Here is a 1,153,433-nt window from a genome sequence, read left to right on the forward strand (position 1 = left end):
GAACTGAGGACACTCTCAGAGACCTCTGGGACAACATTAAATGCACCAACATTCGAATTATAGGGGTTCCAGAAGAAGAAGAGAAAAAGAAAGGGACGGAGTAAATATTTGAAGAGATTATAGTTGAAAACTTCCCTAATATGGGAAAGGAAATAGTTAATCAAGTCCAGGAAGCACAGAGAGTCCCATATAGGATAAATCCAAGGAGAAATACAACAAGACACATATTAATCAAACTGTCAAAAATTAAATACAAAGAAAGCATATTAAAAGCAGCAAGGGAAAAACAACAAATAACACACAAGGGAATCCCCATAAGGTTAACAGCTGATCTCTCAGCAGAAACTCTGTAAGCCAGAAGGGAGTGGCAGGACATACTGAAAGTGATGAAGGAGAAAAACCTGCAACCAAGATTACTCTACCCAGCAAGGATCTCATTCAGATTTGATGGAGAAATTAAAACCTTTACAGACAAGCAAAAGCTGAGACAGTTCAGCACCACCAAACCAGCTTTACAAGAAATGCTAAAGAAACTTCTCTAGGCAAGAAACACAAGAGAAGGAAAAGACCTACAATAACGAGCCCAAAACAATTTAGAAAATGGGAATAAGAACATACATATAGATAATTACCTTAAATGTAAATGGACTAAGTGCTCCCACCAAAAGACACAGATTGGCTAAATGGATACAAAAACAAGATCCATATATATGCTGTCTACAAGAGACCCACTTCACACCTAGAGACACATACAGACTGAAAGTAAGGGGATGGAAAAAGATATTCCATGCAAATGGAAACCAAAAGAAAGCTGGAGTAGCAATTCTCATATCAGACAAAATAGACTTTAAAATAAAGACTGTTAGAAGAGACAAAGAAGGACACTACATAATGATCAAGGGATCGATCTAAGAAGAAGATGTAACAATTGTAAATATTTATGCACCCAACATAAGAGCACCTCAATACATAAGGCAAATACTAACAGCCTTAAAGGGGAAATTGACAGTAACACATTCATAGTAGGGGACTTTAACACCCCACTTTCACCCATGGACAGATCATCCAAAATGAAAATAAATAAGGAAACACAAGCTTTAAATGATACATTAAACAAGATGGACTTAATTGATATTAATAGGACACTCCATCCAAAAACAACAGAATACACATTTTTCTCAAGTGCTCATGGAACATTCTCCAGGATAGATCATATCTTGGGTCACAAACCAAGCCTTGGTAAATTTAAGAAAATTGAAATTGTATCAAGTATCTTTTCCGACCACAACGCCATGAGACTAGATATCAATTACAGGAAAAGATCTGTAAAAAATACAAACACATGGAGGCTAAACAATACACTACTTAATAACAAAGTGATCACTGAAGAAATCAAAGAGGAAATAAAAAAATACCTAGAAACAAATGACAATGGAGACACGACAACCCAAAACCTATGGGATGGAGCAAAAGCAGTTCTAAGAGGGAAGTTTATAGCAATACAAGCCCACCTTAAGAAACAGGAAACAACTCAAATAAACAACCTAACCTTGCACCTAAAGCAATTACAGAAAGAAGAAAAAGAAACCACAAAGTTATCAGAAGGAAAGAAATCATAAAAATCAGATCAGAAATAAATGAAAAAGAAATGAAGGAAACAATAGCAAAGATCAATAAAACTAAAAGCTGGTTCTTTGAGAAGATAAACAAAATTGATAAACCATTAGCCGGACTCATCAAGAAAAAAAGGGAGAAGAATCAAATCAACAGAATTAGAAATGAAAAAGGAGAAGTAACAACTGACACTGCAGAAATACAGAAGGTCATCAGAGATTACTACAAGCAACTCTATGCCAATAAAATGGACAACCTGGAAGAAATGGACAAATTCGTAGAAATGCACAACCTGCCAAGACTGAATCAGGAAGAAACAGAAAATATGAACAGACGAATCACAAGCAGTGAAATCGAAACTATGATTAAAAATCTTCCAACAAACAAAAGCCCAGGACCAGATGGCTTCACAGGCGAATTCTATCAAACATTTAGAGAAGAGCTAACACCTATCCTTCTCAAACTCTTTCAAAATATAGCAGAGAGAGGAACACTCCCAAATTCATTTTACGAGGCCACCATCACCTTGATACCAAAACCAGACAAGGATGTCACAAAGAAAGAAAACTACAGGCCAATATCACTGATGAACCTAGATGCAAAAATCCTCAACAAAATACTAGCAAACAGAATCCAACAGCACATTAAAAGGATCACACACCATGATCAAGGGGGGTTTATTCAAGGAATGCAAGGATTCTGCAATATACGCAAATCAATAAATGTGATAAACCATATTAACAAATTGAAGGAGAAAAACCATATGATCATCTCAATAGATGCAGAGAAAGCTTTTGACATAATTCAACACCCATTTATGATAAAAACCCTGCAGAAAGTAGGCATAGAGGGAACTTTCCTCAACATAATAAAGGCCATATATGACAAACCCACAGCCAACATCAACCTCAATGGTGAAAAACTGAAAGCATTTCCACTAATATCAGGAACAAGACAAGGTTGCCCACTCTCACCACTCTTATTTAATATAATTTTGGAAGTTTTAGCCACAGAGAAGAAAAGGAAATAAAAGGAATCCAAATTGGAAAAAAAGAACTAAAGCTGTCACTGTTGGCAGATGACATGATCCTATACATAGAGAATCCTAAAGATGCTACCAGAAAATTACTAGAGCTAATCAATGAATTTGGTAAAGTAGCAGGATACAAAATTAATGCACAGAAATCTCTGGCATTCCTATACACTAATGATGAAAAATCTGAAAGTGAAATCAAGAAAACACTCCCATTTACCATTGCAACAAAAAGAATAAAATATCTAGGAATAAACCTACCTAAGGAGACACAAGACCTTTATTCAGAAAATTATAAGACACTGATGAGAGAAATTAAAGATGATACAAATAGATGGAGAGATATACCATGTTCTTGGATTGGAAGAATCAACATTGTGAAAATGACTCTACTATCCAAAGCAATCTACAGATTCAATGCAATTCCTATCCAACTACCACTGGCATTTTTCACAGAACTAGAACAAAAAATTTCACAATTTGTATGGAAACACAAAAGACCCCAAACAGCCAAAGTAATCTTGAGAACGAAAAACGGAGCTGGAGGAATCAGGCTCCCTGACTTCAGACTATACTACAAAGCTACAGTAATCAAGACAGTATGGTACTGGCACAAAAACAGAAAGATAGATCAATGGAACAGGATGGAAAGCCCAGAGGTAAACCCACGCACATTTGGTCACCTTATCTTTGATAAAGGAGGCAGGGATGTACAGTGGAGAAAGGACAGCCTCTTTAATAAATGGTGCTGGGAAAACTGGACAGGTACACGTAAAAGTATGAGATTAGATCACTCTCTAACACCATACACAAAAATAAGCTCAAAATGGATTAAAGACCTAAATGTAAGGCCAGAAACTATCAAACTCTTACAGGAAAACATAGGCAGAACACTCTATGACATAAATCACAGCAAGATCCTTTTTGACCTGCCTCCTAGAGAAATGGAAATAAAAACAAAAATAAACAAACGGGACCTAATGAAACTTCAAAGCTTTTACGCAGCAAAGGAAACCATAAACAAGACCAAAAGACAACCCTCAGAATGGGAGAAAGTATTTGCAAATGAAGCAACTGACAAAGGATTAATTTCCAAAATTTACAAGCAGCTCATGCAGCTCAATATCAAAAACACGAACAACCCAATCCAAAAATGGGCAGAAGACCTAAATAGACATTTCTCCAAAGAAGATATACAGACTGCCAACAAACACATGAAAGAATGCTCAACATCATTAATCATTAGAGAAATGCAAATCAAAACTACAATGAGATATCATCTCACACCAGTCAGAATGACCATCATCAAAAAATCTAGAAACAATAAATGCTGGAGAGGGTGTGGAGAAACAGGAACACTCCTGCACTGCTGGTGGGAATGTGAATTGGTACAGCCACTATGGAGAACAGTATGGAGGTTCCTTAAAAAACTACAAATAGAACTACCATATGACCCAGCAATCCCACTACTGGGCATATACCCTGAGAAAACCATAATTCAAAAAGAGTCATGTACCAAAATGTTCATTGCAGCTCCATTTACAATAGCCCGGAGATGGCAACAACCTAAGTGCCCATCATCGGATGAATGGATAAAGAAGATGTGGCACATATATACAATGGAATATTACTGAGCCATAAAAAGAAATGCAATTGAGCTATTTGTAATGAGGTGGATAGACCTAGAGTCTGTCATACAGAGTGAAGTAAGTCAGAAAGAGAAAGACAAATATCGTATGCTAACACATATATATGGAATTTAAGAAAAAAAAATGTCATGAAGAACCTAGGGGTAAGACAGGAATAAAGACACAGACCTACTGGAGCACGGACTTGAGGATATGGGGAGGGGGAAGGGTGAGCTGTGACAAAGCGAGAGAGAGGCATGGACATATATACACTACCAAACGTAAGGTAGATAGCTGGTGGGAAGCAGCCACATAGCACAGGGATATCCGCTCAGTGCTTTGTGACCGCCTGGAGGGGTGGGATAGGGAGGTTGGGAGGGAGGGAGACGCAAGAGGGAAGAGATATGGGAACATATGTATATGTATAACTGATTCACTTTGTTATAAAGCAGAAACTAACACACCATTGTAAAGTAATTATACCCCAATAAAGATATTAAAAAAAAAAGAAATAAAGGAGGGCTCACACACACCTGACTTCCATACCTGGGCTACCCATCGCTGCAAGCAAGCAGGGGGGCACTCCCTGTTGTCTCCTCTGTTTGTGGGTGAGTGGTATCATCACTGTTCTTTCAGGGTCCTCACCCTGACTCCTATAAAGCCCTGGGTTTCTTCCCTCTGCAGAATTGAGGCTATTCAATTAGTCCAACACCCTCACATCTCTGAACTCTCCAGACAAATGAGAAGAGTGCTTCAGCTTGACAGATACTCTTGGTTTCTACTCAGAACACGGGCAGAATTTATGAGACCCTACATTTTAGAGTCGGTGTTCACCTTAGTCCTCACTCAGGTCTCTGACCCGAACTCTGTGTAGGACTTAGGACTCCTCCCACCAATAACCTGGGTAGTCCAGCCTCAGAGCAAAGTCCTCAATTCCCTGAGTCCCTACATATATGGGTCCTACATATATGACTACCCCTGGCTGGAGCCTCCCACAAGTGTAGGGGTGCTGCTTTGTGATGCCACCCCTAAATGGGGAGAGGCCACCTCATCAGTATTTAGGGCCCTCACCTTCACCTCAGTTAGGACCTAGGTATCCTCCATCTGCAAGATGGAGCTACTCCCTAGACCTAGGCCCTCCCAGCCCCGAGACATCTCAGGCAGAACTCAGTTTGATGGCTCTGTTGGGGCTTCCCAGGGCCTACAGCAGCAGCGAGACTTAGTGCAGTTTGTTATGGGCCGAGTGGCACCTCTCACTCCCCACTCAAAGTCTTCACCTTGACTCCAGACCAGTACTGGAAATTTTCTCTTGGCTGCCGGAGGCGTGGCCCTCAGATGAAAGTTCTCACTTCCTGGAACCTCTGAAGCCGAAATCAGGATGACTCACATCCGGCCACAACTACTCAGGGTCTCTGACAGCTGACAGCAGGGGCGGGGGTCTGTGGTACTCCAGTGTTCTGGAGCCGGTGCTCCCTAGGTCCTACATACAGGGTGCCCATCTTGTAATCTGTCAGAGCCTGGGACTCCTCCCTTTACTGAACTGTGCCCACAAGTTTCACCTCCTTGAGCTCCTGGGGGTGGGGGGGAAGTCTGGGCCTGCTATATATGACCACCCCGGCCTGGAGGCTCCGGGAACTGAGTGCATGGGTGCAGCTTTGTTGCCATCTCTACTCCCTCATTAGCGCTCAGGCCCCGCCCCTCCCCCCGCCCCTCACCCCACCCGCCACCTTGACTTCAGTTAGGGCCTAGGTTTCCTTGATTTACAGAATCAGGAAATTCTCTCTTAGATTAAGGCTTTCCCCCTTGAGAATTTCCAGGCAGAACTCAGCCTACCAGTTTTTCAGGAACCTTCCACTTTCGATCACAGAGGCGGGATTTGTGGGGGTAACCTTTGTTATGGGAGGGGGGAAGGATCCCTTGGGTCCGCATTCAGGTCCTCACCTTGACTGCAGAGCAGTCCTGGGAATCCGCCCTTGGCCGAACAAACGCCGTGAACAACCGTCCGGCTCCGCCCCCGGAGCGGAAGTGTGAGAGCCACTACCGGCTGCGGCTGCCTCGTGCGGGGTTCCAACGGCTGACGGGACGCGCAGGGCTTTATGGGATCCCGGGGTTCAGAGGTCAGCCGTCCCATGATCCTCCACTCGCGGGTCTCTCCGGGCCATCTATTAGAGCCCGTGACCTCTCCCTCTGTGGTCCCGAGTCCTTCAGCCTCCAAACAAAGCCCTCACCTCCCCAAGTCCCTAGTGGGGAAGGCAGGGCGTTGCTCTGACCATCTCTGCCTGACAAGAAGGGTGCCACCCTGTGTGCCTCCCTCCTTGGGAGAGAGACGCTCTCATTAGCACTGAGGTCCTTACCTTGACCCTGGTTTGCCTGGTTATGGCCAAGACCCCTTCCCTTGCAGAACTGGGACCTGATCCTGATAGACAAAGCCCTTCCCTCGCCGAGACCAGACAGACAGAAATGAGGAGGCTTCTCATCCCTATGGCTCTGCCTGGGGCCTCTCGTGGTTAAGAATGGGGGCAGGGGTCTGTAAAGCCCCCTCATTTGTGGGTCTAGTGATACCTCTTTCCTCACTCAGGGACCCCACCATACTCCTGGCCAGTCCCGGGACCGGATCCTCCCTGACCCTCCAACCTGAGCTTCTCCCTCTACTGAACTGAGGCTGTTCTTCTTAGACCAAGACTTTGACCTCACTGAAAACTATGAGACTTATAAGAGAGGATGCCCTGCCTGGGCATTCTAGGTCTGAGAGCACGTTTGGGCAGGTCTCTGAATGACCTATATTTTGGCGTGGTTGTCTCTCCGGTCCTCACTCATTTCGGGGGGGGGGGGTGTTCCTTTTGTCGATCTCTTGGAGTAAAAGGTTCCTGGGGAATGCCACATCCCTGCAAACTCTTGAGCAGCGTACCTAATGCAAACCTTGTAGTTTCATGTCCCAGACTTGACGTGAGATGGGGAAAATGCAACATAAGGCAGGGGGCCCAGGACAGGGGTGGGCTCCCAGAGAAAAATAATGCTAATCTGTCCTTTTCAATAGCCAGAATTAGCCTCTTCTGTGACTTGTTTTAATTGATTTATAGGCATACCTCTTTTTATCGTATTTCACTTAATCATGCTTCACAGATATTCTGTTTTATTATGAATTGTAAGTTTGTGGTTACCGTGCATTGAACATGTGAATGGGTGCCGTTTTCCCAACACCATGTGTTCACGTGGGGTCCCTGTGCCACATTTTGTTAATTCTTGAAATATTTTAAACTTTTTCATTATTTTCTTATGGTTCTCTGCTCAGTTACCTTTGTTATTCTTGTAACTGTTTTTGTTTTTTGTTTTTTTGTTTGTTTGTTTTTTGCGGTACGCGGGACTCTCACTGTTGTGGCCTCTCCCATTGCAGAGCACAGGCTCCGGACACGCAGGCTCAGCGGCCATGGCTCACGGGCCCAGCCGCTCCGTGGCATGTGGGATCTTCCCGGACCGGGGCACAAACCCGTGTCCCCTGCACTGGCAGGCGGACTCTCAACCACTGTGCCACCAGGGAAGCCCACTGTTTTGTATTTTTAAATTAAGATGTGTACATTTTTTTAGACACTGTCTAGTATGTGTACAATAGGATTAACAACTTTTATAAGCACTGGGAAACCCAAAATTTCGTGCGATTTACTTTATTGCAATATTCGCATTATTGCGGTGACCTAGAACCCAACCCACAGTGTCTGAGATATACGCATACTTCTAAAGGAAAGGAGCTGTCCAGGATGGTTTTGTGCTTCCCCTGATTGAGGTTATGTGACACTGCATATAGAGATGATCCTATTGTCACTGAGCAGCATCTGTTTCTTCTCCTTATTCCTGTTCCTCCTTCTTATTCCTAACTGGCATTTACTGAGGTATTCTTCAATGCTTTGGATAGATTCCAATCCCGTTCTTTAGCCACACAGTCCTTATCTTTATCCCAAGATACATTTGAGTGTCAAGGAATACAAGCTCTGCTTTAGGCCAAGAGGAGTATAACAGTGTGAGATCTAGAGGAATTCAGACCAGGAGTCTAGTCCCAGGCCTGTCATTTACTAGTGTTACCCAGCAAGGGCTCACTGCCTGACATGCATAGAAGCCAATACTATCACACTGCCTTCTGAGATAAACACTTTATTCCAGGACTTCCCTGGTGGTGCAGTGGTTAAGAATCTGCCTGCCAATGTAGGGGACATGCAAGAGGGAAGAGATATGGGGCTATGTGTATATGTATAGCTGGTTCACTTTGTTATAAAGCAGAAACTAATACACCATTGTAAAGCAATTATACTCCAATAAAGATGTTAAAAAAATGTGTTGAAAAACAAAATGACACAAATGAACTTATTTACAAAACAGAAAAAGACTTACAGATATCGAAAACAAACTTATGGTTACCAAAGGGGAAACGTGGGGCGGGGGGGAATGGATAAATCAGGAGCTTGGGATTAACACGCCCACTACTATATATAAGACAGATAACCAACGAGGACCTACTGTATAGCACAGGGGACTCTGCTCAATATTCTGTGATAATCTGTATGAGAAAAGAATCTGAAAATGAACGAATATACGTATATGTGTGACTGAATCACTTTGCTGTACACCTAAAACTAACACATTGTAAATCAACTATACTCCAATAAAATAAAATAAAAAATACCATGTGATCCAGCAATCCCACTCCTGTGCACATATCCAAAGAAAACCATAATTTGCAAAGGTACACGCACCCCAATGTTCACTGCAGCACTATTTGCAATAGCCAAGACATGGAAGCAACCTAAATGTCCATTGACAGAGGAATGGATAAAAACTACGTGGTACATATACGAAACAGAATATTACTCAGTCATAAAAAAAGAAAGAAAGAATGCCATCTGCAGCAACGGGGACGAACCTAGAGATTATCACACTAAGTGAAATAAGTCAGACAGAAAGACAAATATATATCACTCATATGTGGAATCTAATTTTTAAAAATGACACAAATGAACTTACTTACAAAACAGAAACAGACTTACAGATATCGAAAACAAACTTATGGTTACCAAAGGGGAAACGTGGGGCGGGGGGGAATGGATAAATCAGGAGCTTGGGATTAACACGCCCACTACTATATATAAGACAGATAACCAACGAGGACCTACTGTATAGCACAGGGGACTCTGCTCAATATTCTGTGATAATTTGTATGAGAAAAGAATCTGAAAATGAACGAATATATGTATATGTATAACTGACTCACTTTGCTGTACACCTGAAACTAACACAACATTGTAAATCAACTATTCTCCAATAAAACAACAAAAAAACAAAAAAGGAATATACACGTGTAACACCACCTCTGGGCAATCATCTTAGGCATGGGTAAAAAACCCCATCACCCTGTAAAGCAAGGTTTCCAGTCCAGGAGCAAGGTCTTTTATCTCCTGAGTCAGAGGACCCTCATTAATATCAATCAGGTTTAATAAAGTTTTGCCACAGTCATCCAATAGCCAACTCCCATTAGCCAATCCTAACAGATATAACAGTCAGACCTAAACAAACATAGGCAAACAAATCCAAAGGCCTGGGACTTTAACCCAATCCTTTGAGTACCTCAGCAGCTGTAACCTTTTGTACTGTCTCTCTTAGGGTGGAACTCTAGCCCACGATCCTAGCCTTAGGACTCTAACCTGGACTCTATCCCGAGCAAAAAGAAACTCCCCCAGGGGCTTCCCTGGTGGCGCAGTGGTTGAGAGTCCGCCTGCCGATGCAGGGGACACGGGTTCGTGCCCCGGTCCGGGAGGATCCCACATGCCGTGGAGCGGCTGGGCCCGTGAGCCATGGCCGCTGACCCTGCGCGTCCGGAGACTCGGCTCCGCGATGGGAGAGGCCGCAGCGGTGAGACGCCCGCGTACCGCAAAAAAAAAAAAAAAAAACTCCCCCAGGCAGGACTCTAACCCACAATTCCGATGAGATTATTAGACAATTTAGGTACAGGCACATTTTAACAAGGTTACTCACCCAAAAGACGTCTGATCCAGGAGCTGTTTCTTTTCTCAAAAGTGAAAGTAGCCCGAGGAGCCTGGAGTGCCATGGCGGGGAAGCAGGAACCCAAGAGCCGACCTTCTAGACAATTTCAGTCTAGGTGGCTACGCAAGGTTGGTGCTGAGGGCCCACGCTCTGCCAGGGGCTACAGTGCCTCACGCAGGCGGTCACAAGACCTAAATCTCACCTGGGTTGCCAAAACTTACTGAACAAGGGCTCACTGCCCTGTGTGCACAGAAGCCAACACTATGGCAACAGTTTTTGAGAAAAGAGCTTTACTGCAAGGCCGACTAACACAGGAGACAAGGCTCTCAAATCTCACCTCAATCCAGCGGTCTGGGTGAAATTTAAGGGGTCAGGGTAATTTCAAACTTGGAAGCTAATTGGCTAGTCTTGAATTAGTCCATATAAGCTACTCATGCTGCTGGAGGCCAGATTTTCCTTAATTGAAGGATTGTCACGGGCTCTCCAGGCAACATTTCTATTCTCTGAGTTCTGCAGACTGAAGATCTTGGTTCCAGGGTCATCCTGGGGTCATGGGTTGCTTCCTGGAGATGTGCAGTTCTGTCTCCGTAAAATAACACAAGGTTTGATTAATCAGCAACCTATTTAAGGAGGCAAAACCAGTTTAAGCTGATCAATTGTTTTACGTGCTGTTTCACTAGCCCGTGAGCTTGAGCACATTAACCAAACAGCAAGACAAAGAAATCGCAATTAACTAAAATGCTGCCTAGCAAGGACAATCATGTAATATCCACACCAGAGGATATAATACATAATGCGCTTGTGGGAGAATCTTTCCTAGTTGGAAACAACTCAAAGTCCTTAGAATTTTTGTCATTGACCAGTATCTTCCCTACCAGCTACGCTTTCTTCTAAATAACCATTATTTCCACTTATTTAACTACCAACAAAAATCTAGAACTTGCCTAGAATTTGCCAAATTACACACAAGACAGAATAATTGAGTACGCTTTTAATGGCGAGGTCTCTGGCTCCCCCAACCCAGGGTAAAGACTGCCAGCCCAGTGGATTCTGGATTCTCTGAGGCCCTCCATCTGAGGCTCTGGCCGGGCTCACCACTCCCACAGTCTCATCTAGCCCACCAGGCATCCTCACTTGAAATTACTTCTCACTGAAGGCTTTGCATTTTCCTAAGGCTCCAAACTGCCTTGCCTCAGGCCATTTACACTTGAGTGCTTTCAGCTCCAACTGCCTGCCCTCTTTAACCCTACTTTTTACTTCTTCTTTAGGTCATAGAGCGCATCCCACCATCTTTTTATATAATAGCAGCTCCTAGACCCTAAAATTCAATGGGCAGGGGCTAGATCTTGTTTTTGTGGTGGTTGTTGTTTGGGGGCTTTTTCTGGGGGGTGGCGGGGGGAAGCATCCACAGTACTAGTATGATGCCTTCCTAAGAGCTCATTCTCGATTAATGATTGGGAAATTAAAAAGGAGTAACCATGTGGCCTAATGCATTAAAATTTAATTTATCTTACATTCCTGAATAATCTAAGCAAATCCAGGTGTATGACTTCTACTTTTACAAGAAGAAACATGAGAAGGATTTAGGCAAACCACAAATTGACGATCTTTCCCTTATTTATAGTCTTTCTTTCGGCCTTTATTGATTAAATATAAGGTACCTACTGTATACTATGCACTATGCTCTGACTACAACCCCAAATAAAACAAAATATGAGCTTTTTTTTGGGTACGCGGGCCTTTCACTGTTGTGGCCTCTCCCGTCGCGGAGCACAGGCTCCGGACGCGCAGGCTCAGCGGCCATGGCTCACGGGCCCAGCCGCTCCGCGGCATGTGGGATCTTCCCGGACCGGGGCACGACCCCGTGTCCCCTGCATCGGCAGGCAATTCCTACTGCAGAAATATAAAAGAGCCCATTATGGAGGCAGACATGCTGAAGGTTGTCAACAAAATGTACAGGGAACAATTCCCTGAGATCCTAAGGAGAGCCACTGAGCACACTGGTTTTTAATGAGGTTCCTTACCTCCATGAGAGCTCTGGGAGGAAGTGAGTATGACGCATCATGTCACCATGCCTAAGTGACATAGCCTCAGGTCTGACAACAGGGACAGTGCTCTATGTGGTCCCCTTCTTTCTGGGAGAGATCCTTTCATTGTCAGTCACTGTCATCATGTTGACTCCTGTTAGGAACTGGGTACCCTTCCTCTGCTGAATGAGGCCTCCCCCATCAGTCCAAGGACTTTGAGTCCCTGAAACCATCCTCCTTCAGGCAATAAGGGATAAACTTAGTCTGAAAGCCCTGTCTATTGCCTCCCCAGGCCAATTACAGACGCGGGACTTTCTAAGGATGTATCTGTAACGGGGTAGTTGGTTGCCACACTCCTCATACAGGACTTCTACTTTGACACTGTCACGCCTGGGATTCCACTCTCTGCTGAACAGCCAGCCTATAAACCAAGGTCCTCCCCTCCCTGACACCCTCCAGGCAGAAGTCAGGGGGCACTTGACCCTGCCAGCTCTTGCCTATGCCTCCCAGGGCTAACAGCAGAGGAGGGGCTAAGTGTAGCCCTGACAGTGGTGGACTGAGTGGTCCCCATGTCCACAGACAGGGTCTTCACTATGACTCTGCACACTTCCTGGGGCTCCATTCTCTGCTGATCTAAGGCTGAGGGCTCTGCTGATCCCCAGAGTCCCCACCTTCCCGCGACCTGAGTTGAAAGTGTTAGTCACAAGCAGCCAGGACTGTTCTGGACCTCAAGGGGCTGCCAAAGGGGATGGGACTTTATGGGATCCTACTGTTCTGGCTGGGTCTTTATTCAGGTTTATCACTGTCATTTCTGTGAGAGACTCACACTCTCTCCTCTACCAACCTGAGAACTCTGCCCTTAGACAAATTTCTTATGGCCCCAAGAAGCCTGAAGAATAAGTGAGGGTACGGTTAGCCTAACAGGTCTGCCTGAGACCCTCTGTGTCTGATAGCAAGACAGGACTGGTGTCCCAATGACCACCCCCCAATATTCTGGGCTTTGGTCTCCTCAGTCCTCCTACACGGGGCCCTCATCTTGCTTTCTATCTCTTGGATTAAAGCCTGCTTAGGAAATTCCACATCTCTGCAAACTCTTGAGCAGTTTTCGCTCTGCAAACCTTACAGAGAATGGGTCCCTGGCCCAGGAGTAATGTGAGATGGGGAAGCTGTAGCACAAGGCAGGAGTCCCAGAACAGGTGGTGGTAGCCTGTCAGGGAAAAAAAGTACACTGATCTATTCTATCTCATCAGCCAGATGAAGATTCCCACGTCACTTCTGTTCTGATAGATTTACTTTCTACAGGGAAGAGACTGTGAGGATGATTTTGAGAGCCCCTAGTCTTTTGAGGTTATCTAACATCGCAAATGTAGATGCTTACACTGTCACCGAATATTGTCTCTTTCATTTATTTATTTATTTATACCTCTCAAGTATTTTGGTATTCTTACTGCTCTGGCTACGTATTCCAATCCAGTAGTTTGAGCACAAGGCCATTCTTTTTATCACCTAAGACAAAGTTTGAAGTACTGAGAAAATAACTGAAATAAAAGACACAGGATGTGTCTCAGGGTAGGAGGAGTAGACCAGTACGAGCTCTACAGTAATTTAGACCAGGAGTCTAGTCCCACCCCTGTCATTTACTAGCCTTATGAATTTTGGCACATGACCAAACTCTAACTCTATGAGCCTCAGGATCTTCACTGTGAAGTGAGTTTGATAAGACCTGTCTTGTAGGACTGGTGGAATATATGTAATGTATGGAAAGCAGCTGTCACTGTGCCTGTCTTGTATTGAGACGCTAGGGAATGGCGGTTATTACTATGATTATCTTGACCTCAGACGTTACCATCAATCCAGCTGGGATTTTTTTTTTTTTTTTACATCTAAGATATGTCAGAGAATATGCAGCATTCTAGCCGGAAAAAGTCCTCCCAATCAGTCAAAATTCTGCTTTTAACAATGAAAACTAAGGAATATGTTCTCTCCACCCTCTCTTTACCCTGCTTTTTTACTTGCTCTTCTTGAAGTAGAGAGTATCTCACCCTTTTCCATACAATAATAGCTTCTCTGAGAAACTGTAATTGCATGGGCAGAGGCTAGGACTTTTTTGATTAAACATCCCCAGTACGAGCACAGAGACTTCTTAAGAGCAGATGCTCAGTTAATGTTTGTGTAAAATAAGAGTCATGAACAAATCATTTGCTATAATTTGTATTCTCAAACATTCTTGAAAACCATAAGCAAATCCAGTATATATCTTTTAAATTTACAAAAGAAAGACTAAATGGAGTAAGGCAAACCAAGAATTGATCAACTTTGACTTTAGCTCTCTGTCTTAGCTATCTTATCTCTCCATCTAGCTACCTAGCTATCTTCTGATCCTATTTTAGCATGGTGTTCTTTCATGTTTCCAAGGATATTCTTATCCTAAAGTGATATTATTCTTGTTCTGGACCACAAAAGTGATTTAAGGATTTCCAATTTGTATTTCAAACAACAGAATTCTTACTCCTAAATCTGACAAGCAGCAATAAGTGTGTGATCCATGTCATTCATATACTTTATATTCTGAATCTAAATAAACTTTCTGTTGAAAGGAACACCAATTAAAAATGCAGGAAAAAAGTCAACAAGTTATTTAAGCATATCAGGAACACTGGTTAACAGGCTTTTCCAACCACAAAGTGAAGAATGGGTGGGCTTCAGACCTCACTAGGGGTGTGAGGAGAGGCTGGATGTGGCCCTGGAACGCGCACGGCTATGGCAGTAGTGCCAGCCCTGGCTGCAGCCCTGGTTCAGGCTCTCTCTCCCTCATCTCTCAAAGCCTCTTCATTGTGGGGTGGGAAGGCAGTGGGGACCGTATCGTGGATCTCCAGATCCATGGAGATACGGTTCTGGTTCCGCATCCAGAACCTCCAGCACTTTCATCTTGCTGGTTTCAGCGCGGGCTCTCGGGCCCCACAGGAACTCAGAGCATGGCGGATCGCTGCTGGGCACCTGGCGGTACTCCAGGCACCTTTCCTGCACCAAATCTTCTGTGATAGGCTTCCTGGGCTCCACCAAGATGAAGTGCCTCCTTCCATCAAAAACACCCAAAACATTCAGGGATTCCCAGATCTCCTCCTCAGAGGCGCGGTCGCCATGCAAGATCACACCGAGGACAGGCATCAGGGGCCCATTCTTCCGAAACCGCCCGCCACTGCTCCGACGCCCATCATCGGTGAGATCTAGCTTGCCAACAAGGGCATAGGAATGACTGTTGGGCTTGACTTCCTTCAATTCTAGGCCAAAGACCAGCTCCATGCACTCGGAGGCTCTCCTGGGGATCTCGGAGAAGTGCTCCCTATACCTTTTGTTGACAATCTTCAGCTTTTCTCCCTTTTTAATGGGCTCCTTTATCTTATATTTATACAGCATGAACTGCACCAACATCCCTGCCTTCCTGGTTACAAGATCCTTTCCAGGATCACTGGAGGTTGAGGCCTGGGAGGAATTTTTACTTTCCTCAACTTGGCCCTTGGCACGTACATCATATCCTGGGCATGAAACCCCTGCATCACGAGAGCTAGTGGCTGGGGCTCCCTGAGGCTCCTGGCAAGTGCCAGCAGCAGCGGAGCTCGGGGGAGTACCCTGAGAAACAGAAACGGGCGAGGAAGTGGTCTCTTCTACCCCTGCTGTGGTGGCCTGAGCATTAAGACCTTGGGTCTCACCTCTGTTACGGCGGCGTTCCTCACGAGCACGGACCTTACTCTTCTGACCACGAGGCATGGTGGCTGTGGTCAGGGACAGCAGACAGGAGTGTGGGCCAATGACAGGTGATTTGGACACCTGGAGGCTGGAGAATGAGATGACGTGAGCACCTTAAAGTAGGGAGATTCCACCTTGGCTTTATCAAAGGCTGCCTCTGCAAGTTTCCTTGAGGGCACTGCTCTGGGAACCCACAAGGTTCCTGTTTTCCCGGTCAGCCTGTCCTCCCAGAATCCCATAGAGGAAACACAGAGGCCTTAGAGTTTTACTCTACATCCTATCAGCCCTGCCTTGGATTTACTCAGGTGACAACAGGTGCTGGCAGTGGGGTCCTCTCGGTTCATCTTCAATATTATCATGTCAGGTCTCTGCAGAGCCTGGGCACCCTCCCCGCTGCTACTCTTAAGCTGACACCTCAAACCTCCCTGCGATCCAGGAGAAGGAAGTGAAGGGGTGCCTCAGTCCACCTCCCTGCCAGGGGACACCAGAGCTGCGAGCTCAGTAGGGTCCTTTCTATCCTGAGTTCGTTGCGATCATCATTCGAGGTCCTCACCTTGGCTCCTTAAAAGGCTTGGAACCACTACTCTCCATTTGCTGACTGGTGGATGCACCTTCAGACTAAGGACCTCACCTCTCTTAGACGTGATATAAAGAAGTGAAGCAGACGCTCTACCTGACAGTCCTTCCCAGAGATTTCTTGGGCTGAAATCCAAGGGTTGGGCTGGACACTTTGAGTCCTAACTCAGGTTTCTCAATTGGGCTCCTGGTAGAGAAGCTCAACTTTTGCCTGAATTGATGCCTATATGATAGTAAGAGCCAAACCACCCTGTGTCCCAATAGGAGGAAGTGAAGATGACCGTATCTAACTAAACGTGGTCTCCCAAGAATGAAAGCTATTGCAGGCAGGCTGAAGTCCTTGTGGTCCCACACAAGATCCCAATTCAAGGTCTAAATGTGCCTCCTAATAGGGTCTAAGATTTCTCCCTCTGCTGACATGGGACCACTCTCCTCAGACCAAGACCCTTATTTCCCTGTTAGCCTGTAGTGGGAACTGATGGGCATTTCTGCCTGACATCTATGCTTGAGGTCTCCCAGGGATGCTAATAGTGAGGATTCTTTGTGGCCTGAATGCTTTCATGTGGGACATCCCCACAGTCCTCAAGGTTCTCACCATGACACCTGGCATAACCTGAAATCCTCCCTTGCCAACCCGAGGCTGCCCCCTTTGACCTGGTCTCTCACCTCCCTGAGATGTCCTGGGAATAAGTGAATGCAACTCATGTCAAAATACCCAATTCTCCCAAGCCTGAAAACAGGGCTGGTGCTTTATGCTGCCCCGTTTCTTGTGGGAGGGGCCCCCATCCCCACTCGGTGTCACAACCATGAATGCTGTTGAGGACTAGCTCCCTTTGCGGAATTGGGCTTATTCCATTAGACCAAGGCTCTCATCTCCCTGAGACCATCTCCAGAGGAGATGAAGGGGCACCACAGCCTGCCAGCTCCTCCCGGAGGCTCCTCTCCTGAGTTTGGGAGCCATGAGGTAGCCCTCATTTCCCTTCGTCACTAGAGGGGAATTTAGGTCACTCAACATCTGTCTACCTTGCTAGGGCCTCCTAGAGCTGAGAGCAGGGGCGCTGCTCACTGTGGCCCGCTTTGGGGGTCGAGGTCTGCTCACTAGCACTCAGGGCCCTCATCTAGGACTTAGACCTTCTCCATTTGTAGAATCAGCGCTACTCTCACAGACCAAGGCCTTCTGCCTGAGACATCCTAGGCCGAATTCAGCCCGATAGCTCTGCTGGGGCCTCCAAGAACAAGATCGCAGGGGTGGGATGCAGGTGGGTCACCTTTGCTATGGGGGGAGGGGTGAGGGAAGGTCCCTTCAGGCTACATTCAGGTCCTCACCGTGGCTCCGGACGAGTCCCGAAAACCCACGCTCGGACGAACAAACGCCGCGGCTCCCGGTCGGGCTCCTCGCTTCCGAAGCGGAAGTCGGGGGGAGCCGCATCCGGCGCGGCGTGGGGTCTCTGAGGGCTGACGGCAGGGGCGGGACTCTGCGGGCACGCCCACTGGTCAGGGGTCAGCGGTCCCTGCATCCTGCTGGTGCCTTCTATCAGAGCCTGGGACCCCTCCCTCTATGGTGCCGAGTCCTCCAGCCTCCAAACCAAGCCCTCACCTCCCCGAGGCCCTAGCTGGGGGAAGTCAGGGCGCTGAAATTCATAGAGCAAGGTTAGAAACTCAGATGTTACACTCTTGAGTCCAAGGTCTGTATAGCAGGGCAGGCATACTGGAAACTCAGGCAGGGTTTCTGTGTTGCAGTCCTTTTTTTTTTTTTTAATATTTATATATTTATTTTGGCTGCGCCGGGTCCTCGTTGTGGCATGCGGGATCTTTAGTCGCGGCATGGGAACTCTTAGTTGCAGCATGCATGTGGGATCTAGTTCCCTGACCAGGGATCGAACCGGGGCCCCCGGAATTGGGAGCACGGAGTCTTAGCCACTGCCACTGGACCACCAGGGAAGTCCCTGTGTTGCAGTCTTGAGGCTGAATTCCTTCAGGAAACCTCAGTCTTTGTTCTTGGGGCCCTCAACTGATTGCACGAGGCCCAGTCACACTATGGGTGGCAATCTGCTTTACTCAAAGCCTACAGATGTAACTATTAATCGCATCTAAAAAATAACTTCACAGTGGACATCTAGACTGATAACTGACTAAACAGCACAGCCTAGCTAAGATGGCGTACAAAATTAAGAGGTGGGAATGATAGGGAGGAATCTAGACTTGGAAATATGATGCTGCCACTAACTGGGACAAAGAATACAGGAAGAGGACGAATGAGGTTGGGAAAAAAAATCATGTGTTTATCTTTTTTCACATTGAGTTTGAGATATCCTTGAATCAGTCATCGTTGGATTTATGTTTAAAGCTTTCTGGGTAGGTCAGGGCTTGGGATAATAGATCTGGAAGTTAGCAGCAGATAGTTTGCAGTTAGAACTGGAGGAGTGGATGAAGTTACCTGGGGATAGATGTGGGGAGAAAAAAAATAGTGGACCGGATATGGTAACTTGGGGAGCACCAGTTCCCCAAGGGGTGACGGAAAAGAAGTCCATTGAGGAGGCAGAGAAAAAACAGATTGAGAGGCAGAAGAACCAGGACAGGGCAGTGTCTTAAAAACTGTAGCAGACAGTGCTGTGCTCGCCAAACCCAATTCTATATTCCTTCTTCTCAGGCACATGGAAAACTCCATTTTTCAGACCCCTTGAGGCTAACCGAGGATTTATGACTGGTTTCAGCCAATGAAATGGGAGAAGAAGTGATGGGTTTGGCTGAATGAAAGAACAGCCCTTTAGAGACTCTCTGTCCACTCTCCCCTGCCTCAGTGAATAGGTAAGCCCCAGAGAAAACCCCCAAATGCCCCTCCCTCCCCCATAACCATTGAACATGTAGTGTGGTTGAGAAATAAACCTTTGTTGTGGTAAAACACTGAGATTTCAGGATTAATTTGACACTCTAACATAACCTAGCTTATCTTGACTAATACAGAAGCCAAGGCAGCAGAATATTTTGCAAAGGAGAGAACAGTCACAACAGTCTCACATGCATCAGTGTTCCAGAACAGAGACCCTTCCATGGATTCCCAAATGTGGAATAATTAAGCCAATAAGTCCAAACAATTTAGGGGGTCTCTCAATCATAACAGTCTGACAGGGAACCTGCATTGTCTTTTGGCTTTAGCAAACAAATGTGCTCATCAGATCAGTAAAATGTAGAGTTAACTTGAATTGGACATTGACATCACAACACATATACACATTTCAGTGTACTAGTCTTGTGGTTTGGCTTGAAATCTTGAGGTGATGACATAAATTCTGATTGAATTATCTTTGCCTTAGTTCTCCATTTATGTTTTGCAAAAAGGGTGGTTTCAATATTTCCCCTTAGTACAAGAGACCCCAATTTATAAACAACTTTATCCTATATATTCAGTTACGAAGTTGATTGTTTAGCGTTCTGGGTGCCCTTTCCCAAGTGGAAAGAAATGATAAAGGATGATTAGCTTCCCAGGCCATATCCCACCACCTACAGTGCAGCCAGACTAGAAATGCATATTATTCCAGGACATAATTATGACTTATGTTATTGATTCTAATCAATGAGAAGCAAACTAAATGTCATTTTACATAAGGCACAACAATAGAGTCAAGCAGGAAGCTGTGCCAGATATACATGCATTATACTTGAAAAAGGAGAATTCCAAATTCCAAAAGTACATTGATGTAAAATAAAGGAGGTCCAACTGGCCTAAATGCACACATCTAATCATAGATTCCACATATTTGTATAAATAAAAATGAAATCTCTGATGAGACTAGTAATTATGACATAAAATGTTCCAGCTACAAAACATTAAGCTAAAAAAAATCACTTAAAAACTATAAAATATACATGAAAACAATGCTTTGATTAGGCAGCATTTCCAACGTATTCTGGTCCTTCTTCCACATATTACTCTCAAATGAGATCATCACAATCTCTTTTCTTCTCAGATTTATAGAAATTACATTAAGAGGTATCCTTGGATACCAAACAATCCTTAAATCTCACTTAGTCCAAGATGTGGTCAAAGCTGAGTTCCTCAGTTCTTCACTGCTTAGTTATTTACTAATGATAAAACATAAAATCTCTCTCTTTTGAATTACCTCATTTATCCTATACAAATGGGGAGTGAAGTATTAAGGCTAATAAGTTTTTCTGATAACCATGGCTTGTATTTAAACATTAATACTTTTTATTGACCTAATTAATATTAATGTAAATCATCCGATAGTGCTTTAGGGACTACAGAGGTGACAGATTCCCTCTCAGAGGTTAGTATTTCTACATTGTAGTTTTTAAGTGTTAAGGTTATCTATAGGGCCCGTATTCTTCCTGTATTAAATGTCAATTAATCCTTCAATGAAAACTCAGCAAAATGCTTTGATAATAAAATAATAGTTAACACATATATAACGCTTATGAATTCGTGGGCACCGTGCTGAATGCCCTACACTTAATTCACAAAATAATCTTATAGTTAGGTATTATTATCATCACAATTTTACAGATAAGAAAAGAGGCACAAAGAGGTTACGGAATTTACCCAAGATTACACAACTAGTAAATGGTAGCGCTGGGATTGAAAGACCAGGTGTCTGGTTCCAGAATCTCACGCTCTTACGAACTACATATCGCCTTTCTAGATGGTGCGAGATAAACGTGCTCCAGAACTATGTTGAAACTCATGAACTATCAGGAACTTATCCTCTGATATAAAATTTCTCTTTATCAATCCACCAGCTGGAGAGAGAATAGTCTATAGGTAATCTTTTTGTTTTCATTCTGTAGGAGAAATAATCATGCGTCACTTCACTCTTCTTTTGTAAATTATTTGCTTATTTTTCCCATTTTAAAGGCTTCCCTAACGTCTGTAATTAGAATTTCCCATGCCTTTTGAAGTTTATTTTTCTTAACCTTAAAAATATTTTTAGGAATAGTATGTGCTCCCTGTGGAAGACAAAGAACATAAAAAATTAAAATATGAACTGCTAGCCCTTAATGTACTTATTAGTAAACTTCCACTGCCCAATGTAGAGCCACAAAACGTAGCATCCTAACACAACAACTGTTTGTTCTCACAGATCTACAGGTTGGCTGAGGGGCTCTACTTCACGCTGTAGCTTAGGACCAGAGGGCTGGCTGGGACCTTTTCTAATGGTGATGACAGTTTTAAAACGTGAGGTGGGTCTTACAAGCTGTCACAGAAAGATCTTGCATTCACTTCCATTAAGTTACAAGAGCAAGTCACAGTACTATATGTACACTGTGGCCCCTGTGTTTTTAAAAATTCAACATATTTTTGTAGCACATCTATGTACAAAGAAGCCTCAAATCAGCTTTAGAATGACACACACCAGACAGTTAATTGTGGTTACTTTTGAAAAGGGGGCTGAATTTTCGAGCAATGTTGTAAGGGGGGAGATTGTGATTTATGTGTGTAAGAAGTTTTTATAAGAAGAATATATATGCTATGATTAGCTCTGTCATTAAAACATTTAAATGAGCCTAAGAGAAGAAATAGTAGTTGTGTATCACTCGGATTAAGTAACTGCTAACTGATGCAACAGAGAAAACCTGATATCTGAATGACTTAACACAACAAAAGTCTGTTTCTTGTGCACATAAAATCTGATGAAGGTTGGCAGAGGCTCACCGCTCACAGATGACTCCGAGATCCCGGCTATGTACGTCGCGTGGCTCCACACCTCAACACGGGCTCTCTCTGTTTGCTGCTGAATGGAAGAGAAAGCACAGAGGTGCCATACTGACTCCCTCGTGCCTTGGTCTGGAGGTGACCCTTCCTAATTACAAGTGGACTGGGAATATAGTCTCCCCAGGAACCCAAGGAGAGCAAGACAGGATGTGGATGAGGTTTGCAGTCTCCCATAAACTGGTGTATAGTGTGTGCTCAATAAAGAGCAACTACTGCAATTGCTTATGACAACAACCCTCTTAGTTAGTTGGAGGAGTTTCTGAGAAGGCCAAATTTACCTTGAAATTCACCAAGTTTTTCTTGTGCATACTATGTAAGACATGTTTTCAAATACAGGATTCCCTCTAATTTCCAAAAGTACCCTGTACATCTCAGCAGAGAGGGCTTTCACCAATACCTTTCTGCATTGCCAATTGCAATAACCTGTGTAACCTCAGTAGGCTGGGAATTTTCTCCTAACTTTTGGTTGCATGGTCAAAATCATAGCCACCCATCACCTGACTGAACATACCTGAACACCCGAACAGGTGCCATTAAGCATATTGAACAAACAGCATCTCCCCTGGGACCGATACAGACAAGGATTACTGGGAGGATGGTGAATTACTTTTCCTTGTTATTCAAAGCTAGCATGTCTGCCAAAGAACCATTTTCCACCTCCAAGAAGGACTCCAAGATGGGTTTTTAGGAATTCAGCCTCAGCAGATGTTTGTTTACACAGTGATTTCCTTGGTCCCTCCTCCTTTACCACTTAGGAAGAAGGCTTTGGTTTTGGACCCCTTAATTAAGTTCACTCATCAGTGTATGGATTCAGTGGCCAGATTCAAAGAAGACACTTCATTAAAATCCTACTGCAAATATCACGTTGTTTCAAACAAGGCCTCCCTAGCCTTGGGGTTATAAGCCAAGGCCCTGTAGAGTCCATACCAAATCAGAGTCTCGTCACCAGCAGGCTTGCAAACACTGAGAATGTGGTGGAGGCACCCAGTGGGGATGAGGAGGTGTGTAAACGTCACTGTCTGAAGTGAACAGATACACGGAAAGGGCAGCTGCTGTCCCAGGGGTCCACGGTGACGAACGGGATCTGCGGGGAGTCGGGATGCTCCGAGTCAGGGGAGGGCAGGGCATATGGGCTGTCCGTTCCTCCGGGAGCTGAGTGCAGCCTCCAGAGGAAGATGCAGAGAAGAGCTGGCCAGCAGGTCAGCTTCCAGTCTGGACACGAGGGCACACTGGGGAAGACCCAGGGGCAGGGCGCTGTGATGCCGCAAAGTGCTGGGACTGGACCCCCGTGCCGGGACCGGGGCAATCAGCTCTCAGGGAAGCCTGCGGCGAGGGGCAGGAGGATCCTAGGTAAATGAAGCCCACAGACAATCCCCAAATGGTGTCTGATTCTCATGTTCACCTTCCTTCTTTAGGCCTGCTTTTAATATTTTGGCTACAAGTTCCTCTTTCTTACTGCCTGAGAGACGTCACGGAGCAGTGAGAGGAGAAATGGATTAAGAGACAGAAGGGCTGCCTCAGGCTGGGAGGAGTGGAACAGTATGGGCTCTGGAGGAATTCAGACCGGGCTGTACTCCCGGTTCTGTCACTTTACCAGTCCGGAGAATACTGCAAGTTCTTTGTCTGCCAAGTGGGTTTGATAAGCCTCATCTTATAGAACTGTCGGAACATATGTGATATATGTAAAGCACCTGGCACAGTGGCTGGCGATGTCTGGGTCTTTCATGCATGGCAGTTATTATGATGCTTATTTTCATACCAGAAGAGACTGGTCTTCTCTGTCCTAGAGATACCCTCATCTCTAGGAATTTTTCATTTTATCCAGGAGATGTCAGAGACTATGCGGGCCTCTAGGACAAAGAAAGCTGAATTAACCAAAGTGCTCCTTAGCAAGTAACCCTGAGTACATTTTCCCTAGCAGAGAATATGTTGTTTCATTTGTGGAGGCGGGGGTTCCACCAGGATGCAAATCAAACCTTATAGAATTTGTGTCAAGGACCAATAATTCCCCTGCCTCCCAAAACCCCCCCGATTTTCATGTGTTTCATCACCACCAAAGTCTGGGCCCATTTAGGAGTTCTGCCAGATTACACTCAAGACAAACAAATCTCATATATTAACGCATATATGTGGAATCTAGATAACTGGTACAGTTGAACCTCTTTGCAGGGCAGGAACAGAGACGCAGATACAGAGAACGGACATGTGGACACGGGGGAAGGGGGGTGGCATGAATTGGGAGATTAGGATTGACCTATGTGCACTACCATGTGTCAAATAGACAGCTAGTGGGAACCTGCTGTACAGCACAGGGAGCTCAGCTTGGTGCTCTGTGACCACCTAGATGGGTGGGGGGAAGTCCAGCAGGGAGGGGATATATGTATACGTGTAGATGATTCACTTCGTTGCACAGCAGAAACTAACACAACATTGTAAAGCAATTATACTCCAATTAAAAAAACCCGATAACTAATCAATGGAGCGGGCTGGGGCTCCTCCAGCCCAGGGCACAGAGTGCCAGCACAGGGGCTTCTCAGCATCCCACCACAAAGGAGACAATCTGCATAAAACACCTGGTTTGTTTGGGCACCGTGTTCACCTGCACCGGGGCAAAAGCACTGGACCCCTGCTCACCATTATCACAGCCTCATCTAGCCCACCACGCAGCCAACTTAAAATTACCTCCCAAGGAGGGATTTGCAAAATAACCAAACCTCAAAGTGTTCTGGCTAAGAGAATTTATACTTCACTGCTCTCATCTGGACTCTCTCCCCACCATCCTCACTGGGTTTTTCCATCACACCACCTTCCTTATATAATAGCTGCTCTTATACTCTCAACATCTACAGGCAAGTGCAGGGTCTTTTTTATCTTAGCATCATCACTACCAGCACAGAACCTTCCAAAGAGCAGATGCTCAATTACAGATGGGAATCAATGAGGCACTGAGTGAGGAATGTAACTTATTACTATCTAATTTTGTCGGCATTCTTGAATAAGCTAAGGACATCTAGGTGTATATCTTTGAATTTTACAAAGAGAAAGACAAAGGTGAATAAGACAAACCAAAATTTGACTAAACTTTACTTTGCTTTCATCCATTTTAAAACCACAGCATTCTTTCACATTTCCGAGAAAATTCCTATTCCAAAGCCATATTATCTCAGTCCAGAACCCCAGAAAGATGCAAGGAGTTTTCACATCGTACTACACGGTACCTAAACTCTTACGCTTAAACCTGATAAACAACAACAAATATGTGATCCATGTCATTTATAAACTTGGATTCTGAATCTAAAGAAACATTCTACTAAAAGAAACATTTGAAAGATACTAGTGTAAAACAGGAACACAAAGAAGATATATATTATGATCTTTCCAGCCCCAGCTTAGCCTCTCACTACTGAAAAGGTTGGCAGCGTTGGTCAAACACAAAGTGAAGAAGCTGCCTCAGACCTCACTAAGGGTGGGAGGAACTGCTAGACATGACCTTGGAAGGCGCACTGGCCTTGATACGAGTTAGAGCCCTGGCTGCAGCTCTGGCTTGGGATCGGGCTCTGTCTTCCTCATCTCTCAAAGCGTCTTCATAATGGACTGGAAAGGCACTGGGGACGGTACCAGCGACCCTGGCCACAAACTCCAGGACTTTCATCTTGGTGGTTTCAGCGCGGGCTCTCCGGCCCCACAGGAACTCATAGCGCAGGGGATTGCTGTCGCGCACCTGACGATACACCAGATACTTTTCCTGCACCAGATCTTCTGTGATAAGCTTCCTGGGCTCCCCAAAGATTATGTGACACCTTCCAACGTAAACACCCAAACCACTCAGGAATTCCCAGATCTCCTCCGCAGAGGCACGGTCGCCATGCAAGAAGATCACACCGAGTAGAAGCATCAGAAGCCCATTCTTCCGAAACCGCCAGCCACTGCTCCGACACCCATCATCGCTGACATGTAGCTTGCTGCCAAGGGTATAGGAATCACCACCCGGCTTGACTTCCTTCAACTCTAGACCAAAGATCAGCTGAACGCACTCAGCAGCTCTCCTGAGGATATCAGGGAACTTCCCCTTGTACCTTTTGTTCACAAGCTTCAGCAAGTCTGCCTTTATAATGGGCTCTTCCACTGTATACTTCTCCAGCAGGAATTCTGTCAACCTTCCCACCTTCTTGATCAGAGGATCTCTCTGAAAGCTCTCACCAGAGGCTGAGGCGCGGGAGGAACTTTTCCTTGCCTGAACCGGGCCCTTGGCGCGCACATCAGATCCTGGGCCTGAAACCCCTGCAGCACGAGAGCTAGTGGCTGTGGCTCCCTGAGGCTCCTGGCGAGTGCCAGCAGCAGGGGAGCTCGGGGGAGTACCCCGAGAAGGAGAAGAGGGGCACGAGGGCGACTCTTCTCTCTGTGCTGCAGTGGCCTGAGCACCCCCGAGATTCTGGGTCTCCCTCCGGGCCTGGTGGCGCTTCTCGCGGGCACGGAGCTTACTCTTCTGCCCCCGAGGCATGACTATGGGCAGGGACAGCAAGCGGGGGAGTGGGCAGGAGAGCAGGTGATGCTGGAACCTGGAGGAGGGAAGGTGAGAGGGTGTGAGCACCTTCAGCAGGGAGGTCCCACCCTGACTTGAAGAAGGCCACTCTGCACGTTTCCTTGAGGGCACTGCTCTAGGAACCACTAGGCTCTTTCTTGTTCTTGGTCAGCCTGTCCCCTGAGAACCCAGTGTAAGAAGCGAGAGTGAGTGAGCCTCAGGCTACAGCCTGCCAGCCCTGCCTGTGGCTGACGGCGGTGACCACAGATCCTGGTAGGGTAGGCCCTCTCTGGGTTCCAAGGGTCCCTTTCGTTCACAAACAGGATTGTCACATCGACTCTTGGTAGGGCCGGGACCTCTTTCCTGTGCTGCTCTAAAGGTGACACCTCAAAGCTCCCTGGGGCCCACGAGAAGGAACTGAGTCATGGACACTGTCAGGGTGCACAGCGCTGACAGTTGTGTGGGGCCTGCTCTGTCCTGAACTCGCTGGTCCTCAACCATTCAGCGTCCTCATCTTGTCGACACCAAGGGTCTGGGACACCTCCTGCTGCCCCTGGTGTGGCACCTTCAGACGAAGGATCTCGTCTCCCTTAGAAATGATACAAAGAAATGAGGAGCCTCCGCCTGACAACCATGCTCTGGGCCTTCAAGGGCTGAGCAGAGGCCTGGGCAGGACTCTTTATTATGCCTTTGATTCGGTGGAAGGGGGGTGTGCTACCTTCAGTCGTCATTCACAGTCCCCACTGGGTCTCCTGGGAGGATCTGGGGGCTCCTTTCTCTCTTGACTTGAGGACATTTCCTCACAGTACGGCCCACAGCTCCCTGAGACCGAACAGTGGAAGTGACGATGGCCTTATCTGGCCACAGCGCCCCTAGTCTCCAGAGGCTGAAAGTTGCAGCAGGCAGGCTGAGGCCCTATAACGTGTGGTCCTCCCTCACGGTCCCCATTTCTCACTCAGGGGAGGGTCTACGGTTCCTCCCTCTGCTGACCCATCACACCAAGATGCTGACTTCCCTGTGAGTTCCGAGTGGGGAACTGATGGGCACTTGTGCCTCACATCTGTGCCTGGGGGCGCCTCTAGGAACGACAATGGAGAGGGACTCTGCGCGGTCCCCGCTGGCACGGGGTGGACTTCCCCCCCCAGTCCTCAGCATCTTCTCCGTGAGTCCTGGCAAATCCCGGAAATCCTCCCTCCGCTGATCTGAGTTCACTTGCATTACATTAAGATTCTCACCTTCCTGAGATCCCCAAGATGAAAGAAAGGGTGAGCCACTGCCAGTCACCCCCGTCCATGCCCTCCCTGGGTTGGTAGCAGGGGCTGGACTCCACGGGACCCCACTGTTGCGGCATCGTTGGCCTCTTTCGCCCTCACTCAGACGGCATCTACGCTCCTCCCTCAGCCCACCTGAGTCTTCTGGCCTCAGATCAAGGCCCACATCTGCCTGGGTCCCTGGGGCCCGAAGTGAGGGGTGACACATCAGGCTACCTCTACCTGGGGTTTCCCAGGGCTGAGGGGGGTGGGAGTTTGTGGGCCCCCACTGCTTTGGGTGGGTCTGCATCTACATCATCCCTCAGTGTCCTCACCCTGACGCACAGCAGGACTTGGACATCCTCTGTGTCTTGACTTGACGTCTATCCCCTCATACTAAGGCCCCCAACTCCCCGAGACCCGCTAGAAAGAAAATTTTCTTGTCTCTCTAGCTACAACTGTGTGTGGACTTGCAATGCTGACAGGCAGGAAGAGATTCTGTGGCCCTCACTATTGTGGTGTAGGTGGTCCCCTCAATTCTCAGGGTCCTCTCCTTGGTTCCTGGCATTACCTGGAAATCCTCCGGCTGCTCACCTGAGCCCATACTCCCATCAAGGAGGTTCCTCACCTCCCTGCCATGGTCCGGGAAAACATGAGTGATATTCATCAGGTCACCATGCCTGAGTCTCCCTCCCAGGTCTGAGAGTAGGGATGAGATTCTATGGGGTTCACTTCTTTCTGGGTGGGGCTCCCTCATGTTCACTCAGTGTTACCACCTTGACTCTCGTTAGGAACCAGGCTTCTTCCCTATGTTGAATGAGGCCTCTCCCATTAGACCCAAACCCTGATGTCCCTGAGACCACTCTTGGAGGAACTGAGAGGGCAATTCAGCCTGAGAGCTCTAAACCTGGCTCTCCAGGGTGAAGGCCGATGTGGCACTTTGTGGGGTGTTCTCTGTTCTGGGGGAGTCGGTTGTCTCATTCCTCGCATAGAATTTGTGCCTTGACATCGATCATGGCCTGGGACTCCCCTTCTTCTGCTGAACCGGGAAGCCAGCCCTTAAAGTAAGGCCCTCATCTCCCTCAGACCCCACAGGCAGAAGTTAGGGGGCACCTGAGCCTGCCAGCTCTGCCCTGGGCCTCCCGGGGCTAACGGCAGGGGCGGCATGAGATGCAGCTCTCTCCACTGTGTATGGAGCAGTCTCCATTTCCTCACTCAGGATCTTCACCTTGACTCTGCACCCTGCCTGGGACTTTGCCCTCTGCTGACGTGAGCCCATGACCGTCAGAAAAGGTCCTCATCTTCCTGGGACCTGAGCTTACAGTCAGAGTGAGCCTCATTCTGCCAAAGCTGATCTGGGGCTCGGCTACGCCTGGTAACAGCAAGGGTGGGACTCTCCGACCCCACTGTTCTGGAGTTGGTGGCTCCCTCAGTCCTCATTCAGGACTCTGGCGTCCAGTCCGGGTAGGGTTTGGGATTCCTCCCTCCACTGACCCGAATCTACATGCCTCAGACCGCAGCTCTCACCTCCTAGAGTAGCTAGAAGTCGGGGGCTCCACATCCCGGCTACCTTATCTGGGGACTCCCAGGTGTGAGAGCAGGGCTGCTGATTTGTGCAGTTCCCTGTTTTCACGAGAGGTCTGCTTACTAACACTGATGGTCCTACCTCTGCTTCTTTTAGGGCCAAGTCTCCTCCCTAAGCTATCCATCCATCCATCCATCCATCCATCCATCCAACTACCTCTTGTTTTACATTTCACACCCTTTACGCATTTACTTCGTAACTGGTAGTTTGTATCTCTTAATTGTCCTCACCTAATTTCTCTCTTCCCCCCAACCACCTGTTTGTTTCCTGTGTCTATAACTGTTCCTGTTCTGTTGTTTGTTCATTTGTTTTTTCAGCTTCCACGTGTAAGTGAAATCATACAGTATTTGTTTTTCTCTGCCTGACTTATTTCACTTAGCGTACAGAACACCCTCTTGGTCCACGCCCCCGCCCTTTCTTTTTGGCCGCACCATGTGGCATGTGGGATCTTAGTTCCCCCACCAGGGATCGAACGTGCGCCCCCTGCAGTGGAAGCGAGGAGTCTTAACCACTGGACTGCCAGGGAAGTTCTGCCCCCTTTCCATAAAGGCCTTTCTCTACCCGAATGTCCCCTAGCCCCCAACCCCACTTCCCACCCCAGGCAGAAATGAGGGGTTCTCTCAGCCTGAATTACTCTAGGGCATCGCGCGAGTGAAGGCGGGAGGGGGCCCCGTGCAGTCACGCCTTTCGGAAGGAGGGACCCTCGTCAGCTCTGAAGGTCCCACTTTTCACCTGCTGGGGACAAGACTACACCCTTTGCCTAAGGAGCCGGCCCCTCTAGACAAAGGCCCTGCACTCTCTGAGGCCCTCCAGACGGCAACTCCTCTGGCATATACGTCATATCAGGGTCCCACGCTGCTGATGGCAGGCAGGGGCGGGAGGCAGGGGTCACCTTTGTTATGGGGGGAGGGGGGAAGGAAGGTCCCTTCAGCCTACATTCAGGTCCTCACCGTGGCTCCGGACGAGTCCCGAAAATCCACGCTCGGACGAACAAACGCCGCGGCTCCCGGTCGGGCTCCTCGCTTCCGAAGCAGAAGTCGGGGGGAGCCGCATCTGGCGCAGCGTGGGGTCTCCGAGGGCTGACGGCAGGGGCGGGACTCTGCGGGGATGCCCACTGTTTAGGGGTCAACGGTCCCTGCGTCCTCTCGGTGCCGTCTATCAGAGCCCGGGACCCCTCCCTCTACGGTCCCGGGTCCTCCAGCCTCCGAACCAAGCCCTCACCTCCCCGAGGCCCTAGTGGGAGGAAGTCAGGGCGCTGCTCCGACCATCTCTGCCTGACAAGACGGGCGCCACCCTGTGAGCCTCCCTCCTTGGGGGAGAGACCCCCTCATTAGCACTGAGGGTCCTCACCTTGACTCTGGTTATGGCCAAGACGTCCCCCTCTGCAGAACTGGAGTCCGATCCTGCTAGATGAGGCCCTTCCCTCCCTGAGATCACACGGTGTAGTGGAATAAGTGAGGACATGGAAAGGAGACGTGACCCATGAGCCCGCCCCCAGCAAACTGGGGACTGGCGAATAAGCCAGACCTGCAAACAGTCCTGATTGCTTTGAGCCCCCCCGGCCAACCGGGGGCATGCGAATAAGCCAGAGCTGTGAACAGTCCTGAATGCTTTGAGCCCCCCCCCCGCCCCCCCGCGGCAAACCGGGGGCCTGCGAAGAAGCATTGAGTGCTTTGGGCACTGATCCATGAGATGTCCTCAGTATAATCAGAATGGTGGGAACGCAAGGAAATGTCCTTGTGCTACTTCAGTATAATCAAAATAATGGTGGGAACTTTGTGCTGCTTTTGCGCTCAAGGACGAAGCACGGCAGGTTCTCAAGAAAGCCAATTATTGCTTGTATAATTAATAAAAACATAGGTTGCTGCTTTGGCATTTCTGAAACGTTAAGAAAACACGTCTTAAAGTGTAAACCTAGATAATGCTTTAATAAAAGCTACCACAGCAGGACAGACGGCGCTGTTTTGCCTGAGCGAGCGGCAGCCCTCTACTGCTGTGCTTCGGCACAATTCATCTCGTGTGATGAGCTTACTTTCGGCCCTGTCATAAGATAAACTACAACACACGGGTGGAATGAGGGGATGACTCAGTGGTAGCTCTTCTGGGTCTCCCAGGGCTAAGACCTGTACAGAATTCTATTTGGCCCCCTCTGCTTTTGGGGGTCCCCTCATAACAGCCAGGTAATTTTCTTGACTCTTGTTTAGGCCTGAGTTTTCTCTCTGTAGATCAGTGGCTGTCCCACTAGTCCAGGGTCCTCAACTCCATGAGACTCCTCAGGGAGACTGAGGGGGTTCGTCTACCTCAAACATCTGTCCTGGGCATCCCAGGGCTGACAGCATTCGGGGGATTTGTGGGACTTCTCTGTTCTGGGGTGTGTGGTTCCCTCATTCTCATTCAGAGTCTGGTCAGATACCTGACCAGCCTAGGGACTCCACTGTCTGCTAACTTGAGGCTGCTCGCATCAAATCAAGGTACTCCCGTTCTGGAGACCTCCAGCTGGAAGCCAGGATGAGCCGCATCCAGCCAGGACTGTTCTGGACTTCCAAGGGTTGATGGCCTGAGTCAGACTTTACAGAAAACCCCCTGTTCTGGCTGGGTCCTTCCATCATTCCTCAGTCAGGGTCCCTACCTTCATATCTATCGAAGACTGGGACTCTTTCTGCTTATCTCCTTCCATTGTTTTTAGGCCAAGGCTCTTAAGTCCCTGAGAAGTCTGAAGAATACGTGAGGGCATGCTCAGCCTGACAGCTCTACCTGAGGCTCTCTAAATCCAACAGCAGGTAGAAGCCTGTCTAGGTGTGACTCCCTGTATTCTGGGGTGTTGGTCTTCTAAGCCCTCTAGTATTGAGGCAATCCGCTTGGCTCCTGGCTCTTGGATTAAAGGTTTCCTGAGAAATATCTCATCCTTGCAAACACCTGAGCAGTTTCCCCTCTGCAAACCTTGGTCCCTGCCTTAGGAGCGATGTGAGATGGGGAAGCTAAAGCATAAGGCAGGAGTTCCAGACAGGTGGTATTGTATCAGGGGAAAAATACACTGATATTTTCCTTCTCTTCACCAGCCAGACCCAAGAGCCTCATGTAAATTCTGTTCTGACAGATTTATATTTTATGGGGAAGGGGCTGTCCAGGATGATTTTGTGAGCCCCTGATCTTTTGAGGTTATCTGACACTGCATATGAAGATGATCAGTCACTGAGTATTACCTTTCTTTTCTTTATTCATGCCTGTCATTTACATTGGTATTCATATTGCTCTGGGAATGTATTCCAACCCAGTAGCATGAGCACAGTTTTTCTTTTATTTATTGCCTGAGATGCATTTTTAAGAAGAAAGAGGAAAACTGAATATAAGAAACACAAGGTGGGCCTCAGCCTTGGAGAATTGGAATAGTGTGGGCTCTTGATTAATCCAGACCCAGGATCTAGTTTCAAACCTGTCCCTTAACAGCCATATGAATTTGGGTGCATTACTAAACTCTGTGAGCACCGGGCTCTGCATCTATGAAGTGGGTTTGCCAAGCTCTGTCTTGTAGAACTAGTGAAAGGTGGTTAATATGTGTTAAGTGTCTGGCACAGTGACTGGCCTGTGTTGAGACTTCAACGTGGCATTTATTACTATGATTAATTTGGACCCCATGATACCACCCACTCTGCTGGGGTTGGTTTTTTTTTTTAAAACTCCAGGAGAAGCCAGAAAATATGTGGCAACCTAGAACAAAGAAAACCCAATCATCCAAAATGCCAATTAGCAAGAAAAGCTAAGTAATATTTCCCTATTACATGATAAATTATTCAATATGGGTATAAGATATACTTTCCCAGTTAGATACAACACAAACCCCCTAAGTCTGTGTCAAGGATCACCAACTTCCCTCCCTACAAGCAGCCCTTCCATCTAAACTACCCTTCTTTTCATTAATTTAACCATCACCAAAAACCCAGAACTCGTATAGAGTTTATCAGATTAAACACGATAACTTAATTTGAATGCCCTTTTGAAGGAGAGGGCTCTGACCCTCCCAGCCCAGTGCAAAGGTGCCCAGTGGCTTCTTACCATCTTGCCTCAAAGGAGAATTACACTTATTTCTCAGAAACTCCCTGAAGACGATGTGAATGAAACATTTAATTTGCATACTGTGTTCTCCTGCTCTGGCACAAGAGCACAGGACACATCCCATCCCTCGCACAGTGATATACTTGCCCTTCATGAACAGGCTCAGAACAGTCACAAGGGGGCTGATCTTCTGCATGCCCTTTACATAACTCAGCCTCTCATCTTAGGTGAGGTCCAGTTTTCTGAGACGGACATAGGAGTGGTGCACTTCTTTCACATCAACCTCAAAGACCAGCTCCATGTGCTCAGAGGCTCCCCTAAGGATCCCAGGAAGTGAAATGCTCCTCATCATTTTTTAGGGCATTATTCACCATGTCTGCCTTTGTGATGGGCTCTTTAACTCGATAACTGAGAACCAGGGAATTCACCACCAAAACCACTTTCTAGGCAAGAGTGTGTTGGGCAACTTCTTAGTGTCTGGCAAAGTGTATGGTTCTCTGACTTTGTTCCTCTATTTGACCACTGGAGTCCTGCTTGATGAGATGCCTATGAACACTCCTGACTTTGAGTCTTTGGGTCTCCTTGAGGGCCTGAAAGCATTGCTCATGCGTGCAGCACCACTGCTTCTGATACTGAGGCATGACCGCTGTTGTTGGTACCAGTAGGCAGGAGTGTGGGTAGAAGGCATGGCAATGGGCCACCACAGGCTAAAGAAGAGGAGGAAGATATAAGTGCTGTCAGCTGGTAAACTCAATTTTATTTGCTCTGATGAAGGCCAACTCCACCAGACTTTTCCTAAGGGCAGTGTTCTAGGGCCTCACAAGTCTCCTGTCCTGTTTGTTCCACAAGTACTTGAAGAAGGAACTGAGAAGGCATTTCACAGCTCAGCCGGCCAACCCAGTTGGAGACTTCCCAGGGCTCACAGTAGGGCAGGGAGAAGTGGGCTCTATTAGGTGCACTGGTATTAGAGTATTCCCCTCAGTCCTCACTCAGGGTCCTCACTGTGACTCCTAGCAGTTCCTGGGACACTCAGTCTACTGACCTGAGGCCATCTCCCTTCAGATCGAGGCCTTCATCTCTCTGAGACTCCTACAAGGAAGTGATGGAGACATCTCATATGGTCACCTCTGTCTGGGTCCTCCCAAGGTTGACAGCAGGGCCTTGACTCTGGGGGACACTCTCTCTTCTGGGGTAAGTAGTCCCCTCACCGCTCATGCCGGTTCTTCACCTTGACTCCTGACAGAGTATGGAATTCCTCCCTCTGCCTAACTGGGGTCATTTATCCCCTTCAGGCCTCACTTCCTTGAGTCGTCTGAGGAGAAAATAACACTGGACAAAGAAATATAGGACCTGTTTTTTTATTAACAGGATGTCTGGCAAACCTACCTGAGGGCGAAGTGAGGGTCCTTAGCTTGAAACTGTCTGGGCCTCCCAGGTCTCGGGGCAGGGGTGCAGCAGGCCTCTGGGGTTCCTCTCTTCTGGAGTTATATTATTCTCAGTTCATATGGGAGGTATTTGGAGAAATCATGGTACTCAGTGAAAAGCAAGTTTGAGGGCATGCCAGGGACCTATTGGGGAGAGAGTGACAAAAATGACAGGTGGAACGTCAGACTGTGCCTGCATGTCTTGCTGAGACATTGTTACAGGCAATCAAATATACCCCCTAATCAGTGCTGGAGTGGTGTTTACATCAGTATTTTCAAAAACAGGGCCTGTGAAGTAATAATAGGTGCTCTTCCAAAAAAGGCAAATTATTGAAATAAAGTTGAGTAAGTTTTAGTTTCTGGTTTTGTTTTCACTGCAAGACTTCCCAAAGCCCTCAATATGCCAATACGCACTGAGAAACTCCGAGAGGGATAATATAGCATGATGAGTTTTCTTAACATATTTGACCATGAAAAGCATGTCCTCCTGCCATTTTTTTTTTCACATCGAATCTCAGGACTTCAACACAGAACATTTTGGAGATGCTGTCTATGATGTTCCTGGCAGATCCTCAGCTTATGTTTTTCTGAATGTTTTCAGTTACAGTATAGTGGCCCTTGGATGGGGCAGGAAGACCAGCCAGGCACATTTTCAAAACAAAATGGCTGCCTTAGTGCCAATAAAGATGATATCTAAAGCACAAAGACCTTAATAAGGGACATGAAATATCAACTCTTGATACTTTTCCAAAATCTCAATTTAGAGTCAATAGGATGCAACCACATCCAAAACTTGCTTGAGATGCCTGATCATTGAGAGACATACTCTAAGGGTCATGTTAAACATAGGTCATCCTAAATTTCCCAAAGAATACTACTATGTTACAGCTACTTAAAGGAGAGTAGATGCATATTTTGTAAGTATCCAAACCTCCAGGGGGAAAATATGCTAGAGCTAGCCCAGCTGTAGGGGACCTAATCAGAAAAGGTGTGGGGCTTCCCTGGTGGCGCAGTGGTCGAGAGTCCGCCTGCCTATGCAGGGCACACGGGTTCGTGCTCCGGTCCAGGAAGATCCCACATGCCGCAGAGCAGCTAGGCCCGTGAGCCATGGCCGCTGAGCCTGCGCGTCCGGGGGAACACAGTAATAAGGAAGCTACACAAGTGCCTGCAATTCATCCAAGTGGTACAGGGTACTGTGTCTTTCAAAAGACCTGATTCTGGACTTCTCCAGATGTTAGGATTGAGGTTATTGGTATTCTTTCTGCTATTCTTACAGTGTTTAGTTCAGAAACTGGTGCAGGCCATGTTCCTGCAGAAGACACACATAGTTGATCTGGGAAAGACAAAGGCAGGGGATAGAGACAGGGGCTGAGAGCAATGACCCAGAGATGCCTGCAGAAGTCTAGAGGAGTACAGCTAAAAACACACATCCGTTTTCCTCTTTACAGTTCAAATAAATTTAAAAACTAAAGCAATTTCCTAGGCAAAGCTATAATGCAAACCCAGCCTTTATCTTGTGATTTGGACTTAGGGTGTACAGATAATTAGAAGTACGTTGATCTGAGCAAGCTACTTTCTTAAATGCTGTATTTCAAAGGATTTCAAATAAAAAGAGAAACAAGATGGTGGCTCAAGATAGCGGACATTTAAAAAAAACAGCATATAAGTAACATATTTAGAGCTATATTAGTGCATCTCTTGGGTAATTTCAGTATTCATTAGTGTCTTCATCTCTCAGTGGAACAAAACTCATGACTGTCGTTAAAATACTGTTTTAGTCATGTACTAGCTAATTAATAAAGATATTAAATATAACCATTTCTGAAACCAGTGCCTCCGGCATATATTTTAGCAATGCCTCTTCAATGGGATTTTAGTACTTAAATATTTCCCTCTATGATATTTGGATATGTATATGATTTTAAAATATTATAAAATTATTCATCAGGGAACTGTAACAGGGCTTTGTGACTTTACTAAAAATCTTTTCATTTGAAAACACACCTTTAGAGTATCCATTGATATTGGGAGACAACTTCAAGTTTTATAATTATGTGCTACCAAATACCATTCTTTCATTATAGAGCAAGAAACCCAGGTCAAAATAAAAACATCTCCATCAGGGGCTTCCCTGGTGGTGCAGTGGTTGAGAGTCCGCCTGCCGATGCAGCGGACACGGGTTCATGCCCCGGTCTGGGAAGATCCCACATGCCGTGGAGCGGCTGGGCCCGTGAGCCATGGCCGCTGAGCCTGCGCGTCCGGAGCCTGTGCTCTGCAGCGGGAGAGGCCACAGCAGTGACAGGCCTGCGTACCGCAAAAAAAAAAAAAAAAAAAAAAAAAAAAAGATAACTTCTATGCTTTCTTTAGGTGGTAGCTTTTAAAAATCCAAGGAATTAGAAGAACTTTTTGCTTACAGAAAGGTGAAAAACTTACATTCATTTTCAGGAAATCATGAAAGCATAAAACTCTTCTATAGAATATCAATGTCAATTAAGGATAATACATTACATAGAGTCAGAAGTACTGGTGTTTAGCGAGTTCACCTTTGAGAGACATTTGGCATAAACTAAAACTCAGCGGGAGAGGCCACAACAGTGAGAGGCCCGCATACCACAAAAAAAAAAAAAAAAAAACAACTCAATCAATGTTTAAGAGGATTATCAGTTTTTCAAAATTCCAGTTTAATTTTAGAAAATCATTCTTATGATTCTTCTAACTGGTTTTTCCATTTCATTGTAAAAATCTATTCAAAAATATTAATGTTTAAAGTGATCGTTATAGAGAGGGAGGGAAGTAGGAACAGCACAAAGAAAAATAACAATATAATCTCCACTACTCAGAGACATCTGCTGTCATCAAACTATTCTTTCTATTAGTTATTAGGCAATTTTGGAAGACTCTGAAAAAATCTCAGCTTGGCATACACAAACCACCTAGTGAACAATGGCAGACTCCTACCACCTAGTTAGTTCTTTTCAGTTTGCAGATGGGTGAAGAAACTCAGCCCCAAGAAAAGAATGCTGCCCTTTTAATTATTCCTCCCTACTTTTCTTCATCGAATGACTATACACTGCTTTGATTACTGCAGGACTTTGTTTAAGCCATTGACAATGATTTTTCTTTTAAAAGAAGAACCCTACAGAGAAAATAGCTTAAAAATTGCATAGGATATTCAGAGAGCAAGAATAAACGGAAACAAAAATCCACCGTCAGGATTTGAATTTCAGGCTTTGTCAGCGATTGACGTGTAGAATGTAGAACGTAATTTTTCTCCAGACTTTAATATCTACTAAACACCCAATGACCAAGTGACCTACATTTGTTAGATATTTAGTTAATGAGTTGGATTTAATGTGACATTTGCGACTGAAAGCTAGAAGTCTAGATCAACTGTCTGTGATCTAAAGAGGTGGGGCCTTAAGTTCTGGATTTTATCAAATGTGCATCCAGGTCCAAATCGATAGAACCAAGACTTCCCTGGCTTTCAGTACTCCACAGAAGGTGAAGACATAGGTAAGCTATTTAAAGAACAAAATGGACTCCACACTGAGTAATGACAAAAAAACACTATGGATTCAAAATCCAGATCAATATCAAATGATAAATAAAAGGTACAAAGATATTACAATACAAACGAATAGGTGTTGAAATTAAAGGAGCACTGTTTTAAATTAGAGCTCTGTTTAAATTAAAGGAGATCTTTGTTAAATTCAGAGTCCATTCACAGATCTAGAATGCACAGTCATGCTGCTGAGAGTCATACAAGTGATGTAGGGGGAAAGTGGATTTGTGTGTTTTGCAGTGAGTGGGATGGGAAACGGGAACACTGGAAGTAAAACAAAATGACAGGATACTGGGGAAGCGGTGGGTTCTTTCCAGTCTCTCAGCATTAGCTGAGGCAAAGCAATGGGTAACAGAAATTGTGAGCTCTTAAAAAGAATGGGTACCATACCCCCATAATTGAAATCACTTGGGGAGTTACTGAGAATACAGATTTCTAGGCCCACTGTAACCCAAGAGCAGCCTTGGAATCGAGATTTTTTCTTTTTTTTTTTCTTCACAGAGAATTAAAATTTTTGTTATTTTTTATTTTATTTATTTATTTATTTTTTGCGGTATGCGGGCCTCTCACTGTTGTGGCCTCTCCTGTTGTGGAGCACAGGCTCCGGACGCGCAGGCTCAGCGGCCATGGCTCACCGGCCCAGCCGCTCCGCGGCATGTGGGATCCTCCCGGACCGGGGCACGAACTCGCCGCGTCCCCTGCATCGGCAGGCGGACTCTCAACCACTGCGCCACCAGGGAAGCCCTATTTTTTATTTTTTTAACATCTTTATTGGAGTATAATTGCTTTACATTGTTGTGTTAGTTTCTGCTGTATAACAAAGTGAATCAGCTATACCTATACATATATCCCCGTATCTCCTCTCTCTTGCGTCTCCCTCCCACCCTCCCTGTCCCATCCCTCTAGGTGGACACAAAGCACCAAGCTGACCTCCTTGTGCTATGTGGCTGCTTCCCACTAGCTGTCTATTTTACATTTGGTAATGTATATATGTCCACGCCACTCTCTCACTTTGTCTCAGCTTACCCTTCTCCCATCTCGTGTCCTCAAGTCCATTCTCTATGTCTGCGTCTTTATTCCTGTCCTGCCCCTAGGTTCTTCAGAACCATTTTTTTAGCCTCAAGTGATTCTGATGAGAAGCTGACTTTGGAGCCACACTGTTACCCACACTGATGTCTTGTTAGCACTTCATTAAGAAGTGTTAAACTTTTAGAAATTAAGGTTTTCCCAGAAGATAAGGTGTTTTTCATTTAAATTTAAACATATTAATGGGAAGTCTATAGATATTCTGGAACTTCTCTGAAAATTTTTGATGATCATATTCAAGCGCTGAGTTTTCCTCCAGTAATGAATATTTTTAAGCTAGCTATGGACATTTATTAAAATACAGGCCTCAAACTGTCCAAATTGTGACAGGATGAATAAAATAAGAATGTCTCAAAATGTTACTTGAAACCCTCCTAGGGCACTATTAATATCTAGAATTTTTTGGTAGGTGAGAATAAAAACAGGTTTTAAGTCATATATAATATTCTTTTTCCATTCCTTTTAAAGACTTCATTTATTTATTAACCTCTTTTCACTTCTATCTTTATAATTAAGTTTCTTTATATCCTCACACTTACAGTTGAAAGTAGTGTCTGTAGGTTATGTGTAGAGGTTACATTTCATAGGTCACATTTCACTTGTTACTTAATTGTTCATGCATTTCCCCTCAAATAAATTTCCAGGAGGAGGAGCACAGATTTTACTTCTTTTAATATGCAGAATATTTAAAGTTAGTATTTTAAGTGTAGTAGAGTCTCAAAAATGACTTACCCAAAAGATGTTTTTCAACACTGAATTTTCTCAATTGAGAAAAGTATATATACTTGTGCTGTTCAATACAGTAGCCATTAGCCACATGTGACTATTTAAATTTAAATGAATAAAAATTAAATAAAATTTAAAATTCAGTTCTTTAGCTGCACTATCCACATCTCGAATGTTCAGTAGTCACATGTGGCTCTCATACTGGACAGCACAGATATAGAACATGTCCATTAATGTAGGAAATGCTATTAGAAAATGCTGATCTATACAAATTGTTTCTCCTTCTTTCCTCCCTCCCTCCCTCCCCTTCCTCTCTCTCTCTCTGATACAGAAGCTTTTCACTGCTCTAAAAAATTCCCTATGCTCCAACTATTCCTCCTTCCCCCTTTCTTCAACACCTGGCAACCACTGATCTTTTTGTTTCCATAGTTTTGCCTTTTCCAGAATGTCATATACAGTAAGTCCCCTACATACGAACCTTCAAGTTGCGAACTTTCAAAGATGCAAACGTATTATAAACCTATTACAGTACAGCACTATATAGCCAATTGTGTTAGTTGGGTACCTAGGGCAACTTTGTTGGACTTACGAACAAACTGGACTTACAACGTGCTCTCGGAATGGAACTTGTTCATATGTAGGGGACTTAACTGCCGGTGGAATTATACAGTATATATAGCCTTTTCAGACTGGCTTCTTCTGCTTTGTTTTGTTTTGTTTGGCTGCACTGTGTGGCTTGCAGGATTACTTCCCCGACCAGGGATTGAACCTGGACTCCCTGCAGTGGAAGCACGGAGTCTTAACCACTGGACCACCAGGAAATTCCCTCAGATTGGCTTCTTTCAGGTAACACTATGCTTGTTTCCGCCATTTTTTTTTCATGGCTTGATACCTCATTTCTTGTTATCACAGAATAATATTCTATTGCATGCATGACTGCATCACAATTTGTTTATCCATTCACCTACTGAAAGACATCTTGGTTCCTTCCAATTTTGACATTTATGAATAAATCTTCTATAAACATTCCTGTGTAGGTTTTTATGTGGACATAATTTTCAATGCATTTGGATAAATCCCAAAGAGCATGAATGCTAAAATATGGCAAGACTATGTTTAGCTTTGTAAGAAATTTCCAAACTATCTTCCAAAGTGGCTGTACCATTTTATATCTCCACCAGCAATGAATGAGAACTCCTGTTGCTCCATATCCTCACCAGCATTTGATGTTGTCAGAGTTTTGGATTCTGGCCATTCTAATAGGTGTGTAGTAGTATCTTATTGATGTTTTAATTTACAATTCTCTAATGACGTATGATGTGCAGCATCTTTTCATATGTGCCATATTTGCTAACTGTATGTCTACTTTGGTAAGCTGATTAGATCTTTTGCCAGCTTTTAAATTGGGTTGTTCATTTTGTTGTTGTTGTTGTTGAGGTTTAAGTGCTCTTTATATGTTTTGGATACAAGTCCTCTATCTGATATACTTTTGTAAATATTTTCTCCCTGGCTGTGCCTTGTCTTTGCATTTCTTAACAGAGTGTCTTTTGCAGAGCAGAAGTTTTTCACTTCAATGACCTCTAACCTAGCTATTTTTTCTTTCATGGAGCATGCTTTTAGTATTGTATCTAAAAACTCATTGTCAAACACAAGGTCACCTAGATTTTCTCTTCTGTTATCATTTTATATTTTTTATAAGTTTTATATTTTTGCATTTTACATTTTGGTCTATGATTGATTTTGAGTCACTTTTCTTAAAAGATATAAGGTCAGTGTCTAGATTCATTTTCTTGAATATGAATGGCAGTTGTTAAGCCCCATTTGTTGAAAACACTATCCTTTTCCACTGGATTGCCTTTGCTCCTTTGTCAACAATTAGTTGCTCATATTTGTGTGGGTTTATTTCTGGGGTTTTTGGTCCATTAAGTTGATTTGTCTATTCTTTTAACAACACCACACTGTCATGATTACTGTGGCTTTAGAGTAAGTCTTGAACTAGAGTACTGCCAGTCCCCCAACTGTGTTCCTTTACAGTGTTGAATTGGTTATTCTGGAACTTTTGCTTTTCCATATAAACTTTAGAACCAGTTTGTTGGTATCCACAAAGTAAACTTCTGGGATTTTCATTGGGATTGTGTTGAACCTATAGATTATGTTAGGAATAACTAATATCTCAACAATATCGAGTCTTCCTATCCAAGAACATGGAATATCTCTCCATTTATTTAGATCTTTGATTTCTTTCATCAGTTTTGTAGTTCTCCTTATATAGACCTTATAAAATTTTGTTAGATTCATACCTAAGTATTTTAATTTTTTTGCTTCTAATGTAAATGGTATTTTACTTTTTATACTCAAATTCTAAATGTTCGCTGCCGATATATAGGAAACAATAGACTTTCATATATTAACCCTGAATCCTGCATCTGTGCAATAATTGCTTATTAGTTCCAGAAGGGGTTTTTTGGTCAATTTTTTGAGATTTTTCTATATAGACAATAACATCACCTGCAAACAAAGACAGTTTTACTCCCTCTTCTAAATTTTCCTTCCTTTTCTTGTCTTTTTTTATTACATTACATAGGGTTTACAGTACAATTTATAATTGTACTGTACAATTTTGATAAAGAGTAGTGAGAGGGGACGTCCTTGCCTTGTTCCCCATCTTAGGGGGGAAAGTCTAGTTTTTCACCATTATGATATTAATTGTAGTCTTTTTGAAGATGTTCTTTATCAAGTTGAAAAAATTTCCCCTCCATTTCTAGTTTACTGAGAGTTTATCATGAAAGGGTGTTGTATCTTGTTGAATGTTCTTATTGCATCCACTAATATGATCGTATGATTTTTCTGCTTCAGCCTGTTGATGTAATGAATTACATTAATTGACTTTAAAAATTTTGAACTACCCTTGGATACCTGGAATACACATTTGGTTGTGGTGTATAATCCTTTTTATACATCATTGAATTTTATTTCCTAATATTTTGCTGAGGATTTTTGAATCTATATTCATGAGAGATATTGATTGGTAGTTTTCCTTTCTTGTAATGTCTTTGCCTGGGTTTGGTATTAGATAATGCTGACCTCATAAAATGAGTTACGAGGTGTTCACACTGCATCTATTTTTTGGAACAGATTGTAGAGAATTGGTATCATTTGTTTCTTAGATGTTTGGTGAAATTCAATAGTGAAACCATTTGGGCCTGGTCCTTGCTATTCTGGAAGGTTATTAATTTCAATTTCTTTAATAGTTGTAAGTCTACTCAGATTGCCTATTTCCCCTTGTGTGAGTTTTGGTAGATTATGTCTTTCAAAGAATTGGTCCATTTCACCTTTTATCAAATTTGTGGGTGTAGAGTTCAAAATACGGTTGACACTTAAACAATGTGGTGGTTAGGGGCACAGACTCCTTGTGCAGTAAAAAATCCACACATAACTTTATAGTAGGCCCTCCGTATCCATGGTTCTGCATTCAAGGATTCAACCAACTGTGGATCATGTAGTGTTGTAGTATTTATTGAAAAAAAAACCTGTGTATAAATGGACTTCTGTAGTTCAAACCTGTGTTGTTCAAGGGTCTACTGTATTCTTTTATTATCATTTTACTGTCCATGGGATTAGTAGAGCTGGTTCCTCTTTCATTTCTGATACCAGTAATTTGTGTCTCCTCTCTTTTTCTTTTTTTGTTTAAACCCTAACCAGCCTTGATTTCAATGGCAGAGCTCCAGCAACCTGGAAGCACCTCACCGAGCCTCTCAGTGGAGTGGGAAGGGGCAGGGAATTGGAACTCAGAGGCTCAAATCTTAGAGAAGGGTTGATGGCAAGCCTGGGGAGAGGCTGCATGACTGTGGGGAGTCCCCTAGCGCAGGTCGTGGGCCATGAACATGCCCCTGGCCCTGCGCAGGATGGCGTCCTTGGCAGCATCACTGGGGTGCTCCTTGGACGGGATCTCCAGTAGCGCTGCAGTGAAGCACTGGTGGGCATCGAGCACATGCTGCATCTCTCTGCGATGTACTGGTTGATGAGGATGATGCCGATGTCCTCCCGATTTAGAAACCACCGGAAAGTGTCTTCCGTCTCATTGATGGTAGTATCCTTCTCCACCACCAGGAAATTAGGGTGGCAGTTCTTGTTAAGCTCCCCTATGCCACCCAGCAGGAAGCCAGTCACCGTGTCCTCGTCTCCCATCACCACAATTAGCTTCCTCCTCTCCGCCATCCTCACAGTCAGCAATACTTCAAATATTTTACTTTATTCTCTTTTTGCTTGGATGGTTTCTGAAGATAAGTTCGATTTAATTGTTCTTATTCCTCTGTTGGTAAGACATTATTTTCTCTGGCTTCTTTCAAGATTTTCTGTTTGTCTTTGATTTTCTGCAGTTTGAATATGATATGCCTAGATATCAGATTTTGGGCATTTATCCTGTTTGTTGTGCTCTGAGCTTCCTGGATGTGTGGTTTGGTGTCTGTCTTTCATTTTTGGAAAATTCTCAGCCTTTATTTATTTTAACAACTTTATTGGAGTATAAGTGCTTTACAATGGTGTGTTAGTTTCTGCTTTATATTCTTAGCCTTTAAAACTTCAAATATTTCTTCTGTTCCTTTCTTTCTTCTCCTTTTGGTATTGATATTACATGTATATACACTTTTTGTAATTGTCCCACAGTTCTTGAATATTCTGTTTAGTCTTTTTCATTCATTTTTTTTCCTTTTGTATTTCAGTTTTGGAAGTTTCTATTGATCTATCTTCAAGTTCACTGATTCTTTATGAGTGAATCCATCAAATACATTCATCATTTCTTTTATAGTGTTTTTGATTTCTAGCATTTTCTTTTGATTCTTTCTTAAAGTTTTCATCTCTCTGCTAACATTACCTACCTTTTCTTGCATTTGTCTACTTTTTCCCTGAGAATGCTTAGCATATTAATTGTAGCTATTTTAAATTCGCAGTCTGATAATTCCATATCTGAGTCTGGTTCAGCCATATCTGAGTCTGCCATATCTGAGTCTGGTTCTGATGCTTCCTTTGTTCATTCAGAGTGTGCTTTTTGTCTTTTAGTACGACTTGTGATTTTTTTTTATAGCCAAACATGATGTACTGGGTAAAAGGAACTGAGGTAGTATGAGGTTTAAATTTATCTGACTAGGAGGTACACTGTGTATACTTTTTGTTGCAATTGTGGTGTCAGAAGCTAAAATTTCCTCTGGTGTCCTTGCTTTTTCTGTTTGTCTCTCTAGTTCGGAGGGCAGGAGTTTCCCTATGAGCTCCATTCTCTGACGAATACAAGAATTGTTGATTTTTACCTTGAGGAAAGCTCTCTCTTTTTCTAAAAATAAATTTATTTATTTTTGGCTGTGTTGGGTCTTCGTTGCTGTGCACGGGCTTTCTCTAGTTGAGGCAAGCGTCGGCAAGTCTTCCTTGCAGTGCGCAGGCTTCTCATTGTGGTGGCTTCTCTTGTTGCAAAGCATGGGCTCTAGGCGCACAGGCTTCAGTAGTTGTGGCATGTGGGCTCAGTAGTTGTGGCTCGCGGGCTCTAGAGCGCAGGCTCAGTAGTTGTGGCACACGGGCTTAGTTGTTCTGCGGCATGTGGGATCTTCTCGGACTAGGGATTGAACGTGTGTCTCTTGCATTGGCTGGCGTATTCTTAACCACTACGCTGCCAGGGAAGTCCAAAGCTCTTCTTGTGAGTACTTCGAAGCTCTTTATGTGTCAGACCTAAAACTGGAAGTCAGAACCATTTCTTTTTTAAGAGGAGACTTTCTATTCTGACTTAACAAGTAGTTTTCAGATGCAATCTTTTGGGGTTTTTTTGTACTTGGCCTTAAATTTCCAATATAATTCCTACTATCTATATTCTCCAATGTACTGTTGATTAAGTTTAGGCTTGCTACTGTTGAGTTCTAGACTACCAATGGCCCATGTCAATTTTTGAAGAACATATTTGACTTTTATGCCATGCTGAATTATTGTGAAAATCCACCCACCCCAGAAGTCCCCCAGGATTTGGAAGCATCAACTATCTCTGGCACTGGGGACAAAGAGTTGAGCCTCTGAGTTTCCAATCAGCTTTTTGGTTCCTTTGCTCTTAATCATGACCGTATAACCAAGATTTATTTAATGAAGCCTGAAAGCTCTTGCTTCCATTTGTAATTGCAATAGCCAGACACTGGAACGGAATGGAAGGAATCGAGAATCATTTTCTAGCCTGGTTTTCTCTATTTTATTCTGTCTCTAAACAGTCTGTGCCTCATGGCAAGCAGTCTTTGCTATGGAATGAACTGTGTCCCCCTACAGTCATATGTTTAACCCTAGCCGCCGCCCCCGCCCCCCCCGACCATGAGACTCTATTGGAGGTAAGGCCTTTAAGGAGGTGGTAAAGGTCAAATGAGGTCATAAGGGTGGAGCTCTAATCTGATAGAACTGATGTCCTTATAAAAAATGAAGAAGCACCAGAGATCGATCTCATCTCTCTCCATCTCTCTCTGTGCCACGTGAGGACTCAGCAAGAAGGTGGCCATCTGCAAGACAGAAAGAGGGCTCTCACCAGACACTGAACCCTGCCGGAAACTTGATCTTGAATTTTCCAGCCTCCAAAACTTTGAGAAAATAAATTTCTGTTGATTAAGTCACCCGGTCTATGATATTTTGTTATGGCAGCCGTAGAAGACCAAGACAGTCCTTTGTTGACTAATGTAACTGGGTTTACTGAGAAGTTTCAGCTTGGTGCAAAATCAAGATAAAGTGGCTTCAGTGTTTCCAATTACTGTCTTCTCTCGTGTACTGTTGGATCTCCCTTTCCAGTACAGCAATATGATCTTATGAAGATTCCCTAGCTTTGTGGCCACTTTGGGGTATAAAAATTTAGTTCAAATTAAAGCATTAATTTCAAAGTTGTTTTAAATCTCATCTCCTTCCCTTATCCTCAGGTCAGGCTTGAGTGGCAGTCCTAACTATGAGATTTGAGATGGAAGGTGTTGGCAGGGTCTGGCTCTGAGACACCTTTTTCCTCTCTCTTTAATAACCCTCTCTGTGGCTATTCCTGCCTCTCTAATACTGACAGGCTGAAGATGCCCTCTGTGTGGCAATGCTGAAATATCGATCTGATCATTGGACATACATCTAGGTTCTTCGTGGGTCTCCAAGAAGCCTCTCTACTATGCTGTTCCCTGACAGATGAGGTCCCCATTTAGCAGAACATCCTATAGCCGCCTGTTGCTAAGGTGCCTCACCTGGTAGCCAGCCTCCTTCATTGGGCTATTAGCAAACTTGCTCTGGCCAGGTAATCTTGGTAGTGACCACTGGAAATTCATATATTTTCGCATGCCAAAAGGAGGGAATTCAGACTGCTCTATCGCCCTCCCTCTCTCTCCAGTCATCCATATGTGTTTAAGCCTATTCTTCCTTCTCAGATAAGTACACAAATGAAATCCTAAATTATGTTTAAGATTTTGATTTATGTCAAAAGAGATCTTCAGGAATAAAGAAGACCCCTTAAACTAGGGACCAATTAACAGGCTTGTGAACTCATTTTTGTAACTATTACCTTATCCTCTAATTCTTAAATTGTTACTCAACTTCCACAGGATGAATCTTTTACTTTACTCAACAAATATTTATTGAGTACCCAAGGTATGCAAGGCACATAAATAAAAATGTTCAAGATTGTTCCTGCCCTCAATATATCTAAGGAGAGCTAAAATAGATAAATATTGTTAATCTCAAGGTAAAAGATGACAGGTGACATAAGACAGTGTTAAGAGAATTTAAAAAAGGAATAAATAACTATTTTGATTTATCCAGGAAAGACTTAGAGAATGGGACATTTGAGCTGCATAGGAGTTGTATATTCAGAGAAAGAAAAGATATTCTAGATTATAAAACAAAAACATACAAACAAAAGCAATGAAATGGAAAAAACACTTGAAATTGTTGGGGAAAAGATATATATTCTAGTGTATCCCTCTTTGATGTTAAAGTAAATATTGGAAGTGGAAAGATGCAAGAATAAAAAGAAGGCATGAAGAAGTAATAAGAACTAATTAAGCAGTTGGATTTTCCCACCTTTAAGTAGGTTCGTGTAGCACTTTGCACAGAGTGAATACTGAAAAAGATGTTTTAGCAACTTGACTGCTAAATCCCAATTATGCTTAAATATCTCATTCTTTTCTACTAAATTAATAGACATTAGAATAAGGAGTTTTGAAAGCAGCTTTACATCTTTCTATTTTTTTCTCAGTTGAGCAACTATTCACTATGTATGTCTAGCCACCATGAGAAATACAAAATCTATAACATAATCTCACCCTACAAGGAGCTTAACTTTTATTTTTTCCTTTCCCTGATTTGTTTTGTTTTTGCAAAGATAGCAAAATAACTGACACTAATGAGCCTAATTCAATTATAATTTATTATTAACCACAGCCCCTACTGTTACTGTTCTTCTCCCTCCTTTGCTTAAGAAAATGTAGGAATAATTTCTGACATAATGTTAACCTGAGTTGTTACTTCTGGTTATTTACTGGAACAGAATGGTTTTATTTGGTTCTTTTGTCACTGAGAGCCAAAAATGACTTTTTGAATTTCTAATTGGCATATTCTTTCTCTGTGATTTCCATGAATTTTCAGTGACTACTTTTATCAACTATATAGGTATGGCTTATATATAATTTCATTTTCAGAATGAACTGCTAATCAAAATGCTTTTCCCATTTCAAAAACAAAGATAGACTAGGTATAAGAAAGTAGGTAAAATAAGGCCCCTTTATTACAGAAATTTTAATTTTAGCGAGATCCCTTACGTCATCTATTCCAGTTTAATTGTCCTAACCTTTTGTGTTGATTACCTTGGGCAAGGCATGTTTGAACAAACTTAAGGCAGAGAGAGGCTTGTTAACAACAGTTCATTCCTCAGCAGATGGTAACCACATCCTATTTGACAATATACATGCTACCTGTAGATGTCACTATACCCTTATAATTCCTCTCAGTGCAGTGACCTATTCATTCCCCTCCACACCCCCCACTTCAGAGTCACAGGAATGAATATTTGAAGAGATCCTGAATTTCTGTTTTCTAAACAGACAATTGAAAGGTGAGATTTCCCAGAATATAAAATACAAAATTGCAAAGCAGCAATCTCAGAGACAGACAGGTGCGCGCACATGCACACACCTGCCACCTCCAAAAGGAGTGCTTTCAAAGGTAGATAATTACATTTACCACCTATGTTTCATTAGTCAATTGGATAATCTTTCAGGTTAGAAACAAGATCAAGGCAAGGGGCTTCCCTGGTGGCGCAGTGGTTGAGAGTCCGCCTGCCGATGCAGAGGACACGGGTTCGTGCCCCGGTCCAGGAAGATCCCACATGCCCGGAGTGGCTGGGCCCGTGAGCCATGGCCGCTGAGCCTGTGCGTCCGGAACCCGTGCTCCGCAACGGGAGAGGCCACAACAGTGAGAGGCCCGCGTACCGCAAAAGATCAAGGCAAGAATGTGGCTATTACCTCTCTTTTCTTCTTTATTTACAAATAATCTGTAAAATCTTATCCTAAAAATAAACAAAATCATGTTTCAATGACTGTTCACTCATAAGATCTTAGAAGAGTTGAATAAAATGGATTTCCTGTTTTTTGTTTTTTGTTTTCCTGCGGTACGCGGGCCTCTCACTGTCGTGGCCCCTCCCGTTGCGGAGCACAGGCTCTGGACGCGCGGGCTCAACGGCCATGGCTCACGGGTCCAGCCGCTGCTACGCGGCATGTTGGATCCTCCCAGACCGGGGCACGAACCCGTGTCCCCTGCATCAGCAGGTGGACTCTCAACCACTGCGCTACCAGGGAAGCCCGGATTTCCTGTTTTAAAAAAAGGATGTGAAAATGATGCTTTCATGGATTAATTAATGGCAGAAGAAATATAAACAAATATGCCTAGTTTTAAGAATAGGTTTTTGCTTTGGCAGCCTTTTGCCTGGGCAACCAAACACTGGGCCCAGTTTTTTGTTTATTGGGCAGTCAGGTCCCCTTTTGTCAATCTGGGCCTAGTGATCACTTTATCACCACTTGTAGCATACCAAAGTGTTCCAGGTGGGAAGAGAAGGATACTCAGATGTGACTTGGGCCTTGAAAGTCATCCTTAGCATAACTGCAAAAGGCAGATCTCCCCCAGTAAGAAAAACATAGCCCAAGCTGAAGCAGTAAATGATCTCAGCTTTTCAAATCCAAAGAGAGTTGGAGAAAGGGAGCGTGAGTTAATTAAAATCAGCTTTTCAGGTAGGAATGTGAATGTCCAGGCTATCCTCTGGTTCATGCTGATTGCCAAAGGGCACGGCTCAAAAAAAAACCCTCTACTGGATCAACAGGAGGATTACGGAGTCATAACCTTCTACACATAGAGCCAGAAGAGAGGAAAAATCAAAGAGAGAAAAAAATCAAAATCAAAATCATGTAGTTAGAATGACCATGAGTGAAAAAGTAAGAAAATAAAAATAAAGTAAGGTGTGCAGAATGGAAAAGTCTGAAATAAACCCTATATATGGCTATGGATTTGGACAGAAGTCAATAATAGCAAGGCATAATTGGAGTTGGGGTAGCCACTGCCAATGCTATGAAGGCCTTACATTGTAGCTATTTGTAAATATGCTTCATACTCGTCGTTAGTGACTCCTTAGAGGGCTAAAACAAAGCCTATTCATCTTGGTTCCCCCATAGCACCTAGCAAATCACCTGGTACCTACTGGATTCTCAAAAAACATTTATTTATTAAATAAACTGAAAGCAAAAGCTATCCAGTGGGAAAAACAAACAGAATGTAGATAGTTCTTGGATGCTGTCAATAAAAAAGAATAGGATGTCAAAAACTAGTTTGAACATCTCAATTTGGAGATAGTGAAAAAGTTGGTATTGTTGTCAGACACTTGGAATGCAGAAGGGAGATTCAATTTGCATATGAGAGATTCATTTCCTTTGAGAATACATGGGGATGGTCCACATTTGATGGAGGAATATAAAATAGACTGGGCTTAAATCTAACTGGTTGGAAATATAAGATGTTAAGAAAGAAGCTGGAGAGGAAGATTTGGGATTCTTAGGTGGAGAGAACACATTTAAATCTTCAGAATGAATGAGACCCCCGAGGAAATGTGTATAACATATTATGCATATGAAGAAGGTCAAAAACTAAAGATTTTTGGATATCTGGAGTCAGAAGGTGGGAGAAGAAGGTGGAATCAGAGCCAGCTGAAGAGAAAATAGTGCTATACTAGCTGAGAAAAGAAAATTGCCAAAAAGGGAACCATATTACTACAGTAATGAACAATATATAATAAAGAATTTAGATGGATAATTTAAAAAGAGCAAACAAACCCCTTTACTAATTTTTTCCAACAGGTCTTTAGTAGTTGCCTAAGAGAGCTGCCTTACTGTGATATATAAGTTAGATATTTTGACAGTTCCTCCAGGAAGGAGTTGGAGGGGTGGGGGGGGAGGTTAGTGGGCTAAGTGGTGAGGAAATGGAAACCATATATATAGGCAGAGGGTGTAAATGAAAGATCTCTTAACAGATTGATTATGTAAGGTCAAGGTATATGGATTCACTTTTTTTCACTTGGTGGTCCTTTGCCTTCTCCATGGACAACTGAATTAGAACTGAAACTACACTAACTTCATATATGGATAGCTGAGAGAAGGAAGATACAGCACTAAAACATTTATCCATGATTTTTACATTAAGAGAAAACAAATATTTATTTAATTTAAAGGTTCTTATACCTCATTTTTCGGGGCGAGGGGGAGTATGGGATGGGCTATTCTGAGTCTTTTGAAAGCTATGCTCCCCCCAGAAGAAAATGCACATTCACACTGAAAATTACATGAAATTAGAGAAGATCTACAAATCCCTTCCAAAGATTCCAGTGTAAGAAGCCCTAACTTAGCAAACAGTCTGCAAATTCTTTGAACTTGATGCTTAAAGTGAGAAGCGCACAGTAGGATGAGGAGTCCTGAGTTGTAGTTTCACTGTTCCCAGTTCAGCTGTGTTATCAGGAAGAAATACTATGATCTTCTTAGAGGTCATGAGTCTAAATTATATCTTAGGTCCCTTTCAGTAAAACCTGTTACATGTTATGTTTCTACTTAAAAAGCCAATAAAGAATATCATCACTGAATTAATTCTTTTCTATTTGTATTTTTATGCTTATATTTCTTCTCACAAAAAGCAACAGACCATTTTACAGATGAGATACACATTTCAGTTTATGCTTACCAGATATTTAGAAGACAGGTGCTAATTGCATTTTAAACCCCCAATTGAACACCAGCTGCTCGTAAATAACTTTTACTCTGAGTACAACTTTTGGATCTTTCCTTATTTTTCTACTAATTTTGAGCCACTAAAAAAAAAATAAGAGATAGCCTAGCAGCTTGGAATACAATCACAGGCCACTTTCACAAGGGGAATGATCAAATTTAACTTCCTAGGCAAGTTAGACCATTGTTTCTTTTGAACATTTTGAAGTTCTTCTGCCAAACAAGAACTGAAAGGCGTCAAACAGGCTTCTTCACAGACAGCAAGAGCTTAGTAACAGGGGAGTGGCAGGGTCAAACGAAGGTGCTCCAGAGTGCAGAGAAAGAGAGAAGGAGACGAAGCACTCAGAACTGACACGAGAATGAGGCAAGGACAAGCTAGCTGGATTTCTGCTCCATCTGATACTGCACATATGGGTATACCAGGAGCAGCTGCTTCAGAATGAACACAAGGCAGCTTTGTCTCCAGGTGAGAGTACTGAACTTCCAGAATTTTGGAAAACACATCCTGATTATTTTGAAGGAAAAGGAAAGAAGTGTTATCTGGTTATTCTCAACCTAAATTTCCCCTTTAGAGTCATTAAAAAAAAATTTCAGGAAGGCATCTGTCTTCCAAACTAACACTTTTCTAGAACCTTCTAAAGAGGCATTTGGGGCAAATATAGTTGATGGAACTTAGCAGAACAGGATGATTATCTGTAGAGCTAACTTCTGTGATGGGAATCCATAAGTTATTAGAGTCAATTCTAACGAGCAGTCAGAATTTTTAGACTGTATTTCAAAAAGGGGGAAAAATATTCCAATACCTGAAAGTCAACAGCACAACACTCTGATTCCTAAATAGTCTTTCAAAAGCCCATGAAGACATTGGTTCAAGATGGTGGAGTAGAAGGACATGCTCTCACTCCCTCCTGTGAAAACACCAGAATCACAACTAGCTGCTGGATAATCATCGACAGGAAGACACTGGAACTCACCAGAAAAGATGCACCACATCCAAAGACAAAGGAGAAGCCACAATGAGACGGTAGGAGGGGCGCAATCACAATAAAATCAAATCCTATAACTGCTGGGTGGGTGACTCACAAACTGGAGAACACTTATACCACAGAAGCACACCCACTGGAGTGAAGGTTCTGAGCCCCAGGTCAGGCTTCCCAACCTGGGGGTCCGGCAATGGGAGGAGGAATTCCTAGAGAATCATACTTTGAAGCCTAGTGGGATTTGACTGCAGGACTTCAAGAGGACTTGGGGAAACAGACTCCACTCTTGGAGGGCAGACACAAAGTAGTGTGTGAATCGGGACCCAGGGGAAGGAGCAGTGAAGCCAGGGGAGACTGAACCAGACCTACCTGCTAGTGTTGGAAGGGTCTCCTGCAGAGGTGGGGGGTGGCTGTGTCTCACCGTGAGGACAAGGACACTGGCAGCAGAAGTTCTGTGAAGTACTCCTTGGCGTGAGCCCTCCCAGAGTCTGTCATTAGCCCCACCAAAGAGCTGGGTAGGCTCCAGTGTCGGGTGGCCTCAGGCCAAACAACCAACAGGCAGGGAACCCAGCTACACCCAGCAGCAGACAAGCAGACTAAAGTTTTACTGAGCTCTGCCCACCAGAGCAACAGTCAGCTCTACCTACCACCAGTCCCTCCCATCAGGAAACTTGCACAAGGCTCTTAGATAGTCTCATCTGCCAGAGGGCAGACAGCAGAAGCAAGAAGAACTACAATCTTGCAGCCTGTGAAACAAAAACCACATTCACAGAAAGATAGACAAGATGAAAAGGCAAAGGGCTATGTACCAGATGAAGGAACAAGATAAGACCCCAGAAAAACAACTAAATGAAGTGGAGACAGGCAACCTTTCAGAAAAAGAATTCAGAATAATGATAGTGAAGATGATCCAGGACCTCGGAAAAAGAATGGAGGCAAAGATTGAGAAGATGCAAGAAATGTTTAACAAAGACCTAGAAGAATTAAAGAACAAACAAACAGAGATGAACAATACAATAATTGAAATAAAAAATACACTAGAAGGAATCAACACCTGAATAACTGAGGCAGAAGAATGCATAAGTGACCTGGAGGACAGAATGGTGGAATTCACTGCTGTGGAATAGAATAAAGAAAAAAGAATGAAAAGAAATGAAGACAGCATAAGAGACCTCTGGGACAACGTGAAACGCAACAACATTCGCGTTATAGGGGTCCCAGAAGCAGAAGAGAGAGAGAAAGGACCCGAGAAAATATTTGAAGAGATTATAGTCGAAAATTTCCCTAACATGGGAAAGGAAATAGCCACCCAAGTCCAGGAAGCACAGAGAGTCCCATACAGGATAAACCCAAGGAGAAACACGCCGAGACACACAGTAATAAAACTGGCAAAAATTAGACACAAAGAAAACTTATTGAAAGTAGCCAGGGAAAAATGACAAATAACATACAAGGGAACTCCCATAAGGTTAACAGCAGATTTCTCAGCAGAAACTCTACAAGCCAGAAGGGAGTGGCATGACATATTTAAGTGATGAAAGGGAAGAACCTAAAACCAAGATTACTCTACCTGGCAAGGATCTCACTGAGATTCTATGGAGAAGTCAAAAGCTTTACAGACAAGCAAAAGCTAAGAGAATTCAGCACCACCAAACCAGCTCTACAACAAATGCTAAAGGAACTTCTCTAAGTGGGAAACACAAGAGAAGAAAAGGATCTACAGAAACAAACCCAAAACAATTAAGAAAATGGTGAGAGGAACATACATATCGATAATTAAGCGTGAACGGATTAAATGCTTAAGTGTGAATGGATTAAATGCTCCAACCAAAAGACACAGGCTCGCTGAATGGATACAAAAACAAGACCCATATATATGCTGTCTATGAGAGACCCACTTCAGACCTAGGGACACATACAGACTGAGAGTGAGGGGATGGAAAAAGATATTCCATGCAAATGGAAATCAAAAGAAAGCTGGAGTAGCATTCTCATATCAGATAAAAATAGACTTTAAAATAAAGAATGTTACAAGAGACAAGGAAGGACATTACATAATAATCAAGAGATCAATCCAAGAAGAAGATATAACAATTATAAATATATATGCACCCAACATAGGAGCACCTCAATACATAAGGCAACTGCTAACAGCTATAAAAGAGGAAATCGACAGTGACACAATAATAGTGGGGGATTTTAACAACTCACTGACAACAACGGACAGACCATCCAAACAGAAAATTAACAAGGAAACACAAGCTTTAAATGACACAACAGACCAGATAGATTTAATTCATTTTTATAGGACATTCCATCCAAAAACAGCAGACTACACTTTCTTCTCAAGTGCACATGGAACATTCTCCAGGATAGATCATATCTTGGGTCAGAAATCAAGCCTCAGTAAATTCAAGAAAAGTGAAATCATATCAAGCATCTTTTCTGACCACAACACTATGAGATGAGAAATCAATTACAGGGAATAAAATGTAAAAAACACAAACACATGGAGGCTAAATAATACGTTATCAAAAACCAAGAGATCACTGAAGAAATCAAAGAGGAAATGAAAAATACCAAGAGACAAATGACAATGAAAACACGATGATCCAAAACCTATGGGATGCAGCAAAAGCAGTTCTAAGAGGGAAGTTTATAGCAGCACAGGCCTACCTCAAGAAACAAGCAAAATCTCAAATGAACAATCTAAACTTACACCTAAAGGAACTAGAGAAAGAAGAACAAACAAAACCCTAAGGTAGCAGAAGGAAAGAAATCATAAAGATCAGAGCAGAAACAAATGAAGTAGAAACAAAGAAAACAATAGCAAAGATCAATAAAAGCTGGTTCTCTGAGAAGATAAACAAAATTGATAAATCATTAGTCAGACTCATCAAGAAAAAGAGGGACAGGACTCAAATCAATAAAATTAGAAATGAAAAAGGAGAAGTTACAACAGACACTGCAGAAATAAAAAAGATCATGAGAGATTACTACAAGCAACTCTATGCCAATAAAATGGACAACCTGGAAGAAATGGACAAATTCTTAGAAATGCACAACCTGCCAAGACTGAATCAGGAAGAAATAGAAAATATGAACAGACCAATCACAAGTAATGAAATTGAAACTGTGATTAAAAATCTTCCAACAAACAAGAGCCCAGGACCAGATGGCTTCACAGGTGAATTCTATCAAACACTTACAGAAGAGCTAATACCCATCCTGCTCAAACTCTTCCAAAAAATTGCAGAGGAAGGAACACTCCCAAACTCATTCTATGAGGCCACCATCACCCTGATACCAAAACCAGACAAAGATACTACAAAAAAAACAAAATTACAGACCAATATCACTGATGACTATAGATGCAAAAATCCTGAACAAAATACTAGCAAACAGAACCAAACAAGACATTAAAAGGATCATATGCCATGATCAAGTGGGATTTATCCCAGGGATGCAAGAATTCTTCAATATATGCAAATCAATCAATGTGATACACTATATTAACAAATTGAAGAATAAAAACCATATGATCATCTCAATAGATGCAGAAAAAGCTTTTGACAAAATTCAACACCCATGTATGATAAAAGCTGTCCAGAAAGTGGGCATAGAGGGAACCTACCTCAACATAATAAAGGCCATATACGACAAACCCACAGCAAACATCATTCTCAATGGTGAAAAACTGAAAGCATTTCCTCTAAGATCAGGAACAAGACAAGGATGTCCACTCTCACCACTATGATTCAACATAGTTTTGGAAGTCCTAGCCACAGCAATCAGAGAAGAAAAAGAAATAAAGGGAATCCAAATTGGAAAAGAAGACGTAAAACTGCCACTGTTTGCAGAAGACATGATACTATACACAGAGAATCCTAAAGGTGTTACCAGAAAATTATTAGAGCTAATCAATGAATTTGGTAAAGTTGCAGGATACAAAATTAATGCACAGAAATCTCTTGCATTCCTATACACTAATGATGAAAATTCTGAAAGAGAAATTAAGGAAACACTGCCATTTACCACTGCAGCAAAAAGAATAAAATACCTAGGAATAAACCTACCAGGGAGACAAAAGACCTGTATGCAGAAAACTATAAGACACTGATGAAAGAAATTAAAGATGATACCAACAGAGGGAGAGATATACCATATTCTTGGATTGGAAGAATCGATATTGTGAAAATGACTATACTACCCAAAGCAATCTACGGATTCAATGCAATCCCTATCAAGTTACCAATGGCATTATTTACAGAACTAGAACAAAAAAATCCTAAAATTTTATGCAAACACAAAAAAAACCCTGAATAGCCAAAGCAGTCTTGAGGGAAAAAAATGGAGCTGGAGGAATCAGACTCCCTGACTTCAGACTATACTACAAAGCTACCGTAATCAACACAATGTGCTACTGGCACAAAAACAGAAATATAGAGCAATGGAACAGGATGGAAAGCCCAGAGATAAACCCACGCACCTATGGTCAACTAATCTATGACAAAGGAGGCGAGGATATACAATGGAGAAAAGACAGTCTCTTCAATAAGTGGTGCTGGGAAAACTGGACAGCTACATGTAAAAGAATGAAATTAGAACACTCCCTAACACCATATACAACAATAAACTCAAAATGGATTAGAAACCTAAATGTAAGACCAGACACTATAAAACTCTTAGAGGAAAACATAGGAAGACACTGTTTGACATAAATCACAGCAAGATCTTTTTTGATCCACCTCCTAGAGTAATGGAAATAAAAACAAAAATAAACAAATGGGATCTAATGAAACTTCAAAGCTTTTGCAAAGCAAAAGAAACTACAAACAAGACGAAAAGACAACCCTCAGAATGGGAGAAAATATTTGCTAATGAATCAGTGGACAAAGGATTAATTTCCAAAATATATTAACAGCTCATGCAGCTCAATGTTAAAAAAAACAGACAACCCAATCCAAAAATGGGCAGAAGACCTAAAAAGACATTTCTTCAAATAAGATATACAGATGGCCAAGAAGCACATGAAAAGCTGTTCAACATAACTATTAGAGAAATGCAAATCAAAACTACAATGAGGTATCACCTCACACCAGTTAGAATGGGCATCATCAGAAAATCTACGAACAACAATTGCTGGAGAGGGTGTGGAGAAAACGGAACCCTCTTGCACTGTTGGTGGGAATGCAAATTGATACAGCCACTATGGAGAACAGTATGGAGGTTCCTTAAAAAGTTAAAAATAGAATTACCATTTGACCCAGCAATCCCACTACTGGGCATATACCCAGAGAAAACCATAATTCAAAAAGAAACATGCACCCCAATATTCACTGCAGCACTATTTACAATAGCCAGGTCACGGAAGCAACCTGAACGCCCATCGACAGACGAAAGGATAAAGAAGATGTGGTACATATATACTATGGAATATTACTCAGCCATAAAAAGGAACGAAACTGGGTCATTTGTAGAGACGTGGATGGATCTAGAGACTGTCATATAGAGTGAAGTAAGTCAGAATGATAAAAACAGATATCGTATATTAACGCATATATGTGGAACCTAGAAAAATGGTACAGATGAACCGGTTAGCAGGGCAGAATTTGAGACACAGATGTAGAGAACAAATGTATGGACACCAACGGGGGAAAGCGGTGGGGGGTTGGGGGGGATGAATTGGGAGACTGGGATTGACATATATACACTAATATGTATAAAATAGATAACTAATAAGAACCTGCTGTATAAAAAAATAAATATAATAAAATTCAAAAAAAAACAAAGCCCATCAAGAATCACATAATGATGGATTAAAAAATACTAAGGCATGAACTCGAGCTACATTAGAGAACCAGGAGAATTGCACCCCTGCACTGCTACTTGATTTTAAAACTCACCATAACTGCTTGCAAAAGGCTGAGGCAGCAGTCATGTAATGGTACTGCAGAGACAGCAAATAATAACTATGTAGACGATTTTTTTAAAAAGCAAACATTACCAGAATTAGATGCAACAAGTGTTTAAAAGCCCATTTTCTTGATATAGGAAATATTCAGTTCTTTTCTGTACATCTCACAAGCTGCTCTGGAAGGTGCAGCTGTTTTCTGTCCCTACGGAGCTTCAGCATGGTGAATGGAGACAACTCTGTCGAATTTGCGAAGTCTGGAGCTTTGGACAAGAAAACAAAATTGAGACCAGCCCGTGACATTAGGTGATCCTCTCAACCTCACTTGCAGTTTCAGAATTTTAGCTGGACAGTATGAGATGCTTAGTAGTTTAAATATAAATTTATATATAAAGACTTCAAAGAAATTCTTCCCCATCTTTTGTTTAGTTCATTCATTCGGTCATTCATTCAGTTTACAAACATTTATTGAGGAGCAACTACGTACCAAAAATTATGACTGATGCTTTGGATACAAAGATAATTAGACAAAATCCTATGTTCAAGATAATCCAAGTCTAGTCAGGGAGGTGGACAAGCAGAGAAATATAGGATTATGTGATGAATTCTAAGGGCGTCACAAAGAGGGAGAATCTAACTCAGCCTGTGTGGCTTGAGCTGATTCAGGATCAATCATAAGTTCACTAATTGAACAGAGCATGGTGCAAATTCAAGACAAAGGTAGTTTGGAAAATATTTGCCATTCCTACCTCTTGCCCTTGTTTCCCCCCCCCACCCAATGGCACCGTTAGCACTGTATTGTAATTATTTCATGTCTGTTTTTCCCATTAGATTATGATGCCTTAAGGGCAGTTCTGGTTTCTTTATCATCTTTTATTCCCAGGGCCTACCGCTGTACTGTAGTAGCAAATCAATAAATATTAAAGAATAAATGAGCAACGAAGTAGAAGGAAAATATTATAATCTATGCTATAAATCATCTATCTATCATCCATCTATCTAATCTATCCATCTACCTATGGAAATCTATTTCTGACTAGGGAGTCTGAATTTAAGCAAAAGTATCACATAAGATCTCTCTTATATGGCATTTTAAAATTATACAATAAATTTCAATCACTGAGCAGCTCTTTTCTTTCTTACATACTATTAGGGAGACTCTCTAATTTTATAATAAAGAATGGTGATATAGTGGGGAAATGTCGCTGAATCCTGCATAGTATTGACAAAAAATTTTTTAAATATGGATATAATATATATGAAAATAACACTGTTGAATTCTGAACACAAATCTTCAATTCTAAAATGTTGTCTAACAATAAGAATACTCTATTTATAGGACAGATTCCAACTGTGAAACAGAAGACACGGGTGACAGATTTTGGTACTCTGAGAAATTGATGATGCAACCCCATGTGGAATGGCAAGAACATCAGAGAAGGAGACAGAACTTTTCAATTTTTAATTGGAAGGGATAAAGGCAATTTCTCTTTCCCCAGTGGAACTGCTAGAGTGGAATGGATAGAATGATTTAGGAAGAAGTATGGGGCAGCAAGTCTTCAAACAAAGATGAGGCAAGTGGCCATCTAGGTGTATGTGGTTAGTAGGCTTGGAAAGAAACCAGACTTACAGCCTTGTGTAAGCTACTGTAGATTAGAAGAGGCAGCAGCTACCACAGAATCGGATACAGAGGTTGGAAAGGAGTCGGGGTAGGGAAGAAGGAGTGGCAAAGTGCCTGTCTAAGGATTGTGACACTTGGGCAATAATGCCAGGCGATAGCAGCTGCTCAGTAGCAACACAAACAGAAAAGTCAGCCACCAGAGGCTCCTGCATGGTGTGTCAACACTGTTCTAAGGCTAAGGCCAAAGGCACTCTGGTTACTGCCGTCAGGTAGAATGCTATTTACTATACAAAAGGGCTTCTAAGGCCAATCCCTCTTGGCACTGAGACAGGAAGCAGAAGTAATACGGCAGTACAGGGGAGCTGGGAATAAAGTCATTAAGATAGTGGGAGTTCATTAAGAAAGGACTGCGAGTCAGGATACTGCTGGTACTACACCCAGATTCCTTCCCCGCTTGACTTGTGTGCGCCTATGTCCCATCTTCTGTGTGCTTTGTTTTTGATGGCTCCCACCTGAGACCTTTCTCAAAGCATTGCCTGCAGAGAGCTGGAAGTACCTTCGAGTTTATGCCCCATACCACCCCCTTAGCCAGTGACTGACTGATAGGGTAGTATGAAAGCCCAGCTTTCTCACCTTATAGGATGACAAACTCTGAGTTATAATGTAAGCTCCAGAGCTTGCTGTGGGATCAGACTGAGTGGGACTTCACCTGAAGTCATACCTTTCTTTGGCTTTGTCTATTCTGATCTCCCCTATTCCCCTTTCCAGTCTCTCTCAGGACCACTTCCCAAATAAATCAGTTGCACTTAAATCTTTACCTTAGGGTTTGCATTTAGGAAACTTCACTTCAGACAATTGATTTCATAGCCACTGAAAAGAGAGTTGCCTGTATCCCTTTACAATTCTAACATAGAATTAGGAATAAAGTACAATGGGAGCACAAGAAAATGACACCTAAGTCTTCCTCGGGAATCACAGAAGGCTTGATAGGAAAGGGAATGTTAAATCATAGTTTTGAAATATACAAAGGAGTTTCCCAGATGAGATGGGAAAGATATCTTTTGTCCTTAAATCTATCTATTTATCAGTGGTGAAAATAATATTAACTAATATCTATCTGTAGTGTGTTATTAAGTGCCTGGTGCTGCATTAAGAATATTACTTTTTAATCTTACTTACTAAAATGAACATATGGAGCATGTATAATCGCGATGAGAATGTGGAATCCAAAAGGTCTAGTAATTTGTTCAAATCATATAACAAGTCATCACCAGACCTTGGACTTGAACACAGGTAATTTGGCTTTAAGACTCACTTGAGTTTTGATCACTTTGCTATACTGCCTTCCTGGTAAACAACATTAAAATAAGAATTGTCTTCAATCTCATTTCCTCTACAGTGTCAAGGTTATGTTTTTCTTTTTCTTGCTGATCCATTTTAAACCCAGTCATGATGAAAATGTTTAATTCATATGTGGTTCTCTGTGTTAATATTTAGAATGTTATGGAAAGAAAAAAGGAAAATAAAAAATGACTGACTTTTAGGAGTCTGTCATTTGTAACAGAAGTAGAAAGAAGGTGTCCTTAAAGTTTTTAAAGGGAATCATATTTCAGGACAGGATCAATGGGAAAGACAGTCATAAAGTTGGAGAGAGAGGACCTCTAAACTTGGAAAGCCAGAGTTCCTACACTTCAGTATGATCTAAGATGATACTAGAGGCAGAATACTGACAGGTCAATACAAGTCTTGAAAGACTTCTCATTATTATTACTCTGAAATCTCACTCTTTTCTAGTCTTCCTTGATTATTTCATAGTAACAGTAATCAATCCCTATTTTTAAGCCAATTAAGCATAGATGAGAATATTATTTGGAATATCCTTTTCACCTTAGTTCTATATAGTTGGAGAAGCTTAATATTTATAGGCATCCCATTTCCCCTTATTTATAAAGCCCAATTTGTCCCCTAACCTCTATCATCTTTCATCCCTTAACCCTGTGATGTTTTACTTTAGTTACCTGAAACTATATGTATTTTATTTTTTATTTCTGTGGTTATATCTGTCTTCCTCACTAGAATGGAAATTCAATAAGAATAGGGATTTTGTCTTGTTCATCACTATATCTCTAGCATCTTGAGAAGTGACTGGTATATATAAGGTACTCAATAAATATTTGTTGAATCAAAGAATGAATGAATAATGACTGTGTCTAAGGATAATGCAAAGCACCAGGAAAAGAACTGCTATGCTTTCTTAAAACTTATCCTAAATCCTGAAACCATCCCATAGTAATGGTGGGTAGGGAAGCATTATGACATAATGGAGGGAATAAAAGGTTTGCCCTCTTTAACTGGTTAAAGTCTTGGCATTCAAATTTATTAGCTGTTTAGTTTTAAGGAGATTTTTAACATTTCTGATCCTAAATGTTCTCACTTGTAAATGAGAATAAGAGTGACTGCATCATAACCTATGTATAGCACAGAGTTGCCACTCATTAAATTTTAGTTCCCTCTTGTTATTTGAAGATGCAGAGACAAACTTTTAGAAAAGAAGTTTACTTGCTAAGAATTTTGAAAAGTTGTCCAGGGGTTAGAATAACTGATTCATTAAATTAAAAATACAACAGGCTTTTAGAGAAATAAAAAAAAAAATGATTCCACAGTTACCAAGGTTACAGTTAGTCTGTTCTTAGTAAAACAGAACTTTCTCATGTTTTGTCATATCTGTAAAAGTTTTCACATACCTTAAGATATCAACGAAAGTCAAGGATCAAGTGTTTTATTATTGTTTTAAATTTTTGTTTTATAATGAGCCAACAGCAAACAGCAAAAGCTAAAGATTACTTATATTCTGGGGACTATCAGTGAGACATGATGTGCATCTTACCCATAATGACAGCAAGGCAAGGTACTAATTTTGCTTCCATAAGGATCAGAATAAGTTTAATTTGGCTACTTATTCTTAAAGCCTCTCTATGAAGGATGCAGTTCTACATAGAGTTTGGGCTCTGTCCTGCTGTAGCCTATTAATCATGTGATTACAGATGGCTATAGGCTATAGATGATGATGTCTTTGAAGACTGAAAATTAAGGAATGATCATGGTAGTGATGCTTTGGAGCTTAAACCAGGCCAAAACACTCTGAAAAACAGGACTTGGGATTGAATTGATGCCAGGAGAAGCTGTGATAAATAGAAATGCAGACAGAGACAGGTTGGCGATATTTATCTTCAGTGACTTCTGTGCTAGTGGATTCTGAAATATGAGGTATATAAATGAAAAGAAACTAAATTTAAATTGGTATTTAACTAGTAATCAACATTTACTCTTATTTTTATAATATAATTGAGGCTTATTTTAAAGAATATTTTTGTGCCATACATATATCCAGAAAAGTGGTGACTTAATTATATTTAACTAAATAATAAGTTATCAAATGAACCTCAATAAACACAATCTTTAAATTTGGAAGGTCTATATACATGATAAAATTTTGATAGGCTTAAATATATTCACCTCATCCTAAAGGGATTAGGCGATATAAGGTATGTTAAGTTTTTGCTTTTGGAAACAAGTGATTCTTCCTGCTTATTTATTCCCTTTTTATATGACCAAATATTTAATACTTACAGTGTGATGTCTGAGGGTGTTCATCATCTCTTCCTATTCATTCATTTGTTCATTCATTCATTCATCATTCAACAAAAATATGTGAGCACCTATTATGTGTCAGGTTTTGTATGAAGCACTAGAGAGAGATTATAAGTACGATGTGGTCCCTGCCCTCCAGGAGCCCACATTCTAGGGGCAGAAACAGGCACCTAAGCAAGTGCACTTAAAGGCTGTGGTGTATTTGCATTGTGTCAACTTAGCCAAGTTAAAATTATGTTTCTCAGGATTTCCTTCTCTTCCCAGGTCCACATTAGTGTAGACTACAATATACATATCGTAGGAAACCCTAAACAAAATGAAAAGACAATCTACGGAATGGGAGAAAATATTTGCAAATGATGCAACTGACAAGGGATTAATTTCCACAATATGCAAACAGCTCATACAACTCAATATCAAAAAAAAAATAAACAACCCAATCAAAAAATGGGCAGAAGACCTAGACATTTCTCCAAGGAAGACATACAGATGGTCAAAAGGCACATGAAAAGATAGATGCTCAACATGGCTAATTATTAGAGAAATGCAAATCAAAACTACAATGAGGTATCACCTAACACTGGTCACAATGGCCATCATCAGAAACTCTATAAATAACAAATGCTGGAGAGGGTGTAGAGAAAAGAGAACCCTCCTACCATGTTGGTGGGAATATAAATTGGTGCAGCCACTTTGGAGAACAGTAAGAAGGGCCCTTAAAAAACTAAAAAGAGAGTTACCATATGATCCAGCAGTCCAACTCCTGGGCATATATACGGAAAACACGAAAACTCTAATAGGAGAGATACATGCACCCTAATGTTCATAGCAGCACTATTTACAATAGCCAAGACATGGAAGCAACCTGTGTCCATCAACAGATTAAGGGATAAAGGAGATGTGGTGTGTATACACACACACATACACACAGAGTGGAATATTATTCAGCCATAAAAAGAATGAAATATTGTCATTTGCATCAACACAGATGGACCTAGAGATCATCATACTAAGTGAAGTAAGTCAAACAGAGAAAGACAAATATCATATGATATCACTTATATGTGGAATCTTAAAAAATGATACAAATGAACTTACAAAACAGAAATAGACTTGCAGACACAGAAAACAAACTTATGGTTACCAAACGAGAAAGGGGGGGAGGGGGAGGGATAAATAGGAGTTTGGGATTAACAGATACACACTACTATATATAAAATAGATAACCAGCAAGGACCTACTGTATAGCACAGGCAACTACAGTCAGTATCTTGTAATAGCCTCTGATGGAAAAGAATCTGAAAAAGAACTGAATCACTTTGCTGTACACCTGAAATACAACGTTGTAAAACGCTGTAAATCAACTATACTTCAATTACAAAAAATAGTACATGCCATCTAGAACTGTTATGATGCTCAAATAAAATAACATGGGCAAAAGAGGATACATATTGTGTGAGATTCAGAAGACAGAATTAAAGCAGCTGCCATCTTCATTTTTTGCTTTAAAGGTTGGTGTAGGACAGGAGCTCTGCTGCAGCTCCATTAAGCTTCTCTGTGAGCTCCCAGGATGGGTGTGGAGCCAGAGTTCTTAGAGAGCTTCTTCAACTCCTCTGACTCTTAGGCCAGAGGAATGTTTAGCTGCTTGATGATGAGCATCAGCTTCTCCTGCAGGACATCCCCAATGTCAAAGTTGGAATCTTGAGGCAGTGAGAAATCAACCTAGGTTCTAGTAAGTTCTCATTAGTTCAAGCTCAGTTTCACAGCTTCTACTTTATCCTTGCTTCCCCAGTATCTTCTTTTTTGACTGATTTCGCTGCAGACTTCAATCTCCAGACACAAAAATATACAGACTGTTTAATCTGCTCCCCCCAAAATCAGGGAAAGTAAAATCCCTTTATGAAATCCCTTGTCTGTCTGTCTATCTGTCATCGATCTCTGCCCCCACCCCTCTCTCTTTCTCTCCCCCCTCCCCCTCCCTGTGGGTTCTTATCTTATTGAACACTGATAGAAACACAGGCATATATACTGAGTACTATAAGAAGAAAGGTGAGTGAATGAGTAATTTTTCCTGAAAGGGGAAGAACAGTAAGGGTAAGGGTAGGGAAAGATTTCACTAAGAAAAATATTTGAGCTGGGCTAGAAGGATGAATGGGAGTTTGTTAAGTGAAAAATAGGGAGAAATTTATTTCACCAGACAGGAAATGCCATGGATAAAGACATGAAGTTGGGAATCATAGAGCTTATTAGGGTGATGATGAAATGATTATATTTGAGTATGGGGAGCTGGGAAGCAGGGGAAGAGATATAATATCAGAAAGAGACAGGGTATGAGCAGAAAAAAACAAAGGGAACCCAAACTTTGAAGGACTATATAGTAGAGATATAGGAGAGGTATTAACAAAGTTCACTGAGAAAATGAAATAATCAGATCTCATACATATAAACTATTTAGTCAAATACACTAAACTTCTTAAGGAACATAAATTCTGTTTGCCTTCCTCACCACCCTTTACGTTCAATAAAGTCTCAATAAATATTTTATGATGATGTAACTCCTTATATTTACTTATTCAAATACCACCATCCAGCCTCCTTCTCAATAAAAACGCTCTGAAAGGCAGAAAGTGATATTTAGATCCATACAGCAATCTGTCTATAATGGATACCTATTTGAAATAACTTCAAATACATAGGAAATGGCATAGAGCTGTGGTTCCCAAACTGTGTGCCAGCGTGTCACAGGGCAACACAGTAAACTTACAGGAACACCTTAGGATAGTTTAAAATTTCAAGGTAAACTCAGCGACATATGTGGGCTACCAGGTGGATTACATTCATTTTGACGATGTCATATCTTTGCAAAGCTGGCACTCTGGTAGTTGTGATAAAAAGCAAGTGCTGTGAAAAAATCAATGTGGAACAGGAAATGAGGGAGGCAGTGTCCAATTGGATTCCAAGGTTTGAGAAGTTGTACAGTGACCAACAGGCACATATATCCCATTGGTAAATAACTGATTATTTAAAATTATTTTTTTCAACTTTTAAGTATTATAAAGTACAAATAAAAATATTATTCCAAACAACTACTAAGTTGTTAGGAGATGAATACTTATTAAGTTCTTTGGACCTAACTGCTTAGTAAACAGAACTATTAAGTTTTTTTGGGGGGGGGGGTTGGCTAGAGGGTCATGAAAAAATTACTGAGAAACTAAGGGCACCACGAACCAAGAAAATTTAGGAACCTCTGTTAGAAAGACTACAAAACCGCAAAACATGTGTGGTATAAGACAAAGTTGGGGCAAACATTTCAAACTGATCCTTGTAGGATTCAACATTTGGCCTAAAGTTGCTATTGTATTCCATAATTGCAGCATCTTACAGGAGCATGAATATTTCTCTGCTTGCCTAGTTTTTGATAGTAACTCTAGCTGTGAGCCCCTTATGTCACATTTTCCTTGGAGCAGAAGCCATGTGGAGAAAGAATACAGAGGATTTCAACAATTCAATGCACCAAATTTCTACAACGACAAAGTGAAGTGCATTACTGAAAAACTGCAAGTAACTAAAGCAGCTGCTTGATTTTCCATCTGATGCAAGTGGAAATGTTTAAGGTAGTTTCTACTCTTCTGCATGGCCATTTCTTACATCAACAAATAGTTATTACATTTACAGTCTTTTGCCTTCTTATAAGCATGAACCTTTTATCCATCATGATTGGAATTCCAGATATCTGTTACTTTCAATGATGTTTTTGGTTTCTAGATGAGTAATGATTCTCATTTGCATTAGTTTTCTTCTGTCTGCATTTCTTGATTGTGTTCACTCGAAGGGGGTGAACGGATGCTGTTTATTTTTAATGATATCCAGCTGTAATAAAAAGTGAATACCTATTTGCTTACTATGTGCCAGGCACTTTTCTAAGTATTTTATAAACATAGGCATTTAATCTTTATCGCAACACTGTGGTATGGGTATTATTTTTATCCCTGTTTTATGGATGAGGAAACTGAGGCACAGAAAATTTATGGAATTACCAAGGTGACTCATCTAGTAGATGATAGAATCAGTTTCATCTCACAGTTGACTGATGCCTGGACCAGCATCTTAACCATTGTGCTAAACTGATTTCCTGCTGTGCCAGAATGCGGTAATCACTGTTTGGTAATCATTTTAGGAAAGTCATGCTGTTTAAATCTCACAATATTCCAGAGGTTCAGAGATGCAAAGTAATGTCTCAAAAGCTCCAGGGATAGCTAAATCGTGGAATCAAAGTTCTGTCTCTCAATTCTGTGCCCTTCTGGCTATATCAATGGTTTCTGAAATGAGGTGAATTAAGTCTAACCGTAAGAAATTGCCAATATTTGTTCATTTTTACTGCAAAATCACAAACTCATATGGTTCAGCTTTCAACAATATGATCCATGGAGATCAGAAAATATTAGAAATCCTATTAATGTCTATTTTTAATTTAAAATGAAGAGTAAATTCAGTTTTATGAAGCTTTCATTTTTTTACTGATAACGTGCCCTCCTCACACGTCAGAGTATCCTGCCCACAGTCAGCGAGGTCCTTGAGGGATGAGTTGTAGTTCTACATTGCAGAAAAATGGAGAGAGGCAATGATATTACTTTGTTTTCTTTCTACACATTGTGCGTTTTAATGATGTATGCAACTTACCATGTTATTGTATATTACCAATATGATTAATTATCTAAACTATGACCTTTAAATAACAAAAATGTTTATAATACTTTGTAGTGAGGTGGAAAATGACCATGAAAATTACTAATTACTGTTTCAGAAATATGGAGAGGCTAGGTTATTCAGACCATCCTCTTAATGAAAACAAACTAAAGACATCAAAGTGCTGTTAAGAGAACACATTATGGGACAAAAATCTAAGACGACATGGGAATCCAGAGAGACAAGCACAACACTGAATTTTCTTTTATTCTAGGCATTTATCAGTACCAGCTAACTTGAGCTTTTCTTTTAATGACTCAATAGGGAAAAGCAGGTAGAAACTACAAAATTTGGTGCCCATCTTAGGTGGGAATTATAGTAGACATTATTTCTATATTGAACTGGGACCATTTTACTCAGGGTAAGTCTGTTTCCCTCATACCAACACCACAACTGTTGACATATTCTTCCCCCTTCAGTATTTTAAGGACATGCATCCACTATCTTCTGGCTTGTGCTTTTTAATGAGCAGTCAGCTGTCATTTATATCTTTATTCATCTGTACTTTTTCTCTGGCTGCTTTCAAGATCTTACCTTGATTTCTAATTTTGAACAATTTGACTATGAAGTGCATTGGTGTTTAATATTTCTCATCCCTCAGAGGAATGGATAAAGAAGATGTGGTACATATATACAATGGAATATTACTCAGCCATAAAAAGAAATGAAATAGTGCCATTTGCAGAGACGTGGATGGACCTGGAGATTGTCATACAGAGTGAAGTCAGAGAAAAAACAAATATTGTATAATATCACTGATATGTGGGATCTAGAAAAATGGTACAGATGAACTTATTTGCAAAGCAGAAATAGAGACAGATGCGGAAAACAAACTTACGGTTACCAAGGGGGGAAGGGGGAATGGGATGAATTGCGAGGTTGGGATCGACATATACACATTACTATGTATAAAACAGATAACTAATGAAAAACTATTGTATAGCACAGGGAACTCTCCTCAATGCTATGTGGTGACCTAAATGGGAAGGAAATCTAAAAGAGTGGATATATGTATATGTATAACTGTTTCATTTTGCTGTACAGCAGAAACTAACACAACATTGTAAAGCAACTATACTCCAATAAAAATTAATTAAAAAAATAGTTCTCATCCCTCGGGTTCATTGAGATTTTTTCTTTTTTAGCATTTTTTAAAATTTATTTACTTTTGGCTGTGTTGGGTCTTCGTTGCTGCGTGCAGGCTTTCACTAGTTGTGGCGAGCGGGGGCTACTCTTGGTTGCGGTGCACGGGCTTCTCATTGTGGTGGCTTCTCTTGTTGCGGAGCATGGGCTCTAGGCACTCAGGCTTCAGTAGTTGCAGCAATGTGGGATCACTGGTTGTGGCTCACAGGCTCTAGAGCACAGGCTCAGTAGTTGTGGTGCATGGGCTTAGCTGCTCCACGGCATGTGGGATCTTCCCAGACCAGGGCTCAAACCCGTGTCCCCTGCATTGGCAGGCGGATTCTTAACCACTGCACCACCAGGGATGCCCCTATAGCTTTTTTTTAAAATCAAATTTGGAAGAATTTTGTCCATTACGTTTTAAAATGTTTCTTCCATCCATTTCCCTCTCCTTTGTGGACTCCAATTACACATATATTTGGCCTCTTGTAGTTGTCCATAGCTCACAGATGCTCTATTTATTTTTTTCAGTCATTTTCCTGTGTTTGGTTTTGGAGTTTCTACTGCTTAGTCTTCAAGATCACTGATCTTTTCTCCTGCATCGAGTACCTAATCTGCTGTTAATTCCATCTAATGTATTTTTCATCTAAAAATCATTTTTTAAATCTCTAGATGTTCAATTTTAGAGTTTTAAAATATATTCCATTTCTCTCCTTAACATGCTAATGCTCTGCTCTACCTTCTTAAACATATGAAATATAGTTATCATAATCATTTTAAATGTCCTTGTCTACTAATTCTATCATCAGTGTCATTTCTGTTTCTGTTTCCATTGGTTGATTTTTCTCTTTATGAGTCACATTTCTCTGATTCTTAGCATGTCTAATAATTTTTTATTGGATACACACATTGTGATTTTTACCTTCTTGTGAGCTGGAAGAAGGCATATATTCTTGAGGTTTGTTTTGTCTGGAGCATAGTTAAATTATGTCAAAAGGGTTTGATTCTGTTAAGTTTTATTTTAAAGCTTTGTTAGGTAAAACCAGAAAAATGTTTATTCTGGGGTTAATATTTCTCTGCTAATAAGGTACTAAGTTATCTTGAATACTCTACCTGATGCCTTAGGAATAATAAGGTTTTTACACTGTTCTGGTGGGCACATGAACTATTCCAGGCACTGATGGCTCTTTCTCTGGCCTTGGCTATTTCCTCGCACACAGATGCTCACCAGTGTTCAGATAAAGACTGGAGGAGAACCCTCTGTAGGACTCGGGAGCTCTCTCTTTAGTGGTTATCTCCTCTGTTTCTCTACCCAGCAAACTCTAACCACCTTTACCTTCCCGGATTTTAAACTCTGTCTCCTCAACTAAGAGAGAACAGAGGTTCTGTTTGGGTTCTCCCTCTCTGCACTGTGGCCTTGAAACTTTCTCTAGGCAGTGAGTTTGGACTATCTCATTTATTTCTCTTCCCTCAGAGATCACTTTGCTGTGCTGCCTGTCATACAATGTCTGAAAACTGTTGTTTGATATATTTTGTTCAGTAATGTAGTTGTTTAAGTTGGGAGGGTAAACTGGCCAGAAACATAAGCTTGAATATGCTTATTATATTTTCTAAAAACTCATAATTGTGAAAATATCAACAAGGAACAGATATCTATATAAAAAAACCTAGCAGGTTATAGACAATAATCAAGTATGATTCCTAGAAAAGAAAAATAATATAAGCAAGTTTAAGATCTTCATGAACAAGTTTACCAGCAGACATGACTGAAGAGAAAATTAGTAAATTGTTGATAATTTAGAAGAAATTATAGATGCAGTATCCATTTGCAGGACAGAGTTTCTATTTAGGTGTAAAATGTGAAAACAGAAGGGCATGCAAGGTTGTGTGTGAAGGTTTAACATACATTTAATTACAATGTCAAGAAGAGAGAAGGAGAAGAATGTGGCATAGGCAATACATGAAGATTTAAATACTGAAAAAATTCCAGAACAGAATGAAGACATCATTCTACAGACTTAAGACTGATGAACTTCTCAAGGGATAAACACTGGAAGAATCCACAATTAGACACATCAGAGTAGAAATGCATAACTATAAAGACAAAGGGGAAATATTAAGAGCGACATATTAAAAGGAACATCAAGTATATAACAGTTAGAATGACTTTTACAGCGAAAACACAGAAAACAGAGACAGTGGAATAATATTTTCAGTGTGTTAAGAGAAAATAACCACTAACCTAGAATTGTATCCAGGGAAAATAACTTTTAAGAGTGAGGTTTAAATAAAGGCATTTTCAAATTAAAACAAACAAATAAATAAATAAACATGGGACAGTTTACCAACAGCAGATCCTAATTTCCTAGATAAATTCTAAGAAAATTACTTCAGAGCGAAGAAATATAACGTTGAACAGAAGTTCTAAGATACAAAAATAATGAAAACTGCAAAAAGTGGTAAATGTGTGGTTAAATAATGAATGGTGACTAAATAAAGTCATCATAATTATGTCTGTGTCTCATACAATTACAAATTAGAACTAAAAATAGGCAAATAACAACATGTTAGTAAGGGTGTTAGTGGAATTAAGTTGTTTTAGAGCACTCAAATTTTCTAGGAGGAAGGTAAAAGCAATGATATATTTTATAATTTGATGCATTTGGCATATTATTGTCATTTCTAGGGTAACAAATAACAGAACAGAAACACACTGTATAATTTTCAAGTGAGTTAATGAAAAGTAAGGAAAAATAAAGATATTAATGCACACACCCCCAAAAGATAAGAAAAGACAGAAACATAAATGAAAAACAGGTGGGAAAGATATAAGGTACAAAAAATGTAGGTATATCCAATCCCATCTATCAAAAATTACATTGAATTAGATATACTAGCTGCATCACTTAAAAGGCAAAGATTGTCAGACTGGAAAAATAATTAAACCCAACTATATGTTGTTTTTAATAAATTCATCTAAACATAAGTTTCCAAAAGGTTGAAAACAAAATAATAAAAAATAAATTAGCATGCAAATACCAAATTCAAGAAAGCCTAATACCTGTATTAACAGACTTATTTGATAGACTTATGTTTATTATTTTTATTTTTTATTTTTTTGGCCGCAGCACACGGCATGTGGGATCTTAGTTCCCAGACCAGGGATTGAACCTGCGCCCCCTGCAGTGGAAGCACTGGACCACCGTGGAAATCCCTGAAATAGACTTTTAAAGAAAAGTCATATTCCATTATGGGTCACATCATTATAATAAATGATGTATTTATGACAAAATTATAAAAATAATTTTGTAAATACTTAATAATATAGGTTCAAAAAATATAAAGCAAAAATCAACGAGAGAAAATAAGCAAAAATACAATCATAGTGAAAAATTTCAAAATGCATTGGTCAAAAACTGATAAAACAAAGAGAAACACCAAGAATATAGACTTAATTATGATTAACAAATTTTAACTAATGGAAATATATAGCACTTGTACCCAATAGTTGAAGAGCATTCATTCTTTTCAAACACAAATAAAACATTTTTGAAAAATTGACCATTTTGTGCCATAATTTTTTCTATCCATTTCAAAGGTTTGACAAACCACACAGAGCATGCAATTAAACAAGATCTTTAACAGTGATGACAACAAAACTAATATACTTCCATATGTTCTATTTATTTATTTATTTATTATTAAACATCTTTATTGGAGTATAACTGCTTTACAATGGTGTGTTAGTTTCTGCTTTATAACAAAGTGAATCAGCTATACATTTACATATATCCCCATATCCCCTCCCTCTTGCATCTCCCTCCCTCCCACGCTCCCTATCCCACCCCTCCAGGTGGTCACAAAGCACTGAGCTGATCTCCCTGTGCTATGTGGCTGCTTCCCACTAGCTATCTGTTTTACATTTGGTAGTCTCCCATATGTTCTAAATCCACTAATCCAAGAAGAAAATTGTAATAGAATTCAGAAAATATTTTGAGGTAATAATTAACAGTTTAAACCAAAACAGGTGAGATGAAGCTGAAGAATACTTAGATGGGAAGATATAGTTTTAAATGTGTATATTACAAAAGAAGGTAATTAATGAACTAGACATATATCCAAAGAAGTTAGAACAGCAAAATAAACTCAAAGAAAGCACGAAAAAAGGAGAAGAGAAGAAAATGATGGAACAGAAAATACACGTACAACATGGTATCAATGAAATCAAAGGTTGGTTCTTAAATTGACAAACCTCTGGAAAGCCTGACCAAGGAAACAAGAGATCAGGCAAAAATAAACAATATCTATCTAAATCACACATTATCTGTTCAAGATAAAGGCAACATATTAACAATATGTGAGAAAATAACTATTTTTCCAGGAAAAAGCATGCTACGGAGAGCTCATTTAGATAATGAATATTTGGAAAATTTTCCTTTGATATGTGTGTGGGGGGGTTACTCACAATATGTCACCTATAAAAAAATCCTCATACCTTCATGCTTAAAAAATTTTCAACAGAAACTATGACTATTCGGTAGACAGAATTAAAAACAGTATTATGGTCAATAAGTGGAAACTAATATCTTGCTTTCATAAGGACAACCAGTGATCTCATTTAGGTTTCAATAACTTTGTGAAATATATTTTTCTACTCACTAGATGGCAATGCCATCTCCTCCTTTCTCTCCATTATGACAACCAAAAATGTTCCCAGATATTGCTGAACCAGGCTGAGATATTACCCCAGGCTGAGAACCACTGAGCTACAATAATGTTGATTTCAGCACTGTTTCTAAAAACTAAAAAATTAAAAATAATATAAACATTCCCAAGTAGGAGTGGATTAACAAATTATTACAAATTCACAAAGTGGCAGACTATTCGATCTTTAAAAAACTAAGTTATAGAAGAATATGCAGTGATAAGGACCTTTCCCATATATTGTTAAGGGAAGTTGTTACATTACAAAACATTATTTTTTATAATGTGTGTGTGTGTACTGACAAAAAAACCAACACTTAATGGGCAAATGTAAACAGTACCTTAGATGTAACTAAACTCTGTAAACTCCCTGTAAACTCTTTAGGTGATAAAGTCAAAACTGTTTTTTTTTGCTGTTAGTCTACATTTTTAAACATTCTGCAGTGACAGTGCATTACTTTTATAGTAAGAACACAAACAATATGTTTTTGTTATTGCCTTTTAAAGCTATAACTTGAAAAAGAATTTCCCAAAGATATGACAAAAGAAAGAGCTACTTTGAGGTAGGATATCAATTTGTAGTTCCAATCGAATCATATTAACAAGATAGCTGCTCACAATACCTAATCATAAACTGATCTTATTTGGAGATGATATTCTGGAAGGTATGGGCTGAAGTTTTAGTGAAGCACATCAGGTTAAGCAGGTTGCCTGCCTCCCTGCTTTCCTGACTTCCTGCCCGTGTTCCCTTCCTTCCTTCTTTCCTTCCTTTTTCAAAAGAAAAAACTGTCCAATACCTTGTTTCTTTTACATTTTCTTCTTATCGTTTCTGAATCATGTAAAGCACTAAATGTTATCGTTTCTGAATAACGTAAAGCACTAAAGAGTCTCATTAATTGGGGTTTTGTTCTCCCAACAGCCAGAAGTGAAAAGGTTAGCAAATTGAGAACTTAAAAAATTATCAATAGGTCCATTTTACCTTGATCCTGAACACCTGTGAAAAGTACATACGTATACCTAAAACAAGACCACACCTAACATGGGATGTGAATCACATAATATCCAAGCTAATATCATTTATAGCAACCTTGCTTCCTTGGTTGAAATTCTATTTTTTCCTGCCTTTCAGACATTTTGCAAAAATTCATTCATACATTTCCTTTCCTAAATTTTACAGCCAGATGATAAGAGCAGAATCTACTTTTCAACCTTGATTTTATTTAGCAATGACTGGATCCATGTTTCTTTCAAATGCTCACAATCACTGCTAACTGCATTCTGAGAGCCCTGGTGGGTCTGACTATTTAATCATCTTGATTTCTCAGGTGGTCATCTTCTTAGCCTTTACTTGCCATAACTTCCTCAAGGTCTGCTTGAATAGCACCAGTTCTAATAGCCCCTCAAGATGACTATGGGCTATTTAATTACAGATTGAAAAATTGAGCCTGTTAGCATGAAGTAAAAGAGCAACAATGCCCTCACCTGTATCTCCAAGGGACACACAAATCTTTAAATGTTACGTGGGAGGCCTCCACATAAATGCAATATATACCGCTTCTAAAATCACAGCTACCCCCAAAGACATTTAAATCAAACTGCACTAACATCTGGTTTTCTATAGATCAAAATCTTAGATGCTATGTTTAAAGGACCATTTGCCTTTTAAAAGGAGAACCTTAATGAAGGAAATAGAGTAAATTTAAAAATTGCAGGCTTCATCTGGAAACATTCCCCTGATAACCTCCCCATACATTTATTCTCATGACATATCTTTTCAGCCCAGGAGATGCTGACCTGTTTTGGATAACTTGTAAATCGCTTTCCTTTGGAGCACGGACAAGATGACTCTCTTGTATTTAGCAAAAGGATATAGATCTTGGATTGAACTGGGGTAGACTTTACCTTCATCAGCAACATGCAAGCTTACTTCATTGCTGAAATATCATCAGTGTCCACAGTAACAAGCTTCCCCAGTCTTCAAATTTATCATTTAACAAAGTCAAAAAATTTAAAAAGAAACAACAAAACTTCTGCCTATGATAGACTCAGACTATGTGGTACGATTATTATTGAAATTTACTTCAACAGACTCAACTTTATTCTCTGCCTTTTTTTTTTTGCAGTACGTGGGCCTCTCACTGTTGTGGCCTCTCCCGTTGCAGAGCACAGGCTCCGGATGTGCAGGCTCAGCGGCCATGGCTCACAGGCCCAGCCGCTCCGCGGCATGTGGGATCTTCCCAGACCGGGGCACGAACCTGTGTCCCCTACATCAGTAGGTGTACTCTCAACCACTGCGCCACCAGGGAAGCCCTAGATGTTACTTTTAATAGCACTTCTTTCTCATAAAAGTTGTGCACCTGAGAATGTTATTTATTCCAGGCTTGAGTTCCATTACTATTTTTCTCATACTCAACTCTTAGACTGCACAGTGTAGTTACTAAGGGCACAGCCTCCAGGATCAGTCCGCCTCTAAAAGCTGTGTAAATTTAGAGTAAGTTAAAGTCTCTGAGCCTCAGGGCAATATTCTAGAAATGTAGGATAAGGACAGTCTTTATTTCATGTGATTTTCTGCGGCTTAAATAAAATTAGTTCATTTAATGCTTTTAACTGAGCTCCTGGCATCCACTGAACAAGATATAAATATTACTTAGTATTATTGAAAGGTTTTTATACTCAATAAATGAAATTATATGTTTCATTCCCCACTTTTCACTCATTTATCCCAGAATATGTAGAAGAGATATTCCCATTATAGTTTCTCATGTTACTTTCATTTCATTTCAATTCTTTCACTTATTCCAGAACTTGGAAATCTTGTGCTTTTCATTCACCTTTATATCCCCAACGCCTGGTACAAAACCTCATGCATAGTGGGCACCAAACACATATTAAATGTAATTGTTCCATTATCCTATTTGGTACTTTTTGAGTAGCTCTGCTCACATACGTCAGCTGTGATTATTCTAGTATTTCTATCTGTAACTTTCATGAGAGTTGGTATATATTCACAGTTTGTTAATTCTCCACCATCTCTAGAGAACTCGACCAAAATGATGGTAAATAAATATTGATGACTAAAAAACAAGTGAGTAGGAATTCATGAGGCAAGGAGAAAAGGAAAGCATATTCTATGAGTCAGGAATGGATGCAGAAAGGCCTTGTGTCATGAGGGGCAAGGGTCATAGGTTTAGGATGGAAAGGTTGGTAGAGACACGTGAAGGATTTTGCTTTCTCCTATAGGAAGCACTTAAATGTTTTAAGCGGTAGAGGGATGTGATCAGATCTGTATTTCTGATAGACATGGAAGATCACTCTGGCTATAATCTAGTGAAAAACTGGAGGATACAATAGTGGATCACGGCAGATCTCTCAGAGGCAATTGCAGTGGTCTAGTCTATAGATGATGATTGTTTCATGTAGGCCGATAGCAGCAGACTTAGAGAACAAAGTGTTGGATTAGGTAAGAGGAATGAGGAAGAGGAAGATTTCAAAAATGGCCCATGGGATAAATTATCCTTGAATTATTTGTGTGGGAATAGGTTAGGGGGTTCTAGACGCTTTCAGAGACAAATGGTAGTGTAGGAAAATGGACACCATTTCCATTATAAGGGAAAAGGACAAAGAATAGTTGAGGATACTGGTAAATTTGTAAGTTTGGAGGCAGGAAGGTAAATGTGTTCCCATCTGTAATTTCTATATTTAACATGAAGAGAGAGGTAAATTTAACTCCTGGCATTAAAGAAGATCCTGGTGAGGTGGTAAGTTTAGTAAAGTGGAAAAAGTTGGAAATTACATTTGAAAATAAGGATGCACAGGGCTTCCCTGGTGGCACAGTGGTTGAGAGTCTGCCTGCCGATGCAGGGGACACAGGTTCATGTCCCAGTCTGGGAAGATCCCACATGCCGCGGAGCGGCTGGGCCTGTGAGCCATGGCCGCTGAGCCTGCACTCTGCAATGGGAGAGGCCACAACAGTGAGAGGCCCGCGTACCGCAAAAAAAAAAAAAAAAAAAAAAAGAGAGAGAACAAAATAAATGTTTGGAAAATTTCCTAAAATATATGATTTTTCACACCTTGGAAAATAAATAAAAATAAATAAATATTGCATTTCATTTTAGGTATTATGTTTTGATCTAGAATGTATTGTTATGTATGAACTGGAGTAAAAGCAAACTTTAGTTGGTTGGTAACACCTGATGATAAAAATGTTTTCATTTTTAAGTATAAACTTTGATTCCCTGTGTAAACTAAAACAAAAGGGGCAACAACAATTGTGATCCTGCTTATTTCAGCATGATTTATGAATAAATAAGTTAACAAGACAAAAAAAATCCTTCTTTTGATTGTAAAAACCTTTGTACTACTGTAGTTCAGCTCATATATTTTTGGATGCTGCTTTAATCCAGAACTTGAGTCCTAAGTCATTCTTGTTAATCTATGAACTGAGAAATTGGCAGCAGCAAACAAATCATGGTTTGAGATGCATAACTAACATAATACGCATCCCTTGTATACTATATGTATCTAAGGGAAGAACATCAAGACATTAAAAAGATTCTGCTCAGCAACAAGATTAGGGGAAATTAGCCATTTGGGTCACTTTCTTCCTCATCCTCTACTTCTAACAAAGAGGCCTTGGATCATTGTTTAAGTGCCTCTGCTCAATTAGCCTACTCTTTGAAGGGGTCAGAAAATAATATAAAAAAATAATTACTCTGGTTAAATTAGGAGCCACCTGGAAAAACTGGCTAACTACACAGATTTTTTCAAAAGACAGGTTATTAATGTCTTCAGCTTTCATTTGCTTATGCTGTGATAAAAATCAACCTCAGTGCCTTACAACAGCTAATGTTTCCTTTTCACTCATGTTACGTTTTGGCTGTGGTGACTGAGGCTCTGCTCCATGTGTCGTCTTCATTCCAGGATCCCTTCTGAAGGATCAGCCCCTATACACAACATGTATTTCTCATTTCAGAGAGAAAAAGAAAGGACTGAAACACACAAAGGTTTTCTTTCTCCTTCTGCTCAGTTGTAATGCATAACCAGTCCACTGGCATTATACTGGCCAAATCAAGTGCCCAAACCTTACATCAATGGGGAAAGCACATACACCCTTCTCATGGGACATTTCTGAAAACCTCATGGCAATGGGCAGGGATGTATATTCCTCTAACAGAGGGGGAGAGATAATTGGTAAATCCACCACACTTGGTAAAAGTAAATGCAAGAATGATTGAAGGCCCTAATTATGAAACAAGAAGAAAAAGTAAGATCAAACTCTCCTCTATTGAAAAATAATACATTGGATAAAAAATGCAACTATTTATTTTCTATAGAATGACACGGAAAACAAAGTCAGAAAGATTACAGGAATTGGTAAACCTCTGCCATGCCAATGATAGCAAAAATAAACCACAGAGTCAGACAAAATAGAACACACTTTATCATACCAATTAGTCATTAGAGACAAAAGCCAAATGATCAACTCATTAGATGTCCAACAAACATGTACTAAATTCAACATTTGTTTTTAATAATAACTATTTGTAAATTAAGAATAGAAAGATACCACCACAGCATGATAAAGTATATATGTCTCAAACCAAGAGCTAACAACATATTAAATATTGAACACAGAGGCAATCCCACTGAAGTCAGAAACAAGATTAAGGATGCCTTCTATCCCTAGTGCATTGCAATTTTCTTCCAGAATATCTATCCACCGCTGTACGTTAAGGGAAAGAAATGAGGTATAAGTACTAGAAAGGTGGGGGAAAAATCACCATTTGAAGAAAATATCTATGTAGAAATTTAAGAGAAGAAACTTCCAAAACTTTAGAATAACAATAAATCTCAACAAAGCACCTGATTACAAAATTATACAAAATTAATACAACCTCTATAAAACAATAATTAGTTAAAATATAATGAGTTCTTTTATTTACAATATGCTCTGAGTACCCACTGTATCCACACCACATTCTTAAGCAAGCATTCAAAACACAGTTTGCCATGCTTTATTTATACCACATGCCTTCATTTCCCTATCCACAGAAAATCTGATCAAAGCAGTCATGCATAAAGGAGCCTCGGTCTGCCGAAATGAGGTGATCTTTATTTGTTATCTCTGAAGCAACCAGATTCTCTCTATTAATGTGAACACACCTAGGGATACAGTCACTAGAACACCTCAGGAGCTGAGACACACAACAGAGAGAAGGAAATTTGTATATTCCCAAAGGCAGAAAGGGAGAGGAGAAGCAGAGACGTGGAGGAAGATTCAGGCAGAGAAGCTGACCTGGAGGAGCTGAGTCACTTACGTACTGCACTGGTAGAGCTGTTTTGTCATTCTATTTGGTCACTAGTCTATTTCTAGAAGGCCTGATTGGAAAAGCTGTGAAAATGTGGAAATAGAACTAAAAACAGAAGGCATTCTGAATGTAGAACCATGTCTTACAACCTAATATTGCCGAACACAGATGCCATTTGCAACAGCAACACAAAATATTAAAAACCAAGTAAAATGTCTATCAATAAAAGACCTATTTAATGAAAAATGATATTTTAAATTCAAGAATACTTGAACAAATGGAGAATTATGTATCAAAGCAGAGAAAATTCAATATTCAAAAATGTCAACTGGACAGAAAATAATTTATGACTTTAAAATGCAATTTTCATCAAAATATCAATGGGATACTTAGAAATGTGAGAAAACTGTTTTAAATTTCCTCTGAAAAGTTTAAATAGATGAGCTACTTCCAGGAATGTATATTAAAGGAATACTCAGGTGCAAGACATATGTATGAGGATATTAATCATGGCATACTTTATAATAGTAAACTCTGAAAATATCTAACATGCGTAAATAGATTATGGTATATCCATACTAAGGGAAACAACTAAGTCATTATTATGTTGTCAAAAATATTTGGTTACGGTGGAAAATGTTCATGATATACTTAAAATTAAAGAGGTCTAGAGCTTCCCTGGTGGCGCAGTTGTTGAGAGTCCGCCTGCCGATGCAGGGGACGTGGGTTCGTGCCCCAGTCCGGGAGGATCCCACACGCTGCGGAGCGGCTGGGCCAGTGAGCCATGGCCGCTGGGCCTGCGCGTCCGGAGCCTGTGCTCCGCAACGGGAGAGGCCACAGCAGTGAGAGGCCCACGTACCACAAAAAAAAAAAAAAAAAAAAAAATTAAAGAGGTCTGCATATTAAGTATACATTTAAAAAAACACTATCCGTCTGTCAGGAATACTTATCACTCAAGTTTATAGTCCAAAGTATTAACGCTGGTAATTAGATTGCAGGTATTTTTATTTTCTAATTTGTACATTTTTGAATTTTCTAAAATGTCCCTACTGAAAATATATTATTTTATGATGAAATAATACATGCTATTATAATGTTACAAAAACCCAACTCAGCAACAAGAGCTTGAAACAGAGCATAGCAAATAGTAGAGCCGAGTAAGTGTTTTAGAATCAATGAATGAATGAATGAATGGCCAAGGTAATTTTGAAAAAAGACACTTGTGCTGATGGATGGTGAAGTTCATGCTACAAATGTAAAACTGTAGCCACAATTTATCACAGAAATGAACGTAAAAGTAATCAGTTAATTGAAATAAAATAAAAAAAATCAGCAACAAACCCAATATAAAATATTTTAGTACATGATACATGTGAAATTTCCAGTGAAAATATTCATCAAGGAAATGGACAACTATTCCCTAAGCTGTTCTGAGACAACTGGTTAAAATTTGGGGGGAAAAGATAAAAAAGAACTCTATATCCTATGTCATGAAGCACCATAAACAAATTTAACAGGAAAAGACAGATAAAAAAAATATTTGCAACAGTTTTAACTACCTTAATGTATACAGGTTTGATTTTATTTTTCTGGAAAAGAAAAGAAAAACGCACTACTTATAAAAATTGATTATTGGTTTTAGAACATCAATAACGCACAATGGAAAAAATAAAAGTAGATAATGATAATATATTATTAAATCAAGGGAACACAAATTGTAACAATGATACCTAATTTGTGCCTCTGAAAAGACTTTTTTTTAAAAATTGGTAACTCTACTGCCTAGGCTGAATCATTTATGGGATTTAAATGGCTATACTTTTTTGGGAAGTAACTGGTCTGTGTGTATCAAAAGCTTAAAGTGGGACCTAGTGATTCAAGTTCTAGGAATATGAAAGGATCAAAGCTTCAAACCAAGAATTATGTACAAGTGTGTTCATTATGCTGCTACTCATAATAGCAAAAAAACAGGAAACATTATTAACATAGGGAATTAACTTAAAACATTAATAAATTATTTCTATGATATATACTACTATAAAAATCACATTTTAGAAGAGGATTAACTAGAGTGAAACATGCCTACACTATATTATCAAATATAATCTTTGGATTATAAAATAATATCTACAAACCAAATTTCTTTAAGAAAAAATTTGTATTTTGTGTACCTAAGAAAAATCTGTGTAAACAACTAGATATCAAAATTTTAATACTTATCTCTGGATGGTAGGGTTATAGGGTTTTTTAATTTTTCTCTTTTAAATTTAAAATTAAAAATTTTTCTCTTTCATTCAATTATAACTATCCCAAATTTTCCTTAAATAATATATTTACATTCATAAGATAAACTACTTGTTATATCTCTCGTTTCAGGGAATTTCTACTGTGTTAATTTTTTCATGAAACATTCTAATTTATAGCACTTTTCTTTCTTTCTTTCTTTTTTTTTTTTGCGGTACGTGGGCCTCTCCCGTTGCGGAGCACAGGCTCCGGATGTGCAGGCTCAGCGGCCATAGCTCACTGGCCCAGCCGCTCCGCGCATGTGGGATCTTCCCAGACCGGGGCACGAACCCGTGTCCCCTGCATCGACAGGCGGACTCTCAACCACTGCGCCACCAGGGAAGCCCCTATAACACTTTTCTTAATTCCAACCCACCTTCTCTTCCCCTTCACACTCTACTTTATTTGGCTACGTTTGTTACAGACTGTGTTAAGCTTCATTAAAGTCTATCTTCTTTTTAGTTGTAAGCTGCTTAAGTGTAAAGGCTATGCAGTCTGTGGCTGATATTCCATCACTTTGTATATAAACTGTACATATTCAGTAAATATAGGTTGAATGTACAAAGATTACAAAGTATGGGAACTGCATACTGATCATTCAGGCACCAGGTAAACTAAAGAAGTTGATTCCTTATGGCTAAATTGACTCACTTTGAGGAAATGTATCACCCATGAGTCCAGGAAAAATGGGTTATCCCTTTGTTTATGTTCCCACAACATGTAGTACATTCTATTTTATAAAGATTATCATATTAGTTTTGTGACAATCTTTCTTGAGACTGTGACTTCTCATCTATCTTATATGTCCTCATATCTGTAGCATCAAGGGACATCTGCCCCATCACAGATGTTCAATAAATGCTTTTCTTTTGAAACCACTTTATTGAGGTATGATTTACAGACAAAAGTCTGTACCTATTCAACATATATAACTTGATGAGTTTGGAGATAACTATATACACACTTAAAACCATCACCATAATCTATGCCATAAATATATCTATCACTGGCCAAACCTTCCTCCCATCCTCTTAATTTATTATTATTATTATTATTAGTGATAAGAACACTTAACATCTACTCTGTCAGTAAATTTTTAACTAGATGATACAGTATTATTAACTATAGGCTCTATGCTATACAGTAGATGTCTAGGACTTATTCATCTTGCATAACTGAAACTCTGTACCCTTTGACTAATAAATCCTCATTAACCCCTCCCCCCAGCCCCTGGCAACCACCATTCTACTCTCTGAGTCTATGAATTTGACTATTTTAGAGTTCTCGTATCAGTGCAATTATGTAGTATTTGTCCTTCTGTGTCTGCCTTCTTTCATTTAGCATAATGTCCTCCACGATGATCCACGGTGTCACAAATGGCAGGATTTCCTTCTTTTTAAAGGCTGAACAATATTCCACTGCATGTATATACCACACTTTATCCATCTGTCCACTGATAGATACTTAGGTTGCTCCCATGTCTTGGCTATTGTGAATAATGCTGCGATGAACATGGGAGTGCAGATACCTCGTCAAGAGCCTAACTACAATTTCTTTGGATGTATACCTAGAAGTGGGATTGCTGGATCATATGGTAGACCTATTTTTCATGTATTTTAGAACTTTATACTGTTTTTCATAGTGGCTGCACCAATTTCCATTCCAATCAACAGTGTATAAGGTTCTCTTTTCTCCACACCCTCACCAACACTTACCTGTTTTTCTTTTTTTATAATAGTCATCCTAACATATGTGAGGTGACATCGCACCACACTAAATGCTTTTTAAAGGAATGAATAGATTTAACTGTGGAAAGAAGACTATGGAAAATGGAAGCAGAGTTACAGCAAAGTAGAAGGGATCCTGGGGCGGTAAGATTTCTTTGTCTTCTTCTATAAATTAATCATAGGACCTTGTATAAGTCACCTCACTTCTTCTCTGTTAAGAGAAGCATTTGGATTAGATGATTTTTAAAGCTTCTTCCAACTTTGACAATCTGGAATCCTAACAATGGGTTGAACATCACTGAATATTAAAATGGACCCTGGGCTTAGGGTTAGACTTTTCTATTTATTTTGTAAGTTTTTCTTTCCTACAGTGGGATTTTCCCCTAAGTGTTACGACCCAAACATTCCATCTATTCAACCTGTGGCAAATGAAATTGATATTCTGACACTGGGAATAGCGAAATGCTCTGATGTGTAGTTCTTAAATATTGAAGGAGTGTGGCCAAGGGGAAGCAAGTATATAAACACTTAGTGGAGATAGTCTGAAAAATCCTACCAGTTCTTTAGGGAAGCAATGTAAAAACGCAGTGCACTCTTTGCACACTTACAGAAAAGTACTTTTTCCCAGTAATAGGCTTACTTAAAATATAACTCCTATTGTCAAATGTAACTTTCAGGACTATCCACATATCAGAAAGAATCAACACTCTCTCAAGGTAAAATGCAATGTGTAATATGCTCTCACATTAGCAAATATCATTTTTCCCCCACTGAAATGTCAAGGATAAATTTGCTGAAGTTTTCCACAATCCAGATGTCCTTGAACACCTCGTCTGAGGCTGATTGCAGAGAGCCAACCAATGCAAAGCAAACAATGGCTGAAGTTCATAACATTCTTGAAAGCAACCTAAACTCAGGTGATCCCAGTTTCAATAAGATTTTCCTCAATCAAAGTAGGTCTTTTTCCAGTAATTCTTTCCCTGAATCAAGAGAGGAAATATAATCGTCCTTGATCTTTAAGTCACTGGTGAGGATGTTATGTTCCTTAGGCTCAAACTGGCCTTCCATTAAATTAGACAATGTCCCTAAGATTATCTCTATTACAACCACATTTTGAAGTTTAAAAAAGGCATTGCAAAGACGAAAAGACAAACCTCAGAATGGGAGAAAATATTTGCAAATGAAGCAACTGAGAAAGGATTAATCTCCAAAATTTACAAGCAGCTCATGCAGCTCAATAACAAAAAAACAACCCAATCAAAAAATGGGCACAAGACCTAAATAAACATTTCTCCAAAGAAATATACAGATTGCCAACAAAAACATGAAAGAATGCTCAACATCGTTAATCATTAGAGAAATGCAAATCAAACTACAATGAGATATCATCTCACACCAGTCAGAATGGCCATCATCAAAAAATCTAGAAACAATAAATGCTGGAGAGGGTGTGTAGAAAAGGGAACACTCTTGCACTGCTGGTGGGAATGTGAATTGGTACAGCCACTATGGAGAACAGTATGGAAGTTCCTTAAAAAACTACAAATAGGGCTTCCCTGGTGGCGCAGTGGTTGAGGGTCTGCCTGCCGATGCAGGGGACACGGGTTCGTGCCCCGGTCCGGGAAGATCCCACATGCCCCGCAGCTGGGCCCGTGAGCCATGGCTGCTGAGGCTGCGTGTCCGGAGCCTGTGCTCCGCAACGGGAGAGGCCACAGCAGTGAGAGGCCCGCGTACCGCAAAAAAAAAAAAAAAAAAAAAGAAAAAAAAAAAAAAAAAAAACTACAAATAGAACTACCATATGACCCAGCAATCCCACTACTGGGCATATACCCTGAGAAAACCATAATTCAAAAACAGTCATGTACCAAAATGTTCATTGCAGCTCTATTTACAACAGCCAGGACATGGAAGCAACCTAAGTGTTCATCAACAGATGAATGGATAAAGAAGATGTGGCACATATATACAATGGAATATTACTCAGCCATAAAAAGAAACCAAATTGAGTTATTTGTAGTGATGTGGATGGACCTAGAGTCTGTCATACAGAGTGAAGTAAGTCAGAAAGAGAAAAACAAATATATATGCTACCACATATATATGGAATCTAAGAAAGAAAAAAAAAATAAAGGTCATGAAGTACCTAGGGGTAAGACAGGAATAAAGACACAGTCCTACTAGAGTACAGACTTGAGGATATGGGGAGGGGGAAGGGTAAGCTGTGACAAAGTGACACAGTAGCACGGACATATATACACTACCAAACGTAAGGTAGATAGCTAGTGGGAAGCAGCCGCATAGCACAGGGAGATCAGCTCAGTGCTTTGTGACCACCTAGAGGGGTGGGATAGGGAGGGGTGGGAGGGAGGGAGACGCAAGAAGGAAGAGATATGGGAACATATGTATATGTATAACTGATTCACTTTGTTATAAAGCAGAAACTAACACACCGTTGTGAAGCAATTATACTCCAGTAAAGATGTTAAAAAAGGAAAGATGGCGGAAGAGTAAGACGCAGAGATCACCTTCCTCCCCACAGATACACCAGAAATACATCTACACGTGGAACAACTCCTACAGAACAGCTACTGAATGCTGGCAGAAGACCTCAGACCTCCCAAAAGGCAAGAAACTCCCCACGTAGCTGGGTAGGGCAAAAGAAAAAAAGAAAACAGAGACAAAAGAATAGGGACGGCACCTTCACCAGTGGGAGGGAGCTGTGAAGGAGGAAAGGTTTCCACACAGTAGGAAGCCCCTTTGCGGGCGGAGACTGCGGGTGGTGGAGGGGGGAACTTCGGGGCCTCGGAGAGAGAACAGCAACAGGGGTGCAGAGGGCAAAGCGGAGAGATTCCCACACAGAGGATTGGTGCCGACCGGCACTCACCAGCCCGAGAGGCTTCTCTGCTCACCCGCCGGGGCGGGCGGGGTTGCAAGCTGAGGTTCGGGCTTTGGTTGGAGCACAGGGAGAGGACTGGGGTTGGCTGCGTGAACACAGCCTTGAACGGGTTAGTGCACCACGGCTAGCCGGCAGGGAGTCTGTGAAAGGTCTGGAGCTGCCGAAGAGGCAAGAGACTTTTTCTTCCCTCTTTGTTTCCTGGTGCGTGAGGAGAGGGGATTAAGTGTGCTGCTTAAAGGAGCTCCAGAGACGGGCGTGAACCGCGGCTAAAAGCGCGGACCCCAGAGACAGGCGAGAGACGCTAAGGCCGCTGCTGCCACCACCAAGGGGCCTGTGTGCGAGCACAGGTCACTATCCACACCCCTCTTCCGGGGAGCCTGTGCAGCCCACCCCACTGCCAGGTTCCCAGGATCCAGGGACAATTTCCCCGGGAGAATGCACTGCGGGCCTCAGGCTGGTGCAACGTCACGCTGGCCTCTGCCGCCGCACGCTCGCCCTGCACTCCGCGCCCCTCCCTCCCCCCGGCCTGACTGAGCCAGAGCCCCCGAATTAGCGGCTCTGTTAAACCCGTCCTGTCTGAGTGAAGAACAGACGCCCTCTGGCGTCCTACACACAGAGGCGGGGCCAAATGCAAAGCTGAGCCCTGGGAGCTGAGCGAAAGAAGAAGAGAAAGAGAAATCTCTCCCAGCAGCCTCAGGAGCAGCGGATTAAATCTCCACAATCAATTTGATGTACCCTGCATCTGTGGAATACCTTAATAGACAACAAATCATCCCAAATTGAGGAGGTGAACTTTGAGAGCAAGATATATTATTTTTTCCCCTTTTCCTCTTTTTGTGAGTGTGTATGTGTATGCTTCTGTGTGAGATTTTGTCTGTATAGCTTTGCTTCCACCATTTGTCCTAAGGTTCTATCCGTCCGTTTTTAAAAAAATTTTTTCTTAATAATTATTTTTTAATTTAATAACTTTATTATATTTTATTTTATTTTACTTTATCTTCTTTCTTTCTTTTTTCCTTCCTTACCTCCTTCCTTCCTTCCTCCCACCGTCCTGCCCTCCCTCCCTCCCTCACTCCTTTCGTTCTTTCTTTCCTTCTTTCGTTCTTTCTTTTCCTTCCTTCCTTCCTTCCCTTCTTTCTTTCTTTCTTTCTTTCTTTCTTTCTTTTTCTTTCTTTCTTTTTTCCTCCCTCCCTCCCTCCTTCCCTCCCTCCCTCCCTTCCTACTTCTACTAATTATTTCTGTCTACTTTTTTTCACTTTTATTCTGAGAAGGGTGGATGAAAGGCTCTTGGTGCTGCAGCCAGGAGTCAGTGCTGTGCCTCTGAGGTGGGAGAGGCAACTTCAGGACACTGCTCAACAACAGACCTCCCAGCTCCACATAATATCAAACGGCGAAAATCTCCCAGAGATCTCCATCTCAACACCAGCACCCAGCTTCACTCAATGACCAGCAAGCTACAGTGCTGGACACCCTATACCAAACAACTAGCAAAACAGGAACACAACCCCACCCATTAGCAGAGAGGCTGCCTAAAATCATAATAAGCCCACAGACACCCCAAAACACACCACCAGACGTGGACCTGCCCACCAGAAAGACAAGATCCAGCCTCATCCACCAGAACACAGGCACTAGTCCCCTCCACCAGGAAGCCTAGACAACCCCCTGAACCAACCTTAGCCACTGGGGACAGACACCAAAAACAACGGGAACTACGAACCTTCAGCCTGCGAAAAGGAGACCCCAAACACAGTAAGTTAAGCACAAATGGGAACACAGAGAAACACACAGCAGATGAAGGAGCAAGGCAAAACCCCACCAGACCTAACAAATGAAGAGGAAATAGGCAGTCTACCTGAAAAAGAACTCAGAATAATGATAGTAAACATGGTCGATAATCGTGGAAATAGAATGGAGAAAATACAAGAAACGTTTAACAAGGACCTAGAAGAACTAAAGAGCAAACAAACAATGATGAACAACACAATAAATTAAATTAAAAATTGTCTAGAAGAAATCAATAGCAAAATAACTGAGGCAGAAGAATGGATAAGTGACCTGGAAGATAAAATAGTGGAAATAACTACTGCAGAGCAGAATAAAGAAAAAAGAATGAAAAGAATAGAGGACAGTCTCAGAGATCTCTGAGACAACACTGAATGCACCAACATTCGAATTACAGGGGTCCTAGAAGAAGAAGAGAAAAAGAAAGGGACTGAGAAAATATTTGAAGACATTATAGTTGAAAACTTCCCTAATATGGGAAAGGAAATAGTTAATCAGGTACAGGAAGCACAGAGAGTCCCATACAAGATAAATCCAAGGAGAAATACGCCAAGACACATATTAATCAAACTGTCAAAAATTAAATACAAAGAAAACATATTAAAAGCAGCAAGGGAAAAACAACACACAAGGGAATCCTCATAAGGTTAATAGCTGATCTCTTAGCAGAAACTCTGCAAGCCAGAAGGGAGTGGCAGGACATACTGAAAGTGATGAAGGAGAAAAACCTGCAACCAAGATTACTCTACCCAGCAAGGATCTCATTCAGATTTGATGGAGAAATCAAAACCTTTACAGACAAGCAAAAGCTGAGACAGTTCAGCACCACCAAAGCAGCTTTACAACAAATGCTAAAGGAACTTCTCTAGGCAAGAAACACAAGAGAAGGAAAAGACCTACAATAACGAACTCAAAACAGTTTAGAAAATGGGAATAGGAACATACATATCGATCATTACCTTAAATGTAAATGGACTAAATGCTCCCACCAAAAGACACAGATTGGCTGAATGGATACAAAAACAAGACCCATATATATGTTGTCTACAAGAGACCCACTTCAGACTTAGAGACACATACAGACTGAAAGTAAGGGGATGGAAAAAGATATTCCATGCAAATGGAAACCAAAAGAAAGATGGAGTAGCAATTCTCATATCAGACAAAATAGACTTTAAAATAAAGACTATTAGAAGAGACAAAGAAGGACACTACATAATGATCAAGGGATCGATCCAAGAAGAAGATATAACAATTGTAACTATTTATGCACCCAACATTGGAGCACCTCAAGACATAAGGCAAATACTAACAGCCATAAAAGGGGAAACCGATAGTAACACATTCATAGTAGGGGACTTTAACACCCCACTTTCACCAATGGACAGATCATCCAAAGTGAAAATACATAAGGAAACACAAGCTTTAAATGATACATTAAACAAGATGGACTTAATTGATATTTATAGGACATTCCATCCAAAAACAACAAAATACACATTTTTCTCAAGTGCTCACGGAACATTCTCCAGGATAGATCATGTCTTGGGTCACAAATCAAGCCTTGGAAAATTTAAGAAAATTGAAATTGTATCAAGTATCTTTTCTGCCCACAATGCCATAAGATGAGATATCAATTACAGGAAAAGATCTGTAAAATAAATACAAACACATTTAGGCTAAACAATACACTACTTAATAACGAAGTGATCACTGAAGAAATCAAAGAGGAAATAAAAAAATACCTAGAAACAAATGACAATGGAGACACGATGACCCAAAACCTATGGGATGCAGCAAAAGCAGTTCTAAGAGGGAAGTTTATAGCAATACAAGCCCACCTTAAGAAACAGGAAACATCTCGAATAAACAACCTAACCTTGCACCTAAAGCAATTAGGGAAAGAAGAATAAAAAAACCCCAAAGTTAGCAGAAGGAAAGAAATCATAACGATCAGGTCAGAAATAAATAAAAAAGTGTAGTGGAATAACTGAGGACATGGAAATGAGACATGATCCATGAGACCACACCCCCCCCCAGCAAACTGGGGGCTGGCAAATAAGCCAGAACTGCAAACAGTCCTGATTGCTTTGAGCCCCCCCGGCAAACCGGGGGCATGCAAATAAGCCAGAGCTGTGAACAGTCCTGAATGCTTTGAGCCCCCCCCCGCCCCCCCGCGGCAAACCGGGGCCTGCGAAAAAGCATTGAGTGCTTTGGGCACTGATCCATGAGATGTCCTCAGTGTAATCAGAATGGTGGGAACGCAAGGAAATGTCCTTGTTTTACTTCAGTATAATCAAAATAATGGTGGGAACTTTGTGCTGCTTTTGCGCTCAAGGACGAAGTACGGCATGTTTTCAAGAAAGCCAATTATTGCTTGTATAATTAATAAAAACATAGGTTGCTGCTTTGGCATTTCTGAATTGTTAAGAAAACAAGTCTTGAAGTGTAAACCTAGATAATTCTTTAATAAAAGCTACGACAGCAGGACAGACGGCGCTGTTTTGCCTGAGCGAGCGGCAGCCCTCTACTGCTCTGCTTCGGCACAATTCATCTCCTGTGATGAGCTTACTTTCGGCCCTGTCATAAGATAAACTACACACAAAAAGAAATGAAGGAAACAATAGCAAAGATCAATAAAACTAAAAGCTGGTTCTTTGAGAAGATAAACAAAATAGATAAACCGTTAGTCAGACTCATCAGGAAATAAAGGGAGAAGACTCAAATCAATAGAATTAGAAATGAAAAAGGAGAAGTAACAACTGACACTGCAGAAATAAAAAAGATCATGAGAGATTACTACAAGCAACTCTATGCCAATAAAATGGACAACGTGGAAGAAATGGACAAATTCTTAGAAATGCACAACCTGCCAAGACTGAATCAGGAAGAAATAGAAAAAATGAACAGACCACACACAAGCATTGAAATTGAAACTGTGACTAAAAATCTTCCAACAAACAAAAGCCCAGGACCAGATGGCTTCACAGGCGAATTCTATCAAACATTTAGAGAAGAGCTAACACCTATACTTCTCAGACTCTTCCAAAATATAGCAGAGGGAGGAACACTCCCAAATTCATTCTACGAGGCCACCATCATGTTAATACCAAAACCAGACAGGGAAGTCACAAACAAAGAAAACTACAGGCCAATATCACTGATGAACATAGATGCAAAAATCCTCAACAAAACACTAGCAAACAGAATCCAACAGCGCATTAAAAGGATCATACACCATGATCAAGGGGGGTTTATTCCAGGAATGCAAGGATTCTTCAATATACGCAAATCAATCAATGTGATAAACCATATTAACAAACTGAAGGAGAAAAACCATATGATCATCTCAATAGATGCAGAGAAAGCTTTTGACATAATTCAACACCCATTTATGATAAAAACCCTGCAGAAAGTAGGCACAGAGAGAACTTTGCTCAACATAATAAAGGCCATATATGACAAACCCACAGCCAACATCCTCCTCAATGGTGAAAAACTGAAAGCATTTCCACTAAGATCAGGAACACGACAAGGTTGCCCACTCTCACCACTCTTATTCAATACAGTTTTGGAAGTTTTAGCCACAGCAATCAGAGAAGAAAAGGAAATAAAAAGAATCCAAATTGGAAAAGAAGAAGTAAAGCTGTCACTGTTTGCAGATGACATGATACTATACATAGAGAATCCTAAAGATGCTACCAGAAAACTACTAGAGCTAATCAATGAATTTGGCAAAGTAGCAGGATACAAAATTAATGCACAGAAATCTCTGGCATTCCTACACACTAACGATGAAAAATCTGAAAGTGAAATCAAGAAAACACTCCCATTTACCATTGCAACAAAAAGAATAAAATACCTAGGAATAAACCTACCTAAGGAGACAAAAGACCTGTATGCAGAAAATTAGAAGACACTGATGAAAGAAATTAAAGATGATACAAATAGATGGAGAGATATACCATCTTCTTGGATTGGAAGAATTAACACTGTGAAAATGAATCTACTACCCAAAGCAATCTACAGATTCAATTGCAATCCCTATCAAACTACCACTGGCATTTTTCACAGAACTAGAACAAAATTTTTCACAATTTGTATGGAAACACAAAAGACCCCGAATAGCCAAAGCAATCTTGAGAACGAAAAACGGAGCTGGAGGAATCAGGCTCCCTGACTTCAGACTATACTACAAAGCTACAGTAATCAAGACAGTATGGTACTGGCACAAAAACAGAAAGATAGATCAATGGCACAGGATAGAAAACCCAGAGATAAACCCACGCACATATGGTCACCTATCTTTGATAAAGGAGGCAGGAATGTACAGTGGATAAGGACAGCCTCTTTAATAAGTGGTGCTGGGAAAACTGGACAGGTAAATGTTAAAGTATGAGATTAGATCACTCCCTAACACCATACACAAAAATAAGCTCAAAATGGATTAAAGACCTAAATGTAAGGCCCGAAGCTATCAAACTCTTAGAGGAAAACATAGGCAGAACACTCTATGACATAAATCACAGCAAGATCCTTTTTGACCCACCTCCTAGAGAAATGGAAATAAAAACAAAAATAAACAAATGGGACCTAATGAAACTTCAAAGCTTTTGCACAGCAAAGGAAACCATAAACAAGACCGAAAGACAACCCTCAGAATGGGAGAAAATATTTGCAAATGAAGCAACTGAGAAAGGATTAATCTCCAAAATTTACAAGCAGCTCATGCAGCTCAATATCAAAAAACAAACAACCCAATCCAAAAATGGGCAGAAGACCTAAATAGACATTTCTCCAAAGAAGATATACAGACTGCCAACAAACACATGAAAGAATGCTCAACATCATTAATCATTAGAGAAATGCAAATCAAAAGTACAATGAGATATCATCTCACACCAGGCAAAATGGCCCTCATCAAAAAATCTAGAAACAATAAATGTTGGAGAGGGTGTGGAGAAAAGGGAACACTCCTGCACTGCTGGTGGGAATGTGAATTGGTACAGCCACTATGGAGAACAGTATGGAGGTTCCTTAAAAAACTACAAATAGAACTACCATATGACCCAGCAATCCCACTACTGGGCATATACCCTGAGAAAACCATAATTCAAAAAGAGTCATGTACCAAAATGTTCATTGCAGCTGTATTTACAATAGACCGGAGATGGAAACAACCTAAGTGCCCATCATCGGATGAATGGATAAAGAAGATGTGGCACATATATACAATGGAATATTACTCAGTCATAAAAAGAAACAAAATTGAGCTATTTGTAATGAGGTGGATAGACCTAGAGTCTGTCATACAGAGTGAAGTAAGTCAGAAAGAAAAAGACAAATACCGTATGCTAACACATATGTATGGAATTTAAGAAAAAAATGTCATGAGGAACCTAGGGGTAAGACAGGAATAAAGACACAGACCTACTGGAGAATGGACTTGAGGATATGGGGAGGGGGAAGGGTGAGCTGTGACAAAGCGAGGGAGAGGCATGGACATATATACACTACCAAACGTAAGGTAGATAGGTAGTGCGAAGCAGCTGCATAGCACAGGGATATCAGCTTGGTGCTTTGTGACTGCCTGGAGGGGTGGGATAGGGAGGGTGGGAGGGAGGAAGATGCAAGAGGGAAGAGATATGGAAACATATGTATATATATATAACTGATTCACTTTGTTATAAAGCAGAAACTAACACACCATTGTAAAGCAATTATACCCCAATAAAGATGTTAAAAAAAGTAAAATAAAATGAAAAAATAAAGTAGCCATCACTTATCCTCTAAAAAAAAAATGTTAAAAAAAAAAGAATCCAGATACAGTGTATACATGATTGATTCAGTTTATATGAAGTAAAAAACAAAAACAAAAAATAAATAAATAAAAAACAGAAAAATAAAAAAAAAACCTGATCCTTACAGTTAAAAGTAAGGATGGTGCTTCCTACCTACCTTGGTGGGAATGACCCACATGCTGGTTCCATGGCTGTGCTGAGCTTGTGAAAATGCATCAATTTTTCGTATGTGTACTTTCCTACATACAAATTCTTCATAAAACACAGTGGTACCTTAGAACTGTGTGGTCCAGGATATAAAGAGTTACTTCCGCTCAAGCAGAGTGAATTTGTCAAAGCAATCCATAGTTTTCCAAAGTCACAGAACATTGTTATAGAATGTGACAAATATTACTTTCTGTTTGGAGCATCAACTGTAATTCAAGATCCAGTCAGAGGTCAATGAACTGTGAACAAGATTTCACAGGATTGTGGCAAAGTTGCTTGTGGAAACCCATAAGCATAAACCCACAGGTTTATTGTTCAGTAAGTGCCCACTTTATCATGCACTGAAATGATCCCTGTTAGGCTGGTTTTGAAAAGCAAACTTTAAAAAGGAGAGGAGGGTGGCATGGAAACTGAGCTTGCCAAAATTGAGTCATCAATGGCTAAAAGGTCAGAATTTTGGAGCTGACAGGGCTCATAAAGTGAAGAAGCCTATTGAGAAGGAAAACTTAAGCCCCAACCTTGATGAGACCTATACTAGTACCCAGGACCACCTGAAGATGTCTGAATCACTGGCAGAGACACTGCAGCTCATGAACTACACGCCTAAGAGCTTTACCCATGCCTTAGCTTGCTCAGGGAGAAATAATAGCTTGCCTGCTCCATATGTATGATGCTCAGCAACCACACTGAAAGCAAAAGGGAAGCTGTCAGGTTCACTGGAAAGACAGAACATATGTTGTTCTCACTTTCACTGTTTCCAATATTGTGTTTCCCAATGAATAAGCAGTTGGGGCAGAAAGTTTGACAGAAACATGATTAAGTGGTCATGGGTTTGCCAAGATTGGCCAAACAACACCATGCAGTGTCCAGTATGGTAGTCACTAGCCATATGTGCCTATTTAAATGTAAATAAAATAAAATTCATATTCTCAGTAGCACTAGCCACATATTAGTTACCGTACTGGATATCTCAGATTATAGAATATTTTCATTCTGCAGAAGTCCAGTTTGACAACACTGCCTTAGACCAAAGATCAGAAAACTAAGTCCCATGGACTACATCCAGGCTGCCACCTGTTTTTGTAAATAGTCTTCTTGAAACGTTCATTTATGCATTATCGCTGGCTGCTTTTGAGCTAGAATGGCAGAATTGGGTAGTTGTGATGGAGACCAGCCACAAAACCTAAAATGTTTAGGATATGGTCCCTTTCAGAAAACGTTTGTTGACCACTGCTTTAGACTGCTCTTAATCATGTCTGTTTAGACACTTTGCATAGAAATGCTCAAAGACTTCACGGAAATACCAGAGGCATTCAATTCTTTCACTCAAGAGACCACAAGGCCATTCCTTCAGCCTCCAAATACTAAGTAGAAATGTGAATTAAGGGACCTACCTGACTCCTAAAACGTCTCTTTAGTTACAAGTCGGGACCAACTCACTGGGGAAGAAAGTTCCATCATGAGCACCTACTTGGTGCCTAACATCATGCTTAGTGCCGAGGGAAGCAGGAGTAACACAAACCTGCCCCCAGTGCACTTTCTGTTAATTAGGAAGACAGAAAATCATCTGCCTACTGTTTTCAGCCTATGTCAATCGGAGTGCTTAGAGATCTGCTACTCTATAAGCACACATTTATCAACAAGGACCCAGAGATGTAGCTTTCATGCATACCTGAAGGTGGTGGAATCTTACTTTAGGTTCCCCAGGAAAGAGATGACAAGATGACTAAGATGATTTAAGTGCTAGTAGTTTATTTGCTAGGTGATCCTGGAACAGGACTGGGAAAATGAGACAGGGAAGGGAAGGAAGCCAAGACAGATTGTGTTAATGAGTATATTATTGCAGTGGGCAACTGTGTCTAAATCCCACTGGGGATCTCTGGGGGATGGTATAGAGCACAACTCAGGGTTCTCCCACCCAAGGGGCAGGCAAGCAGGGGTGTGTATCCACCAAATCCCATCTGCAATGGTTGAGGGCTGCTCCCAAAGACATCAATTCCACACCCTCCTCTCCCCCTGCCCACATACCTCACGTCTGTCCTGCACATGAGCTGAGTATGTTCATGCAGTTAGAGAAAGCGTTCGAGAGTCACAGGTGTTGGCAGCAAGAGAAGCAAGCCTCTGAGGTGCTCTATCTGCATTGAAGTGAATCAGAATCTCCCAGGAAGTGGCAGGAGGCTGCACTAACCCCTTCAGGATTTGAAGGCCCTGCCAGCTTCCTGTGATTCCAGCTGCCTGGTCCTGATACACTGACCATCTACCTTGTTCATCACTGCACACCCAGCAGAATGCCGGGGATACAGTAGGTGCTTAATACAGACTTATGAAGTCAATTAGTAATGGAACATTTGTTATAGATTTTTCTCAAAAATAATTGAACTTATTTGTTTAGAAAAGGTTTTTTAAAGGGATATAACTGCAGCAGACTGGATTTTATTCAGTAACTAGGCAATGCAAGACGTATCACATTACTTTTCCTTGCAAAGTTTAAAATCAATTTGATTGGTTTCCACAGAGCTGGAACTCCTGGCTCGGGGTCTCTTCCCTCCACCGTCACTGAACTGCCCAGGAGCCCGAAGGGAGGGCAGCCTCACTGAGGCTGCCGGCTCTGGAGGGGCCCCAGCAGCCAAAGCCATGACAGTCCTGGGGACTGCAGCCTGGATCACACATCCTGGGGTAAGCCAGCTGCCATGTCATGAGGACACTCAACCAGCCCTAAGGAGAGATCCATGTGGCAAGGAAGTGAGGCCTCCTACCTACAGCCACGTGACCGTGTGGATGTCAGGCTCTTGGTGCTGCAGCCAGGCGTCAGTGCTGTGCCTCTGAGGTGGGAGAGCCAACTTCAGGACACTGGTCCACAAGAGACCTCCCAGCTCCACATAATATCAAATGGCGAAAATCTCCCAGAGATCTCCATCTCAACACCAGCACCCAGCTTCACTCAATGACCAGCAAGCTACAGTGCTGGACACCCTATACCAAACAACTAGCGAGACAGAAACACAACCCCACCCATTAGCAGAGAGGCTGCCTAAAATCATAATAAGCCCACAGACACCCCAAAACACACCACCAGATGTGGCCCTGCCCACCAGAAAGACAAGATCCAGTCTCATCCACCAGAACACAGGCACTAGTCCCCTCCACCAGGAAGCCTACACAACTCACTGAACCAACCTTAGCCACTGGGGACAGACACCCAAAACAACGGGAACTACGAACCTGCAGCCTGCGAAAAGGAGACCCCAAACACAGTAAGTTAAGCAAAAATGGGAACACAGACAAACACACAGCAGATGAAGGAGCAAGGCAAAAACCCACCAGAACTAACAATTGAAGAGGAAATAGGCAGTCTACCTGAAAAAGAATTCACAATAATGACAGTAAACATGGTCCATAATCTTGGAAATAGAATGGAGAAAATACAAGAAACGTTTAACAAGGACCTAGAAGAACTAAAGAGCAAACAAACAGTGATGAACAACACAATAAATGAAATTAAAAATTCTCTAGAAGGGATCAATAGGAGAATAACTGAGGCAGAAGAACGGATAAGTGACCTGGAAGATAAAATAGTGGAAATAACTACTGCAGAGCAGAATAAAGAAAAAAGAATGAAAAGAATAGAGGACAGTCTCAGAGACCTCTGGGACAACATTAAATGCACCAACGTTCAAATTATAGGGGTCCCAGAAGAAGAAGAGAAAAAGAAAGGGACTGAGAAAATATTTGAAGACATTATAGTTGAAAACTTCCCTAATATGGGAAAGGAAATAGTTAATCAGGTACAGGAAGCACAGAGAGTCCCATACAGGATAAATCCAAGGAGAAACATGCCAAGACACATATTAATCAAACTATCAAAAATTAAATACAAAGAAAGCATATTAAAAGCAGCAAGGGAAAAACAACAAAAAACACACAACGGAATCCCCAAAACGTTAACAGCTGATCTTTCAGCAGAAACTCTGAAAGCCAGAAGGGAGTGGCAGGACATATTTAAAGTGATGAAGGAGATTACGCTAACCAGCAAGGATCTCATTCAGATTTGAGGGAGAAATTAAAACCTTTATAGACAAGCAAAAGCTAAGAGAATTCAGCACCACCAAACCAGCTTTACAACAAATGCTAAAAGAACTTCCCAAGGCAGGAAACACAAGAGAAGGAACAGACCTACAATAACAAACACAAACAAATTAAGAAAATGGTAATAGGAACATACATATCAATAATCACCTTAAATGTAAATGGATTAAATGCTCCAACCAAAAGACACAGACTGGCTGAATGGATACAAAAACAAGACCTGTATATATGCTGCCTGCAAGAGACCCACTCCAGACCTAGGGACACATACAGACTGAAAGTGAGGGGATGGAAAAAGATGTTCCATGCAAATGGAAATCAAAAGAAAGCTGGAGTAGCAATTCTCATATCAGACAAAATAGACTTTAAAACAAACCTATTACAAGACACAAAGAAGGACACTACATAATGAACAAGGGATCAATCCACAAAGAAGATATAACATCTGTAACTATTTATTGCACCCAACATAGGAGAACCTAAATACATCAGGCAAATACTAACAGCCATAAAATGGGAAATCGACAGGAACACAATCATAGTAGGGGACTTTAACACCTCACTTTCACCAATGGACAGATCATCTAAAATGAAAATAAATAAGGAAACACAAGCTTTAAATGATACATTAAACACGATGGACTTAATTGATATTTATAGGACATTCCATCCAAAAACAACAAAATACACATTTTTCTCAAGTGCCCATGGAACATCCTCCAGGATACATCATTTCTTGGGTCACAAATCAATTCTTGGTAAATTTAAGATATTTGAAATCGTATCAACTATCTTTTCCGACCACAACGCTGTGAGACCAGATATCAATTACAGGAAAAAATCTGTAAAAAACACAAACATATGGAAGCTAAACAATACACTACTTAATAACCAAGAGATCACTGAAGAAATCAAAGAGGAAATCAAAAAATACCTAGAAACAAATGTCAACGAAAACATGACTATCCAAAAACTATGGGATGCAGCAAAAGCAGTTCTAAGACGGAAATTTATAGCAATACAATCCTACCTTAAGCAAAAAAGAGACAACTCAAATAAACAACCTAACCTTACACCTGAAGCAATTAGAAAAAGAAGAACAAAAAAACCCCAAAGTTAGCAGAAGGAAAGAAATCATAAAGATCAGATCAGAAGTAAATGAAAAAGAAATGAAGGAAACGATAGCAAAGAGCAATAAAACTAAAAGCTGGTTCTTTGAGAAGATAAACAAAACTAATAAACCATTAGCCAGACTCATCAAGAAAAAAAGGGAGAAGACTCAAATCAACAGAATTAGAAATGAAAAAGGAGCAGTAACAACTGACACTGCAGAAATACAAAGGATCATGAGAGATTACTACAAGCAACGATATGCCAATAAAATGGACAGCCTGGAAGAAATGGACAAATTCTTAGAAAGGCACAACCTTCCGAGACTGAACGAGGACGAAATAGAAAATATGAACAGACCAATCACAAGCATTGAAATTGAAACTGTGATTAAAAATCTTCCAACAAACAAAAGTCCAGGACCAGATGGCTTCAAAGGCGAATTCTATCAAACATTTAGAGAAGAGCTAACACCTATCCTCCTCAAACTCTTCCAAAATATAGCAGAGGGAGGAACACTCCCAAACTCAATCTACGAAGCCACCGTCACCCTGGTAACAAAACCAGACAAAGATGTCACAAAGACAGAAAACTACAGGCCAATATCACTGATGAACACAGATGCAAAAATCCTCAACAAAATACTAGCAAACAGAATCCAACAGCACATTAAAAGGATCATACACCATGATCAAGGGGGGTTTATCCCAGGAATGCAAGGATTCTTCAATATACGCAAATCAATCAATGTGATACACCATAATAACAAATTGAAAGAGAAAAACCATACGATCACCTCAAGAGATGCAGAGAAAGCTTTTGACAAAATTCAACACCCATTTATGATAAAAACTCTCCAGAAAGTAGGCTTAGAGGAAACTTTCCTCAACATAATAAAGGCCATATATGACAAACCCACAGCCAACATCGTCCTCAATGGTGAAAAACTGAAAGCATTTCCACTAAGATCAGGAACAAGACAAGGTTGCCCAGTCTCACCACTATTTCTCAACACAGTTTTGGAAGTTTTAGCCACAGCAATCAGAGAAGAAAATGAAATAAAACGAATCCAAATCGGAAAAGAAGAAGTAAAGCTGTCACTGTCTGCAGATGACATACTATACATAGAGAATCCTAAAGATGGTACCAGAAAACTACTGGAGCTAATCAGTGAATTTGGTAAAGTTGCAGTATACAAAGTTAATGCACAGAAATCTCTTGTATTGCTGTACACTAATGATGAAAAAACTGAAAGTGAAATTAAGAAAACACTCCCTTTTACCACTGCAACAAAAAGAATAAAATATCTAGGAATAAACCTACCTAAGGAGACAAAAGACCTGTATGCAGAAAATTATAAAACACTGATGAAAGAAATTAAAGATGATCCAAATAGATGGAAAGATATACCATGTTCTTGGATTGGAAGAATCAACATTGTGAAAATGACTCTACTAAACAAAGCAACCTACAGATTCAATGCAATCCCTATCAAACAACCAACGGCATTTTTCACAGAACTAGAACAAAAAATTTCACAATTTGTATGGAAACACAAAAGACCCCGAATAGCCAAAGCAATCTTGAGAAAGAAAAATGGAGCAGGAGGAATCAGGCTCCCAGACTTCAGACTATAGTACAAAGCTACAGTAATCAAGACAATATGGTACTGGCACAAAAACAGAAATATTGGTCAACGGAACAGGATGGAAAGCCCAGAGATAAACCCACGCACCTATGATCAACTAATCTATTCCAAAGGAGGCAAGGATATACAATGGAGAAAAGACAGTCTCTTCAATAAGTGGTGCTGGGAAAACTGGACAGCTACATGTAAAAGAATGAAATTAGAACACTCACTAACACCATATACAACAATAAACTCAAAATGGATTAGAAACCTAAATGTAAGACTAGACACTATAAAGCTTAGGGGAAAACATAGGAAGAACACTGCTTGACATAAATCACAGCAAGATCTTTTTTGATCCACCTTGTAGAGTAATGGAAATAAAAACAAACAAATGGGACCTAATGAAACTTAAAAGCTTTTGCAAAGCAAAGGAAACTATAAACAAGACGAAAAGACAACCCTCAGAATGGGACAAAATATTTGCAAATGAATCAATGGACAAAGGATTAATTTCCAAAATATATAAACAGCTCACACAGCTCAATGTTAAAAAAAACAAACAACCCAATCCAAAAATGGGCTGAACACCTAAAAAGACATTTCTCCAAAGAAGACATACAGATGGCCAAGAAGCACATGAAAATCTACTCAACATCACTAATTATTAGAGAAATGCAAATCAAAACTACAGTGAGGTATCACCTCACACCAGTTAGAATGGGCAGCATCAGGAAATCTAGAAACAGTAATTGCTGGAGAGGGTGTGGAGAAAATGGAACCCTCTTGCACTGTTGGTGGGAATGTAAACTGATACAGCCACTATGGAGAACAGTATGGAGATTCCTTAGAAAACTAAAAATATAACTACCATACGACCCATCAATCCCACTAGTGGGCATATACCCTGAGAAAACCGTAATTCAAAAAGAGTCATGTACCAAAATTTTCATTGCAGCTCTACTTACAATAGCCAGGAGATGGAAACAAACTAAGTGTCCACCATCGGATGAATGGATAAAGAAGATGTGGCACTTATATACAATGGAATATTACTCAGCCATAAAAAGAAACGAAATTGAGTTATTTGTAGTGAGGTGGATGGACCTAGAGTCTGTCATACAGAGTGAAGTAAGTCAGAAAGAGAAAAATATCGTATGCTAACACATATATATGGAATCTAAGGATAAAAAACAAAAAAGGTCATGAAGAACCTAGGGGCAAGATGGGAATAAAGACACAGATCTACTAGGGAATGGACTTGAGGATAGGGGGAGGGGGAAGGGTAAGCTGGGAGAAAGTGAGAGTGTGGCATGGACATATATACACTACCAAATGTAAAATAGATAGCTAGTGGGAAGCAGCCGCATAGCACAGGGAGATCAGCTCGGTGCTTTGTGACCACCTAGAATGGTGGGAAAGGGAGGTTGGGAGGGAAACACAAGAGGGAGGGGATATGGGGATATCTGTATATGCATAGCTGATTCACTTTGTTATAAAGCAGAAACTAACACACCATTGTAAAGCAATTATACTCCAATGAAGATGTTAAAAAATAATATAAATAAATAAATAAAATCAATTTGATTGTCAGCTCCCATCTTGCTGCTGATCTATGGTCCAAGCCTGCATGTTTCCTTGAAGGGCCCTCTGGACCCAGGAATTTTGCTGGCATCAGTACCCCAATTTCTCAGTTCCAGGCTCTGAGTTACGTAATTCTGCCGGTCTCCTCCAAGGTCTTGCTGGGGTGTTGTAAATACATGGTGGGCAGGTCTTGATGCTCATAGAACACAGGCACCAAACCATGGATCTCTTCCTTGTCCAGAGTTATCCCATTCCACCAGAGTTGGCTACTTCCCTATCAGCTCATCTCTCCATCTATACCCGTAAAGCTCAAGCATATTTCCATCAGAGATTTTGGCCAAAAAGGGGGATTATCTTCAAAGAACGCAAAGGGTCCCAAGGCAAGGTCTGGGCATGTTTTTGGAACGAAGAAAGGAAACATCCAAAAAGAACATGACATATAGTAGTATCTCAGTAAATTATCCTTGTCACAGGTTGCGCTTTCCAGAAGTATACTCCAAGATGGAGGTCAGGGTACAAGATATTTACTAAGGCTCAACTCATGAAGGAAAGGGGGAGAAAGCATGATTGGGCAGAGGGAAAAGTTAGACTGACATGCAGATCCCACAAAGCCTTGGCCAATCTGGCGAGGAGCTGTGCAATGAGCACTGCCTGTCAGAGCTGAGGTCAAAATGGCTGAGACTTTATACTCCCATCCTGCTCAGTCACAGTGATGTCTGCCTTGGGTGAGGTAGCTCTCGGCTGACCCTGAAGGAGCTGACAGCTGGAGGCTACCTGCTGTGCACACTTCTCACACTGTCTCCTTGAAGGCACAACTTCCATGCCTATCACAATCTTGCTGCAGAAAGATGAACAGTTCTGTTCCCGAAATATACAATAAGCTAATATCTTTTAAGTGTACCATGCTTCATATTTTTAAAAGATTTTTCACATAACAATATCCCATTTGGATCCTCATATGTAAGGCAAGTAGTATTATCACCATTTTACAGATGAGAATGCAAAACCCAGACATGGTCATTGGCTTGTGATCAAATGGCAGAAACGGGCCTCAAAGTTAGCACTAGTCCCCTGGGCTAAATCCTGTCTACCACTTGTTTTCGGAAATAGTTTCCTTGGGTTCATGTCATTTGTTTATGTCTGGTCTCCGGCTGCCTTCTTGCTACAATGCCAGAGTTGAGTAGCTGTGACAGAGACTGCCTGACCCACAAAGCTTAAAATGTTCAGTATCTGGTCCTTTACAGGGCACTGTTCCATCCTTCCTACTGTTCTATACAGTCCCTTATTTAACTCTGAAACATGAATAAGATGAGACTGTAGTCTCAGACATCAAGCCAGTAAGGAATATGAGTCTAGTGTAATGGCTGGGACTGTGGTCAATTGGAGAGAACACGTCTGTCTAAAAGGGATACTTGTGGGAATTCCCTGGCGGTCCAGTGGTTAGGACTCCACTCTTTCACTGCTGAGGGCCTGGGTTCAATCCCTGGTCAGGGAACTAAGATCCCACAAGCTGTGTGGCATGGCCAAAAAAATTAAATGAGTAAGTAAATAAATAAATAAGATAGTTGCTATTCAGCTTCTTCCATGCAGATCTACATACAAGCTGAGTCTTGCCAAAATTTCCTCTTTCACAGAACACGCTACATTTTAAAATCAAGTTGTGTTTTTAATGTGAAATATAACAGATTTAAGTGTCGACTAGAAACAAAAGAAGAACAATCTATGAGGGCTCATGTAGATATATCTGTGGGACATTTCCCTCATCTCTGTACTATGGAGATCCTGAGAAGATGGATCCAACCAGTTGCACAGGAAGACAATGAAAAACTGTCCTGAGAGTTGAGATGTCCCCACTGAACATAACATACAGGGTGGTTTATAAACACAGTGTGCATAAACAATGATCAGACCGAGCCACAGAGGCAAGGACACTCTGCAACACTAAAGTCACCAAATGACCCCCTCTTCTGTCTAATATGTGCTTCTTCACCAACAACTCTAGAATTGCTTTAATTTTCCTGCCTCTTAGATAAAAGTTATCAAGATACCAAGTCACCAAGTATTCCCACTTTCTGACAGCATCCAGTCCAGAAATGGCCCCTGCCTCTTTGAACCCTCCTTAGAATCACCCAGCACAAGCCTGATTCCTCACGGTTCCTCTGATATGTGTTCTTCTGAGCTACAGCAAGTTAAGTATTCTAGGTGGTCCATGGCTGGTGAGTTTCAACAAAAGATAAGGAAGGCTTCATGAAGTTAGCATTTGAGGTTGGTCTTGAAAAATGTGTTATTTAGTCAATGAGGATATATGGGAGAGGTGGGAATGCAGTGGGGCATAGGCACAGACAATGAGGCAGCAGAGGACAGGATTCATTAGGCGATGTAAGCCCCATAACATGTCAAAAATTCTGGCTACAAGTACGTAGAGTAATAGAGAAAGCCAGAAAGGTAAGGGGGCGCAGGGAGTCATATTGCAAAAAGCTTTGTCCTCCAGGTCAAGGATATTGACAAGCCATGGGGAGCCCCTGAAAGTTTTTGAAAAGAGAAGTGGGATGCTCAGAGCTATGCATTAGGCCATTAGGATTTCTTTGACTACCGCTGTGGGCAAATCCACAGTGAAGTACTTTCTGGAGACTGAAAAATCACTCAGCCCTCTTGGATGCAGCAGCAAGAGGGGGAAGTTGGCTTAACTAAAAAAACTTTCACAAAAATCCAGCTGCTAGTAATAATTGAATATTTCCCCTTTTGATTTGTGTTGTTTTGGTGAGCCCCAGAATAGCAGTTTAAAGTGTTTAATTGGTTTTTCTCTGTTCAATTTAATAAAGCTGTCCTGGGCTCTTGAGTCGGCAAACTTAGCATTTTTTTTAAAGCTGAGCTTGCTTTCTCTAGAAGGTTTTCCTCCAGTATATTCAGCTTAACTTCTCATATCTGATGCTGAACACTCACCAGCTGCTAGGCATGCAGGAAAAAAAAGAAAAATGGTCTCAGTAATGGTATGTGAAATTTTCTGTTTTGCCTCAGAATATGTGCAGCTCAAAGAAAAACAGTGTGAACAAGTTTCCCTCTGCTGTTGGACAATATGCCCAATAATTAACTTACTGTGAATGCCTGAGGGTATCACCGTCTTCCACAGCATGCAATGATAGAAAAAACAGCAGGCAGGGGCTCAGGAGAACCAGACAATACCACTGTGCTGCTACTGACCAGCTGTGTGATCATGCGTGTAATGATTTTGATGACTGACACCCCAATATCCATTCCTTCTCAGTGATTACTCCAAATCAAATGATTACTCCCAACCTTGGTTGTGTACCAGAATCACCTCTGCCACTTGCTAATACTTCACATCCAATTAATGAAACATAGGCAAGGAGGAGGGCCTCTGGTCTAAGCTAATCATTGTTATGATTATTTAGATAATCATTCCATTGTTGGTGGTTGATTAATGAGACTTACTAGCAAAGGACAGCCAACTCTTACTGAGTGCTTACTGTATCAGTTAGCCTTTGCGACATAACAAACCACCCTAAAACTTAGTGACTTTAATCTGCAACTTATCTCATGATTCTATGTGTTGGCTGCCAAGTTCCTCAGATCTGAGCTGACACGGCTGATCTGTGCTGGGCTTGCACAGCTGTCTGTGACCAGCTCGAAGGATGACTGGTGACTAGTTGATCTAAGGTGACCTCATTCATGTATCTGCCTCTTGGCCAGGGCTACAGAAGCAATGTGTTTCTCCTCTCCAGCGGGCTACCCTAGGCTTCCTTCATACAACAGCAGTGTTCAAGAGCAACAAGTGTATTTCAAGTTTCTGCTCGTGTCATGCCCAGTATCATTACCACAGTCAGGGTAAGTCACATGGCTGAACCCAGAGTCACTGCGGAAGGAGACTACCCTTAGGATGTGGATACAGGGAGGCTTAAACAAATTGGTAGCTACTATATTCACTATGTGCCAGCTAATGTTCTAAGTCCTGGAACACAATAACTCATTCAACCCTCCCAAAACTCAGTGAGGCAGGCAAAATGTACTCAGTCCATTTTACAGTTGAGGAAAATGAGACACAAAGAGGTTAAATAATTTGCCCAAGGAAGGTTACACAACTAAGTGGCAGCATTGTTATTTGAACCCAATCAGTCTGGATGTAGACTTCACGCTCAGAATCACAGCATATGTAACTGAGGGGTGTAAGGGAAAGTATTCCTCACTGTTAAGAAGGAGAGACAGGATGACACACTCCCATTCTTTTTCTGGACACTGTCATGTGTGGATGTGAGGCCTAGTGCTGGGGCAGTCATCTTGCTAATACCCAGAGCCAAGGGACATCCCAACAGCCAGAGTTCTGATACGCTATGGTGAAGGCTGCCCTGGTTCTTCTTATGTGAGATGATGAAACCCCGTATTGTATAAATCGGGGTGAGTGAAACTTTTCTGATACTTCCCATTTAAACCACTATGATGTTTCAACAACTAAGTCACCTCTCCAGGCCTTAATTTCTTCATGTATAAAATGTAAGTCTTGAATTAGATGATTGCTGAAGTTGTTTCCACTATTAACATTTATGATTTTAATGACAGTGTTCATAAGGGCAGCAATTTGGTTCCTGATTATGGTAGAGGGGCTACACACTAGCAAAAAGCTTAGACATTGGCAAATATTTAGCTTTGTCTTTGTATTAGTTTTATATTGCTGCTGTAACAAATTACCTATAAACTTAGTGGTTGAAAACAGCACAATTGTATTATCTTCCAGTTCTGTAGTTTGGAAATGCAACACAGATTTCAATGGGCTAAGAGCAAGGCGTAGGCAGGGACTGTACTCTGGAGTCTCTAGGGGACAATTTGTTTACTTGTCTTTTGCAGCTTTAGAGACTGTTGGCATTCTTTGTCTTGTGGCCTTCTTCCTCCATCTTCAAAGTCAGCAAAGGCAGACTGAGTTCTGCTCACATCACATCTCTTGGACCCTTCTGTCATTACATTTCTCTCTGACCACAGCCCACGGAAGTTCTCTGCTTTGAAGGACGCATTTGATTAGATCGGGTCCACTGGAGAATCCAGAAAAATCTTTCCAACTCAAGGTCTTCAGCAAACACTTAATCACATCTTCAAAGTCCCTTTCACCATGTAAGGTAACATATTTAGTTTTTGGGCATTAGAGCATGGGCATCTTTGGGGGGGGCCCATTATTTTGCCTATGACAGTTGTCCTGGCAAATGTGTTTACTAAGCACTGCAGTAAATATATATTCACTTTTTTAATCTTAAAAATACCGTATTTTAAAATTCCTAATCATGGAGCTAACAGAAAATCTTGAAAGCACCAGAAAGCACAAAGTAAATGGTAAAATTATCTATAACCTATTATCCAAGGTTAAGCACAGTACCATTTTAGCATATGTCCTTTAGTTTCTATGAATATATTTCTGACAAAAATGGATTCATATTGTACATATATATCTTCACTGTCTTAGCTTTTCACTTACCACTAAATTATGAAAATATGTCTTAAATGTAATGGCTACATAGCATTCCATCATATAGATAGGACTGACATGGTTCACTTAATGAATCCCTTACTTTTGGACATTTACACTGCTGCTAAACTTTCAGCAAAGATTCATTCACAAACATTTGCACATAAATAGTTGGCACAGTCTTTAAGACCAAAATGAAATTGTGATTAAAATCTTGGGTTTTAGTGCTAGATTTTCTAGAAATGGAATTTTACCCTTTTAAAATGTTCTTACTCATATGAATCTCAATGCGGGGTGTCAGAATCCCTGGTGTGCTAGTGAAAATGCTAGTTCCTGCTCATGACCTAGATCTATTTAGTCAAACCCTCTCTCTTGAATATTGAAGTTCTATATTTTTAAAGAAGCTTCCATAGCTGTGATGCACACTTAGTCAACTCTGATACCACCTCCAACATTTCCTTACCCTGAAATTCGTTGACACAAATGCGATGGCGCCTACTTAAATATCATATCCCCTATAATAACGTTCAGGTGAAACGAAAGGAAAATCAAGGTGGAAAAGACGTGTATGAAAGATATGGGAGCCACTTTCTCTGTCCTGCTCCACAAATGTGTCCAGTTTCTTGCATAGAGGCTAATTCTTCATAGCCTGTCATGTAAATCAGAGTGGATATTTCCTCAAAGATTTTCTAACAAATTTAAATGCATGTATTAAAACTGTTTTGTGGGACAGCTTCATCTACAGGAGGGCAGACAGCAGAAGCAAGAACTACAATCCTGCAGCCTGTGGATCAAAACCGACATTCACAGAAAGATAGACAAGATGAAAAGACAGAGGGCTATGTACCAGATGAAGGAACAAGATAAAACCCCAGAAAAACAACTAAATGAAGTGGAGATAGGCAACCTTCCAGAAAAAGAATTCAGAATAATGATAGTGAAGATGATCCAGGACCTCGGAAAAAGAATGGAGGCAAAGATCGAGAAGATGCAAGAAATGTTTAACAAAGACCTAGAAGAATTGAAGAACAAACAAACAGAGATGAACAATATAGTAACTGAAATGAAAACTACACTAGAAGTAGTCAATAGCGGAATAACTGAGGCAGAAGAACGGATAAGTGACCTGGAAGACAGAATGGGGGAATTCACTGCTGCAGAACAGAATAAAGAAAAAAGAATGAAAAGAAATGAAGATAGCCTAAGAGACCTTTGGGACAACATGAAACGCAACAACATTCGCATTATAGGAGTCCCAGAAGGAGAAGGGAGAGAGAAAGGACCCGAGAAAATATTTGAAGAGATTATAGTCGAAAATTTCCCTAACATGGGAAAGGAAATAGCCACCCAAGTCCAGGAAGTGTAGAGAGTCCCATACAGGATAAACCCAAGGAGAAACACGCCGAGACACATAGTAATCAAGTTGGCAAAAATTAAAGACAAAGAAAAATTCTTGAAAGCAGCAAGGGAAAAATGACAAATAATATACCAGGGAACTCCTATAAGGTCAACAGCTGATTTCTCAGCAGAAACTCTACAAGCCAGAAGGGAGTGGCATGACATACTTCAAGTGACGAAAGGGAAGAACCTACAAGCAAGATTACTCTATCCAGCAAGGATCTCCTTGAGATTCGATGGAGAAATCAAAAGCTTTACAGACAAGCAAATGCTAAGAGAATTCAGCACCACCAAACCAGCTCTACAACAAATGCTAAAGGAACCTCTCTAAGTGGGAAACACAAGAGAAAAAAAGGACCTACAAAAAGGACCTAATGAAACTGCAAAGCTTTTGCACAGCAAAGGAAACCTTAAACAAGACCAAAAGAGAACCCTCAGAATGGGAGAAAATATTTGCAAATGAAGCAACTGACAAAGGATTAATCTCCAAAATTTACAAGCAGCTCATGCAGCTCAATAACAAAAAAATAAAGAACCCAATCCAAAAATGGGCAGAAGACCTAAATAGACATTTCTCCAAAGAAGATATACAGACTGCCAACAAACACATGAAAGAATGCTCAACATCATTAATCATTAGAGAAATGCAAATCAAAACTACAATGAGTTATCACCTCACACCAGTTAGAATGGGCATCGTCAGAAAATCTACAAACAACAAAAGCTAGAGAGGGTGTGGAGAAAAGGGAACACTCTTGCACTGTTGGTGGGAATGTAAATTGATACAGCCACTATGGAGAACAGTATGGAGGTTCATTAAAAAACTACAAATAGAATTACCATAGGACCCAGCAATCCTACTACTGGGCATATACCCAGAGAAAACCATAATTTAAAAAGACACATGCACCCCAATGTTTACTGCAGCACTATTTACAATAGCCAGGTCATGGAAGCAACCTAAATGCCCAACGACAGACGAATGGATAAAGAAGATGTCGTACATATATACAATGGAATATTACTCAGCCATAAAAAGGAATGAAATTGGGTCATTTGTTGAGACGTGGCTGGATCTAGAGACTGTCAAACAGAGTGAAGTAAGTCAGAAAGAGAAAAACAAATATCGTATATTAACGCATGTATGTGGAACCTAGAAAAATGGTACAGATGAACCGGTTTGCAGGGCTGAATTGATACACAGATGTGGAGAACCAACATATGGCCACCAAGGGGGAAAAGCAGTGGGGTGGGGGGGGTGTCATGCATTGGGTGATTGGGATTGACATGTATACACTGATGTGTATAAAATGAATGACTAATAAGAACCTGCTGTATAAAAAAAAAGTTAACATGACATGTTCCTCGTCAAAACAAAAAAAAGCTGGTGTGTGTGTGTGTGTGTGTATGTTTGTGTCTGTGTTGCTCATTCTGAGTAGTGATTAGAAATAGAGATCAGCTCGGTGCTTTGTGTCCACCTAGAGGGGTGGGATAGGGAGGGTGGGAGGGAGGGAGACGCAAGAGGGAGGAGATACGGGGATATACATATATGTATAGCTGATTCAGTTTGTTATAAAGCAGAAACTAACACAACACTGTAAAGCAATTATACTCCAATAAAGATGTTGAAAAAATACAATAGGGCTTCCCTGGTGGCGCAGTGGTTGAGAGTCCGCCTGCCGACGCTAGGGGACGCGGGTTCGTGTCCCGGTCCGGGAGGATCCCACGTGCTGTGGAGCGGCTGGGCCCGTGGGCCGTGGCCACTGGGCCTGCGCGTCCAGAGCCTGTGCTCCGCAACAGGAGAGGCCACAGCAGTGAGAGGCCCGCATACCGCAAAGAAAAAAAAAAACAAAGTAAAATGTATGTTCTTAACTTTGTAACTGATACTATCTATTATAGATGGGAGAGCAATCTAATGAAAAGAACATTGGGTTCTAGGGCCAATGCTCGTGACGAACACGAGCTAAACTTTATAGTGCATTTATCATGCACTAGGCCCTTCCTCAGTGATTATATATCTCCACGCCAACTTACAATGTTTCAACTTACAATTTCACTTTACAATGGTGCAAAAGCAATACACATTCAGTAGAAACTGTACTTAGAATTTGGATTTTCGACCTTTTCAAACAGGGCTAGTGATTAATGCAGTCTAATACTCTCTTGTGGTGCTGGCAGCAGCAGTTCCCAGTCAGCCACACAATCACAAGAGTAAACAATGGGTACACTTACAGCGATTCTGAACCCATAAATCCATTGTTTTTCACTTCAGTACAGTATTCAATAAATTACATGAGCTATTCAACACTTCATTATGAAATAGGGTTTGTGTTAGATGATTCTGCCCAAATGTAGGCTAACGTAAGTGTTCTGAGGACGTTTAAGGTAGACTAGGCTCAGCTATGATGTTTGGTAGATTAGGTGTATTCTATGTATTTTTGACTAACAATGTTTTCAACTTACAATGGGTTTATCAGGAAGTAACCCCATTCTAAGTCAAGGAAGACTGATCTATCTATCTGTCTGTCTATCTAACTAACTATCTAATCCTCAATGGCCCTAAGAAGTAGCTATAATCCCCATTCTGCAGATGAGGAGACAAAGCCATAGGAGGTTAAGGGTTAAACAATTTGTCCAAAGTCTCACAATGCATAAACGATGATGACTGGATACAAACTCAAGATGTGAGTCCAGACTCCATGCTTTAACCCATTCCTATCAGGCGCCATTATAATTTCACTTCTGTATAAACAATATTAAAAAAAGTAAGAGCTACCACTTATGACATGCTCTCTCAGTGCTAATCACTATATGCACTGACATTTCATCTCATCCTCACAGCAAGGCTCGGAGGTATTGTTTTTATTGTATTCTGTAGGAAACCAAGCTCAGAGACGTGAACTGATTTTCCCATGGCTGCATAGCTAGTAAGTGGCAAAGCGAAACCTCTGCCTACATCTCTGACTCTAAATCCCAAGGTCTTAACCACTGCTTTATTCTAAGAGTAAAGAGTATCTTATTAGATGGAAACATCTTTGGTGTACTATTTGGGTTGGCCAAAGAGTTCATTCGGGATGTGACAGAAAAACCTGAACGAACTTTTTGGCCAACCCAATAAAATATTATCAGTAAATATCCTGGTTTCACTTGTTAGCATAGAAAGAATTAACAAGAATGGCAGGCAGAAATGGTCCCAGAAGGGGAAAAAAAATGGCTTCAGGGGAGGAGGTGAGCTGAGTTTTGCATAGAGATGTTCCTAACACTGGCCTGCATGCAGAAGGTCCTCTGAAGATACCACTGAACACTGATCATCCAATTCAGAAAAGCCACTGCCCTAAAGCTGGACTCCAAAGTCAGCTCCCATTCTCACACTGTGGTTTCTGACATGTCAGTCTACCCTTGGAGACCCCGCTATCTCAAGAAGGCAAACATGCCCTGTGGTTCAACCCTGCCTGGGACATGGAGAGCCTGGATTGCATAAGCAAAGCCCTTTAAGTGATGGTTCAGCCACAGAAAAGGAGGAGCCAGATTCTTGGAGTCTGCCATTTATCATGGGAAGGAAATGGTTTCCAGGCACACTTAAAGGGCTTTCACTGTCCTCCTCAAAGCAAATGACAATTGTAAAAAATTAGGATATTTTAAAGATGCCTTATACAATATATACAGTATAAGATATTATGAGACTCTACTGATTCACGTTTCTGAGCTAAATCATTGACAATAAAGGCAAAACAAGAGCTGTGGGAAGAACTGAAGAAATGTGTTTTCTAAACAGAGCACTTTAAAGAAGTTACAATTAAGTTAAGTGGAACTGAAAGAGGTAAGAGAATACAGACTGTCATAAAGTTAGTAACTATCAGAGTGTGTTGTTAGTGGAGACCGTTTCGATAAGAACCCAAAGATGTCAGAGCAGAAACAGAGCTCTGGGGCCACCTAGAGGTCGTTCTTCAACAGTCTTATGGCTTTCAGTTGAGTATTCTTTTCATTCTGTTTTCCACCTAGCTTTTAAAGCAATATGTAATTAGTTGGATGAAGCTAATTAAACCAAAATTTCATAGATATTCAGGTTCTCCTATAGGTTAAATTTCCTTCGCTACTAGGTAGTAGAGGTTGGAGTGTTAGAAAGGTTTTCACAAAATAGCTGTTGGCTGCTTCTGGTTTTGTGGTCTTAGGCCATCTCTGGGAGATCAAAAGCCTCCATGGGTAAACAGGTTTGTGTGATTTTGCCCAAAACTGAACAATTTGGAATTTCCTGACAAGGAACAGAACTCTGGAAGCTACCTTCCCTATCTTGTCAAGAAATGACACATTGTGTGGATTGGTGTTAAGCCGAATGTTGCCACCATGGATGCCATACTGAACAAGAAGTTTGGGCCTGAATGACTTCACAGACCATTTGATAATACAAAAGCAAATTTTATGAGAATTACTGGAAAGACCGGCATTGCTTTAGATGAAAATCCAGTGATTTAACGTCTATTTTCAAAAATGCAATACTTAATCCTTCCAAAGTGAAATGTATGACCCAATCCAAAAATGGGCAGAAGACCTAAACAGACATTTCTCCAAGAAGGTATACAGACTGCCAACAAACACATGAAAGGATGCTGAACATCACTAATCATTAGAGAAATGCAAATCAAAACTACAATGAGGTATCACCTCACACCGGTCAGAATGGCCATCATCAAAAAATCTACAGACAATAAATGCTGGAGAGGGTGTGGAGAAAAGGGAATCCTCTTGCACTGTTGGTGGGAATGTAAATTGATACAGCCACTATGGAGAAGAGCATGGAGGTTCCTTAAACTAAAAATAGAACTACCTACGACCCAGCAATCCCACTGCTGGGCATATACCCTGAGAAAACCATAATTCAAAAAGAGACATATACCACAATGTTCGTTGTGGCACTATTTACAATAGCCAGGACATGGAAGCAACCTAAGTGTCCATCGACAGATGAATGGATAAAGAAGATGTGGCACATATATACAATGGAATATTACTCAGCCATAAAAAGAAACAAAACTGAGTTACTTGTAGTGAGGTGGATGGACCTAGAGTCTGTCATACAGAGTGAAGTGAGAAAGAGAAAAACAAATACCGTATATTAACACATATATATGGAATCTTAAAAAAAGAAAGGTTCTGAAGAACCTAGGGGCAGGACAGAAATAAAGACACAGATGTAGAAAATGGACTTGAGGACATGGGGAGGGGGAAGGGTAAGCTAGGATGAAGTGAGAGAGTGGCATGGACATATATACAGTACCAAACGTAAAATAGAGAGCTAGTGGGAAGCAGCCGCATAGCACAGGGAGATCAGCTCGGTGCTTTGTGACCACCTAGAGGGGTGGGATAGGGAGGGTGGGAGGGAGGGAGATGCAAGAGGGAGGAGATATGGGGATATATGTATACGTATAGCTGATTCAGTTTGTTATAAAGCAGAAACTAATGTATGCTCTTAACTTTGTAACTGATACTATCTATTATAGATGGGAGAGCAATCTAATGAAAAGAACATTGGGTTCTAGGGCCAGTACTACAATTGCATATTTCTGAAGTTGTTACTTGATGTGGTGGCTTTCAACTGTGCCAACTTACCTGAGCTGGAAATGCAATTCCAGCCATTTCTTTCTCCTGGTTACAGTTGGCCACAAGAGAAATTTGCATGAGACGTAGAAGGTGAAAATGAACAGCAGGCGCTATGCTCGGAAGGTCAGTGCAGGGCCCCAAGAACTGCTGCGGCTCACACACACTACTGCCTATCTGCCAGCTCACCTTGTTGACACCAGTAGCCACTAGCTCTCAACTCCTTCAGCTCCTGCCACATCTTGCCCTTCAGTTTTTCCAAGTCTTAGGCCAAGCATACGTGCAGCTCAATGATGAAGGGCACTGTCTCCATCATCAAGGCTGGAGGGAGAGAGACGAACATGGGTTCCGGTTTGTCCCAGTGGGTTCCAGTTTGTTTCTGAAGGTTCCAGTTTGTCCTCATGCTCCTCTACCCCAGGTCAAGCTTTGTTCCCTGACTGCTGGTTCTGCTGAGCTCCTGTGACTTCGGACTCACCACGAGACACGAAAGTAACAGCTTTATGTAGACTCCTCTACCAGCTCTCACAATTGCCCATGACCTAATCCATACAAAGAGTCCTCATTCCATGTCACTCAAAAGGGTCCTGCTTCTCTGATCAAACCCTGATAAAGGTGACCTTACAGAGCCTCAGTTACTTCATCTGTAAAATGTAACAGGGATACTAGAAGATATCTTAGTTCTTCTCTGTTAGATACCAAAAATTTTAGCTTTTGTTAAGAGTCCCTTTGATAAGTGTGACAAATGTGGAAGTCCTTCAAAACTCTATTAAAAGGTTACTAAATTCATAATCATTATTATACATTGTGAATGATTATTCATTAAATAAGTGGTTGCTATTCTTCTCATCACAGTAATAGCTAACTTTTACTGATTACTTAACATAGGCAGACACTGTAATTTATTGACATAAATTAATCTGACTTAATCTTAACAATAACCCTACAAGGTAGGTAATGTTCCATTTCATAGATGAGAAAAGTGAGGCTTAGAAGGGACAAGTCAATCAGTAAGTGACAGAGCTTAGATTTTAATTCAATAGGCAAGATACAGAGCCCAGGTTCTCGTGCTGTGTATAGAGAATAACATGCCTGAAACCATAGTCCCTGTGCTCAAGAAGCTTACCATGTAATGGGAAATCCAGTCAAGTAAATTATTGTAATTCAGTAATGTAATTCTATGATATTTTAGTATATAATGGGACATACAAATCAGACAGGGAGGTCTAAATAAGTTAAAATTGGAGCTGAACTATGAAAGACAAAGTTGGATTTACTTAGAAGGAAGGGGAAGAAAGGATATTCTAGGCAAATAAAATTGCATGAACAAAGGCTTGGAGATATGAAGCAGCTTGTCACGTTGAGGGATATTCTGAAATATCCTGAATATTTCAGAATGGTCAGAAAAAAAGATATGAGGGTGAAGAGAGAGAAGGGGAGAGGCAAGGTCAGAAAAGGAAGAAGGGGTCCAATTCCTCTGTGCTAATCTGAGAAGTTGTCATAATGCTATGGGAATTTAAGGATTTTTTTTGGAGGACAGTAACATGGTCAGATTTGCATTTCATAAACCTCAAGATCTCTGGCAGCAGCTTGGAGGATGGTTTGGAGTTGGAGGAGAATGGATACAGGGAAAACAGCAAACTGGGTGCAAGGAATGAGGAAATGAGGATGTAGACTGTGCTAAATCGAGAGGCAGGGTAAGCCTGGAGACAGTGAATTGTAGCAGTCTTGTTCCCTCATGACCGTGGCCCAGTTGAGGCCTTTAGCTGCTGGCTGAGCACTCCTTATTGTCCTGGGACCCATTACTGGAAGGTGGTAGGCATCCCTTGAGATTCCTCAAAAAGCATTGCCAGCATCAAAACTGTACGAGACACAATAATCTTGAACTTGGAGAACTTCTTGGTGCACTGGCAGGTAAACCATGAACATTTTCATTTTGAGCTCTTCCACAGGACTTTAAGGATCTTAACTACTGAGAATCAGTTCTTAAAATGAGAAGGCCAAGTACTGCAGTGGACAAGTAGGTGTGACTAGCTGAGTCTCAACTTTCTAATCTAATTAAGTCACACCTGCAGCATTACTGAAAGGATGAAATCAGCTACCACATATAAAATATTGAGCTTACTGCCTTGCACATAAGAAGCCATCAATAAATATTAGTCTCCTTTCACCTTTCATTCTTTTTCTTCCTATTTCTATGGCCCCATTCATATGTGGTAAATGACAGTTATGTGTCAATATCATGCAAACATATGCTAGAAGGAATCTAACATTATTGAGTGCCAAATGTGTAATGATGGTGTTAAGTAGTGTGCACTTATTGTTTCAATTTTTAGAAGGATTTGTGGTTGTTCTGATTTTCATGGGAAATAAGAATATAAATTCTCTATCACCTGAATAAAATCCTCCATGCTTAGTCACATTAAGACTGAAATAAAAGCCAGAGAAGAATCAGGACTTTGGGTCTAAAGTAGGAATGATTTTGAAATCAAAGGTTAAAATCTTGGGATAATATACTGAAATACACAGTCTATATTTTAATTATAGGACTCATATTTAGTCTTCTCTTGCTTTAAATATCCCTGTAATGTTAAAAGTAGGAACTGGTTTTATAAAGTTATATTAAAAATATTCACCTCACTCTGCCCTTGAGGTAACAAATCCAAAACCTTCTGGCCACGCTGGCGGTCTCTAAGCTCCTCGGGACTAAAATTGACAGCTGAACTCTGCTCAAGGGAGCAATGGGGAGATAAACATTACTTTGCATTTTTCCCAATCACAGCATTTCTATTAGACTCATAATTGACCCTTGTGTGTGGGTGCTCCACTTGGCATCACTGAAGAGTTAGTAGCTCATAAAATGGCACCTGCTCAATCGTCCCTTAACAAGTGCAATAAAAATTGCCCAAATTCATAAATGTGATAGAAAATGCTGCCATAATAATTACAATGGATCTCCTTACGTCTGTGCTATTTTATCTGTTTCGCTAAAAGGTTTTTTTCATTTTCCTTTCATTTCCTTAACTGATAATATTTCAAAAGTTTGATGGAAAGCCATAAAATAAAGCCATCTGGTATTAAGTCAATCTTCCCTCTTAACCCACTCTACGGTGACTAGGCATTTTAATTAGTGCAAATCCCTTTTGTCCATGAGTAATTTTAATGAGTGTTTTAGCTGTGCTGTTCTATATGGCTTTAAGCTTGCATATTTTTATCCTAAACTTTGCTTTCATCCCTAACTGAAATCTGGTTGATTTTCGAATGAGAACAGGAGTATCTTGGGGCCATTTTGCTAAGTTACTCAATGAGTCTGGGTTCCTGAGGGAAAGCACTGTGGCAGAGGGAGTTGTTTGTGTTCAAAATACAATTAGTCACATAGCAAGTCCCAAATAACAGTAGCATCATGGGCTTTTCTTTTTTAGGTGACTACTTCCACTTTACTTCATAATTTTTCTTCTACTTATAACAAGAAGGCGACAGGTCAAAAGACATGTGGACCAAAAGACGTGGACAAGAATGTACATAGCAGCACTACTTGTAATAGCCCTGGAATGGGAACTGCCCAGTTGCCCATCAAGAGTAAAAGGATAAATATATCACTGCATATTCATACAGTGGAATACTCTAGAGCAGTGAGGATGAATAAATTATAACTACTTGCAAGTGCCAGGATAAAAATCACTGACAAAATGCTGAGTAAATGAAGCCTGATATGGAAGAGGACACAGTGAATTTTTTTTACTTCTACAAAGTTTAAATTCAGAGAAACTAATTTACGGTGTTGGAGAAGTCAGAATAGTGGTTATATCAGGAAGGGGGATTGTGCCCACGTGGGTCAGTTGAGGCTTCTAGGTAACATTCTGTATCTTGATATGAGGGCTGGTTACATAGGTATGTTCACTTTATAGAAATTCACTGAGATATACACTTATGATTTGTGTACTTCTCTACATATAAATACATTTTTTCAATAATAATTAAAATTGACAGTGCAGGAGTTGCTTTTCCACTGGTTAAGTTGTTTCTTGTTCGTGTTGCATATGAGAAAGCATAAGAAACTTCCAGCTGATAATAATGACCAATAAATATGGAAGCAAATGGGCTTACATTTAGGCAGCAGAAAACTCGTCAGCAAGAGTATAAAAGTGAGTTTAGTCATAAAAGTGAAAATACCCCTGGCTCAATAAGCCAACAATTATACATGAATTGCCAAATTTATACTGCCCAGATTAGGTACCTCCCATCGCTCTATGGCAGCAAATAAGCATGTCAGGAAGGAATAAACTGTTGTCAGTTGGGCAGGGACCTTTGCAAATATTCCTTCAAAGAGGGGTCTGCCATCTGGATAGAAGGTTTACAGCCTTGTCTCCGCATGAACGTCTATTAAAAGGACACACGAACATGAGATAATGAGGAAGAATAAATACAAGCATTCGCCAGAGTGTGAACCTCTCCACCAAGTCTGGATGCTGCAACCCTCCTCAGCCCATCAGGTAAAACTCCTAATAAAGATGAGTCCTGGGGAGGGTGGGAGGGAGGGAGACGCAAGAGGGAAGAGATATGGGAACATATGTATAACTGATTCAGTTTGTTATAAAGCATAAACTAACACACCATTGTAAAGCAATTATACTCCAATAAGAAAAAAACATAATGGAAGATAATATTTAAAAAAAAAAAAAGATGAGTCCTGGGGGGAGACCTTCAAGATGGCGGAGAAGTGAGATGTGGAGATCACCTTCCTCCCCACAAATACATCAGAAATACATCTACATGTGGAACAACTCCCACAGGACACCTACTGAACGCTGGCAGAAGACCTCAGACCTCCCAAAAGGCAAGAAACTCCCCACGTACCTGGGTAGGGGAAAAGAAAACACAGAGACAAAAGAATAGGGACGGGACCCTCCCTCTGGGAGGGAGCTGTGAAGGAGGAAAGGTTTCCACACACTAGAAGCCCCTTCACTGGCGGGGACGGGGATGGTGGGTGGGGGGGAAGCTTCAGAGCCTCGGAGGAGAGCACAGCAACAGGGGTGCAGGACAAAGCGGAGAGATTCCCGCACAGAGGATCGGTGCCGACCGGCACTCACCAGCCTGAGAGGCTTGTCTGCTCACCCGCGGGGCGGGCAGGGCTGGGAGCTGAGGCTCGGGCTTCCGTTGGAGCGCAGGGAGAGGACTGGGGTTGGCTGCGTGAACACAGCCTGAAGGAGCTAGCGCACCACAGCTAGCTGGGAGGGAGTCCGGGAAAAGTCTGAAACTAACACACCATTGTAAAGCAGAAACTAACACACCAGTAAAGCAATGAGTCCTCAGCATACAGCACACAGCAAGGAGAGGAGTAATGTTTGCTGCTCAAAGGATGTTCAGTTTCAAATAAACTAGAATAATAATCAGCCTGTTCTTAGATACTGTTAGAAGATTTTTCTCTATGTGGATTTAAAATAAAACACTTTAAAAAGTACATTTCAATTTAAGAATTAAACTTGAATTGTGTGATTGCCTTGAAAGGTAGAATTGTACCTGTAGCACTGAGGAGGAAAAACAAAACAAACCAATTCTAAGATCTTGATCTTACAAAAATAAAAGCGCCCTCTAATTAGTTACATGCATTTCCTCCCCACAGAATTCAGTGGTGAAGTGAGGCTGTGCCTAAAATACAGTGCTCTATAAGGCACTTAGTCACCATCCACACCTTTTACCTGCAGTGAGCTGGCTTTCCTATCACTCTTCCTGGTGCGGGAAGGATTTTTGTAATATATGACACTGCCCCAGCTTATCACAGCCCCTTGTTGATGCTGCTGCCACAGATTCCCAAGTGGTCATTCCCTGAGTGATATTTTTCAATAAATTCCTTCTGTTGCTTCTAGAATTCTCAGAGCCTCAAGGAGAATGTGTATGCTCTCATCCCAGGTGTGCTATCATACTTTTTGTTTTAATAGATCTTTATTGGAGTATAATCGTTTCACAATACTGTGTGAGTTTCTGTTGCACAACAAAGACAATGAGCCATACGCATACACATGTCCCCATATCCCCTCGTTCTTGAGCCTCCCTCCCATCCTCCTTATCCCACCCCTCTAGGTGATTGCAAAGCACCTAGCCCATCTCTCTGTGCTATGCTGCTGCCTCCCACTAGCCAACTATTTTACATTTGGTAGTGTACATAGTATATATTTGCCACATCTTCTTTACCCATTCATCTGTTGATGGACACTTAGGTTGCTTCCATGTCCTGGCTATTGTAAATAGTGCTGCAACGAACATTGGGATACATGTGTCTTTTTGAATTATGGTTTTCTCAGGGTATATGCCCAGTAGTGGGATTGCTGCATCATACAGTAGTTCTATTTTTAGTTTTTTAAGGAACCTCCATACTGTTCTTCATAATGGATGTATCAATATACATTCCCACCAACAGTGCAGGAGGGTTCCCTTTTCACCACACCCTTTTCAGCATTTACTGTTTCTAGATTTTTTGATAATGACCATTCTGACTGGAGTGAGGTGATACCTCATTGTAGTTTTGATTTGCATTTCTCTAATAATTAGTGATATTGAGTAGCTTTCCATGTGCCTCTTTGCCATCTCTATGTCTTCCTTGGTGAAATGTCCATTTAGGTCTTCTCCCCATTTTTTAACTGGATTGTTTGTTTTTTGATACTGAGCTCCATGAGCTGTTCGTATATTTTGGAGATTAATCCTTTGTCGTTTCATTTGCAAATATTTTCTTCCATTCTGAGGGCTGTCTTTTTGTCTTATGGTTTCTGTTGCTGTGCAAAAGCTTTTAAGTCCCATTTGTTTATTTTTGTTTTTATTTCCATTACTCTAGGAGGTGGGTCAAAAAAGATCTTGCTGTGGTTTAGGTCAAAGGGTGTTTTTCCTATGTTTTCCTCTAGGAGTTTTATAGTGTCTGGTCTTACATTTAAGTCTTTAATCCATTTTGAGTTTATTTTTGTGTATGGGGTTAGATAGTGTTCTAATTTCATTCTTTTACATGTAGCTGTCCAGTTTTCCCAGCACCACTTATTGAAGAGACTGTCTTTTCTCCATTGTACGTTCTTGCCTCCTCTGTTGTAAATTAGGTGCTCATATGTACGTGGGTTTATCTCTTGGCATTCTATCCTGTACCACTGATCTATATTTCTTTTTGTGCCAGTACCATACTGTCTCGATTACTGTAGCTTTGTGGTATAATTTGAATTCAGGGAGTCTGATTCCTCCAACTCTGTTTTTCTTTCTCAAGATTCCTTTGGCTATTCGGGGTCTTTTGTGTTTCCATATGAATTGTAAAATTTTTTGTTCTAATTCTGTTTAGAATGCCATTGGTAGTTTGATAGGGTTTGTACTGAATCTGTAGATTGGTTTGAGTAGTATAGTCATTTTCACAATATTGATTCTTCCAATCCAAGAACATGGTATATTTCTCCATCTGTCTATGTCATCTTTGATTTCTTTCATCAGTGTTTTATAGATTTCTGCATACAGGTCTTTTGCCTCCTTAGGTAGGTTTATTCCTAGGTATTTTATTCTTTTTGCTGCAATGGTAAGTGGGAGTGTTTCCTTAATTTCTCTTTCTGATTTTTCGTTGTTGGTGTATAGTAACGTCAGAGATTTCTGTGCATTAATTTTGTATCCTGCACCTTATCAAATTCATTGATCAGTTCTAGTAGTTTTCTGGTGGTATCTTTAGGATTTTCTATGTATAGTATCCTGTCATCAGCAAACAGTGACAGTTTTCCTTCTTCTTTTCCAATTTGTATTCCTTTTATTTCTCTCTTCTCTGATTGCTGTGGCTAGGACTTCCAAAACTACGTTGAATAAGAGTGGTGAGAGTGGACATTCCTTGTCTTGTTCCTGATCTTACTGGAAATGCTTTCAGTTTTTCACCATTGAGTATGATGCTTGCTGTGGGTTTGTGTTGAGGTAGGTTCCCTCTATGCCCATTTTCTAGAGAGTTTTTATCATAAATGGGTGTTGAATTTTGTCAAAAGCTTTTTCTGCGTCTATTGAGAGGATCATATGGTTTTTATTCCTTAATTTGTTAATGTGGTGTATCACATTGATTGACTTGCATATATTGAAGAATCCTTGCATCCCTGGGATACATCCCACTTGGTCATGGTGTATGATCCTTTTAATGTGCTGTTGGATTCTGTTTGCTACTATTTTGTTCAGGATTTTAGCGTCTATGTTCATCAGTGGTATCGGTCTCTAATTTTCTTTTTTTATGATATCTTTTTCTGGTTTTGGTATCAGGGTGACAATAGCTTCGTAGAATGAATTTGGGAGTGTTTCACCCTCTGCAATTTTTTGGAAGAGTTTGAGAAGATTGGTGTTAGCTCTTGTCTAAATGTTTGATAAAATTCACCTGTGAAGCCATCTGGTCCTGGGCTTCTGTTTGTTGGAAGATTTTTAATTATGGTGTCAATTTCATTACTTGTGATAGGTCTGTGTATATTTTCTAATTCTTCCTGGTTCAGTCTTGGAAAATTCTACCTTTCCAATAATTTGTCCATTTCCTCGTGGTTTTCCATTTTATTGGCATATAGTTGTTTGCAGTAGTCTCATAATCATTTGTATTTGTGCAGCTTCAGTTGTGATTTCTCCTTTTGCATTCCAATTGTATTGATTTGCATCCTCTCCCTTTTTATCTTGATGAGTCTGGCTAAGGTTTTATCAATTTTGTTTATCTTCTCAAAGAACCAGCTTTTAGTTTTACTGATCTTTACTACTGTTTTCTTCATTTCTGTTTCATTTATTTCTTCTCTGATCTTTATGATTTGTTCCTTCTACTGACTTTCGGTTTTCTTTGTTCTTCTTTCTCTAGTTGTTTTAAGTGTAAGGTTAGATTGCTCATTTAAGATGTTTCTTGTTTCTTGAGGTGAGATTGTATCACTATAAACTCCCCTCTTAGAACTGCTTTTGCTGTGTGCCATTGGTTTTGGGTCATCGTGTTTTTGTTGTCATTTGTTTCTACGTATTTTTTTTATTTCTTCTTTGATTTCTTCAGCGATCTCTTGGTTATTTAGTAGCACACTGTTTAGCCTCCATGTATTTGTGTTTTCTACAGGTTTTTTTCCTGTAATTGATTTCCAATCTCAAAGTGTTGTGGTCAGAAAAGATGCTTGATACAATTTCAATTTTCTTAAATTTACTGAGGCTTGATTTGTGACTCAAGATGTGATCTACCCTGGAGAATGCTTGGTGTGCACTTGAGAAGAAAGTGTATTCTGCCACTTTTGGGTAGAATGTTCTATAAATATCAATTAGACCTATCTGGTCTATTGTGTCATTTAAAGCTTCTACTTCCTTATTTATCTTCTGTTTGGATGATCTGTCCATTGGTGAAAGTGAGGTGTTAAAGTCCCCTACTATTACTGTTTTACTGCCAATTTCTCCTTTCATGGTTGTTAGCTTTTGTCTTATTTATTGAGGTGCTCCTATGTTGGCTGCATGAACATTTATAATTGTTGTATCTTCTTCTTGGACTGATCATTTGATAATTATGTAGTGGCCCTCCTTACCTCTTGTAACAGTCTTTATTTTAAACTCTATTTTATCTGATATGAGTATTGCTACTCCAGCTTTGCTTGATTTCCATTTGCATGGAATATCTTTTTCCATCCCCTCACTTTCAGTCTGTATGTGTTCCTAGGTCTGAAGTGGGTCTCTTGTAGACAGCATATATATGGGTCTTGTTTTTGTATCCATTTAGCCAGTCTGTGTCTTTTGGTTGGAGCACTTAATCCGTTTACATTCAAGGTTATTATCGATATGTATGCCCCTATTACCATTTTCTTAATTGTTTTGGGTTTGTTTATGTGGGTCTTTTTCTTCTCTTGTGTTTCCAGCTTAGAGAAGTTTCTTTCACATTTGTTGTAAAGTTGGTTTGGTGGTGCTGAACTCTCTCAGCTTTTGCTTGTCTGAAAAGCTTTTGATTTCTCCATCAAATCTGAATGAGATCCTTGCTGGGTAGAGTAATATTGATTGTAGGTTTTTCTCTTTCATCACTGTAAGTATATCCTGCCACTCCCTTCAGGCCTGCAATGTCCTTTGAAAAATCAGCAGATAACCTTATGGGGATTCCTCTGTATGTTATTTTTTGTTTTTCCCTTGCAGCTTTTAATATTTTTTCTTTGAATTTAATTTTTTTACTTGTGTCCTAGTGTGTTTTTCCTAGGGTTTATTCTGTATGGGACTCTCTGTGCTTCCTGGACTTGGGTGACTATTTTCTTTCCCATGTTAGGCAAGTTTTCAACTATAATCTCTTCAAATATTTTCTCAGACCCTTTCTTTTGCTCTTCTTCTTCTGGGACCCCTATAATTCGAATGTTGGTGCATTTAGTGTTTTCCCAGAGTTCTCTGAGATTGTCTTCAATTCCTTTCATTCTTTTTTCTTTATTCTGCTCCTCTTCAGTTATTTCCACCATTCTTTCTTCCAGCTCACTTATTTGTTCTTCTGCCTCAGTTATTGTTTTTGATTCCTTCTAGTGTATTTTTCATTTTAGTTATTGTGTTGCTCATTGCTGTTCGCTTGTTCTTTAGTTCTCCTAGGTCTCTGTTAAACATTTCTTGTATTTTCTCAGTCTGTACCTCCATTCTATTTCCAAGATTCTGGATCATGTTTACTATCATTACTCTGAATTCTTTTTCAGGTAGACTGCCTATTTCCTCTTCATTTCTTTGGTCTTGCAGGTTTTTACCTTGCTCCTTCATCTATGACATATTTTTTTGCTGTCTTTTTTTTTTTTTTATGAGTGAGATTGTGTTCCTGTCTTACTGGTTGTTTGGCCTGAGGCTTCCAACACTGCAGTTCGTAGGCTACTGGGTAGAGCTGGGTCTTGGTGCTGAGATGAGGAACTCCATGAGGCCTCACTCCAATGAATATTCCCTGGGGTCTGAGGTTCTCTGTTAGTCCCGTGTTTCGGACTCAGAGCTCCCACTGCAGAAGCTTCAGTCTGACCCTGGGCTCGTGAATCAAGATCCCACAAGCTGCCTGGGGTGCCCAAAAACAAACAAACAAAAAAAGGACAATAACAAAGTAAAAAATAAAATTAGATTAGGAAACTAACAGATATATTAGGAAGAATATAAAAATATAGATGAATCAACAACTGGAAGGTACATCAGTAAAAAAAAAAAAAAAAAAAAGAGGAGGGAAAAGAAGAAAAAAGCGGGGGAAGGCCTTGGCTGTGGAGAGCTGGGCCTAAGCAAGCGCAAGGTTTGGGTGGTGGGCGGGGCCAATGCTTAGGACCCACAGTGCTGGAAAAGGCCCTGGGGGCTGTGGGGGTTGGGGCTTAGGCTGAACTGAAGGGACCCAAGCATGCCCCCCACCCCTGGTCTCAGAGGGCAGGGGACCTCACCTGGGAGCCCAGCAGGCTTCCTAGGCTCGAGTGGGTGGGGCAAACGCCCTCCTCTCCTCTCCTCCTCCTCCAGTCTGGGAGGTCCCCTCCCGCCTGCCCCTCCTGATCTCCCCGGCCTCCCTCCTATGCCCCCAAGGACCCATGTGGCCTGGAGGGGGGTGTGGAGGGCAGGGGATCGGCCTGGGCGCTCAGCAGACTCCCCATGCCCAAGTGGGGAGGGCAATTGCCCTCCACTCTTCTTCCGCTCTTCCGGGAGGGCCCCTCCTGCCTGCCTCTCCTGATCTCCCCAGCCTCAGGGGCACCGCTCCTGTCTGGCCTCCACCTCTCCTCCCCCCTCAGTCCCCCTACGTCCTACCGGTTCACTTTGGGGTTCCTCCCGTCTCCTTGGGTGTCAGAGTCCCCCACCAGTGGCCGGCACACACCCTAGTTGTGGGGAGATGCTAACTCCGCGTCTTCCCACACTGCCATCTTGACTCTGCCCTATCATACTTTAAATTTCTCTTAATCATGTGGTCTACAGAGAGTGAAGGATATTATGCAAAACATCACAGCAAGTTATACTTGTATCCGTTAAATATTTAACTTATGTGACTGTTTAAAGAGAAATGTAAAATGAAATATTCCACTGCCATCTCTTTAAATGAAACTATTCCTGCCATTGGCAATCACTCCCAAATAAGGTGCAAGCAATCTATAATGCACCTACCCAGCAAAGCATGTGGAAGGTAGTTGAAGCCACTTGGCTTGATTAAAAGTTCCAAGCTCTTTATTTTCTTACAGCTTTCAAATGCTTAGGGCTTCTCAACTGTTAGCACATTTTTCTACCCCCAAAGACAACTTTTTTTTAAAGCTACTTAAATGCACAGTGCTTGACATATGATGGAATCTCATTAAGTATTTGGCTGAATGAATGAATGGTTGAATGGATAAACAAAGGATACAAAGATGGATGGATGGATAGATGGATTTTTGAAGGAACTACCTATGCATTAATAATTAAGTTTTCTGCATAATTAAATTCATTTTATACTATCTTCATCACCATGCTTTTGCAATTTATAGTAATAGAAAAATTGTCTGGAAGTTTATACCCTTTGACTAACATCACCCCATTTCCCCCTCCCCCAAGTTCCTAGCAACTACCATCGTATTTTCAGCTTCTATGAATTTGACTACTTTAGATTCCACATATAACTGAGATCATGCAGTATTGTCTTTCTGCATATGACTTATTTCACTTAGCATAATGTCCTCCAGGTTCATACATGTGGTTGCAAATGACAGGCTCTCCTTTTTAAAGGCTGAATAATATTTCATTGTATATGTACTTTTTCTTTATCCTTTCACCCACTGATGTACATTTAAACTGTTTCCCTATCTTGGCTATTGTGAATAGTGCTGCAATGAGCATGAGGGTTCAGGTATCTCTTTGAGATATTGATTTCAATTCCTTTGGATATATACCCAGAAGTGGGATTGCTGGATCATATGACAGTTCTATTTTTAATTTTTTTGAGGAACCTCCATATTGTTTTCCATAACAGCTGCAACATTTTACATTCCCACCAACAATGTACAAGTGTTCTGATTTTTCCATATCTTTGCCAGCACTTTCTGTCTCTTGGGTTTTTTGTTTGTTTGTTTTGTTTTTTTGATGATAGCCATCCTAACAAGTATGGGGATCTCATTATAGTCTTGATTTGCATTTCTCTGGTGATGAGTGATGTTGAGCATATTTTCGTATAACCTGTTGGCCATTTGTATGTCTTTGCGGAGGAATAATTATTTCTGAGGTTCAAAATTTCTTGAAGTTACATGACTTCAGTTATGTTATCTGTAGCCCTTCCCCTTTTAGAAAAAGGGGATCTTGCTATATCTACATGGTATCCATTAAAACAACCTTGAATAAGTAGACCAATTAACATCATCACTAATCTCAAAAACATTAGTTTTCAGAAATGGCACACACCTGCTATTGTGTACTTTCTCTGACTGCTAACATTGTTTACTTAATAAAACCATCCATGGTTGATGGGTACACCACCTAAGTATAGGTTAGCAAAGCTAGTGTGTGAGGATCATGAAAACCTCTACCAATACATTAGAGTCCCACTTACTCCATCAAAATCAGCATTTCTTTCTCTTTTCTGTGTTTAACTCAGTAAGATTGTTTTTTATTTTTACAATCGTGGGGGTTATATCATTGGTTTGGGGAAGTATTGTCATAAAGTTAGTTAAGAAGGATTTTGCAGTTGGTGTTTGTCTCCAGATAAACAAGTCCATCTTCTGAAACGTCATATCTAATTGGCTGAGATTTTTTCCCTTTGTTTCTCTTGCTGCTTCACAAACACTTTTGCAGTTCTAAGAAAAATCAATTACAATAGGACTCTTAGGTTTTCTGTTTTTGCTTCCACTAGGGAAAAGTTGATTATTTAAGATTTCAGAAGGCAGGTTCAACATTGATCTTCAAACCTTAATACAGTTATTTGTATCGATAAAAAAAAGTAAATGCAAAGCAATCCCAGCAACCATAAAATACTTTTGCTGCAGGAACTTTTTTTATAAAGACATGGAAGCCCAAGTGTACAATACATATACATGATAATAATTACTAGGGATGCTTAGTTCCAGTGTATAATGCTTTCATTGTAAAACCTAATCCCTCAATGACCATCCTTTAACTTCAATGTGATAATCAGACTGGGTAATGGATGAGATGTAATAAGATAAGAAAGACGTTGGCTATCATTAGTGAGCAAACCAGACTAAACAACTAACTATAATTAGACAAAACCTGGCAAATAAAAGTAATCACGTTTGATTCTGTTCTTTAAAAGTTATCCAGTCTTTAATTTAAGGCAATCTGCAGGAAATGCACAGAGAACCCAGGGATCATCAGTTCTCAACACACTGCTTTTGGTCCAAGAGGTAGAAAGAAGTGCTCAGAACAATGTTTATATCCATTGGGCCCTGATCAGTAAACTGATGATGTAGGAAGTCATTTCATATTACTTTCTTTGAGATGGACTGTCAAATCAAAATTTCAAGCAATATTTTTCCTGCCAGTTGAAAACATAGAAGGGTGATTTACTCTGCTTGTAGTTTGTTTTTGTTCTATTATGAGCTCCATTCCGCTGCTGTCCACTCATTATCAGTTTATGATGGATACTATCATACCGTTGCTATATGTGCACCTATTTTCAGCAAGGAGTGACTCACAGATAGCAACCTGACAAAGCAGATCTATTAGGGCAGCAGTCCCCAACCTTTTTGGCACCGGGGACTGGTTTCGTGGACGACAATTTTTCCATGGAAGGGGGTTGGGGGGGGGATGGTTCAGGCGGTAATGCGAGCGATGGGGAGCAGCAGATGAAGCATCGCTCACTCGCTCACTCGCCCGCCACTCACCTCCTGCTGTGAGGCCCGGTTCCTAACAGGCCGCGGACCGGTACCGATCCATGGCCCAGGGGTTGGGGACCCCTGCATTTGGGCATCATTTGTTGTTTGTGAACATCTACAGGATAGGAGAAGAAGCTAGAGCGGGTATGTTCTAAAAGATACTAGTGCACTACCTCATCACATCATGTATTAAAACAGATATGACACAAATTATGTGAGGACCCTATTTGTAAGATATTTAGGGTAAAGGTATTAACATATTAGGTAGTAATGTTTATTGACTGTTTATTGAATGCAGTGTCTGCTGAGCACTTTCATAAATGCCATTTGACTCAGTCCTCATGTTAACCCTAGGAGGTAAATATTAAACTAATTTTAAAATGTTTTATAAACATAAAAATACAGGTAAACAAATATATTTTAATTATACACCTCCATGATTTTCCACAAACTGAACACAACTGTGAAAGTAGCAGCCACATTAAGAGACAGAATATGATCAACACTACAGAGGCTACCATCCTACTTCCTTTCCATCACAAATCCTTCCCCTTCAAGGAAACCAATAGCCTTACTTCTAACAGTACATATTTGTTTCGCCAGTTTTAGTATTTTACGATAAAAGACTCATAGAGTATGTACTCTTCTGTCTTCTTTCACTCAACACCAGGTCTGCAAGATTCATTAATAAGATTGAAAGTAGTTGTAGATAGCTCATTTTCATCGCAATCCAGTTTTTCCATTGTATCAATATGGCATGATGTAGAGACAAGGTTTCAATATAAGTCTAATTATGAAATCCATTACTCTACATATTTTAGTCTCTAACAATAAAAGAAATGTTACAGTCATTAAGCATTTGCTGGTTGTTATAGGTTGCTCCCTACACGGCATTTTCCAAAGCCTGGTCCAGTTTTTTCCTTTTGTTTTCAATGTAGCAAGCAATGAATCAATACGACAATTAATCAATAAAAGAGACACAGAAAAATGGTTGGGTAGTGTTTAATTTTTAGGACGAATACTTTATATACTCATATTTACACTAAAAATGAGGAATTGCTATACAAAGATATAGCTCTTGTAACAGACTTCAAACTGTCGCTATGGCAATGTGTGTATGTGTATATATATATATATACACATACATACACCCACACATATTTTTGAGGTAATATATCCCAGTTACCACAATCCACTCCCAAGTTGTACCTACTTAGGGTAACTAAATTAACTGTTTCCTCATTACTTGCAAATGTAAAGCTCTCTATTAGCTAACTGATTAATTTGAAAATAAAGCGATGAATAGTGACCAATAAGACAATTCATTTAACAGTTAGATGGATTTTCATCAAACTATTTATTGTTTACCTACTATATGCCAGGCACTCTACTAGATGCAAACATGCCATAGCCCAGTCATTTTATTCCATCAATCAAAAACTTCACTTGAGTGGGTAATTTGTGGAGGACACTATACTAATGCAATAGAAGATATGATAGGGATAAAACCTGTGTTCCTGCCCTAAACAAATCGAGAAAGAAAACTGAAATTAGTATTATATATGTATGTATGTAATAAATTAGTATTATATATGTATATATATTATATATGTATGCATATATAACTTAAAGGACAATATAAGCTCAGTGTACTGAAAGTTCAGTGTTGTGAAACAGGGAGCCAAAGAGACTCAAATGAGATTGGGCTAATCAAAAGGAGATCAAAAAGAAAGGAGTATTTTGTGATGAATTATAAGAGCAAGCATTCTGAGTAGTCTGGCATGTGCCCAATTTACAGCTGGAAAGAGGGTCACGAGCAGGGACTAGTGCCCTGGCAAAACCCTTCCCTTCTCTGATTTCCCTAGTCAGCAGCAATTTTCCTTGCTCTTATTTCCTGTAGCACTTGAATTCTGTACCACATAATTTACTGCAGTTCTGCTTTGCTTGCTAATTGTGTTGAGAATCTTGATTCCTTAAATATATCATTATCTCCTTGAGGGAAGGAAATTTTCCACAGCATTCTTTGGTATTTGTGACTCATCCATTTGAGTAGCCAGAACTTGTGATTTGGTCGCTAAGACGCAACTTCTTTCCCTTAGAAATGGACCTGCTTGTGTTTCACTCTCCTGAGGGCACCACATTAGGGAAGCTGTGATATGAATGTGAGGATACATAAAAGATCTTAATCGCAACCATCATAAGACAATGTTAGTGACTGAAGTTACAGTGGCTTTGGGGGGCCATTTTACACATAAAAGTGAGTCTCAGACACAATATGTTATCCTGTGTGCTTGAAAAATAATAGACTGGTTTTCCCACTAATGAGAAGATGAGCTATAGTATGTAAGTAGAGGAAAGGTTTTCTGATAGGGTTACAAATTGAACGTGCAGCCCACCTAAAGGGTGATAATGAAGGATAAGGGGGAAAACAAGCCAGAAACCATCGATTGCTAAAAATCTGCAGCATGAGACTAAAGTGGAAGTTTGATTTACATATGTTGGGTGTACTGGGGTGTACTGGTACAACCAAGGGCCATGTGAATATTTATAATGGACTTTTCCCCAACTAATGCAAATTTAAGTCAGTATTATGATGGTTATACAATTTTCTAGGATATAAAACCAGCATTCTCTCTCCTTTTATAAGCCTCAGCACATCAATTTAGTTCATCTCACTCTAATTCAGTGAACATCACATGAATGCCTTCTGTGAGCTAAGAGGTGTGTTAAGCACTGGGGATCTACACAGGAGATCCCTGCTGGACGAATATATCTGCTGCTTTTATTATGTAGGATAATTATGAAAAACCACACAAACTAATTAATTTTTGAAACATTTTTCTAAATCTTAAACTCATCCAAAATGTTAAGTTTTTTAGAGTTTATTTTTGTTCTTATTTCTGCCTTTCGATTTTTTCAGCTAGACATGCGTCTGTTAAAACGCTATTCTATTTTTGGAGAATACATTTTATTTATGGTTTATGGGGAAACAGCTTCTCATAGTGAGAAACATGTATTAACACCAGTAAGTATAGAGTTCATTCTGAATAGTCAAGCCTTTAACAGTAACTAGTCATTCTGTATCCATAATGTGGTTTTAAACTGTTATGCTGAGAAAAGTTCCCTCTTTCTTCATTGCTTTTATTTCAATTGTACACATCACTTCACACTTTTGAAGTGTTCACTAAGACAAAATCTGTCTTCACCATTTTACCGAAGTAGAAAAACTTAAGTGATCTTGATGTTTTAGTTTATGCCAAATGTCTCTCAAAGGTGAACTCGCTAAACACCAGTACTTCTGACTCTATGTATTATCCTTAATTGACATTGATATTCTATAGAAGAGTTTTATGCTTTCATGAATTCCTGAAAATGAAAGTAAGTTTTTCACCTTTCTGTAAGCAAAAAGTTCTTCTAATTCCTTGGATATTTAAAAGCTACCACCTAAAGAAAGCATAGAAGTTATCTTTTTTTTTTTTTTTTTTTTTTGCGGTACGTGGGCCTCTCACTGCTGTGGCCTCTCCCGTTGCAGAGCACAGGCTCCGGACGCACAGGTTCAGCGGCCATGGCTCACGGGCCCAGCCGCTCTGCGGCACATGGGATCCTCCCGGACCAGGGCACGAACCCAGGTCCCCTGCATCGGCAGGCGGACTCCCAACCACTGCGCCACCAGGGAAGCCCAAAAGTTATTTTTTTAACCTAATAATTTTAAGTTTGTCATCTTCATATCTAAAATGAATTTAAAATACGGTCATTTCTCATATAAGTAGAAAAAGTTCATGTATGAGGAACTTAAAATCACTAACTTGAAAAACACTGTTGGGGGGAAAAACATACCTTTTGAGAAAGCAATTTGTCATCATTTTCAGCACCTCTAATTGCCAAATTGGGGCCACTAATGCATTACTGTATCAGTAATTTATTTTTTGCCTTTTTGCCTCTGAAAGATGTAGACAAATTTCTATCACCATAATTACTATTATTTCTTGACAAAGATTACATACAAAACCCTCTGCTAGGTACTACTGCCTTTGACCAGCACTGAGAAAGTTATGTACTTATCATTCAGACACAGTCCATCCTTCAGACACAAAAAGAGAAAACACACAAATAAGCATCAATGAATTAGAAGCAGCAGCTTACTTTATTTGAGATAAGCAAAGGGTTCTGTCTACCAATGAAACTTTTTAAACAGAACAAAACTTCTTAAACAGAAAATATCAGTTCTTTCAGAATCTACTTTGACTTACATAAAACTACTCATCAGACAGCAGATCCAACCCATCCTGGCTTTGATATTTTCCTTGAATAATCCCTCACCCTTCCAAACATTTCAATGCTAGTTTGGTCTGTTTTTGTTAGTATCACTCAAGCTGAGAGGGTTTTGAATGCAGCCAATTTTTCTCAGTAATTGAGAACTAACTCCCGCTACAAAAGCAGAAAATCATCATGTAGGAGAGAAGACTGAGGTCAAAGTTATGGAAAACAAGTGAAAATATGTATTCCATTAATATTTGTGAAGGAAAGATTACGGACTTTTACTTCATGAACATATTTAGGTACATGTAAGTCATGATTTGGAGACAAACAGAAGGTCTTTGTCATCATTTCCCATTATTCAGGCACCACTGCCATCTAGCAATATTTGCACAGCTTCTGCCTCTCCACTGTTACCTCACCCAACAAAGATTTTTTTCCAAGTCTCTAATCTCTTCCCCAGCATCAAACGCACACACATACACCCCAACCAGTCACAGGGTATGCTTCTCTCTTTCTCTCTCTCCCCACTCCCTTCCCACCTCTCTCTCTCTTCTAAAGTGTTTCCACAGAGGAAATCCAGTTAAAATGGCATCAAGGGAAGGTATGAAAGAGGCAAAAATGTTACTGTAGGCAGAATTACAGCTGGGAAGAAGAGGAAAGTTCTGAAAATTTTCCCTTGGGTTGATGGACTAATTATGGGGAAATGAGATTTGAATTTTTAAAAGCATTCCTTGGGAATGCCACTTGTCTTTGTCCATCATTGTCTGCTGATAGGTCTCATTCATTCTAGGCAATTAGTGGCTCTGACAAAACAGTGATTTTTATTTAAAATAATCATGTACTAAGAATTAATAGAAGTACTGTGATTTCAAGGGATTTCTTTTGGCGGGGCGGTGGCGGGGGTGTGGAGGGATTAGACTTCATTCTCCACGTGGGTATACTTGGAAATAAAATAGAGCACCAGTTTTTTTTTTCTTGCCTTCTACAGTTGGGACTTATGTAGACCTTTTACTGGTGGGATGGTAGGGGTTTAATTCACAACAAGTTTCTTCACTCTGTAGCAGAAGACCACTATATACATCCATACATCATGGACTACTGTCACTGCATCAGGAGTACTTGTGGGAGGGGTGAGATTCTCTTTCTGGAAATGGAGAAGTAGCTCCTATTGCACCAACCTTTCCACAGAAAACAACTTGAAACTCTGGACATAATATAAAAGTCGATCTAAAGTCAATGGAGAATAACTAAAATCAGATAAATATTAAAGGAGAGTAAACAGTTGGAAGTAGAAAATGGAATGGGGTAAGTTTCCCCTTTTACAGCTTTTTGCTGAGGGCAGGCTATATAGTCAGTCCCAAGTAAGGTGACTAAATCTTTTCTCTCTGAAAAGAGAGAAACATCAAAAAGGAGAGATTCAATAAAGGGAACTCCAAATTCTTCATATAAACTCTACCCTGAACTATAGTTCAGCTGACCCCTGAACTATGCATGTGTAAGGCAAAAGTCCAAGCAACCCAGATAAGGCAAAAATAACCGAACAAAGACTTCAGCTGCTGCTCACTAAAGGGGAGACCGAGTTTGGATTTCAAGTCCAGCCAAGTCAACTGCCCCTGAATTTTTTTTTAAATCAATATTCTTTGAAGTAACATAACAGAATCCGGAGTCTGAACACCCTATTTTTCATAATGTCCAGGATTCTAGACATGAACAAACAGAAAATGTGACCCAAACTGAAGAGAAAAGGCAATCAACACAGATGGACCGTAAGACCAGATATTATTTAGGAGAGATTTTAACTGATTCTCTTTATTATTTAAAATCTGATTTATTCATGTATTTGGGTTTTCCAGCATTTTTGTTATTCTCTCACTTCCCAGACTCTTTCAGTTCATTCTGCTGCTTCTTGGGAAAGCAGTTTTAGGTTTTCCTGAAGATGCATGATTTTGCCCAAACCATATAGTATTTCCCTCTGAACTTAGTTTACATTCTTCTGAAATGCTCTTAAGATGTTTTTTGTCTCCGCAACTTGGAATTGGAGGGATTTCGATGATTCTTTGAGTAACTGTGTCTGTACGTCAAGGTAAGCCATCATCACTCCGTGAAATAAAAGTTTAGGGAGCTTACTGTTTTGTTCTTTTTTCAGAAAGTCCCCAGGTGAAGAGGTGAACCTGTTCGTATCTTTATGAAGTGTTACCAAACACAGACTTTGTAACTTTAGGGGACTGGCTTCCTCTGCAGGTGACATGAAGGCTTTATGGGCTTGTCTGAACAGTCTAATCTTCTGAGTGAATTCATGATATTCTTCAGCCTGGGCAGAAAATCTTTTGGCTGCCTCTTTTTTCTTCTTTAGAGTATGTCGTCTCTTTATCATAAAAAGAATCAAGGTGACGTATACAAAATCTCCCAGGAAAACATAAAGATACTTGGAGCTTGAATCAAATATCTGGAAAACACCGCCAAAGCACCACAGAGTTGCTCCAGGACCAGCTGGAAAGACATTTTTATGGTAACCAGCACACCATCCATGGCTCCAAAGGCCACTGCAGCTCTGCCTCTGATTTCCAGTATCCTGTGGGCCACAAGTGACCAGAATCTTGTAGAATGTTCTGATTCTAACCCAAACAAGCACCTGGAAACAAGGACAGAGGCAACTGGTGGGGCTGAGAGGAGACAGCAAGGTTCTGTAAAAGAGTACCCTCATTTTGCTCTGCTCCCCGCACAAATAGAGTCACATTACTTGTACAGTGCATTTAGCATTTGGAAATGTGGAAAGGACTGATTGCGGCCAGAGGAGGCCAATGAGTTCTGACCACACTACGCCCCACCTGGCCTTACAACAAACCTGGGTCAAGCCAGTCCCATGCCAAAACACCTTCGAGCATGCCAGGGCATAACAGTGATGCATGCTGTAGGAGAGGACTCATGTGCCCACATCTTTGGGTGAGGCTCATTCTCCTGATTTAAAGTTTCCTTGTGCAACATGGAAGCCTGATCTTGCTTAGTCTCACCAAAGCTGAGAACTAGGAGACCTGTTTTTCAATTGTAAGGACTTGGGAAAAATCAACTGGAACCGGCAATGTCTTAAAATTTCCAGGATTTTCTGTGGAGCCAGTTTTCTCCTGTTCAATCCAAGTGTCCTGGAAGAGGATGACTCCCCGCTGGTGCTGACTCAGTGATCCGGGCTCCTCCCCTCATGTGGCCCTGCTATCTGCAGCACGCACCTCCCCAGGATGACCTGGGGACAGTCTCTACTCCACTGAGTCATCTTCAGAACGTGGTCATTCTTCCAAAAAGGGAGCTGGTCCTACTTCCAGCTGAATTTGTCATCTTTTATTTTTTTTTAAACTACAATTCACTCTCCTAGTATTTCTCTGGCAAACTCTCCTCCTTGTCCAACATTCGGGACTATCACACGTGACTTATCCCCAATACTTTTACCTGTATTATTATTTTTCATCCCCAATAGTTTTACCATGAGGAAACAGTATTTGTCAGTCAGATTCCACCTGGGGGGGTCTTAGAGGGTGCCTGGGTTTGGGCTGCAGGTCCCCCCATGGATGTGGAGAAAAGATGCTCTGTTCAAGGGAGGAGGTGGCCAAATGCCTAATGAAGTGATTTTTTAAAAACTGAGATAACATTGGTTTATAACATTAAATCAGTTCCGTGTGTACATTATACTTCTACTTCTGTATACACTACAGTGTGCCCACCACCAAAAATTTAGTTTCCATCTGTCACTATACAGTTGACCTTCTTTACCCATATCACCTGCCCCCCACTTACCCTCTGGTAACCACTCCTCTGTTCTCTGTATCCACATGTTTCTTTTTGTTTGGTCTGTTCATTTTTTTTGTTTTTGTTTGTTTTTTATATTCAACATATGAGAGAGGTCATATGGCATTTGTCTCCGTCTGATTTATTTCACTTAGCGTAATACCCTCAGGGTCCACCCATGTTGTCACAAATGGCAAGATTTCATCTTTTTTTATGGCTAAGATAGCTTTTCCTTTGAATATTTAATTTTAAAAGGCAACTGTCATTTTAGAGTTTATAACCTGTTTTGGAAAAGAACAAATTCAGTCACTGTTGGGATTTAAAAAGAGAGAGAGAGAGGATTTTAGACAGAACTCTTTCAGTTGCAAGTTACAGATATACAACTGGAAGTAGCTTAAGTCAAAATAGGGGTCTGGGATACAAATATTGGATGCTCACAGAATGGGAGAACTGTAGGAATCAGGGAGCCCCCTGGAGCCTCAAGTCAGAAGCCACTCCTAGGAGTCACTCTGTCTGTCTCTTATTCCTGATTCAGGAAAAAAAAAAAAAAAGCCTCTGAGTGTCTGTGGGTTGGCTGTACCTTCTCAGGTGTCTGTGTGTGGCAGGAACATGGCTGCCAGTAGACAAGGAATTTCAATCAGCTATTACAGCTATGATGAAGGTCACAGGAAGCAGTTGTGCAGATTTTCCTAACAAGGCCCTCATGTGATCATGGATAGACAGTAGTACATATAGAGAGGTAGAGAGGCCGAAGTAGAACAAATGTGGTACACTGATAAGACAGTGGAATGAGCAGCCTGACTAGGCAGAGATGACTAATATGTCAATGTAAACAACTGTGGCCAGCCCATGGGTTTGCTCTTAGAGATAAGCACAACCACAAAGACTTAAATCAGCTCACTGACCTGGGCATATCCTCCAAACCACTGATTTAGGCATGTATCAGGCACCTGACCAGATCTGTGTTCAGCAGAAATCTGTTATATTTTCAGTGAAGACTTAAAGAGTATCTTTGCTAATCCAGTGTTTAAGACAGTGCCTAGCAAATGGCAGGCACCAAATATCACTGAAATGACTAAACAAACACTCTAGGGAATAAAAAGCTCTGTCAGAGAAAAAAGATATTAATGATGACAATAATGGTATTAGCATGTATCAAGTGCTTACTGTATGCCAAGCACCGAGCTAAACAATTACATAAATTATCTCATTTAATTTCCGTAACACACCTATGAGCTAGGTTCTATTACTGTCCCCATTTAACATGTGAGAAAAGTGAGGCACAGGAAGTTTCAAGAGATGTATAATATGCATAATAGTTTATGCATACTTTTGGCTACTTGGTCAACCAAAGCTGAATGATAAAGAGCAGAAATCCCAATCACTGCTCCAAGAGTAATGCAGGTGCACACACTTCCCAGATAATCGTTCCACTAGATAAGATTGGAATCCCCTAAAATTGTGCTCAGAAACTGAGAATGGAATATTCATGAAGAAACTGCATGAAAACACATACACACACACTCAAATGATAAACCAGAGGACAAGTTCTTATTATAAAGCAGAGCTGAGAGCTGCTGAGGGAGGGTGGGATGCTAGTGGGATGCAGGATATTTTTTTAAATGCCAGTAAAACTCCCATAAAGAATGCTTTTGAAGCGGAAACGAAAGGACACTTCCCCGCAAAGGCATTGGAAACAACATAAACCAAATGGCTGAGTCACACACTGCAAATTCCAGCTCTGAATCAAAAGGCAGCTTTCTGGTACACAAAGCAAAGAAACGCTGGGAAAATACAGGTCTTTTCTGTCACATCCAATGGCAACTTCAATCAGCAGTAATGTCACAATTAGTCACAGAATCGAGTATAGAAGGCTGAGTTGTCACTGAGCGAGCACTCCAAGGTCCTTACTGGCACATTTTATAAACAGAATGCTAAAGCGTTGAAAACTAGCTTGGTGGTAGCGAAGAGAGAATGGAGACCTAGATTTACTTGACTTGAATAGTCTGTACTTTCAGAGATGACAGAAATGTATACACTTGCATTGGAATCGACACATGAAACTTCCCGCAGTAATAAGTATGACTTCAGTGTATATTTTTGCCTTTCATACAAGAAAGGCTTTGAAAGCCAACGCAGTACAAGTGAGCAGTATTTTGACTTAAGCTTCGTTCAGTGGGGTTATAGGATTATAGATCATTTGGCACTTGCTCTCACACTAAACTGACACAATTCTGGTCCCTCTAATTTAGCAAAACTTCATAGTTTCACACATGACTCTAAATCAAGGACCAGCAATTTTTCTTTTTCTGCCAAGGGCCAGATAGTAAATAGCTAAGGCTTTTCGGGACATATACTGTCTGTATGGCATATTCTTCATTGTCTCTATTTTGTAAAACCCTTTAAAAATGTACAAAACATTCTTAGCTCAAGGGCCATACAAAAATAGGCCACTGGCTGGATTTGGTCCGCAGGACATAGTTTGCCATCCCTCTACTAAATCACTGAAAAAATGGATGTATGGGTGAGAAATGTACAATGAAGTATGTACATATTTGAATACATACATATGCTTTCACGTACATGTTAAGTACATTAACTTGTTTTCTTCTCTTTCCCTTTAGAAAATAAATTCCTCCTGTGCAGAGACTTCATGACTACTTTTTAGTTCTCCAAAACAGCAAGAAATGAATTCTACATGCAGTAGATCTCAATAAATACAGACTGACAGACTACTGTAAAGAAAGTAGCCTATGTTAAAGACCATGGCCAGGGAAAATCTGTTTTCCTTTTTCAGTAGAACAAAATGACCATTTTTCTTTCTAGGGATATGTGATGTTTAACGTTTCAGTCTATGTGTACCTGGGAACACTATCGTCATTATCAACATCAATGTTACTATTTGAACGTCTTATATCGTATATTATGGTTTTCAAAACACTTTCTATACAGTATCCCATATTAGTCTTGACATCAGAAATACCGTGCATTTTCACATATTTTCACATTAAGAGAAAATAAAATATTAAACAGATTTCAGAAGCTCCAAATTTCCCAATGCCAAAATTTAACTAGACTAAGAGCTCAAAATCTACCATTTAGACACGAAATCTAATATCTAGCACGATAAAGAATTAACAAAGAAATAGGAAAGATTTTTTTTATATAATTATCTAAGTGTCTAATTTGATTAAGGAAAAGGACTGAAGAGCTCAGAAGAAATATCTATAGGAAACAGAGTCTCACTAACTTTTCATTTTATGAATCATTGTTTTGGTCATATCTTGACTCTGCAGAATCTGGCTGGGCTTTTCTGCCTCTAGGCTTTATTTATTTATTATCACTGCACTGAAAGGCCATGCATTCTCATCATGCATTTTTAAAAACTACTGCTTAGACATTTTCACATTCAGTACTATAATAAACATCTTATTATTGAACTCCAGTATGTTCCCCTTCCCTCTAAAGATACCTGAAGTTATATATCACTAAGAATAAAAATATAGTCCTCTTGTAAAGTTTTTACTTACTAGAGTTCAAAATGCCAGCATTATGAAATAAGCTATCATACAAGATGTTGACAAGAAAAGCCAATATGCACTATCCAGTTTGAACTCCACGATTTTTTGTGCTATTATTCACAGATGGGGCATGCAGTTATCATAAACTTCCCTTCAAATCACCACCTCGTTCCACTTATGGCTTCAAAGGCAATTTTCAACATTGAGAAATGAAAGGGATGGGACACAGTGATATAGCAACTCTGTTCCACCATCATTGTCCCTTTGTGCTAGTTCTTGGTCTTGTTCTGGTGCCAACTTCACCACTGCATCTTTTTACCCAGTTCTACACTCCAGAAACTCATCTGTCTCTTTCCTTCCTTCTGTCCCCAAAGGTACATAAGAATTATGTTTGTAATATATACTTATGACTCCTCTAACAGACTAGAAGTTCTCAGTTGCTTCCAAAACTATATCTAAACACCTGTTCCTTGATTTCAAGATTTTTCATGATTTTTGTTTTAAAAATTGAGACATAATTGACATATAACATTATATGAGTTTCAGATATACAACATGATGATTAGATATTTGTACATGTTGAGAAATACTCATCACAATAAGTCTAGTTAATAACACCCATCACTACACTGTTACAGTTTTTTCTTGTGGTAAGAAATTTTAAGATCTACTCTCTTAGCAACTTCCAAATATACAGTACAGTATTATTAACATGTTTGTATACTACATCCACATGACTTATTTACTTTTTATCTTTTAACTACCTTCACCCATTTCACCTAAGCCCCACCCCCTGCCTCTGGCAACGTCTTTCATAATTTGATGCTTCTTACATTTCTATAAAGAAACCTGGTAAATCTTTTAGAGCTTGTAGGTAAAGTTCATTTCCAGAGAGGATTCTCACTATCATCTGCTGGTAACGGACATACGCTGAGTTCAGAATCTATTAGGGGAATGAAAACAAATAAACCAACAGTAGTCTTTTCCCCTGGAGTCACCCATTTAGTACATACCAGGCATATCTAGGATAAACACCTATGAGATCATTCTCTCTTCTGTTTCTTCTTTTCCTTTCTAAAGGTGACCTCGATCAGAGCTCTGGGTCCATTCCAAGAGTTGTGGCTTCAGATTCTTCTGAGTGAAACATCCACAAGTCATATCATATTTTTCTTGCCATGATGACAACTATATAGCTTCATTTTAATGTGCTATTATGCTAACAAAGTCTCTCTTTGTTCTGTCTAACCAGTAAAAGGTGAAGAACATCTTGCCACATTTATCCAAAAATAATTTTTCCACTTTGTTGGTATGATCACCTCACCGACACCTGAAGGCTTCAGGTTTATTCTTTACTTACCAACTTAGCTTATGTGTTCTACTTTCCCAGAACCCCTCTTCTCCTGCACTTATTGCAGTCTTTCGGAGCCTGGCTCCACATCGGCCCTCATTAAACCTTCTGTTACAATATGCATCATTGCATAATGATTCACCCCAAACTTAGTGGCATCAGACAACAACATTTATTATGCTTGAGATTTCATGGGTCAGGAATTTGGGCAGGGACCACCAGGGATAGATAGTTTTCATTCCACATTGACTAGGGTCTTAGTTGGGTGGTATGAATACCTAGAGATGCCTGCGATGGCGCAGTTCGGGTCCTATGTCTGAGGTCTTGGTTCTGGCTGCTGGCTGTCTTCCGTATTCTTCACATCACATTTGCTGCAGCGGGAATGTCTACGATGGCTTCTTCATTTTCATGTCTGGTGTCTGCATGACTGGAACGCTGAGGCTAACCAAATATCTCTTCATGTAGCCTTTCTATGTGGTTAGTTTGGGCTCCCTCACAACATGGAAGTCTCAGGCTACTCAGACTTCTTTCCTCATTCCCCCCAGAGCATTAAGAGTGTAAAAAGGCAATCAAAATAATGGTAGAAAATATTTCCAATACATATAACTGACAAAAGCTCTTATCTTGAATATGTTTTAAAAACCACGATAAATCCTTAAGAAAAAGAGAGACAACTCAATAGAAAAATGAGTAAGATAATTGAATGGGTACTTCACAAAATAGGATTACGTAATGGCTAATAAACAGATAAAAGAATTTAAGCCTCATTAATCATCAGGGGAATGCAATGTGAACACAATATGATATCACCAGTCACCCACCAGGATGGGTAAAATGAAGAAGCCTGAAAACACCAAGAGAAGATGAGGATTTGCAGAAGCTGGAATTCTCGTATACTGTTGGGGATAAACTGACCACCAGCACTGTGGGAAATAGCCTGGCATTCCTTATGACCCAGCAATTCAACTCCTTAAAAATAAACCACAGCTATACACCCCAACATGGATGACTCTCATGGACATATTGCTGAGCACGAAACAACATATGCTGTATAATTCCATTTAAATATAACTGAAAAGTCTTCAAAACTATCTACACTGTTTAAGAATTCATGAATAAGCTGAAAAACTATAATGAAATACAAAGAAGTAGTTACCATATGAGTCAGGATAATGGTTACTTTGGGGGGAAAGAAAGATAATCATAGGGAGGAAAAATGAGGGTGATTTCTAGGGTCCAAGCAAGATTCCATTTCTTGGACTAGCTGGTGGTTACATGGATGTTTGTTTGATGAGAAACTACTTAGCAGTACATTCATGCTTTGTGCATTCTCTAGTAAGTATACTCTATTTTATAACTAAAAAGATTAAAAATAAAATTTTAAAAGCATTTTTGTTTTTCCTGTGTTCTCTCTGGATTTGTGCCACGTTTTATATTATTTTATTTTATTATCTTCTGATTATGGTCTTCCTGGCCAGCTAATTGCAAAGGGTTCCTGCAGGCAGGGATGGAACAGATAGCATCCTGGTGTAGCTGGTTTTCACTGTGCAGTCACCCTTATCACTTGCTGTAAAACCAGGTTGCATTCTAAAAATACGTCTTGTTTCCATGATTCTCCATGTACCCTCAACTGCCTGGTTTCTCTGAACTCACTGAATCTGGCAAGCAGCAGGGTCTGGGAGGGGGCGTGGAGGAGAATCCTGCTACCACCTGGATCTCCCTTATTCTGCATTCTGTCTTATAGAGAAAAGGAGATTTTGCCCTTCAGCATGCGTTCCTAACTGTCGGTAAGTGTATTTTCTGTAAGTGATTTTTGAGAACTGCAGTGTATGCAGCCACACTCGTATCAGAACATATATCTTATACACAGAAAATAGACCTGATAGTAGATTTTCTTCTTGGTTATTCCTAGCTAAAGCATGTGAAGTCCTTTTAACAAAACCTTTCCCAACCATTGCAAATGCATTTTACTTTTGTATTTAGTTAATTCTTCTGTCACAGAGAGAAATTTTTAATTTACTTCGATAAATTTACATTGAAGAAACAATGCAATATATCTAACATCAACTAATTGTGAATATATAACCACCAACCAAGCACATACCTTTTCTCCCTCTTACTTTATATTTTCTTGCAGGTTTCTTGTTGAAAAACAGCTAAACTGAGACACCGAAGAATTACACTTAGAACATTTGTTTTTCTTTTCAAAGGAAAACATGTTCTTTAAATCTTGGTGATAGTAAAATATCAGGTTCAAAAAAGGAGGAAAGCTAAATGTTAAGACCTTGCTCTGCTTGGAGATTCTCTTGTTGCACATTATTCCCTATCTAGTCTAATCTGTTCCTAGGTGTACCCTAAAACAGAAAAACTTTCAATGTAAATGTTAGACTGGTGGGCCATGCCATCCATCCCTTTGATTAAAAGACTCCAGGGCGTAATGAGAAGAAGCTAACAGAGATGGCTCTTTCTACATCAGAATATTTGTCAGAACCAATGTTTATGGGCGGACAAACATCTACACGCTGCTATGAGTCATGGTTTCTTTAACAGTGAAGCTACGATGCTTCCACAAATGGCTTTAACAAATAGTTCCTTTTGAACTTGCCTGTTTGCAGTGATTTTAACTAATTCTATCCATACTAGCGGTTCTTGTCTCTATTGTTATATGAACTTGGTCCATATATGAGACTAAAGACTTAAGAGCATGGGCTCTGGGACTTCCCTGGTGGAGCAGGGGTTAAGAATCCGCCTGCCAATGCAGGGGACATGGGTTCGAGCCCTGGTCTGGGAAGGTCCCACATGCCGTGGAGCAACTAAGCCCGTCCGCCACAACTACTGAGCCTGCGCTCTAGAGCCCACGAGCCGCAACTACTGAGCCCACGTGCTGCAACTACTGAAGCCCGTGCACCTAGAGCCCGTGCTCAACAACGAGAAGCCACCGCGATCAGAAGCGCGTGCACCGTAACAAAGAGCTTGCCACAACTAGAGAAAGCCCACGTGCAGTAACGAAGACCCAACACAGCCAAAAATCAATCAATAAATTAATTAATTAAAAAGAAGAGTATGGGCTCTGAAGTCAGACCAACTGGGTTTAAATCCCAAGTCAGTCAGTAGCTAGCTGTGTAACTGTGGTAACTATGTAACTATAACTATGTAACTATGGTAACTATAGATAGTAGCTATGGTAACTTTGTCTCTGAACCTCAGATTCCTCATCTATGAACTGAAGAAAAAGACAACCTATTTTATGGATCATTGAGAGTATTTAAAGTAACAATACATATATGTATATCTTTTACCATGGTGTCTCACACATATTATGTGCTCAATAAATGTTAATTCTTATTATGTTTTTCCAATATGGTTATTACAATAAATTGATTTACTGTGATTGGCAAGCCCATATAACATAGTAAGACTAAAGAAATGACAGCACCTTAACCCAGCATGGCTTGCTGGACCAGGAAAGTGCCAAGCACTATGAAGGATCTGAGATTTTACCCTACTCGCAAGCTAACTGGGTGGCTTGCTGCAGTTTTGTGAATGTTGGCAGAAGGCACGGGACTCCTGAATCAGACACGTTACTTTATTACTCACAGCACAGCGGGAAGCATGAGCATATTTGTGCCAGCTTCCTTTGCTTCCCCCCACCCCCTGCCACCCCAGTCCCCAAAGGGCAATGTGGAGCATGTCAGGTGGATGCCTGTTTGCAGTGAGTGCAAAACAGGAGGAACCCTGCGCTTAGGTACTCCCAATCTTTTAGCAGGGGTTGATAGCAAACCTGCCTAAACTTTGCCCCAAGGGAGATGTTATTTTTATTATTCTTAACTGCTAACAAATCGTCCCTCTTCCCCAGAGGGAGATACCATCTCTATTTGTCCAAGACCGTTGGCTTACAAACATCCTTGAAAAGAGAGTCCAGAACAAAAGCCGCCAGTGCCTCTACTCAGAAGATGTGCAGATACATGAGAGAAACATGAAAAACTGTCCCCCCAAAAGACAAACACAGAGTGGGTCTGACGAGGAAACAGGTGAAGAGGAGAGGATAAATACAATAATGTATAATGAAGTTTTTTCTTCGATATTCTTTTACTTTTTATTGATATATAATATACACGCAGGAAAATGCATGTACCATAATCACACAATTCAACTTTCAAAACTGATCACAACCATGTAAACAGCACCCAGATTAACAAAGAGCTGATTTCCAGCTTCCAGAAGACTCCCTTGTGCTCTCTTCCAGTCACTAACCACTCCCCAAGGGTAAACACTATTGAAAGGTAACCACTAACCATAGATTAGTTTTGCCTGTTTTTGAACTTAATTTAAATGAAACCATAGAATATATACTTTTTTGTGAGTGTTCCCTTTGGGACTAGTTTTTTAGTTTTTTATTGTTGTTGTTGTTTCACTCAACATAATGGTGGTGAGATTTATCCATACTATTACATGTGTTTTCCATGATTTAATTTAATTACTGTATAATATTCTGTTATATGGCAATACTGCATTTATCCATTCTACTGTTGATAAACATTTGGATAAGTCCTGGCTCTAGATTATTATAAATATTGCTGCTATGAACATTGTAGTATGAGTCTTCTGGTGAATATATGTTTGCATTTCTGTTGGGTATATACCTACGAGGAAAAATTCTGGGTCTGAAAAACAGTTTTGAAAGGGTTAAAATATGCTAATGCCAAGCCCTGCTTTACAATAATAATTCCTCCTGCTTCTTTATTATTTGCCTCCAAAGAGTACATGTGCAGCAGCTTGAAACAACATGCCACTCTACGTCCATGATTAAAATAAGAGTTTTTAGAAGTCAGTTTAAATTAGACATTTTCATCAGCCTACACGTGAAGTTTTAATTAAAATACATTCACATTAAGAGTCCATCACTTTAGCACTGCTATTCACTTTTGCTGCAAAACAAGCCAAGGAGGCAAAGATAGACTTGAGGTATTTGCAGCATGCATACCCAAAAGGAGAACAGACAAAACAGAAGTGGAAGCTAATATGGAAAGAAAATGTCTGTGACACAAAGTCCCAGTCATGCTAGAAGAGAAGCTTAAGAAGAAATTGGTATGAATATATTCCAAAAATTTGGAATACTCAATTGGCTATGTAAGCAAATAAAATGGTGTGAAAAGAATGAGTCTACTGGTTAGATTCACTGAGCCAAAGGAAAAGAGCAGGTAAAAACTTTAATCCACAGAAACAATTCCGTAAACAGCAAGATTCTATCTGTCAGAATACAGAAAAATCGGGAAGTTAAAGAGTTGTAGCCAAATCCAGCACTGCACAGAGACATGAAAGGCAACTGAGAAAGCCATAAAGGGTAGAAATCAGGCCAGGTCTCTAAGGACACCTTTTCAAAAAATAAATAAATTAAAAAAACCACAAACCACACATATTACTTTATAGAACAAATGCAGGAAACTAGAATCTGAGGCAGAAATGTAATGCCACTTGCAAAAGATACTGAAAAGTATACTGATAAGAGTTCATTAAATATCCAGAGCAAACAGATAATACTGATGGAATTCACTGGTGAATCCAAGGATTCTATCTATTCAGCTATTTGTTTTGAATTTTAATTATTTTTTTACACAGCAGGTTCTTATTAGTTATCTATTTTATACATATTACTGTACATATATCAATCCCAATCTCCCAATTCATCCCCCCCCCAGCCCGCTTTCCTGGCTTGGTGTCCATACGTTTGTTCTCTACATCTGTGTCTCTATTTCTGCCTTGCAAACCAGTTCATCTGTACCATTTTTCTAGTTTCCACATATATGCGTTAGTATACGTTATTTGTTTTTCTCTTCCTGACTTACTTCACTCTGTATGACAGTCTCTAGATCCATCCACGTCTCAACAAATGACCCAATTTCATTCCTTTTTTATGGCTGAGTAATATTCCACTGCATATATGTACCACATCTTCTTTATCCATATCTCTGTCAATGGTCATTCAGGTTGCTTCCATGACCTGGCTATTGTAAATAGTGCTGCAATGAACATTGCGGTGCATGTGTCTTTTTGAATTGTGGTTTTCTCTGGGTATATGCCCAGTAGTGGGATTGTTGGATCATATGGTAATTCTATTTCTAGTTTTCTAAGGAACCTGCATACTATTCTCCATAGTGGCTGTATCAATTTACATTCCCACCAACAGTGCAAGAGGGTTCCCTTTTCTCCACACCCTCTCCAGCATTTGTTGTTTGTAGATTTTCTGACGATGCCCATGCTAACTGGTGTGAGGTGGTACCTCATTGTAGTTTTGATTTGCACTTCTCTAATAATTAGTGATGTAGAGCAGCTTTTCATGTGCCTCTTGGCCATCTGTATGTCTTCTTTGGAGAAATGTCTACTTAGGTCTTCTGCCCATTTTTTGATTGGGTTGTTTGTTTTTTTTAATATTGAGCTGCATGAGCTGTTTATGTATTTTGGAGATTAATCCTTTGTCCGTTGATTCATTTGCAAATATTTTTTCCCATCTGAGGATTGTCTTTTCGTCTTGTTTGTAGTTTCCTTTGCTTTGCAAAAGCTTTGACGTTTCATTAGGTCTCATTTGTTTATTTTTGTTTTTATTTCCATTACTCTAGGAGGTGGATCAAAAAAGATCTTGCTGTGATTTATGTCAAAGAGTGTTCTTCCTACGTTTTCCTCTAAGAGTTTTATAGTGTCCAGTCTTACATTTAGGTCTCTATTCCATTTTGAGTTTATTTTTGTGTATGGTGTTAGGGAGTGCTCTAATTTATTCTTTTACATGTAGCTGTCCAGTTTTCCCAGCACCACTTACTGAAGAGACTGTCTTTTCTCCATTGTATATCCTTGCCTCCTTTGGAATAGATTAGTTGACCATAGGTGCGTGGGTTTATCTCTGGGCTTTCTATCCTGTTCCATTGATCCATATTTCTGTTTTTGTGCCAGTACCATATTGTGTTGATTACTGTAGCTTGGTAGTATAGTCTGAAGTCAGGGAGTCTGATTCCTCCAGGTCTATTTTTTTCCCTCAAGATTACTTTGGCTATTCGGGGTCTTTTGTGTCTCCACACAAATTTTAAGACTTTTTGTTCTAGTTCTCTAAAAAATGCCATTGGTAATTTGATAGGGATTGCATTGAATCTGTAGATTGCTTTGGGCGGTATAGTCATTTTCACAATACTGATTCTTCCAATCCAAGAACATGGTATATCTCTCCATCTGTTTGCGTCACCTTTTATTTCTTTCATCAGTGTCTTATAGTTTTCTGAGTACAGGTCTTTTACCTCCTTAGGTAGGTTTATTCCTAGGTATTTTATTTTGTTGCACTGGTAAATGGGATTGTTTCCTTAATTTCTCTTTCTGATTTTTTGTTGTTACTGTATAGGCATGCAAGAGATTTCTGTGTATTAATTTTGTATCCTGCGTCTTTACCAAATTCATTGATTAGCTCTAGTAGTTTTCTGGTGGCATCTTTAGGATTCTCTATGTATAGTATCATGTCATCTGCAAACAGTGACAGTTTTACTTCTTTTCCAGTTTGTATTCCTTTTATTTCTTTTTCTTCTCTGATAGCCGTGGTCAGCTATTTCTTTTTTAAGTTTTACTGTTTCCTCACTGCCTCACTGCATTTTGGTTTCTCTTTTGAGAAGATGTGGGGAGGAAATTTTCAAAGAAAAATGGAAAAGGAATAATATAAGCAGAATGAATTTCAATCACCAAAGCCAGTGATGGGAAGGCCGTTCCCAGATGGAGGCAGCTCATTTCAGCTTACAAATGGGCTGGTGTAAAGGAGGACAGAGGCACCACACATGAGTATTCTCTCTGCAGCATCTGAACACTTACTGCATTAGAAAATGGGACATTCTTGTGTAGATTCAGTGGGAACTCTTAAAAAATCATTAATTTTAATTTGTATATAATTTATATTTACTGAAAGTAATATGGACTTGCTGTAAAGCAGTGGTTTTCCAAGTGTGGTCCCTGGACCAGCAACGTGGGCATCACCTGGATATTTGTTAGAAATGCAAACTACCAGTTGGCGCACAGCCATCAGAGTTTTACCAAGGTCTCCAAGAGATTCTGATCCATGCTAAAATTTGAGAATTGCGGCTCTAAAGCATTCAAAGAATTCAGAAGAATGAGTAAAATTGAAAGTCTCCATTCACCAGTACCCACTTCCCTGGAGGTAACCTTGTTACTTGATTTGGAGTAAGACCTAATAAAGCTTTTTCTAGGCTTTACAAATATCCACATTCAAAAGAGGTGGAAATATAAATATATTATAAACAGATATGTTAGTAGCTCTTTTTTGTTCTTGGTATCTCTGGTTGGTATTCTGCAAGATATATTGTCTCATAAACGGTGAAACCCTTTAAGAAAAGGCTCAGTCTTGTTCACTGAATTTCAGAAGCCTAATTCTAGCATAACCTAAAGATGATGACTCAGAGCAAATTTTCTTTGATTCAAGTGTAGATAAGACTTTCTAGGCTGAGGGCAGAGAAGAGCCAAGAGGGGAAGTGATGAGAGCTTACACACTGGTGAGTCCTGAGAAGGGGTCCTATGCCCTCAACTCCTACCCCAGCCTTCAACCAAGCTCCTGGCTCAGGGGGATTAGGGTGTAGAAGCCCCTGGGGTGTTTTTTTGTGTGGGGGTGGGGAGTGGGGGGAGCTGAGAGCAAGGCGGCTTTGAGATGCAAAAGAGCTATTTTTTGCTCAGTCATTGGGCTTGCTACAGTCTCCAAGGATTCCCCATGCTGTTCTGTAGTGTAGATGTGACAGAAGGGCCCATGTTCTTGAGTGGGGTACAGAAGCTTATTACCCCAGACCCTAGAGTGGTATAGGATCTCAGAATATTCCCCATGTGTATGAGAGTAACACAGACATGGCACAGAGAGTGGGCAGATGCAAAGAAATATTACTGGCAGGAATGAGGCAGGATGCACAGACCTAAGTCGCCTGGACCATATAAATACGCCCAGGGAAAGTCTGTGGTGATTTACTGCAGTAAGAACACTTAACATGAGAGCTATCCTCTTTTTTTTTTTTAATTAATTTATTTTAGGCTGCTTTGGGTCTTCGTTGCTCTGCACAGGCTTTCTCTAGTTGTGGCGAGTGGGGGCTACTCTTTGTTGCGGTGTGCAGGCTTCTCATTGCAGTGGCTTCTCTTGTTGCAGAGCACGGGTTCTAGGCGTGCGGGCTTCAGTAGTTGTGGCGCCCGGGCTTAACTGCTCCATGGCATGTGGGATCTTCCCAGACCAGGGCTTGAACCATGCCCCCTACATTGGCAGGCAGATTCTTAACCACTGCGCCACCAGGGAAGCCTGAGATCTATCCTCTTAACAATATGGTCCAGTAATCCTACTTCTGGGTTTTTATCCAAAAGAATTGAAATCAGGATCTCAAACAGATATTAGCACTCTCATGTTCACTGTAGCACTATTAACAATAGCCAAGATGTAGAAACAACATAAATGCCCATCAACAGATGAATGGATAAAGAAACTGTAATAAGTATAATGAATATACACAATAATATTGTACTGTATGTAACGTGATAAATATCACCACAACATCAATCCTCTTACAATATATAAATGTATCAAACTAACACATTGTACACCTTAAATTTACACAATGTTATATGTCAAATTATATTCAATAAAAAAGAGAAGTCAGGTCATTTAAAAATTAACAGAAATATTTTTGTGAGAAACCAAAATAACAAATCACTACATTATGATCATCATTGTGATTATTAATGAGTAGATAACTTTGGGACATTAAATTAAAGACCTGAGGGTGGGGGGGATGTGAAATATACATGCAATAGAATATTACTCCGCCTTAAAAAAAAATAAGGGAATTCTGCAATGTTTGACAACATGGATGATCCTTGAGGACACTATGCTAAGTGACATAACCTAGTCACAAAAGGATAAATATGATAAATATGACTTGTATGAGGTATCTAAAAGAGTCAAATTCATAGACTCATAGAGCAGAATGGTGGTTGCCAGGGGTTGAGAGAGGGGGAAATTTGAAATAGAAGAACATTTTCAATCTGATAAGATAAATTCTCCCCTCATTTCTTTCTTTTCCAAATATCTTTTGGCTATTACGTTTTTAACCATTCAAAAGAACATAAAATTCAGTTTGTCATAAGTTATTAACTATCTTATTAAGAATTTTGTTTGCTACTTAATCCATTAATTAATTTGATATAATTTTGAGGTATGTCTGAAAATTCATTTTTTAAACTGAGGTATAATTTACATATAACATTATATTAGTTTCACGTGTACAACATAAAGATTTGGTATGTGTAATGTCTATCATCACACAGTTAAAATTTTCTTGTGATGAGAAATCTTAAGATCAACTCTCTTAGCAACTTTAAAATATATAATACAGTATTATTAACTATAGTCACCATGCTGTACATTACAACCTCAGAACTTTTTTAGTTTATAACTGGAAGTTTGTACCTTTTGACCACCTTCAGCCATTTCTTCCACCCTTCACCCCCACCTCCAGCAACCACCAATCGATTCTCTCTATGATTGGAGATATATATATATATATATATATATATATATATATATATATATATATATATTTTTTTTTTTTTTTTTGCGGTATGTGGGCCTCTCACTGTTGTGGCCTCTCCCGTTGTGGAGCACAGGCTCTGGACGCGCCGGCCCAGCGGCCATGGCTCACGGGCCCAGCCGCTCCGCGGCACGTGGGATCCTCCCGGACCGGGGCATGAACCCGCGTCCCCTGCATCGGCAGGCGGACCCTCAACCACTGTGCCACCAGGGAAGCCCTGGATATATTTTTAATATTCACTCTTAGACCCACTGTCATAGTATGACTCTTACTTAGGTTTTCTTTTATGGCCTTCAGTATTTTCTCCTAAAATAGATCTTGCACACTTCTTTTTAGTCTTATTCACAGGAGATTTTTGAAAATAGTTTTTATTGCTATTGTGAGTGGGGCATTTTTTCCATAGCAATTTTTTTGTTGTTCACTCAAGAAATATTTATTGATAGGTGGTATGAGTCCACTGCATTTGAAAGTGGTTATTTCTGATGCATAGCAAAGCTTTAAGGACTTTGGTATTCTTATTGTATACCTGGCCACTTGTACGGGTTTCCTAATCAGTTTTATAGTTCTGTGGTTGGTTCTCTTGGATTCATAGTGTCTGTAAATTCCCATAATTTTTTCTTTTCCTTGTTAGTATTTTTTAGCTCTTCTTACATTTTAATGTCCTATTACATTGGCTAGGCTTTCCAGAACAATGTTGTGGAGATAATGAGCATTCTTATCTTGCTCCTACTGATAATGAGAATGCTGTTCAAGTTTCCCTGTTAACTATGATGTTTACTATAAGTTTCTGGTAGGTACTTGTTCTCAAGTTAAGAAATTCATATTCTTAGAATTATTAAGAGTTTTTATTAGGAAAAGTTTTTGAATTTTGTCAAAATAATTTAGCATCTAATAGAAGTAATATGACTTTCTCTCTATTCTGTTAATGTGATTAATTATATTTTTGGTTCTTAATACAAATTATCCTTGCATTCCTGGAATGAATCCTTGGATCTAACATTCTTTCACTCTAGTATTTTTTGTTGTTGTCGAAGTTTTATTTAAGACGTCTACATTTACTTTTGTAAGTGAAATTGGCTTATAAGGTCTCATAAGAGTTGAGTATCAGGGTTATGCTAGCCTAGAATGTATTGGGAAGCTTTTCATCATTTTCTATGCTCTAAAATTTTGAAGTAGAAAAAATATTTTCTGTTCTTGATGAGACTGGTAGACCTGACTCATGAAACTAATTGGGCCTGTTACCTTTAGAAGGGTGGGTATTTTTATTACTTTCTTAATATTTTATAGCGATTTACCCTTTCAGTCTATCTTTGTCTTCTTCAGTCAGGTGTGGTAATTGACATTTTTCTAGGGAATCATCCGTTCTATCTGAAAGGAGCAGGAAGCTTGCTGAGGATCCTCATGATTTTCAGTGTAATAAAGAACTGTCTTGGGCCTGAAAAAGTTTAGTGTTACTCCTTTCATTTGTTTTTTCTTTCTCCTCCTCACATTGTTCCTTGGTTTGTTTCTGAAGTCCCGAAGTTGCCAGGTTCTGCTGTGCTTCTTTTTCCAGCCACAACTCACTCTGCAGCAATCCTCTGTTCAACTCTTTGGGATTGCAATTTACTCTTCTTGTTCCTCTATCGGTCACCGTCATCTGGTCTCCTTATTCCAGAAATTCCTTCACATTTTGCACTACTTTTGTCATTCCTTTATTTTTTCTTTTCCAGTACTTGATTGCAGTGCTTCTCAAATGTCAAGGCATATACATCACCTGAGGATCTTGTTGAAATGCAGATTCTGGTTCAGAGGATCTGGGGTGGACCTGAGATTCTGCATTTCTATCAACTCCCAGGTGCTGCTGCTGGTCCTTGGGCCACACTTTGAGTAGCTAGGCTGTGGACCATGCTGAGAGAACTGAAAGGAGCCTTGAAGATCAGCTGGTGCAACTTTCTCAAGAGTTAAACAAACAGATTCATAAGGGTTAAGAGCCACGTGTCTTTAGTAGTGGCTAATGCAGGTCCTACTTAGTATATCACATTGCTTTCTCCCAGGTTGCCTTTAGGTCTTTGCAGATAAAGTCAGTGAAATGAGAGCATACCCCATTCAGATGTAATGCCTTTTTAGTTCAACCATACACTATGTATCTCAACAAAAGGAGCTCTGTTACAGCCAAGATCTCCAAAGATCACAGTAGATTTGGTCTTCATGCTCCTATCCTGGCGAAGTCGAGGTCAGCCACTTGCAGAAGAAAGCAATGTAGCTGGTGCTAAAAAGACCAGACTATCATCGCCATCATCCCATCTCCATTACCATTCTCATGTTAAATCATGCTCCCCCTATTCCCGACCAATCTTGCAATCTGTTTCTACACTACATTACAGTAACTTCACTGTCATATACCTATACATGCTGCAGTGCCTAGCAAATAGTAGAGAATAAGTAAATATTTGTTGAAAATATAAAGGTAAATTTAAAAATTGAATTTTCCCTATTGTCAAAGGGAAAGGGACCTCTTCTCCCTCCCACTTAGAGCATTCCCCTGAGAAATCTAATGTTTGTGAATCCTTTCTCTAACTCTCTGATCTGTATGCAAACCTTTGCAAGGGCTAGGTAGACTTTATGTCAGCTTTACAACTACGGAATGTTTCAGTTAAGGGCCTAAGAACCATCTCTTTGAAATGTAGACCTTAAGGAAGGTTTTTCTGTTATGCTATTTTTCTGTTACCTTGGGAATCTAGCTTAGGTGCCTCTCTCTGAGCTGTAAACAATTTGCTTCTCATAGAGATACGAGAAATTACAATATTCCTTTGGATAAAAGAAATTAGCAAAAAAAATGGCTGCCTCAATTACCAGGTGAACGCTGGATGAACTATGAAAGAATGCAAAGCCAAGGGTGCTGTTAAGTTCTCTTATAATAAGACAAATTACCATTAGTGTAGTGAATATGTACCTAATGGATTTTAACTGCTCGGATATATAAAAAGAATGGGATTTCTTTCTTTCTATTCTTATCTGATTTCCTATGAAGAAGCACATTGTAATTTGACTTAATGCTTTTTCAAAAAATAAATCTTTTTTCTTCCTTTTCTACATATTGTGGAGAGGGTTTTTGGGGTTGACAGGGTTTAAAATCTTCCCCAATAAGGGAGAAAAAGGGAGAAAAGCAAAAATAAACCAGAATAGGAAGTCAGCAAAGGAAAAGAGGAAAGAAGGAAGGGAGGGAGGAAGAAAGGGACATTCACGTGCAAAAAAATAAATGTAGACACAGATCTTATACGTTTTACAAAAATTAACTCAAAATTGATCAAAGACCTAAACGTAAAATGCAAAACTATAAAACTCCTAGAAGATAACATAGGAGAAAATCTAGGTGACCTTAGGCATGGTGATGATTTTTTTTTAGATACACCACCAAAGGCATAATCCATGAAAGGAAGAATTGATGAGATGGACTTCATTAAAATTAAAAACCTCTGCTCTGTGAAGAACAATGTCAAGAGAATGAGAAGACACAGAATGTGAAAACAAAATTTATAAAAGACACATCTGAAAGAGGACTGTTATCCAAAATATACAAAGTAGTCTTAAAACTAAACTCAACAATAAAAAAAAGTGAACCACCCAAATATAAAAATGGGCAAAAGACCTGAATAGGTACCTCACCAAAGATACACAGATGGCAATTAAGTGTATCAGAAGATGTTCAACATGATATGTCATTAGGGAATTGCAACTTACAATGAGACATTATTGTACACCTACTAGAATGGCTAAAGTCCGAAACAGTGAGAACACCAAATGCTGTTGAGAATGTGAACTAACAGGAACTCTCATACATTGACTGGGGGAATGCAAAATGGTAGAGCCACTTTGCAAGCAGTTTGGCAGATTCTTACAAACGTAAAAAAACTTTTACCATATGATCCAGCAATTGTGCTCCTTAGTATTTACCCAAAATGAACTGAAAACATGGCCACACAAAAACCTGCACCTGACTGTTTATGGCAGCTTTATTCGCAACTGCTAAAACTTGGAAGCAACCAATATTTCCTTCAGTATATGAATGAATAAATTGTACCAACAATCCAAACAATGGAATATTTATTCAGTGCTAAATAGAAATCAGCTCTCAAGCCATGTAAAGACATGGAAGAAGCTTAAATGTTTATTACCAAGTGAAAGAAGGCATTCTGACAAGGCTACATACTGTATGATTCCAACTATACGACATTCTAGAAAAAACTATAGAGATAACCAAAAGATTAGGGGTTATCGGGGATTAGCAGGGAAAGAGGGATGAATAAGCAGAACAAAGAGGATTTTTAGGACAGTGAAACCAGTCTGTATGATACTATAATGGTGGATACGTGTCACTATACATTTGTCAAAACCCATAGAACGTACAACACCAAGAGTGAACCCTAATGTAAACTATGGACTTTGGGAGATTACAATGTGTCAGTGCAGGTTCATACATTGTAACTACCTTAATGTACAGCAAAATAATAATGATAAAATTTTGTGCTTTTCCTTTTCTCTTATGCCTTCTTTAGGAAGTATTAGGAAGAAAACACCCACTGTTCTCTCTACCTCACACTTGGTCCTCTCCAGTGCATCAGAAATCTGATTAGAGAAATTTGAGATAAAGACCACAGCTCATGCTTGGCCTTTCCTCGTGTTCTCCCTAGGACGAGCCTGCTCACAGCAAAACACTTTTTCCTCAAAGCCAAGGCACATCCACTTCTGTCACTTTTTCTCCCATCCTTCAAGCCAAGTGAGGCTTCAGAATTTTAACTAAACAGATATTTATTCATTGTCTTTCTCTGCCCATCAGGAATGCAAACTCCCGGAAGGCAAAGACAATGTCATTTTATTGACTGTTTACCACAGACACTAGCAGAAATTTTTATTTATACTACATGTACATAGTACAAAATCTATTGGATGCTGAATATAATTCTCTTATCCTATGTTTAGTTAACTTAGACTTCTGGCTAGCCCTTAAATATTCTCTAGGTCTTCCTACTGCCATGCCTTTTCTATTGTTTCTTCATGTAATGCTCTTGCCCTTTAATTCCCACCCTTGGTCTCATTTTTTCCATTCTGAAACCTTATTGATCCCTCAAGACCTATCTTGTTCTCAGACATCCTCAGTGATTTCTCTCCTGATAAACTCAACCAAATATGATCTACTCCTGTAAACACTTGTAATACTTTTATTTCTCTGAAAGAATTTATCATGTTTAAACTGACATTTTATCCAATCACATGCATGCTTTCTCCCTTCCTTTTGATTACAATTTTTTGAAGGATAAGAACTGTGTTTTAGTCATCTTGCTATCTCCAACAGCACCTGGAAGTTAGTGGATGATTTTAAAAAAATTTTTTGTAGCGGTATTACCAGTATAACTCTATTATTTAAATTTTTTAATCCATGGATTCAACAGCAAATATATTAGCTGATTTCCTAAGTCACAGTTTGATTTACTTACATTACTAAACAATAGGTATTGATTTTTACAAACCAATAACATGACATATATTTAATAATTCATAAAATATGATTTCTAGTATGCTAATAAATGTAGGTTTAGTTTTCCAAGTGAGAAAGTTGTGTAACAATTTTGATATGACTGTAGAGTGGTTGCACCATTACCCTAATCATAAGAGTCTTCAGATATGCAGATTTAGTTTCCCAGATTACTGAGAGTTATAGTTAATATGCTCTCTCTCTCTATATATTTTTTAACATCTTTATTGGAGTATAATTGCTTTACAATGGTGTGTTAGTTTCTGCTTTATAACAAAGTGAATCAGTTATACACATACATATGTTCCCATATCTTTTCCCTCTTGCGTCTCCCTCCCTCCCACCCTCCCTATCTCATCCCTCCTAGGTGGTCACAAAGCACCGAGCTGATCTCCCTGTGCTATGCGGCTGCTTCCCACTAGCTACCCGTTTTACATTTGGTAGTGTATATATGTCCACGCCACTCTCTCACTTTGTCCCAGCTTTTTTAATTTTAAAAACTTAAAAAGAGATGTATTATCTAAGATAAAAATGTGAGATAATTATGAAGGAAAAAAGTTTTATTTTCTCACTTATAAGAACTTGGACTCCTTAAGGCATCTGGTAAATATAAAAATGATACTTTCAAAAGTTATAAGTAGATGAAGACTCCTAACTGCTGAAAGTTTTATTTTATTAGAACATGTAGCACCAGATAATGTAAGGAGAATCTTTATTCTGCTTAAAGCCTGGGACATTTGATTTACTGCTCCCTGTCAGGGTAGAAGTTGGCATCCTCTGCTCACACAGGTATATTTCACCAACATTGTAAAACTGTACAGAGAATGGGCTATGCTTGTTAAATCCTTCTTCAGTCTTATTATTTGGTGATTTTTGACAATTATACCCAATCTTTTAATGCTAAGTCAATTTAAAATGCCAAAAATACAATGAATACTTCTACACATGCTTTTCTACTCAGATACAGGGGTACTTATTTCCACTAAGAACTATTCATCCAGAAAATGATGGAAATGATTTAAGTAGGTATATTGTAAAATTTCAATTGCACTTAGGATCTGTACAGTGTTTGAGGCTGCTCTTTCTGAGAACTAATATCCTACAAACTAGTAAAGTAACACTGGTCTAAGCTGCCTGCATGTTCTTTTGCTCACTTTTTTAAACTTATAAATAGGGACCCATTTTCTCTTTTAAGACTGGCACACATTATATGCTTCATCTTTTGACCTTCATTAAAGGGAGTTTTGTTTTCCATATCGCATGACATTTGTATACCCCAGCTTCTACTGGGCTGTTTGAGGATACTTTACTCAACAAAGCTTTGCTGCTGTCAGTTTTACCTTGTCTTGTCAGGAAACGTGGCATACTAAAATTAAAATAATTCATAGAGGGTTGATAAAGTTACTAAGTACAAAGTATTAGTTTGGGGGTAGGCGGAACCACAGGATATACGGCAAGAACCTGAGACTCCTAACAGTGGAGTTGCTACCACTTCTAGGTCCTAAGAAACAAGGGAAAAGTTACTGGAACCCAGAACAAGAGAAAATTATGTAGAGTAGGCTACCTCAAGAAGATAACTTGAACGACGGAGCCAGTCCAAAGCAACATTGCAGGAAAGGATCTGGGGGAATAAATACCCTTTTCTCTCTCTCCTTCTTCCCTTCAGTCTCCCAGAGCTCCCTGTAGGTTAAACCCAACCACAAGACAGAGGGTACAGGAGCCCTGATAATGTGGTCTATAGGGATACCATACAAGGAGCAGGGAGAGAACGCATGAGAGCATACCTACAGAGGAAGACGGCAGATGTCCAATACACCTCCTGTGCTATATGGTATATAGCGAACACCACGGCCCCCGACCTTTAACCTTCCTTATAGGCACAGCCTCAGTGGGATATACCAGTATAATAATGGGTGGGTGAATACCACCTTTTTTAACACCTGACAAACAAGTTGTCTCAATGAATTGGCATAATTTTGTAGCATAATAATTCTCACCTGTCCTCACTTGTTGCTGGGCGCTGCTTAATTACCGGAGAGCTTCTGTTGAGGATTTTTCGCCCTCTTTGAGTCCAGACCTGTTGGAGAATTTTGGTTTTCACATTAGTTTTGGATTATGTTTTTTTTTTTAAGTGAGGCACAACTAAATCTTGAATTCCTAGTCAAAGTCTACAACAGAGCCTGGGAACTAAAATTTTTAGCACCCAACAGTTCAACTCTGTCACCTATGATATTTCCTCTATGCAAATTAATGCCCACAAAACTGAATATAAGATTAGCACTGAACTCTTGCAGATAGCTGGGGAAAAATTATGACATCCAGCAATCTGTGAGATATTCTTGTATTTTTAACGCCACTTTTGGCTGTGCATGGAGCCTTTCATGACTTGCTTTCCTTCACTCCCCGGCAGCAATCTCCTTATAACCTTTTCCCTTTGGTCAGAAGAGGGAGGAAAGTGCCAATGCGATTAGTATGCCGGTGTCACAGCCAATAACTCTGCTGCCAAACAGCTTCTTCATTTGAATTGATGGAAACATGGTCAGCTGTGTCAAGAGTGGGGCCCTCAGCGCTGAGAGGCCAAAGCCCACGGCAGGAAGAAAATTGCCCAATTCCACTTACAAGGATGTGTCACTGAAGAACAACCTTCCTTAAGATACGGACACGGTGGGCTTCCCTGGTGGTGCAGTGGTTGAGAATCTGCCTGCCAGTGCAGGGGACACGGGTTCGAGTCCTGGTCTGGGAGGATCCCACATGCTGCGGAGCAACTAGGCCCATGAGCCACAACTACTGAGCCTGCGCGTCTGGAGCCTGTGCTCCGTAACAAGAGAGGCCGCGACGGTGAGAGTCCTGCGCACCGCAATGAAGAGTGGCCCCCGCTCGCCACAACTAGAGAAAGCCCTTGCACAGAAATGAAGACCCAACACAGCCAAAAATTAATTAATTAATTAAAATTAAAAAAAAGATACGGACAGGGTTTGCTTTCTCACGCCCTTTGTTCCTTGGGCGAGTGAGGTGTGCAGTCTCTTCTGATCACTCTATTATAAAATTACCCTCTCCAGACAGGTGAGATGCCCTTGAGCTATTTCACCCGAGTCAACGCAGCTCACACTAACAGAACATCTACTATGTGCCAGGCTCTGCGCTAGGTGCTAGTGATAACAAGATGAACATCACACTGCTGACAAGGAGACCAATGCATAAATTCTGTTTGTTTGTTACAAACAAACACAAATGGCTGATCCTTGTGGAGCTCAAAAGAGGGAAAATAGAGTCTTCACTGGAGAGATAAAAGCTGTTTGGGGCTGGATATTGAAGAATGAATGAATATGGCATTCACAGATGGAGAAGGAAGAAGAGGAACTTTTAAGCAGAAGTGATAATCAGTGCAAATATTGTGTGATTATTTACAGAGTAAAGACAGTACAAAAATCATAAAGCCAGTAGCTTCAGTAGGTAATAAATTACCATAAATATGTGTTGGTATATTGGGAACAGAAACTATTTCCCATTTACTATAAATTCTCAGTGTATAGCACAGGGCATGACACAGAGTAGGGATTTAATAAATGAAATGAATGAATGGCCATTAGGTGTCTTTAAAAAAATGTTTTTAATTTTTTTTTAAGATGTAAGCACACCACAGATTTTGAAGTGACCTGTAGAACTTACAATCTTTACCAAGATGAGTTGGACTACATAAGAAATGATAATTTAGTTGACAGTATGGGAATATTGAGGAAACATAATAAGTTAGGATTTTTGATGTGGTAGGCTCACATCTTAAGTCTAAACATTTGGGATTAGGAGGCATCAAAAAATCTTCAGATCCCTACACATCTTATATTCAACCATCCCTTTCATATTAATCAATGAGTTCTCTATGGGGCCTGGTAGAGCTTACTCTGGGACTATACTGAGTTCTCCCCACTTTGCCTGAGGCCAGCAAAAGGAGAGATTATGAGAGTCCCTTGGGAACTGTGCCTGAGCTGCAGTGTCCTTGTCAGAGTCTGCTGTATATTTGAATATACTGGATATCCTTTGATATATGCAAGCTTCCACCACAGAAACAGTATGTTCACATACTGTGTTATGTTAGGTGACTTTGCTTTCTTCTTTCTGAGAAAGACACCTTTTGGGACAATAGATGCTTCAGTTTAAGAGAAAGAGGCTAATGCTTTTCCACCTGACACAAACCTACCTGTCCTGATTGACAGTGGCATCAGTGAAACTTAAGACTCTCCTACAAAGGGAAAGAGGAGTGGCATAAACAAAAAGAATAAGCTATCAACAATTCACTCGCTAAGAAAAGCAACAAGCTTGGTATGTTTTAGAGACTGGGTAATAAGAAGGCCTGAGGAGCAAAATGAAAAGAGAACTGTTGGAAGAATGTTCAATAATGCATTTGCTCAGATCCACAGATTGGAAGCTCTCAAACACTATGGTGCGAATTAAAGATATGCCAAGCAAAGGAAATTAATTATTAACAAAGTCAAGGCAGCACAGGAATCATAAGATTAGTGACTTCAATTTTAAAGTGAAAAAATTACAAATAAAGTGTATCCATAATGTAAAGAGAGGAAGCAGTTGTAATTTCATAGCTCCTACAATGCTACCCCACTGAGTGCCAAAATTCCTCCAATTTGTCCTCCCACTTTCCTCCAAAAATCATAAAGACTTTGTTGTTGTTAGATCATAAGTTTTTAATAGTTATTTTTGTATTTGAAAGTTCAAGGAAAACTCTTTATTTGAACATGTAGTAAAGTTCCTTATAATTTGATGGCATATAAAAAGAACACATAAGAACTCAGCTTATCACAGAAACAATTCAGCAACATGATGTGAATGGGACAAGAAGAAATGGGGGAACTAGTGTACAGGTTCTTTAGCGACCAGGGCTTTTTTGTCCCACTTCCAATGGGAACTGGAACAAAAAAGGAGGTACATCAACTGCCAAAGACTTTGAAGCAGAAAGAGTAGAAGTAACTATCTGGGCTTCCTCCCTCATATTATCCTTCAATTTCTTCTCAGTGCCTTCCACTAGCTGCCCCAAACCTGAAGCCATAAAGCAAGAGGTTCTGGGGAATGTAATGTGCAGAAATAAGTGCCCTGAAACACAGATAAGAAGACAAAAACAGCAAGGATTGTATCTGAGCAAACAAGCAAACGACTAGAGATGGGAAACTGCAGTGGTTTTAAAACACGTTCATAAATTCTTTGACATTTCTGCTACCAAAAGTGGAGTCTAATTCCCCTCCACTTGAATATCACTGGCCTTAGCAACTTGCTTCTAAGGAACAGAATGTAGCAAAAAGTGAATGCGTGAATTCTGAATTCGTAAAAGATACAGCTTCCACCTTGTTGGAACCCAGGTTCTTTGAGGTGCAATCCAACAGAGGGAATTTAATATAGGGAAATCGTTGCAAACAGTTTGTAAAAAACCTGAAAAATTAAAAAGACGGCAGAGAGGCAGTCTAGGGATTAGCAATAGCCAAGCAAAGATGAATAAAGGACCCATGTAGGTGGTCTGGTCACAGCCCCAGCTGAAGTTCCAGCTGACAGATGGCACTGAGGGCCAGACAAGTGAGGGAGTGAATCTTCAGATGATTCTAACCCCAGTATTCAAGACACCCCTGCTGACGCCACATGGAACAGAGACAAGCTGTCCCCACTGAGTCCTGCCCAAATTGCAGATCCACGAGCAAAAAATAAATACTGCCGTTGTTAAAGCCGCTAAGTGGTGTGGTGGGCTGTTAAACACCAACGGTTAACCCCAACAGGATCTGAGAGCAAACAAACCAATGACTCACACAACATCATTCTCATTTTCTCATTTCTGCTTCAGCTAACATCTGAAGGTCTCAGTCAGACGCAACCATACTTCAATTTTATGGCCATTTTAGATATTTACTGGCCAGTGTTACTGGCAGTAAAGACAATTTTTCAACTCATTAATTCTGATTATACATCCAAAGGATGAATGACTGTTCATTGAAGGTATGGTTTATTCCTCCATTTAGATATATTTCCATATGACGGTGTTAACAGAGCTTAGTCTCTTCATATGAAATGTAAGACTTTGAAACTTTAGTAACCTATGTGAAATTCAATTTAATTTACTATAATTTACTATTAATTTGAAATAAAGGCCAACTCATTGACTAAAGAAATATTATTTGAAGAGTATTATTGCATAAGAGATTAATTTGATAATTGTTTCTGACATTTATTTTACATGTTACCCTTTTACAGCATGGGAAAAGGTACAGAAAAAGGAAATGGATGAGGGGAGCAAAGTGAAAGAATAAGGGAGGAAACAGTGGAATGTGAGAGCAAAGGAGAGAGAAGCACACTACTGAAGAAGAAGAATGCTGATACTGATCTACTTTTACAAGCATGCTGATTCATTGGCCCTTTCACACAATGGAAATGTTTTCTCAGTGGAAGAGAAGAAAAACATAACTGGTACATTTCCCAGTATGTTTCTGGAGACAACAGATTCAGGAGGGCTTGCTGGAAAACATACCAGATGGACGCAGGAGACCAGACTGTGCCACTAACAAGCCATATGACAGTCAGGTCACTTACTGTCTTTGTAGCTTAATTTCTTCATGAAAAAAAAAAAACAACACAGGGGTTATACCAGATGATTTCTAAGGTTTTTAAGTTCCAGCAATAAAATTCTAAAATTTTATTATTTACGGGGACTTTCCTCTTGCCTGAATGACTCTAGATTCGGATGCTGTGCTTAGTCCTAGGGCAAAAGAAATGTTAGACTGATAAAACTGATACATAACGACTTGTCCCAGCCCGACAATCTCCTGCACACCTCACTGTAAATTCTAGAGTAGCAACTCTGACACCAAATCCCAGTTATTGCATTTGTTTTATTTATTTATTTATTTTTTAACAAGCCAAAGTTGTATTTGTTTTTTTAAACAGGAAAATTATGCTAATATAAAAGATAAAAACGGACAAAAATCAAAACACACAACATGCAAAAGCACAACACACAACACCAGACCAGTGCAAACCCTTCCCCCACCACTCCCCCCAGGTTTCAAAACCTTTATTACAGATCCCCAAAGATTAGACTGTATTGGAGAGGTCACAGTACTGAATCAGAAAAAGAGACATTCACGCCAACATCAAAAAGAGACATTCACGCCAACATCAAATACACAATGCAGAAGGCTTTCAGTGATGAGCACAGATTTCTAGAACACGTATGCTAGTCCCTGGCCCACTTTTTAAAGTTGCTTTTAAAAAGGATTAAAAGTGCACAGACACTTTCATAAGGCACAGACAGATTGTTGTACAGGTGATCTCACTAGGGACTTGAGAAAGACGGTGAGAAAATTAAATACCGAGAGATGCCAGGAGGCCACGTGTTCCTGAGCCGGAGTCCCTCTGCCAGAACCGGGGCAGAGACAGGATTGAGCAGTGGAAGGTGACCGCCTCTCATTCGCCAAGACTTTGCACAACCCAATTCTGGAACTGACTGGGGGTTCTCTGCCGACTTGGGAATTGATTGCCAGCCACCAGTCCCAAGGCCTGAAAGTAGCAGGTAGCTATGTCCCCGTGTCTCCCTGGCAAGACCTGAAGGCGATTATCGGTTGGTGGGGTTCTTGAGGGTTCTGTCCAAGGCCATTTCGGCAGCAGCTCAGTGACTACAAGATGCCCGGCATTCCTAATGCAGAGGAGGCTTTCTGAAGCGTGCAGGGGGCTCTGGGTCTGGAAAGCAGTTGTGTACTCACTAAGATAGACCCCCCGAGGCAACAGGATGGCCAGGAAAGCCCATGGACTCTGCCCCAAATGTCTCACAATGTCACTCCCTCTGACATCAGAGCTGGGGCCCTGTCCTCTCAGCTCTGTCCTCCTGGCAACGCACACCTAGTGGGCACTCAGCAAATGTTTGTTGAATGACTTTGTGTGCATGTATACATGGTGTTTTACCAAACCCTGAAGACTCACAACCTGATTTCTGATTTACTCAGTAAACCTTTAATGAGTACCTACTATGTGCTACCACAGGATCCAGCACTGGGTGGGTCAAATACAAGTTTACAAATCTGCCCACCTCCTGCTCTGGACTGCGAGCTCCCTACGGGCCTTGTCTTTAGACCCGGTTCCCATCCCTGTGTCCAGAACACAGGCCACGCTGACCAGTGGTTGTTGGATGACTGAAAAAGCATTGCTATACTTAGGGGAGCAGCTGCCCTGGGTAGCTAAATCCCAGAAGACCCCCAGTTCTGAGAATGGGCTAGAAAAAGGAGTTTGTCTTGACTTGGAAACAGCTCAATTTCTCTGGCGGTTCAGAATGAACAGGCACCAGACCACAACAAAGGGGGCATCCTCTGATCTTCCAGTCCTCGCCCTGGGGGCCCTACTTAACGGGGTGGTGGTCACAGCCTCTCCCCGAAGTTGCCCCTGATGGGAGCCCCCATGTAACAGGAGAAGGCCCTTGGGTTGGACCCAAGCTCACACGTGGCTCAGCTCCACCGGGAGAAGGTGGGCAGTAGGCAGATGAGCCTGAAAGGAAGGACACTTGTGCTCCCAGGGTCCGGGTGGCAGAGGGGTCACAGTCTGGGGCTGGAACCCTCACACAGGGGCGGTTGCCCAGCTCTCTCCAGGGGCTGCCCAGGTGAGCTTCAAGGAAGAAAACTCAAGCAGTCTCGAGCTTTCTGGGCTCAGGGCCAAGCAGCGGAGAGCGTGGGTTTTGGCATCAGGCACTCCTAGGTTTGAAGCCCAGTCCTGCCACCTCCTGCTTCACTTCCAGCACCTTAGTTCTCTTACCTGACAACTGGGGATAATATCGTATTTCATTGATTCTAGGAGCACAGCTTTTCCACTTCTTTTGAAAATCCGACTACATACATATTAGTACGTTTGATATTGTGCCTACTCATTGATGTTCTATTTTCTCTAGATGGTTCATTTTGGATAATTTCTATTAATATGTCTTAAATTTACTGTTCCTTTCTTCTGTGTCCAATCATTTTTTCATTTCATATATTTTCATTCTAGTTCAAAAATTTTTCATCTTGTCACTAAAAGTTCAGATGTGTTTGATAAACACTGGCTATTCTACCCTAATATACCAAAGGAAAAATAGCAACCTCTTAGAAAGATATCAAGATAGGGAAGGACTACACATCAGATATTGTACTCTGAAGGAAGGATACTGCATAGGCCTCTTGCAAGTTACATATATTTTAGATTCCACATATAAGTGATATCATATGATATTTGTCCTTCTCTTTCTGACTTACTACACTTAGTATGATAATCTGTAGATCCATCCATGTTGCTGCAAATGGCATTATTTCATTTTTTATGGCTGAGAAATATTTCACTGTGTATATATACCATATCTTCTTTATCCATTCCTCTGTCGATGGACATTTAAGTTGCTTCCATGTCTTGGCTATTGTAAATAGTGCTGCTATAAACATTGGGGTGCATGCATCTTTTCAAATTATAGTTTTGTCCAGATATATGCCCAGGAGTGGGATTGCTGGATCATATGGTAACTCTATTTTTAGCTTTTTGAGGAACCACCATAGTGACTTCCATAGTGGCTGTACCAATTTATATTCCCAGCAACCGTGTAGAAGGGTTTCCTTGTCTCCACACCCTCTCCAGCAATTTGTAGACTTTTCAATGACTGCCATTCTGACCAGTGTGAGGTGAGACCTCATTTTAATTTTGATTTGTATTTCTCTAATAATTAGGAACACTGAGCATCTTTCCATGTGCCTATTAGCCATCTGCGTGCCTTCTTGGGAGAAGTGTCTATTTAGGTCTTCTACCCATTTTTTGATTGGGCTTTTTTTTTTTAATTGAGCTGTATGACCTGTTTGTATATTTTGGAAATTAAGCCTTTGTTGCTTGCATCATTTGCAAATATTTTCTCGCATTCTGTAGGCTGTATTTCACTTTTTATGGTTTCCTTTGCTGGGCAAAAGCCTGTGAGTTTGATTAGGTCCCATTTGTTTATTTTTCCTTTTATTTCTATTGCCTTGGGAGACTGACCTAAGAAAACATTGATATGATTTATGTAAGAGAATGTTTTGCCTATGTTCTCTTCTAGGACTCTTCTAGGTGTCATGCCTTCTACTTAAGTCTTTAAGCCATTGTGAGTTTATTTCTGTGTATGGTGTGAGGGAGTGTTCTAACTTTACTGATTTACATGTGGCTGTCCAGCTTTCCCAACACTGCTTGCTGAAGAGACTGTCTTTTCTCCATAGTATACTCTTGCCTCCTTTGTCAAAGATTAATTAACCATGGGTGAATGGGTTTATTTCTGGGTTCTCTATTCTGTTCCATTGATCCATATGTCTGTTTTTGTGCCAATACCATGCTGTTTTGATTACTGTAGCTTTGCAGTATTGTCTGAAGTCTCGGAGGGTTATGCCTCCAGCTTTGTTCTTTTTCCTCAGGATTATTTTGGCAATTCTGGGTCTTTTATGGTTCCATATAAATTTTAGGATTATTTGTTCTAGTTCTGTGAAAAATGTCGTGGGTAATTTGATAGGGATCATATTAAATCTCTACATTGCTTTAGGTAGTAAGGCCATTTTAACAATATTAATTCTTCCAATCAAAGAGCATGGGATATCTTTCCATTTCTTTGAATCATCTTCAATTTCCTTTATCAATGTTTTAAAGTTGTCAGCATATAAGTCTTTCACCTTCTTGCTCAGGTTTATTCCCAAGTATTTTATTTTTTTGATGCAATTTTTAAAAGGATTTGTTTTTTTACTTTCCCTTTCTGATATTTCATTGTTAGTGTAAAGAAATGAAACCAATTTCTGTATGTTAATCTTGTATCCTGCTACCTTGCTGAATTTGTTTATCAGTTATAATAGGTTTTCTGTGGAGTCTTTAGGGTTTTCTATATGGAGCATCATGTCATCTACGTATAATGACAATTTTACCTCTTCCCTTCCAACCTGGATACCTTTTATTTCTTTTTCTTGCCTGATTTTTGTGGCTAGGACTTCCAATACTAGGTTGAACAGAAATCGTGAGAGTAGGAATCCTTGTCTTCTTCCAGAGTTTAGTGGGAAGGCTTTCAGCTTTTCACCACTGAGTATTGTGTTGGCTGTGGGTTTGTTATAAATAGCTTTTAGTATGTTGAGGTATGGTCCCTCTATACCCACTCTGGCAAGAGTTTTTATCATGAATGGATGTTTAGTTTTATCAAATGCTTTTTCTGCATCTATTGAGATGATTGTGTGGCTTTTGTCTTTTGTTGATGTAGTGTATCACATTGATTTATTTGCATATGTTGAATCATCCTTGTGACCCTAGGATGAATTCAACTTGATCATGGTGTATGATCTTTTTTAACTGTTGTTGGGTTCAGTTTGCTAATATTTTGTTGAGAATTTTTACATCTATAGTCATCAAAGATATTGGCCTGAAATTTTCTTTTTTGGTGCTGTATTTGTTTTGTTTTGTTTTTAAACAAGCTCTGGACAGTTTTATTAAAGAAAAATTGTGCATGACTTACTATTCACCAGTCTTTTCTGGCATGCTTCTAATGATATCAGAATCACCTGGATCAATGATAGCCAGTGTGCATACTCTGTAGTATTTTCCACATTCTGTGCCCAATGTTACTGCCACTGTGGTGATGGACACCAGTTTTGGCCAACATAGCATAATACTCTATTTCAGATTCCTCAAGGCTGGGAAGTTGTTGGCGAGGGTGACAAGTTGTGCTTTGCCTTGTCTGATCATTTTCAGAGTCTGCTTCTACCCCAGCAGGTACTTTCCACTTTTCATAATGAGTTGCAGCCTAGAGCTGATTGACTCCAGTGACTTTTTCATCTTCTTCGTGGCCACCATCTTCCTGCCTTAGGTGCAGAACTCCCCCAACCAAGTGGAGCCGCCAAGATGGCTAGGGAGCAAGAAAGGTGTCTGGTTTTGAAAACAGGGTGATGGTGGCTTCACAGAATACTTTGGGAGTGTTCCTGCCTCTTCAATCTTTTGGGAGAGTTTGAGAAGAATTGGTATAAGTTCTTCTTTGTATGTTTGGTAGAACTGCCCAGTGAAGCCTATGGTCCTGGACTCTTGTTTGCAGGGAGGTGTTTTTTGTTTTTGTTTTTTTAAATTATTACAGATTCTATTTCATTTCTAGTGATCAGTCTGTTCCAATTATCTATTTCTTCTTGGTTCAGTTTTGGTGGGCTGTATGTTTCTAGAAACTTGTCCATTTCTTCTAGGTTGTCCAACTTGTTGGCATATAATTGTTCATAGTATTAGCTTATGTTCTTCTGTATTTCTAGAGTGTCAGTAGTTATTTCTCACCTTTCATTTCTTATTTTGTTTATCTGAGTCATCTCTTCTTGGTGAGCCTGGCCAGAGATTTGTTGATTTACCCTTTGGTTCACCCTTTGAAAGAACCAGCTCTTGATTTTATTGATTTTCTATTGTTTTTCAGTCTCTATTTCCTGATCTGTATTGTTTCCTTCCTTCTACTGACTTTAGGTTTCGTTTGTTCTTCTTTTACTAATTCTTTGAGGTGGTAGGTTAGGTTGTCTGAGATTTTTCTTGTTTTTGAGAAAGGCATGTATTGCTATGAACTTCCCTCTAAGGACTACTTTTGGTGCCTCCCATAGATTTTGTGTGGTTGTGTTTTCATTGTCATTTGTCTCAAGGTATTTTTTAATTTCCTCTTTGATTTCATCATTGAGCCATTTGTTTTTTAGTAGCGTGTTGTTTAGTCTCCACATAATCTTTTTTTTTTCTCATTTCTCTTTCTGTGGTTGATTTCTAGTTTCATGCCTTTGTGTTCAGAAAAGATGCTTGAAATAATTTCTATCCTCTTAAATTTGTTGAGGCTTGTTTTGTGCCCTAGAACATGGTCTATCCTAGAGAATGTTCCAATTGCACTTGAAAAGAATGTGTATTTTGGTTTTTTTTGCTTTTTTTTTTTTCCTGGATGTAACATCCTAAAAATATCAATTAAGTCCAACTGTTCTACTGTGTCATTCAGATTGTTGCCTTATTGAGTTTCTGTCTGTAAGATCTGTCCATTGATGTGAATGGGGTGTTAAAGTCCCCTACTTTTATTGTATTCCCATCAATTTCTCCTTTTATGTCTGTTAGTATTCGTTTTATGTATTCAGGTGCTCCTATATTGGGTGCATATATGTTAACAAGTATAATATCCTCCTCTTGTATTGACCCTTTTATCATTATATAGTGTCCTTCTTTATCTTTCTTCATGGCCTTTATTTTAATGTTGATGACTTTTTATGATCAGGCAATTATATCACTGTGAATTCTACAGAGGCTTTGGCTGCCCATCCTTTCTTGTCCTTATGAAAATGCAGTTATAACTCTGTGAAATCTTGAGAAACTTTAAGTTGCCCATTCTCACCTACCCTCAATGATGAGTGTGAGCAATCCATCAAGGAGATTTTCATTGTGTTGAATTGGTGGTGGTCAACTTGGCCTCACTGTTTCCAGTCCCTCCTCAGTCTGGGAACTATGTTTCTCAGGATCAACTTCATGCTATAGACCCAGGCTATGGTTTACCAGTGAGAGGAACTCTTGTGAATGTTGGAAAGTAGAAACGATAAAGAAGCTATTATTGCTCAATACATCATGACAATCAGAGGGGCAGGCATCTAGTTCCAGACCACTCTGCAAACTCCAACTGTGTGGTATTTGAAGTTTCTTGGACTTCCCAGGATTGGCAGCTTTTTCACTCATTCCAAGCTTTCAGACTGATGTCACAGTGGCTGTTTCTCTGATCCTTCAGCCATATACTTCCAGGCCTTCACACTCCTAATTCCCATTTTAACCCCTAATTGCTATATTAAACCTCTTATTTCCTTAATTCTTAGAGTGACTTTTAAAATTCCCAAACCAGCCTGACACAGATATTCTCAAAATTTCCAAGCAATAGCAATTTTGTTATCTCAAAAATGTATGTCAACAGAAATTATGTTGGCAAAAGTTATTACAAAAATGGATTTTGAACAGTGTGTCATTAATTATTAAGATACCACAAATGTTACCAGATTCTAGCCATAATTATTGCAATAGGTTGAAATACAAGCAAGGCACATTGAAGAGGCATCCTGACATCTCTCTCCCAAATGGGACCTTCTTTCAGATCATGATCATCTGACAACAGATGTCATAGTACAGAGTTGAACCCTATGATATTACTGATACTTGATAATTTTGACCTACAGAAACAGAAATGTCTTATGATTTAACCTAAGGCTATGATAATCTCTTCATTCTAATGGATTTTTAGTGGAACCTACATCATTTTTTCCCATATAGGAATGGTGACTTCTCTTCACAGAATCTATATTGTGTAAGAAGAGAATATTTGCTGAGGGTATTCATGAAGTTATAACTCCCTGAATTCAGATGAGAAGTCTGTGTCTTTGAACTCAAAGCAGCAGTGCCCTCAACCATAGATGATTTCATTTTTTAAATGTTAGGAAAATTTCTTCCTCAAAAATCCTAATATCTCATCAGATGTCTGTCCTAGGTCAGGACAGACATCTGGCACCATTGACATTCTGACCCAGATAATTCTTGTTGTGAATGCGGGGTGGGAGGAGGGAGGGGGTGAGAGGGATCCTATGCATTGTAGAATGTTTAGCAGTATCCCGGCATCTACCCACCAGATGCCAGTAGCACCTCCCAGTTGTGACAACTAAAAGAGTAACCAGACATTGCCAAATGTTCCCCTGGGAGGAGGGTGGTAAATCATTCATGGTTGAGAAACACTCTCCTAGATAAAATAGAAATATGATGTTGGCAAGAGCTTCACGTCTCTACCATCAGCTTGTATTTCAATCTTCTATCTTACATTTGGTTTTTTAATTCAAGATGGACTAAAATCCTTTCAACATTTCAGTAAGGATACTGAATGTTATCAAACTGTGGGATGTGCCAAAAAAAATTTTTTTAAGTGCATTGGCTATAAAGAATCGAAGGAGAGACCATGTTTAATTGTTTATGAGTAGCTGAGCAGCAATTTAGAGTGAGTTCACACTATATGCTGCTGCTGTTTATTTTTCTTTTAAATTAGATATAATTTTCATCACCAGGAGATCTTACACTGGGTATCAATAAAATATACTATACAATGGATGAGCATGTAATCAACAAAACATCCCTTTATTTCCAAATTCAGCTGTAAACTACTTCCACCCTGACTCACTGAAGCATAATACACAGGAATTCAAACAAAATGCCTAATATTGAATCACTGTGCTCCTAAAACAACACAAGCTTCAACTTGTTTGTTCTCTCTCCTCTTCTCCTGAACTTTCTCTTATTTTCTGATGAATTTCAGGCTCACCAAGCAAAACATGTAGCACAAACTAACATGGAAAACAATCACTGACCTAGCAAGTGAATAGCAACACACTACTAAATGGAGCCTCTTACACAGGGTAGTCCCCTAGCCTGGAGAAAGCAGGCGTGTGAAAGCCCAGCTGGTCCTCTCATTTCAGCTGTATCAACAACTAGTACTATTACTACAGCAGAACAGGCTGTTGATGATTCATCTGGAATGTACTTCAGTTTTTAAATTTCACAAGGACCATATATATTCTCCTCAAATAGATAAAATCTACATTCTAACATTTTATTTATTGGACACTTGTCTTTCTAAAATACTATGAACATAAACACACAAAAATCTAGCAAATCTAACAGTTCAGACTACTTTACATAGAGAATATAATACCTCTCATCATTTCATTGCTCTTATCACCCCAAGATCTCATCATCATCATGCAATGCCTTTATCACCATGAATTTGGCTCACCAAGTTGGGCTATGAGGTTGAACGTCATTAGACTGATTAAGAAAAACAGTTTCCTTCCCATTCAAGTAAATCTATGGAAGGAGACTTACATAGATTTGGCAATTTTGTCTGCTCAGGAATTCAGCCACAGCCATTTTCCTTGACCTTCTTACCAAACCTCAGTGCCATCATGCTGACTTCCCTCCACACTCACCAAAGAAAACCTTTACTATGGGAATGTCTAGGTTGACTGGAGCTTTATGAAGATTATACTGAACTTGAGAGTCTTTTCCATACTATGTATTATCCTAGTCTAAGGAAAACTCAGAATCAACAATGAGAGAATATTTCTATCTTATAAATGGAAAGATTAAGAACTACTTAAGGCAAAATATTTAGCAATAACAACGAATATGCAAAAGCCTTGTCAGCTGGGGTGGAAAAGTGTTACTTCCATTTTAAAAATGAGAAAAATGAGGTTGTGAATGTGGTAAATATGAACACAATCACATTGCTAATGGGTAGGCAGAACTGGGGATACACACCTAGAAATTCTGGAAACGAGTCTAGCGCTATTCCTCCGTATCATGCTTTAATAAAAGTAAATGGATACGGGACTTCCCTGGTGGCACAGTGGTTAAGAATCCGCCTGCCAACACAGGGGACACAGGTTCGAATCCTGGCCTGGGAAGATCCCACATGCCACGGAGCAACTAAGCTTGTGCACCACAACTACTGAGCCTGCACTCTAGAGCCCAAGAGCCACAACTACTGAGCCCACATGCCACAACTACTGAAGCCTGCGCACGTAGAGCCTGTGCTCTGCAACGAGAAGCCACCGCAATGAGAAGCCTACGCACCGCAATGAAGAGTAGCTGCCCCCGCTCGCCGCAACTAAAGAAAGCCTGCACACAGCAACAAAGACCAAACTAAGCCAAAAGTAAACAAATAAATTTTAAAAAATAAATAAATAAATGGAGAGGTATGGTGCCATTGTAAATAAATATTGTATACATAGCAATAAGATTTCATACAACTCACTCACCACAAAAGGGAAAGAAACATATCCTGTTTGGATTTCCAAGGGGCATTATCTGAAAGAAAATATCAATTTACGCCTCCTTTTGTAGAGAAGAAATAATTGCATTCATGTAAGCTTAATTCCTGAGATTCTGACAGGGTATGAAGCTCATGAACAGACCAAGAAGTCAAAAACCCTAGAGAAATGCAAATCAAAACTACAATGAGATATCATCCTCACACCGGTCAGAATGGCCATCATCAAAAAATCTAGAAACAATAAATGCTGGAGAGGGTGTGGAGAAAAGGGAACACTCTTGCACTGTTGGTGGGAATGTAAATTGATACAGCCACTATGGAGAACAATATGGAGGTTCCTTAAAAAACTAAAATAGAACTACCATATGACCCAGCAATCCCACTCCTGGGCATATACCCTGAGGGGGGAAAAAAAAAAGGTCATGAAGAACCTAGGGGTAAGACGGGAATAAAGACACAGACCTACTAAAGAATGGACTTGAGGATACGGGGAGGGGGAAGGGTAAGCTGTGACAAAGTGAGAGACTGGCATGGACATATATACACTACCAAATGTAAAATAGATAGCTAGTGGGAAGCAGCCGCATAGCACAGGGAGATCAGCTCGGTGCTCTGTGACCACCTAGAGGGGTGGGATAGGGAGGGAGGGAGGGAGGGAGGGAGACGCAAGAGGGAAGAGATATGGGAACATATGTATATGTATAACTGATTCACTTTGTTATAAAGCAGAAACTAAAAAACCATTGTAAAGCAATTATACTCCAATAAAGATGTTAAAAAAAACCCAACAACACTGGAGGGTGATAATTGAATCAGTGGTACACACACACACACACACACACACACAGGTATCAGTTTTCTATTCTGAGAAAGAAAAAATTCAGAGAATATTTTACTTTGGAAAGCATATACTGAGAACAAAAACAATTTCTAAAAAACTTGTTTGTGGCTCACTCACTTCTGGAATATTCTAAAAATCTAAACTCCAATAAACCTTTTAATCCATAGTAATGCCCTCCTCCATCAAAAGAAGATGAAGCCTACAGGAAATATTGACATGGATAAGCATACAATCCTACAGCTCTCTGTGAAAATATGAAGTACCTGTTATCTGAGTGGGATCTCTCTTTCCAGAACACTGAGACTCTTTCAAGACCCATACAAAACCGTTGTTTGTTGCTTTGCTTGAGGCTTGAATCACTCACTAATCTTCAAAAAAAAAAGCACCACAAATATATTAACATAAGGCTTTATGCTATTAATTCAGTGGCATATTCAGTGACCTGTGATCCTTAGCGATCCTTGTCCCATTCAGGAAACTAGAAAACAGAGCAACTATATCTCAAAAAAATGGTGTTGCAAAAGGAGCTGAAAAGAACTTTTAATAAGCGGATTCATGGCAGAAAGATTATATAATGGTTCAGAGCAAAGCTTTCCACCCCAAGACTAGAAAAGATACTCCAGATTAATGGGGTTGCAGTAAACCTCCATGAAAAACATTGACTAAATACATTCAGTGTTGGATCCCTCAGAAAGGTTAGACTTGAGCCTTACATTTCTACCAAGTTCAGCCTCATCTTGAAGGTGGGGTGTGAGGGGAAATCCTGATAAATTTGAGATCCAAGAGCACAGGGAAGCTGCACTCCCTTTTCCAGAACACTGTAGGGAGGCGGCAAGAGATTTAGAAATATCTGCACCTGGTGTCCAGGCCGATGGGACTGAGAGCTCACAGAGTAACTGTGCCCAAATGTGGAAAAGAACAAGATGATTTCCATGCATCCACAGTGGTGTAGAAAGAAGCAAACTGAAGATGGCCTGTAGCTGGGAGTGGGACTTAGCTATGACTCATGGGGACCAATGAACAGATGGGAATAAAGACAACTTAGAAGACGCCAACTTGCATAGACAGTATATAATCTTCCTGTAATTAGACTGAACCCTGAAAGAACAAGGATAAAGGGAAGAAAGTGAATGAATTAAGATAAATTTCCACTAGCCAGTAGAAATAAGTAAAATAAATAAAGTTCTTTTTACCTTTCCAGGACACATGAACACACGGACTCAGTTTTTTACCTGCCACACCAGCTCCATCAAAAAACAGATTAGTTTTGTACAAACTGCAAAATTGCAAAATAATAATCAGCAGCTGCACAAACATCCATATCCTCATTTCTAGCCCAGAAAATAAGGTCTTTTAGACTGATATCAAATTCAGGAAACTAACTTTTTTTTTTTTGAATTTTTGAATTTTATTTTATACAGCAGGTTCTTATTAGTTATCCATTTTATACATATTAGTGTATATATGTCAATCCCAATCTCCCAATTCATCCCACTACCACCACCACCACCACCACCACCCCTGCCGCTTTCCCCCCTTGGTGTCCATACGTTTGTTCTCTACATCTGTGTCTCAACTTCTGCCCTGCTAACCGGTTCATCTGTACCATTTTTCTAGGTTCCACATATATGCGTTAATATACGATATTTGTTTTTCTCTTTCTTACTTCACTCTGTAGGACAGTCTCTAGATTCATCCACGTCTCTAAAAATGACCCAATTTCGTTCCTTTTTATGGCTGAGTAATAGTCCGTTGTATATATGTACCACATCTTCTTTATCCATTCACCTGTTGATGGGCATTTAGGTTGCTTCCATGACCTGGCTATTGTAAATAGTGCTGCAGTGAACACTGGGGTGTATGTGTCTTTTTGAATTATGGTTTTCTCTGGGTATGTGGCCCAGTAGTGGGATTGCTGGGCCATATGGTAATTCTATTTTTACTTTTTTAAGAAACCTCCATAGTGTTCTCCATAGTGACCATTATCAATTTACATTCCCACCAACAGGGCAAGAGGGTTCCCTTTTCTCCACACCCTCTCCAGTATGTGTTGTTTGTACATTTTCTGATGATGCCCATTCTAACTGGTGTGAGGTGATACCTCATTGTAGTTTTGATTTGCATTTCTCTAATAATTAGTGATGTTGCACAGCTTTTCATGTGCTTCTTGGCCAACTGTATGTCTTCTTTAGAGAAATGTCTATTTAGGTCTTCTGCCCATTTTTGGATGGGGTTGTTTGTTTCTTTAATATTGAGCTGCATGAGCTGTTTATATATTTTGGAGATTAATCCTTGGTCCGTTGATTCGTTTGCAAATATTTTCTCCCATTCTGAGGGTTGTCTTTTCGTCTTGTTTGTAGTTTCCTTTGCTGTGCAAAATCTTTGAAGTTTCATTAGATCCCATTTGTTTATTTTTGTTTTTATTTCCATTACTCTAGGATGTGGATCGAAAAAGATCTTGCTGTGATTTACGTCAAAGAGTGTTCTTCCTATGTTTTCCTCTACGAGTTTTATAGTGTCCAGACTTAAGTTTGGGTCTCTGTTCCATTTTGACTTAATTTTTGTGTACGGTGTTTGGGAGTGTTCTAATCTTACTGTTTTACATGTCTCTGTCCAGTTTTCCCAGCACCACTTATTGAAGAGGCTGTCCTTTCTCCACTGTACATTCCTGCCTCCTTTATCAAAGATAAGGTGACCATATGTGTGTGGGTTTATCTCTGGGCTTTCTATCCTGCTCCATTGATCTATATTTCTGTTCCCGTGCCAGCACCACACTGTCCTGATCACTTCAGCCCTGCAGTACAGTCTGAAATCAGGGAGTCCAATTCCCCCAGCTCCACCCCCCTCCCTCAAGACTGTGTTGGCCATTCAGGGTCCCCCATGTCTCCATACAAATTTTAAGATTTGTTTTAGTTCTGTAAAAAATGCCATTGGTATCAAATTAGGGAAACTTTATGGGAAAAAAATCTTTAACAATAATTTTGAAAGTTAAAAATCTTATGGATATTTGCATTAACAGTACCAAAGTATGCATAATTCATTTACAAAGTATTCCTCTCTAAAATTATGTTGTAGCATATCTTAAAGAGATGTACCATACTCGCTGGGTTGACCATTCTAAGATCCAAATTGCTGCCAAGAATGAGAGTTTTGCTGTTAAGTGTAAAAAGAGCTTTGCAGATACCAGAGATGGGGTATTACAAAAGTTCTGGCAGATATGATTATATAAAAGAATGATTTAGGTAGGCGGTCATTCCAATTTAGAGTAGGATTTAACATAGTCATATTCCAAACACTGTATTATTTTGTTCACCCCCATTCTTCATCTGCTTCCTTCCAAATGCATGTCCATAGACCTGGCTTATCATCAGAGTAACTATTCAATGAAGGTCTGCACGCCACACTAGGCTGCAGTTCTATTGAAGCAGGGGCCTTCTCTGAGTTAGCTCATCCTAGTTAACTCCAAGCCTACAATACTTAATATTGCTAAATGATTAATGAAAGAAAATATATTTGCTAAATGAGCTGATGCGTTCATTAACTGTTCATCTTACCAGTTTGCTTTTCAAATACAGTACTTGGTAAGAAATCATTCTCCCTCTGCTTTCTTCCCCATTCTCTGCTCTTCTGTTCCCTTGGGGAATAGATAGGACACCAAACTAATTCCACAAACCTTTTGTTTTTCTGACTCGTTTTCTTTCCTCTGGGCTAAGAAGCCAGAATAATCAGAATAAGATGAAGGTCTTGTGTCCCTGTCAGTGCTAGTTATAAGTCTCTGAAAGCATTCTCATCTCTGCTCTCTCAGGTGTCTTATTAATATGGCCATTTGGTGATGGTACTCATGATGGAGTTCTGAACTTTAATGGTCATCTCAAGGTTGTGCAGCAGAGTACACATTCTACAGCTTGTCTTAGAAAAGGACAAGAGTCCCCCCAGGGTCCAGATCTGATATTCAAAATTACTTCTGTCTGGCTGGCTAATGAGGTAAGAACAGATCCATCCACACTGATATACCGTAACCTCTTTATGGTACTGTGTCTACAGAAATGACTCCTACCGTGAACTCTTTATAATAATGCAGTAGAAGAGGCTGTGACGGTACCTACACAATGCTAAAAACAGCTGTTTGAAAAGTGAGAAACACATAGAAATATCCCTAAGAACCAAAGACACATTTATCTGATTTCCTAAATGTAGTAATAACATGGAACTACCAGAGGACCTGGATTGAGCTGGTTGGTCAGTTCAGGTATAAAACAAAACAAAAAAACTAATTTGGCCATTTTGTTTTTCCTACTAAATTGCTGAAATGCACCAGATGTACAGATGCTATATGATAATGTATATTCTGAAAGTTTTACAATTGTATTTTGTTTTCATAAATTTATTTATTTTTTGGCTGCATTGGGTCTTCGTTGGTACGTGCGGGCTTTCTCTAGTTGCGGCGAGCGGGGGCTACTCTTTGTTGTGGTGTGCAGGCTTCTCATTGTGGTGGCTTCTCTTTGTTTCGGAGCACGGGCTCTAGGCGTGCAGGCTTCAGTAGTTGTGGCACGCGAGCTTCGGTAGTTGTGGTGCACGGGCTTAGGTGCTCCGCGGCATGTGGGATCTTCCCGGACCAGGGCTTGAACCCGTGTCCCCTGCACTGGCAGGTAGATTCTTAAACACTGCACCACCAGGGAAGCCCGTACAACTGTACTCTAAGCCCCATACCTCCAATGTTTTTCTTTTTTCTGATGGAGTTGCTCAGCTGTTTGCTGAAATGACCAAAATGACTAACTAGGTGTTGTATAAGTGAATATATATGTACATACCTGTATATATTGTTTAGCTCATCTATTTATTTATATATGTCTCTCTATATGTGTATCTACATATAATTTCCCCAGAAAAGATTTGTGATTTAATTACTAGCCCCATGCCTTCCTTCCAATTACCTCCATGCTGCTCAAGATTCCATCAGGAATTTTTATGATCCCTGTGTGGACCATTTAGGGAACACAACTGTGGCCTTTTAAACAGCTCACTTCCCTGCTCCCTAGCAACTTTAGTTTGTGCAAGGCAAAGCTTTGAAAGGCAGCTGGGCAACACCATCTTCATTCCAAGTGTTAATTTGATATCTGCACAATTTAATCTCCTCATTCTAAATATCAAACCCTGTTTCCAGAAGTTAATTGGTTTTCTTTCCTTTTTGTTTTTTTTTAATTTAGATATATTAACAGATTTTGTCTGCATTTTAATTTTCTCAGTTTTGGCAAGGTCCACATTTCAATTATAATTATTTGGGCTCACCATGGGATTTATATATTTTAAAGATTACATTAATTAGCTCTCAAGCAAAAAATAAATTCTATTCCTCATCAAGAGTATTATCAGCAAGCATCCAAATGACTTTCAGGCAGTTTCAGGGCATTAGTAATTCAGAGAACAACCGCGACCATTGTGTTTTTTAGTAAAGACCCAATGCATTGGTGTTAATTTGCTCAGTTTGTATGACCGAAGATGATTTAGACCTAAATATACAGATATACAGCCTATCTGCCTTCTCCCCACCCTCTCTCTCTCAAGTACACACACATACACGTACACATACACACATTTACTCTTGAAGATAATATTGGCTTTAGCTCTATAATAGTTGCAAGCCATTATTCTGAAGCTCCACAGTCATAAGGAGAAAAACGGGGTAACTCTAAGCTGCTACCATAAAAAGCACTTGACCTTTAGCTCTGTCCTTCTCCTAACCCAATCATTTGGGGCCTCTGGAGTACATCTCTGGAGTATTCATAGGCATCAATGTGGCCTTCCCCATTGCAACATAGAAATATGTTTTCCCTGCAGTAATGTCTGCTGCTGAGACCTCCCAGAATGCCCTTCCCACCCTCAGCTGCAGCTGCTCTGTGACTGTTGCCACCACTCTCCTGCTGCCATGCCTTATTGCCTGTGCTGTGTTGCCTGGGTGCCACACATGATTATATGCCCCCAGCCCTGGCGAAATACCAGTGACTGTGGATACAAGGCAGTACTGAGGTGTAACCCCACTGCTGGTGCAGTAGGGATCCTTCCCGACCTCTACCTTTGTGTCATGATTTCTTACCAAGTAGTGTTCCTTGTGTTCCTGACGTCTCTGAGAGTTTTGTGAGAAAATTTCCCTTTGAGATTTTATCAACGGAAGCCTCTCTCCACTAGAGTTCAGGTATCCATTCACAGGAAGGGTTCAGATGTCCATTCACAGGAAGCAATACACGTTGTGCTCTGACCAATACCAATACCATCTTTCTCTCTAACAGTAGGAACATTTATAGTGGAACAAGCTTATTTTTCCAACTCTCTCTTTCCTTAGGAATTGCTGTTTCCCATGAGGCACCTCAATGCCTCACAGAGATAGACCTCTAAGGACCTGGGCCCTGAATATCACGAACGACAATAATGCAGAATGACAGAGCCAGCAGACCTAGGGTAAGGGTGTAACCGGCTTTACAATAGAGAAATTGTGAAATATGCAAACTATGTATGTATATATGTGTATTTATGCAACATATCAGCATGAGAGCATTAGCTGTAGTGTATAGTTCAAAGCGTGGATTCTGGTGTCAGACTACATGGACTCAAATCTTAGCTGTCACCTGCTAGCTCTGTGGGCCTAAACAAGTCACTTAGCCTGTCTATGCCTCATTATTCTCGTCTCTTAAACTGTGAATAATAACAGTACCCTCTACCCAGGGTTGTAATGTGATTAGACTAGCTAATCCATGTAAAGTCCTTAGAAGAGTAGCTGGCACACAGTAAGTGCTCTGTTATCTATGATGATAATAATGGTTCTCTATGAGCGGTGTAATTATTCATTCTGGTCCTCTAGGTGATGGGGATACAGCTGTGACTGAAATATACAATGACCATGACCTCACAGGGAGGGCATGACAATAAACAAATATATATATAATCTCAGGAAGTGATTAATGCAGCAAAAAAACTGAAAAAAGAAGAAAAAAGTACTAAGTGTTAAAGGGATAATTTTTAAGCCATTGTCATTGAGAGTGTTATATTTCGTTTTAAAAGAAATAATTAGTTTTGTCTCATGTTACCATTTTTTTTATTTAAATGAGTTTCATAATACAGATAAAACCCAGCTAAAAAGTAATTTTAGTTTCATTAGTTCATCCTGGAAAACTACTGGTTCAGCAAACAGATTGTTGTTTTGGTATAGTTCATGTAGCACAGAAAATCAGCTCCACAGAAATGTTCACGGTGTTCTTTGGGAAGTCTAGGGTTTTCATGTGACATTCCATATTTATTTGCTATTTACCTATGTTTAGTTGAAAATGTTTCTTCTTCTATTGACGATTCAAAGCACACTGCTGAGATCAGAAACCATCTACTCATACACTTAGACACTGAAAACTGAAACCTGCTATCCCCATACAGCTTACTGGCTCCATTAGGGATCAGCAAAGAACAGCCCACCAGGGCAAATCTTGCTCCTTGCTTGTTTTTGTAAATAAAGTTTGGAACACAGTCATGCCCATTTATTTCCGTATTATCTGTGACTCTTTTGCACAGTAACAGAGTTGAGTAGTTGCAACAGAGATCGTATGATCCAAAGTGTAAAATTTTTTACCATCTGGCCCTTTATAGACCTCTTGTCCACACCAGGATTTCTCAACCTGGCCATTATCAACATATTGGGCTGGATAATTCTTTGTCATGGAGGTTGTTCTCTGCATAGGATGTTTAGCAGCATCCCTGGCTGACAGTTATTGATCAGATGCCAGTAGCATCAAGAACCCCAACTCCCCTTGTAACAACTGTAACGTCTCCAGACTTTGCCAAAATTCCCCTGGGAGGCAAAACAGCCACAGGTGAGAACCACTCACATGGTTCACGGAGAATCACTGACATGGCATTCAGTTGTCTACGTTAGTACAGTTTTATTATTCTAGAAGACTCTTGCCCAGGCAAATAATATTGCTCATTACATTACAGGACTTTCCAAAAGGTCCATTGACTCTTTAATGGAAATTAACAATTTGTGCCCTCACCTTGCTGTGCCCCCAATCGTAAACTAATATACCATGATCCTCACTTAATCCTAAGTAAGCCTCCACATTGAAAAACCATCTTAAACCAAACTTCAAATGCTTAACAAAAATCTAACCTAGTCCTTCTCTGAGACAAGATCAAATTCTGTCAAGGTGGTGATCTCCCTTACCATGGTAAGTGATACATTTCGATTTGTCTTATCAACAGGATGCATTGGTGATGTTTGGGGTGCCAGCATTTGATAGTACATAACAAGCTTTAAAATTTCAACGTCATACATAGATAACGAGGAGTTTTCTTAAAATACATGATTTCTATCCATGCAATTATACTTGAAGCAGCCTTTTCACTTACCAAACACTGTGTTGAGTCTAAACTATTTCACATTTTAGATTTGTAATTACCTCTGTCCTCACTGCTTTTAGAAGATTTAGAATAAATCCAGAAAAAATACAGATAACGTATTTCCAAATGGAATATTTTAATGTTATTGGTATTTCCCCAATTAAGTATAATTATATTATATTTCAGAGTTAAGTTATCTGAATATTGAATTGGCATCCACCCTAACAAAGAGGGAATTGATGAGTTCTACTTGGGAAAAGTGTCTTCCCCTTCAGTAAATAAAAAGGCAAGAATTCCTTTCAGTGATTGGGAAAACTAACAATTTGCCTGAATAAACAAAATAATGACTCAAACTGGCCAAACTGGGTAAAATTAGCTGGGCTCTTCATCTACCTGAAGCCAAGTAATCAGCATGCCTGTGTTTATCAGTTTTCTACCAGCTGTTGTAGATGTAGCTTTATGAAATTCATTCTGTGTTTTATTCACTGCTCAATCCTCAGAGTCAAGAAAGAGATGGTCTGCCACTGGGGAAGGGCTAAAACACAGGTAGATCCGCCTTTGAGGCAGAGTTACACAGGGCATGCTTAAGACTTAAGGCAGAGGCTATAGCAGGAGAAAGCAAAATTCCCCTTATATCCACAAGTCTCACACTAAGTAATAGCCTACCACTGTGGAGAGGGGCAACAGTACACAGAAAAACATCCTTCTATGTCATGAGCATGCAGAGCTAGCTGAAAGCTAAGGGTGGAGGAGAAACAATAAGAGAAACTCTATAGCACTACAGGTATCACACCAAACACAAAACAGGAGCAGTGGCCCACTGAAGCAATTAGTGAGTTGCTTCCAAAGAATGTATGAAGGGGAGAAAGCTGGCAGACCCCACCTCAACCAAGTGATCAAGGTCAACATCACCAGTGGTAAGTCATGTGGATAGCATGTACCCCCTGATATGATGTGATGAGAAGAGCACTTCCTCTCTGTGGTATTCATCCCCCAAACCCATAACCCACTCTAATCAGGAGAAAATTTCAGACAAACCCAAATTGAGGGATATTCTACAAAATTCTCAACCAATATTCTTCAAAACTGTACAGATAATGAAAAACAAGGAAAGACCAAGAAACTATTATAGACTTGAGGAGACTAAAAAGACATGATGACTAATGTAACATGGTATCCTAGATTAGATCCTGGAACATGAAAAGGACATTAGTAGAAAAAATGGTGGTGTTTAGCTAATAGTCCCAATGTTAATATTTGAGTTTTGACAAATGTACCACTGGTTAACACTAGGGGAAGCTGGGTGAAGTATATATGGGAACTCTCTGCACTATATTTATAACTTTTCTATAAAGGTGTTCCCAAATAAAAAGTTTAATTTTAAAAATTGAAAGAAATAAAGTAACTAATTGAAGCAGAAGGAGAAAAAACGGAAGGAAACAAGTATAGTACATCCAAAAGCTGTGGGAAACCATCAGTCTAATATACATGTAACTGGAGTCCCCCACCAAAAAAGAGGGAGAATAGAGCATTAGAAACATTTGAACATATAATGACTGATTATTTTCAAAAATTGAATAAAAGACAACAAACCACAAGGACTTCCCTGGAGGTCCAGTGGTTAGGACTCCACATTTCCACTCAGAGGATACAGGTTCAATCCCTGGTTGCGGAACTAAGATCCCACATGCCACGCGGCATGGCCAAAAAAAAAAAAAAACAAAAAAGACAACAAACCACAGATCCAAGAAGCTCAGAAAATCCCAAGCTTAATAAATGCAAAGAAAACAGCCTAAGCATATCACAGTCAAACTAAAAAGAGAAAACAAAAAGTCTTGAAGTCATTCAGAGAAAAGAAAAGCAGTATGCTCAGTGGGTCATAGGTAAGAATGTCAGCAGATTTCTCATCAGAAAATATGCAAATAAGACATAATGGGAGGGAGACGCAAGAGGGAAGAGATATGGGAACATATGTATATGTATAACTGATTCACTTTGTTATAAAGCAGAAACTAACACACCATTGTAAAGTAATTATACCCCAATAAAGATGTTAATAAAAAAAAAAAAAAAAAAAAGACATAATGATATCTTTAAAGTACTTAATGGAAAAATAAACAAAACCCCCCCCCATGGCAACCTAAAATTCTATGCACAGTTGAAACATCTTTCAAAAATGAAAGTGAAATAAAAATTTTTTTGAGACAAAAGAAAAAGCTAAGAGATCATACTGCCAGAAGACATATGCTTCAGGCATTAAACAATAATGGGAATATTTGAGCAACTCTATTTCAATAAATTTGACAACTTAGATGAACTGGACAAAATTCCTCCAATGGCACAAACTACCATCTCTCACTCAAGAAGAAATAGACAATCTGAATAACCCTATATGTATTAAAATTGACTTTTTAGTTAAAAACCTTTCTGCAAGAAAACTCTAGTTTCACATGGCTTCACTAATGAACTCTACAAAACAATGAAAGCGAAGCATGAGGAGGAGAGGCGGGGGCATCTGACTACTTGACACTAGAATTGCCATGATATTAACACCTGACAAAGATGTTACAAGAAAAGGGAGCTATAGGCCAATATTGTTCCTAAACATAAATGCAATATCCCTAATATAAACTGGCAAATCAATTTGTACAACATATAAAGTAGGCAGTATATCATGACCAAGTAGGCTTCCTCCCAAGAATGCAGTTGTTTCAACATTCAAAAACCAATGTATTTTACCATAGTAACAGACTAAAATGTATACCATATGAAAAATCGTTTCACAAAATTCAACACTTATTCATGACAAAGTTTTCATTAATTTAAAAGTACAATGTAAATTCCTCAACCTAATGAAGGGGCTCTACAAACATAGCTAACATTACACTTAATAGTGAACACTGAATTCTTTTCCTCTACAATCAGAAACAAGTCAAGAGTATCTGTTCTCACCTTTTCAATTCAACATTAACTGGAAATTCTAGCTAGCACAATAAGGCAAAGGAAAAAAAAGACAGATTGGAAAGGAAGAAGTATAACTGCTTTTATTATTACATTTCACAATTATCTACAAAGACTACCTCTAGGAATCTACCAAAAAATTGATTAGGTGAGTTTAGCAAAGCCACAAGGACAAAAGGTCAACATAAAAAAATCAAATGTATGTTTATGAATTATTAATGTACAGTTGAAAAGTAACATTTTAAAATACTATTTACAATAGCAAGAAAAACATGAAACACTTAAGGATACATTTTATAAAATATGTGAAAGATATGTACATTGAAAATTGATAAGTATTGCAGATAGAAATTAAAGTAGATCAAATTAGAGGCATATATTATGTTCGTGGATCAGAAAATTCAATATTAGTAAGGTGTCAATTCTCTCCATGTGATCTCTAAATTCAGTGCAATCCTATTAAAATCATGGCAAGATTTTTAGAGAAGTTAACCAACAATTATAAAATTTATACTGAAATGCATAAGACCTAAAACAGCCAAAATGTTTTTGTAAAACACGACAAAATTGGAGTACTCGTGTACATGTATTTGATACAGCTATGTATCAAACGGTGTGGTACTGGGGCTTCCCTGGTGGCGCAGTGGTTGAGAGTCCGCCTGCCGATGCAGGGGACACGGGTTCGTGCCCCGGTCCGGGAAGATCCCACATGCCGCGGAGCGGCTGGGCTCGTGAGCCATGGCCGCTGAGCCTGCGCATCCGGAGCCTGTGCTCCGCAACGGGAGAGGCCACAACAGTGAGAGGTCCACGTAACGCAAAAAAAAAAAACAAAAAAAAACAATGTGGTACTGACATAAGGATAAACACATAGATCAATGCAGCAAGATAGACAGTACAGAAACAGACTCACTCATAAACAGTAAGTTAATTTTTGACAAAGGTGCAAAAGTAATGAATGCAGAAAGCAATTTTTAAAATTATGCTCATTAAACTTAAAATGCATCCTGAGTCCAAGAATAAGAGCTTAAACAATGAATCCTCTATAAGAAAACACAGGAGAGAATCTTCGTAACCTTGGGTTATCAAATATTTCTTGGACAAGACAAAGACATATGTACTATAAAGAAAAAACTAATAACAGGATTCATCAAAAAAAAAAAAAAAACTTCTGTACTTCAAAAGACAAGACACAGACTGGGAGAAAATACGTGCAAAACATGTATCTGATAAAGGTCTTGTATCCAGAATATATAAAAAACACTTGTAGCTCAACAATAAAAAGACAAACTACTCAATAAAGAAATAAGCAAAATATTTTAACAAACACTTCATTAAAGAAGATATGTGAACGGCCAATAAACAAATGCAAAGATGCTCAACACATTTAGTCAACGTGGAAATGCAAATTAAAAACACAGTGAGACACTACTACATATCCACTAGAATGGCTAAAATTCAAAAAGAAAAAAGTAAAAAAAACTAGTGAGCATTGGTAAGAATGTGGGAAAATTTTAACATTGCTGGTTGGAATGCAAAATGATTCGGCCACTTTGATCACTTCCTATAAAATTAAAAATATATTGACACTATGACTCAGCAATTCCACTCCTATGTGGAATACAAGAAAAATGAAAGAAAAATACCTATATGCAAATGTTCATAGAAGCTTTATGCAGAAGTTAAAAAAAAAGAAAACAACACAAATTTCCTTAACTGGTGAATGGATAAACACACAGTTTTAAATTCAAACAAGAGATCACTATTCAACAATGAAAAGGAACATGTAAAAACACAGGCAGATTTCACATCACTATGCTTGGTCGAAAAAGCCAGTCACACTAAGTGTTGCCTGATTCCATTTAAATGACCTTCTAATAAAGGAAAAAATAAAGGGACAGAAAACACATCAGTGGTTTCTAGAGAACCACTTAGGCAGAGGCATGAGGAAACTTGTGGGAATTATGAAAATGGTCTATATTTTGATTGTGGTCATGATTATACAAGTATATACTTTAAAAGGGTAAATTTTATCACTTAAAATTATACTTCAATAAAAGTTAAAAAAAACATGATAGTACCCACTGCAGGGTACAACCAACCACTTTAGTCCTAGTACTTGATTTTGTGTGTGCAGGCAGTGAAATTATGAATTCCAGGACAGAGAGTTACTTGAAGAAATTTTTTCCCTGCCAAGGTACAAAGAACTCTTAGATAATACCACAAAATTCTAACAGTTTTTACTGGAAATGAACTTGGCGATTATCCAGGATGAATACCTCATTTTACAGGTAAGGAAATGAAGACCTAAAGAAGCTGGATGACTCATCCAAGAAACCCCAAGTCTAAAAGCTCGGGTAGAAATGGCCCTCAAAACAATCCTACTAGATTTACCCCAAACTGTAAACAAGTGGTCTAAATAAATCTAAGCAATCCTAGGAGCTGACGTTACAAGTTAAATCTCACCAAGAAACAAAAGCACCACACCAGGCCTTCAAAATAATGCACTAAAATGTAACTGTGATCCTGCAGCTTGGGGAGAGGAACAGTTGTATTTCAAGGATAAGTGCCCTACTGAAAGGTCGGAGAAATAAGGAACTCCAACTTTCTCATTTCTCACTGATATGTGTTCAGATGGCTAACTCAATTTGTCAATGCATTTTGCCTAAGCAGTATTATTACAATATTCATATTGCAACAAAATCGGGAAGCGGGAGGGCAATGACTGCTGCATTGTCTCCCTTGATGGTCAGGAGATTCCAAACTTTTAGATTCAGGCACTTTGAAGTCTAAAAGGTGAACATCAGCAGATGTGAACAGAGGCTACGATCAAGCAGATACAAGACTATTAATTGATATCCTCCCTTTCCTCCGTCCCTATTCCTGCTCATTTCCACTCCTACCACCTAGAACTGCTCATATTTACAGATACAATCTCTTTCCCTTGCCATTAATAATTAAGACATTCTGTACCTGTGTTTGCAATAGAAACCCAATCAACCAGTGGTTCTAACAATTTTAAAAGTGTGATGGTTAATTTTATACATTAACTGGGCTAGGCTATGGAATCCAGGTTTTTGGTCAAACAGCAGTCTAGATGTTGTTGTGAAGGTACTTTTATATGTGACTAGCATTTAGAATGGGCAGACTTTAAATAAAGTAGATTGCCCTCCATAATGTAGGTGTGACCTCATCCAATCAGTTGAAGGCCTTAAAAGCAAAGACATGTTTTTTGAAGAAAGAATTCTGCCTGAAGACTGCAACATAGAAACCCTGCCTGAGTTTCCACCTGTTGGCCTGCCCTGCAAATTTCAAACTTCCAGCTCCCATGATCATCACATGAGAGCCAGTTCCTTAAATCTCACTTTCTGTTTCTGTCTCTTTCTCTTTATATATGCATGTGTGTGTTTGTATATATACGTGTGTGTATACACATATATATATATGTGTATGTTGGGTGTGTTTTGTTTCTCTGAAGATCCCTAATCCAGAGAGTTCTTAATTTTCATTAAAAAAAATTAAGAGGTTATTAGCTCAGGACCAGTTCAATGGCTTCATGATGCCACCAGACACTTGAGCTTCTTCTAGCCTTCTACTCCTCTATCCTTAGGTGACAGCTTTTGTCCTTATGATCATGGTTGCAAGGCACTTATTCCACCATCAACAGGCTGTGTTTCAGAAAAGAGAAAAAGTTAAAGACATGATGTACGTGAGTTGAGTCTACCCTTTCAAAGAAATTTCCCCAGAACCCCATCCAGCAACTTTCACTTATATCTTATTGGCCTTAACTATGTCCCATGGCCATCATTAGCTGCAAGAGAAGCCGGAAATTTTAGTTCTTTTGGCTGGGCACACTGCCCAAACAGAGTTGGGGTTCTATTCTAATAGAAAAGATATTGGATAAGCTACAAGCAGTGTCTGCCATACCCCTTCAGATCTGTGGACTGGTCCTTAAACTTACTCTGGTTCTTAGGTCCACTGATCTTCATTTTAATACTGGAACGCTACTTCATCTTAGATATTGTTTTGGTCTTCCACTGTTCAAGGATTATTCGTCTTTTCCAAAGATTATCATCATCTCATCTTCCTCCCCTTTCCCTATATCCCCTCTACTCCACACATACTCACACCATGGAATTGACACTTTATTCAAAGCAACTGGAAACATGGAAAGTAACTAGTATTTCATGGTTAATGGGTCTACTAGAAAACGTATACTCTTAATATTGAAGATTCAGGGTTGCAGCTAATAATTAACTTGGTTGGAAAACATTTCACAAAGAAGATGCCTAAGTTTAGAGGACATGTGAGTAGCTAGGAAATTCATTTCCCAAAAGATTATTATGATGAGTTAGCTCAACTCTATTAACTGCTTGAGATCACAAGAAATTAATACATAAGGCACAGTTGCTTATCTCTAGGAGATGGTACCACTGGGACTGATTTCTGTCTGTCAGAAATAATCAGTAATTATGAAGACAATACAAAATCAAACAAAGAAACTTTTAAAAATTGCCCTAAAGGGGCATATGTAAGAGAGGTAATTAACTTCCTTTAAAACTATAAATGAAAGCCCATGTGGCAGAAGACTGCTATTAAATCTATCATGTAAATTCTCTACCCTCAACATTTCAGGATTTATCTTCTTTTTCTTGCAATTTCACTGCCATTTCTTTAGATCAGACCTTTCACATAGAGCGTATCTCTACTCCTTACTTTGATCTTATTCCATTCCCATACCACTACTATTTTGATCTTCTTAAGTATGAATCTGATCGTGTCACTCTACTGCCTAAATTCTTCTTCTACAGGTCTCTGTAGCTTTCAAAATAAGGTCAAATGCTTCAGCTTAGTACACAATGATGCTCATGATGTGTCTCCTACCTGCTTTTCTAGGCTCAGCTCCCACTGACCCTGCCTTTCTCACTCTCTAAACATATAAAGGTAATCCATTCATTTATTCATTCACTGAATATATATATTTATAAATATATATATATTCATTGAATATATTGAACACATACTGTATGCCAGGCGTTGCGCTAGGTACAGTAGTTTAAAAACAACAGCAATCATTTAAGACTACTGTCTTAAATGGTTTTGAGTTTGGAATGACTCAGCTCAGTGGCTTTTATTCAGAATTTCTCATGCAGGTTCAGTGATTTCAATGCCTAAGTTTTTGTGTCATCTCAAAGGCCTCCTAACTGATATGTTTGGACTGGGAAGTCTTGAGCAGCTGGGAGCCAGAACAGTTGATGTTCCTCAGACATTTCTCCCATCTCTGTGTGTTTGCTTCAGCATAGCAGCTTTGAGGAGGCTAGACTTCTTACATGGTGGCTCAGGACTTCAAAGGCACATTTTCAAGAAAAAAGTGGAGGAAGTTGCATCACCTTTTATGACCTAGCCTTGGCAGTCACACGGTGTCACAGCTACTATACTTTATTAATGAGGCAGTCCCCAAGGCCTTCCCTAGTTCAAGGGGAAGGGATATAGACTCAACCTCTTGATGGAGGAGAGGTAAGGTTCTGGAAACATGTGGGTCTGGAAACACTGTTGCAGATATTTTGAAAAACACAATCTGCCACAGAAATCTTTCCAGAAGAAGTATCTTGTTTCTTCAAACTCCTATGCTTTCATAAATGCTGTTCACACTTCCTCAAGTGTCTTTGCCTCTTCTTGATTTAACTTAGTAATACTCATTTGGTAAAACTTATCTCCAGTTTCTCTTCCTTTGAGAAGAAAACTTCTTTGACCACTACCCCTCACATCATATCCACTGTCACCCCCATGCTCCTCCCCATATCCTGCTTCCTTTACTTGCCGTGGATAATCCTAACCCTCTTTTCACAATATATTGTGGTAGATAATTTCTTAACTCTATCACTGAACCCAAAATTCCTAAAGGCAGGCTTCCCTGGCGGCGCAGTGGTTGAGAGTCCGCCTGCCGATGCAGGGGACACGGGTTCATGACCCGGTCCGGGAAGATCCCACATGCCGCGGAGCGGCTGGGCCCGTGAGCCATGGCCCCTGAGCCTGCGCGTCCGGAGCCTGTGCTCCGCAGCGGGAGAGGCCACAACAGTGAGAGGCCCGCATACCGCAAAAAAAAAAAAAAAAAAAAATTCTTAAAGGCATAAATCTCTGTTCAATTTTCCATTCTCAGGAGATTATTTAGTAATTGTAATAAAGTACTTAAATGAATTAACGTGAAGGCAAATCAAATTGTCAAGAATAATCTATAGCTATGTATAGAATTGTTCCAAACTTTTTGTTAGGATTTTAGGTATTCTAGATAGGAAGGGAGAATAACAAAGGAAAGAGGCAGGGAGGCAGAAATCTAGTTTCTATAACATAATTACATGTACTAATTCTAAGTTATGAGAGGAGAGGATCACTTTACATCAAATCTATGGCTAGGGCAAATGGGCATGTCAAGTATTACATACTGTCTAGCCAAAAGGAGGAGAAAACAAACGTCAGTGGATTTTTACCTCTCTCAGGCAGTTTATGTACATTCATATCAAAGATATGAGTAAGTATTACCTCTATTTTGCAGATGAGGAAACTAAGACTCAGAGCATACAAGTAATTGTTCTAAGGCAAAGCACTCAATTATTATTGCTATTCTATTTGTAAATGATGGAACCAGGACACAAACTCATATCTGTCTGACTGCAAAATTCATTCTTTCTCCCATATTATTCTCTGAGTAAGTTTCCATAGCTGTTAATTTCTAGTCTCACATGAAGCTAGATTTCCATGATGGCAAATTTCCACCTATTTGTGGATGTCCTTACGAAACTTTTAAATTTTTCAAGAAAGTAGGTGTCGTAGAGGTATGGACCACAAGGGTCTAACTCTTCAGTTTTTGTTCATTTGTCTATTACTTCTTCTTTTAGATTTTTAGGTGCCAGAGTAGAAGAAAAAATGCCTGGGTGGAGATACTGAGAAAGATTCTATGACCTTAATTATAGATGAAGGACTCTGACAGTATAAGTAGATATGCAATTCCACTATTCATCTGAAGTGTTACCAGAGGCATTCTGGTTTAGTCTCATTATCTTCCAACCATTTCTAATATCTCATACTTTTCAACTGGAATTGTAGTAATAACATAGAGATCAGGCACTACCATCTTAGTTCTGACTGATTCCTTTAAGGTAACACTACTAGGATAATTAAAGAACATTTTTACACAGAAAATGTTACAGAATTCATCTATAGGATGCAGCTACCTTCCTATATGTGACACTCAGTCAGTTATCTTCTCCAGCTTTTACTCTTCCTAAATTTAAGAGTGGAATGATTCAAGATATTTTATAATGGTTATAATCAAAACACTACAGGGCTTCCCTGGTGGCGCAGTGGTTGAGAGTCCGCCTTCCAATGCAGGGGACACGGGTTCGTGCCCCGGTCCGGGAAGATCCCACATGCCGCGGAGCAGCTGGGCCCGTGAGCCGTGGCCACTGAGCCTGTGCATCCGGAGCCTGTGCTCTGCAACGGGAGAGGCCCGTGTACCGCAAAAAAAAAAAAAAAAAACCCACTACATAACCAATCCAAGCTGATGTCTTTAAAACATCAACATTGCTTATTAATAATTTCTTCATTTAGAGAAAAATGTAGAAAAGGAAATATCCTTTAAGTTTTTTTCTCTTTATTGGCTAACACATGATTTAAAACATTTTAAATATTTATGCAAGTCAAATCTAACTAGCCACATATAGTTGATGCGAAAGATATTATTCCTAAAAATATATTTTTATTACTAACGATTTAGGGCAATCCTTGTATCTTCTTCTATGCACTAACAAAGCTTTCTGAGATTGAGTCATTAAACCTCTTTCAACTTGCTATACTACCATCTTTTCTGGTGAAGAGATTATACTTGGCACATTCCCATAGGAATAAATTATTTCAAGACCAAGAGATCTCCTAACTCCTCAGCATACCCAGTGTACTAATTTGGGGAAGGGAAGGACAGCAAATCTATTCCAAAATTGTTGACAGAATATGAGATTTGACTTTTAGAAATTAGAATCATACTTAATAGTTAGAAGAATTTGGTTATTATCCCATTGATAACAAAGGATCTTTTAAAGTATGAATAACCACTTCCTATTTTTTGTATTTGAGTACAGATTGTGCTGTTCTGAATTTTCCTGAATCGGGAACTAGCCATTCTTTTTCAAAGAGCACCAGTGTCTTTTGTTTTTAAACAGTATGAAGAATTCAACTTGTCTCATAAATAAAACAATTGCCTAAATTTCTTTCCTATTGTGAGCTTTTCTTTCTTTATTTTTTTCTTGAAGACAACCATGAAATCAATGCACTAATTACCTTGCCAATACCCTTGCCTCTGAATTTTGTTCCACAAATGTAGCTACATGGAAGAACCAGTCAATGAACTGATTACCGCTGAATGCCACACTTCTTAGCTACTTGATCATAATTCAATGTCTATTAAAATAAAAAGAAATGCTTTTGTGGTTGAAAACATGATTGTTCACTCCATAATTTGAATTCTGTTGCCATATTTATATATTAAGCTCCCTTCAGGTGACTTTTCAATTATTTAAAAATACATAAAATTGAGAAACACCAATTAAGCTGAGTGTCTAGTAAAGACTTATTTGGATGTAGTCCCAGATAATGTCTTTGGCTAATGGGAATAAGGAAAATGAAGCAACATGATTTCCAGTAAATATGATTTGGTCTTGTAACGTGCCCTCAGCCAAAAAATACTCTGGAAACATGGCAACCCAAAGCTAACGCCAGTGTTCAAAATGCATATAGAAGTGTACATGTATGTGTGTGTCAGGAAATGCATAGAAAACTAAATTTCAGGTAAGATACAGAAATTTTTTGACCATAAATGTGTATCTATAGAAAATAATGACTCAAAAAAAGAAAAATAGTACAGTTATCTCACCTAAACAGAATTATCTACTTTGTTAATATCAACAATCCATTTGGTGTTCAAGTCAGAAACTCAACAGTAGTTGTCTTTGGGAAAGGGGATATTCTTTTCATTTAAATAATTTTTTTACTATTAGAATTTTTTTTCTTTTTTTTTTTTTTTTTTTGCGGTACGCGGGCCTCTCACTGCCGTGGCCTCTCCCGTTGCGGAGCACAGGCTCCGGACGCGCAGGCTCAGCGGCCATGGCTCACGGGCCCAGCCGCTCCGCGGCATGTGGGATCCTCCCGGACCGGGGCACGAACCCGTGTCCCCTGCATCGGCAGGCGGACTCTCAACCACCGTGCCACCAGGGAAGCCCTACTATTTGAATTTTTATATAATACTTATGTATTACTTTTTAACAAATTTTAAACCTAATTTGAACATAATATCTTTTAAAATTCAAAAAAAAATTTAAAACAATTTTAAGATTAAATTTTTTGTTATAACTATTCTTCTAAAAATGAAGCATCGGAGGGTCCCGAGAAAAAGTGGTTAGATCTAAGGCCATCTCTACAGAATGTCGAATTGAAATGGGTCTGCCAGGTTGCTTCAGCTCAAGGACCAGTGTATTCACTAAGAGGAAATTATGTACATACAAACTTCAGTTTTTTGGGTTTTCTGTAGCCCACAGAGTCAAAGTGAGATGATCTGGAATTTGTGAACAATCAGCAAGAAAGTGTTCTCAAAATACCTCTTTGATTGCCTGTATAATTAATTTTAGAATGCTTTCCAGACTTTGGGTCTTCTAATACGGTGCAAACATGAAGGAGAAGTTTGCAGTTCAGATGGAATAGGGCCTAGGATAGATGCCTTAGGGAGCGCAATGAGAATAGAGAGTAGCTGAAAGGGAAAGAGCAAGATGACTGAGACGTCTGACCAAGACTAAATAAGAGGAGTCTGCTGTGAACTGCCTTACTCCTCTTTACAAAAACATCTTCTATTGTACCCATGATTTCATGTCTCCTTTTAGTTTCAGAGGAAGACTGATCCCCTTCTGGCTCTTAAGAATCCTTGGTCCTATGCATTTGTCTCGTGTTTTTCATCAACAACTTGCCTTCTGCATTGAATATGCTCCATTATAAGATCTACCCTATGCATGTTTTTAACCTGTCAGTAGCCACAAAGATTACCCTTCTTGTTGTCCACGCCTTGCGCTGTTCCTACCCACAATGACTCTTGACCACTGTCCCACTGCTCCGTTCAATGGGACAATAGCAATATTATGCAAACAGAAACTTGAAAAGGGCTTCAATATTAGAGTCTGCCCTCTACTGCTGCCCTTAGGAAGTTCTGCAACCATACTTTATTTCAAAGACAGCTATCAAGAAACAGGGAGATCAGCTCGGTGCTTTGTCACCACCTAAAGGGGTGGGATAGGGAGGGTGGGAGGGAGGGAGACGCAAGAGGGAAGAGATATTGGAACATATGTATATGTGTGGCTGATTTGCTTTGTTGTGGGGCAATTGTCCTCCAATAAAGATGTTTTTTAAAAAAAAAGAAACCTGGGGATTGGAGTATTTTAACTAGAAATATCAATTAATGTAATTCACTATATTGACGTAATAAAAGAGAAAAAAAATCTTCTCAAAAAAAAAAAAGAAAGAATGGGCTTCCCTGGTGGCGCAGTGGTTGGGGGGTCCGCCTGCCGATGCGGGGGACGCGGGCTCGTGCCCCGGTCCGGGAGGATCCCACATGCCACGGAGCGGCTGGGCCCGTGCGCCTTGGCCGCTGAGCCTGCGCGTCCGGAGCCTGTGCTCCGCAGCAGGAGAGGCCACAGCAGTGAGAGGCCCACGTACCGCAAAAAAAAAAAAAAGAAAAAGAAAAAAAGAAACCTAGGGTTTTAGCCTTAATCCTGCCAGTAACTCCTGCATCACTGAGAAGGCAAGTCACCTTTAAAAGCTTCAGTAGTTATTCTTTAGCACGATCCAAAATTGTCTTTAACCTGACTCCAGCCCCTTGTCAACTCCGTTTTTGTTTAATGCCTTGTCCATCAGTATCTGTCCTCTTCTATGTGGAAAGTGAACCCTTGAAGGTCAATGTCTTTGCCAAATCAAATAGTGTATCAAACCCATTCATTTTAAATTCTCTGGTTTATTTGACACAATTAGCCATTTCTTGATATTCAATTATCTCTCCCACTCCCCCCACCTTTAAAAAAAAATTACTACCCTCACTCTTGTACTTCTCTAATTCTTCATTTTTTAATTGGAGCTCTGTGAAAGTCGAATAGGTTATATATTATTGGTTATACCACTGGGAAGCAAAGGTATAAATATGTGATTTAGGGGTGTAAGCTAAAACAGGTTCGCTCCTTCATTCATTTACATGAGAACATTCAATATGCCAGGCCCTGTTCTAGGCAATGGGGAGAGAACAATGATTAAAACAGATACAGTCTTTGACCTCATGGAGCTTAATTCTATCTGGAGAAGCAGAAAATAAAAACTAACAAATTATAGGCCATATTTTCTGATAGAGTGCTATGGAGAAAAAAGTAAAGCAAATTAAGGAGATACAGAATGGAAAAAATTAGTATTTTACATAGGGTGGTCAGGCAGTCTTCCACGGGGAACTGACATTTGAACAGAAGCCTGAGAAAGTAATCCACGTGGACACTGTGGGAATGAGCATTTCTGCGAGGGATGCTGAGGTTCACTGCTTGAGGTAGAAATATGCTTTGTCCCTACAAGCAATACTCATGAGTCATTATGGCTGACCAGAGTGAATGAGAGTATTGGGAAGTGAATTAGAGAAGTAACCAGAGAACAGGTTAGACCCTCAAGAGCACCCATTTCCCTTCCTTCTCTGAAATTCAGTACTGTACAGGAATCCTGTCAGCCTGTCTTAGCTGAATGAGATTGGGCTTTGGACTATCACACATCTGGGTAACTATTTTAAGATCTTCAGTAAGTTATTCATTCCAGTTGTAGAACCCTGAGCAAATTGCTTTACGTTCTGGGTTCCATTTTTCTGATCTTTATGAATGGCATTCAATTACCCAACTGACAGGATTGTTACAACGTTTTAAGTTCAGATACCTTAGACTGCATCCACCTTAGTGCTAGCATGAAGTAGATGCTCAATAATTGCTAATTTTCATACCTCTTTACATACCTTCTCTAAGAAAACGTATCCATTTTCATGACGTCAACTCCTACCTCTACGAAATGAGTCTCAGATCTGTGTCTCAGGTTCTATCATTCAGTTTTCAAAAGTGTGTTTTCTTTCATCATTTTCATGTGTCTAGCCTAGATGTTCCAATACTACACTTCAAACTAAAAATCATCTTTCCCCTAAAACTGTGATCAAAATCTCAAATTGCTCCAGAGAAACACAAATGGATAAAGAGACATGATCTGCTGGGAACTGCTCAGTGTCAGCTCCCTGATCATTCTGTGCTCAGCACTGTAGATCTTCACCCTACACACGTGCACAGTACACAGCCATGGGCTCAAGGGAACCTCTAGGAAGTTCTGTAGAGCTCTTTCTCTGTGTAACTCCTTTCTGATACTCTGCTCTGAAATTCTAGCTACCTCAGCCTCCCTAAACCCCTCCTCAACTCAAAGAAACCACCGTGCTCTGCCCGGGTTTTCCTTCCCAGCATCATACCCCAGAAAGTGCCTCGTGGCAGAAAGGTGAGGCAATCCCAGGGCTCACTTCATTTGTTTCCTTTCTCCTGGGGAATCTCTGCAACCCACTGTCTGTTATCCAACGTCTGAAAGCTGCTGTTTCACGTATTTTGTGCCATATTCTAGTTGTTTACAGCAGGAGGGCGAGTTTGCTCCCAGTAACTTCACAAGGACAGAATCCCGTTGCTACTCATTTAGTAGAAACGCACTGCAATATATAGAGCACTCAAACATTTTACACGTGGATTTCTTAAGGGTTCTTCAAAGAAAAATTTTGTGTTTGGAGACTGCCCCTCCTGAGGTCCTATTTGTTCCAGCCTGAGGCCACGCTTTCAGAGACTATACATTTTATTCTGACAGACCCGCTTGTCTTACCTTTCTGGCCACGTCTTATTCATCCAGCGCTGGGGCCTTCCTGAACCGGGTCAGTTTTGCACGACGGGCAGCAAGCCAAACACTGAGGTGCCGACGTTTGGCAAGGCAGCCAAGCGAGGAGACTGGTGAACACGTCTCACACCCACCTCCCCAAAGCAAGGGCTGGCGGATGGGGGATAAATGAAGAAGCAGGCTGGTCTAAGGCGTGGGGAGCATGCCGAGAGGCGACTGCAAAAACGTGCGTAATTGTCGTTCTGCGCAGGAGTAACTGAACTGCAGGCCTCTGCACGTTCCAAAATGGAAGCGCGTAGCGCATTGCGAGGGTGGAGTTTTCTGAAGGTCACCAAGGGGTCACTTGCGCATGCCCAGTTGGAGGATCGGTGGTCCGCTCCAGTCTTAAGCAGCTCAGCTCAAACGAGACACAGCTGACTCCGAGCTCCTGGAAAAGAACTCGGGCAAACATCTTACTGTTTAGGCTACCTGCTACTTGGAGGATATGCAAGTCCTTTGTAGCAACAGTTAAAAAGAGCTTGATTAGTGACGGCAGCTGAAATCAATTTGACTAATTACCATGGTCTTAGGGGTACTCAGAAGATGCATAGAAGGCATTCTTAAAAATAAGTCTCCACTTCTTTGTTCTGGCTTCTCTTTATTTTCTTCCTTTGGGCCTATGAATAAGCGTCTGCCATTACATAATTTTTTTCCGCTTTTGAAAGACCACATCGTTTATGTTATTTCATTCATTTCATTGTATTTCTCAAGGCGTAACTATTAAAAGATAGCTATTGTGGGCTTCCCTGGTGGCGCAGTGGTTGAGAGTCCGCCTGCCGATGCAGGGGACACTGATTCGTGCCCCGGTCCGGGAAGATCCCACATGCCGCGGAGCGGCTGGGCCCGTGAGCCATGGCCGCTGAGCCTGCGCGTCCGGAGCCTGTGCTCCGCAAGAGAGGCCACGGCAGTGAGAGGGCCGCGTACCGCAAGAAAAAAAAAAAAAAAGATAGCTATTGTTTTCTATTAAGGTGGCTAAAGCTTATTCAAGCCTTACCTCTAATTTTGAAAGGTAAGTTTGGTTTTTAAAAATTCCTATAAAACTTTAGTTACCCAACTCTATTTACCTGTATGACCAAGAATGCAACTCCAGCAAAGGGACATTTTTCAGTCGTGGAAAAGAAAACATGAGTGTTAGCGCCACGTTTTGTATTCACAATGTCAACTTGCCTGCATCTTTAGAATTGGTTTATTCCCTTCACATTGTTGTATATAGTCTAGTGCTTGACAAACATGTTTCAAAAGCTTATTTCTCTTAGTATTTTTCAGGTCTTAAATCAGGGTCTTATGAAAAGGGGAAAATTGCGCCTGCAATAGACTTAGGTGGTGATTTCCACGTTGTTCACAGAATACTGATATTTAGAGTCCTTTAAATTCCAAATTGAGACACAGTCATCACGAACAATAGCTCAGAAGAACCCTCTTTACTGCTAATGCAATTGTTAAGTGTATTGTTTTGAAAATGAAAACTTATGATTTGCACGAAGTTCTCCAATCTGCACTCATGCCACTTTTGAATTGCATAAAATAACAGAAAAATTATAGCATGAATCTTTCATATGTGAAGTCATTATTTTCCTTTCTAGAATGCAATATGTGTATCTTTTTATTCACACTGAAGTGCCTCATTCAAAACACAGAGGCAATTGTACAATAATTATCACCCAGGATAAGGTTTCGTACAATTGAATAATATCTCTACTTCTCAGAGTGAAGTTAATTTACGTAATTTGTTACACTTTAAGATAAAATATGCATGTATCTACCATATCCACACTGTTTTTAAACAACAAAATGTTAATCCTTCTTAAAACAACGTCCAATCACTTTAATTTCACAGGGATACATATGCTTTCACTGCAGTCCCATTAGCACAGACAGTGGCTTCCTGTACAGCAGTACAGAAAAGAGAGAGCAGTTGTGTCCTTTTTATCCTCAAAAATTTCAGAGACTTTAAAATTTCTTCAGACTTTTTTACAGACATATAAGTGAGAGAAAAGAAATAAAGACAAACTCAAAGGCAAATAAGATACTTAATGCTTTCACTTTTTAATCTCTTTCTATAATTTGTAGATGACTGGGATCAAGGGAAATCATTTCTTTTTGGTTTAGCTGGAATCATTCTACATTGTCTCAGAAACTGAGCTATCCCATATTGTGTTTTCTCTTGAAATGTGATATTTCACTAGATTAAATGATAGAACATACTTTGTTTTTAAAGTTAGTCATAAAATCCTAACAAACAACCACCAATGCATACCTCATCCAGACAAGCATGATTTTCCATTTCTTGCAAGACTTTGAAGATTATAGACCCATTGGAAAACTTCTTACAAACATTTGTACAACCAGTCTTTATTTTTTCATAAATTTATTTAGCGTATAAAATTTAACAATTTAATATTTTTAAAAAGGAAAAACCTCATCTATCAGTTCTCTCACATATATGCACATCTTTACTACTTTGCTTTCTGTTCTGTTTTCTGTAATCTTCTGGAAAGGTTAAAAACTAAGACATGAAACTAATCCAGCTTTAACTCAAGAAACTCAAAGAACATGAACTTAATATTAATCATTCCAAAATGACGGCTTTTGAAAATAAACTATCTTTACTGTAAGAGTGATTTTTTTGAAAACTGAATTTATTAGTGGAGTTTTGTCTCATGCCATTTATTCATATTTTTATTCAGACAGTGAAAACTGTTGAATGTGTTTTCCTCACAGATTTCTTACTATGTCCTCCAGATAACTCTATTATAATGCTTATCATATGTATTACAGGTAACTGATTGACTACTGCTTTTCTTCTAAATGACGAACTTCCTGCAGTTAGGGAAAATGTCTTACTAGTCATTGTAAACCGGTCCTGAAACAAAACCTTTCGCAAAGCAAATCCCAAGTATTTGTTAAGTAAATGAATATTGCCTAACAAAATCCACACACAACTATTGCTGCCTTTTTGATGCATTCCATCATCTGCCTTAACACTTGAAAGCAGCTCCGTTCCTTCCTACTGGTCTTAGAAATTCTGTAAGTGCTTCTTTTGAAGTTTCCTTTGAAAAACGTTCTTGCTAGTACTTTTCCTATAAAGAGAGAATTAGATGAGAAAAGATGTCACCTTTCTGGAGCACTGAAAATAGTGAAGGAAAGATTTAATGATAGTTTCCTACTTCTTTAGTCTCATATTGTAGCCTTCTATAAGCTGAGGAGACAAGAAGGTATACAAGGGAGAAACTATGCAACAGACCTGATTTTTAAAAATGCTTTTCTAAAAATAAAGTAAAATAAAATAAAATGCTTTTCTGAGGAAGATGTATCATTACCCATACCACAAGAATATTAATCATATAACTTTGAGGAGTCATGAAGTCCATGTAATTATCTTGAAAGCCACTGCCTGCCATGGGAAAATATATTATCCAAGGAGTTATATTCAATTGGACGCTAGGAGGCTAAGGCGGTAATAGTCACCCACCCCCATCCTCCCACATACCTCCCATACATACCTCCCATTCTCCCATTTTTCCACCTTTTGACTCCACAGTGGGAATCACAAATAGTCCAAGTGAAAAGTAGGCTTTTAATAACAATTCGCAAGAATTCACATGTTCTCAATCCTGTCTACCAGAAATAAGACTCAGGGTTTCCCATGAATTTTTAGCCATGTGTATTAGTCAAGACTCTCCAGAGAAACAGAACCAATAAAATGTAGATAGGTGGGTAGGTAGATAGACAGACAGATAGATAGATACATAGACAGGGATTTTTTTTTTAAGGCATTGGCTCACTCGACTACGGAGGCTGGCAAGTACAAAATCTGCAGGGTGAGCCATTAGGCTGGAGACCCAGGGAAGAGCCCATGTTGCAGTTCAAGTCAGAAGGCCATCTGCTGGCAGAATTACTTCTTGCTCAGGCTAGATGAGCCTTTTGTTCTATTCAGGCCTTCAACTGATTGGATGAGACCCATCCATATTACGGAGAGCAATATGGACTTTTTCTCAAAGTCCACCAATTTAAATGTTAATCTCATCTAAAAAACACCTTCACGGAAACATGCAGAATGTTTGGCCAAATATTTGGGCACCATGGCCCAACCACGTTGACACATAAAATTAACCATCACACCATGTAATATTTAACTGGGCCTTTGCCCTCTAACTCTTCGCCATTGCAAGTATGCGTGAACCTGGGGATGCTGAAATCACGGGCCAACATGCAACTGGTCTAAGCAGGCCCAGAAGATATTTGATTGACAGGACTATGCTAAGCTGGCCTGGTGTCTCCAGCTCTGTAGTTTATAATTCTGTTCGCTTTTTGTACTTACAAACTAAAATGCCATGTTGCTTCAGTCTCATACTTCCTCCCATCTCCAGTCAAAGAAATAGAATAATAAACAATACAAAACATAGTGAAGGACGAATACATTGGATTAAATAATCTCTAAGATTCCTCAAAGCTCTAAAATTCTATGAGAAAGGGGGAAACTATAGAGCCAGGCCTATCTTTCTTCAAAGCCTGTGTTTGGAGATATTAGTTCTTGTGATGGTGCCTGGAGAGTACGTGTGTTTGCAGAGTGGGGAGGGAGGCAGAGCTGGGGAGAAGGTAAAGAGGAAGTAAAAAGATCTGTGGTTGCCAAAAGGCTCAGGAGGAAGGAGCATGAATAGGTCAAACACGGGATTTACGGGCAGTGACAGTGTTCTGTGTGACACTGTCATGGTGGATACATGACATTATGCATTTGTCAAAATGCATAAGACTGTACAACGCAAACAGTGAACCCTAATGTAAACAATGGACTTCAGTTAATAATAATGTATCAATATTGGTTCATTGATTGTAATAAGTATACCACACTAATATAAGATACTAATAATAGGGGAAATTGTGTGTATGGGGGGAGGAGGAGGGAGTATATGTGAACTTCGATCTTTTGCTCAATTTTTCTGTCAACCTAAAACTGCTCTAAAAAAATAAGGTCTATTAATTTTTGAACTATAAGGTTGAATGCTATACAATAAAAAATTACGTTTGTGGGAAAAAAAATCATTCCCAGCCTAAACCTGAAGGAACACATTCAGGAAGGAGAGGGGGACAACACCCAGAACTAACTTTTTTTGTAAGAGGGGTCACTCAGGAGAGAAAAAGAGTCTAAGCAAAGAGCTAATAAATTTCTTCTTACAACAGTCTAATGAGAGATTGCCTTGTACTAGATTAGTGGCAATGGATCAGAAAGAAGTGAACAGATTCCAAATACTGTAAAAGTAGAATGGGCCAGACATGGTGATGGACTGGGTGTAGGTGTGCTGGGAGAGAAGCGTGTCAAGGGTAACTCTGAAGTCCTTCCTCATCTCATTTTTGAAAAGAGAGGTTGGAAACCAAGAGTTCTGTTTTTAACAGCTTAATTGTAAGCTGCTTGGGAGGCACTGATGTAGGGATTTCAAATATATTTACAAAATCTCAAAAAAGTAGCCTAAACATATAAATTCCACAGTCCTATGTATGTAGATGGCATTGGAAAGAAACGATAAGAATGGAGACGGGGGAATGATGACAATAGATACAATAAAGCCATTGTTTTGTTAAGGGAGGAGGAGCTAGTAAAGGAAACTAGGAACGGGTGGCAGAAAAGTAAGGGGAAGACCTTGAAATTGTGGTGTCATAGAAACTAAGAGTATTTCAAAGAGAGAGAGGTCAGCCGTGCCAAGTGTTACATGGAGGTCTGGTAAGAGAGATTGTATAGTGAACTATTTATGAGTCCTGGCTCTAGAATTTTTTTTTAATTCTTTTAATTTTGATTTTACATTGGAGTATAGTTGATTAAAAATGTGTTAGTTTCAGGTGTACAGCAAGGTGATTCAGTTATACATATACATGTATCTATTCCTTTTAAAATTCTTTTCCCATTTAGGATATCACAGAACATTGAGCAGCGTTGCCTGTCTATACCGTAGGTCCTTGTTGGTAATCTGTTTTATTTTTATTTTATTTATTTATTTGCTTGCTTCCTTGCTTGCTGCGTCGGGTCTTCGTTGCTGCACGCGGGCTTTCTCTAGTTGCGGTGAGCGGGGGCTACTCTTTGTTGCGCTGCACGGGCTTCTCATTGCGGTGGCTTCTCTTGTTGCAGAGCACGGGCTCTAGGCACGCAGGCTTCAGTAGTTGTGGCACATGGGCTCAGTAGTTGTGGCTTGCGGGCTCTAGAGCACAGGCTCAGCAGTTGTGGCGCACGGGCTTAGTTGTCCCGCGGCATGTGGGATCTTCCCAGACCAGGGCTCGAACCCGTGTCCCCTGCATTAGCAGGCGGATTCTTAACCACTGTGCCCCCAGGGAAGTCCACTGGCTCTAGAATTTGACTTCTCAGAATCATAGACCAGTTGCATGCCTTGCTAGTCACGTGACCTTGAGAAAATAATTTATCCTCACTGTGCCTCAGATTCTACATCTGTGAAATTAGATAAGAATATTACCTACCTCATAGGGTTTTTGCAAGAATTAAATGCAACACCTAAGTTACATGGAACAGTACCTGGTAAACAGCAAGCATTCAATGAACATTAGCTATTAACAGCACTAAAAAGTATTTTTTTGATTTGGCAATATGGAGGGTGTTAGTGACACAGTAAAGGCAGAGTTAGCAGAGCAGTGGGTCAGAGTGGGTTAAAGTGGGTCAATATTCTATTGATAAAATCGTTCTCATAGACAAGTGACAAAAGGATACTCATTACCACCAGAAGCTACTACTCCACTGGTTATGTCTATACATGTGACAGCAATCTAGTCCCCACATTTATCACCCCATTGATCATGGGTTTTGATCATGGTTTTTCATTAATCTCCTCAACTCCAATTTTGAGAGGGTTCCGCTTTGTGTTGAACCAGAATCTGCCCTCTAAGACCTTCAATTCAGTGACCTTCTGTCATTTGGGACCAAAGTATTATGTAACACTAAAGTGTAAAAATCATGTTTCTTAAACATCTTTCAATCCTTTATTTACATTAAGCTGTAAACCTCCTTCATGTCATCTGTTTTCAAGGTTCTCAAAAATGCCCATCAGAAATCACCTGGGATTTAAAAAAAAAATAGATTCTGAATCTTGGGCCTATCAATCCATGGTCTCTAAGAGGTAGGGTCCAGGAATCTGTAAGTCGAAAGTTCCTTTGGCAAATTTGACATACACATATTGTCGTGTGACAAAAAACACCTTCAATGATCCATTTTTTCTTCTTTTTTCAACTCAGAGATTCCAACATTGCCAAATGTCACTTTTACTGGCACCATTACTTTAAAATTTGGCATTTCCAAATTGCAAACACATTACATTTTGCAGAGATACCAATTACTCCCAATCTATGATCACTGAACAGCTAATTGCAACGCACGAGGCTTTGGCACCCAGATGTCATGTGGCTGGGTGTGCCTACTTGGCTACAAATCCTTTTAGTTACTGCATTTCTCTGCCAGATAGATGCTGTGTCTGGTTGGCGTAGGGTAGTGCACAGGTAGTCCCCACTGTGCTTTGGCAATGTATGCAGTGTTCACAGTGAAATTGATTTTACTTCCCTACCATCACCATCTCATAATTCTTGCACTGTTCTTTGAATCAGATGTCCCCAGCTCTTCTCACCAGTGGCAAGGAGTGGTGGAAGCTGGGCACTTAGCTGAAAGCAAAGTCCAATTTGGTTTCACACTTTGAAATTGGAATCAAGCTTTTCCTTTGATAAGGAGGGAATTGCTACAGGCCACCCAGTCCTGTTGTTGCTGCTCTGGATATTTCCTCCATGGGTATTCTGACATTTGGGGCATGACCCCCCGCATCCAAAAATAAGACTGGAAACATAAGGGAACCAACCCATTTCTCCTCATACTGTGATCGGTTTTTATTTATGATTTATCACTGAACTATACCATGACTGTCACTTGCATCCTCACTTCTCCTTGCCAAGACCAGCTTTAAAGGGCTAAATTTTTCTGTCTTTGCACACTCTTCCATTTCCCAGAAATGTTCTTCCTTTTAGCTACTGTTAGCTCCAAAATTTGCTTGTAAGTAATACCTTCATGTTCTTTTCAACAGGACTCAGCACTTGGAAATCAGTCAGTGTCTCCTCACTGGAACAATATTCACACCTGCAATATCATACACGGCTCTAGAAAACATCTCAAGGTGATCCAGGACCTGTCAAGGGCCATCTACAAGAAGCTACCTTAGGGCTTCCCTGGTGGCGCAGTGGTTGAGAGTCCACCTGCAGATGCAGGGGACACGGGTTTGTGCCCCGGTCCGGGAAGATCCCACATGCCGCGGAGCGGCTGGGCCCGTGAGCCATGGCCGCTGAGCCTGCGCGTCCGGAGCCTGTGCTCCGCAACGGGAGAGGCCACGACAGTGAGAGGCCCGCGTACCGCCAAAAAAAAAAAAAAAAAAAAAAAAAAAGGAAAAAACAAAAAGAAGCTACCTTGTCCACTGGAACAATTAAAACTAGCATACCACACCAGCCCTCAGGTAAAGCACTTCCTAATACTGCCAAAATTAGTGGTCCTCTTAATAAATCTCAGCCTCTGGGAAAAGTGAATCCTGAAACCACTGCTGTTGAAATGAATTGTTTTCCATCTTTCTTCTGAGACAGTTTTAATTTTCTGAGTGCCTATCTTCATTCAAACACTAATTCCAGCTGCCTCAGTTTTAATTTGTGCTTTCTCTGGGATTTGTAGAAACTTCTGATGCCCCCTTGAAGTTGCTCCAGATTGGGTTTGATTTTAAAATGTCTTTTTGCTTGGAAATCTTCATTCTCAGGCTCAAGTTTTGGTACTCTCCTAGCAAACTCTTTCACAGCTGGAACTATTCAGGTCTCTAAAGCAATTAGCACCCCGTCTTTTACCCAAGGTAGGTGCTCAGTAAATGGTCACTTGTGGATTCATTCATTCACTCATCCACTTAACAAATATTTATTGAGTTCCAACTATGGCTAGGCACTGTTTTAGGTTTTGGGGTTTCAGCAGTGAATAAAACTGTGGTGGGAGAGACAGCCAATGAACAAAGCTGTAAACACATGTATCAAATTCTTGTAAGAGTTATTGAGAAAAATAAAGCAGGATGAGAGGGACAGTGAATTCTAGGGCCCAAGATCAGCTGCTGTAAACAGGCTGGTCTAGGGAATCCCTCACTCATGAGGTGGCAGTTGAGTAGAAACCTGAAGAAAGACAGAATGAGGTGTGTAAATTTCTGGGGAATTGTTCCAGAGAGAGGGAAAAGTAAATGCCAAGGTTCTAAGGGAGCATGTTTAGAGAATGAATGAATGGATGGATGGATGAGTAGATGACTGAATACTGAATACTGAATATATTAAGTAAGAGAAACTGCTGGGGATAGATCCTCAACTGATCCCAGTGTTGCTATCCTGAATAATCTCCTCCCCTTGAGTGTAGGCAGAGCCTTTAAGTTGCTTCTAACAAACAGAATATGGCAAAGGTGGGGACTTCCCTGGCGGTCCAGCGGTTAAGACTCCACGCTTCCACTGCAGGGGGCACGGGTTCGATCCCTGGTCGGGGAAGTAACATCCCGCAAGCCGCGTGGCTTGGCCAAAAGAAGGAAAAAAACTATGGCAAAGGTAAGGGGATGTCACTTCCATGGTTATGTTATTTTTATATATAAATATCTTCTATCTATCTATCTATCTATCTATGTTGCTGGCACGCACTAGAGAGACTCTCCCACTGGCCTTGAAGAAGCAAGTTCCTGGGATGTGAACTGCCTGTGGAGAGAGCCATGTGACAGGGAACTGCAGGTGGCCTCTAGGATCTGAGAGCCACAGCCCTACAGTCACACAGAACTGAATTCTGCCAACAACCAGGTGAGCCAGGAAGAGGACCCCAAGCCCCAGGGGAGAACACAGTCTGGCCAAGACCATGCCTGTAGCCGTTGCAAGACTTGAATAAAGGATCCAGCTAAGTTGTGTCCAGATTCCTGACCCAAGGAAACTGTGAGATAATAAATATGTGTTCTAAGTTACTAAGGTAAGTAATTTTTATGTGCATAGAAAACTAACAGGACAACTAATACAGCTAAGTAACAGGTATAAAATTTCACGTTAATCATCTCACTCATCCTCTACCTCAAACTTAAGAGTAACTAATGTGCTGTGTAGTTACTTTTCTGTTTCCCCTCTTTTCCACCCCCCAGCACCTAGACCTTCCCACCCCACGTGTCCAGGCTCAGTCTCAGCTCAATAGCTAGGACCACATTTTACCTTGGCGTTGTAGTCTCATCTTTTAATATATAACAAATTATTGCAAACCTTAGTGGCTAGAAAGAATAATATATTGTTAGTTCTCATGATCCTGGGCTCATCTGGGCAGCTCTCACGTGGCTCAGTCATACAAATGGTGGCTGAGGCTGGAGTCATCTAAAGGCTCAATTAGGCTGGATGCCCAAGACAGTCCACCCTAAATGCTAGCAGTTGATTCTGGATGTCAGCAAGGAGCTAGCTGGAGCTGTCAACTGGGCTACGTGTGACTCTTCCCATGTGCCTTAGGCTTTCTGCAGCACGGTGGTTGCGTTCCGAGGTGGAGCGTTCTCAGGAGTACACGTTGCAAGAGGCTATAAGTATAAATTGCCAGGCCAGTTAAGAACTGAATCCTTAACTGGGACAGCATCACTTCTGCTGTATTCTATGCCCATTTCAAGGGAGTGGAGAAATAGACTCCTTTTAATGAGGGAGGGGTAGGGAATTCCCTGGCAATCCAGTGGTTAGGACACCGTGCGCTTCCACTGCAGGGGGCATGGGTTCAATCCCTGGTCAGGGAACTAAGATCCCGCAAGCAGTGGTGCGACGGAAAAAAAAAAAAAAAAAAAAAGAGGGAGGGGTAAAGTGACATTGCAGAAAACCATGTGGAATAGAAGATAATGTTGCAGCCATCTTTGGAAAATATTCTTGGTCACCTCAATGACTGAGAGAAATCAAGCTCAATTCTATGCTTATCATTGAATCATAATTGAAATTTGAGAGCCTTGAGTACAATTTATGGCTCTGTCCCTTACTAGCTGTATGATTTTGATAATTTAACTCCCTGGGACGCAATCTCTTCATCTGTTAAATCAGATAATAATACCTACGTCACTAGTAGTTGTAATGATTAAATGAAAATAATATGAAAAAGACACAGCAGAGTTCTTGGAACCTGGTAATATGTCTATAAATAATAGTTATATTATTAATGTTATTATTAATTTTGTTACTTCAGTCCTGGCTCTATTCCTGATTCTCACAACTAGAACTTTTTTTTATTTTTAGGACAGCTTGCATTCTTCTAGTAGTGAATAAATTATGTCTTGAGTCTTTGAACCGGTAATCTGCCCTATACCATAATCATCTAGGCATGGCTTTCTGACTTGGTTATCCCTGCCCTATCTTCCTGGAGGTTATGATATCAGTCTGAATCCCAGCCGAGGGGTTGGAGTCCTATTTTCTACTAGTGGATTTTCTGGATGGGCGTCTCCTACCTACTTTTGTAGATTTCTGCATGTGGCCTGTTCTGTGATTTTCCACTATGGTGTTTATCCAGCAGGATACGCCCACAGGTTTGCATTAGACCCTCTGAGTTCTACTCCCTAGCTTTGAGTCTGGGCTTGGTGTCAGAGTCTGTACCTGCCCCACTCCTACAAATCAATCTAGCTTCAGATCCTAACTTCTTCTCCTTTGTCTCACCCTGTTGGAGGCAGTATGATAGTTTTGGTCAGGTATGAATATGTACCTTTCAGGGTTCTAATTCTTCATACATGCATGCTATTCAGCCTCTTAGTTCCCCGAAGTGTATTGTCTTTCATGTCCATCAACTCCCTCCTACTTGGTCACTTGCTCCCTTGCTCTCTCCCTCCCTCTCTTTCTGTTTGGTTCCTACTATATGACCCAATACCACACCTCTTCTGCAGGAGCTCTAAGATTTCCTCTGTTCTCTCCCATCCTTCAAACCGAGAGTGACCAGTTAGTACGGTGGCCCAGAATGTCTAACCACCCCCCATCACTGCATCTAAGAGCATCACTGTATCTCCTCACAAAGTCATATAATGGGGATCACTGAGCTTTGATTTCTTCTTGAAGAGATGAGCATAGAGCAAGAATCCATCCTCATTTAACAGCAGTTAAGTTCTGAGGAGGCAGACACAGCCCCAGATCCACAATGATTTCCTGAGAGGAGTGCTTTTCACTTCAGCATCTACAGACAAAGACAATCCTCTAGCAAGTGTGGCACGTTGATTTATTGCAAATTTGCTGTGATGGGGTGACCTAAAGAGAAAAAGCACCGTGTTCTCACCGCTGGAGATTCACTGGGAAAGAACGAAAAGTGATTTTTACCCCTCTAGGAAGCCATTCAGGTGTTTATCTCCCTAAGGTTTGGGGTTCCCTTTCCTCTGCTGGAAGCTAATCGGCTTTTGGGTTTCAGGGCTCTGAAGGAGATGTTTTCATGTGGTGGCAACAGAAGTCTACCTCATAACAGACTTTTTTGTTGAGAGGACTTAGAGGCCCATGGATGCAATTAGGCATTGCTGTTGAAAAAGCAGTCAGAACAAATCTTTCTGCTTAAAAATTTGTCCAAACTATATGAGATGTAACTCCATGACTGGGACAGAGGGAAAACAATGGAGTGTTTTGGGTAGTGGAGGGTAGGGATGGAGTGCAGCTGGCATGGCAATGGTGAAGAGCGTGTTAGTAGACTGGAGCATAACTCCACAGCCCAGGGAGCCTGCAAGGTGGGCCGAAGCCAAGCTTAGCGGGGGGAGAGAACTCACAGAGAGATATCCTCATTGGGATGATCTTGCTTACTCGCAAAGGGAATTGGACCAGCATCTCCAAGCCTGAAGAAAAACGGGCCTGTAAATGGGATCGCTTTTCTACAGCTACAAGTCATAACAAGACGTAATAGCAGTGACAACAGTCGTGGACTAAGAAACCACAGCCTATCATGATGAGATTAGAAATACGGAAGACTGTCTTCTTGGGGCTATTTGCCAGCTGTTGCCCCTCCTGAATCTGTATCCTTTCTACCCTTCTATGTTGCCCCGGAAACAGAAATCCTAGAAATACATTTTCGGGATCCCCTTGAGCACAGGTCTCTAGCTTAGAAGATGCCATGGAAAGGGACTCATGTGAAATTTGGAAAATGTAATCAAAGAAAAAGCCATTACTTCTCCTCTAGAAGTTGCAGACAAGGTCCCGGCTGAGAGAGGCAGGGCTTTGACAACAACTTCTCGGCCTCTTCCAGGAATCTCCAGGAGCCACGCGGCTCCTATAGCGTCCTGAGGTGATGAGTGGCAGGCCTCTCTGATCCCTGCATTTTCTGCTTCCCTGATGTCAGCAGCACTGCAAAACCTGTGGAAGCCTCTGTTGCCCTGTATTAAAAATCCCTTCCGACTAGAAATATCTATAATGATTTCCACTTTCCTGACTTTAACTATGACTTTATAAAGGAGGTGAAGAGATGTCCCCCAAAATGAGTGATACTGGACTTACAGGTGGGCTTTGGAACTGATTTTAGTCAACTTGGGGAAAATAATTAACTGTAACCTTATTCACACCTCATATGCTGTGGAGCAATTCATACTTTCTGCATAATCAAAGTGAGATTTGTAGGAAATTTAAGGCAACTGTTTGAAAGATATAAGTGATAATCTACCATGGCACCTTCTAATATTAAAAATCTTTTAAAATGTCTTCCTTTACACAATAAACACCTCAGTTTTGTGCCCTAAGTGGAAATTCAGAACTGTCTGAGGCCAATGAATTGAGTATGCAACCATCTTAGTTGCAAACATTTCCTGATTTAAAGAGAGAATTTAAAGGTAGGGAAGAGAGATATAATTAGTCTCTGTAGTGACCAATCTTTAGGTTATTCATCTTTTGACATGCATCATTTTTTTCAACCCTTTCAACTGAAATAGAATCCAGCCTAGCTCTTAGAATGCAAAGTGGATACTGACCTTCGGAAACAATTGTTCCATTGTGTTCAAAATGAGTATCCCCTGCGAAGGGGATTAAGACTACAGACTTCCAGTTATAAAATAAATAAGTCACACATGCAAAATACAGCATAAGGAATGCAGTCAAGAATACAGTAATGGGCTTCCCTGGTGGCGCAGTGGTTGAGAGTCCGCCTGACGATGCAGGGGACGCGGGTTCGTTCCCCGGTCCGGGAAGATCCCAGATGCCGTGGAGCGGCTGGGCCCGTGAGCCATGGCCGCTGAGCCTGCGCATCTGGAGCCTGTGCTCCGCAACGGGAGAGGCCACAGCAGTGAGAGGCCCGCGTACCGGAAAAAAAAAAAAAAAAAAAAGAATACAGTAATAACTTTGTATGGTAACAGGTGGTTACTAGACTTATTGTTGTGATCATTTTGTAATTTATTTAAATGTCGAATCACTATGTTGTACACTGAAACTAACACAATTCTGTACATCAACTATACGTCAATAAAAAAAAATGAGTGTACCCTGTGATAGCCCACTTTAACCCTGCTTATTAGATTTTGCCATGAGAAGGGCAAATGGGGATTTGTGGAGAAGTGGACAGAAGGAGGCTTTTTTCAACCATAAGAAACACGGAAAAATCCCAAAAGTGTCTCGACTTGTTAAAGAAGCGAATATTCTAGTAAAGCTATTTAATGAATTTGCACTAAAATGATGAATAAAGCGAAAAATCTGTAATGCTTTAACACATAGCAGCCCATATCCTGGTAACCTTACTTTTGTCGTAAAGAAATGTACCGTTAAAACATGTATAAGTGAAAAAAAAAAACGGCACAGCCAACTAAAATCCTTCCAACTTTCCTACTAAGAAAGACAAATGTTTTCTGGTATGCTCAGGCACCTGTGAGCTTTCAATCTGTCGAATATGGTCTAGCTGAAGTCAGCAACCTGCGCTGTGGCTGCAGCTGCCCAGAGAAATTTTCCCAAGGGAAACATGTCATCCTCACTGGAGGAAGGATCTGTCATGGTAGACTAGCCATTATGAATGCTCTTTGTGAACTAGAAAATCAAGGAAAAACTGATCTTTCAAATTAGTCTTTTAGCCAATAAAATACAATAACTTGACCTAAAATGTTACTCAAGTATTTACTGTCTTTTATCCAAGTCCTGAGTCTATAATACTGTACTGAATTAAACTCGATAAATATTTCCAGAATTAAATGAATACATGAATGAATAGAACATCATCACATTGATGGATATGTTGAGCTATTTTGGATATATATAGGAGCATTTTAAATTTTAGAAATGAAGGCATTAAACATGTTATTCAGTATCACTAGGGGGACCACAATGCATGGTCTCCAAAACAATTTATATAGTAGCAAATGTTATGTCAGAAGGGACATCTGGACAAAAGGTGTCAATTGGCACTGTTGCAGGCAAACCGAGATGTATGATCTCCTAAGCATCCCACTCACCCTTCCCAAGTCTGTTGCTAAAGTGCCAAACATAAAGGTAAGAGAAAACAGAATCATTTCTAACATGATCTTATTTATTAAAACATTAATAGACCTTATAGCATGTGTTGTTTGGGTCAATCAAGAAGCACACTCTGAAATGGAGTTAATGAGTGTGAGGGGTTTCCTCGAGGAAGAAAGAGGCTAATTCCAGTGAATGATGGAGGAAGAGAGAATGGGCAAGGAAAGCTTTCAAACTGCATTTTAGATCTGACACCTGTGAAAAGAAAAGAGGAACAGCATTGGTCAGGGAGTGACCACGATCCAGCTCCAAGTCTTAGCCAGTCCAGCTGGGAGCTCTGGAGCAAAGGTTGACCCTTAAAGAAAAAATGTCAGGATCTAGTGGCCCTGCCATGCTCAGTCCCTGGCTTGGGCTGCTCAGGAATTGCTGGCCCACAGCATATCAAACCCTACCTTCTTTGACAAAGGAAGACACTGAAGTTCACAGAGATCTTTAAAGCACGTCACAGATACTAGAACCTCAGTTTCTTGACTTTAGGGATACTGAAACACCACACTGATACGTCCTCTTTAAAGAAACTTTGGGATAATAGGACTTTCTGAGGTTCCCCAAAATAATAAAACTATATTTGATCACATAGCAGCAAGAGGCAGAGCTGAGAGGTAGACCTCGGTCTAACTAACTCCAAAAACTAAGCAGGCAAGGGGGGGGGGGAACTGATTTGTGAAAATAAAGGTCTCTTAAAGACAACATCCAGACCTTAAATCCACTAAGATGCTGCTCACCTCTTCTTACTCTTTCAGTTCAGACTAGGTTAGCGAAGGAGGGGCATAAACAATTTTTGGATTGGTGGAAAGTAGAATTGTAAACTGTTTAGATATATAAATGTCATTTCTTATATTAAAACAATACTTTGTACCCAAAAAGAGGGATTAATGTCCCTTCAGTCAGCCTCTGAATATTGTAAACTAATGAAGGTCTCTTCAGGGTCTGGTTTTTGGGGACTCCTCAAACACCCACACATCTACCAGTATTTGTCTGTTCAGAGTTGCTGGAGTGCGGGCTGCCTGGGTGAGGGAGGCTGTTGAGATTCTAAGAGCTGGCTGTAATTCCCTAGTTCAGCCTCTACAGACCTCACAGCTTGTTCACCTGAATGGATAGCCAGGGAACATCAGTATTAAATAGAGGACAAGTAATGTGTGTGTAAAGAAGATATACGTGTGTGTGTGTGTGTGTGTGTGTGTGTGTGTGTGTGTGTAAACAGAAAGTCTCTTAGGGATTGCAAATAGGTTTCATCTTCAGTGCAAACTCAAATTTATACTGATAAATAGTGAAGTTCTGGAGTTCTATACTGACAAGAATTCTGATGCCAATTTCAGGTTTAGTAGGAAAGAGTGCTATACTTGATTAGTCACGTCTGCACAGGGACAGGAAGCAGACTGGCAACATACATGCCATGTATTAGCACCTGTTGGTGCTACAGAAGGAAAAAAGAACTCGATCTTCAAAACTGGAACAGTTTATCTAAGGAAAATTTACTTTCTTTCACAATGTTTCCATTAGTTTCAGCTTAGTCCAAGCTGAGTGGGTGGGGCTCTGCATACGTTACTCTGTATTTAACAAGAAAAATCTGCGTCCATCTATTCTAAGTCATGGGCCTTACCAAAAATTTCATTGGGAAATTTGACACATTAATTTTTTAAATAAACTTTTAAATTTTATTTATTTATTTTTGGTTGTGTTGGGTCTTTGTTGCTGCGCGCGGGCTTTCTCTAGCTGCGGCGAGCAGGGGCTACTCTTCGTTGCGGTGCGTGGGCTTCTCATTGCGGTGGCTTCTCGTTGTGGAAGACAGGCTCTAGGCGTGCGGGCTTCAGTAGTTGTGGCACGTGGGCTCAGTAGTTGTGGCTCGCAGGCTCTAGAGCACAGGCTCAGTAGTTGTGGCACATGGGCTTAGTTGCTCCGTGGCATGTGAGATCTTCCCAGACCAGGGATCGAACCTGTGTCCCCTGCACTAGCAGATGGACTCTTAACCACTGCGCTACCAGGGAAGTCCCTCATTGGGAAATTTGAGGAGGGAATTCCATTGCTTTCTAATTAAAACAAGGATTTTGAAGATGGCTGAACTAAAAGACCCTATGTCACTTCCAGCTCTAAAATGTCAATGCATATGGCATTCTATCTGTGAGCCTGGGGAGAAATGCCCCTGCTTTTTCCACCTGACCCATTCAATATGAGAAACTAATTTTGGAATATGAGGTAGTTGCAGGCGTATTACAGCAGGTAAAGAGCTGCTGACTCTCTTTATGAGTAGGATCAGGTCTGGGAGGAGAGAGAAAAGAATCGAAGGCACATTTGGTGTATAAGACCATGAAAAATGTGGCAGCTGCTACAGGAGCTGTGTGAGATAATTGAGCAAAACCGCTGAACTACACTGTAGCCTGCTTTTCCCTTTAGTTTTCACGTGCTGATATCTGAATATTGAATGTGAGGAGTTTAAATAGAAGAAATTTTATACTAATATGATGTAACACAAAGGTTTGATATATGATTATTTTAAAAGCTGAGGTAACTTTTCTTTTCTTTTTTTTTTTTTTTTTTGCGGTACGCAGGCCTCTCACTGTTGTGGCCTCTCCCGTTGTGGAGCACAGGCTCCGGACGCGCAGGCTCAGCGGCATATGGGATCCTCCCGGACCGGGGCACGAACCCGTGTCCCCTGCATCTGCAGGCGGACTCTCAACCACTGCGCCACCAGGGAAGCCCTCTGGCTAGGCATTTTATCGGACACTCCATCCATTCCCATGCCCCCTCACTCTCCCCTCCATGAGGAAAGTTCCTACAAGTTTTCACCTGTGAGCAAGGACTATCTCCCAAAATCCATTCAAGGCTTCCCAACACTCTGCTTGATTTCCTACAGCTGGAATTCCACGGCTACCTCCAGCTCAGCTGATTTATAACCAACATAGTCACTATGCTCCTTTTCTGACAAGGAAATCTTCACTCCCCAGTGTCTCTGGCTTGAACCCTCTGCATAAGCTTTCAATAGTTGCTCTCTCCCGCCCCATACATCTCATCTGTTGGGAAATTTTTCTCTGACCACACTCTGAACCACATGATTAGCTCCTCAAAATGAACTAGTAAAAAATTCTTACCTAGTTTTTCTATCTCTGGCCTCTTGTACCTCATCTAAAACACTGCTTTCAGATTAACCTTATGAAAACATTGCAGTGTCATTTAGCAAACCCACACCAAGGCTCAAATTGATTCCTTCCTTGTCTGTGTCTGAGTAGGGTTTTTAAGACCATGCATTTCCTAGCCCCAACCTCTTTGCTGTCTTATTGGCCACTGACGTAAAATAGCAAGTCATTGCTTTGCTAGGGTCGGCAGACGACATGCAGAGCAAATCCAACCCACCGGCTGCTTTTGTATGGTCTACAGAGTGGCTTTCACATTACTAAATGATTGAAAAAAATATCCAAAAAGCAGAATATTTTGTGACATGTAAAAGTTATAGGAAATTCAGCGTTCATATAGTAAGTTTTATGGTAACAGTCATACTCATTTGTTTACTTATTATCTATGGCTGCTTTTAGACTTCAATGGCAGACATGAGTAGCTACAGCAGAGATCACATGGCCGTCCCAAAGCCCCAAATATTTACTATCTGCCCATCTATAGAAAAAGTCTGCCAACCCCTCGTGCATGTGCCCTTCTCTAAAAATATACCTCTGTGGCCATGTACATGCTATTTACCCTTGTTAAGGAAAAGTATTCAAAATTTAGAAATAAGACAAAAGAATGACCGCATGTCATTTTGGTGTCATACTGAAGCATCGCCTGACAGGCCGACCCAACGATTATTTAATTTCCTACAGGATTTACCGTTGTTTGATTTACTGTTCACTACTGATCAGGGCCCAGACTCTGAAGTTACATATTAACTTATAAATATCTATTTAGGAGGAAAGACTACTCCAAAAGATAGTGTTTTTACTCTGTAGGATATTAATTTTTCATCTACCAGGAAATTCATTTCATTATGCCTTTGACCTACTGAGTGTCTATATAAATCTGTTTTTTAAACTCTCCTTTGAACCATTTTTACCATCCTGCTGGTTCTCTCATTAATGATTTAAATTTTTGATACATACTCATTCTGTATTTGTATGTGTCATGTTTTTGACATTTTGAAAATTATACTTTGAGCCACTGTTTGTGATTCCCTGTGCACATCTCAGATCTTGGTCCCATGTCAAGTGGCACTTAATGTTGCTTTTTGTTGCTAACACTAGTTTAAATGATCACTTTCACAGTATTTGTCTTGTTAATGGATGTATAATTTCTCTCATAGATCCTAAGATTTTTAAAGTCAGTGAGTACATTTTTTTTTTAAGACTGAATTCGCAAAATGCCTTGGTTATATAAAAACTCACTAAATCTTTGTGGAATGAGTGAGCTTAAAATGCATTTAAAAGAAAGACTGTTGTACAAAAAACAAAAACTAAAAACTAAAACAAACCCAAATTGTCATTCTTTGTATTAGAAGGGAAAGAATAGAGAAAATAGTGCAGGGCAACAATACAGAGCGTTCTAAGTGTTTGGCATAAGTAGAAAATTTGATAAAGAAGAGTCCCTAGGTTGCTGTGAATCAAGACAATGATAAATTGCCTGCATTTAGAGTATTCCGATTTCTTCTCTTAAATGTCAGCAAGAATCTTGTACACGATAAGGCAGGTCTCATCCATGTAAATATAATTATCAGCTTCTTGTATACTGAACATTGATGCAACAGATTGCCAATCTGCATACAACACTGAGATATGAATTTGCTCTCTCCTTATTTCTCCTTTATTTAGAAGTTAATCACTGTATAATGATTATCTTGCAGTGATTAACTTCTAAATAAGGGAGAATTAAGGCCTCATCAAATCCATAGCTCAAAAATCCTTTCTACTTAGTAGTTCAGGTATAGATTTAAGATATCCTCATATTAACTCAAGCATCTAATATACCCTAAATGGTGTTTTTGCATGTTTAAAAAAGTTTAACTGTACACATGATCTTAGAAAAATATTAACGCATTGGCAAACACGCAGAGAAGAAAAATTAGGTATAATTCTACTTCTAAAACTATTCTCAGTTAATCTCCAGCGACAACCCTTTGAAATAGGCATTATCATCCTTATTTTGTTGATTATGAACCTGAGAATCCAAGAAGCTCTGGATTTCATTCAGCCTGTGTTCTAATGAATTCCAGATTATGGTGGAGAATATCTGAAAAATCATTTGAGCTGAATCCCAGAGAAGACATGTGATTTTAGCAAAGTTTGCTATCAGAACCTCCATTCTCTTTATGCTACAGTCAACTGTCTTGTGGCATGCATCTTTCCAAGATGACCCTCAATGATCCCCATTCCCTAATATTTACACCCTTGTGTAATCCCCTCCTCTTGGGTGTGGCCGGGACATAGTGACCTGTTTCTAATGATTAGAATACAGCAAAGGTAGTGGAATGTTCTATCCATGATTAGGTTATGGAGGATTGTGACTTTCTACTTTCTCTTTCTCTTGCCATGGCAGCTACCTTGCTTTGATAAAGCCTGCTGCCATGTGGGAATGGCCCCTATGGCAAGGGACCGAGGTAAACCTCTGTTCAACAGCCAGTGAGGAAATGAGTCACTCAAAACAATCCAGCAACAAACTAAATCCTGCCAGTAACCATGTAATTGAGCTTGGAAGCACACTCTTCCCCAATTGAGCCTTCAAATGAGACCGGAGAACCAGAAAACACCTGCACTGTAGGTCTGTGATGGACCCTGAAATATTAAACCCAGATAAGCTCTTCCCAAATTCTACAGAAACTGGGAGATAATAAATGAATATTGTTTGAAGCCTCTGAGTCTCGGGGTAATTTCACTACAGCAATAGATAGCTAACACATCCTTCCCATGCACAAACTTGGTATTCCTATTTCTCTAATCAATACAGTTGGCATTAAGGTTCATCTTTCTTCTAGTAAGCTATTTTGTAAAACAATCTGAAAGATTTATTTAAGTCAAGGTATTCATAAATGGTAAAGCTACCCTTACTTCACACAAGGTGTTTGTATCTTAACTGAACATGGGCTTTTAGATTAAACAATTGGACCTGCAGGGCTAGAATTTTAGGCATTACTAAGCCAAAGGGACAGTGGATTTTTATATTTTCCCAGCTGAGAGTCAGATTGTACTGGAGCGGTTAGGGCCTCAGGGTGGTTAATTTCTCCTAAGAGACGGAAGCTGGTTGCTCGAATGCCATAGGGAATATCATAGGATTCCCTCTCACTGTCTAAGTTCAGGTTTACTTGGATCGGTTCCCCTCGAAACAGTGAAGACTACAACCCAAATTTAGGCTGAAGGTGGGATTTATGTATCAAAATTGGAAGAAACATTCATTCATTGGAAGTCCCTAGTGATGTCAAAACACATATCTCAATGAAAAATCATCTCTGTTTGGCCAACCCAATTTGGAGCTTTCTAGGCACCTTTGATTTCATGCTATACATGTAGCCATGGACTTGAATTCAAGAAATATATTTTTTCAGGAACTATTGCAATATTATATGATTGATTTCAAAGAACATTGCCACTTAAAGGAAGATTAAAAATTTCACACCCATCTCCAGAGGCAGCCTGTATCCAACAAGTGGTCTATACTGGAGTACAAACAACTGGCACCCTTGTCATAACATGGGACAACTCTAAAGAACCATCTCAACTTCACAGCTCCCCATGGGTGGCAGCTGAGGTCTTCTGTGGAACTGCACCAGAGCCCAATTTCTTCCCCTGATCTATGGATTAAAATATAAATTGTATGCCCTGTCCTTATCTCCAGGATACAGTGGAGCAAGGATAGAAAACCACAATTTTAAAAAATACATTTGGAAAGAGAATAATAAACAGAGATGTTACCGGCTTATGGAAATTCTGAAATCCTGGCAGGCAACACTGTTAAGATTCCAGCGCTCTACCACCACAAATGGGGACTTCTGTAACACTGAGCTATCGCTGAGGACAGTCCAGCCACAGTCTATACTTTTCTGGCCCACTCACTTCAGGCATCAACAAATGCCCAGTTTTGACTTCATGGACTTTGAGTGGAAGTGACGTAACTTTTAGCAGTGAGGTGGGAACGGGCTCCTGCATACTCATAGCTTGTCTGAGACCTAGGGGATGGTAGAGCTACAAAATGGAAAAATGCCAACAGTTAGGATTAGGTCTTAGCTGACCAGGAACTCCTATAGCAATAAAATTTGAGTGAGTTAGGCCCCTGGATATTTTTAAATTGTCGTAGCACCTAGCATTACATAACCCACCTAGATACCTTCTATGTGTCATATCAATACATATAATTTAATATTCACAAAACACTCTGTGGTATTATGTTTTACAGACGAGAAAAACGGAGGCTCAAATAGATTAAAACTAACTTGACAAAGGTCCATAAAAAAGTTGAGAAGCTAGGACTGAAAATTATGTTTCCCCAAATATAAAACTCATGCCATTTCCTTTATATTATGCTAGTTTTCATTAAAAATCTGGGAGGAAAAGGAGAAGAAAGAAGAGGGGGAGAAATATAATTAGGAGGAGCAGAGTGGAATTAGAAGAGGGTGGTTCTGTGCGTCAGGATGCCAACTTAAAATGTGTTCTTCCATTAATGTGGTGTGCTACAAATCCCGGATAAGGCTCTCAGTGGAATGTCCAGTACGCTATAGATTATTAAACAGACTTCAAAATGAAGAGAAAGAAAGGTTCCAAGTAGACGAGAACTGATGCTATCTTTCTACTCTAAAGGAATCATTGTGCCAATTTACCCTTTAACCCATAGTAAATAAGCATACCCATTTCCTCATCTTCTGATGACCTCATCAACACTTGGTGCAGCACTTAATTAGTATCTGCAGATTTATTTGCATTTGTTCATATTTTTGAAAAAAAATTTCAAAATTTTAGTAAATGTCGCTCTTTATTAATTGGACAGTTTCCTCATAGCACGAGTGGATTACTCCGACAGGCCTCTGCCTTCATTCCTTTATATTCCTAATCCATATTTACTTTCAAAATCATCCACAGATATGACTGAGCCCAGTTTCAAGCAAAGATTTGGGCCACTTTCCTTAACGGTGACTCAGTTTAACTGCAACTGTATTCTATTTGGAATCTCTCTGGGGCACACGTGGCATTTCGCTAAGACTTCTGGCAGCACAGCTGCATATAGTTCAGTTGATAATACATACTTCTTGATGGAGGAGTTCAGAGAGACTATTTAATTGTACTTTCCATCGCTTGCTGCTGTGTACAAAAGAACAAAGTAGGGAAGGTTCATCTTTTCCTCTCTAAGGAGCTGGTTTGCATATTTAAATATTCTGTGGAGGCTCTCCCAGTAGCAGCTCAGTGGCTAATGTTTAAGCACATATTTGCATTTGAAAAAAAAGTTGCGAAAAGGAGGAAAATATACATTCGATCAAAGAAATGCTAACGAGAATTTAACATAGCTTCGACTTTTCCATTCTTGTTCAAAGTGTTAGCATGACCTCTTGCGTAGAGAACTATCTGGTTTGTTCCCAGTTCTGGGGACTTCATGTAGGAAATAAATGAACTCTATGTGTTTTAGAATCTTTATCTACGGAGTGAGCCCTGGGGTCTTTGCTGATGGGGGTTTGGCATTAGTTTATTATTAGTAAAAGGAAACCTTAATATAAAGTCTCCCCTAGTGTTGGGCTGCATCCCACAGGCCTACAAGGCCTATGCCTGCCCAACTTCAAGACCAAAGAAAGCCGGGAGTCTGCAACAGAGACATCAATGGTTTAATGGACGGGGGAGCTGACCTGTCTGAAGCAAGGTCCTGGAGCGACACCCCAGCGTGTGCGGCAAACGGCAGGCAGGACATGGCGGCGGTATTCGCGGGGGGGTGGGGGGGGGGTGGGGGGGGCGGCGGCGGCGGAATTACCAGTTATCAGGGAACTAACAGCAGGTGGGCTCATTAGTTACCAGGGAAACCAGCAGAGGGGCACGCCCCTCACCGCCCCTATGATAAGAACAATCACCAGCTGGGGCCTGGGGCAAGTAGTAGGAAGGTCAGTCATGTGCACAGGATGTGCACAGGGTAGAGGTGACGCAGGCACTGGTCGGGCAGGGGAGGTACAGAGAGCAAAAGAACAGCCACCTGGAGTGGCCTGACCATACCCTCCACCCCTACAGACCCTGCACGACCCTTACCATCTTGGTCCACCGCTCTTCCACGGTATCCCTGGGGTCAGATATGCAGAGGGGCACTGCAGCCAGATACCACGAATACAGTACAGACAGCAGCAGCCGAAGAGTAGCAAGAGTAAGAGGCCTAGGGACTTCCCTGGTGGTCCAGGGATTAAGACTATGCGCTCCCAACGCAGGGGGCCCAGGTTCGATCCCTGGTCAGGGAACTAGAGCCTGCCTGCCGCAACTAAAAGATTCCGCACAGGGCACCGAAGATCCCACATGCCCGAAGCAGCCAAGTAAATAAATAAATACTAAAAAAAAAAAAAAAAAAAGAGTAAGAGACCTAGCATGCTCAGAAGAGTCATTTAGCACGATGTGGACAAATTTTGGAGCCAAACGCTTACTGGGTCAATGGAGAGGGAGTCAATAGCAGCACTGCCCTGCCCAGTTGTAAGGAAGGTAAGGCCACCCCTGGTTTTCACAAACCCAGAGCCACCCACATGGGGAGGGGTGGGCCCTGGCTCTACAAGAAACATTCTGGTGGCCTAGCCAGGAGTCAGTGGTCACAGTACAGGTCTGCCACCCCATGCTATGTTGAGTGCCATTAGGGGTGGACCCATCAGTTTTTTCCAAACAAAACAGTTAATCCCACTAGTTGGACTTGGGTGTCCAAAAGCCCAACTATACCATTCCACATAGCATAGCCCAGGGGGGCTCATGGCAGTCAGTTGTAAAGTAACGTTTACCAATGGGGGTCCTTCTGACATATTAGCATATGGGACCGGAAGATGGTGAGTCTTTTCTCCCCATTGTCAGTAGCATCGACATAGTCACATTAGCCCGGTCGATTTTTCATGGAAGTCCAGAGGAGGACGACAACAGCACCTCACTGTACACCCAGCGATTCGACTCATTTCGCAGTGAGGCCAGTGTCGCTGCTCAGCCCTCAAATAGATTTCCTCCCTCAGGCTATGGACAAAATGTAAGACATCTAACAGGCACGACACAGGGGAGTTCGTGACAATTAAGCAAAATACAAGCAGTGACCACACTCAGAGATAATACCACACCTGCCTGTGGTGTTTGTCCTAGTCTGCAATATAGTTCAGAAAACTCAACTTTTCAATAATATAAGAACGTGTCTAAAATCAGGTATTCGATGGCCACCTAGTTTCACCTTGGATGTCTGAACCACAGCTACTCCATTTTGACTTTCAAAGATATTCCCTTCCTCAATGGCCAAAGCAGACACACAGTGCATGTCTGAAAGGCCACAAATCAGGCTGCTCTGCTCAGTAAAATTTAAGTTAAACCATATATAAACCAGAATGACTTCCCCATACCTCAACATGCACAGACTTTTCCAGCATTTCGCCTTTCGATTGAAAATCTTCCAACAGAAAGCACTGCTGATAAAATATTTGTCCTGCAATGCGGGTGTGCTGGCTCCTACCCCAGGTTCAGATCATGTCCCTCGGTGCTAGGCCTCCTTTATATTCGCCTAGTCATTCACGTTGGGGGAAAGCTAGTCAGATCTCGTGAACAGGCTCTGAGGTATGTTAATGGAGAGACACTTCGTAGGCTATATATTTTATCACTTATACCCACTGTCACACAACCACTGTACATGGGCTTTCAGCAGCAGACTAAAGCAAGTAGTGTCACACTTCATGAGTAGTTATACTCTGTGACAATTTCACTAATTTTCTTTCCATCCAGAACACCAGGGCAAAAGTATGGTTAGCACAGTAACTTTCATAAATACAGACCTCAATTAACAACACTAGAATTTAACATCCACTGAAACATAATCTTGTTCTCTCTAAAATTACCCTCATCTCCAAACACAGCCAATCAAAACTAATTTGTTTGCAAAATAAGTCTGGTCAATAGATCACATAGGCTCCTCCAAACTGCCTGAGGGGGAAGTCCTCAGGAGTCTCAGACTGAATTCCCAAAAGGCCTCTCAAGGCCAGCAAAGCCATGCCAAAGGCCTGCTACCAGGCTCTGCCTTGGTGGATTTTTCTCTTCTAGAAGTCCCCAAAATATCAAGATTCCTGCACATGCCAGGAGACAGTCTTTTCCATTCCCCTGATACGGCTGCTCAGAACACAAGAGTCCCCAGTTTCTGGAGGGACCAGGAAGAGAGAAAAAGGAAAATGTTTCAATCCTACCCACAGGTATAGTTTACCAACTTGCTATAATTCATAACCAACTTGAGGGGAAGGGCTTCCCTATATCTGGAAAACACAGATCAAAACCAGTAACACTCGAGGCAAAACCCATAAAAATTAAAACTATTTTCACCAGTTCACTCAGTAACCAATCCTTCTGTTAACTTTTATGAAGCCATCAGGTCTTCCATTAGGATTCTTTAAGTTCTTACCCAGTTCAGCAGTATAATCTGAAACTTATCAGAGACCTGTTATTGTCAAAAGATCCTTCGTATGAATCTTGCTGAAGATGAAACACTTTTGCAAAAGCATCAGGGTACAAAAATAACTACCTATAAATGACGAATGACTTTAAAAGGCACGGTTAAACACCTGATCACAATGTAATTGATAAAGAAACTTGGTTACAAGAATTATGACTGATTATAACCTTAAGCCTTGAAAACCTTAATGTCTGGCAAAAACCAAGAAGCAAGTAATTGTGCATTCCCTGATTGGAAAACTCAACGCTTTAGTCTACCTCTCTTAAGCAGGCAAAGGCAGGTAAACTGAGGCCCGCTCAGCAATTAATGTTCTAATATTTTATCCTATTTGAAATGACCCAGACAGTCAATGAATTCTCTTCATTTAACTTAGTGTAGTTTCAAGTTACCAAAACCTGGAGAGACAGTTTTAGACAGACATTCCCAAAACATAATTATTTCTATAGAGTTTACCTAAAAGCTCTTTTTTTCTCCTTTACTCTTAGAGATCACAGAAGATTAAAGTTCCTGAAAACCCAGGCAGACCATTTACATCTCAAAGGCACAAGAGAAATACCAATTCCTTCTAGAAAGCTGGCTTAACCAATTACAGAAGGCTCACTTTGATACAATAGCAGAGCCACTGGAGGGCACTGTTCTCCAGATCTCTCGGCAGCCGCCACTCAGCAAGGACGGCCACCACAGGACGCCACATACTAGTGGACAGCCACCCTGCGATCTCCCCGTAACTTTCGGGGTCACCCTTGGAACTTTTGGGCCCCACATGTTAGTGGACAGCCACTCCAGGATTACCCGCAAGTTTCCATTCCCCGTCCTGTATTTCCCGACATCTCGGCGCTCACGGGAGTTTCCTCGGTCTCTTGGCTGCTCTGCCCTGTTGGGCTGCATCCCACAAGCCTACAAGGCCTGTGCTTGCCCAGCTTTGAGACCGAAGAAAGAGCCCGGAGTCAGCGACAGAGACATCAATGGTTTAACAGACGGGGGAGCTTACCTGTCTGAAGCAAGGTCCTGGAGCGACACCCCAGCGTGTGTAGCGGACAGCAGGCAGGACATGGCGGCAGTCTTCACTCCCCGGCGGAAGGGGAGATTACCAGTTGTAGGAAAATTGACATCAGGTGGGCTCATTAGTTACCAGGGAAACCAGTAGAGGGGCACGCCCCTCCCCGCCCCTTTGATAAGAACAATCACCAGCTGGGGCCTGGGGCGAGTAGTAGGAAGGTCAGTCATGTGCATAGGGTAGAGGTGAAGCAGGCACTGGCCGGACAGCGGAGGTACAGGGAGCAAGAGAACAGCCATCTTGAGTGGCCTGACCATAGAATCTTTATTTATCTACGGAGTGATCCCTGGGGACTTTGCTGATGGAGGTTTGGCATTAGTTCATTACTAGAAAAAGGAAACCTTAATATAAAGCCTTCCCTAGTTAGCTCCCTGTTCTGTAAGCAGAGTGAGTTTTGACTAAGATAAGAAAGAACCCTTATAGGCTGGGGTGGGGGGGAGAAGGAAGACAAGATTTTCTTCTTGTATGTTTTGTTACATTTAAACTTAATGGCATTAGTGACCACCTGAGCTTACTCAGTTTTGTTTAGATACCGAAGGCAGTTGTGGACTTCATGTCTTTCAGAGGCCAACCATGTAGTACTTGCATGAGGTGGGACCATGTCCTGGACACCAAGGGTTCAGTCCCATGCATCCTGTCTTTCTCATTGATTCTGTGGTAGTCAGTCTGCAAAGATGGCTTCCAAGAGCCATGCCTTCTGAAATTCATGCCTTTGTGTGGTCCCCTCCCACAATCAATCCCAATGAATCTGACTTGACTCAGTTTAACCAACAGAATGTGGTGAAAGTCATGCTGACCCTGAAGAAGATCTAGTTGCCTTCACTTTTGCACTTTTGGGAAACTGGAGCTGCCATGTAAGAAGTCTAGTACCCAGCTGGAGAGACCACATGGAGAGACCTTGGGGGAGGGACCAAGTGGAGAGTAGAGGCGGAGAACTGCATGAGGAAGGAGAGAAAGCAGGCCATTGTAGCATTTCAGTTTACCCTCCATATGTCTCCATTTCCATTGGTAATATGACACAACTGCATGAGAGTTCCTAAAGGAGCCCAGCAGTAGAACAGCACAGCTGATCCTACTCAATTCACATCAGAGATAATAAAAAGTTTATTGTTTCAAATCACTGGCTTTTGGGGTGGTCTGTTACATAGCAATAGGGAACTAAATCAATGCACTTCTCTCAGGCCTCTTTCCCCATGTCTCTCCTTCCCACCTCTTTCCTTGCACATCATGGTGAGGTGAGAGGCGAGAGACTATTGCATTGGTTCTTGCCCCAGTATGTGGGCATTACACATTTAACCTTCTGCTGCCCACACCCACACCCCCAAGAACCACATAGACTCTAATTAGCCAGTTAGATATAGCACATCAAGTCCATAAGCTGAGAGTATGTTTTTGGTTTGGTTTTTCTTATAGCTGATTTGGTGACATACTTAGAGATTTGAGAATAAATGCTCTTAAATACAACCTGTTGAAGTCCTTCATCAGTGATAAACTACAACTCAAAGATATTTTGGACAATAAAAAAGATGGAATGAAAAGTTACTACAATATATTTTCATTTTACATTAAGACAACCCAAATTTTAAAATGTAATTTCCAACCTGATTTCAGTAATACTAGCTACCCTTTATCTATCACCTACTAGGTACTATGCCTTCTGTATATTACTTGTAACCTGCATTCACAAGGACCCAGCCACATGGCCTTCCTTTTCTTCCTCCAACACACCAAGCTCATTCCTGCCTCAATGTCTTTGCATTAGTCTGCCCTTCGGATTAATGCCAAGTCTTTTCCTGGTTGTCCCCTTCTCTTGATTCTAGGTTCAGCCATAATTTTATCTCTTCCAAGTAGCCTTTCATAGCCACTCTGTAAATTAACCTCTTCAGGTAGTCACTTCCTGTCACATCCCCCTAGTTTATATTGTCATTGCATGTATCACTGTCTGAAATTTTCTCATTGATTCGGGAACTTGCCTTGTGTGTCACCTTCAAACAGAGAGTAAGACCTGTGAGTCAACAATACCGTCTCTGATTCTTTATTATGTCCCCAGCAACCAGAACAATGCTTGACACTAATAAGTAAATGAAGCGAGGAAGGAAGGAACTTTTACAACTTACCTTCAGAGAAGGTATTATTGTCCACTTGTATTTCTCATGTGGAATTCAGGGGTAAAAGAGGTCACATACCATGCTCAAGGTCTCTCAACTTAAAGTAAATGACTTGTCTGCTCTTCAGCCTATCCTGCTGTCCCCTCCAGGGTTTCCATGCGGTTAGGTTAGCAGATAAACAATTCTGTCAAGCACGATCTTAAAGGCGGTCTAGAAAAGACCAAAACAGATGACCTGAGCAGAGCAAACAGCTGCTCTCCTCTGCCAGAATCTCAGAACAAGCCCTAGGAACACTTCCTCTGGTGTTTTTTCCCATACAATTTAAGAGGTAAATGAGCGCTTTAAAGTTTAATTAAATTATTAAACATCATCAGCTCAAATCGATAGGTCTTAATGGTGTAATGAGCTTACTTAATCAAAAATAACACGTGACGAAAAGTTGAAAAATAAAGTTGTTCTCTGGGACTGATTGTAGACAAAGTGCTTAAGGTGACCAGCTGCCCAAAGCAGATATTGACAATGGACGGCTGAGGAGTTTTGTTAACACTCATATTCCAGGCAGCGAGAACAAGGCGCGGCTATATCATCATACTTAAAGCCATATGATTTAACAGGAGGGTGAGAGGCATCTGGGAGTCCAGAAGAAGGAAACGTCAGTAGTCAGCATTTGTCTGTCTTTCTAGTTCTGTGTAAGGTAGAAAATGCCCAGAACAGAGACTTTGCATAACAGCTGTATCTCAGTGGTGGAGATAGATTTATCACGACAATTGACATTAATTTCTTTCTACTAAGTTTCCTCTTTATGATTCCACATATTGCAAACAAATTTTAGTTATGATGTGACTTTCCTACAAGATGGCAAGAACATTCTGTCCACTATTAGTAACTGTCATTTGCATTGAAGACAGTGTCTTAAAGGCCTGATTAGCATGAGTCTGAACAAGAGAGAATGATCATTCATAGGTCTGTTAACAGATCTTGGCTTAGACAACTCAAGATCATACTCTCAGACCCTTAACCATGAAGGCTTACTTAAGTGCTATCCCAGTGGTCCTACCCCGAGCTGACTCACTGAATATGTCGACACTATCACAGAAAAATTGAATTCTATAACGACAACACAGAACTGGGGTTGTATCTACATGACAACCCACCAGCAGAGGAGCAGAGATGCTTGGAACATTAGAGGAAGAAAAAAAAAAAAAAAGACACTTATGCCCTCTCTGTGTGTGGGGGGGCTGGGCAGTTAAAGGAAATTTTTGTCTCCCTTTTTTTTTTTTTTTAAAGACAGAGATTATAGAGATGGAACAAAGAGGAGGACTCTCTGTTGCTAATTTTGCCAAATTCTTAGATGAATCATAAGAAAAAAAGGAGGATGTGTTAATACATTTCAGTCAGTAGGACAATTGTTGGGGGGGAGAGTAAGACATTGAGTCAACTTCTATAGGTTAATGTTTCATCGTTAGTTTTATTAATTTAAATACTCTTTTTCTTTTCCAAATAAATGCCCGTAATACTTTTTTGAGCAATTGCATCCACCCACTCTTGATTTTGGCATTTCCCCTGGGTGTGACCTAATACAGTAATAACTGCACAGTTTTACACAGATGCTCAAAATATTGAATACCTGTGCATCATTAAGAAGTAGCAATACTTGCCATGGGTGTAGGAATGTCTGTGATAAACCAGAAATTAGGTTTTCATTTTAATGCCCTTGGCCTCTTGAAAAAAAAAAATTTACAAAATTAAAAAAAAAATTCTGTATTAGTCCAGCACTTTTTCCACACCCCATAGTGCTGTAGGTATGACACCTCATGTCTAAAAAATGTGATTCTTTTTCTGGTTTTCTTGTCACAAGTCTTTTCCCCAGCAAAGAAGGCTTATTTTCAGTTTCCACATTTTTTTCTTGATTGAAAGTTTATAGAACCTTCTTAAAACCACTTACTGGATAATTCTTATAAAAGCATGTATGAAAATCCACACATCTTATCTGGGACTATTGTCTTCTTAAATGATCAAGCCTCTCATTTTAATCTTCAAGAGATATTTTTAGCCTTGTAGATGCTCCTTGGTCTCCAAATCAGCTCACAATCACATTTATAGATTTCGAAGCAGGGTATTTAACTAAATACAGGTACATTATAAGGATATAAATTATTTTTTCGGAGACTGAAAGTTTATATATATATATATCAGCACACCATTTTTGTAAATACGTTCTTTCTAATAAACCTTGTAACATTTTTAGCCCAGGACATACATTCCCTAATAGCCAGGTACACATAGAACCTTTTATTAATTCAAGAACTTTCTTTATATATTAGCTTTCATGTCATAAATATGTAATAAGAAGTATGAGGTGCTATTAAATTGTCTTATTGTTCTTAATTTTAGAAAATAAATATAACTTTAAACTGAAGCATGAAGAATAAAAATTTTCCTAAAATCAAAACATTTTTTATATTTTTCTTATAATGGATATATGTTCATGCATCGAATGGCAAACCACATTTATACAATTATTTTTAGCATTATACTCACAAAAACGGACCTTGCTATTTTTTTCGAAATCTACTGGCATTGAGTAAAAGAAGTTTGCATACGCAACTTATTCACATTGCTTTATTTTTGTTGTTCTTGTTGTTCGTATTGTTCAGTTCACAAAAAAAAAGGTACTTCAAGTCATCATATCCTCCCATTTAACCAGTGAAAGAGTAATCTTGAAAGAAAACATTTTACAAACTAGACACATACCCTGTTTATTTTCTCTGTAAAATGCACTCCATAAAGCAAGTCCATTTTTTAAACCTTTGCCGATATTATACAAAAATATTATTACGCAAGTAATAAATTTATCTTTAAACATCCAACTTTTTTGAAATTTAAAGCACACACCAAAACTTATTATTGTTAATTTTTAGTCTAAACATAGAACACCTTGTGCTTATACAAACTGCTGTTATCATGTGCTCATATACTCTTTACATAGATCTGGCAAATATACTCTGCCATTATGCATTAAATTATGTAAAAAAACTATAATCAGTGCAGAACTTGCCTATTTTTAAACAATGTTCTTTAACCATCCTCATCTATATTTGTTATTTATATAATTTCTTTTTGGAAAAAAATTTAAGGCAAGTGCAATCAAAATTACAAAATCACTATCTCTATTGCTAACATATGCAGCATTCCTAGTTAGTGAGTGATCTCCTTCCCTCTTAAAAATGAGAGTACAAAATGCTAAGTATGTTATGCTTGCTACAGTCGATTACATAGTCTTACCTATTAAGCCGTAGTGAAAATCTTTAGAGATATCAACACAAAAGGATACTTCTTTAAAGATATCAACACAAATGCTACACCAGCAGGAATCTGCTATCCCCTTCCTGTAATTTCTCGTTGCATGTCCAGTTTTCTCATGAAAATACACAGCAAGTTATTCAGATGCCCATTTTGAAGATGACTATGACTACAAGGTCACGGGGTGGCACAGAATACTTAAGGTGCAGTACTCATAAGATTGTCGGTTGTAAATTCACTTAATTCTATTGTGTTTCTATTTCACTTCAGTGATGGCATGGATTCTGTCAAGTAAGAGAAAACTAAAAAAAAAAAAAAAAATCTTATCAGTAACTGTATCTCTAAAGTTAGGCTTTGCTGAGGACATGTTATTTGCTATGGACATAATTTAAATGAAATCTGAAAAAATAAGATATTTCACAACCCTGGAAAAATAAAATCAACTAAAATAGGAAACTCATGGTAATAACCTTGGTGCTGTCATCGGCTTTTCTTATGATAGTTGCTGAGTGCAATGCCTCCCCCTTTTTATATAAATAAATAACTCAGGGCTACCACGTAATGGAAAAAGTAGGAAACGGAAACAATCACAGAATTTTTATGGGGAAACAAGAATAAGCTGGCTCTCTCCTTTAAGATAAAATGCATGTTCTTAAAGTGAGTTGAACAGAAACTTGGGTATTTATTTTTAGCCTGTGCCAAAAGGATTCACTGGTAATTTCCTGATGGAGTGCATTATCTTGGGAATTCATATAACTGTTTATTTAATGTGGTACATATATTGATTAAGCTTATTTAAATGTAATGCTAGTGTGTGTTTTCGATTAGAGTACACACGCCTTACACATGCACGCACGCATGTAGACTAATTTAGCACACTAAATACTTCATGTTGTCAAAGTTGACTGTTTCGAACTGCTGTTGTCCAGAATGTGTTCTGAAAATAAACCCAGCTCAACTGGTATATTGTCTCTTTCAGTTTAGTATAGAAATAAAAAAGGCTTTAATGCACTCAATAAAATTCTACTGTTGAATATTATTTTTTGGATGTTCTAGCGTTATAAAACTCTAGATGGTAAGCGGGCCTACAGTGGCTGTGGAAGTCACTAGCATATGTGTGGGAAAACTTAAACCAATTCTCTAGAAGAAACTCTTTGATGTGGCTAATCCACAAAGCATGTATAAGAATATTTTCTCTTAACTAACAGAAGCCTTGTCCTTGAAATTTGCACTTAGGATGAGTGACGTGATTAGTTTGTGAGAATCAGACATCAAATAGGACATTTCTTCTTAAGAAACAGAAGCTAGCAACCTCATCACTGGTACTCATTCCTGGCATAACAAGGAACATAAAGATCAACATTAGCCTAGTAAGACAAATCTATGTGGCTGGAAATATATTGTCAGAATAAGTGATTGAGGTATGAAATAAAGAACCAACTGATTTGTCACTGTTGTGTAGGTTGTCATTTTTCTGAAATAATGAGAGATGATGCATTTAATGTATCATCTCACATACATAGAATTACCTAAATTTTTGGCGCTGGATGAATATAGTCTTGGACTTTACGTCATTCACTAGATACGGTTCCCCAAATTACATGATCATAAATATTTCCTGGAATTCCATTGCTTTGGAGTGTGAGCCAGTAATCTATGCTTTTAACAAATGCTACAAGCGATTCTTATGCTAAAGGACATTTGGAAAAGTCTTCATCAGAGTTCATCTTTGAATGAATTCATTGTTAATGTGAGGAAAAATAATTGTTAAGTCCAAAAAATTTAGTACATTTTATACTGATGTATTTATTTTCACAACCAATATCTTCGGTATCCCTGTGTAATTTTGTCATTTTTCTTCCTTAACAGAAATGGAAGTAACAATAGATCTGTAGTCTCTTAGAAGGAAGGTGTGTTTTTAATTAACACTTAACTATTAGCTTTATTTGCTTCTTCTACGATGGTACAATTACTTTTTTGAAGTCATATATTTCATGACAAAGTTGGTTTTCTTGACTAGTTCTTTTTTTGTCCTTCTTTTCGAGAAATTCTCAAATAAAATGTTGTTGTCTATATAGTTCAGCTCTTTTCAGGACTTCTTCATTGTGAGTTCTGGTGGACAAACTGGGAGGAATTATTAAAAAAGGAAGACCCAGTTTATGGTGACATTCATCTGCTGCAAACTTTAATTTTGTATTCCAAAGAGTAACAGCAGTAGTAATGACAGAAACAATAAATCCTACACGCCTGTTGCTCAAAGAGGCCAGGGATGGGGGGGATGGGGGTCCTTGGGCCACCACATTAGAGTCACCTGTGGAGCTTATTAAATACATAGATTCTGGACCCCACTCCAGTATTATTGGCGTTCAATCTGAATTTCCATTTTTAACAAACTTTCCAGGCAATTGTTCTGGAGTCTAAAATTTGAGGCCCATCTGTTTTGCTCCTATAGTTTTCAACTCTGGTTGTCTTATAGAATAACCTGGAGGGTTTATTAAATAAACCAACCAACTGACTAACTAACAATAGGGACAAACTTCAGACTAGTATCATCTGAAATCTGTGGGACTTTAGGAGTTTTTAAACCTTTCCAGGCGATTCTAAGTGCACCTAGGTCTTAGAATTATTACTAGTAGGCCCATTAGAAGGATTCTATGAAAGAACTATCTCACTCCTCACCAAACCTTTACAGCACAGTATCAAACATGCCAAAATCATAATTTCTATTCATACATTATAACATTTAGCAATGAATTTCCCATTTTACTGAGGAAAAGCATGCTGAGACCACTGAAAAAAAGGATTTTCATTCAGAGTCCAGTTTTCCTTTCAAGTTCATAGTTGTGTAAACAGTTTTTTATTGCCAAGGACAATAGAAGAACTGAGATATTTCATTGCTTAATTTAAACCCGCTATTCATTTTCATAATTTTATAGTTCTCTTCGTCATATACATAGGCTTTTGGCATGTTCTGCTCTCTGATTTTTTGGATATTCTCCTTTTATTGGTTTTGTTTCCCAGAAGGTGGAAATTGGACTGCCTTAGCAGTTTTTCCATAATCCAGTCATTTGTGAACCATCTTGATGACTTTTGCCATATATCACCTTTCCTAGACTCTTATTTACCTATGTTTTTGTTTAAAGTATTTAGTATATATTATTCTACCAGAAATAGTATCCACAAGGTCAAGTTTGATCTACTACTTAAGTCTTTTTTTTAATTCTAACACATTTTAAATCAAATACATAAATATTCAAATAAAAACTTCCCTCTGTGTACCATCTCAAATCAACATAACACTGGAATAAAAATCCCTAATTTGGGCAAACAATTGGCTAAATTATTCATCAACTTCAGATATTCTCGATCCTTCAGAACTTCACCCACCCTCCACCACCCCCACCCCCACCCCCGCCGCCACATCAGTATCACTGGGCATTAAACATTGATTGAAAATGTAAGCTTAATCAAGCAATTTGTTTGCATTACTCTTACAGGCCATACATACATGTTAAAAATCCCACAGCAGCGATTAGTTTACTACTATTTTAATTCTCTGAATATTCGCCTCCTTCTATGTTTCTGTTTTTCCAGTAAAAGTAGATCTGATATCAATTAGGAATCTTCTAGAAATAAGTAAGATGTTCCTTGACGATCAGTCTTTTAACCAGCTGTTAATGAGTGTAATTGAAAGTTCCTGAGAATTTATGTGTGTGTATGAGGCGCACACATAGTCCCAAATATTCTTCAACTATAGAGTTCTTTCTTGATATTTTTAATAATATGTCAGGTCCTATGAGTCACAGCTTAAAATACAATATAGAAATTATACACTGAGTCATAATCCACATAACATTTTACTTTTTCAGTAGAAGTTATTTTTTCACACTGAAAAATCCTACTGAGGTAGAAATGACTTTGTGAAATTTTAAATATGTTAATTACTTTGAAATCCAATCTGAAATAGCCTTACAGTTTTTTAAAAAAAAATTACTTTCCATTTTTCATAATGATTTATCTCTGCTTTACCTTTCTTTAATAAGTGTTCCTTAAAAGGCTTTCCTAAGACATGAATTTTGCCTAAGCAGCCCATTTGTTCTAAAAGGTTTATGGTTGTTCACTTGTTACACTTGTGATAGAAAGATTTACCACTATTCCCCTCCCCCCAAATAAATAATATTAATAATTTTATTTATCTTTAACATAAAATGAAAAGTAAGGCCAAAACATTTCCCTTTAGGAATAACTGTGCACTACAACTAGGTGGAAACAGGGTTAAAAATCATAAAGTGATTAAAGATTTTGGTCACTTTATAATATTACCTGAGGGGACTTTATTTTAAGGTCCTTATGTGAGTAGTACCTTAAAAAGAAAGGAATAAAATACCTGGGGAGCAAGAAGTAAGGAAAAGAAACAGCAAAGAGGATTCACGTGTTATCATTCCTTTCATTTCTGTTCCTGAAATCATTTTATGAAATAGATGAAGGGAAAATGCAGAATTTAACCTTGAAAAGATCATTAACGTGATAATAACTTTTAAGTGACTGAGTTTGTGATTCAAACTTCTCACAAATCCAGTAGTGAAGAAAAAAAGGGGGATTGTAAGTGGACTTGACTTTTTAACACTGGTTTTCTTTTTGTTCAGCCAATTGGCCATTTCTTAAGTCCCCTTCTCCATAATCATAATAGAAATCAAGTCTAAGAATTATAAGCTTATACAGACATAAACAGAGAGGGAAAGAAAAGTATAACGAGAGTTGTCAAATTAACGAAGGTACTTACAGAGGTTCCAACAACACATTATTAATTTATTTTCATCGATGATCAGGTAGAAACCAGAAGAAACATTTGTAGCTTAATAAATAATTTAATTTCTTGAATTTCTATGTAACATATAAATTTATTTTTACAGGATATATAGAGAGCATACTCATAGAGAGCAACAGACTTATGAAACGACTGTAAAACACAAATTATAATTCAAGTTTAAAATTTCTCATTTTTACACTTGTATTTGTCTATTTTCCTATTGCTAGTGAAAGCAAAACCAAATATATAATTGTAAGTATTCCAAGAAAAAGAGGAGTGCCTCCATCGCCTACACGAGTTACATACATTCCAGGTTGTACAAAATCGAAGAGGGTGGGCAGAACTAAAGGGAAACACTGGGGAAAATGCACTTTTTACTGACTGCTGAACATATCTGAGAGTGTCTGAGTTTAAAATTTGACTTGAACACCAGCAGAGGAAAATGACTAAACTCATTTTCCTATTTGGGTTCTCTCAAACTCTGAAAATGTAAAAGTTTTTACAATTCAATAGCAGATTATATGAACATATCTCCACTACTTTGGTTGAAAGAACACACTAAGGATTCTAGCTACCAGGAGCATATGTTGCAAGGAATATGGACAACTGTCCACATATCCTAACAGAAAGATGTCTTCATCCCAGTTGAGAATTAACCTAAAACACTCACATCTGATCTCCCCAAATTTAGTCTCTCATTGACTAGTAAGGATAGATCCGAATTACTTTGCCACATGTTCATGCACTATGTAATATGTAGTTTTACATTAAATTTTTTTTTTAATGACCAGCATGCCCTTTGAAATTTAAGGTTATCTGGACTATGAAGACTGAAATTTACACAACATTAATATTACATGTAAGAGTCTCAAGTTCATGTGCAGTTCTTCGGTTTCTATTCATTTAGTAGTGGAGGGAATACAGTGTAATGACTTGCCTTTGTTAGAAAGAGAATTCCTTTCGGGCTGTAGACCCTGGGGGATGCATCAATGAAGGTAGTGAATGGTAGAGAAAACAATAGTGTCTTACTTAACTTTAATGAACGATTCAGAAACATGAGTTTGTCAGTGGACTCAGAGACTAATTAGAGGAACATTTACTAAAGGGAAAAAGGAAAGTTTTCTTTTTATGTATCTTATGTGCATATAATGGAGAGATGTTTTGTGTTCTGAGCCTGGAAGGAAGAAATGATACTTGATGGAAAATTAGAGCTGAGTTCCTTCTTTTTAGTCTGGGCATTCTCTATACATGTGACTGAAGTTTGACGATGACAAAACACATAGGATTAGGATTAGGATTAAGTCATCATCATCATCATCATCCTTCTCTTTACTTAAATTTAGTCAGGTCTTATAGCTCCCTGTGACAGTACCTTAATTAACGTAGCACAAACTTTCATCTTGCTGCCCATAATGAGTAAAAAGTAAAACTTTAAATAACCACCACCTAACTTCAGTTCATTCTCAAAATTCTTCATACTACCCTAAAGTTATATCATAAATCCTGAAACTGGCATAAGCACAGTTGCTGAAAACCAAGTATATAACCAATTCTAAATCTTGGCATAAGAAAACTGGGTCCCTTTGGAAAAACACGTCAAATGGCTGTTTCTTCTACTCCTGCACTAAATTAATTCTTCTTAGTTTCGTTGTAGTAGAATGATTAGATCAACCCATAACAAAGTTTAAAGAAATAAGGCGTCATGCCACATTGCATGATTTCACATCCCCCCACCCCCAAGTATCTTTTGAGTAAATTAAGAAATGAATAAACTATCAACTCTTACTTATTTGGGCATGAATTACTTGTCATCAATCAAAGTTTTTCCTCACTGTAAACCAATCCTCCCACAAAGCTGGGTCAGGCTGGAAGAGGAATTGCCTCTGTTAAGAGAACAACAGTCATCCCCTGAATTTTCACGAATAAAGGTAAGGAATAGTAGCCACAACAGTGCTTACAAGACATGTGGTTTATCTGAATGCCAGTTTCCGAGAATACGCTCTAAATTGAAACATCGACAATTTTTTAGGTGATGGATGTCTTTGAGACTAACATCCCAGAAATCACAGTTTTGTACACATTCACAATTCTGTCTGAAATTTCAAGTGCTTCGTTATTTTCTTTAATCCTTTTTACAGACTCAAGGTGTCCTTAAACCCAAGTTTAAGGTCTGTGGTTAAGGATAATGCAAATTTAACTGTTGGTTACTTTCTTTGTTCAGAACAATAAAGTGGGAAGGGTTAGTGATAAGGCAAGGAATAGCTCTGCTTCCATTGACAAGCTGCTCCTTTTAGGGAACTCAGTTGCATTATCATGTCTTTGTAATGACTGTATATGTTGTTAAAAAAATTCTTCAGCAATAGGGAATATGTAGGTAGGATTTCTAATCCATTTAATAATATTTCACCTCTTTTAATCAACTATAACAATAGTGGGAATAATGACCAAGCAAGTTCAGATCAGGAACAATAAGGGATTTTCCACTTCTGTGTCTATGTATTCATTTAGTTCCATTCAGTCATTTTACTTGCACAGTATCAATGGTCTCCTCTGAATTTGAATAAGCTTTCTTCTGGGACTAATGATATAAACTTAAACTAAATTAAAATAAGAAAGAAATTAAGCACAAGATAAAAAAATACTTCTTAGAAAAAGGAGAACTAGGGTATCATTCCAGAATCTGAAGATAATTCACAAATGTATGAATTAATGTTTTCCTAGAAATGGTGATCTAAATTTACATAGATGGTATCTGTCAAAAGTTAATGACTATTCTAGGATAAATAAAACTTACTTGGAGTTTAGGGTCGGCTCTCAGTTATTATTTGTTCTTGTCATACAATGCTAAATAATATTGAAATAAGGAAAAAAGCAGTATTTAGGTATTTAAGTCAATAGGGTTCAAATACATATACTATGAAGAAAGTAATAAATGCAAAATGGTTGACTGAACAATCAGGGGTTCATCTATAGAACTATAGTAGGTTCAGGTGTCTGAACTCATCCTGTGTTAGATTTATTTCATAAAATTGATCTTAACTTAAATCAGCTGGCTGCATGAGATACAAATTTCTTCTCTGCCCATAGAAGACCTATGGAATGGATTACAAATTAAATAATCAAAGATTTGAGCACCAGTATAAAGGGTAGGACGCTCATAGGCAGCAAGTAGAGGTTACATTAAAGAACCAGGTGGACTTACGAATCCATAACATGTCACATTGGAGTCTGAGCAGCGAATGATGAAAAACAGGCAATACCAAACAACACACATGTCCAAGTCCAGACGCTGATTATCTCCCTCTGCTTGGCTAACATATTCACACTTTCAACTGTGTTTTTACAGCTAGAATATTCTTATCCCCCACAGTCCCCACCGAAAAAAGAGAAGGATGAAACCTAAGCACTAGGGAAAATACATTTTTCTCTCTCTTTATTGTGAATTCTAACATAACTTTTGTTAAACATAGAGCACGTAAACACATGACAGTTTCCTTCATTTGTTTTCACATGGAGCTGATAGAGGAATACTTGGGAGGAATGTTTCTAAAGCCATAGATAGCTTCTTCTTCCATTTATTTTCTAAAAATATGACAAAGCATTAGAGGAAAAAAAACGCTTTTTAAGTTGTGAGAATATCAAATATTACCCATCAATCCCTGAATCATGCTATTCAAAGTTCTTAAATCTACACTAAAAATAGAACAAAAAATGTACTCCCAATGCAGCTAAATTAACACCTATGGATGCCTAAAATATGACTGTGGTCTGAATACTTCCTCTACATTTATTCCACACTTTCATCGTGCACTTAAAAAAAAATAAAAAAAAAAACAAAGAAATAAACCAGGCCATTGCCATGTTTACAGTTTTCTGAGCACTGGGGGAATCTGGAATCCAGTCCAATGAGGTTGACTGCCACCAGTCCCTGACAGGTGTCCATAGTACAAAGTAAACAATGGCCTTCTTGGATTCTGAAAATAAACCAATGTGCAAAGCTGACCTTAAAGTTTATGTGTCCTTGCAGCTTCAGTTCTGGTTTGTGAAAATGTGACACAGGTCCAAGGGGAGCACGGGAATAAAGAACAGATTGTAGAGAAGGACCGAGGCGAGTTGTCAGGGAAATAAGCATTTTTTTAGCTAATAAAAATCAATGCACATCCTGAAGGTCCTTTACCTTGTCACACAAATATGAGACGTTTGCATTGTTACAAAATTCTTATACTCATCTCTCATACATCTGCAATTCAGTTTTACCCTCCCCAGTGAACTCTACTGAAGTTTACATTTTTGTGTGTGTGGCCAACTCATACCTTAGTATTGTGACCAAAAGTGTAGAATTGTTTTCTCATTATATGGTGGTAGGAATAAACCAAACATACAATACTCACTACACGAGCCCACAGACGATGGCTGGAATGGAAGTTCCTATAATGAATCACTAAAGTAATGCATGAGTTCTATTATCAGTGTTTTCATCACACTGATTTTTTTTTAAAACTAAAAGTTACTTAGGTAATATTTCCCTTTAGCAATTCTGCCCTCTGCAAGTTCCTTTATGATTGATGTTTCATCATTTTCAACATGACTATGTATTAGCTGCTATGTCATTCAAACGTAAAACTAAATGGTAAGAGATGAATTTCCTGGGAGCATCAGCTTTCTGTTTCTGACAGATAGAATTATACAGTTAAAGTAAAACTAATTATTTATACAGTAAAAATTAATTATTTTAAATACCTTCTCACCTAATTTAAAAACTATTTTGTGTAAATAATGTTTATTTTGAAAATACTGATTTCTGTTGGTATTCATATGTTTGACCTCCTGAGTGCTTATATAAACACTTTGATATTAATAAGTGTTGCTTATGTTCACAAACTGAAACCAAACACTTGATTCTGAATATAGCACTGAAAATTAAATACAGTAAATTAACATTTAAATACAAAGGGACCCCATAATAAGTTTCACAGATTTGCACTGACTCTTTAGAAAATAACATTTTCTATAATACAAGGTGACAAAACATATTTGATGACACATCCTGCCCTTCCCTTTGGTTTGGAAGCCTTCAATGTAAATTTCACTTTGACTTGTGTTGATTCACCCTTTTGAGTTAACTTGCCAGGCATTTGCACATAATCTCATTTGCAGAAAATTATAGAGGGAAAAGAGGAAGTAGAATAGTAAACAAAAACAGCCACAAACACATTCATGCCTTTCCAGGAAGTGATCAAATATAGGGCTTGATTTTTTTGTTTTTTTTTGTCTTTTTGCTTTTTTTTGTTTTTGTTTCTTTTGTTGTGTGTTTTTATATATATATATGTATATATATATATATTTATATAAGGGTACATCAACTCATTTAAAAAACGGAAACAGCACACTCTCCCCCATTTTCTGCCCTTGATCTTCTCTTCTTAGCACTCTGTAGTGGTCACTGTCAAGTGACTAGCACACTTTTGGGTCTGGAGTGTATTCTGACGAGCAGTGAATTAAATGTTAAGACAGTTAGACCCCCCCGAACCCCTTCTCAGAGTTTACACATCATGCCGCCATTAGAAGGGTAGAGGTGGGGAATGAGGTGGGACAAGGAAGATATTCAGGGCTCTGATTGGCGCGGCCCTCCTATGAACAAGTGTTCTTCTCATCTTTTTTTTTTTTTTTTCCCAAATGGCAATGCTGGCATTCGTTGCACTGCTTTCTGAAGGCCCTCATGGCCCTGCTGATCCTAGGCAGAACCCAAGAGAGGATCCGGCGCTCCTTGTCCCATCGGATAGATTTGTCCAAGCACCCCAAGGAAATGTTAAAAGCAAAACAAAAATCAAGGAAAGGAAATAAAAACCCATTCTAAAACTAAACTAATGAAGCAAAAAAGGGTTTTCTATCTATACATAAGTCTCTTCTTTAAAAAAAGGTAAATTTACAAATTCTAACGACATATAAAACAAAGTCAAAAAATGTAATGGTAAGAGACATGGTAAAACAGGAAGACACTGATGCTACAAAGAAATTGCAAAAAACATATGTACAAGACCCTGTTTTTCCTCGTGTTCTAGAGATTGTAATGCATGTTTTTAACAGCAGCAGTCGAGGATTTAGTTCCAGGCACTGGACTGCAGACTCCACTCAGACTCCCAGGGACGGGGTGTCCCTTGCTTTTCTGTCACCATATCACACTGGATATACTGGTCTCCCTTGGCAACAGCGGCAGGATGGCACTGTTTGTGTGGGCCTCGTCTGGATTCTGCTCCCTGCTCGATTTTGTCTGTGGCCGCTGACCGTTGATGAGTGTCATAGGGATGTTACAATAGGTATGCTGATTTCCCATGGAGGTAAGAGGCAGGGTGCCGGTAGGAGGTACGTCGTATTCATAGCTTCGGTAGTAGTGTTTCTGACGCATTTGTGAATGGTAAGTGTTGTGAAAGGTGGATCGGAGATCTGGATGGGCAGTGGCTAGAGCTGTGGAGGTGGCCGCAGCCATGGAAATGGCTGAGACAGTCTGCAGCTCCCCGAAAGGCCCCTGCTCACTAACATCTAAAGCCTGCTCGTGCGTAACGGGTTCTATCCTCTTAAAAGGCATTTCATATTGTAAACGTTTCCAGAACTTAGAGTTCAGCTTGTTGCATTTTGGTCCATGCCATTTAATAACGGTCAGGAGCTTGATGGTGTGCTTGAGGGCCTCGACCTCCTGGTAGTTCATAACTCCTCGTAGCTCACTGCATTCAATTAGTATCACTTTAATTTCTCCAGTCACAAGCATGTTTCGAAGTCTGGTCTCCAGCTCAAAGATGCTCCAGCCCCTTCTGACTACGTAATTTGGGGTCATGACAATAATCAGCCGCTTGCTTTGATCTACACACCTTGCCACATCTTCAATATATGCTACAACAGAGAAGAGGGTTTATCAGAATAAGTAAATTGAACATTGGGTCCAGAAAGCCCCAGTAAATTCTCTTTCACACATTAAATGAGAATTGCTGGTTCTTTTTGCTAGGTAAACCCTTGAGAAGATGAAAATAGCCAATGATCACTTTGAACAGAGTATGGGACTTTTCTTCTCTCAAAGATAGAAATGTTTTCCCAGGTACAAATCTCTCACTTCGTTTCTTTAAATGTCAAGGCTTATAACATGAGACGCTTTATAGAATAATAGAAGTAGCTTCCTCAGGGGTATCAACACTTATTTTTCATTTGAACACATAATGCCATTTCTTTCTTGAGAAACTGAAAGATGTAGAAGAACTAAAAGTTTAAATTCTGTTTAAAAATGATGATTACACAGACGGACACAAGTATATGCACACTCTTAAATGAAAACATTAACTTACTTCCAGTTGGGATTAAATCTCTATCTGGTATAAACAACTTATATCCATAATGCTTTTCAAGCATATCAGGTAGGATTTCAAGAGCAAAGCGTTCTTCTTCCCCAGTCTCTTGATTCCACTGGTCAGGATCCACTTTGGTGTATGATAAGTATGCATCATAATCTTTATTATCTGTCAAGAACATTACAGAGTAAAGCTGAAGTCACTACTCTACAAAGAAAACAGCAGGACATGAGAACATTCACCTCATTTCATAAATATCTCCAAGTGTCCCACTTCTGGGATGCCAAAGAAAGAAGTCTTTATTAATTTTCATTAAGAATACAATAATGCCAAGTATCGTGGAATGAATTTGGGGGTATAAAGGAGTCACTATTTTTGTTGTTATCAAGACAGTAGGAGAAAAATTAATGAAAAGAGCAATGAAATGGTAACGCTCAACATCTTTGATGCACAGATCATAGAGAATTTTGACAGCTTATAAAAGCGACATACTTGGATAGTACGTTCTTATTCTACATAAATGTACATTCACCTAATCAAAGAAAGAACACTGAAACTGGCTTGAGGAATGGTTTTTAGGTTGTGTGTGTTGTGCTGATTTTCTTTTGGGGAAAAAATAAAATGAAATTTGGAATAATTTTTCTTTGGGAGCTGGTTCTTGGATTTTAGAACTGAGTTTGGTATGCTGAATTATTATAGAAAAACATATTGTTTTCCTGATCTTCATTTACCTTACATGTAAATTATTGCCAAATTATTTTTCATCATGTTAATCAGTTTGACTATAAGAATCCAAAATTATAATATAAATGAATGAAACTTAGTTCTAAAATTTGATTTCTTTCCTCATTCTTCCCCATATTTACATGAGAACTCTACAAATATTTGATGATTACTATTGTGCATTATTTTTATCTTAACGTAAACATCCCCAAATTCTCATTTGTTGTTTCTTAGAATAAGAAGTCATTTATCTTCTGCATAGTCTCATTCTCCAATTTCGTTTTCAGAGTGTGATATCAGGATTCATAATTCACCTCAATTCTAAATACTATCAGTATGCTGAGCCTATCAATATCAATATGCTTAGGTCTCTTTTGTGCTTCTTTCCCAATGACTGTCATTGTATTATTTGATTATTAGATCAAGTTGAATTGAAACACTCTTAAATTTCAGAACAAAATGAACTGGGCATTTGGTATAGAAAATTTAAAATCTTTGGGGTATAAAACATCAAAGATACAGGGGCATCCACGACTTGCTCTGGATGGCTTTGGGACACTCCTTTTGACTTCAAAGACACTAAAGCTCACTTCTATAACTTGTCATGGAAAACTCAAAAAACTGTTTACTTCACCTAAAGTTAACACAGGCATATAAGAAGCTAGCAATTCTACTATAGGATCCCTGGGGAAAAGAACCTTTAGCTATGGAAGATTTCTTTAAAGCACATTTCAGGTAAAAAAAAAAAAAAAGTAATCATCCCTATCATATTTTGGTATTTGATATTTTCTTTATTCTTCAACCAGGATATAGTTGTACATAGTAAAAATAAAATTCAATTCTCACAAAAAATAATAATTATGTTTGTTATACCATGTCTACGCACACATGCCAGCAGTCTACAGTGGTACCATTTTGTTGATGTAAATACTTCAGTTGAGTAAGAAATCATAGAAAATAGCACATAATAAAGCTATAATATAATACCAGTTAGTATTTAATTAAAATGTCAATTTATTAGATAATCACATGCCATATCTATGAGATAAAATCTTCCCCTTTGCAATATGGGTCAGTAGCTTCCAGTTTAGTAGAAGATGTAGACAAGTCAACAATCTATTTCCAGAGGATAAATGTGTTGCAAAGAGTAGTACAGGGGTCATGGGCCAAAGGGAGGACTCTTTAAGCCAGACTGCAGATTGTAGAATGATTTCATGCATATACTACTTTCTTTCTGGGAGGTTTTCCTCTTCCAGATTTTTACAAAGTACTGTAAAGTGCTGAAGTTTGCTCAGACCTGAGATGTATAATGACTAGATTCTCATTCTTTGCTTTTTGCCTTCTGTAGGCTTAAAAAATATTTGATAACCAGATCAATATGAACAACAAAAAGAACAGAGCACTTATGACTCAGAGGAGATGTAAACAATGGTCCACCAATACTCGTAAGTTCCAGCTGGATATCACTTCTGCTTACATGACACTGTTTCTGGTTCCCCTGCCTCTTCAATGGACATCTCTCTTCCAATCCATAAATACTGTCATTTCTCAAGATGTTTTCTGTGGCCTGTTTCATTTGTCTTTCAGTCTGTTTTCCCTTAAAAATCTCCTTTCCTCCTATGACATCAACAACCACTTCTGTGTAGACGTCTCTCTAATGTAGATGTCCAATCTCGTCTTCTTTCTCATGACTCTGTAACCTGGACCCCTTAATTTGGATGCTCAGCATGTACCTCACATTTGACATGTTCACAACGAAACAAGCTTCCCATCTCAAGCTTTGTTTTCACATTTTATTTCACTTAAATTTTATTAACATAACAATCTCACATCTTTAGTCTCCAAACTTCAGAGGCATGTTCCACTTATCTCTTTGCATTACCAATAACCTCACAGCCATTCACTGCTGAAAATCCTTTGGATTCTGTTTCCATCCTAGGTGAGGCCCTACTCTCTTCTCAACTGTTATAATTATATTTTAGTGGGTCTTCCCTCTCCATTTCCTTATTCTTCTGGCCCATTCCGCATAGAATCACAAAATTTATTTTTCCAAACCTCACCACTGATTGTGTTTATGGTAGCTTGAAAAATATTTATGGCTATCCATTGTCAAAAAAACAGCAGCTAACTCTGCAGTTGTTTCCTTTGAATCTGAGTCTGATATCATTGAGTTGAAGGTGATCTCTTTTCCCATGTATTATATTATTGTGCTCACATTTTATCTTCTTTCTTTGACCACAAGATCCTTGACTCAGATATGTGACTAGGGCTTAGTAGATGCTCAAACATATCTGTTGATGAAATGAATGAATGGCCTCTCATTTGGGTATCACATGACATACCTTATGGCTAGTGTGGAGATTTTCTCAAGATTTGGGTCATTTCCTAGGAGAGATGGCTTTGGTGATACACACTCCAAGCTGCCTGGACTCCTCAAGTAATTACTAGGAGCTACAGGGTCAAAGTTTAGCAAAGTTCCTTTGGAATAATCTTGAACTGTATTTTCTCACTGTGACTCAGTTGAAGACCTCAGAGTCCTTGTAAACTTTTCTGAAAAAGTGGTTTTCATGCTGAAGCATGAATGGCAACAATTTGGAGGACTTGATAAAATACACACTGTTAGGTCCCACCTCCAGAGTTTTCAATTCAGAGCATCTGGAATAGGTCCTTAGAATTTGAATTTATAGCAAACTATCAAGTGATACTGCTGCCGGTCCAGGGACAATACTTTGAGAAATTCTGCTCTAGGACAGGGTATAGGTACCCAAAGGTCTCAAAGGCATCAAAGAACTGCAGTCAGCTGCCAGGTAATTGATCAAAGTACCACAAAACCTACACACTGCAGCCTCAGCTCCATGATGAGTGGTCTTGATACTTACAGGGCATGTGCTCTAAATAAAATAGCTGAAAATCCCCTTTCATCAAAAAGGGGATAAATTCTTACCTAGACTAATATATTCAGTAACTGTATTAAGCTTAAATGAACCTCGGGAAGAGGTGCTGTGGTCTCAGTCAGTTTTCTATCTCTTTATGTCATCTGAGTGAATTTATAACATTTAAGCTAATATCTCCCAGATAAAAAGGAGTCGCTCACATGTAGGTAATTCTGGTAATAAGTCCCCTTGCAAGCATCTGCAGCAGCTTCCTCCCTCAAATCAATGGGACACTTGATTGATATCTAATTCCTCTCTTTCCCCAGAGTCTATGTCAGTGCAGTATTGGGCTAGGCATTTATTTACCCACAGAAGCAAACTCCTGACTTGAAAATTACCAGACTGCAAACACCAGGCCAGATATCATGCTAATTTCAGCAATGTTTTCTGATTCAAAATCATATGGATTCTAAGGTTTCTTCTTTTTTCCCAGTTACCAGCTGAATCTGAATCTTGGGAAATATCTCTTAGATTTTTTTTTATATCTGTAAGAACATACATTGACTAATCTTAATGTGTATAAGAAACTGAAAAATTGAGATTTTTTATAATCATAGAAAAAAAATTATGCTAAGATTTTTAAAGGTAGGACTGTGATCTTTTAAATTCAACTTAAGTTTATAACCAGCTGAAAACTAGTTAGTCATAACAAGAGAGTACAACAATATATTTCTTATTCTGAACTTTATTCTCTAAATTTTATTTTCTGTAACTTAAACCTTCAACTATAATTCTATTGACTACAGAGATGGAAAACAGTTGATGTACACACCCTCTGTAATAATATTCATAAGCTCTAATATAGTCATTGGTTTACTCTTTCCATGATTTTCAAGAGATTCTGACTGTAATTTCCCACAAAAAAGAAAAATAGGAATGAAGTCAGCAAGATGGTCAAATAAGATATCCCTTGCATGTATCCTCTCAGCTGCAGTACAGAGCCAGTCCTGCCCACCCAAGGACCCATCCAATGACTAGATAGAAGCCCTCCAAGAAACCTGGTGGGAGACATACCCAACCACACACCTGACAATAGGTCCACCGAGTGAAGACCCGATTGTGGATCCTGAAGTGAACACTTGTCCAAGTGCTATACTACTGAACAAGATACTAGAGGCATTCCTCTCCACCCAGAGACCAGACAGGATCCATGTGAACCTGAGCTCCTGCTCACAAGCCTGTCAACCAAGAACTTCACTGCAGACCCGGCAACAGACTCAAAACCAGTTCCAGCCCAGAATGATTAGGATTCTGGAGGTAATCCCATTGGCCTGGGGAACAGACAGGAGAAGAACTTTACCTGCTAAAGTCAGTGTGTAAAGATTAGAAGAGATGTTTGCTCCTTCAAATGCAGAGACACTAATGCAGGGATACATGGATCACAAAGAATCGGGCAAATATGACATCACCAAAGGAAACTAATAAAGCGCCAGTAACCAAGCCCTAAGAAACGGAGATCTACAACTTGTCCAGCAAAGAATTAAAAATAATCATCTTAAAGGAAATCAGTGAAATAAAAAATAACACGGATAGACAATTTAACAAAATCAGAAAACAATGCATGAACAAAATGAGAATTTTATTAAAGAAACAGAAACCATAAAAAAGAATCAGACAGAAATCCTCAAGCCAGCAACTACTTTGACTGGTGAACTCTACCAAATATTTAAAGAAGAATTAATGCAATCCTCAAACTTTTCCAAGGAAAAACTGAAGAGGAGGGAACACTCTCAAACTCATTTTATGAGGCCAGCATTATCCTGATACCAAAGCCAGATAAGGACACTACAAGAAAACTATAAGCCAGTATCCCTAATGAATATAGATACAAAGAAATCACAACAAAATACTAGCAAACCAAATTCAACTGTACATTAAACAGATAATATAACATGATCAAGTGGGATTTATGGGACTTCCCTGGCAGTCCAGCGGTTAAGACTCCATGCGTACATTGTAGGGGGCATGGGTTCAGTCCCTAGCTGGGGAACTGTGATTCCACACGCTGTGTGGCATGGGCAAAAAGGAAAGCAGGATTTATTCCTGGGATGCAAGGATGGATCAACATATGCAAATCAATTCCATTTAGAATATCATCAAAAATTATAAAATACTGAAAAATAAATTTAGCCAAAGAGGTGAAAGATCTGTACATTGAAAACTATAAGACACTGATGAAGAAACTGAAGAAGAAACAAATGGAAAGCTATCCCATGTTCATTAATCAGAATAGTTAATATTGTTAAAATGACCATACTACCCGAAACTATGTATAGATTCAATATAATCCCTATCAAAATTCCAATGGCGGGCTTCCCTGGTGACGCAGTGGTTGGGAGTCTGCCTGCCGATGCAGGGGACGCGGGTTTGTGCCCCAGTCTGGGAGGATCCCAAATGCCACGGAGCGGCTGGGCCCGTGAGCCATGGCCGCTGGGCCTGCATGTCCGGAGCCTGTGCTCCGCAGCGGGAGGGGCCACAGCAGTGAGAAGCCTGCGTACCGCAAAAAAAAAAAATAATAATAAAAAAAATAAAATTCCAATGGCAATTTTAACAGAAATATAAAAAAACTCTAAAATTCATATGGAATCAAAAAAGACCCTGAATAGCCAAAGCAATATTGAGAGAGAAGAGCCCAGCTGGAGGCATCACACTTCCTGATTGCAGACTATACTGCAAAGCTATAGTAATCAAAACAGTATGGTGCTGACATAAAAACAGACACATAGACCAATGGAACAAAATCAAGAGCCCAGAAATAGACCCACATATATGTGGTCAGTTGATATTTGACAAGGGGGCCAAGAATACTCAATGTGGAAAGGATAATCTTTTTAATAAATGGTGTTGGGAAAACTGTCTATCCACATGCAAAAGAATAAAGTTGGGCCCCTATTTCACACCATTCACAAATTTTAATCTGAAATGGATTAAAGACGTAAATGTAATACTTGAAACCATAAAACTCCTAGGAGAAAACATAAGGAAAAACTCCTTAACATTAGTTTTGGCAATAATTCTTTGGCTATGACACAAAAAGCACAAGCAACAAAAGCAAAACTAAACAAGTGTGACTATATCAAAGTAAAAAGCTTCTGCACAGCAAAAGAAACAATTAATAAATAAAAAGGCAAGTTACAGAATGGGAGAAAATATTTGCACACCATATATTAGATAAGGGGAGGGTTAATATCTAAAATATATAAGGAACTCATACAACTCAATAGCAAAAAGACATGTAGGACATACAGTGGCCAAAAGGTGTATAAAAAGATGTTCAACATCACTAATCATCAAGAAGTGCAAATCAAAACCACAATGAGACCTCACCTCATACTTCTTAGGATGGCTATTATCAAAAAGACAAGGTAACAACTGTTGGCAAGGATGTAGAGAAAACAGAACCCTTCTGCCCTGTTGGTGGGGATGTAAGTTGGTGCAGCCACTATGTAAAACAGCATGGAGATTCCTCATAAAATTAAAAATAGAAGTATCATATGATCTAGCAATCCCACTTCTGGGTATATATCCGAAGGAAACGAAACCACTCTCTCAAAGAGATATCTGTACCCCAGTGTTCACTGCAGAATTATTCACAATAGCCAAGACATGGAAACCACCTAAGTGTCCATCAACAGATGAATGGATAAAGAAAATGTGTATATGTGTGTGTGTATACATATATATAAAAATACATACACACACAGTAGAATATTATTTAGTAGAATATTATTCAGCCATAAAAATGAAGGAAACCTTCCATTTTATTTAGATGGACCTTGAGGTCATTACGCTTAAGTGAAACAAGTCAGACAGAGAAAGACAAATACTGCATGATCTCACTTACAATATGGACTGAAAAAGCTGAATTCATAGAAACAGAGAGTAGAATGGTGGTTTGTCAAGGGCTGGGGGCAGGGGAAAGGGGGAGATGTTGGTCAAAGTAAATGAACTTCCTGCTATAAGAAAAATAATTTCTAGGGATACATACACAGCTTGGTGAATATGGTTAACAATACTGTATTATATACTTGAGAGTTGCAGAGAATAGATCTTAGAAATCATTACGTGAGGTGATGGATATGTTAAGTAACATTATTGTGGCAATCATTTCACAATATATATGTGTATCAAATCATCACACTGTATACCTTAAACTTACACAATGTTACATGTCAATTATATCTGAATAAAGCTGGGGGGAGAAAGAAAAACAAACAAACCAAAAACACCAAACCTAACCAATTAATTAGTTGCTTTGTTACTTTAAGTCAAACAATTAGTCCAGTAGAATTTTCTCCTTCAATTTACCGAATGAACTACTATGTTTTATAAAAAGATATATTTGAGGGGGAAAACGTTTAGACTCTGGAGAGTTAAGAAATAAAAATATGAATTAAAAATATTATTAAGAAATCTTGAAGAGAGAAGGAAAATATAGAACTGTGTAACAGGAATAAAAAAAAAGTGGTTGGAAAAATGATAAATATTTTCCTCTTTGACATATGAGAGGATATTAGTCAATTCTCTTTAAAAGGATTGAGAAGCCAAAGGATCCATGGATTTTTTAGAACAATAGAGCTTTTAAGAAAATGTAGACTGAAGACTCCCTTATCAAGATGAAGGTGGTGGCTATATTGGATGTGGGCTAGGAAAGAGATTTACTGACAATATAAATGGCTTGGGATTGACATTCAGGTCTTTGGGAGTTCTTAACCTTTAAACGCCTATTGAATGGTTGTCAGACGTTATTGGCAGGTGGCCACTTCTTTTTTTAAATTTACTTTCAAATATTTATAAGTCACATATGTGAAATTGACTAGTGACAGAGGCCATTATTCAGCAAATGGATTACCAAAAGGAGACCCGGGTAGGGCCCAATGATGAACGGTGTATTTCATTTTAAAAGGCGATTTTCTATGTTTGCATGTAGTATATTAGCACAGAATTATGCGATCATTAAAAACTAGCATTGACATAATCTGAATAAATAAGAGTTTAAAAAAAATTAAGTCATTTCTTTCTTGTATTTCAGATTTGCCTTCATATGCTTTTTTATATTTCCAACTAATAATTTTTCAATTAAAAACTCTGCAGAAATAGATGATAGATCTTTGAATAAAAAACATTAAGCATTGCCTTCCCTGGTGGCGCAGTGGTTGAGAGTCCGCCTGCCAGTGCAGGGGACGCGGGTTCGTGCCCCGGTCCGGGAGGATCCCACGTGCCGCAGAGCGGCTGGGCCCGTGAGCCGTGGCCGCTGGGCCTGCGCGTCCGGAGCCTGTGCTCCGCAGCGAGAGAGGCCGCAGCAGTGAGAGGCCCGCGTACCGCAAACAAAACAAAACAAAACATTAAGCATATATTAATATTTTGATTTTGTGATTATTGAATGTCACTGTATTAATAAATTCCACTTTTCATGTCAATTCAGCCATGGTGGCATCTGACAATTATACTCGAAAATAAAGCTGATTGAGTTTTACACTTTGAAAATTTAACAATATTGTTCTAGTTTACATGTTTTACTACTTGGTACTTTTCTGGACTATTTGAATCCATAGGAACTCAAAAAAGAGGTCCTTCTGCTCTCATAAATAAATAAATGTGATAAGGAATCTTGAATTCATAATGCTCTACAAGTTGTAAGTATTCACTAGTAAGTGCTCGTTACTCAAAGTGAAAAGGGCTGCAAAAATGATGTGCCTGAAGTACCATTTTAGTAAAGATGAAGGAGAAAATAACTAGACCTTGGGATTAAGAGGGGAATCTTTGTAAGTTAGGGGGATATATGAATTGTATATGAGACAGAGAAAGAGAAGGGAGGGAGAAGAGACAGGAAAGAAGGAAGAAAGGAAGGAAGGAAGGAAGAAAGGACTACCTTTATACAAGCATTTAAACAAAAGTGGAAGGGAAACCCCAGTCAGAGGTATGGAGGGGCAAAGAATTCTGGTTGTTGTGATAACTGTATTTTTTTTTGTAATTATTCCAGCAAAGATGGTAGGATATTATGTTAGTGTATGTTCAGCTCTAGAGACAGTAGGTTGCCTTTATGAGGATGGTCAGCTAGCATTTAATTAGAATAAGGCAACACTCTAGAGCCACTACAAACACTTCAACTATCTTTATTTCTGATCAAAAGTAGATGCTTCATTAATTAGCACAATGGATGTTAGAAATAAAGTTTCATTGCTAAAATTAGTGGCTTTTTACCAAGTATAGTAGATCTTGGAAATGGACCCTCCATGTTGAAATCAGTGCTACTCGAGACATATGCAAAGGAAATCATAAATAAAACGAAAAGACAACCTACAGAATGGGAGAAAATATTTGCAAATGATGTAGCCGACAAGGGATTAATTTCCAAAATATACAAACAGCTCATAATCAAAAAAACAACCCAATCAAAAAATGGGCAGAAGATGTAAATAGACATTTCTTCAAAGACAACATGCAGGTGGCCAAAAGGCACATGAAAAAGTGCTCAACATCACTAATTATTAGAGAAATGCAAACCAAAACTACGAGGTACCACCTCCCATCTGTCAGAATGGCCATCATTAAAAATTCTACAAATAATAAATGCTAGAGAGGGTGTGGAGAAAAAGGAACCCTCCTACACTGTTGGTGGGAATGTAGTACAGCTATATAGAGAACACTATGGAGGTTCTTTAAAAAACTAAAAATAGAGTTGCCATATGATCCAGCAACCCCACTCCTGGGCATATATCCAGAGAAAACTCTAACTCAAAAAGATACATGCACCCCAATGTCCATTGCAGCACTATTTACAATAGCCAAGACATGGAAGCAACCTAAATGTCCATTGACAGATGAATGGATAAGGAAGATGTGGCACACGCACGCACACACACACACACACACACACACACACACACACACAGTGGAATATTACTCAGCCATAAAAAGAACGAAATAATGCCATTTGCAGCAACATGGAAGGACCTAGAGATTAGCATACTAAATGAAGTCAGAGAAAGACAAATATCATATGATACTGCTTATATGTGGAATCTAAAAAAAATGATACAAACGAACTTAATTACAAAACAGAAATAGAGCCACAGACATAGAAAACAAACTTATGGTTATCAAAGAGTAAAGGGGGGGGAGGAATAAATTAGGAGTTTGGGATTTACATATACACACTACTATGTATAAAATAAATAAACAACACGGATTTACTATGTAGCACAGGGAACTATACTCAATATTTTGTAATAACCTATAAGGGAAAAGAATCTGAAAAAGAATTTTATTTATTTATAACTGAATCACTTTGCTCTATACCTGAAACGAACACAACATTGTAAATCAACTATTCTTCAATTAAAAAAAGACATATGGATAACATAACATCATTTAGAGACACATCCCACCCCTCAAGTATCTAGTGGGGTCAGTGGCCTGCCTCCTTAGGGAAACTGTTTCAGGCTTGATTCCAAATGGTCCTCTGTCCTGATGAAGAATTTTTTTTTCATAAGTTCAAATTTATTTCAGAAAGAATGTAAAAAGTTACATGTAATAGAAAAGATGGTAAATATTAGAGAAATTTTTGAAAAAATGTAAGTATAAACATCTCGAATCATAACACCCTACAATGCTGTTTTCATGTTTAAATATTATCCTTCAGTTCTTATCTACATGGAGACACAGGGATGTGCAAAGCTGATGATCACAGTATACAAATCTTTTTGTTTTCTACTTTTCATTTAATAGCATGACATTTTTCTGTATCGCTACCCAGTTAATGAAGAATATCCTTAGGTGTCTTTAGATGGTTAGCCTAATCTTGCCACTGGCATTGTCACATTTGCCTCAGGCGCAAGGTTTTTTGCAAGGTTTTTTGGGAACTCACACACAGACACACACACACTCACATGACACAGAGTTGGGACTTCTTCAAGTTTATAGGATAGGTTAAATGATTGTTTATTAATAAATGTATATGCAGCAGAATTTGTCCAAATTTTCTTTCACTATTTTGTGGAATCAAGGTGGTAGAGGAGTAATTTACCTTCTCCTACCCCTAACCATTATGGTTACCTCATTTACTCAAAGGGACCTGAGAATTATGTGTAACTGCATTGTCTTGGTCCATTCTCAATAGCTGTGTTTGTCCAAACACCAGCACCTCCTTTTAACTGGAACTATGCATGATCAGATTCCATGGGGGTGGCCAGGCTATAAATGTAAGTTGGGTCACCCTGTTACAGCAGTTGCTTTCTTAGCTAAGAAAACTTTCTGCTCTGGCAGGCAACATAGAGGCATGCTCTTTTGTTTTTTTTTTCAGAGAATCACAGTACATTTGTACTTAGAAAGAGAAGTCTGGCTGAGTGTGGAGGATCAAATGGAGGGGAACAGAAAAAGGCTAAGAAGGTGGTATAGGAGGTTTGCACAAGGCATTTGCAATGAAGACTGAGGGAATAGTCTATTTTCAGGAGGTACAATTAACTGACCATGATTACTAATTGGAAATGGCAGATGAGGAGGAAGTGAAGCAAATGAGGTAGAGGATGATACAAAGAACTGAGACGTAAAATGGAGGCTGATAAGAAATGAGTGTGGGGGGTGCGTGACTCAAAAGCTGGGGTTGGGACCTATCATAGTGGAGAAAAGCAACAGGTTAGCAGAGAAAAAAATAACAAGAGAACTGGGAGAAGGACATTTAGATTTAGGAATCATTTGTACACAAATGCAAGTGGAGACAGGGTTGTACATGTGATCCAAAAAGGTGGTGCTGCAGAATTAGAAGAGAAGTGCTAAGGCCTGAGTCTAGGGCAAACAATAAAATGCAAGGCTGTGTAGAGGGGAACAAGGAGTGATGTGAACAAACTAAGAGAGCAAAGCATCAATATGTTCCATCTTGGAAAAATAGAATCCTTTTGATATAGAACTGATACAGTCAGGTAATGCCTATTGCAATGACTTGAAAGGAACTGACTAAATGTGTCTAGATGCCAAATAGTCCATCTCCTAGTCTGATACAGTGATGGAAATTTGGGGGATTTGGAGTCATTTAGACCTGGGTTTGAACTCTGTCTTCCTGGTTGTATAGCTCTCTATCAATAAAATAGTCAACACAGCCCTTGTCATTTAATACATAGTCAATAAATAGTCAGTGAATCTGTTATTATCAATCACCATAGTTCTGACATTACTTCAAAATATGAGGTAAACTTTCTTTCCCTCTTTTTCTTCACACTCTTTGCCTTTCCTTCCAAGAACACTTTATGTATTCCCTTTTCAGGGGAGATAACATGGTAGCCAAGAATAAAGAAGACCGATCAACTTTGACTTTCAAATTACAGTTTTTGAAGCCAAGTCAAGAATATGAAAAGTTTGGGATCTCTTAACAATTATCTCTTCTTTGGAAAAAGAAAGGACTTGTGGGAGAGCTAGGAAGAATGGGGATTTGATGATGTCAGAGAAATTTTTCAACAATGGAAGAGTAGATATTTATTCAACCATAATAGCATGTGTAGAAGGATCTAAGGGGATGAGACATAGGTTTAGAGGCAACTAAACTCTTCAGAATATTCTACCATTCAGAATACGACAAAAAATTATACTGGAAATTGATAGTTTCGGTGAAATCATTCATATCATTCAGAACACAAAATATGTTCAAAATAGATAAAGTGAGACTTGTTTAGGTAATCTGCTTTTTCAAATACCTTCTACTATGCTAACTGTGCAAGCAACAGCAGATCTTTAGGTTATATTGAACACACCAAAGTTTTAAAAAGCTAAAAACAATAGGGGCTCAGTGTCCAATAAAATAAAGGCTTTGTAAATAGACCTATATTCAAATCCCATCTTGGCCACTTACAATAATACTAGTGCTATCTTCTTTAGTAAGTTACTTAACCACTTACTTAACCACTTAACTGAGGCTTACTTAAGCCTCAGTTGCTTTATCAGTAAAATGGATATTATAACATTGACCTTAGATTTTTTTTTTGAGGCTTAGCAAAAATGATTTTAAGAATGCCTAGCACTTTGCTTGATTCTCACTCAACAACGACTCTGACATTGGCAATTTTCTCATTTCTCTTTGAAGCAGTACTGAACAATAATTTGTATGAACAGGCAAGAAAGTTAGAAACAAAGAATAAATAGGCTAATCAGTACTTTAAAATAAAAAAAAAACAACAACAAACAAACAGCTTTGCTGCAGCACAGACTTCACCCTGATGGGAAGGGGAGAAGTTTAAAAAGAGAGGAGTGTTAGGGATGCTGAATAAATGGCTCTTCTTCACAAGTCTGACAAAGTGACAAATAAATGTGATTTATTCCAGAGGCCCCTGGAAATGTGGTAGCATGGGCAATTGCTTTATTTTCCTTTGTACCAATTAGTGAAAAATGAATAGTCAATAAAAAGAGATTACAAAAATGATCAAGAAATCTTGACCATCTGTACAATTTATTGTTACTTCACATATGCTTCCTATATTGCAAGTCTATCTTATATTATGACTTACTTTCAAACGACCAAAAAAGGAAAAAAAAAACTTTAGTCCTCTCATGGGCGGTTTATGGAACTCAATTGTAAGGACTCCAAATTCTTCTTAGATTGTACACATATTCATGACTGACCAGAGGCAAATAATACTTATGATTTCTACAAAAACAATATTTACTTATCCAACTTAAGTAAAAGTATTAGATTTATTATTATGAAAACAACTTGCTTGTACACTTTCCTATCTGTCGGTCCCCACTTGGAATAAAAATTAGCCTGTCTAAATATAGCTAAATAAACAGGATTGAAAAGACTGCTGGATGATTTCTAAAATATTTGGTACTGTTTATTATAACTGACCAGTCTAAACAAGGAACAAAGTGAGATTCACTTCAAACTATTGGGCCAGGGAACACAATTAAAAGAGACACTCCTGGGCTTCCCTGGCGCAGTGGTTGAGAGTCCACCTGCCGATGCAGGGGACATGGGTTCGTGCCCTGGTCCGGGAAGATTCCACATGCCGTGGAGCGGCTGGGACCGTGAGCCATGGCCGCTGAGCCTGCACGTCCGGAGCCTGTGCTCCGCAACGGGAGAGGCCACAACAGTGAGAGGCCCGCGTACCGCAAAAAAAACCAAAAAGAGACACTCCTTACTTATATAGAAGTAAAGCTGGACTTTCAGTACTGATTACAAGGTGAGAGAAAATGAACACTCTGATAACACTCTAGTCAGTGTTTGTAATTCGCAAGTGCTGTTTGGAATACCATTCTAAAAAGAGTAGGTATTGCTTTACAATTTTCAGAGGAAAATACCTACTGGCTGCAAAGCATCACACATATAGTTCCATATAAAAGATGAATTTACAAACTGAACATTGAAAGACTGTAAGAGCTGCTGCAAATGGTTATTCAGGTAACTTTTCTTCCCCTCAAAAAAACAAAAGCAGGAAACAGAATATTCAGAAAGAACATTAAAAGAGGGAACTCATCTTACCTCCATCCAGCTCCTCAGCCCCAAAATGATTCCTATAGAAGAGCATGATTTCTATCTTGTAACACTTGTAGATGGTCACCAAACAAACAAGCAGCAGAAGGATAGCACCAAGCCCTCCAGCAAGTTCAACTGTATACATCAGCTCTAAAAAAAAAAATTACAAGAGGGAATTATACTATATTCACATACAAAATCATAAATTCAACTTGATTTCACAGTTTTGTGGATGAGATCAGATGCAGGTAATGGATTAACACAACCCCTTCCTTTTCTGCCTGAGAATTTGATCTTTTGATAACTTTCTAGCTGTTGCCTTGGTAACCAGATAAGGTAGTGTGTGGTAGCTGTGTTTCTAAGCAACATTGCTTCTGGTAAAAATGAACCTATATTGGTAGATTGCATTTGGACTGAGAGAATTATAAATACCTGATTGGAAACTATAATTTTGGGCTTGCTGGGGTGCGAGTAACTCTTACATATAAACCCAACCCTTGTGGGAATCCTGCAAGCTATGCTCATGGAGTTGATAAAAGAAAAATCGGTTTCTGTGGTATGAAGCTTTTAAGCCAGGATGGTTTCTGAACTCACCCAATATGAATCTTGATCCTTCCCACCTGAGCTGTCACCTGGGAGTTGGGGCTGAGAAGAGATGAGGAGTCAAATAGCACAGTTCCTGAAGGGCAGTGCGGACTGTCGCATAGAGTGTTGGGTGGACCACCTAATGAATACTGTCTGCTGGCTCCTGTCAGAAGCAATAACACTTGTCCTGTAGCTTTCTGAATAGAGTGGTGTCAATGTGGCTGACCACGGTCTTGGAGGCTGAGTGCTAACTTGGGCTTAAGAAATAGGCTCTCGAGTGGATGTCACACCAGACTATGTTGGTAGTATTTTCCTTTCACTAAGCTACTTAAATTTTTTTTTTCTTATCCTTTCTTTCCGCTTTTACTTGGTATGTTACTACATTCTATCCAAAAGAGGAATTTTCCTGCCATTCACTGTATACAAGTTCTCTTATTCCTACTGAATGTTTATATTGCATAAAAAATGATCAGAAAATTTAAGGGATAAAATATTCACTTATTTTCTTCTCCTTTAGAGCTCATGAACATTGTAACAAATTCAATGATACTGATATTTAAACATTAAGCCAGAATGCACAGATTTTGAAACTCACTTTAACTGCCTATTTATACATGTTGACATTGATAATAATAGTCCAAATGTTATTTATGGGTATCCATTCTTCCCTGCAGTTGACAACCACCTTGAAAAATACTAGTTGCCTTAATTACCATTAAAGATAAATATTCCTGAAATTATGGCTCTAAAATAATGGCATTTTTGATCCTGTAATTTACAATCCACTAATGGGTTATCTAATTTTGTAACATAGTCAGTGTAGTTTTAGACTGAGAACTTTAAAATAATCTATGGCTTTGCAGTGACAAGTACTCTTGGGTTACAAGATCACTCCTGAGATCTTACAAATAGGGTGAAATCATCATGGGTGCAATGTAGTATCAGTGATTAATAATCTGAAAAGTATGGCCATAATTTGCTCACAAGGACATGTTTGTGTGTGTGTGTGCTTGCATGTGATGTCACTTTTCCTGTGATGATTACAGAAAAAAAAAAACCCTCAGCCATAGTTCTCATTATCTAGTCCTTCATTTCTAATTCAACAGTTTAATAAAAAAAATACATATAAACTACTGTTTCATCAAGTGTATTTTTCTGCTCTTGTTAAAATTAAATAGGACACAGAAGAAAAACTTATAAAAAGTGATCGGACTTTATGAATTTAAGAAAGAAAAAGTAAAGTGAGTTATTAAATCTTTTAGAGTCTAAGTGAATTAATACGAAGTGTGAAATACTAAAAAGTACCTCAAGGAAATTTATATATTTTTTATTTGTAAATATCAGACAGCTTTATCTGCTGAATCTTGTGAGGGACTACAACAAGAGAGTACTACAAAAGTATCAGGAATAAAATACAAAACCCAATTTAGTATAATGTTTCCCACTACTATGTGAACAGAAAAGATTAGTGGGTAGATAAGTCTGTGGGGTACATAGAGTCTTGTTCTCTCAGGATATCAGTTAAACTCCACCACACATAGAAGCCTGTATAAAACTCTAACTTATGCCCATAGGCTAATTTATATACCAGAAAAAATCTGATTTAAATTACACTGGATATAATGGGAAAGAGAAGCATTTGGACTATGGCTACTTTTTTTTTTTTAACATTTTTATTGGAGTATAATTGCTTTACAATGGTATGTTAGTTTCTGCTTTATAACAAAGTGAATCAGTTATACACATACATATGTTCCCATATCTCTTCCCTCTTGTGTCTCCCTCCCTCCCACCCTCCCTATCCCACCCCTCTAGGTGGTCACAAAGCACCGAGCTGATCTCCCCGTGCTATGTGGCTGCTTCCCACTAGCTAGCTATTTTACATTTGATAGTGTATATATTGGACTGTGGCTCCTTTGAATATTCATTCTGTTTTTTAATATAATGCATTACACACTTGGAATTCATCACTCTGAAATTTGTTGTGTGAGAGAAGAAATAAAAAAATAATGGAGAATGCTTAACTTCTACTCTCAAACACTGCTAGCAGAAGTGCCCAATGGTACTACTATATTAGAAAATTTTGAGTAGCCGCTAATAAAGTTAAATATGAATCTACCCTATGAACAGCAGTTACACTCCTACGTATTTACCCAAAGGAAATATAAGCAGATGTCTATAAGCAGACTTGTACAAGAATGTTCAGAGTAGTCTTATTCATAGTAACCACAGCTGGAAACAACTTAAATGTTCATTAACAGGATATGATGAACAAACTGTGTGTGACCGTGTGATATAATATACTCAGCAGTAAAAAGAATGAACTACTGCAACATGCATGAATCTCACAAAATTATGTTAGGTGAAGAAGGCCAGACACAAAGTAATACCTTCCGTATAATTCTATTTAAATGAAGTCCAAGAGCGGGCCAAAATAAACCTCAGGGATAGAAATCACAAAATGGATGCTTTGTGGATGGGTGATGGGAAATTTTATTGGGAAGGGGAAAGAGGGAACATAATGGGGTAAAAAACAACAACAACAACAAAAAAAAAACCTCTGTGTCTTTTTTCAGGTGTAGATACAAGTATTGATATATACTTTTGTCAAAACTCATTGACCTAAACACTTACGATCTACGTGTTTTATCTTACGTTAATTGTACTTCAATTCTTTAAAAATTTGATTTTTTTTAAAAAAAGAGTCATTGTAAGTTCTAACCCAAGGGCTATGTGGGAAGGAGCTGTAAGGAAAGCTGCGAGTCAGGACAGCTGCTTTGCTCTAGATAAGTGCCCAGGCAGAGAATGGTTCTTTCATGGTGCCCCTAAGCACATCCTTTGATTCTGGAACCATGGCACTGGGCCTGGGCATCTAGCATGCCTTACACACCCGTATCTCATTGAATAGCTTTTAGAACAATCAAAAACTATGCCTGAAATATAATTCTATTAATCCAGTAAGCAGCATTCTCATTTTCTTCAAATGCTATTTGTAACACTGGTCTCTACACACATTTTTTTTAACTTCTAAAAACTGAATACGTGTAAGAGAAAAATTTTATGACAGTTAAGTCTTTTTTGTTTTCAGAAAAGTAGTTGCCCAAATGTGAATTATTCCCATTGCTAGATGTCATGAGCCACTCAAAAAACTGTATATACTACCTTGAATACACTATTTATTAGGCTAACCAATAATACTGTCTAAAATGTAATGAGAAAAAGAGAGCAGGGTTGATGAGGCTTAGCAATTACAGAAATGGTCTTGTGTCACATGAATACCTCCTTTAAGGTACAAACATATGAAAACTTACATATACCTAGAGTGTGAGCAATAACGCTAGAAAAATTCTTCTGAGCCATATGATAGTCATTTTCTTAATACTAGGGATACCCAAAACTAGACCAAGAAACAGCATTTACAAAGAGCTAACTTATTCTGAGATCTTGACAGTATCTCGGATTTCCCCCAGAAACCTCCATAGTATTACGTGGAGAAGCACGGTGTGCTTATAACAAACTTGTAAGTCGGAAAAGAAATGTGTCTTTCCCCACAGTCCACACAATAGTGCTTGCTCCTCAGTTAGTACGTTATTTTTATAGCGTAAAGACTAATACACCTGCCTTCATATTATAAATGCGTGCAGGTTAAAAATTTTTCCATTGAAATTTTTTCCATTGGTTTATATAGCATGTGTAAATTCTTCCAAAGAAAATGGTGCATTAGATTCAGTTTCCACATTCTTTTGCTCCAAGCTGGACACATTCATTAATATGAGTGCCAGCCATTACTGCTTATACATTAGGTCAGGACAAAATTACTAGGGGTTAAATTCTGTTACTGTTAAAAGAAATGATTGGGGCTCACTGCTGTATTTTATCTTTACATTACAATGTGAATGGTGTTGCCCCAGTAAATGTCATTTCCTTTTGAAATGGGATCTGCTTTTCAGCTCAAGTTCAAGCTGCCTGGAGTGGCAGCATTTAAAAAATAAAGATTCCATTTCAGCACAATTCAACATCAGAGGATGGAAAGAGAAAGTGCAAACCTTTAAAAATCTGTTTAGCCTTTGTGCTATTTTGTTAAAATGATAGACTCTGCCCCCTTTAAGGGACTGAGACTGAATATTGAAAATTGTAAAGCAAAATCGCTGGGCAAAACCTAAGGGAAACCGGCATTTGGTTAAACACAACAAATGAACAAGTGCCAAAGAGTTACATTTAAGGGCACAAGCAGTCATTTAGTTACAGGCAATTAACAATAGTCTGTGGAAAGCTCCAGTATGGGCTAAGGGAAAACACATTGATTATTGCTGCAGTAGTAGACTGCTTTCGGAATAAATTGCTTCAATTTAAAACTAGATTTGCTACAAGCATTTTGAGCAATGACTACAATTTTTTCTTATCAAGACAGCTGGACCAAGCAACCCTTTAAAAGAAACAGCTAATTAAAATAAAGCGCATGCCATCCCCTAGTATATTGGATTACACTGCAAATAATAAACGCATTTGGTTTACACTAATCTTGCTGCAATTACCTAGTATAGTTTGGAATCCTATTTTTTTAAATTGGCTTGTATTTAGTGTTGTTTGCAAACTTTTTCTGCTAGGTATCTTTAAAGAGGTAAAGATGTTAACAGAGTTAAATCAAAGTTTATATGTAATTGTGTTTTTTTAATTAAAAAAAATATATTTATTTATTTATTTATTTGGCTGCACCAGGTCTTAGTTGCGGCAGGCGGAATCTTTTAGTTGTGGCACGTGGGATCTAGTTCCCTGACCAGGGATCAAACCTGGTCCCCCTGCACTGGGAGCGTGGAGACTTAACCGCTGGACCACCAGGGAAATCCCTATATGTAATTTTGAACTCTTCACTTGGAGTATTCATTTTGTATCTCTGTCTATATTTATATATATAATCTTGTTTAAAGTATAACTGAAGACTTTAGGTGGCTTATTCTTATATAGTTTATCCTAAAATTGCCTCATTCGTTATATAAAGTCCTTTGAAATGCTCTGCCCTGATTTATATGCAGTAAAATGCAAGTTTGTGGGGGAAATGCATGATAGATAATATAATGATCCCAGTTTATTCATTAGCGTCACCAAGTACATTTCTTCTTCTTTCACTGTGTTATAAAGAGCTAAACTTTATAAGGATTTATCCATCCACATAAATTCATATGCATATTTATTTCTCTGGAGCAGTATAACTTATTTGTTCCTGGCAGGAGGATAATTATGCTCAGCCTACAAAGATATTCAACTCAATTCTACAATACATCAATGCAATTTAGAAGCAGTTATAATGTTTTTTTTTTGGTAACACATTAAGAAGCTGAATTGCTATTCACATAATAGCAAGAAAATGTTTTCAGAAAGTATAAACTGGTATGTAAAGATAGTAGTTTTGCTCTTGCAAAAGTGCTTTTTGGAACAAGGAAAGGTATACATAATAATAATAATAATAATAAATGAAAGTGGTCTCTGAATTTAACAATGTGATCTGTGCAACCAAACATTTGGGCAAAAGGTTACCTTCCAAGTAGTATATTTTGCAGTTTTGGAAAGAGGTTTTCAGCCAAAGTATCAAATTAACTTTAACTTACTGTCAATTAAGAATGCAAATATGGTGGATGAAGCTAGAGACTGTCATACAGAGTGAAGTAAGTCAGAAAGAGAAAAACAAATATCATATATTAACGCATATATGTGGAACCTAGAAAAATGGTACAGATGACCCGGTTTGCAGGGCAGAAACTAAGACACAGATGTATAGAACAAATGTATGGACACCAAGGGGCAAAAGTGGCAGAGGGGGGTGGTGGTGGTGTGATGAATTGGGAAATTGGGATTGACATATATACACTAATATGTATAAAATGGATTACTAATAAGAAACTGCTGTATAAAAAATAAATAAAATAAAATTCAAAAAAGAATGCAAATATGGTATTGGCTGGGACCCATGATTAGGGCCTAGTTAGACTAAGCTCCCATAAGCCCTTGGATCTGAAATGTTACACATTAATAAACTATTAAAACAAAAAATTAAATGAAAGACTAGATGGAAAAAATGCATCATTCCTTATACAGTTAGCTAGAGCCTACCCTTGGAATGTCTTTTTTCTCTCCCCAACCAGATAGGAAGGGTGGTAAGTTTTGTTTTATATTTTTTTCTATGAAGTAGGGAATATTCATAAGTGGTATGTTTTTTTTTTTTTATTTGGCTGCACTGGGTCTTAGTTGGGGCAGGTGAGCTCCTTAGTTGCGGCTCGCTGGCTCCTTAGTTGTGGCACAGGGGCTCCCTAGTTGTGGCACGTGGGCTCCTAGTTGTGGCACATGGGATACTTAGTTGTGGCATGCGAACTCTTAGTTGTAGCATGCATGTGGGATCTAGTTCCCTGACCAGGGATCGAAACTGGGCCCCCTGCGTTGGGAGCGTGGAGTCTTAACCACTGTGCCACCAGGGAAGTCCCAAGTGGCATGTATTAAAAGACAATTTAAAATAATGACAGTAATCAAATAAAACATGAATCCATGAATTTATATTAATTATAAACAAATTAATAAAAAGGAAAGCTCTCCTTTAGGGCAGAATGCCAACTGGCAAATACAGAAGGAATAATAGAGTTAGAAATCACCATTTTTCCACCATCCTAATAATAATTGACTCAGGCAAGAATTATCAACAGAGGCTAAAGTTAATGGGTGAAAGATTGATGAGGTAGGGTATTCCTACTGTCTTAAAGTACCTCCCTACTGATTATTTATTAATGATTAAGGGAGAAATCTTAAGGAAGTGACCAAAATTAGCATTACCAGTAATGGGACAAATTGACATCGTGTACCTCCTGATGTAATGCATTAAGAAGGTATAATATCATCTATGCAGTATTCCAGCCACATATAAGTAAATATCCTAAAAAGGAGTAAAAAATAAAATCTGGTTTCTATTCTTTGAAAATGTCAATGCCATGAAAGACAAAGAAAGGTTGAGGAACAATCCCAGATTAAAAGAGACTAAAAAGACTTGAAAACTAAATGGATTGCATAATTCTGGATGGAAAATGTGGTAAAAGGATATTATGGGAATACCCTTTGAAATATGAATATAGACTACATATTAGTGAATAGCATTCTATCATTTTCAATTTTCCTAAATTTGATAAATATACTCTGGTCTTATCAGAAAATATCCTTGTTTTTAGGAAGATTCATGTTGAAGAATCTAGTCATGATGTCTGCAATTTACTCTCATGTGGTTCAGCAATAATATGTGTTTGTATACATAGTGTAGCTCTATCTTTTTATTTACCTAACTAGATGAAGAGAGATAAGGCAAATGTGGCAAATGTTAATAACTGGTGAATCTAGTTGGAGAGGCTATATGGAAATTACGGTAAGATCACAATATTGCAAGTGTTATTGTAATTTGAGAATATTTTGGGTTGATTATTTTGGATTAAAGTTATTCACAACTATTCTATTATAATCTTTGCAAAGCCTTCAGTTTAATCTTCCAAAAACATGTCCTCATCTTGGAATTTTCTTCAGTAATTGTTAGCTGATTTACATTGCTCATGGGAAAAAGTCCAAACCCCTTGTGTTGGCATTCAAGGTCCTTCACTCCTTTAATTGAAGCAGCTGATTAACCTCCAGCAGGAATTATCCCTCCAATGTGAATTGAATTTGACATATGTTTTCCCAATTCTGTACCAACCTAGAATTTCTTTCCATTTATCAAAACCCTACCAATCCTGCAAGGTAAGGCTAAGATCTGTACTTTCAGTGAAGCTTTTCCAACTAAAAGCAATTTGTCTCCTTAGAACCTGTATTTTCTGTAGCTTTTTTGATGACTTATCATACTGTATTATACCACTAAGTGTTGTTCATGATTTTACATGATAAACAATTGCTTTACCTTAGGGCCTCCCACTTTGCTTCTTCAAGTCTTTGTTCATAGAACACTTTTGCAACTCGGTCCACTGACCACTCATTCCAAGTCACTAACCTGTGGCTGTATCCACTTTCCTTTCTCTATTTTTCACTATAGCATTTATCATTATAGAACATAGTATTTAATTTTCTTATTAATATATTTATTATCTATTGTCTATCTCCTCCCACTGGAACTTAAATTCCATCAGGGCAAGTTTTTTTTGTCTATTTTGTTCATATTTTTTAACTGATTCTCTCTCAAGTGCCTTGAAAACTATCCGACACATAGTAGGAGCTCAATGAATATTTGAATAAATGGATGACTGGATAAGAACAAATGTACTTTGCTAATGAAAAGTTAGATTTTTGTGCATTCCCACTCTAAAATGACAAGAATATCTCTGTGAGCCATTTTTCCAGACAATGTGTCATGAGGTTCAAGCAACTGATGGGGTATAATTATTAATACACAGGCTATTAGTCTGATGATAAAACTTCATTCTATAGAAAAGTGGTCAACTTCACAGTACAGATTTAAAAAGGATTCTTTCATCCATAAATCCAATGACAACATACATAATCTTTATAGACTTAAAGAATGAGGAAAGTATTGTTTTACATCTTTGATATTATTACTCATTTTTGTCTTTTCACTCACTCATTCACTTTCTTTTTGTTTTGTAAGTGCGTTAAATGTACCAGGTGTAGTGCTTTGGGTTCTAGTGATAAAATGATGGATGGAATATGCTCCTTGCCTTAAAGGAGCTTATGTGTAGTTGTAGAGTCAGGCATGCAAGGAAATATTTAAAAACAAAATAATAAGAGCTAATATTTATTGTGCACCTAAGTGTCACTCTGCTAGGCTTTTTATATGGGTGTAAAAAATGCTCTACTATAAGAATAATAACCAAGGACCGGGTGAGCAACTCACTCAGGGTGTTTGTGTGTGTATTTGTGTTTCTGTTGGGGGATCTTAGAGATAGGGATCAGACACTATGTGGCACAGTACAGGACAGTGGCTGCAAAGGAGTTTGGCAAGTAGTTTGGTGTGGAGTACGGGGAAAGCAAGTGGATGGTGTGATGGGTGATGGTAGGCAAATTCATGCTCTGATTTCTCAGCTAGAATATATTTATCTTTTTTTTTTCCTTTTCCAAGCAGCTAGCATGCACCTTGAAAATAAATATTTGTTTGAAGGATTCATGGTATCAATTAAGTCAGGTTTCTTAAAATTAGGTCAGAAAAATAGGACAATGATTCTCCCTAGTGGAAAACTGACATATATTTTCAAAATGTACCATATGGTATTACTAACACAGACAGAGCTTTATCTCTGAAAACATTTCCCCTTTGGATTCTGAAAGCAATGTTTGAAATAGGTCTATCCAAAGACCATAATGTGGTCTGTACACAGACTATTAGGTTTTTGCACACACAGACACATACAAAGTATTCAGATGGGGCCTCCGTCATCTTAGATCTTGTACAACTTAGCATGATGGGGAGAAGCCAGACAAAGAAAGATACTGCTATAATAAACAACTAAATGGGCCTCGAGTGACCAGCTTAGAAGACAGGGCCATTGTATATCAAGGTGTCAAACCTCACTGATGACTAAAAGAAAACCTCTTAGAAGAAAAAGTATTTGTTTTACCTCTACTAGGAATTTCCTTTTCAACATGTCATACAAATAGACAGTCACAGATGGAATGTTACAAAACGCCTCTGGAGAGAAAATTGTCAGAGGGAACGTGGCATTGCCATTTTACTCCTTTTTGTTAAGGGCTGCAGTGTTTATCCTAAAAGCAATCCTCCACCAGAGGATATGTAGTCACAGTTAAAAGAATTTGGTCTTCCACTGGGAATGCTTTGGACTGGCCAAAGAACCCAGAACATCTGGACTGCTTAGATAACCAATAGAAGGAACCATGCTCTCGACAGAAACACTGAACACTTCTAAAAAAAATCGTATGATGATCTGTAGTATAGTCAGTATATTCAGTTGTTAAAAATCGATTTATAAAATATTTTACACATGTAAAAACGGAGTTATTGCAATATACAGAATGGGATGCTTTGATAAACTTTAGAATTTTATGTTATTATTATAATTTTCTTCCCTTAAGATTTTAACTTATTTCATAATTATTGAGAGCATTAGGGTAAAACGTGTTCAGCAAAAGCTGTTTCTCTCATGAGACAAGTTTCATTCAAAATCTTGGTGAGGGCTTCCCTGGTGGCGCAGTGGTTGAGAGTCGCCTGCCGATGCAGGGGACGTGGGTTCGTGCCCCGGTCCGGGAAGATCCCACATGCCGCGGAGCGGCTGGGCCCGTGAGCCATGGCTGCTGAGCCTGCGCATCCGGAGCCTGTGCTCCGCAACGGGAGAGGCCACAACAGTGAGAGGCCCGCGTACCGCAAAAAAAAAAAAAAAAAAAAAAAAAAAATCTTGGTGATTCCACAGAGCTAGAGACTATTAAGGCAAAAACAATAATAAAACCGTATGCTGGATCATTTCCCTCAAAGGACATAACAGAAAAATCCATTTCTTATCCCTTTTGAATCTTTTTTGACCACTCTCTGTTTTCTGAAAACATAAAAATGTTGAGGAAAATAGTGGTAAGTTTGCCTTCCTTTCTCATTTTGTAAAGAGATACTCATCAAGAATTTATCAACATTTAAGTTTTTTCTTTTTCTCCCATCAACCCTCTATGAAGGAATAGGCATGCTTTGGGAACTATCAATGGCAGAACCTACCATTCCTTGATTCCTCCTAAGGGAACAGTAAAAAGTTCCTTAAGCCACGACAAAGTTGAGAATAAAGTGGGTGGCTCATATGTTTTAGTGGCCTGTGTTGTCAGGATATATGAAAAGTCTGTCCTCAATAATGAATTCTCTTTTACCAAAACAGCGATAACACTGCCCTGCTTCACAAAGAGTAAGGCACTATCTTATTGTCTCACTCTATGTATTGATTTTTGGTGTGTGAAAATTAGCAGTGGTTTGAGAAAATGCAAAAGTCAAGGTGTCCCCTAACATGCAATGTTTTCTAATACAGACAGATATAAAGTGGAAGCAAGAATACATTCAAGGAAACAGATTTTTTTTTTTTTTTGCAGTATGCAGGCCTCTCACTGTTGTGGCCTCTCCCGTTGCGGAGCACAGGCTCCGGATGCGCAGGCTCAGTGGCCATGGCTCACGGGCCCAGCCGCTCCGCGGCCTGTGGGATCTTCCCGGACCGGGGCACGAACCCGTGTCCCCTGCATCGGCAGGCGGACTCTCAATCACTGCACCACCAGGGAAGCCCAAGGAAACATATTTTAACATATTTTCAAAATGTGGAAATAACTTGATTTTATAGCAAACAGATTAATGGTAGGTTTCCTGTAAGAATTTTAAAATTCTTCAGACTGTATCAAAATACATTTATTTTTTCTCACCTTTTTTCCTGACTCTATAAAATATGTTTACTGTAAAAATTTTGAAAATCATATAACAATAAGAAAAAGAAATTAAAGGTCACATGGAATCAGACTGCCCTGAGATAACCACTATTACTACTTCAGTTAAAATTTTTTTAAATGCATCTCTTTCTAGTGTATTAGGTTTCAATTGAACTTAACAGGGGCAAGTGACCTATAGTTTTACATGCTAACACTTCAAAATAGCTTATATTTTGCCTTTTACTCTGGACAGTTTGGAATAGAGTTATCCAAGGTGGTTTATAATCTGTGTTTTGCTAAGAGCCCTTATGGCAAACTCTTTAGCCTAATTAATTTTTCATTCACCTGTCTGTTTACCCAATCATCATTTATAGATGCCTAGTTCAGCCAGGCAAGTCTAGCAGGAATTATTTAACACCAATAGGGAGTTTTTCTCTATATAAATAATAACCATGTTTTTTTTGCAACAGTTTACAAACATTCCCTGAAAAAGCAGGTTAAAACATAATCCCAGGGGCTTCCCTGGTGGCGCAGTGGTTGAGAATCTGCCTGCCAATGCAGGGGACACGGGTCCAAGCCCTGGTCTGGGAGGATCCCACTTGCCACGGAGCAACTAGGCCCGTGAGCCACAACTACTGAGCCTGTGCGCCTGGAGCCTGTGCTCCGTAACAAGAGAGGCCACGATAGTGAGAGGCCCGCACGCTGCGATGAAGAGTGGCCCCCGCTTGCTGCAACTAGAGAAATCCCTCGCACAGAAACGAAGACCCAACACAGCCAAAAATAAATAAATATTTTTAAAAAATCATAATCCCACTTTAGAGAAAATATGGATTTCAAATTTCAAATTTCATTTAGTCTAATTGCATTGTTTTACAGACAAGGAAGCTAAACTGGTCTGAGAACAGTTAAAAGTTGACAGACTTTCCTGGCAGACCAGTGGTTAAGACTCCGTGCTTTTACTGTAGGGGGTGCGGGTTTGATCCCTGGTCAGGGATCTGAGATCCCACATGCCACGTGGCAAGTTGAAAATATATTTTTTAATATTATCAACTTTTACGGGACTACTGAGTTGCCACTGACATTAATCTGCACAAGATGATGGCCAATACGGAATTCTGTTGTGACATCTTTAATGTATTCCTTTTAGCTACTTTCGATAGTGATATAGTTAAATAATATAGATGCATTTGTTCACTTGGGGAGAATTAGAAATGCACCCAAGCAGTTGTGAGTCATTACCTTGAAATGGTGAAGTAGTATAAATGAGTTTTCAAGTTATATTCACTTTATATTTCATACTAGAATTAGAATTCCAAACTGATCTAAGTCAGGCTGATCTAAGTATCATTCTTTAGCTTTTGATAATGGCCTCTTCCATTTTAGTTTCCATGAATTTGGTAACCATTACCAGTCAGTACTTTGATCTGCCATAGCATACCTTAAGGAATTATAATTTCTATTCTGCAGTTACAGGAACTTATCTAAAGATCTGAGTTAACTTTACAAACACTTAAAACTATAAGAAAATTCCTGGGAAGAACAACTGTTTCATTTCACTTTCAAGATTTGCAAAATGAGGTACAATGACTCAAAACTCTGAGAACCTATAAAATCTGATGAATGGGCTAATAGATACTATTAGTCACCCGGAGTTTAATATGGTCTTACAAGATTACTGCACTGTGGCTTAAGGACAATTAGTTAACAAATGATAAAAATGAAGAACAATGACATAAAGAGACTTGCTTTAGGTCACACACAAGTGAAGAGTCAAATACACTCTCAAGTAACTGTCCATTTCTTCATCCCTGTTCACAATTTTTCAGTCAATCCTCATTCATATCAAATTCTAATTCATGGTAATGATTCCTGGGTGACCTTTAAAATGACCTTTTTGTGCTTTCTTAAATATACCACTGGATTTCTTTTCGTGAAGTACAAACAAAATCTATTTTAATAGCATTTAAATGTCCATCTTTAATTTAGAGAAATCTACCTCCAGATATATCATCCTTCATAGAACACATGCTAAAAATAGTATATGTGCCCTAAAAATAGAGACTAATAGCTAACATATTTCTTACAGATGGCAAATGTAATTCTCAGCACTAAAATCTAATACAAGTTACCATGGAAATTTATTGGAAATCAACACGTTTTTTCCTACTATATGACCTGAGAGAGTAGTTAGCATTTTTTTATGTGTCACGTCTAACTTCTCACTTTACTGACCTGGTTGTCAAAGTTCGATATACAGGGAACTGCTTATTAAAAGTTATACCTTGCATTTTTGACCCAGTTGTGCCATTTCTCAACCGAGTGCAGGAATTCACAGCCATAAAAATGCACAGCCATCTTCCTCTCCCCAACAATGTTGCTTTCATGCCCCAGGACGGTGATAGACATCCTGCTGGCAGCAGTGACTCAACTACTGAGGACAACTAACCCAGTGCCTTGCCCAGAGCTGGAACTTAATTCATCTTTAGTGAATGGGAATGATTTATTGCTTTCTCATACAACAGCATTATATGAATCATCTTTAACCAGCAGTGAAGTGAGACTTTGAGCAGGATATGAAGAATTGTCAGTCAATAGGTTGTCCTGACCCAGAAATAATGAGAATATTAAGGTAGTTCTGAGAAGTAAAAGTGAATGGTGTGTTGGTGGGTAGTGGCCATGGATATGCTATTCTGCTTGTGATCTCTGATCACATATGTGGAATTGTGCTATGTGCGTGCCCAATGATATCTGTAGGCTTCTTGCAAATATCTTAAACTGAATTATTATTTTCTAAAGTGCCTGTGTGTTACTTTCCAAGACAAAGATCTGAGTTCCAGTGAATTCCCTCTGCTCTCACTGTAGGTTTACTTGTGTTTTTATAACCTCTTTAGATGCTAGAAAGACGCCTGTAAAAAATGATTTGAACTTCTGAACACATAGAAACTGTTTATCCAGGTTCTGTTACTGTGTTATTTTTTTCTTTGCCTGTTTTGCGATCATATCATTGACCAATAATATGTGGAGGTTCAATCTTCACACTGTCTGCCCTTCCTTACTACACATAATTGAAATTTAGCTGAATACAAGTGTTTAAAACAGGAAATTAGGGCTTCCCTGGTGGTGCAGTGGTTGAGAGTCCGCCTGCCGATGCAGGGGACACGGGTTCGTGCCCCGGTCCGGGAAGATCCCACATGCCGCGCAGCGGCTGGGCCCGTGAGCCATGGCCGCTGAGCCTGCGCGTCCGGAGCCTGTGCTCCGCAACGGGAGAGGCCACAACTGTGAGAGGCCCGCGTACCGCAAAAAAACCAAAACAAACAAACAAACAAACAAAAAAAACCCAGGAAATTAGCAGTACTTACTGCCCATCATATATCTTGTTCCTCCTTGGGAACTGCTATTTGCACAGGCTGAACACTGTATACAGCCTATTTGCATAGATTGAAATATATGTATATATCCATATATAGGTTGTTGAGACATCCCTAAGTGGATTTCCTTTTTAAAAAGGGATATGGAGGAACTGTGTCCAACAATGAAGGCCCTCTTCATTTAAGAGGTTAATTATTTAATACTTGAAGACAGTGCTCTTTCAGACATCTCTCTGAGTAGCAAATGTGTTCTATAAAGCACAATTTCATTGAATACATGAGGCAAGTAACCTCATTAAGACTAGATGTGAGGGCAATGTACAAACGTTCAAACAGATTCAAAGGTGTTGACCACGTAAAAAGAATGAGGCAATTAGTTAGAATTAGTCCCAGTGACTGGCTATACCCCTATTTCATTCCTCTGTGATGGCAACAGTGAACTCAAGAGAGCTAGTTGCTTTTCACCTGTTAGATTCTACCAAGTTTATTAGAGTACCTATTGCCTAGGCAAAGACCTTGGTATGCCAACTGTGGTCCACAGACCAGCAGCATCAAGAAACTTGTTTGAAATTCAAATCTGGAGTTCACCTCAAACTAATGATTTTTTTGCTGCACCACGCGACATGTGGGATCTTACTTCCCCAACCAGGGATCGAACCCATGCCCGCTGCAGTGGAAGTGCAGAATCTTAACCGCTGGACAACAAGGGAAGTCCCAGATGAGTGACTTTGAATCACTTTTTAACAAACTTCCTAGGTGATTTCTGTGTACTGTAAAGATTGCGATAACAACCACAACAGAAGATGGTAAAGCACTGCTCTAGGGACTTTGGGTTGACTTTCCAAGAGTGGTGTAGGGGAGCAAATTTTGCCACCCCAAAATGTGTCTCTTTGGTATGAGGATCAACTTAGTCTGGTTCTTTTTTATTTTTTCCGGTACGCGGGCCTCTCCCTGCTGTGGTCTCTCCCGTTGCGGAGCACAGGCTCCGGACGTGCAGAGTCAGCGGCCACGGCTCACAGGCCCAGCCGCCCCGCGGCACGCGGGATCCTCCCAGAACGGGGCACGAACCCGTGTCCTCTGCATCGGCAGGCGGACTCCCAACCACTGCGCCACCAGGGAGGCCTTAGTCTGGTTATTTTTAAGAAATAGAAACTCAGGAAGTTTTTCTTTTTACATCTGTCTTAGTTGCCTAAAATAATTTAAATAAAGGACCTGTTCCCAGAATAGAGCTATCACCAGAGATATCTGCAAAGATCGTGGGCAAGGGTGTGGTGAGGTAGACCCAGCTTGCCTTTAGGACCAGTGGGAATATTCTCTCTGGTGTGTACATTACAGATAGGGTTATTTTTAGATCTCTAGATGGTCATGCCATAATTAATTTGTAAAAGAGCTCTATTTACTCAGCTTAAAGTAAATGCTTACATAAATTATTTCTAAATGTCATAGGAACTAACGCAAATGTTTTTTAACTTCATGTGATCTATGATTAATCTTTAGTCAATAAAAGCAAATTTAAACTTACTGGTTTAATTAAAACAGGTGTACCTTTAGAGTTATCAGCATTCAGTACAATACTTTTATTCTACCTAGGTTTACTAAAAGTCAAATAAGTTCATGTTATCTCTGCTACAAAATTTGTCAACAAGAAAAATAACTTAAGATGGTTAACTGCTTTAATGTCTCATAAAATCTTTAGGGGTAATCTAAGTGCAATTATTAAAAACAAATGTATTAAATAGATGTAAATGAGATAAGAGTTTTCAGGTGAACTTTCTAAAACGATGATTGTTTACTTAAATAGGTCCCCAAATCTTTCTGGTAACTTAACACCCTTAGGGTTTTGCTAGATCAAATTAAATGATGGAAATTCATTAAATATCTAGATCATTTCCAAATAAGATAAAATAATAAAACATTAATTATTGGACATAGTCTTATCTACTTTTGACTTCCTATTGCGGAGAAACTAAAGATGAATTTCAGTCTTTTAGTAACCATGTCTTGTGCCACATTGAAAGATTGCACTATTTAAAAGGGCATATATTTCTAGAAATTATAAAAGGTATTTATAGGCACAATATTGTAAATCAACTATACTTCAATAAAAAATTAAAAGAGCTGAAATTTTTAAAAAAGTGTATTTATAAATTTTCCACACCACAAAATGCTAATGTAGGTTCACAATTATTTCTTTGTTTTCGCTAGAAATTAAGGTTTCTAATTATTACATGTGATTAAGGATACTAGAGATAATAAGGGAAACAATTCTGTATGCAAGGGAAGTAAAATGTATTTTTGGGTAAGAAAAGGCATGAGATAATGGAGGTGCATTTTTGTTGAGAGAAATAAAAGTGATTTTTGTCCTAGAGCTGATTATTTCAAACTGGGAAAGAGAAAAAGGGGCAAATTAAAGTGGCCATAGAAAGTTGTAGAAGTTTTGTGAAAAAGGGATCTTGGGAAAGAAATTTTATGTGTGATCAAGCTGGCTAAGATGGGGATAAATTTAATTATGTGAATAAATTTCAGTATCAAAGGTACACTTGTACAAAATTAGAATTTGGTTTTGCTTTCTGTTAAAAGCACAAAGGTTTTTTTTTAGATCATTGGTCTGCTCTTAATAAGCAATTGTAAACAAATATTTTCTTTATCATTAATGGCATCTGTCTAGAAAAACAAAAATTCTATGTTTTATCTTTATCAGGTCTCTGACTATTTAGGAAAGAAACCCGAGTCTCTTCAAATATTATAAGAGCTAAGTTGTTTTACAACTATTTAACTTTCTGTATTTGCCTGTGAAGTCTTTGTCATTCTGATTAAGTGAATAACTAAGTATTGTTTCATAGTGACCTAGGATCCTATTTGACAAGTGTTTTAAAATTTTTTGATATTTTTGACAAACTTCCCACAAGTAAAATTCTGATGAAGTCTTATTGACCTGGAAATAATTTGGGGGTTTTCCAAAAGGCCCCTGGAATACCTCAAAATATTTGCTTTCTCTCCTTATAAAAGAGAGATATTAAACTAATTAGGCTTATTGGGTATGCTAAATGATATGGGAAGCATTGTCAAATAAGTGATGATAAATGTTCTTAGGTTATATTATTTGGGTAAATGTTATTAATATAAATGTTCTAGAAATTATATAAAATTCATAAAATTCAGATATTTCCTGGTACAACGTTATTAGCCATAATTCTAGTTATTATCTTAAAACTTTATGTCACAGAAATAATCAAATTTCCTTTTCAATTGCACTACAGTGAATCAGATCTTTAACCATGCCATTTTAAGACTTTTGTCATTTATTGACAATTATTGTTTTACTCTGATGCTTTTGCAAACAAAACAAAAACTTCATCTTCAAGAAGATCCATAGAAAGGACTTTTTGACAATGTATCCTTCTGATAACTTTCAGATGATACCACTGAATTGGGTAAGAAATTATAGAACTCTAATCAAAAAACTGATGGCTTCACAAAACTGCTAACAAAAGATAAGAGCAACAAGAATTAATCACATGGGACTGAATAAATTGATGAATATGATTATAATTTTGACTTTTTTGTCTGAACTATAACTACATTTTTAATCTTTGTTTTTCAGATATAAGAAAACCTTTAATCTTACACTATGACTTAACAGCAATTTGGTAAGTTATATCTTTATAAGCAGAATTGAAACATTTATATTTTTCTCCCTACCTGATCCCTCCAGAATTCAGAAACTCATGGTGAATACTCTTATTTTCAGGGCATTCTAGTTATATTTACATAAGTTCAATAAGAATCTGTTCTCCTTGGAACAGGACACAATTGGAAATTTGTTATATTACCAAGGTTTTCACTGGAATGTCTTATTTGAGAGAGACATGCATAGACTCAGATATGACCAGACAGCTTTAAGGAACTAAGGTTGACTTTATGGAGCCAATAAGGCCCTTTGGAAAAACAGCCTGGCACCTTGCTTACAGGGTTCCCGGCAGCCTTACCAGGGGAGTAAGGCAGGTCACTTCCTGGCAGGTGCAGGAACCTCAGGATATTTGGGGGACCTCAGAAAGTGAGGAATTCACCCAAAGCTACAGGTATTACAGGCAAGCATGATGGCGAGTGTTTGGCTTGCCTTCCTCGCCTCGGGGGCATTTAAAAGTTCAATCTGGAGATTCCTTACTGAACTTTAACCATCCCGTACATCACATTTATGTGATGATGTACAAGTTAAAGATATAAGAGAGAAGTACAAGTTAAAGATCTTTATTAAGAATTTAACATTTAGTTAGGAAAACAAACAAAATAAAGGACTTCCAATGACTATGCCCATATATAAATTAAATACTAAGAGCTCTGGCCCACATGGTTAACAGGAATGATAAAAACTGAAGGGCTTATCATTCTCGGCTCTCAATATGGGTGTGGTCCTGGATCATTCCCTTGTTACTTATTAATTGAGAAATAAGCTAATCATCAGCTAAGAGTGGTCCTTTTCTTTCCTAACAAAGATGCTGCTTGGATATTCCAATTCACACTTAGGAAAACAATAACCAAAAGGACTGAAAGGCAAAACTATGCTACGTTACAAATATCCATGCTGTAGCTGATCAAGAAAAACTGGGATCAACAGACCTTTGAAAAGATATTCCACTGTTGAGGCAAAAATAACTTGGAGTTAACCTCACTTAAATCATATATTCTATATCTGAGGAAATAGCTCAAAAGTTTAGTTTTCATGCCTGTAATTTTGGTGGCAGTCAAATAATCTTGTTGCAATGTCCATATCAAGAAACTCAAAGGTACAAAATCACTAGTACCAGACAATTTGTGCTCTTGGCATCCATAATAGCCTCCAACGTGGTTTTTATTTGTTTATTTGTTTTGGTGTTAGTTGCCAAGAAAAAAAAAAGAATTGAGGTCAGATTAAATGTCTTACATAACTGAGGAGCAGAGAAGCAAGAAAAATGTTACAGGATAGAATAAAACTTTGACTTCAAAATGTCAGATCTTATCCAAAGAGAGAATTTGTTAAACCTGATGGCTCTGATTTGGAGATGCTGCAGCAACATAACTAAAGTTCTTTAATATTTTGGCATTGCACAAGCAAAGAAGAGGGACAGAATATACCCTCCGAAAATATGCCTCTTTGATATAAACATTATTTAAGGCTGATTATTTTTAAGAGACAGCAGACACAGGAGAAGCTCTAAAAACCGAGTAGAAGTTACTCTTTGTAAGAGATATTTACATTTATAAAAGAAATCCTCATTTGTAAGGGTGTTTCCCTTGCTGTACCAGGGAGAGGATGACTCTGAATCTCCAGAAACTCATCAGTGGAGAAGGCAGAGAATTAAATCTGCAGAACAACCATGCCCATGGTTACTGTGCTTTTCCGGGCCACCTCCCTGCTCCCCAACACCTTGTTTTGTCTTTAGCTGGAGATGGTAATTAAGGTGCTGGCTTGGGCCACTTCAGGGAGTTACTCAGCTTTCCTGGGTTCTCCCACGTATACAGGAGGAATATATGCTATTAAATTTATGTTTGTTTTTCTCCTGTTAATCTAGCTTTTATTACACGGTGTGTCTCAGCCAAGAACCTAGAAAGGTAGAGGGAAAATGATTTTTCCTCCCCCACAGTAACGACTCAGTAAAAGTGACTCTTCTGTGGATGTCTACTCAGTTTTTAATGGGTCATGGTCTTTTTAGGGAGATGCAGCCATAAAGAGATGTAGGAGGTTTTGATGTCTGGGCAAAGTTTGGCTTTTCCATATTCTGAAATCTATGGTCGAAGATGTCAAAGGATGAGCCCCGAGAGAGCTTTAAACAGTTCTACAGTCTTACTGTATCTCTCAGCAAATAAATGCACTAGGTAAATACCAACAAGGATAGGGGCACAGAGTACAAAAATGATTCATTATAAGAAGGGATAAGGACTCCACTGGGTCTAAATTCATCTGGCTTTAAAACAATGCGTCCTAAATGATGTACATGTTAATTACATTACTAAAGATATTCCGAGGACTAGGGAGTTTATAGAGCAAGTCTAATTCCCATTGATTACACTCTTTGGAGGGAGAGAGGGAGGGAGGGGGAGAGAGAGACTGCACATGCAACAATTAAAATGGGTTTGAGGGGGAATAGAGAAAAAACAGATATTTATCATTATTAACTAGTGCTAGTCTCTGAGGTAGATACTTTGCCAGTCCCCAAACTACTTCGTGATGAATGAAGTGCCATAATACTGTAATCGATATATCTAAACATAACCATTCACAACAGGACTGTTAATGAACATTCCCTTAATGTGACAGCTTCAAAGCCAAACATTCCCTAGAAGCACAATTCTATCAATACATTAGAAGTGCTTAATATCAATGTAATTTAAAAAGCAGATGATGGCATTTCAAATTATATTGGTTCTTATTCCCTGTTCATTTAATTTTATGAGTGCCAGACACATAGTAGGTTCTTAACAATTATCATTAAATGCATGAATAAATAAATGAAGATCTCCTTTCGGACAGCACATTCAAACTAAAGTAAATCTGTTATAAAGAAAAATACAGAATCAACGGAACAAAATTGCTGGAGCTGCAGCTGACCATTTTAATGAACGATAAATTAGATTTCAGGGAGTTTTTAATGGAACACATTATTGCTGCATCCTAAATTAGCCAGAACATCATGTAGTTGGAGTAGAAAAATCATGTAATAGCTGCTAACGTTTACCAGGTGATAAATATGTGTCAGACATTGTGATACATATTGATATATATTCATTTATTAAATCCTCATAGCTACTCTATATGGAAGGTACTATTATTATTCCCCTTTTACACAAGAGGAATTTGAGGCTCACAGAGAATAAGGGATTTGTCCAAGATAGCATAGCTAGTAAGCAGAGAGTAGGTTTCATACAGACAGCCTTGCTCCAGAGTCCAAACCCTTAAACATTAAACTACTTTGCTCCAGACAGTAAACATGTCCACGCTGTGAGGTCATCCAGAATTAGAGTATGGACGAAAAACTCAGCGGATGAGTAAGAAATTTAGGACTGCCTGATCGGTGCAAGAGGGGCTAGCCCAGAGGCCAGAGCACAGTGCTGCTGAGTACCCATCTGGAGAATTGTTTGTGTTAGAGAAATGGAAAACGTAAAAATGAAAGGAAAATAAAAGGGCGGGGTTTTGGAGGGAAACTGAAGGTCAGTGTTTGATGTGTGGTCGAATCGGGTAGCAGCAATTAGGAATCTAAGCAAAGACATCTGGGTAAAAGATTCAGAGACATATATGGAATTCAATTCAATAGGCAATGGTGGAGACAAGAAATAGCACAGTAGTGAATGTTGCTCTACTCTTTGCTTTGGTTCTTTTTGGAACAAGGATCTAACCCTCAAGCTTGTCAGGCCAGGGACTAGAGTGAGGAATAAGAGGCAGGGTAGTCATACACTAATATGGCCCCATGGCCCTTTGTCTCTGTTTCACTGTATAACCTAGTTCTCTGTATAGCATGTGACATGATCCTAACTGTCCAAGTACCTTCCCTGGCTGCAGGAATCAACAACTCTGAATATTCCCAAGCAAGGATCTTCCTTTTCTTTTTTTAAAAATTTATTTATTTTATTTTTGGCTGCGTTGGGTCTTCGTTGCTGCATGCGGGCTTTCTCTAGCTGAAGTGAGTGGGGGCTACTCTTCGTTGCGGTGCGCAGGCTTCTCATTGCAGTGGCTTCACTTGTTGCAGAGCACAGGCTCTAGGCGTGCGGGCTTCAGTAGTTGTGGCACGGGGGCTCAGTAGTTGTGGCATGGGGGCTCAGTAGTTGTGGCTTGCGGGCTCCAGAGGGCAGGCTCAGCAGCTCAGTAGTTGTGGTGAATGGGCTTAGTTGCTCCGCGGCATGTGGGATCTTCCTGGACCAGGTCTCAAACCCGTGTCCCCTGCATTAGCAGGTGGATTCTTAACCGCTGCGCCACCAGGGAAGCCCCTCAAGCAATACAGTAACACATCTGGTCATTACATAATTGCTAGCATGACAGCAATTTAACTCTTTCAGGGACCCTATGATCAAAGACTCAAACTATCAGCTCACATGTGCTGTGTCTTGACCTTCTGAACCTTTCAGGGCTGGGGAACTTGCAGTTATGCCATCTGTTAACTAGAGTCCTTTGTTTTTCCCCGTAGATGGTTGGGGTAGACCATTCCACACTGCTGTCACTGTGAATTGATGACTTATTTGCTGCAGCTCCCTTAAAAGGAAGGTGAACACTAACTTTAAGAGGGACTTTTGGAGAACATGACCTTGAAGAACTCTTTTTGGCTTCTTACTGCTTTTATTTTATTAAGAATAAAATGCTGTTGGCATAAATACATCTTTGAAAAACACTGTGGAAGATCTAAGTATTCAAGAGTGCTCTAACATTGTCCACTACTTTCTTCTTCATGTTTGGGGAATTAGACAGTATTGGAAAAGTTTTTTCAAACAATTTCCTTGATTCCTCAGTCATTTATTTTTGTAGTACTAGAAGCTTCTGTAGCTATGGGCAACTTAACCTTAGGCCACACATGCTAAAAATAGCGTGGGGCTGTGTGCCCCTTCCTGGCTGTGTGCCTGGCTGCTAGAAGAGAGCTTTAATAATTGTATCCTTCTTGGAAACAACCCAGCTTCCGTACTTTAACTGTCACTCCTACTTTGTCCTAAAAAGAAATATATGTTGCTCAAGAGAGTAACCAGAATGGTGCAAGTATTTTATCCACATAAAAGAAGAATGAATAAAAGGAACTAAAGAAGTTGAATCTAGGGAAATGAAGGCCCAGAAGGATTATGGTGACGGTCCTCAAACTTTTGAAGGGCTATTTTGGGGAAGAGAGATTGAAAGTGGGGTCAAGGAGTAGACAGACAGTGAAATAGGAATGCTTTGTAATAGTTATGTTTTTCCAAAGATACAATTGGCTTCCTTGAGGAGGAATGTGATCCAGTATAAGCTGACCGATCACTGAGGAAGATGTTATGGAGTAGTTCAATTACACATTTAAATTGCTTCCAACCGTGAGAAGCTATTTCTGTCCTTTTATATGTATAATATTTCTACTCTAAATCCCTTCATTGACTGAATATATGTGTTAAGCTAGAGAAACAAACAATCATGTTGCTTACTAACTGCTGCTTACCTTTTCCCTCTGTTAACATCCCCCCAAAAGTAAAGTATTTTAATATTATAGTCACCTTGACAACAGAAGTGTCTGTTTTAATAGCTTTCAGTAACATTATTCAAAGAGAATCTATTGTCCACTAAAGTGAGGGGAACAGTCTTCGGCATTCTCTTTCTTTTCCAACCTCAAAGAGTTTAGGATTAAACATGTGCTTTGAAATTAAAATCATTGTGAATTTGCTGAGTAAGAGAACATCCAGAAAGTTTTCACTTAGCATAATGTAGAAAAAATATATTTTTCTCTGCGATGTACATGAAAATTTTCACCAACTAAAAGGCATGGCTCAAATTTTACAATCGTCTATAATTTCAAACAATTCAATATCTATTTATATATATTTTATCCCTGTGTGTAAGGTGTTGGGGTTGCCGTGGAATCAGATTTAGTGAATTGCTATTCATGAATAATAATTGACAAATAATTCACTAGCGAATTATTATTAATCATGGGAGGATATTACACATGTGAAACTTATCCAAGGCAGAAAAAAAGTCAAAAACAACTACAATGGGGAATCCATTGGACATAATTCTTACACTCAAGGAACAACCTTCCAATAAGGAGCACAATCTTTGACTTAAAACTGTCCTGGTTATTTTTAATTGGTTTGCCTATATCTAATAATAAAGAGTAGCATCTAACTAAATACTTCCTGTGTACAGGCTCCATGCCAAGCTCTTCACATTTACTGTCTTCTTTCATCCTTAAAACACACTGAAGAGTTGATATTATTATTTCCCCATTCCATATTATCAGAAAACTGAAGCTTAAGGAAGTTAGATATCATTCCTAAGGTTATACAGTTGGTATTGAAACAGAGCAAGGGGGACTTCCCTGGTGGTCCAGTGGTGAAGACTCCCCGCTTCCACTGCAGGGGGAATGGGTTCAATCCCTGGTGGGTTTGATCCCTGGTTCAAGAACTAAGATCCCGCATACCATGAGGCCCGGCCAAAACAAACAAACCAACAAAAAAACAAAGCAAGGAATCTGAGTTTGACTCTAGTGTATGAGCTAGTCACCTATCTGCTGTGTTACATGTTTTGATGGCCCTAATGCTAATGTAATTATTTTATTTAGAATAAATTTACGTAAAAACAATTAAAGAACTTTTTGCTTCCCAATTACTTCCCTTCCATTAAAGGTTAAGTCAACCACTCAAGCTTAGAAGGTTACACTCACCCCGTTTGTGAAGGAGAACACTGGCATGCCGACGTCCATTTCCATTTTCAACATAACAGGAGTAATTTCCCAAGTCACCTTCTTCTACAGAGTCCACAATTAATGAGATGGAAACTTCCTGTTCCCCAAGATGCTCCTTGAGGATTCTAAAATATAAAGCAAAACGAAACAAAAAACCCCACACAAACATACACATACATGAAAAAGAAAAACATTTAGATGAATCTGAATCTGATGTGAAAAAACCTACAGCATCTGTGCTTCAAATTTGGTCATGGATTAATGCTATCTTAATTAAATTATATCATGCCCTTTTCTTCTTCACTTCTAATAAGGAAGCTTGTCTTTATAGATGCTAATTAAGTTGCAGTTAATTATCTCTCTTAGCAGGACAATCACACTATCATAATAAAGAGGTGAGAGAGACCTTGAAGAAAAGTTTACAAATTGCTTTCCCTTTAAGAAGAAATACGATGTAAGGGTGAGATAAGAAATTCTAATGTCTTCGCTGGAGGACTAATTATCTACCAGGTTAATTTAAAAAAAATAAAAGGAAGAATAGAAAATGTCTGAGCTATTTTGACATTTCAATTGAAACCTCTAGCCTATTTTTTTTTAATGGTGCAAATCAATTCCTATTTTAAAAGAAACATGAAATTACAAAACTGTAGACTAAATGTTTGATGAAGTGTTTAATTCTGACATTTAAAATTAATGGTAAACGCTCATTAATCTCAGTGTCAAGGATTTTAGCAATCTTTTTAGAACAAATGGAAAACTTCAAAGTAAGCCTCCCTTTCCTTGCTCACAAAGTTTCCACCTCTACCCTCCCACCTGCTTGGTAACTCATCTCTGCACAATACTTCCTAATGCAGAATTAAAGAAAAATACCTTTCTAGAACATTCCCGGAGCACCCACAACAGGAGAGAGGGGAAAAGTTAGGAGGTTTATTATCCTTCTTTAACCTTAGCATTTCAGAGTGTATGGGTATGAGATAATAGTGAAGTTCTGAACATGAGAAATGGCAGAGGAACATTTTAGTACATACTGGAGAATTACTCATCTGGGCATTTCAGAACCCAACTGCAGTGCAATATTCTTGTGTATTTGTTGCCAGGAAGAAAATTCCAGTAGAAATAATCTTATATGACAGTTCTATAGGTTTTTATTTTCTATCGAAAACCTTTTTCTCTTATATCTTTCATCAAGTTTTAAAACTCCTCACATTTAAGAAGAAGAATTTAGTTAAAATGCTCATATATACCCAGAAGAGGCGATCTTTAGATGGGAGAATGTTTACAATTGATCAGTATTTTGATTCACTTATAGCTTATTTATTAATATATTTGCCAATTTACATTATGATTAAAAATGAGTATCTGTGTATAAGCCTACTTTGGGTCATAATTGAATACCTCAATATTTAGAAGTAAATGAACAAATACATTAATTATTTTTTTTTAAAAAGAAGGAAGAGGCTTAAGCATGATGCCCTCAAAATCGATTGTATTTTAATTATTCACTATTATTCCCACTATATTAATGTTTAGACCTTAAAGTCAGACTAAAAAAGGTGATAAAAACATTTTTTGTATCCTTTATCATTCCTATCAAGTGCTTTATAGTCAACATGATGCCTAAAATATGTAAAAACATATAAAAGGAAGTTAGAAAGATTGTGTTTGGTTGAATCCTAGAAACCTGTTAATATCTTCTCTCAACAATTAAGAAAAAGAGCTCTTATAAACCGAAGGCATAATATCACATTTTCCATGTTTTTTTTAAACATCTTTATTGGAGTATAATTGCTTTACAGTGAATGGTGTGTTAGTTTCTGCTTTATAATAAAGTGAATCAGCTATACATATACATATATCCCCATATCCCCTTCCTCTTGCGTCTCCCTCCCACCCTCCCTATCCCACCCGTCTAGGTGGTCACAAAACACCAAGCTGATCTCCCTGTGCTATATGGCTGCTTCCCACTAGCTAGCTATTTTACATTTGGTAGTGTATATATGTCCATGCCACTCTCTCACTTCGTCCCAGCTGACCCTCCCCACTCCCCGTGTCCTCAAGTCCATTCTCTATGTCTGCGTCTTTATTCCTGTCCTGCCCCTAGGTTCTTCAGAACCTTTGTTTTTTTTTTTTTTTTTAGATTCCATATATATGTGTTAGCATACAGTATTTGTTTTTCTCTTTCTGACTTACTTCGCTCTGTAGGACAGACTCTAGGTCCATCCACCTCACTACAAATAACTCAATTTCGTTTCTTTTTATGGCTGAGTAATATTCCATTGTATATATGTGCCATGTCTTCTTTATCCACTCATCTGTCGATGGACACTTAGGTTACTTCCATGTCCTGGCTATTGTAAATAGAGCTGCAGTGAACATTGTGGTACATGACTCTTTTTGAATTATGGTTTTCTCAGGGTATATGCCCAGTAGTGGGATTGCTGGGTCATATGGTAGTTCTATTTGCAGTTTTTTTAAGGAACCTCCATACTGTTCTACATAGTGGCTGTATCATCTGATCTCAGACATTTTCCATATTTGATGCTATTTTGGTCTCTCTCACACTCAGTTTATTCCTTAGTGAAAAACTCCTTTTTAATTCTCTTAAATTCTTTGCAAATGGCACTCCTGTTTGACAATTTCATAGTCACACTCTCAAGACTATTTTGCCTCTTTGCCACTAAATGTTGCAATATTTTTATTATAATAGTAAAACACTCCCCCAAACCCCTTCTTTTCTTTTAGTTCACTTTCTATTCACTAAGAGAACAAAAGTTAATCTTGATTGTACAAGTTAAAAGACAAAAATTACTTTACCTAATGTCACTTTCCCAAACTCGATTTTCATCCAGATCTTCAATAAACTTCTCTCCTTTCATCCAGTATATTAAAGGACTGACATCTCCACTGTACCCAAAGAAAGCTCTGCAGGTTAGATTAGCTGAATCGCCTGTTGAGAGAAGTGATGAAAATGTGTTATAAAACTGTTTGTACACTCTTATTTTAGGCAAAGTGGCAGGTAACATTTTAATCACTTCATTGTTTTAATGAAACATTTTTCTAAAGTCACATTTTTCAGATGTTTTCTATCTTTGTCAAATTCATGTGGGCTTTTGACAGCTTATTTAGTGGAAAGTGAATTACTTATAAGATTTTGAAGAACACTGGTCGGTTATTTCATAGAAGGTTCTTCCATTTAAGTTTGCCTGATTTTTCCACATGATTAAATTGAGGTTATGAATTATTGGGAATGGTACCATGGAGGTGACGTGCCCTTCTCAAAGCATGATATCAGACAGTACATAATGTTGATAATATAAGATTTTGTAAAGCAGGTAGAAGATGTTTCTCAGTCCTGAATGTGGAAAACAGAAAGAGAACAAAATCTTTTCATGGGAAAGAAATGAAATTGTAAAATGCAGGATCCCCTAAAAATGTTATTAAAATATTTGTACTATATGAGGAATAGTATTTTAATTAGGAAACCAACACACGCTCAGGTAAAAAAGAGCATTAAAATACAAATGAACAACTCCTGAGAATAAATATTTGGGATGTTTATAAGATGTAAAATCAATAATACTACTGTGGAGATGAGTTTCTTCCAATATGCTACTCAAGCGAGACCACTATAATGGTGAATACAGATTGGTTGATTACTTAATAAGGTAAGTGGAGGTCCCTGACTGAAAAGTGGAAGCGAATTTAATGCCTGCAGAAAATAAGGCATATTTCTGGACAGGTAATGTGATTTTGCAAACACCTGGTTTCCCCAAGCCTCAGGCGGCATTAGAGAACTGAAATACACCAGCACCATTATAGTTTTAAGGTCTTGCTGTCTCCAAGTAGAGCTAGAAAATGCAGGGTGGGATAGAGACCTGTGGAGACCTACTCCAGCTTAGACTGGAGCAGGGGAACTCACAAGGATGAGGACTACATGAAGGGCTGAAAACTAGGCTCCAGGGATACCTTTATAGGCATCTGAAGTAAGGAAACTTCCTTCATTTCATAAATTCCTGAGAATATTCTAGAGGACTCTGACAACTCTGACTTTAAGGTGAAGAGAACGAGGTTCCTAAAGACTGCAAGCCTCACAGCTAAACTATGAGTTAATAGTGCACACCTCGTGAAACGGGGCTTACAAGTGATTCTACAACATGAACCCAGAGCAAAGCACAATGCAGTTACAGATGCATTCTTTCTAAGTCCTGGTATGGGTCAACCTATATGTAAAATTTATTCTCCAAGTTCCACAATAAGAAAATTTTTATTGGATAAAATTCGTATTATTATTTTACTTATGTCCACTGTGTAAGAATAGTTCATAACTAAGTTCTTGCTGTTCTAATATTTCTAAGGTGCATGACATAGCCTCTCCTTTTATGTTATGCTTGTTTATGTCTGAATGTTCTCCAACTAAGTGATTCCTTATGGACTTTGATTCTATATACAATAACCGTTATTAGTGACCAGATAAGTCAAGTCCAGAAAATGTCTACAAACTTTTAAGAGGCAAAATGCAGCTTTTTTTTTTTTTCTTGCGGTACGCGGGCCTCTCACTGCCGTGGCCTCTCTTGCGGAGCACAGGCTCCGGACGCGCAGGCTCAGCGGCCATGGCTCACGGGCCCAGCCGCTCCGCTGCATGTGGGATCTTCCCAGACCGGGGCACGAATCAGTGTCCCCTGCATCGGCAGGCGGACTCTCAACAACTGCGCCACCAGGGAAGCCCAAATGCAGCTTTAAATAGGTTCCTTTACTATTAATTTTGTTTGTTTGTTTCTTTAAAATTTATCCTTCTTTCATCTTTTTTTTTTAATACAGCAGGTTCTTATTAGTCATCAATTTTATACACATCAGTGTATACATGTCAATCCCAATCGCCCAATTCAGCACACCACCATCCCCACACCCCCGCGTCTTTCCCCCCCGGTGTCCATACGTTTGTTCTCTACATCTGTGTCTCAACTTCTGCCCTTTAAACCGGTTCATCTGTACCATTTTTTTAGGTTCCACATACATGCATTAATATACGATATTTGTTTTTCTCTTTCTGACATACTTCACTCTGTATGACAGTCTCTAGATCCTAGGGACAGATGATGCACTTCCACTCAATAAGGATAGATAGAGATTCATAAGCACAACCAGGAAAATTAGGAAAATATAATTAGCAAATTTTGGTTAGAAAGTTAATTAGGCAATTAGGAAACAGGAATTAGGAAAATAAAAATAATATGACTGTGTTTGTAACTCAGGCTGATGAAGCAGGACATGCCAGTTACATAACAGGATTTTAGCATCTGAGTTTTATGAGTAGTCCATCCATGATCTATTTCACATTCTCACGCTTTTTAATGTTATATTCTTCGCTTTAAATTCTCCTCATTTCCACCTAGTAAATTACTCCTCATCCATTAAGTCCCAACTCAAATAGCACCTCTTCACTCCGTCTTTTCTCCTCTCTAGTCCTTGGAACATATCTGTACTTTATCATAATATATTCCTCACAATAGTTGGTTTGTTTGCATGTCTAGTGCAGCAACTAGGATATTCACTCCCCAAAGGCAGAAATTACATCTGTAACTACCTTTGTATATTACTAGACCCATTACAGCGTGTTGAATATATTAGCAACTCAATAAATAATTTCAAATTAATACCCTGCTTAATATCTCTTGTACTTGCATTTTTCCTTGATTTCTTTTTTCAAAGCTTCATTAATTAAAGGTTACATGTCTCCAGCCTATCTCAACAGGCCAAGTCTATCTTGTAAACTAGTCTTCAACATTCAGTGCCTCCTCATTCAGGTGTTAATTGTCTTGTGGGTCGGAGCTGGCTCACACCAGCCTGTTAAGAATCAGCTATTACATTTTTCAGAAATTCTTTAAGCAGGTTGTTAAACATAGTCATTATTAAAAATTAAATTATAGAAACTTATAATTAAATATACTATATTAAAAACTAAGGTAAAAAATACCCCAAACTCTAACTCTCCTATTTATTTTTCCATATTCTTCTTCTGTGGTATTGGTATGGCAGAAATACCATATAATAGTGTATTACTGCACATCTCTTCCCAAATGCACAGTAAGTGAGATTATGTTAGTAGCCAGCAATCAGCCATGGTGAGAGTATTTACCCCACGAATTGCCAAATGCTACAAATCAGGCTATGATTTACTGTTTTGCTGATTGTCTGTACTTAAGACAATATGGAGAAAATGTTAATAATGCAGATTAAACTTCAAAGTGTCATGTCTATAGCTGTTACACTGGTAATACTGCAAACATAAAAAAATTCCTCTGGCATCCAAAAATTATCATCTAATTCAGCAAAGGATTTGCTTACATCACTGATGAACAAATGAAGTTCTGACATACGTCTCCAATGTTTCACTCTTATTTCCAATATAAATGAAAATATCAACCACCTATATAGTGGTGTAATTCTCAGAATGACACTGGGAGAGCCAATTGTTAAACATTTACCAGCACACCACTTTCTATAAAGTTGTTTTTCAAAGATATTGCATGCATATTTTTCATACCTCTTTTGAGGTATATTTCACATATCCTCAATTGATCCACTTAAAATGTACAATTCAATGGTTTTCAGTATATTCGCAGAACTGTGAAACCAGCAGCACAATCAATGTATACGAGACTTTCATCACCCCAGTAAGAAATCCTGAACCAATTAGCAGTCACTAGTCAGTTCCTCCCAAACCCCTGGGCCTTGGCAATCACTCACCTATTTCTACTTTCTGTCTCTATGGACTTGCCTATTCTGGATATCTCATATAAATGAAATCATACAGTATGTGGCTTTTTGTTTCTGCCTTCTTTTGATTAGCTTAATGTTTTCAAGGTTCACCCATGTCACAGTATATATCAATACTTCATTCCTCTTTATGGCTAAATAATATTTCATTGTATGGATATACCACATCTTGTGTATCCATTTATCAATTGACGCACATTTGGGTTGTTTCCACTCTTTGACTATCATGAATAAAGCTGCTTTGAACACTTGTACAAATTTTTGTGTGGACATATGCTTTCATTTCTCTTGGTTATATGTCTAGGAATGGAACTGCTACATTATAATTCTATGCTTAAATGTTTGAGGAATTGCCAAACTGTTCCAAAGTGGCTGCACCGTTTTACATTCTCACCAGGAATGTATGAGAGTTTTAATTTCTCCACATGCTTGCCAACACTTGTTACCTGTCTTTTTGATTATAGCCATTCTAGTGAATGTGAAGCAGTATTTTTGTGGTTCTTACTATTAAACCAAAAATTTATTATTACATATAATTATTTTATTAATAACCAGTGTTGTTCAAAATTATAAAAACACTATCAAGATAAAAGGGCTTTTATTAGACCACAGAATGTAATTATCAACATCATACCTAAAATGCTTATTTCCCCACTGTTGTGCTATAGGCCCTGTGATGTATTTATAATTTTAGTTGAGAATTTATAGGAAATGAATAAACTATTGAAGGCTTATGCTTTTAAAGAAAAATGATATAAATGCTCAGAAATTGTACCAGACTTAACTCCAGGCAATGTGTTATCAGAACTGAATTATGACCTGGAAACAAAAATTAATTTCACATAATACAACAAAAAAAATTGGGATTTATTAAAGAGTTAAATATTATTATAAAATGTATATACTATCTAGGAGAAAATATATTATTTTATAAATCGGTAGAGGAAAAAAACTCTTTTCTTAGAATTAGAGCCTAGAAGTAACAAGAAAGTTCACGACTGACAGATTTAAATATATAATTAGAAAAGCTTCAGTAGAACGGAAAATAATACAAAGAAAATTAAGACAATAGTGAATGATCACAAATTTTTCTTTATTGTGTTTGTTGTCTAATGTGTATCTGAGTATGCTTTCAATTAAAAAGGAAAAACAATAAAAGGACGCAGCATAGTGCCTAGAAAAATCATTAATAGATTATTCCAGATACTCAACTTTAAAATAATCATAGCCAGATTTTTGTTTTTGGCTGCACCATGTGGCATACAGGATCTTAGTTCCCTGACCAGGGATGGAACCCGTGTCCCCTGCAGTGGAAGCACGGAGTCCTAACCAACAGACTGCCAGGGAAGTCCCCATAGCCAGATTTTGATAGCAACTAGAGGAAAGGTTATTAGTATTGCAACTCCTCATGCTACCATTAACCTTGTTTCTTCTAGCAAATTTCCACTAACTTTCAGGCCAGAGTTTATTTTATACACTCATATGTTCTACAATATCATTTAGTTTAGATGAATATGGCTCCAGATGTTATATTTTTTTCTTTACTGAAGCCAGTGAGTCTTGAACTTACTGTCAAAAAAACTTACTCCCACTCTCCCAAAACCAGATGTTGACTCAGCAAGTGTATAGGGTTCCAGGGATTTTCATTTTTAACAAGCACTCCCAGGTGATTTTCATGCAAGTGGTTACAGTTAACTGTCTGGAACAATTTCTTTTTACCTTGAACTCTGTTTAAATTGGAGTTGGGGCTGAGAAAAGCAACAAGATTGAAAAACATTCCGTCAGGGCTTTTAAGCAGGAAGCAAGGACAGGGAGTCTAGGAAAGAGGGTTCCTAATAATGACAGTGGTGGTTAGAGAAGTTGCTGGCATAGACAAGAAGTAGACTGTACAACTGGGTCACTGATGAGCCAATCCAAGCTATAGAAATATACTAGGTTTCCAAAGGAATGTAGGAAAAACATTTGTGTTTCTGTGGAAAACTACTCATTTTTCTATTGCACACCATTCTGAGTTATCAGATTTTAGCCCTTTCCTGTCTTTGAGTGATTTTTCAACTCTTTGTAACTCTTTGTAGGTAACTGATATGTAAATTCTCTCATGTCTAGTAGCCATTCGACTTAATTCCCTATCCGCTCCCCTAGCCTTGCTTGCTCCTCACCCCAGGGAAAAATCAATTTTGTCTCTACTTGGAATTTATCTCAGCATTCCTTTCTTCTGTTTAATATACTATTTTGACTTTACCTTTGAATTGGTCATAACACCTGCCTGTTCCCTTCATATCATATGAGCAAAAAATCTTTAACATGTGTTCATTTTAATATCTGTATGAAAGTCGTGATGATACATTTTTCTGAACATTATCTGTTAACAGAAATACAATGCTAGCCTTACTGCTTATTATTACCATTCAAATAAGCCACACACATGATATTCATACATACACGTTATGTCTCTGACATGTGTTCGACTACTCAAGGATTTAAGAACACTCTCCTTATTCCTCTTTCTTTTTTTCCAATAGAAGAATCAGCAATATAATTTTATCTTTACTCTATTTAAGTCCAAATTATTTAACTTGTTATCAAGAGAAACTATCCATCTTTTCTATCTTTTGCTCTCTAATTTGCTGTAACATGCAATTTCTGATAAGGCAATCCTAGCATGTGATTTAGAGAGTCAAGCACCAAAGGTCTCCCTTATCCCCTTCCATTTATATATTGAAAAAAGTCTCCTCTAGTGTGACCTCTGATACCCAAGTGATAACGTTAATACTATTTACTATACATAACCAGAAATACAGGAAATTAGCATTAGAATTCCACAGGTTATAGAAAAGAGTCACTTTAATTTCCCCCTCAATTTTGTTTCTTTGTCTTCCTTCAAATAATAACAGAAAAATTTAAGCTATGGCCTGGGGAGCCACACACATCAAATATATCAGTCAGCCAGGGCTGGAGTCCCGAAGATAATGGTATTCTTGCTGTATCAAGTTGATATCTGTAAAAGCTTCAGTAAATTGCACTAAATGCTTCTGCTGCCTTTTTGGCCGAAAGGTGCACTGTCAGCTCAATCTTACCAAGTTCCGAAGGAAGCACTCTAAAATTGATCATAAAAAATCATTTGTTATCTAAAATGAGAACAATGCTTGTCATACGGCAGGCTTTCAAGTAGGCCACAATGTGAGGGGGCCTTAGAGGAAAAATAATGCATTTTCTCTTAAACCAGCAGATTCCAATCAGCAGTAGGGACACTTGCTATTTAGTGTAACCTTCTTCTAACTAGGTATCATTTGGCCATTTCTAAATCTGCTGAGAGCGGAGATTCTCTCTCCACTAGAGGACACTCTCTAACTTATTTTAAAAAAAAAAGTTTTCTTTTCAATTAAAAGGAAATTTCTTCCCTAATTAAAAAGCATCAGCATCCAGAGATCTTACTAGTTGGAATGAGGAAATAGTGAGCATTTCGTTCTTAAACAAGATGTTGAATAGTAGGGGGTTTTAATTTCATTTGCACCATTAATCATGGGTATTGAAATTACTCTACGATCACGGTAAAAATAAATGTTTTGCCAAAGACTCTCCATTTAAGATAAAAGCAAAGTGGTTTACAAAACATATTTCTCTTTTGTCATTAGTTAAACTAAATGGCTCCTCTTCCAGAAGACTTTATTCTGAAATGAAGAATCTCTCTCTGTGTCTCTCAGTCTCTCTGTGTGTCTCTCTGTGTCTCTGTGTCTCTCTCTCTCTCTCTCTCTCTCTCTCTCTCTCTCTCACACACACACACACACACACACACACACACACACACACACACACACACACACACAGAGAGAGAGAGAGAGAGAAAGTTCCCTTGCAACTTGCTCAAGACATTTTACCCAAATAAGTATTAGGACCTATGGCACGTAATAGTTGCCAGTAACTAACCACACAGAGTTCTTTGAAAATCAGAGATTTATCTAAGGATCCCAAAAGAAAGGAAAGAAATAGAATGGATAGGTTATATTAAGCTCATAGTTGAGGTTGTTATTCCTGCAGGATGTAACAACGTCTGCTCAAATTTCAAGGGAACAAAATCACAGAAAAACAAGACATGCACTTTAAAATTTGCTAACCATAATTCAGCTGTAGTGTCAGATTTCCTTATGAAAATGTATTTCGTACTATCTTACAGCATATTTCTGTAGATCTTAAGAACATTACAACTTATTTGCCTGGCCAGCAGATTGCAAGGGGATTTAAGTAACCACAAATAACCTGGAGTTAAATGAGTTAATGTACATCCACAGTACCCATGGTGAATGAGTGCTCACAAATTGTTACCAATTATTACTATTACTAGTGTTACTATTATGATGGGACTTAAGTTTTTCTGTAAGTGATGACTTGTAGTTCATGTATCAAGTTAGGCCAAATTATGCCCTTCAGGAACCTGAGGGCCGCATACTGGAACCTGAATGAATTATTGGGTATATTTCCTACACCTATCAGAGGAAGGAAGGCAGTGGCACAGCCCCTCCAGAATGGAGAGGAAATCTCATGCGTTTGAAAGGAAAGGGTGTACAAAATAGGAATATCATTACTGCATTGTTTTTAGATAGTTCAGAGATTCTTGTAAGGACTGAAATGGTAGCTCTTGATGGCCGCCTTCTAGATGCATGGTCCATAAGTTTCTGGCAGTATAGAGGAGCAAAACTTGCCATCCCAAAATGTCTTTTTGGCATATGGATTATTCCGAGCTGAAAACAATCAAGGCCCAAAAGACTCAACAAGAAACTCTGACTATCCCCCAACTGCCTAAAAGAATTTAGATAGAGATCCTGTTCCTGGAATAGAGCTATCACCAGAGCTATCTGCAAAGAATATGGGCTACGTGTGGTGGGGGAGATTTTAGGCAGAACCTAAAGATCAGAGTCCACTCTGTGTCCCACTGTCTCTGCCTGGCCCAGAAAGCATTTGTTTACAAAACCTTTGCTTTTCTATCTCCATATGAATTGCCTTCCCTTTCAAGTCCCAAACCAGTATCCCCAACATCCTCTTTTGTCTTTAGCTGAAGATGGTATTTAAGGTGAGGGTTTTGTCCATTTTGGCAAGTTACTCATTTGCTTGGGTCTCTCTCGTGTATATGTGTCATTATACTTTTGTTTGATTTTCTCCTGTTAATCCGTCTCACGTCAATTTAACTCTTAGACCAGCCAGAAGAACCTAGAAGGGTAGAAGATAATTTCTTCCTCCCTGAAAGCATCTAGAACAATTAATGGACACCAAGCTGAAGAGGGGGACTCATCAGGAATCACTAAACATCTGGTGCCACCTGATGACCTCACCCCTGGGAGGTGTGATGTTGCACCTGAGTGTTGAGAAAATGGGTATTAGCAAAAAGAAGTAGGAAACTGATAACTGCTCAGTAGAAAACGTTTAACTGCCAGGGAATGGATTTGCTTACAAATGTTATTCAGAAACTTTTGGTGATGATGGAGAGGAAGTAGGACGATTTGGGGGGATTTTTTTTTTTTTTTAAGTGGTACGCGGGCCTCTCACTGTTGTGGCCTCTCCCGTTGCGGAGCACAGGCTCCGGACACGCAGGCTCAGCGGCCATGGCTCACGGGTCCAGCCACTCTGCGGCATGTGGGATCTTCCTGGATCGGGGCACGAACCCATGTCCCCTGCATCTGCAGGCGAACTGTCAACCACTGCACCACCAGGGCAGCCCTCGGGGGGATATTTTTTATTGAGTTAAAATACACATAAAATTCACCATCCTAGCCATTTTTAAATGTACAGGGAAGTAGGGTCACTTTTGCCCATCATTTGAAAAAGAGGATGCAAAAAGAGATTTGTGGTTTGCTTTCTGCCAAAGACATCAGAACTGCTTATAATTTTATTCATTTCTAAAACTGTTTTGAGTCATCCACAAGTAGATTTTTTTTTTGGGTAATGCACACATTTTTAGGTTTTTGTTGCAGAGGACTTACTAATCTCAAATTTCTGTGATTGCATCTTTCTTTTTTTAAATAAATTTATTTATTTATTTTTGGCTGCATTGGGTCTTCATTGCTACACGTGGGCTTTCTCTAGTTGCGGCGAGTGGGGGCTACTCTTCGTTGCGGTGCACGGGCTTCTTATTGTGGTGGCTTCTCTTGTTGCAGAGCATGGGCTCTAGGTGCATGGGCTTCAGTAGGTGTGGCATGCGGGCTCAACAGTTGTGGCTTGCAGGCTCTAGAGCGCAGGCTCAGTAGTTGTGGCGCATGGGCTTAGTTGCTCTGAGTCATGTGGGATCTTCCCGGACCAGGGCTCAAACCCGTGTCCACTGCATTGGCAGGCGGATTCTTAACCCCTGCTCCACCAGGGAAGCCCTCTGTGACTGCATCTTGATAAGACATCTCCTTTATTTTTGCTCCATTAATTACACAGCCACTGTACTAAATCCCTCATTGATTCTTTTAACTCTCATGGTGCTTTCTCATCCTTCTGGAGTCTCACATTTTTAAAGCAAATTTTCAGCCTCCAAGTATATTTAAATCATCCATTAACATACATAGAGAAAGCATTTATCTGTGGCCAGTGATCAGCAAATTCTTTAGAACACAGTATCAAAAGCAATTGAAGCAAGAAAGAGACAGAGGGAGATGAAAAATAGGCATATGAAAAGGAGGAATGAGAGGGAAAGAAAAACGAAAGGAGGAGGAAAGGAAGGGATATTAGTGGAGGTGGTGAAGGGTACTGAAATGTTCACAACAGCTTATCAAGTGTAAGTGTTACATTTAGGTTGCCATGCTCCTGAGTTGACTGTCCTGATAACGGCTTCATCTTTTTTGTGCTTAATCTGTCATCTCCAAACCCTGGCTGATACCTATTGAGGTAAAGACCAATAAATGCCTCCCAGTGTCTATTATCCTTTCTTTTAGTTGGGCACATGGCTACCTAGCTACAGACTATATTTCCTAGCTTCCTAGCTTCCTTTGCAGGTAGATACGGCCAAATGACAGAGATCAGGCCAATGGGATGCATGAAGAAGTGATGTCTACAATTTCCCATTCATCTCCTTTATGATGATGCCTCATCCCTGGACTTCCTTTTTCCCTTTCCTGTAGGCTGGAAAGCAGATGGGTCAGTGAACTTGTCTCTGTCATATATGTGAAGACAAAATAGTAGAGCAATAAGATGTAAGGGACCTGGGTCCCTGAATGACATAATGAAACAGAATCGTCCACCAGTCTGGACTTCCCTGTACTTGTCTATTTGATGAGAGAAATACACATCTAATTTACTGAAGACATTGTATTTTGGGGTACCTTTGTTATCCAACCAGTACCTCTGTCATCCAACCAGTACCTCTAGAAAGTATTTTTTTCACCTTGTCGCCCAGGTTGCAGTGTGGCAGGATAAAATTCATGACACTATACCAACTAATTTGATCTACTTATCGATGTAGACAAGAACCACATTTATCTCTTGCTAATCCTCTAATAATTTCCCATAATACCTATATACAAAATGCAGAAACAGAAAACTACAAATGTTCTCTCTGAGAAGGAAAATATGACATTAAGAATGAGTCTCCTTTTAAGAAAGGATTTAGCTTTAACTGGAGGAAAACTATAAGGAATTTACTTAGGGGTAATACAGTCAATAGCACCTGTTCTATTTTTGTTTGTTTGTTCTGGCCGCACTGCACGGCAGTAGAAGCATGGAGTCTTAACCACCGGACCACCAGGAAAGTCCCAATAGCACCTGTTCTAAAGCACACATAGTACCTTGTGACTTAAAAAGGGTGTTTTGTTTTGTTGCTTTTTAAATGAACTGGCTGCACTAAAATAAAAGGTCCAATTCCAATTACATTTGGCTATATCTGCATTTTAATGAACCCCCCAAGTTTCCTAACACTCAGGGTCTTAAGAGATAATCTGGATATTCATAAAGCTTGCTTTTCTTATCTTTTAAAAAATATAAACCGTAATCCTTAGGTTTATGTGGCTTTCAAAGTTAATGAAATATTCTTCAGGAGGTTTTATAAGCTTATAAAACATGGCTAATGTAGGACATAATGATAGCTCATGAATGATGTTTATTATTTAAAATGTAAATGAACATTCAGTGAACTCACTATTTTGTGTTTTCTTCATTCCTGCCTACAAGGGCTTTTGTTGGTCAGCATTATATTAAAAGTACTCAGTGTGGGACTTCCCTGGTGGTCCAGGGGCTAAGACTCCGCGCTCCCAATGCAGGGGGCCTGGGTTCGATCCCTGGTCAGGGAACTAGATCCCACATGCTGCAACTAAGAGTTTGCATGCCGCAACTAAGACCCTGCACAGTCAAATAAATACATAAATTAAAAAAAGTACTCAGTGTAACTGCTGATGTTTCAAATAGTGCTTTCCTCTGCTTGTCTCTCCTCCACAGTGGCTTAGTAAAACGCTTCTGACAGATTCTGAGCCTAAAATATACCACGAAGTTTGGTTTTTTGGTCCACATTTGATAGAAGGAAAAATGATAGCAGTTTGAACAATTGAAGTTCAAAATGGGAGGGAATTTTCTGTGCTGAGTTAATCAGGAAAAGTTTCAGAAGTTGATAGCACTCATAGATATTTTCAATACTTAAAAAAAAATTCACTGTTATTTTCATTTCCAGTCTACGAAAGAGCTATTTCTTCCAGTTCTTTTCATTCTTGAAAAAGACATGTTATTTCTCTTTGGAACCTGTATCTCCCTTCTCAGTCTATTCTACTATTGGTGTCTTTAATATCAATTGAAAGTAACCCTGCTATTCTAACTTTCATGCCTCTTTCCTGATCATAGAACCTTAGGTTCAAGGAGACATCTTTTCCCCCATGCTTAAAAGTACTTTTATTGTCTCTAAACCTGCAATGTCTTGAGAAGCTACGACATTACTCTTAATTTTTTCCTTCCTTTTGGGGTTCCCAATCTCACTTTCTAGAACTCAATTCTCTCTCATGGTGTTATCTTTACTCCTGGCCCTTAAACTAAAACACCACCTTATTAAAACTCACACACATATCCCAATACCAGACAGACTGGTTGCTTTTCTGTGAGCTACTGGGAGGTTTTCCACATGATTTTTAATCACAACTGCCTTATGCAAGGCTTGTGAGACACCAATCTAGAAGGTTTATAACCGTCAAGATGTCTTCAATAAAAAAGACTGTAAAGTACCATCTGAGATGTGTCAGCATCTAACAAAGGTTATCGCTTGAGGATATTTTTACAGCTTTCTTACCTAAAGAAGGTATACGATTTTCTGAATTCTATCTTTGTGCCTATCACTATTATTCTGTGATTTTTAATTTATGTTCTAATATTAGCAACTCTCTAGGTGGAAACTTATAGAAGTATTTAAAATAACTGAATCTTCTTGTCTTTAGGAAAATGACCACTTGTGTCATTCCATAAAGATGATCCACATATTTCTGGACTCATTCACATGACTGGTGTCCTATCTGTAGCTATATTAATGAGTTTGATTTTTTTCCCCTAACACTTGAATCTCAGAGAGAATGCCCTTTAGTACACCTAATCGATATAGGTAAAATGTGGCAATTACTTCTAAATCTTTTCCAGGAAACCCTGGCTACTTTTACACAGCCTAAGATAGAGGAAGAATAAAGCCATCTGTTCATATCTGGATGATGTTTTATAACAGATTAATTCCTTGGTGTTAGCTGTTGGGATACCCTGTGTTGAAAAGTTAATGGCAAGTTTTGCTGATAGGATGTGCCTTCTGAATCAAACACCATCTTGACTTAGTGAAAATACTCATTGATCTGACTAACTTGATCAATCTGATATTTTAATTTACCATGACCATGCCCATCACATAGTAAAAAATATAATTATAGCAAAAATTAAGAAAAAATTAATATAGCTATTAAACCTAACCAGATTCTTGTGAGCAGAACTGCAATGCTAAAACATTATTTAATTAGCACTTTTTTCTACCACTATTTAGTCAAAAGATATGCTCCTTAACTTTCTCATCTGAAGTAAGAGAGAGACTCTTAAGGTTCTGCAGATGAAGATTTAAAGCACTTTTGACACATCTTGGTTACTTCTTTCTTGTCTTCTTTGTCTTTATTTTCCCAAATTTATACAATGTAAAAATAATGCTTTTATAATTGAGGAAAAAATAAATAACAGCATTAAAATGTCATCATATATTCTACTTCAAGGTGTCACAGCAGATCAGGCACCATCTTCCTCCCCTACCTCTTTTCTCCAATAGCCTCCAGTCATAGAAGGCTCTGTGAGAAAACAACTCTCCCTCAGTCAAGATCAGCTCTGTGACTCTAAATATGCTAAGAAAAGTGCAGTTGTAAAGACTACATATTAGTGATACTCCTTGGAATCACAGCATTAACATAAGTATTAGAGGAGACATCTTTCTCATCCATAGTTAGGGACTGTGGGTTTTTCCCACACAAATAAAATTTTAAAATCAGCATTGTTGAAAGTGTGTTTATTTTTAGACTTGCCCTCCCCTTTTCATCAACATCTTACTCCAAAAACAGGGGTCTGGTACAGTATGAATGAAACCTTTCCACTTACAGTTTTTTCCCAACAATAAATAAGGTTATACCTTGTAGCAATACTTGCTCTTTTTGGAGAGACAAAGAAGAGGTGTGAACAGTATTTATGCCTTCTCCTTTATTTAAGCCAACACTGTCACTTCCATTTGTTCAACTACTCTCTTAAAATTTTCAGAGAACTTTCTATTTTCACTATAATGATCGAGACTATTCATCTTAGAAAAATAGTGCCTGAAAAAAGGTGGAAAGTTGTCCATCAACAGAGGAATGGATAAAGAAGATGTTGTATATATATACAATGGAATATTACTCAGCCACAAAAAGAGTGAAATAATGCCATTTGCAGCAACATGGATGGACCCAGACATTGTGATACTGAGTGAAGTCAGTCAGACAGAGAAAGACAAATATCATATGATATCACTTACATGTGGAATCTAAAAAAAGGCTACAAATGAACTTATCTACAAAACAGAATTCAAGTTACAGATGTAGAAAATAAACTTATGGTTACCAGGGGGTAAGGGGGGGGGAAGGGATAAATTGGAAGATTGGGATTGACACATACACACTGCTATATATAAAATCAATAACTAAAAAGGACCTACTGTATAACACAGGGAACTCTACTCAATACTCTGTAATCACCTATATGGGAAAATAATCTAAAAAAGAGTGAATATATGTATATGTATAACTGATATACTTTGCCATACACCTGAAACTAACACCACATTGTAAGTCAACTATACCCCGATAAAAGTTTAAAAAAAAGTGGAAAGTGGACACACTTCCTTTCAATATTAGGAATGGCTGTTTGGGATGGGAGAAAGTAGAGAGGTAAATTGAGTATTTGTATACATACATGTGAGCAGTGCCCTTGGAACAGTTGTGAAGATAAACAAGCTGATTTTTTAATCCCACCCTCTGATGTCTACATTACTTCCTTCACTTATCCTCTCAGTGCAGGTACGTTCACGAAGCACAATGATTACCAGACACCTTAACCCTAGCGCCTACCATGGCTTGCCATCTTTGAGACTGCACATTGTGATAGCTTTGTAATATACTGACTTGACTAGGCTGAACTTCATTTCCCAGAATTCCATTTTCTTGTATGTGTCCAGTTAGGGTAGGCTACAAGAGAGATTCTCTCACACTAGTGGAAGGATGGAAAAGAGGTAGCAGCCATTTGGGGGTATGAGTGTGTGTGTCTGTGTGTGTGTGTACTTTTTTACTGATATGCTCACTTCACTGACATGGAGTAGCAGTTGTGCCTGAAATTTCTCTTTTCTCCTGGATCTTCTGCCAGTGTCTCCGACTCCTGGACCAGTGATGTGTGTTTAGCTCTATGATAAAGGGCCCTGGATCATTCTTTTTGGTCAGGTCAAAGGCAACAAGAACTTGACATGGGTTTCAGTCCATCTTAGTGGAGTTCAAGCCTGCTCATGCTCTCCCCACCTGACTGCTTGCCCCGTGGACTGCAAGTCCAGCTCGTGCTCATTGGGTTCTATCTCACTCATTATCTTCCCTTACTGACTTCCTGCCTGTGAACTTCAGACTTCAGCATTAGATGCAGAGATAGCCATGGGAAGGCTGCTTAGCTAACATTCATAATTGTGTAAACCAATTCCCTGCAAATAAATAAATTTATATGTATAAATACATGTGTGTATACGTATTTTATGTTGGCTGTTTCTCCTTTTAACCCTCTTCTCACACTATTTTGCATACATGGATGGGTTCATATATATCAATGACCTTAATGTCTTTACCACCCATATTTTACTGATTTCCAAATCTAAGTCTTTGGCTTGAACTTTTCTCTTGCATGAACATCTCCCACATGCATCTCACACTCAACATGTCAGCAATTAAACTTCCCATCTTTCTCCCCCAATTGCTCATTCTTCTGACTTCCCTATTTTGGTGAACATTACCTAACACGCATTAGGCATTCAATAAATCCTTATTGGAAAGTTAAAGAATAAATAAACATGCTCAGAAAAGAGATTTCTCCACTATTAAATGCTGAGGGTGAATAATAGCAGCCTAACGCACACAACTAGCTCTTATTCAAATTAGGTGAAAGGGACATTTCAATGAACAAAACTCAGCCTAATAACCTCCAAGTTTTTTCCTCCAAGTTAGCTGTATTTTTTTCTTTTTGGTTTACAGTTAATTTAAAGAACTGATGAAAGATAGAGTCCCTGCCCCCACCATGAAAATATTTACTGTGTTTACAGTTTTAAGGCCCACTGAAATTCATTCACAGACCCAAGAATCCTGGGTTAAGAATCTGTGATCTGGTTAAAATACGATGCTAGAAAATGTTAATTTATATGTGAGCTATAATCTCACAGGAAGGTGTTACGGGATTCGTGCTGCTTTCAGTTATCTTTTTTTGCCATTTGAGTTAATAGAAATGAAAACCTACAGTTGTTTGTCAAAACAAACATGATTGTCCTACTGGGAATTTGAAAAGCAATAACTAAAATACTGATGATTTATCTGATGACAGTAAAGTAGCAAAAGGTATAAACAAAGTAAGCTATTCTGTTTAAGATATTAAGATATCATTTGTGAGGTTTTATTGTCATAATATTTAGATGGAATTTAATAAATCCATTTAAAAATTGCTTTTATGTGCTAAAAAAGTGAAAACCTGTTATTCTATATTAAAAACAGTGATCATATCAAATGAATTTTCAACCATTCTTTCTCCAGTTTACCATCTTTTGGGAAAGACAAAATGCATTTTTAAAAAAACAGCTACTTCCCTCAGAGTGTGCTTATTCTGAAAACAAAATGCAGTTCCATAATGGAGAATAATGTAAAATAAAAGACAAATATAGTCACAGTAGAATATCAATGAAATATTATCATCACAGTAGTTGGAAATACATATCTGAGACAAGAAATTTGATTATAGTTTCCCCTATGTTCCAGAGTAGGTAGGGCGATTGGGACAGTATTCACAATCTCTTTTTAAATATTTATTTATTTGGCTTCCCTGGGTCTTATTTGCAGCATGTGGGATCTTCATTGCCGCGTGTGGGATCTTTAGTTGCAGCATGCAGGATCTTTAGTTGTGGCATGCGATCTCTTAGTGGTGGCATGTGGGATCTAGTTCCTTGACCAGGGATTGAACCCGGGCCCCCTGCATTCGGAGAGCAGAGTCTTAGCCACTGGACCACCAGGGAAGTCCCCACAACCTCTTTTTTTAAATGTCTGTCCATCAACAAATTAACACCTAGGTTGATGCATTAATGAGCAATTAATTGGCTGGCAGAGGCATATGGATGGGGATTACAGAAGGGAATCCCTCTGGCTGTGTCTATTCATGGGGAGCAAGAAGTGAAATCAGAAAAAAGGAATCTTTGGAAATTTGTTACCTCAAGATTGCAAAATCAGTGTCCCTGGATTAATTAAAAATGTTTTTAATACCTTCCCCAAATATTTTCTCTTTGCATTCTTCAGCATAAAAAATGGAACTTTCTTTAAGTATGTATTGTGTCAGTATATATGTATGTGTGTATATATGTATATATACACATACATATATATCAATGGATATTAGGTAAAGTAGGGGGTATCTGACCTGTAACTTCAAACGAGAAACTGAAATCTTAAATGTCAAGATGATTTAAGGCAATGATGCATGGTGACCCCAGTTAATAGTTCATCCACTATAAAAAAGGCACATACAGATTCTCTGAAAATACACCATGTAGGCTGAACAAAGCAGGTCCCCAGGCCGATTTTGGTGCTCTGGTCACCAATTTACAATCCGTGTTCTAAAGCATAAATGTAGTAGGTGGAAGTCAGGTCCCTGAGTCAGCTAAATCTATATCCAAATAGGACTCTACCATTTATTATCTCCTTGACCTTAAGGATGTTATGTCATTTAACCTCTCAAATATTTTAACTTTCTCTTTTGCAAGACTGAGTGCAAAAATATTTAACTCCTGGGTTTATGATGAGGATTAAACATATGAACAAGTTATGTAAAGCACTTAGCACACTGTAAATTAGCACAGAGAATGGTGGGTGTTAGTACTAGTAAAAATAATGGTACACAGTCGGAACAAATATGGTGCCTACTAGGTACCAGGCTGAAAAGTATCTCTTGATAAAACAGAACTACTCTTCTGCTAATAAGAGTCCACATAATTTTCACACCATCATGCTATTTTTCCACCACCCAATTTTTCTAGGCTTTTTGATTTAATAGATTGTCTTGTTTCCCTTCATTCTGTATTAGTCTCCAAAAACACCACTGGAACTCAAGGTTACTTATCCAAAGGATGAAAGAGCAAGTGCTGTCCACTGAAGTGAAGGCTCTCTACTGTTTTGCATTGTTCTGATGAATTTCATCTTGAGATACACCCACTCTTGCCATCTCCTCTTTGCTCAAGTTTTTTCCCATCTCTAATCTCACTTCAACTTGCTATCTTATCTATCATTCTATGGCTGTCTTTTATTTTTTATTTATTTATTTAAATAGACAACTTTGGGGCTTCCCTGGTGGCGCAGTGGTTGAGAGTCCGCCTGCAGATGCAGGGGACACGGGTTCGTGCCCCAGTCTGGGAAGATCCCACATGCTGTGGAGCGGCTAGGCCTGTGAGCCATGGCCGCTGAGCCTGCGCGTCCGGAGCCTGTGCTCCGCAACGGGAGAGGCCACAACAGTGAGAGGCCCACGTACAGCAAAAAAAAAAACCCCAAAAAACCATAAACAGACAACTTTGATGTCTTTTTTTTTTTTTTTTTAGTTTGTTCATTTTATTTATTTTTGGCCGCGTTGGGTCTTCTTTGCTGCGTGTGGGCTTTCCCTAATTGCAGTGAGTGGGGTCTACTCTCTTCGTTGTGGTGTGCGGGCTTCTCACTGTGGTGGCTTCTCTTGTTGCAGAGCACGGGCTCTAGGCAGGCGGGCTTCAGTAGTTGTAGCACGTGGGCTCAGTAGTTGTGGCTTGCAGGCTCTAGAGCGCAGGCTCAGTAGTTGTGGTGCACAGGCTTAGTTGCTCCGCGGCATGTGGGATCTTTCTGGACCAGGGCTCAAACCCATGTCCCCTGCATTGGCAGGCGGATTCTTAACCACTGCGTCACCAGGGAAGCCCTATGGCTGTCTTTTAGAACTTAGACTTGATCCAGCCCATCCAGAAAAACTTTCTCACATATTTCTACCATTTTACCCCATCATCTTCCCAAGTGGCCATAGAAGCCCTTGCTATATCCTCCAGATACGGTCTAAATTCAATCCATTTCTTCAACTTCATTACATCTTTTTTATACCCTTGTCTCTTTACCAGATTGTAAACTTATATGCAAGCAAGGGTTGCATCTAAATAAAATTTTATGAACTGTACACCCTCTTATTTTAGCTCCAAGGACTCCTGGGATATCATTAGTGATAGTGTAAAAGTTTCAGAGGTTAAATCCATAAGGAAACACAAGATACTTTTCCTTGTCCTATGAGGATTCACTTTATGTTCATTCACAAACAAATAATCAAACAAGATAACAAATAAACAAACAAAAAACCTTCAAGTCCAGAGAACTATAAAATGCTCTCCTATTTTCAGGAACTACTTACAGTAACATATTCTTCTCAATACTGAAAAACTAACTGTATACTTAAGTGAGAGTCTAAGGCAGGTAAATTAAAAGCCAAATCTACGCAACCATGTTAAACCACATTTGAGTGAGAAAAGAAAATGTGATATGTAATCAAAGCCACAATATTATATTTAACACTTTCAGAACTTATGAGCAACTATACCTAGATGAGTGCCAAAACTTGTAACTCTGCCTGATGAACTCTCTCCCTACATTATGTTTCAAATCTCTAAGTGTATGAGACATGTGTAAAATTACTTAATAAAGGCATTCTTGGGCTTCCCTGGTGGCACAGTGGTTAGGAATCCGCCTGCCAGGGCAGGGGACATGGGTTCGAGCCCCGGTCCGGGAAGATCCCACATGCCATGGAGCAACTAAGCCCGTGCGCCACAACTACTGAGCCTGTGCTCTAGAGCCCGTGAGCCACAACTACTGAGCCCGTGTGCCACAACTACTGAAGCCCGCATACCTAGAGCCCGTGCTCTGCAACAAGAGAAGCCACTGCAATGAGAAGCCCAGGCACCGCAACGAAGAGTAGCCCCCACTCACCACAACTAGAGAAAGCCCGTGTGCAGCAACAGAGACCCAATGCAGCCAAGAATAAAAATAAATAATAAATACATAAATTTATTTTTAAAAAAAGGCTTTCTATGTCCAGCAAACTCCTTGAAATGGTATTAACAGTCACCCACAATTAATGAAAAACTTTCCAAATCTTCACTGGCTACAGGGTAAAATCTCTTAAGATACGTTATACTGGTATTGGACTCACCAGATTTTTCTCTACTTAAAAAAAATCATATTCTCCTATGTAAACTGTAAGATAACAGGAAGATTTTCATAGGTGTTGCAACTCACATTATAAATCAAACCATCAAACTGAAAGCTCTTAGGTGAATATTTTTATTTTAACCTGGGCCTCCTATTCATTCCTAACAGTGTGTATAATAATCTTTTGGGTAGGTCTTAGGGAACAGAAGCCCCCTTCTTCAAATCTACATGAATATAACAATGTCCATCAATGACATCACCAATACATCCAGCTAAATGAGACTTCTTAGAGGAGATTCATAGAATCCTGAACCTCAGAGCTTGTGAGGACTAACGTTTAGTTGGGAATAAAAAGCCTTTCAGTGGATACTAATGGTGACAACCCCTCAGTCCCTGCTCATTTGGGAACGTAGGACTCTTACCCTGAATCAAGAAAGAGTCTGGAAACTTAGACCTTCCTCAGTGAGCAGAGGAACAGAGGGAAATCTGGCCCAAAGCAAAGGCTTGACTGTTATTCTATTGGTGTTGGCATCTTTTATAATATTTTTAATGAGTTGATTTGAATAGTTCATAAAAAAGAAACTGAGAGTTAAAGAAACAGAAGGCAGCTTATGCATAAAAAGGGTGGTTACACACGATGGAATGTAGGAATCCCTTTGTCAAGAGGAGGAGGCTAGCACTAAGGCAGCTCTGGTGGTGCTCCAGTACACAGGACTCAGGAACAATGACCTGAGAGAAGGGATTTCAAACCTGGCTGTGTATCACTGTAGCCCAGAAATCAATGAACTATTTATTTAATAAGCTTTCCTGATGACTCAGGTGCATAGCACGTTTTGGAACCTCTGGGTTTTATCTGCTGTGACAGAAATAAACAAATCTGGGATACTAGAGGCAGTGGATGGAGCCTTCTGAGTGAGTGCAATGACGAGCCCCAGCTGGAACCTGAGCTATCTCGAGTGGATCAGAGTAATCATGAAGGTTTGAACACCCGTATGCCTAGAAACTGTGTCCCAGGAGACCCTCCAAGACTAGCAGGTAGGTCTGGCTCTAAAAGGTGGGCAGAATTTATGAGAAAAATATGAACTGGAGTCGTGGGATGGCTAAACCAGGTGAAGTTGGGATAAATAAATAAGCCTTGATTTCTCAGTGGTAGGAGTTGCTAAATAGTACAATATAATTTAATGATCTGTATTTTGGAAAACAGGCATTTTCTCTGGAGGCTATTGAAATGTTGTTAGCATAATTAGGATAAAATCATCATCTTTTTCCTGGGGCAGAATGAATTTGATGGAAGTAGTAGGTCAGGTTTTTGGTTAGCATCGTCTTATTCCAGAGTAAGCATTGCCTTATTCAAAAAGTTCTTCACTTTTTTTTTTTTTAATTTATTTTTGGCTGTGTTTGTTCTTCGTTGCTGTGCATGGGCTTTCTCTAGTTGCAGCAAGCGGGGTCTACTCTTCATTGCGGCGCATGGGCTTCTTATTGCGGTGGCTTCTCTTGTTGCAGAGCTCAGGCTCTAGGCGCACGGGCTTCAGTAGTTGTGTCATGCAGGCTCAGTAATTCGTGGCGCATGGGCTTAGTTGCTCCATGGCATGTGGGATCTTCCCGGACCAGGGCTTGAACCCGTGTCCCCTGCACTGGCAGACAGATTCTTAACCACTGCGTCACCAGGGAAGTCCCAAAAAGTTCTTCACTCTTTGCACCCCAATCACTGTAGCCCGGCTGCATGAGGGGGAGTGGGCTTGGGCTCTTTTGCAACCATTGCTATTTCTGGTATTTAGTTTCAATGGATGCCAGCTGATTTAAAGTTATGGTCTTGCTCCCCAGTTACAAGTTTCCCATTGATTAGAGAAGCTGCTTCCCTTAATTCTCAGGTGGGAATGAATTTAGCTGAAAAATGGAAGAGACAGTGGTAGAATAGGAAAAAAAAAAGCAGAATTTAAACACTACAAAGGAATTTGGACTTTGAAGTTTTCCTCCATCTTTAATATTCTTATTCCTTAGTTATATTAAAACTTCTTTAGTGATAGGTGCTACAATGTTGTATATATATATGAGATATATATATATGCATGTATTCCATATGTATGTATATATGTATATACACACATACATGGAATAAATGACATGCCAAAGCAGATGGCCATGGTAAAAAATTCAAACAGCTAAGAAAGGTATAAGATTACCATCTAGTTTCCAGAGGGATGTACTATTTTACACCATTAGCGCATGAGAGATCCAATTTCTCCCCATTCTCACCAGCATTTTGCATTGCCAGTATTTTACATTTTAGCTTTTTACATAGGTATTAAATTTAATAGGTAGTGATACATCATCATGTTCTTAATTTGCATTTCCTTAATGACTAGTGTTGTCGAACATTATTCACTGTGCTTATTTTTCTAGTGTGGAGTTTTGAGAGTCCTTTATATGTTGTAGATACAGTTCTTTGTGATATTTGGGGTGCCCAATATTTTCTCTGTCAGTAGCTTGCCTTTTCAATTCTCTTAACAGTATTATTGCAGAACAAAACTTTTAAAATTTGATAAATCCCAATTTGCTGATGTTTTTCTTTTATGGATCATGCATTTGATGTCATGCCCAAGAACTTGTCACAGGGCCATAATTTCCAAAAATTTCCTTCTGTTTTTTTATTTTTATTTATTTTTATTTTTTTGGGGGTACACGGGCCTCTCACTGCTGTGGCCTCTGCCGTTGCGGAGCACAGGCTCCAGACGCGCAGGCTCAGCGGCCATGGCTCACGGGCCCAGCCGCTCCGCGCCATGTGGGATCCTCCCGGACCGGGGCACGAACCCATGTCTCCTGCATCTGCAGGCGGACTCTCAACCACTGCGCCACCAGGGCAGCCCTCCTGTTTTTTTCTCTAAAATGTTCATATTTTACATTTGGACTTATGATCTAGTTTGAGTGAATTTTTCTATAAAACGTGAAAATCTGTGTAGTTTACTTTTTCTTGTTTGAAAAGACTATTCATCTTTAAATAGACTACTTTGCACCTTCGTAAAAAAAAAAAAAAAAAAGAAAGGCATAAGATAATAAAGAGTAAAGAGCTCCTACCCACATTTCATCCTTTGGCTTCACTCTTCCAGAGGTCACCACTAAAACAGTTTCTTCTGTATGTTTCTCAACTAATATTATGCATATACAAACATATGCATAGGTACATGTACATTTATATAAATATGAACATGCATGTGTAGTATACGTACATGTACGTATATGAACACATACACATATATCCTTTACAAAGTACAAGTTACATTATACCAGTACAAGTAGTCCTATTTTGTCATTCCAACAGCTACAGGGTATTCTAATATGTGGATCATAGCTTATTTCACCAATCCATATTCACGAACATTTTTATGTTAGTTTTGGTACTTATTATTATAAAAAGGGCTGCGCTCAACCTCTTTGAATAAATAGCTTTACAGTAAAGTGTAACATATATTTTGAAATGGGTCATGGATAAAAATACCAAATTTGAAGTGTAAATTTGAAACTGGTGAACACACACACGATAAATGAGAAAGAAAAATCTGAAATGATGAAAGGTTGTGACAGACACGAAATTTCATACCAAAACTATTCCAATCAGTAATAAACAGCGGTGAATCTAAACTGTATATGCTGTACTTAGTTTCTTATTTCAAATATGATTTTTAATTTGGTGATGTAAATGAGCCTACATTTTAGCATCTAGCACATAAAAAAAACATGAAGCTATGTTCCACGAAACCACGACTCTTCACTGGCATTTAAAAATTAATCATGCACATTTAAAAAAAACAATGAGCTATTTTTTTTTGTTGTTTACAATTTACAAAGAGAATTTTGGCTATTTTAAAAAAAAAAAATCTTGGAAGTATCATTTTGGAAGGTGAATTTCTTATAAGAGAAAATTTAGTTGAAAACTTGGATCGTAAAGATGCTGGAGTCTGTTTTGAGCCAAAAGGAGGTAGCCAAGCTGAAAAAAAATGTGCCTTTATTTACCAATACTAACAAGGGACATCTTTTAAAGTACTCAAAAACATTGTAGAACAGTTGGTTACTAGATTCAGATTGCTTCTATTATTTATCTTATAGATTTATTACAGCCTACAAAAAGGGCTGTACTAAATCTCTAGATGATTTAGTGTTTAATAAAGTCTTTGATTTTCAATATTTAGAATGATGATTCCTATGAAGACCTGTGAAGAATTTTTGTTTTTGTTTTTGCTTTTGCGGTATGTGGGCCCCTCACTGCTGTGGCCTCCCCCGCCGCGGAGCACAGGCTCTTGATGCGCAGCCCCAGCAGCCACGGCCCACAGGCCCAGCCACTCTGCGGTACGCGGGATCCTCCCGGACTGGGGCCCGAACCCACACCCCCCGCATCGGCAGGCGGACTCCCAACCACTGAGCCACCAGGGAAGCCCTGTGAAGAATTTTTTGATGGAAAATAGTTGCTGAGAAATTTTTCAACAAGGTACACATTTTTTAGTGAGCATGAAATCGACTGGAAAAGTAACCAGAAGGGTATGTACACTGAAAGGGGCACATCATAAAAGATAGAGGTGAAGTATGGTAGCCTTCATTGGAGCTATTTTTTACCCAAATTCCTCAGCTGCTGTGTCTTTCACAACAGAAACCATCTCAAATAATTCACCCTTTGATTTTTTCAAGGAGCTCAACACAGTGGTAAAACTCATAAATTTCGTAAACTGTGGCTGAAGTTTCCATCCTTTAGACATACTACTACCAAAATGAGAAGTGACCTTAAAAGCCCATTTATTGCACATATGTATGACATATGGTGCAGGGAAGAATCTTCAAACTTTATGCAGAATTGTTAATTATCTTTATGGAGACAAACAAACAACAAACAAATAAAACATGACTGTGGCAGAGACTGGTTAGCCATTCACCAACTTTGTATACATTTCCTTCTAGGCAGACAGCCAAATAACATTACCAGCCTCCCTTGGAGTTAAGTGGAGCCATATGACTGAGTTCTGGCCAATGGAAAAAGGGCAGAAGTGCTCAATGAAACGTTCAGGCCTGACCTATTCATTCTATTCCTCCTCCCTAAAAAACTCACTTGTTTCTCTAATATCCATCCAGGATTTCAACACCCAAGGTGAATTTGGAAGCCATGTGTTGAATGTGACGGAGTCTCTACGTTCCTGGGTCCCTAAATGACTGTCTGGAACAGAGCACTCTACCAACAATCCCTGCCCCTAATGGGCTTTGTTTCATGTGATCCAAAAATAAACTTCTATTATATTAAGCTCCAAGGAATTGTTTTTTCCCCCTGCATTAGAACAGTTATCATTATCTTAAGTAATACAGTAAGAAAGAGTAGAAACTCAGGTAAGATTTTCCCTCAAAGCTGAGCCCCCTTATCAACAACTGTAAAGCAAAGCTTTGAATACTTTTATTACTCATGATAAGTTCACTACAGTGAAAATGAATATTGAGTGTTGGGTGAAGAGTTCATGAGGATTATGAGTTGTTTGGGATTCTTAGTTGATTGACAAATTCAAAATTACACCATAAGTTCTAAATATAGAACTCTATCAGTCATTTTTTTTTCTTAATGATAAAGGCTTTTTATTTTTCTCTGAGGCAATAAGGAAGACTAACCAGTGTATCATAGACCCTTTACATCCATCACTGGACCCTGGGTGACTTGACCTATTAAAAGAAGATAAACTTATTAAAATATCCACCAGCAGCCTAAAAAAGTTGCTATTTTCCACCTCTTGGCATGATTTTGGGTATCCATGTTTAGAAATCTTTCTGACCAAGATCAAGAGAATTGAAAAACAAAAACAATCTCTTGCTATTTGCATCCTCATAATTTTATGTCTGTTGAATCAAAATATTTTGACACCTCATCAGAGAAGTCCTGAAATGTGTGTCAGCCCATTTTTTTTTTTAATTGAGAGAGTCAGTGTAATTGGATCTCACTCATTATCCAGTGCAGCTATAAGCTTCCAATGGTAGATTATCTTCAAAAGTTTTAATGTTGAAATAAGCATAAAAAGCTCAAATTGGCTCCACTGTCAGGTCTGCTGGTGTGGAAAGTTGAAGAAACACCGCTATAGCATATCTTCAACATGGTACGTTGTTATGCAAATTATTCAGATCACAATATTTTCATAACGTTAAGTGCTTTATGAAAAACAGTTGAATGATACTAAAAACATATTTGGCTGAAATTTTACAATTTTCGTGTTCTTATAATTTGAGGACATAATCTGTAGTGATTTTACTCTGATAATTTTTCTGTTTTTATGAGCGGGAGTTGTGAGACTTGATTAGGCTATTTTAATAACTGAAGAATTAATAATTCCTTCCCTATTTGTACTGAAGCATTTTTAATATTCGAGTACAATATAGGTTATGGGATAGCAGCAATACTCAATGCAGAAAGGAAATTCCTATTCATTGGTTAGGGTAAGTTATATGCAGGGGATTTCAAGTACTCTAATGAGAAACATGTTTTTCATAATTTTGCTTAGTGCACACTCACTAAAGATGTAAAATTAGATGTGTAAATCATCAAAGTAGTGAGTATATAAAAATGAGGTCTCAGTAAGGACTCCATACAAATTTTATTTCATGGTTTATCTTTTTCATGAAAGGCTTCTGCAAAACAAGTACATTAGGAACTATAATTTTCAACTTAACTCCAGTTTCTAGGTCCTATTAGGTCTACTCCATATTGCATCTAACTCTTGCTTTTATTTCTACCTAGATTGTATTCTGAGAATGGTGATTATTAAAAAACTATTATAGTTATTTGAGTCAGCAGTTGCAATCTAGGTCTATCTCATTATTTTTTAGCACTTAACATATTCTATTGTCATTATGTTATTAGCAGTGACTCCACAATCATCATTCTTAAAGATTTTCAATGCTTTAATATGGAATTCTGAATAAGTATCAATAATAGCTTTAATTAACTTGGTTAGAATTTTATGCCTCAGAGAACCTTGTACTGCCCCCCCAAAGTTATTACTAGTTTTCACCCTCTAATCTTCTTCATTAAGAGAAATTTGTTAAGATCAAAACCTCTGGAGTGGAGAAAACAGAACATACCCATAGAGCAGGAAGTAAACTATAAACTAAAGAAGATTGCTTGCTTCCAGTAAGCATACATAGCTAAATAAATTACGGTACTTTAGGAAGAAATAACAACATCCAAAAATTTGGAGAAAAGTCTTCTAAAGTTCTTACTTTTGCTGCCAATGTAAAAAACGGCTTTTGTTGTGAGGCACTTAGATCTACAACTAAGTTTATCTCTTTTGGACATTTTATTAACTAAATTGTGAAGACGCAATTGCTTTTCATGCTTAATTTTCCATGTGAAAATTTTCTTTAGAACTCTATGACTATTAACTATTATTTCTTTGAAAATTGCTTAATATAGAATATCATCATCCATCTTTTTTTTTTTTTTTTGGCTGCGCTGCGTGGCATGTGGGATCTTAGTTCCCATGTGGGATCTTAATTCCCTGATCAGGGATCAAACCCGTGTCCCCTGCAGTGGAAGCATGGAGTCTTAACCACTGGACCACCAAGGAAGTCATCCATCTTTAATTATATAAAAATCAATCTTTTAAAATGTTAATAAGGATAATTTAAAACAAATATTATTTGTAAAAAAATCACTCCCCTAAATTAAAAATGTTTAACAAATCATTTGGCATTGTTACTCTCTTGTGAATGCTTGAATTTTTATTGTTAAATATTATGATTTTTTTCAATGATTATGTATGCATTTAGCAGTTTATATATTTATTGAGTTATTTCTATGTGCTAGGCACTACTCTTGGTGCTTGCGATATGTAAAAGAACAAAGAAACACTTTTAGCTCCCGTGGGACTTGTGTCCTAGTGCAGGATGACAGGGAATGGACAAAAATTATACAGTATGTTCAAAGGTGATTAGATATACAGGAAAGGAGAAAAAGTAGAACCCAGGAATGCTGGCAGTAGGGTGAGTCTACAATTTTAAGTAAGTGATCAAAATAGGATGTACTGAAACGTTGACATTTGAGAAAAGACTTGAAGGAGGTGAAGGAGTTAGCCAGCTGGATATGTTACGGAGGGGCATTGCAGGCAGAGGAGCAGTGAGTACAAAGCCTTAAGAAGGACGAGTGCCTAGGTTGTTAGAGAAACAGGAAGGAGGCCAAGGGGCTGGTGTGGAATAAGGAAGACAGAGACAGGTAGAGATGTGGTCATACAGGGGGTGGAGAGTTCACCTGGGTAGGGCCTTGTAAGCCACTGTAAGGGCTGTGGCTCACAATGCGAAATGGGGAGCTTTTGAGTCGATGAGTAACGAGAAGGGCCTCAGACCAGGACAGTAACAGCTGAGGAAGTGAGAAGTCATCAGATTATGGATAATTTTAAAGTTAGAGTCATCAGAATTCCCTGACAGGTTGGATGTGAAGAGTGAGAGAAAGAAAGGTCAAGGATGATTCCAAAGATTTCAGGCCTGAGCAATTGAGGACTGGGGTTTCTGTCCTTGAGACAGAGGAGGCTATGTGTGATGCAGGTCTGTAGGGAAAGACCAGGAGCTGATTTTTGTAGATATGGTGTTTGGGGTATCTATTCCAGTGGAGATGGGTAGATGGTTAGACATGCAACTTTAAAGAAATGTCAGGGCTGAGTATATACTCTTAGGAGTCACTGGCATACAGATGGAACGAGATAATGCATAGAATGAGAGTGGAGGAGAAGACCTGGGCTTTGCAATATTAGGAAGCCAGGGGAACAAGAGTAACCATCAAAGGAAAGTAAGAGAGAGAGTGACCAGAAAGGCAGGAGAAAAATCCAGAGGTTGTGGTGTCCTGGAAGCCAGAGGAAACGGTGTTTCATGGAGGAGGGGGATGAGTGCTATTCTCAGACCACGTGACATGAGGATGGTACATTGGCCATTAAACTGAACAACATGAGGGTCACTGGAAATCACATATTATGTATTACATGACACATATTATATATCACATATTCCATATAGAAAATAAGTTAGAACGGAAGAAAAAATAGGCTTTATCGCCAATGAATAGAATAACTTTGAATCAGGTATTAAATGGGTAAAATACTACTCCTCTCAATCACGAGATTAGGTATCATTTTTAACATCCTTAAGCATTTCTGAGAAATGCGTTTCTACCAAATTCCTGCAATTAGATGAGTGGCTAAAAATGTTTCTGAAAAACAGGGGTGACGGCTGAGGAAGGGAAGGAATGGTTACCGTCCAAGCTCTCAATCCTATATCCCATCTTGTTTATTTAAATAAGGAGAGCGTAATCTCATCAAAGTTGCAGAATACAATGTGATTGAGTTCACCATGCAGTATTTAATTAGAAAATATTAATTAAGCTTCCTTAATTCAATCTTGCATCAAAGAAATGTCTTTGCACACACAAGCCAGTCCTAAAGCTCAAGTATGAAACATGAAGTTTGATGCAGGTCATACTCTGGGTAGTTATATTATGGCAGAAGAATGATTCAAATTTTGAATTCATAGAAGGCTATAGTAAGAGGTTGAAATTTCCTTTTCCTATTGACAAATGGTACTCAAAAAGCTGCTTTGGTTCAATCTTAAATAGGACAATAGCCTTAAGGGCACTTATTGCAAAGTTGTGTAACACTGGAAGTCCATAGGTTCCTCCATGGATATATGGAAAACAGAGGAAGCAGTAAAAATGCAATCTTAAATTATGCCAGGACAGCAAAGGATCCAGAGCAAGTCCCCTACAATGAATTTTATGCTTTTTATAACAGCCAAATGTACTTTCCTCTTCCTGTTAAAAATGTAATAACATTTTTCTCTTGGGTCTGGACTTTATATGTCAAGTTTCTGCCTGCAGCTAATTTTTATGACTGAATTGCAAAGCCCTGAAAGCAGCATTTAGGCTGAAAATGCTGATAGGTCCATAGCTGGAGCAGGGCTAATGATAAGAACATGAACATAAGGCTGTGCTTGGAAGCCAATGAATTTCTCTATCCTAATAGGATGAACATTATAAAACAAGGAATATAATCAGCTTCATTATATTAGGAAGACAAGGAACAGGACTGTAATGGTACAAGTTCAGCACATTAGGCTTCCACTAGGTGCATATGTTTAGCAACATTTAGGAAGGAAATGACAGTCAAAGGACTGAAGAATGAATAAATATGTGGTCCTATCTTACTGAAAATTTCATCTAACGGACTTTTGTTTCAATATTCTAGCATCCACTGCCTATTTAGTTGATTTGAAAGCACTGAAAAATGTTCAATGGTTATTATTTCCCTTTCATCAGATCAGAAGATTCTACTGCAGAATCCTCCACAAATGTAAATCTTCAAACCATGGTATTTTCCTTCAGGATCTAGTGATTTTAGTTTCTAATGTAAAATAGTCTGTGATTAATATAGTATTCATAGCCCCATATAATTGTGACATATTCTTGAATAATGGTAAAAGTTTACATTTATGTCACGGAATTAATATAATCTAATTTACATTCATTAAAATTAATGTTTAGAACTGTGCCAAGCATTAATGCAGGTCAGTGGTTAGCAATCTAGGTTCAGTGGGCTAAATCTGGCTTGCTGCCTGTTTTTTGTAAATAGAGTTTTACTGGAGCCATGCCCACTCATTTACATACTGTCTAGGTCTACTTTTGCACCACAAAGACAGAGTTGAGTAGTTGTGAAAGACACTATATATGATATGGTCTGTAAAGCCTAAAATATTTACTATCTGGTCTGTTAAAGAAAACATCTGTTGACCCTCGATGTAAATACTAGTATTATCCGAGTTTACGGAAGAAGAGTAATTGAACCTCAGCGGAGTTAAATAAATTGCCCAATATTACAAGCTAGAAAGTAGTAGACCCCAAATTTGAATCTAGGACTAGCTCCCAAACTTATGATCTTAATTACCACATGCAATACCTCCGCAAAATGTCTGAAGGTCACCATGTATGCAGAAGTAATATAAGTGTCACAGTGCAGAGAAAACTTGTGTTGAGAACAACAGGATGACCCTAGATATACTTAGCAACATTTTATTATTCAGCTTCAAAGAAATGTAGTGAATACAGACAGATTGTTTGGTAAGCAACTTCAAATGCTTAAAGAAAAAACTAAGTCCAACTGTAATCAATGCTATATAAATGAAACAATCTATCACCAGTTCTACTACCTATAGATATTATATATTAGTAGAGCACATATAACTTTTGCAAGGGTTCTCCTCTATGGAATCACTTATCTCTCACAGTATAGTATGTAGATATTTCAGGGCTGGGATATCTGAGATTTGGATTACTTGACCAAGTCACCGAGGAGCTGGTGCCAGGGTAGATATTTGAACCTAGACCTCTTCCTAGCCAATCATTGCTTTGCATATATAAAAAAGAATAAATTATTCAAATGTTATATTCTGATCAATAAATATTACTAAGTCTCTAATAATACAGACCAGAGATTTCTGAAGGTCAAGAATAAGAATGGGGGGCTTCCCTGGTGGTGCAGTGGTTGAGAATCCGCCTGCTGGTGCAGGGGACACGGGTTCGAGCCCTGGTCTGGGAAGATCCCACATGCCGTGGAGCAACTAGGCCCGTGAGCCACAACTACTGAGCATGCGCGTCTGAAGCCTGTGCTCCGCAACGAGAGGCCGCGATAGTGGGAGGCCACGCACCGCGATGAAGAGTGGTCCCCGCTTACCGCAACTAGAGAAAGCCCTCGCACAGAAACGAAGACCCAACACAGCCAAAAATAAAAATAAATTAAAAAGAAAAGAATGAGAATGGAACAGAATCAAAGAAAAGGAAGAATAGCAAGAATTTTAGCCAAAAGCAACTGCTGAAAGTCTTGTTATGGTAAATTCAGTGTCCTTATTTTCTTCTAAAAGCCCAACCAGTGTCTTGACAGAGTAGAATTCCCAGAATATTCTTTCCTTAGCCCTCAGCTGATGACTCCAAAATAAGGCAGCCTCCTCCCTCTGGCTACACACATCCTCTAGACTTTGGAAATTCAATCAACTCAGTCACCTGGCCCTTGACAGCTTCTCTGGGTGGTCTCAGCCCTGTTTATGATCAATTAACCCTCACTTTTGTTTTGCCTTAGGCTGTGAGCGGTCATAAAAACTCAACGAAGGAATTGAATTTTGGAAGTGCCTCAAGAAACCCTCCAGATTCACAGGCCATTGACTGTGGAGGGTATCACAGTCTGTGAGAAGAGGCGAGCTCAGATGTATGGAGGACCAAGGGTAGGTGCAAGGGAATGCCTTGAGAAGAAAGAAATGAAGGTGATCCTGCATGTGAAAATAGGGGAAATAAAACCAAAACTCATGAAAATATCTATTTTTTTTGGCCGCACAGCATGTGGGATCTTAGTTCCTCCACCAGGGATTGAACCCATGCCCCCTGCACTGGGAGCGTGGAGTCTTAACCCCTGGACCACCAGGGAAGTCCCACAAATATCTATTTTTGAATGGTTGTTGACAAGCATCCCTCAGCTCTGCCATATACAATGATCCTGTTTGTTACCCTGATTCACAGTGAGACATTAGTCACACAATTACCCTTTTTATAAAGGTAACTTCCAAACAAGAACGTAAAGTGTTATTGTGGTGTCTCCTTAAAAACTCTTTCAACCAAAAGAGACATTTGGTGCTCTTTTATTATTCTTTTCAATGATGTTTAAAGAAAAAAGAATCAGGCACAGAATTTCCCATAAAAAGGGAAATTTGACAGAAAAACATGTTGATTGAAAGCTTCAGTTCATGCATAAAACTGCTAAATCAACTGAGTTTACCAAGAAAGGAAATTTTTTATTCCAGTTAAAGCTTAACTTTTGACATATAATGGAAACATGAAAAATTTAGATGTTGTCATAAAATGAACAAAACAATTCATTCACCTCTCAGTAGCCACTTGAATACCTCATTTCATTATTCTTCTTTAGTATGAGTTGCATATTGCACATAGTTTTTCTAGAGACCATGCTTCATGATCATTTTAAAGATTTCTTTTAATTTATCTCAATGGAAAAAACCCCAGCAACCTTGTATCACATTATATGCAAAACACAGGAAGAAACCTAATCTGGGATAAAGGGAAGTATTAATTATATAGGATATTTAATTTTATTTTGCTGAGATTCTAACATAAGAAAAGGTAACTATATTTTGAAATTAAAGTATAGAGCAAAAAGATATGGCTACAAAGGTATGTAATTGTTCATCTTTTATATGTGCACACATGTGTTCATATGTGGTATCATCTCATGCTCTCATTTTTTTTTTGTTTTTTTTTTGCGGTACGCAGGCCTCTCACCGTTGTGGCCTCTCTCGTTGTGGAGCACAGGCTCCGGACGCGCAGGCTCAGCGGCCATGGCTCACGGGCCCAGCCGCTCCGCGGCATGTGGGATCTTCCCGGACCGGGGCACGAACCCGTGTCCCCTGAATTGGCAGGCAGACTCTCAACCACTGCGCCACCAGGGAAGCCCTCATGCTCTCATTTTTAAGGCATTAGAGGATGAATTCAGGGAAGAAAAAGAAATATTAATAGTACCTGTCTTCCTATTCACTCTGTTATGAAAAGTATGGCTAAAATACTTTTGAGTGGATGGCGTTTTGAAAATTTCACTGTAGTAATAACTTAATTTTCTAAATTTATTACAGGCATAGCAATCATTCCAGCTTTACAACTGAATGGAATAAAGTGAGCTCTTTGAAGAGGCAAATTACACTACAAAATGAAACTAAGAATGGTGTACTAATCTCATGTGCAAAGAGAGGCTCTTAGGCATGAAACTATTAATTTTATATATTTCTAACACTTATGGCACTCGTCATCTTTGTTTCCAAGCTTGGCAGGAAGTAATATAACACTCACTATATGAAAATAGTATTAATGTTACCAGAAAAATACTGTATAAAAATAATTATTAGTGATTTGGGTCTTTGTATTAACCAGAAGCTATAAGAGAATGACTTAAACAAAAAAGCACCTTGACCATTTCTAAATAAAAATAAACCTACTTTATAATATTTTAAAAAGAGAAACAGCTATTTTCAAATAACAAACGAAATATATTCTTATTCTGAAGTCCCTTCATACAGATGATATCATTTTGGTGAATACCGTTCTAGGCATCTCTCTGTGGGTATAGATTCATAAGGAACATTATGATGTTTTTACTTTTTAAACTTTTACTTTTAAAATTCTCATAGAGTGAAATTGACTTGTTTTCTTTTGGTGTACAGTTCTATATGTGTTAGCATAGACGCAGATACATGTAACCACCACCACAACTGGGTTACAGAACAGTTCCATCACCCCCAAAATCTCCCTTGTACTATCCTTGTAGAATGCCACTCTTCCTCTACTCCTAATGCCAGGCAACCACTCTGTTCTGTTCTAGAATGTCATATAAATGGAAGCATACAGTATGTGATCTCTTGATTTTTTTTTTTTTTTGGCTGCACCTTGCGGCATGAGGAACTTCCCCAACCAGGGATTGAACCTGTGCCCCCTGCAGTGGAAGTGCAGATTCTTAACCACTGTGCCACCAGGGAAGTCCCAGTTTGTTCGTTTTTACAGTTGTATACTATTCTATTATATGGATATACCACTGTTATTTATCCAATCACCCAAAGCAGGCAATTTAGGCTCTTTCCAGCTTGGGGTTATTATGAATAACACTTCTATAAATGTTTGTGCACAGCTTTTTGTGTGAACCTAAGTTTTCATTTTTCTATGATAAGTATTCTGGAGTGAGAATGCTGGGTCAAATGGTAAGTGTATGTTTAACTGTATATGAGATACAATATGATACTTTAAACATTAAATCAAAGCACTGATATAATACCACAAAGGCAAAAGTCCTCCTCTGTAATGGATACATTTTAATGCCATTTCTGAGATGTGAAATTCTAGAAAGTTTCAGAAAAACAACACAGTTGCCTTTCATTCTGAAAGAAAAGAAAAGTATTTTCCCTCATTATTTAGCTAATAAAAAGGATTATGATTGGAGATAACACAAAACCATGGATGGTTATTTCAAAGTTCTTTTCATGGTCACAAAGTCATCTGAAATTTCCTACATCCTCATTAAGAACCTGAAAAGCTTAAGAATGGACTGGGAAAGAAAGGGTGGATTCAGACAATTTGCCCCATTTTTGTTCATCTCAATGCTTCCAATTCTGTTCTTGTATCAGTTGCAAAAATGAAGTTAGAAGAACAACAAACATAATCCTCTTAAATGCAAATAAACATAGTAGAGGAGAATTGAAGGGTAAATAGTTCCTAATGAAGAAAGCAAAGGGCAGGAAAAATGGAAAGGAGAGCTCCCCGAGTTGTGTCTAGAAGGCAACAGAGTGTGAAAGCTGCTAGAAACAGCAGCAAATGACAGAGAAATGGCTGTCCTAATTTTCTAGTTAGTTTGGGCTTAGGGTTGTATAGAGCCCGTTATGAGATAGGGCAGCCATGAGACACCTTGATCCATGCCTTCCTTGAGGTAGCTTTCAGTACCATATCTTCCTATGGTTATTACTTCCCCAGAAAAATGTCCATGCCTATTACCTGGTTTTGACTGATGACTGTAATTCTGACAGAGAAAGTGTAATGAAACATCTAAGTTTTGTCCACTTGTTTATTTCATGAAAATTCACTAATAGCTCACAATGTGCCAGGTACTCTTCTAGGCACTGTGGATACACTGGTGGTCAAAAATAGACAAAAATGCCTGTCCTCTTGGATCTGACATTCCAATATAAGTCAAAATGATTTAGCACTAGACATTTGTGTTTTTCCATGATGGTTCTGGTCTAAGCCTTAAACCAAACTCTAAGGTGCAGAAATTTATTTATAAATTGTTAAAACAGTTTTGACTTCTGTTTAAAAAAATTTGAAAATCAGAGCTAACTTGGCCTCACATTAGACATTTATCACTGCAAGTACTTGCCTATTAGCTTATATCTTACTCATTTTATGGGTTAATGAATCTTATTTCTGAGATAATATGAGAATATGTATGTGTGAATATGTAAACACCTGTTTATCAGTATCTAATATCTTAGTGATTACATAGTGATTATGTCCTGTTTCTAGGTTACCATAATAATTTGTTAATTACTCTTTTCAGTAGAATGTTGTTGAAACTGCAGTGATTAAAAGGATTCACTTCTGTGGTTTTTGTATTTGTATTTTGACCCTTCTACAGAATAGTTCATATTGATGCTAATTTGTCCATAATTTGTCATCTTTCCTAGGGATGCTGCTCACCAAGTGGTTCCATGATGTTAGCAGTATAGCCAGGGCTAATTGCAGATCCTCAGTTTAAAAAAAAAGCACGTATAAGAATCAATCTCCACTCATTTTGCCCAAATTAAGGATGAAAGGCAGATGCAGACAACACCTCCAGCCACTGTGTAGTCCCAATCAAGCAAGTAGAAATTCGAAGAGGAGAATATATGCATAGTTGTGCCTGTTGCACTGATTTGCAGGCCAAACAACAAACAAACAAAACGAAACCCTGACTGTGTAAAGCCAAAAGAGTATAGCACTATAGATAGCACAGATGTTAGAAACCTTCCAGCATTATGTGAGAACAAAGCTCGTGCTCTGGTTGTTGAAATGATTAAAAGTCTCCCCCTGTGGTGATTTGGAAAGGCATCTGAGGTGCAGGGAGCAGGCTGCTCTGTGATTTGCAAAAGAGATGGGTGTGCATTTAGTTACTGTGATAATCTGTGGACTGGGATCTCTTTGAGCAGTTAAACTACGTTTATTTTTAATAAGAAGTATGGGGCTTTTCTTCTTAGCTTAAGTACATTGATACAAGCTTAACTTTTTCTGATTAGCTACCTATTTCCTGTGCCAAATTTGTTGAGGTTTCCTGCTACTTGGCAAAATACTAGAAGGCAAAGATGAGCCTTGTTTATTTCTGGGTCACTCTGTCTAGTACGTTGTACTGTGCAGAGGGTGCTAAGGCATACTTGGGCTGATCTATTTAGTAGTTTGCTAGTGGGGGATTCTGATTTAGGAATCAGGAGTCAAAATATGAAGACCATTTATCATGAGCTGTCAGCCTATTTAGGTTCTCTGCACTCTATTCATTTTATTAGTCTGTTGTATCCTATTTACTCTCCTTTGCTGCCATTTTCCAGGGCTGTTCACTCTTCTCTCCTACTATTTTCTCTTTTCTGAAAGTAAAAGTAAGGACTATAGGATCCTACAACCCTATTTCTCCTCCTCGGAGACTCTCCTCTGTGCAGCTTACTCTGTAGGTACAGTCCTTTTCATTTATGAGACCGGATCCTTGGGAAGGTTTAAGAGGAGCCCCACCAGAGGTCACCAAATACTAGAGTATTGTTGCTGCTAATGGATAAAGCATAGTGGTGTCCATTTCCTGAACTGTACAGAAGACTACGTTTTTTGGCAAACAAACTATATCTCTATGTGGCTTAAAGACACGGCCTAAAGGAACTTTAGATTCTGCCATCAGATCTCCCTCAAGCTTTAAAGTCTCCCTTTTGAGTAGAAGTGACAGCAAACAAGAAGAAAGGTAACTAATACGTGGGGACGTACTACATGTCTACTATTCTCATTTAACGTTCACAGCAATACGATGATATATATTATCATTCACATTTTGACCATCCAAGTCATTTAACTTGTCTAAGTCACACAGTCACACACAGCCAAAGAGGGCAGAACCAGCTCTAAACTGGAGGTGCGCAGGGTCTGCTTTCTCTACCATTCCCCTCTCCCCTGAGCTAATGTCAGCTCATACTCATGCTATCTGGTCGCCACACATTTGCTTCAATGCTTTTTCCACTATCCCTTCTTGCCCCTTTTCTAGGGATAAGAGATTTAGGGGGAACTAAACAACTGAAATTTACAGATTTTGGTTCAGGATTGTAAATATGGGGTTATTTTAGACAGCATGTTGTGTATGCCTCTTATAGAATTCTAGGCTGTCCCAAGTTGAATTTCTAATGTCTCTGAGGGACAATGCTTCTCCAACTTCAGTGTGCATGAAAATCATCAGAGCAGATTCCCTTTCCTGGCCTCCTTCTCAAAGATGTTTTTTCGGTACGTCTGTAGCAGGCTTGGAAGTGAACTTTGGTAACAAGAATGTCAGGGGAAGCTGATGAAGGAGGTTCCTCAGATCATTTGTTGACTAAGGTTGTAGTGCCTTAAAATCTGTACAGTTCCCTTCAACATATGCTTTTCCAAGGCAATTTGCCTACAATTCTGAAATCATCAGTTTTCTGAATATTTAACCATTATGAAATAATGGTTCTATCATAGATGGATTTCTAAAATTCACTTTGAGGGGACAATAAAAGTGATTCACGCCACCGGGAGGCAGTATATACAAAGCAGTAATACCATGTAAACAAGCACTTGACCAGGGAACATTTTTAAGAACTGGGAATTTAAAATCTGTGTGTGTATGTGTATGTTAGGGAAATAGGTAAGTGTTGTAGCCATTACACCGATTTTACAAAAACAAACAAAGTCCTTAAAATGGTATTCTCCTTAAGAGAAAGGAAAAACTGAAAGGAATCTATTTTGTCAAAAGAGCCAGTCATATTTAAAATTGACCACCCAAAGTCAAAGATAAATGCTAAAGTGAGATTTTTGGAGGGTAGATATTTGTATCCATAAGATACTCCTAGCAGCTATTTCAGGATCTCTTTCACTGTTCATGTTGCTGGAAGAGTCTTTGCAAAATGGTTTTCCCAAAGTGTACCAATAGCCTATTGTGAATGAAACAATGGAACCCACTGTTTAGTGACAGTGAGAGGTAAAATTTTCGATCTGAATCCATAAATGCTTGGCAAGCGATCATTCCTCTTATGCAAGTACCTTTATTTTATAATTTCTGTTGGCACTGTAATTTCTCTAAGACATCACTTCAAGGATCCCAGGAATGGTAATATAACTTGATATCATCCTGATAGTGGAAATAATAAAGCATGAACTTGTGGAAGAAAATTTAGAAGTTCCATATTATCATGTCGCGTAGCTGAAGAGAAGAGGGTGGGAAGGTCAATGTCTTGGAAATGAAATGACACACTTCTTATTGTGAAGAAGAGATTTAAACCATCTTAGAACATATCTTTTTCCACAAAGCAATAAACATTAATAAAACACCTAAATGTCTTATTGAAAATGGCAGGGAGAGGGTGGATATATGGCTGGCCTGGGTAGGAGTGGAATTCCACTTGGGTAGGGGTTTAGAATAGGAAATTGTCACCTTAGGTAATAAGACACTCAGTCAGAGATAACCAAGGGTTTACCAGCTAAAGGGTTAATTCCAAAGAATCTATTCAACTGAGGAAATCCAAAGGGGAATATGAGTGCCAGGAACCTGGGATATGGAGACGATTCAAAACACATTCAACTGGAAGCAAATTGATGGGTGGAGGAAAACTGTGGTTCAGAGCAATAACCTTTAAGGGCTAGAATTTGTACATTGCTTTTATGAGGTATTTGGTTCATAGTATATAGGAAGATGACTCTAACATAAAAGACTACCATAACATAAAGGGCAGACTAGAAAGGCACTGATTAGTACCTCTCAACATCTACCTCTACCTTGATCCATACTGATTTGTGAAAAAGAGACATTGTATCACAGGAGAGACAGGGAATGGATCTATTTTGGGCACTGCTACCCTGATTAATATTAAACTGACAGGAAAACAACCCAGGCTCTAGAAACATCACCACTGGAGCTCACCAATAGCAGACATTAGGGCACACCACCTGAGGACCAAGTTGAACCACACCAATGAAAATGCAGTACATACTTGCTGGGGACCACAGATGCTGAAGCAGAATCACCTGGTATTTATTTACATACTGTATAAATAGAGACAGCCTATCTAAAGGGTCCTCTTTGGTATATGATGTCAGTTACTGGGTTGCTGCTAAGGTTCATTCACATGGTTTGAGATCCTTTTGCCTTCCTAAGTCCTCCAGCTCATCACTGCTCACATCCCCACCAGTGACACTGCATCATCAAAGACAATTTCCTGCAAAGATGGGTGTTATGACCAAAGGGCTCTGTTATCTGTCTTAATTAGTGAGAAAAGAGAAAGGAAGCAGAAATAAGTACACATGCTGCTTATGTTCCATATTGTTACTCTTCCATTCTTTCTTCCACCTTTTAGTTTAAATTAGAAACTGTTCTCTTGGCCAATATGGGGTAGAGCTAGAAGTGTGCTTTTGATAGTGATATCCAGCTGAGATGAGTGTTTTGTGATGAAGGCCCTGAATCCATTCTGACCTAGTTTGAATGTCTGAAATAATGCTGGGCTATTCGCTGTGTAGGCACATGGGAGTCAATCTTGGAAAAGCAGTTCACTGAGGCAAGAGAGCTTGTTAGCTGAATGACAATTAGTTAGAAAAAGAAATGGTGAAGGATAATTTGCAGACAAGACATGCTGGGTGCTTGCTGATGATTGACAACCCAGCATTTGGTACAAATTTCCTTCTTATATAAGGCAGGGTATTTATAGGCTTTATATTTATGGGTAGCTGAAAAGCTACCTGACATAACATTCCTTATGTTCTGCTCTGATGATGTTTAGGATATGCCAAATTAATATCATGAATGACCAGGTCAAACAGATAACCCGTGAATCTGAGAACGCGTTAGAAGACACTACCAACACTCATTCTCTTATAGATCCAACTAGTAGAAGATTCAACGCATGGCATGCGTTCTTCTTCTAGCCTATGGTTGCCCAAACAGGGAAAAATTGGCAAGGAAGAAAAAATGTCAACTTCAGTAACTTAGAAAAAGGTCTAGATTTCAAATTATCACAAAATCAGATGCCTATGGAAAGAACAACAGAAAATGACAGAAATCCCTTTGCTTCATTTAATTAAGCAAGGTCTGCTTCTAATGGCTAGATGAGCTGAACTGGAGTGTGCAGCATTATCTAGCAAGGTGTGTGAGTCACTGTCACTTTGAGGGAAGACACCATTGCCCTCATAGGGTAAAATCTATAGTTCTGCAGAATTTAACATGGAGTATCACTGTCTACACTGCCTCAGAGGACTTCTTTGTCATTTGGGTGGCTGTGTTGTGTATCAAAATGGCTCTTGTGGATACTGCATATGAGACTCTCATATGCTCTCACTGGTTCAGAAAACATCTTTGTGGAAAGCAGATGGTGGCCTCCCAAATATGTACACATCTTAACCCACAGAACCTGTGACTATGTTACCTCACATGGGAAAAGGGTCTTTGCAGATGTGATGAAGGTTATGGACTTTAAGTTGGGAGATTATCCTGGTGGGCTCATTCTAATCACATCAGTCCTTAAAAGCAAAGACTCAATTCGAGCTGTGGTCAGCAATTGATACCATGAAGGGAGAAGGGAGATGAGATGTTGCTGGCTTTGAAGATAGAGAAGGGGGGCCATAAGCCAAGGAATGTGGGCAGCCTCTAAAGCTGGAAAAGGCAAGGGAACTGAGTCTCCCCTAGAGTTTCCAGAGAGGAATTCAGCCCTGTGGACACTGTGATTTTATCCCAATGAGACCCATGTCACATTTCTGATATTCTGAACTGTAAGATGACAAATTTGTGTTGCTTTAAGCCACTAAGCTTGTGGTCATTTGTTACAGCAGCAATAGGAATCTAATACAATCTGCATACAGACAAATCTCCAATCCATGTTTCTAGCATTCTAGTTGTACCTACTCTTGTCGCACTTTCTTCTTAATTAAAGAATATCAAGCTTTAGATATTGCTTAGTAACTTTTAACTTAAGCTGGATGATATAACCATACTGAGCCTGAGATATGAGGTCTCATGGTTCAGCCTGGCAAACAGGACAGGTAGCAACAGGCAGGAAGCTATCTCCTAACACCTCTCCCCATCCATATTTTGCTGTAGCACACTGGAAAAAGGCAAGTCTCAAATTCAAACAGACACCACTCTAAGTCCTGGCTCTGTTATTTATTTCCTGCCTTATATGAGTTATTTTATTTAATATTTGGGAGACTCAGTTTTGTCATCTACAAAAGTAAGTAATAATATCTACTTTTCAGGATACCCATGAAGATTAATTGAGATAACACAGGCAGAGTACATATCAGGGAGTCCTATACATACTGTTATACATAGTAGGTTGTAACTATTACAAACAACAGAAGCTCTCTAGGATGAGGCAGAAGCTGGAGAAAATGACCTGGTGATGGAATAGAGAATTAGAGACATATAGCCAGAAGGCAAGATGCAGTTTCTAAAAAGAACACTCTTTTCAAGTCACAATTGTTCCTATGCTTGGCATTGATCAATGGGCAGAATCGAAAGTGAGGGTCATTAGGTGAGCAATCCATAAAGTAGCACTAACACCAGAACACAAGGACAAGGAGGGGTGCTTTCTTTAGGTAATTATGATGAAGGCAAGCCAGGAAAACTAGAAAGGAGGTGGAAGAGGTTTCCTGTGATGTGGAACGCACAGTCTATTAGAGCTGTGATTTGGGAGGCCTGGGGAGGGAGAGTAGATTTAGCAGTTCAGCACCTGCATCTCATATCCCATACCCGTAACTAATGTTAAGCCTTCCACTGAATGGGGTGGGCAGAGCAGCCTCAATACCCTCTGCCTCAGTCAGGATCCTCAACGTGGGACCATCTCTTCCCCAAGACTCCAAAGCAGAAGAAATAACAAAGAAACTGAAAATAATCATTTAAAATATCTTCTTCTTTTCCTCCTTCTCATACTTTCCCTTTATTTGTCTCTCTCTCTCTGTAACTGACAAGAGTCAGATTCCTTGACTTTGAATGATGTTTTACACCATTCTATCTTTTGCTCTCATTATCCAATCTACCACCAAGCCATGTCCATTCAGCAGGCTGAATACCTTCCATCAGTCCTTTTCCAGAATTGATCCTGACTGGCCACCTTCTAAGGCAGCTTCCCTGAGCAGCTGTCATCTTGTCAGTAACTCCTTTAGGTCACTACTGTCTTTCATTCGCACAGTTTTCTATCACACTTCCATAATGAAGCCAAAGGTGGCACACTAATCTACTGTGCCCATATTTACAAAAATGCTCCAGTTCTTTTGTGAGCGCTCTATTGTACTTACAGAAGCCCTCACTCCATCCCAATTTTCCATTTCTGCTCCATGCAGCGTCCTCCAGATTATCCCAAGGAAGGCCTTTTGTTCTATTTTTTTTTCAAGTTCAAGTAACTCAACAATTCTCAAATAGTTCATAGTAATTGACAGATAATGTACAGTGCTCACCCTGGTTACCCATAGAACAGCAGTAGCTGTTGTATCCCTCCATGAAATGAAACAAATTTTACAACAGGGAGGGGACTAAAACAAGAAGCTCATGTTACTACCCTAATTCTTGCTCAAAACAGTCTGATTCTATGTGAGAGTTCTACAATGAGACTCTTAGCTTCTGCTGAAGCCCATGGCTCACAAGCCTTGGCCCAGCACTCTGTGTTCCACCACAGCTTATGAAGTTGTCTCTGGTGACCTCCATTTTGCTGCTCATCGAAAGCACTAACCATCACCAGTCCTTCTACTGAGAAGCTTAGGGACAGTGGCTCCCCTTCTTGAAGTCTCCCATGGGGATGTGGGCCTTCTGATGTCTTAACCTGAAAAAAGTATTTGACACTCCACAACGCTCAAATGCCAACGATATTTTTGGCTGCACATTAATCTCACAATGATCAAATAATGGGCATGGATGTATTCTAAGTGTGCTGTAAAACTCTGGAATGCACATGAATGTTGTTTTGTCCCACTATAATTACTACTTTGAAATTCTAGGATAGATAAACTCCTGGGTACTGGTGCATAGACTAAGAAATCATTACATCAAAAGAAGGCTCTCAGTAGCTTCCCTTGTCCTGTCCATCCTCTACCTAAGGTGGTGCTCATTTTATGCTCTCTAATGAACTCTGTATCTGCACATGAAAGTATAAAGAGGAAATAGAGAGGGTATAGTTTGAGAAATCTGAAATTCCCATTGGTTGAGTGGAAATCTAACCCATATTTTACACTTTAGGATGTTGAAAAGGAGGTAAAAAGACGTATGCAGTCACCTCTCCACACTGCGTCCCTCTTGATTTTGCCAATGAGAACCTGAACTTTCTAGTTAAGCATTCTTTTAATTTGATGTTTACAAAAAGTTAGAGTAAGATATGTTTCCAGAAAATGTAAATCATTAATCATTTGCTACTATATCTCTATACAATACTTTTTCCAACTGGTCCTCTGGCCCTGAACTGAACTCCAAACAAATGAAAATCAAAGGCCAACTCTGTTGTCCGTGTATTGGATAGTTGTTCGCTTCGTTAATTCACTGAGTTAGTAGTTCAAACAACTAACACCACATGACTGCTAACTATGTGCCAGGCATTGTGTTAAGCATTAGAGCAGGGGATCCAGCCAAAGAGGATGATGTTTGGGATTTATTATTGCAAGTTTCTCCCCCATGCATAGGGTTGTCCATTGGGTGCACTCAAGTCTGAGAGGCACTGACTGATAGGAAGAAAGAGATTCCAAAATATCTGGGGGAATAAAGTTAGAGGTGGAAAATCTGACCAATTTCTTTTTTTTAATTTTGTGAGGTCTCTTGGGAATCATTCTGGGTGGAGTAGTTACAAGATGTGTAAAGTTTAGAACTGGAGATCATATTGCCTTTTTATGATACAGATTGCTAAAGGTCAAATTAAACAAAAAGAAAATTAAACTTCTATGTGATGTCATAGTTCAGCTCGGGAGACAGTGACTAGTTCATTCGAGTCAAAAGTGATAGGATTATGCTTTGAAGAACTTCACTAGAAAAGAAAAACAGTAGTAGGTCATGAGGGATTTACTTTGTAATAAATTCGCCACCTGTCTGTCTATTCAAGCTACCCTGAATAATAATTCAAAACCAATTTATATTATTAATGCCACCAGAGGTCATTCCACCAAATAAAGTTCAAAAATCTAATAAGCTGTCTTAGTTAGGTATTCGGTTTCTTAAGTAACATGTAAATTATAAAATCTCCGCATCTTAAATAGGTCTTAGTGATGATTGAGAATTGTATGAATGATTCTATTCAAGAGTTTGTGACCTACAACACTGGAGAGAGATAATGGATAAATATGGATTTGAGGGGAGGCTTCACTATTTAAAAAATCCAAAGTACATTGTTTATTCTCTCAGTGCTTAGAATTCCAAGAACTGTCATCTCTAGGAAGTTCTGCGTGAACAAGTATGTTCTCCAGAAGTTAATTTTTATTTTTGTTATATAGTATCAAAAATATGTTTTTCATTTAACAACAAGCAAAAAACATGCATAAGTCTGGGTTCCAAAGTCAGGAGCAAAAGCTTATTTATTCCATAACATTAACTGGAATATATACAATTTCAATATATACAATTTTATAATTTTCTTTTTTTTTTTTTGCCGATATATTCTACATTGTGAATGTGGTGAATAAGGGCATGGACATTGTTTTCACACCACTCCAGGCTCCAATCTCACGTGTGATCCTAAGTGTCACAGCGATCCAGAGCAAGTTGCATCCCAACAATATCTACCTTACAGGATTGCTGGGAGAATTCAAAGCAATAGTGAACATAAAGCATTTAGCACATTGCATGATGCATAAAAAGTAATCCGTAATTGATGGTGGTAGCTGATATTATTGTAATATCCACTATCACACACAGTTTCCCTAGCAATAATCCAGGGAGCGCAAACTATTTTGATGATCATAAGAAGGCTCTCACCTCAAGCAGTGGTCAGAGCTCAGACTCCTGTTGCAGTGATGTCAAGAAGTCTGGTGCCTTCCTTAAGTGACAGTTCATTCATGAGGGCCTTTTGTTAGTTACGGATTCTTCCCTCAGGTTTTTCTACTGAACAGTGGCATGATTTTATGAAAATATATCAACATCAGTGATAACGTTGGTAATGAAAATCATAATAAAAATAAAATATACCATTTGCTGCATACCTATCCTGTGTCAGATATTTTACAATGTACTTTACACACGCTCTACCTCATTTTATCCTTGCAGCACAGAAGACTTCACTTCCTTCAAGTCTGTTCAAATGTCCATTTATCATAAAGGCTGTGTTTGATTCCTAATAAAATAGCAGCCTTATAATTCTCTCTTGCCCCCTTATCCTGACTTATTTTTGTCATGGTGCTCATCATCTCCAGATACTATACAACGTATTTGCTGGTGGTCTTTAGTGTCTTCTTCAACTAGATGGGGGCTCCATGACAGTAGCTAATGTGCTTGTTCAGTGCTGTGCTCCCAGTCCTGGAACAGTGCCCATCACGTGTAGACAGTCAATAAATGTTGAATGAATGAATGAGTCATCTTATGAGGTAAGGTTTTATTAGTCATATTTGGGGAGTGTCAAACTGAAACTCAAATAAATCAAGCAAATTCTAGGGTGTCCCTCCTCCCGACTGAGCTGGTTAGGTGATATGGCCAACAATTTAACTCAAGTCTAACTCCAAAGCAGAGTGCACTCCATTAATTCTGGCCTAAAATGGCACTCATTCAAAGTCCTACTGTAGATCAGGATTACTGTACTATCAAAATTCCCATCTTTTAAAATATATTCTAAGCTCACATCATAAGTTGAAATTGAAATGACAACAGTGCATGAACAGAAATGACTCCCAAAGCAAATACAGATGTTTCCTGAGCTTCTATTATGTAACATCATATAAGAAATGAGATTTCTTAATTTCACTCAATATTGAGATTATGTACATGTGAGCATCTTGCTTTCAACAAAGTAAAATAAGAACAGACCAAAAGGGTACCTTTGAATTTCCCACTGTCATGTATGTGCACGATTTTTTTTAGCCAAAACACTCGTGCTCTAGAGCACTATTTTTCTAGACAAAATGCAATTTATACCACCAAGTAAGGCAAACTGATTATTTCTCCCAAGTAATTATCTCCCTAGGAAACTGCTACCAAGAAGGTAAACATGAAATCACTGCCTCTTCTCCAGTTGTTTGCTTCTATGTGATCCTTGGGCTTCTATTTGGCTCTGCATGGAATTTTCACGTAGAACACAACAGAGATGCTACAGAACAGTTTCCTAATGCTGTTTTGTTTCCTGTGACATAGGAGGCCTCCTTTGTTAAGAGGTTGAAAATAATAACACAGCATTTCCCCAAGTATTTTTGAAGGGCACTGGTTGTATGAAATGCTTCACAAAGACTCAAACAAGAATAGGAGTGGGGAGCAGGGACAGTGCTTTGATCTGACCTAAGGCAATCTCATCTTGCGCAACTAGTATGTTCTTTTCTTGTAGATATCCATAACTGCTATTGGCTGGAGGTGGAGAGGGGTTAGCCTCCTCCTCTAGGAGTTTTACTGCTAAATTGTAATGTGAGCAAATCTCAAAGCAAATTCTCCTTTAGACATTTATTAACAAGCAATCACAAAACATCCAGTCAACTCTATGAAGTCAAAAATCTCTTTTAAAGTGATCCAACATCATTTTGCATAAAAATTTCACCCAAGGCAAATATCATAATATTAGAGAAAGAATTCAGCTAATTAGGCTAGTAGGAGCCAGGCAATCAAGAAGTTTCCAGAATTAGGAATCAAATTTAGAACACTATTTCTCACATTAAAGGATGAAGATTTACTAGATTTGTATACCCTGTTCATGCAAGGGTAGGGAGTGTCTCTACGATATTTTAACCAGTACACACATGAGGAAATCACTAATTACACCAATGAAAACTGTAACATTCTGCTGTTAATGCTAATTAACAAATCCTTCTAACAGCCCATTCTAACAACAGTATGTGAAATAGCAAATCCTCCAGTATAGCTCTGAGGAAAGAGAGCCAAAGTGCTTGCAGGGACCTCCTTTGGAAATTATTACCATAAGGGCAACTCACCACCGTTAGAGTTTAGCGTAAACTAGGTAATACTGAAGGCCTGTCATGTTGTCAAAGCTGACAAATTACATTTTAAAATAAATTATAGACATTCTAACAGGTGGAGAGGTCAAATACATTTGAGGAGCAATGCATACTTTACCCTTCTTCTTGAAGATTCCTAAAGCACAGTAATCTATGAAAGACTCTGTGAGGGGCTTCCCTGGTGGCACAGTGGTTGGGAGTCCGCCTGCCGATGCAGGGGACACGGGTTCGTGCCCCAGTCCGGGAAGATCCCACGTGCCGCGCGGCGGCTGGGCCCGTGAGCCATGGCCACTGAGCCTGCGCATCCAGAGCCTATGCTCCCCAACGGGAGAGGCCACAACGGTGAGAGGCCCGCGTACCGCAAAAAAAAAAAAAAAAAGACTCTCGATATCACACAGTAAAGAGACTTGCTTAACTTTGTTCAACTCTAAGAACTCTCAAACTTATGTGATAAGAAAACAATAGTTCAGCTTAACACTCTTAATATTTTAAGGAATAGCTCCTGTAGTATGGTCCTTAGACCAGCAGCATCAGCATTACCTGAAAACTTGTTAGTAATGTAAACTCTTCAGTCCCGCCCCAGATTCACTGAATTAGAAGCTCTATGTGTGGAGCCCACAAATCTGTGTTTTAACAAGTCCTTCAGGTGATTCTCATGCATGCATACTAAAGTATGAGAACCAGTATCCCGAAGAACACAATTTAGGGATCTTACTATACAGGCTTGACCTAGAAGAGTAACTTCTTCATTTATCCCGATCAATTTTTCTCTAATGGGAGATCTATTCCATAGCCTATCTGACTTGTAACTGCTAATTTATTCCTTGTAATCATATTTATGTTTAACAGTCTTATTTTTTGGCGGGTGGGTATAGACATGTCGGTAGTGGAGTTTGTAATTTACTTCTGGCCTGTAGTCCAAGACAATAAGACAGGAAAAGAGGTCACAATCTAATTAACTTTCTAATTAAGGGAACATGGCCGCTTTCTAATCACAGTTACAAAGAATAAAATGTAGCCCATAATTAGAAAGTTACTCTGCTCTATTTAAAATTTGCATTGTGTCAGCTATTCCATCATCATATTGTTGTTTAACATTTATTCTGAAATGCAGAATCTATTTTCAAAGTGCCTTGGAAGAGGTTTTATTTACCTCTCACATTGAAATTGCAAAATAGATCAGCATTTCACAGGCTGATACAATGAGATGCAGAAAGTTTATGGCATTCACACTATATATATCTTTAACAGAGTTGGGATTTGAGTTCATGGTCCTTGGTAACTACATTTTTTTTTTACCCTCAGTTCAGTGGGTAACATTACTTCTCTTACTATTTTTTTCCCCTCTGGCTTTTTCCTTCTTGTTTTGGAGAATGCCAAAACTGTTTTCAGTATCCATATGTAACCATGGCAATCACCTGGATACACATCTGCCTTAAACAGCACTAAGCTATTAGAATCAGTTCTCCAGAGAGTCTAGCTGAATACAACGGATCCATCACAGCACTCTGAGTTTCTCATTTTGATCTTACCAACCATGTGCAAACATGCAGCCAATAATGTCTACCAGTAGATAGTGTTTCTAACATGCTCTACTGTTTCTGCGTCTTAAGAAACCATTTGTGCTTCCAATAAGATGCAAAGATGCTTTATGAAAGAAAAAAATAATAAAATGAAAATTAGACTGCCTTTTTGTTTTACAACACAAAGTTGAAATTAAATGTGTCACTTTTCACCAAAATATTGTTTCCCATTACTGAAGAGAAGCGATGGGCCTGAGGGTCTCATGCATTACAGATCTCATGTGCTTTAGATAGCTAGTAAATCACTAGCGCTTTGCCTATAGTACTTTCTGCCAAGCTCAGCGCTTATTGCTTACAGCTGAATACAGCCACCTAAATCATCCATCACATTTTTTATAACCAACTGTAGCTTTCCTTCTTATACACCAAGGAGCTGGCGCATTTTAAGAATGAGAATGAGTGAGAGGTGTCTTTACATGCTCAAAGGGACTATGGAAGCAATAAGCAGTACATGAATTTTATAAGGGAGGAAAAATATAATACATTTACTGATATCAGGAGCTAAGAGCTTTTGAAATCATCCATCCGAGTACCAACCTCACAGCTGACTTTTCATATTACCATCTTCCCAAATGGCTAGATCATTTAATGTGTGTTACAGTGAGTGTATGTTTATTAGTGAACCAAGACTGACCATTTTAGATGCAGGCTAGAAGAAGAAATATCACATCAGGGATTTAACAGCTAGGAAAACTTTTTCCTCCTCACTATAACTCTTCAGTTTTAGCTCAAAATGCTATTATTGCAAATGGTAATTTTTGAGATCACTGAATCCAAACCTCTCATTTTTACTGGTGAATATGTGAGGGCCTCTTTGCTTATTCTGGCTGCTATATTCCTACCAATCTTAGCAGGATTGGCTGGTGAGGTAACACTAGCTGAAGGTGATATATCTACTTCCTCTCAACTTCTTTGTTTAAGTATTCCCTGCCATCTCTCTTCCAGATCTCTTGGGGCATGGGTATCCACTGTGACTTTATGTTAGAATTGCCTTGGGAGTTTATTAAAATACAGATGCCTGGGTTCTAGCCCCAGATATTTGGATCTAATTTCTCCAAATCTGGGGTCGAGGTCAAGAACAGGGATTTTTTAAAAGCTCTCATGGATGATTCAAATACTGAGAACCTCTTGCTAAAATGAAGAAAAAGCAGAGGAACAAAGGGAACAAAATCCCTTCATTCTACAGTATTTCTTGTCCTTGTTTGCTTCTCAAGTCCTCAATATTTGGGCATAACATTCCTTTTTATTCACTTGGAGGAATATTTTTTTTTCCACTCTTAAAGAAAAACGTACTTTCCAGAGGTCATTTCCATCCATTGCCACTTAACAAGTGCGCATTAGATCCACATTAACGCTTAAGCTCTCTAGGAACTTTTAATCAAGTGCTTCTCTGGAAAAGCTTTAACGTTTCTTCTTAAAGACTCAATTTTTTTTAGAGAAGTTTTAGAGTCAAAGCAAAATTGAGAGGAAGGTACAGAGTTTTCCCATATGCCCCTAGCCCCCATACAAAAGCTTTCATCTTCAACCACAGTTCATTACTTTCTCCTCTTCCTACTCTTCTTCTTTATTATCTTTTCTTCTACAATATTTTTTTTTTGTACAGGAATTTAGAAAAGGTTTTCAAAAGAGATTTCCAAAGGCAAGTTAAAGAAAGAGGGGCTAAAATGAGACTTGGTGACTTTGTGCACGCCATGTCACTTAACTCTCTGTGACCAATTTGTACAACCTACATCATATGCAGCTAAAGTATTATAGTTAGTTATATGTTTTATTTACACTATTAAATTATAAACTCTTTTGGAGTAAGAACAATGCATTGTGACTTGTGTTGCTTTACACATCACTCTTCTGGGTAGGTTCTTAAGTGATACCTACTGTAAGGTTGATTTGATATAGAATGATATGTTTACTAGCTTTTGTGAGGTATCTTCAGTCATAATTGATAAATAGTTCTCAATATATTATAATAATTATATATTTCATACAAGCAAAGTTTTCCAGTTTTCTTTCTTAGAACTCTAGTTCAGAAAATAGCATCAGTATTGAGATTTCCACCTCTCAGGCCATTTATCAGTCCTCCCCCCTCACATACTGATACTCCCATTTATGCTCATTTTTAGAAAAGGTATTTTATTAAACTACCAAAGCTATTTAAAAGGTAAATCAAATGATAAAAAGAATTATACAACATGATGAAGTGAGATTTCTAAAAGGTATGCAAAGCTGGTTCAACATTCAAGAATCAATTAATGTAATCCATCATATCAACAAAGAAAAATCATGTGATCATGTAATAGATGCAGAAAAAGCATTTGACAAAATTCGATAACCGTTTAGGTTAAAAACACCCAGTAAACTAGGAATTAAGGGGAACTTCCTCAATTTGATAGAGAATATCCACAAAAACCTACAGATATCATCATACTTGATGGTGTGAAACTCAAAGCTTTCCCACTAAGGTCAGAAACAAGACAAGGATATCTCCTCTCGCCACTGCTTTTCAACATGGTAGTGCAAGTGCTAGCTATTGCAATAGCTAGGAAAGAAATCAAAGGTATACGTATTTGGAAGAAAGAAACAAAACAGTCTTTGTTCACAGATGACATGATTGTCTATGTAGAAAATCTGAAAGAACTGACAAAAAACTCCTGGAACTAATAAGAGATTATAGCAAGGCTACAAGATACAAAGCTAATGCAAAAAAGCCCACGGATTTTGTATATGCTACTAGTAGTGAACAAGTGGAATCTAAAATAAAAAACACATTACCATTTACATCAGCACCCCCCAAAATCAAATACTTAGGTATAAATGTAACCAAAATAGGTAGGAGACCCACAAGACGAAAACTACAACTCTAATGAAAGAAATCAAATAATTAAATAAATGGAGAGATATTCCATGCTTATGGATACGAAGACTCAATACTGTCAAGATGTCAGTTCTTCACAACTTCATCTATAGATTCAGTGCAATCCCTTTAAGCAAGTTATTTTGTGGATATCAACAAAGTGATTCTAATGTTTGTATATGTAGAGGCAAAAGACACAGATTAGCCAACACAATATTGAAGGAGAAGAACAAAGTTGGAGGACTGATATTACCCAAGATCAAGATGTACTGTAAAGCTAGAGTAATCAAGACAGTGTGATACTAGGGAAAGAACAGGCAACTAGATCAATGGAACATAATAGAGAGCCTGGAAATAGAGCCACATAAATATAGTCAACTGAGCTTTGACAAAGGAGCAGAGGCAATATAATGGAGCAAAGATAGTCTTTTCAACAAATGGTGCTGTAACAATTGGACATCTACATGCAAAAAAATGAATCTAGACACAGACTTTACACCCTTCACAATAATTAACTCAAAGTGGATCGTAGACCTAAATGTAAGACACAAAACTATAAAACTCCTAGAAGATAACATATGTAAAAATGTAGATGATTTGGGTTTGGCAATTGACATTTTAGATATAACATCAGAGGTACAATCCATGAAAGAAGAAATTAATGAGATGAACTTCATTAAAATCAATAATTTCTGTTCTGACACTGTCAATATAATGAAAAGACAAGCCACAGACTGGGAGAAAATATACATTTTATAAAGGGCTGTTTTCCAAAATATTCAAAGAACTCTTAAACCTCAATGATAAGAAAACGAACAATTCTGTTAAAAAATAGGTCAAAGACCTTCACAGACACCTCACCAAAGAAAATATCAATATATAGATGGCATATAAGCATATGAAAAGATGTTCCACAACATATGTCATAAGGGAAATGCAAACTAAACAACACTTTGATGCTACCACACACTAATGAAATGGCCAAATTCCAGAACACTGACAACATCAAGTGCTGGTGAGGATGTAGAGGTAACAAGAACACTCATTCATTGCTGGTGGGAATGCAAAATGGTAACGACTTTGAAAGACACTTTGGAAGTTTCCTACAAAACTAAATATACTCTTACATGTGATTCAGCAGTCACTCTCTTTAGTATTTATCCAAAGGAGTTATAAATTTATGCCCAAACAAAATCCTATACATGAATGTTTATAGCAGCTTTATTCATAATTCCCTGAACTTGGAAGCAACCAAGATGCTCTTCAGTAGGTAAATAGATAAATGGTGGTACACCCAGACAATGGAATATTATTCAGCACTAAAAAGAAATGAGCTATCAAAAGATAAAAAAATTTGGAGGGAACTTAAATGCATATTACTAAGTGAAAGAAGCTAATCTGAAAAGGCTATATACTGTATGATTCCAACTATATGACATTCTGGAAAAGAAAGAACTGTGGAGATAATAAAAAGATCAGTGGTTGCCAGGGGTTAGGTGGAAGAAGGGATGAATTGGCGGAGCACAGAGGACTTTTAGCACAGTGAAATTACTCTGTATGATACTATTATTGGTGACACATGTCATTATACTTTTGTCAAAATCCACTGAATGTACAACACCATGAGTGAAACTAATGTAACCTATGTACTTTGGGTTATTATTATGTGTTAGTATAGGTTCATTGATTGTAACAAGTATATCACTTTGTTAGGGGATGCTGATAATGGGGGAGGCTACCATGTGATGGGGCAGGGGCTATAATGGGAACTCTGTACTTTCTGTCCACTTTTGCTGTGAACCTAAAACTTCTCTAAAAAATTAAAGGTTTTTTTTGTTGTTTTGTTTTGTTTGTTTTTTTGCGGTATGCGGGCCTCTCACTGTTGTGGCCTCTCCCGTTGCGGAGCACAGGCTCCGGACGTGCAGGCTCAGCGGCCATGGCTCACGGGCCCAGCCGCTCTGCGGCATGTGGGATCTTCCTGGACCAGGGCACGAACCTGTGTCCCCTGCATCGGCAGGCAGACTCAACCACGGCGCCACCAGCGAAGCCCCAAAGTATTTTTTAAAGTGCATCAAATGTATTTTATTTTTAAATATAAATTTTAGAAGATATTAAATGGCACTTTGATTTCTTTTTGAAGATCTTTCCTATGTAAACATTTATTTAATCCAGCAATTAGCAATTTACCAATAGAGTTTTATAGTAAAAACCAATGGCAATTGGACTCACTGTGTATGGTGTATCTTTACCTCTTTTAGAATAACTGTTCAAAATTGTTTTAAAAGGACAAGCGTTTTATCTCAATTTTTAACATGTGTAATAAAAGTCAATATAGGAAATCATTTCTTATGTGGAAATTATTTTTATACAAGCCTGTATGAAAATCATTCATGTTATCATGGCATCAGTGTCTAAATGTTTCTCATGCTGTTCTCAGGTGAAAGGGGAAAGATCACATTCAGAGGTCTTATAGGAGAAGGACTTTGGGTAAACTATGGTGAACTCCATTGCAAGTGCAGAAAAGATGGGTAGGAAGAAAAAGTTTTAAGAAATCCTTAGCTAAAAGAGAAAGAAAAGACTTGGCGGTGAACTGGCCATGGGGAAGCAAGAGAAAGGGAGGGATCAGAGATGAATTCCAAAGTTCTAACTTAGGCGACTGTATGGTGTCACCAACTGAGAAAGAAAGCACTGGAAGAAGAGGGACAGTTGAGTCTGTGACCCTTGTGGCACCTTCAGGTTGAGATGGCAGTGGAGAGTAGACGTGTGGGCTAGAGGTGGAGTTTAGAGAGCCATCGGTACATAGTTGATAGTCAAAACCATTCTGGGATGACATTGTCCAGAGAGAATGTAAAAAGGGGAGAGGACAGGAGACCAAGCCTTGGGTAGCTCCAAGAGGTGAGTGGCGATTGTCTGGTCAGAGTAACACAGATGTACAAGGAACAAAGGCAGCTACTTCATGATAACTTATAAAAGGAAAGAACTTTGGGAAGGATAGAGTGACTCATAGTGTCAAATGCAGCAGAGGAGGTAATGTGATTAGGGTGAAAAATATCTCCCCAGGAGTGAGACCTTTTCAATTGAATTTTGATGGGTGAATTCAGACAGCTCTGGATTGATGATCAAGTGTGATGTCATGCAGGTCTGGGACTAGGATGAGTCAAACAAGGCACCTAGGGAACAAGATTTAAGAAAACACTCACTCTCAGGGTCCTGCAAGTCTGGAGAGAAGAGTAGGCAGATAAAAGCCCATTGGCCAGATGCCCAGGCAATGGTCAAACTCCAGGTTAAGTAGTTAGCACTGGGGAGATCTGGAGGCACACAGATTTTAGGGACTAATTCATGGTGGGGAGTGGCTGCTGCTCCAGGACAAGATGTCAAGATCAAGGTTACAAGTGGAACAAAAGACTAACTGACTTAGGGCAACAGATTCCAGATCGCCATCTTACGTTATAGTGAACCATATGAAATTGCCAGCATTTCAGACCTACAGAGTGGCAATTTCATATGTTTCAGTGTAATAAATCTTGTTTCTCAGCCAAGGTACATATGGTCCCTGGATCTGAATAGAGTCCAAATTGAAAAATAAGGGTTCTGAGGTACTAGCTGTGAATGTGAATGCTTGATAATCAAGCAACTCTTATCATGTGCAAAACACTTTGTGGCGTATTGTGTGCCCTTTTCATCCACATGACCCTAGCAGCATCTTTTCTAACTAGATTGAAGTTCTTCTAGTAGGAGGGTGTTTCTGGTACTCCTCCTAGATTCAAAGCTTTACAAAGCCACATTTGGAGCACCAGTAGGTATACAATCAATTCTTTTTTTTTAAACCACACATTTGTTTATTTATTTATTTTTGGCTGTGTTGGGTGTTCGTTTCTGTGTGAGGGCTCTCTCTAGCTGTGGCAAGCGGGGGCCACTCTTCATCGCAGTGTGCAGGCCTCTCACTATCGCGGCCTCTCTTGTTGCGGAGCACAGGCTCCAGACGCGCAGGCTCAGTAGTTGTGGCTCAGGGGCTTAGTTGCTCCGTGGCATGTGGGATCCTCCCAGACCAGGGCTCGAACCCGTGTCCCCTGCATTAGCAGGCATATTCTCAACCACTGCACCACCAGGGAAGCCCCAATCGATTCTTGATAGATGGAAGATGAAGGAGGCATAAGAAGGTATTCTCCATACCTAAAAGTTAGATATTCCTTGAAAGGGAGCAACCGTCTTTAGTTTTACATTGATGACACTTTATTTTAGCAGTGGCTTGAATATAATATGATAGCTAGCTAGCTAGCTAAAGACAGGTGAATGGATAAATATAAATAAGGATATAGACATAAAGATTTGGCTCACTTTGTTACTTTTCCGCATTTCTTTTCCTGTTTTCAGTAGGTTTTAAACCTTTGAGGAAATTTTTCCCTTGCACCAGTTGAAATCTGAAAGGTAGTTTAAATTTAGACATACTTATTTTATTAAAACTCATTGCTTTTCTTATCAGTGAACACATGTTATGCAATTTTTCAGGCAAAACTATTTCAAGTGAAGCTGAGAGGGGCTCCAGATTTAAGTACTCAATTCATTTCCTCTTTGCATAAAAATATCTTATTGCAGAGATAGGTTTCTAATTTCCAGCTGTGGTTTTCAAGTCTTTTCTCAATGATTTATGTTTGCATTGGGCCAGGCAAGCAATTTATATTAGTTCAAGTGGCGCTACTGGGATGCATTGGTAAATGCTGTTAAAAGAAGAATTATATAGAATAATAAATATAATGCAACATATATGAATTTTTAGATGCTTAGTCTGTGATTACATAATTCACACATTCACAAATTATGCATCTTGATAAACTACAAGACACCTAGGGCTGTTCTAGTAGCAATTTACAATCTTTTAGGTACAGTGTAGAAATAGAGAGGAATGTGAGTCTTCTACTGATTCCCTGGATACCGGACTTCAGCTAAGGTCTGCAATTCCTTATTTGTAATTCAGAATTCCTAGAAGCTCTAAAAACTGAAAGCTGCTTTTCAGTAACATAACTCATTTGGTGGCAGAAATTTCCTTGAAACTGCTTAAGGCTATTTATGATATTTATTTATCACACTTAGTGTGAATATTCATGTTTTGCTTCAGAAATAGTACTGATTATGGGGTACTGCCCGTGAACTCTCTTGGGATGGAATGTCGTATCTGATCCAGATACACCACATTATCTTACTACATTCTAAATAATTTTGACTTCTGAGCCACATCTTGTCCCAGACCCTCCTGAGAAGCTGATGGTCTTCAACACTGCCCCTTTCCCTCAGTGAAGTACTTTTAGGAGGTCTGAAGAGTTACCAGAACATCAGGGACTCTGGGCTCTATCTCAAGATTCAAGAGAAAGGATTCAAGGGAGTACTTGAGTGTGTTGACCAGTATTTTCTAAAATCAAATCTAGGGCACTTGAATATATATACTTCTGTTGTTTCTGTTTTTCCAGCTTTACTGATATATTACTGTCATATAACGTTGTGTAAGTTTATTTATTTTTTATGAATTTATTTCTTTATTTATTTGGCTGTGTTGGGTCTTTGTTGCTGCACGTGGGCTTTCTCTAGTAGCTCTCTATTTGCGGCGAGCGGGCTTCTCACTGCAGTGGCTTCTCTTGTTGCGGAGCACAGGCTCTAGGCGCGTGGGCTTCAGTGGTTGTGACTCGCGGGCTGTGGAGAGCAGGCTCAGTAGTTGTGGCGCACGGGCTTAGTTGCTCCGCAGCATGTGGGACCTTCCTGGCAGGGCTTGAACCCGTGCCTCCTGCTTTGGCAAGTGGATTCTTAACCACTGCGCCACCAGGGAAGTCCCAACATTGTGAAAGTTTAAGTGTACAACATGATGATTTGACATATGAATATATTGTAAAATGATCACCAATATAATGTTAGTTAACACATCTACCCCATCACATAATTATCATTTTTTGTGGTGATAACTTTTAAGATAACTAAATAAAAGATAACTCTCTCAAGAACTTTCAAGTGTATTTAAAGACATATTTAAAGATATAAGAAATCCAAAAATGGGCAGAAGACGTAAACAGACATTTCTCCAAAGAAGATATAGATTGCCAACAAACACATGAAAGAACGCTCAACATCATTAATCATTAAAGATGTGCAAATCACTGAAATTGAAACTGTGATTAAAAATCTTCCAACAAACAAAAGCCCAGGACCAGATGGCTTCACAGGCGAATTCTATCAAACATTTAGAGAAGAGCTAACACCTATCCTTCTCAAACTCTTCCAAAATATAGCAAAGGGAGGAACACTCCCAAATTCATTCTATGAGGCCACCATCACCCTGATAGCAAAACCAGACAAGGATGTCACAAAGAAGGAAAACTACAGGCCAGTATCACTGATGAACATAGATGCAAAAATCCTCAACAAAATACTAGCAAACAGAATCTAACAGCCCACTGAAAGGATCATACACCGTGATCAAGTGGGGTTTATCCCAGGAATGCAAGGATTCTTCAATATATGCAAATCAATCAACGTGATACACCATATTAACAAATTGAAGGAGAAAAACCATATGATCATCTCAAGAGATGCAGAGAAAGCTTTTGACAAAATTCAACACCCATTTATGATAAAAACCCTCCAGAAAGTAGGCATAGAGGGAAGTTTCCTCAACATAATAAAGGCCATATATGACAAACCTACAGCCAACATCGTCCTCAATGGTGAAAAAATTGAAAGCATTTCCACTAAGATCAGGAAAAAGACAAGGTTGCCCACTCTCACCACTCTTATGCAACATAGTTTTGGAAGTTTTAGCCACAGCAATCAGAGAAGAAAAGGAAATAAAAGGAATCCAAATCGGAAAAGAAGAAGTAAAGCTGTCACTGTTTGCAGATGACATGATACTATACATAGAGGATCCTAAAGATGCTACCAGAAAACTACTAGAGCTAATCAATGAATTTGGTAAAGTTGCAGGATACAAAATTAACGCACAGAAATCTCTGGCATTCCTATACACTAGTGATGAAAAATCTGAAAGTGAAATCAAGAAAACACTCTCATTTACCACTGCAACAAAAAGAATAAACTATCTAGGAATAAACCTACCTAAGGAGACAAAAAACCTGTATGGAGAAAATTATAAGACACTGATGAAAGAAATTAAAGATGATACAAATAGATGGAGAGATATACCATGTTCTTGGATTGGAAGAATCAACATTGTGAAAATGACTCCACTACCCAAAGCAATCTACAGATTCAATGTAATCGCTATCAAACTACCACTGGCATTTTTCACAGAACTAGAACAAAAACTTTCACAATATGTATGGAAACACAAAAGACCCCGAATAGCCAAAGCAATCTTGAGAACGGAAAACGGAGCTGGAGGAATCAGGCTCCTTGACTTCAGACTATACTACAAAGCTATAGTAATCAAGACAGTATGGTACTGGCACAAAAACAGAAACACAGATCAATGGAACAGGATAGAAAGCCCAGAGATAAACCCACGCACATATGGTCACCTCATCTTTGATAAAGGAGGCAGGAATGTACAGTGGAGAAAGGACAGCCTCTTCAATAAGTGGTGTTGGGAAAACTGGACAGGTAAAGTATGAGATTAGATCACTCCCTAACACCATACACAAAAATAAGCTCAAAATGGATTAAAGACCTAAATGTAAGGCCAGAAACTATCAAACTCTTAGAGGAAAACAGAGGCAGAACACTCTATGACATAAATCACAGCAAGATCCTTTTGGACCCACCTCCTAGAGAAATGGAAATAAAAACAAAAATAAACAAATGGGACCTAATGAAACTTCAAAGCTTTTGCACAGCAAAGGAAACCATAAACAGGACCAAACGACAATCCTCAGAATGGGAGAAAATATTTGCAAATGAAGCAACTGACAAAGGATTAATCTCCAAAATTTATAAGCAGCTCATGCAGCTCAATAAAAAAAAAAAAAAAAAAAAAAACCCAATCCAAAAATGGGCAGAAGACCTAAATAGACATTTCTCCAAAGAAGATATACAGACTGCCAACAAACTCATGAAAGAATGCTCAACATCATTAATCATTAGAGAAATGCAAATGAAAACTATAATGAGATATCATTTCACACCAGTCAGAATGGCCATCATAAAAAAATCTAGAAACAATAAATGCTGGAGAGGGTGTGGAGAAAAGGGAATCCTCTTGCACTGTTGGTGGGAATGTAAATTGATACAGCCACCGTGGAGAACAGTATGGAGGTTGCTTAAAAAACTACAAATAGAACTACCATATGACCCAGCAATCCCACTACTGGGCATATACCCTGAGAAAACCATAATTCAAAAAGAGTCATGTACCAAAATGTTCATTGCAGCTCTATTTACAATAGCCCAGAGATGGAAACAACCTAAGTGTCCATCATCGGATGAATGGATAAAGAAGATGTGGCACATATATACAATGGAATATTACTCAGCCATAAAAAGAAATGAAATTGAGCTATTTGTAATGAGGTGGATAAAGCTAGAGTCTGTCATACAGAGTGAAGTGAGTCAGAAAGAGAAAGACAAATACCGTATGTTAACACATATATATGTAATTGAAGAAAAAAAATGTCACGAAGAACCTAGGGGTAAGACAGGAATAAAGACACAGACCTACTAGAGAATGGACTTGAGGATATGGGGAGGGGGAAGGGTAAGCTCTGACAAAGCGAGAGAGAGGCATGGACATATATACACTATCAAATGTAAGGTAGATAGCTAGTGGGAAGCAGCCGCATAGCACAGGGAGATCAGCTCGGTGCTTTGTGACCGCCTGGAGGGGTGGGATGGGGAGGGTGGGAGGGAGGGAGGTGCAAGAGCGAAGAGATATGGGGACATATGTATATGTATAACTGATTCACTTTGTTATAAAGCAGATAATAACACACCATTGTAAAGCAATTATACTCCAAAAAAAAAGATATAAGAATTAATCAACCAATCCCTCTCTCATCCCATGTATACATGAGCATACATGTTAGGTGCTGTAGTTGTGTGTGTACACATACACGAACATACTATCTATACTTAGGTAGGTGAATTCCAGTAGATGCTTACTGTTTGTCTCATTAAAAAATTAATGGGTATTGAATCTCCTCCTACATTGACATGAAAGGACACCTTTCTCACAGAGAGAAATTTGCTAGGTGGCAATCCCTGTACTAATACTGTCTTCCTGATTCAATGGTTTGAATACCAGTCCCCAAATTCCTCTTTCTACTTCTACACTGTGCGTGGTGAAGAGTCTATTTAAATTGTGTTTCAGAAATAGCCAATCGGTGTCCTATAGTCTACAAAGACAAATTTTCTTAAAAAAGAGGTATACAACCACCCACACAAAATAAATAGGTGCTATAAAGAAATAATACCTCTTATTTTTAATAAAAGTTACCACCATTTATTGCTTGATTACTCTGTGCCAGGCATTGTGCTAATGTTTTATACATACCATTACTTTAATCATTACTATAATACCAAGAAAGTATATTTCCATCAGATAAGTCAGAAAATTAATCTAATGGTAGGGAAGTAAGTCACTGGCTCAAAGTCACAGTGAGTAAGAATGGAAAGTTGGGATTCAAGTGAGCCACCTTATTTCAGAACCTGATCAGCCCACAGTCCTGCCTTTGGGTGGCTTGCCAATTCTAATGACCAGGTGGAATAATATTCTTCCAATATTTCTGCACTTTGAGCTGGACCAAGAATGAAGTAAAATAAACATATATGTCATATGAAACATTTATTCTTTTTTATGCTTTAAATATATACTATTTTGTCAATTATACCTCAATAAAAAAAGTTAACATGAAAAGAAAATAACACCATATACCAATAAAATAAGAAGTCATTAAAGTGAAACATCTATTCTTAAAGTGGCTCTTACCTCGTCAACACCTTCCCTACTTCATCTTAGAAAGCCCCTGTCTCCAAGAGGTAAATGCATTCTGGTCTGTTCACCCCACCTCCATGCCCCTCAGTATGTGTTACTCGACGACAGCATACAGTAAAAGCCAGAAGGAAGTCTTTGATCATGTCACATTCTTTTCCCTGTTGTAAACTGCTCAAGCCAGTGAAAGGGCCTGAACAGTATGTGAATAGTCTTTTTCCTGGAAGTGTAAGACGGCTGTCACTAACTACAGAAACGTTTCAGGGGCAATTTACGTGAAGGCAGAGAGTCATTTTTTATACCTCAAAAATTTGGAAGGAGGATGAGAGAAGACTCAGATAAAAAGTCATTCTAGTTCTGTGAAAAATGCCATTGGTAGTTTGATAGGGATTGCATTGAATCTGTAGATTGCTTTAGGTAGTATAGTCATTTTCACAACGTTGATTCTTCCAATCCAAGAACATGGTATATCTTTCCGTCTGTTTGTATCCTCTTCGATTTCTTTCATCAGTGTCTTAGAGTTTTCTGCATACAGGTCTTCTGCCTCCTTAGGTAGGTTTATTCCTAGGTACTTTACTCTTTTTGTTGCAATGGTAAATGGGAGTGTTTTCTTAATTTCTCTGTCAGATTTTTCATCGTTAGTGTATAGGAATGCAAGAGATTTCTGTGTATTAATTTTGTATCCTGCTACTTTACCAAATTCATTGATTAGCTCTAGTAGTTTTCTGGTGGCATCTTTAGGATTTTCTATGGCTCGAGGACACGGGGGTGGGGAGGTAGGGGAAGCTGGGACGAAGTGAGAGAGTAGCGTTGACATATATACACTACCAAATGTGAAATGGATGGCTAGTGGGAAGCTGCTGCATAGCACAGGGAGATCAGCTTGATGCTTTGTGACGATCTAGAGGGGTGGGATAGGGAGGCTCAAGAGGGAGGGGATATGGGGATATATGTATACGTACAGCTGATTCACTTTGTTGTACAGCAGAAACTAACACAACATTGTAAAGCAACTATACTCCAATAAAGATATTAAAAAAAAGTCATAAGTTAGATATAGTGAGATTCCTTTCCATCATTTACATGACACAGGTAAAAAGAAAATAAGTTATTCATTTGTAATTAGTTAAAAATAATGAATTAAAAACAATCTTGTCATTTAATAGTTCAAACTATCTTCTGATTAACTATTGATTTCTCAGCAATTAAAATACCATAAAAAGACAGCACTTCTGAGTGAAATTACATAATAGAAAATGGCATATAACCAGGCACTCCAGAGCTGAACAGAGTTCAGCTGCCAAAAGTTCAGAAATTAAAGGCTTTATATTAATTTTGCATGTTTCTTTTTACTAGGAATAGACTTTGAGGAATGAATGGTTAAATATGAATCAGCAGTTGATGACTGGTTATAGTCAAGTCGCTCCTAACATGACTAATCATTAAATGTTATGCTATTGCCTTAATCATTATCTTTTAATTGTCCTGGCTTTTCAAATTCAGGTGTCACCCAGAAAAGTAAAGAAAAATACACCAGGTAACTTAATCACTTCTGGTTACAATTTGGAATAGTGTTTCTGTTTGTTTGTTTGGATTTTTAAAAGCCATAAGAGAATTGGCAGGTCAGGTCTTTCACATGTACTCCTTGCAGTCTTTAAATAGGGTCCATGCCGTCGTTTTTCTCTTAATGTGCCTGGGGCTGCTCTCACTCTAGAATGTAGCTCTTCAGCTGTGCAGAGCAGCCTCTTCCCTATTCCTCTTGGCAAAACCCCATGTGCCCTAGAAGGTCCAGCTCAAAAGCCACCCCGTCCTCACATTCAGATGTATGATGGCTTCATTTTCTGGAAAGGTCTGTCTTATATGATTTCTTAATTCTGTACCATAATAATTTCTGCCTTTTGCTGTTGTTGTTGTTATTGCTTGAACCTTTCTCTAAGCTTCTGTAGAGGACTGTCCTGCTCATTTCTGTTTCCTCCTGAGAGTTTTCTTGCTCTTGAGGAGCTTAGTAAGTCATTGCTAAATTGAATGGGAAAAACTGTCACCTTTTTGAAAATTAAAGCTAATAAGCATTAAGCTGAAACAGACATGGTTATTCACTATAAAAATGGTTTATGTAAAAGGTGGCTGATGAATAGGCACTTGAAAAGATGCTCAACATTGCTAATTATTAGAGAAATGCAAATCAAAACTACAATGAGGTATCACTTCACGCTGGTTAGAATGGGCATCATCAGAAAATCTAGAAACAACAAATGCTGGAGAGGGTGTGGAGAAAAGGGAACACTCTTGCACTGCTGGTGGGAATGTAAATTGATACAGCCACTATGGAGAACAGTATGGAGGTTCCTTAAAAAAACTAAAAATAGAACTACCGTATGACCCAGCAATCCCACTACTGGGCATATACCTTGAGAATACCGTAATTCGAAAAGAGTCATGTACCAAAATGTTCAATGTGGCTCTATTTGCAATAGCCAGGTCATGGAAGCAACCTAAAAATCCATTGACAGATGAATGAATAAAGAAGATGTGGTACACACACACACACACACACACACACACACACACACACACACACACTGGAATACTACTCAGCCATAAAAAAGAGTGAAATAAAGCCATTTGCAGCAACATGGACGGACCTAGAGATTATCATACTAAGTGAAGTAAGTCAGACAGAGAAAGACAAACACCATATAATATCACTTCTATGTGGAATCTAAAATATGACACAGATGAACCTATCTATGAAGCATAAACAGAATCACAGACCTAGAGAACAGACTTCTGGTTGCCAAAGGTGGGGGGTATGGGGGAAGGATGGAGTGGGAGTTTGGGATTAGCAGATGCAAACTATTATATATATGTATAACTGAATCACTTTGCTGTATACCAGAAACTGACACAACATTGTAAATCAACTTTACTTCAATAAAATAAAAACAAAGGTGGCTGATGAGTTTAAGGTGTTCCCCAAATATCTTTACCGAATTCTCTAGTTTATCTCCTACAAGCAGAGGAGACTAAATATCATGAATGCAAAGTAAACTCTGACCTAAATCTTTCTAACAGTGTTGGGACTTTGTTGTCCTAAGACAAGGGTGGTGGTCTGAATGGAGAAGGGACAAAAGCCAGCTGAAGGTAAGAACTGGCAGTGTCAGCTGCCAGACTCGCAGACTATAAGCCCCTCAGAGTGGGGAGGAACAAAGTGTCTGAGCGACCTGAGTTCAAAGGAAGGTCCCTTATCATTCCTTTCTCCTCTAATTCTGTCTCAAGAAGCCTCCTGATCTGCAATTTAGTCTCTTCAATGACTTATTCATTAAGAGGGAGTGTGTCTTGTTCAAATGATCGATGCCAGTTATCTTACCAGATTCATCTCCCATTTCATTTGATGAATCAGCATTCTGGTTTATAAATCAGTTTCTGGCAGCTTGGTTTGGCATTCATCACTTCTCCACAGCTTGGTCACCCCTAAGTGAGCAGCTTCATTTATGTTTTCAGTGCTGTAAATCTGAGGAGTGGCCCCTGGGCCTGTGGGAAATTTTTCTGTGTGAGTTGGAACTGAAGCAGATAGCTCATGCTAAAATATTTTAAGAGCTTAACCATGTTTTAAGAATAACTTGTAATTCTGATTATTGCAGTCCACAATATTCAATAGGCAGTCTATACATATTTGTTGAATTAAATGGAGTCTTTTGCTAGCAATAAGCAAAAGCCAAGAAAGGCTTCTTATTTTTATTTTAAGTTTTTCTTTACCAGAATTGTGGAGGTGAGGGTGGGAAGATGGAAAAGGAAACAGCTCACAAGAAAAGCAATCAGAACAGAAAAGGGGGGCTTCCCCGGTGGCTCAGTGGTTAAGAATCCACCTGCCAAAGCAGGGGACACAGGTTCAAGCCCTGTGCAAGATCCCACATGCCGCGGAGCAACTAAGCCTGTGCACCACAACTACTGAGCCTGCGCTCTAGAGCCCCCGTGCCAAACTACTGAGCCCGTGAGCCACAACTACTGAGCCTGCGCTCTAGAGCCCGTGCTCCGTAACAAGAGAAGCCACCTCAACGAGAAGCCTGTGCACCGCAAGGAAGAGTAGCCCCCGCTCGCCGCAACTAGAGAAAGACCACACACAGCAAGGAAGACCCAATGCAGCCAAAAATAAATAAAATAAAATAAATTTATATATATAAAGAAAAGAACAGAAAAGGACCCACAGCTCCCATGGGTAGATGCATGTCAGAGGTTGACCTGTGTGCAGATCAAGGCTTAACTGAGCGGAACTCTGCAGAGACAATGGAGGTAAGCTTGGAGGGGTACAGATGACAGAGAAGGTGAGAAATTTGAGGGACTGCTCTGAATAAGGAAATTTGGGGGGTGTCACAAATATCTAAAGAAGGATTCTTAGGATAATTTCAGTATGATGCATTGATTAAAACCCTCCTTAGTTGTGTGTTCATGAAATTTAATACATAGCAGAATACTACAGAAGTAAAAAAAAAAACCCTCCATATAATCTCTTTTTAGGAATCGACACGATTTCTGTGGTTTTCTGGAATTGAAATTATGGCTTCCTGTTTTTGTGGGTGCTTCCACAGGACTTTTAGGGGCAGTACTATATAATCAGGTGATATTTAGGGCTACTTGTTCAGGACTGACCAAAGGTACCCAGCCACAATTTAGATTAAAAGCTAAGCTAATTGTGCATTTTCATGATGACTGACTTATGTCATAGCCTTAGGATCTAAAGGGGCATGATATATCAGGCAGGAGCCCTGATGGTTTTAATAACACGACCAGAGATATACAGAAATATGGGTCAAGAGGATTTTAACTTTAGAATTACTGAGAAATGCCTATGTGAGAGATGATTCAGAATTTTTCTTTAGGCAATCTCCCCAGTTCCCCACAAGGAACTAATAAAAATACAACTTTGGTGGCACATTTTCTTACTAACTTAAAGCAGCATAGCACAGTGATGTGGACAGACTTTAGGACTCAGATGTCAAATTCCTAAACTCATCTCAGAGAGAAGAAAAAGAAGGGGAAAGTTCTGTTCTACATGTAAAGAATTGGAAGAATGCTCATGAAGGGTGATGCAGGATGCCACAGGACACCAAGTTTGGAAGGCCAGATTAAGTTATTATGGGAACAACAAATAGTCAAGTATTACTGAATAATCTTAGACTTCATTGAATGGAAGAACATGGGCTGTATTCTCACTGTCTGCAGAGCTGTTTAAGTCTGAAAAAGAGAAAGTGCTGCAGAGCCAACCGAGAACTCTGTAGGGATGCAGCTGGGCCCCAACTGCTTGAAGCCAGAGGACCCCAAATCAGCATGGCCCCCATGAGCGGTGATAATGTGAATTCCCTCTGGAAGGTAACTGTATTATTACCCTGCCCTCCACAGTTGCCACCTACCCCAGACTGCCTTGTGAACTCCAGCAACGGAGAGTGAGTACCAGCTCACTTGTGGTGGTCTTGCACCTTGAGTCCTTTCAGCCACTAATCACATCTTCTTGTTTCTTGGAGAGGCCTTGGAGGAGTCCTGATTAAACGCGAAGGTGATTTGGTAAGGACAGTTCTTTATGTGCTAGTTGCTAGAACTGATGGACCACATTTTGAAATACATGGCCATGCCAAACCTGGAAGCATCTCCAAAGGCCCTTGAGAAAAATCCAAAGGAGGAGGGCCACGAGGCTAGGAATAGGAAGTACTCCTGGATGTACAAATGCCCTTTGGCAGACGACCTTTGGCAGACGACCCTTTGGCAGACGACCACAAAGGCTTAAGTAGGTAGACGGTATGCAGAATGGAAGAATTTTACTCAGCAGAATTTTTCTTATTTTGAAGAGTGTGAGGATTCTCAATGGAAGAAGATGAGTAGAGAAGAGAAACTATATTCCCAAGGAACTATACTCAGCCAGGGGGGCTGAGAGCAGGTGCGCCAATGTCAAAGAAAAAGGTGTTTAAAGGGGAAGGCAATGGAACAGTTTCACTCTTGTTGGGACAGAGAGAAATCTGTAGAGGAACTGGGGTGAAGTTTTCTGGGTAATATGCTGAGTAAACACTCGCCACCCCAATTCTGTCATGTTGAGGAAATTTGTTTTAACAATATGCAGATTTTCCCAATGGTTTTCCTTTGTACTAAGAATAAAATGCAAACTCCTTGTCCTGGCTTGCAAGGCCTTGTCTGATCTAGCCCCTGGCTGCCTCTTCAAGCTGATCTGAGGCTCTCTCCCCGCTTCACTTCTGTCCAGTCCAGTAAGCCTCAAGTTCCTCCATCTTGCCAAGCTCCTTGAGGCCTCAGGAATCTTAGATCCTTTTGTTCCTCTGCCTGGAATGTTTGTCTCTAAGACCTTTGGATGGCTCGGCTGTTCTCAACTTTCAGGTCTCAACCCATACGTCACCATCTCAAAAAGGTCTTCTCTTACCACTCTATACAGAAGTATCCCCTTCCTCGGACACTTCCTATTCAATATCCAGTATTCTTCTCTTCAGAGTACTTACCAACAACTGAGAAAACGTTTGTTTAATTGTATAGAGTCTGTCTACTCCACGGAATACATAGTGCTAGGGGGACTGATCTGTCTTGGTCATCAGACATTCCAGCACCTAGAAGACTTCCGGTCTCATACTACATCTCAGAAAATATAGATTGTATAATTGGGACTATCCTTCAAGTTTCTGGTATCAGAGACAGGCCTCAAGGCAGACGAGCAATTTTCATTTACAGTTTTAAAAGTTAAATATAAATTGAAACATGAGTGAGAATTTCATAATACAGCAAAAAAGATCAAATTGTACTTTTTAAATATAAAAGATTTGCTAGCAGCTTACTTTAGTTCTTTCTTGCAGTTATCCTCAGGAGGATGATAAAAGCAAGTTTTGCTGTTAGTATTTCAGACAGGTAAACTAGAGGTATGTGATAAGTTAACGGTATAGTCCAGACCAGAGCACAGCTCTCTTGAGATTGGTCCAGTCTACATTCCGTCCAAAATTCTATCCAACTTTATTGCTTCCTTTTGAAAAAAATATGGCTAAAGTACCAAAACCAAAATAATATTAAGTACAACCAAAAACATAACAACCTAGTTGCTTCGGCCTTTTATATAAAGTCTGTATCACCTACATGCTATGTGCCACTACTTGAAACCCCTGAGATGAGCAGGTGTACACATGTATCAAAAAGGCTATTCTTTTTGGAATGGAATAATAAAATACGTTCTTGCTCTATGAGGGAAAGGGAAGAAAAAGCTTGAACGCATATATGTGGTGACTTCTGATTTTAGTTTTCCACATAGCATACGGCAAGCTTTAGCCACAGACGATTAGGAAGGAATCAGTAGTATATACTAGCTCCAATGAAAAGTTATGACCAAAAAATAATTAAACTGGAGATAACCCAAAGCGGAGAAAAATAGTTTACACAGATCTTATAAATTATGAGGCTGAATCAACAATTTTCATTTACATGTGTGATAATAGGTATTCCTTCTCCTACAACCTGCCTGGTACATTCCTGCAAGAATCTCGGTTGCTGTTAGTTGTCATCATCTGAAAATCTGTGACTTTTTAAGTTTCACATTTTTTCAATGAAACATACTTCTGATCATTCATGAAGGGCTGAATTCTTCTATTGAAGAATTGTGTCTACTGAGCAGGAACATGCACCTGCTTTCCTTTTCATTATATCGGATTATTTTTAGTAAAAATATCTAGTGTTGGAAAAGAAATGAGCAGAATGGATCGTATTTACAGAATAAAACGTCAAAATATAAAAATTTGGGGGCTTCCCTGGTGGCGCAGTGGTTGAGAGTTTGCCTGCCGATGCAGGGGACACAGGTTCGTGCCCCGGTCCGGGAAGATCCCACATGCCGCAGAGCGGCTGGGCCTGTGAGCCATGGCCGCTGAGCCTGCGCGTCCGGAGCCTGTGCTCCGCAACGGGAGAGGCCAGAACAGTGAGAGGCCCGCATACCACAAAAAAAAAAAAAAAAAAAAATTGGCAATAACTTTTCTAAAACATTTTATTTGTATATTAAACTACAAACAGAATGAAAAAGCATGGGAGAAGTAACTAAAAAATATCTTTAGGTCGTAAGGTTTTTACTTCTGTGCACAGGATAAAAATCTTAACTATGTCAAACCAAAGATAAGGTAGATTTAGATATAAAATTATAATTGGAAAGACTGATTTGTATTTTCCTTCAAGGTATTTAACTTCCCTCAGTGACAGAATTTACAGCTCTGGCTAACCCTTCCACACTCAAAATGGCACATAAGTAGTATATGTAGTCTAGATATGCTATCTATATGAATATGTTGTACTTAGATCACTTGTTGGTATCTAGATATATGGTTTTAATAACATCGGTGATGTTTTAAAATGAAACATTTTCCATATTTTATACAGCCCAAAATGACAATGTGTATTTTTCTTATTTTCATACAGCTCAGTTTAAATTTAAGGAACATGAATTACAGCGAGGTTGAATAACCTGCATGAGGTCAGTCATTCCACTAATAATAAAGGCAGATCTAGAATCCTGGCTTTGTAATGCTAACCGTGGCACTCTGTACCACTGCATCACTCTATGGTGATCATCTTTCTGAGGATAATTTAGTGGGCTATATGGACAGATTCCTTCCGGATTGCAATAGCCCTTTTTAAAGCAATGTTTACTGTAAGCATATTTCAAACTTGTTGATTCCATGGAACTTTTATCATTCTTCTGCTCAAGTTCACATTTCTAGATTATTCTTATCTACCCAAAGTATTATAGAGATTTCCACATTGGAATCAAATGAACTTAGCAGGTGCTCCCTTAAAAAGGGTGTGAAAGGTTCTAAGTAACAGTTAAGATTCTAAAATCAAGATTCAGTTCCTTTTTGATCTTTAATTTCCCACAACTGAAATTTTCTTTTGTCATAAAAAACATTTTAATATGAGATAAAAAATAAAATGAAGGAGCATGGGAAAGTGAGCAGAGATACAATCTTATATGCATCTTTTTCCTGCCCACAGGATTCGCTGTATGTATGTATACAAGGTATATATACACATATAGGAACAGAAGTTGGAGGATGGTTAATTTTACTTTCATTGATGGACATACACTGCAAATATCTAAACTGTACATAGTAGAGTGAGGGGCAAATGTTAAAGAAGTAAAGCATCTCCTACCAAGCTCGCATTGATTATGTTTCTGTGCACTACTCATTTCCTTGAGATGATCCTACCAATTACACAGTTTAAAAGCCATTAGAACATTATCTTTCATTTTCTAAGACTTGACCTTTATTTCTTAACATAGAGACATCTGGTTAGAAATACAACTTCCTACTCCATTATAATTTTCTTATTTCTACCACAGTTCTAGCAACTATTATAACACATGTTGCAATTTTTAATAAGCCATTCATTATTTTTTGAGTCTATTTCTTCTGCCACCTCTTGATAACGTTTTATGGCTTTCTAGAGTCAGAGTTAGCAGGGGCCAGCAGGGGAGGTGAAACATTCATTCATTTTACTAGTAGTTTGCAGCTTTGATGAGCAAGTAAAGCTTTTAGATTGTGCGAGATTCTCATTCTACAATGTGTCCTCTGTTCTCACTGATGGGCAGGATTATCTTGTGTGAGTATCAGAGTGTATCAGTGATACTACTAGTATACAGAACAGTGCTGCTTAAGGAGCCGAACACAACAGATTTTGCTACAGGCAGACACAAAAGGAAATAAATTATTGGGTGGTGGAGGTGGAGGGACTGATAAATCTTAGTTCAGGCCAAAGCCAATATTACTTAGAAATTTGATAGTTAAGTTACTGGAATATGCTGGAGCCCACCAGAATACAATCTGGTTTTGTGATTATCATGAATTGTGTCACAATTACTTCCTCTGGCAGTTAATAACTGTCATGCACAAGAAAAAAGATAAAGTATTTAATATAGAATACTACCTATTACTAGGTCACAATTATACTAAGGTATGGACAGAGTAAAATCCAAAATCCTTACTATAGCTCACAAGGTACTGCCTGTGAGATCTGGTCTGTACAACAGTCCCAAAATCATCTTCAAACACTCTTTCCCCCCTTGCTTTCTGGGTTCTAGTCACACTGTCCCCCCTTGTTGTTACTTGGATGATACAAAGTACCTCCCACTTCTGTGTACTCTGTCTATATTGCTTTTCCTTCAAACATCTATATGACTTGTTTTCTCATTCCAAACAGGTCTCTGCTCAAACACTGCCAGTATTAAGTTTCCTAAGGCTACTGTAAGAAATTATCACAAACTGGGTGGCTTAAAACAACAGAAATGTGTTCTCTCACAGATCTGGAGGGCAGAAGTCCAGAATCAAGTTGTCAGCAGGGTAAGTTTCTTCTAGAGGCTGAGAGGAAGAATCCCTTCCATGCCTCTCTCTTAGCTTCTGCTGGGTGCCGGTAATCCTTGGTGATGCTTGGCTTGCAGAGAGGTCACTCCAGTCTCTGCCTTTGTCTTCATATGGCCCTCCTCATTGTGTCTTCTCCTGTTCTGTCTCTTGTAAGGACACTCATCACTGGACTTCAATCCCACTCTAAAACCAGGATGACCTCAAGATCCTTAGTTGTATCTGCTGAGATGTTATTTCCATATAAGGTCACATTCACAGATACCAGGGGTTTGGGCTTGGACATATCTTTTGGGGGCCACTATTCAACCTGTTATATTGCATCTTGAGAGAGTTCATCACCGACCACATTCGGTGATAAAATAGCAGTATTTATGATACATATAGGATCACACTCTCCCATCTAATTCTGAATTACTTTTCTTCATAGTACCAAATATTCAGAATATTTCAAATATTAATCTATTCATCTCTCCTTCTAGAACGTAATCTCCATAAGAATACATTTTGTTTGGTTAACTGCTGTTCCTCAGCATCTAGAACATTACAAGGCATATAGTAGGTGATCAATAAATACTTACCGAAGGGCCCAAGTTTGGTTGACTAGCATTAATTGGCTTTCAATAATTTATAGTATTTACAATTACACAAAATAAAGATATGGGGGTTGTTATGGACAGAATAATGGCCTCCCAAAGATGTCCACATCTTAATCTCCAGAACCTGTGATTATGACACCATACATGGCAAAATGGAATTTGCAGATGTGATTAAGTTAGGGATCTTGAGATGGGGAGATAATCCTGGTTTATCTAGGTGGGCCCAAAGTTGATCACAAGGATCTTTCTTAGAGGGTTAGAGTCAGAAAAGAAGATGTGACAATGGAAACAGAGGTGAGACAGAGAGAGAGAAATTTGAAGGTGCAGTGCTGCTGCCTTTGAAGATGGAGAAAGACGTCACGAGCCAAGGAATGCAGGCAGCCTCTAGAAGCTGAAAAAGGCAGAGAAACAGATTTTCCCCTAGAGCCTCCAGAAAGGAACACAGCCACGCCCACACCTTGGTTTTAGTCATGTAGAGCCCATTTTGGACTTCTGACCGCCACATCTGTAAGATAATGTATTTGTGTTGCTTTAAGCTACTACGTTTTTGGTAATTTGTTACACCAGCAATAGGACACAAATACATTTCTTTCAGAGTCCTAATTTACCTTCAATAAAGAAGATAATAAAAGAAAAGAATCCTTTGTTTTTATGCTTTTTTTTAGTTTTGGAATTCGTTTATAATTTCCTAAGAGTTTAACAAAATAAAAGATAAGCAATATGTATATTTTTTCTAATATATTTCCAAACTATACAGAGATATCATTTGTGCAATGTTTTATAAGATATATATTTCTACACCACCAAGGCCCATGCATGTTATAGTGGTAGCATACCCAAGCAGCTAAATCTCTGAAATTGAGACTTAGTTCTTTGAGTACATTACACCAATTGCATTAATAAGGCTAACATATTCCATCTTGTCTGTCAGGGAATGCATGGAACTCATAAATCAGTACAAGCCATACCATTTATTGAAATAGAGGTTGTCCTCAAGTCCTCAGTACAGAATTATCAGCATTTCACAGCAGCTGAATTCAACAGTGAGCAGCTAATACATAGCGATCTGTGGTGAAATATTTATGAGCTTAACAGTTTTCATTTCTCTCTTAGTGAAATAGAGGGATGGTTCTGCTTTACATTGTACAATCTGATAGACATTGAAGCATGTCTTAATCTGGCTGGGGAAAAGAAAGAACACAATTCCACAGTTTATAGTTAATGCAGTAAGTACTAGTGATACAAATGACATTTTGCGTCTATCACTTCTATAAATGTACCCTATTCTGAAATGTCATCTCTGATGGTACATACTCCACACCCAGGACATTACACTCTCCATTGTACTGTGACAGAGATCTTGAACTATACACTACAAACGTGTGATGGTCAGAAACTGTACACACTGTGGAAAAAAAAAAACAACCACTGAACCAAGACAAATATCCAGATATTCCAAACTAGAAATACATCATCATACGAATGAAGTAGACAATGGAGGCAAAGTGTTTTGAATTAACACAATCACTGCTTTAATCCCCTTTACAAGATGATGCCTGCTTAGGGATGCTGGAATCCACTCAGGGCCTGAGGAATGTGGATTTTACATTCTGAGTCATTCCAGTAGCATTTAGGCTTTAATATCTCACTGAATGAAATGCTTTGAATCATTTTTCATACCTCTGAGCCCTTTCTTGATGTTTTCTCAGTCTGAATTCATTTCTCCACCAACTCTGTCTGGACGGATCCTGTTTACCTTGTGCAGAAGAGAGTTAACCTACCAGGACTGAGACTGCTATCCCTAGAAAGGCCGGATTACAAGGTTAACTCTCGACTGGCCTCTGGAACTTGGATTTTGGGAGAGCTCCCATCATTCCCTTATAAGTATGCCTCACTGTGCCTAAATGGTTTCTGCAAACAACATGCTTTATGCTGAACATCTGCTTTCCTTCTGGGAGTCTGGCATTTTGATGTGCTAGGCACAGGGTGCTTATGTGACCAGCCCCCAGTAAAATCCCTGGGTGCTGAATCTAATGAACTTCCCTGACAGACAGCATTTCACATGTGTTGTCACAATTCCTTGCTGGAAGAATTAAGTGCAACCTGTGTGACTTGCCTGGGAGAAGAGTCTTGGAACCTTGTGCCTGGTTTCCTCTGGGATTCACCCCATGCCCCTTTTTTCTTTGCTGTTTTTGTTTTGTATCCTCTTGCTGTAATAAATCACAGCCATGAAAACAACTATATGCTGAGTCCTGTGAGGTTGCCTAGTACATCACCGAAACTGGGGGTGGCCTGGGGACCCTTGATACATCTTCCTGTATTCTCAGCTCCAATGTCACCTTCTCCCATTCCTCCCACCCCAGAAGAATCACTCCCTTGACTGTTTTGAGTAACCCAATTCATACCACTTGTATAGCTCTTACATGATATATTACGGTTGCTGTGTATATGTCTATCTCCTCTGAGGACAGGCATCATGCTTTATTCATCTCTGTATCACTGTGTTCTAGCACAGTGACCATAAACTAAATAATTGCTCAATAAATACTAGTTCAGTTGAACTGTCATCAGAGGTGCAACTTGTAAAAAGAGAATCAAATACAATTACTGGCATACAATCAAAAGCATGAATTTTGGCATCCTTACGTTCTTAGCTTTTCTAATAACTAAAGGTATTTTTGCTTAAGCAAACAATTTAGCACATAAACAGACTTTAGATTATAAAGCAAAACAAGACAATATAATAAAGATCATATTCTGTCCACACAGATTTAAATTTTGAATTTTACTTTCAGAATGGCCTTTGTAATGATCTGTAATTAGCAAATAAAAGTAATTGCCATTTTATTTCCTATATGCTTGATCTTCTATGATCAGAATGTGAACACTTTTTAAAGCATTGTCATTCTACATTTTCCCTTAAATTGATTGCTTTTAAATAACTGTGTATCTGGAGAAAGACTGTTCTGCCATAGAGACAGGGACTGAAGTGATCAATAATAAAATTAATATAGAACACACCTCAGAAAATCTTGGGCTGTTCATGTAGTATTTTAAGATATGATCTCAGCAAATTCATGACTAGTTTTATGTTTTAAAACTCCACTTCTTAATAAATGCTCACAAAGCAGTAATGACCCTGCTAATGTTTCTGTTAGGCCCCTTGAAAAGATTTTACAACTGGTGTTCATTTTTCAGAGTAGGTTTTTCATCCATTTGAGTTAATCGGGTTATAATAAGTATAAGTAGTTACTGCCTGGAATCCTGTATCTGGTTCAAAGTGATTACTTCAACTACAAAAATAAAATTATAATCTTTTCATCTCAGAAAGCCAATCAATCACTTTGGTTTCCAGCAGCCTGACTCACTGAAACAGATTAATCAAAAATTAAAAACTATATGTTAAATTATTATTGGACTAATAGAAAATGGTATTTTGACACATGCAATATTACATTTTAAAAAGTAGTTTTTGCCTAGTCCCCTATAAACATATGAGCCCAATGAAGTCTTCAAATTCTTTCACTCTCCTACCCTCAAAACACTCAATATCAAAGTACTGCCAAGTATAAACATAGCTCTTTGCCTCAGCCCATGCTGACCAAATGCTCTTTTCCTTTTTAAGTCAGCAAAGATCAGAGAGGTTCCATCAGTCCTGAAAGGCCCAAGAGATACATACAAGATGTCTTTGCACACTGAAATAAATCTGATATGCTCTGCACTATTTTAATGACCTATAAAATAATAGATGTACGAGAAATATATTTTGGTGAAATAAATTGGGTATTTCACAGAGTAAAATATGACAACTACAGTGATCTCTTTGGATTTTTTTAATGGCTTTTCATCTATATGATCTTCAGGTCAAGGTACTTCAGTGGTACATTCACTGACCAGTTTTGAATTATGCAGACTGTATTTGAATGCTGCAGAGATGCCAATAGAATGGTCTATTACCCACAGATCAATGGGAAAAAGCATGGGTACACTTGAAAATCACAGAAGTTCATCTACTCTATTGTGTTGGTGGCCTAGTTCCAAATTAAAGATGTGAACATCCATGCATTAATATCGGAGCCAGATTTTAAAGACAATCAGGCCAAAGTTGAGTTCACTTTAAGGGCTCTTGATTATTTGCTTACATTGTCAAGCTAACTTTAAAACACCTTAGATGCTTCAATGGCCATGGTCAATAGTTGGAAAACTTTGAACCTTTATGGCCTCTTCTAGCCTATGATCCCCAATGCAATGCATGGACCGTGTTGGCCTAGTTTGGCCTCTGATTGGTAGGTTGCAAAGAAATAAAAGAGGAGCTTAAATAAATGGCTCAATAAACGTTTAGTTTTTATGGGAAATACATTTTACATACATGCATGCATTCACATATTATTTTAGAAATATACTTCTTTGCAGAAGTTTATCCTCCAAGTTAATGCATAGCTTCAGTAAAGACTGACATGAAATTGTTAAGGAAGGAGGAGATAAATACTAGCCTCTCCAGCTAAATACTAAACAATTCTAGAGGTCAGTGGTGTGACATGTCACTAACAGTTTGCTCTCATATTTAAAATACCTGCTTTGTGTAACTAATAAATGGGACTACATATATATCTCAAAGAGAAAAGCATCCTTCCTTTATTAAGTAGGCCAGGCAGTCTACCCATTAAATTTACTTAATATTAGTTAATTTTAATCCCCCAAACAACCCTATGAGATGATGCTGAAACTGGGAATGAAGGACTGAGAAACTAGCCCATAGTTTCTTCTATGTGTATGTTGTCAATTCTTGTAGCAATAGCCCCCAATTTGTTCATGCCTCTCAGTATACTTAGTTTTTGGTAGTAACCTTCACCCTGTCTCTGGGCTTGGCCATTAGGCCAATGGGACAATAGGAGGCTTGAAAAGTGCATGTGTTTTTGGACTCGCCCTCCTTTACTGATCTAGGGATCCCTGCCACACCACCGTTTGAGAAAGCTCAGGTTAGCCTGCTAGAAAGTGGAAGACCACATGGAGCAGAGATAAGCTATGTCAGCTGAAGCCTCCCTAGACCACCCTACCCCACCCAACCTGGCACTCCCTTGCAAACGCCTATGTGAGCCCCACCTCAGATCAGGTGAGCCTGGCCTAGAACAGAAGCACCACCTAGTAGAACCCAGCCCAAATTGCCTTCCTGAATAATCATAAGCTAAATAAATAGTTATTGCTTTAAGCGACTAAGTTTTAGGGTTCTTTGTTACATGGTAAAAGCTTACTGATTTAGTGAGCTGGGCTCTGTATCCATGCCTCTCTGTGTCCAAAGGCCATGTTCACATCAGAAGTAAAAGGAAAGAAGAGAAGAGAAATGAGTACTAGAGTTCTCGATTAAATTATGTGAAATTATACAGAAGAAAGCCTACTTCAGGTCAGGTCTCAGAGCAAGCAGCACGAATCAGAAAAGTCACAGCAATTTGTTCCATGTGATCTGAATAGCCAAAAAGATATGCACAAATCCCAAATGCCACTTTCTGTGTGAATGAATAGTGGCAAACCAGACTGTCTGAATTTTATGCTTCTAATCCCATAGGATTATGAGATATGGATCCACATTTATATGCATAAATATTTTCATTCAGCTCCCAAGCATCTCTAAGAAAATACTCTTCATACTTGAGGAGATTCCAAGTTGGAAGAAATGAATAGCAGCCCCACTTTATGTGTTTCCACCACGGTAAAGTCTTTCTATGCTGATCATCTCATTGTGCAATGTGAATTATTCAGAATATAAATCTGCTTTCTTTTTTCACCTAGGGGACAATAAATTTGAGAATGGAGATGGATTTGAAGTATAAATCATGCTGGAGACTTCATGAATATTCAAATTAAATCAGGTCTGGTTCTGAACCCTACCCTCCTGCTCACAGCATAAATCACTGTGTATGTTACTCAAGAGGTCATCCCAAACAGGCTTTAGGAATGCTTTCTCCCTTGGAAAATGCAATTAATTACAATTGTTTGCCCCTAAGGATTTCACTTTCAAATTATTTATTTTCTGGTGTCACTGATGAGCTGACTGGGAAAATGAAACACTTCAGTTTAATTACCAGCTGCAATTACAGCTCATGTAAAGGTACTTCATCTTATACTCTTTTTATAATTGTCTATTCTTATGATATAATATGCAGTTATATTTGCTGCCTTTCAAAATACTAACAATGCCACTCAATTTCCAAGAAAAATTTCACACAAGATGACTCTAAAATGACTTCAATGTGGCTTGGAGATGTTTAAACACAGTGGTACGTTCTGTTTCATCCGAAGCCCTTCAGTTTCTTGGACTTTCAAGATAGAAAGATCATGGAGATGAGAAAAGACGTAAGAAAATTTAGTCAACCACTTTATTAAGGTTAGATTTTTTAGAATATGAAAGCTGAAAGAACTGTCTGGTTCAGATGCAAGCAAATGGAGTCTACATCCAGCTTTTCTCCCTTACCAGCTGTGTAACTAAGGTCGTCTTCACTCTTCTAATTTTATTGCCTATTTGTTTTATCTTTCAAGTTGTACTTAACAAAAGGGAGTAATGCTGGTTCCTAACAAACAGGGCTGTTGTGGGGAATAAGGAAGATTGTTGATGTTGATAGTCTGTCGTAATTCCTGATATAAAATAGAGACTCAACAAACTTTAGTACTTTACTCAACCCTTCATTATAATTTACACACCAGACAGCATGATATGTTGATCTCTGTGGGCTCTGGAGCCATACTTTCCGGGTTCAAATCCTGACCACACTATTACTATTTTGGAATCTTGAGTGTGTCACTTAACCCCTCTGAGCCTTTTTTTTTTCATCTGTGACATGGAGCAATAGTATAATCTACCTAATAGGGTCATTTTTAAGACTGAAACAACCTAATTCTTGTAACAATGCGGGAAAAGGTGCTTGGCATAGTAAGCTGAAAAGAAATCAAGATGATTGATGGCAAAACAATGATATGTTTGTTTTAAATGTAAGAGAAACCTCTAAGGAAACCTCTTATTTCACCTTTAGCCACATTTTGAATTTGGGGAGTGAAGTACTTTAATCCTAAAAACACAGGATGCAGAATAAAATGCAAAATGTAGAAAAGGAGTATGCATTCTTGTATCTCACAATTTTGATCTGAAACAATAGATACAGTCTCTGGATTTTGCTTCTGGACTGTTATTTACTGGGTACTACAATGTTTTTGAATGTTTGGGGCAAGGGGCTGTGAAACAAGCATGAAATGCATCTTAGTGTCCAAACAGATCTGTGTTTTGTTATTGTTTTCCACTTTGATATACAGCTCTGAGACATGGACTTTGTACAGCTGTCATAACAGCAAACATGACCGGTTTTATATACATTGTTGATGCAAGATAACCCAGCATATAAAATGGAAAGATAAAATCCTAAATATACCAGTATATCAAAAATAAAATATGTATGGAAGTCCATCATAACATTAAATGGTTGTGTTTAACCGGTAATGCAGCATGAATGGAGGATATTCACAACTGAATCATTTTGCATTGATAGATTTGTAAGTCAAAGTATATTATCTGATGTTCTATTGATTGATGTAGGGCTATTCTGGAAGTCCATTATATGAGGGCACGTGGAATCTGGACTTGAGTAGAACTAAAAGTGACAACATTCCACCTTGTCTTACTAGCTTTTAAAAGAATATCATCCCAATAGAGATACAAATAAAAAATTCATGCTTGTTTCACAGCCTCCTGGCAGGGAGTAGGGGTGAGGGGCTGTGCTGTGATGGTTCCGGAACTGGATTTCCATTTAACATATGTAAGCAGTTTTTGTGTCAATTGTGCTTTTACACTCAATACTAGAATCATCAATATACCCTTAGCTATGTCCATACAGACATATAAGGATACAAAATCTTCAAGGTAGAAACAGAATATGTAGCTGATCAGCAATACCCTTTAAAAGCAGAGTAGGAAATAAAAATGCAATTTGAAGCAAAGTTTTGATGGTTTTGGCAAGCTATCTCAGTAGTCAAATGACAAGATGATGGTTTGCTTTTGGCACACTGAATTGCATATAGATATGAACTCAGAGGAACTTTTAAGAGGTGTTCAAGCTTCACTTGTGACCCTGAAAAGAAGCTTTTCCTAGGGAAGTTCTGCAAGCACAGAATAGCTCTGTGCTTTATGAGTGAGGGGATGGCTAGAAGGACAGTCGTAGAAAAAGCTACACCATGCTGGGAGGCTAGAGAGGATGCTGTACCATGTGTTGTGAGGCAGCTAGATTTCAGATGTAGGTAAAAGATATTCCTTAAAAAGAACATGACTGCTATGTCCACATATTTGAGGGAATTTCATAGGGAAGAAGAATTAGACTCAATCTAAACCTGGCCAGTCCTATACCCTGCCCATGGCAGGCATCACTAATAGATCACTATAGTCCTTCCTGATGACACTGAAAACACCTTAGAATTGTTCCTAACACTCCAGCCAGCCACTACTAATTGGAATTTTCTCAAGAGATGAAACCTATTTGTCATCTCAGAAATATGTACTATTTCTGAGGTGAGCTCCAAGTAGAATAAACCCAACTGCCCTAGAGGCAGATTTTAAACCCATATAAATAAATTTCTAAGTTTTAAATGTGTTGAGAGTAGAATGCTGTTCCTAAAAGTCTCTGGGAACTGTTCGGGGACACCCTGGGAAAGGGCTCTATCGGGGATTCATGTAAGAAGGTGTGCTACTGTAAGGCCACTTAGACAACCTTCAGCTCCACGGTTGAGAACATAAGTGTGGGTCACAATAACCGGGACCTAAAAATAAAAATAGACCAAACCCATACTAAATATGATGAAAATCTGACAACCACTTAAATACAATTAGTTTTTCACTTTCTGCCTCTTTAATGCAGCAAGGAAGAAAGAAGACTACTTATCTATCTCTAATCCATTTATATCTATCTATTACATATATGTGCATGTATATATATATGCACCTATATAATCTGAATATTATATTTCTAGCTTATTATATACGATAATTCTGGAAAAATTCATGGGGTTGAAATTTTTTAGTATATACCAATATAATGGTTACTTTATATCTGAACAGAATTTTAATAGACCAAATACCTTAAATATACATATTATTTTTTTCTTGATATTTGTACTTTAAACTCGCAAGAGGGCAATAGTGGGTATTTTTCTTCTTGTATGCTATTCCATCAGCAACCATGACAACATTTATTAATCTTTGAGCTTCTCCCCCACCTTTTATTAATGAGTAACATCTTGTTCAATGTCACAGGTTTGAGCAGCATGCATCAAACATTTGTAAAATTTCTTTATCCCTGACAGTGAACATCAAAGCCAACAGACACGCATTACAGGAGAAGTCAGGGAGGACTTTAAACAACGAACAGATCTAGAAGGAAATTCGCTGTATAACAATGTGCGTGTGTGCGCACTTGCATGCCAATAAAATGACAGTGGGTATTTACTGAAGAAATAAGGGTGGGGCGGGGGAGCTTGTGAGGCATTGAGAAGTGAATCTTGACCTACTTGAGCACATTTTCTTTTTACCAGTCAGTCAGTGGCACGTGCTATTTGCTACTCCTTTGATATGATCATATGCTGCCTAACAAGAGATACTTAGTTTTATGCATGAAATGTTCAATTTCCTTTGTAGTAGAAAGACAGGGATGTTCATAAAGCTTTATCTTTCCATCTCTTCTTTTTTTGCCCCTAATTCCCTACTCACGCCCTCAAATTTAGCTGGTGACTATTCCTTCTTTCTTCAAACTGAAAACAGAGCTTGTATTTGATGGTTTGGATATGGTGGGTAGGAAAGAAATAATTATTTGGTAACTGTTTTTCTTTATATAAGGATGCTAGATATTTTGGAGTGGGCATTTTATCCATAAGGCAGATAGAGTATGGCTTTAATTTCATCCTCTATAATCCTATCCTTCTCAACGGCACACATAAAATCATTCCCACCAAGTATACCTAGAATATGACGTTTTCTCAGTCCTTGAAAAGAATCTACGAGAAATAAAATGGCATTTCTTTTTGTCTCATGACCATGTCTCATTTAAGTTCACATACCCTCTTAGTTGTGATGTTGGTTCCTGATAGAGAATGTCATCAGTGGTCCAACAGGTTGACAACATGATGAAAAACTATATGAACAATAACTAAAACTCTGAACTACCATAAATTTAATCCACTTTGTACGTTAATCATAACCAGAAATACACATGAGGTTATTAATACTCATAAAATAAAACTAGAGCGTACTCATATTGGAAGCTAATATCCCTTCAGGCTGATATAAAAGATTTTTAAGTAGATAATGTTGGAAAGGGAGGGGAGAGGTGACTGTTTTATCATTGCTTCTGACAATATATATTTTTTCTCTCCTCAAAACTAAAGGCTCTCCACTTTCATGACTTAAGTATGTTCTTTTAGGTCAGTTTAATACTTTTACTAACAAGCTAAATTCTCCTATAAAAAGATTAAAATATTTGGGTCATACCTTTATGTCAACATGCTGGAACTAAGTATTTGAGGTTTAACTTAGTCTTAACAAACTTCAAATTCCTTAGCACGACGTTGAAGATGGCTCATAATCTGACTCATGTCTATTTTCCCAGTATCATTTGTCATCACATTCATATTAAACTGTAAGACATCTTCCAAACAACCTGTCCTTTTGTACAGCCCAAAGACTTTGCACATCTTTTTGCTTCTTCTTGGGATTCCAGTCCTTTTTTGTCTGCTGGTCGGTTTCTATTCATCCTTTGAGACTCTTCTCTCCCAGGAAATGTACTGCTTCCTCTAAGCTAACTTCCATGGGAGACTTAATTGCCTGGTGCTGGAGGGCAAGAATCCCACCTTGTTCACCTTTTTGTTTTCAGCACATTGTTCTTTCTCTCTTTAGTCCAGTCATTGTGTCTGGTTTGCTCACATGGCACCTTAGCAGGAGTACGTACAAACATAATTGAACAACAGCATTTTGCTAGCTAATAAATATTTATGTTCCATGTACTATGCATGGAGAACACAGCAGTGAAAAAGACAAATGGGGTCCTCGGTTTCCAGGGACATTGTCTCTAATTTTCCTTGTGAATTCTAATTTAGAACATTATATCTTATTCCATTCTTCCTTGGCTCTCAGGCCCATTACCAAAGCCCATCTCCTAAATCCTGCTTCATATTGTCCTTGCTTTGAGAATCCGATTGGATAAAGGCAGTTTTTCTAGCCTTGGGGCCTGAAGTCCTTTTGAACATGATTTTGCCTCTCTGCCACTATAGAACTAGAGATATGGACATAAGGAGCTCCCAACTTCTGCCCTTTGGAACCTGTATTGACTGGGTCAACTCCATTCAGCCATCTCTTCAAAGAGTCTGAGAGTTGGTTAATGGTGAATCAATACGAGTTGAATGATGGGAAAATAAGGAAATACATTCAAAGAAAAAATACTGTTTCAAATGTTAGTATAATTAGGATAAAGTGTTGAATTATATGGAAATTTGCATATGATCACCCAATGGAGCTATGATGGGCTTCATAATGACTCAGTGAAACTTTTATCAATGTCATTTATTTTCATCATTTATTGTTTAAATGTGCCAACTATTCATTTTAGTTTAAGGCAGGGAAGATGATCATTTCTTTTTCTAATTCTGGCTAATGTGTAAGAGGTTATGAAAGATATGCAAAGGTACAGGGATATTTTATCCTCCAAATTTATTCATTGATTTAACAAACCTTAAGTTCAGAATAATTAAATTGAAATGTCAAATTCAAAATCAAATGTCACAGGACTTTTTCAGTAAGAGTTCAGTAAGATTATTTTCCACATGTGAATCTCAAAAGAGAGCTAATTTAGCCTAAAAAGATTCTCACATGGTAATGGGAGTTGAAGTTAAATGACTGAACCTTTGTAAATTATATTAAGGGAAATGAAGTTTTTGAAAGTCCATTTCACTACCTCTATGCAAAGTGTTTGGAAACTATAGCGAAGTACCTTATTCTCAGAATAAGGATTAGACACTGTCAATAAAAACTCTTCCAGATTAGGTAGAACCAAATACAATTTTTGGTACTTTCTAGATCATGTTTTTCTATATATTATTTTACTCAGTTCTGACTACAACGCTATGAAACAGGACAAATACTACTAATTCCATTTTACAAATCATGCTCAGATAAATTAGTGACTTGCCAAATTAATAAAGCCAAAAATGGATAGACTTGGAATTTGAAGTCATGTGCGTTTAACACACGATCCATTCTTAAGTTGTTATTGATAGTCACTGCCTTATGGATATAAGGTCTTTTTTAGAAAAAAATAAAATGCTCCAAAGAGCTCATCCTCAATATACATTATTTTAACTTTTATTCATGTAACATCTTTAGCACCTACTGTGGTCAAGCACAGAGGCAGGCAGTAGATTAGGAAGATGAGTAAACATGGCGCTTCTCCTCAGGGCCTTCGGGTCTAACAGAATAAAATATATTTAATAATATGGATAGTATTATCTAGTTAGATAAGATATTTTATTTATTTTTAAAATAAATTTATTTATTTTCTGTTTTGTTTGGCTCCGTTGGGTCTTCGTTGAGGTGTGCGGGCTTTCTTTCGTTGCAGCAAGCAGGGGCTACTCTTTGTTGCGGTGTGCGAGCTTCTCATTGCGGTGGCTTCTCCCGGGACACGGGCTGTAGATGCGCGGGCTTCGGTAGTTGTGCTGCGTGGGCTTCAGTAGTTGTGGCTCGCAGGCTCTAGAGTGCAGGCTCAGTAGTTGTGGCTCACAGGCTTAGTTGCTCCGCGGCATGCGGGATCTTTCCAGACCAGGGCTTGAACCCATGTTCCCTGCATTGGCAGGTGGATTCCTAACCACTGCGCCACCAGGGACGTCCCAGATAGTATATTTTAAATGGAAACCTTCCATATCATGTGACATAAAAGGGAAAGACTCATGATAGTTCCATGGAGGATAAGTTGGTAAAGGCCAAGAGATATGAGAAAATATAAGCATATTCTTTAAATCATTCTTTTTACCTTTTACAAGTTTGACATATTTAGTATTTTTAATTAAAGAAAAAAGAAAAGAAACTCAATGGGTATTTTCTCTGAGTAGAGAACAGCTAATGCTTGGAACTCTGGGATCAATGATGATATCATTTCATAAATATTTTCTTAAATAAACTTAGCTCTTTCAGACGTAGTAAATCCTCAAGTATTGCAACATTCTTAAAAATTCCATACCCATGGCAAACCTTAAAGCCCGTGTAAGGTGGAAGAACTAAATTCAAAAGAAACAGAATATCTTGAAGCTCCTAAGATAGTGGACGTAAAATGCTGTGTTAGATGGAAAAGTAATAATGTTTTAGATGCTCCTAAAAAGTCAAGGGATAATGATAAATGTTGTAAAGCCTTTATCAGGAGAAAGCTACTTCCACCCTATTTCGAAAATTAATTTGCCATAAACGTCATCTGTGTTATAACTCCAAAGAGCCTATATGGTACATTCTGTACAGAATTTTATAATAGGCATATAACTATAAAATAATTTAATTGTAGCAATTCAGAAAAATGTCCATCGAGGCTATATAACCTGGAAAGAATAATCCAGAATCTTACATATAAAATGGCCATCTCAAAACTAGTATGTCCAGGGCTCCCCTGGTGGCGCAGTGGTTGAGAGTCCACCTGCCTATGCAGGGGACGCGGGTTCGTGCCCCAGTCCGGGAAGATCCCACATGCCGCGGAGCGGCTGCGCCCGTGAGCCATGGCCGCTGAGCCTGCGCGTCCGGAGCCTGTGCTCCGCAACGGGAGAGGCCACAACAGTGAGAGGCCCGGCACCGCAAAAAAAAAAACCAAAACCAAAAACAAAAACTAGTATGTCCAAAACCAAACTCCTGATTTCCACTTCACTCGCGTATCCAATCCTGATCCTCATTAGTCAGTTACTTTCCAATCATCGGTAACAGCTCTCTCGCTCACACACAAAATCTGTCAGCAAATCCTGTTTGTTCCATCAACAAAATATATTCAGAAACTATCAACAGCTACCACTTTCACCTTAGTCTTGGGCACCATTATCTCCTCCCTAGCTTGTTGCCTCTTCATAGCACTTCCAGCTTCTAATCCTAAACAATCCTCCCCCCCACCCACCCAATTGTCTATTCTCTAAACGTTTAGTCAGAGTAGTCCATTAAAATGTGAATCAGTTCATGTCTCTCCTGGAGTGTTTCCCCATATCACTCAGAATAACAAAATACTTTGCCAAGGCCTGCTCCAAGCCTATGATCTCCTCCCCTGGTCACCTCTGACTCACCTCTGCCACTCACTCTTTTTGTCTCTCACTGACTTTCCTCTGGTCACAATGTTTTCTCCCAGCCTCTGGGCCTTTACACATCTTGTTGCCTTTGTCTGGAATCATTTATCCCAGAGATAAAGAAATGGTAGCTAAGATCAGGGGCAGGTCCAGGTTATGTAAGGCCTGGGGCTCATACAATTTGGGGGATCTTTTTAAGAGAAAGAATATGACATTTTGTATATAAAATTCAATAGAGGGCCTCAGAAGAGGCACATATGAAGACTGGACTTTTAGCTTCATTATTCTCACAGTAAATCCACCTCTCTTATAATACTATACACTAGGCACTACTCTAAATGCTTTAATATACTACCTAATTTAATTTTCATAATGATACTATGGGGAGAGATATTATTCCCATTTTACAGATGGGGATGTGAAGCACAGAGTGGTTAGGTAATTTGTCCCAGGTCAAATTGCTAGGAGAGGGCCAGTGGTAAGTTTTGGACTCTGCCTGGCTTGACTCCATGCCGTTTACCACAATGTGCATTGAATTTGCATTTCCTGCTCTCTCACTGCTTCCAAATCCTTGATCAAACATCACCTCTTCAGAGAGACCTTCTCTGGACAGTTTACTCTTCCCTACTGTCCCCTCTCTAGCCTCACACCCTCTCTCATTTTTATTAACAGCATATATCACCACCTGATATGTTACATGCTTACTTATTGTCTATCTTCTCTCACTTGAACATAAGCTCCACTTTTGTCTCTGTTATTAAGAGATGTATTTTGTCTAGAATAGCACCTGGCATGTAGCAGGTTCTCAGTTAAAATCTTGTGGGATAAATTCTTCCTCCATATTCAATATCTGAAGTGCAGCTCAATGACTATGCATATAAAGGAAAATTAATTATGCACAGCATACTAAATTTACTAGGAGTAAGCAGTACATGTTAGATCTGTGGTTTGCAAAGTGTGACCCACAGACAGGCAGCATCAGCATCTCCTGGGAGCTTGTTAGAAGGACAAAGGTGGCCATGGTCTCCACACTGAAGGGGAAACGGTCTCAAGTTATCTGTCTTACTAATGTTAATATTCCTCAGAGATACTTCTTTATCAGACTGAGTAACTTGGATATATTTTCTGACAACAAAATGACAGCTGAAATTTCAGCTGTGAAAGTTCATTCCAAAGCGAACTGTGTAAAGGGAGACCTAAAGGTGGAACGTGATTATCTTTAGTGGATGGGAAAACACTCAATTATTTTTTCCATTATGTGTTTTTATTTATCCCTTTATTGTGCAGATCTTTAAATGCTTCCTGCTAGCTTTAAAAAAACTTAATTTGTGATTGTGTTTGGCTAATGTTTTGTACCCTTTTATTCTCCCTCCAGTACCCAACTTCCTCCTATTAAGAGGAACATAGCTGGTAATGTGGTCCCACCTCAAAGGAAAGATGAATTCTGAAACAGGATGGAAAATCACAGGTGACTCAAATATCCTTTCCAGGTCATGCACTTAACCCTCTCATTTAATTTCCCTTCAGTGAGACACTTCCTTTTTCAAGATTGTAAACATAACCTGCACCTGCAATTACTTGAACAGAAATTAGTCTTGTGCTTTCCTCCTTAGGAACAAAGAAGCATTCAAATCTTTAGCTGACTAAATGCCACCCTTTGTAGACATGGTTTTGAACTGGATTGGAACCCCAATGTAATTAAATGCATAAAAGGTACTACCCTTGGAAGTGCTCTGTCTTTGGAAGTATCTCAGCACCTAGTATACGTTAGATCATTTAACTTACTATAAAACATCTCAGGACCGACAGTGTAAAACTGCAGTTCTCAATGTGGGGTGATGCTACTAACGACCAGACTCTATATGGGCACACCATTTTTCTGACTCAGTACAGAAGATTTCCTGGCTATCTACACTGCTTGACTTTACTCATTAATTGAATTAAATAACTGATAGCACCTATTTAAAGTCAGGACCATGCCACCCCACAAAAGTAAAGAGAGGGCTAAAGTTATAGCCACTTACAGTAAGCTTAAGTTACACCGGCCTCAGGATCACCTAGTCGGGCTTATCAAAATGTAGAATCCCAGGCTCCCCACACTTTGGAATCTGAATCTCCAGGGAGTGTAGGACCAGGAATACACATTTTTAAGAATTGTTTCAGGTGATATTTAAGTACTTTAAAGTTTGAGAACCGATGGAAGGCATAAGGATGCTGGTTATCGGAGAAAGTGAGAAAAAGAAGGAAGGATGAGTACACACACACACATCCTTCCACAATAAATTTTGCTGATATCAAAATTTTGAGTAGAACTAGCTATCACAATGGGAGAAATATTGACTGTACTTTAGAGCAGCTGTTCTTCAGAGAAAAATTCAAACAAATATACGGAGCTTAAATGATAGTGAATGAAATCAAGTTCCTTAATTTTTAAATTTCTAATTATATGTTAAGGCATTTGCATGGAGAGACAATGCTTCCATAAATATGCAGTCACAGCACCTCAACATTCATCATTATTTGATATTAAGTTCTACATTGGAAATATGTTTTCCAGGAGGTTGAAATGTACTTTGAAGACTTGCACCTTTAAAACAGTGATGATTTTATAGAAAGTCTTATTTGCCTCTCCAACTTCAATTTTCACTCTTCAAGGCATTGGTGCTGGTTATGAAGCAAAAACAAGATATATGGCCTCAGTTTCCTCAAAGTGAATATTCTATCCTTCTCAAAAAGAACTTGTGAAAAACAGTTTAAGCTTTTTGTGATAACTACTATCATTTTGAATATTATTTACCAAAGTACACTAATAGCATCAGAATTTATTCAGGTGTTACTCTGCCTACACAGAATGGTCTATGCTTTTTGATAGCTTACTGTCACCTTCTGATTAGGTTTTTCTAATCTCATATATTATAGAAATCAATGTAGTATGGTTCTTTAGATTGTATTTAAAAGTTTAAATAGACCCTAAGTGAAGGTCTAAGATGGTCTCTAATGGAGACTAGCAAAAAGTACAGATTTACAACTGTGTTCCAGTGTTTTGCACATTTTAGGATGCCTGATATCCTAAAGAAGTGAGTAAATGAGGTAGCTTCACACAATGTTTCTATTTTAGAGTAACAGTGACTGCTTCGAACTTGAGACTCCTTGAAATCTCTTCTAAACAGTTTGAAGCATTTTGGAGAAACAAAGTCAGTCTCAAATACAGGAACACTATTTGGTCACTCAGGCTATTTTTACCTTCCACATGAACAATTACATTAGTCTCACAGTGGATTTCCCCATTTTCATCTCCCATTGCGACAACCCATCCTGTACAATGCAGCTGGATTGACCTTCATGAAGGACGCTTCAATCTTACCATGCTTACGCTTAAAGCCTCCAGTGACTCCCAAATAGAGCTCAACCTTCTCAGCCTGCATTTGAAAACAATCAACAACCTTTCCAAGTTTGTTTCCTTTTACATGGGACTATGTCCAGCCGAATTGGTCTGGACTTCTTTCTTCAGAAATGCATACTTAATTCTTTTCTGAAGCTGTGCCTTTGGCCACACTATCCCCTATTACCATATCCACATATCAAATTCCTCCCCATCTTTTAAATGTCATTCATAATATCTCCCCTCCGTGGAAACTTCCCGTTCCTTCCACCGGAAGTTCTGAGCTCTATAAATGTCAGAACTATCCTTCTACCGTAGTACAACATTGTCATTATCTGCATGTGTAATTCCCCAAAGTCGAGGACCTTGACTTCATTCTTTCAACAAATATTTACAGAACACCAACAGCTTTTAAAGCAATGTTTTAGACATTACGGAGGCTGCCAAGTTGAATAAAATCTAATCCTTGCCTTCCCACTGTCTGGTACAATGTCAGGCACGTTGTTGGTGCTGAAAAAATATATGTGGAATAAATAAATGAGTAGTCCATCTCACTTTCAACAGCATAAGTTCTGGTTTATAACACAATAAATTAAATTAATAGGAAATTCTATTGCAGAAGAAGACTTTACCAGATTAACTTTTAGAATATCTAAATGTTACATATGCAGACATAAAAAGAAAAAAATATATACACATTTTAAAACACAAAGACAAAAGAAGTTTGAAAAATGTTGTCTGTTTTATATAAATTATAGATATATACATTGTTCTACTGTTAATTTCTTGATCTCCTATGATTCACAGATGATAAACCTCCACTGTTAATTAGTTCTATTAGTTCTTTAACATTACAATATATTACAAGCTTGCTACATGCAATACTTTTCTGCAAATACTGACCACATGTTTTAATCTGAATTTCTTTAGAAATTCTTTAGAGGCAATAATAATTAAATATATTTTCTTGATAATCATGTTCACATGATTTCAAATAAATTGAGAAGTAAAACACTAGATTAAGTATCCAGATTGTTATTCTAAATGATGCTAAATATGAGAAAATTGAAATCTTAGACTTTATTTTCTGGCTTCTATATGAATGCTTATAAGCCAGGAGTTAGAAGATAACTAAGGTAACTTTGCCTCACTCTGATACTTATATGTTGCACACACACATTGCTGGAAGATTGGATGGCATATTCAACAAGCATACAAAATAATTCAGATCAATGTCAACTTGCTCTCACCAGAAAATGAAGTCCTGTCGAGAGCCATCCTACCTTTCATTATAATTCAATAGAAATCTAGAGCACTAAGAATAAAATGTTTAAGGTATAGGATTATGTCTATTCTAGTTTGAAAAAATGAGTGTTTTTAGATAAAACTTTCTCTTTTGAAATGGAAAGTCATTATTGCTGCAGAATATGGTTTCACATATTAAAAAGTTAAATTAATTTTCTATATAGCTCTAGCCCTGGCCATCTGAATAGAAATAGCTTGAATCTATACTCTTGAATGCCATGCTAATGACATGGGTCATGTCATGATAGGAATTTGTCATAAACAAATGGTGTCTTGTAAGTGACCTGGGGAAAATAAACTAACGTTCTAAGTAAGGATGTACCTTCAAAATTCATTCTCTATGGTACCCAAGTCAGAGAGAAATAATTGATTACTAATGGGGCAATATCAGGTTGGTCACATTATTGTTCGCCTGCATGAATAAGAGGTAAGGATTTTTTCAGTTTCTGGAAGGTCACCCATTCATCATTTTTAACTGCTAAATGCTTAGATCTGCAGGTATTACTAGATCTCTTTAGTCCCCTCCCCAAACTTCTATATGTTATATCATCCTCCCACAAAAGACAAAAGCTTTGTGGTTTTCTCATCAATGTTGTCACAATTAATTGACAATATGGAGCGCTACAGTTTCAACCTTATATGTTAAAGGAAGGGATTGTCCACCAACTATACTTCAATAAAAAAATAAAATTAAAAAAATAAAGGAAGGGATTGTCCAATGCAGTCTAAGAATTCAAGAATTTCAGCAGAGAAAAACCAAATGAGCTGGCTGAGGATGCTACTAGGGTATCAATGGGAGACTACATAAAAATTGATGAAAAGCATGAGTTTTAGAGTCACACTTAGGTTCAAGACCTGATTCTCATATCTACTTGCATTTAAGTCCTTGGAAAATAACTCAAACTCTCTACTTCCCACTCTCTTTGTAGGTAAAATGGGAAGAAAAATTGTACTTATCGATTTTAAATAATGTCTACAGAACGCTTACTACAGAAACTGGAATATGGCAAATTTTAGATAAATAATAGCTTTTGTTATTGATATTAGGCATTTCCAGATACAAAGGTTTAGATAGGAAAGGCATTTCCAAGAATGCTAGTTTTTTTTTTTTTTTCTTTTTCCTGTTTACTACTCTACTTTCCAATCTTTCTTTACCTGCCCCAGAAGACGACTTTGGCTTTAGTTTGGGTATGGCCAATGGGAAGTACTAGCAGAAGAGTGCGAAAGAATGGGGTCAAGACATTTATTCTCTCAGCTCTCGGCTGAGCACCCTCTGTTTGGCTGTGTCCCTTTAGAAAGGTCACAGGTCAAGTTGGGCAGACCCCCCCCTTGCAGCTACATCATGTTCTCTCTCCCCACGACCCCATTGAGTCTACCACCTAATTCCAGCTGAATACACCCCAATACACGAGAATCTAAGTGTATACTGTTGGTACAAAAAGCCTAGTGTATCCTAGAGAAGCCCAGGTGTTAACCAGGAAAAATGAAGATGTGTATACAATCTGAAGTAAAGGCATAAAAGGGGACTCCAGGCGGCTTGAAATATATGAAATGGGTTTCAGGCAGTTTGTAGCAAAACAGCAATTTGTGGCTGTGTCACATCTTGGGTGGTTCCTTATGGATGCCATAGAGGCTAGTTTCTCTGCTTAAAGGAACTTAGCACAATAGAACAAAATAGCACAGTCACTCCATTTCTGAAGTCCACTCTGTTTTTATAGGTGTCAACAGCTATGTTTTAGACCAGTATTAATATAAGCTCTGTGGCCTTCTCAGGATTGGCCCAAAGCTAACTGGAGGGTTTTAAACTTCAGATCAGGAAATACACATGCATGTGCACATGCACACACTGACTACGAGAATATCCAATGCTATGTGATACACGAGAAAAAGGAAACCGAGCGGAAAAAAAAAAGGAAAAGACCTCTATTGTCTAGTAATCTGATAGCGCTATCAACTTTATACAGCTATGAAAGCAGTAAAGCGTGAGTTGGAAGTTCCAATTAGGAAATTCCAAGGACCCCTAAGACATCCCCTTTGTACAACTAATCAGATGTCCTAAGAGGACTAGAGAGACAATACGAAGTGTAGTTTGGAACTCAGGACTCTTCCCATGTCTCAGGAGAGGGGTCCTTCTCAGTTTTTGACCACCTAAATCATCCCCGCGGGGAAGCTAAAATAGCTACAATTATTAAAATAGAGGAGAAAACATTAGTGCCTCAAGTTTCTTTGGGTCCTTATGATGGCTTGTAATACTTCTGCAGAGGTGCCTCAGGAGCCTCTCAGGGGGGTGGGAGAGCTAAGAAGACCAGATTTTAAATGCCAGCTCTGCTTCACCATGAGATTTGCTTTTTTTTTTTAACATTTTTATTGGAGTATAATTGCTTTACAATGGTGTGTTAGTTTCTGCTTTATAACAAAGTAAATCAGCTATACATAAACATATATCCCCATATCTCCTCCCTCTTGCATCTCCCTCCCTCCCACTCTCTCTATCCCCCCCCTCTAGGTGGTCACAGAGCACCGAGCTGATCTCCCAGTACTATGCGGCTGCTTCCCACTAGCTAGCTATTTTACGTTTGGTAGTGTATATATGTCCATGCCACTCTCTCACTTTGTCACAGCTTACCCTTCCCCCCCCACACACATATCCTCAAGTCCATGCCCTAGTAGGTCTGTGTCTTTACTCCCATCTTACCCCTAGGTACTTCATGACCTTATCTGTATTCTGCATTGGCATCTTTGTAAGCTCTGGCTTAAAGAAACGGTTACACTGCTAAAAACAGTAATATAAAAAATTTCAAAGTCACTGTCTTTGAATTTTACATACGTCTATTAGTGACAAATGCCCCAGTATATTATTGAATCCTCCTAAGCATTTTGTCTCTGTCTTATGATATATGACGTTAATGGTTGGTGTTACCGAGGAGAATAAACTATCCTATACCATGCAGCAGCTTAGATGAACACTTTTAACTGTATGACAGGGCACGAATAAAAGCCCTTTCATATTTATCTAGGCTAGTCCTTCTACTCCTGCTTTACCGAAATTAGGTAATTATGAGGTATTTTGATGGAAACCAGATCCCAAATACAGTAGAACCTTATCTTTAACATAAATATTTTGGTAAAATATCTCACAGGGACCTGTTTGTCCCACCTTTACTTAAGATCATATTTATACTGGAGAACTTTTCTTAAGTCTTACTTTTAATAGTGTTTAGGGTTTTTTTTTCCATTGTGGGAATGCAAGTTTATCCCAATGAGGAGGTAGTTTGTGTGTGCATTGCATTCAGTAACATAATGAATGCTTAATATCAGCAATAATTACATACTGACAGCATGAACGTCTTTTGAAAAATGATTGCTGGTTTTGTTTTTCAAAGGTAATGGAAACCCTTATCTATGTCAATAGACTGCAGCAGAAGCCCCAGTAGGAAGAGTTGAGAGGCAAATGGAATGAAACTGTGGTATTAAAGCAGTTGAGGAGTTTGTAATTCTAAACTAAACATAGTTTTTCCACACCATAATGGTGTATTTTAAAGGTACTTTTTACTTATTGGTAGAGAACAAATTTCCCTCCAGCTAACATCTTTTGTCATCTGGTTGCATGTAGTCAAAAGTTCTACTTTCTAGACAATCTGTTTTTTAATCAAGTAAAAGAAGAAAGGACTGTTTGCTTACTATTTGACTGTTATGGAGTTCAAATATTGTTAAACAAAGTATCCTTAATATACATTTTCACTTCCTTGCCGTTATACAACCCCATTCATTCATGTTAATGTTTTCAGACGTATTTCAGGATCAGTTTATATGATAAAATATAATTCACTGTTCTTTGTTCACTTAAGTTGCGTTCAATGCTTTAATAAGACTGACATGTGGGCTCAAACTGGACTGATTTGTGAAACTTGTGGTGGTTCAGGTGGCAGTGGCACATGCAAAGTTGTATTCATATAAATGGGCATCATCTCTGCTTAGGCACCAAGAGCATGATTAGTTGGTTTCCTGGGTTCACACTAGTTAAGATATTTGTGATACATGCTATTTAAGGAGTTTCTCTAATTTGGCCTTAGGGAAACAATGAAAGGCTAAAGTAAGTGAGATAAAATATGAATAAGTTTATAGAATTGACTTGGATACTCTATATTTTCTACTGTCACTTTCAGTTACTACCGCGACTGATATCTCCTCACATAACCAAGAGTTTGGGGGTGCATAGTTCAGAGCTCAAACAGCAGCTCAACGATGCCATTGAGACCCTAGCCTCCTTGTAATTCCACCCTCTTTAATAGGTGACTTTTATTTTCCTGGTTTCAAGGCAGACACTGAACTTCTGAATGTCATACCCAAATCTGACATTTATTTCCTGGAAGGTAGCCTGCTCCAGTGACTTCTTCCTAAATCTCATTAGCCACAACTCTGCTCATGGCCAACCCAAGCTGTTACAGTCTGTGAAATCAAGGACATTACTTTCTAATCTCTATAGAACAAGAAAAGGGGGATGGAAAGGATGCTGAGTGAGCCAAACTATAGTATCTGCTCACTAAAGAATTTTATTAATTATTTTAGCCTCAGGCCAAAAGATGGGCAATCTCATTGTCCTTTTCTTTTATCTTCAACCTATGCTTTAGAAACACATGCTGGTCATAGCAAGTTGGCCACAGGGGCTCTCATTTCCCTCTGTATTTTTTTCAGGTTTCAATTATGATGATACAACCAGGTAGTAGATACTATTTGTTGCTTACTTAGTATTCATTTCTCCACTTTTTTGTATATTAGAACTCCAATTTCAATCAGATATCTCCTTAATTCCATGTAGCTGTATGTCTCAAGAGAAAATGAACTCACCCCGATTTTAGGAAGGGATTCTTTCAAGAGTAATCTTGCCTATGATTGGTTCTGGAACCAGCATATGACCCCATTTTGACCTGAAGTGTAATGGGAATTCTTCCAGGGAGTAAGGGAGAATTCCTTGCTACTGTGAGATAGCCATAGGAATGTCCCCTGGATATTAATGGAGGTAGATATGATGCCTAGGACTGCTGCAGTCATTTTGCTACTACACTGAGGATAAAGCCACACTTAGAATTACAGAGCAGAGAAATAGAAAGTACCTGGGCCCTTGATGACATTGCTGAATCACCCGGCCCTGAAGCCCACTCCACCGTTGAACTTCCAGTCAAGTGATATCTTTTGTTCTTTATTGTTTTAGTCAGTTGGAGTCTGGATTTCTGTTACTTGTAGCCAAAAGCATCTTAATTCTTATGAATTGTCTGAGATCTTTGTCCTTAAAAGTTCTGAGAAGTTTGTGTTTATGCCATTACTGTTACCTTTGCTGCCTGTAACTCAAATTAAATGGGATTTCCCAGAGAGACATATCATTGTAGAGATACACTATACGCATCGGTACATTTAGAGCTAACTTGCTACGAAGAACATGCAAAAAAATGCATTATACCTCACACCCCTCCCAGTTCAGGGTTTTGGCAATACAGGGAAATGAGCCACAGGTACAATGCAGATCAACTGGAAAACATTTCTACAAAATTGGTAAACAAGTGGAATTTCACCAGCCACATTATACTGGGACAACCAAGATATAACTAATGTGAAATGCATTAGAATCTACAAGGCCAAAAGGCTGTCAAACATACCACCAAAGCAGCCAAAGGGACCCCTGAAACTAAACTGAATGTTAGGCTAACTGTGCAGCAAATAGAAGACTCCATCCAAATCAAAAGGTACTGTGCAAAAAGCAAAGAGGAAGAAATAGACAATGCGTTATATGCTCCCACAGTTCCCAAACTATACTTAAGGTGGCATGTAGGAATTGAAATGCCTGATTAGGGCTTTAATGTTCTCAAATGTGCCACACAGAGAGAGAGAGAGAGAGAGAGAGAGAGAGAGAGAGAGAGAGAGAATATAATAAAATGCCTCACATTATCTTGGTAACAAGACAGAGGATAAATGATATTAACATACAGGCCACTGTAGAACCTCTTTTACAAGATACTGGATTATTTCCTAAGACACCTGCTTAGGGTTAGATACAACAGAAATCATGGGGTAGTAGCAAATGTCAGAAAAAAGAGGAAAAAGGAGACACATTAAAAGCCCTTTTTAAAAAGTAGTCACTGTAAGAGAATGCAACACATAATTTGAATATAAATGAACTGGTGAAATGCTAGAAAATAATGGCTCACATAAATAAAGCCCCAAACAAATGAATTTTTAAAAGATTCTCTTCTTCTGATTTTATAAGTTATTTACTGTTTTATGTCAGAATCATGGATTTGGTTAGTAGATGGCATGGTATAATTAAAAAGGTGTTAGAAGGTATTCATTTAAAATATAAGATATGGGCCCAGACTTCCTGGGTCTGTTGAAATAAAGATTTTCCCTAAAAAAAAAAAAAAATATATATATATATATATATATATATATATATGTATATATAAGATATGGTGCCCACTGTGATTAATTTTAGGGACCTTTCCTAAGGGATTGAGAGTAAGAGACACTGTTCTAAGCCTCAGTCTGAATGTTCACACTATTTTGATTACCTACAAAGAGAAAGGAGTGAAACATATATACAAATAAATAACCAGGAAATGCTAACGTGAATTTTCTTTATTACTGAAACTTTCTCAGATTATGCAATTCTTTAGTAAAACAGTATTGAGTCACTAACAATAGGAAACATATGTTCTTCACACATTTAGTAGAAAACAAATGTTAAGAAGGACTAATCCTAACACTGACACGCAGAGTGAGGAGTCTGGACAAATTTACACACATGAAAAGGCTCATCTCTTTCTTATCCAAACGCCTGTCAGGTTTCAAGGTTAAAGCCATATTTATGTTTTCATTTTTTCTCCACATAATTGGTAAGGTTATATCTACGAATATTATACCACCTAATTTCAAAAATTTCAAACAGGTTAAAAGGCAATTTATCATCAGCTTTAAAATGGGATGTTAACAGTTTTATAGTTAAATTAGGCTATGAAAAATGGGTAAAGGTTATCTATGGAAAAAAAAAAAACTTTTTATGACAAAGATAACTGAACTCACAGAGAGGAAGGTATAACCCGAAATGATTTAGCAAATTCATCATGGAAGTGTGTCATTATATTAATTTAGAGAGAAAATCACTTTTTTATTTACCCATCTCTAATGAATTCATCTCTCCATTCAGACAGGCCAGGGACCAGCGAAACGTTAATGATGAACATGTCAAAAGCTGGAATATAACCTTGTTACATTCACCACAATACTCTCAGCTGTTTGGAACAAGTTTCTTGACGTGCTTGAAATCCTCTATGAGAGCATTCTTTAAAATGCCATCTTATTGAAAGATAAAAGAGAAATTCTTTGGGAAAGTTCCTTTTAGTCATTTTCTAAACTATTTTTTATGAGAGGAGTGATGCATATTCATGGTAGAGAATCTGGAATATGAAGAAAAGCATAAAACAGAAAATAAAAATTACCCGCAGTTCCACTTTTCCAAGGTAACTAACAATTGTGAATATTTTGGTCTATCTTCTCTCACTGTCTTTGAATCTTTATAAAATCATTATCATAGTGTAAACGATTTGCTTATGTGTTATTCTGCTTACTCAACATTACATCATGAAGCCCTCTCCAGGCACCATGTTGAGAACCAGCAGAAAATACAGATGGCAGCTTCTAACAAATTGCTGGGATATCTGAATCATTAAAGGTTGAATATAAAATAAAGTATGTTTAATATATTATGAAGAAAAAAAGAAGGGGGTGAATATATGAATAAGAAGCAAGAGACTATGGAAAATGACAAAGCAGATTTAGAAATGAAAATACTATAACTTTTAGAAATAAAAAGTAGAATGTGGAGATGGTTAAAATGATTGAATAATTGAATGTTTAGGTTAATGGCTGAGTACAAACACCTAAAGAAATAATTAGTGATTTGAAAGTTAGATCTGAAGATACAATCTACAATGCACAAGGAAACCAAAGAGATGGAAACTATAAAAGAGGGCTTGAGATATGGAGAATAGAGTAAGGAGGTATATCTTATTCTAAGTGGAGTTCCATAAGAAGTGGAGAAAAAGAATGAAAGAATGGGACTGACATATATTTGTACAAAGAGAAAACTTTTAAAATAGAGAAGAGACTGTGCTGAAAAGAATACACTGATATGTATAAAATAGATAACTAATAAGAACCTGCTGTAGAGCACAGGGAAGTCTACTCCACTTTGCAGTACAGTACAACTAACACAACACTGTAAAACAACTATACCCCAATAAAAAAAAAAAGAATTTAGAACTAAACGTACCATTCATGAATGAAAAATACAAACATTTCAGACAGCAAACAGACTGTATTTGGTAGCAGCCTGCCCTCACTGAAGGAAACCATACAGAATTACTCTGCAGGCATTAAGAAAATGATCGCAGAGGGATGCAGGAAGGTATGATGTGAAAAAAAGTGTTAAATACCTGGGTATATTCAGTCAACTGATTCAATAATTATTTATTTATGAGCAATGACTATGTGGTAGGCCCTCTTTTAAGTGCTGCCTGAGGTATAGCGAGGAATAACCACCACAACAAAAATTTCTCCCTTCATGGAGCTTGCAGTCTAGTGACTATCTAAACAAATACTGACTGTATAAAGCAATAACAGTGCACCTTTTGTGAATTAAAAAAAAAGTCTAAGATACCGAGCAGCAATAAGAAAAGTTGAGAGAAGCAGCAGAAATAAAGGTATTTACTTTGCCTGAAAAAGAATAAAAATATAGCTAAAAGTGAACTTTGATAAGTATATATACGAATTTTCTAGGATATAATGAAAAGAACAGAGATAAAGTATAAAACTTCCAAACTCAACCAATGTGAAAGAAGGGAAAAAAATCAGTGAAAATGACACATAAAAATGTCAGGTAAATAGAAAGCACAGAACGGGGGAGCTTCAAGATGGCGGAAAAGTAAGACGCGGAGATCACCTTCCTCCCCACAAACACATCAGAAATACATGTACATGTGGAACAACTCTTACAGAACACCAACTACTGAACGCTGGCAGAAGACCTCAGACCTCCCCAAAGGCAAGAAACCCCCCACGTACCTGGGTAGAGCAAAAGAAAAAAGAAAGAACAGAGACAAAAGAATAGGGACGGGACCTGCACCAGTGGGAGGGAGCCGTGAAGGAGGAAAGCTTTCCACACACTAGGAAGCCCCTTCGCGAGCGGAGACGGGGTTGGCGGAGCGGGGGAGCTTCGGAGCCGCGGAGGAGAGCACAGCAACAGGGGTGCGGAGGACAAAACGTAGAGATTCCCGCACAGACGCTCGGTGCCGGCCGGCACTCACCAGCCGGAGAGGCTTGTCTGCTCACCCGCCGGGGCGGGCGGGGCTGGGAGCTGAGGCTCGGGCTTGGGTCGGAGCGCAGGGAGAGGACTGGGGTTGGCTGCGCGAACACAGCCTGAAGGGGGGTAGTGCGCCACAGCAAGCCGGGAGGGAGTCCTGGAAAAAGTCTGGAGCTGCCGACGAGACAAGAGACTTTTTCTTCCCTCTTTGTTTCCTGGTGCGCGAGGAGAGGGGATTAAGAGCGCTGCTTAAAGGAGCTCCAGAGACGGCGCGAGACACAGCTATCAGCTCGGACACCAGAGACGGGCATGAGACGCTAAGGCTGCTGCTGCAGCCACCAAGAAGAAGCCTGTGTGCGAGCACAGGTCACTCTCCACACCCCTCTTCCGCGGAGCCTGTGCAGGCCGCCACTGCCAGGGTCCCGGGATCCAGGGACAACTTACCCGGGAGAACGCACGGCGCGCCTCAGTCTGGTTCAATGTCAGGCCGGCCTCTACCGCCGCAGGCTCGTCCGGTTCCGTACCCCTCCCTGCCCCCGGCCTGAGTGAGCCAGAGCTCCCGAATCAGCTGCTCCTTTAACCCCGCCCTGTCTGAGAGAAAAACACACGCCCTCAGGCGACCTACACGCAGAGGCGGGGCCAAATCCAAAGCAGAACCCCAGCAGCTGTGCAAACAAAGAAGAGAAAGGGAACTCTCTCCCAGCAGCCTCAGGTGCAGCGGATTAAATCTCCACAATCAACTTGATGTACCCTGCATCTGTGGAATACCTGAATAGGCAACGAATCATCCCAAATTGAGGAGGAGGACTTTGGGAGCAACGATGCATATATATTTTTCCCTTTTCCTCTTTTTGTGAGTGTGTATGTGTATGCTTCTGTGTGTGAATTTGTCTGTATAGCTTTGCTTTTACCATTTGTCCTACGGTTCTGTCTTTTTTTTTTTTTAGTATAGTTTTCAGCGCTTGTTATCATTGGTGAATTTGGGTTTTGGTTTGGTTGTTCTTTCTTTTCTTTTTAATTACTTAAAAACATTTTTAATATAATTATTTTTTGTTTTTATTTTAATAACTTTTTTGTAAATTTAATTTAATCTTTTTCTTTCTTTCTTTTTTTTCTCCCTTTTATTCTGAGTCGTGTGGATGACAGCCTCTTGATGCTCCAGCCAGGGGTCGGGCTGTGCCTCGGAGGTGGGAGAGCTGAGTTCAGGACATTGGTCCACCAGAGACCTCCCAGCTCCACGTAATATCAAACGGCGAAAATCTCCCAGAGATCTCCATCTCAACACCAAGACCCAGCTCCACTCAACAACCAGCAAGCTACAGCGCTGGACACCCTATGCCAAACAACTAGCAAGACAGGAACACAACCCCACCCATTAGCAGAGAGGCTGCCTAAAATCATAATAAGCCCACAGACACCCCAAAACACACCACCAGACGTGGACCTGCCCAGCAGAAAGACAAGATCCAGCCTCATCCACCAGAACACAGGCACTAGTCCCCTCTACCAGGAAGCCGACACAACCCCCTGAACCAACCTTAGCCACTGGGGGCAGACACCAAAAACAACGGGAACTACGAACCTGCAGCCTGTGAAAAGGAGACCCCAAACACAGTAAGTTAAGCAAAATGAGAAGACAGAGAAACCCACAGCAGATGAAGGAGCAAGGTAAAAACCCACCAGAACTAACAAATGCAGAGGAAATAGGCACTGTACCTGAAAAAGAGTTCAGAATAATGATAGTAAAGATGATCCGAAATCTTGGAAAAAGAATGGAGAAAATACAAGAAACGTTTAACAAGGAATGAGAAGAACTAAAGAGCAAACAAACACTGATGAACAACACAATACATGAAATTAAAAATTCTCTAGAAGGGATCAATAGGAGAATAACTGAGGCAGAAGAACGGATAAGTGGCCTGGAAGATAAAATAGTGGAAATAACTACTGCAGAGCAGAATAAAGAAAAAAGAATAAAAAGAATTGAGGACAGTCTCAGAGACCTCTGGGACAACAGTAAATGCACCAACATTCGAATTATAGGGGTCCCAGAAGAAGAAGAGAAGAAGAGAGGGACTGAGAAAATATTTGAAGAGACTATAGTTGAAAACTTCCCTAATATGGGAAAGGAAATAGTTAATCAAGTCCAGGAAGCACAGAGAGTCCCAGGTAGGATGAAGCCAAGGAGAAACACGCCTAGGCAAACAGTAATCAAATTGAAAAAATTAAAGACAAAGAAAAATTATTAAAAGCAACAAGGGAAAAATGACAAATAATATACAAGGGAACTCCCATAAGGTTAACAGCTGATTTCTCAGCAGAAACTCTACAAGCCAGAAGGGAGTGGCAGGACATATTTAAAATGATGAAAGGGAAAAACCTACAACCAAGATTACTCTTTCCAGCAAGGATCTGATTCAGATTTGACAGAGAAATTAAAACCTTTACAGACAAGCACAAGCTAAGAGAATTCAGCACAACCAAACCAGCTTTACAACAAGTGCTAAAGGAACCTCTCTAGGCAGGAAACACAAGAGAAGGAAAAGACCTACAATAAGAAACCCAAAACAATTAAGAAAACGGTAATAGGAACATACATATCGATAATTACCTTAAATGTAAATGGATCAAATGCTCCAACCAAAGACATAGACTGGCTGAATGGATATAAAAAGAAGACCCATATATATGCTGTCTACAAGAGACTGACTTCAGACCTAGGGACACATACAGACAGAAAGTGAGGGGATGGAAAAAGATATTCCATGCAAATGGAAATCAAAAGAAAGCTGGAGTAGCAATTCTCATATCAGACAAAATAGACTTTAAAACAAAGACTATCAGAAGAGACAAAGAAGGACACTACATAATGATCAAGGGATCGATCCAAGAAGAAGATATAACAATTGTAAATATTTATGCACCCAACATAGCAGCACCTCAATACATAAGGCAAATACTAACAGCCATAAAAGGGGAAATCGACAGTAACACAATCATAGTAGGGGACTTTAACACTCTACTTTCACCAATGGACAGAGCATCCAAAATGAAAATAAATAAGGAAACACAAACCTTAAATGATACATTAAACAAGATGGACTTAATTGATATTTATAGGACATTCCATCCAAAAACAACAGAATACACTTTCTTCTCAAGTGCTCATGGAACATTCTCCAGGATAGATCATATCTTGGGTCACAAATCAAGCCTTGGTAAATTTAAGAAAATTGAAATCTTATGAAGTATCTTTTCTGACCACAATGCTATGAGATTAGGTATCAATTACAGAAAAAATCTGTAAAATATACAAACACATGGAGGCTAAACAATACACTATTTAATAACCAAGTGATCACTGAAGAAATCAAAGCGGAAATGAAAAAAATACTAGAAATAAATGATAATGAAAACATGACGAAGGTGGGGGAGGGATAAATTGGGAATTTAGGAATGACACATACACACTACTATGTATAAAATAGGTATCTAATAAGAACCTACTGTATAGCACAGGGAACTCTACTCAATACTCTGTAATGACCTATATGGGGAAAGAATCTAATAAAGAGTTGATATATGTAAATGTATAACTGTCTCATTTTGCCTTAAACCTCAGTAGAACACAACACTGTAAATCAACTATACTCCAGTAAATTCTTTTTTAAAACTTACCTAAAAATATTCATAATTGAAATCTATGTTGGCATAAAATATATTTTAGTTTTATATATTTTGACTTCGAAGTGATTTTTAAAATTTTCTTGAGTAAGCATATGTGTATCAAAAGAATAAAGATGATCGTTTTCTTATTTGTCACACTTCAGTTCTCCAAAAAAAAAAAAAAAGAAAAAAAAAAGAAAGCACAAAATATGGTAGCCATGGTTCGAAACACCACTTATTACAATTAAAAATGAACTAAAAGTCCTAGTTAACAAAGATTTTCAGACCAGAACAAAAAAACCAAATCCAACTAAATGTGTTCATAAGTGCCACATGTAAATTAAAAGTACACAAAATGGGGCTTCCCTGGTGGCGCAGTGGTTGAGAGTCTGCCTGCCGATGCAGGGGACACGGGTTCGTGCCCCGGTCCGGGAAGATCCCACATGCCGCGGAGCAGCTGGGCCCGTGAGCCATGATCCCTGAGCCTGTGCGTCCGGAGCCTGTGCTCCACAACGGGAGAGGCCACAACAGTGAGAGGCCCGTGTACCGCAAAAAAAAAAAAAAAAGTACACAAAATGGTATATAAAATATTCATATACAGCAAATATAAACAAAATAAAGCTGGCTTGCCAATATCAATAATACATGAAATAGACTTTAAAGAAAAGGTATTATTAGATATAGAGAGGGCCACTGTATAAGAGTAAGAATTTCACCTTATCAGAAAGACATATCTAGAATACATACTAAGACTATATAATTATGTATCTAAAAATGCAGTGTCAAAATATATAAAGTAAAATTTGTCAGCTTGTGAAGAGAAATACACAAATAGACCACCTGAGTAAAATGTTTTCAAAATTCCTCCTACCAACTGATAGGTTGGTAGAAAAAACAAACAGCACAATACATAAAATTTTAAAATTTGAGATATACAACCAACTCACTCAAACTAATGCACCCAACAATTTCAGGACACAAAAGCTTTTCAAACACACAGGGAGCATTAACGACAGTGATACACTGAGCCTTATTGCAACTCTATAAATTTAAAAGGATTAGTATCATTAAATAAATTTATCCTAATACAATGTTGTTTTTATCTGTTATATTAAGATTATATGTGAGATCTTATTTAAAAAAATGCTAATCCAAAAAAAGGGATAGTTAAAGTAAATTACCATGTTGCATACTATTAAGGCATCTTAATTTTTCATTGAATAATCATGGCATAATTACTCTATTGTTTCTGATTTGGGTAATTTAAATTTTTTGCTACTATACATACCACTGTGACAAAGCTTCTATTATGTAGAAGTCATTGTAAGAGTCTAATTACTTTCTTAAGGGTATATTCCCAGTATTTGAATTGTTAGAACAAGTCTATGAATTATTAGACCTAAAATTCCCTGTAGGTGTTGCACAAAAGTTTTACTAATGTTATTCTGAGCAGCAGGATATGAGGGTGTCTATTTTACAATACTTTTGACAAAACTGTCAGGAAAAATTGTAATCTTATCATTTTGATTAGCATATCTTTGATAACCAAGTTATTCATGATGTTGAATACAGTCCGTAAATTTCTTGGCCATTTTATTTATTCTTATTATTTGTTTAATCATTCAATTATGTGCTTTGCTGCTTTTAAAAAATAAATTTAAAGAACAATTCAATCCCTTCATGCCTGTTGAATATACTTAACCTTGTTAGTCATTTTTATCTTTTGATATTTGCTGTTAAAAATGTTCTTTTTGGGGTTTCCCTGGTGGCGCAGTTGTTGAGAGTCCGCCTGCCGATGCAGGGGACGCGGGTTCGTGCCCCGGTCCGGGAAGATCCCACATGCCGTGGGGCGGCTGGGCCCATGAGCCATGGCCGCTGAGCCTGCGCGTCCGGAGCCTGTGCTCCGCAATGGCAGAGGCCACAACAGTGACAGGCCCTCATACCGCAAAAAAAAAAAGATGTTCTTTTTAATGTAGTCAAAATCTTTTCTCTTGTGAGGACCATCTCTTTTTTAATAAAAAAATTCTTGGAAAACTGTCCTCTATCTAGAGATTAACCAGGAACTTTTCCACGTATCTTATGGTTTCATTTTTAATATAAACTCCCTAAATCATTATATAAAAATACACATATATGTGTATGTCTATATATATGTGTGTGTCTGTGTATATACATATATTTTTAATTTATTTAATTCAGGGCCATTTGTCCTATCCATTGACTTGTCTGCTCATCTTAAGTTAGACCCATATTGTTTTTTACCCCCAGCTTTATTGTGATATAATTGTCAAACAAAACTTGTATATATTTCATGAGTACAACATGATGTTTTGATATACATACACACCGTGAAATGATTATCACAATCCAGCTAAGTAACATATACATTGCCTTGCATAGTTACTTTTTTTTGTGTGGTAACACTTAAGACACACTATCATAGCAAATTTCAAGTATACAGTAGAGTATTATTAACTACAGTCACCATGATGTATACTACTTCTCCAGAATTTATTCATCCCACATAACTGAAACTTTGTAGTGTTTGACCAATACCTCCTCATTTCCCCCACTCCCCAGCCCTGGCAACCACCGTTCTACAATTTGCTTCTATGAATTAGACTTTTTTAGATGCCATACAGATCATGCAGTAAGATCATGCAGTGTTTGTCTTTCTTTGGATTATTTCACTTAGTATAATGTCCTCCAGGTTCATCCATTTGTTGCAGATAGCAGGATTTCTTTCTTTATTACACCTGAATAATAATCCACTCTGTGTGTGTGTGTGTAATTTTCTTTATCCATTCATCCCATTGATGGACACTTAAGTTGTTGCCGTATCTTGCTTATGATGAATAATGCTGCAATGAACATCAGAGTACAGATATCTCTTCAGGCTATGATTGATTATCTCAAGATATTTTCTAATTTCACTTTTCTTTTTTGACCCATTGGTTGTTCAGGAGTATGTTGTTTAATTTCCACATAACTGTGAATTTTCCATTTTTCTTCCTGTTATTGATTTCTAGTTTTATACCATTGTGGTCAAAAAAGATACTTTTTTGTTAGTTATAGTTCAAGTTTTCCTACGCAGCACTGGTTTCTGCAGTAGTTACTGTTCATGAGTCTCTGCTCTGGTGAGCCATGACTCCTTTGTATTTGACTGTCTGTGTTTTCACTCTTTCTTCATCTCTCTTATGGATCCTTGAAGTGTTGTTGGTTTTTCAGTCTGTTCAGCTTTTTAGTTGTTATTAGGATGGAGTGGCAGCCTCCAAGCTCCTTACATGTGGAACTGGAAACTGGAAGTCTGTCTGTGATTTTTGACAATATAATGTGTCTCAGTGTCTCACTGAAGTTCAGCCTACTAGAGGTTCTTTGGGCATCATTGATATGAATGTTCATTTCCTTCCCCAGATTTGGGAAGCTTTTCCTCATTATTTCTTTAAATAAGGTTTCTGACCCTTTCTCATTCTCTATTCCTTCTGGTACTCCCTTAATGCATCTATTGGTTCTCCTGATGGTGCATCATAAGTTACCCAGGCTCTTTTTCACTCCTTTTCACTCTATTTTTCCCTCTAACTGGATAATTTCAAATGACTTGTCTTCAAGGTCATTGATTTTCTTCTGCATGTTCAAGTCTGCTTCAGGGACCACAGTCGTGTCCAATGTCTTAGGGCCTATTACCAGGGGTGACCATAGGCCTGGCTTCTGCCTAGTCCCTTGGATGGGTCTCTGGATGGGCAGGAATGCCTCAGATTACAGTAGAGCAGCATTGAAGTTAGGTTATAAGGCTGCTTCAAGGATTGCAGTCAGATCCCAGGACTGCATTACTCCCATTATCTCATCTTTGTAATTGTTTATTGCAAATATATTGACCACTTTTCCATTTTATGGTTTCTTCATCTAAATTAGATGTACTTATGAGATTAGATATCTACTTTCTGCCCCCTATAACTCACTCATTCTTCTATCTATCTATCTATCTATCTATCTATCTATATATATATGTTTTTATTTTACTTTGCCTTCTGGAGACACTTCTTCATTTACTCATATAATTTGTTCAGCTTTCCTTTCAATGCAGCTTTTAGAGTCCTAGTTGCATTTGCTTTTCTTCTCATTCCTTTCTCATTTTAACAAGTTCTTTTGCATCTCTGCCCTTCATCATTAAATTTTCTCCCCAGGGCTCCCAGCTTTTCTGATGTATCTGTGGGGAGGAAGGTGATCTCTGCGTCTTACTCTTCCACCATCTTCCCCCAACCGCCCCCCAGCTTTTTAATTAATAGTGATCATGTATTCTTATTTATTTTTGAGGACACCAAGATACCCTCTAAACGTTTCACTTCTTTTAATGGAAACGTACTGTCAGAAATATGTTGCTACTTTGAACCTTCAGGAAAATCTTTCCTTTCTCTTATAATGCAGAATAATTTTAATAGATACCATTTAGAAAAGTTAGGTATAGACCCTTTTTCCAATGAGAAACGACTTATTCAGGCCTGGCATATGCCCAAAGTCAGTGGAGTGTTTTAGCACTCATGCTGGACAGTTCCCCAAATGGAAACATACTCACACAAGCACATCACACTGCATACCAGGGCATGTTTGTGTGTAACTATTTTAATGGGAAGTTATATCAGTCCCAACCCATCTGCTACAATGTGACCCTGGAAATTCTCTATTGATAAAACTTTTACTCTTGTTCCCTTTGTGCTGTTCCCTTTGTCAAGGTGGAATGGTGACTGACATATTGCACGAATACAAGTGCATGTTTCACCATGTACTATTTCAATGAACGCTAAGTAACTTTAATATGTTCCCAAATCCTTCACTAATATTTTGTCATTGCGAGAATGACATTTTACTACAATCATTAAGGAAAATAATTAATTGCCAGGGTCTTTCTTACTAAGTTGGTGGGGCCTACAAAAGTTTTTATTTTTTGCATCACAATTAATGTTTAGATGTTCAGCATCAGACAGTCATTCCAACAACAATAATCCGTGAACAACGAGGGGGTTAGGGGCATTGACCCTTCACAGAGTCAATAATTTGCATATAACTTTACAGTGGATTCTGCGTATCCATGGTTCTGCATCCACGGATTCAACCAACCACAGATTGTGTAGTACTGTCATACATACTTATTGAAAAAAATCTGTGTATAAGTGGATCTGCGTAGTTTAAACGTGTGTCGTTCAAGGCTCAACTGTACATTTATTTTTTTAAGAAAGGAGGGAAACACAATTCATACTGAAGTTTGGTCAGGCTCCTTGGTGAGGCTACCACTGATGAAGCTAGTTCATGTTGAGCTTGAGCTTCCTCTTCTCTGAATTCCTCGTATATTTAATTACGAAATACACAAGTTGGCCTATTGATGCATAAGGTCTTATTCTGCATTTTACGTGTTTGCAACTCTTCTTTCCCTACACACTCCCTAAAAGAGAATGAACATTTAAAACCTTGAGAATATGGATCATGCATCTAATACATTTAATGTGCTTCCCTTGACCTCTCCCTGCAGGGTCCTAAAAAACAGTGAGTCCAAGGTGGATTTCACAAACATTCTATTCTTGGTTTCTAATTCTGCATTAAAATTTGCAAATATACAAATAAAAGTAGTATAGGGGAAAATGTTATATAAGTTGTGATTGAAAAACAGTGCCAATAAAGGGCCTGGTTTTATTACTTTCTCATATGGTGTGAAGTGATAAAATCTGCTTCAAAATGAAAGATTCACATAAATCAGTTCACTTATAGCATACATTTGCCTTAAAACTAAAGTGAAGCACATTAAAGTAGGAATTAAAAGCCTTGGATTCAAGGCCCAGCTTTCCCATTTAATAGAGGTGACTCTTCAAAATATCAGATTCTTTAGCTTCCTCTTGTCTTCATTCATCAGACCTTGACATTTAGAATAACATTACTTTTGCTGACTTGATTGAAAACACAAACACAGATGTGGACACATAACATGCATCAGTACTTTCTGGTCAGCCAGATACTACAGAACACGTTTATACTATTTTTAAAATGATCATCAAAATAAAATATGTTATATCTAATATATAGATAATATTTTTCTGTAGGTATCTCATAACTCCCTGAGAATACACCCATGTACCCAGTGTAATACATAGTGATGTAAAGCAATTCTATTTAAAACCTGGCTCACAGACCAGAGACAGTCTACAAATTGTTTTTATTGTTCTTTCATAAAAGAAGTATATAAAGTGAGGGTAAGCATTTAGTAACTTTTATAGCAACTGGATAATGTCGTCTGAATGAAACAATAAAAAATACTTGGCTACTTTTTATGTCTGTTTTTTTTTATATTACTCTTTCTAGTTATTGATTTTTATGATATTTTACTGAAGTATTGGTCCTTAAGGAACTGAAAATTAAAGCAGAACAAAACACCTGGTACTTAACCTCAGGTAGTTTCAGAATCACTGGTATGTTTTATTGCTGCTAAAGTTATTATAATTTTAAAAGCTAAATTAATTTTTTTCTTTCTCATCTAAGAACCAAGCTTAGACATCACCAAGCTTGCTTTCTTAAGTCTCAGTTTCTCTATCACAATTTTTCTCTGATGAGTCTATTAGAAGCTATTTACTAGACATTTCCATGCCTATTTTCTTTCAATGATGCTTATACTGAGGCAAGCTGTTCAAATGAATGGGACAGTAATCTGTTCATGGCCTCCATTAAATCAAACACAGACAAACATATCTGTACACACAAGAACATGTGCATTCTTGGGATTTTCATTCATAAAATTCCCAATTACTATTCATGATCACATAACTGTTTACCATTAAGATGTATTGGAAGTCATTAAATTCCTTTTTTGATAGCAGAATTATATTCCCTTAACTACGAATACTTTTTTTTTTTTTTTTGCAGTACGCGGGCCTCTCACTGTTGTGGCCTCTCCCGTTGCAGAGCAAAGGCTCCGGACGCGCAGGCTCAGCGACCATGGCTCACGGGCCCAGCCGCTCCACGGGATGTGGGATCTTCCCGGACCGGGGCACGAACCCGTGTCCCCTGCATCGGCAGGCGGACTCTCAACCACTGCACCACCAGGGAAGCCCTATGAATACTTTTTAAAGACACTTCCTTGATTCACTGTAATTCCAAACAACAATTTTAAAATGTTATGACAAAAAAAAACTTTTAAAAGACATAAAATTGAGCATATATCTTATAACCACAACAGGGAATCCTTCTCTCTCTCTCCAAAACCATCAAACAACACCACCGCCATTCCCCTTATAAAACAGTTACTCACCGAACTATCTTTGATCAATCTTAGCTAAAGACTCTACCCTTTCTGGTCACCATCACAGTCTCAACAGTTAAAACATTTCATAAACTGAATACTGACACTTAGTAACATTTTGCAAAGCTGATAAAACGTAGAAGGATTGTTTGAAAGAACCTCACACTGACACACTGTCATTTCTAAATGTCAGGGACTTTGAGCTCAGCTCATAAAAATGAGCTCATGCTCAGAGACAACACTTCCTTTTGAGATAAATCTCTTTTTAAGTCTTACGGTTGTTGGAGGTGTAGTCTCAACCCTAGTAAATGACCTCCAAAAGCAGCACCCATTTTTTAAGGTCATATGTACATTCCTGTAAGTAGAAGGCACGGAAGGGCTTAACAGGTGTCCAGACATAGCTTTACACTTGTGCTGGTTCTGCCCTAAAAAACATGCCCTCCAAACATCTGTCTCAAAAACACATGTGATGTATTAAGGAAAGATTTTCAGACCAAAGTCGTGTCAATATTTCCTATTCTACCTTCTTTTTCAATAGCCTCTGTACCTTTGAGATACATGCAGTCTAGTTGGAAAAGAGATACACTATTCTGGGTTAACTAATCATGAAAAGATTAGAAAATACTTAGAAATATTTGCCTTTCTTGAATCTAGGAATGAAGCTGTTTGTGTGTGCTTCTCGAAGTTTTAAACTAATATTCCAAAATACTTTTTTCTGAATAAAGTAATCTTTTTTAAACTAAATTTTAAACTACCTTGTGAAATTTATGCATTGCAATTATTTTGAAACAAAACTATATTGCTGATTTAGAGAGGGATTTCAACTGCTTTTATGTATAAGTGTGAGTGAGTGAGTGAGTGTGTGTGTGTGTGTGTGTGTGTGTGTGTGTGTATTTGGAGTATCAATCTCCTATAATGGGGAAAGAAACAGAGAGAATTAAAGATGGGTAAACTTTGTTGGAGGAAGTCATATGGTAATTCAAGGTGAATAATTAAATCATGAGAAACTAGTTGAGCCAGTGTCTGTTCACATTGGCTGGTCTTAGACCAGGTACAAAGAGGGTATGACAGGGAATAGGAGTTCTGCGTTAGTTTAGGTAACTTCTAGTTCAGGGACTGGCTGAGAGAATACTTGCTTTTGTGACTCTACCTGGAAGCATCTGATCCAGAGGGAGGTCATGGCTTAGTAATGTTCAGAATGACTGTACAGTGGAGTGCTAGATTGGGTCAGGGGTCACAAACTACTGTTCAACTTCAAAGTCAATATTTATGGAGTCTCTCCTTGCTTCAAGTTGCTTTAGTAAAAATTCATTGAGTGCCCTCTACGCACAACACTCTTTCTTGGTGCTGTGAGGACACTGGCTAGAAGAGAAGATATGGCCTTCAAAACCCTTATGACCTAGTTATAGAGCCGAGATGTACAACAGCTCTAGGCAACCACCTCTGATAGGAAATGGTGTGTGTAGTGCACTCAGGGCTCTTCTTCTAGAGGGTTAATTGTTTTAAGAAATATTCCATGTGTCATAATATTTCCTTATTTATTTAATATTTCATTTGATTCTATTTAAGAATTCTTAAAATTATCCTATAATATTCCATAAAGCAATGCTTTTAAAAAATATTTTAAAAAATATTCCTCAAAAACAAGCCTATACAACACTTTTCAGTAGAACTTTGTGATGGACGTGTTCCATATTTTGTCCAATATACTAGTAGCCACTAGCCACACATGGCTATTGAGCATTGGAAATGTACCTAGTGTGACTGAGGAACTAAATTTGTATACTATTTCATTTAAATTATTTTAAATTTAAATTTAACTACTCTCACTTTGTAAATGTATTATGCTCCAAAACTAACTTTGAAATTAGAAAAGTGAACCACTTGTAACACAATGCTTTTTGTATATAGCATGTTTCTAATATTCTGTTTAGTAAACGGTCTAATTGGTTTTACAAACCATAATATGGCATTCTAATGAATTAAGGAGACCTCACAAAAGTTCTTAACCCACAACAGTAGTAGCCAATTTTTATATGTAAGGAAAATACTACTAAGAAGTAAATTTTATAGGGGAAGTTTTAAAAGAGCTATTGATCAAATATAATTTCAGCAAAGCCCTTAAGGAGATTCAGTTCAGGAAAATTATAATGAAACAGCTGGTTTTATATTTCATAAAATATCCATAAAATGAGAGAGACAAGCAGCTCTGCTTCAATAGTATTGACTTTTAATTTTTCAACTAAATAATTCAATTTGAAATTAAGCAGCTAAAATCTAGTTATCTACATCAAAAGGGATAGTTTCAATATTACACAAAGGGTTTTTTTATTGTGACAATAAACACTCTTTCTCCCATCATTCAAACTTTATCTTACCTCTAACAACAACTAAAAAAGCAAATATATAAACAGAACTTGAAGAATCTCTTTTTAAATATTTCTGAAACAAATATAAGGAATCAATACTAAAATGAAAATGAGAGTCTAGAGGCTGATAACAATTTTATCAAACAAGCAGTTCTGTGGCCTTCTAAAGTGAAATCTCTTTTTAATCATTCTGTGTTTAATTAAGAAGTAAATAACCATATTCTAAATAAGCCTGGCTCTCCCAGCCAACTTAGCTTATTCAAAAGAAATGCCACAGAGCATCCCAGGAATTCTCCGTTTGATCAGTCAGATTGTGAGACTTTCTCTGTGCGGAGCATTGTCATTCTTAGTGCAGTTAAATTAGGTTTTATGGTCTAAAATTGCCTTATTAACTTGGTGCTTCCTGCGTTTTCATTAACTCAAAACATATCTGATATCATGATAAGCTCCCCAAAATGAAACTTCACTTCTGGAATAAGTCATTCTATTATAGCGGATGCTTACCACACAACTTGGTTTTGAACATTACATTGCTTTAATGTGCTTCCCTATGAATTGATGCTTTGGATGAGGCTATATAACACTAGCAATTATAACCATATGCTGTGTTTTAGGCCAAGTTATTTCCCCTCTCCTCTACTGTAAAATTGTGAAGCAAACGATTTTTGAATTCCAAATTGCATTCTTTTCCAGGAGGAACTTCTGCCAAGTACCTAGATGTACCTGAAATTACCCTGCTCCCATACTAGAGCAGTGGTTCTGAACTTGGGAGATCTATCATCATCACCCAGGAGAACTTAAATAAAAGAGAGCCCTCGCCCATGACAGACCAACTAAATCAGAATTTCTGGCAAAGAGGCTCAGGCATGAGAAATTTTAAAAGCTTGGTAGATGATTAGAAAGTGCAACCGAGGTTGGGCAGTACAATCGATCTAGCACAATAGATCTCACAGTTTAGCAGAGGGTTTGCTCAAACAGATTTAAAGGTTCAGATTCTGCAAGTCCTGAGAATATGCATCTCTAACAAGTTCCCAGGTGGTGCTGATGTATGTATGGTCCAGGGACCATACTTTGAGAACCACTGCCCTAGGGCTGTAAGATTGAGTCACTGGCTTTGAATTCTCTTTGGAAATGATGCAAATTATCACAGGTCATCCTTGTCACTGCATTTGATACCACTCCTCTTCCTCTTGTAGGGATCTATCAAACAGAAGGACGAGGGAGCCTGAGGGAACAAGAAACACTCACATTGATCCTATTGGTACTCTGGTGGCTCCTTGGCAGTTAATATATTCGGAGTTGGATTTCACTAGGGTGGACCATTTTCTGGGTCTCTTAGACAGAACAGCTCTCCCAAGTCAGCATATTACCAAGGACCTCAACCACATTAGAAAAGGTCACTTTGATTCTCCCTTTTTTAAAAGAAGAACTTTGACAGGTGGGAGTCCTCAATCCTTTATTAAACAAATTGGACTCCTACTATGTGCAAAGGCAAATAAAGTAGAGCAGAAGAGAGGCAAGATCCTTGATTTTACAGAATTTATATTATAGTCACAGTAGAAGGACAAAAACCAACCAATAAAATAAATAAGAAACTTCTAGTTGGTGAAAAACACCCTGGAGAATAGAAGGCAGGTATGGATGTAGAGAGTGCCTGACATGAGGTCTGGATATCAAAGAACCATACATGAATATCAGGGGCCAGAGCTTTCCAGGCAGAGGAAGGGTGAGTGCAAAGGTCCTGAGGATGGGTTATGTTGGTTTTCTGTTTGGAACAGGAGAAAACCCTATTTGGCCAGAGTCAGCAGGAAACTGGTGAAGATTTGAGAGGCCAGTGATTTTCTGGGAGATTTGTAGGCCACTGTTAGGGGTTTTGATTCATTCCATGAGTAAAAAGACAAGGCATAAGAGGGTTTTAACCAAAGGAGTGATATGATCTTTTTTTTTTTTCCTTGTCATTCAGTTACTGTGTTGACCAGAGAAGCAGAGCTAGAGTAGAAGAAAGGAGAGGTAGTAGGTAGAAAATGCAGCATTCTGGGTGAGAGTGGATGGAGGCTTGGACTGGAAGAATAGCAGCAGAGATGGTGAGTCAGAGCTCGTAGAAAGTGTTGATAGATTGGCTGTGGGGTATAAAGGATAAAGAGAATGGATAATGACTCTTAGGTATTTGGCTTGAATAATGGTGGGTGTGTTGTAAACATTAATTGTAATGGGGGAAAATGGTTGGGAAGCCATTTGGGGGACTGAGTAACTGGTATTTTTGCTGTGAATGTTATGGTTGAGTTGCCCACCAGAGTTTCAAAAGGACTTTTCTAGTAGTCATTTGGATATATGAGTCTTTGTTCAGCAGAATATGTAGGTAGTATGAGACTCAGTGATTCCACATGGGAGCGCTCAATCTCAGGTGGATTTATTCTCAACATTCTACCTGTAAAGAGATATAATGGAAAGTTCTATTGATTTCTAAAGCCTGCATATATAACTGATCCTAGGGAAACAACAGATCCAAGTATGTGAGTAGAGATGATCTTCCCAAGGGTAAAGGAAATCAATATACTGACTAAAAGCAAACCACTTGATTCATTCACAGAGGGTTAACTGAAAGGTGGAAAGCAGACTAATATCATAAGGTATTCCTCCAATTGTATAGAGAAGGTTCCCTGAAATTTTACTTCTTAGTCTACTTCTTGACCTAGCTTTCAGGCAAGCACCCAGAGCTTTTTCCCTAGGGCCCTGTTTTATGTTTTTAAACTTTTCTTTGGGAAAGAAATTTTAGAGCTCGCCTTCATCCAGGGAGTTCCTCTCTGGGCAGAGGCAGACATTTAACTTGTCCCTGTTTTCCTTCCAAACCTTTTTAAGAACTCAGTTGAGTTCCAGACTTGGTCTCCTTCACTAGCCAATCCTTTTCTTAAATATGAGAAACTTATGTGTCGCCAAAAAGAGTTAAAATTTGGAAGTGATTCCTTAGACACCTGTAGAATTTGCATTATTTGAGTATTTAATAATTTATATGGTTAAAATTTAAGACCATTTAAGTGACACAAACAAGGGACATTAGCTCAAATGACCTTGTTTTCTGTGATTCCTACTTCTACGATAATCAATAGATCACAGATATATCATCCATGATGACAGATACATCTGATCATCACCCTATCATCGTAGGAGTAGAAATATATATTAAAATACATGTGTAGAATATCTATGAAATGTTACATATTTCAATCAATATCTTCTTGGTGGAGATGTAACATTATAGCACAAATCTAATGAAAAAGTTATTATGTTACAATACTTAATAAATCAATATATAAAGCCATTATGTTACAGGAATGGTGGTAGACTTTAAAATTCACTTCCCTGTGAATTATGTATCTGTAAGTTAACTTTGAGTCATATCTAAGGTGGAGAGCATTTTTAGTTCCCTAGTCAAAAATTCACACTTATAAAAGGGTTATGTAAGAATTTCAAGTATCCTTATGAAAATCTACACTAGAGGTTTCATTAATTCAAGAAGAGGGATGCTCAGAATAATTATTCATTGATGAAATAAGTGGCGGTCAAGATGTTCAGATGGCTAGATAGATTTTATGGACCTTAACATGAATAAGGCACAAGCCCTCAGCAAGGCCAGGAGCCTAATACCTTCAGATAAGTGCATTCAGTCTAGGTCTAAACTCCCTGCGGTCTGCCCTCTACTCTATTTCTTGGAAGATTCTGTCCTCTGATCTGAACAGAAGGTTGGCCGATCTTCCTCATAATGAACCTTTCTTGCAAGGTGACTAGTAGAAGTTCCTGCAGCTTGAGAGTGAGAACTTAAAGGCCTAAGCTCAAGAACAGTTTTTGTGCTTGTTTGCTACAAATGTTGGTACATTTGACAGAATTTGGTCAATTTGGTATCAGGCTTGTGTTAATTTTAGCATACCACCTGGTAGGTTGCCATGGATTTCCCACCTGTCTCTAAATGAAGGACTCTAACAAAGTTTACTCCAAGAGCCTGAAAATTGCTGAGTGAACAAATTGGTCTAGGTTAGTTTTTCTAACTGAAGTTTAAAACATTTAAAGCATCTACTTGGAGAAATAACAGATTGAGGTAAGTATGTTTTTAAACTATTTTTTGAACAGTATTAAAGTTTTGATAATTTATTTATACTTACTCTTTCAAAAATAATGCCGCCTTCTTTCATTTTCAAGTACAGTTTTGAATTTCATTGATAAATTGGATGAGTTTGCTACAATTCCACAAAAATAGAAAATGAATGCAAAAGAAGCATGACCTGAACATACCATTCATAATGCACAGATGAAGTACACTAAAAATAAAGTTGTCTCTTTGTCAAATGTGTATTTATACTTGTAAAAGCAGAATGTTAATCACTATTACTTCTGTTCTTCAGTCATTTAAATACACAGGCACAGAGAAGCATCAGCCCTATCCTCCCCTACTGCTAGTTAATCCACGGACTGGCAAGGGTAATTTCAACAGGACACAGCAGGTCCTCTAGGAGCAATAGCTCCATATTATATGTATTTTAATGAGGACAGGATCTCATGCTATGGAAAAAGATATAACTGTTCCAGTGCACAGCCTCCAATGCCGTATTCCCCCCCCCACGCTTTTTAATGAAGTGTTTTGTTGAAATGTTTAGACAGTGTATTAATTCCAACATTGCATTTATTCATTCACTCACCAACTCTGTATTGAGCGCCTCCTGAGAGAATCAGTGGATCACTTTTGATCATGACGACTATTGTAAATGTAATAATAAGTGTATTAAGTGTAATAATGTAATAAGAATAATTGTGACCCTGATTGAGAATGAAAATATTCACAAAACATTAAGTCTTTTGTTACTGCCACAGTAATTGCTCATTGTTATCACATTGCCAGGATCCCTACAATTGACCCTATACTAATAGATTAATCAGGGGAGTAGGTGAAAGGAAGGAAAGTATTTAAAAAGAAAATCACCAAGAATGAGTTGTCTGAAAGGAAGTTGAGTTGAAGGAAGAAACAGATGATCTCTTGCTAACCTGCTCAATCTGTTATGGTTTTGTGCATTCTGGCTCAAAGTAATACTGATAAATAAAACGCAATATAATGAGGAATATCAGAAAATGAAGCAGCTTATTGGACATTGCGTAAGAGAGAAGTATCTTCTGTTTCGCTTCTCAGAGTCAGTGTCTCTGGATGGATAATGGTGTTGTAATTTCTCAGTGAAGGAGACAGTGTGCATTGTGAACGTGCACATGCACACACATTCATGTCTCAATACATGCATAATGAAACACGATGAATATATGTGGAATAAAATACATATGCTAAAAATTAAATTCAAGGTCTGTTCCTGTTTTTTCCTGTGTTACTGAATTAATAGAAACCATATTGGCTTTTAATTACATCGACTCTCTTATATTTTCCATTATCCACGAGAAGTGGAGAGTGTTCATCACAGGTAAAATGAATGAGTATAGAATCACCAACCTGGAATTATTTAGAGAACACCCAGCTGAATCTCTTAATTTCTCCCATAAAGACGGAATAACATGTCCAAATTTACACAGTTAGCAGCAGAGCCAGGAAAAGGACCAGAATGCCATGGATATCCCCCCACCTGCCCTACAAGCAGATAATTTCTGAGCGGCTCCCAAATGGAAGCACTCCCTCTGGGTGCTTCCTTCCACCTATATCTCAGCTTCCTGGTATTCTAATGTTTGCCCTTTTCCCTTCTCAAAACATCCTTTTAGATCCTCAGAGCTTATACTCAAGTGGCTGGACGAGTTTAAAGTGTTAACCCTTCTAGAAGTATTTTTATCTTAACATGCATCAAAACATAAACTAAAAAACTAAAACTCTAAACATGGACTTTCAGGTATAAGTGAGGATGGGCAGGTGGAGGTAGAAGGAAGTGATCAGATGCTTTCCAAAACCCTAGAAATCACAACATGTGGTCAGTCATTTCCCTGGTCTCCTTATTTGGAAGACAATTCAAACATGATTTATATAACTCAAGACCTGTGAAACACTTCACCAAAATTAAATTCCACTGGTAGGAAATGTGTTACTAATGAACAGAAAAGCCTGATAACACTGAGTCAGTTTTACGGGAGGGAGTCCTTGTAGAGTGAGACAACTTGACAGTTTCATGAGATAAAAATATGACCCAGCAATCCCACTACTGGGCATATACCCTGAGAAAACCATAATTCAAAAAGAGTCATGTACCAAAATGTTCATTGCAGCTCTATTTACAATAGCCAGGAGACGGAAACAACCTAAGTGTCCATCATCGGATGAATGGATAAAGAAGATGTGGCACAAATATACAATGGAATATTACTCAGCCATAAAAAGAAACGAAATTGAGCTATTTGTAATGAGGTGGATGGACCTAGAGTCTGTCATACAGAGTGAAGTAAGTCAGAAAGAGAAAGACAAATACCGTGTGCTAACACATATATATGGAATCTAAGGAAGAAAAAATGGTCATGAAGAACCTAGGGGTAAGACAGGAATAAAGACACAGACCTACTAGAGAATGGACTTGAGTATATGGGGAGCCGGAAGGGTAAGCTGTGACAAAGTGAGAGAGTGGCATGGACATATATACACTACCAAACATAAAATAGATAGCTAGTGGGAAACAGCCGCGTAGCACAGGGAGATCAGCTCGGTGCTTTGTGACCACCTAGAGGGCTGGGATAGGGAGGGTGGGAGGGAGGGAGACGCAAGAGGGAAGAGATATGGGAACATATGTATATGTATAACTGATTCACTTTGTTATAAAGCAGAAACTAACACACCACTGTAAAGCAATTATACTCCAATAAAGATGTAAAAAAAAATAATAAGGTTACAGTGGGAAAAAAATGTTTGAGAATCAATGCTTCAAAAAAATTGTTCAATACATGCCCTGAATTTTGACACATTAATATACGATCCATTCAGCAAATCTATATAGAGCATAAACTATGTTCCAGATTCTGATCTAGGATCTCAAGTATTGCACTAAGATAAGGACACTACTCTCCTGGAAATTATAAGGGGGTTCGGGGGAGGGGAAGGAATAATAACAAGGAAACAAACAAATAAGTAATTTCAGATGGAGCTAACTGAAATGAAATAAATAGCACTGGGAGATATGATAGGGCTTGACTTGGGGCTACTTTGGGCTGGGTGGTCAGAGCTTTCTTCTGAGAGATGATATCTGGGCTGATACCTGAGGGATGAGAAGGCAGAAATCATGAAGCAGAGAAAGAGGTTTGCGGCAACTGAAGGAACAACAAGAACCAAGGCTCTGATGTGGGAACCAGCTTGGTATGTGACCAGAAAGGGACGTGACAGGAGATGAGATCAGAGAAGGAAGGCGGAGTCAGTTGATATAGGGACTAGCTAATTTGGACTTGATTCCAGGAAGTAATTGAGCAGCTTTAAGTAAGAAAGTGGTTCACTCCAATTTACTTTTGAGAAGCGGCTTTCACTGCTGTGTGGAGAATGGATTGTAGGGAACGGTGAGGAGGCTTGGAATAACATGGTGACAGAAGACTTATGAACAGGTACAGGGCCAAATTTGAGACATAACCAATAGGACTCGACGGATTAGATGTCAGAGGTAAGAAAAAAGGAAAAACCAAGAATGGCACCAAGGTTCTTGGCTTTAAAAATATTCAGCGTCTAAGTTCTGTTTTGATTTTACTAGATACAGATAATGGGCAAATATCACTTTAACAGCTAAATAAAATAATTTTATAAAACAAGTGATGTAACCACTGCTAAAAAGCCACAGCACTATCTAATGTTTTTAGTCATTTTGTTTTACCAGAGGTCTGACAATTTACATATATTGTTAAATTTAGTTACAAGCAAGATGTGTGATTAAACTGTAAGGATTCAAGACAATTTTTAGAAAGGATAATGGCATTAAGCACATATTTTATAGGCTGTAATAAGAGCCATGAATGTTTGAGACTTAGGCTTTAAATAAGAGGAATTAAAGAGACATTAAAAGGAAATAAACCTTCACAAAAACAGGGAAAGGGATGAAATGTTTTCTGAATAGCACCAAGTATATTGTTGTGATTCATGGTGAATCCTAGTGGTAACTTTTCCAAAGAAATCATATAAATTCACCAAATCATTAAAGAGCAACTTTATTTCCCTTAAAGAAACAAAAAGTCACCAAATATACGGCAGTGATAACATGTTTATGCTGACTGGATACTGCTTTAGCCTCATGAGCTATATACCTAAGAAAAATATGAGACAGAAGGAAATTCATCAGGAGTATTAGACTTAGAAATGTTAATTCAGTGGCTACCATATACAATCATTCTGCCCAAAGTCACTATCTATCTGTCTCTTTATGATCAGAAAACCTTGCATAATATTATTTTGCTGTTAAATACTGAGTTTGATTTGAGAAGCTCAAATACTTAATGGTATGTTTTTTTCTTAGATTCTTATTCTGAGCTGATAGCCAACCCCCAATCTCCAAGAACACCTTGAAAGATATATATATATAAAACTCAAAAGAAAGATGGAAAATAAATGAAAGGATTGTTTTCAATAGTTTGCTGAAAGCCTAGACAAATTAGAAGAATCACTTATCTGATGTCAAATGCAAACTATTACTCTGGAGGAAATAAGTTGCTTCAATCTGTTGAAAAAAAAAGTTGTTTCATTTCAAACTATTGCCAGAAAGATACCAAAGAAATTTAATTTTTCCAAAGTTACCAATCACCCAGAACAAGATTATCCTTCTCTTCTATTTCCCGTGTACCTTAGAATAAAAAGTGGGAATTGAAACCTAGACTAAAGCTGGTTAAAAGGAAGTCAAGTTTAATAGATACCAGTATCATATATAGATTTCTTAGTTGAATGAGTTCAGGGTTCATAACTGGGCAGTTTGCCCACTGCCTATGATTGCCCTCAGTTCGCTCTTTTAACAGTTGTTATTTTGGGGAATGTTGCTCAGTGACTTGGCATCATGAAATTTTACTCCAGCAATTTTGCACAAGCTTTAATAAAAAGAAAACTTTAAGGTGGACTAAACCTCATGTGAATATAATTTCTTCAAAAGCAACACCCAGACATACACAAAAGATAATTGCTCCTTTGTATTCAACACTAGAAAGCAACATCAATGTGGATTAAAACTCATGTGAATAGAATTCTTCAAAAAACAAACAAAGCATAACATTTGATGTTCCAGATTCACTGCTTTAAGCATATGCATAAATAACGAGACAAATGATACACCAATAAAAAGCTACAATAAATACACCCTGAATTGATTGATTATAAACTGAAGTTACCTAAATTATTTTTGTTTTTCTTCCTTCATCATAAATGTAGTTAATTATGGCAAGTTTATTAATGAAAATTGAAAGACTGGTCTTTTGTTTTAAATTTATTTAGTGATTCAAAGCGTCAACATACCAAGCATGAATGTATCACGGATTTCTGATAAAGATTTTGGGTTGATCATTTAAGAACTGATGTCTAAAAAAACTGCAAAAGACTCAATTTCAAATTCAAGGAGATGAAGCAAAGGCAGTCTGACTGGCACAACCTAGAAATATCCTCATATTGAATTATTTTCATTCTTTTAATTTAAAATTATAATCAAGATTAGAACATATTATTCTCCCTAAGATACATGTAATCTGAAATTGGCACAGCAAGAGTTTGCCACAAATGCGAGAGGAGATAGAGAGGGCTCATTTGCTTTTAAAATGGATGAATATAGCACATGTAGGGAAAAATTAACTAACTGGAACAAAATGTTTTTTGCAACCATTCCTCTCAGCTGGAAATCCTACTATCACTTTCTTTTTTAAAGATAAGTCCATAAACTGAAAATGCCTCTATTTTTAATCACTTAAATCCTATTTTAATTCTGAATTTGACAAAGCAGAACAGCTACTCATGATCCTTCATATTCACATATATTCTTCAAAAGTACAACCTTATTTTTTGCTAATCCTACAATGGAAAGACCTCTGATTCAATATGTTTTTAACAACAACAACAAAAAACCACTATTGCATTTTGAATATAAGATATATGTCTGTGTGTGACTACACAATGCAAGTGGGAATGTATCATACTTCACTCAATATATTGCATTAGAGAGTTACACAATGGGAAGTGTAGCGAGGGATGGTTCCCTTCCTAGATACAATGATTTTGGTTTTGGTATGATTTCTTCACTCTTTCTCAGGCTACACACCTCAAACTCATCTCATCCTCTCAGCACCCACATCCAATCAGGAAAATGTCTTCAAGGATAGCTTTCAGTTACTTCTCTTCTGATTCCTCCTTCCTGCCAATTACTTCCTTTCTTACTCACAGCTTCTCTCCCTGCCAATACCCAAAGCTTCCTAACGAACCTCTTGACTTTATTTGTTCCCACTGCTCATCAGAACTCTGCATTGCCGCTAGAGTTGCCTTTCCAATCACTCATATCCACCCCTGAAGCATTTACTACTCCTTACTGCCTATCATAAAAAGCTCCAGCTCTTTGAGAAGGAATAAAAAGCCTTTTCAAATCTCACTATCCACCTATTCTATCTTCCACATCTTCCTTGACTATACCTCATTTCCAACATATGCTTCAGTCAGAAATTTTAATAGATATAAAATCAACTTTCACATGTCTAGGTCTTTGCTTAGTCCATTTCCTCATCTTAGAATGTCCTTCCCTATTTCCTTTGTCAGATAAAACTCTACTTATTTTCCAAGAATAAGGTCAATGAACATTTCTGTGGGACCTTCACAGACTATCTCAGTCAGAATTAGTTCTGGCCAGTTTTTCCATATAGTGTGTACCTGCCTGTACTACAGCCCTAATCACACTGTATTTTAATTATTGCTATATTTTTATTTTGTATCCACCAGACTCTGCAGTTGGTACAGGACTAGGGAACATGTCCTATTCATACCTCTAGCATGAATTAGAGGAGAAGCATGTATTTCTGGCACAGAGTAGAATCTTGGTGAATGACTCCTCACTTAAACATGTGATATTCACACATGTAGGACCAGTAGGATATACAAAAGCTGTGTCGATTTCTTCTTTCCTTTCTATGTTCACACCTATAAAGACATGTATCTTTAAATGGAAGAACATGTTCAAAATTATCTTTTGTTTCAATGTAGCCTTTAAAATTGTACAGTGGTAAACTGGCCCATTTAAAAGTGTAACTTCCACCACAGTTTACATATTCAATGTACACAATTGAGCAATAATAAAACTGAAAATGGTTCACTCAACTCTTTATAAAATAATCAATCAATCAGTCACCACATTGGTCAAATTTTAGGAATGCCATTTCTACATTGAAAGCCAAGAGGTGCCAAAACAATTGTCTCTACAGAGAGAAGCAGGTTTGCCAGGACCTGGAAAACTGGATAGGGAAGGTCCCTTCCAAAGGAGACAAGGATACTCAGCTTCAGCAGAGCACAAGTCCAATACTGCTAGATCTTCAGTTGTTCAAGAGGAAAAAATGGATGTGTACAGGAGACCTCTCAGTTTTAAATGTGGGCAGCCAGTTGACACAGAATGAGAAACAGTGTATGGCCTAAACAAAATAATCTTCAAGTCACATAGGCCAGCAGCAGTCAGTTTTCAACTTCTTTTAAGGATGCTGAAGAAGTTCAAAATTAGTGACCTTTCAAGAGTTATGGGTCACTCTGCAAGACAGACTCGGATTCACTGGCACATTATATTACAACAACTATTTTGTTTTAAAGTACACTTAACAAGGGGTATAAGAATAAGTTTAGAAGTTCAGAATTCCACACACATACAAGTTTCTACCGTTCAACTGTAATAATATACTTTATCTAGGTTTTATGGGTTTTATTCAGGCATGAGGGAAGGAGAGGCCCCACACAAATCTGGTTTGGCGGCTGCCCTTCTATTTCTGGGCAGATCCTGATACTCTCCTTGTAGCATCTGAGGACTCACCACTTTTTTGCAGCTCCATCCTCTTTCCCTATGAACAAGATGCCTATTCTCTGTGGACTAACTTTGGCTTATACTTTGGGCCAAAGCAAACAAATTAAACCAACTCACAACAAAATGAGAACTGTAGATAAAATGGCCTTAATGTATTATCATTTTCATGCATGTTGGAATATTTAAAAGAGGGCTATTAGCTGACAGACATAAATATACGATAGTCAGAAATTATTGGTGTGATTGCCAGATAAAGGACTAGAAATGAGGCCTGCGTAGGCCTCTTAAAAACTTATACATAGCAGAAAATTCTAGGCATCACCCAAGCATCATTATGCTTTTTAAAAATTCCTAGTAACCATTACAATTCTCTGAGCATGCAATGGATTATTTAATTTACTCTTTGTAAAAATGCCAGCATTTGTTGTCAACTCTCAAAACAAAACACTGATTGAGAATCTATAGCAGTTAGTTACTCATAGTCACTATGCAAACAGGATGGCTTCGCTGAGAATCAAGGATTCATGCACTATTAAAATAATATTAATATTATTATGATTTATTGTGCTAGCATTTCATAATCTATCACATGAAAATAACATACGAGGAAGTGGTTTGTAATCTGCGAGACAATATCCAGGTGATATTAACAACAACAACAACAATACAAATGTTATAAGATCTTTAATGGTCTGAGCCTAATTAGCACAGCAATTATGTTGCCTGATTTTCTCTTTATACTCTACACATCATGGCAATGTGCTCTTACAACCTGTGTCAGGAGAAGCTTCCATTTGTTACTTTCATAATGTTAACATGGATCAAGGAAGTAGAGGGTTGACGGTAGAATAGAGGAGAAGGGTTGGTGATGGATCCTTCTACTCTACACAAAAATATCTTCTTTGTCCCATAAAAACCCAAGAAGCTCCATTAAGTCCCCATGGATATATGTAACCTCTGATTAAATCTTGACTCCAACTAATTGTTTCAAGTTTGACAAGACTGCAAATGAAATGTTAAGTGTCTAATTTATGCACACTAGATCACTTCACTTTTCATTCTATTTTGTACCATACTGGGGTAAAAATAATTCTTTTTTACCTACTTTTAAGAAATTGTAACGCTTGCACTTATACACACATACACATATACAGTAAAAGGAAGATGGCTTTGATTAGATGTGAAAGACTATAGGATAAAATAGACAGAAACCTTTTTGACATTGGAGTTGAGGGGAATCTGTGCAGATTTTCAAAAATTAAAATAAAAAAACCATTCAATTTAGTAAAAAACATATCTTTTATTAGTAAAAGCAGTAAAAATTTTTTTTGGTATTTTGTTGCTTTTTTTTTCTAAATTTTTATATTTTTTAGTCATAAAATTAAGCTTTTTCTTAGGGCAAAAACAAACCAGTCCACTGAAGTCATTCATCATCTTATATTCAGTAATACTTGATAAAAGGCATCCCAAATTTTTCAGTATTATTTTCAATATTTGATGGAGATAAATAATTGTAGGGCTTCCCTGGTGGCACAGTGCTTCAGAATCTGCCTGCCAATGCAGGGGACATGGGTTTGAGCCCTAGTCCAGGAAGACCCCACATGCCGTGGAGCAACTAAGCCTGTGCGCCACAACTACTGAGCCAGTGTGCCACAACTACTGAAGCCCGTGTGCCTAGAGCCCGTGCTCCACAACAAGAGAAGCCACCGCAATGAGAAGCCTGTGCACTGCAACGAAGAGTAGACCCCGGTTGCTGCAACTAGAGGAAACCCGCACGCAGCAATGAAGACCCAATGCAGCCAAAAATAAATAAATAAATCTATTTTTAAAAATTGTAAATTTAATAAATGTTACACACAAGAAATGAAAACCGCTATGAAACAAATGCACTATTTCCCTTCATTGTGACTGACTTCAGCGAAGCACTCAATAGTAAGTGAAATTAAGTATATTTTAAAGTTCAACAACCTTTTAGTGCTTTATTTAAGGAATGCTACTATAATTCCAATAGCTAAGAGGGAGCATGATGTAAAAAAGAGGGTGGACCTGGTAATAAGAAAACCTGGGTTCTAACTGGGTGCAACATCAAAGTGGTTGCGTGCTCTGTGTAAGTCACTGAATACTTTTGAGCTTCAGAGTCCTATTGTGTAAAATGAGGCAACAGATTATATCTCAGGTGCTTTGCAGTCTACTCCTATATAGTTCTTACTCCAAGTACGTGTCCCATTTGTATATTTTCAGCAATCTAAGTTTTTTCAGCAGTTTGATAAATGCCCATCAATTTTATCACATACAGCTTCAAACCATGACTGTTCTCAAATGAATAATTTAAGCAGTTGCTTACTATCTTCTTACTCAATGTGTGGCCCATGGACCAGTAGCATCAGCATCACCTGAGAGCTTATTAGAAAGGCAGATTCTCAGGATCCACTCCAGATCTACCCAATAAGAATTTGTATTTTAACAAGATCTCCACGTGATTCACAGGAACAATCAAGTTTGGGAAGCAAGGCTTAGTACTAGATTCCTTCCCCCAAATTATTTCTCATATGCTATTTGAAATTTTTAATATCATCCTATACTCTACATTTTATTATAAGATATAGATTTGGCTTAATACACTCACTTTTAAATTTTAAATATTTCTGGTTGAACCACATCTCAGTGTGTGGATTTTTGGCTCCTTTGCTGTTAGTATTACAGGTATAAAAGTGAAGAGGCTAAAAAAGGTGTTAAAGACAAGCACATAGAGTACTCCCATTGGAGGATTTTCTGGCATCAAATAATAGAATAGTAACCCTGGGTGACAGAGGATTATTGTAGGAGACACAAGTATTGGATGAAGGTGAAAGAAAGAAAGTGTATTCATTCATTTGTTCATTCAACAAAATGTTTTTTGAGCACTGTGGTAGATTAGAGGATACAGCAGGGCTTAATCTCTGCCCTCATGGAGTCTGTATTCTAGTGAAGGAGACTCCAAATTTGAAATGTTACCTCATAAGTCATCTCACCCAGGTAGAAATGCTTTACATTTTCAATCATGGCCTCAGAGAGCACAGTCATCTTAAGAGGACAATACATTTTTCCCCCCTGGCATTTCCTATTTTAGGTATTTTGAGATTGTTCCCTACATCCTGGTTTGGATGTGCAATGTTTGCTTCTCATACTTTATAAAGGAAGACAAAAATCTGGATTTTACTGTTGGCAAAATATTGGCAACAATGCACATGCTTTCAAATTACAATGCAGATTAAACAAAAAACATATGTGAGCAGTATGTGCTTGCTAGACATAGCTTATTAGTCTCTGTAAAAAAATCTGCTGTAGGGACTTCCCCGGTGGCACAGTGGTTCAGAATCACCTGCCAATGCAGGGGACATGGGTTCTTCAAGCCCTGGTCCGGGAAGATCCCACAGGCTGTGGAGCAAATAAGCCAGTGCAACACAACTACTGAGCCTGCATGCCACAACTACTGAAGCCCGTGTGCCCTAGGGCCTGTGCGCCGCAACTACTGAGCCTGCACACAACAACTACTGAGCCCATGAGCTGCGACTACTGAAGCCTCTGTGCCTAGAGACCATGCTCTGCAATAAGAGAAGCCACTGCAATAAGAAGCCCATGCACTGCAACAAAGGGTAGCCCCCGCTTGCTGCAACTAGAGAAAGCCCATATGCAGCAACAAAGACCCAATGCAGCCAAAAATACATAAATAAAATAAAAAAATTTTTTAATCTGCTGTATTAGTGATATTAACATCTTTTTCAAAGAATGTATATCTCATATATTTCATTTATATAAAGCATAATGGTACAAATGAAAACCTTTTACAAGATTAACTTACGCAATTCCTCTATTAAACATTGAAAATATACCAAGAATTAGAATAATGTAGATTTTCACAGCAGTCATTTTTAATAAGTAAAAAAAAATCAACAATATAATTTAACAGTATCAATTTTATTGAATAGCTGGAAGAATATTTTTTAGTAAGGCCCTAACTCCCATTAGTATGTACTTCATTGAAAACTTTTTACAATTATTCTAGTTGTTATTTCTATCATGATTTATATGTTTCAAATTTTCAGGGGAAGAAAATGAGAAGAAGTTCAGGCTCTGTTAGTGATTTCCATTGTCACTGATTTCTTATAGATTTGCTAAGCCAATACATCTGGATTTCAAGCCACTCAAAATAAAGAGGAAAAAAATCAGAACCATCCAGTTCGACATGTCCATGTGATTCATGAATAATAAAATAAAAGGGCAATTTTTTCAACCATTCTTGCCTATAATTAAATATGAGTAACTATATTGTCAGTAATAGTTACCCAATCTGATACCAGCATAGATGAACAAAGTAGAACACAAAAGCTTCTCCTGTTTAGAAGAATGTAAACAATTTTGCCCTTGCTTTCAAGGCACATACCTTACACAGTAATTAGGTTTCAATATAGTTCTGCTGTTTTTAAACAACAGATGGCTGCTATCTTGTACACTTCCATGTTTATAGAAATATTTTATTATTGGCTGAAAAGGATTTTCATTTGTTATTCTGTCTGCATGTCTTTTGGTTTGTACAAGAGACTAGTTAAGGAAAAAATAAGATCTCAAACATGAGGGGTGAAAATTTGGTAGCTCTCCATTTCAGGATTTTTGTGTGATTAGTGTCAGGGTTAGGGAAGGAGCCAACAGTAGAGGTCAGGTAATTTTTAGACCAGGTGTGAGTCTTAAGACTCAATTAGCAATAAAGTAAAGCAAGCATGACCAAAGCCAAGAAAGAGTTTGGGGTTTTATTGTACCTGATCCCCAGTGAGTAAACAATCAGTATTTGTTGAATGAATAAATAAATTATAATCAATAACATCTTGTCTAAGATCATAAATCTTCAGTTTTCCTAATGTAAGTCTTTGAAAGCAAGCATTTAAAGCTGTCTGCTCTAGCACCAGACATCCAGCTATTAAGGGGCTTAAATGTGGTTGCTAAAAATGTTCATTTTTCAAAATCTGAGTGCCTGGCCTCATAGAGACAAAGCCTGAGTCTCTTTTATTTGATGACTTGGGTCATTATCAACAACCAATATTCTGAGGGTACCCCCAGCTGATCAAGTCTGGAATATAAACTTTTATTTCTAACTGTGGAAAATTATAAAAACAAGGCATAAAGGGAATGCAAAGGTGAATAAGACAAATTACTTGATTCATGGAATTTACAATCTAGTTTGGAGAGATGATAAATGACACAGTACAATGTAAGGCAGAGTGAAGTAAATGCTGAAGAGTGGGAGAGACAGGTAAAAGTGGTTTCCAGGAAATCAATAGGCTGGATAGAAGAAGAACTGTGACTGGTAATTAAGGGAGGAAGGGCATGCTGGCAGCGTTAAAGGCCCTGAGTGCCTGCTATTGTCAGGAAATAGCAAGGAGGTGCATGTGGCCAGAATGTGAAGAAAGGGGCAGGAGATGAGGAGATCTAGATCATATCAAGAGACCATATAGAGAGACTGGTTCAAGATGGCAGAGTAGAAGGATGTGCGCTCACTCGCTCTTGCGAGAGCACCAGAATCACAACTAACTGCTGAACAATCACTGACAGGAAGACACTGGAACTCACCAAAAAGGATACCCCACATTCAAAGACAAAGGAGAAGCTGCAATGAGAGGGTAGGAGGGGTGCAATCACAATAAAATCAAATCCCGTAACCACTGTGTGGGTGACTCACAAACTGGAGAACAATTATACCCCAGAAGTCCACCCACTGGAGTGAAGGTTCTGAGCCCCAGGTCAGGCTTCCCAACCTGGGGGTCTGGCAACAGGAGGAGGAATTTCCAGAGAATCAGACTTTGAAGTCTAGCAGGATTTGATTGCAGGACTTCAACAGGACTGGGGGAAACAAGGACTCCACTCTTTGAGAGCACACACAAAGTAGTGTGTGCATTAGGAGCCAGGGAGAAGGACCCCATAGGAGACTAAACCAGACCTACCTGCTAGTGTTGGAGGGTCTCCCGCAGAGGTGGGGGGGGGGCTGTGGCTCACTGCGGGGACACGGACACTGGCAGCAGAAGTTCTGGGAAGCACTCCTTGGCATGAGCCCTCCTGGCATCCACCATTAGTCCCATCAAAGAGCCTGCAGTCTCCAGTGATGGGTCGCCTCAGGCCAAACAACCAACAGGGAGGGAACTCAGCCCCACCCATCAGCAGACAAGCAGATTAAAGTTTTACTGAGCTCTGCCCACCAGAGCAACACCCAGCTCTATCCACCACCAGTTCCCCCATCAGGAAGCCTGCACAAGCCTCTTAGATAGCTTCATCCACCAGAGGACAGACAGCAGAAGCAAGAAGAACTACCATCCTGCAGCCTGTGGAATGAAAACCACATTCACAGAAAGATAGAAAAAATGAAAAGGCAGAGGGCTATGTACCAGATGAAGGAACAAGATAAAATTCCAGAAAATCAACTAAATGAAGTGGAGATAGGCAACCTTCCAGAAAAAGAATTCAGAATAATGATAGTGAAGATGATCTAGGACCTCGGAAAAAGAATGGAGGCAAATATGGAGAAGATGCAAGAAATGTTTAACAAAGACCTAGAAGAATTAAAAAACAAACACCTAGAAGAATTAAAGAACAAACCATCAGAGATGAACAATACAACAACTGAAATGAAAAATACACTAGAAGGAATCAGTAGCAGAATAACTGAAGCAGAAGAACGCATAAGTGACCTGGAAGAAAGAATGGTGAAATTCCTTGCCGCAGAACAGGATAAAGAAAAAAGAATGAAAAGAAATGAAGACAGCATAAGAGACATCTGGGACAAGGTTAAATGCACCAACATTTGCATTACAGGGGTCCCAGAAGGAGAAGAGAAAAAGAAAGGACCCGAGAAAATATTTGAAGAGATTCTAGTGGAAAAATTAGCTAACATGGGAAAGGAAATAGCCACCCAAGTCCAGGAAGCACAGAGAGTCCCAGGTAGGATGAACCCAAGGAGAAACACACCTAGACAAACAGTAATCAAATTGAAAAAATTAAAGACAAAGAAAAATTCTTGAAAGCAACAAGGGAAAAAAGACAAATAATATACAAGGGAACTCCCATAAGGTTAACAGCTGATTTCTCAGCAGAAACTCTACAAGCCAGAAGGGAGTGGCACGATATATTTAAAGTGATGAAAGGGAAGAACCTACAATCAACATTACTCTACCCAGCAAGGATCTCAATCAGATTTGACACAGAAATCAAAAGCTTTACAGACAAGCAAAAGCTAAGAGAATTCAGCACCACCAAACCAGCTCTACAGCAAATGCTAAAGGAACTTCTCTAAGTGCGAAACAAAAGAGAAGAAAAGGACCTACAAAAACAAATGTTAATAGGAACATAAATATCGATATGTAAGAAAAGAAAGAAAATGGTAATAGGAACATAAATATCGATAATTACCTTAAATGTGAATGGGTTAAATGCTCCAACAACAGACACAGTCTCGCTGAATGGATACAAAAACAAGACCCATATATATGCTGTCTACAAGAGACCCACTTCAGACGTAGGGACACATACAGACTGAAAGGGAGGGGATGGAAAACGATATTCCATGTAAATGGAAATCAAAAGAGAGCTGGAGTAGCAATACTCATATCAGATAAAATAGACGTTAAAATGAAGAATGTTACAAGAGACAAGGAAGGACACTATATAATGATCAACGGATAAATCCAAGAGGAAGATATAACAATTATAAATATGCATGCACCCAACATAGGAGCACCTCAATACATAAGGCAAATGCTAACAGCTACAAAAGAGGAAATAGACAGTAAAAATAATAGTGGGGGACTTTAACACCTCACTTACACCAATGGACAGATTATCCAGACAGAAAATTAATAAGGAAACACAAGCTTTAAATGACACAATAGACCAGACAGATTTAATTGATATTTATAGGACATTCCATCCAAAAACAGCAGATTACACTTGGTTCTCAAGTGCACATGGAAAATTCTCCAGGACAGATGACATCTTGGTTCACAAATCAAGACTCGGTAAATTTAAGATAATTGAAATCATATCAAGCATCTTTTCTGACCACAATGCTATGAGATTAGAAATGAATTACAGGGAAAAAAAATAGAAAACACAAATACATGAAGACTAAACAATACGTTACTAAATAACCAAGAGATCACTGAAGTAGTCAAAGAAGAAATAAAAAAATACCTAGAGACAAATGACAACAAAAACACGATGATCCAAAACCTATGGGATGCAGCAAAAGCAGTCATAAGAGGGAGTTTACAGCAATACAATCCTACCTCAAGAAACATGAAAAATCTCAAATAAACAATCTAACCTTACAACTAAAGGAACTAGAGAAAGAAGAACAAACAAAACCCAAAGTTAGTAGAAGGAAAGGAATCATAAACATCAGAGCAGAAATAAATGAAACAGAAACAAATAAAACAATAGCAAAGGGCTTCCCTGGTGGCGCAGTGGTTGAGAGTCCGCCTGCCAATGCAGGGGACGCGGGTTCGTGCCCCGGTCCGGGAAGATCCCACATGCCACGGAGCGGCTGGGCCCGTGAGCCATGGCCGCTGAGCCTGCGCGTCCGGAGCCTGTGCTCCACAACGGGAGAGGCCACAACAGTGAGAGGCCCGTGTACCGCAGAAAAACAAACAAACAAACAAAACAATAGCAAAGATCAATAAAACTAAAAGCTTATTCTTTGAGAAGATAAACAAAATTGATAAACCTTTGGCCAGACTCATCAAGAAAAATAGGGAGAGGACTCAGACCAATAAAATTAGAGATGAAAAAGGAGAAGTGACAATGGACATCACAGAAATACAAAGCATCCTAAGAGAATACTACAAGCAACTCTATGCTAATAAAATGGACAACCTGGAAGAAATGGACAAATTCTTAGAAAGGTATAACCTTCCAAGACTGAACCAGGAAGAAACAGACAATATGAACAGACAAGTCACAAGCACTGACGTTGAAACTGTGATTAAAAATATTCCAACAAACAAAATCCAGGACCAGACGGCTTCACAGGTGAATTCTATCAAACATTTAGAGAAGAGCTAACACCCATCTTTCTCAAACTCTTCCAAACAATTGCAGAGGAAGGAACACTCCTAAACTCATTCTGTGAGGCCACCATTATTACCCTGATACCAAAACCAAAGACACTACAATAAAAGAAAATTACAGACCAATATCACTGATAAATACAGATGCAAAAATCCTGAACAAAATAGTAGCAAACAGAATCCAACAGCACATTAAAAGGATCATACACCATTACCAAGTGGGATTTATCCCAGCAATGCAAGGATGCTTAAATATATGCAAATCAATCAATATGACACACCACAATAACAAATTAAGGGAAAAAAAGACATATGATCATCTCAATAGATGCAGAAAAAGCTTTTGACAGCATTCAACACCCATCTATGATAAAAACTCTCCAGAAAATGGGCACAGAGGGAATCTACCTCACCATAATAAAGGCCATATATGACAAACCCAAAGCAAGCATCATACTCAATGGTAAGAAACTGAAAGCATTTCCACTAAGATCAGGAACAAGAAAAGGATGTCTACTCTGGCCACTCTTATTCAACATAGTTTTGGAAGTCCTAGCCCCAGCAGTCAGAGAAGAAAAAGAAATACAAATTGGAAAAGAAGAAACAACTGTCTCTGTTTGCCAATGACATGTTACTATACATAGAAAATCCTAAAGATACCACCAGAAAACTACTAGAGCTAATGAGTGAATCTGGTAAGGTGCGGGATACAAAATTAATGCACACAAATCTCTTGCATTCCTATACACTAACAACAAAAGATCAGAAATAGAAATTAAGGAAACACTCCCATTCACCATTGCAACAAAAAGAATAAAATACCTAGGAGTAAAGCTGCCTAAGGAGGTAAAACACCTATAGTCAGAAAACTATAAGACACTGATGAAAGAACTCAAAGATGACACAAACAGATGGAGAGATATACCATGTTCTTGGAGTGGAAGAGTCAAAATTGTGAAAATGACTATACTACCTAAAGCAATCTACAGATGCAATGCAATCCCTATCAAATTACTAATGGCGTTTTTTACAGAACTACAACAAAAAATCTTAGAATTTGTATGGAGACACAAGACTCCGAATAACCAATGCAATCTTGAGGGAAAAAAACGGAGCTGGAGGAATCAGACTCCCTGACTTCAGACTATACTACAAAGCTACAGTACTCAAGACAATATGGTACTGGCACAAAAAACAGAAATATACATCAATGGAACAGGATAGACAGCCCAGAGATAAACCCACACACCTATGGTCAACTAATCTATGATAAAGGAGGCAAGGATATACAATGGAGAAAAGACAATCTCTTCAATAAATGGTGCTAGGAAAACTGCACAGCTACATGTAAAAGAATGAAATTAGAACAATCCCTAATACCATACACAAAAATAAACTCCAAATGGATTAAAGACCTAAATGTAAGACCAGACACTATAAACCTCTTCGAGGAAAACATTGGAAGAACACTCATTGACACAAATCACAGCAAGACCCTTTTTGACCCGCCTCCTAGAGTAATGGAAATAAAAACAAAAATAAAAAAATGGGACCTAATGAAACTTCAAAGCTTTTGCACAGCAAAGGAAACCATAAACCAGACGAAAAGACAACCCTCAGAATGGGAGAAAATATTTGCAAACGAATCAACGGACAAAGGATTAATCTCCAAAATATATAAACAGCTCATGTAGGTCAATATTAAAAAAAACAAACAACCCAGTCAAAAATTGGGCAGAAGACCTAAACAGACATTTCTCCAAAGAAGATATACACATGCCAAGAGGCACATGAAAAGCTGCTCAACATCACTAATTATTAGAGAAATGCAAATCAAAACTACAGTGACGTATCACCTCACACCAGTTAGAATGGGCATCATCAGAAAATCTACAAACAACAAATGCTGGAGAGGGTGTGGAGAAAAGGGAACCCTCTTGCACTGTTGGTGGGAATGTAAATTGATACAGCCACTATGGAGAACAGTATGGATGTTCCTTAAAAAACTAAAAATAGAATTACCATATGACCCAGCAATCCCACTACTGGGCATATACCCTGAGAAAACCATAATCCAAAAAGACACATACACCCCAATATTTATTGCAGCACTATTTACAATAGCCAGGTCATGGAAGCAACCTAAATGCCCATCGACAGACAAATGGATAAAGAAGATGTCATACATATATACAGTGGAATATTACTCAGCCATAAAAGGAACAATATTGGGTCATTTGTAGAGATGTGGGTGGACCTAGAGATTGTCATACAGAGCGAAGTAAGTCAGGAAGAGGAAAACAAATATCGTATATTAACGCATATATGTGGAACCTAGAAAAATGGTACAGATGAACTGGTTTGCAAGGCAGAAACAGAGACACAGACGTAGAGAACAAACGTATGGACACCAAGGGGGGAAAGTGGCGGGGGTGCTGGTGGTGGTGGTGGGATGAATTGGGAGAGTGGGATTGACATGTATACACTAATATGTATATAATGGATAACTAATAAGAACCTGGTGTATAAAACAATAAATAAAAGTAAAAAAAAAGAGAGCATATAGAGATGATGCTCTTACTATGTAGGCAGGGCTATGTCATTCAACAGGTTTGTGGTGAGGATTTCATGATCAAATATTTATGACAGTCAATTTTGGGGGAAGTGAGAAAGCAACAAGTTCATCAATAAGTGATTGAGATGTGAATTAATTTGAGCATGAAGTGCAGGAGAAGGGATCAAGGGGGATTTGGAGATAGGAAAGGAAAGAATTGTTGATCAAATGGATATGGTGAGTAGTAAGGGTAAAGAAGATGCAGGGGTGGCAAAGAAGGTAGGCTCCAAAATCACTCTTAGTCTTTGGCTTTGTAACTGGAAGGATGCTGATTTCACCACATTATTCATGGAAGACCAAAGAAGGAGCATGTCTTATACACATAAAATACCACATCCACTCCTCAGCTTAATACTTGCTATTCCCTTGATCAGGAACACTGTTCCCATCCCTCAACACACAAGTTAACTCCCACTCATCATTCAGTTCTCAGTTAAAACATTATTTTCTCAGAGAAGTCTTCCCTCAGCACTGAGATCATAATAGGTGCCCTTATCACAGGTTCTCATTTTACACTCTACTTCTTTTTAGCACTTAAGATGTTTGCTTCTTTATTCTACGCCTGTTATTCCAGTAGACTGAAAGCTCCCGGCAGGTCTTGTTCATCAGTGAATACCCTTTACCTAGGACACTGTATTCATACAATCTTGTTCAGGAAATACTCAGTAAGTGAATGAATACCTGGTGAGTTTCTTTGTGAGCAATGGCATATGACCTGTCTGTGTTTCCCTTTTGCTTCTCACAGGTAAGTATTTCCACCCCAAGCACATCACATGAAAGCACACCATTTCTCCCAACTTCTTCTTTTCCCTCTTTGCTTGTCTAATCATCACAGGAGATTTCTCTCTCTCAGCTCTAACTCACTTGTAACCTCCCAAACGACCCCAATGATGAGTAAGTGTAGGAGTAATGAAAGTAACAACAAGGAAATGGAAAGTGAATTAGGATATAATGACCCTCAAGCTCAAGGCCTTTGAAAATGCCCTAATCGTCTGTGTATAATTCCCACCAAAATCTTCACTGGCCTCCTGTCTCTCTAATTAGATGTGCTCTCCTTAAGCATCATGCTCAAGGCATAAAATAAAAATCCTACTCAGTGATGTTTAGGTTTCAATTACCCTTATTTTATCCCACTGTTTCTGTTATTTTCTTTTTTTCTAGTTCATTCATTTCATTTCTTAAATTTTTATTTTATAGTGGTAAGAATATTTAATATGAGACCTACTCTGTTAAATTTTTAAGTGTACAATATTGTTGACTATAGGTACAATGTTGTACAGCAAACCTAGAGAACTCATTCATCTTAATTAACTGAAACTTTATGTCCTTTGATTAGTGACTCCTCATTTTCTCCTTCCTCCAGTCCCCGGCAACTAGCATTCCACTTTTATTTTTTCAAACAAAAGGAATTTATCTTCTCACAGTTCTAGAGGCTGGAAGCCTGACATGAAGGTTCCTTCAGGGTTAGTTTCTGGTGAGATGTCAGAAGATACAATTTAAAACCACACCAGGGCTTCCCTGGTGGCGCAGTGGTTGAGAGTCCGCCTGCCGATGCAGGGGACACGGGTTCATGCCCCAGTCCGGGAAGATCCCACATGCCACGGAGTGGATAGGCCCGTGAGCCATGGCCGCTAGGCCTGTGCTCCGCAACGGGAGAGGCTAGGTCAGTGAGAGGCCCGCGTACCGCAAAAAAACAAACAAACAAACAAAACACACCGAAGTGGAGCTACTTGGTGTGAAGTTAAGCCATTGAAAGACACCCACCATAGCCTCCATGTCTTCCCAGCACAAGCACCTCACTAGTACTTGGTGGAGAAGTTTGAACTACATTATCTCTATAGGAACACATATCTAGTTCAAAACTTCTGACACGAAAATTTATAACAAGCAATTCTTTGTTTAGTGGGGGATTTATATGTATAAAGAATTATATCCACTAAAACCTTATAAATTAGAATTTTAACTAGATGGAGAGAAAAATAAACAGTTGCCACCTTAGCATGATACTCATGTATATTTTTAAATTCCTATTATTGTTGCTTTAACGTTGTTTATGAAAGGGACTTACTCAAGTCTTTCACTATTATTCACTTTTTCCCCCAGCTTTATGAGAAATAACTGACATATTATTATGTGAGTTTAAGGTGTATAATCTGTTGATTTGACACATATATTGCAATATGTATTAATCACTTCTTTGCCTAATTATATACGAAGATCACAAAGCTGCCTAGACTTTTCTTTGAGATGCTGTATATGTTCCTGCTTCTGATGTTGTTGTGAACATAATGACAAATGGAAGATTTCCATTGATAATAAAACGCCTTATATGCACAGATCGGTCCCCCATAGCCCTGCAAGCACAGTTATTACTTAGAACAAAATACCTTTACAAAGTCCATTTTTCCTCTAAAAAGGAACAGTTTAGAAGTTATTTATCTGACTAAGCCATTATTTTTTTGTAACAAAGATAGAAACGGAGGGTGGGAAGTAGCAAGCAAAACAGGAAGGAAGGAGAGAAGGAAGAGAAGGTGGGGAGAGATAGGGAAGGAGATACTACCGAACGCTATCTATAAATTCTGGGTTCTCATATTTGGAAACCTATAATTACTACAATGTTACAAGTACCGTATACATATATGTGTGTGTGTTGTGTGTATAATGTTCCACGTATATGCATATGTTGTGCGTTCATGAGGCACAAAATTAGGAGACCACAAATGTACCATCTTATTTTTTTTAACATCTTTATTGGAGTATAATTGCTTTACAATGGTGTGTTAGTTTCTGCTGCATAACAGAGTGAATCTGCTATACATAAACATATGTCCCCATATCTCCTCCCCCTTGTGTCTCCCTCCCACCCTCCCTATCCCACCCCTCCAGGCGGACACATAGCAACGAGCTGATCTCCCTGTGCTATGTGGCTGCTTCCCACTAGCTATCTATTTTACATTTGGTAGTGTATATATGTCCAGGCCACTCTCTCACTTCGTCCCAGCTTCCCCTTTCCCTTCCCCTTCCCCATGTCTTCAGGTCCATTCTCTACATCTGCGTCTTCATTCCTGTCCTGCCCCTAGGTTCTTCAGAACATTTTTTTTTTTAGATTCCATATATATGTATTAGCATGCAGTATTTCTCTATTTCTGACTTACTTCACTCTGTATAACAGTATCTAGGTCCCTCCACCTCACTACAAATAACTCAATTTTGTTTCTTTTTATGGCTCAATAATATTCCATTGTATATATGTGCCACATCTTCTTTATCCATTTATTTGTCGATGGACACCTAGCTTGCTTCCATGTCCTGGCTATTGTAAATAGAGCTGCAATGAACATTGTGGTACATGACTCTTATTGAATTATGGTTTTCTCAGGGAATATGCCCAGTGGTGGGACTTCTGGGTCATATGGTAGCTCTATTTTTAGTTTTTTAAGGAACCTCCATAGTGGCTGTATCAATTTACATTTCCACCAGCAGTGCAAGAAGGTTCCCTTTTCTCCACACCCTCTACAGCATTTACTGTTCGTAGATTTTTTTGACGATGGCCATTCTGACTGGTGTGAGGTGATAACTCATTGTAGTTTTGATTTGCATTTCTCTAATGATTAGTGATGTTGAGAATTCTTTCATGTGTTTGTTGGCAATCTGTATATCTTCTTTGGAGAAATGTCTATTTAGGTCTTCTGCCCATTTTTGGATTGGGTTGTTTGTTTTTTTGATATTGAGCTGCATGAGCTGCTTTTATATTTTGGAGATTAACCCTTTGTCAGTTGCTTTGTTTGCAAATATTTTCTCCCATTCTGAGGGTTGTCTTTTCGTCTGGTTTATGGTTTCCTTTGCTGTGCAAAAGCTTTGAAGTTTCATTAGGTCCCATTTGTTTATTTTTGTTTTTATTTCCATTTGTCTAGGAGGTGGGTCAAAAAGGATCTTTCTGTGATGTATGTCATAAGAGTGTTCAGCCTATGTTTTCCTCTAAGACTTTTATAGTGTCTGGCCTTGCATTTAGGTCTTTAGTCCATTTTGAGTTCATTTTTGTGTATGGTGTTAGGGAGTGTTCTAATTTCATTCTTTTACATGTAGCTGTTCAGTTTTCCCAGCACCACTTATTGAAGAGGCTGTCTTTTCTCCACTGTATATTCTTCCCTTCTTTATCAAAGATAATGTGACATCCTGTTCCACTGATCTATATTTCTGTTTTTGTACCAGTACCATACTGTCTTGATTACTGTAGCTTTGTAATATAGTCTGAAGTCATGGAGCCTGATTCCTCCAGTCCATTTTTCTTTCTCAACATTGCATTGGCTATTCGGGGTCTTTTGTGTTTTCATACAAATTGTGAATTTTTTTGTTCTAGTTCTGTGAAAAATGCCATTGGTTGTTTGATAGGGATTGCATTGAATCTGTAGATTGCTTAGAGTAGTATAGTCATTTTCACAATGTTAATTCTTCCAGTCCAAGAAAATGGTATATTTCTCCCTCTGTTTGTATCATATTAAATTTCTTTCATCAGTGTCTTATAGTTTTCTGCATATAGGTCTTTCATCTCCTTAGGTAGGTTTATTCCTAGGTATTTTATTCTTTTTGTGGCAATGGTAAATGGCAGTGTTTCCTTAATTTCTCTTTCAGATTGTTCATCATCAGTGTATAGGAATGAAAGAGATTTCTGTGCCTTAATTTTGTATCCTGCTACTTTACCAAATTCATTGATTAGCTCTAGTAGTTTTCTGGTAGCATCTTTGGGATTGTCTATGTATAGTATCATGTCATCTGCAAACAGTGACAGCTTTACTACTTCTTTTCCAATTTGTATTCCTTTTATTTCTTCTTCTTCTCTGATTGCTGTGGCTAAAACTTCCAAAACTATGTTGAATAACAGTGGTGAGAGTGGGCAACCTTGTCTTGTTCCTGATCTTAGTGGAAATGGTTTCAGTTTTTCACCATGAGAACGATGTTGGCTGTGGGTTTGTCATATATGGCCTTTATTATGTTGAGGTAAGTTCTCTCTATGCCTACTTTCTGGAGGGTTTTTTAAATCATAAATGGGTGTTGAATATTTTTGAATGCTTTTTTTGCATCTATTGAGATGATCATATCATTTCTCTCCTTCAGTTTGTTAATATGGTGTATCACATTGATTGATTTGCATATATTGAAGAATACTTGCATTCCTGGAATAACCCCACTTGACCATAGTGTATAATCCTTTTAATGTGCTGTTGGATTCTGTTTGCTAGTATTTTGTTGAGGATTTTTGCATCTATGTTCATCAGTGATACTGGTCTGTAGTGTTATTTTTTTGTAACATCTTTGTCTGGTTTTGGTAACAGGGAGATCATGGCCTTGTAGAATGAGTTTGGGAGTGTTCCTCCCTCTGCTATATTTTGGAAGAGTTTGAGAAGGATAGGTGTTAGCTCTTCTCTAAACGTTTGATAGAATTCGCCTGTGAAGCCATCTGGTCCTGGGCTCTTGTTTGTTGGAAGATTTTTTAATCACAGTTTCAATTTCAGTGCTTGTGATTGGTCTGTTCATATTTTCCATGTCTTCCTGATTCAGTCTTGGCAGGTTGTGCATTTCTAAGAATTTGTCCATTTCTTCCAGGTTGTCCATTTTATTGGCATAGAGTTGCTTGTAGTAATCTCTCATGATCCTTTGTATTTATGCAGTGCCAGTTGTTACTTCTCTTCTTTCATTTCTAATTCTATTGGTCTGAGTCTTCTCCCTGTTTGTCTTGATGTGTCTGGCTAGTGGTTTATCAATTTTGTTTATCTTCTCAAAGAACCAGCTTTTAGTTTTATTGATCTTTGCTACTGTTTCCTTCATTTCTTTTTCATTTATTTCTGATCTGATCTTTATGATTTCTTTCCTTCTGCTAACTTCGGGGTTTTTTTGTTATTATTTCTCTAACTGCTTTAGGTATAAGGTTAGGTTGTTTGAGATTTTTCATGTTTCTTGAAGTAGGATTGTATTGCTATAAACTTCCCTCTTAGAACTGCTTTTGCTGCATCCCATAGGTTTTGGGTCGTCGTGTTTTCATTGTCATTTGTTTCTAGGTATTTGTTGATTTCCTCTATGATATCTTCAGTGATCCCTTGGTTATTTAGTAGGGTATTGTTTAGTTTTGATGTGTTTGTATTTTTTTTTACAGATTTTTTCCTGTAATTGATATCTAGTCTCGTAGAATTGTGGTCAGAAAAGATACTTGATACGATTTCAATTTTCTTAAATTTACCGAGGCTTGATTTGTGACCGAAGATATGATGTATCCTGGAGAATGTTCCATGAGCACTTGAGAAGAAAGTATATGCTGTTGTTTTTGGATGGAATATCCTGTAAAAACCAATTAAGTCCATCCTGTTTAATGTATCATTTAAAGCTTGTGTTTCCTTATTTATTTTCATTTTGGATGATCTGTCTGTTGGTGATAGTGGGGTGTTAAAGTCCCCTATTATGATTGTGTTACTGTCGCTTTCCCCTTTTATGGCTGTTAGCATTTGCCTTATATATTGATGTGCTCCTATGTTGGGTGCATAAATATTTACAATTCTTCTTCTTGGATTGATCCCTTGATCATTATGTAGTGTCCTTCTTTGTCTCTTATAATAATCTTTATTTTAAAGTCTATTTTGTCTGACATGAGAATTCCTACTCCAGCTTTGTTTTGGTTTCCATTTGCATGGAATATCTTTTTCCATCCCCTCACTTTCAGTCTGTATGTGTCCCTAGGTCTGAAGTGGGTCTCTCGTTGACAACATATATACGTGTCTCTTTTTTTGTATCCATTCAGCCATTCTATGTCCTTTGATTGGAGCATTTAATCCATTTACATTTAAGGTAGTTGGCGATATGTGTTTTCCTGTTACCATTTTCTTAATTGTTTGGGGTTTGTTATTGTAATTGTTTTCCTTCTCTTGTGTTTTTTTGCCTAGAGAAGTTCCTTTAGCATTTGTTGTAAAGCTGGTTTGGTTTTGCTGAATTCTCTTAGCTTTTGCTTGTCTGTAAAGGTGTTAATTTTTCCATCTGATCTGAATGAGATCCTAGCTGGGTAGAGTAATCTTGGTTGTAGGTTTTCCCCTTTCATCACTTTAAATATGTCCTGCCACTCCCTTCTGGCTTGCAGAGTTTCGGCTGAAAGATCAACTGTTAACCTTATGGGGATTCCCTTGTATGTTATTTTTTGCTTTTCCCTTGCTGCTTTTAATATTTTTTCTTTGTATTTAATTTTTGATAGTTTGATTAATATGTGTCTTGGTGTGTTTCTCTTTGGATTTATCCTGTATGGGACTCTGTGCTTCTTGGACTTGATTAACTATTTCCTTTCCCATATTAGGGAAGTTTTCAACTATAAACTCCTCAAATATTTTCTCAGTCCTTTTTTTTCTCTTCTCCTTCTGGGACTCTTATAATTCAAATGTTGGTACGTTTAATGTTGTCCCAGCAGTCTCTGAGACTGTCCTGAATTCTTTTCATTCTTTTTTCTTTATTCTGCTCTGCAGTAGTTATTTCCACTATTTTATCTTCCAGGCCACTTATCTGTTCTTCTGCCTCAGTTATTCTGCTATTGACCCCTTCTAGAGAATTTTTAATTTCATTTAATGTGTTGTTCATCATTGTTTGTTTCCTGTTTAGTTCTTGTAGGTCCTTGTTAAATGTCTATTGTATTTTCTCCATTTGATTTCCAAGATTTTGGATCACCTTTACTATCATCACTGAATTCTTTTTCAGGTAGACTGCCTATTTCCTCTGCATTTGTTTGGTCTGGTGGGTTTTTTTTTTTACCTTGCTCCTTCATCTGCTGTGTATTTCTCTGTCTTCTTATTTTGCTTAACTTACTGTGTTTGGGGTCTTCTTTTCACAGGCTGCAGGTTCGTAGTTTCCATTGTGTTTGGTGTCTGTCCCCAGTGGCTAAGGTTGGTTCAGTGGGTTGTGTCGGCTTCCTGGTGGAGGGGACTGGTGCCTGTGTTCTGGTGGATGAGGCTGGATCTTGTCTTTCTGGTGGGCAGGTCCACGTCCGGTGGTGTGTTTTGGGCTGTCTGTGACCTTCTTATGATTTTAGGCAGCCTCTCTGCTAATGGGTGGGCTTGTGTTCCTGTCTTGCTAGTTGTTTGGCACAGGGTGTGCAGCACTGTAGCTTGCTGGTCGTTGAGTGGAGCTGGGTCTTGGCGTTGAGATGGATATCTCTGAGAGATCTTTTGCCGTTTGATATTTCATGGAGCTGGGAGGTCTCTGGTGGACCAATGTCCTGAACTCGGCTCTTCCACCTCAGAGGCTCAGGCTTGACACCTGTCCAGAGCACCAAGAGCCTGTCAGCCACACAGCCATTTAAAATATAAATTAGTCCACCTGCCCCAAGTCTTAGATGTGGGTAAAATAACGAGTGATGCACCTCTAGTAGTGATCTAAATGCTTCATCCAGAATATGTATCACAAGAGAGCAATATCCAGAGGTTATTTTTATCTCCTTTCTCTAATTTAGATGATTGCTGCATTCAAGTCTTGCTGCGGTCGCCAGGCGAGGAGTCTGAGCAGGGAGCGTTGCTGGAGTTGGCTGGGCGAGAGTCCAGCCCTGGCTGCAGTTTCCTTTTGGTGTGAGCCGAGCCGCCGCTGCCGCCACCACCCCCATCCCCGAGCGCAGCGCCAAGGGGCCACCGCTGCGCCAAGGGCCCTGAGTACCAGGGCACTTGGCCAGAGAAGCTGGGCAGCCTCCGCCTCGGTCTCAGTGAGCGGTGCGAGCAACAATTTAGTTTGAACTTTCCAGCTCCAGTCCCAGCAAATACACACTCACACCCACACACGAGCATGCCAGTACAACCTCTCAGAGGCGCGTGAACAGGCACCGGGGGCTCTCTGGCCAGGTCTTTCTCTCTCCCTCACTCTTATTCCAAATGTACCCTCTAACATCATCTACTTTATCATTTTAGGTCAGGCCTTGTAGGTATATTTTTAATTAGGTTATTTGTCCAGGCCCTTGCATAGCAAGATATACACGTGAGCACATGTGCATGTGTGCATGCAAACACACACACACACACACACACACACACACACACAAGGCATTTACTAACCCAGATGAAGTATAAAGATGTTTATGTCATCATTAGCCTATACCCTTTCTGAAGATTAGCTCAGACAAAAGTCAGGTCTGCATTGTTATTTTGCTACAGCCTGCAACTCTGAAAAAGCACTGATGTCCAAGGTAATGACAAAGGTGAATTCAATGAGACACAATTTAATAACGACACATATGAATTGAGCTGTGCTGTATCAAAATATTAAATTTAAATTAAACTCTTTCTTAAGTAGTTGGATTCATAATTAAGTTATAAGCTTTAATCTCTAACTCTAAATGCAATTATGCTAAATGTAGTACACAGTGACAGATAAAAGATCCTCATACATAAACTCAAAGGCAAATTTCTGAGCTACAGAAACACGTGGGTGCAGACAGAGAAGCAATGGTAGTTCAGCACACCCAGTTCTTGAATAAGTAATGAAAACTCGTGCCACCGCTAGAAACTAGCAGAAAAAAGTAGTGGGAGCACAGTTAAAGAGTCTTTATCCTCAGTGCCATCTCTAGGTGCATGTAGACAACCAACTCAGAAAGGAAACTATTACTTAGGGACAAACATTAGGAATGAAACTCTTTGCCTTACTAGCCTTGGAATATTTCCTCACAATTTCAGTGAAGTTGTATGGTAAGAGTTAATTGTGTATTTACTTGTAGTTGCCTCCACTAGCATTACTTCAAATTCTCACATTTTGAGCAGAAAAAGAAATTTTTCCCCTTGTAATATTATCAACTCTCTCTTCCATGTGATTTAAAACAAAAACAAAAACAAAAAAACCCTAGAAACAGTACTGAATAGGTAGCAAGGCGTAAAGCTACTCTAAGACTATAGCATCCTTGCAGGATCCTTTAAAGGAGTTCATGAGGAAATGATAATAACAGTGACCCACAGGGATTTCCCACAAATGGAGAAGAGTACTGCTTTCTCTCTGTAACTGTGTTGGGAATAAAAGTGGAAGGTACCTAGTTATCAAGGGCTAAAGCAAGAGGAGGAGAAACTAATCAGCATTTGATTTCACTGTTAACCCCCTTTTTCCCTCCTCCCCTCCAATGGACAATAGTAATTAACTTCTACCCATTATATTGAACAAAAAACATTTAAAATGTAAACTTGAAATGAAATAAACAAACCAGTACTGTTTGAATTTAGTATAAAGCACAGTAATGAAGTTAAGGGCTTTCCTTGACATTGACTCTGATCACAGACCTCAGAACTTCAAATAAAAAGATCAGAAGGACACTTAGAGAACTTCAGCATCCTTCACAAAGCTTGGCACATACACAAACACATACACATACGTCCAGATGTACATACAAAGAACACTCATAAATGGTTCGTAAGGGTGATGCAGTCATTAATATATGATATTAATATGTATCTCCTTTATGGATGAACAGATACTGTCTGAGAAGATTCTGTCACATCATAGTTATCTCATCATAATAATTATATAATAAAATTGACAAAGAATTAATTTTATATTTTAAAAGGCAAGGGTGAAATTACTTTTCAAGGATGGAAAAAACCAGTACTTCGATGTGGTCTAAGTCAGAAATACCGTGTTGCATTTTTCTCTTAAAAATGGAGCTGGAATTGATGGTAGAAGCAAACAGATAAATAGCACAGGTTAAAGTGGTTTGCTCTGTACTATTTATTCAAGCCGTTATGGTTTCTTATGATTTTCCAAACAGTGACCCCAAACGAAGAGCAGGTGAGAAAAGAGACATTTATTTTTTCTTACATTTTCCTTCCTGTAATGGGAATTCAAACAACAGAGAAGCCCTACCAAATATCTTATCTACTACAAAGCCTTGACTGATCTCATGTGAAGATATATTGTCAATGACAGGGTTTAAATCTACAAAACTTGGAAGAATTACCTTTTCCTCCCTTTTATTTAGAGAAAACTCATTCAGTACAACCTTCTTTATTTGAAATGATATAGCAATATTTTCTTTTGAAAAACATGGTACATTGTTGGAAGGAAATGTAGTGAACCAAAAACTATGACCTATGATACACAGTCATGCTCACCCATGTCCATCAAAGGTGGACATATATTTTTTGGACACAATTTTATTTCTGAAAACTCACATACTCTCCTGCTTCAAATATTTTAAACTTGGAGGTGATACTCATGGTAGCATAAAACCTTAGAACCCGTAAGGTCATCATTCTTTTTCAGGGAAAAGATATGGCAGGCACATACAATTACAGTCTGAAGAACATTCTCAGGAAACAATAATTTGCTTGAGCTATGAATGTTTAAGCGGAATTACCACGCCATACAGCCCTCCATCCTGATTCCATTCTGTGGAAATCCTCAATAAATTCTACTCTCCCACAAAACAAGATGTAAGTCAATAGTTTGCGAGTGGATGGAAATGCCCTTCAGATATCCATAGTATGGACCTGCAAATTTGAATCAGGAAGTTAGATATTGGAGATATGTACTTAATTTTGCATACAAAATGCTACAGTGTGTGAAGTTGCCAAGTGTTACACAAACACATTTAAAGTTCCTAATAAGATAATGGTGGTCAAAGAAACCATTTTAGCAGGATAGAGTAGTTAAAAAGTACACACTCTCGAGCCAGCCTGCCTAGATCTGAATTCCAGCTCTGTCACTTATTAGCTCTGACACTTACTCTTGGTGAGCCTTCATTTCCTCATCTGCGCGATATGGAGAACAACAGCACCTACCTCATAGGCTTATAATAATCATGTAAAGGACTTAAAATAGTGTCTGGCATATAGTGAGCATTAAATAAATGTAATGTCCTATACAGTTTTATACTTGACAAAATGTGTCTCATATCAGGTTTCCTAACTGGTATGCACTTTAGCTTTCTCATTATACCATTTGTTCCTTACACTGAAAAATAAGTTGGAAGGAAGAATTTTGTTTATTTTCTTTTATTTTGATATGGGAATGGAGGAAGTCAGGAAGAAAGAGAGACGCACCAAATTTCAGTTTCAACCTTGGTACTAGACCAAAACCTGTTATTTGGTTTCACATTGGGCTCTGGAAGGCTAAATGGCCACATGCCTCCAATTTTATTTCTGGAATCCCTCAGACTGTGCTTCACCAATGATTGTGTAGTTGCTATCCAGCATAATAATGTCAGTCACATAAAGAGGCATGTTATTAGGTTTTATTGTTAAATACTGAATATCTGCTTTCAAATATGGCCAAATATTTCAGATGTAACTTGAAGTGAAAATCTCTTTATATGCTTTGTGTGCTTCAATTTTATCAGTCAGTTGAAATATAAAGGTATACTTACTGGGAAGGTAAAATGTGTAACCACTTTGAAAAAGTTTGCAGTTCCTCAAAAATATGACCCAGCAATTCTACCCATAATATAAGACCAAGAAAATGGAAAACATGTGTCCACACAAAAATGTGTGCATGAATGTTCATGGCAGCATTATTCAAAATAGTCAAAAAGAAGAGAAAACCTAAATATCTATCAGTTAGGTAAGGAAAATGTGGAATAGCCATACAATGGAATATCACTCAGCAATAAAAGGAAGTAAATTACTGACATATGCTACCACATGGATGATAGAACCCTGAAAACATTATCTTAAATGAAAGAATCAAAACACAAAAGGTCACACACTGTAGGATTCTATTTCTATGAAATGTCCAGAGTGGCAAAGTCACAGAGACAGAAAGCAGATTAGTGGTTGCAAGGGGCAGGGGGATGAGGGAATGGGGAGTGACTGGTAAGGTACATGCATTCTTTCCAGTGTGTTGGCAGACAGACCGGAAGGAGGCTGTATTGGACACCATACTAAACAGATGAAGGGGGCCTGAGCAGCAGTGGTTCTGTGACCTGTCTATAAACAGAAACATCCGCTACTAAAATTCAGACTAGCTACTGAATTCACAAGAGACGGGTACGAGAGCTTGTTCGTGCTGTCTTTCAGATTAACTAACATTTATAAAGCCCTTAAAGCAGTGCCTCGAGTATGCCGAGTGCTCTGTATGAGTGCCTGTTAAATAACAAAAATAAAAAAGACTCTTTAAAGATAAAAGTTTAGAAAAAAGAGAGAGAATGAAATACAATATAACTTTTCTGTCTAATATAAAATTAACATTTGTTACTCGGAAAATACAATCACTAAGCAAAAGTAAGCATACATAGGAAGACAGAGACCACATTCTGTACTCTATATACAGCTGATTGAAATTGATCTCCAGTTTTGTTATTGAACTCCAGTAAAATACTAGGCACACACAACGGCCTGGCAGGCTTTGCACACAGGTTTATGCATCTTAGTGATCATGGATGTCAAGTGTGCAATCTATTAGTCAATCAATACTAACTGGTAGCAAGAAAGAGGAGGGCACTGGACTAACACTATAGCCCTGAGCTGTGCACTGAGTGGTGAAAAGAGAACCGAGCTCATTGTACATTCATTTTTTGTTTGAAAAGGCAAAATGAAAAGCTTATATTCAGCAATTTTCTTTCAGCTTAAAATGCAATTGAGAAAGCTTATTAATCAGAAGATTCATGAAGTTAGAATCACTGAATCTAAAATAGTTTTTCATTCCTAGGTTACTGAATTCTAAAAGAAGATCCATCGTAACACTTGTCATAATAATAGAAAAAATAAGTATAATTTTTAAAGAGTTATAGTTAAACCTTGTATACTATTTGCCTGAGGTCATGAAGTAGAAAAATCAAATTTTTTAGAATGGTGAATAAAGGCTTGGAAGTCTTGATAAATATAATGGAGGTTTTCTTTTTTTAATTTAGAACTATTAAACAATAAACTTAGCAGAGAGATTTATCACATTTGTAATGATCTAATTCAAGATGAAGAATCACGCAAAGATGTGTTTTAAAAGCAGTCTTATTTGCCTCAGTTCTCTTCTTAATTACTTTAATGTTGTACAATGTTTAAAAGATCAGACACCAGAAGTTTATGGGCACAGTTTTGATCAATGAAAAATTTTCCTATTTATGAGCCACCATTATCTTGTTGTCCTTGAAATCACACGTACACTTATGTAAATGATTATTACTAAAGTCAACATTAACTCTTGCCCATTTTGGACAACTGGTACTGCATTAGCCTTAAAAAATCAATCATTATATAAATTTCAGACAATATAGACTTATTTCCTATACCATTTAGTTAGCAAGTAATGCTAAACTGCCTTGTAACATATGTTGCATCTTTATTTTAAACTTTATTCAATTGTTATACTGATTTCCCCCATGTTTCCTTTTCCTTTCAGCATTTATATTATAATTTCCTTTGCAATAGTAACACTTCATACTTTTCTTCATATTAGGATATTTTAATCAATAGCATTATTAAGAGCTAAGAGAATACCTTGCCACAAGTAAATTGAAACACCCTCCAAATGAGTGAGGGGGAAACATCTTGTGGTGTTACAGCTAAAAGAACAAAGGACTTGACAAGGGAGGAAACAAGGTTGTGGAGGAACCAAAGTTGACGAGGGCCAACTATAAGTTATAAGTAGATTTTGGACTTCACAGAGGGTCAGCGCCCCTAAGTCCGCTGTTGTTCAAGGGTCAACAGTATTTACAAGTGAAGTATCATGACATCTTCAAGTAACTCTAAAATGGTTCTGGGAAAATTATATATGTATAAAGAATGAAAGAAAAAAAAGAGAAAAGAAAGAAAGGGAATGAGAAAGAAAGAAAGAAAGAAAGAAAGGGAGAAAGACAGTATAAATGTTAGCAATTGATTCTGGGTGAAGGGCATATGGTTGCTCATTGTACTAGTCTTGCAATTTTTGCAGGCTGAAATTTTTCAAAAAAATCTGTGGAAAAATGGGAATCTTTCAATATGCCTGCGATAAGCAAAATAAACTCGTATTGATCATAGCTGAGCTTATGCAAAGTATCACAAAAAAACAATGTGTGTCCTCGTTTTAAACAGCTATATCTCAATGACAGTGCATTTGCTAAGCCCATTCACAAGGGTGCCTTTGAATACTACTAAGTGCAAAAACATTATGCTGAGCCTAAGCAATATTCAGAATACTTCTATATTAGCCCAATGGGTATTAAACATGTAATTAAAAACGTATGATTATTATTACTTTGCATTCAAGTTTACTGTTGCTGTACTGAATATTTTAATAACTTCTTTCCCACAAATAGCACACGGAGTGTTACTGCAAGCAAATTCATTTTAATTAGTAATGTTATAAATTATACCAATGGCAATGCCCTGGCAGTCTAAGAGCTGGGAGAATACAGCCTCTACATTCACACGTAAATAACCAGGCATGACGACTGCAGAGCCATTGATTAAAAAAAAAAAAAAAAAAAAAGGGGGCAGAGAACCACTGCTGTTAACTTCACGCCTAAAAGTAATTGAGTGCTGAGTTGTACCTGTTAAAAAAAGGAAAACTGCTTTGAAGCCAAGGAAGAAAACTCTTCCTTTACTTGCCTGTTTTATTCCTCTTGAGAACAAAGGCTATAATGAATGTATCATATAACCCACTGCATGAAACAAAGGAAGCACAAAGGATGATTTTCTTTCGCTTTGCTGTCACTTGAGTGAGTGGAGGGCTCATTTATAGTAATAGAAATTTTAATTAGTTTCCAGTTGATACTCTTGTTCTCCTTGAGTATCTCATTCTCCAGCAGGCTGTTGAGCTCTGTTCAGAGGTATGAGCTGACTTGGCCAGGGAGAGTAAATCTACTTCTTGATGGCAGAAAGACCATAAAATGGACTCTCTCACTGTGACAGGCCTCTGAGTGAAAAAAAAAAAAAAAAAAAGTGTGCTCCTACCATTGGGTGCAGCCCAGAACAGGGGCCTGCCTGCCAACACACGTTTGTTTGTTTGTTTGTTTGTTTGTTTGTTTTCGTTTGTTTGTTTTTTTCTATTTTAATACTACAGCTAAATGTGGAATACACCATATGAGTTGGACAAAGAAAATGTCTTTTTTAAACCAGGCAAATATATTAAAGAAAAAAGGTACCAATGTGTGTCCGGTGCTTCCAACTTCCCTTTTTTGTGTCCTCCAGCTCTAACTCATGCTGAAGGCTGGGAAACCCTCTGCCTTATTGCTCTGCGTATAGACTGATCCTTAAAAATGACTCGATATCAACAATTCAGATTAAGAAAGGTGACCATCTCATCAGAGTCATGTGAATTTTACTACTTGCACCTTTTTGCAAGCTGGAAAGTCTGTCTCCTAGGAAAAGCCAGTAAGGGTGCTTCTTCCTTAAAACCACTTGGGTGCTCATTATTACTCAGAGGCAAAGAGAAAGCAGTCCTCTGCATATACAATTCTTTCTCACAGGTACACCCATATCTTATTTTCTCCGCATATAAAAATGCAAACAACACTTGAGGACATTAAGCCCTTTTAAAAGTAGCCGTGGTGTTTTGTATGTGTGTTGCCTTACACACTGGAACAGGTTTTTCTCCAAAGTTTGTGTCAGTGAAAAATCCCTACACCTTCAACACGGAAAAGAATTATGCAAATAATTTTTTAATACTAGCAAAGTTTAAATTTGATTTTGTTTTCTACCTCATTTATAACATGCTTTGAGGGCCTTTATATATTAAAACTATCATTTACATAATTCGATCATGTTAATTGTAGAGACATTTACAGTTCTGTATTTCCTTTTTTCATGTATTCACTAAAGACACGTTAAATGTGTGTATTTCCTTTGAGAAATAATGCTATTATGTATATATAGTGGTAAACTTATCATTTGTAATATTCCTCCTTTTTCATTCCAATATTTGTGTAAAGTTTACAGTGTATATAGTATTATGTACAGTTATTCTGAAGAAATAAAACTTGGTGGCTTCTTTGTTACTACTTTCATTTTACGAAATTAGAAATTATCTTGATACCATGTCCTGAGACAGAGAGAAATGTAGCACAAATTACTTTTTTGTTTGGTTCATTGTCTAGGTTGAACGGACTAGAAATATTATACTTATTACTGTCTTTTTAGTCCTCACATCAATAGACAGAAGTCAGAAGTGAATTAAAATTTAAGAATGTCAATTCAAACAACATTTAATGTTATAGTTATTAAAAATCACAATAATTTCTTTTATATATATTATGTTATACTCTTATTATGAGTGTTTTTATTTTGATGATATTAGACAATTCCTGAGCTCATGGTCATCTTTTATAATAAAAAGCATAAATACTGCCACAATGAATTTGTTTCTGCTCTACTTCAAGAATCAGAAAAGATAGATTATTTGCAATAAAAATAAAACCCACAACACTAGTCCTTAAAACAATATTTACATATTTTATTTGCATAACTCCTAATATTGTACAAAAGATATTCAAGACTGATGTAATATTCTTCAAAGCCAAGAGAGGGTAAGAGGGACATTTGAAACCATCACATTAAAGCTAGAAGAACAAAGATCACTGACCTCCCCTAAGTAATTTATATTATTAAAATGCTCTCTCATATTACCAGGATGGGTTGATTTAATCAGTTTAGAGAAAAGGGAGTTTTGCTTTAAAAAAATCTTTTTCTCATCACTTTAGGGTTTGGTCTTGAAGCTCTGAGCAATGACATATGGGTTATTTTTCTCAGTGAGACACACTCCCTTGTGACAGTTTCTGACAAACAACGTCAGGATAACTAGGTGTGCAGGAGTGACACTGAGGGATGATAACGCGTTCAGTGTAGCCTTCTGAGAGATTACCTGATTCCAATTAAATTGTGCTGGTACTGAATATCCAGAAAGGCAGGTCAGAAATTGACCTTCATTGTCCATCTTTATCTGGAAGTGAAACCCCTGCTAACTGTTTCATAATTACCATGAAAGCAAAATTCATATCAGTTGCTAAGCTTCATACATGCTTCAATTTCCTGGACAGTAGAGTAACCAAAACTCTTGCTTTGTTTTGTTTACCACTATATTGCAACATAATAAAGTAATAAATGGACACTAATTACCAAACTTAAATCACCAATAACATTAAACATAGATTGCTCTCCCTTTTTTTTTTTTTCCTATTTGAGGCTCATTTTTAAAATCACCTTTGGGGACTTCCCTGGTGACGCAGTGGTAAAGAATCCACCTGCCAATTCAGGGGACATGGGTTCGAGCCCTGGTCCGGGAAGATCCCACATGCCGCAGAGCAACTAAGCCCGTGTGTCACAACTACTGAACCTGTGCTCTTCAACTTGCGAGCCACAACTACTGCGCCCATGTGCCACAACTACTGAAGCCCATGCACCTAGAGCCTGTGCTCCGCAACAAGAGAAGCCACAGCAATGAGAAGCCTGCGCGCCACAACGAGTAACCCTCGCTTGCCGCAACTAGAGAAAGCCCGCATGCAGCAACAAAGACCCAACGCAGCCAAAAAAAATCATAAAAATCATCTTTGATTTTCAATGACATGCCTTCAAATATGCTTCTTAATTAGCATTTTTCTTTTGTGCAGATGAATCATCTCAATAGTTTATCTTCTAAAGAATCCTTTTACTCAAATTCAAGGAGTAATTTTTCAAAAGAGATACATTTCATAGAAATGTTTTTGATAAGTTTTTTTCCTTTATAAAATACCAAACTATTTGTCCTAGAAGACAGCTACTGACAATAGAAAGAGACTTTAGTTTTCTTTAAGAAGCAGGGTTAGCACTTATAATATCATGGGGAGCCTGGTTTTTCTTTTGTATCTCCACTGCACACTGACTTGCATTTGAATGCATGCCTAAATTCTAAGTAATTGTTTTGACCATTTGAAAAGTCGTTTTTTTCCAAAGCTCTGAGAAATTTGAGCAGATTTGGTCAATTTCAATTTGTTCCTATAATTAATTACATATTTAGATTGGCCATCAACAGCATATTTTCTAATCAAGTGGAAGAAAAACAGAAACAAGTGTTCATGAAAGCAATTTCTCTTGCGCTCAAATACAGACAGGGGGATGTTACTGTTTTCTCAAGATTGGGTTCAGTGCCTGAGAAACTTTCCAAGTCAAATTGCTTGAAACCTACATTTGAGGATGTATTACTGTAATTTTTTGAAAAATAATTGTAATAAAAATAAATTTAGGCTGTTAGATGTGTTTACTACTAAACTATAAGATTAACAAACAGTGAAACAGATGTGAGAAAATTATGTACATGAAATTAAATACATAAAATTGACAACTAGGGAAATAGTAATAACTAACTTTTGGCAGGGGGACTTAGGTGGTGCCAGGCAAGGTTCTAAGGGTTTCTCATGCGTTAATCATTTAATCCTCACAGTAAAACTTTGCTTTGGCACCATTCATATGTCTGTTTCACAAATGAGAAGTAAGTGGAGCACAAATAGGTTAAATTATTTACCCAGAGTTACTCAGCTAACAAGTGGCCACTTTGGCTTTCAAACTGGGCAGCCTGGTTCTACAGCTGGGTTTTTGATCAATATTCAATAGTGCTGATAATTACTTCTTTTAGAGTCAATAAAAATGCAGCCAAATCAAGGCTGGCCTTACACACAGATGCGTGTCTACGTGGCGTGATTTGGGGAACGCTGGCAAGGGGCTCGTCTCCCAAATTGTTTTCTTTTACCTTTTGCCTGAAATTCTACCTTTAGAGATTGTTTTTAGGGAGGAAGGACTGGGATTAGGGAATACTGCCTAAGAAAAAGATCCTCTGATATTGTTTAATGGGCAAGAGTTTCAGTTGGGGTGTTGAAAAGTTCTGAAGATGGATGGTGGTGATGGGTGCACAACAATGTGAATGTACTTAATGCTAATGAACTGTACACTTTAAAATGGTAAACATTTATGTTATGTATATTTTACAACAAAAAACAGCCTCTGATTTCAGAGTCTGAATTCTAACTCTAGATCCAAAACTCATTAGAAATGTATATATAAGCAACATAGTTTCTCTACGTTTCAGTGTTTTCTTCTACAAAGTGGGAAGAATAAAGGAACTTATATCCCAGGGTGGTTTTGAGTATTAAATAAGAAATCTGTGTATAGTTTATCACAATGCCTGAGATGATTGGTTTACAAAGGTTATTTTTACTGCTTCTGTGGGATGAATGACTGATGATCATAACACCTTGGTGTACAACTCCCACCCCTTTTTTTTGGACAAGTAAAGTGGGAATAGCAGGAGAATACTGAATGGGGGAGCGATGTTAGAATGCCAATTCGTCTAACTCTCCCTTACCTAGGACGGGCCAGGTGCCCAGTATTCCTCAAAATCTAAACATGTAAGGACCTAAATCAATCTCTGCAGTTTCAGTGAAATCACCTGGAGAGTTTGTTAAAAATGTAGATTCCAGGACCCACCCACAAATACTCTGATCAGCTGGGGCCCCATTTCTGCATTAAGAGTTACAGGTGAGTTCAATGGAATTCAGGGGTAGACAATTTAAAAAATTAAGTTAAACTTTTTACTTTGAAATAACTGTAGATTCACGCAGTTGTAAGAGATAGTACAGAGAAATTCCATTCCATGCACCTAGTTTTCCTCAGTAGTAACCTGTTACAAAACCACAGTGCAATAACATAACCAGGAATATTAGCACGACACAATTCACCAATGCTAAGCAAACTGTATTTTGACAACTGATCTAATAATCACTAATGCCCTGGCTGCACATTAGAGAGCTTTATAAAAAATATCCAGGACCCAGATCCAGAGCATTTAATTCAGAATCACTGAGAGTGACTGGACACCCCCCGCCCCAGTGATTCTAATATGTAGCCTAGGTAAGAGCCGCTGCTGTACCGTGACACTCAGTGTCTTCCTGGCTAGTTTCAGAGCAGAAGCCAGGCTTGCAAGCTGCAAGTCACCCCAAGTACTAAGGGTGAAGACAGCCCTTTAAGTCTTTGTCTTAGAAATGCGTGCTTTGCCCATTTTCAAGATTTAGCAAGTGCAGCTAACTGAAAATCTAGAAACAGAGGCATGTAAGCTGCTACAGTGGTAAAAGAACTGGCCATTACCCCAGTGGAAATGATGGATTTCCCAATAAACACTATGTACAGACCACTGTGCTCAATATAAAGGGTTTAGCAAGAACCTTGGCATAGCCTCTTTTTAATTATATATCAATTATTCTACCACTGGGTGGAAAATAACCCTTTTTGAAAATATTTAAATGTGATCATTGAAAACCTATCCTTCATTCCTTTTATATTTCAGGGAAGTAAGCTTTTCTATTCATTGTGCTACATGTATTTCAAGCTGTGTGCCTAATATGGTACCTAGCATTTACAATCAAGAAAATCAGGAACTATGGTTAATAAAATATGATTCCTGCCATCATTTGTAGCAACTATAATGTTTTTCCAGTACAAACTACTGCAAGTGTTTTTTTCCTTCATTTTAGTATTTTGCAATATACTGACATACAGTACATACTGAGTAAATATGGTGGCAGTGTTGGTCTAATTAGATAATCCTAGTGACCTCCGAGGAAAAGAAATGTGGTGCAGTGCAAGGCAGCCCTGTAAGCCATTTAAGCATGTGTTCTATCAATAATAACCATTTCAAAAAGGCAATATTATCATCAACCACAAAGGGCAATATTAAATCTATGAAAGAATTATTTTTTCAGGTTATATGTCAAATATTGAAATCCCCAATAGCTTAAAAGACATTACGACAATCACATATATAGCCATTAAATTGCAGCACTGATTAAAACAATAATGACAACAATTATACTTTTAGTGTCTGAAGGTAATATGAAGAGAGCTAGGTGGTTTTCTGAAATGCCACATCCTCAAAATAAGTTACGACCCACTGAAGCCTAATTAACTCTTCATGACACTCGTGTCCAATGTAATTATATTTCTTTACTGTCCTTTAGTTTATCTTTGGTCTCTAGGGTAGTTGTTAAGATAGCTCAAAGATGGACACTTTGTGCCTATTAACCCCAGAGTAATTTCCATGGCGCAGGTAATTCTCAGGCCGTTTAACCTTTGCATTAGTCCCAGAGGAAAACATTGTTGGTTTGCTCTCTTAATAAGTAACAGTAATTACTTTCAGGACAACTGTGACATACTTTTCTTGTTTTGTTTAGTTTTCTGTACTGATAATGGCAAATATTTCACACTTGTGTAAATGGATGATAGAAGATTTGCATTTCCATTTTCAGTTTCCTTCCTCCCTTCCTTCCACCCCTCCCTCTCTCTCATTCCCATCCCTTTTTCTATTTTTCTTGCCATATTCTGTAATGTAATTTTCATGTATTCTTTACAATCTCTTAAATTGGAGGACAGGAAAGTTTTTGGACAGTATCAACCTTAAACAATTTTCATTAATTTGGAAGAATCTTAAGAACAACAAGTAATCCCATCAGACAAAAAAATGAAAGTGATAGATTAAGTTAAATTTAAATCTTTGGCAGTTCCTTGATCTTTGGAGGGAAAGCTTACTTGATGAATAGCTAGATATTTGAGAAAGAGATAGGCAAAGAAAATAAATAATAATATATGTCCCACTATTTGGGGTTACCACTTCCTCTGCTTCCTGCATTCATTTTTCTTTTTTTGCGGTACGAGGGCCTCTCACTGTTGTGGCTTCTTCCGCTGAGGAGCACCGGACGCGCAGGTTCAGCGGCCATGGCTCACGGGCCCAGCCGCTCCGCGGCATGTGGGATCTTCCCGGACCGGGGCACGAACCCGTGTCCCCTGCATCGGCAGGCAGACTCTCAACCACTGCGCCACCAGGGAAGCCCCCCTCCATTCATTTTATTAATCAAAATGATTGCATTTTTTCTCACTCCCTTCTGCTATCTTCCATGGTTACAAACACGTTGAGAAAAGAAAAAGCTCTTTATTTCTCACCCTATTCTGCTTCCTAATATTGAAACCAAGCAGGACCTTGTGGGGCTCCTCGGCACAAAATTCTTTCTGTGTCCCTCGTTTCTTGTTTGCAGGAAATAGGCTTCATTCAGCCTTCCTGATCTTCCCTGAGTTTCAAAGGGCAGGTTCAAACAGTTGCTACTCAGGGTAGGGAGGGGATGTGGAGACAAGGGAGGAGGAGTTGAGAAACGAGTGTAGCCTTGGGGCAGGGTCCTGGTTCCTTCTCAAGGGATACCCATAACAATGTCTTTGAGCTGTTTTGCAGATACTGAAACCTCCACCAAATAGGAGATGTAAACTACTTAATGAAGCATTCTTCCCAGAGAGAAGGTCACAGTTTGACAACCTTGAGAACAACAGAAGCCCGTCACTGCTATTAATTGGAGGAATGCAGGCCCTGAAGGCACCCTGATCCTTATCAACAACCCTGACTATAAAACTCCTCACTGTCCCTCCACATCCGGGCTGGGACACACAGTTTCCAGGGCATGAGCCTGCTGTGGCCCCCTTTGCCTGGCAAAGCAATAAAGCCATTCTTTTCTACTTCATCCAAAACTCTGTTGTCCAAAATGAAGCACTGTAAGTGCTTCTGTAAGTCCAAAGTGCTTCTGTAAGTCCACTGTAAGTGCTTCTGTAAGTCCAAAGTGAAAGCACTGTCAGGGACATGCTTCCTCTGAAACCCATAGGGGAATCCTTCCTTGCCTCTTCTTAGCTTCTGGTGTTTTGCCAGCAATCCTTGGCATTCCTCGGCTTGCACCTGTGTAAATCCAATCTCTGCCTCCATCATCACATGGCTTTCTCTCTGTGTGTCTGTGTGTCTTTTCTCTTCTTATAAGGACAGTAGTCTTAGTGGATTAAGGGCCCATTGTACTCCATTGTAACCTCATGTTAACTGATTACATCTGCAATGACCCTATTTCCAAATAAGGTCACATTCTGAGGTACTGAGGGTTAGGATTTCAACATATTATTTCAAATGAAATAATTCAGCCCTTAACAAGTTATAAAAGTAGTAAGTGCTTATTTAACATACCTCAAGCAGCGCAAAAGTCTGCGAAGTAACAAATGAAGGTAAAACTCTCACCCTTCCCCCAATCTCTGGAAATAATCATAGTTAAAAGTCTAATGTGTAGTGGTTGAGAGTCCGCCTGCCGATGCAGGGGACACGGGTGCGTGCCCCGGTCCGGGAAGATCCCACATGCCGCGGAGCAGCTGAGCCCGTGAACCATGGCCGCTGAGCCTGCGTGTCCGGAGCCTGTGCTCCACAACGGGAGAGGCCACAGCAGTGAGAGGCCCGCATCCCGCAAAAAAAAAAAAAAAAAGTCTAATGTGTATACTCCCAAATATTCCCTATATATAGACATAGAGATAAACTATGTACTTTTTTTTTTTTTTTTTTCGCAAAAGGTAACTGAGGGCTTCCCTGGTGGCGCAGTGGTTGAGAGTCCGCCTGCTGATGCAGGGGACGTGGGTTCGTGCCCCGGTCCGGGAAGATCCCACATGCCGCGGAGCGGCTGGGCCCATGAGCCATGGCCGCTGAGCCTGCGCGTCCGGAGCCTGTGCTCCGCAACGGGAGACGCCACAACAGTGAGAGGCCCACATACCGCAAAAACAAAAAAAGGTAATTGAGGTTCTACGTACTGTTCTCCAAGTTGCTTTTTTCACTTAATTACATGCCACGGACATCTTACCACGTTAGTACAGTAGGAAATAATAATGACTGATATTCACTGAGGGTCCGATATATGACAGGTTTCTTTTAACTGCTTACCATGAATGATTTTATTTAATATTTGAAGCAGCCCTATGATGTAGGTCTGATTACTATTCCCATTTTATAGACCAGTAAACCAAAGCACAGAGAGGTTAAATAATTTGTCCGAGGCTACACGGATAGTAAGTGGAAGACTTGGGTTTTCATCCTGTAGTCTGATGTTAAAGCCTATGATCTTAACCCCTTCCCCATATTAGCCACATGGCATTTCATTTTATAGTTGTCTTTTTTTTTTTTTTTTTTTTTTTTTTTTTGCGGTACGCGGCCCTCTCATTGTTGTGGCCTCTGCGGTTGCGGAGCACAGGCTCCGGACGCGCAGACTCAGAGGCCATGGCTCACGGGCCCAGCTGCTCCGCGGCATGTGGGATCTTCCCGGACCGGGGCACGAACCTGTATCGTCTGCATCGGCAGGCGGACTCTCAACCACTGCACCACCAGGGAAGCCCTATAGTTGTCTTTTATTTGAAGGAACTTAAAAATAACAGACAAATTTGTCACTTTGCGATGTCACTCAAAGAAGATTGCCTTTCGTACCCTAACTAAAGTAAATGCAATGCTCAGATGTTAGATTATTTGATGTTAATATCCCCAGGGGATACTATGTTTCCAGATTAATTTCATGTACTTAATATCTGTCATTTCATTTATTTTTAAACACTTGTTATTTTACATTTAATGAGCACTTTCTTTGGAATGACAACCTACCAGAGAGTGAAAATACAAACTGCAATTCTGCTTTCAATGTCCTGGTGGAGGAGAAAGCTAGATGAACAAATAATTTAAAAATAATGTTAGATGTACAGTGTGAGTAATAAAAAGCCAGAGTAATCAACTTTGGGGTGGCTTGGTCAGGGAAATCGTCTCTGAGGAACTGAAGTCTTTTTTTTTTTTTAAACATCTTTATTGGAGTAATAATTGTTTTACAATGGAACTGAAGTCTTGATGATTGAGATGAGTCTTCAAAAATTTGCACAAGTGTTGTGAGGTGGATGCAGGTGGAGGAAGTTAGGGTTGGAGGACGTGGAAGGCAGCTTCTGAAATGGCTCCCAACAATCCCAATTCCTGGTGTTCATATCTTTGTGTAATCTCCTCACCTCCAGTGTAGGCTGAACCTACTGACTTGCTTCTACCCAATATAATAAGGTGATGGATGTCACTTATATGATAAGGTTGCATAAGATTGTGACTCTTTTCCTGTTGGCTTTGATGAATTTCTATTTGTAAAGGAGTGGCCTATGAGCAAGCCTATGAGGCAAGGAACCCGAGGGAAGTCTTCAGACAACAGCCAGTTAGAATTTAAGCCTCAATGAATTGAACTGTCAGAACTACTGAATGAGCTTGGAAGTAGATCCTTCCCCAGCAGAGCCTTCAGCTGAGACCCTAGTCCTGACTGACACCTTAATTACAGCTTTCAAGACATCCTGAAGCAGAGGACCCAGCAGGGCCTCACCTGGATTCCTAATCTACAGAAATTGTGAGATAATAAATGTGTGTTGTTTTAAGTCTAAGTTTGTGGTAATTTTTGGTATAGCAATGGATAACTAATACAGTAGACTTTATAAGCTGAGAGAACTGTGTAAAACACACAACACAGAGAGAGAGACACAGTGTGATACATCTTGCTATGCCTTGGTACTCTGTTATACTTGTTGAAACTTAGAACATAAAGGTGTTCAGGCTAAAGATTGAGTCTGGAAAGGCAGACCGAGATGTAACCACAAAGGCTACTCATGCCATGCTAATGAGCTTGGCCCTCAGGTGGTGTGGTATTATTGAAGGCTGGAAATCACATAATCAGTTCAGTTTTGCAGCGGCGGGGGGGGGGGGGGAACACACCCTCTGGAAGCCAGGATTAGAGATGTGCAAGCATGCAGGCAGGGAGCCTTTGGGGATAGTGATGGTGCATAGCTGAGGGGAACACAGACCTGAGCAGTGGGGAGAGAAGACCCAGAATAGAGTTGAGCAGTGTTTAAGAGCTTGACTTAACAGGTTTCAATGAATGGGAATGTGAGTGAAGACAAGATACTCTAGGATGATTCCTGGGAATTTTGCCACATGACTGCATGGATTTTGGAGCCACAGATTAGGAAAAGCCAGTTTGGGGTGTAAGAGAGTGAGATTACACAGGTTGAATTTCAGTTATCAGTGGGAGATGTCTCATGGTCTGTTGATATATGGGCCTGGAGGTAAAGAAAGAGATCATGCCTGGAGACTATCTGGGGGAGCAGTAAACACACACAAAGACATACAATTTTCAAGGGAAGCAACTAAAATGAAAAAAAGAAGAGAACACGAGAGAAATCATGGAATCAACAACATTTAATGGAGGAATAGAATACAAAGGACCAGCCAAGGAAACTGAGAAATAATACAGAAAAAGTTGGAGAACCAAGAGAGTGTGGGAGAACATGTCAAGAGGACAGTGGCGAACAGTGTTAAATGCTTTCATGAAGCCATTGTCTCTGCTGACTTCAGTGAGTTCAGTGACAGTCTACTTACCTTCTTATACATTTCCTTAAAGTTGCACAATTATTTGAGCATTGTCAGAATTTCAAATGCCTTAGGATTGTGATAAGAGTGATCATTTTTAAATGACTCTCTCCCCTTGGTCACAGATATTATTATTAGGCATTGGTCCTGGTACCAATCATTGGGCCTAGAATAAATAACATCATTCCATGCTGGGAAATGGCCTTATTCTTCTGATAGCTTGACAAGTTTTTAATCAGTATTGCACCATGCAGAGCCGGAAATAATAATTTGATTTACAGGCAGCCTATAAGTGACATTAGATAACAAATAGTTCTCAGTGGGAGAGAAATATGGTAGGCCTTTCAGTAGCTAAATATTACAGCTTGTCACACAAAAGGCTGTCCTTTGTTGAAGTAATACTACAAAAGTTGATTTTAGTAAATTACATCCCAAACTGGTTATTTGAATAGAAAGGCAAGTCACTGAGATAGATTAAGGTCATTAAATGTTGGGCGGGCATATGCCTACATCAGTTTTCCATGTCTCTGTAGGGCATGCCAATTATTTTAAGATGACATAAACTCAAGTACATGTTTATTAGGAGCGATGACAAATAAACAATGAAGTGCATGCCTCTGAGAAACACCTGCTTGAATGAGGTATTAATGGTATCAAATTATTCTACGTGTTCTTGACTGATAAATAACTTTTGTGATTTCCATGTTTTTACTTACCACTTATTTTTAAATGACTAGAATGTTTTAGGCAGATTAAGTCATTTTACCCAGAATTACCTGATTTTCAGTTAACTGTCCCTCTATTCAACTATGACACAAAGCACACATTTTAATTTACCTTCTCTTTGTATGGTATTCCTCTCTTTACAGGGTCTCATTTTATGAAGCCCCAACCTTACAGGCACTAGATCAATGATGCTAATGGAAAATATATATTGGACTATTATAGATTTCATTGTATACCTTAACTGATCTGTTTGAGGTCACTCCGTAAAGCTAACTGTTTGATTTTCAGTTCTTTTTCCCTTAGAAACACATAAAAGATGCTATCAAGGACATATTTAAACTGGTTAATTTTATTATCTGTCCTCTGTATTATTTCTAAACCAACTGGCGGAGAGATTACAACTACTGTAAAATACCTGAGGACGTAAAACAAACTCTAAAGTGTGAAAGGACCATGGAAGCAAAATTACTCAGGGAAGGGTTGATTCAACATTCAAAGAAAACATGAACATCCACTCCCTTGCCTTCAAGTATTCCCAAAGGAATGAGCCCCAGTGAATGAGAATCTTACCTAATTAGAGGAGCGGATTTGATGATTTCCCTCAGTAAACCTTCTAACAATTAGCAAGTCTTAATATCACAATATTTTTGATATCTGATTCCAGTAATGCTTATTTACAATAAAAGCATACAAAAATATTTTTGACCTATGGAACAAGTTTACATATATACATTCAGATTCATATTTTTTCCATATTTTTGAAATTGCATGATCAAAAATAAAATCACTTGTTAGAAAGTTTAATCTTTACTTCAAAGCATGTATTACTTTATGTTATTTTAAAATATATTTTCAACCGTAAGTTATTATGGTAGATTTCATTTTAGAGGGTGAATACCCTACCATATTCTGAAGCATATTTATCCTTAGAGTTTTTTTCCAAATTGTTTTTGCAAGAACATCAGAGATCCAGTAATGATAATCATCTATTTATTTTGGCAAGTGCATGATGATTTATTTAAAGCCAATCTCCATTGTACACTGAATACTTTAGAAGGGATCATGTCTAATTTGATTATATCTCTATCAACAGTTTGTGACCACATAGGTTTTTAGTTAATACTTCCCGAAATATTAACTAGAATCTAGTTTTAAATTCTCACTTGCTCTGACAGAACCACATACTCATGTTATATTGCTTAAAAAAATATACACACATATATATAAAACTATGATTTTTAGAATGAAGTAAGGGCTTGACTTTATATATAGCAATAAGCAGAGACTAGAGTTGAGGAGTTCGATTACTTTACCTCTCCATGTATAGCTTTCAATAAACAGTGGACTTCTAATGATCTAAAGTCATAGCTCGAGAACTGAATCTAAGCATACCTATGATGCTCAGTGATCTATTCTGGACAGCCTTTGTCACCCTTTTTTCCACCGAGTCACATGAGATGAATGGCATGCACATATGCTTCAATTTCATGGCCTACTAGATAAGCTAGCCTGTGGCTCTAATTCCATCTCTCAAACACATGAAAAATGACACATAACAGACTGAAAATGTAATTATAGGAATAATTTTTAAAAGATTCTATTTGGTTAAAAAATAAATGGTTTACAAAAACAAACTTCAATTATTTGTGGCAAATTCTAAGTGTCACATTTCATTACAGATATAGATATGTTAATATCTAATGAGAGAAAGATGGGTGACCTAGTAAAATATGGAACCACCCTTCAATAGTTCAAAACAGTGGATCCTTTATGAGGCTCATATTCTTTTCTCTCTTAGTGAGACCATTGATAATTGTTTGTAATGAGTAAAAGATGATTTTTCTCAAAACTGTACTATAGCCATCTGTATTTTAACACATAAAATTGAAATATCTTTTGAAATACAACCTATTATTATTACTAATTATTCTCAATAATTTGTTTCCTAAACATCTGAGTTCAAAGCCATGGACTTGCTTTCTGAAAAAAAAAGTGGGGAACAGGACAGAGGATGCAAATACAAAACACCTTGTCTCTAACAGATTGCCCATCTGCTTCTTGATGTGTCATGTTAAGTTACCCAGCTTCTCTTAAAATAGAAACATGGATAAGAGGTTTTTCACCTTGGATGGAAAGTAGCTACAAGTTTTCTGAGAATCAAAAGATAATTTTGAAAGGAAAATGACACATAAAGGAGGCTTTTTGTTGCTTCTTACACTTCCCTAGATAAAGGATGCTTCAATTAGAATGAGGGGATGGAATACTGAGGTGCCGCAAGGAAAGAATGCACCAGTTGCTTCTCTGAGAAGATTCTGGATGTGCTCAAGAAAAGATGCAGTTAACCCCAAAACTAAACAAAACCAAACAAAGTGAAAGACAGAAGCTAGAAAGCCCAACTCCAAAGTCAGGAAAAGGGGCCCTACTACAGGATATCTGGGGATAAGAATGAGGACAGAAGTCCAGTGGCTTTGGAGACAGGAAGATTCCACGTATTACCATATGGATTACAAGGGAGTTAGATGGAGCACTACTCATGATAAATAAGCTTCCAAGAGACTGGAACATTACAGTGTCTCGGTCACCACATGCAACTTTCAAACTTAATATTAGCTGATGGTGTCTTCTGTTCACCACAATGATTTCTAAACATTGTACTGAATACTTTTAATGAAGATCTGGCTATTTGAAAGCTACATGAAGTCTTAAGCGAAGTGAGATTTTATTGTTGGTGGGGGTGGTAGTTGTGGTTGCGGTGTCTTGTTTGCTTTCTTTTCCTTTATCATGGGTATTTCTGACACAAAAGATTACATATGGTGCATATGACTTGGGGGCTTCAATAAGAACATTTTAATTTTTTAAAGTATTGAAACTTTTAACATAAAATTACTTAATACCTTATTTCAAAGAGAGTTTATATAAATTACGTGAAAGGAATACACTTAGACCATTCAGTATTCAAACAGCTTATTTAGAGTAAAATGTTTTCCTTGGTCTATAGCATGTGGCTGATTGATTCAACACTGTACTGCACTTTAAAAACGGTGACAAAATTTAAAGCCTATAATTTTCATTGACAGCTTAAATTGTACTTTGACCTGGCTCGGAAGTCAGTATAATCTTCAGAGTGACTGTAACAATACTCCTAAGGGATCCCATGGAATAAGGCCCAAATTCTATTTCATGGCCTACTAGACCACTCTGAATCAGGGCTCCTACCTTTACAATCTCATTCCCTCACTGCCTCTGCCGTGCCCCCTATCTAGCAATTCAGACTTTGGGAAATTTCCCACCTGTGTCTCATCTCTTTCATTTCTTCCTGATTTTGCTCATAATATTTCCTTTGCTAGAAGTTCTCTATCTTCTCTCTATAATTGATAAAGTCATCATTCTATTTTGGCTTTTAACTCAGATATGAACTTGTCTCTGACCCTTTCCCTTATGACGCCAAAAGAAAACAGACAGGCAGTGTGGTCTGGGGATCAAGAGTATTGGCTTTGGACCCACGCTTCCTGAGTTCAAATCCTAGCCACACTGTCTATTAGCTTTATGGCCTTGGGCAAGATGCATCATCATTTAGGGTCTAAAAACATGGAGATAACATCCACTCACTCTTACTTCTGGTAGTGTATGTAAAGCACTTAAAAGAGAATGTGGGGCTTCCCTGGTGGCGCAGTGGTTGGGAGTCCGCCTGCCGATTCATGGGACACGGGTTCGTGCCCCGGTCGGGGAAGATCCCACATGCCGCGGAGCGGCTGGGCCCGCAAGCCATGGCCGCTGAGCCTGCGCGTTCGGAGCCTGTGCTCCGCAGCGGGAGGGGCCGCAACAGTGAGAGGCCCGAGTACCGCAAAAAAAAAAAAAGAGAATGTGACCCATGGTAATTACTCAGTTAATATTAGCTGTTATATTTATTACTTCCCCCCAAAATTAATGGCATTGTGAACTGTTCCAATGCACTAATTGCATAGTTCTATTATTGTACATTTTATTGGAACATAGTTGGATATGTTCATGTCTAGTCCTCTTGTGACTTTTAAACTCTGCTGTGTGTGCCCAGAAAGATTTTGGAGTCTGGAATACATTTGGTGATCAAATGTGTTTACTGAGTGATCTGTTCATTATGCTAGCTGCCACGGACAATATCTTTTTAAGAAAAATAAAGGAAAAAGGATACCTTCATGAAGGTTAGAGGCATGCTGCTATTCAACAAACACTCTGGAACATGACTGATATTGTGAGCAGTGAAACTAAAGGCATCTAGTGCTCCACACTGTATTACAGTTGTTGATTCTGGCTTTAGAAGTGTCCCAAGAGTGCATGACAGTAATGAACTGGGGAAGTAGCAGAGACAAGGATTATCAGTCATTAGTAATCAAGTCTTGATATGTTAAATTGTAAAATCTGACATTAAAATATTCATGAAGTCTCTTCAGATTGGGGAAAAAAAACAAGCTCTGTAGCACTAAATTTTGAAATGGCCTAATTTCTTTTGTAAGGTGTCACATTTGCCAGTGAAGTCAAATATGGAGATAAATGCTCACAATAAGACACCTAGATACATTTATTCTTTAAATGTCTTCTATATCACACAAAATGGCTTGATAATTAATTTATTATTTTCTTTCTTAAAGCCATTATTTCCCCTTTTTAAAATTAGAAGTGATTGAGAAATTATTTGGAAAATCAACGTGTTCCTGTATTTTTTATCTATTAGTTTCCAATTCCTAAAAGGTAACTGAAACCCCATGAAGAAAGATTGTTTACCAAAAATCTTTTTACACAGAATTTGTGTTGAAATGAAGTCATTTCAGAGTGACTCCATTGTTACTTCATGAAATCTTCCTAATGAGTTGGTACACTGCACATGGCATAGACAGCTCAGTGTGTTCAATAAGGACCCTCTTGGTGAAGAAATAAATATGCATTATTGCCTTCATGGACAAGCCAATGGAATAATGGTACTTGAAATTTCATTGGCATAGTATTTGGAATTTACTGTTAATCGGTATGAAACATTATCACTATATGAAACACTGGCATTCACTACATATTTATAATACCTGCTCCATGCCTAATTAGACTGCCTCTGCTCCAAAAATCCACAGTGGAGTAACAGCAAAAAGCCCATGGCCATCCAAGTAGCCCAGTGGCCAAAGCTTCAGGATGTCTTTCAACTCTGGAATAGACACATAATTAAGGCCAGCATTATGTGCTTGATTAGCCAGTAGCTTCCATCCAACAATTCACTTCAGCCTTTGTGTATGGAGACTAATCAGATGGCTATTTCAACAATTATTTATTGAGGTCCTACTATGTTCCATGCCCTGTTATGGTGCTTTGGCTATATCAGTGAACAAAACCAACCTAATGACTTATTGTTGTTTACTTTAAAAAGTAATGTCATGATTAATAAATAATAGCCTTTCTCCTGCACTCTCTTATTAAATGTTTCACAAAGAGCCATTCAATGTATTATCAAATATAATATAAAACTTAAAAGATTCTAAGAATAGTTTTTGGTAATCCCTTGGCTTCTTCTCCTCCCAAGTTTTGGATTCTTTTAGCAGAAACTTGCTCCATGCGTACACAGAAAAATTTTTTTTATTACAAAGAAATGATGACTCACCACAGAAAATTATTCATTAGATTATGCTTATTATCAACTTTTAAACTTTTCTTATAATAAAATTATTTCTCTAAATGATATGTTTTTCTAAAGTATTAATATTTCAAAGTTCTCTGTGCACTGAGCAAAAATTCCTTAAAGATGTAGTACTATAATTTCTTAGAAAATTATTAGGATTTGAAGAATAGAAGCATTTTAACAATACGCTATTTGGAAATTTACATACTGCCAGTTGGTTCCACAAGTGCCAAAACATGCTACCATCATTTTTTATGTAGGGAATTCACGTTATAAAAAGAAAAGTAGGTCAAGAAACATACATTTGTCCTTTGTGCTAATTTGACATAAAATAATAGACTAGGGGGCTTCCCTGGTGGCACAGCGGTTACGAGTCCGCCTGCCGATGCGGGGGACACGGGTTCGTGCCCCAGTCCGGGAAGATCCCACATGCCGCGGAGCGGCTGGGCCCGTGAGCCATGGCCGCTGAGCCTCCGTGTCCGGAGCCTGTGCTCCGCAACGGGAGAGGCCACAGCAGTGAGAGGCCTGCATACCCCCCCAAAAAATAATAATAATAATAATAATAGACTAGGAATTTTGGTGCCCTCAAATAATGTGTTTCTTAATAATGATAGGGTGTCAATAGGAAGAAATCATGACGAATACGGTAGTTACTCCCTGAGAACTAAAGTAACCCAATGGTGACCAAAACCCACATTGGCATGGCAAAGAGCAGAGACCTTCGCTTTGTGCATACATTTAAAATAGGATTTATACTCCTCATTGGCAGTCAACTTAAGTATGTCCCTGTAGTAACACTAGTGAAGACCAAAGCTATCGGAAACTCAGAGAAGACAGAGAAGGTCATTTTCCCCCTGCTACTCATTCTCACAGAGCCACTGGTTGTCCAACTAATAACATGCTTGCTTTCAGATGTCACACATGGAATCCCCTTTATGAGAATGATCTTCAGAGAATGAGGGAATGGAATTTGGAGGCACTAATTTATTCTTGGGATTCAGCACTTTTGTTGTTTAATGATAGTGCCCTGTTGACCATGAGAACTTCTGTTCAGGCAAGAATACATCCACCAAATACCCATCTTATGCAGTTAAGGTTTTCAAAAGGTGATGGACTCAAGACCATTACCTGTTTAGTCTCCATATAAATGGAGAAGTTATGATGATCTTATCTTTACATTAAAGAAATAGGATGACATCTCATGGTAATGCAAATGCGATGATCTGTGGCTTCCTTTTCATACTAGAGATTTCCCTAACAACTTCTAATTCATATTTGTATAGGCACCTTGATTTCTGGTCAATAATTCCAAGTTGCATTTTACCTTTAGTCTACTGCATCTGATTGTACCTCAGTGACCCTTGTCCTCATTTTCAATTTATTTCTACCATAAATTATTTCATTCAAGTAATACTTTCAGATTTCAAAGTTTAAGAAAAATGAGTCATTTTTAATCACTGTGCAGCAAAAATAGATCACTGTGAATATGCTGAGGTAAAGTGGCTTTTATTTATTATATAATTAAATTACTTACATAATTAAGCTTTGCTGAGTTGAAGAAATCTGCATTGGCTAATTCAATCAGCCTGACCAGAAACGGTGAAAAACTAAATAGCAAATCACATATAAACCTAGCTTCTTAGTCCAACATGATTTCATAGTGATAATTACCAAGGGAATATAAATATGAATCAAGGAATACTTTCGAAATTCTGTAGTTAAAACAAAGAAGACAATTAAGATGTTTGCTTTCAATGTAGACTAGAGTGTAAAAACAATTGTAAGTGATGAAAAAGGCTTAGAAGTATAGACAGGGTAATGGCACAGATTTGTATTCTAAGATGCTAGTTTCACATCCATTCAGAGCTGAACTTGGTAGGTCTTTTTCTCTCTGGAATGAGCACAAACTATTTAAAAGTTTTCAGACTTTTCTGCATCAGACTTAACACTGTCACAAGGGGAAAAAGAAATAATAGCAATCAAACAAAATATCACTGTGAGTTTGCACTAGAAAACACACAAGGACTGCTATTGTTTCCTCAAGCTAATACCCATATATTTTTTTCTAATTAATGGAAGGTTATGCTCCGATTCAGCTTATTGCAAACAAGCTCAATTGTTGGAAAAAATCAGTTAATGCTGAAGAGAAAAAACAGGACTGAGGAAGTGATGGGGCTGTTTGATGAGATAATGTATGGAACGTCTGTGCCTGTAATTTTGTTCATTCATTCATGCACTTGCAGTAATAAGAAAAGCTGTACTATTACCTTCCAGAAAAAGAACTTCACCACTGGCTCCATTCTCCTCACTGCACTATGTCTATGTGTGTGCTTGGTGGCAATTTGTTCCAGGGGAAAATTAATGCTTACCTAATATAATAGCATAGAAGTCAAGCCAGGTATTGAAAACAAAGTTGAAAACAGAGAGATCATCTCATCAATGGCTTCTTCTAAAGTAAATTATTTTAGAAGCCAGCTGCATTCAATGTGCCTATAGTCTAATAATATTGATTAAGAAGCTTTTGATTGTAATGTTCCCAGTGAACATAATAATTAATACAGTACTCTTCTATGACCCCCCACACATTACATAGGTATGTATAGACATACTACTTACATATATGCTTTGTCATGTGTATTTGGTCACAGAAGAATACTGCAATTGTATATATATATAAAATATTATATAACTATTATTATATATTTAAACTAATATACATGTATTTGTGTTAATATACATTGTATTACATTAATATAGAATATATAAGGAGTTTATCTTAAGTATTGTTATATTACATATGTATTATGTCATATATACGTCCTATATATATAAAATGATCATTTATAAATTGTTACTTTTCCACTTTCAGGTAAAGGGATAGGAGTCAGAGAAGTTAGTTGATGTGATCAAGGTCACACAGCTAGGAAAGGGCAGAACTGGAACTGGAACCTAAATCTGAGATTCTTTAAGACCTCTGGTCTTCCTCCATGCCACAACCTCTTTTCTTGTCAAATCCAGAAAAAAAATGGGAAAGATACAGAGTGGTTTTATATATTAGTAACCCAGACTGAATATTTATATTTTAATTGTGATGACAATGTTTATGATTACTGACCATCAAAAGTTGGGTATTCAGTTGGTTGCAATACTGACCCAATCTGTATGTTTCATTAGTTCAATGCATAACTTTGATGTTTTTTCCATTCTGCTCTGTTTTATAGAAAGCCATTGCAACAAACCTAACCACTGTAAGACATGTGTTTTGCTATTTAAGGTTTTTTTAAAAAAATAATCAGTCTTTTTTTTTTTTTAATCATACACCTTGTAACACAAAAGAGTTGGTGAATTAGTTTAGGAGTACCAACTATGGCCATAGCCAGGTTTTTCTTCTGGTCCAAACAGAATTTAACTCTGATCGTAGCTCCATTTACACCATAGTTTGGCCACCAATTCCAGTAGCTAGTATGTTTTTTAAGGGTCTAAAGGTAAATGACCTGAATAGAAATTCAGTACTTATTCACCTATGGTCCTCTTTCTTTTTCTCTAGTCATTACAAATTCATTTACCTGAGTTTTCATTATAATTTAGGTGTTTTTTTTTACATCTTTATTGAGTATAATTGCTTTACAATGGTGTGTTAGTTTCTGCTTTATAACAAAGTGAATCAGTTATACATATACATACGTTCCCATATCTCTTCCCTCTTGCGTCTCCCTCCCTCCCACCCTCCCTATCCCAGCCCTCTAGATGGTCACAGAGCACCGAGCTGATCTCCCTGTGCTATGCGGCTGCTTCCTACTAGCTATCTATTTTACATTTGGTAGTGTATATATGTCCATGCCACTCTCTCGCTCTGTCACAGCTTACCCTTTCCCCTCCCCATATCCTCAAGTCCATTCTCTAGTAGGTCTGTGTCTTTATTCCTGTCTTACACCTAGGTTCTTCATGACATTTTTTTTCTTAAATTCCATATATGTGTGTTAGCATACGGTATTTGTCTTTCTCTTTCTGACTTACTTCACTCTGTATGACAGACTCTAGGTCCATCCACCTCATTACAAATAGCTCAATTTCGTTTCTTTTTATGGCTGAGTAATATTCCATTGTATATATGTGCCACATCTTCTTTATCCATTCATCCGATGATGGACACTTAGGTTGTTTCCATCTCTGGGCTATTGTAAATAGAGCTGCAATGAACATTTTGGTACATGACTCTTTGAATTATGGTTTTCTCAGGGTATATGCCCAGTAGTGGGATTGCTGGGTCATATGGTAGTTCTATTTGTAGTTTTTTAAGGAACCTCCATACTGTTCTCCATAGTGTCTGTACCAATTCACATTCCCACCAGCAGTGCAAGAGTGTTCCCTTTTCTACACACCCTCTCCAGCATTTATCGTTTCTAGATTTTTTGATGATGGCCATTCTGACCGGTGTGAGATGATATCTCATTGTAGTTTTGATCTGCATTTCTCTAATGATTAATGATGTTGAGCATTCTTTCATGTGTTTGTTGGCAGTCTGTATATCTTCTTTGGAGAAATGTCTATCTAGGTCTTCTGCCCATTTTTGGATTGGGTTGTTTGTTTTTTTGTTATTGAGCTGCATGAGCTGCTTGTAAATTTTGGAGATTAATCCTTTGTCAGTTGCTTCATTTGCAAATATTTTCTCCCATTCTGAGGGTTGTCTTTTGGTCTTGTTTATGGCTTCCTTTGCTGTGCAAAAGCTTTTACGTTTCATTAGGTCCCATTTGTTTATTTTTGTTTTTATTTTCATTTCTCTAGAAGGTGGGTCAAAAAGGATCTTGCTGTGATTTATGTCATAGAGTGTTCTGCCTCTGTTTTCCTCTAAGAGTTTGATAGTTTCTGGCCTTACATTTAGGTCTTTAATCCATTCTGAGCTTATTTTTGTGTATGGTGTTAGGGAGTGATCTAATCTCATACTTTTCAGACAGAAGCGTCAAAGGCACCATTTCATTTTAGCACACACATGATTTTCCTCATTCCCAAATAATGTTTATAGCTCTTGCATGAGGATATTTTTCCTACTAGCTTCCTAATAATATGCAAGCACCCGGGTATGAACTCAGGAATCTGTTTGGTCCATCAATCTCTCTGGGAAAAGTAAAATGATTTCAGAATAGAAATGCAGTTTTGTGAGATGGCTGAAATGCAACAACATTGTGCTAATTAAAAGCTTGTAGGTGGCCAGAAAAGAGACATGAGTTTTTCCTCCTTGGACCTGTGACTGCAGAAAAGTCCCAAAGAGGTGAGAAGCTTCCAGAGTCACTCTCAGTTAAGAATCCCTCACTTTCAAGATTACTATGCCAGACCCTAGATCTCTGCTTCATTTTTATAACAGCTGGAGGACAAAAATATTGAAGTCAACCTACCTATCATTGCTTAAAATGATGGCCATAAGGCCAGTTGTGTGCTCAAGGGAATGTTGGCTGGATTGACAATATTATTTATTTATTTATTTATTTTTGCAGTACGCGGGCCTCTCACTGTTGTGGCCTCTCCCATTGTGGAGCACAGGCTCCAGATGCGCAGGCTCAGTGGCCATGGCTCACAGGCCCAGCCGCTCCGCGGCATGTGGGATCTTCCCGGACCGGGGCACGAACCCGCGTCCCCTGCATCGGCAGGCGGACTCTCAACCACTGCGCCACCAGGGAAGAGCTGGATTGACAATATTAGATCTCTCTTTAATTCCCAAATTAAAACTTTTCTAATGATTGTTGACCTGAACATAACTGAAAAGTTTCCTTTATGGCAAAACATGGAATGTTAATTTTACTTTTGGAAAACTACCCAGGTTCCAGAAGAATAATCAAAGTGATATAAATGAATTGTTTGAAATTATCAAATTTCATAAATTAAACTAATATATGAACCTATACCTTCTTATTTCAAACAAAAGCTGATTTAGTAGCGACATAACACAGATATAAGAAGGCTAATGTTTAGAATATGTCTCTTTTTCTTTCTTTAGACTATCTTTGTATAGTATCTCTTTTCCCCCAAAGATCCATGTAACTACCAACAACGGAAAATTGAGTGCTGTCAACGCACAAATCATAAGTAGAGAACCAGAAGGGACATGAGGATAGCGTGTGGGCAAGGAGCTTCGTTCAGCTCTCATCATGTCGGGGAGCAATGTAGGTGTTGGAGTGGTGGTTTTGGGGAAATTAGGGGTATAGGCAAACTGTTGACTTAGAGATAACCATGGAGTAGTTTGGAAGGCAGACAAAAGGAGGAGAGCGAGGGAAAGGGAGGCTGGTAAAGTCACTATAGTGTAGGCCCAGCAAGGTAATGAGGGTGGCAATGGAAATGGAAAGGCCGTTAGAAGCTCAGAATAATTTATAGGACATAGGACATGAGAGAAAATGAGAAAAAAAAAAGACTATAGCCTCACAAAAGTTCAAGCCTGAGTAACTAAGAGAACGATCAGATTGAATACTGAAATAACGAAGTTCTAAAAGAGCTTAATTCTGGGGGAAAGATAACGAGTTTGATTTTAGACAAGTTGAATTGGAGGGGACAGTGGGACATCCAGTTGGTTATTTCTCCTAGGAAACTAGAGATGAGGAACTAAAGCTCTGGATACTTGTCTAGGCCATAGAATCTGACTTAAGAGTAAATTTTAGGTGAAAGATTAAATTCTGAGATTATATCAGATCTCCAACAGAGAAAGCACTTACTATATCACATTGGACTTTTAATGTGTTATGTGAACTGGGACAAGAGGCATAATTTGATGCACGGTGCGTGCAAGTTGGCTGAAGATATTTTCCTATGGAATTAATATTTACAGCTGGCTCAGAGCAAGGTGCTCTACATTTGTAACATGTCACTTCCTAATACCAGGAAAGGTTGGCACTTTATGTAGCTATGACCACAGAGGTGTGAGAAGATGGCTTAAAAGCAAACACAGCTGTGTGACTTTAACAAGTAAATATTCAAATAAATACACTTCATATATTTATTGCATCTTGTGAGTAATCGTATTTAAGGAAGTGTGACATATAGCACAAGCATTTCCAAGGCAACTGCTGGTTAAAATAAAGAGAGTTACAACTTCAGCAGAGAGAATCAATCTTAAGGATTGTGATAGCCAAAGGGGGAAAATATTTAATGGAAAAAACTAATGAAGAAACAATATCTAAGGAAAAGTTATGTTTTTCCAAAAATTATTAGTATCAAAAAGTTTTGAATATTTTTAGTCATAGATGGCAATAAAATTGAGATAAATGCCAACATCTTAAATGTATGATCTGTCTGTTATCCACCATTTGGGCAGAATTAATAACAGTAGCATTATCAACCTAATAATCCAGTTAGAATGGGCAGCATAATGTAGAAGAACTAAAAAGGAATTTGGACTATGGGACTGTTAATTTGGACTATGGGACATGTATTTTACCATGTGCCCTTCAGCACATCAATTAACCTCTCAGAAATTTCCTTCCTGGTCTATGAAGTGGGGAAATACTACCTAACTGGGTTTCTCTGATCTGTGAGGATGAAATGTGATAACATGGAAGAACCGCATCAATGTTCAGGTCAGCTGTTATTCTTTTTAGATTATCTGACCAAATACTTTGTTCTTTGGTGCAATCCAAAACATTATCTCTAAAGCAACTACTGATGTGATACCGCCTGGAGGAAACACCTGCAGGAACTTCTGCCAGAGCATTTTACCAGGGAAGAAGAGTTTATCTTTCTGTCCCAGAACATAGAATGTACTACTCTTCATGTGAACCCTGTTCAAATTCCCATGATTCTCCGCATTAGGACCAAGAGCTGGAGGAAAGTATTAATGGTAATAAAATGACAAGGACTTACAAGAATGGCTTGTAGGGCCATTCTGCCCCAGAATCCTTTAAAATGATCTCAGGCTTCACTGATGGCTTTAATCAGGCATTATGAGCCTTTCCCATGCTCCACTGAGCACCACAGAAGCTGCTGCTATGGGTAGGTTGCTAGTCCCGGGTCAGTGCATCTATTTAATGCAGACAAAAATCTTGTCTGGGAAGGTGAGCTTGGGGCAGAAGGAAGGAAAAAGGTTTTTTCTCCTTTGTGATCTGAAATTGATTCCCAAAGCAGCTGGAAGAATGAAAAACATTAAACAAACGATGAGTGCATCAGAGAGCTTGCCTGGGAGTGCTAAAAGGGAACAGGAAATGGATAATATTCACTTTGAAATTTAAATCTCTTAGCTTCTGTGATCTTAAAGACAGCATTCTGAAGGATGCCTCTGTGTTGTGTTGGAACAGAAGTTATGAAAATCTCATAACCCATAAAATAATCAACCTTCACAGGATGGAGCACTTTGTAGCTGAAATTCTCTAGTTGTTTGCTGCAAAATGCATAGTTACATACTTTGTAAAGTTAATAAAAAATAGCTGAATGCAAGATCACTGTGTCCAGAAGGGAGAACTACTGATTATTAGAAGGACTCATTGTATGCTAGCTGTAGCTAAGTTGCCAATTAAATCCACTTCATAGAAAATTTTGATTGATATTTTAATGTTGGAATGAATATATTTCTGAGATGCTTCATGGCTCAGAGTAATAGGAAAGGACTTATTTTGCTATAACCTTTGCAGCAGTTCATTTTCTAAGCAATGAAAACAAAGAGGATATTTAAAATTTAAAGGATCTCACTGAGACCTTTATGACTTATTTTCTTTATCAAATAAGTCATGGACCCTATTAAAGGATAGAAGTACCACCCAAAGGTCAGTATAAGACTTAAGTTCCTGGCAGTGCCAGATCTGGACAAACTCACAGCTTAGTGTAAGCATGTCCTGTGACCTATACTGGAGCTCCCTCATACATCCTCTTTTGATGACCTTTTAAACTTTCCTCCATGTCGAACCTTTTCTTTGCTATTCACTGCCTCCCTCCGAAAGCTCTGTCCTGTAGAAAAGCAGTCTACAAACAATTTGATAATGCAGCCTTATCCATAAAACAAACGTTAATACATATACTCAGTATATGTGTACATATTTATAAAGTACAAACATAGCCTATTGTACTCATATATTACAAATGTAAGATATGCACTGAATAGAAATTTAAACAGAGCTGAAGAAGAAATAAGTTATTAATGCAAAATGATTTAATTTCTGTAATTTTATTTATTGCATTAATTTTTATTTACTGTATTCATTCAAAATGCAAAAAAAAAAATTTCTGCTCAAAATTGAATGTGTCAGATCTGACCAGATGGGAATTTTTTGTGATTGATGAACAGAGTACTAGAGGTTAGAGAAACACCATTTTTTTCTATTTGCTTGCTATTCACCCATGTTCATCTTATTAGTATTATCTTCATACATAGCTTCTTACAGGAATCTTTAAACACTTACCTATTTTTAAGCTACTTGTCCATTTTGTGAGGGTTAACTTACTTAAAACAAGACAGTATAACCATCACTCCACTTAGTGGTTTCATGAGTATTGCAATTAGTCACACTAAGGTAACAGCATATGAGTGACCATACCTTGGTCAACCTCTCTGCAGGGTGGGACTCCCACTCTTTCTCAAACAAATGTTTTAATTTATGTGATATGTAAGTGGCTAAAGTGCAAACCAAATGATCATGAGAGTGTCAATTTGTATTTTAAGTATTAGTAAAGCTTAAGTTCTTTTTTTAAAGTAGAGATATGGGTATAGAAATGCTTACATTGTCTTCCCATTCTCCAATGGGTTAGATTGAGTAATTTTGAGGGTGAATACCCTCCACTTTAGAATCAACTCTTCGTGGACACAGAGTTAAGTGTCTATGTTCTTATAGGCTTCCTTTCTCCTTATGATCTAGCTGACCACAATAGTTTCACTGGTTTTGCAGCACAGTTGCCAAATACCTACCAATTTAGCCCTATGTCCAGAACCAGCCCTACACTGTCTGCTATACCTTTGTACTTTTACATTGCTTTTTTTACCCTTTATTTTAAAGCAACATATTCTGCCTGATGGCTATCTGTTTGCAGTCTCTGTTTCTATAACTAATTTTCTAGTGGGCGCAAATATGTAACTGACAATGACTCCAACAGTTATCAAAAAATTCTAAGAAAATGAAGACATCCTGGTGGAACTTTTATAAATGAGATCCCTGATTAAATTCTTAGGCTTGAAGAGACAAAGATCACAAGCCTAGAGCGCCTTGCAAACGCTACCTCTGTAGAGCTTGGAATGGCAGCAACCTTTAGCCTCCTGAACTGCCACTGCCTACTCCCACTCCATACTGAATGAGTGAAGGACTCCAGTTGAAAAAATTCACAAATGAGGAGGAGTGGCCCCTAGATTGAGGTCTGTCCATTTGAGTAGAAGGTAATTCTTCCAGAAGATGCTGCTTTAGGTAGAATATGCCCCCCCCCAAAGATGTCCATGTCCTAATCTGTTGAACCTGTGAATATATTATGTTACACGGCAAGGATGGATTAAGGTAGCAGATGGGTTTGAGGGTGCAAATCAGCTAACTTTAAGAGAGAGAAATTATCCTAGATTATCTGAGTGAGCTCAATGTAATTATAAGGATCCTTACAAGAGGAAGGAGGAAGCAGGAGAGTCAGTGTGCGGGGGATGCAGCATGAGACAGACTAACCTGGCCATTGCTGGCTTTAAACATAGGAGTCATAAGCCAAGGAATGTGGGCTGCCTCTAGAAGCTGAAAAAGGCAAGTAAACCAACCCTCGCTAGACCCTACAGAAAGGAATGCAGCCATGTCAATACTCTGATTTGAGTCTAGTGAGATCTATTCCAGACTTGACCTTCAGAACTGTAAAATAATAAGTTGGTATTGTTTTAAATCACTGAGTTTGGGGTAACTGTTATAGCAGCAATAGAAAACTAATATTCACTTTAGAAGAATGATTTAATTGTAAGGAATGTGAAACAAGAGGAGAAAATAAGGATGCAATCTAAAGGAGGCCCCTTGAGAAAGGTGTAAGATAGGTGCTTTCCCCAAGGAATCTGGGGGCCAAAATGGTCATATTTATCACACAACCTTGGGTTTTACCTCCTTCAGTTATAATCTCTACCCTGCCCTCCAGTTTTTGATGGTGCTGAGACCAAGGAAGAAGAAAAATACAAAGGAGGTGTGACTTGCCCTTATCTGGCTGAAACAGCTGATATTTTGAGAACACTGGACACTAAACTGAAAGGAGGTGTTTCCGAGTTAAGTCATTGATGAGATATCTTGTCAAGAAAATTATGCATCTTTGAAAGGACTACAATTATTGACTAGATTAGGAAGTAAATTTCCAGATACCATCAGCTGCAGATATTGATGACTTTTCCTGTTCTTTGAGTGAATCTCGGCAAGGCAGCATGTCAGCAAGGTGGGGAGCTGGAACTAGCTGAAGAGTTCGTACTGTCTAACACTCTGTTCTGGTGTCTGGTCACTTTTGGTGACTACTGTGAGATCATTACAATTTACCTGGATGCAGCTCTGACCCACAAGTGCATGTGCTTATGCGTGTGAATGTATGGGTATGTAACGCACATCTGTGTGAATACTTAATTCACTTTCTTTCACTTGTCTCTTTATTTAAATGACAATGTGTCCATGACTGTTTGAAGAAACTGTCAAATCCTTCTATTCTCCCAACTTCATAAACAATGTGTAAGGTTCTCCATTCTCCAGTTAAAAACACTCTCTTCTTTCTTCCTGTGCCTATGACTTCTCCAAATAACAGAGAGAAAATCAGAATCAATAATAATTTCTTCAGACTATTTTGTTTCTATTTTAACATTTCAAAGGACATTTCAGGCAATTGCCCTAGCAATGACCTGGCAGATTTAAATGAATAAATGTTCTCGTGGTCAAACTTGTTTCAACTTGCAAATAAAGGAAGTTTGTACCAGCCCTGTGCTCACTGGGATATACATATTGTAGAATTTCATCATCTATTAAAGAGAATGAATATAATTAGCTGTTATACCGATGTAGCTGATTTACCATTAAATTCAAATAAAGCCCTGGTATGTATCAATGTTGATGATTCTGCTTAGAGAAATAATCCAGGATAGAGATAATACAATGGCTTCCTAATTCTCCTTTGATGTATGGTGTTATTTATAGGATGATACAAACTTTGAGAAAAGATTTTCAGACTTTAATATTCATGAATAGATTTACTTAAAAAGAGCATATGCTATGAAGGTATAATTGTGTTTTGTGCTGCCCCAATGGGATCTTATCCTATTTCATGGAGAGATTTTTAATTATATTTAATATGATCTTATTTGTATTAAACCTGCTGGTTATTTGCTAAAAGTCAGTTGGAGACAAGTACAATGAAAAATATGACTGTGACTAGTCACATATAAAGTTCTGAAGGTCAGAAGTCTGATTCAGAGAATGAATCTCAATCTTGAACAGAACTCCAATTAGTTAAATCAATTTATGTGATTGGATTAAATCTCTGGAGCTACTTTTCAGCTACTGTTCACTCAATAAACATATATCGAGCCGTTACTTGAGCCAGGAGCAGAGCCAGAAGCTGGGAATACCAAGAAAAGTAAGAAGTAATCATTGTTTTTAACAAATTTGCAGTCAGGTAGGAGGAAAGAAATCCAAGAAAATGAACAATTGACACATCGTGATATAAATGCTACAATATAGGCTTCTTTCAAGTGCTAGGAGAATTCAGAGGGAAAATTATTAACTTTTCCAGGTGAAAGAATCATAAGTAAACTACCTTTTGAGTTTGGATTCTTTCCCCTATCCCCTTCCTTCCCTTCCTAGCCACCTTGTTCCAGAAAGTAGTTCCATAAAATGATACATTAAAGGCAAAATACCAAATTTGAAAGTAAAAGAAAAGCAAAGTTCAGCTCATAAAATGTAGTAAGGAATGTAGTTGGAAAAATTCATATTGTTGAATGTAGATGGGCTACAATTTTGGCTTGGAAAGTTCTGGTGACCACTGTTAAAAGGGAAAACGGGTGGGTGTCACTATTGAGTATTGAGCCCACAAATACAAACCAATTGTTTCGGTGAGGTAAAACTGCTCTGAGCCTGAGATCAGCTAAGGAGACATTTTCCAAGGTCGATTCATAAAGATGTGGCAGAAAGACATGATACGGTCCATAACAAGAGTCCGGCAGAAGGAGAAGTAAGTCAGATGGAACTTCCAGGACACGTAATGGTTTATTAGTAAAAGCAAAGGAAATGTACATTCCCCTAAAGGAAGGAGCATGTGCCATTTGTTGAAAGTCCACAGCATTTTTCAGTTAGTCTGGGAGAGTTAGGGCAGAGATGGGGTAGATCAAAGGGAAGTACCCATGAGTTTATGCTTGAGAGGAAGACTAAGGTGATATTGTGATATGTATACATTTCTCTGAATGTACAAATGGAACTTGACCTTATACTGTAGCAAATTTTGAGATAAGGACTGAAAACCAGTAAAGTTATGGTCAGAAAAATGATTTTATCCCATATTGCCTGGTTCTAGCTACCATAACAGTTACAATTGTTTGGGGGGAGGGCAAGTGGAGGAAAAACTATGACAACTAACAAAATCCTCCTCGTCTGTCTTTCCACCACACAGTAGCACTCCATTAGTGGAATATGTTATTTTAAGCCTTTTCGGGCCATTTCTTGCTCCTTGTCCTTCTAAGTTTGCCAGTCATTTTGAGGATAGTATATATCCTTTTTTAAAAAAGAATATGCCACTCAAATTTAGTAGAGTAAGGAAAATAAAATCCCCTGACCTCTTGAGGTCATTAGCTGGCTGAAGGAAGTTAAGGACCCTCTACTGACTAAAAGCATGAGCTTTCTTTGCTGAGAAAGAAAGAATTCATGTCTGCAGTTCTAGTGTTTCCAGGTTCCGCTTTGAGGTTCTGCTTGAGACCTTTGGAAGAAATTCCTTTCTAGACAATGTTCCTTCCTCAGCCCTTGCTCTCTACATGAGTTGCAGGAAAAAGTTGCTGAAAAGTGTTCAGCTTAATGTTTCTCAAGCATGCTAAGAACGTGTAGAAGACGGGCTTCCCCTTCAGCTCCCAGCTGGGGGGTGAAACACTAGTTTTGTTGTCAGAGGACATACTAGCTGACCCCAGTTGCCAAAAACAAAAGGTCAGTTCCAACCTCTTTTCCTGAGAAAGGTAAGTTTATTAGATTTACGTGAAAGGTCAAAGGCAGGAGCATCCCACTTTCACCCCGCACTGTGTTTGCTTCCTGGGAGCTCCCTCACTGAGACTGCCATGGAGACACCTGGACCAGAGTCACTGTCTTTCCGATCCTGAGTGAGGAGTAGATCTCCACATCAGATGTCTTTGATATGTGCCCTAATCTATGGGATTCTGTCACAGATTCTGAAGATGGCTACACTGTACTTAGGGACTTTTCCACATTGGGTGGGTCTCCTCATGAGCTACTGTAGAATTGGGAACACAATCCACTATTGCTGGAGTTATAATCTTTGCTGAGGGGGCAAAGCTCCTCCATCACCCAGGCATGGTGAGACTAAAAGGAAGGTTATATGATGACCAGCAGACCTGACCTCATTCTCTTCCCTTTTGTCTTTTGGCCAAAAGACATACCAGTTTCCCTGTCAACATGGGCTCACCTGCTCAATAAGTACAGAGGGCAGGAAAGTACGTGTTGGTAGCAAATGAATGAGAACATGGAAAGCTCTCTTGACCAATGTACCCACTCATTATAGGAGATCTAGAAATTTAAAGATAGCTTTGAGGTGACAGAAGTATAAATCACAGGGGTGTGGAAGTGTAGGACAGAATAAAACACTCAGGATATGGTGATGGACAAAGGCAGAAATTCTGATATGAACGCAGCATTGTGGAATGGTCACTAAACTAGGAGCCAGGAGGGTTGGGTTATAGCCTCACTGTGTCATTGCAGATCTTTGGGAATATGGCTTTGCCTACCTGGGTCCCAATTTCCTAACAGGAAAAATGAGGCAATTGCACGAGGAGACCCTAAAGGCCCTCCCATGTTGAGGTGGCAGCAAGTTCGCTCCTGGTATTTGTAGCATAGCAACCATGACCACTGGGCTTAAATACTTGGCCCTGAGGACCATTATTCTCTCTCAGAAAATTTGGCCACTGTACCATCTTCACTCAAACAACAGGAGTAAGCCCTATAAAACTATACTTGATATATGCCCCTGTGCTAATGACCTGGAATTCAGGAATGTTCCAGGCAGTTACATTTGTATTTGTAGGAAGGAGCCATCAATAGTTTTCATTTCACAAGAAAACCTGGAAGGAATCAGAAAACCATAGAGTTTGTTTAAGAAACAGGAAGTAAGTCGTGTACTTACTGGGAGAGTAGGGGAAGACGGCAAAGAAGGCTGCTTGTATGTTTAGCATTAGGGAGGCAAGGCTGTGGAGGGAAAGGAGATGGAAAGCAAATGCCAGATGTCTCTAAGGAAGGCTGACTAATGTAGTGCTTCTGTTCAGCTGTACTGTTCAGCACAGCTGCGTGCTGTGGGTCTCACTCCCAAAAGCCCCCTGAAAGAACCGTGTCATTTTGACACATGTGATAAGTTTGGCCAAATGGGGATAGAGTTCAAAATCATGACTGCCAGTTAGCTAAATCCCAGTGAAGCTTTGACTTTCCCTGAAGAAACCTCAAGTGCATCAACTCTCCTTCTAAATAACACTGTGATTATTCCTCCATAAATCAGTATGGAACCTCAATTCTCAAGGCCCCCTTTATTTGTCTCCAGATTGGTTGGACTCCAAAGCTTAACCCACAAAGGCAAAAACAGCTCAAGGTTTCATTATAGTGCAAACTAAAACCTTGTCAGCTAAGAAGCACACCTTGGCTATTTTTTCCCCCTACTTTCCGGTTGGATAGAAGGCAGACCTAGAGACAGGTCATAAGTGAGATGTCTGGGAAGCATATCCACAGGTCTACAGAGCTTTATGCATGCAATTCTGCCACAGAAAGAAGAACTAATATATGCCAGTCACTGTGCTAGAGCTGGAGCAAATATTGACAAGAATCTACAAGAAATGTGTTATATTTTAGTAGGAGGAATACATTAGAGTTTGGGGGGACAGGGGTAGTAGAGGGAGGAGTAAAGGTGCTCACTGTAGTTGGAATGTTCCAGAATGTATGCCTTTCCCCTTTCCTCCTGTCCCTTCCTCACATTAATTCTTCTTTGTTATTTCCAAATTCTCTCCTATTGAGGTGGGGATTTTAAAAATGGGATGGGGCTTCCCTGATGGCACAGTGGTTGAGAGTCTGCCTGCCGATGCACGGGACACGGGTTCGTGCCCCGGTCCGGGAGGATCCCACATGCCGCGGAGCGGCTGGGCCCGTGAGCCATGGCCGCTGAGCCTGCACGTCCAGAGCCTGTTGCTCCGCTACAGGAGAGGCCACAACAGTGAGAGGCCCGCGTACCACAAAAAAAATAAATAAATAAAAAATGGGATGAAGTCAGGATCAATGAGGTAAGAGCAGTATGTGGAGAAAAGAGGATTCTCCCTACCCACCCCCTTAAATATGCCACAGTTCTCTACATTGACATATCCTTCTTACAGGATAGCCTGGCAGAAGTAGGAGAACATAGGAAAATGATGGGGAAAAATGGAGTATTAAGCAGCAAAAGACCTCAAGGTGGGGATGGCATTCAGAAGGAAGAAGGGGTGAGAGGCAGACTTTACTCCTTTGTGAATGGACTTTGGTACTAGGTAGACCTACATTCAAGCCCCAGATGTTCACCTATGAGCTAAGCAGCCTCCATCCCTACTTAGAGAGTTGGAGTCTATTTCCCCTCCGGGTGATATTTGACTGTTTCCACCCATAGAAAAAAAAGTAGAAATGACACTGTGCCAGTTTCCGAGCTCAGCATTTAATAGACTTGCAAGTTACACTTCTTGTCTTTGGGAACACTTGCTCTAGTCTAGGGAATGCCAGTCACCATGTACTAAGCCTGATTATGCTGAGGCCACCATGCTGGTGGGAGTAACTCAGGTGCATGGGCTTCTCATTGTGGTGGCTTCTCTTGCTGCGGAGCATGGGCTCTAGGTGCACGGGCTTCAGTAGTTGTGGCTCACGGGCTCTACAGTGCAGGCTCAGTAGTTGTGGCGCACGGGCTTAGTTGCTCTGCGGCATGTGGGATCTTCCCAGACCAGGGCTCAAACCCGTGTCCCCTGCATTGGCAGGCAGATTCTGAACCACTGCGCCACCAGGGAAGTCACACAAAGAGGCCACATGGAGAGTGAGATGCCTGATCAGCCCTGAGGTGTTTCAGCTGAGGGACAGATAGTGTGAGCAAAGATGCCTCTAGATGATTCCATTCCCAGCTTCTGACAGTAGCCACATGTCGAGAACCATTCTGCTGAACCCGGACAAACCACAGAAATGTGCGTGATAACAACAAAATGTTGTTTTCAGCTGCCCAATTTCAGGGATGTTGGTTACGTAACAGTAGATAACTGGAAGAGTGACCTTGAGCAACTTGTTTCACCTCTCTAATCCTTAGTTTCCTCATCTAAAAACTGCAAGGTCTATCTCCGATAGAGGCTGTGAGCCTTCATTGAGATAAAGTTTGTAAAGCAGTTAGCACAATGCCTCACACAGTAGTAAGAAAAGCATATAGGATAGATATTGTCTGTTCCAATATTCAAAATTTTCTGTTCCAAAATTCAGAATTTTTCATATCTATGGAAAGCTACATTATACATATTCTGTAAGACCCTGCTGAGGGGTCCCTCCACAGGGTCCTCAACAGTCCCGTGGATCAAATGTGCTAAAATTTCTGCAGTGAAGCATGTGAATAATTACATCAAGGGAAGTAAAGAGAAGTAAAGATAAATAATTCACAGTAGATCAGGTAAGGCTTAGCCACCAAATCCATCCAAGTCAGGTTGAATGAGTTACCACAAAGACACTAAATCTTCCATAGCTATTTTTGATCATATATAAGGAATTGTGTGTAAGGGATAGTAGACTCATATTCATATACGTTTCTATCACATGCTTCTGCATTCATTTCCCTTTTCCCTATTCTTATGACATAATAGAGGCTAGCTTTTCATACCAATTTACAAATAAAAAATCACCTATATATTGATTTTTTGATTGCACACTTGCTAATTGCTTGTAAAAAGTCTTCCCAACAGTCTTTTGGTTTTGGCAGCTGAAATTCACAATCACCTGTTTGTTTTTTCAGATGAGCATATGAAAGAGAAATTCAGCACCAAGGGAAAGGTAGGGCTGATCAAAGGAAATGCTATTTAGCAAGACGTACTGTCTGCAAGTCAAGATTCATCTGTTCTTTCTCTGACAGAGACTCTGTCTCACATTTTAATGACCCCATGGCATCCCAAAGCATGGTAGTATCCCAGGTAACTGGGAATAAGACTCACAAAATCATCAAATAGATGGGATAGAGGACTCTGTCATAGTTAATTCACTTTTGCTAAATCCTCCAAGTGTTAATTTACCCAAAGGGCTTTTCCCCTCCACAGTGAAATGAAACACAGTAGGAAGATGCCTCCTTTTCCATATCCTTCACAATTATGACCATCTGAAGCATCTGGCACTGTCTATATCATACGCAGAATATGCTGAAGGTAACACTTCTCCCTGATGGAAAGCCAGACGAAAACTGCTACAGGGAGGGAGAAGTAAAACTTTTTAAAGCTTCTTCCTCAATGTGAACAGAGATAAATCCTCAAATACACTTTTTTTTTCTGAAATTAAGAGCAGACTCATACAAAACCCCATTATTATGAGACATTTTCTTTTGCCTGAAAGTAACCAGATAGCTCATGGCCAAATTATAGAGCAGGGACAATAGTTATTTAGTTCTGAATAATATAGCACTGCAAAGCACTGTGAACCCAAAGCCAGAGAGAATGTAGTAATCATCAATGACTGTGTACCACCTTCGACATGTCAAAGGTGCTCACTGCAATGAACGCATCATTTCAGTCTAAACGCAAAACGTCAACCCGCCTCTGAATTCCTTCTCGTTGTTTTCTTTTTTTCCTCACACACTCCTTTTCAGTGGAGGTCTTCTTTCCTTCCTTCCTTCCTTCCTTCCTTCCTTCCTTCCTCCCTCCCTCCCTCCCTTCCTCCCTCCGTCCCTCCTTTCCTTCCTCCCTCCCTCGCTTCCTCCCTCCCTCCCTTCCCTCCTTCCTTTTTTAGGAAATGTAAAACAAATATCTTTAAAGCCTCTCTATGTAAGTATTTGAGATCAACTTCTTGATCCCTTTCTGTACTTTGTAAAGCACCATTTATATGTTCAACGCTACGTAAAAATCACTAGAGCCAAAAGAGGAGACTAGGCCGGTCTCACCATGTTCTTTGAGTTTGGGTCCAGAATCACCCCAATAATTCTTCAGACTAGTGCAGCTGATTGAGCACAGATGCCAGTTTTACATTATAAATTCAGAAATTGGATCAAACGGTATCTAGAGAACCCTTCCAAAATCTATTATTATCCCAACATGTCCCTCAATGTTTTTTATTTTCCATTTGTGCTACTGTATCAATATTTTGTGCATTCACACCAATACTAGTAGTCACAAACCCACCATCAATAAGTATGGAGAAATTTTGCCAGTCATGAAGAGAAAACACACTGATTATTTACATTTGTTCCAAATATCAGGTGAGGTGCTGGTGAGTCACAAATGAATGAGAAATAATCTCTACTTTGGAACATTTCACAATCTACCCTAGCTGGGGTGGAACAAAATTTGCCATATAAATTTTGTGAGACAGTCTAGTGTATAGATACATACATGGGTAAAGATGGAAATATACACTCACGCATACATATACACACACATACACACATGCATATCTACAGACAGTGAATTCTATCTAGCTGGATGCTGCCAAGGGGCTTGTTGTGGGCTTACAGTGGCAGAACAAGTTGGCCCAATGGAGGATGCTGGGGCTGGATCACTGGCCAGAAGGCTGCACAGAAAACATAGCAGAGACTTGGGGGTCTGGAGTCACTCCAATATAAAAGGAGTCCAGGTAAAACAGAGAATGATGTTGGATACTAATTAATCCAGTTAGGAGACTGATTATGCATTCAACCAGCTGACAAGTTCATCAATGGCTAGAGAATAAGGGATATTATCTCAGAAATCAAGGAACATTATGCCCACGGGCACTGATTCTTCCTCGTAAACGTTTGGGCCTAGGAAGCCTCCCCTTTACCCCATATATCTGAGCAACATCTTATTTGCAATAAGCAGAAGTAGAGAAAAGCTGAATGAGAGACTGGGCCTTCCTACCTCTGAGAGATTGTACCCTAAATAAAAAGCTTAAATAAGAGTGAGAATTTATTTATCTTCTATTACATAATGGATGAGGACTCATGAAGGAGACCAAATCAGTTTAAGATGAAATAAAGGAGCAACATTTTTCTCAACACTTCTTTTTTTAAATTAGTTATCTATTTTATACATATTAGTGTATATATGTCAATCCCAGTCTCCCAATTCAACACTTCTTATACCATAGGATTGACTTGTGTCTCTAGTACATACTATAGATAGAGATAGATAAATAGATAGGTAGATATAGATACCTTCACATATGTAAAGGTATATAAATATATAGATATCTTTACAATTGACTGTTTTCCTCACTCTAAATATAAGATTTTCATAAAAATTCTTTTCAAAATTAATTTCCAGGAAAACAGTTATTTAGAATTTCACTCCTATCTGAATAATCATCTATATTCCTTAAAAATATTCTTCAAAATATTCTTTTATACTTTAATTAAAACAACCTGGAAATTAGCAAAGGTAAACATAACAATATGTAATATTATGGAATGCTTTCTATGTATCAGGTGTTAGGCTAAAACTTGTATATAGATATAATCTCATTTATCATCAAAACAACCATATTTAGTAGGTTCTATAATTATCCTAATTTTTCTGACAGGAAGTGGAGGCTTAAGGAGTTAGAGACATCTGCTCCTTGGTGAGCTGTTTAGAAGTGGTGGAGTCAGGATTTGAATCAAGGTCAAACTCTAGAGTCAAAATAATTAAATATTACATGGACGGCATTGCAGCAAGTTTATTTGCATTTTCTTTCCAAAAACAGGTGGACAAGCATGTGAATCAGGTAGACAAGATATTCTTATCCCCATCTGATACTCTGATGAGGCAGAGAAAGGTTCAGTTTTATTCCCAGGAGCATGCTGGCTTTGTACTTGTCAATGTATTTCTTTGTAACAATTCTAAAGTCTGTCATCTAGGTAAATTTGATCTCCCTGGATTTCATTTCCTGCAATTAGACTGGAAAGTCTAATTAGAGAGCTGGAAGTATAGCTTACAATTTATTTCTACTGACGTCTGGTGCGTATGTAGCTCTAGAGATTTCCTGAGGGGGTGTTCAATGGTCTTCAGATATCTGTCAGGGGGAAAATTTGAGCAAGGGTACAGCGAAGAGAATAGGGGAATAAACGGATCCATGTTTGATTTGTAACTTTTATGTCAACCCCAGGGAGGGTGTCATTCACGCATATCAATATCTTCATATTAATTAATAGTAAATACATATTACACTGCTTGCTTGACTCAGAAAACTTGAAATACCAACATAATGAAAACGAAGTTTATTTACTTCATTATTTCCTACTTGCTGGTTGCTAAATTATCTAGAACACATGAATTATCTCATTTGGAAGGTATAGCTTTCTAAAAACTGATGGTCAATTCTAGCATTAATCATATTACTTTTCATTTTTCCTTTGATCTATCAGCCACAGATAGGAGGCAAAATATTCACAAAAAGGAATGCAGAGATATATGGAAAGCTCTCAGGAATAACTCATTATCAAAGGAAATACTGTTTTAAAATCCTTGGGAATGTAAAAGAACATGCAAGCGTGCTAATGTTCTATTTACAGTCACATTGAAATCAGCAGGATCCTCATTCCTTCCAATCTGATGAAATATTTTAAAATAAATAAAGATATATAAAGCTATAGTTTCCTTGTACACCCAGCAATAAAAGTTAGAAATATGGTTCCAAAAATTCCATTTATGATAGTAACAAAGTTATAAAATAAATAAGAATAAATTTAATAAGAAATGTGCAAGATCTACATTAAGAAAACTATAACAATTCACAGTGAGAAATTTTTAAAGGACTTGGAGAAACAGAGAAAGCATATGCTCTGTATGGAAAGTTAATATGGGAAAACTGCCAATTATTCCTAAATTAATAAAAATATTTGCATGCATTCTCAACAAAAATCCCCAAGGCATTTTGAAATTCTTGCCAAAAGTATGGACGAATTAAATGCAAGAATAACCAAGAAAGTTTTGTTAGGCTTGAAGTGGCAAACTTCAAAATGTAAATCAAAGGTATAATAATTAAAAGAACATTCCTGATGTGCTACTGGTGCAAGAACAGAGATGTCAAGCATAAGAGAAAGTAGAGAAACAGGCCAAACATACGTAAGAACTTATTAAACACTACATATAGCACCTCGCATCGATGGGGATTTACCACTCAAATAAGGTGAAACTCATGTGGGAAAATAATAAAGAAGAAAAACAATCCAGACACAAAAAAATTCAGATATATGACAAGTAATTTTAAAAGCACTGGAAGAAAACATAGGTGTTTATTTGTCTCATCTAGAGGTAAAAACAAGCTTTCTAAACAGATATTCAAAGGCCAAATTTATCTAAAAAATATAGATTTAATTTTTAAAGTAAACTTTAAAAGCAAAAGACAAATAAAAAATCTTTGTAATGGACTGCTGATACCATTGAAATATAAAATATTTATATAAATCAATAAGAATGAGCATGCCAACAGAAAAGTGGGCAAAAAGATAGTAACAGGCAATTTACAAATTAAATACAAATAAACATTCATATTAATCAATCAATATAACCTATGAAAAACTAAAATTTTTATCCAAAGGAAACAAAATCACTATCTCAAAAGGATATCTGCACTGCCATATTCACAGCAGCATAATTCACAACAGTCAGGATATGGAAACAACCCAAATGTCCAATGACAGATGAATGGACACAGTGGAATATTATTCAGCCATAAAAAGAAGGAAATTCTGCCATTTGCGATGAGGTAGATGGACCTTGAGGGCATTAAGCTAAGTAAACTAAGTCAGACACAGAAAGACAAATACAGTATGATCTCACTTACATGTAGAATCTGAAAAACAGCAACAACCAGAACAACAAAAATGAGCTCATAGATACTAAGAACAGATTTGTGGTTGCTAGAGATGGTGGGTTGGGGGGTGGGCAAAATGGTTGAAAGTGATTAAAGTAAAAGATACATACAAAATGGGAAATAACACAGACTTTAAAAATGACAAATAACATAAAAGGGAACTCCCATAAGGTTAACAGCTGATTTCTCAGCAGAAACTCTACAAGCCAGAAGGAAGTGGCATGATATACTTAAAGTGATGAAAGGGAGGAACCCAAAACCAAGATTACTCTACCCGGCAAGGATTTCATTCAGATTCGATGGAGAAATCAACAGCTTTACAGACAAGCAAAAGCTAGGAGAATTCAGCACAACCAAACCAGCTCTACAACAAATGCTAAAGGAACTTCTCTAAGTGGGAAACACAGAGAAGAAAAGGACCTACAAAAACAAACCCAGGGCTTCCCTGGTGGCACAGTGGTTGAGAGTCCACCTGCAGATGCAGGGGACACAGGTTTGTGCCCCGGTCCGGGAAGATCCCACATGCCACGGAGCGGCTGGGCCTGTGAGCCATGGCCGCTGAGCCTGCGCATCCGGAGCCTGTGCTCCGCAGCGGGAGAGGCCACAGCAGTGAGAGGCCCGCGTACTGCAAAAAAAAAAAAAAAAACAAAAAAAACAAAACAATTAAGAAAATGGTAATAGGAATATACATATCAATAATTACCGTAAACGTGAATGGATTAAATGCTCCCAGCAAAAGACACAGATTGGCTGAATGGATACAAAAACAAGACCCATATATATGCTGCCCACAAGAGACCCACTTCAGACCTAGAGACACATACAGACTGAAAGGGGATGGAAAAAGATATTCCATGCAAATGGAAATCAAAAGAAAGCTGGAGTAGCAATACTCATAGCAGATAATATAGACTTTAAAATAAAAAACGTTAAAAGAGACAAAGAAGGACACTACATAATGATCAAGGGATCAATCCAAGAAGAAGATATAACAAATATAAATATATATGCACACAACACAGGAGCACCTCAACATAAGGCAACTTCTAACAGCTATAAAAGAGGAAATCGACAGTAACACAATAATAGTGGGGGACTTTAACACCTCACTGACACCAATGGACAGATCATCCAAAAAGAAGATAAATAAGGAAACACAAGCTTTAAATGACACAACAGACCAGATAGATTTAATTGATATCTATAGGACATTCCATCCAAAAACAGCAGATTACAGTTTCTTCTCAAGTGCACACGGAACATTCTCCAGGATAGATCACATCTTGGGTCATGAATCAAGGCTCAGTAAACTTAAGAAAATTGAAATCATATCATCTTTTCTGACCACAGCGCTATGAGATGAGAAATCAATTACAGGGAAAAAAACGTAAAAACCACAAACACATGGAGGCTAAACAATACGTTAAATAACCAAGAGATCACTGAAGAAATCAAAGAGGAAATCGGAAAATACCTAGCGACAAATGATAATGAAAACACGACGATCCAAAACCTATGGGAGGCAGCAAAAGCAGTTCTAAGAGGGCAGTTTATAGCTATACAAGCCTAACTCAAGAAACAAGAAAAATATCAAATAAACAATCTAACCTTACACCTAAAGGAACTAAAGAAAGCAGAACAAACAAAACCCAAAGTTAGCAGAAGGAAAGAAATCATAAAGATCAGAGAAGAAATAAATGAAATAGAAACAAAGAAAACAATAGCAAAGATCATTAAAACTAAAAGCTAGTTCTTAGAGAAGATAAACAAAATTGATAAACCATTAGCCAGACTCATCAAGAAAAAGAGGGAGAGGACTCAGACCAATAAAATTAGAGATGAAAAAGGAGAAGTGAAAATGGACATCACCGAAATACAAAACATCCTAAGAGACTACTACAAGCAACTCTATGCCAATAAAATGGACAACCTGGAAGCAATGGACAAATTCTTAGAAAGGAATAACCTTACAAGACTGAACCAGGAAGAAAGAGAAAATACGAACAGACCAATCACAAGTAATGAAATTGAAACCGTGATTAAAAATCTTCCAACAAACAAAAGCCCAGGACCAGATGGCTTCACAGGTGAATTTTATCAAACATTTAGAGAAGCGCTAACACCCATCCTTCTCAAACTCTTCCAAAACACTGCAGAGGAAGGAACACTCCCAAACTCATTCTATGAGGCCACCATCACCCTGATACCAAAACCAGACAAAGATACTACAAAAAAAGAAAATTACAGACTAATATCACTGATGAATATAGATGCAAAAATCCTCAACCAAATACTAGCAAACACAATCCAACAACACATTAAAAGGATCATACGTCATGATCAAGTGGGATTTATCCCAGGGATGGAAGAATTCTTCAATATATGCAAATCAATCAATGTGATACACCATATTAACAAACTGAAGAATAAAAACTATATGATCATCTCAATAGATGCAGAAAAAGCTTTTGACAAAATTAAACACCCATTTATGAGAAAAACTCTCCAGAAAGTGGGCATAGAGGGAACCTATCTCAACATAATAAAGGCCTTATATGACAAACCCACATCAAACATCATTCTCAATGGAGAAAAACTGAAAGCATTTCCTTTAAGATCAGAAACAAGACAAGGATGTCCACTCTCACCACTATTATTCAACATAGTTTTGGAAGTCCTAGCCACGGCAATCAGAAGAAAAAGAAATAAAAGGAATACAAATTGGAAAAGAAGAAGTAAAACTGTCACTGTTTGCAGATGACATGATACTATACATAGAAAATCCTAAAGATGCCACTAGAAAACTACTAGAGCTAATCAATGAATTTGGTAAAGTTGCAGGATACAAAATTAATGCACAGAAATCTCTTGCATTCCTATACACTAATGATGAACTATCTGAAAGAGAAATTAAGGAAACACTCCCATTTATCATTGCAGCAAAAAGAATAAAATACCTAGGAATAAACCTACCTATGGAGACAAAAGACCTGTATGCAGTAAACTATAAGACACTGTTGAAAGAAATTAACGATGATACCAACAGATGGAATGATATACCATGTCCTTGGATTGGAATAATCAATATTGTGAAAATGACTCTACTACCCAAAGCAATCTATAGATTCAGTGCAACCCCTATGAAATAACCAATGGCATTTTTTACGGAACTAGAACAAAAAATCTTAAAATTTGTATGGAGACACAAAAGACCCGAATAGCCAAAGCAGTCTTGAGGGAAAAAGTAATCAAGACAATATGGGACCGGCCCAAAAACAGAAATATAGATCAATGGAACAGGATAGAAAGCCCAGAGATAAACCCATGCACCTACGGTCAACTAATCTATGACAAAGGAGGCGAGGATATACAATGGAGAAAAGACAGTCTCTTCAATAAGTGGTGCTGGGAAAACTGGACAGCTACATGTAAAAGAATAAAATTAGAACACTCCCTAACACCATACACAAAAATAAACTCAAAATGGAATGAAGACCTAAATATAAGACCGGACACTATAATACTCTTAGAGGAAAACGTAGGAAGAACACTCTTTGACATAAATCACAGCAAGATCTTTTTTGATCCACCTCCTAGAGTAATGGAAATTAAAACAAAAATAAACAAATAGGACCTAATGAAACTTAAAACCTTTTGCAAAGCAAAGGAGACTACAAACAAGATCAAAAGACAACCCTCAGAACAGGAAAAAAATATTTGCAAATGAATCAATGGACAAAGGATTAGTCTCCAAAATATATAAACAGCTCATGCAGCTCAATATTAAAAAAACAAACAACCCAATCAAAAAATGGGCAGAAGACCTAAATAGACATTTCTCCAAAGAGGACATACAGATGGACAAGAAGCACGTGAAAAGATGCTCAACATCACTAATTATTAGAGAAATGCAAATCAAAACTACTATGAGGTATCACCTCACACCAGTTAGAATGGGCCTCATCAGAATATCTATAAACAACAAATGCTGGAGAGGGTGTGGAGAAAAGGGAACCCTCTTGCACTGTTGGTGGGAATGTAAATGGATACAAGCACTATGGAGAACATTATGGAGGTTCCTTAAAAAACTAAAAATAGAATTACCATATGACCCGGCAATCCCACTCCTGGGCATATATCCAGAGAAAACCATAACTCAAAAAGACACAAAAGACACAAAAAGACACATGCACCCCAATGTTCACTGCAGCCTGGTCATGGAAGCAACCTAAATGCCCATCGACAGCCGAATGAATAAAGAAGATGTGGTACACATATACAATGGAATATTACTCAGCCATAAAAAGGAACGAAATTGGGTCATTTGTAGAGATGTGGATGGACGTAGAGACTGTCATTATAAGTGAAGTAAGTCAGAAAAACAAATATCGCATATTAATGCATATATGTGGAACCTAGAAAATGGTACAGATGAACCGGTTTGCAGGGCAGAAATTGAGACACAGATGTAGAGAAGAAACGTATGGACACCAAGGGGGGAAAGCAGCAGTGGGTGGGGTGGTGGTGGTGTGATGAATTGGGAGATTGGGATTGATATATATAGACTGATGTGTATAAAATGGATGACTAATAAGAACCTGCTGTATAAAATAATAAATAAAATAAGATTCAAAAAAAAAGAAAAGAAAATTAAAAACCTAAGATGCTCAGTCTAAGTAATGGAAAGTTGTGTTTAAAACAAAGACTGATTTAAAAAAATCTTGGATAAACATTCCAAGAATTCCAATTATGGAATTTAAGTTTTACTATTACAAAGGTTTTTTAAATTCCATACTTTGACCTTTTTTAAAGTAAAACTTTGTCTTGACATTCTTCAAACCTCATATGTTCTCAAAGTAAAAGTGTTCCTGATTATCTTTAATCATACTGTAAATGTATACATATAAGACACTGTACTTTCTGGTTTAATCAATATTTTCTATGAAAGATATTAGCCTTGTGACTTAAGAGTGAAATCAGACATAAAGTAGGGGTCATAACTGGCTTCATCTTCTAATTCACTGAGATTCCTTTAACTTGATCATCTCCCATGGTTGTGGTGCTGGGAGTCTGTGTCCATTGTTGCCATTCAGTTTCTTTTCATCCTTTAATTCTTTCTGACCTGTGAATATTTCTGGGAGCTTACAATGTTTTTTTAGTGTGTACTAAAGGGTTTTATACTGTGAGCTGGCCAGGTTACTATTCAACAATGATTTAAAGAAAAGAGGACTCAGCATATCATTAAGTATGTTTACCCAAATGGTATAGAGCTTCTCTATATAAGCCAGGATATAGGGGCCAGTCTTGGGTACTGAGAGACAGGTATCACAACTTTCCTCACCTAGCTTATTGCTATGTAGGAATTGCTCACACTCCCTAACGTAAGTTAACGTTGCCCCAAGAAAATTATTCCATATGTTGATAGAAGTAGGAGTTATGCAAGACTTTCAGGGCAAATGGGTCTTATCTCACGTTCACTGTTTGTGGCTGCCTTCTCCTTGTCTACTTGATGAGATTCATGGCTCCATCTTGAACCCTCAGCTTCTAGGAATGTGCACTTAGGCTTGATCTGATCCATTGTGCCAATTCAACCCAATCTCTAGCGTTTCTGTGCACTTCTTGAATACATGTTAATTAGGTAATTCATTAATTATTTCAACATTAGTGAGATCCTGTTAAAACTGAAAGTTCAGGGCTTCCCTGGTGGCGCAGTGGTTGAGAGTCCGCCTGCCGATGCAGGGGACGCGGGTTCGTGCCCCGGTCCGGGAAGATCCCACATTCCGCGCAGCGGCTGGGCCCGTGAGCCATGGCCGCTGAGCCTGCGCGTCCGGAGCCTGTGCTCCGCAACGGGAGAGGCCACAACAGTGAGAGGCCCACATACCGCAAAAAAAAAATACAAAAAACTGAAAGTTCAGATAGCTCTCCTTCAATGTCTTCTAATACCATTCAAAGCAAAAGCCAAAGTTATCACTGTACCTTCCAAGGTCATACGTGATCTCTGCCCCCACCTTCTTTCCTTTCTGATCTCATCTCTTATCACTTTTCCCCTTTGTGGCTACTACTCCAGACTTAAAAAGCCTCCTTGTTTTTCCCTGAACACACTGGACATGCTCCTAACTCCAGGTCTTTACCTTTATCCTCCTTGGACTTCTCTTCCTCCAGATATCTGTAGACTACTTCCCTCATTTCCTTAAGCGTTTAATCAAATGTCACCTTCTCTGTGAGGCTTCCCCTTATCCTGTCTAAAATGTCAATCCTCCCCCAAACACTCAAGTCTCCATTTAGCCTCCATTTTAGACCTCAGCACTCAGCTATATAGAATATACAATATATTATCTCCATCACTAAATTGAAAGTTCCTTAAAGGCAAGAATTTTGGTCTGTTTTTTTCACTGTTGTATCTTCAGCACTTAAAACAATACCTGTAGGCACTCAATAAATGGGTTTTGAATGAATGCCTGAATTCATGGAGCACAGCATACAAAATTGAACAGAACAGAAAACCTGCTTTTGGTGGGCTCTTAATCTAGCACATTTGAAAAAGAGGTTAAAAAAAGGTATAACCATGTGCCAAGTTCTAAAATAGAGGAATGCAGTACAAGTACTACAGATATACAGAAAGAAAAGATCCACCAAAATCTATCTGAAGAGAGAAGGAAAGGCTTCATGGGTGAGATGACCCAGCAGCTGACCCTGATCCTTGTGTTTTGGTTTTGTTCCCTGAGGTGGTTCACTGGTGCCCATATTCAGCCATCCCTTGATGAGGGTCAATTTCAGGGATGCCACTCTTTGGCCCTAGTCTAAGGAGAGTTGTAAGAGACTGGCATGGCAAATTGGAAAGAAAACTGGCTTTGAAATGAGCTGGATTTGGTTTGGAATCCCAAGTTCACAGCAGAATCATGGGAAAATCCTGGACCCTGCCAATTCTCTCTTTCTTTTTTTCACTCACCATTACATGCTGCCTTTTGCTCTTTCCCCAAAATACATGAGATAAAATCAAAGTTCTATTTTTGTCACCAACTTACAAAAACACAGTTACTCTGAGTAACCATATCTTGCTAGCTGTTTTTCTGTTTAAAAATTGTTGAAAATGTCCTTAAGTTGTTTGGGGGAAAAATTCTTATTTCACACAGTGTTTATTTCAAGAAAAGGTTAAGCAACTCTGCCTCAAGGACACGGAAAGCAGAATACCATGAGATAAGATTCTAGGTGCTTTTTGTAACTTGATTCTGCCAAGTTTATAAAACAGTATAATACTCTCCACCTTCTTTGCCTGAGCTGCCCCCACTGTATTCACAGAGGGAGGGCTGTAGAGAGGACCCTGGGAGGTGCTCAGGTCATACAACCTCTCATGGGGTCACAGGTCTTTTCTCTGCCCATCTTTCAGAAAGAGCAGTATGAAAGTGAGAACTGGTCAGAATAGTAAGAGCACAACTCTCATCATATTACATTTTCCTTTCCTCCCCCGACCAACTTCTCCTGAGAGCTTTAAGGGTATTTACTGCAAAATCCAAGAATTAATAATTTGGAAATGTCTGAAAGAGTCTTTGTCCTAGGCTTGTGAGTTCTAATTTTATTCAAACAACTTGGGAGAAATAAGCAAGATAACTTTTTAATAGGGTCGGTGTCAGCCTTTCTTCAGAACATTCAACTCTACCATTGACTAGCTATGTGATTTAACATGAGGATGGGGAAAATAATGCCTACCTTGCTAGTTGGGAGGATTTGCTAATAGTTACTAATAGTTAATTTGCTACTTGCTAGTAGTGGTAGCTATTGCCATTCTTTGGAAAGTAAATCATAATTATGGAGAGATGAACTTCATTTTACATTCCCATAATGTACCTTTCATTGATAGATTCTTCTAGGATGCTAGTGGATCTACTATGAGATGTTGAGGACTAGGAAAAAAGATGTTCTAGGACAGGAGTACTATTCCAAGAGGCCTCTGCAATGTTTGCATGCATTCAAATTCATAAGAACCCCATGTCATCCTAACAGAGATGATCATAATCAAAAGATCTTACCAAGTATCTGGTCAAAGATACTGGTCAACAAAACAATGATTATTTATTGGAAAAGTCACTTCTCTCTGACACATAATTTCCTCTTACTTTTCAGAGATGGTAGAAGGCTGAAGACCTCAACTCTAGCAAATACATTTATTACTTCTAAAGATTTATTAATTTAAAAACATATTTCAAATTACCTTTTAAAGACTATCGTAGATATGACTTTCTGGAGGGCACATTCCAAGCTTATCTAAATTTCATTCATTTGGGGGTTTACCTTTGCACTGGATACTGTACATCACCCCCCCATCCTCCTTTACTGAAGGTGCACGTGTGCCTCAGTTATTGCTGTTAATGGCTCTCAGCTATCCCCTGTTCAAGAGCACCCTACATCCAAACGTTGGCATGAGGGAGAGTATACAAAAGGCCAGACCTCTTGCCTCAAGGTGGGAACAAGCCTGTAGTGCAATTCATGCTGCAGAGGTCCTCGTGGGATCAGGCTGAAGTACATCTCCAGTTGAGACCACAACCTTGCTTAGCTTGTTTCTCCTATATCATATGTTGCTTCCATAACTTCCTTGCTCCTAGGCATGATCTGTCCATAAACAATACACACCCAAATCCCTGTCATAAGCTCTGCTTTTAGCAAACCCCACCCACGACAATGTCACACAGCACACTGGTCTGTGCGAGCACTTATGTGGGGAGAGGAAGAAGAGCTTGAAGAAAAGAATGTGGACTTGATGAGCATAAAAAGGTATGCAGAAGAACTGGGGAGTAAAAGAACTAGACCGATGTTTCTTAAAAATTCTAGTACTTGTTAAAAATATACATTTCTGTGTCTCACGCAGACTCACTGAATCAGGATCTCCAAAGGAGGGGCTTGAGAAGCTGTAGGTTTAACAAGTACTCCAGGCGATTCTTATCATCAGTAAATCTGGAATACACTGAACTAGAAGAGACTAAAGCAGGGGTCAGCAAACATTTTCTGTAAAGGGCTAGATAGTAAATATTTTAAGCTTTGTGGGCCATATGGTCTATTTCACACTACTCAACTCTGCCACTGTGGCGCAAAAACAGCCACAGACAGTACATAAACAAATGAGCATAGCTGTGTTCCAACAACGCTGTATTTACAAAAATGAGTGGCAGGTTGGATGTGGCCCAAGGGCCAGCTTGCCAACCCTTGGACTAGAGCATAGGGGGCATAAAAGCGGTTTGCTGTTCTATAATAATTTGGCTGCAAAACTTTGGTACTACTCTTTCTTTGGCAAAATGTTTACATAATGTCGATCAGGCAAAAGGCCTTCCCTGAAGTAGAGAAACATTTCCATTTTTCTAGCCTCATTCTCAATCCTTGAATGTCACTGGCCTTGCCATGAGGTAATTTAAATGCACATTTCAGCGAGGGGATAGTTTCTAGAGACCAGGTCTGCTATTCTTTCATGCTGATTCATAATACTGCCAGAGGCCATTCCATCAGGACAGATTTCAGCTACTGCAGGGATAGATGCAGACCTATTTCATTCTTTTGTGTGTGTCTGCATGGGCTGGATTTCTGGCACTAAATACAGAAAATAAAATGTGTGAATTTTTACGACATTTACTCTGGATAGGTAGGGGGTTACTCAAGTCTTCCTTCTGTTGTCTTAACATTGTGTAATTAACTTTATGAAGACATTAATAGCCTACCCTTTATTCACTAAGACTTTATATTCCACTTTACAAATTATGTGCTGTTATTATCTCAATGGAAAATTTTCAATGTTTGGCATAGATAAATTGCAAAATAAACAATTTTACATTCAAATCAGTTCTCTTTAATTAGGTTCTCGAATTTTATCACCACACATTTACAATACACCGGATAGAATTCTGTTCAATCCAGGTAACTCACATGCATCTTTAGGTGACCCTGAGAAGAGCATAAAACAAACGCTCAGTTCTGCAGCCAGACCATTACCGTTAGGCTGTGACTTTGGCTACCTGGAATACATTTAATTTACATAAAAAAGAATAGCAACAGCTTTCTCATTAAATCGACTTTAGCCTCTGAACTCTGGGCCCACATATGTTTATTCTCAAGATTGCTGCTTGTCGGCAGATTTGTTACCTGCTGCAACTGTTCCTCAGAGTCATTTCAACAAGGTTTAGAACTCTTTCAGGTCTGTCTACAGGATATATTTTCAGGAAATCTCAGGTTTATCTTGCATTTAGCATCTGTGATATTTGAGAAATTCAGTGCTTAAGAACAGACTCAATTAAACTTCACACTGGGTGGGGCGTCCCTCGTGGCGCAGTGGTTGAGAGTCCGCCTGCCGATGCAGGGGACACGGGTTCGTGCCCTGGTCCGGGAAGATACCGCGTGCCGCGGAGCGGCTGGCCCCGTGAGCCATGGCCGCTGAGCGTGCGCGCCCGGAGCCTGTGCTCCGCAACGGGAGGGGCCACAACAGTGAGAGGCCCACGTACCGCAAAAAAAAAAAAAAAATTCACACTGGGTGTACTAGGATTGCTGGTTGTTTGGCTTGAATGAAGCCAGTATATATTAACTGAGATGATCACAAGGACAGTTCTCCAGGAACCAACGTGTGTGTGCGTGCGTGTGTGTGTGTGTGTGTGTGTGTGTATGTGTGTGTGTGTGTTTGCAATACTCTTCATGCTGGATCCCCAAACTTTTTCTCATGAGGTCCAACCTACTTTCTATGGTCCTGGGATAAAGTGGCTGAGGACTGATCTTTCCTTGCATCCATCTGCCCTCTGTACTGGCTGCTGTGGTTCTCCACCCAGATGCCTACTACAGGACTGACATGTGTATTTCTCCAGCAGCTGGGAGAACTGGCTAATGGTACCTTACAGTTGAGTCACCCTTTGAGCATCCTTTAGCCAAAAAACTGCTTCTTCCAGTAGGCAGTCTGCATCTAGTGATTGATTCCTTTCCTCCTTAATTCTGGACCTCTCCAGAGTTCCCCATGGGTTTGCCTGAGGTCTCATCCAACCTCTCCATCTGTACAATTATGCTTCCCTTACTTCCTCACTGGTGTTGCCCAAAATATGCCCCAATAAACCTCCTACTCACAAATCTCCATCTCAGAGTCTCTTTCCCCAAAGAACCCGGCTTATGATACCCTCCAAGGCTCAGATAAAAGTTTTCATAGCTTCAAATTCTCAGCACTAGTGTAGCATAGCATCAGCCATACTGTATTTCAATTGTACATTTATTTATCCAGTCTTCAACTTAATAGTGGGCTGTTTGAGACAGAGACTGGGAGAGAGAGACTGGGTCTTAATTACTTCCCATATACCATATATTGCCTGGGGCATTCAAAGTCATTCAATACAAATTTGTTGAATAAATTGAACTAAAGAGACTAGAAACCAGAAATCCACAGATACAAGTCTCTGGTTGTGCTCCCTAGAAGCACTGTCTGAGATGGAGATTTTGTTCAGGTAATTTACTCACAGAGTGCCTTCAAGAGGAGAGTAAAAGAAGTAGGGTATGGTAGGGGTAAAAAGCTAAGCCAAAATGTGGTTTCTGATGGTGACTATTTAATTCTGATCCCACCAGGCAGCAATGGAGCATGAATGACACACAGAAATAGTCCCACCTTGAGGCAGGAGAATCTGCCCTTTAAAAACTGATGGCAATCTGTCACTGATCATCATCTGCCCTGAGGAGAGGAGATGGAACACATAGCCTCCAGGGACAAAGAAATTCCTATTTAAACTAGACCAGTTACCCTCAAAGTTTGTTATTCAGACCAACAGCATCAGCATCATTGGGAAATTGTTAGAAATACAAATTCTCAGGCTCTGCCCTAGACATACTGAATCAGAACCTGGGAGCTGAGCCCATCTATCTGTTTTAACAAGCCTTCTATGTGATTCAGAAGCAAGCTAAAGCTTGAGAACCACTGGTCTAAGGCAATTCTCCACAGAAGGATGGTGGTGGGTTTTCCTTGTTTGTTTTGTTTTTTGAAAATTTTTATTGAAATATAGCTGAATTACAATGTTGTGTTCGTTTCAGGTATACAGCAAAGTGATTCAGTTATATATATATCTTTTTTTACATTCTCTTCCATTATAGGTTATTATAATATATTGAGTATAGTTCCCTGTGCTATACAGCAGGTCCTTGTTACACACTACTATATATAAAATAGGATAGTGATGCTTTTGCTAGCTGTGAGTTATAACTCAGTACTGTCAGTAGATGGAGAATGGGTGTACTTGCAGGTTAAGAGCATCTAGGTAGGGTACCAACAGCATCCACATAGGTGACGATCAAGGAATTTTCTAAGAGCCAACAAAAGATCATACTCACATAAATCCTTAAGACCACAAAGCAGGATGGCTCAATGTGCATGCATATCAAATTGGGGTACTCAGAATGCTCTAATACCTGTTTGGGTGGACAGGTACTCAGAGACTGGGAGGAAGTGAGACTGGGGATTATGGCAAGAATTCCCTAGTATGTTTTAAATAAACAGAGGAAAAGCCTTAGAATCAAGGTAGAGCTCTAGAGCAATTACTGAGTATGAGAAAAAGGTCTGATCACAAGTAATATGGCAAGAATCTAATTATCAGACAAGGGTACAACATAAGAGGAGGACAAAGAGCAAGGCTGACTCAATGGCCACTTTCATTTCCAGACATAGCACTTCTTGTATTTCCTTTGACCTAAAACAGGAATAATCCTAGAAGATGAAGCAGCAGAACCTAAAACGGGTCTCTAACTAGCTTCAGCAATTAATGTTAGAGAGAAGCAAAATCAGAAAGCCCCACAGATCATGACTATATCTTTCCAACCAATATATTAAAATGTTATATAAAATGAGCTAAAGCTGAAAGTTACAGCAAACTGTACGAAACATGCCTACATAAATGGACTATTCTATCTCTGTTACGGGATTTACAAACTACTTTGCTGTAATTTATGTCCAAAGTGATAAGCTGTTACAATATAATAACTTACTGTTCAGTTTATATGAAAATGAGATTGAACTGGCTGTGATTTCTAACTCCCCAAACTTTCATAATCCCTTACAGCTTGACAAGCTGATTGAATAAAAGAGGAAGACAGGAGGGGAAGGAACAATTTGTAAAAAGTGTGCAGCCCTGATTGTCATTCTACTAGACAACAAAAGAAAATATACACCTTTGAAGATGAAAACAGTGGGGGAATATGTTTAGTAACTGAGATGCAGATTCTGTCCTTAATGAAGTCCCTATTCCGTATTAAGTCAAAAAATAGGTCTGTTCTCTAGGTGATTAATCAGCAGCGGCAGACATAGCTGTTGCTATCAGGCACTCTACTGTCCCAGCATATATTTACTAACTGGCCTGTGATTACTTTTTTGGAACATTACCCAACACTGTTTTAGAGGAAGAAAGAATTCATTATCTGTGAAACAAAATATACAGGCCTTGTTTCTGGCAGACGACGATACCCAGCTCTATCGTGTAAAATGGTAGATGTAAAATTAAAATAAAGAAAAACCTCCATGAATTTTTTTTTCAAAGCAAGAGTTTCAACATTTGCTATTGTAAGTGCTCTCTGGGTTATGCCTACATAAGTTAGCCAATCAATCACATGGCTACTATAATCTATGGGATCTCTGCATCCTTTATTTCCACTGATGTGCAGTGATGATGAATTGGCTTCCAAAGCGTATCTAAACCCGACTTCACACCAGCAGTCTACACCAGTGGTTCGCAAACTGAGCATGAATTACAATCACCTGAAGGCTTGTTCAACTGCAGCCTGCTGGGCCCCACCCCCAGAGTTTCTGATATAGTAGGTCTAGAGGGGGATCCAGGAATTTACATTTTTAACAAGTTCCCAGGTAATGCTTATGCTGCCAGTCCAGAGGCTACACTTCGGGACCCTTGTTCTATCCCATTCTTTGCTTCTCTTTAACTGCCACTTCATCAGGTCACTTTTCTTATTTCTTCTAAGAAAATCCTCTGCTCTAGACAAATTAATACAACTGCTGAATCCATTCTTAAAATTTAATCCAGTACTGTCTTCTCATGTCAGTATTTTCAGATTACTCCCTCTACTTGGTGCAGAACTGTAGCCTTAGTATACACTCAACACTATCTAATATATGTAATATTCTAATAAGTATCACAAGTTCTTTATCAAATTTATGTGTTAAATGTCTATCAGAAACATAGATTAAAATCTAGAATCACATATTATTACTGATCAGTGATTTCCTAAAAAAATTTCAACACCTAGCACATTGTAGGTACTTAATACATATTTTTATTTTATTTTTTATTTTTTAAAATATTTTGATTGCAGTGCGTCTTACTTGCGGCATGCGGACTCTCAGTTGTGGCATGTGGACTCCAAGTCACGGCATGTATGCAGGATCCAGTTCCCCGACCAGGGATCGAACCCGGGCCCTCTGCATTGAGAGCGCAGAGTCTTACCCACTGGACCACCAGGGAAGTCCCAATACATACTTTAAAATGAATGGCTGATGGAGTGATGTAGTTCAGTCTTGTACTCAAATCAGGAAGTTCCTCCACTAATTATAATCGAGGCTTTATCATGTTTAGATAATTTAATTGGCTAAAAATAACTTTTGGTTGAGCTGAAACTGAACTTTAAATAAAAGTCTGATGGTTCTGACTTACAGAATAAATTAAACTTAATCTAGTTCCATGAAACAGCTATTAAAATATTTGATCTCCTGTGTCCATGCACGAGTCTTCCCTTCTCAGCATAAAATCCTCTAGACCTCCAACCCATTCCTAAGGAAGAGTTTTCAGATCTTTTTCATCAACTTAGTTACTTACATCAGAACACAGTTTAATTTTTCAATACCCCTCTTAAAAATGTTCTTATATTTTAACATAGCATGCCAATGCACGATCCACAAGGAATACCTTCACCTTTTTTTGTTGTTATTGTTGTTTGTTTACTTTTATCAAAGTAAAATCAACATAGAACGTTATATTAGTTTCAGGTGTACAACATAGTGATTTGACACTTAAATACATTACGAGATGATCACCAGGATAAGTCTAGTTACCGTCTGTCACCATTTAAAGTTATTACAATATTATTGACTATATTCCCTATTCTGTATATTACATCTCCATGTCTTATCTATCTTATAACTGTACACTTCTCCCTCTTAATTCATTCATCTATTTCACCACTATTTTACATCATATACAAAAATAAGCTGAAAATGGATTAAAGATTGAATGTAAGGCCTGAAACCATAAAACTCCTAGAAGAAAGCAGAGGCAGTATGCTCTTTGATTTTGGTCTTAGCAATATTTTTTTGGATATGTCTCTTCAGGCAAGGGAAACAAAAGCAAAAATAAACAAATGGGATTATATCAAACTAAAAAACTTTTGCACACTAAGGAAAACATCAACAAGATGATGATATTTTCTCCCATTTCTCTGAATGGGAGAAAATATCTGCAAATCATATATCTATAAGGGGTTAGTATGCAGAATATATAAAGAACACATTCAACTTAATATTTAAAAATCCATTTTAAAGATGTTAAAAAAATGGGCAGAACACCTGAACAGACATTTTTCCTAAGAAGACATACAAATGACTAACAAGCACATAAAAAATGCTCAACATCACTAATCATCAAGAAAATGCAAATCTAAACCACAATGAGGTACCACTTCACCCCTGCCAGAAAGGCTAATATCAAAAAACCCTCTCCTTTGATTGAAAACGTCTTCTATTCATATGACCTAAGTATCCATGAAATGTTTAAGTCCACACAGCACATGTACATATGGTCATCATCAACTAACTCCTAACAATATTAATACACTTAAGTGTGCATTTATATAACAGAGTTGTTGAACCTGAGTGTAGAACTTCATAATTAGACTTGACAGATCACTCATTTACTAGATGTAACTCCTTATTTTAATCTATTAGAATATTTTTGTATCTTGATACCATGTTCCAATGTATGAGGTATCTTGTCCTATTTTAAAAGTATTTATTATTTAGTATTTTATCTGTGTATGGTTTCATTCCTTGGAATCTTGTATTTTCTCTATGAATTCTCTGGATTTGAATATATATATTCATTTTCACTCATTCAACAAGTGGATATTTTCTGATATTACCTTATTTTCAGATAATACACTGATAAAATTAGAAGGAAGAAGTGATTATATAGTTGATTTGGCAAGGTTAGATAGTACATGTTATTGAAATGATTAATTAAAAGAAGACAATAGAAAAATAAGCTTTATATTTCAATTCACTTATTACAAAGGAAAAACTTAAAATTTGGGATCAATTTCTCCTAAAAATAACAATAATAAAAATAATACTTAAAACTTCCATGTTTACTAGAGACTCTAGGCTGATAACCGTAAAAAATATTGATGGGTAACAGGTCACCAAAACTCCTTATTGCATTGTGTCCCCTAAAATGAAAATAATTATCTCAAAACTGATTCAGTGCTAGCAACACAGTATGTGATACAATAAATACTTGATGAAATGAACTTTTATACTCCTCATTAATCAAAGACTTCACAGAATGAATAAAAAGTCATGGTTCACAGAGCATTGCAGAAATCATTAAACAGAACAATGATTTTATTTAAATAATTATAAGATCCAAACTTTTACACAAGGAGGAAAACAGATTAATTAAACAGAATCTCAGAAAATCATGGAGTATCATTAAGCATATAATATACCAACACTTCTGGCTAAAAATAATAAAAAACAAAATCTTATCATTTATGTATTTATTTCATAAGCATAATTTCATTTTTGCTTCAAAGTAGCCCTGAAATGTAGGCAGGAAAAAAATTATCTTCAATTTACAAATGAGAAACCTTGGATCTGATTAAGTGAACGAAGGACATCTAAATTTTTTCCAAACAATTTTACCAAAGATATACCAAAAGCTTAAATTACTGAATCCATCTATATCTATCTATATACACATAACATGGGAAGGGTATGGTAAGACACCAAGTTGTAAAGATGGAGATTCTCCAAATCAATATATAAATTGGATTCAATAATAATTTCAATAGGAATTTTCACAGAATTTGATAAACTGGTCTTAAAATTCATATTTAATTGATAGCTAATTGATAGCATGTAAAATAATGAAATTAGAACGTTTTCTCACACCACATACAAAAATAAACTCAAAATGGATTAAAGACCTAAATGTTAGACTGGAAACCATAAACTCCTAGAAGAAAACACAGGTAGAACACTCTTTGATATAAATTGCTGCAATATTTTTTTTCGGATCTGTCTCCTAAGGCAAAGGAAACAAAGACAAAAATAAACAAATGGAACCTAATTATACTTAAAAGCTTTCTCACAGCAATGGAAACCATCAACAAAATGAAAATACAACCTATTAAATGGGAAAAAAATATTTGTAAATGATATGACCAATAAGGGGTTAATATCCAAAATATATAAAGAGCTCATACAACTCAATATCAAAAAAAACCAAACAACTTTATTAAAAAATGGGCAGAAGACCCGAACAAACATTTTTCCACAGAAGACACATAGATGGCCAACAGGCATGTGAAAAGATGCTCAACATCATTAATCATCAGAGAAATGCAAATCAAAACCATAATGAGATGTCACCTCATACCTGTTAGAATGGCTAGCACCAAAAAGACCACAAATAACAAGTGATGGTCAAGGATGTAGAGAAAAGGGAACCCTTGTGCACTGTTGGTGTAAATGTAAACTGGTGTAGCCACTATGGAAAGCAGTATGGACAGTCCACAGAAAACTAAAAATAGAGCTACCATATGATCCAGCAATACCACTCCTGGGTACATATCTGAAAAAAACAAAAACACTAACTTGAAAAGATACATGAACCCCAATGTTCATAGCAGCATTATATGCAATTGCCAAGATATGGAAGCAACCTTATATATATCACATATATACATACATACAACGGAATACAGCTTAGTCATAATAAAGAATGAAATTTTTCCATTTGCAACAACATGGATGGACCTGAAAGGTATTATGCATAGTGAAATAAGTCAGACAGAGAAAGATAAATACTGTATGCTACTACTTGTATGTAGAATCTAAAAAATAAATCAAATAAATGAATATAACAAAACAGAAATAGACTCACAGATATAGAGAACAAACTAGTGGCTACCAATGGGGAGAGGGGGGCAAGATAGGGGTAGGGGATTAAGAGTTATAAACTATCAGGTGTAAAATTTAAAAACTACAAGGATATACTGTACAGCACAGGAAATATAACCAATATTTTAAAACGGAATATAATCTATAAATATTTTGAATTTCTATGTTGTATACCTGAAACTAATATAATATTGGAAATCAACTATACTTCAGTAAAATGAAAGGACAATAAATCATATTTGATAGTAAAGTTAAAGAAATTAAGAAGACTAGCAAAGAGTAACTCTTTCAATATCTATCAGATATCAAGATTTACTTAAACTTTTAACATGAAACTGTATGAATTAAGGTAGTGAGGTATGCACACAGAAACGGACAAATAGACAAAAAAATAGATAACCCAAGATCAGATCCACACTTATATGGAAACCTATTAAGCAATAAAGGTGTCACAAAAAAATAAGAAAAGAAAAACTATTCAGTAAAAGATTCTGAGACATTTAACTATCTACATGAAAAATGCAAAAGTGTATTCCTAAGTTCACACTAGATACTAAAATAAATCTCACATTAAAAAGGCTCAGAGTGAAGGAAAAAATATTATGTTTTAAAATGAATATATGTGAGTATATTTTTAATCCTGAGGAATGAAAGCATTTCTTAAAGAAAAAAAAAAGCAGCAGAAACTAAAAAGATAGATGAATTTGATTACATTAATATTAATGATAGAAAAAGCAACCAGAATCTAACTAAGATAAAAGCAAAGAGTAGAATATGACATTAGCAACTCATATATCCCACAAGGGACAGTCCAGGATATTAAAGCACAGGTGCTTATTTTTATTACTCTACTATTTTATCATTCCTTACTATTGGATCTTCTAAGATTGATGCTTCTAATATTGATTTACAGACTCATAGTAAATTTATTGAAATTGAACTATTACTTTAATACTTGAAGGGTAGAATATTTTGCTCACTGAGTTGCAATAAGGTTAAATTGAAATTACAGTTATGAGTTGGATCAAAGCAGATATTATTTTTAGACAATACAACATATAATAAAACAGATTTTAATATTTTTGAAGAAAATTTCTGATGTCCAATCTCTCTTATAGTACACAGAGGAAAAGTAAACCTAATTTAGTTCAATCTGGTTGAAATTTCTATAGTTCTAAGGCAGGTTTTTTGTTTGGATCTTTTAACATGTTAGTAGATTTTCCAATAAACAATATCAATATCATGTGCTTCAAGCACTAATAAATAATACATTTTATTAAAATGTAAGAGGAAACTTTTAAGATATCAACAAGTAAAATTAAAACGATAAAACTCAATATCATAAAAACTAGTATAGTGAGTTTTTTAAAAAATCTGATATTTAGAATTATTCCTGCAGATAATATTTTATGACAAAAATATTTATGACTTTCAAGATTTAGGCTTCTAGGTTCAACACTTCTAATATCCCAAAGGAAACTACAGTACACATTGTTTCATGTTTTTGGAGTGAAAAATCCTTTTTACATAAGCAAATATATGAATTCTGTATTTCTGCTGAACTTAAAATCAAGCTAAAATAAATAAAAACTTAGTATTAAAAAGCATCTTCCATGTGCAAGGCCCTGTGCTAAACGTCATCTATCAATACATATTTTTCACTAGATCTTGTTTAGATCAATACCCCATTTTGGGATCTAGCTTTCAAAAAGTGGAGGGAAAATACTAATTAAAATGTTTAATGCTGTGCATGTACATAAAATCCAGTAGAAAGTTTGCAAATTATGACCACTTATAATTGATACACTATATTTTCAACACATTCTAATCATCCGGAAACAATGTCGTATCTTACTGACCTCTTCTGTATTCACATAAGGTAAAAAGATGTTAAGGTTTATTTTCTCTCTTTGTTCTATTTATGTTGGAAATTAATTTATTACACATGGTCATTTTTAATTCATGTGGTAGCCTAGGTACTGAATCATGTAAGTATTTACTTTATCAATGCTGTATTAAGCCATGACCCTTCCTATTTATTTATGTCCTCTGTATGTATAGTTTAGGGTTCCTTTCTCTTTTGTTGTAACAAACCAGCAGAACAGCATAAGCAATTCAAAATTTGGGGAACTTTTGACTTCTTTCCTTTTAAGGACTATTTTTTTCTAGGATAATTTCTCCTACTACTGAATGAAAACTCAGAAATTCCCATGATTCCATGCTCTTAGGAAAAGTTTGGTCATACAGTCACTTTAAGTTATAAGTACTACCTTAGTGTACGGTCTAAGATCATCATAGTAATCAACCTTAGAATCTTCAATCAAAGCTAAAGAGCTCTCCCATCCTCCTGGACACGTCTTATATAAGGTGACTTATGTGACCAGCTTACCTGTCTTTCTTGTCATATCCACACCCAGGTACAAAGGGGCAGGGAGGAGTAAAGAGACATAAGGACAGAACTGTTCTTATTTGGTTGGTGACTGGCAAATGTGTAAAGCTGAATCTTTCATTTAAGGTTACTGATGTGGATTTGGCATTGCTCTCCAGCTTGAACTAAGCTCAGATGGTGAGAGCCTCCCCTTTGGTTGGTCACCGTCTCCTCAGATCAAGCATCTCTGAGGACTCATCTCTTCCTGGGCAGGGTTTAAAATTTCTCCAGGGGGCTTCCCTGGTGGCGCAGTGGTTGAGAATCTGCCTGCTAACGCAGGGGACGCGGGTTCGAGCCCTGGTCTGGGAGGATCCCACATGCCGTGGAGCAACTAGGCTCATGAGCCACAACTACTGAGCCTGCATGTCTGGAGCCTGTGCTCCGCAACAAGAGAGGCCGCGATAGTGAGAGGCCCCCGCACCGCGATGAAGAGCGGCCCCCGCTTGCCACAGCTAGAGAAAGCCCTCGCACAGAAATGAAGACCCAACACAGCAAAAATAAATAAATAAATTACTAAACTCCTACCCCCAACATCTTCTTAAAAAAAAAAAAAACAACTTCTCCAGGTAGGCTTTCTCTTTCATGTGGACCAAATTTGCTCCATGGGAAACATTCATGCCTGTTACCCCTTCTCCTCCCCCCAACTCCCTGCAGGAGTATCACTTTCCGGTCCTTTATCCTCTCTCCTTCCTTCTCTCTCCCCCTCTCTCTCCCTCTCCTCTTCTCTCTCCCTCTCAGCACCCCCTCCCACGCCCCCGCATACATGCTTCACCTTTCACAGGTGTGAATGAGACATAAGTATACTGCATCTCTGTACTCCAGGAAATACCCGTTAACTTCTCTTAGCAGTCCCCCTAAAACTTCCACCCTTCAGAATTTCAGGGAAGAAGGTAGACCACTCACCCCATCAGAGGGAGAGGAGACACCTTAGCAGCTCTCTAAAGAAATCTTTCCAGTTCCTCTCTGCCTATCCATTCTACATTCTTTTATATTCTCAAAGTGGGTGAAAGGTTAAACAGCCATGGAATCTCTTCTGATTTATCCACTTTGAAGATTCCTCCAGGATATTCTGTCTCACACTCAGCTGGGTATCAGATAATTATCATATATTGACACTTCAGGCAAAACTTCAATTTTCACATCCTATTAAATAATACTAGTAAGAACGACAAACAGCAACAACAACAACTAAAATTTCTTGATATGGTTGCTTTGCTCTCATCATGATTCTTCTGTCCTTATTCATATTAGCCTATTTAATCCTCTCAACAATCCTATGAACTAAACATGAATGTTACCAGCATTTTCAAGATGGATGAATTGAATCTCAGCAAGGTGCTAAGTAATCACTTAACATGATGAAATTTGAAACCAGGTGGTCTGGCTCCAGATCCCGTCTTTTTAACCACTTTGATAATCTGCCTCTACATGCCTCAATAAATGGTTATTTTCTTTTAAATATAAGATATAAAAATGACCCTATGTTTGCTTAACTCTAACAATGGATTAAATATGTTGGTATAAAAATTTTATAACATGAAATTTCACTTCTCCTTTCTTGGATGTTCTTTATAATCAATATTCCTAAAGGTTTTTTTTTTTAAACATCTTTATTAGAGTAAAATTGCTTTACAATGTTGTGTTAGTTGCTGCTGTATAACAAAGTGAATCAGCACATATATACAATGGAATATTGCTCAGCCATAAAAAGAAATGAAATTTAGTTATCTGTAATGAGGTGCATAGACCTAGAGTCTGTCATACAGAGTGAAGTAAAAAGGGGAAATACAATTTATCCTTAATTTTTGATTTTTATTTTTAATTAATTTAAGGTCTTAACTATATTTTACCTATAGTAATTTCCTTTTTCTAGTTCCTTGTGTTTCTTTTCTGTTTTTTTTTTTTAACTTAACATTTTTATTGGAGCAAAATTGCTTTACATTGTTGTGTTAGTTTTTGCTGTATAACAAAGTGAATCAGCTATGCGTATACATATATCCCCATATTCCCTCCTTATTGAGCCTCCCTCCCACGCTCCCTATCCCACCCCTCTAGGTGGTCACAAAGCACCGACCTGATCTCCCTGTGCTATGTGGCTGCTTCCCACTAGCTATTTTATATTTGGTAGTGTATATATGTCCAGGCCACTCTCTACTTCATCCCAGCTTACCCTTCCCCCTCCCCGTGTCCTCAAGTCCATCCTCTACATCTGCAACTTTATTCCTGTTCTGTCAATAGGTTCTTCATAACCATTTCCTTTTTTTTTTTTAGATTCCATATATATGTGTTAGCATACGGTATTTGTTTTTCTCTTTCTGACTTACTTCACTCTGTAGGACAGACTCTAGGTCCCTCCACCTCACTACAAATAACTCAATTTCATTTCTTTTTATGGCTGAGTCATATCTTTAAACATTCATCTGTTGATGGACACTTAGGTTGCTTCCATGTCCTGGCTATTGTAAATAGAGCTGCAATGGAAACTGTGGTACATGACTCTTCTTGAATTATGGTTTTCTTTGGGTATACGCCCAGTAGTGGGATGGCCAGGTCATATGGTAGTTCTATTTTTAGTTTTTTAAGGAACCTCCATACTGTTCTCCATAGTGGCTGTATCAATTTACATTCCCACCAACAGTGCAAGAAGGTTCCCTTTTATACACACCCTCTCCAGCATTTATTGTTTCTAGATTTTTTGATAATGGCCGTTCTGACTGGTGTGAGGTGATACCTCATTGTAGTTTTGATTTGCATTTCTCTAATGATTAGTGATGTTGAGCATCCTTTCATGTGTTTGTTGGCAATCTGTATACCTTCTTTGGAGAAATGCCTATTTAGGTCTTCTGCCCATTTTTGGATTGGGTTGTTTGTTTTTTTGATATTGAGCTGCATGAGCTGCTTGTATATTTTGGAGATTAATCCTTTGTCAGTTGCTTCATTTGCAAATATTTTCTCCCAAACTGAGGGTTGTCTTTTCGTCTTGTTTATGGTTTCCTTTGCTGTGCAAAAGCTTTTAAGTTTCATTAGGTCCCATTTGTTTGTTTTTATTTCCATTTCTCTAGGAGGTGGGTCAAAAAGGATCTGGCTGTGATTTATGTCATAGAGTGTTCTGCCTATAGTTTCCTCTAAGAGTTCGATGGTGTCTGGCCTTATATTGAGGTCTTTAATTCATTTTGAATTTATTTTTCTGTATGGTGTTACGAAGTGTTCTAATTTCATTCTTTTACATGTACATGTCCAGTTTTCCCAGCACCACTTATTGAAAAGGTTGTCTTTTCTCCATTGTATATTCTTGCCTCCTTTGTCAAAGATAAGGTGACCATATGTGTGGGGGTTGACCTCTGGGCTTTCTATCCTGTTCCATTGATCTATATTTCCGTTTTTGTGCCAGTACCATACTGTTTTGATTACTGTAGCTTGGTAGTATAGTCTGAAGTCAGGGAGCCTGATTCCTCCAGCTCTGTTTTTCTTTCTAAAGATTGCTTTGGCTATTCGGGGTCTTTTGTGTTTCCATACAAATTGTGAAATTTTTTGTTATAGTTCTGTGAAAAAGGCCATTGGTAGTTTGATAGGGATTGCACTGAATCTGTAGATTGCTTTGGCTAGTACAGTCATTTTCACAATGCTGATTCTTCCAGTCCAAGAACATGGTATATCTTTCCATCAGTTTGTATCATCTTTAATTTCTTTCATCAGTGTCTTATAGTTTTCTGCATACAGGTCTTTCACCTCCTTAGGTAGGTTTATTCCTAGGGATTTTATTCTTTTTGTTGCAATGGTAAATCGGAGTGTTTCCTTAATTTTGCTTTCAGATTTTTCATCATTAGTGTACAGGAATGCAAGAGATTTCTGTGCATTAATTTTGTATCCTGCAACTTTACCAAATTCATTGATTAGCTCTAGTAGTTTTCTGGTAGCATCTTTAGGATTCTCTATGTATAGTATCATGTCATCTGCAAACAGTGACAGTGTTATTTCTTCTTTTCCTACTTGGATTCCTTTTATTTTTTTTCCTTCTCTGATGCTGTCGCTAAAACTTCCAAAGCTATGTTGAACAATAGTGGTGAGAGTGGGCAACCATGTCTTGTTCCTGATCTTAGTGGAAATGCTTTCAGCTTTTCACCACTGAGAATGATGTTGGCTGTGGGTTTCTCATATATGGCCTTGATTATGTTGAGGTAAGTTCCCTCTATGCCTACTTTCTGGAGGGCTTTTATCATAAATGTTGTTGAATTTTGTCAAAAGATTTTTCTGCATCTATTGAGATGATCATATGGTTTTTCTCCTTCAATTTATTAATATGGTTTATCACACTGATTAATTTGCATACACTGGATTCTTTGCATTTCTGGGATAAACCCCACTTGATCATGGTGTATGATTCTTTTAATGTGCTGTTGCTAGTATTTTGTTGAGGATTTTTGCATCTATGTTCATCAGTGATATTGGCTTGTAGATTTCTTTTTTGTGACATCTTTGTCTGGTTTTGATAACAGGGTGATGGTGGCCTTGTAGAATGAGTTTGGGAGTTTTCCTCTCTCTGCTATATTTTGGAAGAGTTTAAGGATGGGTGTTAGCTCCTCTCTAAATGTCTGATAGAATTCGCCTGTGAAGCCATCTGGTCCTGGGCTTTTGTTTGTTGGAAGATTTTTAATCACAGTTTCAATTTCGGTGCTTGTGATTGGTCTGTTCATATTTTCTATTTCTTCCTGGTTCAGTGTCAGAAGGTTGTGCATTTCTAAGAATTTGTCCATTTCTTCCAGGTTGTCCATTTTATTGACATACAGTTGCTTGTAGTAATCTCTCATGATCCTTTGTATTTCTACAGTGTCAGTTGTTACTTCTCCTTTTTCATTTCTAATTCTATTGATTTGAGTCTTCTCCCTTTTTTTCTTGATGAGTCTGGCTAATGGTTTATCAGTTTTGTTTATCTTCTCAAAGAACCAGCTTTTAGTTTTATTGATCTTTGCTATTGTTTCCTTCATTTCCTTTTCATTTTTTGTGATCTGATCTTTATGATTTCTTTCCTTCTGCTAACTTTGGGTTTTTTTTGTTCTTCTTTCTCTAATTGCTTTAGGTGTACGGTTAGGTTGTTTATTTGAGATGTTTCTTGTTTCTTGAGGTAGGATTGAATTGCTATAAAATTCCCTGTTATAACTGCTTTTGCTGCATCACATAGGTTTTGGGTTGTTATGTTTTCCTTGTCGTTTGTTTCTAGGTATTTTTTGATTTCCTCTTTGATATCTTCAGTGATCTCTTGATTATTTAGTAGTGTATTGTTTAGCCTCCATGTGTTTGTACTTTTTACAGTTTTTTTCCTGTAATTGTAACGCTATATTTAACGCTATATTTTACAAGAAAGAAATATAATAGTAATTATCATTAAGGTAACTATTTCAATGCTGACAGAAGTCAAGACTGAGAATAAGAAAGGAAACCAAACTGTAAACTAATTCAGAAATCATTAAATCAAAATCAAATTTTGGCATGCAATTGGAAACTCTGGTTGCCTTTAGGGTGAAGAACTGTGTAGCTGGAGTTGGGACATAAATTTTCACTGGATATCTTTCCAGAACTTTTGAATTATGTTCTAGCAAAAGAATTATGTATTTAAAATATGAATTAAATTTTAAAAAATAAAATAAAACCAGAAATTCTATACTTAATAATAAATATGACTATTTTTATAGGTTCTATATGTACAGATAGTATTTGTTCTAACTTTATATTCAAACCTTTAAACTGTTGGCCTATTTCGGAAAGTTGTGTCAGTTATCAAGTTAGGGATGTTCATTGTACTATATAGGATTGCTGTCTGCATGGAGAAAGTAATAAAAATTGAAGAAAGAAGTTTACAGTTAGACTACTAAAGGTAGGACCTTCCCACTCCTAACTTCCTCCCTCCCACCCTCCTGATCCATCCAACACGCTTTTATGTCATGCCTATTATATGCTAGGCACTGTGCTAGCCACTAGTGATGCACTATGAGCAAAACAGGATTTATAACTTTGCCATCCTGGAGCTTAGGGTCTACTGGGGAAGACAGACATTTAACAAACAATTCCAGAGTTCCATGAGATTACCATTACAATGAAAGGGTACAAGGTGCTAAGAGTGAATATCCGGCATACTCTGGGAAAATCACAGAAAGATTCCTAGATGATATGATATTTAAGCTTGGAAATGAATAATGAGTAAAAATTGGCCAAATGAAAGCATGGGGAAATAACATTCCAAAGAGAAGGACCATGTGTAAAGGCTCTAATTGGGAAGAGCCTGAGGCATGGTGGGTGTCCTTGGAGCTAGTGAGGAAGGGGTAAAATGGCCAAAGAAGAGATCGGGGAGAGCTAGGTTATACCAGCTCTTATGTTCTGTGTGAAGAATTTGGAATTTTATTCCAAGTGCAATGGAAAGCCATGGAAGGGATTTAAGAAAGATGATGCGATGGTCCATATTACACTTTATAAAGGTCACTCTGGTTGCTTTGGGACAAATTAATTAGAAGTGGGCAAGAGTTGATGTGGAGGAACAATTAAAAAGCAACTGCAGTACTCCTAATGAGATGCTGACACTGGCTAATGTGCTCATGTCGGCTGTGAAGGAGAGAAGTGAGGAGGTTTGTGATATATTTAGGAAATGTTGTCAACAGAACTTGGTGATTCATTAGATGTAAGGGGTCAGATGTGCATACTGTTCCATTAGCTCCACAACTGATAATTGCAGAGAGGAATTTTTAAATCCCTTTATTTTGAAATTTCTGAAGTATATACAGAACATTTCTGAATTTATTCCAGATATTTACAGATGCTAATTTCATTTTATTAGACCAATTTTAGTTTTACACCCAATATTCACAGACAATACACACACACACACACACACACACATTTTGCCCACAGATAGCAATAATAAGTTAAAAACATAAGCGACAGGTCTTGTGTTAGCTTAGGGCCATTTTAAAAATTAAAACATTATTATGCAGATGTGCAAACATTGCTCTTAATTCTTTCTTTTAATCATGTTCATAGTTTCACGTAAGCCACTACACAAACTAAACAGAATTTAAACTTTCAGACTAACTTTATTTTTCATAGAGAAACAATCACACATGCAGAGTGACAGCAGAGAGGCCTATTCAGAACTGCTTACTCTTCACTTCTCAAAGACGGCTGAGACTTTACCATGGTGACCTGCTAGGTTTTTGACGAAGGAGAGATCATTTATCTCCATAAAGGCCTCTCTTCTGGCAGTGCAGTGATGAATGGAAAGAGGCGGGTAGCTAAATATTTAGATTTCATATCACTACATGATAGAGACCTATAACAAAATCCAAGACAGGAGAAGTTTTGAAATATGACTTCATCCGTATCTCTTTATAAGTCTTTGGAAATCATCAGTAGTTAGGTTTCTATGGTTGAGGCATCCATAATATAAAATAACTTAATTTTATTTTTTATGTTTTTGAGGTCATTTGTTCTCTAATCATTGAGATATAAGAAAAAGTATAGCTAGATACAAGCTAGTAAGTAGTAAACATCTTTGAAGATACTGTGACTCCCTTCTCCCTACCAATTTTGAAAAGACTATTTGCTATTTTTCTGCCTGCAAAAGATACAGGATCAGAGTGCTGGAAACGAAAACATGATGTAGAAATGTTCCCCAATAGTTTTTCTGTTGCTCCTTTCTCAAATCAAGCCCATGCCCACCCACTGGGGCAAGTGTCGATTTTGGAAATAGCAACAAGGTTGACGTCTGAAATCTTGTGTCCAGGCTCTTTTCCCTACTAAATGTGTGATCTTGGAAAATCATAACATGTTTTGTTATGCACTTTCACTGGTAAAATTGGGTTTATACCACCTGTCTGACCTATTTACTGAGCTGTTACGGACGATGTGTGTGCACTTTTAAAACCATATATCCTGACGGTATCGCTTTAAATGGCAGATATCGCCTTAGGCAGTTTGTTGTATGTGAATTATGGATTTGGGATTAGGAGACCTGAGATCTATCAAAATTCTGCCACTACTTAGCTGTGTGACATTTGTTACAGCACTTCAATACACTTCTTGTGTAAAGTTGAGGAATTGCACTAGATTTTTCTAAGGCAGTGGTTTCTCAACCTGAGTGACGGGAGCTTTTTTACCCTACAGGGGATATTTGGCAGTGTCTGGAGGCAACTGGGTGAATGCTACTGGGATCTAGTGGGTAGGGGCCAAGAATGCTGTTAAATATCCTACAGTTCACACCCTTCTTCCCGCAACAAAGAATTATTTATCCCAAAACAACGAGAGTGCCAAGGTTGAGAAACCTATTTTAAGGTCTGAACTTGCTTGAAATTTTTATCCATAAGGCATTCCATAAATTACCCACTTGACTAATAGGTATTTAAACTTACCAAATGAGATTTAAAAAATTTATTTTTATTATGAAAATAAACATTGCCATCTATAGTGAAGTATTCCACTAAAATGTAAAGAGTGGTTATTTTTTAGCACTAAGAGAATCGAGAGTTTAAGCATCTTTACCACCATAGTCAACCACAGTCCCAAATGCGATGGTTCTCTGGGTACCCCATATCCCCCAGTTACATAATTGGAGGCCAAGAACGATTATACTTCACAGAAGGAAGTGTCTCTGTCAGTTGTTAGCACAGCGATGAATACCATGAGTCTTAGCATCAGACTGCTTGGGTTCAAGTCTCATATTCATCAGTAACTGTGTGAAACTGGGAAGCCTCTCTGTGCCTCAAGCTCCTCAATATTCATAATGTGATTGATAAAATAGTTTGTGTTTTAAATGAGATCATTCAGGAGAAGCTCTTAACACGGTATCTGACACAGAAGAAATATTCAGTCAATGCTAGCTACTTTACAGTTAGATCTGATGGTGAATTTTCATTATGTTCCAGGGCATTTCTTTATTGTAGTCACTCAGATTTATTGCTACTCATAAGTATTTTTTTTTACCTTCTTTAAGTATAATTTATACCTTCTTGGAGTATAATTGCTTTACAATGGTGTGTTAGTTTCTGCTTTATAACAAAGTGAATCAGTTATACATATACATATGTCCCCATATCTCTTCCCTCTTGTGTCTCCCTCCCTCCCACCCTCCCTATCCCATCCCTCTGGGTGGTCACAAATCACCGATGATCTCCCTGTGCTATGCAGTTGTTTCCCACTAGCTATCTATTTTACGTTTGGTAGTGTATATATGTCCATGCCACTGTGTCACTTTGTCACAGCTTACCCTTCCCCCTCTCCATATCCTCAAGTCCATTCTATAGTAGGTCTGTGTCTTTATTCCTGTCTTGCCACTAGGTTCTTCATGACCTTTTTTTTTTTTTATTATTTCAGATTCCATGTATATGTGTTAGCATACGGTATTTGTTTTTCTCTTTCTGACTTACTTCACTCTGTATGACAGACTCTAGGTCCATCCACCTCATTACAAATAACTCAATTTCATTTCTTTTTATGGCTGAGTAATATTCCATTGTATATATGTGCCACATCTTTATCCATTCATCTGTTGATGGACACTTAGGTTGCTTCCGTGTCCTGGCTATTGCAAATAGAGCTGCAATGAACATTGTGGTACATGACTCTTTTTGAATTATGGTTTTCTCAGGATATATGGCCAGCAGTGGGATTGCTAGGTCATATGGTACTTCTATTTTTAGTTTTTTAAGGAGCCTCCATACTGTTCTCCATAGTGGCTGTATCAATTTACATTCCCACCAACAGTACAAGAGGGTTCCCTTTTCTACACACCCTCTCCAGCATTTATTGTGTGTAGATTTTTTGATGATGGCCATTCTGACCGGACTGAGATGATATCTCATTGTAGTTTTGATTTGCATTACTCTAATGATTAGTGATGTTGAGCATTCTTTCATGTGTTTGTTGGCAATCTGCATATCTTCTTTGGAGAAATGTCTATTTAGGTCTTCTGCCCATTTTTGGATTGGGTTGTTTGTTTTTTTGATATTGAGCTGCATGAGCTGCTTGTAAATTTTGGAGATTAATCCTTTGTCAGTTGCTTCATTTGCAAATATTTTCTCCTATTCTGAGGGTTGTGTTTTCATCTTGTTTATGGTTTCCTTTGCTGTGCAAAAGCTTTTAAGTTTCAACAGGTCCCATATGTTTATTTTTGTTTTTATTTCCATTTCTCTAGGAGGTGGGTCAAAAAGGTTCTTGCTGTGATTTATGTCATAGAGCAAAACATAGGCAGAACACTTCCCTCTTAGGACTGCTTTTGCTGCATCCCATAGGATTTGGGTCATCATGTTTTCATAGTCATTTGTTTCTAGGTATTTTTTGATTTCCTCTTTGATTTCTTCAGTGATCTCTTGATTATTTAGTAGTGTACTGTTTAGCCTCCATGTGTTTGTACTTTTTACAGCTTTTTTCCTGTAACTGATATCTAGTCTCATGGCGTTGTGGTTGGAAATGATACTTGCTACGATTTCAATTTTCTTAAATTTACCAAGGCTTGATTTGTGTCCCAAGATATGATCTATCCTGGAGAATGTTCCATGAGCACTTGAGAAGAAAGTGTATTCGGTTGTTTTTGGATGGAATGTCCTATAAATATTAAGTCCATCTTGTTTAATGTATCATTTAAAGCTTGTGTTTCCTTATTTATTTTCATTTTGGATGCTCTGTCCATTGGTGAAAGTGGGGTGTTAAAGTCCCCTACTATGATTGTGTTACTGTCAATTTCCCCTTTTATGGCTGTTAGCATGTGCTTTATGTATTGAGGTGTTCCTATGTTGGATGCGTAAATATTTACAATTGTTATATCTTCTTTTTGGATTGATCCCTTGATCATTATGCAGTGTCCTTCTTTGTCTCTTGTAATAGTCTTTGTTTTAAGGTCTATTTTGTCTAATATGAGACTTGTTACTCCAGCTTTGTTTTGATTTCCAATTTCTTGGAATATCTTTTTCCATCCCCTCACTTTCAGTCTGTATGTGTCCCTAGGTCTGAAGTGGGTCTCTTGTAGACAGCATATATATGGGTCTTGTTTTTCTATCCATTCAGCCAGTCTATGTATTTTGGTTGGAGCATTCAATCCATTTACATTTAAGGTAGTTATCGATATGTATGTTCCTATTACCATTTTCTTAATTGTTTTGGGTTTGTTATTGTAGGTCTTTTCCTTCTCTTGTGTTTCCTGCCTAGGCAAGTTCCTTTAGGATTTGTTGTAAAGCTTCTTTGGTTGTGCTGAATTCTCTTAGCTTTTGCTTTGTCTGTAAAGGTTTTAATTTTTCCATCGAATCTGAATGAGATCTTTGCTGGGTAGAGTAATCTTGGTTGTAGGTTTTTCTCCGTCATCACTTTAAATATGTCCTGCCATTCCCTTCTGGCTTGCAGAGTTTCTGCTGAAAGATCAGCTGTTAACCTTATGGGGATTCCCTTGTATGTTATTTGTTGCTTTTCCCTTGCTGCTTTTAATATTTTTTCTTTGTATTTAACTTCTGATAGTTTGATTAATATGTGTCTTGAGTGTTTCTCCTTGGATTTATCCTGTATGGGACTCTCTGTGCTTCCTGGACTTGATTATTTCCTTTCCCATATTAGGGAAGTTTTCAACTATAAAGTCCTCAAACGTTTTCTCAGTCCTTTTCTTTTTCTCTTCTTCTTCTGGGACCCCTATAATTCGAATGTTGGTGCGTTTAATGTTGTTCCAGAGGTCTGTGAGACTGTCCTCAATTCTTTTCATTCTTTTTTCTGCTCTGCAATAATTATTTCCACTATTTTATCTTCCAGGTCACTTATCTGCTCTTGTGCCTCCGTTATTCTGCTATTGATCCCCTCTAGAGAAGTTTTAATTTCATTTATTGTGTTGTTCATTACTGTTTGTTTGCTCTTTAGTTCTTCTATGGCCTTGTTAAATGTTTCTTGTATTTTCTCCATTCTGTTTCCCATATTTTGTATCATCTTTACTATCATTATTCTGAAATCCTTTTCAGGTAGACTGCCTATTTCCTCTTCATTTGTTAGATCTGGTGGGTTTTTGCCTTGCTCTTTCATCTGCTGTGTGTTTTTCTGTCTTCTCATTTTGCTTATCTTACTGTGTTTGGGGTCTCCTTTTCGCAGGCTGCAGGTTCATACTTCCCATTGTTTTTGGTGTCTGTCCTCAGTGGCTAAAGTTGGTTCAGTGGGTTGTGTAGGCTTCGTGGTGGAGGGGACTAGTGCCTGTGTTCTGGTGGATGAGGCTGGATCTTGTCTTTCTGGTGGGCAGGTTCACGTTTGGTGGTGTGTTTTGGGGTGTCTGTGGACTTATGATTTTAGGCAGCCTCTCTGCTAATTGGTGGGGTTGTGTTCCTGTCTTGCTAGTTGTTTGGCACAGGGTGTCCAGCACTGTAGCTTACTGGTCGTTGAGTGGAGCTGGGTGTTGGCATTGAGTTGGAGATCTCTGGGAGATTTTCGCCATTTGATATTACATGGAGCTGGGAGGTCTCTTGTGGACCAGTGTCCTGAAGTTGGCTCTCCCACCTCAGAGGCACAGCACTGACTCCTGGCTGGAGCACCAAGAGCCTGTCATCCACATGACTCAGAATAAAAGAGAGAAAAAGAAGAAAGAAAGAAAGAAGAAGATAACATAAAATAAATTAAAATAAAGTTATTAAAATAAAAAAACTAGTTATTTAAAAAAAGAAAGAAGAAATAAAGAAAGGAGAGACCAACCACACCAAAAAACAAATCCACCAATGATAACAAGTGCTAAAAAGTGTACTAAAAAAACCCCAAAAAGCAAAAAAATGGACATATAGAACCCTAGGACAAATGGTAAAAGCAAAGCTATACAGACAAAATCACACAGACAAGCAGACACATACACAGTCACAAAAAGAGAAAAAGGGAAAAAAAAAAAATATATATCTTTGCTCCCAAAGTCCACCTCCTCAATTTGGGATGATTCGTTGTCTATTCATGTATTCCACTGATGCAGGGTACATCACGCTGATTGTGGAGATTTAATCCGCTGCTCCTGAGGCTGCTGGGAGAGATTTCCCTTTCTCTACTTTGTTTGCACAGCTGCTGGGGTTCAGCTTTGGATTTGGCCCCGCCTCTGCGTGTAGGTCGCCTGAGGGCGTCTGTTCTTCACTCAGATAGGACGGGGTTGAAGGAGCAGCTGATTCGGGGGCTCTGGCTCACTCAGGCCGGGGGGAGGGAGGGGTACGGATGCGGGGCGAGCCTGTGGCGGAAGAGGCCAACGTGATGTTGCACCAGCCTGAGGCTCGCCGTGCGTTCCTCCTGGGTAAGTTGTCCCTGGATCACGGGATGCTGGCAGTGGCGGGCTGCATAGGCTCCTGGGAAGGGAGGTGTGGAGAGTGACCTGTGCTCGCACACAGGCTCCTTGGTGGCGGCAGCAGCAGCCTTAGCATCTCATGCCCGTCTCTGGAGTCCGCGCTGTTAGCCGCGGCTTGCGCCCGTCTCCGGAGCTCCTTTAAGCGGCGCTCTTGATCCCCTCTCCTCGCGCACCAGGAAACAAAGAGGCAAGAAAAAGTCTCTTACCTCTTAGGCAGGTCCAGACTTTTTCCCGGCCTCCCTGCCGGCTAGCTGTGGTGCACTAGCCCTCTTCAGGCTGTGTTCATGCCGCCAACCCCAGTCCTCTCCCTGTGCTCCGACCGAAGCCCGAGCCTCAACTCCCAGCCCCCGCCGTCCCCGGCGGGTGAGCAGACAAGCCCCTTGGGCTGGTGAGTGCCGGTCGGCCCTGATTCTCTGTGCGGGAATCTCTCCACTTTGCCCTCCGCACCCCTGTGGCTGCGCTGTCCTCCGTGGCTCCGAAGCTTCCCCCCTCCGCCACCCGCAGTCTCCGCCCGCGAAGGGGCTTCCTAGTGTGTGGACACCTTTCCTCCTTCACGGCTCCCTCCCAGAGGTGCAAGTCCCGGCCCTATTCTTTTGTCTCTGTTTTTTCTTTTGCTCTACCCGGGTACGTGAGGAGTTCCTTGCCTTTTGGGAGGTCTGAGGTCTTCTGCCAGCGTTCAGTAGTTGGTGTTCTGTAGGAGTTGTTCCACATGCAGATGTATTTCTGATGTATTTGTGGGGAGGAAGGTGATCTCTGCGTCTTACTCTTCCGCAATCTTAAAGGTCCTCCTACTCATAAGTATTTGCTGATACTATTTTTTTTTTTTGGTCTAGTGTGCATTTCTCCACCTAGAGAAATTAAACTCATCCTTTGAGTCTCAAAGTCAACACTGCCTGCCTGAGAGGGGCTTGTCTAGGCCCTGTGAGCAGACACAGCCTTCCCATCTACAATGTCCTTAAAGATCTCTACGCATAACATACCCTAAAGAGCTCAATTCTAGCCCCTGTGAGCATACACAGCCTTCCCATCTACGGTGTCCTTAAAGATCTCTACCCATAACATACCCTAAAGAGCTCAATCCATATCCTTCACACTATATTATCATTCATATATACATACACATGCAAGCATCAGCGTCCCTGCCTGGAATGACGTGCTTCCTGATTGATATCTGTATGTATATGACAGGCACACAGGGCCCTACATAAATGTGAAAACAGGATCAGTACTAGGAGATATCTTGCTCTAGTTACAAAGGATAAAACTGAATTTACAAGCTGAAATTAAACCTTTATCATTGAGAAACTGAAGAGGAGAAAAGTCCCATGTTTAACAGGATAAGATGATGGAGAAAAAGCAGAACTCAGAAGGATCCTTTTATAGGTGATTCCAGGGTACACTTTCTCCAAGTGTACAGAAGTGCCTGGGTTCTAAAGAGATGACAGATTCTGTTTTGATTCCACTGTCTATAATATGTATCAAAAGGTTAAAAAGAAGAATAGCTCCCTATTATATCTGGTATATTGGTTTTCTGAAATGAGGATAAATCACTCCACATGGTGGATTTTAGGTATGACTAGTGTTGCTTAACAAATCTTACATGACAGTAATAAGCTTAGTCTCACAGTGGACAGTTAAGCTAAAAAGATATGAAAATGCTAAGCCAAAGAAAAGTATCCTATCAATAATTCCAACCCATAAAACATGGTTGACCTTCTCCACCACATTAAAAAAAGAAGAAGAAAAGAAAAGAGTGGTTTCAGTACTTCTATTTTACGAATGTTAAAAAGTGACCACTAATGGGACTTAGGTACATGGCTGCAATTATCCATGGACTAATTAAAAATGAGTGTCACTCACATTGTTCACAGCATATCAACAATAGCAAACATGACTGGGTTCACTTTAATTCAGAGTTGTGCCAGGTTAGCTAATAGAGAGTATTACAATTATTGCTCAAGCTCATAAATCTTCTATGAAGACTTCTTGACAGTTTATTTTTATTCCATCATCTTACAAAATGTCAAAAACAATTTCCTAAAGTTACATGCAGACTATCAGGTAATGATGGTAGAATGAACACAGAAATACAGGGTTTTTTTTCCCTCCGGAGTACACATGAAAATATAAATGAAGGGCTTTTTAATTAGCCACAAACCCACAAAGGAGACAGGGGAGAGAACCACAGCAACAGAATTTTAGAAGCTAGACAGTTAGTGAACAAGTAATAACTCACTTAGAAGACTTGCAAAAGCTGAAACCTAATCTAACAGATGTTGATGCCAAGGAACAACATGATTACCAACGCAGAACCCCCCGAAGGCTAGGGAATTGATGATACTAGATATTTATGGAAGGGAGGATGAGAATGGGGCGAAAACAAGAGGATTGTTCAAAAATATTTTAAAGAAAATTAGATAACAATTCTTCCCTCCACCATGGCAGAGACTAGAAGTTTATTCCGTGGAGAGGGTCAAAGACAGTCTCTGCACAACTGAAGGTGTGCTTTTATGCTGAATGTAAAATCTTTTCCCACTCATCTATCAGATGCAGACAGACAGGCAGAATACTGGAGGATTCTTCTCTATGAATCTGACCAGTGCAAGACAAAAGACCCAAAGACACTGAGAGCAGGGGTTTCCCAATAAGCCAGACAAACAAACCATGAAGTCCCAAGTCAACTAGCTGTGAAGAGTTCCCAAGCATCTCTTTACTGCCTTACACTTAATAATAAGCGGACAACCAAGGACCACCAAAACACTGAGGGAAGCCTTTAACAGGAGGGAGACTTAAACATGCAAACAAACAGACAATAGGAACTTGGGGAGAATAAAGATAATATATATAGAGAAAACAAAGCCCCTAAAACAAAACAAAACAAAACCCCCAAAAGATCTAACTTAAATACTCTCAGAGAGAGAAGAGATGCCATTGCCTCCACACAACAAGAACAGGCTGCTATAGAAAAAGATATATGTAGAAAACAAAGAAAAAACACTTAATAATTAAAAGTATGTATCAGAAAAGAAAAAAAAAAATCAGTAAGAGAGTGGGAAGATAAAGTTTAGGAAATCTTCCAGAAAGTAAGGCAAAAAGAGAAAAAGATGGAAAGTACTATGCTGAGTGGCTCAACTTTCACTAGTGTTTCCATAGTCACAAGCGACCAGCAGATGGTGATGAAGCCAAAATTACCATCTAGAAGGATGGGCAAGCAGGTGATGCACAGTTGTGTAGTAGGGGTGCTTGTATTTTACATAAGATGGCTTTCATAACATGACTCCAAAGTGTAAGTACATGTAACTGAGATGAAAATAGTTTCACTTGCATTGCAAATAAAATATGTAAAGACACATATCAATGAAGATATTCCACTTCCAAATATACAGAAGAAATGCAATTGTGCATTTTAATTAGTTTTCACTGTCAAATGTTTTATGTTAGTGTGGAAAAATTAAGAGGTATTATGATTATAGTCATTCCTGGAGGCAGGACATGATCAGTAACAGTCTTGAGATACTCTTAGATGCAAAATTTGGGGGGAGAGAGAGGATAATATAGTAAGTTTAAAAAATAAATATAAATTTTAATTCAAATGACCAGTTCAATTCAAATGACTGGTGTTTTCTCTGAAGAACTTCCACAGTTTTGGATTTTAAATTGCCCTTTTAAGAAATTATAAATTACACTAATAGCAGATGTTAGCTTCTTTATTTTCTTAATAATATAATTTGGCAAACTAAATACATTGACAACTTTGTGATGGTCCCCTCCCTCCCTCCCTTCCTTCCTTCCTTCCCTCCCTCCCTCCCTCCCTTCCTTCCTGTAGTTCACCTGGTTCCTGAAATCTATATGTTTTGGAACCACTGCTCTAAATGGCATTCAAACTTCTCATTCTTTTTATGAAGACAAAAAACCCCAATAACTCTTTACTTTCTAACTACACTGAACAACTCAGGATAAAAATCCCATGCCCGTAGACAAGTGCAATTCCCCTTTGTTTCAAATCACATTGCATTATATGGCCATTTGTGTACCATTTTTGTGACTTGCTGGTGACCAACACAGTAGGATGAAATGCACTTAAATGAGGTGGAAAATGGAAGTTCCCTGAACACTCAGAAATCAATATAGCATGGAAAGATAGACTAAGGAAGAATAAAACAATATGAAACCTAAAATTGGTAAGCAGGTCACAGGAATTCAAATGTAAATAGACACAGTTCCAAATCAATAACATTCAAATATGTGTCTGTCTGTATATTTTAAAGAAATTGTTGAAAAAAATTGAGTCAATTATCTTTTAAAAACCTCCTACCATATCCCCAGTTATTTAAAATGTTGCCTAAATTATTCAGTTACTAAATATTGTAATAATATGTATATATAGTACCTTTCTTTCCTGGACAGAAGAAGAAAATTAAGCAGTAGCAAAAAGAAAAGGCATAATTTATGGTATCTCTATTGGGATAATAATCTGATAATTAGTATTCGGGGATGAGTGATTTTGAATGGATACAATTCAATTGCGAAAATAATCAGTTATATCTTATAATTAGGCTGTGAAATAATTAAAGTAAGTTAAAATACTTGGAAACATGAAAGATTAGACAATGATATGATAATACGATTGTAGCAAAACTCCTAAAAATGCTTTTTAAAGGACACAATAGTAAATATGAAACAATTTCCATTTTACTTGGAAAAACAAAGATACTCTCAAAAACACTGCAACTAACCTTCAGTCATTCAACAAGAACTTATTGAACAAAATTCCCCCATTGGTTACTCAGAGATAAATAAAATATCCCATGCTCAAGAGGAAAATAAGACATTCAGAAATTAGTATACTTACATATTACAATAATAATTTGAGACAGGGTGAGAAAAATAAGTAATCTCTCAGGCCGATAATTGTCTGACTCTCTCTCTAGGAGGATCTCCCAAATGCTTGTCCAGCTCAGACTCCTTACTCAAGCTATGTCCACATTTCCAGTTTTGGGAAAGCCTTGCCAAAAACGTACCACTCCTATAACCACAGTTTGAGTCAACATATTCCCCTCAAATACTCCTCCTATTTTTGACATTCTTGTTGTTATTGGCATTACCTTCCTCCCAGCCAGCCATAATTAATACCTTTTCAGTCAGCCATAATTAATATCTTTTCTTTTTAATTCCTCGGTCTGTCAACTTTACTTCCTATTAGTTGATACATTAACAAGATTTATACCTCCGATTCTCTCTGATCCCCCTGAAATCTGACCTTTTTCAGAGGCTAATATTACTTTTCACCTAGGCAATTAGTTTCCCAATTGGTTCTCTGGCTACTGGCTTCTTTTTTCTCTTACTCATTCTATGGTCTGAGACTAACTTACCAACTGGGCTCTCCTCCTTTCCTCTTTTTAAAAAATTTTAAGGCTTCAGTGACGTGAAGGTTTCACTTTAGTGAAAATGTATCTAAATTCATAATTTTTCTGGCACTACTCTTTTTCATCAGGTCAGCTGGCTCAACTGCTTCAGTTGGCTGTAATATTGCCCAGCTTGTAAAGTCAACATATGTTTCCTCATTTCTCTGCCTCTCCTAACACTGGTTGTTCAGCAGTGCCTTTCTACTTCATATCTGTCTGCTGAAATCTTACTTCTAAACTAAGGTATAGCTCATCTAATGTTTTCACAATGAGGCCTTACTTGATCCTGCTTTTGAAAACAGCTCTTCTTTAAATTCACACAGTACGTTCTTAGTTTTACTTACTGCATTGCCTAATACTATGCTGGTCATATGACAAGTATTCAACAAGTGCTTGATTAAACGAATGATTTCTTATTAGTACCTTGAAAACTTTTAATATTACAACTCTGCTCATGAATCATAAGTCTTAGAATGCTGTACAAGGTAAATGACTATCTCCGTAGTTTTAAGAAGTTATGCCTATAATTGTTACGGCTAGATACCAGGATGTCTACTAATGGAGAGGGACATATTACTCCTAACATTTTATTTGTGAACACTTTGTTTGGAAACAATATCCGACTCTCCATGAGTAGACATAATCACCAATCCACTTATCGGCAGTCATCCGTTTCTAATTAATACAGGTGAATCAACTCTTGCCAAATGTAAAAGGACAACTGAATATCGCCTAATTCACAGTCAAACTTTCTTTGCTCTCTCAGAACTACGGGACGATCATGTTTTTTCTTCTTGGGAAAGGGTTCCCTTTGCTTTGTGTATTGGGCACTTTAAAACTCTTGTGCTTTGGACATCTCGTAATGGTGTCTTTCCCAATTTAACCTCAAGGGCTACCTCTACAAAGAATTCTTCAGGTGAAAAAGAAACACCACAAGACATAACACACATGTACGTGCACTCACACACATGCACCCTGTGGGCACACACAGAGGAGCAGGCCCTGATAATCACTGAATGAGGGCTCTTGTCGACACTTCACTGTTAATTCATCTTGTGAACTTTTACTCAATATCACACTTTTTGTGAATGTAGTAGAACATGTGATATATACCATACTGGTGTGAATGCTGGCCCCCAAAAGATATGTCTGTGTCCTAATCTCTGGTAGCTGTGAATATCACCTTACCGGTATATCTTATTTTATTGTACTTCACTTTATTGTGCTTCAAAGTTATGGTGGGTTGTTTTTGTTTGTTTTACAAATTGAAGATTTGTGGCAACCCTGCATCGGTACTCTATTTGCATCATTTTTTGCCATAGCATTTGCTCACTTCGTGTCTCTGTGTCACATGGTAATTCTCACAATATTTCAAACTTTTTTATTACATTTCTTATGGCTATCTTTGATGCCACTTCCTGAAGGTTAGCATTTTTTAGCAATAAAGTATTTTTAATTAAGGTATGTACATTGTTTTTTTATTGCACACTTACAGTATAGTGTAAATATAACTTTTATATACACTGGGAAACCAAAAAATTCATGTGACTCACTTTATGACAGAATTTACTTTATTGCAGTGGTCTGGAACTGAACCTGCAATATTTCCAAGGTGTGCCTGTATTTGGAAAAAGAGATTTTTCACAGATGTAATTAAAGTAAGGCTCTTGAGATGAGATCTCTCTTGATTTTCCATGTGCGCCCTAACTCTTATGCCAAGTGTCTAATAAAAGAAAGGCAGAGTGAGATTTCAGACAGTCAGAAGACAAAACACACATACACACAAACACACACAGAAGAGGATGAGGGCAATGGTGACCACAAAGGCAGAGATTGGAGTGATGGGACCACAAGTCAAGGAGGCTGACAGCCTCCCGACATTCATTACGTGAGGCAAAGATTCTCCCCTAGAGCCTCCAGAGGCAGTGCAGTCCTTGATTTCAAGCTTCTGGCCTCCACAACTGTTGACAGAAGAAATTTCTCTTGTTTTAAGCCACCAAGTTTGCGGTACTTAGTTACAGCAGCCACAGGAAACTAATAAAGATACTAAGATAAGTTTTCAGAAAGGTTAAGTGACGCAAATTGTTGCTGAATTTCTACTAGGCTTTGAGAAGTTCCCTTTCTCTACTTCATCCCCACCTTCAGTCCTCAGTATCATACATAGCTTCCACTTGGAAGGACATCCAGATCTCATTTGTACCTTCTGTGCCTGAGTTAGAGAGTCTCTCTTTCTTGACAATAACAACCTGACTGATGAGATAACCCAGATGTGTTTGTGTCTGTTAGCTTCCTCATACGCATTGCAAAGAGCTCCAGAAAGTACAGAAATCCTGATTATGACTACGAAAACATCAGATCCACCAGGTCAGAAGAGATATAGATATAGATAGGTATAGACATAGACATATATAGATATAGAGACATAATTATAAGAATTTTCTGTTTGCAGAACTTAAAAGTCCCAACAGGACAGAGAACAGTGATTCTCAGCCTCCATTTCAGATCTAATAAGTTAAATTTTCAAGTACAGGGGAGGCAGGAGAGCTAGAAAACCAGGCGCATGTGTTTTGTAAAAGCTCTACAGGTATTTATGTCATTCATTCCGCATTAAAAATCATTGCTATAGACAGTTCATCTGGAGATGAAGATCTTCAGGTCACTGAGATTCTCACTTAATTAGTCAGGGGCAAGACAGGCCCATTGGTTTGTGTCAGTGTACCATGATGCCAAGGACCTCTTTATTTAGAGGAAGAAATGTAAATTAAAAGTGAAAATGTTAACCTATAATATTAAAATAATTAAAATACGTGTGTTCCAAATTACTAAACTGAACATAAAATGCTCATCTGCATTTAAGAGAATTTATCATTATTTCAACAACCTTTGAGAATCTTAGTCTTATTTCCCCATTGAGAAACTGTTCTCATACGCTAGAATAAAGACAACTTCCATCTTGTTTTCAATATTCTGCTGTTGTGAAAATAAAATAAATTAATGCTTAGGTCCTTTTAGTCACTGAAGTTTAAAACAGAGTGTTAACTTAGTTACTATGCTACTTTCATTCATAAAAGCATTTTTACAATTGGTGGAGGTTTTTTGATACCATTGTTTGTGGGGCCTTGACCTAGTAAATGTCAGCCCATAGGAGAAATTGCAAATGACTTTGTTATGTTAATGCAGCATGCATTTACATTATAAAAGAATCTCCATTTCTATAAAAATCTTACCAAGTTCTTTAAAGTTAACGTATATTTACAAGCCATGTGCAAGATGCACTGTAAATGTCATAAAAATATCATAAGTCCAATTTAACTTCTGGGTTAACATTAATTTTAATCCAATTGTTACAGGTTTTCTAAACGGATAATTTACCAATGTCTACATAGTTTTTAACTTTAAATGCTCAAACAATCAGTAGTCTTTAAATTACTTATCTATGTAGAGTCAGATAATTATATTCGGAAAGAAAATGTGAATCCTAAATTTACAAAAACCAACTCTGGGCACAGGGAATTAATAGTCACAGTAAACTGACAAGTCAATTATTAGTTTTACTTTGTCTATTTTAAGAAGTGAAATGAGAACACTTGCTTTCTGCTTGCTGTTTAAGAAAGGACTATAACTTGCTGTTTTTAAAGAGTAAAAACTGATGAACTAACTGACTCTTCTGCTTTTTTCACATTAACTTTTACAGCTCACGGGACATTCTGTTCATGAATGTTCTAAGTACTCCCATTTTCTTAAGTGCCTTGAAAAGAAATTTCATGCTTGAAGATCAGTAGAGGAAGAAAAGTGTCTGTTAAAATGTACTTGAGAGAGCAGAAGTACCAAAAAATGGGAATGAGAAAAGAGGAGGCAAAGATGAACTGAAGCAGATCGAGGAGACATGCAAATGAATAGGGAAAAAAAAACCCTGAGAAACATTTCAAGGACAAGTTCATATTCAATTGCATTATTACTAGATGTGCTATTTGATGAGACACAGAATCTGTTAACAGTGGGATAAAATAAAATGAAGCAGTCTATAGGATGAGACCATTCTAAATATTGTAGTCCATAAGGATAAGATGAGATCATTCTAAATATTGCAGAAGGGTCATGGATTTAAGAGAGCATTTATTTACAATTAGAATTTAACAAAGGAGTGAAGAAAGAAACAATAATCAATACGCTAGTGTATAGAAATGTTTCAAGAAGTATATAGCACGTAAACTTCGGTCACAATCTGTAAAATGGAAGCACAATACAAACATCACAGACTGTTGAAAAGACGAAATGAGACAACATATGAAAATGCCTTGCAAATGTTTCCTAGAACAAGTCATGTTGTAAGTATCCTATCTCTAAGGATAGCTTGATGTGACAGGATGAATTTATTTAATTTTTCCAGAAAAGCAATGCACTTTCCTTTGCTCTCTTCCTACTCAAAGAGGTGCCAAGTTTCTATAAACACAATTCTTTGTCAGGCAAGTCTGAGGTAAGTATCCTGCTTTTATTAAACTGGAAACAAAAATTCTCCAAGAGTGAGAAAGCCTGTAGCCTGCCTGTAAGTTTGCAGGGTAGTGGGAGGGGAGAGGGAAGTACTGACTTTCCTGGATGCCTCAGCAACTTGAAATCTTTCTCTCATGCTCACTGTGGACCAGAAGTGGAAGTGGGAGATATCTTCAGACCACTGGAAAATTAAAAACTCTTTATCAAGCTTTTTACTTTTATTTTTCTTAATTATTCAATTGGATAATATACGCTATAATTAAAATTTACATATCTTAACTACAAAATTTTAAAAAATCCTTAGTGTCTCTGAGAAAGTAACATTGGGCTTGTGTGTGGTGAATTGCAAAGGAGGCCTCTTCTTGAGAGTTTGCTGTGAGGCGCAGGTTTTAAAACCTTCTGGATACTGTATGCATTGGGCTTATCTGGCATGTTTTAAAAAAATAATAATAATAATCAATTAATTAATTTTTAGCTGCTTTGGGTCTTTGTTGCTGCGCGTGGGTTTTCCCTAGTTGCGGTGAGTGGGGGCTACTCTTTGTCGCGGTGCATGGGCTTCTCATTGCCGTGGCTTTTCTTGTTGCAGAGCACAGGCTCTAGGCGCCGTGGGCTTCAGTAGTTGCTGCACGTGGGCTCAGTAGTTGCAGCATGCAGGCTCAGTAGTTATGGCACACGGGCTTAGTTGCTCCGAGGCATGTGGGATCTTCCCGGACCAGGGCTCGAACCCGTGTCCCCTGCATTGGCAGGCTGATTCTTAACCACTGCACCAGCAGAGAAGTCCCTTATCTGGCATGTTTTGGAGCATACATTTAGGCATATCTTAAAATGTGAACGTTTAAGCATTCATGAAGTAACAGATCAAATTTCATTGTATATGCTTTCATATTAAAAAGTTAAACATTATTAAATGCATAGGAATACATTAAGAAAAAAGGAAGTAATCAACAAAATGATGTAATGAAAAGGTCCATATAAATTCCAGAAGAATCAAAATACAAAATGCTCTCTTTAAAATTGGAATTAACAACAGTTATAGCTATGGAAAAACAAATGACACCACGGACAGTCATTCTATTGGACACATTTCAATAAAATCAAGGCAGATAAGATTGTACAATGGCCTTCAAAATGTACCTCTTATGAAAATAAACTGTTTAGTCATAAATGAACATGAGATAGTCTGGTTACTCAAAGAATCTACCCTACCACATCAATTTTTGAGAATTAAATTAAAATGAATTTCTGTTGATCTGAGGCTGGTGAATTAAATTTAATATTTCCTCAGAGGAGGCAAAAAGTCACAATGGGGACACCAGTTTCCACTGATAAAGAGGAAGCCATATTGCAGTGATAGGTGGATGATCCTTTATCTGGGTTAGTTAGAAATACCACTTGCCACTTTTATATCAATGAACCACATCTTATGAAAATGTAAAAATCTTCACTAACACAGAGAAGAGTTATAGGGGTGATTATTCAATTACAAAAAAGATTCTTATATAAAATTACTCACCACAGAGTTTCTTTAAATAGAGTACTTCCCTTGTGCATATAAATCTTTCACTGATCATTAGCTGCTTAAAAGAACTGGGGGTCAGAGCCTCTTAAAACTGACATGTTAAGCCACTACCAATTAAAGATCAATCAAAAATGAAGGGAACACTTCTCTGAAATTATGATGATTCAATTTACCCACAAATCTGTAGGAACATACTAAGTTGGTAAAGTATGACTGGAATGCTAAGTGTGTTAACGTTAGACCATAAAATACTGGTATCCTATTTTTATAATCATATTCAAGCATGAGTTATTTTTCATGAAGAGTCTGCATATAATTTAGGAATGCTCAGTTATTTAGCCAAAATTCAAGAGGAAATTTATGGATGAACATCTCTCTTTATATTCAAATTTTAAATGATGTGGGTCTTTTTATAGTTTCTATTTTAATGAACATCAGTCATGTGGTACATATTCTTATTCTGAAACCTCTTTTAATATTCTACACCATTATGTCCTTTGATAGGTTTATTTCTGATAAATTGGCATTTACTTTGCAAATTCAGAAGTTCTTGTTAACATAGGATACTCACTGCATTTTTCTATGCAGTAAACTTCAATCATTAAGAACAACTCAGAAAGCTTTGTATTTTCAAGCTCTGTACTTTCAAGATAATAGTACTTGTCAGAGGAAAAGCAGTATTTTTCTATAAAATGAATAAGGCTATTGCCAAAACCTTCTGGAGGAACTTGACAGGCATAATGGTTTGATGCTTTGCTTTGTAAAATTATTCTCATGTACCTTGTCTTAAGAAATACTATATCTGAAGTTCTTTAGTTGAAAAAGTAATTTTTTCAGTCTTTCTTCTTGATGGTTATTAACAAATTCGTGCGGCATAGTGTCCATTACATGGTCATTTTTTAAAGGATGGGTATCATTTTCTTCTGCTATGACTAAGTACTTACTGTATGCATTTGGATAGATTTGTTGAACAATTAAGTAATCTAAAATCAATAATTTCTTTAAGATAAAGTCTCATTTAAGTAGAAAAATTTAGTATTCATATTTTGTTCTTAGATGGAAGATGGAAATTGTCTAAAATATTATCCATCCTGTACAATAGCAGACTTACATTCTAATAAGAACATAAACATGATCAAACAATCATTGACATTCAAAATGTAGCTCAGAAATCTTGTATATACAGCATTATCTCTCTCCTCTTTCTCTCCCTCTCTATATATCTCTATATATTTATACCTACACCATATATACATATATGTGTAGCATTGAAATATCTCAACTAACAGCAGCAAGCACATATTGACTACCTAATATATACAGGCAATGTACTAATCTTTACATGCATTATCTCATTAAATACCCATACTAACTCTACAGAGCTACGTATTATCATGGTGTCTTTTTTATTGACTAGGAAAATGAGGGCTGTTTGTTTAAGGTTACAGCAGAGCTAAGTGGTAGAGCTGGATTGTCACCTAGGTCTGTCTGACAGAATGACCTGAATTTGGAACCTCTGCTATATGCTGCCTCTTTATTGTAAGTAACCAAAATAGTAAAATAATAATAATCATAATAATAATGAAGAAGAAAAATGATGATGTTGATGTTGATGATGTTTGTTTTTGAAAATTTTGTGATATAAAAACATGTAGCCATTTTTGATCTGTGTTTTCTCATCAGTTTAAAGAGAAGAATTTGACTTGATAACTATCAAAGTCCCTCCACTTCGTAAGGTTTCTAAATCTAGAATTGTGAAGAGTTACATATCTAGTTTCTTAGTTGGCCACAGACAAACAAAACTGTACTCTCAGTGCTGTAGCAAAAGAGCAATCTGCATGATTCATGTTAGTGTCCAACAAACTAGACCAGAACTACACCAGGAGTTGGGAATTTCAAAAGACTCTGGTTTTGTGACAACACTCTTTCTTGCACTTTTTCTTTCTTCCTTTCTTTTCTCTCTTTTGGCCCTTTTCCAAAGTAAGAACCAGCAGACTCACATTTTCTCTATTCTAGTTTTTAAATACAAGTGCTTCAGCTGGCTTCCAAACGTTCAGAAATCAATGGCCCATAGGAGCCGCTGTAACCTTCATCTCCTTCTTTCTTTGGGTTTCAAGCCTGTCCTAGCACTAGGCCTCGAGCATGTAACACTTAAAAAGGAAGTCTGACTTCTGCTTAGCTAGCAATTTTTTTAATATTTGTTTTGATTTTTTTTCTGGATTGAGGGGTAATTGCAATAAGCTACTTAACATTAAAAATAGTAAAAGTTATTTAAAAAAATAGTGTATGTTTGTTCTCATCATTGCTACTTAGCCATTCTTTACCTTTTTTAAGAAAATTTTTATACAATTTTTAAACGGTACTTTCCACTTACAGTTATTCCAAAACGTTGGCTATATATTCCCCGTGTTGTACAATACACCCTTGAGCCTGTCTTACACCCAACAGTTTGCAGCACCTCCCACTCTCCCTTCCCTATATTGCCCCTCCCCCCACTCCCCACACTGGTAACCACTAGTTTGTTCTCTATATCTGTGAGTTTTTACCTAGTAATTTTTAAAGCAAACATGCAAAGCTGCATTTTCCCCCAACCTAATCTTCCTCTCTAGCATAAGGAAAGACTGATTTTGAGAATCTGTGAGATTCATGTCATATAAGCTAGGCCATATAATGATCTAAGAATATGAATACTAGCTTTCATTACTTGATTCATCTTTTGTTTATGGATATGAAATGTTAAATAAATACTAATATCAAAATATTCCTCTTCAGGTTAGAATCACAATTCTTAAGGTGTTTTTGGTTTCAAAAGTAAAATACAACAGCTGTCAAGAGTTATTACTTTCATTCATCCTGGCACAATAAATTTGGACTGAGTACACCTGAATGTCATCAGTTTAAATAATTATAACACCAGTCTGTATTTGCCTTTACATGCTTTAATTATGATGTCTATTTGCCCAGAAGCTCTAATTTATGTCTAGCAAGCTTTATTTTGGGCAGTAGAACTATGCTGATCTGCATGTCTTTCTTAAGTGGGCAACGAGTACATCATTTGTCATCTAAAATCAAGACTTGGATACAAATGTTTTTATCCAGAGTGAAAGAGAAGTTTTATGGTTTTTCATATGAGTTTGTCAGTGAAAATATGTTTTGTATCTTCTACATGGAGCAGTAAAACCAAAGTCAGCAGCATTACATTTGCTGATGACAACCAGAAGAGCAATTGTGGCTGGAAAAAGCCAAACAGTCAATCCTGACTTCCTTACCTCTGGGAAGGAAGGTCATATTTGCATCACTTGCATAACTCAGCAACAAAGTATTCTTTAGCATCATCAATATTGTATGTCATTTTCAGAATTAGGTATCAAATTCAACACCTGAGTTGTTTTGTTTCTAGGATACTGACATAAAGTACTTCCCTACTGCAGAAAGGAAACAAGCAGGCCTCCTAATTAAGTAACTATTCAGAAAGGATGTGTTCTGTTTCAAGAAAATAACAGCTATGAAAATATAGAACTAGATAGTAAATGTTAGAGGGCTATTTTTCACTCCATAAAATAATTCCCTATATACTTTCCTTGGATTAAAAACTCAACTAGTATATTTGTAATACAACACATTCCATGCACTATATGTATATATGTATGCATATATACAGTTCCAGAACATATAAAGGATTGAAGTAGAATATATTTCCATAACTAATTACTCTAGCAACACAGTAAATTAAACATAAAATTTTCATGGCAAAAAGTTTTCCTATTAAATTATCAATCAGGATCTATTATATAGACATTTTTCCCTCAGTCTGCTTGAAACTTAAAATTCTGCAAACTATAATATGGTGTAACAGGGCAAGATGTGTTAGTTAAGTTCTAGTGTGACATTTTAATTAGCCTGTAATTAAGTTGAATAAAGTTACATGTGTAGTGTGTCCTTTACGAGGACAGATGTTTAAAAATTTGAGGTTTCAATACTGTCATCAACCACTTTCCCTGAGATGTTAACATCTGGTGAATCCTTGTAACTCAGATACATGTGTTTTCTTTTTAACAAACTTAACAAAAGAAAGTGGATATTAAAGAAAAACAAAAGCACTGTTGAGCAGCTTATTCAGTTCAGTCTCATTACTTTTTTCTTACAGAAAATTTGGAGATGTGTGTCCTTTGTGGCATGTATACCTTATTGTCAATTAGTATTTATTGACATTCCCTATGCCCAGAGCACATCACAAAATTCCTGTGTACTTATATTAAGAAACACAGGCCCTAGAGGAAGTTTTCAGTTGAGCATTAGGATAAGCAAGAGAAAAAAAATGGATAGAGACTGCAGACATTTGATTAGGTTTCTATATTTCTTCAACAATATGGATTAGATTTATTCGAAACCCTCCAAATGAGGATAATCCTGAAAAAGAGAGGCCACACTCATATTCAATGAATGAAGAGAAGGAGCTAAGGGGGGAAGGAAGAAGTGATTCTGATACCCGAGGAAAGTGAGTTTTCCTTCAAGAGCTCTATGTTACAAAGATGTATCATTTTATGCATTGTATCAAAAAAATTAAAAGTTATTAAACTCACTACATACTTCTAGTGAGAGTCTGTATTACTCTGATAAGAATTCTGAAACTATGTAGCAAGAAACTTTGATGAAATTATTTCCTTTTACCCATTTCCTTTTAGCAATCTGTCCTGTTGAAATAGGTCAAGAGAAAATGTATGATTAAAGACAACTGCATCATTATTTATGATAATGAAATTTGGAAAAATCCAAATTTCCAGCAATATACGTGAAATTATAGGACATTCACATGGATGTCATGCAGCCATTAAAGGAGTATTTTCTCAGAATATTTAATAGGAGCAGAATGTTTCTACAACATAAAGTATAAGAAACAAGATTCTTTTCTGTATTTCCCCCAAAGGTCTACCTGTAATTAACCTGTAAAACTAACCTATAAAATTATTTTTAAAGCAAAAAGCAAAATTTAAATAAAGAAATACCCATATCTAAATGAGTAATTAATGATAATTTTCAGTAAATTCTACGTTGTAAAGTATAATGTGTCTTACTAGGACAAGGGTGGAATGAATTTCTACTCTTCGAAAGTCTGGTAATGATGAATATAACATCCTCTGTACTAGAAGTTTCTGAAAATGGGCTCCTAGCCATAAGAAGGCCATATATCTGATTGACATCCTCAGGGCTCAAGTTCAGCAAGACACTGGTGTCTGTCTTTTGATTCCCTTGACTACAACCACCTGAAAAGACTAAGTCAGGCTCACCCCCTGGATTGACCTTCAGAATTGCACAGTGTGATTTCTGGGCCTTTTGCCCAAGAAAGTTCTGTCCACATATTCGCTGATGCCTGAAAGTTATTTAAAAGGGGCAGAGTTGTTTTTGGTTTTTTTTCACATTTAGAAATAACATATAGATGCCACTTAAAATGAAAATACTAGGCTATAACCCCATATTGACTGAAATTCAAAACCACCAATTTACATGGTTAATATGAATTTAGTTACTATTATACTATTTTTTTCCTAAGTGCTTTGATTTTTGGTGCCTTTTGCTTTCTATACTGAAACAGTTTAAATTATCACTATCAGAATCTTTCCAGTTTTGAGAAGATGAAAGAATTGTAAGAAAAGGAAGACACAAAGGGATGTGGAAAGGGAAAGGTAGGCATGGCTAGCAAATGGCAGAGAAAGGAGAATTTGGAGATGAAAACAAATCTATGCATTTCATGATTTTATCTAATTCATTATTAATATGTTTTATATATTCATACACAAACTGGAGATTTGATGGATTTAGTTACCAAGGACAGGTGAATGGATATGTGTTTAACTTAGCCAAGATGTTCATGTTAGGTCACCAGCCATGTATTAACTCAGCTTTGTGTAATTTCTAATGATTGTTCTTATAATTAACTCACATAGTAGTTTTATTAACCTCTGAGGTTAACCCTCAATTTAGGACAAGGTTGAGTCAGACCCCCAAGCTCTTGATCAATGAAACTCTGTTGGAGATTTTCACCATCTCATGAGAGTAGGCACCACTTACAGGTTCCCTATCACTGGTCCTGGCCACCCTCCTTACTCCCCCGCCCATGACTCTTCACTCAGTTCCCTTCCTTAGGATTTGACAACACATTTTGAGCCTGTTGAAATTAATAGCTTTTTCAAATCTGGAAAGGGTAAAAATTAAATCCCAAAGGAGGTGAAAAATCAAAGTACATATTGTAGAAAACAAACATATTTTAGGCATCTCGAGTCTTTCCTTTTTTTTGGTCCTTAACATTATTTCCTATTTTCACTTATCCTTTGTGATCAGCTGTTCACCTACCCCAATACTATTAAAGTAGCAACACTAAAAGGTAGTTATTTCAAATCAACTGTTGCTCAAAAATTCATGGATTAAGGTTAAATTTCTCAAACTAGTAAATGATGTATCACACTGAGAAGTGGAGTTAGAAAATAAAACGAAAGTTGTTTAAAACAATACAAGTCCCAGGTTGATGTCTATGGTTTACTTGGTGTTTAAAAGGTGTTCCTTTCGGCAGTGACAATAAAGGAGTTAATTAGAGTATTTTCTGGAGCATTTTGATTGTTATCAAGACATGCCCATCTTTCTTCAAACAAATATACAGCCAAACCTTCCAATTTGCATAAGAAATGTTCATATTTTCAATTTGATTTGTTTTTATAATTTTTGTTCAAGAAAAAGTAATTTTTGAAAAAAGGAAAGCTTTACAAATTATTTATTCCATTTTGTAAAACATTTTAGAAGACAGAACAATTTGATTTATTCCAAATTCAGGGACAATATAAGGAAACCCAATGGGCAACCATCTATTGTAAAATTCTTTGAATCATTTTTTCAAGTAAAGAGATACAATTAATATCATTTTGGCTATGCTCATTACAGATAACTGGGACAATAAACCACTCCCTCTTGGTCCAAGATATTTATAGTTTTGCATAACTTCTTAGAAATATATCTTCCTAGGAGTTATTGAAAGGTCTGTATGAGAATGGCCGCTTAGGAAAATTTATATTTCAAAATTTCTTTTCAAAGTAGCAATAACATCTAATATATCTCAATATACCACAGCATGAGTAAAGAGCGCGATACAATTTTAATACGTTTGTTTCATATACAGCATGGCTTTAGTGTTGCTTCTGGTCTCCCATCTCAAAATAATGACAATTATAAAACTACTTGCATGTATATGGAATTAATCCAAAGCCTTAGGTTTATCATCAAAGAAACATTAAAACCCTGACTTGTATAAAAATTACATATGTTCATGCCTCAAAGTGAGTGAATATTTCCAATGCTGGAAACCTGTTGACTACAATAATTTTATAGTCTCTAAAACCATCATCTTATCTTTTTGCACTATAACTGTGGATGTGCTATTAGTAAAGATTATCAGATCTGTAATCTTCATTTTGAAGACAGATTTACAATTTTGATTTAAACTCTCCCCAGTGACAATAACATTGATAACATAAGGGATGGACTATGAATTTTTTTTAGTTGTATTCATTAAATGCATTTCTACTTTCAAATGGTTAATGTAAGAAAAAATTCCTTAACAAACACGAATATATGGTTTAAATTATACTTTTGATAACCTTTTATATCAAACCACTAAAAACAACTAATTTTCTGCTAAAGTTTATGATATATACATACATGCATATCATATTTCAAATAAAAAATATAATTGAATGTGCTGTATATATTTATAAACAAGAGGGGAAATTTCCCATAATTTGGTATAACTAAATATAGATAGATAAATCAGACTAAGAAATTCTAGACTTAACTCTAAGATAAATATGTTAAAATTCTTATTTGTGGACTAGATATTTTTACCAAGGCAGAATATTCTGTACATATTCTTATGTTTCAGTCCTTTAACCAAAAGCCACTCACTCACATTTTATGAATATGTTATCCATAACTTAACTATCACAGGGTCCATTATATTTGGCTGGATAAAAATGATTTTTAACTGTAACAGTGTCATTTACTTTAATGAATCTCTACCCTTTCCCCCAATTTTAAAAAATTGTATTTTAACATATTATTGGGTATTATAATAAGTATTATAAGTCAAACAGTTCCACACTGCCTGTTTTAAAACCAATTCAAGTGCTTCCCCGGTGGCACAGTGGTTAAGAATCCACCTGCCAATGCAGGGGACATGGGTTCGAGCCCCGGTTGGGGAAGATCTCACATGCCACGGAGCAACTAAGCCCGTGCGCCACAACTACTGAGTCTGCGCTCTACAGCCCGCGAGCCACAACTACTGAGCCCACATGCCACAACTACTGAAGCCCACGCACCTAGAGCCCGTGCTCTGCAACAACAGAAGCCACCGCAATGAGAGGCCTGCACACTGCAACGAAGAGTAGCCCCCGCTAGCCGCAATGAGAGATAGTCCGCGCACAGCAACGAAGATCCAACACAGCCAAAAATAAATAAATAAGTAAAATAAATTTAAATAACCCAACAATTCAAGCCTTATAAAATGACAAAATAATACCATCAGCAAACCCTTCAGTCCATCTAATTTTTCAACAACCATCTAACTAACACATAAGTTTTTACATCCATATGTCCAGCTTGGTCCTAATGCACGCACCAGGGGGATGGAATACGCCATATTTGCTGGTATTTTCTAATTTTGCTCCCTTTAAATAAACATGGGCTTAGCTCAGAGTATTACCCCAGGTTACAATCTAGGCTTATTAATAGTCAGAATGTAACGAGAAAAGTGTATTAACTAGAATTAAGGAATTACTCACCCAGCTGGGTCTCCTGAATTGTCAGTTTACTTTCCATAGGATACAGAAGCTTGGGTGGTTTATCAGTCAGAGGGGCTGAAAAACAATAATAATACAGACTTATAGTTATGCTGAATAAACTGAAGGATAGAACACAGTTTATTTTCCCAAGTAGTTTTCATTCTCTGAGTAGTGTGTCAAAGCATTCTACCAAGTAATGACTTACATATTGCAGGTAGTACCTTCAGGCGAGTTGAAAAGCTATTAGATTATACATGAGTGAAATATAACACTACCAAATTGGCAGTCACATGAGACTGTTGCAGTACAGAATCAGGATTGGTCAGTCCTTAAGAACGTATGATTGTACTTCACCAAATATTTTCAATTTTCACCTTGCTTTCCTTTTTAAAGGGTACCCTACCTTTTCTCTATGTTAATTAAAGATACACATGATATCTGTATCGTGCATTTCAATGATTTTTTGGGGGGGCATAATATTGCCTCTTTCTTCTTAATCCCATTCCTAGTTTCCCTACCCTGGATCACATTGCCTCAAAACCCATAATTTAGTAATTAGATTAAGTATTTCTCACATACATCTCCTATAAATGAGGCAGCAATGTGGCATTACATTACTACAAATACAAGCAGCATATTCAAACATGCATAAAAGTAGTCACCAAGGTATATTTTAAGTAATACTTTTCATTTAGTCAGAACCCCTTATTACTATTATCCATGACATTTTATAGTACTTATTGCTAATTTGCATGATATACTGTCTTTGATTTTTAGCTTCTACACATTACTGCTCTGTGCACTTATCAATTTATCAATGATCAGTGTACAGATCTAAGAGTTGGCTATTAAGCATCTTGAAGATAGGTTTCCCATTGCATACTTCATTCCTAGCTAACTAGACTATCTGGACTTTAGACAAATAGTCAGTGATCCTTCATTAAAGACTCCCTCCTCACCCTCTCTGACTGAAATGCCCAGGTCCCTGTGAAATCTGTCACTGCAACTTCCACTCTGTGAGAAGTACAGAAATGATGAATTAAGGGTTGCTGAAATTGATTGAAAAATTAAATGATTTTGCTTTGCGGGCTTCCTTCCTTGCCAGGAGGACACGCCAGTTTGGTTGACAACCAGAAGGCTGATCTAGACAGCTATGCCGGGAGTTGTGGCCACAAATCCTCATCACCAGAGGATTCAAGAATGCAATCTGCTTCGGAAGCTCACCTCTATCTCTCCTTAACAGAAAACACAGTCAGTGCAAACGGATGATGCATCCCAGCTCCGAAAAACAGGAATGAGCTTTAAGAGTCCTTGTTTGGAAGACCAACCTCACATAGGATCAGTAGGTTTTGTTCATAACTAATTGAATGCATTATTCATTCATCTTCATTAATATTTAACACAGGGATGGGAAGGAAGGGGAAAGGAAAGTTGGGGTAATAAGATGAGATAAATCACTTTGAAATTCTTCTCAAAGATTTGACATCACTCTGATTAACCTCAAATACTTGTATGTCTTGCCTAAAATGATCTTAACAGATTTTTATTCTCCTAATAGCTAAATAAGTAGGTTAGTCACTAAATGTTGGCAAAGCAGTTCACCATTAATAGGTCAAAGAGCCACATTTCCTAGGCTCTGGTTATCAAATGATTTCAGGTAACTTCAAAAGCAATATGGCATCAAAATAACCTGTTTCTTCAGTAAATTAACTCCATTTATAAAAGCTTGTGATTATAGAGTCACAAGCAGACAATTCAACAGTTATAGAAAGCAGCTGAGAAAAATGTTCCCTGTTCAAACACATCTCACACTAATTTATAATAAAAGAAAATATCTGTAGAGAAAGATAATAAAATCCATAGATAGGACATTTGTTCAGAAATATAAAATGGTTGTGTGGTTCTCCACCCCAACACACCACCCACCCCATGGCATAATGTTACATCCTTAAGATCTTTCTATATTATCCTCATGGGACAAGTTCAAGTTAACAGAGGAATCAGTGTTCAAGCCAGAAAAAAATTATAAGCTTATTAAATTCTTTGATTTTTAAATTGTGTTCCCTAAAGCCCTATGGTTTCTACAGCGCCCCTCTGGGTAGGTGACATGCAGATACAGATAAGCGGTGGACTGAGGGCCTTGACTCCATACCTTGTTGTACTGCCTACCCCTCTCTTGATATAAGTAGCTCTGCTTTTACTTATACATCAGTATTCCGTCCAAGATTTTAACCCCCCAAATCCAATTCAACTCAACTGATGTATACTGGACACTATAATGTGCTAGGTATCGTGATAGTGGCTTTGGAATATCTTTGGTTTCTGCCTTTACATCTTACAGTAATCAGAAGTTAAAAAATAATGGCAATAGTGAACAATTCTGGGCTGATTCAACTCTCTTGTTTTATTTACTTAATTTTTTACTTTTTTTTTTACATTTTTTTTCTTTGTTTAATTGAAGTATAGTTCATTTACAATGTTGTGCCAGTCTCTGATGTACAAAGTGACTCAGTTATAAACATATATACACTCTTTTTTTATATTCTATTCCATTATGGTTTATTATAGGATATTGAGCATAGTTCCTGTGCTTTACAGTAGGACCTTGTTGTTTACCCATTCTAAATGTAATAGTTTGCATCTACCAGCCCCAAACTCCCAGTCCACCCCTCTCCGTCCCCACTCCCCCTTGGCAACCACAGGTCTGTTCTCTGTCTATGAGTCTGTTTCTGTTTTGTACATGTAAGTTGGTATAGCCACTGTGGAACACAGTATGGAGGTTCCTAAGAAAACTAAAAATAGAGTTACCATATGACCCAGCAACCCCACTCCTGGGAATATACCCAGACAAATCTATAATTCAACTCCCTTGTGTTAGAGGTCAAAGATCCGAGGTGTAAAAAGCACAACTGGTTTGCCAAAGGTAAAAGAGCAAATTCAAGCTAGAGTCCTTGCTAGATCTTTGCCTCCCAGTTCTGTCAAGCAACTACTAGTCCTGTGCAATGATTCCCCTCAAGGTGTGAGCAATCTGTTAGGAGAGCAAAAACATACAAATAAGTGACTATAACCTACAGCAGAGCGCTTGTACTGTGCAATCTGTCATCTCTAAGTTCTGATATTATGCTCTAGAGGGATATTGTTGAGGCATGTTTCTTGTATGATTCACTTGTCTTTGATAAAAGTGAACTGAAACTGTCAGAGAATACAAGAGCTGACTACAGATTTGACACATGACTGTGAAATGGGGTGACCATTAAAGCTAAGACATAGGTCCAGTCATTTGAGGGCAAACAATTGTGTTGCCACAAAGAAAAGACATTTGCTGAATTATCCATTATTTGAATGTTTCTGACACTTTATGGTGTTTAACAAATATCAGTTGAATCGAACTGACAGAAGACAGAACTGGCAAACAAATGCAGGAATGGTAATGACCAAACAAAATGAACACACAAACACAAAGCCCTCTTCATTTTCTGCATGGGCAAAAGTACGACTGGAAGGAACTCAAACAAATTAGTTACAATAAAAAGCAAAGTAATAAGCATTAGACCATGACTAGACCAACTAACATTTTATTGTCAAGAAAACATCTTTCCTTTTGGGACCCTTTCTTTCCTTCTCTCTCTCTCTCTCTCATTCACACACACACACACACACACACACACACACACACACACACACTCACTAAGCTGAAATCGTTGAAAAAATAAAGCAAGTCTGACAGTAGTGACATGAAGCACAGGCTGATTTTAAATCCTAATCACATTTTGTCTACAAAAAAAAATACACAACAATTATAGTAGAGATGTTTCTCTGGCTACCTATGCATTGAAATATTTCTATGAATCCACCAACAAAAATATTTTCAAGCTCTCATTTTATTCTTCAGAATATCCCATTGACAACATTAAAGATAACATAGTTATTTTAAAAGTGTTTTTATTTTGAAATTAAAAATCTTTATTTCTATTTTAAAATAAAAATCTTTTACAGAGTTATTAATATGTCCCGATCGACAAAACCGTTCTTCAGAGTAGAAGGAACAATTTAAAGGACGTTTGTTTTGCTTACCAGCTGCTAGTTAGAGAAACATCTGGAAGGCGGTATACACAAAGTTGTGTATAGGAATAATTCCTATGTTAACGTTCCCTAAATAATTATGAAGAGATGAAGTCTCTCTCTTTTTTCCCCATGCCATGTACACTTGGGTTATGGCATAGTGAAAAAGAGGATCCAATTTTCCAAAGCAAAAGTGACAAGAGACCAGGGCAATGAGGCCAGTATTCTCGAATTTTTCTAATGTTCTTAAAGAGAAGAGAAATATGAGATATTTAGGATGAGTGTATCTTTGTTTTGACATCCCTCTAAAATTTAAGTTTAGTCCCTCAAATACTCTTGAGAATAATTAATATTTCTTGGATACTTAAAGTTGTCCTACCACAAAATCTGTTCTTTCAAAATCATAGATACTTTTCAAAATGTATTTTAAGTAGTGCCTTCTCTGCTTTGTTTCTTAGAAGCATTATGGTAAGGTAAGAAAGATAATACACATATTTTTCAGGGAGACACGGGTCTAATAAATTCTGACAGAAGTTAGACCTGGTTGGTTTGGCAAGTTGGAGAAGTTATTTAAACTCTATGAGTCTCAGTCTCCTTATATAAAAAATGTGACATTTTCCCCTATGGCTTGGTGTGAGGATTAAATAGGATAACAGATTAAATGCCTGGATATATTAGATGGAAAATACATCTGTACTAATGATATCCATCGAAGTTTGGGACAATAGCATTTAGCATTCTTTGTAGCCTGAGAAGAAAAAAAAATATTGTTTGTAAAATAATGAACTGGATATTTAGATAAGGGTTCAAAAGGCATTTAAGTTCCGAATTTAAGAATCATTAATATTTCCTACATTAGTTTCCATAGCAGGAGAACTGGTCCATCCTTCAAAAACACAATTCAACAAAAGCATTTTGAAGATTTTTAGATATGCAAGCAAGGTACTGGGATTGTAAAGGACTCAAAGAAAGGTAAACAAAACACAGCTTTTAACCCTCACAGAGCTTACAACCTAGATACATAATTAAAATATAACTCCACGAGTCAGTTTCAAGAGCCTTTATGAAGTACCTGCAAATAATAAGTACTATATTACAAATAAAATGACCAATAAGGCATGGAGTTATACATAAGAATGTATGAGATGAGAACGCATATATGATGCATTGTAATGAGTGCTATACTCAGAGGTAATTTCTTTATGACCCTATTTAAATCTACCAGCTAAATCTGGTCACAAAACAATACTCACAGATTTATTCAGCTGACAATAAAACACGCTCTGTGGCAATCCCACCAACACGCGCCATTTTACAATGGAGATTTTTGGTTTGTTTTGCTGTCTGCATGTACTTTTTTTTAACTTATAAGACTTGACAACCAACTGCCTATTGTCCTAGCAAGTCAACGGAATGTGAATTACTCATAGAGCTTCAATGATTCAAAATGGGATTTCAGTTCTGCTTTCTTTGGTCTGGAATGTTTTTTTTGTTCTGTTTTGTTTTGTTTTGTTTTGCGGTATGCGGGCCTCTCACTGTTGTGGCCTCTCCCATTGCGGAGCACAGGCTCCGGACGGGCAGGCTCAGGGTCATGGCTCACGGGCCCAGCCACTCCGTGGCATGTGGGATCCTCCCGGACCGGTGCATGAACCCGCATCCCCTGCATCGGCAGGCGGACTCTCAACCACTGTGCCACCAGGGAAGCCCCGGTCTGGAGTGTTTTAACATTAGTTCTTAATAGTGGAGCATAGCACTCATGAGATATATAGCAAGTAGACAAAACCTCATGTTCCTTGGGAGAAAAAAAATGAACGGATGGGAGAAAATATGAGTGTATACTAGGTGGAGCCATTTGGGGGAAGAAAGGTGCTTAACTTTTCACTTATCTCTAATGCACTGGGATTGGCAAAATTTCTCCTTTCTGTTACAAACAATTATGGTAACTCCCAATGGAGCCATGGAGCCTCAGAAGCCTCAAAGAGGAAGGAGTGGCAAATCAACTGAGCAGAGAGTGCAGGGAAAGCGGTTTATGAACAAACTAACACCATATAAATGATAACCTTGATCTAGAAGTCATGTCAAAGTGATAAAGCAAATACTCCCAGGGATGTAACTCTTAATATAATCCATCAAAATGTATGTATTCAGGAAAATCAAAAATTAATTTGACTAGCTTTGATACTTAATATTTTATTCATATAGTTTGATAAGTGTAGCTTACAATGCAAATTAAAAAATATGTTCATTCATTCATTTCAACAAATATTTTTAAAACATCTTCTCTTTGCCAGGAAGTTTTCTAGCTACTAGAGGGTATAACAGTGAACCAGACAGACACAACTCCTGCTCTCATGGAGCTTGCGTTCCAGAGAGGCAGATGGAAACTATACATGTAAATGAATATATGCATAACATAATATCAGGTAGTTCTAAGTACTGTAGAACATATAGCAGCCTGGACTTCCCTGGTGGCGCAGTGGTTAAGAATCCGCCTGCCAATGCAGGGGACATGGGTTCGAGCCCTGGTCCGAGAAGATCCCACATGCCGCGGAGCAACTAAGCTTGTGCGCTACAATTACTGAGCCTGCGCTCTAGAGCCCGCGAGCTGCAACTACTGAGCCCATGTGCCACAACTACTGAAGCCCATGCCCCTAAATCCCGTGCTCCGCAACAAGAGAAGCCACTGCAGCGAGAAGCCCGCGCACCGCAACGAAGAGTAGCCCCTGCTCGCAGCACTAGAGAAAGCCTGCGTGCAGCAACGAAGACCCAATGCAGCCAAAAGTAAATAAATAAATAAATTTATAAAAAAAGAAAAAGAAAACAAAGCAGCTAGCGCAGGTGCTATTTTAGAGGAATGCCAGGAAAGTTTGCTTTAAAGATCTTTGAAACAGATCTCTGTGAAAGGAGGGAACCAGTCATGGAAATACCTAGAGGAAGATGATGGCAGGCAGAGGAAGGTGCAAAGGCCATGAAATGGGAGTGCACTTGGCATGTTTGAGGGAAGGCACAGATCATTATAGCTATCTTGACAAAAGGAAAGAGCGGCAATGAGTTCAGAGATAGTCATGGGCCAATTCAGGCATGGCCTTGTAGAACATGGAAAAGACTTGGGTTTTATTCTAAACCTAATGAGAATGCACTGGAGACTTGCGGAGAGAGCTTCTGGTAGCATTTATATGCCAAAAGTATCACTCTGGCACCTTGGTGTTCATGTCTAGGAGGACAGAGTAATGTGGAGGCAGAAGGCCAGTAAGGAGGGTATTGAAGCAGTACACCAAATGGTGATGATACATTAGTGCTGCTGCTGGAAATGGTAGGATTTTTTCCTTTAAATACCTACTTGGTAGGTAGAACTGACAAAATTTACTGATGGATTTGATATGGAATGTAAATGAAAATCTAGGAATTAAGGGAGATCCCCAGTTATGAACTTGAGCAAACACCTGAAGGGCAGTGCTACTTAATGATACGGGGGACAGTACAAGAGGGGTAGTTATTTATAAGATAGTACAAATCAAGAGACACGTTTTTATAAATCAATTCAGCCACCTCCAATTATGCATAGAGGCTAGAGAATTTTACTACTGATCAATGATTTATATTTTGAAAAACCAAGCCACTGGCTGACGACTCATCTTCTCCTCTGGTCTCCCAGAGGACTGAGAAAATGGTCTAAACAAAAAGTTTCATGTTTCAGGCTAATGCCATATTCACTTATCATGAGATAAACCTTGGCTAACCTCTACTATTCTTTGCTTTAACAACATTCATAAAAAAATATGTATACCACCAAACTTATTTTTGACTAATAGAATCAGGAGCACGCTTAGTCAAGATAATAAGAACGACTGTCTAGTATTCCCTTGGTTCAATGATATGTGGCACATATTCAATCAGCAAATTTAATATCATATATAATTTAGTTTTTTCTTATTTAAAAATATTAATTGTGAAGTACTAACAAAGACATTATGGAATTTATATTTCATCACTTCCCATTATCTTGATAAACCTCCCAGGTAACATAAGCAATGAAAAGATTACATTCATTCAATACTTGTTTTTAAAATTGAATCACTTAAGAATATCATAGGAAAAGTTAACTAACATGGAGCTAATGTTAGGGCTCAGGTTTTCTATTCACTTGCCACCTTCTATGGTTGTCTCTTAAGCCCCGCTTCCCAGCTTCCATTGTCTGCAGTCCTGCTTGCTGCACCAAGACTCATGGTCGATTCTAGAACTCATTCAGTCACCCACTACACCCTGTTTCTGACCTAATGAGCTGAGAAGAATATGAAGGGCAAACAAAAGAGAGCACAGGTAGACAGAATAAATAAAGGTGGTTTAATATTTTTAATTCTTATTTTTAAAACAACTGCTGCAGTGAATTTTGCACAACTGCTGTGGGGATAAATTCTGACTGCATGACTGATTTCAACCATCTTAAATAAATCTGTGTGTAGTCAAAGCTAAAGCAAAAAAGTGGTGAGAAGAAGGAAACAATACATAATTATCTGCAGAAATTATGATGAACCCTAGGAAAAGAATGCTGATTGATATAATACCTGTAATCAAGTAGGTGAGCATGTCCACTACTGTTTTCACTTCTGCTGACAGGCAAAGAAGGAACTAACGGTCACCAGTTAGCTTCTAGGGACAATAGTCAATTCCAAAAAAGTATATGTCCTATGAGGGAAACTATCTCTTCCCTAGTAATGAGAAAGTAAGCAAAATTATCATATCATTTTTTTCTTTTTATATTACTAGATAAAAGGCCCTCAAGAAACAAAAATAATAAATCCCAGGCTGTCTGGAAATGCTTATTAAGGGAAATTGTGGAGTACACAAAAGGCACCATGTTACTACTGAAAGTCAGAAAACATTTTATTCTCTGCTTGGCTTGGAATATCACAGTAAGACATCACATTTCCATAGTATAGTGTAATGTACTTTAAAGTCTTCCCAAATTATATTGGGTTGGTTTATTTATACTTCAAAGTAGAAGATATTCACACCTCTTGGCTTTTTCTTCATGTTATAGTATCTTGCACGATTACTCACTGGTATGGCTCTCTGACAGTGGTTTTCAACTGCGGTTGTCACAACTGGCGAGGGGCGTACTATTTGACAAGGGATGCTTTTAAACATCCTACAGTGCACATAAAAGCCCCTCACAATAATTATCCTGTGCCAGATATCAATAATGCTGAGCTTGAGAAGCCCTGCCTTATGATAACCATATATTTAAAGAGGGGTAGTTTTATAAGATAGTAGGAATCAAGAGACACAATTTTATAAATCAATTCAGTCACCTCCAATTATGCATAGAGGCTAGAGAATTTTACTACTGATCAATGATTTATATTTTGAAAAACCAAGCCACTGGCTGACGACTCATCTTCTCCTCTGGTCTCCCAGAGGACTGAGAAAATGGTCTAAAAAAAAAAGTTTCATGTTTCAGGCTAATGCCATATTCAAGCCTGAATGCTGTATTTCAAGCCTGAATTGGACAAGAGACTTTAATTTTCTAGTAGACAGAAAGCTATTGAAAACATGAGGATTGATGAAATAGGATGCAGGAAGCTGTAGTCTGGGTCACCGTAGAGTGGACCACAGCAATCGAGAGAGCCATGAAGGGTGTATGAAAGTCTGCATAGGCTTAGCACACAGAAAGGTCAGGTATGTCTGACAGGGTACAAGGGAGAGACGGGAGGCCAAAATGAGAAGAATTAATGTGAGAGTCCATATAAAGAATTAGTAACCTCTTCCTCCTTCCAAACCCTTATAGCGAGGATGACCACCACCAAGGCCTCTTGTCCCTACCCAAACAACTAAAAAATAAGAGGTTCTTCTCTAAAGACATAGAATAAACCATCTAACGCAGAGTAGTGGAGGCAACCCAGAACTGCAGAAATAATTCGAACCTATTATAAAACATTTAGGTGATGAAATATTACATAATTATTTCACAGCAAAATCTTCCTAATATTGTACTATTATACTTCACTTAATTTGAAAGTTGTTTGCAATCACTGAACACATATTTACCAAGAGAAGATAGTCTAAAAAGTATATATATGTATACATACATATTATATATACATTTTTTTTTTGATAAGTGGCAGTAAGTATTCAAGGGATCTAGCCAGGGAGTAAAAACAAAGTAGCCCATGTAATATCTCAATTTATCATTAAAAGCTAACATAGCATACTTTGCTTAATTTCATTCACAAACTATTAAATTGACAGGTGAGCTGGAACTCTCAGCATAAATTGAAGGCTTTTAAGACACAAGAACATAAATGTAAGATTGCAAATAAGCATATGTGTAAGAAAAATTAACACACTATTTTGGGGTGTGCAGTTACATTATTTCATTTGATCATCCATTTGCTACAATGAAAAAATCTAGAAGCTTCTCCCCAAACCAACAGCCAGTGAGGACAGACGCCAAGATCTGAACCAATGTCATTTGATTTTAATGGTCACATGCTTTCCATTTCTGTAGTCTACTTTCCAACATTTGTGATTTCTAATGTAGTTTCTATTAGACACCTTATTTTTTTCCTGGGGTTTCTGATGATATGGGGAAGACTTGGGGAAAAACATTTTGATGGGTTTTGGAAACAGAGAGACGGAAAGGTCTGTGTTAGGACTCAACTGTATTTCACAATCATGAAGCTTTTACTGTAGAATTTGAATAAGCCTAACACTGATTTCTTAAGATTAGAAGAGAGGATTACATCTGTCATTGGCTCTCATAAGCAGAACCCTTTACTGAATACAGAACTTGATGATGACATAAAATTTGAGGCTCTCATTATGACGGTGGACCAAAATAAGGGGAAGCGTTCTAGAAATCCCATTAAAATTGTTACCAAAGAGAAAATGAACCTTCAAAAGCATATTCTCCATTGAAATCCAAGGTTTATATATATGAACTAAAATTTTTAAATTTTTGTAGTAATTATATAAAATATTAGAGAATTCCTTTAGAGTGACTTTATAACCACCCATATCCTGTAAAAAATAACATCACTTTTGCATAAAATGTGGAAACATAAATTAAACAAACAATTCTACTATTGCTGAATTGCATTCTTCTCGATGAATTAAATTTCACTGGTGGTCAGCTTCTTACGGGACAGTAACAGTAGATTTGTCAAACACTGATATATTCAACTTCTGAACTTGCTTTAACTTTCTTGACCTCTGTCAATGATAAGGTTGCACTGGGAGATAACAGTTTCCTCTGATAGTCTTTGAATCCAATCTAACTTCTGTACAGTTTATATTATATAGTAATATAAATACTGTATACTAAGTTACAGGCTGCTTGTGATATTTAATGACATGACTGCTTAAAGAAATACGCCTACAGATAATTAGCCTCTCTCCTTCCACCCCTTTCTTCCTTTTTCTTCCCTGCTTTCTGTTTACCCTCCCTCCTATCTTCCTTTCCTTCTTTTCTTCCTTTTCTTCTCCCTGCCTCCCTCCTTTCATATCATACTTCCTTCCTTCCCAAGAACTCCATCTGGAAGGCAGACTGAAGGAAAAGCATTTTGTTTTCTCTATTCTGGTTACAGTGAAAAAACAGAAACCTAAATTTCCATTTATTCATTTATTCAGCTATAACTTACTCGGCTACATAATCATCACTTTTTCCTGTTTAGACTGGTATCATTCATTCAAATAACACTGGTGGGAATTCATCTTTTTTGCAGAAATCATTTTATAAAAACGGTTATTTGCCAAATAATAACCTCCTACCTAAAAGGATTTTAAGCAGCTTCAACAACGTCTAAACGCTTACTAAAAAGCTCCTATGGCAGTTTCCTGTTGTTTCATAAAAGGAAAGTCTATCACAAGTCATTAAAAATGTGATTACCACCAAAAAGAAAAGAAATCCAAGAAAGAAAAGCATGCCTATGAGCAATAAGATCAGGCACTCTTTAAATAAAACTTGCTATTAAAATCTAATTATGCTGCAAATGCTGTTATATTACTTTTGCTATCAGTGCATAGCTAAGGGTTACTTGGCAACAAACTGGGGTTAGTCATTTTAAGAATTTTCTTTTCAGCAGTGCAGGAACAAACTGCAAATTTGTTCTTAGTTGCATTGAACACCACTCATATCCTCGAAAAGAAAATGAGTACCAAAACAAAAGCCTGTTACAAACAACAACATCCACAGGATGTTGATAATTACTGTAACTGAGCGACGGGTACATGGAATTTCATTATGCTACTCTATTTTTGTGTCCATTATGCTTGAAATTATCCAAAATAAAAACAGTTTTTCAAAAATATCACGGATATGAAAACTTTAGGGTTTGGTTTGGTAAATTTTTTGAATGTTATATATAGCATGAATATGTGCATGTATCTACATATATCCATATAGTGAAGTATAAATGAGCAATTTTGAGCCAAGTTTATAACAAGAAATGAAATGAAATTGAACTGTATCTATGCCAGCTCAAAGCAATACCACAGCGCTATTTGCTCAGCAAAATTTGTTTCTATACGTCTTCCCATTTCTTTGTTTATAATAAATAGAGCAAAGGCATTTTACTTTAGGAAAAAAGCACTAATACAGTTTATCAGCTAAACGTTACTGAGTTACAAATTACCCTAAATCTTAGTAGCTTAAAACAGTGATTTTTCGTGAGTCTATGAGACACATGGGGGGTTCAGTGGATCTCGCCCAAGCTGGAATGATCTTTGCTCAGCTCACTCACGCATCTGTGGTCAATTCCCGGTCAAACATGTGGCTTTGCTCATCTGGGCTGGGCTTGCTTACATTTCTTTGATACTTTAGCAAGTTAAGACTTTTATTCAGTAATTGATTTGGGATCAATGGAGGTAAGGAGGCAAGGAACATGATCCCATGTGGATTTTTTATGCTCCTTTAGTCTAGAACTAGCCTCAGGCTGCTCTGCATCAAGCACACTGAACAGTCTACCATTCTTCCAGTTCACCATTCTCTTAGATTCTTTTGGAACGTGCCTCCTATGCTCATTCTGGAACGTCAGATTGCTCCTTCTTAAATCCTAACTCACTTTCCATAACTACCACAGGTATCAATTCTCAGGCTAGTTTCCTCACGTCTATCCAACCTTTAAGAGGCTGGGTTGTAACTTTTCCTTCTACACATCTGACTTCCTCTTGAAAGTGTAAACTCCCTGAGAACAGGGATTATGGTGGTTAAAAAAAAAAATTTTTAACCTTCATGTCCCTAATGTTTTTAGTGTCTTCTATAACAGGTAGAATATAGTGGATGCTCAAGAAACTTCTGTAGAATGACTTAAGGAAAAACGTAACTGTATTTCATGCATTCTATTTTAAAAGGCAGTAATTGTATGCTCCTTTTTTTCTGAAGATTTACATTAAAAACTGTTCATTAAAAATACATTTTCGATGGCTGAGACAAGCTTCAGTTAGTTTAGAAAACTTACTCATCTAGAAAATACACTACATGAATCCAGAAAATAACTATTAGTACCCTTTAAAAATAATAAGTACCAACTATTTGTATAGTTATATGAGAAATATGTCATCCTTGTTTGAGTGATTTATGACCAGGAGTTAGTATATTCAGCTATGTTTCTCATCTCTGGGGAATGAATTTTAATTTTACGATGTCTCTTTTTGTCCACTTATAATGTAAAGATGAAGATAATCACTCAGTCAACAGTGTGTAATCACTGTATGCCAGTGATTAGCCTAGCATTTGGGTTGGTGCCATAGGGCAAGGCCAAGTAAGTACAGAACAAGATACACGCAAGTAATTTACACTCTGGTTGAAGATACATGACCAGTAACACAACAACAAATGAAAGACCCTATTTAATAAAAAGATGAACTCTGTATTCCTGGCTATGGGTGATATCACAATTCTAAGTTAAGGGGTGGAAGAAATAGGATATTAATCAGAGAGAGATCCATGGATGAGCAACATGTAATAGGTAGAGTAGATAATTGTACCTGAACTAGACTACCCAGAAAGACCAAGACTTTCCCTGTCCACCATGCTCTCTCTCACACACTTGGCAAATAATTGGTTTTCTGTTGGTATTAGAAGGCACCGTGACGTAGGAAGTAAGATGACAGCACAATGCAAACAAGGAATGGAAATCAAGAAGTGAAACAAGGAAGCCATAAAATGTGTTCCAAGGAGTACAAGGTTAATAGACTCCTTTATTAGATTCCTTTACTAGACCTCTTTGTCTTCTGTATCTGCAATGGAAAAGTCAAAGGCTTTATTTAGAGTCAGGAAGTCCTAGGTTCCACCCCTGGCTTTGCTCCATTATAAAATTTTTATGAAAATTGCTTCACATGTTTGAAACTCAGTTTCCTCATCTCTAAGGTAGATATAAAGTATATTTCTTGAAGAAATTGATCTTTTAAAGGTGTGTCGTGAAGATTAAATGAGCTACCCCGTAAGGGTAGCTGATATTAGGCCTAGCACAGAAAATGTGCTTCATAACTGCTAGTGTGCATTAACACTAATATTAGGGATTTGAAGACCTCCAGAAGTAAGGATAAAATGTACCTGAGAAGAGAGGAGGAACAGGTCATTCCAAAAAGAGGGAGCAGCATGAATAAAGAAACAGAGCTGGACTTGATATATCATGTAAGCAGAGAGGTTAATGAGTCATTTCGAGAAATATGGGCAAATAGGCACTTCCAAAAACAGTTTTTTGAAAGAATGAACAAATATAGGAATCATGAGGTAAAGGCCAGTTATTAATCATCTGCTATAGGATTAATTTGTAAATAAACAATAGATTATCTAATCTGTTTTTCCTCACTGTAAATTGGAATTAGGTTGTGAATTTTGATTCATACATCTACATACTCCAGAATGCTCTTGCTTAGATTAAACAATGCTTCAAAGACAATGGCTGCAAGCAATAGTTAATTCCATACTGATTAACCTAGCATAAAAGCATTGCTAAACACAGAGCACTGGCCTCATCAATGACTGTCAGCTCATTTAAGATGGAGAGGTGGATGGTAAACACCACATGGTCTGTAGGATCTAAAGGCAAATTATTAGATTGCTCCAGGCCCCATTAGAAGAACAATGTAAATGCCACAACTGACCTGAACTCGATAAGGTAAGGCCTGCAGGTATGACTTTGAAGCCACTTTCGGGCAACGACACTGTCATTTGCCACATCACCACATTATCAAACAAAAAGAAGACAACAAGGGAGCACAGCTAGAGTCAGCCAGCAAATATCCAACTATGTTAGCCACATTAAAAGATCAGGTCTGCTTTGATGCCTGTATTCTCAAGCTAGTGCTCCATTAATTTAATTTGTGCCTGCTGGTCCCACAATGGGTTGTTAACACTTCAAATTAATATTTGTTGAGCCTGATAAATTGCTAAATTGTGCTTATTTTTCATCTTTGGTTCCTAATAGATTATATAGTTTAGAGTTTATATTCGAGCTGCAGTATCCAATATAGTAACCAGTAGCTTGAGTCACACTAGCCACATTTCAAGAGCTCAATAACCACGTCTTGTGGTTACCTTATTGGACAGGCAGATCTGGAACATTTCTGTTACTGCAGAAAGTTCTTTTATGCAGTGATGGACTAGAATTACTCTCAACCTTTCTCATGCCATGACACATTTGGAAATTATTTTTGTAGGGCACCCTGGGGTAAAAAATCTTGTGGTCAGAAGTGATCGGTCTAGGGGCTCCAGCTGCCCTGAAGAGCTTAGAGGAGTTGGTATCTTAGCACACCTGAAATGCATTTGGGGCACAGCCATGTGTCACTGCACATCAGTTGGAAAGCTGTGCCTTAGCTGATGTCCAGTCCCACACCATCAGAGAAGTATAGTGTCTGGTCCTCTTGAAAAACAATTACTAATCAGGTTTGTATTTCTAATTAAAAAGACAGGTAATCATAATGTCAAAGGTATTTGAAAAAGGCTAAAACCCAAGCTGACAGATATCACTGACTATGAAGGCTTTTGCGAAGTGTTATGACAAACACTGATGTTGAATTTCATGGTTCCTGCACCCCCAAAGAACTAGGAAACTTGCTGGCAATATAAATCACAAAGCAGAATGTTGAAATCTTAGGACAAGTTTTTAAGACAAAAGAAGAGTAGGAAGTCTTCTTTCTCGTTAAAGCAAAAAGACAAGGAGGAAGAGGAAAGGCGAGTTGCTTGTTGTGGACACAGAAGATGAATTGCAGACACCATGGTTATTTGAGAAGTGGATGGAAGCAAACGGCAAGTCTAGGAAATTGGTAGCACTGAAGTGTTTGTGAACTTTCAAGTTGTTCCCCAAGATACAGAAAGTGTCTTTTCTTTATAATGATTTTAAGTCACTGGAAAAACCTTTGTTATGCAGGCATTATCACTCTGGTACTAAGTGCTAGGCAATCCAAGGAACGCAAGACGCAGCAGTACCTGCTTTTCACAGCCCAGTTTCCAGAGCACAGACTAGTCAAGTCAGAGATGGAGAGATGAGCTCCGTGAGCGCTTGGATTTGAATGGGCTTTTCTACTGAAGAGCTAAGATACCGCAGAGCTATTCTCATGAAAATAACAAAAGAACCAGGTACTTTAAGTACTATTTTACAGCTGGTGGAGACTGAGGTAGAACGAATAGTCTGATGGGTGTGCTTTGTGCACATACTCACTGAAGACCTCTGTGCACCAGGCACTGTTCTTAGTGCTGGAGAATTGGCAGTGAACGAAACAAAGCCTGCATGCAGAGGGGAAAGACACAGGGAGATTACAGAGGCAAATAAGAAAATATAGCAAGGTAAGAGTAGCAGTGCTGTCTTTTATAAAGGCTGGTGAGGGAAGATCCTTACTGATAAAGAGACATTTGAGTGGAAACCTAAAGGAAGTGATGATAGAGGCCATGTAAATATCCAGGAGAACAGCATTCCAAGTGAAGAGAAGAGCAATTTCAAAAACACTTAGGCGGGACCATGCCTGGAATATGTGAGGAGTAGTGAAGACTCCATTGTATACACAGGCGAATGAGTTGAGGAAATGAGCTAAGGAAACAGCAGAACGGTGTGAAGTTAGAGAAATACCAGAGAGCCAGATCACTTACGGCTCTGCACATGTGGTTTGGACCTAGGGATTGAAAGTCATTGGTGATTTCTGAGAAGAGAATAACATGATCGAACTCGTGTTTTAGGGTTCACTTTTGCGGCTGTGGGAAAATCCACTGCTGGGATGGGAAAGCAGGTTGACATGTTAGGAGGCAATCACAATAGTCCAGATGAGATTTGTTGGTTTGGATTACAGCAGCAGTGGCAGAGGCAGAGAAGTGTTCACGTACTGACTCTACTTTCAAGGTAGATCCTTGGAATGCGGGACACGAGGTAAAGGGTTGGGGAGATTCAAGGCTGATTGCAAGGCGTTGGCTGGAGTAACTCCAAGAAAGGAGTTTCCACTTACTGCTGTGGGAAGATGCTGGGAGGAGCAACTGGGGCTGCATGTGGATGGACAGATCGGGAGCTTGGTTTTGTTCATTTTCACTTTGAGATACCTCTTAAACATCAAATCTGAGCTACTTAGCAGGCAGCTGGATGTATGAGTCTGAGATTCACGGATGACATCAGGGCCAAAGAAATGAATTTGGGAGTCATTAGCAACTCAGAGAATATTTAAAGCCATGGCCTGGATGAGATCACTGCGGGAGGAGGGCCCCACTCTGGGTTTGAACCTCCTTCCTCTCAGATGCTGACCAAGACAAACAAATCAGAGAAATAGCACCGATTACTGCTCAGCTGCCATGCAGCAATGTCAGGCAGCTGCAATGCCCCTGGGTAAATACCCAAAGTAGCTAGTACTTAGCATTTTTTCAAACTATTTCAAGAATCAATCTTTCTGACAGCCTGAGAAGTACACAGCAAAGCAGCCTTCCACATCAGTAAAAAGAATGCGTGCATTATCTGGTAGCATAACGCCAACCTCCATAGCACCAGCTGGAGCCACGCTGATGCCTCTTCAGCTTCATTTCTTTTAATTGAACAGCTGGACTAGCGATCGAGAGAGGGTTGATAAGATGCCAGGGGCTGAGCAGGATTTCCAAAACCCTTCTAATACCTGAATGCCTAACAGTGTGCTCATAAGAGCCTGCAAAATGCCAGGCACCCATAATATAGCTCCTGCCTTAAAACCCTAGCAACTTCAGAAGCATATCTAATACTATGGGTATAAAGTACTTGAATTTTAGCCAGATTAATTGTCTTTAAGGGTCAGTTTTGACAACATAAGTAAATGACCAGCCAGTCCATGTAATATGGGGGGTAAAATGAACGAAATCAGCTTGTTTTTCTGCTCATCTGGAGGTACATGTGACTTGCTTTATGCTGCCAAGTCAGCAAGTATTCCCCAAGGCTGTTCCTGCCTTTCTTAACTACAGAAGCATCAAAGCCACGCGGGATTGTATATTTCAACTCAGGGAATTTTTTTAATGTTAATTATGATGAAAAGATCACTCTGAAAAGTCAGTGCTATCATCAGCACATCTTTTGTGTGTATGGGTGAAAAGGTACCTGAAAAGAACACTTTCAAAGTGCCAGGATCACTAGTCAGATCCAATTGTGAGACACATCACACAGCACATATAGTCCAGCAATCACAGGAGTCAACCAGCTAAGAAAACACGCTCTGTGCAAAGTACTGCCTCAAAGGAAAGCCAGATAATGGTTGAGGGGGCCATTGCAGTTGGGCATATCTGGTCCTAAGTCTGAAACAGCAGAGAAAGCTGAAAACAACAACAAAAGGAATCTAAAAAAATTAAGAAAAGTATTCTTTAAAAACACATTTCACTTTCAAGAATAAAGGCAGTCTTTTAGTATAAGTAGCAGGCAAAAAAGTCACTTTAAAAGCCAGCATTAAAACCTAAATTTAGCATTTTATGTATGTATGAGGAAGCGCACTTGATATCTTCACTTACTAACAGTTCTTTTGATAAAAGATAACTCGGCATAGCACATTTAATAAATTCACATCGGAGCCAAATGAATTCACATATGTACTTATATATCCACCATATGTATTTTCAAAAGTACTCATGTGCAAGTTGGGCATTGTTCAACTGCACAAACTCTGATAACTTTGAAAAAAACAAAAGCGTTATGTTTTATTTATGAGAGTGGAAAAACTGAAGCCTTGAAACTTGAAATTATAAAAAAAAAAACACTGCAAAGCAAATGCCATATTGTATTCAAGCTTTGCTTAACAAGTAGACTCTAAATGAACAGCAGGAAACTGAAATTCTGTTGTGGACCCAGTATATGTTAAAAAAAATTGTTAATTAGTGTTGACAGGCAGAAGTTAACATTACTAAAGTGGTCAACAGAGCCAAAGTGACACAAAAGAGTAACCAAGAAAAATGCCACATCCCATTCAACAGTCTAGAACTCAGCATTAGGAAAAAGAATATGTATTTCTGAGAAAGGAGAAACTGAAGCAGATGCTTTTAATCACCATGCTAGCCTAGGTTTGTTTTGGTAATTACTGTCTGGAGCATCTTCAACATGCTAAGGAACATATGAACATAAAACACTGTAATTTCACTTTTATTAGAGATCTATTCTGAAAGAATGTCAATTGAAGTTGGCAGAAAACATAGGTCCATTATGCAAAGAGAAGTACAGAAAAGTTGAAAATTTGAAATTTTTCTAGCGTCACCTAAAGTGAGGCAAGTATTTCTATGTAAACCAACCTATTTTTTCTCTGTTCTGTTTAATAGTCTTATTGGGTGTTAACTATGTATCAGCTATCTGTCCAGGTGTTGTGGACGGATTCAAAAAGGAACAAGACACCATTTTTTCAATAAGGAATTTTTCAATTTAATGTAAGAGACAAACCCAATAAGCAGAATAGCATAACTCATAAGAGAGCTATAGAGACAGCAGTGACAGAGGTGATGTTTGGCTTAGAGATCAAGGAAGGCTTCACAGAAAAGGCATCATTTTGTCTTTGAGAAAAAAATCTCATTAAAATACAAAGAATAATATTTCTTAAAATATACATGTACCTCACCCCAATCCAGATCTATCAACTTTAACATCTGTCATACTTGCTTCAAATTATTTTTAAAGAAATAAGGCATGACTAAAACAGCTTAATTCCCCTTAAACCATGACCAGGACTCCCTTTCCCAATTACCAGAAGCAACCACTATTATAATTTCGGGCTGTATTTAATTGAACTTATCAATTACTATTATATAAATATCAATCAGTCACTCTATCCATCTATCTTTGTGTATAACATTCTGGGGTCTTCTATTCACACTTGAAGTTTATGTTCTGGGTATCTACTGATGTTGATATATAGAGAAATCTAGTTTCTCTCTTTCCTTTGCTGTTTAGTATTCTGTAATATATGTTTTAGTTATGGTGTTCACTTTTGACATATTGCTTCTAGTTTTTTGCTGTTATATGCTATGCAATAAAATATATATATATGCATCCTAGCATACAGTTTTACAATTTTATGGGCTACTGCCAAATAGTTCCCCAAAATGGTTGCACCAATTTATACTTCCACTAGCAGGATCTGAGAGTATATTTTTTTTCCCACATTTTTCCTAACAATTTTCCCCAGCACCAATTTATACTTCCACTAGCAGCATCTGAGAGTATAATTTTTTTCCCACATTTTTCCTAACAATTTTCCCCACATTTTCCCCAACAACTGATAACCAGATTTTCTAATTACATTTTAAAATTAATCTGATGGGTTAAACGGATAACTCATTATTGTTTTAATTTCTTTTGCACTAATAAAAGTGAAGTTGCCCATCCTCTCATATTTGGATTTTTTCACCTGTGAATTATATGCTACAACTTTGACCATTTTTGCATGAATTTATTTTATTGTGTATCTTTCTTATTGACTTGGAATTCTTGATATATTTTATGTACCAAGTTTTTATCATGATAACCAATGGAAATACAATTTTCCATTTTGTCACCTTCTTAAACTTGTTTATGAAATTTTTTTGCTTCACAAGAGTTTAAAATTATAATGTGGTCAGATTTTACTTTCTATTTTTATGGCTGTATTTTGTATCTATGTTAAGAAAGCTTTCCTTAACCAAAGACATAGAGATGCTCCCCTACATTTTGGCAAAGATTACATCTTGAGTTGGGTCTCTTAAGGACTAGTGTAGCAACAATGAAGATGGAGAAAGGGCATGTCAAGAAGAAACAGAAAAGGCAGAAACATACAGCAAGTGTTCAGAGATCTTGAGTGGTTTGCTTTTCTGGGAGCGTTCCACTTATATGTACATCATCTAAATTCCTATTGGCTTCTTTCACTGAAAATCATTTTCTTTCATGTTTCTGTTTTCTCTATTACTTGTCAGCAATATATTTCTCTCCAGAGGTTTCCTCTCCTCTCCTTTCCCGTGTACCCTGTTTTCTGATTCTTAACCGTTCTTTGTTGGTTTATTCACTCATTTTGGCAAAATATGTCCCCTAGGACCTTCTTGTGAAACAGTATACTAAAGATATATTTTTAAGATCTCGTACTTCTGAAAACCTCTATACATCTGTTCTTGTAGGTTAACTGATTAATTGGCTATATAAAGAATTGTAGGTAGAAAGTAGTAATTTTTCCTCAAAATTTGGAAGACATTACTTAGTTGAGTTTTGGCTTCAAATGTTGCTCTTGAGAAGTCCAGTGTATGCTGATTCCCGTGACATTGTATATGACCTTTCTCCACTCCCTTTTGGAAAGTTTTTGGAATCTTTACCCTTGGTGTCCTAAAACTTTTGGCAGACATGCCTTGATATGAATAATCCTGAATGCCTTCTGCTGATCACCCACTGAACCCTTTAAATATGGAAAATTAAGTTTATCAATTAAGAAAAACTTTCTTACGTTACTTATTTTATAAGTTCCTCTTCTCTATTTTTTCTCCATTTTCCCCAGGTCTTTAAAATTCCAATTAGACCTCCTGTACTGATCTCCTTTTGAAAAAAAAATCTTCTCCTCTCTTTGATAATTTGTTTTACACTCTGGAAGATTTGTGCTATAATAATCTTTCAAAAGTTCTTATGAGTTCCCTGAATGTCCATTTTTATAGTATCCTGGATGTTATAAATTGCTTCTTTAATGTATTGGGGAATATTCATTATAATTTTTTTAAGCTTTCATCTTCCTGAACAGTCTTTGTTTCCTCACAGTTCTTTTTATCTGTATGTTTTTTAAAAAAAATCTCTTTTACATTGTGAGCTTTCCTCAAATACACTGTAACTCTTGGCTGACAGAATGAAAGCTCTGTGTGTATGGTGGCTGAAAAGTGGACTTTAGTCCTTTCGTTTGCAGCTCTTTTCTCTTTGGCTGCAGTTTTCCCCAGATAAGAAACCTCTAAGCTCCTGACTAGAACATAGAAGGGTGGGGGGAGGGTGTCAGCACCATTCAAAATATGGACTGTTTCTTAATCCCTTTGTTTCAGTACAGCGCCTCCCTCCCTACCTGGGCAATTCCTCAGTTCCACAAGCCTAGGGCCACTTTGATTCTTCTCTTTCATATGGATTGTTCATTTTCTGTCCGCCTAGGTATGGGATAATTACTCACTTGGATGCCTAGGCCAGGGGAGGATATCTTTAACTTCCTTCTATAGACTTTCAACCAAACTTACTATTTTCTGCCTCACTTGTTACCCCTGCATCCAGAAGTACTTGGTATCTCCAAACCCTGCATCTGCTTGTAATTGCTTTCTACTGACACCCAATTTTAACTTCTTGCATTCTGCTAAATCAACCAATACTTACTTTCCATCTTCCAAAATCTTGAAACTATCTCTTGTGTTTTCCTCTCTTCTCATATTTTTTGTCTGTGTAATATTTTTCTATTTCTGTTTCTATGATTTGCATGCAGTTTGAGGAAGGAATACGGCAGCAGATTGAATGGTGGCCCCCCTAAAAGATTATTAGAACCTGTGAATGCCACCTTATTTGGAAAAAGGTAGATGTAATTAAGATAATAATCTCAATTACCCAGGCGGGCCCTAAATCCAAAGGCCTGTGTTCATATCAGAGAAGAAATACGGGGCGGGGTGGGGGGTGGTATTCATGTGAAGAAGGAAGTAGAGATTGGAGTGATGTGTCTACAAGCCGAGGAATGGCAAGGATTGCCAGCAGCCACCAGAAGGCAGGAGAGCCACATGGAACATGGAACAGATTCTCCCGCAGATCCTCCAAAAAAACCCCAACTCTACGAATACCTTGATTTGGGACTTCTGGCTTTCTGCACTGTGAGAGGCTAAATTTCTGTTGTTTCAAGCCACCCAGTTTGTGGTAATTTGTTATAGTAGCCCTAGGACACTAATACAAGCACAGATGAACACTTGGGCTCAATTTAACATATTTAACCTCAGAACTTTTCAATAATTTAATTTTCTTATTGAAGTATTTTATATATCTATGTATGAGTGTATCTGTGTGTGTGTGTGTGTATGCGCAAATCGTAAGTATATATCTTGATGAATCATTACAAACTGAACATACCTATTTAACCAGCAACCAGATCAAGAAACAGAACAGTATATCAACATCCCAGAGGTTTTCTTCATGGTCCCTTGCCATCACTTCTCCCCTAAGCAAAGGTAATCACTATCCTGATGTCCAACAATATTTGCTTGTTATTTTAAAAATTTAGATAAATGAAATCATATATTATATACACTTTCAGCCTGGTGTCTTTCATATAATATTATGTTTATGAGATTCATTCACATTATTGTGTATAACAGAGTTCACTCATTTTTATCAATGTAAATTATTCTATTAGGTGACCACACCACAATTTATTTATTCCTGCTACTGGTGATGGACCTTTAGGTAGTTTTCAATTTGAGGCCACTACAGATAGTGCTGCTATGAACGTTCATGTACTTGTTTTGTATGTATGCTGGATATAGACCTAGGAGGGGATGGATAGGTTGTAGATGTTCAGATTTAGTAGACACTAATAAACAGTTTTACAAAATGATTGTGTTAATATACATTCCATTATCAGTATCTGGGGTTTTTCAGGAATGTTTAGGTATCTTGCTGGTGTCATTATGAATGGATATCATGTGCAGCCAAATATATGTGGCATGGTGTTGACTAACATGAAATCATTAGTGTCTTGTACATCCATTCAATACTGCATCACTATAAAGGTTTGGAAAAGGCTGAAAAATGACATGATTCCTGTCTACTCCTGAAACTCTTACTCAGGTAAAGCTCACATGTGTTGAAGTGACCATGGGGCACCTCCTTGTCTACACAGATGACAATGCTAACACACAACACATCATCAGCATAACATGAAGAATGCTATTTCAATCCATTCGAACTCATTATCACCAGAGTATTAGCAGTCTTATGATCCTATGAAAATGAACAACTTTAAGATACATGTTTTTTTTTCAAGTACCCACAAAACCAAGAATACTTACTTTTAGCAGCACTGAATTCAATGAAATAACTTAAATAGTTTATTTAAAATTACAACCCAAACTACATCTGCCTTATCCTTAAGCTTCTGAGGGGCTTTATAAGCTTAAGGCACCATTTTGAAATTGAATGGAAGGAACTTAAAACTCAAATAAATGTATAATTAGTCAAAGTAAGGGGAGACAGGGCTTGATTTCTGTGTCACATTAATTAACATCTAGAAATTCAGTCGACAATGATTAGAATCTCTTGGGAAGATCAAGGGCAGCGCTATCTGACCCTTCACACTAAATTTTACTCCTTTTAGTATGCTTTAGATTTGTACCAAGTATTTCTTGAATGGAGTTTTGTGATTGTGTGTATGATTTAATTAGCTATAATTACACTGAAATATTTTAACTGAATACCTGTGACATATAGCATGTCTTTTCAAATAGGTATCAAATCATGGTGGAAACAAATGTCATAGTCACATACATTAGCCCCAAGACAATCACAATTACAAGAAGTGCTTGTTTAGTTAAAGGTTGTAATCTAATTTGGCCATTCACTGATATTATTCCTGTCACGATACAAGTTCTCATAATAGGGCATATTTTTAATAGCTGCCCACCTATGATTCAGCTATTTAAACCTAAAATGTACAATTTCAATGCACCCTTAACATTTTAAAAAGTCAAAGTGTAAACTGAATAATAAGACAAAGGACATATAAAAGTTAAATATTTAAACCTGGTATCCATTTAAATAATATCTGGAGAAACTACTTTCTATGGACGGTTAAATGGTTCATTTCAAATGAGACACCAGCAGTTACACAGGTGTACTGGTGATTCTTAAGATTTCTGGGTAAAATAGCATAAGTTTACATAAGTTTCCCACATAATATTATCCTGTTTGAACTTTTTTTTCTTACAAGATCAAGTTAGAAAATTAATGCATTGTTTGAGTCATAAAAATAGGAACGTTATTTATGGTATGCTTTTTCCTATTAATAAATTTAATATGCTGTTAGACAATGTAAACAAGATTTCAGAGATCACTCAGCTTACTAAGGGCAACAAACTTTTTCAACCTATGAGAGGTCCCTCTTTACATTCAAATACCATGTTACCTAGTAAACAGGAAGGCTCTCTAATAGAAAGCCACTCCACAGCTCTTGACTTCAGATATCACTCCAAGTAAAAACACTGAAGTTAAATTATACAATAGCGAGACAACTACAACAACAAACTCTTTCCCTATAAATTCAAGTCACCTTCTCCCCAATTAGCTTGAATTAATGGAGTCTTACCATACCATAATTTAGGTATATTAAGATATTTTTTAAAAAAGAAGATGGAAAATTTCCCCAATATACTGAGTATTGTTGAATGGAAACAGGATTGAATGGATTCCAGACGAACATTGCAGGCCACTTGGGAATGGAAGATACAGAAATGACTTTGGGATGGCCACCAAGCTAGGAAGAGGTCCACAGTCACAGGGAGGGATCTGATTTTTTAATTAAATCAAAATTAGATGTGGTTAGAGAAACTAAAACAGAGAACAAAGATCACAAAGAATTATACAAGGTAACATAGAGGTTATCATGGGAGAATAGGAACTAAATGCATTTGTTTAGAAAGCCAACCATTAAACTATGCAAAATACTACTACTTACTTTTCTAAGTAGTAAATTGAGTCAAGTTTTCTAAATATAATACATTATTGTATTTACAGTATTACTATGTGGAATAACTTTGAGATTTCAGTACTTGTTTCTATATCATGGAAGAAAAATAAATTGTAAAATCTCACAGAATATAAAATTTTAATCCCTTTTACATTATCACATCCATATTTCTCAAAACCTTTGTATAACCTACAATAACTTTAGTACAGTTTGGGTGGTGAGTTTTTAATATAAAAATTACTACTAAGATAAAAGATGCATACTTCTCAATTTTACTACCTTCAGTACCATTTGTATCTGCAGTGTTGATGCTGCAGAATTTTTTGTTTCACCATTGCCAAATTAACTTCTTTCTTAGGAATTTTATTGCAAAGGCAAAATTAGTGATGAAAACTTTGCCTCGTTTCTGTCAGGGAGTTATCTGATTCAAGACAATTTGTTAGGGTACCTTTTAAAATTGCACCCCCCAAAATAAAATACTTAGGAATAAACCTGACTAAAGAGGTGAAAGATTTATATGCTGAGAACTATAAAATGTTAATAAAGGAAACTGAAGGTGATTCAAAGAAATGGAAATATACCCCATGCTCTTGGATTGGAAGAATATTGTTAAAATGGCCATATTACCCAAAGCATTCTACAGATTTAATGTGATCCCTATCAAATTACCCATGACATTTTTCACAGAACTAGAACAAAGAATCCTAAAATTTATATGGAACCATAAAAGACCCAGGATTGCCAGAGCAATCCTGAAGAAAAAGAACAAAGCACGAGGCATAACTCTCCCAGACTTCAGACAATACTACAAAGCTATAGTAATCAAAACGGTGTGGTAATGGCACAAAAACAGACATATGGATCAATGGAACAGAAAAGAGAGCCCAGAAATAAACCCACACACCTACGGTCAATTAATCTTCAACTAAGGAGGCAAGGATATAAAATGGGAAAAAGATAGCCTCTTCAGCAAATGGTGTTGGGAAAGTTGGACAGCTGCATGTAAATTGATGAAGTTAGAATGCACCCTCACACCATACACAAAAATAAACTCAAAATGCCTTGAAGACTTAAACATAAGACGTGACACCATAAAACTCCAGGAAGAGATCATAGGCAAAACATTCTCTGACATAAAACGAATCAGTGTTTTCTTAGGTCAGTCTCTCAAGGCAAAAGAAATAAAAACAAAAATAAACGAATGGGACCTAACCAAACTTACAAGCTTTTGCACAGCAAAGGAAACCATAAACAAAATGAAAAGACAACCTACAGAATGGGAGAAAATATTTGCAAATGATGTGACCAACAAGGGCTTAATTTCCAAAGTATACAAACAGCTCATACAACTCAAGAACCAAAAACAAACAACCCAGTTGAAAATTAGGCAGAAGGGGGCTTCCCTGGTGGCTCAGTGATTAGGAATCCACCTGCCAATGCAGGGGACACGGGTTTCAGCCCTGGTCTGGGAAGATCCCACATGCCGTGGAGCAACTAAGCCTGCGAGCCACAACTACTGAGCCTGCAAGCCACATCTACTGAAGCCCACGCACCTAGAGCCCATGCTCTGCAACGAGAGGCCACGCAATGAGAAGCCTGCGCACCGCAACAAAGAGTGGCCCCCACTCACTGCAACTAGAGCGGGCCTGCACACAGCAATGAAGACCCAACACAGCCAAAAATAAATAAATGAAATAAATAAATTTTTAAAAATTAAAAAAAAGAAAAATAGGCAGGAGACCTAAATAGACATTTTTCCACAGAAGAAATACAAACGGCCAATGGGCACATGAAAAGATGCTCAACGTCTCTAATTATTAGAGAAATGCAAATCAAAACTACAATGAGGTTCCACTTCACACTGGTCAGAATGGCCATCATTAAATACTCAACAAATAACAAATGCTGGAGAGGATGTAGGAGTCCCTCCTACACTGTTGGTTGGAATGTAAGTTGGTACAGCCACTATGAAAAACAGTATGGAGGTTCCTCAGAAAACTAAACATAGAACTACCATATGACCCAGCCATCCCACTCCTGGGCCTATATCCAGACAAAACTATAATTCAAAAAGATACATGCATCCCTATGTTCATAGCAGCAGTATTCACAATAGCCAAGACATGGAAACAACCTAAATGCCCATTGACAGATGAATGGATAAAGAAGATGTGATACATATATACAATGGAATACTACTCAGCCATACAAAGGAGTGAAATAATGCCATTTGTAGCAACATGGATGCAACTAGAGATTATCATCCTAAGTGAAGTAAGTCATAAAGAGAAAGACAAATACCACATGATATCACTTATAGGTGAAATCTAAAATATGACACAAATGAATCTATCTGCAAAACAGGAACAGACTCATAGACATAGAGAACAGACCTGTGGTTTCCAAGGGGGAGGGGGTTGGGGGAGGGATGGAGTGGGAGGTTGGGGTGAGCAGATGTAAGTTATTATATATAGAATGGATAAACAACAAGGTCCTACTATATAGCTCAGGGAGCTATATTCAGTATCCTTTAATAAACCATAATAGAATACAAAAAAGTATATATATGTATAACTGAATCACTTTGCTGTAAAGCAGAAATTAATACAATATTGTAAATCAACTATACTTTAATTTAAAAAAAAAGGAAAAAAAAGACAATTTGTTAGGATGTTTCATTTGTTTCATTCTGAAATATATGCCAGGTCCAAGAAATAACTTGTCTTTGCTCCTAAGGACTTCCAAAAGTGTAGCTTCTAGAGTCTTCTCAAAGGTATCAATAATTTAATAAAAAATTAAAAAGAGCATTCTAAATCCTGGGGTGTTTTCTCCTAAGCTTCTCTGGATAAGGTGAAATCAGAGTTATTATTATTATTATTTATTAATTTATTTATTTTTGCTGTGTTGGGTCTTCGTTTCTGTGTGAGGGCTTTCTCTAGTTGTGGCAAGCGGGGGCCACTCTTCATCGCGGTACGCGGGCCTCTCACTATCACGGCCTCTCTTGTGGCGGAGCACAGGCTCTAGACGCGCAGGCTCAGTAGTTGTGGATCACGGGCCTAGTTGCTCCGTGGCATGTGGGATCCTCCCAGACCAGGGCTCGAACCCATGTCCCCTGCATTAGCAGGCAGATTCTCAACCACTGCACCACCAGGGAAGCCCCAGAGTTATTATTATTAGGCCAACCTCAACCCAGGGCATTTCCCTAGAAGAGAGTTGATCTTGGACATCCAGTAATCCATGGTTCTCAGACTTAATTGCTTCATCTGTTTGTAACTCTTGCAGAATGTTAAGACATAATGAACACAGCTTTCTCAAAGTAGATTCTTTGAGAATAATACCGCAAGCATGTATTGAGCCTTTCCTTCTTAGGCACTTGGTAATCAAGAATAATAATAACAACAGCAATAATAATAATGGCCTATTGTACTTCTAAAAGCTGGTAACTCAATGGTGTAGAAAGAAAATTATGAAGCAAAGCGAAAAGTGTCATGATGGAAGCATGGGCACAGTATTATGAGAGTACAGAGGACAGTCTTAATAATTATGCGAGGGTGTCACACCTATCAGTATACACATGGAGTCTCACGTTTGTCCTAGAATCACTCATACTTTCCATCACTAAGATGCATAGTGAGGAATTTTTAAATTCACATACCATACTCACTGGACTCTCCCCTGACCATATGCTAAGGAACACTAAGTATTTCTTATCAAGGGCAGGTTATGTAACAGATCTTTGATTAGAGCCTCATTATTAGTGCCAGGGGTCATTAGTAGCAAACATTCGTCAGTGCTTAGACATAGTAACTCAAGAGGACACATGTTGGGAAAATGCTATTTCCCTGACAGCCATTTGATTTGTTGTCCATCTATTATATGTGAATTATTAGTTAGATTCAGTAAACTGTGATCTTTGCTTAAAGCTATCATTTGTCGAGAATGGGTTTAAGCCTAGGTTTGTGAACAAGTATCTTTTCTTTAACAACAACAAAAGCAACAAAAAGTCTTTGCCCGTTGAAGGATTCTGGTTCAAAGTTAGGAAAGGTAGCTTTATCAATTATACCTAGGGGGATGAGTCACAGTAGTTAAAGTACCATTTTATTCCTCCTAAAGACAACAGATAAGCAGTGCCACGGCAACTAAATGTACAGTTCTTTGTGTACACAGTTAAAAGAGTTCATGCATTGCTCAGAAACCTAGAGAAATCACAAAGTATAATTTTTCTCTCTTATATCTTTGACACCATTTGTTAGATTACTACCGAAATGTTACAGTAGCATTGGTTGTGGTTTAAGAACAGAGGGATGCTAGCCCAAGAAAGCACTGCATGCTGCTTTCCTAAGTAAATCTTGCTAAAGAGAGTGTCTTTTCCTATTAATTTTTGATGGAGATGAACATTCCCATGGCTCTGGGCTCACATACTTTTGTTGGACCCTACCTGAGTGAGATGGAGCTGGTGGCCTGGAATAATGTGCTGGAACACTACCACAATTGCAGCTCTCTAACGAGGATTTCATTAATCCACTCACGGATCCATGGTAAAACCATGAATATACCTGAGATGATTTTTTTTTTTTTTTGATCTGACTACAAAGAAAGTTTGCTGAACAAATTGATGGTGCAAATAACATTGTATACTACATGTCTTTCTTGAATAATGGTAAGGAAATAGGGGTCTTAAACTATTTGAGAAGTAAATTTGGAACACAAACGAAAAATGCTCTTCCTACATGAGAGCTAAATATGGTAATCAGAAAACAGAAGTGATGCTTTCAGGACCTAATTAATAAATGGCTTTGTGAAAAAAATCCTTTGGATTAGCAACACTGGAGTTCTTTGCTTGAATTAGCTACAGGGCCTTCACATATGTTGCTTCCTCTACCTGGCTCCCTGTTCCTTACCTCTCCGCCATAGAATTTTCCATAGTCTTTAATCATTTACTAATTTTTGTGAGTATTTTGTTAATATATGTCTCCCCCAATAGACTACTTTTGTATTTGTTCATTGTTGCCTACCTACCACTGTGGCCTGGTTCACAAAAGGCACTCAAAACTTATTTTTTGAAAAAATATATTATACACACACACATTTTGTGATCTCTTTCTCTGGGGAGTATCTTGTGGGTAATTAATTCTGTTCAGTAATTTAGCACCTTTAAAAGAATATTTTTGTATATTTATAGTCTATATTTCATAGAATGTTTACAGTAAAAAATAAACTTCACAATTAGTTCTTTTGGTTTTAAGTTATGGAAACCTGTTTGAACTAGTTTTAGCAAAAGGTAGTTTCTTAAACGCATATATGGCTATCTCAAACAACCCAAGGGCAGGGTGATGGTGTGAAATGGAGCTTTATCCAAAAACTGTGGAGAAACCAGAATTTGCTCTTCATATCTCAATTCTGCCTCTCATTATATATTTGTTTCGTTCCTTTCCTCCCTCTCTCTCTCCACACCCCCACCCCCACCGGTAGAATCACTTTTTGGTTCTATTTCTAAAGCACACGTCAGAAAATATCTACTGCCAACAGCCTGTGAGTTTGCAACATTTCCATCTAAGAGCTCAAAGTTTCACTGGATGATCATTTCCCAGTTCTAACTCTAAAATCCTGAGAATGGACTCAGATTAGCTCAGCCTGGGTCAGGAGCCAACCTCTGGCTATATCTCTACAGATGAGGTGGGGTCACTTTATAAAAATGTGTTTGCTTCCACTGTAACCATTCAAAAGGAGGAGGGAGGAGGAAAAGCCAGTTCCCACAGACATGGGATTGCTGGGAAGGCAAAACCCTGCAGAGGGTTGTATGAAGAAGAAACCTGGTGATCTTTGCCCGCCACTTGCATCAACATCCTTACAGTTACCTTTTATTATGTGTTAATAAAGAAGCAGGCACTGAAGACTTGGTTTGGGGGGGGGGAGAACTGTTGTATCTCAATATGAATAATTTCTGCATTTCAGGGAGAAAAAATAATGGAGGCAATGGAGACAAAAATTGAACAGTCGGGAAGCAGCCGCATGACCCGATTCATTCTTCTCTATACCTTAAAACTATTTTTCCTTATGCACAATAATATAATGAGATGAGATGTGACAAGACTTTCTGATTATTCCCTTTATGACTATGTTGAATGTGTGATAAATTTAAGATGGAAGTAGGGCTGGGGATATCCTGGGCACTTGGGCATAATATTGGTTAATCTCTTTAGAATATGGTAATAAAGGCAGGCAGCCTTCTTACAAAGGGATTATAGTGGGGACATTTCACAAAGTAAGAGTGGGATGGCCAGAAAAGCTGCCCCTCTGTCCTTTCAAATCAGATGTGAGGATAATCACAGAGATCACTATCTTGGCTTTCCAATGATAAGCAAGGCATCCTGTAATCATTCTATCCCTGATTAACTTTCACTGGTATTGATTTTAAAAGACATTTTTTTCATACAGAAACTAGAAGTGACTTTCAAAGAGAATAAGATCTCTTGGAGAAATGACATTCTCAATAAAAGAATTTTAAAAGAAGTCTCTAAACAAGGACATTGTTCCTACTGGCAAATGATATGACACCCATAGAAACATGGAATTGTATAGTTTGACGATTCCTTAGAGAAATCATGACTAACCCTTTATTTTACAGACATGAAACCTAAAGTTCAATGACAAGGAGACATTTGTCCAAGATTCGAGTATATTCTAGGGAAAATAATCTAAAAAATTGCTATCTAAGTATATTTAATAACAGCTGGTCTAGTGGTAAAAGCAAGTAAGTCTAGCTCAATACATGTATAATCAAATATAAGAAAAAAATCATGTTTCCATTCAAATAATTAAAATGAAACTTAGGTTCCTTTTTTGAGATTCATTCATTTATTTTTTTAAAAAGTACTGTTCTTACAAGTTATATGAAGAACTGTAACATTTTTGCTAAAAGTTTCAAATTCTTAAAATTGAATGAGGTCAATGGCTATTTAGGACAGGGGTCAGCAATCTATGGCCCATGTCTGTGTTTGTAAAAAAAAAAAAAAAGTTTTATTGGAACACAGCCATGCCTATTCTTTTTTTGCATTGTCTGTGGCTGCTTTTGTGCTGCAAAAGCAGAGCTGAGTAGTTGGGACTAAAACTGTATATCTCACAAGACTAAAATATGTACTATCTGGTCCCTTTAGAAAAAGTCTGCAGATCCCTGTCTTAGGGCACGTTTCCAAATGGCCATCTTGTAGCAGTCATGGTTATTTCATGAATATCAATTAATGCACCTTAACTATTCTAAAACTGTTTCATAGTCAAATGTCATATTGCATGTGCCATGCATATAGGTATCTAGGAATAAAAATAGTCAAGCTTTTCTAGTCATAAACAGTATTCCAATCTCCTACACACTTGTTTCTTGGTATCTGCATAGGTATATGTTTTCGTTTTAGCCTCATGTGGCTTTTATTTTACTTCATTTTTTTAATTGAAGTATACTTGATGTACAATATTATGTAAGTTACAGGTGTATAATATAGTGATTCACAATTTTAAAGGGTATGCTCCATTTATAGTTATTATAAAATATTGGCTATATTCCCTGTGCTGTACAATATATCCTTGTACCTTATTTTATACCTAATAGCTTGTATCTCTCAATCCCATACCGCTATATTGCCCCTGCCTCCTTCCCTCTCCCCACTGGCAACCACTAGTTTGTTCTCTATATCTGTGAGTCTGCTTCTTTTTTATTACATTCACTAGTTTGTTGTATTTTTTAGATCCTATAGACTTTATAATGTTGATTTACTTATATTTCTCATATAAGAAAAAATTCTGCAGGCAGCACTTGAAACACATAAACAACGGTTGCCACTATAAAAAATGGATGCCACAGGCACTTATCTATGCCCTGATGATCTTCAGACTATAATTGCACATTTGAAACATTAACAAAAATATTTTAGAAGTCACTTTTCCTAAAAAATGCTTTAGTTTATCATAGCTCTAAAGGAATGTAAAGCAAAGGTAAGAAACCTATGGGCCACATACCCACCTTTTTGAGAAATAATAGAAGACAATCCTTTGTTATTTAAAGGATATAGGTTTGAAAATTAATGACTTAACACTCCAATCCATGAATGTTCTTATCGGTCTCCTACTACGTGGCAAGTTCTAGTTAATAACTGAGGTTATAAAAAGGATAAGATATTATCTCTGCTTTTGAAGCACTGACAGTTTCTTGTACTTTATATTTACTAAGAACTTCTGGGACATTAACTAGCATAGCTATTTTAGTTTATGAAAGCTGCAGCTCAGAATTCCTCTCTAATGAATTCATGTTTGTAGGATGCCAGTATTTTCTAGTTGGTTAAACCAAGTGTTTGTTTTATCACAAAATTATTTCCTGGCACCACATCACAAAAAAACCTTAACTTCATGAAGAATTAAACATACTCATAGCCTTATACTGAAGAGTTTGGGATAATATGGGAATTTGTTTTCTCTGAAACAACATAGCAGAAGAGTTGCTCTATTTCCAAAAATGCCAAGTGGTACATCAAGGTCAAATAAGACTGCTTTCACCAAAGAAATTTATCCTATGTTTGTAACATCACAAATAACTACGAAGAGAACGTCTTTAAAACCATGAGATGTTAGATATGGATGGGATCTTACAAATCATTTTACAGCTTAAGAGTAATAAGTCAACTGAGGTGAGGTCAGAGGCAATTCCATGGTATTTGGAGAAGGATGAGGGGCAAGATACCCCTTGGCCCATGGCTTAGATTGAAGAATTCAAATTTAGATTTGGTATCATTTACAAATGAATTTATATACTCACTCAAAGAGCTACTGATAGAACTGAAAAAAAGCTATTCATATTCTTTATATTTGTGTTAAATTACAAGTACATACCAACCACATGGTACAATGAACTGATATTTTAAAAAATTAATCTCACCATTATTCTTTTGAATAGCACAATAGATGTCATTTTTATGGTACGGACTTAGTAAGTTACATATGTACATTATGAATATCAATTTGTGGTGGCGGGTCCTGCTGGCCGGTGCCTCCCTCCCGCCTCCTCCTGGCTCGGCTGGCTCCGGATGCCGCCGCCAACGCCGCCTCGCCACTTCTTGGAGCCGCAGCCGCCCTCGGCCTAAGAGGTTTTAAAATGGAACACTCTGATGCAGCACCTAGTACCTATTACCAGGCACTGCTCGGCCCCCGAGATCCCAGACTAAAAGGATGGTTTCTTCTGGACAATTATATCCCTACTTTGCTCTGCTCCATCCTATAGTTGCTAATTGTATGGCTGGGACCAAAATATATGAAGAATAGGCAGCCGTTCTCTTGCCGGGGGATTTTAGTGGTGTATAACCTTGAATGCACACTGCTCTCTCTATGTTCTGTGAGTTAGTGACGGGAGTATGGGAGGGCCAGTACAACTTCTTCTGTCAGGGCACACGCAGTGGAGGAAAAGCAGACATGAAGATCACCCGCGTGCTCTAGTGGTACTACTTCTCCAAGCTCATCGAGTTCATGGACACCTTCTTCATCTTGCGCAAGAACCACCACCAGATCACAGTCCTGCACGTGTACCACCGCGCCTCCATGCTCAACATCTGGTGGTTCGTGATGAACTGGGTCCCCTGTGGCACTCTTATTTTGGTGCCACACTTAATAGCTTCATCCACGTCCACGTGTACTCGTACTACAGTCTGTCGTCCGTCCCTTCCATGAGGCCGTACCTCTGGCGGAAGAAGTACATCACGCAGGGGCAGCTGCTTCAGTTTGTGCTGACCATCATCCAGACCGGCTGCAGGGTCATCTAGCCGCGCGCCTTCCCTCTTGGTTGGTTGTATTTACAGATTGGATACGTGATTTCTCTGGTTGCCCTCTTCACAAACTTCTATATTCAGACCTACAACAAGAAGGGGGCCTCCCGGAGGAGAGAACACCAGAAGGACCACCAGAACGGCTATGTGACGGCCATAAACGGCCACACCAGCAGCTTTTCTTCCCTGGAAAACAATGTGAAGCCGAGGAAGCAGCATAAGGACTGAGGCCCAAGGGTTGACAGCTTATGAACCACGTCGTCTGATTGTAAGCACGTATGAATTGTGCCCAATGCTAGTTAACAGGTGCTGTAACTAGTCGGCCTACAATAGTGTGACTCATGCAGGACCTCTTCCATCAGTTCCAAACCCCTAGAAAATGTAGACAGATTTTCCAAGTAGTCATAAGAGTTTTAACATTTCTGGGCTCTCACTGACCCTTGCGCTAGACTGTGGAGGGCAAGGTGTTGTAGTACACAACACTGCTGTTGCCTCATTAGTTATAGCATGATAGGTGCTGAATTGTGATTCACAATTTAATAACACTGTAATCCACACTTTTTTTTTTTTACTGTAGATCATGCATGTGATTGTAAATTTGTATAATGTTGTTACAGTAGAGAAACACACATGCCTTAAAATTTAAAAAGCAGGGCCCAAAGCTTATTAGTTTAAATTAGGGTATGTTTCAAGTTTTTATTCATTTCTAATAGCTCCGTTCAGAAAACTCAAAGACCATGATTTATGAAACTATCGTGTGACACATAATTTCAAGTGACTTGTACAAGTGAAATCGGCACCTTCAGTTTTGTAATATTGGCTTTAAATCAGGCAGGTTCAAGTCTAGTGGAACAGTCAGTTTAACTTTTTAATAGATCTTTTTTTTTTTATTGAGTGCCACTATTAATAATGTAAAATGGGAGGGGGGTTCTAAAGCAGTCTTGATGAAACTTCCAATATATATTCTTTGTCTTCAAGATTTTAGGAAGTGTGTAGGATGAGTAGCCCGTTTTAAATTTCAGAAGTGCTAAGTGTTTTTATACAGGAGACAAAGCCCATTTTGCTTTCCACTTGTGAGAGCAGATATATATTTTCCAAGAGAGATGATTAAATGTTTACCATTTGACAGAGTCCCATAGATGAGCAGTGGGGAACTGGTTGCCAGGGTCCAAATTTGGATTGATTTCTGTACTGCTATCTGTTTTGACACAAACTTCTTTTGAAAATGTGCCTAGCTTACCAAAATGAATAAAGGTGGGGAAAGGACCTTACATTTAAGGTAAAATTAAACAGATAGCTGCAGCATGAGAGAACTGGGAAACTGGATAGAGATGGTTTGTTTAATGTAAATCTAATAGCACCTGTAATTTTTTTTCCTGCTTCGAATCTAAAGATTTGTCTAGAAATACTTGTTTAAAAATAAGACCGCTTATCATAAAATCATGTCTCACACCCTAGAGGCGTGATCGAACAGATAAGGACTGTTGTGTGTGTCATTTTAAAGTAGTGGAATTTAGCCTCTGAATACCTCCTCCACTGGAGGAAAAAACATTCATTGAACCACTCATGACACATCTGAGAAGGTCGTTGACAATGTATAAATGAATTGGTGGTTTGATATTTATGTAAATATCAGTTTATCATGCTTTAATTTTGCACATTCATATTATAGGGAGCCAGTTGGTTCTCTTAATTAGTCTTGTGGGTTTTCTGTTTGGAAGGAGTCACAGCATCTGTTTACATTTACCTTATCAAATCTAGAATGTATATATTTGTAAGTGTATGTCTTCCTAGGTACTAGCTTGCGAATGTCTTTACATATTTCATTACAGAAACTATAACATTCAATAGTGTGCTGTCAGAGTGTGCTTTAGCTCATCTGCATATACCCACAATGTTAAATAATGTCTATACATTAATCATTAAAATGTTTTTGATTAAAAAACAATTTGTAACCTTGACTTGGCATGTCATTTTTTTACATTCTAAAAAAAAAAAAAGTAGACATGGTCTTGAGTTACCTAAGTGTTTAGAAGCCACAGAGGAAGTGGCATGCTAAGGTGGCATGGCCATGAAGGATGAGACTGGAACTAAAGCCTGAGATCCAGATCCAATCTAGCATACAGACCCTGCATTTACGTATATTGGTATTAGGACCCCAATGAAGCCATGTTCTGGTTGAAGTAAGATATTATATCGTAATATCCATATCTACCCATCCCTCAACTACAACATACTGCACATAGTAAGTATATGTTAAATGTATGCTTTCTTCATTCACATTGTAACTGACTTCCTCAATAATTTGTAATGAGAAGATATTAAGAATAAATCACTAAGGAAACAATGGATTGTCCGAGGTAAATTATCCAAACCAGATATTTGATCCACTGTTGGATCAAGTATTTGGATCAAATATCAAACCAGATATTTGATCCACTGTTGAAGTTTTGAAAAATGAGAAATACAGGAACACATGTAGGTCTGTGCTATACATTACCCCAAGTGGAGAGCTATTATTATGAGCTTAACTCAGGTCAACTTAGGCCTCAAACCCTACTTTAAATGCCCTTCTTGCAGAGGAACCAAGTATCAAAACTAAAACAAACCAGAAAAACTACTACACTTTGACTGTAAGCATGAATAGCAAGTCTGACACCTTTCTTTTGTTGATTTGAATAATTAATTTTTACTATAATATTGATAGTGTAGACCTGGCCTCACTGTAAAAGATAGAAAAAGGAGGAAAAATACTCATAGCATACATACATAAAAAATATATCCCATTAGGAAAATGGGGAAAATGTATAGAAGAGGGAACTCGACGAAAGATCATGAAAATTTTCAACTTCACTACTGATCAATAAAATATAAATTAAGATTACACAAGATTTTCAATCACATTATTTTTTATCATACTTATAAACGGCAAGGATATGGAGAAATAGAAACTCTTAGACAGTACTACTGCATACACAAATCAGAACAACTATTTTGAAGAACAATTTGGAAATATATGTCAAACACGTGCAAGTCTTATTGCTTCATGCCTCCACTTCTAGTTATAGACCCTAGGGAAACACTTATTCTTGAGCATAAAGATGCAGGTACGTGAATGTTCATTACAGTATTGTTCATTATTGCCACAATAACAAGAAACTCTAAATTACCAATCACAATAGATTAATAAAAAATGAGTAATATTTATTCAATGGGCTATTATAGAGCACTTAAAATGGATGAACTTGAGCTACAGGTATCAAACTTGATACGTATCTAGACATAATGATAAACAAGGGAATGGAATTACTCAGAACAGAATTACAATGGAATACTACACAGCCAGAAAAAGAATGAAATGCTGCCATTTGCAGCAATGTGGTTGGACCTAGACAATATTATGCTTAGTGAAATAAGTTAGAGACAGAAAGGCAAGTACTGTATGATATCACTTATATGTGGAACCTAAAAAATAATATAACTGAAGGTAGATGCAAAATAGAAAGACTCAGATATAGAAAACAAACATGTGGTTACCAAAAGGGAGAGGGAAGGAAGGAGGGACAAAGTAGGGACATGGGATTAATAGATGCAAACTACTATGTATAAAATAGATAAGAAATAGGGATATTATTTATAGCACAGGGAATTATAGCCATTATCTTATAATAAACTATAATGCAGTATAATCTTCAAAAACACTCAATCACTATGCTGTTCACATGAAATAAAATATTGTAAATTAACGATACTTCAATTTTAAAAAAGACATAATGATAAACCAAAAAAGACAAATTTCAGAAGAATAGGTGAGCATAATAGCTTTATATAAACTTTAAAATATGCAAAATTATGCTCTATATTCTTCACATCTATAGGAAGTGAAAACTGTTAAACATGCATGAAAACAAACATCGAATTTAAAATAACAGTTACTTCTGTGGTGAAAGTAGGAAAAGGGAAAAGAAAGAGTACATGGGGAACTTGGAATTTATCTAATGTTTTATTTTCTTTTTATTTAAAGTAAATATGGCAAAATGTTAAGATCTTATAAAGCTGAATGAATGGTGGATACATAAATGTAAATAGTATATCAGTGTTTTCAAACTGTAGGATGATACCCGTACTGTGGGTCTGAAATCACTTTGAAAGATTGAGGCTTATATTTTTAAAAAGAATAAAGTAAAAAAAAATAAGAAATATCAGTGTAAACTGCAGTACATCTAAACAGTGTTTTGTGGATAGTTTGCTTCAGTTATTTGTATACTTATGTATGTATGTAAATGTGATATAAAATAGGTTTTCTTACTCTGAACTTTGGGTAGAAATGTTTTAAAGGTACTGTACTATATTATTCTGTACCATTTCTATCTTTTCAAAATATTTCATATTTAAATTAAAAAAATATATTATTAATCGAAAATATTGGGAATCAGTAGAGTTTTAAAAGACAGCTATAACTTTTAAATCACAGAAAGAATTAGGTCTGTTTAACCACTTATAATGTTAAATATATTTTTAAAAATATTGATATCTCAAAAGGATAGATGAGTCAGTGAACATGAAATTTGAACTAAGAGTCTCTGAGTTACAATTTAATGTTTAGTTCTCTGAGTTAAATTGCTTTTTATAAATCAAAGTTTTTCTAAATCTTAAATCCCATTCAGACATGTTTATTTTGCTGTATTTGAATTAAAGCTTAATATATTGGCATTTTTAAGTTAGTTATCATTTAGGTTTCTTGGAGATGTAACTCTGGAAATGTAATGAGAAATCCTTACATGATGAGTAACCATCAGAAACTAGATTAAGAGAATAAATGAGAAAGCAGGCCAATGACTTTTGACCCTTATATTTATTTTTTTTTTTTCTTATTTTTCTCTACTAGGACAGGGTTTCAAAGCCTCCACAATAGCCAATACGCTTGGCCTCTGATACACACAAATTATTTACTCCATTTATGTATCACTTATGTCAGATAGTATGTTAAGTTCTAATAAACTGAGTGGGAGGTGGCAAGGGGAGAAACCTGTATAAAATAGTTCCAAAATGAAGCCCTTATCCTGTGGAAACCTTTCAGAAAATATACCTATGATTTCAAAACTGTGTTTATGTGTCTTTATTGCAGAAGATATTAACAAAAGCCAGCTCATATACATTTCCATTTAAAGTTTTCTTAGTGTCATTGATACCAGTTGTAAATTATTAAAATTGGAAGATATTGAATGAAATCAAGACAACTACAGACTATATTGGCATTAGTTAGCATATCCTTGACATCTAAATTTATCTATTCTAATAAGCTATATAACGCACAGAAACACAATTGTAAAATGCTTTTGTAGTAACAAAATGTATTTATCGCTGAATTTATACCTTTGGCACTCAAAAAAGTTGCAGATGGGCCATAATTCATAGGGTCTATATATCTTCCAAATTTGTTTGTTTGCTTTATTCATGTCTGCTGCTTTCAAAAAGGATTTTGAGATAGACTGTAATAAAAGGCCCATGCAATAGGCTTGTTGACCGGAAGATAAATTATCTAAAGCATTACAGTAAGGAAGAGAAGAAATGGTTATTGAGGGGGTGGGTGAAGAACATATAATTATACAATAGTATTAACTAGAATAGTTACTTTAATTATCTACTAAATTTAGCCTGTACTTCCTGGAAGTCAAGACAAATTTTTAAAAATCAGTATGAATCCTATATGTCTAGTTGTAGTTAATCAGGATAGATAAATTCGAGTTTTAAATCTAAGGGACACAACTTTTTAAAAAAAAAATCATGAATTTTTCCATAAGGAACACTCAACAACATAATGGATGACATTTTGAGTATTCAATGGGGTTTTAGAGAAGTCATTGAAACAGTCTTCCCTTGACCATGTTGTATGTCAAACCGGGATAAAAAGCTAAAGGGGGGCTTCCCTGGTGGCGCAGTGGTTGGGAGTCCACCTGCCGATGCAGGGGACACGGGTTCGTGCCCCGGTCCGGGAAGATCCCACATGCCGCGGAGCGGCTGGGCCCGTGAGCCATGGCCACTGAGCCTGCGCGTCCGGAGCCTGTGCTCCGCAACGGGAGAGGCCACAACAGTGAGAGGCCCGCGTACCGGAAAGAAAAAAAAAAAAAAAAAAAAAAAAAAAGAAAGCTAAAGGGGATCTTGTTTGTGTAGCTCAGCAGGCTGTATATTACAGATCTACAATGATTCCATCTGTAATAATTTATAAGTTTGGCAGCTAACATACTTGAGGAAAAAATATTGTTTGAAACAACCTTGGTAGACCAAAGGGGGTGGATTATTTGAGAAAATGGATACTTCAGATGAGAAGAATGTTTTTGTTACCTAGTATGGTAAACTGAATATTGGCCCCCAAGAGCCAGGTCCTAATCCCTGGAATTTGTGAATGTCACTTTATATGGCAAAAGGAACTTTGCGGATACAAGGAAGTTAAGGATTGTGAGATGGGGAGATTATCCTGGATTATTCAGGTGGTCCCTAAATTTAATCATAAACCTCCTTTTGAGAAGGAGGCAGAGAGATCTGACTACAGAGATAGAAATCAGTGGGTTACTGATGCAAGATGCTATGCTGCTGGTTTTGAAGATGGAAGAAGGGACAAAGGAATGTAAGAAATGTAGCTCTAGAAGCTCGAAAAGGCAAGGAAATTGATTGTCTCCTAGAGCTTCCAGAGGAATGATAGCCCTACTGACACCTTGATTTTGGTCCAGTAAAACTGATTTTGGATTTCTGACTTCCAGAACTTAAAGAGAATAAATGTATATTGTTTTATGCCACCAAGTTTGTGTTAAGTTGTCACAGCAGCCACAGAAACTAGTCTACCTAGGATAACATGAAAAATATCTTTACCAAAATAAAACATTTTAAAGTATCATATGCCATAGGATACTGGCCCAGTGTTACAGTCTGAATGTTTGTGTCCCCCCCCCAAATTCATATGTTGAAATCCTAGTGCCCAATGTGATGGTATTAGGAGATAGGACATTTGGGACGTAATTAGGTCATGAGGGTGGAACCCTGATGAATGAGATTAATGCCCTTAAAAAGAAGACCTAGAGAACTACCATGTCCCTGCCACCATGTGAGGACACAGGAAGAGGTCTGCAGCGTGGAAGAGGGCCCTCACACAACAATTCTGGCACCCTGAACTAGGACTTCTAGCCCCCAAAACTGTGAGAAATAAACTTCTGTTATTTATAATCTACCCAGTCTATCATATTTTTACACACAGAATGCAAGGAAATCAATTGCTGATTGCTTGGGGGTGGGGTTGAAAACTTACAGGCTAATCAGCGTTTTTAAATCTAATATTAAAATCCTAAGAGGATAATTTCAGGGCTAGTTATGAATTTTCTGGTTTTTCTTATGTATTTTAGATAATATTTGCAGTGTTCTCTTATTGCATTTTTGGTAACATTTTCAGTATTCTCTGGGAAATTAAGTAAAAGGCTCACTCTAGAATATAAGGCCCAGTGGGAAAATAGGGCCTCTTCCTCCTCTCTGGGTTGAAAGATTGGATCTTATTTGTAATTTACAAAATCTGTGGTTTGCAGAGCAGCTGAACCAACAGGAGGCAACACCATTCTTATTTGAAAGCTGATTTCCTTTAGTAAAGCGTCAATACTGGGTGTGACAAAATAGACAAGAAACAACAGTTCTTCAACTGACAATACTATATTAGTGGGGATCCAGGCTGTGAAGCAGACTACCTGGAGTATTTTTCCTTAAATTACTGATACAAACCACTTTAGGAGCTCTAAAGAAACAAATCGACCAGGGCATAAGCCTAGAGCGTCCTGCCCTGTTTTTCAAGAGGCTGAAGCAGGGCTGCCCAGTGCAGACATGAGAGCTTTAGAGTTTAAAAAAAATGAGGGAGCCAGCAGGATGAACCCAGAAAGTCTGATGTATCAAGCCTCTAGTGAAAGCTTCTCTGGTGGCTGGCTGTGAAATGCAGAAATTCAAGCTGTATAGCTGAGTTTCCCCCGGATGTTGGCTGTTTGCTAATGCATGATAACCAGCAGCTCCTGACTTAGATGAACTCCCCACTGACTGCTAGAGATTGCCATCATTAGGGACCTTGCTTCCTCTGTGTTCCCAGAGGACTCTGCATCTACTCCTGCACATTTTCACACTGCACTGAAGTTATTCATTTATCTGTCTCTTCCACATGCATCTTGGCTTATTTCTTTTTGTGTCTCTAGCACCGGCATAGTGCCTAGTATTTAGAAAAAGCTGAATAAATGTTTGCTCTATGAATGAATGGAAGGAAACTCCGGATAAGTCTTCTGACAAAATCATTAGCCAGGATCTTTAAATTCTAGGAATCTTGAGGCTGATGGGGAATTTGACAATGCAGGGATCAGGTTACCACTTGAACCCACATCAATCTTGGCATCACTAAAAGTGATAATCAGACACTAGGGAGTCACTGCTACATGCTCCTGTAAACCCTATTGAAGTTCTTCCACTTCACTGGGATTGCTTGGACTGGAAGATCTATGCGGACAGGCAGTTATTTTTACTCATTTTGATATTAGAAGAATATAGAATAGTGCCTAACATATAGGTGATCCTTAAACTGTTATCCAATGAGTGAGTAAGCTTAGAGGACAGAGTTGAGAAGGTAGAGACGGATGATAGGGAAATCAGAAAATAAGTGCTTATAACAGTCCGAGTATAAGGGACAATACCTGGTTTGGACTTTGCCACCCTCAACAGAGTTCCCCAGTATTGCTTCCAGTGGCAAACACGCCTTTCAGGGGCTCTGGAGTGGATTTTCCTGCTGTATATCCACTCCCCTGGCCTGGCTTCCCTCAAGAATCCCTCCTGGATCTTCCAGTTGTGCCCATTCATTTTGTTCCCTCCAAATCAGGGCTCTGATGGGCCTCTAGTGACCCTGAATTAGCATAACATAACATGACGCATTGTACCACTAACATTGATAGCTATAAGAGTACAAGAATAAACCAGGAATTCTGAAGACTCCCCTTCTTGCCCATCTCCTGGACTCCCAAAAGAACTATCTCAGAAAATTTACTTCCAACCTGTCTCCATCTCAGAGCAATGGTGACACTCTGATCACTGTGGCCTCACCCACAAAGATGAGTTCTCTCACCTGCTCCAGCATCCACAGTGATACTTTTGTAGGGACCCTGTCTCCTGTTCCTACTGAAACTATTTGAATATGTGGTCTCCAGCATTTAATGATCTCTGCAAACTCCAATGAGCCTCACTCATTGGAGGGCCCCCTTAATACCCATCTATTCAAAGTACATCACTCATTGCCCACAATCTAGCAGTAAGACCAAGTGCACAGATAGGATGCTGGAATACATTTTCCACAGATACAATTCCTAGGTTCCCTCCCCACACCTCTACTTCAAGAACTCTCCCAGAACCTCCCTCTCCACACTTCCATCCTTGAGTAGTGCTTGACTATGAGAGAGAAACAAAAGTATTTAAATTCATGTTATTTTTATATTATTAAAATGCTATGGTACATAACATTTTGTGTATATACTATTTATGCTTACTCATTTGTTTTTCTTCAAGTTGGATCGAAAGACTTTCCAATTCCTAAGATTTGTAAGCAGCACATATTTTTGGTGGAAGTGGTGTTCTGTTAAACCATACAGAGTAACTCTTTGGAAAAGTCATAATATCAAGCAAGGCCACACTACACTTTTTTTCTCTGGCAGGAGAATTAGATTTACAACCACACTGCTTTTCCTATTTTTGCCCTTGTGCAGATACATTTAGAAGAGCTGTATAATATGTGCTTTTTTAAAACACATATATTTTTAGCATTCACTAAAAAAATGAACGATACCATAAAATCTTAGTCTTTAGATATCTGGAGGTAGGGATTAACTCCGTAGAGCACTCTTCTGTCCATCTGTGTGTGCATACTCCAACAAGTATTTTGGAATTCTGAGAACTCTGCAAATGATGTTATCATGCAGAATATTCTTGAGAAAAGATTTCCTTTGTTTCATTAAAAAAAACTTCTATCGACTTAAATAACAGACATAGTCTATTCTGATCTATTCTTTTTTTTTTTTTTTTCCTTACAGTAACCATTTTTTGCTGTGCAGACACTACTGTTTGCTCAGAGGAAAACCAGGTATTTGTTCAGGCAGCTTTCAAAGGAAAGAACGTACTTTTTTTTGCTCCTTTCCTAGTTGTCTGGACTAATATTAACTTCATGTGTAAATAAAAGGAGAAGGTGAGTCTATTTTGTGTTTTACTTTTTTTTACTAATGAAAGAAAATGTGATGCAACGTCCCTAACTCAGCCGATTAATAAGTATTTCCTATTCAGAATCTGCAGAAGAATTGTTTTTTTTTTTGCAGAAGAATTTTAAGGGAATCAAATAGTTTCCAGAGTTTTATTCAGTTCTTTAAGCTCTAAATACTATAAAATAGAAATTATTTTAGAATAGCCACTTTTTAAATAGTCAAAACTGCTTTTCAAAATCTTGAACTCTTTCATCATTATTTCCACTTCATTGGGCCACAGAAGCACCAAAGGGAGCTGTCGCAATAGAGGTTTGTGCACACCAGAGTCTCAACTGGGACACAGATATTACCTTGAGAATCTGGCAGTTTGCCTAAAAATTGGAAGTTTTAGCAAATAAGGCAAGTAGACCATGGGCAGTGTGTGTGCGTTTGTTAGCTGCTGTAATTATTCCAGGTGAGTTCAGTCTCTAAGAAGATCCTTGACCCTAATTTTGAGCCTAAAAGATGACAAATAAGTGCTTGATAACACAGTTAACATAGTATTTTAAAAATCGATCTCTTCTGTCGTGTCCTACCATGTCCAAAGTTTCCCTGATCAAATAAGCCTATTGCCCCTTTTAGCTCTATCATTTATAGCAAACTTTGTTGTTGTTGTTAAATTTATGATTTTTCATTGCCCTCCTAGGCAGATAGTTGATGGTAAGAGTCTTTTTTTCTTTTTCTTTTGTTTTCTGCTGCAAATAAGAACACTATTAAGCAATTTGGGGAGGGAGCAAATAGGTACTGAATTATTAAGACAGAACGTGAGAAGGAGCCAAATAGCCTTGCATAAGAAATGCTGAGGGAAGAGGGGACAAACTAAGGGTATGGGATTAACAGTCAGACTACTGTGTATAAAAGAGATAAGCGACAAGGATATATTGTATATAGCACAGGGAATTATAGCCATTATCTTGTAATAACTTATAATGGAGTATAATCTGCAAAAATACCGAATCACTATGCTGTACACCTGAAACTAATATAATACTGTATATCAACTATACTTCAATAAAATAGATAGGTAGGCAGACAAAAATGTTGAGAGACTGAAGTCCTCAGAGGAAGAGCAAGTACGTGGATTTGAATATTTTGGCCTGTTCTATCCAAAAGGGTAGTCACCAGCTACTTGTAGCTATTAAGCACTTGAAATGTGGATGGATTTCGAAGACAGTACAACAAAAGATTGTAAAATAGCTCATCAATAAATTTTTATGATATCACATGTTGCAATGGCAATATTTTGGAAATACTTGGTTAGAAAAATATATTATTAAAATTAATTTCACCTGTTTTTTTACTTTTACTATAACTAATTATGATATTTAAAATCACATACTGTGATTGGCATTACAATTCTATTCGATAGTGCTGATTTAAAAATAATCACTTCAGAAAGAATGAGTAAAAGAAATTTTAAGCCAATTAACTAGAGGTTTAAAATAGTCAAATTAACAGAGGTATATGTTGAATTTAAAAGCCAATAAATAATGAATACACATTCCCTGAGGGCAGGAACCTAGTGTGTCATATTCATCTGCACATTCTCAGCACCTAGCACAGTTTCTGTCACGTACTAAGTACACAGCAAATAAATGCATGAATAATGAATCACTCAAATTAGAATTATGAAATAAGTAGAGAGAAAGTGTTAGTTTGAGTGTCACCAAATATTTTTTAAAGAACTGTATTAAGGTCCTTACATACTTCCTAACCAAAAAGAAATTCTTCAGTAATAATTAAGGCTCTCTATTGGTAAAGTGCACAATCAACTTAGGAACAAGTTTCAGAAACTTACTAGTGACTTTCTTTTTTAACACATACTACAGAAGGGAGGTGAATGGAGGAGTGTCAGTCTGGGATCTGCTGGTTCCTTTTTAGTGAAATTTGCTACCATACAACATAGGAATGGAACTAAATATCGTGCCCTTTCACTACAGGTTTAACACACTTTTTTTCCCCCAAAAGTTTCTAAATCTAGCATTGATAGATGGGCTTCAGGGACACATATATCCTCCAAAAATGTGTGCAAAATTGTACTTGTGCAAATGTATGTTTTGGGGAGAGAATACTATGGCTGTCATCAAAGGGGTCCAATGACAATAAACATATTACCCAGCCACTGCTCTACTGCAACATTAAATAGGATCAGGGTGAAAGTAAGATAATGACATCTTGTTTTGGTTTCAACATTAGGGAAAGTTATCCTTTGGCTGGAAAGCACTGGATCCTTTTCTGTTTTTCACACATTACCCGAGAGGTTTGACTTTCTAGAACTTTTCTTAGAGATTTCAGGTAGCCCGATCAACATTTTAAAACACTGTAAAATATTCTAAAAAGACAAAAATAATTTAACAGCTATAAAAATGTTTGAAAATGCAAATCAATGTATTGTTTACTGGAAACATAGTATTTTTGGAATCAATTTTGGCCACGATGAAAAATTTTAAAGTAGATCCCAAACATCTTTAAAAGTGTTCCTCTGCCCATACCACCAATCATCCTAATGAAATCAGTATCTGTTTTCTTACTGGCATTTAGCTTCCTTACTTTCTAAGTTAGGCTCTATCAGGGTCGGCTCTGAATATATTAAATACAGGTAAATCTTATGATTTGATACAAAGGAGGAATGAGATGCCTGCCCAGCCTTTGCTCCCCTCTTTTCTGATAATAGGTCACCAAGTCTCTTTTGGAAAATTACCTCTTACTCACTGGAGAGAGTCTTAATGAGAAGCCAAGAAGTTCACTTTAGACCCACCCTCGACACATACTTCAAGAAGAATGTGTGGCTCAAGCTCTGGCAATCAGGCTTTTTCTTCAGACTGAACTCTTACAAACAGAATGCAACAGAAAAATGAAAAATGGTGGGATTTCATTCATCCCGGTGGTCAGACCCTGAGGATCCTAGGAGGTTCTCGTACTTAGATCCCCAGAGCTGCTCTGTCTCTGAATCTTTCTTAAATCAGATTCTTATGCTTTTCCTTTAATTTCCAGTAAATTCAGTGGTAGACAGTGGCTCTTTATAAAGTGGATACATAATCTGAGACTAGTAATTTACTTATTCCTCAAAGGTAAAAAAGAAAAGAAGCTGAACATCTGTTCTCCATGAACTACTGAGGGCTCAAAATATTGATCTATCCAGGAAGACTTTATTGTGTCATTTGAGACATGTGAAACATTAAAAAACAGTAAGTTGATTTACACTGAAGGCCAACTGACTCTGAGTTAAAGAGGTACACTGATGAGAGGATCATGAGGTCTGGGGTAGCCCAGAAAGATATAAGATGGGATGTGACCCAAAACTCACAAAAAGGGATAGATTTTGAGAAAACTGATATGAGAGAAGGACAATTCAGGTGGGGAACAGCTTGACCAATTACACAGAGGAAACCTATCCAATTGGCCACTAGAGAGAGTTTGTATATGAGAGAGCTAGGAATAAAGTTGGAACAGTTTGAAGACACTCAAAAGCCATGCTAAAATGTTTGGGCTGTATTGTGCAGGCAATAGAGAATCTGTGTAATCACTTTAATGTGTAAAATAGCTTGACCCAGGGCAAAATTGGATGCAGGGTGGGCAGGTATGGGATTTCCATAATACCTCACATTTTAGGTGGAAAGGAAATGGAGCAGGATGGTGGTGATGAAAATGAATTACCTGATGCGAGAAATCACGCAAAGGGAGAGTCCATAAGATTTGATAAATGGCTGAACTGATATGGAAGGGAGAGGGTTCGACCAATCAAACCATGATTCCAAGGTTATCAGCATAAATTATGGAAAAGCAATAATACTTTGAACTTGGTAGTCCAAGGAAGAAACTATTTTGATAATTATGTGTATGTAATTTCCTTTTTCTATATGCCCTTTTTGATATGTATAAGGGGAATTGCTGAAAGGCGGCTCACACTTCAAATACCAAGGAAGCTAATACACCACTCCTACTGCTGAATATATTTGTCCCTTTTATTTTGAGAAGTTGATTGAAGATAATTTCCCATCCTTCCTACCTTTCTTCCTTCCTTTCTGTTTTTAGAAACTTCCTTTGATGGTGTTAGTAGCTACTCTATCCCTAAAACTTAATAAGAATATTTTTTACAGGTACCTACTTTTGGCTAAAGCAACAGGCTTCCCTGATCTGGGCTACTTCTGGGACTAACCTTTAAGTGGTCTGGCAGCTCCCACCTTTGCTTTTGTGGAACCCAGCTGCCATGCTATTAGGAAGTTTAGGCTATCCTGCTGAAGAGAGAGGCCACATGGAGGGGACTTAGAGGGAAAGACATGATGTGGAAAGTGGGGCCATCTTAGACCTTTCAGCCCAGTCTAGCCTCCAGCTGAAAACAGCTGCACGACTCTAGAGCCCACACCAAGTGGAGCAGAAAACCTACCCAGTCTATGCACAGAATTCTCAAATATTATAGACCTTCATTGTTTTAGCTACTATATTTGTGAAGTAATAGAAAACTGAAACAGAAAGGTTGAGTTTGAGGTGTCTCTGAGATAGTTAGGCAGCGATCTCCAGCTGTAAGAAGCGCATAGAGAAACTGGAAATACAGATTTTGAAGCTATTCACTTAAAGATGATGAATAAAGTCAGGAACATGCAAGAGATTATCTATCACAAGAGTATAAAATGAGATGAGGAAGGAGTCTAGGACAAACTCTCATAAGGAAAGAAGAATATGGCTCATATGGAATGAGACAACAAATGAGAAAGAAGAAGAGCCAGAAAAACAGAAAAAATGTGCAATCACTAACGCCCAGAGAAGGGTCCCATGACGGAGAAACACGAACTCCTGTGATGAATGTTGCCAAGAAGTATGATGACAGGATCCAGTTTATATACAGAATGAAAAGTGCCTCCAAGAGGTTTAATATCATTAACATCATCTAGAGAGTTAATTTCCTCAAGGAAATTATTTGATGCCATGTCATTAACCTATCCATGATATACCCATTTCACCTTTCACCAAGTAAATGCTTATTCATATTTGATTTTAAACACAATCATTTCAAGACAGAAAATGAACAAGCACAGAGACTTACAGTTTTAAATTAATTGCAAGGGCATGAATAATTGGAAGGTTGTCTATATATTGTAAGGCTCATTGTGATCCCTTTGTTGGCTCCCAAACTGATCGATAGAGACTGGAAAATTGTAGCACTGGCTTATTGGGTATTTAATTATCATTACTTCCATGATAATTATGTATAATTCATGCCATAACACTGTGCACGTTACATGGAAGGTATGATCCAGTGGAGTAATGAGGGTATTGGACTGCTGAAGTGGATCATATTTTACAATCTCCTTCTTCTATCTGATAAAGTTAGTCTCAGTAAAACCCATGTAATAATCAGTAGTAGTCATTTTCTCAATTTGTTCTTTAGTTTCAAAACAATAAAAAGGAAAAAATTTCAATTATAAAGATATTTTTCAAATTCAGTAACATATTTCATGTATCAAAGAAATACCCTTTCCAAACAAAAACATTACTCCGTGTAGTTCACACTCTGCTTCAATGTTTTAAATTTTAAACACAAACAAAAACTCTAAGGGGTCATATATAATGTCAAAATTGAAGGAATTCAAGTTCTATTTGTTCATCTTTACAATCACTGTCCCATCACTGTTTAAATCAAATCTCCTATTTAAATAAAGAAATATCAAGTACCACTGGACTGGACAAAGCAACTTTTTCCAAAGTCAGCTCAGACGGTTCTAAACTATTACAAACTTATTCTAGAAATAAATGCATTGTAGCTGAGACTGTATGTTGGGGATTTAATATGTAACTTGGAGGTCTTTGAGTTAACTGCTAAGTAGAATTAAACATTTATTGAAGGATAAGTAATAAAAATGTGTTAATCTGAAGCATACATAAATATTAAACACAGCACAGCAGTAGCCACATCAATTGTTTAGAAATTAGATCAAAAAAATATTTTGGGTGGAAGAAATATTTTATCACAGACACTGTTTAGAATTGCTGGTACATGAAGATAATAAAAAATCAGAACAAATTCTAGTCAATGTTTGTTTCTAAATTATTCTATAGACACTTTACTTCCTCATTGCCAACCCATTAGGACTGCTGTCCATCACATCCCACCCCATGATTCACAGATATGAATTGATTTAACATTTGGATTTCATTGTTAGCCTTTCATTTTGTCCCTGAAATTCCATTGTGCTACATGAATGAAATTTGACAAGAAATTCAAAATTTTGTTGATGCATTTCTGGTCATAACTTATAGTGGAAAACCATAAAAACTCTTTTGCAATGTTTTTTCTTAAATACTCAGGAAAAGACAAATTGGGGGGATAGACTTCATGGAAAATTAAGAGGAAAAAGATATTTAGAGGTGATCATTTCCATGTCAGATGAGTTATGAAACTGTGCAAAATAGAATTAGATTATAATTTTATATTGTCCATCCTCCAAATCCATCTATTCATTCATTTAACAAACTTTTAACTGTCTCTTCCATGCCTTTCTCCGTGCTAGGTGTTGGGAAATAAAAAATATCTTGTCAATTAACATTCTACATAACTTTTCCCTTGAAACAACATTAAATATTTAATACATTTTAAGATTTTTTGATGGAAGTCTTTGCAAAATATATACTTCTCAGTCTTTAATAAAAGGATAGTTTAACTTTTCTCTTTATGTGTCAAAGTCATCATTATGAGCATCTATTTTGTGTATTTTGGTACAATTCTATGTCTCCCAGCTCTCTGCCTTTTTAGCCTCTCCTTCCTTCAAAGATAGCCTTTCAGCTTCCACATCTCCCGCTGTCATGTGCTTGCCTTTAACAGCCTGATGTTAATCTTAAGGTTTCCTGGTTTGAAAGTCCTATGTGTAGGGAAGCTAGGCAAGCAAACTTCTTAAAAAGTTTACTGGTGAATAATAGTCAATAACAATGAGTGAAGCTGTAACATATAAAAGTCTATGATCCAAGTATAGGTAGATATCTGTCAGAAGGTTATAAATTACAAGAAAAAGAAAACTCCAATTCAACTACTTTTAAAAAATAAGAGAAAGTTATTAACACACAGAAATGTAAGTCCAGTCTGCTATCTTCAGCCTTATTCACTTGTTGCCTGCCTCCCAGATGCAGGATGGCTATGCAGGATATTCATTTGGGATTCCTGACTCGCAAACTTCTGGGCAAAATAAAATCTCTATAAATACCAATTTCTTAAAACTCATACTAATAATATAGAGTAGATTTCATAAACATTCTTAAATAACTAACCATCATATCTGAATTTGATTATAACCATTGTACTAAATTATCAAAACCCATAATAATCTTTAGCATTCATTCACAAATGATGATTATATGACGTGAACTCAGAGTAGTCTTTAAAAGTACAAAGTAGCAACTCTTTTGATGTGACAGTTCTGAGGCTCATCAACCATAACATAACCAATAAACATAGTTATTTCCATAACATCTTTTTCCATAATGCAAAAGAACAAATCTCTGTGATTTCTCCAGGGGTCCTGTGGGAAATCTTAAAGAAAGATTTAGATGTGAAAGTTTCTGTGAAACTTTCATACTTTTTATTCCATTTTTCAGCAAGGATTTGATTCGGGGAAGGCAAAATTCAAAATTTGACAGATCTGAGCACTTCAGATGAGATCAGGTATGCCTGAGAACATGAATGGTTGTGACTTGGCTATCTATTAATCGAAGTGACACTCAACACTTTCAGAAATGAAGAACATTTGTTGTTTCTTTTATGTTGAGGAGAATACTCAAGGACATGACAAAGTCAGAAACACAGTGCAGAACGTCATTCTGGTGAGATACGGAACCTTTGCTATTTGGGAAAATTAGCCTCTGAGGTAAAGAGCAAACTTTTACAACCTCTTATTAAGAGCGCCCAAAGACAGGAGGAGCTTCAAGATGGCAGAAGAGTAAAAAGTAGAGATCACCTTCCTCCCCACAAATACATCAGAAATCCATGTACATGTGGAACAACTCCTACAGAACACCTACTGAACGCTGGCAGAAGACCTCAGACCTCCCAAAAGGCAAGAAACCCCCCACGTACCTGGGTAGAGCAAAAGAAAAAAGAAAAAACAGAGACAAAAGAATAGGGACGGGACCTGCACCAGTGGGAGGGAGCCGTGAAGGAGGAAAGCTTTCCACACACTAGAAGCCCCTTCGCGGGCAGAGACTGCGGGTGGCGGAGCGGGGGAGCTTCGGAGCCGCGGAGGAGAGCGCAGCAACAGGGGTGCGGAGGGAAAAGCTCAGAGATTCCCACACAGAGGATGGGTGCCGACCGGCACTCACCAGCCTGAGAGGCTCGGGTGCTCACCTGCCGGGGCGGGCGGGGCTGCGAGCTGAGGCTCTGGCTTCGGTCAGGGAGAGGTTGGCGGCGTGAACACAGCCTGAAGGGGTCAGTGCGCCACAGCTAGCCCGGAGGGAGGCCGGGAAAAAGTCTGGAGCTGCTGAAGAGACAAGAGACTTTTTCTTGCCTCTTTGTTTCCTGGTGCGCGAGGAGAGGGGATCAAGAGCGCCGCTTAAAGGAGCTCCGGAGACGGGCGCAAGCCGCGGCTAACAGCGCGGACCCCAGAGACAGGCATGAGACGCTAAGGCTGCTGCTGCTGCCACCACCAAGAAGCCTGTGTTCACGCACAGCTCACTATCCATACCTCCCCTCCCGGAGCCTGTGCAGCCCGCCACTGCCAGGGTCCCGTGACCCAGGGACAACTTACCCGGGAGAACACACGGTGCGCCTCAGGCTGGTGCAATGTCATGTCGGCCTCTGCCGCCGCAGGCTCGTCCCGCACTCCGTGCCCCTCCCTTCCCCCCGGCCTGAGTGAGCCAGAGCCCCCGAATCAGCGGCTCCTTTAACCCCGCCCTGTCTGAGCTAAGAACACACGCCCTCAGGTGGCCTACACGCAGGGGCGGGGCCAAATCCAAAGCTGAACCGCAGCAGCTGTGCGAACAAAGAAGAGAAAGGGAAATCTCTCCCAGCAGCCTCAGGAGCTGCGGATTAAATGTCCACAATCAACTTGATATACGCTGCATCTGTGGAATACCTGAATAGACAAGGAATCATCCCAAATTGAGGCAGTGGACTTCGGGAGCAACGATGTATATATATTTTTTCCTTTTTCTCTTTTTGTGAGTGTGTATGTGTACGCTTCTCTGTGTGATTTTCTCTGTATAGCCTTGCTTTTACCATCTGTCCTAGGGTTCTGTCTGTCCGTTTTTTCTATTTTGGGGTTAAGTATAGATTTTAGCACTTGTTATAATTGGTGGATTTGTTTGTTGTTTTTGTTGCTCTCTTCTTTCTTTCTTTTTTCTTTATTACCTAAAAAATTTTTATTTTTAATAATTATTGTCTCTTTAATAACTTTATTCTATTTTATTGTTTTCTTTCATTCTTTCTTTTTTTCTCCCTTGTATTCTGAGCCATGTGGATGACAGGGTCTTGGTGCTCCAGCCAGGCGTCAGTGCTGTGCCTCTGAGGTGGGAGAGCAGAGTTCAGGACACTGGCCCACAAGAGACCTCCCAGCTGCACGTAATATCAAACAGCGAAAATCTCCCAGAGATCTCCATCTCAATGCCAAGACCTAGCTCCACTCAACGACCAGCAAGCTACAGTGCTGGACACCCTATGCCAAACAACTAGTAAGACAGGAAAATGATCCCACCCATTAGCAGGGAGGCTGCCTATAATCATAAATAAGGCCACAGACACCCCAAAAAACACACCACCAGACGTGGACCAGCCCACCAGAAAGAGAAGATCCAGCCTCATCCAGCAGAACTCAGGCATAGTCCCCTCCACCAGGAAGCCTACATAACCCACTGAACTAACCTTAGCCACTGGGGGCAGACACCAAAGACACTGGGAATTAGGAACCTGCAGCCTGCAAAACGGAGACCCCTAACACAGTAAGTTAAGCAAAATGAGAAGACAAGAAACACAGCAGATGAAGGAGCAAGGCAAAAACACACAAGACCTAACAAATGAAGAGGAAAAAGGCAGTCTACCTGAAGAAGAATTGAGAATAATGATAGTAAAGATGATCCAAAATCTTAGAAATAGAATGGAGAAAATACAAGAAACATTAAACAAAGACCTAGAAGAACAAAAGAGCAAACAAACAATGATGAACAACACAATAAATGAAAGTAAAAATTCTCTAGAAGGCATCAATAGCAGAATAACTGAGGCAGAAGAATGGATAAGTGACCTGGAAGATAAAATAGTGGAAATAACTACTGCAGAGCAGAATAAAGAAAAAGAATGAAAAGAATTGAGGACAGTCTCAGAGACCTCAGGGAAAACATTAAACGCACCAACATTCGAATTATAGGGGTCCCAGAAGAAGAAGAGAAAACCAAAGGGACTGAGAAAATATTTGAAGAGATTATAGTTGAAAACTTCCCTAATATGGGAGAGGAAATAGTTAATCAAGTCCAAGAAGCGCAGAGAGTCCCATACAGGATAAATCCAAGGAGAATCATGACAAGACACATATTAATCAAAGTATCAGAAATTAAATACTAAGAAAAATTATTAAAAGCAGCAAGGGGAAAACAACAAATAACATACAAGGGAATCCCCATAAGGTTAACAGCAGTTATTCAGCAGAAACTCTGCAAGCCAGAAGGGAGTGGCAGGACATATTTAAAGTGATGAAACGAAAAAACCTACAACCAAGATTACTCTACCCTACAAGGCTCTCATTCAGATTCGACAGAGAAATTAAAACCTTTACAGACAAGCAAAGCTAAGAGAATTCAGCACCACCAAACCAGCTTTACAACAAATGCTAAAGGAACTTCTCTAGGCAAGAAACACAACAGAAGGAAAACACCTAGAATAATAAACCCAAAACAATGAAGAAAATGGTAATAGGAACATACATATCGATAACTACCTTAAATGTAAACGGATTAAATGCTCCAACCAAAGACAGAGACTGGCTGAATGGATACAAAAAGAAGACCCATATACATGCTGTCTACAAGAGACACACTTCAGACCTAGGGACACATACAGACTGAAAGTGAGGGGATGGAAAAAGATATTCCATGCAAATGGAAATCAAAAGAAAGCTGGAGTAGCAATTCTCATATCAGACAAAATAGACTTTAAAACAAAACACTATTACAAGAGATAAAGAAGGACACTACATAATGATCAAGGGATCAATCCAAAAAGAAGATATAACAATTGTAAATATTTACACACCCAACATAGGAGCACCTCAATACATAATGCAAATACTAATAGCCAAAAACAGGGAAATTGAGAGTAACACAATCATAGTAGGGAACTTTAACACCCCATGTTCACCAATGGACAGATCATCCAAAATGAAAATCAATAAGGAAACAAGCTTTAAATGATACATTAAACAAGTAGGACTTAATTGATATTTATAGGACATTCCATCCAAAAACAACAGAATACACTTTCTTCTCAAGTGCTCATGGAACATTCTCCAGGATACATCATATCTTCGGTCACAAATCAAGCCTTTGTAAATTTAAGAAAGATGAAATTGTATCAAGTGTCTTTTCCGACAACAACGCTATGAGACTAGATATCAATTACAGGAAAAAAAGTGTAAAAAATGCAAACACATGGAGGCTAAACAATACTTAGAAACCAAGAGATCACTGAAGAAATCAAAGAGGAAATCAAAACATACCTAGAAACAAATGACAGGGAAAACACGATGACCCAAAACCTATGGGATGTAGCAAAAGCAGTTCTAAGTGGGAAGTTTATAGCAATACAATTCTACCTAACGAAACAAGAAACATCTCAAATAAACAACCTAATCTTACACCTAAAGCAATTAGAGAAAGAAAAACAAAAAAAAAACCCAAAGTTAGCAGAAGGAAAGAAATCATAAAGATCAGATCAGAAATAAATGAAAAAGAAATGAGGGAAACAATAGCAAAGATCATAAAACTAAAACCTGTTTTTCTGAGAAGATAAACAAAATTGATTAACAATTAGCCAGACTTATCAAGAAAAAAAGGGAGAAGACTCAAATCAATAGAATTAGAAATGAAAAAGGAGAAGTAACAACTGTCACTGCATAAATACAAAGGATCATGAGAGATTACTACAAGCAACGATATGCCAGTAAAATGGACAACCTGGAAAACATGGACAAATTCTTAGAAAAGCACAACCTTCCGAGACTGAACCAGGAAGAAATAGAAAATATGAACAGACCGATCACAAGCACTGAAATTGAAACTGTGATTAAAAATCTTCCAACAAACAAAAGCCCAGGACCAGAGGGCTTCACAGGTGAATTCTATCAAACATTTACAGAAGAACTAACACCTATCCTTCTGAAACTCTTCCAAAATATAGCAGAGGGAGGAACACTCCGAAACTCGTTCTACAAGGCCACCATCACCCTGATACCAAAACCAGACAAAGATGTCACAAAGAAAGAAAACTACAGGCCAATATCACTGATGAACATAGATGCAAAAATCCTAAACAAAATACTAGCAAACAGAATCCAACAGCACATTTAAAGGATCATATACTATGATCAAGTGGGGTTTATCCCAGGAATGAAAAGATTCTTCAATATATGCAAATCAATCAACGTGATACACCATATTAACAAACTAGAGAATAAACACCATATTATCATCTCAATTGATGCAGAAAAAGCTTTAGACAAAATTCAACACCCATTTATGATAAAAACCCTCCAGAAAGTAGGCATAGAGGGAACTTACCTCAACATAATACAGGCCATATATGACAAACCCACAGCCAACACTGTTCTCAATGGTGAAAAACTGAAACCATTTCCACTAAGATCAGGAACAAGACAAGGTTGCCCGCTCTCACCACTATTATTCAACATAGTTTTGGAAGTTTTAGCCACAGAAATCAGAAGAAAAAGAAATAAAAGGAATACAAATTGGAAAAGAAGTAAAGCTGTCACTGTTTGAAGATGACATGATACTATACATAGAGAATCTGAATGATGCTACCAGAAAACTACTAGAGCTAATCAATGAATTTGGTAAAGTAGCAGGATACAAAATTAATGCACAGAAATCTCTTGCATTCCTATACACTAATGATGAACAATCTGAAGGAGAAATTAAGGAAATACTCCCATTTACCAATGCAACATAAAGAATAAAATACCTAGGGATAAGCCTACCTGAGGAGACAAAAGACCCGTATGCAGAAAATTATAAGACACTGATGAAAGAAATTAAAGATGATACAAATAGATGGAGAGATATACCACGTTCTTGGATTGGAAGAATCAACATTGTGAAAATGACTCTACTACCGAAAGCAATCTACAGATTCAGTGCAATCCCTATCAATCTACCAGTGGTATTTTTCACAGAACTAGAACAAAAAATGTCACAGTTTGTATGGAAACACAAAAGACCCCGAATAGCCAAAGCAATCTTGAGAACGAAAAACGGAGCTGGAGGAATCAGGCTCCCTGACTTCAGACTATACTACAAACCTACAGTAAGCAAGACAGTATGGAATAGAAAGATAGATCAATGGAACAGGATAGAAAGCCCAGAGATAAACCCACGCACATATGGTCACCTTATCTTTGATAAAGGAGGCAGGAATGTACAGTGGAGAAAGGACAGCCTCTTCAATAAGTGTTGCTAGGAAAACTGGACAGGTACATGTAAAAGTATGAGATTAGATCACTCCCTAACACCACACACAAAAATAAGCTCAAAATGGATTAAAGACCTAAATGTAAGGCCAGAAACTATCAAACTCTTAGAGGACAACATAGGCAGAACACTCTATGACATAAATCACAGCAAGATCCTTTTTGACCCACTTCCTAGAGAAATGGAAATAAAAACAAAAATAAACAAACGGGACCTAATGAAACTTCAAAGCTTTTGCACAGCAAAGGAAACCATAAACAAGACCAAAAGACAACCCTCAGAATGGGAGAGGATATTTGCAAATGAAGCAACTGACAAAGGATTAATCTCCAAAATTTATAAGCAGCTCATGCAGCTCAATAACAATAAAACAAACAACCCAATCCAAAAATGGGCCTAAGTCCTAAATAGACATTTCTCCAAAGAAGATATACAGACCACCAACAAATACATGACACAGCTCTTTTTGAAAATCTCATGAATAAACCTATCAAAACTGAGTCCTATTTGGCAAAATACTAACAAAAATTTGTTCTCATTTTCAGGTTATCTTTCTGTGAATCTTCTTCAGATCTATCTGTATGCTAAGTGTTGCCCTTCACCATGTTGTTTCTTAATCTGGAACAAAAGTCATTTCACTTCAAGACAGAAGCATTCTCTTTTTTCCCCTTAATCAACTAAAACATGCCTTATTATCTTGAAACTCCTAATAGAGTCTCATTTATATATATTAATTATAGCTTTTATGCAATGTTACATCTATTCCACAGAGAAAACTAAAGGGTGGATAATTGTGAACAGTCTGTCATATTGGTGGACTAGCAGAGCTCAGTATATATATACAGTTCAGTTTCTTACAGCAGCACATTCCCTTATTTCTCAACATGGCAGAAAAGAACATGTTCAGTGACAAAGCCAAAGATATACCTTCTCTGTAGCACATACAAGTAAGGAGCAGAAGTATATACCCTAAAAGTTATGCTTAACAATCAGTACTTCAGTATTATATCTTACATAGAAATGATCTAGGCATTCAATGGATGTCCATCAATTAATTCAATATCTGTCCAAGGGTTAGCTGAACATCTTGGAAATTCCATTCAAGCTGACATATTCTTAAACTTAATTACTGTGGAAATTAAAAAAAAAGCCTGTCAGAATAATGGTTTACTTTGGTTAAATATAAGTGTATGTTTTTCATAATGTTAAATGATAACTAGAAGTATGCTGGTTTATATGATCAGTTGACCTGTATACATTAGGAAAAACATATTCATATAGAAAAAAAGTATGCTGTATTATACTTGATACTTAACACTGACAAATCAGAGAAGATATAGCTGCTTTTATTAAACACTAAAGATTAAACTTTTTTCTTGCCAACTATTTACCTAAATTATATAAATTTGAATTCTTATAATGCTTCTGTGTTTGTTTTTTGGAGAATATATATTTTTTAATCCAACACATTTAAAGGATCAGTAGTTCCATTTCCTTATTTTCAGGGAATTTTAGGAAAAGTCAGCTTATATAAGTAGGTATGTTGATATGCTCATAAGAATAGAGCTCCTCTAATTTAAGAGCTTTATAAGGTAATATATTAATACCACCTGGATGTAGGAAAATAGTATATACTGACTCAATCAGCAGTGAAGGTATTTCTGAATTATAAATATATAGACATACAGGGGCAGAAAAATAGACCTTACAGCTTCAATTCTATAATTTCAGCCATAGGGCAAGAGTCAAGAAAGAAACAGAAATACTGCCCAGTCCAGATGAAAGAGCTGTTCTCTTCCTAGACAGCAAGACACTCTTCATTGATTTGAGCTGAAAAATAGACAAACAAAAAGACTAACAAACTAGGTTCTGTTGTCTCTCACTCACAGGGATTAGATTTCTATAAACCATTAATCCATTTAGAGGGATGTCCAAATTGTCAGACCTTAAAATCAAGTTCCCAACCATTGCTGCCAACAATAGGTAATAACTTATTGGCTGTAAATGAACCAAGATGGAACAGAAACACAAAATTAGTAGAGAGGAAAATTAAAACCAGAAAAACAAAGAGTCAGCAATGTTCTCTTGGTGCTTTGGATTCACCGAAGGAGAGCTAAGAAAAGCACATCTGAGCTTCAACTGCTATGACGTACACATATCTGTCATGGAAATTTGCCTGGCTCTGTCATGTGAATCTACTGAACATCTTGTTGCAATTTCCACAACACTTAAAAAATATTTTTCAAACGGGATAAAGTCATGGCGCTCATACAGATATAAAATGAGCACATGATAAAAGATTCTAATTTAACTCATGAGTGAATGGGAAGGTGCTATAACTGATTCAAAAAAGGATCCAAAGAATAGACACTAGAATATTGATTAGGAATACTGAAATGATTATGTAAATAGAGGTAAAACTGGTTTTATTACAATGTAAGAGGGAAGACGTTTGTTGTTAGTTATTAAAGAATATGCTTATATATAAATATATATCATTGCAAACAGTTATCAACCTCATTCCCAGATGAAACACCTAATCTATCCAAAAATCACATATCTGAGAGAGCACCATAGAATTATCAATGGCTGAATATTTATTTTGAGAGGCATAGTACGTTCTACATAAATTCTGTCCCAAGAGATGGACTCAAAAGAACATGCAATTCTTATAAACACTCTCATGTGCCGTGTTAAAACAAAAGAAAACAAATGTGTCACCTGAAGCACTGCAGAAGACTGACTCCTCCCCCGTGAGTGTCAACATTTGAGGTTTTTTTTTTTTTACATCTTTATTGGAGTATAATTGCTTTACAATGGGGTGTTAGTTTCTGCTTTATAACAAAGTGAATCAGTTATACATATACATATGTTCCCATATCTCTTCCCTCTTGCGTCATGTTTATCAGATGCTTCAGGGTTACTCTGTGTTGCCTCCTGGCCTGTCATAGAGGACTGATCAGAGGCTGCCCAGTAAGCTTCAACAATGGGATCAGAGACCCTGGGTTTGCCATCTCTGTTCACCACTTTCTGGCCAAGGGATCTTAAGAGATTCACCTATTCCCTCGGGTCAGCAGTTTCTTTATGTGTAAAATGCGGATAATAAGAGTTCCTCCATCTTCCAGTTTTCCCTAAAATTAATTACTCTTGTAACTATACTGCTGCATAACACAGTGCCTGCTACGGTGCCCTTACTAAATAGCTGTATATCTCTCATTCCCTATAGACTGGATGTTTACACATGCTTCCTTGAGGTATCGATGGGCCTGGTTCTCATGTGATTGCTGGGTCCTTGGGCCACTGGCTGTGAAAACCATGGCCTGCTGAACCTAGAGGAGAGATGGAAAGTGCCACACAGAAGCAGCAGCCAGGTCTACATCCGTGAACCAGACAGTTCTCACCCTAGTTTCCTCTCTGCTCCCCTCTGCCTGGTGACTCCCCCTCTCTCTGCCTCTTTCCACCATCTTTCTAAAGCAGAAGGACCCAGCTTGGCCTTTGGCTAATTCACAGGAGTGTCCCAAGAATAAAGCAAATAGTGTTGGAGATGTATTTAGAGCTCTTTGGAATATGTGCTTGTATAAATCCAAGAAACCTTTCTTGCCATGTAATGCCTATTAAACTTCATATACACAGAAACCTCATTGTCAAGACGCTCACCCCACAAATATGTGATTTGCTGCAGAGAGCCATGAAGCCCTCCTAACTTTTGCCAAGCTCTACTCTTCTTCTGTTATTTGAGTAGCAAGTAGACTTCTCCCCAGCAACTGTGGGTAGAGAATCACCTTTAGCTAATCAGAGAACACCAACAACATTACCACCTCTGCTCCTCTCTACTGCCCCAAAGTAAAAGTAACTGTTTGTCCAGGCCATTGGTTTCTCATAGTCCTTCAGCCTACAGGAAAGCTTCTAGGGTTTGTAATGCCAGAGAACTAATCATATTCCAAGATCTCAACATGTTAAAGAGCTGTCTGGTTTTTAAAAACTATTGTTGGATTGTTGTAGCACAAAATATAGGCTCCTGGATATTTCACAGGAAAGCACATCAGAGGAATACATTAAAGGCAGGAGAAGCCATAGTAGGTGGGTAAACCATGCTGGGTTAGTGATTTTGTGTGGTCAGGTCATCAGACCCTACAGTCCATACAGGAGCCAATGGGTAATAGTCACAGTGACACCTGTAGGGAGCCAAGCTTCCTGGGCTCTTTCAGACTCTCTGATGTCCAAGGTAGAGTTTGGAGGTTGAGCTTTAATGAACCTTGTTGACAAGCCCTCTACGGAGTCAATGGACATGGGAAAATCAGGTAGAGCAATACTGCCATCCCTTTAAGAACAGCACTTCAGCTGTGCTTGTGGATTCCACAGGAAACATGGGAGACATGGCCAGCATAGCAATAGTCTACATGTAGCATCCTACTAAATCCCCCTCCAACACATGCACAGGAATCCTCCACCTAGGAGAGGAAGTTAGACAGAGGGTGAGAATCACTGCCCTTGGGAAAGTATCAGCCCACTCAAGTTTAGACCTCTTTGTGTATTTCTAAAAGGTGTGTAATTTCATTATATGTAATAGAGGCTTCAACAGATTTAATGACTAGTCTCAAAGAACTTCATGCTGTTTCTCATATAAGCTTTAAGAATAACAGCCAGAGTTACTCTTCCTCCAATTTACTGAGAGACGCTTAAACCAGGTACTCTACTACCCATTCAATAAATATAATTTTCTTTCGTCCTATGAACTAACCCGTAATACTACAGCTCAGGAAACTGAATCAAAGAGATTAAGTAACTTTCCCAAGACCACGTAGCTAGTAAGCCATAGTACATCCAGGACTGTAACAGAGGCCTCTCTGACTCAAAACATTCTGCTCTTTCAACCTCATCGTAACGAACTTTGTATTGTCATGCTGCTTAACTTTTTACACCAAAAATCAGGACGAATGGTCTGAAAGCAAAGACAGTATCTGAAAATAGGACCACCAAGGAAAACACACTCAACTAAAGGCTTCATGAAATCAGGGGCACGGCTTGTTGGGGTCCTCTATCCCCAGCACCTAGAGCAGTGACTAACAAAGAAGCTAAGTCAGTTTATTAGACCAGTACTTCTCAAACTTGAATGTTCTTCCAAATCACCTGCAGATCTTGTTATTATGCAGATTCTGATTCAGTATGGGTGGGGCCTAAGATTCTGCATTCTTACCGTGCCTGCAGATGTCCATGCTGCTGATTCAAGGACCATACTTTGGGTTCTCCTGAGTGGTATACATGATTCTCAGGGGCTCTCTCCCTTAGGATCTGGAGCACAGGCACCATGGCTTGCTCTGAACAATGCTGAATGCAAGTAGCATAAATGATCAGACCTGATGTCATTGATTAACATATATAAGCATTCTACTGAATTATTTATTCTTTAACTCAGCTGGTGCCTGGTTTTACTTTAACATAACTCACCAGCAATCAGCAACATCTGACCATCTGCCAGAGCTTCATCTAGATGATCACCAGGCACTTACCACTAGGAAAAAATGACAGAGGCCAAGCCTATCTTTATTGCCTTCCCAATTCTCTCCTTATTCTTTCCCACTCTTTGATTCTCTCTCTTCCATCCTAGTGTGACCACCCTTCAAAACATGTTCTCTAAATGTATGGATACCAAGGGGGAAAAGGGGTGGGGTGGGATGAACTGGGAGACTGGGATTGACATATACACACTACTATATATAAAATAGATAACTAATGAGAACCTACTGTATAGCACAGGGAACTCTACTCAATGCTCTGTGGTGACCTAAATGGGAAGGAAATCCAAAAAAGAGGGGTATATGTATACGTATAGCTGATTCATTTTGTTGTACAGCAGAAACACAACAATGTAAAGCAACTATACTCCAATAAAAATTAATTTTAAAACGTGTTCTCTACCAAGGAATCACGTTACTAAACAATATTCCCTCTTTTAACCACACCTTCCATGTACATGGTGGATGATGACGAGGTGATGATACTGTTAAACAAGCTCTCATGTGCGGATTTCCTACTGTTTCAGTAGTTAGAGATACTTCACTCTAAGTTGCATATGATTTCACTCATAGCTTCCATCCATTCTCAGTACTACAGCTCTCCATATTACACACAAATAAGACCATGTTCCTCGCTACTTTGTTCATTATCATTTTGGTTCATTCAAAGAAAGCCTTAGCTATTATACAGTAAATTCATAGGGGCAAAGGTCTTACCTATTGTTGCTTACCACTGAATTTCTAATGCCAAGAATAGTGGCTGACATAAAATAGGTGCTCAGTAAATATTTACTGAGTGAATGAATGTGCGCATATTAAAACAAAGCATGCTGATGCTAGTAGACCTCTAGGGCAGCATTTCTTAAACTGAGTTTTAAGAGTTCATGAGAGAAAATTTAAAATATTGTATTTCTATTTTGGAGATAATCCAAAAATATTAACTACTATGTAATTAAGCATTGCCACAATATTTCAGTGCTGGAGATGTATCCGTGCTTATGACTGAATCAGAGTCAACTAGTTCCATTGGGTGGATAAAACAAAACAAAAGGTACAAATGAAGTGTCTGCAGTAGTTTGAATAGACAAAAGCAGAGGGAAAATGGAGCTATAATTTGGCATTCAACAGTGTACACGTGCAGGACTCAAGAGCGTTGTTGCAATTGGCAGAATGGGGACAGTAGATATTCTTAAGCAGAGGCCCATTGGTATCATTTACCCATTTGGAACATTGGGCATCTTATCTTGCCCCTGACATCAGTTTCCCCAGGGAAGAGCAATGTGTGTGTGTAGGGGGAGTAAGCCCAGTGGCTTCTTTCTTTTGAACCATGTTTATAAAAATCAAAGTTTTGCGAAATACCATTTTTCCGGAAGGAGGGAAAGGTGGGACTGGGTCTAGAAAGAATTCTCTCACATTCCTTTTGCTCCATTAGTTTTGACACTGGGACTCAAGATACAAATTTCAGTAACACATGAAGGAATAACTGAGTAAACGCCTCTTTTGCCCCTTAAAATTCGAATGGTACCTCTCGCTAGTGCCAGCTTCACATAAGAACTTGTGAAGTCCATGGCTAATTATATCTGCAGTCTAAATTACATGGTTTCAAATTTCAGGGTGTTATTGAGAAATGCCCCTTGCATGTAACTTCGGATTGGCCTAGTTTCATTTTTAGGATGATATAATGATGACTAGTTAACAAGTAAATATTGAAAACTGGTATCAACATATTTTCCTTGCTAAGCAATTATGGGAGGATGTATACTTTCCTGGTTTTGTTCTAAAAATGCTGGAATCATACAAATATAATTTAACTATGTGTTCCAAGAAATACCTGCTCTTGAACAAACAGAGTGTGAACCAACCAAATGCTTTATTGAAAAAGATTAACGCTCATTAATAATCATATAAAGATCCACACACCGTGTGTCTACTCATCCAAAACCATTTGACATAAACTCAGTCCAATCGCAACCATATCCCCACTTTGCAAAACCCACCATGAAATTATCCAGCCTGGGTTAGAAACCCCCCAAATATCCCTTTTTGTCACACTACCAAGACTCCATCTAGTTGGTGTTCTCCCTTTACTGCAGTAGGGCTAATTAGCTTTGCTCAATCAACAGGTTATTCTGTTGTCGTTTGGGGGAGTTTACAGTCAACAGCATTAAATAGCCAGAACTGCTCTTATCCTTGTGAGGGGGTACAAAGGAGTAAGGGATATATTTTCTATCCTGAAGAACTTTATCCTCATGACAAAATGTTTATGTGCCACAAAAATTTAAAGATGAGAAACAGTGGTGTCAACGTTTCCAACAGGATTCCAGGGAAGGTTTCAGAAGGACCTGCTCTTAGCTTTGAGGTGCCTGCAAGACTAGTTTAGGAACTAAAACACATTTTTAAAAGTTTCCACAATAATAGAGATCAGGACACAACTACGTCTAATTTGTCCCTCTGCAAACTCTGTTGGCATTTTGTTCAGCAGGGGCCTGGGAGGTATGGCAGTAAGATAGAAAAAGCCTACTGGTTATTCAGGAGAGCTGGAATTCCTTTCCAGCTCTTCCACTAACTTACAATCCAATCTCTGAGAAGCCACTTGATGTATCTGAGTTGTGCTCCTTAATCTGACAAATGTGGGTGCTGTATATAATGCATGATCTCTAAAATCACTTCCAGTGTTAATAGTTTAGAATTCTAGCTCATATCCGTTACTTATATGAAAAATATTTGTAGATTTCCTTTTAAATCAGCACAAGCAAAATCTAAAAATAAAGCAGTTTTAAAGTGTGTACTGTGCCAGCATCTTTGTTTGCATTTACATATGCTTATCTGTGTGATGTACACAACTCACATAAATGCTAAAAGAATACGTGACATAATATATGTGAGAAAGCTATATTGTAGACCTGCTCCACTTACTCAGGGGAATCCATCTCATTTAACCTATTTTGGACTGTACTGAGATGGAAGATGTTTTATTTCCATAATATAAAGTTATTTTAGACTTAGATTAAGACAGAATGAGTCATATGTGAATCCCATAAATTGATGAAGGCTCAAATTCACAAATAGAACAGAGAATTCAATAGTAAAGGAAAATGGAATTGCTTGTTGTCTTGTGTAAGTTAATAAGGCATCCTTGCATGTTGTTTCCTGTCTTCACATCTTATATACTGAGACATCTAGTAGTCTGCACTCAAATTGCCAAATAGAAAAATTGCTGTCAGAGTCATCTATCTAAAACACACCATGCTCTAAAACCTATAATGGGTCCAAGGAGGATAAGAGACACATGACAATGACCTAGATCCAACTTACATCTTGGAGTCTAATGCAGCTGAGCCCAGTCTAGATGAGCCACCCCCCCTCACCCTGCTCCCGCCCAGCAGATCCACAGATGCATGAGTGAGAATTAGGGATTGCTGTCTGAAGTCACCAAGTTTTCGGATAGTTTATTATGCAGCAGTAATGGGGAAGTAGCTAAGTAACAGATCAAGGAAAAACTATAGGTGAATAAAAATAAATAGTTCTTCTGCCTGAGCCAGTAACACAGGCTCTCTCATCCTGTAGAGAGAGCTCTCCATGTGGAGACACGCACACATACAATCAGGGCTGGTAACACGTGCCCAAGTGTGAGGGAGGAGAAAGTAAGAGGAAAAAGTAATTTATCTAATTACTTAAAAACACATTTTAAGCAATGATGATAAATAGTAATAATAATAAAAAATCAATAATAAGCACTAGTATAAGTGGTACTGGATATTTCTAAACTAATGTTAAAGAATTTTAATTCAGGAAAATATGCTACTTTAAAAGTACTTGAAATAATGTACATCAAAGGGAAAAGAAAGATTTTCTGGGGCAAAATACCACAACAGGAAAAGGAGAGACCATCTTGCTATAGGAAAATCATGGAGAATACTAAATCAAGAAAGGAAAAAAAAAAAACAATGTCTACCTTTATCTGATTTTATTTCACAGTCTAGTGGCCTATATAAAATGGTTATATAAGAGCAAAGCAATTTAAAATTATATTCATGAGAGCAAATCTATAACAAAAAGTCTATAAACTTCAGAGAAGAATTCTATATAGATTCAATAAACAAATACAGAAAATGGCTAAGTGCCACTGTATCTTTTTTATTCCCATAAATTTCTCTCAGATTCTCTTAAGATGTTACATAGACTTTGGTCTTGGCTCAGAGTCTGAAACCGAATAACTTGCTTTGGAGTTGAGATTAGAGGAACATCCTTTTGAACTAGAAACTACATATATTATTTATACATTTTATTAGCATTCTAAAAGTTCATGAAGGAGTCAACTAAGAAACAGAATATCTAATTGGTCATTTGAGACCTTAATTAATGAGTTTTAAAATATGCCCTGCCCTGGGGGAAAAAATGGTTATAGAAAAAAGCAATTTCAGAAAGGAAATACAGTCCAGGGTCTGTTGTAAGAGAATACATAGATAAGACCCTGTGCTCATCTGCTGCCTTTGCTTTCCTATTTCAGTTAATAAAAGTTCAGTTCTCATAATAACTGAGGCCTCAGCTTCCACGTAAATACGTCTGTCCCTCACCATCCACACTGGATCATCTGCCAAATCCTATCTCTAATATGCCTTTTATACGTCCCGTGCCATCACCCTCACTCTGACCTCAATTCCTCCCATCAGCCCTGTTTCAACAGGCGACTGTGAAAGGTGACAAAAAATGGCCACAATACTTTGCAGCAACTTCCATCAAAGGTGGAGACCATTTCCTTATCCCTTGGATATGGGCTGGCCACGTGATCTCCTTTGACCAAAAGAATGTGGCAGAAATGATGTAGTGTCAGTCTGACCCTTGACCACAAGAGCTTCCACTTCTTCACTCCTGGAAACTGTTACCATCATGTAAAAATGCCCAGGCTAACTGGCTAGGTAATGAGAGACACACAACTCAGTCAAGTCTATCACGCCAGTCGCAGTAAGCCAACCCCAAAATAAAGAGCTGGCTTGATGACAAACAGCTGACACAGATGCATGTGTGAGCCCAGAGAAACAACCACTCAGGAGAGCACAGGCCAAATTGTCAACTCAAAGTATAGTGAGGCAAAACCAAAAATAGTTCTTGTTTTAAGCCCCCAAATAGTCTTTGTTCTGACATAGTCTGCTACACAGTAGACTCTAAACTGATAACCTACTAATTCATCCACTCATGTAGAAATGTCACTTCCAACCTGGTGGGAGTATCATGAAACTGGAGGTTTAAGAACCTAAAAGAGCAAGAAATTCTTGGAGGCTGAGCATGGGGACAAGGTGATAGAAAAATAAGAAAAATAATTGAAAAATAGTAAGATCTTCTTCAGAAACTTTTGATGTCCATCTCCCTAGCTCTTGTGTACTCTTCCTTTCCTCTCCCTAGATTGGAAACCAACTGCCTATTGAAAAGAAGACAAGTGAAGAACTCTGGTATTTCTGGGCTCATTATCATAATAATCAGCACAAATGTGGGGTATCTGTATCGTGTCCAACATAAGGCTAAGTGCTTTATGCTTATGACTTCATTTAATCCTCACAACAGCCTTAAGAGATAGGTATAATTATCATCTTCATTTTACTAATAAGAAAACTGAAGTATAAAGAAATCTCTTGCTCAAGCTTACACAGTAAAGGGCAGAGAAGTGCTTTAACCCCAGGAGATTTGCTTGGTCCTCTTAATCAACCTGTTCCCCTCCCTTCAACACTGGCTTGGAGCTTAGTAGCCACAATCATCTCTCCAGTCGCCACGGACACCACTATTCCCAATTCGTCTCACATGGCTTCTTAATGTGTAACTATTTGTCCTCTGTAGGCATCTGACATCTACTGCATTCCTCATCCTTATTTAGAGCAGTGGCTCTGAGAGCTTTAAATATACTGATTCCACTGCCAGAGAATCAGATTTAATTGATTTGGAGTATGGCCTGAACATCAGGAGTTTTAAAAGCTCCCCCAGGTGATTCTACGGTACAGCCAAGGTTGAGAATAACTGGTACAAAGTGATGAGAGAGTATTCGTTTCCCTACTCCCCTCTTCTGAAGAAAGGTACTTATAAAAAGTACCTTATAAATCAAAAATCAAGTCAGGTTATAGCAGAACCAGAATAATTGGAGGTAGAAAAGTAGACTACCTTCCTGACATCATTTTAGGATCCTGTCCCCCAAAATCCCTTTCTCATATGCCACACTGCCTTACCTTTCCCTCATCTTACCAAATAAAAGTCTCATTTCATAAGGAAAAACAAATTTTCAAGAAACAGACCAGTGTAACAGGCCTAGGAAAAAACAATTCTTTATCTATAAATATATTGGAGTTGGGGAAAAATAGGAACAAAGGCATTGTTCATTCTTTGTCACTAACTGTGAACTTGGGCAAGTCAATTGTATTTCCCAGTTTCCTTTTCAAATTCTCCCCAAATTGATATGTGAAATTCAAGCAACTAAAGATAATGCATGTATATATGCATGTAACTTGACTGTATCATCATTTGGTAAAAATTTAAAGATCAATAAAAAATACTTTAGTAGTAGTAGTATTCTCTAAATACTCATGAAAGATGTTTCAAATAGTTTTCATTTTCTAAAAGGAGTCAAATGAAGATAAGCAAGATCTTTTATGATTCTTCTGATGTAGAAATGTGCATTATAAATTTCTAAGGGGGGCTTAAGCATCCAGCATTCCCTAAACTTCTTTGACCATGGAACACTTTTTTGAACACAACATTTACTTGGCATACAATGTGGAAAAATACTAGAAGAGGTATTTTCATGCAGTGCCTCTAAACATTGAGTACTTTTGGAAAAAGGTTTGTTTCAATTTTATTGTGTAACTGTGTCAAGAATTTCTGCATTAAAAAAAAATGCGAGTTCTTGTACAACACCATCCTCCTACTGTGAACTTAAAGATAAAGAAATTGTAATGACCAGGGTATTCATTCTACATCAGTTTTATATATATATATATGTGTATATATATATATATATATATACACATATATATAAATAAAATGACTTTGGAGAGTATCTAATACAAATGACTTGAAATACTGCTGACTTCAACTTTCTATAAACAATGCTTTACTTCCTAGAATAGGTTTTAAGGTGACACATTAGAGTTGAATGATTATATACATTAATTGCCATTCATGAGTATAGGGACTGTAAGAAATTACAATTGTCTTGAAGTGAAAACTACATATTGGACAAAAAATAAAATCCTTTTGTCTCGTATCAGTTTAAAAATAAAAATAAAACAAAATCAGAGACAAAAAAAACAAAACCAGAAAACTTTGTCAAGATAAAATCCTTAATCCTGTAATATCCTGATGTGAACTGAAAATATTTATGATCGAAGGAAATAATTATCGTCAAGAATTTTTTAACTACTTATAAGATAAAAGACACTGTGAGGGACTTTAAGGGTCTTGCCAGATTTTATAGTCAAGAACAGTACTTGGCAGCATATAGTTGCTCAATAATTATTCATTGAATAAACTGATGAACAAAAAGCAGCATCATGAAACTCTTAAGACCTCCAGGGGCTCTTAATTCTGAGACAAACATTACAGAGTATAGTGGCATCATAGGAAGAAGGGACATAAATGCTATGATAATTTGGCACTGAAAAACCCATTCTTTCATCCCTTCTGTTTCTGTCACCCTCTCCCAGAAAATCAGCATGACACAAAACAGCTACTGAAATGCAACTGGGAGAGTTCTACATTGCAGTTATATCCATGTCTCTCTGTACATTATATACTTTACATATGGGAGGGGAAATATACAATAGAATAAAATAGAGGAGACAACTACAGATTACAGAAACAAGATTAGAAAGGCATCTATTAGAAGAACAAGGAAAACTTCAACCTAACTGGAAATAAACAACTATATTTTCCTTGACATCAAATGTTCTCAGGTCTCTTGATGGACCTAATGGATAAATAGTAACTACTAGGAACTAATCTTATTTTGATGCATTCTAGGCTTCGTAAAAGGGCATTAGGGCTAAGCTTCAATATAGTTTGAGGATACCTGTGTCTTAACAGTCTTTAAATTCTAATTTTGGAATAGTTAGGGACTTCGAATCAGCATTACAATATGAAAAGTACGCTCAAGAATAACTGCTTAGACAAATGATTTTACATGTATCTTTTGGATGAAAGACAAGTAACATACACAATCTTTTTCATATGTTTTCTCCTGCTTTCATTTATACAAGGACAATAAAGAAATTCAAGTATAAGATTAGAAGCTCTTATCACAACCGTTTGCGGGCAGGTGATTCAGTGAAATGTAGTACTCAATATCATTTGTCAGGGGAGGCTTAAGTGGCTCAAGAATGGAATCCCCTCCTGGTATTCTGTGATACTCGTCTATCTATCTCTTTTGTTCAAGGCTGTGATCTTAGGCAGACTTAGTATTAAATCAGCCTAGTATTTAGTAAATAAAGCAGAAATTGTAGATGTTTTCATACTTATTAATATCCTCTTTATAACTGAGACCTAGAAGTAAGGAAACCACCTAAAGCTACAATAAAAATCTTCACAACCTTAAGCACTGTGTCCAAATTCTCAACACCCCCTTACTTTTAGTAGTAACTGTGGGCAGAATAAATATCACTGTAAACTCACCAGTGGAATATAATAGCAGAGCAAAGGTGATACTGTTGGGCTTTTTCACCTTCAGATCTTTTTCTAAGAAAATCTATTATCCACTGTATTAAAAAATTATTTTCATATGCATTGGAAAATTTTTTTTCATTTAATTTGTCACTTAGATTAGTTACTGCTGTTTCAGAAGTAAACTTGGAAATAAGGAGCATGAACATAAATTTATAGATGCACACAAAATACTTAGCTACTTTTTGATTAAAAAATACATTTGATAATGAATTTTACAATTAGGTGTCTATGGAATCTTTCTAAAACATAAATCTCACAGTTCTGGATATCAGCTATAATTTTTAGGGTACAATATATTTTATCTTTTATTAGTAATACATCTGTCTGATGGAGCAAAAAAATAGTCATTACATTGTTTTATATGACAGTGACACTGCTGTGTCCTTACTAAAGACTGGACCTGCCTTCACACATTTTCATATGATGGATCCTATTGAAACATTAGTTAAATCTCCTCCTATATCCATGGTAATACATGGGTTTATCAGACTAATAGGTTCTAAATTATAAACCTGTGTTTGGTAATGTTCTTTCTAGCCCAAATCAATAGTTTGATACTATCCTGGGAATATGTGAATTAGGCAAATGTTAATATTCAAATCATAATATATTTTCATTTATCTTACATTGATAGGCATTTTAACATGACTATAAGTTGTTGAAAAGTAATTGTGAATTTTTTCTTTAGACAATCTGCTTTCTAATTATTAAAAATAAAATGGAAAAAGATGGCATCTGTCATTATTTTTGCATTGTATTTATGGTCATGACAAAATAACAAGAAAATTAATCATCATCATCATATATCCTTCACACTGAACTAAGAGTATAGTGTTGGGGCAATATGATAAAATGAGGAGTGTTAGGCTTTGAAGTTATATGGTATTTTTTCCATTTGAACTTTATATGAACATGCTCAAAATGCAAAGCATTTCCTGTTTTCAGCCTGAAAATGAGCCTTGATGTTAACATACCCCAGGTGAGTCATGTTCTAGCCATGTGGCCTTGGAAAAGTTCCTCAGATTCTCTGAGATTGGAGTCATGATCTTATTAAGAGATGCATGAAGACAGTAGGCTACAGAGAAGAAAATACCATCTGTTATATTCTTTTCAATCAAACTCTAGTGAGAACCTTTATATTGTTATAAGATATCATATATCATATTCATTGCTCCATCCCCAAAGTCTGTAATGATAAAGCTTCAATGGTTGGCATCACCTAACTAGAAAATATAAGGCATTTAACTGCTAGAATGTGGAGGAATAAGGCATATTTCTATATTATCTATTAAACAATTCTTTCCAGTTTTGATGAAGAAGGTAGAACAGAAATTGCATCAGACGAGATCTAAAGTGGCTGTCAAAGCTCAGTGACAAAAAAATCTATGGTGGATATTTTCTCAAAGTCATCTGCAGTTGTCTCCATGGACATTCTCAAGGACTACCACATCTCTTTTATAACCAAGTGATATAGGGTTGAATAAATATTCTGTTTAAGACCTTCCTGACTCTCTTTTTTCTTTTTCTATAAAATTGAAATCTTGTTTCTGAAGGGCCAGAAAACTGCTGGTCTCTATTACACTGTATTTAGTTATGACAAATGCTATTCCTCTCCTTACAAACTTAAGAAATCATCCCAGTTGAAAATATGAACGAGGCCTAGTCCTAAATACTATTTGACTTAATAACCACTTCTGTATTATATATGATCCATGGATCAAAATAAATATGGCCAATTGAGAGTTCACTTGATAACTGTGAATAATTTAGTTTGAAACAATATGGAATATTTACCCAGAAATCACCATTTTAATGCTGGTGAAATAACAATACATTATCTTATATTTATATAGAACTCTAAAGTTTTCAAAAGAACATAAAGTTCATTATTTGTTCCTGAAAAAGCTCCTGTGTACACAGTTAGTATACTCTCTATTATTATTTTTTTTTTTTGGCGGTATGCGGGCCTCTCACTGTTGTGGTCTCTCCCGTTGCGGAGCACAGGCTCCAGACACGCAGGCTCAGTGGCCATGGCTCACGGGCCCAGCCGCTCCGCGGCATGTGGGATCTTCCTGGACCGGGGCACGAACCCGTGTCCCCTGCATCGGCAGGCGGACTCTCAACCACTGCGCCACCAGGGGAGCCCACAATTGGTATACTCTTAATCCTAGGTTTATGACGTATTAACATCAGTGATCCATGCATGGCTTTTTTATTCGATTTAATTATACTTATATGAATTCATTGTATATCAGATGAATAATCTAATAAATAATTGATTACTTTTGACCTTAAAAATAAGTTTAATAGGTCAGAAGGGAAAGATATTATTGGTTCAACATATAATCGAGTGCTTATTATGTACCATGCACTATAATACATTTCCTTTAGTAATCTGAAACATTACTCTGGAATTTGGGTTATTCCATTCCCCTTCCATATGCATTTGTATGAAAGTAATGACAACTCTCATGTAGCCAGTTGCTGGTTCTGTGCACTACTACTTCCTTGCAAGTCCCTTTGAAACTGCCACAACTCTCTTATCTTCCAAACAGGGAAGATGCTTGCCAAAAAGAACTTCAAATGAAAGAAAATCTTGGTACCCTGTACACAGAGTATCTGTATACTTACCTAAATGTCTAGCTCTTCTTTTTTGTTAATGGAAGTAATGTTACATGTCATTTTTACATTGTTTTCTATGTCAGCCTGCATTAGGATCAGACTGCCAATTACTGTATACTGCCATGAACTGCATCAATTTCATCAGTCAAATACTTGACTTTTCTGAACTTTTCACAAACTTTTATCAGGAATAAACTTCTAGGAGCAGAATATGAGGTTTTTCTTACTTCACTTATTTTCTATAGGAAAAATACTGGAAATCTGATTGACCCATAAGCAGAAGCTTTATCTTTTTTGAGAGAAGAGGAAAGAAAAAATGTATTGTTACTTAAATCCATTCAGGCCCTTTGGCTTCACTTCTTGCTTTCAAAGCCTCCCCACCCTTCGGTGAATTTATGGGCAAAATATTGTCTCAGTCCTTCAATGTCAGAAAATATCTTTATTTTATTTTCCTAGTAATAGTTCAGTTAGGCATAGAATTCGAGGTTGATAGATCTTAACCGTGGTGCTTTCATGAAATCTATTGTTTTCTGGCATCAATCCTTGCTGGTGACAAGTCTGCTATTGCTCTAATTGTCTTTCCTTTAGTTTCTGGTAGGTAGTCTGTCTTTGGTTTCTGGTAGCTAATAAGATGCTCTTATTAACCTTGATGTGTCTACATGTGGATTTATTTGTATTGGTCCTACTGGACATTCAGTGTGCACATTTAATCAATGGAAAATGATTAAAATTTTCAGTCCTAGAAAATTCTCTGACATTACTACTTCAACTATTGCTTCCTTGCCATTTTTAAAATCACTTCCTATAAAACGAATAATGTTGGAACTTCACAAGCTATGTTCCTTGTCTCCTAATTACTCCTTTATGTGTCTATTTTGAATCTATTTGTCTCCTTATTCTGCTTTTGGTCTAAATTTCTCTGCTCACTAATTTTCATATTGGCTCTGTGCTTTCTAAAGTTAATCAGCTGAGCTTTTTTTTTTTAAAAAAGTGATTTACTTCTGGTAAAATTATCCTGAAAAAATGTTTATATATTTGAAAAGTACATAAAAAGAAATAAAAATAACAGACACCTATATTACCAGCTGCCAGATTTAACCACTTTTGTGATTTAATTTACTAATGAACACCTTTTACCCCCGTGTGTGCTCTACAAACTACTGAAAATATGAATCTAGGTATATTTTTAACAAAAACAGAGAGTTCACTCATAAAGCTCAAGTTATCTTCAATCACCACTTCCATTGCTGATCCACTCCTCCACTATACTGAGGTAAATACTATTAAAAATTTGGTTTTTATCTTTGAAGTAATTTTTAAAAGCTTTCGTATATATGAATATGTACCAATGTAAATTCTCTAGTGTGATTTTATGTTTTAATATAAACATTTCTTCCTATTACAATCAAATAATATACTAAGTAATATTTTTGACATTCTACCATATGATGAAACACATAAATTTAGTGCATTTAATTTCATTATGTTTTATATTTCATTATATGTTTTGCCACATTTTACTTATTTAGTCCTCTTTTGTTAGCTTTTGTCTATTTTTGGCATCAATTTTTCTCTATTATAAACAGCAATGAAAATAAACAATACCTTGTACATGTCTTTTTATACATGTATATGAGTATTTCTCTCAGGGAAATATGAAAAGGTCAAATTTGGGGTAAGGTTTTAGATTTAATCAATATGTAAGTGTAGCTATGTAATCAGCCTTACAAATGTCTATTTAAAATTTTACCAATCTGATCAGTAGAACATAGTATAGTACATGTGTTATTTAATTGGCATTTTCCTGATTACTAATGAAGCTGAGAAAATCTCCATGTTTATTGGCTTCTTTGATTATCTGTTTAAATTTTTTTACTATTTTGAATTAGGTTATTTCTTGTTAAGTGGGAAATATTTGCATATTCAGAATAGTGATCCTTTTCTATATATTGTACAAAAATTTCTCCAATAATGAAATTTATTGTATATATCCACTACCTTCATTCTTTTAGGTTTTAGGGCCTCTCATTCTTTCCCTAAAAATTGCTCTTTTTGCATAACTGCTATCTCTTGAACAATCATGAATATAATTATTTTAGTATTTTCCCATTATTTTCATTTCATCTGAAGTAATTTTATAACTTGAGTGTTGATTCATTGTCTGTTTTCTTTTAAATTTTTAAATTTGTTGTCATTTTTGATAAAGTTATTACTTTATGAAATATGATCAGGTACCTTTATTCAGTCATATTATAGCCATTGCTCTTTTAATAAATAAAAAGAGGAATGCAGAAAGGTGAGAGATAGAGGAGAGAAAGTGGTGTGACAAAGGTAGCAGAGTCAGTGAAGGACATATGATGATGCTATGCTGCTACTTTAAAGATGGAAGCAGGGGCCATGAGCCAAGAAATGCAGGTGGTTTCGCTGGAAAAGGCAAGGAAACAGACTGTCCCCTGAAGCCTCCAGAAGGGATGCAGCCTTCCTTACACCTTGATCTAGCCCAGTGAGACCCATGTTAGATTTCTGACCTATTAAACTATGAGATATGTATCTGTGTTGTTTTAAGCCACTGAATTTCTAATAATTTATTATAGCAACAATAGGAAACCAACATACTAGCTTACTCCACTATAGCCTCCTAAGAATTAGAGTCTGCCAACAGAAGATCTCTTCAATCAGTTTCCAGCTTACTTACCAGTTTGCACACTGAGCCTAGTTCCAGTTACATGCTTCATAAAGGGCAGTGTTAGTTCTATAGACCCAGAGGATATAAATTCCAGGATACCTCTTCCTACTTCCAGACTCTGATCCCAGCACACTTATGCCCTTAGATCTGCCTGTCATACTGTGCACATTTTGTTTCTGTTTTTTTTTTTTGATTTGGTCTGGAGATATTTACTTTGTTGGGATATGTCTTTTATCTGTTTTCATATTTTATCCATCATTACTATTAGAACAATAGTGATGACATTTTATTGACTTGGTGAATACGGTTTTGTAAAGTAATGCTTGAGGCTGCCCTACTATTCTAATAGCAATCAATGCATACATTTATGATATCAAGCCCTTTCCTCTCTTGCTTTTTTTGCTCCCTCCCATTCCTGTTTCTCCCCTTCATACACTTCAAAAGGGAAGACTTTGATTTTTCCCTTCACTTAGACTTCGGGATAAAAAAAACACTGAGAACATGCACAAGTGGCAACATCTTGAACCAAGAGCTCTCCAGAGTCTCCTCCCAATTCTGTTTACTGTGGTCATTATTCCAGAGGGTGTCAAGATGCAGAAGTGACCATAAAAGACAAAATTTGAAAGGAGGAATTTAACCTGAAAGGCTCCCATCTCAAAACTTTGTATAAATGTAATACATCTTTAAAACTACATCCAAGTGGAAAAATTTGTTTAGCAGAAAATATGTTCTCATTTTTTTTCGGGCCAAGTATTATAGAGAAATAGAACATGTAGAACAGAATTATAAATCAGGTAGTTGGAATATTAAAATAACAGTAATCTGGTACACTGAAAATCTCGGTTAGTATAAGAATCCATGGGTACAATTTTTCAATGTGCATTAAATCTGGGAGCAGGGCTGATAGGCCCTCATGTACCCCTCAAATCCAGTATCATCTCTTGATGTCTTTGAGGAAATATATGATAACCATAAGCAATAAAATAAACCAATCAAAAGTATCTGAAATGAGCTATCTGCATTCTCAAACATGTATTGCAGTTACATATTTTCTTCAACTTGGTAAAAAAATAAAGCACTGAAAAAATTTAAAAACAAAAGAGATTAGGAGCAAGAAAAAAGTTAAAAACAAAAGACATTAGGAGCATCATCTTGTGGAAAGACTTTCCAATATGATAGCCAAGATATACTTCTCAAGGTCCTATCCAAACTATATAATCAACTTACAAAGCAACATGTCATCTGAAGCTACCTCTGTGGTATATCTGATTCTTAAAGGCATTTAACTACTACTTATTTGATTGAAGCTATCAACAGGAAAATAATATGGACTACATATGTTTTTCACTTTCTGCTTTCAATTCTTCTTTCTCATATAATCCTTTGTATTTCTGCAGTGTCAGTTGTGATTTCTCCTTTTGCATTTCTAATTTTATTGATTTGCATCCTCTCCCTTTTTTTCTTGATGAGTCTGGCTAAGGGTTATCAATTCTCAAAAAAACAGCTTTCAGTTTTATTGATCTTTGCTATTGTTTTCTTTGTTTCTATTTCATTTATTTATGCTTTGATCTCTATGATTTCTTTCCTTCTACTGACTTTGGGTTTTCTTTGTTCTTCTTTCTCTAGTTGTTTTACGTGTAGAGTTAGATTGTTTATATCATTTACTCTTAAAATCACAAAGTGGAAATCAACACTTTCTGGTCAGCTGAGTCACCTCTGAAGGTGCCACCAGTAAGTTCTAGGACACTGATTTTCCCGCTGTGCCCAAAAGATATAACATCTTTTCCTCACAGTTTAAATAAATTAGCTCACGTCAGTTTAAAATAGACTCCTAATAAGATTAATTTTTAAAGGAAAGCCAAATATTTAAGGGAAGTCACGACCTTTCTACATATTGAATAAGTATAATTGTCCATGGCAGTAAAGAAACTCTTCTCCAAGGTAAAAGGCAAGACAAAACAAAAAAATATATAATGATTTCCAACAATTGAGGTATATGAGTGTTCAATTTCAGCCTCCCTTTGAAACTCCCTTTATTGCTCCTAGGACTTTAACATTAGATACAGAATTGCCAGTTTCACTGCTTTGAATCCATCAACAATGTCAGCACTATAGGCAAGTAAGTTGATAATGACTGTAAATAAGGTAGCCAGCTCGGATCTGAGACTTTTGTGCAAAGTGATGAAAATAAACAAATAGTCAAGAGCTTGGAGCTGAGTTCTACCTCTTCCTGCTCAGAGATTTCAAAAAAAAAAAAATTTCATTTAAGAGGAACTCTCGGAAGTCAGCATTTAATGATAATCTCTATTTAAGTTATATTAGAAAAAATAATGTTGTGTGATGAATATCCTAATTGCATTGACCAGCACTAGAACTTTACAATCTGAAAAAATGGAAATGAGTGCCCTAAACTTCTTAACAGCTGCTGCCTAAAATCTGACTTGTAGATTACTAAGAAGATAGGTATTATTTTTGGAAAACTAGGTATAACATCTCTGAGGAACCCTTTATTAACATAGAATTTAAAAAAACATCTCTGAATAACAGCTTTAATTTATCTCTGTTATTGAAATTCCAGTGGGACCAAAATTAACATCTTTAGAATTGAAAGAATTGGAATGACCCAAATATAAAGGTCTATGTAGGTTCTTATTTAGAAAGCACATTTGTAAAATATAAAACTATACATGAGAATATCAAAGAATCACACAATAATTTATTATCTATCCATATCTGTTGTACTTCATCTTTATATCTCTTTTATGGATTCATATAAATAGTTCTACATTTCAAAAAATGTTTATCATGAGGTCATGTTTCTCAAGTTTTACGAAAACTCAAATAACAGTAATTTAAAAAAAAAATAAGGTTACTAACTTCTGCATGATAATCTAGCACATCCTGACTGGTACACCATTTCACCCACCATATGGTGCACTGTAATTGATGGGATGGTCATGTTCTGTCTGTCATGTTCTATCTTTCCAACAGTATCAATTACTTTGTCTATGCCACTCCCAATAAGGAATGCCTTTCCATCTGCTTTTCTGATTGCCATAACTAAAAATGTAAGATTCATAGAGCATAACAAACTTTGGGAGGTTTGGTGATAGAAAGAATCTTGGGAGGGAAATAATATCCATAAGGAGTAAGCACTTTAACCCTCTAATACTCAAATTAGCAATATGAACAAGTATGAACAGTCTCTGACAACATGTAAACATAAATATTCATGTATGAGTAACTCTACTTCCTTAAAACTTAATAACTTAATAACTCTACTTCCTTAAAACTTACCTTTTGGTCTTTTATGATCCAAATTTGCATCCTATTAAATGTTTATGTATTAATAATGACCTAATTCTTGGCAATATGTCATCAGTTCACCGTGATCATGGTTTTATTTTGCCCTTCTTTCCAAGTTTAACACTTTCTGCTTCAAATGAGAGACTCTCTAATCATCCCCAAATGCCCATCCTTTTTGCATCTCTCTTCCCTGTCAGAATGGCCTCCATTATTTTCTCAGGAGCCTGGCATCCACAAATAATCTATGACTTTCTTTAATCAAACCCTTCTTTCAGAAAAAAGAACTCACAGCAACCTTTCACCTTGGGATTTAAGGAAATGTAACTCTCTTCCCCAGAAGCAGCTGCATTGTAAACCATGCTATTAAAGGTGAAAGCTCCCTTGCTTTCTTCACACCACTCATTGGTTGTCATTTGGTTAGCTTCCTTACAAAAGAAACACATTGGTTGTCATTTGGTTAGCTTCCTTACAAAAGAAACATCTTTCCAAATATCTAAAAAATCAAAGAGCCAGCAACCTATTTGCCACCAATTTAGTTTGTATGCCAAAGTTCCACCGAATACAAAACACATCTCCTTTGGATTTTTCATTGAGTATTTGCCACCTGGGGGAAAGTTACTGTCTATGTATTTAAAATAAAGAGGTGAAAAGATTACAAATTGTTTCCCTTGGAATAATTATGAATTTCTTGGTAACCTTGGGTCAGTGGTATTCAACCCTATATCACTGTTACAGGAAAACCGCTTTCCCATCGTTAAAACTTTTCTAATCAAAAAGGATATTCCCATTTTTCTATACAATATGTGCATAGAAAAACCTACAAATAAATAACTTACTGGTTTCACTTTGTTGCCAAGAATTCCAATAGATGACTTCCATGGCTATAATAGTCTATTCATTTTAAAGACGTTTTCCCTATGATGTGACTTATTGAAAATAAGAACTTTGTAATAACATTTTGGAAACCCCTTGAAGAATGAGGGCAACCAGTTTACTGCAATCAATGTCTACAGGCTTTATTTCTCATTGGACTTCCATTGCCACCATATCTGCATAGTAATAATCTTTTCTATCCCAATTGAAATAAATTATCACAAAAGTTCAGTTACACAATTTATCCCAAGGAATTTTCTTTTCTTTTCTTTAAAATAACATGAGTAGATTTATTTTATATCCAGATTATTATTGAGAACTTTAATGGAGAAAATGCAATCATTAAATTTAATACATTTACAATAGCCAGGTACTAAAAGAGTAAACACTTCATGCTGATAACTATATTTCATATAAGAGCTTTTGTTTTGCATTTTCTATTTTTAAATAATTTATATTAGTTATGAAAATATTCACATTGGCATAGCATATTGGAACAGTCATAATGCATAAACCAAATGTTAAGATATGGGTAAATTTAATAGGTGTATTTCTAATCTATTTCTTTAAGTCATCCAGACATCTAAACTTAAATCTAACCTGTTTCTTTTTTTTTTTAACAACTTTATTGGAGTATAATTGCTTTACAGTGTTGTGCTAGTTTCTGCTGTATAACAAAGTGAATCAGCTATATGCATAGGTATATCCCCGTTTCCCCTCCCTCTTGAGTCTCACTCCCACCCTCATCCCACCCCTCTAAGTGATTGCAAAGCACCAAGCTGATCTCCCTGTGCTATGTGGCTGCTTCCCACTAGCTAACTATTTCACATTTGGTAGTTGTATATATGTTGATGCTACTCTCCCTTCGCCCCAGCTTACCCTTCCCTCACCCCGTGTCCTCAAGTCCATTCTCTACGTCTGTGTCTTTATTCCTGTCCTGCCCCTAGATTCATCAGAACCATTTTTTTTTTTAGATTCCATACATGTGATAGCATATGGTATTTGTTTTTCTCTTTCTGACTTACTTCACTCTGTATGACAGACTCTAGGTCCATCCATCTCACTACAAATAACTCACTTTTGTTTCTTTCTATGGCTGAGTAATATTCCATTGTATATATGTGCCACATCTTTATCCATTCATCTGTCGCTGGACACTTAGGTTGCTTCCGTGTCCTGGCTATTGTAAATAGAGCTTCAGTGAACATTGTGGTACATGATTCTTTTTGAATTATGGTTTTCTCAGGGTATATGCCCAGGAGTGGGATTGCTGGGTCGTATGGTAGTTCTATGTTTAGTTTTTTAAGAAACCTCCATACTATTCTCCATAGTGGCTGTACCAATTCACATTCCCACCAACAGTGCAAGAGGGTTCCCTTTTCTCCATACCCTCTCCAGCATTTATTGTTTGTAGATTTTTTGATTATGGCCATTCTGACCGGTGTGAAATGTTACCTCATTGTAGGTTTGATTTGCATTTCTCTAATGATTAACGATGTTGAGCATTCTTTCATGTGTTTGTTGGCAATCTGTATATCTTCTTTGGAGAAATGCCTATTTAGAGCTTCTGCCCATTTTTGGATTGGGTTGTTTCTTTTTTTCATATTGAGCTGCATGAGCTGCTTGTATATTTTGGAGATTAATCCTTTGTCAGTTGCTTCGTTTGCAAATATTTTATCCCATTCTGAGGGTTGTCTTTTCATCTTGTTTATGGTTTCCTTTGCTATGCAAAAGCTTTGAAGTTTCCTTAAGTCCCATTTGTTTATTTTTATTTCCATTTCTCTAGGAGGTGGGTCAGAAAGTATCTTGCTGTGATCTATGACACAGAGTGTTCTGCCTTTGTTTTCCTCTAAGTGTTTTATAGTGTCTGGCCTTACATTTAGGTCTTTAATCCATTTGGAGTTTATTTTTGTGTATGGGGCCTAACCTGGATTTTATGTGCAAGTTTAAACCTGGGTAACTTCCATCTGCTCTCCAGATAAAAAGACAGCAGTGACAATCTGTCCAATATGAAAAAAGCTAAAACCAAACCAGATTATGAAAACTAGTTTCACACACATTAAAATGTCCCTTGTCAGCATAAAACCCACAGCATCATATGAGACGTAAAACATGTAAAACGCCTACCTGCTCTCTTCATTTGCATAAGCCAAGAACAAGTTAGGGTTGAAGGACAGGTGTTTCGCTTCAGATCTCATTTGCCAGAGCTGCAACAGTAATGAACTAACCCTGTCACTTGACTTGAAATGGAACAAGTGTATCACTTGTATAGCCAACGATTGTAAAAGGTGAAAGTGGAAAAAAAATCTTTGTTGGAAAATAGACAAGGAAATGAGCATGAATACGATTAATGATAATTTTCTGTTTTTTAGAACATTTTGCAGCATTTATTTTGAAATCTTATTCAGAAGAATGTCACACATGACTGTGACTATGGAATTGATCTTGATTCTCCTGTGTTTAAGGATAACTTTTCTGTCACACCTTCTTTCTAGAGTTGAAAAAAAAATGTTCTCTACCCAAATTACTGACCACAATTCAAAACAATGATTATTATAGTTTCACATTATGCTTGCTTTGTCTTATATTCAGACTCTTATTTAAGGAACTGATTCATTTTTATGTTCATTACTGAAATGCAAATTGTCTTTAAGGTAGCAACATAAGGGGTGGTCTTAACACAGAGAAGATAATGTTGGAGAATCTGTTTGGATTCATCAGTTAGATAATTAAAAACCATAGATTCAAAAGGAAGGTTTACTAGGGGATCTTTTCTGGTACTATGAAACTCTAAAGTCTTTTACTCTATGCAATAGAAGGACTGGCTTTTGAATATTACTTTTAGATTTAGACTAGAATGAGAAATATTACTGGATACTCTGACTTCACATAGTCATTTTTCAAAGTGTTTTCCACAGAACATTTAGTTCATATCACTAGATGTTAGATGAAAAAAGTATCCTATAGTCCTATACATTTAAGAAATAATGCATATTTAATTTTTTTAAGGGCCCTCCATACTATTTTCCATAGTGGCTGAACCATTTTACCTGCCAACAGTGTACATATGTTCCAATTTCTCCACATCCTCCCCAAAACTTATCTTTTGTTTTTCTAATAACAGCCATCCTAAAAGGTGTGAAGTGAGATCTCATTGTGGTTTTGATTTGCATTTCCCTAATGATTAGTGATATTTTCAGATACCTGTTGGCCATTTGTATGTCTTCTTTGGAGAAATGTATATTCAGGTCCTTTGCTTATTTTTAATCAGGTTATTATTATTATTATTGCTACTGAGCTGTATGAGTTCCTAATACATTGGATATTAAACCCTTGTCAGATATATGTTTTGCAAATATTTATTGCTTTTTCATTCTGTTGATTGCTTCCTTTGCCATGCAGAAGCTTTTTAGTTTGATATAGTCCCACTTGTCTATTTTTGCTTTTGTTGCTTGTCCTTTTGGTGTCATATCCAAGAAAACACTGCCAAGACCAATGTCATGAAGGTTTTTCCTTATGTTTTTTTCTAGGAGTTTTACAGTTTCAGGTCTTACATTAAGTCTTTAATCTTTTTTGAGTTGATTTTTGTGTATAGTAAAAGGGTCCGATTTTATTCTTTGCATGTGGATATCCAAGTTTCCCAGCACTTCTGTTGTAAAAACTATCCTGTTCCCATCTTGGAACTCCTGTCAAAGATCAGGTGACTAAATGTGCATGGGTTTATCTCTGGACCCTCTATTCTGTTCCTTGGGTTTATACATCTGTGTGACAAATGGATGAACCTGGAGGACATCATGTAAGTAAACTAAGCCAGTCACAGGACAAATACTGCATGATTCCACTTATATGAGGTACCTAAAATAGTCAAACTCATAGAAACAGAGGGTAAAATGGTGGTTGCCAGGAACTGGGGGGAGGGGGAAATGAGGAGTTGCTGTTCATTGGTAATAAAGTTTCAGTTATACAAGATGAATAAGTTCTAGAGATCTGTTATACAACAGTGCTTTTATAGTTAACAATACTATACTGTGCACTTAAAATTTTGTTAGGAGAGTAAATCTTATGTTAAATGTTCTTATCATGATAAGAAAGAAGGAAGGAAGGAAGGAAGGATGGGGAAAGAAAAACAGATTAAAATGACTCTTAAAGCTTTTCATATTCAAATCCACATGGTTAAACTAGGGCATAGTCAGGGTGGAGGAAAATGGTATGCAGTATTTAATTAATTTGTCGCAACACTGTAGTAGTCAGGGATCTCCAGAGACAGAATCGAAAGGATATATACAGATACATAAAAGAGAAGAGTTTTGGAGGCCTAGAAGTCCTAAAATCTGTTGTCCACAAGCTGGACAACCAGGAAATCTGGTGGTGGTAATTCAGTATAAGTCCAAAGGTCTGAAAACTGGGAAGCCAAAGGTGTAGATCTGAACTTGAAGAGCTGAGAATCGGGGTTAGATGGTATAAGTCCTGGTCTGAGTCTAAAAGCCTGAGAACCAGAAGCACTGATGTTCAAGGGCAAGAGATGATGGTCTCAGCTCACGCACTGCCTTTGTTCTATTCAGAGCCTCAGTGGATTGGATGATGCTCAGCTACAACAGTGAGGGCAGATCTTCATTCCTCAGTCCACAGACTCAAATGCTAATCTGTTCCAGAAACACCCTCACAGACACACTCAGAATTAATGTTTCACCAGCTATCTGTGCATCCCTTAGCCCAGTCAAGATGACACATGAAACTTACCATAACAACCACAGAACCCTTTTCTTTTCTTTCCAAGGACATATCATAGTTAATACTTAGTTAATTTTGCTGAAGATGAAAGGAAAAAACAAATATTTTAAAAATAAGCCAAAGTAGTAATTTCTCTACAATAATGGTTAATAGCTTAAAGAAAATATTTCCCAAGAGTTCAAGTGCAGATATAATTTTCCCCCATAGTTTTTCCATGATTCTAGAATCATGAAAAGCACCTTTCATTGAGGATCATTTGAAAAATTAATTATTCTCTTCTTTTATGTCACTGATTGCCAATGAGGTCATTAGTACATCTTAAAAATAGATGGTCTTTCTTTTTATGAGACACTTTGAAACATAGTATGACTGTGGGCATCACAGAGCCAAGGCACCAAATATCAATAACTATGAGTTTTAAAATTAAGGAACCATAGAGCTAAAGTTTAAGTTACAAAAGCCCTCACCCACAAACATTTCTTGACGTGTTAGAGTTGCACAGACAGAATTATTTGTAATAATTTTTAAATTTAAGAGGCAGTTATGTATTATTAAAATGGGTTATATTCACATTTAATACTCTTAGTTATCAGTGGTTTTTCAATTTTTGGAAGTGAAGAGGGAAACTGATGACTTTTCAGTTTTTTAGTGTCAGGCACTCCTGAGATGTCAGCCAAAAATATTGCATATCGTGTGTTTAAAGCCGAAAGCCAAAGAACACCATTCCTCCATTTCAATGTCACTGAAATAAATGAAGGCAATCATATGAGGTGGAGACTCCATGCCTGTTTGGGGAGGCAAGTAATCACCTCTGTTGGCCCTGTAGCTAGATGGATGATATAAAATCAGCAAAAAGTGTTAGTTAAGGTATTGCCCTTAAGCTCAGTTTCCAGAAGCAAAGACTGACAGGAATATGGGAGAAGAGAAAGCTCAGATACATGGAAATGGAAATAACATGCTCATTTTCTTCTTTTAAGTATTTGTGATAACTAAAGTGAATATAATATACCTTCAGTTACTCTGAAGGTTAGAAGAGGTTGCCTGAGAAAACAATGAGTGACATGCGGTTGTCTGAATGGACTGATCACAGTTTCAGAGAATGGGAAAAATGACAGGAGGAATTTCAAGAATATTCTGTACAAATTTTGAAACAGAATAAGCATCAATGGCATGGATGTCTTAGTTGGTCCTAAATAGAGGCAATGGGTGGCATTTGCATAGATAGACATATGACATTTTTTTCTTGCACAGAATGCAGTACTATAAGCTTAAAGGGGAGACCTGCTATTTCCCTTTTCTAGAAATGTTTATTGACAAAGTCAAGCTCTTTTGATGCCTGAGCTCATTTGAGTCAGGTCATATAGGTGTTGAGAGTTAACACACCAAATATAACGGGGAAGAAGATACTCTTGCCCGTTACAACTTCCCTTTAGGAGTCCTAACAAAATACAGTGGAAGGAATATGCTGGTTGGTCAAGCAATAAAAGCTGGTGTTGATACCTACCAGGTAAAAATAAAAATGAAATCCTATTGATCTAGATATAGGGTTTCTCAACAGCAGCACTACTGACATTTGGGCCAGGATAATTCGTTGTCGGGGCTTATATTGTGTGTTATAGGCTGTTATAGCAATCCTGGCCCCTACCCACTAGATACCAGGAGCATCCCCTCAGTTGTGATAACCAAAAATATCTCCAGACATCGCCAAATATTCCCTAGGGGGCAAAGTCATCCCTGGTTCAGAAAACATTAGAAATTTCTAGAGGGGAGAATAAAGGCAATAAAAGGTAGAAAAAATACTGACTTTATAGTGTGACTAACATTAAAATGGAGACATTTTATAGAATTGTTATGTACTTCTTATCCAAGAGAAATGAGTGCTTATGTCCACCAAAAACAGCTACAAGAATGTTCATAGCAAATTTATTTATAATTATGAAAAACTAGAAACTCCCCAAATGCTCAACACTAAAATAGATAAGCTGGAGTATATTCATACAATGGAATATTACTAAGAAACAGAAAAAAATGAACTATTTAACATAGAAACATGGATGGATTTCACACATATGATGTTATGTGAAAGAAACCAGACTCAAAAGAGTAACGTGTGATTCCATTTATGTGAAGTTCAAAATACATGCAACACTAGAAGTCACATGTGTTTACTTTGACAGGGAGGAGTGGATGGGGATTTGGAGGAATGTGACTGAGATCTCTAGGGAACTGGAAATGTTCTAAGTCTTGACCTAGGTGATAAATATATGGATGTGTACATGCGTACAAATTCATTGGTATATGCATTTAAGATCTGTGCTCTTTATTCCAGATAAGTTATTAGTCAATAAAAAGTAAATAATAACTAAAAATCTATATACTTTAGGCAGTGAATGAAGAGGAAAAGACTCAGGAAAACCCAGCATGTTCTATCATTTTTATATTATTATGACCATTTGTGTACCTGTTTTAGATAGATAGACAGATAGATAGATAGTATTAATTTGCTAGGGCTGCCAAATAAAGTACAGGTTTTCCTCTGATTTACCATGGGCTTAGGTCCTGAAAAACCCTTCATAAACTGAAAATACGATAAGTCACAAATGCATCTAATACACCAAGTCTACTGAACTTATAGCTGAGCCTAGCCTGCCTTCAAGGTGCTCAGAACACTTACATTAGCCTACACTTGGGCAAAACCATCTAACACAAAGCCTATTTTATAACAAAGTGTTGAATATCTCATGGAATTTATTGTGTACCGTACTAAAAGTGAAAACCAGAATGGTTGTTATCGGTAGAGAATGTTTGTAAGTTTATCAGGTTGTTTACCCTGGTGATTGCATAGCTGACTGAGAGCCGTGCTCGCTGCTGCTGCCCGACTTCACGAGAGGGGATCATACTGCATATCGTTAGCCCGGGAAAAGATCACAATTCCAAATTCAAAGTACAGTATCTACTGAATGTGTATCGCTTTTGCACCATCTTGAAGTTGAAAAATTCCAAGTCAAACCATTGGAAGTCAGAGACCATCTGTACCACAGACAGTTCTGGAGGCGAGAAGCATTAGACCAAGGTGTCAGCAAGTTTGGTTTCTTCTGAGGCCTCTCTCCTTGGCCTGCAGTGGGTTGCCTTCTCCTTGTGTTTTTGCATGGACTTCCCTCTATATGAGAGCCCCTGATAACTCTTTACGTGTTTTAATCTCCTCTTCTTGTAAGGATAGCAGTCAGATTGGCTTAGAGCCCACACTAATGGTCTCATTTTAACTTAATTATCTCTTTAAAGGCCCTATCTCCAAATACAGTCACATTCTGAGGTACTGGTGTTTAGGGCTTCAACATGTAGTTTTGGAAGAGAGGGAAAACAATTTAGTCCAATATATATAACGGACTAAATATATATACTTTACCTCCACATTTGAAAAAACTAGTAGGCCTATGCAAACCTGCTCAGTGCCAGTCACTGTTTCACATTAAGGCACTGTTTTTTAATTTTATTAAAATTAAAAATTAGTAATATTATTATTAATACCCACTTCAGATGGGAAAACAGATCCAGAGCAATAAGTAACTTATTCAAGGTTAACTTGCTCTTAGCTGGCTAAACTGGGATTCAATCTCAGGTGTCTTTACCTCCAAACACTATTATATCATGCCGCCTCTTCTACTATACACACACACATATTTGAAAGATATAAATACTAGTATGTATTATTATGTGAATTCTAAATAGGTTAGGAACTTTTTTTTTTTACTGTACTGGGCAACTTCTGACCTTTTGCATATTCAATTGATGTGAGTAAACTAATATGCAACTGGGTATGTGTGTATATATATATATAATATATATATATATACACATACACACACACTACAAATCCAGTATTATTTCTATTCTGTGTTTTTCCGTTAACTGAAAACTAGGTACCATAGCAACAGAGCTGGTTTAAACCAAATTCCCATGAAAGAGAAATGTTTGGCATAAATATATTTTAGAATCCTTCTGCATGTCTGGAGAGAGGAAACAAAGGGCTGGGTGACAAGTTAAAAAATATAAAATTAGCCAAGTCCCTGAACACTTACTATAGGAGATATTTAGGTAAAAATGTGACCTATCTATGTGACCATAAGACTCAAAATTCTTTCAAATGTTACTACTGTATGACCATATATGTGACATGTAAGCAAAGAATCAATTTTTAAAATTCGTTTTTAGTGTGGATTTTGAATCCTAATATTAATCATTTTGACACTTTCCTCCCCTTTGAGATTTGCTCTAAGTTTTATAGAATCTTGCCCCTATTCCCTGGCATGAATTTTTCACATAATCTTCCCCTTATTGTCCCATTACTGTCACTCCACTATGTCAGTATAAATTTCCTTTCCCTGACCTCTCTACCTTGTCAGTATCCACAGAAAGGTGCGCAAGGGCTGTGGTCTAAATGGTCATATGGCAAGGTATAAATTTTAATCCAACTATGAAATAGGTAAAAAAAAAAAAACAATTACTATGTCCATTTTAGAGATGAGAACATTGAGAAACAGAAGGCTAAATGACTACTGAATCTTATTCACAAAGACACCTTTTGCTTAAAGGAGATATTAAATGCCACCCTGAAATGATTAAGGCAGCTACTCACATTCCATGTTATAAGGTCATGTGTTCTAATTTGTGTGTTTGTATGGGAAGAGAGCCTTGATTAGGTTTAGTCTCTAATATGTCCTTTTTGCTTTCTTAACATCTTAGAGCATCAAACAATGCAACAAAAAAGGCCACTTATTTTCATAAGAAGGGATATCTTCTTTTATGACCCAGTAAATAATTTCATCTCTCATCTATCCATCCATCCATACATTCATTCTTCCAACACATATTTTAAACACCTACTAAGTGTTAGGCCTTTTGTTCAGCCTTGATAATACTATGGTGAAGAGAAGAGAAGACAGTTGCTGGGCTACATAATGGGCCCACAGGCCCAGAAAAGAGGAATATATGCAAAGGTACTTACAATAATGGGAGAAGTGTTAAAAAACAGAAATGCACGTTACTATAGGCAAACAAATAGGATCCACTGACCAACTGGCTGACTTATCTGGATCAAAGGAGATACATTGACCTATACTTGGAAACATGAACTCTGAATCTTGGCTTCCAGTTTTTCCTCTGAGTTATTATTTCTTTATTTATCTACCCTGAGTCATCCTAATAGATATTCACAACAACTGGGTTTCCTTCTAAGTATGTTCTAGTTTGAGTCATTCAAATCAAAAGCATTAAAGTAATTTAGAGGAGCCAGGAGAGGAGACTAGAAATGTTGCATAACAGATGTGAAGTTTTGTTTTATTTGTCTTTGTGTTTATTTTTACCTGAAAGCAGGTCTGCACCACTAGCCTAAATCATAATATCAAATAATCATAAACAACTATTTGTTAAAACAGGTAACAAATATGCTGAGCACTGTTTATGGTAGTGCTAGATAAAGAAGATCTGGGGATGTTACTGCACTCAGGGAATTTACAACTCAGTTGTGGAGATAAAACTAGCTTGTAGGAAACAATTCGAGGCTGATTAAGTACTGAACTGCATGTTACTCTCCATAGGGATTTCGAGAACAAGAAAGTTCTTCATGCACTATATACATTCTGAAGTACGGCTGGATAGAAAAGGGTGAGAAGAAATGGCATTCCTGGGACAGGAACCAATGGAGAAATAATATGAACTTATCTGAATGTAAAAGAGTGCACAAGAGTGATAATCTAACTGGAGTGGAGGTGTCCCTGTGATGCTAGTAGGACACAGTGGGTGTATGGGACATCTAATATTATAGGAAATATGGAAATCTGGCTAAAGGATATCAAGCCTCTAACTCAGATAACTAATATGAATCAGAGAAGAAGCTGGATTAACAAAATTTTATAAACATTTCAAGAGCACATTAGTTTTGTCCAAATACAATTTATTCCACAAACCCATTGGTCCAAGTATAAGGATTTTTTATTATATATTTTTGGATAATAAACTCAGAAGTGCTTGCTGCAAAGTGGATGCTTACTGAAAATGAAAAACTCATATTCAGCACCCCAGGTCATAATTATGGGCTGCATGGTCTGCTAACCAGTGACCTGGCGGGAAAACAATAAGTGGAAGGAAATGAAGCAGAGCAAGCTTGGCCCAGATGATGAAAGCTGATACCCCTGGTTTCAGTCTCACACCATTTGGATTAGTTTCACTGGTAAATGAAAAGCACATAAAATACTTGACTTAGGTTAGGCTTTCTCTCTATAATAAATTCAGATTATGAAGGCATCTAGACGGTTGTAAATTAGTGTTTTGGACCTGGCTATCTTAGATACTAGTGTTTTCTAATGCATGCTCTTATCCAAACAAGTAAGTATACTATGCCTCTAAACTTTACCAGGTATTATTGTTTACTTTTGTCCCTATGTAAGTAAAAGCAAATATATTCCATTTCCAGACATTTTTTGAAGGGCAAAAGGAGTTCACAAAATCTGAAGCACATTGCAAAAGAAAGGCAGTAATTTGGGTTGAACTTCACCCCATTGTGACATATACCTTGTCAATAATGTATTTTGTGGTTTTAATCTAAACTATCTTATGTTACAGTTCTATGGGCTTACTAAGATTTGGTCAGCAGTTACACCCTTAATGTAAAATTATTTTCCAGTTGAAAACAGAGGTGAAGACTACATGTTTTTATAATAAGAATGGTGATAATAATTTGGAAGGTTATTAAATTATTTTGAAAAAAAACTTTTAGGGTTATACTCTGGATATTTTGCTATATTATAAATCAAATTTACTTCAGTCATGAACTTAATGAGACTTGTTTTGTGTCACAACATATGATCTATCCTTTAGAATGTTCCACATGCACTTCAGAAGAATGAGTATTCTGCTGCTTTTGGATGGAATGTTCATATATCTATCAGGTAAATCTGATCTAATGTTTAATTTAGGGCCACTGTTTCCTTGTTGACTTGCTATCTGCATGATCTATCCATTGATGTAAATGGGGTGGTGCTGTCATTTTTCACTTTAGGTCTGTTAATAACAGCATTATATATTTTGGTTCTCCTGCTATAGGTGCCTATATATTAATAAATGTTATGACTTCTTGATGGATTGTCCCCTTTACCATTATATAATGTCCTTCCTTGTCTCTTGTTACTTTTTTTTGGCTTGAAGTCTATTTTATCTGACATGGGTATGGCTACACTATCTTTCTTTTGGCTGCCATTTGCTGTACCATCTTCCATCCCTTCACTTTGAGCAGATGTTGGTCTTTAGAACTGAGATCAGTCTACTGGAGGCAGCATATAGTTGGGTCTTGGTTTTTAATTCATCCGGCCACATGTGTCTTTTGATTGGTGAATTCAGTCTATTTACAATTAGGGTAATTATTGATATACAAGGATGTAGCACTGCCATTTTACCTTTCGTATTCTGGTTGTTCTACATCTCCCCTGTTTCTTTTTACTTGTGTTTCTGTCTGCCATTTTAGTTTGCCAGTTTTGTATGGTTTTTTTCTCAGTTTCCTCTTTTTCACCTTTCAAATTTCTTCTCTAGTTTTTTCTTTTTTCTTTTGTGGTTACCATGAGGTCTGTATAAAACATCTCACCGATAAAATGGTCCTTTTTTCTGATGATAGCATTTCATCTTCATTTGCCTATACATGTTCCATCCTTTTCCATTTCCCCTTTTGTGTTTTTGTTTTCACAAATTATCCCTTTTTATGTTTTGAGTTCATTACCAAATTGAAGTAGCTACAGTTATTCTACTGCGGTTTTTTCCTTTGACCTTTATGCCATAATTAACTGTCTAACAACCTATTCTGATATACAACTGCAATTTTCTGATTCTCTCTGGCTATTTATCACATTATTGACAATTTTGTATACGTTTGCCTTTTTGTTTCAGGTAGAAGAGCTCCTTTCAATATTTCTTCTAAGGCAGGTGCAGTGGTTACGAATTCCCACACCTTTTGTTTGTCTGATAAAACCTTTATTTCTCCTTCATATATGAAGCGATAACTTTATTGGATAGAATATCTTTGGGTGACAGTTTTTATATTTCAAAATTTTGACTATGTTATTCCACTCTCGACCGGTCGGTAGAGGTTTTTTTTTAAATTAGCTAATTAATTTTTTTAACATCTTTATTGGAGTATAATTGCTTTACAATGGTGTGTTAGTTTCTGCTTTATAACAAAGTGAATCAGCTGTACATATACATATATCCCCATATCTCTTCCCTCTTGCATCTCCCTCCCTCCCACCCTCCCTATACCACCCCTCTAGGTGGCCACAAAGCACAGAGCTGATCTCCCTGGGTTATGCGGCTTCTTACCACTTGTTCATATATCTATATCTATCTCCTGTTTTGATCTTTGCTCAACTAGCTATCGGTTTTATGTTTGGTAGTGTATATATGTACATGCCACCCTCTCATTTTGTCCAAGCTTACCTTTCCCCCTCCCCATATGCTCAAGTCCATTCTCTAGGAGGTCTGCATCTTTATTCCCATCTTGCCCCTAGGTTCTTCATGACTTTTTTTTTTTTTTTAGATTACACGTATATGTGTTAGCATACGGTAATTGTTCTTCTCTCTGACTTACTTCACTCTGTATGACAGACTCTAGGTCCATCCACCTCACTACAGATAATTCAATTTTGTTTCATTTTATGGCTGAGTAATATTCCATTGTATATATGTGCCACATCTTCTTTATCCATTCATCTGTTGATGGACACTTAGGATGCTTCTGTGTCCTGGCTATTGTAAATAGAGCTGCAATGAACATTTTGGTACATGACTCTTTTTGAATTATGGTTTTCTCAGGGTATATGCCCAGTAGTGGGATTGCTGGGTCATATGGTAGTTCTATTTGTAGTTGTTTTTTTTTTTTTTTTTTTTTTGTGGTACGCGGGCCTCTCACTGTTGTGGCCTCTCTCGTTGTGGAGCACAGGCTCCGGACGCGCAGGCTCAGCAGCCACAGCTCACGGGCCCAGCTGCTCTGCGGTATGTGGGATCTTCCCGGGCCAGGGCACGAACTCGTGTCCCCTGCATTGGCAGGCGGACTCTCAACCACTGCGCCACCAGGGAAGCCCTATTTTTAGTTTTTGAAGGAACCTCCATATTGTTCTCCATAGTGGCTGTATCAGTTTACATTCCCACCAACAGTGCAAGAGGGTTCCCTTAACTCCACACCCTCTCCAGCATTTATTGTTTGTAGATTTTTTGATGAAGGCCATTCTGACCGGTGTGAGAGGATATCTCATTGTAGTTTCGATTTGCATTTCTCTAATGATTCATGATGTTGAGCATTCTTTCATGTGTTTGTTGGCAATCCGTATATCTTCTTTGGAGAAGTGTCTATTTAGGTCTTCTGCCCATTTTTGGATTGGGTTGTTTGTTTTTTTGATATTGAGCTGCATGAGCTGCTTGTAAATTTTGGAGATTAATCCTTTGTCAGTTGCTTCATTTGCAAATATATTCTCCCATTCTGAGGGTTGTCTTTTCGTCTTCTTTATGGTTTCCTTTGCTGTGCAAAAGCTTTGACATTTCATTAGGTCCCATTTGTTTATTTTTGTTTTTATTCTATTTCTCTAGGAGGTGGGTCAAAAAGGATCTTGCTGTGATTTATGTCATGGAGTGTTCTGCCTATGTTTTCCTCTAAGAGTTTGATAGTTTCTGGCCTTACATTTAGGTCTTTAATCCATTTTGAGCTTATTTTTGTGTATGGTGTTAGGGAGTGATCTAATCTCATACTTTTACATGTACCTGTCCAGTTTTCCTAGCAACATTTATTGAAGAGGCTGTCCTTTCTCCACTGTACATTCCTGCCTCCTTTATCAAAGATAAGGTGACCACATGTGCATGGGTTTATCTCTGGGCTTTCTATCCTGTTCCATTGATGTATCTTTCTGTTTTTGTGCCAGTACCATACTGTCTTGATTACTGTAGCTTTGTAGTATAGTCTGAAGTCAGGGAGCCTGATGCCGCCAGCTCCGTTTTTCTCTCTCAACGTTGCTTTGGATATTTGTCATCTTTTGTGTTTCCATACAAATTGTGAAATTTTTCGCTCTAGTTCTGTGAAAAATGCCAGTGGTAGTTTGATAGGGATTGCATTGAATCTGTAGATTGCTTTGGGTAGTAGAGTCATTTTCACAATGTTGATTCTTCCAATCCAAGAACATGGTATATCTCTCCATCTATTTGTATCATCTTTAATTTCTTTCATCAGTGTCTTATAATTATCTCCATACAGGTCTTTTGTCTCCTTAGGTAGGTTTATTCCTAGATATTTTATTCTTTTTGTTGCATGGTAAATGGGAGTGATTTCACTTTCAGATTTTCATCATTAGTGTATAGGAATGCCAGAGATTTCTGTGCATTTTGTATCCTGCTACTTTACTAAATTCATTGATTAGCTCTAGCAGTTTTCTGGTAGCATCTTTAGGATTCCTTATTTATAGTATCATATCATCTGCAAACAGTGACAGCTTTACTTCTTCTTTTCCGATTTGATTCCTTTTATTTCCTTTTCTTCTCTGATTGCTGGGGATAAAACTTCCAAAACTATGTTGAATCCTAGTGGTGAGAGTGGGCAACCTTGTCTTGTTCCTGATCTTAGTGGAAATGTTTTCAGTTTTTCACCATTGAGGACTATGTTGGCTGTGGGTTTGTCATATATGGCCTTTATTATGTTGAGGTAAGTTCCCTCTATGCCTACTTTCTGGAGGGTTTTTATCATAAATGGGTGTTGAATTTTGTCAAAAGCATTCTCTGCATCTATTGAGATGATCGTATGGTTTTTCTCCTTCAATTTGTTAATATGGTTTATCACATTGATTGATTTGTATATATTGAACAATCCTAGCATTCCTGGGATAAACCCCACTTGATCATGGTGTATGATCCTTTTAATGTGCTGTTGGATTCTGTTTGCTAGTATTTTGTTGAGGATTTTTGCATCTATGTTCATCAGTGATATTGGCCTGTAGCTTTCTTTCTTTGTGACATCTTTGTCTGGTTTTGGTATCAGGGTGATGGTGGCCTCATAAAATGAGTTTCGGAGTGTTCCTCCCTCTGCTATATTTTGGAAGAGTTTGAGAAGGATAGCTGTTAGCTCTTCTCTAAATTTTTGATAGAATTTGCCTGTGACACCATCTGGTCCTGGGCTTTTGTTTGTTGAAAGATTATAAATCACAGTTTCAATTTCGGTGCTTGTGATTGGTCTGTTTATATTTTCTATTTCTTCCTGGTTCAGTCTCGGAAGGTTGTGCATTTCTAAGAATTTGTCCATTTCTTCCAGGTTGTCCATTTTATTGGCATATATTGCTTGTAGTAATCTCTCATGATCCTTTGTACTTCTGCAGTATCAGCTGTTACTTCTCCTTTTCCATTTCTAATTCTATTGATATGAGTCTTCTCCCATTTTTTCTTCATTAGTCTGGTTAATGGTTTATCAATTTTGTTTATCTTCTCAAAGAACCAGCTTTTAGTTTTATTGATCTTTGCTACTGTTTCCTTCATTTCTTTTTCATTTCTTTCTGTTCTGATCTTTATGATTTCTTTCCTTGTGCTAACTTTGGGTTTTTTTGGTTCTTCTTTCTCTAAATGCTTTAGGTGTAAGGTTAGGTTGTTTATTTGAGATGTTTTTTGTTTCTTGAGGTAGGATTGTATTGCTATAAACTTCCCTCTTAATACTGCTTTTGCTGCATCCCATAGGTTTTGGGTCATTGTGTTTTCATTGTCATTTGTTTCTAGGTATTTTTTGATTTCCTGTTTGATTTCTTCAGTCATCTCTTAGTGATTAAGTAGTGCATTGTTTAGGCTCCATGTGTTTGTATTTTTTACAGATCTTTTCCTGTAATTGATATCTAGTCTCATAGCATTGTCGTTGGAAAAGATACTTGATACAATTTCAATTTTCTTAAATTTACCAAGGCTTGATTTGTGACCCAAGATATGATCTATCCTGGAGAATGTTCCATGAGCACTTGAGAAGAAGTGTATTCTGTTGTTTTTGGATGGAATGTCTTATAAATATCAATGAAGTCCATCTTGTTTAATGTATCATTTAGAGCTTGTCTTTCCTTATTTTTTTTCATTTTGGATGATATGTCCAGTGGTGAAGGTGGGGTGTTAAAGTCTCCTACTATGATTGTGTTACTGCCTATTTCCCATTTTATGGCTGTTAGCATTTGTCTTATGTATTGAGGTTGTCCTATGTTGGGTGCATAAATAGTTACTATTGTTATATCTTCTTCTTGGATTGATCCTTTGATCATTATGTAGTGTCCTTCTTTGTCTGTTGTAATAGTCTTTGTTTTTTGTTTTTTGTTTTTCAGTACGGGGGCCTCTCACTGCCATGGCCTCTCCTGTTGCGGAGCACAGGCTCTGGACGCACAGGCTCAGTGGCCATGGCTCACAGGCCCAGCCGTTCCATGGCACGTGGATTCCTCCTGGACCGGGGCACGAACCCATGTCCCCTGCATTGGCAGGCGGACTCTCAACCACTGCGCCACCAGGGAAGCCCATAGTCTTTGTTTTAAAGTCTATATTGTGTGATATGAGAATTGCTACTCCAGCTTTCTTTGGATTTCCATTTGCATGGAATATTGTTTTCCATTCCCTCACTTTCTGGTCTGTAGAGTTTCTGCTGGGAAATCTGCTGATAGCCTAGTGAGGTACTTTTGTAAGATACTGTCTTTTTTCCCCTGGCTGACATTACCATTGATGTTTGAGAATTTTAATATAATGTGTCTTGGAGAAAGTCTTTTTGCATTGAGATAATTAGGTGTTCTATTAGCTCTGTGGACTTGTAGTATATCCAGTTCATTTCCCAGGTTTGGGAAGTTCTCAGCTATTATTTCTTTATGTTAATATTTCTTTCTGTTCCCTTCTCCCTCTTTTCTCCTCCTAGTATACCCATTATCCTTATGTTCCCTTTTGTAATGGAGTTTAATAGTTCTTGTGAAGTTTATTCATTTTTTAAAAAAACTTAGTTCACTCTCCTCTTCAACCTGAAAATTTCTAGAATTCTAACTTTAAGCTAAATCTCTTTTCCATATGGTCTGCTCTACTTCCAATGCTTTCTAATGCGTTCTTCATCTCATTTATTGAATTCTACTGCTCCGGAATTTCTGTTTGGTTATTTTTGAGAGTTTCAATCTCTTTGGTAAAGTATTCCATCTGTTCATTAATTCTGTCGCTGAGCTCACTGAACTGCCTTTCTGAGTTTTCTTGTAGTTTGCTGAGTTTCCTCGTGACAGCTATCTTGAATTCTCTATCAGTTAGGTCACAGTCTTCCATGATTTTAAGACATTTGTAAGTTTGGTTTCTGAAGAACTGTCATTTTATTTTTGTGATACTGCATTAACATAGTTTTTCATGGTGCTTGATGAGTTGTTCCCCTGCTGGCACATTTGAAGTAGAAAACACCTTTCTTATTTAGGTAAAGCTCTGTTTACTTTGATTCTAACTGTTCAAGAGATTGGTAACTAGAGGCCTTTATTTTGTTTTTCAATTGGCACTATAGCACACGATTTTGGTTTCTTTTACTTGATGCCTTGGACTATATTTGAGAACAGGCCATTTCTACCCTCTACCACCTCTGCCAGAGGTGCTGATGTACCCTCGTCATTGATGCTTGTGCCTCCTGGGTATCCAGTGCCTTGCTGCTGCTGCTGGTATTGCTGCTGTTGCTGGTGTCACCACCAGGGGCACTGAGATGGCAGGTGCCTCTGCCATGTCTGAGTTCATCTGAGTTGCGGGCACTGCTGCTGCAACAGGAAGAAGCAGGAGGAGCTGGGGTAGCAGGTGTCTTCACTACCTTTGGGGTCGTCGGGTTCATGGGTGCTCTGCCACTGCAGGTTGGGGGACCAGAGATGCAGATGCTACTGAAGCTGGAGGGACAGGGGTTGTGGGGCCCTCACTGTCACTGCTGCCCAGTTCCCTATGGCCGTGGGTGCCACTCCAACCAAGAAGTCAGAGTTGTGTGTGCTGCCTCCACTTCTGCTACTGAGTTCTCTGGGCCTGCAGTCTCAGCTGCTGCAGCTGGGGAGCCAGGATCGCAGGCATTGCTGCCACTGTTCCCCAGTTCTGCTTCCTCTATGTGTTCCAATCTACCCATCTTCAGGCACACAAATGTGTGGGTCTCTCTGCATCCTGGTGTGCTGGGCAAAGGAATCTTTGTTCAGTTATGGATGTCTTAGTACTTGCAGATTGAAGGGGCGAGACAAAGGGAGTTCTCACACCACCAGGGTGCTGATGTCACTCCTACAGCTGTATTGATTTTTACAATATTTTACTAATTGACTTTTTCTTGGAATGATTTGTTAATTTACAAAATAATATATTTTCAATATTAAAAAAATCAAACAATATTAAAAACTATAGATAAGAAATAGTAATAATAAACATCAGGTAATGATTATCCCAGCTATCTCTCTAATACATGTATAGAGATAAATATAGATAGATATAATTTTATTAAATGGGATTATGTTAAACACGGTCATGTTTTGAATGACATAATTAATGCAATTTTATTTGCACATAAATGAAGAAATAATCAGAAGTAAAATAATTATTAGTTTGTTAATGATCCCTCTAGGTGCTTTAGAATTTTCTTAAAAAGTAAACATGAATCTATATTAAGAGGTCAGCTTCAGTACAATTATAATATTTTAAAATAAGTATTTCAATTTTAAGCCAGACTGACTTCTTTCCTGTAGGAAAAACAAGAAAATAAGCTTCTTGTCCCTCTTCTTGTTTCAATTTTATATTAATTCACTTTTCCATGTTTATAATATTTACATTCTATTCTACAAATGATTCTATTTTTATTTACAATTCTACACTTATTTGTATTGAAAGCTCTTCTGTTCTTTTACCACATATTTAATATTCCTGAGTTTTTTTGTTTTGGTTTGATCTTGATTGCTTGGACTTTATCATCTAATAGTCCTCCTATTCCCATAAAAGGGGCTGCTAAGATCTTTTATGATTGATTACCTTTCTATTATCCTTTTATCTTTGGCATCTATTGCTTCCTTACATTGTTCCAAATTATAAAGTATAAAATAAAATCACTCCCCAGAAACTTCTATTCTGAAGTCCTCCCTCCTTTTTAACTTGGGACAGAGAGCTCCTTGGTAGAGACTTCCAAATAGCTATAATCAAGGAACTTCTCTTCAGTGCTTTCCTCTTTTTTGGTTTACTCTCTAGTTCTGATGGATAACATCCCTGAATAATATTTTAAGAAAGGGTGAAACAAATTCTCTGTTTTTGCACATCTGAAAATGTGTCTTTATTCAATATTCACACAGGTGAAGTTTGAAGGCAATAGATTTGGATTTGTTTTTTCATCTCTGCCCACATTTCTAGTTTATTTAAAAGAACTAAAAACAACTTCATTATCTATCTGATTGAGGGAAAGTAGTAAAAGTTTTAGGAAATATATATATGTACTACAAATGCCGATTTTACAATGTGCATGAAATTACTTATATAATAAAATTATGTAAAGGGTTGGTATTATTTATCTCCTCTGCTTTCCCCTAACTACTACTTATCCACTCAAATCTTTTCCCAACCTCTTAAATCAAATATATACACACAAATATTTAAAGTTCAGTCATTTTCATACGTGAGAACTATTTTATCATTCTAAGAAACTCAGAAGAAAATTGTTTCAAAATTGCTCAGGTCCACATACGTTTTGAGATTTGAGAAGAAAAAGTATTCATTTCTTTAATAAATAATTTTTGATATTAGATCCTGACTTGCCGCCCTCTACAAGGAAGTATTATTTGCTTCCCCAATGACACAATGGGAATTTATCCTGCAAATTTTTTTTTAATATCCTATCCTGACCACTAAAATTTTTCTTTCTTCATCGGTTTATTAAAAATTTCTTCACATATATCCATCATACCTTCACATTTTTCTGACGCATTTCTTTCTTTTCCCTTAATATTACATAATGATAAACTTTTTTTTCCATTATGTTCTTTAGTTTTCTACTTTCTCTGAAAAATGGATCAATTTGGAGTACACATGCCATAAATATATTTTTTCTCTATATCTCATTTGTAAAATCAATGTGGATATCACTTCTAAATATTCCTTTTCTGAAATACTGATGTTTGTAATCCATTAATGTTTCCTTGAAGTGACCTTCATTCTCATTTATTTTAATGCTTCTTTGTAGTATACTATAAATAGTAGATTTCTTTTATTTCTTTTTCAAAGTTTGCTCTCTTAAGTTCCTAAAAGGTGGGGACTGAATCTATTTAACCATCATTGTAAAGCCCTTAGCACAATGCATAATCAAAAAGGCTTTGCTGCTTAGGTTAATGATAATGTTGTGCTCTTATACAATTTTCAGAGCGAAAGAGGCTCTGGGAAGACACTGAGTTAGTCATGTTGCTCCAGAAGGACTGCAGTATATCTAAACCAACCCAGAAAAAAATGGTTATATACATTTTAAAGTCTTCACAGAAAGCAAGTACACAGATTTTTCTGGGTAAATAGCCCATTTTAACATTTTCAAATCATGACAATCCATTTATTTCTAATATAAATTCCTGCTGGCTTAAGAGAATTTTCTTTTGTTCTCATTTTTTTTTAGCTTGAGATGATAACTTTAACTTCTCTTCCTCACATAACAAGTCCTATATAAATGTCATTAAAATTCTCCTTCCCCAGCATGTCTCCATGAAAAGAAGCCAACCCTGAGATGAGGATTTGTGTATAAGTGATTTGTTAAAAAAAAAAAAAAAAAAACACTTTCAGGGAAAACCAGTGAGGGATTGGGGAAAGCAAACGGATTTTATCAGTAGGGAAACTTCTAAAACTTCATGGGAAATTTCCAGACTTTAAGCTCTTCCACCTGGGAGTGGGGAGGGAGATGGGCTCCAGTAGCCTGAGGACAATCCTCCAAAAAGAACTGGTTGATGAGCATGAAAGCACAGAAATTGGGGAAAGGGTAGACAACAAAAATATCCAAAAGGGACCTGAGAAGATCTGGACAGAGCTAAGTAAAATTACTGCCCTTTACCTTTGCAGATTTTTATGCATTAGCTATTTTTAACATATTCTCCATCTTCTCTTTCCCCTACTTGTGAAAAGTTACAGATTAACCTTGTCATCTAAGGATGTTTGCTCATCTTGGAACTAAGATTAATAATAGTATCTATTTAGTGGGGTTTTCACAGGAACCAAGGAAGTTAATGTATGTAAAATATATGTAGAACAATGCGTGGTACAAACATAGGAAGAGCTCAGTACAGGTTATCTATTATTATCATTATTATTATTACTGTTGTGATTATTGTTATAAAGCAAGTAACCGGTCTGAAGGCCTTCATAAGTGTTTAGCACTCAGGATGTAGTAAGATTATTTCACATGTACTCTACTCTCTATCTCATGACATATGCATGATTTTTTTTGCATATATGATATTATGCTAACTCTAGAGTAGAGCTGTACCAACGCCTTTTGTTGAAATTTTTGTCTTTTTTTAATTGAAGTATAGTTGATTTGGAATACTATATTAGTTTCAGGTGTACTGCATAGTAATTCAGTATTTTTGCAGATTATAATCCATCAGAAGTTATTATAAAATAATGGCTATAATTCCCTGTGCTACACAATATATCTATGTTGCTTATCTATTTTATGTGTAGTAGTCTGTAATCTGTTAATCCCATACCCTTAATTTGCCCCCCTCTTCCCTCTCCCCTTTGGAAATCGCAAGTTTGTTTTCTGTATCTGTGAGTCTGTTTCTGTTTTGTATATACATTCATCGGTATTATTTTTTAGATTGCACAAATAAGTGATATCATAAAGTATTTGTCTTTGTCTGATGTATTTCACTTAGCATAATATTCTCTAGGCCCATCCACGTTGCTGGAAATGGCAGTATTTCATTATTTTTTATTCCACTGTATAAATATACCACATCTTCTTAATCTAGTCAACAGTTGAAGGGCATTTGGATTGTGTCCATGTCTCGGCTATTGTAAATAATACTGCTGTGAATTTTGGGGAGCATGTACCTTTTCGAATTTGTGTTTTTTGTTGTTTCAGGGTATATATAGAACCAAGCAGGCAGTGGAATTGCTGGATCATATGGTGGTTCTATTTTTAGTTTTTTGAGGGACCTCCATGCTGTTTTCCACAGTGGCTGTACCAACTTACATTCCCACCAACATTGTAAGAGTGTTCCCTTTTCTCCACATCCTCACTGATATTTGTTACTTGTGGTCTTTTTCATGATAGCCATTCTGACAGGTATGAGGTGATATCTCAATGCTGTTTTAATTTGTATTTCTCTGATGATTAGTGATGTTGAACATCTTTTCATGTGCCTGTTAGCCATCTGTATGGTTTTTCGGAGAAATGTCTGTTCAGGTCTTTTGCCCATTTTATGATTGGATTTTTTTTTTTTTGACATTGAGTTGTAAGAGCTGTTTATATATTTTGGCTATTAATCCCTTGTTGGTCACTTTGTTTGCAAATATTTTCTCCCTTTCTTTAGGCTTTCTTTTCATTTTTCCAATGGTCTTCTTTGCTGTGCAAAAGCTTTTAAGTTTAATTAGGTCCCATTTATTTATTTTTGGTTTTGTTTCCTTTTCCTTAGGAGTCAAATCCAAAGAAATATTGCTACGATTTATGTCAATGAGTGTTCTGCCTATGTTTTCTTCTAGGAATTTTATGGTTTCCAGTCTTACATTTAAGTCATTAACCCATTTTGAGTTTATCTTTGCATATGGTGTGAGAAAACGTTCTAATTTCATTCTTTTACATGGAGCTGTCCAGTTTTCCCAGCATCACTTATTGAAGACACTGTTTTTTTCTTCATTGTATATTCTTGTCTCTTTGTTTTATATTAATTGACCATAAGTGAGTAGGTTTATTTCTGGGCTCTCTATTTTGTTGCATTGATCTATGTGTCTGTTTTCATGCTAGTATCATGCTGTTTTGATGACTATAGTTTTGTAGCATAATATGAAATCTGGGAGGGTTATACCTCCAGCTTTTTTTTTTTTTTCCTGAAGATTGCTTTGGTAATTTGGGGTCTTTTGTGGTTCCACACAAATTTTAGGATTATTTGTTCTAGTTTTGTGAAAAAATGTCATGGGTATTTTGATAGGGATTGCATTAAATCTGTAGACTGCCTTGGGTAGTATGGTCATTTTAACAATATTATTTCTTCCAATCCAAGAACACAGGATAGCTTTCCATTTCTCTGTATCATCTTCAATTTCTTTCATCAATGTTTTACAGTTTTCAGAGTATAGGCTGTTTACCTGTTTGGTTAAATTTATTACCAGGTATTTTATTCCTTTTGGTGTGATTTTATACAAGATAGGTTTTTTACTTTCTCTTTCTGATATTTGATTATTAGTGTATAGTAACAACAAATTTCTGTATATTAATCTTATATCCTGCAACCTTGCTGAATTCATTTAAGTTCTAATAGTTTTCTGGGGGAGACTTTAGAGTTTTCTATGTAAAGTATGTCATCTGCAAATAGTGACAGTTTTACCTCTTCCCTTCTAATTCGGATGCATTTTATTTCTTTTTCTTGTCTGACTGCTGTGGAGATTGTTGTCATTTATCACTGTTCTTGTCATTTTAGAGATTTAGCTTAGGACTAATAAGTCTGAGAAAAAATATAGAAAGTATAAACTCTTCAGACATCGCAAAGAAAAAGCAATAGAACACCTACAAAAATATAGTGAAATAATATGAAACAATTACTTCTTACCCACTAGAATGGCTATAATAAAAAAGACAGACAAAAACTAGTGCTGGTGGGAATATGGAGAAGCAGTAGAAATGTAACGTGATGCAGTCACATTGAAAAACAGTCTGGCAGTTCCTCAAAAGTTAAAACATAAAGTTACCATAGGACCCAGCAATTCCACTGCTAGGTATATACCAAAGATGAAATGATAATATATATCCACAAAAGAACTGTACACAAAACTTCACAGCAACATTAGTTATAACAGTAATAAAGTAGAAACAACTCAAATGCCTATCAACTGATAAACAGATAAATGCAATATGATATATGCATGAATGGCATATTATCTGGAGAAAAAAAAATGAAATACTCATACATGCTACAAGTCAATATATGACCATTGAAAACATTGCGCTAAGAAGCCAGTCAGAAAAGACCACATATTGTATGATTCTATTTATGTGAAATGTCCAAAATAGGCAAATCTACAGAGACAGAAAGTATATTAGTGTTTGCCTTCGGCTGGAAGGAGGGAAAAAATGGGTAATGACAGCTAATGGGTATGGGGTTTTTATTCTAAAATTAGGTTGTGTGATGCTTGTGAAACCCTGTGAGTATACTAAAAAACATTGAATTGTGTACTTTAAGTAGGTAAAAGGTGTGCTGTGTGAATTATATTTCAGTCAACCACTTTACAAAAATACATATTAGAAAATATTAAGAGACATGTTCTGGGGCTTCCCTGGTGGCGCAGTGGTTGAGAGTCCGGCTGCCGATGCAGGGGACATGGGTTCGTGCCCCGGTCCGGGAGGATCCCACATGCCGCAGAGTGGCTGGGCCCGTGAGCCATGGCCGCTGAGCCTGTGCGTCTGGAGCCTGTGCTCCGCAACGGGAGAGGCTGCAACAGTGAGAGGCTCACGTACCATTAAAAAAAAAAAAAAAAAAAAAAGACAGGTTCTGACAAGTTCTACCAGGTTTTGATTAGGCTGCTATTTACCTCTAGGCTGTTTATATAAGGTTAAGAAATCTTTGGACAAATCAGGGTGTCCAGTAGTGTGGCTTTCTTTGGAGAGAATTGTTAGCATGCTGTGTTTCTGCAAGACTGACAATCCCTTCACTTTCTCTGCCTACCCCTTCTTGGGAGTCAAAGGGGTAGGAAAGAGGAGCGCTTCACTTCACCACAAGCTTAGCGAGAGAGCCCCCCATAAGAGAAAACCTCGACTTGGAGAACTTAAAATGTATCCAATGGAGACTGACGACTGTAGGGACTGGTATCTAACTCTTAGAACTTCAAAGCAAGTGTCTGAGGCTGGAGTTTTACTAATTAATGCCTGAGGAAATAGTTCCAGCTTCATGGGACAAGGATTTACATTTATTGTGAGGCCTCTGTCAACCTTGGGGAAGGATGCTGAATCCATTTCAAGAGAAGTTCCACTCAAGATGACTGCCTGGAGGGTACAGAGATCCCAACTGAGAAACAGTATGACACATCAAGGGTCTGAAGATTTGATTGATAGTGATGGAGACACTGTCCACATAAATTTGGTTTTAAGTGAAAGATACCTAGAATTCAGGGTAAGTGAGTTTCTGAAGAAGCATAAAACCCACCTAATAGTCAGAATAAGAATAAGAATTTGGAATCTGCTGCCTCAGGGGACACAAAAGCCAAAATAATTCTATCAGTCAAAAGAAGTTTCTTCATACTTTCCTTTCTCCTCTTTTCCTTCCAGTGTCAGTACCTTTACCCTCTCCACCTGCTCAAGCCTTGAAAGAGCCAGCCCCACCCTTGTCAGCCAGTGGGAGAGGAGGAGCAGCAGAACAAGGTGAGGAGGCAGGGAAGATGGCATTCACGTTACTCTCACCCCAATGTAGGCTTTCAGGCATAGAGCAGTCCTGAACTGAGGAAGGGAAGTTGTTTACAGTGGAGGAGATTTGGGGATTTGATTATTGATGGGCCTAGATTATAATTATCTACATGTTATGGGTTGAATTATGTGCCCTCAAAAAAGATATGTGGAAGTCCTCCACAACTTCAGAATGTGATCTTATTTGGAAATAGGTTTTTTAGAGATGATATTAAGTTAAGATGAGGTCACACTGGAGTGGGTGGGCCCCTAACCCAATATGACTGGTATCCTTATAAAACAATGGCCTTATGAAGCTACAGAGGCACAGGGAGAACACCATATGAAGATGGAAGTAGACATCATAGTGATGTAGGTACAAGAAGTTAGGAAGAGGCAAGGAAGGATCATCTTCTAGACCCTTCAGAGAAAGCATAGCCTTGCCAACACCTTGATCTTGAACTTCTAGCTTCCAGAACTGTGAGAGAATAAAATTCTATTCTTTCAAGCCACGTATGTTGTGGTATTTCATCATGGCAGCCTTAGGAAACTAATACACTATGAGACTGGTAAACTATGGGATTGGCCTGAGGTTTCATTCATGGGTTGGGAAAGGACTAGCCACAACAACAGGTTTGAAGGGGCAGTGTAGGAAAGAATAGGTGATTTTCTACACCCAACCAAATCTACCTCATGCAATTAACCAGTTAACCTGTGACTATTCCATAAATATATCCAAAGCATAGTGCACATGGCTTAGTCCAGTCCTCATATGTTTATTTTTGTTCCCTTTATGTGCCACTCACAACTTATGCTTTTGATGGTGTTTGAGCTTCATGATTTGGTTCCAATCTCTCTGACTTTCCTTTGTAGTTTTCAGTGTCACTTTCCTAAGTAACTGATTGTCATTTTCAAGAAGAGATGGCAAATAGGAGTCCCTATAGTCCTGAGTCTTCAATGGCTATAAAAATTTCACATTTGTTGGAGCTAAGGTACACATTAATCTAGCAGACTGGGGTGCATTTTATAGTTCAACGTAAGAACAATGATCTCTAACAGACTGATTAAAAATGAAAAGTAATAACAACTGTAAGGGATACAAATATAATAATTAAAACTAACACTTAGTAATCATTTTCTAGTGCCAAGCTTTCAAAAGCAAGATCTCTTTACATCTAAAAAATTCGATGAGGATTCACTATTACTGTCCCTATTTTACAGATGAAGAAACTAAAGTTTTGAACAAAAAACTCATCCAAGGTTGTTGAGCTAGTAAATGGAAGAAATAATAATGTATTTCAAATCTGTTGGACCCTAGAAACAGAGTTAAGGTAAAGACCTCATCATAATTATGGCTGCAATCCCTCTGAGTGCTGGCTGAAATGCCAGGGGGACTGATTCAGCAGCTTTCCACCTCAGCAAGGCAGCAGATGCTGTGAGGCACTCACCAGTAACCCCTTAGCATTCATCATTTTTCACATGTGAGGTCCTGTCTCTCAAATATCAGCTCTTGCAACTGGTTGCTTACGGGAATTTGGTGGAGAACTGGGGCAGTCTGGAAGTGCTGAGAATTAATTCGCATGCCCCAAAAGCCCTCAATCTATGTCTGAGAATCAGTGTACAAATACCTCATCCCCCTCCCTCCTTGGGCAGGATAACTCTCAGGTGTGTATTACACTGTCGCCCAGTCCCCCACAGGGATTAAGCTCGTCCTCCTAGTGGTAACTGGGTCAATGATGCATCCTCTGTTAGAGACCTTCCCCTCCCTTTCTCATTTGCCCATACCTATTATTTCCTGGTATCCCCTCCCAAATGAACTATTTGTTCTTGAATCCCTGTCCCAGGATCTAGGGTCTGCTTGTGAGGGAACCAAAATCAAAATAATCAATTAATACAGTGACACTAAGTTAGTAGAAATTCTGGTCACCACTTAGTCTACACAATCTACAGATTCAATGTAATCCCTATCAAAATATCAATGGCATTTTTCACAGAACAAGAACAAATAATTTTAAAATTTATATGGAAACACAAAAGACCCTCGACAGCCAAAACAATCTTGAAAACAAAGAACAAAGCTGGAGTTATCACACTCCCTGACTTCAGACAACACTACAAAGCTATAGTCAACAAAACAGCAAGATACTGGGACAAAAACAGACACATAGAACAATGGAACAGGATAGAAGGTCCAGAAATAAAACCATACACGCTGGTCAGTTCATTTACGACAAAGGAGGCAAGAGTGTGTAATGGAGAAAAGATAGTCTCTTCAATAAGTGGTGCTGGGAAAACTGGACAGCTACATGTAAGAGAATGGAATTAGAACATTTTCTCATACCACATGCAAAAATAAACTCAAAATGGATTAAAGACCTAAATGTAATACCGGAAACCACAAAACTCCTAGAAGAGAACATAGGCAGAATACTCTTTGACATAAATCATAGCAATATTTTTTTGGATCTGTCTCCTAAGGCAAAGGAAACAAAAGCAAAAATAAACAAATGGGACCCAATTAAACTTAAAAGCTTTTGCAAAGCTAAGGAAACCATCGACAAAATGAAAGGACAATCCAATGAAATGGAGAAAATATTTGCAAATAATATGAGTGATAAGGGGTTAATATCCAAAATATAAAAATAGCTCATAAAACAATATCAAAAAGAAACTGACCCAATGAAAAAATGGGCAGAAGACCATGTTTTGAATAGACATTTTCCCAAAGAAGACATACAGATGGGCAACAGGCGCATGAAAAGACGCTTGACATCACTAATCATCAGAGAAATGCAAATCAAAACCATAATGAGATACCACCTCACACCTGTCAGAAAGACCATGATCAAAAAGGCCACAGATAACAAATGCTGGCAAGGATGTGGAGAAAAGGGAACCCTCGTACACTGTTGATGGGAATGTAGGATGTAGCACCCAGTGTAAAAAACAGTATGCAGGCCCCTCACAAAAACTAAAAATAGAACCACCATATGATCAGCAATTTCAATCCTAGGTATATATTCAGAAAAAATTAAAATAGTAATTTGAAAAGACACATGCACCCCAATGTTCATAGCAGTATTATTTATAATAGTTAAGATATGATAGCAATCCAAGTGTCTATCAACAAAATATATATATAGTAGTTATATATATATATATACATATATGTATATATATGTGTGTGTGTATATATATATATATATATATATATATATGTATATATATATATATATATATATATATAAAACTACTAAGCCATAAAAAAGAATGAAATGTTGCCATTTGCAACAACATGGATGGACCTGGAAGTTATTCGGCTTAGTGAAATAAGTCAGAGAAAGACAAATACTGTATGTTATCACTTATATGTGGAGTCTCAAAAATAAAACAAACAAATGAATATAACAAAACCAACAGACTCACAGATATAGAAAACAAACTAGTGATTAGTAATGGGTAGAGGGAAGGGAGAGGGGCAAAACAGGAGTAGGGGATTAAGAGGTACAAACTACTACATATAAAATAAATAAGCTACAAGGATATATTGTACTGTACAGGGAATACTTGCATAAGGTGATGTCCAGTTTCTTCTTATTTCTTTTACTGTTTTTACACAAAGGTAGCATACAAGAGAAACTTTCTTTCCCTTAGAAATTACATATCAGTCAATCAATATATCCTAATTATTTTATTTACATTTGCCTACTACTTTACTGTGTGCATACACTATAGTTTATTGAACTAACATCCTGTTTGGCTATTTAGGTAGATTCCAATATTTTGCAGTTTAAAGTAATGCTGCAATGAAGAACTTTGTGCATATGTGTATTTGCATTATCGAAGGTATATCTTCAGGTTAATTCCTAGAAATGAGATTGCTAGGTCAAAGTTTAACTGCACATGTTCTTTTATGAGATACTGCCAACTTCCCTTCCATTTGTTGTGGACCATTTTGCAATTCTAACAACAATGTAGGAAAGTGCTTCCTTAACAGAGTACATTGTGAAACTTTTAAATTTTCGCCGATCTGATGGTTGAGAAGAGTATCTCATTACAATTTTTATTTGCATTTCTCTTACTGTTACTGAAAGCAGTCATCTTCATATGATTAAGGATCATTTTTATACTTTTGGTAAATTGTTTATGTTTTAAGCATTTTTAATAGGACTTTTGTTTCCCACTTAAGATTTAAAAGTTCTTTATATATTAGGAATATTAAACCTATGTGATATATGTTACATAATTTTCCCCCAATTTTCATTTGTCTTTTGATTTTTCCTTGTGAAAATTTTCTTTTGTGTGTAGTAAAATTTATTAATTTTTAAATTTGTGGTATCTGAATTTTGAGTCATGACTACAATGTCTTTCCCTATCTTAAGGAATTCACCAATATTTTATTTCAGTACTTGTATAGATTTATTTTATACATTTAGCCTTCTGATTTATTTAAGGTTTATTCTTATGCATGGATTGAGAAAGAAATCTAATTACTTCTTTTTACGAATACTATTTACTATTAAATTCACCTCTGTCTCAGCAATTTGAGATGCTACCTTTATTATATATTACAGTTCCGTATGTACTTGGGTCTATTTCTGGACTTTTGAATTTGTTCCATTGGTCTGTCTACTCATATGCCATTAAAATTAATTACTAGGGCATTGTAGCATGTTCTAATATCTTGTAGGGCTAGCCACTCTCATAGCTTTTCCTTTTCAGTGTTCTCCCAGATATTTCTTGCACTTATTTTTCCATATAAACCGTAATTTCAATTTGTCTAGCTCCATATAACAAAGAGTATTGTTATTTTTATTGAGAACACATTAAATTTATAAATTAATTTAGGGAGAACAGATGTTAATGATGTCTTATCAAAGAACAAGGGATTTTCTTTGTTTGTTTAAGTCTACTTTTCAGTCTTTCAGAAGGGCTTTATAGTTTCTTATAGGTTTTACACATTTCTGTTAAGTTTATTCCTATTTTATCTTTTTTGTTGCTTTTGTAACACGATTTTATAACTCATCTAAAAAATTTCCAACTCTTCTTATTGGCTATTATTTCTTGCATATGATGGGTATCAATTTTTACTTCTCAATTTTACATATTGCCAACTTGTCGAATTATTTTATTGAGTTAGGAATACCATTTATTCACTAGGGTTTTCCAGGTATACTATTACTCCATCTGTAAATAAAGGGAGTTTTACTTCTTTTCTAAATCTTATGCCTCTAACTGATTTATCTCTTTGGCATCTATGGAGTAAGTATAAATTTTTTTCTTAGACCTATTATTATGGTGAATTATATTAATAGGTTTTCCAGTTAAACCATTCTTGCAATTCTATTTGGTCACATTGGATTATTTTCATAATGTGATATTGGAGTCTATTCAATTATATTTTATTTTGGATTATTTATATATATATATATTTATATATATGTATATATATATATATATATATATTTTTTTTTTTTTTTTTTTTTTGCGGTACGCGGGCCTCTCACTGCTGTGGCCTCTCCCGTTGCGGAGCACAGGCTCCGGACGCGCAGGCTCAGCGGCCATGGCTCATGGGCCTAGCTGCTCTGCAGCATGTGGGATCTTCCTGGAGCAGGGCACGAACCCATGTCCCCTGCATCGGCAGGCAGACTTTCAACCACTGCGCCACCAGGGAAGCCCTAGGTATATTTTAAATCTTCAATGATATGAAGAAGACATGCTGATGGACAGTTCACTGAACTCTTAATTTTAAACGAGACATATATATATGTATGTATTTATGTGTGTGTGTGTATACACACACACTAATTCAATTTTATTAATCTCTTGTCACCAGTCACACTTTTATCATTTTTCTTTCACCTCACTCTGTGAAGATTCATTTAGTATTTCTCTTATTCATTAGATTCCTGTATATCCAATACTTCCACTCATTATACAGTGACACTCTAAACTCCCTTCCCTGCTCAGATTGCAGACTTCCACACGTCTGGTAAAGATGTTAAGCTACCACATCTGGCACGTGAAAGTGTGGTTCCTTCATCCCCGCTGATCCCTGCCAGTGAAAAATGGCCAGCCTTGGCTGAGGTGTCAGCACTTTCTGTCTGGACTAAGTAAAACAAGCCATGTGCCAACTGTCTAAACAGACCCTTGTTTCAACCATTCCACTCCATCTCCTTTACCTACATCTCTCCTCTAGCCCCAAGCCTCCCTATGGAGTTTCCTGTTTTACCTTAATGCCCCGAGTCACTCATAAATTCATAGCAGCAGGTGATTTCTAAAGCATCAATGTTTAGTTGAGAAGCCTCCTGGGGCTTGGACCTTGGGATTGCAGTGCTTCCTCGGTCCTGAAAGGCAAAAAGCTTATCAATCTGCTCAAATGAGCTACCATGTCCTTGCAATAAGTTTTAAAGTTTAGGGACTTGACTGCCTATGACATGGCAATCTGCCTCTAGTTCCCAGGACTTTCTGAACAGGATCCGCCTTCCCTAGAACCTCTGAGGATGTCTGATGAAAGCCCCCTATCACCTTCTTTGGAAGTAAAAAGTAGTTACGCCATTTGTAATTATTGAATTATTAAATCTTATATCTCAGCCTTCTCAATAGTCTCAATGGTTGAAAAGTCTTCAGTCTTTTAAGAACTGCTATGAACTTCAGAAACAAAATTCACTGAGAATCAGATTCAATAAGAGATTAAGTGGTATACTGGGCAATATAACTTTTGGCCAAAAATTAGGTTTTAACTATAAAGAAATGAGTCTTTATTTTCTGGTTCATAAACTGGCCTGTGAAAGCAATTCTAAAAGAGGAAATTATAGTGTATTTGGGCTAATGAATCACTTAAATAAAGAAGTGTGGCTCCTTTGAGATGATCCTAATGATTTAGATGCATATGTTCTACTTGTTTTGTTTCTTTAAAAAAAATCTAAAGGCACTTATGTCACTTGTCAATTTACAACAGTGGCCAAAAGTTAAACACTGCTGATATTATTTCTCTCAGAGCTGTATGTTTCTAGGTTTAAAACAGAAGCTTTATAAATGCACACAAAGCTAGCTACAATGGCAATGACAGTAATCACAGAAAATGTACAAATTGAGAAGCAGAAATCTGCTTTTAATGGCCACTTTAAAGTCTGTATTAATATATTCTCAGTCAATATTAAACTGTATCTATACAGTGCTCTAGTGTAATGAATCAGAGGTTAAAGTCATGCTTCTGATGAAATTAAATACGATAAGAATTTCAATACATATATTTGAAATTTGAAGACACTATAACAGTCAATAGTGTGTGAAATTCCGTTTGCTTATGTACTCTTCTTTTCATTTTTCTTCTACACCCTGTACAAAAATGACAGTTAATTAACAACCTAGTTCAAGAAAAGTGTTTCTAGTGATAATAAACAAAAGCTATTGTCAAAGAATAGAGAATTTACCATGGCCAGAAAAAAGTGAACTTTAGAGACAAATTACATACAAATCTTGTGATTAAAATACTTAAGCTGACATGTAGATGTATGTGTAATTGCAAATTATATATAATTTAAATCAAAGATTAAAATCCATAGTACGTCTCTAGAAATTTAATAAATGTGTCTAATAAATATACAGATACATATATACATATACTTACACATATATACACACACACAAATATATCTCTTGTTATATAATAAAGAGTTATTATAAAATAATGAGTTTTTATCTATTGCATGGTTTGCTTAGCTTACATAAATGTGACTTGGGGAATATTTTAAGAATATTCCTAAGAGTAAATACTTCAAGTATGCAAAACTGAAGCTTAATTAATTAAGCTTAATTAAATGAGAAAAAATATGTTTACAGCATTGTCCTGCAATATACATTTGGAAACAGTCAGAAAACTACAACTTTTTTAGTTTTAAAAAATGGCAACTTCATCATCATAATAAATTGTAAGGTATTATTGTTAAGGTGTCTATGTTCTTTTGGATTTCTAGACTCATCTTTATTTTCAACTAGGTAAGAGGCAGAAATGAAAGATAATATTCCTGGATGAAATGGCATATGAACAAATACTGAAAGAAATGGAGAAGTGTTAGGGAGTATCTTCCTCCCATGGTTGAATCTGAAGTAAATTTACCAAAGAAATAAAGAATAACTATTCTTTATAACATGTACAGTTGGAAGAACCAGAGAAGCTAGTAAATTAAACTGTCATAAGAAACCAAGTAGAATGTTGGTTCTTCTAATGGCTAATGGCTGAGAAAAATATACTGGCTGAGAAAAATATATTCAGGGCCAATCTAAAGATAAAAGTATTGGTCACACAATTTAAAACTTAGATTCAAACATGATGCACTCTGTTGCACTTTAATCTTTCTCAAGATTATCTTTCATTTTCTATCTAGCACATAGGAGATAGTGTCACCTTAAAAGTGGTATAATCTGTGAAAGCTACATTTAATGTTTTTTAAAAGATATAATTACAGATGGTCTAATATTCTCAGTGATAATAAATTTAGTTTTATTTATCCTTTTACTATTTAGAAATTAATTTTATTTTCAAATTTAGCCTGAAATTACTTGTCAAATTTTGAAAATAATCAAATTCAAATGCTTTTGCCTCAAGGTTGTTTACATCTTCTCATATTTTTTCAGATAAAATGCAGTACTTGGGAAAGTGGATGGTGTTCTTGGAACCAGAAGAAATATGGGAAGATACTTTCGGCATCAGATTTAACATTGAGAACGCAAATTCAATAGTAAAACATAGGTTGAAAAAATTCAAAAAACATATGTTGAATTACTGGAAACCTGTCTCATGAAAAAAAAGAAAAACTAAGTGAACTTGTGTTTTCAGAAGACTATACTGTATTATCTCTTTACTGTTATTCAAAATGCACTTTTTAGTGGACTTAAAGTTTAAACTATGATGCCAGAACAAAATATTATGAAGTCATAAATTCCCTTAAGATAAAAGTAGAATAAGAATATAACATAAGAAACAGTAATTAGAATGTGTACTATAGAAGTGGCTTAGAAACCCCAATGTTATAATAGTATAAACATGAGAAGAGGCTGTTTTTAACAAGCTTTAGTATGAATTAAGTATTTTAATGACTAGCTAAAGATAACTTCCAATATTAAAAAATACATCTTTTTCTGAACTAAAATTGACAGATCCTAAAACTTTGTCAATACAGGGACCTGCAGCATAAATTTAAATTTTGACAACAACCACTAAATACGTGTGCATGAAAAGTTAACACTTCATTGTTCATTTCGGTGATGGGAGTCTTTAGGGCACTTAAAATGGAATTTATATTTCTAGAACACTAAATGCCAGAAATCCAATACAATAAGTACATGCTCTCACGAAATGGACAGTACATGCTCTCACGAAATGGCTCTGATTCCTTTTTGGTATGATTGGTTCCTTTGAAGGAATTATAAATAGTGAACAGAGAACTTTAATTTAAAATTGACTCTTCATGGATATGTGTGATTAACCCCACCGGGCAATAAAAATTAACGTTTAACATTGCCATGTTTTAACAATGCTCTGAGGGTCTCAGGATATAGAGAGACAACTGCTATGCCTCTGACAAAGCATTGATTTGTCATGGTGGTGGTTTTGGATTGCCCACGGCATGGATTGCAAGTCTAAATGAATGGTCAAATTAGTCTAAAACCCACAAAGGCTGATAAATGCTGTAGTGGCCTCTTAAAGGATATGCAGTTCTGCTGCACGTGCGTAACAGAGCTGTAATCAGACAGTGGTGATATTAGCAAACTGTCAGCCTAGTCAGTGCCTTCTTCCAAGAGGGAATAACACACAGACAACACAGGAAACCACTGAAAAAAGTAAACTTGCAGGTAATTGGAAAGAGAGACATCGAGAGAAACCAGAAAGGATGAAAGAAGATGTCGTGAGAAGAGAAAAAAAAGTCCATTTTCCCCTTTCCCATTACTAGGCTTTGAGGAGTATATAGGAGAATTTAAAGTGTTATCATGGCCTATGATTTGATTAATTGGGTCGAACTCTTGGGGTCCTGGAAGTACTGGAGGTGACATCTACCATACAAATCTCAAAAAGCTAAGAGCCAGGACCACATCATGCCCAATGGCAAGATCAGAGCTGAGGGCAAAGGCGATCTGAAAGGTGTGAGAGTGGGATTCTAACAGTGGGAGGAATTCCAGCTTTAACTACCTTTCACAGGCTTCGTGCTTTATATGTGTTTTTAGTCACTTAAATTTTCTGATAACCCTTTGGTAAGAATGTTAACAGTAGGACTGAGGATTAATAAAAAAAAGTACCAGTGATGGTGAAATTGCATAAAATGAATAACTAGAGAACTAATTTAGGTATACAATAGCATGAGTGTCAAAGAGAGGGGAAAAAATGGTTTGTCCTAGCACTTAAAAATGACTCTATGAGTAAGAAGGAAGATCTACAGTCTACAAATATTGGAAATTATAGTCATAATGCCTACTCAGTGAGGCTAAACACACTGCAGAAATTATGTTTTAAAATTTAATTCATTTCATTGATTTCACTATATTTGATTATGCTGGCATTTGATGAGGCTCTAAGAAATATGGGAAATAGTTCTAAACAAATCTTTATGTATTTTTTTAACATCTTTATTGGGGTATAATTGCTTCACAATGGTGTGTTAGTTTCTGCTTTATAACAAAGTGAATCAGTTATACATATACATATGTTCCCATATCTCCTCCCTCTTGCGTCTCCCTCCCACCCTCCCTATCCCACCCCTCCAGGGGGTCACAAAGCACCGAGCTGATCTCCCTGTGCTATGCAGCTGCTTCCCACTAGCTATCTATTTTACATTTGGTAGTGTATATATGTCCATGCCACTCTCTCACTTTGTCACAGTTTACCCTTCCCCCTCCCCATATCCTCAAGTCCGTTCTCCAGTAGGTCTGTGTCTTTATTCCTGTCTTACCCCTAGGTGCTTCATGACATTTTTTTTTCTTAAATTCCATATATATATGTTAGCTACGGTATTTGTCTTTCTCTTTCTGACTTACTTCACTCTGTATGACAGACTCTAGGTCTATCCACCTCATTACAAATAGCTCAATTCCGTTTCTTTTTATGGCTGAGTAATATTCCATTGTATATATGTGCCACATCTTCTTTATCCATTCATCCGATGATGGGCACTTAGGTTAACATACCAAATATACTGTCTTAGATAATACTTTCTTTTGGGTCACCTCTTAATGTGTGGTTTGTTCATTTTCTCATCAGTTTCTTTTTAACATACATATATACTATACCATGGATTGTATTGCAAACATTACAGCAACATAAAGCCACTTTCAGAGGGTAATGCATAGACCTTCCAGCATATGCAAAGGAAATCCAGACACTATCACCTTGCATAGATTCTCCTTTTTTCCCTCTTCATGGCAAAACCCTAATGTCAAGACCTAGATTAATTACCACAGTCAGTGACTCAAGCAGACACTTCACCAACAAGAAAAAATTCATGTGAAGAAAGAAATACGTTCAAGAAGCAAATGAAAGAAAGAAATAAAAATTCATTAATCTAAATAAGAACCAAAGAAGATAATAATAATAAAGCCTTTTGTTGCTTAAGAACAATCTCAAACAAAAAATTATATGAAACATGAATATGGAAGCAGACAGAAGTAGCAAGGAGGAAAAGTAAGCTACAGCTTATGTTTTTGGGAGAGAATAGAGAAGCTCATTAATTTTAACAACATTAAAATATTAGCTTATTACTCGTAGTTGTACTTAAAAATATAAATTCATATGTTCCTTAAAGATTTACAGAAAATCACTAAAAAAAGAAATAGAATTTAATAGTTTTAAATCCTGTAGAGGGGGGAAATAGGAAAAATTTAATCAACTAGAAAGCAGGAAATATATAGTATGCATAGAGCTCAAAATAATAAATTTGATAAAAAGCAAATTACATAATCATATGTATAAAATGATGTGACTTAAGTAAATGTCAAAAACCCACCCCACACACACACCCACTGACTGGAACCACACACACCAAATTCTTAAGAATTCTTGCTTCTGGGAAGGTATGAAAAGGAATGAGATTGGTAGCAGCAGTGACAAAGGGGAATTTATCTTTATCCTATTAAAAATAGATTTGCGTAACATAATAGTAACACCAACTACTATTATTACTTAATGATCATTAAGGAAAGTTGTAGCCATTTGGTGGTCTGGCAAATATTTATTGAGACTATTCGCCAGGTGCTGTGGTAGAAATTAGAAATAACTATTCTGGATACACCAATTAAGCACATTTTACATTGTCACCTGCCTTAGATTAGCCAGAGACATGCACTTGGGTGCAGACGGTCTATTTCGGAGGTCATCCCAAGAAGTGAAGAATGGGAACGGTGAGGTAGGGATACAAGGAAAGCCAGTAAATGGTTATTAATCAGTGGGTTATTGCTGTGGGCAACTGGGGCTCAATCCTGCTGCGAACCTCTGAGAAACCATGAAGAACATTCTTCATAATCATCTGCATGGAGGATAGGGAGGCTACAATGTTATCGACCCACTTCTCTGCCCTTCTAACACGGAGAAAGCACAGATTTATTCACTATGAACCCCAGATCACTGACCATATATTATTCTCTCCCCTAGTAAACTGTAGAAAAAAGAGAGTGATTCAGGAAAACCTTAGTCACACTCAGATGAGCATGGCACTCTAGAACATGTGGAAACCTGCCAAGTATCGACTTAAAGAAATCTGTCTATAGTAAGCAAACAAGTCAGCTAAAAAGATGAACAGCCAACTCCATTTTCCTGCCTAAAACTACTTTTGATTTGCTCTGAATAAAGGCATAACCAGTTACAATGACCAGTGTTGATTCCTTTACTACTGGAGCAGGAGAGCAGTATGACATTTGGAGCCAGACAGATACTGTCTTGAGTTTCTGCTTCACCATTTGCCAGCCGAGTCAGTTAGTTAAATTCTCTGATCATATTTCCCCAACTACAAAACAAGGACAAAAGATGAACAGCAGAGGATTATGAGAATGCTATGGGAGAACAAATTTCGACTTCCAGGCTCTCCTATGCAATTGTCTACTCCACCTCTCCACTTGGAGGACTAACTGACACAACGAGACACAGATTGAAATTCTAATGCGCTCCTGCAAACACAGTCTTTTCCCATTGCAGTTGTTGGCAACTCCATCCTTCAAAAAACTCAGGCCAAAACCTTGCAGTCATCCTTGACTTTTCTTTTTTTCACAGCTTACAACTAGCATGTCAAAAAGTTCGCTTGGCTCTACTTTCAAAGTGGATTCCAAATACGACCACTTCCATCATCTCGTCTGCTACAACCTTAGTCTGAGCCAGCATATATTTTGCAGAAGCCTAACTGGTTTCACTGCTTCTACCCCAGCCCTTCAACAGTCTATCGTCTCTATAACAGCTAGAGTGATCTTTTAAAGACAAAAGTTACAGCATGTCTCTCCCCTGCTCAGAACTCTGGAGTGAGTCCCAAACACAAAGTGAAAGCCAAAGAACTTATAATGGTCTACAAGACCCTGCAAGGTTGTCCCCCACCCACTGCCTCTCAAATCCGATCTACAATTGCTATCCTTGTTCATTCCATTCCATCCATACTGGCCTCCTTGCCAGGCATGCTCCCATCTAAGGCCTCTGCACTGTCCGGTTATACTTCCTTAGATAAGTGTATGGCTAAAATCTCTCACCTTCTTCATACCCTTACTCAATCATCACCTTTTCAGTAAGCCTCCTCCTAATCATCATATTTAAAATTGCAGCCAGTCTCTCTCTCATTCTCTACTCTTGATCCCCACTCCTCACCATTTACTGTACAATCTCTGCTACTCAAAGTGTGCTCCTACGCTAGCAGCACTGATATCACTCAAGAACTTGCTAGTAATGCCATATCTCGGGCTCCCACCCAAGAACTACTGTAATAATATGCATGGTAACAAAATCCCCAGGTGATTCACATGCATAGTACAATATGAGAAGCAGAGCCATATGCTATTTTCTATAGTACTTGTCAACTTTTCCATACCTTTAAGGCAATAAGCTATTATATTTTTTGCCTAAGTTCCATGAGGATGAGATTTTTTTTCTTTTTAATTCACTGCTTTATTCCAATTCCTACAACAGAACTTGACACATGGAATAGTACTCAAAAATACTTGTTGAATGAATGAATGCATGCATGAATAAAGAATATCTGTGATAATATGGCCAGAACACTGCCTAACCTATATTGAGTGTTTAACCAATGACAGTTCCTTTTCCTTTTCTCCCTGGACTAATTACACTCAGTGCTTCAGCATTTTAACACTAAAAATACACTTTGCCAGAAACCAAGCAGCAAAAGTTCATAAAAGAATTTCTATTTCATCACTTTGAAAATACAGATAAACAATCTTCTAATCTGTTTCTCCTCACCAACTGCCCGATGATTACTAGATTTATTAAAAAAGAGTCAAACACATTAGCACTAATGGAAAGAGCTTTAAGAAAGTAAAACTTGATTGGCACAGTCAAATGATTGCTACATATAATAATTACTAAAACAAATTTCACTGAATATGTTATTTTATTTCATGGGACATTTGAGCTGGAATCAATTGTCCAAAGAACAATAAATCATGAGCATGATGATGCCTCATAAAGTTAAAAATCCCATAGTTTCTCTCATGTTGCTGAACAAAATCATAGTATCTACCAAAGAGAAAACTCAAAGACAAACACCTGAAAATACGCAACTACCACCCCTTCTGCAAAGTAGAAGTGTTTTCAGGAGCTGCCTAAAATAATAAAGTAAGCAAAAGGTAGTTCATGCATGATAAGGCAGATAAATGAAATTTAAAATTAAGTTGAAAACCTTGAAAGACACTTTGTTATGTGTGTGTGTGTATGTACACTTGACCCTTGAACAACACAGGTTTGAACTATGTGGGTCCACTTATATGCAAATTTTTTCGAAAGTAAAAAACATAGTACTATAATACATGAACCACAGCTGGATGAATCTGCTGACGTAGAACCACGGTAGGGAGGAATCATGTACATGAAGGGTCAACTATAAGTTATACTCAAATTTTAAACTTTGGGGATGGTCAGTGCCTCTAACTACACCCCACCCCCACGTTGTTCAAGGTCAACTGTGTGTTTGTGTGTGTGTGTGTGTATATATATATATATATATATATATATATATATGTACATACATATATACACACACATATACATGTATATATATAGTGCATATATATATACAGTTTATATACATATCACATTTTATAATTATTATATTTTATAATAATTTTTAGATAAGTGCATACTATCATTCTAGACAAATAGCCTTATTCTGGTAAATGTTTTACTGATATGAAACTTTATTTTCAAAGTTCAAACCAGAAAGAAAAAGGATAAAAAATTTTAGTAGATTAAAATTAAGAACTGATTTTGATTATAGGTACCACAAAGGGAGTAAAAAGATAAGCCACAAAGAGATGATATTTGCACTACGTATTACCAGAAAAGGCATCATATGCAGGATATGTAATATACTCCTTTGAATCAAGAGGCTTAAGACAAATAACATAAAAGTAAAATGGTCAAACAAAGGCAATGGGCTTGATTACAGATGTGGCTGAACATGCTTGTTGGTATGTAAAGTGTTATAACACATATGGAGAAGAATTTATTGTTGCCTAATATAACTCAAAATATGCATACAAACCCAGGAGTTCATATCCTGGGGACATTTTTCCACATGTACACCAAGAGACAAATATAGGCATAGTCCTAGCAGCATTGTTAACAGCAAAAAAACTTAAAACAGCCCAAATGTCCTTCAACAGTAAAATGGTAAATTAAATTGTGGTATATTTATGCAATTAAATATTATACAGCAATAGAAACAAATAAATACTGATATTGCCACCATTACAATATTATCCAAAAAAACAATAAGTAAAATATAAGTCACAGAAGATGAATATATTCAAATGAATACATTTGTATAACAAAATTAGCAAAACTAAACTATGTATTTTTTTAGTTAATGTATAATATATTTTAAAACTACAGAGGAAAGGAAGGAAATAAGTAACACAAGATTTAGGACAGTAGTTACACATCAGGCTAGCTGTGTATGAAGGGAAAATGGGAGTTGAGACCCAGGCAGCCATGCCCCAAGGGGTTTACAAAGTGTGGTATTATACTGCTTTATTCTCAAAACTGGTGGCTGACACAAAGGAGTTCATTTTTGTTATTTTTAAAACTTTCTATATGTGGTACATACATTATTTTGTATCTATAACATATTTTACATTTCTTTAAAAGTATAAATAGGTACAATGAAAGGCATTACAGTAAATCAACATAAAAAATTTCCATAATTCATTAAATAATATCCCTATATTTCCTAGCAACCATTATTTACACAAAGTAAATAGCTATGTAGGTATTTCCTACAGCCCAATTTAGATATGGCCATGTTGGAGATCTGTATTACAGTTTCTGCTGTACAACTAAGTGACAGAAGCTACTAGAATCACTAATAAATCACTGGAATCAGAAGGGCTGCAAAGGAATCACATCACCCCTGAATTTAAAATTAACTTATTTAATCATTTCTAAAACCCATGTTTGAGATAGATATCTAGTAGAGACTTTAAAATTTCTTGAGTTGGCAATTAGATGACTTCCCTTGAACTGAGAAATTTTTCTCAGTTCTTAACATGAAATACCCTTGACATCACTTAAGATATCTCTCTCTGTAGGCCATCACTGTGTTTAAGCATATGTTTATTTTGCTATTTTTTTTCATATCTTTATAGTAGAGCTTCATTCCTTCCACTTCCTCCAAACTTTTACTTAAATTCTATTCAGTAAACATCTGTAGAGTTTGCTGTAGAAGTTAAAGTTGAGTAACAGATCACTGAGTGAGACACTTCAAATAGGTTCATTCAGATTTGCCCTCTTGATTTTTACAAGGCCAGGGAAAGAGACTGCAACTCATTTAACTAACTTTGCCAAAGATCTTGTTTCAAATAACCAAAGCAGATCCACTCAAAGTGTACTTCAGTACCACAAGACAGAGAGATTCCTACAGGTAGACAGTAAGGCTGTTTGACTTGTGTTCATGTATGTATTTATTTTGTATAGTAACAAATGCCAAAGCTATGTTTTTCACCAGAACAACAACAAAAATTCTCCAGCTTTCCTGGGAATTCTATAATTCATTAAAAATATTTACATAGAAATTCTGACTACATTTAAGTTCTCAATGTTTTGATATTTTTTTCATGAATCCAAAGAAAATACATGTGTACGTTCTTTGCTCAATATATTTTGCAGAAAAGTTTTTTTGAGAATGTTAAAAAATAACTGCAAGAGTTTTAATCCCCAATTCCCCTATGTAGCAATCAATTTGGAAATCCACAAAACACATATACACTTAGTTTGCATCAAAAATCTTAATGAAAATAAATGGGGAATAGAATTTTTAAAGTGATTTAAGTTAAAGAAGGACACACACCTCTGAGCAAAGGGAACTGCATATCTTCCCTTGTCAAAATGAGTGCCCTAATTCTTTTCACCAAAAACAATCATTATGATATCCAACTTCATTGAATATTCTGCTTTTATTTGTGAGGGGCACAATGTAAAACGTTTAAGAAAAAGCTTTTAGAATATTAATTATTCAACCTGCAAATATCTATCATGATCAGAATACACATTTAGCCCAAAATGTTATCTAAATTAATTAAATTCTATATTAAACATTCCTTTAGTCAAATTAGTATTATTTTTACAACAGTATTATTAAATTTGCAATGGAAAGGTCTGCAAGTATAGGAAAATATTTCTCAAAAATAATTGACATTCAAAAACTAAAAGCATTTCCTCTAAGATCAGGAACAAGACAAGAATGTCCACTCTTGCCACTTATATTCCACATACTTTTGGAAGTCCTAGTCACAGCAGTCAGAGAAGAAACAGAAATAAAAGGAATCCAAATTGGAAAAGAAGAAGTAAAACTATCACTGTTTGGAGATGACATGACACTATACATAGAGAATCCTAAAGACACTACCAGAAAACTACCAGATCTCATCAATGAATTTGGTAAAGCTGCAGGATACGAAATTAATACACAGAAATCTCCTGCATTCTTATACCCTAACAATGAAAGATCAAAAATAGAAATTAAGGAAACAATCCCATTTACCAGCACATCAAAAAGAATAAAATACCTAGGAATAAACCTACCTAAGGAGACAAAAGACCTGTACTCTGAAATCTATAAGATGCTAATGAAAGAAATCAAAGATGACACAAACAGATGGAGAGATATACCATGTTCTTGGATTGGAAGAATCAATATTGTGAAAATGACTATACCACCCAATGCAATCTACAGATTCAATGCAATCCCTATCAAAGTACCAATGGCATTTTTCACAGAATTAGAACAAAAAATTTTACAATTTGTATAGAAACACAAAAGATGACAAATATCCAAAGCAATGTTGAGAGAGAAAAACGGAGCTGGAGGAATCAGGCTCCCTGACTTCAGACTATACTACAAAGCTACAGTAGTCAAAACAGTTTGGTACTGGCACAAAAACAGAAATATAGATCAATGGAACAGGACATAAAGTTCAGAGATAAACCCACACACCTACAGTCAACTAATCTATGACAAAGGAAGCAAGGATATACAATGGAGAAAAGACAGCCTCTTCAATAAGTGGTGCTGGGAAAACTGGACAGCTACATGCAAAAGAGTGAAATGAGAACAATCCCTAACACTATTAAAAAAGAAAAAAAAACCTCAAAATGGATTAAAGATCTAAATGTAAAGCAGGGTACTATAAAACTCTTAGAGGAAAACATACACAGAACACTCTCTGACATAAATTGCAGAAATATCTTTTTTGAGCCACCCCCTAGAGTAATGAAAATAAAAACAAAAATAAACAAATGGGACCTAATTAAACTTCAAAGCTTTCACACAGCAAAGGAAACCATAAACAAAATGAAAAGACAGCCCACAGTATGGAAGAAAATATTTGCAAACAAAGTGACTGAGAAGGGATTAATCTCCAAAACATACAAAGAGCTCATGCAGCTCAATATCAAAAAAACAAACAACCCAATCCAAAAATGTGGAGAAGATATAAATAGACATTTCTCCAAAGAAGACATACAGATGGCCAAAAAGCACATGAAAAGATGCTCACCATCACTAATATCAGAGAAATGAAAATCAAAACTACAATGAGGTATTACCTCATACCAGTCAGAATGGCCATCATCAAAAAATCTGCAAACAGGAAATGCTGGAGAGGGTGTGGAAAAAAGGGAACCCCCGTACCCTGTTGGTGGGAATGTGAATTGGTACAACCATTATGGAGTACAGTATGGAGGTTCTTTAAAAAACTAAATATAGAGCTACCATAAGATCCAACAATCCCACTCCTGGGCACATATCAGGAGAAAAACCGTAATCCGAAAAGATACATGCACCCCAGTGTTCATTGCAGCACTATTAACAATAGCCAAGGCATGGAAGCAACCTAAATGTCCATCAAGAGAGGAGTGGATAAAGAAGATGTGGTACATATATACAATGGAATATTACTCAGGCATAAAAAAGAACGAAATAATGACATTTGTAGCAACATGGATGGACTTAGAGACTGTCATACTGAGTGAAGGAAGTCAGACAGAGAAAGACAAATATCATATGATATCACTTTTATGTGGAATCTAAAAAATGGTACAAATGAATTTATTTACAAAACAGAAATACAGTCACAGATATAGAAAACAAACTTATGGTTACCAGGGGGTAAAAGAAGGAGGAGGGATAAATTGGGAGACTGGGATTGATATATATACACTACTATACATAAAATAGATAATTAATAAGGGCCTACTGTATAGCACAGAGAACTCTACTGAATACTGTGTAACGACCTGTATGGGAAAAGAATCTAAAAAAGCGTGGATTTATGTATATGTATAACTGATTCACCTTTCTGTCCACCTGAAACTAACATAACACTATAAATCAACTATACTCCAGTAAAAATTATACAAAAAGAGACATTCATAAAAAAGTAGTGAGCATATCCAAACAACAATTTCACTGCTACTGTTTCATTGGATACATGTCTTCACCCAGGAAAAATTGACTGAGAGTTACTGTGGATCAATATGTGTCAATAAAAAATTTAATCATTAGAAAAGGAACTGACACTGCCTATAGCTGCACTGAGGTGACAGCTTCTGCTACAATGGCATGGCGTTTGCATAAAGAAAGCAAAAGAGAGCATTATGTTTCAAGAGAAATAGTGAACAAGTTCATGGCACTAAGGAAGTCCACTTAAGTACAACCAACTTGACTGATTTCACTACAATTCTTTAGGTTTTACAAATCGATTTTGATTTTTAAAAAATCAGTTATGGTGTACTTTTATTAAATCTGTGCATTTGCATAAATATAGCTGCATTTAACAGTGAACTTGAGCATCTTTATATTTATTTTTTAAGTAAAAACATTTAAAAAATGAAAACTCAGCACATAATTATGTGGTCAGTTAAACATGTGTTATACGGTGTCTCATTTAACACAAAATCTGAAAAACGTGTGAAAAAAATTCAAAGTTATTTACTTTAGTATACTTAACTTCTGGTACTTAGGAAAATCTAGTACAGATATTGTACATTCCAGCAGACAGTTTATATCTCTAGTTTATAATTTTCTGACAAAATTCAATCTAGCAAATATTGTATAGACATATACTTCTTACTACATAATGAAAACATGATCAATCATTAACATTTTCTCACTTATAATTGTTTGCTTAAAATTCTGCTAGTATTATGGACCAATACAACCTTGAAAATCACCTATGCCCATAGAAATAGAAAAATAAATACAGGTATATTAAATGTTAGGTCAGGGACTTCCCTGGCGGTGCAGTGGTTAAGAATCCACCTGCCAGTGCAGGGAACACGGGTTCGAGCCCTGGTCTGGGATGATCCCACATGCCGTAGAGCAACTAAGCCCATGTGCCACAACTACTGAGCCTGTGCTCTAGAGCCCATGAGCCACAACTAGTGAGCCCACGTGCCACAACTACTGAAGCCCACACACCTAGAGCCCATGCTCCACAACAAGAGTAGCCACCGCAATGAGAAACCCACGCACTTCAACGAAGAGTAGCCCCCGCTCACAACTAGAGAAAGCCCATGAGCAGCAATGAGGACCCAACACAGCCAAAAATAAATAAATAAGTTTATATAAAAAAATGTTAGTCAAACCAGGTAAGATAAGTAGCATTTTAAAGAAGTTTCCAGAAATTATGGAAGATTATATTAAACCTAAAGAAGCATGGTCGGGCTTCCCTGGTGGCGCAGTGGTTGAGAGTATGCCTGCCGAGGCAGGGGACACGGGTTCGTGCCCCGGTCCGGGAAGATCCCACATGCCGCGGAGCAGCTGGGCCTGTGAGCCGTGGCCGCTGACCCTGAGCGTCCGGAGCCTGTGCTCCACCACAGGAGAAGCCACAACAGTGAGAGGCCTGCGTAGCACACACACACACACACACACACACACACACAAATAAATAAATAAAGAAGCATGGTCAACTTTAGCCACTGTTTTTATAAATACTGCTGCCTATTTCTGAATAAAATTCAGTAAAAAATATATTCTAACATTAGCTGAGGATATGAATAAATATTTGATTATTTTGGTAAGGTACCCTGTGCTTTTACAAATGAATCAATGAATTAGATCCAGCTATTTTTAAAAAGTTACTTGAGTGTTAAGGAATATTAGACATACTCAATACTACTGCAGTAATTTCAAAGTCCAAATCTAGGTTTTAATAGAGGCATCTCCAAGTTTCCATCAGAATACATTAAAATTATTCTGGCTAACCATTTGTTTCATTACAACACTGACATAAGTCTACAATTTTAAGTAGAGAATAAATGATGGGCTCTTTCAAATGCATATAAGACAAATACATTTTTCTTGTACAAAATCAGACTCAGAGTTTTATGCATTCATTTTAAAAAGCAGTTTTAGAAACATCAAGCTCTTTGCTTTCATCAATAGATTAAAATCTACTTAAACACCCATCAATAGGAGATTGGTAACTAAATTCTGCTGTAGCCAAAGATGTGTTAGAAGAATATTTAATGGCATGGAAAATGTTTAGAATTCATTGTTAAGAGAAAGAAAAGAATGCTACCCAAAAGGATGAAGATTATAATCTACATTTTATAAAAAGAAACTACAAATATACTGATATAGAGCAATTTTAAAATTATAGGTGGTGGTCCTAGGTGATAGAATGGCAACAGATTTTCCCTCTTACTTTTTATGCTTCTCTATGTTTTCCAAATTTACCTCAGCAAAAACAATTACTTTGTGATAAGAAAACATATACTTTTAAGCTGACATTTTCTACTAAAATTAGATAGTGAGATTTGTAACTGAAACACAATTACAAGAGGGCACAATTACTTGTCTAGAAATACAGACCATTAACACAAATGGACCATATCACTAGTGATTTAATGGCATTATTTATTTTATTATGTTAATGTTTTCACTTTTAGGTTACATTTTCATGAGTCATTAAGTCAGACAAACAATAGGAATTTCTAATACACGAAAATCATTTGAAGAGTAAAGGAGTGTTTTTAAAAGATATCATATATGTTTGGTTTTACTATAGTTTATAAGACAGTGATTATCTATATCCTGACAAAGTGTGGTTATTTTCCTGATCCATGAAGTGTGGAATCAGTTATTCTTTCTAATATACAAACTAAACACCTAATCACAGGGAGAAGATCAGTAACAAATGGCAAGCTCTAAGCATTATGTGATTATTTAACAACATGAATAGCACAAGCTTCTATAACTGTCTGTAAATTTACTGGTTTAACCATCTAAAGTCTTTAAGCTTTTCCAAAACAAATAATAAAACAACTTCAGCAATAGCACACATCACCTAAGGAGTTTTAGGGAATTTTAGCATACAAACTTTAGAGAGTATTGATCATTTTATTTCTTCAGAGTATTGTTCATCACTAAATTAATTGTTTTACTTTACTCCTAATATGTTTCAGAATATGTTTTATTCCAGGATGAAATTATAATACTTTTGCAAATTTTCCTTGAAATCTTTTGCTTGGTTTCAGAAGTATAGTCAAATAATTAACAAGTTAATTAGAGAGAGAGAATATACATAATAAAGACAACTAATAACTTCAATAAGCATGTGCTGTGCACCCCCTACAGTTTTATATGATTACATTAAGCATGCTACATTTCTATTATCAATCCATTTCTTTTGAATAAGGCCTGTTATTTCATTATATTCCTACCATGAATCTCCCCCACCAAAGTTTATTTACATGAAAGGAACCAGTTAAGTATATATTCCTATATACAACAGTATATAGTAATAGAAGATATATGTATGCAATATATAGAAATATAGCATAAGTATATAATATTATAGTAAAATAGTATAAGTTAATGGATCTATTTGAGAGAGAGAGAGAAAGTTCTAACGGCAGGCCTCAAGCCTTTCTCATATTCTCTTCAATATCTTAACCCAATGACATGGATAAAGTCATATAAGGAATAATTATGCAATTTACCAGTAATGTGAATCTGGATGGGTTACCGAATAGAGGATAACAGAATAAAAATCCAAAACGATCTTGATGAGGGGAACTGAGGCCTAATATAATAGCATAAATCTTACAGGAATAAAACATATTGTACATTTGGATGCCAAAACACAAAAGGTACAAAACAGGGTAAAGAAGATATGATTCAGGGTAAAAATAAAAATAAGTAGCAGCAGCAGCAGTCGTAGCAGTAGAGTTTGGTTTTAATTGAATACAAGCACAATTATTGTCAATAGGACGACAAAGCTATGAAATAGTGGCAAATGTGAACACAGACTGCCTTTCTAGAAAATACAAGAACTCTGCTGTAGTGACTGTAGTCCACTGTGGATTGTAAAGTTAAGTCTATACCTATGTATTCCCTGTGAGGCACATAAACAAACCATAGTTCACACGGGGAAGAACAGTTAGGAAAGTGAAAGAGCTCAAACACAGGTTGCATTTAAAAAATATTTTTCGAGAGCTTCAAGATGGCGTTAAAGTAAGATGTGGAGATGACCTTCCTCTCCACAAATACATCAGAAATACATCTACATGTGGAACAACTCCTACAGAACACCTACTGAACGCTGGCAGAAGACCTCAGACATCACAAAAGGCAAGAAACTCCCCACATACCTGGGTAGGGCAAAAGAAAAAAGAAAGAACAGAGACAAAAGAATAGGGACGGGACCTGCACCAGTGGGAGGGAGCTGTGAAGGAGAAAAGGTTTCCACACACTAGGAAGCCCCTTCACGGGCGGAGACAGGGGTGGCGGAGGAGGGAAGCTTCGGAGCCGCGGAGGAGAGAAGCTTCGGAGCCGCGGAGGAGAGCACAGCAACAGCGGTGCGGAGGGCAAAGCGGAGAGATTCCCGCACAGAGGATCGGGGCCGACCGGCACTCACCAGCCCGGAGAGGCTTGTCTGCTCACCCGCCAGGGCGGGCAGGGCTGGGAGCTGAGGCTCGGGCTTCGGAGGTCGGATCCCAGGGAGAGGACTGGGGTTGGCTGCGTGAACACAGCCTGAAGGGGTTAGTGTGCCACAGCTACCTGTAAGGGAGTCCGGGAAAAAGTCTGGAGCTGCCGAAGAGGCAAGAGACTTTTGTTTGCCTCTTTGTTTCCTGGTGCATGAGGAGAGGGGATTTAAGAGCACCCCTTAAAGGAACTCCAGAGACGGCCGCGAGCCACGGCTATCAGCGTGGACCCCAGAGACGGGCATGAGACACTAAGGCTGCTGCTGTCGCCACCAAGAAGCCTGTGTGCAAGCACAGGTCACTATCCACACCTCCCCTCCCGGAGCCTGTGCAGCCCGCCACTGCCAGGGTCCTGTGATCCAGGGACAACTTCCCCGGGAAAAAACATGGCACCCCTCAGGCCGGTGCAATGTCACGCTGGCCTCTGCCGCTGCAGGCTGGCCCCGCATCCGTACCTCTCCCTCCCCCCGGCCTGAGTGAGCCAGAGCCCCCACATCAGCTGCTCCTTTAACCCTGTCCTGTGTGAGCGAAGAACAGACGTGCTCAGGCGACCTACATGAAGAGGCGGGTCCAAAACCAAAGCTGAACCCCGGGAGCTGTGCGAACAAAGAAGAGAGAGGGAAATTTCTCCCAGGAGCCTCAGGAGCAGCGGATTAAATCTCCACAATCAACGTGATGTACCCTGCATCTGTGGAATACATGAATAGACAGTGAATCATCCCAAATTGAGGAGGTGGACTTTGGGAGCAATGATATATATATTTCTTTCCCTTTTTCTCTTTTTGTGAGGGTGTATGTGTATGCTTCTGTGTGTGATTCTGCCTGTATAGCTTTGCTTTTACCATTTTACTAGGGTTCTGTCTGTCCATTTTTGATTGTTTGCTTTTATTATTTAAAAATTTTTCTTCTTAACAATCATTTTTTTATTTTAATAACTTTATTTTACTTTATTTTATTTTATCTTCTTCTATCTTTTTTTCTCCCTTTTATGCTGAGCCGGGTGGAGAACAGGGTCTAGGTGCTTCAGCAAGGTGTGAGGGCTGTGCCACTGAGGTGGGAAAGCCAAGTTCAGCATACTGGTCCAGAAGAGACGTCCAGGCTCCACATAATATTAAACGGCGAAAATCTCCCAGAGATCTCCATCTGAACCCCAAGACCCAGGTCCACTCAATGGCCAGCAAGCTACAGTGCTGGACACCCTATGCCAAGTAACTAGAAAGACAGGAACAAAACCCCATCCGTTAGCACAGAGGCTGACTAAAAACATAATAAGGCCACAGACACCCCAAAAAAAACAACCAGATGTGGACCTGCCAACCAGAAAGAAAAGATCCAGACTCATCCACCAGAACACAGTCATTAGTCCCCTCCACCAGGAAGCCTACACAACCCCTTGAACCAATCTTAGCCACTGGGGAGAGACACCAAAAACAACGGAAACTACGAACCTGGAGCCTGCGAAAAGGACACCCCAAACACAGTAAGATAAGCAAAATGAGAAGACACAGAAACACAGCAGATGAAGGAGCAAGGCAAAAACCCACCAGACCTAACAAATGGAGAGGAAATAGTCTACCTGAAAAACAATTCAGAATAATGATAGTAAAGATGATCCAAAGTCTTGGAAATAGAATGGAGAAAATAAAAGAAAAGTTTAACAAGGACCTAGAAGAACTAAAGAGCAAACAAACCGTGATGGACAACACAATAAATGAAATAAAAAATTCTCTAGGAGGGATCAACAGCAGAATAACTGAGGCAGAAGAATGGATAAGTGACCTGGAAGATAAAATAGTAGAAATAACGACTGCAGAGCAGAATAAAGAAAAAAGAATAAAAAGAATTGAGGACAGTCTCAGAGACCTCTGGGAGAACATTAAACACAAGAACATTCGAATTATAGGGGTCCCAGAAGAAGAAGAGAAAAAGAAAGGAACTGAGAAAATACTTGAAGATATTACAGTTGAAAACTTCCCTAATATGGGAAAGGAAACAGTTAATAAAGTGCAGGAAGCAGAGAGTTCCATACAGGATAAATCCAAAGAGAAACATGCCAAGACACATATTAATCACACTATCAAAAATTAAATACAAAGAAAACATATAAAAAGCAGCAAGGGAAAAACAACAAATAACACATAAGGGAATCCCCATAAGGTTAATGCTGATCTTTCAGCAGAAACTCTGCAAGCCAGAAGGGAGTGGCAGGACATATTTAAAGTGATGAAGGAGAAAAACCTACAACCAAGATTACTCTACCAGGCAAGTATCTCATTCAGATTTGATGGAGAAATTAAAAGCTTTACAGACAAGCAAAAGCTAAGAGAATTCAGCACCACCAAACCAGCTTTACAAAAAATGCTAAAGGAACTTCTCTAGGCAGGAAACACAAGAGAAGGAAAAGACCTACAACAAGAAACCCAAAACAATTAAGAAAACGGTAATAGGAACATACATATCGATAATTACCTTAAATGTAAATGGATCAAATGCTCCAACCAAAGACATAGACTGGAGGAATGGATACAAAAAGAAGACCCATATATATGCTGTCTACAAGAGACTGACTTCAGACCTAGGGACACATACAGACTGAAAGTGAGGGGATGGAAAAAGATATTCCATGCAAATGGAAATCAAAAGAAAGCTGGAGTAGCAATTCTCATATCAGACAAAATAGACTTTAAAACAAAGACTATTACAAGAGACAAAGAAGGACACTACGTAATGATCAAGTGATGGATCCAAGAAGATATAACAACAGTAAATATTTACACATCCAACATAGGAGCACATCAATACATAAGGCAAATAATAACAGCCATAAAATGGGAAATCGACAGTAACACAAACATACTAGGGGACATTAACACCCCACTTTCACCAATGGACAGATCATCCAAAATGAAAATAAATAAGGAAACATAAGCTTTAAATGATATATTAAACAAGAAGGACTTAATTGATATTTATAGGACATTCCATCCAAAAACAACAGAATACACATTCTTCTCAAGTGCTCATGGAACGTTCTCCAGGACAGATCATATCTTGGGTCACAAATCAAGCCTTGGTAAATTTAAGAAAATGGAAATCACATCAAGTACCTTTTCCGACAACAACGCTATGAGACTAGATATAAATTACAGGGAAAAAATCTGTAAGAAATACAAGCACATGGAGGCTAAACAACACACTACTTCATAACCAAGAGATCACTGAAGAAATCAAAGAGGAAATCAAAAAATACTTAGAAACAAATGACAATGAAAACACAATGACCCAAAACCTATGGGATGCAGCAAAAGCAGTTCTAAGAGGGAAGTCTATAGCAAAACAAACCTACCTTAAGAAACAAGCAACATCTCAAATAAACAATCTAACCTTACACCTAAAGCAATTAGAGAAAGAGGAACAAAGACTCCCAAAGTTAGTAGAAAGAAAGAAATCATAAAGATCAGATCAGAAATAAATGAAAAAGAAATGAAGGAAACAATAGCAAAGATCAATAAAACTAAAAGCTGGTTCTTTGAGAACATAAACAAAATTGATAAACCATTAGCCAGACTCATCAATAAGAATAGGAAGAAGACTCAAATCAATAGAATTAGAAATGAAAAAGAAGAAGTAACAACTGACACTACAGAAATACAGAGGATCATGAGAGATTACTACAAGCAACTATATGCCAATGAAATGGACAACCTGAAAAAACTGGACAAATTCTTAGAAATGCACAACCTTCAGAGACTGAACCAGGAAGAAATAGAAAATATGAAGAGACCAATCACAAGCACTGAAATTGAAACTGTGATTAAAAATCTTCCAACAAACAAAAGCCCAGGACCAGAGGGCTTCACAGGCGAATTCTATCAAACATTTAGAGAAGAGCTAACATCTATCCTTCTCAAACTCTTCCAAAATATAGCAGAGGGAACAACACTCCCAAACTCCTTCTATGAGGCCACCATCACCCTGATACCAAAACGAGACAAAGATGTCACAAAGAAAAAAAACTACAGGCCAATATCACTGATGAACATAGATGCAAAAATTCTCAACAAAATACTAGCAAACAGAATCCAACAGCACATTAAAAGGATCATACACTGTGATCAAGTGGGGTTTATCCCAGGAATGCAAGGATTCTTCAATATATGCAAATCAATCAACGTGATACACCATATTAACAAATTGAAGAACAAAAACCATATGATCATCTCAATAGATGCAGAGAATGCTTTTGACAAACTTCAACACCCATTTATGAAAAAAAACCCTCCAAAAGCAGACACAGAGGGAACTCACCTCAACATAATAAAGGACATATATGACAAATCCACGGCCAACATAGTTCTCAATGGTGAAAAACTGAAACCATTTCCATTAAGATCAGGAACAAGACAAGGTTGCCCACTCTCACCACCATTATTCAACATAGTTTTGGGAGTTTTAGCCACAGCAATCAGAGGAGAAAAAGAAATAAAAGGAATCCAAATTGGAAAAGAAGAAGTAAACCTGTCACTCTTTGCAGATGACATGATACTGTACATAGAGAATCCTAAAGATGGTACCAGAAAACTACCAGAGCTAATCAATGAATTTGGTAAGGTAGCAGGATACATAATTAATGCACAGAAATTTCTAGCATTCCTACAGACTAATGACGAAAAATCTGAAAGTGAAATTAAGAAAACACTCCCATTTACCACTGCAACAAAAAGAATAAAATATCTAGGAATAAACCTACCTAAGGAAAAAAAAGACCTGTATGCAGAAAATTATAAGACACTGATGAAAGAAATTAAAGATGATACAAATAGATGGAGAGATATACCATGTTCTTGGATTGGAAGAATCAACATTGTGAAAATGACTCTACTACCCCAAGCAATCTACAGATTCAATGCAATCCCTATGAAACCACCACTGGCATTTTTCACAGAACTAGAACAAAAAATTTCACAATTTATATGGAAACACAAAAGACCCTGAATAGCCAAAGCAAACTTGTGAAAGAAAAACAGAGCTGGAGGTATCAGGCTCCCTGACTTCAGACTATACTACAAAGCTACAGTAATCAAGACAGTATGGTACTGGCACAAAAACAGAAAGATACATCAATGGAACAGGATAGAAAGCCCAGAGATAAACCCATGCACATATGGTCACCTTATCTTTGATAATGGCGGGAAGAATATACAGTGGAGAAAAGACAGCCTCTTCAATAAGTGGTGCTGGGAAAACTGCACAGCTACATGTAAAAGAGTGAGATTAGAACACTCCTTAACACCATACACAAAAATAAACTGAAAATGGATTAAAGACCTAAATGTAAGGCCAGACACTATCAAACTCTTAGAGGAAAACAGAGGCAGAACACTCTATGACATAAATCACAGCAAGATCCTTTTTGACCCACCTTTTAGAGAAATGGAAATAAAAACAAAAATAAACAAATGGGACCTAATGAAACTTTAAAGCTTTTGCACAGCAAAGGAAAGCATAAACAAGACGAAAAGACAACTCTCAGAATGGGAGAAAATATTTGCAAATGAAGCAACTGACAAAGGATTAATCTCCAAAACATACAAGCAACACATGCAGCTCAGTATCAGAAAAGCAAACAACCCAATCCAAAAATGGGCAGAAGACCTATATAGACATTTCTCCAAAGAAGATATACAGACTGCCAACAAACACATGAAAGAATGCTCAACATCATTAATCATTAGAGAATTGGAAATCAAAACTACAATGAGATATCATCTCACACCAGTCAGCATGGCCATCATCAAAAAAATCTACAAACAAAAAATGCTGGAGAGGGTGTGGAGAAAAGGGAACACTCTTGCACTGTTGGTAGGAATGTAAATTGATACAGTCACTATGGAGAACAGTATGGAGGTTCCTTAAAAAAGTATAAATAGAAATACCATATGACCCAGCAATCCCACTCCTGGGCATATACTCTGAGAAAACCATAATTCAAAAAGATTCATGTACCAAAATGTTCACTGCAGCTCTATTTATAATAGCCAGGACATGGAAGCAACCTAAGTGTCCATCAACAGATGAATGGATAATGAAGATGTGGCACATAATTACAAGGGAATATTACTCAGCCATCAAAAGGAACGAAACTGAGTTATTTGTAGTTAGGTGGATGGACCTCGAGAGTGTCATACAGAGTGAAGTAAGTCAGAAATAGAAAAACAAATACCATATGCTAACACATATATATGGAATCTAAGAAAAAAAATGGTCAGAAAAACCTAGGGGCAAGACGGGAATAAAGATGCAGACCTACCAGAGAATCGACTTGAGGATACGGGGAGGGGGAAGGGTAAGCTGCAACAAAGTGAGAGAGTGGCATGTACATATGTACACTACCAAAGGTAAAGTAGATAGCTAGTGGGAAGTAGCCGCATAGCACAGGGAGATCAGCTTGGTGCTTTGTGACCACCTAGAGGGGTCGGATAGGGAGTGTGGGAGGGAGGGAGATGCAAGAGGGAAGAGATATGGGAACATATGTATATGTATAACTGATTCACTTTGTTATAAAGCAGAAACTAACCATTGTAAAGCAATTATACTCCAATAAAGATGTTAAAAAATAAAATAAAATAAAACACTGCAGAGCGTAATGATCAGTGGGGGCAAGGATTCTGAATAAAATAGGGAAGGGACTGAGTCACCATGGTAGCTCCGTTGTCTCTCATTCCATCAAATTAGGAAGATTTTGTAAAAGACGTTTTCAGCAACATATTAAACGACACGGAGAAGTGGCATAAGAAACAGAAAAAAATAGATGGAAAAAATTTTGCACCAAGATAGGATCAAAACGCTTCTAAGTGAACATGTCTGCTACTACTTAATAGTTGGGCTTGGTATTAGGGATCAGTTAGGATGCATCCTAAATGAACTATTTAGTTTCAAAGATAATGCCTAAATTTACTTTAGTTGCTATTACCAAATATCAGTGGTTCCTCTGTTTAGAGAAGCAAAGCAGACTTAGAGGTTCAAATTAAAAGACTTGTAGATTATGAATGAAGAAAACCAATTACATTACTAAAACCAACCAACCAACAACAAAAGAAAAACAATTAATATACTCGTGTAATATTCAAGAGAGCAAAGAACAAAGAGGAAAACTTTTTCAAAGAAAAATGGAGTGTTGATTCTTAACTTCATAAATTTCTTCTCAGTTTTATATTGATTTAGCTCTCCCAAAATTAGTTTATCCTCACTAGATAAATCAAAACCCAGTGTTTAAAAACCCAACTTACAAACCTTTTGACCAGTAGAAGTCTCTATACTCCAACTAACTTTACTGAATTGTCCTTAACTAACTCTTGCTATGGTCTTGGCACAAATAGCGCAAGCTTCTCCTAGGGCAAACCTCCCCAATGGGACTCTTTCTCCTATAGTAGAGGCTTCTGATGGCACCATATGCACCTCAGCTGTTTCTAATTTACCCAGTCAGCCTAGCTTTGAGTGGATGACTCAGAAGGCTGATTTTTTTCCTTGAAGAACCAAATGATTTTACACCAAATTCAGATTTAATAAACTTAAACGATTTCATAAAATGCTTATAATTTAAACATGAAAGGATTTCTTCACGGTCACCCTGAAAATTGCTTTCACCATTCAAAAATGAACAGCACTTATGGTGTATATTAAAATGCAAGTGAGTGGAGGAAGTCAGATGACAATGAACAATGTACTGAAATGATAAAAAAATGTGCAGGAGTAATCTTGTATTCATAAAGAATATATGATATATATTTTCTATACAAATTACCATTCTTATAATTCTCGTTTCATATATTAAATGTATATGTAAAATTTCTATGAGATTCAGAATACAAATAGAGCAAAATGAAATTGTCTGGGGAACCAAACTCAACTTTTCAACTGATGTTGAGCCCATGTATATAAAGAGATGCACCTTTAAAGCAATGAAATCCAAGGCAGAGCTGGATTAGCAGAAACAGAAATCAGACTGAGGTGAAAATGAATTACTTCTATGTGTTTGAAGGAAAGGGGGAAAAAGTACTTTTTTAGTGAACCTCAAGAAATTCTTCCATAAGCATTCATTTCAAACTGAAATGTTCCAGTTTAAGGTTTCACTGTAGTCAGAATACCTAAAGAACAGGAGCTCTAACCTATCCTATGAAAGAAGCAATTTACTTCATGAAAATATCCATAAAGTATGGGAAAGAAAGCTACCCATCCTATACATCAAGTTCTCAAAAGAAACTGTGCCACCTCCTCAGAAAATGCTTCCTTTTTGTTTTCAATCTTCCTGCTCAGAAAGACATACCAAGAAGAACAGAGACTCGAGTTTAAGAGAAAAACCAATGTGAAAGTAGACAAAATCAAATATTCCAGAATGAACAACTGGGGTTTGAAATATCAGATATTAGCTACCTTTAAATAATATTTTTGAAAAGATCATAATGATTAATAAAAGGCAACTGGAGTTGAATAGACATGTTTAATGTTTTAGTGTCTGGAAACCAAAGGAATCACTCAAATGTTATGATGAAAATACTTTACATTTATCCTCAAAATATCTTTTGTCTGGGAGGAATACATATCTGTTGGTTTTTAAATTCATATGACAAGTGCGTTTCTAAAGCAGTATGTAGCCAAGGCTATAAAAGGCTAACGCATTGTATAGAAATGTCAAATAACACTGAACACAGCAGACAGATTCCTATACAGGCAGACAGGCAAAGAGATACTCTTGAAGAAAAAAATTTAAAATTGCTCTCTTTTGACTGCATATCTAACTGCATGTCAATGTCAAGTCTCCATGAGACAGACATCTGTGAGCTTCAATTTCACATAGGCAGAATAGCAAGAAAATATCAGAAAATGTGGATGGATAAATATGTAAGTATATTTATAAACATATCTTTAAAATATAGGAACTGTCAAAGTGGAATATTTTAATTAGGCAGCACATGAAGAAAGGTAACTGTAATAGATTTTTTTATTGAGGTATAATTAGCATAACATTATATTAGTTTCAGGTGTACAAGATAATAACTCGATATTTGTATATACTGCAAAGTGATCACCGTAGTTAAGCCCAGTTAACATCTGTACCACACATATTTACAGTTTTTTCTTGTGATGAGAACATTCCACATCCCTGCAATGGATTTTGATGCAAAGTTGGTAAAAACAATACAAAAGTTTTGGATTCCCAGCTAAGAGAAACAAAGCAAATTATAAAGGAAAAATCCTAATTAAGGTCTATGACTGAGACCAAGAACTGGAATAAATGCATAATGTTTCAGCATCAATGATAATGATAGCCAGAGTTCATTTCATTTAAAAACCTAGTACCAAGGTATAGTAAGAGGCAGCATAATTTTGAAACTAGGAGCAGATTCTGGAATTGGATCACCTATGTGTGAATCTCTGCCCATGTTAGCTGTGTGAGCTTGGGCAAGTTACTTACCCTCTCTGTGCCTTAGTTTCTTTATCTGTAAAATGTGGATCACAGCAATATTCTACCTCACAGAGTTATTATGAAGATTAAATAATTTAATGTGTACAGAGGACTTAGTATAGAATCTGACACATAATACTACTTGATAATTGTTAGTTAGCTAGTTTTAAAATACCGTGTTTACTACGAATCTTTAATTTTAGCTATTTAAATAGGAATTTCCAACTTTGGAAAAAAAAATGTCTTCAATAAACTACTCTTGCAGTAAAAGGCTATTAGTCAAACCACATGACATAATGAAAGTCACTCCCACCTATAGCTTTCATTAATTGCAGACAAAATACCTAGTAAAAATAGTTTAAAATTTTAATAATTATCTTCAAAATAATATACCTTCAAAATATAACTATATAACTTTTCTAGGATAGTCACTGCAAAGAGCTATGGAAATAAATAAATAAATAAATGAATGAATGAATGAGCAGGCCTAAAGAAGCTCCATCTCTGCATCAGCTTTGGTGGTTTATGGAATGGAATGTGGACAACAAAGAAAGGCGATCTGAATACTGCTGTTGTAGGCACACACTTTGTAATCATTATGAGCAACCGCCATGTATTAAATACTTATGAAAGGCCCTAGAGATACAAAAATGTTACTAGACACTTGCCCTGTCCTCAAGAGCAAAGCAGTCTAGACGTGGAAACAAAACACACACATACACACATAATAGCTTCCATGAGCAGTGCAGAGCTAGTGGAACTTAAGCTACTACAAGAGTGTTGTCATGAACAGCAATGGAACTGGCTTTCATTCATCTCCATGTAACATTTGAACAGAATATAAGGGAATATGTCCATCTATTTTTCCTCATTTCCTCTTTATTATACATCTATAAGGTAGTCTTAGCCCTATTTGATAGAAGGAATTGAGATTCAGAGACATTAAGTAATTGATCATGGACACTTAAACAAAAATGGAAGAGCTGAAATACGAAATCTGATCTACACTATAACATTATGGATGTCGTAATGTTAACAACAAGAATGAAACTGATGGCTGAATTGTCCTGGGCAAAATTATCTGTAGGATGCGTGATAGATGCATTAAAAACCTATACAATTCTCTTAGGGTCATAAGACTATAGCACCGCTGATTTATTTCCCAGTGAAAACAACTGCACACATGCACACATTGAGTAAAAAACACTGCTGCCATCCCCTAGTAAGACAGTAACGGGAATGACGTGACACCAAAATGATTTACAGATTCATTCCACATACGATATACTTCCTCTACACTGACCTTCCCTTTTTTGAAGATGGGAGGTTGTAATCATTGAGTTTTATATACCTGCAGGTCCAATGTGCAGTGTTTATGAATTAGCTGAATACAACATGCCTCTGAATGTGAGCTATTCAGCCTTTGCCTGTTCTCTGTTCCCTTACTAACCTATCCTTTCACACTCAGTTGTATGTGTTCACTGCCAGGAATTGGATTAACCGTTGAACAGCTCCAAGTACAGAGAGTCTTCCCTACCATTCTGGTATCAGGAGACAGTAGCAGTTTACCTCAAGTAGTGAAAAGGACACATGGAACTGGAATAAAGAAGACATGAGTTCGAATCTCAGCTACACTCTGAACTAGCTGTATAACCATAGACAGGTTACTCAACTTCTCTGAGCTTCAGTTTTCACATCCGTAAATCAGGAATAATGATATTTGCCTCCCTGAACATTGAACAGAATGCTGTATATTAAATACCTCTCTATGCACCAAGTACTCTAAAAGAGCTGATTTACTTTCCCATCTTCTTTATGGTTAGATAATGTGACAGCAATCATTTTAATCACATGAAGTTGTATTTCAATAGCATGACTTCACCAAAAATATATAGATTAAAATGCCATGTTATGTTGCTGTTTTAATGAATGGCACATTGAACATAAGAAGCAAATCACATCTTATAAATGGACAAAAGTTCAAATTATTTCTTGGATAACAAAAAGCTTCACCACCAAATACACAAATATTTGTTCTTATGATCATTGTCATGTTTTTGTTCAGTTCTGAATATTCCGTTTCTCTGCAAGAAATCTACAAGTTGTCATATTAATTGTTTTCAGAAGGGACATAATGCAATTGGTGGTCAGAATACATAAGAATTGAAGATAAATTAATTGGGAAACTTGGGATCATTGTTAAAATGAACTTGTGTGGTAATGTCTTTCTGACTTTTAAGCAGGAAACTTTTGTCACTGATACTTGTTACTTATGGGCTAGTATTTGCTCTGAAAACAAAGTACTTGCCTATAAAAAGAAACTAATTAATGAAACAGAATTGTGTATGAAAATATCAGATTTAACAGACATGTGCTAGTTATCATGTTAGGGTTTTTTTTCAACATATGATATCTTATTTCTCATTTATCCTCACAAAAGTGAATGAAGCAAAAATTATCCCTATTTTACAAAAGAAGAGACTGAATTCAGAGAAGCTAAGCTATTTGCTCATAGACATTTAGTGAGTTTCTGGTAGTCCCAGAATTTAACCCCAGAGATTCAAACGTCAAGCACAGCATCCTTTACATTCTGCGACTACTGCTATGAAAATCAGAAATGCTGTACTGGGTCAGATCAGTGATTTATTCAGCTCTCAATGCCGGTGCTGGGAGTTACAGTATAACATGGAGGCCAGGGTAAAAAGCTGGTACCCCAGGACAGAGATCAGTCCCGGGATCAAAAGTCAGAAGGCATACCTGATTGAGCATTTGAAAAAAGTTAGTGAATTAAACCAGGCAAGCACACACATGTCTGAAAACACACAGGACAAAGCATGACAGGCCAGACCAAGCAAAGATATGGGAACTAGAAAGGCCTAAATCCTAGAGGCTAAGGCAAATATGCAGGAATCTGGAAATTCACAGAAACCAAAGGGCCAGGCTCAGTATTTAGGAGAACAGACAGATGGTACCAATAACAAGGCAGGTTCAAAACCAATGCAGCCCATTTCCTGGCCAGGTAGCTTCTTACACACTTTAACCAGGACGACAGATAGTTGTTGAAAGAGCCTCTCTCTCTAATACTGATCTCAAATAACAGTTTGAAAGCTTTAAAGCGTATTCTATCTTTCCTATCTAATGCCAATCAAACTCTTTTTTTAATCTAAAAAACATAGGTGAAAAAAAACAATCACACATTTAGACTTCTATTGGTTGCACAAAGACCACTAGAGGAAAGAATTAAAAAGCACACATTTATAGGAAATTCTGAAGCATTTTTGAAAAATCACAAAGCTTGCATTTATGCTCAGAGATGATTAGGCAAAAGGCATTTCAGGATGCTGAAAAAAATCGGCCCTTAACAAAAGGTACTTGTCTCTAAAGGAATAATAGCTAAAACACCTTCAGCTTATTATATTGAGAGCACAGACAATGACATCATAGAAACAGCATAAATCACAAAGCACTTACTGCTTAATGTCATCATATGGAAGCACATTTTGCTGAGGTACATATAATGGATGGGAACACTTTCTCCTTAATTACATGTGTCACAGGGACAACACGCACTATGAGAGATGCTGATCAGTGAAACTCAATGGAGCTCAATCTGCCCATTTCTCAGAGCCACGTCTTTGAAGTACACTTGATAAAATAAAAGTACCTTGTCTTTCGTCCATGTCATAATCAGAGATGCCTCGTACCCTCCCCTGACATAAAAAATACGGCTACGTTAGGTGGGGCAGCCTAGCCAAATGCATTTATATCTCAAAATTCACATTTCTTGGGTCTTTCTTTAGAATAGCACACCCTAAATGCCAACTCCTTACCCAGGCTTTCCTTCCACTAAGGCTTGGGCTCTGAGCATACTCAAACTGCCTTTGCCATGTCCAAGTCAGCATGGCTCTTGAGCTTACAACAAAAACAACAAGCATAACAGCTACTAATTACTGAGCAGTTACTATATGTCAAGCATTGTGCTATGCGCTTTATCTCATAGAAATAAAGGCAGTGTTCTTGCCGCTGTCAAAGGCCAACCCCTCCATTTATGCTCTGGATTCTATCTCCTCCTGTTTTCTCTTCCTTGATCGCTCCTTCTCTAACAGATCACCTCTGCTGACATATGAACATGTGCTACAATTTTCGATATTTTAAAAAAGAGATCCTTCCTTGATGACACATCCAGCTATCATCCTCATTAATCTATGCTTCTTCATAACCAAACTTCTCAAAAGGGTCAAATTCAATGGATATTTCTGCCCTCATTTTATACAGTTGACAATGCCCTCCTTCTTGAAACCTACTTAAAAGGTAGGTTTCCTTCTTTTATTTTTGCCATACCTCTTCATCTCCTTCACTGGTTCTTCATTAGCCATACCCCCAGAGACTGATCCTGGACACCCTCATTCCTTCTCTTTCTAAATTCTCTCTCTTGGTTATGTCATCCAGTATCATAATCTTAAAAATATAGTATATTGACTACTCTCAAAAGTATATCCCTGGTCCATAATTCTGTGAACCCCAGACTTGTAGAAAAACTGCCTAATTTGAAACTTTTATATTCATATTCCACAGGCACCTCACATTCACATCAAAAACTAAACTTTGCCATTCCCAAAACTTATGCCCAAATCTACTCCTCTCCCAGTTTTCTCCATCTCAATAAATGGTACCATTACAGAACCAGTTGCTTAAGCTAGAGACCAAGGTATCATCCTTTATCCCAATCTCTACATCCGTCATCTTTACTTATTTATTTATTAGTAGTAGTGTTAACAACACTTGTATAAGTATACACTTGTATAAGTACACTTGTATAATAAGAGGAGATAGCCCTTCTTGAACACCTAGTATGTGCCAGGCACTGTGCTAAGTGTTATACCTGTATTAATTCATTTAATCCTCATACCAAGCTTTTGAGGTATGTACTATCATTATTCCCACTTTATAAATGAGAAGACTGGAGCCACAAGATGAAATAAGTTGCCTGAAGCCACACATCTATTAAATGATAAAGGTTGGATTTGAATCCGAGGCATCAGGCTCCAGAATCCATCCTTTTAGCCACTACACTAGGCTGCCCTATTTCAGTTTGATGTACAATGTGCCTCTGTATTTATTAAATTTTTTGGATGGGCAGCTGCCCACTTGCTTAGGGAAAACAGCCTTCAACAACAATCTCCCTGTGATTCAGTTAACCTTCGAAGATACACATTACTACATATGTAGAAAGTTAAGCTCAAAAAGGTAAAGTAACTTGTTTAACAACATAAAGCTAGTAAGTGTTGGACTTAGAACTTAATCCAACTCTTCATGGGTCCAGAGACCAAAAATTTAACCACCAGGCTATACTCAACCTTGTTGAGTTTGCCACACAGACAGATTTAAACAGCCATCATTAATTTCCTCATCACCACACCTCAGACTATCAAATCACAGCCAAGCTCTTATGGTACAAAGACAACTTTGCCTTAGGATCATAAAGTCATTAGCAGCTATGCTCAGTTTTAAAGCCATATTTCTTTGTTAGCCATTCTGAGAGACATGAGGCCATCCTAGGAAAGAAGGACTAGTAGAGAATAAGATGAAAAATGAAAACACTCTTTGTCTACAGGGCTGGCTGTGAGGCTTCCTGCATGTACAAAGATGAGAGTATTGACCCACCATCAGTAGGGTGGAAACTCAGGAATTCTTTCTCTAATAGCAGACATGGAAAGCTAGTACACATCTAGTCACTTTTTTGGGGGTTCCTCTGAACAACTTCTGTAAAATAACCTCCAGGGTAAAGAGCACTGACTGGAGTAATGAACTAGAGTTACACTACAGTCCATGGGAAAATCAAATCCATAGCTCTGGCCAAAGTATGTTAGAGAAAAGTCATACAAGTTATATAATATCCTCAAAAAAACCTATTTTTTTCCAAGCAGGTCACATGTCAAAGCGCAGAAAGAGTAAAAACATAGAGGGGCTCTAGGAGATTGGCTACAGGGAATCATTAAAATTTTATCTATAAACATGAAATCTAACTAGCATGGGATTAAATTTGAAGGGGTTTCCCAAAACAGAAATTCTACCTCCAAAATGTATATATGCTGGACTTGACTCTATTTATTCTATTAATTGCTCAGTTAAAAACTTATGTGATATCGGTAGAAGGACAAAATGAAAAGCATAGGAACCAAAAACAATAGGAAAAAATAGGAAAGGGGGAGGGAGGGATGGAGGGAGGGAGGGAAGTGGCCCAGAATGAAACAGAAGGACATGAAGCAGAGGACAGAGGAGATATTAAACAATTAGCTTTGGCATTAGAAAGCTAAATGTAAAAACATTTACAGAATTGCTTACACGGACTTTATCTTATACTACATCTTAAGTCACAGAACTCTAATGCAAACACACTACATGTGCAAAGCAAGATGTATTCATATGCACTATAAATCATAATGAAATTATTTTAAATAGCATGACTCGGCTCTTAAGCTGTTTCTGATAATATTTATGTAACAGTTTTTACATCTTTAGAAGGGCATTGGCTCTCATTCAGTGTTTCCTGGCCCATGTCTCCTATGTCATCTACCGACTTAGCACCCAAGTTTGTCCACATATGGTTACTCGGTGCTTTGTAGATGGAAGGGCACCACAAGCCGAGGAATGCAGACAGCCTCAAGAAGCTGGAAAAAGCAAAGATATAGATTTTCTCCTAGTGCCTCCAGAAAGGAATGCAGACCTATATACACCTTGCTTTATCCCAGTGAGACTCATTTTGGACTTCTGGCTTCAAGAACTGTAAGATAATAAATGGGTGTTTTTTTAAGCCACCACGTTTGTTGTAATTTGTTACAACAGCCATAGGAAACAAATACATTTCCTTTCCCATTTCTTTGATTTCTAAGCCCTTTCTCTTTCTCCATTACTAATCTCATGCAATTTTTTCAATGGGAATATCAGCACCTCAATCTCTTAGCTTGGTTTACCAAGCACAGGCTGCCAAAACCAAGGGATGTCTTCATCTTCACACACACCTCCTCTCTCAGCTCTTGCCATTTAGTTACAACAATCCAAAGACCTGATGGATTAATTTGTAGCCTCAAATGACATCTGTCCCCTTCATTTATACCATATTCCAACTTTCTCATGTTATTGTCCTCCTACATTATTGTCCTCTCTTCTTCCTGGGCTGCTTCAGAGGGTAAAAGAACAAAAAAGGGATACAACCACTCATGTTGGTTACTTGGCTTTCACTTGCCCTGATGTAGAGACAAGGCAAAGGCATACTTGTATAATGGAAACTGCCACACAAAGGGACAGAATTGGACATGAAGAAATGGATGTTTCATCTAAATCTATGCCTCCTTACTGGTGCACAAAGAGAAAGACAAATGAGGGAGGGTGACGATGGAAGAATTATTATCAAAAATTCTATTACCCTCTAACAAATCAAAGAAAGGCAGGTAGGAATCCAAAGGTGTTCCTCTATGTACAATAATATGACAGGTCTCATTAATTCAATCAAGTGCCACTGAGTGGCTAAACTGTATGCCTGCCATTTTGCTCAGTTCTAAGGGTGACAGAAATTAAGTAGGGTCATAGTCCCTTCCCTGTGGGAGTTTACAGACCTATCCTGTTAGGGTAACAAAATCATCATCTATTAAAGAATTAGAAACTATCCCAATACAATATAAGCAGCGCCGCTGGTGTAGTGGTAACATGCAAGATTCCCCAATACAATATATTATCAAGAACTAAATCTTATGATTCTTATTCAATGAAGTATAAACTACAGAAAAAGGTGAGATCAATGAAGGCCAGAGTATGTGGAGAAAGCTTCTTAAATTGGTGTCCAGACGAGAAAGCCACTTTTTTGCCACTGACTTAATTTCTTTAGCATAAGTGCTCTTTGTGAATAAGGATGAAGATGAAGATATCTGTAAAGGTTCATTCCTAGGTCAGGGCTAGCCCATATGAGTCACTCTGCTTTCCCTGCTACTGAGAGCAGAGTCTTTACTCCTGGTACTCATTCTCAGAGAGACAGCTAGGATAATGGAATAAAAGAGATGGAAAAAAATGGAAAGAGGCACTAGGTGAAAAAAAAACAGAGTCTAAATAAAGCAAAGCTAGAAAGAGAGAGAAAGAAAAAAGTGGCATCCATCAGTCTTCAAAATGACAATTATAGGCTCCTCGTCAAAGCTCATAGCACTGAGGATAAGAGAGTCGTGAGAACTAAGCCTAACATCTCCCCAAATGCTGCTTCAGTGGCACAAAGACACAGCTCTAGTTTTTTTCCCTCTCTTGCTCTTGCCCACCAGGAACTTAAGGACACCCTTGGAAGATGTATTCCAGATTGCTGACAGCAGAACTCACTGACATTGGGCCCTGTTCTCCAAACCGTCAATACTATACCCAACATAATAATAATGAAAAGAAGCTAAATCTGACTCTATCATGACGGGACTGACAAAGTGACCACATTGTAAGTGGCAGCCTGTAATTTACAAAAGTCTGGGAGGTATACAACTCTGGCCCAAAGAACATGGCATACAGCAGACACTCAATATATGCTTGTCGAATGAATGCTCAAACGAGTGACTGTACAGTACAACATAAGCTCGAGAATATGGAGACTTTCTAGTATAATACCGCTAGTAATATGAACTTGCTTTCAGTGAACGTTCATGGGACTCAGGACACTGTGTCCCACAAAGGATATTCTTAGGCTTCCAGTTCTTGCCTATCTCTTCAGTCTCCACTGATACCATCCTCCCACTTGCTCACCAGGCTCCACTGACCTTCTTTCAAATCCCCAGATGTCTGCTGCTTTCTGCCATCTCAGGGCAGTTGCATATGCTTTTTTCTCTGTGCAGAATACAACCTCTTCTCCTCACCCCACCATCACTGACTAGCTCCTACTCATCCTTGAGGTCCCTGGATTTTTCAATCTCCTATTTGAACCAGTATATAGTTTATAATATTCATGTAATTAAGAAAAACAGTTGATGTCAGGAAAGGTCTGTAATAGCATGTCCTTAGTGTCATTGTCATAGTTGGAAGAATAAGCTGATCAGACTATGAGTCTTGCCCATTGTAATTAATTCTTAAATTTTGTGCCTAGTGTAGCCTAGTGACAAAGAAAGATACAACAAAGGTAAATTAAACAGAGTTGAGAACGACTCATTCTCTTTGATTTTTATTCTACAGTCCAAGAATCGGTCCCATTCCTCCCTGCACATTCCCTCCTGCAGCACGTTTCCCACCACCACACTATCAATCCCCACTCTATATTCTGACCCCATTCAAAACTCAGAAAATGAACCTGCTGAAGTAATGGAAAAGTAACTGAAACCCCAGAAGAATGGGGCAATGAGTGTCATTTTGTTTCTATGCTCCAGTCTCTTCCAAGGCAAATGAACCTATGGGCCACCTACTATCAGAATCTATCCCAAGTACCCTCCCCATCAACGTGCCTTCACAAAACAGAGTTTACCAGCTATAGCAGCATAAATGCTGACGCTTTTGTTAAGGCAGGAAAAAAACCCACTATCTTATTTGCTTTCATTCTCCACTAAGACTCCACTAGAAATGCATTCCTTGGCAATACTCTCATTGTGGTTGTAGTGGGAATGACAGCATGGCCTCCACGAACATCATGATGCACAGTGGTTACTCTCTCTCTGCTGTGTGACAGGAAAGATCTATAGGTCACTTGTTGTGTTTTGGTCCAAACCCAAGCATGATAATGAGATGCTAATGTAGCATAAGTAAATCCCTATTTTATGTCATTAATAGAAATATAGACACTGACATATTGTAAACACTAATAGTATAAGGGCCCGGTATGCAGACCACCAAGAGGGTCTCCTGGGGGTCTAGAAGCACAGGCTGAAAATTACTGAATTTAGCATATTTTGTCATTCTATGTTCCTTCTTCAGATGGTGCGATTTGAGGAGTGGTACGACTGCCTCTAAAAATGAAGTTCAAAGCCCTTAACTGCATTTCAAGTTTCTCAGTTGCCATTTGCATTGCCCTTCCTGCCATCATAATAAACTGTATTTTTTTCCTTCTCAAACTCATTAACCTATGTGAGATAAGAGACATTTCTTATTAGTGCAATTGCAGAACTGACAGAAAAGGGGGCCAGAAAGGCACCAAGATTCCATCTGGGCACATGGCTCGGGTTCCTGCCTCAAATGGCTTTCAGTCTCTCAGTTATCAGATCCTTCACTGCCTGTCTGCTCCTCCTTCAAGACTGTAACCAGAGAGAAGAGACCTTCTCTGAACTACTAGACAAGGTCATCATTCTTCCATTACCCCACCCCCACCATGGGACCCAGATACTGCTTTCTCCTGAGTTACTACTGATGATTCATTAGGACCCCATATTGCACACTAACAGACTTAGATGAAGGTCTATTATCCTTTATTTCCAAAACTAGCTGCTTCACCCATGCTCTCTATCCATTACTCTTAGCCACCTCCCAAACTGTGTTCCCTCAAAAACCTGGTTCCTTTTTACTGGCTCTTTTGCCAATGCTTTTCAAACATGTGTCGCCCCTTGCCCTTGTCCCCCAAAACAAGAAGTGGGAAAAAAACACTTTTGTTTGTTTGATTCTGCTGCCATTTTAGAAATCAATTATTTTTCTCCTTCCATTCAATACCAAACTTGTGAAAATTTTTATCTCAACACCTCCATTTTCTCAGCAGCCCTTTGCTCCTTAATCTCCTATCTTCTGTCTTCCATGATCATCAAAACATGGCAATTATTCTCTCAAAGGTCACATATGACCTGCTCTCATCACTGTCTTTATTGTTGAACTCTGTAGTTTTCCCTGAGGTTGACCATCCCCACTTCTTGACTCGTCTCTTCCTTGTGTTTTGTTTGTTTTGGTAACTGTCCAATTCTGGTTTTCTTCTTCCTTTTCTAACCAGTTATTAAACGTCTCCCCACTGATTCTTTATCTCATCCCTGCAGGTGGGTATTAACTAAAGTTCTGTCTTCAGTCCTCTGTTCTTTCTGCCTCTAGCGTTTTCTTGCTGAGGGGTGGGAAAGTTTGAAATAAAGCCAGAGTGGCAAATTCAAGTGCTTACAAGGGCCAGACAGGTAATGTAGATAACTGAAGAAAAAGATGGATGGGTGTAAGATACAAACAGGGAGTATAGGATGCTGGGGGTAAACTATAGCATTAGCTTCTATTTCTAAGGGGTAGATGCTATACAGCCCCAGCCAATGTGTGCCGGGTTGGCCAAATGTGTCACCCCTGCCGATTTTTCATCAGAAATCTGAAGTCTGGATCTTTCTGCTAATTCTCAAAATTTCCAAATGTTAGTCACTGATTCATTTTTTTAATGATGTAGATTGTATCAGTTAGGATTGACTAGGTTATACTGTATTTACACATGACCCCAGATTCTTAGCTTACAGCAAAAGGTTGTTCCTTACCCACATTATAATCCCATCACAGGTTAGTTGTATATCTGCTGCACATCATGTTTAGTCCAGGACTCAGGCTGACACAGCTACTTCTATATTCTACTTCTATCTAGAATGTTGATAAACAAACTCGTAGCAGAAGAAAAAGAAAACCTGGTGAATCATGCACTGAAACTATGTACTTAACTCATGCTTTATAGTTCCTCTCCGGAATACTGCACATCACCTCTGCACACATTTCCTTTGCCAAAACAAGTCACGTGGCCAAGGCTGACTTCAATGGGAAGAAGGAGTTTCATCCTCTCCTAGAGAGAGGCGGCAAGTATTTGTGATCAATAATACAATCTACTCTACTGGCCAAACACAACTATCAGTGGTCCATTACCAGTTTGCAACCTCTAAAGTTCAGTAAAGAGCAAGGAGCAGAGACTCAAGAAATATGATTTGTCATTGCCACTCAGGACACTGGGCAAGTTACTTCACCAATGGGTCTCATCTGTAAAAGGAGGGACTCCGAATAGATGATATTTAAAGTCTCCTTATAGACCTACTATACTGAGTGTGTGAACAGCTCTGTACAGATAGAAAACTATTGAGCCTGAACCTGCAAAACTGCTTTCATCCAAGTCCCAGTACCACATTTTCTAAAAATAGCTGCACATTTTTACTTACATATCCAACCACCAGCATCCAGCAAGTCTTTTTCTTTTTTTAATGAGAAAGCACCAATGCTGTTTATTTTAATTCTTCTAATTTATGAGAATAACTTCTTAATGCTACATCAGAAGTCAATTCATCAATACTGAATTTGGAAAGCACAATCAAGAAAGACCCAAATTTTTATTGGGACTACACAACTTAGCAGATACTAGATACCATGATTCTAGAACAAAATCAAAAGCAAACATCTGAAATATGCATGACAAAAGTTCTTAAACTCCAGGGGATCCATGAACCACCCCAAACTGTACACAAAAGATTGTGTAGTGCATGCATAGATTTTTCTGGGTAAAGGTCCTGTAACTTTAATCAGCTTCTAGAGGGGCCCAAACAGTACACGGGAGAATTCTGATTTCCTCTGTATTTTCAATAATGGAAGCCGTGGACCTTGGGAAGTTTACTTTTGCACGTTTAAGACTCAATTTTCATGGCAAGAGGGTAGAAAAGAAAAATAAAAGCAACTTGCGAGGACCGGGCAGGGAAAAACTCCAAAGTGTTCTTTACTTCATAAGTTTTAGTAACATGTTCTGGTTTAGAGAGGGGAAATGGGGACATCAGTGGTAACATCATAAGCTGAAGCAAGGAGACTCCTACAGGGATTTTTCAGGTCCTTAGAAAAAACAAACTTTAGTATGAATAAAGCAATAGCAAGAATGAAAAATGCAATTTAACTCAGGTCTAATTTTCTGTTTCTGCATATTAACAACTTATTTTTGATTTCTGAATATCAAAAACTTCAATCAGAATACTTTAAAAAATATTATTCTGCATGCACTTAACAAATATGACAAAAGACAAGAATCCAGTTGTCTTGTTCACATATATTTAAAATCGGCCAGGACAGATAATCACGAACACTTCACTGCAGTGATCTGAGGGCATCCTACCTCTATGCACACGTTCATGTAACACTACTAGTAATTACCCTGGAGCAAAAATTAAAGGCACAGCGGAATCACCCTACAAAGCAAGTTTAAGGGATTAAACGTCATCATCACTACGGAGGACAAAGTTGCTGCCTGTGGACAGGGGCCCTTCCTCCTTAACATTCCCTGAATCACCCACAGTCCCTCACTCATCGGAATCTTCTTCCTTCTCATCTGACTCTTCGTTAAACCCCTTCTCAGAGCCTTCTTCATCAAACATTTTCCCAGAGCTGTCACCTTCAAAATCTGATTTTTCAGAGTTATTTTCTTCTACCTCTTTTTCAAGAATGTTTGCATTAAGTTCCTTCGCCGAACTCTCTTCCTCAAAATATTTCTCAAGGCCGTTCTCATCAGGATCTGTTTTGAGTCTCTTCTTTTTGGGCTCCCCTTCTGCACCATTCTCTTTCGACTCTTTTTTAGGACTACTCTCTTCATGCTCTTTCTCCGGGCTGCGTTCTCCACACTCTCTGTCGGGGAAGTCGTCTTCACGCGCCCTTTTGCAACAGCCTTCCTCAAACACTCTTTCGAGGCAGCTCTCTTCAGATTCCTTTTGGGGACAGCCTTCTTCAGCCTCTTTTTCAGGGCCACTTTCTTTAGCATCTTTTTCAGAAGCATCGTCTCCAAGTTCTCCCCCATCTTCTGTTTTTTCAAACTTCTTTTCATCTGTAGGTTCTTCAAATTCCATTTCAGTTGCGGCTTCTTGAACATTCATTTGAAATGTGCAAGGGTGAAACATATTTCTGGTGACGACAAACTCGTCGTCGTTCTCATCCGAGTTGTTGCCGCTCATGTTGCCGACTTAGCCCAGGTGCAGCGTCCGGGAGAGTGAAGAGACCGAAGTGACGCTGGCTCGCCCCGCTGGGTCTCGACACCGCCGCTCGATCCACAACGCGGCGGGAGCGGGCACAGGAGTTCTGTCCTCCCCGCCGGCGGATTCTAAGATGACTGCGAGTCCCGCTGCAATGTCTGGAAACCGCTTGACAACGGAGGCCCGCTCACGCTGACGCAGTCGCCATTGTCGACGCAGCCGCCACTGTGGACGCGTCGTGACATCGCCATCCAGCGAGTCTTAATCCAAGCTGCTCTTCACTCCAACATTGATTTTCTTATTTGTAAACGGTTCCACTAACAATCCAACTAATATGTTTGGAATCATCCTTATCTCTTTTATTTCTCTAGTCCCCCATCTCCAGCTAGTCATGAAGCTCTAGAAATATTGTCCTCCTGATATTTCTTCCATCCATCCCTTCCTTTTCAGTCTGATTGCTATCAATAGTATCCATGCTTCTTATCTATTCATATCTGAATAACTGACCTGGCTTACCTGGCTTACTATCTTGGCTCTTGCCACTCCTATTGCTGAAGTGTCAGTGCTGTCGTACAATCATCTCCTTACCCCATCCACGTAACTCCCACAACCTCAACCCTATTCAAAACCTTCAGTAACTCCTTGCTGCCTTCAGGTCAAAACTCCTTCACCTGACATTCAGGTTGCCTTCAGTAACTGACTATATAACTTTAAGCCATTTAATAATCAGATGCTCAACATCACTAATTATTAGAGAAATGCAAATCAAAACTACAGTGAGGTATCACCTCACACCAGTCAGAATGACCACCATCAAAACGTCTACAAATAACAAACGTTGGGGAGGATGTGGAGAAAAAGAAACCCTTTTCACTGGTTTCATCCCCACTATTGGTGGGAATGAAAATTGGTGCAGCCACTGTGGAAAACAGTATGGATGTTCCTCAAGAAACTAAAAATAGAACTACCATATGATCCAGCAATTCCACTCCTGGATATATATCCAGAAAAAAAATGAAAACACTAATTTGAAAAGATACATGCACCACAATGTTCATAGCAGCACTATTTATAATAAAAGAAGCAACCCAAGTGCCCATCAACAGACTACTGGAGTAAGATGTAGTATATATACAATGGAATATTAGTCATAAAAAGAATGAAATACTGTCATTTGCAGCAACACAGATGGACCTAGAGAATATTATGCTTAGTGAAATAAGTCACAGAAAGACAAATACTGTATAACACCACTTAAATATGGAATCTAAAAAGTAATGCAAATGGAAATATATGCAAGACAGAAACAGACTCACAGATACAGAAAACAACTAGTGGTTGGTTACCAAAGGCGAGAGGGAATGGGGGAGGGGCAAGATAGGGGTATAGAATTAACAGATACAAACTACTATATATAAAATAGAAAAGCAACAAGGATATACTGCATAGCACAAGGAATTATATCCATTATCTTGTAATGACCTATCATGGAGTATAATCTACAAAATCACTATGCTATACAACTGAACCTAAGATAATGTAAATCACCTATACGTCAATAAAAAATTTAAGCTGTTTAATTTCCCTGCGCCTAAATGTCCCCACTTGTGAAATGGACTTAATAATACTAGACAAGGTCATCATTCTTCCATTACCCCACCCCCACCATGGGACCCAGATACTGCTTTCTCCTGAGTTACTACTGATGATTCATTAGGACCCCATATTGCACACTAACAGACTTAGATGAAGGTCTATTATCCTTTATTTCCAAAACTAGCTGCTTCACCCATGCTCTCTATCCATTACTCTTAGCCACCTCCCAAACTTTGTTCCCTCAATAACCTGGTTCCTTTTTACTGGCTCTTTTGCCAATGCTTTTCAAACATGTGTCGCCCCTTGCCCTTGTCCCCCAAAACAAGAAGTGGGAAAAAAACACTTTTGTTTGTTTTGATTCTGCTGCCATTTTAGAAATCAATTATTTTTCTCCTTCCATTCAATACCAAACTTGTGAAAATTTTTATCTCAACACCTCCATTTTCTCAGCAGTCCTTTGCTCCTTAATCTCCTATCTTCTGTCTTCCATGATCATCAAAACACGGCAATTATTCTCTCAAAGGTCACATATGACCTGCTCTCATCACTGTCTTTATTGTTGAACTCTGTAGTTTTCCCTGAGGTTGACCATCCCCACTTCTTGACTCGTCTCTTCCTTGTGTTTTGTTTGTTTTGGTAACTGTCCAATTCTGGTTTTCTTCTTCCTTTTCTAACCAGTTATTAAACGTCTCCCCACTGATTCTTTATCTCATCCCTGCAGGTGGGTATTAACTAAAGTTCTGTCTTCAGTCCTCTGTTCTTTCTGCCTCTAGCATTTTCTTGCTGAGGGGTGGGAAAGTTTGATATAAAGCCAGAGTGGCAAATTCAAGTGCTTACAAGGGCCAGACAGGTAATGTAGATAACTGAAGAAAAAGATGGATGGGTGTAAGATACAAACAGGGAGTATAGGATGCTGGGGGTAAACTATAGCATTAGCTTCTATTTCTAAGGGGTAGATGCTATACAGCCCCAGCCAATGTGTGCCGGGTTGGCCAAATGTGTCACCCCTGCCGATTTTTCATCAGAAATCTGAAGTCTGGATCTTTCTGCTAATTCTCAAAATTTCCAAATGTTAGTCACTGATTCATTTTTTTAATGATGTAGATTGTATCAGTTAGGATTGACTAGGTTATACTGTATTTACACATGACCCCAGATTCTTAGCTTACAGCAAAAGGTTGTTCCTTACCCACATTATAATCCCATCACAGGTTAGTTGTATATCTGCTGCACATCATGTTTAGTCCAGGACTCAGGCTGACACAGCTACTTCTATATTCTACTTCTATCTAGAATGTTGATAAACAAACTCGTAGCAGAAGAAAAAGAAAACCTGGTGAATCATGCACTGAAACTATGTACTTAAATCATGCTTTATCGTTCCTCTCCGGAATACTGCACATCACCTCTGCACACATTTCCTTTGCCAAAACAAGTCATGTGGCCAAGGCTGACTTCAATGGGAAGGAGGAGTTTAATCCTCTCCTAGAGAGAGGCGGCAAGTATTTGTGATCAATAATACAATCTACTCTACTGGCCAAACACAACTATCAGTGGTCCATTACCAGTTTGCAACCTCTAAAGTTCAGTAAAGAGCAAGGAGCAGAGACTCAAGAAATATGATTTGTCATTGCCACTCAGGACACTGGGCAAGTTACTTCACCAATGGGTCTCATCTGTAAAAGGAGGGACTCCGAATAGATGATATTTAAAGTCTCCTTACAGACCTACTATACTGAGTGTGTGAACAGCTCTGTACAGATAGAAAACTATTGAGCCTGAACCTGCAAAACTGCTTTCATCCAAGTCCCAGTACCACATTTTCTAAAAATAGCTGCACATTTTTACTTACATATCCAACCACCAGCATCCAGCAAGTCTTTTTCTTTTTTTAATGAGAAAGCACCAATGCTGTTTATTTTAATTCTTCTAATTTATGAGAATAACTTCTTAATGCTACATCAGAAGTCAATTCATCAATACTGAATTTGGAAAGCACAATCAAGAAAGACCCAAATTTTTATTGGGACTACACAACTTAGCAGATACTAGATACCATGATTCTAGAACAAAATCAAAGGCAAAAATCTGAAATATGCATGACAAAAGTTCTTAAACTCCAGGGTATCCATGAACCACCCCAAACTGTACACAAAAGATTGTGTAGTGCATGCATAGATTGTTCTGGGTGAAGGTCCTGTAACTTTAATCACCTTCTAGAGGGGCCCAAACAGTACACGGGAGAATTCTGATTTCCTCTGTATTTTCAATAATGGAAGCTGTGGACCTTGGGAAGTTTATTTTTGCACGTTTAAGACTCAATTTTCATGGCAAGAGGGTAGAAAAGAAAAATAAAAGTAACTTGCGAGGACTGGGCAGGGGGAAACTCTAAAGTGTTTACTTCATAAGTTTTAGTAACATGTTCTGGTTTAGAGAGGGGAAATGGGGACATCAGTGGTAACATCATAAGCTGAAGCAAGGAGACTCCTACAGGGATTTTTCAGGTCCTTAGAAAAACCAAACTTTAGTATGAATAAAGCAATAGCAAGAATGAAAAATGCAATTTAACTCAGGTCTAATTTTCTGTTTCTGCATATTAACAACTTATTTTTGATTTCTGAATATCAAAAACTTCAATCAGAATACTTTAAAAAATATTATTCTGCATGCACTTAACAAATATGACAAAAGACAAGAATCCAGTTGTCTTGTTCACATGTATTTAAAATCGGCCAGGACAGATAATCACGAACACTTCACTGCAGTGATCTGAGGGCATCCTACCTCTATGCACACGTTCATGTAACACTACTAGTAATTACCCTGGAGCAAAAATTAAAGGCAAAGCGGAATCACCCTACAAAGCAAGTTTAAGGGATTAAACGTCATCATCACTACGGAGGACAAAGTTGCTGCCTGTGGACAGGGGCCCTTCCTCCTTAACATTCCCTGAATCACCCACAGTCCCTCACTCATCAGAATCTTCTTCCTTCTCATCTGACTCTTCGTTAAACCCCTTCTCAGAGCCTTCTTCATCAAACATTTTCCCAGAGCTGTCACCTTCAAAATCTGATTTTTCAGAGTTATTTTCTTCTACCTCTTTTTCAAGAATGTTTGCATTAAGTTCCTTCGCCGAACTCTCTTCCTCAAAATATTTCTCAAGGCCGTTCTCATCAGGATCTGTTTTGAGTCTCTTCTTTTTGGGCTCCCCTTCTGCACCATTCTCTTTCGACTCTTTTTTAGGACTACCCTCTTCATGCTCTTTCTCCGGGCTGCGTTCTCCACACTCTCTGTCGGGGAAGTCTTCTTCACGCGTCCTTTTGCAACAGCCTTCCTCAAACACTCTTTCGAGGCAGCTCTCTTCAGATTCCTTTTGGGGACAGCCTTCTTCAGCCTCTTTTTCAGGGCCACTTTCTTTAGCATCTTTTTCAGAAGCATCGTCTCCAAGTTCTCCCCCATCTTCTGTTTTTTCAAACTTCTTTTCATCTGTAGGTTCTTCAAATTCCATTTCAGTTGCGGCTTCTTGAACATTCATTTGAAATGTGCAAGGGTGAAACATATTTCTGGTGACGACAAACTCGTCGTCGTTCTCATCCGAGTTGTTGCCGCTCATGTTGCCGACTTAGCCCAGGTGCAGCGTCCGGGAGAGTGAAGAGACCGAAGTGACGCTGGCTCGCCCCGCTGGGTCTCGACACCGCCGCTCGATCCACAACGCGGCGGGAGCGGGCACAGGAGTTCTGTCCTCCCCGCCGGCGGATTCTAAGATGACTGCGGGTCCCGCTGCAACGTCTGGAAACCGCTTGACAACGGAGGCCCGCTCACGCTGACGCAGTCGCCATTGTTGACGGCAGCCGCCATTGTCGACGCAGCCGCCACTGTGGACGCGTCGTGACATCGCCATCCAGCGAGTCTTAATCCAAGCTGCTCTTCACTCCAACATTGATTTTCTTATTTGTAAACGGTTCCACTAACAATCCAACTAATATGTTTGGAATCATCCTTATCTCTTTTATTTCTCTAGTCCCCCATCTCCAGCTAGTCATGAAGCTCTAGAAATATTGTCCTCCTGATATTTCTTCCATCCATCCCTTCCTTTTCAGTCTGATTGCTATCAATAGTATCCATGCTTCTTATCTATTCATATCTGAATAACTGACCTGGCTTACTATCTTGGCTCTTGCCACTCCTATTGCTGAAGTGTCAGTGCTGTCGTACAATCATCTCCTTACCCCATCCACGTAACTCCCACAACCTCAACCCTATTCAAAACCTTCAGTAACTCCTTGCTGCCTTCAGGTCAAAACTCCTTCACCTGACATTCAGGTTGCCTTCAGTAACTGACTATATAACTTTAAGCCATTTAATAATCAGATGCTCAACATCACTAATTATTAGAGAAATGCAAATCAAAACTACAGTGAGGTATCACCTCACACCAGTCAGAATGACCACCATCAAAACGTCTACAAATAACAAACGTTGGGGAGGATGTGGAGAAAAAGAAACCCTTTTCACTGGTTTCATCCCCACTATTGGTGGGAATGAAAATTGGTGCAGCCACTGTGGAAAACAGTATGGATGTTCCTCAAGAAACTAAAAATAGAACTACCATATGATCCAGCAATTCCACTCCTGGATATATATCCAGAAAAAAAATGAAAACACTAATTTGAAAAGATACATGCACCACAATGTTCATAGCAGCACTATTTATAATAAAAGAAGCAACCCAAGTGCCCATCAACAGACTACTGGAGTAAGATGTAGTATATATACAATGGAATATTAGTCATAAAAAGAATGAAATACTGTCATTTGCAGCAACATAGATGGACCTAGAGAATATTATGCTTAGTGAAATAAGTCACAGAAAGACAAATACTGTATAACACCACTTAAATATGGAATCTAAAAAGTAATGCAAATGGAAATATATGCAAGACAGAAACAGACTCACAGATACAGAAAACAACTAGTGGTTGGTTACCAAAGGCGAGAGGGAATGGGGGAGGGGCAAGATAGGGGTATAGAATTAACAGATACAAACTACTATATATAAAATAGAAAAGCAACAAGGATATACTGCATAGCACAAGGAATTATATCCATTATCTTGTAATGACTTATCATGGAGTATAATCTACAAAATCACTATGCTATACAACTGAACCTAAGATAATGTAAATCACCTATACGTCAATAAAAAATTTAAGCTGTTTAATTTCCCTGCGCCTAAATGTCCCCACTTGTGAAATGGACTTAATAATACTAGACAAGGTCATCATTCTTCCATTACCCCACCCCCACCATGGGACCCAGATACTGCTTTCTCCTGAGTTACTACTGATGATTCATTAGGACCCCATATTGCACACTAACAGACTTAGATGAAGGTCTATTATCCTTTATTTCCAAAACTAGCTGCTTCACCCATGCTCTCTATCCATTACTCTTAGCCACCTCCCAAACTTTGTTCCCTCAATAACCTGGTTCCTTTTTACTGGCTCTTTTGCCAATGCTTTTCAAACATGTGTCGCCCCTTGCCCTTGTCCCCCAAAACAAGAAGTGGGAAAAAAACACTTTTGTTTGTTTGATTCTGCTGCCATTTTAGAAATCAATTATTTTTCTCCTTCCATTCAATACCAAACTTGTGAAAATTTTTATCTCAACACCTCCATTTTCTCAGCAGCCCTTTGCTCCTTAATCTCCTATCTTCTGTCTTCCATGATCATCAAAACACGGCAATTATTCTCTCAAAGGTCACATATGACCTGCTCTCATCACTGTCTTTATTGTTGAACTCTGTAGTTTTCCCTGAGGTTGACCATCCCCACTTCTTGACTCGTCTCTTCCTTGTGTTTTGTTTGTTTTGGTAACTGTCCAATTCTGGTTTTCTTCTTCCTTTTCTAACCAGTTATTAAACGTCTCCCCACTGATTCTTTATCTCATCCCTGCAGGTGGGTATTAACTAAAGTTCTGTCTTCAGTCCTCTGTTCTTTCTGCCTCTAGCATTTTCTTGCTGAGGGGTGGGAAAGTTTGATATAAAGCCAGAGTGGCAAATTCAAGTGCTTACAAGGGCCAGACAGGTAATGTAGATAACTGAAGAAAAAGATGGATGGGTGTAAGATACAAACAGGGAGTATAGGATGCTGGGGGTAAACTATAGCATTAGCTTCTATTTCTAAGGGGTAGATGCTATACAGCCCCAGCCAATGTGTGCCGGGTTGGCCAAATGTGTCACCCCTGCCGATTTTTCATCAGAAATCTGAAGTCTGGATCTTTCTGCTAATTCTCAAAATTTCCAAATGTTAGTCACTGATTCATTTTTTTAATGATGTAGATTGTATCAGTTAGGATTGACTAGGTTATACTGTATTTACACATGACCCCAGATTCTTAGCTTACAGCAAAAGGTTGTTCCTTACCCACATTATAATCCCATCACAGGTTAGTTGTATATCTGCTGCACATCATGTTTAGTCCAGGACTCAGGCTGACACAGCTACTTCTATATTCTACTTCTATCTAGAATGTTGATAAACAAACTCGTAGCAGAAGAAAAAGAAAACCTGGTGAATCATGCACTGAAACTATGTACTTAAATCATGCTTTATCGTTCCTCTCTGGAATACTGCACATCACCTCTGCATACATTTCATTTGCCAAGACAAGTCACGTGGCCAAGGCTGACTTCAATGGGAAGGAGGAGTTTCATCCTCTCCCAGAGAGAGGCGGCAAGTATTTGTGATCAATAATACAATCTACTCTACTGGCCAAACACAACTATCAGTGGTCCATTACCAGTTTGCAACCTCTAAAGTTCAGTAAAGAGCAAGGAGCAGAGACTCAAGAAATATGATTTGTCATTGCCACTCAGGACACTGGGCAAGTTACTTCACCAATGGGTCTCATCTGTAAAAGGAGGGACTCCGAATAGATGATATTTAAAGTCTCCTTACAGACCTACTATACTGAGTGTGTGAACAGCTCTGTACAGATAGAAAACTATTGAGCCTGAACCTGCAAAACTGCTTTCATCCAAGTCCCAGTACCACATTTTCTAAAAATAGCTGCACATTTTTACTTACATATCCAACCACCAGCATCCAGCAAGTCTTTTTCTTTTTTTAATGAGAAAGCACCAATGCTGTTTATTTTAATTCTTCTAATTTATGAGAATAACTTCTTAATGCTACATCAGAAGTCAATTCATCAATACTGAATTTGGAAAGCACAATCAAGAAAGACCCAAATTTTTATTGGGACTACACAACTTAGCAGATACTAGATACCATGATTCTAGAACAAAATACCTAGAGACAAATGACACCAAAACACGATGACCCAAAAACTATGGGATGCAGCAAAAGCAGTTCTAAGAGGGAAGTTTATAGCAGTACAAACCTAACTTAAGAAACAAGAAACATCTCAAATAAAGAACCTAACCTTACACCTAAGGCAGTTAGAGAAAGAAGGACAAAACAACCCCACAGTTAGCACAAGGAAAGAAATCATAAAGATCAGATCAGAAATAAATGAAAAAGAAATGAAGGAAATGATAGCAAAGATAAATAAACCTAAAAGCTGGTTTTTTGAGAAGATAAACAAAATTGATAAACCACTAGCCAGACTTATGGAAAAAAAAGGGAGAAGTCTCAAATCAATAGAATTAGAAATGAAAAAGGAGAAGTTACAACAGACACCACAGAATTACAAAGCATCCTAAGAGACTACTACAAGCAACTCTATCAATAAAATGGACAACCTGGAAGAAATGGACAAATTCTTAGAAAAGCACAACCTTCCGAGACTGAACCAGGAAGAAATAGAAAATATGAACAGACCAATCACAAGTACTGAAATTGAAACTGTGATTAAAAATCTTCCAAGAAACAAAAGCCCAGGACCAGAGGGCCTCACAGGCGAATTCTATCAAACATTTAGAGAAGAACTAACACCGATTCTTCTGAAACTCTTCCAAAATATGGCAGGGGAAGGAACACTCCCAAAGTCATTCTACGAGGCCATCATGACCCTTATACCAAAACCAGAAAAACATGTCACAAAGAAAGAAAACTACAGGCCAATATCACTGATGAACATAGATGCAAAAATCCTCAACAAGATACTAGCAAACAGAATTCAACAGCAGAGTAAAAGGATCATACACTATGGTGAAGTGGGATTTAACCCAGGAATGCAAGGATTCTTCAATATATGCAAATCAATCGATGGGATACATCATAATAACAAATTGAAGGAGAAAAACCAGATGATCATCTCAATAGATGCAGAGAAAGCTTTTGACAAAATTCAACACCCATTTATGATAAAAACCCTTCAGAAAGTAGGCATAGAGGGAATTTTCCTCAACATAATAAAGGCCATATATTACAAACCCACAGTCAACATCATACTCAATGGTGAAAAACTGAAACCATTTCCACTAAGACCAGGTACAAGAGAAGGTTGCCCACTCTCACCACTATGATTCAACATAGTTTTGGAAGGTTTAGCCACAGCATTCAGAGAAGAAAAAGAAATAAAGGGAATCGAAATTGGAAAAATAGTAAAGCTGTCACTGTTTGCAGATGACATGATACTATACATAGAGGATCCTAAAGATGCTACCAGAAAACTACTAGACTAATCAATGAATTAGGTAAAGTAGAAGGACACAAAATTAATGCACAGAAATCTCTTGCACTCCTGTACACTAATGATGAAAAAACTGAAAGTGAAATTAAGAAAACATTCACATTTACCATTGCAACAAAAAGAATAAAATATCTAGGAATAAACCTATCTAAGGAGACAAAATACCTGCATGCAGAAAATTATAAGACACTGATGAAAGAAATTAAAGATGATACAAATAGATGGAGAGATATACCATGTTCTTGGATTGTAAGAATCAACTTTGTGAAAATGACTCTACTACCCAAAGCAATCTACAGATTCAATGCAACCTCTACCAAAATACCACTGGCATTTTTCACAGAAGTTGAACAAAGAATTTCACAATTTGTATGGAAACACCAAAGACCTCGAATAGCCAAAGCAATCTTGAGAAAGAAAAAGAGCTGAAGGAATCAGGCTCCCTGACTTCAGACTATACTACAAAGCTACAGTAATCAAGACAGTATGGTACTGGCACAGAAACAGAAATATAGATCAGTGCAACATGATAGAAAGCCCAGAGATAAACCCACGCACATATGGTCACCTTATCTTTGATAAAGGAGGCAAGACTATATAGTGGAGAAAAGACAGCCTCTTGAATAAGTGGTGATGGGAAAACTGTACAGCTACATGTAAAAGAATGAAATTAGAACACTCCCTAACAACATACACAAAAATAAACTCAAAATGGATTAAAGACCTAAATGTAAGGCCAGACACCATCAAACTCTTAGAGGAAAACATAGGCAGAACACTCTATGACATACATCACAGCCAGATCCTTTTTGACCCACATCCTAGAGAAATGGATATAAAAACAAAAATAAACATATGGGACCTAATGAAACTTCAAAGCTTTTGCACAGCAAAGGAAACCATAAACAAGACCAAAAGACAACCCTGAGAATGGGAGAAAATACTTGCAAATGAAGCAACTGACAAAGGATTAATCTCCAAAATTCACAAGCAGCTCATGCAGCTCAACATCAAAAAAAACAAACAACCCAATCCAAAAATGGGCAGAAGATCTAAACAGACATTTCTCCAAAGAAGATATACAGATTGCCAACAAACACATGAAAGGATGCTCAACATCATTAATCATTAGAGAAATGAAAATCAAAACTACAATGAGATATCATCTCACACCAGTCAGAATGGCCATCATCAAAAAATCTACAAACAATTAATGCTGGAGAGGATGTAGAGAAAAGGGAACACTCTTGCACTGTTGGTGGGAATGTAAATTGATACAGCTACTATGGAGAGCCACTATACAGCATGGAGGTTCCTTAAAAAACTAAAAATAGAACTACCATCCGACACAGCAATCCCACTCCTGGGCATATACCCTGAGAAAACCATAATTCAAATAGAGTCATGCACCAAAATGTTCATTGCAGCTCTATTTAGAATAGCCCAGACATGGAAGCAACCAAAGTGTCCATCGACAGATGAATGGATAAAGAAGATGTGGCACATATATACAGTGGAATATTACTCAGCCATAAAAAGGAACGGAACAGGTATTTGTAGTGAGGTGGATGGACCTAGAGACTGTCATACAGAGTGAAGTAAGTCAGAAAGAGAAAAACAAATCCCAAATGCTAACACATATATATGGAATCTAGAAAAAAAAATGGTCACGAAGAACCTAGGGGCAAGATGGGAATAAAGAGGCAGACCTACTAGAGAATGGACTTGAGGATATGGGGAGGGGGAAGGGTAAGCTGTGACAAAGTGAGAGAGAGGCATGGACATACATACACTACCAAACATAAGGTAGATAGCTAGTGGGAAGCAGCTGCATAGCACAGGGAGATCAGCTCGGTGCTTTGTGACCACCTAGAGGGGTGGAATAGGGAGGGTTGGAGGGAGGGAGATGCAAGAGGGAAGAGATATGGGGACATATGTATATGTATAACTGATTCACTTTGTTATAAAGCAGAAACTAACACACCATTGTAAAGCAATCATACTCCAATAAAGATGTTAAAAAATATTTTTAACATATATAACATGCCCAGTATTGTGCTAGGTATTGGAGAATAAAAACCTATTCTTGCTATGAAGAAGTTTAGAGTCTAGTATCAAGGAAAAGGAGAGTAAGGAAAAAATGATAATGGTTACATCGAGGCAAGTCTTAATATAAGAACTTTCTACCTTTCAAAACTGTCCAAAGGTTGTACCTCATTGGAACGTAATAAGTTCCCCTTTGCCAGAAGTTTGCAAGCATAATCTCCATGGACATAGATCATTTGACTTGACTATGAGAGAAGGGATTCAAGAATCAGTACCTGGTATCTTCAAGTTCCTTTCAGATTTTTTCTGATCCATGGAATCCTTTATTCAAATAAAATATTACATAGTGTCTCAGCAGATAAAACAAACAAATTGCAATACTGGAAATCCTCTTCTATCACTGGATCCGAAGAGTTCCCAGGAGTTAGGAAGAAGAAATTACAGATAACTACCAAGACTTCTAACTGAGTGGATGTTGGTGCCATTCACAGAGTCAAGGAATACAAAAAATATTGGCCTTATAGACTTCTCTTTTCTAGCTCTAGAGTTATTGTTAAGCCCCTTTCAGATTTAATCTCCTATCTGAATTTAGTGATAGGAGAGATCAGACTAGAAGAAATTTCATAAGGTTTGGAATTGGAGGTGGACAGGATTCCGATATTTGATGAAGAAAAGGGAGACTATTAAGGCAACAGTGTGAACAGTGGTATTGGCTCTAGGAATGTGTAGGACAATTATGATGAGAATTGAATAGCCCAGTATGACTAGAAGATGTCTGTGTTGGAAAGTAATAGGATATAAGCACTGTATGGTAATTTGGGAACTAGAAAGAAAAGAAGTTTCTTGCAGTCTATGGGCAATATCTCATGCTGAGCAAAGAGTTAGTGTAAAGAAAGGGAACGTTTGTAGGGAAGGACGTTGTCTTGCTTTTTTATATAAGGTTGACTTCTCAAAGAAGGTAACCAAAGCAGGGGTGCTATTCCAAGACATGTTTGGTCTAATTGGGAGTTTTTCTGATATTTGAGTAAAAGTAAAGTGGTAAAATTATGAAACAAAGCATGCACAAATGATTTAAACTTTAGAGCAAGTTACAATAATGTGACATTGGAAAATGTGAAACTTTAAGAAAAAAGCCACATTTCACCGGGTTTTTTGTTGATTGTACCTCTGATTTTGTTCTCTTTTTCTCTGTCCTTATCCCAGCACACTGTGGGAAACCAGTGTTCTCCATTTAGCCTCTCCTATTTTTCAAAGTAGGTACATATTTCAGAGTTAGAGTAAATTAGAGTACTATGTCTGAATATACACAGAAGAATAAAATGTATCACAAATTCAATCAGTAATAATAAACACTTCCTTACCTGCTATTGCCTAATCTATGTGCTAAAGGTGTCAGAATGACTATTTTACAAATTTCTGCCACTCATCTATTAATCCAATATGCAGAAATCCAATAAATTAAATGGAATACTTTACAGACTCACATTTGTAGTTCACTTGCTACCTAATTCTAATAATGACAGAAATCATATTCTGTTTTCTTCAGTTTAAACTGACAGTAATTACTATGAATGATCCCATTGTCTTTTATAGTTTACTCTTGACATTTTATTTCAGTTTTACGAAATGATGATTGACTGTCAAATCATTTCCAAGATTACTTTAATTCATAATGAACAGATCATTTTTCCCTGACTTCCAAAAAGAAAATTAACCTGATTTAATGAAAATGCTGGCCGATCTCCATGATATTAAAAAATTCATTCGAATGTCCTAAATATTCTTTTTATCATTTTTACATTAATAGCTGTATAGTGGTGGTGGTAGTGGGCGTGGGTGGGTTTGGGCGTGTGTGCCCACGTACGTGTGCGGTAATCATTTCTTTACCAGGTAAATGGTCAATTGCCAATTTTTCTGTTTGGCATCTGGATTTTACAGTATGGGCTCTGGGGTTAGATAAGCTTGGGTTCAAATCATGTTCCATCACTTACTACTTGTAGCAATTTAACTTTCTCAAAGTCAGTTTTCTGAATCTGGGACATTACAACAATAAAAGTACTCGCCTGTGAAGGTTAGTTTTATGTGACAGTGTATCGATAGCTACACTATAGACCTCAGTTAGTCAACAAAGCACTAATTGAGGTGTTCCTGGGGAGGAATTTTGTAGATGTGATTGAAGTCTATATTTAACTTTAAATAAGGGAGATTATTCTGGACAATCTGAGTGGGCATGATTCAATCAGGTACAAGGCCTTAAAGAGCAGAGCTAAGGCTTGTCTGAAGAAGAAAGTGCCTCTGTGCACTACAGCTTCAGCTCATGTCTAAGAGTTCCAGCCCGCCCTTCTTGACTGCCTACCCTACAGCTTTTAGACTTGTCGAGCCAGGCTCCAAAATTGCACATGCCAATTCCTTGTAATGAATCTCTTAATATATGTTTCCCAGTGATTCTGTTTCACTGGTTAAGCTCTTACCATAGTATTTTTAGGATGATGATAAACCTAGTGACTGGCATAAAGTAGTACAGCAGGTACTTAATGTTAACAAAAATGTTATAGAATTTAAAGAAGTGCAGGTTACTCTCTCAATTCATAGATACCAATTGTTAGCTTTCCTATATTAAAAAAGAGAATGGGATTAATGTAACAAATATAATTTACCAAAAGATATGCGTGTACCTAGAAACACTAACATAAAAATCTCCAGTCCTCCACCAATTCTATTCCTGTTTTTGTTTTTCCTTTTGGAAAGACTTATTCCATGCCATATTGGCTGATTTTAAGGGATTTATGAGAGTGGACTCACTTCTGATGTCTTGACCCTTCAAGTTTATGAGGCATCAGTATCCTTGGAGGACTATTAAATCATACTGGAATTTGAAAAAATTCAACATAGATGATACGATGCATTTAGAATTAATTTTGTTTCCTTTTTTCTTTTCACTATCAGGAGGGTCAGAGCCAAATATGGAAATCAATTTAGCTTTAGCAAGCTCACTATATATAGCTGATAGATATAAAACAATCACCTTTTAGAAACTATCTTACAAAAATATTTTCATTTCATAACCATTGAAATTAAGCTAGCCTTTTCGATAGACACCCTTCTTTTGAGAGACAGCAAGCCCATACCATGGCGTAGGTTACAATGATTCTAACCTTGTAGTTCACATAAGATTCAAATCCCCAAATTGTAAAAAGCATTCACAATCCTGGGGCCTAGTGTTGGATACTTGGATTCCGTGCATTTGAGTTGGGATCAGGAATCCACTTATTTACATGTGTCTTATGTGCATTCTTAGTTAACAACTAAAAGTACTTAATTTCTACAGGACAGAGCAATAAACCCAGATAACTAATTTTTAAAAGCTAAAAAAATAGTTAAAAAATAAACAGTGGAGGAAGGGGATTGATTGCAGAATAAAGATTTATGTCATCAAATTGTTATCTGTGGGAAAACGATACTTATACAGTTCCTGAATCTTATAGCATTTCTAAGGAAGCAAGTTGGAGACTCTCCAGGTATAATTTGTAGGGTTTACACTGATCTTGTACAGATTAATATCCAAATGGCTCCTGGCCAGAGAAGCTAAGCCTTAAAACAAATCAATGAAATTCCCAAATAATATAATTCTCAACATACTTTTCTATAAAAATTTAAAGAGTGTAAGTGTTATCAGTATTGGAACAGCCATGGCTAAAGCCTACTTTTATGTCAAATATCATATCTAAAAAATCAGGTTCCATATGTGAGTGATATCATACTATAAATGAACTTATTTACAAAATAGAAACAGACTCACAGATTTCAAAAACAAACTTATAATTACCAAAGGGGAAACGTGGGAGGGAGGGATAAATGAGGAGGTTGAGACTAACATAAACACACTACTATATATAAAATAGATAACCAACAAGGATGGAACTCTGCTCAATACTCTGTAGTAAAATAAATGGGAAAAGATTTTGAAAAAGAATAGATACGTGTATATGTATAACTGAATCACTTTGTTGTGCATCTGAAATTAACACAACATTGTAAATTAACTATACGCTAATAAAATTTTAAAAATTAAAGGCAGAATTATTTTTTAAAACAAAAAAGTGTAGAAATTACATTAGCAATTCATTGGAACCTGTGTCTTGATAAAGACCGGGTCTCAAAAGGAAGACAGATGAAGAAAGACTAAGTAGAAAAGTAAAAGATTCTATATTTGAGGAAAGGTATTATTCAACATACAGAAAACTCTCAAAAATGGGGCACAGAGAATTATGTTAATGGGGCAGGTAAGGTAGAGGCATTAGGGATTCCAAGAGTGAGAATCACATAATTATGAAAGAGTATGACAAAATACCTATTGTTAATAAGAAATGTTAAGAAAGCATCCAGTCTAAATGGTCTTTTAATGAATACATAAAATCCTACATTAAACAGTGATCAAAGTACAGGAAATTCTACATTTAACCGACAAATCAATTGTAAACACTCAGAAGCCTGCAAGGTTTTTCCAAAACATATGAAGAAACTTGATAATGAAACTATGGAACTTACTATCAAGGTACAGAGTTTAGCTTTAAATATGGGGAGCTCATCAAAATGACTCACATTATCAGAATTATGTTGTCTCTCATGCCCTATGAGTCTAGCACTGCATACCTAGAATACTGAAGGGTCTGCTCTTTAAAAGTATAAATATTTCTCAAACCTTATTACAACCAAATTTCATTTTTAAATGGAGCATTATTTGTATTTCCAATCACCAGGGATTACGAGCATTTTTTATGGCCAGTCTGTTTCACCCATCAAACTGTAAGCTTTTGTAGGACGAGGAATTTGTACTAGAGCTTCCTCCTTTCAATGGTCAATGCAGAAAATTTCATTTGGCATTTTTCTCAAAATTTTCATGAATGAATGATTAAAAGTGGAGATATTTCTACTAAAATGAATGGGAGGGAGTTCATCACATTAAACTATGTGATTTATTTTATCAAATTATGGAGATTTTAATGAGAAAAATATACTTTTTAGTTCAGCAAATTTTAATATTCTACATGTAGGAAGCTACCTTATATACAGGTAAAAGGTAAATTTAGAAACTTTCAGTTGACTTTTATTTACATTAACAATAAATATATCAAACTTGTCATCCATGATGTATATAGTATATTAAAAAAGCTTCTATATAAGTTAAGTATAATAAAAGTTAGGCATGGTCATGGCTAGAGTAGGGTCAACTGCAAAGCTTGCCAGATGTTCAACAACTGGAGATCTTCAGATCTACCTAGTTAGGGACAGCAGGAAAAAATCTGAATTTATCATGTGGAAGAGACCTGGAATCTAGGGCTCTAAACCAGAACTAAGAACTCAAGCCTGTAAACAAGGCATAAGTAGGAGAAATAGGGAATAGTGACCCCTTTGCTATACCTCACCTCTAAGGCACTACAATCCCTATTCAGAGGTTAAGTAAAAGAGATCTGGGCATGAATGGTGGAGAAAGTAACTTTGGCTGGGACTGGAGCCCTGGTCTGGAAAGGTGATTCAATGTAAAGTCCCATTAGCCTAGATATGGGATTAGGAGATAGAGGCACAAGACTGACAAATCCTACTGTCTTCTGTGTCCTTATTTCTACTGTCTTTGCCCCAAACTATTCCATGACCTGAACCTATATACCTTCTGAAATAACAACAACAACAGCAATAAATGTTTTAAGTATACCTGAGCATTCTCTTCTTATTTTACCTAAATATATATGTAACACCACTTAATATTCATTTTCTATAAATGATGGTACATCTTACTTATATTTTCAAATTGAATTCAGAGATGTCAAGATCAAGACACAAAGAATAATCACTGAAACAGAACAGAAAGAGAAATAACAAGGCACTTCCAATTGATGTCATTGTCAGATAGGTAGATTTAACATATGGGAACTGGAAATTGAAAGACTTAAATGACTATAGTTTGCAGTAAGAATAGTGTTTATATGTGGCAGTGTACCATAGCCCCAGAAGACCTGAATTTTTCTTTTAGAAACCTGAAATGTACTTTTATATTGGTCTTTGAGCTCTTTTGAATTTTCACAGGTTAGAAAACATTTCATTAGTGAACTGAGATACAGGAACGCGAGCAATAAGACACAAGCAAAATTAAGTGGGAATTGAGGCTGAATGAAGCATAGTCCAAATACAGTATAAAATAAGCATTTAAACGAAAGTTAATCAACAAAATGAAGATTGTTTTCCTAAGAATGAAAGTAGTAAAGCTAAGTTAAAATTTCTGCATTTAGTAGCTTTACAGTCATATGTCTATCTTAAGCCCATCTAAAGGGATTTCAGTAAAAAGACACAATACAAGCAGTTACTCTCCTTAAGGCACTAGTTAGACTAGATACTGAGAGGAACAAATTTAGGAACCTCACTAAGTTTACCTTATACAGAAAAAGTTACACATAACAGCATTAGAAAAAAACAGGTAAATATACATGCTTAATTTTAACAGTACATCAACCAACCTGGCACTGTCTTTTTTCACAAAAGGCAACTATATGAGAAGGAATGAGTAAACCTAATAACACACATTTCAAAATGGATTGTCTAAAATACAAGGGAATGTCCAGCATTTCACTGTATTTTTGGAAATTGATTTCTTTAACCTATAAGTTCACATACATACTCTAAGTTTATTCACCAAGCACTGACAGATATTTTTCCTCTGGGTGAATTATCAAAATATTTAAAAAATAAGCCACATACTTTGCATCCTGATTTATTTAACCAAACGCACACAGCAATTAAGGGAGGGTAATAAAATATTGCAAAATAAGTTAGAGATATTCCTTAAAGGTATAGCTATAAGGGTGTTATTTATTAAAGAATGCCAGAATAAATCAATCATACTTACATTTAAATTATCTATCCAAGCAACATATGAATATTAAACATGCATTAATTAATATTCATAACCACCGACTATTAAATAAATCAAATGATATAAATTTGTAAAGGCTCCCTTATTCATACCAGTGGTATCTACAACATTAGTTAACAGGAGTTGCCTAGAGATTTGGGCTCCTTTCTCACCAGATAAAACCAATCCTCCCATAATTCTTGGGCTGAAAAAGCTGAGCTCTTGCCCCTGAACTGATACAAATTGAACTGGACTCTCAGTCTTTCTCTACTAATCAACAAAATTAGCAATTTCCTCAATGTTGCACTGCAATACTGCAAAAAGAAAAAAAAACTATCATCCATTCTTATTTTAAAACAATGAGAAAAGAACAAGAGGAAGGTGGGGCTGAAAATGAAGTCTGACCGTGTTCAAACTTTTTACAGCATTAATAAGTAATGATCGTGTATGGTGACAGAATACCAATAAAGAGACATCAATTTTAAAAGAAGAAAAAAATGAGAAAAAGTAAGCAATGATCGCAATGCTTGATTTCATTAAGCCTAATGTCATATTTTATGAAGTACAGCATGTCATCCATAGGAAGCAGTCAGCTGCATTAGATACAGTGAATAGTAAGGGACTGTGTATAGAAGGCAGAACAATGACTCCTCCAAAGATATCCAAAGACATCCACGCACTCATCCCAGAAAGCTGTGAATATGTTACCTCACATGGCAAAAGGGACTTTGTAGATGTGATTAAGGTTTATTGACTTTAAGAAGGGGAGGTTAGCCTGGGTAATCCAGGTGGGCCCAATCTAATCACATGAGCCCCTAAATGTGGAGAATCTTTCCTGGCAGGAGTCAGAGAGAAACGTGATGATAGAAGGGTCAAGTGATGTGATGTGAGAAGAATGCGATTGACCGTTGCTGGCTTTGAAGATGGAGGAAAAAGCCACAAGCCAAGGAAATCTGGGCAGCCTCTTGAAGTTGGAAAAGGTAAGGAAACATTCTCCCCTAGAGTGACCAGAAAGAAATGAAACCCTACCCACATCTTGATCTGAGCACATTGAGACCTATGTCAGAATTCTGATCCACAGAACTGTAAGATAATAAATTTGTCGTCTTTAAGCCACTAAGTTTGTGGTGATTTGTTATGGCAGTAATAAAGACAATTACACCTCACAAAAGACTAGGAGGTGGTGAATCATTTAGAAAATAAATTGGAAAAGACACATGTAAATATTAATTGTGAATAAGACTTCATCTACTGTTAAATGATAACCAAGAAGCTATGTGATCATCTTATCTAACATTCTTGTCTCCTCGTAGAATTTATATTAAGGTCAGAATGAGAACTAGGATAAGAAACTATGAACCAGACTCAGTGTAACTGCACATTTGTCACTCCTAACATTTGCCAAAGCAGACATGTCAGGTTGGATAAAAGAAACAAACCAGAAAGACTATTATAGGGGTTTGGGATGTGACATTAAATACTGTAAGGTTTTAGAGTGACACTTTTAGCAAACAGTAAAGTTATTAGCCAACTAAACTTGTTAAGATAATGGTTATGACTACAACTGAAGGAGATATGAGACAGGATACAGACTTTTCTAGAGTGCTCCCATTTGGCCATCATTAGTAGGAAATAAGATTTTTTCATTGCAACTGAAACTCTTGAGTGCTTTTGTTTAGAGAAGGAATAATAAGTGATTGCAATCTAAATTTATTTGTCATTCAACATCTTAAAAAAGGGAATGTGCTATTATTCTAGCAATAGAAACAATGCAATTAAATACTGCTAGATGACATGCAATTATCTTATAATGAGAAATTAAGAAACTAAATACAGACATTACCTGTGTAATTGTAGGCAAATGAGCACTGTATGTATAATATTTACTTGTTGTACACAATTAGCCTCTTTTGTTGAATTATTTGCATTCATCAATGAAGCATCATTTGAAGCTAATCAAATGCAAGGGCTTTCCTATTTTTCTAAAAAAATTATGGTGACATATACTGAAGGAGAGGTTTGTTATTGAATAGTGAGCTTTTAACATAGCTGCTGTAGAAATAAATCAGCTACTCCATGTTTCACTTAAGTGAGGAATAACTTTTATCAAAATAGCTTTATCACAATTAATTCACCTTTGGCAGCGAGCAGTGTTCTATTTATAGCTTCTGATAGCACATTTGAATAGCAGACAATTTTGATATGCTTCCATTCAATATGGGATGAGTTAGAATACTCGGTCATTTCAAATCGCTAAGGGCACCCAGATAAGCAGATATGGATACCGAAATTAGAATCTAATTAGAACACTGAGGTGAACATTCAAAAGTGTATTTGAAAGCATCATGTTTTTAATGTAATGGTTCTGAGTTCTTTAATTTCTTCATTAGAAGATGCTTGCTGCCCAAAAGGAATTTACAACCTAATGATGGAGACATAATTACCACATATTTATTTATAAACAATGACAATAATGATAAGGACATAAAGATGACTGTAAGTGGTGAGAAACACATTTATAAACAACTATAGCTGTGAAATATGCATAAATACACATAAACATGTGTAGATATGTGTTACACATACCTCTGCATGTGTGTATGTAAATATTTATTATTTTTAGGAAGGATGCAAGGTTAAAAAAATTCCCTTAACTAAGGAAATTTTGGTATGCTGTAGAGTAATAAAAGAAAAATGTTTGAAAAGAAAAGGTAAAGGACAAATGTAAAACCGATAGCTAGTGGGAAGCAGCTACATAGCACAGGGAGATCAGCTTGGTGCTTTGTGACCACCTAGAGGGGTGGGAGGGAGGGAGACGCAAGAGGGAAGAGATATGGGGACATATGTATATGCATAACTGATTCACTTCGTTATAAAGCAGAAGCTAACACACCATTGTAACGCAATTATACTCCAATAAAGATGTTTTTTTAAAAAAAAAGGTAAAGGAGAACAGTGTCTTACCTACATTGGATTTTGAAATACAAAATCAAACTAGTTACATTATTCATAGTATATGTTGAGCTACTTCCATTTTTTTCAAAGTATTCTTTTTCAGACTTGTTTTTAAAATATTTAACTTTTATTATAATATATCCACCATGTATTCATTCACTTTTTCAACAATTTTAAATTGAGTTTTAATTAACATAAAATATTATATTAGTTTCAAGTATATAAGAAAGTGCTTCAATATTTTTATACAATATGAAATGATCACCACAATAAGAACAGTTACCATTCATCACCATACAAAGTTGTTACAATATTATGGTCTATATGCCATAAGTGTACATCATATCCCCAGGACTTATTTATCTGATAGCTGGAAGTCTGTACCTCTTAATCCCCTTTACTTACTTCATCTGTCTCCCCACCCCCTTCCCCTATGGCAACCACCAGTTTGTTTTCTGTATCTATGGGTCTGTTCCTATTTTGTTTGGTTTGTTCATTTCTTTTGCTTTCTAGATTCCTAATATAAGTGAAATCATATAGTATTTGTTTTTCTCTGTCTGGCTAACTTCACTTAGCATAGTACCCTCCAGGTCCATGTTGCTGCAAGTGGAAAGATTTCATTCTTTTTATGGCCACGTAACATTCCACTGTATATGTATGTATGTGTATATGTGTATGTGTAAGTACATATATATATATGTGTGTGTGAGTGTGTGTGAGTGAGTGTGTGTGTGTGTATCACATTGTCTTTATCTATCCCTATATGAGTAGACACTTAGGTTGCTTCCATATCTTGGCTATTGTAAGTAATGCTGCAATGGAATAGTGCTACGTATATCTTTTCGAATTAGTGTTTTTGTTTTCTTTGGATAAATACCCACTAATGGAATTGCTGGATCACATGGTAATTCTATTTTAATTTTTTTGAGGAGCCTCCACACTGTTCTCCATAGCGGCTGCACCAATTTGCATTCCAACCGACAGTGCACGAGGGTTCCCTTGCCGCCACATCCTTGCCAGCATTTGTTTCCTGTCCACAATTTTTACTGAGGCCCTACACAACATGCCTGGAACTTTTTAAAATATTTGGAATATGTCAATTAACAAATAATAGAAGTCTCCTACCCTCTTGAAGTTGGGATAGCCAAAGAAAGCGTTAAGAGTGAATCCACCACACAATATCAGAGATAAATAAGTGCTATGCTGAGAATTAAATGAGGTGATCTTTGAAATTCTTTAACTTTAGGGGTCACAGAAGATCTTGAATGACAGTGACATTGAAGAGGATAGCATTATCTAGCCAAATGCTCTACTCTTTTCTGTATACACCTTTAAAGAAGTAAACTTTCATATGAGAAAACCAAAGGCTTAGTGAAATAATCTCTTCTGTTGCATACTCTTAAGCCTGTTCTAATAAGTATCTGTATAACCACTATCTCATGTGCTATTTTAACTATGAAATTATAGTAGCAGACATCAGAAGCACAAATTTATCAGAGTATTTTTAAATAATAGATGATAAAGCCCCTTATAAATACAACTATAATGACATGATTAGGTGAATTATAAATTAAAATAAAACTGTACATTTTTGTAAGTTACTCTTTAAAGAAAATAAAATGAATGTACTATTTGTACACTGGGTTAATATAAAATAAACACCAAATTTGTAATTTTGTAAAATCACTAAAAGATGGGTTAATGGAAAAATAATAAATTTTTAAAATTTTTGTTAAGTTTAGACCTATCAGAATCCTTTTTACGTTGGTTAACATGTTAGTTATCCAAGCAAACACTACAGGTAGTCAGAACTTCATTTCTCCTTGGATTCCATTGTTTCTATGTGTACCTATATCAGTAAGGCCTATGCTCTGATGTATGGAGTTGGGCTGTGTGACTCAGTAATGTCTTTCTCTGTTGAACTGTGCAATACAGATGCAGGCCTAGGTAAGGACTTGGATTCTATCTATACATCCTTGTGAATAAACCAGGAAGCTCTTGGGAATACTACAGGTGAAAGAAAAACTATACAGTTTCCAAAAGAGAAGCTAGAGAACAATGGTAATGTGGTATAAGAGAAAGAAGATACTACTAGATGAAAGGGCTTAGACAACATTCCGTATCAAGTGTGTAAGCCATGCTCTGTACAAGGTGTCTAGCCAAAGGGTTACGGGGGTGGAAATCCAGCTATATCCCACACAGTGAAATTCATCTACCCAGAAGAAGGAGTTCTTTTCTCTAATTTGTACTAGGATATCCTTTGCTCTTCTTTTTTTCCCCAGTTTTACTGAGATATAATTGACATATAACATTGTGTAAGCTTAAGGCGTACAACGTGATTTTATGCACTTATATATTGCAAAATGATGACCACAATAAGGTTATTTAACACCTCCATCACCTCACATAATTGATATTGTATGTGTGGTGAGAACATTTAAGACCTACTCGTTTAGCAACTTTCAAGTATATAATATAGTATTGTTAACTACAATCACCATACTGTACATTAGATTCCCAGAATATATTCATTTTATAACTAGACATTTGTACCCCTTGACCAACATCTCCCAATTTCCTCCACTCTCCAACCCCTGGAAAGCACCATTCTACTCTCTGTTTCTACAAATTATGCTTTTTCAGATTCCACATAAAAGTGATATCAGATAGTATTTGTCTTTCTCTGACTTGTTTTACTTTGCATAATGCCCTCAAGATCCATCCATGTTGTTGCAAATGGCAGAATTTCCTTCTTTCTCATGGGTGAATAATAATTCTACACACACACACACACACACACACACACACACAATCTTATTTATCCACGAATCCGTAGATGAAATTTTAGGTTGCTTCCATATCTTGGCTACTATGAATAGTGCTGCAATGAACATGGGAGTGCAGTTATCTCTTTGATTTATGACTAATTGTTTCAAGATATTTTCAAATGTCACTTTTGATTTCTTCTTTGACCCAATGGTTGTTCAGGAGTGTGCTGTTTAATATCTGCATATCTGTGCATTTTCCAGCTTCCCTTCTGTTAATTATTTCCAGTTTCACAACAACATGGTTGGAAAAGATACCTGGTATGATTTTAGTCTTCTTAAATTTGCTAAGACTTGTCTTATGACCTATGATGGGATCTATCCTGGAGAATGTTCCCTGTGTACTTGAGAAAAAAGTGTATTCTGCTGCTGTTTGATGGATGTTCTATATTTGTTGGTTAGGTCCATTTCATCTAAAGTATAGTTCTAAGCCCAATATTTCCTATTGATTTTCTGTCTGGATGATCTATCCATTGTTGAAAGTGGGGTACTGAAGTTCCCCCAATATTATTGCATGGTAGTCTATTTCTCCCTTCAGATTTGTAAATATTTGCTTGATATATTTAAGTACTCTAATTTTTGGTGCATATATATTTCTGATAGCTGTATCTTCTGGATGAATTGAGCCCTTTATCATTATTATCTTTTTCCATCTTTTCACCTTGAGCCTATGTATGCCCTTAAAGCAGAAGTTAATCTCTTGAAGGCAGCATATATTTGGGCTTTGTTTTGTCCGTCTAGACACTCTATGCCTTTTTATTAGATAATTTAATTCAATTACATTTAGAGTAATCATTGATAGGCAAGGACTTACTAATACCATCTTTTTAGATGTTTTCTGTCTGTTTTGTAGTTCCTTTGTTCCTTTCTTGCTCCCTTACTGCACTCCTTTGTGAATTGGTGATTTTCTGTAGAAGTATGCTTTGATTCCCTTCTCTTAATCTTTTGTGAATCTATGGCAGTTTTGTGGTTACAATGAGGCTTACATAAAATACCTTATGGATATAGCAGTATATTTTATGTTGCCAAGAACTTACCTTCAATTGCATATAAAAATGACCTTTTTACTCTCCTCCCCCTTTCATGATTTTGATGTCTCAATTTACCTCTTTTTATATTGTGTATTCATTAACATACTATTGTAGCTATAGTTATTTTTAATACTGTTGTCCTTTAACCTTTCTACTAGAGTGAAGTAGTTAATACACAACCATATCACAGTGTTAGAGTATTCTAAATTTCATTATATCCTTATGTTTATCAGTGTTACATATTTTCACGTTTTCATTTTACTAATTAGCATCATTTCATTTCAGCATTTCTTGTAAGGCAAGTGTGGTGGTGATGAACTCTCTTAGCTTTCTTCTTCTCTGGGAAAGTCTTTATCTCTCCTTAACTTGTGAAGGATAACTTTGCTGCATAGAGTATTCTTGGTTGGCAGTTTTCTTTTTTTCTTTGGCACTTTGAATATATCATCCCAACCTTTCCTGGCCTGTAATGTTTCTAATAAGAAATCCACTGATTGCCTCATGGAGGTTCCCATGTAAGTTACAAGCTCTTTTCTCTTGCTACTTTTAAGATTCTCTCTTTGTCTTTGATTTTTGACATTTTTATTATAGTGTGTGTTGGAGAGGACATCTTTAACTTGAAACTGTTTGGTGACCTATGAGCTTCATGAACTTAGATATACAAATCTCTCCAGATTTGGGAAGTTCTCAGCCATTACTCCTTTATGAAAGCTTTGTGGCCCCCTTCTCCCTCTCTTCTCCTCCTGGAACTCCAATAATTTATAAATTGTTGCTTTTGATCATATTCTATAGATCGTGTAGGCTTCTGTCATTCATTTTCATTCTTTTTCCTAGTTCTCCTCTGACTGGATAATTTCAAAGTTCCTGTCTTTAACTCATAGATTCTTTCTTCTGCTTGATCCATTCTGCTGTTGATGCTCATTATTGCATTTTAAATTTCATTCACTGTATCCATCAGCATTTCTGTTTGGTTCTTTTAAAATTATTTTTATGTCTTTGTTAAACTTCTCAGTTTGTTCATGTATTGTTTTACTAATTTTGTTAAATTTTCTTTCTGTGTTTTATTGTAGCTCACTGCGTTTCCTTAAAATCCTACCTTGAATTCTTTATCAGGTAAATCCCAGATCTCCAAATCTTTGGGATCAGGTACTAGAAGATTATTGTGATCCTTTGGTAGTGTCATGTTTCTTTGATTTTTCATGTTTTTTGAAGTTTTGCATTGCTATCTTCCCATCATCCCTGCTAGTGATTCTGAGGCTTTCTCAGACCTTCTATGGATACATATGCTCCATGCTTCTTGCTCCCTCTTGTGACAGAATTCTTCATCTTATACGCCTTCTCTTGATCCTGTAACACACCAGGCCAAGTCTTCTTTTTGTTTTCCCAAAGATGGTGCTAAAGCTCAAATCTGTGGTCTCTCGCTGGCTCACAGGTTTGGGCCAGCTTTCTACTCATGTTCGTTAACTGTCTGTTACAGCTTGTTCTTGCTGCTTTTCATCTTGCTGCACACACAGAACAGACCACAGGGTGGGGTGTGGGTGAGGCATACAGAGTTACCGGGGTGCCCATGATCCAGCCGGGGGGATTTGTGGGCAAGGTATCTCTGGTGGTTCATAAGCAATCTTCCTGATGTAGTCTGCAACACAGTTAGTAGGATCCTCATCCCTTTAACACCCTCCAAGAATCTTATCTGTTGCTTTCCCAGCCTCTTCCTGCCCCCTCCCCCCAGTCAAGCAGCTCTTGATTCAGTACTCTAGATGGCACAGGAGAGAAATGGGCCTCTTTGACAGAGAGGTTATTGTTTTCCCTTTTTTTATTTTTAGATGAAGAAACAGAATCAGAGAGACACTGTATCATGCTGGAACGTTACAGTGGCAGTTGGCAAGAGTATTCACTGACCCAAGAACCATAGGGAATAAATTGCAAGGGCTAATTTTAAAATGGTTTTAGGGTAAGAAAGCAGATTTACTGATATGGTTATTTGTTCACCTTTTTGTTGTGTATCTGTCTTTCTTTATAGAAAGCAAGATCCAGGAGGAAGGAGATGTGTCTTTTTATCCTCAGTTAGAACAGTGCCTATTACAATATAGGTGCTCAATAGATATTTTTAATGAATGTTTCATGCAATACTCACTGTTAAAACCCACTACAATATTAAATGCTTATATTATGTGTCATAAGAACAAATACCAGTTATTTCTATTTTAATATCCATTTGTTATAGCTTCACAGTAGTAGTATGACTAGGGAAGCTTATTTCCCTCCGATAATTTTAACTTCTTTCTGTGTGCTATTGAACATACCACTATAACTCCAAAGAAACAAATTTGCCTGGAAAATAGCATCTCAGAATTTATGGCTTCAACCATAATGTGGTAGCACATGGAAGTCAATGACATGATATTTTTCACACCGGCTACCTACACACCATTCTGTCTAGGATAGATTGTGAAATTAATCCATGTGGAAGAGCATACATACTTCCCTAAGCTGACTGAAGCCTTTGCCCATCATAATTCAGCTCAGTAACTCTCCACTGAATTCAAGAGGCTCTCTATCATTTTTGGAATGAAATTTCAGACTCTAAACATATGAGCTTCTAAAATATGTCAGTGGAGAACAAGAGGATTTCAATTACACTGGTTAAAATAGCTCTGAAAATGTCACTATATTTAGGAATACAGTGTTTTATCCCACTGGCATCTTTTAAATTATTCCATTTTCTTCTCCGATATATCAAAGGAAACAAGATATAATGAAGGATGTTCACTGGAGATGAATAAGGGGAACTGACCATTTTAAGTTTGGCATCAGATAAAAGTTAGTATCCTGAGGATACTAAGCATGTCTTTCTAATGTAAACACAAATACCTAATAGTATTTGCTTAAGACATGGAGGCTCCTACACTTTAAGACACAGCCATCATTTTAGTTTTATCAGAATTGATGATTTTAAATGAGTATTTAAAGTGGAATACAAGAATGGCCATGTGTCAGTAATTATTGTATCTGGGTGACGGGTACATGAGGGTTCATTATACAAGTTGACCTACCTTTGTTTAAAGACTCGCATAATGAGGTAAAATGTATTATAAGCAAAAGTGGAATGATATAAATGTCTGAAAAGAGGGAACTAAATTATACCCATATGATACAATTCTATGCAGCTTTTAAAAATTGATGCCACAAATATGTATTTATTAATGAGTAATGCTTATTCTATATTCTTGAGTAAAGGAAGCATGTTTCAAAATGCTATATACTCTATGATTTGGTTTTTCTTTTCAAATATAATTATTGTACTTTCAAACAGTAATTTTGTACATACTACATACCAGGCACATTCTAAGTTCTTTAGAAAGTTTAAGTCTAAGTGATGAAATATCCTCATAACAACCTTGTGACTGGTAAATACCAGTATCATACCTATATGTATAATAGGGCACAGAAAGGTTAAGAAATCTGGCCAAGGTCACAAAGCCAGTAAGGGGTGGTAGAGGAGAGGATGCTGGGGCTTGAACAGTTTGGTTTCAGAGCCTTGGTCTTCAATTATTATGTGATATTGCCTCTGCTAATCACATAAGTATAATCAGACATAGTTACCTATATTGAAAAAAATGCTTTAAAGTTTATAATCTTCATTTACAGTGGTAAGTAATGAGTGCAAGGAACATGGGTGGTAATTTAAAACTAATTTTTGTTTATCTTTATTTCTAGTTTTTCCATATTGATCACATATTATTTTCATAATGGGGAAAAACTTTTTTAAAGTTTTAAAAATATAAATGTTAGACAAGTTCCTGTTTAAATTTTTCAGAAGAAGTCTATACATGTAAACATATCTACCCCTTCCTCCTCCTCCTCTTAGTAATCCCTGTGTTCCAGAAGCTCAAGGCTTTCTTGAGTCAATCTGCCTGACAATATTAGAGGACATGATACAATAATCCACAAGTATGTTTTGATTCAATTATCTATTCTCATGTGAAAACTCAATCCAAGGTTTACTGACTTAAAACATCTCATTTTATTTTGCCCACCATTTTGTGGGTTTGGAATTCAGGAAGCGCTCAGTTGGGTGGTTCATTTCTGATATGCGGTATCAGCTGGAGCAGCTGGCGGGAAGGATTCTCTCTAAGGTGGCCTCTTCACATACATGTCTGTTGCCTAGGTGCTCCTTGGTCCCTCTCTCTCCCCCCACGGTGTCTCTTCTTCCAGGAACTCACCATGTAGGTGGGGCTTCTCACATTAGGGCAGTTGCTCTTCTTAAATGATGGTTGACTTCCAGGAAGCAGGAAGCAGGAGCTAGCCAGTCAATTAACTGCTTTGCCCAGAAAGCACTGCTTACTTTCCCACAAGAATAGTGGGATGGGGATGGAACGGCCCCTCTGTGTAACCATTACATCTCCCCAAAGGCCCCCAAATCTCTCGCAATCTTCCTCCTGGAAGCTGGCTGCACAGAGTTTATAGGGCCTAGGGCAGACTCTCCAGAATGACACCTCTATTTCAGCTAAGGAGGCAACTGCTATTGGCTCTCTGAGCTTAGAATGTCTTTAGTGCTTTGGTTTTCAAATGTGTGTCTCTGCCAAAATCCTTGGAACACCCTCTCAGTTACCAGGGATGCATGGCTTGCTAGTGCCTTGGACTATTACAGTAAATCCCCTACATACAAATGAGTTCTGTTCCATGAGCACATTCGTAAGTCCAATTTGTTCGTAAGTCCACCAAAGTTAGCCTAGGTACCCAACTAACACAATCAGCTATATAGTACTGTACTGTAATAGGTTTATAATACTTTTCACACAAATTATACATAAAAAACAAACAAACAAAAAATAAAGAAAACCTTTTAAATCTTACAGCATAGTACCTTGAAAAGTACAGTAGTACAGTACGACAGCTGGCATACAGGGGCTGGCATCAAGTGAACAGGCAAGAAGAGTTACTGACTGGAGGAGGGAGAGGAGGTGGGAGATGGTAGAGCTGAAGGATCGTCAGCAATAAGAGACAGAGGGCAAGCTGCAATTTCACTCACCCCTGACATGATGGAACGCATGTTCGCATCTTTGAAAGTTCACAACTTGAAGGTTCGTATGTAGGGGACTTAGTGTATTATGTTACTGCTTTTTTTTTTTAATGACTGAAGGTTTGTTGGCCTACATGAATGATTTTTGAAAGAAGTGTAGTGACTAAATTTATCATGCTGATGCAATTAATGCAAAAGCTTTGGCGAATGCATCCCATTTGTCAAAAGATCTTATATACTAAACTTCAAAGGTTGTCGTTAATTAACAAATGACTATCATTTTAACTAGTTGCTAAAGATGTATTTACTTTAGCCAAATGAAGCAGAGAATGTAAAAAAAAAAAGTTACATTATTGGCTGATTCCTGAATATTTTGTTATGTTCACCAAATATCTAAAAATTCAACATCAGCAAAATTTGAAAGTACATCATGTATAAAATAGAGTCACTAAGTATAATTTGTTTTGAGGACAGATGCTATTAACATTTGCTTTTGCAATAAAGAAAATATAACTAAGAAAGCTACTGGAACAAGTAAAAAAATTTAAGATAAAAATGGTATTTTCGTTCAGTCATAAAATGATAGTATGGAAGTATATTTAATAGCAAACTCTTATGTTAATAACATTAGCTATTATGTACTGTTAAAAAAATCAACTAGTAAAATACTAAAATTCCATTACAGGAAAGAAGGAAAGACGGAAGACAATATACATCAAACTGTTAACCAGTATGGCAGCAAAATGATGAGACTGCAACTTATTTTTTAAAATTTACTTCTTTGTGTTTACTATTATACACATAAAATATGGGTTACCTTTATTAAAACATTCCACCTTCCTCCCCCAAAATAAGTAGTTTTTCAAAGGCTGAAATTTTAATTATGCATATTATTATGATAGAAATTATGTCCATCAAAGGCAAAAGTGCCAACACAAATATTAAGTTCAGTGCTGTAATAAGCTGAATTTTTTCCTTCTTTTCAAACAATTTTATTCCTTTTCGTGAGAACAGGCAAAGAAAAATATTAAAAGAAGAGGAGTAGGGCTTCCCTGGTGGCGCAGTGGTTGGGAGTCCACCTGCCGATGCAGGGGACGCGGGTTTGTGCCCCGGTCCGGGAGGATCCCACGTGCCACGGAGCAGCTGGGCCCGTGAGCCATGGCCGCTGAGCCTGCGCGTCCACAACGGGAGAGGCCACAGCGGTGAGAGGCCCACGTACCGCAAAAAAAAAAAAAAAAAAAAAAAAGAGGAGTACACCAGGCTAGACTGACACATTCTTTTGGTCACAAATGATATTATAGATCCACATATTTTATTTGTAATAAACATTATATATTGTAATATACAATATTTATGTATATATATATATGTATCCATACATAGGCATGCATGTATACATATAATCAGTAAACTGTCAGTTCAGCAAACTAATTTATTACTCCCCAAAAAGTAAAGATTGGGACCCACAGTACTCAATGGAGTTTCAAGGTCAGAAAGAAATGGGACAGAATGAAGCAACTGAATTTGTACAAGGAGAGTAACTGAACATTTGTTAGTGAGTAAGGAAGAGTGGGAGGGCAAAGAGAGATTGATTTCTGTGAAGTGGTTGGCTTGAAGCTAAACTAAATGGAGGTAAGACGTGAGTCAGATAGAACCTATAGAACAGATAATAAAACTAGTTTAAGAACTGAAAGAGAAATGCGGCTGTCATTAGTGTAGAGAGTAGAGATGAACGGACAATGGTGGGCACCTACGAGTGCCTGAAACTAGACGTGAGGAAAATAACATGGTAAAAGTGAAAATAGGGGAAGAGGGTAAAATATGAGCCTGGGGGGGGGAAATTATTCTATACACATTATTTTTTCAGCTTACTTTTTTAACCAAAAAAAAAAAACCCATCATAGGAATCTTTTTGCTAACAGTACAGAGACCTGCCCCATTCTTTTAAACACTGATGTATAATATTCTGTAGAATAAATGACCATTTATTTTTTTTAACATTTTATTGGAGTATAATTGTTTTACAATGGTGTGTTAGTTTCTGCTTTATAACAAAGTGAATCAGCTATACATATACATATATCCCCATATCTCTTCCCTCTTGCGTCTCCCTCCCACCCTCCCTACCCCACCCCTCTAGGTGGTCACAAAGCACCGAGCTGATCTCCCTGTGCTATGTGGCTGCTTCCCACTAGCTATCTATTTTACGTTTGGTAGTGTATATATGTCCATGCCACTCTCTCACTTCGTCCCAGCTTACCCTTCCCCCTCCCCATGTCCTCAAGTCCATTCTCTACGTCTGCGTCTTTATTCCTGTCCTGCCCCTAGGTTCTTCAGAACCATTTTTTTTTTTAGACTCCATATATATGGGTTAGCATACGGTATTTGTTTTTCTCTTTCTGACTTACTTCACTCTGTAGGACAGTCTCTAGGTCCATCCACCTCACTACAAATAACTCAGTTTCGTTACTTCTTATGGCTGAGTAATATTCCATTGTATATATGTGCCACATCTTCTGTATCCATTCATCTGTGTTTATTCTTTAAATGTAATCTAGATTGTTGACAATTTTACCCACTGAATACAATGCTGAAATGGCTAACATTCATCTTCCGCCCTCTGTGTATTTCATTTTCTTTGGAATTCAGAAGTGGAAAAATTGGATCAAAGGTTATATGCATTTTAAATTGTCATAGGCCATATAATCCTTTGAGAAGGTTGTGAAATTTTACTCTCTTAAACATTTTTCAACATTTGTGATGAATGAATGAACTCATCATCTGTGATAAATATGAAGAATACTCATACCCTTTTGTTCATTTAAAAGATACTCTACATTAAGGGCTGATGCTGAGAATACATTAAGTGAGGGAAAAAAATATCTCCTGTCCTTAGATCTTATAGTCCTTGAGGGGTGGGGAGGAAGCAGAGAATAAGCAAATTCACAATTTAAATATATAAAATGACTGGGAGAATGAAGCAAATAATGCAGGGAAGGGCAGATAGAGAGTGAAGGGTACAGGCAGAAGATACTGTCTTAGGCCTAGAGAATCACTAAAGAAGTGTTAGCTATTACCATTTTTGCTGTTTTCAGTCTAGTCAGATCTGCAGTGTCTACATATACCAAGGGCTAGTTAAGTACCATCTGACATAGGAAATCTTGGAAGATGGTGCTTGTTTATGAGGGTGTAGAAATGAGGGGCAGAGGGCTTCTCTGGTGGCGCAGTGGTTGAGAGTCCGCCTGCCGATGCAGGGGACACAGGTTCGTGCCCCGGTCCGGGAAGATCCCACATGCCGCCAAGCAGCTGGGCCCGTGAGCCATGGCCGCTGGGCCTGCGCGTCCGGAGCCTGTGCTCCACAATGAGAGAGGCCACAGCAGTGAGAGGCCCGCATACCGCAAAAAAAAAAAAAGAAATGAGGGGCATAAATGTACACATAACATGCAGTGATTTACACAGACTGCATTAGCTTTCTCTATTCTGGCCCTCTGAATTATACAACCTGATTTATGCCCACTGTTGGAAGAGATGATAATCATAGCAATAACAGTTATACTAGCAAAAATATCTTAAGCACTTCTATGCCAGACACTAGGCCAAGTATGCTTCAAGAATTGCTTCACCTAATCTTCACAAAACATCTTAGGAGATCAGTCCTTTTTCTCCATTTTATAAATGAATCATATATTCAGTGAAAGTACAGCAGATCTATATCATGTAGAGTCCATACTGTGTATTAGTTCAAAGCATAGGTAAAAAATTAAATGAGTCAGTATATTTAAAGTGCCTAGAACATTGTGTGGCACATAGGTGCTATATAAATGAAAGCTATTACTGTAATAATTAGTTTGTTTTTTCAACAAGTGTTTCTGAGTGCCTGCTACGTTCAGGTACAGTGTTAATTTCAGAGATGTGGTTTAATATAGTCCTTGACCTCTTGGAACTTACAATGGACTGTAAAAATCAGTTAATATTAAGACATCAAATGCTTTGAATAAAATGATCATTCTGGGCTTGTTGTTTGTTACTGATGTGGTAAGACACTTTTAATTTATTAGTTCATTAATCTAATGAGTATTGATATGTATGGTACCAGATACTCTGCTAGGTCCTGCAGAGAACAGATGAACAAGACTTACCTACAATAAACTCATGTAAACACATGACAATAATGTAACATGGTAAGTATGTTAATAGCAGCACTCATTTATGATAGAAATACAGAGAGAAAAATGCATAGGATTACCTTAGCGAAGATGGGGTGATGCTATTCACAAGATATCCTTAGCTATTACCACTTACTATTGAAACTTTGGATCCATATGTTGCTTTTGCCTTTGGTGTGAGCTAACTTTTCATTCTATGTGATTTCCCACAACATGGTCCTCTTGTATGCTGTTATGCTCAACAGCCAAAAAATCATAGAATCACAGAACTTGTGGGTGCCTTGAGAAATCTTGTTTAGTCTCTGACCTTCAGTCAGATAGATAGCTAATCCATCCAGATCAGGTGATGACCTTAGTGTCTGGTTTTATGTTCTACTCTATCTTGGCTGCTACTTTATGTAAGACAAAGATGCCCTTATGAGTCCTAAAGGGCTTCAATTTTTGAGTAGAGAAACTCTAAAAAAATCATTCTTTAAATCCGTCTCTTAATGCTCTTTCATTCTAATGAAACTAAAATATAGTCATACTAAGTTTCCAAAAGAAAAATCTATGATCTGTAGGTGGCCATCATCAGATGTATACTGAAGGAAAAACTTAAAAGAAACTATTTATGTAAAACAAAACTTCAGAATGTATGATAAATTATTACAGGCCACATGCAACTAGTGGCAGGAAAATGACACATCCGTAGCAGAAATAAACATTCTGTCTTTATCATCATGTTAATTGAAAGACCAAATGAAGAATATATCTGTATGTTGTAAGAACTTGTATAAAACTTGCTCTAAAACACACATTTTGAAATAATGTCAACATTTTAATAAAAAAATACATTAGATGATATTTTATGATTTAAAGAGTTCCAGTTCAGAAAGAACATTAATGATATTAAATTAATCGGTGCTTCCTATCATATTTCAGCAGGAGGATTATAGTAAAAGAAACAATTTTTTTCCACGCCTTATCTACAGGCTCACAGGGAGAAGGCTACGGCAAACCTGATTGCATTCACACTGAAGTGCAGAGGTGAAATTTTCATTAAAACCATTACTTATATCTTTATATGTTAATTTACACATAGATGCTAAAGAGTAGGAGTACCTCAAGTTATAAAATATATATCAACTGTATTGGAGTACTAATTAACATCCTGCATACTTACCTCAGGTAGGCATATATTCAAAAGATTTGTCTTGATGACAAATCAACACCCAAATTAAATGTAAAGGGTAATGTTTATTCCAGACCTGCAGTACAGTATAGACAGCCACTGGTACAATAAACATAAACAGCTAAATATTTAGCTCAGCACCTACCCTGTGCCAAGTCCTGAGGATGCAAAGGTGACCAAAAGAGACCTCTTTCTCGTGAGGCATAGAGAAGGGTAAAACATGTCATTGTAGCTGGAGAGACACTTCTTTACAAATATCACTACTCCTACGCCTACTAATCCTCTCCTCTTTCTACCACTAGGTAACAATTATCTGGTGCTTACCACATGATAGTTACAAGTATTAACTCGTTTAATCCTCACAATAACGCTACAAGGTAAATACTATTAGTTCATCCACAGCTGGAGTAGTATACGAGATGGAATTGCAACTTTGGTATTCTGGCTTCAGTTGTTACAAATTTCACATTCAATTGCATTTTGGGAGGCTGAATTGTATACATCTCGGAGAAAGTCAAAATGTATACACAAATATACACATATTAGCAATTAACCATGTGTTTAAGATTCTGGGGGATAGAAACAATGGGCTTAATTCTGTTATCACCTTTAACATAATAATCAGATATTATGAATATCTAACAAAGAAGAACCTTTCAATCAACTTCTCTGTGTTGGGAATAGATCATTTGATGAAAAATGTGTCCTTTCTCAAATCTTCCCTCAAGCAAAAGATGTAGTCAAGTGAAAGGATTTCAAGGTGTATGCAATGTTATTAGAGGGAATGAGCTGTTAAAGAAGCAGGAAAAAAGTAACTGTGTGTAATAAATAGTAAGGACCTTGATTTGTCAAAGTAACAATACTTTAGTAATATTTGGATTTAAGAAATACTGATTCAGTTCCCACTGTATGCTTAAAAGGACATACAGTACAAAGGGTAAGACAAACTATTCAGGGTGAAATAGGTATTACTAGAAAAAATGACACGAAACTAATGTACAATTAAAAATCAACATAGATGCTTTAGGGATTGCATTCTTTGATAGATTCATAATCCAAGTGACCCAGCCTAGGCTATGAGAGAATTCTTCATTGAGTAAGTGATCTTGACTTGAAATCTGAATGATGAACAGGAATAAGGCAGGCAAAATGGCTTGGGGATGGGGAAGATGGAATGAGGAATGTTTCAGATCAAGGAAACATCTTCCAGAAAGTGTTCTAGAAAGGTGGGAATATTGTGGCCCATTTAAATGAGGCTATTATATGGGTGACAAGGAGAGAGGCTGAGAAAGCATGAAGTATTTTTGTGGCTAGTGAGGTAGATGGAGGACTGACCAGATGTTATGGGTTGATTTGCGCCCCTCCAGTCTCAAATTCATACATTGAAGTCCTAACCTCCAGTACCTCTGAATGTGTCCTTATTTGTAAATAAGGTCATTGCAGATGTGATTAGTTAAGATGAGATTATACTGGAGTAGGATGAGCCCCTAATCCAATGTGACTAGTGTCCTTATCCAAAGGGAAAATTTCGACACAGAGATATGCATAGAAGGAAAATGATGTGAAGAAATATAGCAAGAAATTAGCCCTCTGTGAGCTAAGGAGAGAGGCCTGTTAACAGATCCTTCCCTTGCAGCCCTCAGAAGGAACAAATCTACTAACACCTTGATCTCAGACCTGTGGCTTCCAGAAATGTGAGCAAATAAGTTTCTGTCGCTTAAGTCAGCTAGTTTGTGGTATTTTGCATCCCTAGGAAATTAATACACCAGGCCGGGCTGTGGATGGTCTTTATATTTAAACAGTGGGAAGTCGTGTGTGTGTGTGTGTGTGTGTGTGTGTGTGTGTGTGTGTGTTCATGCACATGCGTGAATTCATCTCTTAGAGAGTTTTTAATATGGTCATACCTGTTTGTTTGTTTTTTTTTGCGGTACGCGGGCCTCTCACTGTTGTGGCCTCTCCCGTTGCGGAGCACAGGCTCCGGACGCGCAGGCTCAGCGGCCATGGCTCACGGGCCCAGCCGCCCCGTGGCACGTGGGATCCTCCCGGACTGGGGCACAAACCCGTGTCCCCTGCATCGGCAGGAGGACTCTCAACCACTGCGCCACCAGAGAAGCCCTCATATCTGTATTTTATTTTATTGTTTTTAGGTCTTTACTGAATTTGTTACAATATTGCTTCTGTTTTAAGTTTTGTTTTTTTGGCCAAGAGGCATGTGGGATCTTAGCTCCCCGACCAGAGATCAAACCCGCATCCCCTGCGCTGCAAGGCAAAGTCTTAACCACTGGACTGCCAGGGAAGTCCCTGGTCATATCTGTATTTTAAAAAGATGATTTTAGCCAAAGTGTGGTAAGCAGTGTGGAGGACACCAATGAATCTAAGTGAGTCATGACAGGAGTTTGTTTCAAGGTGGTAGGATTGGAGGCAAGTTGAGGAATTTGAGAACAACTTAGGAAAGCAAGTATTAGAAATGAGAGATGAGGCAGAGGGAAAACAGTGAACATTTAAAGTTCTTGTTTTGTGTCAGGCATGATTCTAAAATCTTTACTGTATTTAAACTCATAATCATCTCGACAACTCTGAAGATTACTCATCTTATTAATGAGACAATAGGCACAGGAAGGTTGTGACTTCTCCAAGTTCACAGAAGGAATATGTGTAGACCTTGAATCTAAGCCCAGACAGCCAGTCTCCAGAGCTGTCAACTACTTCACCATGATCCTTCAGGAAGATTCTTTATTTTATGCCTTGCTAAGCTGGGTGAGTAACGAAAGTCATTCCATTCAGAAAATTAAAACAAAAAAAACAAAAAAGATGATTCCTGCGCAGGGAAGATAATGAGTCTAGCCTTGACTAGATAAAGGTACCTTTAAAATAGTCAAGTACACCAGTGAACATATAGAAATGTATGCAGAAATCTAACTTATAAGCATAAATTTGTACTCAAAAGTTCATAGATGATTGTTGAAGGCATAGGTGGGGATCACATTGCCTAGGAAGAGACCTTTGAATGAGAAGAGAAGGTGGCCATGGACTGAGTCTTGAGCAAATCCTGTTTTAATGGCCAAGGAGAGAAGGTGAGTTTGCAAAGAAGACAGAGAAGAAACAACCATGCTGATAGTAGGAAAACCGTAAGAGTGTGATGTCACACGTCTCAAAGGAGGAAGGGACATGGTCTACAGTGTCGACTGCAGCTGTAAGACGGGACAAGCTATACTAAAAAATGGTTTAGATTAGCTGGCATATCCATCACTAGTGACACCAGAGAGAGCGTTTTCAGGTGAGGGCTTGAAGCAAAAATCAAATGAAGCATGGTGAGGAATGAACATGAAATTAAGAGATGAAGACAGTGCATATAGACAACTCTATCAAGATGGTTGGTTATGCAGCATTATTCATAATAGCCCCCAAATGGAAACAATGTAAATTTCCATCAATTGATAAATGTATAAATGAAATGATATCTATCTATGCAATGTAATAGTATTCAGCCATAAAAAGGAATGAAGTATTGATATGTGCTACAACAGGGATGAACCATGAAAGCTTTATGCTAAGTGAAAGAAGTCAGACATTAAGAGCCACATATTATATAATCTCACTTTTATGAAATGTTCAGAATAGGCAAATCCACAGAAACAGAAAGATTAGTGGTTGCCAGGGGCTGGGTGGGAATGACTGCTATTGGGTACGAGATTTCTTTTGGGGGTGACAAAATATTCTGGAATTAGGGGTGATATTTGTACAACTTTGTAAATATACTAAAAATCACTGAATTGTATACTTTAAAATGATAGCTCTAATGGTATGTGAATTATATCTCAATTTTTAAATTTTTATAAGAATAATGATGTTTGGCCATAAAGGAGAGGAGGGACATTAGGTGGTGGTTGGACAGGTATATGGTAATGAGGTATCACCTGTCAGTTAAATAATTGTTGGAAAAATAGGTTATATGAATCAGAACTATTTTTCCCATTCTTCTTTTTTTATTACATCACTATATGATTTACCACCAAGAAGGGCTCTGGTAATGCATGAATAAATAGCCTTTACTGGGTCACTGATGTAGAACTCAAAGCAGCATATGGACTCTGACTAAGACCTTGGAGACTTAACGTGCAACAACAAGAGGTGTTCTGTTTCAGATGACTAAGCTATCAATGGGAAAGAGTCCTATATGGGCATGTCTTCCCAAATAGTGGGACCACAGGACAAACGTGTAATTGGGAAGATTGCACCTCATCAAACTAGTATGTTCTTAGGCGCTTCAGTGAAACTCGGATGGTACCACAGATGGAGAGGTAAATTAATTCCAATCCAGCAACAAGGGCAACAAATTTGCCCCCAAAGAGCTCAAGAGCAACCATTTTCTTGCAGTGAAAATTAACTTTATATTCTTCATTCTGTGGTCTCCATATCATTAACTATATTAACATTATAGAATAAATTTACCCACGTTTTCACTAGAGTTTTAAAAATCACAAAATTGAAGAGAGCTGTGAGATGGCATACACCTTCCTATTAATATCAAATAAACTAGCCCTCTTCAATAAGGCAAGGATACCAGGATGGGGTTCTCGTAAGGTCTCAAGAGAATAGAGACCAGAAGATATTTGGCCCCATAACGACTCCTTGTACTTCAATTATATTACGTCAGGATTAGCACTGTGTTTTCCAAGTGGGATTTGGAAATTGTCATTCACTCAGACATATATCGGTACTTCAGAGGCAGTTCTGTTTAGGGTGGAGATGCTAGGAAAGGGTCTACCTGGGGAATAGAAAGGGAGCAATAAAATTTAAAAACATTTCTATAGGAGCTGTATGAGGCTTCATATTTTTTCCTTATAACAGCAAATGAAATGTTGTACAAAATGTATTCAGCCCCTAGCTACAATATACAGGCACAGAGGGTGTCCTGGATTTCCTTAATGTGGATGGTGCACTGACCTGTAAAATTCAACTTCATCAGTGCTGACTGGTTCTCTTAGTTTACCCGGCAAAATCAAATTGATGATGCAGCACATTATACGGCTTATTAAAAAAACAGATTTGCCATTTTGCTAAACTGCTAAGGTGTAGCATCACATTGTTTAGCAGAATATGAATATGAAATGCTTTAGATCTACTAATAAACCAAGATCCTCCCACCAATGACATTATTGGATTCAGGCAGAGAGGGAGAAAAAATCTGACACAAAACAAGAGAGAAAAAGAGAAGCCCTTTTCTCCCACCACAAGGGCATGGCTGAGATGTGCACAATGTTGATGACAGATGCTGCTATCTTTTCAGCCAGACTTTCTCTTATTTTTTCACTTCCTCTGCCCACGTTTCTTGGGGAGATGCCAGTGCTGCATGGCTTATAAAGACACTGCTATCTAGAGGTAGCCAGTAGCCAAGAGAAGTGATTTTGTAAAACATGTTTCGGAACACCTGATGAGAGCTTAAGAAAGTCCATTTAAGCTGAGCAGTTCATGTTAGGAAAAAATTTTTTTAACATCTTTATTGCAGTGTAATTGCTTTACAATGTTGTGTTAGTCTCTGGTGTATAACAAATTGAATCAGCTATACCTACACATATATCCCCATATCCCCTCCCTCTTCCACCTCCCTCCCACCCTCCCTAAACCACCACTCTAGGTGGTCGAAAAGAACCAAGCTGATCTCCCTGTGCTAAGCAGCTGCTTCCCACTAGCTATCTATTTTACATTTGGTAGTGTATATATGTCCATGCCACTCTCTCACTTCGTCCCAGGTTACCCTTCCCCATCCCTGTGTCCTCAAGTCCATTCTCTATGTCTGCGTCTTTATTCCTGTCCTGCCCCTAGGTTCTTCAGAAACATTTTTTTTTTTAGATTCCATATACATGTGTTAGCATACAGTATTTCTTTTTCTCTTTCTGATTTACTTCACTCTGTAGGACAGACTCTAGGTCCATCCACCTCACTACAAATAACTCAATTTTGTTTCTTTTTATGGCCGAGTAATATTCCATTGTACATATGTGCCACATCTTCTTTATCCATTCATCTGTCGATGGACACTTAGATTGCTTCCACGTTCTGGCTATTGTAAATAGAGCTGTAATGAACATTTTGGTACATGACTCTTTTTGAATTATGGTTTTCTCAGGGTATATGCCCAGGAGTGGGATTGCTGGGTCATATGGTAGTTCTATTTTTAGTTTTTTAAGGAACCTCCATACTGTTCTCCATAGTGGCTGTATCAATTTATATTCCCACCAACCGTGCAAGAGGGTTCCCTTTTCTACACACCCTCTCCAGCATTTATTGTTTGTAGATTTCTTGATGATGGCCATTCTCACCGGTGTGAGATATCTCACTGTAGTGGTTTTTTTTTTTTTTTTTTTTTTTGCGGTACGCGGGCCTCTCACCGCTGTGGCCTCTCCCGCCACGGAGCACAGGCTCCGGACGTGCAGGCCCAGCGGCCATGGCTCACAGGCCCAGCCGCTCCGCGGCATGTGGGATCCTCCCGTACCGGGGCACGAACCCGCGTCCCCTGCATCGGCAGGTGGACTCCCAACCACTGCGCCACCAGGGAAGCCCTCATTGTAGTTTTGATTTGCATTTCTCTAATGATTAATGATGCTGAGCATTCTTTCATGTGTCTGTTGGCCATCTGTATGTCTTCTTTGGAGAAATGTCTATTTAGGTCTTCTGTCCATTTTTGGATTGGGTTGTTTTTTTGATATTGAGCTGCATGAGCTGCTTGTATATTTTGGAGATTAATCCTTTGTCAGTTGCTTCATTTGCAAATACTTTCTCCCATTCTGAGGGTTGTCTTTTCGTCTTCTTGATGTTTCCTTTGCTGTGCAAAAGCTTTCAAGTTTCATTAGGTCCCACTTGTTTATTTTTGTTTTTATTTCCCTTTCTCTAGGAGGTGGGTCAAAAAGGATCTGGCTGTGATTTATGTCATAGAGTGTTCTGCCTATGGTTTCCTCTAAGGGTTTCATAGTGTCTGGCCTTACATTTAGGTCTGTAATCCATTTTGAGTTTATTTTTGTGTATGGTGTTACGGAGTGTTCTAATTTTATTCTTTTACATGTAGCTGTCCAATTTTCCCAGCACCACTTATTGAAGAGGCTGTCTTTTCTCTATTGAATATTCTTGCCTCCTTTATCAAAGATAAGGTGACCATAGGTGCGTGGGTTTATCTCTGGGCTTTCTGTCCTGTTTCATTGATCTATATTTCTGTTTTTGTGCCAGTACCATACTGTCTTGATTACTGTAGCTTTGTAGTATAGTCTGAAGTCAGGGAGCCTGATTCCTCCAGCTCCGTTTTTCGTTCTCAAGATTGCTTTGGCTATTCGGGGTCTTTTTTGTTTCCATATAAATTGTGAAATTTTTTGTTCTAATTCTGTGAAAAATGCCATTGGTAGTTTGATAGGGATTGCACTGAATCTGTAGATTGCTTTGGGTAGTATAGTCATTTTCACAATGTTGATTCTTCCAATCTGAGAACATGGTATATCTCTCCATGTGTTTGTATCATCTTTAATTTCTTTCATCAGTGTCTTATAGTTTTCTGCATACAGGTCTTTTGTCTCCCTAGGTAGGTTTATTCCTAGGTATTTTATTCATTTTGTTGCAGGGGTAAATGGGAGTATTTCCTTAATTTCTCTTTCAGATTGTTCATCATTAGTGTATAAGAATGCAAGAGATTTCTGTGCATTAATTTTGTATCCTGCTACTTTACCAAATTCATTGATTAGCTCTAGTAGTTTTCTGGTAGCATCTTTAGTATCCTCTATTATAATATCATGTCATCTGCAAACAGTGCATGTTAGGAAAATTATATAAGAGAAAAAGTTATCTGAGATATTGGAACTTGACTAAATTATTTCTGAACTTGAGGGGAGCCACAAATGTGCCCATCTTAATCAGGTATTTTGGCTATGAAATAGCCTATTATTAATCTTGATTTTAAAAGTCACCCTGTGATTAATTGACTTTAGCTCAATAGACACCATATAGTGGTTTCATAATGTCTGCAAAGCAGACAAGAGAAAATGAATGAAAGGTCACTGTGATGAGCCAAGACAGCAGAGTAAAGAGATGGCCCTCATGCTTACGAGAAATGTTTTCCCTAAAACATACTGTAATCAGTGTTATACCTTTGTTGGTGGAATAAAGAATGAGTTAATATTGGAGAATTACAGAGGTATCTCACCCACCCAAAAACATTAATGTAGATACTCAGCTAAGTGATCAGCTTGCATTTTTCCTTAAACTTTTGTATATTCCTTTTTCCTGCTTTGAAGGAAAGGTCATCAACATTTTCCCTTAGTTGCAAAACAGCTTCCTGAAAAATTACTTCTCTCATAAACACAAAATTCCATCTTTATAATAGTTATTCAGTATAAGAATTTGAAAATTTTGTAAAATAAGAATAACATTAAAATTAATGGATAAGTCAAACTAGAGACAGCAGGACGGACAGTCTCATTGATGAAATTTCAAACATTCTTCATAAAGCACTGTGCTCAAAATTATTCTTTGCATATGAAAAGCTAAGGAGTTAAGACATTAGAGTGCCAGTCCAAGCACTTCAAGTATTTTATTGCACAGACAGATCTCACCTCTTGCAAATTTAGCATTTAGCTTCTTCATGTGAACAATGAGAGGAATGAACTAGTTAAACTCTAAGGTACCTTCCAGGTAATATATAGCTGCTTGGGACATTTTCTTCCTAGAGCATCCTTATGAAAACAAAAATCCTTGAGAGAGCTGATAACTAACTTCATCCTCAGGAAAGGATTTAGTAAGAACTAGTTCACAGCCAGCTGAGTAGGCACATCGGGAATGAGGTAAACAAGGGCAACCCTGGGAATTTTGAAAAGTGAGGAAGTAGAAGACAAGTCAAAATGGACTACTTAAAAATTTTCCTAGGGTTAGGCCTTTCTTTGACTGAAGTAGTTTTCCTTTACAAAATATCTGTATCTGACAACAAACTCAACACATATTTTTGGTTAAAGTGCCATAATTTAGGGAAAAACCAGTCAGTCTAAGAAGACTGCCTGTAATTTCTCCATCCAAATACGACAATGACGTTAACAACAACATTAATAATCATAAGTATTTCTGACTGTGCCACGGGTTGGGCTTTTAAAAAGAAAGCTCACTTAATTGTCATGACAACCCTATGAGATATGTTGACTTATTATTGCTCCCATTTTATAAGTGAGGAGACTACTTTTTAAACACCTTTATGCAGAATGTATTTTCACTTAATATATCATAAAAAATTTGTTACAAAAGTGTTCAATGCTTATTTCCAGTTTCTCCCTCTTATAAACAGTGTAAGAATTCCCTCTTATATACCTGTAGAGAAATAATGCACTAACGTATATCCCTTTGGGTAAATTCATGCAGTCAACCATTTTTCTTCCCATTGGCTGAGATCCTGCCAAACAGAGAATGATCATTTGCATGGTGGCAAAGCAATGGACTTTTCTAGGCATAGGTCACTTCCAGTAAGGCAAGTCTTGCCAATGGAAGACCCCCACATGTGGGATTCATTCCTTCATTCTAGTGTTTATTAATTCATTTGAAATATTTCCTGCACACTTTGATGTGGCCAGGTAGTGTGAAACCATAGCTGACCTCACAGAGTTTAAAAACCAGTGGGGAAAAAGAAACTAGAAATTCAACAAGTAAATATTTTAACAGCAATATTTAAGTTAGGATCTTGGCCAATGCAGGAAGGGAAGGCAGATATCAAATCTTGAAGGATATTTTATTCAGGTGAAATTTGAACTTTCCCCTGAAGTAAATGAAAAGCTCTCAGGAACCTTCATATAAATTAATTAATGAATTTGGACATAACTAAATAAATGTGCTTTTAAATGTTTAGCTTTAGATCCAGTCCTCCTTAAATTCATGTATTTCTTTTTCTTCTTCATTTTTAATTTAGTTTTGTATTTGGAGACCATGTAAAGTGATGCAAATCCCACTACCAATGTCCTCAAAAGATCTGGATTGAAATTCTTCTCTGTTTCTTACTAGCTCACTTATTAACCGTATCCTCGAGGGCAGAGGTTCTCAAGCTGGAATGTGCAACAAAATCACCTGGAGGGCTTGTTAAACACAAATTGCTGGGCGTACCCCAGAGCTTCTGAGTCAGTAAGTCTGAAGTGAGACCTGAGAATCTGCATCTCTAACAAGTTCTCAGGTGATGCTGAGGCAGCTAGTCTGGGGACCACACTCTGAGTAATACTGCTCTAGGACAAGGCAATCTGAGTTTATTCTCCTTATTTATAGAGTGGATGTCATAATAACTTCCCTGCCTACTTTGAAGCCTTGTTGAGAAGAACAAATGATAAAGTGAGCATGGGAAATGCAAGCCCTTGCCAAATGTGAGATGATATTGGCCAGCAACTACTGTGTAACTCTGAGGGAAATGCTGTCATTATAAATGGGACAGAGAATCTCTGAGTTTCACAATGGCTTCTAAGGCTATGAAGTTCTGCCAGGTACCTTAACTTCAGCACTAGTCCTTTTCTCTCTTCTATAATTAAATAAAAATAATTGAGAAGTTGTCTAAGTACTAGCAACTGAAACTCACAAGGTTTTTTTGGTTCATTTGTTTGTTTTTAGGTTCAGACATAAGGTTCATTCTCACCATTTCACCTTATCCATTTTCTGCTGCCAACAGACTTAACACTTATGGCAGAGGAGGTTTTAGTTCTTTCCTCTTTTTCTCCTACATCTGTCCATTGCTTTTGTTCAATAAATAATAGGCTACAGATTAAGACAACTAGAAATAGTATTAGGGGAGAAAATGGATACTCAGTGGCAGTTAGGGGACAATGAGAGTATTTTAACTCTGTCCTTGAGAATGAATTGAACTCCAATGGGATCAGACTTCACCTAATGAACTGTTTGGGTCTGGTTCTGTTTCTTGCCTAAAACCTGTGTCTAGGGTTGTCAGATAAAATACAGGTGCCCAGCTAAATTTGGATTCTAGATTTTTTAAAAAGGATATTATTTTGTTATAAGTATGTCCCAAATATTGCATTAGATATACTAAAAAAAGTATTCATCATTTATCTTTAAATCTAAATTTATCCAGGCATAATGTCTAGGTATTTTTCTTTGAAAAATCTGGCAATCTAAGCTGTGCTCTATTACTAATGATATGGTAACTGTGGCTGAGAAACACATGTATAGAAACATGTATACAGATGAAAAACATTCATCTACAAGCCCAGGATGAGCATATTGGTACAAGTTAAATCATAATCATGTAGGGAGCATTTTTTTAAAAACATCTTTATTGGAGTAAAATTGCTTTACAATGGTGTGTTAGTTTCTGCTTTATAACAAAGTGAATCAGCTATACATATACATATATCCCCATATCTCCCCCCTCTTGCAAAATACTAGCAAAGAGAATCCAACAGCACATTAAAAGGATCATACACCATGATCAAGTGGGGTTTATCCCAGGAATGCAAAGATTCTTCAATATATGCAAATCAATCAACGTGATACACCACATTAACAAACTGAAGGAGAAAAACCATATGATCATCTCAATAGATGCAGAGAAAGCTTTTGACAAAAGTCAACACCCAGTTATGATAAAAATCCTCCAGAATGTAGGCATAGAGGGACCTTTCCTCAACATAATAAAGTCCTTATATGACAAACCCACAGCCAACATCGTCCTCAATGGTGAAAAACTGAAACCATTTCTTCTAAGATCAGGAACAAGACAAGGATGTCCACTCTCGCCACTATTATTCAACACAGTTTTGGAAGTTTTAGCCACAGCAATCAGAGAAGAAAAAGAAATAAAAGGAATCCAAATCGGAAAAATAGTAAAGCTGTCACTGTTTGCAGATGACATGATACTATACATCTATAGAGGATCCTAAAGATGCTACCAGAAAACTACTAGGACTCATCAATGAATTTGGTAAAGTAGCAGGATACAAAATTAATGCACAGAAATCTCTTGCATTCTTATACACTAATGATGAACAATCTGAAAGAGAAATTATGGAAACACTCCCATTTACCCCTGCAACAAAATGAGTAAAATATCTAGGAATAAACCTACCTAGGGAGACAAAAGACCTGTATGCAGAAAACTATAAGACACTGATGAAAGAAATTAAAGATGATACAAACACATGGAGAGATATACCATGTTCTTGGATTGGAAGAATCAACATTGTGAAAATGACTATACTACCCAAAGCATTCTACAGATTCAGTGCAATCCCTATCAAACTACCAATGGCATTTTTCACAGAATTAGAACAAAAAATTTCACAATTTGTATGGAAACCCAAAAGACCCCGAATAGCCAAAACAATCTTGAGAAAGAAAAACGGAGCGGAGGAATCAGGCTCCCGGACTTTAGATTATACTACAAAGGGAGCATTTTTAAAAGTACCAAAAAGCAGGCCCAACCCCAGATTAATTAAACCAGAATTAAATTAATTAATTAATTAATTAATTAATTAATTAATTAATAAACCAGAATATTTGGAAATGCAACCAAGTCACTGATAGTTTTAGAAGCTCCACAGATGATTCTCGCAAGCAGTCAAGAATGAGAGCTATCGGGCTTCCCTGGTGGCGCAGCGGTTGGGAGTCCGCCTGCCGATGCAGGGGACACGGGTTCGTGCCCCGCTCCGGGAGGATCCCACGTGCCGCGGAGCGGCTGGGCCCGTGGGCCATGGCCACTGGGCCTGCGCGTCCGGAGCCTGTGCTCCGCAGTGGGAGAGGCCACAGCAGTGAGAGGCCCATGTACCACAAAAAAAAAAAAAAAAAAAAAAAAGAATGAGTGCTATTAAATTAAAAGAAGAAACTTGTATCAGTGGTTCTTAGTTGTGGCTGCCCACAATAGGCTGGCAACTACTAAAAATCCCAAACTCCAGGCTGTACCCAGGCCCATTAAATCAGATTCCCTGGAGACAGAACCAAGACATCAACTGGTTGTTAAAATTCCCAGGTGATTCCAATGTACAGTCAAGGATGGAACATTTACATTTAGTCAGTCAACCTGGCATATTCTCATGAGACACAGTGAAGTGTCTAAAAGTGTTAGAAGACCATAATAAGCAGTTACAAATTATTGCATACAGTGCAATATAAACTTTTGATTTCCTAAATTTCAAAAATATATTTAAAAATATATTCCTGGTTACTTTTACATTCTAACTAGATTTTTCTTCGCTTTTGTCAACAACGGAATAATGTAAAGAAAGTTGAAAATATATAAATTTAGTAGTATTTCTCACCACTCTTATGCAGCAATCCCTGAGACATTACCAGTAAAATAACGCTTAGTGCTAAAACATTTCTTTGTCTTATCTTCCCAGTAACACCCCGGTGCACAACTCAAGGGGGCACCATTTACATAGAATATCATGTGAATGGTATATGACAGAATTGTGATACTTGGTGACCCTGTGTGATTTTGGCATTTTAAGATTCATGGTAGATGGTTGAACATGTGTCTGTAATAGAAATTCAATCATTATTTGAATATGAGGCATGAAGAATTGAATATCCAAAACAAGTATATAAAAAATATGGCGGACTTCCCTGGTGGTGCAGTGGTTAAGTCTCTGCGCTCCCAATGCAGGGGGCCTGGGTTCGATCCCTGGTCAGGGAATTAGATCCCACGTGCATGCCATGCCTAGGAGTTCGCATGCCACAACTAAGAAGCCCGCATGATGCAACTAAGGAGCCCACCTGCCACAACAAAGACCCGGTGCAACCAAATACATAAATAAATAAATATTTTAAAAAATGTATCAAAATTAGAGAGTAAAAGCAGTTTACCATTACATATATATTAAATTATCAAAATTTTGTGGGACAAGGATTTGGGAAGAAATTGGCTGGGCAGTTCTCACTCAGCACCTCTCATGGGACTGCAGTCAAATACCAGGTGGGGCTACAGTTATTCGAAGGCTAGACTGGGCTGGGTATCCAATATGACTCACTCACAGGACTGGCAGTTGATGCTGGCTGCTGGCGGCTGGGGCTGTCAAATCGAATGCCTACCTGTGGCCTCCCCGGCATGGTGGGCTCAGGGTAGTTTTATACATGGTAGCTGGTTTCCCCCAGAGTACACATCCCAAGAGAACCAATGGCCTTTTCTAAACTAGCCTTAGAAGTTATATAGCACTCTGGCCTTATTATATTGATTAGAGCAACCACAAGCCTGCTCAGACTTCACATGAGTCAAACACTTTTGGAGCCATGACTATATTAATTTAAGCCTCTCATTAAATTCAGTTAAAATTTCATCCAGAATGGGTAGTTAAGTTATTCTCAAGTAAATTCATTTTTAAAGCTCCAAGTAAGCTGAGAAACAGAGGACAAAAAGGAAAAAAAGAAAATAAACCAAAATTCCTGACCTATTTGAAACCTAAAGATACTGAAGGATCTCTAGGCATCTAGGTAGCCATAGGCTGTCCCTAATTGGGTTTGCTTCTGCAAGCACTTTCATGTGTACTCAAATGCGTAAAGCACAAAGTGAGAAGTTAGAAAGTTAAAATATATCACTTTTAAAGGCATTTCTTTTTTTTAATTTAATTTAATTTATTTTTTATACAGCAGGTTCTTATTAGTTATCTATTTTATACATATTAGTGTATATATGTCAATCCCAATCTCCCAATTCATCACACCACTACACCCTACCACCAGCCCCCCTCCCCGCCACTTTTCTTTTTTGGAATTCACCAATATTTCACAAGAAAGTTCACTTCTTTTCCCTAAATCTACATCAACCAATATTGTATGCATTATGAAGGCTAGTTGCTTATCACTCTTTGTACTGATAATGTCTTTCTTTTCATAAAGCCTGTGGCATTCGTTTAGTATTTCTTGTGTGAATCTCTCTATGCATTTGTTAAAAATAAAGTAGAAAATAAATTTTAATTATTTGAATTGCCTCTAAAACGTCTATTTTTCTAATCACAGGCCAATGTGGTAGTTAAAATTTTTAACATTACCAAGATGAAGCATATCTATTTCCAAAACACCATCTTAATCCACATGGCTGAATATTTTATTTTATGCAGGTCGTCTACAGCGAAGTGAAATGCCAAACTTAATATTAAATGTCAAGCGCCAACACAACCTTCTCTTTATACTCAAGGGGAAGACCTCTGATTTACCCCAGGACTGTTAGATCAATTGTGTCCCAAATACCAACAGACACATATACACGTGGCTGTAGAGAAACTATTCATTTTCTCTGTTCTGGGGAATCTCCTGTGAGATGATTCAAGCCCATCTATCACATCGCTAAGGAAGAGTTTTGAGGCTGAACTAACTAGGAGGATAGAAACTGAAGGGAAGTCAGTCAATACCCATTGTGGCTGGTCTTCACCACCTGGGTGTGCTTCAGCTGGCCTGGAACTGTCAACCCAAACTGCAATTACTGACCTTGCTAGAGGCTGTGGCTCCCTGGAGGCAGCGGGGAGAGAGGGAATGATGGATGCTCATGGTGTTTTCTACAAACAGGAGGAATAATTATGAAGTATTCATGCTGTCACAACTACAGTGCTGGGTCTCAGGAGGATCATAAGATTAAAATCGTTAGATTTTGGAATGAAAATAGGTTCAGTGAGAGTTCACTTCAAGTTCTCATTAAAATTTTTATAAGAGAGAAGGAAAAGCACATGCCTTTATCACAGAGCAATTATAACTTATAAGCTTGGTGACAAGCAGTATGAAAGAACTCCCCAAGCAATATTTTATTTCACGGAGCTGTTTTTCCCTTCAAAACTATGAATATAGTTTCACTATAAAAAGTTCCATTTTGTTGGTCGTAAACAGTATCATACAATTTTGCAATATGCATGCCTACAAAAAAGATGCTTTACTTATATGCACTAATTCTCTTATAATACACCTATGTGCACTATTTTATATCTGAGACATTCTAAAAATCTTTGTGATGAAATTTTATCAATGATTTTATTTTTATACAAAAATTACCTTTTTAAACTAAAATATATCCTCCTATAACAATATTCTATGGTTTTTGGACAGCATTTCTGAGGTGTGATTTACATACAATAAAATTCACCATTTTAAGTGTTCAGTTCAATGAGTTTTAGTAAATTTATACATTTGCACAGCTATCACCACAACCCAATTTTAGAACCCTTCCGTCACTCCAGAAAGTTTCCTCATACCCACTTGTAGCCAATCTTTGCTCCTTACCCCTGGGCCCAAGGCACCCATTGATCTGGTCTCTGTCATTCTAGTTTTGTCTTTTCTGAAAATTTCATATAAACAGAATTATATAATATACAGTCTTTTGTGACTGGATTCTTTCACTCAGCATAATCTCCTCGGAGATTCATTTATGTTATGATATGTATCAGCAGTTTATTTGTTTTTATAGAGCATCATTCTATTGTATACCTATACTGTATTTTATTTATCCACTCACTAGTTAATGAAAGTACAAAGAGTCTCCAGTTTGTGGCTGGCTGCTCTGAATAATTATAGTCTGAAAAATTAAGTGCAAGTGTTTGTATGGACATGTTTCCATTTATCTTGAGTGGATATCTAAGTGTGGAGCTGCTGCGTTTTATAATAAATGTACATTTCAAAGTGGCTATACTGATTTACATTTGCACCGGCAACGTGTGAGGGCATTAGCTCCTCTACTTATATGCTAATATTTAGTACTGTCATTCTTTTGGATTTCAGCCGTTCTAGTGGGTGTGATGCGATATTTCAATATGATTTTAATTTGCATTTCCCTAATGACTAATGATGTTGAATATCTTTTCATGTGCTTATTGGTCATTTGTAAATCTTCACTGGCGAAGTGTCTATTTGAATATTCTACCTGTTTTCATATTGGGTTTTCTTATTATTGAGCTGCATACATTTTCTAGGTTCTAGATAAAAGTCTTTTATCTGATATATAATTTGCACATACTTTTTCCAAGTCTGTGGCTTAGTTTTTCATTGCCTTAATGATATCTTCTGAAGAACAAAAGAGTTTATGTGGATGAAATTTAATTTATTAATATTTTATTATACTGTTCACCCTTTTGGTATCAAAAGAAGCCTTGGCCTGCCCCAAGGTCACAGAGATTATCTCCTATGTTTTCTTCTAGACATTTCATAGTTTCATCTCTTATCTCTAGTATTTTTTATAAAGATTTATTTATTTGTCACAGACAAGGCTGATATTTCTAGCTGGTAGGTAAGCAGTTATTTATGTCTGGCAACTGGTTTGATGGGTCAGTGACTAGGCAGTATCACCTGTAAACTACTTTAAATATAATTTCTAATTGTATGTAATAGTATTTAACAGACAAGTCACACACTTGATTTAGTATACATATATGCAGGAATACATCAAATATCTATAATTCTTACTCCACACTTTTATAAAAAGAGCTAAAGGATGGCATATCTCAGGATTCAGGTCTGTGGTATGGGTGGTTGTTTAGAGGAGAAAAGAGTAAGAAGAAATGGGACATGGCATTTACTTGATACAGTGGGACACAATAGCTGCAGGGAGAATTTGCCCAACCACAGGCTTGATGGTTATGAATCAATATGATGGGTCATTACAATGCTGCCCCCAAAATATGAATTGCTCTAGTGAGAGTTGGGGCAAAAAGCTACAAGGCCTGAGATGCAGTAGGATCCAGGTAGGGAGTTACAAACTAATGTCAGGGGAGCTGACTCTACTACTTGCAAGTTCAAAGAGGCAACTATTACAAGATAGCAAGGTCTGGAAGCATTGGGCCTCAGGAATCTAGGCAAGGTTTTTGTCTCCAGGAGATGACTTAGCCAGAAGACAGGGTTCAAGGAAGACAGATGTTTTATTGAACAATTTTCTAGAAACAGGAACCAAGCAGACAGTTAAAGGGACTGCTGCATATGGTGGAACTAAAGCTTGGGAATAACTTAAGTTCCCGGTTGTTAATCATAAAAATGTTACAATTCACTTTAACAGCCCTTATTTCCAAATGGTCTTGCCCCAATAAGCAGGGCCCTCATTATCTCCCTTGTAAGCTATTATGATAGTCTTCTAATCTGTCCCATTGTTCACAGTCCTTCACTTCTCTAAGGTATTCCGCACACCATTCCTAGATTGACTATCTTCAGGTGTGGTTTCTATAAAATCTCCCTGCAATATAAAATATTTAACAGTTTGCCATTGCTCATCAAATTAGGCTCAAATTCCTCATCCTAGCACTGAACACTGTCAAAAATGAGCAAATCTATATTTGTACATCTAGAGTTACCATGATAGAACGCTTGGTGTTCATAACAATTCTACTTCTTAAACTCTGCATATTCCTTCCAGCAGAAATCACAATCTCAGCTCACCAAAATCCTCCCAGCCTTCAAGCTTGTCCCAAATGCTACCTCTTCAACGAAACACTTCCCCATCTCCTAAAGTTGAAACTATATTTTTCCTCCTTTCAACTTTTATGTTGTCTAGATCAGTGGTGGACAAACTATGGCCCACAGGCCAAATCAGTCTCATCGTGTCTTACTGGAACACGGCTATGCTCATTCATTTACCTGTTATCTGCAGCTACATTCATGCTGCAATGGCTTGAAGTTGAGCAGCTGCAACAGAGACCGCAAGGCTCAGAAAGCCAAAAACATTTACTATCTGGCCTTTTAAATTAAAAGTTTTCTGACCCCAGATCTAGATGATGCTGATCAGGGAAATACAAATTTTTATAACTAATTGTCCTAGTTAAAGAAAATATTTAAAATACAGGTTTTTGTAATATAATATCACCATGATGTAATCACCAACTATTGTTCACTTCAATGTTATCTGAGGTGGTCCAAGGATCCATGAGAACACTGTGTGTGTGTGTGTGTGTGTGTGTGTGTGTGTGTGTGATTTGACTACGCAAGTAGTACAATCCTTTTCGCACACATTCTTGTATCAATCTGGCAGTGATCCATACTTCAGGATGTTGAATTAATTATTCAAATGTGTTACCTAACTTACTGCCATAAAATATTTATGGTGTATGACTGAACTTTTCAGAACAGAGGCAGATAAAAGCTGGTATAAATTGCATAATAAAATTTTATTTTAATGGAATAGTTTGGGCTCAAGATTCTTCTGTAAAATAGTTTTTTTAATGCAATTTCAAGTGTTATTAGAAAATATTTTACTATATATAAATAATGATCAAAATATACATGTATGTAAATGTTCTTCCATTCCCCTTAGTTAATCAAAACGAGTCAATAAAAGGTCAATAAAAAAAGTGGGTGGTATTAAAGCTTTGGAAAGCTTGGAGACTTCTGTAAGAGATAGGCCCCTTTCTAATCTCTGCTGGCCATGACTTTGGTTGTTGTTGCTATTGTATCCTCTGCATCTCATATAGTTCACAGCATTTAGTTGTGGTTCAATACATAATCTTTTAAATAAATGAATGATTCATTTCTCCATTTTTCTATTCTATGACTTGGGAAAATCCTGGTGTAACACTTCCAAGTAAACAACTTTCCTTTAACCGAAGTCTTAGCTCATATTCAATCGCATGCTACCCAACTGAGTGGCACCAATACAAGTTTTCTAGCAGTTAGCCATGACTACTAGCACATCAGTCTCCCTGCACCCCTGCCCCCCAGCAAACTTGCCCTGACTTCGGCAATGATTATTAGCCAATACCATTTACTTCTTTCATTTCTTAAGCTGAGATCTCTGAAAAGCAAGATGTTGTGCCACTTCCAAAAAGTGCAACAAAATATCTGAACGAATGATGTTGTAAGGTGTTTTAACTCCAGGGATACAAGAAAACATTTTCTTTTTTCCTTTGGCGGGTAAATGTGGGATTTTATACATGAAATTTTGTTTCCACAATTTAAAAAAACTGGTCAGGCAGGAAAGAAATACTTTGGTTGTTTGTTTTCTATTAATTTCATCAAATCAGGGAAATTTTCAGTGATACACTGCCTTTAAAGGGATAAATACATTTCATTGCATGTCTGATCTAAAATTCTGCAAAGGCTCATTATCACCCAGTGAGTGGTATCAGTGTTTTGTTCTAGACACACATTCATCAGTGATGTGAATAATTAGAGAAGGAAAGAGTGAAGTGATGACTCAGGATTTTCTTTAACATTTTTTTCTCTCATAATTTTCACTTTTTTAATTAAATTAAAAGGAGAAATGAAGTTACTTTTAAATAGGAAATTAAATGAAGAACCCCATGGTAATGCAATAGAAATGTGTTTTTTTCTTAATTAAAAAGACAAAGGCCATGCAATATGAAAATGTAAGGGCCTCAATTATGAACTCACATTATATATTTGTGATAAAACTTTGGATAACTACTTAATTAAATTTATATTTTGTTATAATTTATATTAACCCTTATCCAGATTTCTGGGGTAGGGGCAATTTTAAATATGTTCCCCTAAATACCACAGGACTTTTACATTTATTTTGATGCTCAAGAGTAAAGCCTTTCTAGGTAAAAGTTCCTCTGCTTCAACACTTTCATATAATTAAAAATTAACACTGCTTCTTTTCCCTTTGAAAAAGTCATTGAAGTGTATATTATAATTTGAGTTTAAAAAAAAGTTCTCTTTCAATACTTCAGGTAGCACTCAAAGCTTAAGAAACACTTTTAGTCATTCTAGAGATAACTGTTGGGATTCTGTTTGGGTTAAAACAAGAACCAAGAAAATTTATTGAAAAGGAAAAGTCTATAAAAGATTTTATTAAAAAATATGTCACAGAAAAAGGATGTAAAAAATGTCATTAGTTGTGGTCATACATCTCTGGCCAATGTCATCTATAGTTGGATTCTATGGCTTTTCATTGAACAGAAGTAAATTTTCTGAGCCTTCACCGTGCTTCAGATGTCAGGATCTCCCTCTCTCCTGCCTTCCACCTCCACACCAAAAAGATGGAACTACCAATTTGCTGCTTTTGCCTGCAGATATTCATCTACTATGCATGTCAAGTTATTCTTGCTTTAAAGTGGAAACATGAAAGATATTTGAGTGGGAGAGAAGGGAGCCTTATATATACTCACTTACTTGGTGATGGCATCTTTCAATGATTTTCTAGCCATGTTTATCATAATCTTTCATTCCTGATGGTTTTGTTGATTACTGAACAATTTTACTACCTGATTTTTCTATTTTCTCCTACACTTCAGATTTTTTTCTATTGATTCCTAGTTACTTTCCTGGTTTCTTGCCCATTTTTGCCCTTCTGCTAGTATGAATGTATACTTAGAATGATGCTTGTCTGTTTAGTTTAAACTTCTCCTATCTTGCTCTGACATGTGGTACACACATTGCCCTAATTCAAAAATGCTCACCCATCCCCAACTACTAATCCACTTGTTGGCCAATTTTGATATTCAGTAAGGGACAGGCTAAGCCTCATGCCTGTCCAATAGTCTGTTCATCACACCACCAGCTCCAACTCTAATCCTGCTACTTTCCAACTTGGGTAGACATACTACAACGTGAAGGCTTTTCAGGGAGTATACAAACATAGATATATTTAAGGGAATCCATTTCCAGATCTTCAGCTTTTGGATATATCTAAAATTGATCTGATAGTATGCCTGTGATCAGCCTTGCCTCTTTCCTAATCATTTTTCTCTGAATTTAAAAAAGAAAGTTTCCAGAAATAAACCCATGTATATATGGTCAACTAATATTTGACAAGGGAGCCAAGAACACTCAGTAGACAAAAGATAATCTTTTCAATAAATTGTGTTGGGAAAACTGGATATTCTCATGCCAAAGAATGAAACTGGACCCCTATCTTACACACCATTTACAAAAATTAACTCAAAACAGGTATTGCTCCAAGGAGTAAAACCCTCCAGGACACCAAACAAAGGAATTATTAGAGAATGCATTGGTCCTTTGAAAGAGTCCACTGAGAGCATTTCTTAAAGAAATATTAAAAGGGATAGACCCGTATTTTATCTGAGAAACAAACTATGGGAAAATCTCTGTCTCTGTCTCAGACTATCTTACTTTAGGACATTTTCCATAAATCAAATGAGTATTTCAACAAGAATGTATTTATAGCACATATATCATACAAAAGAGCATTATGTTCTTTGGAACTCTTTCAATATACGATGAAATGTTTTATATTTAAAATGTGAGAGAGATTACATAGTTTTTCCAAATTCCTTTAGAGTTCTTTGAGGAAAACAACTTGAAGACCACTAGAACTTCTCAACCATAATTGCACAAAAGAATCACTTGAAGTTGCTTTAAAAAAAAAATACAGATATTCAGGTACCACTGGGGAATCTCTGAAGCTAGGATCTGGGCCTGATGATAACATTTTCTAAAAGCTCCCCCGGGTGATTATCCCTTGCAGACAAGGTTGAGAACCGCTGCATTGTGATCTACTACTAAGGATGATCTTATAATCATTTTTTTGAATGTTATTTAATTTATTTTTTTACACAGCAGGTCCTTATCAGTCATCAATTTTATACACATCAATGTATACATGTCAATCCCCATCGTCCAATTCATCACACCACCACCACCCCCGCGGCTTTCCGCCCTTGGTGTCCATACGTTTGTTCTCTACTTCTGTGTCTCAATTTTTGTCCTGCAAACCGGTTCATCTGGACCATTTTTCTACGTTCCACATATATGCGTTAATATACGATAGTTGTTTTTCTCTTTCTGACTTACTTCACTCTGTAGGACAGTCTCTAGATGCATCCACGCCTCTACAAATGACGCAATTTCGTTCTTTTTTATGGCTGAGGAATATTCCATTGTATATATGTACCACTTCTTCTTTATCCATTCGTCTGTCGATGGGCATTTAGGTTGCTTCCATGACCTGGCTATTGTAAATAGTGCTGCAATGAACATTGGGGTGCATGGGTCTTTTTTAATTATGGTTTGCTCTGGGTATATGCCCAGTAGTGGGATTGCTGGGTCATATGGTGATTCTATTTTTAGTTTTTAAGGAACCTCCATACTGTTCTCCATAGTGGCTGTATCAATTTACATTCCCACCAACACTGCAAGAGGGTTCCCTTTTCTCCACACCCTCTCCAGCATTTGCTGTTTGTACATTTTCTGATGATGCCCATTCTAACTGGTGTGAGGTGATACCTCATTGTAGTTTTGATTTGCATTTCTCTAATAATTAGTGATGTTGAGCAGCTTTTCATGTGCTTCTTGGCCATCTGTATGTCTTCTTTGGAGAAATGTCTATTTAGGTCTTCTGCCCATTTTTGGATTGTTTTTTTTTTTTTCATATTGAGCTGCATGAGCTGTTTATATATTTTGGAGATTAATCCTTTGTCCGTCGATTCGCTTGCAAATATTTTCTCCCATTCTGACGGTTGTCTTTTCGTCTTGTTTATGGTTTCCTTTGCTGTGCAAAGGTTGTGAAGTTTCATTACGTCCCATTTGTTTATTTTTGTTTTTATTTCCATTACTCTATGAGGTGGATCAAAAAAGTTCTTGCTGTGATTTATGTCAAAGAGTGTTCTTCCTATGTTTTCCTCTAAGAGTTTTATAGTGTCTGGTCTTACATTTAGGTCTCTAATGCATTTTGAGTTTATTTTTGTATATGGTGTTAGGGAGTGTTCTAATTTCATTCTTTTACATGTTGCTGTCCAGTTTTCCCAGCATCACTTATTTAAGAGACTGTCTTTTCTCCATTGTATATCCTTGCCTCCTTTGTCATAGATTAGTTGACCATAGGTGCGTGGCTTTATCTCTGGGCTTTCTATCTTGTTCCATTGATCTATGTTTCTGTTTTTGTGCCAGTACCATATTGTGCTGATTACTGTAGCTTTGTAGTATAGCCTGAAGTCAGGGAGTCTGGGTCCTCCAGCTCCGTTTTTTTCCCTCAACACTGCTTTGGCTATTCGGGGTCTTTTGTGTCTCCATACAAATTTTAAGATTTTTGTTCTACTTCTGTAAAAAATGCCATTGGTAATTGGATAGGTATTGCATTCAATCTGTAGATTGCTCTGGGTAGTATAGTCACTTTCACAATGTTGATTCCTCCAATCCAAGAACATGGTATATCTCTCCCTCTGTTGGTATCCTCTTTAATTTCTTTCATCTGTGTCTTATAGCTTTCTGCATACAGGTGTTTTGTCTCCCTAGGTAGGTTTATTCCTAGGTATTTTATTCTTTTTGTTGCAATGGTAAATGCAGTGTTTCCTTAATTTCTCTTTCAGATTTTTCATCTTTAGTGTATAGGAATACAAGAGATTTCTGTGCATTAATTTTGTATCCTGCAACTTTACCAAATTCTTTGATTAGCTCTAGCAGTTTTCTGGTGGCATCTTTAGGATTCTCTATGTATAGTATCATGTCATCTGCAAACAATGACAGTTTTACTTCTTCTATTCCAATTTGGGTTCCTTTTATTTCTTTTTCTTCTCTGATTGCCATGGCTAGGACTTCCAAAACTATGTTGGATAACAGTGGTGAGAGTCGACATCCTTGTCTTGTTCCTGATCTTAGAGGAAATGCTTTCAGTTTTTCTCCATTGAGAATGATGTTTGCTGTGGGTTTGTCGTATATGGCCTTTATTATGTTGAGGTAGGTTCCCTCTATGCCCACTTTCTGGAGAGTTTTTATCATAAATGGGTGTTGAATTTTGTCAAAAGCTTTTTCTGCATTTATTGAGATGATCATATGGTTTTTATTCTTCAGTCTGTTAATATGCTGTATCATATTGATTTATTTGCGTATATTGAAGAATCCTTGCATCCCTGGGATAAATCCCACTTGATCATGGTGTATGATCCTTTTAATGTGTTGTTGGAATCTCTTTGCTAGTATTTTGTTGAGGATTTTTGCATCTATATTCATTAGTGATAATAGTCTGTAATTTTCTTTTTTTGTGGTATCTTTGTCTGGTTTTGGTATCAGGGTGATGGTGCCCTCACAGAATGAGTTTGGGAGTGTTCCTTCCTCTGGAATTTTTTGGAAGAGTTTGAGAAGGATGGGTGTTAGCCCTTCTCTAAATGTTTGACAGAATTCACCTGTGAAGCCATCTAGTCCTGGACTTTTGTTTGTTGGAAGATTTTTAAGCACAGTTTCAATTTCATTACTTGTGATTGGTCTGTTCATATTTTCTATTTCTTCCTGGTTCAGTCTTGGAAGGTTATACCTTTCTAAGACTTTGTCCATTTCTTCCAGGTTGTCCATTTTATTGGCATAGAGTTGCCTGTAGTAGTCTCTTAGGATGCTTTGTATTTCTGCGGTGTCTGCTGTAACTTCTTTTTCAGCTCTAATTTTATTGATTTGAGTCCTCTCCCTCTTTTTCTTGATGAACCTGGCTAATGGTGTATCAATTTTGTTTATCTTCTCAAAGAACCAGCTTTTAGTTTTATTGATCTTTGCTACTGTTGTCTTTGTTTCTATTTCATTTACTTCTGCTCTGATCTTTATGATTTCTTTCCTTCTGCTAACTTTGGGTTTTGTTTGTTCTTCTTTCTCTAGTTCCTTTAGGTGTAAGGTTAGATTGTTTACTTGAGATTTTTCTCGTTTCTTGAGGTAGGCTTGTATAGCTATAAACTTCCCTCTTAGAACTGCTTTTGCTGCATCCCACAGGTTTTGATCATCGTGTTTTCACTGTCATTTGTCTCTAGGTATTCTTTGATTTCCTCTTTGATTTCTTCAGTGATCTCTTGGTTATTTAGTACCGTATTGTTTAGCCTCCATGTGTTTGTGTTTTTTACGTTTTTTCCCCTGTAAATGATGTCTAATCTCATAGCGTTGTGAACAGAAAAGATACTTGATATGATTTCAATTTGCTTAAATTTACTGTGGCTTGATTTGTGACCTAAGATGTGATCTATCCTGGAGAACGTTCTGTGCGCACTTGTGAAGAAAGTGTAATGTGCTGGTTTTGGATGGAATGTCCTATAAATATCAATTAAATTTCTCTGGTCTATTATGTCATTTAAAGCTTCTCTTTATTTGTTTTCATTTTGGATGATCTTCCCATTGGTGTCAGTGAGGTGTTAAAGTTCACCACTATTATTGTGTTACTGTCGATTTCCTCTTTTATACCTGTTAGCAGTTGCCTTATGTATTGGAGGTGCTCCTATGTTGGGTGCATATATAATTGTTATACCTTCTTCTTGGACTGAGCCCTTGATCATTATGTAGTGTCCTTCCTTGTCTCTTGTAACATTCTTTATTTTAAAGTCTATTTTATCTGATATGAGTATTGCTACTCCAGCTTTCTTTTGACTTTTATTTGCATGGAATATCTTTTTCCATCCCCTCACTTTCAGTGTGTATGTGTCCCTACATCTGAAGTGGGTCCCTCATAGATGGCATATAGTTGGGTCTTGTTTTTGTATCCATTCAGCAAGCCTGTGTCTTTTGGTTGGAGCATTTAATCCATTCACGTTTAAGGTAATTATCCATATGTATGTTCCTATGACCATTTTCTTAATTGTTTTGGGTTTGTTTTTGTAGGTCCTTTTCTTCTCTTGTGTTTCCCACTTAGATAAGTTCCTTTAGCATTTGTTGTAGAGCTGGTTTGGTGGTGCTGAATTCTCTTAGCTTTTGCTTGTCTGTAAAGCTTTTGATTTCTCCATCGAATCTGAATGAGATCCTTGCCAGGTAGAGTGATCTTGGTTGTAGGTTCTTTCCTTTCATCACTTTAAGTATATCATGCCACTCCCTTCTGGCTTGTAGAGTTTCTGCTGAGAAATCAGCTGTTAACCTTATGGGAGTTCCCTGGTGTGTTATTTGTTGTTTTTCCCTTGCTGCTTTGAATAATTTTTTTCTTTAATTTTTGCTTGTTTGATTACTATGTGTCTCAGCGTGCTTCTCCTTTGCTTTATCCTGTATGGGACTCTCTGCGCGTCCTGGACTTGGGTGGCTATTTCCTTTCCCATGTTAGGAAAGTTTTCCACTATAATCTCTTCAAATATTTTCTCTGGTCTTTTCTCTCTCTCTTCTCCTTCTGGGACCCCTATAATGCGAACGTTTTTGCGTCTAATGTTGTCCCAGAGGTCTCTTAGGCTGTCTTCATTTCTTTTCATTCTTTTTTCTTTATTCTGTTCCACAGCAGTGAATTCCACCATTCTGTCTTTCAGGTCACTTATCCGTTCTTCTGACTCAGTTATTCTGCTCTTGATTCCTTCTAGTGTAGTTTTCATTTCAGTTATTGTATTGGTCCTCTCTGTTTGTTTGTTCTTTAATTCTTCTAGGTCTTTGTTAAACATTTCTTGCATTTTCTCAATCTTTGCCTCCATTCTTTTTCCGAGGTCCTGGATCATCTTCACTATCATTATTCTGAATTCTTTTTCTGGAAGGCTGCCTATCTCCACTTCATTTAGTTGTTTTTCTGGGGTTTTATCTTTTTCCTTCATCTGGTACATAGCCCTCTGCCTTTCCATCTTGTCTTTGTTTCTGTGAATGTGGTTTTTTTTCCACAGGCTGCAGGATTGTAGTTCTTCTTGCTTCAGCTGTCTGCCCTCTGGTGGATGAGGCTATCTAAGAGGCTTGTGCAAGTTCCCTAATGGGAGGGAATGGTGGTGCATAGAGCTCGATTTTATAATCATTTTGAAGTCATCAATCCTAATATATCTCCCTATGTAATTCTGTGGCTGTAGTAATTGATAAGTATTGTTCTCTTGGTAACTACTAATGTTGAAACTAGACTATAATGCATGATAACCTAAAAATCCAATTATTTATGTGTCTTGGATTTTTTTTTCCTAGTTAATACCTGCTTGGCATATAATCATAAGGTCATATATACCTGCAAACAAAAGTACATTTTACTTGACATATAGGCATTGTGAACTAAAAGTATCTTTTATTTCCTGCCTTTAAAGTAATAGTCATAAAGACAATATTAAGCCAGGGTAAATCATTCTTCCAGCATTTATATCGCGTCCAGCTTCTCATTATGTGGGGAAAATAATCTGTATAAACTCTCAAAGGGACACACTCCACTGCTTGACAAGGGTAAAATTCACAGACCCATTGTGGAAAGTGGCACAGTAGTTCTTTATTCGTAATTGCTCCTTCCACTTAATAGGCACTCGTTCGAGTACCTAAAACACATTTGTCCTACGTTTCTGCTGGCAATGTAAAGCTTAATTGTTACTTCCAAAAATATTTATGGAGCGTACACCCTGGGCCTGACATTGCTGTAGGTGCTTAAGATACAGTTGAGAATGAAACAGACAAAAATCCCTTACTGAGCTTGGAGAAGGTGGTCCCTACCCTAAAGTTAAAACCAAATGTTAAGAAAGCTAGACTATCCATGAGGGAAGAGTATGTCATGTTTTTTATTGCTAACTAAAATTTGTGGAATTGATTGATAAGTCAGAAAAATCTTCCCTAGCCCCACCTAATTGTCTTCTAAATAATTCAATAAAAGATAGGTACACTCCCTGGCATTAGCTTCAAGGGGACTGCCATCCCAGAGAGACATTTTCTCACTGTCCTGTTGCAATATATTTCCCACAAATGTAATGAGTGACTTCACTGGAGTGGGCACATTTTCTATCCCAACATTTTACTGCCTAAACCTGAGTGAGAATCAGCTCTGGAAAATTAATCTAAAACCCAAAGAGAAGTAATTGGAGAAGAGAGACAACTTCTTAAGTGAAGCAAATTACACACATATCCTACAGTTTAATATTAAAAATAGTAAATTTAATGCTGCTTTATTTATAATGATAGCTTTACTCTTTTAGAGATGGAGATTTTTGACACTTGATGAGATCTATTTGTTATCTTGGTTTCAAAACTCCCAGGTTATTTTTAATTACTTGATATTTCTTACTTTGTCATCTTGACTTTGATTAACTGCATAACTTTTTCCATGACAAGTGTTTCTCTTCTTCTTTTATGAAGTATTAATCCATATCCTGGTATGCATAATAAGCCTTAGAACAATTCTGCATTGAAACTTGTATTCCTTCCTTATTAATATAAATTACAGAACTAATGGAAAATATCATATTTATTAAGTTTATTTTCTGCTCTAATTTTAAATTAATTTTCTTTTCTGTTTAATCAACAAATACCCTTTTGTTCTGAGTAATGAGCAGCAAAATTAGTACTGATATTAATGTGGGACCACTATTTTCACAAATACATTTTTAACAGCAATGTTACTGCCTCGGTCTGTCTGTCTGTCTCTCTCTCTAGACGGAGAGAGAGACAGACAGACAGGGGAAGGCAGAGAGAGAGAGAGAACCAGTTCAAATTCCTAAGTAAGAACAAATGATCCCTTAGAGATTAACTCATAAAAGAATTCAATTCTACATCCCAGATCACAATAAAATTATGATTAAAATATTTTAAAAAATCTACTATAGTTCTTTTTTCCTATCAGGCATAAGGTACACATAAACATTTTCCATCTTATATATAAACTGATTTTCCCTATCTTTTTGCACTTGCCTCCTTTGAACTTGATTGTTTCTCACCAATTATTAATGTCATTGTGATCCCTTAAGATAAATACCAACCCACCACCATGTAATTTGCTATCATACACAAATACTGGCACCCTATGGAAAGTGGTAAATAAATATTTTGGAATTATTTTCCAAGTTGATTTGACATAGTTCAGGAGCTATTTTCTGAGAATTGCTCCCAGATTTCTATTTAAGGTACCGACAAGCATGAATATATTTAAGGTGGTTTTGAACATGAAGATGCTACTTCATTTTAATGACTTTCACTTGAATTAAACATTAATATAAATTAAATGCTTCAGAAGAAATATAAAATATAGAAATGTACAATTAAAAAAATTTTTTGAATGATTTGATATGCATTAACTATTTGAGGCATAAAGTTACATACATATCCATTTCTACTGCTTGCTAGTTGAAGCTATATCTCTTTATAATATATAGTATATGAAAAATATTAGATCATGGGTCAGCAAACTGGCCTGTGGGAAAAATCTAGCTCTTTCCTTATTTTTATAAATAAAGTTTTATTGGAACACAGTCATGCTCTTTTTATTACGTATTGTCTGTGGCTGCTTTCATGCCTCAACAGCAGAGATGAGTAGTTGTGACAGAGACCACCTGGCTTGCAAAGCCTACAATATTTACTCTCTAGCCTTTTGCAGAAAAAGTTTGCCCACCCCTCTATTAGATAGTTGAAAATGTATGTGTATGCATATGTATGTGTTTCTCTTCCTGGTGTCTTTAAAACCCATCACATCCTCTCAACACACTGAAGCCATCTCAGCACTTATTAGATGGTAAAGTATTGAATTTTTTTCCTCTAACACTAGCTAAATATTCGTAATTGATAACATATTTTCCCATTATGCTAAAATGGACTTAGATTTGTCAGCTTAAGCCCTCATTAGAAAGCCAAAGATTTGGAAATTTTCCTTTCTACCTTGACACTTTCTAACCAGTTTGCATTTCCCAAGTCATTAAGCTCATGATAGTAAAATTGCTGATACTGTCAAGGAAGTAGAAATTGAAAGCTAAAAAGCACACCAGCTGTCAAGAGAATTCCCTTAATACAGATTTCTTCCCCTGACTCTTTTCTCCTTTCATTTCTTTATCATTTCTTTCCTCTTTTTTCCTTTGAGTCAATTAAATATGTTCTTATTTTCAATAGGAAGAACACCGGTACATAATTAAAGTGTCTTATAAAATAAGATTACTTTATTCCACCTTATATTCTGTATGTGTGTGTACGTGTAGGTGTGTGCATATGTACACATAAGTTAGTCTTGTTTAAAACAAGCTTTGTTTATTGGTCAACATTGCAAAATGTTTCTTCACTATTAAGGGGAGATTCCCGGAAAAAAAGGGATACATTACTACTAGCACTTCACCCACAAAGCCCAATTTAGATTTAGCAAGATGTTTTTCACTGTCCAGATATACTGTTAGAAAAGCTGGGGGAATTTACAAAATGACTACATGGTGGGCATGTTTAAAAGAATCTGATTAAAATTACTATTTTAGCTACACCTTTAGAACAATACATCCATATCTCATAGTGAAAATGGTAAATCACTGCAGTATCTCTTATACTTTATGTTCTCTCCCTCTCTCTTACTCACTCTCTCACACATACAGACAACACTCAAACACTCATACTTGCACATTACTGCTACCCCAATCATTAAACTGCCAATACTCTACTTTGACCCAGAGGATGGGTTAAGAGCATCATTCTTAGGAATACATCTGGGTTCAAATCCTGGCTATTTCACAACCCCACCCCACCCCCAACCACATAGCCATTGATCTTGGGCAAGTTATTTACCAATCTCTGTCTTAGTTTCCTCATCTACAAAATGGGAGGAAGAGTACTTCTCGTTGGATTGTTATAACTGTTAAATAAGATAATACCTGTTGTTATGGACTGAACGTTTCTGTCCCCCCTCCCAAAATTCATATGATGAAGTCTTAACCCCTAATGTGATGGTATTTGGAGGTGGGGCCTTTGGGAGATCACTAGCTTTAGATGAAGTTATGAGGACATGGCCTTCATGATGAGATTAGGGCCCTTATTAAAAGAGAAAGAGATACCAGAGCTCTCCCTCTCTGACATGTGAGGACACACTGAGAAGGTGGCTACATGTAAGCCAGGAAGTGCCCCCGCCAGAAATCAAATCTGCCAGCACCTTGATCTTAGACTTCTCAGCCTCTAGAATGATGATAAATAAATGTCTGTTGTTTAAGGCACCTATACTATGGACCTAAAGACAGTCATACAGAGTGAATTAAGTCAGAAAGAGAAAAACAAATATTGTACAGTATCGCTTATATGTGGAATCTAGAAAAATGATACAGATGAACTTATTTGCAAAGCAGAAACAGAGACACAGATGTAGAGAACAAACATACAGATACCAAGTGGGGAACGGGGGATGGGATGAATTGGGAGATTGGAACTGACATATATACACTATGATGTATAAAATAGATAACTAATGAGAACCTACTGTATAGCACAGGGAACTCTACTCAATGCTCTGTGGTGACCTAGATGGGAAGGAAATCCAAAAAAGAGGGGATATATGTATACGTATAGCTGATTCACTTTGTTGTACAGCAGAAACTAACAAAACATTGTAAAGCAACTAAACTCCAATAAAAATTAATTTTAAAAAAAGGCACCCATCCTATGGAATTTTTTATTCGTAGTTTTTCTTAGATAAAATATACATATCACATTGTGTGAGCTTGAAGTGTACAATATGTTGATATGATACGTTTATATATTGCAATATGATTACCACCGTAGCTTTAGCTAACACCTCTAACACTCACTTAATTATCATTTCTTTTTTGTAGTTAGAACATTTGAGATCTAGTCTCTTAGCAGCTGTGAAGTATATAATACAGTATTGTTGATTATAATCACTAAGCTCTACGTGAGATCCCCAGAAATTATTCACCCTGTAGTTGCAAAGTTGTATCTTTTAATATCTCCCCAATTCCCCCAGCCCCCAGCCCCTGGTGACCACCATTCTACTCATTTCCATAAATTTGGCTTGTTTAATTTCCACATATAAGTGATATTATGCAATATTTGTCCTTCTTTGGCTTACCTCACTAAGCATAATGCCCTCATGGTCTATCCATGTTGTCACAAATAGCAGGATTTCCTTCTATCTCGTGGCTGAATAATAGTCCATTATGTATGTGTGTGTGTATCTCTCCTGTTAGAATGGCTATCATCAAGAAGACAAGAGATAGCAAGTGTTGGTGAGAATGTGGAGGCATCAGGTAATCCAAAATATATCTGCATTCTCATATTTATTGCAGCGTTGCTCACAAGAGCCAAGATATGGAAACACCCTGGGTCCATCAACAGATAAATGGATAAAGAAGATGTGGTATATACATACTATAGTATTTAGTTATAGCAGCCCGAGCTGAGACAACTGCAAATGACAAGTTCTATACCTTGTATATAGTAATGCTTGGCAAATGTTAGCTATTTCTAATTCCCTCTGAGAAGTGAAATACCTAAAAACAATTTTTAAATGCCTTTTATTTCTCAACTATCCACTGCATATTTTTCTTCCTTTTTTGTGTGTTCAGTTTCATGACTGTTTCTGTATTTTGTTTGTCAATGAGTCTCAGTAAATATTAGTATATGTTTAAAATTATTGTTACTCTAATTCTTCACATTTTGGACTAGGCCAGTCAATAGATTTGTATTGGCTGGTGATAAAATTTTCTACACTCAATCTCCATAATATGGACATAGAATTTCAAAGTATTATTTTTCTTAGAAAAGGGCCTAAAACAATTCAATATTTGAGAATAATTTTGCCTTAAGATTATTTATAGATTTTAGCAGGGAGAATGAGACACATTTAAATAACATTGAATTTCATGGCATTAACAGTTTAATAGTCCAGACTTTCTCACTTTTCTCCAACTCTAATTTCAACCCTCTCACAATCTATTTCAGAGGAATCTTTCTAAATTAAGTGTTTAGGCAAAATCTCAGTGGCTCCCCATAACCAACAGGATAAACTTTCAACCTTCCCCATGACCTGGTTTTACTCCAACTCTCTCCACTCAACCTCCAGAATTAACTTCTATTAACCTTGGCTTCAACCAAGCTGGCCCACTACTGAACTTCAAATGCATTACTTATACCTCAGCAACCTTGCTCGTGAAGGTTTCTCTGTCCAGACCACTTTGATGTCCTTTCCATATATAAACTCAATGTTCATGGAAGTCCTGCCAATACAATGAAGTCTTCCATGACTATTCAAATATGTGCTAGGTATTCCCTTTCATTAATAAGTGGATTTCTTATTTATACCACCAACCTTTGCTCTTAGTCATCATTCATTAATTCTGCAGTGGGTATTGAGTGACTCCTGTATGCAACCTTGCTTGTGAAGGTTTCTCTGTCCAGACCACTTTGATGTCCTTTCCATATATAAACTCAATGTTCATGGAAGTCCTGCCAATACAGTGAAGTCTTCCATGACTATTCAAATATGTGCTAGGTATTCCCTTTCATTAATGAGTGGATTTCTTATTTATACCACCAACCTTTGCTCTTAGTCATCATTCATTAATTCTGCAATGGGTATTGAGTGACTCCTGTATGCCAGAATCCCAATTTCTTTCAATGATATATAATATATACTATGTTTTCTATCATTGAGGAGTTTAGATATGAGAAAGTCAACAATTGTACTGCAGGGTAATACCTCCTAAAACAGAGTTGTGTCGTTGGAGCTCAAAGGAAGAGCTTTGTTGAATGAAACTATTCTAAGTATGGACATTTGTGACATAATGTTATAAGAGCTCTTGCTCATAATTGCTATAATAAAGTCCATGAGATGAGATACCTGGCTTTCATTGAATTCTGTAGTAAAACAAGTAATGCTAAAGCAAAGTTCTGGGACCCACAGCTACTGTCCAGTCTTTAATATCAATGCTTCAAGTACCAAATTATTCTAGATGGATAATTACAAAAATATCTTATTGTGAAAAGTACTAGGACAATTATAATAAATATAAAAATGTGAAATTCATGGATAAACACTAAAAGTCATATACTTTTGAAGAAATAAATTATTTTGATTACTTTTGGAAGGCAGTTAATGAAACATTTTTTTACATGAGTTTCACTTAATTGTCTCAATATGAAACTGTGAAAGGCAGCTTCACAATGAAAACTAATCAAGTGGAAATTCTGTTTTTATAGGCAAGAAGAAGCATCTCTTTGGGGGAGTGGGAGTGTTTCCACAGGCACTACATAATCAAACCATATGAACATAAATGAGGACTAGGCCATGCAAGTTTGACGTAATAGCAAATATGGACGAGTATAGATGGATCATGGTTTTCAAGATTAAAGACTTTTTAAATGCTTAGCTCATTTTGCTAACTTAAACTGAGAGTCCACAATAAGAACAATAAAAGATGAAGATTCATTCCAAATCACATCATGTAGAACCTAGTTGTTTTAAAATTATATATAGGACTACAGCTAACACCACTGCCATGATATATAGAAAAGTTAAGAGTAAATTCTGAGTTCTCATCACCAGGAGAATTTTTTTGTCCTTTTTTGTTTCTTTTTTTTTTCTTTTTATTGTATCTATATGAGAAGATAGATGTTAGCTGAACCTATTGTGGCAATCATTTCACAATATATGTGATTCAAATAATCATGCTATATATGCCTTAAGCTTATACACTGATGTATACATATTACCTTTCAATAAAACGGAAAAACCCTCAAAAATTTTGTCACGTGCTGGTGCATGTTTAGCAACAGTTTCACATTGTGTGGGGGTGATTTGTACCATCTGTCAGGTCCTGTGAGTTGGTACAAGTTGGCTCCAGCCTAACACTGGTTTTAATGTTGTGAGACCATTCCAAATGAAACTTAGTATTCTGTCTTGTGAAAATGGCTATACTCTGAAAATATAACTAGGTTATATTTAACTAGGTTTCTCCTAGGGTGTACTACGTGTATGACTACTTGTATGTTGCTAAATGATGATTAATATGTTTACTGCTATGAATTGTCAGGTATATTAACCCTAAAGAAGCATTCCTTCCAAGTATCACCTTACAGAAAGAAAACAGCTACCTGAAATTAAGGTATGTGTTGTCGCTTAGTCATCAGACTATACTGGCTATATATGGATTAATCAAGACTTAGGAAATATAAGAAATAAAACTGGCTCTTATTTTTAGATGATTAATTAATATAGCATATATTAGTCCTTTTTTCCCCTAAAAATGGTTTCATTAGCTTTTAAGCAGAATAATCTAAGCACTGGCTCATACACCTCAATTTAGGAGTCAGAATACATAACATGACTTATTAAAAACAGATTACTAAAAATGCCCATCAAAGTTTTGTATTTGTTTGCTTTTTTTTTTTTTTTTTTTTTTTGCGGTACGCGGGCCTCTCACTGTTGTGGCCTCTCCCGTTGCGGAGCACAGGCTCCGGACGCGCAGGCTCAGCGGCCATGGCTCACGGGGCCCAGCTGCTCCGCGGCATGTGGGACCTTCCCGGACCGGGGCACGAACCCGTGTTCCCTGCATCGGCAGTCGGACTCTCAACCACTGCGCCACCAGGGAAGCCCTGTTTGCTTATTTTTTTAAAATCACAGATGTAATAAAATGAAGTTCACACTCATCAGGGAGGATTTTAACATTTCTCAATTCTTCAATGTTTAGCCACATTGCTTTTTTGTTTTTCAAGATATGCCATTGTTTTGAGGGATCATAAATTTCAAAGAGAGTTTTATAATTTAAAAGATATACAAGGCAAAAGATCTTGAGACTCATTTGGTACTGTATAATAAATTTTAGATAACTGTACTGCTTTCAACTATTGTTTCAAAATAAAAGCAGTATTCACTCAAGTGATAGTTATTTCTAGTTCAATTTTCTCTCAGTCAAAACAATTTTCTATTAGTGTATTGAAATTATTAAAAATATATTTAAGTGGTTTTTAAATTGATTTTGGAATTAATAAATGATACTTGAAAAACAGCAACTTCATTACAAGAATTATATCTTGGTAAAGGATCATTTTCCCTTTTTAAATCAAAGGCTCATTGTTTTTAACTTTTAAACAAGTTAAAACTTGTTTTTAAATTCAGAAATCTAAACTTTTAGGCCACATGTTTCAGGACCCATATGTATGAACTAGGACAGAGAATAACTAAATAACTAAAATATCTGACTCACATGAACTTAAATAGCTATTTTTTAACACTTGAAACTATTGCAATAATTTTATACAGACCAGAATCTAAATATAGCCAGATAATGGGTCAGGTAGAGGTCAATAATAATCTACTTAATTGGAGATTTTCTTGGATAACAGCTACCTCTAAGGAATACCAACACATTTCTCGATGCAATTCCATTTTTAAAAACAAAGGCATTTCTGTATAATATATAAAACTTCTAACTCAGAAGCAGCAAAGGCCTGACTCTTTTGGTGAAAAGGGAGCTAATGGCTAGGCCAGCGGGGTTCCAAAAGAGATAATGGTGTCCTACTGGTAAGTAAAACTTAATGCTGTTCCAGAAAGTCAGCAATTGATTTTCTGCTCTTTAGTGGGATTCCCTTCTCTTCCCAAGAGTGAACCTAAGCAGTGTGGAGAATGGAGTGTTCACTTTTTTAAAGTCTATTAAATCTTTCAGAACCATTGTGCACCTTTCAGTGCACAGAAAGAAGTATGGCATTCTGTTGACCTCATAGTAAACTGTTTCATGAACATGTCCAATTCTAATACTGGGATGGCCAAAAAGTTTGTTCAGGTTTTTCCATAAGATGTTACGGAAAAACCCAAATGAGTTTTTGGCCAACCCAATATTTATATCTGAGGAATATTCCAGAAAAGAGAGGTTCACATGACTAGGTACAAATGAATTGTCTATTTTTACACAGCATAACTTTATTGGGAATTTACTGCTTCTATTTACCCACAAAGAAGCACAATATGGGCAGTACCAGTGCAATCTTCTAGCAAAACCAATAAATGTACTTCATCTTTGACCCTTGAGGGCCACTATGAAGAAAGGAAAGCTGGAATACATTCCCTTTTTTCCAGTACTGATCCCACTTAGTGTTCATTGTGATAGTGTTTTCATCTTTTGTTTTTTTTTCTCCCAGTGTGGGTTCTTTCACATCAGGAAGTGCATCACATCTTTAATTTACCTATGCTACAGAACAGCCATCAGGGAAAATGATTTTCAGTCATTGCTATCTGGTCTCAACTAGATTACAATCAAAGGATTGACTGTACATACACTATGTACTTTTCATTTATATATTTTCTTCAAACTATTTCATGACTCTCTTTTTGAGATCATCATAATTATTAATAAAATGAACTACATCTATATAAATGAAGTACAGCACCCTGCTGAACTCATTGTATGAACCTGGAACTGCTCATTCACAAACCTGACTGGGGAAATATTTGTTCACATCCTCTTTTGTCCTTAATAGTTATGTTCTATAGCAAAACACATCAATTTCCTAGATTAGTGTGATAGATAAAAAAGTCATAAATTCTTCTATTTCTGCATGATATCCTTTTTCAGTGTGATGCTGCAACTTCCAAAATGAGGTAAAACCTACTTTTCCATCCCTTGAATCTGGGTTTGGCAATGGAACTTGCTTTGGTCAATGAGATATCAGCAAAAGTGACACAAGGATAGACATGAAAAGTACTTTTGTATTAGGGCTTTCACTCTCTTGCTGCTTCTGGGACAAGTTGGATTCAACAAATTCCTCTTTTGGATTTGAACAAAGAGTCATAAAGGGGAGTTTCCAGTCTATGATGAATAACAGAGCTGAAAAATGACCCACTTTGACTAGAGTGGCCATTATGGTGCCTTTTGTAAGAAGAGAAAAAGGTCTGAACGAGAGAGAAGAACACAACAGATATATTAAAACATGGAAAAATACTCCTGAGTACTGAATAAGACAACTTGTGAACACTGAGTGAGAGAGAGAGCACTTCAGTTCCTAGTAAGTTTCTAGGCCCCAGTTCCACTTTGAATGAGACACATTACATTCTGGTTCCTGCACAGAGACTTCTAAAAGATTCTTAGTCTTTAGGTTGCAAAGAACAAAAACCCATGAACGTTAGACCATATAAGGGTAAAGGTTGCTCTTTGCAATCCAAATAGTTAACTATTGGTGACTATAACTATAAGGCGAATATTAATTATATAAGTAAAAGATAACATGCAAAAAAATTTTGAAAATGGTTATCAAATGAAAATATTATTTTAGATCTTTTACTATTTTACTTATCAATATTAAGATCAATCACTAGTGCAATATTTCTTTGTTTTAAATTAAGTAGAAACAAAACTTTGGATAAACACAGTCAATATACTAATATTTGAACATTACACTTTACAAAGCAAGACTAATCTGTTGAATCAATGTCAATTTCATGATTTCAATAACTGGGCTATAATTACATAAGTTGTTAAAATTTGAGGAAGGTGGGGCTTCCCTGGTGGCGCAGTGGTTGAGAGTCCACCTGCTGGTGCAGGGGACACAGGTTCATGCCCCGGTCCGGGAAGATCCCACATGCCGCAGAGCAGCTGGGCCCGTGAGCCATGGCCACTGAGCCTGCGCGTCGGAGCCTGTGCTCCGCAACGGGAGAGGCCACAACAGTGAGAGGCCCACGTATCGCAAAAAAAAAAAAAAAAAAAAAAAAAAAAAAAAAAATTTGACGAAGGTGGGCAAAGGATACACAGGAACTCTAAGTGCTGTTTTGAGAAAATGTTTCTAAGTTAAAATTATTTCAAAATAAACATGTTGAAAATATATAAAATACTGGACTAAGGACATTTATTTATCTTACTTTTTTTTCCCCAATGAAATACCACTAACATGACAAAAAATGGATGAAGGAAAGCTCACGCTAAAATGATGGGTGCCATCAGCTAACCAGAAGATGTGAGAATTTTGTGGATAAAATTTAGCAGATGGGAAACAAGACGAAAAGACAACCCTCAGAATGGGAGAAAATATTTGCAAACCAATCAACGGACAAAGGATTAATCTCCAAAATATATAAATAGCTCATGCAGCTCAATATGAAAAAAACAAACAACCCAATCCAAAAATGTGCAGAAGACCTAAACAGACATTTCTCCAAAGAAGACATATAGATGGCCAAGAAGCTCATGAAAAGCTGCTCAACATCACTAATTATTAGAGAAATGCAAATCAAAACTACAGTGAGGTATCACCTCACACCAGTTAGAACAGGCATCATCAGAAAATCTACAAACAACAAATGCTGGAGAGGGTGTGGAGAAAAGGGAACCCTCTTGCAGTGTTGGTGGGAATGTAAATTGATACAGCCACTATGGAGAACAGTATGGAGGTTCCTTAAAAACTAAAAATAGAATCACCATATGACCCAGCAATCCCACTACCGGGCATATACCCAGAGAAAACCATAATTCAAAAAGACGCATGTACCCCAATGTTCACTGCAGCACTATTTACAATAGCCAGGTCATGGAAGCAACCTAAATGTCCATCGACAGACCAATGGATAAAGAAGAAGTGGTACATATATACAATGGAATATTACTCAGCCATAAAAAGGAATGAAATTGGGTCATTTGTAGAGATGAGGATGGATCTAGAGACTGTCATACAGGGTGAAGTAAGTCATAAAGAGAAAAACAAATATATTAATGCATACATGTGGAACCTAGAAAAATGGTACAGATGAACTGGTTTGCAGGGCAGAAATAGAGACACAGATGTACAGCACAAATGTATGGACACCAAGGGGGGAAACTGGCAGTGGGGGGTGGTGGTGATGGGATGAATTGGGAGATTGGGATTGATATATATATATATATATATATATATATATACATACACACACTAATATGTATAAAATGGATAACTAATAAGAACCTGCTGTATAAAAAATAAATAAAATAAAATTCAAAAAAAAATTAGCAGGTGGGATCATTTGTCTGAGGAACCGGAGTTGAGAAAATTTCTACCCCAAATAGGAGAAGGTGGATTCTGCTATACAGGGAAGAGCTATTCCTCCCAACAGATCTCTGGAGACCCTCCAAAACTAGCACCAATGAGTTCAGACACAAGTCATGAAGCAGTAATCATGTCAACTTATTAATCAGGATTTCCCAAACATTTCCACATACCAGCATACACAGACAACGATTACATTCATGTGGAATGGTAAAATGATACAATGAGAAGTGTGCTTTAGGCAGATTTATCTGAAGGAAGTTTCTACAACATACTTAGAGTAGAAATAGCTGCAGACAAGAAGAGTGTTTTACACAGTAATACAATAATTTAGGCCAAGATTGCAGGCAGATTTCATACTGTACCAATGATACTGTCCTGATTTTGACTTTCTGATACATGAATTTTGAAGCCATGTCTGGGAACATCAGGAGAGAATGTCAAGGTCAAATGAAATGTCTGCCAAGGAGCATGTGTCATGTGCTTACCATTTTTGACCTAGCCATTGGGCAGTAAAAATTTGAAGCAGGTGAGATCAGTGAAACTATGAAGCAGATATGAATTAAGGCTACTCACATAATTAACAATAGAAATTTAACAGTGAAAACCAGAGTCACATCTGGAAAAACATGTCAATTTGTCTTTCCCAGTAACAAAGGAGATTTGGAGTTAAAGGATAGGCAAGAATCTAAGATAGTGGAGATTTTGACATAGGTGGCAGAATTAACTAACTGGTAAATCAAGAGATAGCGCATTGATTTTTGTTGTTTAATTTGAAGGGAGGGGAAAGCAGAAAAAGGATGGGAAATAAGGGAGAGGATATGCCGAGGCAACATGGAGATATGTCCCAGTGAACACTTCCAGTAGGTAGCTGGAGGTATGGAATGGGTTCTTTGGAAGAGAGGCTAGTGAAGTATATTCAGCGTCATTGTTAAAGTTGTAAAAGTAGATAATGAAAGAAAAAAGGAAAAGTACGGAAAAAAAGGAAAAGTAAGAAAAAAGAAAGAAAAAAGTAGATAATGAAAGAAAAAAGGAAAGAAAAAATGAGAAAAGAGGAGCCACGACAGAGACATCACTAGAGAAGAATATATCAACCATAGCAACTGGAGACACTCACATCCAGTCCTGACCTATTTTTTATTGCTATATTACAAGAACTAGAAAGTCATTATGGAAAGGAAAATTAGAAGAAAAATAATAACTTTAAAGTTTATTTACCGCCAATATTTCAACTATGTCCCTTTCCCTCCAACTGACACAATTCAAATAGCAATAACCATGTTCTAAATTGTTTCCTTCATTCTTTTTAGCGAAATTTGTTACTTTCTATTTGACAAATATTAGAAAGGTTCTAATTGAATTCTAATTCAGCTGCTTTTATTTTGTTCTAGTGATTGTGTTTCAAATGTCATTCACATGAATACCAATGAACACAAATACTTTTTTTAATATGGCTCTTTATTTTGTTTGATATTGTTCTAAGAAAGCTGATAATGAGGTGGCACCTGTCTTCTGGGTTATTGGTTTTAATTCAAATCAATCTGATAAGAAGAGACTGAAAGTCACCACTGGTTCCTTCTGTGCTCAGTAGTCTGTGTTAATGTGTTGGTGGTCCCAGATCAATTCTTGGGGAACAAGTGTCCATATTGTTAAAACTACTACCTCAACTGTAACCAATTACTATCCTGAATAGACTCTGAGGAACCGTTTCCTTTATTCTCTGCAGGTAAGGAAAGTTCTCTGTCACCCGGTGAGTATATGAAATACCAAGTGCTATATGCCTGTTCTGGATTTAAATTAAGAATTCTCTCCCCAGGGTTTTCTTTGTTGTATTTTTAATGACTACTGTGTCTCTTCAAATAAAATTCAAATAGTGGCCTGAAAAATCCTGGGCAATTATCATCCTATAGGATTCGGTGACGACTATCTGAGAGGTACCAAACAGTCTATACATTTCAGATTCATAGAAAAATTTTGAAGATTTGCAAAAATAAATGGTAAGTGCAAATGTTTACACACACACACACACACACACACACACACACTCACAGACATGTCAACTGAACTCTATTTTAAGTCTTTGTATTTAGCTTAGCTGTGCAAGCTTACAACGGATTCCCTCCAGATTCTCCCAACCAAATGCTTACCTATAGTTTAAGACCAAAAGAATCAGAGAAAATAGGCTGGATTGGGAGGGGATACGGGGATATATGTATACATAGAGCTGATTCACTTTGTTATACAGCAGAAACTAACACAACATTGTAAAGCAATTATACTCCAATAAAGACGTTTAAAAAAATACATTGTCATTGATGTAGTATGAAGTATATTCTAAGGCACTTTCTCATTAGATTACTAAAGCTATTTCTTCATATTCTCCAAAACATAATGTATAGAATTTAATTGTATGTTAAAGGAAATATCCCTTACGGTTTTTAAGTCAAATAAAGATTCCCCACTTTTTCATGTGGAGCGTTAACTTTCATTTTCCTGATCCCTGTAGAAAGTAGAACAGATTCAGAAAGCAAGTCAGAGGTGAACTGGATCACTTCTCCCAATTCTTCACATCCTCAATGTAACAGAATTACATTCATGCCTCAAAATCCATGTGATTTTGAGGTGCCTCTGACTGAAAGAGGAAGAGTATATATTTTCAACACATTAGCTTTTGACATTGCTATGACTTCCTTTGGACAATGGAACGATGGATAGTGGAACTGACACTGTGAATATTACAAGCTGAGCATTAAAGAGGTATTCCATGTTTCTGCCAGCTCCCCTGGAGCTTCCACCCTTTGCCATGAGAAGAACATGTTCCAGATAACTACTGCTCCTTCAGCATGGATCCAAAAATTAACATGTATGGAAGAGACTTGAATCTAACCCAAAACCTGGATTTCAGCATAGCTCAGTGGAGCTCTGGCATGAACAGACAAGATCAGTCAAAATACAGCCAAACTATACACCCTTGACAAGGAAATAAATAATTAGTATTGCAAACTCTGAGCTTTTGGGTTGTTTGTTATGCAGCATTATCATTGTAGCCTGCCTAGTCAAATCCTGTGGCAGAGTAACTTTGTCAGCTGCTTGCCTTTCCCCTAGAAATTTTAGCAGATGACAGGAAAGGTTGATGAGGTAATAGAAATGAGGATAATGATACAGAAGGTTTATGCAATTCAACAAACTCTTACTGAGCACCAATTATATGCCGGGTTAGATTCTTCAGGAACTAGAGATCCAAATCTTCTGACTGGATAGAACACAATCAATCAACAGTATCTAATAATAATTTATAAGACAATCCACCCAAAGGGATCAGAAAAGCCATTTTTTAAGTTCCCATGGAACACATAACAAGACTAACCATATCTTAGACCATAAAAACTAATTTGAACAAATTTTATATAATGGAAATCATACAAAGTGTGTTCTCTGACCACAGTGGAATTAAAGTAGAAATTAATAACAGAAATATAGGAGGAAAATACCTAAACATGTGGAAACTATACAACACACTACTAAACAATCCATGGGTCTAAGAAGTCTTGATAAATATAAAAATTGCATGGACCTAAAAAAAAAAAATGAAAACACAACACGACAAAATTCATGGAATTTGGCCCAACTAGTGCTAAGATGAAATTTGATAGCACTAAATGCACGTGTTAGAAAAGAGGATAAATTGCAAACCAATAATCAAAGCTTCCACCTCAAGAATATAGAAAAGAGGATCAAAGTGAACCCAAAGCAAGCTGAATGAAGGAAAAAATAAAAGCCAAGGGCAGAAATCAATAAAAATGAAACAATGAGCTTGTTCTGTGAAAAGCTCCTGAAAATTGTCAAACCGCTAGCAAGACTGACAATGAAAAAAAGAGAACACACAAATTATTAATATCAAAAGTGAAATAATCACTATCACTACAGACCTTGTGAACATCAAAAGGATAATAAGGGAATACTATGAAGAATTTTATACATATTAACTTGGCAACTTAGATGAAATGGACCAATTTCTCAAAAAACACAAACTTATACAATAACTCAAATTGAAATTGATAATTTGAATAGCCCTATAACTATTAAGGAAAAGAAATTTATAATTAAAACACTCTCAAAAAAGAAATCTCCATGTCTGGATGATTTCACTGGAGAATTCTACCAAATATTTAAAGAACCATTAGCACCAATTCAACACAACCTCTTCCAAGAAACAGAAGACAGAATGCTTTCCATTCCTTTTATGAAGCTACTATTAACATGATACCAACTATTCCTTATGAACAAATACACAAAAATCTTTAACAAATTATAAGTTAATATATTCAGCAATATATAAAAATAATTATTTACTATAACAAAATGGAGCTCATTCTCATGACTGGTTCAATATTACAAATAACTATAATGCAAGATTATCAAGAACTGATAGCAAGAATCTCCAACAAATTATAAAACAAACACATTTCATTAAAATAGTCAAACATAAAGACAATTTTAAATACATTATGATAAAATATTATAATATCGAGGGTCTCATTTGGGACCTGTACAGAGTAATCCATAGATTTCCCTTTGTTAACACTCTTTAATTCTTGATTTTGCCCTCAGTCACTCCAGGAAATTTTAATTTCACTTTCAAGCAGCATGCCTTCATCTATCAGAACTCAGGTAATGCAGCCATCCCTAGAAGATGGCTTCCTGCTCAACTAACTAAGGAGAAGGGGAGCTTCCTGCTCCCTCAATCACCTCCTGGGTCTTGTCTCACACACAAGTGAAGAAGAAAACAAGGAATGGGAATTATTGTAAGATACCTGTATTCATTTACTTTTTTTTTTGTTCAGAATCCTCAAAACTTTGTCAATTACTAGTTTAGCAATAACGGCTTCCTAGGTACTTGAAAATGCATGCAAAAATCAATGTACCTAGTAAAATAAAAGCTTTTGCAAATGTCCCAAGTAGGAGAATTCCTAAGAAGAGGCTCATTTTGCCATTAAAAGTAAATGTTTTTCAATAAGATTTTTGGAAAGAGATTAAAATCATTAAAATAAAATCTAAATCAAGGAGATGGCTTTGGTTTATCAATAAGGAAAATCTAAAACCTACAAACTGTTAGTGTGATTTTTCTTCTCCCTCCCTACCGATATTGGTTTTTTTTAACATCTTTATTGGAGTATAATTGCTTTACGTTGTTGTTAGTTTCTGCTGTATAATAAAGTGAACCACTACAGGTATACATATATCCCCATATCCCCTCCCTCTTGCGTCACCCTCCCACCCTCCCGATCCCACCCCTCAAGGTGGTCACAAAGCACCCAGCTGATCTCCCTGTGCTATGAGGCTGCTTCCCACTAGCTATCTATTTTACATATGGTAGTGTATATATGTCAATGCTACTCTCTGACTTCGTTGCAGCTTACCCTTCCCCCTCCCCGTGTCCTCAAGTCCATCCTGTACGTCTGCTTCTTTATGCCTGTCCTGCCCCTAGGTTCAGAAGAAACTTTTTTTTTTTTAGATTCCATATATATCTGTTAGCATACGGTATTTGTTTTTCTCTTTCTGACTTACTTCACTCTGTATGACAGACTCTAGGTCCATCCACCTCAATACAAATAACTCAATTTCATTCCTTTTTATGGCTGAGTAATATTCCATTCTGTATGTGTGCCACATCTTTATCCATTCATCTGTCGATGGACACTGAGGTTGCTACCATGTCCTGGCTATGGTAAATAGAGCTGCAATGAACACTGTGGTACATGACTCTTTTTAAATTATGGTTTTCTCAGGGTATATGCCCAGGAGTGGGATTGCTGGGTCGTATGGTAGTTCTGTTTACTTTTTTTAAGAAAGCTCCATACTGTTCTCCATAGTGGCTGTACCAATTCACATTCCCACCAGCAGTGCAAGAGGGTTCCCTTTTCTCCACACCCTCTCCAGCATTTATTGTTTGTAGAATTTTTGATGATGGCCACTCTCTATACCCCAAATGGAAAACATCAACAAAACTATTTCATTATATTGGTACTCAGCTTTTTTGCTTTAATCTAATTTTAGCAATGTCATAACCGATCAGTGAATAGTAAATAGCTTAGGACATTTTTGCTGCCCCCATAACATATTGTTTTAATATTATGTGATATTTTTCACATCCCTGCTACTTCACTCCCTTCCTTCATGTTTGGTGTTGACAACTTTAACAACTTCATTATTTTCAAAGGGTTATATCATTAACTAGCTCAATAATACCATAGCAACAATATCTAATTAGATACATTCTGCCTTCCAGTTTTATTTTTAATCAAGTATTCATAAAAGTTGATGCATAGAAGAAACATGACATGTTCATGACATCTAGAAGCCATAATTTCCCTTAAAAGTTTAAAATGTATTTTTACTTTTAAAAAAGACGACATATGTTTCAGTGTCTTTCTTTCATCCTTTGATAGAGCAAACCTCAATTTTAAAAAATGCTCAGCATGTGCTTTGTGATCATAACTGAAGTACTGAAAACCAAAAATTCTAAACAAAGATTAGAAATTACAAGACTTAGAGAAAAGACTTAGAGAATTAGGCATGGGAGAGAAATAGCATTTATATTTGTGTTTAGAGTATGTTTCAAGGTTTAGTGAATAGGGCAAATGTGTTCTTCAAAAGACAGTAGTATGTAAACAGAGGATAGTTATCTAATGGAACATTAGCAATAAGTGCTCATTAAAAGTTCCAAAGTTTCTTTTGTTGACACCAGAACAAAGCAGTGACTACAGACAATACTTTTATATTTAAAATACCTTTTAAATGTTAATTTGCACTTGTAAAAATTTCCCTGGTAAACACACTGCACTGCATCATTTGAAACAAAGTCTATAATATTCATAATAAATCTTGGATGCTGATTCCAGGAGGTCCTGGTTGATATATTGGAGTGAAACTCAATGCTAAACCCAACAGATGATTAAGAAATATATTGGAAGATCTTCTAGTTAAGGCATAGAGTAAGCTACTACTCTACATCTTACGCAGAATTCATAACATGGCTATAATTTGCATATTCATGTTGAACTGTCCATTTACAATTCATTTTAAGCATTTTTTAAGTCCTCCAGACGGAACAACAGATGCTAACATAATGACTAAAAGCTTTGGTCAAGCATTTTAAGAAGTGAAAGCATTAAATCCTCTTATGATGTAAAAGTCATATGTTTTTGTTTGTTTGTTTGTTTTGTTTTTGCGGTATGCGGGCCTCTCACTGTTGTGTGGCCTCTCCTGTTGCGGAGCACAGGCTCCTGACGCGCAGGCTCAGCGGCCATGGCTCACGGGCCCAGCCGCTCCGCGGCATGTGGCATCTTCCGGGACTGGGGCACGAACCCGTGTCCCTTGCATCGGCAGGCGGACTCTCAACCACTGCGCCACCAGGGAAGCCCCAAAAGTCGTATGTTTTGACATGAATTAAACCAACTCCATTTCCATGCAGTTTTCTCAAAGGTAGTTTTAAAAATTCTTCTAAATATGTATTACACAATATACACATTGATTGCAAATTAAGAGTTACCTTTTGATCTCATCATCAAGAAAGAGCCTTCAACACTACAGGAAAGACCAGTGAAAACCCTAGAACATACTTAGTGGACCTTTTCACAGTACAAAAATAAGAAAAGCGCTTTCAAATAGTCAAAACCTTTTGAAAATAACATCCGTCATTTAAAAATCTTATTATGAAATTATTAACTGTCATATCAAAACCTAATGTTTTGATTTTAATTGCTTCCTGATTTTTAAACTATAAAATATCTTTGAAAAATATGACTAATAAAAATGAACATAATGCAAAATCACTAGACTCTCAGTGACCTTCTGCCAGCTTGTCTATGCCTAAACCTATCTGAGGTGGGGATCTATCGTATTTTAGAAACCTGCAAGGAGGACAGCACCAGCAATCTCTCCCAGTATTGAGCAATGAGTTTTTCAGGAACCAATGTCAAATGTTAACCTCATAGAGCTATAAATTTAATCTCCTTACTTGAGATGAAGATGAAGATGAAATCTAGAGAAAGTAAACATACTGCCATGTACACAGTAGACAATTGTTTAAAAAATATCTAAATCGTGATGAAACCTATTACTTATATTTTTAATGCTGTAAATGCAAGTTGCTCTATTATTCTGAATTCTCCCAATTCTTGACATCTTATTATATCACATCATAGGTTTTTAAAAATCCAAATAATAGTAGTAAGTAATAGTCTCAGTCTATTTAACCTTTTCTTTTTTCTCCATCTGTAATCATTAGCTTTTTCCCCACAGTTCTTCACTAGTTCTTACTGTCCTTCTTAATTTAATGTCTAGGAAAGAAGAAATATAAACCTGGGACTCCATTAAGAATAATACACAAAGTTAGGGGCTTCCCTGGTGGCACATTGGTTAAGAATCTGCCTGCCAATGCACGGGACACGGGTTCGAGCCCTGGTCTGGGAGGATCCCGCGTGCCGAAGAGCAACTAAGCCCATGCGCCACAACTACTGAGCCTGTGCTCTAGAGCCCACGAGCCACAACTACTGAAGCCCACGTGCCTAGAGCCCGTGCTCCACAACGAGAGAAGCCACTGCAATGAGAAGCCTGCGCACCATAACGAAGAGTAGTCCCCGCTCGCCGCAACTAGAGAAAGCCCACGTGCAGCAACGAAGACCCAAAGCAGCCAAAAATAAAATAAATTTATTTTTAAAAAAAAAGAATACACAAAGTGAGTATGATAGGAAATTGGCTTGTGGTTTTCATTTTTTCCTTAGTCCTGAATACATTAAGCTGACAGAGATCAGTTTGTTAACAAAAAATCCCGTAGTGAAGTAGCAGCATGATCATACTGCTTTTGCAATGATTCAACTGCAGACTCTATGAGTTATTATTCATTTTGAAAAATAAGATAATAGGAATTTTTTCAAACTAATAGTGGAATGATGTAATATCACTAAGTCCAGTAGTAACCTACTGCTTAAACAAATCAACTTGGCTTTATTTATACCAAGTAATAAATTTCTTGCCACTAAGTAGCAACAATAAAATTAAGAATATAGGAGCCATGTATAAAATAGGTTTGAAAATTCTCTAAGACAAAAAAACATATATATACACATATGTGTGTATGAAGATATAGGTTATCACACTAAAATGTCTAATTAATTTACTGAACCACTTATCTTGCCCAGTATCATATAAGTTTTAAAAGTTTTAGTGTTGACATTATATATCAAGTTTAGTCTTCATATTTTAAAGAGTTTGCATGAAGTGAGGTACTAAATGCAATTTAGCATTGAGGTTATAGTCATCTTTACTCATGGTGCTCAAAGACTTAATTACCATAAAATATGTTGGAATATTTCATCAAGATTCTAGATCCTATTATGTTACATTTTACGCCTAACAGTTTTACTTTTAGGTATGCAGTCATCTATCCTCACCAAGGATGCATGATCCTAGAGTTCATTTTCAATCTCAGATTTAATGAGATGGAGATGATGGAGAATGTTGGGGAACAGAGGTTTCCTTAAGCTTGTCCTACTAATGTTTCCATACCAGAGCTTCCATATTGAAATAGGTCCAATGTTGAGTTCTCAGTTAATTTTGCTGACATCAAAACTAGAAGTAGTTAATATTAAATGCCAACATAATGACTAGAGTTTCATAAGTTTTATGGAAATATCAGTGCCTGTCAAACAGGAGAGCCAACATGAAGTAGGGAAAGGATGCTCTTTTTACAAAAATCTTTGATTTGCTAAGTTTAAAATATACTCCAAAGCAACCAAGATGTCCTTCAGTAGGTGAACGGATAAATAAACTGTGTTACACCCAGACAATGGAATATTATTCAGCACTAAAAAGAAATGAGCTTATCAACCATGAAAAGACATGGAGGAAACTTAAATGCATTTTACTAAGTGAAAGAAGCCAGTCTGAAAAGGCTACATACTGTACGGTTCCAACTATATGACATTCCAGAACAGACAAAACTATAAAGACAATAAAAAGACCAGGGGTTGCCAAGGGTTGGGTGGAAGGAGGAACAAATGAAGCACAGAGTATTTTTAGGGCAGTGAAAATACTCTCTATGATATAATGATAGATAACTGTCATTATACCTTTGTCCAAACCCACAGAATGTGCAACACGAAGAGTGAACCCTAAAGTCAGCTATAAAAAATAATAATAAAATAAAATATAATATGCTCCAAACTGTTAAGGATAGTCATTTATGTTAAAACGGACTTCTTTCGTGGTAAACTATACATGACATAAAATTTATTATTTTAATCATTTTAAGTATACAATTTAGTGACATTTGGTACATTCATAATGTTGTGCAACCACCACTGCTATCTATTTCCATAACTTTTTCATCATCCCAAGCTGAACCTCCATACCCTTAAACAATAACTCCCCGTTCCTCCCTCTCCCAGACATTGTAACCACTATTCTACTTTCTGTCTCTATAAATTTACTTATTTTAGGTACCTCATATAAGTGGAAACATACTCAAATGGGTTTTTGAAAGATGACCTATGAAGGAACCAGTTTTGTAAAAAAGAAGTGATGCTAAAAAGTTATATATATATATATATATATATATATATATGTATATACACACACACACACACACATATAATATTTGCATATAAATATATATACATGTATATATAATCAGATCAAATGCAGAAATGCATACATTCATTATTTATACCACTTCTAGACATTGGACTTCACTTGTTAATAGACTGCATAGAAATAAGATATTTTGAGATGTCTTCACACATATAAAAAATTACTTAGTGAACAATGAATATTAATCAATGATTTGTATTGATCATAATCAGTGTCCTTTGAAAGACCTGGTTAAGATTATAAATATTAACACTCCATTAATTAATAACAAAGAAAGGTAAAGATTCACATATCAGACCAAATCATGACAGAGGACACTTCCATTTGTACATTTCTCTATAGCATGCTTTAACATGCACAAGCTAATTTACTCCTCACCATAGTACTGCGAGTGGGTATTTACAGTCTCAACATTAAGACAACACCTAATGAAGTCAGGGGATGTGGGCAAGGTCTTCTAGCCCAGGCATGAAAGAACCACCAATCGAACTATACCCAAGGTTCTGGGTCCTGTGTCTTTCCCTTACACTCTTCAAGACTGAGATCATAGTCACTTTCTAGAGCAGCACTGTCTGAATAGAAATATAATGCAAGTCACATATAAAATTTAAAAATTTTCTAGTAGCTACATTTAAAAAATTGAAAAGAAACAGGTAAAATTAATGTAGCAATATATTTTATTTTACCAAATATCACTTCAATATAAAATATTACAAATGAGATATTTTGCATTATTTTGCTATATAAAGTCTTTGAAACCTGGTCTATATTTTACACTTGAAGCACATTTCAATCCAGTCTAGTCACATTTCAAGTGCTCACTAGGCACAGGTTGCTAATGTCTCTTGTACTGGACAGCACAGTTGCAGATGTTTGCCCGCTTCTCTAATTAGCTTAACTAATCATTCTATCAAAGAGTATTTATTGGACAGCTCTTCCATTCTCACAATTGAGTTTGTTGGAATGAGTGTAAGACAATCGGAAACAGTAGAGTGCAAATGAAAGAATGGAACTTCATTAGAAATGATGATGATGATTCATACTGAAAATTATAAATTCATGTCCACAATGTACTTTGAGTTTCCTCCTTTGTAAAATGTAGATAATAATGCCCATAAATCATTTTGCACAGTGCCTCCATATAGCTAGCAGTCAAAGGAAAAGTAACTGTTCTCTAACAAGGAGGTAGGTATGAGTTCAGTTAGTGGTCTGCAAGCCTAGAAGCAATACAGTTCTAACACCTGGGCAAGGTTGACTGGTGACAGGAATAATGAACCATTCTAAGAGGCAAGCAGTCCATGGGATTGCACTGGTAGGACTATCATAATGAACACATTCTAAGCACTGAAAAATCCAAAGCTATCAAAAGCAACAAGAAATTCAAGGCTAGGTCTTGCTGATGAACTGTATCAGGCAACACAGTAACACCAAAATCAAGGCCAGAAAATTCAATCGAATCAAAAGGCACATAGGTCTGGGGTAAGGAGTACTGCTGACCAAGCACTCTTCTTAAGATGTACGCTCTCACACAGCACCAAAAATGGCAACATTCATTTAGGTTTTTAAAATATCACTCATCATCTTAAGCAGAGCTAATTTATAGCCTGTATCTATGGACTCTAGTACCTGACATTCTTAGGGGTGTAATATAGGGATTTTTTTTAACGCTGTCTTGTCCCAGGCCCACTTGAGGTCCTGGATGGAGGTCAGTCAATTCCCCTTCTCAGTCGATTAATGTACCTCAACCACTTCCCTTATTTGGCTCTCACCCTGGAAGGCAGGCACCGAGCACTAGGGACAGCTCCTATGTCCCTGAGTCCGTGAAAGTATTCAAATTAGCCAATCGGCAGGGATCCCTCAAAATCCAGCTAATCCCACTCCACTTGTCATACATCAGCTACTCCCTACAGCTGGAGCTTGCTGTTACCCCATCCCTGGGTACAACCCCCTGTGTGCCCCTGCCTGGCAGCCTTCTTTCAGTTGGATCTGTAAGTAACAGAGTTCTGCCTTTCTTTTTATCTCAACTCAGTGTGTTGTGTCTCGCCACCAAAAGAATGTTTAAATCTTATAAAACAAGGGTCCTAGTCTACTTTGTCCTCAGACACTTTTTTGTGGCCAGTCATGTTCTTTTTCTTCCTGAAACCCTCAGTGGGGTTTCATCCATGGGAATATTATGCAGTATGTGTTGAGGTTCTATTCCTCTAGACATTTTGCTTTACACTGCTCTTGGATACTACCAGCCTGGTACCATTTTTATGTAAATTTTTGACTTAAGGGCTTTCAGGCCAGACAAGTGGTGTAAATTCAAATGCCCAAACACACAGGCTATGGATTAATAGCCTTGTTTTAAATAAATGAAGAGCTAATGCCAGGACAGGCAAACTGCCTTGTCTTCTTGTGTCAGCGGTCATATTTGTTTTCCTTTTCCTTTTCATGGCAGCCCATTCAGAATCCTTGGTTTATATGGGAACTTCAGTTCCAACTGCCTACCCTTTGAGGGTCCAAGTCCTAGTCTCATCTCGCCATGTAACTAATAAAACCAAAGCACTTGGTTGCTGATAATTACAATCGCAACACTCATCTGCTCCCGACCACCCCCCCACCCCCGACCCCATGGTGGCCTCGGAGTCAGGTTCTTCCCGTTGCGGAGCACAGGCTCCAGACACGCAGGCTCAGCGGCCATGGCTCACGGGCCTAGCCGCTCCGCAGCATGTGGGATCTTCCCGGACTGGGGCACAAACCCGTGTCCCCTGCATGGGCAGGCGGACCCTCAACCACTGCGCCACCAGGGAAGCCCTCAGGTTCTTTTAACTGCTCTAGTTAAAAGTTCCTTCTTTCCTTTTGACCCCTGAGATGCTGTGTGTGTGTGTGTGTGTGTGTGTGTGTGTGTGTGTGTGTGGATGTGTGTGATATTTTTTAAAAAAATTTTATTGGGGTATAGTTGATTTAAAATGTTGTGTTAGTTTCAGGTGTACAGCAAAATGAATCTGTTATACATATACATATATCCACTCTTTTTTCTTTTTAGATTCTTTTCCCATATAGGCCCCTGAGATTTTTAAAAAACTCTCTTGCAAGCTCATCTAATCATTTAAAAGGCCTATCTATTCTATTTTATCCAGCATTTCCAGGTGTTTCAAAGCAGCGAAGGGGGGTACCTATTCAACCACATTTTCAGAAATGGGTATCTGTTACTTTTTAAGTTCAAAGCATCATATGAAGTGGATAATGAAAAAATGAATATTTTTAAGTTCAATTTACAAAATCTAGAAGGAAATCAGGTACCTTTTAGCAAGTACTTGAAAAGTTTTGTAAAGGGTGAGTAAATTGAGGTTATGTGGATTGGATGAGTCATTATAAATAAGAACTTAGAACAGATCCTGGGCACAGAACAAATAGTACTAACAACTTTCATTACTAATACTTATTATTATTGCTTATATTGATGGAAATCATCTAAATGAATAATGCCTTGTTGCCACTATGGCTAGAAATGGCACATCCCAACCTTGCTATTGATATAGTCTAAAATGTATACATTTTTGCTTAAGATAAAAACATCATACTTTTAATTCAAAGTTATCACATCTTGACATTAATGACATTAATCAAACACTGCTTGATTAATACATTTTGGATAACTCACTCAATATACTGAAAGATTAAACAATAATTTAAGGTAATTTGTGTCAGGAGAGTTATCATTAGAAATTACTCAAAAGAGAGATCTTTTGCTCTAGGTACCGAACTCCAAATAAAGATTAGACAGCCAAAATGATTAAACTCAGTTTCACTATATTGATCAGCTTTAATCTCTTTGATTTCAAGAGTTTCAATTAATATAAATGATCTTTCAGTTACAAAATATGACAGACCTTTATTTATAAAATAGCTAAGACTGTAATATGCTCCATTTTATCAAAAATAATATACGTGATGGTTGTTCTTGGCATTAATTCTTGCACACTACTAAACACACAAGGTAAAGTCTAAAAAGATATGCGCCTATTATCAATTTCATCAAATCTTTTTAAGTTACAGTCAGCAAAGCACACTAGAGTCTATGAAATATTTTAACAAAAACAGTTTTTTAAAGGGGGAGATAAAAGATACCAGTTTTTAAAGAAATGGAAAAAACATTAAAAGTAATCACGTCACCCCCATGCTAGACCACAGAGACACCATCTAATTATATCAGCGGCAGAAGAATTAAAGGTCTCATAGTAAAATGTGTTTCAGTTGAACTTAAAATATGAATCTTTCATAGTGATCAGCAGAGCTAATATGAAAAGTATGATGCCCTGCTATTAATTATCTAGTGTAGTAAATCATAAACTGAAGTTCAGGAAATTAAGTTTTATTCCTAAATTTGTCACAATGATGTTTTGTAACCTTGATAAAGCCACTTAACCTTTCTTTGCCTCAGCTTCCTCATCCATAAAAACAGGAGGAAGATGTACCTTTTGAGAACATAAATTCAGCCTATTGCTGATTGGAAAGTAGTTTAAGTATATTGCTACATTAACTCTGTTAAAAATGTTATACCAAGTATAAAAAATGCTACACTCTTGTAGCAATAACCTCACTCTTTTTGTTTTTTTCAAGTCAGTTTTCCTTTCCTCACTTCATCCCTATTCTTGCTGACTCTTACATTGTGTTGGAAAAATTTTTTCCTGATATAACATTTTCACAATCCATTTTCTTACCATTACTTTACTCATGATCTAGCCCTAGAAATTAAATGGCTTTCAACTTGTCTGACTCATTCAAAATTTTATGATGGAAATATGGTTGTTATTTTGTTTTGAATCTTTCTTTTAAAATTAAAGAAAAATGTTTTCATCAGAAGGAAAAATAAGTATTAACAGATAAAAGTGAATAATATATAATTTAATACCTCTGGAAAAATTTATATAGTGTGCATTTTTTTCTTAGACCTAAACAAATCTGGAAAAATTTATATAGTGTGCATTTTTTTCTTAGACCTAAACAAATCCAAAAGCATGTACCATAAACCAATAATGTCTGTATTTTTTGTCTAAATAGGTCACATTGTATGAAGAGCCAAGGTCATCTAATTCATTTTGGAATTACTTGGTCTCTTATGGACCACCTCTTGACATGCTTTCCCTATAGCTGCACTCCCACAAATAATCTGGCAGAGGGTTAGGGCTAAAGATACAGCTTGGGTGTGAGTTAGAGTTTAGTATAAGGAACCCTAGGATATGGCAATGTATAGCAATACAAACTTGATATATATATCAATAGATAAAGTACAGAAAATTGTCATATGACCCACAACATAATTTTATGAATATCAAACCACATTTTATAATCTCCAAGAAATCACAATGTTTAGAAGCAGTGAACATCTGTTGTTTATATTCCCTAGAATATTTTTCACTTTCTCTTGGCACCTCAAACTTCCTTTGGATTACTACTCCCCTCCTTCTCTCAGTCCATGTGGTTCGGGTAGGCCCATGACCCAAAGCAGCCTAAACAATATCTACTAAATTTGAAAATACACATACTGTGAATAAACAAATCCACTCCTAGGTAAAATCCTCCATAAATTCCTACTTATATGTACAATGAAAAACGTGTGCTTGTGTGTGTGTGCTTGCAAGGTGGTTAATGGCAATATTATGTACATTAGCAAAAAAATCAAAACAATCCCAATTGTCTGTAAACAAACTGTGAGATATTCACAGAATAGAATACTATAGTATAAAAGTAATAAATAAACTGCAGCTAAATGGAATAACATAATGAATTTTTAAAACAAACTGGAGTTGAAAAAACCAGACACAATAGAATACAGTGTGTGGGTCCAAATTTATACATTTCAAAAACAGGCAAAATGTTAGCTATATTGCTTAGGTATGCACTATCCACTAGTGTAACTTTTAAAAAAAGACAAGAAAACAACATAAAAGTCATGAGGGCATTAACATAATCAATAGCAGGGAAGAAGGAGTTTATATTCAGAAGGGTATGTGGAGAACTTCTGTGATGCCTGTAATGTTCTTATTTACTTATTTACTTATTTGCTTCTCATTGCGGTGGCTTCTCTTGTTGCGGAGCATGGGCTCTAGGCATGCGAGCTTCAGTAGTTGTGGTGCGTGGGCTCAGTAGTTGTGGCACACGGGCTTAACTGCTCTGCGGCATATGGGAACTTCCTGGACCAGGGATCGAACCCGTATCCCCTGCACTGGCAGGCGGATTCTTAACCACTGTGCCATGAGGGAAGTCCTGCCTGTAATGTTCCATTTCTTCACCTAGGTGGGTTCATTTGATAATACACTAAGTAGCTGCATATTTATATTTTATGTACTTTATTATATTTGACTATTAAATGAAAAGAAGCAAGTGAAGAAATATGGGCTGGGTTATGGATTTCTTAGTAGCATAAAAATACTGTACCTAAAGAGAGGTACATTAATGGGAAAAAAAAGAAAAGAGGAGTATAATAGAATGCTACACAGCTTTATTTAGGACTTTTTTGCATAGAACACTTTAAACAATGATTTCAATCAAAACAGCAATATCTTCTGGGTCAAAATTTATTGACACTTGTCCAGAAAGAGAAGCTAATATAGTAGAATACACAATCAAGAATTAAAAAGAATTTGATAAACTGGAAGACGTTAAAAATGAGCATGAAGCAATCTTAATAGGAAAACTCAGTCCTATGTTTATACCTAAAAGTTCAACCGTAGGTAGGCACTTGAGTTAACAATTGATATATGGGAGATGAAGTTATTTGACTTAAAGTTCACTACAAAGCAACAATACAATGTAGGAAATAAAAGGGTTGATGTAATACTCAGTAGTGTTAGCAAAAGTGGAGTATGGGATATGGGATCTGGATCAAGGGAGTTATTCCTCCACTATTTTTTATACTTTTGGGGTGACAAGGTATCATTCTGCTCAATTGTAAACACAATTTAAGAGCAATTGATTTAAAGAGGAATATGTCCATGATACCGAATTAATTCATTCAAGAATATACATCTGTTTAGTGACTACTATGGGTCAGACATGCTAGATTCTCACTGGGTTTGAGAACCCCAAGACAGAAATGACACTGCTGCTTTTGGTTTCAGCTTCCCCAAGTAAGTAGCTTAGAAGTCATCACTCCCATTTCTACAACAAGAAGCGGAAAAAACTGAAAACCAAAAGCTTTTCTTAGACCTCTAAGAGAACTGATGCTTCAAGGCAAACCACCACTCCAAAATTTGGAAACACAGGTGAATCCAGAGTCAGAGCTGAGATTTGCTTATCTGAACAAGACATTGGAGCCAGAAACTCTGTCAGCAACCATCATAACCAAACCCAGATATGACACAGATATTGACATTATTGGACAGGGAATTTAAAATAATTATATTTAATATCTTAAGTGCTCTAATGGAAAGAAAGATAACATGCAAAAACAGATGGATAATTTAAGCACAGAAATGGAAATTCTTAGCAGGAATCAAAAGGAAAAGCTAGGAATTAAAACACTGTAGCAGAAATGAAGGCTGTCTATGATGGGCTCATCAGCGTACTGGACACAGCCAAGGAAAGACTTAGTTAAAAAAGGTCAATAGAAACTAGGTCAATAGGTCAATAGATATTTCATAAACCAAAATGCAGAAGAAAAAAAGAATGAAAAAAAATGTAACAGAACATCCAAGCACTATGGGATAACGTCCACAGGCAGGAGAAGGAAGAAAAGGAATAAGAAAGAAAAACTGGACCAAACAAGAAATATTTGAAATAATAATGGCCATGGAATTTCTAAAATTAATGACAGACACCAAATATGAAACCCATGAAGCCCAGAAAACACCAAGCAGGATAAATAACAAAAATCACTACATCTAGATATATTCAAACTTCAGGAAAGAAATCACAGACAAATAGAAAATCTTGAAAAATCACAGGAAAAATGCCATAGCTATAGAGGAACAAGGCTAAGAATCACAGTGAACCTCTTTTCAAAAAACATTCAAGAATGAAGAGAGAGGAGTGGAACATTTAAAGTGGTGAAAAATAAAGGCATTGTAGAACAAACAAAAACAGGGAATTTATCACCACCAGACTTTTACTGCAAGAATTGTTAACATAAGTGATTCAGGCAGAAGGAAAATATATATGTCAGAAATGTGAATCAACATAAAGAAGATAAGTGTCAGAGAAGGAGTAAATGAGGGTAAAGTAAAATATTTTATTTACCTTATTAAAAATTGATCTAAAAGATAACTATTTATCTAAAGTAATAATAAGAATTTATTGGATGACTCTGTGCTCCCACTGCAGGGGGCACAGGTTCCATCCCTGGTCGGGGAACTAAGATCCCGCAAACCACTGTGGCACGGCCAAAAATAAATAAATAAATTTTTTAAAGTAAAAAAAGAAATAAAAAGAATTTATTGGACGTTATAACATACAGATAAGTGAAATGAATGACAGCAATGTTATAAGGGATGAGAGGGAAGAACTGAGAATACTTTGTAATAAGGTACCTGCGCTACACACAAAGTAGCATAGTGTTTTACGAAGGTGGGCTGAGATTGGTGTTTAAAAGAAGTATTGAAATATCCACAGCAACCACTAAATTTTTTTTTAAAAGAAGTAAAACTGATAATAAGAAAGGAGAGACAAAGTAGAACCATATAAATTGTTCAATTAAAACCAGAGAAAGCAGAAGAGAGAGGGAAAACAAAGAATAAGTTCAATGAACTGAAAACACTGACAAACTTATTAATCCAACAATTTCAATAATCATTTTATTTTTTTTAACTTTTTGTTTTTGGCCACTGACAAATACATTAGTCCAACAATTTCAAAAATCACTTTATTTTTTTTAACTTTTTTTTTTTTTTGGCCACGTCATGTGGCTTGTGGGATTCCCTGACCAGGGATTGAACCTAGGCCCCCAGCAGCGGAAGCGTGGAGTCCTAACCACTGGACTGCCAGGGAATTCCCTCAATAATCACTTTAAATGTAAGTGGTCTAACTACATCAGTTAAAACATAGAGAAAGTCAAAGTGGATGAAAAAAATTAAGATCGAACCATGTTGTCTGCAAGGAACCCATTTTAAAAATAAAGAACCAGATAGGTTAAAAGTGAAGGGATGAAGAAAGATATACCACGCTAACACTAATCAAAAGAAAGTTAGGTATATTAATTTCAGACAATGCTGACTTCAGAACAAGGAAAATATGAATAAAGAGGGATATTACCTAATGACAAAGAGATCAATTCTCCAAGAAGACATAATAACCCTAAACACATGCACACCTAACAACAGAGCATCAAAATTGTGAGGCAAAAACTTAGAGAATTGAAAGGATAAACAGAAACATCCACTACTATTTTTGGAAATTTTAACACTCTACTTTCAGTAATTGAAATATCAAGCAAGCAGAAAATCAGTTAAGGATACAGTTGATTTGAAAAACACTGTAAGTAAACTTGATTTAATTGACATTTATAGAATTCACCATCTGACAACAGCAAAATATACATTCCTCTCAAGCTCTCATGGGACATTCACCATGAAAGATCACATTCTGGGTCATAAAACACACTTTAACAATATTTTAAAAATAGAAATCACACAAAGTGTGTGCTCAGATCACTGAAAATAAACTAGAAGTCAATAGGAGAAAAATAGCTGGGAAAATCACCACATGTCTAGAATTAACACATTTCTAAATAACACATGGGTCAAAGAATACTTCACAAGAGAAATTTAAAAATATTTTGAACTATATGAAAATGTAACATAAAACTTGTGGGATGCAGCAAAAGTAGTGTTTAGAAGAAATTTATAGAATTAAGTCTACGTTTCAGGGAAAAAGAAAACTCTAAAATAAAACTCTAAACCTCTGCTCTGTGAAAATCATTGCTAAGGAAAATCAAAAGAAAAGTTATAGTCACATGATGAGCTTCAGATTAGACACGGCCCTAAAGTTGTCTTGTGCTGACCTTAAATTCTTATTTCAGAAGAGAATCTTGGTTTAGGTAATTCATTTTTTAAAAGATCATGTGCAAAAACACTACGTTTTAAAAATAACTCACAGAATGGCCTTAGTTTTTTATGTCCGCTGGTATGTTTGTGAGTTGTGTTCTCTGTACTAGACATCCCAGAATAAAGTGGAGTGAATTCAATAGTTAAAAAAAAAAGAAAGAAAAAAAGAAAAGTTACAGGATGGGAGAAAATATTCGCAAAACATACATCTGATGAGAGGGTTGTATGAAAAGTATACAAAGAATTCTTAAAACTGAGCAATGGAAAAACAAACATCCCATTTAAAAAGGAGGCTATATATTTGAACAGACACAGATCAAAGAAGATATACAAAATGCAAATAGCATATAAAAAGATGTTCAAAATAATTTATAATTAGGGAATTGGCAATTGAAAAACTGAGATACCACTACAAAACTATTGGAATGTTAAAATTCAAACAACAGAATTGGTGGAAGGATACAGATCACTAAAATTCTTCATTCATTGTTGATGGAAATGCAAAATGGTACAGCTACTTTAGAAGACAGTTTGGCAGCTTCTCACAAAGCTAAATATGATCTTATCATATACTCTAAAAGTTATATTCCTAGGTATTTTTTCAACTAATTTGAAAACTTATATCAACAGAAAGACCTGCACAATAATGTATATAATAGCTTTATGCATAATCTCCAAAAACTGGAAGCACCCAAGATGCACCATTCAAAAGATGAATGGACAAACTATGGTACAGCCACACAGCAGAATATCATTCAGTAATAAAAGGAAATGAGGAGCTATCATGAATGAACCTTAAAGACACTATGCTAAATGAAATAAACCATACACAAAAAGATAAATATTGTATAATTCCACTTATTTGAGGTACCTAGAATGGTCTAATTTATAGATACAGAAATAGAGGGGTGGTTGCCAGGGATTGCTGGGAGAAGGGAATGGGGAGTTACGGTTTAATGGGTACAGAGTTTCGGTTTGGAAAGATGAAAAAGTTCTAGAGGTAGATGGTGGTGAGGTAGATGGTGGTTATCATTGCACACAATGTGAATGCAGTTAATGCCAGTGAAATGTATACCTAAAAATGGCAAAAATGGTAAATTTTTTTAGTTATATTTTACAACAAAAACACAAAAAGCTTCTTTGAGCCCAACATCTAGAAATCTTTTTAACCAGCTGACTTCAGGACTCAGAAACTGGGCTTATATTCTGCTCCAATCGTTAACCTTTGTTCTTCTTGTGTTTCTATAGAAACGTCTCTTAATAAATCCCTGATGGCTTGCACCGTATAGGTTTAACTTTGGGAGCTCATCTGAAAAACTGCCTCCAGATATAAAACAACTCCTTAACTGAACTAACCTATTCTCAGGACTAAGAATGGTTCATTGTGATATGAAGCCATCTACCAACTCAGATTCTAGACTATAAAACTTATTGGGGAAGTTTCAAAGGTGGGAATAAAGGGTAGCAGAATGTGCCACCCAAAAATATGCCTCTTTGATATAAAGATAATTTTGAGCTGGTTATTTTGAGAAACTGCAGACACAGGAGAAGCTCTAAAAATAAACTAAGAGTTACCCTTTTGTAAGGGGAATTTACATTTATAAAAAAATCTTCATTTATGTAAGGGTGTCTCCCTCTCTGTACCAGGAAGAGAAAAATGACTAAATCTCCAGAAACTCTTACCAATGGAGAAGGCATTTAGATTTAGATTTAGACTTACCCTTGCTTACTGTGCTTTTCCTGGTAACCCCCGATAACTGGCCTTTCTCCCCCTCCCCCAACCAAAAAACCTTTCTTTTGTCTTTAGCTGAAGATGATATTTAAGGGAGTGGCTTTGGCCATCTTGGTGAGGTACTAAGTTTCCCTGGGTATCTTCAAGGTACACGTGACATATACATGTTAATAAACTTGTTTGTTTTTCTCTTGTTAATTTGTCTTTTATTACAGGGGGTCTTAGCCAAGAACTCTGAAGGGTAGACAGAAAATTATTTTTCCTCCCCTACAAACCTTAATATATGCAAAATTTTGAAGACATTATTTAGGAGGATGGAAGATCTCCGGAGGGAATGCAGAATGTGATAAAACAACCTAACTATCAATATATTACAGCCTCACTGAAGGGGATGGGAGGAAAAGGTGCTGACCTAAGTAACTTTGGAAATGGGTGGAGTCTGTAAGACTAAAGTCAAAAGAAACTGTATATAAGCAATATACTCTAGTCTATAAAGTTGTTTCTCATAGGGGTACAGGTCAACAACTTTGATCCCATTGCACACCTATTTGGAAATAAACAATTAAGGGGGCTTCCCTGGTGGTGCAGTGGTTGAGAATCTGCCTGCTAATGCAGGGGACACGGGTTCGAGCCCTGGTCTAGGAGGATCCCACATGCCGTGGAGCAACTAGGCCCGTGAGCCACAACTACTGAACCTGCACGTCTGGAGCGTGTGCTCCGCAACAAGAGAGGCCGCGATAGTGAGAGGCCCGCGCACCGCGATGAAGAGTGGCCCCCGCTTGCCACAACTAGAGAAAGCCCTCACACAGAAACAAAGACCCAACACAGCAAAAATAAATACATAAATTAACAAAAAAAAAAAACAATTAAGGAAATAGATGGCAGATGGTGGTAACCAGGTTTCTCACTATTGGACAGAAGGTTACACATAAGCCAAAGGAAGAGGCCAGAATGATCCCTATGGTAATGGATTAGAGTTAGAGACATAAGTATGAACTCATGTTTAGTTCAATATAGATATGAATGGTTACATACAGAAATATTTCTAGATATGTGTATATACCTGGGTTAGTATACTCATATTTCCTTGCTCTGTCAACTGACAGGTCTTAGAAGCAACTATACTTGATTAGCAAGGAGTACTCCCAATGCCCAGATCTTAGTTTCTAGCACCATTCTCCAACAAAAGGAAAAGGGACTCTTCGGAAGAAATAGCTGACTGCAGGGCTAGGGCAGGAAATACATAAGATGATCCTGGAGCACCTTGTAGGGTCTGAAAATAAATAAATACTCAAACACACACACACACACACACACAAACTAAAAACACTCCAAAGGGCCAAAGTTGGAACAATCTGAACAACAAAATAAATAAGGTGATGGTGGATACAAACCAAAGTATAAAAGAAATATTCATGAGTCCATACCATACTGATATAGACAATGATTGAATAAGTAGATAAATGTAGGAAAATAGATATATGTCCCATGTAGAAGAATTCCAAATAATTTAAGCATATACTCTGACTTCAAAGAGGTAGGGGCATGACTCCTCACTCCTTAAGTGTGGACTACAGATAATGACTTCCTTCCAAAGAGCAGAGTAGGGAAAGCTGTAAAAAAGAGTAAGTTTACAGTGGCAAAATCTGACCAAGAAGTGACTAATACTACCAAGTGATGAATGTCAACATCAACAGTGACGCCATGTTGATAGTACGATATGTTGTGATTTTTACCTCTATGGTCTTCCAGGAATATATAACTCAAGTCTAATCATAAGAAAAACATCAAACAAATCACAGTTGAAGGACATTCTACAAAATAAGCACTTGTTAAAATTGTCAAGATTATCAAAAACAAAGGAAGTCAGTAACAGTAACAGCTAAAAGGAGCCTAAGGAAACAAAACAATTCAGTGTTATGTGCTATCCTAAATGGGATCCTGGAACAGAAAAAGGACATTAGGTAAAAATTAAGGAAATCTGAATAAAATATGGACTTTAGTTAATAATAATATAGCAACATTAGTTAATTGTAACAAGTGTACCATACTAATGTTAGATGTTAATAATAGGGGAAACTGGGTGTGGGGAATACGGGATCTCTCCCTATTATCCTTTTTATTTTTTCTGTAAATGTAAAACTATTCTAAACTAAAATGTTTATAAAAAAAGAGACATTGCCCTTAACTCTGAAAAATTCATGTTCTTGTGAAAAACCAGGAGTGGCAACAAATAGTTATAATGCAGTGTGGTAGAGGTAAACATTTTAGCTGTGCCTCGAAGAAAGAGTAAGAGTCAGCTCTGTGACAACGTGGAAGAAGAAACATTCCAGAGGCAGCACACAAGGAGTAAGGATTAAGAGGGAGGATATTTGGAGAAAAACAGTAAAACAGTGTGGCTGAGGCGTACAGAAGAGGGTAGAGGCTACAAACGATGCTGAAACATCTTATGTTTATTTTTTTTAAATGTTTAAAGTATACCAAAAGTGTCAAGCACATTTATTGTTTCTTTCACTGTGGCTTCCCTGGTGGTGCAGTTATTAAGAATCTGCCTGTCAATGCAGGGGACATGGGTTTGAGCCCTGGTCCAGGAAGATCCCACATGCCGCAGAGCAACTAAGCCCGTGTGCTACAACTACTGAGCCTGTGCTCTAGAGCCTGCGAGCCACAACTACTGAACATATGTGCCACAACTACGGAAGCCCACGTGCCTCGAGCCCGTGCTCCGCAACAAGAGAAGCCACCACAATGAGAAGCCCACGCACGACAAAGAAGAGTAGCCCCCGCTTGCCACAACTAGAGAAAGCCCGCGCACAGCAATGAAGACCCAATGCAGACAAAGAGGTATCACCTCATGCTGGTCAGAATGGCCATTTTCAAAAAATCTAGAAACAATAAATACTGGAAAGGGTGTGGTGAAAACAGAACCCTCCTGCACTGTTGCTGGGAATGTAAATTGACACAACCACTATGGAAAACAGTATGGGGATTCCTTAAAAAACTAAAAATAGAACTACCATATGACCCAGCAATCCCACTACTGGGCATATACTCTGAGAAAACCATAATTCAAAAAGAGACATGTACCCCAATGTTCACTGCAGCACTATTTACAATAGCCAGGACATGGAAACAACCTAAGTGTCCATCAACAGATGAATGGATAAAGAAGATGTGGCACATATATACAATGGAATATTACTCAGCCATAAAAAGAAATGAAATTGAGTTATTTGTAGTGAGGTGGATGGACATAGAGTCTGACATACAGAGTGAAGTAAGTCAGAAAGAGAAAAACAAATACCGTATGCTAACACATATATATGGAATCTAAAAAAAAAATGGTACTGATGAACCTAGTTGCAGGGCAGGAATAAAGATGTAGACATAGAGAATGGACCTGAGGACACGAGGTGGGAAGGGGAAGCTGGGGCAAAGTGAGAGTAGCATCGACATATATACACTACCGAATATAAAACAGTTGGCTGGTGGGAAGCAGCAGCATAGCACAGGGTAATCAGCTCAGTGCTTTGTGATGACCTAGAGAGGTAGGATAGGGAGAATGGGAGGGAGGCTCAAGAGGGAGGGAATATGGGGACATATGTATGCATATGGCTGATTCACTTTGTTGTACAACAGAAACTAACACACTATTGTGAAGCAATTATACTCCAATAAAGATCTATTAAAAAAATGTTTAAAGTATACCAAAAGTGTCAAGCAGGTTTATTGTTTCTTTCACTGTGATCTGTCTTCCTGAACCACTACTTCAGTTAGTAGACACATACACTTTTTTTTTTTGCGGTATGTGGGCCTCTCACTGTTGTGGCCTCTCCCGTTGCGGAGCACAGGCTCCGGACGTGCAGGCTCAGCGGCCATGGCTCACGGACCCAGCCACTCCGCGGCATGTGGGATCTTCCCGGACTGGGGCACGAACCCACGTCCCCTGCATCGGCAGGCGGACTCTCAACCACTGTGCCACCAGGGAAGCCCGACACATATACTTTTAATAAACCAAAGATCTCCCATAAAAGCTTACAATATGGCCTGTAAGATGCCACTTTATTTATCCAGAAATTTTCTTTTCTCTTCATGTATTGGACTCTCTTTTGTTTTATTTTAAAGAAACATTGTAACACACTTCAAAATATATATTATCAGCTAAGGCAGATCCACTAAAACTAAATGATATCATGCTTTGCATAAGATTTACATTAAGTATAACATGACCATGATATGCAGAAAAACAAGATACAAAGCAGGGATCAATTATTGCTCAGAGAAAATGCCCACCTTCGTTGCTTTACTGAGAGTTTAACTTGGGTTCTAAGAATTGCTCTTTGGCCATAGCCAAAGTAAATGAGCTATAGTGTAACACTATTTAAAGCAATGTTATGCATAAATATATCTTGTCAACAGACTTCTTGTTAAAACCTAAAATGCATTTTAATACATATTATTTTTAACTATGGGATATGCAGCTCTATGATTCAACCAAAATTTCATATATAATGAAATTTTGCTTTATACTTTATTTCCCCAAATCAATGTCACAGGTAGAACTATTTAAATTACAGGTATTCATAATATTCAACTGAATGTAAACTTTTATTAACTTCCTTTTGGATATCAAGAAATAATTATTTCTCCTTTTTGCATAAAGAAAAGGAGATATTTTTTGGAGAAAATGAATGTACAAAAATATAATAGCCCTGGGTAGCATTTACGAGAAAACAATTCTATTACTGATTGTACAAAATAGCCTCACTTACATGATTTTACCATTTGGGACCCAGTTTCCAGTCTCTAGGAGACTGTTTTCCAATCACCTCTTCTAGACAGTGTTTTAGTAACCTAGCGTTTCTAGAAAGGGGAAAGATGTGCTTACCAAGAATTAGCTCTACACTCCAAAGAATAAAGACTAGAAGTTCATTCTATTTTCTTTACAGAATAGATATTTTTTCATTATTTTCAGTATGTTTTAATTCCTTTGTCTCAGTACCTACTCCTTGAAAAGCTACTTCAGTATAGATTAAGAGCAAAAAAGAAATAATAAAATATTCAACATTTATTGTAAAGAAAACCCAAGTACAGATAGTTATGTTTTTCACTGTTCCATTAAACAGGGAGGTAAAGTGATAAAAGTGTTAATTTTCTATACGAAGACCTATTATACACAACAAAGCTGAAAACAAAACTAGTGCAAATCATACATGTGTACATCATAGGTACGTAATACATGATTAAATGTGTGTTTACTATTCAAGTGTACCATGTATTGCTATTGTCAGTTATTTACTGGGTCTAATATCTATCAAAGGCATTACCAAAGAGCATCTTACTTATTTAACTAAATTTCCTTTCAAGCTGAATAATTACTATCCATCAAATGAATTTCATGAAATCAGATTTTGTTTTTAAGTCAAACTATATCATATCATAATTTCAAGATTTCAAGGTGATTATTGTAAGATGAAGGTGACTACCACAAAACAATTTTCATATACGGGAAAACTATTTTAAGTGAATCAATGAACAAATGGAAATCTCTTTAAAGTATCTGATATCCTTTTCTTACTTTTATATATATGTTTCATAAAAATGATTGTACAGGGACTTCCCTGGTGGTCCAGAGGTTAAGACTGCACACTTCCACTGCAGGGGATGCGGGTTCGATCCCTGGTCAGGGAATTAAGATCCCGCTTGCCATGCAGTAGGACAAAAATTTAAAAAAAAAAAAGAAAAAAAGATTGTACAAAGAATGTCACCAAGAAGAATCTCTCTTAATAAGATGAGAATAATGCCTTCAACTGCCTAAAGTATTGGTCTTGATTCCCCCCCTTTTCTGTGTTGGAACCACTTTGAGAGAAGTATTCAATAACATAAAACAGGGAACGAATACAATATTTAACATGACATCATTTAACATGACAAAACGATGCATATTTGGATATAATTCTATGTTTTGCAAGTTGATTTCATATGTATTAGCTTGCCTCATTCAATTCTTGCAAAAATGCTATGAAATAAACAAGGCAAACTTTACCATCACCATTTTATACACGAGGAAAGTGATATTTTGAAGGTTGTGGTGATTAAAATATAGTCATGTGACTAGTGAGCTGTAGATTCGTGATTTCAGACAGTGTTCTGAACCTTGTTCTCATGCCCTTCTACCTTAGCAACCAGGTATGGGAATGAGTCCATGCAATGCATCTCACATAATTATTCAATTATTGTATCTGAAATTTTGTTATATTCAAGTTCATGAGAACACGTATATCAGGTTCATAGAGTGATAAATGAAAAGAAAAGTAATTCTTCTAATTTGGAGCAAGACAGGAAGACAGAGGTAGATTTCATATATTCCATTTCAACATTCTAGGAAGTGTTTCCAAAAATTATACCGCTACAAAATATAAGCATAATTTTCTGAAACTGTAAACTCATTATTTCAAGAACTTTCAAAAGCTAACATTTCTATAATCCCCTAAGCCTATTTTCTTTAACCTTTCATACGCATTTCAGGGCAACATGATTTGAAAGCAAGGAGGAATAAATTTCACTTATAGGAATCCACTTAGCATTTGGTTAAGCACTTCCTTCATTGCAAAGATTTGAAAAAAAATCAATATGCAGCACAAAAAATGAAACTTAAAATGTTAGTTTCATTACTTGCAAATGAAATATTGAAGACTGTGCTTACCTGTAACAGTTAGTTCAGTAGTTCTTCTCACAACAAAGCCTCCATATTTTAATTCACACGTATAATTTCCAATGTCGTCTTCTCTGACTTCTCTTATAAGCAGGGTATCTCTTTTGAATACAATACTTGGCCTCCATGTTTTTGTCCTACATTCCTACGTGAAGAAGACAAAATTTTTATAGTACATATAGTAACTTAAAGTATTTAAAATAACTAAACTAAAAGCTTCTAAAGTTAGATTTTAAAAGAGCTAGAGTTGTGAATTAATGCTACAGATTTTCAAAACTTCTCCACATCTCTGGGAAATCAGGTACCTCAATTTGAAAAAAGCACTTTTAGCAAGAGTCACTTTATTAACGTCTAACTTTAGTGTCTCTAAATCATATATGTATTGATTATTAGATATAAGAAAATGACATTTATTAAGATTACTCCAGACATCATTTTTAGAAGCAAATAGTCTGCATTTGATGATTATGAAATTAACTACTTTGATACTGATAATATAAAATATAAAATGAATTTTTTAGTGGAAAGCAGAAAAACTAATTCTATAGAGAAAAATGCTTTAGTTCAGTATTTTAAATCTTTTAAGGCTGCATTTAGAAATAATTCAATCTTTTCATAGCATATATATTCTACAGTCCCTGGAAGAAAGGGCCATTATTTATATGCAAGGTCTTTATAGTCTCACAGTCTACCAAATTATGGTCTCTGCTTTAAGCTTTGGATTATAATGATGTTGGCTCAGGAGATTTCTGTTTTTGCCAAACAGAAGTCCATTTTCTCTAGCCATATTCGAAATCAGTGGAATGAGGATAAAATAACTTTAAACCTTTTAACACTAGTCAGAGGTAATATTATTTTGTTAAAAATTTATTGCCAGATCAAATTTATGCAGACCATTATTTTGATTATGTGTCTCAATGCCTGTGTATAATTGGAGGACAATTATCTGGTTATTTCAGTCCAAAATATACACTTAATATCCTCATATTAGTTGCATAAACTGTCATAGTTGCATAAATTATACACTAAATGTATGCAATACATATTACCTTGACTATGGAAAAATAATCTGAATTGTTACAAAACTTCTAAATTCCACATATACTGCATCTCCACCCATCACTTCACTAATGATGGTCTTTATAGCGTAAGGTCACAATGACTGGGGAGATGGTGGAAGCATGACTAAAGGACCAATATGAGGCCAGCCATTTAAAAAACTGAGTGTGTGACTCTGTGTGTGTGTGTGTGTGTGTGTGTGTGGCCTCTAATGTTTCAGCAAATTTTGAGATACTATTTGCAAAAAGTGAGAAAAAGTGCATGACTCTTAAGATCAACTTATTGGCAAACAACAAGGAAATTGCATATTTAGAAGCTGAATGTACACATATGAGTATTAGAAAAATATCTGTACTTGAAGATCTTGTGTCAAACGCCCCTAATACCTCTCCCCTTTGAGGAAATCATCAGGGCTTGCTTAGAATCCTCCTGTGGAGGCAAACCACAGAAAATCAGGGTGAGAAATATATAATTAAAAAACTTTAAAAGTAAATAAAGCTCACATGTACAGGAACAGAAATAGTGGGGCTAATATTTAAGGGCTATTTAATACTGTCTAATACAGAAATCCAAGGGAAAAGTAGAAAACTATTTCAACAGTTCCCTTGATGTTCTGAATACTCCATTGCTTACTGTCAAGAATCAAAAGAAAGTGATTCAAAGAAGGGCATTACTAATTTTGGAAAAATCCTTTAAAAATTGTTAAAGATGTACTTCCTGTTTCATTTCTAACAAGTTTTGAATTCGTTATCAGTCCTGAGGGCTCATATTCTGTATACTGACATTTGTGAATCTAGTTACTAAAAGATCCAGCTTCCTAAATTCCTATTTCCAGTTAGTTGGACAAAGCAAAAGTTTACACTAGGTATCTTTAAATCATGGAAAACATATTCCAGACAAATGTTCATAACATCTATATTGTATTTTCTTGGGTATGTTCAATAACAAAAGCATCTTTTAGATATAAATAAGTTGAAGAACATGTTCAAATCTTGAAATTCAGTCAAAGTCAATGATGTGACAGGAAGAACAGCGTCTGATTATTCTGCTTAAGCCTAAAGTTGCTTCTGGTTTTTGAAAAGAGGTTAATCTAACACTATTTTTATAATCGTATACATTTTCATCGGATTTTTAAAAACATGTATGCTTTTATACAAAAGGGATTAGGATATGCACAAAGATACTTCTATTAAACAGAATATTTCAATAAAACTAGTACACCATTTTATCACAGAAGCAAGTCAATCCTTTTTCTCCTTGTTTGGGGACATTTTGGACTGCTTATATGAAGAGTTTGAAATGAATGCTTAATGCATTTTAGTTCCTGAAATTATCAACACAGATTATAATAGACTTGATAGGATTATCAGCATAAACTAGATATAAACATTAACATAGTAGCTTATTACAATGTACTAAAAATACAAATATTGACTTGGATTATCAAAGCCCCTGGTTTAAAAACTTATAATGACCAGCACAACTTGCTGTAGTGTCTTAGGAAGGCAGAACTGAACTATATAACACCCATTTAAATGTTTTTATCCAACTTGCCCTAGAATAAGGTACACATTAATCTATTTATAAGTGATAAAATCATTCATAGTCCATACCTTATACCATAGGATTTCAGGTTCTCTGGATGGTAGTAAAAAATCTTCTATGTCACGGCACGAAATTTCCTTGCTTTTGCTAAGTTCAGCTTTATCAAAGTACTTCATCTTGGAATTGTAGCACAGTCCAGTGTCATTTTCACCCACTGTCAGTGAGATGGATACTTTCATACAGTAAGTGGAGTTTCTGTAATGAAGCAGAATAAATATGGTGGCCTGGTGTGAACAAAAAGCAACTGTTGTCAAGGCAGTGTATTTACTTCACTCAAAAAGGGAGAGAGGAAGAGAGGGATAAAAACTCTACTGATAATTAATGTATGGTATCATGGCTTATTCCACAGGGCTCTATCTTGTCAGCCAGCTAAACAATGCTTGGTTCTGTTAAACCATTTGTATATTTTTCATATGCTAGAAAAAAATTTTATATTATATAAAAGTTTGGTTTGAAAAACTGTTTAATAGACATTTTTATTTAGATTTTATCTAGGAAAATAAAATAAAGGAAGATTTAGGTCAAGAAACAAGTCAAGCCTGGTCATAATATGCTAAAATTGGTAAATTCATACTCAGCCGTAAAAAAGAATGAAATAATGCCATTTGCAGCGACACGGATGGACCTAGAGATTGTCATACTGAGTGAAGTGAGTCACACAGAGAAAGACAAATATCATATGATATCACATATGCAGAATCTAAAAAAAAAATGGCACAAATGAACTTATTTACAAAACAGAAATAGAGAAAGTCTGGTCGCAGTCAGCTGTGTCTGCGCCGGACCTGAGCTGGGATCTAATACAAAAGAAGCCATCTATGGACTATTGGAGAGGGCTGTGCCTCACCAAAAGATAAAGAAACAGAAGGCTGGAGAGTCTCCACTGCTAGTTTAATGACCCAAGAAAGCAGAATTTTGAGCTGGAAGTTTTCCTAATAGGAACCACCCTTGGGGAGACCCTTAAGATGGCGAAGGAGTAAGAGGCAGAGATCACCTTCCTCCCCACAAATACATCAGAATTACATCTACATGTAGAACAACTCCTAAAGAACAACTACTGAACGCTGGAAGCAAACCTCAGACCTCCCAAAAGGCAAGAAACTCCCCACGTACCTGGGTAGGGCAAAAGAAAAAAGAGACAAAAGAATAGGGATGGGACCTGCACCAGTGGGAGGGAGCCGTGAAGGAGGAAACGTTTCCACACACTAAAAGCCCCTTCGCAGGCAGACACTGTGGGTGGTGGAGGGGGGAAGCTTCGGAGCCACGGAGGAGAGCGCAGCCACAGGGGTGCGGAGGGCAAAGCAGAGAGATTCCCGCACAGAGGATCAGTGCCGACCAGCACTCACCAGCCCGAGGGGTTTGTCTGCTCACCCGCGGGAGCGGGCGGGGGCTGGGAGCTGAGGCTCGGGCTTCGGAGGGTCGGATCCCAGGAAGAGGACTGGGGTAGGCTGCGTGCACACAGCCTGAAGGGGTTAGTGTGCCACAGCTAGCCGGGACAGAGTCCGGCAAAAAGTCTGGAGCTGCTGAAGACACAAGAGACTTTTTCTTCCCTCTTTGTTTCCTGGTGCGCGAGGAGAGGGGATTCAGATTCAGAGCGCCACTTAAAGGAGCTCCAGAGACAGGCGCGAGCCGTGGCTATCAGCGAGGATCCCAGAGACGGGCATGAGACGCTAAGGCTGCTGCTGCTGCCACCAAGAAGCCTGTGTGCAACCACAGCTCACTCTCCACACCTCCCATCCCGGGAGCCTGTGCAGCCCGCTGCTGCCAGAGTCCCACCTAAGGCTGTTGCAAAGTCACTCATGCTGGCCTCTGCCGCCACAGGCTCGCCCTGCATTCTGTACCTGCACCTCGTGCTCCGCCCCCAGCCTGAGTGAGCCAGAGCTCCCTAATCAGCTGCTCCTTTAACCCCGTCCTGTCTGGACGGGAACACACGCCCTCAGGCGACCTACACGCAGAGGCGGGGCTAAATCCAAAACTGAACCACAGAAACTGTGCGAACAAAGAAGAGAAAGGGAAATCTCTCCCAGCAGCCTCAGGAGCAGTGGATTAAATCTCCACAATCAACTTGATGTACCCTGCATCTGTGGAATACCTGAATAGACAACGAATCATCCCAAATTGAGGCAGTGGACTTTGGGAGCAACTGTAGACTTGGGGTTTGCTTTCTGCATCTAATTTGTTTCTGGGTTTATGTTTATCTTCGTTTAGTATTTAGAGTTTATTATCATTGGTAGATTTGTTTATTGATTTGGCTGCTCTCTTCCTTTATTTTTATATATAGATATATATACTTACTTCCTTTTTCTCTTTTTGTGAGTGCATATGTTATGCTTCTTTGTGTGATTTTGTCTGTATAGCTTTGCTTTTACCATTTGTCCTAGGGTTCTGTCTGTCCATACTTTTTTTCTTTTTTTAATTACTTTTTAATTTTTTTATTTTAAATATATATTTTTTAATTTTTTATTTTAATAACTTTATTTTATTTTACTTTTTTCTTTCGTTCCTTTTTTTCTCCCTTTTCTTCTGAGCCATGTGCCTGACAGGGTCTTGGTGCTCCAGCTGGGTGTCAGGCCTGTGCCTCTGAGGTGGGAGAGTTGAGTTCAGGACACTGGTCCACCAGAGACGTCCTGGCTCCACATAATATCAAACAGCAAAAGCTCTCCCAGGGATCTCCATCTCAACACTAAGAACCAGCTCCACTGAACGAAGAGCAAGCTACAGTGTTGGACATCCTATGCCAAACAACTAGCAAGACAGGAACACAACCCCACCCATTAGCACAGATGCTGCCTAAAATCATAATAAGGTCACAGACACCCCAAAAAACACCACCAGACGCAATCCTACCCACCAGAAAGACAAGATCCAGCCTCATCCTCCAAAACACAGTCACTACTCCTCTTTACCAGGAAGCCTACACAACCCACTGAACCAACCTTAGGCACTGGGGGCAGACATCAAAAAAAACCGTGAACTACGAACCTGCAGCCTGTGAAAAGGAGACCCCAAACACAGTAAGTAAAACAAAATGAGAAGACAGAGAAACCCACAGCAGACGAAGGAGCAAGGTAAAAACCGACCAGACTAAACAAATGAAGAGGAAATAGGCAGTCTACCCAAAAAAGAATTCAGAGTAATGATAGTAAATATTACCAAACTCTCGGAAATAGAATGGAGAAAATACAAGAAATGTTTAACAAGGACCTACAAGAACTAAAGACCAAACAATGATGAACAAGACAATAAATGAAATTTAAAATTCTGTAAAAGGACTGAATAGGACAGTAACTGAGGCAAAAGAATGGGTAAGTGACCTGGAAGATAAAATAGTGGAAATAACTACTGCAGAGCAGAATGTAGAAATAAGAATGAAAAGAATCGAGGACAGTCTCAGAGACTTCTGGGACAAAATTAAATATACCAACATTTCAATTATAGGGGTCCCAGAAGAAGAAGAGAAAAAGAAAGGGACTGAGAAAATATTTGAAGAGATTATAATTGAAAACTTCCCTAATATGGTAAAGGAAATAGTCAATCAAGCCCACTGGGAAGCACAGAGAGTCCCGTACAGGATAAATCCAAGGAGAAACATGCCAAGACACATATTAATCACACTATCAAAAATTAAATACAAAGAAAAAGTATTAAAAGCAGCAAGGGAAAAGCAACAAATAACATATAAGGGAATCCCCATAAAGTTAACAGCTGATCTTTCAGCAGAAACTCTGCAAGCCAGAAAAGAGTGTCAGGACATGTTTAGGTGATGAAAGGGAAAAACCTACAAACAAGATTACTCTACCCAGCAAAGATCTCATTCAGATTCAATGAAAAAATTAAAACCTTTACAGACAAGCAAAAGCTAAGAGAATTCAGCACCACCAAACCAGCTTTACAACAAATGCTAAAGGAACTTCTCTAGGCAGGAAACACAAGAGAAGGAAAAGACCTACAATAACAAACCCAAAACAATTAAGAAAATGGTAATAGGAACATACATATCAATAATAACTTAAATGTAAATGGATTAAATGCTTCAACCAAAAGACAGAGACTGGCTGAATGGATACAAAAACAAGACCCATATATATGCTGTCTACAAGAGACCCACTTCAGACCTAGGGACACATACAGACTGAAAGTGAGGGGATCGAAAAAGATATTCCATGCAAATGGAAATTAAAAGAAAGCTGGGGTAGCAATTCTCATATCAGACAAAATAGACTTTAAAACAAAGACTATTAGAAGAGACAAAGAAGGACACTACATAATGATGGGTGGATCAATCCAAGAAGAAGATATAACAATTGTAAATATTTATGCACCCAACATAGGAGCACTTCAATACATAAGGCAAATACTAACACCCATAAAAGGGGAAATTGACACTAACACAATCACAGTAGGGGACTTGAACAGCCCACTTTCACCAACGGACTGATCATCCAAAATGAAAATAAATAAGGAAACACAAGCTTTAAATAATACATTAAACAAGATGGACTTAATTGATATGTATAGAATATTCCATCCAAAACAACAGAATACACTTTCTTCTCAAGTGCTCATGGAAAATTCTCCAGGATCGATCATATCTTGGGTCACAAATCAAGCCTTGGTAAATTTAAGAAAACTGATATGGTATCAAGTGTCTTTTCCGACCACAACGCTATGAGACTAGGTATCAAGTACAGGAAAAAACCTGTAAGAAATACAAACACATGGAGGCTAAACAACACACTACTAAATAACCAAGAGATCACTGAAGAAATCAAAAATACCTAGAAACAAATGACAATGAAAATACAATGACCCAAAACTTGTGGGATACAGCAAAAGCAGTTCTAAGAGGGAAGTTTATAGCAATACAATCCTACCTCAAGGAACAAGAAACATCTCAAATAAACAACCTAATCTTACACCTAAAGCAATTAGAGAAAGAAGAACAAAAAACCCCAAAGCTAGCAGGAGGAAAGAAATCATAAAGATCAGATCAGAAATAAATGAAAAAGAAATGAAGGAAACAGTAGCAAAGATCAATAAAACTAAAAGCTGGTTCTTTGAGAAGATAAACAAAATTGATAAACCATTAGCCAGGCTCATCAACAAAAAAAGAGAGAAGACTCAAATCAATAGAAGTAGAAAAGAAAAAGGAGAAGAAACAACTGACACTGTAGAAATATAAAGGATCATGAGAGATTACTACAAGCAACTAAATGCCAGTTAAATGGACAGCCTGGAAGAAACAGACAAATTCTTAGAAAAGCACAACCTTCTGAGACTGAACCAGGAAGAAATAGAAAATATAAACAGACCAATCACAAGCACTGAAATTGAGACTGTGATTAAAAATCTTCCAACAAAAGCCCAGGACCAGATGGCTTCACAGGCGAATTCTATCAAACATTTAGAGAAGAGCTAACACCTATCCTTCTCAAACTCTTCCAAAATATGACAGCGGGAGGATCACTCCCAAACTCATTCTACAAGGCCACCATCACCCTGATACCAAAACCAGACAAAGATGTCACAAAGAAAGATAACTACAGGCCAATATCACTGGCGAACATAGATTCAAAAATCCTCAACAAAACACTAGCAGACGGAATCCAACAGCACATTAAAAGGATCATACACCATGATCAAGAGAGGTTTATCCCAGGAATGCAAGGATTCTTCAATATATGCAAATCAATCAATGTGACATATGTACCATATTAACAAATTAAAGGATAAAAACCACATGATCTCAATATGTGCAGAAAAAACTTTTGACAAAATTCAACACCCATTTATGATAAAAACCCTCCAGAAAGTAGGCATAGAGGGAACTTTCGTCAACATAATAAAGGCCATATATGACAAACCCACAGCCAACATTGTTCTCAATGGTAAAAAACTGAAACCATTTCCTCTAAGGTGAGGGACAAGACAAGGTTGCCCACACTCACCACTATTATTCAACATAGTTTTGGAAGTTTTAGCCACAGCAATCAGAGAAGAAAAAGAAATAAAAGGAATCCAAATCGAAAAAGAAGAAGTAAAGCTGTCACTGTTTGCAGATGACATGATACTATACATAGAGAATCCCAAAGATGCTACCAGAAAACTACTAGAGCTAATCAATGAATTTGGTAAAGTAGCAGGATACAAAATTAACGCACAGAAATCTCTTGCATTCCTATACACTAATCATGAACAATCTGAAAGAGAAATTAAGGAAACACTCCCATTTACCATTGCAACAAAAAGAATAAAATACATAGGAATAAACCTACCTAAGGAGACAGAAGACACTGATGAAAGAAATTAAAAATAATACAAACAGATGGAGAGATACACCATATTCCTGGATTGAAAGAATCAATAATGTGAAAATGACTCCACTACCCAAAGCAATCTACAGATTCAATGCAATCCCTATCAAACTACCACTGGCATTTTCACAGAACTAGAACAAAAAATTTCACAATTTGTATGGAAACACAAAAGACCCCAAATAGCCAAAGCAATCTTGAGCAAGAAAAACGGAGCTGGAGGAATCAGGCTCCCGGACTTCAGACTACACTATAAAGCTAAAGTAATCAAGATAGTATGGTACTGGCACAAAAACAGAAATATAGATCAATGGAACAGGACAGAAAGCCCAGAGATACACCGATTCACATAAGGTCACCTTATTTTTGATAAAGGAGTCAAGACTACACAATGGAGAAAAGACAGCCTCTTCAATAAGTCGTTCTGGGAAAACGGACAGCTACATGTAAAAGATTGAAATTAGAACACTCCCTAACACCGTACACATAAATAAACTCAAAATGGATTAAAGAGCTAAATGTAAGGCCAGACACTATAAAAGTCTTACAGGAAAACACAGGCAGAACACTCTATAACATACATCACAGCAAGATCCTTTTTGACCCACCTCCTAGAGAAACGGAAATAAAAACAAAATAAGCAAGTGGGACCTAATGAAAATTAAAGTCTTTTGCACATCAAAGGAAACCATGCACCAGACAAAAAGACAACTCTCAGATTGGGAGAATATATTTGCAAATGAAGCAACTGACAAAGGATTAATCTCCAAAATATACAAGCAGCTCATGCAGCTCAATATGAAGAAAACAAACAACCCAATCAAAAAATCGGCAGAAGATCTAAATAGACATTTCTCCAAAAAGGACATATAAATGGCTAAGAAGCACGTGAAAAGCTGCTGAACATCACTTATTATTAGGGAAATGCAAATCAAAACTACTATGAGGTATCCCCTCACACCGGTCAGAATGGCCATCATCAGAAAATCTACAAACAACAAATGCTGGAGAGGGTGTGGAGAAAAGGGAACCCTCTTGCACTGTTGGTGGGAATGTAAATTGATACAGCCACTATGGAGAACAGTATGGAGGTTCCTTAAAAACTAAGAATAGAACTACCGTATGATCCAGCAATCCCACTACTGGGCATATACCCTGAGAAAACCATAATTCAAAAAGAGTCATGTACCAAAATGTTCATTGCAGCTCTATTTACAATAGCCAGGATATGGAAGCAACCTAAGTGTCCAGCGACAGATGAATGGGTAAAGAAGATGTGGCACATATGTACATTGGAATATTACTCAGCCATAAAAAGAGACAAAACTGAGTTATTTGTAGTGAAGTGGATGGACCTAGAGTCTGACATACAGAGTGAAGTCAGAAAGAGAAAAACAAATACCGTATGCTAACACATATATATGGAATCTAGAACAACAAAAAAAAAGGTTCTCAAGAACCTAGGGGCAGGACAAGAATAAAGATGCAGACGTAGAGAATGGACTTGATGACACGGGGAGGGGGAAGGGTAAGCTGGGATGAAGTGAGAGAGTGGCATGGACATATATTGAGTACCAAATGTAAAATAGATGGCTAGTGGGAAGCAGCCGCATAGCACAGGGAGATCAGCTCCGTGTCTAGTGACCACCTAGAGGGGTGGGATAGGTAGTGTGAGAGGGAGACGCAAGAGGGAGGGGATATGGGGATATATGTATACTTATAGCTGATTCACTTTGTTATAAGGCAGAAACTAACACACCATTGTAAAGCAATTATACTCCAATAAAGATGTTATGAAAAAGTAAAAAACCAAAAAACAGAAATAGAGTCGTAGGTCTAGAAAACAAACTTATGGTTACCAAGGGGGAAACGGGGGTAAAGGATAAATTTGGAGATTGGGACTGGCATATACATACTACTATATATAAAATAGATAACTAATAAGAATCTACTGTATAGAACAGGGAACTCTACACAATACTCTGTAATGACATATATGGGAAAAGAATCTAAAAAAGAGTGGATAGGGACTTCGTTGGTGGTGCAGTGGTTAAGACTCTGTGCTTCCAATGCAGGGTGCACAGGTTCAATTCCTGGTCAGGGAACTAAGATCCTGCGTGCCACGCGGTGTGCCAAAAAGTAAAAATTAAAAAAAACAAAAATAAAGAGTGGATATACGTATAACTGATGCACTTTGCTGTACAGCAGGAACTACCACAACATTGTAAATCAACTATACTCCAATACAAATTAGTTTAAAATAAAATTGGTAAACTGAACAAAGAAGGAGAAAAATGTAACTGACCTATTAAGCATAATGGAAGAATATGAGAAGCGCATTCTGCGGACCTCTGATTTACAACCAGTCAGTCAGAAGTGGAGGTAAATTTGTGGACTAGCAATTGGCATCTGAATTGTGTGTGTCGCGGGTGGGGGCAGTCATGCAGAACTGAGCCCTTAACCTGTAGGATCTGATGCTAAGTCCAGGTAAACAGTGTCCGAAATGAACTTAATTGTAGGATATCCAGCAGGTTGAAGAATTGCTTGGTGTGGGAAAAACCCCACATAACTGGCATGAGAAGTGTTGAGAGTAAAGGAGAAAAACAGAGTTTTCCATTACTGTTAGTTATTCAACTTTATATTGGGTAACAAAGAAAATGTCCACAAAATTAGAATTTAGGGCTACTGATTGTAGATTTCTCTAGCTTCATATAATATGTACATTACAAGTATATCTAAAATAGTTAATAGGTGACACCATCAACCATTAAACAGTCAATTAGTAGCCTGAAAAATATCCTGAGAGAATGTGCTTAGGGATTTTGCTAGAATGATGAGACCTATTTCCTGCCCCCAGTCCCTCACACTCCAGAAGTGATACACAAGTAAATAGTTAAAATTCAAGGTGAGGGGCTTCCCTGGTGGCGCAGTGGTTGAGAGTCCACCTGCCGATGCAGGGGACACTGGTTCATGCCCCGGTCCAGGAGGATCCCATATGCCGCGGAGCGGCTGGGCCCGTGAGCCATGGCCGCTGAACCTGCGCTCCGCAACGGGAGAGGCCACAACAGTGAGAGGCCCGCGTTCCGCAAAAAAAAAAAAAAAAAAAAAAAAAATTCAAGGTGGTAAGTACTACAAAGGGGTATGTACCACACAGTAGTGTCAAAGAAAGAAACAAGAAGTCCTCATAAATTGTGATATCTGAGTATCTTAAAGTGTGAGTAAGAATTTAACAATTTTAAGAAAGGTTATTTCAGAGAATAGTATGCACAAAGGCTTGAAGGCATGACACAGCTTGGCATGTTTGAGTAATTGCAAATAATTTGGTGTGGCTGGGTTATAAAATAGTGATAAAGGAACAGCAGGAACTGAGACTGGAGATGCGGGCAGGAGCCAGACTGAAAGTCCTGTAAAGCCACCGTAAGGACTTTGGACTTTATGCTGGGAAATGATGACAATTGGATTTTGGAAAGATTTTTCTGACTGTAGTGAGAAAAATGGATTGGATTGGATTGCAAGGAGGACTAAGTACAGTGAGACAAATTAGAAAGCAACTGCATTCATTCAGGGAAAAAAAAAAGGCAACTCCAACAAAGGCAATGCCCAGCGAGATAGGAAGGAGGGATCATGTTCAAAATATATTAAAGATATAGAATAATGTGACAGTGAAGGAGTGAAGGAAAGAGAGAGGCATACAAGATGATAAAGAATTTTTTCAGATGAGTATATGAAAGGTAGAGTCAATCTTTTAGCACGTAAGATACTGAAAAAGAAACAGCTTTGAGAGAAAGCAAAGTGTGTTAAATTTTAGCTTGAGCTTCACACTCAAGAGGGAAAAAAAAATCCTCTTTGGGGCTGCCAGCAATATTGCTCATGCATTATTTATTAATTTAACTCCAGTACAGACTGGAGCATGCTCTTCTCCGGCTCATTTTAAGATAATTTTTTTCAGAAAAAAATAACTAAGTTATTAGCTATCTTAGGATGCATTCAAATGTGTCTTAAGAAAATATTCAAAGTCTTAGAAAAATACTGATATTTGTAGAACACGTTAGAATTCTTAAAGAACAGACTTTTCTAGGAAGTAAATCAGTGAATTCTAATCTTGAACCTTCCACATTAATCTTCTAAATTCAAAAATCTTAGGTTTTCTTTCTATTCAAACTTACACTGTTGTCGATTTCCCCACACCTCCTTGTATCAAATACCAGGCCTTTTTTTCTACAGGCAGTTGGGTTAAGTGTAAGATCTCTAAAGCCCAACTGCAGAGTTTCAGATTCCAGCCCAATCACTCATTACTTTTGAAATTAGGAAAAGTTACTTGACTCCTTAGGCTTCCATTTACTCATTTGTACAAGGAGAAAATAATACTACAGACCTCATAGGTCACTGTGGGAATCAAGCATGTTAAAACACAGTGTCAGTCTTTTAGTGAGCACTCAGTAAGTATTAGAGCTTATCAGCAGTACTTCGTCCCTTTTTCCTACTTCCTTTATATTTCTCTTTTGCAGTAGGGCTAAACAGTGTTTGTTTACAAGGCAGGTTAGATAGGCAATATCACCATGACGATGCCTTCAGTTCTGTGGTGTTTAATGACTGTGAAGCATAAGAATCCAGATAAGTCCTGGGATACCTGACTGCGTTGGACAAGAATGAGAAGTTTATGAAAAATACGACTCTACCTCAGCCACCCCCTCTTGCTCTACTATAAATGCAACTGACCCCTAATTTTCAGAAAGTGGCTCCAGATGAGCACCCTTAGATGTTATTCTCCTGTCTTTTATTCCCTAGCTTTGTGAGGTGACTGCTGATTTACTACTGTCTGGTAATGTCTGGAATTCCAGACTCCCCAGGATAGCACTACTTTCAAATTACTTTCCATGTTTTAATACTTGTTTACTGTTTCTGTTCATCAGGAGGTGATTTAAAAAGCTAAAAATAAGGCAGCATCCAATGAATGCTACAGTCCTATTTACTGAGAAGAGTTAACAGGAAGCAAGCAACCTGTGACACATTAATAAACATATGATCGCCCTGGGGGAAATTAGACACTCTCAAAGTGAAGAGTCCCATCCACCATCATTAAATTTGCAGCATGACTGCTATGGCACTGTGGCTCTCTGCAGTCGGGGAAATACAGTGGAATGGGGTAAACGGGGAAAGAATGCTCCTCCAGGATTTACGGTAAAAATCATCAGCACATATCTACTCAGCTTCTATTGTTTTAAAAGATGAGCTGCAATCTAGGCAAAAGTTAAATCATGACTGCTGGTTCCAATGTTTATAAAATGGGTAGAGAGAGACAGGATATTACAGGTATGTGGACAAAACAGTTGTTCATAATTGAGAGTCAATACTGATCTTTTCCAGTGAAGAAATGATACTAATGTGAAATTTTTTCAAAACCTAGTTTTCTCTGGCAAGGGTAACCCTGCAGGACACACCAAGTACACAAAATGTATTGTACAAACAGTTTAGAGAGAGTTACTTCTTTCAGCCTCCTGAGGTTACAGCAAAGGGACCCAAAGCCTAAAGAAGTCAATTATTTATTTTTTTTGAAGTCAATGATTTGTCTAAGTTCTACTAATTGGTGGCAGAAATGGGATTAGAACATATATCTCCTAACTTCTAATTCATTGGTCTCTTCTGTATACTACTGAAAATAAGTAGTGCTGGGTTAGCACACATAAACTATATATACATTGTTTAAAACAAAAGAAAGTTACCTACTCTTAGCCCTGATTTTATATTATTTTATATTCTAGAATAGATGCCTACTGGAGAAAGGCAGAACACGCCCTAACTTAGATTTCTTTGAAAAGTTAGGTCCTTAAGCTCCCAAACATCTAATAAAGAATAAGATGGAGCAAGCAGCAGGTATTAAAGAAATATCATGGCTTCTTCAGCTCTTTCTACTACACGCTTTCTACATATATATATACATACTTGTAAAAGAAATGGCTTCTGAAAGGACTGGCTTAGGGCCCTGTCTTATAAGGAAGAAGGAAATCTAGCCTTAAGTCCAGTGCAAATACTGGGGATTAACAAATATTTTGGAACATAATCAAGAAGTAAATCTATGACACAAAAAATAAAGTTAGAATATTTTCTGTAAGTAGTCTCTGGAAGTCAGTACAGTGTATCGAAGTTCTCCATAGGTTCCTTAGTGGTGTGTTACTTTGAAAAAGTGAAAGATTCTGAACTGGCATGCATGGGAGCTACCAGAGATTTTATAATTTATCTTTTGAAGGATGACAACATCACGCAGCTACAGATCGAGGTGTGGAAATTTGGGTAGTGCAGGCAGGGGGTAAGAAAGAAAAATATATGGGGGAAGAGAAATTTTGTATATTGCCTGATTAGCTATAGAGTAAAATAAAAGCCATGTTATGCCATACCTAAGGGTAGCACAGTTTCAATCATTCTGTAATCACATCCCCTATGAATGATAATCCATAGTATTCAGTGTTTCTCTCCACTCTAACAGAATTACCAGTAACATGACTGTTAAATATGTCCTCTAACGGCGGCGCCACGAAACACTTGACCTGTATATTATGTTAATTTCCTGGTCCCTAGGGGAAATAATAACATTTCCATAATGTTTGGAAATCTCTTCCCACTTAGGAAGTGCTGAGAAAGACAGGGATTTGATCAATGTTTTTTAAGGATTAAGTTGTTTTAGGCTTCTATGTTTTACATGGTTTACTCTAACATTCACTGGTCTTTTTTCAAGTCATAATCTTTTGTACATAATTTTTTTGTGTGAAAACAAAAGCACAGAGTATTCTTGAAGTGTTACAAACGCTTGGGCACTGAAAAGCAGCACAGAGGGATGGAAGACCTGAAAGTTCAGTTACTCCACTGTTTGGAAGGTGACTACTTAACCATAAATTTGACTGTACTGTTTAATCATTCGTTGTGAAAATAAAATGTTGGGAATCACAAATGTCAGGGTTAGGGCTTCCCTGGTGGCGCAGTGGTTGAGAGTCCGCCTGCCGTTGCAGGGGACACGGGTTCGTGCCCCGGTCCGGGAAGATCCCACATGCCACGGAGCAGCTGGGCCCGTGAGCTGTGGCCGCTGAGCCTGCGCGTCCGGAGCCTGTGCTCCACAACGGGAGAGGCCACAACGGTGAGAGGCCCGCGTATGGCAAAAAAAAAAAAAAAAAAACAAGTCAGGGTTAGATTGTGGAGGGAACCTCTTACAGTTTGTTAAGCCTTAAACATACTTTGATAGTTTATTTCTAATCTTAAAGCCTTTCAATTTTTCTATCTGTAATTTTTTTCTATCAGTCCTTATGGTGATGCCTGAAGCTATGTGTGTGGCCCCTCTATCTTATCTTCCTTACACACACTATGCTTCCAGCTACTGACACTAAATGTGAAATTTGTTTGGATTAGGTTTTCTTTTCAGAAGAGCTCTGGAGGACCTATTGATTTAACTGTGGTTGAAATCAGTGCTTCTGAAAAGATTAGAGTAAGAACACTGAGCAATTGATAAGACCTAAAAATGCCAATTTATTGTCTTCTTGTTTGAAATTCTTTCTTAATAATTTAACCTGTAAGTTGAACTTCATCCTCAATCTTCTGCTAACTATAAATTCAAAATAATTATCTCCCACTTTTTGACAGAAAATGAATAATATAATTTTATTATTTTAATTTTTCTAGCCTAGTATTCCTGGAATATTAGACTTGAGGAGGCCTCAGTGTATGAAATTCTAGTCTAGTATTTCTCCACCTGAGTTATTCTTGGGCACGAGAACTTTCAAACTTCACCACTATAGACCCCAAGGTCTCCTTCTAGACCTCTTCTGGAGGGAAAGAAAGAGAGAGAGATTAAACAAACAAACAAACAAACAAACAAACATGGCACTGAAGGAAACTGAGGCTCAGGAAGTGGTCTCAAGGTCATATAAATGACAAATTTCTTCAGAGAAGCTATGGCTGACCTCCTCTATCACCATCCATCTTATTTCTGTTTATTTTCTTCATAACAATCTCAATTTGTAATTACCTGTTTTCCCTTATTTTGCTGCCTCCGCTGTTAATATGTATTCTTCTCATAAGAGGTAAAATGAGAGAGTTAGCTGTATGCTGTTTGAATTCTTAAAGGCACATATTTTTAACAAGGTAAAATTCACGCAACGTAAAATTAACTGTTTGAAAGTGCACAGTGAAGTGTCATTTACTACATTCATAATGTTGTGCAGCCATCACCTCTATCTTATTCTAAGACATTTTCATCATTCCAAAAGGAAATCCATACCCATTAGCAATTACTAGCCATTTCTCCATCCCCATAGCCCCTGACAACCACCAATCTGCTTTCTGTCTTTACGGATTTGCTTACTTGGAATATTTCATATAAAAGAAATCGTACAATATGTGGACTTTTGTGTCTGGTTTCTTTCACTTAGCATAATATGTTCAAGGTTCATTCCTGCTACCGTATGCATCTGTACTTCATTCCTTTTTTTGGCTTAATAATAGCCTATTGTATGGATATATCATATTTAGTTTCTTGGTATATAAGCTGATGAACATTTGGGTTTGTTTCCACATTTTGGCTATTAAGAATAATGCTGCTATGAACATTCACCTACAAGTATTTGTTTGCGTGTCTTCCTTCAGTACTTTTGGGTGCATACTTAGAAGTGGAAATGTTGAGTCATATGGTTATTCTATGCTTAACTTTTAAATGATTCAGGCACTTTTCAAAAAATAATCTCTTATACTCTTTCTCCCTTTCTGAACACTCCAGTTTCTTCTGACACATGGAGAATAATCCATTATAAGAATTTATTCAGTGATGGCCAATGGAGCATAAGGACTTAAGAAGCCTAACGATTTCCCTAAGTGTCTTGTACAGTGCCAGGCATATAACAGGCACTCTCAATAAACATTTGTTAAATGAATGCATGAATGAATGAACTATTAGTTAATGGCTACGAAGTTCTGATTTACATTTATTTTTTTGCTTAATCCCTCTAAACAACCCTCACCTACATCCTACTGCACTACTTTTCCCTCCTCTCCCTGTATGCTTCTTCGACATAGCACACACTTCTTGACAGTGGATGTAGTAAGCAAATGTCTCTTCCAGGCCAGGCAAAAACTATAACACAGCTATAAAGACTTCCTGGCAATGAATAGCTACTTGCAACCACCTGATTATCTCTTCCCACCCTGCATACAACAGACCTTCTTTTCAGCGTAGTTGACCTTCTTGATTTGAAAGATATCCCACTACTGGGCATATACCCTGAGAAAACCATAATTCTAAAAGAGTCATGTACCACAATGTTCACTGAAGCTCTATTTACAATAGCCAGGACATGGAAGCAACCTAAATGTCCATCAACAGAGGAATGGATAAAGAAGATGTGGTACATATATACAATGGAATACTACTCAGCCATAAAAAGGAACAAATTGGGTCATTTGTAGAGACGTGGATGGACCTAGAGACTGTCATATGGAGTGAAGTAAGTCAGAAAGAGAAAAATAGATATCGTATATTAACACATATATGTGGAATCTGAAAAAATTGGTATAGACGATCTTAGTTACAAAGCAGAAATAGAGACACAGATGTAGAGAACAAACGTATGGATACCAAGGGGGAAAGAGGGGGTGGGATGAATTGGGAGATGGGGATTGACATATACACACTATTGATACTACGTATAAAATAGATAACTAATGAGAACTACTTTATAGCACAGGGAACTGTACTCAATGCTCTGTGGTGACCTAACTAGGAAGGAAATCCAAGGAAGATTTACGTATACATATATCTCCTCTTTGCTGTACAGTAGAAACTAACACAACATTGTAAAGCAACTATACTCCAAAAAAATTAAAAACAAAAAACCCAATACTGTATTGTATACTTGAAAGTTGCTAAGAGAGTAGATCCTAGATGTTCTCACAAGAGAAAAAAAAGAAAAGAAGTTAAATATGTGAAGTGATGGATGTGTTAACTAATCATACTGTGGTAATTATTTCACAGTCTGTCTGTATATCAAACTCTCATGTTGTACACCTTAAACTAACACAATGCTATGTGTCAACTGTATCTCAATAAACCTGGAAGAAAATAAAAAAGATAAATAAATTTTTAAAAAAAGAAACATAAAGGAAAGATAAGGGAACAGAAGAATAAATGTGTGAGCCACATTTGTGTCAGTTGCAAATCACTTTTTTCTCTCCAAGCATCACACAGGCAGTTTTTTCTAACGTGATTATAATAGTTCTTGTACTATTAAATCTTGCTCCTAGAATGCTGTGGAAAAGTGGTGAACCAGGATCCAGACACATGGTTAATCCTGCACCCCACCTCTCATTTTACAATGAAAATTCCAGGGAAACTTCCAATAGAGTAAAAGAAAGTCTACACTGATCTTTAAAGAAGACAGAGAACTACCAGAGTTTGCTGAAATTTACCCATGTACAAATAGATTTTTCAGTTATACCAATTTTCTGAAATTTAAAAACATATCAATACTTTTTCCGCTACTGTGTGTAAACCAAATCTTGACAATGTCAACAAATAGCTGCTATAAATCAGTGATTTTTTTTCTACGAATACTTCTCTAAATATTTTTGGAATATAATAATGGCATATGTTTTATTCATTTTTACTTTGCAGGTCAGTATTTCCTGATTATAGCTTTGCTCTCCTTGACTTCAAAATAAAAATACAAGTGATAAGTAAAATTAACTGTGAAGATGGTAAATAAACTTAGTGATAATGGGCATTTATATTGTATACTTAACTACATATAGGAGACAAAAACTGAATCTATTCCATAAAATCGACCAAGGTGCATATTTCCAGACTCTGGAGACTGGTGTAATTTTGAAGACACAGTGTTTACTGAAATTCGCAGTCAGAGTTCTCATGTAGAGTGACTTCTTTGAACTTAGCATATTTAGAAAGTGGCCCAACTTCTACAGACACAAGGAAGATAGAACAGTGTATCTTTATCCGGGAAAACTATTCCTCACTCAAGAAAGGTTTGCGGGAAATGGAAACGGAAGCTAGATAGTCTCCTTGAAGAAGAGATTGCAGCCACCTTCCTGAATTTACATGTTCATAGCACCGAGTGCTCCAATTTGAAGATAACATGTGAGATCTTGCCTGCTTTTCCATCGCTTTCTAATGTCATATTTTTCAAGTCTTTCCCCTCCTTTTCCGTTGTTATGGTTTGAGGCAGTTTCATTCTATGTAAATTCAGCATATTGCCTCTTAAACTTCTCATAGCAAAGGCAAGTCATTTCACAGAAACAAAACAAAACCATTAAGCCCAACAGGGGACACTCAACATAATACAGGAATTAATATATTAACTATCATTTATTAGAAGAGTGAATTAAATATCATTTATTGAGCATTTAAAATGCATTCATTCAGTCAATACATATTTATTGAGCAAAGACTATATGCTTGGCCCAGCTGGGGATAAAGGAGTGAATATACAAAATATTTGGTTTTATGACACTTATATTCTACTGAGAGGAAATGGTGGGGGAAAGAATACTGCACAAAAAGCTTTATACAATACTACTTCACACCCATTATGATAACTATTAAAAAAAAAGGAAAACACGTTTTGGCGAATATATGAAGTTGGAACCCTTGTGCATTACTGGTGGGAATGTAAAATAGTGCAGCTGCTATGGAAAAACAGTTTGGAGGTTCTTCAAAAAGTTAAACAAAGAATTACCATATGATCCAGCAATGCCACTCCTAGTTATATACTTAAAAGAATTGGAAGCAGAGATGTATACAGATACTTGTACAACAATGTTCATAACAGCATTACTCACAATAGCCAAAAGGTGCAAACAACTCAAATGTCCACCAAAAGATGAAGAAATAAACAAAACATGGTATATACATACAATATCATTTGGACTTTAAAAGAATGAAATTCTGATACTTGTTACAACATGGAAGAAGCCTGAAAACATTATGCTAAGTGAAATAAGTCAAGACACAAAAGGACAAATATTGTATGACTCCATTTATATAATATACCTAGAATAGGAAAATTCCTAGAGATAAAATTAGAATAGCAGTTACCCTGTGCTGCGGTGGGGAGGAAGGAATGGGCAATTACTGCTTAATGGGTACAGAGTTTCTGTCTGGGATGATGAAAAATATCTAGAAATGGATAGTGGTGATGATTGAGCAACACTGTGAATGTAATTAATGCCACTAAATTGTACAATTAAAAATAGTTAAAATGGTAAATTTTGTTATGTATATTTTACCACAATAAAGAATTAAATTTTACATTTTATATGGGAGAATATTATGATATGTGAATTATATCTCAATAAAGCTATCGTTTTTAAAAATCTTTATATGCATTATCTCATTTAATCTCCCTCTATATAATCTCATTTAACCCTCACTTTAAATACCAACTCTCCGTTGTGTCCTGTATTTCTATCTCCAGCTCTCACCTCTATCTGAACTCTAGATTTATATATCCAGTTGCCTATTTATCATACTCAATTGAAATCTAAAAAATTTATTTAGATCTAACATGACCCACAAATAAATCTTTACTTCTACCCTCAAATCTACTCTCACCCTAGTCTCCCCTGTCTCACTGATAAACACACCATTCACCTAGTTGCTCAAGCAAAATAGCTAGAAGCCCTTTGAAACATTAGTCTTATCCCAATGGAACTACTGTGATGCCAGTGAGGGGGTGCTCAAAAATTAAGGTAAATATTATCTCAATGCAATTTTGAATAAAATCAATGAATACAAAAAATCCATGAAAATAAAGGCTTATAATTCTTTAGTATACCACTCTATTTTATATCTATCCTATCAATTATCACTAATTGATATTTTCCTGATTTTTTCTTTATATAGGTATATATTTTCCCTTCCATACAGTGTAAGTACCATGGGAAAGGAAGTCTTATCTGCTTGTTTACCACTTTATCCCATAAATATGCCCTCCATTTCCCAGGCTCTCCTGCCAACTGACTTCCAGGTTGGATTTTTCTGAGAGGATCTGTTGTTTCAGCTTCTGAGTTTGCTAACACCACTTCCTTCCTTTCTTCTTCCCTTCAGACACAGGGGTGGTTGCTAACCCCTGGACTGCCTATGTCCCACCATTTCAGTTCTTCTAACATATTTATAACCCATTTACCACATTAAATTCTCCCTACTGAACTGCTTATAAAGAATTTGCTTTAGCTGACTAGATCCTGGCCTATACAGTGGTTTAGGAAACAAATATCCGAGTGCTTAATCTACATTACACGTAAATTCCTACAAGTCTCCCAGGAGGTTAAAAAAAAAAAAGAGGTAAACAAATTATATTTCTACATTTGCAAATATTACATATAACACTCTTTAAACATGGTACATTTAATAAATTAAGCTGCTTTTGCATTTTCCTATCTATGATGAAAGTCTTTTATTTCTATATCGAAAACAAAAATGGGGGGGAGAACAGAATTAAACTGTGAGTTAATTTAATTTAAAGGCAGAATTAGATGTTTTTGGGAAGAGACTTTTTTATTCTATATAACTTATGCACATTTCACAGTTGGTTTCTTTTCAATACTTTTTAGGCAATTTTAGTATCAATTCTAGTCAACTGCAATTTTTAGATTTTTCTGACTAGAAAGAAGAGCCATCAATCTGAATCACCTACAATTCACTTAAAGAACAAATGGTTTAAATAGGCCATTTTCAGAGAAAAGAAAATGGGCTAATGATTTGTATATCTTCATAAATATAAACATGGTAGAACGTGACAATTATACTACGGATTCTTGTCAACAAAGAATACAGGAATAAAATACTTTACACTCGGGTGGGCAGAATGTAATGCCATGGAGTGATATTAGAGATATAATTAAAAGTTAAAAGTAAAATATGAATGGGTCGCATCTTTATCAAAATGTGATAAAGAATATAAAAAGAAAAGGACATTTGCAAGGGCAGAAGAATCTACTAACAAGCTGTGTGATCATGGACAAATAACTTATCTTCCCTGAACTTCAGTTACCTGATCATAAAATTATAAGGATACTTAACCTCATAGAGTTGTTGTGAGAAGTAAATAACATCCTGATATAAAAACACTTCCTAATGGACAAACTGTTACATAGTATGTTTTATTGATGTTACCATTTTCTGCTCTGATGGTTTAACGGCTTAGATTGTCAACCTCACTGCATCTCTTGAATCTTCACACTTATGCCTGATGTTCTTCCACATCCTCTTCATTCTTCATAATATTTTCACTACTGGTTAAATATGGAATTTATATCAAGGTCACCACTTTTTAAAAGCTTAAGCTCCTTTCCAGCAACTCATAAAAGAGATAAATCCTATAGCTCTTTATATTTAATCTCCTTATCCTACTGCAAATATAGCCCTCCTCCAATTCTGTTCTGCAGATCCAACTTTTCATTTTTATAGAAAGGCTCAATATGAATAGAACACTCTTTCTGGGAGTGAAGTCTCATACATTTTGATATTAAGTTACACTTGCCTCATATTATCGCCAGAAAGAGCTGCCATTGATGTGAAGGCCTCCCTAGATGCAGCAGTAGGGAGATAAATGAATGAATGAATGAATGAATAAATAAATAAATAAATAAATCACCACATCACCATGAATGAGGGCTTGTTATTAGGTCTGCTCTCTTAGTTTTAGAGGAATGAATCACCAAGGGGATTCTAGAACTGGATAGTTAAATATTTGCAGATGTCAACGTAGAACAGACATTTTGAAATTCAGTATTTTCATTAGTATGGGTCATATGTAAAACACTTATCCCTAGTCAGAGGGGAGGTGGAATAATTACACAGGATACTTTGTAACAGTCAGCTGTCAAAATACTTTTCTGCCAATACTATAAGATTATCTCTCACGTTCTTCTCACATGAAACAACTGTTACAAAGTACTGAAAATGGCTCTGCTGTATACATGATTTCCAGCCACAAAATCTGCTTTTTCCTTAAAAGTCCGTTATGATAATAGCAAGCAAGAAAACAAAAGGGAGAGAGAACTCTTATGGAATGGAGGAATTCAACCATGTTATATTCAGTCTTATCAGGATGCAGGGTTTTCCCAAATTATTCTTCATACATACATGAAGAATATCATAATGATTAACTAGACATCTTTTCCTTGAGTGCTTTCTCAAAGCTACAATTTATGTAACAGCACTGTAATCATTCCCACTCTCAAAACCTTTCTGTTCACTAGCCTATTGAATACAACAGTAATTGACCACCTTGGTGACTAATTTGCAAAAGCTATTACATTGCTTCTGGCTTCTAGTTTTCTTTATTAATATGGACTTATTTGGTATCCAAATTGTACAAAGCATCGCTACATAATTTGACTTTGCATTTACTGATGTTTTTATTTACCATTTATTAAGTCTATAATGTATAAAGCACATAACATGAATAAGTTATTAATCTGAATTGTGGCTTTGGGTATGTTAGTTTCTCATTTGTCGAATAAAAGTCTACATGAGGGCTTACATCCTTTCCCAAAATTCCAAAATAATATTATTGATAATATCATTATGCACGTTATATTTCCCTGATCTATGGGTGCATTATTGACAGATTTTACACAGAGATATTCTATGTTCATGTGCATGTGTGTGTGTCCTCTATATCTACCTATGATTTACCTCTTTCCCTTCACTAATAAAAATGTTTCAGTGGTAGTGTGAACTATTCTCCTCACTTTCTCAACACAAGCCCATCCCTTTCTCTACTATGGTCTGAGTTTCTTCACTAGTATTTCTCAGAAAATGTTGTTACTAGAGTTGTCAATTACCTGGCTTTCCTCCGTTATCTGGGTTGAGCACAATATGAAATTTTAATTTTATTTATGTCCATTCATCTTGAGTTTTTATCAGAGCATATTTTCCTTTTGTGCCTCGATTCATTTTCTCATTTCCCCTTAAATACCGGGATTTCCTTAGGTTTTTGTCCATTTTATTTGTTTCCTCTTGAGCACTTTTATGTTAGCTATTCAGAATGAAAAATTGCTGCACCCCACTGATGGGTCCAGTTGTGTGCTAATGGTGTACAAAATAACAGGGTAAATGTGGCACTTTTTAAAAAAAATTGAAAAGTATGTAAATTGTTAATGAGTACAAGCCAGTGGTGAAAAATCCCCACCTATGAGCCCCAGCCACCCTGAAGCCAATCCTGGGGGGCAAATCCTATCACTAGGTTCTCTGTTATCCACAGGAATTGGACTAATTAACACCCTCAACAACAGCATCTGAGAGGGCCTGTTTCCTCATACCATTAGCTAACATGGTAAGCTATGAAGTGTTTTCATCTCTGGCAATCTAATAGGTAAAGATATGGTCTTTTATTTTTGTCTTAACTTGCAATTCTATTAATTGTGAGGTTGAAGATTTTTTCATATACTTAAATAGCTTTTGTATTCCTTATTTTGTGACCTGTCGTCTTGACTTTTTACTTCTCCTGGGTTAATGATCTTATTTTTATTAATTTGCAAGAGATTCTGAGGTCAAACTCTAAGATGGGAAATACTGAGAAATGATTTGAGACCAGGTATATTAGAGCACTGGTTACTGGGAAATCAAAAGAAAGGGGTATAGAAAAAGCACAGGACCAGAGGTGTTCATCCCTTCTTAGGAAGAGTGAGGTACCTTCGAGAGGAAACATGAGCTTCTAAGACTTAGTGGTGAAGGGAAAAAAGGAACTGACTGAAGGTAAAGGGCTCTAATGAACGAAGACTGTGACAAAGAATCAGAAGAAATTAAGACTTGTGAAAAAATGTAAAATTTGTTAAAAATACCACCACAACCACCAACATTAACAATAATAAAATCTATGTATCGTAATGGCAGCAAAAGGAGGTGACCTTAAAATATGAAATCAAGTAAGCCATGCAATCTCCCTACCCTACCCACTTCAAAGTGTCTTCTTTTGCTGGTTCGGGGGAAAAAAGGCCAAAAAATGAGAATCGATTCAGCAGCTGAAACCATTGCAGAACACATCTGCACACGTCCAAATCCACACTTGCACAAAGCAGAGGAAAAATTTAACTTGACACTCCAACAGGAATTTTATACTTAAATAAGCATTGCAGAATTGGAATCATAAACTTCTTTTTTTAACTTCAAAGACAAAAGAACAAACAACATGAAGTATGAAACACGAGCTGGTCAAGCTCAGGAGAAACGGAATAAATGAGGATTAAATTACAAAGTACCTATGATAGGCAGAATTGCTAAAATGGCCAGTGAAATATGGCCCACTCTAAATCTCAGAACATATGAAAACAATGAGTTACCACTCCTGTCATTATAGTACGTTATGTGGCACCATAACTTAAAATAGGGACTATTATCCTGGATTATCCACATGGGCCCTTAGAAGCATAGAATCTTCTCCAGCTGGTGACAGAAGAGGAAGTCAGAGGTGCGAAAAGCATAAACAGGATTCAATATGCAATCACTGGCTTGAGTATGTAGGAAGACACTTGCCAAAGAATGGGAGCAACTTTTTTTTTTTTTTTTTTTTTTTTGCAGTATGCTGGCCTCTCACTGTTGTGGTCTCTCCCGTTGCGGAGCACAGGCTCCTGACGCGCAAGCTCAGCGGCCATGGCTCACCGGCCGAGCCGCTCCGCGGCATGTGGTATCTTCCCGGACCGGGGCACAAACCCGCGTCCCCTGCATTTGCAGGCGGACTCTCAACCACTGCGCCACCAGGGAAGCCCAGGAGCAACTTTTAACAGCTGAGAGTGGCCCCTGACAGACAACTGGCAAAAAAAAAAAAAAAAAAGGAAATTTAATCCTATAACCACATCTGACTTTGACCAACTACTTGAACGAGCTTACAAGTGGATTGTTCTCCAGATCCTCCAGTTAAGAAGCCTAGCCCAGGCAAATTTGATTTTGGACTTCTGAGACCCTAAACTGACACTGCTCTGTGTTCTGACTTGCAGAACTATGAGGGGGAAAACAAACAACAAAAAAAAACAGGTGTTGTTTTAAGCCACCAAGTTCGTGGTAACTTGTTATAGCAGCAATACAAAACGAATACAGTTCCGGAGGGAGAAGAGGTATATCCACAATTAACATAAGATCATAAAGGATAGAATAGAAAAGAGACACGAAAACAAAGTAATACAAAAAGCTTTAGAAATAATATGATAGAAAAGGCAGCAAGAGGGCTTCCCTGGTGGCGCAGTGGTTGAGAGTCCGCCTGCCGATGCAGGGGACACGGGTTTGTGCCCCGGTCCGGGAAGATCCCACATGCCGCACGGAGCGGCTGTGCCCGTGAGCCATGGCCGCTGAGCCTGCGCGTCCGGAGCCTGGGCTCCGCAACGGAAGAGGCCACAACAGTCAGAGGCCCACGTACCGCAAAAAAAAAAAAAAAAAAAAGGCAGGAAGAGATTATCCGACATACTTATAAGTGAAATCCTTGAAGGGAAAAAAGCAAATCAAAGAAACAGAAGAAACATTTTCAGACAATGATTCAAGAAAACTTTGCTGAAATAAAAGTTCTGAATTTACATATTAAAAAAGTAATAACACTGCCTCGATTCCTAAAAAACATTTTTTGCGTTTACCTTGCACAACTGCACAGACTGGATATGGACGCCTGGCCCGACTCATCAGTAGGAAGTACAGGTAGGAGAACACGAAATGCAGGCCAAAGGACAGCCCACTGCACAGGCACGCACAGCACGCAGGCGCACGCACAGCACGCAGGCGCACGCACAGCACGCAGGCGCACGCACAGCACGCAGGCGCACGCACAGCACGCAGGCGCACGCACAGTACGCAGGCGCACGGAAGCCCGTCAAACCCCCACGTCGACTTCCGGCTTAGTCAGGATCAAGGACGCAAGGCGAGGCGAGACCTATCTCAGAGGCTGCCGCCCCTATAGATACAGGTATTTTCAGAAACTCACAAGAATTTTGTGTAGCACTTCCTTGGAGGCAGGTTTCTTGGTGTCCGTACTGAAGTTAGGCTGGTAGTTCCACTGTGGAGTTGGGGCAGCTTGCAGAACTACACATCCATATGAAAGACGCGATTTTCACCCGCTTCGTCAATAACAACGTTTTCTCTTCTTTTAGGGCCCCTATTTTGTACCAAAATGCAACAATCTCTAGAAAGAGCTTTGGATCGTGCAGAGTATGTCATTGCAAATGCCCAACAGAGACCTCCAAAAAGGCAATACTCATCTAATGGGGAAAAGTCTCTGTATGAAAAACTTTATGACATTTATGTTGAAGAATGTGAAAAGGAGCCTGGGGTTACGGAGGAATTAAGAAGCAATGTGAACCTGTTAGAGAAGCTTCTTAGGAGAAAGTCATTGCCGTGTTTGGTGGTCAACCTGTACCCAGGAAACGAGGGCTATTCGCTGATGCTCAAGGGGGAAAATGGATCATCTGCAGAGACCATTCGACTGCCCTATGAAGAAGGGGAATTGCTCGAATACTTGGATGCAGAAGAATTACCTCCTGTTTTGGTGGATTTCCTGGAAAAGTCTCAGGTTAACGTTTTTTATTGTGGGTGTGTCATAGCAGAAATACGGGACTACAGGCAGTCCAGTGACAGGGAACCTCCCCATTACCAAAGCAGGCATATTCTCTTACGTCCCACGATGCAGACTTTAGCCTGTGATGTAGAGGCCATAGCCAGCGATAATCAGAATTGGACCCAGGAGGACAAACTTTTGCTTGAGAGCCAACTGATCTTAGCTACGGCTGAACCACTGTGTCTAGACCCTTCTATATCAGTAGTCTGCACTGAAAACAGACTGCTCTATAACAAACAAAAGATGAACACTCTTCCCATGAAAAGGAACTTCAAGAGGTACTCTATGGCCTCTCTGAATCGGCAGCAGGAGCTGTCTCGTCCCCCTCCTCCTGAGCTAAGAGCCCTGACTTCCTGCAAAAGAATAAGAGAAAGTAAAACAGGTGGGAATTATGGCCTCAAAACTTTTAAAACAGGAAGTTGTGTAGATGTGTGGAAACAGACACCCTGTGACTTGGCTGTACCTTCTGAAGTGGACATGGAGAAATATGCTAAAAGGAAGAAATCTGTCAAATATGATGACTCACAATCAACAGTCTGGCCAACCCATGAGGTACAAGATAGTTCTGTATTTGGGTGTGAAGAGGGCAGTCAGTCCCAGACAACTAAGCTGACCTTGCAGTCGCTTAATGATCCACTTATCTCTGGAAAAAGGAGCTCCCATAAAAAAGTCAGACGTGAGAGACAGCTGTCTCCCCCGCAATCCTCCACAGATGAACATTTCTATAGTTTCGTGCCAGGGCCAAAGACTGATGTGGGGAGGGTGGTCAGTCAGTCCAAGGAATTGGTCCAAAAGAGTGCCCAGTGTCCAGTGCAGGTATCACACAGCTCCAGTGACTCAGCTGGTCTCAGGCAACCTTCTCCAGGGAAAGCACCAGAACAGCCTAAGACTGGGTCAGTTCAGTCTTCAGTGCCAGACAAGGGAGCCAAACATCCACCTCCACCCATCACACTTCCCTTGAAATCAGGAAGGAGCTCCAGTGGTGACAGTTTCACTTCACAGCAGGCAAGCAGCTCTCATAAATCTCCATCTCCTGCTTCTGCTCCTAAGCCACCAAGTCCTTCCCAGAAATTCTCTGCGGAGGTGAATCGAGTTAGCTTGCTTCCTGCCACGGCCCTGTCCACTGTGGGCTCATCACAAAGGACCCAAGTTTTGGCCATATCATCTGGCCTGAATATCATCGGAGTGGTGTACGCTGGTCAAGGATGCCAGGCCTCGGGGAGAGGCTCCAAGCCCATGCAGGACTCTACCACCAGGGCCACAGCTCCTGCAGGAATCATGTTCCATCAACTGCCCACGTGGATCAAGCCTGGCCCCCTGCCCACAGGGATCAGACCTGGTCACCTGTCTACAGGGAGCAAGCCCAGCCCCTTGCCTGGAGGAATCGAGCTTGGCCACCAACCAACAGGGATCAAGCCTGGCCCCCTACCCACAGGGATCAGACCTGGCCACCTGTCTACAGGGAGCAAGCCCGGCCTCCCGCCTGGAGAAATCACTCTTGGCCACCAACCAACAGGGATCAGACCTGGCCACCTGTCTACAGGGAGCAAGCCCGGCCTCCTGCCTGGAGGAATCACTCTTGGCCACCAACCAACAGGGATCAAGCCTGGCCCCCTACCCACAGGGATCAGACCTGGCCACCTGTCTACAGGGAGCAAGCCCAGCCCCTTGCCTGGAGGAATCGAGCTTGACCACCAACCAACAGGAATCAAGCCTGGCCCCCTACCCACAGGGATCAGACCTGGCCACCTGTCTACAGGGATCAAGCCTAGCCCCCTGCCTGGAGGAATCACTCTTGGCCACCAACCAACAGGAATCAAGCCTGGCCTCCTACCCACAGGGATCAGATCTGGCCACCTGTCTACAGGGAGCAAGCCCGGCCTCCCGCCTGGAGGAATCACTCTTGGCCACCAACCAACAGGGATCAAGCCTGACCCCCTGCCCACAGGGATCAGACCTGGCCACCTGTCTACAGGGAGCAAGCCCAGCCTCCTGCCTGGAGGAATCACTCTTGGCCACCAACCAACAGGGATCAAGCCTGACCCCCTGCCCACAGGGATCAGACCTGGCCACCTGTCTACAGGGAGCAAGCCCGGCCTCCTGCCTGGAGGAATCACTCTTGGCCACCAACCAACAGGGATCAAGCCTGGCCCCCTACCCACAGGGATCAGACCTGGCCACCTGTCTACAGGGAGCAAGCCCAGCCCCTTGCCTGGAGGAATCGAGCTTGACCACCAACCAACAAGAATCAAGCCTGGCCCCCTACCCACAGGGATCAGACCTTGCCCCCTGTCGACAGGGATCAAGCCTAGCCCCCTGCCTGGAGAAATCACTCTTGGCCACCAACCAACAGGAATCAAGCCTGACGCCCTGCCCACAGGGATCAGACCTGGCCACCTGTCTACAGAAAGCAAGCCCAGCCCCTTGCCCAGAGGAATCAGGCTTGACCAGCAACCAACAGGGATCAAGCCCAGCCCCCTGTCTACAGGGATCAAGCCTAGCCCCCTGCCTGGAGGAATCACTCTTGGCCACCAACCAACAAGGATCAAGACTGGCCAGCAGCCTGCAGGCGCTCAGCCACCAAATGTGCTGCTTGCTGCACCACCAGCTCCTTCTCAAGGATGTGTTCAATTTATTGTTAAAAATGCTCCCAGTCTCAGGCCCTTAGCTCTACTCCAGCTTCCACCAAGCTTACTCATTTTGAACACCCAGCAGCAGTGCTTCTGCCACCCGATTCCACAGCAACAACTTCAACAACCCGCAACTTCACATCCTCAGCAGCCAGTGTCACAGGCTCCTGCACAAAGTTCGGTCAGTCAGAGAACGGACTTACCTGCTCAGCAAGCGACGGCCATTAACCTCAATAAAGTGGAGGGTTTTCTGCAGCCCCAGGTAGATGTGTTGTCTCAGCTGGGCTCTGCCCAGAGCCACCCAGGGCCAAACCTCCCTCAGCAGGGATCTCAGCTCTCCTCTGCCTTGCAGCTGCAGCCACAGCCTCAGCCAATACAGTTCAGAACCTTGCAGCCCTTAGTGGCTGTGACAAGAGTAACAGCCCAGACAGCTCAGCCCCTTCCACCTAGTGAGCATACAGCAAGCCAGTCAGAAGGTAAAATGAAGAGAAGCAGACCAACCCCTCCAAAGCCCTGAGTCTTGCATTACTTTTTAATCTTTTTTAAAACAACACAAGAGTATTGGATCAAAGGGTTTCTAAGTTTTCACTCCATTTTGGTGTTTAATGTCTCAGTATTTTACATTGGCAGGTGTACAAATTACACAAAAGCACAACTCTATGCGTTTTTTTTTTTTTTTAAATGGAAATGATTTACTGAAAAACAAAAAATGGGCTATGGTGCTAACCACCATGTCAGAATCCCACCTCTGCAATTTACTGACCTCAAGCCTATTGCCTGACTTCTCTGAATCTCCATTTCCTTGTTTATAAACCTGTAAATAGTTATATCTACTTCTTAAGTTTATTGTCAGGGTTAATGTAAGATATATTAAATATTGAAATTCAAGTTAACTTTAAATTAATAAAATATTAAATATTTGAAAGAAATAAGCATAAGTACTTAAGCTGAAAATAAACTATCGTAATAATATTAGTGCAAATGATAGTTTTGTTACGTTATATAAAAGTCAACTTTATGATCAATGGCAAATATGCCATAGATGTTTAATTCCTCAAAAAAAACCCCACACACCAGACTTAAAAATAAGCAAAAATAGGGGCTTCCCTGGTGGCGCAGTGGTTGAGAATCTGCCTGCCAATGAAGGGGACACGGGTTCGAGCCCTGGTCTGGGAAGATCCCACATGCCACGGGGCAACTGGGCCCATGACCCACAACTACTGAGCCTGCGCGTCTGGAGTCTGTGCTCCGCAACGAGAGGCCGCGACAGTGAGAGGCCCGCGCACTGCGATGAAGAGTGGCCCCCGTTCGCTGCAACTAGAGAAAGCCCTCGCACAGAAATGAAGACTCAACACAACCAAAAATAAATAAATAAAAATAAATAAATAAGCAAAAAAATATATATTTATATATGCATTTCTTAGGTTTTCAAATTAAATATATGTAATTATATATTTATTATATATTCCTTAGGTTTTCAAATTATATCTTTATTATTATCGTATGTTTATTCTTTAGGTTCCTTATATTTATATATTCCTTATTTCTTTTTTTTTTTAATTTATTTGTTTAGTTATTTATCTATTTATTTATTTTTGGCTGCTTTGGGTCTTCGTTGCTGAGTGCGGGCTCTCTCTAGTTCCAGTGAATGGGGGCCACTCCTCGCTGTGGTGCATGGGCTTCTCATTGTGGTGGCTTCTCTTGCTGCAGAGCATGGGCTCTAGGCACACGGGCTTCAGTAGTTGTGGCACGAGGGCCCGGTTGCTCCGCGGCATGTGGGATCCTCCCGGACCAGGGCTACCCATGTCCCCTGCATTGGCAGGCAGATTCTTAACTGCTGCGCCATCAGGGAAGCCCTCCTTATTTCTTATAGTTGTATATTTCTTAGGTTTTCAAATTACACATATAGGTAAAGATTTTAATCCTTTCTTAATAAACAGTAGCTTTTTACTCTAACTAGATGCACTACATGGTGAGTTCTCTCTCTGTCTGATAAATCTAAATGAATTAGGCATTTGTAATTCGTTCTTCAGTAATTGAGGGACGATTTGGATATATAACTCAATATCATTTGCCAGACAATATTCTTCAAATGTATTATTCATGTGGTGCTTATTATTTTGCAAACACTTCATAGTATACAAATGCACCTGCTGTCTGCCATTCATCTTGCTCCTCTATTCTGTCTCAATTATTTTGTCTCCATCAGACAGGATAATAATCACAAGAGAGACAGGGTAAAAGTTTCTTGACTTGTAACAGATGAGTGAATAAAAAATAAGTTTAGATAAACTGAAAAAAATGACAACGGAATTATAGGGGAAAGAATGAATAATTGTGATATGAAGATATCTTTAAATATATATGCTAATTGAAAAAATTATTTCTGTAGCTCCTAAACAATATATTTTAGGATAACAATGTAAGGTAAGAAACTAAATGACTAGTTCAAACACCCTCCCCCAAAAAACCCTGAGTAAATTCATACATGTGGAAAATACTTTTAAAATATTTTATATGTAAGTGTAAAGATTTATATCACTCAAAAATATCATCTTCCTGATTTTCTGGAAGGTTGCTTGAAAAGAATGGAATATTTGAAAATATCAGAAAAATATATTTGTTAACAGTTATTTTTGTTGAAAGACTTAATTTTATTGTAATGATATTTGCTATTTGAGACATCCCCTTGGATGACCGGTAAACATCTTTCATTTAACATGTCCAAATATGATGACATTCATCTTTTTCCTGATCCTATTAGAACCTTTACTGTTTGGTGTTAGAATAATTCACAAAGTAACTGAATTAATTACCAAGTAATTTTAAATAACTTAAAAAATAGAAAATCTATCTGCATACCCTTCTTATCCCTAACTGTTTCTACTCTAACTTTGAGGGATGCCTAGAGAAATTCTCAGGCTTCCTTCTTAATAGCTGAACAATCACCCACCTTGAATGAGTCCTGACACTAGCAAATGGATTAATGATAAAATATTTTCATCTGTGACATTTCTGACCAAGTCACACTCCTTTGCTTAATATCCTTCCCTGAATCTGCACACTCTGTGGAATCAAATTCAAACTATTTTTGTTTAGCTATACAAGGTCTTTTTAGACCAGGATTTGTCTTGTATCTCTTTCCCAATCTCCTACCACTTCCCCATTCACATCTGTGGCTTTGGCAGTACTTAACACTTGGTGCTCCCAATGTGCCGTGTTCATCCTCACCTCCATGTGTTGGTGGAGACCCTCAAGCAGGAACTCCTTCCCATTCTCTGCTCATAGCTTAGTACTCAGCCTAAGTACCACCAATCTGGATCTGGGTCTACTTCCATATCATCCTTTATTACAGCACAGTTCAAACGATTTCACAGGATTATTTGTGAATCAAATATGGTAGTAAATATTAAAAAAGAATTGAAAAGGTAAATTAATATAAACATCCTTTTCAAATTTTTGTTTATTTTTTCAAACATAGATTGTATGACTTTGCATTTACTTATATAGCATTAGTACTTTTACTTGAATGGTTAAAATTTTACTATAATTATAATCATATGTAATGTACATTTATATTCTCTAACTCTGTGTTGAATGTCACAATTGTCTTTTTAAAACATCAGAAGAATACTAAATGAGAATTATTACTTATTTAAATATAATTTAACTTTAAACAGAGATTATGATGATAAGAAATAAGAAAATTAAATAAAGCTTTTTTTTGTTTTCTTGGATTTGAACCAAGAAAATACTCCTGAATTCACAATTCAGTCATAGGTCATTCTGACGAACTATAACATATGTTTCCTTCTACAAAATTCCAAGGCTAAACTAAGGAACAAGAAGAAGACAAACCAGTAAGATACTCCTTTTTATTTCAAATCACCTCATTTTTGGTGCATTTATGTTTCTTAGAAGTTTTGAATTCTGGGCATATACCAATGTATGCAAATAAGACAATGTCCTCCTGTCTTTGCTTCCCTGTTATTGTCACGTGATAACAGCCTGATAGTCTTATTAGATGTTTGGGATGACAGGACTTAAAAACGATGTGGTGGGAAAATGGGGAGTTGTTCAGTAAGTAGTTTCAGTTTTGTAAGATGAAAAAGTTATAGAAATTTGTTGTACAGCAATGTGAATATACCTAACACTACAGAACTTATACATAAAAATGGTTAAGGTGATAAATTTTATGTTTCATGTTTTTTACCACAATTAAAAATTTAAAACAACAATAAAACTGTGGCATACAAAATACTTCATTTTCAGGGTCCTTAGGGGAACCTCAGTCACCTATGGGTTCACAGCCCTGTTGTTAAAAGCACAAACCTCTGAAGCCAGCCAGTTTTAATTTCAAAACATGGCTTTGCCACTTACGAGTTGTGGGGCCATAGGTAAGTCACCTAACTTCTCTGTGCTTCAATTTTTCCATCTGCAAAATGGAGATATTTCATAGGACCCTTTTCACACAGTTGTTATAAGTATTAAAGAAGATAATATTTGTAAGCTGCTGAGACATTCCACAAAGTAAATTATCCAGAATGACTGAAATGGAGGAGTTATTCTCACCAAATTTAGAGGATATGTTTCAGATGATCTAACAATATAGGCTATCTGGCAAATGTGAAATCCCTCTGATGAGCAATGGGGGCCACCTGGAAGTGGTGCTAATTCTCCAATGCAAATGAGTGAGATCAGCATTATCGCTGATTTATCAAATGATGTGGTTATCAGTTTTCTGACGCTGTGGACACAGCCAACAAATGGTAGTTGCTAATGCAAGCCCCAAATCAAACATCCCAACAGGAGACCTTCTGAATTGCAAATTAAGTTGCCTCACCCATTCCCCACTCCACATAGCCTGCTTCAGTGTAGGTGGCTGAGGACTTTATGTATTTAATGACTGATGATTCACCTATAAAGAGAGGTAGGAGGCCAGTGACCACCCAGTGTTTCAGAGTGGAAAGAAGCCTGTGGGTACAATTGTAGGCACCAATCAAAACCAGTAGTGCCCAATTCCTCACCTAAAATGCTTAACAGTAACTACGATGGGGTTGCCATACTTCGCATTCATTCATTCACAAATATTTATTGAGCACCTATAACAGGACAGACGATGTCAAAGCCCTAAAGACACAGCAATAAATGAGACAATGCCTTTCAAAAGCTTACAGCCTAGTACATTAAGAACAAGTAAATATTAATAGAGAAAACTCTAGCTTGGCTTTCAAATCGGATTGATCAAGCACAATTCCTGCATTAACCTTCTAATTTTTAAAATTATATTTCAAGACTCTATGGCATTCAATGGTAATTTTAAGAAACTTTGCCAATTAGGATTTAAAATGGAAATAGCAAAAGACTTCCAGATGTAGTGTTGACATAATATCACTTTTTTATCACTTGCCCTCATTTCAGCTTAATAAGCTCTCTTGGCTCTCATCTTTCAGTGTTTAATCCAAAGCAATTAAACTGATGTGCAAATGCCATCTCCATTGCTTTAAGACTGACACGTAACACAATTTCATTATGATAGGCAACTGGAATGTTTGTAGAATGATCAGCTCATTTTTATTTTTAAAAATGTGCTTTTCTTGCAAGGTATGCTTGTAAATAAAGTGTCCACACACACATATTTTACTTGATAAATAACATGTAGATAATATTTGTCTTGTATACTGAACACAAAGTCCATACCATGTGGTATTTCTATTTAAAAGCCTGCTATTCTTTTGCTTAGTCTCTACAGAAATGAATATTTTAGGTAATGAATTATATTTGCAAAAAGTACAGGATAAGCAGAAAATGAACAAAGTGTGTGTGTGTGTGTGTGTGTGTGTGTGTGTGTGTGTGTGTGTATTGTTTAAGGTAGTCTTTTACGATTCAGTTCTAATTAGGGAATGAGAAGGTTATAGTGCAAATTCCAAATACACTTTATTAGATTCAATTAGTTAAGTATGCGTGGTATTAATAGTCCCAGTTCTTCACTCCTGCCTGTACCCATACCCTTGAACCTGTAACCTCCACTCTGAGTCTGAGTCCACCATGTAACTTGCTTGGGCCAATGGGATCTTAGAAGTAATGAAGCAGGGGCTTAAATCAGTACTTACACATCTCTTCTTCCTTTGTTGCACTTCTCCTGTTGACATGAGAACACACCTGAGCTAGCCTCTGGAGGATGAAAGTCTCACAGAGTTAGATTCTAGCCACCCCAGTTATTCCATCTGAGGCCATCCTAAATCAGACAACACTCCTTTTGACTTTGATCATCACACCTAAATTTACAAACAAAAATTTTTCTGACACCCAAAAAGAAATAAATAATTATCTTGGGGTGATAGCTTTATGCTACAAATGTTTCCCAGTTGTAATCACTGGAGTACATGAAAAAGAAAAGTATCTTTAAAAAATGTATCTGACAAAGCTAACTAAATTGTTGGAATACAGATTGCTATTTATGATTATATTGTCTACTTCTTACATTCTTCCTAGAATTCTTCACACATTGTATGCATCCCTTGGGTTCTTCTCATAGCATTAGATATAAGATACACAAATTATTAAATACAGTTACTGGGTTAATAATGATTTTCTAAATCCCAAACTCTGCACAATCATTAAAGTTATAATCATCATCATGACTTATCTTTTAAAGAAGTGTGGCACTGTGGAAAAAATAATTCATTGTTTATTAGAAGCACTGAGATTGAGCACCATCTATATCAGTGTGCTGATTGATTTGGCAAGTCTCACTCCTCTGAGCCTCTTTGCTCTCATGTATAAAAAGTGAATAACAATATCTGACCTAACTCATAGGCTTGACATGAGGATCACAGTTAAAATGCACATGAAAGTAAATAAAAGTGGAAGACATTCATAAACAATAAAGTTACGCATTACTAATTTTCTATGAGTCTGAGTTTCACTTATAAAATAGCAATAATAATTTCTAGCTCACAGGATTTTCTGAGGATTCAATAGAAAAATACTTAACATGCAAAACACCATAATGCCAGAGACAGAGGAGTAGCTCAATAAATAATGGTGGTTGTACAACTTTAAACATTTAAAACAACTTAGAAATTTGGAGATAAAGTATTATTTACATATATTATACTCCATAATATAATCACATATTATACCCTTTTTCATTTGTAGTAAACTGTTCCGAATGAGAAAGAATAGCTGGAGAAAAAAAAAATCTGACATGAGAATAATACGGTGAGACTTTCTCAGATTCTTAGACGTTCTCTGATTCTTTCTATTATCTCCAGATGAAAAAAAATTATAAAGTATCAGACGTCATATTATTAACTTTCCATTTCTCTGTTGTTTCTAGGTATTGGTTTGATGAGTAAATGTACCAAAAATATTCTTTTGAGGCCAAAAGATCCTTTGTTATAGATAATATCTGATAAGTAGTTCTAAGAAAAGAGAAGACTACACAACAGCCCTGATTCATGTGGTCAATACTCAAATATTCATTAATTGATTTCTTCAAAATCTGAATACAGGTTAGAATTCTCCAAGATTAACATGGGCTCCTGTGCGTCTAATTCCTCCATCATTCCTTCCTGTCTAACCTCTTTTAATCAGTTTAAATCCCATAACTCCTTCCTGGCTTCATTTAATTCCCTGACAATCTAAATCTAAATCTAAATCTAAATCAATCATCTCAATACCCATGAGTTTCTCACTACATCTTTTTATTTCACCCAATTTTCCAAGTCCTGACTCCTTCTTCAAAGTCATGAATTCATTCTTAAATCACACAACCAAACCATCCAGACGTTTTATTTAAAGATTATTTTTTGTAAAATCCCTATCATATTAATGAGAGTACTATTTCAAGGTGCTTAAGATTGATAGAAATTGTCCAAAGGAGAAAATTAAGTTAAAATGTAGATTAGAAATAAAGCTGACAGCAGCAAGAAAGCAAGGTCAGAGAATGAGAATTATGTCCTAGAAATCTGAAATGTTAAATAGAAAATCTGGTTGAGAAAAGTCCTATATAAGAAAGAGTGGGGAAGTTCTATTTCTAGTAATATGGCAAACTAGGTTATTTGGACCAAGAAATGAAAATAAATAAAAATACTAGATTATTTCCCTCAAAATGAAATAGTTCATAAGGATGCTAGGCCAAAATCTAAGTAAAACCAGAGCTCAAAGAATTAAGTGGCCCACTGAAGACATTTTCCTGGGGGCATTACTGAACTCAGTAATCTCAGTAACCACAATCTTGGTTTAATGGTGGCACAGGTCTGATAGCCTAGGGATTGGGGGTTTAATCAAATCTCAAATTGGAGAGAACCCTCATCCAGTAAAGCTAAGGCCTACAATCATTAAGAAAATGATGAAACATAACTAAACTTGACCCTCTCCAACGTCTTACACATCCTTAAGGTAGATCTATAGCACAAATTCATATTACTTACATAGTTCCCCCAAAAACCTCAAGCTATGAATTTCATTTAATTTATAGTGATCCCAGAGTGATCACACCTTAGGCACTTGCCAAGGCAAATGGAAATCCTTTCCAGAAGAGTTCCCCTTCATCCTAGGCCTCAGAGAATCCCCCAAAATAATATTCTAAGGAAAATGATCAGCTCGTTGAAAAAACAGACAAACAAAAACCAACTAAGCACAAAGGGGAAATAAAGTGCCTTGAGCAAGAATCATGAGAAAGAATAAAGAGAAGCTATCTCTCCACTCTCTGTAGTGAAACTACAGATTTAAAGTTACCAACCAGCCATTTTAAAACAAAGAAATAAAAGACAAACATAAGCATATATAGATATTTCTGTATCTGTCTATAAAAATTACCTAACCAATTTAAAATAAGACAACTCTTAGAACTTCTAGAAAAGAAAATATAATAAATAAAATTAAAATCTCAAGGGATAGGTTTAATACCACATTAATTACAGCTGATGAGAAAATAGAAGTGAAACATACATGCAGTGATGGAGAGGGGGGCAGTCACTGAAACAGGGGAGTACCCACCATCTCCCAAATATCCTTCTTTACTCAGGGTTAGCCATGACAAATTGGTAGTGGAATACTCTTTATAAATGGGAAGGTTCTTGAGGGTCACAGATGATGCTAGGTCAGCTTTGGTAGTAGTACAGATGTAAGGACACCAAGGCCACATATTTCTAGATTGCATCCTTGGCCTTGATCATCCTTAAAATGAATGTTTTGCTGCTTATATAAAGGATAGGAAGAAGGTAGAGCAAATCAAAATCTACTTTTAGAAAAATCAAAAACAAAACAGATGCTCGCCATATATATGTTAGAAGTTTCTTCCCAAGTATTTAATTATACAGTTTTCTTTTCAATATGAAAATGAATTTAAATAGCATAAAAAGTGATTTTTCTAAACTGTAATCAGACTTTCAGAGAAAAATAACAGCCAAGCACTTATTGTGTACCCAACAAGGCACCAAGTGTTTTATGCATATCATCTTCTCAACCTTCACAATATCCTAGAAAGAAGAAATTCATATCCTCCTTTGACACTTAAGGAAACAGATTCTGAGGAGAAATAAATTGAAAATGATGGAACAGGATTTGAACTCAGATCTGCTGATTTAATAGCTCAGGCTCTTAACTAAAAATAGTGTTATTTTATATAAAAATAAATTCAGGTTAAAAGAGCAGTGTCATTTTATTTTAAAAAGCACTTTTTACATCTATACCACTTCAATGACATTTCCCCCAAATTCCTTCTCTAACTCTGACAACTTACTATCAAACTAGAAGAACCCTGCTAGGTAAAAGGATATCCTGAATATAAGTTGTTTACCATTCCACAGTGTGAACAATGTCATAAGTGGAGATCTATGAGGCAACTTGATAAATATGATTGATTTGAGATCTAAAGAATCACATGGGTTAGAGTAACATCAGCTACAACAAGGCAAAATGTAACATCACTTAAGGGAAGAGGCTCCACTTGGTTTCACAGCCAGCTGTAGAGGATTAACAGACACCAGTGGCAGCATGCTGACTATGAGCCAGTTGGGGGATGCAGCCAAACTGATTTCAGCTAAAATTTGTTTTTAAATCACAATATTTAGACCAAGGGAGGGGTTCGTCTTGCTCTTCTCTGTGGTAGTTAGATCAAAGAAGAATGATGTGATTGGAAACTGTGTCATATAAATCACTGTGAGAACTAGAGATGTTTAGCTTATAAAAGAATATAGGAGTGTAAGAAGTAGGAGATGTGACAGAGGCACACATGTGTCCCCAGGCATCTGTCCATAGGGAGATCCTAATGATTCCCATCAGGGATTTTAGAAATTCAGTTTTGCACATTAGATTTATTGAGCTTAGAACCCACTCAAATTTTGTTTTGTGTTTTCTCTAAGTTTATTTATATCTGGGAAAACTCTAGCAAGGATCACAGCCAAGGAAGGCATTAAGATATTAAATTGCCTCTGAGCACCATTTATACTCCCTGCTTTACTGGAAGAGTAGCCTAAACAGGGATGTTACAGCTTTCTTAAAATATCAGAAGAGCTTATGTAAGACTGAAGAACTGCAATTGCTCTAGGGTAGGGTCCGAAGACAGAGAACTTGGCTCAAAAGGAAAGAACTTTGATGAGCTCAAAATAAAGAAGGAATTTCAAACTGAATGGTGCAAACAAAAATGCCTGTCTCAGGATGTCATGGACCCAAAGTTCAAATATAGGATAGACGCCCATTTGGCAGATATGGGGAAAAGGCACGTGAGAAGAGTTCTTAGGATTAAATGAGCTACAAAGTCCCCCCTCCCCCATCCTGAGATTATTTTAGACTAAAACTCCCAAATCTCTTCCCTTTCTTTAACTTTCTCCTGAACATCTAACCTCATTTTCAAATACTTGTTTGAAATAGTCATTCTCAAAATTCTTCTAGTATCTTACATCCATTCAATTAAAGACCAGAATATATCATCTGCCCAATTTCCTGTTTTTATTCTGCTACCACATTATCCTAGTCATCCAAGCAGGCAACCAGTCATTATGGGCCCCTCCCTTTTCCTCCTCAATCAGTTGCTAAATCATGTAAATTCTGCTTTACACAGTCTCTCACATCCACCCCCTCCTTTCCAGTTCTTTCCCACTACCCTAGTCAAAGCCTTCACTATTTCTCACTTAGGCCATTTGGTAATGAGCTGTTAACTATTATCCTTCCCTCTGACCTCACCTCCATTCTATTTATCTAATATATGACAGCCAAATCAATTTTTCTTAAAAGTAGGCTGGATGACACATCTCCCTCTTCGAAATTCATTACCTCCTACGGAATTAATACAACGCCCTCACAATGGGATATGATCTAAAAGCTACATGGAACCTTTCCGTTCTTGTTCTCACTGTGATCATAGGTGCAACACGCTCCATTTCTGCCAAAGCTTTTGATTTTACATCCTTGGATGTTCTATCTAACTTAGGTAACATTAATTCCTTGCCTGGACTGTGCCTGTCTAATTTTCACCTTTGTAGTCAAAACTCATTTCAGGGGCTTCCCTGGTGGCGCAGTGGTTGAGAGTCCGCCTGCCGATGCAGGGGACACAGGTTCGTGCCCCGGTTCGGGAGAATCCCACATGCCACGGAGCGGCTGGGCCCATGAGCCATGGCCACTGAGCCTGCGCGTCCGGAGCCTGTGCTCCGCAACGGGAGAGGCCACAACAGTGAGAGGCCCGCGTACCGCAAAAAAAAAACACCAAAACTCATTTCAAACACTACTTACTCAAAGACATCTTTACATGTGTGATTACTCTCATTTATAATCTTTTATACCCCTTTGTTTACATGTTCTTTAGGCTATAATGTAATCCGCTTTGTATTGTAAGTATCTGCACACCCAGAAGAATTCACCCCGTTATACTTCAAAAGCCTCAAGCAAAAGGACTGTTACTCGTCATTGATGCTCTGTAGCATCTGGCACAGTGTAACTGTTCAATAAATAAATATGAGATAGACCAATTAATACTGCCATTTTCCAGTATATGCATTTCACTTTTGATTTTAACTTGGTATTCTCATAAAAATTTGACAATAAGTGTATAATGCATACACAATCATCACCGCCAGTGGACACACCTGGCAAGGTGTACTCCCTCCTGACAGTCAACAGTGGAAGTTTAATATGCCCTAAGGAAAGTAATTCACTAAATCCATCAGCTCTTTTGGTCAAAAGGATATATCACATTTGCAAATCAATTGTCTGCTTAAAACTCCTTTCCTTGTGAACATCTTTTGGGTGTGTTTACTTTATATATATATATATATATATACACTATATCTATATATAATGTTTCTATATCTATTTATAATGCTTACTTTGCTCAGACATTGTTCTAAGTGCTTTACAAAATATAACTCATTTAATTTTAACTTGCAATTTCCTATGTTAACTCCTTCAATCCTTCAATTCAGGGATGATGCTAAAGGTATCTTTTATGATGCCTGCTTAGCCACATACCGTTTTAAATGAAACTGCCCCACTGAGAGCACAGATTCAAGCTCAGCTGGAGGCAACTAAACATCCTTCCTATTCCTACCACTCTATTCCCGCCTCCCTTCCCCACCCACAAATCCCTACAAATGAGGACAAGTTGAACAGTGATGAGCACTGTAGAGGGTAGAATAATGGCTCTCCAAAGATGTCCACATCTTAATCTTCAGAACCTGTAAATATATTACCTTATATGGCAAAAAGGACTTTGCTGATGTGATTAAATTAAGAATCATGAGATGATTAGCCAGGATTATCTAGGTGGACCTAATCTAATCACGAGGGTCCTTACAAGGGAAAGAGGTAGGTGTTACTTTAATACTGACTATACTGGGTAAGGACCTTGACACCAGTACAAAAGAGAGAAGAAATGGAAATGGGTCTGTTCTTCACTGGAGCCTTTTGGGATTTAAATCAAAGTACTGAACTGGCCTCAGTAAACAAAAAGGAATATATTTTGGTGATAACCCAAATAGCCAGAAAGTAACATTCCTATTTTAGAGGAAATATTAAAAGCACAGAGAAAACAAATATAAAACTCTTGCTAATTATCCATGTAATTGAGTTAATATTCCATAGTTGTTGGACTACTATTTGTAATGTGACTTAATGATTCAAAGAAATTGTCATATATTATGACACACACATATTCATATATACACCAATTTCTACTGTACACCATTCACAAAATAAATTCTAGACGGATTATACATCAAAATGCTTTTTTAAAAAAGCTATAAATGTACCAGAGTTTAGATTCTGATACTTGGGATAGGGAAGGCTGGAAGGCTTTCTTAAATAACATATAACAAGGCAGGGGGGTGGGGGAACCATGAAAGATAAGATTGATATATTTAATTTATAAAATTTAAAAATTGTCAACTTAAACAAAGTAAAAAAGATAAACAACACACTCTAAGAAAATATCTGCAATGTATAAAATCTACAAAGGATTTAAAAGAACAGGCTATGAAGAGGCATTTCAAAAAGGAGAAAGACAAAAGAGCCAGTAAATATATGAAAACCTGAACTCACTAGGAATCAGAGAAAAACATATTAAAATAACATGGTAGTAGCATTTTCTCTTTTCAATGCTTCTAAAAGATAGGGGGCCTATGAACTCTTACAATCTGCTGGTGTGAAAGTAAATTAGTACCGACATTTGGAGGGCAATTTTGCAGTATCTATTAAAGTCAACAATGCTTGTACCCTATGACTATCAGTTCCATCTCCTAGTATCTACCCAGAGAAATACTTGCTTATCTGTACACAATGAAGCATAATCATGGATTATAACTGAAATATTGTTTGTAATGGTAGAACATTTGGACAATCCTAAATATCTACCAGTAGGGCAATGATTTAATACAATTTTTGTGCGCTCTGTGAAATATTCTTCATGAGTTAATAAGCCTATATATACTGACATGGGGAAACGTTGCAGATGTATAAAAATGATCTACAAAATGATTCATACAATTTCAGTAGAAAAACAAACAAACAAAATCTGATTGCTTGTGCTCTGGAGAAGTTAGAGAATAGAGATGAGTATTGGCCAAGGCAGACTAATACATTCTGTGTGTGTTTTATTTTTTAATTTTTTTTTACAGTAGGAATGGATTCATGCTTTACTTGTCTACATAAACTATGTGGAAATTATAAATACTTTTTAAAAAGGAAAGTGAATCAAGGCAAATGTCTATGTAAAATGAATACCTAGATGAGTGAATAGATGAATGGGGTTTTTAAAATTTTCCTTTCCTGTGCACAAAAAATATATTTCATGTTTATGGCGATAGAATTTAATTCCAGAGATGAAAATATGGACTTAAGTGTGGCCAAAAATAAGTCACTAAGAATGAACAATTAATTTTATTATTTTTTAATTTCAAAGACATATGGCCTTCTATTCTTACTCATTTCCATTGAATTACTTTTCTGGTCATAATGAAATGACCAGGTCAACCGCAAAAGACTAAGTGAAATCCCAGATCAGTGAAACTTTTTGAGCAGATTTACAACTTGCACTTGGGAACAACAGAAAGTAATACATTACTGAATAATGAAAACATGGGCATAAAAATGGAACAGTTTCATATGCATGGCAAAGCTTTGAAAATTTTGCACTTCATGCAAAGTGTGCTAATAAATGTCAATTTTCGTACTGTACTTGGCATCCTGTTCATTTGCATTAACCTACCTTTGAAGTGGCCCTAATGCAGAATTTCCTCCCTTGTTCTCCTACCTACACTTGTGTGTGTGTGTGTGTGTGTGTGTGTGTGTGTGTGTGTGTGTGTGTGTGAGAGAGAGAGAGAGAGAGAGAGAGAGAGAGAGAGAGAGAGAGAGAGAGAGAGAGAGGGAGGGAGAGTCACTAATGTAGGACAAGAATGGAAGCCCAATTAAAAAGAGTTTCCCACTGATGTTTGTTGGGAAAATTTAGCCCTTAACTAAATGAATATTATACACACACAGACGCACATACATATATGGATATTCTGATGTAAAACCATACAAATCAATCTTTTCTCATAGAATATCATGAGGTTGGTTAATACTTTATGCAGTGTTTCCTTCTCCTGGAATTCGTCACAGAATGCTTTTTCACTGTATCTCTATCAGATAATGCTATTTTATACTTTCAGACAATTAGGCATTTAATAAAATGAATGAGGTATTTGATTCTTGAGTTTCTACCATGTGCTTGGTTCTATGGAACCTGTACCACTTCTCTGTCCCTGCCCCATTTACTCATGAGCCATTTGGTCTCCACTCATGACATCTCAGCTTCTCCCTGTTAGGCTCATGGGTACAAAACATGGAAAATAAATAGACAAAACCAAAAATTACCTGAAATCCCACCATAGGAGAAAACCATTATTAATAATTTGGCTATTTACTTTCTGTATTTTCGCAATGAGCTTGCATTTTCTTTTAACAGCCAGCAAAAGTTAAAGCTATTCTCATTTTAAATGACGAATACAGAGGGGAAATCAACAAGTATATTGTTTTGATTACCCAAGTAATTAACACTTGTTGGCAGACAGTTTAGGAACTGTCATCTTCATCAGGCACTTAAGAGAGAGACCTCCAGAAGTAATGACACTGAGCTGTCTAAGGGAGCTTTTTGAAGATTAATCTTTGAAATTTGATTCCAGGAAAAAAAAAAAAAAGGCTTCATTCTGTTAACATTGGGACCTGTGACCCAGCTACCGTGCCCTGTTATCCTGCTTCTTTGACACTTTCTAGTCCACTTGCTTTGTGCTTCTTTTAATGATATTTACTTGAATTTAAAGAGAAATGTATTGTTACCATCATTATTTTAAGCTGCATGTTAGCGTAATTAGACAATTCAGGTGATACTAGCCTACATCCTAAGTCATGTTTACAATTTAAACACTGACATTTAATTAGAAAAATAGACTAAATTAGTCTTCATATTTTGATGTGTTTCTGCCTTTCTCTACACCTTCCTCTACTGAGGTCCATGCTTTGTTGTGACTGAGGAAGGTGAAGGCAAAGCTGCCCAAATGCATCACCAATGGGCAGATGCAAATGTACTTGTTGAATGATTTGTCCTCGAGAAATGTTACATTCTTGACCTCTTTCTTCTAATCACACCTATCTTCATTTTATTCTGTGTTCTTACTGCTATGTAATTAAAATTGGGGAAAATGTGACACTATTACTTTCTGTTCAAATATGCACTTGTTTATCTGCTTACTGCATTTCCCCACTATAACCTAAGATTAATGGGGGCAAAAGCCATATTTTTTAAATTCACAATTTAATCTCTGATAAATAGCAGAGTCCAGAAACATAGTAGGTTCTCAATAAATGCATTTGAATGAAGGACTTATTCTGGTCCTGAGGTTTAAGCCCATACCACTTACTTGTATCAGAAAGTTTTTCCTGAAGCCACCATAAAAAAAAAAAAATAAGAACCTATAATGGAAAAAAATCTGAAAAAGAACATATATATATATTCTATATATGTATGCATATATAAATGAGTCACTTTGCTGTACACGAGAAATTAACACATCGTAAACAACTATACTTCAATAAAAATTTAAAAAAATCGCAGCAATCATAGTGCATCTGCACAAATTGTTCCATTTCCTTTAAAGTTTTTGAGCTTATTTTCACCCCTAAAACTGCTCTCAATGCATACGCTATTTTCACTGGAATACTAGCATACTCCATGTTCCAGTCCCCTTGTTAGTTTATCTTACTCATGTCATTGAAAATTTTCCTCCTACCAAAATAACGTTATTCCCCTAAAATTGTTTCAACTCAACCTTTCTTCTCAAAACCACTAACTGGCTTTTCATTGTCCTTCAACTTCCATTTTTTTCATCTTCAACTTTAGTCATCATTATTCCAATCTCTCTTTGCAGCTCCAACATTCAACCCTTACCTCTATTTTACTCAAGCACTTATCCTATCTTGCCTCCTATGCAGTTTATCTTTTTTATACACTAAGGAAGTATGCTAGGCCTCTATCTCTGTACTCATTTACCATATATTTTAATAAAAGAATCAAAATATTATATACTCCAAAATTATCACACTTCATTCTCTCCTAAGTGGATGTCAGCAGGCAATACAAAGAGCCTCACCTTTTAGTCAGGGCTGCAGAGGCGCCCTTGACATTTTGGGTTTATTCCCTGGAAGCGCAATATATATATGTTTAGAAGGAGTCTATGTCAGTGCATTGTCATCTTCCTCTATAAAGCAGCAACCTCCATTTTCAGGCATAATTTGCTCACCTTTTTCTCTCTGCCGTATTAGGTGCACAGGAATAGTCCTAAGCTAAGGATGACAATGGTGAAATGATTAAAACATTTACGTAAGTGGACATTTGAATAGTCTCTTACTTAGGTTTAATGTAGAATTATGATAAACTCATTGACTGAGAAATGTCTCTAACTTTAACTGGATCTCTAATGCATAGTAAAATAGGTTTTGTCATATCAATATTTTTAAATACATAAAATGCTCATTTCTTTTTCACATGAAAGGAGTCCAGAGTCCAGATTACAGATTGGATATAGCAGCCGCATGGTTTCTTTAGAGATGTCAGTTCCTTCTGGTTTTCTATTCTATTATCGTTCTGTTCTGTTCCTTAGATCTAGAGTGCTCGCCATAATGGTTATGTTTCATGATGGAAGAAGGGAAAGGGCAAAGGGCCAAAAGGGGAATTGCTGACTGAATCAGCTTCCTGTAAGAAAAGTGCCTGGAAGCCCCATTCAGGAATTCCTACACCTCATTGGCTAGACCAGTGCCACATAACCACACCTTTTAAGCTGGGAACACTGTTATCCCAAATAAAAGTAGCCCTATGCCATAAAAAGGAATGAAGTATTTATAAATGCTAAAATGTGGATAAACCTCAAAAACAGTATGGCAAGTGAAAGAAGACAGACACAAAGTCACATATTGTACGAATCTGTTTATATTAAATATCATGAATTGACAAATCTATAGAGACAGAATGCCGATTAGTAGTTGTCAGAAGCTATGGAGTAGGGGGAAATGGGGAGCAACTGCCTAATGGGTACAGGGTTTCCTTCTGGAAACGTTTGAAAATGTTTTGGAACTAGATATAGTTGGTGATTGTACAACATTGTAAATGTACTGAATGCCACTGAATTGTTCACTTTAAAATAGTTAGTTTTATATTATATGAATTTTACCTCAATCAAATAGATAGATAGATATATAAATAAATAAGGATTTTTAAATTAAATTTTTGTTGGTAAGGAAGAGGGAAAAGTAGAATATTGCTTAGGCAACCAGTAGTCTCTGCCATTGGTTCCATTTTTTTTTCAATTGGCAGACAATTATTTATTTACCTACTGTGTGACAGATAATGGTCAAAGCTACAGTGTTGAAAGTGGTGGACAAGTTCCTGATCTTCTAATGGACCCAGAAACATATGATGAGAACAACATCAAGAAACCCCAGTTGAGGGACATCCTTCAAAACATCTGACTGGTACTCCTCAAAACTGTCAAGGTCATCAAAAACAAGGAATAACAGAAACAGGCTCAACCAAGAAGAGCCTGGGACATGATGATTAAATGTAATGTTGTATCCTGGATGGGATCTAGGAATAGAAAAAGGACATTAGGGAGAAGATGAGAAAATCTGAATACAGTACTAACTTTAGTTAATAATAATATGTACATATTGGCCTATTCATTGTGCAAATGTACCATATCAATATAAGTAGTTAATAACAGGGGAAACTGGACACAAGGTATATAGGAACTCTCTGAACTAACTTTGTAATAATTCTGCATATCTAAAACAGCTATACAATTAAAAGTTTACTTTTATGAAAAGGGTATAGATGGTATTTCTCCAGATTTTATACCTCTTCCCCACTCCTGAATCCCCTTTTCTGAATCAAAGTGGTTTTGTCAAAGGGCAAGTAACAAGATATATCTAATATATACTGAATGTTTACTATGTGCTAAGTACTAGATTAGGTTCATCGTGATGTAATATATCATTTAGTCTTCATCACAATCTTGTATATTATCTTTAGTTGACAGCGAGGGAATGGATGCTCAGAATGTTTTCTAACGTGGCTAATAGTACACAGCTAAAATGGAAAGGGGTCAAACTGCTCTGCTTCCTATATCCTTCCAGTATGACAAGCTGACTAGGAGACTGGTCCAATGTTTCTCACAGGATCATTACCATGGTGAGGTACAATATTTGAGAGAGAGAGAAAGAATATGAATGTGCATGTCTATGTTTGCATTTGACCAGTATATGCTTGGGGAAAAGGATCACATTTCTCAGTCCACGTGGCTCAGAGTACTACACCCCCTTGGCCCCTTGGGTAGGTTCAGGCATGGGCATATGATCAAAGCACACAATCAAAACCAGACCAAACAAAAATCTAGAGCTTTCTCAAATGGGGGGCACAAGAGATTACACAAGCCTGAGGCTATCAGGGGCCATTTTAGTCATCAGAAGGATAGAGACTGATTTAGAATGAACCCAACATAAGGATACAGAAGAAACAATATTTAAGAGATGGAGAAACAGAGACAGGAACAGGGAGAGGAGGAGGAGGCGGAGGAGGAAGAGGAGGAAGAAGAGAGGCCAGGTACTGATAGTATCAATTGAGTTTCAGGATTCAGCTATATCTGCAGTCGTAACAGTGACAGTCCTACCATTGGAGTATTCAGTCACTGAGTCAAGATTTTTCTTTTGAACTCTTTTGAGTTATATTTCTGTCACTAGTCCCTCAGAGAGTTATAATACAGAAAATGTGTATGAAAAAGCAGTATTTCTAATACACAAGCTTCTCTTTTAAGCCAATTGTTGCCTAAAATTAAAAGCAAATATCTAACAACCTAGCAAAGCAAATTTTTAATAATATCTACAGAGCCTTCCTGAAAATGTAAAGAATCAAAACCCATAATTTAACATTTTTATTTTTATTTTATTTTGCGGTACGTGGGCCTCTCACTGTTGTGGCCTCTCCCGTTGCAGAGCACAGGCTCCAGACGTGCAGGCCCAGCAGCCATGGCTCACGGGCCCAGCCGCTCCATGGCATGTGGGATCCTCCCGGACTGGGGCACGAACCCGTGTCCCCTGCATCGGCAGGAGGACTCTCAACCACTGCGCCACCAGGGAAACCCCATAATTTAACATTTTTAAACCCATTATAAATATAGCATTCTATGTTCAAATGTATTTGGCTCAGATAGAGATAGATATATATATATATATATATATATATACACACACACATATATATATATACACACACATATATATGCTATTTATCATATAATACTAAAAGTAAACATCTCCTGAAGAAATTAAATTCATATGCCACTCATGCACTTTACAGTTAACTCAGCCAACTTATTCATTCACTCAAGGAGTCATTTATTCAAGCCTTTAAGGATAAAAATCGTGCTAATTGTTGAAGCCAAAAAAACAAAAATAAGATACGGTCTCTCTGTTCTCAAGAAGCTCAATCCAGAGAAAGAGGTATCTCAAGAAAAAAATTTAAAAACTAATTTTAATGTAATGTATAATAATCATAATAATTAATATCTGTTAATTATTTTCTATTTTAAGTCCTTTGGTGTAGTATCTTATTTAATACAGAAAACAATCCTATGATACATATTGCATGTGTCATTATTATAACTCCCATTTTTCAGATTAGGAAATGACAGTTAATTGAGGTCAAGTTACTTTTCCAAGGTCACACACATCATGAGCATGAACTCAAGGATCATGAACTGCAAGGCATCTCTTTTAGCCAGTATGGTACTATATTCCCTTACTGCTATTGCTTTCCATTTAAAGTTGAGAATACTAATCTTTTTTCCTCTATAAATAAGAAAGTCATTTTATACAGATATGCTCTTTTATCTCTTTGACAATGCTTTAAGATAAAATAATCCATAGTCAGCTTAAAATTTAAGACTGACAAGGTTCAATTGAATTTTAAACTTCAAAAATTATGCTAGTCAGTATTCTGATAAACATGAAAAATGTATATAAGAAAAAAATGTATATAAGTATTTAGACATATATCTTTTAAACCTAGGCAAATCTTCTGTTATCTTTTAAGGTAATGCAGTAAAACTTCCAAAGCCATTTTATAACGTAAGTGTACGTTTGAAATTAGCATTTTACTTTTTAGACTATTTATATTCGTGTGCATATCTTTAAAAACAAAAGAAAACAAAGGTATTTACAGATAAAGCTAGAAATCAGAATCATATAGGTATACATATGTTTAATACAGGTAATTGAATATGAAGGTCAGGTTTATAAACAAAGAATAACCAATATAATGCAGATATCTTTTCATAAACAGGCAAAAAGTCTGTAGCTATCATATACTTTTGGAAGTATTTACATACACATGTGTGTCTTTCAAAACAACAGAATCAAGGATACTTTAAAAATTAAATACCCTTTTTATTAACTGGTATTTTTTTTCAAAACTTAAATCACCACTGATACTTTTCTAATGAATGCAACATCTGTAATTTAAACACATTTTCAAATACAGGGAAAAAATAAAAGACAAAAGTACCCGTCACAAAGTCCTTGCCCTTTGTTCTCTAAAAGGTGCAAGGAACCAACTAGACCTCAAGCCAAGTCTATCACTTTAGAATAATACACAGAATCAAGCATTCTCATTGGCAGACTTCCTCTGATAAGTTGTGGTTCTGCCAGATTTCACACTTGGAATGTCCAGATCTGTGATAGAATAAATTTTCACGTTTTAAGCCACTAAGTTTGTAGTAACCTGTTACAGTAGCCTCGGGAAACTAATGGAGTAACATTATGGTCCCATATACTTTTAAAAGTTGCTTAGTAGCTAAAGTATAGAATTATATAGTGTCATTCATTCAGTATTAATTGAGCACCTCTGTAAGACAAGTTTATGCATCAAATCTATGTAGATATTTTTGTGATTCTGTGCTCTGAGGAATTCTCAACTGCATCTCCTGCTTCTAAAGACATTAGAATGGTATCCTGAAAATTAGCCTGTGACGTTTCACACCGTTTTTTTTTTTTTCATTTTTTGTTCTACTAATGGTTTAATATAGATCTTAACAACAATCATAGTAGTAATTTCTTTACATATGTGATGATCATGATAATAGCCCTAGAGGTAGGTAGTATTATTACCCTCCTTTGAGGATTAAGTTATGACTTCAGGAAGCCAAGTCACTTTCCTAAAGTCATAAATCTAATAACCTTAGTTTTCTGTTTTCAAAGCCTGTGCCACACTTAACCAGTAAAGCAAAGAACTCCTTTTAACATTCTACTCAAAAATAACTCTCACATTTGTGATGACAAAGAATATATATATATGAAACAAGATGTTGACACTGAAGTTGGAACTAGGCACCAACTTGCAACAGATGTGAAATAGTAATGTGAGTTACAAATCACTAAATAGAGATTTTTAAAGGAAATGGGTAAGCATCTGTTCCTCACTCTTGAACACTTTGATGACTTTCAGATTATAAATGGTTTACAAAGATGCAGAGGTAGGATTTGGTGCAGATACTTTTGGGAAAGAGCTGTCATCTATCTCCTTGGGGAAGAATTGGGGATTATGACCCATCATCTCCAGCCAACTAAAGGGTTCTTTAAGGGGACCCCTTTAAAATCTATGGAATATATTCTTTGCAGTTGAGAGACATGGAGGAATGAACTTTACCTCATACCCGAGTGAGGCAAAGCAGCTGCTACAGCAGGAAAGATGAGACTATGTTCAAAACTTTGGAGGCCAAGATGTGTGAGTGTTTTTCTATACTTTGGGTGTCTATAAGACTCATCTTCACAGAACAGCCCCATTCTATGTCTGTTATTCCACTGTAATTATTAGTAGTGTCCTCTTTCATTCAGAAAAGTATCTCAGTTTGTATGATGGATTATAATCACCCTAATGTTGGAACACACAGAAAATAGAGTCAACATGGAAATGACTGGGGTTCTGTACAGTGGACATCTACAAGAGTAGAGGAACCTCAGTAGCAACAACCTGGAGGTGAAGCCTAGATTTTTAGGAAAGAAGGATATAATCACCAGTCTTGTTCACACAGAATAAAGATGGCTCTATCTGGGTCAAGGAACCTGCAGGGCATGAGGGTGGGGGGAGGGATAGAGAGGGGAGAGAGGAAAGGAGAGAGAAATAGAAGTTTGTACCTGTTGAGCCTCTTCACCAATATGTACCAAAATATACATTTTTAAAGCAGCAGCATTGAGATATAATTCATATAACATATCATTCATCCATTTCAAACGCACAAGTCAATGGTTTTTAGTATGTATTCATAGGGTTGTGCAACCATCACCACAACGTAATTTTAAAACATTATATCCCTGTAAAAGAAACCCCAACCCATTAGCAGTTATTCTCCTACTCACCTTTCCACATTTCCGTAAAGAGTCATTTTATACAAAACAGTAACTAATAAATAGTATTACGTGGTTAAAAGTTTAATTTAAGAATTAGAAAGAATAGAAAATAGCCTCTAAGAGAAAATTGCCCAAGGTCAAAGCATTAAATTAAACAAACTGAAAAGAATCAGGAGAAAAACCACTGTAATCATGATATTAAGAATTGAGAAATGATTTGATCTCTGTCATTGATAGTAAACAATATAAATTTACTTTAATTTTTTTAATATGCCTTTTTCACTTCATATAATACAATAGAAGAGAAACCTTGAGAAGACGGCATATATAGCATTCATTCTCAACCCTAGCTATACATTAAAATCACCAAGGAAACTTGTAAAAATACCAATATCCTAGTACCCAGGAAAATTAAACCTGAGCATTAGAGATTCATATTTGGAGCCAGCCTTCAACCACTACTATATATTGTCATAATTCTCATGAGGATCATGGGTATTTAAACAGCTAAAGTTTGGGAGGGAAATGTAAAAGACGACAGGTTTAGGTTATACATATTACCTTACTTTTTTCTGCAGATATTTTATGTAAAATAATGGGAGTGTGTTGCCATGTAGAAATATGCAAGCAAAAAAATACTGAAAACTATTGCTACAAAAGAAAGAGCATAAATTCTCAAGTTCTACAAAGTTGGTACAGATTCCAGTCCCAGTATGACAGTGGGAAGTCACATAAATTCTGTGAGCCTTGAATTTTCAGCTGGGTATTGGAAATAATCATAGTCTATTTATTTACAGGGTCATTGTGAGAATAAGGAAAAGTGTAATATCACTATCATTAAAGTATAACAAGTGGTGGCTACGTTATTATTCAAATAAGTCACTATTACAGTTGAAACATAAATTAAATAATTATCTTTTTAGGCTGTTCACTTAATGAGATGATAGTGAAGTCTATGACCCTTTCGAACAATGCATTCTCAATAGTACTAATCTTTTCAAGTATTATTAAAAATAGATTTATAAAAAAATACATTTAAAAGTAGATGTAGGGCTTCCCTGGTGGCACAGTGGTTGAGAGTCTGCCTGCCGATACAGGGGATGCGGGTTCATGCCCCGGTCCGGGAAGATCCCACATGCCGCGGAGTGACTGGGCCCGTGAGCCATGGCCACTGAGCCTGCGAGTCTGGAGCCCGCGTACCGCAAAAAAAAAAAAAAAAAAAAAAAAAAGTAGATGTAGAAGTAGAAAAATGCATCAATGTACAAAACACCTTATACAATTTTCTACAGTGAAAGTACAGTGGCTGCTAATAATTTGCTTCTATTTGGTAGGAGTTAAAACTCAACAAGAAACTTTGGATAAAAATTGAGAGTCCTTGGAAAGGCATACAACTGAACTAGAGAGATATTATACTTGACTAGATCTAAGGTCATAAATATGTCTTTATATATATACAAACCAATTCATCATAAATAAGACAAGGAGATACAGGATCCTTTTTTCAAAGGCAAGTGTCAATGAATTAACAAAATACCTTGAATGAAACCAGGTGTCACTTTCTCTTACCCTAACCTTCACAACATAAAAGAGAAAAAACAGCTTTGGTGTTTCTACATAGCTACATATGTAAGGTTTTCAAAGAGATACCAATTTTTTACATGAAAATAAGTAGACAAATGGGTATTTAAATGACCAAGAAGATAATGATTGGAATGGTCCCTTGTGAAATGTATCAACCAACTGAAACTGTGTCTGATTTTATACGGTGCCTGATTTTTCAAGGAAGTGTAAAGAATACAGATGGCAAAATAAAATAAAATCTAGAATTCAAAACAAGTACAAAAAAAGGACAGTGGCAATTCTTGCCAATTAATTTTGAATAACTGCATAAGGAAGAATGTGGAGTATGAACATGAAGATGTGAAAAACTTCATCTGTCCTCTGGAATTACATTCCTGGGTGACCTTTGACAGCTTCATTAATTTAAAAAATGTTTAGTGCTCACTCTGTGACAGATCCCACGCTAAGTACTGTGAGTAGAAACACGATTAATAAATGCACATTCTACTCCTGGAAAGGATCATCTGTGTGACTGAGACATATACTCGTACTTTATGCTTTCTAACTGTCTATATCAAAACACTTGACGAATATGAATAGTGACCATAATATCAAGAAATTAACCTAAATATCTGTCAAAATGGAGGAATTTCTGATGCTATGTGAAAAAGAGAGAGGAGAACTGAGAAATATTCATGAGCTATTCCACACAAAGCTAAATATGAAAATGTTAAAACCAATAGCAGCCATTTTTTTAAATAACAAGTAGTTTAATCTTTCTGCGGGTTAAAAAAATGTAGAATAGCTTGGTCTTTACTAGCACATTTCACAAATTTAAAATACCACTGAATAATAACAACACTATAAAACTAATTGCATATTATATAAGCCACATGTGTATAAAGCAGTGATGTTGAATTGTTCATATGACTGTATAAGAATTTATGAGGAAATAAACTAATCTTATAGACACTTTAAAATGTATGATATTATTCCAAATCCAAAAATGATATCCTTTTGTAAATGAGAGTATTATGTCATGTTGTTATGTGAAAATCCGTGTACTGTTGTCGGAGACCAAGAAAGAAATAAAGAAAAAATATCTGAACCAGAGCTTGGTGCTAGGGATAAAAGAGAAGATATGGAAAGAAAGAAAATACTTAGTTGACAAAATGTGCAAATCTTGGTGACTGATTGAATGGGAAAGTGAGGATGTTGGTGAACAAGAATGACTCCACTGTTCCTCACCTAGGTCACCCTAAAGATGCTGTGCTAAGAGAAGAGGGGGAGAGACTTACTCAGCATGAGTTCAGACATGGTGAGTTTCGTATACCTGTGGAACCACTACATGAAAGTGTCAGATGGTGAAGCAAAGGGTGGAAGAAGGCATGGGGGCACCAAGATGGTGTGCAGAGTGAGAAGAGTAAAGGAACTGGGATGGAAGCATGGCAGCACCTATAACTAAAAGGTAACTTGGAGGAAGAGGAGCTCATGGCCAATACTGACGAAGTGTCCACAGAAGAATGAGAACAGAGGATGGTGTCATAGGAGTCAAGTGTGTTGAGAATTTCTAAGACAGAGTAATCAACAGTGTCAAGTGCAGAAGAGAGACCTGGTAAAGAATAACTAGTACATACTCACTAAATTTACCAATACAAATGTCATCACTCATCATAAAAACAACACTTTTTGCCCAGTGATGAGTAGAGACTGAACTGCACTGGCTTAGGAGGAAATGGGAGATTAGGTCACAGAGATAAAGAACTGAGATTACTCCCTTGAGAAGTTTGGCTCAGAAAAGAAGAGAGTGAAACGGCAGTTCCATGAGCAAGGAGAAGATGAAGCTAACCATAGAGTTGAAAGAGAAAAGGAATCAAAAGAATCAAGGACACAGGTGAAATAATTATCTCTTAAGTGGAAGATGAGACCCTCATCCCTGGAGACAGGAAAAAAGGCATGAGGTTAGTTGTGGTCATGAATACATTAATAATTAGGATAAAGGGAAGGCAAGAGCATTCATAGCTGATGGTCTCAAATGTTTAAAAACTTACCAGATGGAAGAATATAGGTTAAAGGGAGAGGAGGGAAAAGAAGGGTCAAATAGGGAACCTGAGAAGAATAGGTTAGTTTTGGAATTGTCCTTCAGGGGAGTTTTAAACAGAGCTGAGCTCAGACAAGTAAAATACTGATGAAGAGCTCTTACTGCTGTGTAAGACTACAATTAATAAACACACCAAGAGAAAGCAACTCCATGAACTTGGCTTCTGTTATTTTTTTTTCTATCACGAAGACTCATTATTTATTTTATTTCATAATGTAATTGGAAAATTAAAGGGTTTTTCCCAAGTATGGATTTCATTATAAGATTTAAGCTTCATAACAGGGAATATCATTCTGAAAACGTTTAAAGGTTAGACCATTAATAAGAAAGCCTTATTTAACAATAAATTATTAACATTGATTTGTATTATTTATATTTTGATTTATGTCTCTTACACTTCTTCCTTCTATTTGTAGGCAAAGATCTGTCCTACACTTCACATAAATACCTTTTCCATGACCCTCCACGAAATGTACACATAGAGTAGTCGCCTAATACAACGTAGAGTGACATCCTATAGGATTCTGGGTTATTAAGCCCAAATTTAGAGAATTATTATCTGAATTTATTACTCCTTTCGAGAGTAGAAAAGTGATATAACCTGACCTCCCTTTAAGAAACAAATATTTTTTTGATAATTCTAAATACGTGTGCTAAAAGAAAATATCTCAGCACGACTCAACACACACAGACACACACACAAACACACAGAGATACACACATTCTATATACTCATACACATGCTGCTATTTTTCAAAATATAAAAAGCAGTAATTACAATGAATTACAGCTTAAGATCACCATAATGGAAAAGAATATTTTTAAAAAGAATGTGTGTGTGCATATATATATATATATATATATATATATATATATATATATATCTGAATCGCTTTGCTCTACGGCAGAAATGAACACATCATTGTAAATCAACTATACTTCAATAATAAGAGAGATCACCTGTTTTGTAAATAAGTTCATTTGTATCATTTTTTTTGACTCCACATATAAATGACATCATATGATACTCATTTACAAAACAGAAACAGACTCACAGACTTCGAAAACAAACTTATGGTTACCAAAGGGGAAACTTGGCGGGGGGGATAAATTAGGAGCTTGGGATTAACATATACACACTACTATATATAAAATAGATAATCAGCAAGGACCTCCTGTATAGCACAGGGAACTCTACTCAGTACTCTGTAATAACCTATATGGGAAAAAAATCTGAAAAACAATGGTTATATGTATAACTGAATCACTTTGCTGTACACCTGAAACTAACACAACATTGTTAACCAACTATACTCCAATATAAAATAAAAAATTTTAAATATTAAAAAATAAAAATGTAAACCAGAAAAAAAGATCACCTGATTTAAGGCATTCAAAATAAATGCATTTATTTGTGAGACCCATTAAAATCAGTAATGAAATTAATAATGTTTCCATTAACGTGTTTGTTCATCAGGAGCCAGAAAATGAGAGAGCATCAAAATGGCATTCATACCAACTTCATAATGCAACCAACAGGAATACCCATTGAGCTTCGTGCTGAGGTGCTTAGTTTGTTGTTTATATGTACTTTACTCATTATCAATAAGAAGCATACTTGCTAAAAAAATGAAATAGGCAACACTTTCAAACTAATATTTAAATTTATGTGTACTAAAAAAATACAGTAACTTAAAAGCTGATACTTGTTCTTTTTAATCTGCCTTAAAAGATGGCAAAAATTCTAAGACGAGATTAGTCTAAGAACAATTGAGTTATCAAAATAATTGTTGCTCTATAATGATGAATACTTCCCTGAAAATATTTTTTAAAGTGGGAAAAATCTTGAACATGTTTTACAGGCTCTTTGAAAATTTTCCTTTGCATACTTTGCCACCAGAATTAGAAAAAGTGAGCAGCATAACATTATCACTTATGGTTATCACAGTTATTCCTGACATATTATGATTAGCCCTGATTGAAATGACATTCCCAACATGTACCAAATTTGTGAAAATGGTAATTGCATTCTGCATTTACATGAGGTTATTCTTTTAGCCTGCCGATTGGTTATACAAGTTTTATAGGCATCTTTCTGTGAAATAAACTCTATGCATACTTAGATCTTTGGTGTTATTTCTCAATAATTCTCTTTTAATTTATGCTCACCAATAATTATTAAAGATAGGCAGATTTATACTAATAAAAACAAAGGGAAAATACCCCATCAAATTCATGTGGAGTAGTTTTGTATTAAAATGTTTTGCTTCTTTTCAAATAATACACAACATGCAGGTCTCATGGCTCCTTAAGCCTATATTATGGTGTGCTTTCCCACATTAGTGAAATGTCTATATGGCTCAAATTAGTTAAGTAAACTCTTCCAGATGATACTTGGCTACAGACAAAACCTCTCCCTGGGATACAATAATCAAAAGAAAGCCAAAATTCGTTGTGGTAGTGATATGCTATTTCTATACAAATTATGAATTCAGGTATTTACTGAATCTTTCTATGAATCAAGCACGGTGTTAGGTTAACAAGCCTCAGGTTTGAGTATCAGTTCATTCTCAAATAGCTTGTTGCGGGTTGCTAAGTGTCTTATCCTGTTTGGGCCTCACTGTCTCATTATTTAAATTGAGATAATATTACTTACTTCTCGAGCTTGTTGTCTCAAATAAGATACTGCATGTCAAAGGATTTTGTTAAGAGTATTGCAAAACTTAAGGTAGATAGCTAGTGGGAAGCAGCTGCATAGCACAGGGAGATCAGCTCGGTGCTTTGTGACGCCTGGAGGGGTGGGATAGGGAGGGTGGGAGGGAGGGAGACGCAAGAGGGAAGAGATATAGGAACATATGTATATGTATAACTGATTCACTTTGTTATAAAGCAGAAACTAACACACTCTTGTAAAGCAATTATACTCCAATAAAGATGAAAAAAAAAAAGAGTATTGCGTATATTGTTGTTACCTTACAGGATTACTGAGGGACTGAAAAGGAGAATATATCAGAAATGCACTGAAAAAAAACTTTTAAATATCATGCAAATGGAAGGTGGTATTTTTATTATTGAATAAATTCACACACACACACACACACATACACAGGCACACAAACATGAATGCTGCTAAAACTGAAAGATTTCTCTATCTTCCCAGAAGACACATTGTATTTAATGTGCAATCATGTCCTCTTTTACTTAAATATTCACTACTGATCCCTCAGGGAATGAAACAAATCAACAAATATATAGCATGGACTCAGAAGCATAAATTGTGGTAAATTTTATGAAGCTCCTTAAGGTTTTTCTTTCTGATTGAAATTGCTGTCCCAGCTACAACAATTTTTATCTGTGGTGCATCAGCAGATGCTATCCTAAACACGCTGTTATGTATAAAAATATTTTCCAACAAATAATTACCTATGAACCATATTCTTCAAAATAAAAGAAAATGACAGTATTTATGAACTACATACCTCTGATTTTAAAAACCAGAGGTGGTTAATTTCCTAGATGAATTACTAGAAGATATCACTCCCTTGACCTCTGAGGGATTAAAAAAAATATACAAATTTGCTTTTGTTGTCATGTTAACACCATTGTTTTTGACAGTCATTTTGCAAATTTTCTAGTGTTTTTCTTGACACCAGTAAAAAGCTGGCAGCCATGTTATCCTTCTCCTAAGCTTGGAGTTAGGGTTTCAGCAATTGTGACACAAGATCCTAAAATATTTGGGGAAGATTAGAGAATTTTTCCTAGAATCCCATAGACAACACCATCATTGATCCTACGTAGTTATTATTCTCACTTAATAATTCAATCACAAATCAAAATACATATGCTTAGGCTTTCTGTTTGCCTTTAATTTTCATTTTTCATAATGTGCCCCAGGACCTTTGGCAATGGGGCAGGTGGACTGTTTTGCTTGACCTTGAGGTTACCTAGGAAATTGACCACATTTGACTTTTTTCATGTTCATCAGAAATAGTTCATGAATACTGTCATTTTCTGTGGCTCTGGGATGCTAACTACAGCTCATTTCTCAATTCAAAAATAATATAAGATCTACTGTAGCAAAAAAACAACCCTTAGAAGAGTAAAGGAAATATTTTGGAACTGAGAAAGCAGTCAGAGAATGGCCTAAGGGCATTGGGGTTTTCGACAAAGAAGGAGAGACAGCAGGCTGTTAAAGATTTTCTGAAAGAGGAGGGACTACCCAGTTGCGCCTGGGTCTGGAGTAAAGTAATGCTTGGGGAAGTAGTCATGATTTATTTGGAAGCTCCTTACACTCAACCTTTTTAAATGTGCTATCTTCATCTCCATGCCCGTACCTGCTACTCCTGCCCCATAACTACAACCCTTGGATTTTTCCTTGACTGAGCTCCCTCTCTCTTCTTTATCCCAACATCTTAGTTTAATCCATCATTTACTTCTTTCTTTTGAGTGCATCTCATCTCATGTATACTACCTCAGCTTTAGCCTATGACTGATATCACTGGGAAGATCTGAAGAACCTCTTTCCATTTCTTCTTTGAAACCAAGCTCCAGGTAAGCAGGAATGACTGAACACTCACTCTGCTCGAATTCAGTCTCTCTCTACTGCTAGCATTACCTCCTAACATGGGTTATCATGGGATGGCTCCACTAGCAAACCTCTCTTGACTCCTTGCTTACAGAATTGTGCATGTGGACCTTAAGGCTACTGCTTCAATGACTCATACTGGGCTTCTGACTATTGGTCTTGGACTGTGACTCTTTACTGCAGGCAGTTTTTCTGTCTTGCCTATACATTAGAATCACTAGGGGAGCATTAAACAAACAAGCAAAACACAAAAACATTTAAAAATACAGATTCCCAGGCTTCATCCCAGATCAATGAAATCAGAATCTCTAGGAGGTTTTAGGCATAACCTGGACAATTATAAAAGTCTTTCCATGTGACTCTAGTGTACAAACAAAACATATTTGCCAACCACTAGAGCATACAGGACAGAAGCCCAATTTCTTACCCTGATTCAAACAAACAAACAAACAAAAAACCTTGACCCTTTGGTTGGAATCAACTCATGTTTACTGAAAACACAGATTACTGTAATTATATATTGAATTTATTATTATTTATCACACTGTTCTTATCCAGACTCATCTGCTGCTGCTCCATCTGGAATCTCACCTCCTCATATCTGGAACCCAGCATGGAAATTAATAGCTCCTACTCTTTGTACTCTTCCCTTAGCCTGGAATGATCTTTTGACCCTTGGCTGTCTCACAGATTACTCTTCATCCTTCAAGGCCCAGGTCAAAGATCAACTTCACTAGGACAGTTTTTCTGACTTTTCTAAATTTCCTGGGCTGCCTCAGCATGTCAATTCATATTTTTCCCAGAGCACACTCCATGTCACAGGGTAACATGTCTATTAGTGCAAAGGTTATTTGAGCACAGGGTCCTTTCATCTCTGTGCCTTTACACATAGCAAAGGACATATATGGATTACGGTGGATGCTCTAGAATGAGTGAATAAAAGAATGGGTTGCTACATTAAGAATACTTCATTTAAAACAGAAGATACTTTACAGTCTTTGTAGATCTGCTAAGTGACAGGTATCCTACTAAGGACTTTATTCACAGTATTTCATTGAGTTCTCAAAATAACCACAAGAAAAAGTTCCCACTGATATCCCCTTTTTACAACTCAGGACACTCAAAAAGGTTGTTACCCAGATAGTTTAATCTTCAAGGTCCCTATATCAGTATGACTTTACTCTTTGTTCCAAGAAGTCTTTTCCCAGGAAATAATGCTATAAACTAATATATAGCTTCATTGGTGACTTCAGGACATTCCTGAAAATACATTTATCTGAACTATAGAGTGATCAACCAGCTCTGCCTCAAGACACTAAGTTATCTTGAGGGAAAAAACCCTTTATTGGACAATGCATTGTTCAGCTGGATGAACCCTCTCACTTATCAACAGCTCTTTACTCATTAAGACTTACTCAAAAACCCTTGATTCACTGCATCCACCAATCCTTGTCTGTATCTTGGATTTTGCCCAATTTCATTCTGATCAAAGCATTCAAAGACCTGCTTTCATCTACTTGAATCCAACTCCCCCCCAAACCTATACATATCTACCCTCAAGCTCCATCTTCTGAGAACCTACTAAGAACCTCTCAAGATGTTGGTCTCTTTTACTGCACCAAGTAATCAGCTCAGGTTTGCTTAATCTATGTGTTATACTGGTGGGTATTTTGGGAATCTGACACTAATTAACGGCACTCACTTCCAGAGTCAGGAACAAATCCTTTACTAAATCTGTGTTTGAGATAACCACCCTACATTGTCTCTGTTAATAAAATAAAAGTAGTTTTTAAAATTCCAATCAGTCTTACATGACCTGTTTTTTTAAGTATCTATAAAAAATGCTTCCTAACACTTACACTTTTTTAGGATAAGAGAGGGTCTACAATATTGTTGTAAGCATACATTGTTATGTGAAAAAGGTAGTTTTGATGTGAATGGAGACACTTCTTCCTTTGAAACTATCAAGTATGTAGGCTGACGGCAGGGTTAGAGGAGTAGATTAGTGTTGTCGGGAACAGTGAGTTCTTAGTGACATTTCTAGGATTTGCTTTTTTTTGTACATTTGCTGCACTTCGAGTTGCTTCCCTAATCTTACAGTGTGCCACCTTTTTAGGCTTCCTGGACAGAGAACCATTTCCTAAAATAATTGCTAACATTGATTGAGTGTTTACTATGTGCTAGACACCTTTCTATGACCTTTAGTTCTTAGGGTCCAGGAATAAACTTGGACTACATCTTACAGGAATTTTAAACTACTCTAAGGCTACGGAATTTATCTTGAAAGAAACTGAGATAACTCTTGAAGAGTATAATCTGGGGAGAGGCTTAATGAGATTTACATTTTAGAATGTTTCTTACTTTGCTGAGAATAGATTAGGAAAGAAAGGAGGATACAGAGAAATCAGTTGGAAGGTTGCTGGAAGTGGGAAAAGACAGAGGACATGAGCATGTGAGTGTATGAGTGTGTGTGTATGTGTAGCTATGTGTGTGTACCTGCATGTGTGTCTGTTCTATTGGAGACTAAAAGATGGGAGACCTGTCCCTGCACTCAGGTTAAAATTTTGAGAGTTATTTTGAGAACACTGAAGATTATACACAAAAATTTAAACCTCTCTGTGGTTATCATTTGCATTATAGCTTTTAATTTTTGTGATTAGCAGTAAAACTTTTAAAGTTAGAACGATCTCTTTCTTTGGTGTGTGTTGGAATGTGTAGGGGTTGGACAGGGAGAGTGGATGGAGTGGCAGAAAGGAAGCAGAAAATGTTTAGTGCATGTTACTCTCAAACCAACCTGCAAAAACTGGTTTAATCCCTCCGACTTAAGGGTATAAGGAAGCAAGCTTGAATAAAACAGGTTAAGTAGCAAACTGTGGGGAGGGGAGTCAGTGAAATAAGAAATGAAAAAAGGCCCTCTTTTTAAATCAATGCCCTACTTGTCCTCCAGTCTCCCTCTGGAAAGTTCCCCATGACAAATCTCGATGATGTGTCCACCTCTGTATTCCCAAAGCCCTCTGTGCTTTTGGAATTTACCAGACTGCATGTACTATAGTTATTTCTTTACCAATCAGTCTCTCCCATTAGAAAGAGCTTAATAAACGAACAAGACTGTATCACAACCGTGCCCATTACATAGCTCAAGAGATGTTAGTTGAGTGAATACACAAATGAACAAGCAAATAAAACAAGGAATAATGTGTAAATGGCCCTAAACACCTTATCACTTTTTACTGTTGCTTTAAAAAGAAGTGTACCCCAATGTTCTACTCAGATGTAAACGAGGGATTCCTTGCTCAACTAAATTTGGGAACTACTAGGTTAAGCTGGGTTTTGTTTTCTAAATAAAAAAATTTAAACGTTTTTCTTTATTCTTGAAGAACACATCAAAGAAGATTGTGTTCTGCAGTATGGTAGCCATCAGCAAAATATGACTACTTAATTTATATGATATAAAATAAAAAATTCAGTTATTTAGTTTTAATAACCATACCCCAAGTGCTTAACAGTCACATGTGGTTATTGGCTAATGTACTGGACAGCAAAGATAATAGAATGTTTTCCTCTTTACACAAAGTTACATTCGATAATGCTAATTGCACTGACCCAGAGATAATATTACTCCTGAAAACAATCTTTGGGAAGCCCTGTTCCTGACATGTCACTATTATAGGAATCTTTAGACTACAAAATGTAACGCAACTCTGCCATATTCTTTACTGCTTATGCATATCGATTACATGTAGAATGAAAAGAAAGCAGGTAGTTGTTTTTCAAATTTAATCTTCATTTATTGAGTACATTTTATGTACAAAATGTCTTTTATACTTGGGACTTGGTAAAAATAATTACGAAATATAAGTAGTCAAAGCAAAAAGATTTATATGTCATCATCCATGAGCTAGTTTTAAAGCCATTATACACTGCTTTGATCTCTACTTTTGGCAACTTCTAATTGTGAAGAGTCCCTCTAGAAGGCAATTTGCCACACTCCATTTTACTCCAATCATTTGGAGAGTCCTAGAAATTTCATGGGGAAAAATAGTAATTTAGGAAACGGAAATTAGGTTTTTCAGTTCATTTTCTCAGACAATGAAAAAATAAACTTAGAGTAACATCAAAGAAAAGGACTTTTATAAATTTAAATAAATAGGAATGCCTGGAAGGATTTAAATAGATCAAGATAAATCTTTCTCCTGGCAATAAAGAAATAAATGCTGCAAACTTCATTTATGTCTGAGTCAGAATTTAAGTTAACTTTTGAATTTACAAAGAAAATTTAGGAAGAGGATTCGAAGCTACTTAAGAGTTGGTAATAAATTGTTTATTCTCTGATTCTTCTGAGCTCTCTCATTATTTTGTTATCACATACATTTCTTATGATTTAAAATGGTGTGTTTTCTTTGTTTGTTTTTGTGGTGTGATCTCTCAACTGAGCGTCTCTTGGGACAATGACACAATATACTTAACACTCTCATGCTTCTTATTCATTGCTCTCCATTATGTTAATGTTCACATTCCAAAGACAATTATTTCCATTTATTCTTCTCCTTACTCCATTAGCCTCTCCATGCTGTCTCATCAGTCAGATTCCAGAAATGATTTTTTTGCCCTTTCTAAATCTGCGTTTTAATGTGTCTTTTTGTTGTTATTTTGTTTTGTTTTCTGGTTTCACTGTCTGATTTCCGCTAGTTCTATCAACAATTATAGGAGAAAAAGAAGTCACAATATAATTTTCAAAGATGTAAAAAACCTTAACCTCATACAAATATACCGTGAATATATGTGAAAGGTTTAGAGAGAACCAGAGGATGACAAAGTTCGTTCTAAAGGAATGCCATAGACTGGTATATGCAATCAGGGATCAGAACTGCCTTCACATCTCCCTCAGCTTGACTAAAACTTCAGATAGGTTTCTTCCTGATGACAGCCTCCCACCCGCCACCTTCCTTTTCTTAGAGCACTTACTTTGAGAAGCCCTATAATTGTAGAGTCTTGCTCTGTCTCTTTGAGATGTAAATCTTCTACAACCCAGGAATGTCTTTCTCAAGCACCTGGGAGCCATCCTTTTGAAATGTAATCATCAGGGAGAGCATCCCTGCCTCTCAGTCTCTGTGGGAGGGTAGGAGTCTAACTTTGATAAGTATCAATTAGCATAGGTGGTCTAACACACTGCCCAACCTTCCCTTAACGCCTTCCAGTACTTTTCCACTAGCTCACACACTGCTTAAAAACCTCCTATGGGACTTCCCTGGTGGTCCAGTGGTTAAGAATCTGCGCTTCCACGGCAGGGGGCACGGGTTCGATCCCTGATTGGGGAACTAAGATCCTGCATGCCTCGCGGCCGAAACAAACAAAAGAGAAAAAAAAAAGCACACACACACACACACACACACACACACACACACAAAACGCCCTATGTTCAATCTCTAGTCCCTACTGCATTAGTCTTGAATGAAGTCTTCTTGCCATTTGTAACAAGTGGCCGGTGCAATATCTCTCTGACAAAGGAAAAAGTTTTGGAATAAGATTGTAAAGTTAGATACAAAACTGGCTAATGTCCTACAGGGCAATAAACTGTGACCCTGGGGTTTGGTTTTCTTCTGAAGAGAATTAATTTGCACCCCTCTCAGACGAAAATAATTTACAACTTACCAGTTTGCTACAAGTTAACATCTCACTTCACAGAGTCCGGGATAATAACCCTCATCATGTGTTTGGAAATAATTAACACGCTTAAGGTTTCAGAAGCACCTTGTCAAATACTGGTCAAGTGGTTTTAGTGAATTTTTTAAGTTATTTTTTTCTAAAGATTGTAAGGCCATGGCTTGATTTCCTCTGGAAGTTTTCTAATGCCACATATTTAATCGTTTAGTTACTTGTCTGTTTTCATCAATTTCTAGATTTCATCAATTCTAAGATGCACATTTTGCTCACATTTTATCATCTCTGAAACTGGAATGTCTTTTACAGTTGCTGTGATAAGAAAGCATTGTGTCATAGTTTATTGGCACAGATATTGTGCCTCTTACAATATTTGGCGTCTTACATTCACTGAAAAAAGATAAGTGTCTGCAGAGAATTTATGAAGGTTGCTATCAAGGAAAAAATGTACAAATGATGACAAAGCTTTCCACTTATCAAAATAAGCGTCTGCAATTGTGTGTCCAGTTAATTCAAGTCCACATAAAGACTCAAATTTTACTCTCTTACATTTCCCTTTTAGACTATGTATAGCCCTTAGTTCCAAATCACACTCCCTGTAGTTTTCTATATATTTTTCTCTGCTGCAATGGCTTTTCATATCTCCTATTTTATTTCCTTGATCTCCTTATTTCATCAAAATGTATTTAAATTCATCGAGCTGTTTGTATGTACCATTGTTATTTTAGTGATCGTAAATAAAATATTGAAAACTTCCAAAAGAAATAAAATCATGCCTTCCCAAATTTCAGAAAACAATTAAAGAAAAAAATACTGAAATAAGTTGATTGACCAGTATTTGACAAGGTGTTTCTGAAACTTTCAGATAGTTAATTGAGTAACTTCCAAAGAGCATTAGAAAACACATGCAACGGGTCATTATGTCAGACTATAGTCAGGAGAAGTGTTAACTAAATGAAAAGGGCAGGATAGAGACTGCAGATACTTTAAACAGCAATAGATACCAGCACAACAACATGAAACAAGGAAGCTCTAAGAAACTTAAAGTAGTTGTAAGTGGCTGATGTAGGGGAAAGTGGCTTGAGGGTACCCTAGGGTAGTAGCTATAGGAGAGATGGTAAAGAACCTTTGTGCTTTAACAGAGTTTAAATTTTATTCTGAAAAGTTGAGGCATCACTGAAGGAATTTTAAACAGGGAGTAACAAGTTCAGGTTTATATTTTATAAACATCACCTTATAAACAGTGAGGAATAAAAACTTCTAATAGCTGGATTGCAAGTAATTAAACATGTGAGAGTTAACGAGAGATGAGATTAAGGAGTAGTAATGGACCCTGGGGACCTGAAATTCTGGTTCACCATCAACCTGGCATTTAAAGCAAACGGATTCAATGGCTTCCAGGTCTGCCCTCACCTCAACCAAGTGAATCATCCTCCTAAAGAGACAGTAAGATTGAGGTCACCATGTCTGTCATCTCGTTTCATAAATTGATGTTAAAACTGTAAGCATCCCCCCACCAAGACACACATACCTTTACTGCACACGCGGCTCCATAATGGTCTGTATTTCATTCATTCATTCACTCATTCATTCATATCCAGTGCCCACACATATCCCATATCTCAAACTCTTTCTCTATACACTCTGGTATAATATTTCCGTAATCACATAACTACCTTAAATCCATAGCATGCCCTTCTCTTTCAGGCATGAACCCAATAAAACGTAGCTCTCCTCTGTGATTATCACTTCCCCTGCAGCCATCTCAAGTGGTGCCTATTTATTTCCTCACAGTCTGCACTTCAGAGAAAGGAGCTGGGGTTGATGCTCTTGCTTCTTGCTATGGCTCCTAAGTAAAACTTATCCACTCTCTTCTCTAAAATCCTGCTCCTTTGAAATGTATACCAGTTGGCTCTATAATCTTTTGCCGTCTCTACTCTCATTTTCCAGCCTCACTCAAGGAAGGCTTAGGTACCTGGTTTTAAGATTTCCTGCTTACATCAAGTTCTGCCACCAGTTAACCTTGGTGTCTTCAAGACATTGGAGGATGACCCATCATAACACCATGTACGTTCATCAAGATAGGCTAGGCTATCAATGAGCCCCAAATCTTACAGTGACATAATAATAAAGGTTTATGACTCACTCAAGCTACATGTCTGCCATGGGTTGGTTGAGGGTTATGCTACATCATCTCATTCTGCAGGTCTGATCAGTTAAATCTTTACAAACTCAGATCTGATTATAATCTCCCATAACACCATCTTTCCTCTTTAACAGCTGTTATATTTTCCATGTATTTTGTGATTTCTGATTGTATTTCTTGGCCTGTGCTCTGTAAGGCCTATAAGGACAAAGGCTGTGTCTGTTTTTGCTGGTCTTACTTAGATTCTTCAATAATTAGCCCAGTGCTAGCCACATAATAGGCATTCAATAAATGTTTATTGAATTCAATAATGGATAGAGGGGTGAACAGATGAATGAGTGGATGGTAATGACATTGAGTGGAGGGAGGGAGGGAGGGAGGGAGGAAGGGGGCGGGGAGTAGAAGAAAGTTTTAGGGAAGCAGTAAAAAACCCTCTAGTCACTGAATGGGAAGTGTTTATGGGCGATCAAAGAGTAGGTGACCAGCAGTCAGGTTAAAGCTGGAGGAAGAGTCAGGGGTAGATATACAAATTTGTAAATTATCAGAATATAAGTAATGGTTGATTTAAAAGCAAGAAATGCTTACATGTTAGATTGATTGCATTGATGGATACAATTTACCTGTATCCATGTCTCCAATGCAATGTCACTTTGTAGCTCCTTCCAACAAGAACTAATTTTCTTTTCTACTCCTTGAATCTGGGCTGCCTTTGTCACTTGCTTTGGCCAACAGAATGCAGCAAATTTTACGACAGTGTGCCAATTCTGAGCTTAGGCATCAAGAGGCCTCAGTGCCGTCATTCTCCTTCTTGGAACCCAGCCCCTTCTGGATGGAAAAACATGAGTTAGTCTGTGGAGGATTAGAGACCATGGGGAGAGGTCAATTTTACCAACTGAGGCCATATTAGACTGGCCTCTACGTAAATAATCCCGAAACATGTAGGCCAGGCAAAATGAGTAGAACTTCCTATTGACCTGCAGTTGACAGCAGATACATGAGAGAGCCCAGCTGGTCTGTAGAGTCATGCTCAATATCAAATGATTATTGTTTTAACTCACTGGTTTTTGAGGTGATATGTTATATAGCCATAGCTTACTGATACACAAAAGAGATAAATGCTACAAAAATAAGATTCTGAGAGCCATTTAAATTTTTTGTATTGTTGATTTTTTAATTATGGAAAATTTTAAATATATGCAAAAATAAAAAACACTAAATAACTCCCATATACCATCACCCAGTTTCAACAATTATCAACATGTTCCTGATTTAATTTCATCTATATCCTTACCCATTGCCCCAAATTCCTGACACCAATTATCTCCTTTTTCAAAGTAATTTTAAGTACACATTTTGGAAAAGACAATTTGAACTCTTTGAAAAAGAAAGTAACCCAATGCTCTGGTAGAAGTTTGCTAAAGTGATTAAAAGATATTTTCAAACAAATTCATTTAAATTAATTCTTATATAAGCTTGAACTTCAAAAGCTAGAAAGGAAAGAGAAAGCTGGAAAAGAAATCTCTTCTCGACTGATAATGGGGCAGTGCTTGCCCTGTGTTGATTCCTATAGGGATTGCAACTTTTTCCTTTAGAACCAGAAAAATGAGTCCCCTCTCAAGCAGAGAGAAGGAAGAAGAGATCTAATGCTAACCTGACTCCCAGAAGAGATGCAAGGATTTCCTGGAAAAAAGTAAAGAATAAAGGTTATTCCCTCTAAGATAATTAATACACATACTGGAGGGGGTGGGGATGTAACTCACAATTGAGTTCCAATGACCTGAGGATTTTGTTACAATCAAGTGTCCTATAAGTACGTCCTGTGGAAATTTCTCTTTAGCACAGATAAAGAGGAGGTTTACTAAGGCAGAAATGAAAATACACTTTTAACTCTTCTAAGTATATTTTTCTCAACATATGCATGTAGAGTTATTAAATGATTTAGTTGATTGAAATGTTAAAACAAAGACACTTTTTTTTGGCAGAGAAAGAAATAGTATATGAAGTATGTACTAAGCAAAGATATTTTAACAAAGCACTATCACTTAATGGCAGTGGCAGTTGTCCAAATACAGGTGTGGAAGAAATAAAAGTTCTTTAACTAGATCCACTCATTCATTAAAAATAAACAACTTGATTTGCAGCAACATAGATGGACCTAGAGGTTATCATACTAAGTGAAGTAAGTCAGAGAAAGATAAATATCATATGATATCACTTATTTGTGGAATCTAAAAAAAAATGATACAAATGAACTTATTTACAAAACACTAACAGACTCACAGATTTTGAAAACAAACTTATGGTTACCAAAGGGGAAAGGGAAAAATTAGGAGGTTGAGACTAATCTATACACACTACTATATATAAAATAGATAAACAACAAGGACCTACTGTATAGCACAGGGAACTATATTCAATATCTTGTAATAACCTGTAATGGAAAAGAATCTGAAAAAGAATACATACACACACACATACACAAACTGAATCACTTTCCTGTACACCTGAAACTAACACAGCATTGTATCAATAAATCAACTACACTTCAATAAAATTTTTTTAAAAAATAAACAACTTGCTAGGTCCGAGGGCTAAAATACTTGAAGTGAATTCTATTTTAAAGTGAAAATTTTGTACAAGGCTTCCTTACACTTTGGTTCACGTAACCTATAAAAAGATGCTTTGATGTTTACCTCCATTTATTTTTTCATGAGAGGCTCTGAGAGATTAAGAGTATCATTCAACTTCCACATCTAGAAATTTGAAGATCCAAGAACTACTCCATGCCTTCTGGTTCCTAGCCAGTGTTTATAGTGCTATAACATAATACTTCTTTAAAATAGATACAATTATAAAGAGGCTTCAATATTGGTTTCACACATACACTAAAACCTTTTGGTTGTTAAAAAGAAATACGTTTTACAACATCTTCAATATCTATCTACTTTCTGGGAAGTCATCATTGATGATTCATCCCTAACATTAAATCCATAGTCAAATGCTATGAAAGTGATGGCCAAGTAGCTCTCCTGGCCTTCTCTGGATTCCCACTATCATGGCCTAAGTCCAGACCCTCAACACTTCCCATCTGGTTAGCCCTTGTAGCCCATGGTGCCAGATCCCCAAATAAATGGCTACCAAATAAAGGCTGCTTCCTACAAACACCTGAAACCCTCAGTCTGAGGGCTTTTGTTGGGCCTTGTGACCAAGCTAACTTTCCATGACTGGCAAGTCAGCAATGCTGGAGAGCTAAAGCTTCTAGAAGAAGCCCTCAATAAGGAATAGATGGAGAGGTGGTGGAAAAATAACCTGTCTTCCTCTTCCCTTGGGTGTGATAACTCTGAGGGCATACCTACATTTTCTCTGAGTCTTCCAGTGGACCTAATGTCCAGTTGCTCATAGAGTAACTGGCTTTATAATACAAATTTTATTGGCTTCCTTCTCTTTCCCATATTACTTCCCCATTTCTCTAGTGATGCTTCCTTGGGGTCCACTTCTTGGGGTGCCCAATCTAAGACATCCCTGTAGTTAGCTGTTACTCTAAACCCTCCATTCAACTTTCTCACACACTGCTGCTACATGAACTCCCTAAAACTCAAATTTGATTTTGTCATCCATCTGCTTAAAATCCTTCAGCAGCTCCCTGCATCTTTTAGTGAAAAGTTTTCACCTCTTTAGTTTTGCACCCAAGTCCATGAACTGATACCTTCCTACTTCCATAGCTACATCTCAGAACAACCCAAATTATAGGCACTTTGCTACAGTCATAGACAATCAGAAGGCATGTATAATGATTCTATCCTTGTATTATTGTCCCACCTCCTCCAAACCTCCTTTTCATCTAAGTTTTATGCCTGCATCAGAACTCAACACATATCTTCATGAAGGCTTTTCTGATTTTTATTCAAAATCACATGCCTCATCTATATACACATTACACTCTGTTCTTTCCACTCTCATAACTTTTGTCATATTAGACATTAATTGTTGACTAAATTAATTTTATTCTTCAAAAGACTGTAAGATTCTTGAGGACAAAGACTTGGCTTTGATTCTTAGCCATCACCTGGCCAAGAGGAGCTCTCAAAGAATGGTTAAATAATTATCTAGATGACTCAGTAACCAGAATAATTTTCTCTATGGCATATGGGCCATCCTGGATCACTGTCTCCATCTCTTAAGAAAAAAGTGAAACTCCTGGGGCTTCCCTGGTGGTGCAGCGGTTGAGAGTCCGCCTGCCAATGCGGGCGCCGCGGGTTCGCGCCCCGGTCCGGGAGGATCCCACATGCCGTGGAGCGGCGGGGTCCGTGAGTCATGGCCGCTGAGCCTGCGCGTCCGGAGCCTGTGCTCCGCGACGGGAGAGGCCACAGCAGTGAGAGGCTCGCGTACCGCAAAAAAAAAAAAAAAAAGTGAAACTCCTGAGCCTGGTATTCTATCCACAGACACGTCTCATATCTGCCCACAGCTTCCTTTCTAGCTTCCTCTGTATGCACTATTGTGCACTCTTCACTCCAGGCACATACATCTGTTGGTCTTCCCCTCTCAGAGCACCTCTTCCCAAATCACCATGGCTGGCATTGTGCTACTTCCACTGTGTGATATAAAATGTCCTTTCCATTTCTTTATCAGTAAAAATCCATCGCATGTAGCCTCAGTGTACTGTTTTGTGTATCCATCCCTGAATCTTCCTGATTGCAGTAACACCCTGTCACCAGATCTCTAACAGCATTTGCCATTCAGTGATACAGATAATTCTTTATAAGTCCATCTACCCTGGTTGACTGTGGTATCTTCAGACAATGTGTGTCTTGTCCATTTTTCTTCCTATCCTCAGAGGACTGCAGGTCTGATGCTTAGTAGGTGTTCAATAAATCTTGTTAAAGGTACAAATAAACAAAAGAGAACAATATTCCAGTTGAGGTGCATTTATTAAAAAAAAGTATGTGCATGTTTATGTATACATGTATGTCTGTGTGTATACTGTCTAAAGAATTTAAAAGTTAAATAGTGATAAACAATCTGAACATATAGCCTGATATTTGGAGATCTGATACTAGCAATGAATCGATTTTAAAGAAAAGGATAGGGCTTCCCTGGTGGCGCAGTGGTTGAGAGTCCGCCTGCCGACGCAGGGGACATGGGTTCGTGCCCCGGTCCGGGAAGATCCCACATGCCGCGAGGCGGCTGGGCCCGTGAGCCATGGCCGTTGAGCCTGCGCGTCGGGAGCCTGTGCTCCGCAGCGGGAGAGGCCACAGCAGTGAGAGGCCCGCGTACCACAAAAAAAAAGAAAAAAAAAAGGATAGCTATCCTGTGGAAAACAATATTTTTATGTGAGCAACAGAGAAAGGGTCTAGAGCAGTGGACATAAATGTCACCTAATAAGAAAATAATTCCAAAGGTAATGATTAAATCCTGTAATAACAAAAATACCTTAAGTCCTTTATCATGTAAGGGCACCAATAAAAACTGTAATTCTTTCAAGATCAGAGGTCTAGTTAACTGCTCAGAGCAAACAAGTCTATAGGCCTCACACTGAAACAAAAGAAGGAATTCAGAGCTGCCAATTTTATAGCCTCGTTAAACCAGGGAAGCCACACACAACTCTTGCTGATGAGGAAATTATGGCAATTACCAAAATTGTCAAGGGAAAGGTATGACAATATGTAAAAATTTCATGGCTTGAGTTTAAGATCAGAAATTAATATTCATGATAAACATCAGAGTCAAGGACATAGAGCTTTGCACTCCAGAATTAAAGGTCTTAAACTCTAATTTTAGAGTAGTCTTTAAGTACTGTTTAGACAAACAAAAATGTTATTTCCTCCAGGGGGGCTATTAGGGTAAAGAGAGAGCTGTCATATTCACTTAATTAATGAAAACAACATTCAGAGATCAAGAAAGTTTGATATTTTCAAATCTTTACTTTGTAAACCAAAGCCTTTGAACAGACATTCATAGTGGCAATTTTCATTAGAAGTACAATTACTTGGAAATTGCGATTTAGGAATTAAAATATTTTCATTCTTTTGTACAAGATATCTACATGGGATTTCCACACCATGTCAACAAAGTTAAAACACAGGCTGTTACTCTGCACACTACTGGCTTCCCTAATTAAGAACTTTTCAGAAGGCTGAATAATCTGCAGTGCTCATTCATTTGAAGATCACAGCAGTGCAATCTGGAAGGCACCCTGCTATGTCTTTACTACCTATGATTCCATTTGTAAATTAAATTTAGATGGAGAGGTAAATAGTCTTTGTAAGAAATTAACTACGTAGTACATCGTTAACATTCTAGAAGGAAGATGTATAATTTATATTTAATTAGCTAATATTTTATAAGGAGGTATATACCTTGTATTCACTCACTTTCAATCTACTACATGCTGGGTGCCATGTCAAGCACTGGGTCTCCTCCATCGAGAGACTCTTTATATTCCTATGATTTTATAAAGCACCCTGCTGTCCCTGAACTTGTATGGGATATGATTCCCTTAAAAGGATCACTATTACCTGAATATCAATTCTCAAACTTACTGTGGATAAGAAAAATCTGGATGCACATTGAACCGTCAGGTTCCCAGTCCTTGTTTCCCCAGAAATTCTGATTCAATAGGTATGTGTTAGGATCCAGGAATTTTTTTTAAACTAGTGATTTTTTAAACTGGTGATTATTAAAATCTAATTATACATCAGATCGTAATTTGAGAAACAGTGGGTAGTAGTTTTCAACTTTTTTTTTGTTACAATTCCCTTGAAAGATCTTAGAAAAATCCTGGGTGATTTAAGTTGACATCTATTTTTTGTAAGTTTAAAGAAGTTTATTTATTTGTTTAGTAGGAGGGAAGAATATTAAATATTATAAATATCAAATAGGATAACTGGAAAAAATACATCATGGCATGATTTGATGAAACAGAATTTTCATTTTTTAAGAAAACTATTTGGGGGGGGGTGATCATGTATACCAAATATATGAAAAACAACAAATAAAATTTACCCCTGGGTTTTATCAAATGTATCTTGAAAATATGATAGTTCTATAAAACATTCCAATTACATTTAATTTAGTATCACTACTATATGTTGTTTTGGCTGTTCTGAATTGAGAGTATACCAACTTGGATTAAGCTTCAAACTTATCAGAAATGCTGTAACACAGAGAAGATCTCTGAGTTTAAGCAGCCTTGATTTTTCAAACTAATATTTCAGACTATTCTTTTGTTTGACACCTAAGTCCGTTTTGCATACAATACATCATAATGCAATTTCACTTCTGTAAAGTAAAAGAAGTGCTACTGTGAGCTATCAGGCAATTTTACACAAGAGTACATATGGAAGTTGAGGTTCGGGAGATGAATTTCCTTCAAACTACCTTTGTGGCACACCCCTTGGGAATTCTTTGTGCAACCCAGAAATATTTGGATTTCAGTTAGAAGAGTGCAGACTTTGATTGAGAGTGAGCCTATACACCAAGTGGGCTAGGTTGGCCTGTTAGCTGACCTTAAGGCACCCTAATCTTTTCCTTCTTAAAAGCCAGGGCACAAGTAATTACTGTGTGAAAGACTCTTCCAAAACAGACTGCCAGCCTAGTCTAGGAAGAATCTCATCTGGCTTAAGTCACTGCTCTGCTCCCAATGGCTAGTCCAGTAGCTGGTGTAGAGTAGATACTTAATAATCTACTAGAAAATTTGTTCAATTGAGAATGAATACAGTATCAAAAATTCCTAGACATTTCAATCATGTCAACTACGTGCAACCAATTCCAAAGCTTCTTCAGTAACAGAAATAATATTCCTGTTTTAATGTAAAATAATGGTTGGTTTGCCATTAGTGGATTGGTTTACAGTGTCAAGACCAGAAAGACAGCCTAACCTTCAATATTAGATAGATCAAGTGAAAATTTGTTGCCAGATTATTGTAATCATTCTTCAAATACAACTCCATCAAAGTTAATTGAAATGATAACTGTGTATAAACTTACTTACTTGAAGCAAATAAAGGAAAGTCTCCCTGGAATATCAGGAAAATAAGTAACTTATAAAATTTTTTTTAAAAAAACCTTTATTGAGGAGTAAGTGACAAATGTACACATTTAAAGTGTACAATGTGGTGATTTGATATACATATGTACTGTGGAATGATTACCAACATCAAGATAATTAATACATCCATCACCTAATTATAATTTTTTTTAAAAAATGAATTTTTATAATCATCAGTGACTATGAAGTCGGAGGATCCAGCTTGATTTTCAATATTTCTAAATATTAGCTTTGTTCTAATGTTCTAATATCCTTTCCACATCTACATTACAGGACTCTAGGCAAAATGTAAATGTATAATATAAACATATTATAGGAAAGAGCCAATAATCGTTTGATGTTACCATTTCAAAACAAAGGCTAAGAGCCACACGTGGCTATTTCAAATTAAATAACATTTAAAATTCAGTTCTTCTGCTGCACTAGGACCATGGAGTAACCTTGTGAATGGAAGTCACATGCTAAGCACTGCAGTCTGGGCCTTGACAAACCCTGAAACTATCATACAAGTTCAGGAATGCCTATCTTTTACTTTACATGGGAGAATAAACTATCTTACTTAAGCTACTTTTCTATAATATGAAGTATAACTAATGATGTGATATTGCTTTAAAGTAGTGTTTTCATTTCTTTTTCTTTTTCTCTTTTTTGCTTTTTGGGCAATGTAAGACATTTTCCAGAAACCACTGGAACATACTTCAGATGTTACTCATTCACTCCACAACCCTGACCCTTTTATAGGACTCTCTTTTATGACATTCATGGGAGAAAATGGGGATCTGTAACTGAGAGATATAATGAAATCATTTAAGCGCTTGTTCAATTACCTTTTAAGTTTTTGTTTTATAACCTCAGATTCTATATCATGAAGCTGTTACTAAATGGAAACCCTCCTGAAATCCAGAAATGCCACTGTAAAACCTGCATAAATCCAGGCCACAGAGACTGATGAGAAAAGTCTTACTGATTCTTCACCTAAGCTTTAGAGAAGATGAATATATGGAGTTTCTATGTAACCTAATCAGAGTAATAAGCTGGTTGTCCATTTATTTCCTGGACAATGAGAAATTTTCTGGGAACCAGAACTAGAGATACTTGAAAGAGCAGGGATTTGTCCAATCAATACTTCTTCAGCAATGTTGATGAGGTAATTCTATAATTGGTTGTGAGTGAATCTGGGCAGAGAGAGAGGCTATTGCGGGCAGGATGCATATGCATTGCATATGTTGGGGACAGGTATGGTAGTATTGAGAATATTAATATTTTTTAATCCTTTCAGGAATTTTAAAGAAGGAAGGCTGTGGAAATAAAAAAAATAGAAGTTCGTTCAAGAATATGCATTATTCATTCAACAAGTACTGACAGAGTGTTTACCGCATGCATAGCAAAAATGATCTACTGAGTCATTTCAGTATATGTGGAGGGATGCTTCTTGGCTGTGCCAAAATTGGCTACTAATTTCCCCTCAATATCTGCTTCCTCTTCTTGCTCAGTGTAGCAGATACTTTTGGTGTCCCACTCAGAATTTCTTAACCCGCTGTTGTACCCATACCTCAACTGCTGTGGGTGTTGACTGGACAAAGCTCACACCTGTACCCTTTTCCAGAGACTCATCTTAGCATGACAAGAGCCACCTGGATAGAGATGACTGTGAAGTCCAGGCCCTGCCCCCTTGCTTCAAGGGAGGATAAATTCTGCGGTGCAATTTATGTTCCACAGCTCCCTGGGGGTCAGGATGAGTCTAGACTTTTGAAAACTCACCTTTTCCTAGCTTTTTCTCTTGAGTGCACTCCTCAGTAGATCACTTGCACAAGAATCCCTGTCTTGGGCTTTTCTTCTAGAGAAACGAATTTAAGATCCTCAGTAATAGACCTCTATGTTGTTATCAGGCACATGGGTACTACTAATAAAAACCACATATCCCAGCCACCACTACATTTTCATGTAATTATGTGAACAAGTTCTAGCCAATGAGATGTAAGGAGAAGTGACATAAATAACCTCTGGGTCTTGTCCTTTTTTTTTTTTTTGTGGTACGCGGGCCTCTCACTGCTGTGGCCTCTCCCGCTGCGGAGCACAGGCTCCGGACGCGCAGGCTCAGCGGCCATGGCTCACGGGCCCAGCCGCTCCACGGCATGTGGGATCTTCCCGGACCGGGGCACGAACCCGCGTCCCCTGCGTCGGCAGGCGGACTCTCAACCACTGCGCCACCAGGGAAGCCCCGGGTCTTGTTCTTAAAAGTGGAAAGGACCATGTTCTTTGTTCCTTTCATTACATATTGCTGTTTATACTAACATGGATATGGTGGACAGAACTTCATCTTGGAAAATAAGGATGAGGACCATACCCCCAGGGAGAACAGAGTGGAGACAGAAAAGAAACCTGAGGCCTAGACAATTCACAATTAGGCAGACATCATATAAGCTCTGAAATACCTACATCTGGAATTTTCTTTGAGCAGAAAGCTTCTCTTGTTTAAGCTACTGCTACTTCTAAGATTTTTGTTATATACAAATAACCTGTCCCCAAACCTGACAACTGATCAAAACATTTTTCTTTGCTCAGATCTCAGTGGTCATATATGCATAATCGGAGATGCAAAGATGAACAAGATGTTAAATCTCTGCCATTAAGGAGCATTAGCTCCTTAAAGGAAAAGAAATTTGAGCAAAGTATGGACTTTAGTTAATTTAAAAAAAAGAAAAAAGACTAACAAGTAGACTAACATAGAACCTAGAAAGGACCCCAGACATCTTTTATTTATTCAAGTGCTGTGTCAGGGAGCAATGGTGGGAACTCTATTTAAGGCTTTCCTAGAGTGACGGCTTAAAGTCAAGGCAACTTTATTTCTCAAGACCCTCAGATTTTGTGGTGAAAAAGTTTAGGTTTATACTGGAAAAGTATAAGATGTGCCTCTTGCTATTTTTTCCTTTTATTTGTTTCCCATAGCAACATCCAATCAGGCTCTCAACATCCAATCAAGCACCATCTCTGATGTATTTTTAACTTCCCAAAGTGATCTTGAATCTTTTTTCCTTGCTATACCTACCATTAAACCTCTAACCGTAGCCCCCATCACTTCACACCCTAATTATTGTAAAAACCCCTTGTCTGCTTTCCACGTTCCAATTTCTGTAAACATTCATATACTTGCTGGAAGATAATTCCAGAAAAACTGCTTTCAGCTTTCCATTCTTTGCTTTATACTTAGCTGCCATTTAAGTCTTGTTTTACCCTTCTTTACAGCCATCCCTCTCACCATCACCTACAAAACCCCATTTTCCATCAAAACTGATCTAGTCACTCTTTTATGAATAGACTGTGGTTTTTTTCTTTGTTAATAACAAGAGCAGTTTCTACTTTTGGCTTACCTATTTGCAGTTTGCAAGGCATTTTCTAGATCAGAGGTCAGCAAACTTTAGCCTGCAGGCCAAATCCATCCACCACCTATTTTTGCAAATAAAGTTTTACTGGAGCACAGCCGCACTCATTCCTTTATGTATCATCTGTGCCTCTGTCCTGCTACAACAGCAGAGTTGAGTATTTACAATAGAGACTATATTGTCTGCAAACTCTAAAACTTTCACCATCTGGCCCTTTACAGAAAAAGTTTGCCAACCCTTGTTCTAGATCATTTTAAAATTTTTCTTATACTAGTCTTCATGAAACCCTTCTGACAGGGAAAATTTTCTCCATCACACTTTCCCTAGCCATGTGTTTATTTTTCAAAGTCTTGCTCAAATCACAGGCTCTTCGTGAGCCCTTCTAAGAAAAGTCTCTTTATTGTCTTCCCTACAGGCATTAGGTTATTCTTCTTATTTTTTTCTTGGGAACCACATACAAAATTAGACTTAGAAAGAACCCTGGATAACTGGAGCTTCATACTCAACTTTTTCACTTATCCTAAACTTTGTTGATCAGCTGCTATTACTTTATTAGGCCTATTCACTTTATCTTTGCTTACTGCACCAACATTAGCAGTTAGGGGAAGGGGAAGCTGGGAAAAAGTGAGAGAGTAGCACTGACATATATACACTACCAAACATAAAACAGATAGCTAGTGGGAAGCAGCCACATAGCACAGGGAGATCAGCTCGGTGCTTTGTGACCACCTAGAGGGGGGAGATAGGGAGGGTGGGAGGGAGGGAGATGCAAGAGGGAAGAGATATGGGGATATATGTGTAACTGATTCACTTTGTTGTACAGCAGAAACTAACACAACATTGTAAAGCAAGTATACTCCAATAAAGATATTAAAAAGAATTAAAAAAATAATAGAGTACAAAAGTATGACCACCAATAGTCTTGCTGGATTGTCAATGGCCTCTATGCCTGGCACATATATTGTTTGCAATTTTAAAATTTCCTCGAGGTAATTACCATTTATATCATATCATAGATATTCAGTAATGTTTGTGAAATATGATAAATGTACATGTTATAGCCATGACTGAAAAGGGCTCATAGTAATTCATTTTACCTAAAATAGAAAGAAAAAAAGGATACGTAAGAACTCAGCATTTACCTTTACATGCCTAATTATTTTACAAATGTATATTTCAGCAGCCAACCTATTCCATATTAGTTTGATACTTTTTGGAGAAAATTTATTAGCCTCTGTCTTCCTTGAACCTGCCACCATTGATTTCAAAGAATTTTCAAAGCTTTCTTTCTTATAAGACTTGGAAAGATAAGACAAAGCTTTTCTCAATCCAGTGATCTAAGAAACTATCCCATCATCACTTGAGCAGAATTTATTTCATCTTCTTAGTATTTAGGAAAAAAATGGCTGTTATGTTGCAGACATGTATTTTCAGGATGATTTTAAAAATCAGTAAATTGAATAGCCAATTCACACAGCTCTAGGCTTTTACTTCCAACAATTGGGTTTGTTGTTTCTGAAAAGAAAGCACTCAGAAAGACAACAATCTGGCTAATTATTGCCCTGTTCAAAAATAGTTCAATCCTTTAGAAAACACCTTCAAGTCTCAGATACGGAAAGAAGGGTAAACTTCAGTATCTGTCCTAGGTTGATTTACCACCTCAGCATGATCTCCAAGAATTATCAGAATTATGAAACTGGAAATTCTCTTTGAGGACTATTATGGCAAGAGACACATGTTACCACCAAAAGATTATAGAAAGAGTAACTGATATGCAGTTCTATATTTTCAATTTATCATCCGTATAAGACACTGCATCCAGACTTGAAACCTTAAAGACCTTCAATTGTATTTCAATGGATTTTTTTAAAGGACTACCTTATGTAGGCTTAATTGCATTTTTTATAGCCTATAAATTACAGCTGATATTCTCAAGGGTATACTGTGGTTTCAATTAAGAGAGGTAGTTTAACAATTAAGAGACCAAGACTGTGAAACTACATTAGGTCCTTGAAACACATATGCATATGATCATTAAGATTTCTGGGTAAGATATAAAACATTTATATGGCTTTGATTGTCCTGAACAAAGGGAGACTCCTTGGGGCATAAATGTTTAAGACTTTCTAAAATGATGCTGAGATTATTTATCCTTTGATCTAAGAATGACTTGATTTTTAAGCAATAACCACATAAAACAATAATAAATATTAAAATTATCGTCTATCATACAAATTAAAATGAATGAAAACTTACCTCTACTACACCTACAGCTGTTACCTGTTGGTCTTTTAGGCCTAACATATTATTACTGTTTACTTCCACCTGGTGACAGTGAGGGTATATTACAGGCAGAGAATAGAACAGTGTTTTGGAGTACCAAAGGTCATGATGGAGGATAAGCAGTTCATAACTGGTGTTAGTTTCAGATAAGAGCTGTCATAAGAAATGGAATTATTTTTTTTCATGGAAAATGATAGGAATCAGAAAATGGTATATATATATATATATATATATATTTTTTTTTTTTTTTTGCGGTACGCGGGCCTCTTACTGTTGTGGCCTCTCCTGTTGCGGAGCACAGGCTCCAGAAGCGCAGGCTCAGCGGCCATGGCTCACGGGCCCAGCTGCTCTGCGGCATGTGGGATCTTCCCGGACTGGGGCACGAACCCATGTCCCCTGCCTCAGCAGGCGGACTCTCAACCACTGCGCCACCAGGGAAGCCCCAGAAAATGGTATAATTTTGGCTATGCCAATGTTTTCCACAAGGCATTCTAAGAACATTAACCCCAATCACTATTTTATTCAGTAACTATTTTGTGGGTGCATGATCACTAACAACACTATCTCACACTAACTCTGAGGGGAAATCACATCAGTGATAACACGTTTGGGATGCAACGCATACTCTATCATCCAGAGAAGGTTGCTTAAACGGTCTTGGAGGAAAACCCTGAGATACTTAGCTATGAAGGTGTATGAGGCATACACTAAGACTAGCTAAGCAAAGGGGTGTCTAAGAATCTGGGGCACTGTCTTCCAGAACCCTGACTCGCAAGTAGAGAGACAGCAGTCTTAAATATACTTGTGTGTGGCGCCTCTGCTTAATGGAATAGATTACAATTTAATACATAAAAGGCTCACAAGCATTTTAAGAAATCGTCCGAGTTTGTTGATAAAGTTCCAATTAAAAAGAGGCCCCTGGGCCCTTAACTTGCCATGGAAAAGAAGAGGATGGACCCAAAAGCCACAGAGAACGACTCCCAGTAAGCAGAACTGGGCCCTAATCAAAAATCTGCTGACGTGTGCCCAGCTGGGTTTTAGAATTGCTATGGTTCAGTGACTGCTCTGTATCTCTCACACATTTTGGATAGGATTATTTAGCTTAGTTATTTTATTCCTGTCTGACCAGAGAATGTTGGGTGTGTAAGGGTTAGATAACAAGTCTTTCTAGCTCACAGACCTTTGGATCAAGAGGAGCCACTCCTGAGCGGTTGTACTCAAGGGACTAAGCATGAAGAACCTCATTCACACATAGGTAATGAGGTCCTGGACTTGTAGCCCTATCTTGATGTCACAATAAGACTTTGGGGGTCTTAGGAATGGGGTGAGTGTACTTTGCATGTGTAAGGGCAGGGATTACTAAGGGCCAAAGGGCAGACTCTGTTGTACTGTTATTTTGGTGATCCCACCAAAAAAACACAACTTGTGGAATTCAAGCTTTTGTGAAATCTCCTCCCATATTAGCTCTAGACTCAGCTAATGGGCTATTAGTAAGCATGATGCAAATAGATGCTTGATAAGTCTTCATACATTCTGAGTTGCCATATAAAATGTCTGGCCATCCTGCTGGAGAGACAGTTGGAAAGACCACGTGGAGAAAAGGAGACCCTGAGAATTCATGGAGAGAAAGAGGCTCAGCCAATCCTGTATCCTAGTTGATTCCAGCCTCAAGTGACTATGGGCAAAATCAGCAGAAGAACAACCAAGCTGAGTCCAGGCCACATTGCAGAATCATGTGTAAATAAAATGGTTGTTGTTTTAAGCCACTTAGTTTGGAGGTGTTTCCCCCCCATAACAGATAACTGAAACAACTGTCTTTGGAGCAGTTTGATAAAAGTAGAAAGATGATAAACATATACTGGATCTTCTTCAAGAAATAGCTCTATATTCTTCAGATAGGCAGTGAAAAATGGAATTTCGGATGAAGGAACAAAGAGTAAAAGAGTAAGGAAAATTCATACTGTAATCTGCAAACAGCAGACAGGATGGTGAGAACACAGCACAAAGTGCCTACGGAGACAAACACCCGAGATGAGTCTAGAATGAAAGGTTGAAGCTGGGTTGTAAAGGCATGTGTACACCAAGCAAAGTCTTCAGACTTCATACTGGGTGACAGGGCCCATTAAAGACTTTTAGGTAGAGAAATGAAATAACATCTCTGTTGTGGACATATAATTGCACAACAGTGTGGAACAGTAACTAAAATAGGAAAAATCTGGAGGCAGAGAAACCACTTGAGAGGACATTGCAGTCACTTGGAGAGTAGAAATTAGTATGAACAACAAAGAATGAATTCAAAAGACATTTCTAAGGGTACATTGGAAAGGTCTTAGTAGCAATTAAGGCAAGCTAAAGAACGTTAAGGAAACAATGATAAGTGATAATTTTCTAGCTAGTGTTACTGGAGTGATAGTGATTCTATTTATGAGAAAAAGAAAGGAAACATCTGAGGAGGATATAGCTTTGTTGAGGTAAGTATCAAAATAGATTTTAGTACATGTTGAAGTCAATGTGTCTTTTAGACAAATAGGAAGAGGGGACTATTAGGAAAGTGAAAATATATTTCCGGTGCTTGTGAAAATGTTTGGATTTCGTTTCTGAGTCATTAATAAGTATTTATTAAGTGAAGCTACTGGAATAAATAAGGATAGGGGAGCAGTGGCTCACAAGCTGACTGCACAACAGAATCATCTGATATCTGGATTTAACAGATCTGAGGTGGTACACGGGCATCAATAGTTTTTAAAACCTCCCCAGTTAATTCAAATATGCAGCCAAAGTTGAGAGCAACCGATGTAGAAGAATAAAGGGAGAGAGTTGAAAACAAAATTCTGGTAAACACCAGCATTTAAGGAAAATTCAAAGAAAAGGTGTCCCAAGGAAACTTACTAAGTTATATATCAGAGAGCTAATAGTAGACATGATAAAGGTCAGTGTTAAAACCAAGAGAGACCCAAGGGATCTGGCAATTCGAATTTCTTTGGCCCTTTCATGTAAAATTTTAATAGAGTAGCAATGAAGTCAAACAGTCTTTCATCATCTCCACTCTACTCTTAAACGCTTCCAATCAGCTTTTATTTTGGTTATTGTATTTTTCAGTTGCTTAATTTCCATCTGTTTCTTTTTATAACCTATTTTTATTTGCTGAGATTTTCCATTTTTTTCATCGGTTTCCAGAGATTTTGTAGTTACTTGCTGAAGTATTTTTATGATCAGTGTTTTAAAATCCTTGTCAGATTCATCTCATTGTTGGTATCTTTTCTCATTAATGTTGTAATTTTCCTGACTCACGGTCAGGTCAGTGAGTATTTTTTTTTTTTAACTCTATCCTGAACATTTTAGTTATTATGGGGATGTGGATCCTATTTCATCATGTTTTTCTTTTTTTAAATAAAGGCAACCTTCCTGTTGAAATGTAAAATGTGGGCCAAGTGGATATGTATGTTCAGCTTCCTCCTCAGCCATGCTGACATCCTTCCTGCCTTGTTGCCTCCAGCTCACTTCCTACTGGGCTCCACTGACACCAGAGGAGGGAAGGTCGAAAATTGGATGCCAACTAGCCCTACCTCGCACCACCTCGTCCTGCCTTTTTGATGGTAGAAGCTTTGCTCCTCACTGATACCAGAGAAGTGAGGTGAAGACTAGCAGTGACTAGCCCTGCCTCACAGTGCCTCGCAGATTCCCATTGCTGCCAGCTGGGGGTGGAGACTCAGGTCATCACTAGATTCCACTGACACTTCTCTTGCAAAAGAATATAATTCCTGCCTACTTCCTCTGGGTGAAAGATGGAAGATCAGGACCCCACTCATGTGTGCTGACTCTACCATAGCGTGGGGATCATATTATTGCTGCCTGCTTCCACCAGGCAGGGGATGGAAGATTAGCTCCCTGCCAACATCATCTGGTGGGACAAGTGGAGAAGTGTGGTCATCTCATTCCTCAAGTCCGGAGGTTCTTAGACAATCCTTCTTTCCACCTTTCACAACACTTGCTTTGCTTGTTGGCTGTGTTCTATCCAGCCTTTTCAGTTGTTAGGGGAGGACTGGGAGGAAGGCAGCTACTCCATCTTGGCAGTACCCCATTCTGTTTTAAACTGTGGCCACAGTATCTATAACAATTTATTGCACACTTATTTTCTCTGATGCAAATGATCTGAAGGTAAAAAAAAAATGTTTTTTAAAAGTCTTTGTAATTCTAGCATTAGCATATTACCTAGCGATCAGTAGTTATTTCTGAAATGGATGACTCAGTAAATGGATTTAACTGAGTACCTTTTGATAGATGCTTAATATGTACTTTCAATGAGAAAGAAGAACTTTTTAGTCTCTAAAGAGAAAATCAAGACTTGAACAAAGGAACTAGATACTAGATAAAATACATTCTATATATGTAATTTGAAAAAGTATGCTTTTAGAAAGAACTTAACACACAAAAATCAAGCATACTTCTAACAATGCTAACAATGTACATGTTGAAAATGAAATTCAAAAGGCACTATGATTTATAAACACACCAAAGAAAATGAAATAATTCTGTATAAATTCCATAAAATGTGTACAGGATTGTATGCTGAAAAATACAAAATGCTGAAGAAATCAAAAAAAGAAATCCTAAGTAAATGGAGAGGCCTACTGCATTCATAGATTAGGAGTTTCAACATAGTAGAGACAGTAATTTTCCTCAACTTGAGCTATACAGATTTAATGCAATGCTTACCAATATTCCAGTATAGTTCCTTGTAGACATAGATAAGCTTATGCTAAAATTTATATGGAGAGGAACAGGCCCTACAACAGCTAAAAGGATCTTGAAAAAGAAGGATAAAGTGGGAGGACTCACTGTACTTGATATTTAGTCCTACTATACAGCTATAGCTACACTAACCATGACAGAGTGGCACTGGCCAAGGGATAGACACATAGATCAAAGGTATAGAATACTGAATCCAGAAGTAAACCCAAGCAAACATGTCCAACAGATCTTGAATAAACATGCAAAAGCAATTCTATGGAGGAAGCTAAACTTTTTAAACAAGTGGTGCTGGAGCAACTGAACATCTATCGAAGAAGCTAAACCTTGACCAAAATAAACCTTATACCTTATATAAATATTAATTCAAAGTGGATCAGAGACAAATATAAAATGTAAAGCAATAAAACTTTTGGCAAAAAACCAATAATTTTAAAAACAATAGAAAATTTTCAGGATCTAGGACTAGGCAAAGAGTTCTTATATTTTTGTACCAAAAACACAATCTGTAAATTGAAAAAAAATAATGAATCGAACCTCATCAAAATTAAAAACTTTTGCTCTTCAAAAAAGCCTGTTAAGAGGATGAAAAGACAAACTACAGATAGGCAGAAAATATTTGCAAACCACATATCCAAGAAAGGATTAGTGCCTAGAATGTACAAAGAATCCTCAAAACTCAACAGTAAGAACACAAATAATCCAGTTACAAAATGGGCAAAAGACATAAACAGACATTTCACTGACAAGTATAAAGATGGCCAATCAGCACACGAAAATCCATCATTAGCCATTAGGGAAATGCAAATTAAAACCATGAGATATCATGATACACTGATGGGTACAATGGAAAATAGTGACAATACTAAATGCTGCAAGCATGTGGAGAAACTGGGTCATCACATATTGCTGGTGGGAATGTAAAATGGTACAGATACTTTGGAAGATAGGAGGGCAGTTTCTTATATGATTAAACATGCAACTGTCATACAAGTCAAATTCACTCTAGGGCATTTATCCCAGAGAAATGAAAACTTATGTTCACTAAAAATGTACATGAATGTTCACAGAATATCTATTTTCAATAGCACAAAATGGAAGCAATCCAGATGTCCTTCAATGAGGGAATGAACACTGTGCCAACGTCCATACCATGTAACACTACTTAACAATAAACAAGGATGAAAAACCCAATTCCAGTATTTTTTTTTCTTTTTTTTCTTTTTTTTGGCCGTACCGCACAGCATGTGAAACTTCCCTAACCAGGGATCAAACCCATACCCCCTGCAGTGGAAGCGCAGTCTTAACTGCTGGACCACCAGGGTAGTCCCTCCAACATTCCTGAATTGCAAAAAATAGACATGGAGAACAGATTAGTGGTTGCTGGGGGTTTGGGATTGGGGTGGGGAGGTGGATATGGACAACAGAAGGGATCCTTGAGGTGATGGCATTGTTCTGTATCTTGAATGTATCATTGTCAATATGCTGATTATGATTTTGTACTATAGTTTTATAAAATGTTACCAGTGAGAGAAACTGTCTAAAGGATTCATGGGATCTCCCTATATTATTTCTTGCACATGAATATGAATCTACAAAATAAACTTTTAGCCAAAAAGTAGTGTGCCAAACAACTTGGTATGTTACAATTTAGAGGACATTAAATTACTTACACAAGCACCAGCTCGCTATGCATATGAAACTGCTAATAGGGCATAACTCGGAAGAGGAGGATTAAAAAATCGGGAGTCAAGAGGAAAGGAAAATTTCATTTTTTTAAAAGTAAACTTATTCTTTTAACTGGCAATAAAGGAAAAGAAAGTAGTTACACAGCTCTCCTTCATTCACTTTTTCATGTAAAAATAAAACATTCAAGAAGGAGAAAACTGAGTAAAAAGCCAGGTACCATGGAACCAAGAATTACGTGGTATTATTCTATCCAAAATAGCTACTTATAGATGGGAGTAGGAAAGCTCTTGTTCATTACACTGAGAGTAATCTTAGGCGTTTCCGTTATTTACACCATTGACTTGTACATATTTAGGTGTAAACACTGTACATGAAAACGCTTGTTAAAACTTTTCATTGATAAGTTAATAACCCAAAACACTTATCAGAAAGACTAGAACCTTTGAGCAGCAGCTAACATTTTCAAACTTCTAAAACTCTTCATAAGTGGATTATTTAAAAACGAATGGTGACAGTTTTGTGGTCTGATAGCTAACAACATGCCAAAATGTCAGTGACTCAACTAACAGCCCTGGGCTCCCTTCACGTCATCAGCACCAAGGCATGCTATTTAAACTGCTGTTTATAATGATTTTGAGTACCACTTTCCAAGTTGGAACAGGAAGCCGGATCAACACTAGCTTCAAATCAATTGGAACACTCGAATTCCAGTGACAAAAGCATCTTTTCCTGCAGTTTATCGCTTTCTCTAGAATACCACTTGACACATATAAAACTTTAAGGTGTTTGTCTTTTAGTTTCACCTTCCATTAAAATATAGACACACGAACATGTGGCAAATGTCACTGTTCTTGGAATTCTGTTACCTTCATTCATCACTGCAACTATAAATTCAGACATTTTAACGCAATTTCTGAGCATTGGATCACTGTGTATATTTAAACACATCAAAGGATTGCAACTTCAGTGCTTCAGAAGTTCACATTACTAACATAAACACAACCTTATTTTCCCATCAAAAATAAATAATGAAATTAAGTGTTAGACTATGGACATTCAGCTCAATTCGAATCTCAGATAAATGAGGACATTTGCCTATCTTGAAGAATCACCTCCTACACATGCATCAACAATCAGAAATAATGTTTTTTAAGAAAATGCAGCAGATATGAAATTAAATCTGATAACTATTTGTCAAGTAAGAACAGCCAGTGCAAACAGTACTCTATATTAGTATGGCGATTATTTATCAATGCACCTACAAAAACTTTACTTCTATTAAGAGTTATGTTTAAACATAAAAGGGTTGGATTCCCTTTTTTAAGGGAAAGAACAAGAGTTGGCAAAGGAATAGTGCATTTGTTCTTTTATAATTCATTCCACATTTTTCCCAAGCAGAACTTTATTTGCATTCATTTATATTTTCCAAAATGAACTCTGATTTATATGTTGTCAGCGTTAAAAAGATAAAGTTATGTTTAACTTTCATCTGGCTTTGACCTATTTTAACATCCTAACACACCTGTAGCCATAACCCTCCATAAAGGTTATTCTTATAGGCTGATGATGAGCGGGAGACACAAACCTTATGATAGAGGAGTAATAGCTGCTAATGAGAATTTCAGAAGTGGAAGTCGAATTTTGATTTGAAAAAGACACTAGGTGATTTTGAGACTTTCTCCAAATTGAGAATCAACTGCTTTAGATTTGGCTTTATATATAAGTCGAAATAGGGACACAAAGAAATAGATTTAAACACACCCTCTATATGCCTATGCCCTGCTTTGCCAATGTTCTTATAGTCTAATGACATCCACAGTCATTCACAGTCCATGAAGGGCTAAATGCTTAAACTGAGACTTTTAACTGCTAATGTGAGACATGGATATTGTCTTAACGCGTTATCACTAAGCAAAGTACATATATCTCTTCCAAAAGCAGACGAAGATATGTAGATGTGTAATGGGTTTCTTTGTGGATTAAGGGCACAGGCTTTGTTATTAACTTTTGCATTGGCCCTGAGGGACCCAAAATATTTTTGTATTGACTCAGCATTTTTAGTCAATAAAATGATCTGGAACATAGCCTTCGCATTCCCTAACATGGCAAGGCTGCTTTCCTCTTCCTGTGCACATAACACGTTACCTAAATCATCTTTGCAGATGTGTTCGAACCAGAGGTATCTGTGCTCTATCTGTCTGTGAAGGGCAATAACAAAATGTTACAACCCATTTAGCAATAAACTATGCATCCTTTCTGCAAGTCTTTGCTTACATTTTATTTGCAACATTTCACCTCCTCTATAAATTTTATTTCATAGTCTTTAGTAATTTCTGGCAACATAAGTAGATACCCAGATGGTATCTCTTTTCTCCATAAGCCAGAGATAATGTCTCAATATAAATTCCAATGCCATCGTTTTATGATTTAGATTCTAAATTTTAGAAAGCAGCAACGCACACAAATATTGAGACCATAGCCTGAGGTGAAAGGGATAGCAGCAAAATTTAGGTATAAGAAAGCAACATGTGATATAATTGATTCAACAGTAACAAAATCAAGAGCATACCTGATGACACAGGCGTAAAGACCACTATCCTGCAGTAATGTTGGCCGGAACCAAATGGAGTCCTCTTCCTTGCTCATTCTACTTCCATCAAAGGCTATTGGCTCTTCAAAGTCTCCAGGGCCAGAGCTTTTGTACCACATCAAACTGAGTCCAGCACTCTGGGCTAGGGAGTAATTGGCTCTGATATAACCATAAAAGAGTGCACATTTGATTCGAACAGGCTCTCCCACCAAAACTTGGTATTTCTTGATATCGACAGACCAATCTGTGCATCCATCAGCTGTAGTTTAAAAAGACAGAGAAAGAGAGAAAGAAAACACATTAGAGGAAAATGGAATCAATTAGTTCATTCATTCATTTATTCATTCAACAATATTTATTGAGCATCTATATTGGACAAGATTCTTCTCTAAGCACAGACTATGCAGCAATGGATAAAACTCAGAAGGGCACTGAAAAGTAATTTATCCTACTAACAAACAATATATTCAACACTTAGTTTGCTTCTGCTGATATTTAATCTTAGTTTAAATCAGTGTGATGGTTATTAGCTTATGGCCTTCTCATTCTAAATCCACATGTTTGCCTGTTCTTTGAAAATGGATCTGGACCTGTGAAACAGTTTTCCTTTGCTAGCTGGCACTGACACTTTGTTAGTAAAGTGTTCTGAAGAGAGATTTCAAAGGAAAGGGTTTGCTCCCTGGTTCCAGCATGCTTGCTTGGAAGGCTCTTGCAGTATGCAAAGGTCCTGCAGTACACGGTAGCAGCTTGGTAATTTTTTAGCAGATCCTCAGGTGAGACACCTTCTCATAAACAGCTTTCCCAGATACCTTAGAAGGCAAGTCCCTGTCCAATTGCAGAGGGCAGACTTCCAACCAGTTCTACCGGTGTGCCACCTCAGTGACTTCTGCCATTCAGTAAGCCATGAATTTTCCCAGTAAGGTCTGGCTCTCACTCTGGGAATGGGAAGATGGGAGCTTTTCTTTGGGTGCTCTCAGCTAGGGGTAATGGCGGCCATTCCTCTATTCTTTACAGTTCTTTTGTTACAGACTGAACGTTTGTGTCCTCCTAAAATTCACATGCTGAAGGCTTAATCCTGAATGTAATGCTATTTGGAGGAGGGGCCTTTGGGAGATAGTTAGGTTTATATGAGGTCATGAGGGCAGAACACTTATGAAGAGAGTAGTGCTCTTATAAGAAGAGACACCAGAGCTTGCAACCTTTCTCTTTCTCCTTCTGATTACTTATAAAGAAGATGCCACGTGAGCACACAGCTAGAAGGTGGCCATCTATAAGCAGGAAAGAGGGCCCTCACCAGAAACCAAATCAGCCAGCACCTTGATCTTGAATTTCTCAGCCTCCAGAACTGTAAATTTCTGTTGTATAAGCCACCCAGTCTCTGGTATTTTGTTATGGCAGCCTGAGCAGACTAGTACATCATTCCTTCTTACTAGCCAATCCTTCATTACTCCAATAACCTATTACATTGAAAAACTCTTTATATAAGCTTTCCTTGTTCAACTTAGTGTATTTTTTTTCTCTCTGATTGGATCCACACAGATAAAATGAGGAATAAGTGTTGTACAGCCAAACAAGACAAAAAGAAATACAACAAAAGTGGGTCGTGCTCTAGTAGTGATTCACAGCCAGAGACACAGGTAGATGGTTACTTTGCTGATTTCTGGGAGCATTAGGGGAAGTGTAAAGTAGAAACCATGGTGGGAAATGGAGCTGATGGGATGGGAACTAATTGTATTTTCTGAGTTTCTTGGAAGTACCATCTTCCAAATGGCATCTTGGCACCATTTTTATCACCTCTCTCCCACACACACACACACACACACACACACACACACACACACGCACACACACACGCACACACACACACACACACAACAACAGGTCACCACAGGGCAGGTACATCACCATGTTTACTATCATGGAGAAGTTGTGGATCTCCTGCCTAGAGAGGGCACTTGCTCAACCCCTAGCAACAAAATCAATCTGACATAGCTCACAGTATACAAATACTGAGCAAAAGGGCAAAAACCAAGAAAAGAGGACCTCTAACAGCAGTAGCATCTGAGTACTGCAAGCAGGGTTTAACTCACTAGAGATTAAAAAGAGGGCAACTTGAAGGATCTGAGAACAGGAAAATTCATGTAGAATTCAAAAGAAGGAAAATGATCAAAATGAAAAGGAAGATGTATATTAGAGCAAACAACACACATAATTATGGAATTATCCAAATTTCTTATCTTAAAATATTATCTAACATCTGATGAGCACTTAATTATGTGCTGAGTTTACAAATTTTCATTCCCCTTTCACAAAAACACCCATTCAGGCTTTGGACTCATTGTTCCCTCTACATGGAACTTGTGTCACCAATCAACTGCATGGCTTCCTCCCTCCCTTCCTCCATACGTCACTTCCTCCAAGAATGCTTTTCTAACTGCCCTGCCTGCAATACCACCTTCCTATCCTAGTCACTTGACCCAGATTGTTCTTTAATATTTTTTCACAAGACTCACTGCTATCTGACGTTACATCATGTACCCAATTTTTGCTTGCTTTCTGTCTACCCAACATAACATAAGCCCCTTGAGGTCAGGAACTTGGTCCTTCTAATTCACTTCTTTAACCTCAGGGCCTAGAACTGTGCCCGCTAACCAGCTCAACACACACTGACTGACTGACTGACTGAATGAATGAATTCTTGAATAAATAAACAAAATAATGCCAAGATTTACAATTGAAGAAACTCAACACCAGCTCATATGTGGAAGTTCTGGTATTCTCATCCAGCTACATATGACCCTAGAATTCATTCTCTCTACCACCATGGTATTCTGCTTCCTAATAAATGTAATTTAAATTTCACACCATTCTTTAATTTAGTTTACTTTTACTACCAAATGTTGGTCTAAGATTCCTAATGAAGAGCCGTATCGAGGTACTGTCTAGAGTAACTGTGCTGGAAGCTTGGTGGACATCAACAACATCCAAGTCATTACCATCACTCCTGCCAATGACTGCCACAGAGCTGGCTCACCACACTAAACAGGATGACAGAACTGTATACAAACAGAGATGTCAAGGTTACATAATTACATGCAGTATTTATCAACACAATTTTGTACATTTGTCTCATTGCATGAAATGAATCCTAGGTGGGATTTTATTTTAAACAGTTATAGTTCTGGCAATAAGCATGAAATTATCTTGTTTTACCACGATATGAATTATAATACAATTCTAGAATTACATTATTGTAACTGAGGCCATCTGTCTCAGAGGATATCACTGCCAGTGCAAAAGGCTGGTACACCTTCAAGGTAGCAGTATAAACAGTAAGATGAAATTATTCAAATTCTCAAAAGATTTGTAAGGTAAAGCAAAATGCTTGAAGCTAAAAGCAAAAATACTTAGCCTAGAAATTTCTAAAAAGTTAGTAACAAATTAGATCAAGAGAACAGAAGGAGAGTTGTGTTTTGGGGGATAGATAGAGATATTAATACATACTTTCAAAATACGCTTACTGAGAATAGTGTTGAAAGAAAACCATAAATATTACTGAAAATCAGAGTTATTTAGTATCTATTGGGAAAAAAGTTTCAAACAGCTCTGATTCACACGTCAAGGAAAAGGCAGAGGTGAAATTAAGAAATACCAGCACCTTGGATATCAGAGACACTTTATGTTAATTTTAATGTGGAAATAAAATGTAGGATCTGTGGCTTAGGAAGTATTACTACCATTAGACTAAATGTATGATGTTCAAAAGTAAACTATAAATTTATTAACATGTTAATACTTTTTTGGGGAAAGATGGCAAATAATATAAAGAACAATTCAAGATATCTTCAAATTATTTTGATAAACACATTTAAATAAATGAACATATATTTTTTCAATAATTAAAGCATTTTATTAAATAAGTGAGGAGTGCTATTTTTTTTCCTTTGTTAACATTTCACCGCATTTGCATACATTCTCACTCTGCATGTATCACAATTTTTTCCTAAATGATCTGAAAATAAATTAGAGACATAATGATATTTCACTCACTCCTAAAATACTTCAGTATGGATCTCCTTTGAATAAAGACATTTTTCTTATATAGCTGCAAACCATGTTTTTCTTAATCTTGTCCAGCGGGACATCTCAAATCTTAAAAGAAAATGTGATAACTTAAAACCTAACTCTTGATGACAAGAATTGCCAATTATATGTTCAGTTTTTCCTTACTTCAGTACATAAGGTCTGTTGGCTTGGAAACAGTCATTCCAAGCCAAGATATTTCCATATTTCTATACACTGTTAATTCCATTATGTAAGTTACCAGGTAACCTTTATTATTTTTAAATTATCATTGGGTAATTCTGCCGGACAGTAGTATTTAATCGGTTTTTCTGTCTTTCAGAATAAAATATCCTTCTGTAAGCCTCTCTCAGAAAGTTAGCTATTGGTATTCTCTTTCCCTGATGAGAAGATTCCATGGAAATACTCTAGTTCGATGTCTCCTATACAGCACATACTCCTTCAGAGTCAATGGGACTTTATAAAGCCATGAAGTTACACTGGGGGGTGAGAGTAGGAAGCACCATATTCATTTATTTTTGTTACCGCCCATAATATTGTAGATTATATGAAGATGGTGATGAAATTAAGATTCAGAACTAATTCCTTTACAAGTAGTTCATATTGATGTACTATTTCATGGACAAAGGCTACATAGATTGGATAACGTAAATATATTCAAATGAGGGACTTCCCTGGCGGTCCAGTGGTTAAGACTTCCGCTTCCAATGCAGGGGCCTCGGGTTCAATTCCTGGTCGGGGAACTAAGATCTCACATGCAGCGTGGTGTGGCCAAATTAAAATTAATTAATTAATTAAAATGAGATTAGGGAAAGCATTGTTAATTTGGTCACTATTACTACATATATAAGAGTGCAAAATATGTCATGGTAACAAGCTTGAAAGTTTCATTCTTTAAAAAAAAAGTGTTATCATAGAGCTCATATATAATGCACCCTAATATGAAAATGTAAGACTTTACTTATAAAAAGGCAAATTATACTACTCTTCAAGTATCTACTTGAGTAGGTACATTGGAATAATGATAAAATAATTAAGGCATCTGTGATAGTTTAACAGAGGTCCCCCCATCCTCTTTACTAAACAGATCTATCCATTCTTCAGCAACTTAGAGTATTGCCTGCTAACAGTTCACAACTGTCTCCTTCTGTTGAAAATAACCCTTGATTGACAAGAACCATCTTGGTGGGAAGTTTACATCCCCTTGGGTCTGCCTACTGCCAGTAAGTGACTGATGTGAGTGTAAAAAAAAAAAAAAAAGCCTGTTCCTTTGTCTCAAGTAGAGACAATTGTACAGTGCAGTGCCTGTTCCAGAGCTCCTATGTGTGTGGACCAGGCCGAGCTTAGAGGTTAACTGTGACCTATTCACTCAGCTCTCTCCCCTTTCCTGCCCTGCCTTCCTCCCTCCCTCCCTCACTCCCTTCCTCTTAAGTTTTCCCTGAAGAGCACTCCCTCTATCAATGGTGTGCATCAAAAATCCTGTCTTAGGCTCTGTTGTAGGAAATCTGATCTAACACAGATTTATATATTCATGTAGCAAGAACTACCTTCATTCCAGTTTCTGTCCTAGGGGCTGGAGACATGAAAACATAAGACACAGCTCTTGTTTTCAAGGAGCTCACACTGTAATCCAAGAGACAGACAGAAACTGAAAGCACAATGGAAATGCAATGACAAAGAAATGCATAGTGCTAGTCAAGAATATGTTCCATGAAGAGAAAACATTTGAGAAGTCTGTCAGAAGTTAGCCATTCAAAGAATTGGCAGACAGATATTTAATTTGGAGGTGAACACAAAAGCAAAGGCACAGAAATAAGAGATAGCAGAGTTTTGCAGGAACTACAAATGACTTTGTGGTGTAGAAACAACAAGTTTAGAGCAGGAAATAGCAAGAGATGGAGGGAAAGAAGTGGGCAAAGACAGACTGTGGAGGTATTTTTATAAGATGTAAAAACTGTTTGATTTCATTGTGAAAGTGATGGGGAAATATCACAGACTTTCAGTCAGGGAGATGATGGACACAGTCTAATATTTTCAAATATGCTATGCTGACTGAAATTTTAGGTAGACATATAAGGTAGAAGGCTTTATCCAGGAAAGTGATGTTACTGAAGGTCTGAAGTTGGGCAGTGGTAGTAGAGAAGGAGAAACGGGAAAGATTTAGGAGGTGAAATTGGCAGGAGTAGGTGAACAACTGAATATAAGCATCAAGGAAGAGGAATGATATTAGTTTACTCTGCAAGTCATATCTTTTGTCACAGACTGAAATATCTTTTGCATTCAACAAGAAAATCAACCATTCATGTCAAGGGGTGGGCTCTGTGAAAAGTTTTTCTAATTTCTTCATTTAAAATCTTTTATGCAATGAAAATGTAACGAATTTTTTAACTTTTTATTTTATATTGGAGTACAGTTGATTAACAATGTTGTGATAGTTTCAGGTACACAGCAAAGGGACTCAGCCATAAATATACATGTATCCATTCTCCCCCAAACTCCCCTCACATCCAGGCTGCCACATAACATTGAGCAGAGTTCCCTGTGTTATACAGTAGGTCCCTGTTGGTTATCCATTTTAAATACAGCAGTGTGTACATGCAATGAATTTTTAAAATGTCTCACAGATAGACCTGAATGTGTGCATATATATATATATTCATATTCATATTTTTTGAAAACCTGCAATGATTAAAAATAAATATCTGGCATATTGGCATCATTTGTCTCTACCCCTAGTGTGCTTGGAAAAGCCAAACTTGAGACATGACCATGGCTAGGGAGTGTAGGCCATGCACATCAGCTATCATAGACATGGAACAAAAAGGCTGAGGCTAGATTTCAATGAGGTGAATTCTGCTCTTTGTCTGCACTAGCTGCTACTCTTTCCACATATGAACTTCATAAATGAAAAGTGGCAATGCTGGAATCCTTCCAAGGAGGAAGCAGAGGTGCCCCCAAATTATCAGCAGCAATGATTACAGCAAAATATGACATAAGTTAATGGTTATAGTATATGCTGGTTCACACAACACTTCGTCTTCATCTCTACTTTCTGGATTATGTTTATCTGATGTGAAATATTGCCAGATTCTTGCTTTAAAGATATATACAATGTGACAATTTTGGAAGAGCTCTTTCAAATATTTTGGAGAGATCTGTGTGGGTGGTAAGAACTGAGGTTAACTCAAGAGACTCTGCCAATTATCAGGAATCCAGTTTCTAGAATACCCTTTATCTGACAAAGCCTGGAAGTTATCATCTGCCATGCTCTCAATGTAGGTCATCTCCAGGTGGGTGCAGGCCTTGCTCAGGTGTTATCAAATTTCTTCTAAGATATGGTTCCCTCTTTATCAGGAGACAGGTGATGCCAAGGCAAATAGGATCCTGGTAGTATAGTTACCCCTCCATCATACCTTAGCCTCCACATTCTAGCAGGTATCCTAGATACTAATACACAAAACCCCATGCATTACATAACACACACTTGGTAAGGATTTATTCTTAAAAGTGTTTGTATTCTTCTGATTAAAAAAAAAGGGGGGGACTTCCCTGGTGGCGCAGTGGTTAAGAATCCGCCCACCAATGCAGGGGACATGGGTTCGATCCCTGGTCTGGGAAAATCCCACATGCTGTGGAGCAACTAAGCCTGTCCGCCACAACTACTGAGCCTGCGCTCTAGAGCCCAAGAGCCACAACTACTGAGCCTGAGTGCGGCAACTACTGAAGTCCACGCGCCTAGAGCCCATGCTCCGTGACAAGAGAAGCCACCACAATAAGAAGCCCACGCACTGCAAGGAAGAGTAGCCCCTGCTCGCCGCACTAGAGAAAGCCCACGTGCAGCAACAAAGAGCCAATGCTGCCAAAAATAAAAAAATAAAATAAAATAAAAGGAAACAACAGGAGTAGTAGTTTCATAACCTATCCTTTAGTTTCTTTTCTCAGTTGAGATCCTAATTCTATTAAAAGTTACATCATGACATTTTACTGAACATTTTATAATAACTACATAACAGTCCATAATAGTGTTACATATAATTTGCTTAGCCCTTCTGCTGTTAGCCTACCTTAAGTTTTTCCCCTAGATTTGAATGTTCTAAATAATTCTGTGATAAAATAACTTTATATACAACGTGCCACAACCATCCCCTCAAAAAAAAAGTGTACTTTCCTCAGGAAATAATTCCAGAAGAAAAATTCCTGGATCAAATAATACATTTTCAAAGGCTTTATACAAAATTTTAAAGAGATTTTCAAAAACTGTCTCATAACCTCCTTTCACAATAGCCACCTAAATAAGTGCACTTTTTACTTCATGTGCTAAGACTGTATTAACTCTTATGCACTATTTCTTAAACTGAGCACCAAGTATAGTTTGCAAACTTTGGTGTCTTAAATTACAAAAATATAGCATCATCAGAAACATCACTCATGGAAGTCCTAACCATGGCAATCAGAGAAGACAAAAGAAATAAAAGGAATACAAATTGGAAAAGAAGAAGTAAAACTGTCACTGTTTGCAGTTGACATGATACTATACATGGAGAATCCTAAAGATGCTACCAGAAAACTACTAGAGCTTATCAATAAATCTGGTAACGTTGCAGGATACAAAATTAATGCACAGAAATCGCTTGCATTCCTATACACTAACAATGAAAAATCAGAAAGAGAAATTAAGGAAACAAACCCATTCACCATTACAACAAAAAGAATAAAATACCTAGGAATAAACCTACCTAAGGAGGTGAAAGATCTGTACTCAGAAAACTATAAGACACTGATGAAAGATGGAGAGATATACCATGTTCTTGGATTGGAAGAATCAATATTGTGAAAATGTCTATACTACCCAAAGCAATCTACAGATTCAATGCAATCCCTATCAAATTACCAATGGCATTATTTTACAGAACTAGAACAAAAAAATCTTAAAATTTTTATGGAGACACAAAAGACCCTGAATAGCCAAAGCAGTCTTGAGGGAAATAAAAAGAGCTGGAGGAATCAGACTCCCTAACTTCAGACTATACTACAAAGCTACAGTAATCAAGACAATATGGTACTGGCACAAAAACAGAAATATAGATCAATGGAACAGGATAGAAAACCCAGAGATAAACCCACGCACCTATGGTCAACTAATCTATGACAAAGGAGACAAGGATATACGATGGAGCAAAGACAGTCTCTTCAATAAGTGGTGCTGGGAAAACTGGACAGCTACATGTAAAAGAATGAAATTAGAACACTCCTTAACACCATACACAAAAATAAACTCAAAATGAATTAAAGACCTAAATGTAAGGCCAGACACTATAAAACTCTTAGAGGAAAACATAAGAAGAACACTCTTTGACATAAATCACAGCAAGATCTTTTTTCACCCAACTCCTAGAATAATGGAAATAAAAACAAAAATAAACAAATGGGACCTAATGAAACTTAAAAGCTTCTGCACAGCAAAGGAAACCATAAACAAGATGAAAAGACAACCCTCAGAAGGGGAGAAAATATGTGCAAATGAAGAAATGGGCAAAGGATTAATCTCCAAAATATATAAACAGCTCATGCAGCTCAATATCAAAAAAACAAACAGCCCAATCAAAAAATGGGCAGAAGACTTAAATAGACATTTCTCCAAAGAACACATACAGATGGCCAAGAGGCACATGAAAAGCTGCTCAACATCACTGATTATTAGAGAAATGCAAATTGAAACTACAATGAGGTATCACCTCACACCAGTTAGAATGGGCATCATCAGAAAATCTACCATCAACAAATGCTGGAGAGGGTGTGGAGAAAAGGGAACCCTCTTGCCCTGTTGGTGGGAATGTAAATTGATACAGTCACTATGGAAAACAGTATGGAAGTTCCTTAAAAAACTAAAAACAGAATTACCATATGACCCAGCAATCCCACTACTGGGTATATACCCTGAGAAAACCATAATTCAAAAAAATACACACACCCCAATGTTCATTGCAGCACTATTTACAATAGCCAGGTCACGGAAGCAACCTAAATGCCCATCAACAGGCGAATGGATGAAGAAGATGTGGTGTGTATATATATATATACACACACATACATACATACATACAATGGAATATTACTCAGCCATAAAAAGGAATGAAATAGGGTCATTTGTAGAGATATGGATGGACCTAGAGACTGTCATACAGGGTGGAGTTAAGTCAGAAAGAGAAAAACAAATATCATATATTAACGCATATATGTGGAACCTAGAAAAATGGTACAGATGAACTGGTCTGCAGGGCAGAAATAGAGACACAGATGTAGAGAACAAACATATGGACACCATGGGGGGAAAGTGGGGGGCTGGTGGGATGAATTGGGAGATTGGAAATGACATATATACATTAATATGTATAAAATAGATAACTAATAAGAACCTGCTGTATAAAAAAATAAATAAAATAAAAATTTAAAAAGTACAATCCACAAAAGTACCCAAATGCCATATTTATTTTAATACAAAAAGAAATCACTTATCTGATAACTGAATGGCAATGCTGTCACAGCCATTATGTATCAACTCTGAACCTCTGACTGAATTCATCACACACAGTTTACTCTATTTCAAGCTATTTTATTCACTATTATAATTGGATCCATTCATTTCTGTATACATTTTCAATGAAAGATTTGGTTAATTTCACTTTTTGTATCTCTACAAAACCCTCTAGTTGGGCCATGAAACGGATAAGAGTATGTGCATACAGATAGGTCAAAAAGTGTTGCCAGTTTCAGGCATTTTATATCTTTGGGACACTTGTTGGACACTGGATTAAATATCAACATGATGAGCAACAAACCAAACAGAGATCAAATCTAATCTGTTTCCCATTTTAGAGGCACCTCACAGGAAAGACCTGTTGGATGGCAGGACGCCCACCCTGCAAACTCATCCTTAAGAGAGTAACAAAGTTTAAAGTGCATACTTACTTTCATTTTGTTTTAGAGCATATAGCAGAATAAAATTCTATTTTTTAAGCTTACAAGTAATAAAAGTCTTTAAATTTTAGAGCAATTCCAAGTGGGCTATTGTTTGCAGCAATGAAGACACAAAACTACATATAACACAAGGCAGAATGGAGAGGTTCCATGAGTAAAGACAGCATTGCTGAGGAAACACAGAGCAAGAAGTTTGGCTCTATCTCAACCCAGAACTATTTTCTATTTTTCAAGTAAACTAATGGAGGAGAAATATATAACTGGGAAGAGCAAAAAGAATATAAGAAAGAGATGGTATTTTAACCATATCTCAATTCAAAACTTGATAATTGTGAAGAGAAAATTCCAAGTCCATGGGATATCCCAGTTAGTACAGTAAAGGGTAATGTTGTAAAACAGTGGGATGGGGTGAGGAGAAAAGCATAACCAGGTAAAAATGAGATCAGAAAAGTGGGATGGACAAGACACCAGGCCAAGAAAGTTGAACTTACCCCAGTAGTTTACCAATTTTAGTGTGCATCAGCATCAACTGGAGGAGTTGTCAAAAGACAGATTATTTGGCTTCACCATCAGAGCTCCCGATTCAGAAGGTGTTGGTTGGCACCTAAGAATTTGCATTTCTAAAAAGCCCCGGGTTGATACTTTTGAGAACTACTGCTCTAGTCAATGGAGCAAGTGGAAAAAGTTCGTGAAATAAGTGGTATTTGATCTACATTTTACGAAGATCACTCTAGTGGCAATATCAAGGCTGGATTGGAAGGAGACAGCCAGAAACAGGGAGATCACTTAGAAATCTCTTACAATAGTAGAGATGAAGTAAGAAGTGGGGGAGATTGTAGAGGTAGAATCTACAGGATGGGGAGCCTGATCAGACAGGAGAGATGGAGGAAAGGAGTAGTCAAGGATGACGCTGAGGTTTCAACCCAGGATTCCTGAGAGGATTGTGACATCACTAAAGGAAATAAGGAGCAGAAGCAGGTCGAGGTGGCAGATGACAAGTGTGGCTGGGTAGAAGACCCATTTGTTATCTTACAGCACGTTTTCTGCATTTATCACAGGTGTTTATACAGCAGAACGAATTGCTTCCATTGCCTAGTCTGTGCAACGAAAGCACTGCTGTGTATCTTTTTTCATATTGTGAGTTCTGCTGGGCATTAGAGTCCCCTTGAGTTAGAGAAAGATTCAAGGGAAATGGGAATGAAGTCTGCTGTGTATTTTAATATGCATTTGTTTTCATATGAATAATATCACAGAGATTGTCTATTTGATTAATTTCTTGCAGAGATTGTGGGTGAAAATTAAACACACACAGTTTGTGTATTGCTCCTTCAAGTGAATTTCTAAGTGAGAATTTTAAAAAAGGTTAGAGCCATTTTTTTTTTTTACTGATGCTGAGTCTATTTTTATCACTGTAGAAGTCTCATGAAAATACATAATATGCTATATACATATTAGCTTTACACACAACTATTTGGGCATTCATCTGCATTTACACGTGCAATCATATATCTATTATGACGGGAATCTATTGACATACTGTATTTCGTTCAGGGTATTATGAGCAAGTATCTGTACCTCCTGTGTGATCTTTGTTTCCCATCTTTGTCATGTGTGTAAAAACAACTGTTCCATTTTATTTGGGTAGAACTCCTTCATTTACATAGTATTTTCATAAACACTATCAGACTGCAGCAAGAAAAAAAGTGGTAATAAATTCAGAAAAAAATCATGGGGAATTTTTTGCATTTTTTCATGTGTACTTAAAGAGCCAGGAACAGAAAAAAAATCAAGTATAGAAGATTTCCTTGAACCTTAAACTCTGCTTTTCAGAGGTTTTGTTGACATGCTCTCAGGTATTCTTTAAATAATCAAAGCAAGTAGAAATCCATGTTTAGACAGTAGAAAATTACATTGATTCAGATTTTATCATTTTTGGCTTTGTTTTCCCCTGTCTTTGAGAGTGCAGCCTCTGGGTATGGGCTGATAAATTTGAGACGATGCACTTATGTGAAAAACTGTACTGGACAGTTGTTGATATGGACATCCACTAAATTCAAAGCAAATTTAAATACTTTCAGTGTTGCTTAGCAATTAAAAGATCCAAGTGCTGGCTTAAGTGAGATTATCTTCACAGTCTCTTTATTAATACTGATTAAACTCAAAACTAGAGGAATCTTCTGGCCTAGCAGGTGCTACTTCATGATAATGTTTATCACAGTTAGTTATTATTATTTACATAAAAGTTTAAATTCTCAAGGAATGGCAGTTTGCTTTTTATTTGGTTAACTAGTAAATACTTTTAAAGAGGAACATGTAGCATATAACTTCTCATGGTTCATCCAGCTCAATATCCCTTCTTCGGCTGCGGTACCAAAAAGCCATAGCTAGGTTCCTTCATGTACCTCTCAAAGGTTAAAAACCTAGACCCTTAGCAGTCACACCATTGAGCCTTTCCTTTAATATGTTTCAAAGAGAAAATATCTGAATTTTGGGGAGAAGGAATGGTTCAACCATATTTAGTGTGAGCCACCTGTGGAGGGAGGTGCTCATTGATTCATTCTTTACTGCAACAAATATTTATGTACAAACTGTTATCTCAGGCACTGCTGGGGCTGGAATAAAGCATTTGGTATCTTACTGCATATCACATTAAGCAGGGTTCCCTTCCTTTGTTCTAAACTTGTAGTTTATATTGTTCCCACTGTATTGTCATGGGCAAGATGGGACATTTGTCTCAAACGTTACTTTATTTTTTCAATCTAGTATTCATGGATGTTTTCAAAGCTAAACAAGGCACTGTTGTGGGTCCCTTGTAGTGATCAATCATTAATGTGTTTTTAAAAATATTTTATTGTTCCCTAGTTTTCAAAGGCAAGTTCTTGTCTTTGTATTTGACAGCAAGGGTCACACTGGCCTATACAAAGACCCACTTGGGTGCCATGCAATTATGAGAAATAAATATGTACTGTGAAATCTATCAAGCCTGTGCATTCTCTTTATTTCCATTACTGTACCATGAAATAGTCAATCACGTTATTCTTTTATTCTATAAATTGGAAAATACTGAATAATTCAACAGCTCAAATTTCAGAACTTCATTCAATGAGGAGCCATAGTCCCTGATCTCTATTTTAATATGCTGCCAGTTATTGCAAGTCATAATAGTACAATACAGGGCCCGGGATGAATATCACTCACTGAGTTGTTTCCTTGAATGGCTTCAGGGTATGAAGTAAACTATATTACATCACTGTCCTCATAATGAGATCGTTCTGCTGGATAAACAAGCTCCCTGCAGGCCCTACCTGCTGATAGGACCCGGTGAACCAAATATTTAACACTTCACAGAGGCTCCTCCCTGCCTTTCTTCAATATTGCATGCATCATTTTCAAGAGTAAATTTGATGCAAAGAAGTAGAAAATTGAGCTACTGACTCCTGGGTCCATTGCTACAACCTGGCTTAGTAACAAAGCTTCAATTCAATTTCTGGGTCCTGTGAGATAATAAAAGTTTCAAAGTTCCCAATAAGATTGTTGAAATCTAAATTCTTATTCTATCTGACCAATTTATACATGACATTCAGTGAAACCAGTCCGCCCAAGGAAACCACTGAAACAAAGCATGGAGTTAATGCAGTGTTAGTTCATTTGCTTGAAACAGTCACTGAAAAAACTGACTCATGCAGAAAATGGAAACTTTTTATTCCAGTGTTTAAAAGATGACACCGTTGCCTCAAAAACACATCTTCTACCATTAAAACGACGGCTCATGCACGAGAAAAACAACACAGCTTAGAAATAATACTTTGAGAGTTTTCACATGTGAGGATGTTAGAACACCAAGTTTGGCTGAGTTGTGTGTGTGTGCAGTGTGTGTATATTGCTTTCCCCCCTAAGTTCAGTGTTACAATTTTAATAAACTTACTGTCTCATAGTTTCCTTTCATAAACTGTACAACAGAATGATGCAAAAGCATGTCCTTTTAGTCAATAAGTCATGTACATCACTCTCATCATGGAAGTACAATGCTGTAAGTTCTTTACCACAATCATGCAAAGAGCACTATGAGAGTGTTAGCTTTTTCTAGGGGAGTCAGAAAAGGACTTCAGGGGGGCATGTAATAGACGGGGCTTTGAGATTCATCATAAATTCAATGATGGCAACTCTAAGAAGTGAAAACAGGCAGGCTAACGATGTGAGTAGTGAAATAGTGGGGTTATTTGAAAAGAAGTTTGGTTTGGCTACACTACAGAGTTTGTAGTCCCAGGACAGGCAGTGATGGAGGAAGTGGTTGAAGAAGAAGGGCAATTTGTTTATTTATCTACCCTCATGCCCAGACCAGCCATGACCAATTAGTGCGAAGATGACCTTTTAATCAAGGGCTGTCAATTCCTAGGCAGGCAAATACCCATGTCTTGGTTTCTTCAGAAAAGAATGAACCGGTCCAATCAAACTCCTCCTCTCTGAAGATAAACAAAGTGCTTAAGACAGATTCAGGCCAGAGAAGCTGTGATGATCACACGTAATTCAAAGTTAAAACAGAAAAGCAACTATGAATAAATAGAGAAAGCTAGTCCTAGAAGGTAAGAGTGGCGAGAATGCACAAAATGAAGCTTAGAAAAAGCAGAGAGACAAAGAGACCCATTAAGGAAAGGACCAGAGACCAAAACGAAGTCCCCAGAACTTAATTCTTGACTTCTTTTTAGTTCCAAACCTAAATCCCACACATCTTTATAATAAAATGCTTTTTGAAATAATTTGAAAGGGTTTTGAACTTTGCACCTAGAGTCTCATTAAAATATTTTCATAATTGGAACAGTACTACAAGAAGCAGGATTTCATTTTCTGCCTTATCCATTAATATAATATAGTATGAATTGTTCTTTAAATATTATTTGTAAAGGTTATTGTTAGTGGCTGCATATTCATTCCATAAATGTATATTATTAGATATTTAATTTGTTTTTTCATTTTAATATACAGCACTGTGATCAATATCATTTTATATACATTTTGTTTGAATTTCTGATTTTGCCTTCAGAATGAATATCTAAATCAAGATTACTGGGTCAAAAAATATCATATGTTTTGCCAAATTGCTTCTGTAGAGTTTGTGTCTATTTATATTCCTGTATGCAGTGCATGAGAGTATCCATTTCACACCTTCCTAGCTATATGTACTTATTTCTATATCACTGCATACTCCCACATTCAGTGCCCATTCTATTCTTTCCATACCTGCTTATAAATCCACAATCAGTGGTGGTCCTGATGAAGTTTTCTCCACTATATGTATCTTTGCACATTTTCCTTTCAACTTCCAGGTATACAGTGATGACTCTGAATTTACATATCTATCTGTGCTCCTCTTTGATGACTTTCAAAACTGTCATCCATTTATTAAATTTGGTAAGCCCTAAATGCAATGAGTTTTTATTACGGCAGTTGCTGACGGGAGGGAAGCTTGATTATTTGTGTATTATCTTACCTTATGTGCGCCACCTCAACCTGACAGGTCATAAGTGGCGAACTCTTCTAATACAATTAACCTTTATTGCTAATGAAAACATTTTGATATCTATCATGTTTCATCAGTACACACTGATAAACAATTTTAAATCTTTAAAGTTACCCATTGACACAAGAATAAAAAATTTTTAAAAGGATCCCACATTTCCCTTTTCCTGAGAATTTTCATATAATGGATAAAACTAAAATCTAACAAAAAGTCGAATGTTAAAAAAGAAATCAATTCTAGGACTTCCCTGGTGGCGCAGTGGTTAAGAATCCACATGCCAATGCAGGGGACATGGGTTCGATCCCTGGTTTGGAAAGATGCTGCAGAGCCACTAAGCCCGTGTGCCACAACTACTGAGCCTGAGCTCTAGAGCCCGCAAGCCACAACTACTGAGCCCTCACACCGTAACTACTGAAGCGTGTGCACCTAGAGCCCATGCTCCGCAACGAGAAGCCACCACAATGAGAAGCCCACGCACTGCAACAAAGAGTAGCCCCTGCTCGCCACAACTAGAGAAAGCCTGCATGCAGCAACGAAGACCCAATGCAGCCAAAAATAAATAAATATTTAAAAAAATGAATTCTATTTCAAGAAAGGTAAATTAAAATTGTAATCAAAAAAAATTTTTAGACATTCATTCACAGAAAGAGAGACAAGATGAAAAGGCAGAGGGCTATGTACCAGATGAAGGAACAAGATAAAACCCCAGAAAAACAACTAAATGAAGTGGAGATAGGCAACCTTCCAGAAAAAGAATTCAGAATAATGATAGTGAAGATAATCCAGGACCTCGGAAAAAGAATGGAGGCAAAAATCGAGACGATGAAAGAAAGTTTAACAAAGACCTAGAAGAATTAAAGAACAAACAAACAGAGATGACCAATACAATAACTGAAATGAAAACTACACTAGAAGGAATCAATAGCAGAATAACTGAGGCAGAAGAACGGATAAGTGACCTGGAAGACAGAAAGGTGAAATTCACTGCCACAGAACAGAATAAAGAAAAAAGAATGAAAAGAAATGAAGACAGCCTAAGAGACCTCTGGGACATTAAACGCAACATTATAGGGGTCCCAGAAGAAGAGAGAGAGAAAGGACCCAAGAAAATATTTGAAGAGATTATAGTTGAAAACTTCCCTAACATGGGAAAGGAAACAACCACCCAAGTCCACGAAGCACAGAGAGTCCCATACAGGAGAAACACTCCGAGACACATAGTAATCAAATTGGCAAAACTTAAAGACAAAGAAAAATTATTAAAAACAGCAAGGGAAAAACGACAAATAACATACAAGGGAACTCCCATAAGGTTAACAGCTGATTTCTCAGCAGAAACTCTACAACCCAGAAGGGAGTGGCATGATATACTTAAAGTGATGAAAGGGAAGAACATACAACCAAGATTACTCTACCCAGCAAAGATCTCATTCAGATTTGATGGAGAAATCAAAATCTTTACAGACAAGCAAAAGCTAAGAGAATTCAGCACCACCAAACCAGCTCTAGAACAAATGCTAAAGGAACTTCTCTAAGTGGGAAACACAAGAGAAGGAGAGGACCTACAAAAACAAACCCAAAACGATTAAGAAAATGGTCATAGGAACACACATATCGATAATTACCTTAAACATGAATGGATTAAACGCTCCAACCAAAAGACACAGGCTTGCTGAATGGATACAAAAACAAGACCCAACTATATGCCGTCTATGAGAGACCCACTTCAGACCTAGGGACACATACAAACTGAAAGTGAGGGGATGGAAAAAGATATTCCATGCAAATGAAAGTCAAAAGAAAGCTGGAGTAGCAATACTCATATCAGATAAAATAGACTTTAAAAGAAAGAATGTTAAAAGAGACAAGGAAGGACACTACATAATGATCAAGGGATCAATCCAAGAAGAATATATAACAATTATAAATATATATGCACCCAATATAGGAGCACCTCAATACATAAAGCAACTGCTAACAGCTATAAAAGAGGAAATCGACAGTAACACAATAATAGTGGGGGACTTTAACACCTCACTGACATCAATGGATAGATCATCCAAAATGAAAATAAATAAGGAAACAGAAGCTTTAAATGATACAATAAACCAGAGAGATTTAATTGATATTTATAGGACATTCCATCTAAAAACAGCAGATTACACTTTCTTCTCAAGTGCGCACAGAACATTCTTCAGGATAGATCACATTTTCGGTCACAAATCAAGCCACAGTAAACTTAAAAAATTGCCAACTCCGTTTTTTTCCCTCAAGAGACAAACTATACAACTATAAGAGACAAACTATACTTTCAAAACCTGGTTCTGTGATACAGATTCTCTAAGCATATAATGAATGCAGTAAAATTCCCATTTTAGCGTGCCTGCCTAGATATTCAATAAGATTATGATGTATATCCAAATTATTTTCTCTGATATATAAGCATGATTGTATGCTCTATTCTCCTTCTATATTGTGGAAAGTCCTTAATGCACTTGTATTCTACCTCCACGGTTCTAATTTGCTCATTGCCTATTATAAAACATAAATGAACAAGTGCCAAATTAAGTAACAGAAAATAAAAATATCAACAACCCCAAATAAATGCAACACATTGGGGTCAAGCCAACTAAGACTGACTGATTTTAAGGGAAGATATTATTTGCATATTAGCATTAACGATATGTCACATGTCCAAAAAACTGCACGGTATTTCACTTCTAATTAAAGAGCTTTGACTTACAGACACATATTAATTCATGGTTATTTAAATGTCTCTAAATAAGTGAAAAGTATGCAGCTTAGACTCCATTAAATACACTTTTAAACAATCGGTAGGAACAGAGTTCTACAATAGAGAAAATAAAGCCAAAATCTGGTTCTTCGAAAAAAATTGGTAACACTCTAGCAAGACTAACCAAGAAACAGAGTTTAATAAAAATTGCAGTGTAGTAATTATCAGGACTGGTGTGTATTTTATAAACAGGTACATGTACCTGTAGAGTAACTGAGACTCTAGTCCCTGAGAACAAAGTATACTTTTTCAGTGCTTAAGTCAATGTTACATAATACATTTATAATTAAAAATTATAAATGTATATATTCATATAAAATAAATATTATATTCACACTCATTTTTCGGTTCTGTTACAAAGGATCTATGGGAGTCGAAACAAAACAAGGCACTGTAATTCTTTCCTTGTCTCTTACCCCCTTCTGCTTCTGAGAATGCTCACTTAAGGATGGAACTGTAACCAATCCAGTCTTCAGTCTGCAACCACAGATGGCTTCACAACTCTTATAAAAGAATAGCTTCATCAACTCTTATAAAAGAATAGTAAAAGGTGTATTACTTACAAAAATTTCAAGTACACAAAAATGCTAACATATATATTCCAGAGACTATGGGGAGAATATGCCCCCACCCCAGAAGGTCTTAAAAGAAGAAAATTCTGATTCTTGTCTCTATTAAAATCACAGTAAGCTTAGGAAAATTAGGCATGCTTTTGATATAGTATATTTTGGGGCCAATTTGTCTTGAGAGCGACAACACAAAGTAATATACTATAAGCACTACAATAGCATGAGCAAAGGATAAAAAGGAAATTTTATCATTTTCATTATAGAATGTGTATATGTGCATCTAAAGTAAACTTAACCCATATGCTATTAATTACTTTAAAAGATATTAGAAAATCTAAACAGCATATTTTCTGACTCTTCCATAATTGGGAGGCTAGAACATATGAGAACATATTTAATTTGGAAATCTATAACTTTTAAAAAGAAGAGCACACTGTTTTAACTTTGCTTTATTGGGAGGGTGGGGGGAGAGAGAGTGAGAGACAGGGAGAGGGAGAGAGAAAATGGATAATGAGTAAGATTATAAATAAAAAGGAATTAACTGGTGAGCCAATTCCAGGGTAGTTTTAACAAAGGCCAAATACTTACAGCCTGGACTACCTCTTATTCCCTCCTCCTCTCGTGTCTTTTCTATCCCTTGCCTAATAGTGATGGGAGGATGTGATAAGGAGACTTAATGCCTTCTTACTTCAGGTGAAGCCACAAACATGACTTATCCCTGTAAAATAAGCCTATGATTTGACTAGGGATTATGTTATTTCAATTCTGTGCTTTGCACAGCATGACTGAATATACTGAAGGACAGTCAGAGTCAAAGCAGCAAAATATTTTAGGAATAATCAAGCTGTGTGATCTGGATTCTTCCCTCCCGAGAGAGTATTTTCGCCATCCTTACTGACAATTACGTTAAAGACAACTGAGACACAAACACTTCTGCTTCATCCTCTTCATGGTAACTGAGTATTGACTGGTTTGCTACGGATGCTTTCCCAGTCTATGTTTACTAAAATTACTTTATTTGGGGGAAAATAAGACAGCTAATAACATTCATAACAACTGTATGATATTCAATGCCTCCTTCCAGATGCATAAAGAATAAAATATAATTTCTGTCCTCAATGAGCTGCTCATTCTTTAATGGGAGGGACCAACACATAAATGAATAACTGTAATATAATATGAATAACTACTAATGGTGATATGATATGAACAGAATATTTTGGGACCACTGATAACAGAGGAAAGGTCACTGACCTCTAATCTTACCTAAGCACCTGGTAGAGATATTAAAATTTCCAAACTGATAATAAATTATTCATCAGCAAAAGATTCTCTTAATAGCCATTCAATCTTTTGGTAACTGATATTTGATTTACATTAACATAAGACTTGGACTCTATGTAATGTAGTTATTTTTGGAGAAAAGTGAATCTGGGTTATATTTCTGACTGCTTTAACTATTGAACCTGTTGGACATTGCATTGAACAGATTTGGAAACAGGTAACTCCACAATTTAAATGTTAATGAAGGGAAACGGAACATGGATTGTTTTCTAGAAACTCATGCAGATGGGAAAAGGTTCTACCTCTAATAATCAATAATAAGTTAAAACCAAGATGATGATAATAATGATGATGGTGGTGGTGATGTTTTTGCCTATTAGTAACTTAAAAAAGGACACTGAGTGAAACAGAGATAAAAAATGGCACATTCATATACTGAGGAGATAATTACCTACTTATTTATATCATAAAACAAATTCATTCTTTCACTCAACAAATATTTAATAAATACCCATTAGAACAACAACAATAGTAACTAATATGTACTGAAAACCTATACTGTGACAAACAGTAGGATAATAACTATATATGAATAATTTAATGTAATCCTTAGAAAATCCTGTATGTTAGGTATTATTATTGTTATGCCCATTTTACACTTGTATCCAAGGACAGCAGTTAATACATGTCAGAGCCAGGACACAAACCCAGACAGTCTGAATTTCTATAATTCAACGTGCCGGGCAGTATGTTTAGAAGGGCATATATACAGTGATAAGCAAAACAGACAAAATAGCGACCTTCCTGGAGTTATATTTAGTTGTGAAGAGAGAGATTTATCAAGTTAACCAACAAATGCATATTTAGTCATATTATACACTGCAAAAAGGGCACCAAAGAAAGGAACAGTACTATGTGGGGAAAGAACAGGTACTTTAGATTGGGGAGCTGGGGAAGACCTCTCTAAAACTGGAACGTTAAAATTTACCCCCAAAGGATAAGAAGAAACCAGACATGGAAAGTGCAGGGAGAAGAGCCTTCCAAACAGATGAAACATCATATATTAGGGAGTTTGCTTGCTCAGCAGGGCTGAGAGTTAGAGAGTTACAGAGAAGTGGGCAGTATTTAGATCATATTTTAAAATGTGGGTTTTATTCTAAGTGCAGTGGAAGTCACTGCCAATGAAGCAGAAGAGACAAAACTTAATTATGCTAAAAGGGAAGAAAATGGGGGTGTGGAAGAGGGAGAAAGTTGTAAACCAGGTTTTTAATCTGAACAACAGGGTGGGTAATGGCACCATTTACTGAGTTGAGGAGGTCTGAAGGAAGGACATGTCTTCAAGGAAGATCAAGAATTTAGCCTAGGACATGCAATTGGTTGCACCTCTTCTGGAAAGTTAGAAAAAAGCATTTTTAAACAGGCTGGAAGGTTATCTTTTGGCCTACAATTTGTCCCCAATAAATAATTCAAACACTGAAAATGCTATCTGCACACAGAGGGTTGTAGTTAAAATGTCAAAGCAATCTGAAAGGCAATCGTGGGGAATCATGGAGTGACATGCATCTACAGCCTTTAAAACCATACTTAGGAAGGCCCATTTCGAGTTGGAAAAAAATTGGGGGTACTTTAATGAAATAAAGATTCATTTACATATTATATTTATTAAGTATATATTTTACCTATTTATACTACTGTATTCCAACTACAAAAATTAGCTGTGTACATGGAGTAAGAATGGTAGTTGTAGTACCATACACACACAGATATGAAGACATACATACATAAACTAGGATGATGGGACATTAAGGGTGATGTTTTTCATCTTTGCTAAAATCTTTTAATTCTGTGATTGTGCTTATATGTATGTGTGTGTACACATGCACACACACACACACACACACACATACATATCCTCTTGCAGGGCATTCTCTTTGGAGTGCACACTATCCATTTCAGTACATTTTTTGGTCTTCCTCCAGGCTATCATCTTCTAGTGGCAATCCTGTTAAGTCAAAGGGTAATTGTACTTTCAACGGACAGGCAGTTTGAAAAATCAAGAAGTCTTCATTCTTAATTTAATGTCTATTTCTTGGCATGTAGCAAAAGGATGAAGGACTAAACACTACACAACTGGACTGGAAACCTCGTCATCCTCCCACTCTGTTTTCTTACCTACACTCTAGTAAATTAGGTTAGGATGTTGTTCACTCACTCTTATCTACGCCACTGAAGTCTGCCAAATTCGAGTTTTATCCTCAGTTAACTCTTGAAACCTTATGCCAGTTTTGACCATGTGTTCTTCATTTCTGTTTCCTCTAACATATGGTAAAATAAATTACCCCCGAATTTAAATCCCAAGTAGAATGAATTGGGACAAAGAGTAAAAAATAAGGAAAGTTGTTGTAATAATTACAAATCTCCCCCTAAGCAATAAAGTCTAAGTCTCAGGAATTATGTCTTAAGAACTTCAAACTCTCTGTTAAAATCTGTGCCAATAAGAATATATACGAAATACCTAAGAGAAGAATTAAACCTAAGTTATAAATAACTGTGGCCTAAAGAAACATTTATTCTATAGTATATCAAATGTTTTATACTGTTTCTGCCCAAAATTTGATGATAAAGTCGGGGTATGAAAAATGTTAATGAACACTTTTTATTCAAATCAATTCATTTTCACTAAAAATTTACTGATTATTCAGTACAGAAACAGTAGAAATCATTTTTTAAATGAGCTCAGAAAGTATGGTATCATTTGGGAAAACGAAACTTCAAATAGAATTCACTACTAGAAGGTGGATATGAGCTCTGCTTTTTGTTAGAAATAGAAAAGGCTTACACCACAAGCCCTTTGAAGAGCTGCCAAATTAGGGTCATAGAAGTCTGAGCCTAGAGCTGACAGCAAAGGAAATCCAATTTGAGTCTGACAAAGAGAAGCTGAGGTCTGATATGTGTAAACTTATGGGATGGAGGATGGAGAAGGGGAGAAGCAAATTATTTTATATTTACCATCAGTATATTGCAAATGGTGTTATGACATCAAGTAACTCCTGTGTTTGCATTCCTGCATTTATTAAGCCTCATGGAAGAACTTTAAGATGGCATCGGTATCATGACCAGCATAGTTTACTAAAAATAGACCATTTGCAAACCTGACATCTACTTATGCTATATCTTATAATAGGAAGGAAACCCAAAGAGCACCTCTGGAATTATGCCCACATGTGTTTATTATCTCTTCTTAAAATAGCCCATAAATGCTAATAGCTTCTCTGTGGGGGAATGTTATTACAATTAGTGTACTTGATTGGAAACAGGGTACATAGATGTAGGAACAACTTAATTTTTAAAAAGAAATAACTTTGGCTTTGTTTTATTTGATTACTTAAGTCAAGTAAAGCTTATAGTGATGCCTAATTAGTAAAAAATCAAATATCAGGGGGTCAGAGTGGACCCCAGCCTATGTGAGTTTACTGAACAATGTTCTGTAAAATGAATTAAAACTTCAAGGGCATTATTGGGATTTAAAACTAAAGCACCACACAGGGGAACATGAAGGTAATGCGATCTCAATTCTTGGGGTAAAGTTTTAACCTTCTTTTCTTTTTGACTTCAAAATTAGTTCAAGCTGTCTTTCTTTACCTAACAGCATTCATTTTTGAAAAAAAATGTTTTTTTAAAATAAAAATGTCACACAAGAAAAATTCTTAAGGAAGTTACATGCAGTTTTTCTGTCACTTGCCGTAAGTCACGTGTACTTAATATTACTAAAAGAGAAATTTTCCCCTAAATTTGCTCTTCTGCATAAAGTGCTCTCATTGACAAGTGACATAGGACACAAGTACTATTCCAAAATTGACCCTCAAATGATCTGGGAAGACCCCAGTTCAAGGACTGAATTTAAATGCTGAGTATAATAAAGGCTTTCACAAGTGCTGTCAAAGGAATTTCTGTTCTATTAAAACAACTGAAGAATACATTGCTTTCTGGAAATATTTCTATCTTTTTCCGTCACCATTAAGCATACTGCCCTCAAAATAAATTCCCCCAGGACTAATTTTCCTTATAAAAATTACAGCTGGAGAAGTTATAACAACATGTTATAAAATAAACCATGAAGCTCTCTGCAAAGGAATAGTAAGTCAGCGTTCTAGCAGTGAAAACTTGGCAGCAAAAAACGCATCCCCTGAGGAATCATGTGAGAAATTTTGATGGGATTAAAACATGCTGCATGACATATGGTATGTATTTTTAACACATATAATAGGAGAAATAAATTGGAAGAAGCATCTAAGCATTAATCCCCTAACTCCCATATCTCGTCCCATCCATTAGGGATTTATCTCTTTCAGTTTGTCATGGTAATGTAAGCATGGAAGGATCCCTACCTTCTGGAATTCAACTTTAGAAAGGGAGATAAAATGTCACTATTACTTATCTGCATCATTTAAGATGCTGTTTTTGTACAGAACAGAGAGATGTAAATAGATGCAGCAACCTCAATGTACAGGCTAATAAATTCAGTTTTACTAATATTTCTTATCAGTGCTAATATCTTTCTGTGCACTCAATTGATGTAGTGCACTGGGGCAGACTTTGCTAAAAAAAAGTAACTTCTGAATACACTGATACTAACAATATAACTAGATAAATGGCCAAAACTTTCCAAAACATACTATGCTTGTTGTCCTAAAAGGAGGGAAATTTTTTAAAAAGGTGTTTTGCTTTCTATTTTGTTCAAAGTATTTCTGTAAGCAGTTCAGATTTCATATGTTGCAAACGTGTAACTTTGTATCTTCTGAATTTACTATTCTCACATTTCATTCAATTAATAACTTATACTAGTGGGAGGAGGTAAGGAAACAGGGCAATTCCCCCATACCTATCATTATGAGGACAACATACCCCATATATAAACATAGAGCAGATTCATTTTACATGTGTGGACATGAAGTCATTCAACCTCTCTAAGGTCTCAAAAAGGGAATTGAAAAAGTACCCATCTCACAGGGTTGTTTTCAGGATTAAAGGCATTAAACTAGGCGGATACTTAGCATAATATCTAGCATATTATAAAAGTTGCCAATAAATGTTAACTATTATCACCATTAACACATCACCACCACCACCACCATCATCATCATCTATACAAACAAGGCCTTATGGAACTAAGTGCCATCGAAGAGAGGTTACCGCTGGATAAATGGCTGAGTGTTCAGCATGCAGAAGTGTTGGAGACCAAACTATCAGATTACTTATCATAGTGCTACAATGTCAGCATTATCTCCATTGTACAGATGGAAAAACTGAGGCTTTAAAATGAAAGGGTTGGGTGGAATTTAGTGAAATCAGCAACTGACATACCTTCCTCTCTGATGCTGAGTCTTACATAGGAGGCTGTGTATTGCCCTTTATATTCACTATTAGAAACCTTAAAATAATATTTAGAAAAGCACTCACAACAAAATGGTTGTCCCTTTTAGTTGATTTATTTGCATCATTTTGCCCTTGATATTATTGTTGTTTACTATTTAATCACATGCGGTTTTAATTTAAGCAGCCAGAAATCATTTGTGAAAAGGGGGAAAGAATAAATTAATTCATTAGTTAATCAAATAATATATATATTTTAATAAATTTATTTATTTTTGGGTGCATTGGGTCTTCATTGCTGCGCACGGGCTTTCTCTGGTTACGGTGAGCGGGGGGGGGGGGGGGGGCTACTCTTTGTTACAGTGCGCGGGCTTCTCATTGCGGTGGCTTCTCTTGTTGTCGAGCACGGGCTCTAGGTGCACGGGCTCAGTAATTGTGGCTCTCGGGCTCTAGAGCGCAGGCTCAGTAGTTGTGGCGCATGGGCTTAGTTGTTCTGCGGCATGTGGGATCTTCCCGGACCGGGGATCGAACCTGTGTCCCCTGCAATGGCAGGCAGATTCTTAACCACTGCACCACCAGGGAAGCCCCAATCAAATAATACATTTTTAAAGGAAGATTATGCTGGCCTATAAAGTAAAATGTAGGAAGCATTTAAAGGAGAAGAGACCATGAAAATAATTAAAAGATTATTTGAGAAATTTTAGCAGGTTGATATGAAAGTAGGTAGGCTGGGAGTCGTGTGAGACCCTTCAAAGGTGATGAATTTGTTTTTTGAACATTGTGGGAGCTTAATAAAAGTTTGGTGAAGAAAGGAGGGGAAGGAGGGATGATTCAGTTAGGTGATCAAATGGGTCAGGAAGAAGAAGGAGAAAAAATATTCAAAATAATTGTATTTCTCCTCCTAAACAACAAGGGAAATATAGAATTCTGCTCCCAACTAAGAAAACTGGAACTGAAGAAAACAGCCTTAGAAGAGCAAACATTATGAGTGTTCCTTAATACACAAACACACACACAAATATCTTAGTTATTGAAAACTCAAAAGGTTATTAACTTCACTTCTTAAGAAAAGCAGTGTTCTAACAATAAAAGCACCTCCGATAATTTTTTATCTAATGACATAATCTCAGAGGGCATTAGGGTCTTGCTTTTAAAAAGCTGACATCCATTTTAAGAAATAAAATTAAAGATAGATTGAACTAGGAAATTATAATACCTTTATTATTATTCTCAGTATGAGGGTAAAAACTGAAAAGCAGCCAAGTCAGACATATATCAACAGATACACTTTAATTTTTAAGAACAACTCCTAGTTTCAGGCTTTTCCCTCAGACATGATATTTTCAATTAAAACATCAGTTGCATCTTTTGTGGTTTCACAGCAGCATAAGCTCTTGACTCCTGTCACTGTCGAACTACCAACATCAATCTTACATTTATTTCAAGGTGACTCTGGAATATTTCATCTGTCTTATATATGATTTTCTGTCTTCCATTCAAGTATTTTGACTTGTCCCCAGCCTCATCATACTAATGCGTATAAATGCATACACCTAGAACTGAAACATTTCCTTTTTCCATTAATATCTCATAACTCTCCTATAGTTCTAAAACACTTAAAACGTGTGCTCTCACTCTTTCTTTCTCTCTCCCTCTCTCTCTCCCTCTCTCTCCCTATCTCTCTCTCTCTCTCTCTCTCTCTCTCTCTCTCACACACACACACACACACACGCACACACATATACACAGGCACCAAAACACCTGTACATGTATATTCCATTTTGCAATGTACGTGATAATTGTTTCATATAAGATGTCTCTTAGTAGAATATCACATCCACAAACATAAATTGTAAACTTGAAATTGTTGCTTGAAAAGATTAAATTTTGAAAGATGGTGGTGGCATTTGTTCTATTTACTGGTTTAAGAGAGGCTTAAGAGAGGACTCCTGTATCTTTTCCCAGGAAATATATCCAACGTAAGCAGCTATTCTTTATTCAGATTCATTTAAGTTTTTGGTTCTTTAGTTATTGAATTTCCTTTCCTACAGTGTCTCTGGGCTCATGGTAAACTCTAGAGAAATACTCATAGGTCTGTCTCCCTGTTTCTAGCCTTTTATATCCAGCCTAAGCACAATGATACAGTTGACCCTTGAATAACATAGGTCTGAACTGTGCAGGTACATTTACATGCAGAATTTTTTAAATAGTAAATACTACAGTACTATGCAATCCATGTTGGTTGAATCCCGGGATGTGGAACCTCGGATATGGAAGGCCAACTATAACTTATATGCAATTTTTGACTGTGCTCAGAGGGCTGGTGCCCCTAACCCCCTACCTCCCACTGTTCAAGGGTCAACTGCATTTTCCCATTAGGTGAGATTTTTATCATCCTACCTTTTAAACTGTTCACTAAATACAAGCCCAACTGCCTTATATCAAAACATTACTATGATTTTCATTGATATCATAGAATCAATAGGTTCTTTTCACCCATTTACCTTCCATTTTTCAGGTTTCCTAAATAATTTACCTCCCACCCCAAATCCATAGTTTCACTTCTAATCCCTGATAAAGGTCCTAGTTGTACTCATCTGGATTTTTAAATCATCCCTTTCCTGATCTCCTGACTGAATCCAACTACTGTAAGTGATATGAAATGATGTGCCCAAATGATGTGTGATGATCTCCAATTTTACCAAACACTTCAATTATGTAACACCATAGATTCTGTTGTCTTTGAGTATTAAGATCCAGTCAATCCTCTTGTTGCTCTCAGTTTCCTCATGTGTAAAATGAAAATAATAATACCAGTCTCATGGGGTTGTGGTCCTGATTGAGGAGTTTGCATAAAATGCCTGTACTGGTTCCTGCCACACAGTAAACACCATATGTATTAGCTGCTATTATTATTATCTTCTTACCATTAGTTATTCTGGGCTTCCTTAACAAGTTTCCATAGACAACTAGCTTTCACTGTCATGCTTGTACCTTCTTTTGCTTTAATCTGTCTCCTGTCTTTTGTCACCCATATCTTAACTCTTTCCACGCAGTATGTTTCTGTTACTACTGCATTACCTTAGACTATTTACAATCTGCTTGCTTAGATCACTATCTATTTTAGAATACCCAGAAAATTTTTGAAATCTCACTACCTCATTAGCTAACATGACTGTTTTTAATCATAAGGGCAATATTTTCCTCTTATCTATCTCTTCATATAATTCACACTTTTCTATATTTCTATAATTGGGTTTATCCACTTTTATAAACATTAGATAATTCATAACCGTCTTAGACATGTTAGTTCACTTTCTTGTTGCTTTTCAGAGAAGTAAGCTCTCTTGGATGATGGATAATGATGGTCATTGTTTTTTAATTACTTAAATTATGATTTTGGACTATAAAATATAGTACATTTCTGTTGATTACAGGGCATTTTAACCTGAAATGTTACAGGACATAAGAAAGTATTTACTAGATCCGTAAAAAATTGCATTCATCTCAAAGTAAGGGTCTCCAAAATGACTTACAAAAGAGGTAGTGAATATAAGGAGATAATCAATACACACAATGAAATAAGTTTCTTCTTGGCACATGAATAATTTAATATTATTTCTATTTTAAAAACTCACTGGTTTATAACAAAGTGAATCAGCTATACCTATACATAAATCCCCCAAATCCACTTTGTTATAAAGCAGAAACTAGCACACAATTGTAAAGCGATTATACTCCAATAAAGATGTGTCATGAATTGGGAGACTGGGATTGACATGTATACACTGATGTGTATAAAATGGATGACTAATAAGAACCTGCTGTATAAAAAATACATAAAATTAAATTTAAAAAAAAGACCCAACACAGCCATAAATAAATAAGTAAATGAAAATTAAAAGAAAAAATAAACTCACTGGATTTTCCAACTTGAATATTGGGATTGAAATAAAAACATATCAAAATCATGAAAGCTTCAGTATGGCACTGGATAATTTTTAAATGATGTAAGATTTTATCATCTAAAACCCTGTCTAATATTGGATAGAAATACACATCAAGTGCATCAAGTATGGAAATTCATTTAAAAAAAAGTTTTATTTCCCTTTATGACCTGGCTACTAAGAAACTCAAAGAGAAATCTGGTGCTCAACTACAGAAAACACATTAATATTCTTGTACACTATTTATGCTTCTTTATGTATACCTGTTTAAAAGAATCCACTCTCAAATCATTCCAGAGTCACCAAAGACCTACTTGACCTGTTCCACCCCCACCCCATCTCTTTCATCTTCTAGCATTTCCGCTCAACCCATATCACTCTCTGCTGTTCCTTAGACACAAAACATGCTTTCACCACAGGACTTTGCATTTGCTGTGTCCTGCCTATAATTCTCTTCTCTCCATAAGGCTACATGACTCACCTCTTCACTTTTTAAAATTTTCTTAGAAGTCATCCTATCTCATACAGATGGCTAACAGGCACGTGAAAATATGCTTAAAGTCGCTAATTATTAGAGAAATGAAAATCAAAACTACAATGAGGTACCACCTCAAACAAGTCAGAATGGCCATCATTAAAAAGTCTACAAAATAACAAATAATAAATGCTGGAGAGGGTGTGGGAATGTAAGTTGGTACAGCCACTATGGAAAACAGTATGGAGGTTCCTCAAAAAAACTAAAAACAGAGCTACCATATGATCCAGCAATCCCACCCCTGGGCATATATCCAGATAAAAACTATAATTGAAAAAGATACACGCACCGCTATGTTCATAGCAGTACTATTCACTATAGCCAAGACATGGAAACAACCTAAATGTCCATCAACAGATGAATGGGTAAAGGAGATGTGGTACATATACACAATGGAATATTCCTCAGCCATAAAAAAGAATGAAATAATGCCATTTGCAGCAACATGGATGGAACCAGAGATTATCATACTAAGTAAGTCAGACAGAGAAAGACAAATACCATATGAAACCACATATATGTGGAATCTAAAATATGACACAAATGAACCTATCTACAAAACAGAAACAGACTCACAGACATAGAGAACAGACTTGTGGTTGCCAAGGGGGAGGGTAGGTGGGGGAGGGATGGATTGGGAGTTTGGTATTAGCAGATGCAAACTATTATATATAGAATGGATAAATAACAAGTTCCTACAGGAAACTATGTTCAATATCCTGTGATGGACCATGGTGGAGAGGAATATGAAAAAGAATGTATGTATACATATAGGTGGGTCACTTTGCTGTGCAGCAGAAATTAACACAACACTGTAAATAAACTATACTTCAATTAAAAAAAAGTGGGCATGTTAAAAAAAAAGTCATCCTATCACAGGTGTCATCTGTGACTTCCTCTAATACAACATACAATCTATATCCATGTAGATATATATGGATATGGATATAGGTACGTTATATGGAATATAAATTTATCTGCCCCATCTCCATATGTACACTGTACTGTTATCTTATATACATTATTTTTCTTCATACAATTATCACTACCTAAACGATAAGCTCCATTAGAGTTAGGATTTTCTTTTGTATTTGTTGGTTTCTTTGCTCTACTCTATTAGCAGTGCCTTAAACTTAGAAGACACTCACTAAATATTTGTGGAATGTAAGAATAACTAAATGGATGAATAAAAGGTACAGAATCTAGACACATGAATTATATACACTGATTTATTAGTGTAGAAGAAAACACTGTAAATTAAAAAATAGCAAATGTTCAAGCGCTTTGTCTTTCAAGATACAAATTAACATCAACCTAGTTGCAAAACAGAGGTTATAAAATCCAATTTAATTTTGTCTCCTTGCTATTTCAGCCTAATTTAACTTCCTTTCCAATTTTACTTTCCTGAACTTTGAATCATTCCAGAAAAGAAATGATCCAAAATAAATGTCTCCTGGTTTAGAATTAGCATGGTTGTTAGAAAAAGTAATGCATTTCTCACAAGTGAGAAGGGATTTAGGTGGCGCAAACCAAGCCAAAAGCTAGGTAAAATGAGGGATTTTCATTAAAAGGCTTGTTCTGTCTGATGGGGGATTTTGGAGTCCTGAGATTCCGTAATAAGTTTATCTGGTAGAGGAGATTGAGCAAATGAGGGCCAATTAAACTCCTGGACAGCAGCCAAGGTACCACTGCCGACACAAACAGGAGTTTACTTAAAAGAATCAAAAGAAGCCCCTGGTCTCAGCTGAACACCTTTTTTTTTCCTTGTGGAAAGATTCTTATTTTTAATGATACAATGCAGAGAAATAAATCTTAATATTTTAGATATCATGCAGCAGAAGAAATGAGAGAACAATACTTCAGAAGAGACTGAAATGATGATGAAATGGCCTCTGGTGTTGAGGAGAAATCATTCTCTACTTTGGATCCCAAATGTTAAAAGGTAATGAGAGGCCTCAAAAGAATAGCATCCTCAGCACTCAGTAAACTGGCTCTCTGAAATCTTATCCACAAGCCACAGCCTAATAGTTTAATGGTTTAATGCTTTCTTCGTATTTCCAAAAGGTGAGAAACCCTGAATGATGCCCATCCTACTCTTAAACAAGTTTGTTAACCTGGACATCACCAAGATGCTTGCCAAATATCTTTCATTATTTAGCTAAATTTTTGTTGTTGTTTTGATTTCTCAGTTGCGGTTTTCTTTTTCCTCCCTTTAGGACATCTGTCCCTTAAGCAGCATGGTGAATGAAAGTGGCAAGTGTGGTAACGAAACGAAGTCCAATGGAAGAGGAAAATGTCATATTCTCACTAATAAATTATAGGTTGAGGTACATTGAGGAGAAAATTGAATCAGCAATTCTTATGGACAACTTGAGTCTACATATCTAAGTTATGTCACTTGTGCAAGATTTTTTAAATTATTACAAGAAAATAATCACTTCAACACCTTAAGAAAAGAGATGTCATATAAAACGATGTGTAAAATTTCCGATACAGCATTTAACGCTACCAATTAAAGTAACATTTTCATGTAAATTGGGTAATAAATGGGGATTCCTTTATTTCTTATGTCTTTTCCTTATTTCACTGTTTTGCATTTGGTACCTTAACTTATACATACTTTTCAAAAATATCATTCAGCAGTAACGAGGAAAATTAGGCCATCAGGGCATTCTAATTATAACAAAAAAGTTCTCTCCCATTCATATTAGATTTTGACTTGTTCTCCACCCTTCATACTCTGAAATCCATTTTTCACTGTTGTAATCTATAACTGCTATAAGAAATACATATTTTGATTCTTGTTATGAATACAGAATGTGAGTCTGATTCATATATTGCTTAATAAATGGAGAACAGTTAAATAACTGAGACTCTGATGCAAAAAAAAATTTAAAGGTAACAGAGTGCTGTCAGTGGTAATGGGATGTAAGCGAGATACTATAATGAATGATTGCATTTCTGGGTCACAGCATCCTCTCCACAATCACTTAAGATATATTAACCAGGCAGAAACTATCAAATGATCTCAGTATGATGTCAAAATATCTGTGAAAATTTTTCTTTCTCCTGATTTGTGTTCACTATTACCAGATTCCTAATATAGCAAAAGTAGTTCAAGCTAAATGCGCACTTTTTTTCTCAGATAGAATGTGTCTTAGAACCCATACTTTCCTCTAATCCCTTTGGTTTTTAATTATTTTTAGTACAAAGCCAAACAATAAGATATAAAATGTGAAAGGCATGAAAGTGTCTAAGTTGGAAAGTTAGTCTTCCTCCCACTCCAGTCTCCCCAACCAACCAGTCTTGCTCTCCGGAGGCAACTTCCTTAACCAATTTCAAGTACAAACAGGCCAGAGATATCCTATGGTCATTATAGTGCATGCGTGTGTGCGTGTGCGTGTGTGTGTGTGTGTGTGCCTGAGCATATTCTTTCCCCCAACTGGTAGTATATTATATCCATTTTTTTTGCACCCTCTATTTTTTCATTTAACATTTTCGAGATCTTTCCATATGAGCACATATAAAATTGTCTCTTTCTTCTTCATACCTGAATGGTGTCCACTGTGTGGATGAACTACAATTTTCTTGACCAGTCCTCTGTTTATGCACATTTAAGTAATTTCAAATCTTATGCAATGCAAAAGATAATGAATGTACACACACACATACACACGCACACACGTATGGCATGGATGAGTGTAACTGCAAGATAAATTTGAGAACTGCTGAGTCAAAGAGTATGTGCCATGTTCGTCTTGATAGGTATTGCTAAATTGCTGTGCATATAGGCTGCATCGATTAAACTCCCATCAGCAATGTATGAGCATCTGATTCTCTACACTCTTGCCATTTTTTAACTCTGTTAACCTGATGGGTGAAATTGTTGTTTCTTTAGATTTCTTTTATTATGAAGGAGGTCGAATATTTTCACGTATTTCAAAATCAGTTGACTTCCTTTCCTATGAGCTGCTTATTCATATAATATGTCCATTTTTGTGTTGAGTTGTTGATCTTACTGATTTGTAAGAGCCTTTTATATGACTTATATTGTGAGATATGAGTTGTATGCAACTTTCTTTGTTTGCTTTTTGCTTTTGTTAATTTATAGCAAATTTGAAGCATCCAGAAAGAACTATGTCACCTCTTCAGACCCCACCCTTATTCCTCTACCTCTCCACAAAATTACCTACAATATGAAAGTACCTTCCCCAACTAGAGATAGTGTCACGAATCCTAGTGGTTCCACTAACTGCTCAAAATGCCACACCAAAACACACATGGCCTTACATGTCCTGTTTTTAATCTCTTCATGTCATTACTGCCACCAAATAACCCCTCCTTACCCTGATGTCTAAATTAGACTCCAAAGAGGACATTCTAAATTGTACACCTTTACTATACAAAGGACATTCACTTTATGTTTTCCCAAAGCTTCTGATTTTTTTTAATGTGTTTACGTTTCACCACTGTTGGCGCAGTTTTGTATTTCTCTCTTCATTCTTTATTTCTGTGTATTATTAGAATATGATACTGTAGTGTCTTTAATAACTGTGTGACGTGTCCCTGGGGCCAGGTGAGTGCAGTTTCATTTGTGTAATAGTCTTTGAAATTCACGGGATCCTACTCATTTTTTTCTTTTTTCAGCATCTAATCAGACTAAAATAAGTAAATTAATGAATATGTGTGTTTTGTTTTATAAGCCCCTTTCCCCAATATCTAATACATTTTGTGGTATAGAGTTTTGATGAATTTAAAAGTCATATATGATTTTAGAAAATTATAGGTTATAGTAAATATCTAGGCATAGCTGACAAACTTACAAAGCTAATTTGTGTGCTCCAGGTAAAACAAAATATATGAACCTAATTTAGGTATGATTACATCATTGGTTGTTGATTTGCTCTTTCACGTTTGATCTGAACATTTTTTTTTAACATCTTTGAGGCAGTGGTTCATTTTTGTGCTTCACCTTATGTTAAAAATAAACAGCATGTCAAATTAATTTAAGCATATGCCTACTACTGGCCAAGACTGTAAGTGCATATGTACACACATATGCATACACATTACTCTCTTCCCTGCCTAAGGCCAAACTTTCAGAACTCTCTAACTTGGAGAACAGCTCTAGACTTCAGAACAATTGTGGTTAGAGAAGGAGGAGGTGCAAACCTTTCCTCCTTGGGAAGAATGAAGCATTCTCTGTGGATCCAAGCAACAGACCAATAACATAGAAAACTATAAAAAGAGCGCCCACCATGCTGTGATTATTTGATTTTCCACTTGAAAGGATATACATTCTGAGGGCTTGGTACTCTATATGTAAGTTAGCTTTTTACAGAAAATTTGGAGTAGCAACAAAAGGCACAAGAAAGAAAAAGGGGATGGTGGGAACTTAGGGAAAAGGAAAGAGTTCCATGGCAATCATTCAGAGCAGCCCCACTGGCTGTTATGAGAATCCTCTCAGAGGCTAGGCAGCATGGTGGTGATGAGAGGTAGGTCAGCTATCGGGAGTAGGGTGGGGAAAGAGTCACCTGTACCTCATCAATGTGGCACCTGGAGGCATAAGACATTTCTGCTGTATATGGGAATAGAGTTTTGGTGTTGCTAAGTGCGGGGTCTAAGGTGGGGCTTAATTAACCACTTGCATTTAGCTCAGTTGTTCTTCAGGCATTGATTGCTAAAGGCATCTTGCGAGTCACATTCGTAAAAAAGGGAAGAGGTTTTAACAATTCTTATTCTGTACTTGTACCTACACTAAAGCACCAGCAGATCACAATAACTAAGACACACAGATATCATAAAGAATCACCAAGAGAGTAAAGGAAATTTATATTTGAGATATTCTGTATATTAAGACAGGAAGTACACCTTTGAAGAATTCTATGGGGGCTAAAATGTATGTGAAGGTGTTCTTTTATAGTATCTGAAGAATGCCAAGTTTGGTTCATGTATTAAAGACAGAAGTTAGAATGGTTAGAGGAACCTCAGTAATTGGAATATGCAGGTAACTCACCACTTTTATTGCTTGCATACATGTAGTGAATGAAAGAACATATTCCTTGATACAGCAAATGTGAATGCAATTTTATAGTAAATGCAAAAAAATCATCATTTAACAGTTTTGCAAATGTTTATTTGCTGACTATTAAACCTTGACCTCTGAAATTTTATGCCACTTTTGATTTAGGGATGGAAGATGAGAAGCTTAATTTTTAAAAGGCACAAAATGAAATCCTTAAATCACTTCTCAGGTGAGCTGCATGCTCTGGATAGAGTAATTCTCCCATCAAATGCTATTAACAACTAAAGAAAGTCTTTTTAATGAATTTAAGAATGCCAATGACCAATGTCTTTTCTTTTTCTAAATAGTTACTTTGTTCAAGTGCTTTGAGACTCAGGTTTTGAGGATCTAAAAGGGTCTATATAAAATAGCTTTCTGGGCTTCCCTGGTGGTGCAGTGGTTGAGAGTCCACCTGCCGATGCAGGGGACACGGGTTCGTGCCCCAGTCTGAGAAGATCCCACATGCCGCGGAGCAGTTGGGCCCGTGAGCCATGGCCACTGAGCCTGTGCGTCCGGAGCCTGTGCTCCGCAACGGGAGAGGCCACAACAGTGAGAGGCCCGCGTACCGCAAAAAAAAAAAGGCTTTCTAATTTATTTCACTTCGTGCATCAAAGATTCACCAGACACATCCCTGAGATGTCATATTTCAGTACAAAGTCACTCTTGCATTGGTTTCTATGGCAGCCAATTACAAAAATTTTAATGCAGCTCTAAACTTCCTATTCCAGTGTTGACTACAAGCATCAGTGTCAGGGAGACTGTATTTGTCTTAACAAGTCTCCATCTGAATATAATATATATGCAGTTACACCCCTAAGCTGTGAGTCACCATAATACCGAAAAACAAATAAATAACAGGGATACACACGGAATTACACAATGTTGACGTGCATGTGTGAAGAAGAAAGAGGAGAAAGGGAGGAAGAGACAGAAAAACTGTTTCATAATTCAAGACTCTCTAAATGGTAGAGATGCAATCCTCTTTTCAACAGTGTCACTCAATAGGCATAAAAGGCTGCAACCACATCATTATTTGGAGAAAGGAGAGAGACTCATTGCATTTCCTATGTGAGAGCCTGAATCAGAGGAGGCTCCAGATCTTAGGAAGAGTAGATCTTTAGAGGTAGACAAGACAAGCAACACGGAAGTAATGTGAAAAAAGTAATAGAGCAGCAGGAAAGGGGCAAAAGTCATCATTATTTTTTAAGTTAAGATCCCCATTTAGAAAGTTAGTTGCATATCTCTGTTTCTATTCATTCCATCACTCAGACTCCTAAATACTTTGCAACACTCTGATCTTAAATTTAATTGGTGAGCAGAGCCTAAATAGAAAGCCTGGAGATGAACGCTATGATTTCTCCTCACTACCATGTGTGAGGAGATGCTGAAAGCCCCCAGGAGCCTCTAATATCTGGGCAAAAATGACCCGAAGGATTCTAGCCAAGCATTCAGAAATAACATCTTCCCAGCTGGGCCTGGACAGCAGTACTGCACACTCCTTCCTTAGATTCGGAGCAGAGTAGTAGAAATAAAATGGGATCATCACTCACACAGATCTAGATTTGGATGCTAATTCTGCTGCTTTGTGATCATGGCTAAGTTGCTTACCTATTCAGGTCTCAGTTTCGTCGTTGATAAAAACTGAGAAAATGACTTGTTTTAAGGGGCTGATGGGAAAATTACACTAGAAAATATATACAAGGCACTCGGGACAAAGCATGGCCTATATTTAATATGTAATATGTGAGAACTGTTGTAATGCTATTTATTAGACTTTGAGTGATACTATTTTACCACGCATGCTATCATTTTGGACTACATTATCCTTGTAGCCCCTAGAACACTTGGTAAAGTCCTGTACATACGGCAGATGCTTAATCATTACATGTGAATGAATGACAGCCTCAATTAGACAGAAAAATCATATACATAAAGATCCAAGTGATAGGGGCTTCCCTGGTGGCGCACTGGTTGAGAATCTGCCTGCCAATGCAGGGGACACGGGTTCGAGCCCTGGTCTGGGAAGATCCCACATGCCGCGGAGCGACTGGGCCCGTGAGCCACAACTACTGAGCCTGCGCATCTGGAGCCTGTGCTCCGCAACAAGAGGCCGCGACAGTGAGAGGCCCGCGCACCACGATGAAGAGTGGCCCCCGCTCACCGCAACTAGAGAAAGCCCTCGCACAGAAACGAAGACCCAACACAGCCAAAAAATAAATTAATTAATTAATTTAAAAAAAAAGATCCAAGTAATAAATTGTTTTGCCTTATTTGATTGCAGTCATAAAAGAATCCATGTCCAACCAAGTAGTTTAATTTTTCTTAAAGCAATTTATTTTTTTAAATTAATTAATTCATTTTTGGCTGCGTTGGGTCTTCATTGCTGCATGCAGGCTTTCTCTAGTTGCTGCGAGCGGGGGCTACTCTTCCTTGCTGTGCACGGGCTTCTCATTGTGGTGGCTTCTCTTGTTGTGGAGCACGGGCTGTAGGCACGCGGGCTTCAGTAGTTGTGGCACGTGGGCTCTAGAGCACAGGCTCAGTAGTTGTAGCGCACGGGCTTAGTTGCTCCAAGGCATGTGGGATCTTCCCGGACCAGGGCTTGAACCCGTGTCCCCTGCATTGGCAGGTGGATTCTTAACCAGTGCGCCACCAGGGAAGCCCTTAAAGCATTTAAGTTCTGAGGTATTAAAGAATAATTGAGAACACAGCGTTTTGAGCCAAACTGACTGGGTTCAAATCCCATCTTTACCATGTATTCAAAGTGTGAACTGGGGCATAGCTCCCCCTCCTGTAAAACATGAGTAGAACGAGAACTGTCTCATAGGGTTGTTGGGATGATGAAATGAGTTAATAAAACCAAAAGAGTCAAGCATCTAGAACAGTGCTTGGCAGTTACAAAGCACCACTGAAGTATTAACTCATTCAAATTAGTGACTGATGTTGAGTATTATCAACGTTTAACCCCCCAAACCCCATTTAATAGTATATATTATCATATGCAATTTAAGTATGAAAGGTTGAACATAGCTAATGTGGGAAAGAGTAGATCCAGCCTCAATCCTGACTCTGTAACTAACTCGCTTCATGACCTTGAGTGAATCATGGAGCCTCTCTGCATGTCTGATCAGTTAAATGTGGGCATCGAATAGAGTGTGTTTGTGGCCCATTCCTATCTCTACTACGGTAACATTCTCTATTTTCACTGCATCTTGTAGGGTCATTTGTCTTCCCCTAGGAGGGCAACTTCAATTCTTTAAAAGAAGTCAGGTGGGATAAAAATCTTCTACAGAGAATTTCACTTTGCTATCAACCTTCTAGCATCAAGTCTATTCCATACACAATAAGGCAAAGCTATAGTAAAAAATCCTTATGCTATTTCTTTTTAAGACCCCTTCACATTTACCAATGCCATTGGAACTGAACTCAGGAAACAGTAAAGTATCAGAGACGTGCGAAAAGAGCCCTTTTTAGCTCTCAGCATTTCAGTGAGCTCTTTGTTTCCAATACTCGTAGTTGCAATATCTCTGTGATATCACATCTAAGTGCTGTATTACTTTTTTTGAGCCCAACCCCCTTTATTCCATGAGCCACCACAGATAATATGAAGCATATGGTGGCCATGTAAAACCGGGATTATAACACAACATCACAGAAGCTTTGAATGATAGAGGACTTCAGTGATAATTCCACCTCAACTCATTTTTAAAATGAGAGAAATGACGCCAAAAGATATCTTTTAACTTGTTCAAAAGGATATGGATAATTAGAGGTAGAGCCAGGACCAGAAACTAAGTCTCCTGTATCCTAATCCACCATTTTTACCATGGTATCATGGTGCCTTTGTGTTAAGAACTACTTAGCTCAGCCCAAAAGGGAGTTCCCTAAATCAATTTCTTACCTCAATTGATGTCACCGGACAGTATGCTTACCTTAAGAATATGGCCATGTACCTTATGACTCTACTAGTTCCTATTTCCATAGGAATCATCCAAATTATCACAACTCCCAAACCCCAAACACAAAACATTCCTGCACTGCACACAAAGTTTCATGGGTACTCACTCTAAGCAGCAATGCCAAATGAATTCTGGATGACAGTGACTGAGAGCTTGCTCTTAATCCCTCAATTTAGGAATTTAGAATTGGGTCTGAAAATGGTGCCACTTGACAGAGTAACAAAGAAAATGTTTTCTTCATTTGTTGAATACAGTATCACAGAGGCATCAGCAATTGTTAATGGCTTATAGGGAAAAGTCTGGAAATGTTGGCAATTTTCTGACTTCAGTCTCTTGAGTCAAAGCACACACTGTATCATTGGGTTTATTTTGTTTCATCCTATAGGTACAAATCTAGTGCCAAAATAACAAACTAAAAAATATTTAATCTATTCTACTGATGTTTGTTTTAACAAGCAGACTTTGGAAAAAAATATAGTTACATAACATACATATATGTTTACATAACATACACAGGTATATTTACATACGTACCACTATGTGGTAGGCAGAATAAAGCCCCTCCCTCGCCCCCCAAGCCGTCCAACATCCTAATCCCAGGAACCTGTGAATTGGTAGGATAACATGGCAAAGGGGCATTAAGGTATCAGATGGAATTAATATTGCTAATCAGCTGACCTTAAAATAGGAAGAGTACCCTGTATTATCCAGGTAGTCCAATGTAATCATAAGGGCCCTTAAAGTGGAGGAGGGAGGAAGAAGAACAGAATCAGAGAGGGAGATACGCCCACTGAGGAATGGTCAGAAAAATGAGACATTGCTGGCCTTTAAGATGGTGAAAGAGAAGCATGGGCCATGGAATGTGTACCACCTCTAGAAGTTGGAAAAGGCAAGCAAATGGATTCTTTCCTATAGCTCTGCTGACAACTTGACCAGTAAGACCTGTGTCAAATTTCTAACTCCAGAAGTGGAAGGCAATAAAATTGTGTTGTTGTAAGCCATTAAGCTTTTGAAAATTTGTTTCAGCTGCAAAGGAGATCTAATGCACACTACTCATTTTTTTAAAAATTACCATCTAAAACTGGAAATTGAATGTGGTGTGATATTCAAGGTCTTTATGTAAAAAAAAACTGATTTTTAAAAAGTAATGTAATTTAGTTATAATAATTCTCTACCACATAAAAAAGCAGTACTAATGAGAAGGAAAATAACTATCCCACCTTCTGCAACAGAGATTAGACTATAAAAGAAAAATTCTAAATAGATTACTATAAATGAGTAAGACTATACAATTTTAACACAGACCACGAAAAGAGTTTTCCTATCAATACTTCCATTTTCCTAGATTACTAGGCATATATGGTATATAAATTTTAATTTTAAAGGCTGTTATCTTTTTGAATGATAAAATTCAAAATTTTATCTCTGTAAAATATAGAGAAATATGAAAGTGTTTAAATTCAGATTTTTAAAAATCCTCTTTAAATCATAACTTGCAGTACTAATTCAGTAGATATTAAGAGGTCATTGATAAGGAAAAAGGGGATTACACACATTTTTGTTTCAAAAATGAAGTTCTAGGCCATGTTCTAATAAAACTCTACTACTGAAGACAGCCACATCTGCCTCTGACCTCAGTGACATTCTGGTCTTCAAATTCCACATACCCACATCCATCCTCTACAGCTGATGACTGTACGTGACTGTAGGTTCTTGGTGAACAAATGTGAGTCACTGAAGATATCTATAAAATGATGCTTCTACCCTCCCAAACCCAATGGATGACCAAACTGAGTCTTGGTGATCTCTAACGGCTAGAAAGAAATGGAGACAATTAGGAGATAAGGAGAGGCTGTTGTCATGTAGGCCAAGAAGGTTAACTCCCAAATTCACAAGTGATTGAGTAAACAGTAAAGCAAAGACGGCCTTAAGAAATGGTATATGAACAGAAATTACACAAATTGTGTAGTTTGTGAAATTGCAAGGAGGACGGCAAACAATGGCAAGCAATGACAACAATGTGTCAAAATGACTCCAGGTAATAGGCCTCTAAGGCCACAGTGATCGTTTTTAATAGATGGTGAGGGAAGAACAGATAGAAACTGTGAAGAATATGATTAAAGATGTTGAAAATATCCTATTATCTAAAACTTTGAACCAAAATCATCTGCTCCAGTTTCTTTTGGTTTTTATAAGTATTTTAAAATTTTTATATGTATGTATGCATGTATCTATGTATGTATCTATGTATGGCTGCATTGGATCTTTGTTCCTGCGCACGGGCTTTCTCTAGTTGCGGTGAGCGGCGGCTACTCTTCGTTGTGGTGCGCGGGCTTCTCATCGCAGTGGCTTCTCTTGTTGCGGAGCACAGGCTCTAGGTGCTCGGGCTTCAGTAGTTGTGGCATGTGGGCTCAGTAGTTGTGGCCCACTGGCTCAAGAGTGCAGCCTCAGTAGTTATGGCACACGGGCTTAGCTGCTCCGCAGCATGTGGGATCTTCCCAGACTAGGGACTGAACCCGTGTCCCCTGCATTGGCAGGTGGATTCTTAACCACTGCACCACCAGGATAGTCCTGCTCCATTTTCTTGAACACATGCTGCATGGTATAACAATTCCAGGTGATATTTAGATAGCTAGATAATCTACCTTCTCCGACATATAAAGAAACATTAGCAGAGAGGAAGGAAAGGCTATTTATAAACTGTGTAATCATCATTCGGCTTGAGAATAACAGAAGCAGGTGTGTAGATCTTTCTCTAATACTCATGAGCAATAGGGATCTACTGTACTGAGAAAACACAGCTTGCTGCCAAATCTGTTGCACTGTGCTTCTGCATTCTTTTCCATTCTCAACAATAAGGAAGGCTCCACATCATAGCTATTGAGTTCATTCAGCTGTTCTCCTATCATTTCCTCCAGTCTCCCCATAAATTTCTATTGTGCCAACATGCAGAGAATTGATTACATTCTTTTTCAGTCTGTCTTTGAAACTTGCAATCAAATTATTTTATGCAATCACAAAGTGCATGAATATTTTCTTCTTTACTAATACCTCACCACACACCCCTCCTACCTCCGCACTCTTGTCATCTCCTGCTCCACCCTCTTCAGAGTTTCTCTACTACTGGTTTAGAATCCACTGAATGTGTATACGCTACTGCAGCAGTGTTACCCACTGCCAGTCTAACATTTGTTTCACGATAACTAACAGCCACAAATCATGAAGTCAGAGATGATGTTGGTAAAGGCGTGGTGATTATGCAAAGTAGTAGTATTCGAGTCCCTTAGATGCAAACATGAAGATATCCAAATAATTACCTGTCAGTGCTTCTACAAGTTACATACTGAAAATGTTTGCAACTCAAACTCACACAGTAAACATTACATTAATAAAATTACTTATCAATTTGTATTTTTTTCAGGATGTGCCATATGCAAATCATGGAACACGGCACACTTTTGTAACTGCATACAAATCTGGCTCCCACTCTGACATACCCAAGCATACCCAGATCAAGGATTCTGGCATTTCATAGCTAAGAACACTATACCTATGCTTGCTGCTGTTTAATGATTGGGTGCCGTATCTAATTAGTTCATGCTCTTTTCCCATTAGCAGAGCCTAGGGTGTCTATAAACCTAACTTAGGTGCAAGAGAAATGAGTACTTTTTCTGCAAGACTGACAGAACTCTATCTGGTAGGGTTACTGGTAGTTTATTAGATAAGCAGCAATTCTAAATTAGGTTATGCTGGTTTTGACAGTTTCTGCAAACTGACATTTTCATTTGCTCAGTTTCTTGGAACAACCCATCATGCAGATATATTACTTGTTGAAATCGCATAAAATCTCTGTTTTTCTCTGGGCTGTGAGCATGAATTTCTAATGAACTTGGCTCTGGGTGAAAGGCAAGTTCTCACCCATTACTGCAAGGGATGGTTTTCTTTTACTGAATACCAATTTAACAATATCAATGCAATACAGATGTCCTTATTTCTAATGTTGGGTATATGAGGTGTTACCGTTGTGACCTCAAAATGGGAAAAAAATTTTAAGAAACAGGAGGACTAGGATAAGAATCATAAGAGGCCTTGAGATTTGCTGCTTGTACCTATAGTTTATCTTTTTGGTGCAAGTCAGTGATGGCTAGCACAAATTACAGCCATTCTAAGCTAACCAGAATAGAGCTCAATCCTCTTGTTAATGATCTCAGAGCATGGTCAATCTCCCCAATCCAACGTACAGCGTGACTACCGTATCTCTGCTCAATAAAGTCACAGGAAAGTTATTTCCTTTTAAGCCTGCAAACTGAAGTAGTATTTAAATATCTTGAAAGAGAGACTGCATCCACAAACGTAGTTTTATTTCAGTCAAACCTTCCAATTATTTTTCCATGATGAAGCATTAGTCTATCTCCACAGAGAAGCATGTTTATTAGAATATAGTGACGCAAACAACTGAAAAACCAGGAAGTTCTCAGTCAACTGTTTTTGCTGGAGAATGATAGAGAGATGATCTGACCAGCATTTCCATTGATGTGTGTGGTTGTTTAGTGCTGCTTAAACACATCAATAGAGCACAGAAATCTTGCTGCTCAACATTACGTTCAACGAGGCAACCGGGATGATTCACAAATTGACTTTCAAACAGAATCTGGTGGAAAAGTGGCTGGCTAACCCATAGATTCAGCCATACCTCTGTGAGGGGAGAGAGTACCAGTTTCAATAATAACATCAGTTCATTAAATCATAGGCTGCCTAGCACATGTACTTCCTTATGCTACAGCTCAAGATCTTTTAACCAAAGGAGTGATATAATAATTACTGTATTTGCATTTTTATGAATTGCATCCATGATCTATTCAATGGCAAGAAATGGGACTCATTTGACAGGATTTCTGAAGTTGCTTTCTTATCTGTTTCCCTGTATCAGGTTTTCTGATATTATCTATTAATTCTCACCAGTAAAACACTTATGCCTACACTTCTAAAAATGGCACTTGAATAGTGCTTGTTACATATATAACAACCCTGGAAGATATTTATATATTTATTTTTACTTTTTCAAGAATTTAAGGTAAATTACCTAAATATAGCAAGAAAACATAAATTAGAGATTGGTAAGGGGAAGAAAAAGGGAAATAGAAGGATACAGAGCAAGGTTTCCACTAAAGCGAGTACAGATTTTTTTCAGTTAGCAGTCAACTGAAAGATGAAAGCCTGGTCAGATGAAAACAACAACAATACGTGGACTCAAAGGAACACAACTACTTCCAATAAAATGAGAAAATGTTTTCTGTGGTTCTTCAACATGTTGAGAAAAAACATCCATCGTATCATCCTTATAGTAGACGGTCTCATTGGCCAGTTTTAGCTGTTGTTCAATGTGACTGCTTTGTGTAGAGACAGAGTTAAGACAAATTCTTGAGCTATATGTTGCAATTAGCTCCATTCCACAGAGAGACAAACTAAGGGCTGTGAAGAATCTTGCTCAAGGTCATACAGCCAGTTCAGAGCCTGAAACTGAACCAGTATCGATGCATTTTACTCTCCATCATGCTGCAAAGGCAGGAGACACATGGGTGCCTACTCCATATGGCTGGACGACAGGAGAAATACAGATAGTAGAGGGACTTAGCTGTTATAACCAACATTTATTGATCTATTGCGTAGGCCAGGCACTGTGAAAATATATTAAATGCACTGTCTTATTTAATCTTCAAAACCATCATGAGTGGTAATAATTATTATTTATCATGTTTTACAAATGAGATAACTGAGGTTTAGTGTGGTCATGCAATTTCCAAAAAGTCACAAAGCTAGGAAGTATTAGAGCTGGAGAGTATTAGAGTATTAATCTGAACGCAAGGTCTTTAACTCTAGAATCCATATACTTAAGCACTTTATTATGCAGCCTTCTTGTATCAGAAGGATGTCTCTCTGTACATAATGGGGGACCAGCGATGGTTTCGGTGTGTGTAAAGGTGGATAGATGATATTTATTCATTCACTCCATCACTCAATATTTGTAACCTGCATACAATGTCTTAGCATTATTCTAAGATAAAGTATTCTTCTAAGATACATACAATATTCTAGTTTTCTTCTAGAGATACAGCTATGAACAAGACAAACCCCCGTACCTCACTGAGCTTACATTTTTAAGGAAGATGACTCTGGCTGTAGTATGTAGGATTTCATGGAGATAGATAAGAGAGATTAGTTCGAAGGTTACCGCAAAGATCCAAAGCACAAGATAATATATTAGTCACTGCAGAGTGAAGAACCAAACATTTCCTGGCCTAAAACAACATATAATTTATTATCTCACAGTTTCTGCAGTTCAGAAGTCCAGGCATGGTTTAACTGGGCCCCTTGCTCTGGGTCCAACAAGGCCACATCAAGGTATTGGCTGGACTGCATTCTTTTATGGAGCTTGGGTCCTCACCCAAACTTATGTGGTGATGGGCAACAATAAAGCTATAGTAATATTTAGAAGGTTTTAATGACATAGGAGTAGACAAATGGGTTAAAGGAACACATATGGTTCCCTGCGATTGTAGGTCTCTACTCTTCTTGAGAGCACTCTCAGCTCCTAGAGGCCACTTGAAGTTCCTTACCACTGGCCTGGCTGCTTAGTTCATCAAGAAGTACTTCATTTCCAGCAGAGAATCTTTCTCTTGGGGAAGGGCTCAATACCCATTTTAAGGCTATTCTACTGATTAAGTCAGGCCCACTCAGCATAATCTCCATTTTGATTAGCTCAAAATTAACTGACTCGCCACCTTAACTACATATGCAAAATCCCCTTCACTTTTGCCTGTAGAATGTAACTGAGTCAGGGTAGTGGCATCCATCATATTCACAGTCTCTCTGATGCTACAGAGGAGGGGATTATACAGGGCAGGTACACCAGGGGGGAGTGGGAACCTGGGGGGTCCTCTCAGAGGCTACATGCCTTCCACAGGATCAGACTTCATAATCCCCATTTTGCAGTGTATCCCAAATGAATGATGCGAGATATATTTTCGAATATAACAGGAGAAAAGTGGGAAGAGCATGAGAAAGAAAGAAAGAAAGACTAAAGAGGACTGGAATCTTTTCTTCTTGTGGACTCTAGAAACTTTTAATTGAAATGCACAATTAAAGAGCTGTAGTCCCAAGTTTACTAATTTGATGTGGGGATGTTGAGGTGCTGGAAGAATATCAGGAAGTGATGTCCAGGAGGCATTTGGAAGCCTGCATCCTGAAGAGGGGAGGGGAAAAAAGCAGCACAGGGGGAGGAAACCTGGACATTACCTGAAGAGCAGAGTCAGCTATAAATGCATGAGCTCCCAGGAGTCTGAATACCAGAGAGGGAGATATGACCCAGCATAAGAACTTGATACAATGTAAGCTGTGATAGAATATTTTCAATTTAATTTAAAATGGTAAACTTTTAAAAATGCTTCCTGTGAAAATACCCTGAAATTAAAATGTGGGCTTAGAAAAATGAATGCCTTGGGCATCTTGTTCTTCTATAAACTTGTTTTTCTCTTTATGTGTAAAAGACAAACACTGTCACTCAAATGTCAAACTCATCATGACTGCATTATAAAAGCAACATGCACAAAACCAGGAGGATATTTGTTTGATGAATGAATACCTGGTGGCTGTAAATGATTTAGTAAGTAGCATGATGTCTATTTTTTTGGCAAGGCCCTAATCAGCCCAATGCGTGTGTTACGGACTGTTAAAAACTTCAGAGTATAAAAAAATGGTAATGTATCTTAGACTGTGAATCCTTCACACTATGTCTGCATTCCCTAATTGCATAAACTATTTTTAAGTCCTAAAATCCCTCTTACATTCAAATCCAAGGAACATTTAGTGGGAATTATAAAACTACGCTTTAGTTACTTGCATATTTTTATGTCCTTACAAATAGAATGTGTTTTATTTCATGAAAAAATCACTTCTTATTCATCTCTATATCCATGTTTCATAAAAGGAGAACTACATAAAATATAGAATGTTATTTATAAAATGATGAGAAATTATTTTTTGAAACAAAAAAGTAAAAATATAAAATTAAAAATCCATTACAATTTATACTTAATTGCACACATATTTAAATCTATATTCTGATAAAACCCATAAGGCAAAGATCTTAGGACAAGATGCCACAGGTCTATACGCTTAACCACTAGATGGCTCCCTTACAATTCTAACTTTTAATCTTGTTCAAAGGAAAACTCAAAATTCACTCAAAATATACTATGCCAAAAAAAAAAAATATATACTATGCCGAATCTTAACAACTGCTTCCAGCGCCATCCATACCAGCACTATTGCACCAAATAGAAACTTGAACCAGCTGACGGTAAACCAGAGAGGGAATGTCTTGTACACCTTCATTATTTAGCAGAGTTAGAAAATGACTATAGTGTGTAAGACAGTATTTCTAAACATGAGATCAATAGATTCACGTGGGGGAGACACTCGGGGTGCTTACTGACAATGTGAAGTTTGGGTATCTGTATCATATCTACTGGATCAGAATCCCCTGGGGTGAGGAAGAACCAGTATTCTGTACTGTTAGCAAATTTATGTACAAAGTTCCAGAATGACAGTGTAAAAAATATACTTTTTAAGACACGTTTGGTTTTGCTTATTCCTGTGTGGACTACATGTACTGATTTAATATGCTTGTCTAATTCAATTAATACTTTTATTTTAACTCTCAAGATATAAAAAACAATAACCAAGAGATTTGTGAAGAGATTAGAATCATACAATCTTAGAACTGTAAAGGACTTTAGAAATCACGTAATACATTGGTTCGTAACCCTGGCTGCACATTATAATAACTTGGGGAGCTTTAAAAATCTGCCAGCGCCCAAGTCTCACCTCCAGAGTTTCCTTTTTTAATTGATCTATGATGGGGGCTGGTTATTGGTATATTTCAAAAAGCTCCCCCAGAGATTTTAATGTACAACCAGGGTTGAGAACCACTGAGCCAGGAAAAGCACCTCATTTTATATATAAAGAACTGTGGTCACAAATAAGTTAAGCATATTGCTGTAAAATATACAAGTTATTGGCAAAGTTGGGACTAGACTCCAAATTCTCTGACATGCAGGCCATTCCTCCTCCCATAATTCCTGTTTATTCGGAAGTGAGGGTACTCTTTTGTGTCCCTAAAAGGTGCTCCAAGTATGATAATAGTACTTTCAGAAAGAAAATGTATTCAAATATTTTAAAGGTATCACATATATTGGCTATCACATTATAAAAACCGTGTTGCTATATCATCCTTTCTTTGCAATGTTAGAGGATGAAATTTAAACGGAAGACTTAACAGTTCAGAGCAGATAACAGACATGTAATCTGTTCATCACAAAGAAGTTGTCAGTGGCTCTTGATATTGAATGAGAAAGATGGAAGGAAGGCATCCACTGGATCTACATGAAACAAAGACTAGAAAGGAGGCAGACCATGCGCAATATCGATTAAAAGGACACCCAGGGGAAATATTATCCTTTAACTGAAACAGATGCAGATTCATTATAAAGTTAGATAAACCACCTACAGAAACCACCTCAAACACTGAAGGAAAGAGATATGAAAGCAACTGACAGACACCACAAGGCTTTGTTGTAAATAAAATCAATTTTATGGTTTCACTCAGTCCTTAATTTGCCAAAATGTTCAAACTAAAACCAATATACAAGCTTCAGCAAACTCAGCGGGGTGGGTACTTTTTGTCGGAACTGGTTGCAAACTGCCGAGCAACAGGGGATAAAAGCATTTGCACGGCTATAGTCTCACCCACAGAGATCTTGTTCCTCATTTTGAAGGTCAGGCCATACATCACTGGCCCAATGTCAGGAAACATGCATCGCCTCCGCCTACACTGTGCCAGGTCAGTTAGAAAATAAACAAAAGCAACTGCACAGAGCAGCTACGCCTTCAACTGCTCCATCCTCCTTCTCAACCATTCCATCTGCAAAGTAGAAGCCAAAGGGAAGAAGCCAGGCAGCAAAATTCAAGTCTTTTGCTTAAGATGCCAGTATTTCTAATACCTTTCAGCAGCAGATTCTATTTTTTTCTGATAAACACAGGACAGAGTGAACTGGTAATACTAGATTATTTACAGCAGATCTCTTAAAAATGTCACTGGGACTTTACAAGGCTTTGCCTATGTCTATTTCAGACTGCCGTGAGTTAGAGGCTTTCAAATTCCTTCTGCTACCAAAGGTCTCATGTATCAGTCATCAGCCTCCTCGGGGCCCATCAGCCGCCAGGCTGTCATCCCAGAAAATTCTAAACTCTAAATTCCAGTCACCAGCATTGCCTATGGAGGATGACTGCTAAATTACAATTAGAGCCTGAGTGGTTGAAGAATGGCCTTGCCTACTGGTCAGTCACTTCTCATTAACAGTTTAGTAAGAATCTATTCATCAGATTAGCTCGTGATCGTCTGACAGACTAGGAAAGAAATTTTGGCAGGCCTGGAGATCCAGAAGAGAATGGGATGTAGTTTTTCAAGTTTCCAGTGGTGGAAAGGATTGTAGGAAGGTGTAGAGGTGAAGTAGGCTGACAAAAATCCCTGCCTGTCTAAAAGATAACTAGACATAGATATACATATACATATACATATATTTTAAAAGGAACATAATGATAGAGTACCTAAAGGGACCACAGTAAAGGGAATGGGCTTGAAAGAAGGTTTGATATTATGGGGAGCAGACGGCCTGGGAATGCTGAAGTCATATTATCTAATTAAGAGTGTTAATTTTTCCACAAGATTCAAAGGAAACTTTCAAATAATATTAACCTTCCATATGCTCTGAAGCTCCTAATTTAGTACCTCTATAGAACACAGTTCTAAACCCTTTCACACATATTTTCTCATTTTTAACAGCTGGCTTCATCCCATTTCCTTAAAACAGACTTACTGTATACAGACATGCTTTGAAATCCCTGGATGAGGCTGTCTCGCTTTGAAATGAAGGCCTACCCTCTCAAAGACATTACAGCAAGTAACTTCATAACAAATCAATCTCATAAGGACTAAATAGGTGAACTGTACGGCCATTATAAATTTCTTCTGATGGGTTGAGTCATTTAGCACGAGGGCAAAAAGACCTGGAGCAACAATGCCATATTATATTCAATGCCATGTCAGCCAGTGGCCATGGACACTCAATAAATAGCAGTATACTGTGACTGATTGTGTACCACACAGTTTGCAAGTACTGAAGATGTATTAAGCTAAGTCAGGAAAAAAAGGGAGTTTGGATTGCCTTTCTTCCACAAATATAAAATAGCCCAGATCACTCTAATATGTTTGCTGAGAGCACAGGCAGAAGTGGCTAATTTTTAAAATAATTTCTGTAATTCAGAACATCTTCCTCAACAAGCAAAGCTATTTCTGTGCTAAGAATTGATGCTGGCATTGCAGGCAAGGCATGGACTTTCAAGACAGCAGGCAGTGTGAATGGAAGCAATTTGACTGAGGAACAGATCCAGAAATGTCCATAGGAGAATTACCTAGCCACCTTTCCCTCCATGAGATAAACTTCTAAGTTTCCTGTATAAAAAAAGGAATGGTGCTTTTTTCTTTTCCATAAAGGGTACAGCAGTTTAAGTGGTGAACTACATTTGAGATTGAATTTGAGTTTTATTCAAAAGCTTAGACAAATCACAGGTACCTTTTTTCAAGACTGACTTTAGAGAGAATTTTTTTCAACTTTTTATCAAACAGCATTGGTTCAGAGCAATCATTTCTTTTATGAAAATTAAAACCGTAATTTTCGGCAGGACAGTTAGGCTAAAGTAGTATTTCCAAAATTTTCGAATTTTGTAAACAGCATAATGAAAAAGAACGAAGACTGACATGTGTTTTTATTTCATCAAAATAAAAATATAAAGAAACAACAACAAAGGGAAAAGGATAACAATAAAACAGGACAATTGAAATTTCACAATAAAGGGTACTTTTTTTTTAAAGAATAAATTTAACTTGAAGAAAAAAGTGCTTCTTATTTTTCTCATTCTACCCTGAACTCATATATCTGTCATCCCTGGAACTTGACCTTGGATGGCCATTTAGGAATCAATGCCCAGAGCCAAATACATGTGGGCTCATAGCTCCTACTGGAGAGCGAGTGATTGCAGCTGAACCCTGTTAGCTGTCACCAACCTCTAGAGTGAACCAGAGTGCCACGGGAGCCGGGCAGGTAAGAAGAGCTTGAAATTGAGTGTAGACAGGAAATACAGAGGACAGTGGAACAAATTAAACTATATCACAAAAGCACAGGTAGCAAAAGCCAGACCATGGAAAACTTTATAGAACAAACAATACAGCATCTTCAACAAATCAACCCCTTAAAAATGATAGAGAGGTATGATGATTAATTTTGTGTGTCAACTTGACTAGACTGAGGGATGCCCAGATAGCTAGTAAAACATTATTTCTGGGTATGTTTGGGAGGGTGTTTCTGGAAGAGATTAACATTTCAATCAGCAGACTGACTAAAGAATATCTACCTTCACTAATGGGGGTGAGAAGGGCATCATCCAATCCACTGAGGACCCAAATTTCACGAAAAGGCAGAAGAAGGGCCAATTCCCAGTCTCTTCTTGAACTGGGTGATCCATCTTTTCCTGCCCTTGGACACTGGAGCTCCTGGCTCTCAGGCCTTCAGACTCCAAGTGAATATACCACCGGCTTTCCTGGTTCTCCAGCTTGAGGAGAGCAGATTGTCAGACTTCTTGGCCTCCATTACCTCGTGAGCCTATTGCTATAGTAAATCTCCTATTATATATCTATATCTGTCTCTCTCTATATACAGCCTATTGGTTCTCTTTCTCTGGAGAACTCTAATACAAGGGGGAAACCTATAGATTGAAAGAGACTTAAAATATTTTAAATATTAGACAAGACAACTACAGTGTTCAGGGATGTATATTTGGGTGATAAAACTAAGAAGAAAAGCAAGGATGCAATTCTGGAAAAGTCATTATTGTGTTTACACTTGTACATTTGTGTGTGGGGGCACTGGTTAGGAGGAGGCACATGGAAGGCTTCAAGAGTGGTTGGCAAGAGTCTACCTCCTGACCTTGAGGATAGTAATAAGGGTGTTTGCTTTCATTAGTAACTAATTAGGCATTCATTAACTATAAATTTGTTTTACAAATATTTTCAGTATTTGTGTTACCTATAAAAACACAAGACATATACATTTTTTAAAATGAAGGTTCTGGAGTCAGACTACCTGGTTTAAGCCTAAATTCTGATACTACTTATGTGTCCTTGGCCATAGTTTGGCCTCAGTTTTCTAATGTGGATGTTGATGATCCCAATGGTACCCATTTAACAGGGTAATTCTGAAGATGAATAGATGTAAAGGTTCTAGAACACTATGGGGCAGACAGAAAACACTTTGTGGGTGTTAGCTATTATTATAGGAAATGGTTCTGTCCAGGAAGCAAGCAGAGGTAGAAAACTAAGAGATTAGGGGGCAGTGATGCAAATTGCCGCAAATGTATGACAGTCTTAGAGATGTTCTGCATCATAATTCTTTTTCAATTTTCAACTTAGTTTATTCCAGAGAGTGATGTTTGCTGTATGGAAAAGAAAATCTACAATTTTACAATGAAAATCAATGGAAAATAGAATTCACTTGATCGATTATTACCTTGCATCCCAAATCATTGGAATTCATCCATTTCATTAACCGAGGCAAACTAAAGAGGTACCTCTATCTGTTAAAAAGGAGGCTGCCAAATTAAATGTCTTAGTCTGACTGAACCTCTCATGAGTGCAAATTAAAATGTTAGGGACTTTTTGTTTGAATCCTAATACTTGGATTAGGCTTTCAGTGAATTAAAAACTCCATTCATGTAAAGCTAGTCTTTTAAAAATCACATTTTTGGCTTTTTAGCTTTTTATGAAAAGAAGGCAAAGCGTTCTTAATCCTATTAATTCACTGATTTATTTTCTTCAATTTTAATTGTTTTTTTTTCTGACCTTTGGATTGGGTTATCACTATACACTTTTAGTATTAGCAATTTAAATCTTGTTTTTTGAGTACATTTCGGACTTCACTATTTTCTATATAAAACATGTTAATGAACTGCATTTTAGAATATTGATAATTCTAAGAGGAACACTTTAAATTACCACATCAAATTTAGTAGAATTAAAGCCAGTGTCCAAACAGGTTACTCAAATGTCTTAAAAGTCTTTTGACTCACATTTTTCAAAAAACCCTCCATTCTTACGCAATTAGGAAAATTCGTTTATAATAATGTCCTTGGGAGAATTCAATGTTTTAAAAAGTCCCCACGGTATTTTATTATTCTGTCTTTAATGATTTTCTACAGTTTTGGCGTATCTACTCTAGTTTAGCTGATTACTTAAGAGGTTGACTTTATCAGGTAATAACTATTTGCAGAATTGAATTGTACTTTTTGCACTTTCACTGACCAAAAATGACTACAGTTTTTTTTTTTTCATCTGTTAAAAATGGATGATGTGACCTATTTTCTAGGGGTTTAGAGAAAGTAATTAAAATATACCACTGGAACTTCACTGTAACACTCTTTTACTCTTACTGAAATGAGGTCAATGTCAAATGTGTTCTGGACCCTGGAACCTGCCTTATTCCAACTTTCATCTTGTGAGGAGAGACTCTCAGGCATTTTTAATAGGCCACCTAGAAGGACAATGGTATTGACCATTTCAAATTCACACTTCTATACATACTCTTGAAGCTAAAAAAAAATATGTTAACATGGTTCAGCAGAATTGAATATCTCCTACGTATCAATGCAAGAGTGCACTCATGTGCTACTCAGTGCAGTTTGCAGACCAGCAGCATTGACACGACCTGGGAGCTTATTAGAAAGGCAGACTGAACAAGACTGCCTTAGTGGTCCCCTCAACTTGACTAAACTCGAGACAGGTTCCTTCCTGACTGTAGGATACTAACCTCTCTTTTCTTAGGGTATTTACTTTAGAAAACTTGCAACTGTAAATCGTTTCTCTGTCTCTTTGAGATGTAAATCTTCTACAACCCAGAAATGACTTTCTCAAGGACCTGGGAGCCATCCCTTGGAAATGTAATTATCAAACAGATAGGGCTCCTGTCTCCAGCTTCCCTCCCTCAGTGTCCTCCAGTACGTTTCCATTAGTTTACCCCAGCCGATAAGAATTCTCTCACCTTTTGTTTCAGTGGAGTTGAGTTCAACTTCTCTCCCCTATTGGAATAGTCTTGAATAAAGTCTTCCTTGACTATTAAACTGGTCAGGTGCATTTAAAAAATAAGATTCTTGGCCTTGTCCCCTAACCAGACAACCCATTTTAACAAGATCCCCAAGTATTCCCAGTGTCCAATAATGGTTGAGAAGTGCTGCTCTAGACTGTAACATTGATCACTCCTTACTGGTACTTACTGGAGCACAGGCACAAATAAAAAACAACATGCAAATGTTAGATAAGCACCAGCTAGTTCAACAACATTATAGTAAAAACCATTTCTATTTCAATTACCTGATCATCTTGTTCTGTCTTTACCTGAGTGTTCTTTTTGAGTATATTCTGAAATAGTCTGGGTTTTATTTACATTGCTTATTTTCAGTTAAAAAAAAAAGTGAATGTTTTCAAGAAGACACGTGTGAACCAATCCTTCACACCATTATGGAAGACCACAACACTAGCGGTGCACAACCCTGTATCTGCTAGATGCCAGGCAGCCAACTGTGTGTACTCATATTTCCTTCATTCATGGAACACTGTTAGGCACCAAGCATTGTTCTAGAGGCTTGGGATCAGGGAACAAAACAGTCATAACTACTACCTTCATTGTTCTTACCATCTTGAATCCTCCCAAGAATTCATTGAGGCATTTAACAGTATCACAATTGTATTAATGAAATTGTTAAGGCTTACAAAATGTAGGCAGACATACGATTTGAATTAAGTCTTGTGACCTCAAAATGAGTACTATTTTTGTGGGTGTGTGTTTGGGTGACACATTCTTTCATGCATCCTTAATAGTGGCAAAAATGAACCCTTGCAGGTGAATTCTCTATTGGAAATAGGTCTAGTTTTCTTGTACCAAGTGAAAATGATAAGTAATAGAGCTATATGAAAATGGTAGGAGACTATTTAAGACAAGTGTTGTTTTGCTTATACATATATTTGGTGAATATATATATATACATGTGCAGCTTTTGTTAATATTTTATAGTTCAGATAGCTTAAGAAGCATGGCATATGTGTATGTGTGTATTGTATCTATTACTCTTTTGGCATAATGGCTATAATATATGTAATATATAATCCCTTGATTTAGGGATTTTAGAGTTTTCAAGATAAATGTTCCTCTGATATAATTTCAGCCATGTCTTATTTATGAGACCTTCACAGGTGTATAAAAATGCACTGTCAGGATGATTTGTTCTACTGAGCATTACTAGTCCTAGTTAAGCAAATGTGAAATCACAAAAGACAGAGTGATATACATTTCTGTCTGTCTTGGGCGTCATTTCATTTATCTTTGGAAGATTTGTTTGGCCAGTTTAATCATGAAACTGCAGTAGCCAACTAAATTTTTGTTAACTATTAACACATCACTGCATGACGGTTGTAGAAAAAAAATTCTGATGAGACAGGATAAATTTGCTACCTTAATTTTTATAACTGAAATATATGAAACTTCATGTTCATCTATGTCAACCAGTGATTCTCAATCCGAGTAGAATTAGATGCAGCAGAATTTGATGCAGACCTTATTCTAAAACCAGTACTAATGCCGAAGCATCATCCCAGACCAACTGATGCAGAATACCTGCCAGTGGGGCCCAATGTGTGTTGATTATAAAAGCTCCCTAAGTGATTCTAATGTGCAGCAGGGTTGAGAAACCCTGATATATACACTGCATTTTAACCTTTATTTTTCCTACAGAGGATTTTAATTCATGCTATTTTTAAAAGACAAGAATCTCAGAATATCTAAGTATTACTTCTATTATGTTAGATTTTCTGCTCTGCCAATATTTGCACAGCTGTTTAATACTCAGAATGAGCTACCACATATTTCCACCACAATTAAACTGAGATCTGACATTTACAATTTCCACATAGCCACAATCAGTTCCCAGATTCCCTGGTGCAACCAAGAGTAGCACACTCATTACCATAATGAAGACATGTTTGAAAAGTTCTGTATCAGAAATGATTCAGCATTATTCAAAATTATAATCTGATTATTCAATTTCTATCCTGTATTCAATTTGAACTGCACCTGTCACCTTTTAGAAGATAAGGTAAAGAGTCTCCAAAAATTTACTAACATTTTACGCAATTTTTAGGCTATGTGGATATGTCGGACGTGTAAATATCTTGTACTTCATGCAGATTTTTAATTGTAGAGAATTACTGTATCAAATTCCAGTGGAATAACGTGAATAGTAAGATACATCAAATGACAAAAATAACTGTCTTTAAGATCTAATAGTGCTTACTTTTCAACCATGTGAGCAGTTTGTGAGGTGAGTTTCAAACATACTTTTCAATTAACTTAGTTGTCAACTTATAAAAGATTAAAGCCATCATCAAATAAACTATAGTGTCTTTTAAAAGTATGTTGTTTCAAACTCCCTTCACACATAACTAAAGAAGAAAAAGAAACTACCAGGAATCAAAATAGTCCTTTCTTTTCAATTTTCCATTGAACTACCTCAGTTTTCCTTTTATGCTGTTAATACTGAACTGGTCAAAATGAGTTTTTAATAATATGAAGATCCTTTTTTTACACCCAATTTAATCATTTAATCTCTAGAAACCTAGTAGCAGATAGTAGTAAGCAATTTATTATATTAAAACACCTTCAAGTTTTCAAGCAAAAACAGATTTGCCCCTAAAGGATAAGAGAAATGAAAGAATCCTTAACCCTAACTATATCTTATTCCTGATTGACCAGCAGTCCAGAAGGTCCCATCTCCCTATCATCTCAGTCACTATTGTCAACTTTCACTTTTCTCATAGGCCTCCTACACTGCCACATTCCCTCTTATTTTCTAAAGATTACTTTGCTTCAACTATCAAAGGTTCTTATGTAGGCAAGTGTTCTGATCAGATTTCAGAAATTCCACCCAAGCAGCAATGTGGAGGACAGATCTGGAGGAAGGTCAAACTGAAAGTGTAAAGATCATTTAAGAGACAACAGTCAAGAAAGGTTGCAATTCAAGTGATACCTGCACCCTGTCCACCAGTCAAAGGTACTAGGCAAAATCCCAGTACCCTTTGATGACTTGTAGCACAACCATTATTACCACATTCTACCATAGTAATGCTGTCTTCTTCTTTCTCCTATTATTAGCTCTCTCCCTTGCTAAACCACAATCTAAGAAGCAGACCACTGTCTTTTCTATTTTTATCCTAGCACAGGGCGTGGCACAATGTAGGTATTTGAAAATATTTGTAGAATATTCATATGAATGAATAAACATAACAATGATTTAAAGGATGTTTCTTTGTATAGTGGAATACATGCTTTATCTACATTTAAGTCTTTGCTTTCTCAACAGCTCGTTGGAAGACTTCAGCCATTTCACTTATTTCCCACTTTTTAAAAAAAATTTTAATTTTGGCTGTGCTGTACAGCAGGCGGGATCTCAGCATGTGGGATCTTATTAATAGTTCCCCGACCAGGGATTGAACCCATGCCCCCTGCATTGGGAGCACAGCGTCTAAATCACCGGACTACCAGGGAAGTCCCTATTTCCCAGTTTTTTAAATCTGTTAATCAAGGGGTATGGATTAAATTATTTCTAATATAGGTTTTGACCGTAATATGCTATAGGACTTAGTTTCTATTAAAAATGTGTCACACACAGGCAATTATAAATTGTCACAGGTTGACTCAAAGACTGCATTTCATATAATCAGCTGTTTGTCACCCGTGTCCATTTTAATAGGTTCAAAATGATTTCATGTCTACTCAGAAATATTAGAAGTATGTGAGGTGACATACAGATGGAGTATCAAATCAATATTTCTTCCATATGAAATCCCAGATTGCTAAAATATGTACTTTTGTCATTAAATGATTTTATTTTTAAGTGACTAAAGTGCAGGAATATTAAAATTTTATAGTTTGATGCCATTGACATGACTACTAATGCTGAATCATATTTTTCCTTAATATTCTTCAATATTCTTTGCCTTGTTTGACATCAGCACTGCTTCCTGAATAAAGATGAATAACCCAAGTGAATATACAGTTGTACAATATTTTTTACTTGTTTATTTTTTGGCTGCTTTGGGTCTTCATTGCTGCGCACAGGCTTTCTCTAGTTGCGGCGAGGGGGGTCTACTCTTTGTTGTGGTGCACGGGCTTCTCATGGTGGTGGCTTCTCGTTGCCGAGCATGGGCTCTAGGCACGCAGGCTTCAGTAGTTGTGGCACGTGGGCTCAGTAGTTCTGGCTCGCGGGCTTTAGAGTGCAGGCTCAGTAGTTGTGGCGCAAGTGCTTAGTTGCTCTGTGGCATGTGGGATCTTCCTGGACCAGGGCTCGAACCCGTGTCCCCTGCATTGGCAGGCGGATTCTTAACCACTGCACCACCAGTGCAGTGGTTAAGTGGTTAATGCTTTCTTTTAATAATGAAAACTTTTTGCCTCCACTATTTTCATAATGATCTTCATTTTATCTTTAGGAAGGGGTCAATATATTAGGTTTATGTTTCTGGGTTTTTAAAAGTTAAGACCACAGACATACTGAATAGAGCAACAGGACTTAATTGCTCATCTCCAGTTGCACAGTAACCCCCAAATAGTGTAAACACAGGATGCTTTAAGTACTTCTCAACAGGATTTAATATAAAGAAGGGTTTTACTTTATAATGCTTTGGATATGCCTTACCTAGGACATACGAGAAAATAGCTATTTTTTTATATATTAGCCTTCCATATTTTTCCAAAGGCTACAAAAACAAGCTAGCATAAACATTTAAAAGAGATAACAAATATAGTGTATTAGTTAAGCCAAACATTACAAAATAAAAAAATTTAGCCAGATGTGTTATAGCCAGATTGATATTCACATGAAAATGTGCCACACCAAAGAATTTTTACTGGACAGTAGTTTCATGTACCATCCAGCATGACCCTACACTATAAACTATATTTATTTCAAATTGTCATGGTGCTTAAATGGTAGAGGAGACAAATGAGATTCATTTCTGTACAAAGAAAAGCAAGTATGCTATTTGATTGTCTTTAAAGATTTTAAGTGGAAAATTAGTGAAAAGTACGTACTATTAATAACACAAATTTACTTATTTTTAAATCTCTGAGTTTTGGTTTCCTTTGGTTTTTTGCTTCACTGTGCTTCAAGTCTATTTTACATTCCATTAACTGGCTGGTGCATAGTACAAGTGTGTGTGTGTGTGTGAAAAAATAAGTAAATTCTGGGTACACTTGATTTGTGTTTTCCAAGTTCAAGAGTTCAGTCAATAATTTCAATTTTCATGCAGTTTCTTAGAGTAGCTTTTCAATATTTCCTTCTTTAACTCACATATAATTTTTCACTGCAAACAAATCCACGGAAGTCAGATCATTTAAGACTAATGCCTGGCACCTACCAGGCATTTTACAAGGCGCTTACCTAGAATATCATGTTTTAGCTTCACAAAAATAAGGCAATAAAAAAAAATGGAGTACTAAACAATGGCTAAATATGTAGCAAAATGGGAACTTACACTATTAAACTATTGATCGAAAGCCTATAATCCCACTGCTATAACACATCGTATATTGAGCATGGAACACACCATCCGGCAAATATTTGGCATTTAATAATGGTTTGTTTAATCAGAATTGCAAGGCATTTACTAGGTACATAAGGCAGTGATTTTCAAACTGTGAGTAGGTCATGAAATCAGTTTATTTGGCCTTAACCAGAACTTTATCAAAATGGGATGAATTAATCAATACCATTCCACATTTCAAGTTTTCTGGGAAGAGCAGACTGTCATGGGCAACACCCATGCACGCACATCCTTTTTCTTGAGTGTGCCAAAATGCAAGCCATAACATCCCCTGTGTGGCAATTAATCAGGTGAAAGTTACCAAAGCATGACTACCATGAGACTGCTTGATCCTCAGGGCTTGGGGTGGGGTGAAGGCTGGGGGTACTATCTTGTTAGTTGTTTGCAACAAAGGTGCTGAGCCCTTGGCCCTGGTTTCTTCAGCAATGGTGCAATCCGCTGTGTGCGTAGTCGTCATCTCAGCATACTGTGTCACTTCACGGTACTTGGGGTAGAGAAACTCGTACTACCATGCTGATGCTCCTGCTGTTTGCTATACTGTGAATATGAAACAGTCATGCTCTAACACATGGAATCTTACTGTCTACTTTCAGCACCTATGGGATTGTGACAAGGCAGCCTTGTACTTGCTTAGTCATCTCCTATGGAGCCTTGTTACTCCTTGCCATCCTCTAGGAGGTTAGGGTTCTTCCCTGAGAAGGGAGTAAAACTAAGTGCAGGCTCCGGGAACTTGTGTTTGAGTTGTGTACGGATGTGCAGGTTAAGCACTGCACAAGTCCAGGGGGCAGCATGTACATAGGCAGCAGGCCAGTTAAGGTGTCAAGGTATCAAAAAAAAGTTTGAAAACCACGGATTTAGAAAATGCAAAGAAACAAGCACAAAGTATTGGTTGAGAGAATTTGTGTTTAAGGGAGAAGTGATCATTTCTAGTTGAGCTCAGGTGAGAATGTGGGGTTTAATCCATCTTTGAGATGAAAAGAGGGACCAGAAGATTGCATTTAGTGTGGCCCAGGGCGTAGGGGTGGGGGTGATGAACAAGACCAAGCTTCAAAAACTTCAGGAGATTATTTAGAAAAATCAAAGTTTATAAAATATAAGTAAAAACACAGCAACCACAAAAAAGCTTGAGACTATGAAACAAAAGTGACAATATAAAACTCAAGAAGGTGTTCACCATCTCTGATTTTTTCTGAACTAATTTTGCTGCTCCATATCAGGATATTTTCGCATATCAAAAGGAAGCAGCTTCATGGAATCATGGTTAAATTAGTCAATTAACTGTGTCTTTTCCTTATCATTTTCCCTAGATTTTCAAAGATTAAAAATCCAAATATTTGTGCCAAATCCCAAATATTTTTTCTTCACCTGACTTATTTACAACGTTCTGCTTCTCAATATTGTATGGCATGAGACCATTGTCAAAAAAGTTATATCCATGATCTCATCTCTTTCTCCTCTATGTTTTATCAACACAATGACTCATGATTCAGAACTTATTCATCTAATGGTGCCTCATTGCTTGAATACACGATTATGTATCTATACATTATTTATTACACAGTTTATATCTAGGACCTATACATGCATACAGAAGATAAACAATAATCCTCCTTTTAAAAAATCTTGACAGTCTTCAGTATTTATATTTGCAATGATACACATAATACACAGTTTAAAAGTTAGTTTATTGCTCAACTTATATAATTATTGCTATAAATAGATTAAGTATTTAGAAAAAAATGTATGCTCCATTCTGCTAATGGAATTGCAGGATACTCATTTGTACAATTACTAAATGTGCAGACATAATTTACCCATTTACTTGCATTAATTATTCACAATAAATGGAAATTGGGTTAAAATTCTGTAGATAGAATCACATTTTGAATATTTTTTATAGTTGAAAGTTTGGTTCATAAATGAGGTTATATTGTATTTTCTGTCTTTATGGCTTTATGTCTATTTTTATAAATTTATTTATTTACTTATTTATTTTTTGGCTGAGTTGGGTCTTTGTTGCTGCACATGGGCTTTCTCTAGTTGCGGCGAGTGGGGGCTACTCTTCGTCGAGCTGCGCAGGCTTCTCACTGCGGTGGCCCCTCCTGTTGCGGAGCACAGGCTCCAGGCACGCGGGCTTCAGTAGCTGTGGCTCGCGGGCTCCAGAGCGCAGGCTTAGTAGCTGTGGCACAGGGCCTCAGGTGTTCCGCGGCATGTGGGATCTTCCCGGATCGGGGCTCAAACCCGTGTCCCCCGCATTGGCAGGTGGATTCCTAACCACTAGGCCACCAGGGAAGCCCTCCTTTATATTTTAGTTATATTGAGGAATGATCTTTATTTGTCTTGGGGACACCAGTGAGCCTCTTAATATTGGTGAATCAAATGATCTACTTATAATATTCTGGCTCCAATGAAAGATATTTTGAGTAGGGAAGGATTTCAGAAACCACACACTTAAAATTTTTATAAGAGAGAGTAGTATAATAAGCCCCATGTGCCTATCATTTCACATCAATAATTTTCAGTAATTTCCCAATTTTTCTGATGTATTCCTTTTACTTATTTTTTTTTGCTGGAGTATTTTAAAGAAAATCTTGTATCTCCTATCAGGTCATTTATAAATACTTCATTTTGCATCCCAGACAGGTAAGCCCTTAAAATTTTACCAAAATAAAATTATTACACATATTGATATTAATAATTTTTTTTTTTTGGGCCATGCCCACAACTTGTGGGATCTTAGTTCCCTGACCAGGGATTGAACCCCAGGCCCCTGCAGTGGAAGCGACAAGTCCTAACCACTGGACCACCAGGAAATTCCCTAGTGATAATTTTTTAAGACAATGAATATCAAACTATGGTCAAATGTATTCTGTCTCATGGTTTTTTTTTCTTATTTTTTCATTTCTTCATCTTGATCCACACAAGATGCATACACTTGCACTGGGTTGACTTGTAGAGACCATTTTATTTAATCTGTTCAGTGTGTGCAACTTGAGGTGTGGAGAAGCCAATTCATTTACTCAAACGTCACTAGGCTTTTCACTTTATCTGTTCATTCCACAAATATTCATTCGGCATCTAGTAGATACTGTTTCAGGTACTTTGGAATTATCTATAAGCAAAAATGACAAAGATCTCTGTCCTTATGGAGTTTCTATTCCTGTTGGAGGAATGTAATATAAATATTAAAAGAAATCGGGCTTCCCTGGTGGCGCAGTGGTTGAGAGTCCGCCTGCCAATGCAGAGGACACGGGTTTGTGCCCCGGTCCGGGAAGATCCCACATGCCGTGGAGCGGCTGGGCCCGTGAGCCATGGCCGCTGAGCCTGCGCGTCCGGAGCCTGTGCTCCGCAACGGGAGAGGCCACAACAGTGAGAGGCCCGCGTAACGCAAGAATAAAAATAAAAAAAATAAAAGAAATCATGTGCAGAGTATATTTGAGGACGACAAATGACAGGGACCAAAGAAAATTATAGCAGGTCTGGGTACGTGCTTTGGTGACAGTAAGGAGAAGGCCTGCTTGAGTTTTAAATGGACCCCCACTGAGAAGGAGACATTCAAGCAAAGACTTAAGGTGAAGTAGTTAACTTTGGGCTATTTGGGAGAAGAGTTTCCAGAGAAGAGAGAATAAGCAATGTCGATGTCTCAATAAATTTTCCTCTGAGTGAAATAGGAGCCAACAATGACACATTTTGGGTTCTGCTTTAAGAGCATTCTAGCTAATATATGGAGACTAGACAGTGTAAGGCATGGATAGGGAGCACAAATTTTCAGACATCTTGGGAGGCCAGTACATCAGTTGAAACAGAGATAATGGTAACAATGAAGATTAGTAATGGAGATTAGAAGTGGTCTAATTCTGGGTATATTTTAATGTTGGGGCTGACTGACTAGAGCTGGGGTATAAAAAGAGGCGAAAAGTCAAGATCACACCAATTGGCCTGAGCAAGCTTAGGATGAAGTTGCTATCTATTACGAATTACAAGTCACTGATTTGGGGCTGGAGGAGAGCAGGAGTTCAGGCTTGGACATGTGGAGATGTCCACTGACTTCCACTTAGAGATGCTGAGTAGGAAGTTAGATATCCAAGTCTGGAATTGAGAAGAAGGGTTTGGGCTATAGATATAAATTTTGGGGTCATCGGCATATAGCTATTTTATTTAAAGTCATGGAAATTTTCTAAGAATACAAGGATGTCAGCATAAAGAAGAGCAGAGAGACCAAAGGCATGAAGGATTAAGCCCAAAGCTGCCAATATATATAGAGGTCAGAGAAACCAGGAAGGTAACAATGCCCATCACTACTGTAATGATTTATTCCTTCTCAAATTTCATATCAAAATTCTCAATTTTTGCATGTTGAGATCAAGTCTCAGCTAGATTAGGAATTCCATCTCTACTTCGCCTTCTCCCTACCTTTGAATCATTTTACTACCAGGTTCAGCATCATATAGGCTTTACTCCTTCTGGTTAACTGGTTTTCCTCACCACCTTGGCCACTTTTCAGATGCTTTCCAATGTTTCTGCATCAAGTATAGAGGCTTTCTGATCCCTTAAGTCATCATGGTGGTAGGGAATTTAAAAGCCATTCTTTTTTTTTTTTACACTGGAACTTTATATTTTATTTTTTAACATCTTTTATTACAGTGTAATTGCTTTACAATGGTGTATTCGTTTCTGCTTTATAACAAAGTGAATCAGCTATATATATATATATCCCCATATCTCCTCCCTCTTGCGTCTCCCTCCGACTCTCCCTATCCCACCCCTCTAGGTGGTCACAAAGCACCGAGCTGATCTCCCTGTGCTATGCGGCTGCTTCTCACTAGCTATCTATTGTACATTTGGTAGTGTATATAAGTCCATGCCACTCTCACTTCGTCCCAGCTCACCCTTCCCACTCCCTGTGTCCTCAAGCCCATTCTCTATGTCTGCATCTTTATTCCTGTCCTGCCCCTAGGTTCTTCAGACCTTTTTTTCTTTTTTTTTAGATTCCATATATGTGTGTTAGCATACGGTATTTATTTTTCTCTTCCTGACTTACTTCACTCTGTAGGACAGTCTCTAGGTCCATCCACCTCACTACAAATAACTCAATTTCATTTCTTTTTATGGCTGAGCAATATTCCATTGTATATATGTGCCACATCTTCTTTATCCATTCATCTGTCGATGGACACTTAGGTTGCTTCCATGTCCTGAAAAGCCATTCTTATTGATGCTTCCTGAGGACAGGGCCAGCATGTCTTGCTTTACCCTGTTGTCAACAAAATCATTGATAGGGCAAAAAAACGCCCCAGAATGCCTAATAAATTTCATGGTCATCTCTTTAAGAACACTCATGGCCAAGTATAAGCAACAGCATAGAAAACAGGATGCCAGTGATTCTTTAGAACACAGGAAGGTTTACATCAATAGCACTGAATGAATAATTTGGGAAAAGATGCTCACTCTGAACAAATGATTTATCGCTGTTTTGCTCAATTTTTATCTTTACCTCAGTCCTGTCCCCATATGTATTCCCAAAACAGCTGAAATCAGTTTTTTATATATATATATATATATATATATATATATATATATATATATATTTAAAAGAGAAGAATGTGACAGAATATTTCACTTAGGACTGGTGTGTCTGTGTGAGCATATCTGGCAAAGCATCAAAAATAAATCATTATGAGATGGAACACAACTAATCTACCACTCTTAGATTATATTCTTTGTCAATATAAACAGCTAGACAAGGAAAATGAGACAAGACATGACATAAAGTAGTGTGCATACATACGAGTACAAGGCTGAGATGTAGCAAAACATTCAACGAATATCTGGCTTCCATCAAGAGTTGAAGAAAAACAGTTCAAACAGATTATAAAAGCAGAAACTACCACACCATTATAAAGAAATTACACTCCAATAAAGATGTTTAAAAAAAGTCTAAAAACACATTTAAATGACACACATTTGAATCTCTCTTCATTAGGAAATATCTAAAATATTATCAGATCATTGACAGTATCTCTTTACCATAAAAATCAGACCTCTGAGCTCAGAGTGACAACAAATATTTTAAGAAGAGCCTCACTATTTCTATTACAGTAACTTCCCAAATTGCAACAGTAAATCCTCATGCTCCATGGCATTCATACTGGACAGATTTAGAAACATCATATTTATTTTTACCATTTTCACTGTCTTAGTAACAAAAGCAAATAATGGGTAAAATTAAATCATATTTAGTTGGATGGAATAAAGAAATAAACCAGAGATAAAATCAAACCAAACTATAACAAGCTTAATTTGGGTCTGATGCAGAACATTGCTTAACTCTAAAGACATGAACTAAACACCAAGTGTATCTAACAAGACATCCAATTAATTGGAACCAGTCTGAACGTTGATTGATTTTTACCTGTAGGATTAAAGTATAATCACTGCTAGTTAAAATAATTCCTAGGATTTCTAATTTGGGCCATTTTAAAAGTATGACACTTGGTCCTTTACTTCAGTATAGCTGGGGAGACAAGGCAAGAATACATGAAATATAAGAGAAATCACATGGATATGGTGATAAAGGAGCCTTGGTGCTCTGCTGGTGGTAGTGTAAATGGTAGCAGCAATCCGCCTAGCCATCTGTTATTACTTAGTCAAATTAAGTATATACGTACCCTTTGACAGCAATTCTACAATTGGCATTTATCCCAGGGAAATTTTCACACAGGTCCATCAGAGATATATATCAGGTTATTCAGTACAATGTTATTTGTAATGGTGGGAGTTGGAAGTAAACAGGATATCCATCAATGAGAAAGAGAAAGGTAAAATGTTCTGGATACAAAATTATGGCCCTTGTTGCACATGTGCACAGATGTATAACTTGTACCTGTACAAGAGCACCTAGCCAAAGGGTTGCCTGGCAAGGACATGGAGAGCTGGGAAATTAGCTGTTCCTAATTATCATAAGGGTTCATTATGTATACACCCTAACGCTAGAAGTTGTAGAATAGAAGTATACCCAGTAACATGAAAGATTCTAACAAATAATAGTGCTTAGTGAAAAAAGGATAAACAATGAAATAATAACAGCATGTATTTTATGGAAATGATAATTCACAAACAGAAAACAATTCACATTTTGAAAGGACACCATTCAGATAAAAGGATACACCTTAAACACAAAAATTGTACTCAGTAGAAAGGGAAAATGGAATGTGGGTATGGAGATAAAGGGGAATATATATGTGCAGTCACACATAGAGACATTAAAGAGACTAACACAGATCACGTGTCATGGATAGTATGGTTACCTCAACCCACTGTACCTTGCATCGAACCAATGAAAAAGCACAAAAATAAATAGATTTTAGGCAGTGCTATAACATGGTGTCTGGGAAAGACTCCTGATTAGAAGGTAGGAGAATCAGGCTCTACTTGCAGTTGCATTTATTTCTTACTATATAACCTTCTTAAATTATTTAACACTTCTGGGCCTCAACGTTCTTCATTGTAAAATGAAGGAATGATGACGACTTCTTTGTCCTAAAGCAGAAAGTAAGCCAGAAAATATCTGGATATCTAATGTGATATGACTACTCTGAACACTTCACTCCACCTCTTACACCCCACTTGCTTGGAGCTTGTAATGTGTTCCTCCTGTACTTGGGAAGTACTAATGGAGAAAGATTAGCCAAGATTTAAAAATCTCCAACTAGCTGAAAATGATCACAAGTCAATAGGTTCTTGCTCTTTATGCTCAGTACTCTTTCCTATGGCTTTGTTCCTTGTTGCCAAATTCATTTTGGGTTTTGAGGTTAAAGGTATTATACTGACCGAGATTGCTGGAAGACTCATCACCAGTTCAGAGAGATGTTATTTCATGAGAGATTTGGGAACCTCTCCATTACCCTGTTTACTGTGTTTATGCCACTGGCAAACCAGAATCGAGGCAAAAGATTTCTAGCATGAATCTTATTTTCATGATTCTGTTCATACCCTGTGTAACCTTGCATAACATATCCCTATTGCTTATGTTATATATATATTTATTTTGTACCAGATGTAAACCAATACAAACCTTAATAGTCCACTGAAAGGCCAGCAAATGTCTCTTACATTTCCAAAGGGAACAAATGTGATTTAAAAATCAGTTGAAAATAGCCAGCTAGATAAATATTTATGAATGTGTATGTATTTACTACACCCAAGTTTCACATTCTTAAGTTGTTTTAATTGTTTTAAAAAAATTAGATTGCTCATGTATTAACTGGAAGTTTCGCTTTAATATTAACATGTCCCCTCATTTGTAACATAATATGCTACATTTCACTATTCTTTTTGACAACGAATTGTTTCCTTCATATATCCATGGTTTTTCAGTCTACATAAGGTATCTAGATTGAAACCAAAGTGGTAAAATAGAGACAAATATGATTAAAGCATACTTCCTTAGACAACTACACATATTCTTCCAAGATATCCCAGGTTAGATCAGTATGGGTAGAAAGGTTCTCTTGAGAAACCAGACTAGAAATCACAAGAAAGATATTAGGGTAACAAAATTATCCACTGAAACATTAAGGGGCATTTCTCAACAAAGCATTAGCCAAATGTAGTGGAACACTATACAGTGCAAGAAAATAAAAAATGAGCATTGCTCTTTCTACTTTAATTGAATTAGAAAGCAGACAAACAGGTCAAAATTTAGATTTCTGACTAACAGCAGAGTTTACAAAGAGTTGAGATCCTGAAGGGCACATTTATTCTGCCTTCATGACCCAGGATATGGCAAAATGAAAAGCAAGTTTGTTCTTTTTGCAGATACTTTAAACTCAATCATTTAAATTTAATTTTATCTTATTTTTGGTGACTTGAGAACAATCTCTGTAATTTTAAATTTATTCCAGAAAATGGTTTATGCCATCTCTTATTTCTTGGATTTTAGAAAATGCAGAATACATTAAAATTTCTACTATCAGAACAAAATTTTGAAATTTAGCCATGTAGTACCATTCCCTCTTTCAAACCTGAAACCAAGCAAAACTCCATAAAAATACATTTCCAGCCCACTGATGAGAGGTGGGAAACACAAGGAATTTTCTCAGTTTAGATGACATCTGAATTTGGAAAAATGTTTTAGATAAGAAAGTTTCTGATCCATAGATAAAATTTATGTGTCTATTAGTTTAAACGCATATTGGCCAACTGTAATAAAGTTGACAGGGCTTATGGCTTCTACTTTGTGTATAATTCACCACTACTTTATCTTATTTTTCTAATAATTATTCCTTTCCATTTTCACATATATTTTTTAAAGTTTTTACCACATATATGTATCCTTGAAGGAACAGACCCATTTGTTTGGTAATAAAACAGGGTACAACTACATACATATATATGTACATAGTATTGTTTCCTTCAGGGAGAAAATACGTTCTATTTATATAACAAGACTTTTGTCACAATACAAGAAGATAATCCATGCAAAATTATGTCCAAGTATATTTTACTCAGAGGAAATATAATTACTACCATCATTATTCCTCTAAAAAGGGAATAAAATCATTATAGTTGGGTATTAAATGCAAATCTAACAGCACTTGACAAAGCGTTTGGAACTGTATGCAACCCAGCTGCTTTGAGCCCAAGATTAACACTGCCAAATGTATTTGCTTTCTTAAACTCTGTTCAATCATCATTTAAAATAAACGTGAGTCCATGTGCAGATTATATATTTTCAAAGGTCTACTCTCTCAGGTGATTTAACTATATTTCTTGGCATTGTCCTTGTTAGCAAAAAACTAAATGTAACCCTGGAAGTCGAGCAAGGGCTTGGGAGGATATTAGGTAGAATTTTCACTCACAGCAAATGCCCCTAAACATATGTTTTTTCAAGCCTCTCATGATAGAAATCAGAATGAAGAAGATTTTCACCTGTTGTTGAAAACAACAGAATTCATATTTAACTGACGAATGCTTGCTTGGCTTTTAAATAGGACACATTTTCAAATAATTCTCCTTTACACAGAGGAAATAACAAAGAAAGGAAAATGAGCTAAGAATAGCAAGTATACAGAGCAAATGATAGTGAAAAATGAAAAATAAAAATTTGAAATCTCTTATTGCCACCAATTTTCAAATAAGCTAATGATATGGATCAGGTAATTTCTATCTCCACTTGTACGTATTCAATACTAATGATATCTAATAAAATTCATAGAAATTCATGTTTATTGAGTCCTTACTTCTTGCCAGGTATAGTGCCAAGCACCTGTATCATTTAATCTTCACAGTAACCTCATGCAATAGCTATTATTTATTATAGTGCCCATCGGACAGATGAGGAAACTAAAGTTTAAACAATTTACTGAACTTGACAAGACATATAGCTGGTAAGAGAGAGAGTCAGTTGTTGAGACCACGTAGTATGGATCTAGAATCCATTGCATCTATCATGCAGAATGAAGTTGAAAATGCTATAAGTAACATCAGTATTTATGACCAGACTTGCATTGCAACTGCATACATTTGGGGAAAATCTCACAGAATAAAACCAAATATTTTGGTCTAAATTCTTATCTCTCTAATTCAGATGTTTGAATTGCAACTGTAAGTTTGGGAAAGTAAAGCATTTACAAAATTTATGCTCACAAGTATAACCCAATACTTGTAGACAATTTTCCCAAGATCAGGGGAAGGGTGACAAAGACTCTCCACTTGACCAAACTTCACTCAAGTTCCTCTGAGTAATCCTTTCAATTACACCTTAACTTTAGCCTATAAAAACTGCAAATTTCAGCACAAATGATTTTATCCACCCTCCACTCTAAGAGAATCAAGCGAGCATTAGTATAATTTCTAACAGGTCAAGGCCACATCCCTCAGATGTTGACCACACTCCCTTAAGTTCCTCCCTGAGGAAGCTCAACACTGCCAAAAGAATGTACTGTTTGTTCCAACCAAAACCTGACTGTAGGCCACCAACCTCCCTTTTCTTAGAGCATTTACTTTAGAAAACTTGCAGTTGTAAATCCTTTTTCTGTCTCTGAGATGTATCTTCTACAACCCAAGAATGTCTTTCTCAAGGGCCTGTGAGCCATATCCTTGAAATGCAATCATCAAGAACGATAGGGTCCCTGTCTGCCCGTCTCTGTGGGAGGGTAGGAGCCTAAGGGGCCAACTAGCAAAAAGAGGTGGCCTAATCACATGGACTAAGCACTTTGCTCTCCAAAAAGGCTCCATACTTTTGTTTCAGTGGAGGTGAACTCCACTTTAAACTGAAGTGTCTCTCTCCTACTTCAGTAGAAGAAATCTACTGTTTTGCTGTGTTTTTTTTTTTTTTTGCAGTACGCGGGCCTCTCACTGTTGTGGCCTCTGCCGTTGCGGAGCACAGGCTCCGGACGCGGAGGCTCAGTGGCCATGGCTCACGGGCCCAGGGGCTCCGCGGCAAGTGGGATCTTCCCGGACCGGGGCACGAACCCGTGTCCCCTGCATTGGCAGGCGGACTCTCAACCACTGCGCCACCAGGGAAGCCCTGTTTTGCTGTTTTTAACAAGTGTTCCGTGAAAAATGTTTCTTTTACAGGAGTAGGGGAATTTAAATAATCACATTAAATCCTAGAAACTTAATGAAAAAGAAATCGTAATGACTATAACTAAAGTCAAAATAGTTTGATGCAAATTTAACTGCCTATAACTATGCCCAATAAAGAAAGAAAAATAAAAGTGCTAGCTTGACAATGGTTCTGTGTCATCTGCATATGCACAATTTTTTTCTTAAGTATGTTACTGAAATGGAGGTCTCTCTGGAAGGGATTCTTTATATTATGACTTTTAAGAATACAAATTCTTATAGATGGATAACAAATTGTCTTAAGATAAATTACAGATGTTATATTTTTACAAAAGTGTTACAACAATGACTATAAAAATTGTTATAATTCTCCAAAATGTACAGAACTGGCTACAGTGAAAAATATAGTTATCAAAATAAATTTTATTTTAGAAATTAAAAAAATTCAATTCCAAAAGAGGCAAATGGAAAATAAAAGACAAAAAAAATTATTGAAAAGCATACTAAGTCAAAAATATGGTGAACTATATTTGTAAAGTAGTAGATAAGATATAAAGTTTGTAAATAACATAATATTCCATATTGTGAAATGAAACAGGATTCAAGACACAATTATAGACTCTAGCAAATGAAAACTATCAGATAGAAATGGATATTACCTTTATTTTTCCTTGTTTTTATTGCTCTTAATCAAATACCATACATCATAAACTAGGTAAGAGAATGAATGAAAAATCCACATGTAGTATATGATAAAACCAGCATAACTCTCATATTGTATATTAAAATTAATATGAGCTTAATAGTATGAATATGTAAGTATTAATATGAGCTTAATGGCTTTTACAGTAGAGAAAATCATTATTACAGCTCTAGATATTATATCCTGCTCATATACACTATAAAACTGTCACTCTCAACACATATTGAATTTATGGTAAAACATTATTTTATTGGGAAAAAAGTGGTGCTTCACCAGAGTACCCATAAATGTTCAACTGTGGCAGCCTTCTCTCCACTTTTCAATATGATTTTTTTTCAGTATGATTTTGAATTGAGAAAAATAACCTGTTAAAACTTCAGATGAACCATTTGCAATAGTAATATATTCAAAGATGCCAAATAATGTATTATTAGGAAGAGTGATCATTCCATAGAGTCGAAATTTATTGCTGCATCATTTTTCTGAGTGGAAAGTGCTAAGCCCCTAGTCAGAGGATGAGATACTAAATGCAATCAAGTGGGGGACCCGCCAGAGTAAGAGAACCACCGCACCCTCAAGTTGATAGTTTTAGCCAAATACTGCCTCTGAATGGCTCTGCCAAGGAACACAATGGCAATAACATCCAGGCAATGTAAAGCAGTACAATTTTCAGGGAATGCTTTCTTTATTATAAAACAGAGTTGCTCTTCAATTGTTACAGTCTGGTTTCTTTTAAACAAGCATTTTAATCTCAGTTCTATAGTCTAAACATACAACTTAAAACTTAGAACATTATTTCTTTAATGCAGAGGCTTTTAAACTTACATTATTACAGCAAGAAGCTGTACGCACATCCTGAGCAAACAGTAGGTGCTTAATGAAAGGAAATGGAATGAAAAAGTGTAAACTGCACTTGCTTCAGCAATGTTTTAAAAGCAGAACTTGGAACATACGATTTAACAATTGAATTTTATGACAGTCTGTTGAGATCCAGAAATAATTTCCCCTAAATCTAGTCTGAACTCACTTCCACTTCCTTTCATATATTCATTCCTTGTATCTGCCTATTTTAGGGAAGATCATAATATTGTTTATCATTTGGAGTATACTTTATTCTTTGAGGTAATGGGTAATTTCCCATTTTTTAATTAATGTTGAAAAGTAATTTAACTGAGAGAATATTCAGAAAAAGAGGATAATTTGCAAAAAGAAAAAGTGATTATAATAATATTATCCAAACAAAACCACTCAACACTGCGGTGCATTTTCTTCTGGTACTTTTTAAGGTGCATCCTGGCTTTCGACATTGATAATAAAAGTATTTGTACACTTTTATACCGTAATCTTCATATTATATTTTACAAACATTTTCCCATGTTGCTATTTGATCTTCACAACAATTTGTTAACTGCTAATCAATATTTATTGCATATTCATGAATAACAGCCAAATAAATAACTGTAATTTACTTAATTGTTCAATTACATAACAAATCTATGAAGGCCCTCTGAGTCTTCTCTAGTCTAAGTAAAAATGTTCTCTCCATACATTCCTCATGGACATGATTTAGTTCCCCATTTTCCTAATAGTTGCTTTTTTCCTGAATGCAGCCTACATTCCACATCTCTCTTAAAGTATAAGAACAAGAATAGAACACAATTATCCTGGAGTGATAAAACAGTATAAAACAGAATAGTATTATAATTGCCCTTAGTCTATTTCAATGGTTAAAGTTTAATTTACATAAGAACTGCATAGGGATTTTTTTTTTTAATGCAGATTTTTGGGCCCCAACCTTAGAGGTTCCGTTTCAGTGAATAACTTGTTGGGTCCTGGCATGTACACTTTAAAAACCTTACAGGTGGCGCTTCCCTGGTGGCGCAGTGGTTAAGAATCCGCCTGCCAATGCAGGGGACGTGGGTTCTATCCCTGGTCTGGGAAGATCCCACATGCCGCGGAGCAACTAGGCCCGCGAGCCACAACTACTGAGCCTGCGCGTCTGGAGCCTGTGCTCCGCAACAAGAGAGGCCGCGATAGTGAGAGGCCCACACACCGCGACGAAGAGTGGCCCCCGCTTGCCACAACTAGAGAAAGCCCTCGCACAGAAATGAATACCCAACACAGCCAATAAATAAATTAATTAATTAATTAAAAAAACACAAAAAGACAAACTGAGTTGCCCAAATTAAAAAAAAAAAACCTTACAGGTGATTCTGATGCCATCGGCCACACTCTGAAAATACTGACCCAGGTAATATATTTAGATTAAAGTGGCCCAAAACTGTCATTGCCTTTTTAACAGTCACATCAAATGGTCGACTTACACTGAGCTTACTGGTGCATAAACCCCGTAACATCTTGTTTGCTGAACCCAGCTGTATCTTCCTTATTCTTTACTTGTGCAGCTCATTACTGTGGCCCAAGTAGAGAACTCTTTGTGTACCCTTATTAATTTTCATCTTCTTACACTGGCACTTCCTTTTAGTCTGAGGGTATTTTATAAATCTTTATTCTGTTACTTAACTTTGCACAATCCATAAATTTGATAAACAAGCCTTCTATCTTTATCCAAATCACAGACCAAAACATTGTACCACAAGAGCCAAAAGGGTAGAAGCATAATCATTACTGTGTTTTACAAATGGAACGTTTTACATTCCAGCTAGATTATTTTTATCTCAGAGAAATATACTGTCATCTTTTGGACATCATTATTTACTTCTAGAGAGACTAAAATAAAAACGGTATTCCTACAATGTATTTTGGTTTAATGTACATAGCAAAATTTTCTTGATATATTAAAATAATTTGACCTGTAATGAATATTTATCAAAAAATCTCTTTTTTAACCTTTAAAATTTCTGCTTTATACCCTTTGATACAATAAACCAAACAAATGCACTGTGATGTCTCAGTTCTAAAATCCTTAAATCCTTTACCATTAAAAAATTAAAATATTAACACTCAAAATATTATTTGATTACAAATTTCATTCATCTAATCTGCTTTATACAGAAGAAATATGTTAAATACCCACTTCTGTTAGGTTACTCTTACGGTTCAATAGATTTGCATTATTAACATTTCATGAGGAAAAAGCAATAGAACCTCAAGGGCTATCAAATCATCTCCTACCACTGTCCATTCAATAAGTTGTGAAATTCTCTTCCCATGGATTTCATTATGGCACTTTTTTCACTTTCTTCAATCCTACTTTTTTCATTACTCCTTCTCTATCTCTGACTTCACTTACTTGGAACTCTGTTACATTTTACAGACCCCCAGGATTTACTGGCCCTGGGCTTCTGCCCTCAACCCTTTTTATCATATTATGTGTTCTGTATGTTTAAGTTTCAACCAAGTAATACATCTTGATCATTCCCAAATCTATAACTACAACTGACATTTAACTCCTAAACTCCAAATTCCTACATTCAACTTCCTACTGAACTTCTCTACCTGGAGGTACTGCAGGCACCTTAAACTCAGTATGTCCCAAAGTGAATATGTTATCTGTTCCTTCTCTTTTATTCCCCATTATTATCCTAATTCTCCTACTTCCATTAACCAATGGCACCATAACCCAACTAGTAAACTATTCTAATAGCCTATACATTATTCTAAACTCCTCTCTTTCTCTCTCATTTGTTACATCCAACTCGTTACTGAGTACGTTGAATCTGCCTCCAACTTCTTTGTTGAATTTAATTCATCTTCTCCATTCTTGACCCGCAATATTTAAGGACTTCTTTATCAATCTCTGTTTCCAATTTCATCTTCTCCTAGCCTTCCTTCATGCCAGAGTAACTACAGTGGGTATAGTCTCAAGTCAGGGAGTCTGATTCCTCCAGTTCCGTTTTTCTCCCTCAAGACTGCTTTGACTATTCGGGGTCTTTTGTGTCTCCCTACAAATTTTAAGATGATTTGTTCTAGTTCCATAAAAAATGCCATTGATAATTTGATAGGGATTACATTGAATCTGTAGACTGTTTGGGGTAGTTAGTATAGTCATTTTCACAATATTGATTCTTCCAATCCAAGAACATGGTATATCTCTCCATCTGTTGGTATCATCTTTAATTTCTTTCATCAGTGTCTTATAGTTTTCTGCATACAGGTCTTTTGTCTCCTTAGGTAGGTTTATTCCTAGGTATTTTATTCTTTTTGTTGTAATAGTGAACGGGATTGTTTCCTTAATTTCTCTTTCTGATCTTTCACTGTTTGATATTACGTGGGGCTGGGAGGTCTCTGGTGGACCAATGTCCTGAACTCGGCTTTCCCACCTCAGCGGCTCAGGCTTGACACCCGGCCAGAGCACCAAGACCCTGTCAGCCACACGGCTTAAACCGCTCATCAAGAGAGTAAACAGGCAAGCCACAGACTAAGCTGTAACAGGCACAGAAACTGAGTGGACACTGAGTAATATCCTCCTTCTTGGGCCTGACTGCTGTCTGAGCCCATCACTTCCTCCAACCTGTACAAAACTGCCAGTGGAGGAGTTCTAGGGATAAAGCATGACTCTCTCGGTACAAACAAAGGACCATGAGGCTGGCAATGGGCACGGATAAGAACATAGGCTCTGAAGTAAGACTACCTGGGTTCAAATCTTCGTGTGAACTTGGTCAAATACTTAACTTCTTTGTGCTGCCCGACCCCCTGTGCTGAGCCCAGCCCAGCGTCGCCGGTCACCAGATTGAGTGGAGCCGAGTCCAAGATGGCAACTCCGGCCCCGCCCACTCTGCACTCCCTACTCACGTGGCAAGCTGGCACCCTACGGCCGGCTAAAAATCGATAATAAGATTTAAATTTTAAGTTTCAGTTGAAGAACAAAACATATTCCAACTGCTATGTCTCTTAACTACTCACACATGTGAGGGAGTGAACACATAAAAAGTTGAAGAAAGCTTTTGGAACCAACTGTCTGTATGCCTTGGAGTCATGCCACTGTTGAGGGGCTGAAAATGTTTTCCTCTTCACCCTGAATCAACAGAAAACCTTCACCCTACAGTTTGTGGACCAAAAAAAAAAAAAGAATACTGCTGTCTGATTGACAACTGAGTAGACTGGCCAGTTGGGGACATACATAGCCAAGTTAAAGATAGTTGACTGCTGCACTGCACCGATCCCAAATTTTATTGGAACACGAATGGAAAAGAGGTGGGCTGTGTGTGATAAAGATGTGGTGTAGGTTCATCTTTGGTGCTGACCAAGAGGAATATCTGGGAAGGCTACAGACCTCAGCAGGAAGACTTGAGATGACCCACTGAATGCCTTGAGGCTGGGGGAGGAGACTGGAATAAGCTAAAATGGAGCTATTTTGCCCAGTGATGTAAACCACAGGTGAAAGGTTTCACTAAGGGGCAGGTAAGTGCTATCTCTGAAGGAGTCTGTGGACCATCACCACAATACCAGTGAAGTAAACATCTACTGCTCCCCTTTCCTCTTTTCCCTCCCTGAACTCTCTATAATCATGTGGATCCAAAACCAAGTTAGCAAGATGTTGAAAATATATATAAAAGTGCATGGCAGAGAAAGAAAGAAGAAAACAAACCACAACTTCCAGCTTGCCACTGGGATACACTAGGAGATAGAGGAAATATGGAGAAGAAAGCCACTACTTTAAAATAAATTTAGAGTTTTAGATTATTATTGGACACATTAATTACTGAGAGGAAGGCCTTTTACCTTCTGAAGGTGATCCAAAGGGTCACAAGATATATATTACATTTCATGGAGACCCTGAGGAACAAGAGCTCCATACTCTTAAAACAAAACTAGGAAGTAAGGTTGATTTATGATCTCATTATATAAATAGTGCTTGTTTATTTAATCCTTACAACTATTAAATCATTACCTTAACAGTTAATGTACAGAATTAGCTATATAAATAAACAAGGAAGCCAAATACGTTTAACCTTCTTCAATAAAGGCAAACACAAATATATATCATATAGTTAATATAGGCAGAGCTTATCAAATTTAAGTGTGGTTGAGTCCAAAACCCACGCCCTTTACATGACTGCACTGGAAAATGCATATACACATGGCCTATTTTGCTTTGTCATCATGTCAAAGAAGAAGTTTTGTAAAGAAATTCAAAAGAGGGTGGACTGGTTTCACAAGTTAAAAACACAGGCTATCTAAACTCAATTAATCCTGAAAGGAACGGAAGTGGAAAAAAGCCCCACAGTTTCTCAATTGTTCCCTTCTGGTGGTTCACAGTTGTATATTAAACCCATCATGAGTAATAATACTTCACAAGCAATATTCTTAAGTTTCAGGACAAAAAAAAGTGCTTTAGGAAACATGATGTGAAATACTGATTCAACTAGTGTATTTTTCAACTCAATTATAGTACTAAACAGCTCTTTCAACTTTTAAGGAAATTTACATTTTGCTGCACCCCTCTTTCTCACACAATCCTATTCATTTCAGTTTTATTCTCCACTAGATTTCTGTTTCAATTCAATAATTTCAGCATTTCTATTTTGAGAAATTATAGATAATTAATTACTCTGTCCTAACAGACTGATTTAAATTATTACAGAAAATGGGATTCAAAGTTTTTAATGTGCACTAGGGGAAAAAAATCACATTGGCAGTAATTATTAGTAATTAAATGCTTTTAAAATTAGGAAGATAAATACAGTGCTATCCTGCCAGTCACATTCCTCAGAGTCACAAAGGAGGACACTTTAAGAGACTGCTTAAGGGAATGGAAGTTTACTGTAAAGAAACAGAGGTAATTCTACTGAAGGAGAATGATTCCAATCACATGCATGGAGGCTGTAAGCACTGCAGGCTCCTGGGAAAGCTGCTCTAATTTCCACAGGAGCTGAACGACCCATCCGTTATTTTGCACTTACTTCCCATTTACAAAGAGAGGAATGTGTATGGGAACTCACATAATTGGTTTGATTTAGCACTACACTCTAGAGGGCAGGTTAGACCGCCTTTTCAGAAATGGCCACATTCCCTTTGCACAGTACATACAGGGTTTCCTTTCGGTTTCAGGCTGGTGAATGTCAGTATGCCTGTATTGCAGCTAGAGTTTCCCACAAGGAAGCAAACTGGAATCTAAGCCAAAAAGTATGAGGATGGGGAATTAGGGGAGAAGATGGAATGGGTTGAGGCCCTGTTCCTAAGAATGCATTTATGCAAATGAAAGGTGCTGGGAGACATTCTCCACAGGTCTCTCACATTTCTGTAAATCTTGTGAGCAGAGGTACTTTTTCTCAGACTATCTTTTTAAAGATGTCTGTACAGGCAATATCCTTAGAAGATAAAAAAGGGTCTCCCTCCAGAACAATGGGCAGGCATGCTTATTGTTCAGCATAAAATATTTGGTTTCCATTAATACAGGGTTCCCCTCAATACAGGGTTCCCCTCCTGTAATGGAACTCACTGTGCAAACAGGTATCATCTGGCCTTCTTCATACCACACTGAGGGAACTGCGGTTTGGAGAACTGCTATTGCCATGAGTAAAAAGGCCCTTAGTCTCTGACCCCGGAGCCTGTGTCTTCTGTCAGTAACCAGAAACAAATGGCAAGCCTATTTGCCATTTGTTAGCTTGCAAATAGGATCAAATCTCAGCCTGGTCAGACTCTGTCAGAATTCTTAGCAGAAGGTTGCAAAGATCAGTAAATGTTTTCATAGAGTATTCATTCACTCTTCAATATATAAGCCAAGCACCATGTTAGACCCCACAGTGTAGAATAGTGAAATGGCTGAATGTTTTCTTGCCATACAGAGTAAGACTCAAATTCTGATTCTGTCATTTATTTGTTGTCTCAACTTCCTTACCTACGGAATGGATATTTTTAAAAAATCTACACAGCAGTGTACACCATGTATACAAATATCTAATACAGTATCTGTCATACACTCATCAATCGATAACTATTATTACTGTTATTAGTCATAATACAAACATATATTAAATATATGATATTATACCTTATTAGTATATGTCAGTTTGGAGATGAATTTTCTTTTTCAGGTTACCATGGTAACATAATGCAACAAAAATGGGAACAGGGAAGGGGATGACAAATACCACTGTCTTTCCTCCTCCTTCTCTTCCTTATATTCTTTCTTTTTTCCTTTTTTGTTGGGCCACTTCTACAAGAAGGTGTCTTTTTTTTTGGTCCATAGTTTCCCAACCTAAGATGACTCCTTAATATTTTCACCATGGTAGAGTTCCTAGCCTTTGTCACAGACTGGACTAAAGGATTGTCCTCATGGTGTCAACCCATTTTCTGACATGCTAATATTTCATTTCTGCAAAACCAATCATATTGGACAGGCATTCTGTCCAACTTGGTCATAAAGAAGCTATATAAGGCCAATTACTTCATTTTTCATTCCAGTATCTTTGTTACGTGCTTTCAACTCTGCTGCATGTACCTAGCTTTTTAAACAACAGATATGCTAATCATTCATTTTTATAGCATTATATTTTGTATGTGTCATAATATTTTGTGAATGAAAACAAACATTTCCACATGGAAACCTGAAAATACATTTTAAAAGTTTACTGCAGTCTGCTAAGAAAAAGTCTATTAACAGTGAGTTTTTTAAGAGATGAGGGTGGCAAAAATGCTAAAACTAACAGTAGGGTGACACTTTGGACTAAAACTATAGCTATTTATTTCATTTAAGTACTCCCACTCTCCATTTTCTTAGTCATTTCCTGCTCCTCGCCTGGAATACCTCTTTAACACCTTAGTAAAATTAGACCCATTCTTAAATACTTAAATAGAGCCTTTTCTTGCCACCACCATCACCTTGATAACTGAGCCCAGCTGGTGAATATCATTTCCCCTTTCTTTATACACCCATTTTACATTCTCAAGCAATTAATAATATTCTTCCTTGTAATTAGCTGTAGATGTGTAATATCTCCCTCTGTTACACTGTAAATCACACTGAGAAGAAGGTTTACAGTTTAATTATGTTTTATGACTTACAGTAGCAAGGAGTCGGCAGTATTCATAGACTGTGTCCTAAGTGAAGAGCATTACCTTATAAATAATAAAGCAATAGGGAGCCAGAACTAATAATGATACTTACACTAATCTTTATAGAGAATTTACTTTGAGCCAGGCATTATGCTATGCGCTTTACCTGCATTTTCATTTGATATTCACAACAACCCTTTGAGATTACCAATATTATTATTCCCATTTTAGAGTTAAAGAAAGGGAGGCTTAGCATAGGTAAATAATTTCCCCTCAGGTCATACAGCAAGTTGGAGATAAAGTGAGGTTAAGAGCCCAGGACATTAAGTTCTTTTCTCAAAATATAAGAATACAGACACAAGAAGGACCTTTAAGATGGCGGAAGAGTAAGACGCGGAGATCACCTTCCTCCCCACAAATACATCAGAAATACACCTACATGTGGAACAACTCCTACAGAACACCAACTACTGAACGCTGGCAGAAGACCTCAGACCTCCCAAAAGGCAAGAAACTCCCCACGTACCTGGGTAGAGCAAAAGAAAAAAGAATAAACAGAGACAAAAAATAGGGACGGTACCTGCACCAGTGGGAGGGAGCCGTGAAGGAGGAAAGGGTTTCACACACTAGAAGCCCCTTCGCGGGCGGAGACTGCGGGTGGCAGAGCGGGGGAGCTTCGGCGCCGCGGAGGAGAGCGCAGCAACAGGGGTGCGGACGGCAAAGCTCAGAGATTCCCACACAGAGGATGGGTGCCGACCGGCACTCACCAGCCCGAGAGGCTCGAGTGCTCACCCGCCAGGGCGGGCGGGGCTAGGAGTTGAGGCCCCGGCTTCGGTTGGAGGGCAGGGAGAGGACTGGGGTTGGCAGCGTGAACACAGCCTGAAGGGGTCAGTGCGCCACAGCTAGCCGGGAGGGAGCCCGGGAAAAAATCTGGAGCTGCTGAAGAGGCAAGAGACTTTTTCTTGTCTCTTTGTTTTCTGGTGCGTGAGGAGAGGGGATTCAGAGCGCCGCTTAAAGTAGTTCCAGAAATGGGCGCAAGCCGCGGCTATCAGCGCGGACCCCAGAGACGGTCATGAGACGCTAAGGCGGCTGTTGCCGCCGCCACCAAGAAGCCTGTGTGCGAGCACAGGTCACTCCCCACACCTCCCCTCCTGGGAGCAACCCGCCACTGCCAGGGTCCCGTGATCCAGGGACAACTTACCCGGAAATCACACGGCGCCCCTCAGGCTGGTACAACGTCACACTGGCCTCTTCCGCCGCAGGCTCGCCCCGCCCTCCGAGCCCCTCCCTCCCCCCACCCCACCCCACCCCACCCCCGGCCTGAGTGAGCCAGAGCCCCCGAATCAGCTGCTCCTTTAACCCCGCCCTCTCTGAGCGAAAAACACACACCCTCTGGCTACCTACACGCAGAGGCGGGGCTAAATCCAAAGCTGAACCCCGGGAGCTGTGCTGAACAAAGAAGAGAAAGGGAAATCTCTCCCAGCAGCTTCAGAAGCAACAGATTAAATCTCCACAATCAACTTGATATACGCTGCATCTGTGGAATACCTGAATAGACAAGGAAATCATCCCAAACTGAGGCGGTGGACTTTGGGAGCAACGATATATATATATTTTTTCTCCATTTTCTCTTTTTGTGAATGTGTATGCTTCTCTGTTGTGATTTTGTCTGTATAGCTTTGCTTTTACCATCTGTCCTAGGGTTCTGTGTCCATTTTTTGTATTTTTGGGTTTTTTTAAGTATAGATATTAGCACTTGTTATCATTGGTGGATTTGTTTGTTGTTTTGGTTGCTCTCTTCTTTCTAACTTTTTTTATTACTTAAATTTTTTTTAATTTTTAATAATTTTTATAATTAATAATTATTATCTTTTCAATAACTTTATTCTATCTTATTTTTTTTATCTTATTCTACCTTATTTTTTTCCTTCATCCTTTCTTTTTTTCTCCCTTGTATTCTGAGCCGTGTGGATGACAGGGTCTTGGTGCTCCACCCAGGTGTCAGGGTTGTGCCTCTGAGGTGGGAGAGCCAACTTCAGGACACTGGTCCACAAGACGCCTCCCAGCTCCACGTAATATCAAATGATGAAAATCTCCCAGAGATCTCCATCTCAATGCCAAGACCCAGCTCTACTCAACGACCAGCAAGCTACAGTGCTGGACACCCTATGCCAGACACTAGCAAGACAGGAACACAACCCCACCCATTAGCAGAGAGGCTGCCGAAAATCATAATAAGTCCACAGACACCCCCAAAAACACACCACCAGACGTGGACCAGCCCACCAGAAAGACAAGATCCAGCCTCATCCACCAGAACACAGGCACAACCAACCTTAGCCACTGGGGGCAGACACCAAAAATAACAGGAATTAGGAACCTGCAGCCTGCCAAAAGGAGACCCCAAACACAGTAAGTTAAGCAAAATGAGAAGACAGAAAAACACACAGCAGACAAAGGAGCAAGGTAAAACCCACCAGACCATACAAGTGAAGAGGAAATAGGCAGTCTACCTGAAAAAGAATTCAGGATAATGATAGTAAAGATGATCCAAAATCTTGGAAATAGAATGGAGAAAATACAAGAAACATTTAACAAGGACTTAGAAGAACAAAAGAGCAAACAAACAATGATGAACAACACAATAAATGAAATTAAAAATTCCCTAGAAGGAATCAATAGCAGAATAACAGGCAGAAGAACGGATAAGTGACCTGGAAGATAAAACAGTGGAAATAACTACTGCAGAGAAGAATAAAGAAAAAAGAATGAAAAGAATTGAGGACAGTCTCAGAGCCCTCTGGGACAACATTCAAGGCACCAACATTCAAATTTTAAGGGTCCCAGAAGAAGAAGAGAAACAGGGTCTGAGAAAATATTTGAAGAGATTATAGTTGAAAACTTCCCTAACATGAGAAAGGAAATAGTCAATCAAGTCCAGGAAGCACAGAGAGTCCCATACAGGATAAATCCAAGGAGAATCATGCCAAGACACATATTAATCAAACTGTCAAAAATTAAATACAAAAAAATATTAAAAGCAGCAAGGGAAAAGCAACGAATAACATACAAGGGAATCCCCATAAGGTTAACAGCTGATCTTTCAGCAGAAACTCTGCAAACCAGAAGGGAGTGATAGGACATATTTAAAGGCATGAAAGGGAAAAACCAACAACCAACATTATTCTACCCAGCAAGGATCTCATTCAGATTCTATGGAGAAATTAAAACCTTTAGAGACAAGCAAAAGTTAAGAGAATTCAGCACCACCAAACCAGCTTTACAACAAATGCTAAAGGAATTTCTCTAGGCAGGGGACACAAGAGAAGGAAAACACCTACAGTAACAAACCCAAAACAATTAAGAAAATGGTAATAGGAACATACATATCAATAATTACCTTAAATGTAAATGGATTAAATGCTTCAACCAAAAGACACAGATACAAAACAAGATACAAAAACAAGACCCGTATGTATGCTGTCTACAAGAGCATATGTACTTCAGACCTAGGGACACATACAGATTGAAAGTGAGGGGATGGAAAAAGATATTCCATGCAAATGGAAATCAAAAGAAAGCTGGAGTAGCAATTCTCATATCAGACAAAATAGACTTTAAAATAAAGACTATTACAAGAGACAAAGAAGGACACTACATAATGATCAAGGGATCAATCCAAGAAGAAGATATAACAATTGTAAATATTTACGCACCCAACATAGGAACACCTCAATACATAAGGCAAATGCTAACAGCCATAAAAGGGGAAATCGACAGTAACACAATCATACTAGGGGACTTTAACACCCCACTTTCACCAAAGGACAGATCATCCAAAATGAAAATAAATAAGGAAACACAAGCTTTAAATGATACATTAAACAAGATGGACTTAACTGATATTTATAGGGCATTCCATGCAAAAACAACAGAATACACTTTCTTCTCAAGTGCTCATGGAACATTCTCCAGGATAGCTCATATCTTGGGTCACAAATCGAGTCTTGGTAAATTTAAGAATACTGAAATCATATAAAGTATCTTTTCAGACCACAACGCTATGAGACTAGAAATAAATTACAGGGGAAAAAAGGTAAAAAAAAAAAAAAAAAACACATGGAGGCTAAACAATACAATACTAAATAACCAAGAGGTCACTGAAGAAATCAAAGAGGAAATCAAAAAACACCTAGAAACAAATGACAATGAAAACACGATGAACCAAAACCTATGGGATGCAGCAAAAGCAGTTCTAAGAGGGAATTTTATAGCAATACAATCCTATCTCAAGAAGCAAGAAGAATCTCAAAGGAACAACCTAAACTTACACCCAAAACAATTAGAGAAAGAAGAACAAAAAATCCCCAGAGTTAGCAGAAGGAAAGAAATCATAAAGATCAGATCAGAAATAAATGAAAAAGAAAGGAAGGAAACCATAGCAGAGATCAATAAAACTAAAAGCTGGTTCTTTGAGAAGATAAACAAAATTGATAAAGCATTAGACAGACTCAACAAGAAAAACAGGGGGAAGACTCAAAGCAATAGAATTAGAAATGAAAAGGGAGAAGTAACAACTGACACTGCAGAAATACAAAGGAACATGAGAGATTACTACAAGCAACTCTATGCCAATAAAATGGACAACCTGGAAGAAATGGACAAATCTTAGAAAAGCTCAACCTTCCAAGACTGAACCAGGACGAAATAGAAAATATGAACAGACCAATCACAAGCACTGAAATTGAGACTGTGATTAAAATCTTCCAACAAACAAAAGCCCAGGACCAGATGACTTCACAGGCGAATTCTATCGAACATTTAGAGAAGAGGTAACACATATCCTTCTCAAACTCTTCGAAAATATAGCAGAGGGAGGAACAATTCCAAACTCATTCTAGAGGTCACCATCACCCTGATACCAAAACCAAAGATGTCATAAAAAAAGAAAACTACAGGCCAGTATAACTGATGAATATAGATGCAAAAACCCTCAACAAAATACTAGCAAACCGAATCTAACAGCACATTAAAGGGATCATACACCATGATCAAGTGGCGTTTATCCCAGGAATGTAATGACTCTTCAATATACACAAATTAATCAATGTGATAAACCATATTAACAAACTGAAGGATAAAAACCATATGATCATCTCAATAGATGCAGAAAAAGCTATCGACAAAATTCAACACCCATTTGTGATAAAAACCCTCCAGTAAGTAGGCATAAAGGGAAATTACCGCAACATAATAACGTACATATATGACAAACCCACAGCCAACATCATTTCAACGGTGAAAATCTGAAACCATTTCCACTAAGATCCGGAACAAGACAAGCTTGCCGACTCTCATCACTGTTATTCAACAAAGCTTTGGAAGTTTTAGCCACAGCAATCATAGAAGAAAAAGAAATAAAAGGAATCCAAATTGGAAAAGAAGAAGTAAAACTGTCACTGTTTGCAGATGGCATGATACTATTATACATACAAATCCCAAAGATGCTACCAGAAAACTACTAGAGATAATCAATGAATTTGGTAAAGTAGCAAGAAACAAAATTAATGCACAGAAATCTGTTGCATTCCTATACACTAATGATGAAAAATCTGAAAGAGACATTAAGGAAACAATCCCATTTACCACTGCAACAAAAAGAATAAAATACCTAGGAATAAAGCTACCTAAGGAGACGAAAGACCTGTATGCAGAAAACTATAAGACACTGATGAAAGAAATTAAAGATGATACAAACAGATGGAGAGATATACCATGTATTTGGATTGGAAGAATCAACACTGAAAATGACTACACTACCCCAAGCAATCTACATATTCAATGTAATCCCTATCAAACTACCAATGGCATTTTTCACAGAACTAGAACAAAAAATTTCACAATTTGCATGGAAACACAAAGACCCCAAATAGCCAAAGCAATCTTGAGAAAGAAAACCAGAGCTGGAGGAATCAGGCTCCCTGACTTCGGACTATACTACAAAGGTACAGTAATCAAGACAGTGTGGTGCTGGCTCAAAAACAAATATAGATGAGTGAAACTGGATAGAAAGCACAGAGATGAACCCACACATGTATGGTCACCTTATCTTTGATAAGGAGGCAAGAATATAAAATGGAGAAAAGACAGTCTCTTCAATAAGTGGTGCTGGGAAAACTGGACAGCTACATGTAAAAGAATGAAATTAGAACACTTCATAACACCATACCCAAAAATAAACTCAAAATGGATTAAAGACCTAAATGTAAAGCCAGACACTATAAAACTCTTAGAGGAAAATTTAGGAAGAACACCCTTTGACATAAATCACAGCAATATCCTTTTTGACCCACCTCCTAGAGAAATGGAAATAAAAACAAAAATAAACAAATGGGACATAATGTAACTTAAAAGCTTTTGCACAGCAAAGGGGACTATAAAGAGGACGAAAAGACAACCCTCAGAATGGAGAAAATATTTACAAATGAAGCAAGTGACAAAGGATTAATCTCAAAAATATACAAGCAGCTCATGCAGCTCAATATCAAAAAAAATCAAGCAACCCAATCCAAAAATGGGCAGAAGACCTAAAAAGACATTTCTCCAAAGAAGATATACAGATTGCCAACAAACACATGAAAGGATACTCAACATCACTAATCATTAGAGAAATGAAAATCAAAACTACAATGAGGTATTACCTCATACCGGTGAGAATGGCCATAATCAAAAAATGTACAAACAGTAAATGCTGGAGAGGGTGTGGAGAAAAGGGAACCCTCTTGCACTGTTGGTGGGAATGTAAATTGATACAGCCACTATGGAGAACAGTATGGAGGTTCCTTAAAAAATTAAAATTAGAACTACCTTATGACCCAGCAAGCCCAAGACTGGGCATATACCCTGAGAAAACCATAATTCAAAAAGAGTCATGTACCACAGTGTTTATTGCCGCACTATTTTCAATAGCCAGGACATGTAAGCAACCTAAGTGTCCATCGACAGATGAATGGATAAAGAAGATGTGTCACATATACACAATGGAATATTACTCAGCCATAAAAAGAAACAAAATTGCGTTATTTGTAGTGAGGTGGATGGACCTAGAGTCTGTCATACAGAGTGAAGTAAGTCAGAAAGAGAAAGACAAATACCGTATGCTAACACATATATATGGAATTTAAGAAAAAAAATGTCATGAAGAACCTAGGGGTAAGACAGGAATAAAGACACAGACCTACTAGAGAATGGACTTGAGGATATGGGGAGGGGTAAGGGTAAGCTGTGACAAAGTGAGAGAGTGGCATGGACATATATACACTACCAAATGTAAAATAGCTAGCTAGTGGGAAGCAGCTGCATAGCACAGGGAGATCAGCTCGGTGCTTTGTGACCACCTAGGGGGGTGGGATAGGGAGGGTGGGAGGGAGACGCAAGAGGGAGGGGATATGGGGATATATGTATACATATAGCTGATTCACTTTGTTGTACAGCAGAAACTAACACACCATTGTAAAGCAATTATACTCCAATAAAGATGTTAAAAAAATAAAAATATAAAATAAAATAACATATAATAAAATAAATAACAGATCTTAAAAAAAAAGATACAGACACCATTAGAAATTTACCACCACGCCTATTTATGAAGAGAGCTCTAAAGAATGTTTCCAGTCCATTAAATATTCTGTAATTGTATGAATGACAAATGTAAAGGTTTACATAGTTACTCACTTGACATAACGTTTTCATATTGCTTTGACACCTAAAAATATATTTTTTAATTCACAAATTATGCATGATGATTTAAAAAGTATCATTAAACGTGGTAAAGATGACAGGTTTCCAGCAGTGTACAATTAACCCCATGAATACTTTATTAGACCTTTATGGGATAATAAAAATTATCATGGTTTTGGGAACACCATAATACATCTTATATAGACTAACGAAATTTTCTTCTGTGTTAAGTCCAGTGGAGTAATAGAAGGTGATCTATATAATTCATTTTGACACGAGAATATTATTTTTTTTGCATTTTCACAAAGTACTCATCAAGAAACTTGCTAAAGAATAGGTTCACTGTCCCTATGAAGACGACATAACTGAAATGGCTCAATTTGATTCTACAAGGGTATGTTAGGTGGTGCTTTGAAGAAAAGAAACCTTAACTTGATAATAATTTAAATATCAGTTCTCAATCAAATGTCATCATATGGGCTCAGATGAGCAGTGATTAATTTAATTCATTCATCAAATCTTTATTAGGCACTACTACCCTCTGAGATAATTTATTAGTTGCTTGGAACACAAAGACTAGTAAAATACCATTCCTGCTGCTTAGGCACTCATGGTCTAGAAATAGGAACAAGAAGTGCAAACAAGTCAGGGTGATGGTGTATATTTTATAACAGAAGTATATACAGGCTGAAATGGGCTCCTAAAAAACATGATCAGTTCTAACTGGAGGAATAACAAAGTTTCATTGATCTAAAATCTTGAAAACTATCTGAGTCTTGAAAACAGGGGGAGAAAATATTTTTTTTAAGGGAATGGGGTTGAGGAGAAGGGAGGAAGGCATTTCAGACAGTAGGAAAAGCTTAATAAGCAAAGAGACAGAGACTAGAAAATACTCTCCCATGTTCTGGGGATGACAGATTGGGCTACAGGATGTGAGAAGGGTTAAAAGTGTGATAAGGGGGATATCTGGAAAGATAATCAAGAACCAGATCATGGAGAGTTTGTCAAAGAAATTATCATGCTTGAACTTTATCCCATAGATATTTTGGAGGCCATGAGAATGCTTAGGCAAAGGAGTAACAGAATCAGATTTAGATTTGAGAGAAAATATACTGTTAATCCAGAGTAGCGAGGCTGGATTACAAGTATGAAGATGTGAAGAAGGGGGAAATGCTAGAAATCTACATTAGCCCAGATGGGAGCTGATCAGGGTGACCTGAGGCAGCAGCAGTAGGGATTTACAAGAGGGCAAAGACCAGAGCAGTGTATCTCCACAGTGCACACTTTAGAAATATGTGATTTCTTTTGTGTTGTCATGTTGACTGGAAGGCTATACTGACATTTAGTGGTTGAAACATGTATTAGTCTCCTACTGCTGTTGTAAAAAATAACCATAAACCTAGTGGCTTAAAAGAGCACAAATGTATTATCTCACTGTCCTGGAGATCAGAAGTCTTGAATAGGTAGGAAGGCCTGCATTCCTTCTGGAGGCTCTACAGAAGAATCCATTTCTATGTCTTTGCCATGTTCTACAGGCTGCCCACATTCCCTGCCTCATGGCCCTGCATCATTCTGACCTCTCCCTCCATCACATCTCCTCTGACTCTAACCCTTCTGCCTCCCTCTTATAAGGACCCTTGTGATTGCACTGGGCTCACTCTGATAATCCAGGATAATTTCACCAGCTCAAGATCCCTAATTCAATCATATCTGCAAAGTCTCTTCTGTCACATATGGTAACATATTCAGAGGTTCTGAGCATCAGGATATGGATATCTCTGGAGGACCATTATTGTGCCAAGCACAGGGCATATATGTTAAAATTTTGTAATATGTAGGCCATTCCCAAATGACAAAGCGTTGTCCCACAACTTGCACGATTTTGGAATGCTCCCTTGGGCACTTACAAAAGTGAAAAAAAAAACTGTTTATAATTACATGAACCTAGAGCCTAATGTCATTTAATACGATCATGCAAAATATTTTTTCAAAGTTTAATATATATTTATTTTTCTTGTCATTCAACTATGCACAATTCAAAGAAAGATACTGCTTCATTTTCTTTGCAATTTCACAAAGGCTTTTCCACCATTTTTGAAAAATCACATCACCTTAGCTCTGCCACTTCTGGAATGCAATCACCAGTGCTATACACCTGTCTGCAAATCAACCAACACAAAATTTCCTGCTTTGGGTGTTACATAATGGAGAAGTACAGGGGTGGGTCTAGCTTAAATCAGAGGCATAAAGCAAGGTGCCAGATTCAGTTTCTCTGTCTCTGGGCTTGGCTGAGCTCTGCTTTCCTTCGTGAGTGACTTCATTCTCACATTATATAAACAGCAGCAGCTCTAGTTTCACAGCCCCTCAGTTTCAAATCCAGCTGGAACTCCTATCACTCAAACAAAAGCAGGGAGGTAAACAGCGATCCTCACTGGCCAATCTAAGGCACATGGTCCTCTCCAAACTAATCAATGAGGCTTGGGGAATGACTGTATTGAGTAGCTTAGGCCAAAGTCAGGTGGCCCAAGCCCAGTCCCAGGATCTAGCCAGACTTGATGCAAATAAATCAGAAGTGGGGGCCCTGGTGGATTCCAGGAGGAAGATCTGGGCTCTATTAAAGGAAGGCGATGGATACGGAAACAAAAGTGGCTGATGTCCGTTGCACCAACTAAAAACTCAAAATCTGTCATTTAATGTGTTTGGGATTTTAGATTTCAAAAATCACTTATAGCTAGCTTATTAAAAATGGTAAAGAGCCTAGATAAATTGTAAAAATGAATGTAATTTTTCTTCAGTTTCACCTGCTTTATGTTATGAGAATTAAAAAAGGAGCATTTTGTCAAAAATCTGAAAAAAGGGATAAAGTTGACTTAGTTATATAAATATAATTGCAATTATTTATTTTATACACTTTTGAAAGCAATCAATCCACTAGAATATTAATGTTGCAGGGGCAGAATTTTCTTCTCTGCTTGGTTCACTGCTGAATCCCCCCCAAAAGAGGATGTGGTACACAGTAGGCACTGTATAATAATTTCTTGATTGAATGAGTCAATAAACTATTCTACCTAATTCTTTCTGAAGTCTGCCACATCAATGAACTTTAGCTGAAATGATCAAGATGTTCAAAGTACAGGTAGAGAAAGTACGTTTCAAAATGAAAAGTTACGGGCTTAACATCCACATCTATGTTCAACAGTAATAGTATTACCTAAACATATTACCTAACATATAAACATCAAGACGTTAAGATTCTGAAGCAAAATATTCTCAGACTCAAAAGATTCATTTGGAGCTCTATAAAAACACAACGGTGTTATTTTACAAATACAAGTAGTGAGAACATAGCATTAAATAGCTGAGATAGTAATGAGTAATTGTTACAAAAACAAAATGTGCTAAGAGCCTTACAAGTATTATGTCATTTAATCTTCATCAGAACCCTAGGATGGGACTAGTATTGTTTTCACTACAGGTGAGGAAATTGAGACTAAAATATCTTAATTAACCTCCTTCAGTTCACATGTTAGCAAGTGACAAAGCCAGGCTCTGAAAGCAGATGTTTCCAGAGCTCATGTACTTAATCACCATGTAAACTGTTCTACAGAATTTAAATAGCTTGCACAGTGAAATTATAATATGGAAGGTTTGGGTGGTTTTTGTTTTTTAGTAATAATATTTGTCCAAAGAAGGAAACACAATGAAAACATGGATACATTTACCATGAATTAAGCCTCCCTTATTTTGCTTCAGACAATTTGATACATACACAGATACACTTGAGTATGTGTGTTGCACACCTACATACACACATATAAAGATACAGGAATCCAAGACTCCACTGTAACATTTAAATTCTAAGCAATATAGCAAAGTACAAGAAAGGAAATATGCTTGTTTTGGGTAAAGTGGATCAACTGGTAGAGCACAAGATTTAGAAACAAGGAAAAACAGCCTAATTGATCTCCCACTGCTCCCTTAAAAAAATAACTTAATCTCTTCTTCTTGAAAAAGAGGGATAAATAATATTTAAATCTTACCTATCTCAAAGAGATGCAAAAAGATTAAAATATTTAAAAATAAACCTTAGATATATCTGCAGATTATCAGAGGTTCTGCAAATAAAACGTTACCCTTTCTTGCTCATTTTATTTCCTTTCTTGAAGACAGTAGTTTTTATGGCACTGACAACAATCGTCCTATGTGAAGTCCCCCATTATAACATGTGTTACTGAATGGGACTTTTAAGAAAGGGCTTTTGAGAGAGAGAGAGAGAGAGAGAATATGAATTGTTTTATTGTTGTTAACTTGATCAAAGCCCAAAAGAGACATTTCTTTTATATCAGCTTCAAAGATGAAACGCTGTTCTAGACCACTAGTACTCATGAGTTGATTACACAGACCACTAATTCTCAAACTATAGTCCCCAGATCAAAAGCAGCCTCAATCTGGGAATGTGTTAGAAATGCAAATTTGTGGACCCCACCTGGACCTAATTGCAACAGAAACTCTCTAGTTTTAGCAAGCGTTCCATGTGATTCTGGGGCAAAGTAAAATTTGAGAACCACTCTTCTACTCAGCAGTGAGGTAGAAACATCATTCTCCTTTTACTCAGTCTAATAGACCCGGTATTGAAAGCTATTAAGAGAATTCCATTCATGGTTTGAAGTTGTTAAAGAGGGGGAAAGTCACAACAGATCCTATTCAAATTCTGCACGCATTCAATAGTAACACTGATTACCAAAGCCTTACTTACATAGGGTTCCTTCTCTGCCTCTGTCTCAGACTCTCCTGCATCCCTCTTACAAGGACCCTTGGGATTATATTAGGCCCTCCCAGATAATCCAGGGTAACCTCTCCAACTCAAATCCTTAACTTAATCACATCTGCAAACTCCCTTTGGCCATGTAGGGTAACACAGTTCAGGTTCTGGGGACTTGGACATCTTGGAGGGGTCATTATTGTGACTACTACACTATCCTAGAACATGCAAAAATATAAAACAGACTTCTTAGGGAGAGGGTGTTTTTTCTTAAACTATATTAATTCAGTTAAACAATGCAATACTTTTATTTCAACTGTTGCATTTTGTGCAAATGTGTTTTTATGTGTAAACAGTTGGCTACTGTATTATAAGAAAAGTACATATATTACAAATTAAAACTTAAGCACTTCTGCTCCATAAAAGAACAGAATCATTTGGTGAAAATTTTGCAGTTAAAAAAAAAGGTCTATTCAACTGGAGACAGCACTAGAGTGTGTGGGAAAAGTACAGTGTAGCAAGGAAACATCATTTGTTAAGAATATCTGTTTTAATTCTGAAGGTACTGAAATGACCATATCATTCAATAAATCTTCATAACGAGTCAGTAAAACAAGTAATTTAAGGCAAAACAACTTTGTTCTTTCCGAAGAAAAAGAGAAAGGCTCTCCTAGCCCCATAGCCAGCAATGGGCCATGTATCATGGAACGTTCTCCAATCAGCAGAACTGGCTTCTCCTCTTTTTTTTTTTCCTTCTCCACTGAAGCAGAATTCAGCTCGGTTGACTGTACAGTCATCTCTCTTTTCAAGCAAGGGGAGATGCATATTACTTGACAGAGCCCCAGTTTCTCTGGTGCCAGCCTTCAATTTAATTGTAAAGAGAGTAAAGATGCTGAAAAGACTGATGAGTCAGGAACTATCGAGACCATTATACCCAAACCCAAAGAAGAAAATGGTGAATCATTTTGGAGTCCTGAAATGGAATGCTTTCTGGACTTCATCAACATCATTTGAATCACTGTCCAGCCTCCTTCTGCTTGTCAATGACAGAAATCTGAAGGCATACACGGACCAAAAGATTGATGACTTTGATAGAGGGGGAAAATCACAATGCAGCAGAAAGTGTGCACATTTTCCAACTAATGCCCATTCATCATATAGAAAAGACAGAACTGTAGTGCCTGTGCAAGCCCAGATACGATCGTCAGGTTTAAGCATGGATCCTTTACCTAGTTAAATTGCCAGAGACGAAAAAATAATCAAAGGAAACAAATGTTACTCTTTCGATAGCTCCCATAAAAGTTCAAGATTTTCCATTAAAAATTAAAGGTAATAATTCATAATAAATACATTTATAACAGTCGAGGAATCCATCCCATTGAAGCTGCCTTTCTTTTTTTTTGGTTTCACATTTGCTTATTAAAAGACTAGGACAGTGGTTTTCAAAGTGTGGTCCCTGAACCAGCAGCAGCAGCAGCAGCATCACCTGGGGACTGGTTAGAAAAGCAAATTATCTACTCCAGACCTAACAAAATCAGAAATTCCAGGTCTGGGGCCCAGCAAATTGGGTTTATCTAGCCTTCCAGGGAATTCTGATGCAGTCTAAAGTTTTAGAACTGTGAAGATAAAGAAAAGCATTATATGAGGTGATATACTATTTCAAGAAAAAAAATTAGTGTTCCCATTTCTACATGGAACATACACTGGAATATTATTAAAAGAAGCTGCTCACATGTAGCTTCCAAATTCTAGCAACTATCATTTTTCTATTTCTCCCTCTGCATGGGAAACTCCAGGGGACAATATGTGGCATTTTCAATTACTGAATTGCATTTTGCTTTTACTTGTAGCTACTAAGCTCAAGAAATAATAAACTGATTAAGCTCAGCCCACTTATAACTCATTGTAGGCTTTCCAAAGCACTTGGATATATATTTTACATGACATATTGTGCTTAGCAATAAGGCAGTGAAAAAACAAACAAACCTGAATTCAAAACATAAATAAGCAGTGACTTGTCACTATGACAAAAAGATCACCGTCATTTTTCTTTAAAAATTAATTATCCTAGAACATTTTAAATACAATATGACAACCTGTACTAATTTTGAATATGAGGTCTTTACTTGGTACATAAACTGAGATTCCTGGATTTTTTCATGCCTCCTTACACTCAGTACAGAGCTTCATCTACTGAATTTAGTAAATTCACCACAATTTAAATAAATCAACTCTCATATGCATTTTCAACAGAGAGGTTTTTTCCTGTACTTTACCCGAATAAAACATCTAATATTCTATACCATTAAGCCACATTTACTATAAATCTATTTCTGAAGTTTCGTGACTTTTAAATGATAGTAAAATACGAAACAAAATCGTCCTCTGTCAACTTCCCATGTAAAAATGATTGTTTCTTACCATAGTTCAGAAGCTTTCATTTGCTATGTACTATAACTTAGCTATGTCTTCATAAATAAGGCAATTTAATCTAAAAGTCACATGCATTTTAAAATAAAATTTTTTATATATTGCACTTTTCCTCTTGATATATATTTCCCCCTTGGCTCTGAGTCATATCACGAGTTACTGGTTACTGTCAGCCACGTCAAAACCATTTTGTAAACAGAGTATATGTCATTATAGTTCCAAATTTGCAGTATACCTCTCCACCACCCATTTATTCTCATAGCTTAAAAATGATAATTGAAGTAGCCTCAGCTTCCAGGCTGCTTGAGCAAATTTACAAGACGAGAGTGGCCTTGTAATCACCATTAGCAATAATAAGGAAAGTGTAATCAGATCAATCAAAAATCAAACAAATAAGTCTAGAAAGACTTCACTTAGGATAGCTAGTGGACCTAAATGTAGGAATTTTGTTTCTTTCATAAAGCAGAACACTGGAAAACCGAGGAGGGAGAGCTATTCGTTCACTGTTGTTAACAATTTAAAAAGTCCTTAGGTACTGATTCTGTTTCATTCACTAAGTGGGTGAAACTAGAAAGTGACAAAAGGAATTCCCCATATGTGTCGACTCCTAGAATAAAGAGCTTTCTTGAGAATATTTTTATTTGTTTATATTTCTTATTTATTTTTTAAGTAAAATTATGCATTTTGCATTTCACCACAATGCATAATACTGACTTGCATAGGAAATCTGAATAAAGCCCTCTGCCTACCCAAAATCCTTTAGCACAGCTTTTGTTTTTCTTCTCTAAGTGTGGTCCTTGGACTTCTTAAGTCACAGTCGCTGAGGAAGTGGCTCAGGCATATGCATTTGAAATAATTACTAAGGGGATTATTAAGTACACTGGAATTTGAGAACCACCACCCTTTTCAGATAAAAGCAACCTCAAGCCAGTTGCCATGGTTGGGTTTACCAGCCAACCCAAGAACTCCTTTCTTTGCAAGGAATATGACATTGAAGGACACACAACAATTTCCCTTTTCAGTCTGTGGCCAAATAAATGATCTCATGTCAAATCCACCAGTTCCTCTTTCAGTGCCTCCCTACTTGGTCCTGATTCTCCATCCTTTAAATGAGTTCTTAGAGAAAGTTACCCAATAATTTTTGAATGACACCAATCATTCTTTTTTTTTTTGAATTTTTGACTTTTTTTTTTATACAGCAGGTCGTTATTAGTCATCAATTTTATACACATCAGTGTATACATGTCAATCCCAATCTCCGAATTCATCAAACAACCACCACACCCCCAGCACTTTCCCCCCTTGGTGGCCATACGTTGGTTCTCCACATCTGCGTATCAATTCTATCCTGCACACCGGTTCATCTGTACCATTTTTCTAGGTTGCATATATATGCGTTTATATACGATATCCGTATTTCTCTTTCTGACTGACTTCACTCTGTATGACAGTCTCTAGATCTATCCATGTCTGTACAAATGAACCAACTTAGTTCCTTTTTATGGCTGAGTAATATTCCATGGTATATATGTGCCACATCTTCTTTATCCATTCATCTGTGGATGGGCATTTAGGCTCACACCAAGGAGTACTTCCCAGAACTTCTGCTGCCACTGTCCTTGTCCCTGCAGTGAGCCACAGCCACCCCCCAACTCTGCAGGAGACCCTCCAACACTAGCAGGTAGGTCTGGTTCAGTCTCCCCTGGCTTCACTGCTCCTTCCCCTGGGTCCCGATGTGCACACTACTTTGTGTGTGCTCTCCAAGTGTGGAGTCTCTGTTTCCCCCAGTCCTGTCGAAGTCCTGCAATCAAATCCCACTAGGCTTCAAAGTCTGATTCTCTAGGAATCCCTCCTCCCGTTGCCAGAACCCCAGGTTGGGAAGCCTCACGTGGGGCTCAGAACCTTCACAACAGTGGGTGGACTTCTGAGGTATAAGTGTTCTCCAGTCTGTGAGTCACCCACCCACCAGTTATGGGATTTGATTTTATTGTGATTGCGCCCCTCCTACCATCTCATTGTGGCTTCTCCTTTATCTTTGGATGTGGGGTATCTTTTTTGGTGAGTTCCAGTGTCTTCCTGTCGATGACTGTCCAGCAGCTGGTTATGATTCTGGTGTTCTCGCAAGAGGGAGTGAGAGCACATCCTTCTACTCGGCGATCTTGGTTCCTAATTCGAAGCCAGTCATTTTTAACATGATTCCTCAACTCTTTTGACTTGTTGCCGTTCAATCACACAAGACTCATTGCTCTTCTCAAATAACCTCACAAGTTATACTTCACTGCTGTCAACATTACTTTATGACATTAAAGTGCCAGATATGAACTGGATATATTTTTAGCAAGTATTTTAACCACCTACAGGAGAGAAAGAATTTACATCTCCAACAAGTTCAGAGATAATTCTATTGTTTCTGGTCCAGGAACCACACTTTGAGAACCACTGGTTTAAGTATTGAGCTGAAAACCATGGATATAGTTTAAGATCACACAATTCCCTTTATGAACAAATTGTGTAACTAGACTTTAGCTATACCTATATAGTATTAAAGAGACTTTAAAGTTGAAAAACTTCAGTCATACAGATAACAACCTTTTGAAAAGAAAAACGTACTAGTTTTCTTGATGCTAAAAGGAACCACATGTGTGCTATTAAACTGAATTTAGTCAAATTACTTGAATGGTTAAAAAAACGTGAGTTATTAAACACATCTTGAGGTTATTATTGGCAAAATGAATCATTATTTAGAATTTGGTAAGGAACTTAAAACAACTTGCACTATTTGAAAATCACTGTTTGAACACAAATTCATATTCTCTTAGTTAGGAAGACCCTATTTTACCCAGAAAAAAACACACACAATCAACATTCAAAAGCATGTGGTGCTATGCTGAAAGCAAAATAAAGGTTTTCTTCCTCTCCCTCTATGTGCCATTTGTACTGACATTTAGAAACATAGACATGATATTTAGTTTGCTCTCAGGTAATTATTTTTCTATGTCTACAGTCTTAATTTTGCATGCCTAATAAATTACTGATTGAACACTTTATTTCCCAAATTTTCACTAACTTCACCTCTATGCATTTCATAATTATTGATAGTGCTCACTTAAAGCTTTAGGCTTCATCTTTACCCTGTTTTCAAAAATGTCATTTGCCTTATGAAATGTTTCTTTTTTTACTTTTAATCATACTCACATAAAGGCAACTGAATTAATTTTAACTTAGAATTTTGAATTCTCTAGATATTGTGGGTACATGATTTATATTTTTTGACTTTATGACAATCATGACACAATTCCTACCACTTGCTGGGAGAGGAGGAAGTCTAACACCAACATGTGAAAAAAATTAAGAGCCAGAGTAGCTCAGGTCATCCACAAAGACCTTCATTTTAATTCTAGGGCCCATGCTCTTTCAGTTTTACACTATGACTTCAATATAATGGATACAACATTAAGGAACAGTAAATAAACCCTGATCCACAGAAAATTCAAATCATAGTCATACTTTATTAAATATAATTTCTCACCAATGACTTAATAATCACCCATATTTTTGTGTCCTTAAAGTATCTAGTACAATGGATGGAAGAAAGGATTCTTTTTAATAATAGCATTTTCCTGAAGTTATCTGAGTTCAAATAAAATTAAAATATATATTTCTAATACCAAAAGTAATTATATGGTCATATTGACTTTAAAGAAATTTTATCAAGGTGTTGGAATGTTATGCATTTCTTCTTCATAACTTATAGTGACTTTTCAATTTGTTTTCTTAAATTGCTATAAACATTGTGTACCAATCACTTCTACATATACATTTCATATTCACTAATTATATTTCCCATGTTTTCTACTAAAGAACACATCCAAATAATTCATCAAGCAACACTGGGAATATTTGAATAATCCAAAATCATATAGTTATATTGAACTTCTAAACTGAAATAGAAAAAGTACAGTTGCAAGTCAGCTCAATACCAGCCTTCAACTTCATATCTCGTCTTTGTCAAATTCCCATATCAAGCCTAGAAAACATATTTACTCCATGTCTTTCTGATGAATAATCAGATGCATAGGTGATGTCTAGATTTTTCTTGTCAGATAAGGAAGGTCCTGTACAGCACTGCATGAGAAAACACCAAGAAATATTGGCTATTTTCAGATAGGCATATATCACTAGGAGAGGTGATTTCTATATGAATTGGACTTTAGAAATATTTTTAGAAAAGAGAGATTCTGCAGCAAGTTGACTTGAAAAAGGAAAAAGGTCACTGTTGATAACATAAAAATATGAATATCCACAGTGTATTGATAAAATGCTTTATTTCCATGTAGGAATCAGTATTATCCAGTACTTTATTGAATTGTACGTAATCTGTGCAGAAATTTGTTCTAACTAATATTAGGGTATAAATTTAGCACATTCCTTATAGAATTTCTATTTTATAGTAAGATAGTTGCTTCCGGTTACATGGTTTAAATTGCAACCTATAGAGCATAAGAAGGACTCCAAGAGTAACTTACATTGTTTCTTTTATAGCTTAACCAGTATAATTATAGGAACAAAGTTTCAAAGTGACATTCGATTTTGCCATGGACCACATGTAGATATTAAATAGAACTATTTTATAACATATTTTCTTCCCGTTTATTGCTTCATTTAAATATGTAAAATTCCATTAGTGAAACTTTGGGACCCCGATAATGTTTTCAAGTTAATGATCCAGTTTATTTACTCAGTTTCTAGATAACAAAAATTTGGTAATTATTTTCATTGAACTTAAGGGAGGCAACAATGAATACTCTTTTAGAAACCATGGTATGAATAATTAATCCTATCAGGTAGTTTGAAATTGCTTTTTTAACTAAATGACCATCTATTCTTTCAAGAGAGAGTCATTCAAGATTTATTATTATTATTATTATTTATTATTTTTTTTTTTGCGGTACGCGGGCCTCTCACTGTTGCGGCCTCTCCCGTTGCGGAGCACAGGCTCCGGACGCGTAGGTTCAGCAGCCATGGCTCACGGGCCCAGCCGCTCCGCGGCATGTGGGATCTTCCTGGACCGGGGCACGAACCTGTGTCCCCTGCATCGGCAGGCGGACTCTCAACCACTGCGCCACCAGGGAAGCCCAAGATTTATTATTTTTTTCTGATGAATTTTTCTGTCTCCATTTTCACATGTGGTTTTGGCTTTAATTGTATTTAAGGAAGTCCTGAAACTCTAATTTACAGAAGTCAGGCAAATAAATAAAGCTGCTATAATATTATCATTACAAATGACTTGTTGTTGTTGTTGATTAAAACACGTCATCACAAAATGAGAGTAAAATAACCTCTATAGTGAGGCAATGACTGTAGCTTAAGGCAATGCCTACAGAATCCATTTAAAAAAAATTAAAAAGAAATAAAACAGCCACAGGAATATAAAAGTAGCCAAAAAACCAGGCTTTGTTGAAGATTCAATTTAAAAGATCAGAGACAAATGTGATATTTAGGTAAATTTGTACCATTACATCTAATAATCCATTTGGGCATTTGCCAATAAGCTAATTTCTTGGTCTATTTCATTTTACTGTACTCTTACTAACGTAGGTGAGGCGGGGAGGTTGACGTTTAATTTTAAATGTATTTTATTCACCCTCTATTAAACACGTACACCTGCTGGCATACACAGCACAGATTAGGTAAGACAACAGAGCAAAATTAAGAGTAATATGGTATCGCAACACCATCCATCCACTTATTGTCTTTAGTATGAAACTATCACTGTTTTGTCTACTAGCCTTCATTGGGGAAGTAAAATAAATGTTTTTTAACAAATTACAATGGGGCAATTTTAAATAATAGGGTAGAAATTTAGGCCAAGGAAAATGCAATTTAAAAGACATGCTCATCTCTTCTTATTAAATAGAGGGTAAATATATATTAAGTAAAAACAAATCAAGCTCTTCTACATCAGTAGTGTCCAGAATTTTTGATCACATAATAGTTAAAAAAAGAAAACAGGAAAAAAAAGATGGTGGAAGGACAGAAAGAAAAAGAGAACAGTGAATACATATTCCCTCTCTCCATTTATCTCTATATAAATTGTATACTTGTAACACTCTATCAATACTTTATGTGAAATATAAAATAGGTGCCAAAAATTTTTAATGATAAAATAAAATGAAGAGATGGTCCAATATTTTCTTAGTAATAAATTCTTTTTGGGGTCCCTTGAAATTCAAAACACCATGTTGAAGACCACTCTCCCACAATGTATTATTTATCAACCTCAGGTTCATCAAGCCTAGTAGGAAATTGAGGTCTGATAAGCAATAGCTCAAGAAATATTACTGAGAAGCCACCATGTTCAAAATAGTATAGCAGGTTCTTGTGATGCAATGGTGAACAAAAGATATCCGGCCACATTTAGCATGGAACTAAAAAATGATTACAACACAAATTTATAGTAGATTATAGACAATTAATTAAATATATCCGTGACCATTGCTACAAAGCAGAACTGCACAGCGTTAGAAATTATATATATAATAAGAAGCTCTAACCTAGTTTCTGAAGTGAGAAAAAGCTTCCCTAAGAAAGTGACATTGAATCTGAAAATTCATGCATGAAAAGGAGAGAACTCGCTGAAGCACTGCCAATAAATCGGCAAAGAATATTTTGCAGATAGGATAAAGAGCATATACAAAGGCCAAAGCATGTCAGAGGTGACAAAGCCAAAGCATGTGCTTTCATAGAGGGTAGAAGCTGAGAAAGTGAGAGGGAGAGGAGAGATGGATGGGGTGAAGATGGGAGAAGGAAGACAAATCAGGAAGCCATCTGCTGGACATAGTAAGGATTGGGGAGCAACAGGAAGTTACTGACTGGTTTTATGCCAGAGAATAAATGGATCGGATTTGTATTTTTATAAATAGCCTTGAATGTTGAGTAGACAATGGACTAAACAGGGCAAGAGTGGATGCAGCTGCGATTGTTCAGGTTATTATGGCTTGAAGTAGCTTGTTGGTAGTGGAAATGGAAAGAAGCATAGATTCGAAGGAGATTTGAGAGGCTCTGGATTTTTCAAGCCATTAATATTACTTTATGACAGTAAGTAGGTAGAATTAAAGTCAATGACATATTGCATGATAGCCTCCTTTGAAAATGGAATGAAAAAGGCTGTGTAAAAAGTTGCCTCATTCAATCTGTTACTGCCAAGAATGAAAGTATTAAAAGAACCATGTGCACTAGCCTTGCATTATCCATCATTATCCTGTGAAATACCATAGACTGTGGGCATCAACAGAAGTTGTATTCTACATGCCAGTGACTGCCCTCCAGTGCAAAAGCGCATGATAACACAAATCATAAACCAATTTTCAGAATCTGTATTTAGATCAACAAACTCTCATGCTGAACTGAACAGTAAAATCCCCAAGAAGATTCAATGTTATTGTTATATATAGAAAATGTGCAGTGAAAAAATTTAGAACTGAAGTATCACAGGAGTAAATATTGCTCTTATTGACAAAGCTTAGAACAATGAATCTAGAAATTTGGTAAGTCTTTTGGGACACCAATAAACTGGGAGGGTTTCAAAAGATTGCAATCCAAATTTAAGATATATGCTGTCTTATAGGAAGTGTTTCTTCAAGGTGTCTTTTGCTTTTATCATATCTAGGTTTCCAACAGATCCAACGAATGTTAACTATGAATCATACTTGAACATTAAACATAGCTTCTATGTTGCCACAGGGAAACTATAAAATCCTTTAATGATGTAACACAGCATAAGAGAAAATCACTGTGCTGGGGACTTGGGGGATTTTCATTTTTACTCCATTTTTGTCAATAACCAGCTACGTGTCCTTCGCAAAGTGACTTAATTTTTTATTATGCCATCCCTACCATGAAAGGATTCAACTGGATGGTCTCCAAGGCTCTGCTCCTATTTGTGATTCCTGAAAATGTAACTATTTAAAGAAATAGTGAAAACTAATTTAAAACAATGTGCTAGAATCCTAGAAAGTTTGGAAACAATACAGCAGCCTGAGTAACCTTGTCAGGTTTCATATACAAAAACTAATCTGAATGTAACATGCCTTTCAACAAAAACTATGGGTCAGCTGTTAGTTTAAGAATTTATATCCTGTAGACCTAACCACAGTTACAAGCACAAGTCAGAGGCTGTGCATGCACAGTACAGAAAGAACTGAGAGCTAAAATCCTTTGTCCAACCATGTTTATGCTTACTGATACGGATCCCCAAATTACACTACTGAGGATAGTAACAAAATGGCTACCAAAGAGGTCAGTGTTTTTCCTAACACACATACACAACAATAACGGAGTATAAAGAAACTATTTTTAAAAAAGAAAAATGGGAGGCTTGAAAGGATGATGAAAAAGTCGATGTGAGTGAAAAATGGTAAATTGATCTGATGTAAAGAAATGTAACATATTTAAACTAGACTATAATGCAAAGCACATTAAAGTTGACCTATACTAAATAATAAATTTAGAGTTAGCCTTCTGATTTCAAGGTCACCATATAAATGAAATCTACTTATAGAATGTGGGCATGGATGAGGGAAATATTGATCGCATACTTTGGGCTGAGTAAGATTGGTACTTACCTAGCAATAAAGAAAACTCAATCTGGAAAATGGCCATTCTAAGGACTAAGTCAACAGTCGTTCTTTCACTCACCCACTTATTCATTCATTCCAAAGGGAATTTTCTCTGTGCTCACATCTGTTTCAAGTTCTGGGATAACTCATTCACTCAAAACAGTTTATGCAGCATCTGTGCTGGGATCTGGGGATACAAAATGAGTAAGCCACAGTCTTGGCTGTCAAGGAACTTATCATCCAGTAGGAGAAGCCAGACACGTGCAAGGAAAATGAATGTAGTGGTCTCTATGACTGATAGTATGTGCAGTATAAAGTCAGGTGACAAAGGAAAAAGTGGCCAACCAGCAGAAAACAGCTATGGAAATTCGGAGCCTACAATGAAAATACATTTCTCCCTGTCACGCTGTTAACACTTCAAAAATTTCAGGGATTTTTATGTGGACATTAATGTTTTTCACCTGGAGGCCGATAAACAGGAAATGTTTGCTCAGTACGAATAAAGCACTATTTACAATCATTGCGATTTACTGAACCTGTTTGGACACGTATTGCCAGGATAAGCATTTCCTTCTGGAAATAAAGATCAGAGACGATAAACACATTCAAAGCCAGTCATCCATTTCCGGCGCTTTGGTTTTATTTTGTGATCTCTTCTACTAGACATTTTCCTGTGGTTAGCTCAACACATAATTTATGCATATGTATTCAAATTTATGAAAATTCATATTTCCAAATCACCAGATGAACAGAAGAGGTCAGGTTTCTCATTAGTTTCTCTAGCCCTTGATTTAATTTGTTTTATATATTATACCTGTGTTAGTTTGTTATCTCTCTTCTCAGGTTGATTCTACCTCTATAATGTCCTTCAATGTTATCTTCTTCCTGTTTCCACTGCCAGTGTCCTAGTTCAGAGGCGTTATTACCTCACCTGTACTATTGTAATTGCCTCCAGACTTATCTCTCTTCTTCTAGTCTCAGCCTGCTCCCTTCCAATCTATAAATTATTGCTAAATGAATTTGCCTGGAGTTGGACTGGATCATGTTGTCCCCAGCTGGAACACCTTTAGAAATTGCCAACTGCCTACCATATTAACTACAAACTTCTCACCTGATATGTGAAAGTCCTTTAAAGCCTCACTCTTCAAAGTCTGGTCTGCATACCAGCAATACCAACATCATCTTGGAGCTTGCTAGAAATGCAAACTCCCAGGCCTCAGCGTGGATCTCTGATTGATTCCGGCACACTAAATTTTGAGAAGCACTCCGCAAAAGCACCGCCGAGCTTCCTTCCTGTCTTCGTTGCCCATTACCCCCTTTCCTTAGCCCCAGTGCACGACTAAATTAGTCCTGAAAACACCTTTCTGACTTTGAACTATGATGGCTCCAACTTCAAATACCACAGAGCACAGCATTCTGTTGTGGTGAACCTGTCTTACTATCATTTTGCTACCTCCTTGAAGGTAGGAGTTAACAGATTATTCATCTCTGTCTCAACGTGACGGTAAGCAAAACAAGTTCCCACTCCCTGGGTGATACTCAACACTTGCTCAACTGGGCCATGAGAAGAAAATCTGCAACTTCTTTTTCTATTTATTTTTATCCCATTCTTTAATTCTCTATGTTATTTAGGTTTTTAGTGTGTACTATCTATTAATATAGTAATGTATAGCAATTCCTTGTTAATAGACAAATACTGCTTGTTCAAAAATATTTTGACTGATATGATCGCATGACCAAAAACGTTTGCAGATCACTGCCTGACACACCAAGTATATGGTGTTCTGCAGGAATTAAAGAGCTATTTGTGAACTGAACTGAAACTCTACAACTGACTCCACTACAGCATGAATAAGACTATTTGATGCAGGTGAGATTTTTTAATTTCTTCAGTCAGATAAAAGTTTCCAAGTTTAGAAGAAAGCTGCTGCAGAGTGTTAAAAATTAGCATTTTCATTGACTTACTGAATAAAAGTTAAGCCTAAAGATGTTTGTGAAACTTCAATTGAGGAAATCATTTTATCCCAGCAATAAGAAACATCTATTCAAAATATATTTGCTTTAATAATCATCAAGCAATGGGAAATGACAATTTAAGATTGTTTCCTGGATTATGATTCTTCTTTTGAACACAGCCTTTCCATAATTAAGTATGCTCTTAGAATACAGGTTAATTTTCTTATGATGGATTAGAGTTCTCTATACAGGACCTTCTCTCCTGCATCACTACTAGCTTATTGCACACTCCATAGCTGCCTTAAGCACTTCCACTGACCTGATAAAAGTCTTTCATGAAGAGGCTACCCTTGTCCTCTCTCCTCCCAGGCTAGGGCTCCCTGATGCTCATATAAAAACTTCCACCGGTTATATCAAAATACTTATCACATTTTTTTGTAATGTTTTGGCTAACCGTTAAATTTTCTCAAGGACGAGAAGCGCTCTGAGGGCAGGGGTTATGTCTATCTTGTTAAATGCTCTATTCAAGGTCCTTTGGCACATAGTAGGCAGTCCATAAAATTTGTTGAATAGATAAATGAACCAAGGAATACATTCATTAAAAAATTTATACTGGAAATTTGGTCTCCTAGCTTAGCCTTAAGATTGGTTATCTGTAAAATGAGAAAATACCGACTTTGCAGGATTTTTTATGGTTATGTGAAATTAGGTATGCAAATCATACTTCAGTGCTTAGAAATGGTACACATTAAGAAAATGGTAGCTACTATTATTAGTATTATCATCAGTATATTCTTACTATCAGTTTAGTAAAATTAAGAAATCTATTCACAATGCTTTAAAGAAAATACATAAATGGAACACAAAATTATAAAATAAAATATAAAAACCATCCATCAACATTAAATCAGAATAAAATTGCCATAGCTAATGAATAAATTTACAACAATAATATATTATTCATTAAGAAAAATGAGATGCAGTGTCCATATCATAGTAATTTTCACCTCTACCTCACTATAAAGATGACAGTAATTTTGCTATGAACATATCTAAGAAAACTAAAATAGAAAAACGACTCCATCACACTTACCAAATTAATAAGCAATCTTTCAGAAAATGGAATATTCTACCACATAAGGACATTCAGTCCCAAGAGCAATGCTGTGATAATTTTCTTGAGAAAGACTTATTTAATGAGAAAAGAATGTTGAGGTACTTAAAACTGAAATCTGGAAATTTGTCCCAGAGTAGATTTATGGAGGGCCTCATTGATGAGCTATGCCATGTAAATCATGTAAGTATGCTTGGCTACCCAGTTGAAGTGCTATCCATTATAAAATGGCAGTTTCATTTCAGAAATGTACGTCACTTCAGAAATTCTGAGACATTTCTGGACTGTCTGACCCTTGGATATTAAATTATGAACACATTGACCTTTGATCTGGTAAATAATGCATCTTTTATATAAAGCACTTAGCCACCATCTACCCAAAATCATGTACACTGTGTCACAAGCTGTAGACTGAATACTTGTAGAGGAGGGCTAGAAAAGAATTTCCATGTAAACTGAATTATAAAATGAAGACATGCCCCATAACTCATCCAGTGAAAACTGGGAATGTTTACATCATTAAAACAATTTTACCAACTCCTAATTATAATTTTAGTGGTTAACTAATACAGTTAAACTTTTGGAAGGGACTATATTGCCACTTTCTTTGTAGAAGGCCCTCTAGAAGCATTTCAAAATGTATTATCTAGGGACTTACCTGGTGGCACAGTAGTAAAGAATCCGCCTGCCAATGCAGGGGACACAGGTTCAATCCCTGGTTTGGGAAGATCCCACATGCTGTGGAGCGACTAAGCGCGTGCACCATAACTACTGAGCCTGCGCTCTAGAGCCCGAGAGACACAACTACGGAAGCCCACATGCCTAGAACTCGTGCTCCGCAACGAGAGAAGCCACCACAATTAGAAGCCCACGCACCGCAAGGAAGAGTAGCCCCCGCTCACTGCAACTAGAGAAAGCCCACGTGCAGCAACAAAGCCCCAAACCAGCAAAAAAAAGAAAGAAACAAAGAAAGAAAAGTATTATCTAGTTAAAATCCTGAGGATAAATCTGTGAAGTACACATTTTTATTCTCTTGTTACAGATGAGAAAATGAAGTGAGAGATTAAGTGACTTATCCAAGACCCCAAAGATAGTAGAAGATGGTGCTCATTCTCTGTAATACATAATTTTGAGATGAAAGAGCAATGGAAAAACACAGATTTCTAAAAGATGTGTGCCGAGTGTGATGAGGCTCCCTTAAGCATCATTCAGAAGATTTTTTTCCATAAACACTGACACTGCAGATTGCAATATTGGTAAATATCATTACCAAATTAAAAGTGCATATTTTCTAAATACGGATCAATGCTAGCTAACTGATAAACGAGATATCTCTAATGTAGTCGGCAATCAGCATAGCTTTCCAGTGATTCAGCATTGAGTTTGGGACACAAAGTATCTTCTCCTGTGTTTTCCTATAATTAGACAAAGTGCAAGTGCTTGCAAGAGATATACCCAAGAGTCCTTTAAGGTGGGAGTAAGGGGGGCATAAATGCTTTTAAAAAGTGTAGCATTGTTAATGAAATATGGAAAAAATTCCTTGGGGTCCTGCTAAATAAAGGCTTCAGGGACAAAGTAAGAAATTAAAGTCAAGGGCACAAATGTTCTGCTTTTAATCCTTTATAGGGACTTGGGTCATTATAATATTACATATCTTTTATTTCAGAAAATAACTGAACGCATTACCCTTTGACTTTCTTTTAACTCTTCATATTAACCTACTAGGGAAACTAATTTTTTCTTAAAAATGCAATTTAATATAAGTACAATAATAACAATGATCGCTAACCTTTATTAAGTATTTACCACACCAGGCACTCGACTAAACTCTTCATGTGCATTATATCATTTAATTCTGACTACAATCCTGTGAGGTAGGTAATATTGGTGTGTTAATCTCTTAGAAGATAAATCTGAGGTTTAGTGAAGTAAACTATTATATATGCCCAAGATCACACAGCTAATAAATGGAAGACTTAGAATTCAGATCCATTTCTGCTATGTTATCAAAAAGGATTTCCCCAATAATAATCCACTGAAAAAAACGACACCACGTTATTCCCTATACTAAGACTTACTAACATCCCCTATAACAATATATTATTCCCTATGTAACGCAAGTATTGTGCTTGCTCTTGTTTTATTACAAATCCTAGTTACACTCACCACTGATCTACAGAAGTGATATTGGGCCACCTATACAAACATGACAACATTTAGGAATTCATGTGTTGACTGTATTTTTTGTTTGTTTTCTTACCACTGAATAGATTTGTTCAAATATTTCAGAACACTTCAATGAATTATGAGAATAAATACTAGAAGGTGGAGATAGAGAATGTGTTTTCCTTCCTCCCAACTGTTTCTTCGAAATGAATTGTCCTCTTCTTCCTCCAATAAACTCAGGTGGTTTGAAGTTCATGCCATCAGACTGCATCGCCCACCTTCCATCAAAGCTAGAGTCATGTGTGGACCTCCTTGTCATTTCCCCTTCTTCAGTAAGAGCTGTAGAGCATGAGTCACTGTCCCATTCTCCCATCCACATTTTGGTTATTTCAACATACACAAAAATACTCCATCTCACACCCTGGCTTCTCAGTTCTTTTATCCCCTCAAACGCAAGGATCTTTACCTTCGCCCAAAGGTCATACCCAAGATTTGGTCATACCCGAATCTTGTCATCTTAATAACGGAACTAATCCCCAAATCTACTTTTCAAGACCCCACTCCTTAATGATTTTAGGTAAAGGGTTACTAGAACATTTTGACCTTCTGCATTAGAATTTGATATTTGATAAACTTTCCAGTTCTTATCCTCCAGAAACAAATAAAGGCAGTATATCAAATACGTTATAATGCCACTTGATTGTGGTAGAAATGAGTCCTGATTGGTAAATCTCACGTGGACTGGAAGAAACTGTAAATGAACAATAAATGCAAAATGTACATTTCATATCTTTGGACTTCCTTAAGTGTGATGACTTGTAACTGAGCATGTCCCAGCGGCTATGACTACAGATTTGATACAAGAGATACTGAGTACTAAGGAATGAAGCTTTTAAGCCTGGGTGCTTCCCACACATGCCCAGTGTGATTCTAGTTCCATGGTATGGGGAGTGGGGGGATGAGATGGTTAAAATGTAGCACTCTCAGATGCCTGTGGGGACTGCTACACAGACTGCTTTAAGTCCAACTCTCAAGGGAGAAGGACACTTGGTGCTACTTCCTGTTTTATATCCTTCTAAGTGAATACAATGCCAACTGTGGCCTACGGTAGGCTTCTGAGTCTAAGTCTTTGGTTCTAAGAAGATACCTCAATAGGTGTTACAATCACCATCTTCTCTTGTTATCTCATTTATTGTCATATCTCTACTCCAAAATACGCTTCAACTCAAAAAGGTGTACTGTGCTAGGCTTATGGAAAATTACAAGTGGTGTAGCACACTGAAAAGGAATTATATCTACCTTTGGAGTCAGATCATGGTTTGAATTCTGCCTAGCTGACAGCCCTTTGGCTTATTTGCTTACCTTCCCTTAGCTCTGATTCCTCATTGCAGAAATGCTTTAGTAACACATAACTTGCAATATTGTTGAGGGGACTACATTAGATGCATTAAATAAATTAAATAATAACAAATTATAAATATATAATGTTTATAATAGTAAGATATTAGATCTATATTTTAATGTACATATTATAAAGTATTGATTTATAATTAAATTAATACTTTGGGTGTGTTCATCACATTATGCTAATAAATGTTAGAAAAATAAAAGCAAAAATAAAATAACGACTTAAGAAGAAGCTACAAATATAATACATGCTCTGAAATAGTAACTACTAATTTCATGTTAGAGTGAAGGTAGAATATAACAAAATCCTTGCTTGCAAGAAACAATCCACTCATGCACGCATAGTTGAAATTACTATATTCAATGTGCTATTTCATATTTAAAGGAAAGACTCATGAGAAGGATCACTATGCCCAATTTAATAAGAAATCACAATTTTTTTATAATTCAAAAATCAGCATAAGTCAAGTCATCTACTTCTTTTTGGTGGACATACTGTTGTATGAATAGTGTTTCAAACAAAGGCAGTTAATGAAGACAATGTATGTACCTGAGGGCTCCTGTTAGACTGGGCTTTTAGCCAGTCATGGAAGAATGGACTTATATAAAGACAACAGTGGAACTTTCGCTATAGAGGGTCCAAGTCTAAAAACAAACAATGCCTCATTCAGTTAACTTGAACTTAACAAAAATTTTGAACTCTTTGTCAATTAAGAATGAATTTTATTTTACATGTATGCTTTTATAGCACACCTCATCTCAGAAAACATTTAAGATTGCTACAAAAGTGGATAGAATTTATGAAATGAAGGACAACCCTTTCGGCACCAAGTGGGTGAACGATAGGTAGATTTGGCGAAAGCTATAACATTAACGTCAGGGCCACTGGAATAAGAACTTGTCTTCTCAAAATGACTGCTTTGAAAACAAAAACACACTAATATTACTGTTTAAGTTCTAACCTTTTTGGTGTAAAAACTTAGCTTAATCCCTTTACAACCACGCTTCTCTGGAAGGCAGCTGTAATATGCATTCTTCATATTGTCATAGAGAGGGAGAATAGGACAAACTATTACTTTTTGCGGATGAATTTTCCAGATTAACTAGTAACAATTTTGATGAAGAGAACTAGAAATATCCAAATCATGAGCAATGACCGGAAGATGAAGACCCAGGTGGGCACCATAGAAACCGCATATGTGTAAGGCTTCGTTGGGAGGGGGAGTGCAAGGAAATTATAGAAAGTAAATCTCCTGGAATAGATGTGGATCATGAGCACGCAAGGCCTAACAAGTGCTGTTTCTGATGAAAAAAGCAGAGAGTTATGGGAGATGGTTTTCAAGCTTTCTCTCTAATTGTTCTGTAGTGTATATTTCCTCAGGTTCAGTTTACATGCTTATCCTATGATTCAATTTCTGCATTATTGTGTAAGGTCTCAGTCTGATGATGAGCAGCATATCCTTCTAATTTCCCTTAACCATTACTGAAATCAAGTACAAATGTAATAGCCACACTCTATGATAGATCTCCATAAACTAAATGATTGAATTTGTTCAATGTGCTCAGTGTAATTTATTTTATAATCAGTTATGATAATGACAAAAATGGCAAGTTTATTTTGGAAATGCTAAAAGTAGGCCAATAGCTGAACCTCAGGTAGCAAAACTATTATGCAAATGCTCACAGACGTTCTAATTTTCTAAATTAACTTTTCTCTTTCAAAATAAAATATCCATATTGTTTTATGATACATGAGATTCCATCTGTTAAAACCGTAACTCAATCTCTAGCACCAAACCCCTCTGGATTACATCTTAAATATTTTACCAGATAAATTCAAATGAATAGGATTATTTTATTGAGTTACCAGGAAAAAGTGAGACATACCAAATGTGGCAAGCTGAATAATGGCCTCCCAAAGACATCCACATTCTAATCTCCTGAACTTGTGACTGTTACCTTACATGGCAAAGGGGAATTAAGGTAGCAGATGGAATTAAGGTCGCTAATCAGTCAACTTTATGATGTGAAGATATGCCTAGATGACCCTGGTGGTCCCAATGTAATTCTCCTGGCTGGTATCTTTTCTGTGCACTCTGGCCTGACTTCCAACTGTCAGACCTGAGGGCTTTCCCTGGCTGCCTGAGTGGCTCTTTCCACTTGCACTATAAGCAAGAAGAACTGAAAACTTAAGTCCCCTAGGGAATAGCCCTAAGCCGATGACTGATGGGAGCTGGTGTATGAATGAAGCTCCTGTGACACCCAGATAAAACAACTCTGAGGCAGATGCTCTACACTGGTTCCTAGGGTCCTCCCCCCATTAGGATCTGCAGCTGTCCCCAGTGGTGACTTTCTTGGTAACACATCCTTTACTGGTTGACTTCGTTTCTTTCAATCATTCCAAACCACTGGTTCTCATGCTTCAAGATGGAGACCTTTGAGAGGGCATCCTAATTATTGAAAGGATTCCAAAAGTCTAAACAGGCTAGATGAATAACATGTATTAGTATTTTTTGAACATATGTACGTGATGTAGTAATAAAGCATACTAGATCTTTCATTATGCATTTCTTACCAATGGCTGCCACAAGTATCATAATTATCCTGTGAGGAGTCTACAAAATATTTTGATCACATAAAATTGCCATCATAGTTTGGTATCTTTTAGTCTAAATGGATTCTTTGTTCTGTTCCTAAGTAAAGCAATGATAAAGAAATCACAGAGACAAAAGATTATCAAGCAGGGCAAAATTTTGAGTGCCGGACTGATAGGAACGAGACAGCTGTAGGCATCTGAAATTAAAGTATTACATCAAAACGAATTTGGAATTATCCAGCTACCTGGAACTATACAGCCTGTTCTTTTCATGAGAAAGTTAGGTCTGGACTTAGAATAAATATAACCACTAAAAAGGCTTCAGAAAGGCACTTGCTTGGAATAACCAACATCATAGTTATCCAATGTACAACTGCTATCTCAGGTTGTTGGAAGAGGGTTGATAACTCCAAAGATTTCATCTGACTCAGACTGACAAAAGGGAATATGATTGTTTAAAATGTCTGTTTTTTGTTGCTAAGTGGAGAAGGTATCCTGTTAAGAGAGTAACAGTGTTTTCATTGATTCTATAAAGAATATTCTTCGAAAACAAAGAACCACTCTTTGAGTCTTTGGATGGACAATTATATGAGAGATCCAATTTTTAAACCATTTAGATATCTAGTAAAACATTTTTGCTTAATGACTGATGTCTGTTTTAACCCCAAATAAGTGATTTGATTGACTGTGTCTTTGCCAAGGCGATTATGTCTTTACCTTGACAACAGATGTGGCAATAGTGAGCTCATCTGAGAATATGCCATGCTTTGCTGACTGTGTATCACTGAAATACTCTCTTATTTGCACGAGAAGAGGAATGATCAGTGATTCAGAAACTCATAATTCTTCTACCAATAAACCTAAACAGTCACCAAAACAAAATAATGTGAAAATCTGGAGAGCCCTATACCTTCCAGAGATTATATAGAATATATAAATACTATATATAGAATATATGTGTATGTGCGTTTATATGTGAGTATATGCATGTTATACATACATTATATATACTTTTAAAACATTTGATATATGCATATATCACAGATTTACATACATGTACGTAACTGTGTACGTACATGTATCACACCGATTTACATACGTGTATGTAATGTGTGTACATGTACGTAAATGTGGGCATGTGTGTATACGTGTATATACATATTATGTTGGGGGGGATATACACTCTATGACACAAACTCTAAAATGAAGGAAGGAGTAATTGAATAACTGAATAGCATTATAAAAATCTCTTACAAAATTCTAGCATCCGGTAATTCATTAATAGGTAGCTTCCATTTGTTGTCTGACTTACCATCCCTGAATATAAAAATAGTACTGCATTGCCCCTGCAAAGTTCTGCTCCACTGGCAGTGATCATATACTTCAAGAGACGTCTGTCATGGCTGTAGTATAGATCAATAATACTTAATATCTATTTTTCTATGTTGGTAGGATTAATAAAAATACTAATTGGCCTCTTTGGAAAAAATTCTCTATATGTGGTAGAGCAACGTGAAAGCCTTTTGAGTATGCCTACTATCTACAGTCTTATGATTCTGAAATAATAAAACAGCTTACGATTGATGAAGTGACAGGGCCTAAAGAACTTGTGCAGAATGTAGAAGAGAATAAATTATGGCAAGAAAGCATAGCACTGATGAATCTATCCAGGCATTTTTCCCCTCTGAGGTAGGGAGGGTACAACCATTATTCTTATAAATGGGAATTTCATCCTAGTTTTGGTCACTGTGGTAATATCACCCCACCCTTAGCAACAAAACATACTTACACCCACACATTGCAATCTCAATCCTCTAGGAAAAAGTGACCAAGAATCCTAAATCAAAGATTTCTTTATCAATATAGACATAAATTCTAACTGGGTATACAACTTTTGTGTGTGAGCATTTTTGCCCTCCCTTTTATATCTATAGATATTTAAATAAGAATAATCCTGACCTGCAAATAAAACATAAATCTCTACCTTAAAATGCTCAAGAAATTTCAACTGCTTGTGTTGAGGTGGGCATGTGACCACAACCATAACACCCAATTTTGTTACTTCACAGAATCCTTGGGCTGTGGACTGATTCGGAAGAAAATGAAAGAGACAGAACAATTGCTGCCAACGTATTCTCCTTCTGTGTCTCCCACACTCTAGGACAGTCTGCTTATGGGAATGAACAGCTGAAACTTCAGCCTGACAAACCATAATTAAGAATTGTGCCAAACTTCCTTGGAATGGCTGCCTGTCAAGGATTGTGACCCGCCTTACAGAAGACCATCTAAACTGGAAAAAGAAAGGTGAGTTTATTTTACAACTAAGATCTCAAGCAGAACTGAAGATTGTAGCCTTGATAGTTTTTTCTTCTTAGTTATGGGTTACTTCTGCAAAACCAGATGACAAGTTTGCTCTGCTGCTTCTACAGGGTAGTGTTGGCAGAATAAAAGTAAGATTAGAGGCTGAGAGATATTTTCCTGCTAAAACTAGAGAGCAAACCCCCAGATTTTACCTTTCCTCTTATAACACTTTTTTCATGACTGTTCCTGGGAACCTAGGAGAACTTCAAAAGCATTGTATTCTTAGGCCCAAGTCCAAGCACATAAAAGGTGTTCAAAATATTTTCTTCAATGAATAAACAAATAAGAAAAGCAGGGATGGCTCTAGGTAATACTTCCTATTAAATTCAGTCAACAAATACTGATTTACAATATGGTGTTTAGTTGATTAAAAAACAAAAATTGTTGCCTTAATGGAGTTCACGTTCTAAATGGGTAAGTGTGTGAGAAAGAAAAAACAAAATACATAAGCAAAAACTATATAAAGTGTGATGGTGAAAACTGCTCAAGAGAAAATGAGAGAAGGAGAAGGAGACTTGGAGTTGCTTTCAAATTTTACAGTGGTCTGGAAATTCCTTAACTATAGAGTGATTTGAGTCAAGACCCAAAGGAGGCGAAGGAGTGAAATATAAAATATATATATATATATATATATATATTTGGAAGAGGAGTTCAGCTAGAGAAAACAGCGAGGGCCAAGTCCCAGACGCAGGAATGTTCTTGAAGTGTTTGTGGAAGAGCAAGGAGGCCAGTGTTGCTGAAAGAGAGCAAACAAGAGGGAGAATGGGAGTGGAGGAGATCAAGCCAGATCAAGACTTTGTAGCACCTTATAGACCCTTGTAATTTGGTATTTTGGCTTTTTCTAATTGTAAGATCAGAGGTCTTTGGAGGTTTTTGAGCAAAGAAATAGCAAGCGCTAATCTCTATTTTAAAAGACTCACTCTTCACCAGCTTAGTTGAGAATAAAATGATGGGGAGCCAGGCAGAAGTTGGGAGTCAGAGGGCTCTTGCATTCATCCAGGTGAAATATGATGGACCAGGATGCTAGCAGCAGAGCTGGTGAGAAGTGGTCACATTTTGCATATGTTTTGAGGGTAGAGACAATAGGATTTCTTATGGATCAAATGGTGGGTGAGAGAAAGAGGGAAAGAAAGGCATCAAGAATTACTTTCAAGTTTTTCTCTTGAGTAACTAGAAGAATGATGATGCAATTAACTGAGACGGGGGAAAGAATGGTGTGATGGGTGCTTTGGGGGGATGATCAAGAGCTTGATTTTCAACACGTGAGGATGAGGTTGAGCTACCTACTGAGAGTCCAGCAGGCAGTCAGGTATATGAATCTGGTGCTTCTGAATTACCACCATTGTCTCCTCTCTGGTTTCCTAGCTACCCATCCTGCCTCCCTCTAATTTTCACTTCATACTGCCATTAACTTTCTGAGGCACAGAACTAATCATGTGGCTTACTCGATCAAAATCCCTTGATCAGTTAAGACTGACTATACAATGAAGGGTAAATGCCTTCATAAGGCATTAAAAATTTGCCATAATTGGATTAATTCCAGACTTATTTCCCTATATCCATACCCAAGAACTCTAAGTATGACTTATTAGTCTCCATGATCATATCAATATACCATTGTTCCCCCCAAGCCCCCAAACTAGAATAAGATTCTCCTCAACATGTTGTTTCTGTGGATCTTCTAAATTCTGCAACCATGAGTCTAAGATTCAAAACCTCTCTTTGATCATCATATCAGATAGTGTGACTGCGTCTTTCAACATTTGTGTTCAGATATTGCATAAGTTTAGAGTTTTACAAATGTCATCGATGGTACTTGTTAAAATGTCTTGATAAAAGCTTTAAAAATTAAGTTTTCTCTCTCATATAGCACCTTGTAGGATGCCTTATATAGTAGACACTAAGTTTGTGGACATAAATATGCTTCACAGAGGTATAAACATCTTCAAATAAAAATGTTTCATTTTTTTCTGATTACACAGGTTGCAGTTTTATGTTGTTTCCCAAGTTAAATATATATCATCAGCCATTTTTAAATTATTTTAGATTTACAGAAAACTTGCAAAAATAGGGAATTCCCGTATACCCTGCACCCAGCTTCCCCTAACGTTCATATATTATATAACCACAAAAGAATGATTAAAACCAGAAAATCACAGTTCATACAGTTTGATGAATTGATATGCAGATCTTATTCAAATTTCACCAGATTTGCCACTAAGGTTCTTTTCTGATCCAGGGTCCAACTGATCCCACACTGCATTAGTTGCCATATCTAGTCTCCTCTAGTCTGTGACAGTTCCCAGAGTCTTTCTTTGCCTTTCCTGACCTTGAAACTTTTAAAAGTCCTGGCCAGTTATTTTGTAGTATATCCCTCAATTTGGATTTGTGTGATGTATTCTCATAACTAGGCTGAAGTTACAGATGGTAGCAAAATTATCACAGAAGTGATGTTGTGTCCTTCTAAGGACATCGTATGAGAGAATCCAATCTATTCTTCAGTTAATTCTTATCTCAATAAAAATTGCTTTTTAAAGGAGGAGATTAGACAAGATTACTACATAAATTATCCTAAATCATTTAATGATTTTCAAATGGTATAAATCAAAATTGACAAATTAAATACTGTTCATCCATACTCTGTCAGAGGCAATTGAAATAAATAAATAAATCAAAACTTTATTTATTTTAAGGTTTCCTGTTCTGGCTGAAACAGGAGTCATAAAAGAGTTCTAAAAAACTTACTAAAATTAATATTTTTGATACAAAACTGAAAAAAATCTGTAAAAACTACTAGAAATAATCTCCCTTCACCATACAGTTTCAGTTTGTGAAATACTAGCATATCCTCTAATGGTTTCGTTAATTTATTCGGTTATGACTGTCTGCTGTCTTTCAATACGCACATTTGGTCCTTTTTAAACAATAGAGATGTAACACTTGCAAATTATAAAAGAGTTTACTGCTTTACAACAATGGAATATTTACAAAAATACCCCTAGGGTAATAAATACATAAATGAATAATGATTACTTGTACCACAGATTTTTCTGAATATTACATTTTTCACATAGAAGATACAATGCCCCAATTTTGCTCATTAACAAAGCATTATGTAGAAATCTTTGTTTCTTATATTTTTTTCCCTTCAAAATTCTACCCCTCACTCATGTAAAGGATATACACAAAGACTGAAGGCAGATTCAACAGGAAATAATGATAGAGCTTTGCTTTAATGGTAAGAATAAAAGTAATAGGGTACCAAAATATTTGTTCACACCGTCAATAGTCATAATGTTTTATTTTCCCCAATATTTCTTATAAAGAAATGTCACATCTTATCAATTGATTCTACCCTTTCTAAGTTTTATTGAGATTGCTTTGCAAATAGCCTTTGATCGCATCTGCTGGAAAATGTCTTGAGCCTAGGCTATGGGAACATTCACAACATTGCAAGAAAGCAAGCATAGAAACTTTTCTAAGTTTTATACACAAACACGCTAATATTAATCATAAAAGTTTTACATTAATTGAATATAAACACCTTTTCACTCTTGTGCTTCACTTGATCCACCCATACTCAGCAGACCTTATAAATATTGGGTTGGCCAAAAACTTTGTTCGGATTTTTCCCATAAGATTGTGCTGAAAAACCCAAACGAACTTTTTGGCCAATACAATAATAGTCTCAATATGTGTCTGTCTTTATATTCTTATCTGTAAAATGAGAATAATAATTGTACATGTCAAATATTTATTGTGAAACTAATTTAAGCTTTTTAAAGTGCTTGGTTATATAGTAAATGCTCAATAAAAGCCATGTGTTACTATATCGTCTTTACTAGTATCATCATCTAACAGATTCTCACACAGAAACTATCCTAAAATTTCCAGAATTCAGTGCTTGAAAATTTATCTAACTCACACTTTGGTAAAGTAGCACCTCTTTTATTCCTGAAGAAAGCACTTATTAGTGGATACATGTATATCAGTTTTATGTATTTTACTGTATTCCTCATTGAAATGAGAGCATGTTAAATGTAGCCTACAGGTATTTATTAATCTTTGCTTCTTTCTAGTGTCTTCTGTATCAGATGCTCGATAAGAATTTAATGAATTAAAACCATCCTTACCACTGTTTATTGTTTCCACCTTAATGGTACCCCTTTATACACATCAGTTTAAAGTTACTGTTACTACGAAATTGAGTTATTTGTAGTGAGGTGGATGGACCTAGAGTCTGTCATACAGAGTGAAGTAAGTCAGAAAGAAAAACAAATACCGTATGCTAACACATATATATAGAATCTAAAAAAAAAAAATGGTCATGAAGAACCTAGGGGCAAGACGGGAATAAAGACGCAGACCTACTAGAGAATGGACTTGAGGACACGGGGAGGGGGAAGGTGTAAGCTGGGACAAAGTAAGAGAGTGGCATGGACATATATACACTACCAAATGTAAAATAGATAGCTAGTGGGAAGCAGCCGCATAGCACAGGGACATCACCTCGGTGCTTTGTGACCACCTAGAGAGGTGGGACAGGGAGGGTGGGAGGGAGGGAGATGCGAGAGGGAAGAGATATGGAGATATATGTATATGTATAACTGATTCACTTTGTTATAAAGCAGAAACTAACACACCACTGTAAAGCAATTATACTCCAATAAAGATGTTAAAAAATAAATAAATACATAAAGTTAATGTTACTATACTACACCTTATTCCAGAAACGATTTTAGTGGTAAAGTAGATTATATTGATATTATTTTTTCAAGTCATGCCCAAGCACAGATTTCTGAATCCATTTCTTGTTTCCACCATTGTTCTTTTCCCTATGCCATGAAAATGCCATGTTCTGGATAGTGGTTATTCCTTTATCCTGGATTCAAGAATGAAGAGGACACATAGAACATCGCCACAGCTGCTACATGGCAAGTAACACGAGAGAGATGTACACCAATGCCATTAAAAGGCACTGGGGTTTGGGAGTTGTATATTATCATTGTTTAACTATGCAGAAGCTGACTAACACAACTGGCTTACAAGAATCTATTCAACAACATAAGAATAAGAAGAGGAGAATCAAGGTAAGTGGATAGCAAAGATGAAAGCATAGGCTAAAGCCAGGAGAAAAAGAGTATGCAGAGCTGCATATTACTGAGTTCTATTAGAAAATTACAATATTATGTTTCTGTTTAACATGTCTGCTTTTCTGTTTTACCATTTTGTAATTATTTTTCTCATTAGTAACTCTTGAAACTATTCCTCTTTCCTTTCCACCGGTCATTCTTCCCTCCTGGCTATTATCATGCTCCATAAAATATTCTCTGAAGGCTAAAAGATAGTTTTAAAAGGACTTCCCCTGTGACACCAGGATTTTTAGATGCCTTTGCTTTCCTCTCCTTCATACTGCAAATGGACTCTGGGGAAATGGGTTACCACAGAAATCCACCACTGTTGCCTGCCCTTCTGTAGCTGGCTGCAAGAGATAGGCAACCAGGTTCACTCGGAAAATACTTAACACCCTTTCCAGAGTTCCTCTACACCGTCTTGAGACTGGAGCCAGTGCCAGGCTGGGAAATGATTCTCCTCAATTTTACACTGTGTTTAAAAGGCTCCTACATTGCCAACAAACACATGAAAGAATGCTCAACATCATTAATCATTAGAGAAATGCAAATCAAAACTACAATGAGATATCATCTCACACCAGTCAGAATGGCCATCATCAAAAAATCTAGAAACAATAAATGCTGGAGAGGGTGTGGAGAAAAGGGAACACTCTTGCACTGCTGGTGGGAATGTGAATTGGTTTAGCCACTATGGAGAACAGTATGGAGGTTCCTTAAAAAACTACAAATAGAACTACCATATGACCCAGCAATCCCACTACTGGGCATATACCCTGAGAAAACCAAAATTCAAAAAGAGTCATGTACCAAAATGTTCATTGCAGCTCTATTTACAATAGCCCGGAGATGGAAACAACCTAAGTGCCCATCATCGGATGAATGGATAAAGAAGATGTGGTACATATATACAATGGAATATTACTCAGCCATAAAAAGAAACGAAATTGAGCTATTTGTAATGAGGTGGATAGACCTAGAGTCTGTCATACAGAGTGAAGTAAGTCAGAAAGAAAAAGACAAATACCATATGCTAACACATATATATGGAATTTAAGAAAAAAAATGTCATGAAGAACTTAGGGGTAAAGCAGGAATAAAGACGCAGACCTCCTAGAGAACGGACTTGAGGTTATGGGGAGGGGGAAGGGGGAGCTGTGACAGGGCGAGAGAGAGTCATGGGCATATACACACTAACAAACGTAGTAAGGTAGATAGCTAGTGGGAAGCAGCCGCATGGCACAGGGATATTGGCTCGGTGCTTTGTGACAGCCTGGAGGGGTGGGATAGGGAGGGTGGGAGGGAGGGAGACGCAAGAGGGAAGACATATGGGAACATATGTTTATGTATGACTGATTCACTTTGTTATAAAGCAGAAACTAACACACCATTGTAAAGCAATTATACCCCAATAAAGATGTTAAAAAAAAAAAGGCTCCTACATGATGCCTCTGGAAAAACTCCTATGGTTATTATTCAACATAGCCTTAATAATTTAAACACCAAAGTAAGTTATAATGTTAAAAATATTAAAGATTAAGTGATGACATTTCAACATTTCTTAATTCTCCTATAGTCTTTTTAATGTCTTTTAAATGTTAATCTGGCATTATCCAGTTACTGCAGGAAACTGATACAGTTTTACCCAGCTGTCAACTGTCAATTCTCCTATTAAATACTTGAAGGTGATGCTAAAATGCAATTTAGCAACTGGAGAGTTATTTGTGGACCAGCAAGATTTAACCACTGACATTTTTTTCCTAGTGAAATCACTAGTGTCATTCTGACATCATGCACTGAAGGATGACAAGTTCTCTTCTTTCAAAATCAAAGATTACTTTTAAAAGGGCTGAATCAGCTTTGGAAGTAACGATATCTGGCTGAAGCGATGTTTTAATGCATTCTAGTTACCTCAGGGAAAACGTAACAGCTTATGGATTCAGCTTCTTGTGTGTGTGTGCTTGAAAATGTAAAGTAATAAGGTATGGAAGCACATGAAGGAAAATATGTATTTAAACGCTAAGGAAGAGTTACATGTACAAATTAAAATTGCTTCAGTGATTTTTATTGGAAAAGCTAAAAGGAATAATACTCAACAGTTGCTTTATAAAGTTCTCGTTAAAAGTCAACAAAAACATTAGGCTAAGCTATTCAACATACTATGTTGATTCTGACCTACTTAATTTCAAAGGGCAAAGTGACTTATAAAAGGTCACAAATTACATCAACATTATCATCACACATTTTAACATTTAGCTTTGGCAAGCCAATAGCAGTTGCTTTTGCTAATCTTGCGTATGACATTTAAAAAGTTACAGACAGGAAATTATTTATTTTTCAAACAATTTAGGATTTTAGATATGTTAATTAACAAAAAAGTAAACAGTCATTAAATAGAACAGACATTTAAAGTTAAAATATCCTCACTTTAAAATAGGAGAAGTATTAAGGGAAGATTCAAGTAGAGGAAGAGTAAAGTATTGTACATGTATCCACTACCTACTCAGGAAAACTTAAGTGAAGAAAGAAGAAAATCTCCAAAAAATTTTAAAACACTTTAAGCTTTATTCTGCTATGTTACCAGCTGATAAGTGTAGTTCAAAGGGGGATAAAAACCCTGTATGAAGTGCCTTTGTAATTTTTACCCAAATATTAGTGGATGTTATTTCCATTACTTAAACTTTACCCCAAAGAATTATGCCTTAAACATAATGTAGGTATCAACATTATAACATTTGTGCAGAGGAGAAAAAAAGAAACTTGATGTGATGTGTTTTGGCAAAGAGCTTCTCCCCTCCCTCCATTTGTGTATGCATATATGTGTGTATGCGTGTGTGTGTGTGTGTGTGTGTGTGTGTGTGTAACTGTTTTTAAACAAAGCAAACAATTTTAGTCAATTGGAGCAGCCTAAGGGATTTTATGGCTGTGTGCAATTGACACTGTGAGCGTGATCATCAACTTGATATTCAACTCACCACCTGCTCCTTCCACATAGCCTAGACCTAAGCATGTTCCTGCCTCCACAATTTAAGGGATACTTAATGGGGTCAGCTCTGATACAAGCTCTTATGTTAATAACAACTATATTACTTACCACCTATGTAATATTAGGCCAACCCCTTCACCCTATCTCTGCCTCAGTTTTCTCCTAACAATTCTCCCCTTGCCTATAGTTCCCAACATTATAGAGCATTTACTGTTATACCCAAAGCATTGTACTAAGCATTTTCAACACATTATCTTTACCGCATAATCAAAACAACTCCAGAAGGTCGTTACTGATAGAAATTCCACCTGACAGGCAGAGAAACTAGGCTCAGTAACTTCTTCCAGATCACACAGGAAGTACCCTAATCAGGATGCCTATTTAGCAGTGAAGAGTCCAAATGCTTTAACTACCAACCTGTATGATTAGGTAGTCATAGTACAATTTAAAAGTTACAAAGAGGCATGCTACTTTTACAAAGCTAACAGGATGCTTAGAGGGAAAGGGGATTTGATTTAAATGTCTGGAGTCCAGGGTTCTAGTCCACTATCTCATTAATTAAATGTTCATCACTGTGAAAGTCTTTACATAATTCATCTAAAACTTCATTAAGGATTTCAGGATTAGCACAAATTGATATGCTGGTATGCCCTCTAGAGCTAGGTTATGAGAGAACCCATAATGAACTGGCATTAACACAAAGCAAAAATTAAGTTATAGTAGTCATGTGAAAATAAATCAAACTCGTATAAAGGTTCTATTGATTTACAGGAAACAGAAAGTACAGAGAAACATGTTAAACTGCATCTCATGGATGTAATCAGTAAAAATCAGATTATGGGAAACTTCATTGAACAAATTATTTTGATTCTTCAACAAACAAAGTGCAAGGGGGCAAAAAGATGGAGTGGGATCCTATCAATTCAAAGAGACAAAATATAAATCAACCAATCATCATGCATGGACCTTATTGGATCATAACTTAAATTTGAATATTATCTATATATTTGATGATAAAAAGAAATTACTGTTATTACTTTAGGTGTGATAATCACTTTAAGTTTATATTAGAAAGATTTACATTTATATCTATGTGTGAGATAATATGATAGTATCTGGGATTTGCTACAAAATAATACAACAGTGGGAAAACTGAACAAGGGAAAGGATGGGGCAGGACTGGCCATGGGTTTGTGATTATGGTGACCGTTGAAGTGTGTGATAGGTACATGGTGGTTCATTATTATTTACTTATTTTTTTTGTATGTGTGAAATTCTCCATAACAACAAAAAATTGGCAGTAGACCCAGAGAATTAGAAAAGCATTACTAAAGAAGCCTAAGAGAGGAGGCTCATGTAGGAAAATGGAGTTACATTAGGGCTCATTGACATCTTAATGCCACTTTTTGAGTCTTGAGCTGAGGGAAAGGAACATCATCTTGCTAGACACTAGAGAGGCAATCCCAAGAACCGAAAGTGAATGTGGGAGTACAGTGAACTGGCAAGACAAGCATGGCCACCCACAGAGACTTGTTGAGAGAATAGAGAACAGCGAACTCTGAAGGGGCCTAAGGTGGGTAGAAAAAGAAGCAGGGCAATGATACCATGTAACCATGATGGTATACATTTGTCAGTAGTGGAAATATATGTTGTAAACACAAAAGTGCTATTTCTCAAATGTTAAAAGTGAAGCATGACACACCTATTAGGATGGCTTAATTCCCAACAGTGATAACACCGAATGCTGGTGAAGATGTAGAGCAACAGGAAATTCATTCATCGCTAGTGGGAATGTAAAATGGTACAGCCACTTTGGAAGACGGTTTGGCATTTTCTTACAAAGCTAAACATAACCTTACCATACCATCCAGCAACAGACTCTTAAGCATTTACCCAAACGAGTTGAAAATTTATATCCACACAGAAACCCGCACACAAATATTTATAGCAGCTTTTTTCATAACTGCTAAAAATTGGAAGCAACCAGGATGCCCTTCAATATGTGAATGTATAAATAATCTGTGGTACATCATCCTTGCAATGTAATATTATTCAGTGATAAAAAGAAATGCGTTATTAAGCCATGAAAATATATAGAGGAAATTTAACTGCGTAAAGTGAAAGAGCTAGTCTGAAAAGGTTACACACTGTACAATTCCAACTGTATGACATCCTGGAAAAACAAAAACTATGGAGACAGTAAAAAGATCAATGGTTACCAGCAGTTGGGGTGAGTTGAGTGAGGGATGAACAGGGAAAGCACAGAGAATATTTAGGGCAGTGAAACTGTCCTGTATGATATCATATTTGACATTATACATTTCTCAAAGCCCATAGAACTGTACAACACAAAAAGTGAACACTAATGTAAACTGTGGATTTTAGTTAATAATAAATCAAAATGGTACAAATGAACTCATTTACAAAACAGAAATAGAGTCACAGATGTAGAAAACAAACTTATGGTTACCAATGGAGGAAAGGAGAGGGATAAACTGGTAGATTGGGATTGACATATACACACTACTACATAAAAAATAGACAACTAATAAGGACCTACCGTGTAGCACAGGGAACTCTTCTGAATACTCTGTAATGGCCTATATGGGAAAAGAATCTAAAAAAGAGTGGATATATGTATACGTATAACTGATTCACTTTGCTGTACAGCAGAAACTGACACAACATTTTAAATCAACTATATTCCAATAAAATTTTTAAAAATAATAATATATCAGTATTGGTTCATTCTGTTATAAATTTACCATATTGATACAAGATATTAATGGGGAAACTGTGGGGCGGAGGGAGAGGAAGTCTATAAGACCTCTCTGCATTTACTGTCCAATTTTTCTGTAGACCCAAATCTGCTCTAAAAAACATACTAATCTTTTTTTTTTTTAACGAAAGCACAATAATTACTGAAATATGCAATCAGAGCTGTTTGCAATCCAGGCTGATAAGTCAAGACCTGAGGGAGAACTCAGTGATTTGTCACTTGTCTTCCTCCTCACGCTCTGAGCCAGGGATCTGGGGCAGGAAAATAACACCAAGTATGAGTTCTCTCTTTGGGATTCATGTATTCTCCATAGGAGCTGGCATCGCTCTTAAGGGTGTGTCACTCTTCATACAACCACTCACTGCAGAAATAAGTGTTAGAATCAGAAGCACAACTTAAAAGTCTGGAATTCTCCAGACTAGAGGAATTTAAGTGTCTTTGGTAGGTGGATGCTCCTGGAGCATTCAGGGAATGCAGGGAAGCAGAGTGTGAGATTGCTAATATCTGGTCTGCCACCTACTAGGAATCTGACCTAGCAGGAAATATATGCTCATTATTTCACCAGGAAACTTACCCTCAGAATTAAAGGTATTTTATTATGGAGATAAAGAGAGATGCAATGAAGGCAGTTATGCCAAATCTTTCCACAGAGAATGCCCCAGGACCCGTAGTTAAGAGTATTTATCTATCTTATCAGTCTATCTATCCAACTAAAGGAAGATCTAATTAATTTATACACATTCAAACTAATCCCAGAAAGTAGGATTACAAAATGCATTCAGCAAAATAATTACAATTGATGATGATGATAATTATAATAATAATAAAATGGATGATGATATCAAGATAAATTTAAAAAGAGAGACTCAACAGTGAATGTAGGAATAACATTATAGAGCTGTTGATCAAGGAAGACCAAAGGCTTGCCTTAGAGCTCTCCAGCCCCTGCACTTACGGGAAGCATGGCCAGTGAAGTCATTTGCAGAGTCCATGGGATAAAAAGAAGCCAGTTCTTCAGAAGAAGCACAGTATTATTAAGCACACTGTTCATCATCCTTATCTGAAAGCTTTGGGACCAAGATATGTTTAAAAAGCAGGCTTTCTGGATTTTGGAAATTAATATAGTATATATACCAAATATTTTGAAAAATCCCCAGGACATCCTGGGGAAGCAATCTAGAATTAAACATACTAATATTTCTGCACTTAAACATACAAATACTGAAACTTCAGGTAATAAATTTAGCTCAAGTTATCCTCAAATGAACTTTGGCATCAGACTTAGAGAAAGTATTGTTTTGAGAGATTTGTAGATTTGTGGATTGCAGATACTAGGAGGGCTGTTTCTCGTACAGTCTTCCTCCAGTAAAGCCAGAAAGCCCGAGGGAGTTCAATAGAGCTCTACCGCTATGCGTGGGGGTCAAGGACAGCAGGCCAAGTGGACAACTCCAGCTCCCTGAGCTTCTATTTTGTCAAATAATAGATCTTTTTTGCTGGAATACCCAGAGCCGTGGTTCTCAAATTCTAGGATGTATCAGAATTCCCCACACTGGAGTAAGATAGTATCTGAGCCTTTGGGATTTTCACCAAGTTTCCCATATGACTGATGGCCACCAAATTTAAGAGCCACTGATCTAGAGGAACAGAAAGAAAGCATATTCTTAAGGCCATCCCTAACTCTTATTATTAGAGACACCAAATTCTAGGTTATAGGGCCAGAACGGTCCTTGAAGTGCTGATATGCTGCACCATTAGTTAAAAGTAGAGGTTAAAACAGCCACCAGAAATAATCACATTTCCAAAATATTAGATGAGATTCTTTGATTAGTCTGTCCAGGATGGTCAGCTCATCCATACTGCCAGTGTATACAGGCACAAAAACCAGAGAGTGTGCACAATTTAAAGCCTTCCATGAATTCAAATTCATTTGATAAAATGGAGAAGCATATTTTTTTTCTGCTACTATGAAAAATGTCAAGAGCCCCGCAATGAGATTTACTGCACTGAGTTGGCACTGGGCAGCTATATGTAATGTGAAATGCGCTAACATATCATGCGGCAGCTGAACATGCATGCAGAACACTGCTTTCTTCTCAGCAGTGGCTGATATGGCCACAGTCAAACCCTGCTCTTCATCATCATAGACTCCAATGGAAAGGTACATCTGGCTAACAGCCACAATCCCCAATTACCACCAAGATAGGGTCAAACTGACTTTACAAATCTGTGTTATTAATGCTTTGACATTTTCAGAATAAAATGTATTTTGAAATACTGGTAGCCAAGTAAATAATTTTTTTTGAAACTCTAAGTAAGCAAAGGAGGTAAAGGGGGGCAAAGTGGGAGAGGGAAAGGAAATTAACATCCACTGAGCATCTGTGAAGAGTGCACCCCTCTAAATGCTACACACATAATAGGCTTCTTGCTTCTCCCTAGTGAACAGGGGAATGCCCAGTTGATATGGGTCACTTACGATGGTGAACACCACATTTAACTGGACTCTCTACCTGAGTCCAACAGGTTGAATCATAGTACTGGAACGTCCACTGAATGTCACTATCAAGTGGCACAGTTAAAAGAAGGGCAGTGTTTAATTATATGAGGAGTAAAATGGGCTGGAGTTCTGAAATTGCAGAATGTTTGGCTAGGTGAACAGTGACCTCCTCCATGCTAAGCCAAATAAGAAATTTAAAATAATTTGGTTATATTCTTAGTCAGTTGTTGATAAGCGACAATGCCTTGACTCAGTAACAGTTTTTTGCCACTGGATCTACATAGACAATTAAGGATAAAGGACAAATGTATTAAAGAATAAAAAAAGTCCAACGACAAATCAACTTCAAAATGAAATCATAACTGATGTCTAGAAAGTTTTCAATGCCCTAAAAAAAAAAGAGTCAACCCCCCCCCCTCCCCGGCTCATGATGTATCAGCATTTACGTACAAAAAATCGAAAGAATGCACTGCGGTGTTTTGGGTAACTAGTATCTCTAAACCCATTGTTTTCTCTTTAATGCTTGCAAGCACAAGAAGCTATTGGAAGGGCAGCCTCCCTGTATCATCTCTAGTAAAAATAGCAAAGCTAAGAGTAGTTAGTAAAGTTTTCCTGATGATTTTCTGAATCAGTTCAATTTATAGTCACTTTGCATCTGAATCGGAATTGTGAATCAATTCACTTTACAGATGTAATGATGGGTAGTATGAAAATCTTCCCTTTCAAAGAAAAATAGAAAGCATGGGTGTTTTTTAGAAAATCACATTAACACTAAACCTTGGCTATTAAAAAATCCTCAATTATTTCTTCATATAAGTTAATTTACATCAATTATAGAAAAGTTAGAAAAATGAAAGAGAAGATTAATTCCACAACCTAGATATAAAATTTTATTATACATATCCTTTTAGTCATTCTCTATTAATTTTCCCTAAACATACAAACACAAAATCATGAGTGTGTGCATTTAAGCCTGTTATTTGAATAAAATCGATTAGGTAATAAATTAGTTATGCATATCGAAAACATTCATATAAAAAGATTCTAGGGGCTTCCCTGGTGGCGCAGTGGTTGAGAATCTGCCTGCCAATTCAGGGGACACGGGTTTGAGCCCTGGTCTGGGAAGATCCCACATGCCGTGGGGCAACTAGCCCCGTGAGCCACAACTACTGAGCCTGCACATCTGGAGCCTGTGCTCCGCAACGAGAGGGCACGACAGTGAGAGGCCCGCACACTGCAATGAAGAGTGGCCCCCCCTCGCTGCAACTAGAGAAAGCCCTCCCACAGAAACGAAGACCCAACACAGCCAAAAATAAATAATTTTTTTTAAAAAAAGATTCTATATGAAAATAAACTATATCCTCCTGAATTTTTGTAAACCACCGTAAATAGTGGAGCAGAAAAGGTCCCCATAAGTAGTGGTTTTGAACTGCAAAAGAGATGAAAGAACTTGGGACAGATTCAATTGTCTCTCTCCAGTACTGAGTACCAAACATAAAACTAAACATTATTGTTCATTTCTTAAATCAATGTTCCACCAAATAAAAATGAAGATTTAACCACTGATGTATGGCATTTAAAACTTCCCCATCCATTCATTTATTCAGTATTCTCATTAAGATGCTATTTCTTAACTAATACTGTCTAGGAACTGAGGAAACAAAGATGAATAAGAGTTCCCACCCTTCAAGAACTTACAGTCAAGCCAAAGATACAGAGAAGTAAGCAGGAAATTATAATACAGTATGATAAATGCTATGAGAGCCCTAAGTGGAACACAGCTGCTAAACCATTCATGAAAGGGGAATCAGCAGGGAAGCCTTCCTAGAAAGGGTAATATTAATTTTAGTCTTGAAGGACTAGTTGGTTTCAACTGGGCAAAGAGACAGAAGGTGCTTAGGGAGAAGGAAGGGTGAGACAAGCAATGGGAGCAACAACAATAAAAAAGCTAAAGCAAGAGAGAAACTGGCAGGTTCTTCACTATTCAGGTAAGTTAGTTAAGTGGGAGGTGGGAAGAGGAGAGAAGTGAGGCCAAAAAGTTAGACAGGGGCCATATGTGATAGGCCATGGGTTTGAGCCATGGTCAAATGGTAATGAGGTAATATTGTGGGCTCAGACTATCTCACCTGTAAGCGCACAGTGTTCATTTGCCTTCCTTAGTGATGGAATTTTTGATCACCCTATTCAAAGTGTTGTTAAATTTCTCCAATGTATATTTACTATAATGGCTATTATTTTTCCTTTGGAACCATAAATAATTTGTGGGAAGATTATTTAAGACAATATGTTATAGACAGAATGTTTGTGTCCCTCAAAATTCATATGTTGAAGCCTGAATCTTCAATATGATGGTATTAGGGGGTGAGGTCTTTGGGAGGTAATTAGAAAAGGTCAGGTGGGTGGGGCCCTTATGATGGGATCAGTGCCCAAAAAACAGACCAGAGAGCTTGCTCTCTCCTTTTCTCTCTGTCATCTGAGGACACAGCAAGAAGGCCATCTTCAAGATAGGAAGTGGGCTCTCACCACATACCAAATCTGCTGGCACCTTGATTTTGGATTTCTCAGCCTCCAGAACTGTGACAAATAGATGCTTGTTTAAGCCACACAGTCTGTGATATTTTGTTATGGTAACCTGAACTGACTAAGACAGCATGCAAATAAGCTCTTCATGAAAGCTTGATGATTCTAGAGTGAAAAAATCTTTGTGGAGGTTGACTTATGAGTTCCAATTTAGGCGGGTTAAATTTAAGGAGACTGTGGGAACTCCAAATGGAGATGCAATGTAGCAATTGCTACATCGTACTGACACTGACACTCAAGAGAGAGATCAGGGCTGGTGATTTATCTGGGGAGTCCACAGAGATTTAGACAAGGGGATAGATAAGGAGACAGAGGCATTTACTAGAGCAGTGATTCTCCAAATGTGGTCCCAGCACTAGCAGTACTGGTCTCACCTGAGTACTTCTAAGGCCCCATTTCATATCTACTGAACCAGAAAATCCGGGGGTGATGCCCAGCATTGTGTGCTTTGACAAACCATCCAGGTGATTTTGATGCTACTAGAGGTTGAGGACCACTGAACTGGACAATGTATGTAAAAGTATTTTGTCTGTATCTAGTAAGTTTAGATGATGCTAATGATGAAGAAGAAAGAGGAGGAGGAGGAAAACAAAACCACCACCACTTCCACCACCATACTGTAGGATAATAAGCCTAACTTCCAAGTCACTTTAAAAACACTGTTTGTAAAAAAAAAGCATCAGCTTATGAAATGGGTCATTTGGATTATCCATGTATTATACTGTATTGTACAACAGGTGTTTGAATTACATATTAGAGATTAAGCTGATCTTGAGGACCCACAGATAGTAATTACATATTGCCATGCGTGACCAAAAGTACAGCTTAACTATTGTTCTTCATCCTTTAAAAAACCATTATACAACTTGCTAGATGTTTGTAATTTGCCTATTTCATGTGAGAAATGAATTATTTAAAGGCACACACTATAGCTGAGGTACTTTAAAAATATAAATTTACTACTCAATAGATACAAGCCATCACTTACTAATTATATTTTCAAAATGTCTCTAATTTAAATCCACCAGTGATTGATGTAGTAAGACAAGCAGTAAGCACAGGAGATATTTTAATCAACAAATGACCCTGTGAAAAGTGATGAAGGTAAAAGTTTCATTTACTTTTATGTCACTTTTTCATTTCTAAATTGTTAACTTAGGTTCTGTTCATAGGTGGGCATTCAATTTGTTACTCGCATTCATTAGAAAGTAACTAACCACATTAAAAGGTCTTTTAAGGACCATGAACAGTGTTTCACTATCTTCTTATCTTTTCATTTTGCCCTGAGTTCTCCACCAGCTACGAAATTTAACTTTTCCTGCATAGCTAAGTATGTGAAAGTGAAACTCCCAAGATACCTTATGAAATTCTAATTATATTTAATCCACACGTTATTGAGAATAAAAATTTTAAATGGAAAAAATTAATCACAGACTTTGTGAAAATGTTTTTAAATTATGAAACCCAAGAGTAGTTATAATCAAACTTTTAATCACCTCTAGAAATTATCTCTCTGCAAAAACATATTTTCAACTAAAATGGGCACTCAACTCACAAAGCCATATGTGAAAAAAAATTATATCTGAAACCCTTCCATTTGTTCTTGACAGTCTGTGTCCGTGTCATTATACTGTAAAATTAGCTATTCCGAGAAGCAGCCACTCTAACAACAAACTGAACATTAAATATATGCAAGGCACTTTGTTAAGTCAATTAAATGTATTACCTTTAATTCTTCAACCAACACCAAGACGTAGATAGGATTATCCATACTGTACAGATGGCATATTTGAGTACTAAAAGGTTATGTTGTGACTCCAAAAATCTAAACTCTCAGCCACCTTGCTCTGTGTACGTTAATTAACTAATCTCTGACTCCTTTTTAAAAATATTCCAGAAATTTGTTTAAAAGTAAGCCCATATACATTTCTCAAAGGTCATTCTGAGTACCTTTTGCTTGATCTAATCCCTGTCTTCCCTTCCACTCCTTACCAAGTGATACACAGCAAAATGATGGTGGTCAGAACAGAACAAAAGCCCAAGTCTCTGAACTCCTGGTGTTCTACTCTGCAGAGTAAGATGACCATGCATTGCACAGCCCAAACCTGATCCCAGCTAGCAAATGGCGAATAAGGGACTGCAGAGAGACTTCCTGAATCTATTCACATGTATTTCTCAATTAGAGTAAGTTATCCTTCACATGCTCAAAAACAAAATAGCAAAATACATCGTTTATTCCTTGCTACATCTTTTCTATGCAATTTAGTTTTTCATAGGGGAGTCTAATGATTTCCTACGATCTATGAGAGTAGTATTATTTATTAGCGATACAGACTTTTCTGAGTAGTATAGGCTGGAGGGCAGGCTCTCACACACAGAACTCCAGTATTTCTTATACCTCTCTCATTTTTGATTGGTGGACAATTTGTAAATATCCTTTGGGTCAATTCTCTCCCACATCTTGATTGAAGAATTAAATTCAATAAAAATTTTTGAAATGCTAATTTTAGTATATTTTAAAAGTATATTTATTTATATTTCTGTAGTTTAATCATTAACTTGTAAATTAAAATTCCATCCCCCAAGACAATGGATGGGGAATAGCACAGTAATTAGGAAAGTCTGGAACAACACTGTCTATCACAAATACCACGCAAGCCACAAATGGGAGCCACGTATACAGTTTTTAAATGTTCCTGTAGTCACATTCAAATAGGGAAAAGAATAGCTGAAATTAAATTTCAGAATATATGTATTTAATGCAATATATCCAAAAGACTACCATTTCAACATGTAATCAATATTAAAATATAATATTTTACTTCTTTTTCATATTAAGTCTTTGAAATTCAGTGTTTTTCACACTTACAGCACATTTCAGTTCAGACTAGCCACATAAGGACAATGGCTACTATACTGGACAGTGCAGCTCCAAAATTAACCTTAAATAATTTTAAAATATATTGGTAATATCAATAAAAAAGCACCACATCATCTCTTCCTTTCTTGACATAGTTGCTCTTCCTTTGCATATTGTAAGTAAAAATAATGCTATAAAGACATAGCCAATAGTAATGAGATATCCCACAAAATCACATCAATACACATTGCCCACAATTTACTGTGGAGTATGTCATCATGACATTTATCACAGAGAAGTCTTAACCATGTTTTACAGTTTAATATTTTCATATGTATCATCTGAATATCTTATCAAATTTGGTTTTAATCTGTTTACAAAGGTTCCTTCTAAACTAATAAAATTTTCAAGGATCCTTCTTTTCTTATGTTTCCCGAATATAAAACCACTCTAGAAATGTGCTGTTCTATAAGCGATATTATCCCTTTGCATTTATAAACCTGAAATGTGAAACTACACATATACTCCCAATACTGCCTGCTCTTCTATTTTTACACTGCCCTTTAGAAATTTCTAGTGCTTAGCCCAAGGGCATGGCTAGAAAGTAAGAAAAGAAAGCTCTTTCTGAGCACGTCCTTCAGCATAATGTCAGAGCTAGGATCCATTTATTTCAGAAATGTTTCCAAGCATCAAGCCAGAGTAATATCAAAAACGAGGAAGGCACTGCAACCAGTAGTCTCTTGCAGTGATTCTACTCCATGTTCACCTTAATCCTGACACTGTTTAGTCTTTCCACTGTTATTAATTGCTACATTTTTCTGCCTTTGCTAATCTTAAATTCATAAGTACAACCAAACTTTGGAAAATAAATACTTCAAAATGCTTTCTTAGGAATCTTAGGTAATACAAACATACAATGGTTTCCCGTTAGGCTCACGATGAAGTATGGAAAAGCACCCAATGTACAGCCAATCAAGAGACAGCTTAAAAGCTAAAAATATTTGAACCAAAGTAAACTAATTTTTAAGAATATTTATTGTGGAATATTCATAGCAATTAACTTTTATGACTAGAAAATAATATTTAATCTAATCTGTTAATACAGGTTTATATCATAAGTGACACATATTGCTTTCTAATTAGAAATGAAGATTTTATTATACTGACAAAGACACACATAAAGATGCTAATTAATGCTGACTTATAAGAGTTTAAATAATGGTAGTCCACTTCTCAAGGGGTCATATTTCTTTTTTTTTTAACATCTTTACTGGAGTATAATTGCTTTACAATGGTGTGTTATTTTCTGCTTTATAACAAAGTGAATCAGCTATACATATACATATATCCCCATATGTCCTCCCTCTTGCGTCTGCCTCGCATCCTCCTTATTCCACCCCTCTAGGTGGTCACAAAGCACCTAGCTGATCTCCCTGTGCTATGTGGTTGCTTCCCATTAGCTATCTATTTTACATCTGGTAGTGTATATATGTCCATGCCACTCTCACTTCGTCCCAGCTTACTCTTCCCCCTCCCCATGTCCTCAACTTTATTCTATATGTCTGCATCTTTATGCCTGTCCTGCCTCTAGGTTCTTCAGAACCGTTTCTTGTTTTTTTTTTTTTTTTAGATTCCATATATATGTGTTAGCATACGGTATTTGTTTTTCTCTTTCTGACTTACTTCACTCTGTATGACAGACTCTAAGTCCATCCACCTCACTACAAATAACTCAATTTTGTTTCTTTTTATGGCTGAGTAATATTCCATTGTATATACGTGCCACATCTTCTTTATCCATTCATCTGTTGATGGACACTTAGGTTGCTTCCATGTCCTGGCTATTGTAAATAGAGCTGCAATGAACATTGTGGTACATGACTCTTTTTGAATTATGGTTTTCACTGGGTATACGCACAGCAGTGGGATTGCTGGGTCATACAGTGATTCTATTTTTAGTTTTTTAAGGAACCTCCATGCTGTTCTCCATAGTGGCTGTATCAATTTACATTCCCACCAACAGTGCAAGAGGGTTCCCTTTTCGCCACACCCTCTCCAGCATTTATTGTTTGTAGATATCTTGATGATGGCCATTCTGATTGGTGTGAGGTGATACCTAATTGTAGTTTTGATTTGCATTTCTCTAATGATTAGTGATGTTGAGCATCCTTTCATGTGTTTGTGGGAAGTCTATATATCTTCTCTGGAGAAATGTCTATTTAGGTTTTCTGCCCATTTTTGGATTGGGTTGTTTGTTTTTTTCATATTGAGCTACGTGAGCTGCTTGTAAATTTTGGAGATTAATCCTTTGTTGGTTGCTTCATTTACAAATATTTTCTCCCATTCTGAGGGTTGCCTTTTCATCTTGTTTATGTTTTCCTTTGCTCTGCAAAAGCCTTTAAGTTTCATTAGGTCCCATTTGTTTATTTTTGCTTTTATTTCCATTTCTCTAGGAGGTGTGTCAAAAACGATCTTGCTGTGATTTATGTCATAGAGTGTTCTGCCTACATTTTCCTCTAAGAGTTTTATAGTGTCTGGCCTTACATTTAGGTCTTTAATCCATTTTGAGTTTATTTTTGTGTATAGCATTAGGGAGTGTTCTGATTTCATTCTTTTACATATAGCTGTCCAGTTTTCCCAGCACCACTTATTGAAGAGGCTGTCTTTACTCCATTGTATAGTCTTGCCTCCTTTAACAAAAATAAGGTGACCATATGTGCGTGGGTTTATCACTGGGCTTTCCATCCTGTTCCATTGATCTATATTTCTGTTTTTGTGCCAGTACCATACTGCCTTCATTACAGTAGTTTTGTAGTATAGTCTGAAGTCAGGGAGCCTGATGCCTCCAGCTCCGTTTTTCTTTCTCAAGATTGCTTTGGCTATCCGGGGTCTTTTGTGTTTCCATACAAATTGTGAAATTTTTTGTTCTAATTCTGTGAAAAATGTCATTGGTAGTTTGATAGGGATTGCACTGAATCTATAGATTGCTTTGGGTAGTAAAGTCATTTTCACAATGTTGATTCTTCCAATCCAAGAACATGGTATATCTCTCCATCTGTTTGTATCATCTTTAATTTCTTTCATCAGCGTCTTGTAGTTTTCTACATACAGGTCTTTTGTCTCCTTACATAGGTTTATTCCTAGGTATTTTATTCTTTTTGTTGCAATGGTAAATGGGAGTCTTTCCTAAACTTCTCTTTCAGACTTTTCATCATTAGTGTATAGGAATGCAAGAGATTTCTGTGCGTTAATTTAGTATCCTGCTACTTTACCAAATTCATTGTTTAGCTCTATTAGGTTTCTGGTGGCATCCTTAGATACTGTATGTATAGTATCATGTCATCTGCAAACAGTGACAGCTTTACTTTTTCATTTCTGATTTGAATTCCTTTTATTTCTTTTTCTTCTCTGACTGCTGGGGCTAAAACTTCCAAAACTATGTTGAATAATAATAGTGGTGAGAGTGGACAACCTTGTCTTGTTCCTGATCTTAGAGGAAATGGTTTCAGTTTTTCACCATTGAGAGTGATGCTGGCTGTGGGTTTGTCATATATGGCCTTCATTATGTTGAGGTAAGTTCCCTCTATGCCTACTTTCTGGAGGGTTTTTATCATAAATGGGTGTTGAATTTTGTCAAAAGCTTTTTTGGCATCTATTGAAATGATCATATGGTTTTTCTCCTTCAATTTGTTAATATGGTTTATCACATTGATTGATTTGCATATATTGAAGAATCCTTGCATTCCTGGGATAAACCCCATTCATCATGGCGTATGATCCTTTTAATGTGCTGTTGGATTCTGTTTGCTAGTATTTTGTTGAGGATTTTTGCATCTATATTCATCAGTGATATTGGCCTGTAGTTTTCTTTCCTTGTGACATCTTTGTCTGGTTTTGGTATCAGGGTGATGGTGGCCTCATAGAATGAGTTTGGGAGTGTTCCTTCCTCTGCTGTATGTTGGAAGAGTTTGAGAAGGATAGGTATTAGCTCTTCTCTAAATGTTTGATAGAATTCAGCTGTGAAGCCATCTGGTCCTGGGCTTTTGTTTGTTGTAAGGTTGTTTTTGTTTTTGTTTTTTTTTTTTTTTGCCATACGCAGGCCTGTCACTGTTGTGGCCTCTCCCGTTGCGGAGCAAAGGCTCCGGACACGCAGGCTCAGCGGCCATGGCTCACGGGCCTAGCCGCCCCACGGCATGTGGGATCTTCCCAGACTGGGGCACGAACCCATGTCCCCTGCATCGGCAGGCAGACTCTCAACCACTGCGCCACCAGGGAATCCCTGTTGGAAGATTTTTAATCACAGTTTCAATTTCAGTGCTTGTGATTGGTCTGTTCATATTTTCTATTTCTTCCTGGTTCAGTCTCAGAAGGTTGTGCTTTTCTAGGAATTTGTCCATTTCCTCCAGGTTGTCCATTTTATTGGCATATAGTTGCTTGTAGTAATCTCTCATGATCCTTTGTATTTCTGCAGTGTCAGTTGTTACTTGCCCCTTTTCATTTCTAATTCTATTGATTTGAGTCATTTCCCCTTTTTCTTGACGAGTCTGGCTAATGGTCTATCAATGTTGTTTATCTTCTCAAGGAACAAGCTTTTAGTTTTACTGATCTTTGCTATGGTTTCCTTCATTTCTTTTTCATTTATTTCTGATCTGATCTTTATGATTTCTTTCCTTCTGCTAACTTTGGTTTTTTTTTCCTCTTCTTCCTCTAATTGCTTTAGGTGTAAGGTTAGGTTGTTTATTTGAGATGTTTCTTGTTTCTTGAGGTAGGATTGTATTGCTATAAACTTCTCTCTCAGACCTGCTTTTGCTGCATCCCATAGGTTTTGAGTCGTCATGTTTTCATTGTCATTTGTTTCTAGGTATTTTTTGATTTCCTCTTTGATTTCTTCAGTGATCTCTTGGTTACTAAGTAGTGTATTGTTTAGCCTCCATGTGTTTGTAATTTTTACAGATTTTTTCCTGTAGTTGATATCTAGTCTCATAGCATTTTGGTCGGAAAAGATACTTGACACGATTTCAATTTTATTAAATTTACCAAGGCTTGATTTGTGACCCAAGATATGATCTATCCTGGAAAATGTTCCATGAACACTTGAGAAGAAAGTGTATTCTGTTGTTTTTGGATGGAATATCCTATAAATATCAATTAAGTCCATCTTGTTTAATGTGTCATTTAAAGCTTGTGTTTCCTTATTTTCATTTTGGATGATCTGTCCATTGGTGAAAGTGGGGTGTTAAAGTCCCTTACTATGATTGTGTTACTGTCGATTTCCCCTTTTAGGGCTGTTAGCACTTGCCTTATCTATTGAGGTGCTGCTATGTTGGGTGCATAAATATTTACAATTGTTATATCTTCTTCTTGGATTGGTCCCTTGATCATTATGTAGTGTTCTTCTTTGTCTCTTGTAATAGTCTTTATTTTAAAGTCTATTTTGTCTGATATGAGAATTGCTACTCCAGGTTTCTTTTGATCTCCATTTGCATGGAATATCTTTTTCCATCCCCTCATTTTCATTCTGTATGTGACCCTAGGTCTGAAGTATATATGCTCTTGTAGACAGCATATATACAGGTCTTGTTTTTGTATCCATTCAGCCAGTCTGTGTGTTTTGGTTGAAGTTTGAAAATGATATGACTAGGTGTAACTTTGCTGACATTTATCCTGTTTGTTGATGATTGAACTTCCTCACCTTGGTTTGGTGTCTGACATCAAGTTGAGGGAGATTCTTAGTCATTATTGCTTCACATATTGCTTCCTTTCCTTTCTCTTTTTCTTCTCCTTTTGGTATTCGCATTACAAGTATGCTACACCTTTTATAGTTATACACAGTTCTTGGATATTGCTCTCTTTTTTTCCCCAGTCTTTTTTCTCTTCACTTTTCAGTTTTGGAAGTTTCTTCTGTTATATCCTCAAGCCTCAAGCTCAAAGATTCCTTCCTCATCTGTGTTCAGTCTACTAATAAGTCCATCAAAAGCATTTTTAAGTACTAGCACTTTTTTTGGATTCTTTATTAGAATCTCCATCTCTCTTCTTACATTACCCATCTGTTCTTGCAAGTTGTTTACTTTTCCATTAAAGCCCTTGGCATATTAATCATAGGCTTGTTTTTGTTTTTGTTTTTCTTTCAACTCCTGGCCTGATAATTCCAACATTCCTGCCATTTCTGTCTCTGGTTCTGATGCTTGTTCAGTCTCCTCAAACTGTGTATTTTGCCTTTTAGTAAGCCTTGTACTTTTTTGGTGAAATGTGAACATGATACAATGAATGAAAGGAACTGTGGTATGTGGGCCTTGAGTAATGTAGTGTTAAGATGTCAGGAAAGAGAACTATTCTATACTTTTATAATTCTCAGTCTTTCAGTGAACCCCTGCACTGTGAACTTCACCAGTACATCTTAGTTTTATCTCCCTACTCCACCTTAGGTGGGACTGGATGGACAGAAGGGGCTGGAGTTTGGTATTTCCTTTTCCCCACAAAGACTGAGATGATATCTCAGCAGGTTAGGCTCCTGAGGGCAGGTTTTGTTAAGAATAACAAAATGCCCTGGAATCGTTCAAAATGGTTAGTTTTCCCTTCCCCCTACCAGAAGCACAGGGAGATTTTTCTCTGATATTCACTGTGAGGATCTGGTAGTGCTCCTATAGGTAAAACTCACAAAACCTTGGGAGTCCTCAAGACTGAGCCCCAGTGGAGTTTTTAACTCTCAGATTTGTCCACACTGAGTCTCCAATAATTTGTTAATTGCAGTTTAGGTTTTCCTACCACAGTACTGGTTCCAGTGGAGGTTTCTCCTCATGGGTTTCTACTCTTGTAAACTACTATTCTCTATATCTTCCTATTTGTCTAACTTTGGAAACAGCGTGTTACCCTGTGACTTACTTCTCTAATGGTTTCTATGAAGAGTTCTGGGTTTTTTCCCAATTTATTAATCTTTTTACTTGTCATGACTGAGTGGCGACTTCTAAGTTCCTTACTTGCAATTCCAGAAACTGGAAATCCACCTAACTGTTGGCTAGGTTTCTTTTCAGTGTGCCTATAAAATGATCTTTTAATTTTGAGGAATTTGGGTCCATAAATGACCTTGACAAAAAGATGGATCCCACCCCCCGGATACGTGTAGAATACAGAAAAAAATAAATGTACACATAATGTCTGCCTGGTGTTCTTTTATTATTTAAATGTGATAAATGTATATTTACTCATCCTTTAGATATATATACATTTATATATATATGTACATATTTGTATTTTACTGTACTTAGTATATATTTGATATATTTACCTACATGTATGATTAAATACAACACATTTTTTAAAATGGTCCCAAGGACTCAGATTTGGGTTGTTTCTTATATAAACTGTTTTCTTATTTTTGGATTAACGTTTGTACTCTTAATATCTAAAGATAATGCTTAATGACTCTTGATCTATATGTTTTAAGTAATCCATTATGAACTAATTATAAAATATCACTTCATACATGCTAGCATATAATATACATGTGCACAATCAAAGCTACCAGTACTTATTATATTTCGTTGCAAGCCTAGGTCAACATATGTAAAAATTTCTTGACAATTTTACAGTTTTCCTCAAAACTAATTCATTTTTTTAAAAAATGGAGAAATTCCACTTAAAACATAACCTTCCAAATAATGTTAACTACCCACCTGAGCATAGTAAGTGTGTTATTCCAAACTATATACATTAGAGTTTAACTTACTTTTACAACTTATCAGTATAACATGATATATACTCTTGGCTTCAATGACTATTTTCTTACAATATAATCATAGGAGAGGAAATTTATAGATTTACTTTTATTCACAAATATAAATGGGTAGGGACAGGAACTCTTCTCAAAACTTCTGCATCTCTGGATTTCAGCTAATATAAAATCACAATAGAGTCTGTTGATTAGAAGGTATATGGTGGGGTGGGCATGCAGAGCTTAGAACTTCAGCTCCAGAATTTCCTGGTTTTGTTATCATGAGCAAATTATTTGAACTTCTCTGTGCCTCTTTTTTCACCCCCCCCACTTTCTGTAAAATAGAAATAATGCTATCTTTCACATAAGATTATCTGAGTGTTTTGTACAATTATACCTATAAAGTATTGTGATCAGAGCTTGGCATGTAGTAAGTAGTCAATAAATGTTTCTACTATTATTATCAATATCTCACTGCTACTGCCTTTATGTAAGCATATAGAAAACACATTTTAGCCATTCACTACTTATACAGAAAATAAATATGCATGCAAATATGTCATACTGAGTATGACAAATGTTTATGCAGCACACATTTTAGGCTTTAGATTGAAATGTAAAAAAAGAAAAATATTTTGGCATGATAGCACATTTTGCAGTTGTTGATATTTGTTCCATCCCTTGTTGGAGAGAAAGCCATTTACATGTGTCAACAAATTCTTATCTTGCTAGTGAAATCACTTTCAATAACTATTGCAATGCTGAGATACACAGAGAAATCCACCTGGACAAAAGTACTTTGGGGACTTTAAAATCAGCAGGTATATGAATGTTTAAGTGAACAACAAATAACAGTCATGTGGCATCTGCATGGAGTGTTTGGTATTATGATTGGGGAAGATATGTTTTGAAAGCCAAAGATAAAAAGAGCCTACTAACATTTGAGATGAATTATAAGATGCTATATTAAGAATACCTCTTCTATGTACCTACATACACATGTTTTCAAATAAAAATCTTTTATCCAAATTCTTCTCTCTTTGGCCTTTTAAATATTAAATGCCAATTGTTATTGATAGCAAGTTGCCATTTCTTAATACTTTATCAGCACTTGTTTTATTTTCCTACACTTACTGTACATTTAAAATCATGTACAAAAATCACAAAACATCCAAAGTTTAAGCTTTATCTGTGCAATTTCACGAAGCAGTGTTTCTTATAGATATTGTTGGAAAATTTAAATCACAAAACTTATCGATTCACTAACTTTCAATTGCTTATCTGTCCTTCCATCTGGATCCTATTTTTCAAACTCTGAACACAGTTTTTCATTCAAAAAACATTTGTTGAGTACCGGTTATGTATAGACAGTATGCTTGTCATAGAGCTCATCTATTCTAAGTCAAAAGCATCTTCTCTCAGCTTTGCTACCATCCTTCACCAGTCAATTATTAAATCTTGTTTGCATTTCAATGTTCCCTTGCACAGGATTCATTTTCATATTAAGTTCTTTCAGTTTTGCTTCCATCTCTTTTAATTGGAACTGATTCTCTGCAAAATTCATCATTTACATCCTAATGACACAATCCCTCTTCTTTAATTCTCATTCTCCTCTTATCGCTTCTGCATCATTTGACATTGCTGAACACCTTGTTCTTTTTGAAACTTTCTCCTCCACTGATACTATACCACCACCTTATTAGATAATTACATGAGATAATATAGATATGAAATACCTATCTCAGTACCATATACAGACGATATTCCACAAGACTGAATTCTTCATGACCTGAATTCTATATATCCAATACTGACTCTTCTTGGTTTTCCAAATGTGAACATCGTCTTTGGGGCATATCTATGACCAGTTTGACATGAAGCACTTTCATTTGGCACATTCACCGTCTTCCATAAGTGTCTCCATTTATTACATGTATACATTTACCTCTATAATGTCTGCTTCCCCAGTTTTAATGATCTCCCAATTACTCTGCTGTATGTGGAACTCTGTGAGGAATATATATCATTGGCATACGCTATAGGCATTGCTATTTCTTTCTCCTCAAAGCAGCTATTCCCTCTGTCTTTCCTACTTGCTAATATTTTTGCCAACCTTTTAATAACCTGGATTCAAAAACCTCATCATCATTTTTTTCTTCACCACTTCACATCAAACCAGTTGTTAAATTCTATGTATTCTCCTTAACCATCACACTAGCTCAGACCGTTCTTTCAAACTGCTGAACTGTTGAAATAGCCTTTTATTTGTGTTTCTGTTTCTCATCTCTTCCTCCCTCCATTCTTTTCTTGACTCCATGAGATTAGTTTCCGTAAAGTATCATTCTGATCATGTCTTTCCCCAGATCAAATATGTCCATAATTTCCTCTGCCTACTGAATAAAATCTCAATTCTTATCTAAGCATTCTAGAAATGGTACACAACGAGTGTGGTAAATATGTGAGTATACAAAATAGGACAAAACACCAGATAATCAGAGCAGGTAAAATGAAAAGAAGGTGGTAGAGCATATGTGGCACATATATACAATGGGATATTACGCAGCCATAAAAAGAAACGAAATTGAGTTATTTGTAGTGAGGTGGATGGATCTAGAGTCTGTCATACAGAGGTAAGTAAGTCAGAAACAGAAAAACAAATACTGTATGCTAACACATATATATGGAATCTAAAAAAAAAAAAATGGTCATGAAGAACCTAGGGGCAGGACAGGAATAAAGATGCAGACCTACCAGAGAATGGACTTGAGGACATGGGGAGGGGGAAGGGTGAGCTGGGACGAAGTGAGAGAGTGGCATGGACATATATACACTACCAAACGTAAAATAGATAGCTAGTGGGAAGCAGCCGCATAGCACAGGGAGATCAGCTCGGTGCTTTGTGACCACCTAGATGGGTGGGATAGGGAGCGTGGGAGGGAGACGCAAGAGGGAGGAGATGTGGGGATATATGTATATGTATAACTGATTCACTTTTTTATACAGCAGAAACTAACACACCATTGTAAAGAATTATACTCCAGTAAAGATGTTTTAAAAAAAGGTTTTTACTTTACTTGGGAGGAAAAATTAGACAACTGATTTTTTTTTTACTTTGTAAAATGATCCATAGTAAAATTTTAAGGGTAACAACTAAAATAATAAAGAGTACATAAATTCCAAAATGGAAGAGGGAAAATTAGAATAAGAACATAAAACTCAAACAATCCAAAAGAATGCAGTAAAGAAGGGGAAATAAAGGAGGAAAGACAAAGCAACTAGATAGCAGAAAATACTATACTACATGTAAATTCACGTACCGTTAACCCTTGAATAACATGGGTTTAAACTGTGCAGGTCCACCTATATTCGGATTTTTTTTTTCCATAGTAAATACTACAGTACTACACAACCACGGTGGGGTTGAATCTGCAGATGTGGAACTGCGGATATGGAGGGCTGACTATAAATTATACTCAGATTTTTGACTATATGAAGGGTAGGCGCCCATAGCCCCCTTGTTTTTCAAGGGTCAACTGTATAAAAGTAATTATGAGAAATATACGTAAAAAATATGAGTGAAATAAACTCTCCAGTTAAATGACAAACATGGTCAGAGTGGATATCTATCTAGACAGATACACGTAGTTTTTAACCTAGCAATATAGTGTTTATAAGAGACAGAAGGAGACATACCTGAATATATACAAGGAAAACAAAACTTGAAGATAAAATATAAGGGTATGCCAAACAAATACAAACCAAAAAAACCCTCACATAACTATATAATAATATATAAGACAGAAGCCATTTTAAAGTAAATGCATTACTAGCAAGAAAAAGGGTCACTACATAATAAAAGGACCAATCTCAAGGTGAATAAAATTGTTCTAACCTCTGAGTTTCTTAAAATAGCCTCCATATATATAAAGGGTAAAGGGGTCTGAAAGAATTATAGGATAAATGTTCAAATCCACAAACTTAGTGGGAGATTTCAACATATACACAGAAGTTCCCATCAACCCAATTAACAAGCCTGATTTAATGAACATGTAAAAACCATATTCCCAAATGTGTGTCTAACACATTCTCCTTAAGCTAATATAAAACAGTCACAAAAGGTTGCCATGCACTGTGCAATAAAGAAAATCTCAGCAAATTTGAAAAATCTGACATCATATAATACAATCAGGTTAGAAATAACGAAAAGATAATTAGAAGATATATTTGGACATTTTAAAACATCATTCTACATAATTCATGGGTCACAGAAGAAATCATAATGGAAATTTATATATACTTAGAAATAAACAAACAAAATACTTGATGCACTTGGAGGAATTTTTTGTTAATATTTTATAGGAGAAATTAACCTAAATATATATAATAGGCAGTTAGAAAAAGAACTAAATAAATTCTAACAAAGTAGGAGTAAAAAAAAGTACAAAAATAGAAACAGAAATTAATCGAGAATACCAAAACAGCCAAGATTTGAAGAGAAGAATAAAATTTTAAAACTACATGGAAAATTGATCAGGACAAAAGGAAAGATGACACAAATAAAGGGAAGAGGCATGCATATATTCACAAAAGAGATTTTGAATGATATTTTTAATGTATGCCCATATATTACCTAACCAAACTTAAAACCTTTTGCACAGTGAAAGAAACCATCAGCAAAACTAAAAAGCAACTTACTGAATGGGAGAAGATATTTGCAAATGTTATGTCCAATAAGGGTTTAATATCCAAAATATATAGAGAATTCATACAACTCACAATATCAAAAAACAAAACAAAAAACCCAACCCAATTAAAAAAACAGGCAGAGGATCTGAATAGGCATTTTTCCAAAGAAGGCATATAGATGGCCAACGGGCACATAAAAAGATGCTCAGCAACACTAATCATCAGGGAAATGCAAATCAAAACCACAATGAGATGTCACCTCACACCTGTCAAAATGGCTATTGTCAAAAAGACAAGAAGTAACAAGTGCAGAGAAATGGGAATCCTCGTGCACTGTTGGGAGGAATGTAAATTGGTACAGCCACTATGGAGAACAACAGTATGGTGGTTCCTCAAATAATCAAAAATAGAACTACCATACGATCCAGCAATTCCACTCCTGGTACTTATCAGAAAAAAGCACTAATTCAGAAAGATATATGCACCCCAATGTTCATAGCAGCATTACTTACAATAGCCAAGATATGGAAGCAACCTAAGTGTCCATCAACAGATGAATGGATAAAGAAGATGTGAGATGTATATATATGTGTGTGTGTGTGTGTGTGTGTGTGTGTGTATATATATGTGTATATATACACACACACACACATACACATATATAACGGAATACTACTCAGCCATAAAAAAGAAAGAAAATTTGCCATTTGCAACAACACAGAAGGACCTGAAGGGTATTATGCTTAGTGAAATAAGTCAGACAGAGAAAGAGAAATATTGTATGTTATCACTTATATGTGGAATCTATAAAATAAAACAAATGAACAAATATAAAAAAAAGAAACAAACTTACAGATATAGAGAACATACTTGTGGATGCCAGGTGGAGAGGGGTGGTGGGAGGGGCAAAATAGATGAAGGGGATTAAGAGGTATAAACCACTAGGTATAAAATAACTAAGTTACAAGGATGTAACGTACAGCATAGGGAATATAGTCAGTATTGTATAATAACTTTGCATGGAGTATAACCTATAAAAATATTGAATTACCATGTTGTACTCCTAAAACTAACATAGTACTGTAAGTCAACCATACTTCAATGAAAAAAGTATGTCCCTAAACTTAAAATATATTAAACAAATTTCTTGAAACTCAGAAGCTATAAAATCTTATCTAAAAAGAAATGAAAAAAAACAAAGAGTTCTTTAAACATTACAGAAACAAAATCAGTAGTTGAAATATCTCCTTAATAAAACACCAGCCTTACATGGTTTTAAAGGTGAGTTCTCCTGAACTTGTGAAGAACAGATGATTCCACACTTATAGAAACTCTCTTAGGAAACAGAAGTGGGAAAACATCAACCCCAAAATGAATTCAATATAATCTTGATACCAAAACTAAGTAGGATAGTATGAGAAGAAAACATCATAGGCCAATTTTACTTGTGAACATAGATGGAAAATCCTAAACAAAATATAAGCAAACAGAAACCTACAATATATTACAACAAAGTATCATAAGCAAAAATCTATAGCAAACATTATATTTGATAAAGAAAGGTCAAAATAATTTCCTCTCAAGTCAGGAACAAATCAACGATGCCTGTCACCACTTCTATTCTGTTAGATAACCAAAGAAAAGATAAAAATGAGAAGAAAAATGAATCCTATAGTTATTTATATATAACATGATTTCCACATACAACCCCTTCAAAAAATCTGAACACAAATTATTGGAATTAGTAACAAATCAAGTCAAGGAAAGACTTAAACAAAATTTTGGAAAATGGTTTATAATATTAACAAAAATGATATAATATAAAAAAATAAAGTCCCTAAAAATAAATCTAAAAAGGTTGTATATGACTTTTTTGAATAAGATTATAAAAGATACTGAAAGACATTTAAGCCCATGCAAGTAAATAGAGAGATACAATGCTAATGGATAAGTAGACCCATTATGCAAATATATTGATTCTTTCCAGAATATTCTGTAGATCCAATGCTTTCCAATTAAAATAGCCAACTTTTCTTTGTGATACTTGACAAAGGGACAAATACTAGCTAAGACACAATGGAGGATCAACAGGGTAGAGGGACTTGTACTACCAGAGAAGAAGAGACCAATGCATACAAGGAAACCTGATACAGCTGACATAGCCAGCTGAGCACCACAAAAATCAAATTCTTCCTTATAGGAGAAATACCTCTGGGAAGCTGCTGTCCACTAGAGAACCATGTTTCCCTGCAGCTTTTTCATTTATGTATGGCCACATGACTAGTTTTTGCCAATGGAATATGAGTGGCAATGAGATAGTTTTCTGAGCAAGTTGCTTAAGAAGTTGGCATGCATTCTCTACCCTTTCTTCCTCCATCTTCCAGCTGGATACAGAATACTATATAATGTCCTAGCGGATGGCGGAGACACAAGAGGGAAGGAGCGTGGGTTTCTGAACAATCAAGGGGAGGAAAACATTGACCAGAACTTCTTACACTGTATGAGGCCCCTGACATTTGGGGGACAATTTTTTTCATAGCAACTGGCTTTATTCTAAAACATTTGCCATAGGACAGGGGTTACTACTGCAGTTCACTGGGGATAGAATATATTATTCAAGACAAAGTGCTGGGATGACTGACTACTCATATTGAAAAGAAAAAAGAATTCAAATCACTGTGTCACACCATTAGGAGACTGAGTTCCTTATGGATTATAGATTTAAAGGTGTAAAGCAAAATTTTAATAATTTTTGAAGAAAATACTGGAGAATATTTGTGTGATTTCATGGTAGGAAAGAATTCTTTAAACAAGACTCAAGGAAAAACCACAAGGAAAAGATTAATAAACATGACTACATTAAAAGTAAGAGCTTCCAGTTTACAAAACATACCATTAATAAGGTAAAAATACAAGTTACAAATGGAGAAAAGGTATTAACCAACACAAAGCTGACAAAAATCATTATACACAATATGAGGGACAGACAGTTAACTCACACAAAAAAAGACAGGAGTGATAAATGTAAAATGTTATTCAACATCACTATTAATCAGGGAAATCTAAATTAAAAGAGACAGCATTTTATTAAGGTGTTATACAATACTAAAAGTGTGGAAATATGTTAACCTTTACACACTAATGGTTTTGGGGTTATTTGTGAGTCATTTTGGAAAAGAATATTGCATCATCTTGAAGGTTGTGGACATATCATCTTATATCAACTTCACTCCTCGTCACTAGCTCTGAAGACACTCTTGCTCATGTGCACCAGGAGACATAAACAATAATTTTCACAGGAGTATTGTTTGTTAGAGCAACTCTGAGATCAAGCCATTTCCCATCAACAAGAGCATAACTACAAAGTGTCATATGTTGATACCATAGAATACTAAATAGCAGTCTAATGGATGGAACTACAGCTGTACTTGTTCCTGTGAGGCACCTCAGAGAAACTGTTGAATTAAAAATGAGTCAGAAAAGATTACATGCATTATAACATTTATATATAGTTGAAAAACACACAAAAACTACTCAGTGTACATGTACGTGTGTATATATTTTATATATGTGTGTATATATACTGAAACTTTAAAATTAAAAGGATGATAAATACATCATTAAGAAGAGCAGTTATCCTTGCAAGAGACAGAAAGGATTAATATTTCACAGGGATACATGGGACTTCCAACTATCAGTACTATTCTGTAAAGTCAGGTGGTGGTTATTGGGTGTGTTTATTTTATTTTCATATCTTACATATGAATATATATTACTTTCTGTGTATAAAATATTATGTAACAAAAATATTGTTTTAAACTGAGTTATAAAACAACCTGTAAAGCATGATACCATTTTAATTTTCAAAATATGTCTATGTATAGAAAGCATATATGGGAAAGATATATTCCCAAATGTTAAGAGTGGTTATCTCTGGAATGCAGGCTGATTTTTAATTCTGTACAACTCAGAAGAAATTAAACACAATAGAACTCTCCTTACTAAATAAAAACAGTATCAGATGAGGCTGTTAGAACCCTGGCAAGAGATAACAGAAGAAGGTATAACTAGAACAGCAATGAAAGGAACTTAAGATTTTGGCAAAGAACTCGGGTGTCTCACGGCAACTACACAATAATGTCCCATGTGTGCATTGCATTCTGCAGTAGTTAAAAAAAAAATAGAAATATTTGTTAAATCACCACTAGAAAAACTCGTTCTGAAGTATGTGAAGCTCCAAGTCAGCTCAGCATTACAATTTTAGCAATATTAAATCAAGGCCAAGTTGATTTGGCACCTTTGGAAGAACAGACACTAGGAAAATGTCTCAAAACCACCTTAAAATACCTAAACCTAATCCAGTCTTTACAGCATTTTATTGCAATGCTCTCTGAGGACCTGCTGCATAAAAACCGGCTTATCAATGTTTAACAGACTTCAGTACAATGTTGAATATAGGATTACAACCAAACAGAACCACATGAGGTAGAATCATTAAGTTCCAGACCAACAAAAGTAAAAATGAGGACTCTTTAAAAATCAGAGCATATGTATAAGATTTATGTCACATTATTCTTTAACCTCATTTTAGAAAAGGATTCAAGAAAGTGGTTCACCAACATAAAGGAGAGCGTAAGCGGGGTTGACCATTACATAAAGAAAGGCAGCAATATTAAGTACTTTGTTGTTGTTGGGGCCTAAATTCAAATTTAAAGAATTTTACTGAAGGCTTTTTTAAACAAAGACTTCTGACAATACAGCCCCAGAGTACAAAGCCTAAGACAAATGCCTTGAGGTTTAGAAAGTTGTTTAAAGGAACATCTTAAACAAAACGGAATAGTTTTATAATAGTTCCATGAAACCTTAAAAGGATAAAAGGCAAAGATCTTCCAGTAAAACTCTCGTTTATATTTCTTTTCAGTCTAATTTAATATTGGAAATTACTCTTCCTTCTCATCAAAGCAAACTGAACTACAGTTTTCTTCAAGCCAATGTTTCAAAATACCATTTGACTTTCTCACTTAAAATGACATGCAAGGAGACTTTTTGACAGTGAGAAATAAACTAAAAGAATACCACTGAACTAAGATTCGTTTTTGAAAGATTTTAGCTAAATCAATTTAAGTACTTAATAATGGTCTTAAAACTTTTAAATACTATGGTATTAGCTATTATTCTAGGAAGGTTTTTAATCAGTAAGTATTGAAAACATTAAGATTTGTCGTATGTATACAAACTAAGGGCCCAGGTAAAAATGAAGATTCAGGTATATCCTTCAAAATCTGCAGACCATAAATTTTATTATGTTTATGCTTGGATCATATAACAATATGTTTGTGTATTAATAATTATTGTTATAGTTAGTGATTATGGAAAGTTTATAATTTGACAAGCAGCGTGCAAAACACTTTATGGAAGTTAGCTTGTTTAGTGCTTACAACAACATTACTAGCTAGCAAAACTATAATTCTCATTTTCAGATGAGGAGACTGAAGCCAAGTTTCGTAGGCTTATCAGTGGCACAGCAGGGATTTAAAGCCAAGTCCATCTGATGTTAGAACTTACGCTTGTAAGTTTCATTTTATACTGCCTTCCTTAGGGTATGATGTACAGTTCGGTTCATTAGTTGAAGTAGCAATAAAAAAAACTTATAGTAACAAATTCTCATCTGGGAGTTTGAGATTCACATGTACACACTGCTATATTGAAAACAGATAACCAACAAGGACCTACTGTATAGCACAGGAAACTCTGCTCCTCTACACACAACACAGAATTAGTTTATACAAAATTTACTAAAAATTACATCAAAACCTTATATCAAGATCAGATATCCTGAAACAATTGAATATTATTAAAAACTGAAATATAGGAAACTTGAATATAACTACAAATATTTTAAGTTAATAATTTAGAAAAGAAGAAAACAACAGTGTTTAGGTGGCTAGAGTTATCTCCTGTGATCTGCTCCAAGTTTAATTTTCATGTTTTATAGGTGGATTTTATTTTCTACAAAAAAAAAAAAGAACAGGTATGCTTTCTGAAATGACAAGTATTTATTTTCCCCTCAATGACCTATAAGATTCTTTAAAAGGGAGGAAAAAGAAAACTAGGCCACTTTTCAAAAACCTGGCTTTATCCTTTTTAACTCTCTAATACACCCAAGGTATAGTTGCTTGCTTTTTGGAATATGTTCTTTTGTGAAGTAATATAAATATACTCTCCCCCCGCCTAGTTTTCACATCTACGTTTCCAATTAAATGCAATTCATTGCCCACATGCTTTAGCTTATATTTTCCCCCTGATGATTGGAAAGTATATTTACAAAATTTAAAATATGATCCTCAGAATGAGGAAAAAGATGTCTTGCTCTGGAAAACTGGATGTCAGTATTTACTGAAGCTCAATATATGTATGCCTTATAACTAGGTAATTCCTCCCTTACAGAGATATCAAATAAAATTGTGGTCCTACGTTTACCTAAAGACATATTAAATGCTCATATATTGAATGCTGATATAGTATTATTAATAATATCTATAAACTGGAAACTACTAAAACAGTAGAGTTCATATAAATTACAGCGTATTTCCCACTCTGTAACATTACACAGTAATGACTACAATCTTCTGTTACATGAACAACATGGGGTAAATCTCACAAGCATAATGCTGAACAAGAGAAGTCAGACACAAAGGAGTACACTGTATATGATACCATTTATAAAAGGTACAAAATTGAGAAAAATAACCTGTTGTCAGAAGTCTGAACAGTGGTGGCCTTTGAAGGTTAAGGACTATAACAGAGCAAAAAGGGAGTTTCTAGGGTCTTGATAAGATCAAGTTACATGCTAATTTCCCAGATGTCTTCCATTTGTGAAGAATCATGGAGCCGTCTAACCATGATATGTGTTTCTAACCATGGAAACATCTACCCTCAAGCTCCTTGTAAGTAAATACTTACTCCTTGTAAGTAACCATCCTCATGGTCTAAACCTCTAAGAAATGATTATTATGTGAAGCCAAATGCATCCTGATAGATTCACATTCTCTGTGAAGGATCCAAGCAGTCAATCAATGGCCAACACTGTAGCATTAAAATTAACACTGTGTAATAAATTTAGTCTTATTCTGACTGTAAGTGGATCAGGTAAGATGGAAAGAAAAGTTTCTTCAAGAAGACTACTAGATTTTCAAAGAGACTAGGAAGAACCCTCCTTCTGTGGAACCTTAAAAAAGGAAGAGAGAATTTTGTAATGTTGCGTTGTTTTTAAAAAGTAGGCAAAGGTTCAAGGTTGATGCTGTTGTTCTTTTTAAAGTACCTACTGCTAAATCCTACTGAAACCTCTTTTGGATGGAAATGTTTTCTTTCTTTTCCTACTGATAACTATAAATTGAGTTGAAATGTCCCAATAAGGCAGGGAATGTCTCTCAAATGCAAAGTGTTTTCAATGCAGATATCACAAGGAACATATGCCAAATCAAACAGCATCATAAAAGCTTGAATTTAGTAAGAACATTCCAATTTGAAAAGTTTATTTTTAAAAATGCTTTCAAGCCAAATATAAGTTTGCATACATTAAATGCTTTCAGCAACAAGAGAAAGGGTTTTGTAATTCCAAAGAGTGGGATCTTTGCGCCAAGACAGAACAAACAATAATTTAAGATTCAAACACTCGCTAAGATTCTAACTTCTTGGGAGACATTACAGATCACTGAAAAAGATTACCTGACTATGGAAGAAAAAATGAACTTACTCTTAAATAAGATGGAAAAAATTCATTTAGAGTTTAACTTGAATAATTAGATGTTCATGTAAAAGAATACATCATGAGCATTCAGTTTTCATCCAAGGGTGTAAAAGTGAAACCGAGTCCCCCTAAAATTGAGTTCCCCTGCTGAGTTTATGATTAATCTCTCTATCCAAAATTTATTCCCTTTCTTGTCCTGCTCCTGTTCCCCTTGGGGTTAAGGAGTATCAAACGATGGATTGAAACCAAGCAGGAACCTGTGGGACCTCCCCAAGTACAAAAGCCGCCCATATCCCCCATTTCTTGTTTGTAGAAAAAAGGATTTAGCCTCCTAGGCCTTCCCTGAGTTCCAGAGAACAGACTCAAGCAGTTAATGATCAGAACAACATAGTCACAGGACTCCTAGTTCCTCCTCAAGGGATATACATAACAATCTGACGCATATCTTTGAGTTGTTCTGCAGGAACTAAGACCCCCACCCAATGGAGGATGGTGACTCCATGCTGACCACAAGGAGTAGACCCTAGACTGGTTGGAACCAGAAGGTTGATGATTGATAGTCCCAAAACATTACCCTGTTACCTCACCATCGACCAATCAGAAGAAGGTCCACAAGCTGATCATGCATGCTAAGACCCTCTCCCCTAACACTGTCTTTAAAAACCCTTGCCTAAAAGTCATTCGGCAGTTCACGTCTTTTGAGCATGAGCTGCCTATTCTCCTTGATTGGTGGCCTGCAAATAAACACTGTACTTTCCTTCACCACAACTCAGTGTCAGTAGATTGGCTTTGCTCTGCATCGGGCTAGAGAACCCCAGTTTGGTTCGGTAACAAAAGGAGGTATACTTTATGTGTATTTGACCATGAACTGAGATACTGAGTTATATCTTTCTTATGGTACCTAATACCCTTCAGTGAGCGAAAAAACAATGTAGGCATAATAACTGGACAGTGCAAATATGAGATTGAAACAAAAAAAACAAAGATAAGATGTTGCAAGAGAAACAAGAAAATATAGAATAAAAAAATTCTGGACAAATAGAAAAAAATCAATTATTACTTATTTACATTTTTTGAGAGATTTTGAAAAACATGGTATACTGGAAAAACACAGAACTAGGATTAAACATCTTTTCTCTCTAGTTAGATTATGCTCAAATTTCTAGTCTGCTACCAAGTAGCATAACAGTACCATACTACATACATACAAAGAGGGAAAGTTTCTTAATATCCATTATTTTTAATTTCCAAATTTTAATAATATATTTTTTCCATGAATCTTCATTGAATCACATTATATGATATTTTCTTATGTTATCTTCTCACAAGTCAAGAAAATATTTATCCTTACTTCACTCCATCCTAATTTTTTCAGGTATTTCCCAGAATATTTTAGAAAACCTAATTTTTATTAGAATCCTATTGTGTACATGTGGTTGAGGATGTAATTCAAAAAGAAAGAAGTAGAATGAATCCCTCTTTACTTTAAGAAACTTTCATTTCAGTGTGTGTGTGTGCGTATGTGTATTTGTGGGGGAGATAGAAGGGGAGAGTGAGGGACTTGATCAACTACAGCTCAAGACTTCAAAAAACTAGAGGTTATCCTAATAGTAGTATAAAATAATTCTTCCCCAATAGATTGTAATCCCCTTGAGAACACAGCCTAAATTCTTTATTTCCATAAATATTATGTTTAGCAAAAGGCCTGGCACACACTTAATGCTCCAAAAGTATTTGCTAGTTAATCAGTGAATAAATCAACGAATCAAGAAAGACATGTTGACAAGGAGAAAAGAATGAATAGAAAAATTTAAAGTGGAGTCAGTTTAGTTCAGGTCATCCTGCATTAATGAAACAATATAGGTCAAGAGTATCTCTTTAAAAGTAGAACGAGGAAGACTTTTTTGTGCCGATAGAAAGGAGAGGGTCTTCATGAATGTGAGGCTACTAGGGTATGGAAAGGGGACGAATAGTTAGATCACCCTGCATTGGGTATAGCTTGTGGAGCACTTTCAAGATCAAAAACACAGCAAAACAGAAATCCATGGAGGATAACTGAGGCTGGGGTGGAAAGCATATGGCAGCGTTATCAATGGATGAGTTCAAGGAGGACTGGTTAAAGACAAAGAGGTTGGGTAACAATTTCCTGAAATCACCCATCCACAATTGACAAAAGTCTGGGTGCTTACAGAGATGGAAACCGTGAAAACTGAGCTGTCACAGAGACTCTACAAAGAAAGAAGCTACAAAACGTGACAACAAGACTATGGAGGTTAAAAAAGAATCAAGATCTCCCCAACATTGCAAAGAAGGGGAAAGATTTGTATTTATCCTTTGCACATTTTAATTTCTGCCAACTCCTATGATTACCTGCAGCAGCAAAAAGACCTCTGAGTATTTGCTAACAGCAGTTTTTTTCAGGGACTGCTCTAGGGACATTTTTTTTTTCCTGTCACCATGACAATGCTGCCAAAATAAATTATCTGTGCAAAGTTTCATTCCTTACTTCAAACACTTTAGTGGCAAAATACTGGATAAAGGGAATCACCATATTTAAATATATATATGGATTTCATTTTATATAAAAAGGATCGATGCATTCTATTTAAAGGGTAACGTTGACTTTTTTCTTTGGTTCATTGAATGACCAATGAGTACTATAGTAGATCTTTTGGATCAGTTACCCTGAAAGCATTCAGGATGCTCTTCTCCATTGTTTTCCTTTATATAAGGGCTAGAAAGCTAAAATATTTACCTTCCTAGACTCTCTTGCAGCTAAATGTAGCTAGATATCTCATTTCTTGCCAAGAAGGTGCAAGCAGAAATGCTGTGATAGGAATATAAGGAAAGATTTTAGCATGGATAGATTCAGCAAGCATTCCTCACCCAGCCTTTTCACTTCTTCTTTTGCCCTTTTCCCTCCTATCTTTCTGGAATGTGAACACAGTATCTGGCTTACAGTAGCAATTCTGTGAACATGAGGATAAAACACACAAATTAAAAAATGGTGATAGAGAAAGATGGAAAAAACTTGAATTCTTAGTGGCATATCAGTACTCAAATGCATGCTTCCGGATTTCTTTTTATATGAGAATATATGTTTATCTGTTTAAGATACTGATAGGTTTTCTGATACTTACAGCTGAAACCATCCCCCAAACTACCCATCATATACCAGAACTGGTATATACAAGGATGTATATGATAAAATCTCTATTCTCAAGACATGAATATCTAATAATATTAATAGATATTAGTGCTTAATTTTCATACAGCAATATGTTAAGCAATTTACATAAATTATCCAAAATAATCCTCAAGCAAAACTGTGAGATAGATGCTCTTTTATACCCCCATTTTAAAGACGAGATCACTGAAGTAGAGAAGACTAATACGCATGAGGTCACATATCTTGTAAACGGTGAAACCCAGATGAGAACCCAGAGAACTGAACTCCAGAAGTAAGTGTCTATCATGTTATACTAGGAGGGAGAAAAACTAATACATAAATAATTACAAAGTTATTTTAAAATATATTAATAAATAGCAATACATGAGTGAAATGTTTTGAGGATTTTAGAAGCTAATTTAATTTAATGTAAAAAGACTAAAATAAAGGGAAATTACTGATTCCACCATGATATTGAAAGAATACCAACTTTTCATTGTAAAAACTTTACAGATGTCTAATTTTTAAATTTTTATTTTATATGGAATATAGTTGATTAACAATGTTGTGTTAGTTTCAGGTGTACAGCAAAGCGGTTCAGTTATACATATACATGTACCTATTCTTTTTCAGATTCTTTTCCCATTTAGGTTATTAGAGTATTGAGCATAGTTCCCTGTGCTATACAGCAGGTCCTCGTTGGTTATCTATTTTCAATATAGCAGTGTGTACATGTCAATTTCAAACTCCCAGATGAGAATTTGCTACTATGATATAAGGTTTTTTTTATTGCTACTTCAACTAATGAACCTAACTGTACATTATACACTAAGGAAGGCAGTATAAAATGAAACTTACAAATGTAAGTTCTAACATCAGATGGACTTGGCTTTAAATCCCTGCTCTGCCACTGATAAGCTTATGAAACTTGGTTTCAGTCTCCTCATCTGAAAATGAGAATTATAGCTTTGCTAGTTAGTAATGTTGTAAGCACTAAACAAGCTAACTTCCATAAAGTGTTTTGCACGCTGCTTGTCAAATTATAAACTTTCCACAATCACTAACTATAATAATAATTATTAATACTCAAACATATTGTTATATGATCCAAACATAAACATAATAAAATTTATGGTCTGCAGATTTTGAAGGATATACCTGAATCTTCATTTTTACCTGGGCCCTTAGTTTATATACATACCACAGATCTTAATGTTTTCAATACTTACTGATTAAAAATCTTCCTAGAATAACAACTAATACCATAGTATTTTAAAGTTTTAAGAACATTGTTAAATACTTAAGGAGAATATCTCTGTCCTTACAAAGCTTTCATTGCAAAAGAAAAAAACTATACTCTTTTAGCATTTTTCCCCGTTAAATTACAAATAACTAACACTTTTGTAAACCCTTTCTTTAAATGCTACTTTACTATATAGAAAATGTATTCTAACGCAGTGCTTCTCACACTTTCAGGTACATTCGAATGACATGGGGATCTTGTTGAATGGGAGATTCTGATTCAAGGTCTGGGGAGGGGCCTGAGGTTTGGCATTTCTAGCATGTCCAAGCTGCTGGTTCATGGATCATACTTTGAGTAGTAAGTCTCCAATATGAAACTTGGTAATGAAAGCTTTAAATGATGACACATTACAATAATTTTAAACTGATGAATTCATACCAAAGGTAAATAGGATAACCAGGTAGAATACAGGTTTAAACTACAAGAACACAAAAATGTAGGGGACACTGGCAGTAAGTGGAAGATGCAAGACGAGAAAAAGAGAAGAGCAGGAAAAGACAGAGAGGTTGTGGTGGTGGGGAATGTGGAAGTGTAGCTGGATTCAAAGGGAACAGAGCAGAGGTTTACAAGAAAAAGAAAAGATAACATAGGGGAAACAAAAAGATGAAAGAACTGTAGGCCTGATTTCATCCATAGATGATAAGCTCCTCTTCTCCGCATTAAGGACTAGTTGTACAATTGTGAGGTTTCATTAGCTCTTTCAAACTTTTCTAACAGACTATAATTAACTAGAAAATTGGTGTCCTTTCTAGTAAAGTAGATATAGAGGTTTCAACTTTCATTTGACAAACTTGTATAAATCCATACATAGTTATATCCCAGAGCAAGAGCCTATCAACTCTGCCCACGAACAAAAGAAGAATTTAGAAGGCAGCCAGGTCATTTAAATCTAGGCTATTCATCTTCAGCTGGTTTGCTGTGCCTATGATCAGGTTTGAGATGGTTTAAGGACATAATTAAGTCCATCACATCTGATCAGTTCAAAGCAATTTCATGTAAGAGATGGTACGTTATCAGTATAAATTTTTAAAAATAATGAAAATGGTGGAAAAAACTGCTACATATCTAGTCTTTTGGTAAAACTGCTTTTGCTGACACTTTTCCACAAGTCATAAGTTCAACACCCATTCAATCTGTACAACACCCATGTGAGAGATGAGCTGAAATGTGTGTGTGTTAAGCTGTACAGTAATTGCTGAAATCAGCTTCTGAGTGTTGTGGGATAGGATGCTTAGCTCCAATCAAATGATTTTCAATGTAGATGGGAACGTTCTGGACCTAAATAACCAATAAAACATAGACAAGCAAGGAAGAAATGGAGATGACTAGTCTTAACCACTGAAATCACTAATTCATATATATTGGATAGAAATGCATAAAAAACTGAAAGCTGAACTCCTTGAACACCTTGGGAGCATGAACAAATGGTCTTAACAATAGATTTTTCCTCTTGTTCCTAAGTGGAAAAACTTCAGTACTCGCTCTGCACTTTTGGCAAAGAGACTTTGTCTTATGCGTGTATTTAAGACATTTAAGTGTGTCTACATTTACTAGACTGTAAGAATGAGAACTTTCCTTTTAGTTCTAAGACCCCATTTAATACTCCTATGGGTTTATGATACCTTATGAAAGAACACTCAAAGTGGATGTGAAAACAACAAAAGCAAGAAAAACACAAACTTTGGCAAGCAAGGCACAATTACCTGGTTGATTATCTATGCCTCTTCTGCTTCCTAGGACACACTGATGACAATTACTGAAAGAAGAGTCAAAGTGTGGGTGGGTGTTCCAATATTTTCTCAGTCTTAGGGAGAAGTTATAAAGTATATTACTGATACTCCAATTGAATAAATTAACATATCAAAGTTATACTTAAAGATGAGCTTATTGACTAAGTTCATAGCTTAAATTAGTTGTTTCATATTTATGTTGCACTGATCCCTTTTGACATGGAAATCATGGCATGGAACGATATGCCCTACCTGTCCTTTCCTTTCCTTTATTTTTTTGCATAACAAATATTAGAGTTGAATCATTCTCACCATGGTATACTTTTCTGCATGATCTCTGAATAATCTCAAACAATTGTGACATAACCAAAGTGTATGCTTTTGAAGTTAAACAGTGAAATATCTTACCCTTCAGCATGTGTAAAGGCCTAAAACCTAACACCCTAACACCTTGAAAAATCTTAATATATTTTATTGCAATATATATTATACTACTATATATTATATTACATATGTATTTACTTTCTAAATATATGTATATGCACACATTTCTTACATGTTTTTCCTGTTCAAATCATTTACTTCAAGGATGTGTTTACTTTCAGGTAAGGAATATTTTAAATTGAATATTAGCATCTGAATAAATTATTAAGAAACAACTTGATCAAATGTCATTGTGTAAGCACAAGTAGTGACCACAGTGGGTGAATACTCTGGGTTTCCATCTAAACAATGATTTTTATAATTGGCAACTGTCCTTACATTATACGTATTTTCCTTCAGGGATTGGCCAGTATTTGAAAAAAAATCATACAAAAATTAGATTCTTTATGGGTAGGCATGTCTATAATGAAATAATATTGACATTAATACACATAGACTAATTTTACAGCTATCTTGGCTATACCAATATGCCCCTTTAGGCAGAAGACTTATATGAGCAGTTGGATTGTAAGAAAAAAGGCCATATTTGATGGTGTTTCATTAAACTTTTTCTGGGTTTTTTTTTTCCAACTTAAAAAAAAAATCCCTTACCTGGGGACAATTAGATAAAACAATCACAGAACTGTGTATTTGTATAGTACTGCACTGAAGAGTATATTAATAAGCACTGTCTGGCATCCTAGTTTCAAACAGACAAATATATTTCAAGTAAATCCTAAAAATGTTCATGGTGATTACCAAGGGGAATTAAACATTCAAAGAGCACTGATACCTCTTTAAATGTAAGAGAATTAAAGTCTGCATTTATTAATCAATCAATCCCATTTCAAAGTGGTACAAATGAAGTGCTTGAGGCATTCACTTGCCAAATAAACCACCAAACTTTTATCATCTATGTCTAGGATTTGGGGATTTAATTTTTATTGCCATTAAAAACAAAATAAAAACTGCTCTCAAGGTACTGGCGAAAATACAAAACACTCCACTTAAGTTCTTATCTCCAGGCAGCCTTCTCCAAAGATACTAAAAGATATGGCAAATGCAGTATTGCCATGACTTTAAATTATACCTAAAAGCTCATAGCATAAAACCAATTGTTTTGCAAGGGGATCATTATTCTTTGAGAAAACTGTGAGCATTATATAATTCATTTCTGTACAAAAGATTAGGGTCACCAAATAACAATGCTCTACATGCTTCCTACCCATCCTTTACATGGGTAAATCTTGCCAGAATTCTATTCATTTAAAACATATATATTTATCAAGCCTCCTGTGTGATATAGGATATACTGTGATATAATGTGGGCTGGGGTTGGTTCAATCAGGAAGTTCTCAACCATGAAACGTTGGGAATATCTTGTAGACTATGGCTGAGGTGGGGCTTGAACATTTGCTGTCTTTAAAATGGTAACCCTTTTAATGATTCATTTATTCAGCCAGTTTTGAAAACCACTGAATTGCATCAATGCAAAACTACAAAGAGAGGGCCCCTGGATTTGCAGACTACCATCAAGTGACTGATATGGTGAGAATAGCCTTCTTTACTGTGACTCTAGCTGTTAACAAGAGCAACCTAGCAAAAAGGGAGAACCAGAATCCTCCTAAAATTTAGGGGGAGAGAAAAGATAAACAAGTCTGTGAGAGCAAAGAAATAAAAGAAAACATTTACATCATTTGCATGGAAAATAGCATCACATGTTGTTGAAATATACAATTTCCATACCTTCTTGGGGAAGCAAAAATACTCTGTCTCTACTGCAAATTTTAAAAAAAAGAGGGCTTCCCTGGTGGTGTACTGGTTGAGAGTCCGCCTGCCGATGCAGGGGACGCGGGTTCGTGCCCCGGACCGGGAAGATCCCACATGCCGCGGAGCGGCTGGGCCCATGAGCCATGGCCGCTGAGCCTGCGAGTCCGGAGCCTGTGCTCCGCAACGGGAGAGGCCACAACAGTGAGAGGCCCGCGTACAGGGAAAAAAAAAAAAAAGATAACATGACCCATAAGAAATAAGGATTTTTAAGAGGAATGAATATAAAATTCTCAACTAAGATAAAGAAAATTGCTCCCTTAAGGCAAAAGCCATGAAAAAGAAATGGAGTTCTCATTTAACCAAAATTAAAAATCAATGCAAAGAAAGAAAGATATCTTAGGTTATTTTCTAAAATTTCTCAAAAAACAGGCATCTCTCTTAAGTAGAACAAAAAAAAAATCTAGAAATGTAAAAGAAAACCAAGAAGTTGTTAACTAAGTTACAGCTAAGAAACCACCCAAGTAACCATAATGCCACAGTGAATGGATAGGCATTCACTGTAATTTTCAGAAATGTATTACATATTTTAACATTTTCAGAGAACGCATTGCTATCATATTTTTAAATGGTCATATATACACAAAAATATATAAAATAGATATATTTTTAAGAAATTCAAACATTTCCCAGAAGACTTATAAATTTGGAACTGGTTTTATTGGTCAGTGTCCCTGAAATGGGTATGTACACTCACGGTACAAGAAATAATTTTGAAAGTTATCCAGACTAAAGTGTAGGTACTTAGGCTCTGAGGGCTGGGTGAAGGGGAAGACTGCACCAAGTGGAATAGACATCAAGCAAGAATTAGAGAAAGATTGTCATTATTTCTTTCCCTGGCTAATCCTAATCACACACATCCTTGATCAGACTCTGTCACTGGGTATCTAGGGAAGGGCTGGGCAGGAAAGGTTGGGTGGATACTTGGAAATGATCCCTCAGGACTGGGCTAGCCTGCATCCTGGTTACTGGGGAAAACCCATAGGCCAAGTCTGGAGCCAGAGACCAGGTCCTTTGGGCACAAAGACAGAGCTGTAGCATGCAATACCTTGTAATTGTCCACCAAGGCAGCGAGTTTAGCTAAGAGACTTCAGTCAAATTGTCTGACCCTCAGCTTGTTAGCTACAAAATGGCAATAATAATAGTACCCACATAGGAAGGCTGCAGTGAGGTTATATGAGATAACTAATGTGATACATTTAGCATAGTGCCTGACACATAATAAATCTTCCCTTCTAGAAGGTGATCATTCTGCATTATCTCAGCCAGCATACTGAGAACATGTCTTCTTAATATTCATATGTTCAATCCACCAACAATTATTGATAGCCAGGGTTACCTGATTGACCTCATTATGGAATTATCCGAACACTCTACTGAAAATATTCTGTACAGTATGAAGAGATGGTTAAACAATTTGATATCAATTTCTGTAAGTATTTTCTAAGCAACATGGCAGCAATCAGTGGTTAATCCAGATTCTTTCTGAGGAAGAGCAGATGCTCTTCAAACGGCTTCTTTTTGTTTGTTTGTTTTGTTTTATTTTTCAAGTACAATTGACCTGCTCTTCAAATGGATTCTTAATGCAAAGCACAAGGTTTGTTGAACCAAAGTCACTTACAACATGCTTAGCATTGATCTCAGTGTCCAACACTATCAGAAAAACTAATTAAATGATGTTTACCCTTCCCTAGAACTTACATATGCAAGCTGTGATTCTCACTACTAGTTAACATTAGAACTAAAAGATAGAAACATCCTGTTGATGCCAAGAACCTTACTTTATCATGAATTAAGCCAAATATGCCATTATTGCTGACTGATGAAAAATTGTTCAATTTTTCTCCCTGAAAAAGTTATTTCATTTTTGGCAAATCAATTAGATGTAATAACGGTTTACTTATTATATTAATTAACACAGCAATATTATGACTTCTCCCCATTTTTAAAAGTGATAACCTACTATTTATGGAAATTCTAGTTTTTCATTTATAGAAGTATTATAAACTTTCCTTTAAAAATATTTTTTAGTTAAAAAAAATGGGAGTCAATTTAAGGAAAGATATTAAGTATGTAAAGCACAGATAGCAATCAACATGGCCAACATAGACAAGCTGGGGTTTATAGCACTCAAGTTTGGGAAACAATGTGCTATTTTGTATTTTTACTCAGGCGATGGCAACAGTACAATAGGTTCCTATTTTATAACTCAATTTTTCTTTGAAATGAGCCACAGTATGCAAATAAATGTTTGTTTGAATAGAGTCTTATTAGTGTAAATGTTTTAAATAAGAAAGACTTAGTCTATACTACCCTAAAGTAAACACTTAGGTTGCATAGCAATAATTACAATTTCACAATCAATTAGCCAAATTACTAATCAGTAGGAGTCAGATGAAGTGCCAACTAGAACCCCCAAGAGCTAAAGCAAGTGATCAAATTGATGAAAATGAGGGGAAGGGAATTATTTAAATAAAAATGTTACTTTTTTACTGCAGATTTTTCTATTTACAATTGTTCAAAAACTTTATTATGCATATACAACTATCACCATAAACTTAAATATAACATAAGAATTCCTTGCATCAATTATTGTTATATATATTTTTGCCATCATTGAGGAAATCCAGGAAAAATATATCCTAATTTACTGCATGTCAAGATCCCTATTCTTTTGCACTTTCTCAATATTATTCAAGAACAAAAAATGTTGAGAATTAATTACTTAGTTAACTTCTAGCTCCATTTTAGGTGGACAATTTTGATATCTCCAGTGTTTTTAGGTTATTCCACTTCTGAGCCCCTTAATATTAATATTATTTGAAATAATATGCACACTCCCTGTATATTTCTGAATCATGTAAATATCAGGCATGTGTTTATTTTATAATCGAGATGCTATCTTTCAAAATGATCACATATTTTTACAACTGATTTTATAGGACATGACTTTTAATGAACTTTAAAGGCAAAGAAACTAAAACAGCCACAATCACATGTCTTATTCTTTCCTCAAAGCAGCCAAAATTTCTCTTTTACATGCTGGGTTATAATATCTGGATGTAGAACTGATCCATCTCAAGCGAGAGAAGGCCCTGCCCTCTATGCTTTTTCTATACTAAGTCTGCCTACAAATCACAGTAACTACTGGAGTTGGGAGGGGTGGGAAGCTAAGACATAAGTAACATACTGAAAAAAGGAGAGTGCTGTCGGTTAAGATAAAACCGAATCCTCGGTATGACACCTGCTAGTCAATAGGTAGACAAAACCCAACTACTGTAAAAATATAATGATAAGAAAAGCTCATCATCTAGCATGAAAGAGAGGGTTGTTGATGATGTGTGAACATATTCATATGCATTATGTTTTTATGTGTGGAGTATAAACATCACATATAATTTCTCATTCAAAAGCAAAGCACATGAGAAATGGCACCTGTTCTTTTAATGAGCTTCTATTCACAAGTTTCAAACTACTCAACTCTCCCCTTTTCAGACAGTCAAAACAAGCTATGGTCAGTGCCATTCCTTGGAAGCCGATAGATGGCATTGTTGTATCAGGCAGCTCTGTCCTGCCTTCAAAACATAAGATTTTCCAACATTATCCAGGTCTCTGTGAATTTCCCCAACATGTTTATATAAATCTTTGAAAATCCTTGTAGAGAAAGTTCTCAGCCTCTATGGTTTTGACTTGCTTTTCCACTGAAAGTGGAGAGGAATTGGGTTATTTCCTTCCTGAGTTATGTAAAAGTCACAGGATCAAATCTTTCAACCTTCAACATATTCTAATTTTCCATCTTATTCTTTTCATTTTATTTAAACCCTAAGCACAATCTTTGTACTACATATAAAGGAAAGTTCTGGCTTTCCATAGCCTGGTTTCTGACTGAGAGAATGGCAGCCAATTCTATAATGCTGCAGGCCGTTTAGACTTGGTGAAAAACCAATTTCTGTTGAATTAAATATAGTTATCTTTAATAGCAAATGTATGGTCAACGTTTTTGGTCATTTTTGCTTTAATGAAAGCAAGATGTCTTTTTTTCCTCCCTAGAGATGGAATCGGATTTTATAAGTATATAAGTTTCAAAAGTCATCAAACTTTTAAAGGGTTGAATTCTCATTATTTAATGTAAAAGTTTTCCTCTCAGTTTGAGTTTTATAAAAGAGCATTTAAGGGCTTCTCCTACTTGAATTGTTTTCTTCCTATGAGTATAATTTGGGGTGGGCAGTTTTTAATAATCTAGGGTGGTGGGGCATAGGCAAAGAAAATACTAAGAAAATTTATGGATTTCAAACCCCTTATTTCTTCTAAGCTTTCAAACCAGCTTTAAGAAAATCATATTTCAAACCATCTTTTTCCCTGATTAACAGGCACTACTGAACAGTAAAAGAGCTTAAATAGATGTAGAGGAAAAAAGAAAAATAAGGAGCTTGAGATACACACCCCAGTATGTTACAGAATGCAGTAGAGTTGAGATCACCTGCAGGCCACTTAATTACAGTTGTACTTTCATAGTGACTAGTCCTGTTGACACCTAGCCTGAAAACCAAAGCCATGCAAAGGTTTCCATCTCCCTAGGATGAAATGAGTAAGAAAAAGATCTCAGAAAACAAAGCCACACCATTTGTTTCGAGCATGCTAAACTGAATCATATGGGTTTCCCCTCATTTTCCAGCAGAGCAGTTCACCAACAACTTAGGGCAAAACAGGGAATGCAGAAAAGTAGGAAGAAGCTGTCCTTTATATGTATATATACACTCACATTTATCTACTTTCAAGTAGAAAAACTAATAATGACCGTGAAGAAACTAGAGGAAAAGATTTCAACTTTAAATGAAAATATGCTTTCGAGTGATCCAAGCTATGTCTGCCGGCCCTAAATCCAGCAGTGTTTTGTTTCTACCTTTTCCCACTTCTCTCCTCTTTACTGCTCCCTCCCCAGGCAGAATAACTGGAAAAAATAACCAGTTAAAGCAATATGATCCAAATCAGAACATTAATAAAATGCAGGTGCATTTCTAGGAAAAAGGCATCAATATCAATTTGCTTACAGGTAAGACTGGTCTCATTTTCTCCAGGGTACATACATTTTTCCCTGACAACTGGTGAACAGTGAAGCATGACACGGTGAAATCTGTAGAGAATAATAGTAGCAACTACAATTTTCAGGGCCACAGACAAAGACTACAATGCAGTCTATGTTATTCCTTCGTAAGGATATTCTATAACCCTTTGTTGAATTAAATATAATTGGGGATTTATTTCAATTTCATTTGCAAAGCACTATGTGTTAATTGGTAGTTATTTAAGATCTGCTTCTTCTGAAGACAATTATTAGAATTTTCTACAATAGCCTAGTGTTTCCTGAAAGTAAATATGCAACAAAAACCACTTAAATGTCAACATTTACTTCCCAGTTACTTGGTAATACACGCCAATCCAGACCTGTACAGTGAAAGCAAAAAAACAACTGAACATTAACCACATAATTTAAAATTTTAAAAAAACAATTTTTTTTCCTGGAGTAATCTTAAATTTTCTGAGTTTCCTAGAAAACCATTGCCACCTTTTGATAAACATTGGTTAATATAGTGAGGCCAACATATTTTGAACAAAATATTACTAGGTACAGAGTGTTGAAAAGCAGACATAATGTGCATGTATTCTCATAGCTTTATGGAAGACCCAAGCAAGGAGAAAGTGCTATGAAGAGTTTTTGAACTTAAAAATAAGATCATCTGATGTAACTCTTCAACTTATAATGTGTGAAAATATATGGCAGAGGGGAATAGTTCTGAAAACATTTTGATGGTTTCTTAAATTTTCTCTAGTGTCAGTTTTGTTGCTCAATTATTTGTTGTTCATTAATGTATTGAGAAAATAAGCTCAATATGACAAGAGAATGTAACATTCATTCATACTTTTTATAGCAACAAACTGAGTTTCTATTAATGTCAATTTATGATGTAATCTGTTTTGATGTTTATAATTAGTTTAGATTAAATGGTATCCTCTGTAATATCATAGAAATCATCTTAAATGATGGCATTACTGTATATTAATAGTTTCTCTCTAGACTTCTTGAGGCAGAGCACACATTTAGAGGTCAATTACTTCTGCCTGGCAATTCAGGAACCTGATACCACTCTTAACTATTTTTTGAGGTGTCCACTACACTACTTAGGTATTTTTACAGATAGATAATTTCATTTATTAAGCTAAAATCAACCTCCCATAGCTTCCACACTTTCCAAGTCAGAATAACCTTTCAAACTAGCTAAACACTAGATTTTCATTGCTGACCTGAATATTTCAAAACTGCTATCATATTTCCTGTAGATTCTTTTTTTCGCAACTTATTTACGTATTCCTCATAAGGTATGGTGTTGACACTCTTCATTTACATTACTCTACCGAGGACATGTTTTATCTTCTCAATATGTTTTTATAATTTCAATCCTTTTTGTTGTAAGGTAGCACCCGGTGCCAAAACAATCAAGTTATGGTTGCATTAGAGGTCAAGGATAATATTAAGAGCCCAGAAAAGACAGAATATGAGCAAACTGGGTGGGAACAAAAGGGAAAAAGGAAGGAAAGGAGTAACAAAGACGAACGCAAGCAAGACAGCAAGCAAGAAAACACCTAGTATACGTGTCAATTCTTTTTTGAAACAGTTCATGGCATTTGATACTGTCAGAAATATGAGCCCAATTCTACTTTGAGATTGCCAGATAAAAGGATTTAATGTTGTCATATGGGTTTCTAACAGGGTTTTATAACTTATTCTTCGGAGATAAGACTTTTCTTTTTTCCAGTGATCTTCATAATCTGGTATAAGAGATGTGGACTGAGACAGCTATAGCTCATGAGAAGTTAATCAGAGGAAACCCAGGGATGCTCCCAACGTTGCAGCATAAATGCTAAGGCACCAAACTAAACATATGTTGCTGAACTCTGATTTTACATGCTCCTATGTTTATTCTTAAAACAAATATTTTAGCACTGGAATCAACTCACTAAGCAATTAGGAATATTAATATTGCGTGAAAGTGCCTTTTAACTACTGTGTATTTTGTTCAGAGTTTAGACTACTAGAAACTTGGGAAAGTCAGTAAATGCTTCTGTATAAGGATGGAACAGTGTACTGATGGCCCCAGGCCATGGGGGCTCAGTGATTGATGTGTTCTCTGGAGCCCACCTAACATTTTATCTTTAAAAAATCTTTAATTAACTTCCAAATATTTAAGAATTTGGAGGTTTCATTTTTCAAATACTTAATCTGGAGGTTTCCCTTATGAATCCAGATTTGAGACTCTACAAACTTGGATGATTTGATAACACTGGTACAGCATTGCCAGAGGGCCACAGTTGGCTGGGGTTCATTCGCCACATGTACTGATGGATGGGTTTTAAGTTCTCCAGTTTACCATCCATCCTCTCCAGTTTGCCATATCATCTACCCATCCTAGCTATGGACCATATTATCCACATCTCTATTTGGTCACTGTAGATATTGGAGTGAAGTAAACCATCAGCACTTCTCGGCCCTTCTCTGGAACATTCTTATTCACATTCCATAGGCATACCCCAATTTTAACAGCAACCATACACTTACTGTGTGGCCTGGGGCAGGCTAACTCCCCAGTCCCTGAATTTCCCTAACTGTAAAATTGGACTAATAATAATACATATTTCTTTCTTTCTTTTTAAAGTCATACTCACAGCTTATTAGAGTGACAGGACACAAAGCAAAATGAGCAAAGGGAAAAGTCACATGGGCAAAATCAGGGGGAATCCCGGTGCAAGGCAGCAAGAGTTCTCTCCTGGTGGAGTCACACAGGATGCCCACAATCCCTCAGCAACAAGATGGGACAACACATGTAAAAATCTACAAGGAAACTCATTAGAGACTCAGCACCCACGGTTTCTATTGGGGGCTGGTCACATAGGCACCCATTTATCTAGCATGTACCAAAATCCCAGACTCTCAGAAGGAAAGAATTTTTAGCCTAAACCATATTTAAAAGGATCAATGTCTTTAATCCATTTTGAGTTTATTTTTCTGTATGGCGTTAGGGAGTGTTCTAATTTCATTCTTTTACATGTAGCTGTCCAGTTTTCCCAGAACCACTTATTGAAGAGGTTGTCTTTTCTACATTGTATATTCTTGCCTCCTTTATCAAAAATAAGGTGACCATATGTGTGTGGGTTTATCTCTGGGCTTTCTATCCTGTTCCATTGATCTATATTTCTGTTTTTGTGCCAGTACCATACTGTCTTGATTACTGTAGCTTTGTAGTATAGTCTGAAGTCAGGGAGCCTGATTTCTCCAGCTCTGTTTTTCTTTCTCAAGATGGCTTTCACTATTTGGGGTCTTTTGTGTTTCCATACAAATTGTGAAATTTTTTGTTCTAGTTCTGTGAAAAATGCCATTGGGGCTTCCCTGGTGGCGCAGTGGTTGAGAGTCTGCCTGCCGATGCAGGGGACATGGGTTCGTGCCCAGGTCTGGGAAGATCCCACATGCCGCGGAGCAGCTGGGCCTGTGAGCCATGGCCGCTGGGCCATGTCTGGAGCCTGTGCTCTGCAACGGGAGAGGCCACAGCAGTGAGAGGCCCGCGTAGCGCCAAAAAAAAAAAAAAAAAGAAAAAAGCCATTGGTAGTTTGATAGGGATTGCATTATCTGTACTTCCTTTAGTTATATAAACTTAACTGTTCAGACTCCCTAGGTGCTTGTTAAGCTAATACAAAAGTATAAATTCTCATGTATGAATATTCTAAAATAACATTATATTGATTTAAAAGTCTTAGGCTGAATAAGAGCCCAATTCTTTTGCTGTCTTTAATTGCATATTTTCCAAAGCAGATTTCTTTATTTTGGAATGTGGGTCCAGTCATTTTTATAAAATGTGACTCTTTCGTTATACTTAGCCTAACAAGCTCACTGGTTGTTAAACGGTTTAGCAGTTAGATACGTTTTATTTCATTGATAAAAATCATACCTCTATTCATCCAAGGACTGTTTCATCCTAGATTTTGTTCTATAAATGAATAATCTAATGAGACACATTCATTATCTATTGTATACCCCTTTTTATTGGATTGACAGGTATAGGTTTGTAAAAAAGCATTATTTTCCCAGGGTTTGGGAGAGCAGAGTCGGTAATGAAATGTGCAGTCATGCCCCAATTTCAGTGCTCCCATGCTGAAGTCAGCACATAATAGCTCAAACAGAAGCGAGGGCTGAGATGCAAGCCTGTCAAAGGCTAAACCAGGGATTATCTCACCCATGTGCCCGTCCCTTTGAAGAAGGCTCCCTTTTGTGGCTTTTCAAGCAGCTACTTGGCTACCTGTTTCCCAGCAATGTAAGTCTGTCTGGTCTCTCTCTTTTGCTCTGAAGACATAAGCACTACGTTGGAAGGTTTTATCTCTGTAACTCTTTGCTTTCATATAATTTTTGTCAATTATTTCTTGAAAAAAAATTCTTAGGCTGTTTGCTGTATATAACCTTTATCTGAATCACTCACTATACTCTATACACCCACCACAGGACAGGGTTATCATTTTCTTTACTATTATTCTAGTACTAAACTAATCAAATTGTTACACATTAAGAACACTGGAAGTCATTTAGTCCAAGTCTCTCTTCTCATAGATTGTTGTAGTACCAGGAGAGCTTAAGGGGTGTTCCCAAGTTCCCTTAGCTGATTGGTGGCAAGGCAAGTCCTCAAACTTTCAAGCACACCACACTAGCCACCACTGCATACACATGGAATGCTGACTAAAAACATGCCAAGCAAAATTCTGACTCTCCAGGTACATGCTTCTATATTTAACTTGGGCAGCCCCTCACTTTGATGGTGGCCACGAATATGATTAGGGATTTATTAGAGCACCATGATCTCTTACGCATTATAATTGCATGCTAAATGGGTTTCCAATTTGTACAACCAGGATGCGAGGGCTGGCTCTTTTATTATCAGAGCTTGCAAATGCAAGCCCTACTTGTTAAAGAGACTGTGCATCTTCTGATCTTTAGAGTTTTATTCCCTGGGATTTTCAGGAGGTTAAATTTGAATATATGCATCACTAGCACATACAGAAATTAACACAAGTTTTTAAAATAATATTTGTATCATTCCCAATGTTTCCACCCCCTAAATACTTCCCAATTTCTTTTAACTGATTTCCATGTAAGTAAGCAAATGCAAACCAAAAACCTTCCCAAAGAAAATTACATACCAGCATCTACAAATACAAGAGCAGTGATTATATGAGAGTCATTTTCATCCATATCTATAGAGGATTTAGCACTGCTAGGTGCATAGAGATAGTTTAATACATAACTCTCAAATATATATATTCAACAATGTAACGATAAAGAGCATGTTACACTCTCTTTGGGTTTAATTTAGCCCCAGATCAATTGTGCTGAGGCTTTGAGAATTCAGACAGATATTTATTCCCACAGCTACACAGAAACATCATGATGAGAACATCATTAGGGAGACAACCATACAGCTATGTTTACAGCTGTGTACTGACTCATGACACCTGCCACAATTTTTACACATGACAGAACAGGATTCCAGGTATAGGTAAAAGTAAACTGACCAAAATTTCATGTTCTTTGGGTACCTGATTTGACCTACAGACTCTAGAGCCCTTCAGCGTTATGCCATGAAATGGATTACAGAATTTTCAATTTAGGGTATATGGTTGCCCAAAGCCAGACAGTGATTTTGTTTCAGCTGAGTGATAGGTAACAACTGCAATATGGTCAGTTTGCCCCAAAGTAACTTTTTATCAGAGTATACTTTAACCCTTTTCTGTAAAAGTTTATTCGGTACATATTTTACTTGGCTAAACCCAGCAAAAACTACTGCAGCTTCACTGTAAATGTTCTCATATTTTTAAAAGTAAGAAAAATGTTATTTTGGATTTTCTGCATAATATCTGAACTAGAACAAAAGATTATACATTCACCCTTTATGTATGGGGACATTATGAATAGCCAAATATTGTAGTAAAAGTCAAAGGCTGATGACTGTGTCATTATTTCCAAATAAACTTCACTTAGAAACTACTAACAATGGGTTCATAGGAGGACTCATATTCAAAATTATATATATGACTGTGACATTGTGAAATCAACATTGTGTTTTCAGAAGATCATGTTAATGGTTGTTTAGTAACATTATATTATGAACACATTGATGATAACATGGTAATCAAGAATTTAAAGTTTGGTGAAACCTACTACAGCAGAGGTCCCCAACCCTTTTGGCACCAGGGATCGGTTTCATGAAAGACAATTTTTCCATGGACCCGGGGGGTGGGGTGACGGTTCAGACAGTAATGTGAGCAATGGGGAGCCGCAGATGAAGCTTTGCTCACTCACCGGCCACTCACCTCCTGCTCTGTGGCCCAGTTCCTAACAGGCCATGGACCGGGGGTTGGGGACCCCTGTACCATAGAAATTCCATTTCAGAGCCTCTCCTATAAAAGACCTGTTACGGGTGCTCTTACAAAGAAATGATTTTGAAAGCGTTCATTATGAACAGGTAGTCTGCACTTTGGATATCCACAACAGATTTTCTGCGTCCTATTTGGACTCCCCAAGCCAGAGTTAGGACATATCATTGCCAGTAGAAGGCAGAAATGGTGTACTAGATCCACTTCTTACATGGTAAGAATATAGATGCAGGTTTGAAATTTTTCAGAGGCAGATGAAACTTCTAAAATCAGAACTAAACAATTTAAAACCAGAGCAATAATCTTTTCAGTATGTGTCATTCCTAATTGCAGCACTATTGTACATTCTCGGAAACAGCCCAAAGATAATCAATGATTCAAAGAAATTAACAACTTCCTCTTTAAAAAGTGAGCCATATTGATCACAAGAAACTAACATGTTTCTAATGTCCTTTCCTAGGGAGCAAAATCTAGCTGGTGCCTTGGACAATACAGGTTAATTCTTACACTAATTAGGCAGGATATTCAAGCCAGAAAGTATTGCTCTGAAGAGTGATAACTAAGGAAAAACAGTAGTTTTTTTTAGCGTAATAGAAGCACTTTTTTTTTTTTTTTTCCTGTACGCGGGCCTCTCACTGTTGCGGCCTCTCCCGTTGTGGAACACTGGCTCTGGACGCGCAGGCTCAGCGGCCATGGCTCACGGGCCCAGCCGCTCCGCGGCATGTGGGATCTTCCCAGACCGGGGCACGAACCCGTGTCCCCTGCATCGGCAGGCGGACTCTCAACCACTGCGCCACCAGGGAAGCCCAGAAGCACATTTTAATGTTCTTTAGTGACTTTGTTTTAAATGTCTTTGATTGTGATTTGACATGACAAATAAGGTTAAGGACTCTCTGCAGGCATTGATATTAGAACTCACCCTTCCCTCCATCCTTCCTCCTTCCTGCTTCCGAGAAGGGTGAACGCTCTACCTCATTTATAGATCAAAGCCACTTCTTTGCTCTTAATCTGATTCCTTTTTTTTCCCCCCTGCTGGTTCTACCATATATAAACATCCTTCCCTCTAATGTGTATAAACATGCTTAAATATTTACCACGGGAAACATAAACTAAACCACACAGTAAGAAACCTAAAGCAAGAAAAAAAAGACCCTGAACACCACCCCTCCCTTCCTTTACTATGAGAGTTCTTAGAAGAATTGGTCATAATTGTTTTACTGGCCTAGCCACCTTCTCCTCAAGGTGGCTTTCATCTGTTTGCAAATCTTTACTAAACATGCTCTCAGCTAAGTTGCTCATGACTAAATTTTCAAATCCAATGGACATTTTCACTTTCATCTTACTTGACTTCTGTGGAACACTTGGCCTTTTCAACAATTGCCTTCTTGAATCTCACCTTCTTCACATTTAGATAAAACATGCTTTTCCTTTTCTCCTTTTCTGCCTTAACTATTCCTTCTCATTGTCCTCTTATGGCGCTTTTTCCTCTGCTGATCACCTAAATATTGATATGAATGCCAATGGATGCTTTTGCTTAATCTCCTTTTCAAATCATATCCTCTGTAGATAATTACACTACTGCCTGTGTGTTGATAACCATTAAATCCATGTGTCCAACCCACATCTTTATTCTAAGCTTCAGATCCATGCATCCAACTTCCTCTGAAATATCTTCACTTAATATTCTCAGACAACACATAATCAAATATCCCAACTTAATTTATTATCTTCTCTCCAAATGCACTCCTTTCACCCTATTTTCTCAGTGAATAACCTCACCATACATCTAAGCCAAAAAGCTGGGAACCATCTTATTTCTCCTTTTCCCTTATCCTCATATAAAATGGATAACCACATTAAAGACGCAAACTGGAAACGAATGAAAAGTTCTCATATTTTTCTCAGATTTTGCATTGGCCCTTTGATTTTCCATTTCAAATATTCATCTTATGATACTATAATTATTGATATATGAAAAAATCAATAATAGATTTCAATCTAAGGCCACGTGATAATACCTACTTCACAGGGTTTTTTTGTAAGCACTAAATTGAACAATACAAGAGAGCATGAGCAGAATGTATGACACATAGAACATGTCCAGTACATGTTGGTTATTATTAATTTATTATTCATACATTGATGGCATGGTTTCCTTCACATTATTGCTAGAGTAATCTTTCTAGAATAAAAAATTAAGTCACCTTCTAATTTCATGTACTTTTAATACGCCTCTACTTATACAAGCCCAACCACAATCTGAAAATACGGTACAAAATGTTCCTAATGGTCAGGCATTTGTCTTTTTTCCTGGCCTTATCCTTTGCAGCTCTCTGGACATAAATAATTACTTTTATGCCAAGATTCAAACCTCCCAGCCTTTCTCACAACGTTCTGTCTTCCTAGAATGATGAACCCTCCACATGTGTGAACACACATATGCAAGTTCACGTGTGTGCGCACGCACACACTCACCTATCACTGGTTGCCTAATAAACATATTAAAACTTGGGTCATTCCAAGTAACTTTTGCTCCACCACTCATATAAACTTGTGCCCTATATATATTTCTATCATAACACATGTAATACTTGTAAAACATTCCACATTTTACAACAATGCCAATGACTCCCCAGGAACGGTGCAATATAATGACCCTCAGGACTTAACTTCACACACTTATTTATTTGTCTACCTCTGCCTGACAGGTGGAATGTAATGGTAGAACGTGTGCTTCATTCACCTTTGTGGACCCGAAAATTTAGCCCCATGGATAGCACATTTTTCGTCCTGAAAAAATATTCATTGAATGAATGGACAGATGATGATTTCCTTCTTCCTGAAATTTTAGATCTCTGGTTATAACATTCAAATACCTCCTATGATGGGCCCTTGAACAACAAGGAAAAAACAACTATGACTCAGAAAAGCTTATGAGAACACCACCAATTCATTCTGACCATTCATCCACAACAGTCTTCATGTATGCCATATCTGATCTTGGGTAATATACTATAGCAGTACTTTTCTTGCATGAAAGTAAAAATACTGTGAAAATATCTTTAAACTCTTAAGTCTTATAAAAATACATTTTAAATTCACTTGAAATATTCATCCTCATTCTTTTGGCAAGTATTGCTATACCCCTCCTGAGTTCTGAAAGTGACTGTTTTGTGAAGGACCTGTTAAACTACTGAGTAAATAACACGGCTTTTGAAATTATCGTAATTACACATATTTACATAACAGGCCACAAGATCTTCAAGGAATCGTTACCTTAATTACATAAAATCTCACACATAGGGTTTCTATTTTCTTTATTCATGAGCTATTTTTAATCTTCATAGTCTATATTCAGTATAAAATAAATAATGATCTATTATCTCTCCATGGAATTCTGAAAGGAAGTAAATTATTATCATGAATAAAACAACACTTTGAATCTTCCTAGAACAAAATGTGCTTCCAACTAGCTAACCTATGGGATATTGATTTTATAACTTTTATTATCCTTCAGTTCTATGTCATGGCCTTATTTTTCTCTGGGTAATCAAACTGATCTGATTGTAACCATACGAGATTAAGATTTCATTTGCAAGTGTATAAAGAGATGGGGCCACTTTCAAATCGCTGAAATATGAATTATGCATCCTCAGTCACCTTAACTTTTTAAAACCATGATTGACAAACCTCTCTCTTTGCTTGCTGTCCATTATGTTGAAGTTCTGCAGGGTCTTATGTTGGGGTGACTTTTCTTTATCTACATGCTTACTCTCCTACTCCCAGCTCAGACCAACCCAAGGATAAGTCTATACCTCAGTGACTCTCAGATTTATGACTGCTAGCCTCTCTTCCTAAATGTTCAACACTCCTCTACTTAGGCACTTCAAATGCAGCATGCCTCAAACTAAGCAGGACTGATTCCTCCCTAGATTTGTCCTCTCTTGTAATTGCTCCAATATTGTCTGTTTTCTCCATCAGCCATCAAACTGGCTACCTGAGCCTCTCAATATATCCTGGTTTGCTCAGTACTCTTTTGTTTCTTCTCCACTCACTTCGTAGGCTTTCTTATCATTTCTCACTGGACTATTACAACAGCTTTCAAATTGGCCTTTTTCTCCATTCGTTTTTTTTTCACCCAGACAACTCTGCACACTTCCACTAGAATAACCTAGTTGTGCAGCTGCTCAAAATCCTCCAATAGCTCTCCATCATCTGTTAGGATACAGTCCAAATTCCTTCATGTGGCCTTCAAGGCTATTCATGGTCATCTCTATATTTACTGTTTTATTCACTTATCTCAACACTTCTTTTTGGAGTCAAGATGGCTTAGAAAGTCTCAGAACATGTTACATTTTTGCAAATTCTTTTCACATTATCTGAGCTATTCTTGCCCCCCTCTGCCCCTCCACCATTAGCTACATGGACTACCCATAGATCCTTCAGGATCACCTCATCCATGAAGTCTTTCCAAATCCACAACACAGCTACAAGTGGTCTCTCTCATTTTCTGCTTTTCATTTCCCTTTCATATGCTTAAACAATCTAACTTATTGCACTGTAATTTACATATATACTTCCATCCTCTCCCATAGAAACATGCTTCAAGGGACACAGAATGCTAAGGATTTCTATATTTCCCATAACTAATAAAGTTTATGACCTGCTGTAGGTGAGTAGCAATGTTTGTGAATGAATGCATGAAGCCCATCAGAAAAACATAATCAGAGCTAGAGCTCCAAATATAAAGATGAGATTTCACAAGGAACAGGAAGGAAAGTTTTCCTTTCCCAGTTGAAAATCATACCCAGTGATTAGAAATAAAGGGAAGTTGCTTAGCTTAAGTTATAAAAATATAGTACAATGCACCTTAGGAGAAATACTGAATTTGTGATAGAAATCACATGGCTTCATGCCTTGATGATGGTAATGACTGTTTGGAGTTAGGTATACATTGAAATTCTCTTTTATCTTTGTGATCTTTTCTCCTGTTGTATCTTGGCAGATATCTTTTTGAATAAAGGAGAGTTGTATAGAAGAGTAAAAAAAAGACAAATTAAAAAAGACTATCAGCAATATACTGTGTTCACGTCAAATATTAAAATGGAGTTAGAAAGAGTTGGAAACAATAACTATGAAAGAAGATAAAGTATTTTCTTTTCAAAATCAGGACAGGAAGAGTAACACTTTTAAACACTTCAATATGATTTTAAATTAATCATTCTAACTGATTTAATCTCTTTAGTCTTATTAGGCACTTTTGAGAAGGAACCATTTCATATACAAGCAGTAGCCACATGTTTTAATGGATTAAATTATTGAGTAACTGTATATTTAGGTATGTTTGTTAAAATACTTGAGATGTACAGTTTCAAGTACACTCTGGTGAAAATAGTTTTTAAAAAGATATTAGGAACCATGAACTTTTTATTATAGGTGCACCAAGAGACAAAGGGCCCTAAAATATATACATCTCAGATTTTCCCTCTATGTATCAGTCCTGGGTATTGCCCAACTCAAGGATAAGTGCACTTATTTTTTTCTTCTTTTTTTTTTTTTTTTTTTTTTTGCGGTACGCGGGCCGCTCACTGCTGCGGCCTCCCCCATCGCGAAGCACAGGCTCCGGACGCGCAGGCTCAGCGGCCACGGCTCACGGGCCCAGCCGCTCCGCGGCATGTGGGATCTTCCCGGAGCAGGGCACGAACCCGTGTCCCCCGCATCGGCAGGCGGACTCTCAACCACTGCGCCACCAGGGAAGCCCTTTTCTTCTTTTTAACAATAGTAAAACACATTTCAAAGATGACCCTGTGTGCCCAAATATTAAGATAACAGGCTCACTTATACCCTTTTTCTATATAGAAATTGAACAAGAACATTTCATCCTTGAGAAAATATTACCCTTACAATACTCTCAAGGTTGGTTTAAATTTGATGAAAAAATGGCAAGCCTATGCCGTAATTTCAACATTTAGTGAAGTGGTTTTTTCTGGCATTTTCTTCAAAATCTTCAGTTTAGTTTAGAGCTAAAGAACATCTTATTCCAAGGGTGGACAATTAAGTATTCCTTCTTAGGGAATGTATCATTGCTCTTTTTCAACCAAAGTAATTTCTGAGTACAGTGGTAATACCCCCTTCAACCAAACAGATATATTTCTCTTGCTTTCTTCATCCTAGTTTGTGAGGTATTTCTATTTAACAGTCTACAGAACTTCTGAAATACGAAAAGAGATTACTCATTACTTTCATTATTCAAGAGGCTAAGTGTTTTCCATGTCTAAATATGTCTGGGTGCTACAGAGAAACCTAAATTTTGTTAAGTCCTTACTAACTCTAGTACACAAATTTCCCTAAGGAATCTGGCAGACTGATCATATAGCCACAGACTATAACAACTAGAAAGAAACAAGACGTCACCCAAACCAATCTTCTCATCATATACACACAAACTCTAAAGGTAGCATTAAGTCTAAATCCTTAAAATTTTGTAAGAGAAGTATAACATGGCTATTAACTGAAATAAAAAGCCTTGATTATTTACAAAATCCACCATGTTTGCCTGGGTTGAAATCTCTGATGAACCATCTGTTCTAAACAACTCTAATTTTATTAGATTTATATCATAGTTCAAAACTGAATAATGAGAAACTGAGAGCCTCTCTTCAATGATGAAATATAAATATGAGTGAATAATCATGGTCACAGTTGAGAAGCAGCATGTGGCAAATATTCTAAGTTAATGTAGATAAAATGTTTGGAAATCAACACTAGAAATACTGCTTTATGATTAACTGCAGACTTACTGGTGTTTCTTAAATAAAACTTTGCACAGTCTAATTGTCTGGATCACAATGTAATTAAAGTACAGTACTGGTGAACTCAGTTTTAAATTATAAGAATAGTACACATTTATTAATGAGAACATAAAAAATAAATCCAAAGAACAGCATAAAAAAGCAATATTTCTATGATACAAACCCATGGTTTTTTTTTGTATGTGCTTTTATTTTTAAATTCCTACTCAATTTTGTTTTAAAGAGTAAATACTTAGGGCTCAATACTGCCTATTAGACATTGTGAAAGTTGAAGAAAAACATGATTCTTTGTTTAAGATGCTTACATTTGAGTTATGAGGAAAGATATGTACAAAGAGCGGTCACCAAAACTTACAATGTCACTTCAAGATACGTTCTACAGACTAAATTCTTTAGCAAACCTATGGAAGGAAGTGCAGTTACGCAGGGAGTAGGTTTCACTCCGGTGGGTCTAAGGCTAGGCTCTGAAGAAACAGACAATGTATGGATGTCTTATTAGTAAGAGGTAATATGATAAACAAAGGCAGCATGAGGAAGAAATAAATCTAGAGATAAATCCTAAGGAAATTACAATAAGAAGAAAAGGGTCTTAGGACTCAGCAGGAATAGGACTGAAAGAAAACAGTGGGGTTGGGCTTCCCTGGTGGCGCAGTGGTTGAGAGTCCGCCTGCCGATGCAGGGGACACGGGTTCATGTCCCGGTCCGGGAAGATCCCACATGCCGCGGAGCAACTGGGCCCGTGAGCCGTGGCCGCTGAGCCTGCGCGTCCGGAGCCTGTGCTCCACAACGGGAGAGGCCACAAACAGTGAGAGGTCCGCGTACCGGAAAAAAAAAAAAAAAGGAAAAGAAAAAGAAAACAGTGGGTAAATGAAGATATATAATTCTAGAGTATCTTAAAGAAAAAAATGGTATAATCAAAGTAGAGTGATCAGAAGAACAGTCTGGCAACGGAATGCAAAATAACTTAGAGTGGGAAGAGAAAAAGAGGCAAGAGACATGTTAAAAAAGTATTGCCATAAATCAAACATAACAGAATGAAGCCTTAGTGAAGGTGAATAAAAGATAAAGATGATAGATACCACAAAGAAAAAACTTAATAAAATTTCTATAATTTTTATTATCTACTGATAATGTAATATGATTAAGATTTTTCTAAACTAAGAATGCAAGTTTTTTTTTTTCTTTTTACTGGAGGCTTGTAGAAAAAGGACAGGAAATAGACATAGGTGAGGGAGATGCATATCTGTATTTCCCCTTCCTTATGCTTCGATCAAGAGGAAAACATATGTTCCATAAATTGTGAGAATCACTGAGGACCTTTCTGTCTCCATTTTGAACACTAAGAGGAAGCTGTTGTGCAGGGTTAACTGTGGAAACACAAGAGCATATAACTCAGCTCATGAAGCAGGCTGACATGATTAGGCACAGAGATGACTCAGTTTGCCCTCCCATGCCTTCCTCAGTTTTTGTACGCCAGCCACTGAGCCCATTATAAAGGTCTGGTAATCTTACAGTGGAGAAATAGCCTGTACCTGGAGAAAGACGGAAGACAAGGCAGACGATTTTAGGGATGAGTTTACAGTGTCTAAATAAGCCAAGGATCTTAAAAAGACCTTAACCAAGTTGAGAGAACTTGGACTATGAATTTCACCAACTGTCAATTTCAATCATCACATACTAGCAGAGCACCCACTAAGTGGATTCTGCCATTAAATCCCCAAGAACCAGCATGAGGAGAAGAGTTCCGTTTCTTCTCACCTACACAGTGTCATGAGAGCCATTTCTCCATACTTCAGATGCTATTTTAGGGATAAATACAGGAATGTCAAATAGAAAGCTATCTTCAAATGAGACTGAGTTAAAGCTAAAGAGACTGATTGAATTACATAGATTAGAATAAGTTTAAATCAAAATTAGTTTACCTCAGACCCAGCAGGAATCGAGATCAGAACAGTTTCTGAGAAGAAAGGACTCTACATTACCCTACTCACTTATCAGTGAACCGTCAGTAATTTGAGACTCTATTGCAAAACTGTGTTTTCCTTTCATGGTTAAGGCATGCTGATATCATGAACGAATGATAATAAGAGTCTATAGAACAATTTTCTTCCTTTAATGAAGAGACAGAGAATCCATGTAAGGTGGGCCCTTTGAGCCAAGTAAAGTTCTACAGTTTTTGTCCATAATACTTACATTAGTTAACTATCCTGTAGCAGGTCATTGAATGGGAGCCGTACTTTTAAAAAGAAGTTGGGTGGGAGCAGAGAAGAAACTTTAATAAATAGACTCTCAGGTTGGTGAGACCCAGCATGTGTATCTTGTTAAACTACACTGAACATAATGGAAAGAAAACAGGAGCACCACCTAAGGACAGAACTACAGAAACTGGTGAAAGTACTTCAAGCAAAGAAAACAACAAAAAGACGTAGTTTCCCTTCTTCAGTGTTGGAGTGACCAAAGAATGTGCCTACGGTGCTAGGGTATCTATAGCATCTTTCCAGCTCTTACAACGAAAATATTACACTTATCCATGTCATTCTTTCCCTTTCTAGTATCACTGTCCTATCTACGTCTTCATCTCCGCTCACCTAGAATACTATGGGAACTTCCTAACTCGGATTCCAAGCTGCAGTCTGTCCAACCAGATAATAATAATTTCCATAAGAGATGGACCACATTACATTTGTCAACTTAGCCCCTACAGTGTCTAGAACAGAAAATGAAAGTGTGTGGGAGCTATACCCATACTCCCTTTCTTCAGTCATGATAGATGCTGTTAATTGGTCCTAGTGCTCTTTCCCTTGTTTCCTTTCTCACAAGGGAAAAAACACTATAAGCCTCTACTGAATCAGGAGTTGGCACATACAATAAAAAAGCCTACGATTTCTGGACTGACACATAGTAGGCCTAAATAAATGTTTATTGATTGACGTACTGCACAGACTGGAATTTGAGGGTGCATGAAAAGGAACTCTTAAAGATAGTTAGGAATCAGATTGAGAAATAGAACAAATATCCAATCATTTCCAACCTTGATACCAACCCAAATATACCTCTAGCTAAATTATTTAGATTAATCTCATCGAAATAAAAGTAGATTCCTAGGACACAACCTAACAATTCCAATAGGATTCACAAAGCAAACAAAGAGAGGAACTGAGATGACAAAGAATATTAGCATCATTTGCTTGTTTTGGGGATGATCTTTTGCTTCAGTGTATAAATTCCTGAAAATACAAAATGACAAAGTGTTCGTTTCAGCAGGGAAGAATTTCTGTATCCTGCTCCGTTTGAGGACATGGAGAAAAGGACTCAGCAGTTGGAAAAGCAAATAAGCAAACAAGGACAAGCAGTGCCTTTTCCCAATGAATGGGATCCTGGTGGTAGTGTCAACCCCCGTGTCCGCCTCCCCACATAAGTCCAGGGGTGTGCTTAAGACCCAAGCTTAACCAATGAGGCACTCCTCCGGGAATTTGGAAGGAAAATTGTTAGAACAGGCTTATCTTGATTAGAAGGGTCTACAGAGACTGTTTATAAAACTCTGATATTGCGCTGCTTAGAAATGTCCTTCTTCTGTCCATCCTTGGGGCCTATGACGGATAGCAAACAACTTTGTGACTGACGCAATGTCCTCCTGTTATATTCTCTCTCCTTTATTAAGATAGACTGAGTCAAGTTCTCTTTCTTACAACCCAAATACAAACACTAACAATACAAAGGAGGACTCACTGATGATGGAGACTTCACTAGGATTCCCTTGTAGGAGTTCTCAAGACTTGAAAAGTTTTAGCAGTTCTTTTTCAATCTTCATGTATCTCAAATCTTTACCACATGGTGATTTGATTTTTAATATTGTCAGTTGTTTAAGTAACAAAAAGTATATTTTATGGACTGATACTGATTTCTAATCAGATCTGACATATATGATAATCTTCTTTATAAAATTCTAGGACCCTGAGTTTTTGGGAAACATAGTCAGAAAAGCAAAGAAAGGCACAAGTAAAAGTCCTGATTAACATTAAGCTATTATTACCTTCATGAGTCAACAGTTTAAAACTTTTTTCTACATTAAAATCATTTACAGCCTATTTTCCACTATCTTTGGAAATTATCAACTCCTTATTTTCCAGAGTGGACCAAGTGTATAGCAAAAATATTAATAACCCCGAAGTGTTTGCATAACTTTTCATACTTCTATCAATTACATTCTCATCCCACATTCAATATATCAGGAGGGCCAGACTTACATGACCACTTGCTAATTTTGGCTCATAATGTCTCAGGCTTGAGCAAGGAACATAGGAAAACATGGCATTGGAAGATGGGAAGCAGGATCCGGGGGAATTATTGGACAAAACAAATCTGGAATTACCCAAGGTCATACAAGACAACTGATGTCCATCTGTGTCAGGTCCATGTTTAGTGTCCCAGCCTCTGTTTCATTTGTAGTGCTGCCAACTTCTCAAGTACCAGGAGAGGAATGGTGGAAGGTGTTAGTTAGGGTGCTGATATCTGCTGCTTTGAAGAAAATTATGAACACTCTAAGGCTCATATAATAAAGATAAAATTATGGCTCTTGAAGCACAATGTAAGCCAGATAACACTGTACTCTGTCTGGAAAGAATCTACATCATTTTTGTGCTTTTGACAATTAAAAGTAGGAAGGTCAACATGAGAAACACGTTTTTTAAAAAATTCTAACCATCTTTAGGAAACATGAGGATATAAAGAATATAAATGTGTTTTGTACTACTGGGCATTCAAAAGTATTTTTCCAAGAGAACCCCATATACAGCAAAGCTTCTAGGCATAGTTCACATCCCATGCATTCCAAAAACACTAATTCCTGAATTATAAGAGAAATGAACTGATATGCGACCAGATGGTCATGGGGTGATCTGTTCTTGAGCAAAGTAAGAGCTATTACCTCTGATAAAATTTCATTCCTACTTGTAAATCTACACACCCCACGTGTTAACTTGATAGCAACACCAGCAACGGCTGGTGGGGCTGTTAATGTTCAGGAAGAAAGAACAATTTCAAAATCACCTTCTAGCATGGGAACAGAGGTTAGAAAGAAAAATTAGTTGCTGCAAAAAATATATGTCTTGATAGAATTACATGACAGAGGATCATGGGTTTCTCTGAAAAATAAAAATAATGGCAAGGAGGTAGGTATGTGTGTGTGTGTGTGTGTGTGTGTGTGTGTGTGTGTGTGTGTGTGTCTGTTTTCTGTATGAAAAACCTAAAGAAGGGCATGGTGGGTGAACATGTTCAGTGTGCCATTTAGTGACCTTTGCAACAATCTGTAGCTGAAGACAGCAAAAGAATGAATTAGGAATAGCCACTGGAAATCATTTATAAAAGTCATATATAAATCTCAACTACCAACCAAACAAGTGATTACCATATGTATACATCAATATATTTTTCTCATTTAATTTCCTCGTTTGGAAGAAAAGAGCTCACTTTAAAACAACCTACACATCAGATTAAGTTCCCAAATACTTAACATTTTTCTCTCATCATTAGGGCAAAAGAAACATAAAATTAACTTTATTTCTGCTAAATGTACATTACATTATGTAGGTAGTAGATAATTCATTAGTAACAACATTTCGAAACATTTCACTATGTACTTCAATTTCTTCATTGCACTAAAATGCACAATTTCAAAGGCATCTGATATATATTTCCCAAATTAGAGTATGCTTCCCTTACAACATGGACATCATTAAAGTGATTCACCTGAGCTGGCTAAGCAAAGAAAACTGGGTGGTTGTATCTTAACACTTCTAACAGTTTTATAAAACAAGACTAAATGCATTTTCTGGGGAAGAGGAGGGGGTTAGGAAGGAAACACTCTATTGCACAGAACAGAAAAGCTGTCTTGGATCTAGCTATTTTTATCCAGCTCTGACCTGCCCTGACCTAGACCATTACAATAGAAATGTAAGCACTATGCCCTTCAATCATTCACAATGCAGGCAGAGTTAGTGTTGTAAAGACCTAACTGACCATGTCATTCCCTCTGGTTAAAATTCTCCCTGGCTTCCCTTTGCCTATAGGATGAAGCCCAAACTCTTTGAAACAGCATAAACGTCCTTTACAACCTGGCTTTGACTTGCCCCTGCTGTCCCATCTTATTATCCTTCCTATCCCATTCACTGGATTCTCCAAATACCTGAACTTTTCAGCATCTTTTGAACAACACAACACTTCAATTATTTCATGCTTTCATATCTGTTGTTCTCTGTGCCAGAAATGACTTTCTTGCATCTCACCATACCAGGAAGATTCTTCATTGGCTTCTATAAACAACCTCAGATGAATGACCTTTCCTGTCCTCTTTGAAGCTTTTCTAGGGAGTCTTTGTTTTTTGTGTTCTACAACACTTTGGAGGTATGGCTCCAATAGTACCTATCAAAATTTATCCTAGTGGTTTGCTTTCATGGCCATCTCCCTCTTTCAGCTGAAGAAATCATTTCTGCTTTCCAAATGCCTAGCAGAGTACCTGGCACAATAGAAGGAGATTGGGTAAAAACTACTGAATGAACAGCAGGTGGAAGAAAGCCTCGCATAAAGATTCGTCTCATTTCAGGTACTACATGGTGAGTGTACACAAAACAATTTGAGTTCTTAAAAAATTATGTGACTGAAAGGAGTGAAGGCTATAAAAACATCTGTCACCAATAGTTTCATTGTTTAGTTTATCAACATTGATAAAACAATTTTATGGGAACTAGGCTAATATTTAATAAAAAGTATTATGTATTCTCACAGAGAAGGTATTAACAGAAATATATAATGTTTAAGAAAATCCAGTAAAATGAAACCAGAGATTATAAGAACAAGTTAGAAGATTCTTCTCTATTACTCAAATCTATACTTCATTAAAATAATAAGGTTTGTAGGCTTCAATTTTTATTGATTATGTCAAGTTGCTAAGAGGATATTTCACTAATGAACTTACAATTTCTTACTTGTATTACCATGTTAAGCTTATTATTTATACATTAGGGATTATTAATACATATATGTATTATTATTAAACATTAGGGATTGCTTACTACTTTATATGAATGATCAATGCCTATAATCCTCATAACAACCCTAAAGTATGTTCTATTATCACTTCAATTCTTTAAATGGGAAACTAAAGTTTGGGGTAACTATTTCAAAGTCTACAGCACATAGTGGTGAAACCAGGATTCAAACCTAAGCAGTCTGCTTCCAACACTATGCTATGCTCTAAGAGTGAGAGTTGATGAGGGTAAGAAAATTATATAAATTGTTGTCCCTCCCACCCTACAATCTGCATTATAAACATTGTTATTTGCATTCATCTTAAATTCTAGCTAGGCTCTTAAATGGTATGAAATAAGCTGTATGGTGGAACATTCAATGATGAAAAAGTTCTAGCTTAACAATGAGAAATATTTTCTTTCATTTAAACAACAAAGCCCACATCCAATTGTGATTGCGAAGCTAACATCTGCCTCATTTCACCAAGACATTAATGCTTTGTTTCGAGTGTGTACTATTTCTTAATCTGAGTCACGAATGTTTGGGAAATCTTGCTTTACTTTTCTTACTAGTAGCATCAAACATACAAAGAAATATTTAACACTTAAGTGTTTTAAATATTTAAGCAACAAGGAGCCTAGAAGGCCTTTAAAATACACCATGGAACACTTCTACTTCTGGAATGGCAGTATGAGGAGTTGCATAGTCTCACTCCCCAGGAAACAACCAGAACTGGTAAAAAATTATTAAAATGCACACAAAAACCAACTATTTAAATTTTCCTAAGGGCATACAGCAAATTATCCTAAGGGAATATAATACAGCAAATAAAAGAACACTTATTCAAGAAACTACTAAATCTCAATAAGGACAGGGACAGTGTGTGGCACTTGAGTTATCACCTGTTCCCTCCTTCCCTCCACCTTCCACATCTCAGCATGATGATGGAAGCTCAAATCTGGGCAGGTGTTGCCAAAAAAGTAGGGCTCCCTCTCTCCCCAGATCCGAGCCAAGGGCTATGGTATCTTCCCAAGATGGGCAGGGCACCAGCATTTCTCATCCGCTGCAGTTCCATGTTGCAGTGGCTAAATTCCTGGTGAATGCAACTGAAAAAACGGGGTTCTCTTCCTCTACTCAGCCCCCACTCACAGGCAGAGGCCCTACTCCAGGTGTGATATGCTAAGAATACTGGAGTTTAGGCCTGATCATCCTCACCACATCTCATTCACAGGGCAGAGGTAAGCTAAGACGACAGAGGCTGTAGATCCTATCCAGTCCCTGCTCATAAAGCAAGCGTGCCAGTCCAAGAGAATCCTGTCCTACTTCCCCTGTCCCCAGCTTGGAAGCAAAGACTCAGAGATTTTGCACAAGGAAAGATTCAGTCAATAAGAGAGACCCAGCATTCTCCACAGGAACAGACTTTATCTGAGAGTATGGGGTAGTTCAAGCCTAAGGGTACTCTTCAAAACAATGGAGAGTTTGGTGGTAAGCAAGTAGGAGCAACAAGATAAACCATAGGATAGCTAGTTTACCAGAGAGAATCAAGGAAAGAGACAGCTAAAAGCCCTTCTGAGGTCAGGAATAACTCAAAGATGTGCCTCAAAAACTGCCTTGCAAAGGAGAATGAGTTTAATGGAATCAGATTGTGGAGTGATTTATACCCCCAGGTATCCTCCAAAACAACAGAGCAATCAGCAGACAATTAATGAAGCCAAACAACTGGGCCTAACACCAGCAAAGGCAAACAGCCTAATGGAAAGATCAGAGAAGGAGAAAGTCAGAGAGCCTTCCTAAAACTTCTATCAACCCAGGGTGGCTATGTGCATGACTAAAGCTGCACCCCTGAGAAGTGGCATCGGAGGCTTCATACTGTGGGGGAAATACACTTCATTAAAACAGTTCAGCCAATCACAAAACAAATAAACAATGAACAACAAGGATCCCCAGAGTGTGTATGTGTGTGTGTGGGGGGGGGGGGTGGAATGTCACTATTCAGAGTTGCTATATTATCAAAAATGTCCAATTTTCAATGAGAAAATTATGAGACATGCAGAAAAACAGAAAAGTGTGTTCCATATAAAGGAAACAAAGCAGGCAACAGAAACTGCCTATATAAAGGGATAGATGACAAACTTAACAAAGTACTAAAAGCAGCCATTATAAATATGTTCAAAACAATAAAGGAAAATATGTTTAAAAAAGTAGAGGAAGTTATGAGGACAATGTTGCATCAATTAAAGATATCAATAAGGACAAAGAAATTAGTATAAACAACCAAATGAAAATTCTGGAGTTAAAAATTACAATAAATGAAATTAAAAATTTGCTAGCGTGAATCAATAGTAGGTTTGAACTGGCAGAAGAAAGAATCAATAAACTTTAAGTAGATCAACAGAGAATATGCAATCAGAAGAACAGAGAGAAAAACAAATGAAGAAAAATTAACAAAGCCTCAGAGAAAGTTGGGACACCATTAAGCACACAACATACATGTAGGGGAAGTATCAGAAGTAAAGGAAAGAGAGAAATAAAGGAGAAGAAAAAATATTTGAGGAAACAGTAGCTGAAACTGCCCAAATTTGATTTAAAAAAATCAATGTACACATCCAAGAAGCTCAACAAACTCCAAGCATGAAAAATACAGAGATCCACACCCAAACACATTGTAGTAAAAATGCTAAAAGACAAAGAGAAAATTTGAAACTAGCAAGAGGAAGATGACTCATCACTTACGAAGGAACTCCAATACATCAAAAGTTCACATCTCAACAGAAACCACATAGGCGAGAAGGCATTGGGAAAACATTTAAAGTGCTGAAAAATGAAAGCATCAACCAAGAATCTTATATCCAGTAAAAATATCTTTCAAAAATGATTAAATGTGTCTTTTTATTTTCTGCCCTATTCCTCGGTGTGGGGTAATGATTCTCCATGGAGCTGGTTGTGTATATGTCTTCCCCATTCACTCATCTTTCTATGGGTGGATCTCAAGGATCAGCAGGGCAGGCTGTAGGAAGCCAGACTGTGGCAGTAGTTCCAACATTACAGGGAAATAGGCCTATATAGTAACTTTGGCGTTTACATAGTAAAAAATTACCAATGCCTGAAATCCTATCCCCAACTATCTACTTAAATATACATTTTTATAAAGCACTGGATTTTTAAAAATCCAATAGGGACAAATGCCAAATTTGGGGGGAAATTTCATCATCTAAGGTCTTTACTAGGTTAAATTGAATGCATACAATTCTGGACTATGCATAGTTTATGCCGTCTGGACAGGAACTACCAGGATATTGTCAAGAATGTAAGCTCTACTACTCTGTTATACAGCACTACAATAAGTACAAATCCAGCATTTACAGTAGGTCCCTGCTTATCCAAGGAAGATATGTTCCAAGACTGCCAGTGGATGCCTGAAACCATGGACAGTACTGAACCTTATACATACTATTTTTTCCTATACATACTTACAATAAAGCTTAATTTATAAATTAGACACAGTAAGAGATTATCAACAATAACTAATAGTAAAATAGAATAATTATAACAATATAATCAAAGTTATATGAATGTGGTCTCCCTTGCTCTCTCAAGATATCTCATTGTACAAATTTAATGCCTTTTCCATCTTAACTAAGCAGTTATTATGCACTGTGGCCATAACTTTTGCAGTATGAGGATGACAGCAAAACTAGAATGAATTTCTTTTTCCTTCTTCACAATTTCACAGATAGAAGATTCATTCCATCTGTGGATCTTAGCAACCTCAGCATATGATTTTTTTTCTTTGCCTTATTAAGTCCAGAACTTTCACTTTATGACTTCTCTTTGGCATATCCGATTTGCCAGCATCACTGTTCTTCCTCTTTGGGCCTATTATTAAGTAAAAGAAGGGATACTTGAACACAAGCACTGTGATACTATGACAGTGCATCTGATAACCCAGACAGTGCCATTAAGTGACTAATGGGCAGGATACACTGGACAAAGGCAAGACTGATGTCCTTGGCAGGATGGAGAGGGACAGCATGAGATTTCATCACCCTACTGAGAATAGCACACAATTTTAAAATTATGAATTATTTATAACTGGAACTTTCCATTTAATATTTTCAGGCCACAGTTGACCATGAGTAACTGAAACCGTGAAAGGTGAAACCACAGGTAAGAGGGGGATTGCTGTACTTCCCTGGTTCACTAGAACTACCAAAGTCTGTCTTAGCTTTTTTTTTTCCCTTTTCTTCCTTTGGCCTTTCCATATTACCTTCTCTCTTCCTACATTGATTCTAATATTCTAACTCACAGATCAAAATATAGTTGGGGGAAAAAAAAGTGGATGGTTGATCATATTGCATGCTCAGATAGGTAGGTATTTCCAGAAAAGCAGTGTAAGTGGGTGTAGAGAGGAGAATCTAGAACAGGGCATCCTGGGGATCAATACTTCCATGTATAAAGCCTGTACAGAAAGTACAAAGATTGGGAAAATGCTTATACTTACTGAGATTTGCTTATGGGTATATGAGCCTTCATTGATTATTCTCTATTTTGTATATATTTCAAAATTTCCGTAATAAAAGGTTAAGGTAAAATGTCTAAGTACAGAATGCTTCTGACTTTCTACTACAGTTAGATGATATGGTAGTTTTATTTGGAGAAAACTCCACATGCATCCAAAAAGCAGCACTGGGTAAAGGCTAACTAGGCACTAGAAACGGGTTTAGATTGTGTACATGAAGCTCCACTCATGAAGACAAAGAAGAGAAGAAGGTCCAACCACACAAGCTGTTACCAAACGCTGGGCCTAAATACTGGGTCTTCGTATTTAAGGTTCAGGGAGCAGTATAAGAAGTTGCCTATAGAAATTTTCCTAATCAATACCAACACACTAATCCTGAAGCTTAGAAAGCGAACAGGTCTTTGGAATTCTTTCCACAGAAACCAAAGAGAATTTTAGAAAACATCCTGATGCCATTCATGAAATACTAAAATGCATGGACATGACAAAAGAATCTGGGGTCAAAGGAATCATAGTTAAGAGGATAAAAATGAAGGTAAAAGTTAAGGGGAAGCTCATACAAATAAAAGAAAAATATGGTAAAAATCCTAAATGTAATTGATAAAAGGAAAAACATAATAGGGTTGTAAAGAGAATTTATGCAACATACTATCAAATCAGTATGAATTTTTATTGTTTGAAATTTTATTGCTTTTACTATTTCTTCACATTAAGCACACCTTGGAGTACTGCTAATTATTACTTTCAGAAAATGTCTCTACATATTTTGTTTTTGATTTCCTTTGCAATATCTATCCTCTAGAATCTCACCATCTCATAACTGGATCATTGAGGCAACCATTTACCTGGTCTGAGACATCACTGTTTAATTATATACTACCTTGTAGTATTCTTTAACTGATTTATGTTTATCATTGCATATAATTTTTCCAGAAGAATTTCATTATGACACTCTTCAGTGTTAAGAAAAATTATCCAACTTGGAAACAAGGCCTTTGCAGGAAAACAGAATGCAGGCATAGCTATTCCGTGTCACTTCATAACGCCATTCAAGAAGTATTTAATTTTCTAGGAGAATATACCTGTGCTTGACTTTGCACTTTTACTGTTATAGTAAAAAATATTCGAATTACCTATAACCAATCAGGTAAATTGAAGTTTCCTTCTACAATTGAAATGCAGTTCCATATCACTGCCTTCAACTAACTCTAGTACAATAACATTCTCATGTCTGAAAACATATCAATTCAATATGAATTACATACAAAAAACATACACAACACAGACTATGGAATGGAAACAATTTTTCCTTATATCACATATCCCTCATATTCAGAATTTCTGCTATTAAATATCTAAACTTCAAAAGGGCTCAATTTTTGAAACTGAAAAAGTTCTAGTACTCGGCTATATGTGAATCCATAATGCTAAAGCTTTGTGCACTGATAAATTTGATTAACTTTCTTTTTATTTTTCTGATATAGAGTTTAGCTTCAATTTTGAAATGACAACTGAAAAACAACCACACAATACTAACAACAAAAGGCACTATGGTGTCATATCCATTTTCTGAAGGCTAGTTTATAAATGATATTTAAAATACATGAAATTATACAGTTCCTTCACTGGCAGAAGTAGATATAGCTTAACTACCTTCACTACATGACTTGTAATTGCAAGGAAATCCATTCACTCATAACTTTAATGTGGTATATCATCACACCCTGCATCTGTTCAGTTTAAAACAAGCATGCTTATTAGACCAGGTGCTATGATTTCCAAATTGATTAGTAAAAGCACTTTATAGTTTGGCACAGTGTTTTATAGCTGGTAAAGCACTTTCAGAATTACTGCTCAATAAATAGTTCAGTCAGTAGTAAATAAACGTTTACCTATTGTGTTTGTTAAGTATTATATTCTAGTAAAAAAAATATTGTATTAACGAATAAAATTAAAAGCATGGACTACCTTTCTTCAGAGACTAAATTAAACCTGTACGTATTAAAAAGGAGCTGCCCTAGTAAAACATTTCAAATATACAATATAAGGACTTGACATATTTAACTCCATTATAAAAATATGGAACACACTCTGAAATAAGCCAATCTTTTACATTTCATCCTAAGTGAAAATAACCTCATATAATAGTTGTCTATTACAAATAGTTAATTTTTATATGTAACCACTATCAAACTCATTTTAACAGTAATAGTTAATATACACTATATATTTAATTGAGAAATACCAATAATAGCAGGAGAATGCCAAGGAAACCTACAGCGGCTGACTGTATGGAGGACACAGATGAAGGTGGTGACTACAATTTACAGGGACATTACACTTCACGGTTGTATGGTTTTTCTGTGTCATTATTCAGCTTCCAGGGTGTAGGCCTGGACAAGTAAATAAATCCATTTGACTTGGGTTTACACAGACAGGTGCAAGTCCATGTGATGGGAAAACACGGGCAACATTTTAGAAAATTTGTTTTGAAGTAGTTGCCCAAATGACAAAGATAACATAGAAAAAAGAACTTGAGACAGTGTCAAAAGCTTTGAGGAATGAAGGCTACCACCAGGAGGTTAGTACACCACAGCAACAAGGAAGAGAAGAGATGTGAAGAAATTCAAAGTAGAATGGGCTACTGCACGCTGGTGGGAAAGAAACCGAAAGGGTAGTGAATAAACCATAGCTTCCAGGCCATTTGAGGACAAGAAAGAATAACAGATGTACACATTATCAAACAGCCTCAGAAGGCGAGGACCATAAACGACCACCATTTCATCAGCTGAATATTTTGAAGTATTCCCTACTTATAAAGAATCGACTTTACCTTTCCATACATCACCTTATTTTTACCCATGCTGGCAGGTCCAAAGATTTAATCATGTGTTATTTCTTTTAGCAAGTTTGGCAAAGTAATTTTACTTCATATTAAGGAACAAAAGCTCGTACAGAATTTCATAAGTTTAGACTTGAAAAAAGTCTTTTATTTTTTCCTTACTATAAAATTCTACATTTAATTATATTTTAGCTTGTCCAAACTGTTTCTATAGTTTGTCTCCAAATTTTAAGTGTCTAGCATTTCCCTGAGTTCTAAAGTCTTTAACTGTTTTTCATATATTTACAATATCAGTAAATTTGATTAAATTTGGAAATTTTACATGATGTCTAGGAGTTGGTATTTTATTTATTTTATTTTATTTTTTTTAGGAGTTGGTATTTTAAAAAAAGATATCTGAACATGATGAATAAAGACAGTTTCCATAGTGATTAATCAAGATATTTTAAAATATATTTATATCATCTTCCCTTGCCTAATTATTGTACAGTAATAATACAGGTGCTAGAATTCCTATATTAGATTAACAAAAATAAAGTATTTTAAAACTGGTTTATTTTTAGATAAAACTCTTAAGTGTTCGTATTATATTTTATTTTGAAAAACTAATTTTTAATTTTGTTCATAATCTTAGATTCAAAACTTCAAACAAATTTAGTAAATATTTTCAAAATATGTTTAATTTAAACAATTGTGTTGTTTGTCTTGGCACTGTACATGACATTAAAAAATTTAGAATGATGTAACATCAGTCATGCAGACATATTTATCATGTATACTCAAAAGTAAGCAATTTATAACCACATTTATAAAGAAAATGTACACTCTGGGTAAAGCTGATCAAATTAAAGACACGGTTTTATAATGTTGGTCCAACTACTTCCAACAAAATTATAAATATGAAGAGAAAATTATTTTGGCCAAATACACTGATCATAATTTCGTATGCCTCATGCCATCCATATGATTAGATTTCATACTGAAATCAGTGATAAATGCTTTTAAGTGATTAACGATGCATACACTTTCTCTACATAGTTTTAACTGACAGGCTAAAGTATAACTGCCTGTGAATTTATTTAAACCTACCTCTGAAATATAGTCCGTCAAATGAAATCAATTTGACAAACACATATAGGAATCTCTCCTTTGTAAGAGGAACTTTACTTAGTACTGGGGATAACAACATGAATAAGACCACTGTCCAAGTCATCACATATTTCACAGTCTAGGAGAGGAAACAGCCAAGATATAATTGTTCAAGGCAAACAGTGCACCAGAAGAACAGGCAAAAAGCTGAGACAGCATAGAGAAGGGTATAGACAATTCTGACTTAAGGAGTTGGGGCATCTAAGCTGAAAAAACATTGTATTTTGAATGAGCAGAAGGAAAAGAAAAAAAAAAAGGAAAGGGGGGCTCTTTCTCAGTAGCACATGCTGAATAACTGTGATATAAAGTAGACTTGTAATGAGGACAAAAGTTATTTAAAAATGAGCATTTCAAACTTTCTCCCATTTCTGACTTTGATAGAGAAGAGCTTTGCTTGTAGCATCAGCTTATGAGTTTTCCTTTATTGTAAAAAACAAACCAAACAAAAAACTGAGTAATGAGTGAAGTAGATAAAATACCGAAGAAAACAGGCTAAATTTATTTACAACTAAAATGTTGAGGCAGGTAGAGTAGAAAAATAAAGCAATTACTGCAGAGTTTCAGAGAGTGGGAAGAGTTGCTGTGGAAAAGAGAATAAGAGACTGTCCTTCCAATCAAGATAGCACCCTGAGGAGACACGAATGGTGGGCAAGAATATTTAAGACGCTACCTGTGAACTAATAATAGTCCCCCCTACCACCTTGGTGTTTCATTGTGAGATAGATGAAATTATTTTGAAATACTTTTATTTACTCTTTGAATGTCAAATGTTTCCATGAACTTGATACCATTCAAAAATTGGGCTTCACGAAGCCTGGTGATTATAATGGGTTACATAGATTGGAGAGGTTACAAAGAGGAGTGACAGAGAAAAGGATGAACATGTATGTGTGGAACAGGCTGTACAATTTTGAATGCCTTTTCAAGAAGATTATATTCTGTATGCAATGGGAAATCATGAAAATTGAGCATCAGTAATCATATGACCAGATACGGGTTTTAAAAAGAGAAATCAAGGAGCAGTGTGTAAGATACTACAGAAATAAGAAAGATAATGGAGGTAAATATTAGAAATAAAAGCTGATAGAGATTCTAGATACATTTTAGAGATAAAAACAACTGGTTATAGTGACAGGTAAGACTTAGTTGATGAGGGAGAGAGGGAAATAAGAAATGACTATTTCAGTCTCTCCAGGAGTGGAATCTTGCTTTTAAAAATAATAATTAAATAGAAACCTTAATTTCCATTAATAATAGCTCTTGGGTGTAGAAAATTATAGATTGAAACTTTAAATGTGGACATATTTCAACATATTCATTTCAGCCATTTCAAAGAAATAACTTCATCATGTAAGTTATCTATATGCCCCAACCTTCATGTTCAGAATTTCTAATTCTCAAGAGGTTAAATACCTAGTTCTTATGAATCACAAAGGTTTCTTTGGTACCACCGGTTAGATTTTCTTCCCCTACTCTATATTAATAAACGTTTACTATGCATTCATTTGCTCATTAATTCAGCAGACATTTAACTGCTAATATTTGACACCACCGTGGAGCGTTAGTCATCAAGAAGTCGTATAGTAATGGAAAGACATGTGAATAAATAAGTAAATACAATTAATTATGTGAACGAATTAAGAGATGGGATCATTAGATTTGGTTTCCAATTGAAGAGGTCAATGGTGAGGAAAATAAGAGAGACTGAAGTTAAAGAGATTATTAAAATATGCCCAAGATTATTGAGACTGAGAACTTCTTAAATTTTTTTTAATTGGGATGAATTATACCATTAACAATTTTCCTGTGATTTTAGGAGATAAATTAGGATTGAAGTTTCCCAAAAGATATTAAAATAATTAATTTTAATTCTTTGGTGAACTTTCAATGCAGAGTAAAACTGACATAACCAAAATCAGTTTCAAGTTTTTGGAGCATTTCTAGAGAAAATTTCTTTTTGAAGTTTATTCCTAAAAATGAAGTAGAATATGATATAACACAATGAAAAATGAATATTTAAATATAAGAATTTTTAACATTTTTAAAAAATTTTATTCATTTTTGGATGGTTGGGTCTTCGTTGCTGTGCACAGGCTTTCTCTAGTTGCGGCGAGTGGGGGCTGCTCTTCATTGTGGTGCACGGTCTTCTCATTGTGGAGCATGGGCTCTAGGTGTGCAGGCTCAGTATTTGAGGCTTGCAGGCTCTAGAGCACAGGCTCAGAAGTTGTGGTGCACAGGCTTAGTTGCTCCACGGCATGTGGGATCTTCCCCAACCAGGGATCGAACCCATGTCCCCTGCATTAGCAGGCGGATTCTTAACCACTGCACCACCAGGGAAGACCAAGACTGAGAACTTTTTAAGTGTATGGGTCATTTGTTAATATATTCATGTTGCTGTAAATGGCACTGTTTAGTTCTTTTTTATGGCTGAGTAATATTCCATTGTATATATGTACCACATCTTTATCCCAGAATGACTTACTTTTGATTGTTATATTTATTAAAAATGAGTGTGTATATTCCTACTTGAATATGGCTTCATAAACTGAAAAAATTATAGCTATAATGAAATGTGCAATGGTTCTTAACTAGTCAAATGGTCAATTACTTATTCATTCGCACTTCCTATCAAGTCTGTAACTACTTTACTTCATCTGCCTCTTCCTTCTTCCATTTCAACAACTAGACATTAGTTTGAAGGTACAATTCTGTATGGGAAGTTGGAGTATTCTAGTGTTTTTGCCTTTGAGATAAAACATCATCAAGTAACATTTAGATGACTCCTAGGTTTCCACGAACAAGGTAAGTTGCTACCAACAGAGCCATATGAAACTCAAGGGTATAACATACTAAAACCAGGAGTCAAACACCTTTGTTTTTCATGTTAGTTTCTTTTAAAAACCATTCATGCTGTTGGTGGTAGGACATGTTTATATAACCCTCCCAAATCCATGAGGAGGTACATTGAGGTTTCATTTAGACCATTCATGGAGTGGTACCTAGTGTCTTTTGATTTTGGTAGCTATTCTAATTAAAGGCAGAAGCTCAATACTAAAATCTTACCAAATTATGTAAAGGCATCCCAACATCATTCTTTCAACTGGATAATCAAGTCTTTAGATGCTTGATCTTTCCACTGAAATCCTAGAAGTTCAAGTTCAAAAGCTTTATTATCTTTCCCCCAAAATGTTTATTCAGCAAGCTTCTTCAAAGATGTTTTGCTTTATCTTTTTACATTAAGATCCACAAAAACTCTATATTTTTAGGTATGAATGAATCAGGTTGCCATTTATAGAAACGAAAGTTTCTTGTATTCTGAACCTGTTTTCTCCCATTTTATTTACTCTACATGTTTTCATTACAGTGAAGCTACTGCAGCTAACATTTTGGGTACTGAGGAGGTTCTAAAATACACAGAAAAATTCTGTTGGCTCTGGAGTTAATGTATAATAGCTGTTCTGGCTTTCCATCATATAATATAATAATACAAGTACATTAACCTGAAAAAATATTTTCCAATATAAAATCTGCACACTGTAAACCAATCATAGAGAAGAAGAAAAGGCAACCTAACCCTCATTAACATAAAACAAAAAAGACGGTAGCCTTTCATCACTGGGTTGCACAATGAAAATTTCCCTGGAGAAATTTTTTCATAAGTAAACTTTCTGCTCTATCCCTGCTCTTCAAACAGTTCCTTACCATCATTATTGACATAAATACTTCACCCATCAAAACATTCATGGACACAATTTCTCTCATTCTGAAGTTTCCAGATTCAGGACTGGCCACCAGTAATATACCAAGCCCTAAGGGTCTTGGGCAAATCAAAATATTAAAGGAGCTATCGACTGTCTTTTTGACAGGGACACAAACTATGAGTCAAAGGGAGTCACGTTCTGCCTAGAAAGTAGAACAACTGTAGGAGACATATGGAGGTGCTGTGGAAGAGAAGCTGCCTGGTTCGTGGAGTGAGACCCTAATCAAAGTGATTGATGCTGGATAAGAATCTGAAGAAATTTAGCAGATTCTCTTCTGAGAAGAGTGGCTCTGCAGATAAGTACAAAATGTCCTAATGAATGGGACAGGCTGTAGTACCTAGAATGTCCCGGGATAAATGTTAATTTTACTTAAATGTTAAATTAGCCACAAATCACTTTCTTCTAGTACTGAACATGAAGCACAAAGAAAAAATGATTTTTTAAGTTTGCCATATTCAGAAATGTATACACAGAACTGCAATTCATAATGCTTTCATACAAATAGGCATTTCAATTACGGTGTGACACTGTACCTAGAAATGGTGTAAGTCTACTTTTTTTCATATTTTTACCATTAATATATCGGTAATTTTCATGGACAGAACATGCTTAATAGCCAGCCACATTCAGGAAGATAATAAATATAACTTAGAAGTACTGGTCATATATATACAATGACCCTGATTAACTAATACGCAATTGTATCAAAGCTAAATAGAGGGGACTTCGCTGGTGGCACAGTGGTTAAGAATCCGCCTGCCTGGTGTGAGATGACATCTCATTGTAGTTTTGATTTGCATTTCTCTAATGATTAGTGATGTTGAGCATCCTTTCATGTGTTTGTTGGCAGTCTGTATATCTTCTTTGGAGAAAAGTCTATCTAGGTCTTCTGCCCATTTTTGGATTGGGTTGTTTGTTTTTTTGTTATTGAGCTGCATGAGCTGCTTGTAAATTTTGGAGATTAATCCTTCGTCAGTTGCTTCATTTGCAAATATTTTCTCCCATTCTGAGGGTTGTCTTTTGGTCTTGTTTATGGTTTCCTTTGCTGTGCAAAAGCTCTGAAGTTTCATTAGGTCCCATTTGTCTATTTTTGTTTTTATTTCCATTTCTCTAGGAGGTGGGTCAAAAAGGATCTTGCTGTGATTTATGTCATAGAGTGTTCTGCCTATGTTTTCCTCTAAGAGTTTGATAGTTTCAGCCTTACATTTAGGTCTTTAATCCATTTTGAGCTTATTTTTGTGTATGGTGTTAGGGAATGATCTAATCTCATATTTTTACATGTACCTGCCAGTCAGAATGGCCATCATCAAAAAATCTAGAAACAATAAATGCTGGAGAGGGTGTGGAGAAAAGGGAACCCTCTTGCACTGCTGGTGGGAATGTGAATTGGTACAGCCACTATGGAGAACAGTATGGAGGTTCCTTAAAAAACTACAAATAGAACTATCATATGACCCAGCAATCCCACTACTGGGCATATACCCTGAGAAAACCATAATTCAAAAAGAGCCATGTACCAAAATGTTCATTGCAGTTCTATTTACAATAGCCCGGAGTTGGAAACAACCTAAGTGTCCACCATCGGATGAATGGATAAAGAAGATGTGGCACATATATACAATGGAATACTACTCAGCCATAAAAAGAAACGAAATTGAGCTATTTGTAATGAGGTGGATAGACCTAGAGTCCGTCATACAGAGTGAAGTCAGAAAGAGAAAGACAAATACCATATGCTAACACATATATATGGAATTTAAGGGAAAAAAATGTCATGAAGAACCTAGGGGTAAGACATGAATAAAGACACAGACCTACTAGAGAATGGACTTGAAGATATGGGGAGGGGGAAGGATAAGCTGTGACAAAGCGAGAGAGAGGCATGGACATATATACACTACCAAATGTAAGGTAGATAGCTAGTGGGAAGCAGCCACATAGCACAGGGAGATCAGCTCGGTGCTCTGTGACTGCCTGGAGGGGTGGGATAGGGAGGGTGGGAGGGAGGGAGACGCAACAGGGAAAAGATATGGGAACATATGTATAGGTATAACTGATTCACTTTGTTATAAAGCAGAAACTAACACACTATTGTAAAGCAATTATACTCTAATAAAGATGTTAAAAAAAAAAAAAAAGAATCTGCCTGCCAATGCAGGGGACATGGGTTCAAGCCCTGGTCCGGGAAGATCTCACATGCTGCGGAGGAACTAAGCCCGTGCGCCACAACTACTGAGCCCACGTGCTACAACTACTGAAGCCCGCGCACCTAGAGCCCGTGCTCCACAACAAGAGGAGCCACTGCAATGAGAAGCCCACACGCCGCAACAAAGACCCAATGCAGCTAAAAATAAAAATAAGTAAATTTATTGAAAAAGCCTTAAACAGAGAATAGAGTTTTGAGAATTATCAGGTAACACCAAATGTTGATTCACAGTGTTTATTTTAAATATCTGTCGGGCTTCTACTCCTATTCCTAGAAGCTGCCTCTGCTGATATTCTCCAACTCTCTATTCAAATCTAAGCCATTCTGAACTACCCATCCAGCAAGGACCTGCTTAATAAATGTGAATCAGTCATAAAATTAGGCTAAACAAACACGATCTGCTTCACACGATCATAATCCATTCCCAAGACTCTGGGCTTAGCCACTTCATTAGATTATATTGCAACCCTTGCAGTCCATTAGTATAGATTATCAAAAACTAAAAAGTATATAAGCCCAGGAGACTTGACTAAACTGCATTAGGCAAAAATAAGTTATGAATCAAAAGAGAAATGGATAGCTGTGCTATGTGAATAACATGAGATCATCATTTTTATTTTAATCATTGGATCCTGAACAGATCTCAATAATATGCCATCAATATCCTTAGACATAATAACCAAGAAATAAAATGAGAATCCTTTGGCACTTTAATTGTCCTAATATGCACACAGCTGTCAGGATAGAAATTACCCCCTGGGTGCAATTTTTGGAACTTCAATTACCGTTTTCAGATCAGTAGGGTAACACTTCTTATACTAACACGATCATTTAGGTAAATGAATCCTACCTTCCTGAAAGAGTTAATGTGATAATTTCATCTAATTTATTTTTAAAATGCAAAATAGAACTTGCTACTCATGTGTTTGGCATTTTGGAAATACTTTCACAGCCTAAAAAGTAATGAGTTATTTTTAAGCTTCAAAGTGGTTAAACTGCCATGACTACTAATGTTTCCCCATGTCTGATAATGAAGAACAGATCACAAAGAGAAGAAAAATTATTTAGTGGAAGTAATGTGCATTCTATTAACAGGTGATATAAACAGTTACTTTTCTGTTAATAGAAGTGCCCAGCATTACTCAAAGAAACTTAGTATAAACGCCTATATTAGAAATTTAAACCAAATCAGAACTAGTATTTTATTGAACTGAAAGGTTGCAGTAACTACAAGCTATAGAAGAATGCACATGACAGTGCACAAATCTCTCTTGTTAATATTATATACGACTATATAGATAACTATAGTCATACATAACACACATATTAGTGACAAGATATCTCCCTTTCTGTCAGTCTGTGATTCAAGATCAACTATAAATTGACCCAAATTTTCAAAAATATTAATTATTCTCAGCTATGAGCCTGAAAAATATAGATAAAAGCAATTATTCTAAGTAGAGACTGATCAAAATTTCATTTCTAATGAACTCATGCCATAGACTTTAATACAGTACTCAGTATACTAAAGACCTCGATTAACAGCAAAGAATGACACATAGCTTATCAACAGATTTTCTTCTGGATGGAAAGAAAAAAAGATCTAGGTAAAATGACAATACAGAGTAGTAAAGGATTCCTTGAGACAAAGTTCTTATTTATGTGACCTAAATTCACTCCTTAAAACACCTAAATTAATTACTCAAGTGAGTTTACTCTAATTTGCCCAACATAAATCCATTTTATCCTAAAACAGACATGGGGGTCATACACACGCATCTAAATTAGAACACCAATATCCAGTAAGTTAAAAAGTCAATCTAATAGCACAATGATTTCTAAGCTACATATTGTGTGTATACAAAAATATGAGTCTTGAAGCTTAAAGTATGTGTCATGTCAGTTTTATTATTTTTCTAATCTTAATCATGTACACAACTTTAAAAAATCATCCTCTTACAAATTTTAGTTGCTTTGAGAAAAGTGAAGAAAAACATGGAAAATATATATTTTCTACTCAAAACAGACTAGGGCATATCTTCGTTTTCTCACTTGTCTAGCCCATGTTTTTTTTAATTTTCCTATTGAATGAAATGACTATTTTTAGCATAGCACAGTCAATACTACATTGTGAAAGAATGTTACTATCAATCTAATACCATTAAGTGTTTTTGCAAGTTCTACTCATATGCATTTGACAATTCTGACAGAAGCAAGTAACAGGAACATAGCTACACTTTCAGTTCCAAATTTGCATCACATCCATGATAATGTGAACCATAGTCTTTGACAGAGAAAACACACTCCGGAAGATACTGAATTATATAGATAGTATTATAGGCGCTGATCTATACTATAGTTAGACTTTATAAATTAAAAACAAACAAGCAAGATTTCAAAACTGTGGTAAAATAGTTTTTAAAACTGCACTGAAGAGAATGTTCAATAAGAAAAAGAGATATTAGATCTAGTGGAAAAAACACAATTGATGAATAGTAAAAGTTCCATGTAGTTTCTCAAATGCCAAAGGAGTTAAAATAATTGACATCATTCCCTCCCATAGCACTAAATATTTATAGTTAGGGAATATGAAAATACATTTGAAGACCAGACTTGAATATGTGTAAATATAAGCCATGCTATATATTCTACTGAAAGTTGATCTATACATGTGTTTGGCCTAGTCCAACTTAACGACGGTCTGTCTTTAAACTATATTCATTCAGTAAGTACTTATTGATCTTGTATATGTGCCATGTACAATTCTACACTTGATGATAAGGCAACAAAACGAACAGATGCATCTCTGCTTTCACGGAGCTTATATTCTAATGGGAGAGACAGAAAATTAAATGAGTATGTTAGGTGGTGGCAGGTGACATGGCGACAATGTACAGGAATGACAGAGTGAGGAGTGGGTTGGAGGTGGTGGCCTTTGGTTTGAGGTAGTCAAGAAGGGCTTCTCTGATGAGTGAAATAGGGAACAGAGGCCATGAAGAAAGTAAGGGAGCAAACCTTGAGGATGGGTATCTTGGAGAGGAGCATTTTGGAAAAGGAAAACAGTGATTTCAAAAGTTCCGAGTGGGAGAGTTATGGTGTGTTCAAATATAGCAAAGCGGGTGGTGTGGCTGGTGTGGAGAGAAGAAAGAGAAGAAATGATGCTGTCGGGTAGATAAAGGGAGAGAGATTTTCTATATTTGGCGTGGAATTTGGATTTTGATCTGAGTGAGATGAAGAGAGACATGATTTGACTTACATTTTAACAGAATCACCGTGGCTACTTACGGAGAACAGAACACAGTTTGGCAAAGCTGGACTCAGGCTAGGTAGAAAGTTCTTAAAATAATCCAAGAAAGAGAACATGCTGGCTTGGACCAGAATGCTAGTAACAGAGATGTGAGATGTGATAGGATTCTGGACATATTTTGGAGATAAAGCTAACGGAATTTGCTGATTTGGACGTGGTGTAGGAGAGAAAGAGACGAGTCAAGAATAACCCTGAGGCTTTTGCTCTGACTAACTGAGGAAATGGAATAACTTCTTTGACACAGAGCAGACTGTAGGAGATGCAGGTTTAGCAGTGAGAAATAAGGAGTTTCAGTTGATCTTTACAGAGCAGAAAAATAAACATGCTTGATTTGATATAATCCATCAAAAACATAGAATGAAAGCCTTGTGAAAAATTAATAAAGGGACTAGAATCCCATTTAAATTTGGACATATATTTCCTTCCCCTTGATATGAAGGGAACCCAGGGCAGGTAGCTATAGAGTCTCATTCCTTTACAGACATAAAGATATCATTTTGTACACATGCAATGAGAAATCCAGGCAAAGAAATAATGCTTTCCACTGCTTGGCATCACTGAGGGAAACCTAAAAATACGAACTGCTGGACAAGTGTCAGCTAATCACAACCACATGCATTACAGCCACAGATGCAACATCACATGACACCAAGAAGGTGGCAGTTTTGAAAATTCTGAATCAAGACTACTTACTGATCCTTCCAAAGTATTTTTTAACACTTCCAGCAGGAAGTCTGACTTCCAAATCTTTGAATGGTGACAGAGGTTTGTAATTACAATCAGGTAGCTTAACATTAGAAAAACTCAGGATTTTAGAGTTGGAAAGCACAAAAGAACTCAGCAAGTCAATATCCCACCCAATGAGGACATCTGCTGTGTGATCCCTGGCCAAACTGCTTTCTATCTCCAATTTGGGCATTTTCTTGTGATTTATGAAGCTTACCTTTCAATACTTTAGCTCAAGAGCATCAATAGTCTCCTAAGAGAAAATATTCCCTTTGTACATGTGAAAAATACTTTTCCAAGCATTATAGCCTTTTAGCAGAAAATTCTGTATTAATTGTAATATGTGATCTAGGACATAGCACCAAGGAAAGTGCCCTGCCCATAGCAGGAACTCAATCTATGTGAGATTAGAAATAAGCATAGCACTATTTACCATAGCCAGGACATGGAAGCAACCTAACTGTCCATCGACAGATGAGTGGATAAAGAAGATGTGGCACATATATACAATGGAATATTACTCAGCCATAAAAGGAAATGAAATTGAGTTATTTGTAGTGAGGTGGATGGACCTAGAGATTGTCATACAGAGTGAAGTAAGTCAGAAAGAGAAAAACAAATACCGTATGCTAACACATATATATGGAATCTAAAAAAAAAAAAAATGGTTCTGAAGAACCTAGGGGCTGGACAGGAATAAAGACGCAGACGTAGAGAATGGATTTGAGGACACAGGGAGGGGCAAGTGTAAGCTGGGACGAAGTGAGAGAGTGGCATGGACATATATACACTACCAAATGTAAAATAGATAGCTAGTGGGAAGCGGCCACACAGCACAGGGATATCAGCTCGGTGCTCTGTGACCCCGTAGAGGGGTGGGATAGGGAGGGTGGGAGGGAGGGAGATGCAAGAGAGAGGAGATATGGGGATATATGTATATGTATAGCTGATTCACTTTGTTATACAGCAGAAACTAACACACCATTGTAAAGCAATTATACTTCAATAAAGATGTTAAAAAAATAAAAAATAGAATGTGAAAAAATTTTTTTAAATAAAATAAAATAAAGGACTTACTTAGCAGCAAAAATGGAAGCAGCTTATGCATATGAAGTACCAGTATCTCCATTATTGAAAGGTAGATGGTACTTCTCAGTTTACATTTTACAAAAATAAAAGTGCACAGAATGTTAAAAAAAAAAAGAAAAGAAAGAAGCATATCTAATTTTAAGTTGATAACACCATTCTGGAGTAATTTTTTTTTCATGTTTTCCTCAATAAATGAACACATCTCATAGCTATTTTATTTTTCCTCAATTCTTACTCTAGAGAAAGGCATCTGCATTTTTATACACATGCTAACCTACAAGACATTTTCCAGTTTGAGAGGGAGGGATTTCCATTTAACATTACTGGCATAGAAATTCTGGTACTGCTAAATGCTAGAGTATGAGCTTCCAAAGAACATGCATAAGCATATGTACAGACAGAGTCTGCTAAAGTAACATTTTTGGAATTTTCTCTAATGTTATTTTTTTTCTATAGCCTAACTCTGAGAGCCGTCTATTCCTAGAAATTTTAAAAGTTCATTTGGAAAGTGGCCTTAACTTTTTTATCATTTCCCAAACTTGCAGGCACTATTAGAGTATCCACGTTTTCCTCCTCTGTACATGGATTGCTTTGCAGAATTCACAGAGTACTTTCTGCCTACAAATAAGGCACACAGACAGAGCGCCAGCACACTTCCTTTGAGAAGTGAGATAAAGGGTGGAATCAACAAAACCTATGATTTCAAATCTCCTTCAGGTTCACAGAATTGTGATTATGCAACTAAAAAATTAGACAGAGCCCCCCTTCATAAAAAAATAGTTGCAATACTAATAGCGAACACGGTCCAGAAACTTAGTAAACGCAAATACTGTGGTGAGCAACAGCATATTAAGTACAATTATTATTATTGTTTCACAGATAATCTGTGACTCACGGTAATCTGAAGCCAAAAAATACTAGAGAGATGCTAAGGAAGTAACGATTCCAATTTATAAATCCTGACTTAATATAACATAGTGTTCATGAGTTCAGGGTTTATAACAAGACTTTCTGGGTTCAAACCCAGACCCTCAAATTACTCAACTATTCTCTGTCCCAGTCACCTCATCTCTAAAATAGAATCATAACAGTATCATCTTATAGGTTGAGAAAAGTGAATTAGTTACCCATAATCCCAGTCTAATCATGGGAAGAACAGCAGGCCAACCCAAATTGAGGGACATTCTACAAAATACCCAATGAGTACTCTTCAAAATAGTCACAGTCATCATGCAAAACAAGGAAAGACTGCGAAACTGTCACTGATCAGAGGTTAAGGAGACATGACAACTAAATGCAACTTGGTATCTTGGAATGGATCCTGGAACAGATAAAGGACATGAGTGAATAAACTTGTGAAATCCAAATGAAGTGTAGAACTTAATTAATAGTAATGTATCAATGTTAATTTCTTAACTTCAACAAATGTACCACAGTTGTGTAAGATGTTAACATTTGGGGGAAATGGATGAAGGGTATATGAGAATTCTCTGTACTGCATTTTCAACTCTGCTGTAAAACTATAATTAATTGAAAAGATAAAGGCTATTTTTAAAGTAAATCAGTTAAATTGATTAATATATGTGAACTATATTCAATATCTTATAATAACCTATAATTGAAAAGAATCTGAAAAAGGATATATATGTATAACTGAACCACTTTGATGTACAGCAGAAACATTGTAAATCAACTATACATACATACATATATACACATATATATATGAACGACAGAATATTGCCAGGCACATGACGATTGCTAAATATATATGAGTTAGTCATAGTAGTAGTGATGGTGGTGGTTGTAGTAGTGGTGGTGGTAGTAGTAGTAGTAGTGGCAGTATGTGCTCATCCGCTGCACCCATAGCAGAGATGAAGATAAATAGGGGAGATAAAGGAGACAAGAAAGTAATGACAAAGGATCACAGGAGTAGGCTCGAGCACTTTGCTGTCCTTCAATTGAAAGACTGAAGGTCAAATATGTGTAGAATAGACAATAGCAAGGCCAAGGCCCTCCATCTTCGCTGTCCTATTCTAACACACCCTTCTTACTTCACCCATCTTATGCTAATTACTGAGATTTGTACTCATACTCTCTTTGACTGCCATTAAAACGTAGGGGGAATGTAAGAATATGCTTGTTTTGTTGCTAGCTAATTGAAAGTCACTATACTAATGTCGGTGAAAGTTTTTAATGTTTAAGAATATTTAACTTTCTGTGTACAACAAACTGCTTTGAGCAAGCCTGCCATAGTATAGGCCAAAGAATGCCACGAAAAGTGCCTAATAAAAGATTTGAAAGCTTCGTGGGATAGATGTTACCTTCTGGAAAGCTGTGGCAACATACGCTTTAAGTTTGTATGTAAGAATCTGAGAGAGTGAACAGACCTTCACACATCCAGAAATTAGAGTTGCAGTGACAGGTCTTGCAAAGCACACTAGGCTTTAGACAGTGTCCTAGAAGAGTAAGTGTCGTGAACACCCTGTGTATCTCCACCCTTCAAAAAAGAAGGTTATCAATGTTGAAAGTGTAGAGCATTGAATACACACTATATAACTACTTACTGAAAAAATGCCGTATTTCATCTATTCTAAGAACCAGACATTTAATCTATTTTAATATCTCTGAAATCAAGATACAGCTTAAAATAACCCACATTGTTTAATTTGGCACCATTTTTTCTTCCTCCATGGTTCATAAAATAGTGATGCATTTTTAAATTGATGGCATCTTACATTTGAAAAAAACTGGTGACCAATTCTTTGTGTTTTTCATATGCAAGTTGGTACTATTATATTTAGCACTAATACAGAATCACTTGGGAGAAAACAACTGATGCAAATTATACTGTGAATGACTTCGACTTTTGTCCTACACATGGGATTGGCATCCTTCCCTAATTTTCCCCTCTACCTGAATGTTAATAGAGCAGCAAAGTAGGAACTGGTAAGATATTATGTAGAATATATTCAAGAAATGCTATGAACACTCTATTCCCTTAACCAATAGGCTAAGTGACTTGACAGTAAGTAAAAGATCTGTATGCTAAAATTGGAATCACATTGAGAAGCATATGTAAAAGCCTGGGAAAGGCTCCCCTAGCACCAGGACACTAATATTCAACATCTGATACTTACACTTGGAGATTTTGGGTAATTATCATTGAAATAAATCATTGATGAGTGGAAGTTTTGGCATGAGATGCTAACAAAATATTTGGCCAGTAATTCTACCACCTTCATGCAAGCAAAAGAAAAAACCCATATTATTAGTAGGACGGTGGTTTTGATTCAAACTAAAAAACTTAGGGTGGATGGCCTACTTTACTTGGTTCCATGTAGCGAGCTAAACTATACCACCCATTTAATTCACTCCTCATTAATTCATTTCTTCATTCATATAATGAGACACTAATATGAGACAGGCCCATTAATATATAACAGTAATATGTGCTAGAGGCTGATGACACACACATATACACATAAAAATTGCATGAGCCCTTCCCTCATGGAAAATACAGTTTTCTTAAGGAATGGGGTAGAGAAGGGACAGAGGAGTAAATGGGAAAGTATGATACATAAATAGTTCCAATACAAGGGAAGAATATGACAGATGTGTAAAAAGATACAGGGCACATTATGTAACAGACAAGAGGAGGAAAAATAAAAGAGGATGTCCAATTAAGTGAAGGGAAGAAGCTTTAGGAAAAAGGTTGGATTTATATTGAAAAAGGTTAAAATTAAAAGAGGGTGCCTTCATTAAACATGATTCAGGCTCGATGGTCACAAGTAGTGTCAGGTGTTCACTACTCACACCCTGTCTAGTTCAAGAAGTGTTAGCTAACTTTAGCCTTAATCCCAAATTCCTCCTTCCCATCAGAGACTGTTAGCAACAAATGTCCCTGCCATTTGGAAAATGCCAGTAATAAATGCATCTGTAACTCTCCAGTGGTTCATGCTAACAGATCGAGAGCAAATGAGAGGTTTTCATCCATAGCAGCATCTGACAATGTGCTACCTGTGTTGTAACACTGCTATAGACTGTTAGTGCACTTTTTAGTCATAAGTACAAGACACACCAGTGACTATCTAAAAACCTGTAAAGTCAATTAATTAGGAGTAGTGGCAATTGTGTGATATCGTACTGTCATTCTTCAACCAGCTGTAGTTTGGCTTGAAAAAAACTTCCCTAAAAGGGTTTTTGTTTTGTTTTGTTTTTCCCTGCCATTCTTCATTAACACATCATGTAGGAACAAGCCTTTATTTAGAATGTCCCTTTTGATGGATTAAGAATGTATCTGAAATGAAAGATATTCTGAAAAATATCCAACCAGTTTTTATTTTCTATTCAAAGGTATTATCAGCCAAGCAACAAACTACGAGAGGCTCAGGCCATCTGGACGGGCGGGGATTACACTGCAGTTACCATCAGAGCATGTGGATTAAATTCCAGACTGTGCCACACAAAAGTTGTGTGTGCTTGAGTACACCCCTTGATATCCCTTAACTTCAGTGTGTTTTATAAACTGTGAAGGGATAGGTACTTCTCACCCCCAACCCCTTATTTCTAAATAGCAGCAATTAACACGACAGGATGTTGGCTTGCGACCATTTTACCCATTCGAGCCTGTGAATGAATGTGAGTCTTCCGTCCACCACCAGCAAGCGTTCCTCCATTTTAGGACAACCAAAATCAAGGATGCTATAATTGCCTTGCTCCAAAGGTGGCGGTGAGACAGAGAATCTGGTGACACCAGCTTCCATATCTGACAGTACTTAGCAAAGCTGAGGACAGTCACTAGTTCTGGAACTGGAGGTGGAGGACAGGGTTGTGAGGTGACCTGACTCTGTCATCATAACGCACAAATTCAAATCTCATTTCTGTGGTTATGTGATCCTGGTAGGTTACTTGGCTTCTTAAAGACTTGGTCTTGTCATCTATAAAATGGCGTGATTCGTTGGATTCTTGGTGTGAGAATTAAGTTACTAAGTGCTTGATCTGGCATATGATGAGTACTTAGTAAATAAGTACCTGCTGCTGCTCTTTACGCCTGTTCACACCTCTTTCCATCAATACATTACTTCAAAGATAAATCAGCAAATCAAATGGCATGCCACTTGGGAACAAATTTTTAAAATGACCAGAGGAGTAATTGTATTTTAGGAACATGACACACCAGTATGTAATAAATAGCAAGTTGAAAGCTAACCTTAAAAAAAGAAAAGGAAAAAAATCAGCTGGCCTATGGTTTTTCAATGTTTTTGCATATGAATATGTGCATGTAAAAGGAACATAATAAAGAAAAATATTTTTACTTGGCACTCACACACTCTTCCAACAAAAGAACTCGTATTTGTTGGTAATACTATATTTTCATTTATCCATTCAGTTACCATATTGTGAGACCCTACAGTGAACTAAAAAGTACAGTGAATTTTGAACTAGGTGGCAGGCCCAGAGACCCTAGCAGTTAAAGTATCCAAGTTAAAACAAAACCTGAGCTTCTGTTGCTACCGATGTCCACTGTATGTGGCTAAAAGGCTTTGAGCTCTACCTGTCCCACTGTGATCGGGTCCACTGTGAGACAAGTTCCCCTGCCAAAGTTTTACCTACCATCTTTCAATCCTTAACATTGAATGACAGTTTCTGCCTCTTCCCTTGAACTGCCTCTAGAGGGCAAAAGAGTCCCAATCTATCAAATACCTAAGTATTTTATTCTTGACATAGACACATCCGTACACACAGTCTGATGCAAATTGGAAACCCACCATGTGTCAAATACAGTATAGGCAATCTTGTCATTCATGAGAGAAAATGTTCTAGCTAATCATTATGAAAAGTTAACAGAAAGTAAGCGCTTTTCTGGTAACATTAGTTCATTTCCACGGCTAAACTTCCACTTTGAGTGTTAAATTTCTAGACTTATTTTATTTTCATTGCCCCATTTTTTTAAAACTCTATTACATGTGGATATTGCCAAATACGGCCTACCTAGCCCCTTAGCATTCGTTATGAAGATTAATAAGACAATGCCAGGTAGCATTTTCTATTACTCTGAAGAAATAAGATCTGCAAATACAAAAGGACATTACTAATTTGCATATACCATGGTTTGGCTGAAAGAGTCTCTGTTATTGGCCACATATTAAAATTGGTTAAAAAAGAGCAACAAGATCTTTCTGGGTTTTTTACTTGAAATAGGAAAAGTCATCATTAATATCTTTTAAATGACTTCTGTAACAAAGCCTAACTTCTAAGTCTTTAGGAAAAAAAAAAAAAGAAAGTTCTTTCAAAGTTCCATCTATTTGTTATTTTAATAAAATACTTTGTCTAATTCAGCTTATTCAATCGTCTGAACAGCACTGCATTGCTAAAACCCAGCGGAGCTGTCTGTCAGCAGACACATTCCAAGTTCCAGAAAGATAATACTTAAAACATGATACCCTCTGAGCTCCCCTGAGACGAGCATCCAGCTTGAGGGTTTACAAGACGTTTGGGCTTGTTTCCTCCGCTAATCCTGTCACAAAAACCAAGGGAAGCCTGAAATTAAATAAATAAAAGCCCTATTAAGGCCAAAGCACATCACTTTGAAAGACTAGGTTTTAAGATCCCACTGGGTGTCTTTACATTCATTTTCAATTAGCTATTTTTCCTTTAATGAATTTCAGGAGGGTTCAGATTCATAGATCAGCCAGGCTAATGAAGGCCATTGGCACTCTGGCACAGTCATGTTTTCATGAGGTAGAGAACACTTGGGGTGAATTTGTAATTCATGCCCAAATGGAGAGATGCCACATAGACGGAAAGATTTAAAAATAGTGGTGAGCTTTGGCATCTCTGGGGATGGATTCTGGACAGGTAAGCTTTAGATGCATATTAAACAGGTGAAAAGTTCCAAGAGAATAGGTGGACTCAGAAAAAATAATAAGTGGCAACATGATGTGTTGGCCTTTCAAGACAGTATTTGCAGGGTTTTAGGACCTGAAAGAAAAGAAGAGCGTATCTGGCCACACCCTTGGTAAGAGACATAGATTACGCTGAACAGATAAAAGAATGGATGGAGTTTGAAAACGAAATCCAGGAAATGGATTTTCAGAAGGGGGCAAAGGAAATTGATTTTACAGGGAAAGAGATCACACGGTTAAAAAGATCCAAAGTCAATATAAAGCACCATGTCAGCCAGTGAGAAGCGTAAGTATTTTATGCATCATCACCAACAGTGCTGGTTCCCTAGAACAAGGGTTTTATTAGTACTTGGTAACCACCTCTGCTTCCTCTTAATATCATGACCCTGACTGAACTGCTTTAGGGACAAGGACAGGTGTGTGACAGCCATAAGAATATTTATATCAATTTGCCTACTTCTACCAGGTAGGAAGTGTATCCTAAGGCAATTTTTCGTTTTAAATTATTCCTAACAGGTCCTTTTTTTCTTCTTTTTTGCTTTTGCTTGGAATCAAAACACCAATTAAGGTATATTATTTCTGTAAGTTTTCACAGAAAGCTCAAGTAGTTAGTTATGAATTTTCTCCCTAATTTATTAAATTTTATACCTAATACTAAGATAATCTGTGGAGAAATACCCATTTTTATGTGTCTACTATAACATATACAAATCTAGAAAGGAAAAGGATAAAAGTCTTATGTGTCTTCTGTTGTTCTCCAGGTCAGTAAAATCTTTCCTGTAATAAAAACAATAATGCGATAATTACAAATATAATGAGGGCTGAAAATGTCCTGGTCACTTTACTAGGCACTATGTGTACATGAGCTCATTAAGTCCTGAAACAGTTCTATGCACATGTTATAAATGAGAATCTGAGAAAAGAAAGTTTAGCAATCTTGCCTAAAGTTAGAGTCACTGAACACATTTATGTTTGGCCTCAGAGTCAATGACAAGAGTCATTCTTACAATGGAAGTTCCAATGGGAATTAGAGAACGGAGCCTAGTCACAGTCAAAAACCTTATGTGCATCATTGGTAGTTGTCTTCCTGCAGGATCAAGTGGAAAGGCAATGGTGTGACACCAAGTTCTATATGGCCTTAGACCCCAAACCCACTGGGTTTTTATGGAGTGAGAACAAGCTGAAACATCTAAATATAGTTTTTTTGCTCATGGCAGAAATGGCCATGTGGGTCTATGTTCTTAGTTCCAGCTATTACTGGTTAACCGGTAAAAGGAAAATTGATACCTGCTTGGGGGGTGGGTGCGAGGGGGGGAATTGGACATTCAGTGAGAGAGACTGCAGGTCGGGTTTACTTTTGAGACTATCCCAGAAAGTCACTTTAAGCTCCAGCTCATAGTTTTTCCCATCTCCCTTCTCTCTACTTCTTAGAGATTATTTCATAGACAGAAAACCAGAAATCACTTTTCAGCTCATTGCCTTTGGACAGGGAGGATATTATTATCTATTCTTATAAATGAGGGAACAGAATCTCAGTGTTTACGTAAACTGCTCACGGAGACAACATTTTGATACTGTACCTGGAACATACTGTTGTCATAAAACTATGATCTTTTTGGCTGAACCTAGTAGGTGCTCAGTAAATATTTGAAGAAGGAGGGAAGCACTGATACAGTGTGTGGTTTATTAGAATTCCCAGCACCTCTATCCCAGTGTAATTCATCTTCTCCTTCAGCACAGTCTCTCTTATTTATTGCCTAACCTATACTGTTTCTTTCTTCTCTTTTGTTCCCAGAAATGTGCGTGAAGACAAAAGTGACAATGAATCTTCAAAGTATTTTAAAATATACACATATTATCAACTTTTAACTGGATAATTTTCTGCTCAGCTTCTTGTGTAAATTGAGACCAAATGGACTGCAAGCCCCTTAGGGGCAGGGTGAGAAAGCTCAGGCCTTTAAGGCTGTATCCACGGACACAGCATACTGCCTAGCATAAGTAGAGCCTAGCAAATGTTGAGAAATGAAGACTGTCATCTACATGCAAATGAAGAATAGCAGACAGAAGTAATGAAGATGAGAGTAAATTCTCCCCAGTGGATATTTCCCATGGGATCTCAGGGAAAGCAGATTAGGATTTGAAAAAGGTTTACAATTTCTGCTGCATTATAGGCCTTTTTATAAGTGAAAAAAGAAAGAGAGTTTTTCCTCAATACTCAAGGGTGCAGACATTCACTGGGCTGCATGAAGACAAACACAGTGACAACATTCACTAAAATATTTTTGCTTTTTGAGGAAACATGGGAACACAGTTATCTCTAAGAAGGATTCATACACTCTGCATTAGAATTCAGTCCAAAATTCATACTTCACTATAAAAGAAAAAATTCCTATCACACTAGAAATGCTGCACCAATGATAATACACTGAAAGAAAGGCAAAACACCCCCATGATGTCCACCATGTTTGTATAGTCATACTAATTAATCATCTACAACATCTGCAATTAACAAATAACCCTGAAAAGAATAAGTCACGGGCATTTAGTGACTTGGGCCTGAAGGGGAGATGGATGGCGGGTGGCTAGCTCTATTAGGAATGTAGCTGATCTGATCTCCTCGATTACAGAGAGGTGACCCAGTTCCCGGTATTCACATGCAAAGAGCTGACACCATTAATGGTCTAGCGTGAATACATCCCACCTCCATTTAAGGTGATTAAAGGGTTTACGTTTCTTTTCTTCTTCTTTCTTTTATTTCTTAGAGAAATAATTCGTGGATGGTAGCAAATAATTTTTAGCAGTTGTAAACGGAAAACAAATATCAGAGAACACAGACCTAAGTTTTGAATGCCAAGAAGATGCAGCTGTTGAAAACTGGTGGATTAATGTTGCTGAAACTCTGGCTACGCAGAGCGATCCCTGGACCAGCAGCAGCAGCAGCATCACCAAGGAGCTCATTGGAAATGCACACTCTCGGGCCCCACCTCAGACCTGCTGAGTCAGCATCTACATTTAACAACCTCTCCCACCCATCCCAGGGGATCCTTATGCACATTCATGTTTTGAGAAGCAGCTGCTTCAAGCAAGAGCCCTCCTTTGGATTCAGAGGGAACAGCAAAGAACCTTGGAGGACAGGCTGCCTGCCTGGCACCCATTCACTGAGCCAACCCCTTTTTTTCCCAAACAGATTTACATCAGAAGGTGTGTTTTTCAGTTTCTGCAATGACTTCATTTGCTGTTGTAGAAGAAATTCCAAACTAAAAGGCACATCCATATGTAAGAAGGAAAACATTTATCATTTAGAAACTCACTTTTCCAAAAATACAACTATGTTTCATATATTTATTCCAGCGACTTTTCAAACTTGGCTGAAAATTGTAATCGCCCGTAATGTTTTAAAAACTAATTCCTTCATCTGGGCTCCTGCTCTGGAATATTCCGATTTGGTGATTGTGAGAGATGACCCAGGTTACTGTATTTTCAAAACTCAACAGTTAATTTTGATGTACAATTAGGATGGGGATTTATGGCTTGATTCTTTGGCTGTTAATATGCAGGGTGTTGCAGGAGGGTGCCTCCTGAGGAATGCTTGCCTTGGCAACTTCCATCTCTTGATTTGGTCTGGAAGCAGTGTCCATTAGACTGCCCCCAAGAATTTTTTTCTATAAGGTTTATGAATTCTGGAGCCCCCGCTAAAGTTGATGCTCACAGCTCATCCTGCTTAAGTTGAGCGGCAGCCTCTGAAAACACTCTGTGATAGATTGGGCAATTTACACCATTGAAAAACTAGGCAAGAAAAGAGGTAAAGCAGAGAAACAAGACTGAAGTGAGTTTCTTCCCTGGTCTTGTCAGGCTCATAAGTTCCTGGGCAGTCGAGAAGTGACCCTCCTCCTTAAATAAATAAGACATGTCAGAGGGCTAAAAATATCCATGGATTCCATTTTTATAGGAAGAAGAAATCAATTCATTCAGGAAGATGGCAATACAGTTGACCATTGAACAATGCAGGAGTTAGAGGCACCGACCCTCTGCACAGATGAAAATCCAAATATGGCTTATAGTCTGCCCTCCATATCCGTGGCTCCCCATTCTCCACAAATTCAATCAACTGTGGATCATGTAATACTGTAATTTTTACTACTGAAAAACTCTGCATGTAAGTGGACCTACACAGTTCAAATCTGTGTTGTTCAAGGGTCAACTGTATTCAACACGTGGTATTGACTGATTTTAAAACTGTATTTAACAGATGGTATTGACCTCAATCAAGGAAGCAGGTGAATAGAAAAGTAGAGCAAAGGCCAAGGAACTAGGAAGGACTTGTCATGAACTCTTGGAAGGAGATTTTGAGATCAATATTTTTTTTTTATAATAGACTTTTTGGATTAAAGGACGTTTCCGTTCCCTCAACACAGTGTATGCTTCCTTATTAAGTCTACTTAATAAGTCTACTGTGTTTGTTCTAGAACCTATGTTTGCTAGTTTACTATATAATGTAATTATGAAATTACAAATTATGCAAAGGGATCAAATGTGAGTGCAAAATAAAAAGGCTGTTTCTATAAAAACTAAGTTGAAAATTTTGAAAAGGCTGGAGTCTCTACATATGAGTGAAATCATACAGCAGTTGTCATTCTGCATCTGGTTTATTTCACTTAGCATAATGTACTACAAGTCCAACCATGTTGTTGCAAATAACAGGATTTCCTTCTTTCTTAAGGCTGTATAACAATCCACGGTATGTATATACTACATTTTCTTTATCCATTCATCTGTCGATGGACATTTACATTTTTTCCACGTCTTGGCTATTGTGAATACTTCTGCAAGGATCATGAGAATGCAGGTATCTCTTCAAAACTCTGATTTAAATTTTGCATAAATACCCACAAGTGGGATTGCTGGATCACATTACTAAGAGGATAGATCTCATGTTAAGTGTTTTTACCACACACCAAAAAAATAATGATGAGGGCAGGAGGAAACCTCAGGAGGCCATAGATTTATTTATGGTCTTGACAGTTGTGAAGGTTTTACAAGTGTGTATTTATCCCCAAACTCATCAAATTGTATATACGTTAAATATTTACAACTTTTTACATATCAACCATGTCTCAATAAAGGGTTGTTAAAGAATTAAAAATGTCCCTCATCATCTGACCACAAAAAACCCAAAGGTCACTAAAACAAAGTCCTGTTAAATTAGGTGTGGATGAGTCAATTCTTAAAGATGGGGGCAAATAAAAAATACAGGAGGATTCTGTAGTCATACTGCTTCACAATTACATTTATGTTTTACTCCCTTTTAAAGAAACTGAAATTGGAAATGGTAGATGATGCATTAAGAACAGAGTTATAGCCAAAAAGACTTAGATTTCAAATAAGGAAACCAATATTTAAGGAAAAGGTCTGGCACTACTTGAAAAGATTAATAAATGAATGTACTTGTATTTTTATTTTAAAAAATGTTTATTTCTTTTACATGTAACTGTGCAGTTTTCCCAGCACCACCTATTGAAGAGGCTGTCTTTTCTCCACTGTTTATTCTTGCCTCCTTTATCAAAAACAAGGTGACAATATGTGCGTGGGTTTCTCTCTGGGCTTTCTATCCTGTTCCATTGATCTATATTTCTGTTGCTGTGCCAGTACCATACTGTCTTGATTACTGTAGCTTTGTAGTATAGTCTGAAGTCAGGGAGCCTGATTCCTCCAGCTCCGTTTTTCTTTCTCAAGATTGCTTTGGCTATTGGGGGTCTTTTGTGTTTAAGACCTAAATAGACATTTCTCCAAAGAAGACATACAGATTGCCAACAAACACATGAAAGAATGCTCAACATCATTAATCATTAGAGAAGTGCAAATCAAAACTAAAATGAGATATCATCTCACACCAGTCAGAATGGCCATCATCAAAAAATCTACAAACAAAAACGCTGGAGAGGGTGTGGAGAAAAGGGAACCCTCTTGCACTGTTGGTGGGAATGTAAATTGATACAGCCACTATGGAGAACAGTATGGAGGTTCCTTAAAAAACTAAAAATAGAACTACCATATGACCCAGCAATCCCACTCCTAGGCATATACCCTGAGAAAACCATAATTCAAAAAGAGTCATGTACCACAATGTTCATAGCAGCTCTATTTACAATAGTCAGGACATGGAAGCAACCTAAGTGTCCACTGACAGATGAATGGATAAAGAAGATGTGGTACATATATACAATGGAATATTACTCAGCCATAAAAAGAAATGAAACTGAGTTATTTATAGTGAGGTGGATGGACCTAGAGTCTGTCATACAGAGCGAAGTAAGTCAGAAAGAGAAAAACAAATACCGTATGCTAACACATATATATGGAATCTAAAAAAAGAAAAAAGTTTCTGAAGAACCTAGGGGCAGGATGGGAATTAAGATGCAGACCTTCTAGAAAATGGACTTGAGGATGTGGGGAGGGAGAAGGGTAAGCTGGGATGAAGTGAGAGAGTGGCATGGACATATATACACTACCAAACGTAAAATAGATAGCTAGTGGGAAGCAGCCACATAGCACAGGGAGATCAGCTCAGTGCTTTGTGACCACCTAGAGGGGTGGGATAGGGAGGGTGGGAGGGAGAGAGACGCAAGAGGGAGGGGATATGGGGATATATGTATATGTATAACTGATTCACTTTGTTATAAAGCAGAAACTGACACACCATTGTAAAGCAATTATACTCCAATAAAGACGTTAAAAAATGTTTATATCAAGTGTATAATCTATTTTTATGGTACCTGCTTTAGCCTAATAACCATCTGTCTTGATTATGCCAGATAAGTCAACTCCACTTGGAAAAATCTTCAACAACATGTTTTCAAACTCCATCTCCCCCCCCACCCCCCACAAAGATTGGTGCCAATGGCCCTCATTCCAGAAGCACAGTTTGTAGAGAGAGTATTACTGATAGGAATGTGCTGGGTCAGGGGTATTGTGTTGAGGAATAAAATAGTGTTGAGAACCACTAATTTAAAGACAAATACATGCTTATTTCATACATGCATTTTATAAAGTTCTATTACTATCTGTACCAACTTTAAATACCAATATATATTATAAAGCAGAAACTAACACACCATTGTAAAGCAATTATACTCCAATAAAGATGTTTAAAAATAAATAAATAAATACCAATATATGTAGTTTACCATTTAATTGTGACACTCATCCAGAACATGTTCTCTAATTGCAGCTATTTAACTACATTTATGAGGACACACTCAGCACATCACAAAATCTACAAAGAGTATATATAAAAGTGAACAGGTTTTCATCTAGACTTGTCTCATGCTGCCCACAAACATAGAGCTCTAGATTAAAATGTTACTTTCCATAAATTGTCACAAGAACCTCTCACCTGTATTACTTCAAATTTGTGTACCTGACATGCCATGAAGTCTCCAAGTATTTAAAACATTGCCCCTCTAAGAAAAAAAAGGCACCATGTGAACATCTTTTTTGCAGAGCAGCTCTGCCTGGATCTTGTGGAATGTGAACAGAGAGAAACTATCCTAGGGGCTGTCCTCCACTAACTGGGCCTGGGATGAACTTGTGCACAAGCCAAAGGGAAGTCAGGGCACTAGGAGGCCAACTGCCTTTCTGAGATACCTTGATCTGAAACCTTGTTTATCAGAGATGTTTCATATTGGATCACGGAAAAGCTACCCAATCGTGTCTTCTTAATGGGAAGTGTCAGAGATAGATGAACAAGGAGAGCAGGGGTCACTTGAGCTCGTGTTATGTCCCAATAAGGCAGAGCTATAATTTCTAGTTCACACCTCTGATGTACATTCTTGTATTAGAAAGACTATGCCTTTCTATCCCACAATCCTCAAGGCATACCATCTTCACGCTAGTTTGTACACTACTCTTCCTTGTACACAATGTACCAAACTATTATAACATGAATATTATCCTTCATTTTGAAAACATGTAAAACATACTTTAAAAAACATAGTGATTTCTATGAAGTAGTTACTATCTCATTCAGAGGTAAATTGATTCCCAAAATATAGAAGGGGATTATATGTTATAAATTTGTATATGATTGTATTTTTAGCACAGGAAAATGCATAAAAGAAACTCGTAAGAAATTAGAAACAAGTTAAGCAATAGAAAACTCCTGTGTTGATCCTTGTCTAGGGACTAGCCTTTCCCACAAAAAATTTTAAAAGTGGTGATAAAACATATTAATATGAAAAACATTGAAAGGAATTCATACTTCACTTATTAACCACATGCACAATGGTGAAAAGAAGGTAAGACCAATGAGCTGCCTTTTAAATTAAATAATCAAACCTGAAATACCCTCTCTTAGATGGCATGGAATTACTTGACCTGGTCATATTTATTTGTGTTCATACGTGAAGCACTGGATCTAAGCCACAGTATAAAGCTGAAGTAGAACATATTTCTAGTTACAAAGACATCTAGCATGGCTTCTTCAAGGGAATGTCCTCAATAAATAGCATTTAGATGAATTAATAGCAACAGCTACTACAACATGATGTACAGCTTTTCATACTGGATATTCTATATGGCTTTGCAGTAGCAGTTTCCAAATTATATTCAATGTAGTGCAACTTTCTCAAAAGATATCAATATATACTGTGTGCAAAAGGCTTGCAGGACATGCTGGATGCTATGAACATCCCTTAGAGCATCAAAATATATTCTAGCAAATTAAAAGGTCTGACAAATCCTGCAGGCATTTATTAAATTTACCTACAATGATTCCAGTTTTTCCCCAAATTGTTCAACCGTAGAACTATTTACCAAGGAATACTTATTAACATCTCATAGAAAATTGACATACTATGATATAGTTTGGCCCACTGTCATATGTATGTCTTTAATCAAACTCTGGTGGAGTAGGTAAGAGAGATCACATTTTTTTGCAGGTAAGAGAGTTCACATTTTTTTTGCAGGTAAGAGAACTAGGGTAATCATTAATTCCCAATGCTTACTCAAAGATTAAAAAATAAATAAATAAATGATTGTTACCTACATGGACTCCAAAATTTAATATGCTAAAGTTTGCATACAATTTGACAATATTTTCTAGCAGTAATTAAGAGATTTAAGAAACTCTAGAGTTAAAACAAATTGTTTTCAATAACTATTGTCTTTAAACACAAGAGAATTATAAGATTTTGCTTTCTATTTGTGTACTGATGGCTGGAAATGGCTTCAATTGCTCTGCTTTTGGGAATTAAATTATTATTGGCTGCAGATCCTTAAATATTTTATTTCAGAAAATCAGTGTTTTTGCTCTCTTTCTCAATTTCTGCAGAATTTCTTCTTTAATTTACAAGTGGAAACAGTATAAGAAGTTAACAATCATTCCTATGTTTGTGAACACTGTGTAAAAAAAGGAAAGGAAAAGAGTATGCATTCTTTAAATATGATTTTCTTCAAATATAACCAGACAAGATTATGTCTTTTGACTAAATTGTGATATGTTTCACAGCCACCTAGATGCCAAAGATGAAGGGTTGACGGCTTCTGTCTCAAGTCTTCTTGAAGCTAATAAGAGAGGTGATGCCAACTTGGCAGCATCAATGCCCTGTTGGATAGGCGACTCGAGTCCCGGAGTCTGGGTGAGAAATTTGGCCTGGCATCTGGGGGAATTTCTACAGAAAGCAATCAAAGGCAGAAAAAGGAACCACATTTTGAATTGTTAAAACAAACAAACAAAAACAACTACCATCTAAATATGACAGGTATATTACAGTTAAGATTAGCATTTCCACCATGGACTGTTGGCATTCTTGGATTTAATATTAGTAATTCAAATATTTAATGACAACCTTTAAAGCTTATGATATAGTTAAATCCATTTGTCTTTTTCCAGTATGGCTTTCTTCCTTTATGGTTATATTTTTAAAAGCATTTTCCACCCCAATGTCACATAAATATTCATCTGAAGTTTTCTCTAGTAAAGTTTCAATTTTATATTTATATCTTTAATCCGCCTAATGTTAATTTTGGTGTATGCTACACAGTAAGGATCCAACTTCTTTCTTTTCAAATGATAAAATTTTCCCAAATGTAATTCGAAAAATAAACCTTTTTTGGGGCCACTATTTGAAATAAATATTTTAAAGTGCTACATTTGTATTTAAACTTGGGTACTCATTATTCTGCTCCATAGTTGTATCTGATGTGTCTGTCCATCCCTACAAAAATAATACCTTTACAAAAATTACTGGAGCTTTAATATGTATTTTAATATTGGAATGTAAAATTGATCATTGACTAGAATGATGGTTATCAGGGGCTGGGGGAGGGCAGATGTTGGTCAAACTGTACAAACCTCCAATTATAGGATGAATAAGTTCTGGATGTACAGCATGGTGACTATAGTTAATAATACTGTATTTTGTTCTGGAAAGTTGCTAAGAGAGGAGTAGGCTTTAAATGTTATCACCACCAAAAAAAAATATTGGTAATTATGTGACATGAGAGACGTGTTAGCTAAGGCTATGGTGGTAAACATTTTGCAATACGTAAGTTTATCAAATCAACTTTTTGTACACCTTAAACTTACACAATGTTATATGTCAATCATGCCTCAAAAATCCTATTTAATAGTAAAAGACTAAGTTAAAAATAAGTAACCAGATCTTATAGCTATTATTTAATATTACTTTAAAAGTTCTAGCTAATGACATGAGTCAAGAAAAATAAGAAGTATATAAGTCTTGGAAAGAGGACTGCCTGAAAAAATATGAAATACTAACTGAAAAACAATTAGGACTAATTAGAGAACTCAGTATAAAAATAAAAATATTAAAATAAATCAATAAATTTCCCTCATATCAACATTAGTAAGCAAAACCCATAAATACCTAAAAGTCTATACACAAATAAAACAAAATACTTTGAGACACAAAAGACGACATGCATAAATAGAAAAACAGGTTAAATTTTCAAGTGAAAACAGTCAATATTTTGATGTGTGTGTTCATTTTTGTCGTAAAGTGTTTTAGGGAACAATATAAAGGGTTGCTGCAGTTTCCAAAATAGCCTTGCTTGATTTATTCAGAATAAATTTACATTATTTTTGCAGGTATTTTCATTTCTTTTTCTGTTATATATCCATTAGTTAATCCAGTTATCTCTTGAGTATGTGTGTATCCCCCTCTCCCCACCTTTCTTTCCTTTTCTTTCTATTCTCACTGGCACTGCCCTAGTTCAGCACCTAACTTTTCCACAAGACTTCACCAGTAGCGGCTTTGAAACACCTTCTATGTCCTGAGTTTGCAAGGATAGTTTTGCACCTCCTTTGCCCAACTGCTATTTCACAATCTTGCTAATATCCTGAATACCCACATAAGTGCAGTTTCTATTTCCTAACTCTTATACCATGAATATATTCTACATATGGCTAAAGTAACTTTTCCAAGATACAGATCAGCTGATGTCACTGCCTTCCTCAAAAATCTTTACTAGTTCTCAACTGCCTACAACATGTCATCTGAAGGCTTTGTGGGTTGTCATTTGATACCTCTAAGATCAAGATCCAATCCCCCTTTCAGCCACATCCCCCTAAACTCTCCATTCTGTATCTATTCTCCAGCAAAACTAGGCTTCCCTTTCTCCATAACCATATTTTCACCATCCTTGAAGTCCCAGACTAAACACTACCTACCTCCTTCATGAAAGCTGACCTCACCCGTCTGAAATTAAAATTCTTTCTCCTCTGTGTTCTGATAACAATTTGTTTGCAAATCTACACCAGCATTTATTCTATCATTCCATTATGAAATATTTATTATATGTGGTTATTTGTGTACTGTATAAATGGTAAGGTCCTTCAGGGCAGAGCTCATGAAATATTTATACTTATGTTCCCTACCGCACCATAGGCACAGTATCTTGCATTTAGTAAGTAATCAATACATGTTTGATGAATTTATTAAAATTAGTAACTTTATGGAATATAAGGGGGTGCATATTACTCTCTTCAATTTAATTATAGCTATCATTTTCAGATGTTCAGCATGTTCCACATAATATGCTAAGCAACTTCCATTTTATTCTCACAGCTTGATGAAATAGGTATTATTAGCCTCATTTGTCACACAATATACTAAGCACCTTACATTTCATTCCATTTTATTCTCATACAACCCTATGAACTCATTTTTCAGTTAACCAAGAGAGTGTATCTTGCCTAAAAGTGGTAGACCCACAGTTCAAACCTAATTTGACTCTAAGCCTGAGTGTGTGTGTGTGTGCACATCTCTGTGTGCACGCATGCATGCGCACATGCAAACTAGTAGAAGTAAAGATAGATATCAAGCCCTAAGAATGAAGGAGTGTGATGAAAGTTCCAGAAGAAACATGTACAAGACAATGTGTGCAAACATTTGCTACTTTGGAGCCACGAAGAATCACAAAGAAAGAAAAGGGTGGGGGCATTTCTTTTTTTGTTTTCCTCTGGCAAAGAGCACTAAACTAGGGAACCAAGAGAGCAATGGTTCAGTATAATTAAGAAAGACTTGGGCAGCGTTGCTGCGCAGCGGCACCATGCTGGTCACCCTGAAGACCGTCCAGCAGCAGATCTTCAAGATCGACATCGACCCAAACGAGATGGTAAGAGCACTGAATGAGAAGACTGAATCTGAAAAGGGTAAAGATGCCTTTCCTGTAGCAGGTCAAAAATTAATTTAGCAGGCAAAATTCTCAATAATGATACTGCTCTAAAAGAATATAAAATTGACGAGAAAAACTTCGTGGTAGTTATGGTGACAAGACCCAAAGCAGTGACACCACCAGCACCAGCTACAACTTAGCAATCTAATTCTGCCACCACTACCACAGTTAGTTCCTCCACAGCACCAGCTGTGGCTCAGGCCCCAACCCCTGCCCTCACTTTGGCCCCCACTCCCACACCTGCATCTGTCACTCCAGCATCAACGACAGCATCTTCTGAACCTGCACCTGCTAGTGCAATGAAACAAGAAAAACCTGCAGAAAAGCCAGCAGAAACACCAGTGGCTGCTAGCCCAACATCAACTGACAGTACATCAGGTGATTCTTCTTGGTCAAACCTTTTTGAAGATGCAACAAGTGCCCTTGTGACAAGTCAGTCTTAGGAGAATATGGTAACTGAGATCATGTCAATGGGCTATGAACGACAGCAAGTAATCGCAGCACTGAGAGCCAGTTTCAACAACCCTGACAGCAGTGGAGTATTTTTTAATGGGAATTCCCAGAGATAGAGAAAGTCAGGCCGTGGTTGACTCCCCTCCAGCAGCGAGTAGTGGGGCTCCTCAGTCTTCAGTGGCTGCAGCTGCAGCAACTATGACAGCAACAACTACAACAAGTTCTGGAGCACACCCTCTTGCATTTTTACGGAATCAGCCTCAGTTTCAACAGAGGAGACAAATTATTCAACAGAATCCTTCCCTGCTTCCAGCATCGCTACAACAGATAGGTCGAGAAAATCCTCAGTTACTGCAGCAAATTAGCCACCATCAGGAGCATTTTATTCAGATGTTATATTGAACCAGTTCAAGAAGTGGGGGGTCAAGGAGGAGGGGGTGGAAGTGGCAGTGGAGGAATTGCAGAAGCTGGAAGTGGTCATATGAACTACATTCAAATAACGCCTCAGGAAGAAGAAGCTATAGAAAGGTTAAAGGCATTAGGATTTCCTGAAGGACTTGTGATACAAGCATATTTTGCTTGTGAGAGGAATGAGAACTTGGCTGCCAATTTTCCTGTACAGCAAAACTTTGATGAAGATTGAAAGAGACTTTTTTTCATCTCACACTTCACACCAGTGCATTACACTAACTTTGTTCACTGGATCGTCTGGGATGACTTGGGCTCATGTCCACATACTTGGTATAAGGTAGTGGATTGTTGGGGGTGGGAAGAGGGGATCTAGAATGCAGGGCGGGGATGAATACCGTGCATGCCTGCTTCAGTTAGCAGATGCCACAAATCCACACAGCGTGTAAAATATTGTACAACCAAAAGTCAGCTTTTGCAGGTCTTTATTTCTTCTATAAAACAGTAGGTAACTTTTCCTAGGTTTCACTCTTGTAGTGTACTAGATCCAGAAACTCAGTGTAATGCCCTGCTTTATACTTCTTTGACTTAACATTGGTTTCAGAAAGAGTCTTTGCTACCTAGAATCTATGGTCCCTATTCCATGGCAACACTGGATAATGGCGTTGTGAAATTGAAAAAAAAAAAAAATTGGAGCAACTGTAAACAGAAATGCCAAATTACCGATGGTTACTGTTGCTGCTTCAAACAGGTATAAAATTAATGTGTAAGAAAGCCCATTTTTTTCATGATAAATACTTGGGGTTGAGGGGGTAGAGGGGGAATCTTTTCTTAAAATGAAAATAATTGCTGCTATTTTAAATTTCTTGATCATTGAATGTGAGACCCTTCTAATATGATTTGAGAAGCTGTACAAGTATAGGCAGAGTTATTTTCCTGTTTACATTTTTTTGCTTTGTTTTGGGGGGAAAATTGGTAGGTGTCTAATTACTGTTTACTTCATTGTTATATTGCAGTAAAAAGTTTTAAAACCACAGTTGCATGTTTGCTTTTGACATATCCCTTTGTGGAATTAGCACTTTGGGGCCAATGGAGAAATGCAGCATTCACCATCCCTGTCTTCCCCTTCCCTCAGCAGAAATGTGTTTGTCAGCAAGTCGTGAATTCCAACTGCTGCCTTTTTTAAAACCCACAAAATGCTGATTCAGTTCAAACTTGATGCAAGTGTCTCAAAACTGAGTTTCTGATATTTGTAAATGTTTTTCCTTATTAGATAAGAATGTATGACCATTAAAGTCATTTAGGATTATTTGCTTTCGAAAAGAGAAGGTGGACAGAACTATAATCAAGTATCTTTTATTGCACTGGACAGACTGGAGAAATCTTTTGGAAGGGTTGGGAGATGTGGCTGGAAAAGTGCTTTGGAAAATGTACAATCAAGACATCTCATGGAATATTAAAAGAAAAATCTTAATAGCAAAAAAAAGAAAAGAAAAGAAAGACTTGGGCAAAATAGGTAAATTGTTTGGTATGTGAATTATATCACAATACAGCTGTTAAAATAATTATTTGAGGAGCTGTTTAAAATACAGATCTATGTGTTCTACCTCAAGGAATTCTGCTTATGCAGATCTGGAGGGACACAGGAATCTGCATTTTTAGAAATCACTTCTAGTTAATTCTGATGCAAGAATTTTTAACTGCTCACATTTTCAGAATCACTGGCACAGAGTGTTAAAAATGCAAAGTCATTATATTTAGTTTTTCAGGTCACATATCTTCAGTGGTGCCATTCATATTATATGCTACATGAATGTCACCCTATGAAGTTGTCCAGTGCACAACATGTACGGATGTGAGCAACATCCCTTTAAAAGTACAAGGTACGATGGGAGAAGAGAGGAGTAACATTTCCTTGGTTCCTATGATCTGCCAATTACTGTGCTATGCAAGATTGATATATAACTTATATAAGCTATATCTATCTATCTTACTAACATCTTTAAAGTTAGGTAGTATCACCTCTGTTGTACATATGAAGAAACTTACATTCAGAGAACTTTAACATTCCCCATGTTACACAGCTAGCAATTATTCCTTCATCCATTCGATTTATAAACAGCAATTAATGTTTACTGTAAGCCTGGCACCAAGAGAACTAAAACCAAAAAATTAAAGAAAAGTCATTAGAAGAACAGTACCACTGAAAGAATTCCAGCCTTGTACTCTATAGGGCAATGAGAACTCTATATGGAAAACAGACTGAAGTAGTCACCTGTGATGAGGTGGTACTTTGTATTGATACTAGAACTAGGAACATCATAAAAGGATCCATATGAATATATCACAGTATGCTCTCACCATAAATGTCATCTTCTTGCAGCAATGACCAAGAAAGCCATCAAATAGCATTTCAGTTTTTTTAAACTCACAAACATTCACTGAGTAAACACTCTGTCAAACCCTTGATAAGGATAACAAGAAAGTGCCCTGCGCTTTTGATGCAACCTCAAAGGAACCCACTTGTAAGTTAGGACGGCCTTCCAAATGGTTTGATGAAAATCACAAGGCCATTAAAATGTTCATTTTTCCTAAAAATCTAACTGATCCAAGCGGCCACTCTTCTTCTCCATCTTCCTGGGTGAAGATATTGCATCCTCCTCCACTCAGTCTTCATGTCATTAAGTAAATATAATACCTGAAAAAGAAAACTATCCCCTAAAGATACACAATGCCAAGGGCTTATTATGGTAGCTTTTAAGGATATTTAAAAGATTTCTTGATTTGGAGTAGATCTGGCAATGATTGTGCTGAACCACTTCTCTGAAATGGTTAGTAAAATTAGAAAGGGAAAATAACTAACTGAATTCTTATATCCAAGGGGCATTACCAGAAAAAAAGCAAGAAAGTACAGTTCTGCTTTAGTTTCATAGTGTTTTCCTGTTTTCATAAAGAAAATGCTATTACCTTCATTAAAGGTAAACCATTAATAATCAGGATTTTAAAAAGTACATGCAAATATGTTATGAGCTCAAAATAGAATATCAGGAAGTGTTACTCTTGCAAAACCAAAGTGAATTAATAACCAGCTTAAAACATATCATTTAACAAGCTAACACTAAGCAAAAAAAGTTATACAAAATGATGAAAATGGAAGAAAATACGATGGTACAGTTGAGAAAGAATTTAAGACAGTCTGTCACCCAGAAGGACCCAAGTATCATTTTCAATCTCATCAGTACTTTAATATGATATTCAACTTGTCCTTGGCCTTCTCACAAACTTTGCTCTTCTTTGGAACACCCAGTAGGATATTTTTGCTCTTCAAATACGAGTATTTCAAGATCTCAATGGAATTATCATTACACTCAGTCTGGTCTCTTCACCAAAGCTCTTTATCACCAAACCACCACATGCAACTTTTACATTTAAAGCTCCTGGTAGGAGCTTTGAAACTGGAAATTCAAAATATCAATATTCTATTTGACCTTCTGCTCCATCCTTGGCAAAAAAATAATATCACAAAGGCAAAAATAGAAAAGATTTTAACACATTACTATGTAAAAACTCAAGCATATACAAAAATAGAGAAAGGAGTAAAATGAACACCCATGTATATATTACACAGCCTCAAACAATAAGCTAATCTTGTTTCCTCTCCATTCCCATTCACCCTCCCCTCATATTATTTTACACAAATTCCATATAACTATCTTTCATACATAAACTAGTTCAGTTTATATTTCTAAAAATTAAGAAGGTCATTTTGTGCTAGTACCATACTGTTATGATTACTGTAGCTTTGTACTATAGTCTGAAGTCGAGACGTGTGATGCCTACAGTTCTGATCTTCTTTCTCAAGATTATTTTGGCTATTCAGGGTCTTTTTTGTTTCCACACAAAATTTGAAATTATTTACTCTGGTTCTGTGAAAAATGCCATTGGTATTTTGATAGGGATTGCACTGAATCTATAGACTGCCTCGGGTAGTATGGTCATTTTAACAATATCAATTCTTCCAATCCAAGAACACAGTATATCTTTCCATCTGTTTGTGTTGTATTCAATTTCTTTCATCAGTGTCTTATAGTTTTCTGGGGTCTTTTACGTCCTTAGGTAGTTTTATCCGTAGGTATTTTATGCTTTTTGATGTGATGGTAAGTGGGACTGTTTCCTTAATTTCTCTTTCTGATAGTTTGTTGTTGGTATATAAAAATGCAACAGATTTCTATTCATTAATTTTGTATCCTGCAACTTTACCAAATTCACTGATAAGTTCTAGTAGTTTTCTGGTGGTGTCTTTAGGATTTTCTGTGTATAATATCATGTCATCTGCAAACAGTGACAGTTTTACTTCTTCCTTTCCAATCTGGATTCCTTTTATTTCTTTTTCTTCTCTGCTGTGGCTAGGACTTTAAAAACTGTGTTGAAAAAAAGTGGGAAGAGTGGACATCCTTGTCTTGTTCCTAATCTTAGACAAAATGCTTTCAGCTTTTCACCATTGAGTATGACGTTAGCTGTGGGTTTGTCATATATGGCCTTTATTATGTTAAGGTATGTTCACTCTATGCCCATTTTCTGGAGAGTTCTTATCATAAATGGATGTTGAATTTTATCAAAAGCTTTTTCTGAATCTATTGAGATGATCATATGATTTTTATTCTTCAATTCATTAATGGGTGTATCAAAATCACACATAGATCAATGTAACAGAATACAGAGCCCGAAAATAAACCCAAGCCCCAAAATAAACCCACACACTTATCAAGGTCACTTAGTCTATGACAAAGGAGGTGAGAGTATACAATGGAGAAAAGACAGTCTCTTCAATAAGTGGTGCTGGGAAAACTGGACAGCTACATGTAAAAGAATGAAATTAGGACACTCTCTAACACCATACACAAAAATAAACTCAAAATGGATTAAAGACCTAAATGTAAGAGCGGACACTATAAAACTCCTAGAAGAAAATATAGGCAGAACAGTCTTTGACATAAATCACAGCAATATTGTTTTGGATCCATCTCCTAGAGTAATGGAAATAAAAACAAAAATAAACAAATGGGACCTAATTAAATTTAAAAGCTTCTGCACAGCAAAGGAAACCATTGATGAAATGAAAAGACAACATACTAAATGGAAGAAGATATTTTCAAATGATATGACTGATAAAGCGTTAGTACCCAACATATATTCATTGATTAGCTCATAAACTAATCAATGAATTTGGTAAAGTAGCAGGATACAAAATTAATGCACAGAAATCTCTTGCATTCCTATACACTAATGATGAAAAATCTTAAAGTGAAATTAAGAAAACACCCCCATTTACCATTGCAACAAAAAGAATAAAATACCTAGGAATAAACCTACCTAAGGAGACAAAAGACCTTTATGTAGAAAATTATAAGAAACTGATGAAAGAAATTAAAGAAAATATAAATAGATGGAGAGATATACCATGTTCTTGGACTGGAAGAATCAACATTGTGAAAATGACTATACTACCCAAAGCAATCTACAGATTCAGTGCAATTGCTATCAAACTACCACTGGCATTTTTCACAGAACTAGAGCAAAAAATTTCACAATTTGTATGGAAACTCTCCCTGACTTCAGACTATACTACAAAGCTACAGTAATCACGACAGTATGGTACTGGCACAAAAACAGAAAGATAGATCAATGGAACAGGATAGAAAGCCCAGAGATAAACCCACGCACATATGGTCACCTTATCTTTGATAAAGGCGGCAAGAATATACAGTGGAGAAAAGACAGCCTCTTCAACACATGGTGCTGGGAAAACTGGACAGCTACATGTAAAAGAATGAAATTAGAACACTCCTTAACACCATACACAAAAATAAACACAAAATGGATTAAAGACCTAAATGTAAGGCCAGATACTATAAAACTCTTAGAGGAAAACACAGGCAGAACACTCTATGACATACATCACAGCAAGATCCTTTTTGACCCACCTCCTAGAGAAATGGAAATAAAAACAAACATAAACAAATGGGACCTAATGAAACTTAAAAGCTTTTGCACAGCAAAGGAGACCATAAACAAGATGAAAAGACAGCCCTCAGAATGGGAGAAAATATTTGCAAATGAAGCAACTGACAAAGGATTAATCTCCAAAATTTACAAGCAGTTCATACAGCTCAATTTGAAAAAAAAAAAAAAAACCCAATTCAAAAATGGGCAGAAGACCTAAATAGACATTTCCCCAAAGAAGGTATACAGATTGCCAACAAACACATGAAAGAATGCTTAACATCATTAACCATTAGAGAAATGCAAATCTAAACTACAATGAGATATCATCTCACATCAGTCAGAATGGCCATCATCAAAAATTCTAGAAACAATAAATGCTGGAGAGGGTGTGGAGAAAAGGGAACACTCTTGCACTGTTGATGGGAATGTAAATTGATATAGCCACAATGGAGAACAGTATGGAGGTTCCTTAAAAAACTAAAAATAGAACTACCATACGACCCAGCAATCCCACTCCTGGGCACATATGCTGAGAAAACCATAATTCAAAAAGAGTCATGTACCACAATGTTCATAGCAGCTCTATTTACAATAGTCAGGACATGGAAGCAACCTATGTGTCCATTAACAGATGAATGGATAAAGAAAATGTGGCACATATATACAATGGAATATTACTCAGCCATAAAAAGAAACGAAATTGAGTTATTTGTAGTGAGGTGGAGGGACCTAGAGTCTGTCATACAGAGTGAAGTAAATCAGAAAGAGAAAAACAAATACCGTATGCTAACACATATATATGGAATTTAAGAAAAAAAAAAAAGGTCATGACGAACCTAGGGGTAAGACCAGAATAAAGACATAGACCTACTAAAGCATGGACTTGACGATATGGGGAGGGGGAAGTGTAAGCTGTGACAAAGTGAGAGAGTGGCATGGATATATATACACTACCAAACGTAAAATAGATAGCTACTGGGAAGCAGCCGCAGAGCACAAGGAGATCAGCTCGGTGTTTTGTGACCACCTAGAGGGGTGGAATAGGGAGGGAGGGAGGGAGGCAGATGCAAGAGAGAAGAGATATGGGGACATAAGTATATGTATAACTGATCCATTTTGTTATAAAGCAGAAACTAACACACCATTGTAAAGCAATTATACTCCAATAAAGATGTTTAAAAATAGAAAAATAAACAGCTCATACAACTCAACATCAAAAAAAACCCAACAAAAAACCAAGCCAATTAAAAAATGAGTAGAAGAACTGAACAGACATTTTTCCAAAGAGGAAATGCAGATGGCCAACAGGCACATGAAAAGATGCTCAACATCACTAATCATCAGGGAAATGCAAATCAAAATCACAACGAGATATGACCTCACACCAGTTAGAATGGCTATTATGAAAAAGAATACAAATTACAAATGTTGGTGAGGAAAGCTGATAAAAGGGAACCCTAGTACATTGTTGTTGGGAATGTAAATTGGTGGAAAACAGTATGGAGGTTTCTCAAAAAACTGAAAATAAAAATACCATATGACCCAGCAATTCCACTCCTGGGTATGTATCCAAAAAAAATGAAAACCTAATTCAGAAAAATACATGCACCCCAATGTTCAAAGCAGCATTATTCACAATTGCCAAGGTATGAAGGCAACCTAAGTATCCATCAACAGAAGAACTGACAAAGAAGAGGCGGTACATAGATAAACAATGGAATACTACTCAGCCATAAAAAAGAATGAAATTTTGCCATTTGCAGCAAGATGCTGGATTTGGAGGACATTATGCTAAGTTAAATAAGTCAGACAGAGAAAGGCAAACACTGTATGATATCACTTATATGTGGAATCTAAAAAATACAACAAACTACTGAATAACACAAAAAAGAAACAGATTCACAGATGTAGAGAACAAACTAGTGGTTACCAGTGGGGAGGGGGGAGAGGGGAGGGACAATATAGGGGTGGGGTAAAAAGGGTTATTATGAGATTACATGAAATCATTTGTATGAAACTTCTGAAAATTGTAAAACACTATAAAACGTAAAGAATCTTTCATTCAATAAAAAAGAGAAAAGTAAATTTTAAAAAGGCCATTTTAAAACATAACCATTATCCTACTTGAAAATAAATCATGACTATAATCAAATATTCATATATGATCAAATTACTCTGATAAAATAAAAACTATTTGATGACATTTGTAAGCTATAATAATAATTACAGTTGTACAAATAAAACTGCAGTACTGTAATTTTCAATAAGCTTTGAAAAACAAGTCCTGCTGGGGACTAATGACTTTTAGAATCTGACACAGAAAAAAAGAAGTTTATCATGTCTTCTGATAATCAAATGATTTCAGTAGTCACACTGCCTATCATTTGATTCATTTATTTAATTTAAAGTTAAAGTACTAGAGCTATCATCAATAACATTAGAGCATTTGGTTTTAACCAAAAAGATGAGAGAGGATGAAAACTTAATCAGGAAACTAGGGCCAAATGTGATCATAGGGTCTTCTAACCTTCTTTTACCCACTTCCTACATTTATTTCCCTTGGTAAAGGTAAAATTTTAAATTAGCTTATTAATTTTCCTGTGATTTTCTGTTAAGTTTGGACTTAAATTCAACAGACATTTAGCACCTTTAGAAGAAGTGTTGTGATTCTGGTTACTTACTGAGTCTCAATGTTTTGACATGTAAGATAGAAATGAGTAATTTGCCATGCCCCTCTCAAAGGGATGTTGGAAAGTTAATATAAAATAAGTATCTCTATAAGGAGAGATGCAAACACGACACATTACTATTATTCCACGATTCAGAATAACTTACCAACAATACAACTTAGAAAGTCATGTAGCTGAGAGTCTTTTCATATTTATCTTTACTCCTAGGCACCACGGTGTAATGAAAAATAGACTAAAGGAGGAATGTATTTTTTATTATCAAAGCACATACAGAATTTATTTTGATTTTAGTAGTAATTTATTTTAATGGGGCCTGATTTCAAGGATGATGCATGGTCGTGCTATTTATAATTGTTCAGTGTTTCTATGTTGAGACACTATTCTTCCAATTCTTTCTTCCAGGAATTATTAACTCCTTGTGCTGGCAACACACACTATAAAGAAATTTAAGGTTCTTCCGTAGGTTCTCATGGTTTAGTGGCAAAGGCAAACAGTCTATTATAATGGAATATGTTGTAGGCTATGATGTGTGTTTGAAGAACCCTTGCAGCACACTTGGTCCCGTCCAAAATGTCCATAAGACATTTGGTCCACACCAAAAGGTCCTTGATATTTTGTCTTATTTAGTCCAAGCCAAAAGGTCCTTGATATTTGGTCCTGTCCAAAACCATTTGGCATGGACCACATATGTTCATGGACGTTTTGGATAGGACCAAATATCAAGGACCTTTTGGTGCAGACCAAATGTCTTATGGACATTTGGATAGAACCATATGTCTGCTAACCTTGAAGAACATGTTATGAGTCAGTTGAGAAGACACATCTAAATCTGAAGGGTATGAGGATTAGGGTAGAGACCTGTGTCTGAGAAGATTTCTCATAGAAGGTAATGCTTCAGTTGAAGGTAATGTTTGAAAAACATGAAGGTGTTAGCACACTGAAGGTAGAAAAAAGGACAAAAGCATGCTAGAATGAAGAGGGTGAATGACAAAATGGTAAAACGTTAATGCAAAATTAGGACATAAAGATCCATCCGGTAGAATGTGGCCTATACCAAAGCAGAGATCTTATCTTGGTTGTTCATAGTTGATTTCCCAAACAATAGAAGAGCCACTGAAGGCCATGAATGTGAGATTAACATGATCATATTTAAGATTCAGAAAGATCACCCTGGCAACAGTGTAAAAACATTCATGAATGAGCCAGGCCAGAAGCTGGAAGACCAAGTAGGCCACAGTGGTTCTCATAAGATACAATCAGGCTGTCAACCCAACAATTCCACTCCTAGGTATACATCCAAGAAAAATGAAAACGTGTTCATGCTCGTGCATGAATGTTCATAGCAGCATTACTCATAATGGCCAAAAACTGGAAATAACCCAAACGAATATAACTGATAAAGAGATAAATAAAATTTGGTATAGTCACACAATGCAATATTTTTCCGCAAGAAAAGGAATCAAGTATGGATACACACTACCACATGATAGAACTTTGAAACATTATGCTAGGTAAACTATCCAGGTAAAAAAGACCTCATGTCACATAATTCCATTTATAGGAAATGTCCAGAATAGGCAAATCAATAGAGACAGAAAGTAGATGACTTGTTACCTAGGGCTGGGCAGGGAGAGGAGGGATATGGGTACAGTATCTCTTTTAGGAAGAACCAAATTGTTCCAAGATTAGACTGTGGTGATGTTTGCACAACCCTGTGAATATATTAAAACCATTGAGTCGTATACTGTAAATAGGTGAACTGGATGCTATTTGAATTCTATCACAATAAAGCTGTTGAGAGAGAGAGAGAGAGACAGAGCATGAATGAATGGGAATGAATCAAGGTAGGGATGGGGAGAAAATGTAGAAAGTAGTACTGATATTAAGGACACTCCAGAACTAAGTGGAAGGTATATTCTCATTCATGTTAAGAAATACATGAGCTGGAGACACTGATTCTTAAAATTGTAAGCCATAGGTGCCGTTCACTAAGCAGTTACAATTTTGCAGGCCTTGTCTCAATTACTTTACATTTTTACAACATTTATTATTCATAATAACACAACGTAAGTATGCCTATTTTACAGGTCATTAGACTGCGGCATAGAACATTTAAGTAACTTGACTACAGTCACACATCTACAAGGCGTCACCGCCATAATTTGAACCCAGGCAGCTGGTGTCCAGAATCTGTGCTGTTAATCACTATGCGATTCAACCTATCATGTTCGGTATACAAGAACTGCCAATTACAACTCTAAAAAATATAGGATTTCACGAAAGCAGAGACCTCATGCCTAATTAAGGTGTTTTAATGACTTAGGTAAACACACCTGACATCTTTCACAGTAAAATCTAAGAAGATTTTCCGTGGGCAAATGCTCTAAGAGGCAGTGTAACCCACTGCATAATAGCTGAGATTTCTGAGCCAGGCAGACTTGAGTTCAAATCCAAGTTTCATGACTTGCTAGCTGTGTGGTCTTAAGAAGGGCATTTAATTTATCAGTATGATAATACATACCTCATAGTGTTCCTCAACAGATTACATGAGACAACATACAATATCTGACACAGATATAAACCCAATAAATAGTGATTTATTATTATTTATTATTATTTTGGCAATCAGCCTTTGTATCGCTTGGACTTTAACTATTTTCACGGTTATGCTTCTGATTTGTTAATTCTTTGAGAGTAACTGTTACTGAATTGCTAGATAAACAGGGTACACTGCTAATATATTCGTTTTAACTAGAAATCCTACAAAGGAGAAATCTAATGCCACTAGATTTTGTAGGAAAATCGGATGGACATGAAACATTGTCATATAACACATTAACATTCATTTGAATATTCACCTAATTAATATAGATAACTCATAGATTCTCCATAGAAAGATATCAAGACATAAGTGGCAATTTAAGTCAAATAATAGAGGCTATAAATGCAATCTCATTTCACATCCACTATAAGTAATATCCCTCTTTTGCATAACACATCAGCGACAGCATCTAAAATTAAAATAACTATTTAAAGGTTCTAAAGAAAGCTTTTCAAGATCCAAGTTTTTTATTTGTCTAGGAAAAAAACAGTTGGATGTTCTGTTATTTCCTATTTGCAAATGCATAAAGCAATCACTTTAGAAAATGAACTCTTTGTTAAATTTATAGCTGGCGAGTTCTCATTTAGTCTAATCTATGCTGGCTCAGTTTAACTACTGCATTGTCAGTGCCTGTCTTACTAAGCACACCCAGCAAATTTCACAATGGCCAACATCGTGATAATGCATTATATATATTTTCCAAACATTACAATGTAACTGCACATTTTATGAAAAGGGAACAACAGGAGAAAATTTAAAAGGAAGAAAGATGCAATAAAGATGAATTTCCATTAAAAGCCAGGCACCCGAACACTGATGTGGTTACTTATTTTTCCTCACTTGTAGATTAATGACAGTGTTTACCCCTTGATATTGGCAAGCACATAATACATCTTGACAAATGACTAAAGAGGCTGCAGTAGAGTTTATTTCTTGGTAGTGTCAAGTGCCCTTCCTTTGGCATGATATGAAAAGCTTACGTCAGCTGTAATTTTTAGTAACACCCTTCTGTGGGGTTTTCTTACAACTTTGTAAAACAAGTGTGATAAATTGATTATGCTAACAAGTGTGGGCTGCAGTGAGTGGTTTACTGGAGATTCCATCTGGTTTTTAAATCAGAAGAATGATGACAATGTTACACATTAAAATCAATAGTTATTTAATATTCCTATAAAGCCTAAAGGTTTGTGATAAAGGGTTAAATATAATCCACTCTACCTTGTAATACTTGTTTAAGCAAGACTATTGCATTAAATTACTGCTCAATCAGGAAACAAGTAATCAAATGAGGTGCAGTTTTGGGTGTTAGGTGAGAAAGAATAATGGCAGTTTTAAGCATAAGCCCTCAAAGAAGAAAGGTGAATTTTTGTTTTTTAATTTCAAAATGGGATTTCTAAGCTAATTTAGGACTCTGATAACTCTGATAAACATTTAACATTATTGTGGCAGATGTGCATTTCAAAACTATTTGCGCAATGTTTGGAACTAAAAAAGAGAATTGCAAAAGAAATTTTATTTTCTCAATGTTCACTTTTTATTATGCTTTTCTACATCCTGATCAATTGAATTCTGTATTTGAAATAATATTTTCTTGGTGCACATTAATGACATGTGTTGAGGCTACCTCTCTATCAAGCAAGAAATCTACTTATCTATCAAATACAGCTTTAAGCATATCAAATTTAAAGTTACAGTAGGAACGATAAGTGAAAGTATTTAGGTGAAAGTGAGAGAGAGCAGACAAGGTCTAGTAGGAGGCAGAGACTAGGGAGGGATATACATTGCAAAACTGGTGACACAGAGGTGGTGAGAAGTGTCTTGAGAAAGGTGGGGGTGAAAAGGGAGAATAGCACAGAGGGTAAAAGCTGTCGCCTTGTGTATACAAACATCGGAAGGGAGGAATGAAGAGAACCACTAAAGGAGCTGGTGGAGGTGCCAGTGGAATGCAGAGAAAGAATCAGGACATCGGGCAGGTAAGAAATTCCAGAAAGAAATCCAAAAAGTGGAAAAAGGGGTAATTAACCATCTCTACGTTTGCCTGAATTTCAGGGAGAATGAAGATTATCAAATGCCACTAGACTGATAATAGAGATCGCTGCACTTCAAAAGTACAGTTTAATGAACAGTTGAGGGCAGTGAATGAAGGAGTCAGTATATATGTACTAAAAAAAAAAATAAGGGGGCTTCCCTGGTGGCGCAGTGGTTAAGAATCCCCTGCCAATGCAGGGGACACGGGTTCGAGCCCTGGTCCAGGAAGATCCCACATGCTGTGGAGCAACTAAGCCCGTGCGCCACAGCTACTGAGCCTGTGCTCTAGAGCCCGCGAGCCACAACTACTGAAGCCCACGTGCCTAGAGACCGTGCTCTGCAACAAGAGAAGCCACTGCAGTGAGAAGCCCACACACCGCAACAAAGAGTAACCCCTGCTCGCAGCAACCAGAGAAAGCCCACGTGCAGCAACAAAGACCCAACGTAGCCAAAAATAAATAAATTAAACAAATTTAAAAAAATAGGAAGGATAGTTGTAGACCTAATTCTGGAATTCTCCATCCTTAATTAAGGAAGGAAAAGGAAGTTGGAAATATATGAAGGGTTCAAATAAAACTTGTTGCTGTTGTCGCACAAAACAGAAAGACAGCCCCCTGCTTTTAGTCACAGGCAAGGAAGACACTGAGTAAAACTGATTATTAATTTTTGAATGATAGAGAAAAAGGAGGGATCCAGGGAAGAATCAAAGAAAAAGAAAGCACAAAGTAGGAAAGGGAAAAGGGATCTCTCTCAATGACAGAAATGCTGTTAGAAATGCGTGCTTCAACAGTGCATAATGAAATGTTTTTACATGTCAATATGTATAGCTTGTATAACAAATACCTGTGGAACTTTTATTTCTAGGATTTAAGGCAGAGATTTACAAAGAATAGAGGATGGGATGAATGAAACAGACCACTGCAGAATTACTAACTACTTCACTAGTCATCCCTGAAATTCAACTTACTAAGGTCACCTAAGCCCTCCTTATTGCCAAATCCAATGGATAAGTTTGTTTCATCTTACTGAATTTACCTCTTGATTATGAAATGTTTGATCATTCTATCATTCCTGAAATTCTTCCACTGGTTTCCTTGAAATCACATTCATTTGCTTATTTATTCATTTACTAAATAAATAATAATTTTAAAACAGTGATTTGCCAAGAGTCTTTCCTCCAGTTGGTTTTCATTCTTCATTTGAGCATTCTGGTACTGTACTTCCCTCTCTGACCCCTTAAATGTTCTCCTCACTTGACATAAAACTCTAGGTAACCGTACCTAACCTCATGGTTTTAACTATCACCGATATCAATAATTTCTAATGAAGGACATGGCACATTAACATCTCTGATAGGCAGGCCTTTTTAAACTATAATTCTCCACATGGTAGATTCTAATATACCCTATTTCTGGAATGAGAATCACTGGCATGCCAAGAGGGATGCCACTAATGAAATTCTGTTGTACTTCTGGAATACATGGAGGCAGAAAAATTGGGGGAGCTACTGAAACTCTACGATAGGTATTACCAAATTTATATCTATGGAGTAGGCCAACCACCAGTTCAAGTACAAGTGGATGCTACACAGACCTCAAACTCTCTACATCTGAAATCAATACCACCTACCCCCCAATATCACTACCCCTTCCAGCCAACAATGTCCCCTTCTCTGGTAGCCTCCATTATATTTTGTAGCACAATCATCTACCCAGTCACCAAAGCATGAAACTTGTAAATCTTCTCAGGTATTTCCATCTCTCTCCATTTTTCATTCACCACTAAGGCCTTTTTAAATGACAGCTCTTTTGAGGCATAAATCACACACTACAAAATTCACTCTTGTGAAGTGTACAATTCACTGGTCTTTAGTATACTCACAATATTTAGTATATTCACAATTCACCAAATTCCAGAACATTTTCATTATAATTTTGGTAATCATTCCTGGAGTCCAAATCCTCATTTGCATCCCTGCTTCTCTGGACTATTCTGATGATCTCCTAACATATCCCTGTGACATATAGCCAGTAGATTCATCTAAAGTATAAATCTGACCAGATCACTCTCCTGCTTAAAACTCCTCAGTGGTTAATAATCACCCACAGATGAAGTCCAAGTTCTTTAACATGATTTAAAAGCCACTCCATGATCTGACCCCTGCCTAACTGTCCTGAGTCTCTTTTGACATCAAATGCCTCATGCTTTAAGATCTGCCAACACTAAATATCTAATAGTTCCCTGCAAGCACAATGCTGCTCTTCCCCGCTTTGTGTTTGCTCAAGTCCCTTCATCTCAGAATACTCTCCTTACCTGGCCAGCATTCACTTGTCCTTTAAGACCCAGCCTTTGATTACTCATGAAGCTTCTCCTGACACCCTAGGAAAAGATGCTCCTCCCAAATGTTTCCAGAATATTGCATGAAGATGCATATTACTGCATTTATCACATTATTTTATAATTATCTGCTTAAGTATCTCTTGCCCTCACTATACTGTGCAGTCTTTGGGATGACAAGACCAAGTAGTCATTTCTATTTCTCAAGTTCTCTGTGGAATTCTAAGAACATGGTAGGCCTTCCAAATGTATTTGCAAATGCATGAATGAATGAGTGCATCAATGGATTAATATATAAACACACTGAGGAATGATTAATTGAATGACCTAAAACATTACTAGACATCCTATAAAACACTGGTCTGGTCCATAAAGCAATAAAACATAAGACATAGATCAACTGCTGGAGGAAAAGTATGAAACAATCAGAGCAGAAATTTGGAAATTAGCACAGTGTGAATTTTCTTTAATCAGAAAATTTCAATGTAAGGGTTGATAATCATGAATTGGAGATGGTGAAAGGGGGAAATGAAACTGAGAACTGAGTCAGATTTAATGATTTCCATGACCATACAAATGAGGATTCTATTATTTTATTATGGAACAATAATAAATGATATGTCCATGTAGATACAGACAATTTTGCATTGAGAAAATGGAATGTAATGAGTGTCAAGGCAAATTACTGACTTGGACAATCAACAAGGTCATAATTAGAAGAAAGGAGATTTAATATATTTTAAAGCGTATCAACTGTTTTTAAAAGGAGCTACACAGCTACCATCACTGGTGTCATGATAAGTATAGATCTTCCAAATAATATTATGTCAGAGAAAACTGCAACCCTGTATGAATACTACACTTCTTCAGCATAATTGTCCATTATATGCATGTAGTGACGGTCATCTTTAATAAACAGATTGAGATTCTTTTTAAAGTCTGGCTTTTTTTTCTCCTGCATGTACCTAAGGTTCCTTCCCTTCAACATCCACCATGACTACGGTGAAGCTCTAGAAAATCCTAACACAGCCTTCAGGCCTACCTTTGTAAACCTCTGTTGCAATGGAAAATAAAGCAGAGGTATTAAAACCTTATAATAGAAAGTCCCTTTTTGCTATGGTAATGTCTATTTCCTAAAGGCTCAAAGAAAGAACTCTTTGATTCACCTGGGTCCTATTTTTGCATTGGTGATATTTAGATGATTAAAGGTTTTTGAGAAAGAATCATTTGTTGTAAGCAAGAAGAGACTCGACTGTCATTTTTAGTCTATCGAAGCAGATTGTGGGCACAAAAATCCACCTTCTATTAATTCATGGAGGCAATATGCAATGTGTGGTAGTGATTCACCACTCATTCAGAATGCTCCTTCCATGTTTTCTTTCCTCTTAGAATGTCCTAGTACAATTAAACACTATACCTTTTCTCATTATTCAATTTGCTTCTAACATTTTCACACTGAATCATATCATGTGGTCAGAGTTTATAGGGAAGAGTTATATTCAATAACAATGTTCAAAATAAAGAAAAACGTGAAGCACTGATTTACTATTAAATATAATCCACAATCCCAATTTTTAAAAATAATAAAATATAATAGTTTTTTCTTGTTTGCAATTCACCATTGGTTTTTGTTCAATAACATATGACTCTGGGAAATATATAACTTTCAGACACCTATTGGAAATACATATATATCTGTGTATGTGCATATGTGTATATGTATTATTCTGTTTAAAAACATTTTCCAAATTTCACAATTAAGTCCATAAAAATGGTTTAAAACTTGAAATGCTTTACAGTTACTATACTGATGCTATACTAAGACACATACACACAATGTTTGAATACCTGGTATGTAAAAACCTCCATAGCAAATGATACATTGGCACACTGAAAAGATAATCATTATCCAAATGTACTTTCTGCTTCTTTTCTGTACGGATATACCTATAAAGCCTCTTAGGTACCTAGAAATTCAAACTACAAGGATATTTAAAATAAGATGTTTCATTTTTAATTACTTTGAAGAGTGTATAAAGGCTGATCTACAGTAACAAATATTGGTAAAATTCAAGAAGAAATACATTAAATTTACTTACGGTGTTTTTACCCATTTGAGCCCATTGGGTTAAGTATCTATACATATTTCCTTGAAAGAGGAACAGTAATGTAACAAGGCGGCACATTTTGAATTATTCCCTCTATTGTACTACTTGTTTTGCAAACACACCCTATACAACAGTGAAAGCCACTAGAAAGAAGTTCCTCAAGAATACCTGTTCACAAAAAGAACAAGATGCCCATGCTTCTGCCTCTACCGTCCCTGTGAACCTTCTAGTATAGATTTTATCATTCTATACTGTTTGTGCTTACCTTCCACTTTATACCGTGAGCTCTTTGAGACCAGGGATCATACTTTAGGCATTTTGATCTTCCCAGCAATGGAGCCAGACTATAAATAGTTACTGAATTAATAAATGGTAATAAATGCATAGCACTTATCACAATTTACTGTGTATTATTATCAGTTAGGTACATGTCTAATGACCACTTCCTCTATCCACTGAATAATAAAATGCTTGAGAAATGCAGGTCTGTTCTATACTTATCTGGATACCTTTTTCCGTGGCACACTACTTAGATGTTTAGTAAATATTAAATTTTAATTAGAGATGTGCAAAGTTTAGGAGTAATAGAAGTACAAATCACAAAATTTCCTATCATTGTTTCAATGGCTTTTTAAGACAGTAACAATGATTCCCTTTTCTCTATTTTCTTCTGAGTTACAGTGGAGAAATTTTGCCCTCCACAGGCATAAGGCTTTTGATATACACGGTTCTAGTTTCCAAGATGAGCTGCTTTCTGAAAATAATATTTCTTGTCCTTTCTTTGGGAGATGGATTTGAGAGGCCTTACAAGTACAATGGATACTGCTCTATCCTGAAACCTCAGGAATATTCCCCAAATAGACTACAAGTCCACTGGTATCAGTAGAGATTTAAGTCTAATATAAGGTCTTAGTACTCACCTTTAATTATCCTGTTGAGAAATTTTCTTTTAATAATACACCTTACAACTGAACCATCCTGGCTCTACCATCAGTAAAATACTTCTATAATATAGTTCAAATTTTAAACAGAATTTTACACAGTTCACTGTGGTATTAAAAAGTGTTTTAAAGTAGAGTAATATGACCAGTACGAAATTTCAGAGTCAAAGCTGCAATGTCATACTGACCTTTGAAACTTAGGAGGCTTATTTATAAAAGAACATTACTACCATCATAAAGTTAAAATAACAGCAACCATTAAATTATTTTAGAATTCATATTGGATTACCAATATGTAATTCCTGAGAATAATAAAGGCTTCAGATACCAAACTGACATTGTTAGCTATGTTTAAAATCAAACAAAGCATTTTATTTCGAGTTCAAAACTCACAAAGCCTTGTGAACAGGTCAAGCAGACTCTAATATACTACATCTGCTCCTGTGGTTGCTCCACTTTTTCAGATAAAATGTCATTCAAACAGTGTTTTTCCTATTCTCACATGAATTCTCAGACTATTCAGAAAACTCATGAGGAGAAAGATTACTTATGCAGGAAAGCAGGGTTTCTTTGGTCATCTTAGATTTGATTGGCATTAGCAGCAACTATGTCTGACTTCAAAGATTTAAATATTCATTATAGCGTAATCATGGCATTTAAATATCTAAGCATTAGAAGTTTCAAAGTAATTCTCATTTTGGAATAAATGTAGCCTATTTTACACAGATGACCTAACATAATGATAAAGCATCACATTCCTTATAACTTGACTGTTTGGCAGACTAAAATATAGAATATTCAGAATTCTGTTAAAATACCCTACCAAAGGTTGCTTATTATTAACCAATTTTATCCAAAAACTGATAAATAAAAACATAAGAAATGGCTCCTTACAATAACTGTATGCATATGTCTCCCTTTGGACGAAGTCTCCTCATACATAATATATGCATAAATTAAAGTTTTATGACTCAATCGCTGTATGTAAAATCGAGGATGATTCAAATCACTCTAGGAGAACACTTTCATAAACTGCTCGCCTCTTCAAAGAACTGCAGTGTAGATATACATGTGGGATTGAAGATGTACACACACAAAGAAATATTTCCATGTACTGAACTTGCTGAAATCCATACATAACAGACAAAACACACTCAACTGACCTACTGCAATATAAAATAGCACTCTCTCTAGTTTCTAATTTATTACTGGGCATTAATAATCTTTTACAGAGTGTAGGACATCTTTTGACAGTGACCCTAAGCTGAAGTTTAAATTTTAGCGATAAAACTCCAATTGAGCTCACTATTAAAAAGAAGCAATAAAACAACCCAAGAAAAGTTTAAATTTTTATATCAATTTAGTTTATGGAAGAAATGTATTTTTATTTTTTTAAGGATTTATTTAATTTAACTTTGGCTGTGTCAGGTCTTAGTTGCAGCACACGGGATCTTCGTTGAGGCATGCAGGATCTTTCGTTGCGGCGTGTGGGCTCTTCGTTGTGGTGCGTGGGCTTCTCTCTAGTTGTGGTGTGAGGGTTTTCTATTCTCTAGTTGTGGCATGCAGGCTCCAGGGCACGTGGGGGTTCCAGAGTGCATGGGCTCTGTAGTTTGTGGCACATGGGCTCTAGTTGAGGCACGCGAGCTCAGTAGTTGTGGCACGTGGGCTTAGCTGCCCCATGGCACATAGGATCTTAGTTCCCTGACCTGGAGTCTAACCAGCGAACCCTGCATTGTAAGGTGGATTCTCTACCACTGGACCACCAGGGAAGTCCCTGTATTTTTAAAAATAGCCTTGTTGACCTTTCATTGTCATACAAGTATAAATGCCATTCATATTTAATGGGTAGAATTTGATAAGTTTTAGCATATGTACATACCCAGGAAACCATCACAATAAAAATAATGAACATATATATCACACCCAACATTCTCCTCAAGCCCCTTTGTAACTGCTTCCTTTCCACCCCACCTCCGCTGTTTTTAAGTAACCATTGGTTTGTTGCCTCTCACTATAAATTAGTTTGCATTTTCTAAAATTTCATAGAAATGGAATCACACAGCGTGTACTCTTTTTCTATATGGCTTCTTTCACTCAGCATGATCATTTTGAGATTCACCCATGTTGTTAAATGTATCAACAGTTCATTCCTTTTTATTACTGAGTTGTAGTCCACATATGGAATAACCACCATTTAAAAAAATCAACTCACCTGTTCATAACATCTGGCCTGTTTCCAGTTTTTAGCTATTACAAAAAAGTTGATGTGTTCATTCATGTACAACTCTGCATGGACATATGTTTTCATTTCTCATGAGTAAACACCCAGGAGTAAAAAGGCTGGGTTATATAACAGGTGTATTTTTAACTTTTTAAGAAACATACACACTGTTTTCTAACATGGCTATACTGTTTTACATCCCTGCAATTAGTTGGTCCTTATAGGCTCTGTGTTCATTTAGTCAGACATTAGGACAGAAACATCCCTCCTGTAGTCAATGCAGACTATATACGATGAAGTCCATTTATTGGAACTGAAACAAAAGTAGACTATTCTAAATAATAATAAAAGTGGATTTTTCCTCCCTTCTCACAAGTAAGAGATTGTGATGAAGTACATAAATAAGAACAGCTAACACCTGAGTGCTTACTACGTACCAGTCTCTAAGTGGTTAATATGTATTATACCATATAACCCTACAATAACCCTATGAGGAAAGGTACTAAAATTGAATCCATCTTATAGATGAGGAAACTGAAGGGATAAATAAGTTGCCCCTGGTCACAAAACTAAGTAGCAGAGCCAGGCTTTGAGCCTGGCATTCTGAGCTCAGATTTTCGGCTCTTAATCACAATGTGACACTGACTCCCATCATGTACACATTATTAAACAGTTGTAATTTATACTACAAAGCTATGAACTATCCCTCAGACGACTACATGACTTTGGTGAATTTGCAAAGTGCTAATTGATTCTTCTCATTAATTCTGTCCAGCTTTATTATTACTTTTGGGGGGGAAACAATGTTCAAACATCTTTCTTGCTGCTACAAGAAGAATGAA

General features: G+C 37.6%; 3 protein-coding genes, 2 non-coding genes and 5 pseudogenes across 5 annotated transcripts; 3 read left to right on the forward strand and 7 right to left on the reverse strand.

The window, feature by feature from the left end:
* Window positions 1-15,127: 15,127 nt before the first annotated feature.
* LOC132418057 (melanoma-associated antigen B4-like) lies at window positions 15,128-16,100 on the reverse strand. Its single transcript, XM_060001964.1, has 2 exons — window positions 15,237-16,100; window positions 15,128-15,202 (listed from the first exon to the last, which is right to left on the reverse strand). Exons 1-2 carry the CDS (start codon window positions 16,098-16,100, stop codon window positions 15,128-15,130), a joined length of 939 nt encoding a protein of 312 aa, XP_059857947.1.
* Window positions 16,101-25,846: 9,746 nt separating this feature from the next.
* LOC132418372 (melanoma-associated antigen B1-like) lies at window positions 25,847-26,887 on the reverse strand. Its single transcript, XM_060002185.1, has one exon. The coding sequence runs from the start codon at window positions 26,885-26,887 to the stop codon at window positions 25,847-25,849; it is 1,041 nt and encodes a 346-aa protein (XP_059858168.1).
* Window positions 26,888-44,453: 17,566 nt separating this feature from the next.
* LOC132418476 (V-type proton ATPase subunit F pseudogene) lies at window positions 44,454-44,812 on the reverse strand (annotated as a pseudogene).
* Window positions 44,813-172,757: 127,945 nt separating this feature from the next.
* Window positions 172,758-173,142, reverse strand: LOC132418380 (large ribosomal subunit protein eL30 pseudogene; annotated as a pseudogene).
* A 74,731-nt stretch (window positions 173,143-247,873) lies between these two features.
* Window positions 247,874-901,690, reverse strand: IL1RAPL1 (interleukin 1 receptor accessory protein like 1). Its single transcript, XM_060002071.1, has 10 exons — window positions 901,612-901,690; window positions 900,533-900,812; window positions 809,799-809,985; window positions 807,118-807,271; window positions 543,069-543,143; window positions 292,693-292,825; window positions 289,858-290,003; window positions 264,168-264,311; window positions 249,039-249,209; window positions 247,874-248,592 (listed from the first exon to the last, which is right to left on the reverse strand). Exons 1-10 carry the CDS (start codon window positions 901,688-901,690, stop codon window positions 247,874-247,876), a joined length of 2,088 nt encoding a protein of 695 aa, XP_059858054.1.
* Window positions 310,330-310,402, reverse strand: TRNAR-CCG (transfer RNA arginine (anticodon CCG)). Its single transcript has one exon. It is a non-coding gene; the product is annotated as a tRNA-Arg (tRNA).
* Window positions 503,297-503,369, reverse strand: TRNAE-CUC (transfer RNA glutamic acid (anticodon CUC)). The gene has a single exon. It is a non-coding gene; the product is annotated as a tRNA-Glu (tRNA).
* On the forward strand, window positions 578,401-579,292 carry LOC132418041 (very long chain fatty acid elongase 5 pseudogene; annotated as a pseudogene).
* LOC132418689 (transcription factor SPT20 homolog pseudogene) lies at window positions 835,256-838,846 on the forward strand (annotated as a pseudogene).
* A 228,981-nt stretch (window positions 901,691-1,130,671) lies between the features above and the next one.
* On the forward strand, window positions 1,130,672-1,131,893 carry LOC132417979 (UV excision repair protein RAD23 homolog B pseudogene; annotated as a pseudogene).
* The last annotated feature ends 21,540 nt before the right edge of the window (window positions 1,131,894-1,153,433 follow it).

The sequence above is a fragment of the Delphinus delphis genome, chromosome X (genome assembly GCF_949987515.2).
Source record: "Delphinus delphis chromosome X, mDelDel1.2, whole genome shotgun sequence".
NCBI classification, from domain to species: Eukaryota; Metazoa; Chordata; class Mammalia; order Artiodactyla; family Delphinidae; genus Delphinus; species Delphinus delphis.

Coding starts and splice junctions, on each gene's coding strand:
- LOC132418372 (XM_060002185.1), bottom strand. CDS start 26,887: ATGCCTCGGGGGCAGAAGAGTAAGCTCCGTGCCCGCGAGAAGCGCCAC.
- IL1RAPL1 (XM_060002071.1), bottom strand. CDS start 901,690: ATGACCTCATATAAACCTAACTATCTCCCAAAGGCCCCTCCTCCAAAT. Junction 292,826..543,068: donor AATTCAGGAGACCCAGCTGG/GTGAGTAATTCC, acceptor TTCTCTCAACAG/GCGATTCAGCTAATCTAACC. Junction 290,004..292,692: donor GTTTGGGAAAGTGACATTAG/GTAAAGTAATTT, acceptor TTTATATTTTAG/AATCCTCAAGGAGCATCTTG.
- LOC132418057 (XM_060001964.1), bottom strand. CDS start 16,100: ATGCCTCGTGGTCAGAAGAGTAAGGTCCGTGCTCGTGAGGAACGCCGC. Junction 15,203..15,236: donor AAGTGCTGGAGGTTCTGGAT/GCGGAACCAGAA, acceptor ATGGATCTGGAG/ATCCACGATACGGTCCCCAC.